At 42.7% G+C, this 1,153,433-nt stretch overlaps 5 protein-coding genes and 3 long non-coding RNA genes across 22 annotated transcripts; 2 read left to right on the top strand and 6 right to left on the bottom strand.

Moving 5' to 3' along the window:
- Positions 1 to 89,145: 89,145 nt before the first annotated feature.
- Positions 89,146 to 162,985, bottom strand: LOC142830562 (uncharacterized). Of its 5 annotated transcripts, none has more exons than XR_012905915.1 (5): positions 162,631 to 162,985; positions 103,908 to 104,023; positions 100,384 to 100,466; positions 97,336 to 97,415; positions 89,146 to 93,707 (listed from the first exon to the last, which is right to left on the bottom strand). It is a non-coding gene; the product is annotated as an uncharacterized LOC142830562 (long non-coding RNA). The 5 variants fall into 5 exon arrangements; XR_012905914.1 differs by lacking the exon at positions 103,908 to 104,023 and having other exon boundaries at positions 89,146 to 93,494; positions 93,607 to 93,707; XR_012905917.1 differs by lacking the exon at positions 103,908 to 104,023 and having other exon boundaries at positions 89,146 to 92,639; positions 93,607 to 93,707.
- Positions 162,986 to 194,930: 31,945 nt separating this feature from the next.
- Positions 194,931 to 228,265, bottom strand: CTH (cystathionine gamma-lyase). 2 transcript variants are annotated; one of them, XM_006121064.4, is made up of 12 exons: positions 227,920 to 228,263; positions 223,095 to 223,176; positions 221,848 to 221,943; positions 216,895 to 217,004; positions 215,874 to 216,005; positions 214,154 to 214,211; positions 211,095 to 211,172; positions 208,271 to 208,423; positions 207,886 to 208,007; positions 206,357 to 206,409; positions 202,283 to 202,421; positions 194,931 to 195,710 (listed from the first exon to the last, which is right to left on the bottom strand). In XM_006121064.4, the coding sequence occupies exons 1-12, from the start codon at positions 228,085 to 228,087 to the stop codon at positions 195,684 to 195,686; spliced, it is 1,218 nt and encodes a 405-aa protein (XP_006121126.1). In that variant the 5' UTR covers positions 228,088 to 228,263; the 3' UTR covers positions 194,931 to 195,683. The 2 variants fall into 2 exon arrangements, with proteins under 2 accessions (XP_006121126.1, XP_006121127.1); XM_006121065.4 differs by lacking the exon at positions 215,874 to 216,005 and having other exon boundaries at positions 227,920 to 228,265.
- A 21,447-nt stretch (positions 228,266 to 249,712) lies between these two features.
- On the top strand, positions 249,713 to 316,402 carry ANKRD13C (ankyrin repeat domain 13C). 2 transcript variants are annotated; one of them, XM_075936232.1, is made up of 13 exons: positions 249,713 to 250,687; positions 274,718 to 274,759; positions 277,959 to 278,063; positions 279,690 to 279,790; positions 283,639 to 283,684; positions 285,155 to 285,221; positions 287,777 to 287,921; positions 293,511 to 293,642; positions 297,106 to 297,267; positions 301,172 to 301,251; positions 308,690 to 308,788; positions 309,904 to 310,004; positions 311,940 to 316,402. In XM_075936232.1, the coding sequence occupies exons 1-13, from the start codon at positions 250,318 to 250,320 to the stop codon at positions 312,068 to 312,070; spliced, it is 1,581 nt and encodes a 526-aa protein (XP_075792347.1). In that variant the 5' UTR covers positions 249,713 to 250,317; the 3' UTR covers positions 312,071 to 316,402. The 2 variants fall into 2 exon arrangements, with proteins under 2 accessions (XP_075792347.1, XP_075792348.1); XM_075936233.1 differs by having other exon boundaries at positions 249,715 to 250,687; positions 279,705 to 279,790.
- A 2,086-nt stretch (positions 316,403 to 318,488) lies between these two features.
- Positions 318,489 to 362,516, bottom strand: SRSF11 (serine and arginine rich splicing factor 11). Of its 7 annotated transcripts, none has more exons than XM_006120237.4 (13): positions 362,082 to 362,516; positions 353,085 to 353,218; positions 349,020 to 349,129; positions 347,676 to 347,768; positions 343,325 to 343,374; positions 341,122 to 341,249; positions 339,858 to 339,939; positions 332,059 to 332,190; positions 331,302 to 331,391; positions 327,636 to 327,695; positions 325,682 to 325,777; positions 325,026 to 325,164; positions 318,489 to 323,188 (listed from the first exon to the last, which is right to left on the bottom strand). In XM_006120237.4, the coding sequence occupies exons 1-13, from the start codon at positions 362,207 to 362,209 to the stop codon at positions 323,156 to 323,158; spliced, it is 1,275 nt and encodes a 424-aa protein (XP_006120299.1). In that variant the 5' UTR covers positions 362,210 to 362,516; the 3' UTR covers positions 318,489 to 323,155. The 7 variants fall into 7 exon arrangements, with proteins under 7 accessions (XP_006120299.1, XP_025038938.1, XP_006120296.1 ...); XM_025183153.2 differs by lacking the exon at positions 318,489 to 323,188 and adding an exon at positions 323,553 to 324,919 and having other exon boundaries at positions 362,082 to 362,513; XM_006120234.4 differs by lacking the exon at positions 318,489 to 323,188 and adding an exon at positions 323,553 to 324,916 and having other exon boundaries at positions 362,082 to 362,512.
- Positions 362,517 to 369,965: 7,449 nt separating this feature from the next.
- LRRC40 (leucine rich repeat containing 40) lies at positions 369,966 to 405,168 on the top strand. Of its 2 annotated transcripts, XM_006120240.2 has the most exons (15): positions 369,968 to 370,244; positions 371,606 to 371,787; positions 372,622 to 372,695; positions 375,953 to 376,082; positions 376,728 to 376,851; positions 377,668 to 377,810; positions 378,727 to 378,899; positions 379,277 to 379,367; positions 382,481 to 382,526; positions 386,657 to 386,765; positions 389,090 to 389,197; positions 392,201 to 392,311; positions 394,573 to 394,650; positions 400,292 to 400,477; positions 404,346 to 405,168. In XM_006120240.2, exons 1-15 carry the CDS (start codon positions 370,094 to 370,096, stop codon positions 404,449 to 404,451), a joined length of 1,812 nt encoding a protein of 603 aa, XP_006120302.2. In that variant the 5' UTR covers positions 369,968 to 370,093; the 3' UTR covers positions 404,452 to 405,168. The 2 variants fall into 2 exon arrangements, with proteins under 2 accessions (XP_075792343.1, XP_006120302.2); XM_075936228.1 differs by lacking the exon at positions 400,292 to 400,477 and having other exon boundaries at positions 369,966 to 370,244.
- On the bottom strand, positions 390,642 to 406,605 carry LOC142830561 (uncharacterized). The gene is made up of 3 exons (XR_012905912.1): positions 406,524 to 406,605; positions 406,242 to 406,334; positions 390,642 to 390,776 (listed from the first exon to the last, which is right to left on the bottom strand). It is a non-coding gene; the product is annotated as an uncharacterized LOC142830561 (long non-coding RNA).
- Positions 406,606 to 410,643: 4,038 nt separating this feature from the next.
- Positions 410,644 to 810,188, bottom strand: LRRC7 (leucine rich repeat containing 7). 2 transcript variants are annotated; one of them, XM_075936231.1, is made up of 26 exons: positions 809,227 to 810,188; positions 715,369 to 715,444; positions 677,089 to 677,291; positions 656,620 to 656,737; positions 643,981 to 644,059; positions 630,695 to 630,784; positions 623,375 to 623,431; positions 568,731 to 568,794; positions 564,935 to 565,009; positions 542,593 to 542,737; positions 537,853 to 537,925; positions 528,528 to 528,657; positions 527,447 to 527,562; positions 519,999 to 520,068; positions 512,357 to 512,456; positions 510,918 to 511,042; positions 488,242 to 488,442; positions 472,248 to 472,359; positions 471,833 to 472,013; positions 469,112 to 470,789; positions 464,220 to 464,369; positions 456,454 to 456,573; positions 447,486 to 447,704; positions 446,340 to 446,432; positions 439,403 to 439,477; positions 410,644 to 413,954 (listed from the first exon to the last, which is right to left on the bottom strand). In XM_075936231.1, coding segments are annotated over exons 2-26 (4,383 nt in total). In that variant the 5' UTR covers positions 715,370 to 715,444; positions 809,227 to 810,188; the 3' UTR covers positions 410,644 to 413,846. The 2 variants fall into 2 exon arrangements, with proteins under 2 accessions (XP_075792346.1, XP_075792345.1); XM_075936230.1 differs by lacking the exons at positions 410,644 to 413,954; positions 439,403 to 439,477; positions 446,340 to 446,432; ... (14 more) ...; positions 564,935 to 565,009; positions 568,731 to 568,794 and adding an exon at positions 583,642 to 583,907.
- A 304,590-nt stretch (positions 810,189 to 1,114,778) lies between these two features.
- Positions 1,114,779 to 1,126,522, bottom strand: LOC142830655 (uncharacterized). The gene is made up of 3 exons (XR_012906092.1): positions 1,126,461 to 1,126,522; positions 1,124,815 to 1,125,018; positions 1,114,779 to 1,114,976 (listed from the first exon to the last, which is right to left on the bottom strand). It is a non-coding gene; the product is annotated as an uncharacterized LOC142830655 (long non-coding RNA).
- Between the last annotated feature and the right edge of the window lie 26,911 nt (positions 1,126,523 to 1,153,433).

Raw genomic sequence — 1,153,433 nt, 5'->3', positions numbered from 1 at the left:
CAGTTCCATCAAGGGGCATCAACTCTGAACAATTCTACCCTGCCAGACCCAGTGGATTGCTAAAGGCAGAGGTATTACATTTAACAACTCTGTGAGCAATCCTACTTGGAGGCTGTCTCATGGAAGCTCCTAAGGGAAGGTTGAATATAGAAAAGGTGTCACAGACAGCAGGAGGAAGGAGGGGGTCTGGAATTCCTGAATAATTTGGATCAAACCCCAGGTTGACAAAATGGGGTGGAGTGCGCATTTGGGGACATTCACAGAGGGCTTCGAACACAATCAGACACTGGTTCTAAGGTCTAGAAGGCTGGACTTTAATGTCTCTCTGCCCAAGAAGGGTGCAGACAAGGAGTCTTCATCTGGGAATGTGCTGGAGAGACCCAGAGAGTTGGAACAGTGATCAGTCACTACTACCATGTTGATTCCAAAGATTGGAGCCTGTTACAACAGACCGGTGATGATCTGCAATGGAAAGTCAGTCAGGGCTATAACAACTATTGCTACACATGTGGCACAGATGTTTATAAATTTATGTTGCCTATCCTGTGTGTATGTATGGTAATTTACAAAAATGGTCTTAAATCCCTTCATTTTACAAGGGAAAATTACTTTGCAATACTATAGTATTATAGACATTCAATCATAGATCTGTATTTTCCATTTTAAAAGGATATTGATAAATGAAAACACATAGTTAATATGAATAACTAACATACAATATGTGTGTGTGTGTGTGTAAAATAAAAAGTTCTATAAGTGGTAATTTATCATACATATTATATTTTATATCCTGATGTTTGTATCCATTTAACCATTATCATTATCAGTGGGTGGTCATTTACTAATGGCAGTTCAAGAAAAGGAGAACAACATCAGAATACATTGTAAGCTTATTTAGTTTTTATTGACTGAGTCTAGATAAGACTTCATAATTTGAATGGCCCTTTTCTGGTAAACATTTATAATAGTTTGCACTGCACTCCTAATGGGTTATTTTTGTTTGGTTAGTATCTATGTTACTGCACTTGTTAGGATTCTGTGGTATGTTAAACCCAGGACCATTTGCATTATCAGAAGAATGCAATTATCCTCATTACTTGAAGAAGTCAGATTGGGTAGCAATCGATTTAATTTGCATGGAGTGATGTAAAGTGACTTACTAGAGACTCAGTTTTTCTATTTCTACTCTTACTCACATGAAAAATCCTCATTTAGTAGAGAGGACTACTCACATGAGTAAAAGCTGCAGGATCAGTGACTAAATTAATGCCTAGTGGTTCCTTCCAAACCCAATGATTTTTATACTTGATGCATATAAAAGACAGCAAGCAATGTGTACAATATTGTATGCTCTGCTCTTTAGAGTGAACTTTCAACACTTTTAAAACATGCTTGCAACAATCATAGGGTGTGTCTAGACTATACTGTTTTTTCGAAAAAAGTTGGCTTTTTTCGAAAAAACTTCACTCGCATCTACACTACTACTGCGTTCTTTTGACAGTACATTGAAAGAACGCAGCAGTTTTGTTGACAGCGGTAAACCTCATTTTATGAGGAATTATGCCTTTTTCAACAGTTAATAACACCTGATGGGTTGGCGAATGACAGCTGTCTGAGGCTGTGCGAACCGCCTCCCCTCCACTTCAGCCCTTGTCCCCCAGCCTGGGAGGAAGGCCTCCCCTTAGCTCTCCACCAGGTTGTGGAGCACGCAACATGCAACCACCACCTCTGGGATATTGAATTCCCTCATGTCGAGGCAAGTGAACAGGCACCTAAACCTTCCCTTCAGCCAGCCAAAGGTGCATTCCACCTGCAAACGCGCCCGTGTCAGTTGCGCGTTAAACAGTTCCCTGCTCAGGTTCAGATGCGCAGTGTATGGCTTCATAAGCCAGGGCATGAGGGGGTATGCCTCATTGGCCACAATGCAGACTGGCATCTCCACATCCCTAACAGCAAAGTTTCGCTGGAGGAAGAAGGTTCCAGCCTGCAGCCTTTGGTAAAGGTACAAATTGCGGAAGATCCGAGCACCATGTTCCCGGCCCGATCATCTCACACAAATGTCCGAGAATAGTCCACGGTGGTCAACTGGGACCTGCAGCACCATGGAGAAGTACTCTTTTCTGTTGATATACTGGGCTGCTCAATGGGGCTGTGCATGGATGGGAATGTGAGTTCCATCGAGCACTCCTCCACAATTTGGGAATCCCAGCCCAGCAAAATTGGCCATGATGGTGTCTAGGTCTCCAAGGTGGACAATCCTGTTCAGCAGCTCCGAGCTGATGGCCCTCACCACCTGCAGAATAGACATATACAAACACACAGAATTGGAAGTTAGAGGAGTTGCCTGAGTCCCTGGGAGGTTCCCCCCCTCCCTCCCCCCAAGACCCCAGGATTCCCCCCTCCCCTCTGGCGGCCACTCCCAGCAGTAAGGTGGAGTGAGGCCAGGAGCCCTCCACCACCTCCCCTCAATTCCCTCCCCTTTCCTGTTACAGTCCTCCTACCCCTCATGGACTGCCCCCCCCCAAGAGACTTACCTCCATCAACATGGCACCAATAGTAGATCTCCCCATGCCAAACTGGTGTCCCACTGACCGGTAGCTGTCAGGGGTGGCCAGCTTCCACAGGGCAAGCGCCACTCTCTTCTCCAGCGGGATGGCAGGGCGCAGGTGGGTGTCCTGTCGTTGCATGGTAGGGATGAGCCAGGAACATAGCTCCTGGAAGGTGGACTGCTGCATTGTGAAGTTTCAGAGCCAAGTCTTGTCGTCCCACTGCTCCATTACCAGCCAGTCCCACCAGTCTGAACTTGTCTCCAGCTTCCAAAATCACCTCTCGTGGAAGAAGTTCAGTGGCAAGAACAGTGTTGCTGCATCTCGAACAAGGGGCTCCAGGCTGGGTTCAGAATCCATACCAGGCATGAACAGCATGAAGGTCTCATGGAGTTGCAGCAGCACTTGAAGCACTATGGTATGGGGCCATTGCCCGCACAGGGGCAGCTCCGGCTCCATGGCGAAAAAACAATTCAAAGCACAAAAACCAACCAGGAAAAAAATGCTGTGGTGTCCCACAAAGCAAGGCACTAAGAGCAAGTACTGCAGAGTCTTTGCTGTCCCTCTAGGACATGGGTTCCTAAACTGGGGGGCATGCCCGGCATGAAGGAATTCCGGGTGGGGGGAGGCCTCCCTCCCCCCGTCAATCCCCTTGCTATTTTTGTTTTTTGGCCCCGGTCAGTTCCTTTTTTTTTTGGTGTTCAACAAGTTTTGTTGCTGGTGTGTGTGTGTGTGTGTGTGTGTGTGTGTGTGTGTGTGTGTGTAAGTGTGAGTGTGAGAGAGAGAGAGAGAGAGAGAGAGAATTTCTCAAAAATCAAAAAGGGAGCGTGATGCCAAAAAGTTTGGGAACCACTGCTCTAGGAGGTATGCAAGCCAGCTGCAGGAGCAGAGCAGTGGCTGTTCAAGAGGATCCCTTAAAGCACGCGTCTCTGCAAAGAGCATGCAGCAGGACTCGGAAGTAAAGGCTGCCTCCATGCCCTGCACAAGTGCTTCCAGTTGGCCTTTGTCAACACAGCATCCAGGCAGTCTGGACGCTCTTTTTTGAAAAAGCAGATCGAAAAATCGATCCACGTAGTACAATCTAGATGCACTTTTTCGAAAGAGGTTTTTTTTTAAAGATATTTTTGAAAAAGCCTCTTTCGAAAAAGGCGTGTAGTCTAGATGTACCCATAGTGCTGGCATGGTTAGTGGTGCTCCGGGGGAATTTGGTACAATTCCGTAACAATAAAAGTGGTCCTATGGCAGCCCAAATAATTTACACTTGCAGCATCTTTTGTTGTCACTCATTTGCTTGGAACGGGAGAAAGTGAGTGAAGGAGAGGTGAAAGCCTCTATTTCTGGTTATGACAACAGAGGATAAATACTTTACATTTCCACTGCATTTTAAGCATCAAATGCTTATATCATCGCTCAAAATCCCCAGGACGAAAGTCCATGTCTTGTTTGCATAACAGAGAAAAGGTGTGCACAATATTTTGTTCACAGCTACGGAGACAAGTAATAAGTAACTTAGCTTAGTTCTATCCCTAGCCATTAGTGCAATAAAATTTTTACATGATGTTTATCTATAACAGATGCAGACAACATTATCCCCATACCCGCCAGTGCCAGTCTTAGATTTTCAGAGAGGGAGAGCAAGAATCATGCACAGCAGGAGAGATGGCACCCATTTCTTTTCATCCCACCCACAATAAAACTTCTGCCCTCCAATACAGCCTCCATGAGGGTCCCTTTTGCAAACTAGGAGTGTTTGCCACCTTCACGCTTCCATCTTCCTACGTAAATGCTTTTTGACTTTTCAATGGCCACTCCTGGTCCAGCCCTTGGCTGCTGAGCCAGAAGACACTAGGTCAGTGGTTACTAACCAGTAGATCGGGACCTACTGGTAGATCTTGGAGCCTCTGACAGGTGATTTTTACTAGTTTGGCCAGGAAGCTATCAAGCACTGGTTCTTCAGTTGCCCTTCCACCCGCTGTGATGCTGCTCCTGCCCTCTGCACACCCTTCCACACCCTTCCTGTACAGGGTGTGGGAAGCAAAAGAGGAAGGCATAATGTTATGGTGTCCCTCCTGCCCCCATATCTGTACCCTATCTCCCTCTCACACTATGTGTGTCTGTCATTTTCACAAACACACTCTGTGCTTCACTCTCATCTTCCAACCCAACACATAGATGTCAAGTTATTGTTACTACTTTTTACTGCTTGCAAAGTGGGTTATTTTTGGTTTGTGACTGGTCTGTGTGTAACTGCCACCTGGCAGATTTGAATCTAGGACCTCTGGAGCTTAGTATAGGAGCCTCTACCATCTAAGCTAAAAGCCAGCTGCCTCCTAGCCCATGCTGTAGAGGTCTCTTGATCTTAGCTGTTGCTGTGGCCTAGGTGCCACTGTATGGGACAGTGAACCACACATGGGCTGTGTCCACATTGGCGTGATCTTGTGCCAAAGCGGCCGCTTTTGCGCAAAAACATGCTGCCTGTCTACACTGGTGGAGAGGTCTTGCGCAAGAACACCAACATTCTAATGTATGAAATCAGTGCTTCTTGCACAAGAACTATGATGCTCCCTCCTGCTCAGGAATAAGCCCTCTTGCACAACTATTCTTGCTCAAGAGACCAGTGTAGACAGGCAACATGAATTTCTTGTGCAAGAAAGCCCAATGGCTAAAATGGCCATTGGAGCTTTCTTGCGCAAGAGAGTGTCTACACTGGCACAGATGCTCTTGCGCAAAAGCACATCTCTTGCGCAGAGGCACATGCCAGTGTAGATGCTCTCTTGCACAAATACTTTAACGCAAGAACTCTTGCATTAAAGAGTATTTGCGCAAGATCATGCCAATGTAGACGTAGCCATGGTGTGTGGGTTACATGTGCAGTTCATGTTTTTCATTTCTCTTATGCTTAAATTTAATACTTTGAGTAGTGAGTTCTAACTTGCCGAATCTGTCATAGCTGGAGTCATTATCCCTATGGTAATTGCTGCTCCTGGAAATAGCTAGCATGTCCCTGCAGCCCCTGAGAAAGGCAGAGCAGGGGGTATCCACATGCTGTCCTTCCTGCAGACACCACTCCTGCAGCTCCCATTGATCAATAATGGGGAATCATGGACAGTAGAAGCTGTGGGTTCAGTGCCTGTAAATGAGGGGTGGCACATGGCACCATGGAGCCATTGCTGTACATGCCAGCTGCTTTGAGGAGTAGTGCAGGGACAGGGCAGGAGTAAGCCTGCCTTTAACCCCACTGCTCCACCACTCGGAAGCCATCTGAGTTAAACAGTGTCCTGCCAAAGCCTGCTTCCTTAACCCCTGTCCCAGCCATGAACCTCTTCCTGCAGCCATCCTCCTGCCCCAGGCACGAGTCCCCCTGCACCCAAACTCTTTCCCAGAGCTTGCACCCTTAAGCCCCTCCTGGACACCAGTTCCCACCCTGCACCTTAATCCTCTAACCCAGCCTGGTGAAAGTGAGTGAGGATGGGGGAGGAAGGGAAATGAAGTGAGCAGGGTGAGGCCTCAGAGAAGGGGTGGAGCAGGGGCAGGCTCCCAATGAAGGGGCAGGAAGAAAGCAAGGTAAGAGGTATTTTGGATTTGAGGTAGATCTTCCATCGCACTTTAAATTGAAAAAGTGATCATATGGTTAAAAAGTTTGGAGACCACTGCACTAGGCAAAACTACAGGATTTATACATCCATAAAACCAGCTCTGAGACCCACACATGGGCCCATCATCCGTAACTGCAGATGGAGCTTGCCAAAGCTGCACCACTATGCAATGACATTTCTTCCAGCTCTCAGAGGTTCTCCCCTCACACCTGCAGAAGTAAATAAATAATGAGCAATGTGGATGTGAAAAGCTGACAATGTTCCACCAAAGGATTATACAAAATAACTAGAGGGCAGCTTGTGTTCCGTTAACACTTAAAAAAATAAAAAATACATCACTGGGTTTGTTTCTTCTTCTCCAGCCATAGATGACCTCATTTCTGAAGTTTGTTACAGATGAATGCACACTCCTGCAGCTTTCTTAAAGAGAAAAAAGTGCCTTGGCTGTAGCTCCAGAGCACCTGTTTCTGTTGGGAAAACTAGTGTGGAGTAATTCTGACATTTATTTATCCATCAGCTTCCCCTCATCATACAGTAATACCTCTGGGCCAGCTCTTTCACCAGGACTGATTTATGTAGCACTGTCCAGACCTTGCAGAAAATTTTGCTCAACAAATTCAGAACCTGTGAATCCGAGGGAGTGAGTGTTTTGCTGAAGGAAACAAGGAAATGGAGGGGAAAAACCTAAACAAACTTTATACAGAGGAAGCAGTGTACTAGAAAAAAAATCACTCTGGCTTTACTTACAGTCCATGGAAACGTGAGAATAATAAATAACCCATGAACTTCACACATCAGGAAAAAATAAAATGAAAAAACAGGTGTTAAAACTCTTTCAGCCAAATGTATGTCCAAGCTTTGGAAACCCATCACAATTCCTAATAAACATTTAGGGTATGTCTAGACTACATGGCTCCGTCGACGGAGCCATGTAGATTTGTTTATTGGGCAAAGAGAAATGAAGCAACGATTTAAATAATTGCCTCTTCATTTAAATTTAAATGGCTGCCACGCTGAGCCGACAAACAGCTGATCAGCTGTTTGTCAGCTCAACGCGCTAGTCTAGATACTCTGCGGTCGACATCAAAGCCCTTTGTCGACCACCCCGGTAAACCTCATCCCACGAGGAATAACGGGGTGGTCGATAAAGGGCTTTGATGTCAACCGCGGAGCGTCCAGACTAGCGCACTGAGCCAACAAACAGCTGATCAGCGGTTTGTCGGCTCAGCGTGGCAGCCATTTAAATTTAAATGAAGCGGTGATTATTTAAATCGCTGCTTCATTTCCCTTTGCCTACAACCCTAATCTACATGGCTCCATCGATGGAGCCATGTAGTCTAGACACAGCCTTATTTACCCCCTCTTGCAGTAGGCTCTCTGCCAGGCAGCTGAAGAGAAGGGAAGCCTCGTTTCTGTTACCCTTTCTTCCTGCCTGACTCCCCATGGAATGGCTGGCAGGGCCATTTCACACATCCATAGGATCCCATGTGATCTGCAGGAAGTCAGAACCATCCAAATAGAGCTCCTGTACTTTTGCACTGGCTCTTATGCCCCCGATTTGAGGTGGGCGATATTATTCTGTGAAACATTCTGGGGAGAAAATATGCAGATTAAGGTCAACCACACTATTTGGCAAATTCATATCAAATTTACCAACCTGTTTCAGTTACACCCCCCCTTCCCGTGCGCGCACACACACACACACACACACACACACACACACACACACATAAAAATGTTTGATTTCAACATGTTTTGTTTTGAAAAAAGTTTGATTTTTCCTGGGTAATTTCTTCATGTCACAAGAGATGGCATCCTCAGCCCTATCTACACAGGACCATTCTCCCACTCTCCCAGAAAATCACTCACTCTCCCAGAAAATCCCAATCCCTTGGAGCAGGGGTCTTAAACTTAGAGCCTGTGAGCCACATATGCCAGAGCATATTTGCCCCACCCTCTCCCCTGCTCCAATGCACCCCCTAGCCCTGAGGGAGGTGTGTGTGTATGTGTACACGTACACATACACATACACACGCATGTGCCATGGATGACCTGCAGGACATGAATTTGAGACCCCTGCAAATCATCCTGCTGCAAGGTGTAGGAAAAGGAGGGAATGCTATTGAGAATGTAACTGACTTCTCTCCTCCCCTCTCCAGTCTCCTCCAGGACAAAGTATGACCATCTGACTGATATAATGCACATAACATAGTTCACCTGGAAGATTCTTGAGGTGGAATTTGTTAAAGCAGGGATCTAATTCAGCAAATATTACCTCATGTGAGTAATTCTATTGAAATAGGACCAGTCATATGAATACAGGAGAGATACATAGGCCATAGACTCTTATGCCTCAGTAAAGTGTACCAGGGCAGGCCAGGTGAGTCCTAAAAATGCTTTAGTATTTTGGCAATGCCAGGCAAAACAAGCATTTTTCAGAACTAGATAAGATAGCACATCATTTGAAGCCTGCATTTTTATTCCATTTCTGATTCTGTCACTATTGGCTTCCATTCCAATTTTAAACATCCTGGATGTTTACAGTTTCATTTTAGGAACATTTTAAATTTAAATGGATTTTTTTCACTCTGTCAGTAAGGGAATTTTCATTACATAAAATAGATTGAGTCTCAATTTTAATAGCCAGAGACAAGAGATGGCCAGATCAGCCATTCCCGGATTGTTAGTACAGTACAGCATCTAGTATCCTGTATGAAATACAGAAAAATGTTAAAATAAATTAAAACTTACAGGGATTGCTGGAAATTCTGCTGTCTGTCTGGTACATATTTTTCTAATCTAGACTGTCTCTACTTGTACCTACTGGTATGACTGTAGAGACAAATTTTTCAAAAATAGTTTAGGGAGCTATGATAGATGAATAGTAGGTTGAGTCTCTAAATACAGAGCTGACTACAAACAGAATTACAGACTGGAGTTTTCCTCCTCCCCCCAAATAGTCATTAATTTAGAAACTATAGTGATGTTATGTATAGTGCATCATTAAAGAACAGGAATTGGTTATAGTGAATGTCAGATTCAACATCTTTGCTCATATCAGAAGATTAGGGTGGACACATACATGGTGAGTATTTGTGGCATTTGGCAGCTCTTACAACTAAGTTGTCTTCACTTAGGAATTCAGTCCATTGAAATATAATCAAACACATAGGTGGTGCTAGCCTGACAAAAATGCAAGGGTTTGATTCTGATCTCACCTACACATTTTAAGTCAGGAGTAACTCCACTGAAGTCCATAAATAGACATTGGTATCAAGCCAGCGTATAGGAGATTAGATTCAGGTCCAAAAGTTTCAGAGGGGTAGCTGTGTTACTCTGTAACTGGAAAAACTTAAAAAACAACTAATAGTCTTGCAGCACCTTAGGGTGTGTCTAGACAGCAGTGATATTTCAGAATAATGGCCGTTATTCTGAAATAACTATGTGAGCGTCTACAAAGCAATTCCATTATTTCAAAATAATTTCAAAATGATGGATGGCTCATTCTGACTTCTGTAAACCTCATTCTATGAAGACTAATGCCTATTCCGAAATAGCTATTTCAAAATAAGGCGTGTGTAGATGCTCTTCTGATATTTTGAAATAGCCCCTCACCAGGGCCGTTCTAAATTATTTCTCCTGGGGCTCTAAATCAAGATAGTATGTCTACATTAGGAAAGCCTGCCTCGGACTGATTTTGAGGCTTCTGTGCAGTGTAGACATGCTATTTCAAAATAAACTATTGGGCTGTGTCTAGACTGCATCCCTTTTCCGTAAAAGGGATGCAAATTAGACACATCGCAATTGCAAATGAAGTGGGGATTTAAATCTCCCCACTTCATTTTCATAAACATGGCTGCCACTTTTTTCCGGCTCGGAGCTTTGCCAGTCTAGACGGGGATCTTTCGGAAAATAAAGCCTTTTCCGAAAGATCCCTTATTCCTTATTTTAAGAGGCATAAGGGGTCTTTCAGAAAAGGCTTTATTTTCCGAAAGATCCCCATCTAGACTGGTGCTTTTTTCCGGAAAAGCTCCGAGCCGGAAAAAAGCGGCAGCCATGTTTATGCAAATGAAGCAGGGGGGATTTAAATCCCCGCTTCATTTGCAATTGCGATGTGTCTAATTTGCATCCCTTCTACAGAAAATGGATGCAGTCTAGACACAGCCTTTCAGAATAACTATTTCAGAATAACTTATTCCAAAATAACTGTGCAGTATAGACATAGCTTTAAAGACTAAAAAAATGTAGTTGGTATTATGAGATTTCATGGGAGCTCTCTTCTTCAGATGAATGGAGTTTAAGGGATCCAGTTTTCAAATAAATAGAACAGAGGGAATGAGGGGCAAGAGGAGGAAAAAAGGAAAAATGGGGGGGGGGATTGTCAGTTAGAGTATCCATGCTAAATGAAAGGGATAAGAATACATAGTACCCACTTAAAAAACCAAAGGGTACTTAATGTCATTAGGCTGTGGAATGTTGTGGGACATCCAGCCAATGTCTTTGTTTAGACTTCTGTTGTAGGAATCAAACTTGTAAATGAAATTAAGTTCTTTAGCTTCCCAGTGGAGCTGGCTTTTGAAATTGGTTTGAAATAATATGGTGATTTTGAGATCCATTAATGAATGCCCAGGCAAGTCAAAATGTTCCCCAGCAGGTTTCTGCGTGTTGTCTTTTCAGATATCTGATTTGTGTCCATTAATTCTCTCTTGGAGGGTATGTCTACACTACCCTCCTAGTTCGAACTAGGAGGGTAATGTAGGCATACCGCACTTGCAAATGAAGCCCGGGATTTGAATTTCCCGGGCTTCATTTGCATAAGCGGGGCTCCGCCATTTTTAAATCCCCGCTCGTTCGAACCCTGTGCCGCGCGGCTACACGCGGCACAAACTAGGTAGTTCGAACTAGGCTTCCTAGTTCGAACTACCGTTACTCCTCATTCCACGAGGAGTAACAGTAGTTCGAACTAGGAAGCCTAGTTCGAACTACCTAGTTCGTGCCGCGTGTAGCTGCGCGGCACAGGGTTCGAACGAGCGGGGATTTAAAAATGGCGGAGCCCCGCTTATGCAAATGAAGCCCGGGAAATTCAAATCCCGGGCTTCGTTTGCAAGTGCGGTATGCCTATATTACCTCGCTAGTTCGAACTAGCGGGGTAGTGTAGACATACCCGTAGAGACTGTCCAGTTTGGCCAATATACATGGCAAAAGGCATCTCTGCAGCCTCTCAAAGCAACAGCTGAGGATATGACCCGTTAGCTATAAAATCAGGGTTTTTTTCCCCTCATTTGGCCTACGACAAAAAGTGTGGGTTAGTAATAACAAAAAGTATGGGGTAGTAATGCCACGGAAAAACCTGCAGGAAAAGGGGTTTGGACAGGAGAAAGGAGATTTTAGTGAGGATCCTATTGTGAAATTTTCCTGGAGACATTTCTGGAAAGGGATGTTTTGTCCAACATGGATCAGCTAGCATTTGAAGAAATATTAGAATAATTTCTACCGAACTGTATCCCCAAATTCTATAAAGTTTTCCCATAAGGCTCTGCAATATGTTATGTCACAATGAAGCATGCAACAACCAGGACTCATAAAATGTAATCTCATTACATAGGCTGCCAGAAACACAATTACCTTCTAAATTCTAGATAACCCAACCTTTTTGATCTGCCTTTGCCATTTCACATTATACTAAAATATATTAGGCTGCTGAATGACAGCTACTGTGTAGATTGTACTTGGAAATGAGTAGGATATATTTTTTATCAGTTCTGACAGAATATATACCCAGTTGGCTCAAAGATGCTTTATTGATTATTATTTTTAAATGTATTTTCTTCACTAAAGATGTTTGATACTGCACTGGACTGCATACTAACTTGGCAGCTGCATGCTTTATTATTATCTAAACCAGGGGTAACCCATCATATGCCTTGTTACCAAAGAAACAGTACTTTCATAAGTTTGTTTTTAGATTAATATACTGGAAGATTTACCCAGCATTGTCCAGGTCCTGCAGGGCATGGGGCTGGCAGTGTGGGGAGTGCAGGAGCCTGGGTGATAACTAAACACTGGAATAGGCTTCCAAAAGTAGATGTGAAATCTCAGTCATTGGCAGTTTTTACTAACAGGTTGGACTGACAGCTATCAGGGATACACTAGATCCTGCCTTAGTGAAAGGGGCTGGACTAGATGACATCTCGAGGTCCCTTCCAGTCCTACATTTCTGTGAGAGCCATGGTTGATAACCTTACTCCCCTGATACAATGGAACGTTTTACCACAAGAATAAATTTTAAACAGGATACACAGCCTTCAGGGGGGAAAGGGAGCAAGCTGAAATTGAGGAATGGACTTATGTCCCAAAAACTTTTTGATGCCAACTGGCAGAGGACACAGGGATCTGTTTTATTAAATTGGCTTACAGTTTTATTTTAATTGTATACCCAATTATTAAAAGTATATGAAAGTTTTAAAAAAATGGTAGCTTTTAATAACAAATGTTAATAGTAAATGGGTTAAGTTGTTTTTAATAATGAATGTTATAAACTGGTGCAAAAAAACTAGACAAAGAGACTATAATTTGTCCAATCGAAAAGGCCAAGCTGATACAATTCAATTAATATGTTAAAATGATACTTGTTAAAAACAGTAGATGTAAAACCAGAAATTAATAAACCAAAACTGGTACATTAAATATTAACCCTATTTAGTAGACACTAATAAGTGGATGGGCAATCCCCCCATTGCCTATAGGATCCTTAATTTTTTTTCTTTTTGAAAAAAGGAAAAAGACAGAGGGGCTAAAGAAAGCTTCACCAAAATATTACTATCCCCACCCCCATCTCCAGGGACCATGGGCCTCCTATATCCTAATCTTAAAAAATATCAACTGCTATCCCTACGAGCCCCAGCTAAATTCCAAACACCACCTAAAATAAAACAAAACTGAATTTTAAAAGCAGCAGCAACAGCTTCAACTGATCTCAACTAGCCTCTTCTCTTCCTTTCCCCTCCTGCCCAAGGCAATTATTACAGTCTTTAACACCATCTATAAACCATCCAACAAGGAAAGTTCACCTTCTAAAACTCTCTCCAGTTTAAATAATCGCAGCTTCATTTAAATTTAAATGGCTGCTCCGCTCTGCCGATCAGCTGTTTGCCAGCTCAGCGTGCTAGTCTGGACGCTCCCGTGCCGACCTGAAAGCCCTTTATCGATCTCCCCGTGATGCCTCGTAGGATGAGATTTACCGGGGAGGTCGATAAAGGGCTTTCATGTCAGCAGGGGAGAGTCCAGACTGCCCCCATCTGCCGACAAACAGCTGATTGGCAGAGCACGGCTTCATTTCCCTGTGCCGAACAAAGAAATCTACATGGCTCCATCGACGAAGCCATGTAGTTTAGACGTACCCTTAATGTATAGTTAAATGCTGGTAACTCAAAGGTAGAATGCTTACCAGTAAACCTCTCCAGACAGAAGATGGGAGACACTTAAATCCCAGGAGGACCATTCTGTATTTATGTTAGACAATGAGTCTATGTCTACACTACAAGGTTTTTGTGCAAAAACCGGCAGAGTGGCCACACCTCAAGTGCGTTTTTGTGCTAAAAAAATATAGTAAATTGACAGGACAGAGGACCTTTGCTAGTAGAGTTATTCTTCTCCCCATGAGGAATAACTTCTTTTTGTACTATAGCTCTTGCGCAAAAAGGCATGTGTGGACGCTCCACAGGGGTTTCTTGTGAAATGAAATGAAATGAAATGAAAAGAAAGAAAGAAAGAAAGAAAGAAAGAAAGAAAGAAAGAAAGAAAGAAAGAAAGAAAGAAAGAAAGAAAGAAAGAAAGAAGCAATTACAATGGCCGATGATTAGGGCTCCTAAGTGCTATGGTAACACAGCTAAATGATGATGATGGCCGTTCTGTTAATGGCAATCAGAGCTTTCTTGTGCAAGAGCTTCCAGGCAGTGTGGATGCTCTCTTGTGCAAAAGCACTTCACTTTTGTGATGCGCTTTTGAAGTGTGGATATGCTTTTGCACAAGAAGTTTTTGTGGAAGCAAAGCTATTGCTAATGAAAAGCTGATAGAGACTTTAGAAGGAAATTGACAGGAAGTAGTAAACAGTGTATAGGAGGAACTATTTTCAGGTGATCAAAGGTCTGTTCTGATATATTTGGGGGTGCATAAGACACTTTAACATCCTTCTATCTGTGAGGACTGCATTAGCAGTCTTGGTCTTACAAAGGGGACACGTCAACCAAGTTGGTTAAAAATGCTGGGGAAAGAATTTGTACAGCATATATTTCAATGATCCATGACAAGGGCTCCTAAGTGCTATGGTAACACAGTTAAATGATGATGATGGTAACAGACTGAACCACATATGACAGATGTTAATTACACCAGCTGATGAGTCACTGGATGATATTCAGATATGCAGTGATGAGAGTAGTAAAAGGAGAGAACAGAACAAATTATTTCCATTGATGGGGAAAAGTGGAGGGGAAGAACAGAGCTAAGTGTGTAGGGACACTGGAGATTCTACATGGGTAGCTAAAGAGTAGCTGTGGAGTTCCAGAGAAGCTCTCCCTGACCTTGAAGAATGATCAGTTGCATTCCAAGAGTGTTCACTGATTCCTGAGATGGTTTTTCAAACTGGACACAGGCAAGAAGTAAGGTGTGGTTACAGGTGTGATCAGTCAAGAAGCACTACCAATAAGACAAGAGGGGGTAGAGGAGCCGGACGGCCCAGCTGACCCCGTATCCTGGTATCTCATTCCACAATAGTACATTGCAAAGGAGACTCACAAAAGATTTTTCCTCACGCAATTACCCCCATAATCATGACGTTACACATGTCTGAGGACTTGTGTACACACAGTTTGTGAACCAATTTACATAAAAAAATATATAGTTAAATCGATGATGTTTCCTACCTAGTGTGGACACAGTTCTACTAATATAAGGGGGCTTTTATCACTAAAGTTTTCCTGAATGTTATAGAATATTATTGAAGCAACCCATTCCTGTATAAACACTACTACGTCCACACCCACACTAACAAGTTGCCCTGATTTAACTCAATCAGTTCTTCCAATTTAGAAGAACCCAGGCAATAACTGTGTATAGACAGATCCTGAGAAACATGCATAGCGGACAGTAAGACAGTAACACTGAAACCATGTTCAATGTTTGCTATCACAGAACAGCTTCTGAAGTGAAGATAACATTAAGATAATTAAATAATAGCCTGGAAGCTTGGTAGTTAAATATAATCTGTTGATTTGGAAGGGGGCTAGCTCTGAAACTCACCAGATTATGGGTGAGTTATTTAGAAAGATTAACTTTTAGATTAATTTGGAATCTCATCAGAAATTTAGCTTTTTATTGATACCATATTAGTTCATGTTTAACTAAAATGGCTTAGCTCATCAGATTTTTCCACAATCACAAATACCATTAGAGAGTTTGATCAGGACAAAGTCATCTCTTTTACCTAGGTATGTTATTATGAGATGACAAAAAATTAAGTATGCAGCTGGAATTTTAATCAACGTAACTGGTATGAACATAATTAGTAGCCTAACAGCATATCTCTGATCTCCATCAATCAGGCTGTGTCCAGACTCCATGCCTCCTTCGACGGAGGCATGTAGATTAGCCACATCGGAAGAGGGAAATGAAGCCGCGATTAAAATAATCGCGGCTTCATTTAAATTTAAATGGCTGCCCCGATCTGCCGATCAGCTGTTTGTCGGCAGATCGGGGGAGTCTGGACGCGATGCCCCGACAAAGAAGCCTTTCTTCATCGACACAGGTAAGCCTCGTGAAACCAGGTTTACCTGTGTCGATGAAGAAAGGCTTCTTTGTCGGGGCATCGCGTCCAGACTCTCCCGATCTGCCGACAAACAGCTGATCGGCAGATCGGGGCAGCCATTTAAATTTAAATGAAGCCGCGATTATTTTAATCGCGGCTTCATTTCCCTCTTCCGATCTGGCTAATCTACATGCCTCCATCGACGGAGGCATGGAGTCTGGACACAGCCTCAGTGAGAAACTGCAGACAGACCCCTTCTGGCAACTGTCAGGATGAACTCTCTCTCTATAAATATATATGAATATTATGTCTGGAAATTGAGAGAGACTATAGACTGCAGCTACAGAGAGTCAGTTTCTGGTCTCATTCACATGAACCATAAATGAGCGTAGGTGGAAAGTGCTCTGATTTGAAGATGGGGTAAAAAGTGGTGAGCAGGCCAAGGAGCACAGGAACTCAAACCTGTTAATAAGAGCTCTCTTATGGAGTCACAATATGTCGCTAATCATCTCATTAGCATGAAGAGGTCTGCACATCTGCCGCATCTTCTCAGACACAGCCATTTCTATCCATACCACTGCCCTAGAACCATTTGGTACACTGTGTAAGGCATGACTTGTACGTGGTGGGGTGAGGTCACAGACGACCGCCTGGGGGTGATTCCCAAGGTGCTGCAAGGCCATTGCCACCCGCCTTTTTCCTCTCTGGGACTTCTTGCTGCCCTGTCCTGAAGGGTCAGCTCCCTGGTCTCCCCCAACCAAAGCACAGAGCTGAGAATCATTCCCCTCCTTCCCTCCCCCCCGAGAAGCAGTACAGACACTGAATCTCTTCAGGTCCAAGGAAAATGCAGTTTTGGGCCTAGATTCCTGGGTTACCACTCCTCAAATGGGATCAAAACCCCCAATTAATTATTTGGGTAAGCCCCCTTTAACAATAAAAGGGGGAATGTACACTCTGAATGCTCCCCCTGGTAATAATTATTTACACTGGGCTTGACAGAAAAAAAAAGTGATTTTATTAAGTATAAGCAGTAGGATTTAAGTGGTAATAAGTGAAAACAGGCAAAGCAAAGTAGATTACAAACTCAAAATAACAGAAAACACTTGGCTAGTTCTACACTGAAACCTCAGTACAAACTTGTTACAGATATATTACAAAACTCCCCCTACACCAGTGGCCACCGGTGATCTACCGTGATCGTGGAGCCTCTAACAGGTGATCCTGAGTAGTTTGACCTGGAAGCTATCAAATACTGGCATTTCAGTTGCCCTTCTACCCACTGTCATGCTGCTCCTGCCCTCTGCCTTTGAACTGCCCCTTCTGGGAGCCTCCTGCTTGCTGTGCAGGGTATGGGAGGGAGAAGCGGGGGTTGCACTGATGTCAGTGTGTCCCTCCTCTGCCCACTCCTGTACCCTATCTCTACACAGAAGGGGATGGAGGGAGCTTGGCAATGCCAATCTCTGCCATTCTCACAAACATACCCTGTCCTACACTCTCAGCTCCTGACCCAACACATACGTGCAGGGTTGTTGTTTCTACTTTTTACTGCTTGCAAAGTTGGTTCTGTTTGGTTTGTGACTGGTCTGTGCATTTCACGTTTTTTCATTTCTTTCCTACTCTTAAATTTAATTCTTTGAATAGAGAGTTCTAAAATGTCAAACCAGTCATGGCAGGAGTAATTATCCCTGTGGTAATTGCTGCTCCTGGAAGTGGCTGGCATGTCCCTGCAGCCCCTGAGAAAGGCAGAGCAGGGGATCTCCACGTGCTGTCCTTGCCAGCAGACACCACTCCTGCAGCTCCCATTGATCAATAGCGGGGAACGGTGGCCAGTAGAAGATGAGGACTCAGGGCCTGCAGATGAGGAACAGTGCTGGTCACCAAGAAGCCATTGCTGTACATGCCAGCTGCTTTGAGGAGTGGTGCAGGGCCAGGGCAGGAGTAAGCCTGCCTTAACTCCATTGCTCCACCGCCTGGAAGCCATCTCAGTCAAACGGTGCCCAACCAGAGTCTGCTTCCTGAACCCCTGTCCCAGACCTGAACCACCTCTTACACCCAACCTCCTGCCCCAGCGTGGTAAAAGTAAGTGAGGATGGGAGAGGGAGGAGGATGGAGTGAACAGGGTGAGGCCTTGAAGAAGGGGTGGAAAGGAAGTGGGGCAATGGTATTTAAGTGCAATGTAAGATCTACCTCAAACCCAAATTGAAAAGTGATCTTGTAGTTAAAAAGGCTGGAGACCACGGCCCTGTTTCGTTTCCAACTCAGCCTTCAAACCAGGGCTGTTCCCCACCCTGGGGTCTTTGGTTCCTTCCCTCAGGTGTGCCAGACAAAGACAAAAGATTCCTACTTTCCTGTTGTTTTAAAGTTTCTCTTTTTGCATGGGAAGTCACTGGGCTGGTTGGGATGGACATGTGACTCCCCCAGACGAAGCACTGCTGGACATAAAGGACAAAAGTGATTGTTTTACTGTTGGTCATCAAGGCATTGGGGGTAACACCCACGATGGCTTTCATTCACACATTTAAAAAACATAAAGCACTCCACTCTTCATATGTCTAATTTTAGACACAAGAATGATACAGACACCAAAAGAAGATAAACAGATTCAGTGGGTTGTGACATGAAGATTGACAGGTTACATGAAGCAATTTGTCCAAAGAACTTTTGAGTTACGTGCATTTGTGTCCATAAATCCATTTAATAAAACATGGGGGAGGGGTATCTGTAGTCAGTTTGAAACTTGCCAACAGCAGTCAGGAATTTGGCCAACCAGTTACAGATGAAGAGCCAAAGTAGTGGTGGATACAGCGCAAAGAGCCGAGAGAAAAAAGTTGTTGAGCAAAAAAAAGGCCCAGCCTCCATTTGGTCGAGCAAAAAAAAATACCGTTTGCCCTTTCAAGTGCAAAGCAGGCACATTGCCCTTTAAAGGTGGCCATTTTGAAGGTGGCCATTTTTAAGTCTGCACAGAACACCACAACTCCGGCTCTATCTCTTTCAGACAGAAATATCTGGCCCCTTTAAAAGTCGCAAGCTGCAGGTGCGGGAACCACAATTTTTTCTTTGAAGAGCTGCATGCAGGGTTGGCCACCCCTGCTCTACTGCTTCCCCTCAGCCTTCTATGGGAGTACAGCAGCACTGTGCATCCTGCTCCTCACTGTCCAGGGACCCTCAGGGCCAGAGCCTGGCTGAAGAGATCATGCTACCATTTGGTCAACTCCCTGGGGAGCAATCAGACAGGAAACCTCACTACACTCTCTTGTCTAGGGGTTATAGCTGCTGCTGCTGCTTTACACATTATTCAGACTATTTCCTCCAATATTCTCCATTTGGATGGTGCCCCTTATGATTCATGTACAGCTCAGGCCTTCTGGAAAGTGTGAGAACCATCACTGCATGTATCAATGCTAGTTTGCCTGTGGTTAGTCCTGCCTCCTCACACATCCCCCAAACAACTCAAAATCAGGATGAAGATGGGTAGTTGTAATCTCTAACAGTGTACTGAGTTGTGGTTATTTTGGAATCTGTTTGGCTTGCAAAGCCTCATTTATTTCACCAGCTAACAGATATATTCAGTATCTCTGTGTTTGCTTTATTATTTATATTACTGTACAATTAGGAGTCTCCCATGGGAGCCCACTCTGGGGCTGAAGAACCCATGAAGAAAAATGAATGGGTGCTGAGCACCAATACCAACCGACCCCCCTCAAGCATCTCTCACCTCCTGGCAGCCCAACTCCTTTCCCTTGCACCTAGCACTTCCAGTGCCGCAAACAGCTGATTCATGGCATTCACTCTGGGAGGGAAGGGAAGGAGCAGGGATGGTGACTGCTTGGGGGATGAGGCAGAGAAGAGTAGGAGCCCGGGATGAAATAGGGGTAGTAAGAGGCAGGGTGGCAGCTTGAGGGAAAGGGTAAAGTGGGGGCAGGCCTGGAACAGAGCAGGGAGTCTAGCACCCCCAGCAAGATGAAAAGTCAGCACCAATGCACTCCCTAATCCTGGAGCAGGATGCCATTGTGCCAGGCACGGTGCAGACAGGAAAAAAAAAAAGAGGATCTCTGCCTCAAACACTAATAATCTAAAACAAAATACAGGACTATGTAGCACTTTAAAGACTAACAAGATGGTTTATTAGATGATGAGCTTTCGTGGGCCAGACCCACTTCCTCAGATCAAATAGTGGAAGAAAATAGTCACAGCCATATATACCAAAGGATACAATTAAAATTGGACAAACGTCTCAGACACTTCGCCAAAGAATCAATGCCCACAAAACAGACATTAGACAGGATCACAAAGAAAAAACAGTTGCTTGCCATTTCAACCAGAAAGGACACTACTGTCTCAATGACCTACTCACCTGCATCCTACTTCAGAAGACATTCAAATCTGCACTTGAAAGAGAATCCTCTGAACTGGCATTCATGCTAAAATTTGACACTCTCCGCGGAGGCCTGAACAAAGACTCCAGCTATCTTACCCATTACAAAGATAGCTTCCCTAATTATCACCTCTAACACTATTAACTCTCAGACATCTACCCTTCCCCACCTCTAATATTAACTCACAGGCATTCACCTTCCTTCCCCCCCCCCCCCCCCCCCGCATCCCCCTTCTGTTCTGAAATGTGATTTGTCCTTTTCATATGTGTTCACTTCTTTTTAAATTGTATCCTTTGGTATATATGGTTGTGACTATTTTCTTCCACTATTTGATCTGAGGAAGTGGGTTTGGCCCACGAAAGCTCATCATCTAATAAACCATCTTGTTAGTTTTTAAAGTGCTACATGGTCCTGTATTTTGTTTTAGCTACACCAAACTAACACGGCTCCATTTCTATCACTAATAATCTAAGGCAGTGATGGGCAACCTAGGCTAGTGAGTGGGCCACATGAATGGCCCACCTTCATCTCACAAGTGTGTTGTAAGCAAGACACTCTCCTGTGAAAGGATAGTTTTGCTAACTGCGCTTGGAAATCTAGAATTTGTGTGGTGTGCCTGTTAAACAGTAGCAGCACTTTGATTGGTTGCAGAAGGCGTGCATGGCTTAAAAAAAGCTTTTATGTAGTGGTTAACCTGGGGGAAGTTTATTTATTTTTGAGCTTCCTACAGAGAAAACTGACCACAGTTCAGTTTCTGGTAATGACATGTAGATCAAGAGGCTTTTGTGCAAATGCTCTAAAGCAGTGTTTCTCACGCTGCTCCGCAGCCGCGAGACATCTTCAGGGGCTCTGCGAGGTTGACAAACTGGAAAGCCTTCAAAAGCACAATTGAAAATCGCCTCGAACTGATGCAATTAACACACACCCCTGGGGCTCCACATAAATTTTTATACATGTAAAGGGCTCCGGAGTCCAAAAAGTTTGCGAACCGCTGCTCTAAAGCATACTACACACATAGAAATTAAACAGTTGGCATTTGCTAAAGTTCCCAGCATTGACTCAACTAAGTTCCTTCTGGTAGCAGTGGGAATAACTGAACACCCATGAAGATCCCATCACAACTGTCTAACCCAAAACTATCTGGAAAAATGTAGATTTAACCTCAGTTTTAAAACGCTGGTTTGATAAATCAACAAAATTTTAGAGTGCTGAGGTGCAGGAAGTAAGGAGGACTCATCTAACAAAAGCTGTCTAATGGAATTTGGAGGAGCTCTGGGAAAAGCAAGAGCTGACAGCTTTAGAGGACAGGAGGAGACAGAGATTCAAAGGAAATGTGGTTTATGCAGAACATAATCATTTATTAGATTTAAATATCTTTTTTGAGGAAGAATGGCTCTTGCGCAAGAGCGGTTTTTGCGTAAAAAGAAGCCATTTACACAGCTCCTTTTTGCGCAAAAGCCTCTTGTGCAAAAACGGCCCCTAATTAATTATGCAAATGAAGTGTGGTGACATTCTACTCCATGCTTCATTTGCATAAGCTTTTGTGAAAGAAAGGTGCAGTATAGACGTAGCCTCCAGAGAGTAATGATCAGTGGTCACAGTCAGGCTGGAAGGGGATATTGAGTTGGGTTCTGCAGAGGTATGTTTTGTGTCAGTTCTTTTCAATGTTTTCAGTGATTTAGATAGTAGCATAGTGAATAAACGTATAAAGTTTGTGTTGTCACCAAGCTGGGAGAGAGAACCTCTTGAGGCCCCTGCTAGTTCTTTAATTCTAGGATTCTATTTGCACTAAACTAGATAGTTTCCCTGTTGATATATTAGAATAATCATATTTAATAAGACCAACAAATAATAAAAATAATTTTCTGTATTTTACATAGGGGTTTTTTCCCACGTCAACAATCTCACCTATTGGCAAAAGGGCTTCCACAGGCTGGATTCGGCCCACTGAGTGGGTTGATCCAATCTGCAGAGGTCCTGTCACTCCTCTGCCCCCAGGCCAATCAGGGCCTAGGTATGGGGAAGCACAGCGCTTAGAGTCATCCCTGGTGGTTGATTCTAAGCGCCACATGCTGGAAGGCAGGGAGTGAGAGACTTCACACGCCCCTCATCCCCAGGCCAATCAGGGTTTGAGACTTGGGGGGAAGCACATGAAATCTCTCCTGGGCTGCCCCTGACCTGCAAGGAGTGTGTGGTGCTTTTAAGCACCATGCACTCCTTGCAGGATGGGGGCAGGGCAGGAGGAGACTGTGCGCTCCTCTTGCCCCCAAGTCCTGATTGACCTGGGAGCAGGGGGAAGCACGCAAAGTCTCCTCCCACTGCCAGGGGTGCAGGAGCCTAGAGGGAATTGCCAGTTGTTCAGAACAGCTAGCAGTCTCTTGGGGGTGGGGGCAAAGACTTCACATACTCCCCACCCAGACGAATGAGGATCTGTGGGTGGGGAAGTACAGATGTGTCCTGGTCCCGCCCCTTTTGCCTGAGGCCCCGCCCATTCCAGAGCGGCCAGGGGCCACTTCAAAAATTTCTGAAGTGGCCCCTGGTCAACAATTATTTCCCATCTCTGGTATAAACAATGCTCTAAAGTTATACCTCAGGCTGTAGCTCAGGCTCTGAAGTCTACAGAGTTTCATGGGCTTCAGAGCCCAAGCTGCAACTTCCAAGCACTGTCTATACAGCTATTTTTAGTGTTAACATGAGCCCTGCTAGCCAAAACATGTTGAGCTGGGCAGAGGAGCTCACCACTGCCTGCTACAAAATGCTTAAATACCTTTAAGAGTTACATCCCACTGATTTTCAATACCTACATCACGTTTACAAATAAAACTTCAGTCCCTATTCAATTAGACGTTTTTTAAAAAATACCTTTTTTTCTCATTTTAACGTTATTAGATACCAAGTAAACACAAGGTCTGATCCTGGACAGTATGGCACACCCTCAATACACATTTAGAGGTGCCTAGAAGTTTGGCCATCAGTGCTTAGTACCAAGTCTAAACAGCCTTAAGTTATCGTTTATCTGTTGCTCCATAGGGATGTAAGAGGTTAACCAGTTACCCGGCAAGGATTAGGGTTATCAGCCTGCTTACCCAGTAACCAGTTAACTGGCCTGGCAGGAGCAGCTCCCGCTTGTGATCACAGCAAACCTGGTTGGCAGGACTCCAGCCATGGCACAGCAGGCCAGATCAGCCCCCACCTCAAGTGCAGTGATTAACTAGTTACACGATATAATTCTAATATTTTGACCAGTTAACCATTATAATTAGTTTTTACATCCCTATTGCTCAGTGGATTATACTTGTCCTCACTAAATCCAAACCCTCCATCCAGCCAGATTTCAAAGGTCAAACTGCCCCGTTCCATCAGGTATCAGTGAATTAGCCCCTCTAAGTCCACCAAGGATTTCCTGGGACAATGGAATATGAATTTTACAAAACCAACAGTGGAAGCAGCTGCACACACAAGGAGGTTTGACAAACCAAAACCCCCATTAGCTTTTATCCACTGCTCTTCAGGATGTGGGTGAAATATATCCCACACCAGAGATGCAAAGAAAAAAGAACTCACTTTTGTTTCTGTTGGCCTAAAAACATTTTTCAGCAACTTATCACTCAGCAGTAACCAGGCCAGAGAGTTTACCTTTGCACTGGTTATTTGCAACATATAGGTAAACTGCCAGGATCAGATGCCTTTGTTTTGGGGCCATTGGAACGTCTCTAGAATGTGCTGGCAATAGCTCAGGGGCAGGAAAGATAAAACTTTCAGATCATAACTAATCTAAAACCTTGCATTTCAAGATGCAGCTAGTTGAAACTAATGTCCTTATGAATATTTATTGTGAGGCCACTGAATCCCATTCCATATAAAGAATGCTGCATGAGTTATTAATCTTCTGCCTTTTGATTTGTTTTCGTGTAGGAGGGTTACAAATTAATTAAATGCATTATATTATTTTTATTTTTTACCATGTTTTTCTACCTTGAAATGTGAGAGCTACACAAGCTAACGAAATATTTTCTTACCACATTTTTATTTACTGGAAAGCTGCTCTGAGGTTATAACATTTCATTCATTTTTAAAACTGCAGGATGCAAAATTGATTTCTTATTGCAAGAGCTATTGCTCCACAGTAATAGGCAAAAACAGTCTCTCAGTTTGGGTAAATTTGTCCTGCCCATAGGTGCACACAACAGCCATTTGGAGGCTTGTGTGCATTTGTAATGGCAGCATTTGGCCCATCACTCAGAATTCAACTTGGGTCAAAAGTGAAAATGCACTGCAAAACTGCAGCTTGTTGCTTGGTTTTTTTGATTAGCTCCAGGCATGCAGCAGTCAAGGGGAAAGAGTTCAGGGGTGCACAGCGAGCCCACCACAGTCCCAGACAGCGTACCTAAGGGTATGTCTACACTACAAAGTTAATTCGAACTAACGGCTGTTCATAGGCGCTACACATACAAACCACTAGTTCAAACTTAATTCGAACTAGTGGAGCGCTTAATTTGAACTAGGTAAATCTCATTCTACGAGGATTAACTCCTAGCTCGAATTAAGTAGTTTGAATTAAGGGCTGTGTAGCCACTTAATTTGAACTAGTGGGAGGCTAGCCCTCCCCAGCTTGCCCTCGTGGCCACTCTGGCCAAGCCAGGGAAACTCTTCTGCCCCCCTCCCGGCCCCAGAGCCCTTAAAGGGCCACGGTCTGGCTACGGTGCCTATGCCAGGTGCAAGCCTGCCAGCACCCAGCCAGCAGACCCTGCAACTAGCACAGCATGAGCCAGCCACCCGCTGCCACCCAGCCCTCTGCCTCTTCCCAGGACCAGGCTGGCAGCTCCTAGGAGCCTGCCCAGGGCCGCAAGAGCCAGGCACCCGCCTGGTCTAGTGAGGAGATCGTGGACCTCATCCAGGTTTGGGGGGAGGCCTCCAACATCCACAATCTCTGCAGTAGGCAAAAGAAAGTGGCCGTCTAGGGCAGGATAGCTGCCAGCCAGGCCACCAAAGGCCATATGCGAACCCAGGAGCAGGTTTGCATGAAAATCAAGTTGGTCCAGTGAGACCCCCTGACCCTGAGCTTAGAACGTAAGAACATAAGAACGGCCGTACTGGGTCAGACCAAAGGTCCATCTAGCCCAGTAGCCTGTCTGCCGACAGCGGCCAACACCAGCTACCCCGGAAGGGATGGACCAAAGACAATGACCAAGCCATTTGTCTCATGCCATCCATCTCCAGCCTTCCACAAACAGAGGCCAGGGACACCGTTCCTACCCCCTGGCTAATAGCACTCCATGGACCCAACCTCCATGACTTTATCTAACTTCTCTTTAAACTCTGTTATAGTTCTAGCCTTCACAGCCTCCTGCAGCAAGGAGTTCCACAGGTTGACTATTTGCTTTCTGAAAAAGAACTTTCTTTTATTAGTTTGAAGCCTGCTACCCATTCATTTCATTTGGTGTCCTCTAGTCCTTCTATGATGGGAACTAATGAAGAACTTTCCTTTATGCACCCTCTCCACACCACTCATGCTTTTATAGACCTCTATCATATCCCCCCTCAGTCTCCTCTTTTCTAAGTTGAAAAGTCCCAAACCCCTAATCATTTTAGTTGCCCTTTTCTGAACCCTTTCCAAGGCCAAAACATCTCTTTTGAGGTGAGGAGACCACATCTATACACAGTACTGAAGATATGGTGTACCATAGTTTTATACTTCCCCTCCTCCTTCTTCCCCTGGCTTCCCCCTTCCAGCTCCATCCTCCCAGGATTCCCCCTCCCCTCTCCCACCTCCTTTTCCCAGTCTCTCCAGAGGTTAATCCCCCCCCCCCCAGTTTTGTTAAATAAAGAGAGTTTCTATTTTTGAACACACGTGTCCTTTATTTTTTACATCAGGAAGGGGGGCTAGGGAGGGGTAAGTGGAAGGACATGAGGGAGGAATGGGGCATGAACCCCCTATGGGGAGGACTGGGGTGGCTCTGCGGGCTCCTCGGGGTGGAAGCTCTCCTGCAGGGTCTCCTGGATCCTGACAGCCCCCCAATTGACCTCCCGGATGGCAGCGTGCGGCAAGTGCAGCCGGGCTGATGGCCGAGTGCTGTGACGTGATGAGTGCGGGCACTCAGGGCTCTCCAAGACAGGACTTGCTTTGTCGACAGAACCGGCTGTAGTTTAGACGCTCTTTGTTGACAGAGGCTTTGTTGACAATAACTGTCAAGAAAGCCTCTGTTGACAAAAGCCTGTAGTCTAGACGTACCCTATTGTTTCTGCCTGTAGCCATCTTTAATAGGCACAGGCACCCAGGATTACCATTCTGTCAGCAAGCCAGCTCCAGAGTCAACCCTGACTATGAAGGTCTGGTTGGTCAGGCAAGTGGGAGCCATGTCACAGGGACAAGCCCTCCAAGACCTCCCTGGCCCTTCCAGGGACACATCCCCCCAGGAAGCCAGAGGCACAAAGCACCGGGCCCTGGCCACCCTCCTGGTCTGGGCCAGAGATCAAAGCCCTCCTGGAGCTGTGGGCCAAGGAGGAAGCTCTTCGGCTCCCACAGACCACGGGACAAATATGCCAGAATGGCTGATGGTCTGGCAAAGAAAGGCCACCACCCCCGCACGGAACCGCAGGTCAGAGCCAAGGTCAAGGAGCTGAGGCAGGGGTACATCAAAGTCTGTGAGCACAGCTCTCACTCCGGGGAAACAGCACACTCCTGTGCCTACTACGAGGACCTGGACAGGATCCTGGGGGCAGGGGAACCCCTGCCTCCTGAGCAGCTTATGGAGACTGGGCTGGAGGCCCCTGTGCAGCAGCGGCCGCAACTCCAGCCAGACGACCAGGAGCTCCAAGAGGAGGAAGAGGAGGAAGAAGACAGCACACGGAGTACCCAGGAGCCAGGCGTCCACGCTCAGGAGGTCTCGCAGACAACCTCGGACACCGAGGAGGGAACATCAGGTGAGTGCTGTGAGGGTCCAACACACACAGGGAAGGGCAGGCGGGAGCGAAGTGGATGGTGCAGTGCTGTGACATGTCATGCTGATCACATCCTGGGGGGAAAGTCTCTGTTGTCAGTGGGTGATGAATGAGTACAATGTGTGAATGAGGGGCCGGGAGGTGTTTTGGAGAGGAAGGCACAGGGGGCATGGGGCAATCCCACATTTGGAAGGCCCTGGAGAAAATCATTGGCCTCCATGGGAGACTTGCTCCCTCAGGGCTTCTCGAATGTGCAACCCCAGCTGGTGGTCTTGCTAGATGGCAGCTGTCTGGGGCTGCTCATAGTGCCTCCCCTCCACATCAGCCCATGTCCCCCACGCAAGGAGGAAGGCCTCCCCTTTCCTCTCTACCAGATTGTGCAGCACACAGCATGCTGTAACCACATCAGGGATGTTGTGTTCCCCCATCTCCAGCTGAGTGAGCAGGAATCTAAACCTGCCCTTCAGATGGCCAAAGGTGCACTCCACCCGGAAGTGAGCCGGATTCAGGCAGGAGTTAAAGAGTTCCCTGCTCGCATCCAGGTGCCCAGTGTAGGGCTTCATGAGCCAGGGCATATGGGGGTAGGCCGTGTCGGCCACAATGCACGTAGGCATCTGCACATCCCCGACTGCATAGTTCCTCTCCGGGAAAAATGCCCCAGCCTGAAGCCTGCAGTACAGATAGGAGTTCTGGAGTACACGGGCTTTATGTGCCTGGCATGACCACCCGACACAAATGTCTGTGAATTGTCCCCTGCGGTCGACCAGGGCCTGCAGCACCATCGAAAAGTAGCCCTTTTGGTTAATGTACTGTGCTGCTCGATGGGGTGGTGCGCGGATCAAGATGTGAGTTCCGTCGAGTGCTCCACCACAGTTTGGAAAAACCAGCCCCACAAATCCAGCCAAGATGGTATCCAGGTCTCTGAGGTGGACAGTCCTGTGAAGCAGTTCTGAGTTGATGGCCATCACCATCTGCAGAAAGGGACAAATACAAACACACATAAGAGGACATTAGAGGAGTTGCGTGAGCTGATGAGAGGTGATTCCCCACTCTTCCCCTCCCAGACCACGAGAGCCCTCCTCAGGCAATCCCCTCATGCCCCCCACACCACCACAGGGTGAGGCCAGGCAGGCTTCTACCACTCCCACCCCATTCCCTGTGCCTGGTCCTGATTATCCCCCTTCTCCGTCTGTCCCCGCCCCTCTGGACTGTCCCCTGGGAGTGACTTACCTCCATCAAGATGTCCCCGACGTTAGACCTCCCCATGCCAAACTGATGCCCCACAGAGCAGTAGCTTCCGGGGGTGGCCAGCTTCCATAGAGCAATAGCAACACACTTCTCCAGGGGGGTGGCAGCCCACAAGCAGGTGTCCTGGTGTTTCAGGGCAGGGACAAGGCACAGAGCTCCTGAAAGTGGCCTCCCACATCCGAAAGTTTCGGAGCCACTGGTCGTCGTCTCACTGCTGCATAATGAGCTGATCCCACCAGTCAGAACTGGTGTCCAGCCTCCAAACTCGCCTCTCCAGGAATAAATTTGGGGGCAAGGGCAGTAGGGCTGCAACCTGAGCAGGGGGCTCAAAGCTGGGCTCTGAATCCAACTCCGCCACAAACATCATGATGCTCTCATGAGCATGCCACAGAACTTCCAGCAGCATGGTGTGGGGCCATCGCCTGCCCAGGGGCAGCTCAGGCTCCATGGCCAAAAAACCAAAAAATCCAAAAAAACGCACAAAAGCAAAAAACCAATCCTGAAAATAAACTGCTGTGGTGTCCGAGGAAGCAGGGCAACTGCAAAACTGCAGCAGCTTTGCTTTCCCTCTAGGAGGTAGGCAAGCCAGAAGCAGGAGCAGAGCAATGGCTGTCCAAGAGGATCCCTTGAAGCACGTGTCTCTGCAGAGAGCATGCAGTGGTGCCTGGGCTTTAAGGCCGCCCCTGTTATTTCAGTCTGGGAAGCACTTCCAGATGCCTTCTTTTGTTGAGAGTGTCCGGCAGTCTGGACGCTCTTTGTTGACAAAGCGGATCACTTTGTCGATCTGCGTTATGCAGTCTAGACGCTCTTTGTCGACAGAGGCTTTGTCAACAGTATCTGTCGACAAAGCCTTTGTCGACAAAATCCTGTAGTCTAGATTTACCCTTAGTTACAATATGAAAGTTAGCAATCCTCTGTACACCATACAAAACCACAGCTCTGTACTTTTTGGCCAAGCCAGTATCAGCAGAGTATTCTTTCCCAATGTTTCCATTTCCTTCCTTGTAGAAAGGAGAGCATTTCACTATTAGAATTCTATCCTACTATGGGCAGTTATGAATGGATGAAAGTTACTAAGTTTAATAAATGATTTGGCATGATTGCCAGTTTTTGTACAAGAGGAGTCCCTCCCAGAGTGAAATAACATGGGGAGCTGTAGATAAAATGTGTTGGCAAAGCTTCAAGAGAAAGTTTGCAAGAGCCTATCCATGCTCCATCTGGTTCTTGTCTACTCTATATGCTTCACTTTCATGAGCATTACACATTTACTCCCTCTTCTCAGAAGGAACTCGCATAAGGCATATGTTATAGCAAGCTACAAAAATCCAGTGCTGGGCAAATCATGACAAAAATGGCAATGTTAGATAGTATATTCACAGGCAAGATGGCTGAATTAGAAACTTCAAAGCCTAGATTTTTTGTCATTGTGCAGAATTGAGAAAAATCATTTGGGGTTTGATCCAAAGCTTATTGCAGTCAATGAAAGAATTTTCATTTACTTCAGTGGACTTTAGATCATGCCCTTATGGTTTAAATCCTGCCTTGTTGAAGTCAAGAGCTGTTTTGCAATTGATTTCAAAGTAAGCACAAGTAGGCCCTTTTCTTCTCAATGTCTCTACTTCCATATCTACTTGGCAGGATTTGAGGAAATAAGGACCTAAAATTGCTAGGTATTGAATGTGCTCAACTTCCACTGAAGTCAGTGCTATGTCAGAGTTCTTAGAACCATGCCAAATTCAGCCATAATTAGTGAAGGAGCTTTGAAAAATATAAAACAGAATAGAATATACATGCTATGTAGTAGTTTTATTAATCCATTAATGACAATTTATTTTACATTGAGGATTTTTGTTTTAATAGAGGAAAACAACAAAGGAAATGTAAGTTATAGTGATTTTTTTATATAAAGATATTATCTATATTTACTCTATCTTCTCCCAAGCCCCGCCACCCAACTAAATTGGCTGATTTCAAGGGAAGGAAACACAAGAATCACAAACCTTTCCATACTTTTCCTATTGCCTATGCCATGCACAGTTTATTATATTCCCCCTCCCACAAGCAGGCTATTCTGTTCCTGCTGTTTCATTTCATTACTTGACTATGAACTGCTTCCGCCTCCCATTCACTGACTATCTTGTCTGTTTAGACTAGAAGCTCTTCAGGGCTGGGACTACACAGTTGTACAGTACCTAGAGCAACTGTGCTTAAAACTTAGGACCTCTTGGAGAGGCTATAAGATAAATCAGTCAGGAGACCCTTATTACTCTATTAATAAGGCATTAGAATTAGCCTCCCCTCCCCCCATGGCCTCCTCCACACCATGAAACAGCTAATTGCAGTGGGCAGGAGAATAGGTGCTGGAACTAGGTGGGTAGGGGGTGCTGTAGACTTGAAGGGGTTTCCCTCACTCACAGGGTTTACAATTTTGTTCCTTGCCTCTCAGCATCCCCACTATACAAATTGTTCCAGCACGCCTGTGGGGGAGGTGCGGAGGAGCTGACCTGAGGAGGCTAACATTACTGCAGCTCTTTGGCAACGTCCAATGGTAAACTCTGGCTCCTTCTTAGGCTCACTCCTGGACTAGACCAATGATTTTCGAACTGCAGGTCAAAAGCCAGTATTGGATCATTTAGGGTACGTCTAAACTACATGCCTCCGTCGACGGAGGCATGTAGATTAGACAGATCGGCAGAGGGAAATGAAGCTGCGATTAAAATAATCGCGGCTTCATTTAAATTTAAATGGCTGCCCCGCTCTGCCGATCAGCTGTTTGTCGGCAGATCGGGGCAGTCTGGACGCGCCGCATCGACAAAGAAGCCTTTCTTGATCGGCACGTGAAACCAGGTTTACCTGAGGCATACCTGTGCCGATCAAGAAAGGCTTCTTTGTCGACGCGGCGCATCCAGACTGCCCCGATCTGCCGACAAACAGCTGATCAGCAGAGCGGGGCAGCCATTTAAATTTAAATGAAGCCGCGATTATTTTAATCGCGGCTTCATTTCCCTCTGCCGATCTGTCTAATCTACATGCCTCCATCAACAGAGGCATGTAGTCTAGACACACCCTTAATGTCAGGCACTGAGTCTCATTGCTGCCGGGGGACCAGGTGACCAGTGGCTGCTAAGGCAGCTCCCTGCTTGTCCTGGCACTGCAGATTGCGCTGTGTCCAGAAGCAGCCAGCAACAGGCCTGGCTCTTAGGTAGGGACAGGGGAGAGCACACACAGCTCCATGCACTGCCCCTGCCCTGAACACTGGCTCTGCACCCCCATTGGCTGGGAACCTGCTGCTGGCCACTTCTGGGGTGCAGCATGGTCTGCTGTGCCAGGAGAGGCAGAAAGCCTACCTTAGCACCCCTGATGCACTGCTGACTAGGAGTCACTCAAGGTAAGCCCCTTCTGCCACAGTCCTGATACCCCCAAAGCTGGAAACTCTCCCACAGCCCAAAGTTCTCATCCTCAGCCCCACACTTTAGTGAAATTATGTTCAGTCATGGGCATCAACAATTTTCTTCAACTAGGTCATGAGAAAAAAAAAGTTTGAAAACTACTGAACTAGATGTGTTAGTGGTCTCCTCTTGCTCTAACAGAGATAACAGAAACAAGTGTATACAATTGATTAGTTTGCATCTAATTAACAATAAGAGAGCCTACAATTTACAGGACTTGGGTGTGTGATAATACTCATTCCATAAATGCAGGACAGTATCAGTCTCCTAAAACTGAAGTCTCCCCTTTCTCACACTTTCTGTTCTTGTTCCCTTCTCCCAAGGTTACTAGATAAAAGCATTAGGCTAGAGATACTGTAAATGACTGTGTTCTGCAGTGGAAATGCTGTACGTCATTCTTTAATATTCCTAAATTCATTGATCTATTGAATAAGGTGGAAAAAAGGAAGAAAAATGCCTGGTTACTTCACACCTGATAATAACAAACGTCAGCCTGAGCAAAGGGCTTTAATGAAAATTTTATTCGGAGTAAAAATCCCTGCTTCATTTAGGCATGTCCTTCAGTGTTGATTGTGGCAACAGTCAGTATAATTTGGAATGTAATCAGACATTGTGATAACAAGATGGCTGATACAATAATCCTTTAGGTTCAACCGCCTAATAAATTCCATTGTGTAAGGCATGAACCTTTCATTTCCTTTTGTCCTTTGTCAAAAATACTGAATCCAACACTAGACAAACTGTTCTGTGCCATTTCTGAAAATGTATATGGTGTGTTGCTAACCCACTGCATTAGGGGTGGATTCAGTGGAATTTCCACTAAAAACGAAAGGCCATACTCTGAGCCTAGTTCCAGGACAGTGAAGTTCCAAAGAGCTCCTTATCATGGATGCTGCATCTACCTTGCATTGATCAGTGCTGGTGCTAATGGGTACAGCCCTGCAAACCCGCAGATATCCGCAGGTATAGCTGCAGCTCATTTTTGCAGCTGTGGATACAAATTTTGCATCGAAACCCCTGCAAGTCTGCAAATATCCCCTCTATATCTGCGAGTATCTGCATCTGTGGATATTAATGTGGATTTCTATGGTTCATTTTTGAGGATACAGACGCACAGGCCTGCCAACCGAGGGCACAAAAGGGGCAATTGCCTCTGGGCTCGGAGATTCAAAGGGGCCCAGAGCTCCTAGCTGCTGCCACCACTACTGCAGCAGCCAGAGCCTTGGGCCCCTTGTGGCTGTGAGGGCTGGAGGCGGGGGTGGCTGCACTGCAATCTGGGCATCACTAAGGGCTAATTGCCCTTGGCATCATCCCTTCCGCCTGAGGCCTCACTCCTTCTAGGGTGTGGAGCCAGCCCTCCCCTCCTCCCCTCCCAGCCACACACACACACATCTTGCCCTGGGGCCTGCAGTGGCTATCCACCCTGCTGCAGTAGCAGATAAAGATTTTGTGTCCACTCAGGGCTTTACTAATGGGCAGCAGATACAATGAGTCAGTGGCTGTCTGGAGATAAGGGAAGATGCACTTGTTAGAATAAGATGCCTCTGAAAAACAAGACATCAATCCTGCATTCTCTCTCCTGTGCTGGAGCTGTGGAATCTACTATTCTAGGGTTGTGGTAACTCAAAGCAGTAGTGAGAGATGGGACCAAAAAGTAACTATTTACCATTGTCAGAATAGAAAAAAGAACCCAAAATGTTGATTTTGCTCAATTTCAGACATTAATAAAAAAATAAGTGGAGCTGAAACTCAAGTTCTAGGGAGTGATTTGTTTCCTTTTACATCTCTTCTAAACTTCACCTTTCCAAAGTGGTCTGTAGGACAGAGGTTCTTCTCTAAAATATATACATTGACTAACCTGAATAGCGTTCACCAAATCTAGTAGACACCAGGAAGCACAGAATGGGGTGAGTGCCATGTTCTCCCCCTCAGCTATGCTATACTACATGAGATTCAAGCACTGTAAGTCAGGACAAGAGGGATGGTTTCTTTCTGCAGCATCCCACTAAACCTCAGCTCTGAAGGAATTCTATCAGTACATAAAATTGGACTTACAGTAGAGTTCTGATCCGACCTTCGCTTATCCGACATTCCGCTTTATCCGACATAGCCATTCGATGTGCTATTTATGGGCCCATGCTTCACATACCGCCATGGCTGTAGCTTTGTTTGTTCCTCTGCAGTAGTGATTTATGTTTGTGCTGTGATTGTGTTTCATTTTTCCAACTGCGTGTCCCCCTTACTGTAATATAATTTTATTGTTTGAAGAACATGGCAAGTGAAAAGAGAAAAAAAGTGGTTCTTTCCATTGAACAAAAACTTGGAGTCTTAAAGAGACTAGACAAATTTTAGCGAGTCCATGCTAAAAACTGCATCTGAACTCGGTGTGGGGTGTGTTACAGTTGGTGACTGGAAGAGGAAAAGAAGTGAGTTAGAAAAGTGGTGCTCTGATCGAGCATTAAGTGCAGGACTGAAGGACAGAAAAACGATGAAGAAATGTGAATATGAAAAAGTGAACGAAACTTTGTTCTTATGGTTCACACAGCAAAGGGATAGGGGCATGCCTATCACAGACCCGATTCTGCAAGAGAAAGCTCTGATTTTCCAAAAGGAATTTAATGAAGGGGAACCTGATTTCATGGCTAGTGTAGGCTGGCTTGATCACTGGAAAAAAAGATATGGATTAAGGCAGCTCAGTATATGTGGCAAAAAATTATCGGCAAATCAGGAAGGGTTTCTGAAATTTAAAGCTAAATTTAATTGTCTCATTGACAATGAAGGATTATCAGGTGAGTAGATACATAATGAGTAGAACTGCAATGAGACAGGCTTAAACTATAAAATGCTACATTCAAAAACTCTAGCTAGAAATCACAGTCTGGGTCCCAAGCGGGCGTCCCTCTCGGTCTAGGGTCTAAACTTCCCTTTGGGCCTATTCACGTAGTCTTGATTTGCAGTCTCTTGGGTATGTAGGGGAACTTGGGCCCTCCCTCTCTCCCAAGCTCCAGCCCCAGGATCCTCAGGGTAAGGCCTGACAGTCCTCGCCCTAGCGGTGAGTCGTACGGCGTTTTGCTCACCACCCCTCTCGGGGACCAAGGGAGTGTTGCTTGCCAGCCCCTCCTCCATGCCCCTTCCTGAGCCTCCTTCCTACGGGGTCTACATGCATCTCCTTTGCGCTCCTCTCCCCCAGGCAGCCCGTCTCAGTCTCGGTACCTTCGGGCCGTGCTCCTGCTCGGGTGCGAGCCCCCGCTGCAGGTCCACACTCGTGGTCCCTGGTCCAGCTCCATAGCCCCTGTGACCCCTACCTGTTTCGCTTGTAGGGTCCATGTCACCTGCCCCATTGGCCCTGGAGTTATCGGCATTAGCTGGCTCCTTCCTGGCATCCGCTTCCTCCCTCAGCGTGGATTGGGGGCTTTCGGTCTCTTGCGCTGCGGTGGTCCCGGTGTCTGTGATCGCCTCTGCCCCGGCTCCTGTCTCCCCTACCACTCCAGCCACGGTCCCGGCATCCCTCGCCACCTCCGCGCCGGCGTCTCTCCCTCCTGCTGCTCCAGCTGCAGTCCCGGCGTCCCCCGCCACCTCCGTGCTGGCTTTTCTTTCCTCTGCACCAGCGCCAGGTTTAAACTTGGTGCCAGATTGCGGGCACATGCACAGCAGCAATTGGGGGGGGGGGGCCGGGCCGGCCTCCCACCGCTTCATGCGCCCACTCAGGAGGAGGGATGGGGTTAACCCATCACAGTAATCACAAACTAAAACTCACATTTATTGGAAAGGCAAAAAAACCATGAGCTTTCAAAAATCTAGCCATGACTGCTCTACCAGTTTCATTCAAGAATCAGAGGAACGAATGGACGGATTCAGCAATTTTCCGAGGCTGGCTTTTCAATGAATTTGTTCCTCCAGTAGAACAATTTTTGAAATCGCTAAACCTACCAAAGAAAACAATCCTTGTCATTGATAATGCGCCATCTCATCTTCATGAGGATGAACTGATCAGTGGGGACATTAGAGTAATTTTTCTTCCTCCTAATATCACCTCATTGTGTCAACCTATGGACCAGGGTGTGCTTGAAGTGTTAAAGAAAAAATATCATCGAAAGCTTTTAACTATGCTCATTGAGGCAATAGATGATGGAAGTGGTATGCTAGATAAGCTAAGGACAGTGAACATAAAAGATGTTATTTATTGGTTTGCACAATCATGGGAAGAGATTAAACTGCAAACTCTGGCAAGATCATGGAGACAGTTACTTTCGGAAGATGAAAATATACAAGAAATGGTGCAAGAAAATTGTGATAACCTGCTAACTTTGTTACAACAAATTCCAGGCTGTGAGAAAGTGAATGATGATGATATACAGGAATGGATGGAGAAAGATGAACAAAAGAACTGACTGACCATGACATAATAGCTCTAATGAATTGGGATTTCAATGACAATGAAGATGATGAAGATACAAATGATAATGACAAAACGGAGAGAATGAGTCATAGCAAAGGGGTCAAACCTTTCAAGATGGCACTGGCTTACATTGAACAAGGGGAGACAACTGCTAGTGACGTTATGTTATTGGGACACTGACGCGACCTCACTACAAGAAAGAGAAACAAAGCTGGGAAACAAACTTCAATCTCTAATTTTTTAAAACAATAACTTTTGCATTTTGCCATACTGCATACTAAATGTTCTGTACTCTATTATGTTAGTTGTACTGTAGAATAATTATTAATAAACCAGATTTCATACCCGTTTCCGTATTATCCGACATTTTCATTAATCCGACCACCCATCGGTCCTGTTTAAGTCGGATAATCGGGACTCTACTGTAATTCCTTATCATAGCAGTTTCAGAATTCTCTCAGAAAGCAACAGGTATTGTTTCAAGCTACTGGATTTGGTGGGTTGTTACCACAAACCTCAACTTTACCATTCAAAAGATCATGATAGAACTCTTCTCTAAGACCTAGAGCAGGGCTACTCAATGTTGGAAGCTCTGGGGGCCACAATGATATAGCACATGCTGAAGGCGGCAACTTTAGTGTAGTTGCATATACATGCACATATATATGCAAATATATGCAAATAGCTTCTTTCACACTGACGGGCATGAATACAAAGATCGAGGAAGACTACACAACACGCAGGCCCCATTTAAGCCAGTTCTGCTGATATTAATAAAATGCAATATTTACCCAATCTCCACCCATATGAGAGCACTTTTAATGAGCAATGACAGTCCAGGAATTTAACTACTAAATTACACATCAACAGAAGACCATTATATTGACTACTTTTTTGGTTTGGCTCCCACCCGTGGGCCTCATGTTGAGCCCCATGTAAGCTGCAAACCGCGGGCTGCAAACAAACGGAGCCACGTATTGAGTAGCCCTGACCTAGAGCAAGACAAGGTAATTCTAAAAAGCCTTTTTCCTTTCAGCCAGCTGAAACCTCTCTGTGATGACCATGTTAAAAGCATCACAGATCTTTTGTACAATGAATAACACTTCTTCTGAGAAACAGACTGTTTTCAGAAGTTAAACAAAGGAAACACTAGAGGCATCAAGATGTTTTCCAAAATTCAGGTTTATTGTTTCATTATTTTCCTTACTGAATGTATATAGGAACGGTTTCTGTGAAATATACTTAGCCATTACTCTAAAATTAAAATATGTACTTTTAGTTTTATATCAGTGTACTCTAATCGTATTGAATGTTACTGACTCTATATTTATCTACAGAAAATATTTCCCTCAATCTCTGTGATTCTGACTCAAAGTAAAACGAAAGAAGCTGTGATCCAAACTTTACTCTCATATGCATCAGTAAAGAAGCTATGGCCCAAATTTTGATCTAATTTCCAGCAGTATAAATCCACATGCATGCCAATGAAGAGCAAGAAATTTCTCTAGATTTACACTGTGAAAACAAGCACTTTCCATAAAAAAAACATAGGTTTCAGAAATGTTTCATCTGTCCACTCCACCTCCTAATGATATTCTTTTATTCCATGGCTTTTTTCTTTAAAACTGCATTCAAAACTACTTTGACTTTCCAAGTAGCTCAGGGATTCTGGTTCACCTTCACGAATCCAATGGCTTTAAGGAAGATTTTTTTTCTGGTTAAATAAATAATTAAGTCTGAGACATTCTGTTTCTAAAGACTGGAAAGAACTATGGAATTTTCCACAATCAGGTCTGTATCACATTCACTGTATCAGGAAACAGAAATGTATAGATAAGCTCCTTGGTTAATACCCCTTGCACTCTCTAAACAATATTTTTTTCAGCCCCTGTTTTCAAAGCACAGCCTTAACTTTGATTCTGAGACAGTGTCTGTTCAACATCCATTTCCAACATTTCAAATCTGTATCTAATCAGTAGCTTTGAGTCATATTGTTGCCTCATCTAAGACTGCTTATGAATTTCCAGTTACCACCTTTATCGTTAACAGTTCCTTTATCCCAGGATCAGGCCCGGTATTCAATTAATCCATGGTTGGGAATCCTGATGTGTACAGATGCAACACTTACTCTATAGGAACTATATTTGCAAATATAGTTTATGAATACATATAGCATAGTCACAAATACCCCAGCTTCATAAGATAAATAGGGAATTTCCTCACCTTTATTTGTATTTCCTCACTAATTGTGAAGTTTCTTTCTCCAGTAGTTCATTGAGATCATTGATCTCAACTTATTACCATATATGCCAATTTGTTACTAAGGGCCTTTTGTGGTTGTCTTCTCTACCACATTTATTATTTCTGTCCAATCTGGATATTCAGTCTGGTCTCAAACAGTTATTTCAGGTTTTTCTAAGAAAGAAAGTATCTGTTAAGTTTGAGAGTATTCTTGGAAGTCCCTGTACCATGGAAAGTCACTATCTTATCACCATTTATTCAAGTGAAAGGTCACAAACATTTGAACTGTGTTGTCTGGTTGACAGGTCCCAGACAAAAATACTAACTTTGCCTTAGCTCAACATACAGGATGTGGCCTGGAAGTCTCTTGTGTTACAGCCAAACTGCCAATATAAACTGACCATAACTTATTACAATAAACGTATAATCAAAACCATAAAGAATACATTTACAGTAAAACTCCATTGGTCCGGCATCTGATGGTCCGGCACTCCTGATGGTCCAGCACCATCAGGAACCCGGAAGTGTTCCGGGCAGCCGGACCATTGGAGCTGCTCTGCCCCCGGCTTCCCCGATTCAGCCACTGCTGAAACTGACCAGTGGCTGAAACGGGGAAGCCGGGGGCAGAGCAGCTGGAGTGCTTCCGGTAGGTCCTGTAGCGCTGCCCCTCTGCACTGCGGGACCAACCCGGCAGCTCCCCAGCTGTCCCCGATTCAGCCGCCACTGAAACTGACCAGCAGCTGACTCCGGTATCCCAAAATAGCCACAAAGTGGAGATGTACCCTGATAGAGAAAAACAGTTACCTTCTTATACATAACTGCTGCTCCTACTTTTATTTGTGTTAACACTACTCAAGGATAAAAGCACCATTGCATTTGGCACTGAACAAACATGAAGTTAAAAGATAGACCCTATTACTCACTGTGCATCTATACAGCACCCTTACCTCAAAATAGCTTCTTTCGCAATTTGCACTAGTGAATTGCGTAGCTTATTTTGAAGTTACACAGCACCAAATTTTGAAATAAAGCACTATTCCAGCAAGTCCCTTAACCCTTGATGAGCACGCCTGTTATTTTGAAATATATTTTGAAATAACAGATGCATTTAAAGACATGGAATTGCTATTTCAGGATACTTCTGGTATCATGAAATAGCCCCACTATCTCTAGACAGACTCAATGTTTACAACTTGGGTTGGTCAGAAATTTTCTAGCCCAACTGAATTACAACAGAAAATTATTAACTAAGGCTATGTATACACTGCGGAGCTATTTCGGGATACCGGAAGCATCCTGAAATAGCTATTCCACATCTTTTGAATAAGTCCGTTATGTCAAAATATATCAGGCTCACTATGCCAACATCCCTGTAAACCTTGTTCCATGAGGATTAAGGGCCATTTTGGAATAGCGCTCTATTTCAAAATTAACTCAAAATAGGATATGCAATCTGCGTAGCTCAAATTATGTAGATTATTTCGAGATAAGGGTGCAGTGTAGATGCACCCTAAATGAACATTTTTCTCAGAAAAATGAAAAACCAAAGACATTCACCCCAAAACTAATCATTTTTCTGTTTGTGTATTTGAAGCCAAATGTTTTCATTTTTCAACAAAATGTCAATGTTTCCCATGGGGAAAAAAAACTATTTTCCAGCTAATTCTACTTACAGCTTTGTTTTTAATGATAAGCTTTAATGAAATGTAATTCATATCAACACTGCAGAATTACATGATAGATTGTAGAGGGGTCATTTAAACTAAAGGAAATTCATTCCATGTCACATTAAGCATCCAGGGTCAATAACATTTTAGTCTCTCTCTTTATAGGTCTTTTTATAACATTGTTCACCCTAGTCACACATGCAGTCCCATGGGCTACTGGAGTAAAGCAAGCAGACCATATTTAGGCCTTTTCAGGTTGAAAGCTTGAGATTAACTGATTGGATACATGCTGAATAGAAAAAAAAGTCCCTCATTGCTGACACTATTCAAGTCAGTATAATACATCAAGTTACACTACATTTTTCATCTATCCCAGGTCGTGTGTGTTACCATTAAAGTACAGTAAACAGGCAGCTATTAATATAGAGTATGTCTACACATCAAATTTAATTCGAAATAACAGCCATTATTTCTAATTAACTTTAATAGTGTCTACAGAGGCAAACCACTATTTCAAAATAAATTCGAAATACTAGAGCACTTATTTCGAATTTGGTAAACCTCATTCTACAAGGAATAATGCCAAATTCAAAATAGCTAAATCGAAATAAGCGCTGTGTAGATGTTTATTTCAAAATGGGGGCCTCCAGCCCTTTCCAGGGCCGAATCAGGAAAACTCCTCTGCTCCCCCCCCCAACACCGGAGCCCTAAAAGGGGTAGACTTAGTTTGGCCCTAAAAGGGGTAGACTCAGCTGCCAGTCCAGAGCCCGCAGGCACTGCCCCTGACCCAGTTGCCAGCCAGCCCTCCACCACTCCCCAGGAGCCTGCCAGGGGCCGCAAAAGGTGGGCGCCTTCCTGGTCTGTTGTGGAGACCATGGACCTGATCGAGATTTGGGGGGAGGCCTCCAAAGTCCATGATCTGTGCACTAGATGGAGGAACGCGGCCGTCTACAGACGTATGGCTGCCAGCCTGGCCACCTAAGGTCACATGCGCAACCAGGAGCAGATGCGCATGAAGATAAAGGAGCTGAGGCAGGCCTATGTCAGGGCCACAGGGGGCAGCTCCCAACCAGGGGCAGACTCAGACCCTTTCTCCTACTTTGAGGCCCTGGACTGATCTTGGGGGCCGGACGGTCCATGCTCCCCAGTCATTGACTCTGGGGCAGAGGGCCCTGACCAGGGCACGGAGGAAGAGGAAGAGGAGGAGGAAGACAGGAGTTGCAGGAGCCTGGAGGGAGCATGGCACTCACCCTGAACCCCCAAGGCATACCAGCAGCACTATCATCACTGTCTTCCAAGGCCAGGGAGACCTTGACATGTGAGTGCCATCACTGTCCCGTTATTTGGGGCAGGGGAGGGGGGGGAGCCCAGGGACCGTGCATGTGGGTCTTGCTGAACACAGATTACACAGCAACCTGTATATGTGCCATGCCAGCCGGGGCATGTGGCCCTGGCTGGCTGCCACACAGGGGCCCTGGCCCATTACCCACACACATGTATGTATGAAGGCACATGACATGCTCCATACCCCGGGGAGGGACACTGCACAACACCCTCCCTCCACAAGCCCCCTCTATGCAGAGGCATGGCACATCTCCCCCCCCCCCCCCCCACACACACACACACTATACAGCACAGGGGCATGGGTACAGTCCCGGGCCAGCTCACACTCCTGGGAATAGCAGGACATGATGGTGTGGAGACCTGCTGTCCTCACCATGCAGAGGGGGGCTGGGCTTCACCCACTATGTCCCCAGGGATAACCGACCACCTCTCTGGTCTCTCCACAGCCGCACCAGCTGTGAGTGCAGGGTGCACCACCCTGCCCAGGACATCCTCCCGCACCCAGGCCAGCAGGCTCACCTGGAACCAGGAGGGATACAAGTGGCAGCACCTGGAGTTACTGTAAAGGCAGGTCCACAGCCAGGAGCACTGGGTGCAGGAAGACCTCCAACTGCAGTGGGAGAGCTTGCGGGAGCTGCGTGACCAGGGCTGTGCCATCCGCGACCACCTGCAGACCACGGTGCAGAGATTGCTGCCTGCTGCCACTCCAGCCCCTGCTGCCACCCGAGCTATCGCTCCTCCTCCCACTCCTGCTCCACCTCCCGCTTCTTCCTCCCTCTCCCCCCCGTTCTGCCTCCATACCTGCTCCCACCAGGGACACCGAGTCCCCCACACCTGCAGTGCTGGGTGACAGGTGGGCCAACAAGACCCCCAACCCTGAGCTTCTCCCTGTTCCTCCCCTTGCCTCCCCCTTCCAGCTCCCTGCTCCCAGGTTTCCCCCTCCCCTCTCTCACCCCCCACCCTAGTTATGGTCAATAAAGAGAGGGTTTTTCTGGCAACACGTGTTTTTATTTGATATCAGGAAGGGGGTTAGGGAGGGGAAAGTGGAAGGACATGAGGGTGGAATAAGGCACAAGTGGGGCCCGCCAGGGAGACTTCACTCCTCCTCCATCTGGAAGCTCTCCCACAGGGCCTCCTGGATACCAGTAGCCCCACGATGGGCCTCCCAGCTGGTAGCCGTGCGGAAAGCCTGGCAGGAAAACCTCCCCCTTCCGCTCACACAAAATGTGCAGCATACAGCATGTTGCCACCACGTGCGGAATATTCCTCTCGGAGAGGTTAAGGTGGGTGAGGAGGCATCTAAATCAGGCCTTCAGCCAGCCAAACACCCCCTCCATCACAATGCAGGCCCTGCTGAGCCTGGCATTAAAGGCCTGCCGGGAGGGGTTGAGGTGTCCCGTGTAGGGCTTTATGAGCCAGGGTTGTAGTGGGTAGGCCACATCCTCCACCAGGCAGACAGGCATGTCCATGTCCCTGACCTTGATGTGGTGGTCAGGGAAGAAGGACCCAGTGTGCAGCCTCTGGCACACAGAGGAGTTGTGGTAAACCCGCACGTTGTGTGCTTTGCTGGACCAGCCCATGTTAATGTCCACAAACTGGCCCTGGTGGTCAGACCAAGATGACCAAGAAGCATCCCTTCCGGTTGATTTACAGGGAAGCCTGGTGTTCCAGGGCATGGATGGGGATGTGTGTCCCATCGATTGCCCCTTCCCCCCCCCCCAACAGTTGGGGAAGCCCAGGGCGCCAAACCCCTCGATGACCGCGTCCACATTGGTGAGGCGGATGACTCTGCGGAGCAGCACTCTGTTGATGGCCTTGACCACTTGCAGAGGGACACACAAAACCACCGATAGTCACTGGGGTTCCAGGGTGCCCCCTCCCCAAGAGCAACCTCCCCTGCAATCCTGGACACCGCAGGCAGGCTGTAGTGTGGCTGGGACAGAACAAACCCTCCCATGGAGGGAACTTGCACCCTCTCCCCCTCTTTTCCCTAGGACAGCCCATCCCCTCCTCGGACTCCTCCCACCCACCCCTACACACACACGCACAGTGGCCAGAGATTGCCATGCCTGCATGAGCACTGCTCCGATGATGGATCTCCCCACGCCAAACTGATTCCCCATGGATCAGTAGCTATCCGGCCTGGAGAGATACTAGAAGACGATGGCCACACACTTGTGGAGCGGAATGGCAGGCCTCGTGTGCATGTCCCGTCGCTGCAGAGGAGTGAGCCACTCACAGAGCTCGAGGAAGGTGTCCTTCTTCATCCTGAAATTCTGGGTCCACCGTTGGTATCCCTAGCACTCCAGGATGATGTGGTCCCACCAGTTGCTGCTGGTGTTCAGATGCCAGATGCGGCAGGGCACGCTGGTGTCTGGGCGCTGCTCCTCCATAGCCCCCAGGAGGGTTCGGAAGAGGACCTGGGGGTTGGGCTACTGCAGAAGCTGCCAGGCAGTCTCCAGCACTTGCTGCCAGGCTTGCAGCAATGCATCCAAAATGAGCACCAGAGTGCCCAGAGGCAGCTCTGGCTCCATGGTGCCGAGTGCTGTGATGTCCTGAGTTAGGGCAACCAAAGCAATCAGAGAAAAAAATGCTTTTCTGTCTCTCATCAAGGTAGGCAAGCAGGCAGGAAAACCTGAGAACTGGCTGTCCAGGGGGGTTCCTTTAAGCACAAGCCTCAGATAACCTCAGAAAGCAGCCACACAAAGCAACTACTGACCTGATGCCATGCTGGAACTGGTTTCAGCTGGCCTTAAATGCGATTCAGCATCAAATCAGTGTGGACGCGTTATTTCAAAATGCATTTTATGTGTAGGCGTGTTATTTCGACATAACTTATTTCAAATTAACGATTTCGAAATAATATATTTCAAAATAACGCTGTAGTGTAGACATACCCATAGATTGTACAGCAGCATAGCAGTCACATAATATCAAGTGATAGATGGAAATATCTACAAGTGATAGATGGAAACGAAGCATAGAATTGCAATGCCATTCATCAACAGGTAAAGGAGGCAATTCCTCATATTTTCAATTGAACCTTTTCTATGCTAAACAATTTGCCATGGGATGGGGGAAAATAAGTTTAAATTGCAGGGAGTTTCTGTGCAGAAACAGCAATCTGAGATTTTGGTCTCACTCACAGGTATTGCTTGCATATTGTCTTAACATAATCATACAGAGTTTCCAGGAAAGTTAGCATCACCAGTTGACCTAAACACCCATGTAATGAACATCCCTTGTCTAAAATTCCATAGTATTAAATTTCTTCCATTTTACCAATGGAAAGCTAGCGTATACATTGCATAATCGAACATATTGTGATCTGTACTTTTATGCCCGATCCATCATATCTGAGAACCTTACAGTTTAGAAAAATACATAAGGATGTATTTGATATTGTTCTTCCCTTCCCCCCCCCCCCTTTCCAGAGGCTGGTACTTTGGATACTTTTAATTACCAGTATTATTTTAGTCATATATACAGGTTAAACCTCTCCTGTCTGGGGCTCTCTGGTCCAGCAACCTCTGTGGTCCAGAAGGATCATTGATATTTCTGGACCAGAGAGCCTGTTGGCCATAAGGTTGGCCCTATCCCCTAGGGCACACAGGAAACTGCCCCACCACCTAGTCGTCAGGGCGCCCTTTATCCCTCCAGGCCCAGGGACGACAGATAGCAGAGCCACGGTAGCCCTCACAGCGCTGAGGAGCAGAGCCCCAGTGGCTCCAGAGCTGCGAAACCATGGCAGCTCCAGGGTAGCAAAGCTGCAGAAGCCCTGATGGCCCCAAGGGAGTGGAGGCCTAGTGGCTCTGGGGAGTGGAGCCACAGCGGTAGCCCCAATGCCCTGAGTCCTGGCAGCGCTGAAGCTGGGAGGCTATGGCGGACCCAGGATAATGGAATCTAGTAGCCCTGGGGGGTGGAGTTTGTAAAAGTAGAAAGAATTATACTGTAAGAGAAAGATGAATTATGCTGTAATAATTGAATAAGTTGAAGGAATACTCTTTGTGTCTGACCAGGAAGGAGAAAAGTATGTTAATGTTGCAGATCAGAGTGCTAGCCAGGTGGGTATGGGGTAACAGGAAAAGGAAACATAGGGTGTTAGGCAGAAAGCAATTGAGATAACCAGGGAGATATGGACAGGAGATTGCTGTGTGCTTGATGTGGAAATGAAGATACTTGACTAGCCTCATACTAATCATGTGAAGTTTTGCCTCTCGTTTAATCTTGTTAACTTGGCTTTCTTTTGACTGTATAAATCCAGGAGTTTGAACCTTGTATGGTACTCACATTTTCTGGGTGCATTTAGCAGAGCGGCTTTGCTAATAAACAGAGCGGTCTGACAAATCTGTGAGTCCTGTCTGACTTTGACAAGTCCCAGTAGCCCCAGAGCCACAGCAGCCCTGACACCCTGGAGCTGTTGCAGCATCAGTGCCAGAAAGCCGTGGTGGCCCTGGGACAGTGGAATTCCAGCAGTCCCTGGGCATTGGAGCTGTGGCAGCTGTAGGGTGAATGGAGCCTGATGGCCCCGGGGGAAGCAGAGCTGCAGCAGCAGGGACTAGCCAGCGGAGCTGGGAGCCTGGGGTCAAGGGAGCTCCTCCTTCAAAAGAGATCTGCTGATGGACCCCAGGAGAGCCCGGAGTCTCATCCGCAGAAGAATGGAACTGACCTCCCCCTGGTCTGGCAAACTCCATCATTCAGGACCAGTTAGGTCCTGAAGGTGCTAGACCAGGGTGGTCCAACCTGTACTAGAGACAAAATGCAAAGGTCACTGAAACAAGACTGACATTTGGACAAGATGACTGAAAAGTCTGTGCTCGCTATCCAGACCCTATGCAAGTTCCAAAGCTGTGTCGATGCTGCTGAAACATTTCTAGCCACAGAATATAAAAGCATTCATGCTAGCAATGGACAGCTCCATAATGCACAAAGACATTGGACAGTACCATTCTACACTGTGCTTAACGAAACATGAAGGAACATTTGTTGTATTTTACAATCATTTGTCATAGCTAGAAGAGAGATAAATTCTGACAGTCTCTCACTGAATTTCATTTCCCACGAGAACTTAAATACTGTTAGTGAATTCTAAAGAAATGTTTGCTCATTTGTCCTATTCTAGAAATTTACCATCTGTAGAAAATCTCATAGGCCGCACATGAATATTTTTCTTCTTGATTTCCAGAAACATTTCTTTTTGATACATATACAAAGTGTAAGAAATTTCTGACTGACATAATGCAAGCATTAACACTTTTCCAAGACCTTTCCTTCCCCAATCACAGCCATGCCACCAAAAGTCAGCAAGCATGCAGAAAATACCTTATTCATATACAATATTATCTACTCTAACTGATCGGCACTCATTATGTATATAGGCAATGTTGAATCAGAAGGAGACCTTGGTGATCAGTTAATGGAAAATAAAACATACAAAGTTGATGGAAGGTCCTATTGCCTAACAAAAACCAAAAATGACATTTAAGAAAAGACCTCTGTCTCACTAGTAGTGCTAAAACTGACAGCTTTGAGTAAGTCTCTTGACTGCACACTTTCTAGGTTCACTTCTGATCTGAGATAGCAGTAACTTAGCAGCTGATGCTGCTAGTGACAAAAGAAACAGAAATGGGCCTGAACAACAGAATGTGTGTCAGACTGAAACTAGAACCCCAGACTTCCCCCTAAGTTTCGTGTTTCTGGACTTGCTATAACATTTCAGTGTTGAATAGTAAGAGGCACTAACTGTGAAGTATGGTTCCAGAGCTGGACTCCTTGGATGGAGAGCACAGTTTCACATCCAATGTCTAAACAAGAACAGATCAACTGCTGTGCAAAACAAAACTTGTTAGTTCACCTGCCCGCTACTCAGCTACATTTCTGAAACAGACACCATTTTCCTTCCCTGCACTTCAGTTAAATGGGACAGGTTTTCAGCTGGCGTCAATTGGCAGCAACTCAATGAAAATCTGCCACAATGTTGGAAGTTATTTAAGTCACACTTTTTGTGATGTTCCCATTATGTTATGCCTCAGTTTTAAGTTGTAAGAGCTGGGCAGGACATTCCATTTCCACAGGCCTTGTACAGTTGTTTACAAGCAAGTTGTAAGGGCCTGATTTGCTACCATCATAGACTTTGCATAGCCATTTATTCCTGTGCATTCAGAATGGCAGCAGTTTACAATCACTTTGCAGAGATGTTAACAGCTTGCAAAAAGGTGCAAGGCAATTGAGAATCAGTCTATCATCTGTGAATCATTTATCTGCAACTCAAAGGAAAATGAGTCTGATTAATGTCTATATGATGACTAGTGACATTTCTGACTCCAAATTTGCAACAGCTTGAAAGTGATCAAGACTTTAAAGTCTTCAATGGGAATTTTGCCATTCACGGGGAACCAACTGATCTTTATTGGCAGAAATAAATGTTTTAACATATAATGGCTACCACCTGCTTTTTTTCTGTCCCAGACTCACATTTTCTAACTTTTATGGGCTAGGTTTAACAGTAGTTGGTGAATTAATAAAATGTTGGTGTTGCCTTCTCTTCATTCCTTCAAACTAGCAAAGAAAATCCCTTTGTAGCTTCAGTTTATATGTCTTACATGTCTGCCTGAGTACATGGACCAGAAAATGTTATGTTCCTTGTTTCCCTTATGGAGAGTGTGAGATTTCCCAAACTAAAATAGTGGCTTCAAGAAAGACTTCTCTATTAACATCCATGTAATGTAACAGCTGAGGACCATGACATAGTAAGAATTGGGCTATCTATACGAAATTAATTTAGTTTCACCATTCATACTTCCTATCACTTTTTCTCTCGAGCTAAATATATGTTTTAATTGTCCTCCCTTCCTCCCTCAACAGCGAATATGTATATTAGGAAATAGTATCTCCACCTTTTTCTCTGTAGATGGAATCTTGACTTTTACATAATTTATCTTGGTTAGGAGAAAGAACCCTGATCAACCAATTTCTTCAGTCATGGCATATATTGGGCTAATGTTTGAGGCTGGTGATAAATTCAAAAGTCTTCCTTCTATTTAGAAAGGCAGGCTTTGTGAACTTCTTTCCCCTACGCATTCTGTGGCCATATACTTAGAGGGTCTTTCGAATTCCTTAGTTCATTAAGGGGCAGATTCTACATCTTTGAGTAGTGCTAGTGACTTCAACATTGAGTCTACTCTTTTAAAATCACTTACTAAATTGCTTTAGAAGACAAATTTCAGTAGAATGACTTGAAGAGTAAGTGCCCTCTACTCTTGTTGTGTAGGAGCTGGAATCTAACCCTGCCTATGGACCTGGTATTAAAAGCGTCTTTATGTCAGTCGAGGCCTGTAGGTGCTACTACAATAATAATAATAATGAACACGTCTTCCTGGTATGCAATCTGAGGTTTCTTTTCCATACAAAATCACTTGAATTCTGCATCTGACGGCTAGTATTGGTCACTGAGCAGTTATATTACAGAAAATATTTGAAGTGACAAATCCCAGCAAGTTCTCTAAAAGCAATTTGATGAATGTATTTAAAAAACACTTTTAATTTCTGCCTTGGAGAAACTATTATTTATCTTATTCACATTAATTTATCTTCAGATAACTTATTGTGTTCATGTATTATGCTTGCACCTTAGCCTAGGTGGGTGAACCAATAAACAAACAAGCCTCAATGGGCTTAGAAGAAATGCTTTTAGAAAAAGCCAGATTTATTGGTTTACCTTTGAACTTTCTGGGCTGTTGTTCAAATCTCAATTTTTAAATAGCAGCAGCTCTGTTTTTCCTCACAACATATGATCCAATGTCATTTTGCCTACATTTTTCAAAGGAATCTTTCCTGAAATTGTTACCCAATCTCATCCACAAGTTGTGATTTACTCACATCCTCTTGGCACTAGATCTATTACTGATAGCAACAATAATATATTCCATAGAGCCTTTCATAGAAAAGGTGATAGGGCAAATTTTAAGTGGTAATTAAGCTTTCTGATCCATTAATGTTAATGAAAGCCACAGATCTAATTAAACATGCACTGAAACAAAGTGGTCAGAATTAACTCTAAATGGTACATAGATATTCTTCCTTTCACAGGTTTCACTGTTTTTCTTTGTCTCAGTGCTCTTTCAGCCCAATTTTTCTGACCTTATTCACTTCAGTAATTTTGTTAGCTTCAATAAGATGACTTGTGCTGTGCTGAGGTCTTTTCTCAGCGTTCTCCAATAGTTTCTAGTTCTTTTTGGAAATTTTGTCAATTGATTGCCATGATAAAGGTGTAGGACCCCTTCCTGCACTGAGTCTCATGAAACATGGTTTGGAAACCATTTGTATTCAGTATTAAAGCAATAAAACCATCACAAAACCCCTTACTTTAAATTAACACAATGGAAATCTGAACTAAGGCCAAAAATCCAGTACTTTCTTCATTATTAGCTTTGGGTGAAATTCACGCAGAGATGCTGGGCCTAGAGAAACCCTCAAAGCAGCAAAGCTGCGGTATTCCTACTGCATGGAAGAGGCTGCTACTGAAAAGGTACACAGGAGAAATGTACACATCCTACATTCTGCATGCTGAGGTTCATGGCAGAATCCCACAGCCCTTCAAAGAGGGGAGTTTAGGGACAAGGCATGGCCAGAGGACTCAGATAGGCAGGTGAGGTGCCACACCCTTCATATACTCACAGGAGACAGTTATAGCTCACAATCCCAAGACATGGCAGTGTAGCTGAGGGGTTGCAGAGATGTCCTATGCCTTATCTGTTTCATTAGCAAGGAATGAAGATCACCTCAAAAAATATCATCTAAAAAATCACCTCAAAAAAGATTTTGGCCTTGGAAAGGGTTCAGAAAAGGGCAACTAAAATGATTAGGGGTTTGGAACGGGTCCCATATGAAGAGAGGTTAAAACAACTGGGACTTTTCAGTTTAGAAAAGAGGAGACTAAGGGGGGATATGATAGAGGTCTTTAAAATCATGAGCGGTGTGAAGAGGGCGAATAAAGAAAAGTTATTTATTAGTTCCCATAATAGAAGAATTAGAGGACACCAAATGAAGTTAATGGGTAGCAGGTTTAAAACTAATAAAAGAAAGTTCTTCTTCACACAGCGTGTAGTCAACCCGTGGAACTCCTTGCCAGAGGAGGCTGTGAAGGCTAGGACTATAACAGAGTTTAAAGAGAAGCTAGATAATTTCATGGAGGTTAGGTCCATAAACGACTATTAGCCAGGGGACAGAAATGGTATCCAAGGCCTCTGTTTGTCAGAGGCTGGAGAGGGATGGCAGGAGACAAATCGCTTGATCATTGACTTTGGTCCACTCTCTCTGGGGCACCTGGTGCTGGCCACTGTTGGCAGACAGGATACTGGGCTAGATGGACCTTTGGTCTGACCCAGTAACGGGCATTCTAATATTCTTATGTTCTTAAGATGACTTCAGGGTCTCTGTACAATGTTCTACCCATGAGACTGTTGAGCTCTTATGCAAGAGGGCTTATTCCTTGTGGGAAGAGGAATAACTCTTGTGCAAGAAGCCCTTTTTTCCAACTCTTTACCATAAATTTACTTGCGCAAGAACATGCGTGCTGTGTACAACTGTTCTTGCACAAAAACCCTGCAGTATAGATGTAGCGCTTGTGTCTCTATAGTGGCCAGATTCTCCAGGAATGTTTGTCACCAGGGCTGGTAGATCCTTAACTGACCTGTCATACTCCTGTGCCTGCTTTTTCTGATTGTTGACCATCTCCACTCAGGTGTGTCCTCATCCTTCTGGCTGCAACAAGGTTCACCTCATGGGTAGCAAAGTTTTGGTCCCTCATCCCATCAGTGGCTGCACAGGGCCATTTTGGTACCCTATAATGGGGTACTCCTGTATGACAACATTGCTAATAAGGGGTCCAAACCACAAGAAACAGTAACAGTTTCTCATTCTCCCTTCCCATTTTTAGTCTCTGTGTATACAAAGGTAGCGTTATGGTGGTCAAAAATCCTATTTTCATGCACATTCCTTGAATTCTTCAGAGGCAAATTAACATTTGTTGTCGATGAATACCATGATTGGAATGCCATATCTCAAAAAATATGCTCCCCATGCGCCAGTTAGAAATATGCTTCTCATACCAGGAAAGACATCAACCTCCCAAAAGTCTGAAGAGCAGTGCACTGTTATTAAGAATTGCTTTTCCTTGAAAGTAGATAAGTCCATCCATTCCTAACTTTTTCCAGGGTTGGGTGGGCAGCTCATGTTCCGTGAGGCTAACGAGGGCGACCAAAATTGCAAATCAAGCCCGGGATTTAAATATCCCGCGCTTGACTTGCATGTTCCCGGCCAGTTGCCATTTTAGAAATTGACTAGCCCGAAATAACTGCCCGCATCTACACGCGGCAGTGAAACAGGGCTTTAAATCAGAATCCCAACTCGAATTAGCTGGTATTCCCCCTGCAATGAGGTTTACCAGCTAATTCGACTTTGGGGCTTTAAATCGGAATCCCGTTTCACTGCCACGTGTAGATGCAGGCAGTTACTTCGGGCTAGTCAGTTTCTAAAATGGCGACCGGCCAGGAACATGCAAATCAAGCACGGGATATTTAAATCCTGGGCTTGATTTGCAATTTCGGTCACCCTCATTAGCCTCCCTAGATCAATCTAGGGGGCTAATGTAGATGTACCCTAACCTTTGCTGATGTATTTAATGGAAAGCTTAACAAAAAACAGTCAGGAAGGAGAAATATTATCTACCTTTTTATCCAGCTCCATCCTGATTTACACATTTATCTGACATGTAGATAAGAGTTAACTAGAACCCTCAACCACTACAGCAGGCATCAGTCATAATGCAGGCTCAAAACTTGAAATAATAGACCAGGGGTGGGCAATAATTTTGACCAGGGGCTACTTCAGAAATTTTTAAAGTGGGTCTGGGCCACCCTGAAAGGGGTGGGGCCTTAGGTGGAAGGGGCGGGGTTATGAAAATTCTGTACTTCCCTGCCCACAGACTGTCATTAGTCTCTGGGTGAGTGAGCATGTGAAGTCAATCCTGGTGGTTGACTTCTAAGCACCATGCACTCCCTGCAGAGGCAGGGCAGGAGGAGACTTTGTGTGCTTACCCCCCACCCCCAGGACCTGATTGGCCTGGGGGTGAGGGAAGTGCATGAAGTCTCTTGCTCCCTGTCCTCTAGCATGCAGTGCTTAGAGTCAATTGCCAGGGTTGACTGAGCATGGCACTCTCCTCCATCCCTAGGCCCTGATTGGCATGGGGATGAGGAAGCAGCAGGACCTCTGCAGGCTGGAGCTACTCACTTCATAGGCTGGATCCAGCCCGCAGAGGCCCTTTTGCCCACCCCTGTAATAGATTGTGAATTATGTCTGTCCCGGTGACTGATGGGGGTTCTAGTGAGTAAACCATTGTCTTAGATTGGCAACATGGAACATTCTTGGAACAGAACAGGGTACAAGGTAGGAATCAAGGTAATTGTGAAGGTGAGTTTTAGACATAAGATTCTCCATGGAAATATGTTTTTGGTCCTGGGTTGGTTCCCTATGGGCACCATAAGCCACCAAGAAACATGAGGAGTCAGGGCACAGCTGGGAGGAAAGTGTAGGGGTTGGGATGAAGGGGGCACTGTGCAGAAGTTGAGGCAAAGGGGGCACAATTCAGGGTTAGTGGTAAAGGGTGCACAGGATGGGTATGTAGGGATTGGGAGCCTATGGATGCAGGAACGATGGGAACAAGGCTGGGTGGGAATGAGACTGGGTGCCAAGCTGGCTGGTTTTCAGAGTGGGCGGGTGTAAGATCATGCACCTTGTTAATAATCCCTTGTTTCAGTATGTTTCTTACATAATTTATAGTTACAAAATGGTGTGTACCCCAGTGGCACATATCCAAACAAGTGCACATGACATGAATAAGAGTGCACAAGACAAAACTCACTCATTCATGGATGGAAAATCTTAGAGGAAACACTGGTTTCATCCTACTGTCAGATGCGCCATCCTGTCCTGCTAAGCCATACTCTTAGGGTATGTCTAGATTACATGCCTCTGCTGACAGAGGCATGTAAAATAGGCTACCCGACATAGTCAGTGAAGCGGGGATTTAAATATCCCCGGCTTCATTAAAATAAAAATGGCCGCCATGCTGCGCAAGCTCAGCTGATTGTCAGCACAGCATGCAAGTCAAGACGTGGATCGGTCGACAGGAGATGCCTTTGTCGACCGCTCCCTTATGCCTCATGAAACTAGGAAGGAGTATGGCAGAAAGGCATCTAGGGGTTATAGTGGACCACAAGCTGAATATGAGTCAGCAGTGTGGTGCTGTGGCAAAAAAAGCAAACATGATTGTGGGATGCATAAACAGGTGTGTTGTGAGCAAGACATGAGAAGTCATTCTTCCGCTCTACACTGCGCTGGTTAGGCCTCAGTTGGAATATTGTGTCTAGTTCTGGGCACCGCATTTCAAGGAAGAATTGGAGAAATTGGAGAGGGTCCAGAAAAGAGCAACAAGAATGATTAAAGGTCTAGAGAACATGACCTGTGAAGGAAGGCTGAAAGAATTGGGTTTGTTTAGTTTGGAAAAGAGAAAATTGAGGGGGGATATGATAGCAGTTTTCAGGTATCTAAAAGGGTGTCATAAGGAGGAGGGAGAAAACTTGTTCATCTTGGCCTCTGAGGATAGAGCAAGAAGCAATGGGCTTAAACTGCTGCAAGGGAGGTTTAGGTTGGTCATTAGGAAAAAGTTCCTAACTGCCAGGGTAGTCAAACACTGGAATAAATTGCCCAGGGAGGTTGTGGAATCTCCATCTGTGGAGATATTTAAGAGTAGGTTAGATAATGTCTATCAGGAATGGTCTAGACAGTATTTGGTCCTGCCATGAGGGCAGGGGACAGGACTCGATGACCTCTCGAGGTCCCTTCCAGTCTTAGTATTCTATGATTTCTTTCATAGGCCTGACCTTTCCAATGGTATCTTACATAATCCATTTTACATAAAATGTATCTTAGCTACGCCATATTCATAGTATAACAATATGTTTATGAAGAACATAAGAATGGCTATACTGGGTCAGACCAAAGGTCCATCTATCCCAGTATCCTGTCTTCCCACAATGGCCAATGCCTGATATCCCAGAAGGTATGTCTACACTTGCCCCCTAGTTCGAACTAGGGATGCAAATGAACATACTGAAGTTGCAAATCAAGCGCGGGATTTAAACATCCCGCGCTTGATTAGCATAATCGCGGCTGATCACCATTTTAAAATGCCTGTCACCCAATTTAACTTGCCACATGTAGACGCGGTAGTTCGATCGGAAACCCTTCCCTTGAATTAACTTTTACTCCTCATGCTGAAAAGTCACAGGCTTTTAATCTCTCGTCATATGGGGCCCGTTCCAAACCCGTAATTATTTTTGTTGCCCTTTTATGATCTTTTTCCAATGTAAATTAATCTTTTTTTAAACGAGGCGACCACATCTGTACACAGTATTCAAGATATGAACGTTTAAGATGTTTTACATAGAGGCAATAAGATAATCTCTGTCTTTTTCTTTATCCCTTTTTAAAAAAAAAATGTTAGGAATCTTTTGACTACTGCTGCACATTGAGTGGATGTTTTCAGAGAACTATCTGAGGTGGAACGAGGTGTACTGGTAGTTTGAATTAGAGATCCTAAATCGAACTACCTATTCTGTGCCGCATGTAGCTGCGGGCACGGAGTTCGGACTAAGGGACATTTAAAAATGGCAGCACCCGGGAAGATGCAAACGAAGCCTGGGATATTTAAATCCCGGGCTTCATTTGCAACTTCGAATGCTTACATTAGCCTTCGTAGTTTGAACTAGGGGGCTAGTGTAGACATAGTGTAGACTAGGTGTCCTTAATTACCTCTCTCCATTCTGAAAACTTACCATTTATTCCTATCTTTTGTTTCCCATCTTTTAACCAGTTATCAATCCATGAGAGGACCTTCCTCTTATCCCATGACAACTTACTTTACTTAAGAGCCTTTGGTGAGTGACCTTATCAAAAGACTTCTGGAAATCTAAGTACACTATATCCACTGGATCCCCCTTGTCCACATGTTTGTTGACCCCCTCAAAGAACACTAGTAGATTCCATGCAGACTTTCCCCCAACAAATTATGTTCATCTATGTGTCTGATAATTTTATTATTTACTAGAGTTTCAACTAATTTTTCCAGTACTGACATTAGATTTACCGGTCTGCAATTGCTGGGATCACCTCTAGAGCCCTTTTTAAATATAGGCATCACATTATTTATCTTCCAGTCATTAGGTACAGAAGCTGATTGAAAGGATTGGTTACAAATCACAGTTAATAGTTCCACCATTTCACATTTGAGTTCTTTCATTCTAAAAAGAATGGCTCAGGTTTGGAATCTCCGTAGCATTCTCTGCCGGGAAGACCGAAGCACAGAATTCATTTAGTTTCTCCTCAATGATTTTATTGTATTTGAGTGCTCCTACAGCATCTCAATCATCCAGGGGGCCCGCTGGTTGTTTAGCAGGCTTCCTGCTTCTGATTTATTTTAAAACATTTTGCAATTACTTTGAGTTTTTGGCTAGTTGTTCCTCATATTACGAGGCATAAGGGATCTATCAGAAAAGGCTTTCTTTAGTGATAGATCAGCCTCTAGACTGCTGCTTTTCTCTGACAAAGCTCTGTGCCAGAAAAAAGCAGCAGCCATTTTATGCTAATAAAGCACGGGATATTTAAATCCCTGCTTCATTAGCAATTTCGTCCAGCTTAATCTGCATCCCTCTGCCACCAGAGGGGTGCAGTCTAGACATACCCAGAGGCGAACACTATCTGCCAGTAGCACAAGATCCACAGGGAACGACTGCAGCTTTATCACAGTGGACTTGAGCAATAAAATATTTATTCTGGGATAGGATTATTAGGTTTTTCCTCTTTTTTGGTTAATTTAATTTTGATTTAGTAAGCTCCTGAGAATTTCATTAACTCAACAAAACATATTAGTGCTCAAGGAACCATATTTTTAGAATTTTTTAAAAGTATAGATTCAAATGCTAATTGATATTGTAATTTCAAGGCACAAAAGGTAAATCTTTCTATAGTTCACAGATTACTTGAAGGGCTTCTGAAATTCTATATTTAAAGCTATGTATATTGTATAGTCAAAGAAAATGATGGCTATCATTTTCAAATAGTAGTGCTACCAATGCCTAAATCTATATATAGCCTGCTAAAAGTATAGCCGTATTTCAAAAGCACTGATGACCTAATTATCCCATTCAGCTCATGAGGAGATGACAGTGCTCATAATATCTAAAATCCAGGTCATGTTAGGTACCTAAATATGAATGTTTGGGCAAATTGCTGGAAAATTAGGAACTACCTCTGTTCACAGATAATTTTCAAATAGAGACAAGGACTAAATCTGTCAAATCATTTAGTATGAAAAGCTCATTCACCTATAGACACAAATATGTGGAGAGATTGTTTAAAATTGACTTTTCCTATCAAAGCTTGAAAATAGCATGGTAAATTTGTTCAGTCATAGAATGCTAGAATTTTAAACAATCATACAACTGGAAGGGATGTCAAGAGATCAAGTCCAGTCCCCTGGCCTCACAGAAGGACCAAGCACTGTCTAGATCATCCCTGGTAGAAGTTTATCCAACCTGCTCTTAAATATCTCCAGAGATAGAGATTCCACAACCTCCCTAGGCAATTTATTCCAGCATTTAACCACCTTTATAGGGAGTTTTTCCTAATGACCAACCTAAACCTCCCTTGCTGCAATTTAAGCCCATTGTTTTTTGCCCTGTCATGAGACGCCAAGGGGAACAATTTTTCTCCCTCCTCCTTCTAACACCCTTTTAGATACTTGAAAACTCCTATTATGTCCCCCTTCAGTCTTTTTTCCCCTAAACTAAACAAGCCCAATTCTTTCAGTCTTTCCTTATAGATCATGTTTTCTAGACCTTTAATCATTTTTGTTGCTCTTCTCTGGACCTTCTCCAATTTCTCCACATCTTTCTTGAAATGTGGTCATCTTTTCTGAAGATTGTTAGCTCAGTACTTCCAGAGGGTGTCATCATCTAAATGGAATAAATGCTGCCTCTTTCCCTTAATATATAGATGGTGTGCTACAAAGGAGAATTTATGTTCAGCCATTCATAAGGAACCACAGAGTATTTTTAATTTTACCACACAGAGGACACCCAAAACCAAACAGCTAGAAACAATACCCCATGAATCAAGGACACACAATTAACTAATGAGAGCCAAAAGGTGATGTGGTTTTTTTCTATGAATCTTGCACAAAATACACACTGCGAGCAAAGAAAAACCGAGACGTTAAGCTGTGATATGTGCTTCTCATGAATGAAAGTTTACACAGATCTCTTTACAAGTGAAAACAGCGCTGGGATTTTTCCTGCCAAAAATAGGCCAAAGCAAACATTCTTGACGATGAGGATGTCAACACAAGCCTGCCATTTTCAGCATTCACAAATGACACCATTGATTTAGTTTAATGGCAGTATAGCCATCTAAATGAGTGCAAAACGTAAATGAAGATGGCCCTATGTCAAAACCTGCCTGTTGACGTTATTAGCACATAACATCACAGAGGAAGCTATGGCCTTGCAATGAAATCACAGCAAATCATTTATACTCCCCATAAAAATATGAGTGATCTGTAAGGATGGAAGGAGGGAGAGAAAAATTGCTGCAATCAGGAAGTCAGTCAAAAAGCCTCACTAGAATTACTCCTGAGATGAATTATTCCTAACTGTTATAGAATGATCAAGTCTGGGTCACTCAAGTGACTTTTTGACTGTAAAAGGACAGTTCTGGAGGGTTGGTATCACAGGGAGGGCTGGCCTTTGCTTAAAGTTGAACATAAGAGCTTGTAAGATTCCAAAAGAGGAAACAAGTCAGGGCCTGCTGTTAAAATACAGAACTAATTACAATTTTAAACAAAAATTGCCTGAAAGCCAGAGAAAACTGTGGCATCTCTGGCAGAGTGGATAGCAACCCTGCTACAGAGAAGGTGTGGAAAGATAATGAGTTTAGAATGCACTTGTAGTTTCAAATGATGCTAATAGTTGTATGGTGCCACTTATTTTGCTTGCATATCAAAGAGACAAGTGCCTTAAATACCATAGATAAAGATGACTAGAATACCGGCCCTAATCCTGCTCACTCAAGCAGTCCCTTGGATTTCTAGTTTTCTTGAGGTTGGAGAAATCAAAGGCCAAATGAGATTGCTCAAGAGTCCTTGGAACTTTTAAAAAGAATATTTGGAATTCACCTTTACTAAAGTATGAAAAAAAATTAAAGACCATTTGAACATCAAGAACCAGGGCCGGCTTTAGTAAGTGCGGGGCCAAATTCGAACAATGTTGACGGGGCCCCACAGCAATTTTGGTTGAGCAAAAAAAAAAAAAAAAAAAAGTGCAAAAAAAATCCCCCACTAACACACACACACCCTCCCGCAGCACAGGAAAACCCTGCACTAAACTCAGACCTCCTGCGGTTGACTCACTCCTTCTCCAGGGCCAAGAGAAGTGCAGATTTGTATAAATTTTGGTGGTGCCCCATTAGCCACACCCTCTGACTGCTGTTAACCACACATCGACCCCCATTAGCCACACCCCCTCTGGAGGTAACACACTCGGGGCAAGATGGACACATGACCAGAAGTACAAGGTGTCATGTCACCCCCTCAAAGGACTTTTCCCACCATCCTCCTACCAACAGGGATTAGTTTGGCCCCCACCAAACCTCCCTCATGCAACTATTCTGAAATTGCATTAACCCAACGTGTGTGACATTAACTCGGGGGCAGAGAGACTGGGGGAAGTGTTCCCTCTAAGGCTATGTCTACACTTGTGGCTTCTTGTGCAAGTACAGCCGTTCTTGCTCAAGAACCCACAGAGCAGCCACACTGCCCGCCTGCTCTTGTGCAAGGAAATTTACAGTATTCCATGGTAAGAGAGGGTGTCTTGCACAAGAGCTATGCTCTTTTCTACCAGGTGTAAGCTATCTTGCACAAGAGGGCAGTGTGGATGCTCAGCAGGGATTTATTGCGCAAGAAACCCCTATTACTAAAATGGCCATTGGAGCTTTCTTGCGAAAGAGAGCGTCCATACTGCCATGGATGCTCTTGTGTAAAAGCACAGCTCGCACATGGCAGTGTGGACATGTTCTTGTGCAAGACTTCTTGCACAAGAACCCTTGCACAAGATGTTATAGTGCCCATCTATAAAAAGGGAAATAAGAACAACCCAGGAAACTACAGACCAGTTAGTTCAACTTCTGTGCCAGGGAAGATAATGGAGCAAGTAATTAAGGAAATAATCTGTAAACACTTGGAAAATGGCAAGGTGAGAGGGAATAGCCAGAATGGATTTGTAAAGAACAAATCATGTCAAACCAATCTGATAGCTCTTTTTAATAGGATAACGAGTCTTGTGGATAAGGGAGAAGTGGTGGATGTGGTATACTTAGACTTTAGTAAGGCGTTTGATACGATCTCACATGATATTCTTATCAAACTAGGTAAATACAACTTAGATGGGGCTACTATAAGTTGGGTGCATAACTGGTTGGATAACCGTACTCAGAGCGTAGTTATTAATGGTTCACTATCCTGCTGGAAAGGCATAACAAGTGTGGTTCCGCAGAGGTCTGTTTTGGGACCGGCTCTGTTCAATATCTTCATCAACAATTTAGATATTGGCATAGAAAGTACGTTTATTAAGCTTGCAGATGATACCATGCTGGGAGGGGTTGTGACTAATCTGGAGGATAGGATCATAATTCAAAATGACCTGGACAAATTGGAGAAATGGTCTGAGGTAAATAGGATGCAGTTTAATAAAGACAAATGCAAAGTGCTCCACTTAAAGGAACAATCAGTTTCATACATACAGAGTGGGAAGCGACTGTCTGGGAAGGAATACAGCAGAAAGGGATCTCGGGGTTAAAGTGGACCACAAGCTGAATATGAGTGAGCAGTGTGATGCTGTTGCAAAGAAAGCAAACATGATTCTGAGATGCATTAACAGGTGTGTTGTGAGCAAGACACGAGAAGTCATTCTTCCACTCTACTCTGCACTGAGTAGGCCTCAGTTCGAGTATTGTGTTCAGTTCTGGGCACCGCATTTCAAGAAAGATGTGGAGAAATTGGAGAGGGTCCAGAGAAGAGCAACAAGAATGATTAAAGGTCTAGAGAACATGACCAATGAAGGAAGGCTGAAGGAATTGGGTTTGTTTAGTTTGGAAAAGAGAAAATTGAGGGGGGACATGATAGCAGTTTTCAGGTATCTAAAAGGGTGTTATAAGGAGGAGGGAGAAAACTTGTTCATCTTGGCCTCTGAGGATAGAAGCAGCAGCAATGGGCTTAAACTGTTGCAAGGGAGGTTTAGGTTGGCCATTAGGAAAAGGTTCCTAACTGTCAGGTTAGTCAAACACTGGAATAAATTGCCCAGGGAGGTCGCGGAATCTCCATCTGTGGAGATATTTAAGAGTAGGCTAGATAAATGTCTATCAGGGATGGTCTAGACAGCATTTGGTCCTGCCATGAGGGCAGGGGCCTGGACTCAATAACCTATTGAGGTCCCTTCCAGTCCTAGTATTCTATGATTCTATGAAGCCGCCACTGTAGACATAGCCTAAGAGTTTCCTCCCATGAGAGCAGAATGGATTTTGTGTTGTGCCCCTGTACTGAGTTCATGTGGCTTGTTTGGATGTGCCACTGTGGCATCCACGTTATTAATAAATATTTTATAAACCTTTATCTTTTCTCTGCTGCCATGTCTCCTCCCCTTGCTCCATCAGCTCCCCGGTGCCTGCTGCCCCCCAACTCCTAACCCTCCTCTGCTGTCCTGACTCCTGCCCTCAGCCCTCCTGTGACCTGCCCCCCTCCACCAGTTCTTCTCTCTCCCCTTCTCCCCCCCCCTCATGCCCACTCATCCAGTAGCCCCACTCTGATCATGCAGATGATACAAAACTGTTTAGGATAGTCAAGACAAAGGCAGACTGTGAGGGACTCCAAGAAGATCTCACCAAACTGAGTGACTGGGCAACAAAATGGCAAATGAAATTTAATGTGGATAAGTGTAAAGTAATGCACATCAGGAAAAATAACCCCAACTATACGTACAGTATGATGGGGGCTAATTTGGCTACGACAAATCAGGAAAGGGATCTTGGAGTTATCATGGACAGTTCTCTGAAAACTTTCACACAGTGTGCAGCGGCGGTCAAAAAGGCAAATAAGATGCTAGGAATTATTAAGAAAGGGATAGAAAATAAGACCCAGAATATCTTACTGCCCCTGTATAAAACTATGGTACGCCCACATCTTGAATACTGTGTACAGATGTGGTCTCCTCACCTCAAAAAAGATATTTTGGCCTTGGAAAGGGTTCAGAAAAGGGCAACTAAAATGATTAGGGGTTTGGAACGGGTCCCATATGAGGAGAGGTTAAAGTGACTGGGACTTTTCAGTTTAGAAAAGAGGAGACTGAGGGGGGATATGATAGAGGTATATAAAATCATGAGTGGCGTGGAGAGGGCCGATAAAGAAAAGTTATTTATTAGTTCCCTAAATAGAAGAACTAGAGGACACCAAATGAAATTAATGGGTAGCAGGTTTTAAACTAATAAAAGAAAGTTCACACAGCGTGTAGTCTTCTTCACACAGCGTGTAGTCAACCTGTGGAACTCCTTGCCAGAGGAGGCTGTGAAGGCTAGGACTATAATAGAGTTTAAAGAGAAGCTAGATAATTTCGTGGAGGTTAGGTCCATAAAAGGCTATTAGCCAGGGGATAAAATGGTGTTCTTGGCCTCTGTTTGTCAGAGGCTGGAGAGGGATGGCAGGAGACAAATTGCTTGATCATTGTCTTCGGTCCACCCTCTCTGGGGCACCTGGTGCTGGCCACTGTCGGCAGACAGGATACTGGGCTAGATGGACCTTTGGTCTGACCCAGTACGGCCGTTCTTATGTGAGCTACCCCTCTTCACACCCTCTTCTAACACATCCCTCTACACACCTGCCCTGCCTCTCTCCTCTGGTGCTGGTCCCTCCCCTGCAGGTGTCTGCCCTTCTGCTTCACCCCATAACCTCCTGGCACCTGCACCTTCCCTTAGCCCTGAATCCTCCTGGTGCTTTCCCATTTCCTTACCGCCCCTGAGCCCTCTTTTTCCCTAATGCCCACCCAATCACCACTCTCTGCCCCTGTTCTCCTCCTGCCCTTGTGCCCTCACACGTGTTGCTCCATCCCTACCTTCCTCATGACCACCCGTTCTTTCAAGCCTTCTCCCAGCACCTTCCCCTCCTCCCTCTAACCCCCAATGCCCTTACCTTCTCCTCTCCCAGCATCACCCTGTTCCCCCTCCCACTGACACCTCCTCTCCTGCCCTTTTCTTCATTGTCTGCACTTGGCCCCCTGGGATTTGTCTCTCCTCCCCCTCTGCACAAGCCCCTTTCTCTCTCACCCCTTCCCCTCTGCATAAGCCCCTTCCTCTCCCCCCTCTCTGCACAAGCCCCTTTCCCCTCCCCTACCTTCTGCCTTACACTTTGCGGGGCCGGAGTCCGCGCTCAGGCCCTGAACCCAAAGCTAGCCCATGCGCTGCCAAAAAATTTTAAAGTCCCGGGCCATGATGTCACGTCATGCCCAGGCATCCTCCCCACTCATCTGCAATGCCGAGCATGGCAGCAGCCGGTGAGGGGGAGCCACACTCAGCAGGGACAGGACGGGGCCGAGGGGGATTCTCTGGGCCGGGGTGGGAGGATGCGTGGGGGGGGCCAGAAGGTGGGGGCCGGGGCCCTCTCCCAGCAGAGCCAGGGGTGAGACCCAGCTCTAAATATTGCTGGAGCAGGGCCCCCAGCTCTGAATATTAACTCACCACTCATGGCGCCCAGCACACTTCCAGGCTCAGGGCACGGGACCCCATTCAGGGGAATCGGCCTAAGGCCGGCCTTGTCAAGAACAAAAGTCTTGACCCTACCAGAGAGCTCTTGAAAGAAGCCGCAAGTTTCTTCTCCACTGCTAAGGTTTGAACACAAATCACACTAAGACAGCATTTCAGCCCTTTCCAACTCCTTTGCTAATCTTCAAGGCTATATTTACGCTGCACTGTAGTTTGAAATAAGATACGCAATTTGAGGCTACACAACTTGCATATCTTATTTCAAAATAGCTTATTTTGGCGCTATCTACACAGCACCGAATTTCAAAATAACCTGCTATTCCAAAACATTCCTTACTTCTTATGGAATGAGGCTTACAGGGACATTGGAATACAGGCAGTCCCCGGGTTACATGGATCCGACTTACATCGGATCCCTACCTACAAACGGGGTGAGGCAACCCCGCACTAGCTGCTTCCCCCCAGCAGACCAGGGAGACGCGAAGGTAGCGCCCCCCCCAGCAGACCAGAGAGACGCGGAGCGGCTTTTCTCAGCAGACACCTCAGCTTGAGAATAAAGGACTGAGGGAAGTGAGGTGTGGGAGAATAAAACTGAGCTCTGGAGAAATGTTTGGCTAGAGTTTCCCCTATAATATGTACCAGTTCCGACTTACATACAAATTCAACTTAAGAACAAACCTACGGTCCCTATCTTGTACGTAACCCGGGGACTGCCTGTAGTAAGCTTGCTGTTAAGACACAGGATAGCTATTTTGAGATACTCTGGCATCCCAAAATCTTGTTGCAGTGTAGATGTAGCCAAAGTGACCAGGTTTCTTAAGTGCTAGTTGCCACGCTTTCCAACTTCTATTGAAGACAATGCAATTGAATAAAAATCAGCATAAGATTTATCTGGTCTCCATCTAAAATGTCAAGAGACAAAGTGGTTGACAAAACATTGCTAAAGGCCAAGAAAGTTTTAGGAACAGCTAGTTGAATTACACGATCCTGATAATTCACGGATAAGATTATAAGTACATTCTGAACATTGGGACATTTTGGCACCTTGCCAAGCAATGCCCTATAGAAACATTTCAAGTGCTTTCAAGCTTCTGATTCAATGAGAACCTTTTCAATATATTATGAATGTTGCTGTGATATGTAGGAACTGGCAGTCCAGTTAAATATAGATTACCACTTGAGAGAGATCTTGGAATCATTGTGGATAGTTCTCTGAAAACATCCACTCAATGTGCGGCAGCAGTCAAAAAAAAAAAAAAAAAGCAAATAGAATGTTAGGAATTATTAAAAAGGCTAATAGAGAATAAGACAGAGAATATCTTATTGCCTCTATATAGCTCCATGGGACACCCACAGCTTGAATACTGTGTGCGGATGTGGTTGCCTCATCCTTGGTATTGGAAAAAGTTCAGAAAGGAGTAACAAAAATGATTAGGGGTTTGGAATGGGTGCCATATAAGAGAAGATTAAAAAGACTGGGATTTGTCATCTTAGAAAAGAGGAGACTACGGGGGGGATATGATAGAGGTCTATACAATCATGACTGGTGTGGAGAAAAAAAAATAAGGAAAAGTTATTTACATGTTTCCATAACACAAGAAGTAGGAGTCACCAAATTAAATTAATAGATTGATTTAAAACAAACAAAAGGAAGTATTTCTTCATGCAACACACAGTCAACCTGTAGAACTCCTTGCCAGAGGATGTTATGAAGCCAGGACTTGAACAGGGTTCATAAAAGAACTAGATAAATTCATGAAGGATAGGTCAGTCAATCAATGGCTATTACCCAGAATGGGTAGAAATGGTGTCCCTAGCCTCTATTTGCCAGAAGCTGGTAATGGGTGATGGGAGTGATCACTTGATTGCCTGTTCTGTTCACTCCCTCTGTGACATTTGGCATTGGCTACTGTCAGAAGATAGGATACGGGGCTAGATGGACCTTTGGTCTGACCCAGTATGGCCATTCTTATATTCTTAAATACTAGGTGAAATATATTTAACTATTTTCAAATGTGCCCTTAGAACAGGGGTCAGCCATAATTTTTTATGGGGGTGGGGCGCCACTCCAAGATTTTGGTAAGGAGTTAGGGCCGCACTTCTATGGGATGCAGGAGGCAGTGTGGGATCAAGAGGGGGTTTGGGTGAAGAAGGGGGTTATGATCTGGGGCAGGGGTTTGGGGTGCAGGATCCAGCAGGGGGTATGGGTGCAAGAGAGGATTCTGGCCTGGGGGAGAGTGTAGGACAGAGTGCAGGGCACAGGAAGGAGTTATGACCTGGAGGAGGTGGAGAGAGGGGATACAGAGGGTTTGGGTGGTGGCCTGGGGCAGGACGGAATGTTGGCCTGTGGCAGGAAAAGGGGGAGAGGGACCAGAGGCAGGCTCTGCCTGGGAGGTGCTTACTTAGGTGGCTTCCAGTCAGCAGCTCTTCTGGAACTGGAAACAGGCTCCCTGCCTGTCTGCTGGGCTGGCTGCTCTACATGACTTTGCCCCAGCACAGAGTAGGGGAAAAGGAAGAAGCTTCCTCAGTTGCTGCCTCTGCCTCCAGCAAAATTTCTCAGCTCCTACTGGCCAGAAATTGACCAATGGAAGCTGAGGGATTTTGCTAGGGATGGGGACAGTACAGGAAGCTTCCCTCCTCCTTCCCCAGAGTCTAGAGAAATTAGCAACCAATGGCGAAGCTGCTCTGCACTAAGGCTGTATCTAGACTACATGCCTCTGTCGTCAGAGGCATGTAGATTAGACACATAGGCAAAGGCAAATGAAGCCGCAATTTAAATGATCGCGGCTTCATTTAAATTTACATGGCTGCCGCGCTGAGCCGACAAACAGCTGATTAGCTGTTTGTCCGTTCAGTGCGCTAGTCTGGACGCTCCCCTGCCGACATCAAAGCCCTTTGTTGGCAGCCCCGTTATTCCTCATGGGACGAGGTTTACCGGGGCTGCCGACAAAGGGCTTTGATGTCGGCAGGGGAGCGTCCAGACTAGCGCGCTGAGCCGACAAACAGATGATCAGCTGTTTGTCGGCTCAGCGCGGCAGCCATGTAAATTTAAATGAAGCCGCGATCATTTAAATTGCGGCTTCATTTGCCTTTGCCAAAACAACAAATCTACATGGCTCCATCGATGGAGCCATGTAGTTTAGACATACCCTAAGGGTGCCGGCGAGGTAGGCACAGGCTGGGTCCAGTGGCTTGATGGGCCAGATCCAGCCTGCTAGTTGCCTCTTGTCTACTCCTGCCTTAGCTGGAACTCCAGAATGGGCATGGTGCCCTCTGAATAGCAATGTATGCGTGATGATTGTAAGCTCTTCAGGGTAGGGGCATCATTTAATTCTGTATTTGTGTGGCACCTAGTGCAGTGGGATCCACTTCTTGGCTCTTGGCACTGAGATAATACAGATAATAAACCAGTAACAACAATAAAACAAAACAGGTAATACAGAAGTATTATTTACTGAAGTGAAAAGGACAGAATTTCCAGCTAGTAACATCAGAACAGATGACCTTTCAGAATCTGATCATATTGTTAATCAAATGCACTCTTATTAATCCAGCAAGTAAATCACTTTGTAAATTGTTTCAGGATCCTTTTGGATGAAAACTGTTATTTAATATAAGCCATTATCATTATCATATTTGATGAATTAATGTTAAAAATGCATTAAAGAGTTTCCATTGCTACTTGAGGCAGATGATGATGTGAAGAAGAAAGAAATTATCCCCTTGGCTCAAGGCTAAAAAAATTATCCAAGAGTTTTCACATTAGAAAGAGAAATGGTACCCTCAAGGGAAACTACTCCCTTGGTAGCCTCAAGAGATTCTAAAAGTATGGTGGAAATAGGAAAAAGCTGGGTTCCTGGTGCACTTTGCAGAAAAGAGAAGTGTGGTTTTGGAATTGGAAAACGGAAGTAAGTCACAGTAAGATAAAGAACATTATTGCAGCCAGCGGTACAGAAGAAAATGAAAGTTTCCAAAAGGTCTTGCTAAGGAAACCTCTATTTTTTGTATTAATTCAGTTTTTTGTCCAACAAAATGCAACAATCTGCATTAGAACATTTTTATTGCCTTCTGGAAAAAAGAAAATGGTTTTATAAATAAGAAGGCGGGATTTTACAGGGGAAGAAATGGCCAAGTAGCTCTAAGCCACACCTCTTTCATTTTTCTTCATCCCTTTTTATTTCTCCTGTCTTGACAATAGAGATTATTCCTTGTAGTATATTATCTGGTCCTGCGTTTAAGGTGCAGAACCATTGCCGCCACTCTTAGGAGCTTTGAGGTAAGGAATCTTCCCTTACAACTAACTTCAATTTTTCCATACTCACATGCTTCCCATTACTCATAGTGATAGAAATGTAGCCGTGTTAGTCTGGTGTAGCTGAAGCAAAATACAGGACTATGTAGCACTTTCAAGACTAAGAAGATGGTTTAAAGCTCATCATCTAATAAACCATCTTGTTAGTCTTTAAAGTGCTACATAGTCCTGTATTTTGCTTCCATTATTCATAGCTATTCTCCATTTTCACAGTCCTAATTAACACCTCCCTACCTGGACCCACCCTGTGGTGTTTAGCTACTAGCCTTAGCAGAGAATGGTGCACAACAGGTGGAACTTACAATTTGTGGTGGTTTTTTTTTCAATAAAACAGCAAAACAAAATCATGTGCAATTCTCTGTCAGTATTCCTGCTTCTGCTCAACTACCCTGTTGATGTTGTTTTCACAATAAAAAAAAATGGCACCATTCATTCATCCCATAAAGCAGAATTTCAATCTCAGCCTGTAGAAAGCAAACAACTCTGACTATGTGTATTTAGTGTAATGGGAATTGATAAGACTGTTTTTATTATACACATGGAAATAGAGGAATTGTGCACCTCATGGAGAGCCAGATGGTCTATGTTTCTCAGTAAACTTGAAGACTGTAATAATAATTAAAAAAACAAAAACAAATCACTACAAATATACCCCCCTGGCCCTCCAACCAGTGTAAATCTCACTTAGCAGCCAGTGGTACAGAAGAAAATTTAACATGAGGATCAGTTTTTAATTAGAAATTAACTCATTTAACTCACTCACACAGCTTGAACACCTCTTATTTGTGCTCCGGATTGTATCCTTCAGGCTAAATCATGCCATCAGTTACTCCTAGCAAACCCTGCTGACCTTAATGGGGTCACTTGTTTAACTGAGAACAGAATGTGGTTCTTCAAATTAGAAACAAAACCATTTATTCCCTGCAATACTAGATACCCAGTCATCACTCTCTTCCCAGATGGTAGGAAATTATACCCTCTGGTTCTCCATTGCCTAGCACTGTTTGCCATCGTTTACATAGTGGGGGTAAAATGCCACCATTCTGTTCCTGTAAGACTTTGAGCACACACAAACAATGGCACCATGAGGCAAGATAATGACCCTTGACGTCTATTGGGAGGGTATCCAGGGTCAGTCCCCAAGAATGCTGCCATGTTTCTCCTAGGATGTTCCTCTATATTGTTGTTTTTACTCTTACTTTAAGCAAAGAAACATACTTCCTTTCAGGTTATCAATCATATTGTAAAGGGGACCCTGTTTTGAACAATTCGCATGAATTAAATAAAGGTTTTAATGTGTTCCTACTGTTATTAAAGAATTAAATAATCTGTGGGATTCCAACATGTTGTGATTGCCCTGATATTGCACAGCATGGTTTCTTGTGCACTGCTTACTACCACTGAGGTTTCCCAAAAACCTCTTGGCACAGAGGCAATTAAACAAGCCAAGCAATGATCAAAGGACATCTTTTGTAACGTACCGAGCACAATCATGAGGTTACTTTTCTGAAAGTGATCAGAAAAAATTAAATCTAAATTCATCTCTTATAATTAAACACAAGTTAAAAACACAAGTTCACACCTTCCTTGTTACTCTGTTAGTCTTAAAGTGACAAGGTTTCTTAGGTGCTGGTGTCTAAGCTCCTTGATTTGTACTGGAGACAATACAATATAATAGGAATTGGCAAATGATTAAGCTCTTCGAAACTCAGCAATACATCTTACAGTAATCTGATTTCTCTAGCAAGGACACTTTTGGCAAGGAGTGAGTGACTCAGAAAGGAAAATATTAACTTTTTATAAATTCTTTAATCCTTTTCTACTACATCCCATAAACTATAAATCCTTTCAGCTCTCCTCCTGAGTGTAAAATTTACACTATGCCAATCAGGAAGCAGAAACAATACCATGATGATACTAAGTGACCAATCACATCTAGCCAAAATAATTCAAATGTAATATAGATAATTAACTTACAGCAAAACAACTGCTCAATCAACAGTGGGGGGAAAAGAATAGATGCAACTAGAGCTAAGGAAAAGGCAAACCGATAGTCGATGTTCAGCGAACAGAAAGTTATACTAAATTCAGTGAGTGAAGTGTTTGTTGTGAATCACTCTTTCACCTTTAATATGCAGTCTCTGGAACTCAAGCAGAAACTTGGGAATAGATTGCCTTTACCTTTGGTGCAGAAAGAATTGATGTCTACAGCTTCTACATTGGGTAGTTTGAAATGAACAGTAAAACTCTCCAGTCTGGAATAGTTCAACTAGTTCCTGTTTATTGTGTCTAACACTAGCAAAGTTATAACTGCATGCCTGTCAATCAGACTACTTGAAATGAATTCATCTGCTTTGTAAGAAATTATATAAAACTCTTTCTGGGATTGTTTTTAAAACAGCAATTTTGTCATGGTAACTGTGGAACTTCAGCTACTGCTTTCTCCTATTATACTTTCTGCCCTTATAGCAGAAATGTTTTTAAGATCTTGGTGTCTTACATCTCTAAGGATGCATCTACACAGCACCCTAAAACCTCGAAATAAGATATGCAATTTGCTCTATGCAAATTGCATATCTTATCTCGACTGAATTTCAAAATAGATTATTTGGCATCTACACAGTGCCAAATTTCAAAATAATGCGCTATTTTGAATGAGGATTGCCAGGAAGAAGGGTTACCAGGATGCCAAAATAGCATGCCTGTTATTTCGAAAAATATTTCAAAGTAACAGGCAGCTTGTTAAGATGTGGGGTAGCTATTTCAGGATACCAGTATCCCGAAATAGCTATGCAGTGTAGATGTTCCCTAACTCTTCTCCTAGTACTGGAACTGTTAGTAGGATAAGATATTAGAGTGCAAAGTGGTACATTAAGTCATTTGCAGGTGGGCTCATAATCCAAAATTGCCTGCTACCCAATACTGCAGGCTCTGTTTTACCGTGTCTTTTAAAACTATTGTAACAAACATAGGATTCTTAAATCTATGTCAGTGTCCTACAGACTGACTGTTGTGGAACCGGTCTCCCTCAGACCAAAGATACTTCCTGCATTAGAGAACTTCACTGTGAGTACTAAGTGTTGAATTTGCTTCTTTTCTTGGTCCAAAACTCAAACTTGTTTACCTTCAGAGTACACTGCCTTTGGCAAACCTAAGTTATTGCCTTTTTTCTTCTCTTTCACTTTTAAAAATAATATGTTGATGTTTATTCCTGCATCCAGCCATCATAGGCAAGAGCACACTACAAGCGATAAAACAATGAATCACAATTCCAAGTCACCAAGTCTTCTTCACCAATATTATTGTAAGAACTGTATAAGCAAATAGAAATGTAGCAAATGAGAGACTTGCACCTTATATAATCAAGGATCTGAAACTTGGAAGAAAGCATGAAAAGGTACCGAGCAGGAGAGCACAATGTATTTAGATTCTTGGTCTTGGCATTACACATGGAATGGGTTACAAGGGAATTAAATGGACTTGTAACATGAGTAGAGCTCTACTCAAGTTTGTTTACCTCCCCCTAAAACTGGGCAAACAATTGTAAAAACATGAACCTATTACTCTAGTTGACAAGTTCCTAATAAAGTCAAAGGAACGACTTGTTCCGATTTCAGTGTGATGGATCAGTCCTTTAAGAAGACTTAAACAGATGCCCTTACTTGTAGGTCATAGGTATTTAGGAACATTGGAGACATTCTTTTCTCTTGAGACTACATGGCAGTGCTCCCTGTGTGTGGCAGCACAGTTTCACAGTTGATTAATCAGCCCTACCCAGTCAGTCAGCTCCCTACATTGAGCCTTGAGCCTCTGACTGGGTGGGACTGATTAATCACCTGTGAAGCCATGGCCTTAGTGGGAACAGTGCTGCATGGTAGAGGGGTCTCTGGACTCTCCAGCTTCTCCTTCCATTTTGCTTTTTATGGCTCTAAATTCCAGTAACCATCTTTGTAACTGAAGAGGGATGAAAGTGGTTAATTACAATCACTTAACATCAACAGACATGATGGGAAATTCACCGTTGAGAGGGAAGGGAAAGACTAGTAAAAGTGGAGTTAAGGAGCTCATGTTCTGCATAGGCTAAATGGGCTGCCTCTGCAAACCTCTTCACAGCCCCTACTTGTTTTAGTTCTATACATAAAAATAAATGAACTACATCCTAACCTCAACATATAGAAAATAGTAAAGTGACATAACTGACATGGCCATAGTTCTCTACATACAATAATAGTGTGTTATCAGACTGCAAACACCTTCCAGAGCCGCACCTAGTATTCTTTATGATGGATGTATTAGGAGGGTATTGTTGTTATTTTCAGTAACAGAAGCACTAAAAGGGTAACTGCATCCCTCCCTCTAGCACGCTTAAGTGTACATATTGGGGGAAATGGCTTCATGACACCATTGGATGAGTTTCTGATACCTCTGAGTGTGAATATTGATCTTTCTCCTGTAATTTTTTTAAATTATTTTGGGGTGTGGGCTAAATGAGAATGCCTTATAACGGACATTACGCTTTTGAGGACATTGTCTTTTGAATGTTACATTTATGTGCACTAGACTTTGAGGAACAAGCATTTTTGAAATTTCAGACCTTAGAATTCACACTGGAGTTGCATAGAGACCCCATTTTGGAAAGTACTTAGGCACATGTTGGAGGCCATCCTTAATCAGGAAAGTAGTGAAAACAAACAAATTTGATCTATGTGCTTAAATCTCATTGATTTGAAACAAAACTGATTTCTTAAATTTCCACTTACTTTTGAATATTGAGAAGAGAGTCTTGTCAGGTAGTTTTAAAATATATTTGAAGAGAACTCATCAACAGCTGAATGTTTGAGGACCATAGAACTTTCTTTAACATCACAAAGGGCACCACTCTACTTTGAAGAAAACAAGGGGGAAATTCTAGCATACAAAACCACAATGTAAGTGAGGAGTCCTGTGGCACCTTATAGACTAACTGAAGTGTTGGAGCATAAGCTTTCATGGGCAAAGACCCACTTCGTCAGATGCATGTAGTAGAAATTTCCAGAGGCAGGTATAAATATGCAGGCCAGAATCAGACTAGAGATGACAAAGTGGATCCAATCAGGGAGGATGAGACCCACTTCTAGCTGAGCTGGAGGTGTGAATACCAAGAGAGGAGAAGCTGCTTTTGTAGTTAGCAAGCCATTCACAGTCTGTTTAATCCTGAGTTGATTGTGTCAAACTTGAAGATGAACTGTAGCTCAGCAGTTTCTCTTTGAAATCTGGTCTCAAAGTTTTTTTGGTGTAGGATGGCTACCTTTAGATCTGCAATTGTGTGTCCAGGGAGACTGAAGTGTTCCCCTACAGGTTTTTGTATATTGCCATTCCTAATATCTGATTTGTATCCATTTATTCTTTTACGTAGGGACTGTCCAGTTAGGGACAGTTTGGCATCGGCCAAGCTGGACAGTCCCTACATAAAATAATAAATGGATACAAATCAGATATTAGGAATGGCAATATACAAAAACCTGTAGGGGAACACTTCAGTCTCCCTGGACACACAATTGTCCAGGGAGATTGAAGTGTTCCAGGGAGATTTATTCTTTTACATAGGGACAAGATAGTCCCTACGTAAAAGAATAAATGGATGTTCCTAAAATGAATGTTTGAATGTTCCTAAAATGCTAGAATACACAGATTAATTCAACTAAAACTAGTAAGCCTGCACTGCACAATTACAAGATATGGGAAACAGAAATTCTAGAGGCAGGCAAAACACATCACACTCTAGATATAAAGCCTGCTTTGAGCATGTAACCCTGCTTGGTTGTGTGGGCTGTGCTGTTGTAGTTCAGTGTCCTCAAACCAAGGCTAAGCTGCTGTTTATTCTCTCAAAACATGGACCTGAAACTTTGAAAAGCAGAAACTCTGAGTAATCTTAAAAGACAATTTGTTGCTGATGTTTGCTGCTGCAAGGTGGCTACAAGATGCAACAAACTGCATTGACCAAGCTAGTAGATGGGCTGCAGTACAGCTCTGTAAAGAACATTCTAACAGTCCAGATGGCACTAGCAGGAAGACTATGATTGCTGAACTCAAAATGGAACGGCACTAACAGAAAGAAAATGAATCCCCGTAGCTCTGTAATTTAAAAGCTCAGAACTAACATGTTGTACCCGCTAATATAAATAATTATTTGTTTTATAGTAATGGCTGAAGATCAACTTAGATCACAGCCCCCAATCAGGGATGGATGGGAGGGAGAAGAAAGGGTTCTAAAGTTCAAGTAGAGAGATCAGAGTGTTGTTTTGCAAATATCATGTTAGCCCAGGATATATTGCTTGGATTTTTTTTTCTTTTTAGGGGGTGCAAGAGGTTCCTTTCAGGAGAATAGTTATAAAAGGGTTTAGATATGGGGACAGATAGCATGATTTTTTTGCTCTTTAGGCTGAGTGGTATTTTGGTTTGGTTGACAAAAGTGACTTCTGTAATTCTAGCATAATTTCTCAAACAGTGTCTATGAAGCCAGTGACTAGTTTACTTCCTGAAACATTTAAATCTATTTCTAACTGAAGAATATCATCCAGTTTATGTATTTAAAAGGAAAACATCTCAACATGTACACATTGGACATAAAATATAATAGAGAGGGGAGCCTGATTCCTTGCTATAGGTACATGCTATTTTCAACACTGAGTTGTCAATTTTCTTCTCCTGAAAGAATCGTCATGCAGAATGCCTGTGATATGATCTACTTTTTGGCCAACACTTGCGAGACTGGTGCTAAAACCACAAGCGGCTATCACTTGAGCTAAAAGTGAAAGGCTCCGCTGCTCTGGGTTGTAGCAGCTCTACTCTTTTGTGGATCGGGTCTCTTCCAGCTCTAGGATTCTATGATAGGCACGGAGCGGGACTGTAACCTATGAATGGGTTACACCAGTAAGCTTCCAAAATGACATTTCAAATCTCATAATTGCGTCATCCTCTCACACAGAAACCCTTATAAAAGAGTCAAAACAGCATTGAGGGAAGTTGAGGGGTGTACTTGCGCTGCACTGGAGATGAAGGAGTTAAGTTAGCATTCCTGGCAGCAGAAAGCACCCCCCCACACACACGTCTTCTGGGCATGCTCCAACTGCTGCTTCAGTATAAAAAGGAGCAGCCCAGCTCATTCCAGGCCAGAGAGGAGGGATGCATGCTGTAGGATCCACCCAGGGAGCTGAAACCCCAAGACTCAGGCAGATGCATTGGATACCCGCAATGGAGGCTGGAGTTGCCAGGAGCAGTGCAGGCTGAAGAAACTGGAGACCTTGGACACATCCAGATCACAGCATTGAGGGTTATAGGAGGAAGTAGCAAAGGGGAACTAACCAGTGTCAGATTATAGAACCAAATCTTGAGTCATTTTTTCAGTCAGATGCCTACTGACCCAGTCACACTCACACCTGTCAAGGCCCCAGGCTGGGACCCTGTGGAAAGGGAGGTTCCAGAACCTCTTTCCTGAGCTGCAGTCCCCTCCAGGTGATAGCCCACTTCCCCAGCACTGATCATTGGGTTGCACAGTTATTAAGGTTGCTGACTTTGACAGGGCACTGGCCATTAGGCTGTGCTAAAAGCAAGGGTGACCATATTTACTCTGGCCATCAGCCTGAGTTGTCCTAACAGTAAGTATATTGATACTGATCATGGAGCTTTGCTGTCCAGCAAGGGAGAAGGGAGATGTGGGCTTGGATCATTAGGCCCTTCTGCCTTGAGGCTAAGAGTAAGCAGGTAGACATACCTGCAAAGCCACAACACCCTGACCCCCACAGGGAGACAATGTACTTCCCCTATGACAGAATCTCCTAGATTAGGAGTGGATTACACATCTCATCGTACTTAACCAATCCAATCCAAAAACTGGTAATATTATAGAGAGGATACTTTGCAGCATGCTCTCTGTGCAACTTCCTTCCCCTGCAACTTCCTTCCCCTGCCCCCAAACTTCCTTCCCCTGCCCTGAAACCTCCCACACAGACCTACCCCTAATCCTGTGCTCTGAGGTTTCCACACTCTGCCCTCACTCCAGCATCCTCCACCCTTGCCCTAGGCTCCCCCCAACCATTTTTGTTTCTTGCTCTCACTCCTGCACCCACACCCAAACCCTTGCTCTAACTTCTGCACCCTCACACCCTGCCCTGTGCCCCTCCACACCTGCCAGCCTCCTGTCCTGAGCCCCCTGCCCTCTACAGACAATTAAATAAAGCGTGTATATTTTCCTTTAAATTAAAAAATACTACAGCTAAGGACACAAGTAACACTGGGTACATCTGCTAGTATATTATATATTGTAGTGCTCTTATGGACAGTTCTGCAGGGTCTGGTTCAAGCGTTCGGGGCCTGTATTTTATTTGCGTTGCCGTACACAGATAGAAGAGTCCTTCAGGCAGTACAAAGTAAAGAAAAAGAAGAAATATATAGTGTTGTTTGCTGAAAGTTCTGTGCTACCTTAGTACATTAAGAACCGATTTTGCTACACTACCGTACCATGAACTGTGCTGACACCAAAGTCACATATCTGCGTCACATTAAAAGAGCAGATGGCCAAACAGTTTTAACTGTTCTGACCTGTTCTGTTTACAATTCCCCAAGGCTCACTAGCACATAGTGGTATTGTCTGTACAGTCTAGAGTGTCTGGGCATGGAAGCCAATTCAATTTAAGAAATCACTGCATGGACAAATTATTTCAATAGAACCTTATGCAGAGGGATATTAAGATGTTGCAGAGTTCCAATAAAATTAAAAGGTCACCCATTCTGCTCAGTTAATAATTCTTATTAGGAACCCCTGAAAGATAGAAGTCTTAACCACTTCACTGCTATTCTCAGGCTTCCAGATTGACCTCCTGTAGCCAGACACAAACCCCATCTTGTTTTTCCACAAACCCCATCTTGTTTCCCCCCCCCCCCCCCCCCCCCCGAGAGCAAGAGAAAGGCAGTTAGCCTTTGATGCCCTGGGAACACAGGTGTGCTGCCTGTCCCTGACTCTACCATAAACAGAAACCAGACAGTAAATGGGCTAGCTGACGACCCGGGGCCTCCCGTCGCCCTGATGGCTAGTACCAGTAATTGACACGCCTGCACTGTCCCAGGAGAGGAATCTTCGCCCATCACATACCAGAGGTGCCCATTGTCTGCATTTTCCCAGGTGTAAATTATGCTTTACACCCTTCGTGGGAAACTTGGCATTCAAAGCCATTTTTCCTAATTGGCCACTTGAAACCAGGAAGAAGCCTACATGACCCAAGGGGTATAAAAAGAGGTTCAGCCGCCCACCCCATTTGAGCTCCAATCATCTATACCTGCTGGCAGGTATTGATTGTCTCCCGAGGTCTGTGGGACGCCCTACTTCTTCCCGAGGGATTGAGAGAAAGACGCTGGCCACGCCAAGTCTGGAACGCAGGGGTGAGAATATATACCTGCTATGTGTCTATTTTGCATGCATTTAATAAGAGCTCAGAGAACCAAAGGGTTTCATGGTACCTGTAAGTGACTTATTAGTGTAATTTCTGTCCTGTCCTTTGTAGTGTCTGTGTTATCTGTAACACAGTAGTAGCATTTAACAACTAAGTTTACCCTGTAACAATAAAATAGTAACTGTTTAAGCTTTAACCTGACTCCTTCAGTTGCTGTAACAGAACCAAGCACAATTTAAAAGAACTTCAGCCGGTCATAAGGGACTTACTGCCCTGACCGTCGGCTGACACCTCCTTAACCCCATATTTTTATTCTATATCTATTCTCACATCTTCCTTTGAATATATTGCTCTCACTTCAAAATTCAAGGGGCCAAATTCTCCCCTCTCATTGAAGGCAGTGGGAGGGTTACATGCAAGTAACCATACAGTAGACTTTCACTCAGTGGTCTTAACACACCCTCAGGATTAGCTGTTTGTTTTTTTTAAAGGTTAAACATTACGTAACTTATTACCCAATGGCATTACAAATGTCTCTCTATTTTTCTTATAAAAGGCCAAACTTCAGCTTTTGAAAATATCAGTGGCTGCCCTAAGAACCCCACACACACCTGTGTCTAAAGCAGCAACAGACAAAAATAAATGAACAAATGATGCTGTAGAATTATGAAAAACAATAAATAATGATAATTTACTTAGCACCTTAATTGTGCAGGGCATTGTTGAATAGCTAAAAAATGCCAAACAAAATCCCTGCTTCAAAGATTTTACAATGTTGACATGAGAAGAGTACATGAAGCAGATTACTCATTGTATATCCAGGAGATACCCAGTCCTCGATACCTGACTTAGCAACGAGGGTGAAATCTAAGGAAACAGAAAGAAGGAAAGAATGTAACTGAAAAAGAATGATTATGAGGATTTGGAGGACTGAATGCACTGAATTGCCCATGGACCTCATGAGAATGAGAACTGCATTGACAATTATTATCATTTCCACAAGTTAATATGGGTAATGAGCACAATATGCAATAACATGCATGCTGGTCGCTCTAGCTCTTTTGATTACTAAATAAAGTTTGTGAACCTTGCTGGTCCTAGCCACTCAAGCAATGATAGGGGGAGTTTTCCTGGATCAGTCTGTCAGTAACATCCAATGAAAAAGAACAAAGAATAATCACATTATGAACATGTGTGAAGAGTGTCTCGTTGCACTTTGGTGCAGGAGAGGGAGTCTGGCATTGAAGAAGGAGTTTAGACACAGCTCGTCCAAGCACCACCACATAGGGCTTATTTGCTACCGATGCATTGTGAGTCCTGAATGTACCAAAGTATCTCCAGTGAAAGAGTTCTAAATGAGAAAGCGAAAAATTAATAACTTTCTACAGCTAAATCGTTCCCTTCTTTGCCTGAAAGTTGAAATATGAGGTAAACTAAAACAAGGTGAAGTTCCAAATCTGAACCACACAGGGTCTATCCAAAACAGAGTTGTCTACCCCTTCTCCCATCATAACTTCCCAGAATGCTCTGAACTGGTATTTACAGAAACAATTTAACGTGTGTCAAATAAAGACAAAAAGCAGGCTGTTCACACTCTTTCCTTCATTTGAGCTGAGTTTCTCTGCACTAATATAAATACATAAGACTCACTGTGTTGCAGAATTTTTCTTTTAACAAAAACAGGAATATACCAAATCACTCAGGTGACCTCCCCAGTCTAGGCAATACTAAATCTGTGTTCTATGAAGTGCCCAGCGAAGGAGTGAAGAGAAGATAGTGTCATCATTCCTAATGGCACTTTTATGTTTAGTCTTGAAGTCTCACCTGCATAAGTGTCTGCTTTTGAAAAACTCTGATGTAAACTATATAGTCATTGTCACTCTTTAAATTTTATTGGTTAACTTCAATTTTCTAGCCAGCATTTGGGTAAAAGACACAGATACCTTTGACAGTATTGTGAAGCGCATTGTTACTACATCAATACATAAATTGCCTTGACAAAAGGAAATCATTCAGTTCAATGTCATTAATAATGTCAGATTTTCACAAACACACCCTGGCTACGTCTAGACTACATCCCTTTTTCATAAAAGGGATGTAAATGAGACGTATCGCAATTGCTAATGAAGCGGGTATTTAAATCTCCCCTGCTTCATTAGCATAAAAATGTCTGCCGCTTTTTTCCCCCTCACGGAGCTTTGTCAGAAAAAAGCACCAGTCTAGACGCTGATTCTTGCAGAAAATAAAGCCTTTTCTGAAAGATCCCTTATCCCTCTTGAAATAAGGGATAAGGGATCTTTCAGAAAAGGCTTTATTTTCCGCAAGATCAGCGTCTAGACTAGCGCTTTTTTCTGACAAAGCTCCGTGCGGGAAAAAAGCGGCAGCCATTTTTATGCTAATGAAGCAGGGGAGATTTAAATCCCCGCTTTGTTAGCAATTGCGATACATCTAATTTACATCCCTTTTACGAAAAAGGGATGTAGTCTAGACGTAGCCCCTTAGTATAATTACTACTCCAGTGCATTTTGAAAATGAACGACCTGTAGGCCATGGATGCAAATATTTGAGGTACATATCATACATTTATAATGGGTGAACTCTGAACAAAAGTATCTTTATAAAACAAGTGTTAATTTTAAAAAAGGGTTCAGGGAATAATTTTAATGACATATTTTATAATTAAGTTATTCACACTTGGGCAAAGAGGGAGGACACTTCTACAAGCCAAAATGGATTTACTCTACTTGCTTCCATTGTTACCCTTATTATAAATTCAAACTGATAAGCAACATTGCTTTAAATTTTCAGTAAATTCATACTACGCTCGGAGGAAGTGCTTATGTATGTACTTACCACATATGAATTCCTGCTGTAAGAGCAAAATTCATTGCAACCTTAAAATATGGAACTGTGAGTGATGTTTCCTTAATATTGTCACCCCTCTGCTAACAAAGTGCAGTTGTCAGGTATTGGCAGGAAGGTTTGCTGTTAGAAAGAAATCAGTAAGACAGGGGGCCTGAAAATACTACTTGTGTAAGTTGTTTGATTGTCACCAGCCTAGAACAGAGGTGGTCGCAGACAGCATGATAATCCCTTCATTCAGGGATCTCAGTCCAAACATCAGTGCTTGGTTCTGAGGGAGCAACTGTACTTCAGGAATTGACTCTAGTTTGAAAGATTAAGCCAAAGCAACTGTTCTTGCTCTTGGTCACAACTCCATCTAAAGAAATCACAACAGAAAAACAATACATTATTCCCCTCAAAATTAAAACTTAGAATCAATCATAGAATACTAGAACTGGAAGGGACCTCGAGAGGTCATTGAGTCCAGTCCCCTGCCCTCATTGCAGGACATCATACCATCTAGACCATCTCTGATAGATGTCTATCTAACCTGCTCTTAAGTATCTCCAGAGATGGAGCTTCCACAACCTATTAAAGTGTTTAACCACCCTAACAGTTAACAAGTTTTTCCTAATGTCCAACCTTAATCTCTTTTGCTGCAGTTTAAGCCCATTGCTTCTTGTCCTATTATCAGATGTCTAGAAGAACAATTTTTCTCCATCCTCCTTGTGACAGTCACCCTTTTAGATATCTGAAAACAGCTATCATGTCCCCTCTCAGTCTTCTCCTTTCCAAACTGAACAAGCCCAACTCTTTCAGTCGTCCTCATAGGTCATGTTCTCTAGACCTTTAATCATTTTTGTTGCTCTTCTCTGGACCTTCTCCAATTTCTCCACATCTTTCTTGAAATGTGGTGCCCAGAATTGAACACAATACTCTTAACTGAGGCCTAATCAGTGCAGACTAAAGCAGAAGAATGACTTCTTGTGTCTTGCTCACAACACTTCTGTTAATGCATCCCAGAATCATGTTTGCTTCTTTTTTTTTTTCAACCGTGTCATACGGTTGACTGATATTTAGCTTGTGGTCCACTATGACCCCGAGATCTTTTTCTGCATTACTCCTTCCTAAACAGTCGCTTCCCATTCTGTATATGTGAAACTGATTGTTCCTTCTTATGTGGAGCACTCTGCATTTGTCCTTATTAAATTTCATCCTGTTTACCTCAGACCATTTCTCCTGTTTGTCCAGATCATTTTGAATTATGACCCTATCCTCCAAGGCAGTTGAAGCTTCTCCCAGCTTCATATCATCTGCAAACTTAATAAGTGTACTCTCCATGCTAATATCTAAATAGCTGATGAAGATATTGAACAGAACCAGTCCCAAAGCAGACGCTGCTGAACCCCACTTGTTATGTCCTTCTAGCATGATTGCGGATCATTAATAACTACTCTGAGACTGGTTATCCAACCAGTTATGCACCCACCTTATAATAGCCCCATCTAAGTTGTATTTGCCTACTTTATTGATAAGAATATCATGAGAGACCGTATCAAATGCCTTACTAAAGTCTAGGTATACCACATCCACCACTTCTCCCTTGTCCACAAGACTAGCTGTCCTATTAAAGAAAGCTGTCAGACTGGTTTGACGTGATTTGTTCTTTACAAATCCATGCTGGCTGTTAGCTATCACCTTATTATCTTCCAGGTGTTTGCAGATGAATTCCTGAATTACTTGCTCCATTATCTTTCCTGGGACAGAGACTAAACCTCCTCTCTCATTGCCTTGAGTATTCTAGGATGCATTTCATCAGGCCCTGGTATCTTGCAGATATTTAAATTTTCTAAGTGATTTTTAACTTGTTCATTTTGTTTTAATTTTATCTTCTAAACCAACCCACTTCCCTCTAGCATTCACAGTGTTAGATATTCCTTTATCATCATACTTCTTGGTGAAGATCGAAACAAAGAAGTCATTAAGCACCTCTGCCATTTCCAAGTTTCCTGTTATTGCTTATCCCTCCTCACTAAGCAGTGGGCCTACACGGTCCTTGGTCTTCCTCTTGCTTCTAATATATTTATAGAATATCTTCTTGTTTCCGTTTATGTCTGTAGCTAGTTTGACCTCATTTTGTGCCTTTGCCTTTCTAATCTTGCCCCTGCATACTTATGTTTTGCTTCTATTCATCCTTTGAAATTTGTCCTAGTTTACACTTTTTGTAGGACTCCATTTTTATTTTTAGATCATGCAAGGTCTCCTGGTTAAGTCAAGGAGGCCTTTTGCCATACTTTCTATCTTTCCTACATAGCAGAACAGCTTGCTTTTTTGGCCCTTAATAATGTCCCTTTGAAAAACTGCCAATTCTCTTCAGTTGATTTTCCCCTTAGTTTTGCTTCCCATGGGACCTTACCTACCAGCTCGCTGAACGCACCAAAATATGTCTCCCTGAAATTTCATTGTCTCTATCTTGCTGTTCTCCCTTCTACCATTCCTTAGAATCATGAACGCTATGATTTCATGATCACTTTCACCCAAGCTGCTTTCCACATTCAAATTCTCAACCAGTTCCTCCCTCTTTGTTAAGATCTAATCTAGAACAGCTTCCCCCCAGTAGCTTTTTCAACCTTCTAAAATAAAAAGTTGTCTTCAATGCAGTCCAGGAACTTAGTGGATAGTCTGTGCCCTGCTGTGTTAGTTTCCCAACATATGTCTGGATAGTTGAAATCCCCCATTACCACCAAATCCTGAGCTTTAGATGATTTTGTTAGTTGTTTAAAAAAAGCCTCATCCACCTCTTCTACCTGGGTAGGTGGCCTATAGTAGTCCCCTAGCACGACATCATGCTTGGTTTTTACCCCTTTTAGCCTAACTCAGAGACTCTTAAGACATCTGTCTCCTATGTCCATCTCCACCTCAGTCCAAGTGTGTACATTTTTAATAATATAAGGCAACACCGCCTCCCCTTTTCCCCCTGTCTATCCTTCCTGAGTAAGCTGTACCCTTCTATACCAGTATCCCAATCATGTGTATTATCCCACTATGTCTCTGTGATACCAACAATGTCATAGTTGTGTTTATTTATTAGCACGTCAAGTTCTTCCTGCTTATTACCCATACTTCTTGCATTTGTATATAGGCATCTAAGATACTGATTTGATCTTGCCTCCCAGTTCTGCCTTGCCCCTTCTTTTTTTCTGCTATTATAGCCCTCCCTCCCATTTCCAACCCATCTCCCAAGTCTCCATGTTCTTCACTTACCTGTGGGCTTTGGTCACCTGCCCTCGTTGAACCTAGTTTAAAGGCCTCTTCACTAGGTTAGCCCGTCTGAATCCAAATACAGTCTTCCCTTTCCTTGAACGGTGAACCCCATCTGTGTTTAGCAGCCCTTGGTCATATATTAAGGAAAACTATTTGGAAGACCATGTGTAACTTCATTATTTGGTGACTGCTCCATCTACTACATATTTCAGAGAGTGAGTCTGTTCAAGAACTTCTTCTAAATGGTAAGAACTAAGACCACCAAATTTGGTGTACAGCTTCTTGTTAACTTAAAGCAAGGCAAGGGTTTGGTTGTGCTAGGAAAACTGAATGTGCCTGGAATGGAATTTCTGCTTATAAAACCATACAGAAAAGAGAGAAACTCTACACACACCCTCTTCCCCAATCTAGCACTGTCCCAGCCTTGAGTCTTCCAGCCCCCAGGTGCCTGCATACTGAACCCATCATCACCAACTCCACACCAGAGCAGTGATTTATATGAAGCGTGTATATTTTCATTTTATAATCCAAAAAAACAAAAATTGAGTTAAGGACTTGAACAGCCCTGGATAAGTTGTCTAGTCTCTCTGTATATAAAAAAGATTTTCCTGCCAGGCAACAGAATGATGTCATCACACTTATTCGCTCTGGCCGTGAAAGTGGCCAAAGAGAGGGAGGATAGTGAATATATCGAGCACAGGGTGCAGCCTGCTAATATTTATATAAATATGTAATACACACACATTTTCTGAATTTGATTTTTAAAAGTGAAAGCCTAATTCTCATTTACTCTAAGACTTCTTTTACATTGTTCTAGCAATGTAAAAAGGACTTAAAACTGGGGTAAATGCAATATTAAGTGAAAATTACAATTAATCCCTCCAGTAAGTGCAAATTAGAATCAAGGCCTCAAGTACAGAAGACAAAACAAACACATGCAATAGTGTGCCAATGGCAAATAACTTGTCTTCTTTCTGTATGATGATTATCATAAATGCCCCAAATATTGTTCTGTCTTGATGGCTCAATAGAGGTACAATAATTATATTCAGTATGCTCCATTTTATAATGTAATTTGTTTTCCTTGCTTGTGAATAAGCCTGAAGACAAACATAATGCACTCTGAAAAATAGCAGTAGCACTTCTAATGGCATGGCAGACAGCCAATTTTTCTAAATGAATTGGATCATACTGGCCTCTACAATAGATCTGCAGACACAATAAAATATGCATATTATCCCTTTTGTTGCTGGGATAGGTTTTGCTTTGTTTTTTTGTTTTGTTGTTGTTTTTGGACTCAGAAAATATGAATGAGAAAGTCATTGAGTTCAATCACCTCTTAGAACTTGTTTGTTTACTGGTGTCATAAATAATCTGGGCTATATTATATAGTGAGTTTCATAACAGAACTCCCCCTTGGAGTAATGAATAATGAACAATGGCCCAAATGGCCTCATGTGGTGAGCAGAAGAATAAAACAGAATTTAATCTTTTATAATTATCCTGTAATGGATTAAATAATACAAACATTAATAACATGCAATGAATGTCATTTTTCCCCTGCAAAGATTATAAATGGTTTTCAAAGGAAAAGCAGAATGTCAGCAAAGTCAGGGTAGAATTACTGAGTATTGATGAAACTCATGACTGCAATGCAGCAAAGAAAGATTAAATCCGCAGAATCTATTTTGCAGCTTTAAGCAGAATTTTCTCCAGATTCAAACTAGAGAAGGGTTTATATAAAAGTTTAAAATGTTGCAAATGTGAGATACCATGCTTGCAAATGGCATAAGATTTTTTGTTAGTCAGCAAAGAATGTGAGGACTTCAGAAGGGCATAGCCGAGCCCTATGGTCAACACTGTGGCAGCTGATCTGTTTGTCGATAAAAGCAAGGTAATTCATGCTGCTAAGATAATATGATCTATTTATACATTTTTACTGGGCTCCAGTCTTTTCCTGAATGCACATAGTTAGTCAGTTGGGTACCTCTAATCATCTGTAGTAAGAGCACTCACTCATCATTGGAAGATAAAATATAACCCATTGAGTTCAAACTACCTAAGATGCCTCGTGATAGAAATGTAGCTATGTTAGTCTGGTGTAGCTGAAACAAAAAAACAGGACTATGTAGCACTTTAAAGACTAACAAGATGGTTTATTACGTGATGAATATGTGTTCTTGATCTTATAACTCACTTGGTTAGGTCCAATAATGGTATCAGCAGAGTGAATATGTGGACAAAGCTGGCAACGGGGATTGTTGCAAGGGAAGGTACCAGGGTTGGTATTAGTGTGGTATGTCCTGTGGTTGTTGGTAAGAATCATCTTGAGGTTAGGTGGTTGTCTATAGGGGACTATGGGTCTGTCTCCCAGAGACTCTTGGAGTATGGTATCCTGTTCCAGTATAGGTTGTAGTTTATTGATAATGTGTTGGACAGGTTTAAGTTGGGGGCTGTAGGTGATGACAAGTGGTGTTCTATTGTTGGTTTTCTTGGGTCTGTCTTGAAGTAGATGGTTTCTAGGTATTTGTCTGGCTCTTTCAATTTGCTTTTTTATTTCTCCAGGTGGGTAGTTGAGGTTTATAAATGCTTGGTAGAGATCCTGAAGCTTCTGGTCTCTGTCAGTGGGATTAGAGCAGATGCGGTTGTATCGAAGGGCTTGGCTATAGACGATGGATCGTATGGTGTGTTCTGGATGGGAGCTGGAAGCATGTAGGTAACTGTATGAGTCAGTGGGTTTTCTGTAGAGAGTGGTGTCTAATTTACCATTGGTGATTTGTACTGTGGTGTCCAGGAAATGGATCTCTCGTGTAGAATGGTCCAAGCTGAGATTGATGGTGGGGTGTAGGTTGTTAAAATCTCTGTGGAATGTCTCCAGTGTTTCTTGGCCATGCATCCAGATCATAAAGATGTCATCAATGTAGCGTATGTAGAGAAGGGGTAAAAGGGGACAGGAGTTGAGGAAACGTTGCTCTAAGTCAGCCATAAAGATATTAGCGTACTGTGGGGCCATGCGTGTACCCATGGCTGTGCCGCTGATCTGGAGGTATAAGTTGTTCTCAAACTGGAAATAAGTGTGGGTGAGAACAAAGTTACATAGGTCTGCTGTCAGATTGGCAGTAGTGTCCTCTGGGATAGTGTTTCTAATTACTTGTAATCCATCTTCACATGGGATGTTGATGTATAGAGTTTCTACCTCCATGGTGGCAAGGACGGTTTTATCGGGGAGGTTATCGATGTTTTGTAGTTTCCTTAGGAAGTCAGTAGTATCTTGGAGATAGCTGGAGGTGTTGGTTGCATAGGGTTTGAGAAGAGAGTCTACATAGCTGGATAAACCAGTAGTGAGTGTGCCGATACCTGAGAGGGGATGTCCGGGGTGTCCAGGTTTATGGATTTTGGGAAGCAGATAGAACAATCCTGGTTGGGGGTCAGAAGGTGTTTGTATGGATTTGTTCCCGAGTAGCTGTAGGGAGGCTTTTAAGGAGACAGTGTCGTTTCTTTTGGTATTCCGAGGTGGGATCAGAGGAGAGAAATTTGTAAAATGTTGTGTTGGAGAGTTGTCTGGTTGCTTCCTGGTGATAGTCGGCCTTATTCATAATGACCACAGCATCCCCTGTGTCAGCTGGTTTGATTATAATGTCCAGGTTGTTTTTGAGACTCTGGATGGCATGGTGTTCAGCGCAGCTGAGATTGTGTGTCACTTGTTGTCGTTTGTGAATAATGTCAGTCTGTGCGTTGTTGCCGAAGCTTTGTATTGTGTTGAGCCTCCAACTGCACTCCAAACCTATTGGCACCAGCCTGGAGCCCCCTTCTGCAGTCTAAACTCCTCATCCCCAACCCCATCTCAGACCCCCCAGTCAGAGCCCTCATCCTATTACCACTGTAATCTATGGAAATGTATAATTGGGCTGGAGTTTATTTGGATTTTAAAATGGAGTCTGTGGGTCAGCCTTGTTGGTATACAATCCTGTCAGCCTAACCAAAGGAGGGGGGGTTTCTCTGTCTAAAGATTCCCGCCACTTACAGGGTTGCACACATCACCAAATGCTTTGCACCCATCACCAAATGCTTTGCACTCCATCCCAAAAGAGCTGCACGTCCCAAAAAGCTCTGTACACTGCCCAAATGGTGTTGCACTCAGCCCTACTAACATCTTCCCCCCTTTTTGTCTATAAATACCCTAGCTGTGATTCACGGCGGGTTCGGTCTTTTAGGTTTAGCTTGTGTCATTGTGTAGGTATGCTAGTGGTATGTTTTCCTGTTTGTCATTAAATGTATGGAAGAGTGATTGAATAGTGTGACCATGTGGGTGTAGGTAGTGGTTGTCCTGCCAGTGGGATTAGTTTCCTGTGGAGAAATCCCGTGTAACCGATAGCCCAGCTCAGGGTTGGCTACTGAGGGTTACCTTAACACCCTATTGTATTAACACTTGGAGAGCGGAAGGTCCTTCACTAAGGAGTCCAGATATCTCCTGGCAGGCCGGAGGATAAGATCCAGAGTATCATCGCAGGATTGCCTCACTGTTCCTCTGCAGAGGCTTCCTATTAGCCAGAGCATAGAGGTCGTGAGCTCCGAAACCTGTGTTCAATCATGTGGATGTAATATATACCTTGTATATTGGGGATATTCTTTCATCTTTTCTTCTGGGATAGGGTGGGCAAACTGATATTTCACGTGTTGATCTTTCAAGATTCTTTACAATATATGGTTTGGCCCCATATCTTGTCTCCAACTCGTTTGTTTTAAAACCCATAACCGGTGATAGATACCGCCTCAGACAATCCCTTCTTCTGGGACTTGGGACAATTAACATCTCCTAGTATCAGGGCGTGCCTAATTAGATCTCTTAATTAATCATTACTGCATCCCAGGCTAACAATCTCTTCCCATAAGCGGCGAGGAGTCCTGTGGCACCTTATAGACTAACTGAAGTGTAGGAGCATAAGCTTTCATGGGCAAAGACCCACTTGACATGCATCTGAGGAAGTGGGTCTTTGCCCACGAAAGCTTATGCTCCTACACTTCAGTTAGTCTATAAGGTGCCACAGGACTCCTCGCCGCTTTTGCAGATTCAGAGTAACACGGCTACCCCTCTGATACTTGAATCTCTTCCCATGTCCAACCCCCTTCCTCAATCCAATCTCCCTACTGAATCCTGAACCTCTCTTTTTGGGTCTCCCCTCCCACTTCCCCCATCTAGGGGCCCCACAAAATCTAACAGCCCCAGATGAGTTAATCTGGCCCTGCTCTCCAGGGGTGGGAGATTATTCCTGTTTCCCTATCAATGGAATGTTTGCTCTTTCTCACTCAGCAAGAATGCAAAGAATGGTATCAGATGTGTAATAAATGATTCACGTGTTCACCTTCCTACACCAGCCACTAAATGTTACTCCAGCCCTCCTTTCCCTTACGCCTGTAACAAGTGTTCTGGTTTTACAGTTTGAAATTCTAGTTACTCTCTGTAGAGGTGAAAGCTCTCTTTCATATTACCAAATGCCTGAGCTGTTCTGCATTGCTTTGCATATATACTGTCTCCAAAGTTTTGGGATGGCAGCAGCCACTTGTAACATAACTCTTTATTATATCACAGTGGCTATTAGCCATAGCTAAGTTCAGGGGCCTGATTACTCTGAGTACTTACCTGTATCTTGATCATTTCAGTTATACATAAGTTATATAAAAGCCATTTTAATATGTCATTCCCCAGTCATTTATTCAGTTTCCATAGACACAGAAATATTAACACACTAAACGGAAATTATAGTTCCTCTTCATGTTAAACATGTGCTCATGTTTTCTACCGATTTTTCTTTAAACTGAGACACTTTTAAAAAACCTAATAAAAGGCAGCTAAAATCAGGAAAAGGGTCACTTTTAGGACTACATGTGCATGCCAAGTCGTATGTGTTGATTAGTAAGAAATTAGTTGCTGGGACACTGCATGCAAACAACTTGTAAGCAAAACAAGCTCTCTCACTCAGTTCATAAATATAAATTACAATAGGATTGGTCAAAACATTCCATTGACACTATTTTCCCCACAGATAATTGAGTCTTTCAACATTTTGGGGCAAAACCATAACTTTTTCCCCCAGGTGGTCAGTTTTAACAAAAAAAATCAAATTCATCTGCAGAAAAAAAGTGTTTAGTCAATTTGGAACTTTTACCACTCAACGCCTCATGGAAGATAGAGTTTAGGTTCATCATGTCCCCATTCTTCTGTATGGGTTGGGTTTCCCAGACAGATTCCCTCTATGTCACGAGTCATTAGTGTTGCACTGTAAGTAAGGGTGGAATGTGACCATTGTCAGAGTAATGTCTTTTTGAAGGGATCATTACTCCAATTCCCTTTTGCCGTACATACCCTGCAGTACCAAAAATTGAGGCCCTTCCACTCCATTGGGGTCCTTTGCTAAGATGTCCATGCTTTTTGTCACTTCCAGCCTGGATTTCATGGAAGCAGAGGAGCTCTGAAAGGGGCTGTAAAAAAATTCACAATGGTGCACCAAGACCCACCTTACAGCAGAAGGTAAAGTTCATACTATATCTGCAATTTAATCTGAGTGGACTCTACAAGGTAGACTATTGTAATCTGAAGAAGTGGGTTGCACCCACAAAAGCTAATGATATCATCTACATTGAATCAGAGAACACTAGAACTGGAAGGGGCCTCGAGAGGTCATCAAGTACAGTCCCCGGCCCTCATGACAGGACCCAGTACAGTCTTCTAGACGATCCTTGAGAGATGTCTATCTAATCTGCTCTTAAACATCTCCAGAGATGGAGATTCCACAACCTCCCTAGGCAACTTATTCCAGTGTTTAACCACCCTGACAGTTAAAAATTATCACATAAAGGATCTTCCTAACTAAAAATTGTTATTTTCTTCAAACAGTTTCACTACAAAATTTTCAAGTAACACTACTGCTGTATAATTTATGCCACCATAACTTTAGTTCTGTTGTGAGTGGAAACTTTACTCAAAACTACTGTTTGCCTCTCCATAAACATTTACCACATGGATGCCAATCCCACTATCAAACCAAAATGACCAAAGAAAGCATGTGTGACTGTTATTGCTGCTGACAAGTGAATATACTCCATCCCTTGATAGTCAAACGACCAAATTCTGAGCTCTGCTCCATCAGTGCACAAAGTAACTCCTCCACTGAAATTGAGTTACTTGGCCTTATGCTAGTAAAGTGACTGAGATCAGATGACAACTCTCCCCTTAGACCAATTCTGTACATAGATGTTCTTGAAACATGCTAATGGAGTAATATTATTTTAATGGTTTTACTTCATCTTGACCCAGTGGAAGCAAATAGGGGATTTGGCCCATTGATGGGCTACATGATCTGCTTTTACCTTTCAGTTAATGTAAGACAGGGTCCCATGAGGCTCCCTCTCAATTTAATATGAAGATCGGCACAAGGCTGGCCTTGGGTGGGGTTGTTGAAATATCTTGAAGGCCACCCCCAGATTAGGGATTACCACTGCAGTTACAGTCAGAGCAGCTGGGAATAAGTATGGAAAGGAAGTGACAAATCCTGCCTTGTTTAGAAGTCTGTTTGACCAAGGTATGGCACTACATAGGGACAATTCACCTCTAACTTTATAAATGTTTACAGAAATGTGGGTAATATATTTATGAGGGAAATTTTCCCTCTCCCTTTTCCTCTCTCTATCTTGAAGTGCTTGACAGGCCCATTTCATCTTGTAGGTTCTTTCCTCTACCCTAAGCGTCTGTTATACCTCCTGAATACTTGTAACAGGCTTGAAAGAGTGGCCAAGAATCAGCTGGAGATTAGGAGTGAAATTTTTGTAAAGCCTTCTACAAAACACACAGCAACACATAGCAAATGGGGACACAGAGTGTGACAATACAGGAGGGCTAGAGACTGCATGACAACACTAAGGAACAATTGCGGATTTCATTCCTTATCTAGGCTACAAAGAACTTAAAACTTGTTTTTGTCATTTTTAAATTTAAGATATAGTTGAAAAACCAGGAGTTAATAATCACTGTCGTCAGGGGCAGATGACCATTTTGCAGGGCCCAGGGCAGCACAATTTCACAGGGCCCCCCTTTGCCACAGCGCATGCGCAGTGGCGCCACGGCACATGCGCGGGGCTTCTTGATGCATGGGGCCCAGGGCGGCCGCCCCACTCACTCTGCCTTATATCCACCCCAACTGTCGTGACCATTACATGCATAATAGCTGACATTTTTATCCTTGAAATACATGCTCTTTGCCTTTATCTACCATTAACCCATGGTTTTCAAGCCTCAACATGTAAATAAGCCTGTGGGAGACCAGCAGAGTTTTTGATTCCAAGCATTACCAGAAAGAATAATTCTTTCCTTTGCATCATTCTAGGTATGTGAAGTATTTAGACCATGACAGATTTGGAGAACTGAAGTATATTTTAAATTTCTGGAAGCTTAGAGTATTATATACTGTATATCTTGGCAGGGCTCTTATGAGAACAGAGCCTGGCTTGCTACCAGTGTGAAAAACCTCACAAATTTTTAAACAACTCTTTAATTCACTGTTTTTCATCCTCAGTATTGCACTTGGTTACTGCTGACAATACTTTGCTGTTTATAAAAGTGAAAAATGGAAAATAGCTTGTTGGTCTATGAGGTATGAATTGCACTTTGTATGTGAGATCCTAGGTTCAAATTTCTGACAAGCTTCTCAAAAGGCTGGGGAGGGAACATTTCTTTTCACATTATAGTCAGCATAAATGGACCAAGAATAAATTGAGGCTGGAAATTAGAATTTTCTAACTATCAGAAGACTGAGGTTCTAGAACAAGCTTTAACTGAGAATAGTAGGCAAACAATGTCAATATTTTTCACATGCAGCATGATAAATCGATGAATGGGATCAGATGACATGGTTGCTTGTGATTTGAGAGAATTGACTTAGGGATCCAGAAGGTCTATATTCCTGTAGCTTGACTAAAATAACTCACAATGTCAATTTTAAAAACTGGCTGAATCTTAGCAGAGAATGGTTCTGGAGACTTAAATATCTTCAGAAGCATCCCCATATAATTTGTCCTCTTCTCCCACAACTTAAATCCTAGGCAATGACCTTCTTCCTCAGAGGAGGAACATTCCTTCCAGTAGAAATAAAGTCTAGATGGTGTCCAACGTGACTCAGTGTGAGAAGCCTGATTGCCTCTCTGTGGTCTGGCTTTTAAGATGTCATCCTATGACAGACTTTCCATGCACCTGTCCCCTGCTGCCCCTGGATGGAGTGAGATTTGTGTTAATCTATCCTACTCCAGAAGGATGGCAGAATTCTACAGTAGTCGAGGCTTCAGATTGATTTTGAAGTGTAGCCCCTACTCCATAAAAATGCATTACAATAGTCCACCCGTGCCCACAAAAGCTCTATACCATACTTTTTTTTAAAAAAAAAGTTTATCCTGTACAGACTAACTCGGCTACCTCTCTGAAGCTTATGATTCTATGATCTGCTTTCCACAAACTCTGACATGCTTTAGTCAAAAGTTTTATTCTCATTGTGCACCAGCCTTGCATTGGCAGCCTAAGAATACTTTGAATTAGTCTCTCAACTTATAGTAATAGCAGCAGCCTTGCCTAAAAAGACATGGATATTCAGCAAAATATGGCAGATCAAAGATTGTAGCTATCTTCTAATCCTCTTCTGTCTCCTTAAATTGTTCATTCAGTTGATAGAACATGTAACAGGTGTTTCTATACTCCAGCATGGAACGATAAAGCTGTAGTGACCAGAAAATATTACCCACACCTCTAACCAAATCTGGCACAAGCCACACATGTGTACTGTCCATGGCAGCAGACCCATAGCAATGTTTACAGCCTCTGCAACTAAAATGGTAGCATCCACAAGCATGTAATAAAACAACAAGTTCATCTGCAGCAATCTTCATTTGATTATCTGTTCAGTGAGTTCTTTTACATGATGCTTTATTAGAGAACCTAGCAAAATACTCTACTTCAGTACAGATGCCAAAAGGAAAAGTTAAATCAGCTCTTCCTATTTAATTTACATATGAACTTGTGGTATTTTATTTGGGCGTCTTGTACATTTTGCTGATGCAAAATCAGACACTACCTGAAAAACACAGATTTCAAAATGCTATCAACATGAAGGCTTTCACACATAAATGTGAACAAAATGTTCTGAGTCAAGATGAGAATAACCATAAACTTTAGAGAAGACTCACAGTGTTGCACAAGTGGATGGAACGCGAACGAGCCTTTAATATTTCATTGCCTCTGGCTTTTTTCCTCCCCTTCTAATTGTTGCCAACAGCTGGATCTAAATCTTAAAAACACATAGTTACAGTTGCCAGTATTAACTACAATGATATAAAATGTTTAAAGATTCAAAGACTCTTTCACCCCAATGTTTCTAAATAAACTTTAAACATGAAGTTTGATTTAATTTTATCATTTAACACAAACACAGGCACTATGTAACTGTCTCATTATAGAAGGATACTTGGCATAGAGATTTGTAGAAGACAAGCGGCTCAAGATTGCAAATACAAAGATGGCTGGATATTCTGAGCCTCATTTTGCTCATGGGAAAATTGAGGTACAGATAAAGACCAGATTTTCCAAAGAGCTCAGAAATAGAAACTAAGTCACCTGACTCCAGTTCCAACTGTATTCACCTTCATTATGAGAATCAAATACATTTCTCATTTTATACTTACGATTATCCCAGTATCCTTATTTGCCCTGAAGATTTCAAAGCCAAATCAAAGAATGAATGTGATAAGCAAAGAATTCATCTATATATGTATATTTTAGAGTGTTTGTGCATCTGTCTGTCCATGAGTCCATCCATCTGTGAGTCCATTTGTTCAAGAACGCCTCCTAAATGGTATAAGCTATGACCACCAAATTTGGTTATGCAGCCTCCTCTTATCCTAACTTAAAGCAAGATCAGGGTTTGGTTGTGCCAGGACAATGGGATGTACCTGGAATGTGATTGTTTTCCATAATATGGAAAGGAAGGGATAGTTGTGCTCCTCAATAACCAGTGAGCACAGAGGACAATTATACTGCAGAGTAACCACAGGGAGGTGGCCACACCAGAAAGAGAGTGGCCAACTGGGGCTGGGGCTCTCCATATTGCCAGCCACCAACCTGACTAACTGGCCCCTCTGTCCCAAATCCTTCCATGTCCCAGAGGAGATGTAGGCCAGGGTGAGACAGCGGAGCACCCTCGTCCCCTGAGGAGATGTTGGCTGGGGCCCCATTCCCCCAGAGCACTGCCAGGGCCAGCCAATGTAGCCCTGCCCCACCCAACCCCGAAGGAGGCATGGTCTCTCTCACACACAGCCCCCTGTCCTGAGCCTCCTCCCCCCCCATCTCCTAACCCTGCCCCCTGACCTGAGTTTCCCTACACATCCCAGGCTTCTGCACTCACTCCTGCACTCACTGCCTGCTCTGAGTCTCCCACCTCTGCCCCCAAGCCCTCCCCCACTCCACCCAACACCCTACACTGAGCCCCCCCAAAAGGACCTGAGCAACACTGGATAAGTCCTCTAGTACAGGAGTGGGGAACCTTTTTGGGGGTTGAGGGCCACTGACCCACAGAAAAATCAGACAGGCAAGAAGCACCATTGGCTGGAATGCCAGCACAGGCTCCCCAGTGCTGGTGGGGGGTGGGGGGGGGAGTCCTGAAACACAGAGGCTAGATCCAGGAAAGCCCGATACCACATATAGCCCTGGGGCTAAGGTTCCCCACCCCTGCTCTAGTATATACAGTAAATGTAACACAGGGGTTCTCAAAACGTCACCGCACCACGATCACCTTTTTTTTTTTTTTTTTTTTTAAAACACCACACCACACCACACATTACATGACCTCAGGAAAAGGGCCCAAAGCCCAATATCTACCATCCTCAGTAGGGTAAGCAAAGCTGAAGCTTGAGAGCTTCATCCCAGAGCCAGGGGACTGTAACCCAGGGCTGAAGACCCTCATGCTTTCCTGTTAAGATGGAAAAAAATGAACATGTTGCAAGGTTCAGGCCTGCTAAATGGAGAGAGGGGAGGGGAGGCAAAGGAGGCAGTTGCCCTGGGGCCTGGTGATTCAGAAGGCCTTTAAATTTCACCGGGGGGGTGCCCCACCCAATCCCTTTCACCTGAGGGTCTTCCCTTCCTGGCAGCACAGAGCCAGGCCCCCACTCAGACACCTTGCCCAAGGGGCTGGCAATTCTATCTGTCCCCCTGCCAAGCTCATACAGGTCTTCCACTAGATCTTTTCATTCCTCTACAGTATTGATTTTTTAAAAAAAATCATACGGCAACAGCAGTTTGCTTGACTTCTATAATAAATGAATTACTCTGCACAGCAGTAATCAGACAATGCAATAAGCCTTTGCATTCCGTCAGTGTCGTTTTAAAAAACGGTCTTGATATAGTTCAGGTTAGCAAAACATAATTATATTCCCAAATGCTGTCCCTAGCCACAGATCAATTGAATTGATTGTACAGTCTAACATTTCTCTAATTATATAAATATTATCTTCAGATATTTATCTAATTCATGTCTATTCCTTAAAAGAAAATTAGCTTAAGTTTGGAAATGGTAAATGCCTTTTATGCCAATAATTTGGTAAATGCCAATTTATGCCTGTTTTCAAACAAACATTCAAATCATGCAGTTTTAATAATTAACAAATTACTTTAGTTACATGGAGCAGCACAGCAGTTTAGCAGGCTTTGGATAAGAAGCAGGAATATAGGAGACAATGTCTCCCTCATGAGCAGGTATACATAAAGATAGCATGGCCTACAGCCTCCAACAGTACATCTACACAGCAAAGAATAACCCATAAAAGGATGCATAGCAGCTGACTCTGGCTCAACATGGGACTGTTTCCAAACTTCAAAGCTTAATCTCTAGGGCTATGTCTACACTGCAGGCTTCTTGCACAAGAACTGTTTTGCGCAAGAATTCTTGCGCAAAAGGGCTTGCACGAGAGTGCGTCCACACTGCCATGTGCTTTTGTGCAAGAGATGTGCTTTTCTGCAAGAGTGTCCATGGCAGTGTGAACACTCTCTTGCGCAAGAAAGCTCTGATGGCCATTTTAGCCATAGGGGTTTCTTGCGCAAGAAACCCGTTTCCTGTCCACACTGCCTTCTTGTGCAAGAAGACTTATTCCTCATTGGGAGAGGAATAACTCTTGCACAAGAAGCCCTCTGTTTCAACATCTTACTGTAAATTTACTTGTGCAAAAATGCACATGCAGCTTAGACACTTTGCAAGTTTTGCACAAAAACAGCTGTTCTTGAGCAGAAAGCCTGCAGAGTAGACGTAGCCAAGGACTTTGTAAGGTGGGAAGATCCCAGAGCTTAGGCTCCAGCCTGAGCTCTGAGAGCCAGTCAGCTGATTTTTCTTTACTATCAGCTTTGCTATGCCCCTAGGTGGTGGGACAGCTCTGTGCTCCCAGAAGGGGTGAGGCCTCCGGTGTAAGGGGTGGGGCTGGGGCAGCCAGCCTTCAGTGCCACCTCGAGTACACTGCGCTGCACCCCTTCCTCTCAGCCAGCCCTTAGTGCTACCCAGTGTGGTGCTCCAGTGATTAAAGGGCCTGGAGCTCCAGTGGCTTCCAGGAGTTTTGGGCCCTTTTGAATTGTCAGGTTCCATAGCAACTGTCCTCTTCCCACTACCCCCATCAGCAGGCCTGTTTAGTGTGTACACATACCCTGTGTTAGAAAGATTTAAGGTCACCCTCTTCAGCAACTCTTGGCGGCCTTGTTATCTGGGGGAGGAGACATGCCTCCTCTGACTACCTCATCAGGAAGGTGGTAGCCAGGCCCAGCTGAGGCCTTTTTGTATCAGCAGGATCCCATTGAGCCAATTCTTGGAGTTCAACACCAGGCTTCATAATTTGGTCATTAGCTAGGCCGACTGTGGGTAGCTGGTCCTTCACTCTTACCTCTGCCTCCTGGGTTTTTCCATCTCTATTGAGAGGACTCCGTTCAGCATCCTTGTCTCTAGAAATTCGGAGGGGTATTTCTAGAGAGAGAAAGTACAAATTTATTCTGCACTTCCACTCTTTCCATCGCCACCTATTTTCATTCTTATCTTTACATTTCATTCTCACTTCCATCTTGGGTTTTTTTTTCTTAGTACATATTAGGGAGACAGTTACTCAAGATCCAGAAATACATGTGACAGCATTGTGCAATATGTTCTCATACTGCCATGGTTCTATTTTCTAAAGCCCTTACTTCTGGTTACTCAGAAACAAACATGTGTGAGCTCTTCAATTTGTAATCTGCTCCAGGGCATTTTGGACAGAGGGGAGTCTGAGTAAATCGTTACCCAAGACATTTTAAGTTTTAACTTAAAACTGTGTTTGTGTTGTGGAACACCAGAAGCAGATGAGGTTAGCATTGGTCTCAGAACTCACCAGCAGTGGCAACCCAACCTCTATCAACAGCCTACACATTCTCTCCTTGGTGGCGCCAAGATTTGGTTCGCCCCTGTATTGTTTGACTAAAGCCTTGATAAGAGACAAAACAAGAAACAGAAATATGATGGATTCCACTTATTAGCAGCCAAAGAATTGCTATTATCTGACAGTTTCCAGTAAGTGAAATGCAGATTTGTAGGACTACAATGGGGCAAAGCACACCCTGGAGAGCCCAAGCAGAGATGCTGTATAGGTCCACAGGCCCCCCATCTCTCTGTGGAAATCCCAGGCAGCAGCACCCCATCCCCACTGTCACCCCTCCCAATCTACAGAACTGGGGTCCACCCACGTTGAGGGAGGCTGCAGGTGTCCTAACCCTTTACCTCATTTGCAGGCAGTAGTTCTCCAGCCACGGTCAAGTTTTCCCTGGCTGCAGCCCCCCAAAGCTTTCTGCATCTGGGACCTTTCTTCCCAAAAAGTCGTTACTAACAGAATGCTTGTTTCCAAATTCCTTTACATTAAACTCAGTGGGACTGGATAGGTTCCTGGCAAAAAGTTGCTGTCAAGCCAGTCATTAAGAATGGGCTCACTAATAAACAGCATCCACTATACTGACAATCAGTTAAGAATAGGTAAGAATGGTATTGTTCAGGGCTGGTGACAGACTTTGCCAGGCCCTGGGCAATGTGGGGAGGAGGGCTCAGCTCTGGGCTTCCCGGAAGGCCACCCAGACCATGACACGCCAGGGCTCTGGCGGCAATTTAAAGGGCCCAGGGCGATAGACACTACTGCTGTCATGGTAGTGGCAGCAGCAGCCCAAAGCCCTGGACCCTTTTAAATTCAGGACAACATTTGGGCAAACACATTCTAAACGCATTCCGAGACAATGTAAAACAGAATTTGCTGGAAAACTATGCTTTCACAAATTAAATCTAAATAAGAACACATTATTTTATTAAAATGTACTATTTGTAGCACTGAGAGGCCTCAGCCAAGACTGGGCCCCATCGTTCACTGTACATTATAAACAATAAGAAATTATCGCTGCTCTCAAGTACAGTGGGAAAATAACCTTTTGGAATCAGGGCCAAGTATATTACAATTACCTCAAAATTAGATTAGTCTTTAATGAAAGACTGTGAAATGCTCTCATGGATCAGTATTTCTCCAAGTTTGAGACCAGGGACCAGTGCTCTGTCTATGTCAGGGAGATCTCAGCGACTGGCGCTGGTCCACGGACAAATTGTTGAAAAAAAACTGTTGCAGATGACTGCCTATAAAGGCTTTATAAACACAGTTGTCAGTGTTGGAGAAACATGAGCAGCCCTTGTTAGTTAAAAATAAGTAAATATAGCAGCTATCAGAGCCCAACTGTTTAAAATTATATATAAGCTCCAGGCAGAGAAGGATGGCCTTCAACATTTTATGCATCTCTTAAGCTTTTTGCCCTCTAGTTATATATATATTGTGAATTGTGAAGATCTGCAACTGAAAAGTGGGATACAGATCACACTCTGCAGCACACAATGAAGACTTTATAGTTTCAGACCTCCATATGGTTCCACCTTCTAATTTTAGTACAGGTTATTTTTAAAAAATTCTGTCAAGTTTGCAGAAAAGTTCAGTGATGAACAGTGAAAATAAAACCTCCCAACACAGAATATTCTTCTGCCCAGAATGACTAACACTCAATATAAACTAGTGACAGGCATCTGTGGCCCCCGGCTATACATGGTTTGTCAGGATAAGCTGCCGGCAGGTCACTAGACACTGGCATCTTCAGAGCCCAAATTAACCTTTATATTTAATCTGTTCTAGCCATCTGAATTTCAGAAAACCTCTTCTGGGGCCAGATCAGGTCTTTCTACCCCCAGGAACTAAAATAGGGTGACTTCTCCACATTATTTCAATCCCATAAATTATTTCCTGAAGTATAAGAAAAACTCATACCTCATGCATAAAGTGCAAGTATGATGCCAACATATTAGAACAGGATACTAAAACTTGTCCTTCAGGAAGGGCAGTAGAGAGGACAGAATAGTTCCGTGGTTTGAGCATTGGCCTGCTAAAACCAGGGTTAAGAGTTCAATCCTTGAGGGGGGCCCCATTTAGGGATTTGAGGCAAATCTGTCAGGGATGGTACTCCCTCCTGCTGTCAGGGCAGGGGACTGGACTCAATGACCTCTCAAGGTCCCTTCCAGTTCTACAAGATGGTATATCTCCATATATTATATAATACTAATTGTGCTAAGGAACAAAGATGTTTTCTAGAATAGGCAAAGAATAAGTATTTACATAATTTAGATGTATTCAAATTAACAGAGGCTAATGAAATTCATCCTAGAGTATTTAAGGAACTAGCTGAAGCAATATTGGAACCATTAATCTCTCAGCGCTCATGGAAAACTGGTAAGGTCCCAGACAAGCAGGGGCAATGGGTGAAGAGCACCGAGGGTCACATGTCCCCCAAATGCCATAGGTGAAGGGGGCAAGCGGCCAGCAATCAGTGGGGCCAGAGCCTCTGGGTGGCCCAGGGATGAGTAAATGGGCCCTCCTCTCCACACTCACAGTGGAAGGAGGTTGTTCCAGTGTGCAGAAGAGTCATGTGGGCAGGTGGCCAAGCCTCCAGTGTCCCTGCTCAGCAGTCACCCCTGCAAACAAATGGAAAAAAGGAAAAGATAACACCTTTCCTTAAAAAGGGAAACACAGAATCCAGGGATATTGACCAGTCAGCCTAACTTCAATACTTGTAAAAATACCGGAACAAATTTTTAAAGAGTCATTTTGTAAGCACCTAGAAGACAACTGGGTAAATAGCATGATTTTTCAAGAACAAAACAAGCCAAACCAACCTAATTTGCTTCTTTGACAGGATTGATGACCTAGTGCATAGACGAAAACTGCAGAACTGATATCTTAACTTTAGGGAAATATGCTAATAAGTGTCAAAAACCTTACTAGTTTGGTAATGAGAATGTAATTTCATCTAGACCACAAGGGAGGTGCAAAACTGATTGAAAGACTGTACTCAAAGTATTTAGGATTGGTCTGTGGTCAAGCTTGAGGTCATATCAGTAATACAGCTCCAGGATTTGTTTAGGTGGATGCATAGCATGTACTGTAACTTGCTTGAAATACATTTTCTTTAAAGGCCATAATTTATAAAACAAACCTACTTCTAAAATTTAAGTTCAGAGTGAGGAGTTGGGTAGATTTATACCTTTTCAAACCTCCAAACAGACTTGGTTTGTTTGAGTTTCAAATTAAGTTTTGGAAGAGGGTCATATTCTACCTAATTCAAGTCAACCATCCTTATCTCAATGGAGAAAGAACACAGGTCTGAATCAAGTAGTGAAATATACTTAAAATGACATTAACTGTCCAGGCAGCATTTTGGAGATGTATTTGAACACTAGCTAAACAGCTGGCTTATTAATACAAGTAATTTAATCTTCTTCCTAATTAGTTCCCAGACTGATGTGAGAAATAATCATACATAAAGTAAATTAGAAAGTATAAGTCAGTCAGGTAAATAATTTAAAATGTCAATTAAAAGTGTCAAGCAGATGAAGATTGTTATATACATGCCTTTCACAACTATAGAAACACATTTTAACTCTTTGCAAAATCATCTTGGAGATAGCACTCTTCTGCTGTAGTAAACACTTCACAAGATTAAGTTAATCTTACCACCATTTTGTGGAAGAGGAAACTAAAGCAGAGTCAGAGTGGATTGCCTGAGGCCAGCCAATAGCAAGAGATCTAGATCCAGAACACAGGTTTCCTGAACCCCAGTCTAGTATCCTAACCACTGGATCACATGGATTTCTAAATTGTATCTTACTACATTAGATGAAAACAGATTTTCCAATTGCGTTACTACAACTGGGCAACTCAAGTCCACAGTTAGGCATCTAAATGAGCAGTCTGATGTGCAGATTGGAGTCATTAGCATGCAGCAGTTTTGAAAATCAAATAAACAATAGTAATACGTTAGCACCTAGGTGTCCTAATCATAGAACAAGAACCACATTATGCCAGGCACTGTATAAACACAGAATAAAAAGAGGGTCCTTGCATCAAACATTCCTTTAGGTGCCAAACTATAAGCAAAGAGTGTGTAACAAACTGATTAAGTAGAAAGGAAGAATATAAATTGGTTAATAAGAAAGATGGGCTGGTGGTTAGGGCACTAGTATAGGACTAACAGATTCCAACTCCTCTACTTTCCAAATTCCAAAACCTTATAGAAAAAAAGATATTTGTTGCAATTACCTCCTCTGTAGTAATTTATTCATTACCAGTTTATTTTCACAGACACTTCAGCTGGGAACAAGTCACTTATGGTCAAATGTCTAGAATCTTGCCAAAATTACTGTGATACTGTTTTTGCCTTTTTCTCTAAAATACTTTGTGAATGTATGCAAAAAATCATAAAATACTAGAACTGGAAGGCACCTTGAGAGGTCAAGTCCAGTCCCATGTCCTCACAGCAGAACCAAGCACCGTGTAGATCATCCCTGATAGATGTCTGTCCAACCTGCTCTTAAATATCTCCAGTGATGGAGATTCTACAACCTCCTTAGGCAATTTATTCCAGAGTTTAACCATCCTGACAGGCAGAAAGTTCTCTCTAACGTCTACCTAAACCTCCCTTGCTGCAATTTAAGCCCATTGCTTCTTGTCCTATCCTCAGAGGCCAAGAACAACAATTTTTCTCCCTCCCTCTTCTAACATCCTTTTAGATACTTGAAAACTGCCATCATGTCCCCTCTGTCTTCTCTTTTCTAAACTAAACAAGCCCAATTCTTTCAGTCTTCCCTCATAGGCCATGTTTTCTAGGCCTTTAATCATTTTTGTTGCTCTTCTCTGGACCTTCTCCAGTATTTCCACATCCTTTTTGAAACGTGGTGCCTAGAACTGGATGCACGTCTTGCTAACACTCCTGTTAATGCATCCCAGGATCATGTTTGCTTTTTTTGCAACAGTGTCACATTGTTGACTTGTTTAGCTTGTGGTCCACTATGACCCATAGATCCTTTTTGCAGTACTCCTTCCTAGACAGTCACTTCCCATTCTGCGTGAAATTGATTGGTCCTTCCTAAGGGATGTATTTTGCATTTGTCCTTATTAAACTTCATCCTATTTACTGCAGATTATTTCTCTAGTTTGTCCAGATCATTTTGAATTATGACCCTGTACCCTTTATATGCATAAGTGTATTCTGTTTAGTGTAAGCTAGCTTCCATCACAATTATAGCTACTTATATTCCAACAGTCTTCTTTCCTAGCTTTTCACGTTAGAATTTTCTAGAGACAGTTTTCACTGTAAAATGTAATTTTGATTGTGTGTGTGTGTGTTTTAATACACGTTATCACATTTTTTTCTTTGTCAAAAGAAAGCAAGAATAGGGAAGTTTTGAATGCATACCTTTTTATTTGGTTGGTGAAAGCCAAAGACATTCACTGAGGACAGGACAAGCAGTAATGAGTTTAAATTTCAATAAAAGAGATTTAGGTTAGACATAAGGAAAAACACCTCACTACCCCTTATAATTGGTAGTGTCACAAACTATCTACAGAGGTTATGGAATCTACATCTTTGGAGATTTTTTAAGAACGCCTATCAGGGATTGTCCAGATAATACTTAGCCCTGCCTCAGTACAGCAGGCTAGAGCAGATGACTATGAAAATCCCTTCCAATTCCACATTTACATGATTCTACGAGTATTTACTATTTAAAACTGAAAGTGTTGTGTGTGTTGAACACTTTATTACCAATTGCTTAGTTCACAAGATGTAATGCACTGTGTGTGTGTGTGTGTGTGTGTGTGTGTGTGTGTGTGTGTGTGTGTGTGTGTGTGTGTCAAGAATAAATCTAGTATCTTTGCACCAGATGTTGGGGATTTATTCATTCACAAATGTTCCTGCTTCACATTTTCCCCTTACGATATGGCAAAAAGGAAGACAGGACAGACAAAAGGGATGGGCAAAATTTAAAAATGGAAATTTTCATTTTCAGTTTCAAAAATGAAACATTTGGGTTTTTATGGAGGGGAAAAAAAGTTTCAAAATTTCCAACATGTCCTACCATTCGTCCCACTGATATAGTTCCATTAATGGCTGCAACAAAGAGCGCCAGGATAGACCAGCTGATGTTGGAAGAGAAGAAGGACCTCCCAGAAAACGAGACAGATTACAGATGGTCTGTAAAAGATTAATCAAAGATAGACAACAGTATACAACAACCTCCTAAGAAGTTTGTATTTTTACAAGTCAGTGTTTGTTCACATGTACAATATAACCTTTGAAACATTTCTGTTCCAATTAACCTAAGGCATCTTCGGATGTTTCCAAGTATGAATCCACTGGAGAACTCCTGGAAGACAAATATCACAGCTTCTTTTAGTATCCTAAACAGACAACTTTGTCCTCTGAAACATAGTCCAAGACGGACAGAAAAAAAGTTAGCATTTGTCATTGAAAGCGAAGCAGCACTTGAAACCAATTTTTAGAGTTTAGCTTTAGTTCAGATAAGTAGAAATTCTGAAATATAAACACTTAGAAAGGAGTGATTAATTGTCAACAAAATGTATCTCAGAAACTTTACTGTCTGCTCATAGGATTAACACACAAATAAATAGATCTCAATTTTCAAGTATTCAGCATTTTTGCACAATTTTTAAAATAACTCTTTAGGTTGACCATAGCCAATTATCCAAGAGTATTTGATATTTAGTATTAGCCACCTAAGCCGTTAACTGTGATTGCTCAGCTAAGTTCATGGTGTTGGCTCTTTTCTGTGTTTGGATGTGCGTAAGTAATGCCTGGATATATTTACAGGTGCAAAACTCAACTTCAGTTTTTGCAGATATTTCAAAATGTTCTGCAAAATGATACAATACAATGGGCATTTCCATCCCTGTATCAGCCTTTCTATTGGCTGAGACCTCATCTATACTTATTGGAAAATCAGTGCTACTGGTCATGTAAGACCCACTAATTTGACCACTGATCATGCTCCTGTCATCCCTGGTACTCCATTAGTTCAAGAAGAGAGACATTATGGTAACTCAGTCTAAGGCAGTGGTTCCCAACCTTTTTGATACTGGAGACCAGCAAACCAATTCACAAACCTGTGGTGACTGCCAACATTTGCATATTCATTATACAAACATGAATATGCAAATAAAACATTGCTGGTCCGCCAAAAGCCCCAGTACTAGCCCTAACCCCTAAAGCCCTCCATCACTGCCTAGCACCAGCTCTATGTGCTAAGCTCCGTGAGGCCCTGCCGCCACGAAGCCGACAGTTCTTCCCCGGCTGAGAGGAGAGCCCACCACTGCCAGGCGCTGGTTGGCTGAGAGGCAGAGCAGGACATGCCTCTTCCAACAGCCATGGCAGGAGTGGAGGTGCAGGGCCATGCTCCCTATCCCGGGACCATAGAGCTGCTGCAGCTCAGCAGCCAGCAGTTTGCTGACTGGCAGCTAGGAACCTCTAATCTAAGGTACATCAACTCCAGCTATGCTATCTGGCATTGCACACCTTAGTTCAACATTGCCCCCTAGTGTAGACCTGGCCTGATTTAGTGTCCTCAGATCCCATTGTATACAACTGAAAGATAAATGAGCCTCACCAACAATTTAAATTAAAATAGGCAGAATGAGAACCAACAAAAAGTTGAGAAAAACATGTTGCTCCCTCAGCCTTACACTCAGTCTGCTAGTTAAGCAGGCTACTTCTGAGCATGAATTTGGTAATGGGGGGGGGGGGGGGGGGGGGAAAATCACACCATATTGTTACTTGGAATATCATGGGCATTCTCATTCATCTTTGAATACTGAAAAGGCTAGTCCTGTTTGTGAGGCAGCATAGGTCAGTGATGAACATGAAGTGAATCAGAGGACTTAAGTTCTATTTTGCTACAGACTTACTGTGGCATTGAGAAGGTCATTTAAATGTCCTAAGCCAATTGTCTAATGAGGCCTTTACTCTGCCTCCATCTTATTGCTGTATACAAATGGTAGGTCTCTAAATATTAACAACTTGGTCTGAGGGTGAAATCAGGTAGCTAGATATTTAAATCATTTGTGCTTACAATTTTGGCACAGAATTGAGAGACTTCACTTTCTATTCTTCTATACTGATCCTCATTTTCCATAGAAGGAAGCTCAATATGCACTTCTTTAAAATGTACAGATCCTCAGTTGAATAAGCAGTGTTATTAAAAATAGCATACATTACATGACGATTTTAAGAAAAGTTCTTTGGGTGCTCCTCTCCATTTGATAATAGCCTCTCAAGGGAAGGTCAGTTGGAATATTTATCTGGAATATTTTTCAAAATGAAGTTTTCCTAGATGTTCTCACCAGAGTGTCACAATTCTTAGACAGAGAACAATACTGTTAGTGTTATTAGCTGGGTGTGTCACTCAGCTTACATCCATCCTCACTACAAGTCTACATGGCACCAAATTTCAGAAAAAAGTGCTCTTTCGATACATTCCTTCTTCCTTGTAGAATAAGGTTTACAGGGATGGTGACAGAGCAGGTCCGCTTTTTTGAAAATTTTTCGGAAAAAGCGGGTACATTCCTTGGATGTAGCATTGCTTTTCTGGGATACCTCTGGAGTATTTAGGAGTACTTGAGAGAACTCTGGGGGGGGGGGGTATATCAACACAACTGAAATTTGGAGAAAACCAAATTTTTGTTGTAAGTTTTAAAGTATTTTATTATTTTTGTACTTTTTACACCCAACAATTTTATCGCCCACCCGACTACAATTAAGTTGTTTAAACAAATGTGTTGCAATGGTAGAAAAAAATTGTGTGGGTCTGAAGATGTAGGTATTGGGGTTACTTTTTTTTTTTTTTGAAAGAGGGGTACTTTAAAAAAAAAGGTTGAGAAACACTGGTCTAAATGTAGCCTTAGGCTTCATGGGTTTGCATGAGTGCAACTCTGTCTTAACAGCAGTGTTTTAATTAACCCATAAAAACAACGAATAGTCCCATGGCACCTAAATATGGTATTTTTTTTTTCAATCTCATCTGATGAAGTGGGTTTTGCCCACAAAAGCTCATGATACTAACAAATATTTACAGTATCTAAGATTCCACAGAACTATTCTTTTTAATTAACCCATAACAGTTCTCCCACTGAATGATGGCTCATGAAATTCAGGATTGACAAACATGAGGTAATGAAGGGAATAATCTGAACTATGCATGTACATTGCTAAGTTCCAAGCGAATTGTGACCACTCGGGACAAACACCTGTGTGTCAGTATGGACCACTCAGTGAAAATCTGTACTGAGTGTGCAACAGCTGGGGGGGGGGAGGGGGTAGGGAGGGAGAGAAAACAATTCTGAACCTGTCAGAACATCGTTCAAAAAAGCAATTGTGTACCCTCCTGTGATGGGGCGGACCAAGCACCAAGGCTTTCTGCTGGAGTCCTTGTGGTCCTGCCACACCCTGCCTAGAGAGACTATAGGGAAGTCCTCTAAGCAGGCTAGAATGGCAGCAGATGACGCACCCAATAAGGGCCTATAAAAGAGCTTCAAAGCAGAGCAGTAGTTAGTTGCAGTGTAGAGCTCAAGGATGTAGATTGGGTGATGGGCTAGCTGAGAGAGCAGCTGCACTGCATATGGCTTCCTGTGGATAGGTGGATTATGCTGGAACTTGGAGACAAAGCCCTGAGATGAGGGCAAAGATGTTGTCACCAGGAAGAGAAGCCCTGGGGGCACTATTCTCATTCAGAGTAGAGAGCAGACTTGGGACACTACAGAGGGTATTGAGACGGGGACCTATTAAAGATGTACCCCTTGCAGGTGATTCGTGACTTGGCTGAAGATGCTTTTAAACAAGAGTGCCGGCTTGCACACTTGGCCGAAGGGGGCATTTACGAGAGGCAAATACCACCCCATTAAACCTCCCCTAGACTACTGTAGTCATTTCTGAGTAGCCCCTTTGAAAAATGATAAAGCTGAAAAATGATAAAGCTGAAATAGAAGGGGATGAGATACTATAATTTAAAGACTACAGGAGTGAAATTACTGCCATCTGAGGAAACACTGACGAGGAGTCCTGTGGCACCTTATAGACTAACTGAAGTGTAGGAGCATAAGCTTTCGTGGGCAAAGACCCACTTCGTCAGATGCATGTAGTGGAAATTTCCAGAGGCAGGAATAAATATGCAGGCCAGGATCAGGCTGGAGATGACCAGGTGGATCCAATCAAGGAGGATGAGGCCCACTTCTAGCAGCTGATCTGGAGGTGTGAATTCCAAGAGAGCAGAAGCTGCTTTTGTAGTTAGCAAGCCATTCATAGTCTTTGTTTAATCCAGAGTTGATTGTGTCAAACTTAAAGATGAACTGTAGCTCAGCAGTTTCTCTTTGAAGTCTGGTCCTGAAGTTTTTTTGCTGCAGGATGGCTACTGTTAGATCTGCAATTGTGTGTCCAGGAAGATTGAAGTGTTCCCCTACAGGTTTTTGTATGTTGCCATTCCTAATATCAGATTTGTGTCCATTGATTCTTTTATGTAGGGACTGTCCTGTTTGGCCAATGTATATAGCAGTGGGGCATTGTTGGCCCGTGATGGCATATATTACGTTGGTGGATGTGCAGGAGAATGTACCAGTGACAGTATGGCTGATCTGGTTAGGTCCTGTAATGGTGTTGCTGGTGTTTATATGTGGGCAGAGTTGGCACCGAGGTTTGTTGCAAGGATTGGTTCCTGAGTTCGAGTTATTATGGTGCGGTGTTCCTGAGTTCCTGATGGGGCGTCCGGGATTTCCAGGTTTGTGGATCTTGGGTAATAGATAGAACAACCCTGGTCGGGGCTCTAAAGGTGTGTCGATTTGTTCCTGTGTTTGTTTAGGGAGTGTCCTGAGCAGATGGTGCAGTTTCTTAGTGTATTCCTTAGTGGGATCTGAGGAAAGTGGCCTGTAGAATTTGGTATTGGAGAGTTGTCTGGCAGCCTCCTTTAGGTAGTCAGGTGCTGTTGTCATCATGAACTGCAGGCCTGATTTCCTCAGATCCCACTAAGGAATACACTAAGAAACTGCACCATCTGCTCAGGACACTCCCTAAACAAAACACAGGAACAAATCGACACACCTTTAGAGCCCCGACCAGGGTTGTTCTATTACCCAAGATCCACAAACCTGGAAATCCCGGACGCCCCATCATCTCGGGCATTGGCACTCTCACTGAAGGACTGTCTGGCTATGTGGACTCTCTACTCAGACCCTACGCCACCAGCACTCCCAGTTACCTTCGTGACACTACGGATTTCCTGAGAAAACTACAATACAGAGGTGATCTTCCAGAAAACACCATCCTAGCCACCATGGATGTAGAGGCTCTCTACACAAACATCCCACATGCAGATGGGGTACAAGCTGTCAAGAACAGTATTCCTGATGATGCCACAGCACAACTGGTGGCTGAACTCTGAATTTATCCTCACATACAACTATTTCAGATTTGGTGACAACATATACCTCCAGACCAGTGGCACTGCTATGGGCACCCGCATGGCCCCACAATACGCCAACATTTTTATGGCTGACCTGGAACAACGCTTCCTCAGCTCTCGTCCACTTACACCCCTTCTCTACCTACGCTACATTGATGACATCTTCATCATCTGGACCCATGGGAAGGAGACTCTGGAAGAATTTCACCATGATTTCAACAGCTTCCACCCCACCATCAACCTCAGCATGGACCAATCTACACGGGAGGTCCATTTCCTGGACACCACGATACAAATAAGTGACGGTCATATCAATACCACCCTATACCGAAAACCTACCGACCGCTATACTTACCTGCATGCCTCCAGTTTCCATCCCGGACACACCACACGACCCATTGTTTATAGCCAAGCACTGAGGTACAACCGCATATGCTCCAACCCCTCAGACAGAGACCTACACCTACAAGATCTTCAACAAGCATTCTGTAAACTGCGATACCCACACGAGGAAGTGAGGAGACAGATTGACAGAGCCAGACGTGTACCCAGAAGCCTCCTGCTACGGGACAAGCCCAAGAAAGAAACCAACAGAACACCACTGGCTATCACCTACAGTCCCCAGCTAAAACCTCTCCAACGCATCATTAGTGATCTACAACCCATCCTGGACAATGATCCCTCGCTTTCACAGGCCTTGGGAGGTAGGCCGATCCTTGCCCACAGACAACCCGCCAACCTGAAGCATATTCTCACCAGCAACTACACCGCTCCATAATAACTCGAACTCAGGAACCAATCCTTGCAACAAACCTCGGTGCCAACTCTGCCCACATATAAACACCAGCAACACCATCACAGGACCTAACCAGATCAGCCATACTGTCACTGGTACATTCTCCTGCACATCCACCAACGTAATATATGCCATCACGGGCCAACAATGCCCCACTGCTATATACATCGGCCAAACAGGACAGTCCCTACGTAAAAGAATCAATGGACACAAATCTGATATTAGGAATGGCAACATACAAAAACCTGTAGGGGATCACTTCAATCTTCCTGGACACACAATTGCAGATCTAAAAGTAGCCATCCTGCAGCAAAAAAACTTCAGGACCAGACTTCAAAGAGAAACTGCTGAGCTACAGTTCATCTTTAAGTTTGACACAATCAACTCTGGATTAAACAAAGACTGTGAATGGCTTGCTAACTACAAAAGCAGCTTCTGCTCTCTTGGAATTCACACCTCCAGATCAGCTGCTAGAAGTGGGCCTCATCCTCTTGATTGGATCCACCTGGTCATCTCCAGCCTGATCCTGGCCTGCATATTTATTCCTGCCTCTGGAAATTTCCACTACATGCATCTGACAAAGTGGGTCTTTGCCCACAAAAGCTTATGCTCCTACACGTCAGTTAGTCTATAAGGTGCCACAGGACTCCTCGTCGCTTTTGCAGATTCAGACTAACACGGCTACCCCTCTGATACTTGAGGAAACACTGAAAAAGATTAGCTTATGGAGGAGACTAATTGACACGGATATATTATAAAGGCATTTAATACAATGAATGGTATCAAAAGTTCTCATATGAAAACAAGAGGATTTCCAACATAATTGAAAGGCAAAATTTATTACCACGGGGGGAGGGAGGGATTTTTTTTTATTCAAAAGTATAATTAACCTGGGAAGTTCATTGTTCCTGCCACCTACGGGGCATAATCATGCAATAAAGTACCAGATATTAAAAAGAACGTAGGGGCAGATTTTCAAGAGTACTCAGAATTCAGCATGCTGAGCTGTTTTGAAAATGTAGCCATGATTATGTGAACTGAGTACTCTTGAAGATCTGGCCCTAATTAAATAGGGGCTAGGAGAAAGACCTTTTCTGTGGTGGAAGATGTTCTATGGATTGTCCAGTATGAGGTTAACATGCTTTAGTCTGAAGCATTTGATACTGCTATTGAGAGAGGATACTTGATTAAATGGACCACAGTATGGTCCAGAATATGAATTTTCTAGACAATATTTGTTTGGTTTATTCTAGATAATTTGGTCATGTTATTGCACCAGAATCGAAGGGAGTGTTAGCCCAGAATGTGAGCAAGCTAATCAGTTCTATTCCATGTATACAGACAATTAATTAATACAATGGAACTGCACATAGTTAAGAGTTTATTTGGACATGACGGACTTTGAGACAAAATCAAATATTAGTTGTAGGCTTGCAGTTTCTGCTCATCAGAATGGGAGAAAGGGGAAAAGTTAACAAATTGAGACAGAGTAAATGGATGGTGACTTTAGATTTGGGTGCCTTGGATACAGAAGCTTATTACAGCTAAGATTGTTAGGAATGTTTTATTGATAAGTAGTTCATTGATGTTAAGAGAAGTGATAACCCAGTAGGGGTCACTATGAGCTCTGTTTTTTAAAAGCTAGTTATAAAAACATAGGACTCTACCAAATTCACAGCCATGAAAAATGTATCTTGGACCATAAATCTGGTCTCTGTGAAGTCTGATCATGCACACTTGCTGGGTGTGGGCACGCACGCTTACACCCTATAGCAGTGGTCCCCAACGTGGTGCCTACGGGCACCATGGCGCCCGCTGAGCCATTTCTGTGTGCCCAACGAGTGATTGGGGCCAGCCCCGCCCACAGGCACACGGCGCATAGTCAATGCCAGCTCCGGGCACGCAGTACATGGGTGGCCCCCCCCCCAGGTGAGCAGTGCAAGGGCTGTGCCAGCCCCGGGCTTGCAACATATGGGTGGTGCCGACCTGGGCGCATAGGGGTGGTGCTGGTCCCAGGCGCACAACATATGGGCGTCCCCTTGCCCCAGGCGCACGGAACACGGGCTGTTCCGGCCTCGGGCACACAGTGTATGGGCGGCCCCACCCCGGGTGTGCAGCACAGTTGCGGCGTCAGCCCTGAGAGTGTAGCACATGGGTGGCGCCAGCTCTGGACACGCAGCGTATGGGTGGTCCCTCGCACAGGCGCATGTGTGGCCCCGCCCCCGGGTGCCCAGCCTGAGTGGCCCCGCCCCGGGCACCCAGCATTCAGATTTTCTCAGGGAAGGCCAGCATTTCTCAACCTGCGGGACCTGAGCCCAAAGAGGGCTGTGGGTAGTGGTCACAATGTTATCGTAGGAGGATCATGGCATTGCTCCTCTTAGCCCTGAAGGTAGCGCAGAAATAAGTGGCTGGAAAGCAACAGCTACAAGCCAGGCACCCATCACTGAAGGTAGCATAGACATAAAAGTGGAAATACCATGCCATGCGATCCTGACCTATGCACTGCTGCTGGCAGTGGCATTGCCTTCAGAGTTGGGCTCCCAGCCAACTGCCCAAATGCTTTTTAACTCATTTCAGACTTTAGGAAATCTGGGATGTCCTAAACCTATTGCTTACCTCTGTGTGTACTTAAATCCAACAGTTTTGATACAAAGTGTGCTCTTAACTAATCCTTAATCTGCCAGAAGTGTTGTTTCCCCCATTGACTTATTCCCGATACCACTTTAAGTGAAACAGTTATGTTACCACTGCTTTGGGTTTGAGACCCAGGGTACAGCATGTTTTCCTGAGAGCAACAACTCTTGTTTTTAGACTCTGCTTTTATACTATGGATTTATGCATATATGTAGTCCTGGCTTATTTTAGTCAGTGTTATTAACTCTGCTCACACGAGTAAGGTTTGTAGTATCAGGTCTCAAGTTACTAAAATTAATGAAATATTTATTATAGTTTTTAATGAATAAATATTTACTGAGAAGTTTAGACGTTAAGAATATAGTGCAAACAACCTTCCTAAAATGTTATCTAGTGCTGGTCATTTCTAGTTCTGCTGTCAATATTTTGCCTTTAAAAATGAGTCATTTAGAAACTAGTTCAACATGGAGAAGAGAAATAGGACAGCCTGTTGCTGTGGAGAAGCCCTGGGCCTTATAAAATGTTGGGGCTCCCCTTCAAAGAGCTTTTGCAAAGGGAAACTGGAGACTTGGGCCTCAACTCTCAAAGACAGTGATGCATGAGGTCAGTCTGAGTGTCTTTAGGGATGATGGAAAGCTTTTCTACAGTAAGAGAGCTCAGTCTTTTTCCCAATAAAGCCAGCATTTGGAGCAGGATTGAGCCCAAAGCTTCAATTAACTCCAAAGCTGAATGATCATCCATCAGACCTCCTTCAGGAGGCCTAATGCCGGCCTAGTGAAAGTCCTACACCTGGACAGAGGAAGAGTCTGTAAACTCTCCATTCTAGAGGCGGAGAGAGTTAAAAGTTAGAGGGATTCCTAATGTCCTTACACATTGGCACTTGGGACAGAAACATCTCCTCACAGAGGCAGAGTGTGATGACACCACTATATTCTGGGGATTTCCTGCCACAATAGTGTTCTGAGCCATGATAATGGTCTTTCACTCTAAGTAGGCTACTCTTTACTGCAGCGTTTCCTAAAGTGTGTTCTGCGGCACATCGGTGTGCTGCGAGGCAGTCAGAGGTGTGCCGCAGAGAGAACAGAATAAAAATGGCCACCCTTAAAGGGACAAGCCTTTTTTTGGGGGGCTCAGCAAAAAAATTCTTGGTGTTCCCCATAAAAAAAATTGTTGGGTGTTCCTCAATCTTAAAAAGTTTAAGAAACACTGCTTTACTGACATCTGGGCTAGCTGAGTATTAGGGGTAATACAGTCTAGGACACTACAGAACTGGGTTGGGGGGCTACCTTAAAGTAGTGAAATAGTTTTAACAGGCCATGTCTTTGCTGAGCTTGCCAGTCTTTAGAAAATGGTTCCAAGAACTGGAAAATCCTGACTTGCTGCTTCCTAGGACATCAGAGAGATGAGAGGGGATCAAGGAGCTTTCAGGAGGAGGCAATAGAGATCAGCCAATATACTCACTAATGAGGCAGTGAATGTGGCTCAGTGCTGCTGAACAGCAGGGTGGGGGAAGAGAATTACAAGCAGAACAATTTCCATGTTCCAAAAAGTGAGAGCAAAATATCCAGCAGTTTTGAGCTGCATGTCAGGTGACATACTGAGAAAAGCATTAAAATTCGTTTTTAAGTTTATTTGGTCCCAGGATTTTTGGCTTGGGCTTACCAATACTTAGTCTATTCAGAGGTAAAAGGACTTCTAAGTCCAACACATCTGAAACCGGGCCAGATCCTACAAGACCATTACAAATGAAAAATAAATACCCAGGCTCTTCTCACCTGTTCCCTAAATGGATGTGTCACCACCCTGCCATTCGTCTTCTAAACCCTTTTATGGATCAAATTCATTATAATTTTCTCAAAATCCAAATACATTTATTCAGGTAAATTTTTTTTTTTAAAAAAATACTGTGACAAAGCTCCTTCTCTGCCTTGAGGCATCTTGCACTTTCAGGTGGATTGCAGGCCTCTGAGGCTCACTTTCCCTAGGGCACAAGCTTGCCATTTATTTAGTCACCCTCATCACCGGCCAGCATGGGGAAAGGAAGGAGGATCAAACCCCATAGTCTCTGCTGCCCTTCCAAGTGGTTCAGGGACAGGACAGACTCCTTTTCTAAATTAGGCCTTCCCCTGTGGTGCATCCCACTTTCCTGCTCAACTCTCCCCCACAGCGTACCGGGAGTTGGGCAGTTTGTGCCGCACGACATCTATTGTGTGCTCAAATGTGTCTGTGTTACTTACTCTGTTGCTAGGGCTAGCTTACTTTTAAGGATACTGTTCTAAGATGGGTAAAACCTCATTAAAGTTAAGGATATTGTTCTAAGATGGGTAAAACCTCATTGAAGTTAGTGGTTATAATTGCTGCACTTCCTGTAAAATAGCTACAAGAAATAGGTAAGCAGCCACCACTTAGCAGTCATGTAGGAATCTCCCCACGATTCTCATTTCTGAACAGTCATCTTTGCTATGTATTGTGGATAATGGTGTAGAGAGGAGCAGCACAGAAGCTGCAGACATAGCCATGAGAAGCATAGGGTAGTGGCCCTGGGAGATACTGTACCTGTAGAGGTTACACGCCAGGTGCAGGTTGAAAGCAAGGACTTATGAGCAAGGAAGCTGTCTCCTGTAGCCATCCTTCTGTGTCTTAATTCCCTGAACTTTGTACATTCCTTTACAGAACCAAATTTTTTTTAATCAAAACTACCTGATTCAGGTATCAATTTCTTGTAAGTGGAACAATCTAGAAGACTGAATTTATGGCTAACCTCTCAGGTCCAGGACTATTTTCATCCACCAAAACGGGATGTAAGATATAGCTCCAGTAAGAGTTTACTCGCATAAAAAGCAGATGCTCACTTATACACAAGTCTTTGGTCCCAATAGTGTGCACTGTACATAATTTGGACTTTAAACAGCATGTGCTGAATGTATTTGTGACAACTGTTTTTCTCTTTCATGTGAAAGTCATGATTTTTTTCCACTGGTGAAAAGGACTTGAATTATCAACACATCCTAAAATTACTTTTCCATGAGTAATCTTATGCAAGAAAGTAGCATTTGTGCATCTCCTGGAAACTTTTAAATTGATTTTTCCCAGTAAAGCAAGAACTGCATTTCAGTACAATTACAGAGGAAGGATTATTATAAACCACATGTAAATATTTACAATAATTTTCACCTTAAACTGCTTCTACACATTTTTGGTAGGAAAAGAACATTAACCTATTTCACACACACAAAAATAATTCAGTGCTCTTTGAACAGCACCAAGAGAAATGTACATTATTCTCCTGACTCAGAGAAAGATAGGCAAAATAATAAAGCCTGCCAAAAACTAAAATAAAAAGATTTAAAAACAATTTATGCACTAGGCTTAAAAGAAACAAATTAATTTATATGCCTTCATGAAAAAAGAGCAACATACCACATCAGTGCCTGCTTTGGTTGAGGACCATGGCAAAGAACTCCCATTGACTTTGATGGAACAAAGATGTAGAGCTTCTTTTATAAACAAATCCTGAGAGGTACTGAGCAGCTGCAACTTCAGGTAAGCAAGTACTGTTTTAAGTGCTTAACACTTCTCATAGGCCATTTGGGTTTTGATTCAGTGAAAACACTTAAGCATGGGCTTCTATGCTTCATTGAATATAGATGGATTACGTATGTACTTCTTCCTTATTCTGTCAATGCTCTACAGCCACCTCTAAGAGCACCAAGATTACAATCTATGAATGTGTAAGCAAGGACTGAACTGCTGCTTGCTATCAGCCAGCTAAAAGGAGAGAGCCACCCTGGGCATGGGTGTGCCCGCTACAATTGTTTAGCTCTGCAAGTTAATTAACTGTTAATATGTAAATACAGCTCATGCCAGGAGGGGGAGGGAATATGAGGTGTGGCTATGTAAATCCAATTTAGATAGGGCTGATGGAGGATCAGTGTTGGAATGGAATGTGGTGTAAACAATTTGGGGCTGTTGTGGGGGGTCACAAAATCATGCTACTCCTAAATGTGGGAACTGTAAAACATGACACCAGTGCTTGCAGGAGACACACCATCATTGTAAGACGTCTCCTCGGAACAAGCCTCCTCCCTTCCAGGGAGGAGTGAACCGAGCTGGGGGGAAGGATTAAAGGGCTTGATTCAGCCTGCTTCACACCTACCAGGTGTGAGCTGTAGGACTGGTCCAACCTGCCCCTTTTCCCCCTGGCTGCATCTAGACTGGCAAGTTTAGGCAAGGAAAAAACTTGCCAGCTGTCTACACTGGCCACTTGAATTTCCGCAAGAACACTGACTTCCTACTGTCTGAAATCACAGCTTTTTGCGGAAATGCTATGCTGCTCCCGTTCGGGCAAAAGCCCTCTTGCACAAATACTTTTGTGCAAGAGGGCTAGTGTAGACAACACAGTACTGTTTTCGCAAAAAAAGCCCTGATCGCGAAAATGGCGATTGGGGCTTTCTTGCACAAAATTGCATCTAGATTGGCACGGACACTTTTCTGCAAAAAGTGCTTTTGCGGAAAAGTGTCCGTGCCAATCTACACGCTCTTTTCCGCAAATGCTTTTAACGGAAAACTTTTCCGTTAATAGCATTTGCGGAAAATCATGCTAGTCTAGACGTAGCCCCTTTGTTTTAAGGACAGAGCTAAAGCAGGCTCCATGAGGAGTCTTTTTGCCAGTCTAGTGGAAGCTGGAATCCTTTGCCAATCTAGGTGGTGGCTAAAGAGATGAAATCACTGGTTTGGCTGGGAACCAGATCCATTGCAGCCAGCGAAGCGGCAGTGACCAGCAGCACGGCGCGGCTGGTAGGAGCAGCAGGCGAACAGCGGAGCGTCCAGTGGAGCAGAACCTTACGGAGAGGTGGGGCCGGCGGCCTCAGACCACATAAGGTGCCCCTATTCCCCCCACCCTCATTTCTTCCCAGGTTGGGAGGTTAAACCCTGCAGGTGAACTTTTGAATTCTGGGCAGCACTGACCAGGGACAGAGACTTTTGGGGTCGGACTTTGGGAGTTTGGGTGATTCTTGACTGGGAGGCAGGGGGTTTAGCTCATGTTTGGGCTATGAACTCTGTTTGTGGTATTTTCCCAAGTTAATGCCGTATGACATTAAATGTTTCGTTCCTACACCCAGGCTCTGTGCTTGTGAGTGGGGAAGCACTGCCTCTCAGAGGCACCCAGGGGTGTGTGAATTTCCCACGTTACTGGGTGGGAGCTCAAGCCGGTTCTGTGAGAGATGGACCCGCCATGACAGATTAAGCTTTTTAGAATTCACTACTCAAAGAATGAAATGGAATCGTAAGAGAAATGAAATTTATGAAATGCACAGATGGGTGTAGCCAGACACAAAACCCCATCTTGTTTTTCCACGAGCCCCATCTTGTCCCCCCCCCCCCAGAGAGCAAGAGAAAGGCAGTCAGCCTTTGATGCCCTGGGAACACAGGTTTGCTGCCTGTCCCTGACTCTACCATAAACAGAAACCAGACAGTAAATGGGCTAGCTGACGACTGGGAGGCCTCCCGTCGCCGTGATGGCTAGTATCAGTAATTGACACGCCTGCACTGTCCCAGAGAGGAATCTTCGCCCATCACATACCAGAGGTGCCCATTGTCTGCATTTTCCAAGGTGTAAATTATGCTTTGCACCCTTTGTGGGAAACTTGGCATTCAAAGCCATTTTTCCTAATTGGCCACTTGAAACCAGGAAGAAGCCTTCATGACCCAAGGGGTATAAAAGAGGTTCAGCAGCCCACCCCATTTGAGCTCCAATCATCTATACCTGCTGGCAGGTATTGATTGTCTCCCGAGGTCTGTGGGACGCCCAACTTCTTCCCGAGGGATTGAGAGAAAGACGCTGGCCACGCCAAGTCTGGAACACAGGGGTGAGAATATATACCTGCTATGTGTCTATTTTGCATGCATTTAATAAGAGCTCAGAGAACCAAAGGGTTTCATGGTACCTTTAAGTGACTTCTTAGTGTAATTTCTGTCCTGTCCTTTGTAGTGTCTGTGTTATCTGTAACACAGTAGTAGCATTTAACAACTAAGTTTACCCTGTAACAATAAATAGTAACTGTTTAAGCTTTAACCTGACTCCTTCAGTTGCTGTAACAGAACCAAGCACAATTTAAAAGAACTTCAGCCGGTCTTAAGGGACTCACTGCCCTGACCGTCGGCTGACAATGGGTCAAAACCCAACACCACCACTTTGCAAGCAGTAAAAGTAGTAACAACCTCCCTCCTCCCCCCATGTGTTGGGTCGGGAGATGAAAGCGAAGGACAGTGTGTTTGTGAGAATGACAGATTTGCATTGCCATGATCCCTCCATCCCCTTCTCTGTGTGGTGATGGAGTACAGAAGTGGGGGCAGAAGGGACACCATGACATCACAACCCCTGTCTCCCTCCCACCGGCACAGCAAGCATGAGGCTCCCGGAGGTGGGCAGCTCCAAGGCAGAGGTGTAGGAGCAACTGAAGTTCCAGCACTTTGATAGCTTCCTGACCAAACCAGTCAGGATCACCTGTCAGAAGCTCCAAGATCTACTGGTTGGTGACCACTGCCAGAAATCATGGCTTAACAGTGGGCCAAAGAAAGTGCCCTAGTTTAAAGATGGCATATTTCCCCACAAAGTCATCTCTTCCCCAATTATTTTTAACTGAGATTTCAAGAGAAACTCTCTGGCAGGTGATAGAAATGTAGCCGTGTTAGTCTGGGGTAGTTGAAGCAAAATGCAGGACAATGTAGCACTTTAAAGACTAACAAGATGGTTTATTAGATGATGAGCTTTCGTGGGCCAGACCCACTTCCTCAGATCAAATAGTGGAAGAAAGTAGTCACAACCATATATACCAAAGGATACAATTAAAAAAAAAATGAACAAATATGAAAAGGACAAATCACATTGCAGAACAGAAGGGGGATGCGGGGGGGGGGGGAGGGGGAGGAAGGAAGGTAAGTGTCTGTGAATTGATGATATTAAAGGTAGAGAGAGTGGGATGTTTGTGAGTTAATGGTATTACAGGTGATAATTGGGGAAACTGTCTTGGTAATGGGTGAGAAAGTTCAAATTCTTGTTAAGTCCTTGTTGGCAAGTGTCGAATTTTAACATGAATGACAGTTCAGAGGATTCCCTTTCAAGTGCAGATGTAAAAGGTCTTTGTAGCAGAATGCAGGTGGCTAAGTCATTTAGAGAGTGTCCTTTCTGGTTAAAGTGGCAAGAAACTGTTTTCTCTTTGTGATCTTGTCTGATATCTGTTTTGTGGGCATTAATCCTTTGGCGAAGTGTCTGAGATGTTTGTCCAATGTACATAGCAGACGGACACTTTCGGCACATGATAGCATAGATTATATTTCTGGATGCGCAGGAATATGTGTTCTTGATCTTATAACTTACTTGGTTAGGTCCAATAATGGTATCAGCAGAATGAATATGTGGACAAAGCTGGCAATGGGGTTTGTTGCAAGGGAAGGTACCGGGGTTGGTATTAGTGTGGTATGTCCTGTGGTGGTTGGTAAGAATCATCTTGAGGTTAGGTGGTTGTCTATAGGAGACTATGGGTCTGTCTCCCAGAGCCTCTTTGAGTATGGTATCCTGTTCCAATATAGGCTGTAGTTTATTGATAATGTGTTGGACAGGTTTAAGTTGGGGGTTGTAGGTGATGACAAGTGGTGTTCTATTGTTGGTTTTCTTGGGTCTGTCTTGAAGTAGATGGTTTCTAGGTATTCGTCTGGCTCTTTCAATTTGCTTTTTTATTTCTCTGGGTGGGTAGTTGAGATTTATAAATGCTTGGTAGAGATCCTGAAGCTTCTGGTCTCTGTCAGTGGGATTAGAGCAGATGCGGTTGTATCGAAGGGCTTGGCTATAGACGATGGATCGTGTGGTGTGTTCTGGATGGGAGCTGGTTGCATGTAGGTAACTGTATGAGTCGGTGGGTTTTCTGTAGAGAGTGGTGTCTAATTTTCCATTGTTGATTTGTACCGTGGTGTCCAGGAAGTGGATCTCTCGTGTAGAATGGTCCAGGCTGAGGTTGATGGTGGGGTGTAGGTTGTTGAAATCTCTGTGGAATATCTCCAGTGTTTCTTGGCCATGCGTCCAGATCATAAAGATGTCATCGATGTACCGTAGGTAGAGGAGGGGTGAAAGGGGACGGGAGTTGAGGAAACGTTGTTCTAGGTCAGCCATAAAGATGTTAGCATACTGTGGGGCCATGCGTGTACCCATGGCTGTGCCGCTGATCTGGAGGTATAAGTGGTTCTCAAACTGGAAATAATTGTGGGTGAGAACAAAGTTACATAGGTCTGCTATCAGGTTGGCAGTAGTGTCCTCTGGGATAGTGTTTCTAATTGCTTGTATAACTGCCTTCTACTTCAACAGCCCCTAAGCTAGTCAGTGTCTGTCTGTCCCTCCCTCTCCCTCCCCTCATGAACTGAAAGACTCCCATAGGGATACTGACTTCTATTTGAGATGCAAAATAGAATACAATTAAAAAAAAAACCAACCCTATATTGACAATGTTTTAATAGAACATGACCAATCAGGAGTAGCTCACTCTTCCTTTCTGGTATCCTGTCTTTCAGTGTGAGCAGGGACTACTTCTCTGTTTAAGAAGCAGATAGCACTTTGTGGATTAGTATGAATTTAGTAGGCCATAGATAGGCCAACCTGAGCTTCCATGTTCTAGTAAACAGGGGATATGTTCTGAAGAAGAGAAAAACTGATATTTTTTCTGTCCCACCACATTATAGAAATAACATAGGATTGCTGGGAATTTAAGTAAAGAACTTTTGGACACCTTAAAAATAGTTATACTCTGGAAGTAACTGTGTAAAAATGGCTCAGTGGAGCATATGGTATCTTGAGAATTTACCAAGTCTGCCTTGAAATCAAGTCAAAAGATGTTTTTCATTCCATACTTGACTCAAGATCCAAAAGACAAAACTAGAATTGAATGTGTGCCTCAATAATGAGACACCTGTAGGTCAAATCCTGCCTGCGTTTAAGTCCTGCCTGCGTTTACGTCTGAAATCCTATCCTTGCCAGTGTAGATAACTGCCTTTTGAAAAGCACAGGGGATCTTGCAATTGAAACAAAAATTAACCATTCTATTGATAAGCCAAAATAAATCCAGGTCACTTTCCTAGAATCAACAGTAAAAATTGTTTCAATATGAAAATAAGTAGAATAGATTCTGAATTCATACACAGATCTGCTAAGAACATGCTATCTTTTTTAAAGATTTTTTTCAAGCAGAACACACATTTCAGGAATGACACAAATATACCTAGTCAAAAATAGTGGTTTCTAAAGATTTTCATGCAGCACTGTTGTAATTTAGATTATGTAGCACAAATCATCAACAAGTGGTTAGAGATTAACGAGTCACTCCAAAAGAGTATTCAGACTCACCTCATAAAACCAACTGAGTTAAAGTACTTGATGATATTGGACACAAATGAAACGAAACTGTAACGGGGGAAAGATTTGTGGAATTAAACAAAAACCCCTGCATTGCACATGCAAGTGTTATGTACTAGCAACTTTTGAGGATTCACATTCAAAGACCTATTGAAGACATACCTTATATGCAGAGCCGGATTGGAGGGAAGGGGCGGGGGGCTAGCCAGGCAGCTGCCCAGGGCGCCAACCGATCGCAGCTGTAAGGTGTGCAGCGCTCCAGGAGACAGGGCCACGCATATGCCATGCACCCGGGGGCAGAGCCATGCATGCGTCAAGCACCCGCTGCCCGGGGCGCAAGAATGGCTCGAGCCGGCCCTGCTTATATGTTAAATAGAACCTACAAAGGATAAACTTATCTAAGTTTAGAGAAAATGTAATAGAGTGTGTCCTCCAGAATCAGTGGTATGTATAAAAGAATCACAACTGCAAGTGACTTTGATACATAAGCTCCACAGATTGGTCTTATTTTTGGTTATGAGGGAGATGTACTATCCAGTTCTATCTAGATTTGCTTAAATTAAAAAAAAAAGAAAAGGCCTACTAAACTCACACTAACCCACAAAGTGCCATCACTGATTTAACCACTTTTACTTAAAACCCAGCACCGTCTGTGATTTGGGGGGCATGTGATGAATGCGAGGTGTACTACCCTTTTCTGGCTCTCCTAGCCATTCAATTAAATTGCCTATAAGAGTCAAGCCCAGAGTCAGTGGACCCTAGAGAATCTCCAGGAAGTGTTTGTAGGGAGCCAGGAGAGCCAATTAAAAGAGCGAGTATTTGAATTGAAAAGCAAGAATTTCTAGAGATATCCAGGCCTAGGGAAGGACTAAAACTTGGAACAAACACAGATATGTAAGTTTTGTCCACGAAAGCTCATGATACCATTTACGTGTTTTGTTAGTCTTTAAGTTGCTACTAGACTATTCATTGTTTTTTACATTTTTCCTATTAAAAAATTACCATTTGTTTTGAAGCTCTCTCCTGAAGAAGGGTTAAAGAGCTTGAGGGTACCTCAAAAGAAGAATTCCCAAGCACATCTTTCCTGGGCTCTCAAAGGGGGCTTTACATTTGGGTGACGGCAGCATATCACCCAAGATTAGGGAATCTGTGACCTTGAGAAGTCCTTAGTAGCAGAGTATTTTGAAGACCCTTGTGGACCTCTACCTTCTGCACTCAAAGTGCCAGAGTGGGGAACAGCTTTGTCACCTCACATGACTGGTCTTGTACAAAATGTAAGTTAAGTTATGCCATAACCATATCATAGATTTATCACTGTGAAAATTATGCTGCAGGGTCACACCCTCCTTGCGAGGGGACTAATAAAAAACAACCTCCATCAGACTGATGGGAAGTTTACTGGAATGGAGCATAAAACGAGGCTCCGAGGTGCAGTGAAGGGATGGGAGTACAAAGTAGACTCATTGTGCTTTTAGTGTTTTCAATCCTTTGAGGGCTGTAGAATAAGTTTACTGTAGTAGCCTCTGTGAGCATATATTCAAAAGAAATAGTTGTTAAAGTAGCTCCTTCACATCCTCCACTAGAAGGGTCTCTGCACAATTTTGAATAGCAAGTGGGATATAATATGAGACCTCTCATGCAGTGACAATGCCCAAAGAAATCCTCTCCCATGCAAAACGCTGCTAAAGACGTTTTCAGCTGCACCATGAAGCATTTTTCTGAAAGCGAATCCGGGACAAGCTGACATGAAGAAGCAACTGATCTCAGCCCCAGTCATGGGTGCTCAGTAATGTGCCTTCCCAAAATTGCCTACACTGCTGACTGCTTAAGGCTGGGGCTGCCGCCGGGGAAGGTTAGGGACCTGGCACAGCAGCTCAGCTCCCCTGGCCACTAGGGAAGGCAGCCCAGCTCAGTCTGGCTGCAGATGGGGGATGGGCCCACAGCATGGCAGCCTGGCTGCCTCTGGCCAGAGTGGAGAGCCAGGGCCCCCCCATCATGGCCAGGAAGCATTGGGCTGGGAGGGGGTAGAGTTTGGCACCAGTGGCAGGGCCTTGGGCAGAAGGGGTGGGGCTGGAGCTTGCCTTCCCCAGCTGGGCTTTCACTAGGATGCCCATACTTCCTGTCCTTACTTGGGCAAAAATAACAGCTTTGCATAATCTTGGGAACTACTACAGAATGTGATCCCCTTGATGACAAACTGAGTTTAAAGCAAATGATTAGATGATAAATAATTCTCTTCAGTATTTGCAAGGATAATGAATTTGGGTTACCAGTAATTATGCCTTTAGTATAATAGCACAGTAAAAGATGTGATAAGTTTCTTTGAAAACATCCTTACCGCCTTTGTGAATTTGAATGGATATACGTGTCAAAGAAAAGCATAAAAAGGAAAATGAAGTCAAAGCAGGGCTTCAAAAAGTGATTATGAAAAGGATGTGATGCATATAATTTGATTGAAATAGCTGGTTTTAAATGCAAACAATTATCAATATGAAGAATAGCCCTTAGGAGGAATGTACAGTATTCATAGTGATGGAAATTTGTTTTCCTTTAAAGGAAGAGAGACTTCAAGAATGTGACATAGCCATGAAAAAACAAACAAAATGCAAATTGAACAATAACTTTCTCCACATTCCCAATTAAACCCTGCTTCACCATCTGCAAATAGAATTACTCCACACACTCATTACCCACTTTCAGAATCCGGTTCTCATGCTGTCTCTTCCTTAGCCACTCACTGCAACTTTGGCAAGTATATTAGCATGACAAAGTGGCTGTGGCCAGACAGCCCGCCTCCATCACATCCATCTTATTTGCCTTCCTAAAGCATACAGGACAGAGAAGGAGCAATAAAATTAGCATAGTCTATGCTGGCTCATCTGATCCTGAGAAGCTGAAACATAGATATGAGGAGAGATCAGGATATGCGAGAACTGCCACCGGCTGGCACCTATGTTGATTCAAACACACACAGTCCCTGGAAGAGGAATTTCCCACTGAGAAAAGAATCCCCAGTAATTCCAATTTAGTTCTCTCTCTTACAAGTGTAAATTAATTTCACAACTCCCTTGTAAGAACTGGTCTCACAAAAGACAGACCAGCCCCATTTGGCATGACAGATAAGAAAGAGAAATACGTGACCCCATGAGTATATAAGATGGGCCCAGCACACACTCACTTGGAGTGTCATTCTACCTGCTGGTCGGGTTAGGTGTTTGACCTCCCGAGGTTCTATGGGGACGCCCACCTCGTATTTTCGTCTTTCCTAGGAATTGAGGGACCGGCCCTGGCCTGGCATGCTGGAGTCGAGAGGCACAGAAGGCGGTAAAAATTGTACCTGGATGTGGTCCTCTGTCTTAAGTGTACACATAGAAAGAGTAAGCTGTTACTTGGTACCATTATTTCTATTTTTCTATCTTTATCTTCTTTGTAACCATTTTTAAGATCTATATTTTGCTAGCAGTATCTATATTTTGCTAGTAGTTAAGAAATAGAGCAATAGCCATTGTAACCATATGATTTATAAGCTTCTTTAATAAACCTGTAACTGTTTTAAGTTTTAACCTGACTCCTTCAGTTGCTGTAACAGAACCAAGCACACTTTAAGAGAACTTCAGCCGGTCTTAAGGGACAGATATAGGGAGCCCTGACCGTCGGCTGACAGTGGCTGAAGTCTTATTGCTATGCATTGGGTTTTGTGTAGGTACAATACATAAAGCAAGCATGTTTAAGCCATCAAGCAGTAACAAATAATAAGCATAAATATGCCAGCAGTAAATATCATGAGGTAAAGTACTAATACTGTCTTTGCCTAGTATTTGTGTACTGGCATTTGACTGAAACTCTACACAGGATCTAACAAGATGGTTTAATAGGTGATGAGCTTTTGTGGCCCACGAAAGCTCACCACCTATTAAACCATCTTCTTAGTCTTTAAAGTGCTACATAGTTTTTCCCTTTGTTTTTGCAAGATCAGACTAACACAACTACCTCTCCATTACTATTCTACACAGGATGACAACCCCCCCCCCCACACACACACACACCCACCCACCCCCCAAGGATTTATATGAGAATAAACTGGCTCTTTTTATACACCAAACACTCTATTCCTTTTACTCTTACCCTTTGGTACAGTTCTGACCACTGACAAGGGGATTTCAATGGTTTTGAACCCAGCATCAAGACAGAGGTACAGTATGAACATGCAGACACACACACACACACACACACACACACACACACACACACCCCTATTAAATCTAAGAGTACAGTTTAACAGCTCAATGCTGAAAACCCTCAAGCTGCAGAATTTCCATCAATTTACCTGCACATTCTGAGAGATTCTCATCAGTTCTGCTCAGGTCGCACTTTACATCATAAAGCTCAATAGCTTATTGAATGACCATTTCCAGCACCATGAAACCACCCAGTAACATGACAGTTTAATTCCTACTACTTCAAGGCTGTGTCTAGATTACATCCCTCTTTTGACAAAGGAATGTAAATTAGGCACTTCAAAATTGCAAATGAAGCCAGGATTTAAATTTTCCATGCTTCATTTACATATTCATGTCATAGCATTTTTTTCAAAAAAGCGCCATTTTGAAAGTAAAACCACAGTCTAGACACAGTCCAAGAAAAGTCTATCAGAGTACAGACAAGCACGTATGAGGGACAATGAAAATCTGGTTTCTGAGTTTAGATAATAACTAATAGTTGGGATGATTTAACCATCCTTGGAATGATGAGAGCTCAAAACTATCTAATTTTTGTGTTTGGGTGAATTGTGTTGCCTGATGTAAGATTTCTAATTGCCACCTTCAGGGTTGACAGGGCCTTTGTCCCAGGATCAGGACCTGTATTCAATTATTCTGTGGCTGGAAAATCTGATGTGCACAGATGCAACACACACTATAGGAACTCTTGAATATTTGCCAATATAGTTTATTAATACATTTTGCACACAGTCACAAACACCCCAATTTCATAAGATAAATAGGGAATGTACATCTATATTTCCATACCATATACTCACACCACTTGTTCTAGAGCAGCCTGAGGGGTTAATCTCATCAACTGCACCTTCCTCAACATCACCAGTGGCCATCATTCTGGCTCCTCCCTAGGGCTACATCTCCTCCCACCACCCCTAAGCTGGGATGCTACTTATGTTACGCTGACATTGTTATGTTTGATGCATAATCAGTAGGGGACATTTCATTTTTGCTTTCACTAATGGTGAAGTGTTTTTCCCCTCCCAATAGGTCAGGATATCATGGATCACAACTTATTATCCTATGCATCAATGGGTTAGCATAGGCCTTTTATGGTTAGCACATTTATTATTTCTGTCCTACCTGGTTATTGGGTCTGGCCTCAACTGGTTATTTTGGGGGTTTCTAAGTAATGGTGTACCTGCTAAGGTTGAGTGTTTTCTTGGCAGCGCCTATATCATGGAAAGTCACTATCTAGGTGAAAGTTCCCAAACATGTGAGAGCCAACTGCGCTGTGTGACTGGTCGCAGACAAAAAAAATAAAATAAAAATTATATACAGCTTTACCTTAGCTCAACATATAGGACATGGCCTGTAAGTCCCTTGTGTTGCATTCAAACTGCCAGTATAAACCTACCATAACTACTTATAATATACATGGAAATAATAAATGTATGCATTTATAAGGCAAGTAAGCAGGTGAGCCTTATAGGTTACAAATGTATTGCAAGCCTGCAGAGGTACAAGAAGGAATTCCACAGATCCATATGCTATCAAAGATCAAATAAGATCATTTCCCCCATATTATCTTTAAAAGATATGCAATAAAACTGCTATGAACACCATTATATTTTCCCCTAAAGCACCTCAGAGCCCTGTAAAAGTAATTTCAAAATTAAGTATAACTACCATAAATGCAACTCTAAAACTTTATAAGATATGTTGCTAATGGGAAAATCTTAAGATACTATGGATCTTTTATCTTCATTTCCTTTGGCTCTGCTTTAGATTGGGAGAGAATTTAATCAAAATAAAAATGTATTTTATTCTTTGTAGTGACTTTCCTTCCCTATGACCCATTTCACTTGGAAAATAGTTTTCAATTAGTGGAATTTCCTACCACACGTATATCAATCTTATATGCCTCATGAACTAAATTGAATGCACTGGGAATGAGTTGTGCAAAGGTTGCAGATTTCTGCCCACAAATTAACCTAAAGAGATTTTGCCATCTTCCCTCCCCCCCAGCAATACATTTCTCTTACAGTTATTTGTCTCAGGCATGCAGGAAGAAACACAAGATGAGAGCAATGTAGTTTAATCAGGGCACAACTGTATTAACATAACTTGTCTGGGAGTTATCCAGCAATACTCACCCAGTGCTATTATTGTTCCTTCCTCACTCATTTCCATCTATTCCGGGAGGGCTGCCATCAGCATCCCACACCTGGTCCCAGACTGTTCCTGGGACCCCACTTCTCTCCCCTCATATGAGGGTTAAGATAGCTGGGAAAACAGCATTGCCTTCTCCCAATACCAGATATTAAGAACTCCAGCCCCATTTCCCAGCATCTTAGGGGTTACCCTTCACTAAATCTTCTTCCAGTCCCAGTATAGCAGGGAATCAAGCACACTTTTCAATGAATACCTGCTCCAAACATTTGCAATGTTAAGCTGCAGTGACATGAATTCTCACGTCCCCTGAGCTGCTGTGGGAAGGCAGAAACTACCCTGACCAGATCAATCTGGTAAGGAGGGAAAATTCTCCCTCAGTTCCAAAAGAGGTAACTTGTGCACCCCAGAAACTCAATGGTGACCCACCATTTGAGGTGAATCTACGTGATTTAATGTACAGTGTAGTGCTTTTATTCCCCGTTCTATGCAATCCTTTTTTACATATAAGGAATGTTAACACTTCCCAGTGTGCATTTGATAACTGGGGAAATTGATGCAAGTAAGTGACCTAACATGACCTAGAAGTCCAGTGCTCAGTAATTATTTTATCAATGTTTTTTTAATTAGGAAACCTATAAATCTATATTATTGACATCAATGCCACAGCTCTTGCTCACACTGTCTCCATCACTTCCTGTACCTCTGCAGAGTAGAACCTTCCTCACAAAGGAACTTCCAGCAAGCCTCAAATCAGCCTTCTTGGGGTGGTAGAAGACACTCAAAGATTCAGAAGTTACAAGACCAAATAATGGAAACTTCACCCATAACAAGACAACTTGCTTAAGGCTGCTGGGGTTGGCAATGAGCAGCTATCCAAGCTCTGAGCTACATGCATTGTTTTCTCTCCATCATGCCCACTCAGCCTTCCACCAATCTGTAGGCAGCTGCTGCATACAGCCTACAGACATTTTCATGCATGTAGAAGATGCATATTCAGCTACCCAACCTGCACAGCACATACACCAGGGGCTGCACATTCAAAAGAGGGCTAGCTTAAGGCTGGTTGAAAAAATGACTAATCAATGGTCACTATAGAGCACCTGATTGTATTATCTGGCATTTACAATATAGGCTGCGTCTACATTGGCATGACTTTGTGCAAAAGAATCCGCGCCAGCGTAGATGCTCTCTTGCGCAAGAAAGCGCTGATGGCCATTTCAGCCATTGGGCTTTCTTGCGCAAGAAATTAACGTTGGTCTACACTGGCCTCTTGCACAAGAATACTTGCGCAAAGGGCTTAGCCCTGAGCGGGAGTGTCAGAGTATTTGTGCAAGAAGCACTGATTTTGTACATTACAACGTCAGTGTTCTTGAGTAAATACTCGCAGCCAGTGTAGACAGGCGGCAAGACTTTGCACAAAAGCGGCTGCTTTTGCGCAAAATCTTGCCAATGTAGGCACAGCCATAGTGTAGGAGATGGGAATTACAGTGCTGCTGACATTTCCATACTATGGAAATACTATATAACAATACTGACTAACTTTCTTTAGCTCACCTCTTCCCTTTAGGAAGTAGCCATGACTTCCATATAAAATACAGATTGGAAATAAAATCTTCCAAGGTGGAAATGGGAGAAAAGCAGCACCAATACCTGCTTCCCCATTTACTAGTTAAACTGTTTCTTCATTCAGTCAATACAAGTAAATTGTATTGGTACTCCCAGCCAATCTAATTAGTGACAATATTTTATCTGCAAGTTATTCTGCAAATGAGGTTCTCCTTAACAGCTCTGAAAAAGAAAATGGCACCCTATTTTGGGAAGCCATACTGAATATTAACTTAAAAAATGGCATCTGGCAAATTGAGTATTAGTCCTTCTGTTACACCCCCCCCCCCCAGAGAGAGAGAGAGAGAGAGAGAGAGCGCATTCTGAGGGCCTGGAGGGAAGTCAAACATCCTTAGAAGGTTTGGAAAATGTCCTTAGAAAGAGCAATGGCAACACTTTGTGTACTGTTTCTAAATAAATTAGAGCCTCACCTCAGCCAACAGAATGGAATGGAAGATCAGTGATCAATGCAATTTCTCTTCCTCTCCTCCATTAAGATCCCATCATGGGGTATATGTTCCCCCGGGAAGTTTTTGGTATTTCCTCTTACCCCCTAAAGAGATGCACCCCCTAAAGATATGCATCCCCCACTCCAGTCTCTCTCACTTTCAGTCTCCCTACCCTTGTGGCTGCCACTATCTTTTAGGAATAGGCAGGACTCCCTTCACAAGCAATCAGTGCCATCATTCACACTGATCTGCAACAGCACATCTACACTGCACCATAATTCAATATAAGATACTCAATTTGAGCCATGCAAATTGAGTATCTTATTTCAAGATAATTACAAAATAAGCTGGCACCAAATTTAGAAATAACCCGCTATTCCAAACTTACCTTACTCCTTCTGGAATGAGGTTTACAGGGACATCAGAATAGCGAGCCTGAAACAATGGGTTTGCTGTTAAGACATGGGATCACTATTTTGGGATACTCCAGTATCCCGAAATAACGTTGCAGTGTAGACAGTCTTCCTGTCCTGGCTCCTCTAAGTGTACAAAAGAGAGGTTCAAGATTCTGACACCTCATCCATACCTAGGGAATCTCACTTTGCAGGTTGATTAGAATAACGACCAACCTCAGCACAGCACAACTTTCATTTCAGTGTAGCATTCTTATAGCAGCCACCACCCACTGAGAAGGGAAAAGGATAGAAAGAGACTTATCCTTTTAGGATCTGTACAGTCCTTAGACACCCTGCCTGAATTGAACAGAACACAGAAAAATAGAAGGCACTCTTCCTTCTTTTGTTAATTAGGACGGATTTTATTTGCACAGAACTCCTGGGCCCTGGTAATGCAGGTGATATACAGGAGGAAAGATAGAACTGGAAGAGACCTCAGGAAATCATCAAGTCTAGCCCCGTGCCCAAAGCAGGACCAATCCCAACTAAATCAACCCAGCCAGGGCTTGGACAAGCCAAGACTTAAACTCTAGGGATGGAGATTCCACCACCTCCCTAGGTAACCCATTCCAGTACTTCAGCACCCTCCTAGTGAAATAGATTTTCCTAATGTCCAACCTGGACCTCTCCCACGGTAACTTAAGACAATTGCTCCTTTTGCCAGCCGTCACTATTGTGAACAGCTTTTCATCATTCTCTTTGGAACCTCCCTTCAGGAAGATGAAGGCTGCTATCAAATCCCCCCTCACTCTTCTCTTCTGTGGACTAAACATACCCAAATCTCTCTGCCTCTCCTCATAGGTCATGTACTTCAGCCCCTTAATTTTGGTTGCCCTGTTACCCCAGAGTCTCAGTAACAAGTAGAATCTTTTAAATTAATTTAGGATAAGAATCTGATCAAAGATGTTAAGTGCTCTGGTTACCAGAAGGGAGATTCCCTGACACCATATCTCAGATGTAGGCATAAAACTATATACATCAACAACTGTGACGTCATTATCTGAAAGAAAACAGAAGACATCACAGGTTATCTTGGTTGTCTTACGGGGGCTTAAAAGACGTTTGTAGTGTAACATCTGCCATGCCATTTCTACTTCCTCCTTTCCAGAGTTTCAACTTGGTGTTATGAAAATATTTCTTCACCGTCTTATATGTTATCTCAATTTAGTAAACAGTTGGACTGATTTTATTTGCAATAGGACATGGTCCCATCTATCTTGGACTAAGGGGATGATTCTTTTCAGTAAAATAACAGTAGAGAATCCCATCTCCTACTTCCCATTCTACAAAGTGCAGTTTATCATTTAGACGGCAATCCATTTTTCGTATATTTACTTTTAGATGTGCAGCTACCGATTGTTGTGTTTCTGATAAAATGTTTAAGAGTGCCCTGATGTAACTATCTGTGACCATTCGTGGTTGGTACTCATCAGGTGGCACCCCTCCTGGAAGCCACCACTGTTCACGAGTGACCATTGGTCTTCCAAAAGTTGCCTCAAATGGGGTAAAACCGTGAGTGCTTATGGTGGAACATATGGCCATCATAATGAGCAGCAGAAGTTGATCCCACTTTTTGGCTGAGAGATGGATGACTTCCCCTCAAGGCAGTTTTTATGGTCTGGTTTGACCTTTTGACCAGTCCGGAGGGCTAGGGAGGTCCTGCTATATGGAACCTTTGAGTCCTAATGCTGCACATAAATGCTTTGTGATTTCCCCAGTGAAATGCGATCCTTGATTTGAGTATTACTCAGGGTAATCATGTGTTTGCTAGATTTGGATTAAGCAGGACTTTTGCCGTTGTTTTGGCTGTGCAATTTCACATGGGTATTGCCTCTATCCATTTTGTGAAAGGGTCCACGACGACTAAGTGATACGAGTTGCCATTAGATGTCCTAGGAAGAGGCTCTATGAAATCAATTTGGAGTATGACCCAAGGTCCCTCTATAGGCTGGCGTTTTAGAGGTCCTTTTCTTATTTTGGGGTCAGGATTGTTCTGGGCACAATGAAGGCAATTATTTACAAAAAAATCATTATCTGCAGACATTTGTGACCACCACCTGACTGTTAACAGATGTTGTACAGTCTTCTTTACCCCTCAATGTCCTTGATCATGTGCAAGCTTAACTAACTCGTCTCAGGACTGAGAGGATAACTAATAAAGGCAGATTAATTTTCCAGAGATTCCTTCTGTTTTTTGGCCATCAGACCGGTTGCGTGTTTAAATACTTGTTAGTTCTTATAATTTGTTCTGCACTAATTTCCTTCTCATTGTAAAACTTCAGGAGTTGGAAATGTGTCTCATTTCATGTGAGATAGCAGGTTGGATGGAACTAATGATAGAGGGTCCCTTGACCCATGACATTGTGGGATCAAGTATTGCTGCTCACTTTGCCAATCTGTCCGCTTGGATGTTTAACCGAGATATTTCAGCCTGGTTTCTGCAATGGGCGTAGACCTTGAAGAGATACGTTTTCCCTTGGTGTTGAGCCAAGTTCATGCATAGTTTAAGTAGCCCGCATATGCCACTGGCCGTTGATCTGACGTGCATGTTACGCGTCTTCCAGACGACCATCCAATCCACAAAGGATCTCAGTACCCAGTCTGAGTCGGTGCAAATTGTGATGTCTTGGTCATTTGGTGTGTTTTCTAGGGCTAGAATAGTTGCAATAATTTCTGCAGACTGTGCTGGTATCACCTTGATTGGTTTCATAATTTCTTGATGTGTATCAGCATTAATAGCAGCAGCTCCGGCAACAAGTTTTGTCATAATGAAAACTACTGTCTACTACCCACTCGTTCCCTGGAGTCAAGGTTTTGGTTGACTCATAGTTCATGATTAGATGAAATGGAGATCTTAATTCAGGAATTTTAACTTCAGAAAGAGGGCATTCATGATTATCACTAACGGGAAGAACGCAATGCAGCTGATGCCAAATTTGGTGTTCTTGATTGTTCTACCGTAATTGGTCTGTTCAAAGCCACAGTCCATTGTGCGAGCCTTGGGTGGCTGACTCGACCATTAGTAGCGTTTCCGGTGATAACATTTTACTGGTGTGTGACTTGTCTGTAGCACCACAGGTGACATTCCGATAAGGTATTCCCAGTGCTGGAGTGACCAGACCAGGGCCAATACCTCCTTCTTGCAGGGTGTGAACTGTTGCTCGACTCCAGAAACTGTCTATGACCCATAGGCTACTAGCTTTAAACTGGTTCCTTGTTGTTGCATTAGGATGGCTCTGAAAGCTTGTGGGCTTGTCATCATCTGTAGCTGATACGGTTTGATCGAGTCCGGATATGCTAACGTGGGAGCTTGTATCGGTGCCTACTTCAATTGATAGAAGGCATCTTGTTCTTGTTTTCCCCCCAATGCCACACTTGAGATTTCTTTAACAGCACGTATAACAGTCTGACTTTTTAACTGAATCTCACTCAAGTCCCTGCAAAATCCTATTAGGCCTAAAAACATTCTGAGGCCACGGACATCTACTGGAGCTGGAAGGTCAGCAATCAATTGAATTCTACCGTGATCTGGTTGTTTCCCCATTTGGGCCAAGCTTGACTCCCAAATAAGTTACTTCCTGCTTTACCAGTTGGGCTTTAAGCGGGTTGATGACAAAACCTGCCTTCTTCAGGGTTTCTAGTACTTCGTTCAGAGCTTTCAAATTAGACTCCTTGTCTTTTGTGGTGATGAGGATATCATCGACATAGCTGACCACATTCCTAGCACATTTGAGGTTCTTCTATAATGTTGATACCATATGGTCACAATAGTGGTTGTGTTGTGAAACCCTTGGGGCACCCGGGTGAAAATATGTTGTTGCTCTTATAAATTCGCTTTTATTTTCAAGCAGCTACTCGGGTCCAATGGATAGAGAAGAATGCATTGGAGATATCAATCACTGAAAACCATTGGGCCCCTTCAGCTATTCTTGCCATTATTTTGGGATATTTGGCCACAATAGGTGACATCCTGGGAGTAACTTGATTAAATCCTCTGTAATGGATGGTAAGTCTCCAATTCCTTTTATCTGCTTTTAACACCAGCCAAACTGAAGCTTTGCAGGGGCTTTCACACTTTACCAGAACACCTTGAAGCAGGAGAGAATTGATGGTGTTTTCTATTACTTCTTGTGCCTCAGGGGAAACCTATACTGTTTCATTGGTTTGGGGTCAGGCCTATCTACCTTGACTGGCGTTGTAGTTGTCTTGCCACAGCTGAGCTTGTGCTGTGCAAAGGCTGCTTCATTACTATATCCTGAACACAAGGTTCCCATGAGGTAGCTGAATGGAATTGATGTTCTGGCAAGCTTTCATGGCTCCTATTTGGTGTGCAGAAGTAATCACTAGTCCTGCTTGATCATCATTGCTTGATAGACAGCTTGATTTGGTAGATCAATGGATTAGGTTTATTTATTTTTTTTTAAAAAAAGATCAGTACCTACAAATCTTTGTCCTTCCAGTTCCTGAAATCCAATTGTCATTGCAATAGAGGTAGGTCCAATTTCACACAAGATGTTTCTAGCAAAAGGAGTGATAGAGGGCTTTCCATTGTAGGACTGTATTGTCCGTACAAAGTTAACTGGAATTTGTTTTACTTCTGGCAAAAGAGTAGTGCAGATTAAGCTGGTGGCAGATGCCTCTGTATCCACCAAAGCTCATTGCTGAAATATACCGAAGCTTCCTCTGTAAGTAACTTCCACAGTTGGTCTCCCCCATTGATCATATAATATGGGTGCTATAGCTTTAAGGGGCTGGGAATCTTGGCCTCTTCATTTGGTGAAATCTGTATTTAAAGATGGCGGCACCCATTGATTTTCAAAATGGTGACTGTCCATTACAATTTGGTTTGTGGGTGCTGCTGCCATGGTGTCTGGATCACCAGAAGTTTCAAAATGTGCCAACTTTTTAAAGATTTCTTCAATATGCATATTCTTAATCTTATTCCAAGGTAAGTATTTGGACAGTCTTTGGGATAAAATTCTCCTTGTAGCAAAAATGTCCTCCTGCTTTCCCGAGAACATTCTTGGTGGAAACCTGGTCTTGTCATTTGGTTTTGGATGACTACTGCTGCCATTAAAATTATTGATAGCAGCAGCAATTCTGTTATTAGGTCTGAGACTAGGGTGAGCTAGTTGCTGAAGCTCACTGACCTCCCTTATTTTACATTCAAGCATGGATAAAGGCACATTAAGATAATCAAAAGGCCCCGAGGCTAATTTAATTATAGGGAGCAGCCCTTGGGAGTACAGCTCCTTTAACTCAGGGGACTCATAGGTAAGCATACACCCCCTCTGTACACCAAAACCAGTCACCCAGAAGTTTTTTTCCCCACATAAAATAGTTCGTTTCACCTTCACTTTGCTTCTCAGTATAGACCTTTCCCAGTAAATTCTTGTGGGGGGAATTATATTTTATAGACCTGCTTATACAGTTCTGCTATACCAATAGTAGGGTCATTGATAAGGTGGTATGGCAATACCACAAAATCCTCTGGTGGCATACACTCTTTAAATAAAATAATCACGTCCTCCAAACTTAAATGAGGAGTGACAGAGTTTGGCTAGACAGTTAAGTGCATTATCTTTACCAAGATGCTTTCCCACAGCCCTTGCCTGCTCTGGAGAGAGAGATTTGCTCTCCTGTTTAGCCACAGGCTGATTGTTATTGCCTGGAAATGAGGTAATTGTTGTGATAGGGGCCATGATTTGCGAAGCATTATGATCAATATTACTTGGTTTTCAATATTTAAATCAAATTCCCAGTCACATTTTAGACTACACTTCGTCATATTCTCCTTCTCCACCCCTCCTAGATTATAAGCTGGGGCAGAAGGCTCAACCTCATTGTCAAAGACCTTCTCATAAACCCCAGCCTGAACAGCAGCCATCATCCCTTTAGCGACACTTAATTGTTTATTCAGGCCTCCAATGATATTATGACAGGCAGCGTGATCGCCTCCTGCCTTTACTGTATTGGCCTGCTTAAGCAGCTGCCTGACTGCTGCTTGGGTTTCACTAAGATGCTCAGATTTTCCAGCAGCTTCACACTTGGCTATGCTGGCTCTGGCATGCAGATCTCCCAACTGGTTTTCTAGCTCAGAGATCTGAGTAGTTAATCCAGCAATCAAAGCAGTATTTGACTGGTTCTCCGCCAGTCTTTGTTTGAGTTGGGTTTCTAATACATGGATTTGTATGTGTCTAGCTTTTCCAAATAGTTCCTAACCTGTTCTTTCTCCACCGAGGGCTGTCCACCCCCTTCCCATACTGTGTTGCCTAGTGCATTAGTCTGGGAGCTAGCCTTGTCTGCAGACAGAGGCAAAGCAACAGGCAAATAAATTGGAAGGAATCTCCACAGTAGCAACAGGAGAAGGAAAGGAGCAATGAAAATATTTTCAAAATGTTATTTTACCCATTGGATAGTTATTGCTTTGAAAAAAAATTAAGTTTAAAATCAGGCACTAATGCATCTAGATAGAAAAGTGAAGAGGATATGGGTTATCTTTATAGTCCAGTTGTTTGTTTATAAATTCCCTGGATTGTTAGCCAATAAGCTTCCAAGGAGATGTTTAACGTAGTTTTTGTTCCTTTAGTCACACACTGAATAGACAGAACTGAGTAAGTATCAGTCTGGCAACATCTTATTCTTCTTTCATCCTGTTCCTTTATGGTCTCTATCTTCTGGCACCATCTCAACCCCAAATCACATCATCAAGAGACCCAGAAAAATACCAAGATAGATTATTCAATACATCACAAGCATAGAGAACGAAGATATTTTCAGTTGGCTAGCAGATCTGAAAAAGGAACTATAGAATAGAATATAGACACTGAAAAGAAAGCTAAAAATAAAAAGGAGGGATTTTACCATAACAAAGGAAGACAATTAGATGTACCTCTCAGAATGCATCTGAAAGTCAATCACCTTTCCTCTGACTCAGACACAGTACTGAAAGAAAAGCAGAACAGTCTGTTCTCTCAGTCACAGTAGGGAATGTGAAATTGAGAGTGTCTTTCAATACCCAATAAGTATAATTGATCCCAGTAGTCCAAAATAAACTACGTTGCATTTATGTAGTCTCACTTATATCACCAACCCCAAACATTGAGTCAGGTGCTAAATATGAGTTTGTAAAAAGCCTAAGTTTGGAGTTCTTATTGAATTCTGGGTTTTCATAAGTATCAGTGCAGATATAAAGATCTAATTATATTCTAAGGCCATTTTTAAAAGGACACTATTTGACATTTGTAAGACACAATCAGCCATAGAAATCATTAGCAATCGCAGTGTCATAGATTATTAGGGTTGGAAAAGATCTCAGGAGGTCATCTAGTCCTGTGTTGCTCAACTTTTTTTTTTTTATAAAGTACCCTTTTAAAATAAAAATATATTATACATACATATATACCCCCAGTACCTACAGTTTTCAGACAAATTATTTTCTACCGTTGCAACACGTTTAAACAATTTAATTGTAGCCGGCCTGGCGATTATAATTTTTGTACTTTTTACACCCAAAAATTTAAAGGGCTATAAAACTTAACACAAAAATTCAGTTCTCTTCAAATTTCAATTGTGTTGACGTACCCCCCAGACTTTGAGTACCCCTAAAGGTACTCGTACCACTGGTTGAGAAACACTCATCTAGTCCAACCCTTTGCTCAAAGCAGGGTCAACCCAAGCTAAGTCGTCCCAGCTAAAGCTTTGTCAAACCTCACCTTGAAAACTAAGGATGGAGGTATCACCGCCTCCCTAGGCAGTTCATTCCAATGCTTCAACACCCTCCTAGTAAAACAGTTCTTCCCAATATCCAGTTCTGAAAAAGCAATTACATATGGTAACAGGCTCAATCCATCAATTTACATCTGAACCCGCTCCCACTGAAGCCAATTGCAAAACTCACTTGGACTGTAATTGGACAGGATCAAGCTCACAAGGTTACATGACCTCAGGGTGCACAAAACACAAAAATCAGGACAAATGTATTATTTAGATTTGCGCAGATACGAGGGGAAAAAATCCTAAACTATGCTGACAATTTCTAAACTGAATTGGATTTACTGAATTTCAACACTGTTCAATTTTTGCTAACATTTTCCAAGCAAGTTTTGTTTTCATGAATATTTATAGAAAACAGAAGTTGGCCAATGTATGTGTCAAGATTCACTCCAGAAGCATGCTTGCAGCCATATGGGAGCTTTGTTTCTTAGTATTAGTTCATCTGATCTGGGAACAAAAACAATAGAATGTGATTTCTCCAGTGAGATGCTCAGCTAAGTGTGCAAGTCACACAGCACAAAAGGTTGAATCTCAGCTAGTCATGGGAAAAGTTAATGCCAATAGTTCACAAGCAGTGGATGGTCTGAAACTTGTTTCCCCTAAACATTTTGCCTTTATGGAGGTCTTCACAAGACTGTTTGACAATCTATTTGCAAATAGTTGAGATTTTAAAGAGGCCTAAATTAACTGGAATATTTATTAGCTGTGACTTGCTTACTCAACTGTTGTGCTAGTAAATACAATTCAACTGAACAATCAAGAAGCAAAACTATTTTAAAAGATAGGCAAGCTGGTACAGATACTCACTCATCGGACTCAATGTAAGAAAAACTCCTACAGATGTCAGTCTTAAATATGAGTCAATCACCATCACATTCCACCTGAAGACTCTCATTCCTAATTATTGCCAGTGTAACTGTTACTGCAGGCTGGATGGCCTGTGAACATTATACTCTGATGCACCCATCCCCACAACAATTCAGTTGAGGAATACAGAAAAATTAGTAACATCTGTACAGCAGTTTGAGGTATCACCACACCTGTGTTTGCTTTGGTCATTATGAAGAAAGCAGCAGAAAATTCAACCATGAATGCCATTCTGGGTAAAGCAGAACATAAATTTACATCTGTGTCTCAGAAATATCAACCCCAGCATCTCTCTTCAAACTATTGTTTTTGGAGCAAGGCTTGCAGATTACCTACATGGTGAGAATGGTAGCCACAAAAGTTCAAAAATGAGTCCTGCCAACTACAATGGGAGTTTTAGAAAGATTAAGCATTTAAGTCTGTCTTTGGTATTTTCCTGTGTCCTGACCCCAGCAGCTGTTGCCAATTTATAGTGAGAAAAAAAGATTTTGGTCTCTGCACTGCCCCATCAATTCATTTTCTGCCCTATCCTAAAGAAAGGAGGAACTGCCAGCATGGGACACTAGCTCTTGGGAGCAGTGTCACCACTTTCTTCTCCTTTGGTTGTTGCGGTTCTCAAGAGGAGAGCCCTGTAGATGAGCAGATACCAGTTTCTAGCCTCTATTTCATGCCTATTCTATACTAGTCAGTGCAGGGCTTTACCAAAATTTGAGGGAAAAAATATGAGGAGGGTTGATACTAGTTGAGTATTAGGAAGACCAGAGATCTTGCAACATGATGAGAGAGTTCATCTAGGGCTCACTGGGCAGGAATGGACAGAATTTAGAGAGGATATGGAAATAAAATCTGTAGAATCTAGTGACAGGATACATAAGGAGAGAAGAATGGAAATTGACATCAAGGTTGTGATCATGTACAGGAAGGCTAGCGCAGATGTCCACTGTAAGGACTTATTCAAACTAAAATAGTATTTCACATTCATAACCACCATCTGGAACTAGCTCCGTATCCATCTGGAGAAGCCAAATACATCAAAACATGTAACCCTAGTATAACACTCTACATATGAAACCCAACTGTGACAAGAAAATGTAATTACCAATTTTTACTTCAGAACTCAGGAGGTGCAGCTACAGCTGCATCAAGGACAAGGGTCCTGATGTCTGCCTCATCGCTGGAGAAGTATAGTCCCCACCTTCCTCATGCATGACCTAGATTGTTACAATCCATCTCTTGGTAACCTGGAGCAGTTCTCAAACTCGGCCTCAGTGTCTCCCTTTATAAGATAAGAGTTTCTCTCAGTTACCTCCCTGATCTGAGGAAGTGGGTCTGGCCCACAAAAGCTCATCACCTAATAAACCATCTTGTTAGTCTTTAAAGTGCTACATAGTCCTGTTTTTTGTTTCAGCTAGACTAGACTAACACGGCTACATCTCTATTACTATTCTCCTTGACAAGAGCACTGTGAGGGCTTAGTATTTTGATGATGAAATTCCTGTAAGAGCTGTGTAATGTTAAAGACCTATCAATAAAATATTTGTGTTGACAGGCCTCAGAAGAGAAAACAGACAGTAAGGTGTTTTCCTCAACAAATAAATCAGGAACTCTCCATTTTGAGATTAAACCTGGTCCCCCAAATCCTGGCCCAGCCATCTCAAAGGTGTTGGTTTCCTTCCTTCACCTTCCAAGGGAAGACAGATCTTATAGCCCTTCCTATGAGGGCTTAGGACAGAGGGAAGTTGATCAGGAGTTAACTCCTAACCCACCATGAACAAAGGACAGCCCATGTAACAGTATCACAGGATTAATCACCTTAAAGCCCTGTGTTCTTAAAACTGAATTGAATTTGACACTGCCTGTTTAGGAACCCTTTAGTAGTGCAGGTTCTGGTTATCTACCCAGGTGTTCCTCTTTGCATTCAAGACTGATGAGCATCTGCATTCACACAGCACCTGCCTTTTAGCCACCATGCAAGACCCAGCCTTCCTCCTTTGGACCTTGACCAGCAGGGCCATCCTTAGCCATAGGTAGAATAGGCAGTTGCCTAGGGCACCAGTATTTCTGGGGCACCACTGCTGGGATGGCATCATTCTGTCAATAAATCAGAATTTTTTCTATAGTGTTACTTCTTTAGTGCTAGTCCATCAGCATTAGTGTGCTTAAGTTAAACTGTTTTTAATAATGTGCATGTGGCAAGTTTTCCAATACTGTAAGCTTATGTTTGTGTTGCTAAGAGCAAGTCAGGCATAGGGGCACCAGTTTAATAATCCCGCCGAGGGCACCATAAATCCTAAGAATGACCCTGTTGACCAGAACTGGGTGGCATAACAGCAGAGATCCTTCCCATGAAGCATAATTGGGGAGGGAGGAATATCTGGGCCCAATTTAAGTGGGATTCTGACCCTGTGTGTCTCATAATACCATTCAAATTCAAGGGACCAGCAGGATATCAGGGGGCCCCCTCCTTAGCAAAATTCTGGTTACATTCCTGTGACACTGGCACCCAAGAACGCTGTCCCCTTCTCCCAAAAGGGAAAAAACAATCCACGATACCACCTTTCCCACATGGAATTTCACATGCACTGTTATGAATGCTTTTTATTATGCTGAGCACATGCGCAGCACTATGCAAGAGACAAATTGAAAAGCAGCCCATATCCCATTGTGAGAAGGGCAATGGGATGAATGAAGACAGGCTGACTATTCAAAACCTATTAAATTTAGACTTGACAAGTATGTTCTGAGGAATAAGCCTGCACTGACAAGTCAGAGAGAAGATGACTTAATAGGTTTATTTCCATCGGTATGAATTTCTGACATTTTATTACTTGAGCAGGGAGCAGATAATCAATGAGGTTATGGTTAGACTCAACAGGATGGTGGGTTATAACTAGTTTTAATGGGATTGTCTTCACCATGCTAATTGTTTCTCTGGAGTAAGAAAGAAAGCAAGAAGCAAATAGATAAATGAGGGGAGGACATCAGATCTCCTCTGCCTATTGTTATGAGACACACAAAACAGTCATTTGTGATCTTGTGAACTGCCGTCTAAACACAGTATTCTTATATCTGTCCTACCCAGTCTCAACATTTTCAGAAGACTGATTACGGCTATTACAGAACATTATAATCAGCAGAAAACATGTTTTAACAAGCTTTTACTAGGTGCAGAAATGTAATGGAAATGGTAGCACTACATAAATATTTTTCTTGTACAGTTAAAACCATCTGCTCTGTCTTTCCTCTTAATCACCATCTTAATCCATTGGAACCAGTGTCTAGTGAGAAGTCATTTGCAACAAGACATGCCTGCGTTATTCTTACATACATATGCCAACATATTTTGGAAGTTACAGGTAGAACATTCCATAGGAGATATTTACACTTGAAAAATGGGATGTATGATGTTTTTCCACGTTTATAGTCATGACCTTTTTATATTATAGAAAGTTTGCAAAGAGTATATAAACATTGATCAAACATTTTAGACTCAAGTGTGGTTATATTCTGAAAAATGGAACTGTGGGAATCTATTTGTTAGCTTACAATTACAGACAACCTCTCTAAACCAGGATTCTCTGATCTAGCAACATCTGTGGTTGGGAGAATGATGGACGTTTCTGGACCAGAGACCTAGTGGCTGGGAGTCCGGCAGCAGCAGGACCAATAGCTTGGAGCCCTGCCCAGCTGGCAGCAGCCAAGAGCAGCAGGGCAGTGACCCAGCTAGAGCTAGGAGGCCAGAGTTTATCTTCCCAGGTTCAGCAAACTCCCTTGTTCAGGACCAATCAGGTCCAGAGAGTGCTGAACCAGGAAGCTCCAACATATTTCCAGTTCTTGTTCTATTTACAATAGTAAGGAGATTGTATATGGACACACATACTGCAATCCCAGTTTGAGATCTAAAATTTTGACTTGGGTGTTAATTGATAGGCTCTATTAATGTTATTGCATATTATCTTGCTGAATGTCTTTTTACTCTTTCTTGCGCCAATTATTTGCATGGTCTACTTTGTAAATACCTGTAACACAAAATTGCAATTTTGTGTATTTGCAAATCATTCACTTCAACCCTAAACTATTCCTGGGGTACACGTGTCCACCCAAGTCACATGGTAAGGCTTATTGAACTTGTAAATATAATTTGCTAATAGTGAATACTCTGTCCATATGGATATACAGTTGGACATCTGTGTGAACTGTACCAATGTTAGGGGAAAGGCTGACAAACAGTTCCTGTGAATGTTTCCCAGTAGCTAATAAGGGCTCTGAACACTGTGAAACCAAGCTACAATTGAGCATTCAAACAAATGTTTGCAAACCTTGTTTTCTCGTTATTTGACCATCTCAAATGTCTAGCTATACAGATTGAACAATCAAACCTTAGTTAATTTTACTCATATATGAACCACAAAAATATAGTTTATGCTTTTGTGGCAGAACTGACTCTGCAATCTAATAATCAAAATACCTTGGAATACACAAATAGATAACCCATCTACAACTCATCGAAGTCATGGTACAAAAAAATCAGGCTTTTTTCTAACCTTAATCACACTTGATATGTTCAAGTGCTGTTGTCTTTTTTAAACACATAGCCTGACCTTAATGACTTTGATATTGCCATGACCTTTGCATAGGCAAGCCTTATTTTAGTCACCAGAACTCTATGCAGATGCAGGGGTCCAGCCATCTGGATTTGATTCTACAGTTGGCATAGAAGTGGCTAGTTCACTTCAGTGGAATAGTAACTTTGTACCTTGGAAGGTGAATGATTTTTGAATTGTGGCAAAAATAATGAACATTTTTTGTTGCATAAGTTGTAGAAGTACCAGCTAAGCATTTAAGTAGTATAACTCCATATAGGGTTACCATGTGTCTGTTTTTTCCTGAACATGGTCTTGTTTTTCACTTGTTAAATCTCCAGCCGGACGGCTTTTTTAAATAGCTAAAAATGTCCAGGGTTTTGCCCTGCAAAGAGGATCAGAGAGGGGGGTGATGGCAAATGCCTGTCAGATGGAATGTTTGGAGCTGCACAGCCAGACATAACCACTCTCCACATGTGCCCCAGTGCCTGGAGGCTGCAGCAGCTCTGGAGAGACCCAGGGCAGGTCCAATGTGGGGAGCGGATTTGGCTCCTCCCATGGAGTTGCTCATTATCCTCCATTCCACTAGACTATGTCCCCAGCTCTGCAGGAGGGATGGAGCATTGGGTTAGAACAGGAGGGCTAGGGTGCCTGGCTATGGGGGAGGGGGTGAGGAACCTGGCTCTGCAGGAAAGGTGGGTGCATTGAGTTGGAGCAGGGGGGCTGGGAGTTCCTAGCTCTGTGGGAGGGGTGGGTGTATTTGGTTAAAGCAGGGAACTGGGCATTACAATTTCTGGCTTCCTTCCTTTCCTGTAGGTGGGCAGTGGGGTCTGTTGGTTAGATTTGGGGGTTCCAGTCTCAACTCTGTGAGGACTGTGGGAGCTGGTGCTTGGTGGGGCAGGTAAAGGAAAGGAAGGGATTCTGGGAAGCAGGATTCCTGGGTTCCTTTTCTAGCCATGCCACTTCTCCCCTTGGTGCCTTTAACTTCATGCCCCCGGACAAACCCCAACCAGCAGCTTCCCTGCTCCTCCCCTTTCGGGCCCTCCTCCAGGGGCAAGGCACCTAGAGAGAATCACTGGCTGTTCAAAACAGTTGGTTCTCTCAGGCGGGGGGGGGGGAGGGGCAGTTAGAAGCAAAGACTTTGCATGCTTCCCCACCCCCAGACCCACAGCGTCTGTAGGTGGGGAAGCACGGAGGTGTCCTGGCCCTGCCTCTTCTGAGGCCCCACCCCTTCTGGGGCAGCCTGGGGCCAGTTCAAAAATTTATGAAGTGGCCCCTGTTAAAAAAAAATTGCCCAACCCTGTGCTAGAATAAGGAAGAGTGGTGTGTGTCTGTGCAAGATATGTATCTTAATCCTACAGTGCTATATTCTTGCTAGTCCAACAGTAAACCTCTACAGAGCAGAGACCAGCAGTTTGAACACTAGTTCCTCAAGGAGGACAAAGAAAGCCTAGCACATTTTTCACTTGTAATCTAACATGGGTTTCCAACTTAATTTCTAGAAACAGAGACTGGTGCTTTTATAGTACAGGCAGTCCCCGGTTACGTACAAGATAGGGACTGTAGGTTTGTTCTTAAGTTGAATCTGTATGTAAGTCAGAACTGGCGTCCAGATTCAGCTGCTGCTGAAACTGATCAGCGGCTGATTCCAGGAAGCCCAGGGCAAGGGCTTCCTGTAGTCAGGCACTGGTCAGTTTCAGCAGCGGCTGACTTGGGGACACCTGGGGCAGAGCAGCTGGGGTGCTGCTGGGTTGGTCCAGTAGCGCCGCCGCTCCTCGGCACTACTGGACCAACCCAGCAGTACCCCAGCTGCTCTGCCCCAGGCGTCCTGATTCAGCCGCTGCTGAAACTGACCAGCAGTGGCTGAATCAGGATGCCTAGGGCAGAGCAGCTGGGGTGCTGCCGGGTTGGTCCTGTAGCACCCAGAGCGGCGCTACAGGACCAACCGGCAGCACCCCAGTTGCTGTACCACAGGCGTCCGGAGCAAAGCCGTGGAGCACAGGGGCAGCGGGACAGTCCAGACGCGCCGTGGCTGTCCTGCTGCCCTCGGGCTCCGCGTCTTTGCTCTGCTTTGCTCCCCGTCTCCCTGGTCTGCGGACCAGGGAGACGGGGAGCAAAGCAGAGCAAAGCCAAGGAGCACGCAGGCAGCGGACAGCCCAGACGCGTCTGGGCTGCCCGCGTGCTCCGCCACTTTGCTGCCTCTCCCTGGTCTGCTGGAGACCAGGGAGACGGGCCCCGTTCGTAACTGCCTGTAATTTCGGGGACTGCCTGTAATTTCTGCACCAAGAAGCCCATGTCATTACAAGGTCCTCTTGTACAAACACAAGCCCATTGAGACTCCAAAGATGTTACAAATGAAAGCCTTGATCTTGAAAAGACTTATGCATCTCCCTAACTTTACACGCTGCATTGGCCCATTGGCTTCACTGAGACAATTCAGAATATGTAAAGCTACACACACACACACACACACACACACAGAAATCTGAGAGACTGGGACCAAATTAAGGTGAACAGTGGGTGAAACATTGTGGGAATTAGGGAGGTAGCTGGAGGGTAGCAGTGATAAGGACACAAGAAAGATCAATCAAACCCTTATTGACCTGCTGACAATATCAGCTGAAGTGCAGGAAGCTGGGGGTATGTCTACACTACAGAGTTTTCGGGAAAATGGCCATTTTTCTGAAAAAACTTCACTTATGTCCACACTGCAATCACATTCTTTCAGAAAAAAAAAATGCAGGGGTTTTTCCCCCAACAGCAGTAAACCTCTTTCTACGAGAAAGAAGCCTTTTTCCAAAAGAACTCATTTGGGAAAAGGCATGTGGACAGGGAAGAGGGAGTTATTTCAAAAGAAGAAAAGGAAAAAAAGCACAGGTGCCCTCGTGGCCACTCCATCCATAGTAATCACAGCTTAAATGCAAAATTAACATCCACACCGAATGGATGCTATCTTTCAAAAAAGCAGAACACTCTTGATGCACAAAAGAAGCCTGCAGTCTAGACATAAACTCAGGCTATGGCATCATCCTTGCTCCTCCTAGAATCATTTTCTGAGGCTGGCTGGTGCTGCTGGCATCACCAATTACAGGCAGTCCCCAGGTTACGTGGATCCGACTTACGTCAGATCCTTACATATGAACAGGGCTTCTCTCGCCACGGAGGACGTGGGCAGCGGGTCCGCCCAGACGCGCCGCCCGCATCCTCCACGGCGAGAAAAGCTGCTCCGCATCTCCCTGGTCTGCTGGGGGGGCCCCCCGCAGCAGACCAGGGAGACGCGGAGCAAAGCCACGGAGGACGCGGGTGGCGGAACCATGGTGCGTCTCAGCGGTCCCGCCGCCCGCATCTCCCTGGTCTGCTGGGGGGGGGGGGTGCGCACAGCTAGTGCGGCTACTCCCCCCCCCAGCAGACCAGGCTTCTCTCGCCGACGCCTGGGGTAGAGCAGCTGGGGGGCTGCCGGGTTGGTCCCACAGCACCGAGATGCGGCGCTACTGGACCAACCCAGCAGCACCCCAGCTGCTCTGCCCCAGGCGTGACCGATTCAGCCACTTCTGGTCAGTTTCAACAGTGGCTGAATCTGGACGCCAGTTCCGACTTACATACACATTCAACTTAAGAACAAACCTACAGTTCCTATCTTGCACGTAACCTGGGGACTACCTGTACTTCATTCAACCCTGCATTCCCTAGCTCTGCAGCTGCAGTGGGGTGGGGGAGAGGGTGAAGGGCTCCTCATAGCCTCTTAACCTTGCCCCTGATAAGACAGAATCTGATCCATAAAGAGGAAATGGTTACTTTTTTCCATGGAGAAAATAAAATCATATTATTGATAGCTGACACCACGCCAATATACTTTGTAAGTAAGATGCATTAATTTGTTCCACACTCACAAACATGTTAGAATGAAAAATTCTTGTTTTGGAAATTACTTGACTGGGTCTTTTTATCTTGGGGGAACCTGTTGCTTTGCACAGGAAATAATGAAAATAAATCCCATGACATTTACGAAATGTCATGCAAAAGGTGAGCCTTAAATACATGTATCCAGTGAAAGATGACAAGACCCAGCAGGAGAAAAGATAGGAAAAATGAAAAGGTGGATTGAATAATTGTTTTACAGATCATTAAAGTATTATTTCTAGGTGGAAAAGAAAAGCAATAATATTCAGTCAGAACAAAAAGGGACAACAAAAACATCAAATTTCCACAACAGAGCATCCTCTGTGGCACTCTACATTGCTCTGCTTCATAAAAATGAAAGTTGACCCTAGAGAGAGTAGATGCCATCAAGTGCTATACAACTACATATGCAACAGCTAGTTCAGTGAGGTTCATTTAAAATCAGTACTGGTCAAAGAGATATTTCATATACAATCAAATATAGTAATGCAGCCAAGTCTTTTAAAATGCATCTTAGAGCCATAAGCCACATGTTAAAAACATTCGTTGCCTCAAAAGTTAAACTGGAAAGTAATTTGCCAGGATGGTGTTACTGGTATAATAAAATAATTTCAAAATGAAAGACAGGGAAAACTGCCCAGTTTCATCTGACTGTCTCAAAGCTCAAAATTTCACAAGATTTTGGTTGAACTCATAATATACGGAAGTATAACCCAGACCGCTGAAATCCCCAAAAATAATTCCCTTCCCAAAATGTCGGTTCTAACATCCAATTCATATTTTAAAATTGTTTGTGATGGAAAATCCACACAATATTTCATACATTGTTTTAATGGGTAATTAACCTCACTGTTTAAATTGTATGCCTTATTACTAACTTGAACGGGTGTACGCTTCAACTTCCAGCCACTGGATCATATTATACTTTGTCAGCTAGATAGAAGGGCCCATTATTAAATATTTGATCCTCTTGTAGGTACTTGTGGCATTATCTGGGGAGAAGTGCCATAATTAGTGAGTGACCATAATCAACCGAGGAACTGAGCTGCCCAGTGTGTGAGTGGCAAAAGAGGAACTAAAGTTGAAGAAGATAATAATGTAGCTACTTAAAATCATCCTTAACACTGCTCTTTGTTAATTTAAATAAATGGAGTTTCTTGAATCACAGAGCTGGAAGAGACCTCAGGAGGTCATCAAGTCCAGCCCCCTGCCCAAGGCAGGACCAATCCCAACTAATCAACCCAGCCAGGGCTTTGTCAAACAGACTTAAAAACCTCTAGGATGGAGATTCTACCACCTCCCTAGGTAACCCAATTCAGTGCTTCACCACCCTCCTAGTGAAATAGTTTTTCCCTAATATTCAACCTAGACCTCTCCCACTGACTTGAGACCACTGCTCCTTGTTCTGCCATCCGTCACTACTGTGAACAGCCTCTCTCCATCCTCTTTGGAACCTCCCTTCAGGAAGTTGAAGGCTGCTATCAAATCCTCCCCCCTCCCCCCCAAACTCTTCTCTTCTGCACACTAAAACCCAAATTCCTCAGTCTCTCCTCACAGATCATGCGCTCCAGCCCCCTAATCATTTTGGTCACCCTCCACTGGACCCTCTCCAATCTATTGCTATAAATGTTGTTTTCAAATCCTTTAAATTATTCTTATGGCTCTTCTTTGAATCCTCTCCAATTTATCAACATTCTTTCTGACACCAGACCTGGACACAGCATTCGAGCAGACACACAAATACTCCAACTCAAGGATTATGCTGTTTATGAACTGCAGGATCACATTAGCTTTTTAGGATGCAGCATCACACAGGGAGCTCACGTTCAGGTAATTAACCACGAATCCCGAGTCTCCCCTACCCCTCCCCCATCCTGCAAGTAGGATTTACATTCTTCCTTCCTAGTGTATACATTCACATTGTACTATATTAAAGAAAAAACACCCACCCCTACTGTTTGCTTTGTAAGCTGGACACTAGCAATCATTTGGTATCAGTGTATTGCCCTCTTCATTATTTAGTATTCTAAATTTGAAAGGAGGGGGTTTAAAAATCAAAATGTTATAGTACAAAGTCAAATGTTTTGAAGAAGCCTATTATAGGACTGCTATTACCTTTAATCAACCAAACTGGTAATCTCATCTAAAAAAACAAAAATAAACCAAGTTACTTTTTTTTTTTAGGATTTAGGATTTTCCATAAATAGTTGATAATGGGCATTAATTATATTATCTTCCTTTAATTCTTTATTGAGATCCATATCAGCTGCTCCAATGCCTTTCCCAGGATGGATAGACTGGCAAGCCTGTAATTAGCCAGGTTACCCTGTTTAACCTTCTTAATTGTCGGCACATTTGCTTTCTGTCTGCCTTCTGGAACTTCTCCAGAGTTCCCAGACTTGAATAAAACATTTATGGCCCAGCAAGCTGTTCAGCCAACTCCTAAAATTCTTGGATACAACTTATGTGGACCTGCTGGTAGCAGCTATATAAACATCCTCCTGAAATAATTAAACAGAAAAAGGTGAGTGATGGAGTACATTACCCCCATCTGATTTGATGGTGCCCTGAATGTTGATTTGACAGAGTTCCAGACCAGTTTGGTGCCCTACCACCACTTTCCTTTAGCTACCTATGACAACCTAGTTATCTCTGCAGAGAACATTTACCAAAAGCAGAGATCACAAGAGCTTGCTTCAAGTTAGTCAACCACATGATGAATTATGACCCTAGCTACAGCAAATACAGGGCCAGCAGCCTGTTGTACCGTGGGGTGATGTCTACACTGGCAGCTCTTTGCGCAAGAACATCTTGCACAAGGGTTCTTGTGCAAGAAGTCTTGCACAAGGAAACATCCACACTGCCATGGGCGCTCTTGTGCAAAAGCACAGCTCACACATGGCAGTGTGGATGCTCTCTTTTGCAAGAAATCCCTGCGAGCATCCACACTGCCCTCTTGCACAAGAGCACCTGCACAAGAGGGCTTACACCTGTTTAAAAAAAAAAGCGCAGCTCTTGAGCAAGAAACCCTCTTACCACGCCATACTGTAAATCTTCTTGCACAAGTGAGCTGGCAGTGTGGACGCTCTGTGGATTCTTGCACAAATATGGCTGTTCTTGCGCAAGAAGCTGCGAGTGAGGACAGCGCCTGATAGTATAGTTCCCAAAGATGTCACTACTACTATTACCACCATGAAGACCAAGCATAGCATTGAGTTTGTGAACTGGTGCCCAACTTGCTTCAAGACTGACATCACCTGCCCAAGGTGCACCATGCTGTGTGTATGCTAAACACTGTAGCTATTGTGAAGGCCTAAAATACTCTGGTTCACAAGTTTGACTTGAGATATGCCGAGCTCACTGATAAGTAGGGGCGCGTATGGAAGAAGAGTGATCAGAGGCTCACGAGGACGTGGCTTCTCTAGAAAAAGAATATGAAGGGGGTGGAAATACTATTAGGATTATTTTTATTAATACACTTAAAAAATCCTTCCTTATAGCCTTGAACCCAATACCCTCTATCACACCTGACCCTACAGCCACTATGAATCTGAGTGATTGCAGAGCACTCAGTGCAATTATTCATCACGTGAGGATGGGTTGTAAAGAGGGAGACACTTCATTTATTAGCTGAAGTTTATACAATCATCATTTGAACACTGAGCAAAGAACCATTTTCTTATAAAGGACTCAATCCTGTTACTACAGCTCCAAAACTTTGCAAACAGCAGAAAAAAAATAAAAAAAAAACACATTATCCCTGCTTCCTTCCTCCTCCCCTATTAAGATGTAGAGATGGTAAAACCAGCTGATTAAATAGTGATCATGTCCCTGAACTTCCTTCCATTTTTAGAACAGATCTAGAGCATAAGTATTTATGAAAATACTAAATGCTCAGACAAGTTTTCCTCCATCACCATCTGCCTTTGCATTGTCAAGTTCCAGCAGACAGTAAAAGTACCAACATAATCATTGACTTTTTCAGCTGGGATTGGAAGGAGAAGAGCTAGAAGTCCCTGTTTGTTTGCAGTCTCAAGAGAGCCAAATATTTCACATAAAATACTGGAAGTGTTTGATGCTTTTCCAAACTTTATCATTTTTCAAAATGAGCTTTATCGCTACTGATGAACAAGAGATCCTTGTCAGGGTGAATGGAGGACAGAACCTACCTCCTGGAAAAGCAAATTATAAACACCGATCAGAGTCTAAATTAGGGATGTAAGTGACTCATCGACTACCTGATAAGCATAAGCTTATTGGATAGTCATGTAGTGACTCGACTAGTCACTTCCCCCCTCCTTGGTGCCTCTATCAGAAAGAGGGAGTGGAATGGGGGGGAGCCATCTTAAAAGCTGGTTCACCTCAGCACCATCTCTGTGGGCGACAGGGGAGGCAGAGGCACAGCAGAGAAACAGCGCAAGTGGGGACTAAAGCAGTCCCCACTCATGCCGTGTTCCAACTGCTGCGCTTCTGCTTTTTAAATGTAGCAAGAGCCCCACAGGGCTGCTTGAGTCCCAGCTCACTACATGCTCCCTGCTGCACTTCTGCTTTAGAAATGTAGCAAGAGCCCTGGGGAGCTCTTGCTACATGTCAAAGTCTGAGCACTGTTGTCAGAACCTGTTTGCCCCTGTTCCCTGCTGCTCTTCTGCCTTTTAGCTCTTACTATGTTTGAAAGGCAGAGGCGCAGCTGGGATACCGAGTGCCCCACCTCCCCCTTTTCAACTAATCAAGTAGACTGTGGAAATTCCATCGACTACTTGATGAGCTTAACGACATCCCTAGTCTATATGATTCACTTAATACGTTAAGCTTTTCCAAAGATATGGTAATCTCCATCCCTCTCTCACTATCCACATAGCTCAGTTTCTGACCAGCCTTGCAAGCAGCCTATTTTGAGGGGTGGATATATCGTTTGAGCTACCTTACACCAAAAGTCACTTTACTTCTTATGATACTTCTCATTTGGACAATCACATCTACCAGCAACCAGGATTTTCCTAACCTCCATTACAACAATACATTCTGATTCATGGTGCTCAAGTGACAAGATGCTGCATGAAGGCCCTAGAAATACTTTCCTCAAGGTCTTCTTCTTAGAATAAGGTAGAGTAAAAGTGTTGCTTTAGATGGGAGGACAGCGAGTTAAATTAGATGAACCTGAATTAGTGATTTTAGGATAAAACTAATTTAGATGCTCTCTCAACTCAAGCCTTTCTAGTCTCAACGCTATGTAGTGGTTGGCGCTTTGCAACATAAAATAAAAGGACTTTTACAGGTTGGTGGGATTAAATGGCCAGTTGCAAAGCCTGTTTCCTGGGAACAGAGATTTGTTACATTGTGATCTTATTTAGAAGGCCAAATTGCTACTCAATTTTAAGCGAAAAGGCTGATGCCCATGTTTGAGAAGATAAAAGATCAACGCATCTAAATATTTCATGGCTTTGGAGATTTCAGAGGGACTCCTTCTAGTGATTTCCATCTTCTTTATTAACAGGATCAATAGAAGTAGTTCTGGGTAGATAGAAAAATGGCCTGAGTCCCACTTACATGAATGTAGTTAATGAATACCACTTCTTTATAGCCCTTCACATTTCATTACTGGATTATATCTAATCTGGATATCCTTACATGGGTAGCTCATGTGAATAAAACCTTTTAAAAAATAATGGAACAGATGGTACTGTTCCCAATGAGAGTGGTACTACCCTTTATGAAGAACAGATATGCAAGTGAGCAAACATCACAAACTACATAGTGGCTGTTCCCAGGAGGATATGAAAAGCTGTTTCAAAGCTCTTGAAGGAGGATACGTTAGCCACACACCTCACCGGTCTTTTGCATTTTAAAATTGCCAGAGTCTTTTGTTTTGACTACACTTTTGATACATGGCTTTATATGAAACAAATTAACATTTAAACCTTTGTAATAAAATGATATTTTTGCATCTCTAGGTCAAATGGTCAGGCCTGCCAAAGGGGACAGGAGAACACAATGGAGGAAGTTGTTCCAGAGCCCAGTGAGTCAAAGGGGTCCGGGGCTCCTGACCGCCTCTGTTGCTACTTCAGCAGCAGTGGTGGTGCTGGCCAGAGCCCTGGGCCCTTGAAATCGCCACCAGAGCACTGCTCCGTGCAGCTCTGAGGGCTGGAGGGGACCCAGCACTGTGCTCCAGGTAGTGCCAAGAGCTGGCTTCCCCAGCCCTGCCCCTTCTATCCAAGGCCAATCCCTTTCCAAGGAAGTGGTGCCAGGTACCCCCATCCACTCTGCCCAGTGAACCCTTGAAAGTGGTCAGCTCCCCTGAAAATGGGCAAGTCAAAGGAGCAAGAAAGTTAGCTAAGGACTTCAAGACCCAGGAAGGAGCCTCTAGAGGTCTAGTCCATCTCCCTCATGTTGAGCCAGGACAAACTAGACCCAGACCATCTGTGACAGGTTTCTCTAACCTGTTTTTAAAAACCTTCACTGATGGGGGATTCAACCTCCCTTGGAAGCTTATTTCAGTGCTTAAATAACTATCCTTAAGAAAAACTTCTAATTCTAATGTCTACTCTAGATCCCCTCGGCTGAAAAATAAAACCTGTCCTACAGTCTGTGGATGAAAAAACAAAAGTGGTCACCATCCTCTTTATAATAGCCCTTCATACATTTGAGTATGTCTGTCCTCAGCGATCTCCACTCCAGGCTAAACATGGCCAGTGTTTTTCAACTTTTTCTTACAGGTCATGTTTTCTATAGATCTCCTTTTGATGCTTTCCTCTAATCTCTCCAATTTTTTGCCCACATCTTTCTTGAAATATAGTACCTAAAACCATACTGTAACTGACATAGAGGAGATAATTGTTTCACTTTATTCTGTGTTTTGAGGCTAGGACTATTACCGTACCACAAATTGCATATCTTTTCCCAATTTACTTTCAAAAGACTCTTCTAAAATTTGGCCCATTTACACAGGGCCAAATTTCAGAAAGAAAAAAATCCTCATTTGGAACATCTCTTCTTCCTCGTAAAACAAGTTTTACAGGGATGCCAAAAAAGTTTGTCCACTTTTCTGAAATTTTTTTTGGAAAACCAGACGCATTCCTTGGTATCCTGGAAAAGCTCTGTAGTCTAGATATAGCCTTAGATAGTTTGTTCCTGTTAATGCATCCCAGAATGGTCTTTGCTATTTTCTTCACAGCCTCAGACAGCAGACTTTCAATTTCTGATCTACTATAACCCCTGATCTCTTCAGCTGTTTCACTGCTTAGCCAGTCATTCCTTATTCAGTATTTGTGCATTAGATTCCTCCAACTGAAGTGTAATGCTTTCAACTTCTCAGTTGAACTTCATATTGATCTCAGACCATTTCTTCAACCTAACAAGAGGATTTTGAACTATAATTCAAAGTGCTTATTGCACCTCCCCATAGTGTCATCTTCAAGTTTTATAATCTAAATGAATGAAAACATTGACTAGTACCAAATCTAGAACAGGCCCTCATTAGATAGGTCCCATTTTGAACATCCATGCTAAGTTCAATAGATATCAATGGCTCAGACAGCCAGTTGTGAACCCAGCCTATAGCAATTTTATCTACGCCACATGGCCCACATTTGCTTGTTAGGCTGTCTTGGTATTGTACCAAAAGCTTTACTGAAGGTCTAGCTAAATTGCATAGACTCAAAGAATATCAGAAGAGACTTCAGGAGGTCATCTAGTCCAACCCCCCTGCTCAAGACAGAATCAACCCCAACTAAATCATTCCAGCCAGGACTTTATCAAGCCTGGCCTGATAAACCTCTAAGGATGGAAATTCTACCACCTCCCAAGGCAACCGATTTTAGTGCTTCACCACACTCCTAATGAAGTAGTTTTCCCCCTTCCCAATATACAACCCAGACCTCCTCCACTGCAACTAGAAATCACTGCATCTTGTTCTGTCACCTGCCACCATTGAGAACAGCCTAGCTCCATCCTCTTTGGAACCTCCATTCAGGTAGCTGAAGGCTGCTATCAAATCCCCCCCTTCTCTTCTACAGACTAAATAAGCCCAGTTCTCTCAGTCCCTCCTCATACCTCATGTGCCTCCAACACCCATTTTCATTGCCCTTTGTTAGACTCTTTCCAATCCTTTTAGGAGATGGGGGTCAAAACTTGGCACAGTACTATGGCACTGGTGAAGTCACATCTAAATACAAGGGAAGTGATTATTTCCCTGTTTCCCAATATGCCATTAGCCCTCTTGGAAACAAGAGCATACTATTGACTCACATCTATCTTCTCATCTACTGCGGGGGGGGGAGGGGGTCACAGAATTGCCGCTTTGCTAGTCAGTCCCCAGCCTGTAGCAGTGCTTGGGATTCTTCCATTATAAGTGCAGAACCTGGGAAGGATTCAAACTCAGGACCGCCGGAGCTTAGTGTAGGAGCTAAAGTTATAAAGCCAGCTGGTTCTCGGCTTAAGTCTCTTTCTTGAACCACACCCTCTAGGTGTGTGGGTTATGCTAGCAGCTTGTCAAGGAAGGATGGTGTATTGTTAGAGCACTAGTCTGCTACTGGGGTAACCTAGATTCAAGACTTTACTCTGCTAGAGACTTCATGTGTGACCTAAGGCAAGACCATTAGCTTCAACCCTCTGTCCCTCAGTTTTCAATCTGTAAAATGGGGATAGTTATGTTGCCCTACCTTAGAGGGTAATTATGAGGCTAATTAAGATTTGACATGCTCAGATACTATGGGAATTGGGGTCCCTATAAACATTCTGATCTTTAAATAGGTGTCAACTCAAAAAGTGAACATACAAGAAAAGATTGTGAATGTGTGGCAGGAGAGGTGCTGATCTTAGATTCATGTATATTAACCCTCCTTTTTTCTCTCCCCTAGGGAGAGTTAATGAGCTAGCATGGATTTAATCATTGCTTCCAACTGGCCTGCTGTGGATGAAATCATTGAGGATACTTCTTGAAATCAGGATAGTACCAACAAAGCTCAGGTCAGTTCTGTAAAGTTCAAGAGGTGCATTATTTTGGAGAATGAGGATTTTGCAGATCTAGAAACAAATGGTTCTCGCATGCCTTATTCACATAGTTGCTTAAACTTAGTGGATAGGACCTCAAACAAAAGAAAAATGTAAAAACACTCCTGCTGCATACCAGCATGCTTTGGATAAAGTGACTGAGGACAATCGTGCAGGCTCTGTGAAAGAGACCTCACAACAGAATAGCTTGGCCTCTACTGGGCAGCTCTGAAAAGCAGAGTTCTGTGCCCTACTCCTATGGGAAGAGAGCCTTAATTTCCTTGGATTCCATTAAAAATCCTAGACTGCATTTATTACTGAGGTCAATAAAAGAAGTTCATTTCATATTTCAGGATTGGCCCGTGTCAATTAAGTTAATCTGAGTATTTGGTCTGAAATTCTTAGTTGTACTGTGCATGTGAACTGGAACAGCAGATCCCTGCTGTTTCAGAATCTCTGCTCATTAAAAAGGATCCACCCCAGCAAGGCACTAGACACAGATAGATTCTTCCCTCAGAAAGTGTTTAGCATTTGGCTCCTAAACATCACTCTTTGCTGTCAATCCAGCTATTGGACAGATGACCCTGCACACTGGAAATGATGTTTGCACTAAGTTTTACAATGAAGTTTGCTTTATTAGAGGAAATGCAGTATGAGTACATATGCAAATGAGGCCCAGCAATGAACATCATTGCACCTCTGTGCATACTTAATGAGCCACCATTTTTGCACAAGGAGCAGTCTACACTACGGCAGAACTGCTCTTGCGCAAGAGGGGGGTTTGTACAAGAAGGAGCAAAATGCAAATGAGTTATGGCAATATTCACCACACCTCATTTGCATATGTTCTTGTGCAAAACTGGGTAGTGTAGACACAGCAGGAGATTTTCCTGGCTCTTGCAGTGAAGACAATGAACTGTGGCAAATATAACAGGGAGCAAAGAGACATTCAGGTTAGAGAATGTTACCTTCTTTGGCCCCAATTCTGAGAGAGCTGGAGATGCTCATAGCATAACAATTTCTTACTTTATGCAAAATTATGGCTTCCTAGAATTAAGTGTGTTACTACTTGTTTGTAACCCTTTTCTATTTTTTTATTCTTCCCTAATATCACTTAAATCTGTTTTCTATTGATGAACTTACTCGTTCTATTACAAAGCCATTTCAATGCAGTATATCAGGGGGTTTCAAGCTTTGTGTTGCAGCTTGCAAATCCAAGCCACTAGCTGGCCATGACTTGCTTTGTTTATCTGAGCATCCACAGGCATGGTCACTCATAGCTCCCAGTTGCTCTGGTTCCCCATTCCTAGGCAATAGAAGATGCAGGAAGGGGTGGCCCAGCTTGCACCACTCCCCACAGCTCCCATTGGCTGGGAACAGTGTACTGTGGCTACTGGGAGCAGCCATGCCTGCAGATGCTTAGGTGGGGGTGGGGGCATAGGGCATGAGGGAGAGAGAGGGTTGGGGGGGGAGGGGCTCAGGGCAGTGGGTCCCATTTAATGAAACCATCTCCCCTCACCCAGTCCCTTCCCTTACCACCAGGGCACTCTCTTGGTGGTGTAGCTTCCCTGACTGATCACTCTGCATATAGCTCTCCCCTATACTCATTGCCCCCAGTGGCCACTCTCTGCTCCCTCCTTTTCTAGGTTATGGAAAACCGTCTCATTCCCAGCACTTCCCACTTGCTTGCACAATCAAACCCTGACCTTGCTATAAGAGTAAACTGCATACCAAATTTCGTGGTCCTATCTTTCCATTTAAGAGGAGGAGCTCTTGGACTCCGACAGAAAGATGCACATTTCTAAAATTAGACTAATGTCAAACCTATTGACAAGATACATTTTTTCTTGTCATGTACAAACACCAATTATGCACCTCTTACACCTTCAGGGGGTAAAAATCCACAAGAGACCTCCCCTCCATCATTTGAGGATTTGTAGCAGTATTCTTCACTATGAACTGGTACCCACTGTATGTGAAGCAAGAGCTATAGATGCTACACAAGGTGCAAGTAAGCTTAATGCATAAGAAATTAGGGTTAACAACCCTCCAGGATTGTCCTGGAGTCTCCAGGAATTAAGGACAAAACCTCTAGAAACATCCAACCAAAATTGGCAACCTTAAGAAATTGAGAGCAAGAGTTTGTCTGTCATTTGAAATTGCCTAGCACATTTTGGACAGTACAAAAATAATTGCAGTACATGCAAGTGAATTTTAAACTTTGACCACATTTCATATGGAGGCACGCAATGTTTATATTAAGAACGTATGGAGTCAAAAGTCTACCCTTATAAGAATATTTTCAAGCGTAGGTAATTCAACACTAGAGTGAAAATATTGCAGTGTTAAACGTTTTATAATTTCCTTCTGATAAAAATCACCCAAAAGTCAACTCAGTGAAGAGCCCTAAAGAAAGTCAAATGACCTTTTATGAGCACCTTTACAAGCAGCAATCATGTCTAGTGCTGTGGAAAATGCTGCCTCAAGGAGACAGATCTAGATAAAAATTGGAGAGAGATCTAGATAAAAATTGCATCAGTCTGGTGTTTCATCATTTGAAAAAATAGGTTATCTAGATTTTTTTCTCCTCCAAACTAGCACATTGTCCTATTCAACATCTATTAATAATCTTCACCTTTTCATTGTTATAGACAGATTATATTTCAGTCCCACACAGGTCAGATATTCTAATAAGGTAATCACATTTCTCTCTGTTCCCTAAGGCCCCAAGAATGCAGTCTGATTTGATATAGTCCCACCTGCAGCCAAATGAAATCCTATTATGGTTTACAGAACTTCAAATGGGCATAAGAATCTGTGCTAATGGACCCGAGTGCACAGTCACAGCTTGATCAACTTATCTTTATGCAATGAAATGCCACACAGAGGTGTTGTATGCAATGTCATGGCTATACTGGTCCAGGATAGGAGACAAGGTGGGTGAGGAAATATGCTTTTATATTGGAACAACTGCTGTTGAGAGAGATGAGCACTCTCAATTAGCTAGAAAGCTTGTTTCTCACAACAGAAGGTGCTCCAATAAACTATTTCCTCACTCACCATGAATCTCTTGTTCTACATGGGATACATAATTAGATATCAGTGGCTGGGACATGTTGGTTGATTGAGATTTGTGGGGCTCAGGGGCCATTTAACAGCCTATATTGCAGCTGAGAGCAAGCTTCTCAACCTAGAGACAGGTACATGCTAGTCTAACTCAAGCTAAAAATAAGAGCAATTGTCTGCTGTGACTGTAGTAAAGGAAAATTAAATAAAGTCTGCTAGATAGTTAAGAAACCCAACATCTTCCCCTCTCCCTAAGGAGGAACTAATATACCCCAAAGAGAATATGCAAGACAAAATATGCTAGCCCTGTAGACCTCTTGCTTTGTTTCTCTCCCTGAAGTGCTCCCCACTCTCCCATACAACAAGACTTACGTGACCCAAGACTTAAGTGACCCAAATTCAGCATATCCAAAGGAGTACTTCCAACAAACAAGTTTACAGAAACCAGATAGATCCAATATCTTTATAGAAGCTCCTGATCAAGTGTCAGACTATGGCCAGATGTTCTGCAGGTGCACAAGACCAGTCCTAGAGAAGGTATAAGTATGCAAATACATGCCTTAAACGCTAACACAACAACTGCTCATGCATGCTAACAAAGCACTATGCCTTTAACATGTTTTAGGGTTGACATATGACTAGTCTTGAATATGACCAGTTTAAATGTGTGCTACAGGCACACTGCTACCACCTTCCAAATTCTAGCCTAGACAAGGCCATTAAGATTCAATATATAGGAGACCGCAGTATTGGCGGGGGGGGGGGGGGGGGGGGGGGGGAGGAGGCAGAGGAGAAGGGTGAAGAATTCGACTGTTGCTAACCAGTTGTTTAAAATGGACAATGATAAATCACTGTTTCCAAGTAGTGCCCAAGTCCTGGATTAAAAGAAAAGATGAGTCTATATTGCAAAAATTTGAAGATAAGTCCAAATCTGAACAGTCACAACCCTTCAAGTTGTTTGGACTCAGAGTCCTCCCTGACTGGAATCTCTCACACACTCAGCCTTTTTTTGTTTGTTAAACTTAGCATTTGGAAAGAATGATATTTCAAAAACAACTCGAACAATATACTTCGGAAACAGTCCAAACATTCTTACACTAGCAGAAAGCGCAGCATTAAGTCTAGCTGCTACTCTCCATTTTTATACATACCAAAGCTCAGCAGTAACAATCCATCTGAAGAAATTACAGCTTCTGATTCTGTACTGATAAAAGAGAGGAACCCAATGACATGGTCTTAAACCAGACTTCATACTGTAATAAAGAGCTCTGCTAGCGTATTTGCAGGACTCTTGATCTTGACCAGTGGTTTCCCCATCTCCGCTGTGCTAAGTATGGCCAGAAGCTCAAGACATTATAAACTCACCACACAATTCAGTACAAATAATGTACCTAGAGGACGCTTGGGACCTTGCGAGATCAGGCACTAGGCCTCAACACCTGAATTCAGTTCAGCTCAATATTAGAGCAATATTAAAGGCCTGCTGACTGATGGTACTATGTGCTGTGAATGTGTGAAAAAGAGAACCACATCACAGCTCTACAGATGACCTATATATAGCCAAGGATGATTGAGCCCTAGTCAAGTGGGCTTTGACACTTGGTGGTCGCTGGACCCCCACCAGTCAATGAGTTTTATGCAACAGGTGAACCAGTTGGAAATACTCTGCAAAAAAACACCAGAAGACCCTTCCTCCTATCCACTGTAGAAATGAAGAGTGGAGCTGATTTACAGAAAGGCTTAATACAGTCTCAGTAAGAAGCCAAGGGCCTTTGGGCACATAGTGCATGAAGATGCCTCTGGTCTTGTAAGGTTGCACTGGTCTTGTAAGGGTTGGAACACACCACCAGGAGAAATAGGTCCTGGTTCATATGGAAGGTAGATACCACCTTCAGCAGGAAAGCCAAGGGGAAGGAGGAGAGGGGGAGAACTGCAGCTGAACCATGTTTTATAGAAGACAGTGTACAGAGATTGAGGTCAGGGAGGAAAAAGGAAAGGAGAGTTGGTAAAAACTGGAGAAGATGGATCCAGGCTGGTAGGTTGCTCTCAAGCACACACTCAGAATATTTGCTTGGCCCTCTGCTTGTTTCAGGTTGAGCCCTCCACACTCTGCTCAGTTGGTAGGTGGCTTGGATCATGTTTGTAGCTCATGGCTTTCTTGTGAAGTGGGAACTACTGAGGCTGGTTCCCTTTCTGTTCAGGGGAGGATATTCCATGCTGGTTCAGAATTCACTGAAAATATATGTAGGTGTGAAAAATAATCCCTGTCCCCTTGCAGCACAGAAATGGCATTTGACAAGACAACATTGCCCTAGACAGGAGATACCAATCTGACTCACATTATGGAAAGTCACACTGCTGTACCAGTGCAGACATATTAAACCAAGCAAATGTTACACAGATTTTATAGTAGGATTTGCATACCTGGGTTAGTTCCAGGGGCTCTGTGAGAGGCAACTCACAGCCACAGCCAGCTGACCTGGGATTTAGCTCTTCTAGCCCTGCTGGATTCCTTTCTCTGGATGGTGTCACCCCTTGTTTTGCCTCAGGGCATGGCATCCTCTTCCATACACTGCCCTCCAGCAATGCCCACACCTGTCCAAGCCCCCCTTCCGGGGGAAGTTGTTGTCCACTCTGCTCACACCCCAGAGTCCTCTCTTTCACAGAGCACCCTGGTCTCCTCCTTAGTAGCTTAAGCCTGGGACCTTGTCTGGCCAGAGCTCACCTAGTGCCTCCCCAGCACTGTTCTAGCTCCAGGGAGCTACCTGCTTCCCTAGCAGCCAGACCCTCGTTGCTTTCTCTCAAGTAGCAGTCAGTTCCCCTTATATAGCTCCCAGCTGGGCCCTCATCAGCTAGAACTGCCTCAGCTGGGGCTTTGCTCCCAGTCCCTTCTCCGGGCTGGGATTTTTCCCTTAAAGGCCCAGTGCAGAGCAAGCACCCTGTCACATGCTCCCATTTCTGGAGTAGCACTTGACTGGCAGAGCAGGAACTTTCTAAAAGCTGCAAGTTTAGATCAGGATGCAACTCTCTTCACCAGCTTTTTCCAACTCCAGCTCAAGTTCAGTTCAGATCTTAAGTCATGTGAACTTGCTTCAGACAGTTCTAATTCAGCCCAGCATTATCCCATTCACCCACAGAACTTAGTGCCCTCTTGCAACATTTCTAACGGTCAAAGCAGGGCACAAGGAATCTGAGTCCTAATGTAAACTCAGCCACTGGCTAGGAGATCTTAAACTGCTTAGTTCTGCACCTCAGTTTCTCTATCTGATCTCTCTCCAACTTTGATCCCTTTGTATGGAATTTGCTATACCAGTACCCAATATTACTCTACTTATTCCCGTGGGCTGCATCTAGACTGGCAAGTTTTTCTGCAAAAGCAGTCGCTTTTGCGCAAAAACTTGCCAGCTGTCTACAGTGGCCACTTGATTTTGCACAAAAGCACTGACGTTCTCCTGTCCGAAATCAGTGCTTCTTGCGCAGATGCTTTGACGTTCCCATTCGGGCAAAAGCCCTTTTCCAGAAATGTTTTTGCGCAAGAAGGCCAGTTTAAACAGCTAAAAACTGTTTTGCGCAAAAAAGCCCTGATGGCGAAAATGGCGATCAGGGCTTTCTTGCGCAAAACCGCGTCTAGATTGGCACGGACGCTTTTCCGCAAAAAGTGCTTTTGCGGAAAAGCATCCGTGCCAATCTAGATGCTCTTTTCCGCAATGCTTTTAACGGAAAAACTTTTACGTTAAAAGCATTTGCGGAAAATCATGCCAGTCTAGACGTAGTCTCATTGTACAAAGGCCAAGAAGAAATTCAATCCTAACTATACATATTACTTTGTCATTAATTGTGGACACTAATGGAGATATATTCTATATTAGACTTCTAAAAAGAGCTTGCCACATGCAAGAAATTTACTGTAAATTCCTGTTGACCAATCCAATTAAATGATGGCAGGAAATGGTCTTCGATGATTTGTAATTGCTGGAAGATATGGACATCTATATTCATTAAATCGGGTTCTCCCTCTAAAATGCCTACTCACCCAGCAGAAAATGATCTTTGATTGTTCTGCAGATCAGTCTATCTTGATTAATAAAAACTATTAATTGTTTATTTTAATAATAATTTAGATTTATAAAGCACCTTTGATTCGGAGGGATCCAAATTGTTGGAAAACATAAGGTCAGATTTTGCTACTCACATACAAATGGAGGAGCTACAGCTGGACTACAGTTTTAGCATAGAGTATAAACCATCCTAAGTGAGATCAAGACACTTGTTAGTAATATTTACGTTTTTTTAAGAATGTCTCCTACAGAACACTGGAGATTAAAACAATTATTTCACGCAGAGGAGCCTGGCTCTTGCGTTTAAAAGGCCTGTAGTGCACCACCTGTCTTCCTGTAAAGGGCTAATAGTCCAAAAATAAAGCAGTCAGACTCTTTGGGGGACTCATGTTTACAAAAGATGAAGTCAAACTGGAATAAGTGCAGAGAAAGGCTACTAGGATGATCTGAAATAATGGGGGAGGGGAAGAACTGTATGAGAGCAAAGTTAAAGAACTTGGTTTGTTTAGCCTAGCCAAAAGAAAGCTGGGGTGCGGAGGTGGTATGACTGCTTCCTAAATACAAAGAGATAAATACTGAGGTGGGGGGAGAGTGGGGGAGGAGGGAAAAAGAGAGAGAAGGAGGAGTCATTTAAGTTAAGCACCAGCATGGACACAGAAAAAAAGGAAAATAACCTGGACATCAACAAGTTTAGGCTCAAAGTTAGTTTCTTATCAAGAAGTGAAGTTCTGCCTTTCAAGGGGAACACTGAGGACAAAAAACCTACATGGATTCGAGACTGAGCTTGCTAAGTTTATGGAAGTGATAATGGGACTCCTTACAATAGCATGTGGCCCATTGGTGACTACCAGAAGAAAAAACTTCCCCAACAGCCAGAGATAGGACACTACATGGAAACGGTCCTGAGTTACTATAGAGAATTCTTTCCTAGATATCTGCCTGGTGATCTTGGCCTTTTGATCAGGGTGTAACTAATTGCCAGATTTTGAGGGGGGAGGGAATTCTCTCAATCCTAGGTCAGACTGACAAAGCCATTGGAGGGTTTTGTGGGGGAGGGGGGTTGCCTTCCTCTGCAGCAAGACACACAGGCCATGTGTAGGTTTCAACTAGTTTAAATGGCAAGTTCTGTGTAACTTGCCGTCTTGAAACAGTGATTGTATGAGCAGGGTCTAGATGGAGTGAGGATTTCAGGTACTGCTGCAAGTGGCAAACCAAGTGGGTTTTGCCCACAAAAGCTCATGATTCTATGTATTTTGGTTAGTTCTCTAAAGGCGCTGCAAGACCACTCATCGTTTTTACCATGTTGAGGCAGCTACTGATCCAGCTGAAACATTTTACTCACAAGGTCACTGAAGAGGAGGGAAAGGAAAGTGACTAAATCAAAAGGAAAGAAAAATTAAGAGCAAGAAATAAGGCAGGACTCAAAGCAGGAAATTTTAAGTAAATCTAAACCTGCAGATACAAGGTGGAATATGAATGAGGTGGAATGGGAAAGCAGGGTACAAAAGAATAAATAGTTGTCTTTCACCATAATAACATGCCCTCATTGTCTCAGACCCTAGTGCCATTGTCCATACACACCTCTATGATCTCCCACCAAAACTATGTGGCTATATCTACATTGTAGGCTTCTTGCGCAAGAACAGCTGTTCTTGTGCAAAAACTTGTCTACACTGCATGCACGTTCTTGTGCAAGTAAAGTTACAGTAAGGCGTCAGAACAGAGGGCTTCTTGTGCAAGAGTTATTCCTCTCCCCACGAGGAATAAGCCCTCTTGCGCATGCCTTCTTGCGCAAGAGCTCAGTATGGACGGTCAACAGGGGTTTCTTGTGCAAGAAACCCCTATGGCTAAAATGGTCATCAGAGATTTCTTGTGCAAGAGAGGATCCACACTGCCAAGGACGCTCTTGCACAAAAGCACAAGGCAGTGTGGACGTGCTCTTGCACAAGACCTTTTGCACAAAAACTCTTGCGCAAAACAGTTCTTGCACAAGAAGCCTGCAGTGTAGACGTAGCCTGTAAGTACAGCAAGGGTCCTACCAAATTCACAGTCATAGGATTTTAAATTAGTAAAACTTCATGATTTCAGCTATTTAAATCTGAGTTGGAATTGTAGGTGACCTGCCCCTACCCACCTTCCCCCCCCCCCCAAAAAAAGATTTGGATAGGCTCACTAGGTTATGGGGGGAGGGGGAGATGTGGTACTGCTACTTTTTTTGCTGCTGCTGGGAAGCTGCAGATTGATGGCTGAGAGCCCAGGCCTGAAGGCAAAGCCACCAGCAGCAGCATCAGGAACGCACATGATGCTATTGCCACCTTTACATCTATGCTGCCACTTGCAGAGCTGGATCCTTAATAAGCAGCCACCATTCTCTGAAGGCAGTGCTAAAATCAGGGTGGCCACACCATGCCCTGCCATTATAGAATCCTAGAGCTGGAAGAGACCTCACGAGGTCATCAAGTCCAACCTCCTGCCCAAGGCAGGACCAATCCCAACTAAATCAACCCAGCCAGGGTGTTGTCAAGCTGAGACTTGAAAAACTCTAGGGATGGAGATTCCATCACCTCCCTATACAACCCATTCCAGTGCTTTACACCCTTCCAATGAAATAGTTTTTTCTAATGTCCAACCCAGACCTCTCCCACTGCAACATGAAACCATTGCTCCTTGTTCTGCCATCCGTCACTAATGTGAACAGCCCCTTTCATCCTCTCTGGAATATAATCCGGCCTTCCCCCTCTCCAAATCCCTTTTTCATCAGGACCCCCAATTTGAGAGACGCTGGTCTCCTCCCACAAAGTCTTTATAGTATAGAGTAAAAGCACATAAGAGACTAGATTACATGGATGGGAGATGGCCCAAAATGCATTTTTCACGGTCCAAAATGCATTTTTCATAGCTGGGAATTTGCTAGGGCCCTAATTATAGCACTTCCAGCTTTACCACAAAGGCAGTCAGAGACCCTGTTCCACTCTGGCTGGGGTTCTGCAGAAGGCTCTGTGAAGGTTCAACATGCATTGCTGCTCCTGTAGGGCCTCCCCTATGGCTTTGGCAGGGTTCTGCTGGCCTCCCTTCTCCAGAGGCAAAACGTTTCTTACCATTGGCTATTGGTATGGTCCCCCTCTTCATTCTGCAGCAGGACAATGGCTGGGAAAGCCAGACACTACCCTTTGTGGTATATTAATTCCCTCATGTTTGTAAGGTAATATAGTAGAGAAGGCCATCTGAGTACTTAGAGAGACAAACGGACAAGGATTGTTTCACTCTCTCTGGGGATACAGAAGCTCTTCCTCCTCGTGTTAATAAAACACTTCTATAATGTAATAGCTGAACTGTATTTAACATTTTAAGTTAAAGCATGTTGCTTAGTAGACCAGAGACTAGAATTCTGGACTCTTGTGGTGGGATACTTAAGCCAGGATCCCACCACACCTTTCTGCTACTCTATACGCCCTCTTTCCATCTGGGGAAGAAGTTCTCTGGAGCTGGCATTGCTGACGGACGGCCACAAAGCTGCCTTCATGGACTAGAGGGCAGACTGCAGGCATGGTTGGGACCATACCACACAGAGCACTTTGAAGATTCCAATAGATCTGTAGGGAGGCCACCCATGATTTTAGACCTAACTCTAGGGCAGTGGTTCTCCAACTTTTTGGCCAATGGCCACCACAGACCTTTCCATGGACCACCAGTCAAGCAGCTACAATGACAAAAATGGGTGCTGGAGTGGGTGGGGATGCGGGGTCTGGCCAGGTGGTAGGATGCAGGAGCAGGCTGAGGATGGGAGGGATTGGCCAGAAGGTGGTATGCAGAAGTAGACAGAGTGGAGGAGTCTGGGAGAGAGGAGGCTGGAGGATGTTTAGCTGGCTCCATGCTTCCTACCACCCCCAGGTACCACCCCTTGCTACTCCCATTTGCAGTTATTCCAGCCAATGGGAGCAGCAAGGAAAGCCTCCAGGCGAGCAGTTTCTTGTGCTGCTGTTCCCACAGCTGAATCCAGGAACTAAGGAACCACTTCCTTACCCTGCAAGCCAGATCCAGCCCATGGCCTTTCTGCAAGATGATCCGCAGATGACACTTTGAAAACCACTGCTCTAGGAGCTTTTCCAAATTAAGTCAGGAGCTTACCCAGGATCAGGAGGACACAATGGTGTTTAAAGCTACCTTAGCCTCTTCTCCCTGGGCTGCAAATTCTGCACCATGTCTTGGAAGTACATCACACGTCCTTATTCCTGGACTCTTTTATATTGACTCACTGTTAAGTAAACTGAGGCATTGAGCAATTATGTGACTAATCTGTACACTAGTGCGTTCCTCATGCTCATAATGGTGACACCAGATTCTTGAATGGAAGAAAAGTGGTGATTCTTCAAAGCTTGACAACTGCCTAAAATAGACAGTGAAGCTGAACAATTTCACTATTTCAATACATTTCCTATAATACTCCATGGTTAGAAGGGAATAATGGTGTCACTGAGCTAAGATGGGTTATTATACTATTATGTAGGCTTATGTTTTCAAGAGTCATGGTGATGAGTTTTCTAATGGGGGATGCAAGGAAGGAATGAAAATGGTATGTTAAACAGGATATTGCAAACAATGGAAAAATTACAGCACAGTCCAAGTCAGTTTGTGAAACAGATTTCACAAAGTCATAACTCTAGTAGTTATTATACTGTATAGCAATGAGTTATCTGCTCCATAAGAACTAATATCTTTATGTTAAGACATTTAAAATCATAGATGTGGGATACTTAAACAGCCACTGCCAAAACAGTGCCCTGATGAAGACTTAAATTAATAGGGAAGAAAAGCTCTTCATATTTCTACTTTAAATAGCCCAGTGGTGACAGTCAATGAGCAGCCTAAAAATCCTTGGGGGTGGATGTTTCTGTTCTAACAAAGTCTGCACTGTAGCATTTGACGGTAACAATATAAATAAGTTCAGCTTAATAATGACAAATAGTCTTTTTATTTTTGTTATAGGAACTTGCCAGTGAGTAAAGCTGGAAGCGTCTAAGAACCAAATCTGACTAATAGGGTAGAGCTCTTGGCTGCAGTAAGGCTTAAAAACAAAATGTACTTTTGAAACTTTGGGGGTGGGGGGAAGGGTTACTATTGCAACACCAACAGATAAAAACCAAAAAGCCTCAGGGTAATTGAGGAGGAGAAAAAGGGTACTCACTTGCTGTCTGTAGTGTAGGCAAGGGTAAACTTAGTTTATTCCGTTCTCATGTGGTCTATCTGGAGGTGGGTTTTTTTGTTTTTAGAAAATGGGTAATAAATTAAGCCACCACATCTCTGCTTTCTGCCATACACAACAGGCTGAGCACCAGATTTTGACTAGTCCTTGTATAGCCTTCCACTTCCCCACTATGCACTCTGCAGAACAGCTGATCTCTTGCCTTTAGGAGAGTAAAGTAATTGGAGGACATACATCACCCCCAAGGGAGGGGCCTACACTCGTTGCAGAGGAAAAGTCTAAAAGATTTGGGACAAAGTCTAAAAGATACGCACCACTGGGACACATTCCTTCCCAAAATCCCTTCTGGGATGTTGCTGTACTGAACTATCCCTTGCTCAGGGATCAGTCTTAAAAGCACACCCACTAGTAATGGTGTAACAGAGGTAGTATCTAGAATGCAGTGCCTTGAGATATCCTGGATGTTAATGGCACTAATTAACTTGTAAAAGCTCCAGCAGAGCTGCATGAAAACATTCAATCTGAGTGACACCAGCATTTTTGAGTTGTGAGATTCTTATCTCCTTCAAAGGCCACCTTTGGCCAATGACTGGCAGTTGCTTCTTTATGAAGCCACTGAGACCTTTGGCCTAAAGCAGTCAGCTTGAGAGCAACAGGGGATGGCAAAGAAGGGACAGCAGTTTCAAAGAAACTTAATTAGATCTTACTCCACTATGATTTTAAGGGCCTGTCTGCAATATCACTTTACTACCAGTTGCATAGATGGCAGTTTATTTGCCCTGCAGTCTACTGACTTTTATACTTCTGTTATGTCTTTGTGTTTTATGTCTCACATCATACCCCGCTACCACTGTTCTTAGTTCTGTCTGAGGAAGCCAGAAACCAACCCTTTATAGGCCATCAACCTTAACTTGAATTTTCATGGGCCAGATGCTTTCTACTTTGAGCATTTCTGGCTCAAACTTTTGCAAAGGGATAGCAAATATTTGTCATAGTCTAGGCAACAGCTTCTCTCCCCACACACAGCATCCCCCATGGAGAACGGAGGTAAGGGCATCAGGACAGTCTCCATTCAGTAGAGTTACAGCACCTTGGGTGTGTCTAGACTACATGCCTCCTTCGACGGAGGCATGTAGATTAGCCAGATCGGAAGAGGGAAATGAAGCCGCGATTAAAATAATCGCGGCTTCATTTAAATTTAAATGGCTGCCCCGATCTGCCGATCAGCTGTTTGTCGGCAGATCGGGGGAGTCTGGACGCGATGCCCCGACAAAGAAGCCTTTCTTCATCGACACAGGTAAGCCTCGTGAAACCAGGCTTACCTGTGTCGATGAAGAAAGGCTTCTTTGTCGGGGCATCGCGTCCAGACTCCCCCGATCTGCCGACAAACAGCTGATCGGCAGATCGGGGCAGCCATTTAAATTTAAATGAAGCCGCGATTATTTTAATCGCGGCTTCATTTCCCTCTTCCGATCTGGCTAATCTACATGCCTCCGTCGAAGGAGGCATGTAGTCTAGACACACCCCTTGAGGCAGAATGCCAACAAACACTGACACCAACATTTTTAGGAGTATATTTGTTGCCAATTGATTTTGGTTGCCTGATTAGACCAACAAGTTAGGCACCTGTTGTACCCTTCTTGTTGTCAGCTGGAGCTGAGAAAAGCTCACCATTTTGAGGGATGAAGGAAGTCCACCAAGAACTACATGCTTTAAATTTGTCACCAAAATCCATGACAACCCATATTAGGAGCTACACTACACTGGGCACTGTAGGGTTGAGGAACAAAGTTAGAAAAACAGATTTTATCAGCTGTACCAATGCAGGTTCAGTAATGCCAGTGGATACATGCAGAGTATGTCTAGACTACAAGCATCTTTTGAAAGAGGTTTAATTAACAGCATGTGGCCTGTTAAAAAAAACAAAAGAACCCTGACTTTTTCAGAAAGACTTTAGAATGCACCAGCTAATACATAGTTATTCAACATCTGCTGGCTGAAATAACTAAGACCTTTTGCAGATATTGTCCAATTTCATAAATTTCACACATCCTAATACACTGAGGGCGATCTTTTAGGCTACGTCTACATTGGCCCCTTTTTTGGAAGGGGCATGCTAATTTTGAAAGTGGGAATAGGGAAATCCGCGGGGGATTTAAATATCCCCCACGGATTTAAATAAACATGTCCGCCGCTTTTTTTCCGGCTTAGGGAAAAGCCGGAAAAAAAAGCGTCTAGACTGACCCAATCCTCCGGAATAAAGCCCTATTCGGGAGGATCTCTTATTCCTACTTCAAAGTCTAGACGCTTTTTTTCCGGCTTTTCCCCAAGCCGGAAACAAAGCGGCGGACATGTTTATTTAAATCCGCGAGGGATATTTAAATCCCCCGCAGATTTCCCTATTCCCACTTTCAAAATTAGCATGCCCCTTCTGAAAAAGGGGCCAGTGTAGACCTAGCCTTAATGTTTGTTTCCTTAAAGCAGAGGAACTTTAGTTGTGCTTATTTCCAATGTCAGCCATACATGACAATTTGCTTGGGAACAAATGTAGTCTCTCTAATTTAATCATAATCTGGGACATTGCATATAAGAAAACTGTTTCATTAAGGGTATGACTAGACTGCGGGGGTTTTGGGGATACTGGAAGTATCCCAAAAAAACTCTGCCATGTCCAGGGAACACATTTGCTCTTCTGCTTTTTTTGAGGAAGAACAAATGCGCTCTTTCGGAAGCCCCTGTATTCCTTGTTCCACGAGGAAGAAGGAGACTTTCAAAAGAGGGGGGTTTTCTGAAATTTGGCCCAGTCCAGATGGGCCAAATTTTGAAAAAGCATCTTCCGACAAAAGTATCAGAAAAAGGTACCTTTTTCTGACAAAAGCTTATAGTCTAGCCGTACCCTTAAGTGTGGTAGACTTAAGTCCAGATGTGCAAGATGCTTCTAGAAAAATAAAAATCTTTTTAACATCAAATTTCTCAAGTGGAAGCAAATGGGTAACAAGTTAATTCACAATTTATCTACTGAACTCCCTCTGCAAGGAATTCAGCACAGAATCTCTTTAATGATTCTTTTTTAAGACTCCTTTGAAGTCATCCTTATGCTTCCTGGTTCAGTATAGCTATTCCCAAATATATCATTATGGCTGTGTCTATATTGGCACCCTTTTCTGGAAAGGACACCGGAATTGCAAATATCCCCCGTGGCATTTGCATGAACATGGCTGCCGCTTTTTTCCAGCTCAGGGCTTTGCCGGAGAAAAGCACCAGTCTAGACGGGATCTTTCGGAAAATAAAGCCTTTTCTGGAAGATCCCTTATTCCTGATTTTTAAATGTGGTAACTCATTGCAAGCAGCATTATTTGCCATGTTACATATTTTAGGGTATGTTCAGCAACCCAGGAAACACTAAAAGGATTTTCTGGAAAGGAGGGAGGAATAGGTTACAGGATTTTTTTTTTTTTTAAACAAAAAAAATGCTGAATTCAAACTAAGTTTTGTGCTTAATGTCCCCAGTATGCCAAGTGTCATTTTAGCTTTGCAGTTCACATTAAAGCCAAGTTTTCCATTTCATGTACCTTAGGCCATTGAAAACCTGTACCATTCTTTTCAGACAAGAATGATTATTTCTTACTGATTCCATTGAAATATTGCACTTTAAAGATTCCACTGCCAAGTGGAAAATCATGGCATTTGCAATAGCTAAGTCTGGACACGGCATGTAGGACAGTAATGGACTGTAACTGATGGAGCAATCTCAGTAAGCTGTCCCAGAGCAGATCAGGATTTTTTATTTAAGCTATACAGAGTTGAAAGAAATAAGATAAATTGTGTTACCATTTTTCCTGTGTTAGTTGCATGGCAAATTAGAACATTAAGATTCTATTTAAGTTCTACTATAAAATCAATTCTTTCAATGGCTCTATACCTTAGAGCACTTCTGAAAACATCTTGGTTTATTATTATTGGGAATTTTCAAGGGGTTTTTTTTACCATAAAGACCAGTCTGGGTCCCACTGAATTCAATGGGAGCTTTACCTTTGAGTGCAATAGGAACAGGCTTAGGCACAATATTAGATCATTGGTTAAACACATGAAATACTGAACAATTCATTGAGAACATACATGCTAGGAGCTACATTTCCCCAATACAAGCAGTGTATAAAGCAAGCCACATCTGGAAAAAGATAGCTGCCAAAAACTTAAGAAACACACTGTCCGTTTTATAATGCAGATCCTGCTGCTGAAAATGGAAATCCATACCAAATTCAGCCAGTTTTTCTTTGTCAACATGAGTGGGTGTTGAAGAGGAAGTTACAATATGTTTTGTTTTTTCATAATAAAGGAAGAGAGCATCACCAGACTGTTGATCAACAGAATGTTGATATACCAATTAGGGCTACAACTCCTGCAGATAAACTCAATTAAAAATTTACCTTGGCCCTTGTTTTGCTAAGCCCTTGTTGTACAAGTATTGGATTATGCACCAGAGCAACTTTCTAGAGATCACCCTTATTAGCAGGCTGTGCAGCCAAGATACTGAGAGAACATATGTATACTAGCATGCATGACACAGGAATTCTGATGGAAAGCCAGAGCAAAACTGCAATGTATTGAGGAAGTGTGTCCTATTAGGTATATGATCAATAAGGCTATGTCTAGACTGCAAGCCTCTTTCGAAAGAGAGCGTCTAGACTGCACGCGGAACTTTCGAAAAAGCAAGCCGCTTTTTCGAAAGAAAGCACCCAGTGAGACTGGATGCTCTCTTTCGAAGAAGCCCTATTTACATTCAAGAACGCCTTCTTTCGAAAGAGCACTTTCGAAAAAAGGCATTCTTCCTCGTGAAATGAGGTTTACCACCGTCGAAAGAAAAGCCGCATTCTTTCAATTTAATTTCGAAAGAACGTGGCTGCAGTCTAGACGCAGGTGAAGTTTTTTCGAAAAAAGGCTACTTTTTTCAAAAAAAACCCTGAGTCTGGACACAGCCTAAGAGCTGAAAGACCAGAAAGAGTGGGAAGATTTGCTTCTGGAATTCACCACCCAGCTCTACAAGAATATGGTTCGTGAGCTCATGTGGGAGGATCAGATTTTTGACTGCTAGTCAAACTGCAGTGATTAAGCACCCTAAGTTCTGCAAGTACCTTTCTCCAAAGTGAAAAAAGTTTCCCCTCATCTTCACCTCAATAAAACAGAGATTCTCTGCTTTAGTCTTAGATGGACAGATTAAAATACTTCTGTCATAAAAATTAACAACACACCAAGAGCTAAACAATTACTAGAAAAATAACAAACAGAAGAGACCAAGAAGGATTTATCGGCATAAGTTATCTAGGTTACATTTCTCAGTCAGATATCAAAGCACAGCACTAGCTGTAATGTGCCAGCCATGCACAGCCATTAGGGAATCAGTCTCGTATAACAGACATAGGTTTAAATAAATTATTTCCAGTGAAACAGGAATCTTTTGAGCATTAAACATTGTCACACACCACTAAAAATGCAATAGTGACAGTGCTAGACAAGATAATGAGGGCTTAATGACAGGAACAGGGAAGAATTTTGCCACTTAAATGGTTTCCACTTTTGCCCATGAAATTCCATGATTTATTTCTCAGATGCTGGCAGTTCCCTGTTACCCTGGTTCATGATGGAGGGCCAAAAACAATCTGACCATTACTGTGATGTGCAAAGTGGTAATAAGATGAAGAATCCATGCTCCCTTCACAGAAGACAGGGCCATTCACAGGCTGGAGATGCTTCTTGCCCTATAGGCTGGATCTAGACTGGCCACTTTTTCCGGAAAAGCAGCCGCTTTTGCGGAAAAACTTGCCAGCTGTCTACACTGGCAGCTTGAATTTCCGCAAAACCACTGACGATCTCATGTAAGATTGTCAGTGCTTTTGCGGAAATACTATGCTGCTCCCGTTCGGGCAAAAGTCTTTTTCCGAAAAACTTTTGTGCAAAAGGACCAGTGTAGACAGCTCAGATTTGTTTTGCACAAAAAAGCCCCGATCGCGAAAATGGCAATTGGGGCTTTTTTGCGTTAAAGCGCATCTAGATTGGCCACGAACGCTTTTCCGCAAAAAGTGCTTTTGCGGAAAAGCATCCTGCCAGTCTATACACACTTTTCCGAAAATGCTTTTAACTGAAAACTTTTCAGTTAAAAGCATTTCCAGAAAATCATGCCAGTCTAGACGTAGCCATAGAGTTTATGATCAGTTGTTCCAAATACCACAAATTGCTTGGCTCCTACACCACCTTGCAGGACCAGAGCTTAGATGGATGATAGCTGAGAAATTCCCAGGCTTCTCTGAAGGTTATTATTGAGAGGTAAAGCAAAATACTTTGTGTATTCCTTTTACCACCTTTACAGATGTGATTTAAAGTTCAATTTCATTACCTAATTTTAATAACCTCTTTCCAGTTGTTACATATAAATAGTCTATAATACACTACTTCCTAACTTGGCATCTTAATGAATTTTCATTTCAAAACTTGTGTATTGAATTTGGAAATGTTGATTAAAGACATTTCTATCAATAAAAGATAATGGGAAAAAAGTCAGTATAATTAGCTACTGGTTCCTGAACTCCATAAGGGGGAGGGGACAGCAGCAAGTTTTATTGTCTTAATAAGAAATGGAGGGTTTTCCAGCACTTGTGCACCACCTAGGGGTATGTGTTTCTTAGGCTATTCCAGTGGTTTTCAACCTTTTCTTCCCCCATTTGCAGACCCCTAGAAGATTTCAAGTGGAAATGCAGATCCCTTTGTAAATCTTAGTCAACAGATTTCAAGAGGCCCATAGCCCACAGATTTGAAAACCATTTGCCTAGCCTATCCTGTTCTCCATGTGCAATTGTTTTATATGGGTGCATATATAGGTAGTTTTATGGTTTCTTAAAATGCCCATATCCATGACAACTAAGTGTCACATGAAGCTGTGTTGTCCATATTAGCTATGGTGCTGTAGAGACTTTTTGAAATATGGAATGGAGAAAAGAAGAGCTACAATGCATGAGAGACTCTCAAACAGAGGAATGAAGCTTAAACTTAATCAGTCCCTAAACTGTTCAGTATAAATATAGGAAGCAGTTTTCATTGGCATAGGACCATTTTGCAGCTCATATCATGGAATCATAACAGACTCTTCAATTTTTTTCCTTTAAAAAACCCCTACCGTTTAGGTCCCATGATTCTGATTTCATTTGGGCTGTGTCTAGACTGGCAAGTTTTTCCGCAAAAGCAGCTGCTTTTACGGAAAAACTTGCCAGCTGTCTACACTGGCCACTTGAATTTCCACAAGAACACTGACTTCCTACTGTCTGAAATCAGAGCTTCTTGCAGAAATACTATGCTACTCCCGTTTGGGCAAAAGTCCTTTTGCGCAAAACTACTGCGCAAAAGGGCCAGTGTAGACAACTCAGATTTGTTTTGCGCAAAAAAGCTCCGATCACGAAAATGGCGATCGGGGATTTTTTGCGCAAAAGCGCGTCTAGATTGGTCACGGATTCTTTTGCACAAAAGCGCTTTTGCGGAAAAGCATCCGTACCAATCTAGACGCTCTTTTCCGCAAATGCTTTTAATGGAAAAGTTTACAGTTAAAAGCATTTGTGGAAAATCATGCCAGTCTAGATGTAGCCTTGGTGTATAGTCTCACCAGGCGGTGAGCAAGGTCAGCTTTTGTACATGCATTTTTACCATTACCGATAAGTGCATGCACAAGTAGCTAAAATTATGAGACTCATTTTAGTTTTTCCAAGATAATTTCTTCCTAGATAATCAGACTTCTAGGTAGAAGTGTCGGAGTGCTCAGGAACAGAGCTGTATGGAACTAAAAAACTATAGTGCCCAAAAAAAAACTATTCAACTCTCCCTAGGTCCTTTGGAAATCCCAGGCTTCCAGACCTTGTACAGAAAACATCACTAGTGATGGACCATAGTGCCATATCAGTGGTATTTAGGAGGAGCTTTTGCAACATCCTCATGATACTAATGCTCCAGCTATTATCACAGGCCGTCTTATCTACCAAGTTTGCCTCACGCCTGTGATAACAGCAACAAGCACTAGCATTGCACGGTTGAGCCTGAAGCAATGGAGAAATGGCTGTAGCTGGGGGAAATAGCCATTCCCATTTTGAGCTAAGGAGTCCAATCCACAAGCTGGAGTAGCATGAAACCCCCAGTACAATGAGTGGGGCTACCCCAGTGAGAAAGCACAGGGGAGATTTCCCAGAAATTAGCAGACTAGCCATAGCACTGAAGGCTAGATAGCAGGAGCAGGAGGTACAGCAAGTTCACAGAACCACATGGTACAACCCACTCTCCATAACTACTGCACTGTAGTTCTGCCTTTTCAGAGACTGTAATGGATGAACCTACCCTGTAGTGTTGTCTGCTAGCCTGAAGTCACCTCACAGACACCCTGTGAGTTTTCCTTCTTCCTGGGCTCCCCAATAAAACCCATACACAGGAATCTTTCTCTGCAAAAACTTCTGATTCAGATTAGGGTTCAGTCAAAACAGCAATCAAAATTCTAAGCCCACACCTAGTCTAACTCAATTCTCTACTTTTAACATGGCATTTCTAGCCCTACCTGGCTCATATCTTGTTCCCCTGATGTTTCAGTCTTCTATAATGACCACCCAGGCTTCAAAACTCTCTGTAGCTTCCCTTTGCTATCTCTTCCAGGAGCCTTCCCTTAAGTCCAATGAGACAGCAGGTAAATAAGTCACAGGTGCACAGCCTCTTAAGGGAACCAGTCGCCCCTCCCGTAGCCAAACAGCAGTTTATAGTTACCAACACAGGAACACACTCATCAGCTGTGTCTACATTGGCACGATCTTGCACCAAAGCAGCCGCTTTTGTGCAAAAACATGCTGCCTGTCTACACTGGCAGGGAGTTCTTGTGCAAGAACACTGACGTTCTAATGTATGCAACCAGTGCTTCTTGCGCAAGAACTATGATGCTCCCGCTCAGGAATAAGCCCTCTTGCGCAACTGTTCTTGCACAAGAGGCCAGTGTAGACAGGCAACATGAATTTCTTGTGCAAGAAAGCCCAATGGTTAAAATGGCCATCGGAGCTTTCTTGCGCAGGAGAGTGTCTACACTGGCACAGATGCTCTTGCGCAAAAGTGCACCTCGTGCGCAAAGGCACATGCCAGTGTAGCCGCTCTCTTGCGCAAGTACTTTAACGCAAGCACTCTTGCGTTAAAGAGTATTTGCGCAAGATCATGCCAATGTAGACGTAGCCATCTTGTGCTCGCATGGCCCCTTGAGTCAAGTACAGTACATGCATAAATGCTTTCCTGAATAGGGATAATTTATTGAACTAGATCTAGAGTTTCCTGTAGCCCCTGTGGGTGTATAAACACTGCAGTTTTAGATTGACCTAATGGCTGTCCTGCATCAGCTGACTCACTGGGTTCAAGCTGTGGGGCTATAGAACTTCTGTGTAGATGTCCAGCCTTGGGCTGGAACCTAAGCATGGACATCTCCATTAGCATTGTGAAAGGTTAACCAGTAAGCATCACAGCTGATGTTTACTGGTTCCTCTTAACTGATAACAGCTGAAAAAGCTCCCCTCTGATGTGGATAAGAGCTGGGAGCCAATAGAACCACCCCCAGCACAAGTGCTGAGCTGGAAGCAGGAACACCTGGGATCCTGCTTAATCCATTAACTAAGAATAAGTATGGAGTAAATGACTAATAGGCTACGTCTAGACTGGCATGATTTTCTGCAAATGCTTTTAACGGAAAAAAGTTTTCCATTAAAAGCATTTGCAGAAAAGAACATCTAGATTGGCACGGACACTTGTGCAAAAGCACTTTCTGCGGAAAAGAGTCTGTGCCAATCTAGACGCGCTTTTGCGCAAAAAAGCCCCGATTGCCATTTTCGCGATCGGGGCTTTTTTGCGCAAAACAAATCTGAGCTGTCTACACTGGCCCTTTTGTGCAAAAGGACTTTTGCCCGAACGGGAGCAGCATAGTATTTCCGCAAGAAGCACTGATTTCTTACATGAGATTGTCAGTGTTCTTGTGGAAATTCAAGCGGCCAGTGTAGACAGCTGGCAAGTTTTTCCACAAAAGCAGCTGCTTTTGCAGAAAAACTTGCCAGTCTAGACACAGACATAGTGTACTAAGTGCTGTGAGATGGGGGGAACTGGCTTATAAATTCCAGCTCCCCCTCACTTGCTGCCTCTGATATAGACAGTAGTAAGGGGAGGGAAATGCAAATAGTCAAATTGCAAGTAGCCTAGTCTTACTGGGTTGTTGACTATTTGACCACTCTTTTACATCCCTACTGTTAACTGTTTAAACATTAGGTCAATCTAACACTTAACTGTTTATGATTAACTGGGATTTTACATCCCTAATCTGCACTGCAGTTTATAGCTCTATAGCCCAAATCTGAGGAATCAGGCCAGCTACATGTGTTTAATTGCAATGTTGACATACCTCAGAGAATGCATTTGGACTCCCTCACCTTACCTTGCTGCTCAGCTCCTGCCCCTATTAGAAAGTAAAGCAGAAGCCACTTGGTATTATTGCTGCCCATTCATTTGATTTGCTTCCATTTACGTGGTGGAGATTGTGAGCTTTAGGTATCCTGCTGAGACAATCCTCTGACTGTGAATATCACCAGCATTGATGTTGCTCTCATACACCCGCCTATTTCACCACCCTAAGCATGTGTTTATAGTCTTTGTTAGCTTTGGCTCTGCCCTAACACAGATTAAACTGGGCCTTTCTTCAGCTCCAGGAAGGCATATAGCCAATAAGACTTGAAATAACCCTGAGCAGTTCTTGATTGATACACAATTAGCAGTGTATATTTTACTCCAGAAAATATTTCATTGTAGCATAGTCTACTCACTATAGACACATACCATTATGGCTGCATAGGGTATATTGACTCTCCTTTGGTTCTGCAGGAGTCCCCCTTTTCCTGTGATTTGGTCCTCTTGCCAGTTCACTTTTAGTTCTGCTCCTTCCAGAGAAACCTGAGTCCAGCAGCTTGGTCTGCTAACTTCACCTCAAGCCAACTTCAATCTTTTGGGGTCTGCCAAGACCCCCTGGCTCCAGGCTCTTCCCACCTTGCACAATAGGCAGCAGAAGTTAGGCCTGACTTGCATCCTGGGAGCCAAACCAGAGACCTTGTATGAAGCAGAAGAGATGTGTTTTCTTCAGGTCCTTTGCTCCCATAGACTGTTCTCTATCATGGCCTGTAGCTAAGCCTTCCTCACAGCTTGCACATCTGCAAGTCCCAAAACAAAAGGGAAACTAACCTTGGAATCTGAAGGTGGCCATGTAAACACTCCCCCAGCCCAGGGAAGGACTGGGACAACCCCCTTCTGCCTCCCTGCATCTTCCCTCCTCTTTTCCACCCCCACGTCTTCACCCTTTATCTGGCCCAGCCCTTCCTCTATTTGAGGCAGTCCTTCGGAATAGCGGGTCTGGTGGCTGGCACTAGCAGCAGAGGTCCACACCCTGCCACCTCAACACTTACTGACAACAATGGGGAGAAGAAGCGGAGCAAGGAGGCCTACCGCTTTGCTCCCCCAACCATGTTGCTCTGCTCCTGTTGGGGAGTACAGGGGCAATCCCACCCACTCTTCTGGATTGGTGCCACCAGAAGAGCAAAGTGCCTGAAAATAATCAGCGTAGCGGCATTACACAAGAGGTGTTTTCTTGTGCAAGAAGGGGCAGTGCAGACAGCTTCTTCTAGTGTAAGAGCCTCTTCCGCAAAAATGGTGGCTCATTAGGAATGCAAATTAGGCTCGGCAATATTCCATGCTTAGCCTCATTTGCATATCTCTGGCACAAGATCGCGCCAGTGTAAACATAGCCATGGTGCATAGACATGGGATGAGGTAGTGTCCATGGGAATTGGGAGTTTTCTTATTTTAGTAGCATCTGGGAACAGCAAAAGGAGATATAGTGTTGCAACTTGCTCTAGGCTGCTTTTAATTGGGAGGCAAAAACATCTTTTTCCACAATCTTTGTAATTTAAAGAAGTATAAACAGACTCCATTTTTCAATACATTCTTTCAATACTTTTCTTTCAGTTTTGGAGGTTTTTACTATTAGCTATGGCCCCTATTTATTTCTGAGCCATTAGCAATTACCTTTGGGAACTCCTGGAGGACACTATTCTGAACACTGGGAGTGGGTGGGCATAAGCCCACCCACTTCTAAAGCTCCTCTCCCAGCCTAGTGGAAGGGGCAACCAGACCCAGGCCCAACTGATTTTGGGGGACAAATGATGAAAAAAGGTCAGGGTGTGGGTCAAAGGTTCAAATGAGGAAACCAGATGGGGACACTGAGCAGAGAATCCCGGACAGCGCCACTGCTCCTCAAAGCTGTCGATGGAGCCAGTGGACGCTGCCCAGAGGACCTCTGCCCGGATACATGACACAATGGAGGAACAGAAATAGGCCCCATAATTGCAGAGCACCCCCTCATCTAGCATCCTCCTCTTGGTATTATAGATGGCAGCTTTTGCCAGGGCCAGGAAGGGTTGATGAGGAGGTCTCGCGACTTTGTGGGGCCACGGATGTGGTGCATATAAATAAACAAGTGAGGGGAAAAGTGCAGCCAGAACCTCAATAAGAGGTTCTGGAATAGGGGCTGCAACCTGGTGCATTCAAAGTACACGTGTGCCAGGTTTTCCCTCGTGCCGCAAAAGGGGCAGGTGTCCGGGATGGGAGTGAACCGCACCAAGTACTTCTGGAGGACGGGAGCGATACCCAAGGACTTAAAATGAGCAAATTTAGCACCTATCTATAAAAAGGGGAATGAGGACAACCCAGGGATTTCTACACCAGTCAACTTAACTTCAGTATCCAGAAAAATAATAGAGCAAATAATCAATTTGTAGATATCTAGAAGCAAAAAAGGGAATAAGTAATAGTCAATATGGATTTGACAAGAACAAATCATGTCATACCAATTAAATAGCCTCCTTTGATAGGGTAACAAGTCTTGTGGAGGGGGGGGGGGACAGTAGATGTGACACATCTCAAGTTTAGTAAGGTTTTTGACTCTCCCATGACCTTCTCATAAACAAACTACCGACGTATAGCCTAGACAAACTTGCTATAACATGGGTGCACAATTGGTTGGAAAACCATCCTCAGAGTTTATTCTCAATGGCTCATAATTGAGCCGGAAGTACATATCAAGTGGAGTCCTACAGGGATCTGTCTTGGGTCTGGATCTATTTGATATCTTCATAAATGATTTAAATAATGGCATGCAGAGTAAATTTACAAAGTTTGCAGAAAATACCACACTGGTAGGGGCTGCGTGTACTTTGGAAGACAGAATTAGAATTCACAATAATTCAGGAGAAATTGCCTGAAACAAGATGAAATTCAATAAGGACAAATACAAAGTGCTACACTTAGGAAGGAATAATCAAATACGCAAACACAAAATGGGAAATGACTACCTAGGAAAGAGTACATCAGAAGGGGATCTGGTTAGAGTCCCAAATGCAGATTCAGGGTGACTCCAGCCAATGACTGGGACCTCAATCCTTGTGGCTTAGGCTTCCCCCATATGAAACCTCAAGCAGATCTAAGACAGTAAGTCAATCTCCATTAAAAAGGGCCCCCAGGATATCCTGGGATTTTATTTTTTATGGCTTGCAGCTTTCCCCATAAGCATCCAAGCAGATACGAGATAAAAAGGATCCTGTTCAAAGGGACTTTATACCTTTGCATCAGCCTCTTGACCTGGAAGATCACAATAGGTTTGAGATGTTACTTTGTCTCCCAAACATCATGGCAATTAGCACAAGGTTATTTATCCATTAAACAGTTCACATGCAATTTACCACAACCCTCAAAGAAACATATACATGATAATATTACTTTAATCAAGTTTCATCATAAATGTTAATATTCCCTTTGGATCTTGAATCAAAGCTATAGTAACAGACAAGAATTGATTGTTCATAGAGAAAACATCTACCACTCTACTGCTCTAGCAATGCTCTAGATAAATTACTCTAACCTAATGTATCAGCCTGCTTATTATTTACGCATCTTCCCAACAAGTCTTTAATGGTCTACCCTAGGTAATTTGGTCTGGGATTGTTTAACCTTTCTGGAAATGTGTTCTGCTTGGCACAATATTTGTTGCAGCTATTGAACAGTGATTGCTGTAATGATCTGTATGGCCACATTTTAATCAGATAGTATCACAAGGTCTACAAAATGTGATCTAAAAAGAAAAAAAATAGATTTGGTTAGTTGAAGAAGAAAAGACTGAGGGGGGATATGACAAAAGTTTTCAAGTACACAAAAGAGTAACACAGAGGAGGAGGATAGATTGTTCTCAGTCACCAATGATAGGACAAGAAATAATGGGTTTAAATTATAGCAAGGGAGATTTAGATTAGATATTAGAGAAAAAAAACCTAACTGTAAGGTTAATTAAATCCTGAAATGAATTACTCAGTGCAGGATTAATAACACCTGTAGAGATCCCTTTCAGTCCTACATTTCTATGATTCTGTGCTATATGCATGTATAGATAGATAAATTGATATACACATAATAGGGTGCCATTCAAAAACAAAATCAGCATTTACTGCACCAACTGACATGATTGTGATATTTATATTCCATGTTTTTACAATGGCATGGGAATATACTGTTAATACTTCCATACATGTAATCTACCGTGGCACTTAATGGTCACATTTAATAGTGTCCACTCAATTACTCCATTGAATATATTCATGTGTTTACCACACAAGCATGCACCCATATTATAGAAAGATAAATAGTAGAGGAAATGTGAACCAAATGTTTCAGGAATGTTTGCTGCTGCTATGGAAACATTTTCCCTACTTGCTACTTTTTTTTTTTTTTACAGGATCTATCAGAGTTAACTGAAAGTCCCATTTCCTCTCCATTGTGAAACAAGAGCAATTATAAAACCAGGACATTTATCTAGCATTCTTTCCATGTACTGGGAAACAAGATTTTATGATACTACATAGAAAATACAAATATAACAGTTGCTTTGATAATAGATTGCTAAATGCACTGGAAAGCATGAACTTGTTTGAACCATTTATGCATACAATGTAGGCAGAGTTTAGAGGGAAAGCAGCCTTTTCTGTTAAGGCTTCATTACACCTTATATGCACCACCAAACAGCTGAAAAATAAAGCTATTTGTGTTGCTCAGAACCAGCAGGTACATCACTTTAAAAAAAACCCGAAGACAACTTAACTGCCAATTAACTCCTCTCCCCACCTTACTCTACACAATCAAGTTATGTGAATTTGCATATATTAATTCAATTTCTCCAATAGTGATGAGATACTGATTGGCCCTCTCCCACATCCCAAACTCCATTGGCTCTTCTGATAGCAAGTTCATTTTCTGGCTGTCAGTGGAGCACCCTATTGAGCAGGTGACCTGCTGAAACCCTCTGCTATGTACCTCCTGTGAAATACATTTCATTTGAATTAAAGAAGGATGGTAAGTCCAACTCAATCAGGTTGGAAGCACTACAATTAACACATATGGATTCCATTATCCAAGGAACTGAACACACCAGCCCCCAATCCAATAAATCACATTTGGACTAAACTTAAGGACACAAACAGTTCCACTGAAGTCAAAGCAAAGCATGTGATTCAGTGATTTTCCAGATTGAACAGGATCGATACCTATCTTGACAAACTCACGTCCAGATCCATTACTCAGACTTTAGGGCATTGCTTTTGAATGATCACAGGTGGCCAATTAGAAGCACCTGCCAGTGCCAGTTGTATTCACTTGCTAATATTTTGTCCTGTTTAATTGTAAATGTGGGGTTTCCACTAGTTTCAGGGAGAAACTGTTTCACAGCCTTATACAGCTCAGAAATTGATATATTTGCCCTGCTTAGCTTTAATTGCCCAACTTCATTGCATTGCTCCTGTAATTACATATTTTTCTGCTTTAGGTATTACACCTTTTAACTATCTAAACCAATCCAATCTCTCCTGAATCATTGCTTAGTCAAGCACCAGTTTTGCTCTCCTAGAACCTGCTCCTGCTCCCAATGAAGTTAATGCGACTTTTACCATCCACTTCTAAGTGGCAGTAAAAGAGGTAAGCTTTCCTCAAAAATAATTTGCTCTAGCCATCTTTTTGTTCCTCGTTTCTGATCTGCAAGCAGTGTGTGTATCTTGCAAAACAAGGTAAAGGCAACATGCTGCTGCACTGCCTCAGGAATAGAGCAGGGTCCAGCTCGTGATTGTAAGAGTAGGCTTCTCAGCACACTGAAGGGGCAGAAAGAAGTGTTTTGTAGAGGCTGGCTGAATGCCTGTTTAAATTATTATTTGTGCTTTTGGGATATTATGGTATTATTAATTATATGTATATCTTGTACAAGCATCTTTAGCTATTAGTAGATTTATATGCATAAATTAATTAAATAGCTCTAATCACAGTCACAATTCAGTCCTGGCCAGAGAGAAGTAATGTGAACCAATCCCTTTCCCTGGCAGTTTATTTCCCTTGCTATGCTAGTTAGTGTGTGTGTTTGAAGGATCAAACTAAGGCTTTACTCACTCTCCACCCACAAACCTAGGAGGCAGATTAGCAGTCACTGCATACACTGGGGTAGGGAACCTATGGCCCAAGCCGAGTGTGATTAGGTATCTTTTTTCCCCTCTGTTGGAAGCCAGGTCAGTGAGTTTCTGTTGGAAGCCAAGTCAGTGAGTTTTCAGTTTGTTTAAATTTTGCTTCTTAGTTGAGGGCCGGATCTTTGAGGCTATTTGTTGGCTCTTATATTTTGCTTGTTTGTGCCCCCGACTGATTTCTCTGTTGTTTAATGGCCCCTGACTAAAAAAAGGTATCTACACCCCTTCCATACAGAGTCTGGTGATGTGGATAGCCTATCCACAGAATCCAGGGGCTTCTTACTCCTCTTCATGTGTAACCCACCCACCTATTGGGTGTGGTTCACTGGCCCATGTAGTAGCACTTAGAGAAAGAATGAGTTTAACTGAGTGCCACCAGGCTTTTAGCTCAAGCTGTAGAGGCTCATGCACTAGGCTCCCAAGGTCACAGATTCTGTTCTACCTGTTGGTCTAACACATAGGCATATAGTAAGGCTCACCAGCAACCCCTAGGGCTTAGTAGTACAGTTTAGTGTTTTGAATTATGAAACCTTTCCATAATGCTCCTTTGCAGAGGGAAATGTCTATCACTCTACTGCTTCTCTCCTCTTAAAAGTACTTTAGCTTGCAATAGGATATTTCTGTTAGCTGTTTTGTTCAGCACTAACTTCAGCCGATTGCTTTAAGGCTACGTCTACACTACAAGATTTTTGTGCAAAAATGGCCGTTTTTGCGCAAAAACCTGTGGAGTGTCCACACCTCAAGCGCTCTTTTGCGCAAGTAAATTGACAGTAAAACGGCAGAACAGAGGACTTTTTGCAGTGTAGTTAAACCTCCTTCTATGAAGCATAACTCCTTTTTGCGCTACTGCTACAGCTTCAGCTCTTGCGCAAAAAGGCAAGTGTGGACGCTCCGCAGGGGTTTCTTGTGTAAAAAGAGCCTATCCGAAAAAGCACAGGTGCTCTGATGGCCATTCTGTGAACACAGTGTGGACACTCTCTTGTGCAAAAGCACATCGCAAAAGTGACGTGCCTTGAGGTGTAGATGTACTTTTGCGCAAGAAGTTTTTGCACAAAAATTCTTCCACAAAAGACTTCTTGTGCAAAAACCCTGTAGTGTAGACATAGCGTTTAGAGCAGTGGTCCCCAACACGGTGCCTGCGGGCGCCATAGTGCCCATTGGGCCATTTATGTGCACCCGCCGAACAATCTGGGCTGGCCCTGCCCCCAGGCGCATGCACGGTGCCAGCCCCGGGCGTGCGGCACAAGCGCAGTGCTGGCCCCTGGCGCATGGGCGGCCCTTCCCCCGGTGTTGCGGCACATGCCCCTGGCACATGGGCAGCCCCTACCCTGGGGTTGCAGCACATGCTGGTGCCGGCCCTGGGCACACAGCGCATGCGCAGCCCTGCCCCTGGGATGCACGGCCCGTGAGCAGCCCAGACACGCAGTGCGTGAGTGGCCCCGCCCATGGGTGCCAGGCAGCCCCAAAAGGTTGGGGACCACTGCTTTAGAGTATATAAAATTGGCAGGTGTAAGTGTATAGCAGCACTTTTAGGAAAGGTCATTCTGTATCAACATATATCAAACATTCTTTATAGCTGCTAAGAAAATAGAAATTAGGACAAATGCAACTTTAGTTGCATCTGAATCAACAGAAGTCGGTTTCTGGTACCATAGGTTAGCAGCAACCATTTTGCTAAGCTATCATGAACAAGAAACCATTTGTTCTGTCAATTGTTAAAAACTTCACAGCAGCTTTTGAGAAGTTAATCTACACCTTGGATAATAACTTGGCAAAGTTTAACAGCATGGAATGACTTCCTGAAAATAAATAAAACAACAGTAGATCAAATGGAGAAAATTAAATTAGCGCTCCTTGTAACAGCAAGTAGATTCTAATTGTTCTTTTTCCATTTCTTACTACTTTCCCTACTTTGTCTATTTTCACTGTACTGTTCTCATTTTCAGAGTGTAAGAAAACATAGAATATGTACATTTTCTTACTAGATGTTCATGATGGTTCCTTTTAGCTTTGGAATCTATGGTATGCTGATCTTAAAATGTTTGAAAATGTGGAAGCCCAGAGGCTCTTTGTGAATATTTACTGTATATTTGTTTTGAATGGTTTCTAGGATAACATTCCTTTAAAGGACTATCAATGTTCTTCAATGCTAAATGCCTTTTTACATTTTTCAGTATCATACTTTGTACTTCCGTGTGTGTGTGTGTGTGCACATTTATATACCTTTAGTATAATATCTGTCTGGAGGAAAAAAAAGAACTATTAATATAAAAATAATCGAATACACCAATAGATTTCAGGAAACAGTGAAGTGTGGCTTAACGTAGCAAAATAATGCTGTAAAAATGAATTGAAAAATTACAACAGAATTAATCTATTGAATCTCTTGACTTTGACAAAGGTGCTTTTTATTCATAATAGCTTCCCAAAATTCGTCATAGGCATGAAAATGAGTGGGATTTTATTCTTGGGAGTTGATCAGCAGCAAATTGTTTATGTTCCGGTGCCTTACCCCTCCTGAAGGAAAAGAGACTGTATACATGTTGCAGGCACAGTTTCAAGACAATAAGTTTGTACTACTATAGAATTGAATTTGGCCTGCAGAGCTTTTTTACTTCGTGATGCATGAGAAGGAAATACTCCACTTGACTTTCTGATCCCAGGGGATGTTGCTGGACTGGCTATTTTCAAAATATCTCTTTACTACTAAGTGTTTGATCTGCTAAAGGAAACACAACAAATTAGGCCATATTTTCTACTCACTTTTCAAAACTAAATCACACTATAAATTGCTTCATGTAAGACTGCCCTCAATACTAGAGACAATTTAAAGCACTTAAATGTAAAGTGTAGATACGCAACACTCAGACTGGTATTCCCAATACAGGATACATTTATTTTAATATTTCCCAAAGTAATTTAATGATGTCCATAGTGTTATGTAAAATGCAGATCAGATTTAGTACACTCTTTATTCAGTGAAACTAGTCTGACTCAGACCTGGCATAAACTCTTACTGTTGCACATATTCCCCATACTTCAATGCTGTTCATGCTAGAAATAAGTATTTGATTGTTATGAAGAGTTGTTAAACCCAGAACTGCTTTATTGCAGCACTAGACGTTTATAAAATCAAGTCATTAATTTTAAAGGCTCCCACATTGTCTCGGGCCTGCTGTTTGATTACTAAAAAACAAACATCTACAGGATCTATATACAGCATTCTTAAAATTGAAATACCCACCCGGAGAAGTGAAAAAACAGATTAACAGAGCTAAAAAAGTACCCAGACATGAACTACTTCAAGACAGGCCCAAAAGAGAAATCAACAGAATTCCACTTGTCATTATCTACCTAACTTAAACCCCTCCAATGCATTATCAACGGTCTACAACCTATCCTGGAAAATGAGCCCTCAATCTGAGGCCTTGGAGGAAAGACCAATTCTTGCCTACAGACAACCCCCTAACCTCAAATAAATTCTTTCAGTAACCACGCAACACACAATCATAATAATCCAGGAACCCACCCCTGCAATCAGCCCTGGTGGCAACTCTGCCCCCACATCTACACCAGGAATTTTATCACTGGACCCAACCACATCAGCCACCAAATCAGAGGCTCATTTAACTGCATATCTACTAATGTGATCTATGCCAGCAATGCCCCACTGCAATGTATATTGGCCAGACTGGACAGTCTCTATGGGAAAGAATTAATTGACGCAAATCAGATATTTGAAAAGGCGATACACCAAAACCTGTTGAACACTTTAATCTGCCTGGACACTCATTAATGGATCTCCAAGTCACTGTTTTGTTTCAGGCCAATTCCAAAGCCAAATACACAGAGAAGGGTTGGAACTTAACTTCAATCACGAGTATAATTCTTATGCAAATGGTATGAACCAGAATATTGGCTGGCTCACACACTGTCTTCCACATCATAATGACTTAACCAGCCAGCGTAACAATGGACGTGCTAATTGTTCTTATCCGCCTCTTGTAACTATTTGAACTATCTACTCACTGTCTTTTTTTTTTTTTTTTCCTCCCCTCCTTTTTCCTTCTTCCCACCGCCCTTATTTATTCTTCAATCTGGACTTCTAATACTCGTGTCATCTGAAGAAGCGGGTTGTGCCCATAAAAGCTCATAATACTATCTACATGTTTTGTTAGTCTTCAAGACGCTACTAGACTGTTTGTTGTTTTTTAAGTTTTTCCTGAAAAAGGAAGTTACTCTAGGGCAATGGTCTCCAACCTTTTTACACCCAAGATCACTTTTTAAATGACAGACCAAACCAAGATCTACTGCCCCGCCCCTTCCTTGAAGCCCCACCCCTTCCTTGAAGCCCCGCTCTCTCTATTCTCCTCCTCTCAATCACCTGCTATCCACAACCCTTATACTGATGCTTTTTTTTTTTTTTTTTTTTTTTTTTTAAATCTTCTGTAGGAAGAGGTTTTTCCAACATTTGACCTGTCTAGACTGGACCAAATGTCAGAAAAAAATTCCTTCTTTTGGAAGCCCCCTTATTTGTCGTGGAAAGAGGACTATAGGGGTGATCAAAAGAACATGTTTTCTCTTCCACTAAAAAAAGCGGAAGAACAAACGCAACCCTGGATGCAGAAGAGTTTTTCTGGGATATCTCTAGAATCCTGAAAAACTCCTGCAGTCGCTAGGTTGAGACAGGATGTGTAGTCTCTGGGGTGGGAATGATGGATTTGGGTGGAAAGGGGTGAGAGGTGCAATCTCTAGGAGGAAATCTGGATGCAGGAAGATGTGGAGAAGGGGATACTGGCTCGGGAAGGGGGCTCCAGGCCGGGCAGTGTTGGGGTCAGATGGAGGGTTGGGGTACTAAGTAAGCCACAGGTTTGTGAATGTGAGGGTGCAGGAATTTGGGTTGGGGTATGTGAGGGGCTCAGGGCAGGGGGTTCCAGTGTTTGATAGGCTTAGATCTAAGGTCTGGGGAAGGGGGAATGCAGGAGTGGTTGTGGCCAGATGGGGGCTTGGCCCCAGTTGGGTTTGTTGGCCAGGCTTCATTTTTAAATAAAATACTATGTCAAACACAAAAAGTTTCTGCATTGTCTTTATTTATGAGAGTGGCAGGGAACCTGCCTTGAGTCAGAAGTCACTGACCCATAGAAAAGTCAGTCGTGAGCAGGGGACACAGTACTGGGGTGGGGTGCTAGTAGGTTGTGGGGCAGAGGAGAGGGGGCAGAGTTCCAGAAGGACAGGTTTCTGCAGCAGGGGTCAGGGTGCCAGGTGGGGGGGGGGGAGACGACAGGTTTCGGCAGAGGGGAGCAGGTGGACAGGTTTCTGTGTGGGGGACAGGGTGCCAGAGGGAACTGGTTTCTGCAGGGTTCCAGGGGAGCAGATTTCCGCAGAGGGGGAGCAGGTTTCTGCAGTGGGGGGGGGGGCCAGGGGGGAGGGAATGGGCACAGGAGGACGGGGGACAGGTTTGGGGCAGGAGAAAGGGAACAAGGTTCGGGAGCAGGGAGTCCCCTACACCAGCCATGGAGGGAAGCCTCTGTCCCACGCTCCCTCCGGGGCAGACTCTCCCCCCCCTCCCCCCAGCAAAGGAAGGAAGCCCCTATGTGCACCTCTGCCGGGCCTGACCACCTTCCCCCCCCCCCCCCGTGTGTGCCTGCCCTGGGGACAATATCCGCCCCTCCTCTCTACCCTCCCTCCCCCCACAGCGCAGGGAAACCCTGCGTACGCCTGCCCCAGGGACAACTCACACCACCTGCACTGCTACAAGGAAGTCACGATGCTTCTCTTCTGGAGCCAGGGCCCCCTCCTGCAGTGCACCTGGCAAAGCACTACCTCCATTTTCACTGGAGGTAAGTACTGGGACTTCTTGGGGATGGGTGGAAAATGCGTTGGGGGGGGGGGGGAAGCCTCACGATCGATTGGTCCAGGCCTTGCGATCGACCAGTCGATCACGATCGACCTGTTGGTGGCCATGGCCCTAGAGTGTAGCACCCATCGAGTCAGCACAGTCCTACAAACATTTGTACACATAACCACTATGAGTAATCCCATTGAAATCAATGAAACAACTCATTGGAATAAAATTAGGCATAAGAGTTTGCAGGACCGTAGTTTTAGATTGTAAGATCCTTGGAGCAAAGGGTGTTCCGTGTTTGCATATTGCCTAGCACAGTGGGGGCCTGCTCTATGTTTGGAACTCTTAGACACTTATACAGTGTAATAATATTTATTAAAATTCATCACAGCTGCTCATGGAGTCACGACCTAAACCCAATGGCCTAACAGAATGCAGGAAACCACCATTCTATACTCCTTTTACAGATTGACAGTTAAATTGTCTGGAATCGCCTCCTGTATATCAGTGTCCCTTAAATTTCACCCCATTACTCCTGTATGCAGCCTGGTATTTAATGATCAACTAAAACATTTATTTCAGAAAGACACTCAGTCTTGATCTGAAGAAAAAAATAAAGAATGCACCATTTTCCTTTGTAGTTTCTTCCAACAGTTCATCATTTTCACTGGTGAACATTTTTTACCTCATTTCCAAACTGAATTTCTCTGGCTTCAGCTTCCAGCTATTGGTTTTTGTTATGCTTTTCTTCACTAGATTAAAGAGAATGTTTGTACCCAGCAAGTTCTATGAAGGTTTAATCAAGACTACTCTCAGGCCAGGTCTACACTAGATCTGCAAGGCCATTTTAAGGTACGCAGCTCTAGCCTCACAGAATATATAGCTGGAATCAGCTTACCTTAAGCTGAGCTAGGCGGCTACCCTTACTCCTCACCACTGTGAGGAATACAGATACCAGCTGGAGCTGCCTTCGCATTCTATTTACAGGTCTCTAATAGACTGGCCTCAATCGAATGCCAGAATGTTGATCTCCAGCACAAAGAGTGAAGACAGACCCTCAGTCTTTTTTTTCAGAAGCTAAAAGTTAAATGTGTTAAGTATTTCACTGTAAGCCATTTTCCTCTGCCCTTGAATCACTTTTGTAGCTCAGCATGAAGCAGGTGATATCCAAATCAGGATTTGAGGCCATCACAGCATAAGTAATCATATTTTAAACCTCCACACATGACATTGGCAGAGTATATCACCCAGCCCTGAACTTCATCCTGCATGGATGGACCCTGCTCAGAACCCCACTGAATTTCAGACCCATGTACAGGCAGGTGCCTTCATATATGTATCCTGTGCTGCACTACATGGCTGATGTGAAAGCCTATGAAATATGAACAAATACAAGAAGCAAAACTTCTGGGTAGGGAGAGGGGAAATGATGTTTAGATACATCCAAAAAAAAATGGGCAAGGTGTGTGTCAAGGTGTTGCTTGTATTTTAATTCCTTTCCCCCTAAGTTTTGTACCTGTGTCTAAATATTGCAAGCTTTTTGGGGAAAGGACTGTTTTCTTATACGTCTGTATAGTGTCTGGCAGGTTAAATGTTATGAAAGTAATCTAGTCTAGAAAAATTAGAACAATTTTACTGGCAAGGATCTGCTAGTTTCCTTCTACAAGTCCTTCTGTACAAGGACTTAATTTGTCACTGACTGCTACAGTAACAGGCACCTTCAAATACTTTAATTGTAAATGATGATGAATAGAAAGATGAGAGATGGTCTGTACTGTTTCTAACATATCCAGTGAAGGGCATGATAGCTAAAGGATGATGATGCTTTCTGAGGAAATAAGACAAACAATGAGAACAGATGTCCCCGGGGGGAGACTCACTGCCCCTATGTCCCAGGGACAAGCAGGTATGGGAAGGTGCTAGCCAGACTGTGGGCGGGAGGGAGGCCCTGGGGCAGCTGGGCTTCCCTCCATGCCATGTGTGTGAGAGGCAGACGCTGCTGGGCCTCGCTGCGGTGTCCCTGGGAGTGGGTGCTGCCCTGAGCATACAGGCATGCCCACGTGTGGCACCCATGAGTGCACGTGTGTGTGTCTCAATGTCCCCAGTCTCCTGCTAGCAGTGGGACAGTGTCTCACCCTGGTGTCAGGAGTAAGGTAGGCCTCCCCAGACTGACTGCTCCCTGGGAGTAGTGGAAGGCTCAGTGGGAGCAACAGAGTCGCTCATTTTGACCCAATGTGAAGCAGTGGCAGCTGCTGGGTGGCTCAGGGCTGTAAGAGCCTGCTGTGTGTCACAAGCCCTTTCCCTTCTGCCTGAAGCTTTAAGAGCTGCAGGGGAAGGGAAGCATAGAGTTGTGATGAGTGTGGACAGAGGGGCCAGCAGGACACCTGTGATATTTCCTGGCGGCCCCTTATTTTGAAGTAACTCCAGCTGCCCTGCCTACATGCATCCTATTCTGAAATAACTATTTTGGAATAGACATCATTCCTCGTAGAATGAGGCTTACAGAATCCAGAATAAGCCTCTTGTTACTGTGAAATTATTTCAAAATAATGGGCTTGCTGCGTAGACCGTTGCAAAGTTATTTTGGAATAATGAATGTTCTTCTGAAATAACGCTGCTGTGTAGATGTACCCACAGTGAGGATCTCAGGTTTGAGATTGCAGTAAAGATTAATACTGAAAAGATTACTATGGTAAAATATTAATAACAGCTTATCTCTATAGAAAGGTTGCACTGCTCAAAGAATGGTGGCTTTGTCCTATTCATGTTATTCACTAACATGTTCCATTTACAATTCATACTGAACATTCTGAACTAATTTTTAAGAAAATTAGATAAAGGATTTTTAAAAGGTCAGAGAAGTAGTGTTTGGTGTAACAGATTTTTCTTTTAAAAGGCCTAGAGTCCATTTTCTTTGTGAAACCTATTTTTAATGTTTTTAAAATTATCATTGTAGTCTGCATTATGACAAATGCCCCTATTTAATTTGTTTTAATTAAATTATCCACTTTAAAAAATTCAAGCATACAGAAACTAATTCTCTGTTGGTAAGACAAGAGTTAAGACTGAAATTTTTCAAGTATAACACAGTCAATTAAAATTTCAGACTCGATACAGTGTTAGGTATTTGATATGTTACGATTAACAATTTTCAGTATTGCACAAAATGAAACCAGATATGATATTTGCATTCAAAAAAGTTTTTGATCCTACACCATTCAAAATGTATCTTTAGCATTTAGAGGTATAGCTGATTTAAAAAATAAATCCTGCAGTATGGATGATGAAAGAAACAGACTGTATGAACATACTTAAAGCATGCACTCACCATTGTCCATCATTTCAAACCTCAACTTTTAAAATGTATTGTGAGATCTTGAGTATACATCAAAGCTGATCTCAGATCAACAAGCACTGTCAAAGGACAGTAACCTTTCAAGTCATAAGAGAAGGAGAAAAAAAAAGGATGACATCTAAAAGCAGAAATGCATGACCAATGTTGAGTCACTGAAGAGTGAAGCTGTACCCATTTGACCCATGTGGAGCCACTGGAGAGTGAAGTTAAAAGCACAAAATAAAGACTGTTTTGGTATCTAAAGTTTGATTGGATAAAAGTTTTCATTTTTAACGGCAAATCAGAGGAAACTCAGTGGTTTGGCTTTTCATTTAATCTTCTCTTGGTGTTTTAGCTGTGTAGTGATCAGCTTCCAATTTCAGGTCTTTGATTCCTAGTTGCGAACCATATGTTCTGGGAGCTGCAGTAACAAAAGAGAAGTATGATATAATTATATTATTCTCTAATAGTGCAAAGCTGTTTGTTTTAGCACAAAAAGAAGCTGGCCATATATTAGCAATAGATATTTTCATACTCCTAGTTTTATAGATTGGTTCGGCTGCTTGCCTGTTTTACCAAAAGTATTCAGAAAACTTCAATTTTGGCTGATTTCTCAAATCAGCAAACATAGCACATGATATTTTACAGAACATATTTCCACAAGCATAGTGAAGTAATTCAAGCTATTGTAAATCAATTACAACTACAGCAGAGCTCAGGTATCTCTCTTACCATCCTCATGTCGCACATAGAGGGACCCTATCTCTAGCCTGTGTTTTTGTTATTTTTTGGTGCTCTTTTCTTTACTAGGCCAATAGCATGATGCTGTGAGTGGGGCACAGGGTAGTAAAGTAGTGCCGAGATCTAAACACTGCCAGTGACTTGCTGTATTAATTTAAGCAAGTCGCTTAACGTCTTCATTGGCCTGATCCAAAGCCTATTAAAGTCAAAGGGAATTTTGCCATTATTTTAACAAGCTTTGGCTCATACTTGAAAAGGATTATTATTCTTGGCCTGATAGTGGGTATTACTGAGAATTTATACCTCCCTGTGACATCACACACCATGGGTAGAGCACTGAGAGAACTTCTTTGTGAATATTAAATTTGTTCCCCCAAAAGTAGACTTTTCAGGGCACCAAAGTTTTCAGCAAATAGTTTTGGCCAAAAAGCCTAAATGTTTTCTTCCAGAGATGTCTAGGCCTTTTATTTTCATGTGGCTGAAATAATTCCAGGATGTCTAAACAAACCATTTTGATTTTTCATTTAATAATGTCATTTTTGCCAATTTATAAAAAAGTCAAACACCACCCAACAAAATATAAAAAATTTAGTCTCAAGTTTAAACTTTTTTCAGCTCAGGCCCCAAACCAACCCCTTACCCTCATTATTCAATCATTTCTAGTTGTGGGTACTCAGCTCCCTTCAGGATCAATTCCTTCATGAATAACTGGAAGGGCCAACATTTTGGTGCTATTAGTTTATTCAATCACTGCTTCTCACTGACTAGGATGGGGTTATCTATATGATTAACATTAAGCACCTGTGTTACACAGTATGTCTGACTCAGTTTCCCCTGCTGGCTATGTATACATTTCTCAGTTCCCTTCCCCATTACTTTTTACCTACAGGTCCATATTGGGGGAGGGGCAGTGGGCTTTGGATTTCTGGCCATGCCACAAAACACACTTAACTCCTTCCAGGATAACAAAACTCCAACTCGAAATTTTCAGGCTAAACAGGTTCTTCTCACCTTTGTTGGCTCCTCTTCAGACTGCCTATTGGTCCCTGTCCTTAGCCTCTTTCTGAAATACCCTGGAATGTTTCTCCCACTTCAGTATAGAATATATCATGGGCCTGTAGGCTAGTTCCCCAAAAATAGCGACTTCTTAAGGCTAGATTCTCCACAAACACCTCCCTCGGGCTTCTCCCCACCCCCAAGTGATCATACTTCGCCCTTTTGTAAGGCCTCTTGTCCATTAACCTATCACCTGATCACCATAATCATACCCCCTAAGGCTGTGAATCAGCTAATTCATTACGGCACAAGTGATGCTGGCTCTATCTCCCTTTAAAGAGGTCAGACACCCTGTAACAACAGGTTTTAGTGATTTGCTGAATGAAGGTCTGAGTCCACAGGTTTTATTAGGAACACCGATGTCTCTATCTACTCCTCTGCCCACAGACAGAAGGAGACAGCAGGCATCCTGCAGACTATATAAATGTTCTAAAGTCCAGAAGTAGTAAGAGGAAGAGCAGCTGAAAGTCTCTGGGTAAAGACTCAAACATGTTGCCTTTATATCAGCCACTTTGTTAGATGCACCTAAGATGTGTTGTATGTCAAAATCTTGGAAAGTCAAACTTCAGTGAAGGAATTTCCTGTTAGTCTTTTTGACTGAATGAAGCCACTGAAGAGCAGAATGGTCAGTCTGCAGATGAAAGCGTTGTCCCCAAATTATGGCCGTAGCTTCTCTAGAGTATATACAATGGCATAGCATTCCTTCTCAGAGACAGACCAGTGGCTTTCCCTCTCAGTTTTTTTTTTTTTTTTTTTTTTTTTTTAACTGAGGAACACACCAGGGTGGAACTGTTGCTCTAGTCTTGTTTGCATCAAAACTATCCCCACACCATGCCCTAGCGTATACATGGTGATGATGAAAGGTTTGTCATGGTCTGGGGCCTTGAGTACAGGGTCAGACCTCAGAGCAGCCTTCAACAGGTGAAAAGCTTCCTGACACTTCTCAGTCCACTTGACTGCGTTTGGTTGCTTTTTTCTGGTCAGGTCTGTTAGTGGTGCAGCAATCTGACAGAGTGGTACAAATCGCCTATAATACCCGGCCAAACCGGGGAAGGACTGGGCCTGCTTCTTTGACAGTTTTGGATAACCTCTACCTTAGCCTGTAGAGATTCCTTGACCCACCTGGTGTCCAAAGTAAGTCACCCTGTTTAGGACAATTTGACTTTTTTGGCCTAAACTGTGAGCCCTGCCTCCCTTAGGCACTGGAAGACAGCTTGGAGGTGTTCTAGGTGTTCTGCCCGTTAATTAGAGAATACAGCCACATCGTCCCGATAGGCCACTGCAAATTCCCCAAACCCGGCTAGTGGATTATCCACAAGCCTTCGGAAGGTTGCAGATGTAATGCGCAGCCTGAAAGGGAGAACATTAAACTTATACAGTCCTGTATGTGTAACGAAGGCTGACTTTTCCTTGGCTGCTTCATCCAGGGGACAGTTGGCTTTTACATGCCCCAGTTCATTACATTTAAAACATCGCACAACTGGCTCATCACTGGAGTGAGGTGGGTTGCCAGAGGATGGGGCGGAGGGACGGGGGAATGTCTGTGGTCTCTCTTGAGGTAGACAGGGACCTTCCTTGCGAGGTGGATTTTTGGAAGACCTCCTGTGGTGGGATGCCTCTTCTGGTTCTCCCATAAGGGATGTCCAGAGGGGGCATCCCACCACAGGAGGTCCTCCAAGAATCCACCTCGCAAGGAAGGTCCCTGTCTACCTCAAGAGAGACCACAGACATCTGTTTTCCATACTGCTTTTCTCATCTGGCACCAAGCACTCCTGCCTCTCTTAGGGATTGAGGCTTTCCATCTAGGATGTACCCTCTAATCTCTCCAGGAACACCCTCTAGGAACTGTTCCATCTTCATCAGGAGATAGAACTCTTCCCAGGTGTCAGCCTTCTCCCCTGAGATCCATGTTCTCCAGCTTTTGGCTACACAATGGGCATGTATGGGAAATGGCATGTCCTGAGTCCACTTTAGGCCTCTGAACTGACAATAGGCCTGTTCAGAAATGAGGCCCATCATTAGTCTGGCCTCTTGCTTAAACAGTTCATTACTATTCATGTAGTTTCCTGGCACGTCAGCTGCCACCTCTAGTAAGGGACCAGTGATTTGAGATCTTAATTCTATCATGTACTGATCGGGGGGGAGGGGGGGAATGTTGTATCCTGACAAGCCCCCTCAAAATTTAGAAAAGTCCTCTACATTATCTCCCACCTGGTACATGGGGGAATTTCCCGGGATGTTGTACAGTGATTGGAGCAAGGTTGTTGGGTGGTGCACCTGGAGTGGTCTGGCCTTTTAGCTTTCTCCATTTCAACTTCTAACCACTTGATTTCCACTTCTCTGTCCTTCATCTTTAGGGAGAACTACATCTCGCTCTAAGTTAGAGGTCTGTCTTCCATCCCGAAGACAGTGGTGAGGGAGGGGAATGGCCGCCATTCACTGCTCCTGCCTCCACAAGGTTACCTTCCCTGGGCCTCATAGGAACATTCTCCCGTTCCCTTTCCTTAGGGTACAAGTCTTCCCCAGAAGTGGACATCTTGCCCTGATCGGAGTCTGTTTGCACCTCGGTTTTCACCTAGGGAGGGTTGGTTGCTCTAGGGCTACTCTGCCCAACTGCAAAAGCATACACTGGGCTGCTTCCCCATTCTACTCTAGCCTAGCTATCCAGTTACCCTGAAAATCAAACTGTTTGGTTTGGACTCTCTGGCTGTGCAGATTTAATCTTCTGTGTGCCTTTTCCCAGTCAGGCAGCAAAAGAGGGGAAAAAAAAGTCCCCAAACTTCCAAACAGCAGGGTAAAAAAGTGTCCTTTTAAAAGTCTGAGGTCTGTGTTTCTGGTTCAAAATGATCCCACCGCTACCACCATGTCAAGGCTGTTTCCCACTCTGGCACTGAGTGCAGAAGGTGAGGGCTCGCAAAGACCTTAAATACAGTGCCTCTATATGCTCTGCTTACAAAAAAAACTCCCCAGAGTCACAGCTTTGGGTGGTAGCTGACACCACCAAGTGAAACAAAAGAAAACCTCTTTCCTCTTGAACCCAGGAAGAAGCACTTGGACTTCTTCCAGAAGGGTAACCTCAAGTTCCTTTACCATAAAAGAGAGCTTGAAAAACAGAGAAAACAAACTGCAATCTCTGGTAGCTAACCCCTCGTCTTCGGCAGACAGACAGACAGACACACACACACACACACACACACAGCCCCTGTTCCTTTCCAGGACGCGAGAATCAAATCACCTTAAAGTGATTTTTATTAACAAAACAAAAGCTATACTTAATAAAGCGTACTTAGTTGAGAGGTGTTACAAAGCAACTAAGGGGGAAACAAAACAGAGAAAATCTCTGGGAACAACTGTTAGACAGTGAATGGGGGAGGGGAGTCAGAATAACACAGGGTAGTTCAAACCAAGCCACAAAAATTAAGAAAAATACCCTAACCATGACTAAATACACGTTTCCCTTTATTTACTCAGATCCCTTCCTGGTTTAGTCCACTTCCATGTCCAAATTCCTTGGAAGCATGGTAGTCCTGCCTGGGTTTAAATTATTCTGTGTCTCAACTCCTGGCTCAACTTCAGACCGACAGAGCGAACAGTTACAGGTATATATTTACAATTTAAATTTCAGCATGTATCTCATTGGTTCTTCTGGCTCCCTGCCACCAACAACCCTAGCTTCCTGAGTTTAACCTTTTAGAAGGCCTGCACTCCTCCTATCCATCACAAGCACCATGATACAAATAATAAAATGCAATATCAGGACTTGGTGCTGATTTTTATTTTTTATTATGCATCTCCAGTTTGGTGCTCCAACTCAAATAAGAGAGTCCTTGTTTTAGACTGTGAAGTTATGCCTGGTCCACTCTATTAGAAGAATTTGCAGAGAACACTACAATCATTGAGAGCAGGTGTCAATCACAATGCCAACCCATGCAATGGAGAGTACAATTTTCTGCAAGTTCATAGAAGAAGCAAGTAATATTTATCAACTAGCAGACTTACCCAGTGCTGCCCAGGTCCTTCAGGACAGGGCCTTGGGAATATGGGGGTACAGGATGCTGTGGGATAGCAGCCTGTTTTCTCTCTCCTCCCCCAGGCCACCCCCCCACCATCCTGCCTAGGGCCTGTTTTCTCTTCCCCCGCCCCATCCGCCAGGCCATCTCTTCTCATCTCCCAGGAACTGTTTTTTCCTCTCTCTCTCCCACCTCCCAGGGACTGTCTCCCCCACCCAGCTCTCCCAGGGCTTGTTTTTTCATCCCCAGGCCACCCCAAGCTGCCAGGGGCCTGTTCTCTTCCTCTCCTCCCCCCCAGTGTTGCAGTGGAGGGGGGTTGGAGCAGGGGCTCCCTTATGGTGATACGGCTGCCCCCAGTGTCCACACTCTTATTACATCCCTCTGAAAGCATCCCCTCCCTTTGAATGTTATGGAAAACTGTCCCTTTCCCAGCGCTTCAGGTTCTCCTGGCACAACCAAACCCTGGCCTGGCTTTAAGTTAGAAGAGGAAGCTGAATATCAAATTTGGTGGCCCTATCCCTTATTGTTTAGGAGAAATATTGGAACAAATGGACTCTCGGACAAACACACTCTAAAATATATAGATTCCTACTGCTGTTTTTTCTAATCTGGTGTTTTAAAGGACATATGTTAAAGAAATGCATATGACATTCTCTTTATACAAAAAAGAGAGACCTCTAGGGTGTGTAAGATTTGAACTTTTCACAGATCTTAATTTTCAAGAATTAAGAATAAATTCACTAGCTTAAATAAAAAAAACATTTACCAGCTAATTTCCTGCAGTTCTTTTCCTTATTAGACATGCATACACTTGTTAACCTCTTCTATGCCTAAGCCTTATCAATCATAAGTACCACTGCTATTACTGTCAGCTTTTAAGTATCAAATATATTAGATATCTTTATCTATCCAATTTTTGAACAGGATGTTGCATAAAGGATGTATAAACAGGATATTAATCATGGAAATTCAAAACCCCAAAATACAGTCAGGGTTTTAAAAATATTTTAAAAACTAAGTGACGATAATTATTTAGTAATGCACTGTTGTGTTAGTTATCTTCTAGAGTAAATGTGTTCCACTGAGTCGAGATAAATGGTGAATGATAATTTGAAAAGCAGTAAGTAAAAGGCAAAAGGAAAATAATTTTTGTAAACAACAGGCACTAAAGTTAAACATGACTTACCGCAGCTTTCAAAGCTTGTTCCAGATCTTCCAGTATATCTTGTATGTTCTCCAAACCAACTGACAGGCGAATCAAAGTATCATTGATCCCAAGAACCTCCCTCTCCTCTTCAGGAACCGAGGCATGAGTCATAATGGCCCTGAAAGAAAATAATAGCCTTTCTGTGCACCACTATTCATTAGGGGCTTTATTAAAGAACTAATTTAGCTAGTCTTTACAATTATTTGCCAAGAATGGTAATTATTTTCTGAACAGCAGTTTTGTCAAAAGCTCAAATCTCAAATAATGCAAATTAGCATAGCTCTAATTAAGTCAATGGGATATGAGCTAGGGCAGTGTTTCTCAACCAGTGGTACAAGTACCCTTAGGGGTACTCGAGAAGTCTGGGGGGTATGCTAACACAACTGAAATTTGGAGAAAACTACATTTTTGTTTTAAGTTTTACAGCACTTTTTTTTGTATTTTTACACCCAAAAATTTCATCGCTTGCCCACCCGGCTACGATTAAGTTGTTTAAACAAATGTGGTGAAACGGTAGAAAAAAATTGTGTGTGTCTGAAAACTGTAGATACTGAGGGTACTTCTAATTTTTTTTAAAAAGGGTACTTACAATTTTTTTTTTAAATGGGTACTTGATAAAAAATGGTTGAGATACTGAGCTTAGGCAAAGCTACATATCTCTGACTTTACTTCAGCTCTACTGGTTTGTACTAGCTGAGAATCTGGTACAACATTACCTTGACTATGACTGCTAAGGAAAAATGGGATACTTTAGACACTATAGTGCCAAGTTTTCATCTGGAAAAGGAAGCAAAGTCCTATATTTCTTTACTCCAACAACCTTTTTAATGTTTAGAAAAATATAAATACCTGTGATAACAAATAGTCTTCCTGTTGGAAGTGGGCATCTGGTGTTTAAAAAACATGGTTTAAAGGTAAACACAAACAAAACTAAAATAATGCAAGTAATAAAGATAGCAGAACTATTCATTCAAGTTTCAGGCAAGAGGATGAATAGGAAGAAAGAATTTGTGTACTTGGGAAATACATTGTCATTAAGTGTATGCTAATGTAGAGAACTGAAAATAAGAACCCAGTTTTGACAACTGGCAGTGAAAAAAGAGGCAGGAGTACTGTGAGACCAGTGAGTAAGTTACTAATGGAAAGAAAGAGGGTATGCTGCATGTGTCTGTCCCTGCCTGATCTATGGTTTGGAAACTGGGTCTTACAAAGAAGGAAGAAATAGGAGGAAGCTTAATTTGGGTCTTAGGCTGGACATATTGATAACAAGGGGAGGAGGAGGACTAGCAAAGAGAGAACGGCAGGAACGACACAGTAAGAGAGGTGAAAAAGCAAGGACATGAAAGAGACCATCAAGAGATTCTTGAAGAGAAAAAGGACTGAAATTCTAATACCTACAAATCTGTGCTATCGACCAGGAGTGAGCAAAAATTGTGGGCAAATCTGATCCTATATAAACCAGGAAAGGAATCAAGAAGAGAACTGAGTTAAACAAAGAGATTCCTCAACTTTCAAAAGTGGGACACATAGGAAAGAATGCATGAGAGTTTCCTCTCCAAGCAACTAATCTGAAGGTTTCTTCTGTCTTATGTAAGAGCTAATATAGCTTTACAGGTATGAGACTCAATATTGCTCTTACAGAGAGACAGCTCCCACTGATTTCAGTGGAAAGTGAGTCCATATGAAAGGGCAAAAGAAGACAATGGTACACACATTGTGCAGAGAATGGCCAATTTTTCCTATATATTCTCCTTACTTCAAACTGGCAGTCAGTCCATACTAAATTCACTTTCACTACTGGCTGCAATAGCTATGACATTAACAGAAAAGCACATATCTTGAAAGACTCAATAGCTACTTCATCTTTAAAGCCCAGAATGATCTAGTGTGACACAATGATTTAGTGTCAAGCAATGACGCACTGTTACAACCCCTAAATTAAAATACACAAGTTTACTGGGTATGAAAAACAGGTGCACTTAGTTGTGTGTGGAGTGTGCCCTCTTGAGTAAGCAGTTAGAATAGCAGATGTGTCTTACAATAGTAAAACTGAACCTCAAAAGATATGGAACACTGGTTACCAGTCAATTGGATGCCATGTGAAACTGGAAGCAACCAATCTGGCATCAGCAGAGACCCAACCCTCCTGAATACTTGTGCTTGTATTGCATCCTAAAGGTAAGCACAGCTGAGTTGCCTGTTCCCACCTCACCCACAGGCATGGAGAAGCTTTTCACATTAGGGATGTAAGTGACTAATTGATTAGTTGACTATTCAATAAGCAGACGCTGACTAAAAATCGACTAGTCGCTTCCCCCACCTTGCTACCTCTATCAAAGAGAGGCAGAAATGGAGGGCGGGAAGAGATATTTAACATCCCTATTTCACATAGGAGGTGAAGACATTGGGACTGCTAGTCCAAGGCAACCAGAGCCCACACAGCAGGAGCAGCGCTGGGCTCTGCACTACTTTCAACCTCCCGTCCTGCCGCTGGAAGGGAACATGCTTTTACGTCCCTCCCCAGAGAGGGATAAGCTTGCAAACCCAGTCCGATCTACAGAAAAAAAATCTTCCTGCAAGAAAGCTGCCTGCACTGAGGAAGGAGCTCAGCTGTTGCTGGAGCCTGGCCTGGAATGTCAGCTGCTAGATCCCCACACAGGGACTGCCAGTTCCCAGCCCACACAGGATGGGAGCTGGCAGCCACGCACGGGGCGGGAGGGGGCTAGTGGGGCTGGAGCAGCCCTCTATCTATGGCTGGGCTGCACGGTGGAGGGGTTGCTCCCAGGTAGCAGTTTAACCATTACCCAGTAAGCATCACTTGTTACCAAGTAACCACTTAACTATCATGTTAAGTGACTATCCGTTAATATCCCTATCAGGGGCTACAGCACCTGCAGAGAAAAATTAGTGGGTACGAAGCACCCACTGGCAGTCAAGCTCCTTCCCTCCCATCCTCCTACATGCCTCCTGGCTGCTGGTGGCCCTTCTCACAAATTCCTGCCTCACCCTCCCAGTGGTTTCTGAATGCTGAAAACGTCGGATTCGCAATGTTTAGGAAGCTATGGGAGGGAGGAGAAGGAGTGTAGATGGGGGAGAAGACAAGACAGAGGAAGGGCACAAAGGTTTGGGGGGAAAAAAGTGGAATGAGGGTGGGGTAGACAAGGGGCGGGGCTTCGGGAAAGGTGGGGATTAGAGGGGAAATCAGCACCTATGGCAGACAGTTTTTTGTTTTTAAACAAAATCTTCTCTCGTATCCTAGTCTACATTCCTACTGTTCAGACTAAACAATATATTGTTTGACAAAGGTTGCCTGGGTCACTATATTCATTACCGGTCACATCTCCTGAAGAGAAGAACTGCAGATAGGATGCAACTAGGTTTTGGCTCTGATCAGTCATGTTTGGTACATTGGGGAATGCGACCCAGCACCACTGAGAGCGGAAGAATTGGGGAATTCCACAACAGTGAAGTAAAGACTTGAGACCCAAGATATTGGGGGACAGGGAGGTGCACTAACAAGTCCAGAAGAGGAGCAGACATACAGCTAGTTCTGCACTATGACTGTTCCTGCTCCGTGCTCCATCCCTAGCATGCCATCTACACCAGGACTTATGAGAGGGTGCTTAGAAGGCAGGCTTACGACCATCATCCACAATGACTGGAACAGGGGAATTTCCCCTGAGACAAAACCAGGGCTTTAAGGACACTTTATGCTGATCCTTTTCCCTGGCATTTTACGGAACTATAATGTTGGTGAAGAAGTCACTGGGAAGGTCTTGCTGACAACATACTCTCCTATTCAAAACAAGAGTCTTCCACTGTTTAAACTTCTAAAATAAATGACATCACTGCTCCATTTTTTGACCAGCCATAAAACATGCTTGTGTGATATAAAAATTAGCTCTTTTGTGTTTAGTCACAAAGTGAAACATCTAAATTTTAAACATTACTTAGTTTCAAGATGGTCACAAAATCCAACAGAAGCTTTTTTTCCACAGCATGTGCAATTTAAGGATTATTTCCAGTAGAGATTTAAGAGGAAGAATGACTTACGGATGTTCTGCGAGGCTTTCATATCCTCCCAGACTCTCAGCCAGCACAAAAAGCTATCGTAGGAAATATAAAAGTTCAAGTTTAAATGAACAAGCAGTTTTTCATTTGAAACAAAGGCAAGAGGATTTAAAGAAGCTACAGTGTAGGGCAAAAAAAGGCAATGGCATCTTATAATTTACTTAATTTTGAAGTGGAATTCACTGGACTAGAAAACCACAAAAAACTTTCATACCATGGAAAAAAATACTGGATGAAGTAAGAACTAATAATTGGTATGTAGTTTACTAGCAAAAAGTTACTGGGGTCTGAAATGCATTAGCCTTAGTTTGCCTAAAGAAGAGAAGGAAGGGAAAGTAAATTACTCAAGGGAGAAGTTTTTGTTGTGGCTAACCAGGGTGCACTCTTGAGCTTTGAGTGTAATCAAAGAGGAGATAAGATCAACCTGTTTGAAGAATGCAAGAACAGAACCAAAACTTTAAATTAAAATTACTCCCCCTTTCTCTTTTCCATATCCCTCTCCTGTTCTATTAATTCTTATAGTTTCACATACCCGCTGCACTTTCTTGGGTCCAATCAAGGGCAGAACTGATGGAACACTATTTCAAAGGCATTTTACTCTTGTTTGCAGGCTTACTAGAATCAGAAAGATAGCGAAATTCTTTTCTCACAAAATTAATCATGATTTTGCAAATCCAGAAATCTGGAGAAGAATCCAAATGTCTGAGTACTTTCTGCTGCATTCAGAAATATATGCTAGATGTGTGGTTGCTGAGAATACAGCAGCTGCTGTCAGGAGCAGCAAGCCTGCTATTGTTCCTCTTGCCTCTTTTGCATTCAGAGCAACTCACTCAATGTATACCCAATCTATTTTAGAAAATACCTCTTTCTTTAAGCATCAGCCCAACAACTAATTAGCCAGAATGCTGACAGACGGGCAGTGCAAGCACTCAAAGGGAGGCAACCCTTGATTCTGGATTTAGCTTCCTGTTATTAATCAAACAGAGGCAGAGATGATTGACCTTCCAGAACAGGATGAAAGGCTAATTTTATACTCAAAGTTTTGTTTGTGGGATGTTATTGGATTATTTGAAATTTCAATTGTGATTTTATTTGGAGAGTGAGAGACAGTGATGGGTGGCATGGTATGGGAGGAAGAGAAGTCCTTAATTTGACCATCAATTTAGATAGTAATTGGTTCTGTTTTCTGCTTTCAAATTGCATTATAGTTGTTGGAATATATGCAAATACTTTTAATAGCTACACATGGTTTAAACTAGCTACAAGAGCCAATTCTGAGAGTAAGCACTCAAATGTGCTAATACTTCCTTTTCTTCTCTCTCATTAGTGTGCCATCTTCTAATTGTTTAGATTGGAAAACTAATATTTTGGGTGGTACCACAAACATATAAGACCATCCCTGCTTTGATAACCACTTCAACTTTCACTACCCTACCTACCAGAACCTAACTGAGCCACAATCAGACTCTCTCTTATAACACTTGTTTTCATTAATATGGAGGGGAAATTACCTTTAAATTCTTGAGAAAGATTTCAGCATGTTCAAGATTTCCTTTAATGTAAAAGGTGACCATCCCAGGACAGCCACTGCTCTGACGCTTCATTAGCTCATGCTGAGGATGCGAGGGCAGTCCTGAAATTAGTCACATATTGTATAACCTGGTTTACTTATACTGTTAAAATTGCATCAGAGAACAGCAAGCCACACTTAAGGCACATAAAAAACAACCTTCAAGAGTTAAGAAACATAGAATCAACTGCAAAATAAAGGTATATGCCAGAGCAATGACTTACCATCCATAGAATTTGATTTCTATCAGCAACACCTAGGACTGCAGCATCTTGTTCCAGAGCCAGAACCAAAATAATCTTCTCTTCAGAAATCTTGCAACTTACCAGGATAAATGACTTTTTCTACTCGGAGATTTGATTCAAGGTACTGAGCAACAGCCAGCGCATTGTGGAAATGTTGCTTCATTCGAATCTGCAGCGTCTTTAAACCCCGATTGCAAAGGAAACAATCAAAAGGAGATGGAACTGCTCCAAGGGCTATAAAATAAAACAATATTACAAATATAAAAACTTTTCTACTTTATTAAATATGTCTTAGTTTCCAAACTGACCCTGATGTAAACAGATCCAATTCCCATTGATTGCTATGGGAACTTTTCCTGTTTACCCTAGGATGGAATATGACCCCATATGTAGAAACTCAAACAGAGTACTTTGATATCACAAAACGTTCAAACTTTAAAACAAGACAAGGGAAAGAAGGGGGAAAACTACATGTGCTTGTGTCTCCCTGACTCCCAGATATAAGAGCTAAAGGCAGTAACTAAAACAGTGACTCCTCTGGGATGAATCTCACCAGACAGAAGGCACTTACACAGACTCCTTTGGGTACATCTACACTGCAACACTATTTTGAAATAACTAGCGCTATTCTGGAATAACTTAATCCGCGTCTACACAGAGGCAGTTACTTCGAAAGAGTGTCAAAATACATCAAGCTGGAGGACTTCTTACTCCAACTCTTGTAATCCTCATTGTACAAGGAATAAGGGAAGTCGGAGGAAGAGTGCTCTATTTCAAAATAAGTTCTGTGAAGACGATCCCTATTTCAAAATAAGCTACGCAATTGATGTAGCTCAATTTGACACAGCTTATTTTGAGTTAAGCCCTGTAAGTGCAGACTTTGTTTACACTTACATGAGGCAGGGTGAATACGAAGTGCTCTTTATGCAATGGATAAAAATGAATTTATAAAATTACATAGATGACAGAAAAAAAATGTAGTTGCCAAAACATAAGATTCCCAATTTAGCATACAAAAGGAAATAAAAACTACACTCTGGGTGATTTGGTCATGAGTCTAAAGGAAAATGGATTATGTAACTGGTATCCATTTTTAAAGTAGTTTAATAATTATACGTCCCCTTATATAAATGTAATGACATTTTTTTCAGGCAGTTAAGGGGAAGAAAAGCAATATTTAAGTTAGTTTAGTAAGACACTGTCCTGGCAGTCCTGCAGTCACAAGTCCTCTGTTAAGCCACAGAACAAATATTGCTTCAGTGCTGATTGGAAAAGAACTACCTCAACAGATTAGGGTAATTATTAATGGTTTTTAGTACAGTGGAGCTAAATACGCAGTTTTGTTGGCACTGAGACAGTTCCTTCCTGAGTTTGCTATCTAGGACCCTGACCATGCAAAGAACTTATGCACATGCCTATCTTTACATGCTGAGAATTCCCATTGGAGTCCGTGGGACAGCTCACAGAGCCTAAAAATTAAACATGTATGCAAGTCTTTCCAGGATCCAAGTCTCATTTAAGACATTTCTATAGGTAGTCCTTGGTCACTGCTGAATTGGCCCATAGTTAAAAGATAACTATGATAGGTCGATCATAAACATCTCTGTGTAACAGATGACCAGATCCTGTAATATCCTGGACAAACTATGGAAAAAAAGATAAATGTTTAAGCAACCTTACTGAATTAGGGTTAATATCATTAGGGTCTACTGTATTTGTATGGGGGTAGGGTGGGGGTGGTTATGGAATTGTATGTACCTTTTTCTAGTCAGAGGGGGATACTATTGTAATTCCTTCACTAAAAGCCCTTTGAGGTCACCCCCATGTATACTAGTTCAAACTGATTTTCCAGAGACAATCAGGCAAAGCAAGGGTTTTTGGATAAATGGCCTAGATTCAAATTGGCTCAAGGCCTGCTTTCTGATCCAGCAAATGGACAGGGACCCAATCCTTAGGGACGGACTGGAAGGTCTTGGTCTAATGAGGCACCATTAAACTGTTCTGAGCTAAAGTGGTAATGAACTTGAAACAAGGAGAAGCCCTTTGGAGTATTGAAGATCCCATATTAGGGTTGGGATGATCTCTAGTAAGATTAACAAGTGTGTAAGCTCTTTTTTTATTTATAGGTTTTGTCTGTGGCACTTTTACCTAAAGACTAAAATAGGCTGTGCAGAAAGAGCTATGTGATAACTTATGACTCTTATCAGTCTCTGTAGAGAAAGCAAGCGTATATTCCCAGGCAGCCTCTCTCTGCTGGATATAACATGGTGAAGGCAGGAAACAGTACAGCCTGGAAATACTCCAATAAGAAGTGAGTGAGACATGGGTGTCTACACAAAAAAGGCAATGTCTAAGAAACTAGAAGCCAGAGAGCAGGTGCCCATGCTGCACCACAGAAGAGGAATGCAGGTGCAGTTGCCCTGCACTGGGACATATTTCACATAGGCCAATAGATGACTTGGGATAAATTTAAACACATGAGGTGAAGTCCTGGCTACAATGAACTTAATGGAAGTTTTGTCATTGACTTCAATGGAGGATCTCATCCATAATGTTAGAAACAGAGGCTGGAACAGAAGCTTTTATTAATCCAGACCCCTCATAATTAAAAGGATAATAACCATTTTCTTTTACTGTTTTTTTTCTGTTCTAACACCTGACAATAATAAAAATATTTGCCCTACTTATACATGGAAATAGTAAATACTGCTTTTTATCAGTAGATTTCAAAGAATTTTATAAAAGGCCAATAGCCTTTATCCCCATTTTACTGCTTTGGAAACTGATAATGTGTAGTCTAGATACATAGCTTTCATATCTGTAAATACACCGCATGCTTTCTGCTGTGTACAGACATACATGGATCCAATATATTTTAAAAGAATTTCCTGTGTTGGCTACTTACCATTTTGTAAGAATTTGAGCCTTTCATAGAGATCATCACAATTTACTGAAACCAAGCCCATTACAACATCACTGTGCCCTGAGTTAAAAGAAGAGCATTAAATTGTTAATTTGCAGGAAGCTTTCAATATATAAAGGGTTGGGAGGTTGTTTTCTTAGTCCCACTACTACGTATTTTCTTTTCCGTTTGGGCATTTCAAGACATCATATATTCCTTCTCACTCCTGCTGTCATTTGCACACTAACATTCAGGCCAAGATCCAGGCGAGCCTCCTCCAGGATGCTGGTTAATGCTCTACCCTGTAGCCACTGGTGGGCCTGCATATGTAGTACAGGCAGTCCCCGGGTTACGTACAAGATAGGGACTATAGGTTTGTTCTTAAGTTGAATTTGTATGTAAGTTGGAACTGGCTCCAGATTCAGCTGTTGCCACTGAAACTGACCAGGGGCTGACTACAGGAAGCCGGAGGCAGAGTTGCTCTGCCCCCAGCTTCCTGGAATCAGCCTGATCAGTTTCAACAGCTGCTGAATCTGGAGCCTGGGACAGAACAGCTGGGGCACTGCCCGGTAGGTTCCCACAGGACCAACCCGGCAGCACCCCAGCTGCTCTACCCGAGGCGTCCCGCAACAAAAGCCTGGTCTGCTGGGGGGGGGGGCGCACTTGCTGCGCCTCCTCTCCCTCCAGCACACCAGGGAGACCCGAGCAAAGCCGCACAGGTGGAGGGACCCCGCCGCCCGTGCAGCTTTGCTCCTTTGCCCCCGAGCAAAGCCGCTGGACCCCCCCAGCAGACCAGGGGGACAGGAGAAAGCCGCCCAGGCGGCGGGGGTCCCGCTGCTTGGGTGGCTTTGCTCTCGGGCAGACGAGCAACGCCGCCCAGGCGGCGGCGTTGCTCGGGTGTCCCTGGTCTGCTTGGGGGGGTCCAGCACCTTTGCTGGACCCCCCAGCAGACCAGGGAGACCGGGAGAAGCTTTTCTCGCCCCGGAGGACACAGGCGGCGATCCGCCACCCGTGAGTTCCGGGGCGAGAAAAGCCCCGTTCGTAAGTGCGGATCCAATGTAAGTCGGGGACTGCCTGTAAATGGTTGGCATCTGACCTCTTCTAAGAATACCTGATATTTGTGACATCCCTGCTCTCCAGTTACCAGAAAACCGGTAAAACACTGGCTACTAACACAAGGGTAGGCAATAATTTTTTTGCTGGGGGCCACTTCAAAAATGTTTGAAGTGGCCCCAAGCCATACCAGATGGGGCGGGGCCTCACGCAGAAGGGTTGGGGCCAGGATGCTTCCAGGCTTCACCACCCACAGACCATGATTGGTCTGGGGTGGGAGAGCCCCTTTGCCCCCCCTTTCACATTAAGCACCCATCCCCCTGGCAGTGGGAAGGAGACTTCCCGTGCTCCACTCGTCCCTCCCCCACCCCCCCCGCCCAATCAGGGCCTCAGGGAGGGGGAGCACATAAAGCCTCCTCCTGTCCTGCCAGGAGCGTGCAGTACTTCTAAGGGCCGCGCGCTCTTCGCAGGGCAGAGGAAACTTCATGCGCCTTCCCGCACCCAGGCCAATCAGTGTTTGGGACTGGGGGAGCATGTGAAGTCTCTTCCTGCCCTGCCAGGAGCACATGGTGCTTCAAAGCGCCATGTGCTGCTGGCAGGGTGGAGGAAACTTTGTGTGATTTCCCCTGCCCCCATACCCTAATTAGCCAGGGGTGGGGGAGCAGCAGGGCCTCCGTGGGCTGGATCAACCCACTTGGCAGGCCGAATCTGGCCTAAGGAGGCCCTTTTGCCCATCCCTGACCTAACACTTCCATCTAGCAGCTCATGTGTTGCTATGGAGCAGACACTACAGTAGATAGTGGCCACTACACTTTAATGCAGGAGCGAGGAACCTACGGCCCATGGGCCGGATCTAGCTCCGTCTTATTTGGATCGGGCCTGTGGTGAGACTTAGAACTTCCCCGCACAGTGGGAAGAGAAGGTGCTCATGCCTGAGCCCTGTAGCAGGTGTCCCCAAGCCTTAGTGCTCCCTTGCAGGACTGGAGCATCTGCGGGAGGCGGGGTGGGTGGGTGGGTGGGTGGGTGTGTGTGTGTGCGCGTGCGTGCGCGCACAAGGAGTTTGGGGTTTTTTTTGGCTCTGATTTTTCTGTGATTTGTTGCCCCCCCGCAACTGAAAAATGTTCCTACCTCTGCTTTAGTGGCTTTTGTTCACTTTAACAAAATTAGATTTTTTTTCTTCCATAGCCAGTGTTTACAGCAGGGATATTACAATTTTGTGTATTCAAGTAAATGTGTAACCACTGAATTTTTTAGCAGTTATATGTTTACATGCCGGGGGGGGAGGGAAGCATGAGTTTCCACCTCCCCGTATGCAGAGGCAGCAGCGCAGGGAGGGCAGCCAGGCACCCCTGCGAGAGCTCCAGAGAGTTTGTAAATAAGGAATGAAGATGCAGAAGGGGTTAGTCATGATGGAAAGAGAGACACTGGCTGAAGGAGCTGTCAGAACTAAGAGCTATCAAGGAAGATAGCACTGAGAGTTCACACTACCTATTATGACAGTGTTTTTCATCCATAGTAGCACACAGTTTATTAAGCTTCCACTAAAACTTTACTCCTATACATTTCAGGAAGTAATGCCAGTCAATTATAGCCTTTCACTCAGAGCATTTCTGCATGTGAACACAAGTTGCTTCTCAATTAGCTGAGGGTCATTACAACCAATGGCTCTCTGTAACATAGTCAAGAGAGAAAGGCAGAAAGTCCTGGAAGGAGAAATCCTAGTCAACCTGATCAGGAAAAAGCTTAAGTTTAAAAGGATAGTCCTGTCTTAGGTCTTTCTTAATTAAATAAAGGCAAACCAGTAGGGCAATATCTGTTCTGCGGTTAGGAGCTGGATGGAGATACCACCCATATAGATTTCTCTACAGCAAAAATGCGAGGGCTCTTCAGATAGACATGGAGAACAAATAGTATCAAACAGCAATAGACATTGATATTTTATGGCACCAATTATTGGTTTTAAACAAAACCATGATAATATTTGAGCTATGTTATATTCAGATGCTTACCATTCATGTACTTGGTTGCTGAATACATACAAATATCTGCCCCGAGAGACAAAGGACGCTAGAATAGAATACAAACAGAAGATCTGATTTAACATTTTTTCACCATTTTCAATCAAATTACTCACCTCATCCCAGAGAAAAGCAGGAATTTGGTGAGCCAAAGCAGAAGACCCAGGTGCTAGACACTAGCTGGGAGTTTCAAAAGCACTGTGTAACACAGACTACTAGAAATCCTACTCTAGTTTTTAAAATTTATTTTATTTACATGTATTGTAACCCCTTCAACATTCTTACAGCCAAATCAATGTTAACTGCACATACAAAATAACTTCCCCTGCCAATCAAAACCCTGAGCTTCTTCAAAGAAAGCCCAGGTAATCAAGCCAATTTCTTCATTCCTTTTTTTTAATATCAGTGTCTTCATTTTCTTTCACCTCCACTACACTGCCTCAGGAAAGTTGAAACATTTAGAGCAAGAGCAGCTGACAAAGAATTCTTCACATCTGATTAAGCTTTCCAATTGCTCTTCTGAGGAAAGAACAATTGAAAATGACAATGCCTTCTCTAACAATGACCTGATTTTACATCAGTCACTAAATTAGAGACTGCAAATTACTACTCTTTAACCCTTATTCTGTTTTTGTTCAGAGTGTTAGAAGGTAAATGTAGTTGTTCGATTTCAGAACAAAAGAAGGTAGAAAATCTTGCAGTCAGACTATATGCAGATGTTTGTATGGACTTGCTGTCATCTCTCAATAGTGGAATAGTTATGAATGCACTAGTGCTTTCTTCTATATGCAACATATAGAAGTAGTAATTTCATGGAGATAGACACTTGAAGGTTGCTACTGGTACACTATAATAAGAGGATAACTAATACGTTACCTTTTAATGCTTGTCAGACAATTCTACAGAGTTAATCACTGAAATTTTTACTTTTTAACTTAAACGTATTCCTTACTGCATGTTTTTCTACAGCACACACAGAAAAACAGGAAAGCTTTCTGTGGCCAAAATAATAAGCTCCTAATTACCATAAATAATAACTAAAGACTGTGTAGATCAGAGGCTAAAATTGTTTTTTATATTTCCAACATACTGAGTTTATAGTATTAAAATATTTTTGTCACATCTCCAAATCATATGAGATTACTGATTTACATTTTGTTAAAGAAAACAGTCAAAAACCCCAACAAGCTAGAAGGCCCAAAAAAGGTGTCCTAGGTTAATTTAAAAAAGACATAAACAAGACAGAGGAGTTCATCCATATAAAGAGGAGTTAATTATAAATTTCAACCAAATCCATTTAAAAAGGCCATGTTAAGTCACAATTAGGACTCCAACCATTTATAAAAAACAAAACACATGAGAACTTTGTATTGGAGAGAATGTAAAAATTAGCTCGCTGCTGTGCTAGTGCCTTAGATAACTGTTTTGAGTTAGTGTGATCATTAACTAATCAGCCTTTCTGTTTTAATACATCTCATCTATTTACATGGCTAGCCGATTCTTTTTCCAATTCATTTTCTTTAAATGGTATAAATTGCTTTGGATCAAATCTGTATTAGTTCAGGAGCCAATTGTGCATTCACTTTTCAATAACATGAAAGCTTTAAAACAAACGAAAGGCCAAAAGCACACAGTTTTTCATTGGTCATCCCAAATAAATACATCACTGTATACCAACCTAGACATTATTTCAGATACCCAATCAGCTTACCTGGAAATACGCTGACATAAAGGTATTATCTACTACTAAAATAATGTCTTTATGTTTATGGACAATATCTGCACAGCCTTGAATATCAATGACCTTCAGGGTGGGATTTGTGGGAGTTTCAAGCCAAACAAGCTGCAATTTTTCAACAACAAAAAAATATTAGTTTTAGATACATTATGTTAACTTACAGGTACCATCACCTCTAACTTTCTGTTTCAACGGACACTTCTTCCTTTTCTTCTTTTGCATATACAGCCGCTTCCCAAGTTACAGACCAACGCTTGGTCCATAACTCGAAGTGTTCGTAACTCGGGTCCCATAGAGTTACATGGCAACCGTTCATAACTCAGATCCGCATTTATGACCGCTTTGTTCGTAAGTGCGGATGGTCGTAAATGGAGGTGGTTGTAACTCGAGAAGCGGCTGTATTCTGCAGAGAGCACCATACTAACAGCCTCACATCTGGGACCCATACTATGGATCTCACTCGTACACATGCATACTCCCTTTTTAGAATTTCTTTATCAATAGCTTTACCAATATAATAGTGATTTTTTTTCTTTGTTTTAAGAAAAGCTCTTAGTCATTAGCTATGTTTAATATTAGTTTGTCAAATTCCATGTTTCAATCCAACTGTGAAAAGCATAATTAACAAATATGCACATGAAAAACAGCCATTAACTGAGTCAACAGCAAACCCTTCCCTCCTCAACCCAGAAGCCCTTTACAACATTCACCTGTAAACAAACCTTTATTACTAGCCCAGTAAAAATTGTCCCCCTCTGCCTGACACCTGAAATGTACTGAATTTGCCACCCAAATGCTGTCTCATACAAGTATCACAACAAAAAACTTCAGAACGTTAAATAACTTTAAGATTTCTGAAGTTATGTTTTCTGCTACAAATACCTGTCCTAAAATTGGCTACACTCCTCTAGGGAAAAAACAGCATTTGTAAAGGAACAGAAGAAAATCATTCAAGACACATTGCAAATAGAATTCAGGGGTATTTTTCCATTACCTTGGTCTCTGGTGTGATTGCAGCCTCCAGGCATTCCATTTTGCTACAGTCAACAAAAGTAAACTTCAAACCCATTTGAGAGGCTATCTTTCTGAAATATCTGTTTGTACCTAAAACAGGAGGAACACTGTATTATGAAAGTTATGCTTCTGCTTTACACTTATTTTACAAGAAGGAAGAAATTGTCCATGAGCACTAGTGCACATTCATTTTCATTTTATGAGTAAGAAGGGCTTGGGAGGGTGGGTGGAAGACAAAGGCAGGATGTACATCTTAATGAAAAAATTAGACTAATAATAATTCTGTATTCTTTAAAATATGCTTCAATTCCCCTCCTGTATTCAATTCCCCTTTTCTCTAGACTTGCCATCTGATAGATAAAAACTTGTAGAAAACAGTTAACATTAAATTCCAATGCCAGCCAAGTACCTATCTATTAAAGATCCTGATTATATGGTAACTTATGCAAATTATGTGTTGACCTTCAACTGATGAGCCATGCAGAGTGGAAGAAACTGTAGGAGACAGTGCTAGAAATAACACAAGACCATAAGAATGGCCATACTGGATCAGACCAAAGGTCCACGCAGCCCAATATTCTGTCTGCTGACAGTGGCCGATGTCAGATACTCCAGAGAGAAGGAACAAAACAGGTAATCATCATGTGATCCCTCTCCTGTCATCCATTTCCAGACAAACGGAGGTTAAGGACACCATTCCTACCCATCCTGGCTAATAGCCATTTATGGACCTAACTTCCATGAATGTATCTAGCTCTTTTTTGAACCCTGTTAAACTCCTAGTCTTCACCACATCCTATGGCAAGGAGTTCCACATGTTGGCTGTCCACTGCATGAAGAAAAACTTCCTTTTGTTTGTTTTAAATCGGCAACCTATTAATTTCATTTGGTGATCCATAGTTCTTATATTATGGGAATAAGTTAATAACATTTCCTTATTCACTTTTTCCACACCAATTATGACTTTATCGATCTCTATCATATCCCCCCTTTAGTCTCCTCTTTTCTGAGCTGAAAAGTCCAAGTCTTTTTAATTTCTCTTCATATGGGATCCATTCCAAACCCCTAGTCCTTTTTGTTGACCTTCTCTGAACCTTTTCCAAAGCCAATATATCTTTTTGGAGATGAGGTGACCACATCTGTACACAGTATTCAAGATGTGGGCATACCCTGGTTTTATATTGAGGCAGTAAGATATTCTCTGTCTTATTTTCTGTCCCTTTTTTAATGGTTCCTAACATTGTATTTGCTTTTTAAACTACCACTGCACATTGAGTGGATGTGTTCAGAGAACTATCCTCATGACTCCAAGATCTCTCTTGAGTAGCTAAATTAGTCACTATCATATTGTATGTATAGTTGAGATTATTTTTTCCAATGTGTATTACTTTACATTTATCAATATTAAATTTCAATTGCCATTTTGCTTAGTTTTGTGAGGTTCTTTTGAAGCTCTTCAGAGTCTGCTTTGGTCTTATCTATCTTAAGCAATATAGTATCATCTGCAAATTTTGCCACCTCACTGTTTACCCCTTTCTCCAGATCCTTTTATAAATAAGTCGAATAGGACTGATCCCAGGACAGACCCTTGGGGGACACTATTAGTTACCGCTCTCCTTTCTGAAAACTTACCATTTATTCCTATCCTTTGTTTCCTGTCTTTTAACCAGTTATTAATCTATGAGAGGACCTTCCCTCTTATCCCATGACAACTTACTTTACTTACGAGCCTTTGGTGAGGGACCTTGTCAAAGGCTTTCTGGAAACCTAAGTATACTATATCAGCTGGATTCTCCTTGTCCACATGTTTGTTGACCCCCTCAAAGAACTCTAGTAGATTAGTAAGGCATAATTTCCCTTTACAGAAACCATGTTGACTTTCCCCCAACCAATTATGTTAATCTATGTGTCTGGCAACTATTAGGTAAGAAAACTTTCCAGTCTGTAACCCACTGTCTGCCATAATTCTGCTATGCATGTGAAACAGTGAGCAGTGAACAGGATCAGAAAGGGATAACAGAACAAACACAAAGGCAACAAAAAAGTCCTCTTTCCTTTTACAAGATTACTCAAACAGCATGGTTATTGCTAGATCTCCACCTTTAAGACCATCCTGCCAAATGAACTCTCTTACCGCAGAAGACGGGTAAGTCCACCTAATAGCATATGATAAATGCTCTAGTTGACCATATTGCTGCTTTGCTGATTTATCTGGTGGAAGCATATACCCTCTTTGCCCATGAAATTGCCATAGATATTGTGGAGAGATCATGGATTCCTTCTGGTACAGGATTGTTGACTGCACTGTATGCCTCAACAATACTTAGTCTGATTTGTCTAGCAAATGAGGGCTTGAAGACTCTGAGTTCTAGAGTTTGCCTAGAAAAAGACGAACAAGGTGCCTGACCTACTCATGAGCGCCATATGTTTGATGTAAATCGTTTGTCCTCTTCTATCAATCAAAGTGTGTCATAGCATCTCAGCTAGGTGCTATGGCTTTGGACAAAATGAAGAGAGTCATTCTTTATGAGACATTAAAAAGAAAATTCACCTTTGGCAAGAAAGTTTCTGGAGTCCTTGGCACCACCTTGCCAATGTGAAACATAAGTATGGTTTCAACATAGATAGGGCTGCCAGTTCTGAAAATCACAGGACATATAAGATGGCCACAGAAAACAGGTTTTGATAGAGAAGTAATATGGTGAGACAGAAGTCAGGAGTTCAAAAGGATGAGTGATTAGGACTTTCAACACCAGCGGTGGATCCCATTTAGCAAAGGTCAGTCTGACTGCTCTGAGAAGCTTGGAATCATGAAGGTTCTTGACCAGGGAGCCTGAAGATTCTGTGAACAGAGGACTGATTCCTGAAGATTTAGAAGGCAGTATTTGCTCTGAAACACATCTTCATGGACCTACATAGGTTGGATCTGTATAGACACCACTTTTTGCACACGGCTTCAAACTTCTCAGAGGCTGGGGACAACCTTTGTTACATTTTATCCATGTCTGCTCAGAAACGAAGTCTAGTAGTTCATTTTCCTTAGCAGAGAAGGAAGACAAAATACTTTGGGGGGCTTTTACTTAACCTTTTTGTTCTTTACTTTTTCAGGGGTGTGTGTGCATGTTTTGCAGACCTGATCATTCACCTATGAGCTATTCTGCATCTTTTTCCAGCTAGCCTTGCATAAGACCTAGACCAACTTCTCCCTTGGAGTCTTCCCACATAGACTCTGACTCCCCCATGTTGGGAGTTGAGGACTCACTGCCAGAGCATCCTGACTCAAGCTGGAATGGAGAGGGCTGATTGTGATCCCAGATTCTTTCCCCAGGGTACTTAGGACCCATTTCAGGGGGAGTGGTGAGGAATGGGAGCCTTGCTACAGACTTAGGGTATGTCTACACTACCCTCCTAGTTCGAACTAAGAGGGTAATGTAGGCATACCGCACTTGCAAATGAAGCCCGGGATTTAAGTAATGGGAGACCACCAGGGCTACAGTCTCAGATGGATTTCTTAAGTGTTTTTTAATTTTGTAATATTACATTGTTCTCTCCTATTGGAAGATGCAAGTCAGGACTGAAAGTAAATCTTGTTGCTGGTCTCAAAATGCACACCAATTGTGGTTTTCACCTTGAGAATGAAGAGAGGCATCATCTGCTGGTTCTGGTAATGGAGAAGTACATTTCACCATTTCCTCTGTAAATTCAAGTCAGCAGCACTGTTTCATGTACTGGGCAGCCAGGTAAATCTACATGATTTAGAAAAAAACTAATTTTTTTTTTTTTTTTTTTTTTTTTTTACTGCAAGGAACTGCTTTGTGGGTAATAGAGGACAAGGTTCTAAATTCCTGCAAACAAACTGTACAGCTCTTGCTCAAGAAATCATCTTCTAATAAATATTGCCAAGGGTTAGCCTTTCTCTACTCTATCCTTTACTGAAGAGGTTGCTCATTAACTCTGGTGGCATCTGGACTTGTCTGCTTTCTTTCAATCTGATTTAAAACCTGGTTATGATATGGAGGCTATATTAGCTGTACTGATTATCTCCTTGTTGTGAAGAATGCAAGTCCTTTGTTGACCACACTGATTATTCTAGCTCTCTCTGCAGGCTATGAAATAGGAACCTGGAGGCTGTAATGAGTTTTTTGCAAACTCTGGCAGAAGTGGACAAGGTCATACTTCTATTAAAAATTCTTTCTTCCACAAGTTCCCAGAAGAAAATGAGCAATACCTTCTCTATCACTTGGAGGCTCAATAAGGAAATGTCACTCCTCCCCATGGAAGGCTCCACAATAATGTCACCCTCCTGTTCACATCTGTGAGACCAATAGAGAAGATTCCAAAACAGCAGGGCTGCGATTATTATAAATATATGGAGAACTCACAGCTCTAACAGACAAGACTTTCACCGTGCTTGGTAAATATAATACCTTGGAATGAGAGTTGTCTGAAATTCACTCCAGACAAGATTGAGGTGATGCTGTTGTGTAAAACTGGTAATCTATAAGAAATTATACAGATGCTTTGGTCTGTTTTTTTGGACCACTGGAAATCTGGAGCCATTTTTTGATCTTCAGTAGCTACTGAATTCCTAGGTAGAATCAATTTTTATCCGTGCACAATTATGAGGTTATGCATTTTCCTCTCAAAAGAAGACATTACTAGTTATCTATACCTTTTGAATTTGCCCTCTTAAACAAGTCAACAATTCACATCCCTGCCTTTGGCCAACGAAGTCACAAAGGAACAGTCTGTTATTACAGAAGGCGTCTCATTGCATGAAGTAGTCCTTCCATTGAAAAAGTAAGATAATAGATATACAATTCAAACAATAACTGAGTGAACATCTTATATGCTTAGTAATAGATGAGCAATGTAATATGTTTGAGGTATACAGCTAATACCATTAAGACATAACATATTGGTGCTCACTTACCTCCATAAACATCATCCACACAGACAACAGCATCTCCCACCTTTAATAAGTGTGCAATATTCAATGTAGCAGCTAAGCCCGAAGAATAAGCTAAACCTAAAACAGAAAAAAGAACCAGTGGCAGAGAACAAAGACACATTCATATTTTATAGAGCATTGTCTTTACACCATGTTAAGAATATAAAATGTCTGCCTTCCACCCCTCCTTCCCCCCACCCCCGGCCCAGTTTTCCTATTTAGTGTCAATGTTTTATACAGGGCCAGATTCTGCCACTCTTATTTATACTGAATAGTACATTACTGCATGAACTGTTGCACTGAAATTAACAGGACCACATGATATAAGATGCTACTCACTGAGGGTAAGTCTAGACTACATGGCTCTGTCGATGGAGCCATGTAAACTAGTTTATACGACATAGTCAATGAAGCAGGGATTTAAATAATCCCTGCTTCATTAAAATAAAAATGGCCGCCGCACTGTGCTGACAATCAGCTGATCCGGCACAATGCAGCAGTCAAGACGAGGACCAGTCGACAAGGGAAGCCTGAGTCGACCTCTTCCTTATGCTTCATGAATCGAGGTTTAGAGGAGTGGTTGACAAAGGCTTCCTTTGTCGACCAATCCACATCTTGACTGCTGCGCTCTGCCAGATCAACTGATTGACGGCACAGTGCGGCGGCCATTTTTATTTTAATGAAGCGGAGATTATTTAAATCCCCGCTTCATTGACTATGTCAAGTAAACTAGTTTACATGGCTCCATCGACGGAGCCATGTAGTCTAGACATACCCCGAGAGTAGTTGTGATAGAAACTAACTCTAAATTACTGGTGTGGAATCAAAGTTGTTCTACTGACTTTAATGAATTTGACCCATAGCATTAGAGTCCATACTGTACAGGGTCTTTTGCATTTTGCTGTAGTCAACACAATTTTAAATACAACAATAAACAGATAATTCACGCCAGCAGAGTGGAGTTAGTACATAAAGATCAAAAGCATAAGTGCTGTTGATTGTTTGTTTGGGTGGGGTTTTTTTGGTTAAAAATACATTTTAAGAAAAAAAGATCAGACTAGTGAAGTAGCTGCCACTTGAAGTAAATGCTGACAGCAAAAGCTGAGTTAAATGATTTACTCTTAGTGGTCAAACTCCAGTGCTCCCGCTCTGTTGGATACTTTTCACTGGAGTCCACTCTGAAGACACACATGCTGACACAATTCTTAATGAAAATGCTGAGAGCTTACAATATTTGGCTCCATCCAGTGCTGCTACAGCCTTTTCCAGGCAATTCCGAGTAGGATTTCCACTACGGCTATATTCAAAACCCTGTGATGATAAGATACAAAAATAGCATTGAGGATTTTAGAGGAGGTGCTATACCATAGTATAGTTAAACTTACTGACAATCGCTTATCTTAAAATTTGGTAAAATCCTAGACCATCCAAGAAATCCATATTCCTAACACAGTTATATATACAAAAAATGGCCATCTGCTTTCACAAGCTATTGTATACCACCCACAGAGATCCAACACCTGCTGCTTGTCAGAACAGGAGGCAATCTGTTGCAGTTAAACTAAACACTTTCAGAAGATCTAGTAAATCATTTATCTGAGACATACTAATTTGGCTAGTAAAGTTTTAATATGTTTTGTTGTATTTTGCTGATAAGTAGTCTCACGCTGAAATACTACTTTTACTAAAAAGGGCTTCTATAGTTCAAGTCTAAGGGTACATCTACACTACATGGCTCCATCGATGGAGCCATGTAGATTTGTTTATTGGGCAAAGGGAAATGAAGCGGCGATTTAAATAATCGCCGCTTCATTTAAATTTACACGGCTGCCGCGCTGAGCCGAAAACAGCTGATCATCTGTTTGTCGGCTCAGCGCGCTAGTCTGGACACTCCCCTGCCGACATCAAAGCCCTTTGTCAGCAGCCCCGTTATTCCTCGTGAGATGAGGTTTACCGGGGCTGCCGACAAAGGGCTTTGTTGTCGGCAGGGGAGCGTCCAGACTTGCGCGCTGAGCCGACAAACAGATGATCAGCTGTTTGTCGGCTCAGCGCGGCAGCCGTGTAAATTTAAATGAAGCGGCGATTATTTAAATCGCCGCTTCATTTCCCTTTGCCCAATAAACAAATCTACATGGCTCCGTCGACGGAGCCTGGCAGTGTAGACGTACCCTCAGTTTTTACATTTATTCCCCCATTTTTGGAATGATGGTTAGACCTTCAGATGTGTGAGGATTTCATGTAGTTATGCCAATTTACATCAATGGAGAATCCTGTATGTTTAAATCATATGTAACTTTTAAAATGCAGGGGTTAACATGGGAAATCTGGATGCAATGTATGCTTATTAAAGTACAGGCTGTATTATAATGAAAATAAAACTTTACAATAAAATAATTTGCTGCTGCCATTTAAAAAACTTAGTTTTTGGCACCAGCTGGTTTTAATCTTCTTACTCTTGCAATAATGGGCATTCATAATGGGACATAATAATCTTGCTGCCCAAAGGGTCTAGTTGAGCTCAATGGGAAGCAATTGATATTTCAAGATCAGGTTCAAATATTGTGCAATGGGGTCTTAATCCTGAATCAGGGCCTGTATCCTGTTCCACAATTCTGGAATCCAGTGCTGCCTCAAAATTTCAGTAGTGCATGACTGTCACACAAGTGATGCCAAAACACGTAATTGGTAGTCACATTAGAGGCATCAGAACAAATGTTTACTTATCTGCAGTAACAAACTGAAATGAATCCAAAACTCCAGGGCCCTAATCAAAGTGAAAGGTGATCTTTCCTTTTCACACACATGCACACCATGCACACACTCCTGCCAGCTGCAAAGCAGGTGCTGCAGAAGCCTGTCAGTAGACTTGAAAGCAATCATGTCAGTTTGAAAAAATATGATTCTCGGAAGGACAAGTAAATTCCAACTAGCATGTTGGGAAGAGCTTCACTGGTGCAGTGAGCCCCAGCATCCCTCCAAGGGGCATTGGCGCTCTGTCTAAAGAAACTCAACAAGAAAAAAAAGGGGGGGGGGTGGTAAAAAAAATCTGTCTGTCTCTACTTTCAAAAATCCCTCTGTAAACATATTCTTCAACATGTGCTGGATTCAAATACAAGCTCATAGAAGAAAAGAAGTTAGCTTTGAACTTGCAGTAAGAATATGATTCAGAATGTTGGGTAAAAGGTATATTCTATTCACTGTCCTGTATTTCTGTTCTCCAATTGACTGTAAAAAGCTTGTGATTATTTGTTATTTTAACTCATACTTTGCAAATAATTATTGGACCGTTGCTCATTCACAAGTATTGGACATTTAAATGCAAGTTCTGTCAGGAGGACTGTGAGAGGACACACTGATCACTAGGTATGTTTCCATCCCTCAGTTAGATACAGGTAATGCTTAGAAGTGAGGTAATTAAAGCTAGCTAGTGAAAAAGCATCCACTTCATGAGCTGTATTAGGCAATGAGATAGTTACTCACAACAGCACTTTAGGGAATCTACTCACAGCAGCACTTTAGGAAATCTACATCTACTTAAACAGAGTGGATGATTGACGAAGGCACAAAAAGGAGTTAGGCACTTGATTTCAACTAAAACTAATGCTGAGGGTGCCCCCATCAGAGTGGGTACTCCTACTCCTCGCAAGGAGTAAGGGAAGTTAATGGGAGTGCTTCTCCTATCAAGGCCGAAGCTCAGCTTAAGATATGACAACTCGAGCTATATATTTTACATAGTTGGAAGTGCGTACCTTAAACCAGCCTTCCCCTATACCATGGACCTGGCTGGACTGCTTTTTCAGATTATGGGGAAACCTATACTTTCTTTCGGGCTATAGTACAACCCCTTCTGTGCTGTATTACTACACTCAGTGGCTACCCTAGCATAATTTTGTAGTTTATGGAGTATATTGGTTTTTTGCTGCTGTTTTGCTCTGCACTGCAGTATGATCACTTTTTTTAGTAGTAGTATTAAAATTAAGAAACTGTAAGGACCATATATCCATATGCCTACAAACTATCAACGAACTTTTTCTATTACTTGTCCACGTTCAGCTACTTGAGAGAGAAATTAGGGTTCCAAGTTGACTAGTTTTGAAGGAAAACAAACTGGCTTACTCTTGACTCCTGATACAGTTCTTCACTAAAGAAGCAGAAACACTGGAGGGAATTATGTTTATCTCCAAGCCTGTTTTGCCTGTTTACTTAGGGCTCCTCTACACAGGAGGAAAGTCCAAAGTAGCTGTTGAGCATTAGCTGTTCTGCACTGAAACTGGCCCCTCTCCATATGGATATCCTTACTGGCACTAAGTGTGTCCTTGTGCACATTAATAAACTTCTATACTGAATTAATTTAAATTAAACTATCTGAGGTTGTGCTTAGTGCACAGTAAGGATATTCACACAGAGAGAGGGGGTAAGATTTTGAAGTGCACTACCTACTCTATGCTGACTCACTGACGCTGCTAGATTGCTGTGAATTAAATGGTTAGTCAACTTTATAAAGCATTATAAACATTGATTTTTTAAATGCATAACATGTCTCTATTCTGAGCATTTTAATTATTGATATGCTACTTTGGACAGATACCTATTTGGATGGCTGCCACCTGGTTTATGAAACTTGCAAGCTGTTTTGGAACATTTAAAGGGAAGTGGTGCAGGTTTTTGGTCTATGGTTTCCACTGGACTCTTTAGAGCACCAGTTCTCAAATTGTGTGTCAGGCCCCAAAATAGGTCATGACCCCATGTCAATGGGGTAGCCAGGGCTGGCATTAGACTGGCTGTGTCCTAGGGCCAAAGACTGAGCCCCACCACCTGAGGCCCAAACCTGAGTCTCCCTCCCCTCCCTGCCCCCCATCCCACACACACTTCCATTTCAGCCCTGAGTGGCAGGGCTCAGATTATAGGCCCTCTATGCAGAGAGGAAGCCCTTCAGCTTTGTCTTCCTCCCCAGGCTTGGGCTTCAGCTCCCCCTGCTGGGGTCATGTAGCAATTTTTGCTGTCAGAAGGGGTTTCCATATAATGAAGTTTGAGAACCCCTGCCCTAGAATTAAAAGTTGAGTCCTCCTTTCCCCTCTGGGAGTGAATTCCCTACCACTATGCAAAATAAGTAGCAGCCCCAAATTGCATGATGCCCTAGACAGCTGCATGCTGTGTATGGGGTAACGCCAGCTTCGGCAGCCAGCCCCATCTCCCAACTAGCCATCTACCCCTTCCCCCCCACTTATCCCCACTGCACCCATGCACTGAGCAGGGCTGTCCCTAGGGAGGGAGGGTCGAAGAGTGGAGAAGATGAGTGCCAATGTTCAGGGTCTGTATGGCACTGGAACTACTAGAAACAATCCTGACCTCTGGTCCTTTTTATAACAGAGAGGAGCATTATTTACAGCAATTATATATTTTTTTCATTTTTGATTGAAATTTGGCATACCTGAAACTGCCCTTGTCCAGAGAAAATAAGTTTAACAATTTTGCAAAATAGAAAATTAGTGAGACTTTAAAAATAAACTTGTCAGCTACAAATAGTTTGCAGGCTTACAACCTTTTTACACCCCAAAATTGGATTAAAAAAAATTCTGAAATGGACAGGAACCAAATCGGGTCCCTGGCTATAAATGTACCTGTGTTTACACTTGGGTAATTTGTGTATGGTCAGCACTAGATCAGCAGAGGAGGAAATCTTTCCCCTGACCCATCTAAATTTTCTAACAAGTTGTGAAAGCCTTGGAAACCGGCCTCCTTTCCCGTCCTGTGATCTAAAACAAATATGGTTACCATAGCTGAACTTTCAAAAAAAGGGGGACACTTCCTCTCTGGGGCATCTGTATAAGTATCTACCACCTCACGCTGTATGAGTGTGTTATAAACACGTATGTTACACACACAGGTGTTATATACACATTAACACAACAGGAGTGCCCTTTTTTGGACGTTCAGATGTGGTAAAACAAAGCATCCCTGACCCTCTCGCTCCGACCCCCACCCCACCCCCGCGCTTTCTGTCTCTCGCTCCCCCCGCTCCGCATCCCCTCCCCCGCAGGAGTCCCCGCTCACGCAGTGCTGTCCGGGCGCCAGCTGCTTGAAGGTGGTGGAGAGGGAGATGGGGGGCACCACGGCCATGGAGCTCCACTGCTCCGGATCCTGCCCCACGTGGATGGCCTGCGTTGCGAAGTGTTCGAAGGGCGGCAGGAAGCCCTGGGACGCGTCCTCCGCCTTGTCCATGGGGAGCCGGCTGCAGAGACCAGGGGACCGAGGAGAGCGGCTGATGCTGGCGGGCGCGGGAACAGGATACGGAGCGGGCGCTGCCGGCTGCAGTAATAGACCGAGTCGTGAAGCCGGGTGCCAGAGAGGCCGCAGTTCCTCCCCGCAGATTGCACAAAGCGGCAGGGGGCGGAGAGCTGGCCGGGCGCCGCCGCCGCCTGGGCCTGCCCCTCATTGGCGCAGGACGGAGGGCGTTGCGGCGTTCCGCCCCCGGCTGCTGACCCTGAGAGACCCTGGTCACTTGGGTGTGAGTCAAATTGACACCGGCTGGAGCTGCGGTGGCTCTAAACCGGCTGGAGCAGCATTGCTGCTCATGAGCAGGCGTTTGGATGCCTATACTGAGAACCTGCCAAGGAAACAGCGCTGCTGGGTCCTTGCCAGCCCCGACCACGGGCTCTTCTGTAATAAGACAGTAATAGTCACTTTGGGGTCCATTCCATCATCTTACTGTTCGGAAGGATCCCAAAGCAGCTTACCCCCTCTATCCCCAGGGCTAGAAAGGGGAGTGAAGCCCACAGCTCCCTGGGCTCTGCAAGCACTTGCACCTGGCCTTGGTTTGGTGAATCAGAACTCTCTCTCTCTTAGGGCAAGTTTACACAGCAGGGCTAAAGCCAAAATAAACTACACAACTTGTGCTATGTCAGTTGTGTAGCTTAAGTCGAAATAGCTTAGTTTGGCTTTTGGCACTGTCCACACAGCAGGAAGTGCAAGAGCCAGCGCTCTTCCTCTGACTTTCCATACTCCTCATACAATGAGGATTACAGGAGTCAGAATAAGAAGTCATCCAGCTCGACATTATTTCAACATTATATCAAAATAACTACTTGTAGTGTAGACACAGACTATGTTATTTTGGAATAACGTTAGTTATTCCGAAATAACACTGCTGTGTAGACATAGCCATAGAGTCCTTCTGTGTTTGGTGCCTCAGCACCCTCCCTTCTCTTTCATTTTTAACTGCTCTATACCTACCGCACCCTTGAAGTCAGCTGGCTCTGTAGAAAGTGGCCATCCAACTGACCAAAGCAATCTGTAAAACATTTATTTCTGCATGTGTCAGATGCAGCCTTTCCTAGCCATAGCTAAAATTTTTGGCCAGGATCTCTATCTTGTGGTGATAGCTACAGCAGCCTTTTCTGCAGGCTTGACAAATGCCATGTTGCTCCACTTTTATCAGCATGGTGCTGTCAAGATCATCCTGCAGGCCCGTTGCTTTGAATACATCAGTTGTGTTCTCTGTAAACTGTGCACTTACATAGGCACTCAGGAAAGATTCAGATACTGCCCAGCTGATTAGCTGAGCGTCTACAGCTATATTTTTTGTTTCTAGTGGTGATGCACGTTCATATGTGTCTTGGTGCACATAACAAATACGTATTCCGCACACGGATAGAAAAAATTAGAGGGAGCATTATACATCACCCTTCTCTTTGCATCTGTCCAATAGCTCCCACTCTTCTATATATCAAACATAACAGCTACGTCTACACTGGCATGATTTTCTGAAAATGCTTTTAACGGAAAAGTTTTCCGTTAAAAGCATTTTCGGAAAAGCATGTCTAGATTGGTAGGATGCTTTTCCACAAAAGTACTTTTTGCGGAAAAGCATCCGTAGCCAATCTAGATGCGCTTTTCCACAAAAAAGCCCCGATCGCCATTTTCGCGATCTGGAATTTTTTGCGGCAAACAGTACTGTGCTGTCTACACTGGCCCTTTTGCGGCAAACAGTACTGTGCTGTCTACACTGCCCAAACGGGAGCAGCATAGTATTTCCAGAAAAGCACTGACGATCTGACATGAGATCGTCAGTGCTTTTCCAGAAATTCAAGTGTAGACAGCTGGCAAGTTTTTCCACAAAAGCAGATGATTTTGCGGAAAAACTTGCCAGTCTAGACACAGCCTACCTATTTTACTTCACTTTCAGTGCTCCCCACAACCCATCATCTCTCCTACACTCCTGAGATATCAACTCCTGCTTCTAACTGGGCAATGATGCCATTGTCCATCACCCACCTTTGTTCTTCATCCCATGCCACCAAATTTAACAGAGCTTTATGAATATCCATAAAGCTACCTCTTTATCCTCCTCTCAAATCCCTCCTTCAAACTCTCCTTTTCTGTGATGCCTACAAAAAGCTTGACAGCAGTAAGACTGTTGGCATGTTGAGTCAATTGCCAGTCATACTGATCAATAATGTCTTACTGTTTCCTTGTATATTCTCTGTTTTATTCAGCAGTTGTCTCCTCATATGTTCAGATTATAAGAATTTTTGGGCAGGGTCTGTTTCTGTTCCATGTTTGTACAGTGCCTAGCACATTAATCCCAGTCCACAACTAGGGGTTGAAAGCAGTAGGGATGTAAAAATCTCATTTAATTAGTTAACCTGTAAAACATTCAGTTTAACAAGTTAACTGATTAACTGGGGAGGGCAGAGTGGATTCCATGTAACCAGACAACTCCATGTAACCATGCTGCCAACTCCCAGCCCACATGGGTTGAGAGCTGTCAGCAAGGGGTTGCTTCCAGCCAGGTAACAATTAACCGTTACCTAGTACCCATCACCCATTAAGTGATGCTTACCGGGTAACTGGTAAACCAGTTACCTATTCACATCCATAGTAGGCACCATGATAATATAAATAACTGAGGGGAGGGGAATTGTGGCCAAAGAAACCAGGGTAAATTCTGTGCTTAGTCACACAGCATGCAACTCCATATAACTATTGCAACAGGAGGAAGTGATGAATCAGTCCACTGGATCTTTAAGCTAGGTGGTACAGGTTGAATGGTGTACAGGATGAATCAGTCCACTGGATCTTTAAGCTAGGTGGAACTCTCTGTTCTGGAAACATCCGTCATCAGGAATAAATTTAGTTAGTTGGATGTCCACTTCTCATGGGTGTGGCCAAGTTTCCTGCAGTCTCATAAAGTTTGTTTACAGCTACCAATGCTGACTCTCAGTGTTCTGTGCTATGATTTAGCTCTAATTTACCCCTAAATGTCCTTTAACATCCCAGTAAGCGGTGGAAGTATGGGTAATGCTGTTAGAGAATATTGACCTCTCGTGGTCCAGAAAATTCTCTTGTTCTGACTGGTCAGGGTGCAGGACTAGAGGTTCAACCTATAGTTGTTACTCATCGTTGGGCATGGACAATATATGTCCTACAATCATAGTGTTTCTACTAAGATCTAAAATTCTCCACTCTCTTTTTCCTGCTTTTTAGGTTTCCTTCCACTACTCAAATATTATTAGAGGCAGCGAGTGGGGGGAGCAGGAACCAGTCCAGGGAGGAGGCAGTTTAAAAGCTAGTTCCCTTCAACACTATACCTGGGAGGGGGAGAGGAGGCAGTGGGGGACTGGGTGCAAGCTAGGAATCAGCTGATTCCTGGCTCACACCTGATCCTCTGATGCGCCTCTGCCTTTTAAATGTATTAAGAGGCAGCTCTTACTACATTTAAAAGGCAGAGCTGCAGTGGAGTTAGTTCCTGGACCGGCACAAGTGGGGACTGCTTAGTCCTGGCTTACCCCACCCCAGGCAGCTATCTCTGCTGCGGCTCTGCAGTTTAAATGTAGTAGGAGCTGGGTGGTAGAGTTAAACTGCAGAGCTGCAGTGGGGGTACCAAGCACTCCCTCCTTATCGACTAATCGAGTAGTTGATGGAAATTGTGTCGAGTACTCAATTAGCTAATTATCCGCATTTTAACATCCTTAGTCTGTGGGGGTATGTCTACACTACCACCCTAGTTCGAACTAGGGTGGTAATGTAGTCAACCGGAGTTGCAAATGAAGCCCGGGATTTGAATTTCCAGGGCTTCATTTGCATGTTGCCGGGCGCTGCCATTTTTAAATGTCCGCTAGTTCGGACTCCGTGCCCCGCGGCTACACATGGCACGAACTAGGTAGTTCGGACTAGGCTTCCTATTCCGAACTACCTGTACTCCTCGTGAATAGGAAGCCTAGTCCAAACTACCTAGTTCGTGCCACGTGTAGCCGCAGGGCACGAGTCCGAACTAGCGGACATTTAAAAATGGCGGCGCCCGGCAACATGCAAATGAAGCCCGGGAAATTCAAATCCCGGGCTTCATTTGCAACTCCGGTTGACTACATTACCACCCTAGTTCGAACTAGGGTGGTAGTGTAGACATACCCTGGCAGGCCTAGCCCAGGCAGCATGACACAGGCATGGGCTGCTCTGACCAGCTAGCTGGAGCAGCCCACCTGCTGCAGGTTACATGTTGGCACACAGGGAGGCTTCACTGTGGGCTCTGCAGTATATAGCTTATTTAAGCTAAATATATAAATATTTTTAAACAACAAATTATTATATTTAAATAATAAATAGCTTAAATAAGCTATATACTGCAGAGCCTGCAGTGCATGTTAGCATGTAACTGATAGTTATATTTTAAATCCCTAGTCTGAAGTGCATCTCTCTGCTCCACTCTAAAAGCAAGTGGGGTGCCAAAATGTATTTTCTGTTGGGGATGGCAAATCATCTTCCACATAGCACAGTACAGTATAGAAAATAAACTCTACAAATGGGGAGAGAGAATGCCTCATTAATGGGGCATTAATGAGATCCTATCAAACACACAGTTCCTAGGAAGTAGTTTCATATTATTTTAATATTCTAGAGATCCATAAATCAGGGACAGTTGGTACATCCACAAATGCTCTACAACTACAGAAATGGCTGTGCACCGCCCATGTTTGCTTGGAGAAAAAAAATTAGTGAAAGGACCAAGTAAAACACGAAGCATTAATTTGCATGAGCTCCTTTCACCCACTCTGTTGTGCAACTCACTGCCAGAGCTGAGGAGGAAGCTGTTTTTTGCTTTTAATCAATGCATCAGCTTGTTACAAAGTCAGTTTTCTCTTTGTGTGACTCAGAAAACTGCAGATATTTCATATTGTTCTGATCCATTATTACAGGTGGATAACATTGCAACATTTATAGTTAAAGTTACACAGTGGTTTCTATTCCCCTTTTTAAAAATGCAAACAGCTTTCTCCAACATTTATTTTTCAAGATGAATTTTTAATCTTTGGTCTCAGTATTTCTTGATGAAGTGTGAACAAAAATGGTTGAGCCATTTTGGAGTATGCGCAGAATGAAATACCTCTCGCCATTGTCTCTTTTTTTCAACCTCTTCAATAGCAGGTCGTGGGAATTTGAAATGTAGGATGGATTTAGGTAGTCACAAATTCACAAAGCCTCTGTCGACAAAAGCTTGTAGTCTAGACGTACCCTTACAGAAATCCAGGCTGGAGAAACCATCCAATGTGAAAGGTCCCTGCTAGTGGAATCTCTCAGGAAGCAGGTGGGAGGTGGCTAGGCTGAGGACCATCTGAGTCCAAGAGAAAATCCCTGAGAGTATTCATGTGGAGTCAGCTGAGGAAGCTATCCCATTATAAAAGACTGCTGACACACCATTGGTGGAGGAGATGGCTCTGTCTTGGGGGGACATTGGAAGCTAGTCACTTCTGGCAGCAGGCAGTACTCCATCCCCGCTCCCCACCGTGGTTCTGGAGAACTTTTACACTGTTCTGGATACAAGAGATAAAGAATCACTCCTAAAGCAGAAGAGGAGAAGGCTTGTACTCCCAAAACTGGGAGGTCTGCAGCCACCACTGTGAGAAGGAAAAATAGGATAGTGGTTGTTGAAGACTCTCTTCTGAGGGGGACACAGGCATCTGTTGCCCTGACATATCATCTCAGGGAGGCTGTGTCTACACTGGCCACTTATTCCGGAAAATCAGCAGCTTTTCCGGAATAACTTGCCAGCTGTCTACACTGGCCGCTTGCTTTTTCCGGAAAAGCACTGATGATCTACTGTAAAATCATCAGTGCTTTTCCGGAAAAACTATGCTGCTCCCGTTTGGGCAAAAGTCCTTTTCCGGAAAACTGTTCCAGAAAAGGGCCAGTGTAGACAGCACAGATTTCTTTTCCGCAAAAAAGCCCCGATCGCGAAAATGACGATTGGGGCTTTTTTGCGGAAAAGCGCATCTACATTGGCACGGACGCTTTTCCGGAAAAAGTGCTTTTCCGGAAAAGCATCCTGCCAATGTAGACGCGCTTTTTCCAGAAATACTTATAATGGAAAACTGTTCCGTTTTAAGCATTTCCGGAAAAGGGTGTCAGTGTAGACATAGCCAAAGTGTGCTGCCTGCCAGGGGCCCACATCTGAGATGTTACGAGGGTATTGTTGAGGATTATCCAGCCCTCTGACTACTTCCTCATCCAACTCATCCATGTGGGCACTAATGATACTGCAAGGTGTGACTTTGAGCAAATCAAGAGCGACTAAAGGGCTTTGGTGGTATGAGGGAAGGAGTATGGCATGCAGGTAGTATTCTCTTCAGTCCTTGCTGTCAAATGTAGGGGCCCAGTTAGACACAGGTACATCCTGGAGGTGAATGCCTGGCTGTGAAGATGGTGTCACGAGGAGGGCTTAGGCTTCCTTTACCACAGGATACTGTTCCAAGAATAAGGATTGCTAAGCAGGAATGGGGTTCACCTTTTGAGAAAGAGAAAGAGAGTATTTGGATACAGACTGGCTAACCCAGTGAGGAGGGCGAGGTGACCAAAGCCCACAGGTAATTGAAAAACATGAAAACCTGGGAGATGGGTCAGAAATGGGAGGCAGCATTGGCTATAATAGCAGAGATAAAGGAGGGACAAGGCAGAACTAGGGGGATAAAATCAAATCAGTATCTTAGATGCTGAATACAAATGCAAGGAGTATGGGAAATAAGCAGGAAGAACTTGAAGCACTAATAAAAAAACACAACCATGACATAATTGGTATCACAGAGATTTGGTGGGATAATACATATGATTGGAATATTGGTATAGAAGGGTACAGCTTGCTCAGAAAGGTTTGGAAGGGAAGAAAGGGAGGAGGTGTTGCCGTATATATTAAAAATGTATACACTTGGACTGAGGTGGAGATGAACAAAGGAGACAGACAAAATCATCCGAAGCACAGGATTTGGTGGTGATGAGTGACTTCAACTATTCAGACTTATGTTGGAAAACTAACACAGTAGGGCACAGATTATCCAATAAGTCCATGGACTGCATTGGAGACCATTTTTTATTTCAGAAGATTGAGAAAGCTACTGGAGGGAAGCTCTCAAGATTTGATTTTAACAAATAGGGCGGCACTGGTTGAAAATTTGAAAGTGGAAATTAGCTTGGGTGAAAGTGATCATGAAATCATAGAGGAACGACAGAAGGGAGAACAGCAAAAGAGAGACAATGGATTTCAGGAAGGCAGAGAGAAAATAGAGACAATGAATTTCGGAAAGGCAGATTTCAGTAAACTCAGAGAACTGGTAGGTAAGGTCCCATGGGGAGCAAGACTAAGAGGGAAAAACAACTGAAGACAGTTGGCAGTTTTTCAAAGGGACATTATGAAGGGCCCAAAATCAAACTATTCATTGTGTATGAAAGACAGAAAGCATGGCAAGAGACCAACTTGGCTTAACCTGGAGCTCTTACATGATCTAAAAATAAAAAAGGAGTCATATAAAAAATGGAAAGTAAGTCATGAGTACATAAGAACGGCCGTACTGAGTCAGACCAAAGGTCCATCTAGCCCAGTAGCCTCTCTGATGACAGTGGCCAACATCAGGTGCCCCAGAGAGGGTGGACCGAAGACAATGATCAAGCGATTTGTCTCCTGCCATCCTTCTCCAGCCTCTGACAAACAGACGTCAGGGACACCATTTCTATCCCCTGGCTAATAGCCTTTTATGGACCTAACCTCCATGAAATTATCTAGCTTCTCTTTGAACTCTGTTATAGTCCTAGCCTTCACAGCCTCCTCTGGCAAGAAGTTCCACAGGTTGACTACACGCTGTGTGAAGAACTTTCTTTTATTATTTTTAATTACATTTAATTTATTAGGTCAAATTATGAAGGATGAATATAAGCAAACAACACAAGAATGCAGGGGCAATATTAAAACGACAAAGGCACAAAACGAGCTCAGACTAGCCAGAGACATAAAGGGTAACAAGAAGACATTCTACAAATATGTTAGAAGGAAGAGGAGGACTAAGGACAGGGTAGGCCTATTGCTCAGTGAAGAGGGAGAAACAATAACAGGAAACTTGAAAATGTCAGAGGTGCTTAATGACTTCTTTGTTTCAGTTTTTACCAAGAAATTTGATGGCGATGGGATGCCTAACATGGTGAATGCTAGTGGAAATGGGGTAAGTTTAGAAGTTAAAATAAAAAGAACAAGTCAAAAATTACTTAGAAAAGTAAGATGTCTTCAAGTCATCAGGCCCTAATGAAATGCATCCTAGAATACTCAAAGAGCTATGGAGGTATCTAAGCCTTTAGTTATCATCTTTGAAAAGTCCTGGAAGTTGGAAGAGATACCAGAAGACTGAAAAGGGCAAATATAGTGCGCATGTATAAAAAGGGAAATAAGAATAACCCAGGAAACTACAGACCAGACAGTTTAACTTCTTTGCCAGGAAAATGAAGCAAGTATGTAAGGAATTATCTGCAAACGTTTGGAAGATAAGAAGTTGATAGGTAACAGCCAGCATGGATTTATAAAGAACAAATCATGTCAAACCAATCTGATAGCTTTCTTTGATAGGATAACAAGTCTTGTGGATAAGGGAGAAGCGGTGGATGTAGTATACCTAGACTTTAATAAAGCATTTGATACAATCTCACAGGACTTTATCAATAAACTAGGGAAATACAACCTAGATGGGGCTACTATAAGGGGGGTGCATAACTGACTGGATAACTATTCTCAGAGAGTAATTGTTAATGGTTCACAGTCATGCTGGAAGGGCATAACAAGTGGGGTTCCGCAGAGGTCTGTTTTGGGATTGGTTCTATTCAAAATCTTCATCAATGATTTAGATGATGGCATAGAGAGTATGCTTATTAAGTGCAGATGATACCAACCTGGAAGGGGTTGCAAATGCTTTGGAGAATAGGGTCATAATTCAAATAATCTGGACAAACTAGAGAAATGGTCGTACTTAAATAGGATGAAGTTTAATAAGGACAAATGAAAAGTATTCCACTTAAGAAGGATCAGTTTAATAGATACAGAATGGAAAATGACCAGGGCTCGACATTTAATGTAATCTACTCGCTCGTGGCAAGTAGATTACAAGCCGGAACAGCACAGCGCGGTCAGCGCATGCACAGCGCGGTCTGCGCATGCGCAGCGTGCCAAATCACGTGGCTGGTGAGTGGGGCTCGCTGCGGTTTGGCGAGCCCTGGAAATGACTGTCTAGAAAGGAATACTGAAGAAATGGATCTAGAGGTCAGAGTGGACCACAAGCTAAATATAAGTCAGCAGTGTGATGCTGTTGCAAAAAAAGCAAACATGATTCTGGGATGCATTAACAGGAGTGTTATGAGCAAGGCACAAGAAGTCATTCTTCCACTCTACTCTGCACTGATTAGGCCTCAACTGGAGTATTGTGTCCAGTTCTGGGCACCATATTTCAAGAAAGATGTGGAGAAATTGGAAACGCTCCAGAGAAGAGCAACAAAAATGATTAAAGATCTAGAAAGCATGATCTATGAGGGAAGACTGAAAGAACTGGGCTTGTTTAATTTGGAAAAGAGAAGACCGAGGCCACGTCTACACTGCATCCGTCTTGCACAAAAGCCTATGCACATGAAGCTCAGATTAGCATATTTCCATGCTTCATTTACATAATCAATTAGGGGGCATTTTTGCACAAGAGGCTTTTGCGCAAAAAAGGAGCCATCTACACATCTCCTTTTTGCGCAAAAACAGCCTTTTGAGCAAGAGCCATTCTTCCTCATTATTTTCAGCTCCTTTTTGTGCAAAAACGGCCCCTAATTAATTATGCAAATGAAGCATGGCAATATGCTAATCTGCACTTCACTTGCATAGGCTTTTGCGTAAGAGGGATTCAGTGTAGGTGTAGCCCGGTAGGGAACATGATGGCAGTTTTCAAGTATCTAAAATGGTGTTACAAGGAGGAGGGAGAAAAATTGTTCTCCTTGACATCTGATGATAGGACAAGAAGCAATGGGTTTAAATTGCAGCAAGGGAGGTTTAGGTTGGACATTAGGAAAAAATTCCTAATTGTCAGGGTGGTTAAACACTGGAATAAATTGCCTAAGGAGACTGTGGAATCTACATCACTGGAAATATTAAAGAGCAGGTTGGATAGACACCTATCAGGGATGATCTAGATAGTGCTACGTCCTGGCTTGAGGGCAGAAGACTGGACTTGATGATCTCTCAAGGTCCCTTCCAGTTCTAATATTCTATGATTCTGACATATTGCACTATTTTACTTCTATTCTTAGAAGAATTCTGTAGGGCATGCTCAGAATATACAGGATCATCTTTAGCATGATAATATCATTCACAGACTCCCATAACCTAATATTTGGATCTCAAATTTTTTCATTCTATGGAAAACATGGAAAGGCTTTGCACTAGTTCCAAGGACTAGTTTGAGAAACCTAAGAATAAGGAACCTAAGAATTAGGAGAAACCTAAGAATTATCAAATGAAAGCATATTTATGAACAGCGTCAGAAACAGTGACAGCACCAGTGGAAAGGAAAGTTATGTAATAAAATAGCAATCCTGGACTTTTGTCAGTTCTAATTTCTTTGTTACCTGATCTTGCTCAAACTTAATTTTGTCCATCTGTATTCTTTCTCCCCTTGGGAACTGTGTCTCATCTGTATCAGGCAAAATAAAGGAAGGCAAAATATAATTTAGTTTTTTAGACATGGCTGGTCTAAGCTAGTTCTATTAAATATCCATTAACCCCTCAGGGTTTTGTGTTTTTCTGTGCTGGTGAGGTGAAAGCGTGGTAAATTCTTTACATACTTTCATAGAAGGAAGCTTCCAATATTTCAGTAGGAAGGTTTTATTTTTTAGTTTAAATATTACTATTAATTGGACTGGTAATAAAAAGAAATCTAAATGCACTAATGCAATAATTCAATGTCTCTTCCCTTTTGCTTTGGATTTTGTGCAATTTTTTCTTGTACCTTTTTATTTTTGCCTGGCTTTCACTTGCTATCTTGTTTCAGTGCATTTCCTCAGATCATTTCTCCAATTATTTTCACATTTCCCCACTGGCTCTTTGTGTCAATCTGTTCCACCATCTCCCTAATTCAGCATCCAGATCTTTGGTCAGAAAGATGGTTGCTGTGATACAGGGTATCTTGGGACAGGGCAGAGGTTATCTTCCAAAATTACTTTTCTTTCATCATTTCATGGGGCTTGCATCATAGCTACCATCCTACCAGTCAAAAAAGAGCTGGATGCTGCTCCTTCAGTCATCTAGAGAAACTGCTTTAAAAAGCTAGAAGGTGCACATTCCTTTAGGGCTTGATATACTGTCTCTTCTATTCTCTTTGATCCCAAATGAATATAAAAACCACAGATGATCAGTGCAGCTCCTTGTCCTTTTGTCAGTCTTCTCTCTGTTTATTTGATTTGTCTTCTCCCTAGTTTACCACCTTGTTTAGTTTGTCTCCACCCCTCAATATGATTTTAGGATTTGTTATTTTCTCAGTTTCATTGTGCAGTTTCTCCTGCTGGAAACTCTGGGAAATTCTATTTAAAAAATGAATATAATTGTTGAAGGAAGGTGAAGCTCTCAAATGCAGAAAGATGTGACCCTCCAACTAATCTTGTGGGTCACATAGTGATAATGGCTCTTTAAGAAGGAAGAGGCTAGTACACCTAAGACTTGTCAGCTGAATCTCAATAAGACTTAAGAGAGGGCACTTGGGGCCTAAAGGAAAGGCAATTAGAGAACTGTCTGAAGATGAACTGTAACTGTGAGCTCTTAGTGAGGAGCTTAGAAGAAAGCTGTTAGTGAGAACTGACCAAAGCTAGGGACCTCAATCATAGAATACTAGAACTGGAAGGGACCTCGAGAGGTCATCGAGCCTAGTCCCCTCATGGCAGGACCCAGTACTGTCTAGACCATCCTTGACCATTTATCTAACTTACTCTTAAATATCTCCAGAGATGGAGATTCCACAATTTCAATGTGTGGAAGGCTCAAGAAGTGGCTCCTATGAAAAGGGAAAGGTCAAGCTTTCTCAAGAAAAGTTGAGCCTGGAAGCAAGAGGCTGAATTCCTAGGCATGGAGTGCTAGGGGGAATGAAACCCTGGGTACAGATCTGAGTTAAGAGTGGGAAAAGTGGCCACTCTCAGCAGGAGCAGCCCGAGAGCAGCTGCTGGCAATTGGCACCCCCGCCTCCAAAGCCCTCAACAGCAGTTTATCTTGGTGCCATAGGCGACCGCCTAGGTCGCCTGTATTGACGGGTCACCACTGACTCTCAGATAGGACTCACTATCTAGGCCTCCCTGGAACAAGAACAAAAGAAACCATGAGCAAAGTGCAGTTAGACTCTCAGGTAGGTGACCTACAGGGGGGATAGAAGGAGGTGTTGTGTTTGCTGAAGTCCAGCTAAGTCAGGAAATTCCTGAACTTCCACCATTCTGCACCTGCTCAACTTGTTATTGAACTCTTCCTCTCTGGGGCCCAGGCTGCCTGAGTATGGCTTCATGAGCCAGGGAGCAAGGGGTAGGGTGGGTCACCCAGGATCATTATAGGCACGTCCAGCTCTCTGACTCTGATGGTTCGGTTTGGAAAACAAGTGTCAGCATGAATCTTTGGGAAGAGGCAGGAGTTCTTAAAGTTGGGCACATTCTGAACCTTTCCCAACCATCCTACCTTGATGTTGGTGAAGCGGCCCTTGTGATCCATGAGCACCTGTAGCACCAAGGAGAAGAACTCCTTTGACTGTGTCTAGACTGGCAAGTTTTTCCGCAAAAGCAAGCGCTTTTGTGGAAAAATTTGCCAGCTGTCTACACTGGCCACTTGAATTTCCGCAAGAACACTGACGATCTCATGTAAGAAATCAGTGCTTCTTGCGGAAATACTATGCTGCTCCCGTTCGGGGAAAAGTCCTTTTACACAACAGCTCAGATTTGTTTTGCGCGAAAATGGCGATCGGGGCTTTTTTGCGCAAAAGCGCGTCTAGATAGGCACAGACACTTTTCCACAAAAAGTGCTTTTGTGGAAAAGCGTCCGTGCCAATCTAGATGCTCTTTTCCACAAATGCTTTTAACGGAAAACTCTGAGGCATGGTGGTCAGGGGCCAGGATGGGGATGTGTGTTCTGTCTATGGTACCATTCCCCAGAGTCACAACCCACTGTAGCATGATATTACTGATGGCCTTTGCTACTTGTATGACAACAACCCTGACTCTTGATTTCCCCACCCCAAACGGGTTCCTGACTGAGTAGTAGCTGTCTGGCATGGCAAGCTTCCATAGAGCAATGGCCTTGTGCTTCTGCAAGCTCAGAGCAGGTCTCATGCCAGTATCCTGTTGCCTCAGGGCAGGGAAAAACCATTTGCAGAGATCCAGGAACATGGCCTAGCGCATGCAGAAGTTCAGCAGCCACTGCTAATCAGCTCATCTCTGCATGATGATGCAGTTCCACCGGTCTGAGCTCATCTCCCGATGCCAGAACTGACATTCCACTGTGTTCAGGTGATTAAGTGGCAGCTACAATAGCATAACCTATTGAGCTAGGACTTGCCTGAACAGAGCATCTGTGTCTCACCAAGGTTCATCCTCCTCCTTTTCATGGTGGAGCAACATGCAGGTGCTTTCAAAGTACTATACCATGAGGCACACCATGAGACATGAGCATGGCAATGCTCTCCAGCACCCTGGGTTCCATTCTCATAGTGCTGTGGCACCTGCGCGGGGAACCACATATTGAAAAGGGGCACATACACTGAGGTCCGTTTATGTCACATGAGGGGGGGAGGAAGTAGATGAGTGCCTTTTGGGATGCAGCCAACATAGTGATGTTAGTGTTAGTAAGGCCTTGTAATAGATAGAAAGAAGCTTAATGTTGAAAGACTTTGTAACTTTTGTTAAAGTGACTTAGAAGTACCCTTTGTTCAATGCTGCAATTCTGTAAATGTATTGTTTGTGTGAATGAGAGAGAGAATGTTTTAGGAGAGATAAGTGTGAAGGCCATTGCATGCTCAAATGGTCAGAGGAAGGACTGAAGACTCAGAAGCACCAAATAATTATCAACTAAGTGAAAGAACTCAGAAGACGCAGACTACCCAGGCAGACTGACGAACTCTGAAGCTAGAGGCTAGCACCCCTTGATAGGGAACCAATCACAACTTTCTCCAGAAAGACAACACCACGGAGGGGTCGTCAGACTTGCTATGTCTAGACTGGCATGATTTTCCACAAATGCTTTTAACGGAAAAGGTTTCCATTAAAAGCATTTGCGGAAAAGAGCGTCTAGATTGGCATGGACACTTTCCCGCAATAATTTCTGAAGGGGGGCCACTTCACCAATTTTGGAAGTGGCCTCAGGCGGAAGGGGTGGGGTTGAGAACTACCCTGCCACGAGCTTTGCTTGGCCTGGGGTCTCTGCCCCCTGACTTCTGGCCAATGGAAGGGACCTGGAACAGATGGGAGGATGCTGGGGGCTAGCTCCTCCCAGAGTTGTCTGGGGTGGAGTCTTAGAATTCACATAACATGGCTGTGGCCCTGATACTAACCTGTTGCCTCGCAGCTGCCCGTCAGGCACAAGTCCTTTGAATACAACAGTGGTCTCCAACCTTTTCACACCTGTAGGGGTTCCCCCCTTGTGCGGAGGGGCTTACGTCCGCCCCCCTCAGTTTCCACAGTCGTTAGTGACTCAATGTGCCCGGTTTCGCTCCGTTCAGCTCGGCGGTTGGGGGAAGGGGGTCCGGGCCCGCCTTCGCTCCGGACCCCAAGGTAAGGGAAAGGTTCCCCACCTAGCGGAGGGGGTCGGGAACCCTAAACTCCCCCACTCTCGGGGTCCACGTCCCCGCCTTGGGCCACTTCTTCCCCCACGTCAGCACGTCCCACCCCAGGCTCCTGCTCCGGTCCTGCCCAGGGTCGCCAATACCTGAGTCCGTGCGCTCGCTCCCAGGGGAGGTCCGTCTCCTCGGCGTCCTCTCCTCTTGCTGGGTCGTTGCAGCCTTTTGAATTGCCCGCCGGTCGCACGCAGATGACGTCAGTCCCTTCGTCATCCACCGGCCCCCCCGTCGGGCCGGCCTCCCCGTGACGTCACTTTCCCCGCCTCCTTCCCCAGCCCTTTGTCGGCGTCGCTTGCCGGCCCCGGCTCGTCACCCGGCCGGCGCGCCGGCCCCCCTGCTCGGGGAAGACAGCCGGCTCTGCAAGCTGCGCGGGGGGGCGATCCCCGCGAACGCGGCGTCCCGGCGGCTTCTGGGAGGGGTGGGGCTACCCCGCCACAACACCCAAGATAACTTTTTAAATGTCAGGACAAGCCAAGATCTACCCCATCCTTTCCCCAAGACGCCACCCCGCCCTTTGTTCCCCTCCTCTCCATCACTTGCTATCCCCAGTTCTTATACACTCTCACTGGGGTGAGACAGGAGGTGCAGGCTCGGGGGTGGGAAAGAGGGATTTGGGTGTGGGAAGGGGTGAGAGGTGGAAGCTCTGGGAGGGAATTTAGATGCAAGAGGAGCTGGAGAAGGGGATTCTGGTTTGGGGAGGGGGCTCCGGGCTGTGGAATATTGGGGTCAGGTGGAGGGTTGGAGTGCTGAGCAAGCCACAGGCTTGTGCATGTGAGGGTGCAGGAGTTTGGGTTGGGTGTGTGAGGGGTTCAGGGCAGGGAGGTTGGGAGTATGATCGACTCAGGACACTAATTTGCAGTGTGTGGATGATGCAGGTGTGTTGTAGCAGAGACTGAAGATGTGTGGGTGCAGGAGTTTGGGGATGTGAGCGGCTCAGGACAGGGCGTTCCAGTACATGATAGGCTCAAATTTGTGGTCAGGAGGTGGGGTGGGTGCAGGAGTATTATGATGCTGTGGCTAGATGGGGGCTTGGCCCCAATTGGGGGCTTGTTGGACAGGTTTCATTTTTAAATAAAGATGTCAAACACAAAAAGTTTCAGCATTGTCTTTATTGGGGGGAGGGCTGTTTTGAGTCAGGGGTCACTGACCCACAAAAAAGTCAGTTGGGCCCACACAAGTGAGATGCAAAAAAACTCCAACCCCTCCAAAAAAAAACCAAGCCTCAGTGATGTGGCTCCAACTGTGCTGGTGCGGGCAGGGGACAGGATGTTGGTGTGTTCTGGGGTAGGTGGGTGCTGAGGCAGGGGACAGAGTGCTGGTGGGGGCTGGGGACAGGGTGCTTGGGCAGGTTATAGATGCGAGCAGAGGCAGGGTACTGGAGAAGAGGGCTAGCCAGGGGGAGGGGACAGGGAGAGCTCGGGCCAGTACCTGGGGATCCTGCAGCTGCACGCCAGGTCCGGATCTCAGGAAGCATGTATGCTGCTCCCCTCTTCCCCAAACAGCCAGCGTGCATCCTGAAATGCTAGGTCTTCGCACACCGGCGACTTCCTCCCCCCTGCTGCCTCCCTGCACAGGGGCAGGGAGAGTAGGAGTCCTGGGACTGCACCAGCTCCAACTTGTCAGGCAGTGTGCGCCCTCCTCCTCCGCTCCCCACGGCAGCCGTGCACTTCTTAAGCAGTTGGAGCTGACACAATCCCGGGACTCCATTTCCCCCCACCCACAGGAAGGCAGTAGGGGGAAGGAAGTCCCTGGCATTTCAGGAAGCATGCTGGCTGTTTGGGGGCAGAGGGAGCAGCCCGCGCACTTCCTGAAACCCTGGATGTGGTGCACAGCTGAAGGTAGCATCAGTGGGGGCTGCTTCTTGGGGGTGGGAAATATGGGGGGCCCTGAACACCTTGTGATCGAGCCATCCCGATCAACTGGTTGATTGCAATCAACAGGTTGGTGGCCACAGGAATAGAAGCAGTTGAAAGGGCTCATGCCCCCTGGGCAGCTCCCAGACAACAGGCTAGAGGGACCAAGAGCTGCAAGCCCTTTTAATTGCTTCTGTTTAAAGGGCTTGTACCTGCCGGGTGGCTGCCAGGCAACACAGCCACCCAGCAAGCACAAGCCCTTAAAATACATGTAGTTGAAAGGGCTCACGTGTCTCCAGCTCCCAGGCAACACACTAGGGCAGGAGTCAGCAACCTTTCAGAGATGGAGTAACAAGATTTGACTTATTCACCTCTATGTATGGGTGTCAGGGAATCACACCCCAGTGTGCCTCAGTGCCCCCTGACTATCTTCATATAGCCCCTCACAGGGCAAGTTACAGTCTGTATGGGATACTCATCATAGGCGTTTGGGATTATCTCCACGGCCCGCTTGCCTACACCAGGCTATGATCTGCCTCCAAGTCCGGGCCTTGCCTCCGTCCCCTAGTCAGGGTAGCCTTAGCTGGCCTTCTCCCAGCCCTTGTTGGCTATCCCCAGCAGGTCTCCCTCCTGGGAGCTCCTGCTTCCTCCACAGTCAGCCCCTCACTGGCCTCTCTCTCCTCCCTTAAGCAACCTGGGCTTCTCTATATATACATGCCAGCTGTGCTCATACTCGCCCTAATGGGTTCAGCTGGCTTCTACCAGCCACTCGTGCAGTCCTGGATCTTTGCCAGCTGGGCTCTCTCTAGTCCTAACTAGCTCCCGCTGGTCTCCTTTCTGCTAGCCCCGGCTCCAGGCCGGAGTCCTGGTGTTAAAGGGCCAGTGCAGGGCAGGTGCCCTGTCACAATGGGTCCGAATGCTGGGGATACTTTTTAAAGTCAATAATAGTTCTACTTATAGCAGCTTCATTAATAAATAAATGAAGATGCAGATGTTACCTTTTAGTACGGGGGTTGTCAACATTTCAGAAGCAGTGTACAGAGATTTCACTTATTCACAGATCTGTGTGCCAGGGGAAGGAATGGAGAGGTGAGGCAAGGTCAGACTGAGTACAGTGACCTTATTTTCTGAACCAGCTGCAGCTAGTAAGAATGGTTTAATTTAAATTATGAAACAGATTAAGCATTTTAACTTTATCATGTTAGTTTATCAAACTTCACTTTAAATAAAGTAAAATATTATGTCCAACACAAAAGTTTTCAATGTTTTCTTTATTTATGACAGGGGTGGTAACCTTTTTTGGGGGGAAGAGGTCACTGACCTACAGAAAAATCAGTTGGGGACCACACAAGAAGCAAAAAAACTCCTCTGAAAACCCCACTCTCTGATGTGGTCCCAAATGAGACACCTCACTCCTCTGGTGCCCCAGCCTCATGGGGTGAAGGGAAGGAGGGAATGAGGTTCAGGGCTTCCCATAGATCAGATTTACTTTTCTGGGGTTCCAGAGTTAGCGGATTTTATGGACCTCCTTAGGCTCTCATACAATGTGCGAGACAGGGCTGTCAGCAAGTAGGATAGGGATGAGGTGCAGGATCTGCGAGGGAGTTGGGGTGCAGAAGCAGGCTGGGATTAGGGTGTCTGGCCAGGTAGAGGGAGAAGGAGCAAATAGGGTTGCCAGATGGCCGAAAGAAAAATACTGAAACCGCCCCCCCCAAAAAAAACCACTGGGAAAAATTTTTGCTGAAGGAAAAAAAAAAGGGTGGGGGGGGGGGAAACCAAAGTTGTTGAGAAAAAACAACAACAAAAAAACCAAACCACACCTCCACTGGATCACTGCTAGTGGTTACCAGGTAATCATTAAAAAAAAAAAAAACACCCCGAACATGCTTCATTGGGGAGGAGGCCAGGAAGGGAGCGCTGCTGGCTGGGAAGGGGGGGGGGGACTGAAAACAGCTAACGGGGGGCAGCAACGGGGCTGCTGGAGGAGATGGGGAGGGCCAACGGTAAGCAGGGCTGGTCGTGGGGTGGGTGGGTTGGATGGAATGGGGCTGGCCGTGGGATATCAGGGGCGCGGGGACTGGCTGGGAGGGGGTGGGGCTGGCCGGGAGTAAGGGGGGGCGGGAAGCACAGCTGGGGGGGATCGGAGGCTGCGAGGGTGGCCGGGAGGAAGGGGGACCAGGAAGCAGAGCTAGCGTGGGGCGGGGGGGAGGGGAGTGCAGCGGTACTGTCTGGGAGGAAGGGGGAGTGGGAAGCAGAGCTGACGGAGGGGGGGAGGAGTGCATCTGCGGTGGCCGGGGAAGATCAGGAAGAGGAACGGGCCAGCGGGAAGCAGAGCTGGAGGGGTGCAGGGGGGTGGCTGGGGAAGATCAGGAGGGGAAGTGGGAAGAACCGGCTGGCCGGGAAGGGGGAGGGTGAGTAAATTGGCTGGCGGGGAGTGGGACTGACCCGGGCACTTGCTGCCAGTCCCGCGCAGGCTCCCGGGGACGCATGAGGGAGGAGGAGGCTTCCCCTCCTCCTCACACTCAACCAATTGACGGCTCCCGGCAGCAATCGCGGCCTCGCCTCCCAACAGGGACTCCCAGCCGCTTCCCCACCCAGGCCAGGCTTCCATCCGGTGCGCAGCCGGAAAAATCAGAAAATACCGGACATTGCACGTGTCCGGTATTTTCTGATTTTTTTTAACGGACAGAGAGCACAAATACTGGACACCTGGCAACCTTAGGAGCAAGGGAGGATGTAGTGTGTGGCCAGGAGAGAGGGTGCAGGAGAAACGTGGATGAAGGAGCAAGGAGGGGTGTCTGGCGAGGAGAGAGGATGCAGGAACAAGGGAGGGTGTTGGAGCAAGCTAGGGGTACTGAGTTTTGGGGGGAAAGGAAGTGAGAGGGATCCTTACAGCAACGATTGCAGCCATGCAGTCCGGGAGAGAAGCCCCACTGCTGAGGCCCACATGGTCCAGGCCCAGCCCCTGAGGCCCCACTGCCACTGTGGTCTGGGGCCAGGCCCGGAGGCTGGAGGTGCTGCTGCCACGGCCATAGACTGCGCAGCCACAGCAGCAGTGCCTCCAGCCTCCAGAGCTGGTCCCGGACTGTGGCAGCGGTGCCTCCAGCCCCTGGGGCTAGCTCCAGATGGCGAGCTGTGCCACCAGTCCTGGCCGTGGTGCTGCTGAGAAACCTCAGCGCCAGTGCTGCCTTCTCCCATCACAACCTAACCTGCTGCAGGGAAGAGGGAGCACTTTGCAGCAGCTCTGCGGGGCAGGAGAGGTGGAGTTCAGTTTCCTCCTGCATCCTGCTCAAAATCAGCTTGTGTGCCCTAAGTGGCATACACAGGGCCGGACTAAGGGTGGACGAGCCGGGCAGCTGCCTGGGGCACCAACCGATGGGAGGCACCTGATGGCAGCTGTAAGGGGTGTGTGGTATCCCTTATAGCCGCCATCAGGCGCTGTGCACCCAGCTCCCGCAGAGCCGGCCCACCCCATCCCCGCAGTGCCGGCCAGCAGTGCCCTTCCCCCCATGGCTGCGGGGCCGTGCATGGCCAGGTGCTGTGCGCCAGCAGCGGTGGCCGGGCTGGGCAGCGCATGCGTCGTGCGCCCTGGTGGCGAGCCCCGGGCTGCGTGCCAGTGGCCGGGCAGCGCATGCACCGTGCGCACCGGGGGGTGGGCCTGCGCATGCACTGTGTGCCCGGGGGCGGCGCTGCGTGCCCGGGGCGCCAAAATGGCTCGGGCCAGCCCTGGGCATACATGCCATATGCTGCCAACCCCTTTGGTAAGGGGCAGGACCTGGAACTGCCTTGTGGCCTGGATCAAAACCCTAGGCGGGCTGGATGTGGCCCGCGGAGAGGCTTTTGTCCACTCCTGTTGTAGACAGTTATGTTCAGTCACAATAGCAAGAAAAAGGGATCTAGAAAGGTTTTTCAGAACAGGCTTAACTGATGGGGTGCATCTAGACTGGCAAGATTTTGTGCAAAAGCTTGCCAGCTGTCTACACTGGCCGCTTGAATTTGCGCAAGAACACTGAATTTGTAATGTACAAAATCAGTGCTTCTTGCGCAAATACTTTCATGCTTCCACTTGGGAAAAAGCCTTCTTGCGCAAGAATAGTTGCTCATTAGGGCCAGTGTAGACCGGTCAGAACTGTTTTGCGCAAAAAAGCCCCGATTGCGAAAATGGCGATCGGGGTTTTCTTGCGCAAAATTACATCTAGACTGGCCACGGATGCTTTTGCGCGAAAGCACTTTTTGCGCAAAATCATATGTGCCAATCTACACGCGCTTTTGCAGAAATACTTTTAATGGAAAAACTTTTCCGTGGAAAGTATTTCCGCAAAATCATGCCAGTCAAGATGCAGCCATGGTGTCCAACCAGTTCTGTAGTATCTATCCGGGGGGTACTGCAATAGCAAACTAGCCACACACAACTGGCCAAATAGCCACCTGTGGCTTGGCTCGCGTATTGGGACACTACAGGAGGGGAATTTGAACCTCGGACCTCTGAAGCTTAGTATAGGATCCTCTACCCTCTGAGCTAAAAGTCAGCTGGCTCCCGGCTCATGTTTTTATCTGTTGCTGTGGTCTAAATGCCACCCCATGGGACAGTGAACCACACTAGTGTGCGGGTTACACCTGCAGAAGGGGACCTGTATTTTTAACATCAGGTGAGCGCAGTGTGTTTCAGCGCCTAGTGTAGACACATTTTACAGGGTTACCAGGACAAGACCTTCCCCCCCCCAGCGTGTGACCCGTTCGTGGGTTGGTTTCCCAAGCCTAACGGCACTAAGGAGCTGGGGGGGGGGGGGGGTGAGTTAAGGGACCCGCCCCCTCCCACGAGGGCGTCACGCGCTGTCTCGTGCCTGAGGCCCGCCGTGCTGCTCTCAGGCCGGCGGCGCCCCACGGGGCTGTCAGCATCTGGACTGACGCCGGGGCGTGCTGAGCTGCAACACCTGGGCCGAGCGCGACTAGCCTCGCCCGGCCGCGCCCTGCAACTGGGGCCTCCTCCCTGCCGCCCGCACGCGCAGCCCAACGCCCGGCTCCGCCGGAAGGAGACGCGTCCCCTGACAAGGCCAACGGCCTCGCCCCTCCCCCCTCTTCGCCGCGGCGGCGGCGACTTTCCCGCCCTGCCCGCCGCGGCAACTGGCCCAGCCCCCGCTTGGCTGCTGCGCTCGTGCTCTGTGGCCAGCGCTCCCGCGCCTCCTGCCGGCCGCGCGCTCTCTCGCGAGATCGCTTCGACAAGATGGCGGCGCGGCCGGGCCGCTGAGCGGAGCGGCCGGACGGAGGGAGGCTGTCGCTCTCCCCCCCCCCCCCCGAGCTTGTAGGGACCGGGCTGTTTCCGCTGGGGGATGCGGACGGGACGGGACTCGCCGCCGCGGCTCTGAGCTCCTCGACCCCCCGCAGCGGCTCCGGCTGCTCCCGGCTGCGGCGAGTGTCCCTGGCGGGGCCCCCCGTCTCCGGGGCCGCCGCTGGCGATGACCGGAGAGAAGCTGCGCTCGCTGCGCAGGGACCACAAGCCCAGCAAGGAGGACGGGGACCTGCTGGGGCCCGGAGAGGAGGAGGCGGCGGTCGCGCCGGGAGGCGTCTTCACTGGGAGCCGTGGGGGCAGCGGCAAGGGCGGCCGCGCCGGGGGCCACCGTATCTTCAGCAACCACCACCACCGGCTGCAGCTGAAAGGGGCCCCGGCGGCTCCGGCCCCCGCCGCCCCGGGGGGAGTCAGCCCCGCCGCCGAGCCCGACAAGTGCCCGGCGCACTTCCCGGTGCACGAGTGCGTGTTCAAGGGGGACGTGAGGCGGCTCTCGGCACTAATCCGCACGCAGGGTATCGGCCAGAAGGACAGTCACGGTGAGTTGCCCCCGAGCTGAGCTGTCCCCATCCCCTTTAGAAAGGGCCCACCGCCGCCCCTGTGCTCCGCCCTGGGACCCCCCAAAACGCAGGCCGGATGAGTGCCACGCCCCCGAAGCACTGCTTCTTAAGGACAGTTTTCTTTTGGCATTCCCTGCTATTTCCATGGGTGCACCCTCCCTAACACGCCCACTCGTGCCAGCTACAGACAGGGCTTCTCCCCCCAAAAAGGCCAGGAGTAGTGCCGGTAGAGAGCTTCCCAAGTTACCTCCAGGAATCCCCTCATCCACATCTAAGGCATTGGCCTGAAGGATAATCATGTACAGTCCTAGAGGTGACACCCTGGAGAGGCAGTGATAGTGACATTTCTTCTCTAGAAATGGCCCAAATTGTAGTCCATGCACACCACTATAGGTAAAGCCCTGTAAATCTGTGGATTGTGGATACAAATTTTGTATCTAGAGCCCTGCAAATTTGTGGATATCTGCTTTACATCCATGGGTGTCCACATCAGTGGATATCTGCACTCATTTTTGCAGATACAGATGTGGATGCAGACACAAATTTTGAATCTGTGCAGGGTTCTAGTCTTTCCCTGGCCTGTTTCTGTTCCATTTCCTGTCAGGCTATATTCCTAGCACTTTTCAAGAGGAAATTTTTCCACCTTGATCTGCATTCAGAGCAAACATTTGTATCAGCGATGGGGAACCTAGGCTAGTGAGTGGGCTGCATGAATGGACTTCTGGGATACAGTAGGTTTCTAACTTTGCTTGAAAACCTAGAATTTGTGGGGTGTGCTGATTGAACCATAGCAGTCCTTTGATTGGATGCATATGGAGCACATGGTTCTTACAGTGTTGTGTGCAATCAGAATGCACCTCACTTCATGTGCTCTTGCTTTACATGCATGCCACTTTAGTAATACTAGTAGGAAAAAAGGTAAGTCGATGGAAACCAGTGGAATCTGGCAACCTTGTGTGTGGGCAAAGTAAACAAATGTTTCAGGTGCCAGACACAGAACCCTGCCTACCTTTGGCTTATCTGATCAACTAGCATAACGTTTCCAAAGGGAAGGTTCCCTACTGTTGTATTCTCCACTGGATGAGGCTTTTAGAATTGATTAATGCTATCATAATCAGATGGATTAATTAATTCTGCCATATGGAAAAACTTCCTCTATTCTTTCCCATCTTATTGTGGGATACATTACCTTTGCTTCCATTCCCCTCCCTAGGAAAAACCTTTCCAGACATGGACTTACAAGCCCAGTCAGAAAGATGATGACATTGAGTTTCTTAAATTTCTTCCTCATATGCTCTAGGAGAAGACTCTGTTCAGAATAGACATCCTGTGACGTTACCCAGGGTACAGTCTGGACTGATTAACAGTTGTGTCCACTCACTTCTTTGACTTGCAGATGCCTTTTATGCTGCTTTGCAGTGTGGGCTACCATTCCTGGGTTGCTTATACACAGCCTCCAGCATGTAAATTCCCAGTTATACTGCAAGAGTGCTACAACCAGTCACCCTTGAATTATACTGCAGAGCCACACTAGCAAATTCTCACCTTCAGAAATGCACATCTTGACCTGCCCCGCACTTTTCTGGACAATACAAGCTCGTAAAGTCAATTATTTCCTTAATGGAAAGTGGTATGCACAAATCGTATTGTTCCAGAAGGAGTTTTCCTAACACTTCAGTTCAAACACACTGCTCTAGATCAGCATTTCTCAAACTGGGATCTGCAGACACTCTCCCTCCTGCAAAGGTACTCCATGGGGTTTACTGGTCAGCTCACCTCCAGTGTCTCCTGTGTGTTGGGAAATGGTGAACGCAAAGCAACTCTGGTGGCTCTGGTTGGTACAGTCCATCAGGGTCTGGGACTAAGGCAGTCTCCTTACCTGTCCTAGCTCTGCATAGCTCCTGGATGTGGCTTCTAGGAGGCTGCAGGAAGGCTCTGCATGCTGCCCACACTTCAAGTGCCTGTTCTGCAGCTCCTATTGGCCAAGAAGTGTGACCAATGGGTGCTGTGGGGGTGACACTTGAGGGTGTGAGGTCAGCGCATGGAGCCTCTCTGTACCTAAGGGCCTCAAGGACCTGGCAGACATTTCTGGGAGATGCAGTAAGTGAAGATGCCTCACTCCAACTCTTGGTCCCGGTTTGGAGTCTGCTCCTGTAGCCAAACTCCCTCCCAGTGTCTGCACTCCATTCACACCACCATACCCTAACCCTGAGTCCCCTCATACACCTCAAACACCCCAGCACCAACACTCCCTCCTATACTCCAATCTCCTGTCCTACTCCCATGAAAGAGTGAGGATGTTAGAAAGCTGGTGATGGAGGGAAGTGGAGCAAGTGGAGACTGGGCCTCCGAGAGGGTGTGAAGCGGGACTGGGAAGAGGTTTGAGAGAAGGTGTAGAGTGGGAATGGGACATGGGGCTGAGGAGGGGGTCCTTGACGGTGTGTGAAAAATTTTAAATAAAAATGAGGGTTGTTGGGTGATTAAAGTTTGAGAACTGATGGTCTGGCTCAAACAAAATGGTTTAACTATTTATAATCACATAAAATCTTTTTGTAATGAAGCACAAAAGTCAGAATTTGTTGAAAAAATGAAATAAAATTTCAACTAATAATCTTAACTAGCCAGAGTGAATTCAGAGTAAAGATCTCACCATGTGTTCTAATAGTCTTACTGGCTGAACCTGTCAGTCATGATCCCTCCCCCAGTCGAAAGCTGTTCCCTTTATTCTGCAGATGCCAGGGTATGGGGGAAGAGAGAGAGGAGGAGGAGGAGGAATAACTTGGGGCATCCCCTCTCTCTCCTTTTTTATAGCTTTCTATTTCTCCTTTGAGAATCCTCTTCTGCTGGAGTTCGAGAGACAGCCTCTGTGGATGGGAACCCCCACTGTTCTTTTGTCAAGATGTAGATATTCACCCCATCTTTTCTGCCAAAGAATGGCTGCTTAACCAGAAGTCCATGGCTGCGTCTAGACTGGCAAGTTTTTCCGCAAAAGCTGTCTACACTGGCCGCTTGATTTTGTGCAAAAGCACTGATGTTCTACTGTCCGAAATCAGTGCTGCTTGCACAAATGCTTTGACGTTCCCGTTCGGGCAAAAGCCCTTTTCCGGAAATGTTTTTGCGCAAGAGGGCCAGTGTAGACAGCTAAAAACTGTTTTGTGCAAAAAAAGCCTTGATGGCGAAAATGGCAATCGGGGCTTTCTTGCGCAAAACCACGTCTAGATTGGCACGGATGCTTTTCTGCAAAAAGTACTTTTGTGGAAAAGCGTCCATGCCAATCTAGACGCTCTTTTCCGTAAATGCTTTTAATGGAAAAACTTTTCCATTAAAAGTATTTGCAGAAAATCATGCCAGTCTAGACAGAGCCCATGTGTTTGGATTTACTGATACCTGACTGATACATTGGCTAGCTTTTGTCTCTTGGGACGAGGTTTGTGGCTTCTCCCTTCCCCCAACTTGGAATATGTTGAATAATAGCATACCGAAGAATCATAACGTTATGTGCAACATTGCCCCACATACTTTACCAGGACAATGATGATCAGTGAATTGTGAGTTTTCAAATGATGCTTAACAGTATATCCTTGGCGCCAAATTTTTCATACTTTCATAAAAGTGGGTGAACATAGGGGTACAGGTTGTCACATGTCGTCTTTAAGGAGTAGTGGGATTGAGACAGTCCAGCACTTGGAGGAAAATCCTGGGAATAATGCTTTTCTGGAAGGCCCTTCTGTCATCCAGAACCACTGGATTGGCCAGAAGCCATGGGGTTGAGCAGAAGAGTAATTCCTGCCAGTAGTTCATATAGGACCAATTTCCCTTTTCCAATAGTGAGCCCCTCATCATCTTGCTTACTCCACTTATAGGCTACGGCTACACTGCAGGCTTCCTGTGCAAGAACTGTCTTGTACAAGAGTTCTTGTGCAAAAGATCTTGTGCAAGAGCGAGTCCACACTGCCATGTGTGTATGCGTGAAATATGTGCATTTGCGCAAGAGCGTCCATAGATAGCTGCAGCGGCACAAGAGCCAAGCAAACAGAGCTGTAAACGGGAGTTTGAGTGGGAGTTCTGTTGCACCCAGAGGAAGCTAGAGATAGACCAGAGAATTGCACTGTTACTAGGAAAAGGCAGGTCTATGTGATTGGGGACTCCTTATTGAGAAGAATAGATAGGCCTGTAACCAGAGCTGATCCAGAGAATAGAAGGGTGTGCTGTCTGCCAGGTGCTAAGATACGAGATGTGGAACTGAGGTTGAAGAGGATTATTAAGGGAGCAGGAAGGAATCCATTGATCATCCTTCCTGTAGGAACAAATGATACGGCTAGATTCTCGCTGGAACTAATTAAGGGAGACTATGCTAGGCTGGGGAGGATGCTCAAGGAAATTGAGGCTCAGGTGATCTTTAGTGGGATTCTGCCTGTTCCTACAGAAGGGCAACTAAGATGTGACAGGATTATGATGATCAATAGATGGCTTAGGCAGTGGTGCTATAAGGAGTGCTTTGGGATGTATGGTCACTGGGAGGCATTTATGGACAGAGGACTGTTCTCTAGGGATGGACTTCACCTAAGTAGGTAGGGAAATAGACTTCTAGGATGGAGGTTGGCTCAACTGATTAAGAGAGCTTTAAACTAGGAATTTGGGGGAGACGGTTGGGAGATGTCCAGGTAATCTCTACGCCGGATTTTAACACTGAGAGGGAGGAAAAAGAAGTAAGAAAGGATATAGCTGGGGGTAGGAGAATGAACACGAGGAAGGGTAGGATGGATACTAGTCTAATACAGGGGTCTCCAAACTACGGCCCGCGGGCCGGATGCGGCCCGCGAGGCCCTCTCATCCGGCCCGTGGAGACCTTTTTGTCTACGGAAAAAAAATTACGTGAAGAACAATTTGAGAACAAACTTGTTCGATGATAATCTCAGGTCACTGTTGATGTTAGGGACAACAAATCTAAAGCCAGAAATGTCTGCTATTTTGGCATCCAGGAAACAATTTCACCATTCACACTAATACAGGTGTTCATGTGTAGTGTATCAATGTGTTATTAAATAATAACTGAATAAAATAATATTACATAAATAATTAAAAACAACATCCATGTTTTGATTGTTTTTTATTTGGACCTCAAGTGTGTAGTTGGCCCCCGAACTGCTGTTTGATAGTTAATGCGGCCCTCGGGCTGAAAAGTTTGGAGACCCCTGGTCTAATAGGTCATATTGGAGGTATAATGTCCATGCCAAATTGGGTAAAGAATGTGAATGAGGCCAAACAGCAAAAATTAAGATGTTTGTACACCAATGCGAGGAGCCTAGGTAACACAAAGGAGGAACTAGAACTATTGGTCCAGGAAGTGAAACAAGATATTATAGGAATAACAGAAACATGGTGGAATACTAGGCATGACTGGAGTACAGGTATTGAAGGGTATGTGCTGTTTAGGAAAGACAGAAATAAGGGTAAAGGTGGTGGAGTCGCATTGTATATCAAAGATGAGGTAGATTGTAAAGAAATAAAAAGTGATGGAATGGAGAAGACAGAGTCTGTTTGGGCAAAAATCACATTGAGAAAGAAAACTATCAGATCCTCCCCTGGGATAGTGCTTGGGGGGTGTTATAGACCACCAGGATCCAATTTGGATATGGATAGAGACCTCTTTAATGTTTTTAATGAAGTAAATACTCATGGAAACTGTGTAATCATGGGAGATTTTAACTTTCCAGATATAGACTGGAGAACAAGTGCTAGTAATAATAATAGGGCTCAGATTTTCCTAGATGTGATAGCTGATGACTTCCTTCATCAAGTTGTTGCTGAACCAACAAGGGGGGGATGCTATTTTAGATTTGGTTTTGGTGAGTAGCGAGGACCTCATAGATGAAATGGTTGTAGGGGACAACCTTGGCTCGAGTGATCATGAGCTAATTCAGTTCAAATTAAATGGAAGGATAAACAAAAATATATCTGAGACTAGGGTTTTTGATTTCAAAAGGGCTAACTTTAATAAATTAAGGAAATTAGTTAGGCAAGTTGATTGGACTAAAGAAATTATGGATCTTGAGGTGGAGGAGGCCTGGAATTATTTTAAGTTAAAGTTGCAGAAGCTGTCAGAAGCCTGTATCCCAAGAAAAGGGAAAAAATTTATAGGCAGGTGTGTTAGACCAAGCCGGATGAGCAAGCATCTCAGAGAGGTGATTAAGAAAAAGCAGAAAGCATATGAGGAGTGGAAAATGGGTGGGATCAGTAAAGAAAGCTACCTTTATTGAGGTTAGAGCATGTAGGGACAAAGTGAGAGAGGCTAAAAGTCAGGTAGAGTTGGACCTTGCAAAGGGAATTAAAACCAATAGTAAAAGGTTTTATAGCCATATAACTAGGAAAAAAACAAAAAAAGAAGTAGGACCGCTAATTACTAAGGATGGAGTGGAGGTTAAGGATAATCTAAGAATGGCCCAATATTTAAACAAATACTTTGCTTCAGTCTTTAATGAGGCTAATGAAGAGCTTAGGGATAATGATAACATAACAAATGGGTCTAAAGATATGGAGGTAGGTAAAAGCCAAACTTGAACAGCTTAATGAGAGTAAATCGGAGGCCCCAGATAATCTTCATCCAAGAATATTAAAGTAACTGGAGTATGAACTTGCAAGTCCATTAGCAAAAATTTTTAATAAATCTCTAAACTCAGGGGTTGTACCATTTGACTGGAGAATTGCTAATATAGTTCCTATTTTTAAGAAAGGGGGAAAAAAGCGACTCGGGTAACTATAGGCCTGTTAGTTTGACATCTGTAGTATGTAAGATTCTGGAAAAAATTTTGAAGGAGAAAGTAGTTAGAGAGATTGAGGCTAATGGTAATTGGGACAAATTACAACATGGTTTTACAAAAGGTAGATCGTGCTAAACCAACCTGATCTCCTTTTTTGAGACAGTAACAGATTTTTTAGATAAAGGAAATGCAGTGGATCTAATCTACCTCGACTTTAGTAAGGCATTTGATACAGTATCACATGGGGAATTATTGGTTAAATTAGAAAAGATAGGGATTAATATGAAAGTTGAGAGGTGGATAAGCAACTGGTTAAAGGGGAGACCACAGCGGGTCATATTGAAAGGTGAACTGTCAGGTTGGAGGAAGGTTACTAGTGGAGTTCCTCAGGGATCAGTTTTGGGGCCAATTTTATCTTTTTATCTCTGACCTTGGCACCAAAAGTGGAAGTGTCCTGATAAAATTTGCGGATGACACAAAGTTGGGAGCTCTTGCCAATTCAGAAAAGGATCGTGATATCATACAGGAAGATCTGGATGATCTTGTAAATTGGAGTGATAGCAATAGGATGAAATTTAATAGTGAGAAGTGTAAGGTTATGCATTTAGGGATTAATAACAAGAATTTTAGTTATAAGCTGGGGACACATCAGTTGGAAGTAACGGAGGAGGCGAAGGACCTCGGAGTCCTGGTTGATTATAGAATGACTATGAGCCGCCATTGTGACATGGCCGTGAAAAAGGCTAATACGGTCTTGGGATGTATTAGGCGAGGTATTTCCAGTAGGGATAAGGAGGTGTTAGTGCCATTATACAAGGCATTGGTGAGACCCCATTTGGAATACTGTGTGCAGTTCTGGTCTCCCATGTTTAAGAAGGATGAATTCAAACTGGAACAGGTACAAAGAAGGGCCACTAGGATGATTCAAGGAATGGAAAACCTGTCTTATGAAAGGAGACTCAAGGAGCTTGGCTTGTTTACCTTAACCAAAAGAAGGCTGAGGGGGGACATGATTGCACTCTTTAAATATATTAGAGGGATAAATACCAGGGAGGGAGAGGAATTATTTAAGCTTAATACCAATGTGGACACAAGAACAAATGGAGATAAGCTGGCTAGTAGGAAGTTTAGAATTGAGATTAGACGAAGGTTTCTAACCATTAGAGGAGTGAGGTTCTGGAACGGCCTTCCAAGGGAAGTAGTGGGGGCAAAAGATCTATCTGGTTTCAAGATTAAACTAGATGGATTTATGAAGGGGATGGTTTGATGAGATAACATGATCTTGGTAACTAATTGACCATTATCAGTGGGAAATAGGTCAATGGAGGGATGATAGGAGTTACTATAGAGAACTTTCTGGGTGTCTGGCTGATGAGTCTTGCCCACATGCTCAAGGTTTAGCTGATTGACATATTTGGGGTCAGGAAGGAATTTTCCTCCAGGGTAGATTGGCAGAGGCCCTGGAGGTTTTTCGCCTTCCTCTGTAGCATGGGGTACAGATCACAGCTGGAGGATTCTCTGCATCTTGGGGTCTTCAAAGTATTTGAAGGCTTCAATATCTGAGATATAGGTGAGAGGATTATTCTAGGAGGGGTGGGTGAGATTCTGTGGCCTGCACTGTGCAGGGGGTCAGACTAGATGATCATAATGGTCCCTTCTGACCTTAAAGTCTGAGTCTCTGAGTGTGGACGCTCTGTTGCGTAAGAAAGCTCTGATGGTCATTTTAGCCATAGGGGTTTCTTGTGCAAGAGGGCTTATTCCTCAAGGGGAGAGGAATAACTCTTGTGCAAGAAGCTCTCTGTTCTGACACCTTACTGTGAATTTACTTGCACAAGAATGCGTGTGCAGTGTAGACACTCCAAGTTTTTGCGCAAGAATGGCTGTTCTTGCGCAAGTAGCTTGCAGTGTAGACGTAGCCATAGTGAATTCCTTTTAAGCTTTCCTGCTGCAGTTTGTGAGGATATATCCTTTTGGAGTAGATTCTTTCCTACTTCTGACCCTAGTGGAGTCCCTGGCAGTATTCTGATGTCTCTGTCTGTGGTGGTCTTGTGTGGAATCTGGCAGTTAGTCTCAGTTACTGTGATTTTTCTGTCTCTGCAAAAGTTGGATTCATTCTCTCCCCCTTTCTCCTCCAACAGAATAGAGTGGAGCCTTTCATCCTGAAACTATTGATGTAAGCACAGTTTAAGTGAGTTACTTTGTAGTATAAGGTGAAAAGTTTACAGTTAAGGATGAAAAATCAATTTTAATTGGCTAACCAGTTAAACATATTGTTTAACTGGCTAAAAGGGCATAAGTGGGGTGGCCGCTCCAGCCATATATAGGGGCTACACTGGTTGGAGCAGCTCCTTCCTGTGGACAGAGGCTGTTCTGACCAGGACACTGCCTGCTGCAGGCCAGGGCTGGAGACCTACTGGAGCAGTCCCTTGCTACGGTGGACCCCTGAGGGACTGGAGTAGCCCTCTGCCTATGGCAGGCAGGGAGCTTCTCCAGAACCCACTGGTTAAACCTTCACATCCCTACTTCCAGTATATAACATCTTTTCATGCTCAGGACTTATTTACGTTCCATGTTTGATATATGTCCAGAGGTGTATTTGCTCAGTTTTGGCCAGGTAGAAACTTTAAAATAGTCAAGTGTACTAAGTCACACACTTTAAGACTTGAGTGGAATGGTTTGGACAGTTTTTCCCAGCTAAAGGACATGATGGATGAATAATTATAACTTACATTCTTGCACATAACAATCCTCCAAAAATATTCTTTAATGTTATGCTCAAAAAAAGAGGGGGGGGGGGAGAGGAGGAGAATGTATGAAGATGTCTTTAATGCAAGAGTAGGACCTGTAATGATGTACATTTTGCAAATTTTAAATTTTGTTTTTAAATAAAAAAATCCTTTGCTATGTTGTAGTTATAATGCAAACAAATGTGCTACTGATCTAATCTAATAGAATATGGTTTCTAGCTGAACCATAGCAATGGCAAAGCTGGAGACTTGCCTCCTTACTCTGATTCATAAAATTTGAACTTTCAAAGCCTGTCAAGGTTCTTTAACAGTATTATGCTCAAGAAGTTCTTAATTCTTTTAAAAGGAATATAAATGGAAAAATGTTCTTTAGTTAAAACAGGATGAAAATGCAGAAATGATGTCTGTAAGAGGAATGTAGTATTTTCTATTCTTTGTCTTAATGATTAGCTTAATAAATTATCATTCATGTTGTAGAATGCAAGTCATAAAACATAGGATGTGCCAGTTGGCCAAGTTGAAGTTTCAGCTGTGTAGATGATTCTTACTTCTGGGATTTCAGTAAAGCAGTTTTAACTTTGCGTAAAACAGGTTTCATTTTTATAGTGTAAACATATGCAAGGCATTTATCAAGTAAAACTAAAAAACACAGTTTCTGGCTTGAAGAATTGTAGTTGACATCAGACTCCTACTTCTGATCAGTCAGTGATACAGGCCTCCATTGCTCACCTGTTACGTTTTCAGACTGGTATCTTTGTGCTTGCTTCTGTGCTTCCTCTCATACTTGGGAGGAGTTCCTGGTAAACATTTGCAAACCTTTTTCAAATTCTTCTTTAACATGTTCTTTTCTGTTATCCCTACAATACAGTTAAGAGGTAGGCGGCACTCAACACATCTGCAGCCTATCATGTCTCATTATTTCCTTATATTTCCCTGTCTGTATCCACATGTTGTTTCCTGTGTTATACTTGGATTGTAAGCTTTTTTTTGGAAGGGACAGGTTTTTTTGTGTGCTGTACTAACATATTGAGGCAGTAGCCTGTGACTAGGGCTCTTAGACACTGCCTTAGTACAAATAATTCTAAAGCAACAATAGGTAGGTAGAGTTGTTTTAAAAAAAACGAAACCATCTACTCTGCTGAGCTAAAACTGCTACAAACAACATTTATAATGTGGACAAGTCCTAAAAAGCCACATCTCTTTAATCATAAACTTGAAAGGTTTTGATTAAGCAAATAGAGAATATATCTGAAAATGTGAGGGGAGGGGAGAAGGGCACTAGATCTGCCTATATTTACAAGATCTGCAAGTGCCTCTGGGAATGGTGACTACATCTAAACAATTTAAGTTACGACTTTATTCAGCCTTTATAAGGCTCCGAGTAACTCTCTTTTTGTTCCTTGTTTAAGATAGGTTTCATTATTTCAAAAGAGTTTTGTTTGATGTCAGAAGCTTCTTGTCCACTCTTCTTGTGATAAATTGCTCACTGAAAACTATTCATTTGACTTTTAGACTCTAGCATCTTCATAAGAATGAATCAAAAGTGTACAAATAATGCACTTGCTGCTAGAGCTTTTGAATCTCTACTATAGTTTAAACCTCTCTAAACTGGTACTCTGGTCAAGCAGGACCACGAATCTTCCAGGACCAGAAAATCACAGTGGAGGGCTGGTGGCTGAGAGCCCTAGGGGCCAGCACCAGCAGGGAGCTGTCTAGTGGGGCCAGCAGCTGGGCCAGGATTGGGGGAGGCTGGTAGCAGGGGAGCCAAAAATGACCTTCCCAGGTCTGGCAAAATCTCTCATCCAGGACTGGTCAGGTTATGAGGATGCTGGCCTAGGGAAGTCCAACCAGTAATAGAGATGATGGATTTTATACATGCAAACCCTGGAGCCTAAAACATGCATATGTAATAGCTTGGATGAGCCTCCCCCAGCCAAAAATCTGATCTTAAATGTGTAAAGAATCAATATCTAATGAATTTTAATCTCTTGATTTGGTCTACATTAATTGCTTTATGGTGACCTATGGGAAACTAACACTATTGCACACAGTAGTCACTTGAAGTTTACATAATCATTTCAATAGCTGTTAATACCTGTTAACTACTTATCTTAGAAGTTTATGCATGTCAGAACTTTAATAGTTACAAAAATATAAATGATCCACTAACATATCTTCCAAAATTGACATTAAAGAACTTGTGGCATTATATACATAATATACATGGGAGGGGTGACTGCAAATATAGTGTGTGGAATGAGAATGAATCTGATGACCAATAACCTGTGTTTTCCTTAAGTTACTGAACTTAAAAAAGAGCTCTCTGATCTCAAAAGCTTGACTTACTCACCTGAAATTGGTCTAGTTAAAGATATTACCTCTCTTACCTTGTCTATCTAATTTCCTGAGATCAGTACAACTATGACAGTACTGTATACTATGACTTTGTCATATGTTTGGTATTTCACTCTCCTCCAAACACACCTCCCACTACTTCTAAAATGTGTCCAATCCAAGTGTATTGCATGAGGCTCTATACTATAGTGTACTTTACTTTAATTTCTTCTTGTTATTCCAGTAATAGACTGTTTAGCATCTGTCCCTTTTGTATATGTAGTCTCAGTCACTGTAAAAAGCAAAAAATGTGCATCTGACGAAGTGGGTCTTTGCCCACGAAAGCTTATGCTCCAATAAATCTGTTAGTCTACAAGGTGCCAGAGGACTTCTTGTTGTTTATGCTGATTCACACTAACACAGCTGCCCCTCTGATACTTGTAAAAAGCAAGATCTTACTGTAAATGATTGTAACTTCCTATTTCATAAGTGACTTGCTTCGTGCTTCTGTTATAGAATGGATTTTGTTATAATACAGATTTTACATTAGTGATACATAAGTTAGTACTCTACAATAAGGAATTTTGATTACATAATATTAAAGTATTATGAAAAGATGGTTTTAGTCTTAAACATTCTTTTGTACACTGTAAGATGTTTTCTGGCTCATTAAGAAAAGTTAATCTTACTACGTGGCTCTTACAGATGGTGTCTGATCACTGCTAATTTTACGTTAGGGTTTCTGTAAGAAGGTAAAATGTTAGGCTTCCATAGTTTAGGCTTCCCGGTTGTAATTAGATTGTAGCAATCTTAACACGTTTTAAAAAAAATCTATATTATAGCATCCCTAGATACAGTATAGGCTGATACTGTACTTGGTAATACCTTTGAGAAGCCTTACTTTAAGTGCCATAATTAATAAGCTTAAGATGAGAGGTACATTTAATATGGAAATATTAAAATTATTAAGATTGCCTTCTTCCATTGATTTGGAATTCTGTTTTGATTTTTTAAATTCACATTGTATGGACATTACCTAATTAGATTATAAAAGTGAGACTTTGCAATTTACAAGTACTAGGAGGCATCTAGGACCATTTTGTGTGCCATATTACAATTTTGGCATTTTATCAGTTTGAGACACATTTGCCCCTAATAGCACTTAATGCATTTCTGATGAGCTGTGTGGGTTTCTTAGATGAGGCTAATAAACTGACAAAGGGAGGTATTCTGCCAAAAGTTGTGCAATAGGTGATGTGCAATTTTCAGTGATGCTCCATTACAAACTAGCCACTCTTAATTCATTCTGAAATAGCTATTCTTCCTCCTCCTTTTTTAGGAGTTGAGTGAATATTTGTTAGACACCATTCCATTATTGTATGGACTGTAAGTACAAGTTGAACCTCTCTAGTCCAGCACTGCTTGTTTTGGCAACATCTGTGGTCCAGCATAATTTTAGTTAGCCTGATGTCATCTTATTGTCAGTGGGGGGTCAAGTTTCCTTCCCCCCACACTGTCTCAGGCTGGGATAACAGCTGGGGGTGGCTGCAGACCAGGAGCAGAGCCTGTGGCTAGGACCATGGCCTGGCAGCAGCAACAGAGAGACTCGGGCTGGGACCCTGGGGCTGGCATTGGAGCCCTCGGGCCATGGTTGACCTCTGGTGGTTTGGCAAATTCTCTGGTTTGGTACTGGTGCCAGACTACAGAGGTTCAATCTGTATAATCAGGGATTTTGTACCATCTTGGTATCATGCTGAAATCTACCTTGATTATTAGTTTCTGTAAATTCATTGGTCACATTTCATGCTGTTTGGATCAAGTCATAATTAAATGTATTCACTCTTTTTGATACAGAGCTGAACTATTTTAGTTCCTGTGATTCAAAACTTGCTTCTTGCTTTTTAAAAAACTTCCTATTGGGAAATTTACCTGCATCTGAGTCTTAAGATCAATTGATTGCCGAATTATCCTCTGCTTCTCATTTTGTTTTCAGATCCTCTAGGCTTAAGTTTATGTAAGAAATGCAAATTGGGGCATGGGAGGATGAAACAGGATCTCTTGAATTAGTTAAGCTCTTTGGGGGCAGAGACAGTCACTTTAGTGTTAGTACAATGTCGAGGGCCAAACCTTAGCTGTATTCTTCAGATCCTACCACAATATAAATGTTGTAATCATATATTGTTGGTTGACTTCTCCTTTTAGCTATGGATGTGAATGAGTAGTTGACTAGACAATTAACGAATAAACTAGGTTTATCAGTTGATCTAGGTGACTCCTCACATTCTCTCCCCTTGCTGCTTCTGTATCAGAGGCCAGGGTGGGGGAGAAGCAGGATCCAGTACTGGCAGAAACCAGCTTGCAAACTGGCTCCTCCCAGTACTGCCTGCCACCCCCACACTGCTACCTCTATCAGAGGCAGCAGCACAAGGGTTGGGGAGGTTGCCGTGAAGTAGCCTCTGCCCGTGGTGAGCCTGGGCTCCCCGCAGACAGAGGTTTACAATACTGCCTCTGATACGGAGATTGCAGTGTGGGGGCCGCAGGATTCTCCCTGGGAGTGGGGCCGGAGCTCATGGCTTCCGGCCTTCCCCCTGGGGACTATAGAATAGTCAACTAACTACTAAGAATTCATGCAGTTAGTCGACTATTATATTACCCGATAGCTAACATCCCTACTTTCAACCTTAGGTGTGAGGTCTTTTCAGGTCAGAATTGAGGTACATTGACTGGGAAGCATGGGGAAACGTGTCTTTGTTCTTTGAACAAAATTGAAGACTTCAGCTCCTTAGGACTACTGCCCAGAACCTCTCCTGAATACTTAAACTCAAACAATAGCAAGTGCATAATTTCACACCGCTTCTTGCTGTTATGTAAAGTATTTTTACACATTAGTTTTAATAATTTAGTTTTGGTCTTCAATGCTTAAACTTGCTCTTGAAATTAACAATATAACATTTTCTTGCCATCTTTTTAAAATGCCTCAATCTGTTGGCACTGCTGATCCATGGCCAGCAATGCCTTTTGATATCATATTCTTGAAATATGACTCAACTCCACAGCCACTTCCCTGGTGTCCTCTTCAAACCAATTTATCACCGCAGCCTCATTTTAGAGTATCTTAACTTGTGATAATTGTGTAGAAGATGCTCCAGTATTTTTAACAGTTAAAAAGTACTTTTGTTTGATTTCATTAATTTATTAGTGCTGTGTATATTATTGAATGCTTAATTCCAAACTAAAGCATTTTCAAGTAAATATTCTTCATGCTTTAAGCAGTATGTTCACATCCTTAAATAAGTTCAGAAAACTTGCTGTCTAACTAAATGGGCTTGATTTAAAAAATAAAAGAGGAGGGTGAGTTAAGGGCCTCAAAATTTGACCATATGTCCACATACTTTTGGATGACAATGTATTAGTACCAGGGTTTAAAAAACAAAAACAAAAAACTGTTGTTCATTGTGAAAGATTCTAGACTCCTTTCCCAGCTCCAAGCAACCCCTTTTCACTTTATCTTTCTGTCTCTCTCAAAAAGTTTTTCCTGCCATGTGATACAATGACATGTTCTCATGCTCTCTGGTCAAGAAAGCCGCCAGAGGTGGGGGTGGGCGTGGGGGTTGGTGAGTGTAGCAAGCATGGGTTGCAGCCTGCTAGTACCATGAAATAACATGTTGTTTGTGTACTTCATCTAATTTTCTACAGCAAGTATCTTTACAATGTAACTTGCATCTCTTGCTTATAATACTACCTTTATATTTGCTTTCACTCTTCTCGTAATAGACTATAATGTTTCTTTATAACCTTCTGTGTCTTCCTATGTTGTGCTTTCTGGCTTTTCCCCCTTATTTCCTTCATTATTTTGTCCTTCTACCAAAATGTTTCTAATTTACCCCGTCAGTGTTCCCTTTATTTCCATGCTCCTCTACTCACAGAAATGTAGGCCATGCATCTAATAGCCAGAAGACTAAGGACCAGTATGAAAAAATGATGGCCCTGTTCAGGGTCAATGCCCAGGTGAGAAGCAAAGATTTTTTTTGAACAACTTGCTGTCAAAGGTGAGAGTACTGGAATTCCTAGAGTACTCTTCCTGGATTTTGCTTAAGGAGCTTCAGCCTCTGTCTGATAAATTGTTGGGAAAAAGAAGAATTTTTCTCTGTCCTTACTGACTTTCCTCACACTAGAACCTCCTGGTTTTTGTAATGACATGTGAGAATCTGTTACTTAGCCTCTCCTCTAGCTTCCTGACAAATGTAATGTATGTCTCATTTCCTTGTCACCCCTCATCTGTCATATCACTCTTGTTTTGTAGTTGATTTGCAAGATATTTTGGGCAAGAACTGTACTTGTTATGTTTTTCTACAGTGCCTAGCACAATCCTGGTCCCTCATTGAGGCTCCTTGGCACTAGCACAGTTGAAATACAGTAAAACTTGTGTTATCCGGCAAGCTCGGGGATTAGGGCGTTTTGGTTATCTAAAAATTCTAGTTATCTGAGGGTCCCATCCTAGGAAAAACCAATGGACAATAATAGTAAAACTCAAGTTTTTAATATTGGTAGTTTTGTAGTGAGAGGCAGTTGGTCTCACATTCCTGTTTTGAGTTCAAGATGAGGAGTACTTCTTAACATTTTTTTTTTTTTTTTTTTTTTTACTTAAGCCAATCTTGGGAAACGAAGCAAGGCCTATGTGTCTGAAGATGTGACAGTATTGTGGCTGGGGGCAGTGCCGATTAACAAAGTTTTCTGGTTAACAGTGTGCCGGATAACAAAGGTTTCACTGTAATAAACAAGAGCCATAGTCTACCCTTCCACAATCTTTTAATTTATTTAAGACGCTTCCCTGTTGACTAGCTCTGTTTCTGAGAGCTTTCCCAATCATTGGTAGAATGAAATTGGTAAGAATTCTGAAAAGTGCTTAGGAAAGTAGTAAGAGTCTGGCTAGTTTTCATTTTGTTATAGCGTGGCAAAGTGCTGAGATGTCCCAGGCACTGGAGCTCTGTCTGTCCGTGAACTGGGAAGTCAGTTTTCTGTGAGTGAATTTTGGATGTTTGGAAGAAATTTTGAATAATAAAGCTTAATGTTTTAAATTAAATTTAGATTCTGCAGAAGCCAATGAGATTTGTATGCAAAAGATACTTACTTGTCATAGGTATATAGATGAACGGACTTTTAAATCCCTGTGTACTCCTGACCAACAGTTTTTTTTTTTTAAAATCATTTGTGTTGGATTGTGGTATAGACTTATTCATATGATGCATATTTAGGCAGACATTTCCCACATTTTGCAGAGAGCATAGTTGGGTACAAAATAGGGATGTTAGTTATTGGATAATCTAAGAATGAGGGTCAGCTAACCACATGAATACTTAGTGATTAGTCAACTATTCTATAATCCTTGGGGGGCAGGGCCAGCAGCCAGTGCAGTCCAGCCCCACACCTGGGGAGCTCTCTGCCACCCTGTGCATGGGGTGCAGGTGGGAGGCAGTTTGTGAGGGGAGCCAGTTTAAAAACCAGGAGAGGGGCAGGAGGCACTGTGAAGACAATGCTGAGGGGAACCGGCTTTTAATACAGCTCCCCCCAGCACCAGCTCCTGCTCCCCCCCCCCGACTTCTTCTGATACAGGGGCACAGCAAGGGGAGGGGAATGTGAGTTGTTGACTAACTATTCGCTTACATCCCTAGTGCAAAAATATTCTTATAATTCTTGTTAACTTGGCAATTGAGTTAATATTGCATAATGAACTAGGATGTACCAGTTTAACATGTTGTTGGTGACTTAGAGGGGAGTGGTTTTCACAGCACATCTTTTTGACTAATTCATGACCTCTGTTTGTGACTGTGTTCCTGGCTGGGGCAGAGATTTTATGAGGTCTGCTTTAAAAGCATAAGTGCGAACGTATTGTCTTAGTGCTTTGAGATAACACAGTCCCCAAATGCCATAGGCTATCTCTCAAAAATATACACAAAATTACATAACTTCCTTGCATATGGTGTTAGTTCTTATTTTCTGCAGTGCTGCTTTAAAGAAACAAGACTTATCCAGACTTACACACAATTACAAGAAACTGTTAGTTTTTTTTTTTTTTTTTTTAAAGAGCTAAAATCAATAGAATAGTTAAAATATTCAGAACACAGCTTGGGGCATCTGGGGACTATGCAAAACATCCTGTCGCTCACCACATTGTTCAGGAGCTTCTGGCATCCTTTAGCAACTTTTTTTTTCAACAGTCATTCTGTGCTGTGAGCTCTGGAATCTGCAGCAAAAAAGAATGGATCCCACATTTGTCTCAAATGTTCTGTTGCTGTGGTGAGGACTTTGCACATGGCAGCAGAGATCATCTTGAAAGTACTGACAGAGGAAGAAGACTTAGAGGCGCCTCTGTGTGTGTTGTATGGAAAGAGGTATCCTGTCATTGCATTTGGAAGGCACAAAGAACAGCTATATGGGGTAGATGGCCGCTTTTGGATTAGGCAAACGAGCATTGATTGCTGGGATCGTATCATCATGCAGGTATGGGATGAAGACCAGTGGCTCCTGAACTTTAGGATACTTCTCGATGGTGATGCAGGTGCTTAAGGATAAAGTGTGGGCGTTTCTGACATCAATACAGGGTGATCTGGAAAGATCCATGATGCACACATCTTCAGGAACACTGGCCTGTACAGAAAGCTGCAGGCAAGGATTTTCTTTCCAGACCACAAGAGTAGTGGGAGATGTGGAAATGTTCATTGTGACCCAGCTTATGCCTTGTTTCCTGAGCCAGGGCTGCGGCACATGGGGCACCTGTAGTAAGTAGTGTTTTAACAGGCTGAGCACGTGCTTGCATGGTGGTTGAATGCACCTTTGGGAAGTTGAATGAGATGGAGGTGTCTCTGTGGTAGGCTAGAGACAGTGTCCCCATGGTTATTGCAGCTTGTTGCATTTTGTATAATTTGTGCCAGTTTAACGGGGAATTGTTTGCTCAGGGTGGAGTACTGAGGCACGGTGCATGGCTGCAGAGTTTGAGCAGCCAGACACTAAAAAACTGTTAAAGGAGCTCAAAGTGCTGCGTTAACATCAGAGAGGCTTTGAGGGTGCACTTTGAAAATGAGGGGCACTGAAATAAATATGGCCAGGAATGTGCCTTTAAAGCCTGAAAGTGTCCCGCTCATACCCCATTCCACACAAGGGTCAAGAAATGTTCAGGTATCTGTCCCAGTTCCTATGGGTCACTCGTGGTTGGGACTGAACAAACTCCTCTCCCCATACACTGATCAGCTCTCACAACTCCGCAGCTATTCAAGTGGGAGAGCATTTGGTGTGATGGTCGGTTATGGGCACCTGGGAAGATGCCATGAAACTACTATATGCTGAGCCAGTCCACAGGGAAGAGGGGGAGTCCAGGTGCTCAGGCTGCGTAGGCTGCCACAGTTTGTAAAGTCAGCCCTGTGTGGTGTATCTCATGCATTGCATCAAATTCCTCAACAGCCATGTGGATGAAACCAGTCAGTGTCTATCCTTTTTGTGTGAACTCGCACAGAAAAGCTAGCCAGCGGGAAACAGAATTCAGGTTTCGTGGAGATTCCAAAGTGGTAGGATGGATTTCTGGTCATGTGGCTGCAGCACAGTGGAATTGAAACTGCTGACCAGAGTAGGGATGTAATGGACCAGTCAACTATCCGATAAGCAAATGCTTATCAGATAGTTGACAGGATAATCGAATAGTCACTCCCCCCTTGTTGCCTCTATGCAGATTTAAGACTTACCAACTGTTGCTGATGGCCTTTTGTTTGACCCTGAGACTTTTTTTGTTAAATCTGTAAAGGAGGTTTAATATATATCAGTTCAGTATAATCAAAATATTGCTCTAACCCAGTGGTCCCTAAACGTATTACCTTGTCCCCCTTTTACCTGTGTCTGGTGTCCCCCGCCAAAGCAGGAGTGGGGCTGAGGCTTTGGGAGATGGAAACATGGACTGAGTAAGGGCAAGCGTAAGGCAGGCAGCCAGGGCCCCCGGCATGGGTCTGGCGTGGAGCTGGGTTGAGCTCCCTCTCCACCCCTCTTATGGGGGCTGTCTCAGATTCTAGTTGTGCTCCTCTGAATATTCCTCTGTGCTGCCCTTGGGGGGTGGTGCATCTCAGAGTTTGGGAACATCTTCTCTATCCAGAACATGGTACATAGTACTCCACTCTTCGATCTAAAGACCATTAGTTGTCTAATTCTAGTAAAACTGGTTTTAGTATTACTGAATGTCTGGAAAAGAAAATATAAAATATGTCAGACTGTCTAAAGTTACTCACAAGCATGAGTACTAGTCTCAGGACAGACTGAAAGGAGTACTCGAACCCCAGACTGATAGTTCTATATAGGTTGAACTTGAGACCCTGGACTGGTGGCTGTAAACAAAATGGGGCCACACCCATGATAAGTGGACATCTGGCCAATTAAAATCATGGTGGACAGTGGATATTGCTGGACCAGAGAGTGCCTGACTAAAGAGGTACAACCTGTACTTCTATTTCGCCAATCAAATGCATCAAATGTAATATACTCAACACTATAGCATCCTTAACATTGAGTCACATTTGGGTTTGCTATTCAAATACACTAGCTTTTTTTATATAGATAGTTCCTCACCCCCAAAACTACAATAATATTCAGGTTACTTACAATAAACCTGGGATAAGTGACAGTATCTTAGATGCTATATCAAAGACAATGCTTAGAGCCAGTCCTATCATAAATTAACTAAAGAGTTATTAATAAAGAGAAAAAGTTTATTTACAAGGTTAAAGCAGGTAAAAATATACACACAAATGAATTAGTCTTAGTTTTCAAAAGGACAGTAAAAGCTGTGGTAATGTAAGCCAAGTATGTCTTTTAGGGCTAACCCAGGCCAAACAGGTGGGGATCCCTTGTTAGTGCTTAACCATCTTCTTCCCTCAGTATTCAAACACCATAGAAATACGGTTCCTTCTTGTCAGGGATTTTTATTCCCTCACCCCAGAGTTTAAGATGAGACTAGTTCACCTGCAGTCTCCTCTTCATGCGTATGTGGGGGAGCAATAACCAAAGTCTTTGTTCTTTAATGTTTCACAATATATTGGTTTCAATGGGCCCTCTTCATGGGCAGAACCTAATACTTTCTGTTACACTGATTTGTCGAGCTCTGGTAATCCACTATATCTACTCTCCCGTGGCGAGTAGATTTTAGCCAGTCGTGGTTTGTCAAGCCCTGTGGATTACAATGCAAACATTTAATGTAATCTCATAAAATGGAGTATGGAAGTTATATGGTAAGATGAATACATCCAGACTCCTAGATTTCATAAAATCTAGCACATTGTTATAAACTTAACATCTGTTTTAACAGTACTAATACACAGGTGAACCAGACTGGTTTCTAGCTATACATTTGTTAGTGTTCAAGGAGGCTTTAGAGGTTCTAGCATGACCTGATACTTTGTTTGCCAGCATCTCACTCTTTAAAATTTTATCACAATTATTCTGTGTGTAGTAGTTGTGCATAGTCTACATCTGTTGTTCTTGATAAGATCTGAGACTTTTCTGACTTGTCTTGGTAGATAAAAGTCAATGATTGTTTTCTAAACAATGGATTTTTTAACATTTAAAACTGGATCTTTTGATTTTTTTAAATCGATAAAATACTAAATTTCTAATTTAAAATAAGCTACAATTAACCTTATCACAAACATGCTACATATTCTCTTAGTTTCATAAAATGAATTAATAGCTCAGACTGTCCAGCCTAATTACCAGCTCTTGCTTCTTGAAAGTTCTGGGCTTTGAATTTCTGTTTCTCAGCAGAGTAAAGTCACACGCACACTGGTTGGGATTGTTTTGTTCTGTGTTTATGTGGTGGTGGACTTGGGCCAAGCATGGCAGAGGAGTTAGTTAAGACATTGTCTTAAGACACAGAGACAATATATAGGAAAGGATGGAGGCAGTGCAAGAAAGAACAGTGGGATGGACTAAGGATGCTAAAATGCGATTATCTGGCTAATTGTATAGTTAATGCAATTTGTATTATACTGTACGATTAGTCAATAAGCGCTGCTTTGAAGAGCCACAGTGGGGGTTAGCTCCAGGAGCCAACTCAAGCCAGGACTACTTGGTCATGGGTAGTGCTGAGTCTAGCAGCCCCTGTTTGCTGCAGACAGACTGCTCCAGCACCATCCCCCTGTTTGAGGCAGCCAGGGGTTGCTTGGCAGCAACAGCCCCTGTCCGGAGGTGGGGGGGGGGAGGATAGAGAGCAGCTCCCCTATCCCTGCGCCCCCCCTCTTCCCATTGCCTATGATAGTGGCAGCGGGGCACCCCAGAGACAGTGCTGCTGGGATCCAGCTTCTCCCCCATGGTCCTTCCCTCCCACTGTGGCCATGCTGCCTCCTCCATCCCCAGGCAGCCGCCTCCGCTGCTGGACGGGGGAAGGGGATAAACCTGGCAAGCCGCTCCTGGGAGCGGCTGCCAGAGTCCCGGCAGAGACTGTGCAGAGCCCAGCTGGAGCGCTGCAGAGTGGGGTATGTTCAGGCTCTACCAGTGCGCTGTGTGCTCAGCCCTTTCTCTCTCCGCCCCTTCCCACCCCGCTGGGGGAGCAGTAGTGCACGGACCTGCTTACACAGCCATGCTCCGCATGGCAGGTTGGGGGGGGGCTTCCACCCCCGTGCTGCTGCTATTGGGAGCCAAAGCTGGTGTGGGGACTTCAGTAAAATTAGCACCGCATGGCTCAGCTCCAGGCCCGGCAAGTGGTCCTGCCTCGGAAGCAGCTGGGGCCTGGGCTGTGGGGACTTCTGGGGCCTGACCACAGACTCCAGCCCCGCAAACTGGAAGGCAGAAGGTGAGGGGGGGAAGGGAGATGAGAGAGTAAGGGGCTTACGCTGAGGGGAGGGGGTAGGACAGGAGAAGAAAGGGGAAGGTACCAAGGTACCCAGTCTCTCTGCCTCCCCCTGAGTTAATGCAACACACATTGGGTTAATGCAACTGCAGGATAGTTTCATGAGGGAGGTTTGGTGGGGGTCAAACTCATCCCTATTGGTAGGAGGATGGTGGGAAAAGTTCTTGGGGGGGGGGGGGGGGGTCACATGACACCTTTTATTTCTGGTCATGTGTCCATCTTGACCCCCAGAATGTTACCTCCAGTGCTGGGGCTAATGGGGGTCAGGGGGCATGGTTAATGGGGGTCAGGGGTGTGGTTAACATGAGGCAGGGGGTGTGGCTAATGTGTCTCTAATTTTGGTTCAGAAAATATGGTCACCATACCCATAGGGCTTGGGGGAACTGGCTTAAAGCTGGTTCTCCCAGCACCGGTTCCTGTTCCCCCCCTCCCCCCCGCCACCTCTCTCTGATAGAGGCGGCATGGGGGGCGGGGAGTGACTAGTCAAGTCACTACTCAACTATCTGATTAATCATTTGCTTATCTGATCAACTAATTGCTTACATCCCTAAATGGACTGAAAAGAAAAAGGGAAGACAGTATTCAGCACGCACACATCTTCCTCTATTCCCCCACACTTTTGCCACAGAAAAATGGTCATGGCTTCTGAGCATGAGACACCCTATCTGGGAATATTTTAAATAAATTCCTTCCCTTGGAAAAAGAAAATGTCAAGTGTAAGCAGTGCAAGAAGATGATTTGGAGCCTAGATACAGGAATGGAACATCGCAAGAAAGCTAGTTGTAGAAGTTTTAAAGACACTGTACATTTAGTGTTCTGAGGACTTGTCTGTTAGAGTTGTTTACATTTGAAAATGAAAAAAGTTTTAGGACAGCTGGCAACCTGGGAGAGAGCTGCAGTTATAAATGTGAACTATTTATGTAACATTTAAGATTTAGTTTAATAAAATAAGTGCTGTTGTGTTTTGAGTATGTGTTTTAGTTCTTACTATTTCTACTGTACTGCTGCATCTGTAGCTTGACATGGTAATGAGTATAATGGATTATTTCCTAAATTAATAAAATGGAGTTATCTAAAAAAAGTACACAAAGTGTAAAATGCTGCACTAAGTTGTAAGTTAACATGTTTTAGTGATCAGATTAGCATATTAAGTAATATGGGAAGAAATATCAATAGGAAATTGATTTAAATCTTTTTTTTGGTGATTTAAACCAATGATTTAAATCAATCCACCCAGATTCTCGTACCGTGAATCTAATCATTTCCTTTTTTTCTCCCATTGCAGGAAACACTCCATTACATCTTGCTGTGATGTTGGGACATAAAGGTTGGTATCTTATATTCTTGGATTTCTCTCAAGATTTTAGGAAGGAGAAATGGTTGGAAAAGTTGACTAAAAATAGACTTTAATTGAATGTGTTCAATTACAAGATCTTCAGAGGGGGTACCTGAGTTAATATGTAACAGTAAAAAATTAAACAGCAAATAGCCTAGTAGCACCTTAAAGACTAACAAAACATGTAGATGGTATCATGAGCTTTCGTGGGCAGAACCCATCTACATGTTTTGTTTAAGGTGCTGCTAGACTATTTAGGTTTTTTTTTTTACTTCTTTTTTTTTTCAATTACAAGGTGAGGAGTCTTTCTGGAAAAAGAGGGTATGTGAGATTAGAAAATAAACTTTAGAGAGTGGGGATAAAGATGCCAAAACCAGGGTGGCAGGGGGAATCTGAGATATGAATGGAAGTATATGAGAGGTCTTTGGAGCCAGAAAAATGACCTATAATAGATGGGCATTCACTAGGCAGTCTTCTGAGAGTCTAAGAGGAGACTAAATAGAACAGATTTTCTCCACTTACAGAGCTATTAGGAAACAGTGACACCTAGAGAGTCATCGAGTTAGAGGGAAAAGAGGTGTGACCAGAGTTGCTTTTTTATCCTCACCCTGGAAGTAGTCCTCCAGGAAGGTGCTATTATTTCTTCTCCTGTAGCTAAATCTCTCCACGGGAACAGGATGAGAAGGGGATATTGAAACAGGTGGGTGCCTCACATGAGTTGACTAAGCAGCAGAAGCCAGAGTGTTCTTCCAGTCTAGCTACCTGTGTACCAGAAAGCAGGAAAGAGGAAAAACTCACATTTAAAACAAACAAAAAGCTAGAGGAGGGTGGGGGGGGAATCAAGAACCATCTGAAATTAGTGCTTTTAATCATTGTTAGGTAGGTTGGGTAAAATTAAACTTTTAGTTCTGTGGTGTCCAACACACAAGCCACTAACCACAGGTGGCTACAGGCAGTCCCCGGGTTACGTACAAGATAGGGACTGTAGGTTTGTACTTAAGTTGAATTTGTACTTAAGTCGGAACTGGCGTCCAGATTCAGCCGCTGCTGAAACTGACCAGCGGCTGACTACAGGAAGCCCAGGGAAGAGTAACTCTGCCTCGGGCTTCCTGTAGTCAGCCGCTGGTCAGTTTCAGCAGCGGCTGACTTGGGGACGCCTGGGGCAGAGCAGCTGGGGTGCTGCTGGGATGGTCCAGTAGCGCCGCTCCTCACTCCTTGGCGCTACTGGACCAACCCAGCAGCACCCCAGCTGCTCTGCCCCAGGCGTCCCCAAGTCAGCCGCTGCTGAAACTGACCAGCAGCGGCTGAATCAGGATGCCTGGGGCAGAGCAGCTGGGGTACTGCCGGGTTGGTCCAGGGTTGGTCCAGTAGCGCTGAGGAGCTGGGGGGGTCTGCTGGGGGGGAGGGGAGGCGCACTAGCTGCAGCAGGCCATGGAAACGCGGGCGGCGGGACCGAGACGCGCCGCGGTGCCGCCCCCTGGGTCCTCCGCGGCATTGCTCCGCGTCTCCCTGGTCTGCTGGGGGAGGGTCCCACAGCAGACCAGGGAGATGTGGAGGAAAGCCGCGGAGGACCCGGGCGGCAGGACTGCGGTGCGTCTGGGCTTTCCTCGCCCCGGAGGACGCGGGCGGTGGGACCGCGGCGCGTCTGGCCGGTCCTGACGCCCGCGTCCTCCGGGGCGAGAAGAGCCCCATTTGTAAGTACGGATCCGACATAAGTCGGATCCGTGTAACTCGGCGACTGCCTGTATTTGGCTGGTTGAGTGTCGCTAGTTCTTGAATGTGGCTATTGCTTCAGCACTGTTTGTATACGACAGTTCTAGTCGCTGTTGCCTTAAAATTCCATTATACGTGTATGTTAAGTATTGATACGAACATCTTAAGGTTTTAGTGTGAGAGGTAGTTCCACACTTCTAAGAGAAGCTTTTTATTAAAGTTTTCCCCAGAAATAGCATACACTATATAGTACGATAATCTCAGTGGGATAAATGGGTGTTCACTTGCCTGTTTCTAGATCGGGGTGGGCAATCATATTGGGGGGGGGCACTATGCAATTTTGGAAAGTGGTCAAGGGCCACACTTTTCTGTGGAAGAGATGCAGAGTCTAGGATGAAGGCTGGGTGCAGAAGGGGGCACAGGGTAAGGAACTAATGGTGTCTGAGAGGGAGTTTAGATGAAGGGGGTGGTTGTGACCTGGGTTAGGGGATTGGAGTGCAAGGGGCAGTGTGGGTGCAGGAGAGGATTCTGGCCTAAGGAAAAAGTGTAGGAGGGGCTGTATCAGAGGCAGCAGCATAGAGTGGCAGGGGGCTCCTCAGGAGCGAGGCCAGAGCGTACTGGCTCCCGACCTCATCCCTGGGGACTATAGAATAGTTAAGTAAGCAATAAGAATTCATGAGGTTAACCGACTATTCAATTAAACAATATTGAACTTCCCTAATCTATTCCAATTGTGGCTACCAGCTTCAGTATCTCCTGGAACTTCATTAGACTCTGTGAAACCATTTGGTTTCCATCATCTCAGAATTAGGCTGATCCATTCAGATTTGGCCAGAAAGAGAGAGACTCATGACATTTGCTCCAGTGGTTTTGCCTACATTCTGAATGCCACCTGGAATATAAGATTTGGTTCCTGCTGTCACACACCGCCATCTTCATGTCATTTTTCTTTCCCACTACTTCTCTTCTATTTTGTGCCTTCTGTTTAATAAAAGTGTTAGGTGGCCCAGTCTGTCTTAAAACTCCGCTGTGAATCTATGACCAGGGAAGCAGCTAATGGCAAAGTATTAAATACCCAGTCTTGACACTGATACAAGTTTACGAGGTCTCAGAGTAGCTGATAAGACTGGTGTTGTACCCTTGTTTCTCTAGCAGTGAGGTTGCAAGTAAATCAGTACCAGAAACAGAAGCTACATTTTTCTGCCCTTGCTGGGTTTTTTTTCTCTCACTAAAAGTTTGAGTGAGAGAGTCTGGATCAGACTTTAATAGCAACAGTTCCAACCCATCAACTTTTTTCTCCAGAAAGGACACTTATTATCATCTAAAAGACTATCACATGTTTTTTTTCCACTATAAAAATTTGACAGCTAAAGGGAAGAGGAATAAGGGATATTTCAATGATACTTTTACAGAATAGTTAAAGAAAGGAAACTGTGGTGTTTGCTCTAAATAAATATTACCATTTTTTCTATTACAGAATGCGCACACTTGCTTTTGGCCCACAATGCTCCAGTAAAGGTGAAAAATGCTCAGGGATGGAGTCCTCTTGCAGAAGCAATCAGTTATGGGGACAGACAAATGAGTAAGAAACCTTTGCTGATTACTTGGGTGATGTAAACAGAAGTCTGTCTTAGAGTAGGAAATGAGGTCTGCTTAGCTGACATGTTTGATTACTTGTCACTTTATGGAGACAAAGACAGTGTGTGTTGGTTGTTTAGGTCCCATCTAAGGTTGACTGCGTCTAGTTAACATTTATTTAAAATGCTACTGCCTTTGCCTATCCTGGATACTGAGGTCTTTAAAAATGTTAGTTAACTGTTAAATAATATCTCTGCTAAACTAAGGCCAAATCCATACTACAGGGGAAGGTTGGCTTAAGGTACACAATTCTAGATGTGTAAATGTAGCTGGAGTTGACGTACCTTAAGCTGAGTTTTGGCACTGTCCTCACAGTGGAAGTCAACGGGAGCATTTCTTGTGTTGACGTCCCTCACTCCTCGTGAGTATGCATACCAATGCCGCCATAGGCACCCTCAGCATTCGATTTAGTCAGGTCTTTATTAGAACCACTAAATTGAATGCTGAATGATTGACTGCACAGTGTCAATCATCCCACAAGTGGAGACTTGACCACAGTTTCTCTAGTCCTCATAGCACCAGAGTAAGCTAAAGTAGTGGCTCTCAAACTGGGAGTTGTCCTGTCAGGAGGTTGCAAGGTAATTACATAGGGGAGTTGTGAGCAGACAGCCTTCATTCCCAAACCTCAATTTGCTTCCAGCATTTATAATAGTTTAAAATAAATTCAAACATATTTTTTTATCTAGGGTGGGGAGGGGAGAGGATTACACTCAGAGGCATATTTATGAAAGGAGTTACCAATGCGAAAGTCTGGGAACCACTGGGTTAAAGCAAAGACCAAAATTAAATATGTTTAAGACCTTGTTTTTCAGTGACTATGAAAACAACAAACTGACTTTCTCTAAACAAGAATAAAATCATAAACCAAGGTAGCAGTGTGATTCACTCATATCTGGTTGTTTCTTCACTCATTGGGACAGCTTAATGCCTCTTAAAATTTAATCAACCAGCTATGTGTTAAGTATGTCAAATGACGTTTCTACTTGTGATTAATGAGAGGGAGTTTGTGTGCAGATAACACATAACCACTATCAGTGGGATATTACTTTTGTCTTTGGTCACAAGCTGTGTTGAATGAGTTACTTATCCATTCTTTTCCCAAGTGAAGCAGTAATGGTCAAAATTAGCCCACTACCACCTATTAATGGATGGCAATTATGTACTTCATTATTTATGGGTTTTTTTTTTTACCACTTCTCACAGTATACAACTTAATGTTTTGCTGCTCATCTTATATACTACCAGCATTTTAAACACAGGGCATTCCTCTGTGGTGAGAGATTCTCTCCCATGGAAGTAACATCTTCCGCTGACACATTTCCAGCAATGTGCAAGCCAAAGTGCAGTGCAGCAAGAAATGTTGCCATGAACTTACATGTGCTGGTTATGTTGCAAAACAGAGTTACTGAAGCTTTCTTACTGTTGTGATTCTAGTATAGTTATATATAATTACACATTTTAAATGTCTGATGAAACAGACACTTTCTTACATTTCTGTATTTGAAAAGCTTTGGAAGATGAATCTCTGCGCAGAGGTGTTCACAACCTGAGCAAAATATTTGATTTACAGTTCACTTCTATTTAGTTACAGCACTCCTAAGGAAGCTGAAGCAGCAGTCCAGGGAAAGTGTTGAAGAAAAGCGACCTCGATTATTAAAAGCCCTGAAAGAGGTAAGCTTAAGGAAACTGTTGATAAATGACAATTATTCTTTTATGAGCGTCACACTGAGCCAGAATGAGATCATGTGCCCTGCCACTCCCTAGCAGAGCTAATTTCAAACCAGATAGCCCTTTGGGGAAGTATATTTTCTGTATCTTGAAAGAGTTAATGGTCACCACATGGTGGGGCAGATGATCTCTGAGTGGGGACGTGTGGAGACAATACATTCCTAAAGCAAAAAGTACTGTGGAAAGGTAACATGTATCACTATTGAATTTTCAGAGATTCTTTAATTAAACTAAATGTGCTAAAATGCTGGTGTACTTGAAAATTACATTTTTCATTTCCTACTGTTACAGGAATTGACATTACTTTTGATTTGGCAGGTTGAGTCATAATGAATCTCTGGAATGTGATAGTTTACACCTGGAATGGGCCGCAAGAGTGGCCCTCCTTCACTCCTCCTGGAAGAGGGGTTCCATCTGTGGCTCTCTTAGCTAACCTTCTCCTCCATGTGCCTCTTGTTAACTGGGACACGAGAGTCCCGCATTTACTTGCTCTTCTTCCTTCCTTCTAACACTTTTGGAGTGCCCAGTCCCTGTTCCTCCCTCCTCTCTCCCAAAATTGGAACACTGCAAACATCTGATTTGTGGTATTCCTGCTCTGGAATGGAAGGGAAAAAGCAGGTAAGTGTGGGGCATACAGGAGAAGGGAGGCAGCGTGAGTGTAAACCATGGGAAGGAACGGGTAGCCAGGGGGTCCACAGGCTGTAGGTTGAGCTTCAGTATGCCGCATGTGACCCATTACTGGTTTATACACACAAGTTATTCTCAGATTGGCTATGTCTAGACTGGCCCCTTCTTCGGAAGAGGCATGCTAATTTCTAACTTTGTAATAGGGAAATCCGCGGGGGATTTAAATATCCCCCGCGGGATTTAAATAAACATGGCCGCCGCTTTTTTTCTGGCTTGGGGAAAGAGTGTCCAGACTTGCAAGTAGGAATAAGAGATCCTCTGGAATAGGGCTTTATTCCGGAGGATCGCGCCAGTCTGGACGCTCTTTTCCGGCTTTTCCCCAAGCCGGGAAAAAAGCGGCGGCCATGTTTATTTAAATCCCGCAGGGGATATTTAAATCCCCCGCGGAGTTCCCTATTCCAAAGTTAGAAATTAGCATGCCTCTTCCGAAGAAGGAGCCAGTCTAGACGTAGCCATTCAGTATGAGACATTTTCATTGTTTGTTTAGTCACTAGAGTGCTGGTTCCCAAACTGTTGTTCACTACCACTCATGGTGAAGTGACTAGTCATATTGGTTGTTTCCAACTGTTCCATAGTATTACGATATAGCCAGGGCTAATACTTTCCTATGTAAGCAACTGATGTGATTGCAAATAGGTCAGAAGAGTATATGTATCTGGAGCGAGAGGGGGTTATGCATACTGCAAAATAGTGTGTCCCCCTCCTATCATTTATTGCTTCCATTTCATAGCTTCATGTTTTAGAGGACCCATCTTTAGGGATAAGACGATAGCTCAAGCTCTATGCCTAGTTATCCCCAGGTGCTCTGCAGAAGCAGAGAGTGCCTGTGAGGAGGAGGCACCATGTGCACCAGAGCAACAGTTAGAAATGGTTATAGAAGGCACAGTTTATGGAAGGAGGAATTCTCCATCTACTGCAGAATAGTTACAGGCATATTTACTTTGTATTGGATTAGGTCTTTAAGCTTCTCTTTTTAGGAATAACCCTATCCCTTCCACAAAATATATTTTGTTTCTAATATATTTCAGATATCCATCTTACTAGATGTAACATTGAATCTTTCTCTTCCTTCCCCCTTTGTCAGAGCAGTGAAAGTTTTTAGCTTAGTGTTTCATTTAAATAAATGTGCCTCTAGATGCAACAGCTGAATTTTCCATGTGCACGATATGTTCCTCAAAGCAGTAGTATGAAACGTAAAAGATTCTGTACAGTTTCAAATTGTTGCTGCCTGTTCTCTTGTGAGACCACTAGCTGCTATAAAATATCACTAGTGCTTGCAACTTCTTTCGGGTGAACGGTAAAATGTGGAAGAACGTGGAAAATAGAGGCTTGAGTCCACATCCATTTAAAGTATGTATTTGTAAAACAGATCTGTGCACCAATGGGTTCTCACCAGCCCCAGCAAGGTTGGCAGACAGTCACTACGGTTACAGGCAGTCCCCGGGTTACATGGATCCGACTTGCCCCGTTTGTAAGTAGGGATCCAATGTAAGGCAACCCCGCACTAGCTGCTTCCCCCCAGCAGCCTAGGGAGACGCGGAGCGGCTTTTCTCAGCAGACACCTCAGCTTGAGAATAAAGGACTGAGGGAAGTGAGGTGTGGGAGAATAAAACTGAGCTCTGGAGAAATGTTTGGCTAGAGTTTCCCTTACAATATGTACCAGTTCCGACTTACATACAAATTCAACTTAAGAACAAACCTACGGTCCCTATCTTGTACGTAACCCGGGGACTGCCTGTACTTTGAACTTCCAGCTAAATCTAAACTCCATAACTCTAGATATTACCATTGTCTGGTGGTGCAGGTGATCTGACCATCACAGAAAGGAAAGGGATCAGTGCGGGGGTTGGGGGAGGGAAAGAAGAACAGACAGAAAGAGAGAGAATGTATGAGTACTTAAACAAGACACATATTGGTGTTTAGTTTATCATCAACAGCCAAAATCTTTAGTCCTATTTCCCCAGATGTTCTCTTACATCTCAGGATAGTCCAGAGTTTTCTAGGAAGACAGGCCCCATCCTGTACAGAGTTTCCCACAAACTTCTTACCTTTGTGCCCTCTCCTCCTGCCTCTTTCTGGAACTGATCTTCCTGCTCTCTCCATTGACAGTTCTTCAGTCTTCAAGTTTTGACTGCTTCCTCTTCTTCTGTCTGTGGAATGGTCTAAATTTGGCTTATATAGTCTCTAGACACACTCAGCAAACTCTGAGAGGTCGGCTAATTGGCATCAGCTGCTTAGTTTTTCCCTCCTCCCATGTGACAGTTTACACTGTCAGAAGATCATTATGCTATAATTGTATATAAATTACACTTTTATAGATGCAAAAGCGATGAGGAGTCCTGTGGCACCTTTATAGACTAACAGATTTATTTGAGCTTAAGGTTTCATGGGTGAAGACCTACTTCGTCAGATGCAGGCTACCCCTCTGATACTTTTATAAATGGGATTTTCTGGATCTTAAATCTTATAAATCATTCATTTATTCAGGAAGGAATTTCTGCTTGCTTTTTTCACCTGAAGAATAGAAGTCTATTCCCTGGAGGTGGTTTGATCAGTATTGGGCACAAATACAGGCTCAGTAAAATAGCTGTTGTATTCCTCTTTTGCATAGACACATGACCGTTTTTATAATACCTCAATTTATTATATTTAATCATAAAAAAGTGTTTGGAAAAAGTACTTCTTTTTATTGCTTCCTGGAAATATTCTAATGCAAACGTTTGCAGAAAGTCCAATTTTGAACTTGTAAACATTAATGTGTGCACCAGAAACTGAGTTATACTTCTGTAATTATGGAACAAGTAGTACTACTTGAGCTGTGTGTTCAATTAAAGTAGCCAATGCAGCCTGAATTTTTAATATTGGATATTTACAACAAACTGTTTATGCCTAGTCCACAGTCCAAAAAGGGCTTGAATGATTGAAAATAAAAGAAATTCAGAAATAAAAGCTATTGATGGGCTGAACTTAGTTATACCTGTTTTAATTTTAGTTTTATTTTCCCAAGATGAAATTTGTGTTTTGCATGTCTTACTGGAAATGTTTAACAACTGTAAATATAGCTAGTGATGCATTCATCAATGATATATTTGTATTTTTTTCAGTTAGGTGACTTCTATCTAGAACTTCACTGGGATTTTCAAAGTTGGGGTAAGGACTATACTATCTATCTGTATGTACTGATAAGTGTAGTATCCCCCTAAAAATTAGACTCCAGCATTGTCGAAAGGGAAAAAAAAACTAAGCCCCACGGACAACCTTTTCTTTTAGACGTTGTATACAGAATTTTAAAACCAGTTTGCATGGAAAAGTGTCTGCTGAACTCTGAAAATTTGTTGAGTATGTACAACAATTGGGTTTGTTACAAAGTAAATTGTGCTCTACCTGCACTTTTCTGATAGAGGGAGGAACCGGGTCTTCCTAGAGTGGTGGTGTTTCATGCCTGATTCACAATGCCTTGATATGGCAGTCAGCCTTTACCCAGGAATATAGCCAGAATTGCACTGACATTCCACCACCAACCTCCCACAATAGTGAGCAGCACAGCCTTGAGTGGAGTCCATCCTCCAGTGGCTTTCCCTTTAACCATCCTATTCTGTTAATATAGAGTTGAGTTCCTCTTTATGTAAATCCAGTTTCATAAGAATAAGACACACCCCAGCAGTGCATTTCAGAACAATTATTGCTCTTCTCAGTAGGGATGTAAAATCCTGGTTAATTAGTTAGCTGATTAAGCAGGATCCCGTGCTGCAGGGTCCCCCCCACTGCATACGGGGCAGCCAGCTCCTGTTTCACCCTTTCAACTCCATGCAGGGCTGTGGGCTGCTGCTACTGGACCCTCCCGGGCTAGCTCAGCCCTCTGTCCATGGGGGGCTACACTTGGCTACTGGTTAACTGGTCAGTACCCGGTAAGCATCACCTGGTAATGGTGATACTTAGTGGTTACCTGTTCACATCCCTACTTCACAATGGGCTCTGTTGATTCTGCAGTTGGTTCTTATGGCTTTATAATGCCACTCAACATTCTGGGGCATTTAAACTATTAATTAGTTTACTGCTGTAAAATAAAAAGGTGCTTTTGAAAATGCAATTAGCTGTGTGTTGTATCTGTTTTCTCACATATTAATATTATTGTCCTGATGTCCATTTTCACTGCTGGTTTAATGTTCATTTGAAGTTTAGATTTGCTACACTTCCATTTCAGTGGCTTCAGTACAGTAACTGTAACTAAGCTTTTTAACCAATATAATAGAGGTAAAGGAAATGCTGAAATCATGACTTAAACATGAGCAGCTAGGAGACGCATATTTGGAAAACTGTATATGGTTCAGCAGGCTTCAGAGCATTTTAAGCAGTCGTAGGATGCAGTAGGCAATCTAACTACAGGGCATTTGTTCATTTTTCAATAATTGATTGCAGCACGATTTTTTCCATAATTTAGGTACAGTTTCAATAAAAATGTAAATGGGCAGCTTATGCTTAAAGTACAGCAATACTTGAAGATGAATTAAATTTCTGTGTTTTTATAAAAAAAAAAAGTATATTGCTGAGAGGGTCATGTCATGCAAAGTACTTATATTTCTTAGATCTTAAGTATTAATACTTTTCTTTTACATGTAGTGCCTTTACTTTCTCGAATTCTGCCTTCTGATGCATGTAAAATATACAAGCAAGGTATAAATATCAGGTAAGTACGGATTTGTGCTGACTATAAACTTAAGCTAAAGCCAAATGTTTGTTACTGAATTCTAACAATATAACTGAAATATCACTTCTTGTTCTGGTTTGAAGGCCATAAATGGCTCAAGCCTCTAGAGCTTTCTGAAACAGTTTTGTGTTTGCATGCTTTTTTTTTAAAGTGTAGCGTTAGGGAGTTTGAATTGCACATTGTCCCTTTAAAAAAGATCCTTTCTTATTTTATTTTCCAGAATAAAACTTCCTTGAAAATAACCAAGAACTGCATTCTAAGCTAGTTGTAAAGGTTTAGTTTTGTTTTAAATTAAAATTTGCTTTGATTGTATAATGGTTAGGTTTCAGGGGTCTTTATGGAAATGAATCAAATAAGCATTTACAATTATTTTAATCTCAAAAAATGGGATATCGCTGTTAAATTTACTTACTCCAAATCATGCCTCTGAGATAGATATTGGTTAACAGGATAAAATTAAGGGAAGAAACTTAGTTAAGGAAAATCAGTAAATAGGGAGACATACTTCATAACTGTATTTTGTGGGATGTGGGTGAAGTGCATTATAATTTGTTCCATCCAGTTTCAAGTGACAAAGCATCAGAGAACACTGTAGTGAAAACATCTTTTTGGCAAAATGTGCCCTACATATCTGAATAAATCTTTACCATTTGTTGCCTTTTAGATTCTAAATTCTTATTTAATTCAATTCTATGAATACTTCCAAAGGCGCCTAATGTGTTTTTATAATATTTGTAATATGTGTTTTCTGATATTCTTGTTAATTGGAATACAGCTTTCTGTTCTTCTAGGTGTTAAAGTTGGTTTTCTTAGGTGATGCTCTTGACTAACAAAAAGTGCCTCTGAAACTTAACTGGACACCGTGACCATTAACTTAAATTCAAGTTGTTGGGACAATGAATTTTGATGACTTTCTTACTGAGACATTTACAGAAACACATAGTTCAGTTGTACCTATCATGTAACACATTCATGTCTGAGACCCATGTCTATAGTATGAGATGAGGTTGAATTTATTAGGGTCCACTATTTTTAGTACCTGATTTTGTAAAGCTGAAGGTGCATGCACCTTCTGTGCATAAGAATTCAACGTGTTCTAAGTAGCATGTACCCAGTAGGATGGCAACCATCAACTTTGAGAGTGATGCAGTGTGGGTAGCTATCCCACAGTGCCTGTACCTCTCTGCATTCTGGGTTTGATCTGACAAAAGTGTCTGACAGAATGTTGGGAGGTGGAGGGGGGATGAGGCAGATCACCTAATCAGAGATTTTGGGCAGCCAGACAATAAGGAGAGCAGAGTGAGGGGCAATACAAATCCGAGAAGCTTTGACAGACAGTTTTATGTATGGCCAATTTTGAGAGTCATGCATGTTTCTCTCAAGGAGGTACCCTTGCATTCAGTGTGCTTACCTGTAACCTCTCTCCTCTTCAACGCAAGCAATAGAGAGACTGTTTTTGAGAAATCATGTTTTTATTTAAGAAACATAGCAGAGACAGAACAATAGTCCAGGGTGGGAGCTTTGGGGGAGGTAGATGATCACAATTGCAAGGACAGCCTTTTGCTTTGTGATGCCTCCCTGGAGGTTGAGTGAGGCTTTCCTTGACTCTCCCCCTCCCCCTCTCCCCCTTGTCCTTGTTCTAGGGTGCCTGGGAGAGGAGGCTATGGAACCTGGGGAGGAGGGTATGTTGGTCCACAAGGGCTTCAGGGGGCTCCTATAGATGCCCTGGAAAGCTGCTGTGAATGTCAAGGTTCTCTCCTGGTGCTTCACTTACAGTTCCCTGTGTGCTCTCCTTTCCTCATGCTTTGTTGGCATCTCCTTCAGCAGCGTATCCCTCCATTCACTTACATGCTCCCTGTCCAAGTTGGTGGATTGTTTGAATATCTCTTCCCTAGTCTGTTTTTGCCTGTGGATTTGTGCCAAGCATACAGCTGATACCTCCAGTATCCCGGAGAAACCTCTGCAGTCTAGACGTACCCAGAATGTGGCTGCTTATGTGTAGGAAAGTTCCCTGCAGTGTATATGTATGCAAGATAAAATCAGTCAGTATTCTGATACTATGAAGTTTTGGGGACAAAAGGATGCAGTGGCAACTTTTCTTAAAACCTTTTTCTTTTCTAATTCTGCTATATTGATACAGTATGAAGGGAAAGAATTATTATTTGTCACAAAAGTAACATTAAGATCCATATAACTATTTGTGATGTACTAAGTCTTGTACATTTTACTCCATTCATATAATTGAATCCCCATGCATTTTCCTATGGATTTGTGCCACAACTTGTTAGTTTGCATTTATTCAGACAATATTACTACATTTGGAGTTAGTCGTGTAAGCAAAAAGCAGTTGATGGCCTATTTAAGTGAAATTTGCAATAATAATTACATTAAAACACAGTGAAAATGTGACTTCACTGTCAGTTTTGGAAAAAAAAAAACAACGCTCTTGATATTAATTGAACTCTTTTGTGCATTTGAACAGTTCTGGATAACTACTTTTGCAAAGTTGCTTTACCACGGGTATATTTCCACAGGCTTGACACAACTTTAATAGATTTTACTGACATGAAGTGCCAACGAGGGGATTTAAGCTTCATTTTCAATGGTGATGCAGCACCCTCTGAATCTTTTGTAGTCTTAGACAACGAACAGAAAGTTTACCAGCGAATACATCATGAGGTGAGCAGCTGCATATATACATGATGTTAAACACATTACTTTATATGTATAGATCATCAATACTAATGAAATACTTACATAAATGTGTATTCTGGTAAAAAGTCCGGTTCTGTACCCAAATGTGGCTCAAGTAATAACAATGAGGTAATCCTTTTACAAGGAAATCTTTCAAATGCCAAAATGGTTGGAAGGGTTGATAAATAATGAAGAGGACAGGTCAGGGAGAGTGAACGGAATTGCTTGGTGAAGTGGGCCCAAACAAACTGTGTTTTTAATATGCCCAAAGTAAGGTCATACATCCAGGAACCAAGAATATAGGCCATGCTTATAGAGTGGAGACATGCTGTCTTGGGAAGTCTTGACTCTGAAAGATTTGAGTATCATGGTGAATGGTATGAGCTTCCAGTAATACATGGTGTCTAAAAGAATGAATAGTATCCTTAAAAATGTAAACAGGGGACTCAAGTAGAAGTAGGTTGCATTTTTATTTGGCACAGATTTATGCAACTGCTGCTGGAATAATGTTACCAGTTCTAGTGTTCCCAATTCAGGAAGGATGTTGAAGATAAATTGGAGAGGATTTGGAGAATGGCTATGAGAATATTAAAGAATTAGAAAATATGCGTCGTAGTTGCACTCTTAAAGCATTCTGTTTTAAACAAATAGAAGGTTAAAAAGTGACTTGATCAGTCTGTAAGTACAAAGGCACATGCCAGTATAGACGCTGTCTTGCGCAAATACTTTTAACGGAAGAGTTTTTCTGTTAAAAGTATTTGCGCAAAATCATGCCAGTGTAGATGCAGCCCTGATGTTTTGGTGTATTAGTGCTTGTGTAGGAATGTGGTAATCCAACATAACTACATTTCTGGAAAGATACTGATTTTAAAATAGCAAATTAAAAAAGAAACTAAAAATATGTTAACATTTCTGCGCAAGCAAATAGGTCATTTTTTAAATTAAAATGGTGATCTTGAAATTGGCTTTTAGTTCAGCCACCAAATTTGCTTCTGTTTATATGGATGGTGATGTAAACATCAACAACGTGGGGTAAAGTGCTTTCAAATAATAACTTTAAAGTGTCTTGATAGGTTTTAGTTACCTGTCCCTTTCCCTGGAAACAGAAAACAATTGGAGCAGAGTTTGTAAGCACATCACCTCATAGAATCATACAATACTAGGACTGGAAGGGACCTCAAGAGGTTATCGAGTCCAGTCCCCTGCCCTCATGGCAGGACCAAATACTTGTCTAGACCAGTGGTCCCCAACCATTTTAAGCTGCTGGGTACCAGGGGATGTGGCCGTTAGCCTGCCGGGTGCCAGAGGGCGGGGAAACTCGTGTTCCTTGGGGCGGGGCCACACATACGCCACACCCCCATGAGCCACGTGCTTGGGGCCAGCAACCTTATGCACCATGGGGCTGCCCATTTGCAGCAATCCTGGGGACAGCGTCCTGCAGAGCCACGTGCCCAAAGCCGGCAACTCACCCCTCCATAGTTGCATGCCCGGGGGAGGGGATGCCAATTTGCCATGCGCCTGGGGCCTGCGCTGCCCGTGTGCCGCGTACCCAGGGCACGGGTGGCACTTTGCCGTTCTCCCGGGGCTGGCGCCCCCGATAGCTGTGCACCCGGGGCGCGGGCGACCAATTCTCCGTGCTCCTGGGGCCGGCTATGGCACCACGCATGTGCCACGCGCCCAGGGCAGGGCCAGTGCTGAGCACTTGGCGGCGCCCGCGGGCACTGTATTGGGGACCACTGGTCTAGACCAGTGGTCCCCAGCCTTTTGAGGTTGTCGGGCGCCGGGGGCATGGCCGTTTGCCCGCCGGGTGCCAGGGGGTGGGGACACTTGCGCGCGCCCGGGGGTGGGCCCCCCCCAGCCGCGTGCCCGGGGCTGGCGCTCCCCCCTGCCCCCTCCCGCCGAGTGCCGCGCGCCCGGCGCTCCCCCCGCCAAGCACGCTCCCCCTGCAAGCGCCCGTGCGCCATGTGCCCGGGGCCAGGCCAGCCCCGAGCACCTGGCAGGCGCCATGGCTCCCGCGGGCACCGTGTTGGGGACCACGGGTCTAGACCATCCCTGATAGACATTTATCTAACCTACTTTTAAATATCTTCATAGATGAAGATTCCACAACCTCCCTGGGCAATTTATTCCAGTGTTTGACTACCCTGACAGTTAGGAACTTTTTCCTAATGTTCAGCCTAAACCTCCCTTTCTGCAGTTTAAGCCCATTGCTTCTTTTTCTATCCCCAGTGGCCAAGATGAACAAGTTTTCTCCCTCCTCCTTATGACACCCTTTTAGATATCTGGAAACTGCTATCATGTCCCCCCTCAATCTTCTCTTTTCTAAACTAAACAAGCCCAGTTCCTTCAGCCTTCCCTCATAGGTCATGTTCTGTAGACCTTTAATCATTCTCGTTGCTCTTCTCTGAATGCTCTCCAATTTATCCATTTTTCTTGAAATGTGGTGCCCAGAACTGAACACACTACTCCAATTGAGGCCTAACCAGCACAGAGTAGAGTGGAAGAATGACTTCTCGTGTCTTGCTCACAATACACCTGTTGATGCATCCCAGAATCATGTTTGCTTTCTTTGCAACAGCATCACACTGCTGACTCATATTCAACTTGTGGTCCACTATACCCCTAGATCCTTTTCTGCCGTACTCCTTCCCAGACAGTCGCTTCCCATTCTGTATGTATGAAACTGATTGCTCTTTCCTAAGTGGAGCACTTTGCATTTGTCTTTATTAAACTTCATCCAATTTACCTCAGACCATTTCTCCAATTTGTCCAGGTCATTTTGAATTATGACCCTATCTTCCAGAGCAGTCGCAACCCCTCCCAGCTTGGTATCATCTGCAAAATTAATAAGTGTACTTTCTATACCAATCTCTAAATCATTGATGAAGATATTGAACAGAGCCAATCCCAAAACAGACCCTTGCAGAACCTCACTTGTTATGCCTTTCCAGAAGGATTGTGAACCATTAATAACTACTCTCTGAGTACGGTTATCCAGCCAGTTATGCACCCACCTTATAGTAGCTCCTTCTAAGTTGTATTTACCTAGTTTATTGATAAGAATATCATGTGAGACTGTATCAAACACTTAGACTTTAGTAAGGTATACCACATCCACTGCTTCTCCCTTATCCACAAGACTCGTTATCCTATTAAAGAAAGCTGTCAGATTGGTTTTACATGATTTGTTCTTTACAAATCCATGCTGGCTGTTCCCTATCACCTTGCCACTTTCCAAGTGTTTACAGATGACCTTCTCTCTTATCCCATGACAACTTATTTTACTTAAATGCCTTTGGTGGGGGACCTTGTCAAAGGTCAACCATTGAAGTTAGGTACTAGCAGTGCTATTTGAGGGTTTTTTTGTTTTGTTATAGCACCAAACTGTGTGTGACTCTCTTTTGACATTGGTAATATAATGAATATTAAATTTGCAAAGGAGCACTCAAAGACAAAGTCATTGCAGAGAAACTAAATTAATTCTTTGCTTTGGTCTTCACAGCTGAGGATGTTAGGGAGATTCCCAAATGTGAACCATTCTTTTTAGGTGACAAATCTGAGGAATTGTCCCAGATTGAGGTGTCATTAAAGGAGGTCTTTGAACAAATTGATCAACTTAACAGTAATAAGTCACTGGAACCGGACAGCATTCATTCAAGACTTCTGAAAGAATTCTTATATGAAATTGTGTACTGTTAACTGTGCTTTGTAACCTATTTAAGTCATGTGTAACCTATGTAAGTACCTAATGACTGGAAGATAGTGTGACACCAATGTTTAAAAAGTGCTCTAGTGGTGATCCTGGTAATTACAGACCGGTAAGTCTAATGTCAGTTCCAGGCAAATTAGTTGAAACAACAGCAAATAATAAAATTGCCAGACACACAGATGAACGTAATTTGTTGGGAGGAAGTCAACATGGTTTCTGTAAAAGGAAATCATGCCTTACTGATCTGTTAGAGTTCTTTGACAAACATATGGACAAGAGGGTATAGTGTACTTAGATGGATATAGTGTACTTAGATTTCCAGAAAGCCTTTGACAAGGTCCCTCACCAAGGAGGGAGTAAGTTGTCATGAGATAAGAGAGAAGGTCATCTTGTGGATTGATAACTGATTAAAAGACAAGCAACAAAGGGTAGGAATAAATGGTAAGTTTTTGGAATGGAGAGCGGTAACTAGCGGTTTTCCCCCAAGGGTCCATACTGGGACCAATCCTATTCAACTTGTATAAATGATCTAGAGAATGGGGTAAACAGCCAGGTGGCAAAATTTGCAGATGATACTAAACTGCTTAAGTTAATTAAGATCAAAGCAGACTGAGAGTTTCAAAAGGATTTCACCAAACTAAGTGATTGGGCAACAAAATGGCAAATGAAATTTAATGTTGATAAATCTAAAGTTATGCACATTGGGGGAAAAATCCCAACTATACATGCAATATATGTGGGACTAATTTAACTATAACTACTGAAGACAGATATCTGGAGTCATTGTGGATAGTTCTCTGAAAACATCTACTCAGTGTGGAGTGGCGGTCAAAAAAGTAAATGGTACGTTAGGAATCATTAATAAAGGGATAGAGAATGACTTGTTGCCTCTCACCTTAAATACTGCATATGCCCACATCTTGAATACTGTGTACAGATGTGGTCTCCTCATCTCAAAAAAGATATATTGGCTTTGGAAAAGGTTCAGAAAAGGGCAACAAAAATGATTAGGCGTTTGGAATGGGTGCCATGTGAAGAGAGATTAGAAAGACTGGGACTTCTCATCTTGGAAAAGAGGAGACAGGAGGGGATTTGATAGAGGTAGTAAAATCATGACAGTATGGAGGGAGTGAATAAGGAAAAGTTACTGACTTATTCCTATAAAATAAGAACTAGGGGTCACCAAATGAAATTAATATGTAACAGGTTTAAAACAAAAGGAAGGTGGTTTTTTTTTTCCTTTCCCACACAGCACTCAATCAGCCAGTGGAACTCCTTGCCAGAGGACGTTTTGAAGATCAGGAATTTAACAGGGTTCAAAAAAGAACTTGATAACCCCCATGAATTTAAGTTCATCAGTGGCTATTAGCCAAGATGGGTAGGAATGGTGTCCCTAGCTTCTGTTTGTCAGAGGCTGGAAATGGATGACAGGAGAAGGAACACGTGACGATTTCCTGTTCTGTTCACTCCCTCTGGGGCATCTGGCATTGGCCACTGTTGGAAGACAGGATACTGGGCTAGATGGATCTTTGGTCTGACTCAGTATGGTGGTTCTTATGTCCCTTGAGTTGCATTAAATTAGGTGAGACTGTATCCTGTATACTAAACTACTAGTGCACTTGGCTGGCAGTTTCAAACCATTTGTCTCCTTCTATAATACCAGTTGTATTACCAGACCATTGTTGTATGCCATTTTTTGAATATTGCTATTGAAATAATTTGTTCTTGAAGCATTCATAATTTTCTGAGGGAGAAAAATTGTCCAATTAAATCATAAGTCTTATTCATGCATGGTCTGCTTTTAAAAATGATAAAGGTTAAAATAATAAGTACTTTTCAGTATATTAGGATTTCTTTTGTTTCAGGAATCTGAAATGGAAACAGAAGAGGAAGTTGACATTTTGATGAGCAGTGATATTTATTCAGCCACATTATCAACCAAATCAATTACCTTCACACGTGCCCAAACAGGATGGCTTTTCAGAGAAGACAAAACAGTAAGTCTAAACAGAGTCTCTCAGTCATAACCAGCCCTTTCTTTGTTACTGTGTTCAAAATAGCACTGGCATATGATGGTAATGCAAAAGATGAGTTAAGAATTTCTTTGTCTTCAACATTTGTATCATGTAAAATCTTGCCTCTCTGAGTTGCAAGTCCTGGAAGAAGAGGGTTTAAGTTCATGGCTGAAGCAGAGTCTGTGCTGGATAGCGGAGGCAGTGTAGCAAGCATAGTAAAAGAATCTTTGATCCATTAGGAAAGAGTACAGAAAAGTACAGTACAGGCAGTCCCCGGGTTACGTACAAGATAGGGACTGTAGGTTTGTTCTTAAGTTGAATTTGTACGTAAGTCGGAACTGGCGTCCAGATTCAGCCGCTGCTGAAACTGACCAGCGGCTGACTACAGGTTTCAACAGCAGCTGAATCTGGACGCCTGGGACAGAGCAGATGGGGCGCTGCCGGCCGCACCTTGGCGCTGCGCGGACCAACCCGGCAGCACCCCAGCTGCTCTACCCCAGGTGTCCCCAAGTCAGCTGCTGCTGAAACTGATCAGCGGCTGATTCCAGGAAGCCCGGGGCAGAGCAACTCTGCCTCGGGCTTCCTGAAGTCAGCCGCTGGTCAGTTTCAGCAGCGGCTGACTTGGGGACGCCTGGGGCAGAGCAGCTGGGGTGCTGCTGGGTTGGTCCAGTAGCACCAAGGAGCGGCGCTACTGGACCAACCCAGCAGCACCCCAGCTGCTCTTCTGAAACTGACCAGCAGCGGCTGAATCAGGACGCCTGGGGCAGAGCAGCTGGTGTGCTGCCGGGTTAGTCCAGTAGCGCCGAGGAGTGGCGCTGCGGGACCAACCGGCAGTGCCCCAGCTGCTCTACCACAGGCGTCCGTGAGAAAAGTCTGGTCTGCTGGGGGTGGGGGGGCGCACTAGTTGCGCCCCCCCACCCCCAGCAGACCAGGGAGACACAGGCGGCGGGACCGCGGCACGTCTGGGGATCCCGCCGCCCAGGTCCTCCACGGCTTTGCTCCGCATCTCCCTGGTCTTCTGCCCCCCCCCCCCCCCCCCCCCCGGCAGACCAGGGAGACGTGGAGCAGCTTTTCTTGCCCCAAGAGGACGCGGGTGGTAGGACCACGGCGTGTCTGGGCAGTCCCGCCACCCACGTCCTCTGGGGCGAGAAAAGCCCCGTTCGTAAGTACGGATCCGACGTAAGTAACCCGGGGACTACCTGTATTGCACAGTAGTAGTAGGGAATGAACAAGATATGAAGAGGAACTGAAGTTAGAAGTAGGAATGGGGAGTAGGCAAATTCAAGGAGAGCTTATAATGAAGACTTGATAATGAAGATGTGTTTAAATATATTGCTATAGTTCAGACTATCAGTATTTAGATGCCACACCAATAGTTGACACATGAAAACATTGGATAGAAACCTAAACAATGGCAAAAAGTACAGCCGCTCCCCGAGTTATGACCGTTCGCACTTACGACCAAAGCTCCCATGGAGCGATTAAGGCGGTCCCCAAGTTACGAACGTGACCCGCGCTTACGAACAGCGTGGTCGTGTGTAACTCAGTGGGGTCCGAGTTACGAACAGTTCGAGTTACGGACCAAATGTTGGTCCGTAACTTGTTCATAACTCGGTGAGTGGCTGTACAGCAATTCCTTTACTACCTCGGGCTAATGAAAACAATTTCAATTTAAAAACTCCCTGGGGTCTTTTTCTGATAGCTGACATCTCTTACAAGGTACTCTGTCAAAACACTCCCCTCTTGTCAGGATGCATTGTTCAACCAATCTCTGCTTCAGTTGGTTCTCCTACCAGTTCCTGTTCAGGGCAGGCAGTATTGCAGGTAAATCAATAATCATCTTATCTACACACTCTGTCCGTACCGTCGACATTCCTGCTCCTAGGTAATATAGGCAGATGCAAAGATGATGCAAAAGTACGACTTACTGTTTTTTTTTTAAAAACATGTACTATAGAAGGATTTATTCCTGGGGGATTCACCTGAAAAATGTGACAGTTTTAAAGCTTAATCAGCATGACTTCAGAAAGCCAGTGCACATTGATACCTCAACTTTAACTCTATTTTGGCTGATAATTTTGAAAAAAATACCTAATTGTAACTCTGCATAGAAATTGAGCTCATTATACTTTTTACACTTCTTATCTCCTAATTCCACCCAAGTCTGCACTACGACTGCATCATCAGTTACAAATAGAAAACACAGTTCACTGCATTTGCATTTTGCCAGGATGCAATCAGAACTTGCAGAAATCTACGTTAATTTGAATTAACAAGGGGAACCTCCCAAATTCTAGTTACTGCTCTTACAATTATAGACACAGAATGTACAGAATGCCAGTACTTTACACTTGTTCAGGTTTGGTCGTCTTGAAGAAATTGAAACAGAGATAGAATAGGCTCAGAAAATATCAACCCTGGTCAAAGGCCTGGGAGATTTACTTATGATGTCCTAATCTAGGAATATTTAGTGCAGAAAGGTAATTTAGGAGAGTTTTGAAGCTTAGTTAGAGAAACTTAAGTAGCTTGTAGGATCAAGCCCTTATGTTCAATTGAACACAGGAGGTGGTGCTCAGCATTTCATGAAATAAATTTGAGGTATTAGAAACAATTAAGGGAGTTAACAATAATTGTGTGGGACTACTGTTTCCTGTGTCTCATGCTACAAGAATAGACATTCAAAGCTGGAAAGTAGAAAGTAATGCCATTTATTTTAAATTACTAAACTGCACACAGTACTTAATGGCATATAATTTAGCAGTGTTTTTTAAAGGATTAAACTAACACTTCCTGCTGTGCAGGCTAGAATAAAAACACATGAAGAATCCAACCTGTGAAGAACAAGCGCTCATTTGTGAGGGAATGGAATGAATGTTTTTTCTCAAGTATACATATACAACAATTGTCTTCCTGTGTGTGGGAAGATTTTTGCCTTCTTTTGAAGCATTAGGTAATGTTGCTCAAAAGTTCACTCATGTCTGACCATGTTTTTATAATTTTTACTTTTTCCATTTTATGAAATGTAAACTCGAGGTACAAAAAAGGTCATGTGTAAAAAGTATCAGTTGACACAGCTATTCTAGAATTCTCCAGTCACAGAAGGAAAAAACATGTTTCCCTTTGTCTTCCTCAGATTAGCTGTTTGTTACCATTTCCCAAATAGATGTTTCATGCTAACGTAAGTTTTTTTTACCCCCAAAGAAATCCTTTCAAGGGCAGCTAGTATTCTGCTGCACTTGCATTTACATTATTGGAGCTATTCAGTGTTAATGCAACTGTTCTATTGGTACAGCTGACTTAAAATATAATATTCATTCTCATGTACTTAAATGTATTTCCTTTAGTATAATAGTTATTTTAGTCTTTGAATATTCCTGATTTATTATTCCTGAGTTATTTTATTATAGCTTTTAAATTCATTAATGTCAAATATTTTGTCTTACAGGAAAGAGTAGGAAACTTCTTGGCAGACTTCTATTTGGTCAATGGACTTGTTTTAGAATCTAGGAAAAGAAGAGAACATCTCAGTGAGGAGGATATTCTTCGAAATAAGGCCATCATGGAAAGCCTGAGTAAAGGTGGTAATTTGATGGAACAAAATTTTGAGGTACAGTTAACTTGTTCTCTACACCAAATTTTATTCTAGGGAATAAGTGTAGTCTTCACACTTGATACTTAATAAGCTTAATAGAGAAAAATTTAGTTTGTTTCCTCTTTCCTGTTTTAAAACATTAGAACTGGTTTATTACTCTCTAATCAATATAGTCTTTCACCTGTTTAATTCCTTCTGATTGATTATTCTGAATATTTCAGTGAGTGACTTAAAAATAGATCCCTGAACTTTCCTGATGGCTTTTATCATAAGGTGGAATTCTTTCTGATTGACTGAATCCGAATATTTTAGTTTTCTCGACTAGTCACTTACATCCCTAATTCAGATTCAAGTTGCTTCCTTTGTTACCTATAGGAAGAAATAATCCAACTGCTATTTTTACTGAAAAGATAAAAAAATTTCCATTTAATTTTGACTTTTCTCCTCTCACTGTTTGTTGTGATTTGACTAACTTCAAAATGCTCCTCAGTTGAAAAGCACCTTCTTAACGTAGTCCAGTGCCACTGGGTACAGCTTTGCACAATTGACCTAATATGTAAAATGCACACCATCTTACATTGTTAATGTTAGTAATGTACTATACAAGCCATCAATCTTGTTTTCTTACTGTTCTGTTTATGGACTAGTAGAATTGAATAGTCAGCATATGGCACAATTATTTTGCTAAGGTGAGCATCAGTATACTTCTTTTCTGAAAATGAATATTAAATGTGACATTGGATAATGGGAGACACTATCAACTATGAATGTCCATTCACTGCCAGGAAAGAAGAACACGTAGATTGTTTTAACACTAAACATGCCTTGATGATACTAGGATTTCATATAGGTTAGTAAGAAAGGAGCCCTTAAAATCCCTGCTTTTCAAAGCAGGCTAAAACTGCTAGAAGCAGAATATAGCAATTTGGACAAAAATGATTAGGAATAAAAGAACCAATATAATGAATTTGCTATAGTAATACACCACTGGTTCTCTCACTTTTTGGCCCACATCCCACCCTGCTCAGCACAGACCTTTCTGCAGACTACCAGCCAACCAACTATCATGACAAAATAGGTGCAGGAGGGGGTGGTAGTTCAGAGTGGGAGGTGGGGTGCAGAATGTGTGGGGGGGTGTCTCAGCGGGAGTGTGTGTTAAAGGGAGCTGATGGTGTAGGATCTGGGCATAAGGGGGATAGGGGATGTCCTGGCTGTGTGCCTCCCATTGCTCCCAGACACTGCCTCTTCTCCCCCCTCCTCCCCACAGCTCCCATTGACCATGATTACAGCCAATGAGAGTAGTGGGAAAAGCCTCCAGGCTAGTGGTTTCCTGCGCTGCCATTCCCTCAGCTAGTGGGAGATGGAGCTGTAGCATGCAGAGCTGCTTCCTTCCCCCGCAAGCCGGATCCATCTGCAAGACTCGCTTCCCCCCTCCTCCTCTGAGGGAAGCCTGAGCTGGCACTCCAACCTTGTGTAGGGGGGAGGGGGGGTCACAGGGCTGGAACACCAATGCAAACTCCCCGCTGCGAGGTGGGTGAGCCCCAAGCCCACAGCTCACCTGCAAGATGGTTGACCACACTTTGAAAAACACTGTAATACACCTAAGAATGCACTCTTTTGGATTGCAGGCTGTTTGGAGCAGGAATTTTTCTGTTTGGAAACCGCCTAGCAGATTTTGGGCAGTACCATAGTCTCAGTAAGCCAAGCTAGAATGGGAAACTGGCATCTCAGGAATACTCATTGGAATTTGGACAGTAATAAATACATTTTCTCTCAGATGGGAAATTTGTTTTATCCTGGACTTTCTTTTCACAATCATTTCCCTTCCAGTCACCTTCCTTATTATGCTTGAAGCTTTTTTTAGTCCTCAGAATAAATCTTGTCATGCTTCTGTTGTGTTCAGTGTTGTTGCCTGTTGTGTTCTGGGCAGTAATGACATAAGCCAGTCTCATAAACCATCCTGGGTGTAAACGTTGCATCAGTGGGAAGATTTCCAGATTGGTGTGAGATTTTTACTGTCTTTGTAAATCTTCAAGAATTGTCCTGTTTTAGTTCAAATTCTTTGAGTACCATCAAATAAGGTGGCTTAATCCTTGGCAAGACCTTATGTGGGAACTTTGAAGTCTGCTGAAGTGCAAGGAGCTGCAGGAAAATTAAACTTTATAGTATTCTTAGGAATACCTTACAATTAGGGCTGTCAAGTAATTAATCACGTGCGCCTTCCCTTTGAAATGCTGCAGCAGTCTTTCAATGGGGTAGCACTGCATAGAGACCGGGATCAGCTAGATTCCCCAGCTGACCCTGGGCTCCATGTAGCACTACCCATTTGAAGTGCAGGGCAGCATTTCCAAGGGACAGCGCAAGGCAGGGCCCCGGATCAGATAGAGTGCCCAGCTGATCCTGGGCTCTGCATTGTGCTGCCCCTTGGAAACGCCATCCTGGCACCTCAAAGGGGCAGCACATGAGCTGGAGCTGATCCCCCAGTAGGGAAGTTAAAGACTAGCCAACTAGTGGACTAGTCAATTCTCTCCCCCCAACCCCCTTCGCTGCATCTATCACACAGAAGCAGCAAGGGTGGTGGTAGTTAGGGGTACTTCAAAGTGGCAGCACCGCACAGCTGTGCAGCGCTGTCGCTTTGAAACCCAAAGGTGGTGTTTCAAAGGGGCAGCTGTGGAGCCCGGGATCAGCTGGGGAGTACGCAACTGACCCTGGGCTCCGCAGCTGCCCCTTTGAAATGGAGTCCCTAGCTGACCCTAGTTTCTCTTGCCACGGGGAGTCCAGGATCAGCTGGGAGTCCCCAGCTGACCCCAGGCTCCACAGCAGCTGTCCTTTTAAAATGGCGCCTCCACACGTGTTTCAAAGGGGCAGCCATGGAGCCCAGGGTCAGCTGACTGCCGCCCAGCTGATTCCGGGCTCCGTGCGGCACTTCCCTCGAACCTGGGGTCAGCTGCCTCTACATGTTTCAAAGGGGCAGTGGAGTCCAGGTTGTGCTGCCCCTTTTGAAGCGCTGCAGGTGCACTTCAAAGGGATAGCGCTGCATTAACACCATCAATTAACGTGTTAAAAATCTAACGTGTTAATCCTGGACTGCGTTAATCGCAGGCGTTAACACATGTCAATTGGCAGCCCTACTTACAATATCTTTGTCCAAATATCTAGTTTAAAGGAAAGTTTCTTTTATTTTAAAGAGAAAAGGGTGCGTATGATAAGTCAGTATGAAGATGTTATTTGTAGCAGACATTAGCCATGATTTCCATCAATCTATTTCCTGTTACTTATTATCCTGTTGTTCATGACTATTGCGGAATTAAAGTAGCAGACTTCCAAGTGTCCACATGCCAAGTTAAAAACCATGGGAAGGAAGAGCAGGAGATGGAAATATTTGGTGAAACTGTTGAAGTTGGCTAGCTTCATATTGTTTGAACTTATGCATTTTATAGTAAGATTGCAAATATCCATTAAAAAAGCTAACCAGTGAAGATATAATTGTGATTTTTTTTTTAACTGGTTAACAGTGTGGGTGAGTCTGGCCAGACCGCTGCATGTGGGAGGCTTCTTCAGCCTGGCCTTCCACAGAGGGAGGGCGGGAGGGATGTGGAGGGTCTGCTGCTCCAACCAGCCAGGGTCCCAATGCAGCGTGAGGGGTGGGTGGCTGCTGCTCTGGCTGGCTCTAGTCCTGCCAGGCCACAGCAGGCAGGGAAAGGGGAGAAAAGAAGGCTGGGCTGCTGCAACTGGCTGGGCTCTTCAATGGCAGGGGGAGGGCAGGCTGCTTTGCCCTCCCATCCCCCGATCAGCCCTCTGGTTAACCTTTTACATCCCTATTTTATAGATTGCAAAGTGCAGTTTTATCTTTGGAACAATGTACTACCATGCAATAATGTAGTTTTAGAAATAGTGATTGCTTGGTTTTCCTTAACAGCCTGTCAGACGACAGTCCCTCACTCCACCTCCACCCAACACAATTACGTGGGAAGAATACATATCTGCTGAAAATGGAAAGTAAGTCTGTCAATTTCTTTTGAAGACAAGGAATTCTTAATTGTAGGTATTTCCTTTTTTAGCTTGTTTTTACATTGCCATAGCTTCTGTGTTTTTTCTTGTCTTTTATGTGTAAAACACACTTTTCACCAGGCTGGCTTGATTGAAAAAAGGGCTAGGGAGGATATAACTATATAAATAATTTGACAATATAATCTGCCACTATAATTAAAATATAGCAATATTTTGTAAACTTGTGGACTACTTAATATCTGAAGCCAATACTTAAAAGGTTAAGTTCTGTGTTTAATATATTTCGGTAAAGCTTTCTGTGTACATGTATGCTTAAGGTGTAGTTCAAATGAATTGCTAGCACCAAACAGACCTTTGCTTTCACTTTAGGCATGATGTAATAATAATGAGTTTAGTCACAAGATATTTTACATCCATAAGCATGCACTTTCTGAAACAATGTGTGAAACTTAGTAGCAGCCATATTTTGTGTAAGATGCATTCTTCTTCGAGTGATTGCTGATGACCATTCCATGTAGGTGTGTGCACACAGTGTGCACACGTTGTCAGAAAGTTTCCCCTTAGCAGTACCTGTCGGGTCAGCAGGGGAGCCCCTTGGAGTGGCAGCACTGTACCCCCAGTATATACCCCTGCTAGCCCTCCTCCCCTTCAGTTCCTTCTAACCACCCATGACGGTCGTTGGACTGTGCTTCTGTTCTTGCTTAGCTAGCGCCCTTTCGCAGTTACCTAGTGTTAAAGTTCTTTGTTCTAGTATCATAGTTATGGTTCTTATCAGTTTTTTCTCCGTTTAAGTGGTGTTTCCTGAGCTAAGGGACTCATGGCAGTTCCTGCTCCGTGCGCCCAGTGCGTGCAGCAGGACATGTCTTCGGGCTGCAAGGTTTCACGCCCTGTGAGAGGTGCCAGAGCCCTTTGGCCTGTGGCAATCCAAACTCTGCCTGCCTTAAGTGCTTGGGTAAGGCCCACTTGTCTGAGGCCTGTAAAATCTGTAAGGTGTTCAAGCCATGCACAAAGTGGGAGAGAGAGTCGCACTTCAAGATCATCCTAATGGAAGCAGCTTTGCGACTGACACCTAGAGCGCACTGGCCTCGGTGAGGGCGGCATGAAGCCATTCGTGTGCCTCACCAGCACTGCGCAGAACCCAGCATTGCTACCGGTCCCCGGTGCTTCAGAAAAAGAGGAGGCTCAGCAGGGGCAGGTCACCTCCACGGCACATGCCCTCCCTGTGCCCTCACGTGGGGTATGTGGCACCACCGAGCCTGGACCTAGGTTGGGCAAATGACCTAGTCCACAGGGGACCCAAGTCCATTGGGAGACTTCCTAGAGCACTTGACTCCAGAGGCCTTTGAGGCTACTAGGGACTTAATTGAACTGTCCCTGTCTTCTACTTTGGCTCCAGCCTCAGCCAGGGATTTGGAACCCAGTCGGCACTAATGGGAGGTTAGGGCACCCAGTACTCTGGAACCGAGAAAATGCTGCCACGGCACCGGTGGCAACTTCAACCCCAGCCCTTTCCTCGGCACTAGACCCAACACTGAGACAAGGGTCTCAAGCGGCACAGAGTGCGGCACTGGCTGCCGCGATCTCCAGCCTTGCCAGAGTGCACCAGGCTCTTCCTTCTCCTCCTCCCCCTCATCGGCACCGAGGCAAGCCAGAGTCGATGGTCAGGCACGCCCCAATAGCAGCATTGCCAGCTGCATCTGCCTCCGCTCCATCCTGGTCGGTCTTGGGAGTACTCTGTCGACTAGAAACGGAGTCCACATGGTTGTCCAGGGGAACCAGATTCTGGTCTCGGCACTGGTCCTATTCCCATCATTGATCACAGCACCGTAGTACCTCTGCCCGTCAGCAACAGCCCTAATGGACACAGCCAGTCCTGGTACAAGGGATGCAGTAGTCATGGGCCCCACTGGCACCAGCTCCATCTCAGTGACCGTTTTGGACCCCAGGGGCCTACCACCAGAGCCAGCGTGTGGGCCCTTTTAGACCAGAGTCAGTTTTCTCTAGGTCCAAGGCATCTCCTTCAGCAATCCCATTCACTCGGTCCCCTACATCAGGGCTGTTGCTCCTGCCAGGCCAGATCTCCTCACATCTCTCAGAGACCGAGGGCCTTGGGGTCCAGCCAACTACAGTGCCCTCATCGGTGCCTCTCAAGCCCCTTTGCAGGCTGCAGTCCGTGTGAAGACAGGCCTGAAGGGGTCCTCATCTTTTTCTTCGAATGAGGCCTTGGGCGACACTTTTCCGCTCCATGGACTCGAGGGCACACCAGGACCTCCTCCTTTGCCAACTGACCCAAAGCCTGGGGGTCCAGGCTGAGAGGATATCGGAGGACCCTACTGTCGTCATCCTGCAATCTGACACCCCCACTAGAGTGGCCATCCCTATCAATAAAATGGTGGCCAAAATCTCCGAGTCCCTCTGGCAAACCCCGGCCACTGTTCCATCAACGGACAAAAAGTCTGAGTGGCGGTATTTCATTTCTCACTAAGGGAGCGAGTACCTTTTCTCTCATTCACTGCCAGGGTTGCTGGTTGTCCAGGTGGTGAACCAGAGGGAGAGGCAAGGCCAGCCGGACACCACCCCTAAGAACAGGGTTGCCAAAAAGACGGGCCTGTTAGGAAGGAAGGCCTACATGTCCAGAGGAGTCTGATTTCGCATAGCGAACCAGCAGGTTCTGCTGTTCCACTATGCCTGCAACACCTGGGCCTCCATGGACAAGTTTACCAAACTGCTCCCCAGGGATTCTCGGCCTGAGTTTAGAGCTCTCTTGGAAGAGCGCAGAGCGATTTCCAGGGCTGCGCTCCAAGTTGCTCTCAACGCAGCCGATTCGGCTGCATATGCCATGGTGACGGGGTTGATGTTATGCTGTTGCTCCTGGTTGCAAGGGTCAGAAGTGCCCCTGGAGCTCTAAAATATGATTGAGGACCTCCCCTTCGAGGGCCTGTCTCTGTTCTCTGAGCAGACAGACCAATGTCTGCATGGTCTCAAGGATACCCGGGCCACATTAAAGTCATTGGGCATTCGCACCCCAGCTACCCAACGGTGATCTTTCTTGAGCAGCAACTCCGTAAGCCTTTCCAGCAGGGTGCATGCCTTGACTTCTCCCATCGCTGCAGTAGGAACAGTAATGGAAGGAATGACAGGCGCTGTCCCCGGCCACCCCAGAATCAGGGACACGGGCCGCCTAGCAAGTCCTCAGGGCCCCGTCAAAGGCTTTGAGTGTATGCCTGAGGATAGCTCACCAGACTCGTCCCTCCCTTTCTAGGATCGCCTGTTCCCTTTCTGCCGGGCCTGGGAGTCTTACCTCAGACTGCTGGGTCCTAGAAATGGTGGGTCCTAGAAGCCATGTCCTCTCCATCCATTCTGCTTCTCCTTCCCATCCCCCTACCCCGTCCCTCTTCAGGGACCCCTCTAATGAGCTGCTTCTTCGGGAGGAGGTCCTTCAGCTCCTCACCCTGGGGGCTGTAGAGCCAGTTCCCCCCAGGGTCTTGGGCAAGGGCTTCTTCTCCCAGTATTTCCTGGTCCCCAAAGCCAAGGGTTCCATCCCATCCTGGACCTCAGGGACCTCAATGCCTTCATCATCAAAACCAAATTCAAGATGGTGACTCTTGCATTCATCATTCTGTTCCTAGCTCTGGTACACTGCTCTTGCTCTAAAAAATGCCTATTTTCACATTTCCATTGCACACCACCCGTCGGTTCCCCTGTTTTATGGTGGGCAGAGACCACTACCAGTTTATGGCCCTCCCCTTTGGGATTTCTACGGACCTGTGGGGCTTCTTCACAAAGTGTATCATCATAGTAGCCGCTGCTCTGAGGAGTCCAGGTGTTTCCCTATCTGGATGTCTGGCTCTTGCGAGGTGCCCCACAAACAAAGTGGGGGACCACATCGCCTTGGCCCAGGACCCCTTCTGGGAGTGCTCCTGAATGTGTCCAAGTCGACTTTTTGGTGCCCACTCCAGTGATAGCATTTGTAGTTGCCAATCTGGACTCCACATCAGCAAGGGCCTCCCTCCCTAAGTCCCGCTTCCTGGTGATCAGGCCGGCTGTTTGGGACATGCAGACATTCCTGATAACCATGGCCAGAACTTGTATGCAGCTTCTAGGTCTAATGGATGCATGCACATACATCACCCAACATGCCAGGCTCCGCATGCTCCCACTGCATATGTGGCTCGCACGGACTCAACCCATCCTTTCACCCATGGGAGAGAGTGGTGACGGTTTCCTCCGAGGTCCTTCACTCCCTGGAAGGGTGGTCCTGGGAAGAGGAGGTCTGTGCCTGAGTACCGTTCGCCAGGCCTTTCCTGACCCTCCAGCTAGGGATGGATGCATTAGACAAAAGGTATGTAGACCAGGGACAATCTCTCCCTGCACATCAATGTCAGGGAGTTACGGGCCGTCCACCTTGCCTGTGTGGCTTTCCTCCTTCAGCTTGGGCAAGTCAGTATTCATCCTGTCTGACAATACGTTGGTGGTCTCATATATCAACAGGCAGGACAGGGCCCATTCTCATCACCTTTGTTGAGAAGCCCTTCACCTGTGGGATCTCTGCATTGGGACGGACATTCATCTAGTGGCCTCCTATCTCCCGGGCTACCAGAACGATCTGGCGGATCGGCTAAGCAGATCCTTCTCCGGCCATGAGTGGTCCCTCAGAGGGGATGGATCTTCCCACAAGTGGGGCTTTCCTCTTCTGGACCTGTTTGCCACACAACAGAACAGAAAGTGCCAGAAGTTCGGCTCCCTCGTGGAGCTGGGTGGGGATCTCGGGGAGATGTACTAGTCACCCCCTGGGCCGTGGGGTCTGTTCTCCATGTTCCTGCTGTTCCTGTTAGTCCACAGGGTGCTCCTGTGGGTGTGGGAATTTGGGGCGTCCCTGATCCTCATCGCCCCCATCATGGCCCAGGCAGCACTGGTTCTTGACCCTCCTGAGCCTGTCATGCGAGAAGCCAATAGCTGTCCCACTGGTTCTGGACCTAATCTCACACTACTGCAGCAGGCTTCGACATCTGGACCTGCGCTCCCTGACTTCACAGTGTGGAAGCTCCGTGGCTGCTGGTGGCAGAGCTTCAGTGTTCAGCTCACATGCAGAAGGTGCTGTTGGACAGTAGGAAACCTCCACCAGGGCTACATATTTAGCCAAGTGAAAGCGGTTCAAATTTTGGACTACACAGAGGGGAATTTCAGCTATAAATGCCCCAGTCCCCCTGGTCCTGGACTATCTTTTGGATCTTAGGTTACATGGGGTTCTCCTCCTCCTTGATTAAGTTATCTCTGCTTTCCATGTGGGTGCCGGGGTAAGACCCTTTTCGCGGACTGGATGATGAATAGATGTCTAAAGGGCCTGGACAGGCTTTACCTGCACATCTGGCAACCTTTTCCCCAGTGTGATTTCAACTTGGTGCAGTCTAAACTTATGGGACATCCCTTTGAACCCCTGGCAACGTGCTCGTTATTGCACCTGTCCTAAAGGTATCCCTCTTGGTGGCCATCAAGTCGGCCAGGCGTGTGTCCGAGCTGAGAGCTCTTACTTCGGTTCCCCCATATACGGTTTTCTTCAAGGACAAAGTCAGGTTGTGCTCCCACCCTGCCTTCCTGCAGAAGGTGGTGTCCAACTTTCATGAGTCGCAGCACATTTTGCTACCTGTTTTTTACCCCAAGCCCTACATATCGGGTAAGGAACAGGCGTTACATATGTTGGATGTCAGGAGGGCTTTAGCCTTGTATTTAGAGAGAATGAAGCCCTTCTGCAGGTCACCTCAGCTCTTTGTTGCTATTGTGGAATGGCTGAAAGGCCAGCACAAAGGATCTTTTCCTGGATCACGGCCTGTATTAGGGAGTGCTATGGGCTGGCTGGGGTTCCAGCTTCTTCCATCACGGCCCACTCTTCTAGAGCTCAGGCCTAATAGCAGCTTTTGTGGCTCGGGTCCTGATCCTGGATATCTGTAGGGCCACCACATGGTCTTCTGTTCACACCTTTGCCAATCACTACGTGCTGACACATCGGACAAGGGAGGATGCTGTCCTCCATTCAGTGGAAGGTTAGAACTCCGACCCTGGCTCCTAGGGTTTCTGCTTTGGAGTCACCTACACGGAATGGACATGAGCAATCACTCGAAGAAACGGTTACTTACTTTGTAGCTGTTGTTCTTCGAGATGTGTTGCTCATGTCTATTCCAAATCCCATCTGCCTTCCCTTTTTTGGAGTGATCTGGTAAAAAGGAACCAATGGAGTGGAGGGCCCAGCAGGGGTATATATTGGCTGGTATAGTGGTGCCACTCCAGGGGGCTCCTCTGCTGGCCCGACGGATATTGCTAGGGGAAAAATTTCTGACAACATCTGCATGCTGCGTGCATACACCCACGTGGAATAGACATGAGCAACACATCTTGAAGAACAACGGTTACAAGGTAAGTAACTGTTCTATCTTCATCTAACACCAAAGTTAACTACTTGTTGCCAATTACTTGTATACTGCTGTGTACATTGGGTAAGATCAGCATTTTGGTAAAAATAGTTTTCCTTGTTCCAAAGACCTCTCAATATATATAAAGAAGTTACAAGAAGTAGAGTGAGGGTAATAAAAAAGGAGGGAAGGAGATGTATAGAGCAAGGTTTACAAAATGTGATTACTTAAGACATGGCATCTTGAGGTTTTCTAAAATGTATTAACTGACCTACATATGGGAGCTGACAAAAGTAAGTATATAAGGAGGGATATGAGTAATTACACACAAGCTCATCTATTAATATGAGGAATGAGAGAGATTAAACGTTAATTTTTTGCTTATTCTATATATAAACTACGCATTTGACAATACAAATATCTGAGAGAATATGAGTGTCCAGTCTGTATTTCCAGTGAATAAAAAGATAAAAAATTTGTTTTATATCCTGCTCCATTACAAAATTGTGTCCTCTGTTGTGTTCTTCAGTGTTTCGTCCATTCTATCTTTATATTGACTACAGTAGAAGAATTTTCATTATCCATTCCAGTCTGATGGCTTTCATAGCAGGAATTTAACATTCAGTCTAAACTCTTCCTGTCCCAAGTTCATTGTGGTATTTCTTGTACTCCCATGGACAACGCTAAACAGTTTCCTATTCCATCTTGGTTGGTTTTCATAGATTCCTCCATAGTTTTCAGTTAGCTAAATATGGATAGGATTGTGCTGTTTTAATCTTTTTTTTCATATGTCCGCTCCTTAATTTTTATTTCTTTTCTGAGAGTTCCCTAGACCTAATGCTAAGCTACATAAACATGACTCCATTTCTTTTTCTCTGTTAAGTATAGCTTTTATTTCAAATTAATTCTCTTAAACGTAATTTTTTGTGTGTCTTAACTCTTTTTTTAGGTTTGACTTTTATCTTTCATAAAAGCAAATGTCTCACTGGAGTGTTTTTAACTTTTTTGTTTGTTTAAAGAGCTCCTCACCTGGGTAGAGAGTTGGTCTGCAAAGAAAGCAAGAAAACATTTAAAGCTACAATAGCCATGAGCCAGGAATTTCCCTTGGGAATTGAATCGTAAGTCAGAATTGTCTGTAAAGCTTCATATGTGGAGAAATTAAGTTACTTACCTGTGTTGTAACTGTTCTTTGAGATGTGGATGCAGACATATAATCCACTCTAGTGTGTGCATATTTATTTTCTTGACTTTCTCCTTTAATGTCTTTAACTTCTTTACTGACTCTTGGATAAGGAAAAATACAAATGGTTTATACTGGCGGCGGCAGCATTACTCCTTTTCTCAGACTTTCACTTAGAAATCCACAGTGGAATGAGTTAGCTCTTCCAAAACAAGACAGTTGTATAAAGTAGTAATGATCAGTGATTATGGGAAAATATTAAGGAGATGAAACCCAAGGTGTGTCTATACTACATCCCTCTTTCAACAGAGGGATGTAAATTAGGCACTTTGAAATGGCAAATGAAGCCGGGATTTGAATTTCCCGTGCTTCATTTGCATAATTGCGTCATGGCACGCTTTCGGAAAAGCGCTATTTCTAAAGTAAAACCGCAGTTTAGACGCGGTTCTTTCGAAAATAGGAGCCTTTTCCGAAAGAGCTTGTAAACCTCATTTTTTGAGGTTTACAGGATCTTTCGAAAAAGCCTTTCCTTTTAGAAAGAACTGCATCTATACTGAGGTTTTACTTTCAAAATAGTGCTTTTTCAAAAGTGCAAATGAAGCACAGGAAATTCAAATCCCAGCTTCATTTGCCATTTCAAAGTGCCTAATTTACAATCCTCTGTCGAAAGAGTGATGTAGTATAGACACACCCCATGTCTGTAAATTACCTTTACCAGATGGGTCCTTACTTTGGATAGGCTGTTTCCTCCTTTCTCACTCTACAGCTTCAGCGAGAAGGGAAAAATAGTAATTGGCAGCATGATTTTAAGGTTCAGTTTCTCATTTTTCAAAAAGGGTAGAAACAAAAGTTGATTGGAAATTGGACTTTAAAATTGTAACTAAATCAAAGCAGCACTGCTCTCTCATCACAGGTATGGGAGGGATGTATTAGTACTCTAATTTTCAGTCTTTTAACTTTATTCGTTATCTGTTGCATCAGTGTAAAAAATGTGGAAGAAATTAATCTGGTAAAAGTTAAGAGCTTCTAATGAAAATACACTTTCCTTTTCAGATTATTGAATGTTTTAGAAGTAATTGCACCCTTCAAGCACTTTAACAAACTTAGAGAATTTGTTCAGATGAAGCTTCCACCAGGCTTTCCTGTAAAGCTAGGTAAGATAACACTTTCAGTTTCTACTAAGGTGACCCTCCCATTTCCAAGAAGCTGGGGCAGGAGAGTGTTAATTGAAATGACTAAACTAGTGTCATGCATTTTTGATTGTCAGGAAAGTTCATTCTCTACTACAGTGGACTGCCACAGCCTTAAGAGGAATATAGTCCAGGTCTTAGTGAATGGAAGAAACAGAATCCCATTAGGTTAGTGAAAGACTGAGGAATATGGGTGAGAGAGGTTGAGAAATCAGCAATGAAGAAGTCACTTGCTTTACTATTCACTATAGAGGCTTGAGTGAACAATGGAAGCTCCAGATTATAAAACTATCACCCTTTCCTAGTACTGGGGCTCATTCTGAAATAATGACTACATTGTGTGGTGGCACCCGGGGAAACCGCGGACTGTTTGAATTAAGGAATGATCTTGGCCATAAGTAAAGGAATACGCTTTTGATAATGTTAATTCTGTGAACATTCCAATCAGGACTATTGCCAGGGTCCCTAATGCTACATCTTCATCTGGCTGATTTTCTTTCTTTGTGAATAATTCAGAATATCATCCACATTTACTATTTATTGCACCTTGTGATTGCTGTAAATCACCTGAGAGAAATGCATGTTCACACTAGAGATGTGAAAGTTTTAAAGGAAGAATCACTCTTAAGGGGTGATGATTACTGGTTCCGGGTTAACTGGTGGAGGCTGGAGTAGCTCCCTGCTGTTGGAAGGGGGCTGCTCCAGCCTTGTAGGGCCTGTTGCAGATAGTGGCTGCTCTAGGATTGGAGCAGCCTCTGTCTGTGGTGGGCCCAGGCACTCCGTAGGCAGGGGCTACTTCAGTCTGGGGGCTGCTCACTTCCCCCTTTTAATTGGTTTACCAGTTAAACAGGTTTTACATCTCTGTCTCAGTTCCTGCCAATAGATGGATAAAACATATTTGCTAATTAGTGTGGACAGATTCAGATTACTGTAGCAAAACAAGACAGAGAGACAAACCCACCCCGGTCACAAAAAGCAGCAGAGATCCAACGATAAACTGCTTCTTCAGTCCATGGTGGTTTGTTATAAATTGCATGATCCCACAGTATTTAGTGGGAACTTCTTGTGGGATATTGACCATAACTTTTAAATACTATTTGGGTTCATTTTAATCCAAACTAATTTGCCTGGAATTTGAAGTGAGCCATCTTGATGTATGAAAATGTTTGTAATTTTATTTAACCATTTTGCCACTTGTGCACTCATTTTGTCCATCAGGAACCAGAACCTGAAGTACTGAATATTGCAAGAGCCTAGATTTCTAGTACAATTTTACTCCTTTAGTAAATTCAGGTGTTTATTCAAAGCATTTAGAATTTGTAATCTGACCCTTGAGGTTTGCAAATCATTCAGGTCTTTTCTACACAGGGAGTAGCTATTCCTGTGTGGGATGTGTTTATTCTGCAGTTAAGAGTACAATATTTCAAATTAACTATTCCTGAGAAAACAGTAGATTAAACTAATCTGCTTTCACTTCACACACTTGTTCATTTTCATGTGTAGACAGATCAGTAATGTGTTTGAAATATTTCAAAATTCAAAAACCTAGAACTAGACACAGTGAAAGGGAAACTGGTTAACCGGTGCCAGGAGCAGGCAGTGGCAGTCCTGGTGCTGGAGGCCAGGAACCAGTTCTGCATGAGGCTGGTAGTGGAAGCCCTGCGAGCTGGGCGCTGCTCCAGCCAGGTTGGAGCTGTCCTCCACCAGGGATCCTGCTTACTGGACTGACTGGTTAAATATTAAATTGGCCTAGCATGTAGCTGGTTTTCTGGTTAATCAGGATTTTAAATCCCTGTCCCCAATCACAAGAGTATGATACAGTTTATTAAGCCAATTGTTATGTAATAACTGTTTAACCCTTTCTCTGCGTTTTTCACGGGGCCATTGTGCTCCTTCCAGACATACCTGTATTTCCTACCATCACGGCCACGGTGACATTTCAGGAGTTTCGCTACGATGAGTTTGACGAATCCATCTTCACTATTCCTGATGACTACAAGGAGGATCCCAGCCGTTTCCCTGATCTCTAATTTAACTGGAAGGTTAATGACAATACCAGCACACCACAGTGAAAGCAAGTGGATGCAGATAGCCCACAAATACAATTATAGAAGTGGTTCAAAATGGAAAGGATAAATCTTTTTTAAATGATCCAGAAGAAAAGGGAACACACACAACTTATGTACTGAAATTCACTATAATGGGCATCTAATCTAGTACCTGACTTGCAAGTTTCCTGATGTCATTTATATTTTATACATACAGTGCTGCGAGTGTGATAGTTTGACACCTCAGCAACTTTAAGGAGACTTTAGCAGCTGTGAGGACTGTCATTTGTTTATAAATTTTTTTACATTTGTTCTTGGTGATACAAAAAGCACTCTTGGACCATTCGCGCAAAAACTGAAATGTCTTACCTGGATATTAGACCTTTAAAACATCCCACCTTAACAAGGTGACCTTATAATATTCTTTCAAGCTGTTTTCATAAACTGTAAACTATGTAACATTATGTATAGTTCAGTAATTTGAATGTTAGTTGAACGTATATTAGAAGGAATGCATTTTCTGTAGATGAATGAACCAAATGGTAACCATTACACAATTGCATTTACACATTGCAATACACTTCAGAAAGAGCATTCACTCTGCAGGGAATAAGGTACCTCCTTTAGCACCTTAGTGCAATCCATTGTGGTGCTATTCATTTTTTTTATCTGAACTGTTAATTTTTTCATTGCAAGCTGTTTACTAATTTTATTTTCAAAGAATTTGCAAATATTTCCCCTTGTGGTGGTTTAAAAATCCTTGCTGTTCATGATATGGTTTGATTAGCATGCTTGGAAATTGATCTATGGAGGAATTGAATCACGTGTGGTGTTTTACTTTTGGTTGAGACTTGCCCTATATTTGCTGCACACAGGAACATATTAAGACACAATCTCAAGACATTAGAAAAGTTAAGTGAAAAACATTTCTTGAAAACCTAGTATAATTGTAGGGCACATTGAATAGGACTCTCAGTGGAAAAATGTACACTTTTCTGATACTTGGGTTGTAATTTCAACTTCTTCCACTTGCCAGGAATTGGCTTCTTTAACTTACTCATTCCACTGTCCTAAATCTGAAGGGAATCTAGCTTTGTTTTGCTAGAAAGAATGTGTCTCGCTTGCTGTTAGTGCTAATTGCTTGTATGAGATTCAGCTTTAATTGCTGTGGTGCAAGTGTACAGAAATGTAAATTTTCAAAATTGTGTGCACCCTAGTTAAACTTCATTTTCTAGACACCAATACAGTAAATATTAAACTTGAATATCTAGAAGGAACTGTCAATGCATAGTAAAGGTAACCTATTAATTAGATGGATGATTAAATAAAAGCAGACTTGACAGCCACTGATTTTATTGGAAAATGGTTAAAGTAAAATTATTTCAAAGGGCTTTGGATTTTATATAGATGGAGTCAAAGAGGCTGCCACAGAGAAGTACTATATCCATTGTTTATGGATGAGTTGTATCCCTTGCCTCAATAGCAATGGACTGACAGTAGGAAATAAGGATGGTTGCTTCATTCCAATATGTAAAGTTAACAGTTGCCTATTTACATTGCAGATTCTGGTGACTGATATGCTAGAAAGAACTTGGCCATTTCTGAATGAAAAGAAAAAGCACTAGTGAATTGTAAAATAGTTGCAGTTATTCCCAAAGTACCTAGTATCTCAGATGTTGAACATTTAGAAATGACTTCTTCTAGGTAATGTCTCTCAGGTTTTACACTGACTGTGAATTGGTACCTACCTTGCATCCTCCCTTGGCACCAGCTAAAATCCATAGCAGTAAATGAGACTAGTAGATGGAATTAACTTGTTAGCTCTGCAGGTCAACGTTAAGCTTCAGTAGTAGGGCCTGTTGTAGGAACTTATAATGCCCCCAGTTATAAGTGTTCTAAGGATAAATAGTGAGAGGACTTTAGTATCCAGTGCTGCCAGTCCAGCATGAGTGACAAGCCCTAAACCTGTTCCTACAATATTTGTATTTTTTAATCTAATAAAGTACTTCGCTGTTGGCAATTTCAGTAAAGACAAATTGGGATGTTTGATACATCAATAGATGGTTTAATCTTCCTTATTACAAGCAAGGAACTAGTGCTTTGAATGAAAAAGAAATTAACCAACCCACCAGCCTATATAAGAAATGCTGCAACCATAAGAAATGCTAGAAGCGGCATGTCTTATATTAAAGGCAATATAACTGGATTGGAGGGGCGGGGAGTTTTATTTTTAATTAAACCTTGAGACAAAGGGTACAGTCCACCTGCGGTAAGTGAGTTCTGAAGAGAGGATTATAATTTCCTCTAATGAATTGTCAGATTTAACATGCAGTATATGGAAACACTCCTGGTGTCAGCAGTAGGCTTTGGGTCAAGCCTTACATTCATTAAAACCTCTTCTGAGGTAGAGTCATTTGATTGTAACTAGCTTATGTTTTAGAACAGTTTTAGATTCCACTATGGCCTCAGTCAAACTGAAAGAATTGGCACTCAATTCCTTGTCAGATCCTTTGGGGAGACTATAATCTGGCTCTACATTCCCACTGACGAATTTCAAAACACAACTAGATGAAATGTGTACCTTCTAGAGTGCTTCTTAAATAATATGCAGAAGGCTAAGTCTTAGCAAATGAGGGTGTGTGTGTACAAAAGATCAGTGTTGAAGACCAACATCTGTTGTGTATAGCAGGAAGCTTGCATAGCTTTCTTTGTTTCCCTGTCACCCTCGTGCCATGTAATAAAGGATAAGTATCCCCTCTAGTGAGTGTGTACAACCACAGTATTTTTTACAGAATGCATAAGAGTCCTTACTTCAGCATAACAATGAACATGTCATTTAATTATTTAAAAAAAATGTACATATGCATATAAAGGGACTTGTAACAAGAAGATGCATTGAAATGTGAAAGGCAGCTGATTATTTAAAGTACTGATTGAATGTCTCTAGTCTGGCAACATCTGTGGGCCAGCATGACTTTAGTTTGGCAGATGTCCACTTTTCATGGGGTGTAGCTAAGTTTCCCATGGTCCCATAGTTTGTTTATACTCACCAGACTAGCTCTGTGCAGGTGAGCTCTAATTTACCCCTAAATATCTTAAGAGTCCAGGAAGCAGTGGAAGTGTTGGTAATACCGCTAGACAATACTAACCTCCGGTAGTTAAGAAAATTCTCTGATCTGGCAGTGGTCGAAGTTCCAAGGATGCCAGACTAGAGAAGTTAAACTTGTACAACATTTCTGGAAGTTACCTTATTTGTGTATCAACCATAGCTTAGTGCTGCTGTGGGAAATAAACCAAAAATGTTACTCTTCCACAATCATGCACATTCTAAAACACTCAAGATTTAGGGATGCATGTGATGAATAATGCTGTGTCATTGTCTGATGTCCAGTTTTTTTTAAAATTTCAAGATTTCTCACTTGGTAGAGATAAGGAATCTCAGGAGAGCAAAATTATTGAAGGAACAGCCTAAATGTTATGTACCTTTTAAAAAGTTAGCTGTTGGACCTGACTTTCTTATTAGTGATTTTAATATTGTAAATCAAGTATTTCAAACAGCCATTGATTCTCAAAAGCTGAAACAGGAAATATTTGCAAACAAAGTCCTATAATTGTTCCGTAACCAAACTCAGTTTTCCTGGTCTTCCAAAATAATTTGTGACTAAGGGAATGCATTATTTTCTTTCTAAGTAGCTGCTTTTCCAGTGACTGTAAACAGTTTAATAACTGCAGTTCTGGACATAAATATTTATCAGTTTTGTAACAACCATTTGATATTTTGCTGAAAACCCAAGGTTAGTAGTATATTCAAAGCAACTGTTTTAAATATTTTTTATTTTTTTTAACTCATGCAAGGATAATTACATTTAAACAAATCTCCTGAAATGCTGCAGAGTAATTTTCTTTTATTTAGACAATTTTAATAATCATGGAAACTTAGGGTCACTTTTTTTTGCATTTTACTTTTTGTGTGGTCTGTGTTAACTCACCTTCACTAATAGTAATGTTTAGGTTGTATCATCTGTTAGAATAACAGAATAAAGACCAAAAGATTCTGTTTGATTCTGAAACTGAACATGTGAAAACTTTAACTCTGTACAGTACTTTACATATGTACATTGTGGGCACTTTGTACATGTTTGAGCAAAGATTGAGTTGAGGAAAGGCTGGAGTTCAACTCATTCTATAAAGGATGTTTTATTGGTCAATTTTTAAATAAAATATGAAGTTTTCAGTAACACTATTCCTTCCTATCTTACGTGGACACTATTGTTACTAAATCTTATTCAGAATAAAGCTGTCTTCTCAAATAAGGTTCTGATCCTAAGAACACATTTATTAATTTCAACACTTATGTCCCACTTGATGTCTGTTAACAGGATCAGCGGCTACTTAAAATTAATTCACGTCCAAGCCACTGACCTTAAGCAACGGTAGATTAATGGAAAGTGAAGTCTAGCAGGTAGCCTGTAAAACCATTGCCTAACTAAAACAACTCATCATTTTGGGTATCTATTTCATTTTTTTTAAGAGGCTAGACAGACATATGCAGTCACTTCCAGTCATTTTTAGTGAACAAATAATTTAAAACGGATCAGCAAAAGAGGGAGGAGGGAGAAGAACATAGACTCTGATGTCCATCCTTTTTTGATATTTTTGCCTTAAACAAAATGGAGCTTATCAATGGGTCTCTCTAAAACCCACATTAAAATTTTGAGTTTCTTCCTAGAATGTGGAGTGGAATGATGACAGTGCCTGAGGAAAACTATGTTTAGTAACAGTGCTTAAAACTTTACAGATATTTGAAGCTGACAACATTTTGGAGACAGGATGGCTAAATCCTTTAATATCTTAAAAGGAGTAAAGATGTAACCTCACATACTGAGCAGGCAATTTACAAGTCTTTGCACATCAAAAGCAGGACCCAAGACTACCCTTTACCCGTCAAATACTACAATAAAATGCTGGAATGTTAGTTAAGACATTTAATAAAATTGTGAAAAGAGCAACAATAAAGTCCTGAAATTCTTCAAGTTGGACCTTCATCTGATTTTACTAGTTACTACAAGGTTAGTAAATAGCCAACAGGCAAGAGAGCTATCTGTAATATTCATTTTTAATAACTGGTGATCCATCTACAATGTTTCACCACAACACAAACTGATTCTTAGGGGGGCAGAACAAGTTGAGGCTAGATCTTATCTTCCTGAGAATGTGGGAACTGTCAGTTGCACGTCAGTTCCTGTTTGTAAAAAATATTTAATTCAGAATTGAGCTGTGTAGGAACTCTTGCAAATGTTTGGTTTTGTTCTGAATCTGAATGGAAACAATCCCCCACAACACCAAGTGTTTCGTTTGAAGAGTTTGAAACAGACTTTTTTCCCCACCAAAACAAAACTGCTAAAATCAGGATGTTCTAAGTTTTATTTTCTGGGAAATGTCATTTTCTGACATTCCAGTGGAAAATTCAATCCATGCTAGTCAGAATTCTCAGGCATGCAGAGAACAGCTTGACTTAATAAAGGTTGTTACTAGTGCAGGTTTTATATTACTTAATATAAACAAATTATATATACACATGGATGTAAAAAAAAAAATCAATATTTTTACACCATTTTCTTAAGCTGATGTGCAGTATCTTAACTACAAGGAGCAGCTACTGAAATACAATCCCCATGCTATCCTGATAAGGATTGCGAAGGTGTTACACTTTAATTGGAATGTTTTGCGGAACTATCAAGAGGAATCAGTGTACACATTTACTACTATATTTCCTTTTGCTCAGAAGGCTGTTCTTTACTCAATGCAATGGCACTATAGGGAGGATGCATCTCTTCTTCAGTTCCTATTTGTGGACAGGAATAGAAAGGATTTTTTGGGGTGGGTAAGAAGCAGGGAAGACATTACTTTGTTGATTTAAAAAGTACTTGGTTTTTGTCCATATGAGTGCTCTACCATAGGATAGATGCACACCTATGCACTAACTTAGGCTACGTCTAGACTACATGCCTCTGGCAACAGAGGCATGTAGATGAGGCTACCAGACATAGGAAAATGAAGCGGTGATTTAAATAATCACCGCTTCATTTAAATTTACATGGCTGCCGCGCTGAGCCGATCAGCTGTTTGTCGGCTCAGCGCGGTAGTCTGGACGCGCGGGTGTCGACATCAAAGGCATTTGTGGACCACCCAGGTATGCCTCCTGGAATGAGGTTTACCTGGATGGTCCACAAATGCCTTTGATGTCAAAACCCACGCGTCCAGACTACCGCGCTGAGCCGACAAACAGCTGATCGGCTCAGCGCGGCAGCCATGTAAACTTAAATGAAGCGGTGATTATTTAAATCACCGCTTCATTTTCCTATGTCTGGTAGCCTCATCTACATGCCTCTGTTGCCAGAGGCATGTAGTCTAGATGTAGCCTAAGTGAGTGCATAGGTGTGCATCTATTCCTACTTCTTTGAAGTAGGAATAAGACCCTCCGGAAAAGGGCACTTTTTCCGGAGGATCAGGGCCACTGTAGACGCTCTTTTCCGGCTTTTCTAAAAGCCGGAAAAAAGCGGCGGACATTTTTATTTAAATGCCGCGGGGGATATTTAAATCCCCCGCGGATTTCCCTACGACGACTGGTGAAATTTACATGTCCCTTCCGGAAAAGGGGCCAGTGTAGACGTAGCCACCAGGTTTGAGTTTAGGGATGTGAAAGTGAAACCATTTATATGGTTAACCAATGGGCTCATTGGTTCACATGCAGTTACACCAGTTTCCCCCTCTTCCCTAGCTGGCTCAAAAGCCAGTTGCTCCCAGCACCGTTTTTTCTGTGCCACCTGTATCGGGGAGCCGAGGTGTGTGGGAGGGATAGGGGAGGCTGCTGTGAAGCAGCCTCTTTCTGCAGCAGGCCAAGGCATGCCATGGGCAAAGGCTGCTCTGGCAGCAGCCTCTGTACACAAGGGCCCCAGCAAGGAGCAGGGCTCCAACAGAGAAGGGCTGCTGGACTCAGTGCAAGCCAGGACCAAGCTGTCCTGGTTCTCACTGGACCAGGACACTGACACTCTGTATTTTAAATGCAGCAAGAGCCCAGAGGCACTCACTACATTGAAAATGCAGAGCTGTAGCGCAGGTGGTTTCCGGAGCCAGCATGAGTCAGGACTGCTCAGTCCCAGGCTCAAGCCAGCACCTGGAACTACCCCTGCTGCAGCTCTGCAGCGTGGTCCTTAACTAACCATGTAGTCAATAGAGTTTGTATCATCAACTACACAATTACTCAGATAACTGCAATTTAGCATCCATAACCAAGATACCAAACTGTTTCTGAGGGAGGTATAAATGTAGCTGTAGAAAGCAGTAGTCCTATATTTGCAGGAATAGATCACTTCCCTCTAAAAGTAGAAAGGTTTCAAAGCTAGTTGCAGGATAGATTGTAACGAACTAGATTGCACTTACATTCAGACTTATCAAACCATTTTTTGTTGCAGAAATGCAGATTCACAGTGACTAAAGGTAGCTCTCAAATCCTTCACAGTATGTAGTGTGGAGTTCCTATTAGAGTTGAAGAGCTGATTCCTTTAAAGGAGCCAGAAATTCAACCATAATCTGCACTTCTCTTGGGAGACCTGAAGACAGAAGCCATTCATAGTACTATGGCTTTGGCTAGGGATCTAGAACCTCTCTCTGACCTGTATGGAAGCTTGGAGGTAGTTTCTAGCTGTCAATAGACTCTCTGAACTAGTGAGCCCCAGTTGTTCCAGCTGGTCTTAGGGCAGATGTTTAATAAAATGAGTGAACTGGTAATGTGTGTTGAAGTTATTTTGACAACAGGGCTTGGTAGTTTACCACACAAAATAGGAGAGCTGCTGACATGTAGCTTTTGCTATGCTACAAGATTTAACTTTTAGACTCTATTATCATAAGGAGAGGGTGTGGAATAGGCCTACCTCTACCCTTCATTAGCCACATGTACCAACCAGGAAATGGAAAAGAGGTGAGAAATGTTCCTTTTTCTTCCGTGGAATATTACTTTTTATTTGCCTGCTGACAGGTGAGCTGGATAGTGGCAGTTATTTACTAGACTATGAGCAGGTAATAAGAGCCTTACTTATTAGTTCATTTTTTTCCTGAAGGGTAATAATTTATTTCCACCAAGGAGTGTTGAGTCCTAGACTTCATCTAATGAGATCTGGAAGGATTCTGCCAGAGGTTTCATGAGGTCTTTGAAAGCCTTTAAATCATGGTGCAAGGTTGGGGAGAGGGGGCATTACTGAATGAAAAGGACTTAGCTGATGGAATGAGTTTCCCCTCCAAGAGGTAGGGACTGCTTCTGGAACTGAGGTACATAAAGCACTAGAGTACCAAATGCCAATGTTTAGCTGTGGCGGCCTACAAATGATGTGGTGGTATTAGCAAGTACTGGGATTTCTTTCTGGGTGGAACCATACTTTTTTCCCTGAAATGATCATAAGCTCTGGGTCCAGGATGTCTGGTAGGGTCCAAAAGAACACCTTCAGAATACTGGCTGAGTGGGATGCAGTGGCAAGATAAAGAAAAAGGCCCTCTATTGAGGCCTTCAGATTTTTAAATCTGAACCTCTGGGCTGAAGGAAATAGCATCAGCCATGGGTGCTACACAATACCAGGGAAGGGTTTCTGGTAAAGGACAATAGCCACAAGAGACGAATGCCTCTGGTTTAAAAAGGTTGTTGGAAAGAAATCTGGAGGGTGCTGGAGAGCTATGTTGTGCAGTAGACTGAGTTGATACTGGGCCTAACATTGCCAAGATAGTAAGCGTATACTGAGAAAACTTGCAGATAAAGACTTCTCTGATCCTGAAGACCTGGTAAGTGAGATAATAGGCTACCAACTGTGTGCACAGGGGGCCTGTGCATGATCTTACCTTAGTGCTTGGAAAGGTCAGTTGGTAATAAGGAAGATACTTCTATTAAGACTTTTCCACATGCTGTTTCTTGTGCTGTACCTAGTGGCTTGGTACCAGGTTCAGATGGAGTCTTACATGCATCCTTTGAGGGATGTGAGGGGTTAGAGTGGAAGGAGAAAAACGCTTCTTTGAAGTCCTAGCCTCTGAAGCTGGTGCTGCCACCAGTACAGTCCAGAAATGTAAGGTTGATGTCCACAGAGGGAAAATGGACCCCCCACACACACATACACCAAGGCTAATGAGTGCTCAATTAAAAGGAGCTTCAGTCTAGCCTCTGTCTCTCTCAAACCTGCCTTTAGATTCTATGCAGAGATTACACACTGATAGGATATAGGTGACTCTGAACTACGGAAAATGGCTTGAATTCCCAGCACTGCAATTAAAAAAAACCTGTGGCAGGTCTGTTAACAGCTTGAACCCAGGATGTTTGGCATAAAAAAAAAATCAGACTGGTAGTGGAGTGAAGGGGAGGCAATAACCCCCTTTAAACACAGCCATGTAACACTAAAGAAATAAGGAAAAAATAATGAATGGAATACAAAGAAAGGGAGGAAGCTGTGAATCAACAGACAAGCAGTTGCTTCATTTCAAGCTGCAGATAGTAAAGAAAGAACTGAGTGGCACTGAAGGCAAGGTGGTATGGATCCATATGGAGACCCAAGAAGCTGCTCTGAACAGGACTAAGGAAATTATGGAGGCCTGTAATGCCTACAATAGAACCTCCATATGGACATATAGCTGAAGAATGTACATTTCCACACCAACATAAGCACAGTAATTGACTGATTTTGCTAAAATAAGGAATGTTAGCATTTCTCCATCTTCAAAGCTGACACCCCATCAAAAGGAGTGGTTGCATTTTACATGTGGCAGAGCTACCACTACAGGCTCAGGGAGCTAAAATAATCATTTAGTATTGGTCCTTTGCACAACCATAAGAGACAATATTCTAAAAGTGACAACTTAAGATTCTGCAGCAAATGCCAAGACCTTGGAAAAAAACCAGAGCCATACACAATGAACACTAAACTGATTTCATTTTAGTAGTTAATTAAATCTGTTTTTGTTTTCTATATGAAACTGCTGCAAAAATCAGCAGTAGCCATCAACTGTAGACTTAGTGTATCTCAGAATGCAGAGAGCTCATTAAAAGGTTACTAGGCCACATCTCATTTATATTTGTTCTCCAGTTGCTGAAGCAAATACCACCCCACTTCACACATTAAGGTCTGATCTAAATTAACCTCAGTGTAATCAGCATTTATTAAATGATCCCAAAGTTGTCTGCTGGTGGAAAAAAAATGAATTTAATACATGCTGACTTCTGAACTAGGACATCTGCATTCAATTTTGTAATAGGTAGAAGCATTAAGCAATTAATTCATTCTACTGGTGAAATAATGTGACTTAGTAAATGGTAGTTTATAAACTTTTTTAGTTACTTCCAATGTGTCTTCAGGCACCTTTAGTTATATTCATACTATATATTTACACAACCAATTCCAACACACAATGCTCCTATTTCTGAAGATAATGTAAACTTGTGTAGTATTTTTCGAGTCTGAACCACTACACTTCTTGATTATCTGAAGACGGGATACTCTTCATTATTCAATGCTTATGCAACAGTGTGTTAATAATCTACCAATTTTTAATAAAAGCCATGGAGCAGTTTTCTTTTGTTCTGTACTTGATAGCAAAATAAATGCAATTCAAATATGAAGGAAATGTAATTTCATTACAATATGCATATTTTTCTCCTTGTTTGCTAGTATTACCATCTTGTTTCACTCAACTAGAAAGAAAAGGCTAGGAGAACTGTTTGTATTGACATATACCTCTCTGTATTGACAAAATACTGAACAGTTTTTTAAAAAGTTACATTTCTACAAATTCTAAAAATGACACTGTATAGCTAAATGGCAAGTTTCATTTTAAAATGCCTGTGGAAAAATGACAATTAAAAAACCATTTTGGTTAAATGTTTCAGACTCAAAAATTATAAGTGTCTGTGCTAGTTTTAGTTTTACTCCAATACCTACTCATTTAAACCAGTGAACTGTTCTGTCATTTCAGGACCTTCTTTAACAGGTTAACTTTTAGAGTTGTACAGCTGATGCACACCCTTGCATTTCATTATCCTGTTCCTGCTATTCTTCCATCACCATTCTAGAGAAGATAAAAGGTTAAAGTGTTTATATTTTCATGAAAATACACACGTACAGATATATTTTTCTCATTATGTATCCTATAACACTTTAGATTCCCATTCAGGTCTACTACTGTTATCCTCAGTTAAGGTAATATAAAATACATACTGTACTAAGGGAAAAAAGGTTTAACTCAAGAGCTAAAAGACAAGCTAGCTTAACAGTTTTCCTCACCACATTTACTAGATTGATTTGAATTTAAATTGTGATCCTGTAACAAGAGGGGAGATGAGGGGAGGAAAGTCAATTCTAAATGAATGAGGTAATGTGATACATTCAACAGCATAAATAAATACAAGTTCAGTTTTACAGGAACATGATCATAAGTTTAAGGGTTTTATTATCAAAGTCTTGTAAAACAATTTCAGAAACTGTACATCAACATGGCACAGACTGTAGCCCACTTTTGTTTTTACCTGCACAAAAGTAAAAGCTCTGAAACGTCTTTAACTAAGAAAACAGCTCGTCTAACTACTTGCATATAACATGGAATCACTGTGTGCATAAGATTACTATTGCAGTGACAGTAAACACAAATTCATTAGTTTATACAACTTGAGATCAAGTAAAAAGTACATTATCAAGTAGACTTGCTTTTAAAAGCATACAAAGATCAATTTTAAAATGCACTACCTCTTTTTGCAACATGTTTAGCTAATGAACAAATATAAAACCAAAAATCAGAAAAAAGGATGATGAAAACTGCAAAAAGCAATGTCTAATCATTGGTCACTGGGTAAATTAGGAGACTCTGCATTATCACATCAGAAAATTTCATCCTCTCAAACCTATGAGAAGAAGTTAGGAATCAAACTATGCCACCCTACACTGCCTGAGATGGATTTTAAATTGACTGAGTAAAAAACCATCAAAATTAGCCATCAAAAAAGGTTAGTGCATTTTAACTTTGTCAAAATGAAACAACCCACCCGTTCCCCACCCCCCAGCCACATGGCTAAAAAGATTATCTACTTATATCAGAATGCTTATTTCCAGATGTAACTATGAATGTTAATTTAGTGTAGCCACACTTAAGACCCTTAAAAAGATCCATCAATATTGTAGAATTTTCTTAGAACATTTAAGATGTTTCTGCCACAATTAACATGCAATCAGTGCATTCCCTATACTGCTCTATTACTGCAATGAATCAAACTCTAGAAACACTATCATAAGTGAGCCAATTTGCTAAAGGAGATCATACAACATAAACAATCCATGCCTGCTGTAGATGCATGCAGCTTTTCACTTTTGCTTGAAGCAGCACCAAGTTAGGAAGACCTACTTGGCTACTCAAATTAATTTGGCCATAGCAAGAATGGCAACCAAATTGCCTCTTACTATAAAGCTTTTGATGTAAATTAAAATCAGCTTTACAACCATTTATAGCTTAGAGCTGTATACATCTAGGATTAACAAGTACAGCATAAAAGAATCACACAGGAATGACACTGATGCATGTCTGCAGCTGAATTCACTGCAAAGGCAATATTCAGTCACTCATATCCATATCTTCTTCATGATGATCATCCCCGTTTACTTTGGATTCTCTTGCTGAATCTCCACTTCCCTTATCCACTGGTGCTTCCTTTATTTTGGGGGAAGCAGAATCTGCTGCTTTCTTTTCTTCCTTTTTCTCCTTCTCGCTGTCATAGCCTTGTTCTTCTTCATCATAATCCCTTGTGACCTGCTTTGCCGAGATGAAAAAGTAAAAGTAAAACTTGCCTCAAGGTCTTAAGGGTTTAAGGTTAATACTACACCAAAGGCAGTGAAACAAAGTAAGTTTTTAAACATACTTTTACATCTTTGTCACTCTCAGATTTTCTTTCCCGATCCTTCTCTTTGTCTTTGCTTTTTTTCTTCTTGCTTGTTGACCGTTCTCTCTCATCTCTGCTTCTCTCTTTGTCTTTATCCTTCTTCTTTTCCTTTTTGTGTCTAGGATAACAATAAACTACTCAATTTTTGCACATTGTAAAAATTCAAGTTAAGACTTTATTGTAATACCCTCTTTTGTAGAACCGGCCCCTCATGCTAAAATCCTAGCTTAAACCCTAAGTCACCACCAAACGTCAGTTCAGCCAATGTTAATTATTGCTCTTGAATACAATCATATCCAGCCAACTCCCTAACGCAGCTCAAAGAAAGCAAGAGGGGGAGCAGAAAAGACTGGAGAATTTTCTAATGCAAGGCAGGACATGAAGTTTATTTTCAGAATGCACTAATAAATGTGTAGGAAGGCGTGTTGCCAGAACATCAATCATCAAAAATAGGACTTCCACTTCATGTAAAATTTACAGAAGAGTTCAATAAATTCCTTGATTGAAAAGGATAAAACTATACCCTCCACCATAGCTAAAGCATTCTAGGCACCAGTGCTGATTTCTCCACAGATATCCCTTTGAAAATTAGAGCTATGGAGTAACTGAACTCAGAGACCTGCCAGCACACTGACCTTCTTGGAGATGGAGACCGAGACAATTTTCTTTTGGGGGACCTGGGCTTTTTAGGTGACCGTGTTGCACTCCTGCTTCTTCTGCGCCGTCGTTCTCTGTAAGCATTAAAACGTAAAACAGTCCCAAAAAAAATCACAAAGCAGAAGTGTTTAAACTATAAAAATATATATTCGAGTTAATATAAATTCTACTGGCACATATCTATGTTCTAAAGGACCACTGCTCTACTGAGTCATTCCTGCTTCTTTTATCACAAAGACATGTCTACTACTCCTAGGGGGAATTTTGTGCCACTGTGGAATGCAGAATCCCATTTCCCCTGCAGAATTTCTGACCACTACTATGGACCACTGGACTCTACAGAGTCCAGCTTTTAACAAATGGAGCACACAGCCTGGCAGGTTGCACGCTCTTTGAGCCTCATTCTTCTAGGTGTAGTTAGGAGGATTTACGGCCATGGTGTTCAGACAGATTTTTGGCTTTGTTGATGATAACCAAAAGGCTGCTTGTGTGAGTGCTTAATGATGTAGACCCAATGACCACCCCACAGACTCAAGAGGATCCCCAAAGACCACAAATCAGATAAAGATCAAAGGTGCCTGGCCAGGTTTATTGCTAAGCAAAGTACAGTAATAATTGTCAGTAGACTTTACCAAATCACTAAGCACGTGTACTTACAACAATGGCCTTAGCAAAAACAGCGAGAAACTTTCACTGTTCCCTGGCTGACCAAAGACTGTTTCCCCAAAACATTACTTTAGCAGTGATGTGTAAAACTTATACCTGTATATAATGTGTTAGGTTGCCACTTCTGACATTGTCAGGTTACTACCTTCTGATGATTTTTAAACACCACCCATAACCCTGTACCTCGTGGTTCAATTAAATTATTTTTATTCATTATGCTATCATTTTAGACCCTTTCCTAAACCTGGGTCTGCATTTGTGGAAAGTGTAGGGATGGAAGCCACTAGTTGACTATCTGATAAACAAAAGCTTACTGGATAGCTGACACACTAGTCGCTTCCCCCGCCCTCCTTGATGCATCTATTAGAAAGAGGCAGCAAGGGGGGAGGGAGGAAGAGATGGAGATGCTGGGGGGGAAAGGGGGAAGCTAGCTTAAAAGCTGGTTCCCCACCAGCTCCAGCTCCGTGGGAAGAGGCAGGGGTGGACTCTTGTATATTTCAAAACAGAAGCAATGCATGGAACCCAGGGCCAGTGGGAGACTCAGAGTCCTCCTGGTCCCAGGCTCCATGCATCATTTCAATCTTTGAAATTTCAATCTTCGTACATTTCAAAGGCAGAACGCTGCATGGCACTTCTGCCTTTGAAATGTATCAACAGCCTGGCAGGCTCTTGCTATATTTCAAAGCAGAAGCGTCCTTATCAACTAATCAAATAGTCAATGGAAATTCCATCGATGAGGAAAGTGGGTACCAAGGTTTTAATAAACTGGTGATATCACGTGCTCTTCACTTATAACCAGTACCATTTACTGTTTAACACCTGGGCCTATTACCAATTAGTGTTTTGCACACTCAGCCCTGATCGTGCCAAGTTCTGTCAGCAGGGGCCTGCCTCTCGCTCAAAGCTTGGCTAACGTAAAGCTAGATTTTGTTTATTGTTAGCTAGGATTCAGGCCTCAAACCAGACCTGTGCTACATGGGCTTACGTTTATTAGGCCTTCATCTTAGTACACTAGGGATGGGAGAGGGTCTGGGAAAATATGAGGAAAGGCAGAGCTGCAGCACATCATGTCCCTTTGTAGGGCAATAAAGACATGGGGGCGGGGGTGGGGGAGGGTTGTGACGTAGTGGGGGTGCTGTCCACTTGCTGGTTGCTATGCTTGGGCTGTGGGTGACCTCTACTGGCCTGCGTCTGTAAGCACTGCCCAGCAGGGGGTCGCCCTGAGGACCCTCATGTCACATAGTCCATGGCCCAAACGGTTCTTACCTGTCCAGGGAAGGGGTCTGAACAAAGGAAGGGTGTGGCTTGGAGAAGGGGCAGTCTTGGCTGGGAAAACATGAAGAGAACAGACTAAGCGGAGTGCTGTGGGTTCAGGGGCCTGTGCACCCCTACCCCAAGGGGTCTAAGGCTGCCAGCCCGACTCCTATGTCCACATCACGCCTATGCTGTGCTGTACCCTGGAGAAGCAATAAACCCTCTCTATTCTACTGGCTGGCGGAGTCTCATCTTGCTGTAGATGGGGTGCAGGATCGGGGGGTACCTGATGCACCGCCACAGGGGGAGTAAAGGCTGTGGGAGTACTGGTGTCTGTCCTATTGCTGAGCTCTGTGGGGAGGAGCAAGCTGATGTCTGCCTTATGACTGAGACCTGAGGGATGCTGAAGTCTAGGCCAAGGGGTGTCCAGCAACTAAGCTTTGTGGGGAGGAAGATGCTAGTATCTGAAGGTTGTCCCATGGCTGGGCTCTGGGGACAAGTCTGGATTCTGAGGGAGTCAGCACCTCTGAAGTGGATTGTTGTGGGATTTTCTTGAACTCTCTACTCCTGGGGAAAATCTCCTCCCCCGCTTTTGTATTGCTAATATACTTGTGAAAGGGTATTTTGAAATAAGTTACCAAAATTGAAACTGAAGTCATTATATTGTGTTATTTTGACATATAAAGTGTTTGGGATTCTATAGAATTGTTTCTGGCACAGAACTCCTCCAGGAGTAATTTGCCATTAGCACCATTACAAAGCCAACACAGCTGTTGATAAGCAGTGCAAGCTGCCTTTATCTTCACTATCTACTATATATTTTAGAAACTGTCTGTCCATCTGTGAGTTCATTTGTTCAAGAATTCCTCCTAAACCAGGGGTGGGGAACCTAAGTAAGGCCCAGGGGCCACATCCAACCCCTGGCTTGCCTAAATCCAGCCCCTGAGGCTCAGAGCTCCCTCCCCAAGCACTGGGGAACCCATACTTGTGCTCCAACCCCCCCCCTCCAACTGCTGCCCCACTGTGGGGTTGGAACACACAAAAAAAATCTACTAGCCTGGGTCCCCCTAGGCTCTAGTGTGCAAGGGGAATGTGGAAAGTTTAATTCTCCTCAGTCGGGGGCCACGTTGGTGAGGGTTTTGGTTTTTTTGCTTCTCACTTGTGTGCAGCCCCCAACTGATTTTTCTGTGGATCAGTGGCCCCAACCCAAAAAAGGTTCCCTACCTCTTATTTAAACCATGGTAAAGGTTTGGTTGTGTCAAGATAAGGGGATGTGTGTGGAATTCGATTGTTCCTCTTAAAAGGGAAAGGGAGGGAGTCTGGTAGGAGGGACAGTTATACTGTAGAATGACCACAGAGGGGCAGCAATGGGCCAGAGATGGGACTAGGACAGCCATAACCTCACTGTGGACATAGGGGAAAGAGGTGGAAAAAGGAACAGCTATCTACAACATATTTCAGAGTTTGTCTGTTTGCGTGTCTGTCCGCCAGCCAGAGGACCTGCACCCCTTCTCTCGGCTGTGCCCATTGCAGCTGCACCAGCCACGGTCAGGCGCTTCTCACCTGGCCCAATCTGCTATGGTGACAGAAGGCTGCGGTTGTCCTCTCTCCCCAGCCTTCATACTGAACCCGTCATCTCCAGCCCCACCCCAGAATAATTTAAATAAAAAACCCCAAAACTTATTTGAATTAAGGACCCAAGCAACATCAGGTAAATCTAGCTGTGAAATAAATGGCCATCTAAATTCCCATTAAACATCCAATGTAGATGGTGTAGCAGTCAGACAAAAGAGTTAAGATTTTCAGCTATCATACAGAGTTTGTGATTTAATAGGAAAATTATTTTGTTTCATAAACAACATACATTTTAACAAGGAGCAAAAATAAAACAAAATCTATTTTCGCAGACAAACTAATACCTTCTTAACACTTAAACTTATTTGAGGCTCTTCATTGCACTCTAAGTCTAGGGACATATCTTTCTGTCTCTCACATACATTAATGAAGAAGGTGCTTCATTTGAAAGTACAGGCAGTCCCCGGATTACGTACAAGATAGGGACTGTAGGTTTGTTCTTAAGTTGAATTTGTATGTAAGTCGGAACTGGTACATATTGTAGGGGAAACTCTAGCCCAGGCATGTCCAAAGTCCGGCCCGCGGGCCAAATGCGGCCCGCGGTCGGATTTAATACGGCCCCCCGCTTCTCCCGGCTCCCCGGTGCTTTTTTTAACTGGCGCGCTCAGCGCGCCGCTTCGGGCCACTGCCGCCGTGGTCCCAAACCCTGCCCCTGCACTCCGCTTTGGGGCTGAGAGTGCAGGGACAGCCCCCGCTTCCTCCCCCTCTCCTGGCTCCCCGGCACTCCTCTGACTGGCGCCGCTTCCGGCCGTGCCGCCGCCGTCCATGGCGGCCGCTGCGGTCCTAAAGTCCACCATGTAGGGCACGTCCGCAGCCCCGCTCCCCCGCTTGGCTACAGGTTTGCCCTGCCCCCGGGCCGCCGTGAGGCTAGCGTGCCCTGCGCTCTCCGCCCGCCTCTGACCCTGCAAGCCCTCTACCTTGGGGCTGAGAGTGCAGGGACGGACTCCGCAGCTGCTGAGATCAGGGACTGCCTTTGAACCAGACCTAGCCTATGTACTGCAGTCCAGATCTCAGTTTCACCCTTCACATTAGTGTAGGCAAGTTTTTTTTTCAATTGAGATGAATACATTGTAAAATCTCAGTTAATGTCAGTTGGTCTAAATCAGTTATAAATATATTTGGACACAACATGTATAGTTGGTGTTATGTCGTTTGCCGTTTGCAATAAACTTTGCATAAAATAGTTAATTTGCATTTAATTTTAATGGTTCAAAGAATGTCAGGCAAAATGGTTGGCCCTCACGCATGTTCACTTCATCAAATCTGGCCCTCTGAAAAAAGTTTGGACACCCCTGCTCTAGCCAAACATTTCTCCAGAGCTCAGTTTTATTCTCCCACACCTCACTTCCCTCAGTCCTTTATTCTCAAGCTGAGGTGTCTGCTGAGAAAAGCTGCTCCGCGTCTCCCTGGTCTGCTGGGGGGAAGCAGCTAGTGCGGGGTTGCCTCACCCCGTTTGTAAGTAGGGATCCAATGTAAGTCGGATCCATGTAACCCGGGGACTGCCTGTACATTTTCTCCTCTTATTCCTATATGTATGGAATATACTGTGCAGGTACAGTCCTGTAATTTTTAAGCTGTCACAGTAAAGCCTCTGAGATGTGACCTTTTCAAGAGCAGAAAAGAACCAAGAGTTGCATCATGCTAATTTAAGTCTGGTATTTTCTCGTATGTATGAGATTTATAGTAAACAAGACAAACCAAAACCAACCTTCTCCCCCCCACCCAAAAAAAACACCAACAAAAAAACCTAAACTAAAATATCCCCAGATTTGCCTAGATCAGTAAGGCTTTGCACAGAACTGTAGGTACTTTAATAAATGATCTGAGGTGGTATATTTGAAATAGCTTCTGTAACCCTCTATGACCCTAGCTGAACTGCTATTTCAGAACTTGCAGCAAGACTCTGCAGCCAATCATGACTGATTCCTTCAGAAGTGAAAGAGAATCACAATCATGTGACAAACTAGGTTGGAAACTTTTACACCAATACTATTATATTCTACCCCTGGAAACACAACCTAAAAGTGACCCAAGTTCTGGTACCTGCTTGCGCTTCTTGATCGTCTGGCTGTGCTGTAGCTCTTTGGTGGAGTTTTAGAACGTTTCTTTTCTTTTTCTTCCTTCTTTTTATCCCTTGAAGGTAACAAAATGTTACATATTCAAAAATCAGTCAGTTTTCAGAAACAAATATTTGCATGACACAATAGGAAATAATGCCAGATAATTACAACTTTCAGACTTTTTTTTTTTTTTTTAAGAACAAATGGATTATCTTTCTCCACTGTGAAATTCATTGAAAGAGAGAAAACAAAGAGGGACAATTACTGAAACAGCAAAACAGTTACTGTAAATTGCTCCTTAGATATCTAAGATGACATTTCTAAGCTTAAACGCTACAAGTTACAACTGATTTTTAAATGAAATATGCATCCTCAGCTTTCACTGAAATTAACAGAAGCTGCATGTTTTCAGCATCAATGAAAACGAGGCCACATTTAAGTACCTAAGTACAAATGATGAGATGTCCTAACTTTAGGCATTACAATAGAACACACAAACCCATTCTACTTCCTCAAATACCCGCAAAATTAAATTGCACAAAAACGCTATTTGTTTAAAGCTTGTCAGTGCTGCCCATCAGTATCAATCACTGTTAAATTCTGCGATTTGTGGCACAGTCATAAAAACTGCTTGGTAGTATTTGATGACTTCGTTATTTTCTTTAATAGAAGTTACATTACGTATATTTCAGAATTATCAGGATTTCTAGCAAATTATAGAAGTCGCAAGACAGAATTACTTGGTTTTGGATGTGCTCCGAGACCTTCTGACTCTCTCTCTGGAATGAGATCTCCTCCTTCTCGGACTTTTAGATCGCCTCCTGCTTCTTGACTTTGAATGTGACCGCCTCCTTGACCTGCTTCTTGACCGTCTATCAAACAATACATTATCCACAAGATTACAAACATATATTTGATCTAGACATACTAGACTATTAGTTAAATGTTGCCAATGTACACAGAAAAAATTAACAAGCTAAAAATTAAGGTCATGTCCAGAGAAGCCATAGCAGAAAAAGAAGTGTCACAAAGTACAGATAATGAAGGTGTGCATGATAGAAACTGTGTCAGCTATTCACCATTATCTACTTCAGTTTGTGAATAAACACTTATGGCGGCAAAAGTAGGGCAGCAAGGAAATTTTGGAGGAATTATTTGAAATGGAGAAAGTGAAGGCACATAGGCTATGTCTACACTGCAGGGTTTTTGCTCAAGAAGTCTTTCGTGGAAGAGTTCTTGTGTAAAAACTTGCGCAAAAGTGCATCCACACCTCAAAGCGCATCACTTTTCACAGAATGGCCATCAGAACACTTGTGCTTTTTAGGATAGGCTCTTTTTGCACGAGAAACCCCTGCGGAGCATCCACACATGCCTTTTTACGCAAGAGCTGTAGCGCAAAAAGGAGTTATGCCCGTAGGAGGAGGTATACCTGCACTGCAAAAAGCCCTCTGTTCTGTCGACTGACTGTAGATTTTCTTGCGCAAAAACACGATTGAGGTGTGGCCGCTCTGCAGGTTTTTGCGCAAAAACCTTGTAGTGTAGATGTAGCTATATTGATCAGCTGAAGGAGCAGCATAGAGGAAAAGTATGGATAAAGCATGCTGGCAGGCAGATCAGAGATGGAAGCAGGAGTGGAACAATGCTGATCTGAAGGTGGGAACAAGCTGAAACTTGATACAGATTTAAGAGACCCAGTGGAGTAGTATGAAGACAGGACATAATTAGCGAGACCTAGCTGAACAGACTACTGAGGTACAAGGGTAAGAACTGAGAGGCTAGAGACAAAGTGCCAGGATAATTCATTGGGACACCTGGTTTTACAATGAATCCACCAAAACATTTAAACAAATTGTTTAAGCTACTAGTATATGGAGTAATTGCTGCTGGTAAACAAAGCAGATGATAGCCTAGTGAAAAATTCATTTGGTATCGGAGACAGTGTTTCTGGAGTGAAGACAGAAGTCAATTTAGTGCATTTTTTTTTATTAAACTAAAAGTGACTGTTTCTGAAAAAAAACATCCATTTTGAAATATGCATATTGTTGAATCAGCTGGCAGTAGTGGCACCAGCAGAAACAGCTTTTGTGAAAGTGAGTGTGAATATTTCATAACCCAAAATTATGTTGCAACCAAAGTTTCCATGTGTTGATTTTGAAAACACTATTAACCTTAAAGAGAATGCAGCAGAAATTCAGACATGTGATTACCAGAGCATGAATTATAGAACAAAGGATGAAAAATGAAAGGACAGATTTTAAAAAGTACAAATAGATATTACATTGCAATATAGAGGGTGAAATGGTAGAATGAATAAAACCACCAAGAGTGGCCAAGCGATAGAATAGGTTATTTGTTGATAGTGATGAACAGGGGAAAGGGTTTTGGATTGTGGAAGATTAATGCATTAAGTTTTTAAATTGAATTCATGGGAGTCCCAAGAAGTTATTTTACCTCTTAAGGACAGAAAATGAGTTCTGCCTTCTGGTGGCCACTGTATTGGAGCTCTGGTCCACAAATTAGTTGTCCCTTCAGTCTTATTGCACTCAGGGTTGGGTACTGAGGCCCCAAACGATTCCAAAACAAAGAGAAAACCCAACCTAATACTATGCCATCCTCCAGTCTTCTGGGGGGCACCCTGCCCTTCCCTTGAGGCCTAGCTTCCAAACAATCTCTTACTGGTGCATTTCCTGGTTTTGGGGTTAAATGCTCTCCCTGTGGCTGCTCTGGCAAGCATACCCATCCTTCTTGTAGGCTGAGAGGAAGAGCTTCATCCGACTTGCTGACCTGTCGGTCCCCAACAGTCAGGCTCTATCCTTTACTTCTCTTCTAGGCTTGGAATTGGGTACAGATATAGTGGGGGAGAGGGACGGGCAGAGCCAGCTGAGCCCATAGACTCTCCTTAACACTTTCTCCTTAGGGGTACGTCTACACAGCAGCGTTATTTTGGAAGAACTGATGTTATTCCAGAATAACAAAGAGCATGTCTGCACTGCAAGCCTTTATTTCGAAGTAATGTCAAGCAGGAAGACTTCTTACTCCGACTCATGGTAACCCTCATTTCATGAGGAGTAAGGGAAGTTGAAGCAAGAGTGTTCCTCCTGTGACTTCCTGCTACATAGACAGCACCTAAATCCAAATTAAGACATTTAAACTTCAGCTATGCAATTAACATAGCTGAAGTTGGATAACTTATTCTAACCTTAGCCCTGCTGTGTAGACGTACCTCTGATGCGGGGCCTCTCTATCCCATCTAATTTTGCACTCCCTGATCTTTCCCCAATCAGCTCTTCCCCTTCACAAGATAGGATCAAAATTTGAGTGTTGTGTTGGATGTGGAAGAAGCAGGGGGAGAGAGATCAATTTCTGTAATTTCGGTACTGGTATCTTTCATGGCATGGAGTCAACATAAAAGGGCATGGTTGCTAATTAAAGTGAAACTGTTGTAAAGAAGGTAGCACAAAAGCAAGTCCACTGTCTACCTCGCTGACAATAACTCTTTCTTGATTAGTGAATAGGCCATTCCCCTTCAGGAATAATTTACAAGTAAGGTACAGGATGGGGCATGCTTCACCCATCCACCAACTGGGACAAGAAAGACCCTAGTCCCATATCAGAGGTATTGCTCTGTAGCAGGAATTGTCTGGTGAAGCTTCAGCTATGAGACAGGCTCTCAGAAACTATGAGCCCAATGGGTTTGAAAGGACTTTCACAAGTGTTGCTCCATTAGAATGTCTTTGGGTTATTAGTTTTAGCAAGATCAGTAAGGGAGGCTGCAATGGTCAAAAAGCCAGGAATACAATGTTGGTAGTACCATACTAGCCTTAGGAAGTAGTGTACTTGTTTGAGGTTGGTATGGGGCACTTGTGTAGAGCCTGGACCTTATTCTCAAGGGCTGCACCTTGCCCTTTCCCAGAGTGTACTTAATGTGGGCCAAAGACAGTTAGTAGTCAGAGAACATGGGACAGCAGTTATATGTTTTAGAGGATCTTCACAAGTTTGATTACAGAATACAGGTGGGGTACTTTAGTCCAGCAGGCTCATTCAATTTGAGAGAAGACCTGTTTCACCTTGAAAGAGATTACCAAACCAAAGAAATCAGAAACTAGTTCTGGTGCCCAGATCTTACCAGTGTGTGGTCATGCAATTGTCCCAGGGAGCTCCTGGACTAGAGAGCCCTGAAAGCTCAGCAGCAGGGAGTGGAGCTGGGAGCGAGCCCAGAGTCCATCAGCCGAGGGGCAGAATTGACCTTCTGGGTCCAGCAAATGCCCTCCTTTGGGACCAGTCAGATCCTGAATGTGCCAGGGAGGTCCATCCTGTACATCATCCAGATATGCAGCAGCATGTTATGGAGCTGGAACACCTGGTCCATTAACCTTCTCACCATGGCTGGAAGGGTGACAGAATCCAAAACAACAAATCCAGAACTGAAAAAGGTCAAAAGAGGTATATCGGTTGTTTTTTTTCCAGGAACGAGGGTAATACTCTCTTCCTCAACCAAGAATTAGTTTCACTTGGCACAGGGTTGACGTCAACTTTCAATATGGTGTTGACTTTCCTGAAATCTATGCAAAAGCAAATAGTTCCAAAGGGGTATAGAGACCAGTGATATTGGGCTCTCAAGTAACTAAACTCCCCGCTTACTCTCAGAACCAGCTCATTGAAGCAAGAGTGCCAGTCAGTTTCTCTCATCTTCAAGTGAAGGACTTGTGGATTTTCTTGGACTCATTATTCAACATGTGATGGGTGATCAGATGAATTCACCCGGGCTGCATAGAAAACACAGTGGAGAAGGCAGTGGGGCTGGACCTTCTGTTCTGAAATAATGTTGCTCCCAATTTTGATCATCCCAGCGCTCAAGACTGCAGTTCCAATACTGTACATTCAAATGATACATTCATGAGTGGCAGCGGAATACTGAGAGCTGAATACTGTGCAGAATACTGAGAGCTGGTGTATGAAGCACAAAAGTTAGGGACGTCCACATACACTCCTGGACAAAAGTTAGAATTCAAGAATTCAAGCCAGTGTTTCTCTGTCCCTAAGTGCCCCATGAAGGACCTGGTATGGACCAGTTGCATGACCTCCAACTGGTAGGATCTGGGCACCAGGAGCTGGTTTCTAATTTCCTTGGTATGGTAGTCTCTCTCAAGATGAAACAGGTAGTCGACCTTCTCTCAAAGTGAAGAAAGCTTCAGCTTGTCAAAGTTCCACCACTTCCCCGCTGACACAATCATTTGGGTACAGGGCCATTTCAGCACGTCATCAGTTTTCTGCTCTTCAATGAGGTTGTAAATTTTGTTATGATCTTATACTCGGGAAAAGGAATAGTCGCCGAGCTAGGATTATACAGGGCTTTGCTCTGTTTGGCTAATGCCAAGGTGATTGGAAGTCTCCTCACTAGGAGAAGGAACATCTCCCGCACCAGGTTCACTAAGGTTTGTGCAACTGAAGGGAGACTTGTTGCACAGAAAAAGGTCCCAGAGATTCCTTCATCAGATCCCTGAAATATTCCCAATCTCAGCCATTAATAACTGGATAGGCAAGGAATGGGAACCAAACCAACTATTATGCTCCTCCACAATTAGCGTATCTTCTAAGCGAGGACAGGGTTTCACATCCTTGTATACAGTCGGAGGATAGCTTCCTGGTATGATCTAGGACCATTGTGTCCAACCAGTTCTGAAGCAGTAGCAATGGCTACTGCCATAGCAAACTAGCCACACAACAGGCCAAATAGCCACATGTGGCTCGTGGCTAGCATGTTGGGACACCATGGACCTAGGATCAGTGACCACTACATGAGCACATGTAGAATCCAAAAGACCTACCCACTTCTGTCTTAGTCACCCTTATGTGCAGGGCTTGACAAACCACTGTTTCTACTTGCCTGTGGCAGGCTGAAATCTACTTGTCGCTCCATGCGCCCCATTCACTGACGCTGCACGCATGCGCAATGCTGGTCTGGCGCATGTGCGGTGCAGGGCTGGCAAGTAGCTCTCGCTGCAGTTTGTCAAGCCCTGCTTATATGGGTGATCAATTTCATGATCTTCAAACAAGGGATGTAAGTTTATCGGATAGTTGACTTGACTAGTCACTCCCTCCCCCCCGGCTGCCTCTATCAGAGAGAGGCAGCAAAGGGGGGAGCAGGAGCCGGTGCTGGGAGAAGACATTTTAAGCCGGTTCTCCCCAGCACCGTCTCTGTGGAAGAGGGAAGGGGTGCACAGTGGGGAACTGGCTGCACTCTCACCTTTGAAATGCCAACACCGGGGCTCTTGCTACATTTCAAAAGCAGAAGCGACGCAGAAACGGGACTGCACTTCCACCTTTGAAATGTAGCAAAAGCCAGCAGGAGGTGCCCTTATCGACTAATTGAATAGTCCATGCAAATTGAATCACCTATTTGATTAATTGATTAAACTAAATTTAACATCCTTATTTCAATCGTGGCTACCACTACCCGGATATGCCCAAAGCTGCATTTCATGAATGGGAAATCTTGAGACCAATGTCAAGACTGTCATACCAAAAAGCAAATGCTTTTTTGCTGTGATCAGTGCCTCCAGGATGCCTGAAAGGTCCCCTCTGATTGGAGTCCCCCTACTTAACTTTCCATTATTATTCCCTTCTTAAAGCCAGGCAGGCTGCTTGTTTCTTCAACTGGGACCAGGTCAACAGGTCTACAACTCTGGTCCAGGCAACACACAATCTCCTGAGTCATGGTGAGGAATCAGCAGTGTGCAATCTCCCCTACTTCCAAAGCTGTCAACTTCTCTTGGCTGCACACTCATTTTCCTTGCCGGTCCGTTGGCCCTAGTAGACCATTAGCAGAGTATCGTCATGAGGATGTTGGATTCCAGATAGTTCACCATTATAGGCAAAACATGTCAGTCATTGTTCTGAGGTGATGATGTATGACCCACTCCTTTCCCTCAGGGTGGTGGCGTGGAAGTACCTAGGTGAACTGTTTTAATAATATTCTCTCAGCCACCTGGGCTCCTTTCTTCACCTCAGGTCTGAGCCATCTCCAATACAAATCTCATACCTCTTAAGCAACTGGGTGGTGAAGTGGGTGAGGGAGAAACCATGTTCTCAGAGTATACAACTCTCTGCCTCAAAATGTCAGAATATCTCTTCAGAGACATCTAGAGCATTGTGGCTGGCCACTTTGACCTGTGAATACTCTTAGGCAGTAAAAGAGTTTAAGCCCCTAAGATATTTGCACTCTGCTACTTAAATATAGGGCAAGCAAATCTGCCTGCTATTCAAGGGGCCACCAATCTACTTTAACTACCTGTTCAAAGGTTTTGAGGAAAGCCTTAGTGTAACTATTAGACCTGGTCTTTATTATTGACAGGAATATGGGGATACTGCTAGGTCTAGGTCTGCTAGGTCTGTAGTGGATGGCTGTATTATGGTGACCAATTTTTATACCAACCACTGAAGTGATGGGCTGCTAGATCACAGATTAACTGCTAATGATACTTGGTCATATGCTGGAAGAGTCTGGTGAGCATTCTGCTCAGCCATACACTTCAGCAGCTAATCCATATGTATCCAGCTATGGGGCAAGTGGCATTTGTTTAGGGTCCCTCATCTCAAGGTTTAACCAGCTCCCTTCCATATAAAATATATCATTGCCTGTCTGCATTTGCCATAAAATCCATCACATGGTGGGAACACCACTTTCTTGGGGACCATCTAGATACCATAACACAAATGCAAATCTTAAGGGAGGGGGAGAAGAGTCTTCACCTCCAACACAGACTATTGCATAACTCCAGACCACCAGCTAGTTGTTCTTTCTATGTTATACCCTCTCCGGGGAAGGGGCGTGAGGGGCACCTCAGATGCCAAAACAAAAAGAAAACCCAATTCAACACGGGGCCATCCCCCAGACTTCCAGTGGCTACCCCATCCTTCTCTTCAGGCTTATTTCCCATAGTCACTCTCTTGTATGTTGCTCACTCCTGAGATCTAGCTGGTCTAACTAATTGGCCTATCCTACTACAGCTCTGCAGAAAAAGCTCCATTCAGGTGGAGCTTTGCACCTCACTCCTAACCAACCAGCTCCCAACTGAGGCAGGTTCTCTCTCCTTTACCTCCCTCCCCCAGGGTTTGGCAATGGCTGCAAGTATAACAAGGCAGGGCTAGCTGAGACCACAGATTACCTTAACTCTTTTTTTGCTAACATGGCGCATCTGCCCCATCACACAGTGTGAAAAAAGTGTTTCAGTGGGCACTGTGAAGGTTCTGAGCAAGTTGCCAGTGCAATTCTTGGAGCTGTAAAGTATAAGACTGGCTGTTCTATCATGACACTATCCAATTTATTTTCCTGATCTCTTTACAAAGACAGGGCTTTGCCCACTGTCATACCCTGCACTGGTCCTGGTGGTCAACTTTAACCTCACTAAGATTTGCTTATCTCCTCTATTTATACATAACAGATGGCATTAGCCAACTTTAGTGTTTAACAGAGAATTCTAAAGGAACTGTGTAATGCTTTTATTCCTATTAATATTTTTGGAGTGAGAAATCTAACCTGTGCCTAGAAGTAGAAGGAGTTCTCCTCCTTCTTGATCGTGATCTTGATCTTGAATGCCTTCGTTTTTCATCTTTTTTATCTGGAATTAGGAAGAAGCATTAGTACAAAGATACAAATGGTATGTAATCTTCAAGGAGATCCATAAAAGGAAAAGGAAATGTGTAGATTTGCACCTTCTTTAGACAAAGAAGCAAAAGAAATCCTGAAAAGTTGTTTTTAGTGGGATTTTTTTCTGAAAACATCAGAAATTCGAGTCTGGTTTATCCTGGTTTTGGTAGACACTATGGAGAACTAGTAGAATATGACATAATATGTAACAATGACATAAAACCAGATTTAGAAGGGAAGTGATTTTTGTTCATACTTATGAAAACTTTTGTTAATACCTGCTCAAATCAAGCATTTAGCTGTGGGAAGAAAAGCTTGTTACGTTTCAGGATTCTGCTCCTTCATATAAGGACTGAGAAACCCCTTAACTCATTGCTTTGGATCCTTTAAAAAAAGGAGTCCTATAGCAAAACTCCAGAACACTAGAGTTAACATTTCTGATCATCAGAGTTTCTCTCAAGTACCCTTCTCCCCCAAAATAAAGTTAATGCATTCCAACTTCTTTAACTTAACATAAAGCAACAAAAGAAGAGAGGACAACCACATTCCTTTCACCTTTCTTTCACATTCTTTCTGGTTTATTATGTGTCAATTTAGCATTTGAAAATGAATTTACCTCTCACTGAAACAGAATTTGTATCCCAAACTGTGACAAAAGTGGCTTTTTTTCCTTTTTGCTCCTTCCTAATCTGCTCACATGAACCCTAGCAATCACTGAGAATAACATGCTTTACCAACAACCAAGTGAACTAACTACTTAATATTTAACAATAAAAAAAACTTTAAGCACAGGTAACTATAGCAACCTCTCTAATGTATTCTGGGGATGACTTAAGACGCATCATTTATCAAAGTGCAATTGATTAAAGATGATGAAATATCTCTTCCACTAATTTATTCTCCAGAGCACTCTTCCAGCATTTACATAACATAGAATAATTGCATGGTCTAAGTGAGATGCAGGTGAATCATTCAGCCACTTTTACAGAATCTTCTGATGTGTGTGACACTTTACAATTTAAAAAAACCCTTATGATTAGTGGAATAAGGAAATATGTAAACTTAAATTAAAAGGGCTTATAATCTTCAAAACCTAAGGGAATATATTTCCAAAAATTGTGTTTAACCAAATATTTAAAAGCAGTTCAATTACCTGGCTCTATGGCAGCAGAAATCAGTGATTGTGCTTCTCGTACTCTTTTCATAGCTTCCTCTATTTCTTTACTGGACGTATCAGATTTCAGACTTGGTGAGACAAGACCTGCAGCTACATGGTTCAACCTGGAACAAGCCATTAAGTGAAGTGAAAATTTAATTTCAGATCCAAAATACTGACTTTAAAAAATACTTGCCTAGACTGGAAAAACTTGGTTGGAATAAGGGGAAAACATTGGTGAACTACTCTTGGGCTGTGTCCAGACTCAGGGTTTTTTTTCGAAAAAAGTAGCCTTTTTTCCAAAAAAAAACTTCACCTGTGTCTAGACTGCAGCCACGTTCTTTCGAAATTAAATCGAAAGAACGCGGCTTTTCTTTCGATGGCGGTATACCTCATTGCACGAGGAAGAACGCCTTTTTTCGAAAGTGCTCTTTCGAAAAAAGGCGTTCTTGAAAGCAAACAGGGCTTTTTAGAAAGAGAGCATCCAGACTCACTTGCTGCTTTCTTTCGAAAAAGCAGCTTGCTTTTTCGAAAGTTCCGTGTGCAGTCTAGATGCTCTCTTTCGAAAGAGGCTTGCAGTCTAGACATAGCCTTGGAGTAGCCCAAGGAGATTACAGTTCCAAATCCAACTCCCTCCTCCCAGTCTCTACTGCTTGGGGAAGAGAGTAATGTGTACTGACTGGTTCTACTACCTGATTTAGAGTGTGCTGATGTAAATACGTTGCTCACTCCCCGTAGCCCCCTTCTCTCACAAGAGGGCAGGGAGAAACAGAGACGATAGATGGACAGATGCCATATGTAGAAGGCTCCACAAAGCTGCTATGTGCTGGAAGTTAGGTATCAGCATGAGGGACAGATTACATCCTTTTATTCTCTTGAGCTAGTATACCAATATCCAGCCCAAAAGTAGTAAGGGGTCCATTTACTGTCTTGCACAGATACCTGTTTCCAATGTTACTTTTCCAAATACAGGCAGTCCCCGGGTTACGTACAAGATAGGGACTGTAGGTTTGTTCTTAAGTTGAATTTGTACGTAAGTCGGAACTGGCGTCCAGATTCAGCCGCTGCTGAAACTGACCAGCGGCTGACTACAGGAAGCCCGAGGCAGAGTTGCTCTGCCCCGGGCTTCCTGGAATCAGCCGCTGATCAGTTTCAGCAGCAGCTGACTTGGGGACACCTGGGGTAGAGCAGCTGGGGACCTACCCGGCAGCGCCCCAGCTGCTCTACCACAGGCGTCGGTGAGAAAAGCCTGGTCTGCTTGGGGGGCGGGGGAGGGGAAGAGACCAGGTGAGAAAAGCCTGGTCTGCTGCAGGACCAACCCGGCTGAGCGTCCCCCCGCCCCCTGCCCCAGCAGACCAGGGAGACGCGGAGCAGCTTTTCTCGCCCCGGAGGACATGGGCGGTGGGACTGCGGTGCGTCTGGGCTGTCCCGCCGCCCGCATCCTCCGGGGCGAGAAAAGCCCCGTTTGTAAGTACGGATCTGACATAAGTCGGATCTGCGTAACCCGGGGACTGCCTGTATTTCTGAAAAGGCAACAATTTTTATTCTCATCAACAGAAAAAGTAACTCCTTAAAGGAAAAAGTAAACTAATTCAGACTGATTTTCCCTATAGAACACCAGATTCTGTTTTAACATCTAGTTTTTAGAAGTCAACTTGTTCCAGTGCAAGATGTACTTAGACTTGGACCAGGTCTACACTAGACCCAGAAGGTCACCTTAAGGTAAGGAACTTCAGCTACTTATATGACATAGCTGGAGTTGACGTACCTTAAGTCAAGTTTGGCACGATCTCCACAGCGGAAGGTTGACGGGAACAAATGCTTTGGTCAGATTCTCTTACTCCTCGCAAATCGAGGATTACCAGCATCTTAGCGTTCAATTTAACAGGCCTAATAAGGACCTGCTAAATTGAACACCACAAAAATCAGTCTCTGGCATGGTAAGTACAGATTTGTCTTTACTTGTAGCTAATGGTTTTAAAGGATTAAAGTGACCACAGCCCAAATTTCTTTATATAAAGGGTATGGAATGATGAAAAGCTAGTGAGAACCATCTTTTCCTCCCAGGAAGCCAATTTCCTCTGGTATTTATTTGGACACGTGTGGAAAACAGGGTGAATGACATGAGACAGCACCCTCAAGAGAACGTCTGCTCCAAAATAAAACTTTGTAAGTACTGAAAGCTATTATTTGCACTTACTTTGGATCCACCGTGCTCATAAGCTTTAGTAGCTGATCTGCCGCAAGAGACTATGAAAAGAGATATTAAAACATATTGATACGAACTTTGCTTAAACACATTAACATGTTAACCACTGCAAAGGCTCCCCACCCCTGAGAGGCATGTAGCACGCAGAGAGCACATGGCCCCCACAGCCCACTTAAGTCAAAGTTCCCCAAAAGTGTTTTCTGTGGAACCCTGATGCTCCACATGATGGGTCCAGGGGCTCTGTGAGAAAATATTAATGACAGTTTTATGATCCTGTTATTTTTTTTTATTAATTTTCTGATAATTTTCTTGAAAAAGTTATAAGATACAATAAATAAAAATAGAATTCCAAAATGTGTCTATTTGGATATTGAATTAAAAATCATATTTTGGGGGGGGGGGGGGGGGGCCTGCCAAATTTTCAGCTACCTCCGTAGAGCATGGGTAGGCAAAACGGCCTCCCCGCCAAGCGGGTTAATCCGGCCCACAGAGGCCCTGACATTCCCCTGCCCACAGGCCAATTAGGGCCTGGGGAGCACGCAAAGCTTCCTCCCACCCTGTAAGCAGCACACAGCGCTTTGAGGCGCTGCGCACAGGATGGGAGGAGACATCATGTGCTCCCCCGCCCCCAAGCTCTGACTGGCCTGGGGGCAGGAGGAGCGTGCAAAGTTTCCTCTGCCCTCTCCCCGCCTCCTGTGAGGAGTGCATGGCACCTCAAAGTGCTGTACGCTCGTGCAGGGAGGGAGCAGGGTGAGGGAAGCTTTGCACAGCTCCCCCGCCACATGGTCAATCAGGACTTGGGGATGGGGGAGCACATGACATTTCCTCCATGCCCTGCGCGTGGCTCTTTGAAGGTCAATCAGGGCCGGGGCAGGGCAGGGGGTCAGAGAGTGTGCAAAGCCTCTTTCTGCCCTGCCAGGGGCCACTTGAAAATTTTTTGAAGTGGCCCCCGGCCAAAAATTATTGCCCACCCCTGCCGGAGACGTTCCGTGGCTGAAAAACTTTGGAAATGCCTGTCCTAAAGTACACCTCCTGGCCAGAGCCTGTACCTGACACCCCATTTCCTCCTGCCTTGGGTCACAACCCAACCTTCTTCTCCCCTCTTGTACCTCTGTCCAAGGTCACAACCCCCTTTCATGACCTTCCAAGGACACTGCACCCCTTCCATGACCTTCCTCCAGGTCAGAATCCTCTCTGAGAATCATAAGGCTGCAAGAGACCTCAGGAGGTCATCAAGTCCAGCCCTCTGCCTGAAGTAGGACTCACCCTAACTAAATCATCCCAGCCAGGGCTTTGTCAAACTGGGTCTTAAAAACCTCTAAGACTGGAGATTCCACCACCTCCCTAGGTAACCCATTCCAGTGCTTCACCATCCTCCTAGTGAAATAGTGTTCCTAATGTCCAATCTAGACCTCTCCCACTGTAACTTGAGACCATTGCTCCTTGTTCTACCATCTGTCACCATTGAGAACAGCCTTGCTCCATTTTCTCTGGAACCTCCCCTCAGGAAATTGAAAACTGCTATCAAGTCCCTCCCTTACTCTTCTCTTCTGCAGACTAAATAAGCCCAAATCCCTCAACCTCACCTCCTCGGTCACATGCTCCAGCCCCCTAATCATTTTGGTTGCCCTCCACTGGACCTTCTCCAATGCATTCACATCCTTTCTACAGTGAGGGCCCAGAACTGGACACAATACTCCAGATGTGGCCTCACCAATGCCGAAAAAAGGGGAATAATCACTTCTCCAGATCTGTTGGAAATACTCCTCCTATTGCACTCTAATATGCCATTAGCTTTCTTGCTACAAGGGCACACAGTTTATTCATATCCAGCTTCTCATCCACTGTAATCCCAGGTCCTTTTCTCCTGAACTGCTATGTAGCCAGTTGGTCTCCAGCCTGTAACAATGCTTGGGATTCTTCTGTCCCAAGTGCAAGACTTTGCACTTGTTCTTGTTGAACCTCATCAGATTTTTTTGGCCCAATCCTCCAACTTGTCTAAGTCACTCTGGACCTTATCCCTACTCTCCAATGTACCTACCTCTCTCCCTAGCTTAGTGTCATCCTCAAACTAGCTAAGGGTGCAATCCATTCCCTCATCCAGGTCATTAATAAAGATGTTGAACAAAACTGACCCTAGAACTGATCCTTGGGGCACTCTGCTTGAAACCTACCTTCAGTCAGACATCAAGCCATTGATCACTACCCGCAGAGCCCGACAATCTAGCCAGCTTTTCAGCCACCTTACAGTCCATTTTATTCATACTCCCTCAAAGACTCTGCACCCCCTCCTACACTCCAATCTCCTGACCCAGGTTACACCCCCCTTCTTCTAACTCCCTCAGACCCCACATCTCTTCCTGTACCCCAAGCCCTTACTCTGGGCTCCTTTCCGCACCCAACCTCCATCATGACTATCATGAAAAAGTGCAGCCCTTGATCACTTGCAAATTGTTGGGAATAGTTCTCCACAAAAAGTTATTGCCCACCCTTGAGCTAAATGCTCCCCTTTTAATATATGCCAGTCAGTAGCATCTTTTCAAGAAAGGATCAAGACAATTTCTTTAGACTATCTGTGGTGTTTACAATTTATCTCTGAATTGTCTTAGGCAGAGAGCTTGCTCACCTATCTGTTCATTCAACATGACTATTTTTACTTGTACAGTACGATGTGTGTCTTTTTCTATCGATTTCCTCTAACCCATACATAAACTGTAACTTTCCTGCTCTTACTTAAGAATATCCAGAAGCAAACTTGTATATAAAGCCACCTGACACTTATTATAATTTGAAAGCACAAATGGTACATTAACTGCTAACAAGTCTCATTTATAACTACTTGTTATTTAGCAGATGACAACTTGCAGAGCGATCCAATGTGAATTGTAATCAAATTGCTAAGCATCCAAAAAGTACATCTATCATTTTAAATTTGATTTTTTTTCCCCAGTAGGTAGTTTAACATGAACATTTTGAACAATTTAAGTGCTTAGCTAACACGTAAGCAAAGTTTGTCCAAATGGTCAGTTTATTATGCTACATTAAAAGGTCACTATAATAGCAAAAAAAAGTAGAATCTGCATGATGCCCATTACTTCAGTGATTCCTGTACTAATACATTAATAATTTAACTCTGTCTCTGATACAAGACACCAGTGTCTGAGAAACCCTACAGTATATCATTAAAAAATTAAGATGGACAGACTATTTCTAGGACTGTGGCAGTGTTTCTCAAAGTGGTCTGCAAAACCATTCTGAGAAAACTGCTAACTGGCCACTCCAGTGCATTTATTTATCAGCTCCGCAGTCATGGAGCCTCGCAGCTCCCATTGGCTCTAGTTCACTATTTGTGGCCAAGAGGAGTGCAGGAAGTGGCGTGGGCTGGGCTGCCGCTTCCCACAGCTCCCCTTGGTTGCAAACAGCGAACCAGAGCCAATGGGAGCCACAAGGCTCCATGGCTGTGGAGCTGGTAAATGAAGATACTGGAGTGGCCAGTTAGCAGGTTTCTCAGAATGGTTTCACAGACCAATTTGAGAAACACTGAACTATGGGTTTAAAACAGAGATGATAGATACTGTTATTCTAGTAATCATGTAGCTGCACCAATTTTAATGGTTATATGGTTACTAAAATGCTCCCCCCAAGGGCAGGGTCAACAGCCAGTACACTCCCAGCGAGCCCCCTGCCACTACACGCTGCTGCCTCTATATCAGAGGCAGCAGTGCTGGGTGGCAGCAGCCCCTGTCCGCAGTGGGGGCCCCAGCTCTCCACAGATAAGAGGCTGATCCAGCCATCGCTTATCGGTTAAATGGCTAGCTGCTAATATCCTCAGTTTAAAAAGCTGTCTTTAATTTTGGCTTGGGAAGTTTAGCTCTGAATATATTTGTACTAGTCTACCAACTCAACTTTTTTTTCAGACTGTATTTTAAACAAGCTTTTAGCAATCTAAAAGTCTGCTAGTTCAAAGTCTGGTATTCAAAGTCTTCAGCTGGAATTAACCTTTGGGTTTGGGAGACCACAATTTGTTAATATACATTAGCTCAAGTGTCAGAATTAAATTAGAAAAGAAGCAAGATTGCAAAAGGATTTTAAAAATCATTTATCAAACTGCTAGGCCTATAAACAAATGCACTGTATGATATGAAAGATGGAATTTCTACAAATAACTCGACCTTAAAACTAGGCCCAATACTCGTCCCTTGCATTTTTGTAGGACTAATTCAGGAATAAATATAGAAAGTCTTGGACTTTCAAATCAGACAATTAATATACTGGTGTATCATAATCTACTGATCAGTCTAAAAGTTTGCCAAAGTTAGTAAAGAAAAAGTTACTTATATACCTGAGAGTTTAAGTTTGCTCCAGGAAGCCCAAGAGCGGCTAGGGCAGGATCAAGAGCAGGAGCTCCCAAAGCAGCTAAAGGAACGGCACCAATCTATAACATACAGATGATAATTTAAAAAAAGGCACTGGCACAGTACAATCCCTTTATCACCACCATATTGATTAAACCCAACCTCACAAATATGTACATTAATACACCCTTTAGCAAAAATGCCAGTTCTAGATTTATTTTTTGACTTTCTATACAAACATGCTCAGACAACAATTAAAAAGGGAATTTTAACAGCGAACACTGCAAACTTGTCCAGGATTCTTTCTGTCCCATTTATCGGAACTAAGAATGCTGAAAATGATATTTTTTTAAGAAAAACCCAGGCAAGCTGACTGACCAGATATAAGTCATTAGAATTTAGAAAACAACTGCAGATACTGCAAAAGAGAATCCATCTCACTATTTTAGTTTTGGTTGATCTCCAATAATAAAAGTAAAAGGCAGTTTTAAAAATACACAATCTCTCCCCCTGATTTGTCAGTATTTATGACTGAATACACAGAGAACACACATTTCTGCATTAGATTTGTACCTACTCTCCTCCTTTAAAAGGGCACAAGATACTTTAACAGGGCCTCTGAAAATGATAATGGAATTCTGAAACATGCCTACTTAAGTTAGATACCCAACCCCCACTGAAGATCGACAGAAGCTGGGCACCTAACTCCTTTAGATATTTTTGAAAATCCACATGAGACATTACAGTTTCTGAGGAAGCCTAAATAATCATTAAAATCTATTCAATTTCTAAGGAAAACACATTTCAGATTAGCACAATTAAAGTTAAGGGTTTGTGTACAATACACATTTTCAAAAATGTGTACACAGTCCATTTTCAGAAAAAAACTAATCTTTCAAATGATAAACCAGTTTAGGATCAAGTTATTTAATGGTTTTAATATTAAGAACAAAGACTAAGAACTTGCCTCCAAAGGAGTATGGTAAGATCATCTGAATAATTCAATCCCAAACTCTTCTCCCTCATGTTTAAGAATCTTTAAAGAAATTATGCAGGCTTCCAAATATGCTAATTAAAGTTCTGAGCATGCTTGTAAAAACACAGACATCCCACTAAACAAACTACCACTGTTACACAATACAGTTCATTATGGCAGATGATTATGACCACATTCCAAATCAGCATTTAACTAAATCACTACAAATATCAATACACAATCAAATCTCTTCTTGCCATCCAAGCCTATTTGCCCAAGTGCATTAGTACAGTAGATGAAGGTCTAGCAAAATATGTACAGTATTCCCTTTCACTCCACACGAATGAAAACCTACCTGAGAAAGTGGGTTGGGAGTAGGCAGGAGACCACCTCCAGGCAGCAGACCTGCCACAGCATTAGCTGGTGCCAAAAGAGATAAAGCCTTAGTCTCATCAGGAATAATTCCTGCAGAGAAACAGCCTTGCATTAGAATACATTCTCGCTCAAGGTCAGAAAACACACAAATACACCCAGAAAATGTCTCCCTGATACACCACCTGAGTTTGCTGAAAGTACTTATGTTGGATAAAATATAAAGCTTGATTTCTACTAATATTTATCATTAAATTTTATGTCAGAATGAAACTTCAATGTGTGAAAATTTGTTCCTTTTTCTCTACAAATGGTTAAGTTTCTAGCGTAAAAAATAGCACAATACACACTACTTTTTTGTTAACACTGCCAAGATTTCATCACCTGTACTCGATTTTTAAGTCATGAACCAAACGTAAGCAAGCACAGTCGGTTCTCCAGGGGTGTGCTCTCAACTTTCAAAAGCTGTTTTATGAACAACGACTCGTGTCGGCTGCTTCACTATAAAGCACACAGAAAAATCAAGATACACAAGACAAAAAAAGTTTGATTTAGGGGTTAATAATATGGTACAGTTCACTATGATTTCTTTTACACCTACCATACAAATTTTGTAAAAATTAAGAGAAGGTAAGGAAATATTTTGTTGAACAAAGCGTAGGGCTTTTGCTGACTCGTCAAATGAATATGAAAGTGTCTGCAGATCTCCAAATATACGCTCTGTGTATATACAGTATATTGTGGCACATTCCTTACCTGTCCAGTAAAATGCGTATGGTTCCATTATGTGCCACGCTTACTGTACCAAGAATGCTGCTACACTCTGCCATTGCAGAAAAAGACTTCTGGCCCAAACTCTTGTAGCCAACTGAGACAAGTGTGGTTGATTTTACTGCCTATTCTCCATACAGAAGAATCTTATTAAGGGTCCTACTATGAAACAAATATGTACGTAGATAATTTTTATTCTATCCAACAGCAAAAGCCCTATACAGATGGATTAATCTGTTAATGTGCCCAAGCCCCCAAAATGAGAGTTCAATAATACATTTTTACTATATATTTGCAAATACCAGTAGTATTTCTGTAATACATATTGAGAAACTGCATCTCATCATAAAACATACAATAAGTACAGGGCACTTAAGAGAAACTGGATAAGCTGCAGAAGAAAACTGTTGGGTGGTATTTTCAGCAGGGCCTGGTATATAGTTCAGGCTGAACCAGGGAAAAGAACTGTAAAACACAACAACAAAAAAGAAAAACCACTGTTAAATAAAGGTAATGGTTCCTTCCACCTATACTGAGAAGTGCCGATAATATAAACAAATGTATAATACACAGCACTGTTATCTTGCTTGTGTCATTGAGCTGTCATCAATTTAGATACCAAAAGTTATGGAGGGAGGAGAGGGAAAAGGTAATTTATGATATAGGGCATTAATGCATCAATATATTAACATACCTATAGAGATTATGGGGTAATTCTGCATGCAAAATTATGTCTCAGATGATATAATAAGTTATATCTACACATTTCAAATTAGTGCAAATACATTTCTGGTATCTAAATTCAACTCCTCTCTGACTTATCTTGAGACACCTCATAGAAGATCTGCATCCATTAAAAAAAGTCATGCATCTGATCCTCTTTTTTTTTTAAAGTATTTAGAAATAAACAAAAACTACAATTTAAAAAAGCAATGAGGCCCCTCACCAGTTAATTTTCATGCGGCAATGTTTTTTTTTACTGCTGCTTTGTTAGAACCAAGAAATACTGCTTGAATGTGTAGAAATGAAAGAAAAAGAAACAGACAAAAGAAACAAACATTAACCAAAGAACCTAAATAACCCCCCAATCATCTTTAATATTACCAATCCTTCCAAATCTAGGAATATCACAGTGCAAATTACAATACTATGCCTTACCGTAGACTTTGTGTATAGTTCTAACACACAAAGCAACAGTCAACACCAAAATGTCAGTAAAAGCCAAAATTAGAGTGTGATTCTGATATAGGGGACTATTATCTGTGCAGTGTAATTATTAACTTGTACTTTAGTGATGGATAACATTAATACAGAATATCAAAAAGAAAACAAAATATTGGACTCCAGTTCAGCAGACTACTTAAGTATAAGCATATGGCTTGTTTTAAGCACGAGTAGTCTTGATGACTTCAAGTGTCTTCCTGTAGTGTGCTTAAATATGTTGTTGAATTGGGGTGCTAGTGATAAGTATGAAGTGAAAACTGTGCATTCAAAATCTAAAAGCAAATATTTTATTACAAAAATAAAGGACTTATATTATCTTAAAAACATGTCCAGATTCTGAATCTCCAGAACTAGACACAAGATACTGCTCTTCGTACAAGAAACTCCTAGTTCAAAATTGGCCCACTAAACTGCTAGTATTTGTTTAACTTGTATAGATCATCTTTAACACATTCTGAAATGAAACTATTGGGCATATTTCTCTAAATTCTAGGTTTATCATCAAGCAAATTGGACAAATTCATACTGACAAAAAGCATCACATTACCCATCATCAGTAATTCAAATGTTGAGTTTTAACTTCTTAAACAAGGGCCTATGAAATATTTAAATACTATTGACACAGATACTGTTATATCATGCTTTAATAATGCATAAATCAGAACAAGATGAACAAATTCCTTAAGATACACTATTTTACCCACACTAGTGTAAACAAAAGCATCTACTATGAAAGTGTTATGTAGTCTGACAAAGGACTCAATTACAGAGCATGTTACAAATTTTAAAGTAAGTAATTAAGTCTTAAGTGTTTAATTTATTTTAAAATTTTACTTTTAACAAGAACCTATGACTGTTCATCAACCCTGGAAGGCAGCTGAGAGAATTAATTAAATTGCCTTGTCAAAAATATGAACAAGATAGGCCTTATATTAAGTTTGATACTGTGATGTAACTTAATCTGCAGGGTTTTTACTCTATTTCAAAAGGATCTTAAGAAAAAAAAATGTAAGAGTAAACCAAAATCAGTATATTTGAAATGAATTATTCTAAAGCCTAGTAAAGTTTAATGAGACTTCTGTTAGAAGTGATGTCTTCTCAGCATATTGTTTTTAAAACAAGTTCGGAAAAAAACCTGCTCACTGTCTTTCAAATTACTGTAACACCCTAAAATGTAAAAAAAAAAGAAGAGAAAATGTAGTTAACAAGTGGTTACACCAGGAAAACACTTGGGGACTTGAGTGCTTGCTGGCCTTTAGTTAATGTCTAGAATCCCCTGTAGCTGCAGAGGACCCACTGTTTCAGTCATCTGGAAGGGCTTTGCATTTGCCTTCTCCACTACAAAAATCACACACACAAATAACAGAGAGAAGAGTTTATTATTCAGTGAAATTCTATTAAATACAGCAAGGCTGAACAAGAAAACTTGGAATAAAATCTAAAATCCAGTGCCCATTTGGCACCTCTTGGAAGATCTCACTTTCATCTTAAAAAGCACAATCATTCAAACCCTTGGTATACTGGAATTTACAGGAAGAGCGAACGTTTCTTCTGAGAAACTGTCAACTAAACGAAGTAGCAGGACATTGCAAAATAACTGCTAACCCACTCCTCCATTCACTCTCAAAGAGGGAGGAAAAAACTTGCACGAGACTAGAGAAAAAATACATATCCTGAATAATTCATCTTTAAGGCAACTTTTATTATGCATACGAGTTAGCATTTTTATGTCTGATTGGAAACATGTCTTAGGGACGCTGACGAATTAAGAGCATAATTTTCCAATAATTCTGCTTAAAAATAATTGCGCTCTAAATTTAAGATTTTCTTATATAAAAATATTGACAGATAAACCATCCAGCTTTTACCAGATGTCATTAAAAAAAATTAAAAATTTGCTTTAATGAAAGACATAATGACAGCATACCAAGGGTTTCAAAACATTAATATATCTTAGATATTTTACAGGTTACTAAACCTCATTCTATTAAGCTATACTGGGGTAGACTTCCATCTTATGATGACTTCATAGGTTATTAAACAATTCACAAACCTTCTGCATATGGTACGACTATCAATGCTCTGTCAACGAACACAGTGTTTGTCAGATGTTGGGCCACAACTGCTGAGTCAGGATCGTGGAACTTTACAAAACAGACCCGTGAAGAAACAGGCAAAGGAGAATCACTAAAAACAAAACAAACAATAAAACAGTATTAGATATAAAATTTAAAAAGTCACACATTCATTAAAAACACATATACACTTGCATTCTGTTTACTGCACTGAAGTCTAAAGACTAGCTAGTCACACAATATGTTTATCTTTTAGAATAAAGTTGATCATGTGTTTCTCTATGATCAATTTCTAAAAATGCAAACAAATCACAAACTTCAAATTTTAAGCCAGGAATATTATAAACATATAACTAGAATTTGTACTAACATAGGTCCTGAATGAAAGAGGTCAAACAGGAAGTAGACTCTCAGTGCCTGCATAAAAAGGCTATTTAATTTCTGTTCAATAATTAGCTCATTCAAAACTGACAGAGTTGAAAAAGCTGGACAACTTATTTTCTCTTTCCATCTACAAATAAAAACTAAATGACAGATTGAGCCATAATTTACACAATTTTGAAGGACATATTGACTAGAAGCAAATAAATTTGATTTGCTAGTGACAACACCGTTTATTTAACAAATCAATTTTAAATGCAAAACATGTTCTGACAAGTTTTATTAATGTATTCAGCACAAAAAATTTAGAATGGTGATTTTGTGAATTTTTCCGAGTACAGCATAACAAGTTATAGGTAAAATGTCAATCTAGTAAATAAGTAATGCAGCATTCACTATTTTCTAAAGCTGTCAATTAGTGGGAGTTAATGCCTGAGGGCAGAATTAATGCATTAAAAAAATTAACTTGTGTTAATTGCAGAGGTCAGCAAACCAGCATGAGCTGCTTCAGTAATGCAAACCGCCACTAGAGGGCACACGGAAAAACAAAGCAGACAGAAAGGAGGAACAAAAACTGAAGCCATGGTTCCAGCTTTTACAAAAAAAAAAAAAAAAAAAAAAAAGCACTGCTAGTAGGGATGTAAGCACCTAGTCAACTATCCAAGCGTAAGCTTATCGGATAGTCAGCTAGCCGCTTCCTCCCCCCCTTGCTTGCTGCCTCTGTCACAGTGTTTCCCAAATGGTGTTCCACGGAACCCTGGGGTTCAGCAAAGTGAAAATTAGGATTCTGCGAGTAAATTCCATTACAATAACATTTTATTATTAAAAAAAAATTTTGTACACATTAGCATTTGTTTATTATTATCCTTACTTATTTGTGGTCTACTTTTTCGGCTCCATATACAAGACTGTTATTAGGGGTTCTGCAAAAGAGTTCCGTGGCCAAATAAAATTGGGAAATACTGCTCTATCAGAAAGAGGCAGCAAGGAGGGAAGCAGGAGCCAGTTCTGGGGGGAGCCAGCTTAAAAACCGGTCTCCGTGGGGGGAAGGGAAGGAGCGGAGTAGTAAATGGTGCCAGCAGGGACTGAAGCTGGCTCCAGTTCCCACCACAGGGCTTCAGTCTCTGAAATATACAAGAACCCCATGAGGCTCTTGTACGTTTAAAAAACTGAAGCACTGCAGTGGGAACATGAGGCCAGTGGGGTCAGCTTCAGTCCCTGCTGGGCCCGTGCTCCCTATGGCCCTTCCTGCTCTGCTTCTATGAGAGGCAGCAAGGAGAAGAACAGGAGCTGGTGTTGGGGGAAGCTGGCTTAAAAGCCAGTTCCCCCACCAAGCACTATCTCCTTGGTGCCACCTACTCCTCCTACCCCTCCCCCGGTGACTATCAGAGGTGCAGGGGGAGGGGAGGCTGCTGCAAAGCAGCCCCTGTCCACAGGGGTTTTAGGGGGAAGTCTGACCTCCCCACCCCGAGGACAGAGACTGCTGCTGGACCAGCCCTTGCCCATGGACAGCCCTAGCTTCCGTGAACAGAGGCTACTCCAGCAGCAGCCTGTCTGCAGTGGACAGGGTTGTCTGCCATGAGCAGGGCTGCTGAACTCAGCATGAGCTGGGACCAACCAGTCCCAGCTCACGCTAATCACTGTGGCTCTGCATTTTAAATGTATTAAGAGCCCAGTGGCTCTTACTACAATTAAAATGCAGAGTTGCAGCACAGGTGGCTCCTGGAGCTGGTACTAGCTGGGACTGCTCAGTCTCAACTTGAGCCCGCTGCTGGAGCTACCCCCTGCTGCAGCTCTGCAGAGCGGTCCTATCAACTATACAATTAGTCTGATGACTGCATTTTAACATCCTTAGTTACTAGCCAATAAGAATCAACTTTTTTGGAAAATAAGTACAAATACAAAAGAAGATGAAAATAGATTTAAATAAAGATTTTCTGCTTGATAATGCACACTGAAATTAAAATAAATGATTCAAAGCCCACTGAGTGGGGGCCTCTGCAACTCCCAGTGCCCCCGGTAGCCATACACTCCCAGAGGGAGTTTGCCAGACCTGGGGAGGTCATCGCTCTGCTGACAGACTCCGGGCTCTCCACAGGCACGTCTGCATTCCTCCTTTGAAATATACATAGCAGAAGCTCCCCCATAGAGCTTGGGGTCAGTGGGGAACTCAGAGACAAATGCCACAGGGAGCCTGGGGTCAGCTAGGGAGTCCCCAGCTGACCCTGGGCTCCATGCAGCACTGCTGCATTGAAGTACCCTCTCTTCCCCTGCCTCTATCTGACAGAGGGGGGTGGGAAATCGACTGACTATCCAATAAGCATTTGCTTATCAGATATTCGACTAGTCCTTAACACCCTTAATCAGGAATGTGTATTTTGCAATTCCTGTGGAACCTCACTCAATTTGGCTATGTTATAACCCTTTGTAATATCTCAGTTTGCACATGCTCTGTAGGCTTCTTAGATATTCTAAGCTAAAATCTTCAAAAACACCGTCAGCATGGAACACCCTTCAGCATAAGGCTGAACAAGACTTTCCCTGCAAGTTCTCAAGTTGCTTGAGACCACGCTAAGTCTATGACTATAGTAACTAAAGGCACATTTACACTTCCGAGAAGATCAACACTCCAGAGGTCGATCTTCCGGCGTTCAATTTAGTGAGTCCAGTAAGGACTCTCCTTTCAGTCTTGAGGAGTAAGGGAAGTCGATGGGAGAATTTATCCCAACTTCCTGCTGTGGGACTGCCCCAGAAAAATATTATGCAAGGTATGCCAACTCCAGATATGAAATTCACATAGTTCAGGAGTGGGGAAGCTGCTGACCTACAGAAAAAAAAATCAATTGGAGGCCACACACAAGTGAGAAGCAAAAAAACAAAAACAAACCCTCACTGAGGTGGCCCCCAACTGAGAAGCAGAAAGACACTTCCCACAGTCTCATTGCACACCTAGGCTCAGTCTATTAGATTTTGCATGCTCTAGCCTCCACGATGGGGCATGGTGTGAGGGGAGATCCTGATCCTCAGGGGCTGCTGGATCCAGGCAAGCAGGGGCCGCATCCAGCCCCATCTCTTAGGTTCACCACCATTGACATAGCTGGAGTTGTACATGTTGTATTAATTTTCTCCACCAGTGTAGACCTGGCCTGAGATCAAGAAGTATCTCTCATCTGGGCTCTCAATGCACAGGCAACATAGAGGAAGCTGCTTGATTCAAATTAAGTGAGAACAAGAGCTGAAAAAGGGACACAGTAGACTGAGAGAAGGAGTCTAGGGTGTGAAAAGAAGGAACTGGAAAGAGAGGACTGTCTGAGCAAAGAAACTGTTGAACCAGTAAAGAGGGAAGGATGTGAGAAGGGATGGGAGACAGTAGTTATAGAGACATTGTGCAAGCTGAAAATCTGGACTGGGGCAGAGCCAAGTGGCACAAGAAGTTGGCAAGAGACAATGAGATTAAACAAAGAGCTCTGGGAAAGTGACTAGAAATTTAGGTGGGGGTAGGGATGTGAAGGACTAGTCAACTAGTCCCCGCCCCACTCCCTCCTCCCGGCTGCCTCAGACTATCAGAATGAGGCAGCAAGCAGGGGGATGGGGAAGAGGGGAATTTCAAATCAGCAGTGCCACATGGAGCCTGAGGCCAGACCCTGGGCTCCACGCATTGCTGCCACTTTGAAACGCTGCGTGCAGCCTGGCTGCATGCGGCATTTCAAAGCAGCAGCACCGCACAGAGCCCAGGATCAGTGGGGGAATTCCCAGCTGAACACGGGCCCCGTGCGGCGCTGCCACTTTGAAATGCTGCAAAGAGCCTGATTCTGGGCCTCCCGTGGTATTTCAAAGCAGCAGCGCCACACAGAGCCCGGGGTCAGCAGGGGAGTCCCCAGCTGACCCCAGGCTACATGCAGCACTTTCGACTTTGAAGCGCAGCAACAGCTCTAGGGTTGTTGCTACACTTCAAAGGCAGAGGCACCTTACTGACTAATCAAATAGTCGATACAAAATGCATCGACTATTCGATGAGTCAATTACTCGCAATTTAACATCCCTACTAGGGTGCAAGTCTAGTGGAAGCTGTGGGATGAAAATATAGATCAGATGAAGAAGGGGAAAAAAGGGTGAAATGAAGTACTTGGTACCATTATTTCTATTTTTCTATCTTTATCTTCTTTGTAACCATTTTTAAGATCTATATTTTGCTAGTACAGGCAGTCCCCGGGTTACGTACAAGATAGGGACTGTAGGTTTGTTCTTAAGTTGAATTTGTATGTAAGTAGGAACTGGTACATATTGTAGGGGAAACTATAGCCAAACATTTTTTTTAGTTTTGGATAGCATAGGGAAAGGTTAACTCCCCTCTAATGTTTGTTTTGCTGTCTGTTCCCCTGTTCAGAAGATTTCACATCTATTTCTGTCCCTGTGACAAACTCAGGACTAAAGGAGTAACTCATCAAATACCAAACAGCTCTGCACCATGCTTTGAGCTAATAGCTTTATTTCCACACACCACCCAGGGTTCTAGGAGGAGGGTCCTTTTTTGCTAACACAATGAGGCCAGCACTTTGTTTGTTTTGGTGGAGTCTTTGTTTGCCCAGGGAGCCCAGCATGTATAGGGGGAGGAGGGGCGGAGAGGCTGCTTTTGTCTGCTGTTCGGCAGCCTGTTGCTCAGGGGAGGGGGCAGCCTGTTGCTGGCAGGGGGGGAGGCGTGCAGGATGCGAGGCCGCGGGGGAGGGGGAGGGGGGAGGCAGCGGGCGTGGGGAGGCACTTTTCCTCTGCCCGGCAGCTCTGCGGGATCCCTGTCCCTGTGGCCAGCTGCTGCAGGCAGAGGCCAGTTGGAGCCGGCCGAAGAGGAGGAGGAGGTGGATTCTAGGACCCAGGTGAGCGAGCCCCGGGGACGCTGCTGCGCTCCGGGAGCCCGGCATGTATAGAGGGGAGGAGGGGCAGAGAGGCTGCTTTTGTCTGTTCGGCAGCCTGTTGCTCAGGGGAGGGGGCAGCCTGTTGCTGGCAGGGGGGTGGGGGGACAGCGGGCGTGGGGAGGCACTTTTCCTCTGCCCGGCAGCTCTGCGGGACCCCAGTCGGAGCCGGCCCGAGGAGGAGGAGGATCCTAGGACCCAGGTGAGCGAGCCCCGGGAATGCTGCTGCGCATGTGCGGGAGTTGCCTCACCCCGTTCGTATCTAGGGATCCGATGTAAGTCGGATCCACGTAAGTCGGGGACTGCCTGTAGTTAAGAAATAGAACAATAGCCATTGCAACCATATGATTTATAAGCTTCCTCGAATAAACCTGTAACTGTTTAAGTTTTAACCTGACTCCTTCAGTTGCTGTAATAGAACCAAGCACAATTTAAAAGAACTTCAGCCGGTCATAAAGGGACAGACATAGGGAGAGCTTGGGCATTTGTATCTGTGTCACTCCCAGGTGACAAGATCCGTTGGGGCACCCTTTCAGCCTTTCCTAGGCTGCCCACTGCGAAGGAACCCCTGTGTTCTAGCAGCTAAAATCTAAGGTGTAATAAGCTCTTCCTATATAACGGGGTGTCTGTTGGCCTGCTGGCCACCCTCTGCGATGGGACCCTGGTCCTAGCAGTAAAGACACGGATGTTAAACCTTTTCTCGGAAACATACACACACACACTGCCCTGACCGTCTGCTGACAGCACTGAGGCATTTGGGATGGTGGCTGGCACTGGGATGGGGCTGGATGCAGGGGACACTGGGGTCAGTGGCTGGCGCTGAGGGACTCTAGAGGTTAGGGCTGGCACTGGAGGACTTTTTATAGCATGGCAGACCCATTCACAAACTTTTGGTGAACATGTAACATTTGCATATTTGAATATTCATTATGTATACAACAAATATGCAATACACAAATATGCTAATCAATTGTTACCTGTCCACCACAAGTTTGTGAATGGGTTTGCTGTTCCGCGGTATAAAAAAGGTTGAGTACCACCCATCTCAATGTTTCAGTTCTGCTGATGCCCTATGCTGGAGTTAATGTAACAACACATTATGGAATTTCTGAGATTGCTCTTTGAAATACCTAGAAACTACACACCAAGTTAAAAGAATACCAAGGTTACAACTTTAATTCATGCAATAAGAAATTGGGAAATGTTAGTATTAAAGTTACTTGTGTAACCGTAACTTAGCTTATTTATTTTAATTACACAACCATATCCTATTTTATCCTCAAAAGCCCTGCCTCATTCAGTGCATAGTATGGCTCTGTTCTGGTGATTAATCAGGGGTTGGAGAGAAAAGTTGGGTGTTACCAGTACTTCTATTCCTACAAACCCATCTCTCAGTCACTCTATAAAGCTGGAGTACTACAGAGAAGAGTATCCTTCATTAAAGAAGTGCTTACTTTGTGGTCTTAATGAATATTCTTTCAAAGTCTATCTGTGTGTAATGTGTAACTTAAAATCCATTTCTGGTGTGTACTCTAACAAAAATCCACCTTAAAATGGACAAAGTACCATTGAGACAGAGTGCCAAACTAAAGAGATTATACGCGTCTCCTACTGTAGTCAAGTGCAAATATATGATTTTGAAATTTTGCATTTCTTTAGTAAGAATGCATGCACCCTACCAATACTGCTCTATCCTGGGCAGATTTTTTTTTTACCTCTGATAGAGACATGATGATTCTGTTTCTCATACTTATCACAACCAATTATATAGGCTTTGACAAAGTATTCTTGTATTGAATGTGGGTGCCTGTGTTAATAAGTGGGGACGAATTAAGAACAACATAGGGGTATACAAAAAACAAGAGAGTTGTTGAACTCTCTAGCAGAAAAAGGTGAAGCTTCAGGAGTTATTTCTAGAAGCAGCTACTACCAAAAGCTATATGCATACAAGCCGTAGAAGCACTTCACTGGTATTTTAGAGACCTAGGTTAAATATATTCAATACCCAGTTCAACCAGACTTTGGGAAAGTCACTCAATCCACTCCATGCCTTAACTTCCCATCTGTAGAGGGGTGGTAACATCCACTTCATACAGATGTCGAAACATAATACAAATTAATGATTGTGAAATGCTCAAAACAATGAAGAAAACTATGTTAACAACCTAAACAGATTTCTCTTGCTAAAGACACTAGCTCCTTGTTATTTGGTGAAAATGACACTTTTCTGGCACTTTAAATAGGATTTTCCATATACAAATGAAAACATTCATGTTTTACTGTATTCCAATAATAAAAACCTATCAACTTGAATCTCTGTGCATCCACTAGTTTTCCTCTACACTACAAATTCTTATTCAAAATTGCATTGAAATGGGGTTCAGATTGCCAGTGTTCATTTGAGGATGCCAAAACCACACACACACACTAAAAAATCCTGTGTTAGAATATATACACATCTATCTAGGATACCTGGAGGATTTGTGGGGGGGAGAGAGAGATGTGGCACAAAGGAAAGTCGCTTTTGCAGTTAATTTTCTTCCCCCCCTCCCCCCCGAACAGCAACTATTTGAAAGTAGGTGAAAAAATGGGTATATTAGAAACCATCTGAGGGAGAGTAATGAGCAGGCACAGTCAAAATCTTTTTATATGAAAATAAAGGCAATCCTGCTTCACAAATAAAAAAAAGGAACAGAAACAGATGGCATGCTGTTTTCAGTTCTTGTATCACAATAAATTAAAAAACTGTAATTATTTAAAAGCTCTCTGAGCATGGATTACAATTTGTGAGTTCAGCAGATCTGATGTGCGTTAAAATAATCATTATGTATATGCATATTTTTGTTAAATATTTGTAAAAACTTATACCTTGTCATAAGCTCTATTTTTCTGTCTAGACATTTCTAAATAGTTGAAACCCTTTAAAAAAAAAACTGCAATCCATTGGAAGCAGATTGGGTGGGGGCATCATTCTCAGTAATGCAAAGCACTGTTTGCTGGTTTTAATTTTTACGAGACTTTAACCCAATAACTGGTTTAAGATTTACTGCCCACCTTGCACTTTCTGTGTGTTAGGGAGAGAAAAAAAATCAATTTGTGAAAAGGGGAAAACAAAAGCTATTTTTGTAGTAACTGCTCGTTAATGGAAACTATCCAACAGGTGAGCGGTGACTCCGTAAGAGAGCAATCCCACCACACGTAGCTCAACACCTGGAGGCTCCGGGGCAGTCGGCGATGCAAGAGGACGTGCATTTAGCCGGGATAACTGCCCATAGGCTCAGGGCCCTCCCTCACACATGCTTTGAAAATTGCTCCGGGAACGAGTGCCCGGCCGTGAGGTAACCCGGCACGTTGCGGGCCGAGGAGGAGCCATGTGAGACAGGCGGGATACGACACTTCCCCCCTCCCCCACACCGCTAACTCTCCCTTTCGGAGGTCTACACTAGCGAGGTGCTGAGGCAGGCTCTGGGGGTTATCACAGCTCCGCGGGGAAGCCCGATCCCGCCGCACCGCCGGCCGAGGCCTGAAGATGGCGAGCTAGGCCCCAGGGCCTGACACTCTCAGCGTGCCTCGGCAGACGGCAGCGAAGCGCGGGGCGGGATGGGAAAGAGGCGGGACGTTGAGTGGGGGAGGGGACGCGAGTATGGCGCGGGGGAGGAAGGGGCCCGCTCCCGCTGGCGGACTCACTCGGGAGGAAAAAGGCGCAGCTCCTCGATCTTGCCCAGGAAGCCGAAGAGTGTCCGCATCTGCTCGGAGCTGGCGCTAGGAGAGACATTGGTGACCTGGATCACGTCGGTGCCGCTGCTTGAAGACATCGCGCTGCCTCCCACTCCAGTGCTACAAACACATCAGGGAAGGGGAAGAGCGCGTTAGGAACCGGGTAGCGTTTTGCTGTGTCCCCTGCCGCTACCCGTCCGGGCACAACCACGGGCCTCGCGCACAAAACAACCGTTGTGGAGTAATAACTGCCACCAGCTGCCCGCTCCAGCAGCCTGCCCGGGCCGTAACTAGTATCCCACAATCCTTTACTGCTCTTCTCTACGCAAGCGCGATCCGCGTACTTCGATGATCTTGCGCAGACGCACAACTCGCCTCGCCCACAGACGCCCCATTTGCGCATGTCCACTGCCTGTACCTCTCCCAAGGACTTGCAGCTATTGCACATGCAGTCAACCATGTCGTGCAGCTCTCGCGCATGCGACATGTTCGCGCCATGGCTATGGAAATACCCGCGCATGTGCAGTATGGGCTGCTGCACTGGGGACTTAGCAGGAGAGGCGTCTGGGCCTGAGGGCCGTTATCCCTGTTTCCTCCTCCGGGCTCGTGACTGAATCCTCGCGGGGCGGAGAAAATTCAGGCAGAGGGGCCAGTCTGGGGCTTGCCTGCGGCTAGAGCGCTCTGAGCTGACGCCTGCCTGAGCGCCCCCTTCTAGGGGCCTAGAGCTGCAGGGCGCTTCCTCTGAATCGCCAGGGCCTGAATCTGCCAGGCGCAGAGCCGCCCCTTTCTCCAGATGGCTCTGAGGGCACCCAGGGAGCTCAGCAGCTGGCAAAGCCTGTTCCTAAGGCCAGGTCTAGGGAAGTAAGAGAGTAGTCGAGAGAACTACTCCCTCCTCTCCCGTCCCCTTGCTGCCCTCTATATCAGAGGCAGCAGGGGGACAGGAGCCGGCTGGTTTCCCCCCCCCCAGCATTGTCTCCATGGTGCTGCCCCCACGCGGAAAGGCAGCAGCCTCTGTTTGTGGCGGCTCAGGTTGGGTACAGGCAGGGACTACTGGACCCAGCAAAAGTTGAGACTGAGCAAACCTGGCTCAGTTCTAGCTTGTGCCAGTTGCAGTCCTAACCTCACTGTGGCTTTGCAATTTAAATGTTGTATGAGCTGGGCTACCTGCACGCCTGGCTCCTACTACATTTAAACTGCAGAGCTGCAGTGGGGATAGCTCCTGGACCAGTGCGAGCTGGTACAGAGTGCCTTCTCTTATCAACTAATCATGTAGCCGTTTGTATCAACTAAATGATTAGTCAGATACCTGCCTCTTAACATCTTTAGTCAATACTAGACTTGAAGGTCAGCTTAAGATACTCAACTCTAGCTGTTTAAATAATGTAGCTGGAGTCCATACTTCTTAAGCTGAGCTTGGCACTATCTTCACAGTGGGAGGTTGACAGGAACAAATGCTCCCATCGGCTTCTCTTACTCCTTGCGACTGAGGAGTACTGGTGCTGACTGAGGGCACGCTCAGCATTCAGTTTAGCAGGTCTTCACTAGACTCACTAAATTGAATGCCAGAAGATGATCTCGGGTGCGACAGTACCTGAATAACAATTTCCCATTAATTTTTCAGTTCCAGAGTAATTCCTTTCTAACATGTATGTTGAAAACAAAATAAATCTGCAACCTGATTTTGCTGTAAGTGAAGTTAATGTAACAAATAAGATTTGCCAACCCCCCCCCCCCCCCCCATATCCATTAACATCAAGGGGTTATGTTAGTAAATGCACTAGAAGCATCCAGACAGAGAAGCAGCTTCTTCAGTATAGGTTGGACCTCCCTGGTTCTGTTCCCTTGGGACCTGATCAGTTGCAAAGTAGTTGGTTGGACTAGGGGAGGTCAATCCTGGCCATCGGCCCCAGCTGCTGGCCATGTTTCCTAACCCCTTGTTGCTGGCCCCAGAGCGCTCAACAGGAGTAAGTATTACCTAGATCCTTGACAGATGTTGGCTACGTCTACATTGGCCCCTTCTCCGGAAGAGGCATGTTAATTTCAAACTTCAGTATAGGAAAATCCGCGGGGGATTTAAATAAACATGGCCGCCGCTTTTTTCCGGCTTGGGGAAAAGCTGGAAAAAAGCGTCTAGACTGGCCCGATCCTCCGGAATAAAGCCCTATTCCGGAGGATCTTATTCCTACTTTCAGGAATATTTATTTAATATGTTTATTTAAATCCCGCAGGGGATATTTAAATCCCCTGCGGATTTCCCTATTCTGAAGTTTGAAATTAACATGCCTCTTCCGGAGAAGGGGCCAATTTAGACGTAGCCGTTCTGTCTAAACTGCGCTTAAAAATCGCAAATGATGAAGATTCTACAACCTTCCTAGGGAATTTATTCCAGTGTTTAACCATCCTGACAAGAAGTTTTTCCTGCTGTCCAACCTAAACCACCCTTGCTGCAATTTTAGTCCATTGCTTCTTGTGCTGTATGCATAGTTTCAGGAATATTTTTTTCTTCCTTCTGTAACGTTCTTTTATGTATTTGAAAACTATTATGTTCCCCCTCAGTCTTCTCCAGACGAAACAAACACAGTTTTTTCCCCCATCTTCCCTAATGGGTTATGTTTTTTAGACCTTTAATCTTTTTTTGTTACTCTTTTCAGGAGTTTCTGAAATTTGTCCATATTTTCTTGAAATGTGGTGCCCGGAACTGGACACAATACTTCAGTCAGGCCTAATCAACATGGGGTAGAATTAAGAATTCTGGTATCTTCCTTACAATACTCCTCTCTAATACATCCCAGAATGCTGCTGGGTTTTTTTTGGGGGGGGGGGGGTTGCATTTTTTAGCTTGTAACGAAATGGGCTCATCGAGCCTATGAAATCTTATGCCCAAATAAATCAGAGAGACAGTTTTATGAATGGCCAGTTTTCAGAGTCATGCATGTTGCTCTCAATGAGGTACCCTTGCATTCCATGTGCTAGCCTGTAACACTCCCTTCCCATCCTTCAATACAAGCAGGGCTCGTCTACATTGGCCCCTTTTCCGGAAGGGGCATGTTAATTTCAGCCATCGTAGTAGGGAAATGCGCGGGGGATTTAAATATCCCCCGCGGCATTTAAATAAAAATGTCCGCCGCTTTTTTCCGGCTTTTAGAAAAGCCTGAAAAGAGCGTCTACACTGGCCCCGATCCTCCGGAAAAAGCGCCCTTTTCTGGAGGATCTTATTCCTACTTCAAACTTTGACAATTTGAGAGACTCGTGTGGCTGCCCTTGACTCTCCTCCCTCTACATTCTAGGCACTCTGATAGAGGATGCTATGGAACTCTGGGAGGAGGGAACATAGATCTGCAAGGCCGTAAGGGGTGCCTGTACAGGAAGGAGTCCTGGAGTGACACCATGCAGTCCATCACATTTGCCATGGATGACAGCACTCCCTCCTAGTGCTTCACTTCCCGTTTCCTGAACGCTCTCCTTGCCTGATGCTTTGTGTGCAGTTCCTCCAGCAAGCATATTCCTCCACTTGCTTATGTGCTCCTTGTCCAAGTTGTCAGATTGCATTTGCTTCCTTGAACATCTCTTCCCTAGTCTGTTTGCACCTGCACATTTGTGCCAAGCAGGCAGCTGGCAGGTCTGGGGAAATGCGCAGCTGTTAATATTGGTTCCTTTATATGTTACAAAGGAACTATTAACTCAGTTGGGATATTTAAACTGTTTGGGCATGGGTTTGCCATTTTGTTTGTGTTTAAAACAACAGGTGAACCTCCATTTTGGACAGACTTCTTCCTTGACCAGGGAACAGAATGGGAAGATATCACTAGGCAATGATAGTCCATAAATACTGGGCACTCAGGGTGCTTTGGATGCTCTTTTTCTTTTCCCTGTGACTTCACTGAGAGGTTGTGGTGAGTGCTGCCTCCCTGAGTCACAGGCCTTATAAGCAAAGTGCAGGACAATGTAGCACTTTCAAGACTAACAAGATGGTTTATTAGATGATGAGCTTTCGTGGGCCAGACCCTCTTCCTCAGATCAAATAGTGGAAGAAAATAGTCACAACCATATATACCAAAGAATACAATTAAAAAAATGAACACATATGAAAAGGACAAATCACATTTCAGAACAGGAGGGGGATGCGGAGGAGGAGGGGGAGGAAGGAAGGTAAGTGTCTGTGAATTGATGATATTAGAGGTGGGGAGAGTGGGATGTCTGTGAGCTAATGGTATTAGAGGTGATAATTGGGGAAGCTATCTTGGTAATGGGTAAGATAGTTTGAGCATTTGTTCATTCCTTCTCGGAGAGTGTCGAATTTTAACATGAATGACAGTTCAGAGGATTCCCTTTCAAGTGCAGATGTAAAAGGTCTTTGTAGCAGAATGCAGGTGGTTAAGTCATTGAGAGAGTGTCCTTTCTGGTTAAAATGGCAAGAAACTGTTTTTTCTATATCCTTTGGTATATATGGTTGTGACTATTTTCTTCCACTATTTGATCTGAGGAAGTGGGTCTGGCCCATGAAAGCTCATCATCTAATAAACCATCTTGTTAGTCTTTAAAGTGCTACATTGTCCTGCATTTTGCTTCAGCTACCCCAGACTAACACGGTTACATTTCTATCACAGACCTTATAAGGTTTTAGTCAGTGGCATGGAGTGACAACTTGTTAGCCTAGTTGGGTAACAGCTGATAGTGTGTCTATTCATTGGGAAACAGACCTGCAGTCATGGATCACTTCAGTTAGGGTATGTCTACCCTGCAGAGTTTTTCTGGGAAAAACTACACTTACGTCCACACTGCAATTGTGTTTTTTTCGCAGAAAGTCGAAAGAACGCAGTGGTTTTTCAGACAGCAGTAAACCTTTTTCTGTGAGGAAGAAACCTTTTTCCGAAAGAGCTCTTTCGGGAAAAAGCGTGTATGGACAGGCAAGAGGGGTTTTTTTTCCCCCCCAAAGAAGAGGCCTCCAGGAAAAAGCACAGGTGCCCTAGTGGCCTCTCCGTCCATAGTAATCACAACTTGAATGCGAGATAGCGTCCACAATGATTGGTCGCTATCTTTTGAAAAAGCAGATCGCTTTTTCGATGCACTTTTGCTGTGTGGACGCTCTCTTTTTAAAGACGTTTTTCCAGAAGATCTCTTCCAGAAAAGCTTCTTCTGAAAGAAGCCTGCAGTCTAGACATAGCCTTTGTGTGAGTTCTAAGTCAGAAGCTGGAGGAAACAAGATGATATGGAATTACCATGCCTTCAAGAAATATTGGCAATGGGAATGCACTTGGCCTTGAAGTATGGATCAGTACTGATCATGAGTAGATAAAGAAATGTATGTTTAGTTGTGGTCAGGGTATTTTTCTTTATTTTCTGCTTTGTTAAACTTCTCTGAGTGAAATCCATGTGCCTCCCTCCCCCCATTCACTGTACGTAAGCTGTCCCAGAGATACCATTTTTTCTTTTAATCTGCTCTTTTCTCAGTTGCTCTGTGACACCTAGCAACCAAGTATATCTTTTTGTTTTGTTAATAAAATCACCTTTTTAAAGACAATGATGTGATTCTTGTGTATGGAAGATAACAGGTCTATGTGTGTGCCTGTCTAGGCTGAGAGGTCAGCTTCTAGAGATTGCAATATGTTTTCTGTTTTCTTTTTCAAGCTCTCTTGTAGTAAAAGAGCTTGGTGTACTCCTCTGGAAGAAGTTGAATTATTTTCCTGGGTTTTAAAAGGAGTTGGACACTTGATGGTGGCAGCATATCTCCCAGTACCAGTGAATCTATGACTGGGGAGTTTTTGTAAGCAGAGCCTATAGAGCAGGGGTGGGCAAATTTTGAAGTAGCCTCGGGCCACCCTGGAAGGGGTGGGGCTACCCCAGCCCCAGACCATGATTGGTCTGGGATGGGGGAGCCCCTTTGTTCCCCCTTCCCACTAGGCACCCATACCCTGAAAGAGGCTTGGCACACTCCCCCACATCCAGGCCAATCAGGGCCTGGGGTGGGGGAGCATGGGAAGAATCCTCCCGCCCTGCGAGGAGCATGTGGCACTTTGAAGCGGCCTGGGGGCAAGGGAGCAACAGGGCCTCCACAGGCCGGATGCACCTGCTTGGTGGGCCAAATTCGGCCCACGGAGGCCCTTTTGCCCACCTCTGCTACAGAGCCAAGGTATTTTAACATACCTTGAGGGGCCTCACCTTCTGCACTCAGAGTAGAGAACAGCCCTGACAGCACCCTGACAGCACCTAATCGTTTTTGTTGCTCTTTTCTGAACCTTTTCCAATGTTTATATATCTTTTTTGAGATGAAGCAACCAAATCTGTAGGCAATATTCAAGATGTGGGCATACCATTAGGGTTGCCAGATGGCTGAAACAAAAACACCGAACACCCCCCTTCCCCCCAAAAAAAAACCCATGGGGAAAAATTTTGTTGAAGGAAAAAAAAAAGAGGGGGGGGGAACCAAAGTAGTTGTTGAGCAACAACAACAACAACAAAAAAGACTCCAAGAACCTGGATCACTGTGAGGAGTTACCAGGTAGTTATTAAAAAAAACAACAAACAAAAAAAACCCAGACATGCTTCATGAGGGGAGGGGAGGACCAGCCAGGAAGAGAGCGGTGCTGGCCAGGAAGGGAGGGGCCTAGAAACAGCTAAGGAGGGGGCAACGGGGCTGGCTGGGGGAGATGGGGGGGCCAACAGGAAGCAGGGCTGGTCGTGGGGTGGGGGGTCAGGCAGAACGAGGCTGGCTGCAGGATATCGGGGGAGGGGGGACCAGCCAGGAGGGGGCAGGGCTGGCTGGGAATAAGGGGGGGTGGGAAGCACAGCTGGAGAGAATCAGGGGTGGGAAGCAGAGCTGGTGGGGGGGAGGGGGCTGCAGCGGCACTGGCTGGGGGAGATCAGGAAGAGGATGGCCAGCAGGAAGCACAGCTGGCGGGGGTGGGGGGTGCAGCGGTGCTGGCCGGGAGGAGGGGGGGGGGCGGGAAGCAGAGCTGGGGGGCGGTGCGGGGTGGGGGGTGGGAAGCAGAGCTGGGGGGCAGTGCAGGGGGGTGGCAGGGGAAGATCAGGAGGCGAAGGGTGGGAGTGAGCAAATTGACGGTGGGAAGTAGGACTGACCCAGGCACTTACTGCCTGTCCCGCACAGGCTCCCGCAATGCACAAGCGAGGAGTAGGCTTCCCCTCCTCCTCACACTCAAGAGACTGAGGGCTCCCGGAAGCAATGGGGGGCCCGCCTTCCAGCTGGGACAACCAGCTGCTCCTCCGCCCATGCCAGGCTTCTGTCCCTCCAGTGCTCAGCTGAAAAAATCAGAAAATACCAGACATTGCACATGTCCAGTATTTTCTCATTTTTTTTACCCGACATAGCGTGCAAGTGCAAATACCGGACTGTCTGGTAGAATACCAGACACCTGGCAACCCTACATACCATGGATTCAGATAGAGGCAATAAGATATTCTTCGTCTCTTTCCCTTTTTAAAATGATTACTAATATTCTGTTTGCTTTTTTGACTGCTGATGCACATTGCGTGGGTGTGTTCAGAGAGCTATCCACGATGACTCCACGATCTCTCTCCAGTAGTTATAGCTAAACTAGTCCCCCTCATAGTCTATGTATAGTTGGGATTATTTTTTCCAATGCACATGACTTTGCATTTATCAACATTAAACTTCATTTGCCATTTTGTAGCCCAATTATCTAGTTTTGTGGGATCCTTTTGAAATTCTGCACAGTCAACAGAGGGGAGACGGCTGCTGCCCACACCCCAGGCATGGCCCTGCTAGGTCCCACTTCAACACAAGTTACCAAACCACAGCACAGGCACAAATGGAAGTCGGGGGCGGGGAATGAACTGCAGCCAGTGTGGGGGATGGGGAAGATTTCCCAGCCCTACTTACTGAGCCGGGGAGCCTGGGGCAGCGGGCGCCTCTGCAGCCCTCACCGACGCTCAGCGCTCAGGCGGTGGCAGGCTCCGCCCGCGTTGCTGGCCTGGCCGGGCTGGGGGCGGCGCTCGGCGGGGACATGGCGGCTGCACGCCGAGGGAGAGCCGGGGATCCTCGCGCCGGCTTCAGGCGGGACGCGGGGGAGTTGGGACCCGCCGTGCCGCAGGGGCTGATCAGAGCGGCCCGGAAGAGCGGCCAGTTAAACCTGGCGGGCCGCGACCTGAGTGACGGTGAGAGCCCGGGCCCGCTGCTTTCGCCCGGGGGAGACCCCCGCTCCTTTGTGCTCTGCCCTTGCCCGGGGTGGGCCCGCTGCCCCCCCCCCCCCAGGGGAGGGGCCCCTGGCTCTCCGTGATCCGTGGGGCGGGCTGCCCCACTGGAGACTCCGCCACGGACCACGCGGGTAGGGGGGTGCCAGGTTTCTCCTGACGGGGTCTGTCTAGCTTGGGTAGGACACTGTCATGCAGCGCTTTGAAGATGTGACAGGCGCGGCGGTATGTTTGTTTCATCTGCCCGACCTGAAATCACCCCCCACTCCTTCACTCGGGGCTTGAACTTGTATTCGAAGTAGGGCTCCAGTTGTTGCTGTGGCGGGTAGATCCGGACTGGTAGAAAACTATTGCAAAAAGGCTTCCGATAGCTTGGATCCTCACCAGACAAAGCTTGGGAACGCATTGGAAGCCATTGCAGTCTATGTAGGCCATAGCCATAGGTGTAATGTGCTCTATTTGTATAAAGCTAACCCTGGCTGGGCCAATGTAGACGCGCTTTTCTGGAAAAGAGCCCCGATCGCCATTTTCGCGATCGGGGCTTTTTTCCGGAAAAGACTACTGGGCTGCCTACACTGGCCCTTTTCCGGAACAGTGTTCCAGAATAAGGACTTATGCCCGAGCGGGAGCAGAATAGTTTTTCCGGAATAGCAGCTGATTTTGTACAGTAGAGCATCGTTGCTTTTCCGGAAATTCAAGGGCCAGTGTAGACAGCTTGCAGCTTATTCCGGAAAAGCGGCTGATTTTCCGGAATAAGTGGCCCAGTGTAGACACAGCCTAAGTGAGTTGATGCATTCTGCTCCAGTAAAGGTTCCAAACAACCCTGAAGGAAGGAGTTAATGAATTATAATACTCCAATCTGAATGTTACAGTGACATAAATGCCACTGTCAAGGAGGTTCAGAGCCAAAAAGAAAGGGTGAGGCTGTTGCAACCAAGTACAGATTAATAAACGCAAGCAATGGCACCTGGTTTTTAAAGGAGCAGCTGGGGATCCTGCAAACCCCAGAAGTGCAAATGCCTTGTCAAGTCTTTTCAGTCATGAGGATCTCACACCATCCTCCTCATAATCTCCATGATGTTTAGCTATTTCAGCTGGTTAACTACGATTACATAACTTCTTTGCTTAAGAATGAGAGCTGATCAGAAAATAAGGGAAATGTACTAATGAAAGTAGCCAATTGTTCATTTTATTTGGAAAAATGTTGCAATCAGCTAAGAAGAATAAAGTTATTTAACATTTTTGGATAATCATAGCGACAATAAAAGTTTAGGATTAAATATTAGAAGCATTTATTATACAAACATGCCATTTTTTGTGTGTAGTACCTGCGCATGTGTGGCGAATAAATTTGGATATTCCAGAGGAAGCCCATCAAAATCTGTCGTTTAGTGCTGCTGATCGCTGGTGGGAGCAAACAGATTTGACCAAACTCATCTTAGCCTCAAACAAACTGCAGTGTCTTTCTGAGGATGTCAAACTTTTGCCTGCTCTCACTGTACTGGATGTAAGTAAAGAGCTCCTCTTTTAATTGACAAGTCACCTAGTTTTGTGTGATCCTTTTGAAACTTGTCACAATCTGCACAGTCAACAAAGTGTGGATGGCCACTGTCCACACCCCATGTATGGCCCTGGTAGGTACTGCTTTAACACAAGATTACAAACCACAGCACAGGCACGAAGGGAGGTCTGGGGGGCAAGTGAATTGCAGCCAGTGGGGAAGAGAAGGGGATGCATCCCTCTCCTTCTCTGAGCCTGCATGCCACAAAAGAGTTATTTCCAGTGCTTCAGAAGCTCTGGCAAGACTGAGCTTGCTGTCTGCCTTTTCCCTGTGGGTGCTCCAGCCTGGGAGCATCCATGAGGATGCCAGACCACAAATGTTGCTGGACTACAAAAGTCTGGACTATAGAGGTCCAATCTCTATTTGAATGCAGTTCCTGCTTGGAAAACCTTAAGAATACAGCCATAGGTAGATACAGAAGATCAGAAGTTTGTGTGTATAAGAGGGTTGGGGAGTCTCACACCAAAGGATTCAGATGAGCAGTGCCCTGTTAGGCTGCCTAAAATAAGAGAACTGTACTCCTCTGTAGTGAAATGACTTTCATCTTGAATTTACTAGTGTCTGGTAAGTTCTTCTCTACCACTTTTCTTCTTGTTGTTTGAGAAAAAAGTAACTTTACTGCCTGCTTGCTGCAGCTGGTGGGAGGGAATGCTTACCCTGTTCTCCACTGGGATGGGGCTGCACACAATTTTCTTTTGTAGGCATTTAACATGGTTTGTTTCTTGACTATAAAAAGGGTATTGACAAACAGCTGTGTTTCCAAAATCTTTTTATTTCTAGATACATGATAATCAGCTGACATCTATTCCTTCTGCTATAGGATTTTTGGAAAATCTTCAGAAGCTGAATGTCAGGTAAATAAGTATTGCAAAGTCTGAATGCAGTAAATACTGAAATATGTGTGTGTGAGTAAATACTGAAGTGTGTGTGTGGTGATTGAGAAACTTTAAAATCTTCTAAAATTGTCTGCCTATAATTTAGGAAAAGCTCTCTAAACAAACACTGTGTTCAGTGTTATTAAATGGCTTTGTAGCAGTGAGGAGAGAACTTTGTGAGGATAGTCAGGCTTTCAATTTGATATTTAAGTTTAAAATTAATAAATTAACAAAGCTCCATTTTTGGTATTGAATGTGCAAAGAGAATCATTCAGATAAACTACTGTGTCTAGACAGATATATTGCACGGGCATTGGAGTCTGCCTTTATGATTCTCCTATTATTGAGGCCTTGATTTGTAACTTTTAAAAACTTTTATTGAGCAATGTTCATTTTCACTGATTTTTCTATATATAGTTCTTCGAGATAATTTTCAGACCTTTTAGCCCAGTGATGTTAATCCTTACTTTTGCAAGTATATATCTCAGACCCAAGACTCTGGATTTCTCAGGTTTCAGTTCTTAGAAGTATTGCAACTAAGTCATATTTTTATCTGCAATGTGATCCCTACTGCTGACACGTGACACATGTAAGGATGCTTGGAGAAAACAGTGATATAAGCATGCTCACACGAGTCTCTCAAATTGTCATGAAAATGTACCAGCTCTGATACAGAATCTACTTATTTGATTGACCAATAATGGAAAAACCTAAACCTCCCATATGTCTGTTTTGGTCTGCGTGATGGGTTCCGCCCTTCTCCAAATATCTTTTGGGAGACTAGTGAGTGAATAGAATTCCAGCGAGGGAGCCCTAAAGACAACTGGACAACACTTTTTACATGAAGAAAGCTGATGTTGTTTGTAGTTAAATCCACTCTATCAGTGAAAGTGTGGGAATCTGAGTTTTGGAGATGTCACTGCTTGTGTAAAACATATGTTGTCTGTATGTTTAAATATTGTTGATGTCATAAAACTTAATTTTGGTTTCATGATGAATGTGCACTGTATATTGTTAATCCTTTGTCACATGACAAATACAGATGCTGAATGTGCCAGGCACTAAGGATGGAATTTTTCAAAAGTGCAAAGGGAGCTATGTGCCCAACTCTCTTAACTTACAAGAAGTCAACAAGAGCTGGGGATCTAATTCCTTCCCTGTTTCTGAAAGTCTTATCATAACCATGTCTAGGAGGGTGCATTGCTTTCTGGTGATTGGGTGCTGAAGGACATTGAAGTGAACTGAAGTCTGTCCATTGACTTCAATGAACTTTGGCTTAGATCCCAGACTTGCAAGGCTCTTCACAAGCCTTTAAGCTCTTTGTTAATCTCTGTATAGACAGTATTAATGTATGTGTTTCATGAACAAATTTAAAACAGTGAAAACCACAGTATCTGAGTTTGGTATGATCAGGGAATGCCTTTTTTCAGTCTTGTTGCTTTTAGATTTTCTATTCCTACTATACCCATAAAAAAGTTTTTCCTGTGGAACAACAAGGTGACATCATCATGTCACTCTGCATCCCACAGCCCTCAGTCACCTCCCCCCTCAGTCACCTGGCTTCCTTCCTCTCTCCTCCCTGCTGCTAACTCCATAACTGGGCCTGCAACCTATGTGGCTTGCGAGTGAGCTAAATATGGCTCTTTGATTCCTCAACATCAGCAATCACTTTTCTTGCACCTTGAAGAGGTGCTAGGCTTGTGGGAGGGCAGGACTGCATGTTGAGTGGGCAGGCATTGGTGAGGCCCAAGTGGGGGGGGAGGGCCGGGACTGGGGTACGCCTTGGCCCTTGAACCACCGCACAGCAGCTGGCTGAAGCTCTGCCGGTTGCCATGTGGTGAGTGACTGCCGGTGTTTTCAAAACAGCTTCTCTAACACACGTGGGAGGGGAGGTGGCAGGACCCGTGCTGGGGGGAACCATGGAGTGTTGGGACTGAGGTGCACCCCGGCCCTCTGAGCTGTCGTACAGTGGCTGGCTGAAGCTCCAGCAGCCACCACGTAGTGGGCGGCTGCTGGTGTTTTAAAAAATATTTGCCCTGTTGTACCGGCGGTGGGACCTGTGAGGAGGGAGAAGGGGCCTGGCCTGGCGAGGAGGGGAGAACAAGGGACCTGGGCTGGTAGGGTTACCAGATGGTTTAACCAGATGGTTTAACCAAAAATACTGAACACCCCTCCCCCTCTCGCTCCCCCCCAAAAAAACCCCCAGAGGGGGGAAAAAACAAGGGAGAGACCAAAGTTGTTGGGGGGGGGGGGGGGGGGGGAAGACGCCGAGAGCTGTTAAGCTAAAAACAACAACAACAAAAAACGCAATGTCGCCCCTTTAAGAAATGCTTTTGAAGCTTTTTGGCCCTAACAGGCTGCTGGCAGCCGTCCGCCATCTTGTTGTCTTGCTCTGGGCTGGACAGCTCGCCTGTGGAACCCGGAAAGCACTCGGGATTTTTGCCTCCTGTCCGGGGAAAAAAATCAGAAAATAGTAGACATTTTAGGTGTCCGGTATTTTCTGAATTTTTTACCTGACAGTAGGTGAAAATACCGGACTGTCCGGGTCAATACCGAACACCTGGCAACCCTATGGGATGGGAGAGACAGGGAGGGAGAAGGTGCTCAGGCTGGCGGAGGGAGGGGGAGAAGGGGCCCTCTCTGGCAGAAGGGGAGAAGGAGCCCTGGCTGGCGCGGCTGCAGCCCCGCCCTCTCTGGTGTCGGGATGAGAGCCGGGGTTGCCTACCCCCCATGAAAGAAGGGTTGGCAAGCGCAGCGAGCAGGCGGTGCAGCTTCCTAGAAATTCTTCAAAGGAAAATATGCACTCAGTCTAACAGTTTCAGTTTAAGGCTAAAAATACTCTTCATATGCAGTGACTTTGACAGTGACATTTTAAAAACTTATTTATGTTACATAGTGTTTTTTACCATATAAACTTTCAAGTTTGTTGACTGAATAATATCAATACTTTTTTTTTTTTTTTTTAAGATGCTAACAGAATAGCAAGTAGGCAAGACCAACTAAAGCTCAGCTTCAAATGATGGTTTAAAGTCTTCCTGAGCAAATACACATAGGGGAAGAGAACCTAGGAAACTAACCATTAGACAGCTGATTAATTTTTATGTCAATTTACATTTATAGTACTATTTTAACCCTGTCTTGCACAGTGCTGTGTAAAACAGAAGTATTTCCAAACAGTTGGGTTTAGAACAGGTTCATACTGATGTAACCCTTCACATTTATTATTTTATTACTAGTCATAACAAACTGAAAAATATTCCAGAAGAGCTGACACGGTTGAGACAACTGAAGACCCTGCTTCTTCAACACAATGAGTTGAGTCACTTACCAGATGGGTTTGGACAGCTTATCAGTTTAGAAGAGTTAGTAAGTTGCATCTTTTTTTTTTTTTTTAAATGATTTTTTTCTTGGTTAGCTGGTTTATCTGTACTTTGCTATAGGCAGATGAAAAAGCCTGTCCTGGACAGGGCTTCCACCAAAACTCACTTCATAAGAATTTTAAAATATTCGAATGATTTCTGTGTACCATTGGATGTGGCACTAGATCTGATTGAAACCATGTTCTTTAGTTTGCCAAATGTTTGAGCTTTTTGCAGCATCACACATAGCTAAAAATCACGTATAGAAAATATATGATCTTGAAGTTGAATATTAAAGCTTTTCAAATGCATCACAAAAAGTCAGAGACTTGGGCTTCTAAGACACTTGGGCACGTTCGAAAATCCCTTCACAATCATCATCATGGATAGGTCAATGAAATAATCCATCAATACATAGCAGCAGCCAAAGAAAATTTCACAAAAATGTAAGAATGTTTGAGGTATGGGAGAGGAAACAATACTATAGTTGCTACTACCGCCACCACTGCTTGAAAAATCACATTTTCTGTTCCTGTAAGTTCCCAAACATGCCACCCAACTAAGTTTGATGTTTTCTCAGGAATTAACTTTTCACGTGGGCTGTTTTTAAAAGCCATTTCTCAGGTGTGGTTTTTTTTTCCCCCATGCCCAGGACATTTCCAACAACCAACTTGCAAGCATTCCATCCAGTTTTGCTTCCTTGACCAGTTTGCTGCAACTCAATTTGGCCCATAACCAACTGAGGATCCTTCCTGCAGAAATCAGCACATTGAAAAGTAAATTAGTTTCTTACAGCATTTTAAATATCTTACAATACATTGATAATCTCTTATCTTAAAAGATGTTGCTTGAGTTTTTATTGCAATTGAATAAATAGGTATAATGTGACGTATTGTAAATGGCTGCAGTAAGTTGCAGGTAACAGGTTATCATGGATATTTATCTTTAAGGTTTCTGATAGCTGGCATTTCTTGACAGAACGTGAAGATTATTCAGAGAGGAGCAAGGATGAAGCTTGTTCTACTTAGAGGCCGCTGTTCTTGTTAACACATAACATATGAGCCTTTTCTTACAGCTTATGCTGTATGGAAAACAAGTGCATAAAAGAGATAGAATTAGAGCTGGAGAAAGTATACATGGATTACTTACACAAGTTGAACTTTAATCTTCAAAGCATCTTAAATCATCAGGTTTAATAGCCATTTAAGCTACAAGTGGACTATATTTGCTATAGCAGACAAAGAGAAACAGATTGTGTACTGAGGGTAGAATGTTAGTTTCTAAACTGCTGTAGATAATGTGTGTAGACCAGCTTGAGATCCCTCCATGCCACGTCCAATCCAACCTCCCCCTACTTTGTTGCCAATATTCTGCTTGGTCTTTGAGTAATTAATGTGGGTAGAGTACTCTGAAAATCTTTGAATTCTGTTTATAATTAGACAAACAAAACATTTGCAAATACTAAAGTGGAAGTATTTCTAAAGTTAGCAGCTTCCACATTTTAGAAAACTGTATTTCTGTGTGCCAGCTTCTGCATCTTTAGTGATAGTAAATGTTAGAATTTTTGATATTTCTGTTTTTTACCACTCTAGGCTTAAAACAACTTGATTGTACTAAAAACCACTTGGAAACCATACCTTCTGAACTGGCCAATATGGCATCTTTAGAACAGCTTTATCTACGAAAAAATAAATTGCAGAACTTACCAGAATTTCCATCATGCAAGTTACTGAAGGTAAGTTTTGTTACAGGTTCTGTAATGTAAATGTATGGAGTAAAATTTGTTCTTAACCTTGTTTTGCTCTTATGAACATATAAGTTATCACAAATTACTTTAAACATTAGCTTAAACTACAGTTCTAGGCACAGAATTGTTACCAGTGTGTATAATAATGATTATTTTTAGATCTGAGAAAGTGGAAAATTTTGATTGCTTTTAAGGGGAATTACTGAAAAATTGAATGTAATGATGTGCAGTAGATATTATTTATAGTATTCTCTAGAATTGCCTTGTTTTCCCAAGCATTTTGTAAAACAATGGACTGTCAGTCTGATCTGTGTCCTATCTAATATAAAGATGGACCTGTCTTGAGTAAAGGTATTCTGAAAATGGCTAAGAGAATCACATCTCTCCATGTATAGACTGCAAATTGTATTCAGATTTGTTTTGTGATTAGAAAACTGCATCCCCCCCCCAAAAAAAAAAACCTCATTAACATCTGCAAGGCCTAGTTCTGGTGCATTTTGTGAGTTGTAATAGATATTTATAGTTAAAGCCAGGACTGGGCAACCTCAGGCCCGGGAGCTGGATGCAGCCCCTGGCTTGCCTGGATCCTCCCCCCTCCGCATTGGGGAGCCACTGCTGGCACTCCAGCCCCCCCACTGCTCCACTATGGGCCTAGAGAATACAAAATCTACTAGGCTTAGCTCTCCCCGCCCCCTCCCAGGTTTTGGTGTTGGAGGAGAATATGAAGAGTGTCTTTTTCCTTCTCAGTTGGGGGCCACGTCACTTGTGTGCAGCCCCCTGACTGATTTTTCTGTGGTTCAGTGGCCCCTGACCCAAAAAAGGTTCCTCACCCCTGGTGTAAACCTATAGCAAAATTTACATTTTGCCAAAGAAATATAATTTTTAATGATCTCTGTTTCTATAGGAGTTACTTGTTGGTGAAAATCAGATTGAAGTATTAAATGCAGAGCACCTTAAGCATCTGAATTCTCTCTGCGTATTAGAGCTTAGAGATAACAAGCTAAAATCGCTGCCTGATGAAATTACTCTGCTGCAGGGATTGGAGCGACTTGACTTAACCAACAATGATATCAGTAGGTAAGATTAAAAACCATATGAATCTGTGGTAATGAATAGCTAATGAAATCAGTCTTCATTATTTGAAGCAGTGAATTATTATTCTAATAATTCTGTAGATATAAACATATCTACAGAATTGTGCTTCGTTGTTTTTTAAAACAACTAAATGATTTGGCTATAAAATAAAATAGAACCCTGAGAGGTTTCTTCTGATTCATTTTACCTTTTGTGGTCTTGATTCCACTGCATCTCCATTTTTACATGTGTTACTCTTGTGTAACTATTTTTACTATTAAATCTAAGATTTAGAATAGCAGGTGATCTGACTGACCGGTGCTAATCATATACTGGTTTTGTTGAAGTCACTCTCTAAAATGAGCTACTTTTATTTGCAGCTTGCCTTATACTCTGGGGAACCTTCCTCAGTTGAAACTCTTGGCAGTGGAGGGAAATCCTTTGAGAGCTATTAGAAGAGACATTTTACAGGTTAGTACACATAGGAATCAGGTACTGCTTGATATATTAGGACTTTATTCAGAGTACAAATGCAAGCACTCTAAGTTAGGAAATGTCAGAATTAAGGTTGCCTGGGTAGCCTTAATTCATAGCATTTCCTGCAGCATGTGTACATTATGAAAGTCTTTAGTTATGTTATTATATTGTGTCTTTTTGCCCTGAATCCCTTCCTCTTTCAGTGCTGAGGATGGCTGATGATAAATTAATGAGGAGCTATTCTGTATATTTTCTCCTCATTTTTCAGTGTGTGGTTTGCATGCTATTTAAACCCTGTTCTGAATTACTAATTTTTGGGCTTTTCTGTGACACTCTGAAGGATTTGTCTCCTTGTGGCCAGGTGTAGGCTCTGAAGCAGGCTCTGGTCTTTCCAAATATGCCCTGCAGACAACAGCTCCAGCCCTGCATAGTCTGCCTTCTCTTATGACTTAGCCCTCCATCCAGGTCACATATTTGTCTGCCCTTTGCCCTTTTTGGGATATACAAAGAGTCTAGCAACAGACAACCTATGTTCAGGTGAAGGGCTCCAGGTCTCACCTTGGTTGAGGTCTCAAGGTCTTAACTATTCTTTGACTGCAGAACTTTCTGTTGTCCAAATTCCCATATATCAGGAGTAGGCACCTGCCCTCTCCTAGAGTTTCAATTCCAGATGCAATAGTAGGCAATTAAATTATGCACCCAAAATATTATTCTGCTGCTTCCTTGGATCACTTTCTACCAGCTCCCCCTTCCACAGTGCATAAAGTCACTAAAAACTGAAATCAGAGGTAGCGTCAGACCTTGTGAGTGTTTGTGCATCCTTTCTGTTTGAGTTTGGCAAAGAAACTACAGCCAGAAAAAACAGGCAGCTGGCTCCATGTTCTGTATTATAAGCGGTACTGCAGCTCCTGCAACAAACATGTCGGGGGTCTTTTGGAAAAATTGGTATGTGAATACGGAACCAAAGAATGTACCATAGTGCACAGGCATAAGAGGGGACAAATTAAGGTTACACAAGCAATATTAATTCTGGTGCTTACCAGCTTTTGGGTACATGACTTAGTAACCTTAATAATGTTCTTTTAGTATATTTTTGTGTAATTTCCTATATTTTTAAAGAGCCAATTGAAAAATCAGAAATTCCATCATTTGCTATTATAGTGATACCCACATAGTTCATCAGCAGGGTTGAAACCATTAGGTTCGCCACATAGACCTCTGCCACTTGAGTAATGGATAATAATAAGGTGCTCACCTGTAGTGCTGTCCTCATAGAGGATTACAGGCATATTTTGCCCGTGGGTTTGACATATATTTGCTGATAGCAGAAGATGGATGGGACTCAGAAAACTTGGATTTTTCACCAGGTTCTAGAAGAGAATGTTCTCTAGTAGTCACAGATCCTTTTGCCCTGTTTCTTTAAACCTGTCCCAGTCCTCTCTTTTTCCCATCCCTGGCTCCTTGTCTGAGTCCCATTCTTCTCTCTGTAATCTCAGTCTCCAGACCTCAGGCTTCTTATCTCGGTCTCTGTGCCTAGCCTTGTCTCCCACTCCAATTTGCCTGTTTGAGTCCCAATTCCTCTCCTCCATTACTATTTCCCTTGTTTCCTCTCCAGGCAAACATCTTGTCCTCTGTCTTCTTTCCCAACCAGTCCCAGTTCCACACAGCTCCTTAATTGCTCTGTCTCAGACCCAAGGGATTCCCAGTGTTTCACCTGGGTTTTTCATTCCATCTCAGATTCTGACCCGAGTCCTGCCTGATTCCTTGTTCCAGTCTCCTGTCTCGGTTTCCTTTTCCCAGTCTTTTCACCCAGCCAGTGCCAATGCCCTTCCCATAGCCTAACTCTTTGTTGAATGTTTTCATTCCCTCCCCTTCCCCAGGCTCTCGTCAGCAGATCCCAGCAGTCTGTCTTTTTTTTTTCTTCCTCCTCACCTTTTCAATCCCAGTCTTTTCCATCACCAGCTCCTTATCCTAATCTCCTTCTTCAACCAGTTCTGTCCTCTATCCTGGCTCCCAGTCTCACTCTTCATGCTCAGCCAATTCTAGCTTCTCTTCCCCTTGGACTCTCAATCCCATTCTCCCTCCTCCCCAAATTCCCAATCACAATTTCTCTCTCCCTCCTCTTTCCCTCTCACTAGTTCAGATCTTGTCCCCTCTGCATTCCAGTTAGGCTCCCTCCCCCCATGCTACCTGGCTGTTATCAGGGAGAACACTGAGAGCACTTCAGAGACAGGCTACATTTCCTACTCCTGCAGTATGCAGTGACGGTAATTATGGAAAAATATGGCTCTGCCCCTATCCTGGGGCAGGAAGAAACATGCCAAGTCACTTTGTGGGGAAGAGTGTCCAGAAAGTGGACTGATCACTCTTAGGAAGTCTCTGCTGAGTTTGTCCGAACTAAGATTTTTTTTGGCATTTATTAAATTTAGTCAAATCTGGGTGGATGTTTACAGGAACAAAGGCCTACCCCCTGCCAAATTTCACTCTTTGCTCCAAAGCATGGAGGCTTAGAGCAGTGTTTCTTAAACTGTGTTACATGGCACACTGGTGTGCCGTGGAGAACAGAATTCAAAATGTCCTCCCTTAAAGGGGCAGGTGACCTTTTTTCTTTTTGTGCTCAATAACTTCCCCCCAACCCTTTCTCCCCCCTTCCCTCCCCGACCTTTTTTTTTTTTCTCCCCCTCAACAAAAAATCCTTGGTGTTCCTCGTTTTAAAAAATATATATTGTTTGGTGTTCCTTGGACTTAAAAAGTTTTTGAAACACTCCATTAGAGCTTTTTAAAGAAAAGATCACCACCATTTTTTAATATTAGCAAAACAATGTATTTTCCCCTTACTTCATCCTTGGAAATGACTGATATTTCCCCCCAAAATTAGCCTGAAGCAGAATACCAGTCATTGCAATTTTTAGCCCAAACGGTGAAAGTTTGGCAAATCTGATAGTCGACTGAGAACATGATCCTTATGGTAGGAAAATTAATAACATGGAGTGCTATGAGCCTTCCCTACACTACTGACCTTTTTCACTCCTTGTTTGTAATAAACCTACAGAAATACTGATAGACAAGTGCTTTTGTCTTCATGTTGTTTTTCTTTGCATTTTTAGAAAGGCACCCAAGAACTCCTGAAGTATCTGAGAAGCAAAATCCAAGGTACAGCATTATTTTGCAATATATGTTGAAAGAAGAGACTTTTTTTTCTCAAGTATTGAGGCTTTAAATGCTTTAGAACGTAACCAGGGCAAATTGTGTTCTCTCTCATCCAGTTCTTCAATGCTCTTTTCCCACGATAATTTGCTTTTATAATTCAACAGATTCTTCATTTTCACAGAGGATGACCCCAATTCGAATATCTTCAGTTAATGAGAATTTGTTCTGGGGTATTAAGAATAACAATAATATAAATTGCTTAGAGCATAATAACGGACATGCTAATTTAGACCAAAGGTCCATCTAGCCCAGTATCCTGTCTACTGACAGTGGCCAATGCCAGATGCCCCAGAGGGAGCGGATCACAACAGGTAATCCTCACTTGATCCTTCCTCTGTCTCCTACTTCCAGAGACACCATTCCTACCCATTCTGGCTAATAGCGATTGATGGACCTAACCTCCATGAATCTATCTAGCTCTTTTTTGAACCCTGTTAAAGTCTGGCAAGGAATTCCACAGGTTGACTGTGCACTGTGTGAAGAAAAACTTGCTTTTGTTTGTTTAAAACTTGCTGCCTATTAATTTCATTTGGTGACCCCTAGTTCTTATATTGTGGGAATAAGTAAATAACTTTTTCACTCTTTCCACATCAGTCATGATTTTATAGATCTCTATCATATCCCCCCGTCAGTCTCCTCTTTTCTAAGTCCTAGTCTTTTTAATCTCTCTTCACATGGGACCCATTCCAAACGCCTAATCATTTTTGTTGCCCTTTTCTGAACCTTTTCCAATGCCAATATATCTTTTTTGAGAAGGGGCAACCACATCTGTACACAGTATTCAAGATGTGGACGTACTATGGTTTATATAGAGGCAATAAGATATTCTCTGTCTCATTCTCTATCCCTTTTTTAATGTCTCCTAACATTCTATTTGCTTTTTTAACTGCCGCTGCACACTGAGTGGATGTTTTCAGAGAACTATCCACAATGACACCAAGATCTCTCTTGAGTAGTTGTAGCCAAATTAGTCCCCATCATATTGTGTATATATAGTTGGGATTATGTTTTCCAATGTGCATTATTTTACATTTATCAACATTACATTCATTTGCCATTTTGTTGCCCAATCACTTAGTTTGGTGAGATCTTTTTGAAGCTCTTCAGTCTGCTTTGGTCTTAACTATTTTGAGCAGTTTGGTATCATCTGCAGATTTTGCCACCTCACTATTTACCCTTTTCTCTAGATCATTTATACATAAATTGAATAGGATACGTCCCAGGACAGACCCTTGGGGGACCCCACTAGTTACTTCTCTCCACTCGGAAAACTTACCATTTATTCCTACCCTTTGTTTCCTGTTTTTTAATCAGTTATCAGTCCACCAAAGGACCTTCCCTCTTATCCCGTGTGCTTTCTTCATGTGGTCAAATGAGCTAACGGTTCCTAAATTCTGCATAAAGAATTCAATTGGTAGCTTTTTTTCCTGAACCTCCTAGTTGATCTACATCTTGCAGTGTACCCTTTCTAAGCTCCTTCATCTGCCCCAGTGGCTTAATTGTGGAGCGAGAAATGCTGATCTTCTATGTGAGTGTTAATTGAACTTGCAAAATAACATTACCATGGTGGTTACAAATGTAAACTGCTCAAAGTAGATGTACATGTAGGTGAGTCTACCTTAAATACTCTTTCCTGCCATGGAGATTTAACTTCAGTTAACTAATATTGTAAACAGTAGTTTTGGTTTGTCTGAAACTAGAAGGAAAAAAAAAGATGATAAATGTCATTCAAATCTAGATCCATCTGAACTGCGTTCTCCCCATTTATTAGTTGAATTCCATTTGCGATGTGTGGCTAGCAATAAAAATTGTAAACTAGAGAATTAGATTGAATGTTTCAGGAGTTACTTCTCTGGACAGCCAGTTTTATATTTGGGTGGGTTACGTCCCGCTTACGTTGAATAAAGTAAACTCATTAGATCTTATAAGACTTAGATGCTACCTCTATCACACCATCAAAAAATCTCTGTAATAAAATACTATGGGGTATTACACCAAGTGCCCTGCTCGCTATGCTCTCCAACCCCCTTCTCCAGCGACACGCAGCCCTGACTCCCCCGCAGCCACCGGGGAGGGCCAGGCTAGGCTGAGGCGTGGCAGTTGTGGCCTGCCCAGCTCTCTCTCCCCAGCCATTGGGCCCCCTGCAGCCAGACCAGGCTGCTAGGGTGTTGGGCTGAGCTGAGGCTCCCACCCCTCCCCTCCCCTCCCCCTTGGCCAGGAAGGGTCTGGGGCCGCCCCTGCTCTTGGCCCCAAGGCTGTTCGTGCTCTTGGGCCCCCTCCCCCCCTTTCAGCCCCTTACCCTTCTTTCACCAGCCCCAGCTCTTTGCCCCTGACTCTGAGGCTATCCTGGCTCTTGCTCCTCCTCCCCCGCCAGTCCCTTCTTCCCCACCGGCCCTGGCTCTTTCCTTCTCCCCAGCTGCCTAGGAGTGGGGCCTGGGCCAGATTGCACCTGGCTCTTCCCCCACTGCTGCTGGAGTGGGAGGGATGCTCACCAGGGCCTTGCAGGCTCCATGCTCTTCTCTCCAGTCGCTGGGGAAAGGAGAGGAGGGAGACGGCCAGGCTGCAGCAGAAAACTGGAGAGAGGGGAGAGGGAGGAAGGGACTGCAGGACCCAAAGCGACATGATGACATCACGCTGTCATCCCTCAAGAAACACTTTTGTATATGTATATATGCGTGTGTGTGTGTGTAATATATATATATATATATATTAGAGAGAGAGATTTTCATAAGCAGCTAAGTGAAAAATAAAATAGATTGGGGGATAGGGAAGGCTGGAACCAACCCCTCTCTAGACCTAACTACCCCGCTGCCTATGCTTGTTTCTTCTCTTTTCAAGAGAGAAAATGTGCACCATGGACCTTTCTACCCTGTCCAGAATTTTTTGGGATCTTTCATTTAAATGTCTTCCTGTTACAAAGCTAATGGGAAAAAGAAGCTCCCACCCATAGTGGGCCTGGCTTGCTGAGCTGCTGGCAGGGGCATTCCTGCCCTGCCAGAGCAGCCTTCCACCGCAGTTGGGGAAGGTGGGAGAGGAGGGAGTGGTTCTAGCCCAGCCCTCCCCCCTCTCACCTCCATTTAATCGGTTAACTGGTTAAACTTAATATTTAAACCAGTTAACTAATGAAATGGGATTTTATATCCCTAGTAGAAATGCTTGAAAAATAATTAAATTATGTAGTGATTTGATGCATGGTAAATAGATATTTATAAATGAATTACCTCATACACACAGGAATTTAGAGAAACCTTCTCCATTTAATATAGAGGTAGCCTTTATAGCATATATAGTGTTAGGGTAGCTGTTTGAATACACATACTGAGGACCATTTTTCTCTTTAGTATATAACCTGTAACTGACACTGTCCTTTTTATAACGTGTTCATCTCTTTTATCAGAAGGTGGCAGTAGTACACAATCAGTTTAGTGTCTTGTACAGGGTTCCAAATGACTTTTGAAAAGTCAGGTTCAATATTATCCTGAAAAATTAAACCCTTGTACCAACTAAAGAAAGTATGAGTATAAATAGTTATCTTACTTTAATTTCTATAGAGATGCTATGCTGTAGATAGAAGTTAGCTATACTTACTGCAATATTTATCTAGATATTGCATCTATCACTGTAAGACCTGAGAGCTAGATAAGCTGATGACTGCAGCAGTCCTGTTTCATAGAAGTTTGGTTTGCTAAATAATGCATGTTGTTGTTTTCGACCCTTCTCTATTAAAAGCACAACTGAATGTGCTAATCTCTTTCTGCTCTCAGACATTTTTTCCATAGTGCTGCTTAAAGTCTGTATAGTTTCTTTTTTTTTTAGTGGAAATTTAGACTTAGAATAACAATTTTACTTTCTGACAGATTCTTATGTGGTATTTTAAAGCTTGTTTCCACAGCTCCTTACATGCACAGCTATTGATTTAATCCTCTGTTCTCTATCCACAAATGCCATTTTTACTCAAGATGAAAAATAATGAAGAATAAGAACTCTAGAGAGAGGGGTACTACATATGTGCTTATGCAAGCATTAACATCTATTAAGTGGATTTTTAATACATATGGTTATGTTTTTTCTAGATGACGTAATTAGCCCAAATGGGGAATCTTCTGTGACAGCCATGACTCTTCCAAGCGAGTCAAGGATTAATATACATGCCATAACTGCATTAAAAGTATTACAATATAGGTGAGTGTTTCACAAGGCTATCTATTTCTAGCACTGTTAGAATACTTTCTTATTTTACATTTCCTTCATTTTCAGACTCTCATTGATGGAGCTGGACAAAAAAATGTTGATGAAATTTTTCTGTCAAAAAAAAGCCCTACGTTGTTTTATTAAAACTGGAATGTTTTGTAGAAATGTATCAGTTTGGACAAAAAAAATTTGTCAAGAAGGTTTCTTGGGTTAAAGCTGCTAGAGAGCTCATTCAGAACTGCCTGGTGGTTAGTGCATACACCTAGAATGTGTGGATATGGGTACGTCTAGACTACATGCCTCTGGCGACATGTAGATTAGACTACCCGGCATAGGAAAATGAAGCGGCAATTTAAATAATCACCGCTTCATTTAAATTTACATGGCTGCCGCGCTGAGCATACCTGGGAGGTCGACAAATGCCTTTGATGTCGACCGCGGAACGTCCAGACTTCCGCGCTGATCCGACAAACAGCTGATCGGCTCAGTGTGGCAGCCATGTAAATTTAAATGAAGCGGCAATTATTTAAATCGCTGCTTCATTTTCCTATGCCGGGTAGTCTAATCTACATGCCTCTGTTGCCAGAGGCATGTAGTCTAGAAGTACCCTATGTCTACACTGCAGCTGACACTTTCATGGTGCTTGGGCTGTGAAGCTGTTCATTTGCAGTGTAGATGTTTAGGCTCAGGCTGCAGCCTGATCTCTGAGACACTCTCAACCTTTCAGTGTCCTAGAGCCCAGGATCCAGCCAGAGCCTGGGACATCTACACGTCAGTTAATCAGTCCTTTATCGTAAGTCTCACAAGCCTGAGTCAGTTGGCATAGACCAGCCATGCGTTTTTAATTGTAGTGTAAACATGATCAAATTTCAAGTCCCTGCTCCAAATAAGGTAGGACCTGAGTCTCCATCTCCCACATCCCAGGTAAGGGCCATCAGCACCACTCTGTTGTCTATTCTAGGGTCTTCCTCTGTTTGTGTCTCTCTCACAAACGTGGGTTTTTTGTGAAAAATTCCAAAGGTCTCGTTTTCTTTCCAACTGGGAATCAAAACAAATTCCAAGACCTCTCATGTTTTTGCAAGGCAGAATTTTTGTTTTCTGGCCAGCCCTATATGGTACGTACTGGACACAAAGAGATCCCAAACTTGTACATGTCCTGGTGTACTCTTGCTTCTGTGTCTTTTTATTTTGTGTGCCCCAGAACAAGCAAATCTGAATTGCATCTAACATTTATCATGGCAGAGTTTCTTTAAAGCTTGCTGAAATGTTAATGCCTCAGACATTTTAGCACCTTTTATCAGCTCTCAGATGTGTTAGGAATATTAAGAAATCACCCTCTCCAAACCCCTTCATGGTTTTTAAAGGAATCTCTGCAACTGCTTTTGAAATGTAAGCAATACGTCACAGGTTAGACCAGGAAGTAGAAAAAATACTACATCCATTTGAAATTGCAACGTATCACAATGTAATGCTTAGAAATGGAATAGGGCCAGAACAATAGGGTTAATGCCCTTTCTCTAATAAAAAGTGCTGTGGGATCTTTAATTACCTCTGATGTTCAGAAATTCAGCTTTATTTTTTCCCTGAGAGATGATATCTTCAGCATCAGCAAGCCTGCCGACCGGGGAAAAGGAGCGGGTAAAAGGGGCAACTGCATTGGGGGCTGGCAATTCAAAAGGGCCTGGGGCTCCTGGCCACTGCCACCACTGCAGCAATGGCAGCTAGAGTCCCAGACCCTTTAAATTGCTGATGGAGCCACGGGTGCCACACTCTGGGTAGTGCTAAGAGCTGGCTGGTGGCGGGAGGCGAGGAGTGTGGCGTGGTCTTGGGTGATGCTGAGGGTTGGCTGCTCCTAGCCGCACACCTTCTGCCTGAGGTCCCATCCTGTCTGTGAGTGTGAAGCCAGGCCTCCTCCCACTTTGTCCAGGGGCCTGGCAATTCTGTCAGCCCTCTTGAGCACCAGGGACCCCGCAGCACTATCCTGGGGCATTGGTTCTGAGGTAAGAGTGCCCTTTGTGTAGTCCCAACATCTTTTTCTCTGACACTTCCATGTTTGAGGTATTGATATGGCCCAACACTGCTTATCTTCTAAGGACTGAAAACAGATCCGGATCACCATGCGAGGAGATAAAATGGCTTTTTTGCAAGCTTTCATGGCACCATGTGCTGATAGCCTCCTGGTTAAGCAGAATTACAAAATATGCACATTTCAATAAATTCTTCTGTCCATTATCTTTCTAAAAGAGGAAAAATGTTCAGTTAATGAACAGAGTCATTTACATGTTACTTTGCTAAATAAGATGTCTTTTATTTAGTGAGAAGCAAGCAGCTGTGATTCCTGATGAAATATTTAATGCAGTTGGAAGCAATTCTGTCTCTACTGTAAACTTTAGCAAGAATCAGCTCACTGAAATTCCAAAAAGGTAGGGCTACTCCTTGGTCAGTGTCATTTCACATCCTAATAATCCTTTTCTCTTTTTGACTATAAGCAGTGCATTAAAATGTTGTGTTTTTAATCTTGTTGCCAAAAATATTTACTCTGAATCATAATTTTTAGTTGAAGACATATTTTATGTTACAGTATTATGAATAGGATGATTGTACCTTTTGTTAATGGTAGGTGAAAGAATCGTAGCTAGGAGAAGATATGGCCAAGTAGTACTTTCATTACACACATACAAGTGTGAGTGTGAGGGGGGGGATTGTTCTTGGTTTACTAAGTGTTGATACAAATGAGGAGATAATAAAAATACAGAACAACCCATTGACTAATGTGGTGAATCTGTAGGACCATAAATGGTTCACCTTTCCCTATCCAAAGAAATAATTAGTGTGGGTCCAGTACTTTGAGAGCTTGACAGCTCTGTGCTGTAAATGAGATACAATTTCTACAATAAGCACGTTCCACATTTTTCCCCTTCAGTAATTGTCTGACATCCTCTCCCAGCATGAAACCACTACAGTTTTTACCTCCAAAATCTGGCACTTTCTAATCTGGCAGCATCTGTGATCTGGCAGGACCATGGATGCTCCTGGAACAGAGATCCTGGGAGCCTAATGGCAGGAGAGCCTGGGGGCAGTGCAGGACAGGGGCTGGAGCCCCCCAGCAACTCTGGGAGCGCAGGGCTGGAGTCCCTGTGGCAACCCCCAAGAGTGTGGTGTTGGATTCCCGTGGCATCCCCCAGCTGTGCAGGGCCAGAGCCCCAGTCCCATGGCTGGTCCCGGTTGCTTGGAGCCGGAGCCCCAGCCCTGTGGTTGTTCCCAGCTGTGCAGGACAGGCCCCAGCCCCACAGTTGCTCCCGGTTGCTCGGGACTGAAGCCCCGCAGCAGGAGCCAGAATCTGTGCTGCCCAGGGAGCCAGCAGTAGCTGGGCAAGTAGCCCAGCTAGGTTGTGGGGGAGCTAGTGTGAGGGAGGAAGGGGAGGCAGGGTTCCCTGATAGGGCAACTTGCCAGCAGTGGGTGCTGAGCTTAGGGGATGGTGGCAGGAGACCCCTCCCGGGTCTGGCAGATTCTCTTGTTCGGGACCAGTCAGGTCCTGACGATGCCTAACCAGGGAGGTCCAATCTGTAGTACTGTAGCACTAGATATTATTAGTCTTCATTCTGCCTCAATGCAAGTCCATGAAAAGCATTGCAATAACTTCAGTGGGAGCAACACAGTCTTCTGTTTGTAAAGCATTTAAGAGTGTGCTGTACAAGATTAAAAAGGAAGACATGATCCCTGCCCCAAGGAACGTACAGACTGCAACATGAATTACTGTATTTTGTGGCCTCAAGAAAGAAGTGAGTTTTCAGGAGGGATTTGAATGTTGAACTTGATTCTGAACAGGGCAGTCAACCTCAGCTCTCCTATCTGGCCCAGTAGCTTTGTGGCTTACGCTAGAAGCCACAAGTCAGCACTGCCAAGCCACCATCCATGCAGTGAGGTAGAGATGAAGAATCAGAAAGAGAGTCCACCCAGGAGAAGGAAGAACCACAATCCCCACAATCCTGATTAGGGCATCTAGAAGATATAGTAAAATAAAAATGAATATTTAGTAAGAAGAATATCTATCCTAGTGTTTTGACAAGAAGAATTTATAAGCAGTACTACCTAGACACTAAAAAAGGTGAGCAAAATAACATGCAGCCTTCTGTGTGTCTGTTTCTTGCAGTTACACAGTACTTTGCATTCATACCACAGTTTTGATCTTGCAGTTCTTATTCAAACAAAACTTGTATTATCTTAATGGGAGTCTCACTTAAGTAGAAGCTGTAGGATTGAGTCCTGCATACATGCTTCTGGGAAAGGACCCTCTCTTCATATGTTTTTCCTAAAGCTGTACAATAAGGCTATGATCCTGACTGAAGTCCCTAATCAGCACTGTAATATAAGTATATAATAATCGTATATGTCTGCATGTCTCTTATAATGGACTAGGACTCCATTGTACTAGGCACTAACAAAAACAAATAAAACTGACAGGGACAGCCATTTTGTTCTATCTCCTGTATGAAAATCTCTCGTTAATGCAAGTGTATTCCTAGAATACTGTAGAAAAATCAGTTTATTAAACCAGTATTTGTGTCTATACGTAAACATCTCCATTTGCTTAGTCACTGTGTTAAAGACTGGGGGAGAAAGGTGTCAGTGCATGACATATATCGGGTGGGGAAGATGTTTTGGGTCAGAGGGCCCCGTTCCACAGAAAAATCGGTCAGGGACTGCACATAAGTGAGAAGGGGGGGGGGGGGGGGGAAAGCTCTTTGCTGACATGGCTTAAATGAATAGCTGCTTGACAGAAAGGAGTTTCAGGAGGCATGGAGAGATGAGTACTCTACATGTTAATTGCCTTCCTTAATCGGAGGGATTTCAAATAACTTCATGAACTTCCAAATTGTTTAGATGGGAGTATCTCAAAATTACCTCAGCACGCTACTTACCAGAGCAACAAATATTAGGTTCTCTGTAATTCACAGTAATCATACAATGAAACAGAAATGAAAGACTGGAGCAACATTGACATTAATTTCAACATTAAATAAGCTATTGCATTTCATTGTGGCTACTGAGAAGAGTGACTCCTTTGGTTCCTTTTACAGTATTTATAGTGTGGAAGTTAATGAAAGTCCAGTCTATTTTTGCCACAGTTTTTTGAAATGTTTTGTTTGCTGACTGCACTTTAATAGTAAAGCAGATGAGTGAGAGCAATCTTAGAAAGTTAACTTTGGGCATTTTTTGTTTGCATTTAAATTTAATCCTCAGTCAACTTTGATAAGTGCATCTCCCATTATTTTCTTCCTGCCAACATTGCTGTGAAATCCCACAGAAAATCCCCGACTTGTCAATGAAAGTTCCATTACAAGAAAGTTGTTTTTTTATAAATTACACAATTAAAAATAAGATGATGTACTCATGTAATAAAACTTTATTTTAATGGGTTGCAGGATCGTGGAGCTGAAAGAATCAGCCTGTGATGTCAATCTTGGCTTCAATAAACTCTCTTCGATTTCCTTGGAGCTCTGTGTACTTCATAAATTGACACATTTGGATATCAGGTGTGTGATCTTTGGCTGGCCTTCCTTTTAGAGTAATTTCTTTTCATGCCTTTTTAAGCTATCCATTTGGACAGCATAGCAGTATTCAAATCTTTAATTTTTGCTTCTGTGACAGTCGAACAATTGGCAGGCTTGAAGTTAAATTAGGGGTGGGCAATAATTTTTGCGGGTGGGGGCACACTTAATGAATTTTACTATGCAGTCATGGGCCGGCTTCACCCCCGGAAGGGGCGGGGCTGTGGATTAGCCTCTCTCCAGAGTACAGGCAGTCCCCGGGTTACATGGATCCGACTTGCATCGGATCCCTACTTATAAACGGGGTGAGGCAACCCTGCACTAGCTGCTTCCCCCCAGCAGACCAGGGAGATGCGAAGCTAGCGCCCCCCCCCCCCCCCCCCCCCCCCCCCCCCCCCCCCAGCAGACCAGGGAGACGTGGAGCGGCTTTTCTCAGCAGACCCCTCAGCTTGAGAATAAAGGACTGAGGGAAGTGAAGTGTGGGAGAATAAAACTGAGCTCTGGAGAAATGTTTGGCTAGAGTTTCCCCTACAATATGTACCAGTTCCGACTTACATACAAATTCAACTTAAGAACAAACCTACAGTCCCTATCTTGTACGTAACCCGGGGACTGCCTGTAGTCTGGGACTGGAGGCTTTGAATTAAAAACACAATAAAGGGCTCACAACTCCTGGCCCCATCGCTATTGCCTTGCCTAGCAGGCACCCAGGGTTGCTGCAGCTATTTAAAAGGTTCGTGGGTCCAGCCCCTACTGGGGTAGCGCTGTGACCATGAGCTGTGAGCCATTTAAATAGGATCCTGCTGCCTGAGCCACTGCCTGGAAATTCGGTGGCACAAGCAGCAGGATATGAATAGAAAGTGGCAAGATGCAGTCCATGGGCTGGATCAAACTGTTAGGAGGGCCAGATCGGCCCTCAGTCCACATCTTGTCCAGCCCTGAGTTAGATGATGATCAGGTGGCCTAGACCTAACCATTGAAAATTGATCAAGTAGAAAAGCCCTAAGTAAATAAGACATGATCTGGCAGAAATATACTGCCTCAGCAATGTAAAGGTTCTCATGGAGTTCAAATGACTTTGGAAAAAAAAAGTCTTAAAGGCATTTGTGATAGCAGTGCCAAACAGTTATGTAGTCTGAGAGTAATATAACCCTATTGTGCTGCAAAATTTCAGTGCGTGTACATTGGCAACTATATTTGTAGCGGCTTCAGTAACTTTCAGTAGGCTCTTTATTGTCATTCAAATGAATAGCTTTAATCTTCATAATTTTTCATAGTACGCAGGGTGTTCATTCAAGGTGGTGGAATTGTCACTGACACTTATTTCTAAGGTATAGTGCAAAATAAAACGTAGCCAGACGTGGCAGCTTGCATTGGCTTAGTTATATTAAAACAAGCTGCCTTAAATGTATATGCTGCTGAAAAGGGAGAAGTGGAAGGAAGTGTTAGGCTGCATGTTGTAGGGGTGGCTAAGACCAGATGAGGTGGATGATGGGGAGGGAACCAGGCAGAATGAGGGTAAATTGTTTGTTCTAAACCTGTTCAACATTTAATGACCCCCAGTTTTCAGTATTGGTCCTATTTACTTGAATACTGTATAAATCACGCAGTTGTCTCCTCAAACCTCCTTTTCATCTCATTTTAAGAAGCTCCTGAGAACCTTTTAAGAAAGAGGGTGGGTTGGGCAATGTCATTGTGTGTATGTTCTGTGTCAGAGATGGGGCTGGAGGATGCCAGCTCTTTGCAGCTTTGACTGAAATATTCTGAACTCTTACCTATGTGTTGATTTAGTCCATGAGCTGCTTGGATAGTCCTTTTGTATGACATACTGACCATTGTACAACGGTGGGTACGTGGCTATTTAAATGCTATTTTGAAATTATGATGGCGACTGATTACATTAAAGGTTTGATTTACTTAACTTCTAGTATTTATGGAGTAGGAATTATTGTCAAATGTATATTAAGGTGATGCTCTATTACAAAATGTTTGGGTATCTTTTTATGATAAAATCTGTTCTCCACTGACAGGCAAAAATCAAAATACTAAAGAAAACAATGATTTCAGTGCCTGTTGGCAACTGCTTGTGGTCTTGGCATATCCACAAGGCAGTTGACTGGTTTAGCATGGTGTTAGTAACATCAGTTCCAGGTCAGAATAGCAAATTTGCTTTCCTGAAAACCTTAATTAAAACCTTAAATGTGCTAAAAGTTAGTGAATGCCATTTTTCTTTGTTTACAATTCAGAAATAACTTTTTGACATCTTTACCTGAGGAAATGGAAGCACTGACAAGACTGCAAATAATAAATCTTTGCTTTAATAGGTAAGTCCCCTTGCCGATAGGCCTACTATACATATTCACATATAACCAGAATTAGGCAAAAACATCATGTGATAATCTGTGTTTGAATCAATGTGCATGGAAAATAGAAATGGCAATGCTTTCCCTTCCTGAATACTAAAAAGCCTGTTCATTTGAGGGTTCAGAATCTGGTAGTAATGTAGTTTTTTTTCCAAGTCACTAATGAGAACAGTTGAGAGTAATTTGTGGTGTTACCTCATGTCATTGCTTTTTCCTGTTCTCCCAGAATTAGTTAGCACCTTAAAAGTTCAAAGAATTCTTCAAATATGTTAACTAAGGAATAGGGCTGCACTGCATGGCTTTTATGTAAGCAGATGCAAGTGCTTTTTACTTCTATCTGCTGATAATTAACAGAAATATTCTGTCATTGATTAGGGATGTAAGCGACTAGTCAACTATTTGATAAGCAAAAGTTTATCAGCTAGTCGGTACACTAGTCGACTAGTCGCTTCCCTCCTTTGCTGCCTCTATAGAGGCAGCAAGGGGAGAGGGAAAGGAGAGGGTCCTGGAGGGAGCCGGCTTGAAAGCTGGTTCCTTGCAGCAATGTGGGAAGGGACAGGGGCGCAGTGGTGGCCAACTTTGAAATGTAAAAGAATCCCCAGTGGGGGCTTTTGTTAATTTCAAAGAGGAAGTACAGCATGTAGCCTGGGGTCAGCAGGGCTCCCTGCTGGCCCCAGTCTCCACGCAGTGCTTCAATCTTTGAAATACACAAGAGTCCCTACTGTACATTTCAAAGGCGGAATGCAATAGTTCTTATCGACTAATTGAATAGTCAATGGGATTTCCATCGACTATTCTATTAATTGAAATTTAACAATCCTATCATTGGTGATGGGAATGGAAGGGAGCACCTGAGAGGAAAAATACACTGTGTTTGTGACTTTTTTTTTTTAAAGGGCATTTATGGGTAACTTTGAGAGTTTTGTGCCAGTCACTGGCTTCTGTAATGGGCATTTCGTGTAAAATCCTGGCCTTACTGAAGTCAGTGGAAGTTTTGACTTTGACTTCAATAGGGCCAGAACTTTACACTTTGTATTTTACCAGTAACAAATGATTTCCAGATTTGAGCTATCTATCAAAGCCTTTCACTTTCTTGCCTAGTAATGATCTTTCATCTCCCAGTTTTAGTTAGCAGTGGGTAATGCTTTTAGGAAGGAATGACTGCATCTTGGTTTGGAGCAGGTATGAACATTGGCAACTGTTGCCAAGCAGAGCTTTTCAGGGCAACCTGCTTCTTATCAAAATGTTACCACAAGAACCTGCCTGTTTGTTGTCCGTTTGGCAGTAAACAATGTTTGAAACTACAGCTGATCCCCGAGTTACGAATGGTCGATTTACGACCATTCATACTTACGACCAAAGCTCCCATTAAGCGGTCGTAAAGGCGGTTCCCGAGTTACGAACGCGACCTGCATTTACAAATAGCACGGGTGCATGTAAATGAATGGGGTCCTACTTACGAACACTTTGAGTTATGACCAAGTGTTTGGTCCGTAATTCATTTGTAAGTTGGGTCCGGCTGTACAGATTTTGATTCTTCCCTTCCTTTCGCACAAAAATCACTTCAGGGGGCCCCACACAAGTGAGAAGGGGGGGAAAAAAAAAGGACACACAGTTCCGAACTGAGAGAGAGACATTCCCCTAGCACACCAGAGCAGTTGGGGTGTGGGAGAGGGCTGGAGTGCAGCTGTGGGGGGAGCCCTGAGCCCCTACTGTCCATTTCAAAGATTTTGATGCTTTCTTTTGCAGATGGCACTGCTCTGTGCTGGTTAGTTTCGTGTAATTGTCAGCCCATTTTAAAATAGGAGCCAGTTCTACAAGAAAATATTAATTGTCTCTTGTGTCTGATTCCAGGCTTTTTCATTGAAAGCATATATCAGTTTGCTTAAATGAATATGGAAGTCAGCACCTTGCTGGATTAGGCCCTCTGTGAACAGTGTGAATAGGGGAGCCTAAGGCCCAGAGGCTGCATCCAGCCCCCGGCTTGCCTGGATCTGGCCCCCGAGGCTCAGGGCTCCCCCCCCAGCTGCACTTTAACCCCCTCCCCCAACTGCTCTAGGGGAATGTCTCTTTCTCAGTTTGGGGGGGCACGTCCTTTTTTTTTTTTTTTTTTTTTTTCCTCTTCTCTTCTCACTTGTGTGCAGGCCTCTGTCCCACAGAAAAATCACTTCAGGGGGCTGCACACAAGTGAGAAGAGAAAGGGGAAAAAAAAGCAAAACCAAAAAGGGTTTCCCACTCTGGTCTGAAGGAACTTTCTTCAGTAGTCGATACCCAGTACTAGTGGTGGTTCATAAAGATGCTAGTTTTCTTTACCTATGCTGGTGCCATTTGAGGCCACACTTTGGGGTCAAAGCAGTTTACAAAGATGTGCAATGAGATTTGTAGGCATACACTTCTGCATCTACCAGATAGTGCTTTTTCCCCCCCAAATAACTTATTGCTGCAGCAAATGGCTGTTTCTTGCAGGGATCAATATATGTCCCTGGTTCCGGGGACACAATTGTTATTTAGTAATAAGCAGATATAGGTAGATTAAAAACTGCAATTTAAAAAGATTCTGAATCATATTTATTCTCAAATTCCCATCTAATTTTTGATGCTGCAAAGAATGGCAGGCTTCTCATGCCTTCCTTCACGAGTGATTCTTTCCTCCAGGAATCCCAGTAATATATATGGTGAAAACCAGCATGGCTGTCTCCATTGCTCCAATCCAGCCTGCTGCTGCCTCCCAAAATCTGTGCCTAAAGATTTTAAAAAACAGAGTATTTCTCTCTCTCTCTTAAAACATTTCTCTTGCTCTGGCTACCCTTGCTGTAGTGAGACACTTGAAAATGTTGCCACTGAGAACGCAAAATAAAAATGAGTGGGATGAGAGACACTCCCCCCACACACTCAAACCCATAGTGAATTCAGATTAGATCTGTAACATCTCAGTGTTTTCCAGAGAGAAAAAAAAAATGAACTGTGGAGTAGAAGTAATTTTCCTTTTACTAAGCCAATCAAGACACATTTTGTTTAATAAAGGATTATTTTAATTGCTATTTTTTAAAAATGACTAAGTGAAGATTTGTTTTGTTTTTAAGCAGTATTGAAGGTTCTTCCTTTATTATTATTTAAAAGGAAAACACTCTTTTTGGAACCAAATCTTGCCTTTGCTTTAATTAATGAAAACAAGCTGTGAAAATGGTAGGGTGATTTAGTTTTTTCAAATCACTGGGTGCTATGCATTTTGCTAGAAATACAGCTGTTGGTATTTAGTAGAATCTATAAATAGTTTTCAAATAAGTATTTCTGAAACATTTTTAAATTGTATGGTGCAGAAGATCCATCCCTAGGGTTTCAGAGCTGCCTTAGTCAGCTGTCACCTTAAGGGAGAAGTGGGTGGATAAAATGATGGAAGATTACAAGTAATGAAGCTTCTACTTAATTTCTTTGTTCCATAGATCATCAACATGGTGTCTATAAATGCAAAATAAAAAATAGTCATAACTGTGGTAGGATTTGGGGTGAGGGTTAATATCTGAGGCTATGTCTAGACTACACCGATCTATCAGAAAAAGGTATGCAGATTGCCAGGACTTGCTGAGCAGCGGCGAGCCCCACTCGCCAGCTGCGCGGTTCTGCGTTCTGCACATGCACAGATCGTTCTGCGCCTGCTCTTCCGGGGTGTAATCTTGTTGAGCCCTGCAGATTGCAGTCCGCAATTGGCGTACCTTTTTCCAATAGTTTTTTCGGAAGAGGCTTTTCTGAAATTTGGCCTGTCTACACTGGGCCAAATTTTGGAAAATCCTCTTCTTTTGGAAGAGCCCTTCTTCCTTGTGGAAGGAGGAAGACCGGGCTTCTGAAAGAGTGTATTTGCTCTTCCACAAAAAAAAAAGCAGAAGATCAGATGCGTTCCCTGGATGCAGCGGAGTTTTTTAGGTGTCCCGGAAAACCCCGCAGTGTAGACATAGCCATAGTGACAATTTTTAATGGGTATAAAAAAACAAGCAGGATTAAGCTTGGAGGGAATGTAATGAATGAGTTTACAAGAACTATTCGCTTAGACCAGTGGTCTCCAACCTTTTTACACCCAAGATCACTTTTTAAATCTCAGAACAGGTGAAGATCTACAGCCCCGCCCCTTCCTTGGAGCCCCGCCCTCTCTATTCTCCTCCTGTCCATCACTTGCTATCCCCAGCCCTTACTTACACTCTCTGATAAACAGTTTATTTTTAAATTATGCGATATATAAAATTAAAATCATGTGTTTATAGTTATGAAATAAATGGTCTGTTTTTTATTCATGCTATTTAAATCTAAAATGAAGCATTTATAATTATACATTTTGTGGGGATAGAGTTCTGTGGGTGGGGGCAGGGGAGAGGGAACAGGGTGCTGGGAGGGCAGAGTACAGGGTTCTGCAGCAGGAGACAGAGTGCCAGTAGGGACAGAGTTCAGGGAGTGGGGATGGAAATGGGGACAGTTCTGTAGCTGAGGAGTGGGGTTTAGGGAGCAGGGAGTGCAGACAGGGGGCGGGGTGCCAGTGGCAGCAGAGAGTCCCTTGCATCTGCCGCCTCCCAGGATTCTCCCCCTGCCCCTGAGGGAAGCCTCCTCTGGGCCCAACTCCTCCCTCCCCAGGGCCAAACCCCCTCTCCCATGGCGGGGCCAAACCCCCGCGGGTGCCTGCCCCGGGGCCAAACCCCCCTCCCACAGTGCAGCCCGGCCCGGCCAACCCTTCCCCTCCTGCAGCGCAGCCAACCCCCGCAGGCGCCTGCCCTGGAGCCAAACCCCCCTCCCGCGGTGCGGCCTGGCCAAACCAGCCCCCTCCCTTTCTCCTCCCCCTCGCAGCGGGGCCAACCCCCCGCAAGCGCCTTCCATGGGACCAGGCCACTTCTCCCGCCGCGTGGGCAAACCCCTGTGGGAGCCTCCCCAGGCCAAACCCCGGGGCCGACCCCTGCTCCCGTGGTGCAGGGAAATTCCTGCACTCAACTCAACCCTCCCAGAGAAGCCGCTGGACTCCTCTTCTGGAGCCAACACCCCCACCCCTAGCACGTGACAGAGCTGTGGGAGGGGAGCAGCCTGCGCACTTCCAGAGCCCGTGGAAGTGACGCAGGCTTCACCCAGGGCTTCCTTCCACCCCACGGAAAGCCAGCACTACACTAGAGGTAGATAGTGGGGCTTCTCGGGGGTGGGGCGAAAATGTGGGGTGGGAGTGCCCGAACGCCCCGCGAGCGAATGGTCGAGGCCTCGCGATCGACCAGTTGATCGCGATCAACTGGTTGGTGACCATGGGCTTAGACTATTGGAGGAATATATCCAGCTGACATCACCGCAACCCTCAGTTTTACAAAATGAGTGCTGCTTGTCTTTTATTCTGTTAACATAAGCATTGAGCAGACGCCATACAAATTACATTCTACTTTTCTGTTTGTGAACTAGGCTAATCAATATTATTTATATCCTCCCAAAAATGGATATTGTTAGGAAGTTATTATCATTATTAGTCAAACTCACTTATTCAGTATCTAGTTTTTCACCTCACTATTAGCTATTTTATTACTTGTTTTGTATGTCTGTCTTTCTGATTTGATTCCTTAAATGAATTTTTCATTTTTGGTAGGTTTAAAATATTTCCAAACATTCTTTATCGCATCCCAACACTTGAAACTATCCTGCTCAGTAACAATTTGGTTGGATCCATAGACCCTCTGCAAATAAGGAAAATGGACAGACTTGGCACCTTAGATCTTCAGAATAATGACCTTCTTCAAGTGCCACCAGAACTTGGAAACTGTATAACTCTTAGGTGACTTATCGTACTATATAGTTTAAAAATGTGTGTCTGTCTGTCCATCTGTGAGTCTGTTTGTTCAAGAACTTCTGAACGGAAAGAGCTAGGATTACCAAATTTGGTATGCAGTTCATGGGTGCCATTTTGAGAGACTGGCGGGGGGCCAAACAGCTGTTTGTACTGGGATGTGACTTACTTTTCTTCCCATTCCCCTGATGGTGAGGAAGCAAGGGGAAAGTACTTGGATTCCGTGTATGCTTCTCACTCCTGGCTGGTGAAGGGAGGGGGCAAAAGAGTAATTCATGGAATCCAAGTTCTTTCCCCCACTCACGTATCATCAGGGGAATGGGAAGAAAAGCAATCTACATCTCAGTATGCACAGCTGCTGCTCCCCCTGCTCTCCCAAAATGGCAACCTGGATGCAGCTTCTTCTCATAATTTAAACCAAGGTAAGGGTTTGGTTCTGCCAAGATAGTGGGATGTGCCTGGAATTCAATTGTTTTTCATAAAATGGAAAGGGAGGGGATCTTGTAGGAGGGAGTTACACTGTAGAATGACCACAGCGGGACAGCAAGGGGCCACAGATGGGGACCAGGACAGCTATAATCCCATTGGGCCAGCAGGGCCCGGGGTGGAAAAAGGGACCACTACATATTTCTGAGAGTTTGTGTATGTGTGTTCCTCAGCTGAGGGACATGCACCCCTCCCCTAGTTGTGCATACTGCAACTGCAGTAGCCATGGACAGGTGCTTTTCACCTGGTCCTAAGCTGCTATGGTGAGAGAAGGCTGGGGTTGTTCTGTCTCTTTAGGGCAGCTTGCATACTGACCTCCTTATTCCCAGCCCCATTCCAGAACAATGATTTAAATGAAGAACAAAACTTATTTGAGTTAAGGACCTGAGCAATGCTGGTAAATCTTCTAGTTGCTTTATACTAAAGCACATCTTGGTTTTGATAACTGTTCTGTAGACCTTTTTGTAATCATAAGGAAAATGATAGAGTAACAGTGTACTTGTGTGTTGCTCAAGATTCATAAAATGCCAGATGTCTACAAAGCAGCTGCAATCTTCTACATAGTTTCCCAAGACTAGTTGAGAATAAAGGAAATTTTTGGTTCATTATTTTATTTATCTATTTACTAAATAGAAACCGTAACATAAACATTCTGTTCAGCACTAAAGGCTAGCTTATTTTACATAGGGGATACCTGAATGTGGAGTTTGGCCTTGGGCATCAAACTTGAGAGTCCAACTTAAATAAACCTACAACAGTAGGAAAATTTTGAATTAAGCTTCTGGTCTGCTCTTAACTTGCTTTATCATTACTTATTTCAAGGATTGTTCATAACGGAAGGTTGTCTTCAGTCTCTTGTATTGTGCTCCATTTATTGACATTTTTCACATAGCTATTAATCATTTAACAAAGGATGCGCTAAGATTCTATATTAGGATTGGTATTTAATGTATTGATCATGAAGGGGGGGGGAGGTGAGTAAAGTGACATCGTTTGCAATGGGCACAGTATTTATGATAAATGACTGAAAAAGCCAATGAATTAATTCATTCATAAAAAAGTTAATGGGCGTTACTATGGCAGATGAATACAGTGTTCACATCTTCATGATAATCCACACTGGAAGAAATAATTGAACTCCTTAGCTACATTGATAGGTCCTACATAACTTTGGATATTCACGAGAGTATAGTTGTGTAAGCTCCATGAATATATCTACTCGGTGGGCTTCAACAGTGTTTACATAGGAAAAAAAGCAAAATGTTAGGGTGCATAAATAATGCAATAGAAAATAACTCTGAAAAACTGTCTGGTCACTTTATAAATTAATTTTAGATCCTCACCTGTTCAGTCCTGTTTGCTTTGTTTCAGTGTTTATGCAAAAGCCGAGTGGTTCAGGGATGGGAACTGCAAATTATTAGAGGCATAACAAGACTTCCTCATGAGGATAGAATGAAAGGTTTGGAATTGTTCTGGGTTAGAGAAGAGGGTGGTTTTTTTTAAGTAAAAAATTATTGTTATGGAGAAGGTGCACAACTATTTATAATTTTTTTTCCATACTACAAGATTGGGGAAGGGTTGATGAGGAAGTTAACATTTAAATTGCTAAAAGGAAATGTGTGTATAGACTAGTGCTGGTCAGTAATGTTTCTACAAAACAGTTTTTGTCAGAAAATGCCAATTAGCTGAAAAACTTTTTAGTTTCATGGGAAAGGATGGTTTTAGTGAAATTTTCATTGGGAAGATTTCTTAGGCCCAAGTAATGGGAAGCAAGAAAGTGAGACTGAGAGGCCAGTGTTTAGAACACTCATCTGGGATGGAGAGCACATGCCAGATTGTGGGAGACCTTGTGTCTCCTCAATGCCAGGTGAGTGCAGAAGCTCCCTTGTCAGTAGGTAACAATTGTAAAAATATAAACTCTCACGCTTCAGGGAATAATTCCACTCTTAAATGAAAGAGTTTGGATAGAATCTTGCCTTCGGGGTTGGTCATTTCATCACTGTGTTGTTAATGTTGTTGACAAAGACAAGATACTAGACTAAATGGATTACTGGTCTGGCAATTGCTGTGTTCCTTGCAATTCACTAAATTTAATTTTTAAATTTAAAGTTTTGAAGTCACATAGGGACAAATAACTTTGTCAGACTGAAGAGCAGTCACGAACACTGGCTTTACCAATATCAACCAGTTTTGTGAATGAAATGGAAGTCTCAAGAGGACAAATAGCTTGTTTGCCAAGTTGTAGTTGAACATAGTTTAAAATAGTCAGTTTTTGAACCCTGGCACTGCTTTTTCCAAAGAAATAGCGGCAGTTGTTCTTTTACTGTAGTAGCATAAGTGAAGACCACCTGCTAAACCACTGATTTAGCTTGAGAAGAGGTACTAAGTCACCCTGCCACAGTTACCACCTGTCAAGTTAACTGGCAAGGGCTGGTTAACTGGGAAGCATACAGATAAGCCTCATGGTTAACCGGTAAGCATTTAACACCCCTACTTGAGGGGAACGTACGGGAATGTGCTCTAGTGACAGGACTTAAAGGATAAGTGACTAGTGTTTATCTGAGGGTATGTCTACACTGCCACCCTAGTTCGAACTAGGGTGCCTAATGTAGGCATTCGAAGTTGCAAATGAAGCCCGGGATTTAAATATCCCAGGCTTCATTTGCATCTTGCCGGGTGCCGCCATTTTTAAATCCCCGTTAGTGCGGACTCCGTGCCCGCGGCTACACGCGGCACGGAGTAGGTAGTTCGAATTAGCCTCTCTAATTCGAACTACCGTTACTCCTCGTGTAACGAGGTGTACCGGTAGTTCGAATTAGAGAGCCTAATTCGAACTACCTACTCCGTGCCGCGTGTAGTCGCGGGCACGGAGTTCGCACTAATGGGGATTTAAAAATGGCGGCGCCCAGCAAGATGCAAATGAAGCCCGGGATATTTAAATCCCAGGCTTCATTTGCAACTTCGAATGCCTACATTAGCCACCCTAGTTCGAACTAGGGTGGCAGTGTAGACAATACCCAGAGAGTACATTCATAACAACTGAGTAGGGGAAAGGCAACATTGCTGTTTGCCAGTTGCTGAGTGCTACAACTAGTTATTCCTACTGATTTTCCCCCACTCTGTCCAGTGGCCAGGGGTTTTACTTTATTTTATATATACATAAAACTGTCTGTCACTACATATTTGTTGGCATGTTATTAGCACTTGAATTAGGCCAATATGTAATAGTAATATTACATTACATATCTCTGGTACTCTATTTTAGCTTTAGGTGGGATTATTTTTCCTAAAGAGTCATAAGTGTGCAAGTTGTATGAATGTGCTGGCACAAGCACTCTCAGTAATAATTTTTATTTCTGTACTTCTCCAGGACACTTCTGCTAGAAGGAAATCCATTCCGCACTCCTCGAGCAGCCATTTTGGCAAAAGGAACAGCCGCTGTTCTAGAATACCTAAGAAGTCGAATTCCCACTTGATAAGAATATGCTTATTCTTTTGTTAGGCTTATGGATCAAAGTACAAGCAAGAATTTTTGCCATCAGAAAGCCAAAGGCTGTACACCATTCAAACTGAGTTCCTGCCAGTTTGTGAACTGTTGATTAAGCTGGCTGTGAACTTTTATAATGCTGCATTTACTTGGCATGTTTGAAAAAGCAAATGCCCATCCATGGAATCTCAGATATTCTTCCAGAGTTGCACAGATCAACATTTCAATTGAAAGTGCTATTGTTGTTTGTAATGCAGTGATTTCATTAGATACTACCACTAAGAATGAGAATTTTTGTCTACAATTCAATGTTTTTAAAAACCTGAATTAATTTTAAGGAATAAAAATTGCATAAAATTTAAAAAGTAAACCTTCTGATTTTCTTAGGTTTATATTGTACATAGCTGTTGAACCACAAATGCTTTACAGCAGGTGACCTTTAATCAAATAGGTAAGTGTTTCACACTGTTTACCATTATCATTATAGCGTTGCTATGTAATTCAAAGTTTCAGGCATTCAACAGTAGGCAAAGATACAGTATGAACTGTACTACAAAAGGTATGAAGAATGTATTTACAATAAAAAATGATTGAATTATACTTGTTTTCCTAGTAATGAATAAATGTTTCCTGTTGGTGTGGACCATTACCTTTGTTTAGTTTAATATACCACCATCAAAATCTCTAGCCCAGTAACTTTTATATATGCATGTTAAATTACATACAAATGTGATTATTCATCCTTGAAATAACATAATATGCATATGATAAATGTGAAGAGGGAAGAGTGTATTAGAAGTGAACTGCAATGCAAATGTTTATACAGTGCTCTTTACTAGGTTTTTACATGCAACAAATTGTAGCCAAACAAAATTGATCCCATGGTGGTTTGCATTAACTGTTGTTCTTTGAACACTTCCAAATTGTATTGAACACTGTAAGCTGCCCGATTTCTAAGGCCATATTTTTCAGGGAATTCACTTTGGTCTGGAGGTCGGATGGCTCTTAATTCTTACAGACTAAACTACATAACTTACATTAGGAATGGGTGAACATCTCTACCTACCTTTGGCTTGCAAAAATAATTTTTCTGAGCCTTTTTCTTCTAATTGTAACCCATTTCCCCTCCTGTCTCTGCACTTGAATTTAAAAGGAGGTCTTGTAGCTAAAGAGAATCCTGTGCTAATTATTAGGCATAGAAAAGCCACCTCTCTCCCACATTCACCCTCCTCATGCCAGTAGAAGACAACCAAAGAGCACATCCTGTGGATATTATATATGGTGTGTATAAACTATGCTTTCATTCAACACATTGGACCCATCTCTTCTATGCCACATCAAAACTAAATACTATTCCCATTAAACTTTTAAATCAATGATGGCTGAGTGGGTCCAAAATTAAGACAAAATAAATCTGTCCGTCCCTAATGTTTTAAATTGAATGAGCACCTTTCCTCATAAACAATTACAACACGCTATACATGCAGCAGTGCTGAAATGCTGGAGAGAGAGGACAGCAAACATCTGGTACATAGCACTGGCTTGCAATAGGAGAGGAGAAGGAGGTTGGGCATTGAGCAGGTAAGTTAGTTTTAAGACCTTATCACAATCAGCCCTCTGCCCGCCCCCACAAAAAACCATAACAATAAATGGCATTGTATCTATGTAGGAAAGATAATGGTTGAAGGTCAAAGTTGCCACATTTGTATTTGAATGAATGGTAGGCACCCAGTATTCTACAGCTGTTTCAAGTCTAACATTTAAATTGAGACACTTAACACTGAGCTGTCTTCATACAAAGCACATTCTGTATAGACACTGAATTCTAGATATGCAGGTGCGGTAGCTTTTCTTCAGACAGTTGCAATAATTCTACAGTAGAATTTCACAGTTATGAACATCTTGGAAATGGAGATTGTGCATAATTGAAATATTCATAACTCTGAACAAAACATTATGGTTCTTTCAAAAGTTTATAACTAATCATTGATTTAATACTGCTTTGAAACTTTATAGAAGAAAAATGCTGTTAAATGAAAAAAGCACAAGCATTTTCTTTACCCTGTCAATCTTTTTCAAAAATTTTCCTTAATTTTGGTAATAGTTTACATTTTAACACAGTATTGTACTGTATTTATTTGCTTTCTGTGTTGTGTTGTGCTGCTTTGCATAGTTCCGGTTCCATATGAGGTAGTGGTTGATGGGTAGCTCATAACTCTGAGGTTCTACTGTATTATGCCTCACAGAAGAATACTCAAACAGATGTTGTATGAGGGGAGTAAAAGGCATGGGTTTGGTTTTTTTATTTTTTATTCTGAAAATTTTAAACTAACTACAGCAATTAAAACTAATGGCAGACTCTCAACCATTATTCACTAAATATATCGCCTGTATTTAGTGAAACTTTTGATAGCTTCATTATCTTCACTAGTTTGCCTTATTAAATCAAACAGCATATTAAACAACAGTTTAAAAGGGACTAGACAGAGATCAACAGCTCTTCCTAGAAGCCACAGGACACAGCAGTAAAATTAATGATTTTTTGATAACTGATATCCCTTCTTATAACAAAAGATGACAAAAATATGACAAAAATAGTTACAATAAGGTGACATTTTTATTATTTGTACAATAAAGAGACTTTTTTAAATGTTATTCAAAACACTTTTTAAATACTGAAAAAGTTGGTACACCAAAGCCGAAAAATGGCTCTGCTATACACTGCACAGCATTGTTTTAGTCCCTGTATTTTTTTTATGTACAGAAAGCATCTGCAAAATGCATTCTAAACACAATATGCACCTTACCAATTAGTGTCAATACATAAAATAAAACTGGAAGGATACAACTTGCATGTGCAAATTAACTAACAAGATAATTGATTTCACTGAATCAATAGATTTAAAATATAGTTTTAAAGTACCTTTTTGCACATAAAATGAAGCAGCTTTCAAGTTCAGTAAGTCTTTATACTGCAAAAACATTAAATACATTCACAATCTATGTTAATAAAGTAGTAAATATTTCTTCATTCAGCTTTATTTACATCAATACTGTAATTAAACTGAAAAGTACAGTCAGTCATCTGTAATATAGCAATCTTTTTAACACATACAAAAATGACTTTTTTTGTATATAATTTAAGCTCAATATCACAATTATCTCAAAATATTAATTACAATACAGCCATCTCCATCATAATTAAACATGTCTTTTATAAAATGGTAAAATTTTTAATAAAGTAAGCTGTTGGTTTTGAACTGGATACAGTACTCACAAGTAGAAAACGTAACATAAGTCTTTGTTTTGACCATGATTGCAGAGTAAAGCCACTTAGGCTAGCAAAGAGGCCTAAAAGGCCCCAATTTATAAATATCAAGCCTCTTGTGCTGCGCTGTTGTGGCTTGTTGGTGGTTCTTCACTAAATGCTTTACATGGGGACAAGTAAATACTATATGCAATGAAATGGTGTGCATTAATATACAGAATATCTGCTTGAATTGTCTGTATTAATGCTCAAAAGGATTGCCAAAGAATTTCTAAAGAAACAAGGATCTGGTTAAAACACTAAGTATTAAATGATACCTTCTGAGAATTTACTTTTGCAAAGATAAAATTTCATTGAGAGCTGATCCAAATTCAAACTGCCACTCTGAGGAAAAGGAGCTCTGGTTACATTGCCTGGCCTCTGGGTGTCATTGTTGTGCTGCACACACATGGCTGTAACGCCATTTATTAAGCATAGCAAAACTGGAGTCAAAAAAAGATCAACTCAGTTTATATCCATTCCAAACTACTGGCCTGAAAGTTGCATCATTGCTTTTATATTTAGCTCATGTTTACAGTACAGTGAAGTAAACAAATCTGGTTAATTAAAAAGCAAAATTCTTAATTTTATTCCACTTATTTGAAATTAATTGGATGACATTTTTGTAAAACTTACATTTTGAAAGATTAAAATATAAGAATGCCAGACACAGAAACTGAAAAGCTAGTCATACATCTTACTCTTGGATGGCCAATTGAAAGTCCAACACTGGTATTTGTAACTGTGCGTCCTTTTATGAATCCTGGCAACCTGATGGTTTATATTAATGTTTACTTTAGTTGCAATGAGGCTTGCGTGGCTGTTGCTACACTTCAAAGGCGAAAGCGCCGCACGGAGCCTGGGGTCAGTCCCCAGTTGATCCCTGGCTCCATGTGGCACTGCCGCTTTGAAACTCTGCGTGCAGCGTGGGGACACCCCAGCTGACTCCAGGCTGCACGTAGCTTTTCAAAGCAGCAGCCCTGAGTAGAGTCCAGGGTCTGACCCCAGGCACTGCCGCTTTGACATAACCCATCTTCTCCCTTCCCCCATTGCTGCCTCTATCTGATAGAGGCAGCAAGGGGGGAGGGAAGCAACTAGATGACTATCCTGTCGACTTGTCCTTCACATCACTATTGGCAAGCAGATTTCCTAAACATATTACATTTGATCATTTTAATGGACAGATGCTTTTTTGAACTGTCAAGGATTACTGATGTGCTAGGAAGTGCTTGTAGTATGAGTTTGCAGCTGTAAAAATAACCAAATGAGCTAAAAACAAAGCTGGCAGCTTTCTATTTTAACCATTTACACCATGGGTATTCAGTACCGAACTTCCTTAAAATTATCCTTCTGTATAACGTCGAGATATTGTCAAGAAGCAGCCTTAGTTATAATTGAGTAGTTTCTCAATATATCTGGCTGTAATATAACTGCACAAAACTGAAGGGTTGTGATGAATAGTGGAAGAGGAATATTTTGTACACATCTGGCTGGTTAGAAAATACATTTCAGTGTATGAAAATGCACTTGGTTAGATCTTTCTAAATTAAAAGTGACTAAACTTATTATAATGCCCTGTTCAAATCAATAATAAACAAAACCAGAATGGGTAAAGAATTGTTACTGAGACAAGAGACTCCTTCAGGAAATGGACTGAGTCTCCTGTGGTCTTGTCTCTTTAGATATTTCTCCAATTTTGAGAATGACCTGTGGCCAGAGCTTGTTTGACTAGTACAGGTTTTCCACTGTGGCATCAACCAGTAGGATGCCACCGGGAAGAGAAAAAGCTTTACAAATGCAAACAAACCACTCCCTAAATATCTGGAAAGGGGTTTCTGTATAAAACTGGAAACACAAAAGTGTGTTGTACCCTTTCTTAAATCATAAAGCAATTTTATGTAGCTGTGTAAATATGGTTAATTGAGGCGTTTGTGTTGCAGTAGCCTAATACAGGTTTGGCTGTATAACAAAAGGTGTGATACTTTTTTATACATTTTTCATAGTGTCTGTGCAATAGGTGCATATTGGAAATATACTAAATACAATGATTGATTTAAGTTTCTAAACAGCAACTTATTTTCATTACATTAGCTTACTGTGATTCTATTCTTAGCATCATAGTTCGCTTGGGAATTTAAACCATGATAAGTTCTAGTTTTTGTATAGTGACATTCCATGTGAGCTGTTATATTAACCATTTTATGTTCCTTAACTGCTGCTGAAAACCAGAATAAGGGAGCTGTAGCAATACCATGCACTTTTAATCTAGCCTTTACTTAAAGAGCGCTAGATGAGCTTTGTTGTGCAGAAAGCTAAAAAAGTAATGTCAGTTTTACTGCTAGCAGAAGTGTTACCATGGGAACAAATTTAGCATAGCTGAAAGCTGACAGGAAGCTGCAAATTGAAAAGGGTAGAAGTTTCAAAGGCAATTTGGAGTTTCTGGTGTTATTTCTAAAAAAACCATGTTTCAGTTACTGTCAAAAATACTCTTTAGTAGCTAAAAAAATATTCCTGAGTCTCAGCTATTGGGTACTTGATATGAAAGCATATGGTGTAGAGTGCCTGGATATGTAAATTTTGAGATAACAGCTGCCTGTCTCAGAACTCATTGACTAAACATGAAAATCACTACATCTATGGAATATACTCCAGAATGTCATGTTAGATATATGCTATTCATCTGCTCTAGAGTCTCAAGCTTAATTTGAGATTCTAGAGCAGATGAACTAAGGTATACATGAAAAAAATTAAAAAACATTGAATAGTCCTGCAGCACCTCAGAGACTAACAAAAAATGTAGATGATATCATGAGCTTTTGTGGGCACAACCCACTTCTTCAGATGAAACATGTAATATGAAATTCCTAACCGTATGCCTATTCTGTTACTTACATTAATTAAATCTCTCTAGAAAAAGGAACAGTTGTTGCATCATTACAAGATGCTCAGAATAGAAGCAGTCCCTCTGCCAATTTGTATATAAATACAGCAAAATGCAAAGGAAATCATGCTTGCTTTTTGGAGAGTGGGGTGTAGTGGGGAAGACGCATCTTGGAACTGAGCTACTATCTGAATGAAAAGCATGAACTTCTGCTAGCTTACAAGGCAAAACTCTTGGAGTCATTGGAAGTTTGGCTAAGTAAGAACTGCATCATCAGGCTCTAAATATGAGAGAAGTTCCACTGGAATGTCATGTTTTATTCCCAGCAATAGCTTCCCGCCTTAATTAATTGTCTTTAAGTCCCCAAATGCAGATCTGCATACAGCCAACTGTCAAGTGGACAAGAAAGAGCTGGAGGAGAGGTAAGGAGAATAAAGAAGCTACTTGCATCTTGTAACACTGAGACTTAAAGTATATTGGCATAATATCTGTAATAAAAAGAGGATCTCAAATATCCATCAACAAAATGTGGTCATGAACATAACACACTAAAGATCACTTGACTTTTGTTATATTACATCTTTCATCAACATATTGTCCATGCAGTTTGTAGGTTCCCTAGGGCAGAACTTTTGTCATCCCACTTGTCTCTGTAAAATAAAGTCTACCACATCTTGGTGCTACATAAATAAAATATTTAATTTTGTAACTTGCTTCAGGATTCTGTCTTCTAGTTTTGCTTAGGGGAAGGATGGTTGGCTGCATCCCATTCTATAGTAAGTAATGTTACAACATGACTCAAAACTAACTTATTTACTCAGTTTTCTTGCCAAAAGCAGCAGTCAAGGGAAATATTGAGCAATGCAAATAAATTACAATGAAATCTCCACAGAATGACTAGGAAATATTATTGTTAATGTGTTCACATTGAGTGAATTTCTGCATGTAAAGAATGAATGTAAGCTTATCTTTTGACTGATGATATGGAGAATTTGAATATTGGCCTCTGCAATTGTACAGGTGTTATACCGTTAAAGATGTTGCATAACTTATCAAGCTGCATCCCTGTACCCCAGGGTGATACAAATAACTGAATAATTTTTTACCTTCAATAACTGATTTGATTCTCGTTCTTTGAGTACTAAGGAAATTTCAATTTTTCAGTTTCCACCATTTGAAGACATTTCAGCAAATAAATTCAAATTGGGTTTAATATTAATATTAGAGCTATGTGCATGAGTTGGGGTCAGATACATCACATGGTATTGTTTCTGCCTGCTGCATGTATGAGTGCAGCAGCACTCCCAGTGTGAAGACTTGTACAAAATGAACATTTGTTTTCTGAGAGAAATTGTTCATGTTTGTGGAAAGCAAACAATATAGGGGATATGAACAGCCACCATTTTAAAACCAAGCAACACATGTAAATAAAAATAAAAGCCCTAGACTTGCATTTCCTTGCATCCCAAGTCCCTAGCTGCTTCAGAACTACAATTTGTCATCCTGATGAAAATGACTGACCCAATCTTCAACCATACTATCACACTGCAACAGTCATCAAATGTGAGGTGAAAATAAATTTAAATCAAACAAGATACAAAGCAACAAATTCAAAATAGTAATTAGGGAACAAGCCATATCTCAGCTATCTAGTGAGCCACAGAAGACCATATAGTAAACAGGACATTACAGAAACTGACTTTTTTTTAAAGGCATTTCATTGTAATTTTCAGTTAAACTAAAATTAAAACTAATCCATATATAAATCAGAGGGAAGAGGAAAAACTTTATTATAAACACCTTAAATTAACTAAAATATTCTTGACGGTGACCTTTAAAATCTACCATAGCCATTTTGTTTTTTAAAATGTTCAATAAAATAATGAAAAGATTAAAGGTTAGAATACTCAACTTATTTTGTTCAAAAACTGTTATAAGAGGACCATTCCTGACATTAGCAGTCACATTCATGTTAGCATTGATTTAAATGAAAACAAGATTGATCCAATATTTGTAGACTTATCCATGGCACAGAAATTGATTTTTCCATCCTGTCAGCTATAGGAATGATTAAGACTTGGATTACTGAACTAACACCACGGTAATGTAGTTTTGTGCTGTGTCTGTTCTTGTCCCCCTAGAATTGCACTAAGATGTATCTACTACTACTTACATAGCACACTTCTGGGAGAAAATATTTTAAATAGCATCTTGTCTTACTAGCAATGCATTGTACCTGACTCTTGAGTAGTCCTACTGATTTCAATGGAATTTCTGCACACAAAGGGCCAAATGTGGCCATCCTTATTTGGGGGTGCAATACTTTGTTTCAGAATAAGATGGCAGGAGAATTACAATTAAAATTATTGAAAGGGGTCTATAATTTTAAACAAATAATAAAACATTAACAAAACTAGAGCATTAGGTTTTCCCTCAGTCGCTACTCATTGCTTTTATTTGAGAAACATCACTATTTAAAATTGTCTATTTCACAAGCTTACATGTAATCAGCTAAAAGGATCAGACAAAAGCAATTTTTTCTAGACTATTATATTTAGGTTCCAGGGTTGAAAGCATAGTTTATGAAGTATTTCACCCTGTATTGCAATAATTCAGCAAATTATTATGGACTCAACACTAAACACTGTACATGTATAGTTACTTCTATAAGGCATATATATGTTTGCATTGAAAAAAAAGTCAACATACTAAAGCTCAAATTTTATATATATTTTCTTAGTGGTGTCTATGAAAATATTTTTCTCTATAATCTTTTAGTATACCACTGGTGATAGAAATATTTTATGGGCATTACAACGCAGTATATGTTTTTCTTTATAAAGGTATATACAACTTTGAGGCAGTATTTTTGATGGACAGCAAAATTCATAAAGAGCTTTTGTGTGCTTTTGTGTTCTGAAGTTATATGAAATCCACTTTGAGAAGTAACTTGATTAAAAAAGAAACTGCACCAATGCACAGCCAGAGGCTGACAATTAAAACTAATACATAACCACATGAACATCATTTATATAGTTAACATTTTTTCAAGAGGTGCAGTACTAACATATAGTATTATACATTTGGCACTAATGTTTGCCATTGGTCCAGCAATTGGCAAAATTTGTTTCCTATATATAAATTTGTTTGAATGTTAGATCTGGCTAGACATATGTTTACTATTTATAAAAAATACTTAGACAGTAAGCTCACGTTGAATTACTAAGTCTACTGTATTCTGGAAACTCTTCAGTAGTAGTACAGCTTTCTCATGTTCCATATGTACAAAACTGTGTCCATTTGCCTGTAACACACAAATAAAAACAGAAAAAATTAAATGACAGTATGTGTAACACTCTTTTTCTTATTGGGGGGGGGGAGAGCTGAAAATTATAGTAAAAGACACTCGATGGTTTAAAAATTAAAAATACCATTTGGACTATGTAGAAATGCGATTCCAGGCCTTGAAGAGAACAACAAGTGAATTAAATAGTAATAGTCTAAATTCACATTACAATTTAAAAAAATGCTTCTCTATCAGTATATTACACAAAAATTACAGCTATAAAATTTCAGATTGAACTGGACCATCAAGAGTATAGATTTAATCACAGGATACATAAAGGAAATGGTACCCCAGCAAGTATGGTTTGTTGAGTGACAAAGCATAAAAAAGTTAGTTCCAGAGGTCTCCAAGCAAGCAGAAGATATAGCCAAGAGTGTACATGTTATGCTATCATCATCTAGAGGTCATGGAAGGGAGCAAACATGGCACACAGAGAAGGATGCTATATGGAAAATGGGGATATGTTAGTTGAAGAGTGCACTATCTGCAGAGAGAAGCCTGAGTATTGAGTGTTGAACTCCTAAATGCAGCGATTGGGAGCTCTGTATGGCCAGGGGCTGCAGGCTGAACCCTAAACTCAGGGAGCAGGCCCTCTGAATCTAGTAATAATCTTCTTTATAGGGCACTAAGTCTTGTATTTGCCAAATGAAAATTCCAAGGAAATTAATTCTGCAACAAGTATTAACAGAAAAGGAGTTCACAATGACAAGGAAAATGGCAGCTGGACAGCTATGTATTTATTGAGCAAGTTGCTTAGCTTTAGTTCTACCTAATCTCTACTTTGTATGTCACAGTAGCTAAATACCATACCTGATTGATCTTGTACTCTCACCTCAGAAGCACAAAGATCCAATTCTTGAGTCTAAGCATACCATCACAGGGGCAGAGAATACTACTTTGTGGCCAAGCTACTGATGCTAAACATGCCATTGCTCCTCGCATTGCACGAGGAGTAACAGTTAATTCGAGGGAAGGGTTTTGGATCGGACTACCGCATCTACACGTGGCGAGTTAATTCGGGCTACCGGCTTTTTAAAATGGTGACCGGCCGCGAATATGCTAATCAAGCATGGGATATTTAAATACCACGCTTCATTAGCAACTTCGGTATGCTTCATTTGCCTCCCTAGTTCGAACGAGGGGGCAAATGTAGACATACCCAATCAGACTACTGATTAAATGGCATAAGCTATTCCAGATATATGATCGTGCCACATACTAGCTACAGCCAGCAGTCACAATGTGGCCCCAACGCAGTCATGCATACTTGCGCATATTTGACACCTTGTCAACTAGAGACAGCCAAGAGGGTTTTTTTTCTTATTTCATCTGCATTCTAGCACATGACTGAAATGTCACAGTCCACTTTTGCTGCAAGTTTTTTTGGGGGGAGGCATGTCTGCCAACTTTAAGGCTGCATTCACTGATGTTTTCACATTATGCTCAGAAGATGTGTGACTATGAATTACTTCATTTGTGCTTTCTTTTCAAGTGCTTTATCTACTGCTGACTGCTGGTATGCTATGGCTCACATACTCTTTAAGTATTCAGTGGACTTTTTCTGTAGGCCAGTGTTTTACTCATACCTTCTGCGGCATCCTACATATACAAAACTGTGTGTACGTTGTATTAGATCAGATTTTTGTTATTTATAGTAGGCAAAAAAAATCTGGTGTAACCGCACTGAAGTCAGGGCCACCGCAGAAAGTTGACACTATATGCACGGTAGCTGTGCTGGGGATGAGGGGTATCTGGAATTTTAACACATGAATAGCTTACTAATGAAAACAGAAGGATTACCTTTTAAAAATAATACTACAAATGATGATTATAGAGCCCAAGGAAAAATAATGCTCTATTTTGACAGGATTCATGTGACCTAGATGAACCAAATCTGCTTTTGGTTAAATCAGTATAAATCTGGAGGAACTTCCCTAAATTCCAAATGCTGATGTGGCTCTCTGACACATGCAACTCTCTACACAAACACAGCATAAAGTTACACATTGCCATTTAAATCTAATGCCTAGACAAATATATGTTGACAGCAACATTTAATCAAAGATAGGAAAGGTGACTGAAAAGGCAGTATCAAACTCTTTGAGGGAAACATAATTTTGTTCTGATTTTGTTTATTGTTTTTTAATTTTTGTAAAGAGGTTTGAAGTTTGTTGAAGTGCATTTCATAAACTAAAATACAGGCAGTCCCCAGGTTACATGGATCCGACTCACATCGGATCCCTACTTACAAACGGGGTGAGGCAACCCCGCCCTAGCTGCTTCCCCCCAGCAGACCAGGGAGACGCAAAGCTAGCGCCCCCCCCCCCCCCCCCAGCAGACCGGGGAGACACAGAGTGGCTTTTCTCAGCAGACACCTCAGCTTGAGAATAAAGGACTGAGGGAAGTGAGGTGTGGGAGAATAAAACTGAGCTCTGGAGAAATGTTTGGCTAGAGTTTCCCCTACAATATGTACCAGTTCCGACTTACATACAAATTCAACTTAAGAACAAACCTACAGTCCCTATCTTGTATGTAACCCGGGGACTGCCTGTAATGATATTGCAGTGGGACTACAGTTTCTTAATAAACTATATGTGCCTCCAGATCCTGGTCTACTTGAACACAACCATTGTCTTGAACAAGCAAAGGAGTGTTGTGACAAAATTGAAGAGTCCTTTATATTCCATTCTTCATGAAACACAAACAATATCCCATTTCAGAAGCAATTGTACAGTTGAAATCTTTATCAACACACTAATGCAAAGGATTCTGGATGCAAACTCCTGATGGTGGGGAAATTGCCATGCAATTAATAGTAAAGTACCACAACAGTTATGTGTGTGTGGTATAATTAAATAAGTTAACAGGAAGACATGCTGAACAGAAACACAACACTACAGTAAAGAGCAACCCCTTTTATTAATTTTAAGTTGCTTAATACAATAATGCATTTAGCATTGTGAAACAGGGTACAAATATCAGGCAGAAAGTTTCAAAGGCATTCATTATGTGTCAAAAAGCAAACCCCCAAAAGGACATACTGGCATTCAGGACTGTTTTTGAGGCTTTCTTGGCTCCTAATGTGATACACAGTGGCCTCCTGAGCTGATCTTTGTTACAGCAAAGTCACACAGCTAACTGAGGTCTGTTGAACTCACTCAGAATAAGCTAAAGCACAGTGAACTCTGGCCATATCCCTCCCCTATCAACCACAAAATGCTCTATGCTGGATTCTGCTAATGAGGGTTGCATGGGACCAGCCCTAGTCACTGGAGAAACCCTCTTTACAGAGGCTATGTCTAGACTGCAAGCCTCTTTCGAAAGAGGCTTTTTCGAAAGATACTTTTGAAAAAGCCTCTTTCGAAAAAGAGCGTCTAGACTGCAAGCGGAACTTTCGAAAAAGCAAGCCGCTTTTTCGAAAGGCAGTCTGGATGCTCTCTTTTGAAAAACCCCTGTTTGCATTCAAGACTGCCTTTTTTCAAAAGAGCACTTTCGAAAAAAGGCGTTCTTCCTCGTAAAATGAGGTTTACCACCGTTGAAAGAAAAGCCGCGTTCTTTCGATTTAATTTCGAAAGAACGTGGCTGCAGTCTAGATGCAGGTGAAGTTTTTTCGGAAAAAGGCTACTTTTACCCTGCATTATACTGTCTAAACAGGCCTCAATTGGAAAGAAAATTGTTAGGTAATATATGGATGAATGGCAGTCAGGAATCCTCTATTCCTTTCAACTTATGTGCTATATTACTCCACACCCTGTAATGCAAACTATTAACTCCATGTACATTTAGGGTTTCTGGGCCTTGCTCTCCACTGCCTTGTACCCTGTATTGCCATTTAAATCTAGTTCCTGGACAAAAAGATGGCAGCAAAGTTGAGAGTATCAATAATAGCAATAATTTACTGTAAAAATATAGGGATATTGTAATTATTTCTCCCACGCAAAAAAACCCAAAACACTCAGTGAAATGAAAATAAAAACTAAACTAAAATAATTTCAAATATAGGAAATTTGGAGTTGTAATTAAAGTTAAAATGAATCAAAACATTTTAATTATAGAAATGTACAGTGTGGCCATCCAAACAGTTAACGCTGTCCTACGGTGATGATACTTCAATTAAGTTTAATTAATTTCAGTGTTCATATCCCAAATTAAAGAGACTGCTAATAGCAACGTAATACCCTCCCCCACCCCAGTAATGTCACTGCAGGTGGTAGGCTTATTAAGAAAAATGTGAGATGACAGCCATTTTGAAAGAGGGACAGTCTTTACTGAATCCTCTGAGAGAGAATATTGTATTGCAGCTTCCATTGAATGACAAACTTTCAGTTACAAAAAAAACCCTCAGTTTTTTTCCCCAACAAAAGTAGCCTAGACATTAACTGCCAGTGAGTTTATAGAGTTGTGTTATTTTGTTACCAAGATCATTCCAGATCAAAATAAGAGTTTTAGACCATGCAAAATTGCTCTGCCATAACACAAAGTTACTGTAAAATGGGTGTAAAATATTGACCAAATGTGAGCGAAGTCAAGTCAAGTCAAGTCAAGTCAAATGAAGGCAACTGTGTAAGCAGACTAGAAATTCCTTTACACCTGAATTGTACAATAGGCTCAGAGACTTAGTGCACCTCAAAAGGTAACAAATAGCTTATAAAAATCAGCCATGGAACTGAAGATCATCTGCACCGATGCTGCTACCAGTTTTCCTTCCTTACCATAATTTCTGATTCAGATGCTTGTTACAGCTTCAGAAATCACAGTTTTATGTCAACAAAGAAAATTTCATTCTGCGTCACAGTTGTTGCCGCAGTTAAGAAGGAGGTATTTTTAACCTGGAGGCCTTAAGAGTTCAACACTCAAAAACTTTATTTGTAGACCATGAAGCACTGTAGCTCTGAGGTTCCTTCCTGAATGGACTTGCACAAGAAGGCAAATTTGAGTAATTAGCAGTTTTTCACCTGAAAAGGATGTGGTTCAGCCCTGACCCAATGTAGTTCCCTGAAATATTTGTAACATGATTTACTCAATGGGCACTGCTATAGATTGGGTCTGTACATTTGCCATTATTTCCCTACATTCCCTAAAAATGTCATCGTTGACTTAAATAAAAACCCAGAAAGGGCAGGCTTTCTGAGGAGAAATATTCTCCAGTCATGGGCCACATCAGATTGCATGCATGTTATTGCAGAGACCCAACACATTTTACATGGGGCATGCTAACCAGCTTCCCCAATACACATACAAAAATCTCACTTTTGATACCTTAGACATTCTAAACATGCGCTACAATGGACTATGTTATGCAATATTTCTTCAGAACGGAAGACTGGCTCTGAAATGGGATCAGGAAGTATCTGCCTCTTCATGTGCTCTTACTGCCATCTGCAATTAAAAGAAATATAGTTTATAACATTTTTCATCATTTATTTAATTTATCGTTACAGAAAAATCCTTGGAAATTCTAATTTATGGCAGACTTACCAAGAATCCATCCCATGTTTGTTGGCTGGAATTTAAGCAATGGCCAGGTTCTGAAATCTGAAAAAGGAAAGCATAGTGGCTGGGTTTTGGATAATTTGCCACTATGTTATCATTATTAATTAATGTCAGCTATTTACAACAAAAGAGGGAAACACTTGAGTAAATACCTTGGCTTCACTCTGAGAACCATCAGTGAGAAGGAATTGAGGGGGTTAGCAGTAGCTCCACCCTCTTCTGCCATTGTGCAGAGGCACACAGCAACAGGGGGCACTTGAGCTACCCCAGTTGGTAGCTTATTATGTATTGAATTTTAGAAGTGCATTTGGTGAAGCACACAGTGCCTGCCCCCAGTTACTTATGGTCTAACAGTATAGTTCAATAACATATAAAAACCCATATTGGCTTATCTGAGAATATTAAGATTACCTGTGGTAAAAAATCTCTAGTGGGGTGATTTAGCAGTATCTAGGAGCTAGATGAAATCCAATAGAGAAAGGGAAACTACCTCAGTGATCCTTCAACCTAATGATGGAATTTTAGCTGCTTCAAGCTCTGCCATCATCCTTCTGACCTATTACTGTTTGTTGAATACCTCTAAATTAGATATACTTCCTAACTCAGAGGAACTGTATTAGCCACATTTGTCTCAAGATAAATGTACACTACAGCGCTAGAATCACCTTATCAATAGAGTAATATTAAAAAGCCCCATAGGTGAGGTTCTGTGGACTTTAATATGCAGAAGGTTAGACTAGATGAGCACAATGGTCTCTTTTCATCTTAAAGTCCATGAGTCTAGAACCCAGGCCTGTGGAGCTACTAGACATTGCCAGGATACCATCAAGTAGCAGTTGTAACTTGTGCTTCACTGCCTGTGATTGGCTGTGGACCCAGGCTCTCTTATACTTCTTAGAAATTCCAGCCTATGTAAACTTCTTATTAGCTATAGAACTGTGACAAAACTTAATATCGCCTTCTTCCCATTAAAACGAGGCGTGGTGAAGACCCACCACTGTCCATTCAGTACTACTGCAAGGTAAGGAGATAAAGGGTTAACCCCGTGTTTCTCAAACTGTGGGTCCCGACCCCCAGGGGGATCGTGAGCAACTTGGGGGGGGGGGGGTCATGGTATCACAAAGTTTGAGAACCCCTGGGTTAACCAGTTATCTGGTAAGCATCACCCTTACTGGTATGTTTCCTGGAATAACTGGTTAACTGGGGAGCTAGCTGGGCTGGAGCAGCTGCCTGCCCACGGTTAAGGCAGTGGGCCCAGCTCATCCAGAGAAGCCTCCCACCCATGATGGGCCTAGCCAGGGTGGAGCAGCCCCTTCCCATATTACACTGTGGGTGGTGGACTGCTCCAAATTGGCTGGACCTACTACTGCCCACGGGAACCTGGTTAAATGTAACATTTAACAGGTTAACTTTTTAAAAATGTTATTTTACATCCCTACTGCAAGGTGCAAATTGAGGTCTTATCCTCTGCTGTTTCCATGGTGGATATAACTCCTGTGTCCCTCACAGTCCCAAAGAAACTGCATAGGACTGCTCAGAGGCCGAGGGTGGACCAGAACTTATTTGCGGCTTCAACCTGTAAAGCATGAAGTTCCCCTTTTTCCATTGTGTTCATCACACCATCATATTAAATAGCCTAAGGACTGGCATATCCTGTGAGCAGTGGTTTCACATATATACTCTGCCTTTAGGAGACATTGCCTGGCACAGGCAACTTTTTCTCCATGTTGTCTCCATTTTTTGTTTCAAGAAATGGCAACATTTGGTCACTAAAGCATGAGCCTTTCTTTCCTCAACAATTTTATATTGTGCACCCATCAAATATTGGAAAAACTTCTAAATAAGTAACAAATAATCTTGAGGTTTAGCAATCATTCACCGTGAAGTTCTGCCACCGTTAGCTCTTTGGGGTAGTTCCACTGAAGTCAGTGGTGTTACTGATAGAAAGATACTACACTGTGGCTACGTCTACACTGGCAGCTTCTTACAGTATAGCATTGTAAAACAGGGTTTCTTCTGGAAGAGTTATTCCTCTCCCCAGGAGGAATAAGCCCTCTTGCACAAGAGCTCTTCCAGAAGAGGGCAGTGTAGACAGGCAACATGAATTTCTTGTGCAAGAAGCCCCTATGGTTAAAATGTCCATCAGAGCTTTCTTGTGGAAGAGAACGTCTACACTGCCATGGATGCTCTTGCGCAAAAGCACATGGCAGTGTAGATGCTCTCTTGTGGAAGAGTTTTTTCACAAGAACTCTTCCGCAAAAGAGTTCTTGCGCAAGAAACTGCCAGTGTAGACGTAGCCACCTGTGTGTAAAGGGGAAGACCTGAAGCATTATTTTTTATTTTTACTTTCTTACAGGAGAAAGTCACATTCTTCATTTTTTCATATAAATAACATGCAAATTGGCTGCGTGCTGCTTTCTGAAAATACTCCTTAGGTTGATGTTGATAGCCTTGAAGTACACTCTAACATATGAAACCAAAAGTTATTTAGGGTAACCAGATATTTTTCTTACATTTTGTGGACTTGTACACTACAGTCATTCAATTCTAAAATAACCTATTAAAATTCCTGCCATTTTTATAATAATATAAATGTTTCTTACCTGATAAGCAGTTAAATTATCTATGAGTTAATGAGGGATTGAAGATATGAGAATGCTGGCTGATAATAAGATATCTTTTAATGTTGAATAAAGAGGCCAAAAAGAAGCTACGGAAACAAATGATTTTTCATCTTCCAAATAATGAACACTTGGCATCAATACAGCACTTTCTACCTGACAGTCTCAAGTACTTTACAAATATTAATGAATTAAATCTCACAATGGTTCCATGTGATAACTGTATTAATATCCTCTTTTATAAGTGGTGAAATTGGGATACAAAATATTTAAGTGTCATAGGGTATGTCTTCTTATAAACTGCTACAGGAGAACCACTGTAGCTCTTCAGTATAGATAATACCTATGCTGATGAGGGGGATTCTCCCATCAGCCTAGGTAATTCAGGATATGTCTATATTGCAGGGGTTTTCTGGGATACTAGAGGTATCCTGGAAAAACTCTGCCATGACCACGGAACACGTTTGCTCTTCTGCTTTTTTTTGCAGAAGAGAAAATGCGCTCTTTCGGGGAGCCCTGTATAACTTATTCTATGAGGAATAAGGGCTCCTCTGAAAGAGGAGGCTTTTCTGCCATTTGGCCCCGTCTGGAAAAGCAATTGGAAAAAGGTATGCAAATTGCAGAGCGCAATTTATGTAGCTTTTTCCAAAAAAAGGCTATAGTGTAAACCTAGCCCCAGTTCCCTCAGGGGCAGTAGCTAGGTCAATGGAATAGTTCTGTTTAGCACTGTTTACACTTGGATCCATGCTGATATAAGTTTCCAGAGTAGACTAGCCCTTACTTACGGTAATTAAATAAACCGGAGGCAGAATTGGAATTGGAACACAGATGCCTTGAGTCCTAGGACTCTCCATATCAAAATCATAAGAAAACTATCTTGTCCTTAAAATGTGAATAGTCATATTCAGCTATGAATAACAAATCCAAGAATTTTCTTATTGGCTGTGTCCAGACTCAGGGGTTTTTCCGAAAAAAGTAGCCTTTTTTCGAAAAAACCTCACCTGCGTCTAGACTGCAGCCGCGTTCTTTCGAAATTAAATCGAAAGAACGCGGCTTTTCTTTCGATGGCGGTAAACCTCATTTACGAGGAAGAACGCCTTCTTTCGAAATTTCCTCTTTCGAAAGAAGGCGTTCTTCAATGTAAATAGGGCTTCTTCGAAAGAGAGCATCCAGACTCACTGGATGCTTTCTTTCGAAAAAGCAAGCCGCTTTTTCGAAAGTTCAACGTGCAGTCTAGACGCTCTCTTTCGAAAGAGGCTCTTTCGAAAGTATCTTTCGAAAGAGCCTCTTTCGAAAGAGGCTTGCAGTCTAGACATAGCCATTGTGTTTACTGAATATATGACAACTCTTGTTAATTTTATACATCAATTAGTACATCTTTCTTCTGATTTCAGTGACTTCTTTATAATAATAGACAGTAAATGATATTTATGGCTTTAAAACAGAGCAAAGACAACCCATTAGAATCCCTGAATTATATTTTCTATTTATTTCAGTTGACCTTTATTGATAATCTCAATGTACAAAACTTGCTGAATAATTTCATGCTATTAATTGCGTCTTAAACAGACTTTAAACCCACTAAATTTTCTGGGGCTGTAGGATAATAATGCAGCTTTTTACAAGATGTATTCAAGTCAGCAGGGTCTGATGAAATTCTCCCAGAGTATTTAACGAACTAGCAGAAGCAATCTCAGAACCATTAGTGATAGTCTTCAAGTATTAATGGAAGATGGGTGAAGGACCCAGTGTATGAAGGAAGTAAACATAGCACATCTTTTCTTTTCTTTTCTTTTCTTTTCTTTTCTTTTCTTTTCTTTTCTTTTCTTTTCTTTTCTTTTCTTTTCTTTGTTTTTAAGGGGATGATTATCTGTGGAGTTATAGACCAGTGGACCTAAATTCAGTTCCCAGAAACAAACTGGAACAAATTATCAATCAGTTTGTATGGACCTAGAGGACAATAGGATCTTATCTAATAACCAATACAGATTTTTCAAGAGCAGATCATGCCAAACCAACCTCATTTCCTCCTCAGGAAGCCTTACAGACCTAAGGATTGGGGAGAGGCAAGAGGCATAATATAACCTGATTTTGGTAAGGCTTCTGACATAGTCCCACATAACTTCCTCATAAACAAACTAGAGAAATGGGGCCTAGATATTATTATTACAAGATGGGTTGAAAAAAACATACTCAAGAGAAGTTATCAGTTTCTGCACAGGAGTATATAAATAAGACAGTGGATAATTATGCCCTGGTAGATCCAAACCTAATATCCCAATCTGAAGATCTCCAAACTCTAGAGAAGTCTATATCCTCATTCCAATCCAAAGTTTGGACCTGGAATCTAATTGAAATAATATCCCAGATCCAAATACTTCCAGATTTTCAGATATTTCTCAACTTTGCTACTCAGGGAAATCTGTGGTTTTTTTTGTTTTTTAGCAACTCTGATTTCAATCAATTCCTTGGGATTGAAATCAGCAAAGAAGCTCTTTTTGTGCTATTCAAGCCAATTACAAATATGTCAACAGCAATTTTTGTACCGCATGTTACTTGAGAGCCAGGTAAGAATAAGGTCATATGTTTAGTGATAGCACATACAAATTTATCTTTCCCTAGTAAAGCCATCCATCTTAACTACCAGGTTATTGTCCAGTGAACCTTTTCCCAGAATACCTTTGTTGGTCTCATTCTTTAAATGTGGCAAAGAGAAAGTAGTCCTAAAGTGAGCTTGGAGTGGCTTGAGCATGGCTAGGAAGGAGACTGAGGCTGCCTGTCTGACCTGTGCCTGAATGAGTTAGACTTCTCTGGGGCTGGGTCATGCTTAGGAGAGGACTTCTTGGGTTGGGATGGGTGCAGAATGAACTTTTTCCTCTCTGGCCCTGGGACATACAACCCCAAAGTTTTTAGAGTAGAACGGGAATCCTTAAGATCATGTAACTTAGTGTCAGTATGCTGCACAAACAGGCTGCCTAATCAAATGGGACTTTCTGAATAGAGAACTGGGCCTTTGGTGCCAAGTCCAACAAGAACAGCCTCACCGCATAGCACATGGACACTGGGGACGCCATTGAATGCTCTGTGGAGTCCACCGCATCAGAGGTTACCTGCAATGCTGTTGGTTGTTGACATCCCTTCATCAGCCAGAGCTCTAAGCTCCTTTCTAGGCACCTTGGGAACAAAGATTCAAACTTGGACATAATCTCCCACTTGTTCAAGTCATAACTGGCAATAAGGGCCTAATGATTAGCTACTTGTAGCTGAAAACTTGCCAAGGAATACATTTTTTTACCAAACATATCCAGTCTTCTTGAGTCTTTATTCCTTGGGGTCAGGACAGGATGGACTTGCCTCTCCCGGAGGTTTACTACCACAAGAAAGTTGGACACTGGGTGCATGCACATGTACTTGTGCCCTTTGGTTGGGATGAAGTACTTGTGCTCAACCCTTTCACAGTCAGGGGGAGGGAAGGGGAAGGGCATCTGCCATAGGGCGTTAGATATTTTAGTGACTACCGCATGCAGGTGCAATGCCACCCTAGCCAGGGCGACCTGACCCAAAACCCAAAAAAGGGTGTCCTTAGCCTCCTTCACTTGGCAGTCTCTGTGTGCTGTCACCCTCTTAAAAAGTCCTGGTGCTGTCCTGGGGGACTATCGGTGGGGGTGCCATGATGGCCTCATCTGGGGATGAGGACAAAGAGGCTTGGCATGACTGTCCTTCCTCTGTCACCAGGGATGGGTCCTCCCTCTCCTCTTGCATAGGAAGAGTGGTTGGTCCCAGAGCTTGAGTGGGGAGAGGAGCAGAGGGGGCCTCTGAAGCCCCTGCCACAGACTGTGAGACCTGGGTTTGGACTGGAAAACCCCAAAGTCCATGGACACTACTGAGAAGGCCATAGTGCTAGAGGCCATTACTCTGAGGGGCCATCTGCAGTGCTGGCTGGGACAACGCGGGATTCAGTGCTTTTGCTTATTGGATAATCAACTAGATGCTTACATCCCTAGAAGAACACAGAAGCAGGAAACTGTATAATTATGAATTTTCAATTTCCTTAACTACATGGGGAAAGTTCAAATAAAAAATGTTTAATGCATACCTCTTCTCCTGCCAAAGTGCTTGGGTGCCCCTACCCCCAAAAACAACAACCCCAAACAACAAAACATTCTTTGATTAATAATAATACAAATTAAGCATATCATTTTATAAAATGAAGGAAGCATTGACCATTCCATTCTTGCTCCACACTACTTTGTTGAATGAGTTTGTATTTCAGACAATAAAAATGACTTTAAGAGCACTGCCATTAAATAGGTTCAGGTTGAGGAATATATGAATGGACTGAGATAATCAATTTTACTTTGATTGTAGTCAATGCATTATTTTCTTCAGTGTTTTTTGCCAGTACATGTTTTCATCCCTGGTCCACTAAACCAAGTCCATTTTTAAAAGTCCAGCAATATGAAATCAATTTATATTTTGGAACATTCAGAACCCACAGTGATTATTTCTTTAAGCTTTTTTTACATGATATAGTACTGATGTTTAAAAAAAATTAAAAGGACACTTTGCCGTACATGCAGACTAAAGGCAGTGTAATTTCTATTGCCTTCAGTCCATTTTAATAAAATTACAGCAGATGGCATGGAATAAAGTGACTTTAGAATCATAGACTCATAGAATCCTAGAACTAGAAGGGATCTCGAGAGGTCACCAAGTCCAGTCTTCTGCCCTCACGGCAGGACCAAGTACTGTCTAAATCATCTCTGACAGATGTCTATCCAACCTGCTCTTAAATATCTCCAGTGATGGAGATTCTACCTCCGAAGACAATTTATTCCAGTGTTTAACCTCCTGATAGTTAAGAAGTGTTTCCTAATGTCTAAACTAAACCACTCTTGTTTCAATTTACGCCCATTGCTTCTTGTCCTATCCTCAGAGGCCAAGGACAACAATTTTCTCCCTCCTCCTTCTAACACCATTGTAGATACTTGAAACCTGCTATCATGTCTCCTCTCAGTCTTCTCTTTTCTAAACTAAATGGCTGTGTCTAGATTGCACCCCTTTTCCGTAAAAGGGATGCAAATTAGACACAGTGCAATTGCAACTGAAGCGGGGATTTAAATCTTCCCCACTTCATTTGCATAAACATGGCTGCCACTTTTTTCCGGCTTGGTGCTTTGCCGGCAAAAAGCGCCGGTCTAGACGGGAATCTTTTGGAAAATAAAGCCTTTTCCGAAAGATCCCTTATTCCTCTTAAAATCAGGAATAAGGGATCTTTTGGAAAAGGCTTTATTTTCCGAAAGATCCCCGTCTAGACTGGCGCTTTTTGCCGGCAAAGCCCCGAGCCGGAAAAAAGCGGCAGCCATGTTTATGCAAATGAAGCAGGAAAGATTTAAATCCCCGCTTCATTTGCAATTGCGCTGTGTCTAATTTGCATCCCTTTTACGGAAAAGGGGTGCAATCTAGACACAGCCACCAAATCCAGTTCTTTCAGTCTTCCCTCATAGGTCATGTTTTTTAGACCTTTAATCATTTTTGTTGCTCTTCTCTGGACCTTCTCCAATTTCTTCACATCTTTCTTAAAATGTGATGCCCAGAACTGGACACAGTATTCCAACTGGGGCCTAATCAGTGCAGAGTAGAACAGAAGAATGACTTCTCGTGTCTTGCTTCTGTTTTTTTTATTTTTGTAAGTGTCACACTGTTGACTCATGTTTGTGGTCTACTATGACCCCTAGATACCTTTCTGCAGTACTCCTTCCTAGACAATCACTTTCCATTGTGTATGTGTGAAACTGATTGTTCTTTCCTAAGTGGTACACTTTTGCATTTGTTCTTATTAAACTTCATCCTGTTTACCTCAGACCATTTCTCTAATTTATCTAGATCATTTGAAACTGCTTTCAGCTTGGTATCATCTGCAAACTTAATAATCATATTCTCTATGCCAATATCTAAATCAGGGGTGGCCAGCCAGTTAGACACAAAGAGCCAAAAGAGCTGTGGATAGTAGTAAAAAGAGCCACATATCCCTCCCCAAGAGCCAGGCACCCCCAGACCTCTCCTATTCTAACCCAATGCCTGGATCTCACTGGAGCTGCCACCGCCACAGCCACACACTTCTCCCTCCAGGAACTGGGGTGCATGCACAAAGTGGGCATGCGGTTCCCAACAAGCCATAACCCTGAGAACCGCATTTCTGTGAGCAAAGAGCTGCATGTGGCTCAAGAGCCACAGGCTGGCCATGCCTAATCAAAATCATTGATGAAAATATTGAAAAGAACCAGTCCCAAAACAGACCCCTGCAGAACCTCACTTGTTATGTCCTTCCAGCATGATTGTGAACTGTTAATAACTACTCTATTACAAATTTCTAATGAATTAAAATAATTTATTTTATATTTGGATAGCTACAATGAATGAAACCTACTGAAACAGAGGGAAAATGAAAAATGTGCAACAAACAGAACTCTTCCCAGCAAACCTGACCTGAGGAAGAGCTTTATTAATTGAAAAAAACTTGTCCTCCGCAAACAGAAGTCAGTCCAATAAAAGATATTGGTGTATGGTGCTGCGTGGGGTATCATAATATTGGGTCTTTGTCTCAGCACTGTTCAGCCTCAGGGCACCACACACAACCTCCGTGGCAATTATGATCCCACAAACGATCTATGCATCATTACCTGTCACCTCAGGGACAAAGGAGTTTGGCATCAACTGACCAAGTGCTCTGGTTCCCCTTTATCCCTCCTGAGGAAGCCCTCCGAGGCCTCGGACAGATCAACGCTGGCAGGCCCTCATTTCTACAGGGATCAAGGAGCTCCCTGCAATGGACCCCACAGTGGCAATTTTGGATGGTGTGAGCATTCCACCAGGACCAGAGCATGTGCCCATAGTCCCCCATTGGCCACTTTGAAGTCGTGGGTCCCAGAGATGACTGTTAGTTGGCCACCACCTGAGCTAGCACCACCTGCTATGCCTCAGCTGGCACTTACCCAGGACCAACCAAGGGATGGACAGGATATGGGTCCCCCAGTGGCCTCTTCGTCTTCCTTCCTAGATGAAGTGATGGCAGGCACCTCCATCACTGGCCCACTTCCAATGGACTAAAGGGCCTTACAGGACCTACTCCACAAGGTTGCCTTTAATCTTAACCTCCAGATGGAGGAGGTACTGGAATAGGATGACCCCATGGTCAACATCCTGGCTCCTGAATGCTGTGCCATCCTGACTTTGACCAAGATATTATGACAAATCCCTGCCTCTAACCCCTCGATGAGTAAACGGGTAAAAAGAAAATACTTTGTCCCTGTCAAGGGATTTGAATATTTTTTTACCCACCCCAGGCCCTGCTTCTTGGTTGTTTAAGTGGTAAACAGGGAGCGTCAGGGCCAGCAGGCTCCAGCACTTAAGTCAAAGGATGCCAAATGCCTTGACTTATTCGATTGAAAGGTTTACTTTATAGGGGGGGGGACTGCTACTCTGGACAGCAAACCAACAGGCTATTTTGAGCCATTATTGTTATTATTCCTGAGACTCCTTGATAAAGTTCAGGGACTTGCTGCACCAAGCCACAGTCCTTGCAGAGGCCCTTCCCTCCTCATCCCAGGGCTGATTTCTCATGCTGCTGGCCTCAATATCCCTGTTGTAAGACATCCCAACCTCACGCTGAAAACAACAAGGGACAGTCCAAGCCCTCGTTAAGGTCTAAGCAAGCCTTTCAAAAGTATGCCCGAGGACAGCGTGCCAAACCTGATGGATCTTTATCCCTTGCTGGATTAACTTTCCATTTCCATTTCCACTGAGCCTGGGCCAACATCCCTCAGACTGCTGGGTTCTTCATATAGTGGAAATGGGCTACTCTATCCCATTCAGCTCCTTTCTGCCCCCCCATCTGTCCCACTTCAGGGACTCTCTCCTTCAAGAGGTGCACTAGCTCCTGGAACTCAGGGCCATGCAGGAGGTGCCTCCAGACTTCAGGGGCGGAGGTTTTTACTACTACTACTTCCTTGTTCCCAAGGTGAAGTGGGGTTTCTGGCTTATCCTGGACCACAGAGAATTAAACAAGTTTATAGCCACTCACAAGTTTTGGATGGTTTCCTTGAGCTCCATTATCCCTTCCCTGGATCTGGGAGATTGGTAAACCACCCTCAACTTAAAGGATGCCTTCTTACATGTAGCCATAAAACCTTCATACATGTTCTACCTCCATTTTCTGGAGGGCAACAACCATTTCAGTTTAATATCCTCCCCTTCTGAGTGCCACAGGTAATTATCAAGTGCATGGCTGTGGTAGCAGCCTTCTTCAAGTGCCAAAGAATCCAAGTCTATCCCTACTTGGACAATTGGCTCTTATTGGCTCTGTTCTGACCAGCAGGTAGAGATACATGTGGCATTTACTTGGGCCACTCTGAAAAGACTGAACCTGCTCCTCAACCCTGCTCCTCATCGGGGCAGTGGTCAACATCATCAAGGCATAGGGTCTTCTGCTAGAACAATGGTTCACCATGATAACCCAGCTGTTGCAATCGCTCGGTCACAAAGGTCAGCTCCCAGACTACTGCACTAGTCAATGCAGTATGGGAAGGTGGTGGACAGCCCTCAGTGGAGAAAGAACAGGTCAGAAACTATTTAGAAAAGCGGGACATACACAAATCCATGGGTCCAGATTTAATGCATCCAAGGGTACTGAGGAAGTTGGGAAATGTCATTGCAGTGAATTTGACTAATATCTTTGAAACTCGTGGAGATCGGGAGAGGTCCTGGATGATTGGAAAAAGGCAAATGTAGTGCCCATCTTTAAAAAAGGGAAGAAGGACAATCCATGGAACTACCCAGTCATCTTTACCTCAGCACCCAGAAAAATCATGGAGGGGGTCCTCAAGGAATCCATTTTGAAGCATTTGGAAGAGGGGAACATGGATTAGTCAGGAATAGTCAACATGGATTCACCAAGGACAAGTCAAGCCTGACCAATCTAATTAATTTTTATGATGAGGTAACTGGCTCTGTGGACCATGGTGAAGTCAGTGGATGTGATAAACCTTGACTTTAGCAAAGCTTTTGATATGGTCTCCCACAATATTCTTGCCAGCAAGTTAAGAAAGAATGGATTGGATAAATGGACTTTACGATGGATAGAAAGCTGGCTAGATTGTCGGGCCCAACAGGTATTGATCAACAGCTTGATGTCAAGTTGGTGGTCAGTTTCCAGCAGAGTGCCCCAAGGATTGGTTCTAGGGCTGGTTTTGTTCAACATCTTTTGATGATTACACCCTCAGCAAGTTTTCAGATGACACTTAGGGGGAGAGGTAGATATGTTGGAGGGTAGTAATAGATACGTTGGAGGGCAGAGATATGGACCAGAGTGACCTAGACAAATTGAAGGATTGGGCCAAAAGAAATCTGATGAGGTTTAACAAGGACAAGTGCAGACTCCTGCACTTGGGACGGAAGAATCCCAAACATTGTTACAGGCTGGAGACCAACTGGCTAAGTAGCAGTTCAGCAGAAAAGGACCTGGGATTACAGTGGATGAGAAGCTGGAGATGAGTCAACAGTGTGCCCTTGTAGCCAAGAAGGCTAATGGCATATTAGGTTGCATTACGAGGAGCATTGCCAGCAGATCTAAAGAAGTGACTATTCCTCTTTGTTTGGCACTGGTGATGCCACATCTGGAGTATTGTGTCCAGTTCTTGGCCCCCCACTACAGAAAGAATGTGGATGCATTGGAGGGGGTCCAGTGGAAGACAATCAAAATGATTAAGGGGCTGAAGCATATGACCAACGAGGAAAGGCTGAGGGATTTGAGCTTATTTAGTCTCCAGAAGAGAAGAGTGAAAGGGTATTTGATAGCAGCCTTCAACTTCCTGAAGGGAGGTTCCAAAGAGGATGGAGAGAGGCTGTTCTCAGTAGTGACGGATGGTAGGAGAAGGAGCAATGGTCTCAAGTTACAGTCTCAAGGGGAAGTCTACGTTGGATATTAGGAAAAACTATTTCACTAGGAACGTGGTGATGTACTGGCATGAGTTACCTAGGGAGGTGGTGAAATCTCCATCCCTAGAGATTTTTAAATCTCTGCTTGACAAAGCTCTGGCTGGAATGATTTAGTTGGGATTGGGCAAGGGGCTAGACTCAATGACTTCCTCAGATTTCTTCCAGCTCTAGGATTCTATGATTCTGTGATCATGGTTATGATGTACCTCAAACTCATAGAGCACATGGTGGCTTGTATATATGTAAATCTGTTTGCCAGGCTCCACCTGTGACTTTTCCAGGCTTGGCTGGTGTTGACGTATTGTTTGGGGCATGACGACAATGACATGGTGATCAAGGTGACTTGTCATTTGATTCATGCCCTTTGATGGTGGATAGATCCCTGGTCAGTGATGGTGGGCATCCCATTTAATGCTCTGCAATCCATGGTCTCTCTTGTCATAAACACTTTTGCTTTGGGCTGAGGGCTCAGTCAGGGTCCTCGTCACCCAAGTTATGTGGTCAGTGGATGAACTGTCACTCCACAACAGTGTCCATAAGCTCTGGGCAATCATGCCTTCAGAGGCAATGTATGTCAGTCATGATGGACAATATGACCGCCATACACTACATCAACAAACAGAGTGGAACCCAATTGTCCTCTCTCTGCCTGGAAGCCCTTCATCTGTGGGAATTGTGCATAGCCCACTCTATTCACCTGGAAGCATCATACCTTCTGAGGGTCCAGAATTAGTTGGTGGATTACCTCTGCTGCCACTTCATGAGTGCGGACTGGACATCTGCCACACCATTTTCCAGAGGTGGGGGTTTCCTCAGCTTTTCCTTTTTGCCACTCTGGTCAACTAGAAGTGCCTGCATTTCTGCTTGTTTCGGAACCTCAGCCTGGGGTTCATAGCAGAGGTGTTCATGATCCTATGGCACACTTGCTTCAAGTATGCCTTTTCCTCATTTCTGTTCACAAAGTGCTCCTTAAGCTCTGCAGAGAAAGGGCAAATGTTATCCTGATAGCCCTGGCCTGAGCCAGTCAGCAATGATTCCGCTCTCTTGGAGCTGTCTATACAATTGCCAATCCTGCTTCCTTTAACCTAGATCTCATCAAGGGGGACCATAGGTGGTCTTGCCACCCAGACCTCTGCTCCTTTCACCTTCTGATGTGACAACTTCATGGCTAAACTTGGTCAAGTTAGCCTGCTCAGAACAGGTTCAACAAATCCTCCTTAGTAGCAGAAAGGCCTTTACCAGGCTCACTTACTCTGCTGAATAGAAGCATTTTTAATGTTGATGCTGGCAGCATAATCTGAACCTTTTTGTTTATCTCTATTCCTTAGGTGCTGGAGTACCTGATATCCCTGAAGCAGCAAGGATTAGCAACTTCATCACTTAAGGTGCGCCTGGCAGCCATCTTGACTTTCCACCTTGTGGGAAGTTGGCCATTCTATCTTCTCGAGCCCCCTGGTAGGGCACTTTCTTAAGAGTATGGACAGACTTTACCCTTCGGGTTGGCATACTGTCCCTCCTTGGGACCTCAACCTGGTCCTCACAGCACTCATGGGTCCTCCCTATGTGCCCCCGGCCACATGCTCCCTGCTTTACCTCTCATGAAAGGTTGCTTTTCCGGTTTTGATCACCTCCACTTTGCAGATGTTAGAGCTTCACGTCCTGACATTGGAACCTCTGTTCACTGTCTTCCACAATGACAAAGTCCAGCTCTGCCCTTACCCAGCTTTTCTTCTGAAAATGGTCTCAGGAACATTTTTCTCCCTGTGTTCTACCCTAAGCCCCAGCAGAGCTATGGGAACAATGACTGTACTCCCTTGTTGCAAGGCACACACTTGTCTTCTATATCGACCCTTTCACAAGTCTTCGCAGCTGTTTGTGGTGATGGTGGATTGTGTAAAGGGACTACCAGTCTCGTTGTATCACATATCTTCCTGGATCATGGCATGTATCTGTGCATGTTATGATCTGGCCAAAATCTTCCCACTGCCTCTCATGGAGCATTCTACGGAAGCACAGGCCTGTTCAGAGGCTTCCCTGGCACATGTACCACTCCATGAAATCTGTAGAGCCATAACTTGGTCTTCAGTACATACCTTCAAAAGCACTATGCCATCCTGCAACAGTCAGGATGGACTCGGCCTTTGGTACCGTCGTTCTTGAATCAGCCATGCATTGACTCTGACCCCTCCTCCTGGTTAAGGCTTGTGAATCATCTAATTGGAATAGATATGAGTAGGCACTCGAAGAAGCAAAACCAGTTACTCACCTTTGTAACTGTTTTCTTTGAGATGTGTTGCTCATATCGATTCCATACCCACCCTCCTTCCCCACTGTTGGAGTAGCCAGCAAGAAGAAACTGAGGGGCGGTTGGGTCAGCAGAGGCATATATAGAGTATTGCATTGTCATGACTCTGTGGGCTCCACAGCCAACCCAACGGGTAGCAGCTAGCATAAAACTTTCCTACAGCCTTGCACAGGGCGCACTCACAACTAATTGGAATAGATATGAGTAATGCATTTCAAAGAATGACAGTTACAAAGGAGAGTAACCATTTTTTATTATTTCCATAATTTTAAACTGCATTGTAAAACATGGTCAGAGGCAAGACAGCAAGCACTGCTGCAGCTTGTTGTTTTACAGTACAGTTAGGAATTTCTGCATCCTTACATTAATAACACACATTTTGATTGAAAGTTTATCATTTTTATTTCCAAATCACTATTGTGGTTTTTTAGTCAGTTTTTTAATGTGCAGTTCTACTTTGAAAAGTTACTCTGTAAATTGGCATTATGGAGTTCCATGTTTACCATCTCACTGATTCCAAATTGAATGTGCGCTGTATAAAAGTAAATAGATTACTCTTTGCCAATCCTGCACATTTACCTAGACTCTCAGACACAAGCTGGGTTCTCTCACCCTTGCAAAATATTATCAGTAATTGAGGTTTTTCAGGTCAGATCACTCACCAACCTCTGCACAACCCCATTAGCCTTCAGTGGCATTGTACAAATTCAAGTGAAGGCATAATTGGAAGACAGTAGGGTTGCACAAGGGTAACTGAGGACATAATTTGCCTAGAGTGTGTCTGTTAATGTTGATGACATACAACAGTAAAACTTCACTTGAGTTTTATTTCCCAGCTTTAGTTTGCAGGACTGGAACTGAGAAAAAACACAAGTTATGCACATTTGATAAGGAAACTGAGAGAAACAAACCTGGGATGCAATTTTTAGAAAGTCACTCTTCAGAATAGATCAGTTAAACTATATTGTTCAGGCTTTGGCTTTCACCCTGGATGGCAGGGTTCACAACTGATTGTCACTATTTAAATGAGATCAGAATTATAAAAAGTATAATAAATTAGGTTAGTAGATAAACTTCCTGTAGTGTTTTTCAGGTACAGTGCATTCACTTTTGCAATATGGACAGCAATAAAGAGAGAGAATGCAGTTCCAAAGTTTCAGGTAAATTTATTATTAATACTTGTCACCTATTTGGAATAAATATGTTTTGTCTTTCCTGTGTTTAGTTATATCATGAAGACTCCTGCCTAACAACATATAAGTAAAAGAGTACAGACCAGATTAACAGAAAAATTTGGAATAATTTTAAATGGAAAGCAGGCATTCCCATGCAATTATATATTGCTGCTATCATTCCTCCAGCATTCCTTTGCATCTTTTGATTGCAGTTGCTTTGATTATAAAGAGCACAGAGTCAACCTAGCAACAAGAGTATTCCCAGAAATTCTCTCTTATGGGGTCAGTCAAGTTACTGCAATTTTCAGGCTACAATTCTGAAGCAGAGAACAATTTGTTACAGCAGTGATGCATTCTAATGTTACTGCTAATGCTAGATAACTTCATGCCATTAGCATGTGCTGTAAGTGCTTGTCAACAAGTGTCACTGTTTTTATGACAATGAAAAGATAACATTTTAAGATAACAGGACAATGATGAAATTAAAGCAGATCAGGACTATACATCCTAGACATATAGTATAGTGTACAGAATGTACAGAATAATAGAATCCATACTTGCATAAAACAGTACAAACTACAACTATCTGGAATATTCCCACAGTTTCTGCATATCACTTACAATTTTAGACAACATTCTTACCTCATTAATTTATATAGTCTTCCTTGTTTGCTTTACTTACCTTCAATGTTTTGCTTTATAATTCTAGCTGTATCTTAGTTAAAACACTTGTTAGATACATTAGCTGATTTATTTAATTAATCTTTGGGGGCATCTTTAATTATTTGTATAAATTAGTTCATATAGATGTATATTAGCTGCAAACAAATTAGCAACAATGAAGTCCTGATTCAAAGTTTGTTGAAGTCAATGGGATTCTTTCTAGTGGAAGGTGACTTGGAAGCACAGAGGCAGAGGTATGATTCAGTAGTATAGATGCAGATTGACCCGCTATAGAAATTTACAAAATGCAATGAAGCTCAACCCTAGTAGAAGTTCAAGTGAGCTGGAAGTCTGTTATGAATCTTTGGAACAGCTTTTAAATAATTATTCTTTCCTCATTCACACACTCAAACCTCCTCAAAATACCATTCACGGTAACAATACATTTCCTAGGTAAAAATAATGATTTCTAGGAATCTGTAGAACAACATCTTTTTGAAAACAATATAGTTATTTGTTATTTTGTTTGGGTAGAAAATCTTGATTTTCAACCAGTGGAGAATTTCTAAGATGCTGTCAGGGACAGCCTTGCCTTGCCTTTGAATTATGCCAGAGGACTTGATTTAAGTGGTCCATATTGAAATGTAGAGCTTTCATTTGAAATGAAATGACACAAAAGATCCCAGGTTTTTTATGAGGCCATTCAAATGTTTCTGAGCTTCAGAATAAGGGATGTTAGCTCTTCTGGTGAGAGCATTTCAAAGATATTCACACAGTGAATGAGAGGCAAAGTACTGCAGTTACATTTATTAGTGAAAATGTGCCTGCAGAGAAATTTGGTTTTACAGTGGAAGAAAATTATAAACTTGAGTTATCAGCCAATTTATAAAATCTTCAAATGCTTGCTTTCATTCACATAAAAGAAACAAGCAAAGGAATAACACTAAAATTGCATGACTTTAGTTTATGCAACAGCAGGTTTGCTGAGGTAAAAATATTGTATACACTAATCTCTATATATAAAAAAGTTTTTCCTGTCAGGTGACAGAATGACATCATCATGCTCTTATGGGTTCTGCAGTGGAAGTGAAAGCTGCCGAGAGAGGCTGGTTGGCGAGCATAGCATGCCTGGGGTGCAGCCCACTAGCAGTGGCTAATGTAAACAGTTTTAGAAAGTTATAGGTTAAAACTGTGTTTATCATTTCAGAGTTGCTCTACTGTTAGCTTTGCATTTAAAGATAATAATGGGACTGTTATATCTGTTGCCATTCAAAGTATGGATTTATATATAGTTTGGGTTCTTTACTGATCCTTACCCACATCATCCAAAAAGCTTCTGCTAATAGATCCATGGTTTCAACTCTGCACAGCAGGTGAAAGGGCATTCCCTGTGAAGATCTCTTTCCTTTGAAGTGTATAATCCTGTTAGTTTAACAGAGCTGGAATCTGTTGATCTTGATACAAAGCACATTTTTGTTTTTCAGGGTTTTACCTGAGTGTGTGAGAGCTATGTGGAGGACTATATTTTTGTTAGTCTGTTCTTGTGAACAGATTGTTGTATGTGCATTGTATATACACAGAGATAGCAAGATGCACACCTCATTGCGAATATGTTCCCAATTCTTCCCACTCTGAAAAATATATGGGAGAACAAAAATGATGGGGGGCAGGAGAACCGTTTACCAGGTTCATCTTGATGCCACAGGCTCATTTAAAAAAGGTGTAGACTATGGTTTATGGGAGGGAGAAAGGTCTTAATTTCTAGACCCTATGGATCCAGAGCATAAACCTGTGGATCCTGAGCCAATCCTGGCAATAGACTTTCTCTCTCAACCATTATCTGCAGGATCTAGTAACTTCCTCAAGACCAGGGGTGGGCAATAATTTTTAGGGGGGGACTCCAAGATTTTGGAAAGTGGTCAAGGGCTGCACTCTTCCATATTAATGGATGAGGTGCGTTGTCTGGAATGAAGGTTGGGTGTGAACGGAGCTTGGAGTAAAGGATTGGGGTGTAAGAGGGGTTTGGAACCTAGGGCGGGGGACTGAGGTACAGGAAGGATATAGGGGTTTGGGATATGACCTAAGGCAAATGGGGATTATGATCTGGGGCAGAGGTCTGGGGTGCTGGAGAAAATCCAGGGGTTTGGGATGTAACCTTGGGCAGGGAATTGGGGTTCAGGGTCTGGGAGGGGGCATGAGCTCAGGAGGTGAACAGAGCATTTGTCTTACATGGGGTAGGGAGACATGAGTGGGGGAAGAGGGTTGGGAGAAGGGAGATATTGGGGGGGCAGAGGCAGGCTCTGTCTGGGAGACTTACTTTGGTGACTCCTGGCCAGCAGCCCTGCAGGGTTCTCAGGCAGCCTCCCTGCCTGACCTGCCCCTGAATAGGTTGCTTAGGCCATGTGCACTGGTGAATAAGAGCTTGAGGGGAGTGGAGGAGTGCTTTGCCCACTGCCTGTTCTTCAAGCAGCTCCCATTGGCTAGAAATTGGCTATTGCGATTATGCTAGAGGCGGGAGCAGCTCATGAAGCACCATTACTCCTGCCCTTGGGCTCACAGCTATGAAGTGAAATGACCACAGCAGTTGCTTTTCAGAGTGGTGGTCATGTGGGGGAACAGGTCGGGGAGTGGAGCAAGCAGGGAGTCTACTGGAGGCTCTCCACTGCAACCAATCTAGTAGCTTGGTGGGCTGGATCCGGTTCCCAGGCCATATTTTGCCCAGCCATGCTCAAGACTCTATGTTGCCATTAGCTCCTCCCTCCAATGCCTGCATACTACATCCTCTTATGGGAGCAGAAGCCACAGGACAGAAAGAATGCTGGTTGGATATCATGCCCCACTACCGTGTAGCATTCCCTCTCTGATCTCTCTCCAGGAGGGTTTCTTCAGCTCTCAGGAAGGTAATGCATGCCATTGAGACAATATTTCTTCATATTCCCTATCCCTTTCACACTGGTTTGTTCCCATTCCCTCTGTGAAAGAGAAATGTTTAGCCCTAAATAAAGTACTATGCATTAATTATAAACTAAATTAACAAACAAAAAGTGGGAGTTAGTTTAGACAAAAAGTGGTAGTGAGGAAAAAACATTGTCTGTTGTGCAAATTTGATCTAGAACTAAATTCAAATAAACAAAAACCAAAGATCCCTCTTACCTTAAGGATCTTATCACCAGGCTGGAGCAGGCTGGATGCTGGCCCATCAGGCTGAACCCTAGTAACAAAGATACCCTATAAGTCAGAAGTAACAGAGGTTAGGATTCTATTACCAAGCACTAGCTAAAGATTTGTTTGATATTTTGTAATAAGAATGGAGGAACTTCAGCAATGACCCCAAGTTCTATGGTCGCTTGTTTTCTAAAAGGTCCTGTTCATTCAGATTTTAAAGGATTTGCTTTTGTACAACAATAGAAAAACTGCCAATCACCTTGCAGTAAAAATCTAGAAATATACATACAAGAGCCAGTTACTAAGAATGATCTGTCCAGCTCCAGAATCATTGTGTTGAACTATATATTCACTATATCATATTTTTATTTTAAATCATCTGGAATTCCCTCCAGGACTCAGCTTTTCTGAATATACTCTGCAAATATTAACCCAATTATTATGTGTACCCTTCAAAGATGTGTTAGAACTGTTTCTCCCATTGATAATTTTACCTATTACAAGTTTAAAAGCATTATACAGATTTGTATGAACATAAATAAGCTAGTAATTATAGACTTTTACTTTAGGAGAATACTGTTTATCAAGCAAGTACCTGACTGAATGGATGAAATAAGCTTTCATAAAGAACTTTAAAGTACAGATGCATCCTCTAAGATACCAATACAAATATTTCCTGAAATCTGTCCAGTTGCCTGTTGTTTGCTGATCTGAAGGCTTTGTATAATCCTGCTAATGCTTTAAAGCTAAAACTTTATAAATAGTGTATCAATAGCCCCAAGTTACAGCACTTACGTACTGTGCTCTCTTAGGGTATGTCTACACAGCAAAGTTATTTTGAATTAACAGCCGTTATTTCAAAATAACTTTACTAGCGTCTGCACAGCCAAACCGCTATTTTGAAATTAATAAGCAGAGTGCTTATTTCAAATTTGGTAAACCTCATTCCACGAAGAATAATGCCAAATTCAAAATAGCTATTTCGAAATAAGTGCTGTGTAGACGCTTACATCGAAATAGGGGGCCTCCAGCCTTCCCAGGGTGCCCTGGTGGCCACTCTAGCCTCAAACAAGAACACTCCACTCCCTCCCCCCCTCCCCGGAGCCCTTAAAGGGGTTGACTCTGGCCATAGTGCCTGTGCCAGCTCCAAGCCTGCCAGCCCAGAGCCAGCAGTCACTGCCCCCTGACCCAGTGGCCCCAAAACATGAGCCAGCAAGCCATTGGCAACCAGCCCTCCGCCAGCTCCCAGGAGTCTGCCAGGGCCCGGAGAAGGCGGTCATTTTTCTGATCCAGAGTGGAGATCATGGACCTTATTCAGGTTTGGGGAGGATGCCCACAACGTCCATGATCTCCGCACTAGATGGAGGAACGCGACTGTCTATGGCAGGATAGCTGCCAGCCTCGCCACCAAAGGCCACATGAAAACCCAGGAGCAGGTTTGCATGAAAATCAAGTTGGTCCAGCAAGACCCCCGACCATGAGCCCTGAGCTTCCCCTCCCCTTTCTTCCCCTTGCTTCCCCCTTCTCGCTCCTTCCTTCCAGGTTTCTCCCTTCTCTCTCCCACCGTCTCTTCTCCCTTCTTCTGCCTCCTTTCTCCAGTTTCACCAGAGTTTCATTCCCTCCCCGCTCCCCAGTTTTGTTAAATAAAAGAGTTTGTGTTCATGAAAATACATGTATTTTATTTGACATCAGGAAGGGGGTTTAGGGAGGGGTAAGTGGAAAGATGTGAGGGAGGAATGAGGCACAAGCCCCCAGTGGGGCAGACCAGGGAGACTCTTAGTGCTCCTCAGGGTGGAAGCTCTCCCGCAGGGCCTCCTGAATGCTGACAGCCCCCCTGATGGACCTCCCAGATGGCAGCCTGCAGAAAGTGCAGCCAGGCTCGCAGTAACGCGTCCACAAAAAGCACCAGAGTGCCCAGGGGCAGCTCTGGCTCCATGTTGCAGAGTGCTGAGGTGTCCCGAGTGAGGGCAACCAGAGCACGCAGAGCCAAATGCTTTGCTGACCCTCATCAAGGTAGGTAAGCAAGCAGGGAAAGCTGAGAACCGGCTATCTGGAGGGGTCCCTTTAAGCACAGGCCTCAGATAACCTCAGGCAGCAGCCACACAAAGTAACTCCTGACCTGATCCCCTACCGAACCTGGTTCCAGCTGGCCTTAAATGCGATTCTGCATCCATACAGTGTGGACGCACTATTTCAAAATAGCAAAACACTATTTTGAAATGCATTTTGTGTATAGATGTGTTATTTAGAAATAACTTATTTCAAATTAACTATTTAGAATTAACTAGTTAGAATAAGATATTTCGAAATAATGCTGTAGTGTAGACATACCCTTTAGTGTTTCTCTCTTGATATCAATGCAATGAGTTAGGGGTCATCAGGAGCTAAGAGTCTAACTCACAGAATAAACTAATGTTTTAATCTCTTACTGGGTATAAGTGAGAGGAATGGGTTTATTGGGAGGAAAATTAAAATGAAGCAAGAGATGGTTAGTTATACTATAATTTTTGCAGGATTCTTATTTATTTCACTGGGGTGGGGAGGAAGCATTATGCTGAAAATCCCTTTTGAGATTTATTGGACACCAGTCTCATTGCCTAAGGCCATGTACACAGCCTTACAGTAGGAGAGTAGTTTGGATTTACTAAGTTCGACATATGGGCACACAAATTTACAAATTCAAAGTTCTGTGTCCTCACTACGGGGAAGAATCTAATGTAGTCTGAGCCAGGCTCAGTTAGGGGATGTCTACATTAGGAAATTATTTTGAAATAATTTGTTTAGAAATAATAACTCCCAAAATAACAAAATTGAAATAGCGTTATTCCTCAAGGAAAGCAGGAGTTCAGATTTCGAAATAACCAGCTTGTTATTTTGAAATACCAGGCTTGGAAGTATGGACACACTGCTTATTATTTTGAAATAAGGGGAGTTATTTCAAAATAACTCCTAGTATAGAATAACCCCTAATGCATACTCAGAGTCCCAGGAAGCACTCTGGGGAGCTGCGGGAGGATTCCTGGTGCCCAATTAGTTTGAATTATTGGCACCGGAGTGTCCCCACTAATGTTATTTCGGACTTACAAGTTCAGGAATAGTATTATTCCAAGTGAAAAGCAGGACTAAAGAGTTCAAATAAATAACTCACAGAATAAACTAATGAAACAAAAGACAGGAAGACCAGACTAACACAGCTACATCTCTATTACTAGAATAAACTAATGTTTTAATCATTTTCTGGGTATAAGTAAGAGGAATGGGTTTATTGGGAGGAAAATTAAAATGAAGCAAGAGATCTTTCACTTCTGGGAACTATTCATTTTATTGTCTTAACCACACTGGAAAATGGCTGCAAATTATGACAAATATACAACTCCATCCCAATACTTCAGTTAGTTACCAAGAGCATTCCTCCTTAACTCACTGTGGTTTGGAAGGGGCTGTCAGGAAGGCAAAAAACTTCCTGGCTCTCTGCCAATTAGCCCATGTGAGAAAAGATTCCTTCCTGCCCCCATGATCAAATGATTGGCTAGACCAGTAGCATTTGTCAGGACAGGTTCCCAATCCTAGGTCAGGTTATTTTCTTCAGCTGGCCAACAGACACCAAAGACTCCTGGGAGAGAAGCTACCTATTGTTTCTTAACAAGCATTTCCTTTCCTTGCTGCTGGGTCTGTCCCATTTTCATTGCTGGTTCCATCAAGTACTCCCATATGTTTATATGGATGGATGGCCTTTTTTACGCTCTCAATTCTTTATTTTTTTGGCCTGCCAACAGATCATTCAGTTTGCAATCTTTTCTTATTAGCCATATCCTGTTCTCAGTGCTTACTTAAATCTTTTCACTATGTTTAACCAGCATTTTTAGCTCTTCTCTTTGTTACATAGGTCATGGAAATAAATACTGGTTAAATAAACTCTCTCTAATTTAGTTTGGAATATGACCTCTGGATAGCATACAGGAGAGAGACAGCAAAGAGACTTGACCATTTCAAATACACTGTCTAGAGGATACTACACATTGAGGACCACAATACTGCAAATATTATTTTAAGTCTACTGCAGTTGACTTTCATTTTCATGTACGTCTATCCCTCTACTTCAAGGACTTGTCACTCGCACACTATGGCTACACTACAAGCTTTTTCCAGAAGAGGAAATGCAAATGGAGCGCTCATTTGCATATGGCATACCTTTTTGCGGAAGCGGTTTTTGCACAAAAAAGTTCTGTGTAGATGGTGCCTTTTTGTGCAAAAACCCCCTTTTGTGCAGGAGCCCTTTTTCCTCAATGAGGAAGAAAAAGGAAAAATGAGGAAGAAGGGGTCTATACAGTGCTTTTTTGTGCAAAAACCTCTTCCGCAAAAAGGATCAGAAGAGAAAATGCAAATGAGAGCGCGATATATACAAATGAACGCTCCATTTGCATTTCCTCTTCCAGAAAAAGCTTGTATTGTAGCTGTAGCTTTAGCTATAGTACTATCAGTCCATCATTGACAAGATGTACCACTTTTAGAAAAGATGAATTAATGCACCCAAATATTAGGCTGCGAGGACCAAGCATGACAGAGGCATGTATGCAATCTTGAAAAAAAACATTTTTTTAAAAAAAAGATACAAAACTATGTCCTCCAATCTTTATTCCTTGGACTGGCTGTTGTCTAGCTTTTCTGTCACATTTGTTATTAGCTTTGTAAAGAGTTTGTAAGTTTTTAGCAAAGGATTTGGGATTTGTACTTCTTGAGGTCATCTTTTCCTTTCTTTTGATGCAGCAGAAGCTTCCATGGTTAAATTTCCATTGGTATTTGGTGTCCCCCCCCCATTTTTTACATTATTATGTCTCTATTGTCAGAATTAAAACAAGGAATCTCAAATTATGCTTTACAGACCACTGGTGACCCAGAATTCTTGATGATGGTCCACATGATTGTAGCTCTCTTTCTTGTTTACATCCGTTAAATTGCATTAGAAGGTAGGAAAGTATTTAATATATTTTGAATCTGATAGTATTTTACCATGTAAATGTTTGCTATATTTGCCAGAGGAAAAAGTTATGTGAATGCAAATGGAAGGAAAGGTAGTCCACACACAAAAGCGCTCCATACTATGAAAATATATGAAGATCAACCCAGCATAAAGACAACTAGTTCCCTGCTATATCAGGACACGGAGCCTATTAAATTGTTAGCCATCAAAATAACTGCATGGGGACTAGGAAATGGAGACATCAGATAGGAGCAAGGAGGGGTCACTTATAGTTGCTCCTGGCCAAGATTATTATGGACTGAGCAGGCAAGATGATCTAGGCAACTCTGAGACAGAGTGTTACTCCATCAACTCCTTTTATTTTAACTATATATTATTCTGAGGATGAAAATTCTTTATTTAAGAGCAATGATTTGAAATAACCTGAACTAATTAATTATTTTGATAAAAAGAAATAACAATCTCTCAATAAAAAATTGTCTGGTCTAATTTAAACTGTTCTTGATCATTGTTAAACGTATTAAAATATATAGTTTTGCTACATGCAGTTACAAAATTATTACTCATGTAGATACACTCATGAGGAAACATATTTTCTTTTTAAAAGTCTGAAGAATGTCAATTGTCAGAACAACTGATCTAGAATTTAATTGTTATATTATAAGCCAAATTAGGAAGCATGACATGAACTCATACTTACATTAGTTATAAATTACATTGGAAAGACCATATTAAGCAGCGTTTCAGCCTCCAGCGAGTAGAACCAATAATATTTTTAAGTGATATAAGTTTAAATATCTATTGGTTATATAGAATTAAATTATCTATTCCCTGCAATCCAAATTCAGTAATTGACAACATAAATTTTTGTCAGAACCTGTCCATATAACATGGGTATATTCAAAAGTATTTGACATTTTCTGTAGATATTAGTTTTCCTTTTAATTTTAATGAAAGCTGATGTGAAAATTTTAAAAAATCAGTGAAGGATAGAAGTGTGCAGAGATAAGGATTTGGGCTAATCTTAACACAGAATACACCATATTTAAAATATATAAATAGTCTTTTATATGTAACAAGCTCCACTTAGCTTTAATAAAAAACAGGACTATGTAGCACTTTAAAGACTAACAAGATGGTTTATTAGGTGATGAGCTTTCATGGGCCAGACCCACCAGACTAACACGGCTACATTTCTATCACTATTTTTAGTTTTAATAGACATCGTAGATTAATTCAGAGGGCTCAGCTAATTTCTAGACCATATGAATTTGATAAACTTTGGATTCTCTTCCTCCTCCATTTTGCTGACTAAAGAAATAGATCATTCTCCTAGAACATTTAATGCAAACATCAATGGCTCCAGATGTTAATTACCATAATTCTGATCACTTAAAGGCATGCTATTTTACAGAGAGATATGTGAAGAATCTCTATAGAGTTTTCCACAATTATTAATCTGCAGAGAGTAAGGATAGAATCTGTTGTGTTTGGCAGAGTAAGCAAAAACCTGGGCAACCAAAGATAATTAATGACACTACTAATATTTAAAATACCATTGAATTTGTCCTCCTAATCAGAGGACCAATTCAATTCCCCCTGAAATCTATAGGAATCTTTTTAATGACTTCAGTAGGAGTTGGATCAGGTTCTAGGTTTGTTCTGGAAAAAATACGCCTACAACTATTTAAGGAAGTGGGTACTTTGGAAAATAGAAAACACCTGAAAAGATTAATTATTGTAAAGCAGGGAATAGCTTATTTTGATTAACCTTTTATTTATCAACCACAAGGAAAATACCCATTTTTTTTAAAGTCACATCCTGGATCAGTTTCTCTATGTTCACAACTCCTATTGAAGCCAATGAGAATTTTACATGCTTTAACTGAGGACATCGTTTGGCTCACCATAATAAAAACCATTAGTAAGAAATTCACATCTTACCTTATCAGAAGGTTTGAATGGATTTCCTTGTCCACTTATTCCACCACTGATACTAAATCCAAGGCCAGGATTCTTTTCTATTCTCACACAAAACTATGTTAAAAAGATATGGAGAGATAATCGAACACCATCATTAAAGCTAATGTTCTAAATAACTGTGTCTCTGCCTGACACATTTTGGTTGATTGCGAACTATTGAAGTTGACCATTACGAATTCCACACAGTATTAAAAACCATTAAAATTGCTATTTTGAAGTACACAAATGAGATAATTCACTGTTTTTAATATTCCCTTACACTTTTGAGGATCATCCAGACAGTACCTGTGCCTGAGAAAAACTATTTCTTTTTTATTTTTCTGACTGAAGAATGCCTTACAGACTTTTAATGTGACTAACGTAAAAAGAAAATAGCCAGAAAGGGCAAAATTAAAGAAACTGATATTATTATATGCAGTTTCCTCATTTCAGATTACTGCACTTTCACTGGTTAAAAAAGGAAATGAAGGCCAGTTAGGACCTATCCTCCTTTTATCCTCAGAATCTCCATGGAGAAGTGATAGGGGAGAGTAACATCCAGAGATTCTACTCACTAGAAAAATTCTGCAACTCAATGCCAAAGATGTCAGATCGTACCAGTGGTAATATGCAGAAGCCACTGTTTCTTATTTCTCTGTGTTTTACTCCTTAAAATCTCTTCTTCAGTGTTTGTATATTTAATGTTCAGATGTCTAAAGTACACACTCTTCCATATACCTAAGAACCTATAAACACCTCAATAAAACAGCTAAATGCAATGAATCTTCCTATCTTTAAGATCTGTGTGTAGGAACTCAAATATCCCTAAGTAAGTTCAAAATGTTGCTCCTTCCATAAAATATTAGTCTAATCACTTAGGTTGCTCAATGTTGTATAGATAGTAATTGGCATTCATAATCAATATGCCTATACAAGTGCACACAATCTCAAAATCTTTCAAATTGATAAAATTGATAAAATCTTTCAAATTGATCATCCTTACATTGACCAACAATCAAAATTTCCTTATGTAGCCTTTTACTCTCCTGACAATTTAGCAGCTACTTGACAGGAAAACTGCCCCTAAATGTTGCTTTCATCAGCATGTTATTTCACACATTTTCTCACCTGCTCCTGATAGCCATCCATACTCCTCTGCCCCTTGGTTTGGATGAGGCACCGCCCAGCCTGAGGTGCTCGAGAGCTCTGCGAAGAAGGGATCTGAATAGGCAGTGGTGATTGAAACTGCTGAATGGTCACTTTATTCATGTTTCCTTCATATTGCTGCTCTCGGCTTCGATGTTGTAGGCTTTGAGATCCCATCAAAGTCTGGATATGGCTACCTGCCTGTGGGTAACGTAACCCGTTAGGCCAGAAATTCAGGAAGCTGAAAAGAAGCAATTATTACAACTTACACAGTCAAGTAAAAGCAAACCTCTTAAATAAAATAGCAGAGGTTTGCCTTTTGACCACAGTTGTAAACAACCGTGATTAAAAACAGCAAGGATTTATCCATTGCATGTAATGAATATAGGAGCCATAATTGAGAACAAATGTACAGCGTTTGGTACATAAAAGGAAAATATTTTACTCCTTATTTCATGTAACATGTTTCTGCTCAGAAAATGTAATGAAATGAAAACATGTAATAATGAAATAAATAAGTTAACTCTGCTGCACATTCTAAAAAATGTTAAATATTGGGTAGCATTGAATTTGAGAATAGCTTGGAATAGAGTTTAGTCTCTATTTACCACAAATAAAAATTTTGGTTTAAATTGTATACTGTTTCAGGATTCGCTAATAAAAATCACACTTTTACTGTATAATTTAAATCCAGTGCTTATTTATGATGATATCACTGGCTAGTGGAAGCCAAGTGGATACTATTCAGCATCAATGCATTGTCCCAATAAAGAATGTGGTTTTTATACAACCTTATGTTTATATGTCACTAAATATATAATCAACTTTTTGAACAAAGCTACTTGTTTGTAATTTGAAGAGACTCCAACTTTTCAAAATTATAGAAAATATTGAACTTATGTGTTGCTTTGTCTTTTGATATTTATCAGAGAAAGGCCTCTGATAACAGTCTTCAATCCCTGCTTATCTTTCACATTTTCAATTATATTGCTCTAACAGGTAGTGCTTGATTAGTGTGTTAACTCTATTCTTGACATAGTAAAGTTGCACACTTGCTTACTTTTCAACAAACATTCCATTTATACACATAAATTTCATACACAGTTGAATCAAATCACTTAAAAATAAATTAATTGAAAACAATTTTATACTGTTTATGATGACAGAATTGAACTGATGATGCTTATTAATAATTGGCATGCAACTTAGCCATAAAGGAAGGAGTAATATGAATCTTCCAGGAATATTATATCATTACTATCTCCATGAAACATCACAATCCTATGCTACTGGCCATCTTCAGAGTGCACAAACTCAGCAATTTACGAGAGATATGCTAGACATCTTTGGACATAGGTACATAAACCTTTCTAAACAGTCCTACATACTGGAATGGTTCTAGTGAGCTCTATAATTGTCTGGTGGAGGTGAGGAAGTCTCTGACAATATCGCCTTATCAGGCAATATGGAAGCCAAGGCAGGTAGGTCTTCCTTAATTTCTTATATGGGGGGCGGGGTTTCACCAAAGTAGATAGCTCCTGTTCAGTACAGAGCCTGGTACTGGGAGCAGTTTCCTTCTGTTCTTGATGGGTCTGATCTCAATGGCTACTAGATGAAGTAGAATAGGGGGTGTGTGGAGACAACCTAGAGGAAAAAATCCAGGGATTTAAAAGTGGCCAGTGATATGGTTCCAGTCCCAATTATGTCATTCCCAATTATGGATCTCTCCCAATCAGCCAAAATGTGTGGTGGTGGCTACTGCTCAGAGAGGAGCAGTGGTTAACATGATATGGTCACAGCATTTGCAAGCCAAATTTCAACTTTAAAAAAGAACTGGATACCTTTGACCAAGGAGGATGTAGAATATTGTGCCAGGAGTACTAAGAAGAGGTTACTGGTGATATTGTTGGTTTGGTAAAGATAGTTCCGAAAAAGAGGAACCACAGTGAGCAGTGATGCCCATGGAACCAAATGCTGAACCTCCATATATAGCAAATTTTGACTAGCAATCAGTACAAAACAAGATTTTTGGTCAGCTGGTGAAACTAGTCCTGAAAGACTCCGTGGGTCATTTGCTATAGCGTATAATTCATGAGTGGATAGTACTGGGATAGTCTCCTGCTGCTACTGCTGAGCCAGATGATGCTACCTTTAAGGTCAGTCTCAATAGAGCCAATACTGGCCCTGGAGTTGATGATCGTACCTGCAGAGATCTCCTCTCTCTTTGCCAGCAAGTTTCTGGGCTTTGGTGCCAGGGACCTAAATAGTTCAAACTAGGGAGGCTAATGTAGGCATTTGAAGTTGCAAATTAAGTCTGGGACTTAAATATCCCAGGCTTTATTTGCATCTTCCTCTCTGGTCGCCATTTTTAAATTCCACTAGACCGAAGTAACTGCCCGTGGCTACATGCGGCAGTGAAACGGCAATTCGAACTAAGTCCTTAGTTTGAATTAACTGTTACACCTCATTCCATGGCATACCTCTATGTACTTCAATGTCTGCTCAGAATCAGAGAGGGATACCAGCATCTAGAGTCTTCCAAAATAGGAGGAGCACTCCTGACTGAAGCAGATGTGCTCAGTACTTGCTCTGAACAGAGAGGCTGAGAAAGGGTGTGAGGCTACTTCTATCATAACATATTTTAGTCTAATCTCTCTGTCCTTTGCAGTTTTTGATTTAAAGTACTTGCAGCTTTGGCACCTGTCTTATGTGAGGCTTTCATAGGCATTTTTAATATGAATCATCTCCTTTGCAGGCACCACAGAAATTGTTGAGCTCAGCCTTACATTCACAACAGCCTTGTAAGACAAGTGAATATTATTAATATCCCCCTGTTATGGCAGGGAAAACTAAGAATCTGAGAGAATTTCAGTGACTTGCCCAAGATCACAGAGGCAGAACATAGCCACAAGGAGAAATCCAATATAGTAACTCAAAACAATGTGCCTTAATGCTAACTGAACAGATCCTCAGCAGTTTAACGAAACTATGCTATTTTACATAAGCTGGCCAGAATATATGCATAGTGACTCTGTACTTGGATGTTTGAAAATAAGTGACATCTGATCAGTTTCAAGTTGCAGCCCAAAAATAATGTGAAGATGTCCTTCATAGAAGTTCACAGCATGAGCACTGTCTGCTTCAGAGGAAGAAATCTGCTTAAAGGTCTTGCGTACAGAAACTGATCAAACACTACAAAAATTCATATATATTTTATTGGCTTGGACTACCTCAGGGTTGAATGAGAGATGCATATAATGAAAACAAAATGGAGAACCAGCTCCTCAGCTATGGACAAGGCATGCACTCAGAAGAGGGGGATAAGAGCAGTTTTAAGCACCTTTTCCATTTTATAATTCTAGGCCAGCAGTCCTTTGGTCAGGAGTACTGGCATAGACCACTAACTTGAACAGTAAATTTACCATGGACCAAACAAGGGGCTCATATAGCAGTCAGGAAGCAGGGATGCCTTGGCGCACACACCTTTCCCAAGCCATCTTTCCTATATGAGCTGCAAGGAGGGGAGTGAGTGATGTAGGTGCTGGTATGCTTGCTCCATATCAGAGGTTAAGCCTCCTTTGGCCAGATAAACTTGTTTTCTGTGTGGCTATTCTTCTTCTATTTCTGCTCCTTCATTCAACCCTATTCATCTTCTCCTTGAGCAATTTCCAACTTCGTTTTCAGTAATTTATCCTTCTGACATTTCACATATTGCTTTCTCATAAAGGAATGGTTAGCTCATAAAATAAATACAGGCAGTCCCCGGGTTACGTACAAGATAGGGACTGTAGGTTTGTTCTTAAGTTGAATCTGTATGTAAGTCGGAACTGGCGTCCAGATTCAGACACTGCTGAAACTGACCGCCAGTTCTGACTTACATACAGAATCAACTTAAGAACCCCAGGCGTCCCCAAGTCAGCTGCTGCTGAAACTGATCAGCAGCTGATTCCAGGAAGCCCGGGGCAGAGCAACTCTGCCTGGGGCTTCCTGTAGTCAGCGCTGGTCAGTTTCAGCAGAAGCTGACTTGGGGACGCCTGGGGCAGAGCAGCTGGGGTGCTACTGGACCAACCCAGCAGCACCCCATCTGCTCTGCCCCAGACGTCCTGATTCAGCTGCTGCTGAAACTGACCAGCAGCGGCTGAATCAGGACCTGGGGCAGAGCAGCTGGGGTGCTGCCGGGTTGGTCCAGTAGTGCCCACGGGCGCTGCAGGACAAATCGGCAGCGCCCCAGCTGCTCTGCCCCAGAGTCCAAAACAAAAGCCTGGTCTGCTGGGGGGGGGAGCACACTAGCTGCGCCCCCCCCCCCCCAGCAGACCAGGGACACGGGGAGCAGAGCCGCAGCGGCAGCGGGGTGCCGTGCCTCTGAGGCTTTGCCAGAGCAAAGCCTCAGAGGCGCGGGGAACCGCCGCTGCTGCCGCTCCAGTATGGGTGCCTGTGGTCTGCTGGGGACGGTCCCCAGCAGACCACAGGCACCCTGACTGAAGCCGCAGCCGCGGGGGGGTCCCGCGCCTCTGAGGCTTTGCCAAAGCAAAGCCTCAGAGGCGCGGGGAACCGCCGCTGCTGCCGCTCCAGTCTGGGTGCCTGTGGTCTGCTGGGGACTGTCCCCAGCAGACCACAGGCACCGGATCTCAAGGGGCAGCAGCAGCGGTTCCCGTGCTTCTGAGGCTTTGCTCTGGCAAAGCCTCAGAAGCGCGGGAACCCGCCCGGTGCCCCTGGTCTGCTGGAGACGGTCTCCAGCAGTCCAGGGGCACCGGAGCAGCTTACGAACGGGGCTTTCTCGCCCCGACTTCCGGGGCGAGAAAGCTCCGTTCGTAAGTGCGGATCCAACGTAAGTCGGATCCGCGTAAGTCGGGGACTGCCTGTATCTAGATGATTTAGTCAACAACTTTCTTGTAGGTATCACAGAAAAGTGCATGTCCAGTAGGTATTAAAATGAGGTGGATTGTTTTTCCGCAAATGAATAAATATACAGAGTGACATTCTAAATTAAAGGGCAAAAATATCAAACTACTTTTTAATGGAAATATTCCAATAATTGTCTGTAAATTACTGTGTAATTGATTACCTCAGAGTTAGAGACAACTAGCAAGTAATGTGCACACCACTTATTTAACAGGAGAGAAATAACCATGGTTTACTATATAAATGTATAGTAATTACCATATTGATAGTTACACAGTAATTGCCAGAGCTACATAGTACAATACATACATACTGCAGTTACATGGTGATTACGCATTGTCTGGTAGCTACCAGGTAACTAGTCAACACTGAACCTCCAGGTATGGATCATTTACATTATATATGTTATGTATTGTCAACTGAAAATATTAGATTTATTATGGACAGATTACATACATGGGCTCTGTACCAGATTCTGTTCTCATTTGCATTGACCCAAGCCCATTAAAACTAGTGTGATTGTGCCAGTGGGAGAGCAGAATTACCCCTTATTTATTTTTACAAAATCACAGTATTCAGCAAATGGGAATTTAATTTTATAGAAGAATCTGAAATTACTTTCAAAATGATTGCTATATTTAAGCCTTCAACTGGTGGAAAAACAAAACAAAATATTCTAGGTCATATTCAGTGGAAGGGAGAATATCATTGTCATAAACGCACCTTTAAAAAGTACCTATTGAGAAAGAAAAGTAAATAATATTCATAATTCATTTTGTCATTCATTTTAATAGATTTTATTTGCAAATATTTATCAATACTTGTGCCTCCAAAGCATGGCTTCTGCTGTATGCAGATAAGCTGAAAATAAATCATTTTCTTAGAAACAGAAATCACTCATTCTGCTGAAATAAAATCTCTATTGTGTGGAATGTATGCCTTGATTTCATTTGTATTCTATATATTATTTTCATGTCCATCATAAAAGTTAATTATTTAAAGCTAGGAGTCTGTTACTGCCAGTACAATTCAAACTGCTGACAATGACTACAACAATGGATAGTGCCAAGTTAAACCAATTTTGATGCAATGTGTAATGTTTATAATATCACACTGTACAGCAGGATACCAAAATGTCTAATATGGATTTGACTTTGCAGTTTTTTACTGCAATAAAGCACAAATACATATCAGATTTAAAATACACAATGTAAAATATATTATTTAAACTGATGAGTCTAATCTTGATCTCAGATATATTGGAGAAAATCAGGTATAACTCTTTTTAGGAAGTACAATCCTTCTCCCAGTTCCTGTGTCCACTATACAAACCCTTTGAATGGTTCAGCCTACTTACAGTTTCTAACTCCACAAAAAGAAGGCCAAGTCCCTTTGGGGGTGTCTAGACTTCAGGGTTTTTTAAAAAAAAAGTGGCCTTTTTTTTTTGAAAAATCTTCCCCTGCATCTAGATTACCGCCGTGTTCTTTTGAAAGTAAATCAAAAGAATGTGGCAGTTTTTTCAATTGCAGAAAACCTCATTTTACAAGGAATAATGCCTTTTTTCGAAAGTGCTCTTTCGAAAAAAGGCACCATGTAATGCAAACTATGCTTTTTTGAAAGAGAGCATCCAAACTGCCTGGGTGATCTCTTCCAAAAACGGGGCTCGCTTTTTCGAAAGTATTGGCTGTAGTCTAGACACTCTCTTTTGAAAGATAGTGATAGAAATGTAGCCGTGTTAGTCTGGTGTAGCTGAAACAAAAAACAGGACTATGTAGCACTTTAAAGACTAACGAGATGGTTTATTAGGTGATGAGCTTTTGTGGGCCAGACCCACCAATCTCAGCCTGGACCATTCTACACAAGAGATCCATTTCCTGGACACCACAGTACAAATCACCAATGGAAAATTAGACACCACTCTCTACAGAAAATCCACCGACTCATAAAATTACCTACATGCCTCCAGCTCCCATCCAGAACGCACCATACGATCCATCGTCTATAGCCAAGCCCTTCGATATAATCGCATCTGCTCTAATCCCACTGTCAGAGCCCAGAAACTTCAGGATCTCTACCAAGCATTTATAAACCTCAACTACCCACCAGGAGAAATAAAAAAACAAATTGAAAGAGCCAGACGAATACCTAGAAACCATCTACTTCAAGACAGACCCAAGAAAACCAACAATAGAACACCACTTGTCATCACCTACAGCCCCCAACTTAAACCTGTCCAACACATTATCAATAAACTACAACCTATACTGGAACAGGATACTAAACTCCGAGAGGCTCTGGGAGACAGACCCATAGTCACCTAACCTCAGGATGATTCTTACCAACAACCACGGGACATACCACACTAATACCAACCCTGGTACCTTCCCTTGCAACAAACCCCGTTGCCAGCTTTGTCCACATATTCATTCTGCTGTTACCATTATTGGACCTAACCAATTGAGTTATAAGATCTAGAACACATATTCCTGCTCATCCAGAAATATAATTTATGCTATTATGTGCCGAAAGTGTCCATCTACTATGTACATTGGAGAAATATCTCAGACACTTTGCCAAAGAATCAATGCCCACAAAACAGATATTAGACAGGATCGCAAAGAAAAAACAGTTTCTTTCCATTTCAACAAGAAAGGGCATTGTCTCAACTACTTGATTACCTGCATCCTGCTTCAAAGACCTTTTTACACCAGACTTGAAAGAGAATCCTCTGAACTGTCATTCATGCTTAAATTTGACACTTTACGTCTAAGTCTAAACAAAGACATTAATTATCTTACCCATTACAAAGATAGCTTCCCCAATTATCACCTCTAATATCATTAGCTCACAGACATTTTCCTTCCCCTTTCATCCCCCTTCTGTCCTGAAATTTAATTTGTCCTTTTCATATGTGTTCATTTTTTTATTGTATCCTTTGGTATATATTGTTGTGCCAATTTTCTTCCACTATTTGATATGAGGAAGTGGGTCTGGCTGATGAAAGCTCATCACCTAATAAACCATCTTGTTAGTCTTTAAAGTGCTACATAGTCCTGTTTTTTCTTTTGAAAGAGGCTTGAAGACTAGATGTACCCTTTCTATCTTCGACCACCTTTTGTCTCTTGCAGTGATTTATGTCTCTGGGAGTGCCAGGAGGGAACAGTCCCTGATACACAGAGCAGAGTGAATTCTATTGCATCTGTACCTGATACTCTGCTTTGAATAATTCTCCAGCACATTTATAAATGACCTCTTTTTGTTGTATAATTTTTGTAATGGCAAAGACTGCTGCTTTTGAGATTGAGTGGAATGAAAAACACCTGAAGCCAGTAAGAAAATATTTGCCTTATCAATATGCAACAAAATTTGAAGTGCAGCATTTACAAATATACTATGTCTTTGGACCTGACTCTGACTCACTTACACCCTTTTTACTACTATCACTTCCATAGATGTCACCCATATAACTAGTGCAAGAGAGATCAGAATCAGCATGAGTAGAATAACAATTTAATTTTACACATTTTAAACTTGAGTTTTAAAACATTTTAGTTTATTAAAATCCTTTAATCTTCTATTTTATGACTACACATATACAAATTCACCACCAGTGGCTAAACTTTCAGCAAGTCTGGAGCTGGTTTCTTTCTCCTCACTTAGTTATAAATTACTGAATTAAATTACTGCACCAGAAGACTTTAGGAATATGAATCTTTTGTGTAGGTAGATTAAGTAGTTATTTGCCCAGCTATCTAGTTTGTGTATGGCTACATATGCAGAACATACCGGTACACGCATCCACTTTTGCAAATATAGTAAGTTAACTTGGCATAAATGAGCTCAAAACATGAACTGAAAAATCTGATTCTTAGATAACTGATTTACAAGCTGTTTTAAGCTTTGAAGAAAAAATTGTGTTGCATCTATCCCATGTCCAGTGAAGCCAATGGAAGTAACAGAGTTGCTGCTGATTTTGGTAGGAAAAGCAGAAAGCTGCCAGTACATCAATGTCTGATTTCCTATCATTATGTTGGTTGATATTGGTTACCTTTTTTGTAACGGTATCTGGTGGCACATCCCGCCTTCCAAGTGGATATGGATTCCACTGGCTACTAGCAGAAACATCTTCTTGTCCATTGTCTAGAATGCTGCTCTGTTGTGATGGGGTCTATTGTAAAAATAGTAGGATACACTTTAGTGCCACCACATATCACTGTATAAAACCACCACTTTTTCCCCAAGTCCACCGTTTTCAATTACCCAACATTTCACTTGTAATGAGAATAATTTTATGCTTTTTCCCTATACCATGTTAATGTGTAAGAACTGTATATCTGCTACATTCTTCCTTGTTGTCTATGGACCTTACTTTAAATAGGAGAACTTCAGATTCTCATTAATTAACCTGGCAATAATGACAGAGGTGAGAAAATTAACTAAAAAATTCTGAAGTCATGGAACAGTAAATATTGTTCTGAAATTACATTTTTAACATTATAGTTTGCTACAGACTCACAATCTAAAAACATCTTACTGCTCATTCAAAATGTAAATACAGCAAACAGCAATGAAAGAATGTCTATCTCTCCATTTTTCACATAAATATGAAATGTTAAGATGATAGAGCATTCTTTAAAATTACATTTTATACTGACAATACTGAAGTTATATCTGTCACACTTTGGGTTACCTTCTGCATTACTCTTGGGCTGTGTCCAGACTCAGGGTTTTTTTCGAAAAGAGTAGCCTTTTTTCGAAAAAACCTCACCTGCGTCCAGACTCAAGCCGCGTTCTTTCGAAATTAAATCGAAAGAACGCGGCTTTTCTTTCGATGGCGGTAAACCTAATTTCATGAGGAAGAACGCCTTCTTTCGAAAGTTCCTCTTTCGAAAGAAGGCGTTCTTCAATATAAATAGGGCTTCTTCGAAAGAGAGCATCCAGACTCACTGGATGCTTTCTTTCGAAAAAGCTAGCCGCTTTTTCGAAAGTTCAACGTGCAGTCTAGACGCTCTCTTTCGAAAGTTCAACGTGCAGTCTAGACATAGCCTTATTGACCCCAGTTCAGGAAAAACACTTAAGCATATGTTTAAATTCCATTTAAGTCCACTAGACTTAAGTACATGTTCAAAATTAGATACATACATGTGTTCCTGAATACGATGGACATAAACACATGTTTAAGTATTTTCCTGTACTGGGGTCATACTTCTGTTATTTTTTGTCTGTTTTTGTTTCTTATTGGATACATTTAATCCTGATCATTTTTCTTCACTGGTGATTTTGCTCATCTCTCAGTAATTTTTGTGGTCTTTGTGTCCTATTCTATCTTAAGCTATTTTTATTTCAATTTATTAATTTTTTTAGTTAGACTTAATTAATTTTTATTCACATAATATAACTTTTTTTTGTCTGAATCCTTTCAAAATACCATGACGGGAAAGATCCACCCACAGGAGGATTTCTACAATGTAGAAGATACTCTGATGATACTACTGCTGGCATAAATGCATGACTAGGAGAGTGGAAACATGGGTCCATTCCATTTGGCTGATCCCTCATTTCGGACCCTTGTGATATAAATTAAAACAGATTTTAACCACTCTAATTTATGTCAGGGACTGGCCTAGTTCCCAGAAGTATCAGGAGAAAGCGAAAGTTGCTTAAAGCCGTCACCACACCTCTGACACCCTACTGCTTTCCTTATCTGCAGTTCAGAATCTGGGCCATTTTTCAGATTATTTATTTATTTATTTTTTTGGCTTGTGAAAACCCTTTAGATATCTGAGTACTGCCAACATCTTTACCTGGTTTTTCAGTTTGGTTGAATGGATGGTGTGCCCTTGGATTCATGAAATGAGATGGGTATCATGTGAGATTATTTCAGTGAGCAACATTAGAAAAGAAAATTTGCCATTGCATTGTCTCTATTCTGAGAATAAAAATAACACAGAGAAAACAAAGTGTGTCATCCTTGTGATGTGACTAATTTCCACTTGTTCCTCTCATGGACTGAAATCCCTGGAGTTGGTCCTACTTTGTAAGACTAATAAGAACATTTAAAACAAATCATGTACTTCATGCCATTCAAAGGATTGTGTCTATATGACAGTATTTTCTGAAGAAAGTTACATAGTGTGTGACTGATTGTTTCTAGAGGAGAAAAACAATCCATACAGGGTTAAAAAGAATGATCATAATCACTTTAAAAGTGAAAGCATTTCCTTTTTGTCACTGCAGAAAATGTGGTGCCATTTTTATGAGAGTAACTAATTGTAGTGATGATTTAAAGCTGCAGAATAAACAAAAATGAGACAGTTGTTTACTGTTTTGTATAAGATTGGGGAAAATCTGTGATGATAGTTCTTTTTATTTTTAACAGGAAAATGAATTTGGCTGCTTATAAAGACATTCATTTGATGGAGGCTGGATGAACTGAACATATCAATAGAACTTTTACACCTATTAATATCTAGATAAAAAGAAATAGCAGTTTAATGTGATGGCGGATGCAATAGAATAGATTAAGCAAGATAAAAATCCCTACTTGTTTTCTTTGATTCTTTGAGCTGCAGCTAGTCAGTTACCCTTTAATTATGGCTCTTTTGAGCCCAAGAAACACTCTGGAGAAAGAAGAGGAGCAAAGCATTCAATTGGTATTGTCTGACTATATTACAGCTTTGAAAAACTTAGTGCACACAATTCCTTCTTACTTTCACCAGTGGAAATCAGTATCTCCTTTGGAGTCAAAGGAATTATGCTGCTGTAAATGAGAAGAGGAGAAGTCCTGAAGTAAATAACTGATGCACTGATTCCTGCTATAACTGCTCAATAGGTACAACAGGCTTTCTCCCTAGTATAGCAATCCTGGTATATAAGAGGCTAAGTCTCAGGTCTTCTCCTTCTACTCCAAACCCACCATTTATTGGACTCTTAGCTCTTTGTTGAAAGCACTAGCTGCTTTTCTTTGAGTCACAGCTCTAGAAATCAGATTATGCATGAATGTGATGTGAGGACAAACTCCCTGCTCCATTTCCAGCCTTTACTGCACCTATATTTTTGTTTCTAGTGTTTCTATCCATTGTTTGAATTCTCAGAGTCAGACCCAACTGACACTACAGCTGAATATCAATAACTTAAGCATAGTATTGTTTTAAAAAGTATTACAATCTGCTCTCCCATCAATATATCTATGCCACTTCAATTAATGTCAGGAGTTGCATGCTTGTAGAATGCATCCCTTTCAAAGCTTTTAAGTAGCCAAATATAGAATTGAAAATTAAGAGTTCAACTGAATATTGCAGATTTTGAAACATACAATGGTGTTGTTTTAATCTAGATGTGGAGACACCTACAAAATGAAGTGAGATTATTTTCATAACCAGAATAATGATACAAAAATTAACAAATCAGAGAGAATGCAGCAAAAGCTGCCAGTCATTAGATTTGCAGGCTTCACAGTTGTGGGGGCATTCAGTTTTCAGAAAGAAAGTGTTGAAATATGAAAGCAATATGGTTCCCCTGTGACCAGGGTGGATGAAAATCAATTATTTAAAAAAATTGTTTTTTTTATTTAACTTCGATTAAAAAAAAATCATAATTAGAATACTAAATTTCTCATTTAAAAGTAACAGTTACACTTACATCTCATCACAAACATGCTACACATTCACATACGGTCTCAGAAAAATGAATCGATGACTCTAGACTGTCCAGCCTAACTACCAGCTCTTGCTTCTTGAAAGTTCTGTGCTTTCAATTTCTGTTTCTCAGCCAAGTGAAGTCATATGTACAGAGAGACACAGGCTGGATAGGATTTTTTTTTCTGTGCTTATGTGATGGTGGATCTTGGCCAAGCATGCCAGAGAAGTTAGTTAAGACATAGAGAGAAAATATATAGGAATGGTGGTGGCAGCATAGAAAGGAACAGTGGAATAGACTTGAAAGAAAAAGGGAAGACATTATTCAGCACGCATACAGCTTCCTATATTCTCCCACATTTTTGCCACAGAAAAACTGTCATGGCTGCTGGGCTTAAGAGAGACCCTATCTGGGAATATTTTGAAGAAATTCCATCCCTGGGTAAAAAAGGAAAGTTTGTCAAAGTGTAATCAGGGCAAGAAGATGATGCAAGGCCTACCTGAAAGAATGAAACATCAAAAGGAAAACTGCTTATTGTGAGAAAATGATGTGAATGAAGATGTGGATATAGCTGAGTGGATCAACTGGTTAGTTAACTTTTATGGCTTTGATTAATTAGTTAATTAGTTTAAAATCTATCATTCAAGTATATAATACAATACAGAAAGCTACCGTATTTTATATTATATACTACATTCCCCTTTTTTTGGAACATCATTGTCACAGACCATAATTGCCGCAGACCTATTTTACTTCAGCATCACTCAGCTTTTCCAAAGGAATCTCATTCTACATGCACTTTTTCAAAAAACAGATGTGCCAGTGAGTTCAATGGGGCTTACTCCAAAATTAAGCGCATTCTAAGTGCGGTAAGTCTTAGGGTACGTCTAGACTACAGGGTTTTGTCGACAGAAGTTTTGTCGACAGATACTGTCGACAAAGCTTCTGTCGACAAAGAGCGTCTAGACTACATTCAATTCTGTCGACAAAGCAAGGTGCTTTGTCGACAAAACCCTGTAGTCTAGACACAACCCTAGATGCAATAACACCTTCTGCTGACGTTATGTCGACAGAACTCAGCGGTAGTGTAGACACAGGTATAGTTTTGTCGACAAAAGTCCACTTTTGTCGACAAAACTCTGTAGTGTAGACACACCCTTAGTTTATTTGGTAACCTAATTTAAATCAATTATTTTTTTGGTGATTTAAATTGTGATTTAAATAAATTATAAATCAATCCTACTTGCCTATGACATATGAATCTGAATATTAGAATTGTTTAGTTATAAACATTCCACTGTATTACTCTTTGAATAAAAACTAAATCAACATTTTCTATGAAAACAGCCTGAGTCAACAATGCACTTGCAGACAATTCCAGAATTTCCAGTAGACACCTTTCAAAGATCTCATAGTCCCAGTGGCAAATTTATAATTTAGCATTTAGTTCAGAAGCTATTTAAGTCTGGCAGCCAGAAATGCAAAATGTTTTAGAAGATATCAAGGAATAAGTAGTATTAAGAATTCAAAGTTTTATATCAGCACTAATTCTGTCTTTTCTTTGCAAATTGTTTAGAAAGGGAACAAACTCCTTCCAAATTTTTTAACATAATATTTTATGGTGGTGTAACCCACACATCTAGGATATGGCTCCACACATCTAGGATATGGCTACACTGGGTTTTTTCTTCAAAGAAGGTATGCAAATTGCACTCTTATTTACATATCTTCTTTCATTTTTTTCCAGAAGAGGATTTTCCAATATTTGGACCATCTACATGGAGCCAAATGTTGGAAAAAAACCCATCTTTCAGAAGCCCCCTATACACCTCGTTTTACGAGAAATAAGAGGGTTTCCAAAAGAGGTTTTTTTCCCCAACATTTGGCCCCATATAGACCTGCCAATTATCAGAAAATATGAGTGCAATTTGCATACCTTCTTCGAAAACTTCCTCACAGTGTAGCCGTACCCCTAGTGTTGTTCACTGTCCCATGCAGTGGTACCTTGACCACGGCAACAGATAAGATCAAGAGACCTCTACAATCTGGGCTGACAGTCAGCTGGCGTTTAGCGCAAATGGTAGAGGCTCCTATACTAAGCTTCAGAGGTCCTAGGTTCATATGTGCCTGGTGGTGGTTACAGTGGCATATAGCAGATTGTAACTGAATGCTTAACAGAAGGAAAATGAAAATAAGAGCTTGAAGAGACTTTAGTTGCTGGTCACGTGAATATGAATGTGGGGCCATATATCACTATAGATTCATATATGTAACTGCTCATTGACCTAAATGTAATAAAGTCAAGAACTGTATATGACCTAAAATGTTTTATGTACATCATATATGAAAAGCTTCATTCATAAATATTCATGCATAAAATATAAAGGCTTTGTGGAATTACATGTCAAAATGATTCCTTGTAAGGACCTGGAACAAGAATTAATATATCACCCAAAGATAAATCAATAGACTTTGAAAGAAAAAAAAGTATGACAAATGCTGGAAAACTCCTTGGCTAAGCAAGTACACATTTATATTTAAGATTCTAATTTGGTTATCATTAATTTTGCCACATTGGAGATGTAAAAATACAAATATGAAAGTTTGTAACACTCTGGATAAGCAGAGAGTGCATAAGAAACTAACCAAATGTGAAAAGAGAAATTATTAGTAGGGCCCTACCAAATTCACAGTCTATTTGGTCAATTTGATGGTCATAGAATTTTAAAAATAGTAAATGTCATGATTTCAGCTATTTAAATCTGAAATTTCATGTTGTAATTGTAGAGGGTCTGACCCAAAAAGGAGTTGAGAGGGGTCACAAAATTATTGGGTGTGTGTGGTACTGTTACCCTGACTTCTGCACTGCTGTAAGTAGCAGCACTGCCTTCAGAGTTGGGTGGCCAGAGAGCAGCAGCTATTGGCCAGGAACCTAGCTCTAAAAGCAGAGCACCAGCAGCAGCACAGAAGTAAGGATGGAAGAAGTACAGCACTGCCACCCATACTTCTGCACTGCTTACAGCCACTGCTCTCTATCCACCCAGCACTGATGGCAGTGCAGCAGTAATGGTAGCAATAGAACAATCCACCCTAAAATAACGTTGTGTCTCCCCCACTGCTACTTCCTTTTAGGTCAGGACCTCTATTTGAGAAACTCTGGTCTCCTTCATAAAACTGGTATGGTATAGGGCAAAAGCACACAAAAGACCAAATTTCAAGGTCTGTGACACATTTTTCATGGCTATGGACTTGGTAGCTGCACCAACTATTAGGTGCAGCTTGGTAATATTATTTCACCATTGAAATATACCAGTTTGCTTGCTGACTGAGGGACAGAATACACTATTTGTATTAATAGTTAGATCTGGCTGTTAAACTCTAATTCAGAAAAACTTGTAAGTCACATAGCTAACTTCAGAATGTGTGAATGGACACACTGATTTCATATGCACATGAATAAATAATCTGACTGTTTGGAATTTTACATCAAAATGATTCCTTGCTGGGAACTGTCCTTACTTCAATGAAACTACTCACATGCCTTAAAGCTGCCTTCTACATCATGCTATGAATATTCTGGCAAGATTGTAATGGAAAATATTCTACTCTAGTTGTTATAGCTATTTCTTTTATGAACCATGTATATTACTAGATAATTACATGCACCAATATATTATTTGTAGGTATGAAATCAGAAACAGAAAAGTTTGAAACCACTAATTTTCTTTTCTATATCCCTAATATTTAAAACTAAATTTAAAAAATACAGTAGTTGTAGCCAAAAGGGGCTCAAAACATGTCAGTGATGTTACAAATAAAGAAGAACCTGGAAATGGAAAGCCTTGGATCCTATGATACAATCTACATACATGCTTTAAAATGTCTACAGTACTATTTCCAAGATTAAACATCTACAACATGAAACATAATCCCAGCACTATTCCCACAACATATAATCAGGATAACATTACTCTGCAACACAAGACCAGAAAGCAGCAACAGCCATGTGAGCTGGTTAATCCAAAAAGCAAGGTTACTAACTATGGTACTAGCATCTTTGCTTTTTGGACTGATTGAACGTATGAGCATGAATAATACGCAAAGCTAAAGCAAGAAAAAGCAAAGAGTATTAATTAATTCTGTGTTGCTGGTATATACTGGCTATCCCATACTTACTTTTGGTAGAGGTAGCTCTTGCTGAATTTGGTTTTCAAATTTAGATCTAGTCTGCAAGTTTAAAGTCATGCTTCTGCCTGCATGCATTGCTGACAAACCTCCAGAGTGCAGCATGCCAAGGTTAACAGTGTGGTGTTTGTAAGCAGCGGTCTGAGTAGAGGAAATAATCACGTGACAGGATATGAACACACATGCTCATTGAATTAAGTATCACACAAATATGGTTAATTTCACTAAGTTTTAGTTTAAGCAAACAAACAATACCAAGAAATAAGTAGCTTTTGATGCATGCACTCGATTGAACAAAAGCACATATAGTACTGGTTATACATAAAAATGGATACCATAAAAAGACTAACACTGACAGCAAATGAAATATTTTTTATACCTATAGTCTGAAAATTGTGGTCTATTATACTGTACAAATCCTTTTATGTATATAGGGCCTAGGATGCCCTATACTCCCACGGACAGCCCAAAAATCTGGGTATCTGATGTGCAGGGAACCCAAACAAGAGGTCTCTGCACCTCTTTAATTGATCCCAAGACACCTCTTTGTGAAAGAGAGGATTTTGCTTAGGACAGACACACAGTGGAAGGGTCTGTGCACACGTAGACTAACAAGACCAGAATTCCACATGACAGGATCAGCTGGCTGGATCCATTACTGCCCATTTCCTTTATTAGCAGCTACAATCCAGCTGCACTGACAATCTCATATGCTGGCGCTGAAGATTCCATCAGTCCACACAATATATTTTCATCTACAGCAAAGACCTTTTGAAGTTTCTTATATTTCCTACATCTCCATAAAGGGTGTTCCTTAAAACTGACCTCATGCAAAGTATAGTTGTGGTCACTGTGTCAGTTTCTGACTGTATGCTGCAAATTTATTATATATTAGATCACTTTCAATTGAAGAACTCAATATGAACCTAATTTAATTATCAGGATCTTCACTGTATTTTTATATAATGAATGTATTCCTTACACCAACACAAATATTAAAAATAATTGTAAAGTGTGTCCTAAACCAACAAAATACAAAGTTTAGCCTGAAACATCTGTCCTTTAGATACCACATTTTGATTAGGTAGTATGTGGTCTCCAAACAATGAGTAATTTTATATACCACAAGTACAAAAACAAAGGTAAGGAAGAAGATTCAGTCTTCAAGATAAATTTTTCAAAAATCGTCCGTTTCATCCTGAATATTATTTTAACATGCATCATTCTTTAGTACATAATAGCAGCAGATATCTTGACTTCAGAGCTGTTAAAATCCAGCATAAATTATGTATTTGGATACATTTTAAAAATGCATATAATTTACGCATTAGACCATAGCAGTTTTTCAAAGTCGCTTTGGTTTATGAAACAAGTCCATAATTATAAAGTGTCTTTTTGGCTGGATAGTCAAAACCATGCATAGAAAATATTATCACATCAGTACTATATTTTGCATGGAAGATAAACATGCTCGTTTTTCAACAGCAAAATGGGTATAACAATAATTTTAACTCCTAAAAGCAAAAATTGTGCATATCCAATACTACTATTACAAAGCTAAATAAGATATAGGTTTAATATTGCCCCCTAAAAATACCAATCAGAGCTAGACTACACTTTGGGCAATTTAATTCTATTTCCTCCACCATTTCAAAAGCTATAATGTGTTTGTAATACACTATATCCCAACAGTATCTCTGAGCATTACTAAATGGTGGGGATTCAGTAATACCTATCACTTCTGACAAAATCATTAGCAGGTTTCCTTTTTTTTGGTAAGGTCTCCTGGAAATGAAAAGAATTATTCCTTCTGAGATAATTTTTCCATAAAGTGTGCATATTAAAGGCAAAGGAGTCATGTGTGAAGAATGTCTGAAGCCATTATCATACCAAAGCTGGAGAAGAAAAAGATGCAATGAGTTTGATTTCAAAACCTTGACCAATCAATTATTTCCTTTAATATGTCTTAGTTAGTGGCTGTCAATAGAAATTACTGAATATTTTTTGTTAAAACAGTTTTCAGTCAGAAAATACCATTTTGATAAAAACTGTTTTTTTTAAATTGTATGAATTTCAGTGAAATTTCATTTAAAAGTTGGAAATCATTTTGAAAGTGACAAAACATCCCCTTTCAAAATTTTCAGAACAAAGACTTGATTTTTCATTTCAAAACATCTTTTAATTTAAAATGTATTTCATAAAAAATAAAAGGGGGATCAACATCAAAACTGAAAACTTCATATTTAGCAAAACAAAACATTATGAGTTAATGCCAAATAGTTCAAAATTTTGGCTTTTTCCCCTAATTCAGAATTTTTTTTCCAAAATCTGAAAAGTTTTTGATCAATAGAAAATCAATTTTCTCACCAGCTCTAGTTAATAGCAATGTTTTCAATGGTTTAACTTCTTTGTTGAAGTGGTCATGTTTGAAACCCCATTTTGTCATGAATGAGACATTGCCAACTACAGAACATATTCTGTCTTAAATTATACCATACTGCACATCAGTAAATGAGAACAGAATTCGAGCCCTTATTATAAAATTATCTCATTTATATGAAAGAACAAATCTAATATCCAGCTATTGTTTATGAAAAAAAGGAAGACAAGAAACAGTATAATTTTTAAATGACCTAGTTCAATTTTACTTTTAAAGGCAATATTACTTTGGCCTGTAGTTGCAAACCCCAATAATTCCTTTCCTAACCTAGCCGAGCTTCAGTGTTTTTCGAATACTGTCCCCACTTTAACGTTGAACCATTTCTTACAAAACTAAACTGGGAGCAGTGTTCCCTCTAAGCTGCATGGCAACACAGCTTCAGAGGTGATTAATCAGTTCTGCTCAGTTAGTCAGCTCCCTGCATGGAGCCATGAGCCTCTGAGGCTACGTCTACACAGCTTCCCTCTTCCGCAAAAGACTATACAAATGAAGCGCAGATTAGCATATTGCTGCACTTCATTTGCATAATTAATTAGGAGCCATTTTTGCGCAAGAGCCGTTATTCTTAATTTTTTCAGGAAGAATGACTCTTGTGCAAGAGAGGTTTTTTTTGCGCAAAAAGGCTGTGTAGACAGCGCCTTTTTGTGCAAAACCCTCTTGTACAAAATTGGCTCCTAATTAATTATGCAAATGAAGCATGGCAATATGCTAATCCACGCTTCATTTGCATAGGCTTTTGCGGAACAGGGAAGCCGTGTAGACCTAGCTTGACTGGGCAGGGCTGATTAATCACCTGTGATGCTATGCTGCCATGCATTTTAGAGGGAACATTGACTGGGAGTACCACATTCTAATCTGGATGGAGAGAAAATAAATCATTTTCCTCAACTCTGTGCTGTGCACTTCCTAGAGATACAGCCAGAGCCAAACCCTTACTCTACTTTTTAAGTGGAGTTCGGTCCAAAAATTAAAAATCTGCCATTTAAGTGAATTTTGAAAAGTTTCTTCATTTCCCCTCTAAAATACACCATGAATATTAATTTTAAAATGAGATTAGTAGCATACATAGTATAATAGGCTTCCTTGCAGAAAAAGGAGGAAGCCGTTGAAGTGGCTTGAAGGGAAAAAAAAAAAAGGCAATTAAACCCTGTTTGCTTGGTTGTGCTTTTCTCACACACCAGCCACTATGAATTGTTACTTTTTCCCAACAAGGTTATAGGAAAGTTGTAACAGTGTTGTTTACATTCACCCCAAGAATTCTATCAAAGTATGAGTCTGACCCTGCAGTAGAGTATGAAGTGAGCTGGAAATGACTGCCCACAAACTCCTAGGGTAAGATAATTCAAAATCATGGAGGAAATGAGGAAGACTGGGTCCAAATAGTCTGAGAACATAAAAAATGTCAAGCAAATATAGGTTTAAAATACATTCACTCAAAATAGTAGGAAAAGGTTTTTGAAATAGTTTCCTTACAATTTTTTGCTTTTGCTACTGTGAAGTGTTGTACGTAATAGGCACATGTGTTGTCTAAAATATCTTAATTTAAAATAGCCACACAGTAAGCAATGATTTGAAACCATTTGCGACTGGTGCCCTTCTGAGGTATCTCAGACATCTTGTTGTTGCTAACTGCACTAATGGACTTAGAATAGATTAACAGACTATGACAGGGTTAAAAAAACAATCACATAATTCATGGAGGATAAGTCTATCAATGGCTATTTGGGATGGGCAGAGACAGTGTCCATAGCCTCTGTTCGCCAGAAGCTGATAATCTGTGACAGGGGATGGATCACTTGATGTTTACCTATTCTGTTCATTTCCTTTAGAGCATGTGGCATTGGCTACAGTTGGAAGACAAGATATTGGGCTAGATGGACCTTTGGTCATTATAGCCATTTTTATATTCTATACAATAAACAAATGTTGAGGCTTATGTTAATGGTAATTCCATCCAGATCATCCACTTTCAATCTTACTTCTAGTCTCTGGATTTCTTTTTAAAATTCTCCCTACATATTATAGGGGTAAAAGTTAAGTGATATAATTTTTGGAAATTAAAAAAACAGTAAAGTTGAAATTTTTCTACTAAGATTCAGATCGTTCTAGTTTTATTTCAGAATCTTCTACTATGGCTAATACCACTCTTTGATAGAGATTGTTGCTGTAGTGTTTCATACAATCCCACAGTAGTAACTAAATGAAGCAATTTTTTTTGCACCAAACACTTTTATACATAGCTCCTGTAAGTCATTTACCCAAGAACCCCCAATAATAATTAATTATACATATTATGTGAACAAAATTCTTCACAGATGAGTTTCCCATTACACAAATACAGGGAATCTCAGAATTGGAAATGTTTATATTCACCACTGTACATGCACATACTTAGAAATAATATAAAACTAGAGCATTAATTCCAGAGAAATGCCAAACATACCCTGTCTAACCTTCTAGCTTCTATATGTCTAAGTAGCTGTTGTCTCCAGTCAGCAGGCATTTTAGCACAGCTCTCATTTCCCTTCACAGGGGTAGGCCTTGTCTTTATATCACTGTTATCTGAAGGCTTGTCACCATAGTTACCCAAGTTATAGTCCGATGGTATCTTTTCCAATAGAGCTGCCATTGTAGGCCGAGCTGAAACTGGCCTGGCCTGAGATGTACCATAACTCTCTGTACTGTAGCTTCTTGCAGACAATGGCCTCCTTTGTGTAAGGTTTTTAACTGGAAAACTTCCAGACTGGGCTTTCACTTCTTGATATGAAGGGTGTTCATCTTCATACCTGCCATTCCTTTTGAGGAACTGGGTTTCAGACACTGAGATACTGCTTTGGCGTTCCATAGCTGCTCTATACTGAGGTCTGCTATACCTATCACTCTGAGGCAGTTCATGAGGTTCGCTTACTCTTCTATACATTGACATTTCAGTGGAGCTTGCCAATGAATCTGCTCTTCTCAAAAATCCTGACCTTGATCCCTGGGTTGAGAACTGAGCATTAACAGCCTCCTCATTAACTGAAGGCTGAGAGAATGAAAACATGTGCTCCATGGGGGGATATCCTCTATAGGCTCTTGGACTAACCAAATCCTTGGCCATGTTTTTATTCTGCTGGGAAACATATTCTGGATTGTGTTGAAAAGGTGGCGGTACCCTCTTTTCTGCTTTAACTTCCACTGCTCCTTGAGGGTTAAAGCTTTGGTCAAACTGATAGACTTTTTTTGTAACAGAAGGCTTTTGCTGATGCTGTACTTTAACACTTCCATAACTCAGCAACTCATCATCTAACATTGGTACAGATTGGCTACGAGACATGCTAGACATACCATGCTCCTGTCCTATCATTTTATCTGGTCTTTCATGAGTGCCTGCATTGTCATTACCGGATGCATAGTTTTCTAATGGAATATTATATACTTTATATGTACCAATGTCTATCTCATCAATACTTTGTGACTTCTTAAATTTATTAGTTTTTAAATCTCGCATCATTGGAGAAAGCCTCTCTGTACTCTTGCTCATAGCAATAACGCTTTTAGAAGACTCTGGACGGCAATGAATATGTGAAAAGACATTACTGAGGCTTCTGTTAGCATTTGGATCATGATACTCCCATGCTACTCCTGGAGAAAAAGTACTAGCTGTTTCTGGAGATGCTTTGACACGATCTTTCCTTTCAGGCAAAGGGCTGGTGGTGGGGGTGCTCTCCAATTTAGAAGGAAAAGCTGTCCTGTCTTCAAAAGGGCTTGGAGTTCTGGTCCAGTTCTGCCAAGGATTGGGAGGAGGCACTTCTGATTCAGGTGTGTTTCTGAGTGTAGACTGTTCAAGTTCCAGGGGAATGCCAACTATTCTGTCTTGTCTAATTAAAGGCCTGCGTCCATGAGCAGATGTGCTTCTAGATTTAGAGCATAAGAGAGGATTGGTGCTAGGATTTTCCACTGTGCTCTCCTCAGCAACAAACCCTGTGTTATCATAGTGTGGGCTTTCATTCCAGCTGTCAGCAAAAGTGTCACTCATTGGATGCCTATCATTGCGCTGCTGCAGATTTCCCACGGGAGCAGATTCTAGCTGGCTGAGTAATGGCTTTGTCTCAAGAGGCTGTGGAAAAGACTGTGCAAGCCTACAAAAAGAAAAAAAAAGTTATGAAGACTATCTGGGCTACTGTTACAATAAGTAAGCAATCAGCAGAAAGAAATCCTTACAAAACATTTTAATATTTTCTCATTTATGTGACAGAGAGAGAGAGAGGATATAAATTATAAGAGTTCTTTGTCACAAAATCTGACATTTTCTAATTTTTGCGGGCTTAGGAGGTCTGCAATCTAAATAATTATTTTAACATTTTTTATATGTAACATAACTTCTTTTCAGCAAATCGGGTAACTCTGCAGAAAAGAATTCAGCTATAAAAACCAGTGTAAAAAATCTGGGAATTAACACAATAATGGGCTGCAAAATGAAGCCTCTGAAAATGTGGTGCATGATGGCCTTGATCCTCATGTCCAGTTGGACGGCTTTGTGCTTCTGCAGCAATGTAATGGTGTCCCCATAAAACCAGCTTATCCTGCTTGTGGAGAATTTCCCATGTGTAGGGCCATATTTGGGTTGCAAAAACTACTGTAGCAGTTTCTGTGCCATTTCCTTCTGTGTTGCCAATATAGGAGCATGGCTGGAGAACAGAAGTGACTCAGTATCACTATGCCCTGGCAATTTCCAGGTGCTAAATTGGTCCTCTTGAGACTGTTGATAGCCAGTGAAAATTCAAGCAGCTTTCAGGCTTCTCTTATTTGTACAGAACAAACTGATGACTGGGGGAATGTAAAGGTAGGTTACAAGCAGTTTGTCAATTTTAACAACATGCTAAGCACTCTTTAGCTGCAGCTCAGGATCTAAGCTTATTGTCTTCAAACCTTATGTTCCATAGCTATTTACTATCCCCTTTCAATATGTGATTATTTCACCTTAGAAAATATAACAGAGAGCCCAGCGATCCACTAGTTTCACTTTGTATTCCTATCTCCACTAGGACAAAATAGGTGTAAAATATACTCTTGTTGTTTGACAACCTTAAATACCTAGCATACCCTCACTTTGCCCCACTATATGTAACTACATAAGGTAAAAGGCAAGAGAAAATGAGACCCAGTAAACATATACACACACCTGTTTCCCCACAAAGAATTATTCACTGCTTCTTTGGCAGTTGTCTGCAAGGACCCCATTTTAACACGAGCATTAGAGGACCCTGAGGAAGCCTGGGAAGGTGAATAGTCTGAATAAGTGCCTGAGGAAACACTGTTATTGAGACAATGGATTTTATCTGCTTCGGATTCATCTGTTGATTCTGAAATGAAACAGAACAAGCATCACATGGTTTTGAAGCATTTGTAAACACAATGCTATAAAAGTAAATGTTCAAGCTGGTATTATGCATATATTTTTAAAAAATATTTTGTAAGACACCTGTAAATCAGAAAGTAGTATCCTATACAACTTAGCACAATGTATTACTTGTATATTTGCACCTGCACGAATTAAACATGCCTTCGCTGAATACCTTTCGTAGTCAAGATAGTACCTTTCTTTTCTTTACCCAGAAGAACAAGTTTGGGTTGGTACAAGGGAGCCTCTGCCATCGAAGGGTGAAGTTCTGCTATCCTCATGTCATTAGCAGGGTGTCCATAGGAATCCTGAGAGAGAGAGAATATCACCAAAATATAAAATAAAATTATATTAAGGTGGACTTTCAAAAGGTAATGGAGAAACAGCCACATTTATCATGAACAGTGAACTATATAAACCCAGGCACAGATAGTACCATTCTAATCATGCTGAATTTGTCACTCTAAAATTGTACTTATTCATAAAATATTATAACAAAGCAATATTACTATGATACTATGTCTATTCTGAAAATGAAGACAAAGTAGATAGACTACACACACATCCTTGATGGAAAAAAGCTTACAAAAAAGTAAAATTTAAATAGAAATGAATTAAAATTTAGAAAAAACTATTCACTTATCGAATAATTAAGTACTTTTCATTTATTTGTTCTGATTAAAATGGGAAAGATCTTTACAAATTCAACTCTTCCTATAGCTGCACCGAACCAAAAAGCTATCTTGGCTGAAATAAAATTTTCTACAAATGTAGACTAATAGTAATGTCAACGCTGTGTTTTAAGTGCACATGGTAATCTGGCTGAACTTCAAATGCTTCCCTACGCAATGCAAGAAGCACAAAAGATGTATACTGCTAAGATTCCTGTCACAAAGAATTAGGGTGCATCTACACAGCACCCTAAACTCGAAATAAGATATGCAATTTGCACTACACGAATTGCGTATCTTATTTTGAATCTATTTCGAAATAGGCTATTTTGAAATTTGGCACATCTGCACAGCACCAAATTTCAAAATAACATGCTATTTTGAAAAATATTTTGAAATAATAGGTGGCTTGTGTAGACATGGGATAGCTATTTCAGGATACTTCCGGTATCCTAAAACAACTGTGCAGTTTAGATGTACCCGCTAGACTGATAATTTGTTTCTGTTTTTAATAATATTGGTTGAAATATGTGGTCTGACACTTTAGGTTAATTATAACTTGAAGGGTTATTTTAGAAAGACTAGTTTTCAGCTCTCTAAGGGTACATCTACACAGCAGCATTATTTCGGAATAACGTTAGTTATTCTGAAATAACATAGTGTGCGTCTACACTACAAGCCTTTATTTCAAAATAGTGTTGAGCTGGAGGACTTCTTACTTCGACTCATGGTAACTCTCATTTTACAAGGAGTAGGGAAGTTGAAGGAAGAGTGTTCTTCCTTTGACTTCCTGCTGTGTAGACAGTGCCAAAAGCCAAATTAAGCTATTTTGACTTAAGCTACACAATTGACATAGCTGAAGTTCCATAGCTTAATTTGACTTTAGCCCTGCTGTGTAGATGTACCCTAATCGAATAATTATTCTTAGAATTAAATTTAAAAACATTTTGAAAATCTAAATTCACTAGGTTCATATAATTTAAACAATAATGTAAAGAAAAATTAGGATTGGAAATGCAGGGAGAACTTTGAATGGTCTGAAAAAGTCCCAAAGATTCTGACTTATCTCTGATCTACTCATAAAAACTTTGTTTTATAATGCCTAGCATTTATATATTTCTTTTTCATCCAAATATCTAAAAGAAGTTTACCAAGATAGGTGAACACTATTATCCCAACACACTGATGCACAGAGAGGCCAGTGACTTGCCCCAAATCATACAACGAACCAATGGCAGAACCAGGAATGGAGCCCAGGTTTTCTAATCCACCAATCTAGTTGTCAGTTAATGGTGTTCCCTTAAGCACTCTTCAGGGGGGAGAGACAGCTCAGCTGTTTGAGCATTGGCCTGCTAATCCAGGGTTATAAACTCAATCCTTGAGGGGGCCATTTAGGGATCTAGGGCAAATCTGTCAGGGATGGTACTTGATCCTGCCAAGAGGGCAGAGGAGTGGACTCAATGACCACTCAAGGTCCCTTCCAGCTCTATGAGATATGTATATCTTCATATATAATAATAAGTGTTGTTTCTGATATTGGAGAAGTTGGACAAAACTTTGTTATAGGACTGAGATTCACAGGTGTGAATTCACCTCCGTTTAGCAAAACTGTAAGCATAAGCCCCAACTCAGACAAAAGGAATGCATGAATCCACACAAGAGTTTTTGCTGAATATTGTTTTTGACAAGTATGTGTCTGTAAAGACAGGACACAAAGGCTGTGTCTAGACTACATGCCATGTAGATTAGACACATAGGCAAAGGCAAATGAAGCTGCGATTTAAATGATCGCGGCTTCATTTACATTTACATGGCTGCCGCGCTGAGCCGACAAACAGCTGATCAGCTGTTTGTCCACTCAGCACGCTAGTCTGGACGCTCCTCTGCCAACATCAAAGCCCTTTGTCGGCAGCCCCGTTATTCCTAGTGGGATGAGGTTTACCGGGGCTGCCGACAAAGGGCTTTGATGTCGGCAGGGGAGCGTCCAGACTAGCACGCTGAGCGGACAAACAGCTGATCAGCTGTTTGTCGGCTCAGCGCGGCAGCCATGTAAATGTAAATGAAGCCGCGATCATTTAAATCGCGGCTTCATTTGCCTTTGCGAAAACAACAAATCTACATGGCTCCGTCGACGGAGCCATGTAGTTTAGACGTACCCAAAGAAACAGAGAAGGAATGAGGGTATGTCTACACTACAAAGTTAATTCGAACTAACAGCTGTTAGTTCGAATTAACTTTGATAGGTGCTACACTTGTGATCCACTAGTTCGAACTAGCAGAGCGCTTAATTCGAACTAGGTAAACCTCATTCTACGAGGACTAATGCCTAGTTCGAATTAACTAGTTCGAATTAAGGGCTGTGTAGCCACTTAATTCTAACTAGTGGGAGGCTAGCCCTTCCCAGGTTCCCCTGGTGGCCATTCTGGGCACAACCAGGAAAACTCCACTCCTCTCCCCCAGCCCCGGGCCCTTAAAGAGGTAGACTGTGGCCAGACGGCACTTGACACAGCCAGCCCTGCCAGAAGTCTGTGCCCCAAACCAGTGGCCCCAGGATGAGCCAGGGAGCCAGTGCCAGCAAGCCGTCCCCTGCCCAGTCCCCCAGCACCCAGGGGCCATCCAGGGGCCGTAGATGGCACGCACCCTCCTGGACTAGTGCGGAGGTCATGGACCTCATTGAGGTTTGTAGGCAGGCCCCCAATGTCCATGATCTCCGCACTAGGAGGAGGAACACGACTGTCTACGGCCACATAGCGGCTGCCATGGCCCGAAAGGGACACAGGCGCACCCAGGAGCAGGTGCGCCTGAAAGTAAAGCAGCTGCGGCAGGCATACGCCAGGGCCACCAGGGGTGGCGCTGCAGCAGGGGATGCCACCTGTCCCTACTTCCCCACCCTTGACCGACTCTTGGGGGGTGGGGCGGTTCGTGCTAGCCCGGGGGACAGCGAGTCAGGACCGGAGGGCCCTGACCCGGGCATACTGGAGGGGCCATCGCAAGCAGTTCCAGCACCAGAGTCAGCAGGGTCGTCCAGGGAGACCGTACCAGGTAAGTAGTTCGAATTAAGTAGTTCGGGGGGAGGGGGGGCGGAGGGAAACCAGAGACCACGCGCATGAGCCATGCCGTCCACGGATCACGCAGACACCTGTGCACGTGCGAGCACGTGCCATGCCACCTTTGGGCAGGTGGCTCCAGCTGCGTGACACCCAGGGGCCATGGCCCAATAGGCACATGCATGTGTGAAGAGACCTGACATGCTCCCGACCCCGGGGCGGGACCCAGCAGGATGCTTTCCCTTCACATGTCCCCTACACAGAGGCAGGGGACATCTCCCTCCCGCCACCCCGGCCACACTATACACAGCACAGGGACATGGGTGCGGTCTTGGGGCAGCTCCCAGTCTCGGGGAGAGCCAGACATCCTGACCATGGCCTCTGTACAAGCACAGCGGCTCTAACGGTGCAGGGCATGGTCGCCCTCACGTCACGGGGGGGGGGGGGGGGAGGGGCTTGGCATCATCCACTGCGTCCCCAGGGAGAACTGACCACTTCTCTTCTTTCTCTACAGCTGCACCAGCTGCTCGTGCAGGGCGCACCACCCCGCCTGGGACATGCTCCCGCACCCGCGGCCTGCTCCGGACCACCACCACGGAGCAGGAGTACTGAGACCAGCACCTGGGGTCCTTGCGAGCCCTGCACCACACAATGGAGGCCTGGATGCAGGCAGACCTCCAGCTCCGCCAGGAGCAGCTGGCTGAGGTCCGAGGGCTGAACTCAAACCTACAGGCCCTGCTGCAGAGCATGGTGCCCCATGCTGGTCCTGCGCCTGCTGCCCCCCCAACTTCTGTCCCTCCTTCCACTCCTGCCCCCCCACCTCTTCCTCCTCAACCCCCACACCCTCTTCCTCAATGTCCACACCCCCCACTTCAACCTCCGCACCCTCCACCCCATCTCCCGGGGACGCTGAGGCCCCCTCCCTCGCCGTGCTCCCCCACTCCAATCCCTGAGTTTCCCCTCCCCCTCCTTTCCCTTGCCTCCCCCTTCCAGCTCCCTCCTCCCAGTTTTCCCCCTCCCCTCTCCCACACTCTCTCCTGCCCTTTCCCGCCTCCTCTCCCCCGTCTCCCCACAGTTTTATTCCCCCCCCCTTTTGTGAAATAAAGAGAGTTTCTATTTTTGAACACATGTCCTTTATTTTGTACATCAGGAAGGGGGACTAGGGAGGGGCAAGTGGAAGGAGGTGAGGGAGGAATGGGGAACGAGCCCCCAATGGGGAGGACTGGGCTGGCTCTGCGGGCTCCTCGGGGTGAAAGCTCTCCTGAAGCCCCTCGATTGACCCCCCGTCTGGATGGCAGCCTGCGGCAAGTGCAGCCGGGCTGATGGCTGAGTGCTGTGATGTGCCGAGTGTGGGCACTCAGGACTCTCCAAGCCAGGACTGCTTTGCAAGCGGGGAACCCCTGAGAACTGTCTGTCCGGGGTGAGGGTCAGGTCCATTTAAGCACAGCCCTTGGCTAGCCTGAGACAGCAGCTCCATGCTCTAAGTCCTAACCTGGTGCCCTGCCGGCACTGCTTCCGGCCAGCCTTAACCTCAGTTCAGGGTCCACTCAGTGTGGACATGCTAGTTCGAATTAGCAAAACACTAATTCGAACTAGTTTTTAAGTCTGGATGCTGTCAGCCGACAGTCAGGGCAGTGTGTGTGTGTGTGTCTCCTAAGTCTTTGACTGCTAAGACACGAAGTCTCATCGCAGTGGGCAGCCAGAAGGCTGAAAGGAGCCCCGAGAGTTTAACGTCCGTGACTTTACTGCTAGGACCGAGGCCCCATCGCAGAGGGTAGCCAAACAGGCTAACAGACGCCCCAGTGTGTAGGAAGAGCTTATTACACCTTAGATTTTAGCTGCTAGAACACAAAGTTCCTTCGCAGCGGGCAGCCTGGGAAAGGTTGGAAAGGTGCCCCAATGGATCTTGTCACCTGGGAGTGACACAGATCCAAACGCCCAAGCTCTCCCTATGTCTGTCCCTTTATGACCAGCTGAAGTTCTTTTAAATTGTGCTTGGTTCTATTACAGCAACTGAAGGAGTCAGGTTAAAACTTAAACAGTTACAGGTTTATTAAAGGAACTTATAAATCGTATGGTTACAATGGCTATTGCTCTATTTCTTAAATGCTAGCAAAATATATATATAGATCTTAAAAAGTGGTTACAGGAAAAAGGTAAAGATAGAAAATAGAAATAATGGTACCAAATGACAGCTTAATCTTTAAAGAGCTCTAACACTATGTATATATACTTAAACAAAGGACCACATCCAGGTAAAATTTTTACCCCCTTCTGTGCCTCTCGACTCCAGCGTGTCAGGCCAGGGCCGGTCTCTCAATTCCTCGGAAAGATGAATACGAGGTGGGCGTCCCCTCTGGAACCTCGGGAGGTCAAACACCAAACCCGACCAGCAGATAGATGGTAGATTGACACACAAAGCAAGTGTGCTGCTGTACCCATCTTTATACCCCTGGGGGCCCGTATTCTCTTTCTTATCTTAAGAGGCCAAATTTTACTGGTCCGTTTTGTGGCGCCAGTTCTTATAAGCAAGTTTCAAGTTAATTTACTCTTGTAAGAGAGGAAGATAGCTAAATTAGGACTGCCAGATGTTCTTGTTGGGCGGGAGATTCCTCCCCCCGCGGACGGTTGTGTGTTCATATCAATATGGGTTAAGTCAAGGGCATGATGTACAGCCTCTTGGTCAACAATTAGTTTGACCACCCTCCTATCTCTGCTTACAGTTGGTCACGGTCACTGAGCCAGCATATCTAAACCTCATGCTCCAAGGTTTTCAAAGAATATGCTGTTTTCCTGCTCTTATGTGCCCTGCATGGTTTCAAGCAGACAAAGATGGATGTTAAAATGGGGGTTCATGTCTGGCTACAGATGCGCTAGTTCGAATTAGCTTAGAGGAAGGAAGGAACCCACAAGGAAGCTACTAAAAGTATGATAACTTGCTCTGGAAGATGTCTTGGGAGAAGTTTTTAGAGCAGGAGCACAGGATGGAAAGCCAGTGCTATGGAAAAAAAGAAGGGGGTTTCCAGCTATTTCATTCCTATTCGTCAGAGACAGAGGACTTTATACATTATTTTGTAATTAAACAAAACTTTATAAAGAAATATCTGACCACCACCAATCTCTGCTCTCAACCTGTACATCCACTGGATCCCAAACTTTGACTTGATGTTTAGGTCAAAAGGGGCAACAATATTTTGATTTTAAGGGTCTGATAAGGAAAGGTAAGGGAAATTAAGTCCATGCTCTTTTGTAAGATTTTTAAACATGTTTTCATTTCAGTGCTTGACTTCCTAGTACTGAAAAAAATACAAATGGAGGACTTACACTGTGTAAGATTGAATCAAATTAATTAAAAAAAGTAAAATAATATATGCTTGAGGGCCCTTTGCAGTTGTTCCCAGCGTAACAGTTTTTTTTTTATAGATGTCATTTCCAACACTAGATTCTTTGTCCACAGGTCATACCCTAAAACTGTCCTATTAAGACAACAACCTTGTCTGAAGAGCTCTAGACTCATCTGTTTGTTCATTGTCCACTCACCCTGAAGTTGCTATTGCTTGATAATCTCTTACTTCACTCAGAATTGTTTAGCCCAATTTATCCTTTTGTTTTTCATTCCCAACCAGACATTTGTTGCTTTCCTCTTTGAGAATCTTTATTTCCATGCATGACATCTACTAACTGACTGATTTTCTGTACTAACAAGCCATCAGATATGCTCTGAAAACACCAAGAACCAAGAAAGAGGAAGAAAGGAAGTTAACATAGGAAAAGAACAAGTTAAAATTACGTAGACAAGTAAGATGTCTTCAAGTCCCCTGGGCCTGATGAAATGAAACCTAGAATGCTCAAGGAGCTGACTGTGGAGATATCTGAGCCATTAGCTATAATATTTGAAAAGTCATGGAATACAGAAAAGATTCCAGAAGACTGGGAAAGAACAAATATCGTGCCTATCTATAAAAAAGGAAATAAGGACAACCCAGGGAATTATCATCTTAAGTTCTATACCAGGAAAGATAATGGAGCAAATAATTAAAGAATCCATTTGCAAACAGCCATAAGATGATATGGCGATAACTAACACTCAGCACGGATTTATAAAGAACAAATCATGTCAAACTAACCTGGTAGCTTTCTCTGACAGGATAATATGCCTTGCGAATAAGAGGTGAGTGGTAGATATGGCAAATCTAGATTTTAGTAAGGTATTGATTCAGTTTTATCTGACCTCATTAACAAACTAGGGAAATACAAGGCAAATGGAGCTACTATTAGGGAGTACGTAACTAATTGGATAATCGTTCCCAGAGAGTAGTTATCAATGGCTCACCATCATGCTGACAGGGCATAAGTAGGATTCCAAAGGGATCAGTTTTGGAACTGATTCTGTTCAATATTTCCATCAGTGATTTACAGAAAGCACACTGTTGCAAAAAAAGCAAACATTATTCTGGGATGTAATAACAGGAGTGTTTTAAGCAAGAAATGAGAAGTAATTCTTTTGCTCTACTCAGTGTTGATTAGGCCTCAACTAGAGTACTGTGTCCAGTTCTGGGCGCCACATTTCAGGAAAGATGTGGACAAATGGGAAAAAGTGCAGAGAAAAGCAACAAAATATATTAAAATTCTACAAAACATGACCTAGGAAGGGAGACTGAAAGAGGACATAACAGATTTCAAGTACATAAAAGGTTGTTACAAGGAGGAGAGATAAAAATTACTCTCCTTAAACTCTGATGATAGGACAAGAAGCGATGGGCTTAAATTGCAGCAAGGGAGTTTAGATTGGACATTAGGAAAAACTTCTTGTCAAGGTTGTTAAGCCCAGGAATAAACTGCCTAGAGTGGCTGTAGAATCTCCATCACTAGAGATTTTTAAGAGCTGGTTAGACAAACACCTGTTAGTGATGGTCTACATAATGGCTGGTCCTGCCATGAGTGCAGGCGACTGGACTTCATTACCTCTCAAGGTTCCTTCACTAGGATTCCTTCCTTAATGAGCTAAGTGGCTTTGAGGAAAGGATGAAAGAAAGGAAAGAGATGCAATATTTGAAACCACAATTACATTCATAAAAATGTATGATGCTGTACATTAAAACTATGTTGGTATTACTCTTATTTTCATAGTTTTATTTTATAAGGTTCATATGTCATTAATTGCTTTTAGTAACATGAGTGAAAGCAAAAATGAGTGACGATTGCCTCTCATACAGTTCTTGGAGAGTACTATACACTACACTTGTTCCCACACATGTAAATGCCCCCTATTACACTGATAATAATAACTTCACTTCCATAAGAGGCATAGGGATTATCTTAGTGTAGTTAGGGCAACACAATGTCAATGTAGATGCTATTACTTACATCAGCTGATGGCTGTCACTCTTGTCAATTTCATGGCTTCTTGCTGGAACCATGAAATTGAAAAGAAAGACCAGTAAGCTCCCTGCTATAAATCCTGCACCTGACTGATGGCCCAGCTGTCCCCCCAGCTCCTGGCTCCCTGTTGGGCTGTTGCCTTGGATCCCAACTTCAGACTGGGCTATCCCCAGGCTCCAAGCTCCCCGCTGAGAGCCTTAGTGCCTCTGGCCTCCTGGTTCCCCACCCCCAACTAGACTGCCATCCAGCCTTCCCATCCCCTACTGGGCTACTCCTCGAACTGCTCCCCAATTCTTAGCAGGGCTCTTGGCTCTGGGCTTAGGTCCCATTTAGGCTCCAGGTGCCCTGTTCCCTACTGTTCAAAGCTAGATGATATAATACATATAATAGTTGAAGAGAACAAGATGGCACAAGCACCTTGACTAAAGGAACAAGGAACATTTGGTGAGATTGCCACAGGTTAAAGACTAGAATGTATTTCAGGGAGTCAAAAGAAATAACATTTGATTTAAGGACTTTTATGAAAACAGCAAATGATTTGATCTTAGATACTTTGATTCATAGTACCCTATTGAAGAAATACCTAGTTTTGTGAACATTTGCAGAAGCATTCCCAAAAGAAAATAATTTTGCTACCATGTTCTTTAATAAGAACAATCCCAAAAGAAATGGAGATGTTTACACTGTAAACAAAACACACATATCAGTGCAGTAAATGGAGCAATGGTTACTAGTACTTTTGGATGTGTACAAACAACCCAATTTGCAATAGTACATGCACAGGAGGAGAGGACAAATTAATGCAGTTACACAGCAACAGCTGGCCACTGGGAATAATAACCTTTCAAGAATAATGAACCAATCATAAGAGAGAATTACTCACCTTGTGCAATAAAGAGAGTTCTTTGAGATGTGTGTCCCATGGGTGCTGCACTCTAGGGGTGTGTCTAGACTACATGCCTCCTTCGACGGAGGCATGTAGATTAGCCAGATCGGAAGAGGGAAATGAAGCCGCGATTAAAATAATCGCGGCTTCATTTAAATTTAAATGGCTGCCCCGATCTGCCAATCAGCTGTTTGTCGGCAGATCGGGGGAGTCTGGACGCGATGCCCCGACAAAGAAGCCTTTCTTCATCGACACAGGTAAGCCTCGTGAAACCAGGTTTACCTGTGTCGATGAAGAAAGGCTTCTTTGTCGGGGCATCGCGTCCAGACTCCCCCGATCTGCCGACAAACAGCTGATCGGCAGATCGGGGCAGCCATTTAAATTTAAATGAAGCCGCGATTATTTTAATCGCGGCTTCATTTCCCTCTTCTGATCTGGCTAATCTACATGCCTCCGTCGAAGGAGGCATGTAGTCTAGACACACCCTAGGTGCTGGTGCGTCTTTGCACCAGTGATCTGAGATCTTTTCTAACAATGCCCTGCCGCCCCATGCATATGCAGTGGTGTCTACTCATGCCATTAGTATCTGTTACTGGCATGCACGATGTGGCACCTCCATTCCTTCTTTACCTTGGACGTGCCTCGAAGTGGCTCCAAAGTAGAAGAGGAGGGAGGGTCATGGAGAACACATAGGAACACACATCTCGAAGAACTCCCATTACTGCACAAGGTGTGAGTAAGTCTCTCTTCTTCTTTGAGTGATGTTGCCGTGGGTGCTCCACACTAGGTGCCTCAAGAGCAATGTCCATCTTGTGGAGGTGTGTTTTGGAGTCTTGCCCCAGAGACAGTGGAGAGAAGAGTGTAACCCACCGATGTTGTTGGGATGAGACCAGAAGTCAGAGTGTAGTGTTTGGCATATGTATATTTGGAAGACCAGTTTGGTGCTCTGCAAATGTCTTCCATGGGACACTGTTGAGGAAAACTGTAGTCAAAGCCACTGATCTGGTGGAGTGAACTGTGATGACAGGTGGCTTGTTATGGATGGTGTAATACATATGGATGCAAGAGGAGATCCATTTTGATATTCAGTGGGAGGAGACAGCTTGTCCTTTCAAGTGTTTGGCAAAGGAGATAAAATGTCTTGTGGATTTTCTCCAGGACTTGGTCCCATCGAAATAAAAAGCGATCGCTCATTGGACATTGAAGATGTGTAATGCTGCTTGAATCACATTGTCGTGTGGCTTTGGATAGAATGCAGGGAATTGGATTGGTTCATTAATATGGAAGGGTATGAGGATTTTGGGAGGAATTTTGGATGAGGTCTAAGTGTGACCTTGTCCTTGCTGAAAATTGTGTAAAGGAAATCTGCCATCAAAGCTGCTATTTCCCCTATACATCTGCCGGATATGATGGCTATGAGAAATACAACCTTCACTGAGAGATCAACGAGAAGTCCTGTGGCACCTTATAGACTAACAGATTTATTGGAGCATAAGCTTTCATGGGCAAAGACTCACTTCGTCAGATGTAGTAGAAATTCCAGAGGCAGGTATAAATATACAGGCTTAAGAAAAGAGTTCCAATCAAGAATAAGGTTAGAGATAACGAGGTTAATGCAGTCAGGGAGGATAAGGCCCACTTCTAGCAGCTGATGTGGAGGTGTGAATACCAAGAGAGGAGAAACTACTTTTGTAGTTGGCTAGCCATTCACAGTCTTTGTTTAATCCTAAATTGATAGTATCAAATTTGCAGATGAATTGTAGCTCTGTAGTTTCTCTTTGAAGTCTGTTTTAAAATTTTTGTTGTTGCAGGATGGCTACTTTTAAATCTGCTACTGTGTGTCCAGGGAGACTGAAGTGTTCTCCTACAGGTTTTTGTGTATTGCCATTCCTGATATCTGATTTGGATCCGTTTATTCTTTTACATAGGGACTGTCCAGTTTGGCTGATGTATATGGCAGAGGGGCATTGCTGGCACATGTTTGCATATATTACGTTGGGCGATGTGCAAGTGAATGAGCCTGTAATGGTGTGGCTGATGTGGTTAGGTCCTGTGATGGTGTTGCTGGCGTAGATATGTGGACAGAGATGGCATCTAGGTTTATTGCAGGGATTGGTTCCAGAGTTAGAGTTACTGTGGTGTGGTGTATAGTTGCTGGTGAGAATTTGCTTCAGGTTGGTGGGTTGTCTGTAGGCGAGGACTGGCCTGCCTCCCAAGGTCTGTGAGAGTGAGTGATTATTGTCCAGGATGGGTTGTAGATCGCTGATGATGTGTTGGAGAGGTTTTAGCTGGGGACTGTAGGTGATGGTCAGTGGTGTTCTGTTATTTTCTTTGTTGGGCCTGTCTTGTAGCAGGAGGCTTCTGGGTATACATCTGGCTCTGTTGATCTGTTTCTTCACTTCCTCAGATGGGTACTGTAGTTTCAAGAATGCTTGGTGTAGAACTTGTAGGTGTTTGTCTCTGTCTGAAGGGTTGGAGCAAATGAGGTTGTACCTTAGTGCTTGGCTGTAAATGATGGATCACGTGCTGTGTCCAGGTTGGAAGCTGGAGACATGTAGGCAGGCATAGTGGTCCATAGGTTTTTGGTATAGAGTGGTGTTCAGATGTCTGTGTGCTGAGTGCATCTTCATATGAAAATAAGTGTCTTGGGGGTTGAGTGCTGAGAACCAATCTCCATTGTCTAATGCCAGTAGGATGGTTGCTAATGTGACCATCTTGAACCGTCAATATGTTATGTGCTTGTTGAGCTTTCTGCGATCTAGTATGGGTCTCCGACCCTCTGTCTTCCTCTGGGTGAAGAAGTATTTAGAATAAAAACTTCTTCCTTGATAGGCCAAAGGAACTGGTTTTATGGCTCCAATTTGTAGCAAATGTTGAACCTCTAGTTGTAGGAGGTTTTTGTGAGAGGGGTTCCTGAAGAGGGATGGAGAGAGGGAGCGGGAATAGCCCAGACTGATGATCTCTAAAACCCACAGGTAGGATGTTATCTTGGTCCATTGTTGGAAAAAGGACCATAACTGATGGGTAAACTGAAGGTTGGATGGTATAGACGGTGGTATAACAGAGATATTGCTCGAGCCCTGGACCAAACCTTCAAATTTGCTGCTTTGACATGGACAGTTGGTTTGTGTTAAATTGTTGCTTACAGCTCAATCTGCACTTTTATTGTCTGTGCCTTTGTCTGAAGTTGTATGGCCTATTAGACTGCCTATATGACTACGTTGGGCTTGAGTAAGTGTTATACCTCCGGTATTTATTCGACTGTGTATACATCTTCCATGTTCTGAGGGTAGTGCGAGAGTCTTTCATCAAGTGTAAGTCCTTGTCAGTTTTACTGGCAAATAGGCTGGTCTTGTCAAAGGGGAGGTCCTCAACTTTGAGTTGTAGTTCTCTTGGTATGCCCGAGGCTTGTAGACACGGGCCCTGAGCATAATGATTACCATGGCAGTGCTGCATGCAGCAGTATTTGCAATGTCTGAGGCTGCTTGGAGTGCTGCATGTGTGATGATGTGACCATCTTGAACTATGACCTGAAGTTGAGGCAGTTTCTGTTCTGGGACAAACTGGATGAGATCTTGAAGCTTTGAGTAATTGGTGTGGTTGTAATTGGTGAGAAGTGCCGAATAATTGACTGCTTCCAATTATAGAGTGGCCAAGGAATAAACCTTTCTACCCAGTATGTCGAGATGCTTATGGTCCTTATCGTGAGGTTGGATTGGAATTGGGGATATTTGGCTCTGTGATGGACAGAGTCCACCACCAAGTTTGGAGGTGGATGTGAAAAAAGGAAGTCCAGCACCTTGGCAGGGACAAAGTATTTCCTGTCTGCCCTCTTGTTAGTGGGCATGATAGAAGCGGGTGCCTATCAGATGGTGTTGGCTGGGTAGAGAATGGCTTCATTTAGAGTGAGAGCTATTTTTGAAAGTGTCGAAGGCTGCAGGATGTGGAGAAGCCTATCTGTGTTGCTTCTCCTGCACTTCTTGCAGTTCTATCTCCTGTGCATTGGCCCATCTCTGACATGGGCTCTTTTTCCTTGGACTGCTGTTGTTCAGGAGAGTTTAATGCAGTGTTGTGAGTCTATCATGGCAGGGACTTACCACATCTTTTTGAAGGAGTTGAAGATGCTGTGTGGTAACTCCTGTAGATTGACCATGCACACTATCGTGGCCATTGTCCCGGCTATGGCAGTGGTGGGAATGGCTAGTGGTGACCATACCAATGCAGAGAAGGTGGTAGATGAATGGATCTAGCTCATTGAGGCTGCCAGGGAGGGCATATCTGTGTCGGTGATGAGTGTTGAGATGAAAAATGGCTTTATGGTCCCTTGTCTGTCTCACGCATTGATATCGATGGTGCCAGAGATCCGAGAGAATATATGGAGTGGGCTGAGGCCCTGGTGAATGTGGTACTGATTGGATGTCAGTCTGAATATGCTGTGAATCTTGGTGCATCCTTATGTGGTGTCGTCTTGGCTGGTACTGATGACAGTGCCATCAGTGCTGGAGGCAGCGTCGGAGTTGCATATCAGCCCGGGTCATATCACTGTCAGTGCTGATGTTTACATCAGTACCAAGGACTTGTGCCTAGGTTCCAAATGCACACATTTATGAAGTGCGCTGTGCTTCATTGACATGATTCTGGAGGTGTGGGGCTTATTGGCAGTGCTCTCTTTGAAGGAGCTCAGTGCCAAGGGTAGGGATCTGGCTGGAAAAGTCCTGGCCTTTGTCTTTGCCCTGTCTAAAGACGAGGAGGGATGCCTCTTGTCTGAGATTGGGATGTTTTCCCTCTACTGACTCCTTGTAGAAGCAGGGGAGTGATCTCGAGCTGGCTGGAGGAACTTTTCATAGAAGAAAGTCTTAAGGTGGGTGGCTCAGTCACATAGTGAGATTAGAACAATGAGGACATTTCTAGGAGAGATGGCTTTCTCCCTGGCATTTTATATAAGAGGAATGCCTGTGCAAGGCGGGCATAGCGTTTCTACATGAGTTGCGCCTCTTGAATCCTGGTGAACCAAGTATCTTAACTGGGGAGAACGCAGGTAAACAAACTTAAAAAAATATTTTTTTTTGTAGAAAAAACTGAGGGGAAGAGTTCAAAAACTTGGAAAAGAATAAAAACTGAGGAACTTTGGAACTGTGCATGTGCTGCATGGCAGGCCACTGCTAGAAAAGATCTCTGATTGCTGGCACAAGGACATACCAGCATCTAGAGTGAAACACCCATGGGGACATCACTGAAAGAACAGATAATTTACAAAGAGATAAAGGAAATTTGATAAAGATTGACTTTGCTTTCTAATTTATTTTCTTTTTAAAATTTGGGTTTTGTAGGGACTTGCATGGATCGCTCCAGATGAATGATAAAATGATCAGTAAGTACTGCAAGCATCATCACAGCTGTAAGTAATGTTTTAAAACTGTAATTAATTGGTTTAAAAAGAAGTTAAATTCAGACATTGTATAAGTGAGTAAATGTCCACTGAGATCAAAAGAACTGAACCTACTTACTTTGGCTCCATATATAGTACTATATTTCAGAGATAACTTTCAACATTAGAACTGCAGCCTTTTATGATATAAGGATTTTCTTTCTCTTCATAAATATCTATTTTTTCAGGAGAATGTTCCATAACTCACATTCACAATGCATAGTATCTTTCTTCACAAGTAGTCCAATTGACATCTATGGGACTTCTGCAGTAAATACTATTCAATGAGCCTGATGCAAAGTTCACTGAAGTCAATGGAAAGATTTTTGTTGACTTCAGTGACCTTAGGATCAGGCTTAATGTGAGGAAAAGGCAGAATTTCATCCTAAATCATTAGATTTCACATTACATATCTGAATCAAGAAAACATTTGTGAGTATATGATTGAGATGTAAATTATTATACAGTCTATTCGGCTGCTGCTATGTATGTCTCATTGCCATTAGGGGAGTTACAGACACACATACAATGCAAAATAGATCTTTATATCAACTCGGACTGAAAACTGAAGAAAATGAGAATTAATTAATTTAATTTTAGAGAAAATCAATTAATTTTAGAGAAAAACTAGGAAAAAATTATCTGATTCTAATAAACAAGTTAAAACCAGATACAATTGCTTATGATTTTAAGATCAGGATATAACAATGTCATGTAATGGAGCCAGGTAACCCCACGTTGAGCTCTTGAAAGCTACAATAATATTGTAATATTACCTCCACTGAAATCTCCTTTGTTGCCATAGGCCACTTGTGCTCATATTTTTCTTTCATAGTTTGCTCACTGTTGGCAGCCGGCATTGAGTTCTCAGGTCTCACTCCATGGCTTGTTTTGCCCACCAGATTTTGAACAGATTTTACCATGTTCTTTAAATCTTCTGGGTATGGAGTTGGATAACGTTTTAGATTTATTTCAACCTAAATATTTATAAAAAGAATTAAAACACAAACACCAAATAAAAATAACATGCAAGTTAAATCTGTGACTATAGTACCATGGGTAAGTGTATAATGTACAAGCATTGAATTAAAATATTTAAGAAATGTGCTGCATACATTGGTCATCATGTATGTCTACACTTGCACTCTAGTTCGAACTAGGGATGCAAATGTAGGCAACCAAAATTGCTAATGAAGCGGGGATTTAAATATCATTAGCATAATCTTGCCCGCGTGCAGTTTCGGAGCTCAGCTGTTTTGAACCAGGAAGTGTGTTCTGGGCTGTGTTAGTTTGAATCAAACCCCTTGGTTCGAACTAACGTTACTCCTCAAAAAATGGTGCGCAGGTGAGATTATGCTAATGAAGCGTGGGATATTTAAATCCCCACTTCATTAGCAATTTTGGTCACCTACATTTGCATCCTAGTTCAAACTAGGGAGCAAGTGAAGACGTGCCCTATGAATAGACCTGTGTGAATAACTGATTTTTTAGTTTACTGACTGAATGTTTTGTGTTATTTGACATCATTATTTTTACCTTTAAAAAATTAAACTAAAGAAAAATTCAAAAAGTAGTTTCAATCAAAAATCAAAATGATTCAAAATGTCAGAATAAAGTTTTTTTGATGAAACAATTTAAAAAATCAAATATTAAAATTTATAAAGTTTAGTTTGAAAAATTTCACCCCTACCTAATCATGAGTCATTTCCAAAGTCTATGGGTTGGAATCTAATTTTGGTTATACAGGCAGTCCCCGGGTTACGTACAAGATAGGGACTGTAGGTTTGTTCTTAAGTTGAATTTGTATGTAAGTCGGAACTGGTACATATTGTAGAGGAAACTCTAGCCAAACATTTTTTTTAATTTTGGATAGCATAGGGAAAGGATAACTCCCCTCTAATGTTTGTTTTGCTCTATTTCTGTCCCTGTGACAAACTCAGGACTAAAGGAGTAACTCATCAAATACCAAACAGCTCTGCACCATGCTTTGAGCTAATAGCTTTATTTCCACACACCACCCAGGGTTCTAGGAGGAGGGTCCTTTTTTTGCTAACACAATGAGGCCAGCACTTTGTTTGTTTTGGTGGAGTCTTTGTTTGCCTAGGGAGCCCAGCATGTATAGGGGGAGGAGGGGCGGAGAGGCTGCTTTTGTCTGCTGTTCGGCAGCCTGTTGCTCAGGGGAGGGGGCAGCCTGTTGCTGGCAGGGGGAAGGGGGGAGGCGTGCAGGATGCGAGGCCGCGGGGGGGGGGGCAGCGGGCATGGGGAGGCACTTTTCCTCTGCCCGGCAGCTCTGCGGGACCCCAGTCGGAGCCGGCCCGAGGAGGAGGAGGATCCTAGGACCCAGGTGAGCGAGCCCCGGAAATGCTGCTGCGCATGTGCGGGAGTTGCCTCACCCTGTTCGTATCTAGGGATCCGACATAAGTCGGATCCACGTAAGTCGGGGACTGCCTGTACTAATGTCAGTCTAAAGTATAGCACATCTGATGTCAATCATAGATCAGAATATTTCACTTTATGTTCTTTTTTTTAACCACATTAGAGCACTGAGGTTCAGATTCTACTGTCAGATCAAGACCACTGTCATGTCAGATCATATCCTCCTCTGACTGACACCTGTGAAAATTCAGAATAATTGTACTATACTTAGTGAAATTATTTTGGATTTGCACCAGAATAATGGAGAGCAAAATCTAATCTATTGGGCAACTATTTGTTCTTTTATATGTACATGTAGCTTGCACTTCTGTCAATGAAATCTATTATGATGCAAAAACAAAATCAGAAGAATAAATCCTTCATGACTTAACAGTGAGTCCACTGTATTGCACCTTACACCTGATAATCCTGTATAGCCCTGCTGATTTCCTGTACTACTCAGTGTGACTTAGGGTGGCATAACTAAGACCTTAAAATATACATAATAGCATCTTAATTTCTATAATACAGAATGAAATAGAAAATATAACAGAGGTCCCCAAACGCAACAGATATCTATTGATATGAAAGCTATGGGAACTAGCATTCAGTTCTTTACTCTAATAAAGTATATATGTTTTGACATGCTCTAATACAAAATGTAAATCTATGATTACAATATTACAAGTTAATATGGAACTCCGACAGGAAAAATGGAAATGATGTGTAAAATATAGCCTGGCTGAAACTATGGCTGATTTATAGTTGAAAGAAATACAATTTATATGTGGCCCAATTATGCATTTGATTTACCACAAAATTTGGACCATGATTTAAATGTAAAAACACAATATAACATTATGGGTGACTGGGAAACATCATACCATATTCACAATCAAGGAATACTGAAAAATACACTGTATCTTAGGGTACATATACACTGCAACAATATTTTGAAATAACTAGCACTATTCCAAAATAACTTAGGGTATGTCTACACTACCCTCCTAGTTCGAACTAGGAGGGTAATGTATGCATACCGCACTTGCTAATGAAGCCCGGGATTTGAATTTCCCGGGCTTCATTAGCATAAGCGGGGAGCCGCCATTTTTAAATCCCCGCTGCTTCGAACCCCGTGCAGCACGGCTACACGGGGCTCGAACTAGGTAGTTCGGACTAGGGTGCCTATTCCGAACTACCGGTACACCTCGTTTCACGAGGAGTAACGGTAGTTCGGAATAGGAATCTAGTCCGAACTACCTAGTTCGAGCCCCATGTAGCCGCGCTGCACGGGGTTCGAAGCAGCGGGGATTTAAAAATGGCGGCTCCCCGCTTATGCTAATGAAGCCCGGGAAATTCAAATCCCGGGCTTCATTAGCAAGTGCGGTATGCATACATTACCCCGCTAGTTCGAACTAGCGGGGTAGTGTAGACATACCCTTAGTTTGCATCTACAGAGCAAGTAGTTATTTTGAAATAGTGTCAACATACTGTCAAACCAGAGAACTTCTTACTGGCTGTGTCCAGACTCAGGGTTTTTTTCGAAAAAAGTAGCCTTTTTTCGAAAAAAACTTCACCTGCGTCTAGACTGCAGCCGCGTTCTTTCGAAATTAAATCGAAAGAACGCGGCTTTTCTTTCGACGGCGGAAAACCTCATTTCACGAGGAAGAACGCCTTTTTTCGAAAGTGCTTCTTTCGAAAGAAGGCGTTCTTGAATGTAAATAGGGCTTCTTCGAAAGAGAGCATCCAGACTCACTGGGTGCTTTCTTTCGAAAAAGCGGCTTGCTCTTTCGAAAGTTCCACGTGCAGTCTAGACGCTCTCTTTCGAAAGAGGCTCTTTCGAAAGTATCTTTCGAAAGAGCCTCTTTCGAAAGAGGCTTGCAGTTTAGACATAGCCACTCTGACTCCGGTAACCCTCATTGTATGAGGAATAAGGGAAGTCGGAGGAAGACTGCTCTATTTCAAAATAAGTGTTGTGTAGATGCTCCTTATTTCAAAAAATAAGATATGCAATTGACGTAGCTCAATTTGTGTAGCTTATTTCGAGTTAAGCCCTGCAGTGTAGACATACCCTAAATGAGCTACATAAAGAGGCATACAATACAATAGTCTTTAGTGGGACTCAGTTTATCATTGTTTTAACATTTAGTAGTAAAAGATACCCTGGAAGCTATAGTAGATAAAAATATATTGGGATGCATGTGTTTTCATAATTAATGTCCAAATGATATTAAGAAGAGGAAGTTACTCACGTTGTACAGTAAGGATGGTTCTTTGAGATGTGTGTCCCTGTGGATGCTCCACTCAGGTGTTGGTGCATCCTCGCACCAGCGATCATAGACTTTTAGCCTAGCAGTGCCTTCCCGCCCCGCGCCGCATCCACAGTCGCCATCTCGTGCTGTTCCATCCGTTAGCTGCATGCACGGTGTTGGTCACCTCCATTCATTTTCTACTGGAAATCCTTTAATGGACTCCAAAGTAGTGGAGAAGAAGGGAGGGTAGTGGAGAATCCACAGGGACACACATATTGAAGAACCATTGTTACTGCAGTAGGTGAGTAACTTCCCTGTGGGTGCTCTTCTCAGGTGACTAAAGAGCAGTACTCACATTAAGCAGAGGTGAATTTAGGAGTCATGTCCAAGAGGTGGCAAGGACAGCTGTGCTGGTTGGGGATGTAAATTGATGCTAGCCATGCTTGTAGGCAGCATGAGGAGCCTTTCTGGACTAACGCATGCGGTGGCTGCCATGTCCCTCAAAATTTGGATACATGTCTGAACATTGGTAATGGGGGCATGCAACACCATGTGAGATCACATATTGTATGGAATCGATGGACAGAGAGGGTGGCACCAGCATTAATTGTGTCTAGTGATGCTCCAATGAATTCTATTTTCTGGGTAGGTTCCAGAGTGGATTTTTGTATGTTTATTAGGAGGCCCAAATGGGAAAAGACCTTCTGAGTGGTGTTCATCATGGCTAGGGTTTGTTGTTGTGAAGTACCTTTGATTAGACAATCATCTAGGTAAGGGAATATAATGACCCACTGATGTCTGAGAAACACATTCACCATGGCCAGAGTTTTGGAAAACACAAGGAGTGCCATCGACACGCCGAAGGGTAGAACAAGGTACTGATAGTGATAGTTGCCTACGGCAAATCTGAAAAACCTATGTGGATGTAAGTGTCTAGAAGGTCAAGGGCTGAGAACCAGTCGCCCTGGTCCAACGCAGGCATGATTGTTCCTAAAGTCACCATCCTGAATTTGTGGTTGCAGACAAACTTGTTGAGTTTCCTGAGATCTAAAATGGGACTACAACCTCCTGTCTTCATTGATGTAAAGAAATAATTTGAATAGAACCCTCTACCATGGAATTCTGAGGGAACTGGTTCTGTTGCCCTCAAAATGAGTTTTTTTGTATCTCTGCTTCAACAGACACTTGTGAGAGTGGTCCCTGAAGAGGGACAGGGTATGGGGTTGGATACGGGGCACAGAGATGAAGGGATTGGTATAGCCCATTCTGATTTTCTCAAGGACCCAGTTGTCACTGGTAATAAGAGCCCATTGGTGCTAGAAAGGCCTTAGGCAGTGGTGGAATATATGGGATACATGTGCTGGTCTTAGGGGAAGGTCGCTCAAACCCTTGACCACACTTTCAAAACTGTTGTTTCAATGTTGCTAATTGAAGTGCTATGGATTGAGTATGTTGAATCCTTCTTCTGTTGTGTTGTTGTTTAGACCTTTGTTCAAATGTTTTTTTTAATGTCTGTGGAAGGAACTGTTGCACGGTCTTTGGTAAGGTATATACCTTCTCTTACTAGGCTGTGTATACTTGCCTAACGTTTATAGGGTTCTGCGAGAATCCTTCACTGAATAAAGGACCTCGTCTGTTTTGGCCACAAACAATTGGCTCCTATCGAAAGGAAGGTCTTCTACTTTCATCTGTAGTTCATGTGGAATGCTGGATGACTGAAGCCATGAGGTGTAACGCATAACGATAGTTGTAGCCGTCGCACTGGCTCCCGTGTCCACTATGTCCATCGATGCTTGTAATGCAGTCCGGGTGATGGATTGGCCCTCCTTCATGACTGACAGGAGTAGCAGTCTTTTTTTGTTCAGGGAGATCATTTATGAGCTCCTACAGCTCATGAGTCTTGCCAACATGCTCAGGGTTTAGCTGATCGTCATATTTGGAGTTGAGAAGGAATTTTCTTCCAGGGTAGATTGGCAGAGGCCCTGGAGGTTTTTCGCCTTCCTCTGTAGCATGGGGCACAGGTCACTAGTGGGAGGATTCTCTGCATCTTGGGGTCTTTGAACCATCGTTTCAAGGACTTCAATATCTGAGATATAGGTGAGAGGATTATTCTAGCAGGTGGGTGAGATTCTGTGGCTTGCATTGTGCAAATGATCAAAATGGTCCTTTCTGACCTTAAAGTCTAAGAGTCTTGTGTAATTAGCATGGCCATAATGGGTGAGGAGGACTATATCATTGGAAATCTGGAACTGAAAGGTAGGAGAGGAGTGTAGTTTTCTTTCCAATAGGTCCAACATTTTATGTTCCTGATTTTGAGGAGTGGATTTAAATTGTGGTTGTTTGGACTAATGGTGAACCACATCCACGACCCGTGAATTTGGCTGGGGGTTGGCGAAGAGCAAATCCATCCCTTGGCCAGTATACAATATTTTCTATCCACCCTTCAGTTAGTAGGGGAAATAGATGCTGGTTTCTGCCATATGACTACTGGCATTATTCGTAGTTCCATTATGGCTTCATCAATTGGTAACACTATTTTAGAAAGTGTTGCAATTTAGGTAGGTGTCAATTTAGTAATTTATGCTGCTTTTCTTGTACCTCCTGAGCGCAATGTCTTGAGATTATGCTACCCTTTTAAATAGGTCTGGAAATTGCTTCAGGTAGTCTTCTAGTAGGGAGGAAGAAAGGAAAATATCATCATCTGGGGACGAGGAGGACTGAGGAGCTGGAGAGCAGCTGTCCGAATCCAACTGAGGTAGATCATCATCTTCATTTGTTAGATCAGCCTGGGTCATCGCTGAGGGTGATTGTGGTGGATGTGTTGGAGATGATTGTGTCATGGTAGGTAGAGAATGAGTTGTTGTATGCTGCTGTTGATTCTCGTGATCAGTGCTGGTGAGGAAAATGTGTATGGTATTGATTTCATGGTTCCCAGGATGGCCATTAAGGTTGTTAAGGCTGAGGTGAATATGGCCAATGGTGGTTGATCCAAGGGTACTGAAGTCAATGATGGAATGATTGCTGTCTGATTGAGTGCCAAGACAGTACTGAGCTGGTAGGGGAAGAATGTTGGAAGGAGAACCTGCTCCTATGACCAGTGATGGGGCCAGTGCTTGGGGAGGACAGTGTGGGAGAGGAAGAAATGTTCTCGGGCGAACGATGGTGTGAACGGGTTTCTGTAATTATAGGGGAGTGTGGTGCCTGTATTGGCGGTGATATTATCAGTGGCTGTGTTGTTTGGTGCCACGACTCTGACCTTTTCTGGGTCTCGCTTATTGAGGTTTCTAGTACCACTGTTTGCTTGGGTGCAGGCATGCACTGGGAAGAGGCTGATTGTATCGGTGCTGCAGTTTTCATTAGTACTGGGGGATGCAGTATGACCATCTTGGTTGGCACCGGGTGAGAGCCCATGCCAGTCCGTGTGGAGGAGCTTGCTTTATGCTTTGGCTCCGACTCCACTCTTTTTGTTGGTGCCACTTTCCACTTTCCCACGGTGCTGGAGGTGGATGTGTAGTGTGGGATGTTGTCAGCATTGTTGGTAATGGCCATGCTGATGAAGCACTGGACTTGTGGAAGTCCCAGGGGGAAGATGAGTTGGCCCTTTTCCTCAGGGTTGAGGGATCTGAGCGTGCCACTTTCTTTGGATCCAGCAGTTGAAGGGACTTCTTTCAAAGTAAACTTTGAGTCTCATCTCCCAGTCTCTTTTAGCTCTGGCGGTCATGCTTCAACAGTGCTGACATCTTTGCACCACATGGTTCATACCAATGCGCACAGGGTCCCTGCATGAATCACACTTTTTAAAACTGGGGGACCCTGGCATCTTGAAAACTTGGGATCCAAGAACTCGGAGAAAAAAACGGGGTGTAACTTTCTTTAACTAGGTTTGAAGAAAAAACAAGCTAACACTGACTAAAAAGATTACTAAAGATTACTATCTAACAACAGATTTTTCTCTTTTTCCACAGAAAAATGCACTGCTCAGAGAGTCCTTCTCCTGCTGGGGACAGTAGAAAAGGAACTGAGGAAATCTGCGCCACGTGTGCAGCTAATAGATGGAAGAGCACAAGATGGCAACTGCTAAGGCAGCACAGGAAGGCACTGCTAAGATAAAACTCTTCGATCACTGGCGCAAGGACCCACCAACACCCGAGTGGAGCACCCACAGGAACACCACTCGAAGGAGAATAATAATTACCAATGAATTCTAGACTCCCTTTCTATCACTATTCTTTCATGTTTCACATTTAATGCTACTTCAGAAGTAGCATGTCACCAGGGTCGGGGGAGGAGGGAAACTTCCAAAATGCTAAATTCCTGAATGCAAGAATTTCATTTTAAATTTCAAATATATTTCAGCAGATAACTGATTTACAGTCCATTTCAAGTATGAAAGACACAAAGTGAAAGTTACGTACAACTTCAATAAAAATTGGTTACCCAACACTGATAATTTGAATTCAATATCCAAATGACAAATCTAATCCTGTGCTGAAATCTCAGCTGAAATCACTAGCACCCTCCCCCTCTCCCAAAGCCAGGCCCTACATGTAGGGCCATCTCTATGGGAGTCTGGACCTGGGACAACATCCCTCATCCCTAGTCCACCCCACCCTATTCTCACTCCACCCCCTCTCCCAAGCCCTGCCCCTCCACTGTCTCTTTTCACCCTTGCTTTTCCTCCATTCCCCCAAACCCTCTCCTGTAAGGCCCAGGATATTAGCAGTAGGCCTTATGCTGGCAGCAGGGGTCAGGCCTGCTCCTGCGCTCACCAGCTAAGGCATAAAATGAGATTAAATGAACTAGAGACATAAAAAGTAACAAGACATTCTATAAATAAATACATTAGAAGCAAGAGGAAGACCAAGGCCCATTGCTCTATGAGGGGAGAAAGAAAATAACAGAAAATGTGGAAATGACAGAAGTGCAAAATGATTTTTTTATTTCAGTTTTTGATCAGATATCTAAGGGTACGTCTACACTACAGCGCTAGTTCGAACTAACTTAGTTCGAATTAGTTAATTCGAACTAAGCTAGTTCGAACTAACGCATCTAGAACTAAAAACTAGTTCGAACTAGCGTTTTGCTAGTTCGAACTAGTAAGTCCACATTGAGTGGACTCTGAACAGGGCTTAAGGATGGCCGGAAGCAGTGCCGGCAGGGCATAAAAGGAGGACTTAGAGCATGGAGATACTGTCTCAGGCTAGCCGAGGGCTGCGCTTAAAGGGTCCCGACCCCCACCCCGGACACACAGTTCTAAGGGGTGCCCCGCTTGCAAAGAAGTTCTGGCTTGGAGTGCCCTGAGTGCCCACACTGGGCACATCACACCACTCGGCCATCAGCCCGGCTGCACTTGCCGCAGGCTGCCATCTGGGGAGAGGGAGTAATTGGGGGGCTGCAGGAGAGCTTCCACCCCCAGAAGCCCGCAGAGCCAGCCCAGTCCTCCCCATCGGGGGCTCGTACCCCATTCCTCCCTCACCTCCTTCCACTTGCCCTTCCCTAGCCCCCCTTCTTCTTGATGTACAAAATAAAGATAACGTTTCTTCCAACATTGACTCTGTCTTTATTGAAAAAAACTGGGGGAGACTGGGAAAAGGAGGTGGGAGAGGGGAAGAGAAAGGCTGGGAGAGGGGAGGGCAACTAACATGATCAGGGGTTGGGAACAGGTCCCAGATGAAGAGAGGCTACAGAGACTGGGACTGTTCAGCTTAGAAAAGAGGAGACGGAGGGGGGACAGGATAGAGGTCTCTAAAAGCAGGGGTTGGGTGGAGAGGGTGCATTCAGAAAAGTTCTTCATGAGTTCCCATAAAGAAGGACTAGAGGACACCAAAGGAAAGGAATGGGTAGCAGGCTTGAAACTAGTAAGAGAAAGTTGTTCTTCCTCACAAAGCAAATAGTTAACCTGTGGAACTCCTTGCTGCAGGAGGCTGTGAAGGCTAGAACTAGAACAGAGTTTAAAGGGAAGTGAGATCAAGTCATGGACGTTGGGTCCATGGAGTCCTATTAGCCAGAGGGTAGGAGTGGTGTCCCTGCCCAAAGTTTGTGGAAGGCTGGAGAGGGATGGCACGAGACAAATGGCTTGGTCATTGTCTTCGGTCCATCCCCTCCAGGGTCCCTAGGGTTGGCCGCTGTGGGCAGACAGGCTACTGGGCTAGATGGACCTTTGGTCTGACCCAGGACGGCCATTGTAAGCTCAGGGCTCAGTGTCGGGGGTCTCAGTGGACCCCCTTGATTTTCATGCACACCTGGTCCTGGGTGGCCAGGCTGGCAGCTCTCCTGCCCTAGACGGCCACTTTCCTGTGCCTAGTGCGGAGATCGTGGACGAGGTCCACGATGTCCGCACTAGCCCAGGAAGGTGCCCGCCTCTTGCGGTCCAGGGCAAGCTCCCGGGAGCCGCCAGCCTGGTCCCGGCAAGAGGGGGTGGGCTGGGGGGCATCGGGTGGGTGGCTCTGTGCCGTGCCAGGTGCAGGGTCTGCTAGCTGGGTGCTGGCAGGCTTGCACCTGGCACGGGCACCGTAGCCAGCCCGTGCCCCTTTAAGGGGTCCGGGGCCGGGAGGGGGGCATAGAGTTTCCCTGGTGTTGGCCAGAGTGGCCACCAGGGAAACCTGGGGAGGGCTAGCCTCCCACTAGTTCGAACTAAAGGGCTACACAGCCCTTAGTTCGAACTAGCTAGTTCGAACTAGGCGTTAGTCCTCGTAAAATGAGGTTTACCTAGTTCGAACTAAGCGCTCCGCTAGTTCGATTCAAATTCGAACTAGCGGAGCGCTAGTGTAGCGCATAGGAAAGTTAGTTCGAACTAACGTCCGTTAGTTCGAACTAACTTTCTAGTGTAGACATACCCTTACATAGTAATGCCAGTGAAGATAAGGCAGGATTTCAGGCTAAAATAGAACAAGTTAAAATTATTTAGAATAATTAGATGTCTTCAAGTCATCAGGGCTTGATGAACTATATCAGAGAATATTCAAAAAGCTGAGTGAGGTGATGTCTGACTCATTCACTATTATTTTCAAAAAATCATGGAAAACAGTAGAGATTGCAGAGGATTGAAAGAGGGCAAATATAGTGCCAATCAATAAAAAGGACAATAAAGACAACCACAAAATTACAGACCAATCAGGTTAACTTCAGGATCTAGAAAAATAATAGAGCAAATGATCCAGTAATCAATTTGCAAACACTTAGACTCAGATGTAAAGTGTCGAATTTTAGCATGAATGACAATTCAAAGGATTCCCTTTCAAGTGCAGATTTAAAAGGTCTTTGTAGCAGGATGCAGGTAGTTAAGTTGTTGAGACAGTGTCCTTTCTGGTTGAAATGGCAAGAATTTTTTTTCTTTGTGATCCTGTCTGATATCTGTTTTGTGGGCATTGATCCTTTGGCGAAGTGTCTGAGACGTTTGTCCAATGTACATAACAGTCTAAGTCTAAACAAAGGATCTAGTTATCTTACCCATTACAAAGATAGCTTCCCTAATTATCACCTCTAATATCATTAGCCCACAGACATTCACCTTCCCCCCCATCGCCTTTCTGTTCTGAAATTTGATTTGTCCTTTTCATGTGTTTTCATTTTTTTAAATTGTATCCTTTGGTATATATGGTTGTGACTATTTTCTTCTACTATTTGATCTGAGGAAGTGGGTTTGGCCCACAAAAGCTCATCATCTAATAAACCATCTTGTTAGTCTTTGAAGTGCTACATAGTCCTGTATTTTGCTTCAACTACACCAGCCTAACACGGCTACATTTCTATTACTAAAATGGGAAATGACTGTAGGAAAAGGGAGTTACTCACCTCGTACAGAAAAGACTGTTCTTCAAGGTGTGTGTCCCCGTGGGTGCTCCACTTCAGGTGTAGGGATGTCCTGGAGCCATGGAGCAGAGTTTTTTGCAGCAGTGCCTGAAAATCGTGCACGCGCAAGGAGAGCCTCACACGTGCAGCTTGCATCCCCCCTTCAGTTCCTTTTCTCCATTGGAGTAGCTGTGACTCAGAATAGAGGGGAGGAAGGAAGGGTCATGGAGCACCCAAAGGGGGACACACCTCGAAGAACAGTCATTACTGTACGAGGTGAGTAACTCCCTTTTCTTCTTCGGGTGATATCCCTGTGGGTGCTCCACGTCAGGTGACTAGCAAGCAGTATCCGACAGGATGGTGGGAATCAGAATCACTGTTTAGAGGCTGTAGATAGCACTGCCATAGCCAGAGCTGAATCGGCAGCCAATTGTGGCATAATGGCATAAAGTTTAGCGAAAATGAGGTCTGAGGACCAGGTGGATGCCCTGTAGATGTCTCTAAGAGGTACATCGGTAAAGAAGGCCGTGGAGGTGGCAGCTGCACGGGCAGAGTGTGCCTTCGGTGGAGTTGGCAAAGGCTTGTTCTGGAGTGCATGACAGTGTAATATGCACAATGAGACTGTGACAGGTATTAAGGGTACGAACACCCCTTTCTGCCCAGAAGGGGGGTTCAGCGAACTCTCCGCCTAACCAGAATTTAGGTATTGGGGTCCTCTGTCCTCCGGGACAGGTCCCTCAGGTGCGATCTCCCTCCCCTGAGTCGGGAGGAGGGGTTCAGCGAACCTGGAAACCCCCCAGAGAAGGGTTGTGTTGGGGGCTCTGGCCCTCCAGTCTAGCCCGTGCTCGGGCGGGGTTCAACAAACGTGTGCAGGGTCTGGAGTGAAGGTCAGGCTGACAGGCGCTTCATGCACCCCTCGGATAGGAGTAGGTGGGGGAAGAGGGACCTGGGCCTGCCCTCTCCTCCGGGTCCCAGCCCGGGGCCCTAAGTGCAGGGTGCAATGCTCCCCTTGCACGGCGGATGGGGGTTACTCCTGAAACCCATCCGCCCACAGGCTCCAGAGGCGTACTTCCCCGGGCTGCTTCCTTTCCCCCTACCGAGTGATCTGGCTCAGGGAACCGCCGTGGGTCCTTACCCCGGCTTGTTCGGTCTCTGGTCCTCCTTGGTGGTCCGGAGGCCCGCGAATCCTGCACTGCTTCCTCCAGTACGGAGGCAGGTCCTCCCTCTCTCCTCCAGGACAGGGCCATTTCCTCCAAGCATCCCCCCTGCATCTCCGGTCCTGCCACTTTTCAAGTGGCCCGGGGGGGCAGACGCCGAGTGACGGCGCCCTGCCCCCTCTGCATCACCCCGTACCACAACATTGGGTGGCGCGGCAGAGGCCCCGCCCCCTGAGCCTCCCAGCATTTTGCAGCTTGTCCGCTCTCCCGGCCTCATGCTGGGGAGCGCCGGCAAAACTTGGCCCAACATCCCGTGCGGCGGGGCTGCGTCGCTTCCCCGCTCATCCCCGGCCCCGCTGAGCCGGGAATCAGGGCTGCTGCGGCCAGCTGCTGCTCTGGTCTGCCTTCTCCACCCTCGTGGGTCCATCACAGAGACCCATTTGGAAATACGCTGGGTTGAGATAGGCGCACCCCTTGAGTGTGGTACAATGGATATGAACAAGTGAGAAGATTTACGGAATGACAGCATTCTGTCTATATAGAAGGCCAAGGCTCACTGTATATTGACCGTGTGGAGCATAGCCTCCCTGGAGGATGCGTGAGGCTTCGTAAAGAACACTGGTAATACTATAGGTTGATTGATGTGGAAGGGCATGCAAACCTTGGGTAAAAATGTTGGATGTGGGCGTAACGTGACCTTGTCCTTAGTGAAGATTGTATAGGACAGGTCTGTCATAAGAGCCCCTATTTCACTAACCCTCTTTGCGGAGTTTATAGCCATAAGGAATAGCACCTTCATTAGCAGAAATTGCATTAGGCAAGTGGCTAATGGTTTGAAAGGAGGCCTCATAAGCAAGTCTAGGATAAGGTGTAGATCTCACGTGGGGGAGGTGCCCTGACAGGAGGGTAAAGGTTTTGGAGACCCTTCAGAAACCTTCCTGTAGTAGGATGCACAAATATCATTAAGCCATCTATACAGTCGTGCAGAGGGATTCACTAGATCCCCAGTTCTGAAGCGGTGTAGATAGTCAAGAATCTGGTGAGGTGGTGCAGTGCAAGGATCCGTGCGGGCCAAGTGATACCAACCTGAAAATCTTCCTAATTTTTGCATGTAGGTAGCCCAAGTGGATGGCCTTCTGCTCTGTAGAAGCATAGGGATTCTGTTCCTTGGAACCAGAGAGGAGCCACGTGTGTAGGTGAAGTGTGTGAGGCTGGGGGTGAAGTAATCTGCCCCGTCCTGAGATAGGATGTCACGCTAGTGGGAAAGGATATGGCATGGCTATGAACATCGTGAAAAATGGGAACCAGGTCTGTCTGGCCCACAATGGTGCTATTAGTATGACCAGAGCCTCATCCATCTGGATCTTGCATAACACTCAGGCTACGAGTGGGATGGGTGGGAAGGCATAGTGTAGTGGCTCATTCCAGTGGATGAGGAAGGCGTTGCTGTGAGATCCCTTGCCTAGGCCAGTTCTCAAGAAAAATCGAGGATGCTTGGTATTGTCAGGAGTTGCGAAAAAGTCTATAGTCGGGACTCCCCAGTGGTGGAAGATGGAAGTGAGTATGGTCAGATGTAATTCTCTCATTCTTGTTCAGAATTGAAATTTCGACTCAGGGTGTCCACTTGAACATTGTTTATTCTGGGTAAGAATGAAGCCTTCAGGGTAATGCCATGATGGATTCACCAATTCCAAAGGCAGATGGCTTCGGCGCACAGTGATGGGGAGCGAACTCCCCCTGTCTGTTTATGTAAAACATGGTTGTCATGTTGGTAAGTATGGGTATGTCTACACTACAAAGTTAATTCAAAATAACAGCCATTATTTCGAATTAACTTTAATAGCGTCTATACATGCAAACCGCTATTTCAAATTTAATTCGAAATAATGGCTGTAAACCTCATTCTATGAGGAGTAATGCCATATTCGAAATAGCTATTTCGAATTAAGTGCTGTGTAGACACTTAATTCGAATTAGCTGGCCTCCAGCCCTTCCCAGTTTCCCCTGGTGGCTACTCTGGGCACAACCAGGAAAACTCCTCTCCTCTCCCCCAGCCCCGGGGCCCTTAAAGGGGTAGAGTCTGGCCACTGGGCATGTGCTAGAGCCAGGCCTGTCAGCAGCCACAGCCCCTTACCCAGTGGCCGCACAATGGCAGCCAGTGGCAGCCAGCCGTCCCCGCCCAGTCCCCCAGCACCCAGGGACCATAGACAGCGCGCGCCCTTGTGGACTAGTGCTGAGACTGTGGAGCTCCTTGAGGTTTGGGAGGAGGCCCACAATGTGCATGATCTCCGCACTAGGTGGAGGAATGCGGCCATCTATGGCTGCATAGCACCTGCCATGGCCAGAAAGGGCCACAGGTTCACACAAGAGCAGGTGCACTTCAAAGTGAAGGACCTGTTGCAGATGTACACCAGGGCCACCAGGGGCGGCACCACATCAGGGGCTGACACCTGCCCCTACTTCCCCGCCCTCGACCCATCCTGGGGTGTCACGCCGGCAGGACCCCCATGCTGTCCCAACATTGGAGTCAGTAGGGTCGTCCGGGGAAGCCACACCAAGGAGTGGGGGTGGGGAGGGAGAACAGGGACCACACACGTGGCCCTTGCCTACCACACATCACGCAGCAACATGTGTAAGTGTGAGCACGTGCCAGGCCACCCTTGGGCAGGTGGCCCCAGCTGCGTGACACTCAGGGGCCGTGGCCTGATAGGCACATATGTGTGTGAAGAGACCTGACACGCTTCTGTGCCCGGGGCGGGACACAGCAGGATGCCCTCCCTTCACACACCCCCTCTACACAGAGGCAGGGGACATCTCCCCCCCACCTCAGCCACAATATACACGGCACAGGGGCATGGGTGCGGTCTCGGGGCACCTCCCACTCCCAGGGATAGCTGGACATTCCAAATATGGCCTCTGAGCAAGCACAATGGCTCTGACGGTGCAGGGCATGGTCATCCTCACCTCGCAGAGGGAGGGCTGATTCAGAGTCCACTCAGTGTGGACGCGCTATTTCGAAATGCATTTTCTGCATAGATGCGTTAATTCAAATTAACTATTTTGAATTAAGTGAACTTGAATTAATGCTGTAGTGTAGACATACCCTATGTGAACAGTCTGGTTGGTAATGAGCAGAAGGAAATGGTTGCACGCATTCCTCACAGCCCTGAGCTTGAGGAGGTTGATATGTAGCGAGGATTTGTGTGTTGACTACCCTCCCTGAACTATGTGTTGAAGTAGATGCGCGCCCCAGATGCTAAGGGAGGGATCTGTAATGATCTGTTTGGAAGGTTCAGGCTGGTGGAAGGGAACTTCTGTTAGCAGGTTGGTAGAAATTGTCCACCATGTAAGAGAGTCTAGCACCCTCTTGGGGAGCACAGCTGTTCATGTAGGGCAAGGATGCCTGGTCTGTAAATTGATGCTAACCAGTGTTGTACAGCTCTGAAGTGGAGGCGAGCATATTGTACAACATAGGTAGTAGCCGCCATATGTCCCATGGCTTGTAGGCAGGTCAGAACTATAGTAGTAGTGGTGGTCAGTAATACGGTCACGAAGTTGCGTAGTGCTGAGAATCGGTGTTGGGAGAGATAAGCCCTGGCTGTCAACGAATTGAGGCAGGCCCCAATAAATTCTGTTCCCTGAGAATTTATTAGCAGGGTCGATTTCTGCTCATTTATTAGAAGGCCCAGAAGGTTGAAGATCTGCCTGGTGTTGGAGATCATGTCGGTAGTCTGTGTGAGATCGGCCTTTTATAAGACAGACGGCTAGATATGGAAAGATGACGACGCCCTGTTGTCAGAGATAGTGATAGAAATGTAGCCGTGTTAGTCTGGTGTAGCTGAAACAAAATACAGGACTATGTAGCACTTTAAAGACTAACAAGATGGTTTATTAGATGATGAGCTTTCGTGGGCCAGACCCACTTCCTCAGATCCTTTGGTATATATGGTTGTGACTATTTTCTTCTACTATGTGATCTGAGGAAGTGGGTCTGGCCCACGAAAGCTCATCATCTAATAAACCATCTTGTTAGTCTTTAAAGTGCTACATAGTCCTGTATTTTGTCAGAGATAGGCTGTGACTATGGCCAGGACCTTTGAGAAGACCCTAGGAGCAGAAGATAGGCAAAAGAAAGTACTATGTAATGGTAATGCTTATGGCCTGTAGTAAATCGGAGGTAGTGCCTGTATGATGGGTGTAGTGTATGGCGATGTGAAAATATGTGTCCTGAAGGTTGAGGGCTGCAAACCAGTCCTCTTCATCCAAAGCTGGCATAATTGATGCCAGTGTTACCATTCTGAAGTGTTGTTTTTGCAGACACTTGTTTAACTTGTGTAGATCTAGTATGGGTCTCCAACCCCCTGTGTGCTTCTGTGTCAGAAAATTCTTAGAGTAGAATCCTCTCCCTTGAAAGGCCCAGGGAACCTTCTCTATGGTGGTTGATTTCCTGTTTGAGGAGCGTCCCGTGAGAGGGGTCCTTGAAGAAAGACGGGGAGGGAGGAAGGGTAGGGGGAAGCATCGTAAAGGGGATGGCATATCTTGTACGGATGATCTCTAAGACCTATTGAACTGATGTTATGATGTCCCACTGATGGTAAAAAGGGACGGAGTCTGTTGGTGAAGACATGGAACTGGCTCGTTGGCAGAGGTCGAAGTGGGAGGTCGGAGAATGAAGAACTCTGTCGAAGATCAAGGATGGAAAAAAAGGTTAATGGGGGGGCAAGCTGCGTGTGCGAGGTGCCAACCAGAGTGCAGTGCGAGGCTCTCCTCACACATGCGCAGCTTGCAGGCACTGCTGGAAAAAGCTCAGCTCTCTGGCTCTGGGATGTTCCTACACCTGACGTGGAGCATCCACGGGGACATTACCCGAAGAAGAAGAAATACTACAGAAATGGATATGGAGGGCATAGTAGATCACAAGCTGAAGATATTGACAAATTAGAGAAAAAGTCTAGAAGCACTACATAATGAGATTTTGATGGATCAGCAAATTGCCTGGACCAGTACCAGTAGCTGGAATATTGATTATCATGCTTATTGCAAAAATCAGCCAGGTCAATAGGTCTTAGCATAACTAAGCCAAGAGACGTATGTGACACGTAGTAGCACTCAGGATGTGCACCAGCCTCCCTGTGTCCCACCAAAATCTTAATTGCTAATTATAGTGCCTCCTCATGTCCCCTCCTCATTCCTTTGTGTGGTTCTCCTTGCATCCGCTCCCTTCACAGGTACCAGTCACTGATGCCAATAGGGGAACCACAAGAATGGCATCCTTCCTGACCATATCTCTGTTGAAATTGCTGAAGTATGCATTTTTAGAAAACAGGAAGCTTATCTATATTTGCCCTCTGGGATGTTTTTGTTCAGAAGCTCAAACATGCAGAGATCTGTCTAATTGATGATCTGAGAAAACATCTTGCTTAATCTTTGAAATTATTTCCTTAAAAAGTATTTTGATTGACATAATAAATAAGGGAGGATAAGTCTGGGCTCTTGGATCACTTTGTGGACACTACCAGCATACAAAAGATTAACCATCAGATGGCTAGCTGCATCTGTAACACTGGAAAACATCTCAAGACTTCAATAATTATTGAGAGTTGGGATGTTTTACTAATCTGTTGCAGATGTGTGTTAGTACTTGAGATACATAAAGTGTAGCTTTAAATAAAAGCACTCATGTATTGTACTGCTCATGTCAACAGTCTATTGGTCAGATGGCTGTATTCCCATTGATTTATTTCCTGCCTCACCAAGAGTGAAAAGTTACTAAGAACTTTGGATTCAGAAAACTCTGGGTAACAGGAAAGCAATTAAAATAATTAAGAAGATTTGAAAAATCTGATTTGTTTTGGCTAGAGAAGAGAAGACTGAGGGACAACATGATAGTTTTTAAGTATATAACAGCTTGATACAAGGAGGGTGCAAAATTGTTCTCATTAACCTCTGAGGATAGGACAAAAAACCAATAACCTTAAATTGCAGCAAAGGAGATTTAAGTTGGAGATTTGGAAAACGTCTTAACTGTCAGGGTACCTAAGCACCAGAACAAATTTCTTAGGGAGGTTGTGAAATCTCAAGCATTGAAGATTTAAAAGAACAGATTAGACAAACAATCAGGAATGGTCTAGTTAATATTTATTCCTGCCTCAACTACAGGGTACTGGACTGACCTATTGAGGTCTCTTCCAGTACTAAATGTCTATGAGTCTATGAATTATAGTCCAATACCTTATAATGAGAAAAAGACAATGCTTTCCATAACAAAGTTTGGGCAAATAGCATATGATGCAATTTAGATTTCCTCATCTGTTCGAGCTAGAAGTCAGTAATTTAAATGCTAGCATCTCTATTATTAACATTGGAAAATTCCTAGTTGCCCTATGATTAACACAATAGTTTTTGTATATATAAAAGTATGCAACTATTTCTGAATGCTTTATTCTAATTTAACTAAGTGGGTAAGAAATATGACTATCCAAATGACAGTAGTAATAATGCTGTGAACATTTTCTGTAGAATCATGTTATCATAGGGTATGTCTACACTTGCAGCCTAATTCGAAATAGGGCTGCAAATGTAGGCATTCGAAATTGCAAATCAAGCCCGGGATTTAAATATCCCATGCTTGATTTGCATCTTCCCAGCCGGGCACCATTTTTTGAAATTAACAAGCCCGGAATAACTGCCCACGTCTACATGCGGCAGCGAAACGGGTGTTCGAAATAAAGCCCTATTTTGAACTACCTGTTAAACCTCATTGCATAGATATTTGCTTCATAAACATTGTTAAAACATTCTTTAGCAAATATTTAAAACATTAATAAAGACAGAGAAGGCCCTTTGTACTGTAGTGGCAACTCTTAGATTATGGGCAATTTTCTATAGTATTGTGTTTCTTTTAACAACTGTCACTAAATTATATTTATGTCACACTGTATTTTTAGAATTAGAAGTAATATTCTACTATACAAAACTAATGGGACCACAAATTCTTCACATGATGAAGCAGTCATATTATGTTAATAAAAGAATAGTATTCTTGTTCCAACTAATTTCTAAATTGTTAGTATGGGTCAATAGTGCATTTTTAGGTTTTTTAAACTAATAACATACTAATGGATAAAATTGGCATCATAATCCACAATTTACTGGGTTTTGTATTATGTATTGAACCAGAAAACTGTGATTAATCTATTTGTAAGGTTTCAGCGTAACCTATTAATTATGAGTGCATGATTTTTTAAGTCAATTTATTTTCTATTTAACACCAAATAAACAGTGGTTTAGTGTGCACTTAATCTGGTCACAACCAAGTGAAAGAGTTCTTAAAACAAACAGCAACAAAAAAAATATGAAAATTTGCATCAATGAGGTGCTGCTTGGTGCTGAGTCTGTCAGTGAATGGCCTGATTGAGGCTGAAGAACCACCTCCTTTAACAGGATCTTCAGGCACTAATCCCTGTCTCTTAATGTGTGGGGCTTGAATGTCTTAAAAACAGGACACTGATCTTTCTGTTGTCCTTCTACCAAATTAAAAAAGAAGTATGAGGGTCACTTTTGGACATACATTTGCCACAAGATCCACAGGCTTTAAAGTCTGGAGACCTGAGCACGCATTGGTGCAAAGCGCAGGGAAATACCTCCCACTTAACTACAGGCAGTCCCCGGGTTACGTACAAGATAGGGACTGTAGGTTTGTTCTTAAGTTGAATCTGTATGTAAGTCGGAACTGGCATCCAGATTCAGCCGCTGCTGAAACTGATCAGTTTCAACAGCGGCTGAATCTGGACGCCAGTTCTGACTTACATACAGATTCAACTTAAGAACCCCAGGCATCCCCAAGTCAGCTGCTGCTGAAACTGATCAGCGGCTGATTCCAGGAAGCCCGGGGCAGGGGCTTCCTGTAGTCAGCCACTGGTCAGTTTCAGCAGCGGCTGACTTGGGGACGCCTGGGGCAGAGCAGCTGGGGTGCTGCCCGGTTGGTCCAGTAGCGCCCAGAGCGGAGCTACGGGACCAACTGGCAGCGCCCCAGCTGCTGTACCACAGGTGTCCGGAGCAAAGCCATGGAGCACGGGGGCAGTGGGACAGCCCAGACGCGCCATGGCTGTCCTGCTGCCCTCGGGCTCCATGGCTTTGCTCTGCTTTGTTTCCCGTCCCCCTGGTCTGCAGACCAGGGGGACGGGGAGCAAAGCAGCGGAACACGCGGGCAGCGGACAGCCCAGACGCGTCTGGGCTGTCCGCTGCCTGCGTGCTCCGCGGCTTTGCTCTGCTTTGCCCCCCCCCCGTCCCCCTGGTCTGCAGACCAGGGGGACGGGGGGGGGGGGCAAAGCAGAGCCAAGCAGAGCCAAGCCGCGGAGGACGCGGCCAGCTGACAGCTGTCAGCTGACCGCGCGCTCCACGGCTTGGCTCTGCTTGGCTCTGCTTTGCCCCCCGTCCCCGTCCCCCTGGTCTGCAGACCAGGGGAACGGGGGGGGGGGCAAAGCAGAGCCAAGCAGAGCCAAGCCGCGGAGCGCGCGATCAGCTGACAGCCCAGACACGTCTGGGCTGTCAGCTGGCCGGGCGCTCCGCGGCTTGGCTCTGCTTTGCCCCCCCCCCCTCCGTCCCCCTGGTCTGCAGACCAGGGGACGGGGGAGGGGGGGGCAAAGCAGAGCCAAGCCTTGGAGCGCGTGGGCAGCGGACAACCCTGTCCGCTGCCCACATGTTCCGCCGCTTTGCTTCCTCTCCCTGGTCTGCTGGAGACCAGGGAGATGATCGGCCCCGTTCGTAACTGCGGATCCGACGTAAGTCGGATCCGCGTAACTCGGGGACTGCCTGTACTCTAAAATGAACTACTGTAGCAATTTTTTAAAACTAAAACTAACTAACTAACAGATGTCTACACTGCCCTGCAAGGAGGTTTAACAGTAGTTTGAATTAGGAGCTTTAATTCGAACTACCTAATCCATGCCGCATGTAACCGCGGGCAGGTAGTTCGAACTATGGGGCATTTAAAAATGGCGGCACCCGGGAACATACAAATGAAGCCCGTGATATTTAAATCCCAGGCTTCATTTGCAAGTTCAAATGCCTACATTAGCCACTGTAGTTCGAACTAGGGTGGCAGTGTAGACATACCCTAACTGCTACAACTATAACAACTATACTAATTATGAAGAAAGTAAAAGGTTGCTGCACTTCATTACAAGAGCTATGGGGAGTTCCAGCTAACCATTACTGGTGGAAAGAAGGAACTGATGGGGGTAGGGAGCGAATTGGCAGGGCTTTAAATTGGGTGCCATTTTGGAGCCACTCCAGGGGATACCCAGGTGCACCCTATGGCTAGATGCTAAGGGAAAAATCTTCTGGCTAACACACACGTGCACACATAGACACCTAATTGGAATGCACATGAACAAACACTTGAAGTAGTATTGTTCCAGTAATCAGCATGGGTGCTGAGAAGGAATTAAAAGGGTGTGAGGCTGGTGGTGCCCTATATACCAGTATGTAATTACATGGCTCCAAAGGATGTTAGAGATATCCCTATGGATACAATAAGGGAAAAGTATCTGGCAACAGTGCACGCAATGTGCGCACAGCTAGCATGGAATGGACATGAGCAAACACTCAAAGAAGCTCAAATTTTAATAGTCAGGTAACAAAGGCATGAATGGAAACTGTTAATATATACAAACCCCTAATTTTTCATTAATAATTATATTTGGTCTCAAACACTTTCTGAAAGTTTAGAAGATTAAAACATGTTACCATGACATTTGTGTATTTGATCTGGTGCCAATAATGTATAAGGCAACAAAAAGTAAAAGCAGGGAAAAGTGAAAGCTACCTAATTACCTTAACTTTTCCTGCATTTTCCTCTTCTTCCTTTTTTTCTTCAAATTCAAAAGCTACAGTCATCCGCTGCTGTCGCTGCTCCTCCCATAAAGTAGGGTTAAAGCTATCGCTGTCTGACTGGAAATCTATAGTTAAAATCCAGGTAATAAATCTATAGTTAATATCCAGTAAAACTACTTTGTAACAGAATGGATAATTAAAGCAACCAGCAAAACAAATGTAATGTAGTTTCAACTCTAAATGACAAAAATGTATGTTGTATTGAGACCTGCACCTTGGGTTAGAGACTTCAATCATCTAAAGGCTATGAAAAGTGACAAAAATTTGTCAAAACCTATAAACAAGTTACACAATTTTTAATGTAATAAGCTGCAGATGAAAGTGGTATGCAAATTGGTGGTGTTTGAACATATTGTCAATTCTGTGACTTCAAGGCTTACAGTGAAGTCTCATGGCGTATGTCTACACTAGCTCATTAATTTGAGCTAGGTAAGCAAACGAGGCGACCGGAGTTGCAAATGAAGACTGGGATTTAAATATCCCGGGATTTATTTGCATGTTCCCGTCCGGTCACCATTTTGAAATTTCACTAGCCCAAAGTAACTGCCGCGCGGCTACACGCAACAGTGAAACGTTAATTCGAACTAAGTCCTTAGTTCGAATTAACTGTTACTCCTCATTCCACGAGCAGTAATAATTAATTCGAACTAAGGACTTAGTTTGAATTAACATTTCACTGCTGTGTGTAGCCGTGCGGCACTGAGTTCGGGCTAGTGAAATTTCAAAATGGCGACCGGCTGGGAACATGCAAATAAAGCCCAGGATATTTAAATCTCGGGCTTCATTTGCAACTCCGGTCACCTCGTTTGCCTACCTAGCTTGAATTAACAAGCTAGTGTAGACATACCCCTGATTGCTTTAGTAGAAGACTAAGATGTATCCCATTTTATTGTAGTTTAGGTCAGAATAGGGAGGATGGGGAAGTGGTAGACTCTCACTAAATGAGTGCCTCTTGCTAGCAGAACTATGAAAGAACACTGGCCATCCTCTGACCTAGTGTACACATTAGACCAAATTCTGCCTTTCATTGCACCATGCAATCCTAATGAAGTAAATTCAGTGAGTTTACATAGTGTGTCAGAAGGTAAAATTCTGATACCCATCCACCCACTCCATCTCCTCACCCCCAAAAAAGAAAAAGAACAAATCTCAGTCCAAAATTAAGGCATTAAGAAACTATAGATTTAACATACAAAAAGATCCTGTTTAGAAGCATTTCAGTATGACTAAATATATACTGCCTTGTATATACTTATAGAAACAAATGCAGCCATTCCCATCCATGGAGCCATTATTAAAAAAAAATGTTCTCCCTGTGATTTAAATAATCATTATAAACAAGTTTTTGCCTTTGTAATGAATTGTTAACAGTATTTTACCTTCATCACCGCGGGGTTGCTGGGGAAACATGTAGTTAGTCAATACTCTTTGCTTTGTTTCTGGATGGGCCTCAGTTTGCAGAGGGATAAGGGCCTTGGACTATAAAAAAAGATGGAAGATCGTTTATAGGCATTCAAAGAAAAAACAATTTTATGATCTGGTAAAAGTAGAATATATAAAAAAGAATGTATGAATAATATCCTTGGTCTAAGTTAAAATGTTCTTACAGTTGCTGACAAAAAAAAATATTTTATTCTGATGTGTAATTTTCTTCATTGGTCATTCTTAACACATATATAACAATCCTACTGACTTTAGTAGGAATATGTCCAATGTAAGGAAAACAGAGCGTAACACCTATAGAGACTAACAGTGCATCTATAAATCACCGTTATTTCAAGATAACTAGTATTATTTTGAAATAACAATGTGAGCTTCTATACAGCTAGTCCATTATTTCAAAATAATTTTGAAATAACCAATGGCTTATTCCAAAATCTGTAAACCTCATTCTACAAGGAACAACGTCTATTCCAAAATAGCTATTTTGAAATAAGGTGTGTGTAGACGCTCCACTGCTGCTATTTCGAAATAGTCCCTCCCCAAGGCAATTCTAAGTTATTCCTCCCCAGTGCCTCTTGGGACTCTAAATGGAGACAGCACATTTACATTCAGGAAGCCTGTCTCAGACTAATTTTGAGGCTTCCCTGCAGTGTAGACATGCTATTTCGAAATAAGCTATTTTGGAGTAACTAAACTGGAGTAGCTTATTTTGAAATAAGTGTGCAGTGTAGACATACTCTAAGTGAAATGAGAAACAGAGGAGTGTGGGAAGGGCACTGAATCTCTGATTCTAACTGATTCCCACTTGGGTAAATCAGGAGAAACTCCATTGAAGGCAGTAGTCTTAGACTGGTATAAAACTGGTGCAAGTGTCTAGAGATTGTGTGCTAAGGCCCAATGAGTATTATGATGATACTGGTATATTTTAATTAAACTAATGCAAATTAATCTCTGAGCTCTTGTGGAAAAGTCCAATAAGTTGAAGAAAATAATATTTATCTTTAAAAGAACGTAGGCTCTCAATTGGTGTGCAAACTAGATGGGCTCCTAAGCAGGCACCCTATTGTCCATTAATTTTTCATTGTACTTTGGGATGATATGTCTATGTTTATAAGGGGTCACATTCTACTGATCAGTTTTTGACAGGTAGGAATAGGAAGGGAAAGAGAAAGACGGCTCTAGTTTATTGCAGTAGAGTCCACTCATTGCTTATGACTTTCCTCCCTCCCGTCATTTTGTTTGCTTGGTTGTTTTTTACATTCATATCTATCTATCTATCTATCTATCTATCTATCTATCTATCTATCTATCTATCTATCTATCTATCTATCTATCTATGCCATTTAAAATTCTGAAAAAAAATCTCAAGAATGAGTAAAATTACTTGACATTAACAATAAATATCCTTATATTTGCTTAAATTTGTTCTTAAGGTGAACATAGTATCTTGCTGAAGTATTACTTATTAAATGTAAGTTAGTAATATATAAATATACCCTATGTTTGTTAGGAGAGGAGCATCTTAGACCTCAGTCTTACAATCTTCCAAAAAAACCTCTTCCAAAAGAGAGCATCCATGCTGTCAACGGACATCAAAAAAGCGATCTGCTTTTTCAAAAAATAGCATCCACACTGAATGGATGCTATCTCACTTGTAAACTGTGATTACTATGGGCAGAATGGCTACCAGGGCACCTGTGCTTTTTCCTCTTTCCTCTTCTTGTGAAAGATCTCCCTCTTCCCTGTCCACACACGCTTTTTTCCCGAAAGAGCTCTTTTGGAAAAAGGCTTCTTCCTTGTAGAAAGAAGTTTACCAATGTCGGAAAACCCCCTCTGTTCTTTTGATTTTCTTTTGAAAGAACGTGATTGCAGTGTGGATGTAATTGAAGTTTAAAAAAAAATCAGATATTTTTCCGAAAAAACTCTGTAGTGTAGACATACCCTGACTCAGCACAGACTGACCTCTGTGATTGTGCTGAACCTACTCGGGATAGGCCCAGGAGTCCTCCCACATAGGGTATGTCTCTACTGCAACATATGCCCATGGCTGACGTACATCAGGGAACACGGTGCTTGAATGTCAATATTGTATTTTAAATTACATCAAGACTTTGCTAACCCATTCTCAAACCTAGGACTCTGCCATCCACACTGCAGTGCACAAACCCAAGTCAAAGTAAACATATTCTAGAGCAGGGGTTGGCAACCTATGTCTCATGAGACAAATATGGCTCAGCCCCATCTTTGCCCCCCTCCCCCCCGCCTCTGCTGCAGCACTCAAGAGCCCGTGCTGGCACTCTAGTCTCGCAGCCGCCACAAGTTTGGAGTGCAAACTATCTGCAGTGGGAAGGGGCATGGGGGCGGGGGGAGGAGAAAGCACTGAGGCTCTTTGCCAGATCCAGTTGGCAGGGAAGCAAAGCCAGAAATGGTTGTGTGTGCTGCTGCGTCCCTTTTCCTGGCTGGGGGAACAGCCTTGCAGGGACGCACAGCCTGGAGGCTTTTCCCTTTGCTCCCATTGGCCAGAATCTGGCCAATGAAAGCAGTGGGAGGCCATACCTGAAAGCAGCATGAAAGCAAGTAGCCCTCCCATCACCCATGCCAAGACTCCACATCCCCAGCCCCTCTACTCACCACCACCACTGAGATATCACATCCTCAGCCTATCCTTGCCCCCTCCCCCTTGGCAGATACCGGCTCCTGCACCCTCCCTTGCTCCTACACCTTCCTCCTGGCTAGACACCCTATCCATCCCTAGCCCTCCCTTGCTCCTGCTCCCTTCACCTGGCTATATACCCTACTCCCAAGCTTGCTCCTCCACCCTACCTCCCACCCAGACCTGTGGCACCCACCTCCTGTCCAGATCCTGCATCTCCATCCCTATCCCACTCACTGACAGCCTTGTTCCACACACTTAACCCCTCATTTTTTACTCCACCCCAGAACCTGGGGGGAGGCACAAAATCCACTAACCCTGGAACTCCAGAAGAGTAAATCTGGACTGAGGCCTTGAACCTCAGTCCTCTCTGCCCCTCCCCTCACCATGGGTCTGGAGCACCAGGGAAACGAGGTCTTTTATTTGGAGGCCACATCAGTGAGGGTTGGGGTTTTTTGGAGGGTTTTTTTTTTGCTCCTCACTTTTGTGGTCACCAACTTATTTTTTCTGAGTGTCAGTGGCCCCCGACCCAAAAAAAGGTTTCACACCCTTGCCATAAATAAAGACAATGTTGAAATCTTTTGTGTTGAACATAATATTTTACTTTATTTAAAAATTAAGCCTGGCCAACAAGCCCCCAGTTGAGGCCTAGATCCCATCTGGCTGTAGGGTCATAACACTCCTGCACCCCTCCACACCTTCACCCAGAGCCCATAATACACCTGAACCCCTGCCCTGAGCCACTCATACCTCCACATGGCCAAAATCCTGCACCCCACATCCACAGACTCCTGTACCCCCATATCTCCAGTTCCACGCCATAACACTCCTGCATCCCATACACCCATACCATATGTCCTGAACCCATCATACATCTGAGCCCCCTGTTATGAGTCCTTTATACACCTCAACCCAGATTCCTGCAACCCCTCATGCCCAGTCCTCTGCCATAAGTTTGACAGAAGACAGCCTGAATGCATGCATGAAGTTAGATTTGACCAGTTATGATGTAAACTTCCAAAAATGTATGAAAAGATGCAGCAGCAGAAGTCCCATTAAATAAAGTCTGTGAGTACAATGTTTCATTTATGCTTTTATTAATAATTATGTGAATTATCAATAATATTAAGTTGTATATTTTCAGTCATGCAAATAACCATTCTTATATGGCTCTTTGTTGACCACTTGTTCTGAATTTTGATGTACTTTGGCTCTTTGGTTTGAAAAGGTTGCCGATCCCGGCCCTGGAGTCTCTAGCATTCTCCCCCACAAATGTGGCAATGTGACCGCTCTAGTCCTGGGAGCATCATGCGCTATGGGAAAATTTTACTCCCTGCCCAGTGGGTTACAGGAAGTTTGAAGCAATTCACTTTGCAAAAGCTGATTGGGTCACATTCCATTGCAAACCCAGGAGGCTCTCCGACAGCATGCTTGCAGATCAGAGAATGGGGTTATGGCTGTTGCCATTCACAAAATGGGCAAGGCTTCCATTTTCAATAGTGTGGATTGAAGACTGTTGGGATAGAGAGGACTAAGAAAGTTATCACATGGAATTGGGAGATAGGATTCAAGAGTCATTTGGAAGTAAGTGAAGCAGGGCTACATTTAACTGCAATTAAGCAATAAACCTGGGTCCTAGCTTAACTCAAACTCAGACTATCCAGTTCTACAGTGTCCTAAGACCCTACGTCTCAGCCCTGGGTTAGCTCAAGTGCAGTGTCAACACAAGGTGGGTTAGACTTCAGCTTGGGCTGAAGCATAGAAATATCCTCAACTGTAGGATCAGGGGCTCACACAAATAGATTGCATTAGTTTGGACTATGCAAAATTACCAGTATACTGATCTGAATTCAAGAGGCAACAGTTAGCTGCAAAAAAGTGTACAATTCTAGGGAGACAAAGAAGAGGTTATTGAAGTTACTGTAGTAATGGAAGTATCACTTTTATGTATGTAGAATATTTACTTTTTATGAACATTAAGTTCTTTTCCCTTTAGAGTAACAGATTAGGCCTTGACCAACATATTATTTCTGGAACTCTGGAATCCAGGGGCGGCCCTAGACTAGCTGCCAGCAACTGGCTCCCTAGGCGAAACATGCAATTGGCGCCCCCACCTCCAAACCCCTCAATGATATTATGCCACCATTCGGCACCCCATTTAACTTGGCGCCCTAGGCGACCACCTAGTTCACTTATATGGATGGGCCACCCCTGCTGGGATCAGAATGTCCATGAAAAGCTGGACATACACTAATCTATGATCAAAAGCCGGATCAAATGCATCTGAGGGTGCTGTGGGAGTTGGCTGATGTGATTGCAGAGTCATTGGCCATTATCTTTGAAAACTCATGGGGATCGGGGGAGATCCCAGCTGATTAGAAAAAGGCAAATGCAGTGCCCATCTTTAAAAAAGGTAAGAAGGACAATCTAGGGAACTACAGACCTGTCAGCCACATCTCAATCCTTGGAAAAATCATGGAGAGGATCCTCAAGGAAACCTTTTTGAAGCACTTGGAAGTGAGGAAAGCAATCAGGAATAGTCAAAATGGATTCACCAAGGGCAAGTCATGACTGATCAACCTGATTGCCTTCTAAGATGAGGTAACTGGCTCTGTAAGTATGTGGAAAGCAGAAGATGTGCTATACCTTGACTCTAGGAAAGCTTTTGATACAGTCTCCCATAGTATTCTTGCCAGCACATTAAAGAAGTATGGATTGGATAAATGTACTGTAAGGTGGATAGAAAACTGGCTAGACTGTTGGGCTCAATGAGTAGTGATCAATGGCTTGATGTCTGGTTGACAGTCGGTATCAAGTGGAATGTCCCAAGGGTCAGTTATGGGGCTGGTTTTGTTCAACTTGTAATTAATGACCTGGATGAAGGGATGGATTGCACCCCCAGCAAGCTTGCAGATGACAATAAGGTAGGTAGGAAGTGGTAGATATGCTGGAGTGTAGGGTCCAGAGTGACCTAGACAAATTGAAGGATTGGGTCAAAATAAATCTGATGAGATTCAACAAGGACAAATGCAGATTCTTCTGTTCCTGCACTTGGAACAGAAGAATCCTGAGCACAGCTACAGGCTGGGGACCGACTGGGTAAGTAGCAGTTCAGCAGAAAAGGACCTGGGGATTACAGTGGATGAGAAGCTGGATATGAATCAGCAGTGTGCCCTTGTAGCCAAGAAAGCTAATGGCATATTAGGATGCATTAGGAGGAGCATTTACAGCTGATCTAGAGAAGTTATTATTCCTCCCTTATTCAGCATTGGTGAGGCCACATCTGGAGTACTGCATCCAGTTCTGGGCCACCCAGAAAGGATGTGGATGCATTGGAGAGGGTCCAGTGGAGGGCAACCAAAATTATTAGGGTGCTGGAGCACACAACCTATGAGGAAAGGCTGAGGGATTTGGGCTTATTTAGTCTACAGAAGAGAAGAGTGAGGGGGGATTTGATAGCAGCCTTCAATTTCCTTAAGGGAGGTTCCAAAGAAAATGGAGCAAGGTTGTTCTCAGTGGTGACAGGTGACAAAACGAGGAACAATGGTCTCAAGTTACAGTGGGAGAGGTTCCACCAGGTGTACTGGTAGTTCGGAATAGGAAGCCTAGTCCGAACTACCTAGTTCGAGCCCCGTGTAGCCGCGCTGTACGGGGTTCGAACCAGCGGGGTTTTAAAAATGGCGGCTCCCCGCTTATGCAAATGAAGCCCGGGAAATTCAAATCCCGGGCTTCATTTGCAAGTGCGGTATGCCTACATTACCCCGCTAGTTCAAACTAGCGGGGTAGTGTAGACATACCCTTAGTTACTGATTTTCATGATACAAATTAATAAGAGCCTGCTCCCGGAGAAATGTATGCAAGTTCTTAAATATAAATGCATGAATAATGCATACATATTTGTAGGATCTGGGTGTAAGGTGGGTTATTCATTGTGACTTGGTTTGGTAACTGTAAAAAAACGAAGAAGTTATAATTATGGGGCTTTTTAAAAAAAGAAAAAAATGGAAAGTGCACATAGGACTAGAATTTCAGATTATGTAAATCTGCCTCATTCCGTTAACTTCAGCTGAATGTTGCTGATATCTACCTGCTAAGGATTAAGTCTAGAACACTTAAATTATTATTGGTTCTCATTGGAAAGGCTTTTCTAATGAAGCCTTTACTTAGAAGAAAACCAAAGAAAAAACTCTCCATAATTTTTGTGACTTTCCCCCCTATTTTAGACTATGGTTAAAATGTTCTGAAGTCCCTTAACACTAAGGAGATGAAAGTCAATAGGAATTAAGCTACTAAATACCTAAGTCAATTTTGGCAATGGGACTTATACACTTATTCCAGCTCTAATTACTATGTTTACTTTCTATTAACAAATAATTAAATAGTTATCATTGATAATTTAAAAACATAAAAAGATAGCAAAACATCAAAAGAGAGCCTCATGTGTAAAAGTTAATGGAAGACTCCTCCTCTTCCACATGAATAAACATAGGGAGGAGAATGAACAGAAACAGAGGAACAGATATGGAATGGGGACCCAGAATTCAAGAATGGAGGCACAAAAGGATTAAGAGATAGAAAACAGAATATGGCCAGTATAAAATCCTAGTGCCTTAGTGTCCCACCATAGGACATTAGTGGCTAGAGTCTTCTGTGAATATGTTTGACCTTAACTTATTAATTTTGGCAAGTCATACATGTCTGCCCGATGAAAGCAGTAAATCCCTCAGAGGCAAGATTTTTCAGTTAATACCATGGCATTCAGTAGAACCTATGTCTAGATCTGGAGCAAATACAGGGGGCATGGAAATGCTAAAATGCTTCATAAATCTAACAATAGTTGGTTAAAACATAGGTTTTACCTAAGGCCATTACTAAGATGCCTTTTTCTTTACTACTAATGAAAAGATAAACATAAAAGTTATTACCTGGTTGTCAGACAGCCACAAAGCTGCAAGCTCTTTAAGCTTAGTAAAAGTGAATGGTAAATTCTTCAGTCTGTAAAGAACAATATTGGAACAACATCAATGTCCCATGCATGCAGTAGCCTCCTTTAAAGAGACACTGTCAAGATTTTTATATAAAGTATTTCATCTGGGTCATAATAAAATTGGTGGCATTTTTATTTTCTTTTGTTTTTAAGAAAGATTTTTTATAAAGGCGATTCTCATTGACTTTGCATTGAAAAGCTAAAGCCACATTTCAAGCCTAAACAAACTAACAAAATTCCTTTGAGACATTAAAGAATAATGGTGTGTTATTGTTAACATATGAATTGATAACTTCGTGAATAATTTCCCCCTTGCCCAATAAAAAGTTATTATTCCCACTTGTGAGCGTCATACAATATCAATAAATATCAGACAACCAAAATACCTCATAATAAAGTATTTCTTGGAAAGTACTTCCATTGAGGGATTTGTTTATAGATACAACATACAATTTAACATTTTAATTTTCTATTAAAACATATTCTACCATATGAAAAACCTTACTGAAGTTACACTATAATAAAGTCATTATGATTTCTCCCATAAGACAAATTGAAATGTAATAACAAATCAAAAGCTCTAAACTGCAGAATATAGCTATATATGCGAACAGATGGTTTCATGTAATATCAGTGTGCTTGGTCTGCTAAGTGTGACCTGCAAAAGAAGAATGGGAATTGGTGAATTTTCTTCCCTGTTCCCTTTTTTGTACAGGTTGAACCCTGTCTAGTCCAGCACTCTCTAGTCTAGCAACATCTGTGGTCTGACATGATTTTAGTTAGCCCTATGTCCACTTATTATAATTGTGACCAAGTTTCCCATGGTCCCATGAAGTTTGTTTACAGCCACCAATACTGGCTCTTTCTTTTCTTTTGGTTTGTTTCTTTATGAGGTATAATAAAGGCCTGAAAGTTTTTGCCCCAGACCTTACAGGAAGACAGACAAGACACCATGAATGTGGATTAATTAGCTTTTATTAAGTAACGTATCTGGGAACTATCTCCCAATAATTCATCCAGGGCAGGTCATCCTTCCTTTGTAATCTGTACCATTTGGTGGAGGGTTCCCATCAGCCCCTCCCTGCCATCTTGTTAACCTTTTCCCTAAACTATTGCTGATAACCCTTCTACAAGTGGAGGGTGATGGGGTAATTAGGGGAATATGGGAAGGAAGGGATTGTCTCCAGAGATTAGAAGACCTAACTCAGCAATGGGCAATGTAGGCTAGTGAGCAGGCTGCATGAGTGGCACTACAACTCTATGGGTCGCAAGATTATCATAACCAAGACTGTCTCCTGTGTTAGTGATAGAAATGTAGCCGTGTTAGTCTTGTCTAGCTGAAACAAAAAACAGCACTATGTAGCACTTTAAAGACTAACAAGATGGTTTATTAGGTGATGAGCTTTCGTGGGCCAGACCCACTTCCTCAGAATTTTCTTCCACTATTTAATCTGAGGAAGTGGGTCTGGCCCATGAAAGCTCATCACCTAATAAACCATCTTGTTAGTCTTTAATGCTACATAGTGCTGTTTTTTGTTCCTGTGATAGGGTACTTTTGCTAACTGCCCTTGCATACCTAGAATTTACCGAGTGTGCCAGTTGAACTGTAGTAGTGTTTTAGTGGATGCAAAGAGAACACATGGCTCTCACAGTCCATGTTGTATGGAATCAGCACACACCTCACTTCACATGCCCTTTATTTATGTGTATGTCACCTTAGTAATACCAGTAGGAAAAAAAACCCTATGTGGATGGAAACCAATGGAACCTGGCAACACTGTGTGAATGGTAAACAAAATGTCTTGCAGGCTACACATAGAACACTGGTTGCCTTCCACTACTCTAACCCCATTCCCCTCCTACTTTAGAAGATGCTTTCTTCTAATTAATCATGTAACTGGATCTCCTATTGAATGATCTCCTCCGGTAGTCACCTGCCACATTGCAATAAAATTAATTTTACAGCCTAACCTACCCTCTAAATTCTGGAATTGCTGCAAGAAAGGTCAAAAACTCATACTACCCTAGCTAAACTATCAGCGAGGAAAATATTTCTTCCCAGTCCCAAAAAGGTGACTGGACATGATGTCTATAACCAGGCCCCCAAACCTCATAGTACTCTAACACTAAGAGGGGAAAGCCTTTCTTTCCAGTGCAGAATTTATAAGCTCTCCCATTAGGTGCATAGGTTACGATAGACTTAGATTTCATTTGTCTGTCCAACTAATCAAATCACATAGCCCTCCCCTACTAAAGTCCAGGAGGGGCTCTATGGCTAGTTAGTTGCACAGACAGATGTCCAACAAGAAGGGGTAGAAACTAAGTTTTTGCATCAACATTATCACCAGATACAAGGCTATAAGATATTTAGTAAAGACCATACAACAGTCCAAAAGGAAAGATATGTACTTCTGATAATTCATTTTACGTTTTTATTTTAAGAATGCTGGTTTCCTTGTCCACCAAATTAATTAAATTCCAATTTCCGGTGTATAAAATGGCTCTTTGGATGAAAAAGTTATACACTTTAAAATCCAATAATTAGTACCCACAAGAAAGGAAATGATGCCTGAAGTAGCTGAAATTTAGTGTTTACTACTGTGTTATTAGTAAAGTGGATCACGGATTAGTTAATTACTACTTATCCCCGGAATACTGCAGGTGGTGACATATTCCTCATAAAGTAACATGACAGTTCTACAGGAATTAATATAAAGATTCTCAGAGAGAATATCTGAAAATTTTATTCAGAATTTGGCTTCTCTATAAAGAACTAAAATTTATTTTGAATATTCATACACACAAATAATTAAGATTGAAAACCTACTTTGACTTGCACTGTTATGCCTAAATATGTAAAATTGCTCACTATACTGAAACTGAAACTAATTCAGCATGATATCAATTCATGATAACAGCAACGTATGGCCAAATTTTCAAACTCAGAATTGGGTCTATGAAAATTTAGAGGAATCTTTAATTAACAGAATTTAAACCTGTTGTGTCCAACACGCTAGTCGCTAACCACATGTGGTTATTTGGCTGGTTGAGTGTGGCTAGTTGGCTATAGTAGTAGACACTATATTATTTACATTTTCAGAATAATGTTGCTAGTTCGCTACAGCAGTAGCCACTATAGCCCTGGTTGACACTAGGGAGTTATTTAGAAATAGCTCCACTTATTTTGAAATAACAAGCAGAGCATCCAAACTACCAAGCCCATTATTTCAAAATAAGGGGATGGTTATTTCGAAATAACAACTCCTGCTTTCCTTGGGGAAAGTTATTTTGGGAGTTGTTTCAAAATAAGTTATTTTGAAATAATTTCCTAGTGTAGACATGCCCATAGTGGCTACTGCTTCAAAACTGGTTGGATACCATGGATTTAAACCTTCTTCTGAGGCCCCATACAATGCATGCGAGCGTCCTTTAGGCTTCTTTCAGACCCGTTTAAATTCCCTTTTAGCAAAATATAATTAGATACCCCCTTTTATCTTATTTATTGATCTGACTATGGCTCCAGAGAGTACAAGGCAATGCATGCTTATATATGTCAAACTTTGGAGACCACTGCTTTAAAATATTTCATGTTCAGCACCAAAAACTTGAAAGTATGCAAAAGTGTGAGTTATTTTTGAAAAATTAGATCAGAACAATTTGATAGCTATAACAAATATCTTTTAGTTCTATAGTGCATGTATTTTGTGAATTTAATAGTCACAGTTAAGACATAAGAGATGAAAATGGGGGAAAAAATTACAGTATATATTGTATATATCACTTTGAAACATTATTCATTCTTCCTATTTTATTATCCACTATTGTGAGACTCGGCTTTTCTTTGTGATAACCCTTTGATTTCACAAAATTTGTGACCGTATTTTTGCACTTAAATTGGATCATCAGTGCAAATCGATCATATGAACCTATCTGTTTGATTAATGCGCTCAATCTATTGGTTAGAATTGTTGACAATTCAGATATGAATCAGCAACTGAACTAATACATTTTGCATTTCAACCACACTTCTCAAAATTAAATCCAGAATACTGTCTCAGAAGGGTAGTTCTGTTAGTCTGTATCTACAAAAACAATGAGGAGTCCTGTGGTACCTTAGACACCAAGGGCATATCTACAATAGGAAATTATTTTGAAATAACTCATTTCAAAACAACAACTCCCGAAATAACTATTTTAAAATATCATGTCCACACTACAGAGAAGCCTCGAAATTAGTCCGAGGCAGGCTCTCTTAATGTGGATGCACTACCTTAAGTGTTGCGGGAAGCACTGGGGAGTAATTACTTTGAATGACTCTGGGGAGTAGTTATTTCAAAATAGCAGCGGTGGAGCATCCACAGTACCACTATTTCAAAATAGCTATTTTGAAATAAGCATCATTCCTTGTCGAAAGCAGGAGTTATTACTTTGAAATAACCAGACCCTTATTTCAAAATAATGGTCTTGGTAGTGTGGACACTGCGCTTGTTATTTCAAAACTAGCCAATTAGCCCGTCAGAAGACGGGATTTTCAGGTCTTTCCTCCCCATGGTGCATGGGGAGCGCGGACCCCAAACAGCCGCTTGCGCCACTTGCTTCCATGCAGTGGCCTGGCTTAGCAGCACATAAGTCAGCCGAGCGCCACAGCGGGAGGCAACTGCGCCGCTCAGAGAGAACATCCAGTGTTTCAGCGTTACAGAGTCACAGACATTGGGCTACTATATATATGATAAGGGAAGTTATTTTGAAATACCTCCCTCGTGTAGACCAGGGCTAAAAGATTTATTAGGGTACAATCTCTCACTATAGTTTTTTTAAGATTATGCCCTAACAAATCTGTTAATCTCTAAAATGCCACAGGACTCCTCGCTGTTTTCCCATAATACTGATCACATTTAGCACACTGATTTAAGTTGTGGATGGTGAACTACGCTGGTCAGTGAGAATATTGTTACACGGCAGCTGCAAAAGGATGTAGTTTGTAATGTATATATGGTGTTGGAGTAGACTGATTACTGATGACAGACTATGGGTCAGATCCGCAGCTGCTGTGAATCAGCACAACTCTGCTGATTTCATTGAAACAATGATGATTTCATCTCTACAGAAATGGCTCTATATGCCTACTCCACTGAGCAGAAGAATTGATGGAAAAGTACACTACGCCCATTAAAATCTTAAAGAGTGTTTAATCAGCCTTGCCTCCATTAATCCAGCATTTCTGATGAGAACATCCAAAAAGTATACCAACTGCACAAAGAAGTCTAAAGTCTATAAATGTGCTATTCAACAAAGTGCTTATCTTTCACGCTTAAATGCCTACATTTCTCACTAGACAGTTTGGAAAATTACTTACATAATTGCTTTTTTGTGTAATACCGAGTTAAGGAAAATGTATTTACAATATTAAGTTATCCTAGATGAAAGATGAACTGTTGCATGGATAATTTATGAAAGGGTTACCTAAACTAAATTAACATGTAATTCAAAAGCAAATCACATGGTCCCAAAGCAACACAGTTCCCTAGATGGGCCTAAATCTCCTCCTGGCGTGTATCAGGCCTGAGTAAACAAACTTTGTGCTGGAGGCATTCTATGGCTATTAGGGCTGTGGGAGTGAGTTGGAATTTGAAAAACAGGCTCCTATGTGATTGCTCCACACCCAGCAGTTCCTGCAAGTAAAGGGTAGAAGTGTGTCTAATGGATCTCTGTAGTCACAAGTGCTAAGGTAGCTGTTCTTCAGAGGTTTTTAATATGTGGGATCATCACATCTTTCACTTCTCTACCACTCTGAGAAGAGGAATCATACCAGTTTCAGTGCATACAAGGTTTTCTGCTCCCTTATTACCTTGTATGGATTCATGTGCAAGTTATTAATCACCAATAGTTAAAATTGCAATCATTTGGAAAACTAACTTATTTAAAGAGTTTAACACAAGTGATAACTGAATTTTTAAAACAGGATATCAGGGTACATCTAGACTACAAGCCTCTTTCAAAAGAGATTGTCTAGCCACCAGGGTTTCAAAAAAGTGATCCGCTTTTTCAAAAGAGAGCACCCTGGCAATCTGAATGCTGTCTTTCGAAAAAGCCCTGTTTGCGTTCAAGAACACCTTTTTTCAAAAGTGCTCTTTCGAAAAAAGGCATTCTTCCTGGTAAAAGTAGATTTACCAATTTCAAAAAACCCGCCGCATTCTTCTGATTTAATTTTGAAAGAACACGACAGCAGTCTAAATGCAAGTGAAGGTTCCCCTATCCCCCCCCCCCCGAAAAAAGGCCATTTAAAAAAAAAACCTCAGTAGTCTAGACATACCCTTAGTGCCACTCAGACTGTCTGCATTCAACTTCATATAATTAAACAGAAGAATATATAAATGCAAAATCACAGCCGACACTGAAAGATGTAAAAATGGAAATATTTTAATAAAAACAGGAAGTCATGAAACAATACTTTTCTAAGGTTTAATTTTCATAGTAAAAAATGTTTTCCTGTATGACAGAAGATAAGGAAAAGAATTTCCCTTGCAATTCTTAAGAAATGGAAAAAACTTTCTAATTGTATCCCTAAGTCCCAAACTGTCAGTAAGAAATTAGTCCATATCATATAATAAATTACATATTAGCGACTTATACTATATGAAGGTGTCTCCTTTGTGACTTGGAAAGATTGCATTTAGGATATAGCTATTATTTCCTTACACTGCATGGCTGGTTCTGAACTGATACTTTATTGGTATCATAGAGCATCAGTCTTCAATCATTTATTCAAATTATCATGACAATAGTTACAAAAAATCTGATAATGCATCTGTCTTCCAAAATAAGGAAAACATCATTGGGCATCTTCTAATAATGTAATCAGCATTAAATGAAATACAACATGGAATGAGTGTAAAAATATTTTTCTAAGGAGAAGAGGGACATGTTAATTTTGGTAATTTATGTAGTCCTGATTTTTAATTTCACTTATGTTCAGGAGAATCACGCATTGAATGGTATGTATTCGGTACTAGAGTCTCATTTTGCTCTGTTCTAAATATACAAGCACAAACAACAAACTGTAAACTTACAAAGCCTGTTTGTACCTCTTCTCCAAAGAGACTAAACTTATGTGTGAATCATTTTATACTGAACATTAGCTGGAAGCCTCTATTGTATGAAAAGCTAAGTGCCGTAGAACTGTTAATCTTCTAAATTCATAAATGTACTTATTTTTGGTGACAGTCAAAATAAGTACACCAAATAATGACCAATTTATCTAAAAAAAGAGTGAAAATTAAAACTACTGAGTGTTCTATCCAATTTGACAAAGCAACCTCGAATATTTAAAATCCTTGTTCAGCAAAACATTTCTAGGATATGACGATGACATTATGCAAATTATACCTGTTATCACTCAGATTTAACACTCTCAGCTTCTGCATCTGACCAATCTCATCAGGAAGAAATTCTAGTTTATTAGAGCGCAGGGACATAACTGTTACATTCTTACAGCTTCCAATCTATGATCATAAAAAACAAGAAGTTAGGATTCTCACTTTGCCAAAGTTTCTCAGCACCAATTCTCCTTATCTAAGAGATGGCCTAAATAGGTCTTTCACATTAATGAATGAGATAAAGGCTACTTGTTGTATATCTCTGAGATAATACTTGAGTCCAACAGACATCAGTGGGAGTAGAATCATGTCCTTTATAAATTGTTTTTCAAGTTATAAAGTAACCTATTTGCTATAAACTCTAATGTCACATAGCTTGACTAAAATGCTTTCTATATCATAATGTATTCATTAATAAAATACTCATTTCCAATTCTGGTCTCCCTATTTTACATAGATATTGACATTAACAATCAAGGATATAAGCCCTCAGTTTACAATGTAAAATGACAAACAATATGTATGAGATAAGGTGGATGAGATAACATCTTTTATTGGATCATCTTTTTCAGAAACAAGCTTTTGTTATGTAGCTCTGAGATAATACTTTGAGCCCAACAGACTTCAGTGGGAGCAGAATTTTCTTTGGGTGACATGAAAACAACCTGAAGCAGAACTCTGTGTAAGCTTAAAAGCTTGTCTCTCTCGCCCCCAGAAGTCTGTCCAATTAAAGATATTAACTCACCTGCCTTAGCTCTCTACATTCCTGGAAGCAACACAGCTACAACAACAGTCCATAGAAACATTAGTAACACACAAGGAACATGTACAAGGTGTAATCTTGGCTGCTGTACACACAGGGTGAAATCCTGCTTGCCTTTCTTGTGTGAGTGATATAATCTCCTCCAATAGAACGAGTGATTAAGGTAAATAGGATTTGGCTTTCCACCAGGATCACTTATAACCCCATTCTGCAGAGTGAAACTTCTATACACCTGCCATAACTTTGTTCAAGTGTAAGGACTGCAAGGTCAGGCCCTTAATGGTAAATATATTTAATTAATATTTTAAAAACAGAATCCGTTTCTCACTTCTCTAGGCAATTCAGACAGAAAATTCTCATCCACAGCTAACGTTCGCAGGTTATGAAGGTAACCAATGGTAGAGGGTAGCGACTCCAGTTCATTACAGCTGCAGTCAAATTCTTCTAACAGAGATAAACTGAAATTTTAAACGTATTTGTTAGATTTTTTAAAAGGTTAAATAACACAAATGAACAGTTTCAAATCTTCACAAGTTTATAATGTCATACACTGAAGAGATAGCATTTATTATTCAGATTCTCACAGAATAAAATGTTGAAGATATAAATGATCATATACACCTAAATATAGTTAAGTATTGGTAATACTACTTACATTGAGATAATTCTATTTATCTAAGGCAAAATTGGCAAGGTATTTTTAAGGATATTATTCTGTCCCATATACTATAATTAGGGCTCTACCAAAGTCCCAGACAGGAAAAACATCACAGACTCCTTGTCAATGTCACAGACCGTGACATCTGGTCTTCCCCCGCGCAATCTGGTCTTCTGTGCGCTTTTACCTATAATGTACAGATTACATGGGGAGACCAGCAAGCAGTTGCAGGGGATCACAAGGTTGTCTTAGGGATTGCAATATTGCCACCAATTCTCCTGTAAAGCCTTCAGAGCTGGGAAGCTTGAGAGTGGTGGCTGTTGGCCAGACGCCCAGCTCTGAAGGCAGCATCCCACCAGCAGCAGCACAGAAGTAAGGGTGGCAATTATATATACTACCACTCTTACTTCTGTGTTGTTGCTAGCAGTGGCTCTGCCTTCAGAGCTGGGCTCCCAGCCAGTAGCCATGCTTTTCCAGCTGCCCAGAAGACTGGAAACCCAACTCAGCCTCATCTCCCTCTCTCCCTCTAACTCTCCATAAAGGGCTGGTCACTTTGTGGCACCATCCTTCCCATCTGACAAGTTAATTAGGTTTCTGCTCTCATCATGTCATTTCAGCCAGCATGTGTGCAAATGAGATCTCCAGATCATGAATAACATACCTCCCTAGGTTTTTTTCTCTCTATAGGCTCAATCCAAAAAAGCACTTACGCAATGGGAAACCACTGGGACTATTCAGAGTTCTTAAACACACGTTTAATATTTTGTTGGATTGGAGTCACAGTACTCAGCATGTTACACAGTTGAACCCTGAATATCCCTTTGATAGTGACTAACCATCACCTCTTTTTTGGCCCCAAATACCTTGTTGGCAGTTCTATGAAGGCAAGTATCAAACAGGTGACAGACTGCTCTCTATGTCATTAAAACAGCCAACTCTGGAGAGAGTCAGGTCCCTCCTCCCCATTGTTGACTTTTATATTATAGTAATAGGTTCCAGTGGGTATCAAGGCTACCATTTTTTGAGAAAGACCCAGCAGGAAACTGTCTAACGTAGTGAATGAGTCAAATAAGGGAAGCACAATTTCAAGTTATAGGTACAGTACTCATTTTATGGAAGAAAATTACTTCATCTCTAGTGCTGCCAGGCCCCTAAATTTAACAAGCACAATAATTCAAAAATTATATAAGTGTGTTAACTGACTACCCTAGTATTCTGCAAATCTATCTCTTAGAGCTGCAGTATCTCTCTTTTAAGATCTAATTAATGTTTCTAAAAAAACACTATTTAACAGAACGTTGGCATAAAACCAGAGGATTTCTTTCAATTCTGAACAATTCAATCACTGAAATAATACTATCTTAATGACAGGGTTCTTTTTTTAAAAAGGCACACTGAAAAAAGGTACCACTAGCGTGTGAACCATCCCGTGGTGATGCATCTAACTCTGCCTTTGAATCGGTTGAGTATTCAGAGGTTGACCAGGGTAGTGCTGTAGTTGTTGCAGTCAGGGTATGTCTAGACTGGTGTGTTTTTTGTATCCCAGAAAAACTCTGCCGCATCCAGAGAATGCATTTGCTCTTCTGCTTTTTTTTTTTCCAGAAGAGCAAATGTGCTCTTTCAGGGAGCCCCGTATACCTCGTTTTATGAGGATAAGGGCTCTTCTGAAAGAGCAGGCTTTTCCGCCATTTGGCCCCATCTAGATGGGGCCAAATGGCAGAAAAGCCTTCTCCAGAAAAGCAATCAGAAAAAGCTACGCAAACTGTGGAGTGCAATTTGTGTAGCTTTTTCCAATAAAGGACTGTAGTCTAGACCCGTGGTCATCAACAGGTCGATTGCGATCGACTGGTCGATCGCAAGGCCTCGACCAGTCGCTCGTGAGGCGTCCTATCCACCCCGCCCCTATTTCCCACCCACCCCCGAGAAGCCCCACTACCTACCTCCAGTGAAAATGGAGGTAGTGTCAGCTTACTGGGGATGGACAGAAGTCCCGCAGCTTAACACCACTTCTGGCAATTCCGGAAGTAGCGCTAGTTGCTCTACTGGGTGTACTGCGGGAGGGAGCATCGGCTCCCTGCACAGCACGGGAGGGGTGAGTCAGCCCCGGGGGAGGCGCGCACACGGGATTTCCCTGCGCCGGGGGGGGGGGGGGGGGGTTGGCCCTGGGACAGGCGTGCGCACGCAGGGGCTTCCCTGCGCTGGGGGTCGTCCCCGGGGCAGGCACGCGCTGGTTTCCCTCTGGGGACGGGGGAATCCTGGGAGGAGGCAGATACTGGGGACTCTCTGCCTCCACTGGCACCTCACTCCCCAGTCCCCACACCCCAGCCACAGAACTCTGTTCCCACTCCCCTGTCACCACTCCCCTGTCCACAATCCCTTAACTCTGTCCCCACTCTCCTGTCCCCAGCTACAGAACTCTGTCCCCACTCCCCTCCCCACTCCTCGAACTCTGTCCCCACTCCCCTGTCCACAGCCACAGAATTCTGTTCCCCACTCCCTGAACTCTGTCCCCACTCCCCTGTTCCCAGCTACAGAACTCTGTCCCTATTCCTGTCCCCACTGGCACTCTGTCCCCAGCTGCAGAACCCTGTCCTCTGCCCTCCCAGCACCCTGTTCCCTCTCTGCTGCCCCCAGCCATAGAACTCTGTCCCCACAAAATGTATAATTATAAATGCTTCATTTTAGATTTAAATAGCATGAATAAAAAACAGACCATTTATTTCATAACTATAAACACGTGATTTTAATTTTAAACATTGCATAATTTAAAAATAAACTGTTTATCAGTGTGTGTAAGTAAGGGCTGGGGATAGCAAATGATGGACAGGAGGAGAATAGAGAGGGTGGGGCTTCAAGAAAGGGGCGGGGCTTCAAGAAAGGGGCGGGGCGGTAGATCTTTGCCTGTTCGGAGATTTAAAAAGTGATCTTGGGTGTAAAAAGGTTGGAGACCACTGGTCTAGACCTAACCTCAGTGACCTACATCCAGGGGTGTATCAAGTCACAGACTCCGGCTTTCCTTGGTGCTGGGGAGGAGGTGGCGACACTGAAGGCAACAGTGCTGGCCCACTTACCACCAAAGATGGGGGTGTGGATTCTGCTGGTGCCAGTGCTGCATGGAAGTCCTGGCTCAGTGCCAGGGTTGGTGCTGGTGGTACTGCTGAGGTAGGTGCCAGTGTCAGGGACTGTGTGGGGGCCGGTGTCAAGGTCAACAGCACTGGGGTGGTGCAGTGGTGGACCGTCATGTCTGGTGCCAACGCCAGCAGTGCCATGCATTCAGCCTGGAGCCTCCAACCTTGACACTCCTTAGGCAGGCCCGGAGAGGTTGGGGACAAGGTAAGCTCAATGAGATCCCTCGCAGCCTCAAAAGTGTTCAGGGTTGAGGGCCCCTGGAAGACCTCCACCGGGCTCAAGTCCCAACGTGGGCTGGAACAGTGCCGATGGAACAGGATCAAGGCCTGATCCTGCTAGGGCCACCTGCCCCACCTGAGGGAACACTGACGGCACATGCCTTGATGGAGACCTGCCCTGGCTAGGTCTCTGTTTCTTCTGTGCCACCGGAGACTGAGGGTATGTCTACACTAGCCCCCTAGTTCGAACTAGGGAGGCTAATGAGGGCGACCGAAATTGCAAATGAAGCACAGGATTTAAATATCCTGCGCTTTATTAGCATTGTAGAAGCAATTTTATGTTTAGCTAGAAGCCATCTTGTATATCAGAAACCATTTCAGCTTTTCTCTCAAGCACGTAGACCAGAGTGAACTTTCTGTCACTCCGTGAGAAGAGGCATACAGGATGGGCTATTGGTATGTGTTAATTGGGCTGGTTGGGACAGGAGATGTACTTCCTTGTACCTGTCTGCCATCTTGTTGATAAGGCTTTGTTTTTCCAAATTTAATTGAGGATTTCTGTAATTGGATGCCCTGACGTCAGACTGTTTGGCTAAGGGTATAAAGATACTAGGATTGATTGTATTAGCAGCTTTACTGGGCCCGACTTTGCTGGGACCACGTTTGGCTCACTTTGCTTTACTGATCAATAAAGCAAATCAGTTGTTAGCCGCCTAAACAGAGAGGAGCGTGTTTTTGCTTCGACAGCATGTTCCCGGACAGTCGCCATTTTGGAAATTGACTAGCCCGGAAGAACTGCCCGCGTCTACACGCGGCAGAGAAGGGTGATTCCTTGAGGTTTAGCTGGTAATTCGAAGTAAGGGGTTTATTTCGGAATCGCCCTTCTCTGCCATGTGTAGTTCTTCTGGGTAGTCCCTCTGCCGCGGGCAGTTCTTCTGGGCTAGTCAATTTCCAAAATGGTGACCGCCCGGGAACATGCTAACAAAGCGCAGGATATTTAAATCCTGCGCTTCATTTGCAATTTCGGTCGCCCTCATTAACATCCCTAGTTCAAACTAGGGGGCTAGTGTAGACATACCCTGACACTGGTGTCAAGGTCTGTGCAGCACCAGAGAGGCACATGAGCAGCTTGGTGTCTCCTGAACTGAAGCCGGTGCACTGCTGGTTGTCAGTGCCAGGTCTGATGCCAGAGCTGGGCAGAGAGCCATTTCCATGAATATGATCTTCCGATGGGACTCTTGTTCTCACTTGGTCCACGACTTGAATGCCTTACAGATCTTGCAGGCCTCTGACAGATGAGCTTCCCAGAGGCACTTAAGGCAAGCTTTGTGGGAGTCTCCATAGGGCATAGGCTTCTGGCACTTAATGCAGGGCTTGAAGCCTTGGGGCACAGGCATGCCCTGCAGGAAGACACAAAGCGAGCTCTGCAGGTAAGTAAGGATATGTCTACACTACCACCCTAGTTCGAACTTCCCGGGCTTCATTTGCATCTTGCCGGGCGCCGCCATTTTTAAAGCCCCACTAGTTCAGACTCCGTGCCCGCAGCTACACGTGGCACGGAGTAGGTAGTTCGGATTAGGCTTCCTATTCCGAACTACCAGTATACCTCGTTCCATGCACAAGTACTATAGTCAATTCCCCATGCACAAATACTATAGTGCAATGTCTTTTACATCAGCGTTTCCCAAACTATGGGCCGCGGCCTGGTACCAGGCCACGGGAAAAAAATATTGGGCTGGTGGCTGCTGGCAGAGCCGGCCTTAGGCCGATTCGGGTCCTGCGCCCCTGAACCCGGAAGTGCCGTCTAGTTACAGAGCCGGGGGCCCTGCTCCACCAATATATGGAGCTGGGTCTCTCCCCTGGCTCTGCCTGGAGTGGGCCCGGGCGCAGGCCCGGGCGCCGGCCTCCCTGTGCATCCTCCCACCCCGCCCCCAGAGCATCCCCACCGTGCGCGGCTCCTCCTCACTGCCTACTGCTGCCCATGTAAGGCATTGCACGTGGGCGGGGAAGGCGCCCGGGCATGACGTGATGTCATGGCCTGGGAGTTTAAAACTCTTCGGAGGCATGTGGCTGGCCATGCTGCCGCCGGGGCCGGCCTCCGGGACCTGAGTGCGGCCTCCAGCCCCGCAATGTGCAAGGCAGAAAGTAGGGAACAGGCTTGGGTGGCGAGGTGGTGGCAGCGGGCTTGGGCGGAGGCGAGGAGGTGGTGGCGGCGGCGGCGGCAGCGGTGGGGTGGGAGGGGAAGGCACCAAGGGACAGGGTGCAGGAGAGAGAGACAAATGCCAGGGGGCCAAGTGCAGACAATGAGGGAAAGGGCAGGAGGGGAGGTGTCAGTGGGAGGGGGGACAGGGTGATGCTGGGAGAAGAGAGGGGAAGGGCATTAGGGGCTGGAGGAGGAGGTGGTGGGAGAAGGCTTGAAAGAAGGGGTGGGCATGAGGAAGGCCAGGATGGAGGAAGTCATGTGTGAGGGCACAGAGGAGTAGGAGGGGAATGAGGCAGAGAGTGGTGAGGGTATTAGGGAAAGAGAGGGCAAAGGGGGCAGGGGCAGTAAGGGAAGGGGGAGGCACCAAGAGGGTGCAGTGCTAAGGGAAGGTGCAGGTGCCAGGGGATTCTGGGGTGAGGAGGAGGAGAGAGCTGGCCACTGGAAGCAGCACTGGATGGGGGAATCGGGGCAGGCTGGGGAGACTGGGAGGCTGGTGGAAGCAGGGCTGCTGGGGGGTGTGAGGTTGGGGGCAGGGAGCTGGCTGGGGAAGATTGGCGGGGGGGAGAGAAGGAGAGCTGGACGCGAGCAGCGGGGCTGGCCAAGGGAGATTGGGAGGAGAAGCGGGGGAGAACTGGCTGCCTGGGAGTGGGTTGGGGGAAGTGGGGCTGGCCAGAGGCGCAGCAGGGGAAGCAGGGGGGAGGAATGAATTGGCCTGCGGGGAGTGGGACTGACTCGGCCATATGTAGATCTTGGGGCGCTGCCCCCGTTCCCCGCTCCCCCCCCTCAAAACACAAAGCATGAGTTAGTCCACCCCAGGGATTCTATTGTCCCCCCACGAGTAGTTGCGAACTGTCTGGCTGGTAGACACACTCATGCAGCCTGAGCACATTTACCAGCCAGCCAGTTCGAAACTACAAACTGATACATCTAATAATAATACAACTTACCTAATGAGAAAATACCAGACATGTTATATGTCTGGTATTTTCTCAGTTTGTTTTTTATGTGTTTATATTTTTGGGCTGCAAAAAGCAGTACTGAAAAAAAAAAGGGTTCCAACTAAAGTAAAATATTTGGGAAACCCTGGTCTAACCAGCTTTCTGTCTGTCTTACAGTCCATTTATCCAATCCATATTTCTTAACTTGCTGGCAAGAATATTGTGGGTGACCATATCAAAAGCTAAAGCTGGCACTGGGGGTTTTAGGAGGACCAGAAACAACTTATTTGAATATTCATCATTTGATTAATGAATATGCAAATATGCAAATGAACATTACTGGTCCTCCAAAAATTCGTGAATGGATTTCTGGTCCTCGTGTCAAAAAGTTTGGGAACACCTGTTTTACATGAATGTTAAATTTACAAATGTAGAATTCTGTAAAAAAAAACCTGTATTGAAAAATAAAACAATGTAAAACTTTAGATCCTAAAAGTCTACCCAGTCCTACTTCTTGTTCAGCCAATCTCTCAGACAAACTAATTTGCTTACATTTGAAGGAGATCATGCTGCCTGCTTATTGTTTACAATGTCACCTGAAAGTGAGAACAGGCATTCACATGACATTGTTGTAGTCAGCATCGTAAGATATTTATGTTTATTACAAAATACCCTAAAGATTCATACATCCATTAATGCTTCAATCACCATTCCAGAGGACATTCATCCATGGTGATAGTGGATTTTGCTCCATAATGAAAGCAGTGTAGACTGATGCATGTTCGTTTTCATCAGCTGAATTGATGTCACCAGTAGAAAGTTGATTTTCTTTAGTGTTGCTTTGGTTCTGTAGTTTCCTAAATGGAATATTGCACTTTTAAGTCTTCTAAAAGCATGCTCTAAAACTAGCCCCTTTCAGATTTTGAAATGCTCTTCAGATTCTTTAATCTTGGGTTGAGTGCTGAGCTATCTTTAGAAATTTCACATTAGCACTTCTTTGAATTTTGTCAGATCTGTAATAAAAATGTTCTAAAAACAAACTACATTTGCTGGGTCATCATCTAAGACTGCTAGAATATGGTAGAATGTTGGTAAAAGAGAGCTGGAGACATAAAATTCTCAAGGAGTTCAGTTGCAAACTTAATTAATGGTTTATTTTTTAACAAGCATCATCAGCATGGAAGCATGTTCTCTGGAATGGTGGCCGGGCATGTAGGGCATAAAATATTTAGCACATCTGGCACATAAATGCCTTACAATGCCAGTTACAAAAGTGAACGCAACCACCTGTTCTCACTTTCAGGTGACATTGCAGATAATAAACAGGTAGCAAAAGTAAACACATTTGTTTGTCTTCGTGATTGGCTGAACAAGAAGTAGGGCTGAGTGGATTTGTAGGTCCTAACGTTTTACCTTGTTTTGCTTTTGAGTGCATTTATGCAACAAACAAATATACATTTGTAAGATGTATTTTCATGATAAAGAGATTGAACTACAGTACCTGCATGAGGTGAATTTAAAGATACTATTTCTTTACTCATTTTAAGAGGGCAAATATTTTAAATAAAAAATAATAATATAAAATGAGCACTGTACACTTCACATTCTGTGTTGTAACTGAAATTGATGTATTTGAAAATGTAGAAAAACATCCATAAATGTTTAACAAATTTCACTTGGTATTTAGTTGCTTAACAGTGCAATTAAAATGGATTAATCACAATTATTTTTTTAACACAAGTGTCAGCTTTATAGCAGTTTCTATCAAAATATGTATAGTAGCAGTCTATTTGAAAAGTAGGTAAATCTTTTCAGCCTTTTAGAAAGAGATTTGTATGTGTCTTGAATTTTGTATTAAATTATAGCATTAACCCCACAAAAAAACCAAGACTAAATCAAAAAAGCGCTATCAACTCCAGTATAACTGACAGACTACACTACGTCAAAATTCAAATTCTCATGTAACTATAGAGCTTAAGAGTTACTGCAGGACACTGCTAGAAGATTATTTACCCAGGACTATCCACATTGTGCAGTATTTGCCTATGAAATGGTCATTCTTTTTGTTCTACTTCCAAAATTATTGGCAGTGTGCATGTATAAAGTTTGTCATCCATTTAGTTCTCAACATGCAGCAAAGGCAGACACAGAAGAGACACTTTTTCAGAAAATATTTTACTTTTGTTCTTTACAATTTTGTTGCTCTAGTTATATGAATAACAAATAATTTAGACTGAAAATATATCATTGTCCTTATGGAAAATGTAACAGATTTTCTGCATGTGATTTACTGCTTATATACACCAGTGTAAATGCATTGACTTCAGAGGAGTTGTTCCCAATTTATACTGGTATACAGAAGATAAAAGTTAGACCAATATTCTGTAATTAGTTCTCATTTCAGTGGATCATCTTACTTTCTTTTTCAAAACTATACATATGGCAAAGCAAAGCAGGTTTCCCCCAATGTTAGAGATGCTGAAATATATAAAATTTCTTCTACTTACTTTCCAATTGCATTGGGCAGTACTGTAAGCTGATTGTCATCTACTTTTAGCGTTGTAAGCCTTTTCAACAGTCCTACAAAACAGAGATGGGTATTTTAAATTACAGATATCTGGTAGAGAGGAAAAATAGAACAATAAAACATTTCTTGTAATGATTTTAATATGTTCACATAGCCTGTTTCTCTCCTTCAATAAACAAGGATGCTTATGCCAAATTCATTTAGATCCTGATTCAGCACAGCTTTAAATATGTGTACATCCCACAGAAGGTAATGGAAATAAAAGCTTAAAGTTACACATGTGCTTAAATATTATCCTGAATAAGGCTGACTAAAGAACATGTTTAAGTATTTTCCTGAATCAGTTCCTTAGGGAAAATGTGTGCTAGTTTATAGAAAATACACTAAATTTTATTTCATGTATGTTAAGGGTATAATCTAACTCCTATCTTGCCATGGACTTTGTTAGGACTTGATCAAGCCCTGAGTGCCTGGTAATCTGTTCTAAGTACATATTGTACTAAGTAGGTATTGTGTCATATATATTATGCCTCCAATCCTGAATACACATGTGCACATGCTTAACTTCAAATATGAATGGGCTTATTTATGTGCTTAAAGTTAAGCACGTACACGAATGTATACAGGACCAGGGCCTACATTCACAGATGGGGAATGTGAAACTTCTGTAGTCTAATGGCAACAACACAGGAGTTAAGAGAAAAGAGTAATGGACTGACAAAAACACCCACACGTGTTTGGTTAAATTAGTGCAGTAAGTTTGAGATAAAGCTGGTAAAAATGGCATCTTTCTCATGGGAAATTCTGACATTTTGGAATATTTTTCAACTCTGTTGATTAAGCCAGTGGGTGTCTCTTTAAGAGAATTCACCTAATTTTGAACATACATACAGATATATATATAATGTATAAAATATAGATATGACATAACATATTTTAATGTAAGATGAAATAAAACTAAACATGAAAATCAGAAAGATATTAAACAGAAAAGTTGAAATGAGAAAGTCAAAACAGATGTTTCCATCTTGATTTGGAAACATTTTAAAATCATTTCATTGAAGATTTTGACACAACAGCATATTCCAGGAAATATCTGGATTTGGACACAACGGCATATTTTAAAAGAAAGTTTTCATATTTAAAATATTTAAATCACCTCTCATTTGGAATGAAACTATATATATTTTATGTTAAAACTGCATTTAAAGCTAACTGAATCTATGAGAGTCAGACTGAAAAGAGTGACAATTTTTCTTATTACAGGTTGGACCTCCCTGGTCTGGCAACCTTGAGACTTGACTGGTCCTGAAAGAGGAAGTTTGCCAGACTGGGGAGGTCAACTCCAGACCCTCTGCTGTTGGACTCTGGGATCTCCTGGCATTCATCAGCAGATCCCATTGGGCTCTCCTTTGGGTTCTGCAATCTCACATGACTCCGCTATTGACCTAGTCACCAATCTGGCTGTCCGCCTGGCCACCAGGCTCCCTGCTCCAGGGTCACAGACTCTGGTCACTGCCAGTCCAGCTCCAAACCCCTGTCTGGGCTGTGCAGCTGGGTCTGTCCCTGGCCCCAACCTCAGCCACTGCTTGGGTTCCATGCCCCCGGTCAAGCTGTGCTGCTGGGTCCAACCTGGGCTCCAATCCTGGCCACTGGTCAGGCTCCATGCCCCCAACCAGGTTGCTGGATCCAGCCTTGCCCCCAGGTCTATGCCCCCAGCTGGACTGCACTGCCAGCTCTCTCCCAGGGACTGGCTCCATTGTCAGTCCCGGTACTGAAAGCCTGGCTCTTTTCCTTGCCACCAGCCCTCTGGTCCCACTCCTAGCAACTAGACTTTAAGTTGGCAGGGCTTTCTGATCTAGCAACATCTGTGGTCCTACTGGACCATGGATATTGCCAGACCAGAGAAGTTCAACCTGTATAGGCATATGATAAAACAAACACATTTAAAGGTATGCTATGCTCCTTTTGCACTGAAGCAAGAGTCTTTACAACAAACATTGTTGTGTATATCTGAATCACCATTGAAAACAGCAGCACTTGAGCCTTGGTAGTTTATACTAGTAATATCATAGAATCACAGAACTTGGATATTGAAAAGTCCTATGTAGACATCTTACCCATCTCCTATACAGCATAAGAATTTTAGAAACAGAGCACTTTGCTGGCACTTTGTATAGGTTAAAAATGAGACTTCTGCCACTGGCCTAGGAGTCTATTTCACAGATGAGCAGACCATAATGTCAGGAATTTGTCCCTGCTTTTCAGCCTTAAGTAAATTTTAAATAACATTTCCTGTTCTTAATATCATCCTATTACTTCTGTTTATAAACCTTTGTATCATGCTAAACGATGCTTCTCCAGCCTACAAAGTTTAAACTTTACAGATATTTATAACTGGTTTTCAAGTCTCCAACATTAGTCATTACTTCACTAGGCTATAGATCAGGGGTCTCAAACTCATGGTCCAGGAGGCCATCTGCTGCCTAAACAAAATGTGGCTTGCACATGGCTGCTGGCACACAAGTCCCTGTGACACTGGGGGTTGCATGTCCAGCCCCTTCCAATTCCAGCTCCTGCTGCATCCCTGCCCTACCTCTTCCTATCTCTTCTCTGTCCTCTCCCCTCATTGTACCCCTTCCCTCAAGCCCCCTCCCTTGAGGGACAAGGCCTCAGGGCTTACCAGAGTATGATGCAGGGCACCATCTGGGTTCAGGGCCCCCATACTCACCATGGCAGTGGAAGCCATAGGGAAGCAGAGCAATGCAGCAAGCTCTGCTCTGCTCCGCTGCCATCTCCCAAGCCAGTGTGGTTGTTGCACTTCATCGTGGTGGTGAGAAGTGGAGAGCTCCAGTACCAGCATGGGCTGGCTTGGGAGACAGCTGTGGAGCACAGTAGGTTGCAGCCGGCTTCCCGGGAGTGGAGCTGGCAGGTGGGAGCCAGTATGCAGAGGCAGCAATGCAGGGGGCAGTAGGTGCACACTCCCGGCATGTACCTGCTCCTAGGGAGCTGCCTGCTGCCCTGCGCTGAGCTGCAAAATGCGTGTAATCATGTAACTGTTGAAATTTTAAGTGGTTATATCGTTAGCCTATGACCCACTTTTTAACATTCCTAATATAAATGGGAGCAGCCCTTTTAGTTCTGTCTTGATTACGATCTAAATTAGATGAATAAAATATTAATAAATGAAAAAAAGACCAAAAGTGGCACACTCATTCTTATGCTGGAGTTCCTAGGACATTTGCCATTGATTTCCATGGGAATAAAATCTACCTGTGAAACGTAGTACTTGATAGATTCCTTATAAATCACGTTTTTCCTCCACTTTTTTCAACAAACTGCTTTAAAAAACATTAAATACTTCCTTAATTCATATTGCTTTTACCGTACTCTTAGTACACAAACCTTTTCAAGCATATAAATTGGAAGCTTACATTTAAACAAATAAACATGATTTTTTCTTGATAAACAATATGCATTTTAAATATGTTCCATCATACCATGAAGTGTCTATAATAATAGTTCAGGTAATCCTACATCATGCTGCTGAAAGATTATCATAACAATAGTCTTATTATCAGTTTTGTTTATAAATTCACTCATTATTTAATTGAATTTCAAATACATATGATCAGAATACATGTGAATAAAGCTGACACCCAATTAAACCCATCCATGACTCCTGTCTTTTCTCTACTCTAGATCACAGCCTGACATAAAAAGAAATTATGAAAATCTAATACATCAAAATGATTTTGATCTACATAAATTTAATTTTTAAAGATAAAATATTTCCATATATTTAACTGAAAAAGGCTTTGATTGAAAAAGGCTTAATCTCTTAAACCTGGCCTGAAAGCTAAGCATATGTTCAAGCGCTTTGCTGAATAGGGACCATTATTTGCATTTGGCAATTACAATTAAATTGTATTTGACATGCCTACACTTGTTAATATATAAAAAATGCTGACTGTGCATAAAAATGAACACATGTGAAAAGGACTCAGCTTGAACATCATCTATCATTTACATCCCATGTCTAATAATACAGATTTTACTTACCATTAAGAGATTATTCTAAGTATATTGTATATTCTGATAAAAAATAATACAAATCTTATAGACTGAACAATTTTGAAGTTTTTCCAATAATGAAAAATACAATAAGATTACAAAGTAACAAAAACGTTAATTCTTTACAGAAATATGCACATTTGTTTTCTAAGTGTTTGTAATTGTAGAAGTAATAATAATTCCCTTAGAAATTATATGTAAGCCAAAAAGTCAGAAATATTTTGAGCCCATGTTATATCCCATTAATATTAGTACACTATCATTGCACCACTATAATAAAGCAGGATTTGTCTCTTAAATTTTAAAGCAACTAGAATATATAAATGAACTGTCATACAGAGTTCAAAATTCACATCAGATGAACTTGACCAATATTATCTTTTCTTTTTGTGTAAAGTAGAGATAATCCAGAACTAGAACACTAGATCTCCGTTCCTCCAAACATGGGGGAAGTTTGCATCGAGATGCAGATTCTGATCCTTTGCAATTTGAACCCAAGCACTAAATGTAAAGATCTCTTGAATTTGGGGTAGTTTATATTCAGGTCTCAATCCTATCTTGGTAATTTCAGGCCCATCTCTGCAGACAAAATATAAACAACACCGACACATGTAAAAGCTTATCAAGCAGCATGTACACTTCTCACCTAGAGAGTCTGGCAGTTGTTGTAACATATTTGATGACAATAGCAAATCTTCAAGTGCTTCACATCCGGATACATCCAAGTCAATAGTTTCTATCCTGTTTTTTGACATATCCAGGTACACCAGCTGCTTTAACTTCCCTATAGACTTAATGACATGGTATAAACAGGGTAAGATGAGCAGATACATATTTCATAGGAATCTCTAACGTTTAACATAATCATACAGTGATAACCAAGGCTTATCTTTTGCTGTCTGAACATCTTTTTAACCCAGCCTGCTGTTGGTTCAATAAAATAAATCTGATTTGAGAGCCTCCCTGTTCAGATAATGCAAAATGAAGGACCAACATGTGAGAAATTTGAAAACAATTGATGTTTTTTCTTAAAAGTATGTGATTATATAAAGCCTAATAAAAGGTGGTAATCAGCATAAAAATCCTCTAAACTTTGCTATAATTCTAGACATTTGGAAAATCAACTATTGCTTGCTTTTTGTTGTACCATGCTAATGAAGTGTGTACATTTTTTTAAAAAGCACAAATGGTTTTTGGTTCTTCAATTAGGTAGCAATCCTAGGGATTTTTACTCACACAATCAGTCCATACTTACTTGAGGGCATATCTTCCCTTAAAATGCTGCTGTTGCACCACTGTAGTGCTTCAGCGTTCGTATTTACTATATCAATGGCAGGGATTTTGCCATCACAGTAGTTAATCTATATCCTCAAGAGGTGGAAGCTAGGTTGACAGATGAATTATTTCATCAATCTAGCACTGTCTGCACTGGGGACAGGTGAGAGAGAAGAGGCCATCGATGATCAATTTGGTTAAGATAAGGAATTATGTAGTTTTCTAGGATCTCTCTCAAAATCTGTTTCACATTTAACCATTAGTAGCATAGACTGAAGTTAAGTACTTAATACTACAGTATCTAAAAAGCTATAATCCTAGTAAAAATGCCAGTTATAATTTTAAAGATGAATCTATTACAGCCACACCTGACAAATCAAATATAACATTTAGAAATGAAATGATTTTTGGTCTCGTTGGGTAGCATTGCATATTGTTCTTGATTGAAAAGTTCACTTGGAAAAATTAACAAACAGTGCTTGTGATTTTTCCTAAATTAATATGTATTAAACCTACAGCTAGAATAAGCATATTAAAAAAATAGACAGAGGTGAGCCTACAGTAGTGACAAAAGAACTTCACAGTTATCGAGAAATAATGCAGCATAGTAACATTAAAATTAATTATAGTGAGGTTGTAATCTACAGTAGTTATTTTCTTACTGCAAATTAAATGAGGGATATCAATACTCATGATTCAATGCATAAGCCAAAACAGCCACTGACTTGTCTCCTTTATGGACATCTGGTAAAGGACATGGGAGCTGCCAGTATTATTTTATGAATTATATATGTTCCACTTGCTTTTTTTTGTTTTGTTTTTGTGTTGTTTGCTTTATGATTACAAGTAGTTAATTCAAACATAGATTACATCCAGATATGCATGAAAGGGAATAATAGTGTCAGATTTATTACTATTAAAAGAGAACTTACATTTGGGTTATTAAATTGCAGATATTAAACATGGACATTTAAACAATTGTTAAAAAGAAATGATCAATTACTCCAGAGGTGAGCAAAAGCCTCTCAGCGGGTCGGATCTGACCTGCTTTAGGCTTTGATCCATCCCACGAGGCAATTAGAGGCCCTGCCTCCTAATTACAGGACCCACAGGGGAGAGGAGAAGGACCTCAGCCCGCTCCTCCACATCCCACGCTGCTGCTGGAGAGCAGGCAGCGCTGGGGCTCAGGTTCCTCAACAAGGCTGGCCTGAAGGTGCTGATACTGCAGCCCGGAGTTGGCCTAGGATGTGCCACTTCCGTGGCCATGCAGTCTGGGGCTGGCTCCAGAGGTTGGAAGTACCACTGTCACAGCACCTCCGGGGCTGGCCCCGGGCTACCTGACTGTGTCGCCTTTGGGGCGGCCCGAAACCATGGCAGCGGTGCCTCCGGCGCAGGCCTTGGAACGTGGCGCCTCCAGAGCAGCCCAGGGCCACATGACTTCAGTGCTTCTGGGGAGGCCCCAAACAGCAGCAGTGGTGCCTCTGGGGCAGCCCCACGCCACGTAGCCATGGCAGTGGCACCTCCGGGGCAGGCCCTGGTGTGAGTAGCCATGGCATTGGCACCTCCGCGATGGTCATGTGACTGCAGCACCCTGGTTTGGGGGCGGCCTGTAGCCACAGTGCCTCAGGGCCAGCCCTGGATCCTGTGGCTGCAGCAGTGGTGTCTCCAGCCTCCAGGATCACATGGCCATGGAAGCGGGGACTCCCTCCTGGGCAGCCGGGACAGCATGGCTACAGCCATTGCTGCAAGGGAGAACAAAGCCAGGTAAGGTTCCCCTTCATGTCCACACCCCCATACTCCAAACCCATCACTATCCCCCCTCCCCCAAGACCCAGCACCCCCAGCTTGCTCTGATACCCTTCCTTGTTCCTGCTCCCTCCATCTGGCCAGAAACTCTACTCCCAGCCTGCTTCTGCACCCCAGATACCTCCCAGATCCTGCACCCCATCCCTATCCTACTTGCTGGGAGCCCTGTCTTGCACACTGTACCCCTCCTTTTTGTCCCTACTCCAGAGCCTAAGGAGGTCCATAAAATCCACTAACTCCAGAACCCCGGAAAAGTAAATCTGGTCTATGGGAGACCCTGAACCTCAGTTTTCCCCTTCCCTTCCCCTCACCCCACGAGGTTGTGGCACCAGAGGAGTTTGGTGTCTCAATTGGGGCCACATCAGTGAGCGTTGGGGGGTTTTGGAGGAGTTTTTTTGGTTCTCATTTGTGTGGCCCCCAACTGATTTTTTTTGTGGGTCATTGACGACCAGACCCAAAAAGGATTCCCCACCCCTTCCATAAATAAAGAAAACATTGAAATCTTTGTTACTTTATCTAAAATGAAGTTTCATCAATTAACATAGAAAGTTAAAAATGCTTAATCTGTTTCATAATTTAAATTAAACTATTCTTACTAGCTGCAGCTGGTTCAGAAAACAAGGTCACCGTACCCAGCAGGGTAGTTCTTAACCTTGCCCCTTCTGCCCGAGGCCCTGCCCGTTCTGGGTCGGTCAGCAGCCACTTCTGAAATTTGTGAAGTGGCCCCCCTTCCAAAATTATTGCCCACCCCTGCCTTACTCAATTAATTTAAAGAAGTGGATTGTGTCCACAAAAGCTCAGGATACCATTTACATTTTTTGTTAGTCTCTGAGGGTGCATATTGGTCCTGCCTAGAGTAGGGGGCTGGACTTGATGACCTTCTGAGGTCTCTTCCAGCTCTATGATTCTATGATATACACAGCAGGGCTTAATGAAAAATAAACAATGCACATTGAGCTATGTCAGTTGCGTAGTTTATTTCAAAATAGCTTATTTTGAAATTGGAAGCATCTACACAGCACTTATTTCGAAATAGGGCACTCTTCCCCCAAACTTCCTTACTTCTCGTACAATGAGGGTTACAGGAGTCGGAGTAGGAAGGCCTCCGGCTTGGCAGTATTTCAACATTATTTTGAAATAACCACCTGCTGTGTAGACATGGACTAAGTTATTTTGAAATAACATTAGTTATTTCAAAATAATGTTGCTATGCAGACTTATCCTTAGATGCTGTCGGACCATTTGTTGTTTTTTATTTTTTTCAGTTACAAACTAATACGGCTATCCCTCTGAGACTTTAAATTATGGTATTAGAGAATAATTCTGAAAATATTATGATCAAGTAACTAAAAAAAAAAGCATCAGAGATAATAGGAACTCAGCAAACATTTGCCAGGTATTGTATGAAAAGAAACATTTGAGTTCAGGGCACATTTTAAGAGATTCAGTGCAGTGCATGTTTATGAGCACTGGAAGAGACAATTGATAGAAGAACACAAGGAGGAAAAAAATCTTGAATGGACAATTGTTATCCTGGGTGGATCAAAAGCCATCTACAAAGAGATTAGCAGAGATCGTACAGAATGGCTATTTTCCAACTTCCAGTAATGTAAATGCCACATAAAGAGAAGGGAGAATGAAGATGTGACTCACTTTTTAAGTTTTATCTCAGGCCATGCAGAACTACAGGAGGAGGAGGGGAAAATCAGGTGGGAAAAATGAATCTAAGAATTGTGGGGTACATAAAGGGGCAGCCCCTAAAGAACAAGCAAAGAATTAGGCAGAAACTGCTGGGAAGCAATCTGAAACCCTTTCAAGTAAGGCGGATATTTCTAGTTCTTGTTTTAAAAATCCCTTTTCTCTTTGTTCTTAGTGTTCAGTCACTGTGTTCACCATTGGTCACAGCTCCCAAAGGGAAAACTTGAGTTGCCGGATGCAGTCAAACCTGCTGATGAATCACTGGTGGTACCCAGGACACCGTAGTCCTGTCCATGGTGTAAGAGTAGGAAAACTGCAGGATTCCTCCCAAGCACAGGTTGATTGCGGAGGGAGGAGCACTTGGAGAGGCTAAGGATAAAGTGCAGAGAGTGCTGAACTATGATTGCTTCTTATTGGGTTTTTGTTCATTAATACATATTTTTACATATTATTCTGAAATATCTTGTTTCTGACAATGGCCAGTAATGGCTAAGGACTATGTAGGCCATTGGTCTAATCTGTTATGACAATTCTCATATTCCTAAGTATGTGAATGCATTACATGCACAAGTGGAAGAATAGTTCATTGAGTTTGGACATAATTTATCTTGACATAAACCTGTAGGTTATTAGTGAGTGTATCTAAAAATATAGACATGGTGTATTGCATTAGTTGCTGTTGTGAGTGATAATGTTGGTAAGTGGTAATGTTATGTTATATGATGGTTTCTGTAAGACTCCATTTTTTTAGGACAGACTCCATTTTGAAAGGTGCCTGATAATATCAGCATAAGTAGAGCTGGGTCAATCTGTCTACAACAGACAGATTTTCCCACCAGAAGCTCCTGAACATTCTTTTACCTCAGAAGTTGCATGCTGCAGAGCTGTCAATCATATGAACCACTGAGATAATAAAAGCCCCAAACCTGTCGGTCAGAGGGTCAGTCTCTCTCCCCTTCATTCCATCTGAGACCAAGTGAAGACAGTATGACTCCTCAGACAGCCTAGGCCTCTAGCACTGAGGAATTCCATCAGAGTTATAGTGAAGGAAGGAGCAGATACATCACAGGATCCACAGCCATCACCTATCTCTTTGCTGGGATCTCCTTGGTGTTCTTCCTGATGAGCTTCCAAATAGCGCAGCGGTTGAGGTTCCAGGCTTCATGCTGTTCTTCACTTCCATCAGCACCATAATATAAATGTCCTTATTGTCTGGGGTCTGTACTATCATTCTTTTCTTTTTTTTACCACCTGAGATAGTGTGGGTTCCAGACTTCATGCCTGATTAATAGTTCCAGTACTGTGTTTTAAGGTGTTATACTTTATGGGATGCTGGCTGTTTATTATTGATTGTTTAATAATTTCCCCCATTTTCCCTACTTATTGTTAATTATCCCTACTTATTGTTAACATATTTTAGTGTCTGTTTTTTTAAATTTACATTAATTGGGTAAGATCCTTGCTGGTGATAGATATGGTATTGTCCAGGAGACTTGCACTTCTGAGACAGGGACAACCCAGATTCAGGGTTTGCTTCATTTTTATAGTTGCCTTTGTCCCTGAGGTAACACTGCAAATTTGGTTTTGACGTAGAATTAAGTCTAAGCAGTGAGGTTATCTTCCTTATAGAGTCCTGTTAAGCACTAATGATCTCCCTATACATTAAGCAGTGGTGTCTGCTGCCTGGCTGTTGGAAAAAGTGTGTGCTCCTTTAATGGCTGCTACAGACCAGCTCAGCATGGGGACACTGGTCTATCTCCCCCAGGCGACCAGAAGAGAGGAGGCAATATAGATCTACACTAGTGTAGGAAAAGAGGAGGTTACTCTTGCAGTAACTGATGTTCTTTGAGATGAGCATCCCCATGGGTGCTGCACATTAAGTTAGTGCACCATTCCTGCGCTCATTCTCCCGAGTCTTCAAAGCAGTGTCCCTGGGGCCACACATGTGTGCTCCTCAAGCCTCGCAATCCTACTATGCAGGCATTGTGCATGTGTGAGCCCCCCCTTACTTCCTTCTCTACCCCAGAATGGTAGAGGCCCTAAAGGAGGCCAGAATTCCAAAGTAGAGGGGAGGGAGGGAGGGTAGTGGAGCACCCACGGGGACACTCATCTTGAAGAACGTCAGTTACTGCAAAGATGAAAAACCTCCTCTTCCTCTTCGAGAGATGTCCCTGTGGGTGCTCTACATCAGGTGACTGTAAAGCTATATCTCTCTAAGGAGGTAGGGACTTTGGATCTGACATAAATGCTGTAAATAGTATGCCTTAGGGAATTTGAGATTAAAAAAAGGTCCTTGAGAAAGTGTGTAGTGCCTTGCGAATGTATGTTCTGATGATCAAGTAGCAGCTGTGCAAATATGTGCTAAAGGGACCTTTCATAGAAATGCCTCTGAAGTAGACATGGCTATAGTTGAGTGTGTCCTTATACTGTCTGAGGAATTAGCACCTGATAAAGAGCAGCAAAGTCTTATAGAGTCCAAAATCCAGTGAGAGAGTCCCTGAGCTGGGATGGCTTGGCCTTTATTGTAATTCACTTTGGAGACAAACAGTCTAGGAGAGGACCTGAATGGTCTTGTATGTTGTATATAGAAAGAAAGTGCCCTACGTAAATTGAGAGCGTGCATGTTTGATTCAAATGAGTTAGCATCGGATTTTGGAAAAAATGTAGGTATAGGTGTAGGTTATTGTCTGATTCAAGTGACAAGACAATCGTACCTTTGGTAAAAACTTGGGATGAGTGCATAAAATCACCTTCTCTTTGAAAGGTGTAATTGAGAGTAGATGGCCATTGGCTCAAATGGGGGTCTTGTGAGAGTATTTAAAACCAGGTGGAGATCCCAACGATGTATTTTTGGGGTTACATCTGGATAAAGTGCTTTTAGGCCTCTGATGAACCTCATAGTGAGATGCTATGTAAATATTGAGGTATTGTCTATTTTGAGATGAAAAGTGGTTATAGCAGCAAGGAGTACCTTGATAGAACTCAACTCAAGACCAGCTTGTTTAAGGTGCAACAAATAGTCCAAAATTACAGGCAATAGAGATGTCGACAGGTTAGCATGATGTGCACACCATATTGAAAACCTTTTCCACTTCTAAAGGTATGTTTTATGAGTGCTTTGGGCTCTGCTGTGCAAGAGGATGAGTTGAGCCTGTTCAGAGCACTCTAAATATGGCATGGAAAACCATTGCACAGCCAAGCATTCAGATTCAGCATGTGGAGATTGGGATGGCTATTTGGACTTCCGGGCTGATAAAGGAGATCAAGGTTGGGGGCAGAGGAATTGGTTGTATGTAAGCCATTTTTAACAGAAAAGGGAACTAAGGATGCCGTGGCTAAAAAGGTGCTATCAAAATTTACTGTGCCTTGTCTGTCTGCACTTTGATCACAACCCAGTTGATGAGAGGTATGGGGGGAAAGTCATATAGGAGGTGAAGAGACCACTTGATCAGGAAGGTGTCCCTGAGAGAACTCTTCCCTATGCCAGCTCTGGAGCAAAACTGCAGACACTGTTTGTTGTTCTAGATAACAAAGAGGTCTATGCTGGGGTGACCCCATTGATGGAAAATTCACAAAAGGATAGCTGGGTTGAGCTGCAGCTCATGTTCAGTCGGCAGTGTCCGGCTTAGAGCGTAAGCGGTGGTTTTGAGGTGTCTAGGAAGGTGCACGGTAGTGATATATATGCCATATTTCAGGCACCAATTTCAAAGTGCGATTGTTTCTGTACACAGTGCATGTGATCAGGTTCTGCCCTGATGGTTTATATAAAACATTGCAACAACATTGTCTGTGTATAGTCTCACATGATTGTTGTTGATTAAAGGGAGAAATCATTTCCAGGCATATCTTACTGCCTACAGTTCTAGCAGATTGATGTGACCACATCTGTCTTTGTTGGACCACAACCTGTGAGCCGTGTGGTGCTGAAAGTGTGCATCCCATCCCATAAGGGATGCATCTGTCGTCATGGAAATAGATGGTTCTGCAGTAAGGAACAGACTGCGGGAGCACAGATTTTTCTGTCAACCGCCAGAGAAGAGACTTCTTTACTGAGAGTGAGACGATGAGGGACTTTGATAATGGGTGGATGTTGGGCTTGTAGTCTGTCCTGAGCCACTCCTGTAGACAAGTCATGTGCAAATGAACATTTCTGATCCTGAAGTTGCAAGTTGCAATATGACCCAATAATTGAAGGCAGTTGTGCGCTGTAATTTTGGGAGAGAACTGCAGTGTCCTGACCAAGTCCATGATTTTGTGAAAATGCTCCATAGGAAGGGAAGCAAGTGCCCATGTGTAGTCGAGGTAAGCACCTATGAACTAGATCTTTCTGAGTAGGAACCAAATTTGACTTGTTTTCATTTATCTGTAGACCAAGATGTTGGAAGACATGTCTTGTGATGGAGAGGATCAAGCATCAGATTTGGAGCATGCTTTGAGGAGACAGTCATTGAAATACAGAAATATAATTACAAATTGTTTCCACAGGTAAGCCGTAACAACTTGTAAATCAAGTGCTTGTAAATCAAGGGCAGGTCGCCGTCCTCCATATTTCTTCTCCATGATGGGAATAAAAACCTTTTCCCCTTACACTAATTGGCTCTGGTTATAAAAGGTGTTCAAGCTCCTGTTGGAGAAGATCCTTGTGAGAATGGTCCCTGAAACAGGACTGGTAGGGAGATTGGAAGGGGGTGTGGACATAAAGGGAATAGTACCCGAGCTTGATTATTTGTAGATGTTATTGGATGTTATCCTTTTCCAGTTGTTAAAATATGGCAGAAGACCATGCTGGAACAACTTAGATGGTATAGAAGGCCTTGGAATGGGAGAAAGATTTTCATGATCTTCAATGTAAGACTCAAATTTGCTTATTAGAAGGTTGCAATTGCTGAGAGCTGTTAGAAGGTTGGTGTCATCGTTGACCTCTGCCTCTTGAGCGGTTCTGTTGATGCTGCTGATGCCTGTTGTTTTTATGAGTATATTGAGGGTATCTAGGTCTAGGGTATGGCTGATACCTGTATTGTCTTCTTGTATTTGTAGGATTGTGGATACCACGAGTTTGAAGTGTTGTTCTAAAATCCTTCATGGAATGCAGCACTTCATTAGTGTTGGCTGCGAATAGTTTCTGTCTGTCAAATATCTTCTACAGTACACTGCATCTCTTGGAGGAAGGCTGCAGAATTGAACCATGAGGCCCTTCTCATGATTATGGTTATTGCAGTAGACCGAGCTGCTGTGTCGGTAGCATCTAGGGCAGTTTGGCGTGTGATCCTGGATATTGCACATCTCTCCATAATCACGGCTTTAAATTTCTGCTTCTTTGCCTAAGGGATAGCTGAAATAAAATAATTTAATCTTGACTAATTTCTATGGTATATTTACTGAGTACTGCTGCATAATTTGCCATTCAGAGTTGTAACGTGAATGACATGTAAACTTTTCGGCTGAAGAGAGCCAGCCTTTTGCTGTCACGATTCGATGGAGTTGATCTAAAGTGCTGTTGCTTAATCTTCTGCTGGGCTGTGTCCATTAACAAAGAATTAGGTGCAGGGTGGGTTAAAAGAAACTCTGATCCTTTTGGGGGAATGTAATATTTTTTGTCAGCCCGCTTGCATGTTAGAGTGGCCATTGCTGGTTCCATAGTGGCTGGATTAATAGGTAAAGTTATCTTAAAGTTATCTTAGAAGTGGCAGAGATTAATAAAATGTCACTCAACTCATGTTGGTCTTCTAACATTTCCTGTATGGGGATATTGGTTTTGGCAGATACATATTTTAAAAGATCTTGAAAATGTGAGAAATTGTCTGCTGTAGTGGGAGGAGGAGGCATCAGAGCTTTGTTTGGGGAATAGTAATAGAAATGTAGCCGTGTTAGCCTAGTCTAGCTGAAACAAAAAACAGGACTATGTAGCACTTTAAAGACTAACAATATGGGGAGGACGATTTGGTGGTAGCAGGTGATGTACCCGGTGAAGGATCAGATTGCTCCCCTTGTATTACATGTTGTATTACATGTTGAGGAGATGGGGATTGTGGTGGAAGGGACAGCGGAGGCACAGAAGGCCGCTTGCAGGATTTGTGGAGCTTCTGGCGAGGCTGCCATGGACTCCAATACTACCATTGCGGGTACGGAATGGGTGGTGGCATCCATGGGCTGTCATATCAGGCTGGCATGTTTCAGTGTCTGGAGTGTAGAGGATGAGTCTTTGCTGAGTAAATGGAATAGTCAGTGGGAGGGGAGTTGTTAGGAGAAAATGTCACATCTATCTCCTTGTCACAGTCACTAGAAAACCTCTCTGGCAATATATCTGGTTTCGTTGCCAGAGTACCAGGAGAAATGTCGGTGCCCAGGAAAGGTGAATTGAAAGTTGAAGAAACCAGGAAGTCTTTGTGTTGTGTATACTGCTGCGCTGATGTTGACAATGCTGTGGATGGTGACACCATTGCCACTTGTAGTGCTGGATTATGTCTCAGCACTGGGCAGCCAGGTGATGTAGTTGGTACTGTGGTGGTTCCTGAAGCAGTGCCAGAAGTTGCACTTGACACTAGTGCCAGATGCAGTGCCAGCAAAGTACGATTGGTAATGGTAGGTGCTGGCAAAGTAATGTTGGTGCCAGTAGATGCAAAGACATTCAAAGCAGGCAACTTAAAGCCTTTTTTTTATCCTTTTGAGCCTGGGACTTATTGGGTCTGAAGATGTTTTAGTGACTATTTAAGTAGAATCAGCTTGAGGCATAGATCTCTGTCATGCCGTGCTCTGGCCTTCAGTTTAGCACAGTAAAAGGGAGTTACTCACCTCGTGCAGTAACGAGTGTTCTTTGAGATGTGTGTCCCCGTGGATGCTCCACTCTTGTTGAAGGGTCACCCTGAGCCGCAGATCAGAGCTTTGTAGAGCAGTTTCCCGCATTGGGCCACGCATGCTCAGGAGGCGTCTCAAGCCCTTCCAGCTTCCTGCAGTGCGCGGCCCAACCTCCTCCCTTTTAGTTCATGTCTGCCCGAGTAATTTTGACTCCGAGCAGAGGGGAGGAAGGGAGGGTCGTGGAGCACCCACGGGGACACACATCTCAAAGAACACTCGTTACTGTACGAGGTGAGTAACTCCCTTTTCTTCTTCGAGTAGTTTCCCCATGGGTGCTCCACTCTAGGGGTATGTCTACACTACCCCGCTAGTTCGAACTAGCGGGGTAATGTATGCATACCAAACTTGCTAATGAAGCCCGGGATTTGAATTTCCCGGGCTTCATTAGCATAAAGCTGGCGCCGCCATTTTTAAAAGCCGGCTAGTGCAAACCCCGTGCCGCACGGCTACACGCGGCACGGGCTAGATAGTTCGAACTACGTAGCCATTCCGAACTATCTGTACTCCTCGTTCCACGATTTGGTGGTAGCAGGTGATGTATCCGGTGAAGGATCAGATTGCTCCCCTTGTATTACATGTTGTTATTGAGGAGATGGGGATTGTGGTGGAAGGGACAGCTGAGGCACAGAAGGGCGCTTGCAGGATTTGTGGAGCTTCTGGTGAGGAGTACAGATAGTTCGGAATGGCTACGTAGTTCGAACTATCTAGCCCGTGCCGCGTGTAGCCGCGCGGCACGGGGTTCGCACTAGCCGGCTTTTAAAAATGGCGGCGCCGGCTTTATGCTAATGAAGCCCGGAAAATTCAAATCCCGGGCTTCATTAGCAATTTCGGTATGCATACATTACCCCGCTAGTTCGAACTAGCGGGGTAGTGTAGACATACCCTAGGTGACTACAAAGCAGTATTCAATATATGGCTGGAGGGAGCCAGAGTCAGTGTTTGGCAGTGGTGGAGAGCACTGCTGAGTCATCCCTGAGTTGTGGAAGGATAGCATAATGTTTTGCAAAGGTATGGTCAGAAGACCATGTAGCTGCCTGGAAAATGTCTTTTAAGGGGACATTGCTCAGAAAGGCTGTAGAAGGAGCTGTCACTCAAGTGGAATGCGCTCATGGTGGACGCTGTAGTGGTCTATTACCCAGAGTGTGGCACTTAATTATGCATGTCGATATCCACTTCGAGATTCGTTGTGAAGATATTGGTGTCCCTTTGGATCGTTCAGCGATGGAGATAAAAAGTACGAAATGGTTTTGTTCTTTCTAGGAAGAAGGCCAGAGCCCTCCAGATGTCCAGAGTATGCAGGCTGGCGTCCTTCTGTGAAGAGTGTGGTTTTAGGAAAAAGGTAGGTAGCATGATCGGTTTGTTGAGATGGAATTCTGTACAGACCTTTGGCAAGAATGTCGGGTGGGGTCTAAGTATGACCTTATCCTTCATGAAAACTGTGTAAGAAGGTTCTGACATTAGTGCCCCAAGTTCGCTCACCCTCCTGACAGAGGTGATGGCTAAGAGGAAACAGACTTTCATAAAAAGAAAGAGAAGTGGTATTGTTGCCAATGGCTCTAAAGGAGGTCTGGTGAGGTAGTCAAGAACAAGATTTAGGTCCCATAAGGGCGGTGGGGCCTTATATGGTGGGTACACATTGTAGAGTCCCTTAAGGAATCTCTTCGTGATAGGATAGTTACAAATGGAAAAGCCGTCCTCTGAGGTATGAAATGCTGCTATTGTGGAGAGGTGTACTCTTGGGGTGTGTCTAGACTACATGCCTCCTTCGACGGAGGCATGTAGATTAGCCAGATCGGAAGAGGGAAATGAAGCCGCGATTAAAATAATCACGGCTTCATTTAAATTTAAATGGCTGCCCCGATCTGCCGATCAGCTGTTTGTCGGCAGATCGGGGGAGTCTGGACGCGATGCGCCGACAAAGAAGCCTTTCTTCATCGACACAGGTAAGCCTGGTTTCACGAGGCTTACCTGTGTCGATGAAGAAAGGCTTCTTTGTCGGGGCATCGCGTCCAGACTCCCCCGATCTGCCGACAAACAGCTGATCGGCAGATCGGGGCAGCCATTTAAATTTAAATGAAGCCGCGATTATTTTAATCGCGGCTTCATTTCCCTCTTCCGATCTGGCTAATCTACATGCCTCCGTCGAAGGAGGCATGTAGTCTAGACACACCCTTAGAGAGGAGATTGACAGCCCTGATGTTTTAAGGTCCAGAATGTAGGCTAGGATGGTATTTAGTGGGGAGACACGGGGTTCCACTTTGGCTCGCTGACACCAGTGACAGAATCGTGTCCATTTCTGCTGGTAGATATTTCGAGTAGACTACCTCCTGCTATGGAGGAGGATGTCTTTTACTCGCTGGGAACAGGAATCTTCCATCTCTAAGAACCAGAGAGAAGCCACGCCTGAAGATGTAGGGTACAGAGTTGTGGATGCAGTATCCTGCTGTCGTCCTGAGATAGTAGGTCTATCCGGTATAGTAGAGGATGGGGAGACTGGACCGCTAGCCTGTGAAGGTATGGGTACCAGGTTTGGCGAGAGCATGATGGGGCAATCAGGATGACTAGGGCTTTGTCTCTCAAGATCTTGTGTAGGACTCCTGGGACGAGCGGTATGGGGGGAAAGGCGTAGTGTAGGGGGCTGTCCATTTGATTAGGAAGGCATCCTCCAGAAAGTGTTTGCCAAGTCCCGCATGTGAGCAGAATTGGGGACATTTGGTGTTCTGGGTAGAAGCGAAGAGGTCTATAGATGGCCATCCCCGTTGGTGGAAAATTGAGTTTGTAACCTCTGTATGTAACTCCCATTCGTGGTCTAAGGTGAAGTTTTGACTGAGGGAGTCTGATTTGGTGTTGTTCACTCCGGGTAGGTAAGATGCTATAAGGGTGACTTGGTTTCGGATGCACGAGTTCCACAAATAGCCTCCGTGCGAATAGCCTCCGTGCATAGGGAGCGGGAGAGGGCTCCGCCCTGTCTGTTTATGTAGAACATCATGCAAATGTTGTCCGTTAGGATGCGGATTGTATGATTGGTGATGTCGGAGGCAAAGTGTGCACAGGCATTCCTTACTGCCCTCAATTCGAGGAGATTGATGTGTAAGAGTGTCTCATTTGGGGACCACCTGCCTTGAACTTCGCGACCGTCCATATGTGCCCCCCAGCCGAGCAGGGAAGGATCCGTGGTGATTTGGATAGTGGGTTTGATTTGTTGGAATGGAACCCCCGCTAGAAGATTGTTTGGTACTGTCCACCATCGTAAGGATGCAAGCACGTTTAGTGGGACAGTAAGCCTTTTGTTTCGAGGGTGTCGTGATGGGATGTAAATGGTTGCCACCCAGAGCTGAAAGCATTGAAAGTGCAGGCGAGCATGGTGGACTACGTAGGTGGTGGAAGCCATGTGTCCGATTAGTCGGAGGCATGTAAGTACTGTGGTGGTAGGAATTGTAAGCATCCTGCTTATAATTTCCTGTATAGTTGCAAAACGTTGCTGAGGTAGGTATGCTCGGGCTGTAACTGAGTCCAGGCGTGCGCCAGCGAACTCTATCTCTTGAACTGGGTGCAACGTTGATTTGTCTTTGTTGATTAGAAAACCTAGACGACTGAGGAGGGCTGTGGTTGTATGTATCATAGAGGTGGTTTTGGCATAGGAGGATCCCTTTAGAAGGCAGTCGTCTAGGTAGGGGAATATGATGACATTCTGCCATCTGAGATATGCAGCTACGATTGCTGGTACCTTCGAAAATACCCTCGGAGCTGATGAGAGACCGAAAAGGAGAACCTTGTACTGGAAGTGATCTGGTCCGAGCGCAAAGCGTAGGTTGCGTCTGTGGGAGGGATGGATGGTTATATGGAAATAGGCATCTTGGAGATCGAGGGCTGAGAAGCAGTCCCCTTGATCTAGTGCAGGAATGATTGCGGAGAGAGTGACCATCTTGAAATGCTGTTTCTTGAGAAACTTGTTCAGTTTGCGGAGGTCCAATATAGCTCTCCAACCCCCTGTTCTTTTCTCGGTTAAGCAATGGTTCGAGTAAAACCCTCTCCTGTGGAACTCTCGGGGTACCCTTTCTATAGTTCCAATGACGAGGAGCTGATCGATCTCTTGTTTTAGAAGGGTTTTGTGAGAGTGGTCCCTGAAGAGGGACGAGCTGGGGGAAGGGTAGGGAGAATAGAGGTAAATAGGATGGTATAGTCCATTCGAATTATCTCTAGAACCCAGTGGTTCGATGTTGTGGAATCCCATTGTGGAAGGAATGGCTGCAAATGGTGGGTGAATAGATGGCCATGTTGAACTGGTGCTAGATTGTAAGAGAGGTCTTGCAAGCCCTCGACCAAATCTTCAAATTTGCTGCTTAGATGGTTGGGTAGTTGGAGGGCGGGCCTGGTTGGGGTGCCTTCTGGGACCTCGCTGTCTTGGTCTGGTGTCTTCATAGGGCCTCTGTGGTCGACTGTATTGCCCATATCAGTATCGGTTGTATGAGTTATATGGGGTGTATCGTCTGCATTTGTAGGGCGGCGTGTACATACCCAACGTGTGAAGTGTGGACTTAGAATTTTTGTTGTTATGGAGGATTTCGTCCGTAGTAGCTGCAAATAACTTTTGCTTGCCAAATGGCAAGTCTTCCACTTTGGGCTGGAGTTCGTGGGAAACTCCAGACAACTGGACCCAAGAAGCTCTGAGCATCACCACCGCTGTAGCTGTAACTCGGGCTGAGGTGTCAGCAACATCCATTGCAGTTTGGAGAGTGGTGCGGGCGACCATATGGCCCTCATGGACTATTGCTTTCAAGATAGATCTTTTGGACTCAGGGAGACGTGGCATCAGTTCTCCCAGTTTTGAGTAATTGTCAAAGTCATGATTTGCTATGACAGCGGAGTAATTGGATATTCTGAGTTGTAGGGTGGAAGAGGAGTATATTTTCTTTCCAAAAGAGTCCAACTTTTTGTGGTCTTTGTCTGCGTTGCCCGTTCTGTATTGTAGGAGCTTTGCACATTGTTGTGCTGAGTCTACGACTAATGAATTAGGTTGTGGGTGCGTGAAGAGAAAGTCGTTGTCTTTTGAGGGAACAAAGTACTTTCTGTCAATTTTTTTATTAGTTGGTTGAATGGATGCGGGTGTCTTCCACAAGTCTTCCGAGATCTCCATGATTGCCTTATCTATTGGCAGGGCAATCTTGCTATGTAATGTAGATGTAGATTTTGTAGTAGTTGGTATTGTTTCTTTTGCACCTCTTGCAGGGAGATGTGCTGGCTTGTCGCTACTCTCTTGAATAGTTCCTGGAAATGTTTTAGATTGTCAGTTGCTACAGTGTCTGATGGTACCACGGAGTCATCCGGTTGTGCACTGAGGGTATCAGAGTGTGTGACATTTACTGAATGAATGTCTGATTCATTGTCCGAAATCTGTTCCACCTCTTCCTTCGACAGGCTTGCTGGTGATAGAGGTTGTGGTCGAGGCAAGCTTCTCCGGGATGGAGTGGAGCGAGCTGGGGAGCGGTGTCTGTATGGCTCCCAGTGATCCCAGGGCCCCCATTGTGGTGGATAAGGCGGGGGTGGGTAAGGCCAGTATGGGTGCCATGGGCTCTGCTGTGGTGGAGCCCTGTAATGGTTGGAGCGAGACTTCCTAGGCGATGCATGCCGCGAGGAATACACCATGTGATGGTCATCATCAGGAAGGGGAGCGTCTTGAAGGGACAAAGGTGATATAGACCTGGGAGGGGACTGTTTTGATGGAGACCTCCCAGGTGAGTAAGACGTGGAAGGCAGGCATGGATACTGATGCCTGCTATGAGTGTCAGTTTCCTGCTGCGGCTGCTCCATAGCAGCCTCATCTGGATGCTTATCTGTTTGTGCTGTAGGCACCAGTGCAGCGTCATGCTGCTTAGTTGTAGCTGGTGCCGGCTTAGCAGGATGAAGGTTCTTGTGCTGCGGTGCCGTAGCTTTAATCGGTACTGTAGCTTTAAGCGGTGCCAGTGCTTTTGGCAGCGCTGGGGCTGGAAGCGGTGCCGTGGTATGAAGCAGCACCGCGGTTTGAAGCGGCGCCGGCTTTTCCTGCCGGGCTGACTGCCTGGAGCACTCCGGGGACGGCTCTGAGGTTGCGCGCATCGGTCACGGTGCGGAGTGTGAGGATCGTCCTCCTGCCTTAGTGGCAGGGGTCCTCATAGTGTGCTGTGCCTCTCCCCTGCGTTTTGGGGAGGAGGAAGCTGGAAGAGAGTGGGATGAAGAGGCTCTCTGTCTTGGCTTGCTCTTGGAGGTAGGGGGGGGCTCCTGCCACGCTGTTGCCTGTCCCTCGGTAGGCTGAAACGCCTTTTCAAATAAGAGCATTCTCAAGCGGAGCTCACGGTCTTTCCTGGCTATCGCTGTGAGTCAATTACAATGAGTGCAGCTGTGGGGAGAGTGAGTTTCCCCCAGGCAGCGAATGCACTTTGAATGGCCATCTGAAGCAGGCATAGGCTTGTAGCACTGGTCACATTTTTTAAACCCTGAGTAGCCGGATATGGCCAGTTTCCTCCTCCTTCTCCTCACTCTGTTGTTTGCTTTTCGTTGTCTTATTTATTTTTCTCCGTTGTTATCGGTGTTGTGGTTTGTCTCTTTTCTTTTCTTTTTTTTTTAACTAGCCGGGAGAACTCCGGTTCACCAGGTCCCTGGTTTATTCTTATTACTAGTTGGGTTTTTTTTGTAAGAAAGAAGGGAAAACTAACTTGGAATACAAGAGGGGAAACGACTGTGCCTAAACTAACTAGTGGGGAAGTAGTCAGGAAGTCTGACAGGGAGCTCCTGTTTGCTCCGTCCGCTGATGAGGGCAGGAAGGGTACGTCTAGACTACAGGCTTCTGTCGACAGAAGTTCTGTCGACAGATACTGTCGACAAAACTTCTGTCGACAAAGCGTGTCCAGACTACATTGAGTTCTGTCGACAAAGCAAGCTGCTTTTGTCGACATGGTAGTCTGGACGCAAAGGACAATTTCCATTCAATAAATCCTTCTGTCGACAGAAACTCTGTCGACAGAAGGTGTTATTCCTCGTAAAATGAGGTTTACATACGTCGACAAAACTGCTGAGTTCTGTCGACGTTATGTCGACAGAACTCAGCGGTAGTGTGGACGCAGGTATAGTTTTGTCGACAAAAGTCCACTTTTGTCGACAAAACTCTGTAGTCTAGACACACCCTTAAAGAGTAACTGAAAGGGAGGGGGTTGGGCTGCATGCTGCAGGAGGCGGGAAGAGCTCGAGACGCCTCCTGAGCATGCGTGGCCCAACAGGGGAAACTGCTTTACAAAGCTCCAATCTGCAGCTCAGGGCAACCCTTCACCTACAGTGGAGCACCCACAGGGACACTACTCGAAGAAGAAGGACATTTTTGTGAAACGTATGCCTCACCAAGGCAGTAGACATATTAAGCATGTTTGTCAAAGATGGTAATAGGATCCTTACATGAGGAACAGCACTTAAAGCTGGGTGAGGCATGGCAAAGAGTACCACTATATAACTATAACTAAAGAACTTGGAAGAATTTTTTTTAACTAGAATGAAGACCAGTTAAAAAGGGAAAACTAGCTAACTACAGGTAAGAACTGTATAAACTGGGTTTACTTATCTAAAATGTGAGATGAGGTAGGGAACACTGCCAATCTCCATCTGTGATCAAAGGCAGAAGAGAAGGAATTGAGGGTAGAGGAGCCTTACGCATGCGCAACACCTGCACAGTAGGAGCGTGGGGCTAGAGGCGCGTGCATGTGCGGCTCTAAGGACATTGTTGTGAAGACTGGAGAATGGGCTCGGTGGGGGTGCACTGACCTGATGTGGAGCATGTTGGGGAAATCTCTTGAAGAAGAAGCAATCTTGTACCTGGAACAGCACCTTCCACTTCCTGTGGAAGTGGTGAAATACCAGATTTTGTTGGATCCATGGTGTGCACTGCTCTAGTAACTCCTTTCTGAGAAGTCTAGGAAGGAATTTTCCCTTCATCACCAGAATGACCCAAGTGGGAAACATTTTTTCCACCTTTCCCATGCAGCAGGGGTGAGGAACCTCAGACCCAGGGGCTGGATGCAGCCCCCAGCTTGCCTGGATCCAGCCCCTGAGGCTCTGGGCCCCACCCCCCCAGCATAGGGGAGCCTGGGCTGGTGCTACATCCTCCTGCTGTCCCTCTGGGGGCTGGAGTGTACAAAATCTACTAGGCTTGGCCCTCCCTAGGCTCTGGTGTGCAAGGGAAATGTGGGGAGGGTCTTTCTCCTTCTCAGTCAGGGGCCACAGTGAGGGTGTTTTCCCTACTTCTCACTTGAGTGCAGATCCTGATTGATTTTTCTGTAGGTCAGTGGCCCCTGACCCAAAAAAGGTTCCCACCCCTGCCATACAGGTTCAGGGAGAAGGGCTAAGGCGGGGGAAAACATGAAATGGGAGTTAAGCTATGATGTCACAACTCATTATGTAAACATGTACTGTGTACGGAAGGGATACAGTGACTAAATAAAATGGATTGGAAAAGATTTAAAGAATTACTCTTTAAAGGAGCAGAAATGAGTGGACTCAGGGAGCTAAAGACCTCCTCCTCGATAACTCCCACTTAACATTCATGCTGGGGGGTTAGGGTGTGAGGGCTGGATGGTAAGGTCCCAGCAGTGGGTTGGCTGGGGATCCAGATGGGTGAGCGGGAGGAAACCACCTCAGTATTGAATTAATTATGCAATTACCTGCATTATACACCTTCATCTGCTGGATGCTCACAGACATTTAATAATTAAGTTGCAGCCTAAATAAACCACATTCAGTGTTTCCTGTCTTATTGCTAAGTAACTCAGCTTTATAATTGGCCAGCTGTTCCTAGGATTGTTAGGCCAAGTAAAGAATTGGGGGCAGCCATTCATCTCTGGGGTACCATCATCACTCCTCACTGTCTCTGGCCTTGTCTATACTTATGGGAAGATCAACACTCTGGAGATTTATCTTCTGGGGTTTAATTTAACATATCTACTAGAGACCCGCTATCTTAAATTGAATTTATCGTGTAGTGTAGGCCTAGCCTATCACACAGCAACCCCAACTGAACCATTAAAATTGCTAGAGACTTCAGTTACATTTACCTCTCAGAGCTGTTGCAGTGAGAGAGAGATGGACTGGTGTGAGATTAAGAGTAGAAAATATTGTGGAAATCCGTGTCTCCATTCCGGCTTTAAGTTCTATTTTAGAGCTGTCTGCTGAGATTTTCTTCTCTGCACATACCATTCAATATCCCAGGATGAAACACAATTGAGAATGAAACTTCATTCCTCTCACTGGAACATCTACAACATGTAACCAGTCTGACACAACCCCTCCTCCCTTTCCACTGGCATCTAGCTGATCGGACATATTCCTCTGCTTTCTCCTTTTCCCTTGACCCTGCCTCTCTTAAGTACAATTTATGTTAAGTCCTTATGCCTTTGGTATATTAACCCATAGTATTTACATTAGGTTCTTTTAGTATATCAAGAAGTATACTTTATGGCAGATTTCGGATTACTTACAGCCATAAAGTTGAATTTTACCTAGAAACCATCTTGTTCATGAATATGTATGTAACCTGTGGAATGTGTGTGAGGTGTGACTGAGAAATATCCAACCAGAAGGGCAGTTTAGGATCCATGACCTTTTAAGGCATACAAAGGTCCTGAAAGTAGATAAATTAACTGACAAGCAGTCAGGAAGATCATCTCCTTTTGGAAGGGATGTAACAGCATGTGAAACCTGGGACTGAATCAGAAGTAGTAGCCCTCCTGTGGATCCAAGGGACTCAAGGGATAGCCATGAGCCTCGTGGTCAGTCTCGGGGAAGCTGATACCTGGCCAGCTCAAGCTACCTGTGAAATTGGAAGTTACCTACTCCATGTCTGCAGCCTACCTTCAACTGTTAGTATGAATGCGATGTGTGTATATTACCTTATCCTTAAGAATCTGTATTAATAAATTACCTTTAGTGCTGCTTCAGCACACCCTTTGTTTGGGTTATTTCCTTGGCTGGTCCAGGGACTGGTAACTCAACACACTGCATCCATTGTGCTCCTGCTAGTCATATTGCACCTGAAAAAGGCTATCTGAGAAGAGACTGAGATCTGCAGGTACTGAATAGACCAGTGGTGTGAGGATTTTTCTGTCTATGAGTACAAATTGATAGGGCTTAATGGGCACAGTGTTTGAATAAGAAACGTGCAAGCAAACTTTGGTTCTCTATATAAAGTGTCTGTGCCCCAACAACAAGGCTTAGAGTGAACGATGAAGTAATTCAGGCATCAGATTATACACAGCTCATGAATGAGCCTTCTTCTACATCAGGATGTGTGAAGAACTCTGTGAACATATACTGAAGTTTCCCATGAAATAATCCACAAGTGTCTGACCACTAAAAATGCCAGTTGGGCTAGGAGGAATAAGAACTTGTTCGGCAGAAGAGGCAACATGGAAGACCTACTGAGGTATTTCAGTAGTAACTAAAGAGAGGGGATTTTCACTCTGACAGCCAGCCTCTGGGGTAGCGCAACCCACAGTGCTAGCCAAGCTTTCATGGCCATCTGTCACAGAAGTTATTTTCAGCCTAATCAAGTCCAGATGTATCAACATTCATTTTCCTTCCATCTGACAATAAACACAGAGGCTGTGTCTACATTGGTGCGATCTTGTGCAAAAGCAGTTGCTTTTGGGCAAAAACTTGCTGCCAGTATACACTGGCCGCGAGTTCTTGCACAAGTACACTGACGTTCTAATGTATGAAATCAGTGCTTCTTGCGCAAGAACTCTGATGCTCCCGCTTAGGAATAAGCCCTCTTGCTCAACGGTTCTTGTGCAAGAGGCCAGTGTAGACAGGCAACATGAATTTCTTGTGCAAGAAAGCCCTATGGTTAAAGTGGCCATCAGAGCTTTCTTGCGCAAGAGAGCATCTACACTGGCATGGATGCTCTTGCGCAAAAGCACATCTCTTGTGCAAATGCACATGCTAGTATAGAGGCTCTCTTCTGGAAGAGTTTTTGCACAAGAACTCTTCCGCAAAAGTGTTCTTGCACAAGATCGTGCCAGTGTAGACGTAGCCATATAGTTTAAGAAAATAACAATTTACAAACTCACGATAAAAAAAAAACCTAATAAAGTGGAAATTTCCATACGTTAAAACAAGATTCAATAGAATTATACAATGCTAAAATAGAGCAGTATTTCCTCATTTCAAGATGAGTGTGCAATAATGCAACATTTTAAAATGTCTTGTTTTATTTCACAGCACATTCTAAATACTGAGATCTCTATCTATTACTAAATTAAAATAATCTGTGTGCACACAAATAATTATTCATTATAACTTAAAAGAAAATAATTGCATAATATAAATGTCCATACCCCAGGTAGAATCTGAAGTGAATTATTGTCCATCCATAATTCTTTCAGGTTTTGTATTTGTTCCAGAACCTCAGGCTAGCCAGAAAGAAAAAAAAACAAACAAAAAAAAACAGTGCAATCGACACACTCATTAATTCTGTATTTGTTCAAATGGTTTCCCTGTCTCTCTTCCTTCTGTATAAATATATTAATTATCAATATCAGGCTTTCAGAAATAAAATTAATTAAGCAGTACAGTTCTTTAATGTATATACAATATTTTTGTCAAATGGTATATGAAATCTCAGAAAGCTCTCTAGTAGAAATGGATGCAAAGGCCTTAGAAGTCTTTGATGCAATTAGTGTAGTATCATCTGTCAAAATGTAACTTCTGAATGAACCAAGGAATAGAAATCAGCACTGTGGAACTTCAAGATAGATGTGTTGACTTGAAAGACTAGGGTTGGTTTGAAGAGTAGGTTAAATTTTAATTTTAGCATAATATAAAGTGTTAATAGTGACGGTAACACAGCATTGTATGCTTGCTGAGCTACTGAAGCAACTAATACACTTCTAAATTATCTATATCTCCCAAATCCTCATTCACTGTAGTTCACATACACCTTATTCTCAGTAGTTGGTATATACCAATCTATCCAGTTAAAATTAAAGTCAGACTCTAAAGCAGAGAAAAAGAGCAGCTTTAAAGCAATAATTTTTAGGGTCCACTTTTTTCAAGACTAGAAATCTTTAGTGATAGCAAGATCTTCTCCCTAGTATCATATGTCAGGTGTGCTTCAGCTTTTAAGTCAAATTTCTGCTTCTGAAAAAAACTCCAAAAACCAACTTTATTAGGAAGCTTCAAATACTTGCATCATGTAAGATTGGGCAAACTTTCATTAATGAAACTGATATTAATTTCATTGGCTTAATATTTTCTATTATAGTGGAAACTGGACTATTAAAATAGAACATTTGTCTATTGGTAGTACTGATTTTAGTACATATTTGCAGTGAATTTTTGCTTTTTTGTAAACATCTTCCATAAAGAAAAACTAAAAAGAAATATTTGGCCTAGTTGAATGTGATAATGGAATATTTTGTTTAGTTGACCAGAGCAGAAATGCTTGACTGCATTTCCCCATCAGTGCCTTAGGAAAGTTGTTATTTAAAGTCCCATTCTCTCCTATTAACCAGTGTCACAAGACAGGGCTTCCTCTCCAGCTTTCAAAGACTTACAATTACCCCTGCAGTCTTATTTTTAGGCTGACTTTTATTGTCTATACTTAAACAAGCAACCAACCAAAACCAGTTTCTCAGCTCACTCTTTGCATCTCAAGTTTTCAGTGCCTCCCTGCCCAGGGCACTCTGGCACTCCTGCTTCCAGCACCTTCTCTGACTCACTCTCCTTCAGTAGTTCTTTCTCATGACCAGAATTTGCAATCAGTAAAAAAATTTTAAATTACAACTTTTTTGTTCCAATTTGGGACAAAAACAAAAATCAAAACATTGCAATTTCCTGTGTGATAACAATTCTGAATTTTGCTCAGTTCTAGTACTATGCAGCTTATTTGCTAAATATAGATCTTTGGGGAGAGGAGTATCAATGAATTTTCCTTAACAGACTGGTTTTTGCAAATGTTTTTACACACATATTTCAAACTATGTATTAATATTAATTTGATTTGTGATGTAAAAACTGTTTAAAAGATTTGAATCCATATTTTTTACATCTGGAACTCAGAGAGAAAGACTTGTACAACCCCCTCTCCCCTTTTTTTTTTTTTGCTACTGAACCATTTATGGTATTTGAAAAGGAGAGTTTTATCTGAAAGTGGGATGGAATGATAGGGTGGTTATTCAGTCTTGCTTCATCGCAAAGAAAAAAGAAAAATATCTGTCTTCTCCTGTAAAATACTGTATACCAATAATCTGCTGCTTTACACACACCGTACAGGTAGGCACCCATCGTATTATAAAAAGTTGTGATTTAGGTATTAGTGTGATGGCACTATAAAAATACCAGAGGGTATGTCTACACTACCGAGTTTTTTTTTGAAAAACGGCTGTTTTTCTGACAAAACCTGAGTAACATCCACACTGCAATCGCATTCTTTCGAAAGAAAATTGAAAGAACAGAGGGGTTTTTCTGACATTGGTACTCCTCATTTTATGTGGAAGAAGCCTTTTTCCAAAATGTGTGTGTGAACACAGAGGAGGGAGTTCTTTCAAAAGAAGAGGCCTCCAGGAAAAAGCACAGGTACCCTGGTGGCCACTCCATCCATAGTAATCACAGCTGAAATGTGAGATAGCATCATGCTCTCTTTCAGAAGAAGTTTTTCTGAAAGATCTTTTCCATAAAAGCTTCTACCGAAAGAAGCCTGCAGTCTAGATATAGACTGACACACACTGATAGAGAAAAGGGACTTAGTGCCTGATAAATGTGCTGGATTAATATCTCCTGTAGGTGAAATAATCAATTTATCCACAAAATAAGCACAACAGAGATCATTTTACCTTTCCTCACATTACCCCATATAAGTGCCTCATCCCTGACATAATAGAAAGACACCTATAGATGTTGTTAAATCAGTTCTGTGCCTCTTTACTGAGGCTGAGTATAATTTCAAAGTTGCTCTAGTAACTAGGCATCTAAGTCCCATTTTCAAAAATGCCTTAGGCACGTAGGACCTTTACTGAAAGCAATAGGACTTAGACTCCTAACTCACATAAGTGCTTTTGAAAAATTTACCCAGCTATTAACTATGCCACTTAGTGCCAAATATAGTGGTAGCTTTGGAGATATTAACAAAAATAACAATGATGGGATCACCAATTCATTTCACATATTGGTAGGCCTCCCAGGTCTATTGGTTGTTAATAATATTCATGCACTTCCAACTTGGCCTGCTTTCAAACAGCTTGGGGGAATTGAAGGGTCCTATAATTCCATTACCAATTCTCTGACCATGGAAAATTCATGATTTTATTAATATACTAGCAGACTTACCCAGTGTTGCCTGGGTCCTTCAGGGCAGGGGGCTGTCAGTATGGGTGTGTGTGCAGGAATCAAGTCAGGGGGTGGGAGGATCAGGGTGAGAGGACTGGGGCATACAAGGATGCAGGAGTCAGGTAAGGGGGTGCCCACTAGCTTTTCCATGGAAGCGGCCCAGGGCAGTAGTAGCTGTGAACCCTACCTATTAGCTTGTCCTCAGGGGCCAGCAGGGAGTTCTCTCCCTCCCCCCCAACCTGACTGGGGGGTTTCTCTCCCTCCCCACCTAGTCTGGCCAGCCCAGGGTATGGGGAGGGGCTTTGCTCCCTTCCCCTTCCCTCCTCACTTAGGATGTGGGGCCTCTCTCCCTCCCCAGCACGGTCTGACCAGGGCAGAGGGCCCTCTCCCTCCCCTTGCCTCTCCCGAGGCAGTAGGGGCTGGCAGGGGTCATCTCCAGGGCAGGGAAGGCTCTGCTGGCCACTCCTTTGCTGGTGTGGCTGCCCCCATTGGTGATATTCATATCACATCCCTCAGAACAGCAGCCCCTCCCTTTGCATGTTATGGAAAACTGTCCCTTTCCTGGGTCTTCCAGTTCTTCTGGCACAACCAAATCTGATCTTGTTTTAAATTAGGAGATGGGGAAGCTGCATACCAAATTTAGTGGCTCTAATTTTGGAGGAGTTCTTGAATGAATGTATGCTCAGACTGACTCTAAAATATAGATGTGCCCAATGCTAACACGTGTTTTGAGATAAAAAAAATTAATTATCCATGTATAAAGGTCTAACAGACACAGAAACATTCTAGCAAAACATTTTTCCTTACCAGCTCAGAGAACTCATTATTGCCTAGGTCAAGTCTTTCCAGCTGCATCAGTTTGTGCATTGACCTGTAACAGACAAAAATAACAATAATAATAAAAAAAATCTAAGGTGAGAATTTTACTTTGAAATTTTATGCCTAATTCTTATACCAGAGTAAGACTCCAATATGGACATAGGCTTCAATAGAGTGTAATCACATTTACACCGATAAAAGAACTGAATCTATACAATTTGTTTAAGATTTAAGGCATATTACCTTAAATTCCTGAAGTAAAAAAAATCTTACTTCCATTAAAAAGATAACTACAAGGGACCAAATTAAGCCTGGATATAATTTTATTGATTTAAACTGAATCACTCCAAGAATTAATCTGACACAAGTATTTTAAAAAAATATAAAGTTGAGTTTATTTTCACAATTCTATTTAAGAATTTTTATTTATACAATCCCGCAAAATTAATTAGGGACTTTACAGAAAAAGTACAAAAACACAGTGTTTGCCCCAAAGAGTTTGGAGACACATTTCAGACATAATGCAATGTAACTAAAATTCATCCCTGAGCAGAGGAGCACCACAGAACCTACATAATAATGAATTTCCACTTAAACCCTATTTTGAGGGCTTATGTTGGCTTGAAGTAAAGCACAAGCCTCAGACTAGTGCTCTGCTCATGGGCAATTCTGGTCCTGCATATGTGTTACAAACTACAGGAGGAAATGAATTGAAAAAAGAAAAGAGATACCGTAATAACGTTACTAGATTACTCTTGTAATATACATTTACTCGTGGTGATCTGAAACTAATCTTTCATTCCTGCCATAATCAAACAGTTACACTGTAAAACAATATTGTGGATTTTTTCTGACTATCCTAAATAAAACAATATATACACTCAAGATAAACTCTAGAACACAATTTTAATTAAACAATTGGTAACTTGTATTAAAAATTGAAACTATTATATATTTAATGTAATTTGTTATTTCATAACAAAGAACAGAGTTTAATAGAGGAATTGTTGTCATTAGCCTTGTCTAAGAGATTAACTAAAATGATGAGACAAAACCTAAAGCATATACAGTGCTGTAACTTTATTAGTAATTTGCCAGATCCTAGATAAAACCCTGCTTTAATAGTGAAATAATATTCAATGCCAAATTTGTCTCTCTTATGTCAAAGTATTGTGGAAGCAACCTCATAATCTTAAATAGAAAGAGAGATGTTTTAATTGGATAAGGGATATAGGGCAAGAATGTAATATTCTTTAAGGATTTTATATCAGTTTCTTCTTTTTCTTTCTCATTGTCATTCCACACTAGAAAGTTTGAGAGATGTTTTTCTAGGGACCAATAGACAGCTGGTACATCAGTGAAATGGAGAAAAGTACTTAAAAATTACCAGATTTGACCAGATTGTTCTGCTACTCTGAGGGTGGACTGAGAAGTAGGAAAGCATAATGAGCTCCTCCGTCTTCAAGCTTCTGCTCCACTATAGGGCAAAATTGCAATAGGGCAGATATTTCTTCCCCAAGCAGTCCCTGGCATACAAAAGGGACATAGAGATCCCACACTTGTGTAGGAGAAACTTGCTGTACTCCTTTATAGAAGACTTCCTGCTCTAAGCTTCCTTCAAGGTGACAAAGCTTGCTGTCCACATTGCAGCAGTGTAGACATGGAATAGCAAAGCCCATCAAAGCAGTTCACCTTCTTTAGAATACCATAAAAATGCAATGAAAAATCAGGATTATGAGGCATGCAAGGTGTACCAATTTATGCCTCTTAATAATAAATCAATCACAGTGAGTATGATAAAGGGCTGCCTGTCATGAGAATTAATCACTATAGGGATTAATCACTATGTAACCATGAAAACTCACTTGACCACCTTGTAATTCAGTCAGTGAAGCTACAAATTATGAAAGGCAAGAATCTTACTTACAGGGAAATTCAAGATTTGAGTTCATTTGTCTTGGTCCTCCCCTACCCCTGGAAAAAAAACCCTACTCTTAAACTAATCCTTTACATTCCTGCTATGTATTACATTGCATTTCCCCTCTAGATACTGGTCACAAACATCACTAAAATGTATATTTAAATTAAATTATCTGAAATATCACAAAATCAGGAATTGAGAGTGACAAAAGGAATAAGAAAGCAATTAGCTTTCTTACACTACAGCACTAATTCGAACTCACTTAATTCAAATTAGTTAATTCGAACTAAGCTAATTCAAACTAGTGCATCTAGACCTAAAAACTAATTCGAATTAACATTTAGCTAATTCGAACTAGCATGTCCACATTGAGTGGACCCTGAACCGAAGTTAAGGCTGGCTGGAAGCACTGCCGGCAGGGCATCAGGTTAGGATTCAGAGCGTGGAGCTGCTGTCTCAGGCTAGCCGAGAGCTGTGCTTAAAAGGACCCAACCCCCATCCCAGACAGACAGTTCTCAGGATTCCCCGCTTGCTTGGCTAACTCCATGAGGGCCAGCAAAGCAGTCCTGACTTGTAGTGCCCTGAGTGTCTACACTCAGCACATCACAGCACTCGGCCATCAGCCCGGCTGCACTTGTCGCAGGCTGCCATCTGGGAGGGTCAATCAGGGGGCTGCAGGAGAGCTTCCACCCCGAGGAGCCGGCAGAGCCACCCCAGTCCTCCCCATTGGGGGCTCGTACCCCATTCCTCCCTCACCTCCTTCTACTTACCCCTTCCTAGCCCCACTTCCTGATGTAAAAAATAAAGGACATGTGTGTTCAAAAATATAAACTCTATTTAACAAAACTGGGGGTGAAATTAACCTCTGGGGAGACTGGGAAAAGGAGGTGGGAGAGGGGAAGAGAGAGGGTGGGAGAGGGAAGGGAGAAACCTGGGAGGAGGGAGCTGGAAAGGGGAAGCCAGAGGAAGAAGGAGGAAGGGAAATATAAAACTATGGTACACCATATCTTCAGTACTGTGTACAGATGTGATCTCCTCACCCCAGAAAAGATATTTTGACCTTGGAAAGGGTTCCGAAAAGGGCAATTAAAATGATCAGGAGTTTGGAACAGATCCCATATGAGGAGAGGCTAAAGTGACTGGGACTTTTCAGTTTGGAAAAGAGGAGACTGAGGGGGGATATGATAGAGGTCTATAAAATCATGAGTGGTGTGGAGAGGGTGCATAAAGAAAAGTTCTTCGTTAGTTCCCATAATAGAAGGACTAGAGGACACCAAATGAAATGAATGGGTAACAGACTTCAAACTAATAACAAAGTTCTTCTTCACAAAGCAAATAGTCAACCTGTAGAACTCCTTGCCGCAGGAGGCTGTGAAGGCTAGAACTATAACAGAGTTTAAAGAGAAGTTAGATAAAGTCATGGAGGTTGAGTCCATTGAGTGCTATTAGCCAGGGGGTAGGAACGGTGTCTCTGGCCTCTGTTTGTGGAAGGCTGGAGATGGATGGCACGAGACAAATGGCTTGGTCATTGTCTTTGGTCCATCCCCTCCGGGGTAGCTGGTGCTGGCCACTGTCTGCAGACAGGCTACTGGGCTGGATGGACCTTTGGTCTGACCCAATACAGCCGTTCTTATGTTCTTATGTTCTTAGCTCAGGGTCGGGGGTCTCACTGGACCACCTTGATTTTCATGAAAACCTGCTCCTGGGGTCGCATATGGCCTTTGGTGGCCAGGCTGGCAGCTATCCTGCCCTAGACGGCCACTTTCCTGTGCCTAGTGCGGAGGTCGTGGACGTTGGAGGCCTCCCCCCAAACCTGGATGAGGTCCACGATTTCCGCACTAGACCAGGCGGGCGCCCACCTCTTGCGGCCCCGGGCAGGCTCCTGGGGCTCTAAACTGAGATAGCTCATCTACATTAGGGAAGCCTGCCTCAGATTAATTTTGAGGCTTCTCTGTAGTGTAGCCATGCTATTTCAAAATAAGCTATTTCAGAGTATTTGTTTTAGAATATCTTATTTCGAAATAAGCGTGCAGTGTAGACACACTCCAAGAGAATAGAAAAGGTCCACAGAAGGATAAGAAGGATGTTAAATACCCAAGCTGCTTCCATTGTCACAACAACCACACAGCTGCTTTAGTGAATCTCGCTATCTCTGGTTGGAATAGTACCTTCCAGATTGCAGTGTAAAGCTACCCAATGGGGTCAGAAAGGAGTTTAGAGGAGAAAGGACAGTTACCCCACACATAAACTGACTCTTAAAGCCATCTGAATTACACTAGCAACAAATATGTCCCAAGATACTTAAAGGAATATGTATCTGGTGAAAGTAGGAGTAGGGATGTTAGGAAGCAAGGAAAAAGTTAATTGCATAGTTGACAGAAATTCTATTGACTACACAATTAGTTGAAAAGGGAAGATTTACCTCTGGGAGTTACTCCCGCTGTGGCTCTGCAGTTTCAATATTGTAAAAGTTGGGTGGGCAGGCCGTCTGGCTTGTACTACATTAAACTGCAGAGCCACAGTGGGGGTAGCTCCTGGACCCGGTACAAGATGGGACTGAGCTGGGTTTGTTCAGTCCGGATTCGCACTAGGTCCAGCAGCCCCTGTTCACAGCTAGCCCCAGCAGCAACTCCTGCTTCCCCCCCTCCTTGCTGCCTCTGATACACAGGCAGAAATTGGGGCGGGGGGAAATGAAAGAATGCGAGTAGTTGAGTAGTTGACTACTTGCATACATCCCTATTCAGGAGATCAAAGGCCTTAAGACCTGGAAAAAGGGACGATTGACTGACTGGGGATGTCGGATACTTTATTTGTGATTCTGTAATTTACTCTGCAGGCAGAAAAGAAACTTGGACAGGAAGTGTGTGTGCGTGGGGGGCAGATGGGTAGGTTATGGATTGGAGCGTGGTGGAGAAGATGGGCCTGGGATCCCCCACGTAGACCTAAAAGACAAGAAACCAACAGAAGCCTTTACCTTAGTAGAAAGTCAGGTTTGGGAAGACCTTGACTGTTCAAGGGTCCAATCCTAAGACCCAATATTAAGGTAAGCCCTGAAGTCCTTCGAGAAGTTGAAGGACAGGATTATAATTGAAAAGGGGAACCTACCTGCTTGTACCCCTGCCAGACTCCTAGACAGCACTGGTGGGGAATTTTAACCTTTTACAGACCCATGAAATCACCAATACCTCTCATGATAACAATAGCACTAAAATGGAACAAAACACATCTGCTCCCCATAGGTCAGGAGTGAGGAACCTTAGGCCTGGGGGCTGGATGCGGCCCTTGGCTTGCCTGGGTCTGGCCCCCGAGGCTTGGGGCTCCCCCCAGTAGACACAAAATCTACTAGCCTGGGACCCTTAGGCTCTGATGTGCCAGGGGAATGTAGGGAGTATCTTTCTGCTCCTCAGTCGGGGTCACATCACTGAGAATTTGTTTTGCTTCTCACTTGTGTGAGGCCCCCCGACTGATTTTTCTTGGCTCAGTGGTCCTCAACCCAAAAAAGGTTCTCCACCGCTGCCATAGGCATTCACAACCGTATCTTCTTATTCAATGACAAGTATGCATTTTACTACTTCTGACTCCTCTAGTCCTGCAGCATCATTGCAGCTCATTTACTTACTTAAAAATCATCAATGAAACAGTTTGCCAAGTTCTGATCAGTTACACAAGTGCAAACTCATTAAAAGTAATAATGTTGCATGGTATAACTAGGGGCAGATTTTGGTCTGTGGATATTATTAGTGCATTCTGTAGGACAGCATGTAGAAAAAACACATTTTCACTTATAAATTGAGCACATTTGTTACAGAAGACAAAGAATGGAACTCAAAAGTACTGTTCTTACACAGTGACTTTTCAGCATAGACCAGCAATTTCAATTGATACGTACTAGTCCAATCATGGAGAGCATCGATACAGGTTTGTATGTATTTTTGCAATGCTTGCTAGCACCATAACACACATTTCGCTCCTTAGCCTCTAATGGAAAAAAAGAAAACAACTAATTTTAAACCAAAGTTTACTCCCATCCCACAAAAACATAAGGTATGTCTACACTGCACAGCTATTTAAAAATAAGCTACTCTAGAACAGATTTTTCTAGAATAGCTTATTTTGAAATAGTACATCTACAGTGCAGGGGAACCTCAAAATTAGTCCGAGGCAAGCTTCCCTAATGTAGACGTGCTATCTCCTTTAGAGCCCCAGGAGACACTGGGGAGAAATAACTTAGAATGGCCCTGGAGAGGGTCTATTTCAAAATAGGAGCAGTGGAGCATTTACACACACCTTATTTTGAAATAGCTATTCTGGAAAATGTGTTATTCCTGATAGAATGGGGTTTACAGAATGGGGTTTACAGATTATGAAAGAAGCCATCCGTTATTTTGAAATTTTGAAATAACAGAATGGCTGTGTGGACAGTCACATTGTTATTTCAAAATAACACGAGTTATCTCAAAATAATGGTGGAGTGTAGACACACCCCTGGTATTATTTCATTGTCTATTACTGATTCTTATATTAGTTACTGAATAATAGCAGTGCAACTCAGGCACATTTTGCATGCATTCAGAGTTAGATTAGTAAGGCCATGCCCCATCACCATCTGTGACGTTGAGACTAGGGAAACCTACATTGTGGCTCTTGAGCCCCTTTGGTGCAGGCACTAGAAGTAGCTCCTCTCAACAAGCGATACTGAGAAGTAGACAGATGTGGAGCTGGGACATAACTCTCACATTCACTCCGGCCCTGATCAAGATACCAGCCATACCTGCTTTCTGGTTCGGTGCTAGAGTGGAAGTAAACTATGTATTTTTTTTAGGGACTGTTTGCTTACTTACTGCAGCCCCAGGAAAGGAGGTAGAAAGTGAGGAACTGTAGTTCTAGTATGCATCATATCCTAACATTTGTGTGACTAACTCTTTCACATTTCTAGAGAAATACAAACAAATATTCCAATTCTACACAAAGCCAAATTAATTTAATTTTTTAAATTAATGGGCAGTCACACAGACCATGGTGAACTAATAAAGATCATACTTGAACTATTAATGAATTCAAGAGATAGACTAAGGTTTCAACCTTCATAATCTCTCCAAAGTTCAGACCACCACAGAGAGCCACAGGTTTCTCACTGGGTTGAGAGCTGGTTCTAAACTTTTGGAGTATTTAGTTCTGGACTTTTGGTATTAGCCAATTTATATTTCTTTCTTTTAAAATATATTTTCAAAAATGAATAAATATGATATGCTACCTGACATCTAATACAATAAATATAGAAATGTTTAGAATAATTCAGATCTACAAATTTAAGTGGTATAATCATCTAGATGGGGCTCCATTAGAAACTTGTATAAGGGGGTCTCAAACTTACAGCCTGCGGGCCATCCCTAGCTGGAGTAATAGCGCAATCTGGCCTGGGAGTTCCAGTGGGTGGGTGGGGCTGTTTGTTACCATTCTCCAAGCCCCACCTCTTCCTGCCATCAGCCTATCCTCTCCCTCCGAGCATGCAACTCCCGCCGAGCATGCAGCTTTGGGGATTATGGAGGGCCTGGCATGGCACAGCAACAGCGGTCAGGCTCTCTGCATTCCCACAGTGGCAAGAGCGGCAGGGAAGTGAAGCACAGCAGTACGAGTGTGCCTGCTGAGTGTTCTCCACTTTGCTGCAGCCCTGGCCACTATGGTGAGGGGAGTGTGTGCTGTGGTTGCACTGAGGTAGCATCCTTTGGGACTGGGTTGCCATTGGGGAAGAAGGCGATTGCGGGGCAGGGTTTGGGGAATAGTAACAGACAGCTCTTTTCCCAACCACTGGGACTCTGAGACTGAATTGTGCAATTACTCCAGATGGGGATGGCCCTCCAGTCGGGAGTTAGAGACTCCTGTTGTATTAAGTATTTCTAATGGGTATAACTGTTCTCACTTTGATGTTTAAATGAAAATCAAGATGGTATTCTTCATTGTGTTTCCCTTCTGACAGAATGTGCTATTTAACTCCGGCTAACAACAGTGGATGTGCCCATTATTTTATACTACACTGGAAATTACCCTTAAAAGATTACAGATGGCTACACTGGAAAAGTACAGAATGACAAAAGTCATAGTGGATAGCACACTATACTGTCAATGTTTTTCACACTAATTATGTGAGAAGTGAATTCTGTAATCAATGATGTTACAACTCAAGTATGGAAGCTACTTGACTTTGTGCTGAAAATCAGATTGAAAATATTGATATGCATTTATTAAAATGAAACTTTACCTCATGTTTAAGTTCTTCTAAAATACAAATATGAGAACTCTAATTATTTCATAGAAAGTTTTTTTTTATAAATACTATTCCTTTGTAGTAGAATGCAACATTCACATACAAATAATAAATCGGTTTTCTTTGAAGAGGATGGTAAGGTGAGAAACAAACAGACAAGCAAATGTTCAACTATCAGGTTTAAGAAAATAAACAGATACTATGGTTAACCTGTTGTTTCCAGCATTCAACATAACTTCAAGCTTCATAGAATCATAGAATATTAGGACTGAAAGGGACCTCGAGAGGTCATCAAGTCCAGTCCCCTGCCCCCATGGCAGGACCAAATACTGTCTAGACCATCCCTGATAGACATTTATCTAATCTACTCTTAAATATCTCCAGAGATGGGGATTCCACAACCTCCCTGGGCAATTTATTTCAGTGTTTGACTGGCCTGACAGTTAGGAACTTTTTCTTAATGACCAACCTAAACTTCTCTCGCTGTAGTTTAAGACCATTGCTTCTTGTTCTATCCTCAGAGGCCAAGATGAACAAGTTTTCTCCCTCCTCCTTATGACACCCTTTTAGATACCTGAAAACGGCTATCATGTCCCCCCTCAGTCTTCTCTTTTCTAAACTAAACAAACCCAGTTCTTTCAGCCTTCCTTGATATGTCATGTTCTCTAGACATTTAATCATTCTTGTTACTCTTCTCTGGACCCTCTCCAATTTCTCCACATCTTTCTTGAAATGCGGTGGACACAGGACTCCAACTGAGACCTAACCAGAGCAGAGTAGAGCGGAATAATGACTTCTCATGTCTTGCTCACAACACACCTGTTAATGCATCCCAGAATCATATTTGCTTTTTTTGCAACAGCATGACACTGCTGACTCATATTCAGCTTGTGGTCCACTATAACCCATAGATTCCTTTCTACATTAGGGTCATTAATTTAAGTCAGGATATGAACAATTCTGATACAACTATGCACGTATTATTATTATGTGTACTACCACAATACCTATGAACCCTCGTCATAGATGAGGATCCCATTGTATTAACTGATGCGTAAACAGGCACCTGAAACCAGGCAAATGACTCTAATGTACAGTAATTAATGTTTTACAGTGAGAAGTAAAACATTAGTACCAAATTAGTAACTCACCCTGCATGTAATATTACCTGAATATCTCATAAACCTTCACATTACACTTATAGCATAATATAGAAATTACAGCATTTTCAAACTTAGGAGGACTTAAATAAGATAAAGTAATTGATACAAGACAAATTACACCATTTGTTTGTAAGCCTCAATGAATAAGTCACATCCTGCTGTCCTTTGACTCTGGTGCTATTGGAATTTTCACCAGAACAAAGGATTGTAGGACTTGTCCCTATATTATTAAATGATATTAACTGATCCATTTCTACTCATTTTCTTTAACTTCTGTCTTCCATATTTTTTTTTCTAAATGTCCATTATTCCCTGACTGTTTTTCTTCATTTCCAAATTAGTAAAATCTCATTTACCCTCTCTTATAAAAACACATTAGGGAACTTTTAATGTGCACAAGGAGGATCTGCTAGGACAAATTAATGAGCAACACATTCATGCACTTTAGAAATCGCCCTCGACTACATATTGTTCCCCACCTTCCAACTCATCCCTTAATAATGCTTTGTTATAAAAATGTATATTAGTTAAAAATGCAACAGATTTAAAACCAGGAAGACTTTTCCATATTAAACATTTAATAGATAAGGTTATTTTTAACAAGAAGAGTAATTCAAACAGATAAAGGCATGAAAAGGTATTGAAATCACTTTAATTAAATGAGTGCTTTAAATCCCCTCACCAAATGTATTTTGTACCACAGCTTTACCAATAAAATTCCAGGTTAAAAAGGCATTCCTCCTTCCTCTCTTGACTTTTCACTGTATTGCATTTCTGACTAGAACATGTCTTGTAAAATCTAACAGAAATCCACAAATCCAGGAAAAGGAAACTCAGTTAAATAAAGAGAAAAATATGAAAACAATGAATTAATACTAGTTCTTGATAACAATTATCTTTCTGATGAGTTGCAACTTCTTATACTCAACTACCTAATGGTTTTTCTAAACTAGAAAATTTGCACCAGTGTACCTAAATCAATTTATGATTGATCTAGTTGTACCAATTCACACTCTTAATATAGTTCTGTTTAAGCCAGTTTAGTTCAATCAGAATTTAATCACTGGTTAGAGTGGTGCAAGTTTTCAATACTGCATACAATTACTAGGGATAGTATTAGTACCATGAGGAATCCCATTGTTACCAATGTAACTCCTCCTCATAGACTAGTATAAGTAGCCTAGGAGAAAGAGACTAAAAAACTTGAATTAGTTTCTGAATAATAATTACATTTAATTCTCTAGCATCTTGCCAACTATTCCTTTGTGGATGGGAATATCTCGTATAAATCACATGAAAAAGCAATAAGGTACTGTACAAGCTCCCACAATGACCTCAGATATGATGAAAAGAACTTCTGTGAATTTTGGAAGTTATTTTAAACACCTTCCCTAAAACACCTTTCATTTCTTAATATATACAAAGGCTTTTATTTCCCTAGAAACATACTTCAAAATGTAAAATTAGCATTCCACACATACAGTCATTTACACTACTTGGTAACATGATGCCTTCATTTGCCATTTCAGTTTTTCAGCAATATTATACATGTACATACATTATTTAATACAATGCTTCACATGTGAAAAGAGAAAAAGCTTGGTTTTTAAGTTTTCAGTTGACAGTTAAAATTACATTCTAATATAAAATTTTGTTGCTCACAGAGGTAATTATTACCTGTACCTTTACCATTCAATACTTAAGGAATCAAAAACTGTCACTGATTATGCTCCATCATGCCCTATAGTGATAACAAATGCTCCAAGGAAAAATACATGTATCAGTCAGTACGTCTACACTGCCATGCTATTTCAGGATACTTTCGGTGTCCTGAAATAGCTAGTCTGCCTCTCGACAGTGTGCCCATTATTTCAAAATAGCTTTCTAAATATTCCAACATCCTTGTTAACCTCGTTCCACTAGGATTAAGAGACATTGCAGAATAGTAGATTATTTTGAAATTTGGCGCTGTGTGCATAAGCTGTAAGCTATTTCGAAACACACTCAAAATAAGCTATGCAACTTGCATAGCTTATTTAGAGCTAAGGGTGCAGGGTAGAAGAACACTTAGACTATGTCTACACTTAGGGTGGGTTCTTGTAGAAGAACGGCCGTTCTTTCGCAGAGCATCCACGCTGCCTTCCCGCTCTTGCGCAAGATTTACAGTAAAGCGTGGTAAGAGAAGGCTTCTTCTGCAAGAGCTACGCTTTTGTCTAACAAGTGTAAGCTCTCTTGTGCAAGAAGGTAGTATGGATGCGTGGCAAGGGTTTCTTGCGCAAGTAAGCTCCATGGCTAAAATGGCCATCAGAGCTTTCTTGTGCAAGAGAGCGTCCACACTGCCATGGATGCTTTTGCGCAAAAGCACATGGCAGTGTGGACATGTTCCTGTACAAGAGTTCTTACACAAGAACCCTTGCGCAAGATGTTCTTGTGCAAGAATCCGCCAGTGTAGACATAGCCTCAGAGAATACCTGACAACTTGGTACTAACAAATGAATAGCAATATGCTATTCTAATTTTTTTAAAATATATTTTTAACACTGAAACTCTTCTTGAATAAGATAAATTTGATACTTTAAGGCACAATTAATTCTACAACCTAGTTCTGTAAAAATATATATTAAACAAAATCTATGTTTATTGCATTATTTCTATCTTGCAAACAAAGAGGTCTTTGAAAATTTGTTTGTTTTCTAGAACTTTAACGTCTGCATAAAGTACTGTAAAATGTGCTAAAAATATACTATTAAAGCAATATTTTGCATAATTAGTGGTGACCATAGGCAAGCAAACCACATAAGAATTATAGATATTTTAGAGATGACATGAAAATTTCCACTGGTTTATAATATATATAAATATACTGCACAATGCTGTATAGTTATTTAATTGCACCTAATGTAATTTATATGACATTTATTGTACTTTGCAATATTTACAAGTTATTTTATATAGTCATTGTATATCCCTTCTAAGAAGAATTAATCAATTTCTAATGAGGGTTACTACAACAAAGTTGGCATTGTAAAGGGCACTCAGAACTCATCCTTAGTTTAATACCGATTGCTCAGAAGAGCTCTTGTGCAATTACTGAGATTTAAACTGTATTCAAAGGTTTTAATAAGGTTTTTGACATAAATATTTATCTATATTGCACTAAATTTAAAGAATCTATTCTTCCATTTGTATATAAGGGTAAGATTTATACACAGAGGGCCTGACCCTATACTTCTGCAGTCAAGGGAAGTTTTTCCATCAACTTCAATTGCAGAGGATCAAGTGTGTCACTCCTATATATATCAATCAGAGGGAAAGCAGACTTCTGTAAAATTGACACTATATGAAAAACTAAATAAATTAGGATTTCAGAATGCTCATTTTACAGTTGATGAAATACCTGCAATTATTACAGTGATATTACATTCCATAAATTATGACTCAAGTGGTAGAAGTCAGTGACATTAAACATAAAATTATATTCTAAACATAAATCATTTTTAGTACAGCCTCCCCTTTTAATGTTTATTCGGAATGTCTTTGTAAGGTTGCAAGTAGCTGTCATACTCCAAACATTTTAAATAAGCTGAAAACCTGGTCCATATTTACATTTTATAGAAATACAAACATCCAAATTATTGGCCAAATCCTGGTCACCTTATTCATAATGAATATTTCCAAGGTCTTAAAATGGTGATTATGGCAAAGGATTTGACCCTTAGAATGCACCCTTTTCACCAGATTCAAGTTTTTTTTCACATACAAAGCATTATATATATTCAAAAAACAACAGACTATAAATGCAGTAAAATCATGAATGAAAATCAATATGAGGAAAACTTACATTTATGTGGTAATAAATATAATGTAATTGCCATGGAACTAATGCATACCTACTCTATATTGTCATTTTTGTTATGTGAAATATAGGAAATTAGGAGATGACATACACTAATTTTCCTGTTCAGCTGGATACAAGGTGAAATTTTTGTGCTAGATTGTGATAAATGGAAGACATTATTGCATGAAAAATGAAAAGCAACCAAAACCAACAATGTTGCCTTTATTTCTAAAATCCTGATGTATTATTTCCAAATAATATTTAAGTTGTTTTCATACCATCCCTATATACAGTAACCTACATTTTAAGTTGGTAATGCTCCCACAATCTAAAATACATTGGCTTCAGGTCTTTGCACTTTAAAATTTACTATGTAACTTCATAATTCTCTCATGATACAATTTTGAATTTACTTTGTAAATCCTGCAATTTAGCTTACTTTTCCCTTTGCATTGTGGCTATATTTTAACTAGTACTAATGAAAATGTTACTATGGGCACTCAGTAAAACCCATACATCAGTTTATTCACATAGCAAGTAATGAATTACAGTGAAATCTTTGTTATCCGGCACACTGTTAATCAGAAAACTTTGTTAACTGGCATTGCCCCCAGCTACAATACTGTCACATCTTCAGGTGCACAGGTCTGGCTTGGTTTACCATGATTGGCTTAACAATTTTTATTTAAGAAGTACTAATTATCTTTAACTCAAAATAGAAATGTGAGACCAGTTGTCTCACATTACAAAACTACCAATATTAAAAACTTGTGTTTTACTATTATTGTCCATTGGTTTTTCCTAGGTTGATGGAACCCTCAGATAACTGGAATTTTTAGATAACCAGAACATCCTAATCCCCGAGCGCGCCAGATAACACAGGTTTAACTATACATGTGAAGTCAGTATCAGCTATAAAATACAGCTGAAGACAATATGTATCTTTTATACCACTGATTTTCAACCTGTGGTCCACAGACCCCTGGGATCCATGTCTAAGGGATCTGGAAAAGCTTGTTATTACTATAAAACAGTGGTATTATGCCTAAGATTTCCAAAGACATCTGCACCTTCATATTATAGGAGTCCACAAATGAAAAATGGTTCAAACCACTGATTTATACAGTATAAGATGGTATATGAACTGCGTAAAGCAAAGCTGTGTGTAAATTAAAGCATTATACATTATAGAATATGTATTTTCTGGACTTCACAGATAATCCAATATCTTTAATTAATTTTTTTGCATTATTATTCACAAAGAGATAGCTACCACAAAAAGTGATAATATAACACCCATTTCGATTTAGGTAAATTTGAAAACTCAGGAATTTGTACTCTGAAATAAAAATCAACTGAGAATTAATAAATGTCATTATCATAATACTTATGAAATATTAAAGTAAGTGATTGGTCTCTGAAGACTTTAAATAACTGTAGAAGTTCTCATACTGAGTTAAGGAACTGTCCTCCAACATTAAGTTTGCATTGGTCTCTTACGGGCCTTAGAATTATTCTTATTAAAAATATTATTTCTTAGGTTTACACAATCAGTGAGGCATAATGGCTGCTTGGCTGCATGTCAATTAGGAATTTTAATCTGCAAAATGCATGGCTGTGCACCAACATGTCGCAGAGGTTTGGCCAACTGCATAATTAAGCAGAGATTCAAATAAGGAAAGAGGGATTTTCCCTTTTAAACCACATAGGAAAACTATACAACATTTAGTAGAGAGCAAATATTTTGCACAATATTTAGCAATAAAGAGGCAGCCTCCATCTGCATGTAGTATACCAAAACGGTTTGGTTTCATAGTATAGTGCGGGAGAACTACCTCAACACAGTCTACTCGTACTGATGCTCCTGATGCTGCCATTTCTGGTGCCCGAAAAGCTTCTGCCTCCACTTCCTCTGCTGTTCGTGCCACTGTACACTCTCAGGCGATGGGGCAAAGGGCACACTCTGGATCTTCAAATGCTAAGATGAGAAAAATCAATTTCAATGCCCAAAAGATGGAACTGCTGGTGTAGAAGGTGACTAAACACTAGTATTTGGCCTATGGCACTGGAATCTTGAGAGTCCTAATCTAATTCAGTAAATAAAGGGTTTTGAAACAAGTTGTTCTACTTTTCCTAGGGTATCACAGACACAAGATTCTACAAATAGTAAATGGAAAGTGCTTTTCCCTTGTAATGATTGGAGTGAAAATGCATGCATCTCTGATTGTCAAGAAAAAAAATGTTTAGTATGTAAAAAAAAGTTTCAAAAAAGATTACCCCCGAGATAAAATTTCCTCTCAATATATGCAGCTAAAATTACTGTTAGTTTTATTTACAGCAGAATTGAATCTGAGCTTCAAAAGAAGGATCTTAATTTGGTTGCAGGTTTTGAACCCTACTGAATTTAGGGACAAGTCGGATCCAAGATTTTGCTTTGGTCCATTATACTGGGAGGCCCAACTGCACAATTTTGACCTATATTACATTTGAGTTTCTTCCCCTCTACTTCTTAATTTGTTAGGAAAGAATAATTGGATACAGGTTTCCAGTTCAAGTACGTCTCTATTTAACTGATTAAGAGAGTACAGAATACATCCCCATTATATAAGAAGTTCTCTACTCTCTCAGATTTCTCTTTCAATATTCTTTATTTTGTTTTTCAAAATTTCCCATTCCCCCCTTCTTTTTACTTTACACTTTCCTTTCTGGATTTCTGCACCTTCTTCCTTCACAATGTGACTTGCATGCTCCCTTTCCCTCCCCCCCCCCCCAAAAAAAAATCAAGACTGGAAAATATATTGCTATCCTTTTTTTTTCAGTCCAAATTACAGGAAAATCAGCCTTACATGATATCCAAATCTTCTCAGAATGTGCCCCATGGGGTTTGAGCTCATACAGAGATATTTCTTGTGTTTCCGCAGAAGGAAGCCATGTGCTCACTACCCTCAATGAATAAGTAAGCTATGTAATATAGTACCAGCAGCTTTCTACAGGACAGCATGTTGAACAGGACTTTTTCAGATAGTAAGTAGCACTTATTTACTACACCCTAGGTGGTGGCAAAAAGGGCCATGATAGAATAGCATGTCTGAGTGCACATCAAAGCCCAAGTAAAGATATTCTTTATGTTGTACTTCCAAACATGGTAAAAAAGCCAACACATCTAGACAAGGATTAACTGCTTTTACAGAGTTCACTTATATTAGCAGCTAGATAAATCCTCGTATCTTTAGTCCACCTGATTCAGCCATCTGAATCAGATTTGGGAAGGGTTTTTTCCTAACCAGTAGTTCCAATAACTCCATATTATTTAGGGGATCACTAATTCCTTAATTTCACAGATAGTATTGGCTCTGGAGAGTGCCTATATCACTATTATCAGTAAAATAAATTCTATAGTCATGCATCAAACCTAGGGTCACTTGCAACTGAACTCTTGGTAGCTTCGCTCAGCCAACTCTGTTGCATAGTTATTTGATAAATATTTTTCTGATTTTACGTGGTCTCTAATATATTTGAGAGGTTATCATCTCAGTATCTTGTAACAATTTTTTCCTGAATGCTTAATTCAAGTAAGATGTCATAAACTAACTAAAGGCAAAACCTTGAAAAAAAATCCCTATTTCATTTCCAACCATTTATATGCATCTGCTAAAAAGTTATCACCAGCTCTTTACTCTGTAACCTCAGATTCTGGGCTGCTGATTGATGCAAACTGTGAGTGTGTGCATTTCCCTTTTGCGTATAGTGCCCTTTCAAGAGACTTTTCTATATCTGGCCCTACTGCAGGTATAGGCAATAAGAAATAAGCAAGAGCCTTTGAGATTATTTTTTAAATTGAGTCCACAGTGGAAAGTGTTTTGAGTGTTTCTCTAAGATTCAGCAGTCAAAGGTAGATGTATTAGAATAATCATGGAATCATAGAATCATCAAAATATAAGGCTGAAAGGGTCATTAAACATTGTCTAATCTAGCCCCCACACTGAGGCTGGTAGACCATCCCTACGGGGTGTTTAACTTATTCTTTAAAATCTCCAAAGATCAAGATACCAATACTTCCCTTGGAAGCCTATTCCTTTGCCTATCCTTTATAGTTGGAAGATTTTTCAAATATCTAACCTACATCATCCTTGCTGGAGGTTAAGTCCATTACTTCTTCTCCTAACTTTTGTGAACATGGAGAACTGTCATTAATACATTTGTTGCTCTTCTCTGGTTTCTCTTCAATTTGTCCACATCTTTTTAAAAAATTGTGCTTAGAAATTATGCTCACATTAGAGTGAAAGTCTCTCCAAGGACAAATAGAAGTGGAACAATTACCTCATTTGTATTACATACAACATTCCTGTAAATAAACCCCAGAATTATATCAGCTTTTTTCACAACTACATCACATGATTGACTCATACTCAATTTGTGAGTCACTATAATCCCCAACTCCTTTTCAGCAGTACTACTGAATAGCCAGTTATTCCCCTTTTTGTATTTGTGCATTTGATTTTTCCTTCTTAAATATAGCACTCTCCACTTGACGAATGTTGATTTCTGAACAATTTTCCAATGTATCAAGGTTGTTTTCAGTTTTAATCCTGTCCTCTGAAATGCTTGCAGCCATTCATTGCTTGGTGTCATCCATACATTTTGTAAGTCTACTCTCTATCCTATTATCTAAGTCATTAATGAAAATATTGAACATTACTGTATCCAAACCAACAGAACACTCCCTTTAGATATGGTCTCCCATTTAGATAGGAAACATTTTCTAATCACTCCGAGTAAATTTCAACCAGTTTTTCACCCACTGCATAGAAATTTCATCAGATCACATTTCCTTAATTTGCTTAAGAGAATGTCAGATGGATTTGTGGTAAAAGCTTTACTAACATCAAGACCAATCACACCTACTGCTTCTCCCCTCCCTCCCCCGTTCCCACTTTGCTAGTAATTGTGTCAAAGAAGGAAATAACATTGGTTTGATGTGATTAAAAAATCCACCCTGGGTATTATTATTATAACCTTGTTATCCTCTATGTGGTTACAGGAACCCCCCGACTTCTGACCACCTGAGTTACAACCCCTTCGCACTTACAAAAATGGTTGTAAGTGCAAAAGGGGCTGAAACCCCCCAACTTATGTCCTCGGCCCGCATTTATGATGGTGCACAGCACCTATCATAAATGAGGGTTTGAGTTACGACGCCCCTAAATTGCGACGCTTACCTGGGAATCAATAGCGTTGCAAGTCAGGGGCCACCTGTATTTAATAATTTGTTCCAGTATCTTTCCAGATATCAAAGTTAGGCTGACTTGTCTATAATTCTCCAGGTCTTCTCCAGGTCTTCTTTCTTCCTCTTTTTAAAGATAGATGGCACAGACTGAAATTTTCTAGTCCAGTATTCTCTGATCTGGCAACATCTGTGGTCCAGCATGATTTTAGTTATCCAAATGTCCATTTATCATGGGTGTGGCCAAGTTTCATGCAGTGCAATAAAGTTTGTTTACAGTCACTAGTCATGGCTCTCAGTGTTCTGTGCTGTTATGTAGCTATAATTTACCTTCAAATGTCTTCTAAGAGCCCAGTAAGTAGTGGAAGTGTTGGTAATGCTGCTAGACAATATTGACCTCCCGTGGTTCAGCAAATTCTCTGGTTCAGCACTAGTCAGGTTGCGAGGGTGCCGAACTAGAGACGTTTAACCTGTACTATATTTCTCCTACCATCCTCTGAGACCTCACTCATTCTCCATGAGTTCTCAAACATTAATGGTTCCAAGATTGCTTCAGGTAGCCCCTTAAATGTTGTGTGAATAACTTTATAAAGGCCTGCCAACTTGACTACATTTAATTTATTTAAATATACTTTAACCTTTTCTTTCCCTGTTTTGGCTTGCATTTCTTCTTGTTGTTTCAATTTACCTTTTTAGTGAAGACTGAAGCATAATAGGTATTAAACATGTCTGGCTTTTTGGTGTCATTCATTATTAGCTATGCTTCCCCACTAAGGAGAGGACCTGCACTTTTCTTCATCTTTTATAAAATATTTATAGAACTTTTTTCTGTTATCTTTGTTTCTTGTTAAGTATAGCTCATTTGATGACTTTCCATTTCCAATTACATGTCTGTGCAATACTTTTGTTTTCATCCAATTTCTCTATGTTCTACTGTTTATAAAATTCCTTTTTGATTTTCAGGTCATTAAAGAGCTCCTGCGGGTGTCATATTCAACTCAATATTTTTCTTCAGATTATTCTCACAAATTCTTTTGATTTGTACCATGTACAACAATGAATCAATTTACTTTATCCAATCTAATTCTGAACAGTCCTGGACAAGTCATAGGCAATAAAAAAAAAATCATGGCCTGTAACATGTCCATTATTTTTACTATAAATACCCCTGACTAAATCTTAGCTGCACTGGCTGGGGCACCACTGCTCTAGGGGCCCAATGGTTGGCTCCTATTTCACTGGCAGGAACTAACTACCCCCTGCTGTCCACTGCTCTGACCACTGTTCCAACAGCCTCTGGGGTGGCTCCTGGTACCACATCTATACTCAGAACCATTGCTGATCTGGAAGCTCCCAGAGCCAGCAACACCTAACAGCCAGATCCTCAGTTAGTCCTGGAGTGAATAGCACTAGCCACTGCAGCTGTGGAAGGTACTGATTTCCTGGAAAGTCATGGAATCCATGACTTGTATGATAGACTCGCAGCCTTACTTACATATTTTCAGTGGTGGTGAATAAATGTAGTTTGTGCACCTGAAACCACTATATATGATGTGAGAAATAGTAGTAAATTGTAATGGCATATCCTTGTTGAATATAGTTATTCAGCAGGAATCATCATGAATCAATCAATCACACTCTAAGTTATCTTTAACTATTCAGTGGTCCAACACTAATACAAATAATATTTTTAACAATTAATTACTATTATCCATTTTGTCTACAATTGCTGAATTCTATTTTTTAACTTAAATGAATTACATATCTGACATCTTTCTCAATTAATAACAAATTGAAAATTAAAGATACTTAAATAGAAAAACAAGTCACTGTTGTTTTGATAGATATGTTTGTAACTGTACACCCAGATCTTGGCCTTGCTCAAATAACTGTGTATTGCTTAACACATTCTATTCATCTGGAGGCTACCCCTGAATAGGGAAAGCTTTTAGTGGCAGAGAACCACTGTTGGCACTGTTATATCTTCCTCTTTGCCAGCCTCAAGGGAAGGGAGTACAGTAGGGGCATCCCAGCATGCTGATGATCGCTGGCTGCTAGAATGGCTATATGAGGCCAGGGACTTCAATTTACACTCAGGCCCACACCCGTCATAACCTCAGAGTAGCATAAAGGTACCTTGAAGCATCTTTGGCCACCTTAAATCTGTTTTATGCCAAGTACCACTTGGCTGAAACATAGAATTAGGACCATAATTCTAAATTATGGGTAATGGACATTATTTAATGCCATTTGTTTTTTAATCTAACAAACTCCATCTCTGCACTTCAATATAATTAAAAAGATTGTAAGAATAAAAATATACTAATGCAGTATACAGTATAGATTGTCATGCTGAACGGCTAATGACTGAGTTTTTGCATTGATATTAATTACTGAAAGCTTATTTACAATATAATCGTCACACGCATCTATTAGTTTTATAGTTCTTTGTTATGCACAAAACAGAACAAAATAATAATAAAATAATCTTGCTTTCCAACTAAAAGAATTCCACTTTAGATTATTCTTTGCATACTGAAGGTATGCTTAAGCACTTTCTAATCATAAGCCAGATGGTAGAAAAGCAACTATGTTGGCATTCAGCAATCACTCATGGGACTTCCTGGCACTTAACAACTCATTTTACTGAGAGATGGAATACTGGCTATGCAACTGTGATTCAGGCTTCACATTGTGACACTTCCACTTGGACAGTCATCTGATATTGATAGAAAGGATTTTAGTAAGATATCATATTCAGAGAGACAAATTCTGCTAGTGGATGGGTATGGCTCTAGGCAGGGGCAGATGACCATTTTGCGGGGCCCCGGGCAGCATAATTCCGCGGGGCCCCCCCTTTGCCAAGGCACATGTGCAGCGACGCCATGCGCATGCGCGGTGGTGCCACGGCGCATGCGCGGGGCTTTTTGAAGCGTGGGGCTCGGGGTGTCCACCCCGCTCGCCCTGCCCTATATCCGCCCCTGGCTCTAGGGATAGAATTTATATATTAATACCTTACACTTCTGCAGTGCAATTCACTCAAGGATCTCAAAGCACTTTCCTTAAGCCTCACAAAAATCCTACAAAACTAATTTTACCTACATGAAGCACAACCTAATTCACTGGTGATGGAAAACAGGTAATAATTTATATTATCTGACACATAATATTAGTAAATGTGTTACCAGGAGTGTTATTCAGTCAGGCCATATTTGCATCTTAGCTGACTGAAATGAGTAAAACTGATCTTATTATCCTCTTAACTAGAGTTAAATGTATTTTTCTGAACTTCCAATGTTATTTCCCTTTCATAATGTTAGTTTCTGTGGAAAACTGTGGCACTTGCAAAATTCACAGCTGTGAGATTTCTAAACATGTCTCCATAAACTAGAAGCGAAATTAAGGGCTGGAGGAGAGATGCAACACTACTAAAATTGATGTGGTTTTTTTTTAGTTCTGCTTGCCTGTAGGCCCTATCAGAGATGATTTGGAAGGTGTGCTGCCTGCCTGGAGCCCATATCCAAAACATTATGGAAAAGTTGTGGGCATTAACTGTACTGCCTTAAAGAGTTCAGTAGTGACTTAAACTGGCAGAGTCATGGTGGAATAAATCTCATGACTAGAATATTGGTATAGAGGGGTATAACTTGTTCAGAAAGGACAGGCAGGATAAAAAGGTAGGTGGTGTTACCTTGTACATCAAGGGAATATATACTTATTCTAAGGTCTAAAAGTTGGATAGAAACAAACCAATTGAAAGTTGCAGGATGAAAACAAAAAGGGAAAAACAGGGGTGACATCATATTAGGAATCTACTGCGGACCACCAAATCAAGAGGAGAGGGCAGATGAAGCCTTTCTAGATCAACAGAAATAATCAAAACACAAGACCTGGTATTCATGATCTTGAGAGATGTGTTGGAAAAGTAATATAGCAAAATATAAAATGTCCAAAAAATTACTTGTAACGTACTGGGGACTTTTTGTTTCAGAAGATGCAAGAAGTAACTGGTGGGGAAACTATTTTACATTTGATTCTGAACAACAGGAAGGAATTGGTTGCAAATCTGAACTGGCAGGCAAGTTAGGTGAAAATGATCATGGAATGCTAAATTTCAGAATTAGAAATAAAGGCACGAAAGAATAAAAATGAGGACAAGGGACTTAAAAGAAGCCAATTTTAACAGACTCAAATCACACAGAAAGAAAAATGTGAGGAAAAAGGAACTCAGGAGAGCTGTCCATTTACAAAAAAAGACAACATTTAAGGCATAATAGCAAACTATCTCAAATGCAAAAAGGATAGGAAGACTAAGAGGCCTTTAATGACCTGCAACAGATTTTTAATGACCTGCAAATCAAAAAGGAATGCCACAAAAAGAAATATGGATAAAATCAGATAGATCAAGGCAAAAAGTGCAAGGAATATAAAAGGTAATAATGAAATAATCTATAAATACACTCAGAGAAAGACAAAGATGAAGAAAAGCGTATGTCAGCTACTTAGTTGGAAAGAGGGCTAATAATGAATTAAATCAAGAAACGGGAAGTATTTAATATCTCTTTTACTTCAGCCTTTAATAAAAATTTAAGTGTGACCAGATGGTTAGCAAAATTAATATTAATAAATAGGGTGAAGGAACATAAGTCAGATGAGGGAAACAAAAGGTGAAATAATATTTACCTAAGTTAGAGGGATTCTAGTCTGCAAAGCAGGAGCACCATTTCAGATTTTGGGGGTAGGGGAACAACCTGTGCATGCCATGGTGTGTGTGTGTGGGGGGGAGGGGAGGGTGGATTGAGGACAGAAGCATCAGCAGTGTTACCGAGCATGCTCAGTACAAGCCAAGCAACAAATTGTGGGGAACCAATACTATTGGGCCTCCCACACACAGAGATTACCTCTATCCAGGGATTAAGGTGGCACTGGAAAACTCTACTTTTTCAGCAGATAACTTAGCAGTTAGCTAATAGGAGTACTGTATCTAATTACTATATAAAAGAAAGAAATTAAATAAATATGAGACCCACTCAGCTCTAACACTAATATATCCTCTCTCTTCTCCCCTATTTATTTTGGGTCTGCACATCCTAAACTCAAAACTCCAGTCATCTGAAGAAGTGGACTGTGCCCATGAAAGCTCATGATACCATCTACATGTTTTGTTAGTCTATAAAGTGCTACCAGACCATTTGTTGTTTTTTAAGTTTACTAATATTTTCTGACATCTTGTGGCAAGTCACTGAAAGGACTCTGTATCAGAGGGGTAGCCGTGTTAGTCTGAATTTGCAAAAGCGGAGAAGAGTCCTGTGGCACCTTATAGACTAACCAAAGTGTTGAAGCATAAGCTTTCGTGGGCAAAGACGAAGTGGGTCTTTGCCCACGAAAGCTTTTGCTTCCACACTTCAGTTAGTCTATAAGGTGCCACAGGACTCCTCACCGCTTTTGAAAGGACTCTGGTTAGCCTTAAAATTCTAATATATATTCTTTGTTACTAACTCTGTGGGGAGAGACACCCCAGCAGGACTCCTTGTCTCTATTTCAGCTCTGGAAGGGGAGTGAGATTTAGTGTGTTATAGCAAGGGGCAGATACATTTCAGCTCTATATAAGAACATCAGAATGGCCACACTGGGTCAGGCCAATGGTCGGTCCTTCTAGCCCTGTATCCTGTCTTCCAATAGAGGCCAATGCCAGGTGCTTCAGAGGGAATAAACAGAATAGGCAATCATCATGATCCATCTCCTGTCGCCCATTCCCAGCTTTTGGCAAACAAAAGCTAGGGACACCATCCCTGTCCATCCTGGCTAGTAGCCATTTATGGACTTATCCTTCTTATTGGAAGCCTGTTATAGACTGGGTCTTTCCACCATCTCCTGGCAAAGAGTTCCACAAGTTGACAGTGAAAAAAATAATTTATTTTGTTTGTTTTAAATCTTCTGCCTATAAATGTAATTGGGTCAGCTTCTTGTGTTATGTTAGTGAAGGAATGAATAACATTTCCTTGTTTATTTTTACACACCATTCATGATTTTCTAGACCTCTAACATATCCCTCTCACCCTTTTGTCATGTCTTTTCCAAGCTGAAAAGTCCCAGTCTTATTAATCTCTTCTCATATGGATGCTGTTCCTTTTCCAAATACAATACATCTTTTTTTTCAGATGGGATGACCAGATCTGCATACAGTATTCAAGATGTGGGCATACTATATGTAGAGGCAATATGGTATTTTGTCTTATTATCTATTCCTTTCCTAATGATTCCTACTATTCTGTTAGTTTTTTAGTTTTTAGACTGCCGCTGCTCATTGAACAGATGTTTTCAGAGAACTATCCACAATGATTCCAAGATCTCTTTCTGGAATGGTGACAGATATTTTAGACCCCCATCATTTTTGTTTGTATGTATAGTTGGGATTATATTTTTCTATGCACATTACTTCGCACTTATCAACACACTGTATTCCATTTGTCCTTGTGTTGCCCAATCACTCGGTTTTGTAACTCTTTGCAGTCAGCTTTGAATTAGTCACTGTTTATTCCTTTTTCAAGAACATTTATAAGTTTAACAGCAGTGGTCCAAATGCAAATCCCAGCAGAACAACACCAATTCTTACTCTTCCCCAACCCATCGTTTAAGTGGAGTACCCGGCAATGTTTTCATGATGATGTAATGACCCTTCAATTGAATGCCCAGCCTTTTGTTATTCTTAATCACCTTGCCTTCCTCTTTTTATAACAAACTCCCTGCCCCAAAGGCAAACCTGCAAGCAGCTCAAACTCTGCTGGAGTTAAGAACTGCCTCTTGAGTCAAAGCATGGGCTTTAAGCAGTCCTCAAGTATGAAATCCAGGAGTTCAAACTTTAGGGGGAGTACTGCTTCCTAGCCCCCATAAATGGCACCTTTTCTGCAAAGCCTGATAAAGTGCACCCTAGGATACTTAAGGAACTCTTGGAACCATTAGCTATTATCTGTGAAAATTTGTGGAGGACAAACAAGGTCCTAGAGAATTGGAGAGGGCAAACATGTATAAAAAGAAGAACATAGAGGAGTCAGGGACTTACAGGTCAGTTAGTTTACCTTCCAAACTTGGAAAAATATGGGAACAAATCATTTAATAAAAACCTAGAGTATAATACAGTGATACTTTATAATAAGTATGGATTTGTTAAGAATGCATGCCAAACCATCCTAATTTCCCTTTTTGATAGTTACTGGCCAAGTGGTCAAGGAGGAAACAGTAAATATGATCAATGTTTATTTAGTAAGGCCTATGACACAGTCCCATATGACATTTTTTACGAGCAAAGTAAAAAATGTGATACAGATTAAATTGCTATATGATGGGTAAAAACTGCCTGAAAGACTAAATTCAATGGTTCGCTGTCAAACTGGGAGGATGCATCTAGTGGAGACTTGCAAGAGTCTTTCCTGAATCCAGTATTATTCAATATTTTCATTAATGACTTGGATAATGAAGTGAACAGGTATATAAAATGTATCAATGATGCCAACAAGCACTTTGTAAGACAGGATTAGAATGCAAAAGAACCATTATAAACTGGTCTGAGTCTGACATCAGTAAAGGACAAGTAGAAAGTGCCATACTTAGGAAGGAAATTTCAAATGCACAAATACTACTGAAAAAATGGGAGGTTTTTTTTTACAGTAGATCATAAATCGAATGAATCAACAGTGTGATGCAGTTTTGAAAAAGATAATTCTGGGATATATTAACAGGAGTGTTATATGGAAAGCAGGTGAGGTAAATGTTCCATTCCACTTGTTGCTGATGAGTATCATGTTCAATTTTGGATGTCCCATTTTAAGAAATATGTGGACAAATGGAAAAAAGTCCAGAGGACGGCAATACAAATGATAAAAAGGTTAGAAACTGGATTTATGAGAGAAGGTAAAAACAAACAAAATCTGGGGATGCGTAATCTTGAGAAAAGAAGACTGAGGGATGTTCAGACAAAGAGTCTTCAAATGTGCTAAGGATTATCATAAAGAGGATGAAAAGTTGTGGGTTCAGTCTTCAGCAAGGGAAATTTTGGTTAGATAGTAGGAAAAACTTTCTAACTCAGTGGTTTCCAACCTTTTTACATCCAAGATCACTTTTTAAATGACAGACCAAGCCAAGATCTACTGTCCCGCCCCTTTCTTGAAGCCCCACCCCTTTCTATTCATCTCCTCTCCATTACTTGCTATCCCCAATCCTTATACTGCTGCTTTTTTTCTTTAAATTCTTCTGTAGGAGGAGTTTTTCCAACATTTGGCTTGTCTAGATGGGACCAAATGTCAGAAAACCCCCTTCTTTTGGAAGCCCCCTTATTCCTCGTGGAAAGAAGAATATAGGGGTGACCAAAAGACCATGTTTGCTCTTCCACTAAAAAAAGCGGAAGAACAAACGCATCCTGGACGCAGAAGAGTTTTTCTGGGATATCTCCAGAATCTTGAAAAACTCCTGCAGTCTAGCCATACCCTCGCTGGGTTGAGACAGGATGTGTAGGCTCTGAGGTGGGAATGAGGGATTTGGGTGTGGGAAGGGGTGAGAGGTGCAAGCTCTGCGAGGAAATCTGGATGCAGGAGGAGGTGGAGAAGGGGATGCTGGCTCAGGAAGGGGGCTCAGGCCGGGCAGTGTTGCGGTACTAAGCAAGCCACAGGCTTGTGGATGTGAGGGTGCAGGAATTTGGGTTGGGGTATGTGAGGGGCTCAGGGGGTTCCAGTGTATGATAAGCTCAGATCTAGGGTCTGGGGGAAAAGGGAGTGCAGGAGTGGCTGTGGCCAGATGGGGGCTTGACCCCAATTGGGGGTTTGTTGGACAGGCTTCATTTTTAAATAAAATACTATGTCAAACACAAAAAATTTCTGCATTGTCTTTGTTTATGAGAAGGCCAGGGAACCTGTCTTGAGTCAGGGGTCACTGGCCCACAGAAAAGTCAGTTGGGAGCAGGGGACATGGTACTGGGGAAGGGTGCTAGAGGGTTCTGGGGCAGGGAACAGGGTGCCAGTGGGGGCAAGGTTCTGTGGCAGGGGGCAGGGGTGAGGGAACAGGGTGCCAGGAGGACAGGTTTCTGCAGCAGGGGACAGGTTTCTGCAGCAGGGGAGAGGGTGCCAGTGGGGACAGAGTTCTGTGGCTGAGGGCAGGGGAGAGGAAACAGGGTGCCAGGAGGACAGGTTTCTGCAGCAGGGGACAGGTTTCTGCAGCAGGGGGCAGAGGGATAGGTTTCTGCAATAGGGCACAAGGTGCCAGTGGGGACTGGTTTCTGCAGCGGGGGGGCGGGGGACAGTTCTGTGACTGGGGGCAGGGGAGAGAGAACAGGGGGCAGGTGGGCAGGGGTCAAGATTCTGCAGCGGGGAACAAGGTTCTGCGGCAGGGGGCGGGGGTCAGGAACAGGATTCGGGGGCCGGGGGCCAGTGGGGTCAGGGAGTCCCCTACACCAGCCCTCGGAGGGAAGCCTCTGTTGAACGCTCTCTTCGGGGCTGACCCCCCCCCCCCCCGGGGAGGAAGAAAGCCCCGTCATGCACCTCCACCGGGCCTGACTCTCCCCTCCTGCGGAGCAGGGTAGCCCGCACACGCGAGCCCTCGGGGCTGACCCCCGCGGAGCAGGGAAGCCCGCGCATGTGACCCCTTGGGGCCGACCCCCTGCAGAGCACGGAAGCTCGCACACGTGCTCCCTCCGGGCCCGACTCTCCCCTCCCACAGAGAAGGGAAAGCTTCTGGGGACTTACCCGGTAAGTTCCCGGAATGCCAGGGAGCTGGGGCAAGGAAACAGCTAGCACATTTCTGGAACGCCCAGAAGTGATGCGCAGCTGTAGGACTTCCGTCCACCCCGCGGGAAGCTGCCACTACCTCCATTGCTGCTCGAGATAGGTAGTGGGGCTTCTTAGGGGTGGGGAGAAATGGGGGGCCCAGAAAGCTTTGCGATCGACTGGTTGAGGCCTCAGGATTGACCAGTTGATCGCGATCGACTGGCTGGTGACCATGGTTCTAACTAGAAGGATAATTAAGCACTGGAATAGAATGCCAACTTTGGAGGTTTTTGAAGAACAGCTTGATAAACACCTATTAGGGATGGTCAAGATACCTTTGGTCCTGCTTCTGTGCAGCTAGATGAACTAGACATTATATCGAGGTCCCTTTCAAGCCCTAGATTCCTATGAATACTTGCAGCTTCTTATTCTATATTTGACCAACGAAGTTAATATTTGCTCATTCTATCCATTCTGCAGATGGAGAAACTGAGGCAGACAGCTTTGACATCACTTTCTCACTTTTTCAATAGCATAAACTTTAGGGGCCTGATTCTCATTGACATCTACACTTGGACTATTGTGCATAAGTGTAAATGATGACACAAATAGTAGGGCAGTGAAGAATCAAGCCTTCAGTTTCCTGTCACTATAAAATACCTAGTAATAACAAAACAGGGCATACACCTAAAATCCAACAAACACTCTCTAAAAAATACATGATATGTGCTTTGTAAGCTGATTTGTTAGTTTTACATTTACAGAATCAGCAAGTGCGAGAGATCTGCTTTTAGAAAATACATTTTAAGGATTCAATTTAGCAGCCAGTGTGAGTTCTCCCATTTACTTCACTGGAGAGCAGAACAGGGCCTAAGTTGGTACAATGAAATAACGAATATAAGGAAGTTCAGAGAGGTACAACTGAAAACCAGGGACCAAGGGTTAGCAGAACAGACACAAGTTGGAAAAGCTGAGTTTAACTACTTTGCTCTGACCCACCAGCAACTTATGTAAGAAACAAGAAAAAAGTCCCTCTTTTTTCTCTGTGTTTTTAATATGCTCTTATGACACTCAGCCCCAAAAGGGACTCCAAGACAGAAGTGAAATAATCAGAACAGTAGAGAAAGATTATTTTAGCAACAGCATTTAGGATGCCTGGAAGAGGCAATACCTGTGTTCCCTGTAAGCTGGGTGCTTGTGTAGCCACCCAGAAGAGGTTCAGGAGCTATCCTGCCGATCAGCAGAGCACCCACAGCTGATCAGTCTGCAGCGTGTGTTTCTATTGGTAGTGCACAATTTATGCTGCACATAGATGGAAAAACTTAGAGGGAACACTGGGAAAGACTAATCAATAAATACTAAGGCATGGGTATGGTAAGAATGGAGAGAGGAAGATGAATTTTAGAGATGTAAATAAAGTTGCAGGGTTTACTTTGAAGAGAAGTACAAGAGTCATCGAGAATGGCACTGACCTTGTGAACATGGGTGACTGAGAAAATAGTGGTATTACTATTTCAGTTACTTGATGGGAATTCTAAACTCCCCATTTAGGCGTATGTGTACACAACAGGGCAAAACTTGAATTAAGATATGTCAATTGTGCAGCTGAAGTCAAAATAGCTTAATTCAGCTTTTGGCACTGTCTACATAGCAGGAAGTCAAAGGAAGAGTACTTTTCCTTCGACTTCCCTTAATCGTCATAAAATGTAGCCAGAGTAAGAATACCTCCATCTCAACATTATTTCCAAATAACGGCTTGCTGTGTAGATGTGCACTATGTTATTTCAAAATAACGTCAATTATTCCAAATGCTGCTAGGTAGACATACCCAAATTTCTCTCCTATGGAAGTATAGACAGTCTTTCCACCATTAACCTTCCCCAGAGTTTCAGCTGAAAAAGTACACTTTTAATACCTGGCAGAGCTCCACAGGCAGAATCTTCAAGAGAATTCTATCTCCTAGTTACTACTTAATGTATGGGCTACAATGGCTCCTCATTAGCATCTTTAATTGAGAGAAGATTATGGGAACATAAGGCCTCATATAACATAGCATGATTCTTTTGTGGACACTGTACCAGGGTCTATACCAGAGGAGAGTGCTAGCTTCAGATTTGCACTCAGGAGCTATGACGTATAAAACTCAATGGATAATCCCAGGAGGAAGTGACTCTTGGTGAGGAGACAGGACAAAGTTTTTGATCTTCGAGTGAACCAGTCCACCTGAATGATGTGTGAGAGATACTTGGAAGAGCCACTTGCACAGAGGTGAGCACAGATGGAAGAAATGCTGCCAAAGCACAAGTATATGGTATAAATAACATATAAGCCTTTCCACAACATGAATATTTCTATTGCAGTCACAAGCAAACAATAAGCTCAAAATCTCACATTCAGGATTTGAAGAAAGAAATTGGTCATGTAGGCCATAGCCATATGAAGTGTACAGCACAGTTGTGAAATACATCCTCTGAACAAGGCCTCCACTGGGAACATGCTCCATAATGGCGAGTCAATAAGAACATAAGAACGGCCGTACTGGGTCAGACCAAAGGTCCATCTAGCCCAGTATCCTGTCTGCCGACAGTGGCCAGCACCAGGTGCCCCAGAGAGGGTGGACTGAAGAAAATGATCAAGCTATTTGTCTCCTGCCATCCCTCTCCAGCCTCTGACAAACAGAGGCCAAGGATACCATTTTATCCCCTGGCTAATAGCCTTTTATGGACCTAACTTCCATGAAATTATCTAGCTTCTCTTTAAACTCTATTATAGTCCTAGCCTTCACAGCCTCCTCTGGCAAGGAGTTCCACAGGTTGACTACACGCTGTGTGAAGAAGAACTTTCTTTTATTAGTTTTAAACCTGCTCCCCATTAATTTCATTTGGTGTCCTCTAGTTCTTCTATTTAGGGAACTAATAAATAACTTTTCTTTATCAGCCCTCTCCACTCCACTCATGATTTTATATACCTCTATCATATCCCCCCTCAGTGTCCTCTTTTCTAAACTGAAAAGTCCCAGTCAGTTTAATCTCTCCTCATATGGGACCCATTCCAAACCCCTAATCATTTTAGTTGCCCTTTTCTGAACCCTTTCCAAGGCCAAAATATCTTTTTTGAGGTGAGGAGACCACATCTGTACACAGTATTCAAGATGTGGGCGTACCATAGTTTTATACAGGGCAGTAAGATATTCTGGGTCTTATTTTCTATCCCTTTCCTAATAATTCCGAGCATCCTATTTTCCTTTTTGACCGACGCTGCACACTGCGTGGAAGTTCTAAGAGAACTGTCCACGGTAACTTCAAGATTTTTCTCCTGATTTGTCGTAGCCAAATTAGCCCTCATCATACAGTACATATAGTTGGGGTTATTTTTCCCGATGTGCATTACTTTACACTTATCCACATTAAATTTCATTTGCCATTTTGTTGCCCAATCACTCAGCTTGGTGAGATCTTCTTGGAGTCCCTCACAGTCTGCTTCTGTCTTGACTATCCTAAACAGTTTTGTATCATCTGCAAACTTTACGACCTCACTGCTTACCCTTCTCCAGATCATTTATGAATAAGTTGAAAAGGATTAGTCCAGGACTGATCCTTGGGGTACACCACTAGTTACCCCTCTCCAATCTGAAAATTTACCATTTATTCCTACCCTTTGTTTTCTGTCTTTTAACCAGTTCTCAATCCAAGAAAGGACCTTCCCTCTTATCCCATGGCCATGTAATTTACACAAGAGCCTTTGGTGAGGGACCTTGTCAAAGGCTTTCTGAAAATCCAAGTATACTATATCTACTGGATCCCCCTTGTCCGCATGTTTGTTAAACCCTTCAAAGAACTCTAACAGATTAGTAAGACAGGATTTCCCTTTACAGAAACCATGTTGACTTTTGTCCAACAAATTATGTTCTTCTACATGCTTCACAATTTTATTCTTTACTATTGTTTCAACTAATTTGCCCGGTACTGAAGTTAGACTTACCGGTCTGTAATTGCCAGGATCGCCTCTAGAGCCCTTTTTAAATATTGGTGTCACGTTGGCTACCATCCAGTCATTAGGTACAGAAGCCGATTTAAAGGATAGGTTACAAACCACAGATAATAGCTCAGCAATTTCCCATTTGAGTTCTTTTCGAACCCTTGGATGAATGCCATCCGGTCCCGGAGATTTGTTAACAAATATAATGGTCTTCTGTTGTTATGCATTTTAATAATTAAATTCCTAGACTGTTATTGCTCATTAAAAGTGCTGTCATATGGGTAGAAATCAGATAAATATTGCATCAGCAGAACTGACTTAAACGGGGCCTGAGTGTTGTGTAGTCTTGCCTTAATCTTTGTATTCATGCCTGTCAGTGTAAAAGAAGCTATTTGCATATATATTTGTATGTACGTGCAACCACACTTAAGATGTGGCCCTTGGCATGTGCTGTGAGTATAATATATGGAGATATACCTCTCTCATAGAGCTGGAAGGGACCTTGAGAGGTCATCAAATCCAGTTGCCTGTCCTCATGGCAGGACCAAGTACCATCCTTGACAAATTTTCCCCAGATCCCTAAATGGCCCCCCCTCAAGGATTGAACTCAACACTAGGTCTAGCAGGCCAATGCTCAAACCACTGAGCTATCCCCAGGAACTAAGCAGTATCACTTTGGGAATGAAGCAGGGGATGATGTTCCAAGCTTCATAGGGCTACCTGGAAAGGAGCTTGGGCGAGAACTACAAGGTAGTCACACATAAGACTTGAGAAAAGCAAAGACAGAGGGAATAGGAGGACTTGAGAACAGATGCATGCCACAGGCAGAGGTTGAGTTGTACAATATGATGTGGAGCCAGGAAAGGAGTTTGAGGCAGAATATACTAAGCAATTTCTATGTATCACATAAAATAACTATACCATGAGGAGGCAAAGCCAGAGGAATCAATTCTTCATTTTGACATGAAGTATAAGTAAATGATGGTGTCAGAATAATCCCTGAAGCAAACAAATATGTTATCTTGAGAAAGGCATCCTCAGAGAATAGAAATAAGACCCTTTGATTTTTGGATCAACTAGGCATAGACTAGTGATTATCTGACAAACCTAAGTATACAGCTGACTTCTTAATATATTACAGATAGTAATTAGCTTAATTAATATCCTGGCTAAAAGGGTCCAAACCAAAATCCAGATGGTCCATTATAGACATGGTCTGTTCACAAACTCAAACGTCAGCATTAAGGCATGTTCATATTCTGAGTTTTATTAGATAGAATTTATAGTGTACAGAACAAAAATATCTTTATGGAGATTAAACTGGAAAAATAAGTTTTTCACAAAGTACTTTTAAAAATGTCATACAAACTGCTGAGGATCTGATATAAACATACCAAGTCTCAGTAATAGAGCCAAAGAATAACTCAGCACATTTGGTTCCAAGTGATGCTGAAAAAAGCTTTCAATGCTCTTTTGAAATTCCAACACAAAACTGAATGGAAGGAAGATTGGGATGATTTTCTTGACTCTGAAATGTCAACTTCTTCTCAGTATTCACTATATTTTAAATGCCTGCCAGAAATTATCTCAGATTCATCTACTATATACTTGAGAGAGTTTTTCTGTCTCTTTGTTCAAGAACTCCTCCTAAATGGTAAGAGCTAGGATCACCATATTCATTATATAGCTTCCTCTTATAATTTAATGCAAGGTAAAGGTTTGGGTGTGCCAGGAAAATGGGATATGCCTGGAATGGGATTGTTCCTTACAAAACCATACAGAAAAGAGAAAGAATCATCAGACAAGTGAAAGGTCTGACTGTGGGCGCATTACCATATCTGGAACTGCCCTGGGACTGAGCTTCCCATCTTCCAGGTGTCCTTTAGGTTCAGTGGAGGGGTTGAAGTCCTGCTCCCCATTCATATGGGTACACTGCTAGCTGTTCCCCTTTGACATGGGGCAAGGGAAAAGTGTACAGTTTGCTGCACTCCTCACTCTGGCTGGAGAGTGAAGGGGGCAGCGGAACTTGGACCTGCCCCAGCCAGGGGACATACACTCCTCCCCTGGCTGTACCTGCTGGAGATGCACGGGTAATGAAGGGGTGCTTCTTACCTGGCTTCAAGCTGCTGCAGTGAAAGGGGGATAAGATAGTTCCTCTCTCCCTGGGGAGGCTGGCATACTAAACCCCTCATCCCCAGCTCGACCCCAGAGTTGGAAGAGAAACAGAATAGCTGGCTTTGTGTCAGCTAAGTATTTCCTTCCACGATGGCATTTACTTTAGGATATCTTTCTATCCCCTTTGCATCAGGTCTAGCTATTATATGCAGAAAAGTACCCCTCACCTTGAGAAGGCATTTTTTTAATATTAGGAAAACAAATGAATCAATTTTCCTTAGAAGCACATGGACTCCTACTGCATAGCTTAACGGGGAGGTATTTTGAGAAAGCCATTTATTAAAATATTGGCAGCATGTTGCTGATCTAATGCCAAAGTTTTTTAGAAGATGATTTATTAAATTCAGTTAGAGTTGATTTTTAAAGTAAATAGGTCATCAGCCAGGATGAAAACATTTGTAGCTTCCAAGGATGGGAAACCAAGTAGAATTTTTTTAACGAGCTATGAAAAAATGTTAAAAGAGTGGGTCTATATTTTCAAAAAGAGGAATGTAAATTTAGACTTGTAAATCCACATAGAGACACCTCAGTGTGTATAAGTTCTAGTATCTCCATTGGTTTCAATGCAGCTCTGACAATTTACACCAATTTAGGATGTTCCCCAATATGAGATTGGTAAACAGTTTTTAAGTGATTTAAGAGCATAAGTGCTCCTCAATCACTTAATTATAATTATATTGTTCAATGCGCCTTTGTAAACAGCAAATGATTGTGCAATTACTCTAATTTCTGAGTATCTTCAAAATAAAAATATTGAAAAATGCATGCTAAAATGTAAACAGAAGTGTAGAAATGTGACTCCTTGTAGGTGAAGAAATTGATGAAGTATGATGTAGTTTGTTCCTAAAATATACTGAAAAATATTAAAATCCTTTTAGAAAGACCCTTGATAGGTCTCAGAAAAGACCCTTGACAGGTTTTCCAATATTCAGAATGAAAATATATCAATAGGTTTCTTTTCTTTTCAAGAATGTTAGATGTCTTGTATGCATATTAACAAATATATTATACATATGTTTTATCTGTATCAAATGGATTTATTAGCTGACATTATTAATAAGAATGGGCATACTCAGACAGACCAAATGTCCCTCTCACCCGGTATCCTGTCTTCCAACAGCGGCCAGTCCCAAGTGTCCAAGAGGGAATAAATAGAACAGATAATCATCAAATGATCCATCCCCCTATTGCCCATTCCTAGCTTCTGACAAACAGAGGCTAGAGATGAGATTCTTGTATATCCTGACTAATGGCCATTGATGGTCCTGTCCTCCATGAATTTATCTTCCCTTTTTTTTTTTTAACCCTGTTATAGTCTTGGACTTCACAATATCCTCTGGCAAAGAGTGCGGGATATTTAAATCTCTGCTTCATTAGCAATTTCGATGTGCTTAATCTACATCTCTCTGTCGACAGAAAGGTGTAGTCTAGACGTAGCCCAGGAATTATAAGATGGAGGTTGTACAGAATAGCTAACTTTTTTTTTCTTGCTGCAATCTACATACCTGGACTTTTTCAAAAAGTAAAAATGAGTGAAAGTTTTGAAGCTTATGTGAATTTCCCATCCCCATTTTTAAAAGCACAATAGTGTGACACTGGTACCTTTTTACTCAACTGATTTTTCTCTCCATTTGTATTCAGTCATCTATTTAATGTAGTTACAAAAATATTTGACCACTTTTTCACCTGTTAGCTTAACAAAAATAAAACAGCTAAAAGGGCATGAATTGGATCCCTTCTTGTGCATCATCAATAGATTTGTTTATTCATTACCACAAAGTTATACCATGGAATACAAGTGTAATTTGGGGCCAGATTTGAAGTCAGTGTGGTTGTACAGGTGTAAATGAGGGCTGATTTAGGCCTGCAGATCCTTTATTAGTGATGTTGCATGGGATAAAAATAATCAATTTTGACTCTAAGGTTCTAAGGTGAGTGTGCAGATAGAAATATTACGTATTGAATTGCAAAATGAACAGAGTTGATTTAGACAAAATTCAGAAGGCAAAAACATTGAACCCTCACCACCATTTTTACAGAGAAGCTCTACACCTTAAGGACTAACAATGGATTAGACGAGGGCTACTCAACTTTGGAAGCCCTGAGATCCACAATGAGACTCTCAGCACATGCTGAGGGTCGCAACTTAAGTGTGGTTGCAAATACATGTAAACATAAATGCAAATATATGCAAATAGCTTCTTTCACATAATGCCCTAGTGTCCCCTGGGGACTAGAAATGTGAACACCCTGTTCCCATCTGTTCCTGCCAGCCCACCGGCTTTTGTCTTTCAATGCTTACCCTGCCTGGGAGATGCTTCACTGTTGTGGAGCATGTTCCCAGTAGAGGCCATATTCAAAGGATCCCACCTGCAGGCTGTGAGTTGAGCCCCACAAATTGCACCATGGGCTGCAAACAAATGGGCGGTGGGCCGCATGCAGCATGTGGGCCACGTGTTGAGTACCCCTGGATTTGACTTTAAAAATGAGCTCTCTCAAATGGAAAACATCTTTGAATTAACTAGAAAAATAATAAACTGATCTTGGTTTTGTAGAAACTATTCTGGTCTGCAGCAACCTCATCAGAGAAGAATGAAAGACATCTTGTCAAAAGTTAGGGTAATCCTTCATCTTATCTTCAATTAACTTTATTTTTTTAAATAAAGTTATTAGAATGGAGACGAGATAATTTTATGAAAGAAAAATAGTAGTGGAAACATTTTGCCTTACCTTGGTGGCTATATTAAAATGGAAGGGTAAGATCCAAAGGAGGGTACATAAAAGGCTATAAAAAGCAAATATTGTATTCTAGCAGCTATTGAAGATCTGGTGAACCAGAAAGACCAGTTTAAGGAATAAATTAAAAAGCCACAACTGTAATGTTTTATCAGTATTTCTATATGGAGAAGAGAGGTAGCACTGAAACAAGCAGTATGCCGACTTGATTTGTTTCTTAATAAATCTTTGCAGAGAAGCTCTGTAGATAGATGAAAATAAAATAATGCAAAATAAAGACAAACATGTCTGCTCCCTTTTGCTCTTTCCCCAGCATAGAACTTGATAAATAAATTAAGCACAAGAGATTTTAAAAGAGGTCAAGTACAGGAATTACTGCCAATTGACAGCAGCTCTCTATAATAAAGAATATTGGCTGTACTGACAGCTGGGGTCCTTGTATGCCCTGTAGGTGTGAATGTCTGCTATATTGTGCCGAGGCACAGCTTGCATTTGTTTCAGAGCTTCCTGGTACACAGGAGAAACTGGACGCCTGCTGCTTTCAAACAGGGCAGCATAGCACAGCTAGCCAGCTGCATTGGCCAATATGGAGCAGATGTAGGATGAGGATCCCATTTCCTCTCTCCCTTGTCCCTGCCTTCTTTTAGGGAGCACTCCCCAATTTGTTTGGGGCACAGTGATTGCAATTTTGCCCTGCTGTTTTACAGGTTCACAAGGCAAGGGGATTATTTGTGGACTCAAAGAACAGCAGGACATAATCTTGCCTCATACTGGAGCATGTCTACTTGCTCCTTCCCCGACCTATACATGACATTCTTCTGAACTATCCAATTTGCTGCCACAGAGAGAAGAGAATTGTGTAGAGCACAGCTCTGGCCTCAAAGAGATGTACAGTATCCCCTGTGATAGTTCCACTTCATTTGTGCTGCATTTAGGACATCCAAACTGACAAAGGAGTCTGGGAAGGGAGGCACAATATTTGTTCCTAAAATATGAATTACAATCATTATCAAACCAAACATCACCGAAAGAAGAAAATACATTTTCTCAGACATCTCCCCTGCCTGCTTTCAACTACAGGTAAGGGGACAATGGCAATGTACTGTACAATAGAAATGATGTGGGTGCAAACGAAACAGCAGATTTGGAAAAATTGCTTCCATATCTGAACTTTGTTATTTATTAACCTGTGTGCAATCAAGCTGAAGATTGCTGAAGGGACAGACCACACTGAAGTAGAGAATGACTTTATCTCATGAACAGAGCTATGTGGAAGAATTTAACTTCTAAGTCAGTTTCATAACTGGAAATGAGCTGAATATTCTACCTAAACCAATCTAATTATCCTTCTAGAAACAATAAATAATCTTACAGGAATACTAAAATGCATACACAGAATAGCTAACATAGTGAGATTGGGTAACTGGCAGGAGATTGGGTAACTGGCGGCCTTGAGTATTTCTGTCTGGCATGTAATAATCTCATGGGGCAGAGAGACAGAAGTGGGAAGCAGACCGTTTCCATCAGGTGCCTTCCAATATTATATATACAAAATATGCTTAAGCAACCACTGTGAATTTGTGAATAGGCCGAAGATTTATGCGGTATTTCAGAAATTAAGTAGTCTTTTAAGAATGACACAAATGCCAATGTAAACTTAGGTAGAGAAAGTTAAAAAAAATAGTAAAACTTAGCACTGACAAAGCACTTACAATAATTAAAGTGTTTTAAAACATTAATTTATCTTCATAACACCCCTTACTTATTCCTGTCAATGTACATAAGAGCAACCAAACCTTCTGATCTGATCTACATTGTTGCTTAAGTCACTCAGGAGGAGGGGTGGAAAAACTATACCCCACAGTAACGCTGCTTACATTGACCTAATGCAGTGTCTACGATGTGCTCTGTTGATGGGAGATGCTCTCCTTCTAAATTATCTTACTACTTTTGGGAAGGTGGAATACTGAAGTTGACAAGAGAGTGCTCATTTATCATCTTATCAAGTCTTTACCAGACTCACTAAATTGATGCCACTGCATTGATCACAGCAGTGCCTATTTAGCATGTCAGGATAGGCAAGCACAGAGACATGAAACAACTTGCTCCAAACCACATAATGAGACAATGGGAGAGTTGGGACTAGAAACCAGGTTGCCCAAGTCCTACTCCCATGGTTAATCCCCTCATGCTACCTACTATGGCAGACAACATGTGAGCTAGACGTTTCCATAATAATCTGGAGAGTCTGTATCAGTTTTGGGTTGCTATTCTCATTTCTCAATTACTATATATTTGGTTCAGATTCAAGTGGGAGTATCACAGGACTCCGACATCTACTTCTTATTGGGTTCACCACTGATCCTCAAAGATTCCACTCTCTTCTAGTTGGCCAAAGTTTTAGTACTTTTCTGTCTACAAGTATGGGACAATCCAACTAATTCTGTTTTCATAATATTCCCTTGGTCCCTTGGCAAGTGGTATAACATGACTGAGGTTGCTTTGCAATCTATGGCTGACATCTTGGCTTCACTGAAGTCAAATTCAAAGTTTTACTGATAAAATATTGCCCAAAATAGAATGGATACTCTTTTTGCATGAAATTTGGTAAAAAATGTTCTTTATAGTGCTAGAAAAATATATGTTAAATTATGAAAAAAACAAAATAGTAGCTAAATATAAAGTAGAACAAACGTGTAGCAGCTTGATCCATTGAAAGAGGCAGACAGAAAATAAAGCAAAATTATTATACAATATTTTCCACTATTAATCACATATTTTTAGGCATGTCTTAATGATTCATCAAATTGCTTTGATTTCTAACACAATGTTTCTTTAATAGTAAACATCATTTGAAATAAGACTGTGTTGGTATAAAAAAAATCTATAATTTTACATGGATATATTTTATTACGGTTGAAAACAAATACAATGCAATCATAAATGTAAATCCCATATGCAATATAACATATTTTCTGAGCATTAATTCACATTAGAGAATTGAAAGTACATAATTTTAAAAGACTAGTTTACATTGTAAAGTACATAAGACACAAGGAAAAAAGGACTACAGTGATCATATCCTATAAAGTAATTTCATTTTCCCTCTAATTGGTAAGTAACTAAGATTTCAGCAATGAAAGACAACTAAATTAAAATGATCAACAATTGAAGGGACAGAGATTATATATAAAGTAAAAAAAAATCAACTTTCAAACTTTAATTTGATGTGACAAACATATTACGAAACAATTTATGTGCTCTTCTCCAAAGGGATATTTACTGTTACTATATAAAAGCAATCTTATTTCTCTTAGTCATGATATAGACTTACCGTTTTAGGATTTTTTTTAAATAAACCAGGATTTTGCCTTGCGCAGAATGTGGTTGTCATGTGCTGATCCACCACCCAATTCAAACCTTCAGCATTCTCAAGTTCTTCATTTGAGTACAATCTTTCCACAACAGACAACAGTAACTTAACCATTGGCAGAAAACTAACATTTAAAGCTATATCGAGAAAACACATGTCACTAAAAGAAGATAAACCCAGGATTGTGGAAAGGACAAGGATGGCTTAAGGGTCTTGGGCCATAATGAAAGATCTCAAACATTCAGTCTTCTGGCTAAATTTTTAAAGTGGACTCACCCTTGCTCAAAAAATTGCAACCTATTATTTGCAAAATGCATGTAATGCATGGTAACCTGACTACCAAATTTCCCTAAGCAAATACGGTTTGGACACTCAAATACAAGATGTACAATTTAAATATAAAAACCTGAATGAGACATTGCATATGCACAAAATACTGCATGCAAATTATGCCTGCAATTTTAGATACTACTTTTAAGTATCTAAATTTTAGCTACTACTTTTAAGAATTTGTTCCGGTGTCATTGCCTTTTTTAGGATGGCAGGCAAGTGAATTCTGAGACACAGACAGAGCCAGAGACAGATCGCTATGCATGAAGTCATCAAAGGGTAACATTATTTTCTAATTGCCTGTGTTTTTAATATATTAACCTCTAAATACCTGTCTCTCTGAAAATGTCTCCACTGTATACTCTTTCCTGGAGGCACAATATAATAGAATTGTGTCAGTGTTTGTTCCCATTGTCAGAACCATGGAAGCAGTAGGAGGGCGAGCTACTGTTTCAGCAGGGAAAAAGTGAGTCACTATGATGAGTAAGAGAAATAAGAATACTTTAAATAAATTAATAATAATCCCTATTTCTCAGATTTATTGCTAATGATTCACTTTTTGTTTACAATTATATTTAAAGCCTATCCTATCTGATATTGTTCAGTGTTTAATAATACTTTATTCCTCTCTGAAGGACTCCCATGAAACTTTGGAAAAGTATTTTTTCTAATTACCGACATCAATAATCTTCAAACATCGCCCTATACATTGCCATCTTTTGCAGAATCCTTGAGTGCATTAAAGTGTAAACAGATTTTCTGGCTATCCAGTCTAGACTAAAGTAAGTGTCATCATGCATAGTATTTCACAAGATGTAAACCACTGTTAATTCCCCTCAGACTGTCAACAGGTAATGATTATCCCCAACACTCAATTTAGGAGTGACACATTTGTTGCTCTGAAGGACAATGACTATTGAGGACAGGATTTTATTTCAAGAAATACATAATTGAATGCACATGAATGAGTTTCTAAAGCAGAAATATCAGATCAGGCGTAAATGTGATTGTTATATGATTTAAGATTTGCATTATAATCAGGGGCGGCCCGTGGATGTAGGCAACCTCAGCAGTTGCCTAGGGCACCGCGTTTAATGCGGGGCCCAATGATGACGTCACTCCATTAAGGGCTATGGAGGCGAGGGCGCCGATCGCGCATTCCACCTAGGGCACCAGTTGCCGACAGCTCAACTCGAGCCGCTCCTAATAATATTTTAAATAGAATTCAAAGATTCATTTTGAACCATATTGTAAAAGCCTCCATCAACTACATGTGAAGGACTTGTGGAGATCTGCCAGGTATGCATATTAACTCAGCAGTGTCTTAACAAGTAGTAGAATTTTCTCTAGGGCTATGTCTAGAAAACAGGGTTTTTTCAAATAAAGTGGCCTTTTTTTGAAAAAACTTCACCTGCGTCTAGACTGCCGCTGCATTCTTTCAAAATTAAATCGAAAGAATGTGGTGGTTTTTTCGACAGCGGTAAACCTCATTTCATGAGGAAGAACAGCTTTTTTCAAAAGAGCTCTTTCGAAAAAAGGCGTTCTTGACTGCACACAGAGTTTTTCAAAAGAGAGCATCCAGATTGCCTGGGTGCTCTTTTTTGAAAAAGCAGATCGCTTTTTCCAAAAAGATTTGCCTATCTAGACGATCTCTTTCAAAAGAAGCATGTAGTCTAGACGTACCCTAGGTGCACATGGACAGAATGCAGAATACTGATGAAGAGCTTTGAACCTCTTCACCTCTGAAACACATTCCAAATTAAAATCAGGAATCTATTCATTTGGATTTGGGCTAGATCACGAGTCTATTATGCAGCATAAAGCATGCAGTAATACATCATTTTACTACTACTATAGGAGCCTGAGATGGATATTTTTAAAAAGTTCCTCTGAGATGCTATACCACCATCTATACTTCCACAGCATACCCTTCCCAATGTGCTGGTACAACTACAACAGCTGTGCTGGGGTTACAGAACAAAGGCTCCACATATTCCCTGCTCCTTCCTGCTCATCTATATGAGGTGGATATGTAGTAGTTCTGAGTAGCTTACTTTCCCTTGAAGAAAATGAGGTTATAGTTCACTGGCACAGGAGGCAAATAGTGCCTTAGGTCCCCTCTACTCTCTTCTACCAATGCACAGGTCACACTCTTGGAAAATGTTAAAATAGCTATAAAAAGACCATTCAATAGTAACTCTAAAAGTGGCTAACTGATCAATGTAACATTTACTAAGACAGGAAAATTGAGAAACTTAGATAATCGTATCTATGTTATTTGCCACTAATATAACACTACCACTTCCCTTTTCTATATTGCAAACTTACACCTAATTTGAATGCTAACATTTTTTGCACGTCTGTAGGCAAACTGTGGTAGATCTGCTACCTATTACTTAATGTATTGAAACCATATGTCCAAAAAACATGCATCCTTCAAGATCCAGTCTGAGATGACAAAGTTAAATTCAAGAGGGGGATTGCAGACATTGCTCTACATACAAAGTAAAGTTGATTTCACATAGTGTTAAATTTCACTTTCATCCCAGGTAGTAAAATACGCATTTCAGCATTACTTCAGTATATGTATCTATACTAAAATTGTATAGAGATAGTGACACTGATTATTATATATATTTATATAAATAATCAAAAACCTGAAGGTGAGACACATCCAGTGAATTCCACTTCCAAAACTCCAGAAGACTTTATAGATACATTAAACCACACCGACATTTGCTCAAGCTCAAATAATTAAACACTTTATATACCTTAGATTTTGAATTAACCATACAAATTTAAGTCATGATTAAACCAGTCTGTACAAGGAACTCCCTACTGAAGTGGGAGTTAGTGGGAGTTCCATATGTGTGGCACTCTTACAAGACTGTATTCTATACTTGCACTCAAAATCACAAATGGGATGAAGTCATCTTCATATTAAGATGAAGTTAAAAAGAGTTTTTTCTGAATAATGAGTGTAGGATCACACCTTATATTTTTAAAGGCTGCACTTTTGAGATTCCTCTATTCGAAACAATGTTTGATAAATAGTTTCAAAAAGATATGAACACAAACAGATACAGGATCAGTTCCTGGTATGGTAGACACTTTGCAATCATATAGAAAGAAACTTCCCTATTCCAGTGATTTTAAAATCTAATTTCAAACAAGGTACACTAACCGATGTTACAAATAAGAGAGAAGAAATAGAGAATAAAGGTGAGCTGAACAGATATTTACATAAGCTAAGAATGTATACAACTTGATGGTTACAAACACACACACACACATTTACTTAAAATATATCGGCAAACTCCACATGTCAGCACGCTTCTGGGTTTACTATCTAGCCACCGAGGATCAAATGCGGTACTGTCCTTTAGTAATAATATTCTTCTAATATACTTTTAGATTTCAGACATTAGTGAGAATGGTCAAGTCCAAAATACCAGGATCAGATTTTTTCTGGGTACTATGTAAGTTCAAACCGGGGAGAAGACCGAGAGATACTCCTATTCCTTGAATCTCTACACAGCCTCTGGGCAATAGTGGCAGCCTCTTGGTTGCAAGAAATGCACAAGGCTCTTATACACAGTGGCTCCTGCATCTTCAGATTAAACAGACAGGGATAAATAACAGTCATAATGCAGAGTAGACTGTATGCTAAATCTTTTAATTATGTGACACGATGTTTTCACTCTTTATCAAATCACAAGGAATTGTGTTTGATACAGGCATTGAACCTCCGTTATCTCATTGCAGAATGGCACTTGTTCACAATCCGTAATGAGGGCCAATGCCTTAACAGCACTATTAAGCCCAAAATGTTGCAACCATATAATACTTTAGTCTAATAAATGCCTCTGTCATGATTATTGATCTAATATGTCTAGTACACATTTTAATTTAAAAACCTAAATACATAATTCATTTAAAGTGCCAGCAGGCAGGAGATTGCTTACATACATAAAGAACATGTACAGCTAATTTCAATTTCTTATTTTAAATGATAAATTTGCCAAAATATATTTTATGTGGTGCATCATGTGTTTTACTAAACAGAAGAAATAAAATAGTGAAACATCAAGGCTTTTTATAGCAATATAGCATAACAAAATAAACCAAGCTATTTTTTCCCCTCATGTTTTGTGTTCTCACACATTAATCTTCTGTTGAAAAAGCTCCTATTTTTTCAGTTTATAAAATAATAATAAAGCTGAATCCACTTAAAAGAATATCTCTTAGTAGATTACCCAGTTAAAATAAGAATTTGGATGCACAGTAAACATGAATAGTATAGAACAAAGCTTTAATTAATAATAATGGACAAAAAAACAAATGAAGGAAACAAAAAGGGAAGTACCTACAACATAAGAGCTATTTAGTGTCTGTGTGTCAAATACATACATATTGAAAGCCACTGATTACTTTTTGCATAAAACCATTATGAATCTAGCAAGTTTATATGAAAAATCATATTTCAGCTGTATATAACAAAATAATAAAGCTACAGAGTCATCTGCCTTGAATACCTTGAATAAAAAATTGCAAATTATAGAATAGATTTGTGGTACCACAGACAGTAATTGCAGGGTTACACCCCAAACATATGACATATTTTATAACATCTTGTTTCCTAATGTCACATATCATACATATCAGTCTGAAGAAAAAAAGATAAAGAGTAATTGTATAATTTAATGTTAGGATATAAATTTCATTTACAAACCAATGCCATACGATTAATCTTAAAGGCAGAAGAATAAAAATTATTTATTTATACTTGTGCAGTTCTGAGTATACAATGAAGTTATGAAGAACTGCTTTAATAATGAAATGCATTAGGGGCACATCTGGTAAGACAATTAAAACACACTACTGTCTCTCTCCTTTATGAAATTATTTACTGGTAATATTGTTATCTAAGGGTATGTCTACACTGCATGCTTATTTCAAAATAAGCTACTCCGGAAAAAATACTCTGAAATAGCTTTTTTTGAAATAGCACGTCTATACTACAGGGAAGCCTCAAAATTAGTCCGAGGCAGGCTTCCCTAATGTGGACATGCTACCTCGATTTAAAGCCCCAGGAAACATTGGGGAGTAATTACTTAGAATGGCCCTGGTGAGGAGCTATTTCGAAATAGCAGCATTGAAGCATCCCCACTACTGTTATTTCGAAATAGCTATTTTGGAAGAGAAGTTGTTCCTCATGGAATGAAGTTTACAGAAGTTGGAATAAGTTGACCATTATTTTGAATTTATTTTGAAATAATGGAATGGCTGTGGAGACGCTTGCATTGTTATTTCGGAATAACAACCATTATTCTAAAATAATGATGCTGGGTAGACACACCCTAAAAAAAACCCCTCTGTAGCACTTCTACAAATCTACCTCTGATCCAAAAATCTTTCTATGTGTGAAAATGCCAGTAAGACAGGGCAACAACTTAGTTCCAATATTATAAGAAGTGCAAAAATAAAAATAAATAAAAAATTGAGAAATAGAAGTGTATTTAATTGCCTTTTTTTCTTTATCAGCTATTACTTCTATGTGCTGAGATACTACATGTGTGAGTCTTCATCTCATTTTGCCAAAATATTGTGCTCTGATGCCATCTGGCAGTAACACTTAAGTGTATAAGGTCATATTGCTCACTAACACCTGAAGGCTTGAGTCTCCTAATACTGTTGCAAAGGTACAAGGGTCGAACAGTTAGCTATGTAGCTTACTTACATAATAATATCATGTATCAATCTCCATGGCCCTAGGTACAGGATGCAAGTGAAATCTAACAAAATATTACAATAAACTTTACATAATAAAAAAAATAGCACAAACAGACCTACTGCCTACCCAAGAGTAATAAACATCATTACAATACATAACTAAGTAAACAGTTGATCAACAGGATGTCCTCTGCATTGCTGTGTGAATAGTAGTCAACTCAGGATCTGACAGACCCCCCAAAAGATCAAATTCCACTGTAGGAAACCTTTATTAAGTTGCACTGTCTCCAGTTCTCTGAACAGTGCATATACAGATTATCAGCATATTCAGCTTAGTGAATCTGAATGGTCATGGTTTATGTGGAGAGAGGCAGCACTGAAGGTAGCTGGGTCCTAAATCACAACACAGTTTAGATAATATAACCAAACCTCCTGAAGGGCACTAAGAACTAGATGAGAAGTCAGTGCAGTTCATGGTGTATAGATGTGCTGCTACATACTCCCTCTAGCTAAATTTGTGACTGATCTTCATTGAGGGTAGGCTCATATTCAACTCAACACAATAGTCCACCCTGGAGGTAGCTAGGCATTGATAACTTTGATAAGGTCCGCAATATCAAATAAAGCCTGACATCTCTTAGACCACTACAGATGAAAAAAAATATTATAGGAAAGCATCCTGGTACTCTTAAGAACAGTCAGTAGCTCCAAAGGCACTCTAAGGCTTCATCTGCACTGCAGAGCTATTTCGGGATACTGGAAGAATCCCGAAATAGCTATTTTGTGTCATTAAAGCAGCCCATTATTTTGAAATAGATTTTGAAATAATGGGCACGCTATTCCGGCATCCCTGTAACTCTGTTCTATGAGGGTTACAGGATGTTTTGGAATAGCACTTTATTTCAAAATTAACTTGAAATTAACTTTGTGAAGCGCAAAATATGTAGCTTATTTCAAGGTAAGGGTGCAGTGAAGACACACCTTAAAAGAGCACACCTCAACAAAAGGGTTATAATTCTCCCCTAGCAATTCATTAAGGTGATTTCCCCTAACAACATCTACTCCTTTTTCCTTCCTGGCTTGAACTTTAGCCTTCTCACCATCATAGAATTCCCAGATCCAGTTAAGTATTAGGAAAGCAAGGAAACTATATCATATTATCTGATATAAAAGAAATGACACACTGATGGCACCACAGCACAGATGATCTGATCCGAAGTCCACTGCTGTCACAGGAATATCTCCATTGGCTTCAGTGAGTTTGGATTGAGTCCAAAACATCATACATGAGGCTGTCAATAAATTAAGTAACACCAATGCTGCATGTTTGTTTTAGTGTTACAAAGAAGAGGTGGATCTTGAAAATCACCAAAAAATTTAATACATGATGTATGACAGCCTGCAATCTTACCTAGTGAATTCACATACTGATGTTATTCTGAAATAACAGTGCACGTCTACACTACAAGCCCTTTACTTTGAAATAATGTTGAGCTGGATGACTTATTACTCCAACTCATGGTAACCCTCATTTCACGAGGACTAAGGGGAGTCAACTTCCTGCTGTATAGACAGCACCAAATGCAACTGACAAAGCTGAAGTTGTGTAGTTTAATTCAATTTTAGCTCTGCTGTGTTAGAGGTGCCCTAAAGGATCATATATGAAAAGGCTGTTGGAGTGAACAGGCTTAACATAACCATTTTGAAACTAAATTTTCAAGCTAAGGACTAATAAAACACAGAAAGACATGATTTATCCATGGATGGTGATGACTTTATTAGCCACTGAAGTTCAACATATACCTTGAGATGCTTGTTAGGTCTCTGATTGCCATTGCATGGTGTTCTGTATTAACTCACCTACCTTTTTATTTTTTGGTTAAATAAGAGAGCACATTCTTACAATGATTAAAGAGGAGCTATATCTTTCTATAAATAGAGTCAGTAAATAGTTATTTTGCTTGTTTTTCTAAGCCAAAGATGACTATGTGAAGTACTTTGTAATGTTGTTTGAAACAGGGAGATGGTTTAAAGTTTCATAATAATTGGTCAAAAGCTCAAACTACTCAAATTTATGAGAAACAAAGAAAAAATATATACTTTGGATTGTGTATCCACTTAGGTCACAAAGATAATACTAGAATGATTTTTCAATATTGGTCAATGATTTATATATTGCTTCCAGTCTCTGAACATTTCCAAATGTTAAAAAGCTCACAGCAAGAAATAGTTACTATTAATGAAAGAAGTCAAATTAGACAAAAATGAATGAATAATTTAATTTACAGTAGCAATCCTGTCAGAATGTTTGTGCAAAGTACAATGCAAATTAATTAAACAAGGCAAAAGGTTAAACTTTATAAATCTAACTCAGTAATGTTTTATGTCAGATAATTTAATGTAGACAGAAGACAGGAACACAAAATACTGTCTTTTAAAATGAAAGTAAGGTATTTATTTATCCACATACAACAGATCAGTTTCATATATTATTCTGACTGTGGTCAAAAGTTTGTGGGGAAAAAAAAGATGCTGAATTATTTACTGCACAATGTGTCACTAGTTTCCATCAGAAAAGCATACAGGAAAAAACTTGAACGTTTGGACCTGCTTTCAGATACCATCAGTCCTTCTCTGATAATCTTAAAACAACAATGGGGAAAAAAAGCACTGAGCTTTTAATGAAATTTGCAGTAAATAAACATTCTGGGGATTTATTGCTTGCATAGTTATCTACTTTTCAACAAGTTACAGTTAATGCAAATAACTTAATATGTCTTTATATTCCATTATCCTGGATACATTTAACTTAATACAAATCTTGAACTGTGAATTTGCGTGATATCTTGCAATAATTAAACTACACAAAATAAAAAATCCTCAATACTTATGCCAAAAATTCCAATGTTTGCTTTAAAATATCAAACACAGCTGTGAAGATATGTAGAATTTCAAGTATCTTCTACTTGCCTATATCTAGACCTCAAATGTTTATTTCTAAGTTATATTAAGTATGAAAATAGAAAAAAATCGAGGCAATCCAGCTCCTATTATTAGGAAAACAATAAAAGCTGATTTAAATGGAAGCATGATCAGACAATATGTTAAAAAATATATATTCAAAACCTCTTTTCTCTTCTTTGTATTCTCTGCCTTCCATTAGAATCAATCTAGTTTCCATCTACAACCAGATTCTCTTACTAAATACTGCACTCAATTTTGATCACCAAATTCTTTGATCAAATCACTGCTTGAAAATGTAAACCTTTCAAGTCCACAGATTAAAAATCCAGATAACTTTTTGTATAGCTATATTAAAGTACATTCTGAACATCAGAAAAGTCTGCATTCCCTTAATTCCCCCATCTCCCTTTGTGCCCTTTTTTCATCCCCTCTATTTCAAGCACTTCACCAATGATACTCACCCATTGGTCTTATGCTCTTCAGCTATATATACCCCCATTAACTGTGCTGCATTTGAGCAAAACATAAAATGGAATTCACCCATTACCCTGAGGACAGGACAGCTGGTTGCAGAGTATCCCCCTGGCTGCTATTGCAGCCTATATTTTAATGGGACCAATTCACAATACTGGGGCCTCTAATTTGTTCTGTTACACAGAAAATTATTTTATGGTATGAAGGTGATACAAAGACAACCTTACAGGGCCGTTCTACCTATAGTCCTAATGTGAAGCAAAAATGACCTTTTGCCAATGTCCCCTACATCAGGCGAATTTCACCTTATAACATTTCATTAAACTAGATTTCCTACTTCTCTTCTAGTTTTAGCGACAATCTTCAAATAAGTCATTTACATAAGGAAATACTATTTATTTCTAGGTCTTCTTAGCAGACAAAATATTCTGCCATAGCAAAGAACAGGGGACATATATAGACAATTAGAATTTTCTCACTGTTTACAGGAAGCAGTGCAGCATTCTCAAAATCAGAAATGTCTAATCTACATAATTTTCTTTATAAAGTAATTTAATGGAAACATGCTAGGAATAAAATTATACCTATCAACCTACAAAAAGCATTTTTCCATTGTTCTGTATCATGGAAGCTATTTAGTTATTGAGAACACAAGCTCCTACTTCAGTAAGAATCTTCTAATTAGAATCACCATCCTAAGAAATTAGAAATTTGCCAATAAAGTATAATTCATTAAATAAGTAAAAAAACAAATAAATAAATAGTGAAAACTGGCCAAGATTATAAACACCCTACATTCAACTTTAATAATGGTATTTGCCTGTCTATAATGTAATAATTTTTGAATGTTGCATCTGATCAGTTGCAGAATTCTAGGGATATGTTCTAAGTATCAATAGCCGAAAGCCTATTGACTGTGGTGAAAATCAGAAAACCAAAAAGGGAAAAATGGGAAAAACATGAAGGCTCTGCCAGCTGTTTAGCATAGACACAGCCTCAAGCATCTCCATAATAACACTGGAAATTAGGTGTTCAGACTGGAAATGGAGAATACATTTTTAACAGTGAGAATAATCAGTCATTGGAACAATTTGCCAAGGTCCATGGTAGAGAGTCCCCATCACTGACAATTTTAAAATCAACAGTAGATGTTTTTCTAAAAGATGTGCCTTAAGAATTAATTTGGGGGACTTCTATGACCTGTATTTTATAAGAGGTCAATCTAGATGATCATAATGGTCCCTTCTGACTTTTGGAATCTAAGAATTATCTATAGATCAAAGAATTTCCTGAACCTACTCATTATTGTCTTCTAGTATAACAATACTCCTAACTCATTTCTGCTCATCTTCCTAATAGAGTTTAACATGTTGATAGCCCTAATTACTTATTTCCTGAGCATAAGGAAGACTAATGGTGAAAAAGGAAGGGAGAATTCAGGCTTGTACATAGTGATTGGCATGGGAGTAGAACAGAGGACACTGATATGGGACATGAAGAATCCCGATGGATGAGAGAAAATGGGGAAAAGGTCAGAGACACTAGCACAAGAGTGAGGTGGAAATGAGGAAAAAAGAAGAATGGAAGGCATACAGAGCCATTGTCATTAGGCTGGGGAGAAATGGGAAATGAGGGTTCACACTGATCCCCTGCCATGGAGGGAATGAATGACACTGGCATGGAGGGCACCAGAACCCTAGGTGGGGGAAAGACTGCAGGACTCTGGTATGGGGCAGGGGAAAATGGGAGGCATGCGCTGAAAGGAGGGAATAAAACCGCACTCCTGTAAGGGCAAGGAGAATGGAGGATTTTTTAATGGGGAAAGGGAAGCCACATTGAGACCCCTAGAATAGGGGAGAATAGGGTACATAGAATCCCTGGTGAAGAGAAGACAAGAGGATTCTGGTATGGGTGAATGAGGAAAATGGGGAACATAGGGGAAAAGAGGGAAAGAGTGAGGTAACCTGATATGGGAGAAGTTTGGCACACAGAGCCACTGGCATGGATGGAAAGTGGAAATACGGGTAGTATGTCAGGGAGAATGGGAGCATACAGTGACTATGGTGGGCAGATATTGTGTAGTTCCTATCTGAAAAAGAAAGGAATGGCAGGGCAGTACACAGGGAGTGTCGGTGTGGGTAGAATGCATATGTTCCCCTCAACAAGCTCCTTGTGTACAATAAGCCCTGGCATATGCAATAAGATCAGCCTATACAAGCTATAATAAAATATGCAATTCCCTAGCATTAATTGTGACAGCGAACAATTGTGCCCACTCCTACTGCCACTGAAGTCAATGGCAAATCTCTCATTGGCATCAGTGGGAGCAGGACTGGGCCAGAGATACTGACTACCATTGATAACATAAATTCTGTTGGAGGGAACTGATCTTGCGTTTCTTGTACACTCAAAACAACCTCTGATATCAATGGACATTTTGGGTCTGTAATTGATTCAATTAATTAAGGTATTCAAGAGCTGTGGGGTGGGTGTTAAAAATGAATAGACACAGTACTGTACAAATTAGTTGGATAGTAAATGAATTTAGTATCAGTAGCTGAAAGGATAGATGATTGTGTAGCATTTTTACAAGGAGTTATTCATTGTTGCAGGAGTTTCCTGTCTGTTGAGAATTTGGGTTTTATTTTAGTCCATTGTACAAGAGGCTGACTTCTGCAAAATTGATCTACTGTATACAAATAAATGTAGCCTTCCATGTCATATAAACCCCAAAAAACTGCATAGGTATTTGGCTGGACAGGGACCATATTTTAATAATAGCATAATATCTCGTTTCTTCTACCAAAATTATATAATTTCTAGAAGAGCGGAAATAAATACTTTACACAGAAAAATTACTTTTCCTAACTATTGCTTAAAATCTGCTTTCAACCTCAGAAAAATGTTACCTTCCTTCAGAAAACACCAGCGACAAATTCTGCCCTCAAATACCTATCCCCGAAAGCAGTAAGATCTGTAGTCAGACAGACAAATGCAAAATGTTCCCCTGAAAATCTCTAATGTTCAAAATATATGTGCTGCCTGTAAGGTAAATTAAGTAATATATAATGGGGCAATAGTAAAGTTTGATAAATACTGATTTTCAAAAAATTGCCGAATAGTTAGCTATCTTAGGAATAAAGTATTGTTGCCTCATCTAAGATCACAAGTGTTTTGCCTTAACTTCTGCATCCTTCATTTGCTGATTTTGTTTAGATTTTAAAATGATGCACACTAGATTATGTACATTAATTTGTGGAGTAATGTTTTACTGAGAGCAACAAGATGCCCAGTTTTTAAAGAGCCAGTCCCATATTTAAGCCCTTCTGCAGGTGTCACAACCTTTTCTTTAAATCAGGCAAATTGTTCTATATTTTCTGTATCCCCACTGCAACAGTACTAGTGCATCCTGCCAGTGGCTGGATCCTTTCTCACTAGCTGCCCACCTGCCTATCAACAGCGTGCGGGGGTCCAGTTGTTGACAGTGGGGGTGGCTGTGCAAGGCTGATGGCAGAGCAAAGATGCAGCATGCAGGCATGGCCTCTCCCTTTGCCTGCTCTGTGCTGACTGAGCCAGCAGGGCCCTGTCCCCTGTCCCATTTTTGGATGGCACTGGCTGTGAGTGGCAAAAGTTGGTGTGTGCAGGCAGGCGCTACGCAGCGGCCAGTTATGTATCACTTCTGCTGCTCACATATCAGCCCTTTATGTACTCCTTTCTCTATCCTGTCTCTGCTTTGGCGTTCCCCCCCTTAACCTCAAAGCTCCTTCATATCATTCCCTGGAAAGGTGTTCCCAGCAGAAAATCAGCCCCTGGCCAGAGTGCTGAGCTCACCAACAGCTAGGCTGGCAAGCTCCTTCCTTCCCCCACTGCCTCAGGTTAGACCAACATACTGGGAAAGCTCAAGATTCTCTGGCCTGAGGCATTAGCCACGAGGAGCTGAGCCCTGCATGTGCCAAAGCCCCACACAGTACTGGCAAAGAGAAATCTCTCTGCCCCAGCTAAGCACTTCTCTCTCACACAGTGTCAAAAGGCTGCTGCTGACCACATTCTTACCCTGTATGCCCCTCTCACATATTGCTTCAAGAATATCACATATTGTGGTGCAAGTACCAGGAGTGGCAGTTCTGTCCCATGGGCTCAGCCAGGCATGGAGGGCTCAGACCACCATGCAGGAAGCATCAGATTAGTCATTTCCTTCCTCATGTCAGAGAGGGGTACAGCAGAGTGTGTGTCTGTGTGTGCAAGCACGTGTATGTGTATGCGTGTGTGCGCACATGTCACCCTCCCTGTGTGAATGCTAAAGCCTTAAAGAAGGTAAACAGTAAGACTCTAACTATGCAGTATTTCATTTTTACAGGGGCACAATAAACTTGATGTTAATTTCCAATGTTTCTACTGCATAGTTCTTATTGTTGTTGAACTTGCTTGAATATGAGTAATTTCACCAAGAGCCCCATATTCAACACAAGGAGATATGATGACCCTAATTTTACCACCCCCTTTCATGTGTAATTTGTTCACCACTTGCATGTACAACAACATCTTGTCTAACATATTCATAAATACAATTTCTTTAGACAACAGAAAAAATAAGTTACATGAAATATAACTAAACCAGATTGCAAGTTATCAGTGGAAATATTTTACACGGTGTGGGAACTTCAGGACTAAACTTAGTTAAAAAAACATTCAGTCACACTTACTTTGGTAGAGTTTTCAAATGATTTTCCCTCAATTCCAAGATACGCAATTTGACAAGTCTAGAAATACCAATATAAAACATGATTAATACATTCAAGTAAGAAAATACTTCCGAAACCAATAAGAATTACTGGAGTACTGTTTATTTCAATACAAAAAAATTTAGCCATTAATTTGCTTCATATTATTTTCATGTACATGGCCAGCCTCTGCTGTGTAGCCTACTAAATGATAGCTGTTCTATCTTATTTTGTTTTCCTATATATTTATATAAGCTGGAACACAAGGTACCTGCCAGAGTAATTTTCTGTGTGATTGCTTATAGCAGAAATATGGTAGTTAGTATAGTTAAAAATTGATGTTTTTCTTGTTATTTTCCATAGGATATGTGAGGCAAGAGTTTCGTGGTTGGTGCAATAGGCTATCTTTTTAAATTTTGCTCGGAATCTGAAAGAAAATCTGCTAACTTGGTGATAACTGCCATTCTGAACTTCCTATATAAACAGGCAACAGATGTCCAAGTCAAAATAGCAAGTTCTCGCCTTTCCTTAGCAATTCTGGGAGGGCACCCAACAAAAGTACCAGTCATACTTGATGCATATTTATGAGTTCCCCCAGTATTTTCTCAAATTAGAGATAGTACCCTCAGAAATCTTAAGAGTATCAAGCCCAACTATGGACAAGAGGTTGAACATCTGGAACATTTTGGTGCCAAAAGGGGTATTTAGGCCTAGGGATTTGGGAAATCAGGGCTGCTGCCTCAGCCATTGCTGACAGAGCCCACGCCGGAGTGTTTTTATCTTTTCAGGTCAGAAACCAAATACTTATATCTATTCTATATTTTTATTGCTTTCTTGCTTCTTTAATTTTGCTTAAGTTTGCTTTTAGGAATTCACTACCACCTACTTCAAGGCCTTTCAGGTGAAGGAAGGCTGGTCCTTCCCCACGTAGTTTTGGGGGTATTAAGATCTTGTGGGTAGGAAATATTGTTATAGGATTACTCTTTGTATACTTAGATAAGTTTTAATTGTGTTAATGGCATCTGGGAAAGGAATTTAAGTAATCTGTGTTCTTGCTGCCATATTCATTGTGGTTATTATCACTGTCTTCCCTTTAGCAATAAAATTGTTTTCTGTTTTATTTCCTGAGTTAAGATGTGGTTGCTGTTGACCGCTTGCTAGCCCTCAAGATGTGGATCTTATAGTTCCACTGCATTATAAACAGGGATAAAGAGGATGAACTTAGAATTTCTGGTCAGATTGGTAAGCCTTACCCATCCAAATTTTACTAGAGCTTCTTCCCAGGCTACATCTGGAAAGTACTATCACGTGTCAATTGCTGTAAATAATTCTAAATCAACTTTTGCTGATTATTCACAGAGGTCAAATTATGGTGAAATTTAATTTACCAGAAATATATCCAGTTCTGTAATTGTATCAGATTTGATTACTGGCAATAGATTTTGGTCTGGAAAATCCAAAGTACCCATGTAAAAGGGTTAAAATTGTTTAAAATATTTAGAGCGCTTACACAGATGCATGGTATTTTGAACGACTGTTCACATGTTTACACAATTTTTTTGAAGAGCTCACAATTTCTTGATGCATTTTTGGGCTTACAACTGACTGAACATAGACAGACTGCTGCCCCAGTACAAATTCCTGTTGGTTTCCATGGGGTTGGAGCACAAGTTTACAGTGAATAATGAGCATAAGTGCTCTGTTGAATTAGGGTATACATATTGCAGTAATTTGCATCTTCAAAACATTAAACAAATATTAAATTATGAATACTCACACACCCTTTGATGTAGAACAGTAAGTTCACAAGTAGGAAACCAACACAAAACAGAGACACATAAAATTGGGGTTCAGGGACCAGGCTTTAAGGGCCTGTTCCAGTGCTCAGAAATGGTGACCATCAAATGCCTCCTTTTTACTTCAATTGACTTCTAATCATGCCACTATTCCTGGGCTCTTAAATCGTAGACCATTATTAACCCCAATGGTAAAGTGTAGAGGAGCCAAGAGATAAACATAGACCTCTACTCCTGACCCAAAGGCCTACAATCCAGCTGTACAGAATCCATGGAGTGTAAACTGTTGTGATAATGGGGCCTGCAAATAAAGGCTAATTGTAAGTTCAACTGTAAAAAGTAAGGGAAAGTTCACAAGATGTCATGGTAACCTATTAAAACAAACATAGATGGGACACAGTGCAAAAAAGAGACAGAATGACTGAATTAATTCTAACAAAAAGCTCTACTGATATAGTTCAAAGACTGTGTTACAATCATGCCTGGTACACAAAGAACAATGTGAGACCAGAAATCAATTAATTAAAGTTACTGTGTCTGAAATGATTCCTAATTAGGACAAAAGATTCAGAGGATGGGCTATTCCACTCAATACACCCTTTTCAGGTTCTTAAAAAAGAGATTTTATGGGGAAAATACAGATGAATGAACAAAGGTGACCCATGTTAATAGCTGACAGTCTCTAAAATGTGTCCTTTTCATTCTCTACCTTATTTCTTTTCCATCTCTCTCCTTTTTCCTTCTGTCTAACACAAGTCTGGCTTAACTGACTAGGTCTATATATGTTGCAACAGTACTATCAGCGCGTGACCAAAAAGAGGCTCTAAACTGCAATTCTCTAACCAGAGATTTTCTGGATATAAAAGCCAGGGCTGTTATAAGGGGTAGCAAGCAGGGCTCAGGGTATGAGGCTTTAGCACCATGAGGTGGGGCTTTGGCTTTCTGCTAGGCCCCAGCAAATCTAATGCTGGCCTTGCTTGGAGGACCCCCTGAAATCTGCTCACAGCCCTCCAAAAGGCCATGGACCCCTGGTTGAGAACCACTAATCTAAACAATCAATGCTGGTACAAGTTTGCCATATCTAGGAGTGGCTGATAAAACCATGTGATTCTCCAGAAGTAAGTTGCAAGTGAGAGTCAACAAAACAGAGACACAAGCTGCATTTTCTATCTTTGCTGTTATTTTCTTTCTCCTTCTGTGTTTATCTTGTTGTGTCTTCTAGAAAACAGGAGTAAAACAACACCACCTCAGTCTAAAGATATGAACGACTAATTGACTATGTGATAAGCAAATGCTTAACAGATAGTCGACAGGATAGTTGACTAGTCACTTCCTTGCCACCTCTATCAGAAAGAGGCAGCAAGGTGGGGGAAAAGGAGGGTACTTCAAAGCGGCAGTACTGCATGGTGCCTGGGAACATCTGGGGACTCCCCTGCTGAGCCTGGGCTCCGTGTGGCGCTGCTGCTTTGAAATGTGTGGAGCCTGATGCCAGGCTACCTACAGTGTTTCAAAGCGGCAGCGCTGCTTGGAGAACCCGAGCTCCATGCAGTGCTTTCGACTTTAAAGTGCAGCAACAGCTCTAGGGCAGAGGTACCCGATCGACTAATCAAATCGTTGATGCAAAATTAATTAACTATTCGATTAGTCAACTACTCGATATTTAACATCCCTGCCTCAGTCCCTCTCATCTCTTTCCCAAAAAGTACAACTTTTACTTTTAACAGGGATGTAAAATCCTGTTTAATCAGTTAATTGGTTAAACATTATGTTCAACTGGTTAACCTCTTAAATGGGCAGAAGTTGCTCTGGCCAGGCCAGGCCTGCTACAACTGGGGACTACTCTACCTGAGCTGGAGTACCCCTGTCTGCAGCATACAAGGGAGGGTCTGCTGTGGACAAAGGCTGCTCTAGCCCAACTGGAGCAATCTTCCCTGCAGCAAGTGGGGGACTACTCCAAACCTGCCGGTTAACCGTAACCAGTAAGCATCACCCTGTGCTAAGTTAAAACAACAGAATTCTCTAAGGGTGTGTCTGCACAACAAGGCTTAACTCAAAATAACCTACGCAAGTTGAGCTACGTTAATTGTGTAGCTTATTTCGAAATTGGGAGCATCTACACAGCATTTATTTCAAAACAGAGCACTCTTCCTCTGATTTCCCATACTTTTCTTAAATTACTCCTGTCCAAAGCCCAGGACTGGTAAAATTCAGTTCTAGGTGAATGTTTTGAAGTACAAGAAATGTAGCAGCTTAAAATTCAATACCTCATTATCGCACAGGGTAAGAAAAAGAGTTTTAATACCATTGGAAAGAGAGGTTTCCAGATTATAGAATCATAGAATCATAGAATAATTGGACTGGAAGGGACCTCGAGAGGTCATCGAGTCCAGCCCCCCGCCCTCAAGGCAGGATCAAGCTCCGTCTACACCATCCCTGACAGATGTCTATCTAACCTGTTCTTAAATATCTCCAGAGAGGGAGATTCCACCACCTCCCTTGGCAGTTTATTCCAATATTTGACCACCCTGACAGGAATTTTTTCCTAATGTCCAATTTAAACCTCCCATGCTGCACTTTAAGCCCATTACTCCTTGTCCTGTCCTCAGAAACCAAGAGGAACAAATTTTCTCCTTCCTCCTTGTGACACCCTTTTAGATATTTGAAAACCGCTATTATGAGACCCAGATTTACTTCTGAAGATAGTAGACTGAAGTCATGATTTTTTTATCTATAGAAAAACTATTTTCAGTTATTATCAGAGCTTTTATGGTTCATTCTGAAACCTGTACAGTTGGACTCATGGTAACTAACGCAACCAACATTAAATGCAGATGATAACAGAAAATACTCCAATTTTTTTTAAAATAAACAATCTAAAATATTGCTAAAAATATTTTTTTCTGAAACATATTTTGCAGCTTACAAAAAAAAGAAAGGTTTTGCCAGCATTCATTTGAGATTATAATCACAAGTAACTTGTAGCTTCACCACTCATGAATAATATGATCATTCAGACTCATACTGATAAAACCTTTATTCCACATCACCGTGTATTTATCACATTTTCTACATTCTCAACTCATAAGGTAATTGACTTTATATTTAGTACATGTTGTGAGGAAGTGGGGAGTTTTAGGGGGTTTAAAGGGGGGTGTTGCATACAGGGGGACACTCAGTGCCCAGAAGTTACTAGTTTAATGTGACAAAGGTGGGGAGTTTGTTGTTTCAGAGAACAGCTCAGAGATGGAGCAGTGGTGTCTGGGACCCTGGTTACCCCAGCCCTGCTTAGAGGACACAGCTGATTCTGGCCAGATGACAGACAATGGGCTACAGAGAGGGAACCAGCCCTGCTGATCCCAGCAAGGGGAGAACATTGGACGAAAGAGAGGAGGCAGAGAAGAGAGGGGCCAGGTGACCCTCTTACCCGGGGAGAAGACAATGGACTGGAGACGGGCTGTTGCTGGGAATATTGGAGGCTCCGCTAGGAGACTGGGGGCTGTTTTTTGGGGAACTGAGGGCAAAGCAGGCAATGTTCAGCTGGCTGCAGGAGAGACTGACGTGTGGGGCCGAGGGCCCAGGCCTACTGGCTTGAGAGATCCGTTGCTGTGTTTAAAGCTCAATAAACCCTTCTGCTTTGTGCTGGCTGATAGTTGCTCTGGTCTAGAGAATGGGGTGGCACTATTTCTTCTGGGAGCAGACCCCCTGAAGGGGCTCATGGCAGAGGCAGGTGTGCTGAAGGCCCTGAGAGGCACCGTCCCGGAGGTGGAGGGACGGACCCCCCAGCTGACAGTAGGCACCCTAACAGAGGGTCACCACACTGGAGTGGACTCCCTGAGAAGGGGCTGCCGCCCTAGAGAGGGGGATTCTGCCCAGGAGCTAAGTGTGGTCATGACCTGTGAGCCGTGACACATATACATTAAGTATGATAAAACAAGGCCAAATCCTGTAATCCTTACTCAAACAAAACTTCCCTTGATATGAGAGGAGATTTATTAAAATCTGGACTTCAGGGTTGGGTCAACAATTGGTTATATTGAAGTAGCAATCCAAACACAGATGCTGGCAATATCTTGAAATTAGCCTGCCCCTCTCAGCAGTCATCAGAGTGGCCCCATTGCACACCCAGAGAACAGGACAGAAGAAGTGAAACAACAAACAGTAATGTTTTGTTCAATCCAAACATCATTCAAGTTACTGTGTGGTCAATCATAGCTAATGCTAATGTCTGTCATCTACCACAAAGCATCAAAGAATTATGCAGCCACTGTCAGGTCAATGAGCTAGCCATCTTCAAGACAGTTTCCAAAGGCAAAGTGTGCTATAGCACACTTCCAACATCCATATTTACTACTATGTGTCTGAAGAGATCTGAAGCATCTCCTGCTCCAAATTCTCTTGTATTTCTTGGGGGTTTTCCCACCTCCTGGTTTTTCTTTTTTTAATATTTTCTCAGGTTTGTCTTCTTTCTACCCTGCTCATTTCTTCTCTATATCTATGTGAATCAGACTACTGTACCTTCCTTTTTCTCCCTTTCTTCTTTGTCTCTGAAACAAAATACAGGACTATGTAGCACTTTAAAGACTAATGAGATGGTTTATTAGATGATGAGCTTTCGTGGGCCAGACCCACTTCCTCAGATCAAATAGTGGAAGAAAATAGTCACAACCATATATACCAAAGGATACAATTTAAAAAAAAAGATGGCCCATGAAAGCTCATCATCTAATAAACCATCTTGTTAGTCTTTAAAGTGCTACATAGTCCTGTATTTTGTTTCAGCTTCACCAGACTAACACGGCTACATCTCTATCACTATTCTTTGTCTCTCACATTCACATCTTTACTTTGCTCACTCTGTCATACTTACTTAATTTTTTTCTTTCTTCCTTACCAACAGTCCTTGGATTCCTCAGCAGGGGGATCCACCAGAAACAGGTATTACCTGAACAAGCCCTAATTTGTTCGTTCTGCCATTTTGGCCATAACGTAGCAGTCACTTTAGGTCAAGAACAAGCAAAGAGAAGCACAAATACAATGAGGCTTACAGGAGCAGTCAACAAAGGCTTCCCTTGTTGACTGTGCCACGTCTAGACTGCTGCGCTATGCCGGATCAGCTGATTGTCAGCACAGCACGGCGGCCATTTTTATTTTAATGAAGTGGGGATTATTTAAATCCCCACCTCATTGACTATGTAGAGTAAACTACTTTACATGGCTCTGTTGGCGGAGCCATGTAGTCTAGACACACCCTAATTTAGCACCTCTCCTCTTTTCACATCCATCTCTTCCTAACTCACTTAACAGCTCCTTATTACTCATTACCTCTTTCCAAACCTCTCAGCTGACACAGATCCACTCCTGCCTCTGACCATTCATCAAAACTGGATTGCAGGGACTAACAGTTATGTATATTCTGTTTTTCATGCATACCACTTTTAAATGATTTTTTAAAAAACTAAATCAATTGCTTATGAAGCAGTAATATGGTTTAACAATTAACTCTTACCTTCCAAAATTTGTCGGAAGAAACTCCAGAAAGGCATCATTTAGGTACAGCTGGGTCAAGTTTAGAAGCTGAGTGAAACCATCTGGCAGCCTAAAAAGGAGTTAAAGATTTAGTCCTGGAATCTGGGTTGCTATAGCAACAATGTAAAAGTAAATCTCTAAGGAGTAGCATGATAAGTTCTCCACCCTCACACTCCTTAGCTACACAGCTTATGAAGAAGAATTTATTGAATTACTTGTTACAGATGGCAATTTTGTGTTATTAAAACAAATAGCACAGAACTTTTCCCTCTTACTGTCACAAGATGAAATTTATGTGCCTGACACATTAAGGAAGCTTCATCCTTCTCTCTTGTCCTACCTGAAGCTTTTTATCAGAAGATTTTTTTTTTTTTTACTGAAATGGTGAGCATATGCTCAGTGCTTCACTTTCCATAACTTCTTGAATAGGGCTCAATTTCTCTATGATATAGCATGTCTTTTGATTACTAAGGTAGTACTGTTATTGTACATACATGAAAGGCTCAGTGACCATTGTGCTATAAAGTCTAGGTGGCAATATTTTTCTTTTACTTTACAATGGAGTAAATGAATTTATTAGGTACTTGCAACTTATATTTTCAGATTGTGCTGATAATTTGTATTGAGAAAAAAACAGTCATGTAGAACCTCTAATACATTAAACTGTATGGACACTTTCGTTAATATGGGAAGTATTTGAGTCTAGTTGACTAGTTTTTTTGTAAGTGCATTGTAGTCTAGTTTCTATCAGAAGCCTTATTCAATGCATTCCTGTGCTTCTTCATACTATTAACAGGTCAGCTCTGGATACTGCAATAAAGCAAATAGCCTTAGCATAATTTTGCTATGAAGTGGAACACTAATGGTACTATAGATTCTGCCATAAAGATGCTTTCAAAAAGTAGTGCTACAAAACCAATTAAATAAAAGAAAAGCATTCCCCTGCATTAGATATAGGCAAGAGAGACTGGCACAAAATAAACTATGCTTGCCTGGGACTCCCCCTGCTGGAGGAAAAAGGAATTCACTCCTATATGGCAGTGTTAAAGCTGCAAGAGGTTGCAGAATGCATAATATTTTCAACCTGGTAGCATGCAAATCCAGTCACTGTTTGGGTAGAATAGAGCTATTTAGGTACTTTTGTAGGCAATCCAAGGAAATAGCATACAACAGTGCATGATTTAAATTCTGAGATACGAAAATTAAGCATTTAGCCACTGACTTTAATGGGATTACTCATGTACTTAACATTAATTACATGCATAACTGTTTTGCTGGATTGAGCCATTGTATTTAATGCCACGTAGAATCAAACACATTAAATAGAGGGTCTTAGTATACTTCAGAAAAATGAAAGGATGCTATAAGTGCCAAGCCAAACAATGTCACAAACTATCAAAGAGCTCAAATATATTATCTCTTACAATTTTCTACTGTGACGCTATAATCTTGCAATTATTAAATGAACATTCATTTTGCAACAGTCTAATACATCATATATTCTATATGGTGCTTGACTGGAGAAATCCTGATTCCCGTGATAGCCCTTACTTACATAAGTAAAGGTTTTCAATATTTGGCACTTATTTTTCAAAATGAATTATTTAACTTATAGCCAGGTTTAGGTTTCAGATTAATACAGAAATGAATTTTGGATCCTTGGAAAAATAACTCAATTAACACAGGAGTTAACCTTTTCTTTACATCAGTGTTTCGTTTTAGTACCTTCATAATACACTATGGCTACATCTACACTGACCAGTCTTGAGCAAGAACATATGCAAATGAGGTGCAGTGATGAATATCACCCCACCTCATTTGCATACTTAATGAGCTGCCATTTTTTGTGCAAGGGGCTTTTGCTTAAGGAGCAGTCTACACTGCTCCTTCTTGCGCAAAAGCTTCCTCTTGCACAAGAGCAGTTCTACCTGAAAATAAGCAGCAGAATCACTCTTGCTCAAGAGGGGTTTTTTGCGCAAGAAGGAGCAGTGTAGATTGCTCCTTCTTGTGCAAAAGCGTCTTGTGCAAAAATGGCGGCTCATTTGCATATGTTCTTGAAAAGACTGGCCAGTGTAGATGTAGCCTCTAAGTAAATCATAAGATAAGGATCCATTGCATTTTCTGTTAAAAATTAATCTGAAAGCTACATTTACAGACTTTAAAATATCCAATCATTAAAAGAACATTTAAAATTGCAATGCAATTTTAGAACAAAATTTTGGACAATAAAATCTACTGCAGGAAATTATACAAATATATCGTAAAAGAAGAAATTACATTTAATATGCACCTGAAAAAAATGCTAATACCAATATTCCAGCTATTATTTCTACTTTGCACAGAACCTATACCATAGTTTTAGATACTGATTCTGCAGCTATGCAGTGAATAAAATCCATTAATTTGAATGTCACAGAAAATTAAGGAGCTCTCCACATATCTGCTGCATATCCTGCATACTAGCTAGTAACTCACACCCATATTTGAGGTTTTAAAATGTGTACATGCAGTCCCCGGGTTACGTACAAGATAGGGACTATAGGTTTGTTCTTAAGTTGAATTTGTACGTAACTCGGAACTGGCTCTGGCTCCAGATTCAGCCGCTGCTGCTGAAACTGACCAGGGGCTGACTACAGGAAGCCCGAGGCAGAGTTGCTCTGCCCCCAGCTTCCTGGAATCAGCCACTGATCAGTTTCAACAGCAGCTGAATCTGGAGCCTGGGACAGAACAGCTGGGGCGCTGTTGGGTAGGTCCCCCCAGGACCAACCCGGCAGCACCCCAGCTGCTCTACCCTAGGCGTCCACAACAAAAGCCTGGTCTGCTGGGGGGGGGGGGCGCACTAGCTGTGCCTCCCCTCCCCCCAGCAGACCAGGGAGACCCGGAGCAAAGCCGCAGAGGCGGCGGGGTCCCGCGCCTCTGCGGCTTTGCTCCTGTCTCCCTGCTGTGCTGGAAGGGAGTCCCCCCCAGCACAGCAGGGAGACCTGAGCAAAGACGCACAGGCGGCGGGACCCCGCTGCCCGTGCGGTTTTGCTCCTTTGCCCCGGAGACAGGAGCTTTGCTGTGCAGGGAGACAGGAGCAAAGCCGCAGAGGCGGGGGACCGCGCTGCCTGTGCGGCTTTGCTCGGGTCTCCCTGCTGTGCTGGGGAGTTCCCCCCAGCACACCAGGGAGACCCGGAGCAGCTTTTCTCGCCCCGGAGGATGCGGTGGCGGGACTGCTGCACTCTGGGCGGTCCCGCCACCCGCGAGCTCCGGGGCGAGAAAAGCCCCGTTCGTAAGTGCGGATCTGACGTAAGTCGGGGACTGCCTGTACATATTCATTTTGATATATCTGTATATGTATGCTTGAAAATGACTTTTCCTTTTACTTATGCTTCCAGTCTTGTAGCAGTTGATGAACTCAAGCATAAAAAACAATATGAATACTGTATTCAACATTATTTCATATGTTTATGTTATCAATTTTTGCAGGGGAAAACTAGAAAATCCTAAACTTATAATTTGGATCCTGACCCTCCCAAAGACCTTTCAGCATACTTAGCTGTAAAACTTTGCAGGATTGGGAGCTTGAAAGAATAATAAGAGAAGATCACTTACTATGACTGGAGATTCTTTGAGATGTGTGGGCCCTATCTGGATTTCAAATGTGTTCCATGCGTTGGAGCTGGAACTACAAGTGACTCCTGCACTAACGACCTAATTGGTTTCTGGAGAGCCGTCGTAAATCGAGCTGTCGTAAGCCGAACCCTTATTTCCAACAGGTGCAATGTTATAAATGGGGGTTCCATTCCTGGCCTGCTTTGCCTCCTGGGAGTTGCAGTCCCCAGCATGCCAGGCCCAGAGCCAGCCGAGGGCTGTGCCAGGTATTAGGCAGCTCCACGTCTCCTGGAGCCAGTGGCACGGCACAAACTGTGGCTCGCTGTGAAGGTGAGCTTGACAGGCCACGCTGGGCTCAAGCAAGGCAATTGTAAATGCGGGGGGTCATAGGTAGTGTGGTCAGAAGTCAGGAGTTGCCTGTATTCATAGTAAGACCGACATACGTGTCAACTGGCCCATCTGAGGCTTCAAGTGGTCACAAGAGTTGATGTTGCTCCAGTTCCCTCAGAGACTTGACACTGTTCAAGTTTCCTCTCACCAGACAGTAGCAAAGCCCAGAGCAGAAAGGATGACAAGTGGGATTGGAATCCAGGTAGAGATCACACATCTCAAAAAAACTCCATTTACAGTAACTAATATTCCTTTCTTCTTCAAGTGATGGTCCCTATGGGGATTCTAAATGCAGGAGAATAGTGAGCAGTATTCAATGGAGAGGAGGGCATGATGGCTCTCCAGAAATTAGTCTGAAGCAGGAGTGGGCAATACTTTTTGACCAGAGGCCACTTCAGAAATTTTTGAAGTGGCCCTAGGCTGCCCCAGAAGTGGCGGGGCCAGGTACTTCCATGATTCCCCACCCACAGACCCTGATTGGTCTGGGGGTGGGGGAGTCTTCAGTGTCTTCCTTCCCGCCCCCGAGAGAACCACCAGTTGTTCCTGCCGGGGCAGCAGCTGGCGGTTGACTTTAAACGCTGAGCCCCTTGCAGAGCGGGAAGAGACTTCACATGCTCCCCATGCCCTCAAGCCTTGATTGGCCTGGAATGGGGGAGTGCACAAAGTCTCCTCCCACCATGCCCCCATCCTGCAAGGAGCGTGCAGTGCTAAGAAGTGCGGCATCCCTCACAGGACGGGAGGAGACTTCACATGCTCACTCCCCACTCCCAGGCCAAAATGAGGAGAACATGTGAAGTCTCCTCCTGCCCTGCCAGGAGTGCGTGACTCTTCTAAGTGCCTCACATTCCTTGCACGGTGGGGTCAGATGGGAAGGGACTCTGCATGCTTCGCCCCACCTCCAGGCTCTGATTGGCCTGGGGGTGAGGAGAGTGGCAGGGCCTCTGTGGGCTGGATCAACTTGCTTGGCATGCCAGAGCTGACCTACATAAGCCCTTTTGACTTCCCCATCTGAAGGATGGTGCAGCAAATAGTTATGTCCTGTGGCAGGGGCAACGGTACAATGGTTGGTAAAGATTTGGATTGAGAAACAACTGGCCTGGAACATCTGCAAGGAAAGCTGATGTGAGAGCAAGAGCCCACATGGAGTGGCTTGTGACCCCCACCAGAAAGAAAGGAGTGAAGAAAGCAAGTAAGAAAGAGCCTAACTGTGCACAATGCAGCTGGAGATCCAGTGGGATGCAATGAGAGAGCATGGTCATATAGTGGTCAGTAATGGTGAGGAAGAGATAAGAGGAGGTGTGCAAGTCGTTGGTGTGCTGGAAGTAGAAGGCTAGTTCTCAGCAGACATCAAGGCAGAGAAGCATGCACTCCATGGAAGAGGCATGCAGCTTAGGTTAGAAGGTGAGTAAGTGAGCACAATGGTTGAGCTGGATCAGTGAGATCGAACTGGAAAAGAATTTGGGGTGAAGGCATAGGTAGAAGATGGTGAAGGATAGTTCCACCATCATGGCTGCCAATTCACTGATACACCATGTGGAGGTGATACAACACTGCTTGATCCCAACAGATCTTGTTCAGGATCTGGGAAATCTTGGGAATAGGCAGGAAGGTATAACAGAGCTTGTTGACATACGTAACCACTGTTCGGTAGTCGAACAACTGGAAATTCTGGGAATGGAAGAGTAGCAGAAAGGCCTGGCAGGCAAAGTAGTTCTAGGATGTTGATATGCATCCTTGCCTCTCAGGGTGCACCAGAGATCATGGCACCATGCAATCATCCAAGTGAACTCTCCAGCTCATTAGTGAGACATCATTGATGAAAACAGAGTGAGTCATAGGAGGCATAGAAGTCCAGCAAGTGAAGTTGTGGCCCCCTCGTCCCTCCATTCCTTTAAGGATGAAAGGGTTACTCACCTTGTGCAGTAACAGAGGTTCTATGAGATGGCTGTCCCTGTGGGTGCTCCATCCTCTGTGGGTGCTCCACCTTAAGTGTCTGGGCACCGCTGCGTGCCTAGTCAGATTTTTGGTAGCAGTTCCCTCCGGTAGGCTGCACACATGCACCAGATGGCATGCATGGTGCTGCTACTACAAGCGCGCAGCCAACCATCCCTTCAGTTCCTTCTCTGCCGCAAAAGGAGAACAATCAGCCCAAAGCAGAGAGGAGGAAAAGCAGGTGGGGACCATCCACAGGAACAACCATCTCAAAGAATCTCCATTACTGCACAAGGTGAATAACCCTCTCTTTTTCTTTGAGGAATGTTCCTGTGGGTGCTTCATCTTAGGTGACTAAGGAGCAGTACCTGAGATCGGAGGCAGGTGATTTGGATAATTAGTATCATGCATAGCTGCTAGAATGGTGTGCACAAACTTAGTATCATGGGACAGGTAATTATTAAGAACATAGTGTCTAGCAAACATATGAACAGAAGGCCATGTTGCGGATCTACAAATGTTCATGAGAAGTATGTTATGCAGGTAAGCTGTAGAAGCCACCATGGCTCTTGCAGAGCACACGTGGTTACAACAGAGGATCTTAGCCAATGCCCGGAGGAGAAGTATTTGTAGGTATCGGTAACAGACTCAGCTGCCCTCATATGTCAGAATAAGGAGAAGCAACAGAAGCTGCCATGACCTCCTCTAGACATCTGAAGCAGGTAAGTGTACCACATCTGCCTGGGCCAAACTGGAGCGATGAGGATCACCGTGGCTAAGTCCAACCTTATTTTGTTGACTACTCAATCATGGAGTGGAATTGGGGGGAAAGAGGGAAAGAGTAGAGAAGTGGTGCATTCCAAATTACTGTGAATGTGTCCCCGAAGGAGTGCATGCCAATGCCCACATGCGAACGGTATTGTGAACATTTCTTATTGGCATTGGTTGTAAACAAATCCACCATAGGGAAACCCTAGTGATTGAACAGCTGATGGAGGATTTGAGGGTCCATTTCCCATTTGTGATTGGAGTTGAAATTCCTGCTGAGGTCATCCACAGTGAGGCTATCCTTGCCTGATAGATAAGAGACTTGTAGATGGATGCCATGTGCAATGCATCTTGTCCAAAGATAGACAGCCTCCCTGCACAGATGGTAGAAACTGGCTCCATCCTGTCTCTTATGTAATACACGGCTGACTGATTGTCTGTAAAGATTTGTATGAGGTGTAGAAAATGCTGGCATGCATAAAATACAATTCAGAGCTCTAATATGTTTATGTGCAGGTTGGATTCCTATGGAGACCACCATCCCTGAGTTTTGAGTGAGCTTGAGTGTGCTCCCCAACCCAGGACAGAAGCATCCGTTGTCATGGTCATGGATGCGGATCGTTTGTGAAAAGGTACTCGAATGCACACGTTTCTTTGGTCTACCCCCCCAGTCCAGGGAACGTTTGATCCTGTTTGGGATTGATACTAATATGTTGATGCTGTTGTAGCATAGTTTACCGTCCTTAGCCACTGCTGCATGGATTTCATGGATTTCTGGCATGCAGCACTACTGAAGTGGCTGCTTCCATGTGTCCTAGTAGCTGGAGGCAAGTCCTTGGGGAACTCTTAGACTGATTTGGGTCTATATAGTCTGAAATCTTTGTTGTGGGAGAGAAGCTACAATCTCCACAAAATCAAGGTAAGCCCCATTCTCTGAGCTGGCTGGAGTTTGCACTTGGAGAGATTTATCTGTAAACCGACTGTCTGGAAAACAGCCCTAATTAGAAAGACTGAGTTCTCTGCTTCTTGACTTGTGTTTGCTTTAATCAGGCAGTCATCAAGGTAAGGAAATATGGAGACCCTCTGTCTGTGGAGATGGATGGCAATGACTGAAAAGATCCTTGGAGATGTGGCAAGTCCAAATGGTAGCACTGTGAATTGGAAGTGTGCATTGTCAACTGCTAATCAGAAGTATTTCCATTGTGTTGGGTGAATGGATACGTGGAAATACATGTCCTGGTAGTTAAGAGTCGACAATCAGTCCTCTTTTTTTAAGACAGTAATTAGAGTGGATAGGGTGACCATCTTGAACTGTTGTGATTGTCTGTGTTGGTTGAGCTTCCTGAGATGGATAATCTATCTCCATCGCCCTGACTTCTTCATTGTGAGGAAGTAGTGGGAATAAAACTCTTTGCCTCTGTAGCAATGAGGTACGGGTACTATAGCCCCTAGGTAGAGCTTGTGGTCAATCTCCTGGAGGAGAATGCTCTGGTGAGATAGGTCCCTGAAGATGGATGGGGAGAGAGGGTAGAAGAAGGGGGTAGAAGAAAAGTGGATACAGTATCGACTCTTTATACTGCCCAGTACCCATCTGTCAGTTGTGATGGAGGACCATTGATGGTAAAGAGTGCTAGATGCTGATGAAAAAGTAGGTGGGTTTATGGGTGTCTAAATCAGTGAGGTGTTACCAGACTCTCAACCTGACCTTCAAAATGTTTTCCTAGAAGCTGAGGGTTGAGAGGTAGAGGGCTGGTCAAGGGTTTGTCTCTGCCTCATTTGGAGTTGTCTCCTGTTGTCAAAATGTTTGTTTGCCTAACTAAATGGCATGGGTTTGTATCTTTGAATAAAGAATCTTCCCTGTTTACATTTTTCTGCAGAGACATGAATACCAAGCATTCCTGGCTCGGGTGTCTTTAAGAGAGTGGAGCAACGCATTGGTGGTGTCCGTAAGAGCTAGGAACCCTGGAAAGGAAGATCCTCCACCATGGCCTGTACCTCTCAAGGAAACCCTGATGGATGAAGCCTTGATGACCTCCTCATCACAACGGCCATCGTGATAGAATGAGATGCCGTATCACAGGCATATAAGGCAGCTTCTAGGGCTATGCAGGAAATCAGGGTGCTTTCATTTATATTTGCCCTGAACTGTTCTCTTTTGTCCTCTGGAAGGCTGCTAATAAAATGTGATAGTTGCTCGAAAATATGATATGTGTATTTTGCAAGATTGTGGTGTAGTTGGGTGTGTGGAGTTGTAGAGATGCAGAGGAACAGACTTTCCTCCCTATGAGGTCCAGGCGTTTCCACTCCCTGTTGTAAGGTGAGTTTCTAGCCATACTCTGTTTTCCCCTCCGATTAACTGCATTTACAACTAAGGAGTTATGGGATGAATGGGAAAACAAGAAGTTAGCATCCTGTGGAGCAACGTAGTATTTATAGTCTGACTTCTTGCAGACTGCTGAGATTGTCACTGGCATCTGCCATACTATCTTCGCAGGGTCCATGAGGGTTGGGTCCATTGGTAGGGCCAGCCTAGCAGATGGGAAGTTATGTAGTATGGTGATTAACTTATGATGAACTGTAAAAAACTAGAGAGCAACTGCAGTTCCAACCAACATCACTGGCAGCAGAGAAGGACTGAAGGGATGGTTGGCTGTGCATGTGTAGTAGTGGCACCACGTGTGCTATCTGCTCCATGCGTGCAGACAAATACCTCCAACTAGGTGTTCAGTGGCATTCAGACACTTAAGGTGGAGCACCTACAGGGATACTCCTTGAAAAAGAATCATCAATTTTGCCTCTGAAAAGCTTTTGGTTATTGCAAGGGAAGTCCCTCTAGTGTGATTTGGTCCACCTTCAGGAAACTGCTGGACTGCAGCCAAGAGTCATGGCAGAGCATGATTCCAGAAGGCAGGGAGGTGGAGGCTCAGTATCAATAGCATCAACTACATCTTGAAAGGTCACCTTGGCAATTAATTTTCCCTTGGCCATGAGGTGTTGAAAGCCTGGTGCCTTATCAGGAAGGCGTAGAAATCCCCAAACTTGGTACAGGAAAGAAAGTCTTATTTTCCCAGAAGGCCTGGTAACTGGCACTGCAGAACTGGAGGCCCAGTGAAGAACAGACCTTACACACAATACTTCTTCTCTGCCCGGTCTGAAGGGTTAGACAAAAATGTTCCTGATAGGCACATTCTAAGATCATCTGTACCACCAAGGAATTTGGTGGTGGGAGGGAAAACAAGAAGCTTGTACTGTGAGTTGGCACAAAATATCTATGCTCGGTGTGTTTTGCAGGGGGGAAGGGGAGAGTGCAAGAGGCCAGAATATGGACATTGTGCTGGTTGGAGGATGACATCGTGCATGGACAAGGCAGTACAAGAAGGTCCAGGGGGCTGCAAAATATCCAGAATTAGATTGTGGGGGCAGTGGACAGTTGGTGGCAGCTGCTATGTGACAGAGAAGGTTTCAATATTGGGAGTGGTCATCAGGATGTGGGAGAACCTCATCCAGTGATGAAGAAGTTCCAGTAGAGACTGAGGAAGCCAAAGGTGCCAGTTCCACTGAGGGTGCCAGAAGAGTGAAAGCGTCATGTGGATCCTCATAGATGTAGGGATAAATGGGAGGTAGAGACAGGCAATGATGCAGGCATCATGAGAGTCCCTGGCAGCAGTACAGGTCCCAGATGGACAAATAGACATAAGCATAGGGTCACTGGACATCCTTGGTCCCCGTGGGTAGGGGAGTTACTGATTGGTCATGGGGCTATAAGGGGGAAGATAGGAATGGCAGCAGGAATCTGGGCTGTAAGAGCAAGTCAATGAGAAGGCTGGGTCCTGTTCAAAGGACCAGTCTGACTCTGAAGATAGCTCTGGCAGAGGCAGGGCCATCTGTGTGTTGTGGGATGACATAGGGTGGTCCAAGAGCAAGACAGGTTTCACAGCCAGAGACAGAGAACTGAAAATAACTAGGGATCTGGAATTCAGTGGAGAGCTAATTAATGGCAGCAGCAGTTCAGCCATCAGTCAGTGGGACAAACATCCTGGTGTGTGACCAGGCAGGACATGCCAGATGGTTCTGGTGGCTGGATGGTGCTGGAGGTGATGACAGACACCAGGGGTTAGAGCCAGTGGAACACAATGCTTTGGATTTATGCTCCAAATGAGGCTTTGATTTATACTCTGCAACTTGGTGCGGGTTGAGGAGGAAATGCTGCATTTAGCCACTCTTGTACCAATGAGTGTGCTTTTTATGCACAAAGTGGGATTTGGGCAGAGGTGGCAGTTCCACTGGCATCAGGTGAGAGGGCAGACACAAGTGCCCGCAGCTGATGTAAGTCAGTGCTCAGACAGATCCAACAGTGCCGGATCCAAAGTGGCCACACTCCTCCTTTCACGAGGAACTAACAGAAGGTGAAGCTCCTGAACTTCCTGAGTTTAGGGTGGAAACAATCAGCACATGGAGCCCCAAGTGGTACTATGGGCTTTGCCCATGCAGTACAGGCAATGTTGGTGCTCGTCACTCACAGGGAAGGAGCAAAGGCATGATGCACAGGACTAAAACGAGCTTAACTAAACATAGCCCTCAGCCTAAAGAAGAGCCCCACAAAAGGGATGGCAAGTTCAAAAAGCTAACAACTCTCTGAATGGACAACTACCTACAACTAGAGAAAAAAAAACATATACAAGGAAAAAAGGTGAAAAAGGCAGCGCTCATAGCAAGCAAGGAGCATTGAGGAACTGAGGTTCCAATTCTGGCCATGAAGCGGTAAGAGGGAATTAGAGCAGCTTTGACGTGCATGGCCTCTCAAAGCCTCAGAAATGTGATGTGGTTAATGCATGTGCAGGTTAGCAAACATGACTATGAACAGTTCCAGCTCTGGTGCATATTTGGAATGCACATGAAAGAAGGATGGGCTTTCATGTTTGTTATCTGATACTGGAAAGTAAGCTAAGTTTCCTTCAAGCTGCACGGCTGCTTATCATATGCCACACAGGTGCTCAGGATTGTAGCAAGGCCAGATTCCTCTCCCTAAGTTCTAGACCTGCTGCGACGGCCCTTCCCTGCTCTTGAATGGACCTGCTGCAGCCAAGGGAGGGTAGTAGTGCCCCTGCTCTGCCCCAGCTGGACTTGCCACAGCTCTGACTCAGCTGGACCTAGGGAACAAGTGCCTTTCCCCCAGCTGCAACCTTGCTCAGCCCAGACATGCCATGGCTCGGGGGAAAGGACTGGTGTCCCGGTCCTGACCTAACCCAGCCTGAACCTACTCTGGCCTTTAAGTGGCACTCCTCCCCTTGCCCAGCTCTGCTGGAGCTGCCACAGCAGGGGAGAAGAGCCTCTCACCTGGCCTCAAGCTGCTGCAGTGAGAGAGCACTGGTGGCCCCACTACATGCTGTCCATTAGTAAAATTAATTTTGTTACATGTCCCAATATGGAAGTGATGTGTGACATATCACTTCCATATTGGGGCACGTAACAAAATTAATTCCACATTTGGACCTACAAAATTAGAAGGGATACTGAAAGTAAACATCTGTATTTGTATAATCCACAAATAATGTGTTTTCTATCAGGAAAAAAATCACCTCTCCCATCAAAATTTAGAGTGATCAGACTTTGTACAGGGCACTAAGGGTATGTCTAAACTACATGGCTCTGTCGACGGAGCCATGTGGATTTGTTTGTTCGGCAAAGAGAAATGAAACCGCAATTTATCCTACGAGGCATAACGAGGAGGTCAATAAAGAGCTTTTAGGTTGGCGCGGGAGTGTCCAGACTAACGCGCTGAGCCGACAAACAGCTGATTAGCTGTTTGTCGGCTCAGCGCGGCAGCCATTTAAATTTAAATGAAGCCGCGATAATTTAAATCGCGGCTTCATTTCCCTTGCTGATCAGCCTAATCTACGGAGCCATGTAGAGCCATCTAATCGATGGAGCCATGTAGTTTAGACACACCCTAAGTGGATGAATGGAAAGAATTCACACTCACTGATATGCAAGTCATGATGTGGAAGCACAGCCTCTCTGTGGCTTGTGTTTCAGTTTACTGGCATGACTAATGACTGCTGAAGATTCTACCAAATGGATCTGCATAAATGAAGATCCACAGTAACCCCTTTCTAAGAACCTGCAACTGTCTACACATCTAATTACTGAGTGACAAGCCAGCGTGTAAAACTACAGGTCACCAGCTTTCCACACAGTAACATCCACAAAACAATACTGAAGTGGAATGTAGCAAGGCATGTTACAACTTGAAAACATAGTACACTAAGTATATTCACATCCTCATTGTCTAAGCAAGCCTTTAGAGTATTAGATTAGACTCTCTGGAGGCAAAAGTCTAGCACATGACTACTCTGACAATGTTGTTTCTCTGTTTGCAGGGGCACTGCAGGTTTTGAGTGGTTTAAAGAACTATGGACAGATGAATCCCCTGAATTTCACCCTTAATTTAAGATATAAATTAAAAATATTAAATAAATTATGTTTGTACACGAGCTTTGCAATGCACCTTTATTTTTCACTCCCACACACATTAAATATCTGCAGTGATAAATATAAACATAACTAATTATTAATACTCACTTAGAAATTGGATTGACGCTGGCTTCAATAATTGTTAAACATTTACAGCATTTTATAGTTTCTGGAAAATCTTGAACCCCTAGAAAGAAAAAAAGTTTGAAAGGTATTATAAAGATGTTCTATGAAAAAAAACCTTTCTAAGCTTGTTTTGCTTCTAAATATCTAATGTGATCAAGTTAGATGTCTAAGTCAATAGAACCTGATGTAATATACTCTTGACTACTTAAGGAACTGGCTGTAGAAATCTCTGGGCACATGAGTGTTTATCTTTGTGAACTCATGGAAGATAGGTGAGATACTAGAGGATTGGAAAAGGACAAATATAGTACTTATTTACAAAGAGGGGAATGGGACAACCCACGGAATTATAGGTCAGTCAGCTTAACTTTGGTATTGAAAGATAATTGAGCAAATAATCAGTTTGTAAGCACCTAGAAGAAAGTAAGGTAATAAGTAACAGTCAACACACATTTTTCAAGAACAGCTCATTGCAAACCAATGTAATAGATCTTCTTTTGACAGAACAACAAGCCTTGTGGAAAAGGGGAAGCAGTAGATGTGATATATCACAACTTTAGTAAGGTTTTTGATATTGTCTTACATGACCTTCTTATAAACTGGAGACATATAATCTAAATCAGTGTTTTTAAATCTGTGGTCTATAAACCTCTGGTGGTCCACAGATTATATCTAGGATTAAAAATATTAAAAAATAAAATAAAAAAAGTTTTCAAAATAGGTTGAAAACTACTAGTCTAGATGAATCTATTATAAGCTGGCTGTGTAACTGGCTGGAAAACCATACTTAGAGGGTAGTAATCAATGGTTTGAAGGACAAGGTTAGAAACCAAAATGATGTTGTTAAACTGGAGAAATGGTCTAAAATGCATAGCAAAACATTCAGTAAGGACAAATACAAATTACTACTCTTAGAAAGGAATAATCAACTACACAAGCAGGAAATGACTGCCAAGGAAGGAGCACTGCAGAAAGGGATCTGGGGTTAGAGAGGACTGCAAACTAAAAATGAACTAACAATGTATCACTGTTGCATAGAAGGCAAACATAAATCTAAGATGTATTAGCAGGAGTGCTGAAAGCAACTGAGGAGATGTAATTGTTCCATTCTACTCAGCACTGATATGGCCTCAGTCCAGTAATGTTCAGTTCTCGATGCTACACTTCAGGAAGATGTGGACAAACTAGAGAAAATCCAGAGGAGAGCAACAAAAATGATTATAGATCTAGAAAACTTGACTTATAAAAAAATAGTTTACCAGCTAATTCGATTTAGGGGCTTAAAATTGGAATCCCGTTTCACTGCCGTGTGTAGACACGGGCAGTTACTTCGGGCTAGTCAATTTCAAAAATGATAATTAAATCCCGGGCTTGATTTGCAATTTCGGTCACCCTCATTAGCCTCCCTGGATCGATCTAGTGTAGACATCCCCTAAAGTAGTTAAGTATAAGAACATATTGCTTAGGGTATGTCTACACATCAGGGCTAAAGTTGAATTAAATATAGCTTAAATGAAAATAGCTTAACTCGGCTTTAGGCGCTGTCTACACAGCAGGAAGTCAAAGGAAGAACACTCTTCCTTCAACTTTCATTACTCCTCATGGAATGAAGATTACAGGAGTCATAGTAAGAAGTCCTTCAGCTCAACATTATGTCAAAATAATGGCTGGTAGTGTAGACACGCTCTTAGAGAGATTGTGGAGGTTAACAACAGTTTAAACAAACATCAGTTTGGGTATGACTACAATACCGGACAAGGTCAAGTTAAGATACGCAACTTCAGGTACATTAATTGCATAGCTGGATTTGAGATACCTTTTTGGCACTGTCTACACAGCAGGAAGCTGAAGGAAGAACACTCTTCCTTCAACTTCCCTTAATCCTTGTGAAATGAGGGTTACAGGAGTCAGAGTAAGAAGTGCTCCAGCTCACCATTATTTTGAAATAATGGCTTGCTGTGTAGACATGCTTAGAGACAGTCTAAAACTATAATAATGTGTCTTGCTCAATTCAGTGACTGGACTAGACAGAATCACAGAAATATAGGCCTGGAAGAGACTATCTTCACGAAGAAGCTTTCATTATTAATGTAGAGTGCTGCTATAAATTCAGGTCAGCATTCAGCCAAAAAATGGTTTTTATCTTTTTTCATGATTAGTGATCTTTTAGTTGCATTTCAGGTGGCTAACCAAATGGTGCTAATGCTTATATTCCCCAAATCAACTTCAGTAATTGGCAAATTCCTCTGGCAGGTCCACAGGACAGTTGCCAACTTTGGTATCATCATTTACAAAACTTCCACTAGATGCAATATTGGGTACCACAAATGTTGGGTTATGAAGAGTATTTTGTTTGTATTTTGTGACGGTGACCGTTATGATTAAAATATGAGAACTGGCAAATTTTATATATTGCAGTTCTTAATCATGAACCGATTAGAAAAAAAATCCTTGTTTCCTAGAGTTTCAGACAAAAATTCTTCAGTCAATGATAATTCCAGTTGCTATGCAAGACCTATGTTGTTTCCAGCAAAGAAATGACTAGGACACCACTTCTATATTGAATAGCCAGGAAGCCATGGTACACACAAAAATGCTTAAGTGGATCTCAATATATACACAAAGTTTAAGCACGCATCAAGCTTCGCTGCAGTACAGCTTACATCTCTGAAAAAAAAATCCATCAGTATAAAGCAGCAGTCAGTACCTCAAAGCAGCACTTTGGAACCCCCATATTAACTCCTGTTACATAATTATGATATTTTTCATACAATGCATGCCATTAAGATATCATAGGAAAGGTGAAACCTATTGTTCAGTCAAAATATGTATATTGTTAGTATGTATGAAGATATGTGATTTTGCAGCGTGGTTATTACTGAAATACATTGCAAGTTTCATGGTCATCCACTGCCAGCTTTCCAGGAACAACAAAGGAAGTGATCCTCTCCCAATAGCCACTAATCAGCAGGAGAGTTTTAAACAAGGAATCTACAATGCTGTAAGAGAGCTGCACAAGCATCACAATATGGGGAATTAATCAGCTCTGTGGACCTTTTATTTTCTCTGGTAACTATCTCTGACCTTTTGTGACTGCCGCTTACAATCTATCTTTCTCTGGTTAATATATTTGTTTTATATTTTATCTAAAGCAGTGTGTTTTGGTTGAGGTGCTTGTGAAATCTCATCTCAGTTTACAAAGGCTAACAGGTGCCCCCCCCCCACTTCGGGGGCAGGGACAGGGGAGAGGGCTCCTGAGCAAGGAATATTCTGGCATATTTAAGAATCAAGCGTGGATATCAAGAAAGGAACAGGTAATAATTACAAATGTATGTGTCAGGATGCATATCAAAGCCTGAAAGATTTATTCAACTGAGTTTTATCCATTTTGGTTTAAAAACAACAAAAAGACTAAATGAGAGTGGAACTTAATTCCTTACCCCTTCTCAAAATCCATTTTTCTTTCTCGTATTTTATTACAAATGCTTACATTAACTACTTGCTTCTCTCCAGAAGAGCATGAATGAAATAAATACAATTTCAACTTGCTAATTCAGCAAGAAAAATAGATCACAGACAGTTCAATAGCCAAAGAAAATGACAATATACTTACTTAACTGTACAACCAAATTATGGAGTCAAGAAATCTGATTGATGGATATTGTGTTCTGGGCTATGAAAAGGTGACATAATAAACCCATGTTTTGCACTATAATTGTTAATTTTCTTTATTTCTACATCACCAGAAAGCCAACATGAATGCTGTCTCATTTCCCTTTCAGTATATTTCTGAATAAAGAATGTAAAATGTGAAATTTTCAACCTGCTTGAGCCAAAGCCTTTTTCTTTGCCAACAATTTTATGGGTACAAAAAACTGCAAAGAAATGTATATTACCTGGACATCTAAGTAACTTGTTCTTGAGTATAATTTGATACCCAGCCATGCAGATGGCAAGAACTCAATGTAATTGACTGAAAATCTAAAGAATCTACACACAGTTTACAATGTTCCTGAAGTGTCAGGAGTGAAAAACATTTGCAGCACCCCATTCTGCCATTCCTCCCTATGCAGGACTGCCACTGAAGCCACTAGGAATTTAACTTTTCCACAAATTGCAGGATGTAGCTCAAAAATCATAATAATTAAAGGGTTAGCAGACTTTCAGGTCTGGCTACTGATGTAAGCAGAAATGCACATTTACTAGCATCAAGAACTGTTGGTATTTTCTATTCATTAACCTTCCTCCATTCAAATGTGTTCTTGGGGATTGTGACAGGGCAGGCCAGCTCTGCACTGAACGAGGGCAAGTAGAGCACACCTATGGGGGGGGGGGGGAATACGCCCCTCCCCCATGACCCTGCTGGGCATGCTCCCAGTGCAACCCGGGTATAAAAATCTGGAGCGCAGCTCAGTTGCCCCAGACCTCGGGAGGGGAAGGAGCTCCTGCCAGAGCACCAGAGCCATGGCTACTGCCACCAGCACCTCCGATGTTGCTGGCACCACCCTCGAGATGATCTCTACCACCTTGCCAGCCACGCCTTGCAGCTAATCTCACCGCCGTTACCGCACGCGTAATTGCCATAGGACCAATCAACGCAGCCACCGACATGGGATCTGAACATGACGGTAGGGTCCGCGGTAGCCAGAGGGATGGGGTAGGAAGTAGCCCAGGGTGGGGCACTGGCAGTGACCTGGCGGGCTTGGCGCATTTCGGGGAAAGCTCCCCGCCGAGCTAGTGGTGGGAACTGCCCACCACTGATAGGGCCCTGGGCTGGGGCCTGGAGGAGAGGGAGGGCCCGGGCCCCCTTTCCCCACCCTTTACTACGGAACTGTGATTAGGCCGCTCGGCCTGAAGAAAAAAGTTTTAAAAATGAGATTCTTCCAAAGATTTGACTGGTTGAAATGTTAGAATATTTTAAGTACTTTATCCATGTGTATCAATATAACAACTCTCTATATTCTAAGCCTTGTGAATCATCATTTGAAGTTACCTATATTTTTTATTAGCTATGATATGGAAACAACTTCTGGTTAGGGATGTGACATCCCAGTTAATTAGTTAACTAGTTAAACGTTAAGTTTAACTGGCTAATTGATTAAATGAGAGTGGGTGGTGTGGCTGCTTCACCTAGTTGGGTTGGACTGGCCCCCGTACCCACCGTGGCCAGGGTTCTGAAGGCTGGAGAAGCTCTCTGCCATGACGGGCACAGGGCTGCTCAAGCCCACCAGTTAACCATAACTGTCAAGCATCACCCAGTAAGGGATGTTAACCATTCAGATCCCTTTTTCTTGCTGTTTACTCTGTGATGGAGTGAAATAACCCACAAGGTGACAAACTCAAATGCATAATCAGCTATAGAGCACTGACACAAAAATATTACCCCTGAGCATGTCACCCAAGGACTAGGAGATTACAGTCCTATGCTGTTAACAGAAACTAGTAGTTTTGTGCCATTTTCTGGCCCATGCCACTTCCCATGGCTCCCCTTGGCTGCAAACAGCAAACTAGAGCCAATGGGACCCATGATACTCTGTGGCTGTGGAACCGGAAAGTAAACACACTGGAGCGGCCAGTTAGCAAGTTTCTTAAAGTGGTTTTGTGGACCACTTTGAGAAACACTGTCTTAACTGCTTGTCCTTTTGTACTTGTACTTCCTTCCTGACTTCTCTGGCCCCCGTGTTTATAATTCTAACCTTGTCCTTGGGTAAAATTTTCAAAAACACCTTAAGACCAATGATGGAGAATACACCACAAACCTTGATAAACTGTTCCAATTGTTAATAACTCTCACTGCTGAAAATGTGTGCTTTATTTCAAATTTGAATTTGTCTAGCCTCAATTTCCAGCCAGTGGCTCTTCTCACACCTTTGTCTAAGAGACTCTAGTGCCAAATTCTGTTCCTGCTGTAGGTATTTAGGAACTGTGATGAAGTCACCCCTTAACCTTCTCTTTTGGGCAAGGGAAGTGGACATTGATAGTTATCTGTTCTGTTGCTCAATGGAGATAAGCAGGGGATCCAGGTTCTGATTTTACTTGTTCACTTCACTATCAATAGTTTATCCTTATAATCCAGCTTCAGAAGGGAGAAGGAAACTGAAATATTGTCAGCAAAATCTCCAAGCCCATATAGCAAGCAGTTTCCATGTTCTCATAGAGCTGAAATTAGTCTTCTGTCTCCTGCATGGGTCTCTCAATGAAGGAATTGGCCTGGGACTCAGGGACAGGTTTCCTAGAAGCTACACCCTCTCTTCTGCATGTAATCTATATAGGCTGGACCAGGGACAGGCAAGATACAGCCCAAAGCCCAGGGAGAAGACTTGAAAGAAGGGGTGGGCATGAGAAAAGTGGGGATGGAGCAAGTCATGTGTGAGGGCACAGAGGGACATGAGGGGAATGGGGGCAGAAAGTGGTGAGGGGGTGGGCATTAGGGAAAAAGAGGGCAAAAGGGGCAGGGGCAGTAAGGGAAGGGGGAGGCACCAGGAGGGTGCAGGGCTAAGGGAAGGTGCAGGTGCCAGGGGGTTCTGGGATGAAGCAGAAGGGCAGACACCTGCAGGGGAGGGACCAGCATCAGAGGAGAGAAAGACAGAGCAGGTGTGTAGAGGGAGGTGTTAGGAGAGGGGATGAGGAGAGGTAGCTCACATGATGAGAGTGGGTCTACTGGAGGAGTGGGCACAGGGGGCAGAGGAGGGCTGGTGGAGGGGGGCAGGTTGCAAGAGGGCTGAGGACAGCGAGAAGGGCAGGAGTCAGGACAGCAGAGGAGGGTGAGGAGTTGGGGGGCAGCAGGATCCTAGGGAGCTGATGGAGCAAGGGGAGGAGACATGGCAGCAGAGAGAAAAGGTAAAGGTTTCTAAAATATTTATTAATAACTTGGGTGCCACAGTGGCACATCCAGACAAGCCACATGAACTCAGTACTGGTGCACATCACAAAATTCATTCTGCTCATGGGAGGAAACTCTTAGGCTATGTCTACACTAGCGGCTTCTTGTGCAAGAACATCTTGCGCAAGGGTTCTTGTGCAAGAACTCTGGTGCAAGAACATGTCCACACTGCCATGTGCGAGCTATGCTTTTGAGCAAGAGCATCCATGGCAGTGTGGACGCTCTCTTGCGCAAGAAAGCTCTGACTGCCATTTTAGCCATAGGGGTTTCTTGCGCAAGAAATCCCTGCCTAGCATCCACACTGCTCTCTTGCGCAAGAGAGTGTACGCCTGTTAGAAAAGAGCATAGCTCTTGTGCAAGATGCCCTCTCTTACCACACCGTACTGTCAATGTCCTCGCCCTTGTTCATCACCCAAACACTCTGCATCTTCCCTCCCTCCAATTAAAATTCCCTTCCAGATTTTGCACTCCAGCCTACAGCCCTCCCTCAAGGCAGAATCCTCTTCTGCACTCCTACCCTCTCCCAGACTCTGAACCCCAATTCCCTGCCCCAGGTTACAACCTTCTCTTTCACCCAACCAGCACTTTCAGACCCCAAACCATCTCCTGCATCCCAGCTCCCTACCCCAAGCTCCCCTCTGCACCCAACCCCCATCCCAGACCCACAAGCTGTTGCCTGGAGGTGAAGTATAATATAATTTATGTGGGTATGGCTTGCCATTCTGACTAGAAGGTTCTAGGTTTGCCCTCCTTTCCCTGGATCACAAAAGTTGAGGTCTATGAAGTTCTGTTTCTGGAGGTGGATCTGGGAGACTACAACAGCAGCCATTATTACAATGGGGCTAGTACCAAATTATTATTTTTTTATTATGACAGGTATTAAGATGGCAAACAAAACAAAGCATACAGCACTGATCATTCAGATTGATTCAATTATCCCTGAGGGTAACATTAACAAGATCTGGAAATAGTGAGATGACAAAATTTGCAGATGATACTAAACTGCTCAAGGTAGTTAAGACCAAAGCAAACTGTAAAGAACTTCAAAGAGATCTCACAAAACTAAGTGATTGGGCAACAAAATGGCAAATTAAATTTACTGTGGATAAATGTAAAGTAATGCACATTGGGAAAACATAACCTCAACTATACACATTATATGATGGGGGCTAATTTAGCTACAACTAATCTGGAAAGAGATCTTGGAGTCATCGTGGATAGCTCTCTGAAGACATCCACGCAGTGTGTACGGCAGTCAAAAAAGCAAACAGGATGTTAGGAATTATTAAAAAAGGGATAGAGAATAAGACGGAGAATATCTTATTGCCCTTATATAAATCCATGGTACGACCACATCTTGAATACTGCATACAGATGTGGTTTCCTCATCTCAAAAAAAATATACTGGCATTAGAAAAGGTTCAGAGAAGGGCAACTAAAATGATTAGGGGTTTGGAATGGGTTCCATATGAGAAGAGATTAAAGAGACTAGGGCTGTGTCTACACTGGGCCACTTATTCCGGAAAATCAGCCGCTTTTCCGGAATAAGCTGCAAGCGGTCTACACTGGCCCTTGAATTTCCGGAAAAGCAACGATGCTCTACTGTACAAAATCAGCTGCTATTCTGGAAAAAACTATTCTGCTCCCGCTCAGGCATAAGTCCTTATTCCGGAACACTGTTCCGGAAAAGGGCCAGTGAAGACAGCGCAGTAGTCTTTTCCGGAAAAAAGCCCCGATCGCAAAAAATGACGCTCGGGGCTCTTTTCCGGAAAAGTGCGTCTACATTGGCCACGGACGCTTTTCCGGAAAAAGGGCTTTTCCGGAAAAGCAGCCTGCCAATGTAGACGCTCCTTTTCTGGAAATACTTATAACGAAAACTATTCTGTTTTAAGCATTTCCGGAAATTCATGCCAGTGTAGACACAGCCTAGGACTTTTCAGCTTGGAAAAGAGGAGACTAAGGGGGGATATGACAGATGTATATAAAATCATGAGAGGTGTGGAGAAAGTGAATAAGGAAAAGTTATTTACTTGTTCCCATAATACAAGAACTAGGGGCCACCAAATGAAACTAATGGGCAGCAGGTTTAAAACAAATAAAAGGAAGTTGTTCTTCACACAGCAAGTAGTCAATCTCTGGAACTCCTTGTCTGAGGAGGTTGTGAAGGCTAGGACCATAACAGGGTTTAAAAGAGAACTAGATAAATTCATGGAGGTTAAGTCCATTAATGGCTATGGGTAAGGAATGGTGTCCCTTGTCAGAGGGTGGAGATGGATGGCAGGAGAGAGATCACTTGATCAGTACCTGTTCAGTTCGCTCCCTCTGGGACACCTGGTATTGGCCACTGTCGGCAGACAGGCTACTGGGCTGGATGGACCTTTGATCTGACCCAGTATGGCCATTCTTATGGTCTTATGTTCTTATAAATTATACTTATCTAAGTATACAGTTAGAGTTACCTAATATAATACCATACTCACATACCCTTCTCCCAGAAGACTGAGCATAGAAGGACCAGTCTCCCCCCATTTGGGGGGTTCTGGTGCAAAGTGAAGTATGAAAAACTTAGAAGCAAGGACTTAGAAAGAATAAATAAAGTGAAGCAAAGAACTTTGATATTGTAAGCGTGGTCAAGGTAAACTCTATCCTGACATCTGGTGGTGAACTGTGGCAAGTGGTACACAGAGACTTCAGGGGCTGAGCCCAATTTGCATAGACACACACACCCTGTCTAGCATGTGCTCACAGCAGCCCAAATGGTCACTTTGGCCACTGTGGGATTCCCAGTCTCTCTGTTATTGAGGCAGTGGGGATAAAAGTGTTGTTACCCTGATTATGCGAATCAAGGACAATGGACTGGTGGAACTGTTTATGACAGAAGGATTCGCCATAAACTAAGTAGCACTCACTAGACAAGGGGCATGGGTTCCAAACCCAGTCAAATTGAGAGAGGCTGGGGACAGGTCTTTGTACCTGGTGGGGGGGGGGGGGGCTTCTCTCAGGGCTTATACAACACCAATTACACCCCCTCCTCTCTCCACTGTGGAATATCAGAGTTAATTTAGATTCCGTTAGGGGTCTAGTTGTGAGCTGGGGAGTTAACTTCACTGTGGGCCAGTGGAGCACTAGTGCTAAGGCTCCTCTGTTATGAGCTGAAATCACTGTGTGCTGTGGGGAGCCTGGCGCTGTGCTGCGGACAAGAGCTGAAATCACTGTTGCTGAGGGGAGCCTGGTGCTAAGCTGCTGGGCTGCTAGCAGAGACGCTTGCAAGGGACAACCAGCAAGTGCAGGCGGACAGCAGAGTGGTTTGCCGGGACGACCGGTGGTTGCAGGCGGACAGCAGATGCAGCTGGCGGGGGCGACCTGCGGGTGCGGGCGGATAGCAGAGCGGCTGACGGGGATGACCTGTGGCTGGTAGGAGCAGCAGCAGGAGCAGCCAGCTGGCAGCCAGGGGCGTGAACTGAGAAGGCTGGCAGAGTGTGATGGAATGACTTGCATCGACGGCGGCGGCAGAACCCCACGGAAAGGCGGAGCCATCAGCGGAGCCACTAGCAGGGCCACGTAAGGTGTATCGATCCCCGCCCCTCCAGGTTGGGATGGTGAAACCCTGCTGGGTGAACTTTTGAACCCTGGGGCGGCACTGACCTGGGGCAGAGACTTTTGGGGTGTTGGACTTTTGGGACTTTGGGGGGATTTGTGGCTGGGGGGAGGGCCTTCGCTCATGTTTGGTCTGTAAATCCGAGTTCTGGTGTTTCCCCAATTTAATGCTGATGTCGGTTACCTCATGTTATTAAAGGTTTGCTACTATACTGAGGCTCTGTGCTTGCGAAAGGGGAAGAATTGCCTCTTTTGAGGCACCTAGAGCTGTATGTAAGATTTCCCAGATCACTGGGTGGGGGCTCGAGCCGGTGTTGTATTACCACTGTTGGGAGGAGACCCCTAGATACTGAACCCGGCCCTTGCTGCTATTTACTCGGCCTGGCAGAAGGGCTACAATATGAAGGAAAGAGATGCTTGATGTGGAAGAAGAGAGAGAGCTAGAATGCCCAAGCTTGAACTTCCTTATTTCCATAGCTTTTATGAATTTATTTTCATTATTAACACCCAGCCTCTAATGACCATAAACAGATTTCCGCACCATGAGATTTTGTGGGTACATATTACTTGATTGGATGGTGATATTGGGACATCTTTTGAATATTCATAAGTAAGATCATTAGGTGTCTCTCTTGGACACATTCCCAGTCATGGGGAAAATCAGGAACTTGCAGTTAATTTCAAGGTTTCTGTTTCCTTGATCACAATGGCCGTTTAGCTGGGCTTTGATGTTTTAGCTCTCACAAGATGTTAAGTCATGTACCCCCACCCTTGTTTGGCCATTATATGTGTTCTGACCCAACTGAAGATTTTGTCACAAGCCTTTCAATTCTTCTAAAAAGATATTAAAAGATTTTAATTTAACTTCTAAAAGATATTAACGCTTACTCATCTTATACTACTGCTAAAGCCAACTCATACAGGATAAGTCCTGCTGGCCTTGCATTACTGGCATTGCTATTCAAATATAGAAAAAGGGGTAGGATAGGAGAAGATATAGGTTGGCAGGCTACAAAGCCCACCATAGAAATGTATGACCCTTGACCACTCACCAAAATCTTGTCGTGGCCCCTCATAAAAAATGATTGCCCACTCCAGAGAAGTCTGCAGGGACAAGCAGCCACTGCAAATACCTTGAAAGGGAAAGTGGAATCAAGGAGCTAATCTCCCTAAAAAGCAAATGCAGTCCTTGGACATGGCTGGAAGTTAGAGAGAAATTTATGAAATTCTGAAATAAAGTTTGGAATATTCCTCTGAGAAGTTTTGCCACAGAGAGGTCTGGCTGAGCCATGGGCCACTTCAGACGCAGACTTAAAATGGAGGGAACTTAATAGGGTGGAGTATACTAGTGACAATCAGGCTTAGTTCTGCCCTAACCTGTAAACAGGATGAAGAAACTTATATGTGGATCTTAGCAGAACGAAGAAAATATACTATAGTCACTGTAACATTCACAAGAAAGAAGTAGTAGAAATCAAAAATATATTTAAAAAACAGTTTTGACCAAAATCTTCATCTCTACCAAATGGGATCTTCATCTTTACCAAAAATGAAAATCTGCTAGAAGAGAATATCCAATTAGCTAATATTGCTACTTCATTGAAAAACTGAACATAAACATAAACAAATCCATGGTATGGTACTATCTTCTGTCTCCTAATCACATCATACTTCATGCCACAACTTTAACAAAACTAAAATAGTTTTATTTCCAACATTCAGATTAATTGTTGACTTGCTAAATGGTTAAAAAATTGTCATATTTTATTCATTTTAAAATCTCACTTTATCTGCTACTGTATTTTGTGTTTTGGGAACATGTTAATTCTCATGAAACAAAATTTCATGTAGCTATTTTATACTATCAAGGCCAAATTTTGGCAGGCATTGAACACAGATGTACATCAGAGGATGGGGATGAAACCTTTATTGACAAAGTGAAATGTTAGGGACTCCACTAAAAGAAGTGGAGCTACTTTGGATCTAAACAGAAAGCAAAATGTAGTTAATTTGTTTTAGAGTTTGCTAAAAGAGTAAAGTTTTCATTCATTTAGCATTAAAAGCTAATTACAACAACACTATGCAAAATGTCCTATAATTTCAACACAACATATACAATTATTTTACAGTTGCATTCTTACCATTTTTACTGATGTCAAGTTCCTTGAGATTAACTAAACTAGCAATACTGGTCGGCAGGCTTGAAAGGTCATTGTCTGGTATACTCAGTTTACGCAGAGCTTGACAGTTGAACAATTGCTACAACATGAAAAAGAACAATTACAATTAACATTATTTTAGTAAAATTCAGTTTGCACTATAATTTATACATAAAAGCAATAACAACTATTGTAAAATACTTTGAGGACAACAAAATAATAGGCTGAAATAATCTAGAATCAATTTATAGTGAAATTATTGGGAAGACATACTTACATATTACATTACACTTTAAAAAGGAAAATTATCTAGAGATAAATGTGCTGCTTACAAATAATTGCTAATGAAATGTAGTTTTAAGATGGAGCTTCATAAGTTTATGAATGAGAATGTGTGAAGGATTGCTCATGATAGTCGGGGATTGATCTTAAATGATCCCGGAGGTTTCTTCCAGTCCTATAATTTGACAGCAATAATAGAGCTTTTTGAATTTTTTCAGAATGGTTTTCCATTAGAAACAGTAAACTTTTTCAAAATTAAAGTATTTCATGTAAATGTATCAATTTTGATTAAATTTGATGAGAAAAAAATAAAATAGTCATTTCAATTTTCTCAGAGTATTTAAATAATGCCAATAAGGCAAGATTTCTGATTTTATTCCAATTAAAATAATTTTTTCTAAAAATGTTGGAATTTTGCATGAAACAAGAATTCATTTTCTGAGTAGCTCTAACCAATATATCATATAATAAATATTTATACTGTAGCTTCTTCCATACAATGCTACTCAACTAGAGCAATTTCAAATCTAAGATAAATAATATAAATAATGGAGAAAATCCCGTACTAAGCTAGAGATGTCTTTAGAGCTAGAATGTAACATTTAGACACCATCCATTTTTATGGGCAAGTATAATTTTTTTTAAGCAAGCAAGCAAGCAAGCTGCATCTTTAAAATAGTGCTTTCCATTATTCACTCAATCCATGCCTCAAGCTGGTGCAGGTGTATTATACAATCATAGAATCCTAGATCTGGAAGATACCTCAGGAGATCATCGAGTCCAGCCTCCTATCCAAAGCAGGACCAATCCCAACTACATCATCCTTTGTCAAGATGAGACTTAAAAACCTCTAGGGATGGAGATTCCACCATATCCCTAGGTAACCCATTCCAGGATTTCACCACGCTCATAATGAAATAGCTTTTCCTAATATACAACCTAGACCTTCCCCACTGTAACTTGAGACGATTGCTCCTTGTTCTGCCATCCATCACTACTGCAAACAACCGCTCTCCATCCTCTTTGGAGCCTCCCTTCAGGAAGTTGAAGGCTGCTATCAAATCCCCCCTCACTTTACTCTTCAGCAGACCAAATAAGCCCAAATCCCTCAGCCTCGCCTCGTAGGTCATGTGCTCCAGCCCCCTAATCATTTTGGTTGCCTTCCACTGGACCTTCTCCAATGCATTCACATCCTTTCTATAGTGGGAGGCCCAGACTTGGACATAATACTCCAGATGTGGCCTCACCACTGCCGAATAAAGGGGAATAATAACTTCTCTAGATCTGCTGGAAATGCTCCTCCTAATGCAACCTAATATTCCATTCACCTTCTTTGCTACAAGGGTACACTTTTGACTCATATCCAGGTTCTCATCCACTGTAATCCCCAGCTCCTTTTCTGTTGAATTGCTACTTAGCCAGTCAGTCCTCAGGCTGTAACAAAGTTTGGGATTCTTTCGTCCCAAGTGTAGGACTTTGCACTTGTCCTTATTGAACCTCATCTGATTTCTTTTGGCCCAATCCCCTAATTTGTCTAGGTCACTCTGGTCCCTATCCCTACCCTCCAATGTATCTACCTCTCTTCCTAGCTTAGTGCCAACTTGCTGAGGCTGCAATCCATCCCTTTATCTAGGTCATTAATTAAAATGTTGAACCAAACCATCCCTAAGACAAATCCTTGGGGCGCTCCACTTCAAACCAACCGCCAACATGACATCGAGCCATTGATCACTACCTGTTGGGCCCAACAGTCTAGCCAGCTTTCTATCCACCGTACAGTCCATTTCTCCAATCCATACTTCCTTAATTTGCTGGCAAGAATATTGTGGGAGACTGTTTCAAAAGCTTTGCTAAAGTCAAGGTATATCACATCCACTGATTTCCCTATGTCCATCATAGAAGCTAATCAGATTGGTCAGGCATGACTTGTCCTTGGTGAATCCATGTTGACTATTCCTGATCACTTTCCCCTCTTCCAACTGCTTCAATTCGAATCCCACCCACCTCCTCAGCAGAGTCACGCAGCAGCACTCAGCTTCCTTGAATAGGGAAGGTTAGCTGCTGCTGGTGGTAAATTTGGAGAGAGAGTGGGTGGCCAGGACCAAGTGATGGCTGTCCAGCTGCTCCTAGGGTGGGGTCATGTGGCAGGTAGCTGCCCCAGGAGCAGCTGGACATCCATTACGTGGTCCCGGACCCAGCCCCAGCCATTCCTAAAAATAGCACTGTGGTCCCAGCCCCAGGAGCAGCTACACTGCAGCCCCAGGTCCAGCCCTGGCACACGGGGCAGCTGCCCACAATGTGGCCCCTTCCCAGGAGCAGCTAGGAAGCCACCATGTGGCCTTGGACCCAGCTTCAGTCCTTTCCCCAGGGCTGGAGCTATGGCCTGAGCTTCATGGTGGCTGTCCGGCTGTTTCCAGGGCGGGCTGCATTGACCCATGCCACTGGGAAAGTACTGGGAAGGTAAGTGTGTCCTAGGCAGGAGCCCAAAGTGGAAGCAAAGTGTATTGGTGAGTTGTTGGGCAGGGGAGCAGAGTTTGAGAGGGGAGTTGGGGCTCAGATGGGGCAGTGTTGGGGGATGGTGGCATGGACATCTTGGCGAGACTTAAGTTTCCATAGGTTCTAGCTTTTATTTTAAAGGACATGCCCAGACTGTGATTCCCCAGCACCAATGGTAACCCCTTCACATTCTAGGTGCTGCCCTTTGTGTGCATACCACCACTTCACAATACTGTAGCATTTCTTAAAGACAAGGACTAAACTATGTGTCATTTGTTTTGCTGCTTTCCTGGCGTCCCTGTGAAGTTAGATGAGCCACACTCCGCTTCATAGATAATTCAAACACCCCCCTTTCTGTCTGGCAGCTTTTACTGTTTTTGTGATCCAGACAGACCTTATGGTATGAAAAATAGAGTTTTAATAGCACAGTAATAACTATAGAACAAAAATAAATTTGGGTTTTTTTAATCTGATTGAATTAATTAAAACATCTCTGTAACTAGTGTTCGTTTGAAACAATTGTGCTTATTGCATTCATACACAAAATGCACACTTGTTCAACAGGAGGCTTTGTAACTAAGAACATGGAGTGAATGATGAGATAGCAGTTGTCTGCTACTCAGAATCACCAAGGTAAATGGTTGCATAATGTATAGAAATGTTACTTGATATCTATTTTGTATAAAAGAGGATCATGAAAGTTCTTGCCCTACAAGGACCTTCATCAGTTCTTTTGTTTTTAAATATGCAAAAATGAAGAGAAAATATTTTTATCTGAATACAGTAAACTTCCTATAATCCAGCACCTTTATGACCCAGAGGGTGTCAGATTATCAAATATGCCGGACCATCAGAAAGGGGGGCTATGAGCGGTCTGGGGTAGAGTGGGGGAGGGATGCGCCCCTCGGTGCTACGGAACCAACCCGGCAGCACCCCAGCTGCTCTGCCCCAGACTTCATGGAGTCAGCCACTGGTCAGTTTCAACAGCGGCTGACTTGGGGAAGTCTGGAGCAGAGCAGCTGGGGTGCTGCCGGGTTGGTTCCGCAGCGCCGAGGGGCAGCGCTACGGAACCAACCAGGCAACACCCCAGCTGCTCTGCCCCCGGCTTCCCCGAGTCAGCTGCTGGTCAGTGTCAGCAGCAGCTGAATCGGGGAAGCCAGGGGCAGAGCAGCTCCAATTGTCTGGCTGCCCAGAGCACTTCTGGGTTCCAGATGGTGCTGGGCCATCAGGTGTGTTGGACCATTGGATGCTGGACCACTGGAGTGTTACTATACTTTGAATGTCTTTGTTAGAGGACATAAATGAGGTAAATACTACAATACATCAGTCTTTTTAGTTAAATAATGTACTTCAAAACTATTTATCTAAAATAACAGCATTAAGAACCAGAACCAAAGTCCAGTGAAGTTAATTGAAAATTCTCATTAACTTCAAGGTGTTTCAGAACAGGCTTTAAATATCCTTTATTTACTTGTCTGCTTGATTTCTTTATGTAAACCTAAGGATGTTATGTATCGGGTAATTGACTAGTCAAATAGTCCATGCATTTTGCTGTTGCTAGAGCTGTTGCTACACTTCAAAAGTGAAAGTGCCACGTTGGGCTGGGGTCAGCTGAAAACTGACTCCGGACTCCACGTGGCATTGCCACTTTGAAATGCTGTGAGAAGCCTGATGCCAGGCTCCCCGCGTCATTTCAAAGAAGTGCCACATGGAGCTTGGGGTCAGCTGGGGAGTCCCCAGCTGATCCTGGGCTCTACGCAGCACTGCCCCTTTGAAACATCACGTGCAGTCTGACGCCAGGCTCCCCGCAGCAATTCAAAGTGGCAGCACCCAAGGAGCCCAGGAGTCCCCAGCTGATCTCGGGCTGCCACTTTGAAACACCATGTGCAGCCTGAGGACATCCCAGCTGGCCCCAGGCTGCACACGATTTTTCAAAGCAGCAGCCCTGCTTGGAGCCTAGGGTCTGATCCCAGACTTCAAGCAGTGCTGCCTCTTTGAAATACCCCCTCTTTTCCATTCCCTTGCTGCCTCTCTCTGAGGGTATGTCTACACTAGCTCGTTAGTTCGAGCTACGTAGGCAAATGAGGGCAACCGGAGTTGCAAATGAAGCCTGGGATTTAAATATCCCGGGCTTCATTTGCATGTTCCCGGGTGCCATCATTTTTAAATCCCCCTTAGTTTGAACTAACTGCCTGCGGCTAGACGCGGCAGTTAAACATTAATTCGAACTAATTCCTTAGTTCGAATTAACTGTTACTCCTCGTGGAATAAGTAGTAACAGTTAATTCGAACTAAGGAGTTAGTTCGAATTAACGTTTAACTGCCACGTCTAGACGCGGGCAGTTAGTTCGGACTAAGGGGGGGATTTAAAAATGGTGGCGCCCGGGAACATGCAAATGAAGCCCGGGATATTTAAATCCCAGGCTTCATTTGCAACTCCGGTTGCCCTCATTTGCCTACCTAGCTCCAACTAACAAGCTAGCGTAGACATACCCTCATAGAGGCAGCAAGGGGGAGGGGGGGTTGAAAAGCGACTGGTTGACTATCCTGTCAACTAGACCACCTCTCTATTTAAATCTACTAGAAATTCATTAAAACTCCCATCCAGCATGTACTTAGCTTTACACAAATTCCTTTCATAACCTTTCCAGGCAAATACACAATTCTTTACTTGGAGGAAAAATAATAACTCTTGTAGTTGAGTTAATAACTTGAAATAATACAGTCAATTGCCTGTGCATTCTGGCAAAAAGCAAAGAATATTATTTGTCACCTTTCTTATACCCTATTTTTATTAATAGACATTCAAGCTTTGAAGAATGCTTATGAGTTGATCAAATCAGACAATTAATGGAAATCTGCACTTGGTTCATCAGAAAGTTTTAGTTCTAATTTATGTTTGTTGTGCAGACCAAGCATTCCATGTACTGTAACTACATTTTCTAAGTTATCTATTTATCTGTAATAAGTAAAAAGAACTGTCTAGAATTATGCTGTATTGATTTCACCTCTGATCCAAAATAAAACATACTCCTGAGACACGTAGTCTGTGTCTACGCTGGCATGAATTTCTGAAACTGCTTAAAACGGAATACTATTCCGTTTTCAGTTTTTCCGGAAAAGGAGCATCTACATTGGCAGGCTGCTTTTCTGGAAAAGCCCTTTTTCCGGAAAAGCGTCTGTGGCCAATGTAGACGCGCTTTTCCGGAAAAGAGCCCCGATTGCCATTTTCGCGATCGGGGCTTTATTCTGGAAAAGACTACTGGGCTGTCTATACTGGCCCTTTTCCGGAACAGTGTTCTGGAATAAGGACTTATGCCCGAGCGGGAGCAGAATAGTTTTTCCGGAATAGCGGCTGATTTTGTACAGTAGAGCATTGTTGCTTTTCCGGAAATTCAAGGGCCAGTGTAGATAGCTCGCAGCTTATTCTGGAAAAGCGGCTGATTTTCCGGAATAAGTGGCCCAGTGTAGACACAGCCAATGTGAATTGAGAGAAATATTCAATAAGCTGTTGTTTAGTTGTGCAATTGAGAGTATATCCTACAGAAGGTCAGAAATGTTAGTCTGAAAGGCCAATGAACATAGCTCCCTGAAAGGAGAGCCAGATTTAATTGAGGAGAATGTACCCCAATTGGGGTACAGCTATAAATAGAGGAAGTTCGCTCCTGAAAATTTTGCAGTATTCATTTTCTTTTTATTTGACTTCATATTAAATAAACATTTAAAGTGGTGCACCTTATTAATTATCCCTTGTTTTAGTATTCTCTTACATAACATTTAAAAAATATATATAAAATATTTGTTAATAACTTGGATGACACAGTGGCACACATCTGTATAAGTGCACATAAACTCAATACTGGTGCACAAGACAAAACTCACTCTGCTCATGGATAGAAAATCTTAGAGGAAACACTGATCCTGACTGGCTGAAGTATTAATACACTGATATCTCCAGGACCGCCACCCTTCAGATATCTGCAAAATGATCTCTTCCCATCTACCTATGATGCAGACTGCCTATATCTTATCTTGTAGTGTGCAGGTGCTTAATCCAGGGAACTGGAAGCACCCAGGGAACTGGCTTGAAAGCTTGGAGGCCAGTGGGCCAGGCCAGGCAGGGCTGGCCTTATTATGAGGCAAACTGAGGCGGCAGCCACCATAGGCTGACGAGGGGGAGGGAGCACAACTAGGACCCAGAGTGTAGAAAATCGTGTCTGCTGCTAGTACAGTGAGGGCTAGTACAGTATCATTTGAGCTCCCCGCCTCAGGTGCCAAAATGTTGTGGGCCAGCCCTGAGACCAGGGATAGGGGAGTCAGTGGCGGGGGGGGGGGGGGGGGGGGGGCGGCAGAAATTATTTCCCTGGTCCCACAAAATCCCTCATCTGGGACTGGTCAGGTCCCCAGGGTTCCAGACCAGGGAGGTCCACCTAATCTGTAGTCACGTGAATATAATTAGAAAACAAGTTTACCCAGTGGTCTCGCATGAGTCTATAGATTCCAAAAAGAGCTTACTCTCCTTTGGAAGAATCTTCATGACTCTTCAGAAATTAATGGTGTATTCAAAACAGCTTTGATATCTCTGTTACAAAAAGTTTCATATCCAAATTATGTTTCAATTTGTATTCAAAAATCTATTTGAGACTAGAGATTGATTTGATTATCAAACTGAGCAAATAAAAAATAAAAACTGGGTAGCAGGGAACTATCTCACAAATTATCCTCAAAAGCTAACAAGGACTAGGTAAGTCAGTTAAAGTAAATTTTACATCTGAGACTTTTACTAACAAGAATATTCCGTTGCTTTTCAAGGCGGTCTACTTTCTCTCTCTATCTGGAAGTTCAAAACCAGCTTTAACTTTAATGAGAATGACATGAATAGAATATGGGCAGAATTAAACATATAGGACAATGACCACCTTGAATTTCCAACAAATAGGGAAGAAGAGGGTTTTTTTTAAATGAAAAGCTTTTTCTAGACTTTCTGTAAGTACTGGACTGAGGCTTTTGCTGTTAAGTCTTCTCTTTTTCCTTTCAACTAAGGCATTATCCTAAGAATTGTTTTTATGTTTATCACAAAAATACCATACCTATTGTGGCAAAGTGCCAGTTGTGCCCCAGGGGTCTTGCACTACTAGAGGACAGTATTAGCCTCAGAGGCTTGTATGGCCCTTCACACAGCTTCTTTCTCTTTACAAGAGGCACAGTCCACAGCTTACTGAGCCATACTTACCACAAGCTGCTAGTTCATGGTTTTGGGGTGAAACCCTCTCTATAGTCTTGATCTCCCCTTTCAGGGCAGTCTCTATGTTGGTGTGGGGAAGGCCTGGGGGGAATCCAGGCCCACCCACTACTCTAGGTTTCAGCCCAGAGATACTAAGGCAGCAGCAACAGACAGGGATTGTGTTTGCTTCCACTCTGGCAGCTTTTTCCCTGGGCCACTTCTTTAAACAATCCCTCCAAGTGCCCTTCCCCTAGTACTTGCTAGCCAGTCCTCAGCACCTCCCCCCCAACACACACACACCTTCCAGTCCTACACTTCCTCCTTTCCAGTCCAGAACACACTCATACCTTCCAGTCCATCACTCTTTGTCTTCCTCCTCTCCTGACCTGAGGGAAACCTTTTAAAACAACCCCACTGGCTTTAACTGGCTACAGGTGTTTAATTAATTAGCATGCTCTCTGGCAGACACGTCATCAACTAGCACCAGGTGTCTGCCTGCCTTCATTTCAGACAGCAGTCTCTCAGAATTTACTTGGGGAAGAGAAAGCCATTTATCCAGCACCCTGTATACCAGCCTTCGATTAGAATATGGCAGGCTGCTGGTTTAGGTCTGTCACGCTATGTAGAGGGACATCTTCATAACAAAATTAAGCAAATGTACTCCTAAAAAAATTGCAAAGCTAGGATTTAGGAAATTTATTGTTTACCCCTGCTCCCAAACCTATTTGTGCAATTTTGTAATCACTGGTGTTCTCAGGAGAACATTGTATTTGTCAATAATACTATTACAGAAAACTACTCTTTCAGAATGCAGATCATAATCAGCATCGCAGCATTCTGTGTTTTGTAAGAACTGCCCCACTTCTAGAGAGTACAATGGAGTCATATAAATATAGATCCTTATGCACAATTTCTATCCACTAGAGGTTTTCGACATCTATACACTAGTAAGCTATGGTATTTTCACTAAATCATACAAATGTAGGGCTAGAAGGGACCTCACTGAAAACTCATGAAGTCCTGCCTTTTGCACGGAGGCAGGACCAAGTAAATTTAGACCATCTTTGACAGGTATTTATCCAACCTGTTCTTAAAAAAGATTCCATAAATTCACTTGAAAGCATATTTCTAACTACACTTTTAGTTAGAAAGCTTTTCCTAATAGCAAGCCTAAATCTTCCTTACTGCTGATTAAGCTCATTACTTCTTGTCTTAACTTCAGTGGGGAACAATTGATCACTGTCCTCTTATACTCCTTGTGGAATTCTGCACCACTGCACAATGAAGAATGTTGCAGAAATTAATGTTGGGTGTGATGAATTTCCTTTTTTCCCCTCACACAAAAAGGGTTTCAGAGATATTGGCTGCCATTATGGGGTACTGGACCCACCAGATTGCCACCTTGCACATAGAAGTCAAGGCCAATGGAAGGGAGAGGGAACTGGAGGGTTCTCAGCAGCTGCAATTACTAGTATGCCCTAGAGAGGAAGGAGGTAGGGGTGTGCAAGAAACTCTGTGAAAACACAGGACCCAGCATCAGGCTGTTTCTCCTTCTGAGTTCCTGGACTCTAGGGGCATATCTACACTAGCAAGATTGACCCTCTGGAGCAGTGTTCCCTCTAAGTTGCCTGACAGCACAGCTTCACAAGTGATTAATCAGCCCCACTCAGTCTCAGACTCGGGGTTCTGTACATGGAGCTGACTGACTGGGCGGGGCTGATTAATCACCACACAGCTTAGAGGGAACACTGCTCTGGAGGTTGATTTTCTAGTGTTCAATTTATTGGGTCTAAAGTAGGCCCATAAATCAAATGCTGAGGACAGCCCCCATTCACATCCGGTATTCCTTTTTCTGTGAGGAGTAAGAGAAGCTGACAGGAGTGTGTGCTCCCATTGGCCTCCTACTGTGCGAGTGCCACCACAGCTTTTCTTAGCTGGAGTTGTGTACCTTAAACCATTCTGCCTGGTCTAGTATAGACCAGGCCTAGGAGAGTAGGGTCTTGCTGACAAGTATTTTTAAATAAATTACCAAAATAATCAAAACTGGTGTGATTATAGTGTTATTTTGACAAATAAAATTTGCAGAATTTTTCAGAATTTTAAAATACTGTGCACATAATTTTTAATTTGTGGTGAATTCTCCCAGGAGTAGTCTTATAACACCTCTTCAGAAACGAAGACTATCAGGTCTCCCTAAAGTCTTTTTTTCTCAGTAGTAAGCATGCCATTTTTTAAACATTTTCTCTCAGATTAGGGTTTTCTAAGACTATTTTAATCTTTTATTACTCTCTCCAATTAGTTTAATTTTTCCTTAAACTGTGGCATCTAGTACAGAACACATTACTTTAACTGAGGTCTCAACAGTGCCAAGTAGAGTAAGTCAGTTACCCCCTCATGTTTTACATGCTCTATACTCACAATAATATTAGCTCTTTTGCAACTGCTTTGCACTGTAGGCTCATATTTAATTTGAGATCCACTAAAACCCCCAGAGTCTTTTCAGTAGTATTACTATTTAGTCAGTTATATCCCATTTTGGATTTGCCCTACGACAACTACTCTTTGAGTTGTGCACCCACCTTCAAGGAATTTCATCTAGACCAATATTTTCTTCCTTAGTTAACAAGAATGGCTTGTTGGGCTATGTCAAAAGCCTTACTAAAATGAAGACAGATGATGTCCATTACTTCCTCCCTATCTACTAGGCCTGTAATCCTGTCAAGAAAGGACATAAGGTTGGGTTTGCATGATTTGTTCTTACAAATCTATGCTGACTATTCCTTAGAACACTATTATCCTGTAAAGTATCAGAGGGGTAGCCGTGTTAGTCTGAATCTGCAAAAGCGGCGAGGAGTCCTGTGGCACCTTATAGACTAACTGAAGTGTAGGAGCATAAGCTTTCGTGGGCAAAGACCCACTTCGTCAGATGCATGTCCTGTAGGTGTTTACAAACTAGTCGTTTAATAATTTGTTTCAATATTTTTCCATGGATCAAAGTTAAGACGACTAACCTGTAATTCTCCAAGTCCCCTTTGTTCCACTTTTTAAAAATAGGTACTGTGTTTACCCCTTCTCCAGGACCTCACCTGTTCCTAATGATTTCTCAAAAGATAATTGCTAATGATCCTGATATCGCTTCTGCTATCTCCTTAACTACCCTATGAATTTCACCAGACTCTGCCAACTAGAATACATCTAACTTACCTAAATGTTCTTAAACCTATTTCTTCCCTGTTTTTGGGTTGTGTTCCTTTGTCTTTGTTGTTAACATTAACTGTGTTAAAAATCTGGTCTCAATTTAACTTTTTAGTGAGGACTGAAGCGTTAGGCATTAAACACTTTCTCATTATTATTTATTATTAGCTTTCCTTCCCCACTAAGAAATAGGCCTGCATGTTCCATCATCTTTTCGGACGTGTTCATTGAATCTCTTCACCCTAGTCTACATTAGGGAGTTATTTCAAAATAACCCCCCTTATTTTGAAATAAGCAGAGCATTCACACTACCAAGGTAATTATTTTGAAATAAGGGGCTGGTTATTTCAAAATCTGTACTCCTGCGTTCCTCGGGGAATAATGCTTATTTCTAAATTATTTCAAAATAGCATTAGTGAGGATGCACCACTGCTGTTATTTTGAAATAACTACTCCCCAGAGTAATTTGAAGTAATTACTCTCCAGTGCTTCCTGGGGCTCTAAGTCAAGGCATTGCAGCCACAATAATGGTGCCTGCCTTGCATTAATTTCGAGGCTCTCCCTAGTGGGAACACGCTATTCGATTTTGTTATTTTGGGAGATATCATTTCAAATGTACCTATTTTGAAATAATTTCCTAGTGTAGTCAAGCCCTTCTTATGTCCTTGTATATTTCTTCATAGCTGTATCCTATATTGTGCCCTTTCTGATTTTTTCCCCTACATGATGGTGCTATACTTTTCTACTCCTCTTTAATAATTTGCCTATAGTTCTACTTTTTGTAGGATTCTTTTTTTGATTTTCAGATAATTAAAGTGCTCCTGATGTTGCCATACTGGCCTATTGTTCTTTCAAAATTTTCTTTGCCCTGATATAGTATGCTATTGTGTCTTTAATATTGTTTCCTTGAGAAACTGCCAGCTCTGCTGAACTCCTTTTTCCCTTGGATTTTCTTCCTAGAGGAACTCACTGACCCATTCTTTGAGTTTGTCTGCTTTTTTTCAGTTCATTGTCATTATTCTGTTCTCACTTCTTTCTTTCCTTAGAACTATGAAATCTATCATTTCATGATCATTTTCACCCAAACTGCCTTCCAGCTTTAGATTCACAATCAATTCTGCTCTGTTGGTTAGAATCAATCCAAAATGGCTGCCCCCGTTAAATTTTCAGAAACAAAAAGTTGTCTCAATGTATTACAGGGAGGTACTGGGAAATTTGTCTTTTTATATAACCCAGACTCTGTAATTACAGTCCGCCTTTGCTCTACCAGGTCTTGTGTTTGTGCTTTTAGTAAAAATAGCAGATATCCTACCATAACATCATCCCCTTTTCTCTTTCTCATTATATTAGTAATATTATAAAATACACAAACTGTTATCTGTTATATCAACAACCAACACATCTGATAGAGGGTGAACTAGCATTACCGAAACTAGGGGGCTGTGCTCACTATGCTCACCAACCCCCCTCTGTCTGCTGCAGCCAGATTGTGGCCTCTCCTTTTATCTGTGCCACAGGTAAAATATTATGTCCAACACAAAAAGATGTCAACATTGTCTTTATTTATGGCAGGAGTGGGGAACCCATTTTGTGTCAGGGGCCACTGACCTACAGAAAAATCAACTGGGGATCACACAATTGAGAAGGAAAAAAAGCCCTTCCAAAACCTTCCAACCCTCACTCCCTCATGTAGCCTCCATTAAACACCTTGATGCTCTAGCGCCGTGGGTAGGGGGAGGTCTGAGGTTCAAGGCTTCAGGCCAGATTAACTCTTCTGGAATTCCAGGGTTAGTGGATTTTGTGGGCCCCCTAGACTCTGTGGTGGGGCAAAAATAAGGGATTTAGTGTCTGGGATAGGGCTGCCAGTGAGTGGGATAGAGATGTGGGGGAGATGGGGTGAAGGAGGGGCTGAGTGTGTGACGTCTGGGTGGGAGGTAGAGTGCAGAGGCAGACTGAGGATACGGTGTTTGGCCAGAGGTGAGGACAGGAGCAGGAGAGGGGGCAAGAGCAGGCTAAGGGTAGGGTGTCTGGCCAGGGGAGAGGACAGGAGCAGGAGAGGGGACAGCAGCAGGCTAGATGCAGGGTGTCTGGCCCTGGGAGAGGGAGGAGGAGTGGGATGGGGGTGCGGAGTCTCAGTGTGGGGGACAGGGACCAGGACGCCCTAAAGGCTGCGTCCAGAGATGGGTAGGCAGGACCTCTGGCAGGTGGAATCTGCCCAGGCTGGCTACCAGGAGGCTTTGCCGGTTCCCCAACAGTGTCAGGGGCAGGGAACTCATGTGAGGGCAGAGCCTATGGACGCAGATGACATATGATGTCATTCTGTCATGCCGCAGGGGAAAAAAACTTATATATATATAGAGAGAGAGAGAGAGTAGAAAAAAGGGTTAGAGCTTTGAACAAAGAGAGCCACTGAACAAAGACTGGACATTTGGACTGGTGAATAAAGAAGCCTAATAAAAACTAATTTCCATTAGGAAAATTATTTCTTCTGGAATAATTCTACAATGTAACAATCTCAGAAAGAAATTATAAGTAATAGCAGCAATAATGCAAGAGTGGGAATAAATTGGAACAGTCACAGATTACTCTAACAACTATTTTAAAGCCTTATTGAATTTTAAGACATTTGTCACCTTGATATTAGGACTCAAACTTAATTATCAGACAATATATCCATATAGAATCAGAGACTCACATACATGTAGGGCTGGAAAGGACACTGGGAGGTCATCTAGTACAGCCCCCTGCAGTAAGACAGGATCAAGTATACCTAGACCATCCCTGACAGTAATTTTTTAACAACTATTTTTAAAAGAACTGGGATTCCACCATCTGCATTTGGAGCCTACTCTATTGTTTAGCTATCCTATAGTTAGAAAGTTTTTCTTAATATATAACCTAAATCTTTTTTGGTGCAGAATAAGCCAATTACTTCTTGTCCTAACTTCAGTGGAGACGGAAAACAAGTGATCACTGTCCTCTTTGTAACAGCCCTTAACATATTTGAAGAATGTTTTTATTCCTTTTAAGGTAGGAAACTAATAAGTGAGGCTAATGATGCTATGATTTTGGTTACACACTGGATTTTATATATAATCATATAATTCTAAATTCTTGGTTTCATGCAAATAGATCTTGAGGGCTCTTAGTGCAGCTACAGTAAGGTTAAAATATTATATTTCAGACTCTACAGATATAGACATAAATTAAGTAGACATAAAATGGATTGGTTAATGGAATGGGGAAATTAAATGCCTGGATGACAAAGAAATAGCACTTTCCATTTTTTTTCAGAAGTACAAATAGAGTTCATTGCTGGGCAAATTTACAAACTATCCAACTCTCCCTGCTAAAATAATGATATAACCCAGATGAAACAATGCAGAGGAACTTTGCAGGTAATTTATAATGTGTACACATTTATGTACATGAGCTGTACTCCACTAAGGCCCTCCTCACCTTATTAAACAGTGATAAGATTGCATAATTTCATGGGTTAATCAAGTGTACTTATAATATTAATTTCAGTGCAGTTTTTAGCTTCACTAATCCACTATGTGCTTTAAAAAAACAAACAAAGATGACATAACCTTTGAAATGGAAAACATCTCTAACATTTCAAATGCATCTTTCATTTATCACATACATTTCACCTTGTAACAAGACAATCTGCTCTTTAAGGGCCTGTGTCAACATGGAGCAGGATCCCCTGTTCTAGAAGGAAGCCCAGGCAAGTACAGAGAATTATCTATCCCACCTGCACATAATTCAGAGATTAGGACTGATGATTATCAGTCACAGGACAAAATGGTGAGCCCTGGATCCCTGAGAGCAGCTTGGACCAGATGAGGTCTGAGAGTGCACTCTCTTGTAGCTGCAACAGAAGGCTGTGCAGACTCCAGGGTGTGCAAAAAGGTCCAATGTATCAAGTTAACGGTGGCCTGAGGAGCCCACAATATGAATTGAAAAACAGGATCATTGTATCATTGTTCCAGGTTTTTTTTTTGTTTGCATTGAAGAATAAACAAATATCTAAAGAAAAGGCCACAGAATGACCTGGAAGTGGGCAATTGCTAGTCCCTTGGACTTTTATTAAGATGAAGTATTTTCAGGCCTGCATTTTTCTAAGAGACTAGAAATTCTTTCATACATAGAACTAAAAACTATTTCATACATAGGTTTCAGGATTTCTCCTCAACCTATTTCTTATGCAATACAATGAAGAAAATGTTCTTGCAGAAAAAAAAGCACATTTAGATAAGTTACATCCCAGTTTTACTGAAGAAACAACATAGTGTTATGTCCCTTTCCATTTCACTATGTACATACAGAGGATGTCAGCCTGTTCAACTACATTTTGTACAAAGACTTCACTGAATCACCTTATGCTTTTGATGTAGCTGCCCTATTTTAGGCTTTTTCATCTACTACAATTTAATGTCACCCAGTCAAAACCTTTAAGCAAACTCTCTCCACAGTGACAAGCTGACTTATACCCCCCACTCATTTTGTATGAGCTCCCAGGTTCCCCAGATCCAAAAGAGAGAGGAAAAAAACACCAAGAATATAGTTTGTCTTTGACAACTACATATTTTAGTATTGATTGGGAAAGTTACTTGACACTGAATGTTTTTTAGCATAAGACTGATATTTCCAAACTAAAGTACAAACTTATGAAAACATCAGAATGGTTGTAAAGGAACAGGAAACAAAACATTGAATTATAATAAATGTAGCCCCATGGGGGTTTCCAGGTGTTGTTTATAAGTTCTGCCAGTCTTTCCCTGAAGAAGCAAAGGACTTGTGAAAATATATTCCCATTTACAACAGTAATTCCAGGACATTAGGGTGAAAAGTGAGAAAATTAAAAGCTGTATATTCATCATGAAGACTACCTGAGCGAAATGTTCCAGAATCCTAGAAAGAATGGATGCCCTACAGAAAAACTGGGAAGCAGAAAATTTCAGAAGGGCAATTCTAAGAAGTCTTTCAAGCCAAACAGATGACTATCCGAAATTGGCACAAAGACAGCACAACAATTGGCACATTCTGCTGGATTGTTAGACAATAAAGGAAATAATTAAAGTTAGTGAGGACATTACAGTGAAGCTAAATTATTTCTTTATATATATATTTTTAATTTATAGAAAAACTCCTATCAGGATGTAGGAGTTGTTGTGTCTAAACCAATGAAGACAGATAGCTATCCAGCCTCCTTTTGAAAATTTACAGTAAAGAGCTTCCATGACCTCCCTAGGCAGTCTGTTCCATTGTCCTATTGTCCTTACAATTATGAATTCTAAGTTTAATAAGGACAAATGCAAAGTACTCCACTTAGGAAAAAACAATCAATTTCACACAACACAAAATAGGAAATGTCTGTCTAGGAAGGAGTACTGCAGAAAGGGATCTAGGGGTCATAGCGGATCACAAGCTAAATATGACACTTGCAAAAAAAGCAAACTTGATTCTGGGATTCATTAACAGGAGTGTTGTGAGAAAGACACAAGAAGTAATTCTTCTGCTCTACTCTGCGCTGCTTATGCCTCAATTGGAGTATTGTGCCAATTTTGGGCACCACATTTCAAGAAAGATGTGGAGAAACTGGAAAGGGTCCAGGGAAGAGCAACAAAAATGATTCAAGGTCTAGAAAACATGACCTATCAGGGAAGACTGAAAGAACTGGGTCTGTTTAGTTTGGAAAAGAGAAGACTGAGAGGGGACTAAAAGCAGCTTTCAAGTACCTAAAAGAATGTTACAAGAAGGATGAAGAAAAATTGTCCTCCTTTATCTCTGATGATAGGACAAGAAACAATGTGCTTAAATTACAGCAAGGGAAGTTTAGGGTGGACATTAGTAAAAACTTCTTAATTGGTTAAAGATGGTTAAAAACTGTCATAAATTGCCTAGGGAGGTTGTGGAATCTCTATCATTGGAGATATTTAAGATCAGGTTAGATAAACATTTATCAGGGATGATCTAGATTATGATTGGCATGGGGGTAGGGGACTGCACTTAATGACCTCTAGAGGTCCTTCGTGTTCTATGATTCTATGAAGTTTTTCCTGACATTTAATCTAAATCTGCTATGTGTAGTGTGAGCCCATCAGCTCTAGTTCTGCCCTCTGTGGCAAAAGAGAACAACTTTTCTCCATCTTTTTTATGGCAGTCTTTCAAGTATTTGAAGATCACTATCATGTTCCCCGCTTAATCTCCTTTTTTCCAAACTAAACATATCAACTTCTTGCAGTCTTTATTCATATGGTGTGCATTCCATCCCTTGGATCATCTTTGTCACTTGACTTTCCACTTTTGTTACACTCTTTCTATACAGTGGTGACCAAAATTGGACACAGTGCCCCAGCTGAGGCCTAACGAGTGATGAGTCGAGCAGTACTAGTCGAGCCTGTAATTTTCACTTTATCCCCATGTTAATTCAAGCTAAAAATGCATTTTCTTTTTTACAACAGCATTACATTGTTGACTCGTGTTGAGGTTGTAATCCATAACAATTCTCAGATCCTTTTTGGGAATACTGCTGCTAAGCCAGTTATCTCCCATTCTGTATTTGTGCATTTGGTTTTGCTTCCCTAACTCTAGAACCTTGCATTTGTCTTTGTTGAATTTCATTTAGTTGTCTATAGTCCAGTTCTCCAAGGGCATGTCTACACTACCCCCCAGTGCCAACTAGGGAGGCTAATGTAGGCATTCGAAGTTGCAAATGAAACCCGGGATTTAAATATCCCGGGCTTTATTTGCATGTTCCCGTCCAGTCCATGAGGAGTAACAGTTAATTCGAACTAAGTACTTAGTTCGAATTACCATTTCACTGCTGCGTGTAGCCGCGGGCAGTTACTTCGGACTAGGGGAATTTAAAAATGGCAACTGGATAGGAACATGCAAATAAAGTCTGGGATATTTAAATCCCGGGCTTCATTTGCAACTTCGAATGCCTACATTAGCCTCCATAGTTCGAACTAGGGGGTTAGTGTAGACATACCCCAATTTATCAAGATTCCTCTGAATTTTAGCTCTGTCTTCCAAAATGTTTGAATCCCTCTCTAGATTTCTTATCATCTGTAAATTGGATCGGTATGCTCCCTCTATTCCTATATTCAGGTAATTAATAAGGATATTAACAATGGTACCAGAACAGATCCATATGGAGCCCTACCTGAAACTTCTTTCCAATCTGACATCATTCCATTAATAGCTACTTTTTGTTTGCAGTTGTTTACCCAACTATTATCCACTATGTAATTCAACCAACTATGTAGCCCTCATTTATCCAGCTTACTTATCAGAACGTTGCACGGGGCTGTGTCAAAAGCCTTGCTAGGAACTCCAAGTATATTATGTTTACTTTGAATTCCCCGTCCACCAAAGCAGCCACCCTGTCAAAGGAGGAAATCATGCTGGTATTTGCAAATTGAATATTTTATATATTGATTTTGTAGTTTTCCAAGTATTGAGGTTAGGCTAATGGGAATATAGTTCTCTAGCTTCTCTTTTTAAAAGATTGGTACAGGCAGTCCCTGGGTTACATGGATCCGACTTGCATCGGATCCCTACTTACAAACGGGGTGAGGCAACAACGCGCTAGCTGCTTCCCCCCAGCAGACCAGGGAGACGCGGAGCGGCTTTTTTCAGCAGACACCTCAGCTTGAGAATAAAGGACTGAGGGAAGTGAGGTGTGGGAGAATAAAACTGAGCTCTGGAGAAATGTTTGGCTAGTGTTTCCCCTACAATATGTACCAGTTCCGACTTACATACAAATTCAACTTAAGAACAAACCTACAGTCCCTATCTTGTACGTAACCCGGGGACTGCCTGTACTATGTTAGCATTTCTCCAGTATTCTGGACCACTCTTGACATCCATGATTGACAGATATTATTGCTAGTAGCCAGTTCAGAGTGCAAAAAAACTCTTCAAATCAGATCAGTTAACAGGTCTCTCTTCCTTCCCTCTATTCTTGATATTGACTTTTCGCATTTTTATCCTATTTAATAGACTGCTCAGTGGGATGAAAAAGTATTGTGGCCATGAAAGCTTGTCTGTAAACTCTTCTTTCGGGTTGTTAAATGTGGCCTCTCCTCATCACTTGAGCTCATCATTAAAAATGTTGAGAACTTCCATGCCTTTCATTTGCTATCATTAATTAGTTTTCCAAAGTTAATATATCCTCTCAGCTTGTGTTCTGATTCTGATGGGTTTCTGGAGACTGATATAGCAACAAGAATCCAGTAGATGATTTTTTAATTCTCTTTTGCTTGTTCACATTTTGTCATCCATAATGACACATGTAAGATAACTGCCATACTATCTCCTATATTTGCTATGGGGCTGATTCACTGCAATTCCACAATAACCTTATAAAATGCATTGATTAAAAATATTTTCATAAAAATGCAGATAAAATAATAGTGTCCAAATAATGATATACTGCCAGTGGCCCAACTAGGTGACAGTCAGATAGAAAGCATCTCAGTCCCAAAATTTGATGCACAAAATTATTGAACAGATTTAAATATTTTGGTTTTAATAAACAATTATGTCGATGTGGCAGAATTGGTAGATTAGATCAGATCCAGGGTCCATCTAGCTCAGCATCAAGCCTCTGACAAGCCCAAGAATAAGATGTTTCCCATGAAGGTGTAAGAACCCTACAGTAAGCAGATGTGATATAATTTGTCCCCAACATAGGTTGCTGACTGATCGTTAATGGTTAAAGATTTGTTTAATCCTTGAAACATAATGTTTAATATCCTTTCCAAAATGGTATTGTTATTAGTCATGACAACTCTGGATGTTCTAGATGCAAACAAATATCCAATCCCTTTTGGAATCTTAAATTCTTGATTCAGTGACTTCCTGTGGCAATGAGTTTCATAGCTGAGTGAGACATTGCGTGAAAGTGTTTCCCTTTATAAGTTTTGAATGTCCATATTTTTATTTCATTGAATGTTCCCTTAATATCATTAAAAAGGGAAAACAGATGCTCCCAATCTATCTTTTCTGTACTATGTACTGGAAGGAATAGAATCTAGCTCAATCTCTCTTAGCCATGTTATCTCTGTAGAGCTAATAGAAGAAAATACATAAACAAGCAAAAAAAATCCCATAAAAACATATTATAAGAGTAAAATCTGTTATATAAGAAGGTGGTATTTGTATACATACCCTTTTCAAAATTGAAATGCTCATTTAGTAACACAATTTGCAATTTCTGTATTAGAGAAAGCAGTATTTACCTTAGGTAAATCTTCAATCTGATTGGCATCTAGATAAAGCTCTTCTAATGTCCGTTCAAAGTTAAAAACCTCCTTTGGCACCTGCTGTAGGCTGCAGTGAGAGTAATCTAGCACTGAGATGATTTCTTCTTCACCCCGGAAGCATCGACATGGCACCAGGCGGCCAATAATTTTCCTTTTGGTTGTCATCTCCAAACACTGCACTAAAGGAAAAGAAAATAATTACTGTTTTCTAAAATCATCACCATATTTGATAATATTTAGTGTTATTACTAAGACAATATGAGTTTAATAATATAATCTTCTCACATGCATTTGCAATTTGAAATAAGCATGTCCTTGGGTATATTTTTCCATCCTTATATAGAGTAAAGGAAGGAGAATTTATATATGTCTGCATAAATCCTGTGTCCATAAATCCCTGTCTCTGACAGAGTCAGTGGCAGGCTTTGTACTTCATACTTTATGGTTCATTATCATCAGCTTAATTAAAAGTAGCTATGGCTAGTCAGAATAGTAGTTTTAATTCTGATTGTTTATGGTTAAAATATATTGTAAACCCATATGACTTTTTCTGGAGGTCAAGAGAGAACCTGACTTTTTTCTTTCTGCTGTAGCTGGTTGAATCTGTTTATTTTTTGCACTTTTCAGCAAGACGATAAAAACCAATACAAAACAATTGGTTACAAAACTGCTAGTATGCAAACAATCTTTACACTGGATACGTTAGCTGCCTTTCTACATTCTTGGTTAATGCAAAAGACTGAGTTTCATACTATTATTGTTATTATTATTATGAATACTATATACACACATTTGTGAAATTTTGCTCTAGTCAGGATAGTTAATTTTTACCAAATTACACCACTAGAGCCAGCTCTTGAAAACACTTTCTTATATAAATAATCTGTCCACTTTAGTAGATGGAACTACTCATGTGAGTAAGGATTTATACAATCATGCCCTATTATTTTTCAATGAATCAAAAATTTTTAAACTAACCTGCTCTTTCATTTATACTATATTTGGAAATCAGATACACTGGTACAGTATCTAAATTTGAAGCTGATATTGCTAACATTTGTTTTTAGATGCATTATTTCAACATAACCACAGATAAATCAGGCTGTTGTGGGGCTTGCAACAATGTTCCCAATATTGCTTCCATCACCTGCCTTCTAAACCATTGTATGTATGTTACTTTATTGAAAAGTACAGCAAAGTAGGTCAAGTACCCCACTGATTACCAGTCACACTGCTACAGTGAGAAAACAGCTGTATATCCATGCAAAATATTAAAATAAATGACACTTTATCATCTTCTAAACCACTCTCTTTTACATCCATGTCAATTTAGAGTAGCAATAGAGACTACAGTGAAAGAACTCCTTGCGATCTATGCCCCGGACAGCTCCAAAACATTAAGGGAGTTGTGTCTATATCTGAATAAAAACAGAGCATTCACATTATCCAAACAATGACCTAATTGAGACATGAAGGCAGTTAGTCCATAACATGTATTTAGTAGGCCAGATCCCATTTGCATTGTGCATCTGAATGAAATTAACATATGCAAGCTGTCAGAACAAATACCTATTTCAAAATTTCTGAAGACGTGAAGAGCAAGAGAAAGATGCTGAAATAAACACCAATGGAAGCAAAGTGCACCTGGTTTCTCATTTGGCAGTGCCAATAATAAATTTTCTATTGACTGATTTTGGCCTAAAGGTAAAGGCTGAAAGTGAGAGCAAATAGTAAATTTTAGGTTTCAACTAGGCTAGATGCTGAACTTGTATGTATAATAATGGAATTGCATTTTAGTTAATATTAACTGTTAAAATGGAAGTGTTTTCATAGAATTATAGAACATTAGAACAGGAAAGGACCTTGAAAGGTCATCAAGTCCAGTCCCCTGCCCTCATGGCAGGACTAAGCACCATCTAGATCATCCTTGACAGGTGTCTATCTAACCTGCTCTTAAATATCTCCAGTGATGGAGATTCCACAACTGTCCTAGGCAATTTATTCCAGTGTTTAAACACCCTGACAGGCAGGAAGTTTTTCCTGATGTCCAACCTAAACCTCCCTTCCTGCCATTTAAGCCCATTTCTTCTTGTCCTATCATCAGATGTCAAGGAGAACAATTTTTCTCCCTCCTCCTTATAACACCCTTGAAAACCACTATCATATCCCCTCTCAGTCTTCTCTTTTCTAAACAAGCCCAGTTCTTTCAGTCTTCCCTCATGTTATAGTTTTCAAAATCATATGAAAAATTAGACTGGGCAAAAAACTAGTAAATATTCAATATGGGGATAATTCTTCACTGACACAGACATGGATTATGTAATCAAACATTTTTTTCCTTTTCTAGCATTAATGGCCATTTGTGTATAATTTTTAATGCACATGAGAAAGGCAAACACAAAGTACATAATCTAAATTATAACTCATTTCAGAGTATGGTATGTCACTCATTCTAGAATCAGATTTAGCTCAATTACCCACAATCTTGGGTTTTTCACATTTATTTCAAATTTTTCATATAGAAGTACTGGATCTTAATCCATATGTCATATGCAATATTATAAGCTAACCCTGGATCTTCTGTACATCCAAAATTTCCAGTGACCTAAAAAAATTCCGGTTCAAGATTATTTATGATTTAAAGAAATAATCATTTAAAATAGTGTCCCGGATATTTTTTGATGTTGTTGTTGCTGTTGTATCATTTGTATGTTGGGTGTTGGAGAATGTTTTTTATAAATATTTAAGATATGGTAGAATAGCTCTGAAGCCCCTCTTACACATACTTAAACAGTCAGGGTGTGTCTAGACTACCTAGTTTTGTCGACAAAAGTGGACTTTTGTCGACAAAACTATACCAGCGTCTACACTACCGCTGAGTTATGTTATTGCCTGTAACACTGCGTCCAGACTACGGAGTTCTGTCGACAAAACAGCTTGCTTTGTCGACAGAACTCAATGTGTCTGGACGCTCTTTGTCGACGGAAGTTTTGTCGACAGATTCTGTTGACAAAATTTCCGTCGACAAAACGCGGTAGTCTAGACGTACCCTCAGTGAAAATCATATACCAGGGTTGTTGCATGTTCTGGTCCAGCAGGCATGGAAAGTAAACTCCACATATTCTCTCTATAGGATCTTATTATGGGATAGATTCTCAATTAGTATAAATCAGCTCCTCTGACTTTATAGTTGAATTATTTTGAATTACACCGATAATCTGGCCCTATATGTGGTCACCTCTCTCTTACCCCTCTGTATTTTCTCAACTTTTGCGACCATGAATCATGATATTTTGTGGTGAAAACTATGCATGGCTCAGCAGAAATGGACTTATACCAGATCTGAACTCTCTATATCCATGGTCACATGTCATTATCACAGGGCCTAACCCTATAAACCACCACATGAGTGGCTCATACAACTGTACATCAACTAATGTGATGTATGCCATCAAGTACCATATGGATATATGCCATCAAGTACCAGCAATGCCCCTCTGCCATGTATATTGGCCAAACTGGACAATCTCTATGACAAAGGATTAATGGACATAAATCAGATATTTGAAATGCTAACGCACAGAAACCTGTTGGAGAACATTTTAACTTATCCAGGCACTCATTAATGGATTTTAAGGTGGCTATTCTCTTACTAAACAATTTCAGGAATCAATTAGAGACTCTATGGAACTAGGCTTCATATGCAAATTTGATTCTATCACACACAGCCTGAACAAAGACATGAACTGGGTAGGCCATTATGTTCAACATCCAAATGACATTAAAGGCTAAGTATCAGGCACTTACATCCTGCTCTATTAGTCTCATTTAGCACAGATGCTTTGACAGTTTTTTCCCTTTCTTTCTCCTCCCTCTATCTCCTCTTTTTCTGCTTTATATTTCAAACTCTGTGCTCCTTTATCTATATTTGTCATCTGAAGAGGTGAATCGTGCCCACAAAAGCTCTTGATACTATTTATATATTTTTGTTACTCTAAGGCTACATCTAGACTGCATCCCTCTGTTGACAGAGGGATGCAAATGAAGCACATTGAAATTATTAATGAAACGGGAATTTCAATATTCCATGCTTCATTAGCATAACTAGGGCCACTACTTTTTTTTAAATGGATCTTTTTGGGGAAAAAAAAGCCCCAGCAGTCTAGACACGGATCTGTCAAAAATAAACCCTTTTTTGACAGATCCTATATTCCTCAAAAAATGAGGTTTACAGGATCTGTCAAAAAAGGGTTTATTCGACGTGCCTAATCTAGATCTCTCTGTTGACAGAGAGGTGTAGTCTAGACATAGCCTCAGGTGCTACAGGACCATTGTTGTATAGTTAAGTATCATCTATGTTTTAATTAACAATCATTTTGGTATTAAGTAAACTAGAAGTAAGCCTCATCTCATGTGACACTACTACAAGGAGCAGGTGGGACATGGCACTTACAAGTGAAAACTCATGGGCTACGTCTACACTGGCCACAATTTCCGGAAAAGGGATGCAAATCAGGTAAGTCAGGATAGGGAAATCCGCGGGGGATTTAAATATCCCCCACGGATTTAAATAAACATGTCTGCCGCTTTTTTTCCGGCTTGGGGAAAAGCCGGAAAAAAAGCGTCTAGACTGGCGCGATCCTCCGGAATAAAGCCCTTTTCCGGAGGATCTCTTATTCCTACCGGAAATTGTGGCCAGTATAGACGTAGCCATGTAATATGGACATACCTCTTCCCCTGCACCCTCAAGCAATATTCCCTCTAATTTTTTCCATCCATGTGTTGAATACATTTTGTTACATGCACCAAGGCATATACAAATGTGCACCAGCAGTAGAAACAAAATCCTAGGTATAATATACATGTTTAAAAAGTTGCCATATGAATAATTACTCCAACCAGGACAGATTATTCATTTTAGAACTCACAACTCAAAATCAATACATTTAAGTGAAAGCAAAATAAAAACTATGAACTGCATAGTCAAAAAACTAAAATAGCACATTTTGAAAGAATAAAATTACAGAGAATGTATGTGCATTGCAGGAAGTACTTCATAGTAACAACAACAACACTACAAGTATGTGTTAGGAGGTGAGTGTGAAAGAGACTTTATGCGTGTAAGACAGATAGACACACACAGACAAACAGGGTATGTGAGGATGTGCAAGTCAGAGAGAGTGTGTGACACAAAGAGGTGGTGTATGTGGGTGTGTGAAACAGAGTATGTGTCTATGTTGGCTGCACTGGGTAAGTTTCTGGGAGATATGCTGTCTCTAAAGGGTGCGTCTAGACTGTGAGGATCTATCAGAAAAAGATATGCAAAATGTGCTCCGCATGTTGCGTATCTTTTTCTGATACTTTTGTTGGAAGAAGCTTTTCCGAAATTTGGCCCATCTAGACTGGGCTTCTGAAAGAGTACGTTTGCTCTTCCGCAAAAAAAGCAGAAGAGAAAATGGGTTCCCTGGATGCAGCACAGTTTTTTTGGGATATCTCCAGTATCCCGACCCGTCACCCAGTCTAGCCATACCCCAAGACATTCATGCAATGCTCTCCTCCTGTGTTCCTGAGCCAGGTTGCCTCTCCCCCCTGGTCCTGTGGAGATGGAGTACTTTGGCAGGGAGAGAGAGAGAAAGTGAGAGAAAAAGAGACAGACAGCATGTGCGTGCATGACAAAGAGACTGTGTATGTGATTGTGTATGAGTGACAGACTGTGTGAGACCGTGTGTGTGACGCAGACTGTGTGTGGGTGCATGACAGTGTGACAGACTAGGTATGTGGGTGACAAATGGTGTGACAAAGATTGTGTGCATGTGACACACTGGGTGAGTGTAACAGTGGATGTGTAATAGACTGGGTGTTTAACACAGATAGCATTTTGTGGTGTTGGGTGTGTGACAATCTGAGTGTGACAGGCTGCGTGTGTGTGAGCATGAGAGAGCAGCAGACTCTACGTGCCAAAGACAAACAGACTGTATGTAGTGGCTACAGCTGACGAAAGTTTCTGAGATGTCATGTCTCTTTAAGACAGTCACTGAAAGCTCTTCTGCACTGTTTCTGAGCCCTGTTATCTCCTCTCCTCTGCAGAGATGGGGTACATAGGCATTGGGACAGAGAAAGTGAGAGAGTGAGAGAGAGACACAAACACTGACTATGAACTAAATGCTGCAGAAATCTCAGAAAAAGTGCATTGTCTCTTTAAGAAAGGTACTCAAGTCACTCACTGTTCATAACTCATACCACAGAAGCTTGGAGTCCTTCTGAGCCAGGCTGTGTTCCCTCTCCCCTGCTCTGCAGAAAAGCAGTAGAATGGCATGGGGAGTACTCTCTGAACCTAACATCAGCCCTCTCTTCTACCCCTCTTTCCCCACACAGATAGCAGGAGGGCAGCAAGGGCAGCTGCAAAATGGATCAACGTGGGGGGAGAAGCACCCGAGCACATGTTGCCAGCTGTGTACACTCTACAAATCAGCTGGACAGCATCTGAATCTCTCCTGCAGGCCACACAAGCACACAGTTTATAAAGAACACAGCCCTCGCCACACTCATTTGTAGGTCTCCTGGATTTTGTGACACACATCTCTCCCTTCCCGGGGAATACCTCTATTCCTGCTCCTCCGCTGCATCGAGATCAAGTTTCTTTTCCTTACAAGGTCCTGCTCTTCCCTACTTAATAACTATGTTTTCGAAAGTGGCCACTAATTTTGTGAACCTCAGTTTTCAGGTGATCAGTTTGAGTCACCTGCTCCTGATTTTCAGCCACAGCTTCAAGGAACTTCAAGCAGAAGTGGGGAGTGAGAAAAGGGGTGTGGAGACCTTTGTGAAAGAAAGAAACAAATCTCAATGCTGGTATCCTTTGCAGAAGGGAGAAAAAGGGGGAGGACACAGTAACAGCCACGTTTTTAAAGGTGGCCACTGACTTGTGATGCCGAGCCTGAGACTACCTAGACCTTCCTTCCCACTTGTAGTGGCCCTTCCCCTCCCCAAGCATCATCTGACAACTGCCACAGAACCTTCTGGAGCATCATATTCCAGCTTCCCTTAGCTAGAATTAGGGTTGCCCAAGGAATCTTTTTTCAACCCTTTGGTGCATTTGACACTACCATTTAAGAAAACAGAATAATTAGTGATAGAAATAAGATCAACATACTGCACTGACTACAGTGAAAGACTCTACCTCACACTATCCAAGAAATTAAGAAATCACCTGATAAGTATTTTATACAAGAAACAGAAAAGCATCAAGAATGACATTTCTAACTTAGATCGTCTCATCTCAAGACAAACATCCACACCGACTGACACCTTGCAAGACTTTTGTTCCACCAGACAAGAAATCTACTATACACACTTCTATTCCCTACAACAAAGAAAAGACAATAAATTTTCTAACCTGCTACATACCACTGGCTACAACAGCAACTGCCTCAACCCACCGGATAATATTGTTAACCTCTCCAGCTACAAACTCAATCCAGCAGAAGAGTCTGTCTTGTCCCGGGGTCTCTCTTTCTGCCCCACGTCCCCCACAAACTGGATACAATTTTGTGGTGACCTTGAGGCTTTTTTTCGCCGCCTCCGCCTCCGAGAATATTTCCAAACCACCAATGAACATCAATCTGACCTACCAGATCCCCCCTATCAACACCAAAGGAAAAATAATTCTATATGGACTCCCCCCGACGGTCGGAATTACAATCTGGATTTCTATATACAAAGCTTCCGCAACAACGCACAGACTGACATTCGCAAACGACAACAAGCTACACACAATCTTAGCTGCATTGAACACCATGCCATCCAGAGTCTCAAAAACAACCTGGACATTATAATCAAACCAGCTGACAAAGGGGGTGCTGTGGTCATTATGAATAAGGCCGACTATAACCAGGAGGCAACCAGACAACTCTCGAATACCACATTTTACAAACCTCTCCCCTCTGATCCCACCTTGGAATACCAAAAGAAACTACACTGTCTCCTTAAAAGCCTCCCCACAGCTACTCGGGAACAAATCCACACAGAAACACCTTCTGACCCCCAACCAGGATTGTTCTATCTGCTTCCCAAGATCCATAAACCTGGGCACCCCGGACGTCCCATCATTTCTGGTATTGGCACGCTCACTACTGGTCTATCCAGCTATGTAGACTCTCTTCTCAAACCCTTCGCAACCAACACCCCCAGATATCTCCGAGACACTACTGACTTCCTAAGGAAACTACAAAACATCGATAACCTCCCCAATAACACCATCCTTGCCACCATGGATGTAGAAGCTCTATATACCAACATCCCACATGAAGACGGATTACAAGCAATTAGAAACACTATCCCAGAGGACACCACTGCCAACCTGATAGCAGACCTATATAACTTTGTTCTCACCCACAATTATCTCCAGTTTGAGAACAACTTATACCTCCAGATCAGCGGCACAGCCATGGGTACACGCATGGCCCCACAGTATGCTAACATCTTTATGGCTAACCTAGAACAACATTTCCTCAACTCCCATCTCCTTTCACCCCTTCTCTACCTACGGTACATCGATGACATCTTTATGATCTGGATTCATGGCCAAGAAACACTGGAGATATTCCACAGAGATTTCAACAACCTACACCCCACCATCAACCTCAGCCTGGACCATTCTACACGAGAGATCCACTTCCTGGACACCACAGTACAAATCAACAATGGAAAATTAGACACCACTCTCTACAGAAAACCTACCGACTCATACAGTTACCTACATGCTTCCAGCTCCCATCCAGAATACACCACACGATCCATCGTCTATAGCCAAGCCCTTCGATACAACTTCATCTGCTCTAATCCCACTGACAGAGACCAGAAGCTTCAGGATCACTACCAAAAATTTATAAACCTCAACTACCCACCCGGAGAAATAAAAAAGCAAATTGAAAGAGCCAGACGAATACCTAGAAACCATCTACTTCAAGACAGACCCAAGAAAACCAACAATAGAACACCACTTGTCATCACCTACAACCCCCAACTTAAACCTGTCCAACACATTATCAATAAACTACAGCCTATACTGGAACAGGATACCATACTCCAAGAGGCTCTGGGAGACAGACCCATAGTCTCCTATAGACAACCACCTAACCTCAAGATGATTCTTACCAACAACCACAGGACATACCACACTAATACCAACCCTGGTACCTTCCCTTGCAACAAACCCCGTTGCCAGCTTTGTCCACATATTCATTCTGCTGATACCATTATTGGACCTAACCAAGTGAGTTATAAGATCAAGAACACATATTCCTGCGCATCCAGAAATATAATTTATGCTATCATGTGCCGAAAGTGTCCGTCTGCTATGTACATTGGACAAACATCTCAGATACTTCGCCAAAGGATTAATGCCCACAAAACAGATATCAGACAAGATCACAAAAAAAAACAAAAAACAGTTTCTTGCCATTTTAACCAGAAAGGACACTCTCTCAATGACTTAACCACCTGCATTCTGCTACAAAGACCTTTTACATCTGCACTTGAAAGGGAATCCTCTGAACTGTCATTCATGTTAAAATTCGACACTCTCCGGGAAGGAATGAACAAACACTCAAACTATCTTACCCATTACCAAGATAGTTTCCCCAATTATCACCTCTAATACCATTAGCTCACAGACATCCCACTCTCCCCACCTCTAATATCATCAATTAACAGACACTTACCTTCCTTCCTTCCCCCCCCTGCATCTCCCTCCTGTTCTGAAATGTGATTTGTCCTTTTCATATGTGGTCATTTTTTTTAATTGTATCCTTTGGTATATATGGTTGTGACTATTTTCTTCCACTATTTGATCTGAGGAAGTGGGTCTGGCCCACGAAAGCTCATCATCTAATAAACCATCTTGTTAGTCTTTAAAGTGCTACATTGTCCTGCATTTTGCTTCAGAATAATTAGTAGCTGTTAGGCCTTTCTGAATGGAAAAGAGGTGGGACATTATTCAAATGAAGCTGTTTGGAAGGTGTGAAAACATCAAATAATACGAATGTAAGTTAAATGAAGAGATTTGTTTTTTTTGAACTAAACAGTTACCCCACACTCTCCCCTACACTCCCCAGCTTGTCTCTGTTCTTTCTTCTCCAATCTCTTTTAAGATTGCATTTCCCTCAGTCTTCCTCTGTCCATCCTATCACATTTGTGCCTCTGCCTCTGTCCCCTTTCCTCTGCCTGCTTGCTCCTCATCCTTCTACACTCAGACTGCTTCACTTTCCTTCTCCATATTGCCTGGGCACCCGCAATCATCCTGATGTTTGTTCTAATGCCCAGCACTACAGCAGTCAACAGTAGAAAAAAAATCCTTTATTTTGTGATTCTGAGAAACATTAATATTATTTTAGCATAGTTATTTTATTTAAATCCCAACAAAATGTATTATTTAACAAGGCAGCTCAACACAATGGAAAATAGTATAAAATTTACTCTAACAAAAGCCTAGAAAATAGTGATAATCTGTATTGTAAATGCTTTTCTCTTATTTCTTTTTGAATTACATTAGATCAGAGAAAAACTGTAGCAGACGAACAAATATAAACAATGCAATTTAATAGCTTGGTGCTGGATCTCTCTTTATAATTGTCTGTCAAGCTTATTTTCTTGAAAGTGTTTAATCTGGCAAAAACATTTGTTGTAAGAAAATTAATTAGAACAATCCAATGTCTGCTCAGTTAGAGGATATATATATATATATATTGTGCTGCAAAATTACTAATCTCTGTATCTCACTAATCAAGGAATGCTTTCTCCTTGATTTAAAAGACAGAGAAAATAGGAAATTATGGTTTCACATATAGTTAGTTCACCTGACTTTAATTTAGAGACAGAACAAACAGCTTTGACAAATTTTAGGTACCTCCAAACCATATGATTGATATTTTTTTTTCTATATGCTCACCACTTAATTTCCAAAGCCTCATTTTCATTTACATTGCAGAAGTCTCTCTTGCTGTTATTTGTTATGAAAGAGAAGCAGACCTCTTCCTTTGTTTTGACTATAATAGACAACATGGGTTTGAAAACACATTTCAAAGGGATATGTTAAAAAAATCATACTTCTGTCAGAAATATGTACAATTACTATATCTGAGAGAGTGACAAGATGGGATCAATGGGATCAATTTTTTTGGTGAAAGAGACAAAACCATTTCAGTTCCACAGAGCTCTTATTTGGATCTTGGAAAGGTAATTAGTGTCACAGCTAAATACAAGGTGGAACAAACTGTTGTAAGAAGCCATACAAAATGAAATGAGCAGTTTAGACTTCTGAAGTTGTTGGACCAAAGAGAGTTAGTGGATTACAGATTACTGTAATTAAAAATAAAACCATTGATTCTGTTTTGGTGTCTAGCATAGTTACGAAGTTAAGCTCCCAGTTTTGTCTTTTGAAGATATTGTACAGGTCTCCTCTGACAATGAAAAGTGGGAGGTAAGATATAGAGAGAATGTTTTGTGAAAAATGTTTGCTCACAAATGATAGGATATTTGTCTTTTATCATTGCTCTGGAAGAGTTCATCTGAGAGTGTAGTGAGTATAACCTACAGTCACCTCTCCATTGCTACTATGACCTCCCCTGCAACACACCTATTAAGAGATATGGGTCCTACATATGCCTACCACAACATGTGGGCTACGACTAGACTGGCATGATTTTCCGCAAATGCTTTTAACAGGCAAAAGCTTTTGCCCGAACGGGAGCTGCATAGTATTTCCGCAAGAAGCACTGATTTCTTACATGAGTTCGTCAGTGTTCTTGCAGAAATTCAAGCGGTCAGTGTAGACAGCTGGCAAGCTTTTCCGCAAAAGCAGCTGCTTTTGCGGAAAAACTTGCCAGTCTAGACACAGCCATTATTAGAGATATGAACAGGTAACCAGATAACTGGTTACCTGGTAAGCACCACACTTAGTCATTACCCAGGAGCAACACCCCACCCACAGCTTGCCATCAGCAGAGGGCTGCTCCAGCCTTTTACGGCTGCCAGTTCCCAGGGGCATGGGCAGGACAGAGGGATGTGTGCTGGCTCCCAGTCCACACAGGCTCATGGGCAGCAGCCAAGGCCAGGGGCACGGGTCCAAAAGCAGCCAGGCTGGAGCACCACGGCCTGTGGTGTGGGAGCCGCTACAGCCCACCCACCTGAATTTAATCACTTAACCACTTAAACTTAACATTTAACTGGTTAACTAATTAAACAGGATTTTACATCCGTAATATAATGAACTACAGAATGTATGCCAAATCTTTCAACAACTCTGGGGTGAATCCAGACAATCACTATGCTTTCATCATTGAGCTTTACAACAGCTTGCATTGGATTCTCTTATCTTGGCATGTCATCAGAGATGTTGAACATGGACAGAATTATTTCAAATGCCCCAGCTTGGAGACTACTAAAACATCTGAAAAACTTTTGAAAATGCAACAAAATGAAATTTCAAAGCATTTACTGCAATTTGTTTTTAGAAGCAAATTATAATCCTCTGCCAGTCTCCTTCAAAATTAGTAAGAGCATGGGATGCCACAAGAAGGAAAAAAAAGTTAAAACAAGATTATAAATGACCATAGTTTAGCTTTCTGTGGGTATATTTAGATTGTGTGGCTTTTGTTAGCATGTCACTACATTGTTTAAAATAGGTTTGTTATGGATTTTATCAAAAAACCACAAGCTATCAATGTAAACTTACACTTTATTCAAAATGTTTATTTGTGTGTGCATTAGTTATCTTAGTGAAGTCTTATCTTCCTAATGCATTACTATAATTTATTAGCCTGTAGCAAAACTCAATATCCAGCTCAAATAGAAAAGAAAGTAATCAACTAACAAGGACTAAAAACTAGCTTGTGTTTCTTGCAGGGATACTGAGCATTAGAGTAACTGTACCCTTGTAATTCCATCCAGAAAATCTCACATAAAATTGTGAGGATTGTTAAAGGACCCTGATAGTTTCTCAAAGTCATTGACTACTCATGACAATGAATACTACATAGCTGAAAGGAGAAATAATGTTGCCATATACTATAGCGTCCAGAAAACATTTAATCATATTTGTGGTAGCAACAGTTCACTTCACTGAGTTACTTTTCACAGATTCTAGTTTATGTGCATGCTAAAGTAATAAATCTGAGGGGCATCGTGTGCTCAGATAAGTGGAACAATGGCCAATTACATGGTTGATTATATGTCAATCACAGCACATTGTATCCAATCAGGAAACATACAGCACTGAAAACTCTAAAAAGATCTCACTGAAGAACATAATGGCCTTTCAAGCAAAGGTATAAAATTGCCAGCTTGACTCTCTGAATACAGTACTCCATACTTTAAGCATTTAATTTCTCCCTATTTGAACATTTGTAGATCCAGTAGAGATTAACACACAAGGTGAAATCCTGGTCTTCTTGACATTAACGATTTAAATAACGGACAGGATTTGATTTGCAGAATACCCATTTTTTTGTAAATAATTTCCTATGGATTTTTGAGGTGGTTAAACATAGCCATAGAAAAAACTATGAAGGCACAATAACCCTGTCTTGTATAACTCTCTCTTATGTAACCACCCTTAGAAACCCCACAATGATACTTACTACACATGCCGCGGTCTGCAACTTAAGTGTGGTTGCATATATATGCAAATATGTATGCACATTTTATGCAAATATATGCAAATAGCTTTTTTCACATTGACGGGCATGAATACAAAGATTAAGGGACGACTATACAACACATAGGCTCTGTTTAAGTCAGTTCTGCTGATATTAATAAAATACAATATTTACCCGATTTCCAGCCATATGACAGCACTTTTAATGAGCAATGACAGTCCAGGAATTTACCTACTAAAACGCATATCAACAGAAGACTATTATATTGAATACTTTTTTATTTTGACTCCCACCCGTGGGCCACGTATTAAGCCCTGTGTAAAACCAAACCACACTGTAGGCCTCAAACAAATGAACCGCATGTTGAGTAGCCCTGATCTAGACCATCTCTAAAGTATCAGAGAATCTTGCAATCATCACAAACCCTACTATATCTTGTTTCTCTTATTCAGTTCTCTTCTCATTCTAATATGTTTTGACAACTGGGGGGTCGGAGACTTTTTCTTTCCTTTTTCATTTCTATCTCATTAGCACTGTCATCATTATTCATATCCTAAGAACTATTAAGTACTAAGTAAGTGTGTGGTAATAACTAAGCCTGGAAATTACAAATGTATGGATCACTGTGGACAGTTCTCTATATGTCAAGTGAGATAAAGATCTCCTAAATGAATACAGGTGGAAGACAATCTTTCTAACATGTCTTTCTATATGTGCAACAAATAGCAGCGAGGAGTCCAGGAAGACCCCTACCATCCTGATAATCTGAAGCAGATATCCTCAAAAGAGGTTTCCACTGCTGTTGGCTAAGTTTTGAACGTGCACCCCTTATTCCACCACTATCACCCACAACTACTCTTCAATCTAAGCACTACTCTCATTTGGACATTGGGACAACTGTGATGATATAAATTTACTTGAGGACTTGAACCTTAACTTCCAAGGGTCCTTCTACTCTCCATTTACTCCTCCTTTCTAACATCTCTTTGTGAATCCTTCCCTGGTGTCATGCCTTCCACAATATAATTTTTTCTAGAAAAATTTAAAAAACAATGAATAGTCTACCAGCACCTTAAAGACCAACAAAACATGTAGATGGTGTCATGAGCTTTCGTAGGCACAACCAACTTCTTCAGATGACTGGAGTATTAAAAGTCCAGATTCGAGAATAAATAAGGGAAGGAAGGGAGAGCGGGGTGGGGGTGGGGATGGGAGGTAGGGTGAGGGAGGAGGGAAGAAAAGAAAAAAAAAGAAAAAAATTGGGTATGTCTACACTACCCCCCTAGTTCGAACTAGGAGGGTAATGTAGGCATACCGCACTTGCAAATGAAGCCCGGGATTTGAATTTCCCGAGCTTCATTTGCATAAGCGGGGAGCTGCCATTTTTAAAACCCTGCTGGTTCGAACCCCGTGCAGCGCGGCTACACGGGGCTCGAACTAGGTAGTTCGGACTAGGCTTCCTATTCCGAACTATTCCGAGGTGTACCGGTAGTTTGGAATAGGAAGCCTAGTCCGAACTACCTAGTTCGAGCCCCGTGTAGCCGCGCTGCACGGGGTTCGAACCAGCGGGGTTTTAAAAATGGCGGCTCCCCGCTTATGCAAATGAAGCCCGGGAAATTCAAATCCCGGGCTTCATTTGCAAGTGCGGTATGCCTACATTACCCTCCTAGTTCGAACTAGGGGGGTAGTGTAGACATACCTATAGTGAATTAGATTGTTCAAGTTACAAGAGGCTGATAAGAACAATTTACACCTCAATAAGTACCCGTTGGTTGGTTGGTTGGTTGGTTGGTTGGTTGGTTGGTTGGTTAAGACTTCTTCCAATTTCTTCTTTCAAACTCCTTCTGTCTCAAGGCTTTTTCCTTGGTATTACTGTAGTTGATTTGAGCTTGTACTTTTACTCATAGTATTATGCATATATCTCTGAACTATTAACCTTCAACTTTATTGAAGTCAGTGGAAGTTTGCCATTGACTTTATTGGGCCAAGATTTCTCCTTGTAGTTTTTATTTTTTACTATATATCCTGATCTCTGGCATATGAACTGTGTATGTATAAAGCTGAGCACATGGCTGCAGTCAACAAACAAAAAAAGAAACAAACAAGCAAACCTAATAACAACATCCCTCTAAATTTCCCCAAGCCAAAAGCCCTCTTCCCTAAAAGTATATTCCCGGCACTTAATGGCCACAACTGTTTTGCTTTGTTTATACATTTTATTGTAGTTGAGTAGTTTTGTGCATCATTCAGATCATTTACAAGTTGGCCATTTCCAGCCTGGTAGTTACTGAGATATGCTGGCCTATTGATATAATTAAAGAACCCAAAGCTCTTTAGACATGACAGCTATAATTCTTATTATTATTAATAAAATATTATGATTTATCTAATAATTGTAAGTGGACAGAAAGATAATATAGCTATCTGTTTGACAGCCAAGACTATTTTGTACTCTAGCCACTTCTGCTGCTTTTATTCTTTATTTTTATTGTTGACCATAATGTCAACTGCATTCTTCCATGGGAATCATTTCAGTGCCACATTTTTGGTTAAGTCAGCAGGAAAAAGTATATAGGTTCTCAGCAGTGTATTTCTTTGCTTACCCACACTGGTTTTTTATTCACAAAGTAAAATATTCTTTGTCCCTGAAATGAGGGCTAAGCATTTACAGTCACAGTATCGTGTTTGTGATTCTACAGTTATATATAAGGAGGCTCCATTATAAGCCTCTATTTATTTTTCCAGTTTTTACAACCTTGCAACATAAATTAATAGTCTGTGCTGAAATTTCTCCTGTTTATACTTCACCTGACAATAAACAAATATTTTTTCAAGATTAATTCATCTGGAAAAAAAAACCGATTTAGTAATTTTAAAATATCAAAGGTGGGAGCGAGTTTTCACCAATAAACACATTTTTTAATAAACTTTTCTATTGTTCAAACACCTTGCATTTAGACTTCAGAGTTTGCCATGCATTCAGGCCCAATCTCAGAAATGCTCACTTTTTATATGCCACCTGGCATAAAGAAAATTACAGCTGCTTTCCCCAGGAGTTCAACAAGGGAAGACAGACATAGAAAGTGTACAAATATACATTGTTTAACAGTGCATGGAGGTGAGGCTCCCTCCATCCATATCTCTATGCATGCACATATATATGGCTAAAATATTACCTGCTGAGACAGAATATAAATCGATTAAGACAAGTTTAAAGCTTCATTGATTCATATTATCCTTGACTGCTCTTGAGCTCCCAGCACCATGGCCAGCCAGCCATCCCTTTCACATACCCATGAATCTGACGGCTTTAGGGGAATGAACTATCAGCATTATAACAGATATTTAAGTCCTTTATTCTCAATTACCACTCACCATTACAGAAAATATACAAACACAATGCTCTCATATATAGGTTTTTGTTAATTTTTTATTATTTCCTTTAATGTAAAGTAAATATAATGGTAGACTAAACTATATGTTTGCTTTTTGAGTATAGAAAAACAGCCGTTCTTGCGCAAAAACTTGCTGAGCGTCTACACTGCACACGCATTCTTGTGCAAGTAAACTTACAGTACAGTGTCGGAAAACACGGCTTCTTGCACAAGAGCTCTGATGCTCCGTATGAGGAAGAAGCCTTCTTGCGCAAGCATTCTTGCACAAGAGGGCAGTGTGGACAGGCAGCCAAGAGATTTTGTGCAAAAACTGGCCTCCCAGGAAAAAATGCAGGTGGCCACTTGGATGCTCCTTACCGGCACTCACAACTTGCTATTTCCTGATTGCTGGACCGCCCCCTTGAAAACATACGCAGCCTGCAGACGCCACACAGCAGCAGCAGCAACAGAGGAGGACAGCTCCAGCACATGGCTCTGCATTGCAGCTCTGCAGGTATGTCTGCCCCTCAGTCAGCCCGTGAGCCTACACCCCCATCCCAGGAGCCAACCCAGGGCTCACAGCAGTAAGGAAAGGGCACCAAGCAGCGTGCCTCTTGCTGGTCCGGGTCTGAGGTGGAAGCCCTTCTGGACCTGTGGAAGCTCTCCATGACCCCTGTGCCTGTCGCTGCAACATGGACATTTTCAGCCGCATGGCTCAGGTGCTCTCAGACCAGGGACATCTAGTCCAGACCCTTATACAAGTCCGGGCCAAGGTCAAGGAACTGCACCTGGGCTATGTCCAGGTGGTGCACCTGGAGCTGCACCAACCACCCAGACACCAGTCCAGTGGGCCAAGCAGCGTGACCTGCTCCTCTGGCAGGAAGTCCAGGCCATGGAGAGGATGGAGGTCACCACCAAGCTGCAGGCCGACCTGGAGTGGTGGCAGCAAGGGGGCAGGAGCTGATACCTGCCCCCGCTACGACTGGCTGCCCACCATCCTCAGCGAGACAGCAGTCCAAGAGTCCTCGCCGGCGGTGGACATGGGACTGCACACCCCAGTGGTCAGGATGCCTGACCTGGAGGAGGAGGGTGGCCTGACCACCAGCTCCGAGGACGAGGGTGAGGGACACCCCATCAGCCTCCATCTGGAGCCAGTGCCCAGCAGCCAGGATGTCTCCTGGGCCTCATCCGAGGCCAGCGATAGATCCTCCGGTGAGTGTTGCGCTTCTCACTTGCAAGGGTGGGGGAGTCGGGTGCCCAGGGGGAGGGGGAGGGAGCATCACTCAGGCAGTTCGAGTTGCATGCCATGCAGCAGTATGCAGCACGTGCAACCTCATGCAGCCTGACTGTGTGGCATGTGGACACGGCAGGCAGCTCCAGGGCACGCCTGGGACCCTGCTGCTCAGACACGTCCTGCCCCGGAGGAGGAATGGGGGATTCCAGCTGAAAGCAGCCAAGGCCCCAAGGGCACAGGCCAGACCCCACACCTCCCGAAGGGTGTCGCACACACACAACATGCAGCCATGCTTGCCCATGCGACACAGCATCTGCTCCTGGGAAAACTGCAGTGAGCCAGCCCTGTGTGCGCGGCCCCCACAGAGCCCCTCAGCTGCTCCCGGCCCCTCGGCTGCCCCCCGAGGAAAGCCCCTCACTGTGGCCACACACTTCTCTGGGCTACTTGTCTGAGGGCTGGGGGAACGGGGAGTGGGGAAGCAGCCAGCCAGGGCCTCTGGCCACTTGAGTCTTGCTGCAGGGACGGTACACTCCCCAGTAGCCCTGGCTCTGTCTCCGAGGAAATCAATTGACAGTAGTCCGAGAACCCAGACCTCATCTTCCACACTTGCTCCCATGCAATGTGGGGATGTGCATGCAAACATGACTACAGCATCAATGGTGTGTGCTCACAGACAGTGACAAGAGTAGAAGCCATGTGTTCTACCTTGGGGAGGGAGTGTGCACAGTGCTACACAGACACACACTGCATGCCGAGTGGCCAGGGCACAGACAAAGGGGTCTTCATTCATAGTGATGTCTCCTAAGGGTTACAATCCATGGAGGATCACTTCACTCCAGGGATTTTGAGCTAGTCCTTTATGCAAACATACACACAGGGGACCGATTGGGCCCAAGCCACAGTTGTGTGGTGCCATATGGGACTCAGGGTGGAGGGCACAGGATTCAGGGACAGTGTGGGCAGGGCTGACTGACCGCCTCATTGTTTTCTGTGTTCTCTGCAGCAGGACCACCCAGGAGTGAGGGACCCTCCATCCCTGCGGCAGTGGCACCAACCACCCAGGCACCAGTCCAGTGGGCCAGGCAGCATGACCAGCTCCTCCGGCGGCAAGTCCAGGCCATGGAAAGGATGAAGGTCACCACCAAGCTGCAGGCCGACCTGGAGTGGCAGCAGCAAGCATGTGGGCAGTTCCTCCACAGGTGCAACAGGATGTGCGACACGATCTCCACCCTGACGTCACATCTGCCCCCTTGCTGCCCCTCCTGCTGCCGTTGCCATGCCCCCTCCTGCTGCAGCCCGTCCTGCCCACCTTCCCCTGCTGCCTGTCTCGACCCAGCCTGAAGGACGCCGAGGCCTCCGCATCCAGTTGAGAGCCCCTGCCTCTTCTCCCTCCCAGTTGAGAGCCCCTCCCCCTCCCAGTTGAGAGTCCCCTCCTACTGCCCACCCTTCTTCCCTATTGTAAATACAAATTCAGTTTATTCTTCTTGAAACAAAACTGTTTTGTTTATTGGGAGGTGAGGGAAGGGGGGGAGGGAAGGGCTAGGAATGGGAGAGGGATGTAGACGGGAGACAGAAGCAACCCTACTGTGGGGCCTGGGAGAACATGTCCTTCAGGGCCTCCCAGATGTTCACCCCTTTGTGTACCTGCCGGATGGCGGCTGTGCAGGGCTGCTCAAACACCCGGCCCTCGCCTGCCATCCACCCTAGGAGATCGGGAGAGATCCCGGATGATTGGAAATAGGCAAATGCAGTGCCCATCTTTAAAAAAGGGAAAAAGGACAAACCAGGGAACTACTGACCAGTTAGCCTTACCTCAGTCCCCGGAAAAATCATGGAGGGGATCCTCAAAGAATCCATTTTGAGGCAGTTGGAAGAGGGGAAAGTGTCCACATAGATTCATAAAGGGCAAGTCATGCCTGACCAATCTGATTAGCATCTATGCTGAGGTAACTGGCTCTGTGGATATGGGAAAGTCAGTGGATGTGATATACCTCGACTTCAGCAAAGCTTTTGATATGGTCTCCCACAATATTCTTGCCAGCAAGTTAAGGGAGCATGGATTGGATAAATGGACTGTAAGATGGATAGAAAGCTGGCTAGACTGTTGGGCCCAACACGTAGTGATCAACGACTCAATGTCAGGTTGGCAGTTGGTTTCTAGTGGAGTGCCCCAAAGATCGGTTCTATGGCCGGTTTTGTTCAACATTTTTATTAATGACCTAGATGAGGGGATGGATTGTACCCTCGGCAAGTTTGTGGATGACACTAAGCTAGGGGGAGAGGTAGATACACTGGAGGGCAGAGATAGGGTCCAGAGTGACATGGACAGATTAGAAGATTGGGCCAAAAGAAATCTGATGAAGTTCAGCAAGGACCAGTGTAGAGTCCTGCACTTGGGACAGAAGAATCCCAAGCATTGTTACAGGCTGGGGACCAAATGGCTAAGTAGCAGTTCTGCAGAAAAGGACCTGGGGATTACAGTGGATGAGAAGCTGGATATGAGTCAACAGTGTGCCCTTGTAGCCTTGTAGAAGGCTAATGACATATTAGGTTGCATTAGAAAGAGCATTGCCAGCAGATCTAGAGAAGTGATTATTCCCCTTTATTCAGCTCTGGTGAGGCCACACCTAGAGTACTGTGTCCAGTGCTGGTCCCCCACTATAGAAAGGATGTGGACACATTGGAGAGGGTACAGCACAGGGTGACCAAAATGATTAGGGGGCTGGAGAGCATGACCTATGAGGAGAGACTGAGGGATTTGGGTTTGTTTAGTCTGCAGAAGAGAAGAGTAAAGAGGGATTTGATAGCAGCCTTCAATTTCCTGAAGAGAGATTCCAGACAGGATGGAGCGAGTCTGTTCTCAATGGTGACAAATGACAGAACAAAGAGCAATGGTCTCAAGTTATAGTGGGAGAGGTCTAAGTTGGACATTAGAAAAACTATTTCATTAGGAGGGTGGTAAAGTCCTAGAATAGGTTACCTAGGGAGGTAGTGGAATCTCCATCCTTGGAGGTTTTTAAGTCTCAGCTTAACAGGGTCCTGGCTGGGTTGATTTAGTTGGGATTGGTCCTGTCTTGGGCAGAGGCTGGACTTGATGACCTCTTGAGGTCTCTTCCAGCTCTATGATTCTATGAACACAGAGGTTCCAATTTAATTAGATTAATGAGACAAAGAGAACCCAAAAAGTCACCAAAAGGCAAGATGAATGTTATATACCATCTAGTCTTACAAAAAAATTCACAGGAATGAGAGCAGTTAATTTAAATGTTATTATTGCTCAATTGCGACACATACTATTGAGGAATGACTTGTTTTGATTCACTTTCTATTTACTCAGTAATCCTGAAGGCAGCATATTCCAATTTTCTTGCTTTTTCAAGGCCTGTTTTTTATGAATGTATGTTTCACCATTTGCAATTTTCCTCTTTTTCTAGTTAAGCAGCTCTTGTCACCCTCAATTTCCCCAATAATTTTAGGATAAATTGAGAAGACCATCATTGGCCAAAAAACCGTCATATTTTTCCTTTATAAAGATTGCTGTATCTATTATTTGCATGCATCACCAATCATCAATCTGTTTTGGAAGCTGTTGGGAGCTGCCCTTTCCTGTAATGCTGGTCAGTCTGAGTTTAGTATGAGAACTGTAACATTTCCAGGAGATATTAGTTTTCCATTTCACTACCTAAAAAATGCCTGGAAGGTCTCAAAGTAATAACAACCACTATAAAAAAGGAATAGAGAGTTAGAAACCGAACTACTACCTTTGCCTGCCTGATATGCATCTATATTGCCAATACAGGGCTCCATGGGATCACTATCAAAATAGGGCAACAGTATATGTTAAGGCAGAAAAGTATCCCCTTCACTGTTTATGAAACTAAACTGTGCATTAAAAATACATGGGTGTGATCATCATCTTAGATCAGTCCTGTTTAATATGCCAGCCCTCAGGGCAAGGGCAGATCGGCTGTGTTCTGTGCCCAGGTACACTAAAATTAAGTCCTATGTGGTTTCCTTTGATATGCAACAAGGAGAGCAGAACACATGCAGGGGCACATCTCAGAGGAAAGCTGGCTGTGTAGGATGCTCCTTTTTCCTTGTGTAACTTCCAGAAGCACTTTCAGACCAACAGTACATGGTTTCGCAGGCACATGATCAGCTAGTGGTAGTGGGGAGAGAAAAAAGACAGAGAGGCAGGTTGTAAAATGAAGTATGTGTATGTGTGCACACACTGAGGGTATGTCTACACTACCCCGCTAGTTCGAACTAGCGGGGTAATGTATGCATACCGCACTTGCTAATGAAGCCCGGGATTTGAATTTCCCGGGCTTCATTAGCATAAGCGGGGAGCCGCCATTTTTAAATCCCCGCTGCTTCGAACCCCGTGTAGCGCGGCTACACGGGGCTCGAACTAGGTAGTTCGGACTAGGGTCCTATTCCGAACTACCGGTACTCCTCGTGAAACGAGGTGTACCGGTAGTTCGGAATAGGCACCCTAGTCCGAACTACCTAGTTCGAGCCCCGTGTAGCCGCGCTACACGGGGTTCGAAGCAGCGGGGATTTAAAAATGGCGGCTCCCCGCTTATGCTAATGAAGCCCGGGAAATTCAAATCCCGGGCTTCATTAGCAAGTGCGGTATGCATACATTACCCCGCTAGTTCGAACTAGCGGGGTAGTGTAGACATACCCTGAGGGAGGAGAGAAGTGGTTTCACTTACATCCTCCTGTTGGTTGCTTTTCCAGCTATGTACTTCTTCCTTACACACACCGCTCCATCATGTAAGTGTTTTTTATATTACTTCTCTGAATACCAAATTAACCAAGTTACATTTATTTCATGTTCTGACCAATTAAACATATACACATCATCACCATTTACATCACTTCTGAATTTGACCAGGTTTACAATTTGGCTAAATGGGCAAAATTCAATTCAGGTGGAAAACTCCAGTGGTGTCATATCAATCATGAATTTACCCCATGCAGATGGAAAGAATGAATTCTAAGTATAATTATGATCATCTTTGAAGTTATGGAAAAAGCAGAGAATAAATACAATCAACCTCATAAATTCATGAGACTTAATTAAATTAGAAAAAAATATTTTTGTATAATTTTGACTTATGTTTATTTTAAATATTTTTAAATTTATTTAAATATTCACAATTATGCAAATTATGGTGTATAGGCTTTTCAATTTTTTTTCAATTTAAATGTTCACTATTGTGGGAAATTATAAGGGAGTCATACAATATGGGTATCAGACTCTGCAATTCATAAAGTCAAGTTTCATAATTATTAAAACACAAACTGTCAACATCACATATCAAAATATACAAAGTAAATACCCGTCAATCCACTGAGTTATCATGCAGTGTTTTTCTAACTTTGCCTATCTTTAAATTGCTATCATCATCAATGGAAATTTCTTTGTTGGGTTGCATATATGGTGAAATTGATGTTTACTAAAACTTACTGACTAAAATCTAATCCTATCAGGCCTAAAAATGTATTTTGAAATCTGTGAATCCAATGGCAAGGGATCTAAGAGAATCATTTTCACTGAAGGCTGCAGGAATCATCATTTCCCATTCATGGGCTATAAAAAAAAAGTGGTCCTGAAAATTCAAAACAGCACTTGTTAAAGCCTCTCTCCGAGCTATGAACGAGTTACGGACCAAACACTTGGCCATAACTCGAGCTGTTCATAACTCGGACCCCATTGGGTTACACGCGACCGTGCTGTTCATGAGCATGGGTCACGTTCATAACTCGAGGACCGTCTTTACGACCGCACCATGGGAGCTTTGGTCTAAGTGTGAAAGGTCATAACTCGACCATTCGCAACTCGGGGAGCAGCTGTATTAATCTTACTTTAAAATAGCTAATGTTTTCTCCCATCAACAGAGGGAAGGGCCAGACCCCAACATTTTGGCACCTGAAGCGGGGAGCTCAAATGACGTCCCCATGCCCCTTGCTTGGGCCAAAACTTTGAAAGGTGTCAATTCTCTGGGTCCTACTGGCGCCCTCCCCAAAGTCTGGCACCTAAAGCAGCCACCTCAGTTCGCCTCATGGTAAGGCCAGCCCTGACAGAGGGTCACATATATTTTCTTCATTCTCATGGGGTATGTCTATACAGCAAAGTTATTTCAAAATAACAGCCATTATTTCGAAATAATTTTATTAGCATCTACACAGCCAAACCGCTATTTCAAAATTAATTCAAAATAGTAGAGCGCTTATTTTGAATTTTGTAAATCTCATTCCATGAGCAATAATGCCAAATTCGAAATAGCTATTTTGAATTAAGTGCTGTGTAGACACTTATATTGAAATAGGGGGCCTCCAGCCTTCCCAGGGTGCCCTGGTGGCCACTCCAGCCTCAAACAAGAACACTCCTCTCCTTCCCCCCTCCCTGGAGCCCTTAAAGGGGTTGACTCTGGCCACGGTACCTGTGCCAGCTCCAAGCCTGTCAACCCAGAGCCAGCAGTCACTGCCCCTGACCCAGTGGCCCCAAAATATGGGCCAGAAAGCCACTGGCAGTCAGCCCTCCTCCGCTCCCCAGGAGCAGTCTGCCAGCTCCCAGGAACCTGCCAGAGCCCGGAGAAGGCGGGCACTTTCCTGGTCCACGGTGGAGATCATAGACCATATTCAGGTTTGGGGGGGATGCCCCCAACTTTCATGATCTCTGCACTAGATGGAGGAACACAGCCGTCTATGGCAGGATAACTGCTAGCCTGGCCACCAAATGCCACATACGAACCCAGGAGGAGGTTCACATGAAAATCAAGTTGGTCTGGCGAGATCCCCCAACTCTGCGCTTCCCCTCCCCCTTCTTCCCCTTGCTTCCCCCTTCCAGCTCCCTCCTCCCAGATTTCTCCCTCCCCTCTTCCACTCTCTCTTCTCCCTTATCCCGCCTCCTTTCCCCAGTCTCACCAGAGTTTCATTCCCCCCCACCTCCAGTTTTGTTCAATAAACCCAGTTTCTATTTTTGAACATACGTGTCTTTTATTTGACATCAGGAAGGGGGTCTAGGGAGGTGTAAGTGGAAGGACGTGAGGGAGGAATGAGACACAAGCCCCCAGTGGGGCAGACCAGGGAGGCTCTTAGTGCTCGTCAGGGTGGAAGCTCTCCCATAGGCCTCCTAGATACTGAAAGCCCCCTGATGGACCTCCCGGATGGCAGCCTGCAGAAAGTGCATTTAGGCTCACAGCAAAGCATCCACGAGAAGCACCAGAGTGACCAGGGGCAGCTCTGACTCCATGTTGCAGAGTGCTGTGGTGCCCCAAGTGAGGGCAACCAGAGCACTCAGAGACAAAATGCTTTGATGTCCCTCATCAAGGTAGGCAAGCAATCAGGGAAAGCTGAGAACCGGCTGTCCGGGGAAGGGGGGGGGGGGGGGGAGTCCCTTTAAGCACAGGCCTCAAATAGCCTCAAGCAGCAGCCACACAAAGTAACTCCTGACCTGATGCCCTGCCGGGTCTGGTTCCAGCCAGCCTTAAATGCGATTCAGCATCCACTCATTGTGGACGCACTATTTCTAAATGCATTTTGTGTGTAGACGTGTTATTTCGAAATAAGATATTTCAAAATAATGCTGTAGTGTAGACATAACCACATTCTCCTTCTCCTCCAATAATTAATCTCTTCCAATAGTGTATAAGTCAATTCACATGCTGCATTCTGTTTTTTCATGCAGCTGAGCTATCATATTGAGTTTTAGAACATTGCAATGTCAAACTTTTTTTTTAAATCTAGAAACTATAGAGTATAATCAGTCCTTTTATGCCTAATTATGGGACCTCTGTTAGCTGTATTTATGGTGACAACTTTTGTCATTTTCATCATAGGCTAGACTTGTCAAACAAAGTTGATGTCCAGTTCTTTCATTTAAGAAATACAACAAGCCTGCCAGCCCTGAAATGGCAGGTCAATTGGCCTGTTAGGAACTGTTACTTCCAGATTCTGGAAGACACAGTCATATTAATACTTTTTCTCTCAGCAAGTATGAATCCCTTTTGCTCCATGGTATTTCCATTGCTTACTAGTAGTTTTGTCTAGGAGTCATGATTTTAATTGCTAAATTACCCATGCCTATTAAACCATAAGTGTAGTTAGCTCTGGAAAAAATTATTTAGGGAGGGTGTGGAATCTACATCATTGGAAGTTTCTAAGAAAAGGTTAGACAAACACCTGTCAGGGATGGTCTAGATAAGACTTAGTCCCGTCTCAGTGCAGAGGACTGGACACTAGAGGTGCGTCTACACAGCAAAGTTATTTTGGAATAACATCCATTATTCCGAAATAACTATGAGAGTGTCAACACAGCTAGCCCATTATTTCAAAATAATGGGTGGCTTATTTCGGCATTTGTAAACCTCATTCCATGAAGAACAACACTTGTTCTGAAATAGCTCTTTCGAAATAAGGCATGTGTAGATGCTCCACTTCTGCTATTTCAAAATAGCCCTTCACCAAGTCCATTCTAAGTTATTCCTCCTGGGGCTCTAAATTGAGATACCACGTCTACATTAGGGACATTTCAGAATAGAGCTTTATTTTGAAATTTGGCACTGTGTGGACAGCGCCAAATGACAAAATAAGCTATTTCAAAATAGCATCGAAATAAGAAACGCAATTTGCATAGCTCAAATTTTGTATCTTATTTTGAGTTACAGTGCTGTGTAAATGCACCCTTAGTGATCATGGCTTCAGTGGTGTGAAAGAAACTGCATAGTAAACGGTCTAGAATGGAACTAGAGGGGAAGAACTTCAGATAGTGACTGTAAACAAGGTATTCAAGAAGCTTAGTAATAAAAAGGAAAAGGGAGATGGGGAGTATTAGCAATTGGTAGGTTTTTAAAGATGGGAGAAAGTAAAGATGCTTGTGTTATGAGGGGAAGAGCCAAACAAAAGTGGGAGATTAAGGAGAAGAGTAAGGGAGGTAATGACAGTGGGTTGCCAGAGAGATTAGGAGATGGGATAGGGTCATTGGGGGAAGTAGAGGGATCAGATGAAAGCAGATAAGAAATATCTGCATTTGTGATAGGAAAGAGTTGTCATGGAAGTAGAAGGAAGGAGTAAAAAAAAAGGCAAGCAGAAAGGAGGAGCACCTGCAAGGCTTTCAGTGTCATGTAGCAGGTGAAGCACTGAGAACCTGCTGGGGAAAATACCTCTAAAGTCTGGCATGAAGGTGCTCTGAGAACAAAGCGTGGGAAAATTTCTGCAGGAAGCCTTAAAGCAGGAAAGACGAAGTTAAAGAGGAAAGTACCACAGGAGCTGTAGACTAGCATGGGCTGAGGAATTGATTGTGTTAGTTTTGCTTATGTTGGGAAAATAAAACTGACCGGAAAGAGACTCTGGGTTTGGTTGTGGGTCCTTTTGTGTGCTTGGGAGAAGGCCAGCTTGTTACACTGTCATTTTATTTAAGACCATAAAAATGCCCATAATGGGTCAGACCAAAGGTCCATCTATCTCAGTATCCTGTCTTCCAACAGTGGCCAATAGCAGATGCCCCAGAGGGAATGAACAGTACTCACTGTTTGTGAGCCTGGAAAGAATGGACATTTTAGAAACTCATTTTTTACTCAAGAATGTAACTCCCACAGGGATGGGTAGGTGAACACAGCACTGCCAGCTAAATAGCATCTGTATACCAGCCACTCAGAATCCAATGAACTCATTGCTACTGAACCCATATCAGGGACCAACTGAGAACTTCTGAATTTCAGCCTGAATAAGAAAAACTTAATTTGGACACAGCTTGACATGAAGCCTATTTTTCCTTCTTGCAAAGAGAAGCAGATGATATAACACAGAGTGGAACAATGCCCTGAAAGCTATTTTGCTGTTTATAAAGGAGGGACCAGAGATCACCTACTGGACAGGTGGGAAAACACTTTTTCTAACAGGTGTTCTTCGAGATGTGTTGCTCATGTCCATTCCATTATAGCTGTGTCTCCTTGTCACATGCATTGGTGCCTAAAGTTTTCCTTCAGTGGTATCCATAGAAAACCAGCTATGACACCTTCTGAAGTGTTGCATGCTGCTCATGTGGGGGGCAGGGCAAAGGGGGCAACTGCCTTGGAGCCTGGCAATTCAGAGGGGCCCAGGACTCCCATTCACTGCTGCTATTAATGTGGCAGTGGCGGCAGCTCGAGTCACAGGCTCTTTAAATCACAGTTGGAGTCCTGGGCATGGTCCAGGCAACACTAAGAGCCAGCTGCCACACTCCTGCCTTTCTGTCCAAGGCCCCATCCCTTCTCAGAGCGTGGAGCTGTCCTCCACTAGCCAGGAGCCCAGCTAGTCAGTTGGCTCCCCTGACTGTGCATGTATACACCCAGTATAATTAGCACCACTGGCTCCAGTGATGATGTGTAAAGGCACAAAGGGGGCTTATGTCTCCAATGCTGTGGGGATGAGGAGCAAGGGGCTAGCAGCCATTGGGCAGAGCCATCCCCGGCCCCGGACTCTGGGGAGTCCCACAGGGCATTCTGGGGAACAAGCAAGGGGCCTGGTGCTAGAAGCTCCCAGCTATATCATTCTACTTCCTATTGCTGGTGAGTGCAGGAGGCAGTTCCACCCCTTTCTCCAAGCCCTCCACCCCCAAGCAATGCAGTCCGGGGAACTAGCAGAGTGCCTGGTGCTATCAGTAGTGATTGTCACCCCCTCCACTCACTGGTGGCGGGAAGTGAGGAGTAAAGTCGGCTGGGACTTTGCTTCCCCCTTACACAACCAATGAATGTGGGGGTTACCCCTGCTGTCATTACCAGGCCCCCACTAGTCTCCTAGGCCATGTCACTCAGGGAAGGAAGTTTGGGAGAAGGTGGTCCCAGAATATACCCCTGGGGGACACCACTAGTTACCTCTCTCCATTCTGAAAACTGGCCATTTAGTCCTCCTCTTTGTTTCCTGTCTTTAACTAGTTATCAGTTCATGAGAGGACCCCTTATCCTATAACAGATTACTTTGCTTAAGAGCCTTTGGCGAGAGACCTTATTAAAGGCTTTTCTGGAATTCTAAGTATGCTATTTCCACTGGAAAAGAAACACGGAGTCCTGTGGAACCTTATAGATTAACAGATGTATTGGAGCATAAGCTTTCATGGGCAAAGACCCACTTCGTCAGATGAATGTAGTGGAAATTTCCAGAGGCAGGTATAAATATGCAGGCCAGAATAAGGCTAGAGATAATCAGGTTAATTCAGTCAGGGAGGGTGAGGTTCACTTCTAGCAGCTGATCTGGAGGTGTGAACACCAAGAGAGGAGAAACTGCTTTTGTAGTTGGCTAGCTATTCACAGTCTTTGTTTAATCCTAAAATGATGGTGTCAAATTTGCTGATGAACTGTAGCTCAGCAGTTTCTCTTTGAAGTCTGGTTTTGAAGTTTTTTTGCTGCAGGATGGCTACCTTTAAATCTGCTACTGTGTGTCCAGGGAGACTGAAGTGTTCTCCTACAGGTTTTTGTATATTGCCATTCCTAATATCTGATTTGTGTCAATTTATTATTTTACGTAGGGACTGTCCAGTTTGGCCAACGTATATAGCAGAGGGGCATTGCTGGTACATGCTGGGTTATAGTTCATTGGTAGATGTGCAAGTAAATGAACCAGTGATGGTGTGGCTGATGTGGTTAGGTCCTGTGATGGTTTTGCTGGTGTAGATATGTGGGCGGAGTTGGCACCGAGGTTTGTCGCATGGATTGGTTCCTGAGTTGGAGTTACTGTGGTGTGGTGTATAGTTGCTTCAGGTTGGTGGGCTGTCTTTGGATAAGGACTGGCCTGCCTCCCAAGGCTGTGAAAGTGAGGGATAATTGTCCAGGATGGGTTGAAGTGACGAGGAGTCCTGTGGCACCTTATAGACTAACTGAAGTGTAGGAGCATAAGCTTTCGTGGGCAAAGACCCACTTCGTCAGATGCATGTAGTGGAAATTTCCAGAGGCAGGAATAAATATGCAGGCCAGGATCAGGCTGGAGATGACCAGGTGGATCCAATCAAGGAGAATGAGGCCCACTTCTAGCAGGATGGGTTGTAGATCACTGAGGATGCGTTGAAGAGGTTTTAGCTGAAGACTGTAGGTGATGGCCAGTGGTGTTCTGTTTGTTTCTTTCTTGGGCTTGGACATCAAGGTACAACCTCATTTGCTCCAGCCTCTCAGACAGAGACCAACACCTACAAGATCTTCACCAAGCATTCTTGAAACTACGACACCCGCATGAGGAAGTGAGGAAACAGATTAACAGAGCCATACATGTACCCAGAAGCCTCCTACTACAAGACAAGACCAAGAAAGAAACCACATTAGTTATCCTCCAGTAATTTGGTACTGAAGCTGATTAAAAGGCTGGCTAGGAGGAAGGGGGGGAGCGGGAAAGCCAAGCTGGCAGGGGAGTGGTCGGGGACTGGCCAGGGGAGATCAGGGAGGGGGGCAGCCAAGGGGAAGCAGAGATGGTCGGTCGGGGAGGAGGTCTGGCGGAGCGGGGCTGACTGAGGGAGATCGGGGGAAGTGAGGACAGCCGGCAGGAGTGGAGCTGGCCAGGGGAGTGCAGGAGGCGGAGGGGAGAACTAGCCACTGGAAGCAGCGATGGCGGGGGGTGCAGCGGTGCTGGCTGGGGAAGATTGGGAGGAGGAACTGGCAGATGGGAGGTAGAGCTGGTGGCGGGGGTGGGGGTTGGGTACAGCGGGACTGCCTGGGGGAGATCGGGAGGAGAAGTGGGGAAGAATCAAACAGCTGGCCAGGACGGGGCAGAGAGGGAGGAGCATATCAGCCGATGGGGAGTGGGACTGACCCAGGTAGTGCAGATCCCGGGCGCTCCCGCCCCCCCACAAAGTCCAGGTGAAGCACGAAACCATGCACTTGACCAGTGCGCAGGAACACGGACCGGGCTGCCCCTCCTCCTCACATGCAACCAGGGCTCCCAGCGCTGATTGTGCCCCGCCTCCCAGCCACTCCCCTCACCAGGCTTCCCGACGCCCAGTCGGAAAACCAGAAAATACCAGACATTGCATGTGTCCTGTATTTTCTGGATTTTTTTTACCAGACAGAGCCCCAAAAAACTGGACTATCCAGTAGAAAACAGGACACCTGGAAACCCTAACACATTAGGGTATGCCTGAGAACCCCCGGCACACCCCGTATGCATGCCAGTGATGACATTGCTTATATTAGTGTAAAAACTATAGTATACAATGGTGAATCAGACCTATTATTCTATATTTACAGCTTCTTAAAAATTTCTAGTTCAGATTAGTTAGGAGTCAAAGCACAGATATATGTACAAATGACTTCTAAAAAAGGTGTATTAAGTTTGAAAATTTGCATAGACCAGGATTATCATCGTATTTATTGAACTGGAACTGTGAGATTCATGAACATCTATAACAGACAAAATTATAATAAAGGTATTTAATTGCTACACACTTATCTTTTATGATAGAGACAAGATAGAACCCATCAAACAAAGAACCTGTCTTCCGGATTTAAACTCAACAATTATAAATGCCATTCTGATATAGAAATAGAAGTCGTTACTGATTTATGGAACAAATTGTTCCTTCAAATTTCCTTTAATTATTTCCTTTCTTTTTAAAGGAACAATCGGTTTAACAAATCAATGTACGAAATTTTTTCAGCTTGTTGGGAGGTCCCCTGAAGGGGGCTACAGCTAACCTGCTATGTCACTGTTGCAGCAATTTTTTAAAAAATGTGCAAAATAGGCCTATGCTTTGTTATATACCATAAGTAGCCTCTACATTTATACCTATAGTTTTCAAGCACAATCCCACTCCCCAAAATTTGTGCATTTACATACATCCACTCATATAGCATGTGCAAATATTTTGAGTGCAAATCTGGGTTTATGAATAGATAAAATAGTGTTTGTATGCAATGGAGTACAAACTTACAAATGTGGTTACTTTAGAAGTTTGGCTTAATACTTGATAAACTAACAATACGTCAACAGAATCCAAGACTAGTATAATACACAGGCTCATTCATATATAATTAGCACCACCTATCAGTCCAAATAAAAATGTTGCTCAAAATCTGAAACTTGGTCACCTCTAATTCTGCACGTAACCACATTCTTTTAAATGTATGTATATAGTTTCATAGGGTATGTCTACACTACCCTCCTAGTTCGAACTAGGAGGGTAATGTAGGCATACCGCACTTGCAAATGAAGCCCGGGATTTGAATTTCCCAGGCTTCATTTGCATAAGCGGGGAGCTGCCATTTTTAAAACCCCGCTGGTTCGAACCCCATGCAGTGCGGCTACACGGGGCTCGAACTAGGTAGTTCGGACTAGGTGTACCGGTAGTTCGGAATAGGAAGCCTAGTCCGAACTACCTAGTTCGAGCCCCGTGTAGTCGCGCTGCACGGGGTTTGAACCAGCGGGGTTTTAAAAATGGCGGCTCCCCGCTTATGCAAATGAAGCCCGGGAAATTAAAATCCCGGGCTTCATTTGCAAGTGCGGTATGCCTACATTACCCCGCTAGTTCGAACTAGCGGGGTAGTGTAGACATACCCATAGTGTGCAATACAACCTATTAAAAAAGTACATCCTCATGCATAGTTTTACGTGCCTGATGTAAATGAAGATATTTGTCTGGCAAAAATATAGACAAGATGCAGAAAAGGAAGAAAGGAGAGCTTCAGGATACAGATCCTGGACTTCAGAAAAGAAGAATTTGATTCCCTTGAATTGATGGGCAGGATCACCTGAGAGGCTAATATGAGGGGGAAAGGAGTCCAGGAGAGCTGGCTGTATTTTAAAAGACCCTTATGAGGGTACAGGTCCATAATATCCTTACGTGCAGAAAGAATGGCAGATATGGTAATTGACAAACTTGGCATAACAAAAATCTCAAAAAGGAAGCTTACAAGAAGTAGAAATTTGGACAGATGACTAGGGAGAATTATAAAATTATTGCTCAAGCATGCAGTGGGTTAATCAGGAAGGTCAAAGCACAATTGAAGTTGCAGCTAGCAAGGGATTTGAAGGGTAACAAGATGGGTAAGTTAGCAACAAGAAGAAGGTCAGGGAAAGCATGGGACTCTTACAGAATGGGGGAGGCAATCTAGTGACAGACGTTGTGGAAAAAGCTGAAGTACTAAATGCTTTTTTTTTAACCTTGGTCTTCACAGACATGTTCAGCTCCCAGAATGCTGCATTGGACAGCACAGTATAGGGAAGAGGTGAGCAACCCTCACTGGTGAAAGAACAGTTTAAGGACCATTTAGAAAGCTGGAGAGGCACAAGTTCATGGAAGTGGATGCAGTTCACCCAAGGGTGATAAAAAAGTTGGCTGATGTGATTGCAGAGCCATTGGCCATTATTTTTGAAAAAATCATTGCAATTGCTGGTGGTCCCAGATAATTAGAAAAAGACAAATATAGTGCCTATATTTAAAAGGGGAAAGGAGGAGGATCCAGAGTACTACAGAACAGTCAGCCTCATCTTACTCCCTAGAAGAATCATGGATCAGGTCCTCAAAAAATCCATTTTGAAACACTTGGAGGAGAGGATGGTGATCAGGAACAGTCAACATGAATTCACCACAGGCAAGTCATGCCTGACCAATCCAACTGCTGTCTATGATCAGATAACTGGCTCTATGGATATGGAGAAAGCAGTGGACATGATATTTCTTGATTTTAGCAAAGTTTTTGATATGGTCTCCCATAGTATTCTTGCCAGGAAGTTAAAAAAGTATGGATTGGATGCACTATAAGGTGGCTAGAAAGATCATCAGACTCCATGGGTAGTGATCAACAGCCTGATATCCAGATGGTAGCTGGTATCAAGCAGAGTGCCCTAGAGATCACTTCTGGAGCTGGTTTTGTTCAACATCTTCATTAATAATTTGGATGGCGGTATGGACTGCACCCTTATCTAGTTTGCAGATGACATTAAGTTAGGGGGAGAGGTAGATACGCTGGAGGGTAGGGATAGGGTCCAGAGTGACCTAGTTTGTCATCAAATGAAATCTGATGAGTGTCAATAAGGACAAGTGCAGAATCCTGCACTTAGGATGGAAGAATCCCATTCACTGCTACAGGCTGGGAACTAATTGGCTAACAGTTCTGTAGAAAAGGATCTGGGATTACTGTGGAAGAGAAGCTGGATATGAGTCAACAGTGTGTTCTTGTTGCCAAGAAGGCTAACAGCATATAGGGCTGCATCAGTAGGAGAATTGCCAGCAGGCTGAAGGAAGTGATTACTTCCCTTTATTTGGCACTGGTGGGATCGCATCTGGAGTGTTGTGTCCAGTTCTGGGGTTCCCCCAGATACAATGCTTGTAGACAAATTAGACTCCAGTGGAAAACACTGAAAATGATTAGGGGGCTCAGCACATGATTTATGAGGAGAGGCTGTGGGAACCGGGCTTATTTCATCTGCAGAAGAGAGGGAGGATTTGATAGCAGCTTCAAGTACCAGAAGGGGTGGGGGATTTCCAAAAAAGACAGAGAGAAGCTGTTCTCAGTGGTGACAGATGACAGAACAAGGAGCAATGGTCTCAAGTTGCAGTGGGGGAGGTCTAAGTTGGATATTAGGAAAAAATATTTCACTAGGAGGGTGGTGAAGCACTGCAACAGATTAACTAAAAAGGTGGTGGAATCTACATTCTTAAAGATTTTTAAGGTCCAGGTTGACAAAGCTCTGGCTGGGATGATTTAGTTGGGGTTGGTGACTCATTCCCAGAAGCTGTGAATACCAACAGAGGGAAAACTGCATTTGTAATGAGATAACCATTCTAAGTCCTTATTCAGTCCTAACTTGATCATGTTAAATTTGTAGATGAATTGCAGCTCAGATACAGATTAACAAAACTACCCCGTGTGACTAAACCTATCTAGTTACATCTTGAATTTCTATTGCTTCAATAATTGTCATTTCCTGCATATTAAACAAAATAGTTTATTCAAAAACTCCAAGGACACACACAGCACAGCTGGTGCAAACTGGTCTAGTTCTGTTAGATCTGACCTAATGGCTAAGGAATAACGGGGTTTGATAACCCATTGACTTGCACTTTTTGTATAGTCATTTACTCTTGTGCAAAATTAATGGAAAAAGGATATAAACCCTACATAAGTGGGATGTTCATGTTTTACATCCATTTGGCATAAATGTAGTGACAGCTCCGGGCTGGATTCAAAAACCAATTACTCCAGTTTTAGGCTGGTTCTAGCCATTGGAGTTACATTAATCTAAACCTGGGCTACGTCTACACTGGCAGCTTCTTGAGCAAGAACTCTTTTGTGGAAGAGTACTTGCGCAAAAAGTCTCCCGCAAGAGAGCGCCTACACCGGCATGTGCTTTTGAGCAAGTGATGTGCTTTTGTGCAAGTGCGTCTATGGCAGTGTGGCCATTTTAGCCAAGCTCTGTAGGCCATTTTAGCCATAGGGGTTTCTTGCACAAGAAATTCATGTTGCTGTCTACAGTGCCCTCTTGTGGAAGAGCTCTTGTGCAAGAGGGCTTATTCCTCATGGGGAAAGGAATAACTCTTCTGGAAGAAGCCCTGTTTTCCGACACTGTACTATAAATTTACTTGCGCAAGAACGCGCGTGCAGTGTAGACACTCAGCAAGTTTTTGCACAAGAAGAGCTGTTCTTGCGTAAAAAGCCACCAGTGTAGACGTAGCCCTGAAGTAATCCAATGATAAATCAAGTCCAGTGCAAAAGAATGGAAAGTGTGATCATACTGTCTAAGTTCGATAGGCAAATGTAAAAATGCAATTTCATTCTCAATTTACAGTAAAAGCACCTGTCAAAGTTTTGTTAGGAGCAATACAAGGTCAGATATTGCCTAACTTACACAGAGATACGAGTGGAGTTAGCTATATTCAAAAGGCGGTTCATTCACTCCTCTGTATTCAGGGGAGTTATCCAATACCATGACTTCAGTGGGGAAAGTTTTACCTTGATGTCAGTTTCACTAGGTAGGGCCTAACTTATGAAGTATGCTGCTGGAGGCAGAAATTCCCTCAATACAGAACATCTGGCTTGTTAATGAAGCCTAACTAAAAAGTCCATCTGTGGCAGGAAAGCATTAAGTACCTCAATGCAAGTAGATAATACAGTTTTTGAGTTACATTTCATAAACATAAAAGTGGTTCCCTAAACCAGTGTAAATCAGCAGATCTTCATTAACCGCAATGGGCTGGATCCATTTACATCCAGCTGAGAATCTGGGCTAGTCTTTATATAACCACTAGTGCCATTAAAACTGCTGTAAAAATATGCCAAGACATATTTCTAAACGCAGCTGCAGTGAGTTCCCTGCGGATCCTGGCAGCGACAGGGAAGTCACCATGGCTCTTGGCAGCTACAGGCAATCACAGGGAACTCACTATGGCTGTGTCCAGACTCAGGGGTTTTTTCGAAAAAAGTAACCTTTTTTCAAAAAAACTTCACCTGCGTCTAGACTGCAGCCGCGTTCTTTCGAAATTAAATCGAAAGAACACAGCTTTTCTTTCAACGGCGGTAAACCTAATTTCATGAGGAAGAATGCCTTTTTTCGAAAGTGCTCTTTCGAAAAAAAGGCATTCTTGAATGCAAACAGACTGCCTGGGTGCTCTCTTTCGAAAAAGCGGCTTGCTTTTTCAAAAGTTCCGCTTACAGTCTAGACGATCTTTTTCGAAAGAGGCTTTTTCTAAAGTATCTTTCGAAAAAGCCTCTTTTGAAAGAGGCTTGCAGTCTAGACATAGCCTATGAGTTCTATACGGCTCACAGCCCTGCTGCCTCCCCAGGCCAGGCCAGGCCACCTGCAAATACATGGAACTATGAGTAGCAATTCCATAAATTGCAAAGGTTTCCTGTATTCTGATTTTTCAAGCTTATATAAAAGTTTATCACTAGAGGAAACAAGATGTGAAACAAGATGTGTGGAACAACATGAGTACTAAAAAATGCAGTATGAATATTTTGTCATCTGCAACAAAAGTTTCCATTGTATCAAGTGTTTACGTTTGAGTACAAAATTTTATCACATTTTCTTAGATCACACATATTTTTATAGTTTGAATTATGGCATTTGAATTATGGCAATTTGGTAAAATTCATCCTTGGACCAATTCTGCAATTTCTTCAAGTTTTTGAAAATTTAGAAACTCTAAGATGAGGTAAAAATAGACAAACTGATGCTGCCAAATTCATCACAATACACAGGTCACATTTCAGAAGGAAAAAAGCAACTGCACAAAAAATAACTCTGAACATACCACAATGCAATAAAGACAATGGAAAACTTTTTCTGACAAACTGTCATATATTCTTGCTCACTGTTCAATGCAGTAATTTCCTAATTCACTTATTCCTACTCATCTAAATGTCATACATTCTGTAATAATCTTTCATATTACACTCCTTGAAAATGTCATAAGCTAGTGATAAAAATGGAACAAACCCTATTGGCATGTTGATATTGTTTGTCTGCACTGAGATTCATTAAAACTTAACCTTTCAAAATAAAGTTAATGTTTACTAGCCAAGTAAAGAACATACATCATTGCAAAATGAGCATATGTGGGCATTTCACAGATGATCCTGTTGGCATTTAGTACTTAAAGATATTTCTTACTCTCTTCCACAAAATGAACCTTCTCAGATCTGAGCTGAGCAATAGTAAATGATACAGGGACAAATTCTACTCTCAGTTATATAAACCTGGAATAGCTACAATGACTTGAGTGGATCTAAATGGAATTTAACTAATAAGGTTACATTTAGCTTAAAATGAGCAGAGATATCTTGAAATAAGTTGGAACTCAACATCCTGCAGGACAGAAAGGAACACTCCATATATTGTATTGCACTAAAATTCTATTAATTTCTTAAAATGAATCATTAATGTTTTCTCTCCTCTTTGTTTAAATGTTAAAATAATGTTTATCAAGCACTGCCTACCACCATTTCAGAATTAAACATTTGATTGCAAGAATATTGTTAATTTTTAAATTAATACTTGAAGAACAAAATAAGGCAGTATCTACTTGCTAATAGTTCCAGTAGCTGTAGACGTCTATGTAGTGATCATGTCGACTCAAGAATTTTTCACATAGTGCGTTCCTTTAAAAAAAAAGATAAATTTTAATTAGCATGTTTAAAAAAGTCCCCATGCGAGTATAACTAGGTTCAGAATTTTTGCTGAAAATAACATTTTAAAATAAGTCCTTATAACACATCTGAGCTAGGAAGCTGCCCACCTTGTACATATACCACTGTTTCACTAAAGTTACTCAATCTAAACCAGAAAACCTGAGGTGAGGAACAGGAGTGTGGGTTGAGGGAAGATATTTCCTAAAAAGCTGGGAACATTGATGGCCAAATCTCAAGCCCAGTGCAAAATCATTCAATTAGCAATCTATTTCTCACCCTTCTGTAAGGCCTAAAATCTAGTACTCTTGTCTAATCCATCCACTCTATGCCATGACAACTGAGACGAAAGAAGATGAAATATTTAAAATGCTGGGCATGTGTACGGAGGGAGTTAGGGGAATCATTGCAGGAGCAGTACTGATAACATACAGAATCTAAAAAAATCATGAGACTGGCTTAAAAAGTTATGAGACTGAAGGGATTGGCTTAAAAAAATCAGTTTTGAAACCCCCCTACCTTTCTCTTCTTGTTTTTGTTTTCTTTATTTTTCCTATTTGGAAAATATTCAGAAAACTTCCAAAATTAAACTTTCCACAAAAATAAACTGTTCCTAAAACAATATTTTTTTCATTAGAAAAAAGATCTGATTGAAAAAAAAATCAATCCTCTTTAGTTAGCATTTTGGCAGCCTTTTTTTGATTTGGTAACATGCAATTACCTAAATTTCTGGCCATACAAATTCCACAGGTAGATAGAGAATTCCAGGAAACCTGACTTCTTAAGTTTTACAGATAAAGCTGGTTTTAAATTTTCCATTAACATGTAACATCTTGTAGGAAAAAAGGACATTTTACCAAAATTAAGTTTCTATATTGAGTTCAGTGAAATATAATTTAGGAAAAAACTGAACAAAGCATTGTGATGAGGTTGAAATGTTCTGTGTCAAACTTAGACAAAGATAGGTGAAGTAATATCTTTTATTGGTCACCCACCTAGTCTCTCTAATATACTGGAATCAACACAGCTACAGCGGTAATTCATACAATACTTTTACCCTTCCCAGAAGATAATGTGTTCATTTTTTTGCATCTGAAGCAACTTTTCTATTGTTAAATCAATTTTATTTTATCTCATATTACATTACAATAAAGAAAAAAAGTCAAAATTAAAATGAAACCTTTCAAAATGGAGTAGTCTGACTGATCCAAAATATATTACTTATGAAAATTTTGTTTCATAGGAAATTGAGAACTTCAAGCTTGTTTTTGTTTTGTTCTGTTCTGACTCAATTGAAAGCAAATGCTGAAATATAAATGTCTGCTGTGGAGCAGAAATTCCAATTTCAATCATCTCCAGTCTCAAGGCAATAAAATAATTCCTGCTACAAACAAGAAGGCCACTGTCTGTTTAGGCTTCAAAATATACTTTCCTTAGATACAAGTGTATCACATACTGTTGTGTGATACACTTGTATCCCCAGAGAATGCTATACACGTGAATTTTATTGATGCATTTAGCCCACAACCCATTGGGGAAGGAAAGAGAGCCACATGTGAATGAGAAGGGGATGCCCCACTGTAGAGACATTCAACAACTCAGTCACTGGAATACTGAAATGACTAAAAAAAGATTACAGAAATAGCTATACAAAACTAAACTAGAAACTCCATTTATTCTTCAGGATTCTTTAAGCTAACATCTGACAATACACAATTATACAACACACAATACAGACATACAATACACACATAGCCAGTTTCAATCACTCATATCTTTTACACCATGAAAATAAAATATACTCAAGCAAATAAAATAAAATTATAAGTATTAAGATTTTTTTCTAGTATTTCAAGAATAAACAGGGTAAAAAAAACAACCCAGCAACATTTTAAAGTCTTCTATAGATGTACTTGTATAGTACATTGTTGGTCACTACTACACCTTCAGGGGAAAATTACTCTTCAAAAGGCTTCTAAAGAGTATCTGTACATACAGAAACATCATTTGAAAACCTTTTAAGAAGCCAGACTCATTGCTTACGGCTATCAATCTTTGTGTTCCATGCCCCATTCTGAATGACAAAATGGCAGCATGAGATAATACTTTTATCAGATTCCATACAGAAAACTATATTAAAAGAATGTTGCAAAGTCAAGCCCTTAAAAGTTAGGAAATGCCAAAGAAAGCTGATTGTGCAACTTTAATTTTATCCTCTGGAGTGTCTACAATTACATTATGCTACAGTTTTTAATTACATGATCACATCAGTGGGGCTTCAGAGGACTCTCACTGCTGTTGAATTACTCAGAAAATTAATTCTACTGAGCATGTACAAATGGTGATTTTCCTACTGCATATAACTCACTTGAATCTGACCAAAATTTCACTGAAATAGCAAGAAATACAAGACCTTTGATAAATTTCAACCTCTTACACAAGACTTTTCCTCCCAACTCCTCTGTGGTGAGAAAATGGTTCAAAAAGTGGTTTGTGCCCACGAAAGCTCATGATAGGTGCTGCAGAACTATTTGTTGTATTTTCATTTTTTTCAGTTACAGACTAACACGGCTATCCCTCTGAAACTGGTAGGAAATGTGTTTCAATACCAACATAATGACCTATTTTTTCACAGCTCCTGTCTCAGACATATTGCAACAGATCTGCTCAAACATAAAACAACAATTTGAGGCAGAGACCAAGCACTGAATAATTTCATTCAAACATACAGAACTCAAAATAGGTTAAAATGGAAAATGTTAGATCCCCTTAACTATAGGTGTCACTACTGCTACTCCTATAAATTAGCCTAAATAGATGCTGGCAAGGAAATTCAACAGCATACCTGTAAAGTTTAGAATGCCAGCTCTCATTTGTGTGCTGCAATGAATGTGTGCTCTTTTGTTTACAACTCTGAATTGTAATAAGGAAAAAGAAAGAAATATTAAATAAAGAAAATAGTGAGCATTGACAGATTTGGAGCTGTAAAAGCTCTGTTATATGGCATATTGGAGAAATGGTGGGTGCAGGTTAATTGAATATTCTTGTTCAATATTCATACTTTACCAATGGAATACTTATTTTCAAAGAATCAGAATACAAAAAAGGAATAAAGTATAAAAGACTATACAAGTACTCACCCAGTAATAGTACTGCACTGCGGGATTTCCTATACAGTAGGTCACCTTATAACATTACATATTGCTATAGGCAGTGCATGGGGTACATGCAAACTAATACAAAATTATGGGTAATGTGAGAAGCTGCTACTTGAGGACAGCTCCCCAGCCTGTCCCCCAGCCCATACTCCACCCAGGCCCCACTCCCTCATGTTTCCCTCTTCTCTATGCTCACCCATTCCACAAATTCCTGAACCCATATGATATGTGGGAAAAAAACCAAAAACTCTTCTAAAAATTCTTTCTAAAGAAAATGCAGCATGTTTTCCACTGCATATCAGACTGTGAAGACTGAACATGCAGAAGGTACCTAATTAAAAGCACTAAATTCGAGAATAAAAAAATGCCAGACAGGTTTTTTGATATACCCTGAAGTTTGTCAAAGATTTAAGTTTGTCAGAGATTTATTTGCAAAAACTTTGTAGTAAGGAGCAAGTCAGTTGTCCTGCTGAATACAGCACTAAATATTATGGAATATATGATGCAGCCCTTTTTCTGTATTTCTAGGCTGCTTTTATAGTTTAAATATACTCTTAAAAAGTAGAGATGGGCAATATAATGGTGGTGGTTCACCGGGGTAGCCACTGGCAGACTGCTGCCACTGTATTTACCTGCGCCTCCTCAGGTACTCTCAATTGTAGCTCCCATTGACCATGGTTTGCCCTTCCCAGCCAATGCATGCTGCTTCCTGCAGCTCTCATTGACAGGAAATGAAAATCTATGGCCAACGGAAGCTGTAGTCATCTGTACCTGCGTAGGCACAGGTAAATATAGCAGTAGTGGCCCAGTAAGAGATAACTCTAGGGAGGCCAGTATTTGTCCACCCCTGCTCTTAAGGCTTCATAAGGCAATCATTCCAGATTACTGCATATTTAAATTCACATTATTTTAAATTGCCAGTTAGAGCAGTTTTGTATGTTCATAACAAAGTTCATCGCTTTTAGAAAAAAAGGAACACTATTTTGTGTAATTTTCATAGGAAGACATGTTAATGAAATTTCACTGTATATTTATATTAAAATATGTTTTAAAAGATTTTAGGCATAACAAAGGCTTTTATATCTTAGAAAGGTGCTGATTTTGGTGGAGGGTTCTCTTAAAACTAATTTATAAAATAGTCAGAAGTCAAAGGGAAACTCCTCTGTTCAGCTATCTGGAAGAAAAGGAATGTTGGCCCTTTAAGATCTCTCTTCAACTTGGGATGAAAGGGGAGGAGGAATGGATAGAAAGGACAAGAAGATTGTGGGAGAACATTTTTGTACTATAGTAATTAAAATTAAAATTGTATTTTAGATAAAGATGGCCTTTTGAAGAATTGATCTAAAAACATGTCTAAAGATCCAAGCATTTAAGGCTAAAGCTGAATATTCAGATTGTGCATCTAAACATATATGCAAAGATTTTTTTAGCAATGTGATTTTATAATCTTCATTCACAAACTAATGAAATATTTAAATAAAATTTTAAACTAAGGTCTGCATACATAATAATGCACAACTGTTTTTGTACGTAAATGCCAGTTAAATGGTTACATTACCACTTAATGTCTTTTTCATAGATGCAATGTTATGCTAATAGGCCTGGAAAACTGGAAGGCTTTTCACTTTTAAGTTAACAGACCCACTGCTGGGGAAGAGTCACCAGTCTGAAAACTGCAATAGCTTGCTGTGGGAGCCTTCAGGAAAGGTCAGAAGAGGGATAGGAAGAGGGGAGAAATTGAGCATTAAGACCCAGGGAAGACATTGTCTCCCCTTGCCTCTCATGGAAACATTAAAACTATACCGAACATAATTTATTTTTTCTTTGATTCAGAAGGCACTTCAGTATCCTGCAGTGCCTCTGGGTCATCATTATCAACATCAATTATCATTGTAGTTGCAGAAGATGCAGAAGATGTAGGAGATAGGGCTGAATCTGTAGTGACCTTATGATATACCTTGGAAGCAGCATTTTTGAATAAATCCTTGGTTTCAGTTTGCTTGTCTTGTGTCCCTTTTGCATAAAAGTAGAATGCAGAATATGCAATTGCATAATGTACTGGGCAATATACTAGTTCTGGTTATTAGATGAAGATTGGTATTGGGAGATATCAGAAATGCTGGTTGAGTGTTGGATAACAGAGCTTTTACTGTAGTGTGGTACACTGTTACAGAATGTTAGCATTGTTTGAAGAATGTGTTCCGGTACCACTGCATGTGCAGGGTAGAGCTTGTTTGCACTTCCTCTGCACAGAGGCCATAAAACTTTGGAACTGGTACCTCAAACACAACATTATCTATCACATACCTACCTGGTATCCAAAACACCACTGCAGACAAACTCACTCATTGCTTTCCCTTATAACATGAGTGGGAGTTGGGCAATTCCATCCTACATATGATTTTCCAATGCTGGGGATTTTCCCAATTTGACTTATTCGCAACAGCCCAGAACAAAAACAAACAAACAAACAAAATAAAAAAAAACAACCAGAGGTATGCTGCTTGGTGCATACAAAAACATACCTCCCCAATCTCTGCACCTCTTCACTCAATCCTTGATTATTTACTGGAACTTAAATCCACAGGCCTCTCTACTAACTCCATCAAGGTCCATCTCGCTGCCATCATAACATACCACCATATAGGATATAGTGCCATAGTATTTGCACATCCAATCACCAAAAGATTTATGAAGGGCATCCAGGCACTATACCCTGATATCAGACCACCAACACATCCCTGGGATCTACATCTTATCCTTAATGCACTCATGCACAAACCCTTTGAGACTTTGGCCATATGCTCTCTCTTACACTTCTCCACGAAAACAGTCTTCCTGATCACAGTCACCTCTGCCAGAAGGGTGGGAGAACTCCAAGCTCTCATGGCAGACCCTCCATACACCACCTTCTTTCGAGATAAAGTCATACTTCACACATACCCTAAATTTCTACCCAAAGTACATTATTCCTTCCATCTAAATGAACCCCTTCAGTTACCTACATTCTTCTTAAAACCACACAGCAACAGTTCTGAGTCTGCCATGGATACATAAGATGTGCACAGGGCACTGTCATTCTATCTAAATCGAACTAAACCATTTAGAAGGACTCCTAAGCTCTTTATCTCTACCATGCCATGAACTCATGGAAACACCATCTCCAAACAGAGACCATCTAAATGGATATATGCCTGTGCAACCAGCTCTAACAAGTCTAGCCTCCTGTCTCCATCACAGCTCATTATACATGTTCCATCTACACATCCACTGCCTTCTTAAGCAATGTTCCTCTTGTCAACATATGCATGGCAGCCTCATGGGCATCAAATCTCAGATTTGCACAATATTATGCCATTACAAGACACTGCAGCTGACACTAGAATGGGCAGAGCTGTTTTGTCCGCAGCCTTCTGGCCTGATCTGAAGCCCTTACTGTCCTAAGGGACACTGCTTACAGTCACCTCAGTGGAGCACCCATAGGGACATCTCTCGAAGAAGAAGAGGTTACTCACTTGTCCAGTAACTAACATTCTTTGAGATGAGTTTCCCTGTTGGTGCTCCACTAACAATCCTCCTCCCCTCTATTTCGGATATAAAACTTGTCTGTTGTAGAGAAGGAAGTGAAGAGCCTGGACCACGGGCACGCTATTTATACTCTGACAGCTCGTCAGGCAGCCAAAGTGGGCGTATGGCCCAAAGTGGGCGCAGGGGGGAGAGGTACTTCTGAGAAAATTTCCAATCAAAGGCACTGAGATGCACCTTGACCTTAATAGAGCACCCAGAGAGACATCTCTTGAAGGAGAATTCTCCCTCCCTAACGCCCTCCCTAAAAAATACAGGCAGTCCCCAAGTTACGCGGATCCGACTTATGTCGGATCCGTACTTACGAACAGGGCTTTTCTCACCCCGAGGACGCGGGCGGCGGGCCCACCCAGACGCGCCGCTGTCCCGCCACCTGCGTCCTCCGGGGCGAGAAAAGCTGCTCCACGTCTCCCTGGTCTGCTGGGGGGCCTCCCCCCAGCAGACCAGGGAGATGTGGAGCAAAGCTGCGGAGGACCCGGGCGACGGCACCACAGCGCGTCTCAGTCCTGCCACCCGCGTCTCCATGGTCTGCTGGGGGGAGGGCGCGCAGCAGACCAGGCTTTTCTCGTGGACGCCTGTGGTAGAGCAGCTGGGGTGCTGCTGGTTGGTCCCGCAGCGCCGCTCCTCGGCGCTACTGGACCAACCCGGCAACACCCCAGCTGCTCTACCCCAGGCGTCCTGATTCAGCCACTGCTGGTCAGTTTCAGCAGCGGCTGAATCAGGACGCCTGGGGCAGAGCAGCTGGGGTGCTTCTGGGTTAGTCCAGTAGCGCCTAGGAGCGGCGCTACTGAACCAACCCAGCAGCACCCCAGCTGCTCTGCCCCAGGCATCCCCAAGTCAGCCGCTGCTGAAACTGACCAGCGGCTGACTACAGGAAGCCCGAGGCAGAGTTGCTCTGCCCCGGGCTTCCTGGAATCCGCTGCTGATCAGTTTCAGCAGCAGCTGACTTGGGGACACCTGGGGTAGAGCAGCTGGGGTGCTGCCGGGTTGGTCCAGTAGCGCCTAGGAGCGGCGCTACTGGACCAACCCGGCAGCACCCCAGCTGCTCTGTCCCAGGCGTCCAGATTCAGCTGCTGTTGAAACTGATCAGCGGCTGATTCAAGGAAGCCCGGGGCAGAGAAACTCTGCCTCGGGCTTCCTGTAGTCAGCCGCTGGTCAGTTCAGCAGCGGCTGAATCTGGACGCCAGTTCCGACTTAAGTACAAATTCAACTTAAGTACAAACCTACAGTCCCTATCTTGTACGTAACCCGGGGACTGCCTGTATATTAAAAAATCCAAATACAGTCCATAGTAGCATACACAAATGTTCAGGGTAGTAATTTGCTCTTTCTGATCCCACTTCAGTATGTGCCTAACCAGGAGGACCAGAAGCTCCCTAGAAGTGAGAGGACTGCCAGCATCAAAACCATGGCCGTGCCCCCACTTTGTGCCTCTCCCAAAACTACCCCTATTCTATTCCTTCCTTCCTGCTCACTCCTCTTTGCCCCTGCTCACACTTAAGGCAAGTAGAAAGTGATGGGGGAATGTCCCCATGGCAAAGCCCCCATTCCAGCACCTCTGTGCCTAACTATAAACATATGAGTAATCCCAGTGACATCTGTTAAGCATGTTGAATCTGGATATCTATTATTTTAGAAGTCTCCAAGCTTATGGGGAAATTAATTTAAGCAAACCAGTACAGGCTCTGCAGAAACATAACCTGGAATATATTTCAACATCATTAGTGTTCCAATGAAATATTTTATTCAGTTGGAAAATTCAATATTGAGAGGTGTTTAAGCACAGAAACATACCTATGTTTCTTTGCACAATCAGTTTCATACCAAAAAAAGTTTAAAAAAAACCAAACAGGGTGGATAAAAATCAGTGATTTTTTTGTTTTGATGTAAATTGGATTTTTCATTTTTTTAAATCACAAAAATGCTAAATTTCTCTTTTAAAAATAACTGTTACAATTAAATCGCATTACAGACATGCTACGCTTACATTTACAGTCTTATACAAATGAATTAATGGCTCTAGTCTGTCCAGTCTAACTACCAGCTCTCCCTATATTTCTCTGCACTTTTGCCACAGAAAAATTGTCATGGCTTCCAAGCATAAAAGAGACCCTATCTGGGAATATTTTGAAGAAATTTATTTCCAGGATAAAAAAGAAAAATGTACCAAAGTGCAAGCAGTGCAAGAAGATGATGCAGAGCCAATTTGCAAGAATGAAACATCATTAGGAAAACTGCGTAATGGGAGAAAATTATATGGATGAAGATGTGGACATGTCTGAAGAACAATGTGGATCAACTGGCCATTCTTCAAGATTCTCTCTATGCCTTTTAGTATAAGGGTGATTTAACAAGTACATTTCCAAGCTATTTGCTATTGTGGATGCTGCTAGAAAAAAAAATAGCTTAGCTAATCCTTATGGTTTGTTTAATTAGTTAACTAGATTAGAATCTATCACCTAGGTATACAGTACAGAAAGCTGCAGTATAAAAAATCTAAGGTTGCCAGTTGCCAGTGAGTGTCTTTTTCTTATTTTAGATTACATAATAAATGACTCTTATTTTAGAACATCAGGGCCATGGACCATAACGGTGATGCTATAAGTTTATTCTAGGGATGTTAAATTGTGGTTATACAAATAATCATGTAATCAATACAATTTGTATTGACTAGACAATTAGTCAATAAAGACCGCTCTGCAGAGCTGCAGAGGGGTAGCTCCAGGAGCTGGCTCGAGTCGGGACTGAGAGCCACCTGCACTGTGGCTCTTCATTTTAAATGTAGTAAGAGCCACTGGACTGCTCAGTCCCAGCTCACACTTGGTCCAGCAGCCCCTGTTGATGGCAGCCAGCCCTGTCTGCTGCAAACAGAGGCTGCTCCAGCACCAGCTCCTGTTCCTGGTGAAGAGGGCTGACTGCGGCCAAGGGCTGCTGTCGGAGCAACTCCTGCACATGGCCAACCTGATAGTACCAGAACTGGTACTGGGGGGAACCAGCTTTTAAGCCGGCTTCCCCTAGCGTCAGTTTCTGTCCCCCCTCTTGCTGCCTCACTAACATCCCTGGTCTTTCCCCTATTTTACTTCAGCGTAACTCAGTTTTCCCAATAGAGTCCCATTCTATACTGGTTTTCTCAAAAAACCTGAAGTGCCACAGTGAGTTCAATGGGGCTTCCTCTAAAATTAAGTGCACTCTAAGCACAGTCAGTCCTAGCTTTTTTAGTTACTTGGAATTAGATCTACATCCTTGCTCAAAAAATATAAATTATTAACTGAATAATAGAGTGAGAAGAATGACTATTAAAAATAATTTTTGAATTTTGTTTCAGGATCCCATTTAAGAGTAAGAGACCATCTATCTGCAACAACTTCAGGGTCATTCTTTGGTACTTTTAGCAGCAGTGCTACGACTAAACATATTTCAGAAAACAAAGTCCTGGTAGCAAGGAAAAGATTTAAAGTATCCAGTAAACCATCTCCACGGATGGGTTTGTACTAAGGACCAGCTAACACCAGCAAAATAATAGATGAAAAAATTGCTCATTAAATTTATGCCACAAATTCTCCTTTTCATACTGTTAACAATAAACACCTTTATTCACATGACTGAGTCCTGATAATCAGGTTACACAGGTTCTTAGAGATATGTGTCCCTGTGGGTGCTCCATTACCCACCCTCTTCCCTTCTTTCTTGGGAGGTAGTTCTCTATTTTTGTCTCTTATTTAGATACTCGGGCATAAACGAGGAACTGAGGAGGGAGTTACACCACGTGTGTGAAGCAACAGGCGTGAATGGCACAAGGCAACTGGTGCACATGTGTGGCCCAACAGACTATTGCTGTGCAAAACTTTGATCTGCAGTGCCAGGGCGATATAGTAGAGCACCCATGGGAACATACATCTTGAAGAATCATTGTTACTACACAAGGTGAGTAACTTTCTTTTCTGAAGATCTGTATGGTAGAGTTAATAAAACGTGAAAATTAACAAAAAAGGAGGACAGCTGTCAACTGGCAACTTAGGAGACTGCTGCAACTACAAATGTGAAACTTTTATATAACATTTAAGGTTAGTTTATTAAAATATAAGTGCTATTGTGTTTGTGTGTGTGATTAGTTCTTACCATTCCTAATGTATTGCCCCTGCATCTGCTGTTTGACACAGGCAATGAGTATTATGTATTATTTCCTAAATCAATAAAAATCAAGTTATTTAAAATCAAGTTATTTATTTATATAAAGTATACCCTCTTGGATGTTATAAATGTTGTATGTAATGTATTGTAAATTAACATATTTTAGTGATCAGATTTGCACCATTGTTTAAGAAATATGTGAAATAGTGGGAAACTTGAATTAAATCAATTATTTTTTTCTTGGTGATTTAAATCAATGACATTGAAAAAGGGATAAACATTGAGATGATAAAATTAGCAGACAATACAAAATTACTCAAAATAGTTAAGTCCTAAGCAGACTGCAAAGAGCTTCAAAAGGATCTCACAAAACTGGGTAAGTGGGCAACAAAATGGCAAATGAAATTCATAGTTGAAATACAAAATAATGCCCAGTGGAAAACATAATCCCAACTATACATATAAAATGAAGGGGTTTAAAGTAGCTGTTACCACTCAAGAAAAAGATCTTGGCGTCATTGGGGATGTACAATGACAGTCAAAAAACTAACAGAACAAAGGGAATCATTTAAAAGGTATAGGAAATTAGACTGAAAATATCACATTGCCTCTCTGTACCTCCATAGTATGGCCACATCTTGCATATTATATACAGATGTGGTCACCTCATCTCAAAAAAAGCTGTATTTCAGTTGTAAAAGGTTCAGAAAAGGGCAACAAAAATTAGCAGCAGTATGGAATGGTTGTTATATGAGGAGGGATTAATAAATCTGGAATTTTTCAGCTTGGAAAAGATGACCAAGTGGGTATAAAATAGAGGTATATAAAATCATGACCAATGTGGAGAAAGTAGATAAGGACGTATTATTTACTCCTTCTCATAACACAATAACTAGTAGTCACCAAATTAATTAATAGGCAGCAGGTTTAAAACAAACAAAAAAGAAGATTTTTTCATATAACACATAGTCAAACTGAGGAACTTCTTGCCAGAGGATGTTGTGAAGGCCAAGACTATAATGGGCTTCAAAAAAGACCCAGATAAATTCATGAAAGATAAGTCTATTAATGGCAGGAATGCAGCCCCCAGACTCTGATTGCTAGAATCTGGGGATGGGCAACAAAGGGGTAGATCACTTGATGATTACCTGTTCTGTTTATTCCCTACGGATTACCCAATGTCAGAAGATGGGATATTGGGCTAGATGGACCTTTGGTCTGACCCAACATGGCCATCTTATGTTCTTAAGTAGTAAAAGCAGATGAGGAACACTGGATCACATCATAATTGGAGCATATATTGATAGTCATGGACTTGTAAATGTATATTTTGATCCTATTATTTAAAAAAATAAAAAAAAACAAATAATTAAATGAATAATAATTGCACAATTCAGTCTTTCCACCTCATAATTTACTGATTATTATGATACAGATACTCACCTATAAGTAAAATCCCTGACTTCTTTAAAAAAATCCCCATTTGTCAGGCTGCTTTTAAGTTGCAGTCTGTACAAATCATCTGGTCAGTTCCTCCTCTACGGAAGGCAGTCAATAACATTCAGACAGGCAGTATTAAATTTAGCTAAAATCATGCTCTCCTGCTAACTTCCCCCATGACTGTATAAGGTCTGAAAGGCAATGAAACCACCCATAACAGTGCTGGCGTGGATGCCAATCTTATGGCCTTGCAGAGGTTCCCAGCTGGGACCCATGTCTACAATACAACTGACCCTGATCCACAAAGTCCAGAAAGACCACTGAGCTGGTGGCACTGCAGTGGCCATGGCATTATAGGAAATAGCTGCGCCTCCGCCTATCTCTTCCAACCTGGGGATACAAAAACAAGACTCAGAAGACCTCTCTGCAAGGTTAGTGTCAATGTGCTGGCTTAGTCAGAGCCAAAGCAAGGTGTCCCAACATGGGACACATCCTGCTACTGCCTTCTCGCTCCACTCCTCTACAAGGACATTGACCTCAGTCAGTCTTCTTCTGTGAGGCAGTGGCGAATGGGAGACATGCTAGGTGCTCACACGGGAAGCAGGCCTTCAGCACCAGGGAATGGCAGTGCTGAGGGTCTCTGGAACCAGAGTCTTTTTCTGAGTTTCAGTATCTCTTACAGAGGCCATTGAGATCTGCACTGAAATGCTTGGCTTGGGGTCGGATGCCACCTTTGCCTGTTGGGGATGGAGGACTGATTCAGTGGGGAATAATTTTAGCCTAAAGTCCCTCTCCTTTTCAGTTCTTAGGCAGAAAAGTCTACAAATTTTATGAGTTTGATGGTGTTCCCCCAAAAGCCTGTGGATGCCTCTTGGCCTAGGCTTCTGAGAGGATCTGCACAGTTTGATCCTCTGAGACAGAGATATACTTTCAGCCCCCAGGAGGGGAAGAACCCCCCAAATGAATCTTATCTTAACTAACTGTACAACTACTGAAACCTAACGAATCCTAAGTTAACTATTTACATATACAACAAGAGAAAAGTCCCCTGGGAATCGCTTGCTGTAACAAGAGAAGAGATCGGCTCCATCAACTGTCACTGGCAGTAAGAAGGAACTGAAGAGGCGGCAGGTTTGCACGGACCTATATACAGTGCTATGAAGGCACAACTCCAGGGAGCTCCACAGCCAATCTGATGGTACCACTAGGAGAAAAACCTTTTAATGATTTTGCACATGGCGCAAACACAACTATCTAGAATTGACATGAGGAAGCACTAGATGACAACCAATTTACAATGTTTGTGTTGTAAAACCAGTCACAATAGCTAATCTGAAAAAGTGTTACATGAGAGTTTATTTCATACTATTTTATACAAATGTTACATACTAATAAAAGAAAGGCCAATAATTATGCAGATCCTCTGCTTGACCATTTTTTAAGTCACATTTATTGTCACCAAGATGTTAGGTTTAAAGATAAGGAAGCAGGAACTGCACCATTTTATAGCATGCTCTATGTATTTCACTGAAGTGCCAGGCATGCAAAATAGTTATTTTGTAGTTTTGACATTTCATATATCATATACCATGCTACTGTTAACTTGTTGCATGTAACAGTTCAAATGCAGGTATGTCACATGACTTTAACTTGAAACAAAATTATAGACCCCCTCTATTTATCGGCTAAATATTGTTGTGTATAATGTAGTTATCAAAAATAGAATAAAAGTAACTGTTATCCTAGAAGTTTGCAATTTCAAAGCATGTCACCAAATGATTTTTATAAAATATTCCCAAGTTTATCCACATCATGCAGATGTGAGGAAAATAGGTACAGAATACAACTCTGACCTAGACACTGTGGTTCATTAAAGGAGCAAAGTAGCCTTAAAGTCAACTGAACTAGTCAGTGGAGGATTCCTTGAACAAAAGAATGCTCTAGTAGTATACGGCTATTCCAGTTGCTTCTATTCTATCTCCCCTCCAAGCTGCCAGTATCAGTACCATTGCTACAGGAAAGGGAGAAAGGATGCAATTTCTCCATAACCTGGTGGTCACCAGCCATTGATGCAGAGTTTTAAGGCATTGGGTAATAAGGCCATAATGAGAGCAACCAACTGGTGACTATAGAAATAGGAGAGCAGAATTCTAAACAGAATATTGTTGATGAGACATAACTGCCCTTTTGGACCAAATCATGGCACCTTTCAGAGATCCATTTGCCCCAATATGAAAGATGAGCCAGTAGTACAAAATCACTTTTGGAAGCACATGTACAACTAGCTCCAATTGATTAATACTACCATGATGATGGCAAAACAATTGTAAATTTGACCTGCTCATTAGCTTAAGATTTATTCCTAAATTTGGCTGGAGCATGGAACCATTCCCAATTTCCCACCCACCCTCACCGTCTGTGGGTATCTTTCATGGAATAAAGAATAGAGAATAAAGAATAGAGAATAAAGAGTTCAAATGGATGTATTTTTCATCTGCAGAAGTGTTTGAATCATAATTTAAGAAAGCAAGGCAAGCACAATTTCCTGAGAGTAAAAAAATGGATTAGCTGGCTCCATGCCTATGGAATGTCAGAAAAGTTTGAAGGCTCATTGATAAAACAAGGTAATCTTTTCTTTTGGTTCATGTTTTTCCTATAGCTAGTGTCCACAGCCTCTCTCCCATTCTCTCTCCTTACACTCCACTAAGACTAGACCCAATGCAGTTTACTCCTCTGAACAACCAAGAAAATATATTTTTCTCAGATTTACTTAGATATCTTAGTACAGCATATACCTGCTTAGGAAGCAGTAAGGCTCCACCCCATTTCCCACCACTTGGGTATGTAGAAGCTCTTTAGCTTATAGCTTCCTGCTATAACTCCAGAACTCTAACCAAGAATATGAGTAGTCAGGGCAAGCTAGCAAAAGAATCCCTTACTTCCCTGTGTGACCACACAAAACAGATCGTAATCTGGTATACCAAAACAAAAACAGCAAATGGAAAACCCTGTGTTTTCTTTCAGTATTTGCAAAGGAAATTAGTAATGCAATGTCAAAAAAAAAAACAAGGTTCTCCTGGGGAGATAATTCTATCCTTTGTCATTAACAGTCACTCCAGAACAAGTCTTACGTGAGAAAAAAATCACAGCAGATTTCTGAAAGAGATGGAAGAGATTACATATCAAATTAAAGATCCTCCACTGATTCAAGAAAGGGCAGATGGAGGGACAGAAACCTAATCCCAATCTTCTAAAAAGAGGAGGACAGGAAGATGAAATTACAGCTAGGTAAACCTGAAAATCAGTAACAGACAGAATTCTGAACAAGACAAGCACCAGAGAACTATGGGTTGATAGAAAAAATAGCACGGTTTTCCAAATGGTTGATCATGTCTAATGAAAATGACATACTTTTCTGTTTTTCCTTTGAAAAATGAGGAAAAGGAAAATTTACTGTGATTACATGCCTGATTAGCAATTAGCAATATAAAAATTGAGAGAAATGGGACCACAATAAAAGAGATATTCAAACAGTAACAAAACTATTTGATAAAATTATTGTTTAAACAATCCAAGTGGCTTTGCATGATGCTGAAATAATGAGCAGTAAATATTAAGCTGAGATCATGGACAATTAAGAGCATCTCTAAAAGGAAAATCATATAAGGTATAAACCTCCTTTGCATGATCAGAGGGGGTGTGTGTGTGTGTGACCATGTGCACACACACAGCAATGTGATTGTAACAACTAGAGATTCCACATACATACAGGTATGTCCATACTGCAAATTAAAGTGTGATTCTAGCACTGGTTTAATTTAGCTAGTCAGGTGTAACAATAGTAATTAAGATATGGTAGCAGGGGCTTCAGCACAGCCTGCCATCCCAACACTAGTCCAACAAGGACCCTGGATTCAATTTGAATTAATAGAGCATGAGGTAAATACTGCTACATCCTCACTACTATCATTACTCATACTAGCTAGAGTAAAACTAGCAAGAGTATGGCAACCTACGGTACCATTACACTTTCAATTGCAGTGCTCTGGTTTGGGAGACAACTGAACGTGGCCTGATGGTAAGCTCAGATGATCCAAAAGGTCCATTGTGGCTGAGGTTGCTAGTGTGTACACCAAGCCACAGATGCCTCACTCCTATGCCTGTGGGAATAATGCCCGTGTGGCAGGAGTAGAAAGATTCTACCTCCAAGTCCAATAAGGACCTGGAAGACCACAGAGGTAATGATCCAGAATTGGTGCCAATGCACAGTGCCCAGTACCGAGGAAAAGATAACTATGCAGAAGACAGAGAATTCTGCATCTTAGCTGGTTTCCCTCTAGATGGTGTCAGGTGTGTAGGTATGAGGGACTTGTCCCTGACTGCCAGGGGTTGTGGTGCCATCAGTTCTATCAACTCCCTAGCAGTTTTGAAAGTGTCCAGGGAGGAGGGAAACTTCAAGTCTTTCACCTGGCATTGTTATCTGGGGAGTCACTGGACACTAGATTCGATGGTCTCCCACGGAAAACCAAAAAGTCAATGGTGCTGACTCTTGCGCCTGGGGCATTGAGTGCTCCTTCTCAGGATGCACTGTTGACGCACTCTGAGACTGAGATACTTTCGGCCTCAGAGAGCAACCTCAGTCTGTTTTCTTCCACTTCTGTGGTACCGGCCAGTGAGAATGGTACCTGGCAGTTTTCAGGGAACTATGCCAAGAGTCTCTGGACTCTTTTAGTGGTGCATATCGCACATCAAGGTTGGAGCGCTATGCACCGATTTGCACGGCGCTGGGCCAGCATGTTCCAAGATGGGTTCAAAGTGGACTCTATCAAGAGATATTTTAAACCCACCTTTTTTTTTGTGCAGAGGCAAAAGGACCTGAATATTTTGCATCTGTCTGGTTGGTGCTCTTCCCCCAGACACTTCAGGCATGCATCATGAGGCTCGCCAGTTGGCATGGGCTTACTATAGGTCCCACACAAGTTTAAATCCTTGGCCCTGAGCAGAAAGGAAAGGGATAGGGTAGAAACCCAGTCCCTAACCAATAATAATAAGGCAGAAACCCAGTCAGTAACCAATATTATAACCTGAAACTATACTAAACTAAGAACGGAAACCTATGCTAAACTATAAAATGAACAAGCTAAGGGAAGCACTTATGGTGCAAGAAAACGTCATTCCACTGACCATTCTAGATGGTCAGAAGGAACTTACGGGCTGTGTGGTTGAGTTGGCAGGGTCTAATATTAAGCATGATAAAGATGTAACTCCAAAGGGCTCCCTACCCAGCTCAATGAGAACTGCTAATGGGAAAAATTTCCGATATCCATGCACGTGGCACATGCATACCCGAGTTGAATTGATGTGAACAAATACTCGAAGAACTAGATGTTTCTTTTGCATTTCAATATATAACTGTATATACATATAATGTTTAATCAACTAAAAAAAAGGAGTGGATACTTGAAATCCGAGTAGAATAACACTGATCCTGAGACTACTTTCCTATCATATTAAAACCTCCCACTGTAACAAACAGAAGTTTTGTGTGATCAAGGAATGCACAGAATGAGGCTAGGTAGGTTACATTTTAATAAGTTAAAAAAACTGAACCAGAGGGAAGATGATGAGCCAGTGATTACACAAAGGCTTATGCCTTGACATCAGCCCAGATATGTAGAAAGCTGCTAAGTCAGCAATTCTACAAGGTATATCTTCATTGCAACTGTAAGCCTACCTGCCTTCTTTCTTCAATAGAAACATCTGCCTCCCTCCTCCCCCACTTGTATCCCAAGAGGATTTCCATCATATGCCATCTCTACTCCTTCTCCTCTCCAAAAGGAAATGCAAACCTCATCACCTGAACTGGTGAGCTCCCTTCCTACTTAGCTATTGAAAACACTGCTGATTGTAATCTCCCGGTACCCAAGTGGTATCCCAGAGGTGTTATATAGGTTTCCTAGATTACTGTTTGAGTATTCATACCAGTTCTGTGTTAAATTGATGGAAAGGAACCTTCTTGATCCACATCCCAGCCCATGGGTCCTGCTGGCACCTCCTGGCAGAAGGGCTACACTTCCAAGGGGAGAATTGGGTCTTGAATCCTTTCTTACGTAAGCACTAATACACACTAGAAATCTTATTGATTCAACACATATTTGACATAGACAAGTTTATCTGCAGATTTATCAGCAACAGTGGGCAAATTTTTTAAAAGTGGAAGTCATCTGCAGCTTTATACAAGTGACAAAATGTATTAATTTTCCCTAACATATGTGACCTTTGCATACACGATGGCCTACAGCTACAATCAATCTGGTCACTGGATAAAATAGGAGGACTTTTCAGTTCCAGGACCAAGGTATTGCTGCCACAATGTGGAATAAAGGGTTAACCATTTCTCACCCAAGATACTGACATTGCACACTGTCATATACAACTAAAAGGCATGCTGGGTAATAATTTTCATTTCTCCTTTGTTTTTATTAGGCCTAACTGTTAAAACTGTTTAAGACACAGACAATCCATTGTCTTTGTAGAAAGCCAATTTTTCTTCTAGAATTTAACTATACATGTTTCGAGTACATTTAAACTATATTCATGATACATCTAGGGATGGTCTAAGATCAGTGTTTCTCAAAGTGATCAAAGAAACCACTCTGAGAAATCTGATAACTGGTCATTCCAGCGTGTTTATTTACTGGCTCCATGGCCATAGAGCCTCGCAGCTCCCACTGGCTCCGGTTCACCATTTGCAGGCAAGGGGAGCTGCGAGGCTCCATGGCTGTGAAGTTGGTAAATAAAAACACTGGAGCAGCCAGTTAGAAGGTTTCTCAGAATAGTTTTGCAGACCACTTTGCGAAACACTGGTCTACTCTAGATCAATGGTTCTCAAAGTGCAGTCCACGGATCACTAGTAGTCCGTGGCCACCTCCCAGGTGGTCCATGGCAGGAGATCACCTCACCTCCTCCCATGCGGAGGCTGTAGCACCAGCTCCGGCCTGCAGGCAGGGAAGTGAAGAAAGCAAACTCTCCCTCCCCCACCCCGAACAGGCCACAGAGCTACATGTGGAGGAGTGCCACCACCATGGCAAGAGTGGCACATCCTTTGGTTGGTCCTGTGCGGCAGGCAGCAGATTGTGCTGTGCAGGGCTCAGCAAGGCGGAATGGGCTCTCATGGTGTCAGTAGTGGTGAGAGGAGGTAACAGTAGGAATAAGGACTCTGAACATGCAGGAGGCAGGTGAGAGTTTGGGGCTCTTCGGGGCTTTGCACCCACGGGAACTAGATCTAGGGGGAGGGGTCTAGCAGTGGCTTGGACTCGAGGGCACCATGGACTGGGCCCCTGTGGGACCCTATCCACTTCAGGGCTGGATGCCCCGGTGTCACCTACCTGCCCACCTCTACCTTGCTGCACCGCACTCAGCCACCCTCCCCTTCCATTTCCCTGAAACCTCCAAGCCACTTTGACCTCAGCCCTATTCCCAGGGGCACCCTGCCCCCATATCCCTGAACCCCCTCAGCCACTCTGCACCCCAGCTTTAGCCCCAGGCACTCTCTGCCTCTCGCCAGACACCCTACCTCATGTCTGCTACTGCACTCTCCCTTTTGGTCAGACATTGCACCTTCTCTCCTGGACAGACATCCTGTTCTTGAACCCTCCCCAGCCCCTCCCTTGCTCCTGAACCCTCCCCCCGGTCAGACACTCTATTCCCAGCCTGCTTCTACACCCTAACTCCCACCCAGACCTTGCACCCTCACCCCCTTCTGCACCCCACCTCCCTCCCAGATCCTGCACCCCATCCCTATCCCACTCACTGGCAGCCCTGTCCCGCACACTGAACTCCTCATTTTTGTCCCCACCCCAGAGCCTAAGAGGGTCCATAAAATCCACTAATTCTGGAACCACAGAAAAGTAAATCTAGCCTATGGGAAGCCCTGAACCTCAGTCCTCCTTGTCCCTTCCCTTCTCTTCCCCTTGCCCTGTGGAGCTGGAAGGCCAGAATAGTGAAGTGTCTCGGGGGCCAAATCAGTGAGGGTTGGGGTTTTTTGGAGGCGTTTTTTTGCTTCTCATTTGTGTGGTCCCCAACTGATTTTTCTGTGCATCAGTGGCCCCTGACACAAAAAAGGTTCCCCATACCTACCATAAATAAAGAAAATATTGAAACCTTTTGCGTTGGACATAAATTAATATTTTATTTTATTTAAAATGAAGTTTGATGAATTAACATGAGAAAGTTAAAGTGCTTAAACTGTTTAATAATTTAATTTAAATCAGCGTCCCTAGCTGTAGCACTAGCAAAATGACTTTGGCGTACTTATGTAATTAACAGCGAGTTTCCACTAGCAACTGGTGGTTTGCAGAAATGTTTACATTGAGCTAGGTGGTCCATTGGCTAAAAGGTTTGAGGCCACTGGCCTAGACAAATGTTTCTCAAACTGTAGTCTGTGAGCCTATGGACCCCCAGATCAACTCAACTCCTCCTTCACAGTGCTTCCTAGGGACCATGTCCTGGAGCTAAAGCAGACATACCAGCCCTGGTTCCGCAGAAGAGGATCTTACTTGTAGCACCGTCAAATCCAACATACACATTCAGGACAAAGTGTATATTTTAAAAATAGATTCAATGTTAAAAATTAAAATGGAATTACTGAATATTAGAAAATCTGTGTGATCTTCAGTTGCCTTCATAAGCCAAATTATGAAGAAATCACTGATTCTATCAACCAAATGAATTCACTCAGACCCCTGTTGTCTGATGTAAAATGGTGAATTTTGACAAATTCATGTTATGATTGCTCATGTATGGCTCTTCTTTGTTCCATCCACCTCAGTACCAGCTTGCATAACTGAACTAACAGCTGCAAATATTTGTTTTAATTAAAAAAGTTTCAAGGTATTAACTAACATTCTCCAGTTGGCTATTTACTGATCAAATATAGCAAAATATTAATATACCTAATAGATGAGAAAAAATATGACTGAGATCCATGTCAGACAATAACTAATCTATTTTGATGCTTCTCTATGGTAACTAACAAACTGCAATGAACGACTCCAGCCTAAACATATACTAAGGTTGCAGACATGTCTGAATATCTGTGTCACAGGATTCTGTTTCAACTTATTGACATTGTCCATTTGCACATCACAAGACACAAACTAGAAATTACGGGTTTGATCCAAAGCAAAAATTACTTTTATATTTGGGCTTCAAAATTTTTTCAATTAGACATGTTTTCTAAAATGTTATATAACATTTACGGTTGCTAACAGTAATTAACCACTTTTTGCTCTTGTAAAAATGTTCCTAGGACCAGTTCAACCGGTGCTCATTAGGGATGTTAGATAGTATGTAACTGAATAGTCATGTAACTGCAACAGAGGCAGCAAGGAGAGGAATGTGTATAGTTGACAGAATTAACCGATAAGCCTAGGCTTCTTGGCTAATTGTGTAATCATCTACATGTTGAAGCGGCAAGGAGTCCTGTGGCACATTATAGACTAACCGAAGTGTTGGAGCATAAGCTTTCGTGGGCAAAGACCCACTTTGTCAGATGCAAGTATTTGTCCACGAAAGCTTATGCTCCAACACTTCGGTTAGTCTATAAGGTGCCACAGGACTCCTTGCCACTTTTGCAGATTCAGACTAACACGGCTACCTCTCTGATACTCGTCTACATGTTGGCATCCCCAGTGCCCATTCAATTGCTGAAAGATGAGAGATGCATGAGAGACAGTGGCAGAGGGAAAGGGCAAGAAGCTAGCTGGCTCTTCTAAGTCATTCACAAGAAACAAAAAGTTCTTAATTAGATTAAGTCTCTTGCCCCTGTTCTAAAATAAGCTTACAAGGGAGATTTAGGTTACACATTAGGAAATATTTTCTAACTGTAAGGATAGTGATTCTTTAATAAGTTACTAAGGGAAGTTGAGGAATCCAGGTCAGTGGCAATTTTTCGGAGCAGATTGGACAAACCCCATTCAGGGATGATCTAGGTATACGTGGTCCTGCCTCAGTTCAAGGAGATAGGCTACTTGACCTCTTGAGGTCCCTTCCAGAATTACATTTTTAGGAGACGGTGTTGTCCCAAAGCCTCAGCAGGAGCATTGGCAGTGGTTCACATCCTAACAGCTCGGGACATAATGTCCTGGGCCAGCTCCTTAGAATGCATCCCTGCAGAGCACTTTTGATCTCTATCTCCCCTACAGCAGTCCTAGGGTAGGTCTACACATTTTTGAACATGAAATAACTGTTAATTTGAGCTATCTAACATGAATGTAAATTCTAGTCTGGACACTTCACATTTGTTTGTGGGTTACCCTAACCTGCCGTAACAAGGGACTAACACCAGAGGTAGAGCTGGAATGATCTTACTTGGTATTGAAGAAGAACGAGCATATCTGCTACAATCATTTTGAACTCAGAGGGTATCAACCATGAATCATAACAAACTTCACAAACAACTTCTGTGCAGAAACTGTGACATCAGAATTTCACATCTGTAGCACATACAAACTTATAGTGGCATGAAAAGTCCCAGATCCCCTTAAAGTATATTCACAGTGCAGAGAATAGAGAGAAAAAGGGACTTCCTCAGCCCCTACGCTACTGGGCAAATTCACCAAAATTGACTATTCAGTTAAGAATTCTAGCTGATACAACAAATGATGAATGACAAATGATAGCTATTTAAATGTCAATATCTTCATAGGATATGTAGAACTTCAGATTAAGTGTGGCATCCCTTTAAAGACTAAACTATGGGGGAACATCAGTGCTTAAACAAGACATCTGAATTTCCACTTCTTATAAAAACTGCAAGGAGCAATTCTGAGGTGTGGGAAACCAAAAATGGCTGCGGTATATATAAACATAGACACACACATGCACCACTTGTATGAAGAAAACACTTGTTGAAAATAACAGTTCTCCTATGGAATCACAATTTCTTTAAAGAAAGATAAGAAAGGACTTCCTAACTGTATCTGTGCCACTTCACTACCCATGATAATTTGTAACCTATGCATCTGTCACTCATGCTTCAGATATATCGATCAATCTATCCCTCTTATCATAAAATTACTGCCTTCTATGAAGATGCTATGTGGTTGAGCATTATCCCACGCTTGTCCCAGTAAGACCATGAATCATCAGTCTTGAACCACCTCCTTCTCCATTTTCCTTCTGCCACTTGTTTTTTTACACAATTGTTTTAAAAACTGTAATCATATAAACACCACCTTCTACCTTAATATCAATAGGGCAATAGCAAGTCACTCAGCTGAGTCAAAAGAATGCTTGACTCCTGGGGTATTAAATTAACACCATAAAAACATCATTACATTCCAATTAGACTTTTAGAGGCAGGTATTTACTAGTAAATATAAACCTTTAAAAACAGGACGTTCCTCGGTTTTCACAAACTGCCCAGTTTGAATGAGGACCAATTCAATGGAGCAGCACTTATGTTTTAGGGGTATACAGTGCCTCTGTTATTAAGAGGATTAAAACCCAACTCTTTCAAGCAATACCACCAAAAGCAAAAGGAAAAACACTAACAGGGCAGGGAAAGATGAGGCCACCTAATATAGAGACCCCAGCACATGTCTTACCAAGACATTAAACGTTGGAATAAGAATTCAATTGTGACTACTTAACAGTCCTTTCATCCATTCCTTTTGGATATCATTGTATAACGGCCATTTATAATACATGCTTCACTTTGGATAACCATAATAATAATGACAATGTAGTCTGAACAATGAACTAATGTTTTGAAATACATTCTACACTCACACAAACAACAAAAACATATCTCTTACTGATAATTTTGGGGGTTGAATGTTTTCAACTTCCGAAATGTAAATAAAAATATCTTTTTTCAGCCTGTTCTAATTAAAAAATAATTTGAGTTTAGTTTATAATCTGATCACTTCTACAGTATGTGGTGCTAAAAATTAGAGGGTGGTAGAATACAAGAAATATGCCACTTTATTATTGGACATTCATATGAGTAGCATACATCCAAAGGGTTATGCTATATAACTGTTCTTGGAATTAGAGTTAGAAAGCCAGAATATGCAACAATACTATTGTTTCCAGTATTTAAGGAGTTAAAACTTCTATTTAACACACCACCCCCTAAAGAAAAAAAAAGCTGAATGTAGAGAGAAAGGTCAGTAACATGAAATGTATGCATACTATAAAATAATAGGGCTCTCTCTATTTTAAGTAGAGGAACAGAAGGGCCAGTCTACCCAGGATGCATTTGACTGAATCAGAGATGACATTTTGCTTTAGGAAGAACCTTTTAAGTTTGTTGAGGCATGCTGCAAATTTTGCTGTCACCATTATACAACTGATATTGTTGCAGAAAGGGGACCATAGCAGTTAATAAATTTCAGAATGTGATGCTTTGAAATTCTTTAGGTGACATATCGTGTCATGGAAAATGTTGCACATTCACTCTTACAACTTCATTGTTTTTACTGCAGCTTACCTTGCGGGGCTGTCTGGGCTTAACTTCATTACTAGTTAGTTCTTGGTTGCTGTTTTTTACTCAAGTACTCTCTATCCATGGCCTTAAGGTCTTCTTCAGGGTGGGGTATGTGTGTGTGGGGGAGTTGTCATTCTCCTCCTCCAGGGAATAAAGAGATGATTCAATATAGCTGAATGCTTCTAGCTTCTCTGCCTGTTGAGGATGCTAGTACTTGCTATATTAAAGGCATGATGTGAGAAGATGCTTTATGGAAGGTAAAAGAGGGGACAGCAAGCTGATGTCTGGGTGCCAAACTTCTCTGTCAGACTTTTATTATTAATTATTATTATTATTATTCTGTTATCATGGAGGGCGCTGAAAACATCTTTCATCTTGGCCAGCAAAAATGGCTCAGGGCATTCCTGATATCATAAGATCCTGACCATCTCCTGTGGCGGGGTCAGGTTAAGGGTATATAAAAGAGTGCTAGAAGGAAAGTTATGTGAGCCCTAGATTAAGAAGATCTCTGTTCCCTGGATAAACTGGCAGGGGCTGGCCTAGAACCGCAGGAATTTTTCAGAAGTAATCTGGACAATTAGGCCAGTTAGAACACCTGGCGCTAATTAGGAGCCTTCCAGAGCGCCAAGGAAGTCAGGTTAACCAAGGGCCAATCAGGAACCAGTTGAGGCTGGTTTAAAAGGACTCCTCTTCTGTTAGTTAGGAAGCATGTGAGGAGGAAGGAAGGAAGGAGCCAAAGTATGGAGAGTGAGAGGAGTCTGGGTTTGAGCTGGGAGATGCAAGTTAGGAAGAGTGTGTTAGAGGAGCAGGTACCCAAGGAAAGGTACTGTGAGGAATCATTTAGGGAAGTGGCCCAGGGCCAGACAGGCAGTAGAACAAATCCCATCTGTTGCCACAGCCTTAGGGTCCCTGGCCCAGAACCCAGGGTAATGGGTGGGTCAGGTTCCTCCCAACCCTTCCACACCACTACAGGGACTATCTCTGGATACGGAGGCCAGGATTTTAGAGGGGTTTCACCCCCATATTACAGACTAGCCTGTGATGAGTATGGCTCAGTAGGCTGTGAACCCTGCCTCTAGTAAAGGAAGAGGCTGAGTGGTAGAACACAAGTGAGCCTCTGAGTCTGAACACTATGCGTCAGAAGCCACGAGGACAACTATAGCACTGTCATACTTCCTAGCATTCTCTCTGCTGCAGGCAGGGCTAGTTTAAGGGGGGAGTTAGCCAGGCAGCTACCTGGGGCGCCAACCTATGGGGGGGGCACCTGATGGCAGCTGTAACGGGTGCCGCGCGCCCGGCCGTGTGGCGCCCCTTAGTGCTGCCATCAGGCGCCGTGTGCCTGGGGCTGGAGGCTGCGCGGCACCCCTTACAGCTGCCATCAGGCACCGCTTGCCCAGGGCTAGGGACCATGTGGTACCATTTGGCAGCTCTAAGAGGCACAGTGCGCTGGGGGTTGGGGCCACGCATGTGCCGTGCGCCCAGGGGTGGAGCCGCGCATGCATCACGCACCCGCAGCCTGGGGTTCAGGAATGGCTCGAGCTGACCCTGGCTGCAGGAGCAGTACATTCTTTCCCAAGAAGGAATGAGGCAATATAGGCCAATTCGAATTCCTCTAGACCAGTGGTGAGCAACCTGGGGCCCATCAGCAAATCCCCTCTCCGTCTCTTTCCCCCACGCTTCTCATGCACTGAGGCTTCGCATTTTCCTATTCCTCCCCTTCCCTCCCAACACTTCCAGAGTGCCATGAATTGCTGATTCGTGCCCCATCCCTGCTTTTCCCCCTTCCTCCCACAGCTTGCATGCCAGGAATGAGCTGATTCACTATTTTGCAGTGTTCAAGCTGAGAGAGAGGGGGAGGATAGGGGACAGTCATGAATCAGCCATTTCCTGGCATCTGGAAGTGCTGGGACTGAGGGGAGGAACAGGGACAGTTTGTATGGGGAAGAGGTCAGGCAGAGATTTGATATTATAAAATAAGTGTAAATATTATTGTGTTATTATTTGAAGTTTATGACTGTTCTATTAATATATGAATGACTAGAGCATTTCTACTTGTTTTGAAATATTCAGCATGGCATGTATTAATATATTTCATCTTATTCTTGGGTTCACTATTAGTGCACATTACTAATTTCAATTTTGTAGCCAACCAAGACGGAGGGCCACCCATGTGGCCCATTCACTAGCCCTAGTTGCCCATTGCTGCTCTAGATTGTCCAAAAAGAAACTGTTGCCCTCAGCCTTAGTGCCCTCACCCCACACCTGCTGCAGCATCTGCTGTTACTGCCCTTTTTGAGGAAGAAGATGCTGGCCATATCTTGGAATGACATGTCAAATGACTTTACCCACCATGCCTCCGTCTATCTTTCAAGTAATGAATATCTGCCTCCTTATTGCCTGAAAGGCAAGAAGATATGGTCATCCTGAAGCAGGAATCTTGATATGTTGCCATCGAGTTTGCCATCTTTAAACCAAAGGTAGAAGGTATTTCCCACAAGTGTTGACTGCATACTTCCCAACATGGATTCCCCACTGTTGTTACTTTGTTGCTGGAAGAAAGGATCTTCATGTGCACCCATCTTTTCTCTGGCTGGCATAGCAAGGGAATTACTTCACTGTTCTCTGTATCATTCCTGCTGACTTATTCTGTGGCCTCACTGAAATGCAATATGATGTAAATTAGCATCTTCATGGTCGTCAGAGCAGGGATGGAGGTGTCAAGTGGAGGCTGCTGCTGCACTTGCAGGGACTCCTGGGGTGGTAGAATTCTTACACTGTTTCTCTGCTCACACATACACACTGGCATATAACAAGTGGAGTTCCACTCAGACACTGCCTCCTTCTTCGCCTTGTGGCACACAGGATCTGAGCAAATGAAACTTGCAGCTCTAAGTATGCAGTATGCTGTACAGGACTGGCTAACATGATTGTAGATCTTCCTGGCTCTTGAAAGCAGTACCTCTATTGGATTATCCCCCTACATGAATCCCCTCACAACCACACTCAGACATTGAGTTAAGCCGGGGCATGTTGGAAGCCATCTCTGCTCACTACCTTAGTGATATTTTGTCTGTTGCTACAACACTAGCAGAGAGTGCCAGAGGCCTCCTCTTCTCCTCTGACAACACATGGCCTCTCCAGGATGTCCATGGAAGTGTGCTATTTGTCAAAGCCATCCACTGTCACTGTGGTATTCTGTTCATTGACGGTGTCAATATTATACTGCAAAATATTATCTCTGCTAGTGATGGTGCTCACTTGCTATCTATATCAGACATGGAGTCAGTTTCCTGATCACTGGCTCACATAATCAGTAGTCATGTGCACCTTCCCACATTCAGTTACCAGGGCAGGCCATACTGCGGCTTTCATAGTAGCACAAACATCTGGCATTGCCTTTTTGGAGGGAAATGGGGGAGGGTGGGGCAAAACAGGAATAGCTATGGACCTACTACTGGGAGCAGCCACAAAACTTCTAAAGGGTTCATCTTCCACCAAGGAGAGAGGAAGTCTGACCATGGACAGCATCTTTGGATTCTGTATTAAGTGGTTGTGAGCTTAGTTTGTTTTCACATAACAAGTGGGGTTCCACAGGGGTCTGTTTTGGGACCGGCTCTGTTCAATATCTTCATCAACAATTTAGATATTGGTATAGAAAGTACACTTATTAAGTTTGCAGATGATACTAAGCTGGGAGGGATTGCGACTAATCTGGAGGATGGGGTCATAATTCAAAATGACCTGGACAAATTGGAGAAATGGTCTGAGATAAATAGGATGAAGTTTAATAAAGACAAATGCAAAGTGCTTCTTTTAGGAAGGAACAATCAGTTTCACACATACAGAATGGGAAGTGACGGCCAGTGGCTTGCTGGCTCATGTTTGGGGCCCCGGGGTCAGGGGCCCTGGTGGCCATTGCTGGCTCTGGGCTGGCAGGCTTGGAGCTCGCACAGGCACTGTGGCCAGAGTCTACCCCTTTAATGGCTCCGGGGCTGGAGGAGAGGAAAGTAAGTTTTCCTGGTTGTGCCCAGGGTAGCCACCAGGGCTCCCTGGGAAGCACTGGAGGCCCCCCCCTATTTTGAATAAAGTATCTACATAGCACTTAATTCAAAATAGCTATTTCAAATATGGCATTACTCCCCATAGAATGAGGTTTACCAAATTCGAATTAAGCGCTCCGCTATTTCAAATTAATTTCAAAATAGCCGTTTGCATGTATAGATGCTTGTGATGGGGCAGCGGGGTCCTAGGACTGGAGCCCTGCTCCCCGCACAAAAGCTGGCCAGAAACCCAGCGCGGAAGAGAACAAGCAGCTCTGTCAAGCTTGCTTGGCAGCCATGGGAGACACGGGAGCAGCTGAGCTCTGTCCGCCAGTCCCAGGCAGAGTCAGAGAGCACATGCGCGGGCAGCCAGCGGCCCGGCAGTTCAGCGGGGCTCGCTGGGAGAAGCCGGGTGGCGCCTGTGCTGGACGCGCCGGGTGCCCCGGGCTGGACGTTGCCAACGTGGGCGAGGAGCACATGTGCCGGCATCCTGAAATCAGGGCACCGGCTTTAAAAGAGGCACAGAGGACAGCGAGAAGGGGGGAACGGAGCCCCGGACAATGGCTGGAACTGGAGCCAGGCTCTCATCGAGAGTCGGAGGACGAGAGAGGGAAGGAAGGAGCCCAGGATGGGGTGATATGCAGTCTGCGGACCGGTGAGTTTTGGGGTGGACTCCCCCACCGGTCGAACAGGAACGATCAGTGCCTGTTCTTAGGGTCCTGGGCTGAGACCTGGAACGAGGGCAGGCCCAGGTCTCCCTTCCCCCTCACCCATGCAAACCCCCTGTGGGGATCTAATGACAGGCATCGGGACTTCCTCACAAGTCATGAACTATAGACTTTCCTGCGGACTGAGGCGGGCATTGGTGATGGGATAACAATGCTATTAAAGTTAATTTGAAATAACGACTGTTATTTCGAATTAACTTTGCAGTGTAGGCATACCTTATATAGGTAGGGACTGTGAGTGATCTGTCTCCTACTTGGGAATAGAATGGTCTATGCCTATGCAAGCTCCAAAAGAAAAAGAAACTTGCCTCTACAGGCTCTGCTTACAAAAATTCCCCAGAGTCACAGATTCCCTTGCTCTGAGAAAGAAACAAACAAAACAAGTTGCCACCGTCAAGTGATTTTATCCCTAAAACCAGGGATGAACACTTGAACCCACTCCCACAGGTACCCCAAGCTCTTTTTCCCCAAAAGAGCTTGAAAAAGAAAAGAGAAAAACAAGCTGCAGTCTCTGGGAGCTGACCTCTAAGTCTGAGGCATGCAGACACACACAGTCAGATCTCTGGTACCTTCCAGGACACAAGAATCAAATCATCCCCTTGAAGTGATTTTTATTACAAAACAAAAGATAAACTTGACAGAGTATACTTGGTTGCTAGATCTTACAGAGCAAATAAGGAGAACAATTTTAAAACAGAGAGAAAAATCTCTGGGAACAATGCTTAGATAGTAAAAGGGAGGGGGAGGCATAGATTAACACAGAGCAGTTCAAACCAAACCACAAAATAAGAAAAAAAAAACCAATCGTGACTAGATTCACTTTTTCCCTTTACTTTCTTCCAATCCTTTCTTGGTTCAGTCCACTTCCATGTCCCAAATTCCTTGGAGGCATGGTGGTCCTATCTGTGCTTAAATCATTCTGTCTCTCTCAACTAATTCTCCCACACAAAAGGAAGCAGTACAGGTGCCTTATACTATTCAAATTTCAGTACTTTATTCCTATTGGTTCTCCTGGTTTCCTACCAACCCCCTTGCTACCTACCTGAGTTTAACCCGTTAGTCACCGGTTGCTGCCCAGCACTCCTCTAGGTGAAGAAGTATTTTGTGAGAGGGGTCCCTGACAAGGAACAGTGAGGGTGGGGAGGTTGGTAGAATGGTGGTAAGAGGAAGGGAGTATCCACATTTGATGATCTCTAAGGCCCAACGGTCCATGGTAACTGCTGCCCATTGGTTGAAAAAGGGCGGAAATGATAGTGAAACATCTGATGTTCGCATGGCACTGGTCCTGACATGCGAACATCAGATGTTTATGATCAGATGTTTATGATAGAGAGGTTGTGCTGGCCCTGTTGGCATTCATTTCTTGCCCTAGACTGGTGTTGGTCAAATGGCCTTTTTGCTATCTGCCACAAGAGAAAGTCCGTTGCTTCTGGTAGAATGTGTAACACCTACTTCCAAATGGAGGTGTGTACATCCTTAACGTATGTAACGTTGTGAGCAAGTCCTTGCTGGAATGCAGGACTTTGTCCATTTGGACAGCAAAAAGGTTTTCTTTGTCAAATGGGAGGTCCTCAACCTTAGTTTGAATGTCCTTCAGGATTCTCGCCTCATGAAGCCACGATGAACACCACAACACAATGGAAGTTGCTGATGTTCTTGCATCTGTATTAACCGAGTCAAGTGCCTTTTGCAGAGCTGTGCATGACGTAGTGTAGCCCTCTTGTATTACTGACTTCAGGATAGGTCTTTTCTCATCTGGGAGGTGCTACATGAGTTCCGTCAATTGTGTGTAGCTGTCAAAATCGTTATTCGCAAGTAATGCAATATAGTTGCTATTTGAAGCTGCAGCGTGGAAGAGGAATACATTTTCTGACTAAATACATCCAAACGTTTATGGTCTTTGTCCTATGGAAAGGATTTGTATTGAGGGGTTTTGGACCTGTGTTGTGCTGCGTCCACCAACAGCGAATTTGGATGTGACTAGAGAAATAAAGTCCATGCCTTTGGATGGAACAAAATATTTTCTATCAGCCCTCTTGTTCGTCGGGAAACTGAGGTTGGTGTTTGCCAGAACTTGTCCTCCCCTTTCAGGATTGCTTCATCCATTGGAAGTAGAACCTTGATTTTGTGGATGGCTGGAGATTCTTTAATAGCTTGTGCTGTTTCTCCTAGACTTCTGATAATAAGACCTCCTGGCTCATGGCGACCCTTTTAAATAAGTCCTGAAATTGTTCAGGTTATCCAATGGCAATGAGTCATCTGAGATGACGCCCATGTCAGGTGAGGAAAACGACTTATCAGTTGGGGAGACATCGGTGTGTTCAGCAGCCACATCGTCAGTAATTTGGCCATCCTCTGTTTCTATGTCCTCAGTTGGTTGGAGAGAACTATAAAGATGAGAGACGGATACTGACCTAGGAGCTGGTGTTGACCGTGCCATTGGTCAATGCCATGGAGGTGACCAATAGCGATATGGGAACCAGCGAGGAGAGTAGTGGGGATGGTAGGACCAGTCCAGGTACCACGGGGGATGATGGGCATGCCATGGTCAATGTCTGTCGTAAGAGATATGTGCTCTAGTGGGAGAGGAGTGTTAGGCTGAGAATACATTCCTACGATAGTCCTTGTAGTCACTGTACTGGGATGATGCCAGTGATCGAGGCGGAGAGCTCCTTATAAGAAGAATGAGATCAATGCCTTGATGCCAAGGGCTTTTAAGTTGTGGTGCCGCAATCAGTGCTGGCTCGTGGTACCTTGGGGATTCAAGGCAGAATGGTGGTTGCCTGAGGAAACATGGTGTGGCACTGTGGAACTTGGTGCCAATGGACGGGGCATCGGTGTCGATGGAGAAGGCAGAAATTCCAGGCTCAGCATGTGAGGCAAGGGCTTAGCAGATTTTGATTTTGCCTTTACTGGCACCGAGGTCTTGTCTGGTGCCACCAGACCTGTGGGCTTATCTGGTTCCCAGATACCTGTTATTTTTGGTGCTGGAGGTGGCAGTGCCATCTTCTGAGTGGTGCATACCTTTGGGGCCACTACCAATGTGGCACAAGGGCATCCGATGCTAGAGGTGCCCCGCTTATTTACTGTACTCACTCTCAGAGGTAAGGAGCGAGCCAGGGAAACCCTCTTCTTTGCGGAATTGGATGGCGAGGAGCCCGAGCCCTTACTGTCTACTGGCACTCTCAGGCTGGCTGCATGTGTTCCCACTAGTCTGAGGCTCTAGAGCCTTGTCAAAAAGCAGCATACGCAGCCTCAGCTCCCTGTTTTTTCAGGCTCTGGTGGTGATGCTGCGGCAATCTATACATTTCTGGGGAACATGAGCCTCACCCAGGCAGTGTGTGCAAGACCTGTGGCCATCTAAGGCAGGCATCGGGTTATGGTATTTCTCACATTTCTTGAAGCCTGGAGATGTAGGCATGTTGATTGTTGAGTGAGTCTTTGTCTCTTATTCTTGTACATGTGGGAGGTTTTTTGTTTGTTTTTGGCTTTTTTGCCGGTGTGGTCTGCATGAGGCTTTTTTTCTCTTTTCTTTTTTACAGTCCCAACCAAAGTCTTCTGAGAGGAGAAGGGTTTATTTTGTGATATTCTATACTTGTTTTTTCCCTAATCTGTCCTCTTTTTTTATTAACTGAAGGCCTGAGGGGCCACCGGCGCAGGCTAATGGCACACTTCTCTCAGGAAGATTAAGACAACTATTTATAGGAAAACTTTTTTTTAAACTAACAACTAAAGACTAACTGCTACAAACAACAGGAAAACAGTTTAAAAGACTAACTCTAACTCAATTCTTATCCTGTAGGAATTGGAAAGGAGGAATCCAGGAATTGTTACTACAAACATCCTTCACAGAATTGAAGTAGCAGGCAAAGTTTTAGTGGGAGATGTAGCTGCTGCTCCCTGGGCACTAGATTACCCTGCATCAGCCTCTGGAACAGAATAAGCAGCCTTGTGTGATCAGAAAATGGACTAGCTGGTGCTAAGATAGCAACCAACACTTCTTCAGTGTTATCTTTATCAACAGCTTCTGCACCGACTGTTAACCATGCCTTGGGGATATATTCCTCTCCTGAGAAATTATCTGCTTCAGGCACAGTGTATTACCTCCACGGCAATTATTTTTATTGTTGCTCCTAAGAGCCACAGTCATGAACCAGGAATCCATTGTGCTAGATGCTGTGCAAACACAAAAGACAGTCCCAACCTAAAAGAGCTTCTCTGATTCCCCTCATTTGATCCCTGTTACAAACCCTGCATCACACCTCAATAGATTCCTTACAGAGCCAGCCCAAGCCTAGAATGCTGTACTTTTTCTGATCCTGAACTGCTCCATGAATGCCGCCTGCTTCCTGGCAGCTTCCTAGTGTGGCCTGCCACTTACAATGCTACCAGTTTCAGAGAGAGCTGTGTGTGGAGCAATGCATTTTGCTTATGCAGGGGCAATGTCAGAAAGATAGCTTCTGTGTGTGTGATAGAAATCCTCAGCTTTTCACTCTGTCCGCTGCCTCTTCTCCTCCTCCTGGAAAACCCAGGAGAGGTGAAATCCATTCATCTGCCTACTACTCAGCACCAGTGCAGTGAGCCAAGAGACTGTACTTGGCAGTGAGAAAAATAGTACTTGGAAAATCCCAAGTACTTCCCTAAGAACCCGGGGTGCCAATCACACAACGTATCCAGCCTAGTCTCAATCCCAGATACTGGCTTAAAACAGAGGAGCAGCTTGCTGGCTGTATCATGCAACTCAGCAGACTTAAGATTGCACTGGTACTTGGAGCCAGTACGCATATCACAGCTGACCTATTACATCCTTGGCCCCTTTAAAAGTAAGGATTCCTCTGAGTGGGCTGGGAATCCTTAGGGGAGATTATCTCCCAGAAAGATCAATGGTTAGGTGGATCTTCCATTACCCGCTGCCATGTATCAGACCATTATTTCAGAGACCAAACTAAAGGAAGAAGGAAAGAATGGCTCTCTCTAGCCAAGCTCAGAAAAAGGAAGAAGACTCCTCCGCACCCCGCACCTACTTCTCTCCCATTCTCAAAGTTCCTGCCCTCTTCAGAGTGAGATTTTGCTGTCAGACTGCTCCTAATTTTCCACAGCACTCCCTCCCTTATAGGGCCCAATGCTGCCCCTATTTAATTCAACAGCAAAACTCCTGTTGGATTAGATGGTAAGAAGATTGGTTTTGTGCTATGATGAGAGGGAGGAATTAATTTCCATTGCAACTATCCTAAAATCCCTGCATAGACCTTCTGCTAGCCAAAGGGTAGGATTAACCCCTACCCTGCCAAATGCAAAGTGCCAGATTCTTGGCAAAGCAGTGCTTCTCTAATACCACATCTATTACCTCTCCTTCTGACACCCACAGAGAAGAAATGTCCCAGGAAAAGGAAACATGGCTAGGGCATCTTTATGTCTTGGCAATCCCCAGCTGTTAGAATGACCCCTTTGGGACCATGAGCAGTTAACAGAAATAGAGGAGCTTTAGACTACACTATGCCAGCACACAAGCCCACACCACCAACCCAAGGCCAGACTGGAAAACATGGCACTGGGTTTTTTACTGGATGAGGCAAAAGAATGTTAGGTCAGTCCAGCATTAGAAAGGGAATGGTCTTGTGGTTACTAAACAATGCTTGTCTTTTCCATTTTTAGATCTAGTTATTTTGTAATTCTGGGAATGGGTTTCAGTGGGTCAGCAAGAAAAAAAAAGTTCTATAAATACTTGAGAAAGCATACATTTTCATTCAGCTGAGGACTGCTGTATACACACAGACAACAAAGCCAGCTCATTACACTACAATTCATATTTGGACCATTTGTAATTTTGAATATAATAGTTTTCTGACAAAATATATTAATAGCTAAATGCTAGCTCAATCATCATTACTGCCTTCCTTACTGCTCAGTTTTCACACATTGCTTTTTTTAAAAATAGACACACTGCATGACTCTGACACTCTAAATTTGTAAATAAATTACATTTTTATGTGTACCCTTGAGATACTATCCTCTTTTATTGCTGGTGGGTATATTGAAAGCAATCTGTAGCTTCCTAAATCATTGTAAGAAAAGCAACCTTTGGCAGTAAATCAGAAGTTCTAGAAATGGATGATGACTATGTGGCAGGTAAACAGGGAGCATAAGTTTCAAGTGGTTTTCAGCATATGTGAAAAAAGGCATTTTGATCTTGATTGCATGCTAGGTATGCACAGTATTCCCATTCACAGTGATTATTAGCTAGCTTTCCAAACACAATTCAAATATGAGGAAACTAAATGGCTGTACCGACAAAAAAAAGTACACCAAAACAAGTTACCCACCACCCTCAATATGTTTTAAAGAATTTAACCTTTTCTAAGTCAAATGAGTGGACTATTTCTTGTGATAGGGACCCACTGACAGTGCTATGGATGGAGCCTGGTGTAAATTGTCACAACTCCACTGACTCAATGACAAATTACAGCAGCTAACGAACTGCTTCCTGAAGCCTACTTGGCCAGTTATTATCAAGGCAGGGCAATGAAATAATCTCTCTCTATCTTTGTTCTACCAATGCCCCTTACTCCTCTCCTCAAGGCACTGTCTCTAGTGTAGGGCCAGACAAAATCCAGCCCACCAAATTGCTGGATCCATCCCTCCACTGTACCACAGCTCAGTGGGAGCACTGGGCAGGCCTCCTGACTGCCATGCTAAACAACCAGCTGCAGGGGGACAAGTGCCTCTCTGCATTCTGTTCAACCCTGGGCAGAGGGAGGCCATCATGCACTGCCTCTAGATCAGTCTCTCAGCTTCCATTGTCTGTAAACTGGTCAATGGGAGCTTCCTGGGATATGCTTGCAGCAAAGGCAGGTGGCAGAGGGCTCCTCTGTCCTAAAGGGGTGTGCAACATACAGAAATACACATAGCTGCCACAGCCAGCCACTTTGATCGGGATGTGGGGGTGCAGCAGTCAGGGAGTAAGCATCTCCCAGCCAGAGCCTGCACCTGGTACCCCTCAAACTTCTGCTCCCCTCCTGCACTTCTGTCCCAGGTCACAGACCAAATCCTTTGCATCTCCACTCCTGCACCCATACCCTATCCCAAACCCTGTATCCTAATACTCTGCACCCTTACCTCAGGTCAAACCCCCTCCTGGACACTGCACACCAATCTCCTGCCCTAATCTGACTTCTGCACCCAACCTTCATCCTAGACCCAACATCTCCTCCATAAATATAATGGAAAAGTGGGGCCCTTGACCACTTACAAAATTCTTTGAGTGACCCCTCATCAAAAATTATTGACCATCCATGAGATCTAGAGATTTAGTCTCCATAGCACTGTTTGGACTCTTTATTAAGCTCACCATCCAGATGTTAATTAGCATATATTATGTTGATAAATTTGGGATGTACTATGGCTCCCCAACACCTACAAACCAGCCTGAAACAAATCAACAATCAGAATTGACACTGACCCCAGAAGAATAATGAAACTGCTGAAACAAGGTGTATTCATGAAAGAATTAAAAAAGGATAATATAATTTATGAAAATCATCCTGGGTTTATGGAAATTAGATCTTATAAAAAAAGATATGTTAGTTTTGACAAGAGTTCAAGATTCATTGATAAAGTATAGAGTTGATGCAGTAGAACTGTGTAAAGGAGTTGACTATGTACCAAAAATATAGTGATTAAGGATCTAGAAACAAAATAGTTCAACATGGCAAAAATTAAATGGCTTAAAATCTAACCAAATGATAGGTCTCAAAATGCAACTTTAAACAGTTAATTATCAAGTGGATGTATTTCCAGTGGTGTGTTTTTAGTCTTATGTAATTTAATTTTTTATATCAGTGACCTAAAAGAAAAACACAAAACAGCATTTAGAAAATTTGCAGAGGACACACAGTTTGGGAGAATTGAAAATAATGATGGAACAGGTCATTTGTACAGAGCAATGTAGATCACATGCAAGCTGGATGGAAGCAAACAATGTGCATGTTTTGTTAATCAGGCCCACCACGAGGGTGAAGGGTACCAGGGGAAAACTGCTCCAGAACCCAGTGATTCAAAAGGGGCCAGGCTCCTGGCTGCCTCCGCCTCTGCTCTTGCGGCAGTGGCTGAAGCCCTTTAAATCACCACCAGAATGTTGCGCAACATTCTCCAGTCTATAATGTGGGCTGAGAGGGGTGCATCATAGTCCAGCTGACACAGAGGGCTAGCTGCCCCAGCCCTACCCCTTCCCCCTGAGGTCCTGCCCTTCCGAGAACACAGAGTCAGCTCCCCCCACCTTGCCCAAAGGTTTGGCGAGGCTGTCGACACTCCTGATGTTAATACAACAAAACATGATGTCTATATTGATAGCCAAAGAATATAGATCATACTTACTGGATGTGGACACTATTCTGAAAAGCAATGACTTAGGGGTCATCGTGGCTAATCAGCTGAACAAGAGCTTCCAGTATGATGCTATGGTCTAAAAATGCTAATGTGATGCTTAAGAATGTATAAATAGGGGAATTTGTAACAGGATTAGAGAGGTTATTTCTGTGTGTTATGCTAGTGTGACTATAGCTGGAAGACTGTGTCCAGTTCTGGAGTCAAAAGGGATGTTGATAAATGGAGAGGGTAAAGAGAAGAGCTATGAGAATGATTAAAGGTTTAATCTATTTAGTTTAGCAAAGAGAATGTCAGGGAGTTATCAATTTATAAGCACCCATATGGGGAATAGAAATTTGGTAATAGAGAACTCTTCAGTTTAACAGACAAATAAATATAAATAAGACCCAATGGCTGCAAGCTGAAGATGGACACATTTAGACTACCAAATGAAACAATATAACAAGGGCTATGGTGAATGCTTCATCATTGGAAATTTTAAAGTCAAAATGATGTTTTTCTAAAAGATATGCTCTCATTTAAACAGGAATTAATTCAAGTCAGTCCTGTGGTCTATGATATGCAGGAGGCCAGATGAGATTATCACCATGGTTTCTTCTGGCCTTATAATCATGAAAAGCAACAGTCAGTCTCATGAACACCTAATTGAAAACCTAATAAATCATCTTGAAGTAGGTTAACAATACTTTTCAATTTAACTTTCCAGGGAATGTGTAATCAGCTAGCTAGGAACATAAGGACAGGATGAATTGGAGAGATTAAAAGCATAATATGCAAAACCCAAAGGCAAACCCAGTAAAGTTTATGCATAAAGAAGATTTGAACAAAATAATCAAGTAACTAAGGTAAATTGACATTAGCAAGTGAATAAAAAATAGCTCTAGAGGAATTGGAAATTAGAAAAAATAAATTAAGAGATGGAATAAGGTATTCAGCAAAAATGAAGGCTTAAAGAAGGGGTGAAATATAACAAATATTGTACATAATATTAGTCCTAATAGTATTTTTAAATTAACTATTAGTAGTTAACAATTAACTAATAGCAGTTAAAATTATTAAGGCACACATTAAATGGAAAAAATGGATAACTGGTAGCTATCTGTAATTAAACCCGTGGAATTATCATCAAATGGGTATGTTTCCAGTAGGGTGCTGCAGGGGCTGGTTCTTGGCCCTACACTATTCAACATTTTTAATAACTACTGATGAAGTGGGTTTTACCCATGAAAGCTTATGACTTAATAAATTTGTTAGTCTTTAAGGGGCCATAGGACTGCTCATAGTTTTAAAATTACAGACTAAACACAGCTACCCCTCTGAGGGTATGTCTACACTGCCACCCTAGTTCGAACTAGGGTGGCTAATGTAGGCATTCGAACTTGCAAATGAAGCCCAGGATTTAAATATACCGGGCTTTATTTGCATGTTCCCAGGCGCCGCCATTTTTAAATGCCCCGTAGTTCGAACTACCTGCCCACGGCTACACACAGCACAGACTAGGTAGTTCAAATTAAAGCTCCTAATTCGAACTACCGTTACTCCTCATTGCAGGGAGTTCGAACTACAGGGCATTTAAAAATGGCGGCACCCGGGAACATGCAAATAAAGCCCGGGATATTTAAATCCCAGGCTTCATTTGCAAATTCGAATGCCTACATTAGCCACCCTAGTTCTAACTAGGGTGGCAGTGTAGACATACCTTGAGACTCAATCTATTCAGTTTAAGAAAAATAGGTTTAAGGGATGATTTGATTCACAGTCTGTACATATCTACAGGAGGAAAAATATTTAATATTCTTCAATCTAGCAGAAAAAGGTGTAACAAGACACAATGGCTGAAAGTGGAAGCTAGAAAAATTAATAATGATACCTTATTTCAATTTGAACAGTGAGAGTAATTAAGCACTGGAACAATTTACCAAGGGTCATGGTGGACTCTCCATCACTTTCAGTTTTTAAATCAAGATTGGAAATTTTTCTAAAAAAGATATGCTCTGGGAATTATTTTGGGCAAGTTGTATGGCCTATGTTATACAGGATAGCAGAGGAGATGATCACAATGGTCCCTTCTGGCATTGGACTCTATGAAGAAAGGTTTCTATTAACCCTCAGGAAAATAAATTGGTATGGAAGAGTAAAACATTATACATGTACAACTTCAGAGCAAATCTCAGAGACTTTGGGCAGCCATTTAGACATGGAATTAGGTCCCTAAGATCTGCTAAACTTGGGAGGTTTCCTAAGACTGAAGCCAAAAAATCATTCTTTTACTCTATTTAATTTTTTAATTAAGCAAACTAATTTACCCATATGAGTTTCAAGTTGAGTTGTTCTCCCCCTCTAGTGCTATAAATTAATCTTTAGCTTGGGAAGCAGCATGTTTCAGTGATCAGACCCTGGACTGGGAGTCAGAATAACAGGTCCTGTTCCTGCTCAATCACTGACCTGCTAGGTGACTTTGGGCTAACTATCTGGAGCATCCATGCAGGGGAGTTGTATCATAATGAAAAATGAGAATATAAAATAAAAATAAAACAGCATACATGTAGCCCAACTCTCTGTGTCATTCCCAACTGTTAATAGGTCTCCCAGAGGACTTCATGTGAGGAACCTGCCATGGCATGCCAGACTCTGTGCTGTGCACACACATCCTATTCAAGTAGCACTACATCCAAAGCGACAATAGCTCCAGAAATGTTCTTGTAAATTAGGATAAGATTCAGAAGGTGTGAAGCCCAGAAAGTCTTTCCATTTTCCACAGCTTATCATTTGCAGAAACTAATTTCTGCTGAAAAAAACTCTGGAAGATTAAACCTTAAAGGAAAAAAGGGAAAAAAAATTCTCTCAAAATACTGGAAACAAAGTAAAGCTGTCCAAAACAAAGTGAATGCTGTCATACAAGCACTAAATACCACAAATGTGGTTTAAAACATACACGTTTTTCATTACACGAGAAAATATGATAAACATAGTCACTTGAAAGGAAACTGAATGAACATTCAAACTTAAATACCATTCCTAGGCTAATTATTTGTGTCACTTCTCTAGAGAAGAGTTCCCCTCTCATATGCTTTTTGCCCAGGTGTCTTTCCTTGGAATGATAACTGTGCTTCTTCTTAGCTACATGGAAAAGCCCTTTAAAAGATTTACTGACTAAAAATCAAATCTTCTATTCTTTGCTGTCTTCATAGTTTGGGCTATCAAATCTAAGACAGTGACTGTGCCTGTGTAGAATCTATCATAATTTAGTGCCAATCTTAATGGACGCCTCCGGAGGCTTCTGTAACACAAATTACAATAAGTGGAGTAGGGCTGACAATATGACCTGCAGGTCCAGATGGCTCAGAGCAGGCCATCACACCATTCATCAGAATTCTTTCAGAGAAAATAATTTCAGAGAAAATAATTTTTTCAGAGAAATTACACACTGTAGACACTTCTAACCAGCAGGCTATTCTTCCTATGGAAGTGATTCACGGGCTAATTGAGTATGTCTTCTGTTTCTGCAAATATTTCTGCTTATCACTGAAATTGGTTTTCAGAAAGAACACTTTGCCAGTACAATTTCTATGCACGTCCCAGAAAATGAATGCAACTGAGGTGTAAGTGTGACCAAATTAATTCATTCAAATATTGAATCCAATAGCCAGGAAAACATTTTCGTATTTGTACTCTGGAGTGGCTGGAATCTCCAGGTAATATAATCCAATACCTTTAAAAAGAGAGAAACCTCCACATCACATCAACCAACCAATTGTTCTTACTGATAAATTAACTATGCAGTTATGAGAGACTATTTACTATAATACAGTAATTCCTCATTTAACATTATAGATATGTTTCAGAAAATGATTGTGTTAAGTGAAAACGTGTCGTACGGGATCAATTTTCCCATTGAAAATAATGGAAAAGGTGAGGGTTGTGTTTCAAGCGGTGGTGTCTGTTGGAACCGGGACATAAGGTTGGGGGAGAAAGGAGACTGGGTTACAGCAGGGAGGGGAGGTGTTTGGCTCTAGGAAAGGGAAGGGGAGGAGAAGGAAGGGGGATTGGTTTGGGAGAATGCCCCTGTGACGGGTCTGCTGGGACCCACACTGCATCCGGTGAGGGGGGTCACCGGGGAATGGCGCGGTGAGCGGTGAACCCTCTTCCGCTTTGTAGGGAGGCGGGGGAAGCCCTGCGCAGCCACTGGAAACCCAGCCACCAGCCTGTAAGCGGGGGTGGAGGAAAGGGTGCAAGGCGTCAGGCGAGGGGGAGTCAGTGGGGAACGACATGGCGAGCGGTAAACTCTCCGCCACTTTGCAGGAAGGCGGGGGAAGCCCCGCACAGCCGCCAGCGACGGGCTAGCTGGGGAAATCATGTTATTCCAGGGATTGTCGTGTAATTCAAAAAACGTTCCCTAAAAAAAAAAATCATGCTATCACAAAAACGTGTTAAGCGGACACGTGTTAAATGAGGAATTACTGTATTTAATGTGGCACTGTATTGATAGTTAACTTTGTCTTCTATAGAACCTGGCATCATTACAAAATACACAACTAACCTGCAGCAATTACTATTTCTAATTAATCTACTCTAAATTGCAATTAATCCCAAAGAGTGAAGTAAACCAATCAATATGTTCATATAACAGATCATTCTAAATCACTTCACATTATTAAATCATTTAAAACAAACATTTTGTGTGGACGTTTATTTGTTGGGAACACTGTTGGAAGGACAGTAATGATGTAGTGTTAAGACTATTTCAGCCTGCAAATGCTCCAAACAGAAAACAAGAACACACAACAGTGCACTGCAATACCAACTGATTTCAATGGTATTGCAAAAGGAATAAGGCACTTCTCAGGCATTCAGTATGCAAGTACCTATATATCAAGAACAAGGTTGGCGAATTTGGTTTTAAGTTGCTAACCGAGAAATGAATGCAATATTCACATAAACGCTCTAAACTTATTATGTGTCTGTATTGATATAGTACCTCAAAAGTGCCAGATGCTTTCCAAACCTGTAAGCCCCTACCTCAAAGCTCTTACACTCTTTTCAAAAGCAAAGACAGACAAAGGGTAAGGAAGATGGATATGTAAAACTGTTCAAGCAACATGGCCAGGGTGAATTATGGTGCATAATCAGGATGTAGCAACCAAAAGCAAAAAGGGATATGCTACCTTTTCCTTACTAATTTCCCAATGAGGATTTGGGGTAAGACACAGCACAGCTAAATCACTCTTTTGCAGGTTAGACCTTATCTACTGATAAACAATAAACTATCCAAGTGTTTCTGAACATATTTTAGATAATCTAATCTAAACACCACATCTTACTGTCTAGAAGTAACCGTTCAACCTGTCTGTAGTTCTTTGGGACCACTAGAAGCATTTGTCCTTTTGAATCACACAAATAACTGAAAAAAGGTTAAGGTACAGACAGACCATGCAATTAATACAATGTGGCTCAGGTCTGAAAGAGGAGCATCCTCATTGAACAATGCCCTTGGATGGAACACGATGTTTCCGTCTGCCTGGCTTGCTAGCCTTCATATGGAGGGGAAAAGGAGAACGGGAAAGAAGAAATAGTCATGGTCCTGTTTCTTCTTACTTTTCTGAATTGTTTTCTGCTCTGATGGGAGTGACAGGTAGGGCGGCAAGGACTAAGATTGAATCTGGCCTTGGCACTGCGTTTACAAAGAAATCCTTATGTAAGTTAAAATATTTTCATAACAAGATTACTTACCACAAAGAACTACAAAAACCTAATATTTTAAAATGTGAATCATTTTCTAGCTACTGAGTTCAATATGATTCTGGTAATAAGAAGCAGCTTTCAAGTACTCTGTGGCAAGTAGCAGAGGTTTGAACTTTGAGCTGCCTGTACTTTAACTTTGCTATTCCCTATGACCTACTGTAGCTGGTTACTTCTTTTCCACCTAAATGCCATAATTTTCTAATTTAAATTTGTTTTTAAATTTCCCTGTTTATGCAGAAGCTATATTGGGTTTTTTTTAGGGGGGGGGGATTATTTTTGTTTTGTTTTTGTTTGTTATTTGCTCTCATAATGGCCAAGAGCCCACTAGTTAGCAGAAGGAACACACATTCTCTGGCATGGAGAGCTTCCAGAGGGTGATGGCCACCCACTTGTGGAGGGGAATGGCGGGTCTCAAGCGTGTGTCCCATCAATGCAGAGTAGGGGCGAGCCACTCGCAGAGCTCCAGGAAGGTATCCTCCTTCATCCTGAAGTTCTGGGTCCACTGTTGGTCTCCCCAGCGCTTCAGGATGATGTGGTCCCACCAGTCGCTGTTGGTGTCTAAATGCCAGATGCAGTGAGGCACGCCGGCGTCAGGACGCTGCTCCTCCAGGGCCCCCAGGGAGGGGAAGGGGAGGGCCAAGGGGCTGGCCTGCAGCAGAAGGTGCCAGGCTTGCAGCAAGACATTCAACATGAGCACCAGAGTGCCCAGGGGTAGCTCTGGCTCCATAGTGCTGAGTGCTGTGGCAAAACGCTATTTCGAATTAGTTTTTGTGTCTAGATGCGTTATTTCAAATTACCTTATTTAGAATTACCGGTAACTAATTTGAAATAAGTTAATTTGAAATAGCACTGTAGTGTAGACACACCCTCACTCTTCATGGAAGCAGGCCTACAGGCATTGACTGGAGTGCCCCTCTCAGTTTGAATAGGCCTGTCTTCACGAGACCTGACCATTTGAGCCTTGGAAAATTGACAGTGGCAGCTTCGATGATCTTTGTAGTGTAGGTGTGCCCTAATACTCACTACCTGTGTCAAGCTGCAGATGAAGCAACAGTATATTAGGAATGGTAAGAACTAAATCATGCACACAAACACAATAGCACTTCTTTTATTAAACTAAGTCTTAAATGTTACATAAATGTTTCACATCTTCAATTGAAACAGTCTCCTGAGTTGCTGACGGACAGCTATCCTTAAACTCTTATTTTTTAAATATCAAATTTTATTAACTCTAACAGACAAGTGCTCAGAACACTGAGGACATGTCTATGCTAGGAAACTATCTCATAATAACTAAAATCAATTTTATAATTCCAAAAATAAATCAAAATAGTGTGTCTATATCCACATCATTTTTCCCACTAAGCAGTTTTCCTTATGATGTTTCATTCTTGCAGCTAGGCCCTGCATCTTCTTCTTGCTCTGCTTATGAATTTTTCAAAATATTCCTAGATAGGGTCTTTTTTACACTCAGAAGCCATGACAGCTTTTCAGTGGCAAAAGTGTAAAGCCACGGGTCCACTTTGAGAAAGCTGCTAATGGGTTGCTCCAGTTTGTTTACTTAATGGCATTGCAGTCATGGAATCGTGCAGCTCCCATTGGCTGAGTTTTACCATTTGCAGCCAAGGTGAACTGTGGAAAGCAGTGGTTCAGGCCATGCCGCTTCCTGCAGCTCCCCGTAGCTCCAAATGGTGAACCAAAGCAAATGGGAGCCATAAGGTGGCTGTGGAACTGTTAAGTAAACAAACTGGAGCAGCCCATTAGCAGCTTTCTCAAAGAGAGTCTGTGCCCTCTTTGAAGGAACACTGATGTAAAGAAATATAGGAAGTTGTATGAGTGCTGAATAATGTCTTCCCTTCTCCTTTCCAGCCCACTTCATTGTTAATTTCTATGCTGCTTCTGTCCTTTCTTATATATTGTGTCTCTGTCTTTGGACAATGGCTTAACTAACTCTGTCATGCTTGGCCCAGGTTCAATACCACATACTCACAGAACAAAAACAATCTTATCCAGCATGTGTCCGTCTTTGCACATGTTTCTTGGCAGACTAACAGAAATTGAAAGCCCAGAACTTTCAAGAGCAAGAGCTGGTTGTTAGGCTACAGAAATTAGAGCCATCAATCCATTTTTATGAGACTGTAAGTATGTTTGTAAGTCTGTAAGTATATAACATGTTTGTGATAAGATTTAATTATAACATTTTTAAATGAGAAATTTAGTATTTTATTGATGATTCTTTAAAAAAACATCAAATACAAATCCAATTGTAATAAAAATCCAATTTTTTTTTTAAATAATCAATTTTTATTCACCCAGGCAACAATCATTAAATCAGACTAGAAGGTACTGCTGCAAGGCAGAAAGTAAGAGGCAGAGTAGGCAGCAGAAGTTAATGGCTACCAGCTAGGTGGCTTCCTGCTGATGTGGGCTTCACTTGAGTAAAGAGATCAAAGATTCCTATGTTGAAACAATACAAGAGTCCATCACAAGGGCAGGAGAACTGAGAGGATGAATTCCACCTTGTGCTGGGCCTGAGTGTTTTGAGGGGACTTGAAATTTTGATACATCTGGAAGTCATTCAGCTGGAATCCACCCAAAACAAAAGTGAATCAAGAACCTTCCAAGGCTATATGCCATTGACAGATTTATATATCCCTTACAGTACCCTGAGGAATTAAATATAGATAGGCCTCAACTGCAAAGCTTACATCAGAACTGGACTGTGAATACTCTGATCTAGGATTTTGGGTCTGCAATTATAAAGACAGAAGAATTGGATGTAAAGTTGGAGGAAATTCAAATCTGCATGCTATGTGAGATGAGTGGAGCTGGGGTGTTGGTCCAGGCCCATTTATAAAATTGACCATGCTTTATCAGCTCACATCTGATGTTCATTTAGGGCATGTGGCATGCTGAGGTCTTTCAGGGAGTACTTCAACACATCTAGATACTTGCATAATTTTATAATAGGCTAATAAAAAGTACTAGCAAAGTCAGTACAAATTAAAATGTCATCCTTGTTTATACTGCTCTACATACACTAAAATGTAAACACAATATTTATATTTCAATTGATTTTATAATTACACTGTAAAATGAGAAAGTGAGCAATTTTTCAGTAATAGTATATTCTGACACTTCTGTATTTTTATGTCTGATTTTGTAAGAAAGTAGTTTTTAAGTGAGGTGAAACTTGGGAATATGCAAGACAAATCAGACTCCTGAAATGGGGATAGCAATCTGGAAAGATTGAGAGCCACTGCCCTATTCAACCATAAAGCTTCAGTTACGATATAAAAATAAATATTTTAAAAGAAAAAGCATTCACCCATAACCCTGGCTTTCTAAGAATGCTCTTTGTGAAAAACATCATGCTGGTTTAAAACCAATATGCACCTACTATGTGCCCTAATCGTGGCAGCTTGCTGGCTGTTGACAGACTATGTTTGTTCCTGGGCATTATGGAATGCCTTCTGTCCCTAATAAGTAAAATCCCTCTGAAACCATTAAAATAGTGTGTCACATATTGGGTAAAAAAGAGGAATTAGCAAATCATTGCCCATCTTGATGCCTACTATCTTGGCTCACAGACGTCACCACCTTCATTTAATCATCTTCATTAAGTTATTTATTATTTCACCCATGCATCTCAACTTCTCTGAGAGCCAGCTACTAGTTTATCTAGGCACTCTCCCAGATGAAATTAAGCTGCAAATTAGAGCAGCATGAACCACAGTATGAGTCTGTGCTATTATTAGATTTCAGGGCAAGGCTGATATAAATCATCAGTGAAGAATTTGGCCCACATTTAGTTTAAGTGAAAAATTAAAATAAGGTGACATGTTGTCAGCCACCAAGCCACAAGAATCATTCATCTCTCTTATATTTTGGATAGATATTTCTCACTCACAGGAAGAAATAGCAACTGCCTTGACATACTGCTCCAAAGACAGAACTGGGGTTGAGTAGTCCCTTATTATTCAGGAAGTTCCAATGATTTAATGGAGTTAAGGACATCAGTAAAATGAACCCCCTGAGATTTTATCCCCAATTTCCCCTCCTAGAGATGGGAGGATAATCTGGCCTATGCAGTCTTTGTTAAATTAATTGTTAGAATGTACAAACTACTGGAGACTGTACACTAAAACTGTGGAAGTCAAGTTTATTTAAAAACAAAAGTTTCACCTGTCTGATTTTAAGGCAGGGCTTTGGTTCTTCAGGTCTCTCTCCCCCACGCCAATTTTGACAGCAGAAATAGCCCCTTTTCTCTTGGGTCAGATCAAGCAAGAAGAGTATGCACTGATATTTAGAGCCTTGCAAATCCATGGATATCTGCTTTATGTCTGCTGGTATCCGCATTTGCAGATGCGGATACAAATTTTGTATCTACAACCCTGTAAATTTGTCACTATCCACTTTATAGCCACCGATATTCACATAAGTGGATGTCAATGTGGATATCCATGGCTCATTTTTGTGGATACAGATGCAGATACAAATTCTGTATCCAGGCAAAGCTGTATTGATGTTAAAAAAAGTCTTAAAAACCTCACTCAGGTAACACAATGTTGGTTGTACTACACAAAACTGAATAGACTTCATTAGATGGTAATAAAAGTCTTAGCAGTTGCCCAATGAGCTGGGTCTGAAGTTATTTTTTTTTCAATGTTTATAAGTTGATTTTACGTTTTTCCTTCCAAACACACAAAAGCATTAGTCCATGCCAAGTTAAAAGTTACTGGTCCAGATCCTCAAACCATATAACTCAGAGAAACTACAATGTTATTAAAAGAGCTAATTTATACCAACTGAAAATCTGGTCCATGAACTTTGTAAATTACTTTTTATGACAAAAGTTTCAGAAATATATGTTATAATAGTCTACCCCACAATAAGAAAAGTGGCTGAAAGGTTTTTACCTGAAAAGAGGCAGCATTTCAAAGGGGCAACGCCGTACAGCTGAGCTGGGGATCAGCTGTACAGCGCTACCCCTTTGAACACTGCTTCAGCGTTTCAAAGCGGCAGCGCTGCACAGCTGATGCCAGGCTCAGCTGTACGGCACTGCCGCTTTGAAGTATCCCATTTACCTCCATCTGATAGAGGTAGCAAGGGGGTGGAATCGACTAGTCCACCAGTCAACCGACTATCTGATAAGCACTTGCTTACCGGATAGTCGACTAGTCCTTAACATCCTTAGTGTGGATGCAGTTATATTGTTGCAAAGTTGCAGTTACCCTCCTTCCAGTACAGCAATATTTATATCTGTATAACTGCATTCACTTTATAGATAAATGAACTAAAATAAATCATTTAATACCACCATTCAGCTAATTAATTTGAACCAACTAGAGGCCTCAACAAATATTGAGGGATATAGCTGAAATACTGATCCAATAAACTGATCATGACACTGTGCAGAGGAACTGTTGGAAAGAGGCTCTTTTAAATATCTTTTTATAAGTTTCTCATTGAATTAATTCTAGATACTATGTAGTTTATTCCTTAGTAGCAGAACACGGACTAATTATAAGAAAGCATTATGGGCCTGATCCATTCAAATCAAAGTGAGTCTTTTAATTGGCTTTAATGGCCTTTGAATCAAAGTATAATAAACATGAATCCAGGATTTTAAAAACATGAAGTATGGCATAAAAACTTAATTTTCAGAATATTTTTACCACAGCAGGCAAAAGAATTAAGCTGTGTGGGAAAAGAGACCATGCTTTCTTTTATGTTCCTAAAATGTCCAAGTATTGAGGGTACAACTGGAAACAAATATTTGCCAAATCATAATAAAATTAAATACATTTAGGCTGTATCTAGACTGGCATGATTTTGTGGAAATACTTTTAACGGAAAAGTTTTTCCGTTAAAAGTATTTCTGCAAAAGAGCGTCTAGATTGGCACGGATGCTTTTGCGCAAAAAGTGCTTTTGCGCAAAAGCATCCGTGCCCAATATAGATGCGCTTTTGCGCAAGAAAGCCTCGATGGGCATTTTAGCCATCGTGCTTTCTTGCGCAAAAAGTTAAGGTGCCTGACTACACTGGCCCTCTTGCCAAGTATTCTTGCGCAAGAGGGCTTATCCCTGAGCAGGAGCATCAAAGTATTTGTGCAAGAAGCACTGAATTCTTACATTAGAACGTCAGTGCTCTTGCGCAAATTCAAGCGGCCAGTGTAGACAGCTGGCAAGTTTTAGCGCAAAAGTCTAGATGCAGCTTTATTCTATTTGTATCCAAGTCCAGAGGGTTAACAATAGTTAGATAGACAGAAAAGACATTTTAATACAGTGATCTTTGAATTCTTAATGATCGATTTTAAAGTGCCAAACATTAAACATTGAACACTAATTCTTTCATCTTAAGAGACTTGCCCTTATTTCTGTTTATTCCAGGAACTCATAACTGATCCCAGTTCAGTACTCTTGGATAAAATATATAAGTAGCCTCCATTATTGTATCATTTCCTGTGGCAAAATGCCACATTTTTGTGAGGTAGTAGATCACGTAACTGAGTCCAAACTACCAAATATGCACAGGTAAATGAGAATTGTAGTATTGACAAATACAGCAGGACTCATAGAATCATAGAATACTAGGACTGAAAGGGACTTCAAGAGGTCATCGAGTCCAGTCCCCTGCCCTCATGGCAAGACTCAGTACTGTCTAGACTATCCCTGATAGACATTTATCTAACCTACTCTTAAATATCTCCAGAGATGGAGATTCCACAACATCCCTAGGCAATTTATTCCAGTGTTTAACCACCCTGACAGTTAGAAACTTTTTCCTAATGTCCAACCTAAACCTCCCCTGCTGCAGTTTAAGCCCATTGCTTCTTGTTATATCCTCAGAGGCCAGGAAGAACAATTTTCTCCCTCCTCCTTGTGACACCCTTTTAGATACCTAAAAACTGCTATCATGTCCCCCCTCTATCTTCTCTTTTCCTAACTAAACAAGTTCAATTTTTTCAGTCTTCCTCCATAGGTCATGTTCTCTAGACCTTTAATCATTCTTGTTACTCTTCTCTGGACCTTCTCCAATTTCTCCACATCTTTCTTGAAATGTGGTGCCCAGAAGGTGGACACAATACTCCAACTGAGGCCTACTCAGCGCAGAGTAGAGTGAAGAATGACTTCTCGTGTCTCGCTCACAACACTCCTGTTAATGCATCCCAGAATCAATTTTACTTTTTTTGCATGTGCCACACTGTTGACTCATATTTAGCTTGTGGTCTACTATGACACTTAGAGTACTCTTTCCTAAACAGTCGCTTCCCATTCTGTATGTGTGAAACTGATTGTTTCTTCCTAAGTGGAGCACTTTAAATTTGTCCTTATTAAATTTCATCCTGTTTACCTCAGACCATTTCTCCAATTTGTCCAGATCATTTTGAATTATGACCCTATCCTCCAATGCAGTTCCAACCCCTCCCAGCTTGGTATCATCTGCAAACTTAATAAGCGTACTCTCTATGCCGATATCTAAATCGTTGATGAAGATATTGAACAGAATTGGTCCCAAAACAGACCCCTGCAGATCCCCACTTGTTATACCTTTCCAGCAGGATTGTGAACCGTTAATAACTACTCTCTGAGAATGGTTATCCAACCAGTTACTCACCCACCTTATAATAGCCCCATCTAAGTTGTATTTTCCTAGTTTATTGATAAGAATATCATGCGAGACCATATCAAATGCCTTACTAAAGTCTAGGTATACCATGTCCACCACTTCTCCCTTATCCACAAGACTCGGTATCCTATCAAAGAAAGCTATCAGATTGGTTTGACATGATTTGTTCTTTATAAATCCATGCTGGTTGTTCCCTATCACCTTATTATCTTCCAAGTGTTTGCAGATGATTTCCTTAATTACTTGTTCCATTATCTTTCCTGGCACAGAAGTTAAACTGACTAGTCTGTAGTTTCCTGGGGTGTTTTTATTTCCCTTTTTATAGATGGGCACTAGATTTGCCTGTTTCCAGTCTTCTGGAATCTCTCCTGTCTTCCATGATTTTCCAAAGATGATAGCTAAAGTCTCAGTTACCTCCTCCATCATCTCCTTGAGTATTCCAGGATGCATTTCATCAGGTCCTGGTGACTTGCAGACATCTAACTTTTCTAAGTGATTTTTAACTTCTTTTTTTAATCTTCTAAACTTACCTCCTTCCCACTAGGATTCACTGTGTTAGGCATCCCTTTATCAGACTTCTCGGTGAAGACCGAAACAAAGAAGTCATTAAGCATTCCAATACTTGAATTCCAATATTTGAAGAAATATAACTATTTGCTGTTTGAACCACTTGAAAGGATAATGGCAAATGGATATTCTGTGTTCACACAAAAAACAGTAAAGAGTAAATTACACTTGTTATTAAATCATCTGGACGTAGTCTTTCTACAGTACCCTATACACCTAGGCTCAGCTCATCTATATATGCAGATATGGGACCAACCTCTTCCCTTGGACAGGTTTAGACTGCGCTCTCTTGAACAAGAGAATATGCAAATGAGGCAAAGTGGTGAATATCGCTGAGCCTCATTTGCATACTTAATGAGCCGCCATTTTGCACAAGGGGCTTTTGCGCAAGAAAGGAGCCATCTACACAGCTCCTTTTTGTGCAACCCCCCCCCCGTGCAAGAGCCGTTCTTCCTGAAAAAGGCGGCAGAACGGCTCTTGTGCAAGTGGACGGTTTTGTGCAAGAAAGAGCTGTGTAAATGGCTCCTTTTTGCACAGAAGGCTCTTGCGCAAAAATGGTGGCTCATTAAATATGTAAATGAGACACAGTGATATTCACTGCTTTGCCTCATTTGCATGTTCTCTTGTGCAAGAGAGTGCAGTCTAGACGTAGCCATAGACTTAATGGAGTCAAGTAAGAACAGAATTTGATCCAATGCAATTCATAAAGATATGAAAAAAGAAAAAAGAAACAGTCAGAATAAAGGAAATGAGGAAGAACCTTACATTGTATTAATTTATAGATTTCCCCCTTCTTATGGAATAATTTTAATATCTGAACAGTTATCCTGTCTCAAAAGTAATGTCTCAATATAACTTGCTGTTAAGCTCTTTCCCCCCTATGGTTAGCACTGAAATGTTAGGTTCATTAACAACTTCAGTTAAATTGTCTGCAGGTTGGTCTGGCACCCTTGGGACCTGACCAGTCCCAAATGAGGGATTTTGCTAGACCATAGTAGGTCATATCTGACTCCGCCCCGCTACTAACCTCACTAGCCCTGGACCAGCTCCCCACTTCCTCCTCCCCTCTGCCACCAGCCCCGCTGCCCAGCCAGTATCCCCCTTCCCTGCTAGAGCCAGGCAGCCCAACGCCAACAGAGCTCCCTGCATGCCGGGCTCCTGGAGGCACCAGGCAGCTTTGCTGCAGCACACTGGACTCTTGGATGCGCTGGGCAGCCCTGCTGAAGAGCACCAGGCTCCTGGCCCTGGAACAGCCTTCCTCCAGGACTCTCTGGTCTTGGAACATCCATTCTGGACCCTCTCTTAACAGCCCCAGTTAAGAGAGCGCCAACCTGTACTAATCTCCATTTAAATTTTACTAACTAAATTCTAGCCACTCTAGGTGAAATTTTGAATTTTTAAGACTAACAGTGTTAGGTGTCTGCATCCATTTGCTAATGTTATTTGAGTAGAATCCATTCACAGTTTCAAGAAGAAAGGGATTGCCTACTGGTGGACTCAGTTACCTTTGGATTTCTTTTTTGTCTCAGTTACCCTTTTTAATAGCTTTCTTAATTCAACAATACATTTTCAAAGAGACGACTGTTTAATTTGAAATACACTTTTACAAAATAAGCGTTTTATGATTTAAAAAAAATATTCAAATAGAATGCAACAATTTAGTCAGAAAATTGCATATTCATCCTCCTCTTAATTACAATGTCATGTAAAGCAAATAAACCACCTGTGCTGCAAAGGAAGAATAAGAAGTTAGCATTTAAATCATGAAAGAATTATGTCACTCCACTAAATGCATAGTAAAGATGTTAAAAATGAAATAAAATCTACTGATAGCAGTGATTATGGGTTCATTTTGTACTAAGGTTAAGGATTGACCATGCTTCCAGTGGAGTCAGTGGTAAAGCTCTCTGCTTGAATTGGAGTGTAATAGGATCCTTAAAATGGTTCTTCCCTTACTGTACTAGAGTGCTGTTAAGTGTTTTAGACTGTACTACAGAAAATAGGATGGTATTATTGTCCACTTTCCTTTCAGATCTCTGGAAATTACTTTTAAAAGTTCTAATCTAGCAGGCCTTTCTGGAGATCAGAAAAAACAACAACTATTGCTTTGATTTCTGATTAATATATTCTTGGTATAATTATGTTCTCAGTTACATTCACATACTCCTCTGACTTCAGCGAATCTGATGGAGTGTAATAGAGGAAAATTTGGCCTCCCGTGTACAGCTACCTACTATGGGCAAGCAATGGCCAGATATGGAGCCTTTTAGCCTCAGATTTCATGTTTGTGGTCACCAATATTTTCATGACATGACAGATGAGTCATGTCTAGCCTGAGCAGCAAAAAAACATCAGAACATTGATGTTCTATTATTTCATGGTAAATCTCTTATTGAAGTGAGTCACACATAATGCGTCATGAATAGATATAAAATATTTTTTAAAGAAACAATTTATGGTTCATAACTAGAAACAGTACAAAGTATTCAGTCCATCAAGGGTGATTCTACCATCAAATTTCCAGCTTTCTAATAGAATATTGATGCTTGCAATGGGATGACTTATTGGCAATATTATGTTTCTAATGAGATGGATTCTTGAAATTAGATTTATGTACACTATAACTTACTAAGTACATAAGGAAAGGGAAATCACATTTGAGGTTTGACCTTATCAAAGGTCACCAATATGTCAGTCTTTGTATTGAGAGCTTTTGTGCTACACTCTTGAAATATGATCTATTTGTTCATTCTCAGATGCTGAGTACATAAAAAGTTTTAAATTGGCAATTGTGCCATAGAGTTCAGATTAGCAATTTACGAAAGTTATCTTAATTTCTGCCATGAGGCTAAACTGGAATATGAGAAATTAGGGTAATCTGTAATTTATCTGCAGGTTACAATTACTGGGTTCAGCCAAGAAAATTGGGAAAAACTGACAAAGGGCACTGCAGACTGTAGTGCTTCTAGCCAAACCCATGTGAAAGCTGAACTGCCACCTAGAAGTATATACAGGCAGTCCCCGACTTACGCGGATCCGACTTATGTCGGATCCGCAGTTACGAACGGGGCTGCCCCGGAGGACACGGACTGCGGGACCTCCCGGTCCTGCCGCCCGTGTACTCCGGGGCTTTCTCTGCGTCTCCCTGGTCTGCAGACCAGGAAGACGCGGAGCAAAGCCGTGGAGGGGCTCAAGCAGTGAGGCAGCCCAGGCGCCCTGGGCTGCTCCGCTGCCGGCTTCCCCGAGGCTTTGCAAAGCTGTGGGGAGGGGGGGGGGGCTCGGGCAGCGAGGCCACCAAGGCGCCCTGGGCTGCTCCGCTGCCGGCTTCCCCGAGGCTTTGCTCCCCGTCTCCCTGGTCTGCTGGTCAGCAGACCAGGGAGACGGGGAGCAAAGCCGCGGAGGACCCAGGCGGCGGGACCGCGGTGCGTCTCGGTCCGCCGCCCGCATCTTCCGGGTCTGCTGGGGTCGGGGGGCGCAGCTAGTATGCCCCCCTCTGCAGCAGACTAGGCTTTTCTCCAGACGCCTGTGGCAGAGCAGCTGGGGCACTGCCGGTTGGTCCCGCAGCGCTGCTCTGGGCGCTACTGGACCAACCCGGCAGCACCCCAGCTGCTCTTCCCCAGGCGTCCTGATTCAGCCGCTGCTGGTCAGTTTCAGCAGCGGCTGAATCAGGACGCCTGGGGCAGAGCAGATGGGGTGCTGCTGGGTTGGTCCAGTAGCGCCGAGGAGCGGCGCTACTGGAGCAGCCCAGCAGCACCCCAGCTGCTCTGCCCCAGGCGTCCCCAAGTCAGCTGCTGCTGAAACTGACTAGCGCTGACTACAGGAAGCCCGAGGCAGAGTTGCTCTGCCCCGGGCTTCCTGGAATCAGCTGCTGATCAGTTTCAGCAGCAGCTGATTTGGGGACGCTTGGGGTTCTTAAGTTGATTCTGTATGTAAGTCAGAACTGGCGGTCAGTTTCAGCAGCGGCTGAATCTGGACACCAGTTCTGACTTACATACAGATTCAACTTAAGAACAAACCTACAGTTCCTATCTTGTACGTAACCCGGGGACTGCCTGTAAAAATATTCCCAGGCTATGTTCAGAAGAGACCAATCAATTAGCTCTTTCTCCAAGAACAAACTAGGCAATGAAGCAGGTATCTTAAAAGCCCAGACAATAAAATGTGTTCACATATTTCATCATTCCTTTCAGGGGAAAAAGAGTGTGGGTTAAAATGAAAAGAGAAGAGGAAAAAAAATCACTAACAGCTCTAATACCAAATCTGATTTGCACATTAGTTTGCAATTGACAATGTAATAGCCTGCAATTCAGTCAATAAAGTATCAAATGTATTGTTAAACACTGTAAATAAAAAAACAAAAGGTATTCTGGATAATTAAACTACAAACAATGGAATACTGCAGTGGAATAAGTGCAGCAATGTAAAATGTTTAATTTTTTTTTAAAAGGAATGCAGATAGGAAATCTATATAGATTCTAAAAATCCCATTCTATATTATTACACACAAAGAACTTTGTTAAAAGAACATTAAAGTTGAAAAATTAAGCTCCCAAAAGTTAGCAAATGCCACAATAAAGTGAGTCTGTGCTGTCTCACTCCCTTGCCCTACCTGTCTCAGTTCCTCCCTCTCTTGAAACTATCAGCATCTCTTCCTTCCACTTGCCCAACCTGGTCTCCAGTCACCAACCCCCAACTATGTTCTCTGTCCCCACTGGCTCCCAGTCCAGTGTTTCTTCCCCAGGCTCCTTGTCCAATCTCAGTGTACATTCCTCTCACATCACATTATGGCTGTGTCTACACTGGCCCCTTCTTCAGAAGAGGCATGCTAATTTCTAACTTTGGAATAGGGAAATCCGCAGGGGATTTAAATATCCCCCGTGGGATTTAAATAAACATGGCCACCGCTTTTTTTCCAGCTTGGGGGAAAGCCGGAAAAGAGCGTCCAGACTGGCACGATCCTCCGGAATAAAGCCCTATTCCGGAGGATCTCTTATTCCTACTTGAAAGTCCATCTCACTTGAAAGTAGGAATAAGAGATCCTCCGGAATAGGGCTTTATTCCGGAGGATCGCGCCAGTCTGGACGCTCTTTTCCGGCTTTTCCCCAAGCCGGAAAAAAAGCGGCGGCCATGTTTATTTAAATCCCGCAGGGGATATTTAAATCCCCCACGGATTTCCCTATTCCAAAGTTAGAAATTAGCATGCCTCTTCCAAAGAAGGGGCCAGTGTAGACACAGCCATTATGTCTGTTCACTCCCAGTTTCCCACCCTCCACCCCAGCTACCAGTCCAAGTTTCTCTCTCTTCCCATTGTCAGTCTCCAGTCTCATTTTCTATACTCCCCATTACCACAGGTATGGCTCTTGTCCCCTCTGTAATCTAATTAGGCAGCTTCCTCCTCCATGCTGCCTAGATCCAGCATAGATTCATTGACAGCATAGGAGAATAAGCTTTCTATTTTCAAGTACCTAGACCTAGATCCAGTAGAGGTGCAGGACTATTGCAAATGCCAGGGAAGTCCTGTTCAGCCCCAGACCAGTGTAGACTGTATCTATGAGGAATTTTTTCTACAGAAATCTCATGTCTCTACTGAACATGTGCAAACTACAATTTTTAAAGGTTGCCATATTTGAACAGATTTTCACCAGGAGAACAATGAACATAACAGCCAACCCCTCCAATTTCCAAATTCCTTCTCCAAAGTTTAGGGACATAGATCTTTTCCAGGAAAAGTTTGTTAGAATTTTTGAACATGGGTAAAGCATATTTTTCACTAGCTTCATTCTTAGAAATGACCAAACTGTTGTTTTATCTGAAAATTAAAATAAATAAAAAACCAATTACACAACATAGACACATTTAGTCAAAACAGTTATAGTGTAGCAAAGTTATAAGGATCTGAAAACACAAACTTCTGTTGGAAAGTACTGGACAACCTTAGAAGGCAGTCTATTTGTTATCTACATACAATAGAATTACCATATGACAGACAGTTATTGTAAGATGTTGCACCATTTTACCATACTAGACACTCACAAATAACTCTTCAATAATTTTTGTATCATGTGCATAAACCTTGGAGGAAGAAGCACAGGTTTCAAAAGGAAAGAGATTGGAGGATACACCAGAAATTTAGACTATAGGCATATAGTTTGAAGGTTAGCTGCAGGTAAAGCAACTCTGTGAACAGATCTCTTAAAGAACCAGTATAGTTTTGCAGGCTTAGAGTTCTCATATTATCCACCACATGCAACAATGTGCTTTGCACGGCTACAATGGAGAAAACAATGATCAGAATTGTCAAGTTAATTGTGAAAGCACGTCCATTTCTGATAAAAAAAATGGGAAGCTTTAAAAGCAATTGTTAGAATGATAGGCTAGCCATTCTCCCCAGTGCTTTTACTAGTCCTTTGTGTGTAAGATTTATAATAATCAGTATTGGAGAGAAAAGGTGGGTGAAGTAATATCTTTTATTGGACCAACTTCAGTTAGTGAGAAGATCAAGCTTCCAAGCATTTATAAAAAAAAAAGTCAGACCATGTAATTAGGATTTGTAAATGACAGCAAAATTCTTCAGAAAAGCACTTTATAGTGTTACTAATAAATACTATGTTTAGAAGTAGCCAACCACCCTTTTGTGGGAGATCTTAGACAATTATCTGCTGAATATGCATCACCCAAAGCCAAAAGACTAGAAGTGGGGTTTAGTACTTCTCTGCTCCAATAAGAACAGAGAAGAAGTTATTTACCTTGTGCAGTAATGATAATTTTTCAAGATGTGTCCCCCGATGGCTTCTCCACTGTCAGTGTGCTTGCATCCCGGCATTGCTGATTGGAGAACTTTGGTAGCAGTGTCCATTCAGCCTACATATATGCTATGTTCCACCTACACCTTTGCCCCTCAATGCTCTACCACAAAGCTAACCAGTTTTGCACAGGTGAACCCCCCTGAATTCCTTTTCTACTACGGGGTCCCTGACAAGAATTCCAAAGTAGAAGGGAAGAGAGTAGGTCATGGAGCACCCATGGGGCACATATATCTTGAAGAACCATTGTTATCATACAAAGTAACTTCCTCATCTTTTATGAGTATAGTCCCTATGGGCACTCCATTGCAGGTGACTCCTGAGCAGTATTCCCAATGGAGTGCTGGGATTTCAGCATCATGTATGTTATGGACGATACTGAGGTGCCACAACCAGCATCAGAAGTAGAGTTGCCCATAATTGTGTCATGTTCAGTGAAGGTATGTACAGACAACCAGGTGGTTGCTCTTCTGGTTTCCAAAATGCCTTGTAGAGTGTGTACAGATTTCAGATGAAAGAATGGATCTCATAGCATTGTTTAATGCAGTTCAAGAGTCTTTCTTCTGATATTGCTGTATCTTTTGATCTTTGTCTTTCCTAAATGTCAGAGCCTTTCTAATATCTAACAGGTGCAGGATGGTCTCTCTGTTATCCCAGTAAGGTTATGTTAAAAAGTCAGAAAGTGAATCCATTGCTAAATGTGAAAAAGTCATGTGGGGGATAAATTTTGGGTGCAGTCTGAAAGCAGCTTTGTGCCAAAATAATACTGTGGGAAGCGGAAGGTGCTATTAATGCCTCTGTATTCCCTATTCTCCTTGATAAGGTGATGGCAATCAAAAATGCTGTCTTCACCAATTGTGTGTGAGTGTATAAGTAGCAATACTTTCAAAGGGCAGCCTAGTCAGGCTCTTTAACTATAAGTTTAGGCTCCAGGTTGGGGTGGAGTAAACTGGCTCATTATACCCTTGAGGAATCACTGTATAGTTGAGTATGAGAATACTGAGTATCCTACTTCTTTGTTGATAGAAGGTCAGCAGGTCTGCAAGATGTACTTTGAGTGAACTAGGAGATAGTTCTGATTTCTTGAGACCAAGACCATTGAAGGTATGTCTACACTGCATTCCTCTTTTGAAAGAGGAATGCAAATGCAGCCAAGCAAAATTGCAAATGAAGCGCGGATTTGAATTTCCCGTGCTTCATTTGGATAATCGTGTCCGACCACTATTTCGAAATACCCTATTTTGAGATAAAAAATGCTGTGCAGATGCGGTTATTTTGAAAGAAATCCCTTCTTTCAAAATAACTGTTAAACCTCATTTTTTAGGAGTAAGAGTTATTTTGAAAGAAGGGGTTTCTTTCAAAATAACCGCATCTACACGGCATTTTTTATCTCAAAATAGGGTACTTCAAAATAGCGGACGGACGCAATTATGCAAATGAAGCATGGGAAATTCAAATCTGTGCTTCATTTGCAATTTCGTTTGGCTGCATTTGCATTCCTCTCTTGAAAGAGGAATGCAGTGTAGACATACCCTGAGAGAGTACCTGATGTCAGGATAATCTGTCTCCAAACTTGAAATTTGGTATACTTTTGTAAGCAAGTGTGACATCTAGCCAGTGTCTTAGGCTTCCTTGCAGGAGAATCTTTCTGTGTATTGGAATCATGGAAGAGCTAGGCCTTGAGCTTGGGTATCCACAAGTGGGGGTAGAGAGTATATCCTTCAGTTTGCAAGAGGAGGTATGAAGTGTTTTGCAGAGGAATCAGCGGACACATCCCCAGCAGTGACTAGAAATGAAACCATGCCTATCTTGGGCAGTATGATGTTTGTTCTTTTTTTTTTAACAGGACTTTCAATAGTAGGAAGAGAAAGACATATAAAAAACCCTGTCCCATGAAAGAGGGAGGGCATCCCCTAAGGAGTGTTGTACAAAGCTTGCCCTGGAGTGTACAATGGACATTTCTTGTTCAGGAAAGTGAAAATAAATCTACAGCTGGTGTTCCAAAGTGAATACATCTAAATACATCATGCAGTACTGTTGGGTTCGTCTCTCATTCATGGTCATGCAGGAACTTGCAGCTGACGCTTTCCACTGTTGTTTTCTATACTCCTGTAGGGTGGGCTGCTGATAGAGTAACAATGTTGGAAATGCACCAGTTCCATAGCTTTAACACTTCTTCTGAACAAAGGCAGGGCAATCCGGCACCCCGTTGATGACTTACGTAGTACATATATGCTATGTCACAACTCCTGTGTGTACCTCTCATCATCAAAAAGAAGTCAGCACAAGCATTCCTGAGCACCCTGAGTTCAAGAAAGTTGTCCTGTCATGAGGCTGTTGAGACGTGCACTCTGCCCAATGAAGGATGTGTCTGTGGTGAGAAGTAATGATGGGAGAGGTTCAGAGAAGGGGATTGCCATGCAGACATTTGTTGGATCCTTCAACCAGGCCTGGTAGTATATGACTACACAAAGTTATCTGGGAGACTTGAAGTGTCTCTTCAAGGGAGTGAGCTCCGAGGAGACAATCATTGAGACCATGATCCTTGGGCGTGTATTGAGCCACCACTATGGAGAGGACCTCTGTGAATACTTTGAAATCAATTAGAGGCCGAAAGGGAGTACTTTATAATGATAATGGTCCTGGTGAGGGGTAATTCTGAGCAATCATCTATGGGAAGGTAAGATTGATATGTAGATATAAGCATGTTGTAGGCTGTGGGCTGAGAACCAATTTCCTTGTTCCAAAGATAGAATAACCACCGATAATGTGATTGTCACTGGGCAAACACTCACCCCCAGGACAACTCCTCTGGTAACTCCATGGGATCAGCAGTCCTGCCTCAGAGTGCTCTCTGCTGGTTGATGTCCCAGCCTCTGGTGCAGGTCTTCTGCTGGCTCAGCTCCATGTCCCTTTCTGGACACAGTGCCCTTCCCTCCTTAGACTGTCCTAGATCAGTGCTCCTGCGCTTTTAAGGCCCTCTCCCAGGAAACCCCCAATTCCCTCTACCCACCTTGCCTCAGTGACCCATTGCACTGCTCTACAGCCAAAATGCTTCTGAAATAAATGTAGTCAAACTTTACTAATTCTGGGTCACTGAGAACAAAATGATGCTTAAATTGTTGATTGGCTCTAGTTTTCAAGATCTGCAATTGGGTCAGTATATACGACCCTTGACTTGTGAATGGCGGAGGATAAGTGAGTTATAAAGGGAAGGGATCTCAATTTAAACCAGAAATGACTAAAATACATCCTTGACTGGATCTATGAATAAATCTATGACTGGGTTTGGACAGTACTTGCTTTTTACGCAAAACAATGAATGATGTAATCTGAAGCTGGTATTGAGTTATACATTATATGAATTGCATCATGTTATTCCTAGAAGTCATGGATGATGCAATCATAACGAAGCTTACATCACTCTGCTGAACAAATTGCCTTATATCAGCTCTAGAAATCATACAGTGTCATGCTCTCTTATTTGTCAGTGTTTGATTTTGCAAAGGGACACATTTCTGTTTAGCCAAAGTGAGCAGAGATGCCTCGTACTTGTGTGAACAGTGCAGATAACTTCTGCTATGTTTGTGGTGATGTGACTTTTGCATCACAAATGTGCAGTATAACCACTATGGTTAAGAAAGCCTATCACCTTTATTTTGGCTGCAAAATTGGAGATCAGGACAAGAGGTGGGCCCCACACATATGCTGCAACACTTGTGCAACAAATCTTCGCCAGTGGTTGAACAGGAAAAGGAAATCTATGCCTTTTGCAGTGCCAATGATTTGGAGAGAGCCAACAGATCAGACCAGCAATTGTTACTTCTGCATGGTGCCTCCAGTTGTGAAAGGTGTGTCAAAGAAGAAAAAGTGGACTATGCATTATCCAAACATTCCATCAGCTATATGCCCAGTACCCCACAGAGAAGGACTGCCGGTTCCTGATGCACCAGAATCACTCTCACTTGAGTCAAATGAGGAAGAGGAAGAGGATGAAACTTCTGTTCCTGAACCATCAATGTCACAGGACCCACATTTTCTCCTATCCTCCTCCTCTGAACCACACCTCATAACACAAGATGAACTGAATGACCTTGTTAGGGATTTGGAACTACCCAAGAGTAAGGCAGAGCTGTTGGGCTCCAGACTGCAGCAGTAGAATCTCCTGGCAGGTGATGTTAGGGTTTCCATGTTCCATGACCGTCAAAAGGATCTTGTCCCATTCTTCTTCATGGAAGGTGATCTTGTAACCTGCAACAACATCGATGGTGTGATGGCAGCCTCAACATCGTTCACGATCCAGATGAATGGAGACTGTTCATTGATTCATAGAAGACGAGTCTTAAAGCTGTTTTGCTGCATAATGGCAATGTTTTGCCATCAATTCCAGTTGGTCATGCAGTCCATATGAAGGAAACCTATGACAACATGAAACAACTTTTGAGGTGCATAAACTATGACCAACATCAGTGGCAGCTTTGTGGCGATTTGAAGGTTGTTGCTCTCTTTCTTGGTCTGCAGACTGGCTACACAAAGTACTGCTGTTTTCTCTGCGACTGGGATAGTCGTGCAAGAGATTCCCACTACATCAAGATACCCTTGGAGTGGCCAATCTATGTCCACACTACAGCACTAATTCGAACTAACTTAATTTGAATTAGTTAATTCGAACTAGTGCATCTAGACCTAAAAACTAGTTCAAATTAGCATTTTGCTAATTCGAACTAGCATGTCCACATTGAGTGGACCCTGAACCGAGGTTAAGGATGGCCGGAAGCAGTGCCGGCAGGGCATCAGATTAGGACTTAGAGAGTGGAGATGCTGTCTCAGGCTAGCCGAGGACTGTGCTTAAAGGGACCCGACCCCCACCCCGGACAGACAGTTCTCAGGGGTTCCCCGCTTGCAAAGCAGTCCTGGCTTGGAGTGCCTTGAGTGTCCACACTCAGCACATCACAGCACTCGGCCATTAGCCTGGCTGCACTTGCCACAGGCTGCCATCTGGGGGGGGGTGTCAATCGGGGGGCTGCAGGAGAGCTTCCACCTCAAGGAGCCCGCTGAGCCACCCCAGTCCTCCTCATTGGGGGCTCGTACCCCATTCTTCCCTCACCTCCTTCCACCTACCCCTGTCTAGCCCCCCCTTCCTGATGTACAAAATAAAGGACACGTGTGTTCAAAAATAGAAACTCTTTATTGAACAAAACTCGGGGAGACTGGGAAAAGGAGGTGGGAGAGGGGAAGAGAGAGGGTGGGAGAGGGGAAGGCAACTAAAATGATCAGGGGTTTGGAACAGGTCCCATATGAAGAGAGGCTAAAGAGACTGGGACTTTTCAGCTTAGAAAAGAGGAGACTGAGGGGGGATATGATAGAGATCTATAGAAGCACAAGTGGTGTGGAGAGGGTGCATAAAGAAAAGTTCTCCATTAGTTCCCATAATAGAAGGACTAGAGGACACCAAATGAAATGAATGGGTAGCAGGCTTCAAACTAATAACAGAAAGTTCTTCTTCACAAAGCAAAGAGTCAACCTGTGGAACTCCTTGCTGTAGGAGGCTGTGAAGGCTAGAACTATAACAGAGTTTAAAGAGAAGTTAGATAAATTCATGGAGGTTGGGTCCATGGAGTGCTATTAGCCAGGGGGTAGAAATGGTGTCCCTGGCCTCTGTTTATGGAAGGCTGGAGATGGATGGCACGAGAAAAATGGCTTGGTCATTGTCTTTGGTCCATCCCCTCCAGGGTCCCTAGTGTTAGCCGCTGTTGGCAGACAGGCTACTGGGCTAGATAGACCTTTGGTCTGGCCCAGTACGGCCATTCTAAGCTCAGGGCTCAGGGTCGGGTGTCTCACTAGACCACCCTGATTTTCATGCAACCTGTGCCTGGGTGGCCAGGCTGGCAGCTATCCTAGCCTAGATGGTCACTTTCCTGTGTCTAGTGCAGAAGTCGTGGATGAGGTCCACGATCTCCGCACTGGACCAGGTGGGCGCCCGCCTCTTGCGTACCTGGGCAGGCTCCTGGGAGCCGCCAGCCTGGTCCGGGGAAGAGGCGGAGGGCTTGGTGGCAGCGGGTGACTGGTTCGTGCCGTGCCAGGTGCAGGGTACTGTAGCCAGACCGTGCCCCCTTTAAGGGCTCCAGGGCCTGGAGGGGGGCAGACGAGTTTCCCTGGTGGTGCCCAGAGTGGCCACCAGGGAAAGCTGGGGAGGGCTAGCCTCCCACTAGTTCAAATTAAGTGACTACACAGCCCTTAATTCGAACTGCTTAATTCAAACTAGGCGTTAGTCATCATAGAATGAGGTTTACCTAGTTCAAATTAAGTGCTCTGCTAGTTCGAATTAAGTTAAGCGGTTTGCCAGTGTAGTGCCTATCAAAGTTAATTCGAACTAACGTCTGTTAGTTCGAATTAACTTTGTAGTCTAGACATACCCCAACAGTCATTGGAGCCTGGGAGGAAAAGTGTTCAGCATCCACCACTTGTTGAATCAAGGTAGATTTTGTTACCACCCTTACACATCAAGCTGGGTCTGATGAAGAACTTTGCCAAGGTCATGGACAAAACACAAGCAGCTTTCAAGTACCTCCGTGGAAAATTTCCAAGGTTAAATGAAGCTAAGATAAAGGAAGGTGTCTTTGTTGGTCCTCAGATTCGTGAACTTCTTCGAGATGATGCATTTGACCATGCACCGCGTGGCAAGGAAAAGACGGCATGGAAAGCCTTCCAGTTAGTGGTGGAAAACCTCCTCGAGGCATACAAAAGCCTTGGTTGCAACATGGCACTAAAGATACATTTTTTGCACTCTCATCTAGATTTTTTTCCACCGAACTGTGGAGCAGTGAGCGACGAGCACGGCAAGTGATTTCACCAGGACATTGCAACAATGGAGAAACGCTATCAAGGCAAATGGAGCCCATCAATGCTTGCAGACTAGTGCTGGACAGTGACAATAGACGCTCCATTTAATGAATACAAGAGACAAGCCAAGAAGTGTCGAGTAGACATTGAATAGGATTAAACTATGTACATAATAGTTTTTTGCCTTTTGTTTCATGATAAATTTTATTTCTATAACCCTTTTGCTGATTTTTAAAGTGTTACATAAACAGGACAGGTGAAATATTATCATATAAAGCAACCATAAACACATGAAAAGACCTAGGTTTACAATTTATGATTAAAACTCTACTATCTACACAATATACATAGATGTAAAATGTAAAAACTTAAATATCTTGGAAACAGTAGCTAATCAGTTGTTTTAATTGTCATATTTGAATTCAGCACATCAAAATACATAATAAATAGCACATTTTAATCTCTGAAGCAGACTACTTCTAAAAAATTGTAGACCAGTGTTGCCAGTCATCATCTATCCTCTTACCTCAGGACCAAACTGCAGTCTGAAATGGTCACTCATCAATGGCAAGGGGGTGTGGAACTGCTACGTTCTCCTATCCTGGTTGTCTCCCTGCAGCCCTAGCACACTCAGGCCTTGCCTCAGGCCTAGCAGGCTGGGAGTGAGATCAGGCCAGAGTTCCCCAGTTCGCCTGCCTTTCCCCAGCACTTGCTCTGTCTCAGGAAGCCTCTAGCTTCCTTGGTAGCCAGGTCCCTCCTGCTTCCCAGCTAGAGCAAGACTGTATCTGTTTCCCTCCCTTCAGGAGCCCTTATTTATACGGCTCCAGCTGGGCCCTAATTGGCTGTAACTGCCTCAGCTGTGGGCTCCACTCTCTCAGCCTTCAACCAGGGATGGGTTTTAAACCTTAAAAGGCCAGGGCGGGGCAGACACCCTGTCACAGTGATCATCTTCAAATTTTTGAGCCTTGACAAACTTGTTCAGTGCTTTGAAGCCCAATATGGGTCTCCAACCTCTCTTCTTCTTCGGTATCAGGAAATAACAAGAGTAGAAACCTTTGCCTCATAGCTGCTAGGTACAGGTTCTATGGCTCCTAAGAAAAGGAGGTGATTTATTTCTTACCACAATACACTCTCATGAGAGCAGTTCCTGAAGAGGGACAGGGAAGGATGTTGGGGGAAGGGAAGTGTAAGTGGATTCAGTGCCCATTGCAGAGGATTTCCTCTAGACGCCATTGGCCAGGTATTATCTGTTCCCAGCTGTTGTGGAACTGAGCAAGGTGACACCCTCAGTTAGCTGGAATTGAAGGGAGTGGTCTCTTAGCACCATGACCAAGGCATCAAAACTGATGTTTTGAGGTGGACGATTCTGAGGAGGAAAGATTACAGTTCAAAAACATGGATTTTTTCTTCTTTTTTGGCTATAGAAAAACTTAGTTAAAGTGTGCTATGTGTGATTTATGTTGAGGTTGAGGACTACATTTTCTTTTATTGTCCAAGTGTATAAATCCATAATGACTGAAGAGTAGCCCTGGATTCAGTAAGCAGGTGGAGGGATTCCTCAGTCTTCTTCAGAAACAATTTGGTGCCTTCAAAGGAGAGGTTCTCTACTGTTTGCACTTCTTTGAAGAAGCTGAAGAGGCACAATGATGACATTTCCCATGTAATGACAGTTGTAGAGATGGATCAGACTGCTAGGTTGGTTGTCTCAAGTGCAGACTAGAATGCTGTGTCAGCCACCAGTTGTCCTTCAGTAACAATGGCACAAAACTGTGGGCAGTGTGACTCCAGGAGCTGATTAATAGATGCTTTGATCTTGAAGTAACTGATAATCATATTTTGCTGTCAGGATCTGATAATTTGCAATGCTGAACTGCAGTGTGGCAGATGAAAATGCCTTTCTCCCAAAATGGTCAAGGCACCTTCAATCTCTTCTACAGGGAGTGTACTTCACCTGGGGTGTGTCTAGACTACAGAGTTTTGTCGACAAAAGTGGACTTTTGTCGACAAAACTATACCTGCGTCTACACTACCGCTGAGTTCTGTCGACATAACGTCGACAGAACTCAGCAGTTTTGTCGACGCTGGTAAACCTCATTTTACGAGGCATAACACCTTCTGTCGACAGAGTTTCTGTCGACAGAAGGTGTTATTGAATGTAAACTGTCCTTTGCGTCTACACTACCATGTCGACAAAGCAGCTTGCTTTGTCGACAGAACTCAATGTAGTGTAGACGCTCTTTGTCGACAGAAGTTTTGTCGACAGTATCTGTCGACAAAACTTCTGTCGACAGAAGCCTGTAGTCTAGACGTACCCCTGGTGTTGACAACCAGGAGAGTTCATTTCATTCACAACAATCAAATTATAGAGGGGATGGGAAAAGAGAAAACCCTAATCCAGAGCCACGACATAATATTTCTTATTGGGCCATTTATTGGTAGGCTTGACAGATGCTGGAGTTTGCCATACAAGATTGTCAGGATCCAGAAGGGCCTTGTTGATGAGAAGGGCTATTCTGGAGGGAGAGGAGAAATGTAAGAGTTTATGATAGGTGGCTTTTACCTCCTCAAGTGGTGTTTGCAATGTGTCTGCCACCTATTTATTCAGATCCTGAAACAGCCTGAAGTCATTGGCAGTAGATGGTGGAGTGAGCATCACTGCCCTATAAGGAGAGGAAGAAAAGATGTTGATCTGTGGTGTGATCTGCTCCTCAGTTCCTCCATGATTTCTTTGGGAGGTTCAGAGACTCTGGATACTTGGCTGATAGAGAGTGCCTCAAAGGCTCACAGTGGGCCACATGGATATTCAAAGGGAGGTGGAGTCTGTTTGCCACAAGGGATCCCAATAGAACCGTGGGGGCAGCAGAAAGGATCCTAGTGCTTGGGCTTATGGTTGGCCATACTACCCTGGTGATTTGGAAACAGATGAAGGGTATGACTGAGGGGTCCTTGGTTAATAACGAGCTATATAAAGAATATGGGAGGAGTGCTGGGAGATTATTTCTCCCATTCACTAACTGATTCTCCATTGAAAATGAAGATGCATAACACGGTACCAGGGGAGAGTCTAGTGTTTGAGGTAAACTCTGGAGTTTCAGATATTGTGAGGTCCTTTGAGTATCTGAATTCTTGTGGTGCCAATGCCAATCCCATATTGGCAACATCTTCCTGGACGTGGTGCAGTCCCTGTCCTTGTCTTTCCCCATTGATCTCCTGTTTCAGGTTTATGGGTTTTTTTCTGTTTTAAAAGAACTAGAGGAACTGTAAGATTAAGAAAAGGACTTATATTTCAATTCTAGCAGAGCTAACAATACGCTATCTAGATACTGCTAATATCTTAAACTCTAGCCAGGGTGGCTGAGATGGAACTAGGGAAGTTCACCTGAATAATACTAGTTAGCCTTATGGCAGACCGTGGAGGTGAAGGAAACAGCATATGGGTGTGGAAAAGTTCTACCAAGTTCTCTGATTGCTAGTATAAGGACACAAGTGCATCTGAAGCACCCATAGAACATGCAGAAGAATGCTCATTCGTTTTCCCAATAAAGATTATGGAGGCACAAGACTGGAACAGAGACCTTCTAAATTGTCAGTCTGCAAGACAATTATGTTGTATGATTTCTCCAATGCGTTCATTAGCTTTCACATGTTGTGCAAGCACTTATCACCCTCAACACCATGTGCCAAGTTTACACTAGCACCCTAAAATGTTATTAATTAGGCTGACATGAAAATACAAATTGCATAATCACTTTCACAGCACCAGTCTACTGCACAGCATCCTTATCTTTCAGACAGAACTGAGAAACCACAGAGGAAAAAAATGAGTTCCTAGATCATAGTGTGCTGAAAGTTTTAAAAAAGATGTTTTAACTCATACTGATCATCTTGCTTGCTGCTGGAAACTGAGACCTGGCATACAATACTAATTGTCTGTCTCTATCAATGTGAATTCAATTTTGTGTGTGTTTATTTTGTTTTACTATTGAGGATGACTACACAGATTGCTACACTGAATGCTAATGTGGATTTCTCCTGTACCTACAAGAAGTCTTGCATCAAAAGACATGACAGCAAGTCATATAAAAGAGGACAAACTACATAAGGATGGTAAGAAAAAGAATGGGAGGATTTTTGTTTAAAAAGGGCAATTTTTTAGATAACTTTTGTGGTTTGAGATTTATCTATTCTTTGGTTAGGCCAGGGCTACTCAACTTTGGAAGCCCTGGGGGCCACAATGATACTCACAGAACATACCGAGGGCTGCAACTTAAGTGTGATTGCATATACATGCAAATATATATGCAAATATGTGCAAAAACCTTCTTTCACACAATGCCCCAGCGTTCCCGGCATTTCCTCCCTGGCGGCTAGAAATGCCGACATCTTGTACTTGTCTGTTCCAGCCAGTCCATCCACTTGCATCTTTCAATGCTCACCCCGCCTGGGAGATGCCTCGCCGTTGTGGAGCGTGTTCCCAGTGAAAGCCATGTTCAAAGGATCCCACACGCGGGTTGCGTGTTGAGTAGCTCTGGGTTAGGCTATGCTTTATCCTTTTAGTGCATTAAAAAGTTTCTTAAAATAGATGTTATACTGCAGTGTAAGTATTTATTGCAAAGAAAAAATTCTTAACTAGAATGTATTTTTGTTACCATTAGTGGCTTTGAGTTGTTTTTTTAACTTAGTAACTTTGATGTAAAAGCTATTAAGTTAATGCTACCAAAGTTAGTGTACTGAGACTAAGGGTATGTCTACACTTTATTCCTCTCGAGATAGAGAGAGGAATGCAAATGCAGACACCCGAAATCGCAAATGAAGCGGGGATTTAAATATCCCATGCTTCACATGCATAATCATGTTATAGCAAATCCTGAGTAAGGGTTATTTCAAGGGAAGGGTTTTATCTCGGAATAACCCCGTTTTTTCTCTCAAAATAGCGCTGTTTCGAAAGAGCGCCATAATGCGATTATGGAAATGAAGCACAGGATATTTAAATACCTGCTTCATTTGCAATTTCGGGTGTCTGCTTTTGCATTCCTCTCGAGAAAGAAGAATGAAGTGTAGACATACCCTTAGGAATTAGCAGAAAACCAGCTGGAACAAAAAAACCATTTTCAGTAGCCACATGCACACACACTCCCATTCACACCTCTAATTTAAATGATCAAACTATGGAATGAGGTGTGGTTCTCTTAATGAGGTGTTTGCTAAACACCAGACATTTATGCAGGCAGATCTGACTCTTGTCAACATACTGATGGACTTCCATCTTAGGGTATGTTTACACTACAGAGAAGATTGAATCTGCTGCTATCAATCTTTCAGGGTTCGAATTAGTGAATCTAGTGAAGAAACTCTAATTTGAACTAAGAGGGGCACTCCAGGAGATGCCAGTAGTCCTGCTTCCACAAGGAGTAAGCGAAGTTGAAGGGAGAGTGTTCTCCCTTCGACTTCCTTCAGTGTGGACAGTACCAAAAGTCAAATTAAGGTACTTTGACTTCAGCCACGCACTTAACATAGCTGAAGTTGCGTATTTTAATTCAACCTTATCCTTCACACTTGACGATTCCCACTGTTGCCCTTGATCTGTCCAATGTGCCCTATTTCCTACTGGAACTCTCCCTATGTCTAGGCTGCAGGCTTCTTTCAGAAGAAGCTTTTCTGGAAGAGATCTTCCGGAAAAACTTCTTTTGAAAAAGAGCATCCACACAGCAAAAGCACATCAAAAAAGAGATCTGCTTTTTCGAAAGATAGCGTAACACTGATTGGATGCAATCTTGCATTTAAGTTGTGATTATGGACAGAGTGGCTACCAGGGAACCTATGCTTTTTCCTAAAGGCCTCTTCTTTCAAAAAGAAAAAAAACCCTCCTCTTCCCCATCCATACATGCCTTTTTCCAAAAGAACTCTTTCAGAAAAGGCTTCTTCCTCATAAAATTAGGTTTACTACTGTTGGAAAAATTGCTGCGTTCTTTCAAGTAACTGTAGTGTGGACGTAAGTGTAGTTTTTCCGGAAAAATGGCCGTTTTCCCAGAAAAACTCTGCAGTGTAGAAATACCCTCTGTGTTGTAACTCTTCCTGTATAAACAGAAATGATCCTGAGTTAACACTACTCCTACACCAGACCTGAACACTCTGTAAAAAGGAAAAGTTGGGATCCGAAACATGTAGCTTTGGCCCATATTTATTGCCATAATTATATAAAACAGATAGCCTGCCAAATTCTGCCAAACTATTTAAATAAATGTTATGTACCCTCTTGGCATCAGAAGAATTAAAGATCCCCTTTCTTTCTGTGACCAAAAAAATAAAAATAAAAATGGTAAAATGAATATAAAATTATTTCTTGATCTCTGTGACACTCCCTTTTCACTTTTTTCAAATAACTTGTGCCTTGTCTTTAAGATAAGTAACATAAGAAAAAATGAAAGAGTTTAATTTGCATAACTTACCTAAGAGAAAAACTAAAAGGAGGGATACATTCAGCAAATATATGAAAAATGTAAAAATATCATCAAGGAGAAAGAATAATTTAAGATGGCACAAAAACAATTATTAACTAAAAGAATGAATATCAAGAACTGCATGCTTAGAAAGAAAGAATTGGCAGACTGTTGAACAGTTTCCCCAAGCAAAGGGATAGAAGCCTCTTATTTGGATCATTTAAAACTAGACAGAAAACAAGAGAAATTATATTACGAAGGGATGGAAAGATGACTGAATAGATCTTTGCCTTCTCAACTAAAATGATTAAATACACTGTTAGATACTGGATCAAACAGGCTTAGAATTCCCTGTGTATGTAGTACTATTAGGAAATCTGTCTTTACTGCTATGTGAAAGAAATAAAGGTTGCAATAGATCAATTGTGCTTTGGGTGGTATCCAAATTCAGTTTCCATGAGGGAACTCTAGATTTCTATCTGGAAGTAAAATACTTGTTGATGTAAAAAAAATTAATCACATCAAGACAACACCAAATAGTTTGTCTGTGGCATTTACCTCAGATTTACCATGTAAACATGAGTCTTCCTTGCCCTGGTACATTTTTTCTAACATCAGTTATCAAAAACTGCCTTGAGATTACAGTAGGATTTTAGTGCAGGTTTTCTAGTCTTTAGGAATTAAAATTATAGAAACTTGAGCAAAGCTGAGAGGAAGTATCTCTCTAGTTTGGGAAGGAAGTTGGGACCTTGCAGTGGAAGAAATATGAAAGCCAAATTCTTCATCACAGATGAGAGAACAATATCCCTATCACGCCATTGGATCTGATTATGGTTTGGGTTTTTACATTGGTCTGGAGAGGATTAACCCAGCTCTGAGGGCTGAGAAAGCCACTCCCTTTCTGTCTTACTGGGCATGCTCCAACTGCATGAGAGCAGCTCAGCTCAGTTGTGGTTGGAGGGAGAGGATGTACATTGCTTGCTCCAGGCAAGCCACAGCAGCAACCCAGATACCAAGGCACTGAAATCCAGGCTGAAGGCCAGAAGCTCCCAGAGACCTCAGAAGGGCTGGGCTGGGCTGCGCTGCCCTCCAAATACGGGCGCGCTTATTGACTCTGGCCAGAAGGCTACATGACCAAGGGCAGGCCTAAAGACACAGGTTGAGGGAGAACAAAACAGGATATTATACATGAGCTCCACTAGGAGATACAAGTACACTCACCTTGCACTGGGTGTGATCATCCCCAATTGCGTCATTTTTGTGCAATTTTTTAATAGTGCATCTAACCAAAATGTGTTCAACAACTCTGGCAAAATCTAACTGAAAGAATGCCTCTATCCTGGCATCTATAACTTCACACTACATTTTACCACTAAGTACTATCCTAATGCAGATAGGAATGACTCATTCTTTATCACAAGTGGCCTGATTTCTAACTTTGTCCCTTTACAAAAAGGTTAATGCAATTTTTTTTAAATGAATGTCTACGTAAAATCAAGGGGAAGAGGAAGTAGAAACCATGTGCATTGGCAGTGGGTGTATTTTTGAAGTGTGTAATCTCACATCCTGTGGAGTCATTGACCAAATTACCATCAACAATAGAAGTAGAAGCAGGCTCAAAATGTACGTATCTGTACTTGTAAAACTCAGCATTCTCTGTATAGGGGAGGAATACCTTTCAAACAGAAGAAGTATTTTATTTTCGCTATAGAAGTGATATGAATGAATGGATAAAAAACAGAGAGGTATTGAGTAGCTGACGAGCAACTGCACATCCTACTGAAGTCAGTGAAAGATTATAGGTACTTGTGACGGGGCCCCGCAACCCCGCACTAAAACCCCCGCGGCAAAAGCCCTATTAGGGTGGCGGGAGAGTGCGCACTGGCATTATGCCGGCTGCACCCGCACCACGGACCAGCTGACCGCCTCGGCGGCGGTGGCGGCACAGACGCAGCGGGAGGGGTGGAGTCAGCTGGTGACGTCAGAAGCACGTCACCCTCCGGCGCCGGGCACGGCGGGAGGTTTAAATGCCTCCTTAGGCGTGAGGGTGGGGGCCTTCGCCCAAGGAGGCGGGGCGAGGGCAAACCCCCCTTCTCTTGGCTGCGGAAAGCAGGACTTCGCGGACCACCGTGGAGCAACGGGGTCTGGAAGATCATCCTGAGAGACGGGCGGCTGACCCACGGAGGGACGAGCGGGCCAGCAGCAGTAAAGGGGGGGGGGGCAGAACGGAGAGGAAGTAGCCCAGGGGAGGGCCATACTGGAGCCCCCTCACGTGGACAGGTTTCGGCAGGATGCCCCTGCCATACTAGCCCCGGACCGGAGCTGGTCCGTGTCCTTCGGGGCCCTGGGCTGGGGCCCGGGAGTGAGGGCGGGCCCCCCTCTTTCCTCCCTACCTGGCACCCCTCCCCCGGCCTCCGTGGCATAACTGAGAAGGAACGAATGCTCCCCCAGAAGGGGTAAAGCCCAGGCTGTGTGGGCACTGTCAGAGGACAGTGGCCTGAATTGGGTAGCATCGCCGACAGCAGAGCCAATTCCCCACAGTTGACGACGGGCAACGCTGTGGGGGCGGACGGAAACCCTACAGTACTCATCACTAAGGCTTTGACTAAAAATAGACAGATCACACTAGAGTACTCCACATCTCCCCAGTAAAGAGATGGGTTGTGGGCACAAAAGGTGGGTTGTGGGCACAAAGCAACTGGCTCAAAATGGCATGTAAGAAGAGGAACGGTCCATTTTGTATGCCTTTCACCCATTCTACAGCTTACAATAAAAACCTGGACCAGGTCCATAGGCACCAAAACACATTGGGAATAAGGACTCTGACGGCAACAGAAGAACTTACTTTCAGCTGGTTTCTACTCCACGTGAAGGATTGTACCCTAAATAATTATATACTAGTTGAGTGGTTCTCCTACTATGGTACATAGGCTATTGGTGTTCTGCCTAGCACTTCCCAGTGGACTATGGGCAGAAGATTAAAGCACCTACCAGTCAAGTGAGTTTTCATGATACCAGTCTAGAATTCCATTGGTGTTTCCAGAGGAATTTCTAATCTCCACACTCTAAAAAACAAATCCCTCTATACCCTTTGCAGTTACTTCATGTCTTTCATAACCAAGAAAACATGGTAACATATATTCTACTTTGATAAGATTTGCTGATGATACTTAAATTGGAAGAGCAATATTGCACAGGAGGCCAGAATAAAATTACAAAATCAACTAGAGAGAAGAAAATAGTGGAAGCTTCAGGAAATGAGTCCTAAAAAGCATCAAATTCTCCACCCTATGGATGCGTCTACACAGCAGGGCTTAACTCGAAATAAGATAAGGAGATTCAACTACAGTATGTCAATTGTGTAGCTTATGTCGAAATTGGGAGCGTTTACACAGCACTTATTTCGAAATAGAGCACTCTTCCTCCGACTTCCCTTACTCCTTGTACAATGAGGGTTAAGAGGCGTCAGAGTAAGAAGTCCTCCAGCTTGACAGTATCTTGACATTATTTTGAAATAATTGCCTACTGTGTAGATGTGGACTACGTTATTTTGAAATAACTCTAGTTATTTTGAAATAATGTTGCTGTGTAGACATACCCTATGGTACAAAATGCTAATATGTAAGCAAGCTGCCAGACTCCTTAATCAGTTAATTTTGATTGTGCCCATTATTGTCTTAGTGACAAGGAGTCCTGTAGCACCTTATAGACTAACAGATGTATTGGAGCATAAGCTTTCGCGGGTGCATCTGACAAAGTGAGTCTTTGCCTACGAAAGCTTATGCTCCAATACATCTGTCAGTCTATAAGGTGCCACAGGACTCCTTGTTGCTTTTACAGATCCAGACTAACATGGCTACCCCTCTGATACTTGATTATTGTCTTAAAATTGTATCAAACACCAAAATAATATAGTTAACACAGCATAGATATGGGATTTGAGTTGAGAGTGGAGGTGGTCATGAAAGGACGTCTCCTTTAAAAAACAATCCATAATATAAAAAAGTCTGAGCGCCACAGTATTAGCAAATCAATGTATTTTTATGTTAAAGTGCTATCTGAATAGAGATCTTAGATATAATTAATGCTAACCAGGGCCTGGTCCAATTGCCACACTAAAATCAGTGGAAAGATTTCTATTTGTTTCAATGGACTTTAGATCAGACCCTAGCATTAGATCAAGTGCTTATACACTGAGCAACCCTTTAAACTGTTACACAGACATGAACCTGAGAAACAGGGCTAATTAAATGCGAAATATACAGCTGTTTACAAAGACACCTCATACAAATTCAGTTGAACTGCGTATAAAATGCGGGAGAAGATGCAAGTTGTACAGTGAATTGTTTTTGTCTGTTTTTCCCCACAAACTGTAGTTGTATAAAATTAAAAACAAGAAATTCAGAGAGAGAAGAGAGAGACTTTCTAAAAATTAAGATATAATGGACAATGACTAAATATGGGATGACAGTTTGTATTGCACTTTTTTATATTAAATCTGGTCCGCATAAAAATAGCACTGATGATTACAGCATGCCACAGTTCTCTGTCTGAGAGACAGTCAGTCCCATGACTAATCTTTTAAACTTGTCAAAGTTTATACATTATCACTATTATAAATGGAAATAATCATTTAACAGAAGTGTATTAATGCCCATTTTTAAATTAAGTATATTTCCCTATAAATTTGCTAAAAGAGCTTCTAGAGCACAGATTTTGAAGCTGCTTGAGGTAGCAAGTCAAGCCTTTTGAGATTTTTATATTTATATTTGATACTTAAAATATATAAACATACATTAGCCATCATGACTTAGGAAAACTCCCATAGGAATATTAAACATGTTTTTGCCGGGAAAATGTTCAGTATTTATAAAACTTACTGCAATGTCAAGTGTAATCCCAGAAAAAACAAAAATAGCTGCATTTTGCAATAAGAAAATCCTCCTTACAGAATACATATTATTCTCTATTGCTCTATTATTTAATGCTGTGGTGTCCAACCAGTTCTGAAGTAGTATAATGGCTAACCTCACACAACTGGCCAATCACCCACATGTGGCTAGTGCTTTGGACACCACGGGTTATGTGTGTTGAATAAACAAAATGCATATGCTCTTAAATATACAATATATACTATCATTAGACAGTGTGGACATTTAAAATTCATCACTGAAAGTTTCATGGTTTGTCTCTTTCAGAAAGTAATGGATTTGGCTACTGCATGAGATCTTTCTAACTGGGAATATATTAGTACTACAAGTGAAAAAAAATTACAAGTGAGATGCCTTTTGAGGATTTTTTTTATCTGATTAGCCTCCTTATACTTCGACAATAATCTAAAGAAAATTGCAAGCATTTTATTATGTGAAATAAAATCTAATTGAGCTACATGCTAATTATTTAAAAAATGAATAAACCTTGAAAAAATAAAATTAGATAAACTAATAGATAAAAATTGTATAATAAATTAGTAGAATTCAAAAAGTAACTCCTTTCCATGGCATACATATAGATATGTAATTTTAGAAAATTCACAGGAGAGCAAATACCTCTTTATTTATACTGAAACTCATCCCAGGTTGCAATATGCTCCCATTTAAGTAAGAAAGAGCTGTTTCCAAGTGCAGCAAGGAAAAGAATTTGTCCCTACACATTATCAATGAGATCTTAGGGAGACTGACAGACTGGGAGCATGTGTAATAGGGTCTAGTACTCATCAACATTTTCATTAATGATTGGGATAATGGAGCAGATAGTAGAATACAATTTGCAAGTGAATCCAAGCTTGCAGAGTCTACAAGCATGTTGGAAGACAGAATTAGAATTTCAAAGGCTCGTGATAAATTGGAGAATTGGTCTGAAATCAACAGGATAAAATTCAATAAAATGCAAAATACTACATTTTGGAAGAAAAAAACGCAAACGCATGAATACTAAATGAGGAAAAGCTGGCTAGGCAGTAGTACAGCTGTAAAGGATCAGGAGCTTATAATGGATCGCAAATTGAACATAAACCAATAATGTAATCCAGCGCTGAAAAAGGCTAATATACTGGGGCATATTAATAGAAGTATTTTATGTAAGACATGGGAGGTAACTGTCCTGCTCTACTCAACACTAGACAAATTCTTGGTCTAGGTTTACTTGACCCTACCTCAGCATGTTGTGGGGAGAGGTATGAACTTCCAGCCATGCATTTTTATGATTCTATAACTGTGTCCCTCATGTAAATCAGACTGGATTCTGTAATCTCAGAATGATCATGAGAATTTTATGACCTGAATATTTTAGGCCCACAGAGGCCCAACACATTCCTCTTAGGCTACATCCAGACTGCAGCACTCTTCTGGGATACCTAAGGTATCCCAGAAAAGCAATGCCATGTCCAAGGAGCGCATCTGCTTTTTTGGAAAAATTTTCAAAAAAGCGGACATGCTCTTTCGCTATCTCTGTAAATCTTGTTTTATGAGAAAGAAGAGGACTTTTTTTTCCAAAATTTGGCACTGTGTAGACATGCCAAATTTCAGAAAAGCCTCTTTCGACAGTAAAGCAGAAAAAGATATGAAATTTGCGTTTCTTTTTTGATTTATCTTTGCAGTGTAGACCTAGCCTTAGTGAACCTGAGGGACCAAAATGCTTTCCTACATGTGGGGCAGAAAAGGGGGATGGAGGAGTAGCGGAGGGAAGAAAGTAGTTAGGAGACCACTAGGGAGAGACAGGCTTTGGTTTTCAAACCAAGTAAATTCATTAAATCCAGAAGGAATTCTAAATTCAACCTTACTGGTTGTCCCCCCTAAGTACCTTTCTACTTCACTAGCTGTACCTTCCAGTCCCACAGTAGATCTCAATATTAATATTTCCAATTACATCTTATCATAGAATCATAGAATAATAGGACTGGAAGGGACCTCAAGAGGTCATCGAGTCCAGCCCCCCGCCCTTAAGGCAGGACCAAGCTCCGTCTACACCATCCCTGACAGAAGTCTACCTAACCTGTTCTTAAATATCTCCAGAGAGGGAGATTCCACCACCTCCCTTGGCAATATTTGACCACCCTGACAGTTAGGAATTTTTTCCTAATGTCCAATCTAAACCTCCCCTGCTGCACTTTAAGCCCATTACTCCTTGTCCTGTCCTCAGAAACCAAGAGGAACAAATTTTCTCCTTCCTCCTTGTGACACCCTTTTAGATATTTGAAAACTGCTATCATGTCCCCCCTTAATCTTCTTTTTTCCAAACTAAACAAGCCCAGTTCATGAAGCCTGGCTTCATAGGTCATGTTCTCTAAACCTTTAATCATTCTTGTCGCTCTTCTCTGTACCCTTTCCAATTTCTCCACATCTTTCTTGAAATGTGGCGCCCAGAACTGGACACAGTACTCCAGCTGAGGCCTAACTAGTGCAGAGTAGAGCGGCAGAATGACTTCACGAGTTTTGCTTACAACACACCTGTTGATACAACCTAGAATCATATTTGCTTTTTTTGCAACAGCATCACACTGTTGACTCATATTCAACTTGTGGTCCACTATGACCCCTAGATCCCTTTCCGCCATGCTCCTTCCTAGACAGTCGCTTCCCATCTTGTATGTATGGAACTGATTGTTCCTTCCTAAGTGGAGCACTTTGCATTTCTCTTTATTAAACCTCATCCTGTTTACCTCTGACCATTTCTCTAACTTGCTAAGGTCATTTTGAATTATGTCCCTATCCGCCAAAGAAATTGCAACCCCACCCAGTTTGGTATCATCTGCAAACTTAATAAGCGTACTCTCTATCCCAATATCTACATCATTGATGAAGATATTGAACAGTATGGGTCCCAAAACAGACCCTTGAGGAACTCCACTTGTTATCCCTTTCCAGCAGGATTTAGAACCGTTAACAACAACTCTCTGACTACAGTTATCCAGCCAATTATGCACCCACCTTATCGTGGCCCTATCTAAGTTATATTTGCCTAGTTTATCAATAAGAATATCATGCGAGACCGTATCAAATGCCTTACTAAAGTCTAGGTATATGACATCCACCGCTTCTCCCTTATCCACAAGGCTCATTATCCTATCAAAGAAAGCTATCAGATTAGTTTGGCATGACTTGTTCTTCACAAACCTATGCTGGCTATTCCCTATCACTTTATTACCTTCCAAGTGTTTGCATATGATTTCCTTAATTACCTGCTCCATTATCTTCCTGGGACAGACGTTAAACTGACCGGTCTGTAGTTTCCTGGGTTGTTCTTATTCCCCTTTTTATAGATGGGCACAATATTTGCCCTTTTCCAGTCTTCTGGAATCTCCCCTGTCTGCCATGATTTTTCAAAAATCATTGCTAAAGGCTCAGATACCTCCTCTATCAGCTCCTTGAGTATCCTGGGATGCATTTCATCAGGACCTGGTGACTTGCTGACATCTAACTTTCCTAAGTGATTTTTAACTTGTTCTTTGTGTATCCTATCTTCTAAACTTACCCTCTCTCTGCTTGTATTCACTACGTTAGGCACACCTCCAGACTTCTCGGTGAAGACCGAAACAAAGAAGTCATTGAGCATCTCTGCCATTTCCAAGTTTCATGTTACTGCTTCTCCCTCCTCACTAAGCAGTGGGCCTACCCTGTCCTTGGTCTTCCTCTTGCTTTTAATGTATTTATAAAAGGTCTTCTTGTTTCCCTTTATGCCTGTAGCTAGTTTGATCTCATTTTGTGCCTTTGCCTTTCTAATCTTGTCCCTGCATTCCCGTGTTGCTTGCCTATATTCATCCTTTGTTATTTGTCCTAGTTTCCATTTTTTATATGACTCCTTTTTTATTTTGAGATCATGCAAGATCTCCTTGTTAAGCCAAGCTGGTCTTTTGCCATATTTTCTATCTTTCCTACACAGCGGAATTGTTTGCTTTTGGGCCCTTAACAACGTCCCTTTGAAATACTTCCAAACTCTCCTTCTGTGCAAACTCTCCTTCTGTCAAAAGTGCAGATGTGTAACAGAAGTTGAAAGACATCATCAGCTTTTACACAGATACACATGTAATCCCCAGGGAAGCATGCTATTGCGAGCAGTAGCCTCCTCATGTCCTAGCAGTGCAGCCTTCTACTCAAGAGATCTCACTACACAGTAAACTTCCATCAGTTTTCAGTAACATCATCCAGGCCTTACTTGCAAGTACCACAGACTAGATCAGGTATCATCATGGGTGGCCCGTTCATATAGGTGAACTAGGAGGTCGCCTAGGGTGCCAAGTTAAATGGGGCGCCAAATGGTGGCTCAATATCATTGAGGGGTTTGGAGGTGGGGGTGCCGATTGCATGGTTTGCCTAGGGTGCCAGTTGCTGGCAGCTAGTCTAGGGCTGCCCCTGGGTATCATTTGCACATTTAGAATGCAATAGAGTGCTGACCTTTAAAATTCCTCCTGTGTACAAGATGGGAGTGCTTTTAGAGATGAAATCCATGTCAATCACTGGAATTCATCCTGTGGGATGGGAGGTCAAGACTGTTATGCTGTCTTTACATTGATAGCCTATCCCTGAAACAATGCAAACTCTGTTCAGGTGTCTATATAAGCAACACTCTCACATGACCTAAACACATAAGCCATACTATCAGAGGGCTCATCCACCCGTACATCCACTAACCTGATCTATGCCATCATGTGTCAGCAATGCCACTCTGCCATGTATATTGGCCAAACAGGACAGTCTAGGTGTGTCTAGACTACATGGCTCTGTTGATGGAGGCATAAAGGATCTGACGACAAAGGGTTCTGGAGTCAGCAGATCCCCGTCTAGACTGCTGCGCTGTGCTGACAAACAGCTGATTGGCACAGCGCGGCGGCCATTTTGATTTAAATGAAGCAGCGATTATTTAAAACACACCTTCATTTCCCTTTGTTGTCCTGCCTCATCTACATGGCTCTGTCGACGGAGCCATGTAGTCTAGACACACCCTCTCTGTGTCAAAGGCTAAATGGACACAAATCAGATACCAAGGAAGGTAACATACAGAAAATTGTAGGGGGAACACTTTAACCTCCCTGGATATTTAGTAATGCATTTGAAAGTAGCCATCCTTCTGCAAAAAAATTTCAAAACAAGATTACAAAGGGAAACAGCTGAACTGCATTTCATTTGCAAATGCAATACAATTCAATTAGGACTGAATAAGGCTTTAAATTGTTTGTCTCACTATAAAAGCAATTTCCCCTCTCTTGATATTCAATAGGGATGTGAAATCCCATTTAAAATGTTAATCGGTTAAACTGTATGTTTAACTGGTTAACTGGCTCATTATATTGTGCCTTAGGCGTGGTGAGCCCAACTGGACTAGAGTAGCCCCCTGCCTGGCAAAGCAAATCACACCATACAGTGGCCAGGTGGCTGCTCTGAGCAGGCCAGGCAGGGCCTGCCACACCTCACCATGGGTGGGGGACTGCTCTAGCCAACCTTCCCTGTGGTGTGGTGCGGTGTAGGCAGAAGCAGCACCCCGATCAGTCAGGGCACACAATACCACATTGTGAGTGGGGAGCTGCTCCTGATGGGCTGGGCTTTAGGGATGTAATAATGTAGTTGATTAACTGATCTGATAAGCAAAAGCTTATAGCGTAATGCTATCGACTACACACATTCCACTAACCCCCAATTGCTAGTACATTTTTTAGCAGGCTGGCCAGAAGCCCAGCTCATTCCTGTCTCTCACTGGGTCTGGGACCTACCCCCGCTACGGCTCTGCATTTAAAGTGTATTAGGAGCCAGGCTTGCAGGCAGCCCAGCTCAGTTCAGCTTTCAAAGGGTCTGGGAGCTCCATCTCCACCCTCCGGACAGGGGCTGCTACCACTCTATGCTGCTGCGTCTGTATCAGAGGCAGCAGCACAGAGCAATGAGCACCTGATCTGCGAGGGGAGCTGGTTTTTAAACTGACCAGCTCCCACCTGGCACCCCACGCTGTTGCCTATGCTACAGAGGCAGCAGTGCAGAATGGCAGAGGACTCTTTGGGAGTGGGGCTGAAGCACATTGGCTACTTGTCCCATCTTTGGGGACTATGGAATAATCAAGTAACTGATGAGAATTCATGAGTTTAATTGATTATTCAATTAACCAATATTTAACATCCCTACCGGGTTTGCTGAACTTCACCACAGGTGAGGGGGGACCCGCACCCCAGCTGGGCGAGGTGCTGATTAACTGATTACCTGGGTAAGCATGCAGATAAATAATGCTTACCGGGTAACTGGCTAACCAAGTACCACAAAAGCTTGTACACTAATAAATCTGTTAGAGTACGTCTACACAGCAACATTATTTTGAAATAACTAGCATTATTTCAAAATAACTTAGTTTGCATCTACACAGCAGGCAATTATTTTGAAATAATATTGAAATAATTTCAAGCTGGAGGACTTCTTACTCTGACTCCTGTAACCCTCATTATATGAAAAGCAAGGGAAGTCGGAGGAAGAGTGCTCTTTTTCAAAATAAGTGCTGTGTAGATACTCCCAATTTTGAAATAAGCTATGCAATTGACGTTGCTCAATTTGCATAGCTTATGTCAAGTTAAGCCCTGCTGTGTAAGCATGACCTTACTCTCGAATGTGCCACCAGACTCTTTTTTTTTTTTTTGCAGATATAGACTAACATGGTTACCTCCGAGACTGATTACAATAATTAAAACGTTTTCACATGACATGTAAGAAGTTATAAAATCATAGAAAGAAAGGGTAAAATCACTGTAGAATCACATCATTTAGTGCACCCCCGACAGTTCCAGTGTTTTGTCCATATTCTAGTTATAATGTCTCAGAAATACCTAGACATAATTTAGACAACTTCTGTACATCTCAACATCCGGGTTTTTTTCTGACACACTACGTATACTTTTCTCGTTAGTCTCAACTCTTTACTCTTGATTATTTCCCCATGAATAAACCTAAAGAATGCTTCATCCTCAGTGATATGCTCTTCATATTACTACAGTCAATTATCTCTTTCTTGAGTCAGCGCTCACTATATATCATCTCAAAACACTAGTTGTTCCAATAAAAGATACAACTTCACCTCATAGACTTTAAGGTCAGAAGGGACCATTATGATAACCTAGTCTGACCCCCTGCACAATGCAGGCCACAGAACCTCACCCACCCACTACTCACCTATATCTCAGATATTGAAGTCCTCAAACGCTGGTTTAAAGACCCCAGGATGCAGAGAAACCTCCTGCAAGTGACCCGTGCCCCATGCTACAGAGGAAGGCGAAAAACCTCCAGGGCCTCTGCCAATCTACCCTAGAGGAAAACTCCTTCCTGACCCCAAATATGGCAATCAGCTGAACCCTGAGCATGTGGGCAAGACTCACCAACCAGACACCCAGAAAAAAGTTCTCTATAGTAACACCTGTCGTGTCTCTCTAACATATCAGTCATTTACTTCACCAGACATACTGTCTGACATGACAACAAAGTTTCTGGTATTACACAAGGCAACAAGTCACGCAATATGTCACTTTATCAAGATGTACACAAATCTTAGTTTGTCTTCCAGTACTCAATTGGCCGTATGGTCAAGAGACCACAATTTTGAAATGTCAAAGAGGCTGGACCTCTGAGCTAGAAAGAAAAAAGTAGATGAGAGTCACAATTCAAGACCAGTTGGTAACTAGAGGGCTCCCTTAGTGATTTAAATGTAGGTGGCAATGCGTATTGGTATCTGAGCATTATTTCTCCCAATGACAGTAGTCTGTACAATATATATGATTAAGTAGGTTATATTATAAGCTATTTTCTATAGCAAAAACACAAAGAACATTTCACATCTTATTCATAACAAACATGTAGCACACCGCGCAACAAAAATATTAAACTGCAAAGTAGCTGCAGTAGAGAACATTCATGGACATGAAAAAAACCCTCTTACCGTATAAGGAATGTGAAAAAAAAATGTGTGGGATCATATTCACAGACACAGAAATATGTTCTGTTCCCTAACACCCACAAGCCCTAGAACATTAGGCTGAAATGCTGGCATGAATAAAAACCTTTCATTAAGCAAAAAACACCTCACAGATTGGAAAACTGTTGAAAACCACCAATTTAATACTCAGCTTCTTTTCAAATTTAATCATTTTTATTGTAATGAAAGTTACATTTTGATTATGCTCAAAAGAGTGGAAATGCATATCACAGGAACAATAGAGATTATCAGGCACAGAGTCAAAATTAAATACAAAGGGGAAAAATAAAATTCTGTCACCTGCTTCATAAGATCAGCAGATTTCATGCTAACTATAATATGAAATCGGCTTACCATGAAGTAAAAAGGCAAGTTTCTCCCTCTTCATTATTCTTAACTTAAGCAATCAGTATTTTCAACTACTCCAGCCTCCAAGACTGTCTTTATAACTAGGTAGGTACCTATGTCTTTCTTCTATAATACAACAAACTCCCCTTTTATTATTTAATTATTAAGTAGGTCAATAATTAAATAAGGTACGCTGAAACTTGGTGGCATCCATACTGCGAGAGGCTGACCGGAGCAAACTCTCCTGTCAGCTTCCCTTACTCCTTGCAAAAGGAGGAATACTTGATGACAGCAGGTGTTGCTCCTAGCATTCAATTTAGGGGTCTATACTAGACCCGCTAAATTGAACGCCAGAAAATCGACCTCTAGAGCATTGATCTTCCAGTAAGTATAGACATGCCCCTAATGTTTGCAAGGTCTTTTACACATGAAAATAGTCCCTGACTGAAGAGCTTTCATTCTAAATTAGACAAACATAATGAAAACAGGAAAGCTAGGGTCAGGCAAGATATAGAATATATAGTTCTTGAAACTTCCCTGATTTTTTTAAATTGAGAATAAACTGAGGTAAGAAAAAGAGAGAACATTAGAGGTCAACTACAGTGAGCTAAAGAAGTAGGTTTGAACTAAGGATCATACACACAAAGAAAGGGAGAGAGCAATTTTGTGGAAAGGGAAATTGGTCATAGAGCTAAAACACTTAATTGAATATTATATGGGTTCAGTTCCTGCCTCTGTCACACACTTCCTAAATGACCTAAAGTAAGTCACTTAAGGGGCTGAGACAAAGTATACTGAGGTCAACAGGGAGAATTCCATCAACATCAATGGGCTTGATCAGACCTTTAAACTGTGATTCAGTTCATTTTCAAAAAGGGGATATTACATTCCCTCTCCCTCTCCCTCTCTTTGTCTGTCTCACTTATTTAGAATATTAATTCTTTAAGCAGCTGCTCTCTCTTATTAGGAGTCCCATTTGATACCTTCAAAAATAGTAACCTACTCATCACTGGATTCTCTAGTTGCTAACATACCATAATAATTTCTCATAGTACAGTTTTATTAAAGGTATGTAATAATATTTTGTTTCTTTAACATAATACTTGATTAAATAATATTCTTTAATAACTTCTGGCATGCAACATTTCTTCCAAATGTCAAATATGCCATTTGAATTCACCAAAATGCTAATACAATTAAAGATAGTAGTAGGAAAAACCACCCAAACAAAAAACATGTATTTAAGTAAATTTTTAACAGATCAGACTGTAAGCTGAAATATAGACAGATCAAAGTAGAATGAAGTTCTAAGTAAAATATTATCCTCTGCCTTTGATTTTTGCCTCTGGGGGTATGTCTAGACTACATGGCTCCATAGATGGAGCCATGTAGATTAGTTTTCTAGACATAAGAAAATGAAGCGGCGATTTAAATAATCGCCACTTCATTTACATCAAAATGGCTGCCACGCTGTGCCGATCAGCTGTTTGGAGGCACAGTGTGGTAGTCTGTGGAAAGCCCTTGTTGACCGCCCCGTTATGCCTCGTGGAATGAAGTTTACCGGGGCGGTCGACAAGGGCTTCTCTTGTTGACCGTGGAGCGTCCAGACTACTGTGCTGTGCCGCCAAACAGCTGATCAGCACAGCAGCAATCATTTTGATGTAAATGAAGTGGAGATGATTTAAATCGATGCTTCATTTCCCTTTTTCGAGTACACTAATCTACATGACTTTGTCGACAGAGCCATGTAGTTTAGATGTACCCTGTGAGAAAAGTCTCAATTACATGAGCTGAAGACAGAAGACAGAATAACTGCTACAAAAATCAATGGAGTTATTCAGACTTTACAACAACTGGGCAGAATGCAGTAAGTCATATTTTCCTTTGAATTTCCAAGTTTGTGAATTTAAGTATTTAAAATGCATGTTTTAAAACCCCAAATTATACAGCTGCAGCAATCTAAGCAAGAATGATCTATTTGCATTTCACACCATATTTTCTGATATGAAACGAAGGGGGAAAAAAGCACTGGAAATTTCATGAGCACCTTTTACAATTTGAGCACCTTAGGAAAATAATTAGCACTTTACATCAATCATACTGCTTTAGTTAAATCTTCAAGACAAGAGTCAGATATTTCCAGGCATTCACTCATTGCCCTTTCTTGAAAGAAAAAGCTTTCTCTTCTGATACTTTCTATAAGCACCACCCTATCTCTAACCTTCTCTTTTGCATCAAAATGCTGAAGCAGCCTTCTTTCCCAGTCATCTTTCATTCACACAATATTGTCCTTAGTTCAATTCAGCCAGCGTATTGCAATAATTAGAATATAGGAAATGCACTTCTCAGATGTAGTAAAAAATATATATATATTGCTGGCGATGGGTCCTTTTTCATGACCTTACCCATCAGTACTAATATCTATGGGTTTTTACATCCATAATTCTGTTCCTACTTATAAAAAATTGCTTATTTGCTTATGGTAGCTCCTCCTCAATGATGGGATATTGTACTCATATATGAAGTTCCAGTAAGTACATTTCACCACTGTCTATTCATTCCTCTCCACCTTACCCCTGCTGATCACTTTACTTCTGTTTTTAACCTTTGCTCACACATTTAGATGGAGAAAAATGCAGGACAATGTAGCACTTTAAAGACTAACAAGATGGTTTATTAGATGATGAGCTTTTGTGGGCCAGACCCACTTCCTCAGATCAAATAGTGGAAGAAAATAGTCACAACCATATATACCAAAGGATACAATTAAAAAAAAATGAACACATATGAAAAGGACAAATCACATTTCAGAACAGGAGGGGGATGCGGGGGGGGGGGGGGGGGGAGGGGAAGGAAGGAAGGTAAGTGTCTGTGAATTGATGATATTAGAGGTGGGGAGAGTGGGATGTTTGTGAGTTAATGGTATTAGAGGTGATAAGTAGGGAAGCTATCTTGATAATGGGTAAGATAGATGGATTTAGATGGATGATACTCAAATACATGTAAGTACAACATCAACATGTACATTAAAACACTATGAATTTTCAGTTATCAGGAAGCTAATGCATAAGCAGAAAATGCAATTTTTACACAACTTACTGTTCTGAAATTTTTTTCAAAGGAACTGATCTAGTGCATCATGCCAATATACTGTGAAAGAAGGACTACGAAGTACCTTAAAAATCAATGTGTGTACTCCCCTCCTATTGGCATCACTGGTGGGCTGATATATTAAAACCAATGGTATAAAATGGCCTTACACAAATTTTTAAGCAAATCTTAATACAATATCTATATTTCTAGTTTGGGCTTCAAAGACCCCAAAAAGTTTAAAGTGTCATTTAATACACATATTTTAAAATCTATTACAATGTGTATGGCTACCAATATGCATATTAAAGACGACTTATATACTTGGATAACAGATCATCATCATGTAGCTGTGATGGTCTACAGGATCAATAAAATGTTTTATTTAGAAGTAAAATAATATTTAATATTAATTAACATGGCAGACTCCAATGACCCACTGCGTTTTCAACCTTTGCTGACACTAGGCTTGTAAAACTTGTTTGTTTTTTATTATTATTATTTTCTTTTAAAACCATGCAAACATCCATTCTTAAGTGTGCAACATCTTGGATGATTTGTGTATGTGTCTTGTTTTAAACCGAACGGTCTTAAACTGAATTTAATCACAAATTGAATTCATGTAAATGCTATCAAAGATTCACTGTTTGCCATATGTTACCACAAAGATAACAGCTATCCTTTTAAAAAGAACAATGGAAGACTGGTAGTTCCCCCAAAAACTATTGGCAAGTAACTTTGTAATGGCTTCCACACTATCTTTTCTAGTACAGGCCAAATTCTGCCATAGACAAGTGCATCAGTGTAGTGCTGCTACCAAATATGGAGAAGCCATGCAAAGGATGCACATCTGGGCTATGTCTACACTGGCCCCTTTTCCGGAAGGGGCATGTTAATTTCAGCTATCGTAGTAGGGAAATCCGCGGGGGATTTAAATATCCCCCGCGGAATTTAAATAAAAATGTCCGCCGCTTTTTTCCGGCTTTTAGAAAAGCCGGAAAAGAGCGTCTACACTGGCCCCGATCCTCCGGAAAAAGCGCCCTTTTCCGGAGGCTCTTATTCCTACTTTGAAGGAATAAGAGCCTCCGGAAAAGGGCGCTTTTTCCGGAGGATCGGGGCCAGTGTAGACGCTCTTTTCCGGCTTTTCTAAAAGCCGGAAAAAAGCGGCGGACATTTTTATTTAAATTCCGCGGGGGATATTTAAATCCCCCGCGGATTTCCCTACTACGATAGCTGAAATTAACATGCCCCTTCCGGAAAAGGGGCCAGTGTAGACGAGCTCCTTCTGTGTGGGACAGAGTCTTGCTAATGATGTTTACTCTGCTGTAACATGTAGGATGAGTTGAATTAGGGTAGGGCCAGCATCAGAGGACCTGTGATAGTCAACATCCTATGTGCCCTTGTTGAAGGGTTCTGTCAACTTGATGAAGAAAGAGGGGATGACTGCTCTACCTATGTATTTATCCAACCACTCTGGCATTATTATAATCAATATACTGCAGTTCCTTCCTTTAACAGAGTATTTTACCTTTCTCTAGCATGTGCACATGCACACTCTTGCTCTCTTCCCCCACTCCTTTGTGCAGATAAGGCACTACAAGGTCTGTTAATTTCCCACTGGAGCTGAGATTGTGGTTTTAAACAGAAATGGAGGCTTTCAAGAGAATATGCACATTAATGCCACACTTCATGTAAAGGTCTCATATAAATGGATCAGTACATTAATAAGTGTTCTACAAATAATTAGTTGTTCTAGATTTTTAGGGGCCAACGAGTCACAATGTTGCTTATTACCTTTGCTCAAACATTGGTAACATCTTCTTATGGAATCATAACCATACATAATACAGACTAATTATTGTAACATGCTTAGAATAGTTCAGTTCTCTACAATCAAAGCATGAAGTTAGAAGACAATCCGTTATATTAGTCATTATTTGTTATATAATGGTTCACATTGTATGCCTACACTTTCTAAGAAGTTACCACGGACATCAACTGATGAAATAAATTATTCCAGAAAGAAGACACAAATGAAAATTCATGCACATTAAATTCAATTTAAGATTGTGCCCAGCTTAAAAAAGACACACAAACATCTAAGATGTTGCACAGTTAAGAACGGATGATTGCATAGTTTAAAAACAAAAAACAAAACAAAACAAAAACAAGTTTTACTGTGTCAGCAAAGGTGAAAACTCAAATGGATCTACAAAGAGATTTCCAGTAATTGTTATAATTAGAAAAAGAACTACCTTTGTGCATATCAAGAATTTGATTACATGGTCAACAACTTAAATTCATTCAAATCTTAAAATAAAGGATATGTTTGAAAACAAAGTTGCTTCCTTTTGTTGGAATCGCATGAAGGAAAAATGCATTACTCCACTTTTCCCTTTCCTTTTCATCAAAAGAAAATTTAAAAAACTAGTGTGAAATCAAATTTATTTATAAGAAAATTAAGCGTAACATTTGAGAAAATTGATCAGTTTTTTAAGACACTTTATTCCCTTAAATTTATTAAGATATGCTAGTGTTTGTATTTCTTTAAGAAGGTACTGCTATTTCTGAAGCAGTATATATTTAAACATTTGATGTAGTGGTTACCATGGTAAGTATACATCTCTTGTTGAATTCCAGATTAATCCATGCATAAAGCCAATACTCACATAGCTAGCCTTTGCAAGTTACTTTCCTTGTCCGATCATGTAACACTGACATTAAATGCAATTTATAATTCAGATTACAATTTTATCCACATTAAAACTATTCAGAACAGTTCAGATTAAAAAATAGGAATAAAACTGAGTAATGCTTTTTAGCTTGAAAGTCATAGGATAAGAGAACTAAGCATTTTGCTATGGGAACAGGCATGTTAAAAATGCCAAGATAAAAATGCTACCTATCTCCCTCACCTCAGGAAATGAAACAATACCTTCACTGTTGTCAATACCTTTCAGTAGCCTGACCTCAGAGAAAAATAACCAACTCAATCTGACTACTCCTTAAAATATAACAAAAGTCTGATTCTGCTTTCATTTACCCCAGGGTAAAATAGGAATCTTCCCTCTGCCTCATTGAAGCCAGTGGAGTTATGCCAGTATTAGAGAGCTAGGCCCATTGAACCAACATTAGGGTTATCCTGCTCCCAGAGAAATCAGTGGTGTTTTGCTACAGATTTTAATAGTAATAAGTTTTGGTACATACTTATTTTCAACCTCTTGGAATTATAAGAAACCAATCAGCTAATATCCTGAACACATCAAGCTTCCTCAGACTGGTTACTGTTTAAAGACACTATTGCTTTAGAATAGAGATGAGGAAAGTCAAGCCATATAGGAAATAAATAAAGCCTATCTTTCTCGAAAGACAGTAATATTAGTATTTCAAAATGATTTCATCACAATCATTAGAGATTCAGCAAGAGATAAGATGTGAAAATTGGAAAGGGCACACACCTTTACAGGGGGATTGCTGAGCATAATATCTTATTTCATAAGGTCAAGAGGTGATGACAATGAAAACACACCTTTGCCACAAATATACATTTCTTTACCCTTTTAAAATGCACACTGAGTAAGAAAAAAGATATCTACACTGTATATTCATAGGCTTGATCCAACAAAATAATTCCCAGTGTCTTCCCTGATTCAGGTACCAAATGGTTTGCTTTCATTATAATACACTCAATAATGCATCTAACTGTGTCCAGAAAGTTGGCTTTAATAGCCCTTTACCCTTAATTCCTTAGTAGGAACACTGGGAATACTGAACCAATTATTACAGTCTGTGGTAAAGGCCTACAGAGAGCTTACAAGCCCCTCAGGGATTTATTCTGATCTTATTTAGCCAGGTGTACCTTAGGACTAACTCATGGGCCAAATTCTTCCCTGATGTTACAGTATTCACTGAGCCAAGTGCATTTCCCCAATGTAACTAACAGAGTTACACAGGGACATATTTGCCCTAATGAAGTTATAGTGATGTAAATTAGCCCTAGGTCAGCCTCCTCCCCCCAGTATCTTTACCTAAATTTTGCACAACCACAAGCATACTGTTGTGAGCATTAGGTTAGAATTCTGATTCAGAAGGAATCAAGAAGTCAATCTCTTTACTGATGTTCCTAAAGAAGAGGTACCCGAATCAAGAATCATGTTGCTCTGGTTTCAGAAAATGATTTAATTGGTGGAATGAGGAAAGACACTGGTGGGTGATAAAGATTTATTTCATTGTGACCAAGTCAAAATATTGAAATGTCAATATATATTAAACAATTTTATATTAACCCCCCACACACATTTTCACACCACTGCAACTACAAAAAGGGCTCTCTTTGAAATAGGACTTCAGACTCCTTGAGGTTCCTGACATCACATATGTGATCACCAATGTAAGGCAATTTCCTTATTTAAAAAAACCCACCTGATTGTGCTGTCATTTTTGCTTTTTCTCCTCCCACTCTATTCTTCTGGCATAGTACTAAAATAAATGCCCTGTCCTCTAACTAGGCATGGAAACAGAAGGAAGCAGCAGTGAAATTTTACATGGAGCTCATCAGCTTTTGCCCATGGAACACATAGGCAGTTGGGATACATGAAATTTAGAAACAACCAGCAGTTCTGTGGCACCTAGAGATTAACAAATTATATATATAAGTATCATGAGCTTTGGTGGGCGAAATCACTGATGGAATTTAGAATCACTGAAAATGGACCTTTTATGCCCTGAAAAATATAAAAATTCCCTTTCCTTCTTCAAACAAGAATGTGCTCAATAAATCTCGTCTCCCACAGTCACGATCAAGCAGGTTCTGAAGAAAAGAGGCTTGGAGAGCAGCAGCAAATTTCCCTCTCCACAAGTGTCAGCGGTGACTGCGGGTAGGGAAGAGATTCCATTGACGCCCCTCTCCGCCCCCGCCCTCCTCCCCTTCAAGAGACTGCCCAGCATTTTCTTTCCACATCTGAGCCCACAAGAGCAACCCCGCTCGGGAGCAGGACCGTCCCTTCAATTCTCTCCCGGTTCCCTGCACATGTGTTTTGGGGCGGAGGGGAGTAAAGCGGTACAGGGGCTGCACAGATGAGGTCTTCACAGCCATTCTTTGCAGTCATAGAATCGCTCCTTTCCTGACACAATTTCATCTGGTACCATGGCCCCCAAAGGAAACCGCTTCCCTTCCATCCCTCCATCCCCGCTGCCGGCAGCACATCCAGCGAGCAGCGAAGGGAGCTGCTCCCTCCAGGTTCCCCGCTGCCCATGCAAGAGTCTGGAGCGTAGCGCGCTGCTGCTGGCGCTTCCCTGGTACATCCACGCTCCCGCCCCTCCACCCCCCAACCCACACGCCGCTACAAGGGGAGCACGGCGGCTGCCCCTTCCTCCAAGGCAGGCTCATACTCACATTGCAGAGCGGAGTAACAGTCCATCGGTCTCCGCTGCCCCGAGACAACCCGCGGGGATGGTTATTCCTAAGGTATCGGGGTCCACCGTTAGGAGGGGGCGGGGGGAAGGAGAAAGAGAAAAGGGGAGGGGGCGCTTTGTGGCGGGAGATCCCCCGCTAGACCATGATGTACGTGCCCTTCAGATGAACAGCTGGATGTGTCTCCACGAGGCGAAGAGTCGCGCGAGGGAAGCGCTGTGGCACAGGCAGCGTGTCCGCTGGAGTCTCTCTCCTCTCCCACCCCACAGAGCGGCCAGCGACCCAAAAATAAATAAAATAAAGAATAAAAATCTTCATCCAATAAATCCCTGGGAAGCGCGGAGGAGGGGGGGGGCCGGGCCGCCCCCTCCCCACGGTACCTGTCAGTGGGGGGTGCGGACGCGGGCCTCCACAAGGGCGTGCGGGGAGATCCGCTCCGGCTCCCGCTTGCAGAAGGGGCGGGGGGAGGCTGCGACCCGCAAGAAGACGATTCCCTCAGAGCCGCGGCGAGTCTTTCCCGCCCCGCCTCAGTGCAGCAGCTTCATTCACGCACAGGTGCAGTCATTGCGGGCGGGCGGGGAGAGGCATGTGGCTGCTCCCGCCAACCTGTCCCCTCCCCCGCTTGCCACAACGCCGCCGGGGGCCGCCGCGGCTGGACACCGACAGAGGTGGGCAGGCCGGGGGCCGCGCAGAGGCAGCGAGAGGCGATAACGCGCGAACGGCGCTTCCCCGGGCGGGCTGCGGGACCCGGCAGGAGCGAGCCAAGCAGCAGGCGCCGGCCGGCTCGAGGGAGCAGTGCCCGGAGCCGGCTCTCCGGCGCAGGAGGTGCACGGGCGGCAGCCGCCTCCTGCCAGGGCTGAGTCAACGGGAGAAGCCCCGGCGTTCAGCAGCCGCCGCCGCCGCCAGCCCCTCCCGCCCCCACACCATCCGCGTCAGAGCTCGAGAGGCTGCCGCTGCTCTAACGAGCAGGCTGCGTCCGCCTCTTCGCGCGCCTTTCGCCCGAGGCTGCGCCGGTAGAAGCACGGCCCCCCCCCCGCACCCCCAAAGGCTATAAACCCGCCTGCATCAGGACTATCTCTACCATATGGCCAACCCCCCAAATCCTGGCAGGGCACCCCGCCCTCCCCAGCTCGGCCAGGATTCTGCACTCCAGCCACTGCCCTCCCCCGGACCTGTTGCATCCTTCCACAGTCGGTCCCCTCCTACTATCTTCTCCTCCCTCCACATACGCTGCTCCCCCCATCATCCCTCAGACACATCTCTCCTTCCCCACATAGGCTGCTTCCCGCCCTCTAGCTCCTCCTCACGCACACCTCCCTGCCTAGTCCCCCACTGGCCAGTGCCACCTGTGCACCCCTCACATGGCCACTGCTTGCTTCCTCTCACTCTCGGTCACCACCACCCTTCATGGGTCCTACTCTTCACCAAGCTGCTGCTTCTTCCTCTCACTGTGTCCTCCAGCTTCCCACCTTCCATCACTGCTGTTTCCTTCACCCCCTAAGGAGCTCCTGGTCATCCTCCTCTCAGAGCTTCCTCCCTCCTTGTATCCCCATGGAGGTCCTTACTGCTTTCTCCCCACATTCCTCTAAACCCTACACCTTTGCTGCTGCCTCACTCCCTCCAGTCCCTCAAGAAAGGCTATAAATCCTCCTGTCAGGGTGGTCAAATATTGGAATAAATTGCCAAGGGAGGTGGTGGAATCTCCCTCTCTGGAGATATTTAAGAACAGGTTAGATAGACATCTGTCAGGGATGGTGTAGACGGAGCTTGGTCCTGCCTTGAGGACTCGATGACCTCTTGAGGTCCCTTCCAGTCCTATTATTCTATGATTCTATGAACCTCTAACAGACAGCAGGCCTGTACACAGGAATTTCTTTGTGGGGTGCTTTTTTTGTAAATGTGGACCTCGATTTTTTAAATATAAAGGAGTTCAAAATAGTCATGCAAGGAGTATGCATCAGAGAGGTTAATGAAAACTTTGAGTGGAAACACTGATTGTTAAAATGATTTTATTATAATATACAACAATCTATACAGTAATAAAGGTTTTATAGAAATTACCTTCTGGAATCATGGTGGGCAGCGCAGCTGGCATGGCTCCCTGCTCCCTTGCTGCTGCTCTACCTGCTTGGCAGGGCCAGTGCTAGATGAGTGCAGGTGGGGCATCTAGCCAGCATGGCCAGGATCGCGCTGCTTCTTGTGGGTGGGTGCACCATTCCTCTGGTCATGCTGCACTGCAATTAGCCCTGCCCACCCATCCCCCCACAACACAGCTCTCTCCCATTCCCCTAACACAGTGGTTCTAAAACCTTTTGGCCTGCAGCCCACCTGGCACAATGCAAATCTTTCCGCAGACCACCAGCTACTATTGGAAACTAGACGTTAATTACATAATTATGCCTGAGCCATATTGCTAGTGCTGCAGCTAGGGAAAGTGGTTTAATTTAACCAGTAAGACTGGAAATATTAATTTAAGTTATTAAACAGACTAAATGCTTCAACTTTCTTTTGTTAGCTTATCAAACTTCGTTTTAAATAAAGTAAATAATTTATGTCCAACACAAAACGGTTCCCTTGTTTTCTTTATTTATGGCAGGGGTGAGAACCTTTTTTGGGTCAGGGGCCTCTCCCCCACAGAAAAAATCAGTTGGGGACCACACAAGTGAGAAGCAACAACAACAAAAAAACACCTCCAAAAACTCCCAACTCTCACTGATGTGGCCCCCAACTGAGACACCTTACTCCCCTGGTGCTCCAATCCCACCAAGAGAGGGAGTGGGAGAGGGAGAACAGAGGTTCAGGGCTTCCCATAGGCCAAACTTACTCTTCTGGCGTTCCAGGGTTAGTGGATTTTGGGGACCCCCCAGGCTCTGGGGTTGGTACAAAAATGGGGGTTCAATATGCTGGACAGGGCTGCCAGTTAGTGGAATGAGGGTGCAGGTTCTGGGAGGGAGGTGAGGTGCAGGAGGGTGTGAGGGTGCGAGGTCTGAATGGGAGGTAGGGTGCAGGAGCAGACTGGGAGTAGGATGTCTGGCCATGGGAAGGGGGTCAGACCAAGGCAAGGTGCAATGTGTGGTCAGGAGGGTGGGTGCAGTAGTGGGCTGAGGATAGGGTGTCTGGCCAGGGGAAGTGTGCAGGAGCATCTCAAAAACATTCGTTGCTGTCGTTCAGAAAAAGGTTGTTCTCTACAGTATCGTGGACAGTTCCACAGATAGTTTGAAGACTACAGCCAAGACTTCAAATCTGAAGAATTATTCTTTGTTGAGCCTGTACATCAAACAGATGTTATATTAATGGACAATATATCATCTCAGTGGTTGGTATTGCTGAGGACTAACAAACTCATTTAAAGGTGAAGCATTCATACCTAGAATGGGTCACAATAGGCGTAGATCATACTGCCCATAATCCATGTTTATAAAATGTGTGGTCTCTTGACAAGTCACATAGAGGTGATTGTTTTGGTTTTGTTTGTTTGTTTGTTTGTTTGTGTGTGTTTGTTTGTTGCAGCTGTTTTAATCTGAATGTCCAGCAGCAATGAGGAGTCATTTGATAATCTGAGGGCAGATACCTTCAGGAGAGGGTGAGATTTTATGTTTTCAAACCATATTCTTCTTTCCACCCTTACCATCATCTCTTTTGCCTGAATTCAGTTTTAGCCACCTGGTTGTCTTGTCATTGTCACTGTAGAAGAATATCTGGGAGATGATGCCATCTGTGTTGGAGGAAAAAAGATGTATAGCAGTAGATTGTCTTCATACTGCTGGCATTTGAAACCATGCTGTCTCAAACCCTTCCCCTCCCCCATAGTTTCATGTAGAACTTTAAAAGGATGGGGATAATGATTCTCATGGAACCTCCCAGGTGAGCATTCCTGATGTAGAGGAGTTGCCTGTCTATCCCCCTACTGCACCATTGATCAGGAGCTACTAGAGATAAGCCTCTGTCCAGATAACCCTCTGTCCCAGCCCTGATCCCCTCCCCCCAAACCCAGAGCCCCCTCTGCATCCCATACTCCTCATTCCTGGTCTCATAAGAACGGCCCCCTGTGCACTCTGTTTGTGTGACAAACTGAGAGCGCTCACCTGAAGATCCCTCCCCAGCGTCAGATGAGGCCTGGAAGATGTCCTGGCTGACAGGCAACAGGGACAGGGTGACAGTGTCCGTCTTCTACTACTGTCCCTGGTCCTTCTCCTTCCCCTCCTCCTTTGAGCCGGGTGATGACAGCGGTCTTGAGGCCCCTAAGGATCTGTGGGAGCTCTTGATAGTAGGGGCAGGTGTGGGATCCTGCCCCTGAGTGCAACCTGCGCTCTCTGGCCCCGATGTGTCCCTGATGGAGTTCTTTGACCTTACTCTGGACCTGTTCTAAGTTCCGGGGTGAGTGTTCACACTCCGCCAGGGACTTGGTCATGTGCTCAAAGATGTTTGCATTGCAGTGCTTGGAGCAGAGATCCTGCAATGTCTCCTCCTCGGCCTACAGATCAAGGAGGGACAGAATCTCTGCTACGGACCAGGAGGATGCCCGCCTCTTGATCCCCCAGGTGGGTCCTGGGACCCCTGGGGTTGCTCCCTGTGAGGGCTAGAGGAGTCTCTGGGGTTTGTGGCTGTGCCATCAGAGAGCAGGCCTGTGGCAGGGAGATCCACGTGGTCAGAGTGCTGCTCCAAGTCCAGCTTCCTACCACAAGGCTTGACCAGGATGCCTGCAGCTTTAAGAGTAGCCAGAAGACAAGAACTATAGAGTTGTGATTACTTTGGACAAAGTAGCCACCAGGGCACCTGTGTTATTTCCTGGAGGCTTCTTCGACAGAAAACCGTCCTCCCTGTTCACACCCACCTGTTTCCGAAAGAGCTCTTTCAGAAAAGGCATTCTTCCTCATAAAAAGAGGAATACCACTGTCAGAAAAGCCCCTCTGTTCTTTCAATTTACTTTTGAAAGAATGTGATTGCAATGTGGACGTAATTCAAGTTTTGTCAGAAAAATGGCCGTTTTTCCAACAAAACTCTGTAGTGTATACATACCCCCAGAGATATTTATTGTTAAGTCACTTTTCCAGTGTATAGAAAGGCCCTTTCTAGCTCACACCTGTGGGAGTCTTACATAATTTGAGGCAGAGGCAATATCTGTAAACAAAATGGTGGGAGGGAGAAGCAGGAACTATTGAATACCAGGTGCAATTTGTGCATTTGAGAAGGTATTGAAGCATTTCAAAACAAATGTCACGATGGGCAGGGGTAGCAGAGAGAATTCATGTTTGCACAGAGCAGTGGCTTGCAAACTTTTTTTTCTTGCAACCCAGTTGAAGGGGGACCAAGAAGGGAGCCAGGATAGGTAGGAATGGTGTCCCTAACTTCTGTTTGTCTGGAAATGGATGACAGGAGAGGGCTCACATGATGATTACCTGTTGTGTTCACTCCCTCTGGGGCATCTGGCATTGGCCACTGTCGGCAGACAGGATTCTGGGCTAGATGGACCTTTGGTCTAACCCAGTATGACAATTCTTAAGTTCTTATGAGACCAGGAATGAGGGGTATGGGATGCAGAGGGGTAGAAAAGCTTTCAGGATTGACTATCGAAAGACTATTCAACTAATCATTCCACTGTGGCAGTCACATTACACCAGCAGCAGTTCCCAGAGCCATTCTTTCTTTGGAAGAGAGTCAAAGGCAGATTCTCTCCAGAGATTATGAGTGTAAGTGCACAAAGGAGCAGGAACAGACATTTTCATTAGGTGCAGAGTATCAACAATGCCTCTTTTGGAGTGATTAGAACCTCCAGTGGAATTAACCCCTTCCCATTATTGGTGTTCCTGGCAATCAAGCAGTTGAATTATGAAGACCTCCTGGACCAGCACACATGGTATTATTATTATAATAACAATAAAGAGATCCCTCTGGTCTCTTCTCTCACACACCTGTGTGATAAGAGCCAGAATGTGGCCCAATCACCTCATGCCAACCACATTCTGTGGAAAAAAAGAGTTTGGTCCTAGCAAACAGTTAGATGGGGAGGGGAGAGGTCTCAAAAAATTACACCCATGTCACCAAAAATTAGTAATTAACTAGCAGAGATAAAACCTCATAGAATCCGTTTCATGAGGTTGTGTTAGGGTAGATCAACTAGTGTATGCTTGCCTCCATCAAACCACAGTCACTGATACAAAATCAATTACTGAACAGTCTACTACCTGACAAATGATGCTTCTCTAGGCAGCCTTCCATTCTGTCTGTACAGGAGAGCCAGCCTTGATTTTGCACATGTCCTGGGATCCTACTAGTTACACATTGCACAGCTAAATAAATGACTGGCTATGCATAACATTTCTTTTCAGCAGCAGAGACCACTAGGGTGTGTCTAGACTTCATGGCTCCATCAGTGGAGCCATGTAAAGTAGTTTACTCGACATAGTCAATGAAGAGGGGATTTAAATAAGCCCCGCTTCATTAACATAAAAATGGCCACCACACTGTGCTGACAATCAGTTCATCCAGAACAGTGCGGCAGTCTAGACGCGCACGGTCGACAAGGGAAGCCTTTGTCAACTGCTCCAGTAAACCTCGTTTCACGAGGCATACCAGAGTAGTCGACCGCACTGAGTCTAGACTGCCGCACTGTGCCAGATCAGCTGATTGTCGGCACAGTGTGGTGGCCATTTTTATTTTAATGAAGTGGGGATTATTTAAATCCCTGCTTCATTGACTATGTAGAGTAAACTACTTTACATGGCTCCGTCGACGGAGGTATGTTGTCTAGACACACCTCGAGAGAGGGAAACAAGCTTTTGCCTTGTATTCTGTTTTACATGATCTTCTATATGGCTATGTGGAGTCACTGATCCTCCCGACCTCTGAGCCTGTGCCCTGAGATCTGCATAATTTAAGACTTCAACAGGGTAGGTGCAAGTTGTACCTATTGAACTGCAGAAAACCATAGCTGTGAAGCTTTATGTTTCCCTCACAAACTAGTGTAATACATTTTTTTCAAAATTGCAATGGCAGAAACAAGGACCAAAAGATCTATGGAAGAAGGATAGAGACAACTTCACTTGGGACTACCATGGTAGAGTGGTTCTTTAACGAGCCATATAGTGAGATGGTTCATTTTTAAATGCTTACAGTAAATTCCTTTTATTTTTATTCAGATTCCAGCCATGGTATTCCTAGGATTACAACTCTGACTGCTTTAGAAATGTATGCCTTTATGGATCTCTGCAGCACAAGGCCTATGAAAGTTATAGCTTTTAATAAAATACACTGTAGAGAAGAAGCCCATTGACACCAAAAGTAATAAAAAAAAGAAGTTTGGGTTCATTGTTGGGTCTGCTTTGTACCGTATATAGGCAAAATAGGATTTAAGCACATAGCCCTAGTGATAGACAAAATGAGTATGGTATTTGCTTAAACTTAGAATGTCATGGTTAAATATAGAAGGGTGGGAAATGTATACTTCTGGGCTGCGTCTAGACTGGCAAGTTTTTGCGGAAAAACTTGCCAGCTGTCTACACTGGCCGCTTGAATTTCTGCAAGAATACTGACTTCCTACTGTCTGAAATCAGTGCTTCTTGTGGAAATGCTATGCTGCTCCCATTCAGGCAAAAGCCCCCTTGCGCAAATGCTTTTGCACAAGAGGGCCAGTGTAGACAATGCGGTATTGTTTTGCGCAAAAAAGCCCCAATCGCGAAAATGGCGATTGGGGCTTTCTTGCGCAAAACCGCGTATAGATTGGCACGGACGCTTTTCCGCAAAAAGCGCTTTTGCGGAAAAGCGTCCGTGCCAATCTAAACGCTCTTTTCCGCAAATGCTTTTAACGGAAAACTTTTCCGTTAAAAGCATTTGCGGAAAATCATGCCAGTCTAGACGTAGCCCTGGTGTATCCAGCTAGATTACACACCTGCTTCCAAGGTAACCAGCTTCTGAATGTTTCTGATAATAAATATGGTAGCAAAGAATCTGCATAACAAAACATGATCTATATTAGTTCAGAAGTTTTCAGCACATCTCTACATAGTTCCTGTTATTTTACTTATGCTAAATAATAGTGATACTTTACTGCAGCAGTTCTCAAACTGTTGGTCACCAGAGCTGATTTAGGATTGGTGGGGCCCACGGCTGAAATCCCAGCCTAATCACTGTGTTTGTCATATTACATTTCTCTCAATCTCTGCTTAACATGTATCTCTGAACAGTGATTTTTTTTTAAATTAACATATTAAGGTTAAAGGGACTGGATATTGCAGGGGACTAAAGTGGAGTATGCAAACATTCACTTCTAGGTCATTGGCACTGATATAGCCACGGTTGATAGTAATTAAGGGTATGTCTACACTACCCCCCTAGTTCGAACTAGGGGGGTAATGTAGTCATTCGGAGTTGCAAATGAAGCCCGGGATTTGAATTTCCCGGGCTTCATTTGTATGATGCCGGCCGGCGCCATTTTTAAATGCCGGTTAGTTCGGACCCCGTGCCGCGCGGCTACACGCGGCACGGACTAGCTAGTTCGGATTAGGCTTCCTATTCTGAACTAGCTGTATGCCTCATGGAACGAGGTGTACAGCTAGTTCGGAATAGAAAGCCTAATCCGAACTAGCTAGTCCGTGCCGCGTGTAGTCGCGCGGCACGGGGTCCGAACTAGCCGGCATTTAAAAATGGCGCCGGCCGGCATCATGCAAATGAAGCCCGGGAAATTCAAATCCCGGGCTTCATTTGCAACTCCGAATGACTACATTACCCCCTTAGTTCGAACTAGGGGGATAGTGTAGACATACCCTAAAAAGCCATGCCTCTTTGATGTCAGGTTGGGGCATACGATAAAGAAGATCTCAGTATAATAAAAAGCACCACAACAGTTGTCATTAATGGGCAGTCCTTTTAGCAGAGTTAGAAGAAAAGCAAAGGTTTGGAGGATGGTTTTCTAGATTGTGACTACAATATCCAATGGATTTTCAGGAAGCCTTTGACAAGGTCTCTCGCCAAAGGCTCTTAAGCAAAGTAAACTGTCATGGGATGACAGGAAAGGTTCTCCCCTAGATTGGTAATTGGTTAAAAGATAGGAAACAAAGGTTAGAACTAAATGATCAGTTTTCCAGATGGAAAGAAGTAAATAGGGGTCTGTATTGGAGCCAGTCCTATTCAGCATATTCATAAATGATTTGGAAAAAAGGGTAAACGATGAGGTGGCAAAACTTGCAGAAGATACAAAGCTACTTAATATAGTTATGTCTCAAGCAGACTGCGAAGAGCTTCAAAAGGGTCTCACAAACCTGGGTGAATGGACAAAAAAAAATGGCAAATGAAATTCTGCGTTGATAAATGCAAATTATAATCCCAACTATAAAATGATTGGGTCTACATTAGCTATTACCACTCAAGAATTTGATCTTGGAGTCATTGTGATAGTTCTCTGGAAAAAATACCCACTCAACGTTCAGCAGGTTCCAATTCTGTAATGAGTGATTGGCAGACAGGCAATCCCCTGAGCCTACATGCAATGCCATTCACTCAGTTGAGGATTCATTAATTCTGAGCTCATTGCAGGATCAAGACCTAAGATCTTTTGATCAGTCTGCCCAGTAAGGGCCTCATTCAACTCCCTTCACAGTCAACAGAAATATCTCCGTTGACTTTGAAAGGAGTGGACTGGGGCCCAAATGAATTCCAGAATCCCTCAATTCAATAGATACTATCTACTACAATTTGATAGGGATATGAATCTTTTGTAACCTTGACTCAGATCATGTGATCAATGCCATGAAAAAAAGATTACTTTCTTATCAGCACTCCAAAGTGTCACATTCTCATTAAACCCACAAACTCAAATCTTGATTGTGGCCTTAAGGCCCTTCTGTAAGATAACGATTAGTAATGACTAGAATAAACCAAAGCCACAATATTTTACTAATGGCATTCTCCCAAGTTGTATCCAGTGTCTTCTCGGCACTTAAATCTATAATTCTTATTAAGCAATGCTATAGTACTTATTGGAAAGGTCAGCAAATTAAGAACATGATGTAAGTGGATACATTTCATAGAATTATAGAACTGGAAGAAACCTTAAGAGATCATCAAGTTCTGTCCCCTGTACTCATAGAAGAACCAAGAACCATCAGATTATCAGATTCATCATCATTCTTTGTCTAACCTGCTCTAATCCAATCCAGCTGTTCCAATTATGGAGATTCTACAACCTACTTAGGCAATTTATTCCAGCGTTTAACCACCCTGATGTGAAGGTTTTCCTAATGTTCAACCTTGCTGCAATGTATGCCCATTGCATCTTGTTTTATCATCAGATGTTAAGGAGAATAATGTTACTCCCTCCTCCTTGTAACAACATTTCAGATACTTAAATGCTGTTATCATGTTCCCTCTCACTCTTCTCTTTTCCAGACTAAACAAACCCAACTATTTCAATCTTATCTTGTAGATCATGTTTCCTAGATCTTTAATCATTTTTGTTGCCTTCTCCAATTTCTCTACATCTTTCCTGAAATGTGGTCCAAAACTGAACACAATACTCCACTTGAGTGGATGAATTACTTCTTGTGTCTTGCTTACAACACTTGTGATAATACATGACAGAATGATGTTTGCTTCTTTTGCAGCAGCGTCACAGTGTTGACTGATATTTAGCTTGTGGTCCACTGTGACATGTAGATCACATTCCACAGTACTCCTTCCTAAATAATCATTTCCCATTTTGTGTGTACAACTGATTATTCATTCCTAAGTGGAGTAATTTGCATTTGTCCTTGCTGAATTTAATGCTATTTACCTCAGACCATTTCTCCAGTTTGTCTAGATTGTTTTGAATTGTAATCCTATCCTTCAAAGCACTTGCAATCCCTTCTAGCTTGGCATTATCTACAAACTTTATAACCATACTCTCAATGCCATTATCTAATTCATTGATGAAGATATTAAATAGACCCAGTCCCAAAACTGATCCCTGCAGAAACCCACTCATTATGACCTTTTTGCATGACAGTGAACCATTGATAACTACTCTTTGGGAATGGTTAGCCAACCAGTAATGGACCCACCTTATAGTAGCTCCATCTAGGTCATATTTCTCCTGTTTGTTAATGATATACCACATCTACCCCGTTATCCACAAGGCTTGTTATCCTGTCTCACGTTTTCTAACCCCAACCCCAAGCATTCACAAAACATGAATCAAGACCTCAAAAATCATGAAGTTGTCTTATGAATCGACTAAGGGGCTGCACCCCCTGCTCGCTATGTGTGCCCACCCCTCCCCCCTCAGGGTAGGCAGTGCAGGCTCTCCCCAGCTGCCGGGCCCAGGCCCAGTTTTCCTCTCCTTCCCCCTGGCCACCAGGTAGGTACGAGGCTGCCCTGGATCTCTCCCACCTCCCCTGACCAACAAGCAAGTCTGTGGTCACCCCAGCCCCAGCTCTCCCCCATCAGCCCTGGCTCTCTCCTCCCCTCCCCATGGCTGTCCTGAAGCCACACCAGCCCCGGCTCTCCCTCCCCCCATCATCAGGCAGGGTCGAGGCTGCGCCAGCACTGTCTCTACTTCTTTGCCCCCCTCAGCCGCACCAGCCCTGGCTTTACCCCTTCTCCCCAAGCTGTGCCAGCCCCAGATTTCCACCAACCCTCTCCAACCCCAACCCCCCATCCCCAGGCAGGTCTGAGGCTGCGCCAGCCCCAGCTCTCCCCCTCCTAGCTGTCGGACAGAGCTGAGGTCGCACCAGTCCTGGCTCTCCCCACCCTGCCACAGGGAAATTTAGTCTCTTCAACTTCCCATTGTGTTATAGAGTTAATTTAAAGATATTGGTTGGATTAAAATATTCATTGAGAAAAGATTTATTGAGAGGCAACTACTACTTATAGATATTCTAAAACCCTGGTTTTTGTTCAGTTACCATTCCACAGGATCTGTAATTCTAAACACTCTCCCCCAAAAGGAAACCTTGTGCAATGGGGACAATTCTGAATGGTAGTCTTCAACTACTTCTCACTTGGCTACCAACAACAAAGGGTATATGCTCACCTCTGCTGCACACTACAGAGGCGAGACAAGTCAGAGGAAATACATTAGAATGAGTATGAAGATGCAGGCACACAAGGCTACTGTACATTCCCTCATCTCCTACTGCCTATTTGCATGCAGTTCCTTACTTCTGTTTCTCACAGGAGCTCAGATCTTCATGGACAGGAGAGAGGAATGGAACCGTTCACCTACTGGCAGCACGACACCTTGTTCTTCCTTGGAGGATTCCCATCCAATAACTGAACCTTGGTGTAGTCTTCTAATTCTTGTTCAGGGAAAAGCCTATAGAATTCAGTTTGTGGAGGAGTGAGAGGTTGCTTAGGAAAAGAATGCACATTAATCAGCTGTATGAACTATAATGTGCTCAAAATATGAGGTAATATGGTCACTATAAGCTCTTTATAAGGCAAGCACATTTAACATGGAATCAGTAGTGCATGTTTCTGAGTGAAGGGGGAATAAACTACAGGGAAAAACAAGAGACTAGAACAGTGACAGAAGGAGATGTTGAAATTATACATGCTGTAACCAGGGCAGGAGGAAAACACCATAGCAATGACATACTCCATAACCTTTATGAAAACAATCTGCATAACAAAAGGCTCACAGAGGTAAGCAACTAGAAAGAGACTCTGCAAGAGGGATTAAAATCACTTGACATTTAGCTTTGTGCCTTACTGTATCACTCAATAAGCCTGATTCTCTTCAGCCCTTGCACATTCAGTAATCCCCTTGAGTGCTTTTTGACTGACCACTGTTCCTTACTTTTACTAAAACACAATGGCTGTGTCTACACTGCACCCCTTTTCCGGAAAAGGGATGCAGATTAGACACTTCAGAATAGCAAAATCCGCGGGGGATTTAAATATCCCCCGCGGCATTTGCATTAACATGGCTGCCGCTTTTTTCCGGCTTGGGGATAAGCTGGAGAAAAGCGTCAGTCTAGACGTGATTCTCCGGAAAATAAGCCCTTTTCCGGAGGATCTCTTATTCCTACTTCAAAGTCCTACTTCAAAGTAGGAATAAGAGATCCTCTAGAAAAGGGCTTATTTTCCGGAGAATCACGTCTAGACTGGAGCTTTTCTCAGGCTTATCCCCAAGCCGGAAAAAAGCAGCAGCCATATTAATGTAAATGCCGCGGGGGATATTTAAATCTCCCGCGGATTTTGCTATTCCAATGTGTCTAATCTGCATCCCTTTTCCGGAAAAGGGGTGCAGTGTAGACACAGCCCCCGATGCTAAACAGAGGTGTCTTTCATATAAAAAAATTAGAAATGCACCACATACATTTATATCTCAGATCACATACAGTGTGGTCACATCCTCAGATGATGCAAACCTGCACTATAAATTAACTGGAGTACACTGATTGACACCAGTTGAGGATCTGGCCCCACTATGCCTTTTAAAAAGCTCTTAAATGTAATAATGAGACAGGGATAAGTTTATACATTTTATTTGTGTAATAAAATCAAGTATCATATTCCTGTTTTATGTCATATCTTAAAAGCAGCAATGAAATCTAAAGAAAGAGGTAAAATTTTAGTTACTTAATTAATCTTCCTGGTTTGGGACCCAGGACTGTCAGCATTGCTTCATTTAGCTTACTGTTAACAATGGAGCAAAAGTAGCTTTTTACTAGTGCTACTTCACCACACATATGTTTTGCAAATTGGGTAAGAAATGGTTGTGGGTATTTAAAAGAGGTATGGAACACAACCTAGATCAGTGTTTCTCAACCTTTTTTTGCTCATGGCTCCCTCCTGAGCCTCATTCATCATACGCCTGGCAGTTAAGTTTGGGTGGCCCCCTCAGAAACTTACTGTGGCCACCTAGAAGTAAGGCATGGCCCCCTGGGGAGCCATATGGCCCACATTGAGAACTACTGATCTAGATAACTGTAAACCTGTGCAGTTTTACAGAGCAGTTATCAAAGAAATTAGATATCAAAGAAAAGAAGCCAGTACTAATTTCTGAAGTTTTTCTTCTTCTATCAAGGTAATACATATAATAATCATTATCATCCCGAGCTTAGTTTGTTCATGTTTGCCTCAGAATCCTTATTTTAAAAAAATTAAAAAAAAAAAAGAAAAGAAAAGAAAAAGTCACAAAGAGCTGAGGCTGGAATCTAATCTGAAATTTACCAGTATAACTAATATCCATACCAACTTCACAGACCTCAATTGTGTTTCTTTGGATTTAGGCTCTGATTCAGGACAGAATTATGCCCATGCTTAACTTGAAGCATGTGCTTAAGTACAAATGACTTCAGTGGATTTCAACTCATGCGTAAGTGTTAGCCTCCATAGGGATGTGTAAAAATGTGACTTATAAGTCACATACCCTCTGGGTATGTCTACACTACAGCGCTAATTCGAACTAACGCGTCTAGAACTAAAAACTAGTTCAAATTAGCGTTTTGCTAATTCGAACTAGCATGTCCACATTAAGTGGACCCTGAACAGGGCTTAAGGATGGCCGGAAGCAGTGCCGGCAGGGCATCAGAGGAGGACTTAGAGCGTGGAGATTCTGTCTCAGGCTAGCCGAGGGCTGTGCTTAAAGGGTCCCAACCCCCACCACAGACAGACAGTTCTCAGGGGTGCCCTGCTTGAAAACCAGTCCTGGCTTGGAGTGCCCTGAGTGCCCACACTGGGCACATCACACCACTCGGCCATCAGCCCGGCTGCACTTGCCGCAGGCTGCCATCTGGGGAGAGGGGGCAATTGGGGGGCTGCAGGAGAGCTTCGACCCCCAGAAACCCACAGAGCCAGCCCAGTCCTCCCCATCGGGGGCTCATGCCCCATTCCTCCCTCACCTCCTTCCACTTACCCTTCCCTAGCCCCTTTTCTTGATGTACAAAATAAAGGACAATTGTGTTCAAAAATGGAATCTGTCTTTATTGAACAAAACTGGGGGAGACTGGGAAAAGGAGGTGGGAGAGGGGAAGAGAGAGGGTGGGAGAGGGGAGGGCAACTAAAATGATCAGGGGTTGGGAACAGGTCCCATATGAAGAGAGGCTAAAGAGACTGGGACTTCTCAGCTTAGAAAAGAGGAGACGGAGGGGGGACAGGATAGAGGTCTATAAAAGCAGGAGTTGGGTGGAGACGGTGCATACAGAAAAGTTCTTCATTAGTTCCCATAAAGAAGGACTAGAGGACACCAAAGGAAAGGAATGGGTAGCAGGCTTCAAACTAGTAACAGAAAGTTGTTCTTCACAAAGCAAAGAGTCAACCTGTGGAACTCCTTGCTGCAGGAGGCTGTGAAGGCTAGAACTAGAACAGAGTTTAAAGGGAAGTGAGATCAAGTGATGGAGGTTGGGTCCATGGAGTGCTATTAGCCAGGGGGTAGGAGTGGTGTCCCTGCCCAAAGTTTGTGGAAGGCTGGAGAGGGATGGCACGAGACAAATGGCTTGGTCACTGTCTCTGGTCCATCCCCTCCAGGGTCCCTAGGGTTGGCCGCTGTCAGCAGACAGACTACTGGGCTAGATGGACCTTTGGTCTGACCCAGTACGGCCATTGTAAGCTCAGGGCTCAGGGTCAGGGGTCTCAGTGGACCACCTTGATTTTCATGCACACCTGCTCCTGGGTGGCCAGGCTGACAGCTCTCCTGCCCTAGACGGCCACCTTCCTGTGCCTAGTGCGGAGATCGTGGATGATGTCCACGATGTCCGCACTAGCCCAGGCGGGTGCCCGCCTTTTGCGGTCCCGGGCAAGCTCCCGGGAGCCGCCAGCCTGGTCCCGGGAAGAGGGGGAGGGCTGGGGGCATCGGGTGGCTGGCTCGATCCGTGCCAGGTGCAGGGTCTGCTGGCTGGGTGCTGGCAGGCTTGCACCTGGCATGGGCACCATAGCCAGCCCGTGCCCCTTTAAGGGGTCCGGGGCCGGGAGGGGGGCATAGAGTTTCCCTGGTGTTGGCCAGAGTGGCCACCAGGGAAACCTGGGAAGCCTTAGCCTCCCACTAGTTCGAATTAAGGGTCTACACAGCCCTTAATTCAAACTAGCTAGTTCGAACTAGGCTTAATCCTCGTAAAATGAGGTTTACCTAGTTCGAACTAAGCGCTCCGCTAGTTCGAATTAAATTCGAACTAGCGGAGTGCTAGTGTAGCGCCTATTAAAGTCCGTTAGTTCGAACTAACTCTGTAGTATAGACATACCCTCTGATATTAGGCATGGCATAGCAGGCTCTCCTCCTCTGGTATCCCATGCTGACAGCTTTAATGTTCTTGCAATAGTCTGTTGTGACAGTTCTCTGGTCAGGTCATTTATAATCCCAGCCCTACTTTCAGGGCAACAGATACTCTCACTGAACAATAATCCTCATGCCAGGTCTTCATTCCAGATCTGGGCTAAATGGTCGTTACATCTCTTATATCCCTGGGCTTTCACACCATCTTCTGTGATGATTGGTAGGGTAAGCCAGGCCCTCTGCCTTCTCTATGTCCCAGCCCAATGATCCTGTAGCAAGCAGAAATGATATGCTCCCAGACTCCTTGCTGCCTCCCTGGGCCTTCCTCATCCTGTCTTTCTTTTGTCCTTTTTTACCAGCCCATTCCAGGGCTCCCTACTTCTCAGTCTTGTCACACCTTCCTAGCCTCTTTCACAAAGGAAGGCTTTCCAGAGTTCTTTCTTTCTTATCTTATCTGTCTCTTCATATTCTTCTGTGATATCAGTATGTTGAGCGATAAAAAGGCTTGTCACTGGCTGTGTGTACACTATGGGTTTTTTCCAGGATACCAGAGGAAGAAGGGCTCTTTCAAAAGAAGAGGCTTTTCCAAAATTTGGCCCAGTGCAGACAGGAAAAAGGTATGCCAATTGCGCCGTGTAATTTGCATACCTTTTTCAATAGATCAGTGTAGTGTAGACAGAGCCACAGGAGCTCACTATGTCCCTGTTCTCACATTTCCACCACTATCCTCAACTTGCCAGAATGTTCTTCTGAGGAGAGGATTCCAAAGTCTACTCACTTTCTCTTACTGGGCTTCCTTCCTCCCTACAACTCTCCTGAAGTACTTTTTTCATTACTCACCCAGTTCCTCTCATCTTGGCTTCATCCTAAATTGGGCCTGCCCTGCACTCCAAATGTAATAGAGTGCCCTAAATTGCTCTAGTTCCAGTGAACTCTTTGTCTGCCAAAGGGGGTATACACTCCAACACAGGACACTTTCCTGTATCTCTAGTGCACTCAAAATTAAAATGTATCCTTTAGGCTTTTCTGCTTGAGCACTAAGGATATGTCTACACTAGCCCCCTAGTTCGAACTAGGGAGGCTAATGTAGGCATTTGAAGTTGCAAACGAAGCCCGGGATTTAAATATCCCGGGCTTTATTTGCATCTTCCCGTCCGGGCACCACGAGGTGTAACAGTTAACTCGAACTAAGGACTTAGTTCGAGATAACGTTTGACTGCCACGTGTAGCCGCGGGCAGTTAGTTCGGACTAAGGGGATTTAAAAATGGCACCCAGATGGGAAGATGCAAATAAAGCCCGGGATATTGCTTCATTTGCAACTTCGAATGCCTACATTAGCCTTCCTAGTTTGAATTAGGGGGCTAGTGTAGACATACCCTAAGGGACTGAGCATCAGCAGAATAATGCACTAGGGAATCCTCTATAACTGACAATATATGGTTCACATATCTTTATCAAGGCGAAGAAATAAAAATATTACTGCTGGTCTATAGATTGATATCTTAGGCAGCTTATCAAGATGAGAGAGATTCAGCTTTTAATATTTGGAATGGAGCCTTCAACATTATCTCACTTAATTAATCTCACTTCAGTATACGTGAAGCGAAGAAAGTCCATTTCAGCCCAATTGTTTCTATATATTAAGTCAATTCTACAGATTTGCATCACTCTTACAGTGCTTATCTGAGGTTCTATAACAGGTACAACAAAAAAAAACCAAAAGAAAAACATTAACCCCAAAAAAGAGGGACTCACAATGCAAAGACACAAGTGGGTGTAATTCAGCAAACAAAGTGGCCATGAATAACTGGAATTCTTCATAGACCGGGTGAAGTTTATTCCAAGAAGCATCATTTTTATATACACCCAAGCAAGGAACTTTTCAATACCATTTGGTTAGAAAGGTATGCTGAGAAGAAACTCAATGTGGTTCATACTAACAGAAGATTTACTGATTCAATTGTCAATAAACTTTACAGCAAGTTTACTGATTCAACTGTTATACTCACTGCCTCCATTCTTAGTACATAATACTACTGTATATTTTCAAACAAATTTAGATCAGGAAGAATGACCATGTAGGGCAAAACCTTGCAGGCAATGTCTTCAATGGGGAAAAAACTCCAGTACATTTATTCAAAGTGAAATTTTAAACAAGATTTGTATGATTATGCTTATTATTATAGAGGTTACTGTGGTTTGCTCCTTGCTGTGAAAAGCAACAAAATCCTGAACACTAAGTTTAGCATGCACAGTAGTATTCTGTTTATCTATTCATTAACATTTTGCACTCAAGGTGAGCCTCCTTAAAGGTAACTCAAAAAGAAGGATTTGCATATATTATAGCATTACACACTGTATGGTCTTCAAGAAATACAGTTCATGGTCTATTGCACATTCTATACAAATTTTAAAAGTTCAATGCAATTGAGAACATTTTTATTACAGAACACTGTATTCTACCATTATTCCTCTGGCCATTAAAATTGCTAGTATTTTCTTAATAACCTTTACAAGTTGGCTGTAAAAGCTACTTAGAAATTCAACTGGGCAACAAAAATATCACATATGATAGTACATTTCTAATATTAAATTCAAGAGAAAATACATTTTCTTATGTAAAACTTTTTTTCAAATGAAACAAGTGTGGACAGAATAGGTGTCCAAGATTAGCTTATAAGCTATAGGAAAACACTTGTAAAAGGGTGATGCATTTGCACTGGCATGAGGAAGGCCCAGGGAGGTTTGACCACTGTTCTCAAAGAAGATAAGCCTCTTTCTATACGTTGTGCAGCTAGTTTTTGCCAACTATGTCGTTGATGTAAATTGAACCACATTCAGATCAGAACTGGAAGGATATCAAAAATACAAGATAGAACCCTGAAGGGGTAGAACAGGGAGGACAGCAGGAAACGGTAGAAGACTATGCTAATAAACATAAAGGCTTACATCCACAGGGAGGAAGGAATTAACACAGAAGTGAAATGGAAGAAAAAATATAAGCCAGCTTCTCTATCACCTCATCAGAAGTTTGTTTTCTTTCTGTTTCCTTAATATGGTCAGAAAGTTACTTTTATGTGCAATCAAGCACTCTCGGTACTGTACAAAAGGTATCAGTATTTGGATTTGAGAAAGGGTGGCTACAGGCCTAATTCAGCAACTGATGTCTAATTGGTGCAGTTGCACCAGTGAATACTCTGAAGTGTAGAGAATGGTTAGCTGAAATCTGTACCAACTGAGGGTATGTCTACACTACAGCGCTAATTCGAACTAATTTAGTTCGAATTAGTTAATTCAAACTAAGCTAATTCGAACTAACGTATCCAGACTAAAAAACTAGTTCGAACTAGCATTTTGCTAATTCGAACTAGCAAGTCCACACAGAGTGGACCCTGAACCGGGGTTAAGGATGGCCGGAAGCAGTGCCGGAAGGGCATCAGATGAGGACTTTGAGGGTGGAGCTGCTGTCTCAGGCTAGCCGAGGGCTGTGCTTAAAGGGACCCGACCCCCACCCCGGACAGACAATTCTCAGGGGTGCCCCGCTTGCAAAGCAGTCCTGGCTTTGATTGTCTGGAGTACCCACACTGGGCACATCACAGCACTCGGCCATCAGACCGGCTGCACTTGCCGCAGGCTGCCATCTGGGGAGAGGGGGCAATTGGGGGGCTGCAGGAGAGCTTCCACCCCCAGAAGCCCGCAGAGCGAGCCCAGTCCTCCCCATTGGGGGCTCGTACCCCATTCCTCCCTCACCTCCTTCCACTTACCCTTCCCTAGCCCCCCTTCCTGATGTACAAAATAAAGGACAATTGTGTTCAAAAATAGAATCTCTCTTTATTGAACAAAACTGGGAGTCTACGTCTACATTGGCCCCTTTTCCGGAAGGGTCATGTTAATTTCAGAGGTCGTAATAGGGAAATCCACGGGGGATTTAAATAATCAAAGTAGGAATAAGATCCTCCGGAAAAGGGCTTTTTTTCCGGAGGTCCGGGGCCAGTGTAGACGCTCTTTTCCGGCTTTTCTAAAAGCCGGAAAAAAGCGGCGGACATTTTTATTTAAATGCCGCGGAGGATATTTAAATCCCCCGCGAATTTCCCTATTACGACCTCTGAAATTAACATGCCCCTTCCGGAAAAGGGGCCAATGTAGACGAGCCCGGAGAGACTGGGAAAAGGAGGTGGGAGAGGGGAAGAGAGAGCGTGGGAGAGGGGAGGGCAACTAAAATGATCAGGGGTTGGGAACAGGTCCCATATGAAGAGAGGCTAAACAGACTGGGACTTCTCAGCTTAGAAAAGAGGAGACGGAGGGGAGATAGGATAGAGGTCTATAAAAGCATGAGTGGGGTGGAGAGGGTGCATCAAGAAAAGTTCTTCATTAGTTCCCATACTAGAAGGACTAGAGGACACCAAAGGAAAGGAATGGGTAGCAGGCTTCAAACTAGTAACAGAAAGTTGTTCTTCACAAAGCAAAGAGTCAACCTGTGGAACTCCTTGCTGCAGGAGGCTGTGAAGGCTAGAACTATAACAGAGTTTAAAGAGAAGTGAGATAAAGTCATGGAGGTAAAGTCCATGGAGTGCTATTAGCCAGGGGGTAGGAGTGGTGTCCCTGCCCAAAGTTTGTGGAAGGCTGGAGAGGGATGGCACGAGACAAATGGCTTGGTCACTGTCTTCGGTCCATCCCCTCCAGGGTCCCTAGGGTTGGCCGCTGTCGGCAGACAGGCTACTGGGCTAGATGGACCTTTGGTCAGACCCAGTAAGGCCATTGTAAGCTCAGGGCTCAGGGTCGGGGGTCTCAGTGGACCACCTTGATTTTCATGCACACCTGCTCCTGGGTGGCCAGGCTGGCAGCTCTCCTGCCCTAGACAGCCACTTTCCTGTGCCTACTGCGGAGGTCGTGGACGAGGTCCATGATGTCCGCACTAGACCAGGCATGTGCCCGCCTCTTGCAGTCCCGGGCAAACTCTCAGGAGCCGCCAGCCTGGTCCCGGGAAGAGGGGGAGAGTTGGGGGGCATCGGATGGCTGGCTCGAGCCGTGCCAGGTGCAGGGTCTGCTGGCTGGGTGCTGGCAGCCTTGCACCTGGCACGGACATTGTAGCCAGCCCGTGCCCCTTTAAGGGGTCCGGGGCCGGGAGGGGGGCAATAGAGTTTCCCTGGTGTTGGCCAGAGTGGCCACCAGGGAAAGCTGGGATGGGCTAGCCTCCCACTAGTTCGAATTAAGGGGCTACACACCCCTTAATTCAAACTAGTAAGTTCGTACTAGGCGTAGTCCTCGTGGAATGAGGTTTACCTAGTTCGAACTAAGCGCTCCGCTAGTTCGAATTAAGTTCGAACTAACGGAGCGCTAGTGTAGCGCCTATGAAAGTTAATTCGAACTAACGTCCGTTAGTATCTACTTTCAGCTAAGAAAAAATGGTAGAAATTTCTTCATAGTCCATTACATCCACTTCTTATTAACAACAAATCTCACAGACTGCATTAAGGGATAAATATTACTTCCCAGGCCACAGATCAATAGACTGAATTCTTAGAACCAGTTATAATCACTAGTGTAGCTAGCTGCCTTGATACTGCAATTTTAAACAACTGTATACTAAAAACTGGATAAGATATCCAGGTTTTAACCAAGCATATCTATTATATTTTGTATCTTCTAATATAGCAAATTTAAGATACATTATTACACACCATAATTACACCAGTTAAGTGTCAAAACTGCACATTCTAATGAGGTGTTTTCACATGTTAACTACACTAATTTCAAGACAACAATTTTCCATGATAATTTATCTTAAAAAAGCAAGGAAAAAAATCAGAATTAAATATTTTTACTGTCAAGAACTGGTAATGTGTTATACATCCTGAAGTTAATGTTTCTAGACTCAGCGGTATTGTGTTTAAGTATTCAAAGTGTAGTAACTATGACTGTTATCATAAAGTGTTAATGGTTCTGTGAATCATATTACTACCAATTTACTAAATATCACAGAATCATAGACATATAGGTCTGGAAAGGACCCTGAGAAGTCATTAACTCCAGCCCTCTATACTGAAGCAGGACCAGGTAAATCTAGACCATCCCTGATGGCGTTTGGCCAACTTGTTTGGGGATTCCACAACTTCCTTTGGAAAACTATTCTAGAGCTTAACTATCTTTTTACTTAGAGAGTTTTTCTTAATATTTAATCTAAATCTCTCTCACTGCAGATTAAGTCCACTACCACTTACCCTCTTGCAGTGAACATGGAGAACAATTAATCATTGTCCTCTTTATAATATCTCTTCTCGTATTTGAAGACTTATCAGGTCCTTGTCTTCTTTTATCAAGACTTTTAAATGTGTCCATTTTTTTTTAATCTTGCCTCACAGGTCAAATTTTCTAAGCTTTTTTATCTTTTTTGTTGCTCTCCTATGGAATCTTTCCACAGGTCCACATTTTTACTAAAGGGTGGCACCCAAAATTGGACTCAGTATTCCATCTGAGGCTTCAACCTGTGCCAAAACAAAACAAAACAGCTACCTCTTGTGTCTTACAAACATCACTTTTGTTAATATACCCTAGAATGACATTGACCTCTTTTGAAACTGCATCACATTGATGACACTTTCAATTTCTGATCTACTGTAACTCCCAGATCCTTTTCAGCAGTACTTCCAACTACTGAGTCATGACAAATCTATGCTGGCTCTTCCTTATAGCCCTATTGCTCCTATATGCTTAAAATTAATTTTAAATATTTTTCCAATATCTTTTCAGGTATTGAAGTTTCAGCTGACTGGTCTATAATTCCCAGAGTTCTCTTGTTCCTGGCTTTAAAAGATTGGTACTATATTTACCCTTCTCCAGTCCCTTGGGACATCAATTCTCCTCCATGAATTCTCAAAGATAACTGCTAATGGTTTCAAGATTAAAGAATTAACTGAATTAAATTCCCAAGGATGCATAGCATATCAGGCTATGCTAACATAAATACAGCTATCTTATTCAGACAGTCGACACCTTGTTTTTCCCCTTATTTTGGTTTTCAAATCTTCCCTTTAAAAAAATATCAGTTAGGTTAGTTATCTGATCATCATTAACCTTGTTAGTGAAGACACAGCAAAATAAGCAATAGACATCTCAGCCTCCTTGATGGCATCAATTATTAGCTTTTCTTCCCTGTTAAGTAGAAGACATATATGTTCCTTCATCTTTCTCTTGCTCCAAATATGTTTCAAGAACTCTTCTTATTGACTTCTATGTCTGAGTCTAAGAGTAACTCATTTTGAGTATTAGCCTTTCTGTTTTTTTCCCATCTGCTTCCCTTAGGAGCGCGAGGGGGGCAGTAGACCCCATCCTCCAAAGTATGAGCACCTGGATTTCATACCTGAGATTTGCTTAAAGCTGCATGCCCTTTCTCCAGAGGCAGTTCTTAAATGAGCTCCTTATAGCTTTGCCTTTGGGGCAGAGAGTTTATTATAAAAAGAGGGAGGCAAGTGATTAAGAATAACAAAAGACTAGTCCTTCAAGTAACTGAAGGATTGTTAGATCATTATGAAAATATTGCCAGGTACTCCACTTATAAAATACAGGGAAAAGGACTAGGAATAAGTGTTGTGCTGGGATTTGCATTTGGACTAGTATGGTTAAACTTACAAATGTTCTTGAAAAGGGGGTAAACAGTGAGATGGCAAAATTTGTAGATACTACAAAATTACCCCAAATACTTAAGTCCAAATCTGACTTGTGACAGGCTGCTGGCTAAGCTAGAGCTCTGCCACTATAGCCTGGCTGAAAAGACCAATTGCAGACAGCTGAGCAAGCCCAGGTCTGAAGGGCTAATGGAAACGACGGTGGGCTGTGATGGGGCATCGCCGCCCCACACTCCGAGCCCCCCAGCCGCTGCCCTGTTCATGGTGTGGGGGCCTGCACACTGGCCTTGTGCCCGGTGCTCAAGCACCACACGGGCAGCCTCCCAACATGGGTGTCAGGTCATGCACAAGCCCTGGAGCGAGGAAGGAGGGAGGAGAGGGGGCTGGAATGGCAGAAGCCCACGCCGTGTGACACATGGCATGGACAAGCTGAGATGTGTTGGAAGGGGACGGGACGAGGAACATGGAGTGGGGGAGAGAGGAAACCCTCGGCATGTTGTGGCCCACCCAGAGCTGACATCAGAGTGGGACATGGCCAGCCAGAACTGATGTCAGGAGGGGAGCTGGGAGTGGGGGATTCAAAAGGAGGTGAGGAGAAGGCAAGAGGCAGGGCAGACTGGGAGGCCGAGGGGACCCAGGAGGGAGGTGAGACCCATGGAAGGAGTCCTAGAGAGAGAGAGAGAGAGAGAGAGAGAGACGAACGGCATCGGCCCGTAAACAGAGGAGAGACTTTAGCAGGGTCGAAGCTGTGCCACCGAAGTCATGGTAAACGACAGAGGGAAACCGAGAGTCTGACAGAGTGGGGAGAAGAAGCAGCCCAGGGCAGGGCAACACATTAGAGCCTGTGGGCTGTCGTGTTTCGGCGAGGAGCCCCGTCAGCCGGACAGGACCGGAAACAGTTCATTTCCTTAGGGCGCTGGGCTGAGGCCCATGAGCGAGGGTGGGCCCGGCCCTCCTCTGCCCATTGCCAACAGTCTCCAGGTTGGCTACGGGGAATTCAGGAACTGGCGCGCCTGCAGCAGGGCCAGCGACCAGAGCGGTGAACGCCGCAGCAAGAGGGCTTGCGAGAGCCAGTGTATAAGACCCAGAGGGAAGAACTGACCAAGTAGTGAGGATTGCACAGGGGTGTACTGGGGACTATGGCCATACGGGACCAAATGCCTGAGAGGCCTGGTCACATGGGTCTTAAAACTTTAATAGAGATGTAGCTGTGTTAGTCTAGTCTTGCTGAAACAAAAAACAGGACTATGTAGTACTTTAAAGACTAACAAGATAGTTTATTAGGTGATGAGCTTTCGTGGGCCAGACTCACTTCCTCAGATGTGCTACATAGTCCTGTTTTTAAAGTGCTACATAGTCCTGTTTTTTGTTTCAGTTAAAACTTTAAGGCTGACCAATGTCCCTCAGGTGACATGCCACAAGATTTCAGAATATGTTAGTGTTAGAGCTGAGTGGGTCTCATAGGGCATGTCTACCCAGAAGGACAAAAGTCAAATTAAGCTATGCAGTCAATTGCGTAGCTGAAGTTGAAATAGCTTAATTAAACTTTAGGTGCTGTCTACACAGCAACAAGCCAAAGGAAGAACACTCTTCCTTCAACTTCCCTTACTCCTCATGAAATAAGGGTTACAGAAGTCGGAGAAAGAAGTCCTCCATCTCGACACTATTTCAAAATAATGGTTTGCTGTGTAGATGTTCATTTTGTTATTTCAAATTATGCGAATTATTCCAAAATAATGCCACTGTGTAGATGTGCCATATTTATTTAAATTTTCTTTATTTTATATAGGGAATGGATACAGTGCTCCTGTCAGCTAATTGCTAAGTTATTTGCCAAAAAACTAGAGTTTTCCAGTGCCTTAGTAGCTCTTAGAAAGAGGTGATGCATGTGTGGGGAGGGCAAATGGGATCTGTCCCCTCAAGTTTGCTGTGTGGTTTGTATTGAGCATGCTCAGTAACACTGCTAAAGCTGCTGTCCTCAGTCATACCCCACCACCCCCATGGTCTCACTCTCTTCCCTCTCATCATGGGATGCACAAGTTGGGCCCCACCCAACGAAAATCTGAAATGGTGCCCCTGGTCTGCTTGTGTTGTTCTTCTGTACTCCTCCTTAGCAATTTGTCTGTTCCTCCACTTTTTATGGGGTTCTTTTTTTAAAATGTTCAGGTCATTATAGTACTTGATTGAACCATATTGCTCTCTTACTATCCTTCCTATATTTTCCTTGCATTGCAATAGAAGATATTTAATAGTGTCTCCTTAAAACTGACAGCTGTCCTGAATTTCTTTATGTCCTAGATTTTCTTCGGCTTTTGTCACTTGCCTCCAACTGCCCCCTTTGAACCTAGTTTAAAGCCTTTCACACTAGGCAGGTAAATTCAGAATATACCAAGATAAGAATCATAACAGCCAAAGATAGCACAGACAGATGCTGGTTACAGAGGTTTAGCATGAAGGATGAGGGATATATTCATTATTACAGTTCACAAAGGAGAGCTTCCTTGTGATATATATGGTCTCAAAATTGGAGAGCAAAGTTTAGTATGAGATGGGCAAAATACAGCCTGCTAAGCCGCTGGATCTGGGCCATGGCCCAGCAGGAGCTTCAAGCAGACTCTCTTCCTGTCCCACTCCCATACACCACTCAAAGCAGCTAGCTGTAGAGGCCATGTGTTTCTCTGAGCGCTGCAAGACAGGAAGGGAGAGAGGCTCCCGCCCCAAGCACAATCTTGCAGCTCCTATTGGCCAAAAACCAGATAATGGGAGCTGCCTGGGCCAGGCATGGGGGCAGCATGTGACTTAGAGAAGGGCTTGCAGTGCTTAGAGAAGCACGTGACTACTGTAGCCAGCCACTTTGAGTGGCATGTAGGGGCATGGAAGGCAGGGAGTCTGTCTGAGACACCTTCTGGGCTGCTGGCCAGGATCTGCCTAGAAAAGCACCTCCAGCCAGATCCTGCTTCTAGCACCCCAGCCCTTTTATCCCCAATACTCTTCTCCCCCTCCTGTCCCTTTGCCCCACATAACCAAAACCCTCTGTCTCCCCTGATCCTGAAACCAGACCCTCTCCAAGATCCTGCACTAAAATCCCCTTGCAAACTCAGAATCCCCTCTTGTCCCAGGTCACAACACAAACCCCTAACCCTCTCCTAACCCTAACCCTCTCCTAAACCCTCCTCCAGGTCAGAATAAACTTTTGCACCCATACTCATACCTCCTCCTGGACCCTGCACTTTCTCCTGCATCTCAGTCTCCTGCCTCAGCTCACAACCCCATCCTTTACTCAAACTCTCGTCCCAGACCCTACACCATCTTCTGCACCCCAACCCCCTACTCAAGCTCCCTTCAGCACCCAACCTCCATTCCAGACCCCACATCTCTTCCATTAATATCATGGAAGAGTGCGGCCCTTGACCACTTACCAAATTCTTGGAGTGGCCCCACATCAAAAACTATTGTCCATCCTGGTTTAGCACTATCCTCAAATTAGAATAGATTATGAAAAAAATGGATTATTTTTGAGTGTGCATATTAATATATTTTATAGCTCAGGTGACTAGACTAAAGAAAGAGCCTTATCCAAAGCCCACTGAACTCAATTAAAATATTTTTTATTGTGCTCTATAGGTTTGGATCAGGCACCATGCCTGTAAATAATCAAGTGCCTTGTTTTTATCATATTTTCCCTTACCCCTACATTGCAAGAACTGAATGTAAGAAAATAAACCTGTAGAGTTACAATCTCTATATCCTGGAGCTACTCATTTTGTACATACACATTTAGTGGTGCAGCATCTTCACAGAATGAAAAAATGTACTAGAATACAAAAGATTTCCACAGTACAAATACTGAATACACCCCACTTCCAATGTCAGCCACATAATGGCACAAGTATGACTAAATATCCTAGGTCAACACATAAGGCCTTCATTTTCTAAGTAGCTCATTTAAATCAGGCATTTGATATAATATCATCTAAACCACTAGGTGATTAATTGTTGTATTAAGTACACAAAACCACTTTGGTTGCACTGACATAGAACAGCTGTGACAAAAAAAATGACAATTCTATGCTTTGTTCACATTACAACAGCTGTCTCATCCCAGACTTAACTTATACTATTTCTGTAAACAATCACTTAAAATGAAACTCATTTGTGCACACCTGTATGGTTACTTGAGCCCACTTCAGTAATTTTTAAAATGCATTTCAAGTGTCACTGAGAATAACAGCAGAACAGGAATAAAAGTAGAAAAGAAATTTAAGACTCTATTCTGCAAAACATGTTAACATGCGTATGACTATTGCAAGACAATTGTCTGAAGTATGGATAGCAAGATCAAGAGGTTAATGAGCTAATATGATTCAGTGAAACTAGTTACCTTAAGGGGAAATAAAGAAGGAACAACTTTTGTACAGATATCTTTTGCTTACATAAATGCAATGTAAGTTTGTAAGAACTTTCATTGGTAACGTGAAATAAATTGTATTCTGTTGATTATAAAAAAGTGGTATGTTCAGAGAGGATTAATCATAAAATAAAATGTATCAGTTTATCCTGTGGGCTCCCCACTAGTCTATCTCCCAGGAAGCAAAGTCATCCTTTCATCCCACAAACTAAGATGAAGGAAGAAGAAGCTGGTAATTGACTGCTTTTCTAACAATCTTCTCTTCTTTCTCCAACTGCATGCTGGTGATGGGAATGCTTAAAAAAACACTGGTACTCTACTGGCACAGAAGATTCAGGTATGGAATGGCAGCATGTGGTATCTGAAAAGGTTTTAGAGTGCATTCATTGGGAGATGATAACGGTGACTAAAAATCTTTTCAAGCAACCAGATCACAGCTTTCATCAAAGCTATTTTTATAAATAAATGTTTAATTATCTTTTCTTTAGGTTACAGTACATAAGTTGCATTTCATACTTCATAAAGAAAGACACCTTAATTTTACTAATGTAACTTTCATAAATAAGATAGGATTTTTTGCTTCTGCTGCTGCACAGAGATAATAAGAACCTACCTTCTAACTACAGATTCCTGCCTACAACATAGGTTGCAATGATTGTTTTTGTATTTGCATGTTACCAAGAGACAGCCATAACTTTTGAAATCTGAACCTGAAGTGGCAGATATAGCTGGAATTTTCAAAAGATAGTATGAAAAAGGATCAGCTAACCAAATAGAGAGGCCTGTAATAAGCAAGTCCCTAAACATACACGAGTCAGTATTACAGTATGACTCTCTATGGAAGAATTAATGTTCCACACCATTAACGAAATGATTCTGTCATGATACTACTATATCCATTGTTTGCTAGCCTAAATTGTGAAGGTCCATCAAATACACACTGAGAAAAGGCTTTTATTTATGGATAATCTTGTGCCTTGTCAAATCCTTTCACTGATGATTAGGAAATGTTTTTTGGACAAGTTACAGAGTAAATTATGCCTAAAGTTGAAGAATAAATATATTATAGTAGGTATGTTTTTGTATCACTCCATGATATGATTATCTTTTTTCTAGGAACTATTGTTCTTGAATCTTTATGCAAATCCAACTTCCCATTGTCATCTCCATTACAGGCAGTCCCCGACTTACGCGGATCCGACTTATGTCGGATCCGCACTTACGAACGGGGCTTTCTCGCCCTGGAACTCACAGGCAGCGATCCGCCACCTCGACCTCCGGGGCGAGAAAAGCTGCTCCCGGTGCCCCTGGTCTGCTGGAGACGGTCTCCAGCAGACCAGGGGCAACGGGAGCGAAGCCGCAGCGGCGGCGGGTTCCGGCGCTTCTGAGGCTTTGCTCTGGCAAAGCCTCAGAAGCGCGGGAACCCGCCGCCGCTGTGGCTTCGCTCCCGGTGCCCCTGGTCTGCTGGAGATGGTCCCCAGCAGACCAGGGGCACCGGAGCGAAGCCGCAGCAGCGGCAGGTTCCGGCGCTTCTGAGACTTTGCTGTGGCTTTGCTCCCCGTGTCCCTGGTCTGCTGGGGGGGAGGGCGCAGCTAGTGTGCCCCCCCCAGCAGACCAGGCTTTTGTTGCCGGACCCTGGGGCAGAGCAGCTGGGGCGCTGCCGGTTGGTCCAGTAGCGCCGAGGAGCAGTGCTACTGGAGCAACCCAGCAGCACCCCAGCTGCTCTGCCCCAGGCGTCCCCAAGTCAGCCGCTGCTGAAACTGACCAGCGCTGACTACAGGAAGCCCGAGGCAGAGTTGCTCTGCCCCGGGCTTCCTGGAGCTGCCTTGGGGACGCCTGGGGTTCTTAAGTTGAATCTGTATGTAAGTCAGAACTGGCGGTCAGTTTCAGCAGCGGCTGAATCTGGACGCCAGTTCCGACTTACATACAGTTTCAACTTAAAAACAAACCTACAGTCCCTATCTTGTACGTAACCCGGGGACTGCCTGTATTCTTTTCTTGTGATTTCATTGAAGGATACCTACAAGTATGGAATAAGAGGAGTAGATTTCACACCACGCACTATTCCAGGAAACACTTGTATAAGTAACCTGTCTTCTGGCAACAGCCTAGTGACAAATAATTCTGAGGAATTGAAGAGGACAAGATAATTTTGTGTATCAGAGGGGTAGCCGTGTTAATCTGAATCTGTAAAAGTGATGAGGAGTCCTATGGCACCTTGCAGACTAACAGATTTATTGGAGCATAAGCTTTCGTGGGCAAAGACCCACTTCGTCAGATGCATGTAGTGGAAATTCCAGAGGCAGGTATAAATATACAGGCATAAGAGGCATTGGTACTCTTTTCTTATGCCTGTGTATTTATACCTGCCTCTGGAATTTCCACTACATGCATCTGACAAAGTGGGTCTTTGCCCATGAAAGCTTATGCTTTAATACATCTGTCTTTAAGATGCCACAGGACTCCTCGTCGCTTTTGAAGATAATTTTGAGTAATTCATCCTCTGTCATCCAGTCCCAGATTCCAGAAATTGGAGGTTTAAGGTAAGGATGTTAAAGACTAGCAGATTAGTCAACTATTCAATAAGCATTTGCTTATCAAATATTCTTTTGAGACTTGTCGATAGGCACTTTCGCATTCCTCCTCTGAAATGTACATTTCAAAGGAGAAATGTGGAACTCTGCATACAGCCCAGGACCAGAGGGAAGTCCCGCTGACTCCAGGCTGCATGCGGGTGCCTTCTTTGAAATGCCCAAGAGTCCCCAGCGGGGGCTCTTGTGCATTTCAAATCCATGGAGCCCGGGGTCAGTAGGGAACAAAGGGTTCTCTGCTGACCCCGGGCTCCATACTACGCTGCATGCTGCTAGGAGCCCAGGGTCAGCTCCATTGGTATGTGTACAGTGGAGGTACATAGATGCTGTCCAGGGGATAAATCATCTCATCTAGATATTTGCCTAATTTTACAACAGGCTACATAAAATCACTAATGAAGTCAGTGCAAACTACAATTTCAGGCAATGACTTGTTCATACTGCTCTATACACTGAAATGTGCCGATTTATTTTATTATATGACGAAAATGAAAAAGAAAGCAATTTGTCAGTAACAGCATGCCATGATACTTTTGTATTTTTATGTCTATTTTTAAGCAAGTAGTTTTTTAAGTGAGGTGAAACTTTGGGGTACAGAAGACAAATCAGACTCCTGAAAAGGGTACAATAGTCTAGGAAGGTTGAAGTCACTGGTCCAAATACAGTTTAGTCCTGCCATGAATGCAAGGTGTAGGCCTAGATGACCTCTTGAGGCCCCTTCCAGTTCTACAGTTCTATGATTGAACTTCGTCAGCTACTTTGTTGCCCACTCTTTCAAACAAACAGTATTATATCAAAAATGTTAACGTTTCAAATAAAATCTTTTGTAACTGTTAATGTTAATTCTCCAAACTAAAGACCAACATAATTTTCTATTGTACAATATAAACTAATTTTAACCATAAGTTGATGAAAGGACTACCCCCATTAGATTGAATAAATAAGCTGTAGAAATTATTGCAGACTTATTTTCTTATGCATTTGTAGTAGAGAAGACTCAGCAACAACATAACTGGTATCTCCACATTTATGTTCACTCTGCCCCTCCACCCCACTTTAGATGTCCAAATTCTACTGAGAGAAATCCATGGGACCATGAAGCAGCATGATGTGGCTTTGTCACATCCCATTGCCTTTGAGGAAGAATTCGATCCATTCTCATAAGCCCTCAGAGTTTATCATTACAACAACTAAAACAATGTATTCGCTCTTATGCTGAAGTTTAAATAACAGTGCAGAAAGGATTCTACATATACAGACCTATTTCACTTCAAGGGGTTTGCAAAAAGGATGAATTGGTCTAAAAGTTTTCAGTTAATTAACTTTAGTTTATTTTTGTTCCTCTATGCTATCCACAATTGCATCCTTTTTCCAAAGCTTACAACAGAAAATGAACATTTTAGATTTTTTATTATGATATTTTAATTCATTAAATGCAACATGTATCACTAGGAAAAGAAAAATGAAAAACCAAAGGCAGGCAATTCAACCATAACACAAGACTGATTATCTTAGCCTTCAGCCAGTGGATCTATGGACATTCAGATTCACACAATGCCTAGGAGAAAATGGAACTTTGCAATTTAGTATTCTGGCTCTTTAACCATTTATTGAGCAAAGTACTGACAGTTTTTCCATGATGTGTTTGTTTTCTTGATGTTATTTAAAATACCTGTCAATTTAGAGGTGCTAGAGTTCTACCAGTGAAAGTACGTAACTGTATAATGGACAACAAATGTTCACTTCTTAATGAGATGTAAAATGCTACTCTCTTCATGGGTTTTACTGAAGCCAGCACCAGCATAATTGAAGTAGTAATTTTCCTGCCTTTGTTTTTTTTTTCATTTAAATTTCATGGCATTCATTATTTATACACGGGCCTTACTGATAAAGATACAGAATATATAAAAAAACAAGTCTAAAAAAAGAACCGATACATTAATATCCATTCAAAAAGGAGAAACAAGACTGTTGTCTTCATCCATAAGATATAAAACCTATTAAGAGAGTGGGTCAGATCACTAGTTGATGTTAGTTGAGGTAGTTCCACTGATTTCAACACTGACTTTCACCAGCTGAGTATCTGGTACTTTATGGCTAGATTCGTGATAAAGTTCCTTCCCAGAACTACTGCTGTAGAAATGAGCATTCGAATGAGGGAGAAAGTACTATCAAATATAATAGCTGACATTTTCAATTAGCTAAGACTTTTCAGAGGAAAAAGACACTTGAGGATTGATAGACCTGCTAGAACAAGAGGCGGGGAGAGAGGGGAGGGGGAGCACTCAATGATAGTAAAAGTTGATTGAAAATCTTAAATACAAAGAATAACATTCTGTACAAGTCAAGATGACCTCTAACTACAATGCAGAAGGAAAAGAATCCTTTTGTTGTCTAATTTCAAATAGTAACCTTTTTGCTCCCCCCCCCCCATTTATAATTAGATCCTCAGCTGGTGTAACTCTATTGAAATCAGTGGAACTGGAGCTAAAGATCTGGCTTTCAAAATCAGACTCTGGGGGTATGTCTAGACTGCATCCCTCTGTCGGCAGAGGGATGCAGATTAGGCAGGTTGACATTGCAAATGAGGCAGGGATTTAAATATCTTGTGCCTAATTTGCAGAAAAATGGCTGCCGTGTTTTGCTGACTTAGCACTTTGTCAGCAAACAACAACAGTCTAGAGGTGATCTGTCTAGAAAGAAAGCGTTTTTTCGCCAGATCCCTTATGCCTCCTGCAAGGAGGTTTACAGGATCTGTTGAAAAAGGCTTTCTTTCTCGACAGATCCCCCTCTAGACTGCCACTTTTTTTCGACAAAGTGCTGAGTTGACAGAACGTGGTGGCTATTTTATGCAAATGAGGCACGGGATATTTAAATCCCTGCCTCATTTGCAATGTCAACCTGCCTAATCTGCATACCTCTGCAGACAGAAGGATGCAGTCTAGACATACTCTGGGTAGCGGGGCTCTACTTGGTTTCCATTTTGTTAATCCAATTTCTTTCACACAACTAAATGAATATGCCCATGCATTTATGTATCTCTAATTACCTGATTATGACTGACAACCAGGTAATTAGTTTCAGAACCCGGTGTCTGCAAAACTAGAAGCCTCTTTTTAATATGGATCACTCAATTTCCTGAATAATCTATAGATCTCTCTTGTATTATATTACTGTCCTGTCAAATAGGAAAAAAAGGCAAACAAGAGAAAGTAAAAACTTAAAAAACAATGAATGATCCCACATCACCTTAGAAACTAACAAAAATTGGAGACGGTGTCATGAGCTTTCGTGGGCACAACCCATTTTTTCATATGACTGGAGTAAGGAGTTCAGGGTACAAATAAATAGTAGAGAAAGTAAAGACTAATTCATCACAGGTCTCTTTAGGGACTCAAACAGTTCATCCTTTTTGACATTAATGAAAGAACATAGCTTCATTGGATGAGCTGAAATAAAAGTCATTGACATATCAGTGTGTTCTGGCTAGATGGGAAGCAATAGCTCTTGAAAAAAACTTGTTTCATTTTGGAACTGTTTACACTTTGTTATTAAATTTATTTTAAATATGTTAATACAACAGAGCCTTCAACTGGTATAATTTGAAATGAGGATTGGGTGGGTGGAGACTTGGCAGGGAGATAGAAGGGTTCTCTCGTTGAAGATTTTTAAAACAACCTGAGGTTTGTGAAACAACAGTCATCATGGGTCAGAAACAGGAAACTCAAGCTGTGATCTCCAATGTTCAAAAGTATGAGCCTCCACACCAGATGAATTCAAGCAGTAATGCTTTTAAATGGTGACATCGCCTGAACACCCACTGAAGCAGGCTATGTAACAGACTGCACAGTGAGCTATTCCAAAGAAATATGCTCTTCAAAGTCATGAGCTCTATGGAAAAAAGTCATTTTTGGCAGGGATGATTTGGCAGTGTCAGGGTGTGGGGGCTTCATCAGAGGACGGGATAATCACTCCCAACTACCTATCAGTTACACAGCAGAATTATAACAAGAGACTCCTACAAACCACCTCCAGGAATTCATTGCCAAGTTGGACATTCCTAGCTATCAAGTTACGTCATAACAATGACTGCTGCAGAAAAAAAGAGCTATATCAAATGGGGAAAAGCCAAATGACTATACTCAGTGGAAGGTTAAGATGTAATCACCTCTCTTGTGTTTTCATATTTATGTAAGAATTTCTCTTGAAGTAAAAGATCCATCACTGAAAGAATTCTACAAGTTCCATTGAAGTCTGCATAATTTGAATAGCAATTTATATTGTACAAATGCATTTAATGGAGAATTAAACAATGTTAATGTATATTTCCATCCCCTATAAAAACTGAATGTTTCTTCATAGACTATTGAATTGTTATGAAGATCAGATCAAATGAATCCTACTTAGGATTGGCCCCAAATATTGCAGTCTTTGATTACAAGAGGGTTTTTTATACATCCCAAGAATACAGAGATGCATCATTAATTTACATAGCCAGACAGTGCATTCCAAACAACAGAAGTTTATTTGGGATGCAAGTTCCTGCTCTAACTTATGGAGCCAACTGTAATTAAACATGCTGAATTCTGATATACTTAAGCTCTTTTTGTTCCCCTAATGATGATACTTAGTTCTTTTAAAGCAGATCATATATTAAAAGCATTGTACAATGTTAACTTGCACTGTGAAAAAGGCAGTTATTCCTCTACTATTTTTCAGTTATTTTTCAGATCATAGAAGATTAAGGTTGAAAGAGATCTCAGGAGGTCATCTAGTCCAACCCGCTGCTCAAAACAGGACCAATCCCAATTAAATCATTCCTGCCAGGGCTTTGTCAAGGGGCTCATAGCAGTTAAATGGTTCACAGCATAGGCCAAAGTATGTGTTAAGAGGTGCTGATTCCCTGTGCTCAATGCAATACATCATGTAGACTCCACAAGAAATGTGTTTTGGAGTAACCATAGAAATGCAAATGCAGGAACAGAGTCCTTTCTCCCCTCAAATACCTTTTCCCAGAAAAGTCCTCCCAATTAATTGGAGAAAACCAGGGGAAGGTAAAGCAGGGGGCAGAAGAGGACTTTCCATCATTTGACTAGACACTATGGGTATGTCTACACTGCAGCATTATTTTGAAAAATAATTCCGAAATAGCTTATTGCAAAATAAGGTATCCACACTACAAATGCCCATCAAAATAGCGCTGAACTATTTCGAAATAGAGTGTATATACTAACTGATTGGAGACTCAATCGCATTTAAAGCCCCCAGAAGAACTTCAGGCAGGGCATCACGACAATACTCACTTTCCGGAGCTGCTTCCTGAGGCTATCTGAGGCTCAGGCTTAAAGGGACCCCCCTCTACAGTTATAACTTGGGTGCCTTACCTTTGCCAACCTCCTTGAGGGACAGCAAAGCCTTTTCATTGCCTGCTCTGGTTGCCCTTGCAGACACCACAGCACTCTAGCCATGGAGCCAGGCCTGCTGCAAAGCAATCTCCAGCTCCTGGACTTCATGCTGCACCTCCTACTGCAATTCTTGCAGGCTACCCTCATGACACTGCAGAATCTGGACCCACAGCAGGGCACATTCTCACCTCTCTCCACGTGCTGCTCATGCAGCACAGTCCTTCCTGCCCTCCCCTGTGCACCATACACTATCGCTTCTGGTGACTGGACACCAGTTCTGACTGGTGGGACCGGATTGTCATGGAGCGGTGAGACGACCAGCAGTGGCTCCAGAATTTTTGCATGTGGAAGGACACCTTTCTGGAGCTGTGTGAGTGGCTTGGCCCTGCCCTCCGGCAACGGGACACCCACATGCAACTTGCCATCCCCCTCCAGAAGTGGGCTGCCATTGCACGGTGGAAGCTCACTACACTGGACAGCTACCACTCCATCAGGAATCAGTTTGGCATGGGAAGGTCAACCGTTGGAGTCATGGTCATGTAGGTATGACTCTTACTATGTTATTGAGAGGGTGGGGAACTGCTGGAATGGGGTTTCCTAAGCAAGGGGGGAGTGGTGATAGAAGCACCCTCCACAAGAGGTTTTTCAGTCCTGCCTTCACAAAGCCCTGTTGTGGGATGGGGTGAGTTGAGGGTTGCTCCTGGTGTGTGGGGCTGGAAGGGGTTCAAGGACCTCCCGAGGGTCCTGGAAACTCTGTGATTCCCTGTTTGTCTCCTTCTATGGGTGGTGAGGGCCATCAACACCATCCTGCTATGCTGGCTCATCCTCCTGGGAGATGTGGATCCCATTATTACCAGATTTGCCATCATGGGCCTCCCCAATGGTGGGGGGCCATTGAGGGAACCCACATCCCCATCTGGGCCCCCAAACACTGGGAATCTACTCAGCCAGGAGGGGTACTTTTCTATGGTCCTGCAGGATGTCATGGAGCACCGTGGCTGCTTCATGGACATTAATGTTGGGTGGTCAGGGAAGGTGCATGATGCCTGCATCTTCAGGAACTCTAGCCTGTTCCAGAAGATGCAGACCAGCACTTTTTTCCCTGACTGCACCATCAGGGTTGGGGATGTGGACCCTCTACACTGTGAGGGACACAGCCTACCCTTTGCTCCCCTGGCTTATGAAGCCCTACACTGGACACCTTGACCAAAGCAAGGAACGGTTTAATGCCTGGCTCGCAACCTTAATCTTCTATGATCTGAAAAATAACTGAAAAATAGTAGAGGAATAACTGCCTTCTTCACAGTGCAAGTTAACATTGTACAATGCCAGGCTTGCATGGTGGTAGAGGGCACCTTTGGGCATTTCAAAGGGAAGTTCCACTGCCTCTTCACTGCCTGGACCTCAACAAACAGAACATCCCCCAGGTGGTGGGGGGTAGAGGCCAAGCAGCTTGCCAGGACCTTTCAGCATCTGTGCATGTTTGCCATCCGGCAGGCCCATTAGGGGGCTGTGCGCATCTGGGAGGCCCTGAGGGAGAGTTTCAGCCAAGGACACCCATGGGACTCTCCCCTGGGCCTCCCCACAAGGGGCCTCTGCATTGCCCCTGTGTGCCTTTCCTCCTTCACCTCTCCCTTTCCCTGTTCTCCCTTTCCACTTTCCTCCCTCTCTCTGCTGCTTGGTGCCCACCATGTGTAGGCATAGAGAAGAACCCTGTTAAAGTTCTTCAAGCCAATAGATTTGAGGGAAATCATCTCTCTCTCTCTCTCCTTCCATCCCCCCTTCCTCTTTCAAAAGATGTCAACAGTCAAACTCTGTCTCCTGCCTCTGCTTGAATATATTAATTTCTCTGCCAGAAGTAACATTTCTGTCTGTGCTTGGGAAAGGGTGGTGGGTAGAAAGAACTGAATTGATTGAATAAGTTGAGTGGTAGAAAATAATTACTAAGATAAATGGTGGATTCTCCATAACAAAGTCTTTAAATCAGCTTTTTGAAGACTTCAGTAATTCAGCCAGAGGTGTGGGAGTCTGTTACAAAAGTGGGTGGTTAAGGTTCTATGGCCTGCAATGTGCAAGTTGTTAGACCAGATAATCATGATGATCCCTTTTGACCCTAAAGTCTATGAGCCTGATAGGTCAATCATTAAGTGCTTAGTCAGGCACAGTGCAGTAAATAATTATATTAAATATAACAAGCCATAAACAAGCTTGATGCAGGAATTTCACTGAGTAAAATTTTATGGCCTATGTTATGCAGGTCAGACTAGGTGATCATCATGATCTCTTGTGATCTTGCATCTAAAATGGTAAGCTCATTGTTTGGATATCTAGGGCAGTGTTTCTCAACTAGTGGTACGAATACCCTTAGAAGTCTGGGGGGGGGGGGGGGGGGAGTATGTCAACACAACCGAAATTTGGAGAAAACTGAATTTTTTGTTTTAAGTTTTACAGAGTTATTTTTGTACTTTTTATACCCAAAAATGTAATCACCCACCCAGCTACAATAAAGTTGTTTAAACAAATGTGTTGCAATGGTAGAAAAAAAAATGTGTCTGAAAACTGCAGGTACTGGGGGGTACTTTTTTTTAAAAAAAAGGGGTACTTTTTAAAAAAAGGTTGAGAAACACTGATCTAGGGTGGAATTGCTTGGTGATCAAGCATACTATACCTTGCAAGCACCTTTTTAAAACAGTTTTTTCAGCTTTGAAAAAAACGCCCATCTTTTAGGTCTCTGGAGATGTGTTCAAATTTGAATATAGAGTGAAATAAATATTAAAAGATTAGAACACAAATACCCCTCCACTTTCCTCTGGCAGAAGCCTGGCTACATAGAAAGGCTTTGAAGTCAGTATTAATTATTAATAGTATTTATTATGTATATTACAATAGTGCCCAGAAGCTGCCCTCAGTCTCTGCACTACTCTACTAGGTGTGGCAGAAACATTTAGCAAGATATGGTCTCTTCTAAGAAGAGCTCACAATCTGAAAAAAATATTTATTAGGAAAGGGTATGATATTAGATAGGTTCACTTTTCCTTCAAAAACACTAAAAGATAAATTCAAAGAAAAAGCATCTGGTAGACTAAACTATTAATAATAATAATACAGCTTATAGAATTCACCCCTCAATTCCAATTCTACTCTAAACAAATATGTTTGCTTGGGAAGAAAAAAAAGTCAACAGGGTTTTCTCTTAGAATTATATAAGGCACTTATCTATTATATATTTGAAAGAGTTTGTGTGTCTATCTGTCTGTCCGTCCATGAGTCTGTTCAAGAACTCCTCCTAAACGGTAAGTGCTAGGACCACCCAATTTCTTATGCTGCTTCCTCTTATCATAACTTAAATCAAGGTCAGAGTTTGATTGTGCTACAATGGAATGTTTCTCATAAAGTGGAAAGGGAGGCTCTGTTCACAGGATCAGTTATCACAGGACAGCAGGAGTCAGAGATGGGGGTCGGGACAGCTATAACTGCATTGGGGCAGCAAGGGACAATAATGGAGAAAGGAACAGCTGTGTACTATATATTTGAGAGTTTGTCTGTTTGTGTGTCTGTGTGTCTGTCTGTTCCCCCAGCTGCAGGACATGCACCCCTCCCCTGGCTGAACCTGCTGCATCTGCAGCAGCTATGGACAGGAGTTTCTCATCTGGCCCCAAGCTGCTGCAGTAAGAGAGGGCTTGGGTTGTCCTCTCTTTCTGGGGCAGCTGTCATACTGAATCCCTCATCCCCAGTTCAACCCCAGAGCAATGTTAAATGAATACAAACAAAAATTATTTCAGTTAAGGACCTGATCGATGCCAGGTAAATCCTCTAGTAGGAATATATATAACTATCAATTCTGTGCAAAATTATTATTTATTTGATTTACTGCAGCATCTCAGGACCCCAACTGAGATCTGGGCCTCACTGTCATACATACAGATGATCACTGGCCCAAAGAGTCTATAAGGTAAGAAATATTTTATTTATATTGCAGTATTGCCTAGCTGTCCCAATCAGAATTGGATATCTAGGGGGTTTGTAGTACTTGACAGTAAAAAAATAGATGTGTCTGAGAATCAGTTTATATTAGGCCAAACATAAATGCTGTGTCAAATGTGCCTTTTAACACATAAGGGCAAGTTGAGAAATTTCTTCATTAATCATGGCTAGATCCCATTAGTCTAAGCAAAATAAATACTCTATCACACAGTCATTGGGCCTACCTGGGATAGCATTTAATGGTGCAAGGCTCATTTGCTTTGCACTTGAATCCAAGCAACTTTGTCTGTCATTATTTCAAGCTCCACATGGAGTTGTTAACTACACCCTTTGGAAACTATCAGGGTGTGTGCAAAGAGGTTAATACAGCTTTAAGGTTAAATGGAGTATATGTATGTTGTGGAAATTACTCCCTCCTCCAATATAATGTGGTATCAGGCACAACTCTCATGAGGAGATGGAGAACTTCAGTGGTCAGGCAGAAGCTCTGATTTCCAAAAGATCTTAGGGATCCAAGCATTCCATCTTTTGGGAACTTCATAAGGGAAAACAGTTTTCTTTCCTGTTGGGTCACCTCTATCGGGTGGCCCTATATAATCTATAGACAAATATGTTTGTACATGTTCTAGCAGAAGTTCAGATACAGTTAAAATTAAACAAAGTGAAATTTGTAAGAAAGGGCAAGGAAAAGTGAAAAGGCCATAAGCCATATTTCCATTAGTATACTCTTGAGTCATAAATCACTTTGTCCTTCTGGATCTTCAGCATTTACATTTACTACAGGGTTAGCTTTAGTGGGAAAGCCAATCTTCTGAATAATGAGCATTGAGTGGGAAGCCATTTTTATAATAGTTTCTTACAATTAAATAAAATCTTTCTTTCTAAAGAATCCTAACATTTACACGCTGAAATTTCTGACTTTGCCTGATTAACGAGAGCAGAATACAGAGAAGTTGCCCAAAATACAGATACTATAACTACTTCTTCCACTACTAAGATGCAGCCACTTCACAACAGTGGCTTACCTGTGCACAGCTATGATAAAAGTTAAGAATATCACATGCAATTGAAGTGGATAGGATAAATTCAGGGGAGAGATTATGTGAGGATTACCTGTTGTGTTCCCTCCCTCTGGGGCATCTGGTATTAGCCACTGTCAGCAGACAGGATACTGGGCTAGATAGACCATTGGTCTGACCCAGTATGGCCCTTCTTATGTTCTTAAGTTTAGGTAGACAGAATGTTACTACCCATACTGGAATTTGGCCAGGATACTGGAGCTAATGCCCCTGTAAAAAACACCATGAGATCTTTAACTCAATTTTATGACTTGTATTAAGCAACACTACTTAAGAGTATATTGTCTCCTAAAGCCAATAAACCATGCTGCCATTTTGGTTGATAAGGTTGCTATTTACTGAATCATCCCCTTTCTAGAGGGCTCTTCCCTGCAAGTACTGACTACTCCAGTCCTTAGCAAATGAGCTGACAAAAATATCCTAGTTAGATGGGATATTTGACTGTTGTCATATTTCTCTTTTCCTAAGAGGTGTGAACACAGCAATTGGGCAAAGGAGATACATGGTATGTAGGGAGAAATCCACAAGGGTCAATGTTTTGAAAAGGTCAGGGAGGAGCAAACTCTTCTTTGGGTACCCATCTAGGGGTTCAAGTTAAACCTGAAAATTTTTAAATTTGGTTTTTGGTTGCACCATGTTGTCTGAGCTCCCAGTGATATGAGCACCCAACGGCTACATCTATCCTGCAGGCTTATTGCGCAAGAATGGCCGTTTGTGATTAAGAAGATGGCGGGTTTGTGATTAAGGCACTATTCTGGGACTCAGGAGAGTTGGATTCAATTCCTAATTCTCCTACAGATCACCTGTGCAACTTTAAACACGTCACCTCATCTCACAAAGCTTCAATTCTCCATCTCTAAATTGGGTATATACTGCTTTGCTCTCAATTCTGGTAGTATGACAGACCCAGACCAGCCATCTGCCATTCATGGGTGGAGGGAATACATGCTGTAGCTTGGGTAAACAGCTTTCTACTACTACTGATGAGAGAAAGCTAAAATAGTCTCAACTAAACTCTCATTCTTGTGCACACACATTCAAGAATGTATGTTTTCCTTTTGTCATCTAATTTCTTGTTTCCTTTGTATTATTAGTAGGTCAAATCATTTAAGAAATTTATGTTTTACTTTTAAAGAAAATAAAAAAGTCTATTACAATTTTTCCAGATTATTGATTCACTATTTCTAATTGTCTGCCATAAGCAATCTTTGATAGTAAGCACTGTACAATACTAATGGGTAATTCATCATATGGAGCACTTTAAAGGGAGCAATTTTTCATTATTGACAAGTAGAAAAGCATAAACCTCTGGAATATTTCAAACCACACACATCTTTATTAACACACTTTGAAGAAATTATAGAACCCTACAGGCAGGGGCATCCCTGAAGAGGGTGCAGGTCTTGGGGTAAGTTCCCCTCCTAGTGCCCCAGACACAGGACAACCCTGCAAAAGGGGGTTTACAGGCTCTTGTGCAAAGGGTTTTTTCCTGACAAATGGCCCCATCTACACAGGTCTTTTTGTTGCAAAAACCTCTTCTGCAAAAAGGATGGGAAGAAGATATTCAAATGAGAGCACGAGATTTGTAAATGAGCACTTCATTTGCATTTCCTCTTCCACAAAACACCCGCAGTGTAGACATAGCCTAAGGGAAGTTAAGCACGTGAAACAAATTACTTAGGGAAATTGCAGAATCTCTTTCATTGGAAGTTTTTAATAACAGACCAGACAAACACCTGCTAGACACATTATAGAAATCTGCTAATTGGCTGTTCCAGCATGTGTACTTACTGGAGTCATGGCATGGAGCCCTACAGCTCTCATTGACTCCGGTTCACCATTTGTAGCAAAGGGGAGCCGGGAGAAGCAGCGTGGGCCAGGCTGCCACTTCCTGTGGCTCCCCGTGACTGCAAACAGCGAACTGGAGCCAATGGGAGTCATGAGGCTCTGTAACCACAGCACTGGTAAGTAAACATACTGGAGTGACCAGTTAGTAGGTTTCTCAAAGTGGTTTCACGGACCACTTTGAGAAACATTGCTCTAGATAATATTTATCCTTGCCTAATTGCACTGGACTAGACAACCTGTCAAGGTCTCTTCCAGTCACACCTTGCTATCATTTCTGTGTCTTTAAATTAGGTTTTAGAATCCAGTTGGAGAATTTTCTCAGTCTTTAATGTTACTTTTTGAAGCATGCCCTGCTGCTGCATTATAAAGGGTGAAAATAGCTTTTAGTGACTTTACCCAGGGTTTATAGTCATTTATGGTATGCAGGATTGCCATCCTTTCAAATGCACAAAACCAAACACCCTACTCTCCCTTTCCCAAGGTGCCAATCCTCCACCAATTAAATTCCCACTCCCTTAGTGTCTTGTTCTCCCCCATCTTCACTCACTTGCACAGGGCTGGACCCAGGGATGAGGGATTCTTCTCTGCTACCCCTCTATTTCCTATCTTTCCTAGAATCCAGGTGAACTTTTCTCTAATTCAATACCTCCTGCCAAAACTCCTCTGTTTGCAGCCTAATTAGCTGATTGGTCCCACCTGGCCTAATTCAGCTTTTGCAGAACCTGTGGGGAAGAACAAACCACATCACACTTGGCTGATTTGTGCCTAAGATTACATAAACACAAATTTTACATGAAGCTATCCACTAGAGAAACATGAAATCCATAACAACGGGGCCAAAATGGCATCCAAAAGGTTAGACTAGATTAAGACAACACTCATCCACGAAAAACGTACATGCATGTCTCCCTTGCTTAAGTATTGTAACACTAATTCTATTCATACTTCCACCAGTTCTTGTCATGATCATGAAGGTTAGCCAGCAGCCTGAGGACTACGGGCTTAACCTTACCTAAATCAGGTAGATTCAGCCAATAGGAATGCAGGTAGGAATTTCAAATGGGACAAAGGAATTTTTGGTTTTTCCCTCTCCTTTGTCCTGGGCAGTTTCTCTCCATCTACTGAGGGGGGCAGACAGAACGTCTCCCTCCAAGAACAGACTCTTCACTCTTCTGTAAGTAGGGTAAAAGTTTAGATAAATCCGTTAGGTTTTATTGGTTTATTATTTGGGAAATGGGATCTGATATCTGTGCATTTAAAAATGCTTTTTGCTTTCTTTTGTAACTAAGTTCTAGGCCCATAGTGGAGTTTCCCCATGAGTATTACCTTGTGACTTTTCCATCTAGTCATTATGCTTGCAACAGGAACATTGTGGTGATAATAAAAGTTCTTTCTCTTTTCTTTTTATTAACCTGGTATTGGTTAATTTTTGTGTCCTGGTTTGTACTTTAGGGGTGAGATTTCCCAAGTAGTCTCTCCCTGGTATTTTTATCACTACTTGGGTGGTGGCAGCAGAGTTTTATCCCCAAAATCTAGGTTGTTAAGATTTTGGGGGGAAGGTTTTTACCAAAGCCTGGGAAGATAAGGTTTTGGGTACTTTTGTGGGCACCCACTTCTGCATTCATCATGCTAGAGAGAGGAAGGAGCCTTGACAGTTCTGAACTAGTGTGACCAGATTTGCACCTGTGTAACTGAGCAGCATCGGTTTCTATGGCTAGACCCACTGACAGAGGGAGCAAAGGAGGCAACTGCCCCGGGGTCTGGCAATTCTCAAGGACCCAGGGCTCCCAGTCATCACCGCTACTACTGTTGCTGTGGTGGTAGCCACAGCCCTCGCCCCTTTAGAATTGCTATCATAGTACCACATCTCATTCTCTAGACCCATACACCATGCACTCAGGGCCAGCTCTGAGGGCAAGCGAGGGAGGGAGAGTGCCAATAGAGTGGAGCTGGATGCTGGTTATTCCAGTACCACCCCTTCCAGCCAAGGCCCGGCTCTTTCCTGAAGTGCAGAGTCATCTCCCCCACCCAATTGACCAGGGGCCCAACGAACCTGTTGGCTCCCCTGCCATTGGCTTATTGGTTTGTTAGGCTATTTCTAAAGAAGACCATAGCTTTTATATGCTACTGAAATACTAAGACTGGACATTTTACGTGATATTCTATGGGAAGCTTTACATGAACTCTGCAGCTATCTCTCCAGTGTAGAAGACTAGAGATTCTTTAACAGTGCACATAAATTAAAACTAAAACTAGTTACATTGAATTATGCATGAAAAAAATGAAATGAAAAAAAAATGTAATCATCACAGAATTTAATGCCCATGCTAATCTTTCTATTACTGGTATGTATTTTCTGCTGTCCCTAAATTTTCAATTTAAAATGTGCTGAAGAATAAATAACAAATGGTAGGAGAAGCATTCAGAAAGAATCTAGAAGATTTGGGAGCTGGAGCTTTTAGCTCTTAAGAAAGCATGGGAGGAGACTTAGATGAGATTTTGACTCCATTAGAGTCAATGGCCAGATTAACATTGATTTCAATACAGCCAGGATGTAACCCTTGGTATTGTGGAATACGCATATTTTCTTGGTATATCCACTAACTCTAACCAGCCATGAAATAGGACATCTAGTTCAATGCAATAGTTAATGATGGCCTTAACATTGGTTATTATTAGATTTCAGGATTAATACCCTAGAGATATTGGATGTCTGCAGACCCAGCCAAGCAACAATCCATCAGTTTACATTCTATTCACATTCACATTTAGAAGAACTGTTTGCAACTGTAAGGACTACAAACCTAAAAATTAAAATTAAAATTTCAATTAAATTAGAAGTTAAATGCTGCAGCACAATTCTGCAGTAAATTTTGAATTCTGTAGGAAATTCTACAGCTACAGGAATATGGTATATATTGGTTTCTGTTTATAGTCAATATAGAGTAATTCAATTACATTTTTTGTTATTTCACAAGTGGGATGCAAAAAGAAAATAAATGGCTTAAAATAAAAATACAAGTGCTATCAGGGAAATAAGGAAATTGTGGTAGATTTCTATTTTACTATAATAATGCTTCTGGTAAGCTCTCATGAGATGATGATCATCCTAACTATGTTACTCTTAATGGGGATAAATTGATTTTTTTTAAAGTGGCCTTCATAAAAAAAATTCAATTTGTGCTTTTGCTCAATTTTGCTTGTTGTTGCTGAACAAGGCAGACCCAACAGCTTTCTGCAAATATTCTGTTTGTGTTTTACCCTAAAGTCTCAGGGATGTAAATTTGGTTTTCCCTACTTTTGTTGCTTTTACTACTTTTTCCTCCTGGGAATCTTAGCTCAGTAACTGAAAATCAACCAAACAAACATAACAAAACTGAACAAACATACACACACTGCTAACATCCCTCCAAGTTTTTCAATCCTTTAAACAAGCATAATGACCCAAAACAATTCTTTTTCCTAGGTTTCACCCTATTTGGGTGAAACTAACCAAACAATCAAAGGTCAGTACTGGTGGAACAATATCTACAACAACTTTTTATCTTCTGTGCCTGTGGCACACAGGAAACATTAAAAAGGTAGGAAATGATGCTTACTTACAAATTTCACATCCTCAAGGTATAAGAGATCTATACACTTTCCTCTTTCTTAATTGATTAGGAAAGACCTTTCCACACCCTCTTTAGCAGGTAAATCCTCCCTGTAGAGACGATAATAAATGATCCTCCAGACCTAGCCATATATCTTGAAACATTTTGCCACAGATTCTCTGTACTCACAGTTATAAGTTTATCTCCTGTACTTCATGCCCTTCAAATCCTCTTTTTATGACTCTCTTAGTAAGCCACAGATTATGGTCCTTATAGGGAAGGGCAGGTTCATTCCCTCCTGTGAAGGAATTTAACTGTTTTCTGTGAGTAGGTCGTACGGTCATATAGGAAGCCTTCACTAACACTGAGGAGCCATCAAATGCACATGCTACTTGTGAACACAGTGGCTACGTCTATACTGACATGATTTTCCGAAAATGCTTTTAACGGAAAACTTTTCTGTTAAAAGCATTTTCGGAAAAGCGCGTCTAGATTGGCAGGATGCTTTTCCGCAAAAGCACTTTTTGCGGAAAAGCATCCGTGGCCAATCTAGATGCGTTTTTCCGCAAAAAAGCCCCGATCGCCATTTTCGCGATCGGGGCTTTTTTGCGGAAAACAGTACTGTGCTGTCTACACTGGCCCTTTTGCGTAAAAGTCTTTCAGAAAAAGACTTTTGCCCAAACGGGAGCAGCATAGTATTTCTGGAAAAGCACTGACGATCTTACATGAGATCGTCAGTGCTTTTCCGGAAATTCAAGTGGCCAGTGTAGACAGCTGGCAAGTTTTTCTGGAAAAGCTGCTGATTTTCCGGAAAAACTTGCCAGTCTAGACACAGCCAGTGGGTATGGCTACCCATTTATTTGCATAAAATTTTAGTGACAATTTAGTGAAAAGGCAATATTTGAGATATCAGTTCAGTCAAGTGGAGAGATTTTTAACAAGTCAAATACTCTTAAAAATATAGTTCTCCAATGGAAATAGTCAATGTTATCTTAAAAGAATCAAAGACTATTCTTGAACCCCCTCCCCTTTTCTCATTCTCTTTTTGATATACAAAACATGTTAATAAATGCTGTAGTGCTCCAGCAGCATATCTTTTGTCCTCCACTGGGGATGCATGACAGATTTAAACATAAGCCTACATACAAAAATAAGCAGACTACACAGCACTCCAGAGACCCCAGTCATTGTTAATTACTGTTATAAAGGTATACTCAAGTAGACGTGATTATGCTCAATTTTAAAATAACATAAAAATTAAAGAAAAGGAAATTGTTTTTCCTGTTTTACAGCATTTATCTATTTATTTATAGCTCCAGTGTATTCTTATATTTGGTTTCAGTTTAGCCCAATGGTGGACTTCCAATATGTCTTCTGGGAACATTTAATTGTATTTGCCCCGATTAAAAAGACATGTCTTGTGCTTTATTCTCTCAGTTGTTAGAAATCCAGGGAACTGCATCTGCATAGTACTATGGATCTAATCATTTTTAGAAGGCTCCACTGCACTCCATACTAATACATCACCAACATCTCACACAAGATTATACATAGCCATGTTCTCAGGAATTAATTTTGTCATCTCTGAGATACCTAGAGCTAAGAAATAGGAGAATGTTTTACTCAAATCCTGAATTGTAATACTCAGCAATCTGTTTGCTGTTTTATCTGTTGTGTTAAAGAATTTTGGTAGCCATAGAAACATGCTACAGTTCAATCTGTTTCCTTTTTTTTAAATGCCAACTTATTTTTTCTTTTATTGCTCCATTTGTCCTTTTGCTACCAGTCAGAATGTATGTTTTCCATCAGTCAAAGAAACTTATTACCCACTGAATGAAATGTCAAACAAAAGGAATTTATAATAATGCAGCTCCAACCCCTTTCAGGAGAAATGTATGATTCTCTGGTAGGTCACTACCTTTCTGTGCCTAGACATGTGACCTCACATGTTTGACTTGAGTCTCTAAAATATCAGGCACATTTATTTCACCTATTTGAAACAAGACAGGCAGACATTCACAAACCCACTCCCCTTTCCTGTTACAGAGAAGTGTTAACTAATGTGACAAATCAGTAAAAACACTATACACAGCAATTTCTTTCAGAATTGTGGCACCAAGAAAGCCCATGTTACATGTTCTCAGGCTACTGTTCATTGTTTTGCAAAACCCCAATTCCTCAGTTTTACAGATGGGGACAGATTCTCAGCTGCCATCAATCAGTTGACAACACTGACATCAATGGAGCATTGCTATTAAGTGAAAATCTGGTTCATACATTTAGAAATTAATGATGATAATAAGTATATTAGCCATTATCGTTCACACAAAAACCCTAATATTCACATGCTGGAAAGAAAAATAATGTCATATTGATAAGAACTATATAACTGACATTCACCTAAGTCACAATGCTATACCATTTATCTCTGTGTTTACTGCTTGCTAGGTTACTTGAAGAGTACCTGAAGTTTAAGTAAGAGCATTAGTATGAACACAGGAAAAAGACAGAAAATACAAAAAGAGAGACAGAAAGAAAGGTAGACAGAAGAATGGAAATAGAAAAGTGGACAAGCAGAAAGATGTGGAAAGATTATATACCTATTCCTTGGCAGGTGATCATGTCCACTGCTCTTCCCATATTCACAAAGCCAGTTATCTTAACATAGAAGGCAGTTGTGTTGGTCAGACATTACTAGCCCTGAGTGAATGCATGCTGACTGTTTCTGGCCATCTTTTTCCTCTTCCAAATGTTTCAAAATGGATTCCTTGTGGACCTGCTCCATGATATTTCCAGGGACTGAGTGGAGACTGATTAGTTGTAGTTCCCCAATTCTCCTTTTTCTCTTTTTTAAAGATGGGCACTATATTTTCCTTTTTCCAATTGTCTGGGACCTCCCTTAGGGTGTGTCTAGACTACAGGGTTTTGTCAACAAAAGTGGACTTTTGTCAACAAAACTATACCTGCGTCTACACTACCGACAAGTTCTGTCAACAGTAAGTAGACAGAACGCAGCAGTTTTGTCGACGGCGGTAAACCTCATTCTACGAGGAATAACACCTTTTCTCATCAGAGTTATGTCAAAAAAAGGCACTATTACATCCATACTGCTTTTTCAAAAGTGAGCATCTAGACTCTCTGTTAATTACCACATATTTTGATAATGGCTAATGTCTCTGTAATCATATCAGCCAACTCTCTCAGCACCCTTAGATGATTTAAATCAGGCCCCGTGGACTGGTGCATGTCCAGCTTTTCTAAGTAGTCCTAACCTGTTCTTTCACTACCGAGGTCTTCTCACCTTCTCCTGATACTGTGCCACTCAGTGCAGCAGTCTGGGAGTTGACCATGTCTGTGAAGACTGGGGGGAGGGAAGGATGAAATCATTGAGTACTTCAGCTTCTTCCACATCCTCTGTTACTAGACTTCCTTCCCCATTCAGTTAGAGTCCCACACCTTCTATGACTTTCTTCTTATTGCTAATATGGCTCTATAAACCCTTCTTGTTATCCTTCACATCCCTTGCTAACTGCAACTCCAGTAGAGCTTTAGCTTTCCTGATTACACCACTGCTTGCTCAAGCAATATTTTTATACACCTCCCTAGTTGTTTGTCCAAGTTTCCACTTCTTGTAAATTTTCTTTTTGTGTTTAAGCTAACCAAAGATTTTTCTGGTAAGCCAAGTTGGTTAACAGAAGTAGAAGACATTCTATGGCCTGCAAATATGCAGGAGGTCAGACTAGATGATCACAATGGTACCTTCTGAACTGAAAATATAAGGAATGTATGCATCTATTCAAGTCTGAGAAAATATGTGAAAACTTACTCACCTTACTTACAAAAACAGTCTCAGTTCCTTCAGTGGGACTTCTCATGGGGGTGAGAAAAGTGGTCTATGTTAAAATTAAGACATCATCCTCTACTGATAACTAAAGGAGAAATCTGGGTTGAGAAATCCATAGGACTGAGTCATCACTAACATCATTCTACCGTTGAGATATGAAAGTTTCTTCCAGCAAAAACAGACAAGACATTTTTGCATAAAGTAAAAAACAAAGTCACAGCCTGTCTGCAGAACAAATATAATAAAGAAGCATGAAAGGGCATACACCCATTTTCCGGTAGGCAGGTCCCAACAAAATAGCAAGGCATGAATGATTTTAAGTTGTAAAAGGTAACCAGCGCAAAAAGCAGTTGTTACTTGGGCCCAGATCCAAAATTCATGAATTCATTGGGAATCTTTTTATCTATTTAAAGTGAACAGATCAGGCTACCGGACAGTGCACCAATGGAAAAAGGTATCCACAGAGCATGTGTACTTTGTGAAAGAGACTGCTCCTTTTAGGCCCCACATATTGTACAGCTGCTAACACAAAATAAAGTCTCCTTTATCTTCATACAGAGCTCTGCTGCTTCAGATGCAGAAGTTGTCTATTCAATTTCTTGTTGGAATTAATTCTTTACCACTAAAGATTATTCCTCATTTGTTGTTTGCTCGCTTGGATACCTTCCTGTATTCTGCATTGTCCATAAGAGGCTTTATAATTTTGGTTTATTCTTGCCAGAATGCACTCATGCATTCGCTTTTTTATTATAACATTTTTATTCTACAAATCTATTTTCATTGTCTTATAGTTTTCCAAAGCAACTCCCATTTGGGATGGAATGTATGACGCTTGTTCTTGCTCCAGAAGTAGTGAGTTTTTGTTACTGCAGTGGTGGTTCTGAGTGTTTACTTGGGGGCAGCAGGAAGTGTAGAAAGTCCATTGATAAGTCAGGAAATATACATGTAGGTGGTTTACTATACAATATATTTTTAAATATATGACTTCTCCTCTTGGAAACTGATTTTTATCTTAAAAAGAACCAAGAAAATGAAATGTAGGGGGAATATACCTTATGTAAAAAGACCTAATTCTACAATAGTTTTGAGTGCATAAGAAATATAGGAGCAGAACTCTATGGATGAGACTTAAATCACATAGAAGTCATACCTTAACACTGTTCCTGGCATATTTTTGTTACTGTAAGGCTGTGGTGTCCAACCAGTTCTAAAGCAGTAGACACTATACTGGCTTCTGCTTCAGCGAACTAGACAGACTCAACTGGTCAAATAGCCACATATGGCTAGTGGCTAGCGTTTTGGACACCACAGCTGTAAGGTCTTTTATAATACTGATGACATGACAAAAAGGCAACAATGAAGGAGTTCCTGTCTCCCTACACCTCACTGACACAGATGTTGTCAGCCCGGTTGCCTGAGCTGCATCTAGCTCATAAGAAGGGGTGGGCAGGCAGAGCGTCCTTTGTAAGGATTTCAAGGCTCTGGAATTTGCTTTGAATCTTAGTATGAAATAGTTCAACCTTCAGTACTTTATCTGCACACTGCAAAATACATTTGTTTCATAGGGTTTTTGGAGAGAGATGAGGGCATGCTTCTTGAGTGATGAAAAAGAGAAAGGAGTTTTTGTAGGTGGCAAGCTGAGTTCCTGTTGAACTGATCATGTAATGCTGTTGAGATTTAATGGTATTTTTAGTAATGTACTGAGACTTCAATGCTTAGATTTAGTTTCCTTGTAGTTATTTAAATGGAATAAAGCAAGGGTGGGCAATAATTTCTGATGGAAGGCCACTTCAAGAATTTGGAAAGTAGCCAAAGGCCATACTCTTCCATATTAATGGAGGAGGTACAGGGTCTGGGATTGTGAGTGGGTGCAGAAGGAAGCTTGCAGTAAGGAACTGGGGTGCAGGAGATAGTGTAGGGTCTGGGAGGGAGTTTGGGTGAAGGAGGCAGTTGTGACCTGGGTTAAGGGACTAGCATGCAGGGGTTTGTGTTGTGACCTAGGACAAGAGGGGGTTGTGACCTGGGGAAGGGGACTAGAGTGAAGAAGGGGGTGGAGAGGTTTGGGATGTGACCTAAGGCAAAAGGGGGTTGTGATTTGGGGTAGGGAACTGGGGTACTGGAGTATGGGTTGTGATCTGGGGCAGGGGATTGGGATGCAGGATCTGGAAGGCGATATGGGGGCAGAATGGAGCAGAGGCTTTTGGTTGTTACCTAGGACAGGAGGGGGCTGTGACCTGGAGCAGGGGATCAGAGTGCAGGAGGGGGGCAGTGGGTTTGGGTTATGCGGAGTGAGGGGGGCAAAGGGTTGGGGTGCCAGAGGCAGGCTCTGGCTGGGAGACTTACCTGTTTCACTCCCAGCCAGCAATCCTCTCAAGCAGACTACCTGACTGCCTCACCCCTGCACTGGCTGCAGGGGCCATGTGGATTTTGAACAGCTACGAGCTTGAGGGAAGGGGGGAGGGTGCTTCACAAGTTAACTGTTCAGATTGTGCTGGGGCAGGAGCAGCGCATGAAGCCTCTTTCCCCTCCCCCAGGCTCACAGCTGTTGAAATGGAGCCCTGTAATGGCTGCTTTTCTCAGCAGCATGCGGGGGGCAGGCAGGGAGTCTGCCTGAGGGTCCCCACTTGATCTGTGGGCCAGATCTGGTGGCTTGGCAGGCCAGATACAGCCCACAGAAGGAATTTTGCCCAGGCCTGGAATAAAGTAAAATTATATAACATGACAAATTCATAATTCATCAATTTTTATTATAGATAAGAATGATTTTTTTCTATTCTGCTAAATCAATAAGATTGTAAGTAAGCTGAATTATGGGTTACTCTGCATCTTTTTTCTGTGATGCATGTGTGTTGTGATTAAAGAAAAAAATATGAAAAATAGCTTCAACATTTCTTCCTACTTCCAGTTTTTAGTGTGCATTTCAAAGACCCTTTTTTAACAGAACTCCATTAGCATGGACTAAGGAACTTTTAGTGTATTTCAGCAGCAGGCCCACAGGCAAGTTAGTGGGCAATACTCTAGTGTGGACTAGAATTTATAGTCCTCTAGTGCGAACTAATGCACAGAATGGGCAAACCCTAGTTACTTGCATGTAGACTAAACAACCAATACCATGAAGTCTTTGGCTGTATTTCCAAATCAGATTATGAGATTACAAAGTAGTTCATGTATTCTGGCATATTTTTAAAAAGGTGATGTACTGAAAGGTTACTTAAATAGACTGAAGTACTGGATGAGTCATCTTTTTCCCTTTCACTAGTAAGTTGCTCCTGTCAGAAAGCAGTTTACAGCACTTCTTTTGACCCATTTAAATCAGTGGGAGTCTCTCCATTTACTTCAATGGGCACTGGATTGGGTCATTAGAGTCAAATGCACTGGTTTATGTAAGGGCTGCCAAAGTCCCTGAATATAGGGGAGCAAAATTGTTGCCCCCACCAGACTGAAGATGGGGATGATATAGGTCATGCAAATTGGGGAGAGGACTTCTTGCATGCCTCACAAATCAGTTACTAAATAATTCAGCCATCTTTCTCCTGCATTACTGAGTGTAGCGAGGTGTTGCAGTCCATCCTCCAACCTTGTGATTGTACACTCCTACACCACACATTTGGCCATCTGTATTACTACCCCATAGTCCCCGCTGTGGTCGCTGCAGCTAAACTAAATATCTGCATTATGGCAGCTACTCTGGCATGTCTCAGGGACAAGTTTGTTGCGCTCTGATGATGCCCGTGGTCACCAGAATAAAGAAAAATTAATGTAAATAAAATGGGGAACATATGCTCACATTCTAAATGTCAATCATCCCAAAAGAGTCATCCTCCAATGGGGCCTCTTTAGGGCCAGTGCCACAAACCTAGCATTGGGGCCATTCTAGATGCTATATTTCAATATTGACTGTGAAAAGGGATATCCTCCTCAACCTAGCTAGATTCACTGAGGCATACATAATCTTGTTTCAAAAGACACACTTCACCACCAATGTGCAACTTTCTATTCTAGACTACACTGTTACAGCCTCTCCAGCTGTATCGGACACAGCTCACATTAGAGAAAGGCAGCTCTCTGTCACTATATCAACATTTGCTCTGAATGACATAGTAGAATGACAGGCAATAAATGTGAATGAGGTTATTCTTATCAATGTCTATAAACCTCCATGAGCTAAATGGGATTCCCCACTCTGCCTATCTTTCCAGGTCTTTTCATTTAGTATGGCAACTTCAGTTGCCACCATGTCAATTGGGAATACCCTGACAAAAGTGCAGATAGAGAAAAAGTGGGGTTTAGTCACTAAGGGTATGTCTACACTACCCTCCTAGTTCAAACTAGGAGGGTAATGTAGGCATACCGCACTTGCAAATGAAGCATTTCACGAGGAGTAACAGTAGTTCCAACTAGGAAGCCTAGTTCGAACTACCTAGTTCGTGCCCCGTGTAGCCGCGCTGCACGGGGTTCGAACCAGCGGGGTTTTAAAAATGGTGGCTCCCCGCTTATGCAAATGAAGCCTGGGAAATTCAAATCCCGGGCTTCATTTGCAAGTGTGGTATGCCCCGCTAGTTCGAACTAGCGGGGTAGTGTAGACATACCCTAACCTACAAAGCAAAAGCCAAACTTTCACAGTCACAGAGGGGGAACAGGCTCCTCATCCAATATCACCTGTTCATTTTCTGGGCAACTATTGACAGTGTTCATAGCCAAAGGTACTTTAAGCTTCCCAAAAATCTCAGTATCAGTCATTTTTTACCACAACTGACCTGCAGATATGAAACAAACAGCTTTCCAAAGATCTGGTGGAATTTTCAGAAAGCTTGGTAGGAATTTGTTCAAGCAGAATTAGAGATATCTATCAGCAAAGAAGCTAAATTCCACGAGACCTGTCCAGCTAATATACATAACTCCTACAAATTGGTGCGTGAATTCTGGAAAACATCTGCTAAGAAATTCATCCCAAAGCTATTGGCAGCAATAAGCCCTAGAGGGTTGTTAGAGGCAATTAAGCTCTATCATGAATTCAAATCTTGTGGTAATGAACAAGAGGCAATCAATTAGAACAATGAATTCATTCAACTGCTAGATCAAACCAGATGTGATCTATAGAGAATAAAGTCACAAAGATGGATTTTATTTATTCTAGACTGCCAGGCTCTCCAGCTATCTAAAGAAGATTCCAGCCTTGGCAAAAGAATTTTCCAACCACCATAACTATGGTTACATCCTACCTAGTGGCTAACATGGAGGTGGGCAGACTACAACTTGCAGGCCACATCAGGCCCATCAGCCGTTTTAATCCAGCTCTTGAGCTGGAACAGGCCATAAAGCTCATGGAGACAGGAAAGCCTGCAAGCCTGGATTATAGCCATATCCAAACAGTTCCAGTTTCCCCTGAATCCAAAAGCTGGCTGCTTCACCTAACAGAGGCCATCAAATATACCTTTGAGAAGGGCAAGAAAGTTGGCACCAGTGTGATGGATCTGTCTGATTTATATGATGCTGTCTGGCATATGGAACGGACTGCCCAGTTGTTGCAGAATATTTTTTGTAAATCTATGATACAGTTCATCATGGAAATGAAAAGGATCCAGTGCTTTAACTTGCAAGCTGCAATCTGTCACTTAGACATCTCTGCAATGGACTCTCACAAGGATCCATCTACTTTAGCTCCTCTTCTTGTCAAAATGCAAAATTGAAACCTACCAACAATAAAAGCTGATAGATGTGTGTGTGTGGATGACATCTGTCTCACTGATGTGGACAACAATTTTCACAGTATCAAAGGGTCACTCATCCAGGACATGAATGTTCTAGCCTCTCTCCTTCATCCATGGAGACTTATATTAAATTAGACTACCAGCATGGCCACAACTTTTTGTCTGAACAATTACCAGGCCAATCAACCCCTTTGATTCAGAGCTGAGCATCGTCCTCTCCCTTCTAGCCAATTGCCACTTATTTAGGAGTCAAACTAGAACATAATCTAACATATCAGACCCATCAAGTTCACAAAGAAAAAGAGAATCTCCTGCACGGCCTTGATCCAGAAGCTAACAGGAACCTTTTGGGAAGCAGAGGCAAATGTTCTATGTGAACTGCCGACAAAGGCAGGGGAAGAATATAGCTTGTGCATCTAGCTGATTCAGTGCTAAATATAGCCTCCTGTGTCATTAACAGTTGTCTTAGCCACACTTAGCCATAACCCTTAGAACCGCTTAGTGATGTGACAGCTGAAAACAACCTGCTGCACATGAGGCTGACAATGGCTCCAGCAAGTGCAAATAAACAACACACTTCCCACAAGATCCGCCTCCCTCCAGAAGAAAACACCTACATCTGCAGTTCATGCTGACTTGCCATGACAGATTTTACAACCTTTTTGCTGTAGCCATTTATGCAATCAAGTGCTGTGCTGTCCATCCAGTGCCAGTCATGGATGAACATGCCATTAAGATATGAACAGGAGCATATCAGGGCCAACAGCTGTGCTCTTGGAGAATGGCAGCAACTATGTAATGGAGGCAATACACTGGGTTTATGGCTAAACAAATTTGCCACCCAACATTCTCATAGAGGGGGCACAATGGCTGTGGAAGTTAACTCAGCCTTATGCTTAATGGACCATAAGCCTATGTGGTATAGCCAGAGCTCTGAGGAGCTCTGTTATTACCCTTCTCTTATGTCAGGCCTGGGACAGGTATAACGACCATACAGTGGTCAGCAGCATAAAAGCCTGATCCCCTCTCCTGCTCTTTGAACCCCTTGGTCCCCGAACACTTCATTGGCATAGACAGGTCATCAAGGGATTCCCCTACAGTAGGAGAACTGCCTGCTGGTGATTGTGGCTGTATTACAGTTCCTTTGTGAAAGAAACCTAAATAGCATATATGGACTAAAACTGTGGCTTTTGGCTTTATGTACACTATTAATGGAGCAATGTAAATCAAATATAATTAGGCTGGTCCAAAAATAAGCATTAGAAATTATTCAATGTGCTGAACAGTATTTTGTTTCCTCCTCACACGTTGTAATACAATTCTTTAATATATATTAATGTTATAAGACCAGGCATATTTCTGCCTCTTGCAAAGGACTAAAGTATAGTCCATAAGGCAAATATAGTTCTTTTAAATATTCTATTTTTTTCTGAGAACATAGAGTACTGCATGTTGCCTTAGTTGCCATGGTAAGTGTTCATTTCTCCCCCTTCAATTGCAGAGTAAGTTGTTTCTAAAAACCCACGTTAATTGCTGCCATGCATTGTAAAGAGCTGAGCAATTCTTCCCAGGAGATAAGGCGCTCTCAGGCTGCAGAAAACTAAACCTTTTAGCAGGGAAGAGTTCAAGCCACAGAATTTGGATCCTGATTGATTTAAAAAAATGGTGGTTGTTAAAATCCAGAGTTTTGGTTGGGTCCAGTTTCTAACTTTGCAATATATCTATTTTGTATTTTATATGTTAGGTCCTACTCTATTTTCCCCTATATTTCCCATACCACCAATGTGATGGGAAAGTACAGCAATATCAGTACTAGCAATGTCATAAGGCTCCATCCTGCAAACATGCGCTATGGAAAGTAGTGTTTGCTACTATAAATAGTTCAAGCAACTTCAGTAGGACTATGGGTTTAAGCCTGCACTACTGAAATCACCAGGAATTTTTCCATTGACTCTAAAGGAAGTCAGATCAAGCTCAACAGGCGGTAGTGAGCAATTTGTACATTAGTACCTATTTCTTAATAATTTCTGGTGTTTTATACAGAGTCAAGCATACCATCAGAGCTCGAGACATAATACATAATAATATCATATGAATGAAGAAATAGAGAAACAGAGCCAAATAAAATAAGAATGAATGAAAAGCTTTCAAGGCCTATACATGAAACCAAAGTGGATCTTTCTGAAAATTCTTAGTTTAACTTCTGTGCAATGTTGTTGTGGCAGTGTAGGTCCCAGGATATTGAAGAGATAAGATGGATGAGAAAATATCTTGTATTGGACCAACTTCTGTTGGTGACAAACATGTTTCTGAGTTTATACAGTACTCTTCAGCTCTGTGTAAGTTCAAAATCCTGCCTCTCTCACCAACAGAAGTTGGTCCAATGAAAGATATTACCTTGCCCACCTTGTTTCTCTAGTGTAATTTCAATTTTCTATTTTCTGCACCTCTTCATTTAGTACTTTTAGCTAAGACAGGTGTTAATCACCATGGTTCTATTAAGATATCCCACAATAACTGGCAAATTGCTGGAAGCAAGTAGTACCAGAAATATCATGCAAAATCCTGCCTAATTTACTGCCCAACCACACTTTGGATAAACTGGGGTTATAAACACTCGGGACCATAATCCTTTATAATATAACTCCAGTGACTTCAGCGTATGTGCACCAGACATGAATCTGGGAATTACAACTCATAAGCCAAACCTCCTCTGGTTCTGAGACATCACTGATGCCAATGATATGACATTTGGTGTTCTGCCTTTATGTATATATGGTGCACCACAGCAAAGTTTGTAACAGTATTTTCTCCCTCAATTGCAAGATTTGAGGTACAGGTATTGGGTGGCTGGGGCAAACCAGATAACAGTAAAATTATTGTGTGGTGGTTAAAACAGTGGACAGAGACACAGGTGATCTTGGCTCAGTTTCCAGATTTTAGGCATAGACATCCTCTGTAAGTGATAGGTTTCAAAATGCAACTGTAAATGGGGGATTGTCATGGAGAAGGTGAGATTCTATTGGGGAATCACAGGAATCTGTTCTTGGCTCTATACTATTTAACATTTTTATCAATGACCTTTAAGAAAACAAAACAATGGACTTAAAATCTGCAGATGACATGAAGGTTAGAACAGTGGTAAATAATGAAGAGGACAGAAATCAGTGTTACAGAGCAAACCAAATCATTTGCTAGGTACAAGCAACAATATATGTTTCAATATTTCAAGTCAAATGTAAATGTTTACATTTATGAACACACAGCCTGTTGACTGTACTTACCAGATGGGTGACTATCCTGGGAAGCTGTGACTCAGAAAAGGACTTGGAGCCAGGGCCATGGGACAGTTTGGGAGATAGTCCTGGGCCCCGAGTTTTGGGGGCCCCCATACTTTCAGAGGACATGAGGCCTGGGTTGTCTGGGGGCCAGTAGCAGCATGACCATCTCCACTCCACCCTGACCATCCTCTTCAGGGAAATGAGGACCTGAGCAGCATGGGGGACAGCAGCAGAACCACTGGCCCCAATCCACTTCTCTCCTCCCCACTCGTGTCGCTCAGGAAAGGAGGGGTTGGAGGTTTTGGGAAAGAAGCGCAATGGGGGTGGAAGCAGGAAGAGGCAAGGAAGAGCAGGTATGAGGGTTTGGGAAAGGGGTGGAATGGGGGTGGAGTGAGGGCAGAGGGGAAAGTTATCACAGGCCCCACTAGACTTAGGGATGGTCCTGCCTGAGGGTCATGGTGGAAAACCATTTGAACATGAGCTTCCAGTGTGACACAATGGCTAATGATTTCTCTAGATGTATAAACAAGATAATTTTGAGTTGGAGTATGGAAAATAGGTTACTTCTGCACTGGGTATTGGTGCGACAACATGAATACTGGGTCCGGTTCTGGTGTCCACACTTCAAGAAGGATGGTGAAAAATTGGAGAGGAAAAAGATGGTGAAAAACAGGAGAATGACAAGAGCTGGTCCCTGATCTGCTAGCGTCACAACCTCTTTAATCTTCTCTGATAAGTTAAAAAATACAGCTTATTGAGTCAGTTACTACCAGCATATTTTCCAATTCTTTAATCATTCTTGTCAAAGTTGTCATGTTTCAATTGAACACCAACAAATATATAACTGGAAACAGTCTGTCCCACCCGTGTGCTAGTATTGTTAAAATATATAAGAGTATGTTTAGACTTTATTGAATGTGTGTGAGCTGCATGAATTAACTTCATTTATAATCTTTGTATCCCATATTGGTTGTTTTGTGAATCTCTGTGACTGTGTAAATTAACAGACAGGAGAGAGAAATTAACTAGTGTGAAGTACTAATCTCCAAGACAAAGTGTTATATCCATCCCAACAGGTAAAGTCCATCAACACCAGATGGACTATTGTGGGACACTGAAAGGGACAAAAGGCATTGGTTGTTCTTCCATCTCTGCCACTTGAAGATGAGTCACGTAAATGGTTTCCTCCCACAGTGCACAAGGGACGATGAAGGCAGGGTCTTTCCGTGTCTCATGCACTGGGGAGTGGGGGTGGTGGCAAGGTTTTCTAGGCATAAGCAAGAGATTCCTAGCTGCTTAGCTGAAGTTAATCATAAAGAACATACAGAGTTTATTAGAGAAGCTTCTATTATCTTTTTTAACTTAAGGCTGTGACTCATTCGCACATATATGTTTACCTGCTTTAACCTTTGAAATAACTCCCTGGCTTCCTTTTCCTGTTAATGACTTTAAATAGTTCATTATAGAATTGGCTTCAAGTGTTGTCATTGGTGTCAAATCCAACATACAGTTGATGTGGGGTAAATGAATAGTTCTTTATGACTGAGAGTAAATTTCAATATTGCTGTGATTCTTGGTATAAGAGACCATCTCTCACAAAGATTGGCAGCAAGACGGATTTGGTTACCAACCAGTCTCCCAGTTAATCACAATCAACACTCAACAGGCTCCCTGGTTGCCACAGTCCCATGCTGCCAGCCCATTCCAGGAGTGGTTAGCATGGCTCCATGGCCCCATGTGTGAGGAGGGAGAAGTGCTGGGGAGGGGCAGGAGTCTCAGCGTGCTGCTCCTGCCCCCCCTCCTCCCCACACACACAGCTCCCAGTGGATGGGAACAGGGAATTGTGGCCAATGGGAGCTGATGGCAGAGAAAGGCAATGCTATATGCCCTCAGGGTCACAGGGGCATATCGGTGCCTTTCAGGGCGCGAGCCTACTCCAGCTTCACTGGTCTGGCAGTTAAATACCACCTAGTGGGAGGCTTCATGCCAACCCACAGCCCCCTTCTGTAGCCAGCACCCTAAGCCTCAGCCCTGATCCCCCTCCAATAGCTAGCACCCCTTGCCCTCTGCTCTCACCTCCTGCCTGACTCTTAAACTCTATGTCCACTGTTGGTGATAAGAAATTAGAAAAAGATTAGAGCTAGTTCAACTTTACATTTGTGCTATGTAAACAATTTCCTTTGCAATCCAATGAATTAAAGAGAGAGGGAAATTCTAGCAAAGAGAGACAGTTCCACAGATAAACCCTCAAGGGAGTCCTACTTCCTATTAAGTCCTAACTATAAAGCTGTTTCATCTGAATGGTTTAAATGATTTATTACAGCTCAATGCTGTTACATTTAAGGTGATTCTTGGAAAGTCCAGTATTGTTTCAGTTGTGATATTCAGAGATCAGTGTTCCCAAATTCTCACTAATGATTTATTGGTCTACTGACATAAATGAAAGAGACAAACATGGGTAAATATAGATGTCACCCTTAACAAAATACCTTCTTCTCTGTAAGAGGATACTGACTAAGATTGATCAGTTAAGTGGCTAGCCTAATAGCACAAGTGTGAGGCTTGCTGCTTACCCTGTAAAACAAATTCTTCAAAGCATTTTTGTATTTTAAATTCAGTTACCAGTTATGTCATCACTTTACATTCAACGCTCACTTTTTACGTTATAGGAACTCAGCTCAGCACTGAAATTCCACTTCTGGAATTTCCACTTGGTCATTTACCAAATCTGCTTTTGAATTCCTTCGCTCTTCAAGGCCTCAATACTATACTCTATGTGTAACCAAAATTCGTATTGTTGCCAACGAGAGGGGAACGTTGGCAAGCAATGCAAAATCAGGTTTCAGAGGGTTTATGGTCCTTCACTTATCAGTAGGATGGTGGGTTGTTATTATTTATTTGTACGTAGCCTAACCAAGACTACTAATAACCCATGAACCTCCTCTCTGGCCCCTTTTTCCATGCCTCTCACACACCAGGGTACTGAATCTCTGCACTTACCCACTTCTCCTCCGCCCCTTCCCCCCAGCATGTTTGGAACACCTTGAATCAGCTAATTCACACTATTCTCCCTCCCTACCAGAGCTTAAAAACTGCCATCAGCTGATTCACAGCTCTCCGAAAGTCCTGGGAGGGACTGCGATGCTTCTCCCCATCCCAACACTTTCAAAGCACCATAGATCTGCTGCTTCATGGCATTTTAAGCTCTGGGAGGGAGAGGAGTGAGGACAGAGTGCGAATAAAGATGCGTTGCTACAATGCCAAAGTGTGTGAGAGGCATGGGGGAAGGAAGCAAATAAAGGGTGCGCAGACCACAGGTGGAACCCGAGTGGGTCATATATGGCCTATAGGCCACTGGTTGCCCACCACTGTGCTAGGGATTCAGTATTACCAGTCCCAAGCACTCAAAAATCAGCCCTCCAAATCCTCAAGGTTCAAATCCTGAAATTCTAAAAATAGTAGAACAGAAGATTAATAAGAATCCAAAAATGTTCATATGGAGTCATATTTTCCAGCTTTTCTCCAGAGCTATCAGGGACAGAAAGTTCAGAAAAGCTGAGCTTCTCAAGTAATTACTTGACTCCAGGAGCTGAGGCTTTAAGAAAAATGAGGAGTAACAGTTAATTCAAACTAAGGACTTAGTTCGTATTGCCGTTTCACTGCCACATGTAGCCGCAGGCAGTTACTTCGGACTAGTGGAATTTAAAAATGGCGACCAGACGGGAAGATGCAAATAAAGCCCAGGATATTTATAGCCCAGGCTTCATTTGCAACTTCGAATGCCTACATTAGCCTCCCTAGTTCGAACTAGGGGGCTAGTGTAGACATACCCTAAAAGAGAGTCTTGCCCCCATAGAATCTTAACAAAGACAGAAAAAGAAAACATTACAGTCTCCAATATACAAATAGCGATTCACAGGGCCCATTGCTTTACATCAGATACCTTCTCAAAAATCAGTGAAACAAGCACCTATACCCCAACCCTCACAGTTAAACACTGGGGCAACAATTTAATATGACACTCTAGTTGCAGCATCTTTCCAGCTACAGTATTTTCCTCATCAACTGCAGCTTCTGTCACACCTTGAACAATAGATTTGGGGATGGAGCCTAGATGCCACTCCAGTTGCTGCATATGCTCTGATTTTGCCCTCTATATCTTCTGCTAGGAACTCATCTTCCTTGGTTTCTCCCAGTCCCACAAGTTAATTTTTTTACTTTAGCTTCCCCCAAACTTAACTGCTGAATGGTGTGTCTCAAGATCTCACACAGTTCTGGGCCATGATTACTTTGTTGGTTGATGAAGTACATCAGGTTCACCAGCTGTGAATTTTCTAGCAGTTAAGATGTTGGCTTCCTTTCTCTGCACAACTCTCTGCTGTTTTTCATGAACAATTTATACCTAATTCTTCCTACCTTTTCCTACTTCTTTCTTAAAAAAAAAAAACACCACTTTTTTTCTACTCCACTTTTTACTGTGGTTGTTACTTACTGGAAATGATCATTGTCACATTCATTCCACTACAGTACCATTAATACTGTCATGAGTTCAGGGTTAGCTTCATCTCTGACCTCTCTTCTGTTCTCACTGTGTGCACATCATCAGGTATCAGGCCTCTTGCCTTTATTTGTTCTGGGGTGTCATTATGAGAGTCTTCCATTCTTAGACCAAACCCTGGGCTTTACCATCTGGGATTGCATACTTGAAAGGCCTGACGAGGTTCAACATTTGCAAGTCTCTCCTTCAGGATCTTAATACAGATGACCAGGTCACTTTCTCAAGCTAAAGAACAATTTAATCTTAACAGCAGAAGCAAAGAAAAATAGAGAAGTACTGTAATGCGAGGAAAGGCCTACATGCTTGTCTGTCTTATCCCAAGCCACAGCATCCTATGTTGGGGTCAAGGTAGATTTTGCTTCTGCAAAACTAATGGATCTGTCTGTGTCTATCCATGAATGGCCCCCTCACAACTGCTTGTCCTCTCTGGAGAAGGGCTTTTGAACTATAGAGTGTTCTTTTGATCTTTTGGCTCCAGGTTTTGAACAAACAAGTCTTATCTTTGTGGAGCTCAGAATGATAGCTCAAACATTTCATAATGATCCCTGTTGTGTTTACTGGGAGATTGTTACCCAGGAGCTATTGTGTTGCCTCCCTGAAAGTTTCCCCAATAGCCTGGCTGTTAACTAGACCAACCTGCATGCCTTAAACTGTCCAATAACCCAGCAGAATGACTATTCTGATAGCCAGTTTACATCCAGTGTTCATCAGTTAGTAGAGCTTAGGCCCACATCATTTGCAGAGAACTGAGGCAGGGTATGTATAAGTGACATTCCAAAGGCTACACAGAAATATCTGTAGCCAGGAACTGAATCCACATTTGGAGGCCAGTCCAAAGCCTTAACTACAAGATGGTCTTTCTTAACTAAGGGTATGCCTACACTATAGAGTTTTGTTGGAAAAATGGCCATTTTTCCAACAAAATCTGAGTTACATCCACCCTACAATTGCATTCTTCCAAAAGTAAATCAAAAGAACAGAGAGGGTTTTCTGGCATTGGTAATCCTCTTTCTATGAGGAAGAAGCTTTTTTCTGAAACAGCTCTTTCAGAAAAAGGCGTGTGTGGATGGAGAAGAGAGAGTTCTTTCAGCAGAAGAGGAAAGAGGAAAAAGCACAGGTGCCCTGGTGGCCACTCCATCCATAGTAATCATAGTTTAAATGTGAATTAGTGTCCACACTGAATGACACTATATTTCAAAAAAGCAGACCGCTTTTTCGATGCACTTTTGTGTGTGGACGCTCTCTTTTGAAGACGTTTTTTCAGAAGATCTCTTCTGAATGAAGCCTGCAGTCTAGACATAGCCTGAGTCAATGCTGATCCTCTTTATGTGTCCCAGTTTGCTGAGGGACAACCTGTTTGCTCTTGGCATTATTTAACTCTAGTATTTGATGGATTCATTACAACTATGAAAAGAGTGCTATAATTTTTCATTAATTATTGTATGTTGAATGTAATGAGTAAATTGACAATTTCTTTTATCTGCTCAAAAGAGAAGAGTCCCAATAGGTGACAGTTTAGTGTTAAAGAAATGAATCTTGAATTAAACAGCTAAGTAGTGTAATTATACCTTTGGTAACAGAACACTACAAATATGATAAAACATTTACTTAAGTGAACAGAAAATGTATGGTAAGTGTGGTACCATGTAAAAGATATCTGAATTTTGGGCGATGGGGGAAGGGGCTAAGGAAAGAGGGTTAAGAAGAGCACCTGACTGCATTTTTTTTTACTTATTACCATACACAAGCAGGCAGGCCACCAATGTCCAAAATAGGGTTCACTTCCTCCCACCCCTTGCTCCCCTGAGATGCAGCAAGGGGGGGTAAAACAGGAGCTGGTGCTGGGGGGAGCCGGCTTAAAAGCTAGTCTCCCCTGCCCCCCCCTGCTGCCTCTATGAGAGACAGCTGGGGCATGAGGAGGCTGTTGCAGAGCAGCCTCTGTCCACAGCACGCCAAGGCTAAGCATAGGCATCCTTAGTCCAGAATGCTGCTGAAAAGTAACATCATTTATGACAACAGTAGTGTTTAGTCACAATTTCACAGATTAGAAACTACTTTCCTTTTAGCTTAACTGAGAATGTCATGACACTTGTCTGTTTTCCATAGCCCTCAAACCGACTTAAAGTGTGTTTGCCCACCTCCAGAGATGTGCTGTTAAACTTGAAATCCCTCTCCTATATGGAAACACCGTGTCCTCTCAGAGCTTATCCCATCATCTATGTATACCACTCTCTACATAAAAGACACGCAGAAGACAGCAGAGGTTTAGTCACAGTAGAGCGAATTGCTGTGGAGAAGCTAAGAGATGAATGACTATGGAATGAGAGAAAGGGATTGTTCATTGGGTGAATCAGGCATATGCTCCAAACACTAGCATCCTGGGAGAGTCGGACATGAGCAGCATTGAAGTAATCATCAGGGCTCGACAAATAATGTAATCTACTCACCTGTGGATTACAACCGGAAGAGCCGGCGCAGAGCGATCTGTGCATGCGCAGAATGATCTGCTCATGTGCAGAGCACAGAACCGTGCGGCTGGCGAGTGGGGCTGGTTATCATCATCTATCTACCAACAACTTTGTTGGACTGGTCACGTGGTCTGGATGCCAGATTAGCACCTCCCAAAACAGATTCTGTTTTCTGAGCTGAAGGAAGGACTGAGTAGTGTTGGGGGCCAGGGGAAGCAATTTAAGTGCATGTAGATGGCAAACATGAAAAAGTCCAGCATGGGTGTCGACAATTGGGAGAACCTTACCCAGGACCATCCCCAATGGAGAGCGGTAATCCATGAGGGGATAGCACAATTTGAGAGGTCTCACCACAGACAAAGAGAGGTGGAGAAAGAGAAAAGATTGGCAAAAACTGCTCTGCATCCCTCCAATAGACACCAGCACCTGCCCCCATCTTTGATAAGATCTGCAGTTCCAGAATCGGGCTGGTCAACCATCAACAGATCCACAAACAGGAGGGTGACAGGAACACGTCCTACTTGTTATAGAGTTCCACATGCTAGAATACCATGTGGTGAGAGCACACAGAGCCAATCCAGGCTAGAGTTTTGAGGGAGCACAGCAATATACCAGATTCAGATTGTATCCTAGAGTTCCCCAAGCAATAATGTTATTTAAATCACTTTTGTTGATAAAAAGCCTGCAAGGCAATTGGCAGATTCTTTACATTTGGAAGGGGCGAGGGGGCGGGACCTTGATCTTTATTTCCTTCTTCTTACCTGATTTTCAGTCCTATCGCTAACTCTTCTCTTATTCTGATATTTCATTGCCTTAGATCCAATATGAAACTGCCAGGCTTGCAGAAAATATAATTACATGGTACCATCATCTGTGGATCCTCCTTTGCCTACCCTGGATGGAATACCCACAAAGAACTTCAAGATTCAAAGATTCCCTTTTCCCTAAAACCACATTGGCTAACCTTGATCATACCTGTGCTTTGCTAGATGCTCTCTCATTTGATGTTTTAACAAAGTTTCTAAAAGTTTTCTCAAGCCAAAATTTCAACTCAATGCCCTGTAACACCCTGGTGATGTTTTAGCTTTATTCCCCTCCAATAATGGAACATACTGTGTTAAGTTTGCCCACCTGTGAGACTTCAGAAACATTCTCTGAACTCTGTGCATTTGCGAGAGTCGCTCTTGCATTCCTTAGCCTTTTTAAGACATTTTTCCCCCAATTCAAAAATCTTTATTGGGCTTTGAGAGCTGTAAATGGCCATTTAAAGCACAATGCCACTTCCCAGTTTTTCCATCTCTACTTTCTGACAATTTTGGTTTTGATTTAAAAAAGAGCCAAACATTTTTCTTTAATACCTTAACTATTTTCTCAACCCCTGCACTAATTCTCCACTTCCATTCTGAAGGACTATCCTTCTGTATTTGTCTGTTGGCTTATGTAAACACAAACCATTTTTTCATTTCACTTCACTATTCAGGCTGATTTTTCACATTTATATAACTGATTCTGCCCAGATTGTGAGAAAATGCAACACTTAAAAGGAATCTGAAGTTTAAAGTTAATGTTTCAACAACAGGCAGTGAGCAATAGTTGTTCAGATACAATAAATGTGAGAAGATATGGACATTATTTTGGTTGCTTGATTCTGCAACATCAAAGCTATTGGCAATTTCAGGAGCTATCTGAGAATGAGCAATGATAAAATGAAGTTGAGATAAAACTCTCCTTATCACCATCAATATTCTTCAGCCTGCCATCTCATTTTGCTTATAAGTTTCATTTTTTTTTACCAAATCGGTCTTTCACATCAATCCAAATCTCTAGTATATTTTGCTATTCCTATCTTCAGGTGTAATATTGTTCCTCATCCATATTGTAATACCCCTTCCTGTCTTGTTGAATCTCTTTTTATAGGTTTCATTTCTGCCCTTTAATGTCTCACTCATCATCCTGATTTAGACAAACTTCAGCAACTCTGTGATCTATGTCTGCAGTCCTGACACCTCACTGCTTATTCTTTTTTGCCTTTGTCAGGCAAGGAGAGAAAGTATTTTAATTTCTCATTACTTTTGCACGTCTTGGTGAAATAATAATATTTTCCCATCTTTCCACTTATTGTCTTTTCACCTTAGTAATTATCTCTGGTCAATACTCACCTATCAGAAGCTTTTTCTAGAGTAGCTGTCACTGCATCTGCCTTTCATGCACATATATTCAGTTCCATAATTATTGTCATGATATGTAATGGCAGCACCTCTTCTCTCATTTATTTTCCTGTTGTGATACAGATTCCTTTGTTAAGACTATAGAACAGGCAGCTAAGCATTAACTGCAGCTTTTTAGTTTAGTTTTGTTTCCCTATCTTCCAGGTAGTAAATCCCATTCAGCTATAGCTCCTGTCCTACCACTATGAAGATCACAAAATCAGTAAGTATAACTGGTCTTCTAGTTAACATACAGGATAGAGGCCCTGCACCCATCCCAGTATCATGCCTCAGTTTCCTTTCCTCCAGTATGAACTAAGCCAAACTAGCTTTTTCTCAAGAAACCCACTGACCCATTGGCTTCCTTTACTGACAATGGAAATTAGCACAAGTAAAGCTTACATTTAAAACTATTCTTAGCCTCTAGGCAGTTCTTTCTGAACTCTTCTCTCCTCAAAAGCACCCACACATCCCTTGCCTTCCTGTCCCAGCTACTTTCCCTCATCTGAATTAGGTTACCAATCTCTTCTTCACAATTGCCTCAGCTTCTTCTACCCTGGGAGCATGCCCAGAGTGCCCTTTTAGTCCCTGCTGCCTCCATAAGAGCTACTACTACTTCTTATCCTAGAGACACTGAATCTCTTCCTGCCTAAGAAATCTTGCATTAGATTGCTCAGAGAGGGGTGATCTGATGCCATAAGTCAGCTAACTGGTTAATAAACCACCTGGAATACCTATGAAACAATGTTTATATTGGGGGTGCTGATAGTCAAAGAACCAAACTGTAAGACCTATATAGGACAGAATCTACTTCAAGCTGTGGGGTATGGCAGCACCCCTATGACCAATTCTTCATATTCATTTATCTTTAAATATAACCGTTAGCACTGCCAGCAATTTCATCTGCTTCTCTTTGTTAGCCAATGCATCACAGCCTGGAGAGCAGAGCATTTGAACTACTCTTCCATACATATTTTCCAGCTAAAAGAACCTAACGCACTCTGATGCACTCCATCATCTTAAAGACACACAGTGGCTTTTGCCACTTACATTTCTTATCAGTATGCTCTTGTTTTAGAGTAACATTCAACTACTTATGTTAAAGATAAATATGGTGTTAAATGGAATGCTGTGACCTACATTTTATGTATATCAAGTCTCTGATGCTGACAGTGAACTGAAAAACCCTGATATATTATCACTTACAGTGCTTTACTTTTCACATCTTCAAATATAAGTAGGTATATGTTATTTGTAGGGCAGAAATATTTTCTCTTAATTTAGCTGGAACACCATACCTCATAGAACAAATTCATATTTTAATGTATCAGTTCACATTCTTTCCACTCATAGCTTATTTTATTTTAATTACAAGTGCTTAGAGCATTGCAGACATTCACATGAAATGCAGTTAGCATCAAATTGAGAGATAACATATTCAACATCAACAGATATGACCATGTGATCCCTCTATTATGTATAATATGGTAGTGTCAATGAGCCCCAGCCATGGATCACAACGCTATCGTACTAGGTCAGTGGTGAGCAATAACAGGCCTACACACAGGACATTGTTTGCCAGAGTTACCACTGGCAGGGCGCTACCTGGAGGTGTTTACTTGCATCTCCACAGGTATGGGCACTTACAGATCCTATTGGCTACGGAACACTATTCCCAGCCAATGGGCACTCCGAGAAGTGGTACAGACTGAGATACTGCTTAGCACTCCTCCTATTGGCCAAGAATGGTGATCCATAGCCAATGGGAACTACAAGCACCCATACCTATGGAGGCTAACCCTGGCAAACCGTTTCCATCTTATTGTCCACCCCTGTACTAAGTGTTATACAAACAAACACACACACAAAAGACAGTTCCTTCTTCAGACAGCTTACAAATCTAATGGGAACAGTTAAAACCCTGCACAATGCTTTAAAATGTTATCTGGTCTGCTTTGGTCTCTTTTAAAATCTATCTTAAGCTTGAGGGCCTGATCTTGCCAACTGTGCAACTGGGGCAAGGAAAAGTCCCCACATGGCAAGTATTCATAGATTCAGACTCAAACTGGTGTAGAGCAACCACAGACCTGAGGAAAGAGAGAGGAGACGCTTCCAATCCACTTATACACCTTCAAAACATTTCACCTTTTAACTAGGGGCAAACCAGGAACGTCTTAGTACTCTTGCTGTTCCCCATACACAGGAAGGAGGCTAGGTCAAAATTTTACATAGGGCACTGGAATTCATTTTAGCTGCAGTTGTAATTAACAGCACATTTAACAGAACTACTCAGACCACTTTAGCTGCCAGAATTTGTGCAGCTGCTATTTTGGCACCCCATACTACAGTGTGCAGTAGATAGCCTAGAGCACAGAACCATGTCTCCACTGGATCTTTCATCTGGAAGAATAAATCTGTTCAGATTAGCACATTAATATAGCATTAATTTAAAAATTAAGGTAAAATAAATGTTTTTTCCTCATATTCTTTGAGTGCCCTAATGGCATAATATTAACCACTACTGAATGAATAGTCAGTTCCAAATTTGAACTAGAAAACAAAGTGCTTTCCCTCTATCTCTACCTTCCTTTGTATGAAAACAGCCTCAGACTATAAATCGACATTCTGCTTGGTTGTTATATATATATCTATTTTTAATCAAAGATATTAGGCCTTGACTTGCCGCTTTGCTGGAATAATTTAGGGAGAGTGAAATCAGGAGGATTTAAACAGTGATGTCATTATAAATCAGCTCTCCCTCCCCCATGTGAGCTTTGATGAGTGGAGTATCTAATATAGATTGAAACTCTCTAGTCCAGCACCTTTGGGACCTGACTGATGCCAAAACAAAGAATTTGCTGAATCACAGACTGCTTACTGGTCCTCTTAGAAGACATTTAGGGGTAAATTAGAGCTAAATAACAGCACAGAACACTGAGAGCCAGGACTGATGACAGTAAACAAACTTTATGGGACCACAGGAAACCTGGCTACCCATGAGAAGTGGACATCATGCTGGACCATCCATGTTGCTGGACCAGAGAGTGGCAGACTACAGAGGTTCAACCTGTATTTATCATTCACCGAAACAAGGCTCACAACACTGATTAGAGAAATAGACTGAAAATAAAATAACGTAACAATTATTTCTACATATAGTAAGGAGGACTATTTGCAGTCTGGGTCTATAGAATTATAAACAGAAGAAAAATCAAATTAATCAAAAAACCAGCTTATCTGTACCTGTATTAATGCAGCTGCAGTCAGCATAAGATTCACATCTTTCTCTATTTTGGTAGGCAATCTTTCATTTGAGCTATGCCTTGACTGACACATTCAGTTTGGGAAATTCTTTTATAATACAAAATAGTTCTGAGAGTCAGCTTGTAGAATGTTGGAAACAATGTCTTTCCATCTAAAGAGAGCAAATAATATATGAAGTATGTCCCTGCAATCCCCAACAATCCACTTCCTTAGTCAAGAATTAGTTGATTAAGTTTATTTATTTATTTTATTCTGAGTTATATGGTGCCTATTCATAATCTCATCCCTTGGTCACAAATGAATTTGTCTCAGTATTTGGATTTTACTATTTGGCTCTGCATGTGCTATCCCATGCACTTTGTTTTCCTTTGTAATTTAATTTGAATAGTTATTCACCTGACTTTTGACCTTTTTATTAATTTTGGTGCACTTTTTATTAATTCCTGTAATCTGAAGAATGATTAACCCTATAGTTAATGGGTCCAATTTCTCTCTTTCTTTCCTTTAGAATCAGATCCATTAACAGTGTCTACATTAGCAATTTTCTTCATACTTCCCACCAATGCTATTAATGATGGGAGAGTAATCTGGCTGTTGCCATTTGAACCATCATGTTACCTAGTCATAACTAGGTCTAGCTAGACAAGGGTTAAAATGCATTGATCGTGTACAACAGTGTTTTTATTGTCTTTCCATAATTTTTATTAATTACATTTTATCTTGAAATTCACTAGCATCAGTTTAGTTCTTTTACTATGGCAATAATGGGAGTGCTGATATAAATAGGATCCACAATGTCAATGAGGTTAAACTGCTACAGCAGCATGAATGAGAATAGAATCAGGATCAATAGGCAGTGATTTTGTGTAGCATTTATGTGTATTCTTGTCCATTTCTATTCCTACTGAATTCTGAAGGGGATGTAACTAGTATGTACTAGGTAAATGATTGACAATGCAGAAAATTCTAATTCCATATTCATTTTAAAAAATAAGTTCCCCACTCACCTTTTTACCCCCCCGAAATATTTTATTTTTTTCCTTGTAGGTTAATCACCAGTCAAGGATCCAACAACTGTTTTAAAAGTTGGATTTTAGGATCAACCATAATTACTGAAATGTCAGCTACACTAAAAAAAACCAAACTATTCCTTGGAGATGAAAAGTTCCTTCATTCCTTGAAGTCAGATGCTACAGGGTTTTTCTGTTCAAAATATTCAGTGCTGCTAAATGCCTTAGGATGTGCATTAGAATCAACTTCATCCTCACCATTCTCTCATTCATTTTCTCTCTGCATCCCAGAAGATGGGGGGGGGGGGCACTTTTCAAAGGATAAAGCAGTATTAACATGCAGGAGTTAAATATCTTTTCCTCAGTGGGCTGATTATAAAAAATGTATTATACTCATCACCAGATCTATTTCTGCTCACATGAATGTTAATTAAGGAGACAGATTTCTTAAAACAGCAATGTAGGAAGAAATACATTTTTAAAACAGCACATACATGAATACATATATTTTCCCTGGCAATAAGAAAAGCCAAAAGCTAATAGACAACTCACAAAAGCTGAGTCTGGAAGTACCTGCTGAAACCTAAGGGTATGTCTACACTGCATCCCTCTGTCGGCAGAGGGTTGCAGATTAGGCAGGTTGACATTGCAAATGAGACAGGGATTTAAATATCCTGCGCCTAATTTGCATAAAAATGACCACTGCGTTTTGCTGACTCAGCACTTTGTCGGCAAAAAGCAGCAGCCTAGAGGGGGATCTGTCGAGAAAGAAAGCCTTTTTCAACAGATCCCTTATGCCGCCTGCAAGTGTGCAATGGGTTGTGACAGGAGGGGTCTGCCTCGCATTGAATGGTACTTAGAAATACAGAGTGTGATGAGTCTGGCAATTTGCTGGCTGGATAGTGCATTACCCTTGGAACGTTGTGCTATAGATAGTAATAGCCTGTCCATTCGCTTCCATGGATGGGTTCTGTCTATATAGAAGGACAACGCTCGGCAAATGTCGAGCGAGTGTAGCAAGGCATCTGCAGTTGAAGAATGAAGTTTGGGGTAAAACGAGGTGAGAACAATGGGTTCATTAATATGAAAGAGGAACAGATCTTGGGGAAGAACGTGGGGTGTAAACGTAATGTCACCGTGTCTGTAGAAAACAAAGTAAAAGGGGGTGTTGCCATAAGCACCCCTAGCTCACTGACTCTGCATGCCGAAGTGATCACCAAGAGGAAAACCGCCATCATCGTTAACATCGTTAACAAGGTTCCAGGCAGGAGGGGGTGGCCTGCGAGGTGGGTACAGATTCATTATACCCTTCAGAAACCTTGTCATTGTTTGATGAGAATATACTGAGGAACCGTCTATCGGGTAATGGAAAGTACTGATAGCTGCCAAATGCACCTTCAGGGATGACAGAGAGAGACCCGTATTCTGGAGCTGAAGAATGTAATTGAGGACATGATGTAAAAGAGCCAGCAGGGGTTGGATATTATTTTGAAGACACCACTGCGAGTATGTGCGCCACTTAGCCAGGTGAGTATTTTGTGTAGATATCTTTCTGCTATGTATTAATATTGTTTTAACCTGGTCTGAACACAGGGTTTCGTTCTGTCTGAGCCAGTTATTAGCCATGCCATCAGACGTAACACGTCCAGCCTCGGATGGAAGAGAGAGCCTTGCTCTTGCGAGAGAAGGTCCGAGTGAAGAGGGAGAGGTCAGGGCAGGCGAAGTGACATGTTGTGCAAGAACGGGTACCATGGCTGTCTCCACCAAGCCTGGGCTATCAGGATTACTGTTGCTGCTTCTGTTCTGATCTTCTCTAACACCAGAAGGATGAGGACTGTTGGGGGAAATGCATACAGGAGCGACTTCTTCCAGGTTGTTAGGAGTGCATCACTGAGGGAACCCTTGCCGATGCCCGCCCTGGAGCAAAATAGGTGATATTTAGCGTTGTCGACGGTGGCAAAAAAAATCTACCTGGGGTGTTCCCCATCTGCGGAAAACATGATGTAGTATATCCATCCTTATCTCCCACTTGTGATCCAGGAGAAAACACCTGCTCAGAGAGTCCGCAATTGCATTGCTGATGCCAGGTAAGTAAGATGCTGTTATGGTGATATTGCTCCGTATGCACCAATTCCAGAATCTCACCGCTTCGGTTCATAGGGAGCGTGATCTTGCACCTCCCTGCCTGTTTATGTAGTACATCGCTGCCACATTATCTGTCAGGACTCTGACAGACAGGCCTTTCAGGTGTGGAAGAAAGTGTCTGAATGCATGAAAGATGGCTCTTAGTTCTGACAGATTGATACAAAGACATCTTTCGCTGGGAAGCCACTTGCCCTGTACACGCTCATCGTTCGTATGAGCCCCCCATCCGATGAGGGAAGCGTCTGTTGTGATCTGGACTGAAGGCTGTTGCTGGTGAAATGGGACTCCCGTCGTGAAGTTTTGTGTCTTCACCCACTATCGTAGGGACGTACGTGCGTGAGGTGGAGGAGATACTATTTTGTGGATGCTGTGTTTCGCAGGTACATATACAGTTGCCAACTGGTGTTGTAGAGCTCTTAAGTGAAGGCGCGCGGGAGGGACAACAAAGGTGGTCGTGGCCATGCGACCTAGAAGCTTTAGACAGTTGTGTACCAAGATTGTTGGCGCTTTGTTGAGTACGTAGACTAGATCTTGAATTATCTGGAATCTGTCTAGTGGTAGGTATGCCCTCGCAATGCGGGAGTCGAGGACTGCTCCTATGAATTTTATGCTTTGTGTGGAGGTTAGCGTTGATTTCTGCTCGTTCAATATGAGGCCGAGAGAATCGAACGTCTGTCTGACCACAGCAACCATGCACGCGGTCTCTTGTTGAGATGCCACTTTGATCAAATAATCGTCGAGATATGGAAAAATGATGACTCTGAGTTGATGAAGATGTGCTGCAACAACAGTGAGAGTTTTTGAGAAAACTCTCGAAGGTGAGGCCAGCCCGAAGGATAGGATGCAATATTGGAAGTGCTCGTTGTTTATTACGAACTGGAGAAAACGTCTGTATGCTGGATCTACAGTTATATGGAAATAGGAATCCTGCAAGTCGAGGGCAGCAAACCAATCGTTTGTGTCCAGAGATGGAATAATCATAGTAAGGGTCACCATCTTGAAGTGCTGTTTTTGAAGGTAGTGATTCAGACTGCGAAGATCTAGGATGGGTCTCCAACTGCCTGTTTTCTTTTGGGCTAGGAAGTACCACGAATAAAACCCTCTTCCTCTGAACTCATTTGGAACCCTCTCTATCACCCCGATGGTAAGTAGGTGGTAGGCTTCTTGTTGTAAGAGAGTTTTGTGAGATGGGTCCCTGAAAAGGGATGGGGTTTGTGGGGTGGTGGGAGGAAGAGAAGTGAAGGGAATGGTGAAACCTTTTCTCACAATCTCCAATACCCACTTGTCGGATGTTATTACGGCCCATTGGTGATAATAGGGCCATAGACGATGGTGAAAAATAGGGTTTGGTGGCAACAGTGTTTACAGCAATGATTGGTATGTGCATACCTTCGACAAAGAAGTCAAACTTGCTGCTTGGATGTCGATGGATTAGTTGGATGAGGTGGCTGGGGACGTTTGCGTTGCAGCCTCTGTTTGGGGTGCACCTGATCAAATGGACGGTTCTGCTGTCTATTAAATTGGAAATCATACCGTCGCTGATATGGGAAATATCTTCTGCATCGGAATGGGGGAACATACGTCCCGGGCATGCGTAATGTTGTTCGCGAGTCTTTGCCTGTATGGAGGACCTCATCTGTTTTCTCCGTGAACAATTTGAGCTTGTCAAAGGGGAGATCCTCCACTTTGGCCTGCAGATCTCTAGGTGCACCCGCTGTCGCTAGCCATGAAGCCCTTCTCATGGACACAGCAGTTGCTACAGAGCGGGCCGCCATATCTGCAAGGTCCATAGCACTCTGAAGGCCCGCCCTTGAGCACGCATGTTTTCTCGGCTTCGGAAACCCTTTGTGCCATGTCCATCAGTTTAGCTTTGTTGTCAAAGCTGTGGTTGGAGAACAGTGCTTAATAGTTCGCAATGCGGAGGGGAAGTGTGGAAGATTAATAGACTTTTCTGCCAAAGATGTCAAGTTTCTTGGCATCCTTATCTGCCCCCGTGCTCTTCACCTGCGGGTTCTTAGCTTTTTGCAGGGCTGCATCCACCACCAGTGAGTTTGGCTGGGGGACGGGGGGGTGAAGAGGAATTCTGAGCCCTTCGATGGAACGAAGTACCTCTTTTCCTCTCTTTTAGATGTTGGTGTGGTGGAAGTTGGAGTATGCCAGATCTCTGAGGCTGACTCCAAAATTGCTTCATCAATAGGCAAAGCCAGTCTGGACTGTTGCTTAGGGTTCAGATTCTTTAGCAGTTTGTACTGCTTAGTTTGGACTGCTGACAACTGAACATCCTGTGATTCTGCAACCCATTTGAACAGGTCTTGGAACTCACGCATATCATCTGGGAGAGAGGTGTCCCCCTCGAAGATGGCCTCATCTGGGGATGATGAAGAAAGGTCAGCTGGTGGAAGATCTTGTGGCTGCTCCTCAGTGCCCGTAATCTGTCCCTCTTCTGGCTCAGATAATTGTGGTGGGAGCAAAAGGACGTTCTGAGTGGGTCTCAGAGAAGGGGCCCTCTGCTGGGAATGAACAGGTGGTGAGTGCTGTCTGCTAGAGGATAAATGGCAGCAGCATGAATGAGAATGCGATTGTGATATGCCATGCCTATAGGGAGTGCGGTAAGCACCATAATGGTAGTCGGAGTACTCTGGTGATGATCTTCTGGAGGAATAAGAACTGATGTGTTTACTCCGATAGGATCTAGGTGGGGAGCGTGTGGGAGACCGAGAGCTGTGTGGTAAGGTCTGGTGGTGAGGCGGATCGTGTCTGTATACATGAGTATGATGGGACCTTGAGTACCGCCTTGGCGATTGAGGACTGCGTCGGTACCACAGCTCAGCCCCAGATTGAGATCTCCCATGCGGCGAGTAATGAAGGGGAGGTGATGGGAAGGATGCAGGTGAAAATACTGGTGATGGAGACAGCGAAGGGATTCTCGGTACTGATTTCCTAGCCACTTTCATGGGGACTGAGGTAATGGTGTCATTGGCAGGTGGGTAGTCATTATCATTCGTCACTAGTATTGGTGAATGTGAAGTGGATGAATGAGGAGAACACATGGCCGGAGCCAGTACGGACACTGATGAAGCTTGGCGGTCCTTCTGTGGTGCCAAGGGTGGTGCTATCTCTCAGGTCTTGTGCGGCGCCGGCTCTGGAGCCTTCCCAGGGCAATCTTCAGCCCCCCATACCGTTGTTGCTGCATGTTGGTCTTTCAGTGCCACCGGTGCCGCCCTGAGGGGGCTCGGTGCCAGTTGACTCGGGCTTCTTGGCACCATTTCCTGCGATTCCTCTATGATTCCTGCGGTTCTGAGACCGGTGCTGTATCGGATCTTCAGGGTGACATGTGCAGTGCCGATCGCTCCCGTTCTGAGGACATCACCATTTTGTGTCCTGCCTTAGATGCGGATGATGGTGCCGGAACTGATGTTGAGTGTATTAGTTGTGCAGGTGCTCTGAGACTAGCCCATGCCCCGGCCCTAGGTGGGTGCCGGATGATCCCCGAAGTGCCCAGCCATTCTTCTCGGTTCAGCCTGGGCCGTGGAGTGGCAGATAAGGAATGGGTGGGGGAGGCTTTTTTCTTTTTTGAGGACAGCACCCCAGGCAATGACGCTCTCCTTTTTCGTACCAGAGCTGGATCCTGAGGGCAGCATCCGAAGGCTGTAAAGCCTTATCAAAGAGTATTAACTTCAATCACATATCCCTATCTCTGCACGCTCTAGCCGTTAACTTCGAACAATGTATACACTTCTGAGGGACATGCAACTCCCCCAGACAGCGAATACATGCGGCGAAGCCATCAGATGCTCGCATAGCATCTTTGCACTAGGAGCATTTCTTAAATCCTGGAGATCCAGGCATATTGGGTCCCAGAATATGTTTTGTAGAAGAACTAACTATAAACGGATGAACAGAGAACAACAACTAACAGTTTAGATAGATAGTAGGAGAAAAAATTTTTTTTTTTACAATTAACTAACTGACTACCTAAGAAACTATTATGCTGAGAAAACTAATTTTTTAAAACCTTTTCTTTATAGAGCGGCCTTCTCTGTGAGGAAAGGAAACTGAGCTCCGCCAGCAACCGAGGACGGTTGAGAGGAACTGGCGAGGGGCTGGACCGCACGACATTAGAAAGGGCATGAACGGCGCACGATGGTGACTACACATGTGCAGCTCAGCTGACCACGGCTACCGAAAAGCCTCCGACCAGCGGCACTGGGATGGAACCGACACCTTGACTGGAGCACCCACAGGGACCACTCGAAGAAGAACTGGTTGAGTAAATTGAAACTGGTTGAGTAAATTGAGTAAATTCAGTTTCTTTGCAGGCAGTCCTTGAGCAAAAAGAAAAAAAGTACATGTTTTCCGTAAGTTATATCCTGTGAATTATTTACCCACTTCTATTTTGGATCCTTTTCAGGGGCTTCATTTAACTCCCACTTTCCATTGGCTTAAGACCTCACTTAAAAAAAAGGAAGAAATAACAAAACTTTAAACTTCATAAAGGAGGGCTATTTATTGGAAGTAAAGCCAGTTAGCTGCCCACTTGCCTTACAACTTATAGGGTACTTATTCAAAGTAGGAATAAGAGATCCTCCGGAAAAGGGCTTTTTTCCAGAGGATCGGGGCCAGTGTAGACGCTCTTTTCCAGCTTTTCTAAAAGCCGGAAAAAAGCGGCGGACATTTTCATTTAAATGTTGCGGGGGATATTTAAATCCCCCGCGGATTTCCCTATTACAACCTGTAAAATTAGCATGCCCCTTTCGGAAAAGGGGCCAGTGTAGACGTAGCCATAGAGTATGTCTACACTAGCCTCCTAGTTCGAACTAGGGAGGCTAATGAAAGTGACCAAAATTGCAAACGAAGCACGGGATTAAAATGTCCCATGCTTCATTAGCATGTTCCTGGGCAGTCGCCATTTTGGAAATTGACTAACCCGGAAGAACTGCCCGCGTCTACACACGGCAGAGAAGGGTGATTCTGAAATAAACCCCTTACTTCGAATTACCAGTTAAACCTCATTCCATGGAAAGAGGAGGTTTAACTGGTAATTTGAAGTAAGGGGTTTATTTCAGAATCGCCCTTCTCTACTGTGTGTAGACGCGGGCAGTTCCTCCGGGCTAGTCAATTTCCAAAATGGTGACCACCCAGGAACATGCTAATGAAGCACAGGATATTTAAATCCCACATTTCATTTGCAATTTCGGTCACCCTCATTAGCCTCCCTAGTTTGAACCAGGGGGCTAGTGTAGACATACCCAAAGGGAATAATCAGGAAGAATGGGAAGTCTCAATAAATTAGCTAAATTATTATTGGCATAACAGGCTATGTCTACACTGCAGACTTCTTTCAGAAGAACCTTATTTCAGAAGAGATCTTCCAAAGAAACTTCTTCCGAAAGAGAGCGTTCACACTCAAAAAAGCAGATCGCTTTTTCGATGTGCTTTTTTGAAAGATAGTGTCCACACTGAATGGACACTATCTTGCATTTAAGCTGTGATTACTATGAACGGAGTGGCCACCAGGGAACCTGTGCTTTTTCCTCTTTCCTCTTCTGTCAAAAGAACTCCCTGCACCCTGTTCACACACGCCTTTTTCCAAAAGAGCTCTTTCGGAAAAAGCCTTCTTCCTCATAGAAAAAGGATTACCAACACCAGGAAAACCCCTCTGTTCTTTCGATTTACTTTCAGAAGAATGAGATTGCAATGGGGATGTAACTCAGATTTTGTTGGAAAAATGGCCATTTTTCTGACAAAACTCTGTAGTGTAGACATGCCCACAGAGACTTGGTGGCATAAGTCTCATGACTGGACTCTTGGTACAGAAAGGTATAGCTTTTTTAAGAAGGGCAGGCAGACAAGGTAAAGAGGAAGGAGGTGTTTTGTTATACATCAATAATCTATACTTTTATTCAGAGGTTCAGAAGAACTCAGGAAGCAGTCCACAGTGTCTCTGAGTAAAGATAATAAGGATGATAGAGTAAGATCTACTCTACTCCACCCAGTCAGGAAGAAGAGGTGGCTGAAGCATTTATAGAACAAATAACAAAAATATCCAAAATAGTGTGGCGAGTCCACAACAGAGGAACAAAAAATTACAAAAGACTTAGAAGACATGATTATCTGGCAAAGATAAAAAACCTGGGCATGTTTAGGAGTAAGAAAAATAATATTAAGGTTGGCCTTTGTAATAGTCTTCAAATATGTTAATGGCTATTTGATCACTGATAGGAGAAGTAGTAATGAGCTTACTCTGCAGCAAAGGATATTTATGTTAGATAATAGGAAAAACTAAATATAAGGGTAGTTTAGTTGTTGACAAAGCTGCTTGGAATCCCCATCCCAGGAAGTTTTTAAAAACTGGTTGGATAAATAGCTGGCAGAAACGGTCTGGGTTTACTTGGTCCTACCATAGCACAGGTAACTAGACTTTAGGACATCTGGGTCCCTTCATACCTTACATTTCTAGTATGTTTTTGATAAAATTGGTGTCCTTTCATGAATCGTTTCCAGTGGGATGATGAAACAAAAGACAGGACGATGCAGCACTTTAAAGATGGTTTATTAAGTGATGAGCTTTCGTGGGCCAGACCCATTTCCTCAGATCAAACTGTGGAAGAAAATTGGCACAACCGTATATACCAAAAGGATACAATAAAAAAAAGTGAACACATATAAAATTGACAAATCAGATTTTAGAAAAGAGGGAGACTGCGGGGGGGAGTTTAGTGTCTATGAGATAATGATATTAGGGGTGATAATTGGGGAAGCTATCTTTGTAATGGGTAAGAGAATTAGCATCTTTGTTAAGGCCCATTCGTAAAGTGTCAAATTTAAGCATGAATGACAGTTCTGAGGCTTCCCTTTGTATTCTGGTTTTAAAGTCTCTTTGAAGCAGGATGCATGTAGTGAGGTCATTGAGACAATGCCCAGTCTGGTAGAAATGACAAGAAACTGTTTTTTCTTTGTGATACGGTCTGATATCTGTTTTGTGTGTACTGATTCTTTGGCGAAGTGTCTGAGATGTTTGTCCAATGTACATAGCAGACGGACACTTTCGGCATATGATTGCATAAATTATATTTCTGGATGAGCAGGAATATATGTTCTTGATCTTATAACTGAATTGGTTAGGTCCAATAATGGTGTCAGCAGAGTAAATATGTGGACAAAGCTGGCAACAGGGTTTGCTGCAACTGGGAAAGTTCCAGGGTTGGTATTAGTGTGGTATGTCCTGTGGTTGTTGGTAAGAATCTTCCTGAGGTTAGGTGGTTGTCTAAAGGAGATTATGGGTCTGTCTCCGAGAGCCTCTCGGAGTGTAGTATCCTGTTCCAGTATAGCTTGTAGTTTATTGATAATGAGTTGGATGGGTTTAAGTGGTGTTCTATTGTTGGTTTTCTTGGGTCTGTCTTGAAGTAGATGGTTTCTGGGTATTACTCTGGCTCTTTCATTTTGTTTTTTTATTTTTCTGGGTGGGTAATTGAGCTTTATAAATGCTTGATAGGAATCCTGAAGTTTCTGGTCTCTGTCAGTGGGTTTAGAGCAGATGGAGTTGTATTGAAGGGCTTGGCTATAGACGATGGATCGCATGGTGTGTTCTGGATGGGAGCTGGAGGCATGTAGGTAACTGTATGAGTCAGTGGGTTTTCTGTAGAGAGTGGTATCTAATTTACCATTGGTGATTTGTACTGTGGTATCCAGGAAATGGATCTCTCGTGTAGAATGGTCCAGGCTGAGATTGTCCAGGCTGAGATTGATGGTGTGGTCTAGGTTGTTAAAGTCTCTGTGGAATGCATCCAGTGTTTCTTGGCCATGGGTCCAGATCATAAAGATGTCATCGGTGTAGCGTAAGTAGAAAAGGGGTAAACGCTGACTTAGAACAACGTTTCCTCAGATCCCGTACCCTTTTACCCCTTCTCTACTTACGCTACTGGGACACTTATATTGGAAATACAGAAGTCCTTGGATGACTGAATGCCTTCCTTTTTACTTGCCTCTGTCATTTGTATCAAAGAGAAAGATGCCTTCAGACTTCCTCAAAAAAGCGTCCTTATGCTGAAAGAGTTTTTCTTGCTTCCCATGAAACAATGGATGCATTTTAGGATGTCTTGCAGACTCTGCTTGATCACACTCCATTATTCACAGAATATATTTAAACCCTGGAGGAAAAGGACAAAATACTCTTCCTCCATCTGTCTCTCTCTGAGAATCTGAAAGACAGCAGTGTGTGCAGTTACAATGCTCCTCATCTATGAAACTCATTTTCTGCATAGATGAAGCTCTACATATTGGTCAACAGTATTTAAATCAGGCCTGAAGATTTTATTTAGCATTATCTTTTTAGTGCATGTTATTTTATTCCAGTTGGATTCGCCTCTGGAAAGCTATCAGATGCTCTAAAGAACAGTACTATTGCAGTTTAAATGAGTGATTGAATAGGACTGATAGACGTCATGTAGTGATTTCTAGACATTTTTGGCTTCTGATCTGAACCTTGAGGCAACTACACAATTCTCTAAGAATATGTCTACACAGTGTTATTTTCAGAATAACTGACATTATTCTGAAATAACAAAAAGAGTGTTTACTTTACAAGCCTTTATTTTAACATAATGTCGAGCTGGAGGACTTTTTCATTTTACCAGGAGCAAGGAAAGTTGAAGGAAGAATGTTCTTCCTTCAACTTCCTGCTGTGTAGACTATGCCAAAAGCTGAATTAAGCTATTTTGACTCCAGCTACACATTTGATGTAGGTGAAGTTGTGTAGCTTATTCCAACTTTAGCCCTGCTGTGTAGATGTACCCTAATTGACCACACACACACAAATCCTGAGTGGGCTAAATCCTAAAGTCCTTACTCAATTTCTACTCCGCTCTTACTCTCGAAAAAATTTCTACTGATGTTAATGGGTGAGGGTTGACCCTTTATTAACAAAAGTGGGCAGATCCTGAATTTAAGCCAGTATGGGTTAGTCTCATGATTTATTCTTAATGGGAAAAGTTGTCTTGGAGTGATCCCATTCCTCTCCTTGAGAACTTCTTTTATCTCCATAGTTTCAGGATCAAATTTTCTATGATGTGTCTATGACTTAGATATGCAAAACCCTCATGCACACACACTATTCCAATTGTACATTTATCAATTGTTTGTGTATTTAAACTGGACACAGAGTTCCTTGAAACTTCTGGCTTCAGTGTCATGGTCATCTGTATGTTATGTTATACTTACTTTTGTATAATATTTGCTATTAAAAAGTGAAATGCCACCATGATTTCCAATAATCTACGGTTTCTCTTACGAACATTGAATGGGAGCAACTATTGCTAATAAAGATAAGGGGAAAGTTGCCAAACATGGATGCCTAATGTTAGGTGCCTACATCCATATGTAAGCGTCTATTTAGGTGGCCTGCCTGAATAGTATGATTTTAGGCATCCAAGTTTGATAATTCAGGTCTACACCACTCTGTCACATTCATAAAGCAGTTAGTAATAACTGCCACCTGACACTCTCCCCTCATTATCTAGTCTTATTCATGAAGTGTTTTTTTTAATTATAAATGCATGAGTTGACTGATGTCTGAGGAAAAACTAATGAACTCATTTCCATAGAAATGAAATCACTTGCTGCAATGCCAGTTATTGATCTCCTCTGATTACTGGCTTGAAATCATAAAAATGGTTCTTCATTCAAGCAAGAAGTCATAATAGTCGAATAAAAATGTTTTTAAAGCAGCATTATTCAGGCTCATGGGAAATATTCTGGGTGGGCTCCACATAGGCAACCTTAACCAGAACTATAGCAAGATATGAACCTGAGACCTTTGGCACCAAAGCTAGGAGCCTATGCTACTTGAGAAAAAGGGCTATGACATATAGTTGCAGCAGGAAGAGATAGCAGTTACTGACCTTGGTGCAGTAACTATTGTTCTTCGAGATGTGTGTCACCATGGGTGCTCCACTGTAGGAGCTGGGCTTGTCCCGGTACCGCAGGATGGAGATTTTTCACAGCAGTAGTCCAGCTGGACCGCGCATGCGCTCTTGTTTGCGTGGTGTTTGCGCTCTTTCACGCTGCTCGGTCTGGTCTGAGCCAGTTCCATGTAACCACCTCAGTATGTGGAAAAAAGAACAAACACAGACTCCGAAGCAGGGAGGCAGGCAGGTAGTGGAGCACCCACGGGGACACACCTCTCGAAGAACAACAGTTACTGCACCAAGGTGAGTAACTTCGCTTTCTTCTTTGAGTGATGTCCCCGTGGGTGCTCCACTGTAGGTGTCTGCACAGCGGCATCCCCCCTTCCCCATATCATGGAGGTAGGTGGGAATCGGAGTCTCTATCGGTTGGCAGTCTCTATCGGTTGGCAGCCGTTACGGATTTATCCAACAGCCATCTCTGCTGTACAGCATAAGGTTCTACAAAGGTGCGATAGGACTCCCACATGGCTGACCTACAGATGTCTGCAAGGGGAACCCCTACGAGGTAGGCTGCAGAAGCGGAAATGGCTCTAGTGGAGTGTGCTCTGGGGCGCTCGGGGAGTGGTATTCCTCGAATAGAGTAGCAGTGGGTTATGCAAGACACAATTAAGTTAGCTACTCTTTGAGCAGAAATGGGCTCGCCCTTGGAGCATTGTGCCAGGAACAGGAGAAGTCTGTCTGTCTGTCTTTCTAAAGAGCTTGGTGTGGTCAACATAAAAGGCTAATGCTCTACGCACATCTAGAGTATGGAGAGCCGCTTCTTTAGCAGAAGCGTGTGGCTCAGGGTAGTAAGCAGGTAATACGATGGGCTCATTAACATGGAAATCGGAACAGACTTTAGGTATACAGGCTGGGTGATGTCTGAGGACAACATAGTCCCTCTGGAAGATGGTGTATGGGGGTACAGCCATTAACGCTGATAGCTCGCTGACTCTGTGCGCAGAGGTGATCGTGAGTAGAAACACCAACTTCTGGGTCAGGAGTTGAAGAGGTATTGTGGCCAGCGGTTCGAATGGTGGGGCTGTAAAGGTCTGTAGTACCAAGTCCAAGTCCCACAGCGAAGGGGGCGTGTGCAAGGGTCAAGCCCTTGATAAACCTCTTTGTGAGGGGGTGCGCAAATATTGAAAACCCCTCTATAGGTTGTCAGAAAGCCTCTATTGCTGCAAGATGTACTTTTAGTGTTGCTAAAACTAGCCTTGTTTGTTGTAGATCCATTGTATAGTCTAGAATGCTATGCATTGGAGCAAGTAGTGGGTTCACGCGACGGTCTGAGCACCAGGCGGTAAGCCTTGTCCATTTCGCCAGGTATGTATTTCTCATATTAGGTTGCCTACTATGTATGAGGACGTTTTTAACCTTCTCAGAGCATAAGGTTTCAGTAGCATTCAGCTAGCTAGGTACCACGCTGTGAGGTGCATCGTGTAAAGTTGTGGGTGGAGAAGGCGGCCGTGGTTCTGAGTGAGAAGTGCTGGGAATAGTGGTAGTTGGTAAGATGAGTAGCGGGACAGTTGCAATAGTAGAGGGAACCAGCGCTGCCTCGCCCATGCAGGAGCTATCAATATCACTGTGGCCCAGTCTGTCTTGATTTTCTGCAACACTCTTGGAATAAGGGGCATAAGGGGCCCCCTCCATCTGATGAAGAATGTGTCCCCCAGTGAGTGGCAAACAAGGTCTGCCCTGGAATAGTAGCAATGACACTTCTTGTAGTTGTAGGTCACGAATAAGTCGATAAGTGGCATGCCCCATCGGTAAAAGAGGGAGTGAAGAACTCTGTGGTGAAGCTCCCATTCATGATCTGGGGCAAAATTCCTACTGAGGGAATCCGCTGTCACGTTGTTGATGCCAGGTAAGTATGATGCCACAAGAGTGATGCCGTTGTGTTACCAGATTTGCCCAATACTCTGGGGTATGCTCATTTATCAGGGTTACCCTTATGGGACTGGGGGAAGGTTAACAGTTCTATCAGTGTGCTGTTGGTGCTTACTTGGGCTCTCATATGGAGCTGAATTCTCCCTGCTGCCAATTCCCCCTCCCACTGGAGCTCTCCTGCAGGAATTAGGTTCCTCAGGATGGGGTTATTCCCACCTTAGCAACACACACAGACACTCACACCCACTAATCAGAGCACGTCTGAGAGGACTGGGTACTCAGCACTCACAAGCTGACCCCCTCATATGTCCCTGGACTCAGCTGGCTGGGTTTCACAGCAATGCCACACTGCACCCTCATGTGCCTTTGGACTCCGTGGGCTGGATTAAACAGCACTTTAAGCTGCCATCCTCATAAGCCCCCAGGTTCAGCACCCCCTATCCCCACTTTCACACCACAGTCATTCACAGGTAAACCACACGATGAGCAAACCCCACAGGATTTTGGGCACTACAGGGATCTTTTGCTTGGGTACAAGAAGCATTATTGCAGAGCGAATGGGGAAGCCAAAACAACACCCCTTAAGGAAGTGTGAGCAAAAGAGAAAGAAAGAGAGAGAAGCAACCAGTTTAACAATGAAAGTGATTTATTTCTGAGTAGTGAATAGATATCAAACAGTTACAATATTAAATCTAACAATTACAATATTAAATCTAAATTGAAGCTGATTACAAATGTTAGGTAACCATATAACAGTTTACACAGGGCAGGGTCAGGAGGCTATGCTTAGAGAGATAGTTGAGAGAGAGAGACCTCACCACTCCACGGAGCTTGCACTGATCGGGGTTCCCAGATGATGATGGTAGCCGGGGGTCCAGAGGGCAGGAGAAAAGCAGGACAGAGCCCCCAGCACGATCAGACAGGAGATGAAGAAGTCTCAATGGAACTGATGCAGTTTAAGTCCAGGTATCAGAACAGTTTTCTTGGGGCAAGGATAGGAGTTTTATAGAGATAGTTCAAAGAGAAAGAGGAGAGACAATAGAGACTGATCACCCCTGGTTATGGGTGATGTTCCTTGAACGAGCTCACAATGCAACTAGGCAGTTTCAGTATTTTAGATGTCAATAGGATCGTTACTAGAATTGGTCTGATAATGACTAATCTGGGTGTGAGCAGGCCTGGGTTCATTAGCATCTGGAGCAGGGATTTCCCACCAGGCAGTGCTTCTCTGCTTTCGGTGTCCCATAGTTCACTGCGGTTCCTGCCTTGGAAGAGCTGCTCTCCATTCTGTATGCTAATGAGATGTCCCTCTGTTCCATCTTTAATGTAAATGAGGCTGGGGTGTTTCCTTAATTGTATCACCCTTGTCTGAAGCAATTTAGGTGTGTCTTCCCCGGCCTTTTCTTTGCTTTGTCTTTGATTCTAGCACAGGCCTGAGGGAGGGGGATGGTTTTCCATGAATGTCACTCCCTGACTCCCCAAGAGCACAAGGCTGACAGGTGACCATGTTCTGGTTCTCCAAAAATCACAGAGCTGGTGGGTAACAGTTGGTGATGCACCAGTTCCAGAGTTGGACCGCTTCTGCACATAGGGATCGTGAGCGTGCTCTGCCCTGTCAATTGATGTAGTACATTGTGGCTATATTGTCTGTTAGAATCTTTACTGTAGTCACGAATCGTACGTGGTCGCGAAAATGCCTGCAAGCATTGGCGACAGCTCTGAGCTCCAGAAGATTTATATGGAGTGATGCCTCTTGGGGTGTCCAGCGGCCCTGTACAGAGGTTCTGCCCATATGCGCTCCCCAGCCCAGAAGGGAAACATCTGTCGTAATCTGGTATCATGGTAGCACTCCTGACAGCAAATGTTTTTCTATGGTCCACCAGTGCAGAGAGGCTATGTTGTTGGAAGGTATCGCCACAATCCTGTGTACATTGGGGGTGGTATGATTGTGCACGGTGGCAAGCCAATGTTGGAGGGTGCGAAACTGTAGCTTGGCATATGTGACCACGAAGGTAGTTGCAGCCATAGGGCCCATAAGCTTGAGGGTCAAGAGTATTTGAATCCTGTGATTGATTTGACATATCTATTAGCAGCTGTATTGCATGAATCCTGGACACAGGTAGGAATGCTCTTGCTGACTTAAAGTCCAGCCTTGCCCCAATGAACTCTAGGTTTTGGGTGGGAATCAATGTTGATTTGCCCTCATTCACTAGTAGGCCAAGAGATTGGAAAGTTTGTCTGGTAATGGATAGCATGCTGGCTATCTGCGAAGAAGATCGGCCTTTTATAAGACCGTTATCTAGGTAGGGGAATATGGTTACCCCGTTGCCTCGGAGATGAGCAGCAATGACTGAGAGCACCTTTGTGAACACTCTGGGGGCAGCTGAAAGTCCGAATAGAAGGACCCTGTATTGGTAGTGATTTTTGCCGACAACAAATCTGAGAAACCGTCTGTGTGTGGGGTGGATCATAACATGGAAATAAGAGTCCTGTAGGTCGAGAGCAATGAACCAGTTATCCTGATCTAAGGCTGGGATAATTGATGTAAGGGTCACCATTTTGAAATGCTGTTTTCGAAGATATTTGTTTAGTTGCCTGAGATCCAAGATCGGTCTCTAACCCCCTGACTGACTTCTCATGAATCAGGAAATAGTGGGAATAGAACCCTTTCCCTCTGAATTCGTTTGGCACTCTTTCTACCACTCCGATCTGCAGCAGATGATTTATTTCAGCTATGAGCAGATCTTCGTGAGAGAGGTCCCTGAAAAGGGATGGGTTTAGGGGCATTGTAGGTGGGATAGAGAGGAAGGGTATGGCATAACTGGTTCTGATTATCTCTAGCACCCATCTGTTGCTGGTGATGTCTGTTCAGTGTGGGTAAAAGGGGCGTAGGTGATGGTGAAACAGTGGGATGGTGACCGGAGAGACCGGTTGAGTGCTCCCGACCAAGCAGTCAAACCAGCTGCCTGGTATTGGGTTGGTTTTGCGGACAGTTATTCTGATTTCAACGCCTCGGAGGCCGTAGACATTGGTGGGAGTTATCTAAGGGCCAGTGTTGTTGCTGTTGCCATGGCTGCCTGGGATGGTAATCTTAGCACCTCTAGTATGGCGTGTATCATTGTCTCCTATATGGTGGAGTGTACATACCAAGTGTTCTCAACGTGGACCTGGTATCCTTGCTAGAATGAAGCAGGGTATCCGTCTTCTCTGCAAAAAAGGTTATCTTTCTCAAACAGTAAATCCTCTACCTTTGATTGCAGGTCCTTAGGAACTGCTGCAGCCTGGAGGAATGAGGCCCTTCACATGAAAACTGCAGTGGCAGTGGCCCTGGCTGCAGTGTCTGCTACGTCAGCTGCTATCTGTAAGCTGGTCCTGGTGGCAGTGTAACCTTCCTGAACAAATAGCCTTCAGAATGGGTCTCAGATTCAGGTAGAGACTCTATGAGGGTTGTCAGTTTTGAGTAGTTGTTGAAATTATGGTTAGATAAATGTGTCAAATAGTTGGCTATTTGGAGAAGTGTTGATTATGTGTACACCTTCCTTCCAAATAAATCCAGTCTCTTTGAATTTTTATCTGATGTTTGGCCTCTATATTGTGGCGTCCGTGCTATTTGTCATGCTGCATCAACCACCAAGGAATTGGGGAGTGGGTGGGTGAATATGAACTCTGATCCCTTCAGGGGGACAAAATATTTCTTGTCCACCTTCTTGTTTGTAGGCAATTCCGATGCTGTGGTTTGCCACAAGTCATTGGCAACCTCCAATAAGGCCTCATCCAGGGGGATCGCCAGTTTAGGAGCATAAGACGTCTCAAGATTCTTGAATAGACGGTGGTGTTTACCTTCGATTTCAGTGAGCTGAATCTCCTGAGAGAGAGCTACTCTTTTGAAAAGCTTTTGGAATTTCTTGTTATCCTTCACATCCTTTGCCAGTCGCAATTCCCCTTGCGCTTTTGCCTTCCTGATAACCCCCCGGCATTCTTGAGCTACACATTTAAACCCTTCCCTGGTCATTTGTCCAAGTTTCCATTTTTTGTAAGCTTCCTTTTTGTGCTTAAGTTCACCAAGGATTTCCCCTGTAAGCCAATCCGGTCTCCTACCGTGTTTGCCTCTCTTGCTACGCATCGGGATGGTTTCTTTCTGTGCCTTCAATAAGGCTTCTTTAAAATACTGCCAGCTGTCCTTGGCTCCTTTCCCCTTCATGTTAGCATCCCAGAGGATTCTACCCATCAGGTCTCTGAGGGTATGTCTACACTACAGCGCTAATTCGAACTAACTTAGTTAATTCGAACTAAGCTAATTCGAATTAGCGCAGCTAGACTTAAAAACTAGTTCGAATTAGCATTTTGCTAATTCAAACTAGTATGTCCACACAGAGTGGACCCTGAACAGAGGTTAAGGATGGCCGGAAGCAGTGCCGGCAGGGCATCAGATGAGGACTTAGAGCGTATAGCTGCTGTCTCAAGCTAGCCGAAGGCTGTGCTTAAAGGGACCTGACCCCCACCCCGGACAGACAATTCTCAGGTTTCCCCGCTTGCAAAGCAGTCCTGGCTTGGAGTGCCCTTAGTGCCCACACACGGAACATCACAGCACTCGGCCATCACCCCGGCTGCACTTGCCATAAGCTGCCATCCGGGGAGAGGGGGCAATCGGGGGGCTGCTGGAGAACTTCCACCCCGAGAAGCCCGCAGAGCCAGCCCAGTCCTCCCCATCGGGGGCGCGCACCCCATTCCTCCCTCACCTCCTTCCACTTACCCTTCCCTAGCCCCCCTTCCTGATGTACAAAATAAAGACAACGTGTGTTCAAAAACAGAATCTCTCTTTATTGAACAAAACTGGGGGAGACTGGCAAAAAGAGGTGGGAGAGGGGAAGAGAGAGGCTGGGAGAAGGGAGGGCAACTAAAATGATCAGGGGTTTGGAACAGGACCCATATGAAGAGAGGCTAAAGAGACTGGGACTTTTCAGCTTAGAGAAGAGGAGACGGAGAGGGGATATGATAGAGGTCTATAAAAGCAAGAGTGGTGTGGAGAGGGTGCATAAAGAAAAGTTCTCCATTAGTTCCCATAATAGAAGGACTAGAGGACACCAAAGGAAAGGAATGGGTAGCAGGCTTCAAACTAGTAACAGAAAGTTCTTCCTCACAAAGCAAAGAGTCAACCTGTGGAACTCCTTGCTGCAGGAGGCTGTGAAGGCTAGAACTAGAACAGAGTTTAAAGAGAAGTTAGATCAAGTCATGGAGGTTGGGTCCATGGAGTGCTATTAGCCAGGGGGTAGAAATGGTGTCCCTACCCAAAGTTTGTGGAAGGCTGGAGATGGATGGCATGAGACAAATGGCTTGGTCATTGTCTTTGGTCCATCCCCTCCAGGGTCCCTAGTGTTGGCTGCTGTCGGCAGACAGGCCACTGGGCTAGATGGACCTTTGGTCTGACCCAGTACAGCCATTCTAAGCTCAGGGCTCAGGGTTGGGGGTCTCAAAGGACCACCTTGATTTTCATGCACACCTGCTCCTGGATGGCCAGGCTGGCAGCTCTCCTGCCCTAGACGGTCACTTTCCTGTGCCTAGTGCGGAGTTCGTGGATGAGGTCCACGATGTCTGCACTAGACCAGGTGGGTGCCCGCCTCTTGCGGTCCTGGCCAGGCTCCCGAGAGCCGCCAGCCTGGTCCCGGGAAAAGGCGGAGGGCTCTGGGGCATCGGGTGGCTGGCTCATGCCATGCCAGGTGCTGGGTCTGCTGGCTGGGTGCTCGCAGGTTTGCACCTGGTATGGGCACCGTAGCCAGCCCATGCCCCTTTAAGGGCTCTGGGGCTGTGAGGGGGGCAAACGAGTTTCCCTGGTGGTGCCCAGAGTGGTCACCAGGGAAAGCTGGGGAGGGCTAGCCTCCCACTAGTTCGAATTAAGGGGCTACACAGCCCTTAATTCGAACTAGTAAGTTCGAACTAGGCTTAGTCCTCATGGAATGAGGTTTACCGAGTTCGAACTAAGCGCTCCGCTAGTTGGAATTAAGTTTGAACCAGCGGAGCGCTAGTGTAGTGCCTATGAAAGTTAATTCGAACTAACGGACGTTAGTTCGAATTAACTTTGTAGTGTAGACATACCCCGAGGGAGTCAAAATTTGCTTTTCTGAAGTCCAAGGTGTGTATTTTACTACTCTCTTTTCTTCCTTTGGTCAGGATCCTGAAATATACCATCTCATGATCACTGCTTCCCAGGTTGTCACCCACCTCTACTTCCCCTATTAGTTCCTCCCTGTTTGTGAGCAGAAGGTCAAGGTGCGCACTTATACCAAGTTATCCCCAACATTCTCCAAAAACTTCCTGGATTGCCTGTGTACTGCCATATTGGTTTCCCAACAGATGTCAGGGTGATTAAAGTCCCCCACAGGGCCTGCAATCTGGAAGCTTCTCTCAGCTGTCCGAAGAAAGCCTCATCTACCTTATCCACCTGATTTGGTGGCCTGTAGTAGACACCAACCACAACATCACTGCTGTTGTTTGCTCCTCTAAACTTAACCCATAGACTCAACAGGTTCTTCTCCCTCCATATACTGGAGTTCAGAGCAATCATAGTGCTCTCTTACGTATAATGCAACTCCTCCTCCTTTTCTCCCCTGCCTGTTCTTCCTGAACAGTCTATACCCTTCCATGACAGCACTCCAGTCATGCGAGTCATCCCACCAAGTCTCTGTTATCCCAATTAAATTATATTTCTTGGACTGGGCCAGGGTCTCCAGTTCTTCCTGTTTGTTGCCCAGGCTTCTCGCATTAGTGTACAAACACTTCAGATAACCAGTTGATCGCCCTATCTTCTCCATTCGAATCAGGGGTCCTCCTTTCTTGCTCATTCCTCTTTGCATTTCTTCCCAGTATCCAACTTTCCCACTCCTCTCAGGGTTTTGGTCACCATCCCCCAACGAACCTAGTTTAAAGTCCTCCTCACTAGGTTTGCAAGCCTGCCCACAAAGATGCTCCTTCCTCTCTTGGGTAGGTGGATCCCATCTCTTCCTAACAATCCTTGTGCCCGGAACAGAGTCCCATGGTCGAAGAAACCAAAGCCCTCTCTGTGACACCACTTGCGCAACCACGCATTTACTTCTTCAATTCGACGATCCCTGCCCAGTCCTTTCCCTTCAACAGGGAGTATGGACAAGAACACCACTTGCGTGCCGAATTCTTGGATCCCTCTTCCCAGTGCTACATAATCCGCAGTAACCTGCTCAAGGTCATTCTTGGCCATATCGTTAGTTCCCACATGGAGAAACAGGAAGGGGTAGCGATCTGAAGGTTTGATCAGTTTGGTAAGCCTCTCGGTCACATCCTGAATTCGAGCTCCCGGTAAGCAGCACACCTCTCGAGATTCCAGGTCCAGACGGCAGATGGATGCATCAGTTCTCTTAGGAGGGAGTCCCCGACCACCACCACCCATCGTCTTCTTTTGGGGGTGGTGGTCGTGAAACACCAATCCTTAAGACTACGCATCCCATTCCTTCTAGTAGATGGTGTTCTCTTGCGGTTTCTTCCTTGTGAGGGCCCTTCCAAAGCATTCACCACTGCAGAGCCTGTGGAGAAAGCCTGAAAGAGATTACTTACCTCTATAGCATTGGGGGATTCCCGTGCTGTCCTTTTTCCCCTTCTAGAAGTTACATGTTGCCAGTTCTCTTCCTGGTCCCATACTGCGCTCTCTGGCACTTCCACCTGCCGTGCTTGCAAGATTAGACGCTGCCTTGTATTGAGGAAGTCTTCATCCTCTCTGATCGAGCATAGGGTCAACACTTGGGCCTCCAGTCCTCTAATTTTTTCTTCTAAAAGGGCGACCAGCTTGCACCTTGTGCAGATGAAATCTGTTCTTTCTTCTGGGAGGAAGACAAACATAGCACACGCTGTGCAGGTGACAACAGCAGACCTATCACCATCCATCCCTGCTGTCCTGGAGAAAGGATTTAAAAGGAAGACAAGAGAACCTCGCCCCCTTCCCTGTCCTCTTCCAAACTCCCTCTCTAAACTCCCTTAGCACTCACCTGTTTGCAAGCTCCTTGGTTGCTTGCTCACTGCTTTATAAAGCCCTGGACTTCCTGAAAGTCCCTCTTCCTACCAAGACACAGCCAATCAACAGAAGCATCTAGAATTCAAACTTTAATTAGAAGCCAACAGTTTCCACCTGCCAGTCACAACACACACTCCATGAAGGAGAGGGGGAGAGGAAAGGGGAAGTGAAGGGAAAAAAAAAGCTCCTGAGCCTCATCTCCCTGTCACATCCTGCTCTATCTGTAAGCTTAAAGCAGTGAGAACACTTTTGTGGAACATGGCCCTCCCCTAAACAATGAATACAGGAAGAGTGGCCATCCGACATGGCAAGCGTCGCATTTTTTGAATCCTGGTGAACCATTACATTACTATAATGTAACTTCAACTTACTAAATTTAACTTTTAACTTTTATTTATTTATTTATTTATTTTTAAACAGGGAGAAGGTAATGAGTAACGGGGAAGATAACTGAAATGTAGCAAGTAAGGGCAGTAAACGTATGGTAACTACTTTAACTGTAACTTTTAACTTTAAAATGTGTTTTTAAACTAGGAAGGGAAAGGAGAAGGTAAGTATAAACTGTGAACCAGAGATAAGAACAAGCTTGAATTCCTCACAAAAAGAAGAAATCCAAAGAGAGCAGTTTCCGCTGTCTACAGCCTGAGGCAGTTGAGATGAACTGGCTCAGACCAGACGGAGCAGCATGAAAGAGCACGAATGCCACGAGATGCTCCCCGCGCATGCGCGGTCCAGCTGGACTACTGCTGCGAATAATCTCCATCCCGTGGCACTGGGGCAAGCCCAGCACCTACAGTGGAGCACCCACAGTGACATCACTCAAAGAAGAAGGAAACATACATATGACGCTGTGGGTTACATGTGTATGTTTGAAAGTTTCATTTAGAACACTGTATATTATTTTTCACTGCTATAGATTCACCTTCAACAAACAGCACTATGACAAACTGTGCTGATGTCCTGTTTTTATCTTTGTGTTCCTCCTTTATCATCATTAGTCGATGCATAAGTTCCTGACTCAGATAAGAAGAAATGTCTACGAGCAGTGAATAGGATGAAGGTTAGAGGAGTATCGAAAAAGAGATACAGCTGTGGCATCACTTCCTAACCTTGCTTCAGGGTCTTTAATCTTCTCTTTTATACTTAGAGAAACCAAGTTTCTGATCTGAAACTGTGTTTCCCTTCTCCCCCACTCCTATAGTTCATCTCTTTCTCACCTTCTAAAATCTCCTCTTAGTTGTCCAACTTCATCCTCAAATCACACATGGCTAAAAACGGAGTTCCTCATTTTTCCTTCAGAACTATCTCTTTCACTGCCACTAATTCCACCCTTTTTATCTCACAATGGTGGAACCACTTCCTGAGGCACCCAGAATTTTTTCACATAGCATGCACAATGCCCAGTGCTTCTGGAGATGCATCTGCATGCAACAATATTTTGGAATATCAGAGTATTCTAAATAGCTATCCTGTGTCTTCACAGCAAGCCCGTTATTTCAGGCTCACTATTCCAATGTCTCTGTAAACATCATTCTGTGAGGAGTAAGGGACATTTTGGAATAGCGCTTTATTTAGAAATAAGATAAGCAATTTGCATAGCTCAAAAACGTGTATCTTATTTCGAGTTACAGTGCTGTGTAAATGCACCCTGGGAGTTCCATCTCAAAGTTTCTTTTGTAACAAAATTCCCAATCAGAGCAAGAAAACAAAATGGGGTTACCTGCCAAGAATGGAGTAGAATGGCAGCGACTGAGGTCAACACAAGGAGAATGTAGAAGATTCCAGGCATTATCACCAAAGCTGATGAAACAGATCTTGCCTCAGCCACTGGCCCTATCCCTAAGCTCCCCAGCAACCACTACCCATGCCTAAGTGGGCTGAGCCTGTTCAGGAGCAGCTGAAGCCACTGCCCTCTCCCAATGCTATGTATCACGTGTAATGTGTATATGGCTCTGGTCATCACTGGCCATTTTGACTCCTCTCACTCCTCTCCGCAAATCCAGGTTACCACCAAATCTTGACATTTTTTACTTTACTATGTATTAACTATCTGACCCCTTTATCACTCTCCCTTCAAACAAAAATTCTCTGTGCTTTGGTTATTTCTTTCCTGGATTAATAGTTTTCTCATCCCTGTTTCCCTATTTCAGTCTCCTCCATTCTGTTCACAGTGGCATAGCCAAAATCATTTTCCTTGCCCTACCACACACTTCTAAACCATCCTACTCAAATATTTTACTGGCTTCCCTCACATATCAAAGCTTCAGCCAGTATCAACACTTCTTTTGTCTTACTTTGGGGCTTCTGCCACAACACGACCTATCTATTAGGTTCGCACCATCCTGAAAAGCCAATTTTACCATGAGCATGTCAACCACAAACACATGTGTTATATAACTGCTTTCATGATTTAAAAAAAAACAAACAAACAAATCTTTGGGTTGCTAATAGCTCCCAAACCCTACGTGCATTCTTATTTCTCTTTTAGATTGTAAAGTCCTGAAGAAAGAACTGTCAAGCAAAATGTTGATGCTCAAATACCAATTTAAAAGAATTTCAATTTTGTCTTGCTTCCCTGGTCTTTTTCATTCAGTTCATCGTATGATTCTGTTTAAACTAACCTGTGCCCCCACAGTTCCACAAGAGTTTTGTGCTTTTACGAACATGACACTAAAAAACGAAAAGGAAACAATTTTTGCTTATAGTTTTCTCCCATCTATCTTCTTTTCTAACTTCTCCCTGTTACATGTGCACTCAATATTAAGTCTTATAAGATGGAAAAGACTGGCAAACATATATTACCTTCAGTAAAGCTGAAAATCTGACTGGGTAGATTTTGCAAATCAAAAAGAGAAAAGCAAGCTTTTTTGCAGGTAGTTTGTATGTGTGTGTGTGTGTGTGTGTGTGTGTCTGCGTGCTGACTTTGCCAAAGTAGGACACTTCTCTTCTAGTACACTGATCGTGTTTAGTCTGGACATTGTTGACTGATAATAAGCCTGTAAGCTTACTATGCCATTTTTCAGAGTCACTTCTCAGAGTTAAGCCACTTTTTAAGCATCATTGATAAAAGACCTAAGCCAGATCTCTTCAGCCAGAAAAATGGTAGCTGTGATGCGTGGTCATGAAAGTGACAGAGTAGTGGGAAAAGGCAAAAATCCTCTGTTGTATTCTAACAAGGACATATAAAGACCCTAAGAGGAAACAAAAGAACAAGTAGAGTTTTTATTGTTTGTGTAGTGTCTGCTGGGAGGTAAAACAATTTTGCTGCATAACAAGATGCACTGCTAGACAATAGCTCATGGACATGATTAGGATGTTCAAGTACAAACAAATTGAAATCTGATTTTAAAAAGTTAAGATTTGGAATTCCTTTTTGAACCTTACTGTTCCAATGATGTGTTCTGTATAGCTTAGTGTATATATCTGAAAGGAAGGGGGTTTCATTATGTCCTTCATTATTATTTCATTTATTTAATCCTTCATTTACAGTCTCATATGCTAATCCCACGTCACAATACCATTGGGATCATCTGGGAGAATCCCAATCTCCACTGATAGACTGAAAAATACACAGCAGATTACAAGACATTTTAGTATCGACATAAATATGTAACAGATATTCACCCACTGATCCAGCCAATATATATTCATAGCCTCGTGTAAAAATCAAGTGCCCCACCACACTTTTATGGGTTAAAGCCACCACTGATATCAAGGGACACTTCTGAAGGCAAAATCTAGCCATTATCAGTTTTTGTTCCTTTACTACATAGCAGATTATTCATAAACTTCTGGTAAACTGTGAGTATATAGCACTACTGAAACACGTGGGATGAGTTCAGTGGTCAAGGGACATCTACATATTGTCAATAATCAGGGGGAGACAAAGGACAGTGCAGACAAGAATCACAGTGAGAAAGGTAACTCAAATACTTCCCTGATTGACTCTATTTTCCAATGGGCAATGTACCCTGGATTATGATTTACTGAAAGAATCTCGATTTATCAACATATTAGCTTCCCACAACCAACTCTCTATAAAATTTCCAAATATCTAAACTACATTGTTAAATGTATGCACCTACATTTGGGTTATTGCTGACTGGGTACTCTATGTATCATATACAGTTTGAAGCAAAACTTTTGTCTGTAGATAATAATCCAAGCATGACTCTCAGATGTACAGAATCTCCTTTTCTTTAACCTGCATACTATGTAAACAATTTTAACGTGAGTTTTAATAAAAATGTTGTTTGTACCCATAGAGGATGGCCTGCTTTCAACTGACCCTATGGATATTTACTCAGCTCTCACTGGCTCCCACTAGCTGCATTTACACTGCAGTGCGATACCCTGGAACTCTTCATCAGCTGACATGCTAAATCTAGAGAAGGTAGCTAGCAGCAATTTTAGTAAAGGGCACCTACAGCTTTTCAAGTGCATGCCCACAAATCGTGGTCAAACATATATTAGAATATTAGAACACAGAAACTGAATAAAGAATGGAAATACTTCTATTGTCATTGATGAGATGATGGATGGGAATCAAAAACAACACTGTCGCACTTGCATTTATTCATTTACTTCTAAAATGAAGCAATGGGGTGATACATGTAGGCTCTAGCAATCAATTCCCCTCAACAATCACTAATTCATTTCAACTTGTGTCTTCTAGATTTATACAGCTTAATCCCCATTTTTCCAATAATAACTTCAGCTCTAGAAAAAAGTTTTACCACACTCTACTTAAGGATGTGAAAGGTTAACATAAATGTGTCTTTGGTGGACCATGTAGCCACCCTGCGTATGTCTTTAAGGGGTACCCCGCAGAGAAAGGCTGTAGATGTTGCCATCACTCTTTTTGAATGTGCTCTTAGCGTCCGAGGCAGTGGATTATTCTTAAGGGATAGCATTGTGTGATGCATGAAACTATGAATTCAGAAATTCATTGTGATGATAAAGGATACCCTTTAGGACGCTCAGTTGAGGAAATGAGTAAACTGTCAGATTTATGAAAAGATTGAGTTCTAGCTATGTAGAATGCCAGGGCCCTGCGTATGTCTAGCAAACGAAACATCACATCTCTTATTGTCCAGTGTGGTTTAGGGTAGAATGTAGGAAGTACAACTGGTTCATTTAGGTGGAAGTCGAAACATACATTAGGAATGAAGGAAGGATGAGGACGGACATAGTACCACATTATCTCTGTTGAAGATGGTATATGGTGGAATTGACATTAGTGCTGCCAGCTCACACATTCTGCAGGCAGACATAATTGCCAATAGGAAGACTATCTTTAGTAACATCATGGAAAGTGAACAGGAGGCTAAGTGTTCAAAAGGGACGTGGGTGAGAGTGTCCAGCACCATTTCTAAATTCCACAGTGGCAGTGGTGGTTTGCGTGGTGGGTATAGGTTGATGAGACCTTTTATGAACTTTCTTGTAATGGGGTGTGCGAAGACTGAAAACCCTTCTATTGGTTGATAGGAGGTGGTAATGTCAGATAAATGCACTTTTAGTGATTAAAAGGCCAATCTGGCATCCCTAAGTGACAGGATATAGTCTAGGATTTTTTGTAAGGGTACTGTTCTTGGATCTAGATTTTTGTTAGAACACCAGAAAAGAAAACTATGCCATTTCTGTAGGTAAGCGGATCGAGTAGACTGCTTCCTACTGTGTAATAGGACCTCTTTTACTTGGTCTGAACATTGTAGTTCTTCCTGGTAGAACCAACAATGAGCCATGCAGTTAGACGTAGGACATGTGGTTTTGGGTGGAGTAAGGTTCCTGTGTTCTGAGTCAAGAGATTGTGCTTAATCAACAGGTGGTAAGGAGGTAGAGGAAATATCTGATACAGGTAAGGAAACCATATCTGCCATGGCCAAAATGGTGCTATGAGGATCACTGTGGCCTTGTCTCTGCTGGCCTTCTCCAGAATTCTGGGGATGAATGGAGTAGGAGAGAATGAATTCAGGAGAGGACTCTCTGAACTGAGAAGAAAGGCATCCCCTAAAGATCCCGGCCCAATGCCTGCTCTCGAACAGTAATGATGAAATTTCTTGTTTTTGTTGGAAGCAAACAGATCTATGTCTGGGAAACCCCATTGTCGAAAGATGGATTGGAGAATCTGAGAGTGCAGCTCCCATTCATGGTCCGGGGCGAAGTGTCTGCTGAGAGAATCCGTAGCTATATTGTTTACTCCTGGTAAGTATGAAGCTACAAGGTTGGTTTTGTTCTTCATGCACCAGCTCCATAACTGAACTTTTTTGGCACATAGAATATGGGATCGAGTTTCTCCTTGAGAGTTTATGTAGTACATTGTTATTATGTTGTCGGTCAATGCTCTGACAGTTTTGCCATGAGTGTGTATCATGAAATGCTTGCATGCATTGAAAACAGCTCTGAGCTCCAATAAATTGATGTGAAAAGTGGTCTCTCGAGTGGTCCATCAGCCTTGTACTGACGTGGTATTCATGTGGGCTCCCCATCCAATGAGGGACACATCGGTAGTTAGGTGAACGGAGGGTTGATCCCGGTGGAATGGCATCCCCGCCTGAAGATTGTATGGTTTAGTTCACCACGTGAGGGATCATACTATGTGGAGTAGAGGGGATACAAGCTTGTTTATCTGTTGTTTTTGATGGGTATAAACAGAAGTAATCCAATACTGAAGGCAACAAAAGTGCAGGCGTGTTTGACCATGAAAGTTGTAGTGACCATGTGACCCTTTAGTTGAAGGCATGTGAGTATTGGAACTGTGGGGCTGATGGTGAGAATAGTAACAAGATCTTGGATTGTGTGAAACCTTTGCAGTGGTAGGTAAGCACTTGCTGCTACAGAATCCACCTGAGCACCTATAAACTCTAGGCACTGTGTTGGCCGTAGAGTCGACTTTTGTATATTGAGTATGAGGCCCGGGAGTTTGAATGTTTGCCTGATTGTTGCTATCATTCATTGTGTCTCTGCTTCTGATGGGCCTTTCACCAACCAATCATCCAAGCAGGGAAAAATAATGACCACCTCTCTGCACAGGTATGCCACAACAATAGCCAGAGTCTTTGAAAATGCTCTGGGTGCCAAAGAAAGGCTGAATGGTAGCACTTGATATTGATAATGATCTGTTCCTACCACGAAGCACAGGAATCGTCTGTGTGCCAGGTGAATAGTTATGTGAAAGTAGGCATTCTGCAGGTCGAGGGCTGCAAACCCAGTCTCCCTTTTCTAATGCTGGTATTATTGATGCTAGGGTAAACATTTTGAACTGCTGTTTTTGGAGATAGCGGTTCAGTCTGTGGAGGTGTAAGATAGACCTCCATCCTCCTGTCTTCTTTGGAGTGAGAAAGTAATATGAATAAAACCCCTTGCTCTCGAAACTTTTGGGTACGATCTCTACTGCTCCCAGGTCAAGCAGGCATTGTACCTCCTGCATTTCCCCCAGTGAAATTCTAACAAGTTTCAAAGTGAATATTTCCTATCCCCTTTCTCACACTGAGTAGTGCCTTCCTGTGCCACTCACCTGTCATGAGTTCTTCCTGTTTTCTGGATGAAGTGCTCCAGTCTCTTTTTTTTCTCCTGAAGCCCCTATAGGCTGCTGATCTCTCTAAGCTGGTCTTCAGTGGCTCGACCCTCCAGCAAAGTCACACATACTCAATGGGTATATAATCATAGAATGATAGAACACTAGAACTGGAAGGGACCTTGAGAGGTCAAGTCCAATCCCTTGTCCTCACGGCAGGACCCATTACCATCTAGACCATCCCTGACAGATGTCTATCTAACCTGCTCTTAAATATCTCCAGAGATGGAGATTCCACAACCTCCTTAGGCAACTTATTCCAGTGTTTAACCACTCAGTTAGTTAGGAAGTTTTTCCTAATATCCAACCTAAACTTCCCCTGCTGCAGTTTATGCACCAATGTAGAGGTGGTACGTGACATGTCATTTTCATATTGGTGCACATAACAAAATGCATGTGATGAGGTGAGGCCAAGGGATTCTCAGTATGAAAAGGGATTCAAGCCAGGGGCAGAGGGTTGGGAGTGTGAAAGCTCTAGCTTGCAGTGCAGGCTGTGGGATAGGGCTGTGGTTGAGGGGCTCAGAGCTAGTATGGAGGGTTGGGTAGCAAGGGCTCTGGCTGGTATAGGCTATTAATGATGTGTTCAGGGCTAAGACAGAGGGTTGGGGTGCCAGGATATGGGGGCTCTGGCTACAGCACAGGCCAAGCCTCTTGGGCTACAGTTGCATTCATGGTAGGGGAGAGGCACCTGGTTCAGGCCATCCCTCCCCCCCGCCACCAGGCTGGAGGCTAGGTTGGAGGTGGAACAATCATCCTCCCTGCCTTACACAGGTATCTTGAGTGCCTGTGCAGAACTAGGTAAGTAGCCATACAGCTTACAGGGAAAGTAGGTCTGAGGCAATCTAAACTGGTGTGACTTACATGCCAGTGGCCCAGAACAGTATATCAAGAAAACCAATTAACAGAAGAGTGTAAGAAAGTGTAAATTGGAGTCTGGCCCTGAGGGAACTGCAGAGAACTTGTTTTCACCTCCCCAGGCACAACTGCCTTCTCTGCTGGACATGAGACTAAGGGGTTCTGTGACACTGACAAATAGCTCACTGTACGAGAGCCGGTGCCGTCAGTTTTAGTATACAGTACAATTCCTGTGCCCCCTGTACAGGAAGAAGCAAGAATCAAATATGAACTCCAGGACTACAAGTGCCTAGTGCTGCTGCAAATGTTTTTCTCCCCAAAGGGAGCAGGGAGTGAATTAGGCCTCTTCAAGTTTGCTACAGAGGCTGTACGGCCCCTCCACTACTGATGCTATGGAGCCCGTGTACAGTACAATTCCTCTTAAAGCCTTCTGGTGGATAGAGGGCGTCACATCATCTTCTGTCATAAAGAATGTAATAACTGAGCCACGACTGTGTAATGATTCTGCCATAGTTAAGAGCTCTGCTCAGAGAAGGCCTGTAAGTACATAAAACAGCAGTTTCCTGCTCAACAGATCTGTTCCTTGTGCACACCAGAGATTTTTAGTGACAAAAAATGGTCTGACCCTGTTGGCCATTTGGGGCCAGCTTCTGCCTTGGTACATGCATCACCAAAAGAACTATTAATTCATTTCTTAAAGTAGGGCCCAAATGCTGCCTTTATTGACACCTGCACAGCTCCAATGGTGTCCACGGGGTAAAATGGCTTACACCCATTATACCTGACATCTCTATCATTCACTATCAAGTTGTCATCTCCCATCTCAGATAAGCCAGCATCATCAACCTTATCTATAACTTGTTCAATTTTTAAACAAGCACATTTGTGCTTTTCCCAGTACTGCCGCTCATGCTTCGGATGAGCTTCCTATAAACATCTGCAGAACTGAGGCATTATCCTCCTTCCAGACCTTTTCCACAAAAAAACAAAAGTTAGGTCACTAGTGTGCTGAGACCACTACATAACATAATGACCAGTAGTGTCTCATTGGGTTTTATTTATACTCCCCTGCCATCTGGCACCTTGGTTTGAAAACTCTCTGCGGCAGTGACCATCTTTTTGTTCTGCATTTCTTCAGCACCTGGCACAATGGGATCATAGTCTATGATCAGGCTACAAGGCACTACTGCAATACAATCAATCAGCTTAGATGCTCTTTCTATATGGGGGACAATGCACAACCCGACAACTGTGCAATTAGGAGACCTAGTTCTGAAGCTGTTTCAGCTCTGCAACTCCCATCACTGTCACTGAGAGCTGTGTGCAGCAGCAGCAATAGTATGAGACTCCTGCCTTGACAAATGGCCTAAGTGGCCCATGTCAGAGTCGAGTCAAGCTGGCTGTAAAAGGGGAATGTACAATGAGCCCTCCTAGACCAAATGCTTGAGTCTTTGGCTTTCCTCTGCAGGAGGCTCATGCACTTCATCCATTCCTGGAACTTCACCCCCTTGCTCTAGCCTCTGAAACTTCTTGGTTGAGGTAAACATTCCTGCTGGATATTTGGCTAAAACCACAGAGGATGCTGTACTCTGACCAGATATTGATCAGCACACCTGTATGCACATGAACAGACAAGTAGATGCTTTTGGAACTGGATACATTATTTCCTTTACTTACCTACAAAGAGTGCAGCGGAAAGCTGTTTTGTGTGGTAGGTGTAACATTCCTAGCATGCACAAGGAGACAGGGATCTTTTTAGATTGTGTAAGGGTTAGGAGGAACATGAGTTGTGGGAATGAGGGTGGAGAGAAATATTGAAACTTGAAACCTTGTACCCAATACTGTAAACCAGCACGGGTATAGGTCCATGCCAGAGCCAACACATGTACTTTCCCACACTTTAGCTTGCTCACTCTCTAACTTGATTTGAGACACGTGCCTTGGGAGATTTCAGTGTGGACAAGTGAGACGGTGTTGGCACAAGCTAACGCAATGATTCGTGTACAGTCATTAGTTGGAGATTATACCAAGAGAGGATTGAGAAATGTAAGGTCACACATTTCCCACTGTGCTTCTCAACTGCATTGAAGGTTATTTTAAATTGTGCCTTTATAACATGAAGCTTGATGTGAGGCAAAAAAATTTTAGTTCACAAGATTGCAAGCCTTTTAAAGAGAAAAAGTATGGCACAAAATTCCTGCAATGGAGAAGGAGAACTGAAATAAATCAGTCTTAACATTTTACATGTACTAGCTAAAAGGAGGAAACAAGGAAACTCTTAAAATTCTTAGGGCCAAATCCAGCTGTCCTTTCTAAGGCAAACTCCCTTACTTCCTCTGTAAGAGAAATGACTACAGAACCATGAAGTCTTATTTATCCATCCAGGGAAAAAGACAAACAGACATTGAAATTATTGCTTCAAAATCAAGGAACTGCCATTTTATCCCTATTCAAAAATTGATGCTTTCAATAAACCCATATTTATTCTGTCTTCATTTTGTGAAAATGTAACGTAATTACTGTGGTGTGATAATGCCAGGCTGAAGAGAAGAAAGCAGACAGACATTTCGTACTGACTCACATTGAAATCACAAAAACATTATCAAGAGTCTAGGAGTCAGGGCTAGAAGCCTACCCTAGGAAAGAAAATTAAGTGCTCCAGTGCAGCCACTGCAGCTTTTGGCTCTGCCTAATACCTTAATCTTCTTTTCTGAAGCCAACTTCTAATTTTTAATTATGCCTCCCTTTTTGCCCTGATTCCTTCTGCTCGCCTGTCTATAACACTTGCAATAGGAGTCTCTTTGTGAAACAGTTGTTTGAATTATAATTGCAACTCTCTTGACCTAGTCCAGTAATGCTAGGATTAGGAGTGATATTCACAGAATGTAGATAGGTCATCTCACAGAATAGCAGCCATGCTGAGAAAAAAAACAACAAAGCCTTTCAGCTAATGTTCTCCAGTTGTTTTAAGACCCAAGTTGCACTACTTCTCTTTTCTCTTTAAAGAAATAAAGGTACCTCTTTTCATGTAACATACAACAGAATCATCCTCCTCATTCTGCTTTACAGGAACCATGTTGCATACAAGTATGTTTCCCCATGTGTCCCTAGATTGCATCATCATTAACTAATTTGAGCTGGATGAACTTATTTGTGAATCTGAAAAGAATCGATTCACCAGTTCTTACAACTACTTCTGTTATGTAACAATGGTAAAGCAATACAAAAAGAGGTGTTTTCTTCAAAAATGAATTAGAAATAAGAAAAGCAGTAAGTAAATAAATTAATTGAAATTACCTCTCTCCTAGAACTGGAAGGAAAAGAGCATTGAGTCCAGTTCCTTGCCTTCACAGCAAGACCAAGTAGCATCTGTAACAAATTTTTGCCCCAAATCCCTAAATGGCCTCCTCAAGTATGGAGCTCACAACCTTGCATTTAGCAGGCCAAAGCTCAAACCACTGAGCTATCCCTCCTCCACTATGCTCTCTAAACTTACAGAATCTGTCCCTCTCTCTGCTCAATGGTATATCTGCTCCTCAGAGCCCATTCCTGACATATTTAAAGGAACAGTACACATACTCACTGCAACCACCATCATATGAGAATAAACAGATCACTAGCATCAAACACTGGGTTAAAACACTGTACCTTTTACTCAGGGAAAATAAATGCCAATTGAAACCAATGGCTTAAATGTTTTGTCTGAATAAGGGGCCTCCTAAGAACTGAGGAGTTTTGCTCGTGAGGCTTCTGGCTGGCCAGATTGGCAGCTGAACTGATCAGTGTGATTGGTTTGTGGCCTGTTTGGGAAGGTCTCCAGTCTGGGGCTATAAGGAGCCCCAAATTTGAGCAATTTGCCCTGAGTGGATACCCTCAGCTGTGCTTAGACCCGACCTGGTCCATTACATATACATTATGACCAAAGGCCTGCAGTGGTCACCTTTCAGTTAGTAACACTTACCTACTATTTAGTTTACTACAAAGTAGGAAAACCACTATTATAGCTTCATTTCCATCTGTGATGGAGTATATGGGCCTTGCCCTGAGAGCTTAGCAGTGCACTGGGAATGGTAGGGAGTGGCTCAGGGTGGAAGATTGGCCTTTGGGAGCTCAGCATACTTGGGCAGGAATCCCTGCTGAGCAGGCAGTGAAACCCTCCACTGCCAGCAGGGTCCTGGGCTGGGACCCGATGGAGTGGGAGGGCCCAGGTCCCCCTTCCTCCCCAACCCACAACAATCCAGCTCCCTAGCCTACTGGGAAGCCTATCTTTGAACTTGGCCTCTAGGCCATAGAGACCCTGGGAGAGAAGAATGTGGTTGTGACTAGTCTGCAGGGCTGTATTTATCCTGATAAAGAGAACTGTACTTTGGGACTAGGGTTGCCAGGTATCTGGTATTCACCTGGACAGTCTAGTATTTTTGGCTCCTGTCTGGTAAAAAAAAAAAAAAAAAAAAAAAAATTCAGAGAACACTGGACACTTGAGATCTGTCTGAATTCCCCCCCCCCCCCCCCCCCCGTCCAGGAGGTGAAAATGCCAGGCACCTGGCCTCCCTAGCCCCCAGCCCCCATGCTTACCTGGTTCCCCAAGGCTGCTGGCCAAAAGACCTAGGGGAAGCAGTGAGCAGTGCTTCCCCTGGGTCTTAGTGCTCAACCGCTCACCTGTTCCTATCCCTCCATTCACTCTTAAAGGGGACATGCTGTTTTAATGCTGTTTTATTTTAATTTTTTTTTGGGGGGCTAAGTCCTTGGAGTCTTTTTTGTTTGTTTTCTCAACAATTTTGGTCTCTCTTTTCTCCCTCCTCCCCCCGAACAGAATCTTTTCCTGGTGGTTTTTTTTTGGGGGGGGGCAGGTATTTTTGTTTCAACCATCTGGCAACCCTATTTGGGACTTGGCCTGAAGGGCTGTATTTCCCCTGATAAAGAGGACTGCACTTTGAGACTAGGCCTGTAGGGCCATATTTACCATGATAGAGAGGATTGTACTGTGGACTAGGCCTGCAGGGACGTAGTTACTCTGATAGAGGGGACTGTACTCTGGGACTAGACATGCAGGGCTGTATTTACCCCAGGTAGAGGGACATTTGAGAGGAACCAGGTCTACGAGCCATAACTACCCTGCAAAAAAGGGGGTACCTACCCTGACTCTGGGGAATCTAGGCCATCGAGGGGTCTTGCTCCTCGACACCATCCAATATGGAAAGTTTAAAAAGCAACTTTTTTTTCTGCTTCTTCTTTGCCTTCTTTCTGCTTTTAATTTACCTTCTGGTTTTTGAGCCTTTAGTGTGCATCTGGGTCAGGTTCTCAAGTTTTTTCTCTGCAATCATGAGGTCTAGAAACTTTTAAGAAAAGCTAAGATTCTCTTGTCATCTATTGAAATCAAGACTTAAAGAAAATCACTAAGGAATAGGGCATAGGAAAACTGACCTAAGGGCGAGAGTCACAGTTGGAGTCAGGAGTTCAGACAAGGATCAGAGCAGAGTCAGATTTGACAATCAGGAGCGAGGTATAAACCACAGACAAGGCAAGGATCAGGGACAGAGCAAGATCAAGGCAGGAGCTAGGATCAGCATGGGAAAAGAGCAGGAAGAGCTTGGAGCCAGATCTCAGAAGACAGACAAAAAGTAGGGTACAATGCAGCAGCAGTAGGAAAACTGCACAGTTAGGCTAGGTCTACACTGATGGGCTACGTCTACACTGGCCCCTTTTCCGGAAGGGGCATGGTAATTTTTGAAATCGCAATAGGGAAATGCGCGGGGGATTTAAATATTCCCCGCGGCATTTAAATAAAAATGTCCGCTGCTTTTTTCCGGCTTTTAGAAAAGCCGGAAAAGAGCATCTACACTGGCCCCGATCCTCTGGAAAAAGCGCCCTTTTCCGGAGGATCTTATTCCTACTTTGAAGTAGGAATAAGATCCTCTGGAAAAGGGCTTTTTTTCCAGAGGATCGGGGCCAGTGTAGACGCTCTTTTCCAGCTTTTCTAAAAGCCGGAAAAAAGCGGCGGACATTTTTATTTAAATGCCGCGGGGGATATTTAAATCCCCCGCGCATTTCCCTATTGCGATTTCAAAAATTACCATGCCCCTTCCAGAAAAGGGGCCAGTGTAGACGTAGCCATGGAGAAAATCAATGCAAAATATGCAATTCCAGATATGTGACTTTTGTAACTGGAGTAGATATATCTTGCATTGATTTTTCTGGCATGGCGCCACTTTGGGAGTTCGAGGGGAGAACACCTCCACTGACTTCCCTTACTCCTCGCAACAGCATTTGCCTTTAGCATTTGATTGTGAGTCTTTCTTAGACCCACTAAATTGAACCCAGGAGGATTGATTACCAGAGCAAATGAAGATATGGCCTCAGGCAATCTACCCAGCTCAATTCCTGGTTCAAAGTAGTGGGTGCAAGCTAATCAGATGCCTCAGGAGCTGAAGCATCCATCCAAATAAGATCTCCTGTGACATCTGTTCTTCCAAGATTAGTGAGTTGCTGCTTCATCTGTATCCCTTGCTGGTAATAAGGGAGTTTCAGAGACCTCAGGCCTTCATGGTTCTAGACCGGCTGAAACCCTCAGATCCTTATGTAATCCACATACCTAGTGCAGTTCACTGTCCCATGTAGTGGCACTTAGACAACGTACAGTGAAAAATAAAAACAAGAGCACTCTATAGCATAAGGTGAGAGCTAGCTGGCTTTATAGCACAAATTATAGAGGCTCCTAAACTATGCTCTAGAGGTCCCAGGTTCAAATCTGCCATGTGGCGGTGATGCTTACAGTCACTAAACATTGCAAAACTCATAATACAGTTGTGTGAAATAGCAACATTGCAAAAATCTATAAAATACTTAAACAAAATGCCTGTCCTAATGAACAAAACTTAATTTCACCTTTAAAAATTTGTCTACAAATCCTTTTTTCTTTAATATTACAAATTAAAAGCAAGTAGATCTCTCTTTGTATAAACCACACAAAAATAAATATTTGCCACAACACAAGTGTTGTGGCAGTAAAGAGCACACATTCTGATTTCCCTTAATAGCCAATGTGATTTATTATAACTAAAGCACTGACACGAACTCAATGACTTCCATTTCCTTTTTCAAGTAGTAATAGAGATTTAGCCATGTTAGTCTGGTCTAGCTGAAACAAAAGACAGGACTATGTAGCACTTTCAAGACTAACAAGATGGTTTATTAGGTGATGAGCTTTCGTGGGCCATTCCCACTTCCTCAGATCAAATTGTGGAAGAAAATTGGCATGACCATATATACCAAAGAGATACAATCAAAAAAAGTGAACACATATAAAAAGGACAAATCAAATTTCAGACAGAGGAGGGATAAGGAGGGGGGGAGGTTAATGTCTGTGAGATAATGATATTAGAGGTGGGGAAAGGTAGATGTCTGAGAGCTAATGGTATTAGAGGTGATAATTGGGGAAGCTATCTTTGTAATGGGTAAGAGAATTAGCATCTTTGTTGAGACTCAGGTGTAAAGTGTCAAATTTAAGCATGAATGACAGTTCAGTGGTTTCTCTTTCAAGTCTTGTGTTAAAATGTCTTTGAAGCAGGATGCAGGTAATCAAATCATTGAAACAATGCCCTTTCTGGTAGAAATGTCAAGAAACTGTTTTTTCTTTGTGATACGGTCTGATATCTGTTTTGTGGGCACTGATTCTTTGGTGAAGTGTCTGAGATGTTTGTCCAATGTAGATAGCAGACGGACACTTTCGGCATATGATTGCATAAATTATATTTCTGGATGAGCAGGAATATATGTTCTTGATCTTATAACTGAATGGTTAGGTCCAATAATGGTGTCAGCAGAGTACATATGTGGGCAAAGCTGGCAACAGGGTTTGCTGCAACTGGGAAAGTTCCAGGGTTGGTATTAGTGTGGTATGTCCTGTGGTTGTTGGTAAGAATCATCTTGAGGTTAGGTGGTTGTCTATAGGAGACTATGGGTCTGTCTCCCAGAGCCTCTCGGAGTGTAGTATCCTGTTCCAGTATAGGTTGTAGTTTATTGATAATGTTTTGTATGGGTTTAAGTTGGGGGCTATAGGTGATGACAAGTGGTGTTCTATTGTTGGTTTTCTTGGGTCTGTCTTGAAGTAGATGGTTTCTGGGTATTCCTCTGGCTCTTTCAATTTGTTTTTTTTTCTCTGGGTGGGTAATTGAGGTTTATAAATGCTTGGTAGAGATCCTGAAGTTTCTGGTCTCTGTCAGTGGGATTAGAGCAGATGCGGTTGTATCGAAGGGCTCGTATGGTGTGTCCTGGATGGGAGCTGGAGGCATGTAGGTAACTGTAGGAGTCAGTGGATTTTCTGTAGAGAGTGGTGTCTAATTTACCATTGGTGATTTAATCCTTCAAGCACGGCAGGCAGAAGAGCCAGAGAGGGCAGTACGTGACCAAGAAAAGAACTGGCAGCATGTAACTTCTAGAAGGGGGAAAAAGGCCAGCATGGGAATACCCCGATGCTATAGAGGTAAGCCATCGCTTTCAAGTTCTCTCCACAGGCTCTGCAGTGCTGAAAGCTCTGGAAGGGACCTCACAAGGAAGAAACCAGAAGGGAACACCATCTACTGGAAGGCATGGGATGCGTAGTCCTAGGGATGGGGGTTCCACGGCCACCACGCCCAAAAGGAAACGACGTGTGGTGGTGGTCGGGGAGTCCCTTCTAAGAGGGACTGAGCCATTCCTCTGCCGTCCGGACCTGGAATCTCGAGAGGTGTGCTGCTTACCGGGAGCTCGCATTCAGGATGTCACTGAGAGGCTTACCAAGCTGATCAAACCTTCAGATCGCTACCCCTTCCTGCTTCTCCACGTGGGAACTAATGATATGGCCAAGAATGACCTTGAGCGTGTTACTGCGGATTATGTAGCGCTGGGAAGAAGGATCCAAGAATTTGGAGCGCAAGTGGTATTCTCCTCCATCCTCCCTGTTGAAGGGAAAGGACTGGGCAGGGATCGTCGAATTGAGGATGTAAATGCGTGGTTGCGCAGATGGTGTCGCAGAGAGGGCTTTGGTTTCTTCGACCATGGTACTCTGTTCCGGGCGCAAGGATTGTTAGGAAGAGATGGGATCCACCTAACGAAGAGAGGAAGGAGCATCTTTGTGGGCAGGCTTGCAAACCTAGTGAGGAGGGCTTTAAACTAGGTTCGTTGGGGGACGGTGACCAAAACCCTGAGGGGAGTGGGAAAGTCGGATACCGGGAAGAAATGCAGAGAGGGAGGGGCAAGAAAGGAGGAACCATGTTTCGAATGGAGAAGATAGGACGATCAACTGGTTATCTGAAGTGTTTGTACACTAATGTGAGAAGCCTGGGCAACAAACAGGAAGAACTGGAGGCCCTCGACCAGACCAAGAAATATGATTTAATTGGCATAACAGAGACTTGGTGGGATGACTCGCATGACTGGAGTTCTGTCATGGAAGGGTATAGACTGTTCAGGAACAACAGACAGGGGAGAAAAGGAGGAGGAGTTGCACTATATGTAAGAGAGCACTATGATTGCTCTGAACTCCAGTATAAAGAGGGAGAAAAACCTGTTGAGAGTCTATGGGTTAAGTTTAAAGGAGCAAACAACAGCCTTGATGTTGTGGCCACCGAATCAGGTGGATGAGGTAGACGAGGCTTTCTTTGGACAACTGAGCGAATCTTCCAGATCGCAGGCCCTGGTTCTCGTGGGGGACTTTAATCACCCTGACATCTGCTGGGAAACCTATACGGCAGTACACAGGCAAACCAGGAAGTTGGAGAATGTTGGGGATAAGAAGAAGTTACTCACCCTGTGAAGTAACGATTGTTCTTCGAGATGTGCTCCGTGGGTGCTCCACTCCAGGTGTTGGGTCCCATCCCGGTGCTGCGAATCGGAGAGCTATCAGAGCCGTGGTCCGCCGGACCGCGCATGCGTGGCTGCCCGAGGCGGCGTTCGCGCCTTTGATGTGTTGTGCACAGTCCGGCTTGCTCAATTCCTCTCAGCCGCTCCCTGAAATGAGAAATGAAAAATACCGGAGCGGGGAGGAAGGGCGGGTCGTGGAGCACCCACGGGGCACATCTCGAAGAACAATCGTTACTTCACAGGGTGAGTAACTTCTTCTTCTTCGAGTGGCCCCATGGGTGCTCCACTCCAGGTGACTTCGGAGCAGTACTCGAACAGTTGAGTGCTCCAGAATTAAGGTTTATGGACATGCGAAAGTACTGCCGTAGCCACAGAGGAATCGGCAGCAAATTGGTTTACTACAGCGTAATGCCTCATAAAGGTAGAATGAGATGACCATGTTGCTGCTCGACAAATGTCTCGGAATGGAACACCTCTAAGAAAAGCTGTAGTCGTGGCTACTGCTCTCGTAGAATGGGCCTTAGGAGCACACACAAGAGGTTTGTTACGTATGGAGTAGCAGGTTGTAATACACGACACTATTAACCTCGCAATCCGTTGGGAAGTGATGGGTTGTCCCTTGGTTCGATCCGCTAATGACACTATTAGACGGTCCGATTTCCTAAAGTGTCGCGTTCTTTCGATATAAAAGGCTAATGCCCTCCTCACATTGAGCGTGTGCAACAGTGCATCTTCCCTTGAAGTATGAGGCTTGGGATAGAAACAGGGGAGAACAATTGGCTCGTTGATGTGAAAATCCGAACAAACTTTCGGAATGAAAGCTGGATGAGATCTCAACATTACCGACTCTTTAGTAAACACCATGTAAGGAGGTGATGACATGAATGCAGCTATTTCACTCACTCTGCGAGCTGATGTAATGGCAAGCAGAAAAAGCAATTTAGTGGTTAGAAGTTGCAATGGTATCGTAGCCAAGGGTTCAAAGGGAGGGCGTGTCAGGGAATCCAGAACAAAGTCTAAATTCCAGGAAGGTGGTGGTGGTCGCCGTGGTGGGTTGAGATTTGTAAGTCCTTTTAGGAACCTCCTTGTGATGGGATGAGCAAATACAGAAAACCCATCCTGACCTTGATGAAGAGCACTAATTGCTGCTAGATGCACTCGCAGCGAGGCTATTGCAAGGCCCGTGTCGTGGAGGTGTAAAATGTAATCAAGTATCTGGGATATCCCTGCGACGTAAGCATCCCTACCATCACTGCTACACCACGTTTCAAATCTGGCCCACTTGGCGAGGTAGGTCTTTCGAGTGGAGTCTTTTCTGCTGTGTACTAATACTTGCTTGACTCTCTGTGAACATGAGCGTTCAACTGGATTGAACCAGCGAGCATCCACGCCATGAGGTGTAATGTTTTGGGTTTCGGATGGGAAAGGGAGCCGTTGTCCTGAGTCAAGAGATCCGGAAGCAGAGGAAGGGTGTACGGTGTCTTGATGAACATCTGGTGGAGTACTGAATACCAAGGCTGCCGTGGCCAAGCTGGGGCTACGAGAATTACTCGAGCCCTTTTTACAGTGATCTTTTCCAGGATCCTGGGAACTAGGACGATCGGAGGAAAGGCGTATAGCAGTGACGTTCCCCAATTGTGGAGAAAAGCGTCTCCCAAGGAGCGATGTCTGATCCCTGCCCTGGAGCAATAATAGGGGCACTTGGCATTGGCAGCAGTAGTGAACAGATCTATTGAGGGAAACCCCCATTGGGTGAAAATACCGTGTAGAATGTCCGTGCGAAGTTCCCACTCGTGGTCGTGGGGAAACAGCCTGCTGAGTGAGTCCGCAATAGTATTCTGGACACCCGGCAAATAGGAGGCTGTCAGGACGGTATTGATGCAAGTACACCAGTTCCACAAGTGCATCACTTCTATACAGAGAGATCGGGATCGAGCCCCTCCCTGTCTGTTTATATAATACATGGTGGCAATATTGTCCGTAAGGATTCTGACAGTCGTGTTCCTTATATGGGACTGAAAATGCTGACATGCATGACGTATTGCTCGTAACTCGAGAATGTTGATATGTAAGAGCATCTCCTGCGGAGACCAGCGACCTTGAACCATCATGTCGTCCATATGCGCTCCCCAGCCAGTAAGGGACGCATCTGTTGTTATTTGCTTCGACGGTTGTGGACGGTGAAAAGGAATGCCTGCCATAACATTGGTCGGCTTGGTCCACCACTGTAGGGATTGTTGTACATGTGATGGTATCGCCACCATCTTGTGAATGCTGTTCTTCATCGGAGTGTATACTGTACTCAGCCAGTGTTGAAGGCAGCGAAAATGTAACCTTGCATTTTGAACAATAGTTGTTGAGGCGGCCATGTGTCCCAGTAGTTGTAACTGCACTCTGACGGGAATCATTGGAGCATACGTCAGCATGTAAACAAGATCTTGAATGGCGGCAAAACATTTGGCAGGTAAATAAGCGCGCGCTGTTCTCGAATCGAGCCTCGCCCCTATGAAGACCAGATCTTGTGTAAGTTCTGGCGAGGATTTCTGCATGTTTATGAGTAGACCCAGAGAGTGAAAAACCTGAGAGGCTGTTGTCACCATGTGTTTGGCCTCTGAATATATTTGGCCTCTTAGGAGGCAATCGTCCAAGTATGGGAAAATTGTCACTCCCAGCCTGCGCAAGTGGGCAGCACTACCGCTAAGGGTTTGGTGAAAACTCTGGGTGCACATGCCAAGCCGAAAGGTAGTACTTTGTACTGGAAATGTTCTTGACTTAGCGGGAAGCGGAGAAAATGCCTGTGTGCCACATGGATCGCTATGTGGAAGTAGGCGTCTTGCAGGTCGAGGACTGCAAACCAGTCTACCTTGTTCAATGACGGAATGATGGCATTTAGGGTCACCATCTTGAAGCGATGTTTCCTGAGGTAGCGGTTTAGTTTGCGTAGGTCCAAAATGGGTCTCCACCCTCCTGTCTTCTTTGGGGTAAGGAAGTACCGGGAATAAAATCCTTTTCACTGAAACTGACTTGGTACCCTCTCTATAGCACCGATATTCAGTAGGTGCTGAACTTCCTGTTTCAGCAAATGTTCGTGAGAGGGGTCCCTGAAAAGGGATGGGGTAGGAGAGGTGGTGGGGGGAATGGATAGAAAGGGGATGGAGAGACCAAATTGTACCACCTCCAGAACCCACTTGTCCGTGGTGATACTGGACCAGTGAAGGAGGTACTGTTTTAATCAATGGTGAAACATGTGTAAAGAGTCCTGTGGTACGTTGAACGTGGGGGTCGTGCTTGCGTCCTCGACGGGAAAGTCAAATTTGCTGTTTAGGTGCAGGTTGATTGGATGAACGGTGTGTTTGAGATCTCTTACGTTGAGGACGCTGCCGGAAGCGCTGATTGTCTTGGGGACGTGATTGATTCTTATTGAATGCATAATCGTACCTCCATTGGTAAGGATAGTAACGTTTACGTTTATAGGGAGGTGTGTACATTCCCAAGGTACGTAAAGTGGTACAGGAGTCTTTGCCAGAATGAAGAACTTCGTCGGTGTTACTAGCGAAGAGCTTCTGTTTATCAAAGGGTAGATCTTCCACTTTATTCTGAAGCTCCCGTGGAGTTCCGGCAGATGATAACCAGGAAGACCGCCTCATTGCGACCTCCGTAGCTGTGGCCCGTGCAGCTGTGTCGGCCACATCCATGGCCATCTGCAAAGTAGTATTGCATGCTATATATCCTTCTTGGACTATGGCTTTCAGTAAGGGTTTCTTGGCATCAGGCAGATATTGTAGTAGCGCTGTAAGCTTTGAATAGTTATCAAAATTGTGGTTAGAAAGGTGGGCTGTATAATTTGCGATTCGTAACAATAACGTAGCCGAAGAGTAAACCTTTCTTCCAAACACATCCAATTTTTTATTATCCTTGTCTTGGATTGTATTCTTATATTGAGGAGCCTTAGCCCTCCACTGTACCGCATCAACTACAAGAGATTTGGGTTGAGGGTGGTTGAAAAGGAAATCCAGTCCTTTAGCAGGTACGAAATACTTTCTATCAACCTATCAACCCTCTTACTAGTTGGGGCAGCCGATGTAGGGGTTTGCCATATTTTGTCTGCCACTTCCATGATGGCCTCATCGATAGGGAGGGCGATTCTTGCCCGTTGTTGCTGTCGCAAATTCTTCAAGAGACGATGTTTCTTCATAGGAACGTCTGTTAACTGTATTTCCTGTGTGTTTGCAACCCTTTTGAATAGGTCCTGGAATTGCTTCAGGTCATCCAAGGGAGAAGTGTCATCTGGAATCATTGCTTCATCCGGTGACGACGAGGAACAGTCAGCTGGAGAAATGTGTGGCTGAGGATCTTCTGTCTTGGACAGTTGGCCCTCTTCTGGTTCTGAGTGGTCCTGATGGATGGGTAAGTTTTCTGATGGAGGTGGTGAAAACAATCTTTGTGGACGCTCTGGTAAGTGCTGCGCACTGGGTGATAGACGAGTACATGAAGAACCCCTATAAGATAGAGTAGCGTGACCAGGGTGGGGGCGATCATATTCAGCCCTATGGTAGCTAGCGGCCATAATAACGGTCAGACCGTGCTGGTGAGGAGTATCTGGAGGATCCTGAACTGCGGATGTAGTAGATCCGCCATGGCGACCGCCTAGGTGATCTATGCCTTGATGACCCCCTTGGGGAGCGAGAACGTGATGGGGGGCATCTTGTTTCTATACAGACCGTGTCCCTATGGGAAGGTCCTCTAAGCACTTGATAAGATGGAGAAAGGCTATAGTCCCGGTGCCTTTGGTACCTGGGTGGAGAAGGAGACGGTCCTGGAGAGAAGGTAGGCGATGGGGAAAGCGCCCTGTAAGTTTCTTTCTCTGCGGCTTTGCAAGGCAGTGAAGCCTTGTCAATTTCTTCTGTTGGTGGAGAGCTCGGTGCCGCACGCGGCTGTAATGCCTCTGTATCGCCACATGGGGGCAGCGTTGACGGTGCCGAGGAAGAGCCCGGTGCCGGCAGATCAGCCCGCAGTGCCGCCTGAGAGACTTGGTGGCTCGGCACCGAGGGGTTTAAAATCGCCGCCGCCGGTGCCGTTTGGGCAGCAGTTGACGCTGCCGGCTTTTGCGCTCCTGCCGATGCTGGCTTCTGCGCGGTTTTTGGAGCCGGTGCCGGTCTCGTCTGTCCAGGAGCCCGTTTCTGCCCTAGGGCTGCTGACCCAGATGCCTCATCAGGGCATCTCATTTTGGTGGTGTCTGGCAACGATAGAGCTGGGGACGCCTTAGTCTTTTTTGTAACGGCTGTCCCGGGAGACATTGCCCGCCGTTTCTGGGCTGCTGTGCCGGAGGCAGGGGTGGCATCAGACTCTAGCGCCTTTCCATAAAGGATTAGCTTCAGGCGCAAGTCCCAATCCTTTCGAGCCCTCGCCATCAGTTTGCTGCAGTGGATGCATTTTTGGGGGACATGCGTCTCACCCAAACACCTGACGCAGGAATCATGCCCGTCAGATGCCGGCATGGGTTCTCGGCAGACTGAGCATTTTTTAAAACCGGGGGACGCCGGCATACTGAAGTAGTGGGGAGAGAGAAATTGACACGTACAATCTCTCCTACGCCCGTCCCCCTCAGGCCGCCGCAGAAACTGTCCACGCAAAAGTAAGGAAGGAAGATTGCTGAACTATTCACCAAACGTGAAGACTCAGAGAAAACCGTTGGAATGAAACTGACAAGAAGGAGCTCTCGTCCGTGACCGAGGGCGGCTGAGAGGAACTGAGCAAGCCAGACCGCGCACAACACATCAAAGGCGCGAACGCCGCCTCGGGCAGCCACGCATGCGCGGTCCGGCGGACCACGGCTCTGATAGCTCTCCGATTCGCGGCACCGGGACGGGACCCGACACCTGGAGTGGAGCACCCACGGGGCCACTCGAAGAACTTCTTGACACAGGTGCTGAAGGATCCGACCATGGGCCGTGTGCAGCTTGACCTTCTGCTCACAAACAGGGAGGAACTAATAGGGGAAGTGGAGGTGGGTGACAACCTGGGAAGCAGTGATCATAAGATGGTAGATTTCAGGATCCTGACCAAAGGAAGAAAAGAGAGTAGTAAAGTACACACCTTGGACTTCAAAAAAAAGCAGATTTTGACTCCCTCCGAGATCTGATGGGCAGAATCCCCTGGGATGTTAACATGAAGGGGAAAGGAGTCCAGGACAGCTGGCAGTATTTTAAAGAAGCCTTATTGAAGGCACAGAAAGAAACCATCCCGATGCGTAGCAAGAGAGGCAAACATGGTAGGAGACCGGACTGGCTTACAGGGGAAATCCTTGGTGAACTTAAGCACAAAAAGGAAGCTTACAAAGAGTGGAAACTTGGACAAATGACCAGGGAGGAGTTTAAAGGTATAGCTCGAGAATGTCGGGGGGTTATCAGGAAGGCGAAAGCGCAAATGGAATTGCGACTGGCTAAGGATGTGAAGGATAACAAGAAAGGTTTCTACAGGCATGTTAACAAGAAAAAGGTGATCAGAGAGGGTGTGCGGCCCCTAATGGATGAAGGAGGTAACCTAGTGACAGATGACGTGGGGAAAGCTGAAGTACTCAATGCTTTCTTTGCCTCTGTATTCACAGACAAGGTTGGCTCCTGGACTTCTGCGCTAAGTGACGCAAGATGGGATGAAGATGGACAGCCCGTGGTGGGTAAAGAACAGGTTAGGAACTATTTAGAAAAGCTAAACATACACAAATCCATGGGTCTGGACTTAGTGCATCCGAGAGTACTGAGGGAGTTGGCAAATGTCATTGTGGAGCCTTTGGCTATTATCTTTGAAAAGTCATGGAGATCGGGAGAAATCCCGGATGACTGGAAAAAGGCAAATGTAGTGCCCATCTTCAAAAAAGGGAAGAAGGATGATCCAGTGAACTATAGGCCGGTCAGTCTTACCTCAGTTCCTGGAAAAATCATGGAAGGGATCCCTAAGGAATCCATATTGAGGTACTTGGATGAGAGGAAAGTGATTAGGAATAGTCAGCATGGATTCACAAAGGGCAAGTCATGCCTGACCAATCTGATTAGCTTCTATGATGAAGTAACTGGCTCGGTGGACATGGGGAAGTCAGTGGATGTTATATAGCTTGACTTTAGCAAGGTTTTTGATACGGTCTCCCACAATATTCTTGCCAGCAAGTTAAGGGATTGTGGATTGGATAAATGGACGGTAAGATGGATAGAAAGATGGCTAGAAGGCCGGGCCCAGCAGGTAGTGATCAATGGCTCGATGTCAGGATGGCAGTTGGTTTCTAGCGGAGTACCCCAAGGTTCGGTTCTAGGACTGGTTTTGTTCAATATCTTTATTAATGATCTGGATGAGGGGATGGATTGCACCCTCAGCAAGTTTGCGGATGACACTAAGCTGGGGGGAGATGTAGATACCCTTAAGGGCACAGATAGGGTACAGAATGACTTAGACAAATTGGAGGATTGGGCCACAAGAAATCTGATGAGGTTCAAGAAGGACAAGTGTAGAGTCCTGCACTTGGGACGGAAGAATTCTAAGCATAGTTACAAGCTGGGGACCAACCGGTTAAGTAGTAGTTCTGCAGAAAAGGACCTGGGGGTTACAGTGGATGAGAAGCTAGATATGAGTCAACAGTGTGCCCTTGTAGCCAAGAAGGCTAATGGCATATTAGGTTGCATTAAGAGGAGCATTGCCAGCAGATCCAGAGATGTCATCATTCCCCTTTATTCGGCTTTGGTGAGGCCGCATCTGGAGTATTGTGTCCAGTTCTGGGCCCCCCACTACAAAAAGGATGTGGACGCATTGGAGAGGGTCCAGCAGAGGGCAACCAAAATGATTAGGGGGCTGGAGCATATGACTTATGAAGAGAGGCTGAGGGACTTGGGTCTGTTTAGTCTGCAGAAGCGAAGAGTGAGGGGGGATTTGATAGCAGCCTTCAACTTCCTGAAGGGAGGTTCCAAAGAGGATGGAGAGAGGCTGTTCTCAGTAGTGACAGATGGCAGAACAAGGAGCAATGGTCTCAAGTTGTGGTGGGAGAGATCCAGGTTGGATATTAGGAAAAACTATTTCACTAGGAGGGTGGTGAAGCACTGGAATGGGTTACCTAGGGAAGTAGTGGAGTCTCCATCCCTAGAGGTGTTTAAGTCTCGGCTTGACAAAGCCCTGGCCGGGTTGATTTAGTTGGAACTGGTCCTGCCTAGAGCAGGGGGCTGGACTTGATGACCTTCTGAGGTCTCTTCCAGTTCTATGATTCTATGATTTGTACTGTGGTGTCCAGGAAATGGATCTCTCATGTAGAATGGTCCAGGCTGAGATTGATGGTGAGGTGTAGGTTGTTAAAGTCTCTGTGGAATGTCTCCAGTGTTTCTTGGCCATGGGTCCAGATCATAAAGATGTCATCGATGACCCAGGGTCACAGAACAGCCGTGGACCTTTCAACTGATGCTTTCACTCAATTTAAAGTTTTCTAGAAACTTTAAAAGGATTAGCTTTAACTGGAAATTAAAGGCCTTTCTGAAACTTGAAAGATTCTGAAATTATATTATCCACATCTATTACATCAAATACTGACCAGAATAACTCACAATTGTCAGTACTGTGATTCATAGTTGGGCAAGAGAAATTACTGCATCAGTGTAACATCCTTGAAATGGAAATAAGCTCTTGAGTGCATTAAAATGAAGATTATGTTAAACTAAGGATAAATAATAAAATACTTACCTACACGGTAATGAATGTTCTATGAGTTGTGTAATCCATATACATGTTCCAAAGTTGGTGATTGCTTATTCAGTGCACATACATTGTAGAACATTTTAGTTAGCCTTGACTATGGGGGCAGCACATACATCCTTCACTCCTTCATGCATTCAGTGAGGGTGCATCTACATTACAGGACTCAACTTGAAATAAGCTACGCAAATTGAGCTACATCAATTGTGTAGCTTATTTCAAAATAGCTTATTCTGAAATAGGGAGCATCTACACAGTACTTATTGGCTACGTCTACACTGGCATGATTTTCTGGAAATGCTTAAAACGGAACAGTTTTCCATTATAAGTATTTCCGGATAAAATGCGTCTACATTGGCAGGATGCTTTTCTGGAAAAGCACTTTTTCCGGAAAAGCGTCCGTGACAATGTAGACGCACTTTTCTGCAAAACAGCCCCGATCGTCATTTTCACGATCGGGGCTTTTTTGCGGAAAAGAAATCTGTGCTGTCTAAACTGGCCCTTTTCCGGAACAGTTTTCCGGAAAAGGACTTTTGCCTGAACGGGAGCAGCATAGTTTTTCCGGAAAAGCACTGATGATTTTACAGTAGATCGTCAGTGCTTTTCCGGAAATTCAAGGGGCCAGTGTAGACAGCTGGCAAGTTATTCCGGAAAAGTGGATGATTTTCCAGAATAAGTGGCCAGTGTAGACACAGCCATTGTGAAATAGAGCACTCTTCCTCTAACTTCCCTTATTCCTCATACAATGAGGGTTACAGGAGTCGAAGTGAGAAGTCCATTAGCTTGACAGTATTTTGACACTATTTCAAAATAACTGCCTGCTGTGGAGGGACAGCGCTAGACTAGCTGCCAGCATCTGGCGCCCTACGCGAACCTTGCAATCAGCACCCCCACCTCCAAACCCCTCAATGATATTGCACCACCATTTGGCGCCCCATTTAACTTGGTGCCCTAGGCGACTGCCTAGTTCGCCTGTATGGATGGGCTGCCCCTGCTGCTGTGTAGACATGGACTAAGTTATTTCAGAATAGTACTAGTTATTTCAAACTGCCCCACTACCCTCACTTCCTTTGCCACTCCCGGAATCCATAGCTTGTGAATTCCCAAGTGGAAGGGACAGAATTGGGGTGGGGTTCATGTAATATTATACATACTGCATATCTCAAAGAGCATGAGCACTACATAGGTTAATAACCTCTCTTTTCATATTTAAGAGATCCATTTAATTTTCACTACTGGTGATACGCTACTTGTAGACTTTTCTGGAAAACAGTATAAGGAACTCACATCCACAGGTGATGTTGTATGGCCCTGCCAAACTTGGCATCATGTCTGGTTGCTTGCATCAATGCACAGTTCTTTGTGCATGAGTGAACAGATAACCAAGTTCCTGTCTTACAAATGTCCTTGAAGGGTAGGTGCACTAATGATGCCATTGAGCCTGCGTCCTGGTGCTAGCATTATGCCAGGAAGAGGAATTTCTGCCTGTTGGTACCATGATTTGATACACCGGGTTATTAGTTGAAGATTTCTCTAGTCTCCTAGCTCTTTCCATAAGCAACAAACTGCTCAGGGGATTTCTTGAAGGGCTTAGTTTGGTCCAAGTAGAACAGAAGATCCTGCTCACATACTGCATATGCAATTTGTTTGGCTCTTCCAGCCTGAGGCTTCAGGAAGAACAAAATGATGGCTTTGTTTGTGTCAAATTCCAATAACTTAGGCAGAAATCTAGGCTGAGATCTCAAGATAACTTGTCCTTATGTATGATAGTGTATGGGAGCCCCACCATTCAGGCCTATATCTCTCCCACCCTTTTGGCCAATGCAATAGCCAGGAAAAAGGAAATATTCACGGAGGCTGTGTCTACACTGCACCCCTTTTCCGGAAAAGGGATGCAGATTAGACCAGTCGGAATTGCAAATCCGTGGGGGATTTAAATATCCCCCGCGGCATTTGCATTCACATGGCTGCCGCTTTTTTCCGGCTTGGGGATAAGCCGGAGAAAAGCGCCAGTCTAGACGTGATTCTCCGGAAAATAAGCCCTTTTCCGGAGGATCTCTCTTGAAAGTAGGAATAAGAGATCCTCCGGAAAAGGGCTTATTTTCCGGAGAATCACGTCTAGACTGGCGCTTTTCTCTGGCTTATCCCCAAGCCGGAAAAAAGCGGCAGCCATGTGAATGCAAATGCCGCGGGGGATATTTAAATCCCCCGCGGATTTGCAATTCCGACTGGTCTAATCTGCATCCCTTTTCCGGAAAAGGGGTGCAGTGTAGACACAGTCGGAGAGACAGAAAACAAACATGTTGCAAAAGGCTCAAATGAGGCTTCCATAAGTGGTTCCGGAATCAGAGCCTGCAGCAGAGCTAATCTACAGATAGCCTCATCAGTCCAGCAGCACACTGCCTGACTAGCCACACAACCTGATTGGCTGCAAGTTCACCACCACTGTGCCTGCTTCTGAGGTTCTCTGTTCTGACTGCTCCTGCCCTGAGCCCAGCCTTGCCTTGAACAAACCCTGCTTGCTCCAACTCCTGTTCTCCAGTTTGACCCTTGGCTGCAGCTGCTGACTTCTGAATCCAGCTTAACCCTCGGCTCTAGCATTTAGTTACTGCACTCTGGTTTGACCTTTGGCTCTGACTACTGACTTGGGACCCAAGGAGTAGGGTCAAAGCCCAACACCTACTTTACCCTTTGGGCCTGATACCTGCTCCAACCATTAGATTAGGCTGCCCTTGTCCCAGTTAACCACCATAGTCTGGAAAAATCCCCTTCTAGTACAGGGTCCTTAACTTCTTTCCAGTGGAAAGAATCTAGTAATGCCATTCATGAACTCCTTTGCTACTAGGTGTGTTAAAGCTCCCTGTTGGTGTATAGAGTTTCAATTACTCCAGGTACTCCACTACATCCTGGAGGCTTGCCTGATCTGGAGAGATGTGGCACCAACTGGCGCTGCCTGGAGTACCTCATTCATTTCAAGAGATAAATAGCTTTTGTCAGCACCTTCCTGCTGTGTATCAGTATCTTCAGCACTGATTTTGAGCATGATCTCCATTAGCATCAAGTAGAGAGCATCCACACTGTTAGCTGGAGAGAATGGAGGTTGGCTACAGTAGCTTGCTCTCACTCCAACAGGACTACCAGAAGAATGGCATGATGGAGAAGTCATTCAAGTCTGAATATCAGATCTGTCTTGGCAATGCTGATCATCTTTGCCATTTCACACTGGATCTTCTGCAATGTCTTTGGGGTAGCAGAAGTGCCTACAAACAAAAACACAACAAATGCATCAGAAAAGGATTCTGAGCCTTTGCCTCCCCTGTGGCACTTGCTGTTGTTGCGCTATGTGTGGGGTTCTCCATATCACAATGGACTGAGAACTCCCTGGTGCATTAACCATTTCCTGTGAGGCACCTGCACATATCATCTGCCGCACATTATCTGCTGTAGTTATCAGCTCTGAACTGCTGACAAAGTGATGCTTCTCCTTGTGATGAAGTTCCGCAGGCACGCTGCTCCTTGGCACTGACCTGCCTCCCGTTCCCCAGTAAAACGCTGCAGCCATATTGTTGAGCATCATCTGGATAGAACAGTCCCATGTGTATCTTAGGAGTGCTTTGCAGGCAATTTATCTGGCCATAAGCTCCAGTTCATTTGTGTGTACCAACTTCTTCTCTGCAGAACACTGGTCCTGGGCCAGGGAATTGCCTATGTGCGCCCCGTATCCTGTCAGATGCATCTATAGGTAGGATTTTGATTTCAGGAAAAATGAACTGTGCTCCAGTAGTTGCAGAGGTCCTTCCACCATTTCAGGGATTGGAGGATGGATGGTGGGATACACACTAGCATATCCAAATACTGACTTCAGCAACCCTGTAGTATCCACTCCTGCAGCTCATAAAAGCGGAGCCTCATATGCAGTGTCACAAATGTGCAGGCTGCCATGAGGTCTACCAGCCTGAGGCAGATTCTTATCTTAGTTCTGCAGTCTGACCTGCAAGCACAAGTCCCAACAAGGTCCCATACACGTCAGACATCAGATAAACTGGCCATGGTTTCAGAAATAGCTGCATAAAAGGGAATCAAATCCATCCCTCAGTGGGGCCTTGGGATTGCAGGATGACAGCAACCTCAATGCTTATCTTTCCTTAATGGGAACCCACAGTCCCATGGACTCGTGAGTGCATGTGATCCAGAGTCTGCTTCTTGTTCACTTGTTTGTTTGATTTTGTGGTTTTAATTATATTAATCGTGGCATTAATAGAATCCCTATGGGTGTCTCACCAACCATATTCTCTGTAATTTATTTCTATGTAGTCACCAAAAATGAAATTTGTTAGAGACAATTGCATTTTACATCCCAAAATTATCAGAATGTGTTACTACTTAGGTCCAGAATAGCTCAAAGCTCACCTTTCTTTTTCTAGCTGAGAAAATATATTGAGTAAAATCCTTTTCCCCTTTGCTACAAAGAAATTTCTTCTGGGGAGTCAAGAACAAAGAAGAGGACTGAACTTCCTGATGTAGTACATTCTTGTGAGATGGATGCCTGAATAGGGATGGGGAGGATAAAGCATGCATTTAGAGAGAGAAGCTGAACTGTGTAGCCCATCTCTACAACATCCAACACCTACCTTTTGCTAGACTAGGCACTTGCCAAAGAGAGTATGCGATCCTTGGCCATAGGGCCAAATTTGCTGCCTTGTTGCAGTGGAGGAGGGATTGTGAGATGTGTCAGTCTGTGTTTAAGGATTTTCTCCTTGAAACTTTTTGTCCCTTCCTGGCATACTCAAGTAGTTTGTGTTTATAGTAGTGAGAGTGCCTGTAAAACAACTGAGGCCTGAAATGCCATTTCTTCATAGCTGGAGTGTAGATCCCCACTCTATAAGGCCCTAGAGTCCTTATATTGAGCCATCAGGTCACTTGTCTTGTCATGAAAGAAAGGCAAAACCTTGAAATGACAAGTCCTTGACTGTAATAATCTATACTGCTTTTGAAATTCCAGAGAACAGGCAGAACAAACAGTGCATCATCACTGCCTTTGCCCTGGAGGCTATGTGGGCAGCATCTAAGGCTACCTGGAGGGTCAGCTTAGCAACCAGAAGTCATTCTGACACCAAAGTCTGCAATTCACTCCTGAATTCCTACTGCAAACTATCCATAAAGTATCCCTTGAACAACTGATATGGTCTAGGGCTGTCAAGCAATTTAAAAAGTTCATCATGATTAATCACAATATTAAACAAATAGAATACCATTTATTTTGAATATCTGTAGATGTTTTCTACATTTTCAAATATATTGATTTCAATTACAACACAGAATAAAAAGTGAACAGTGCACAGTTTATTTTTATTACTAATATTTGCACCGTAAAGAACAAAAACATTGTATTTTTCAGTTACTCATAGAAATGTTATAGTGAAATCTCTTTATCATGAAAGCCTACCTTACAAATATAGAATTATATTATGTACAAAAACTCCTACATTAAAAAAATAAAACAATGTAGAGTTTACTAGTCCACTCAATCCTACTTCTTTTTCAGCTACTCAGACAGACAAGTTTGGTTACAATTTGCAGGAGATAATGCTGCCCACTTCTTGTTTACAATGTTACCTGAAAGTGAGAACAGATGCTCAAATGACACTGTTGTAGCTGGTGTTGCAAGGTATTTATATGCAGATGCATTAACGATTGATAGGCTCTTTCATGTTTCAACCAGATTTCTATTGGACATGAGTTTGTGCTGATAATGGGTTCTGCTTGATAGCGATCCAAAGCAGTGCGGACTGATGCACATTCATTTTCATAACCTGAGTCAGATGCTACCATCAGAAGGTTGGTTTTTCCTTTTTGGTGATTTACGTTCTGTAGTTTCCACATTGGAGTGTTCCTCTGAAGATTTTTTTTATCCCTCTTAGCTTTTGGATGGCACTTGAGATTCTTAAATCTTAGTCGAGTGCTGAGGCTACCTTTAGAAGTTTCACATTGGTACCTGTGCTGGGTTGTCATCGTCAACACTGCTATAACATGAAATATGTGGCAGAATGCAAGTAAAACAGAGCAGGAGACATACAATTCTCCCTCAAGGAGTTCAGTCACAAGTTTAATTAATGCATCTTTTTAAAGAGCATCATCTGCATGGAAGCATGTCATTGGGAATAGTGGCCAAAGCATGAGCATATCTGACAGTAATTACCTTGCAAAGCCAGCTACAAAAGTGTCATGCAAAACACTTATCCCCAAAAAGTGAGAATATTGTAAATAAGAAGCAGGCAGCAGTAACAGCATCAAAGTAAATAAAATTGCATGTCTTATTGGTTGGCAGAATAAGAAGTTGGACTGAAGACTTGTAGGCTCTAAAGTTTTACATTGGGAGGGGGGGATTTAGTGCAGTTATGTACCCGGAAAGCAAATCTACCTTTGATGTTTCATGTTCATGGTAAAGATTGCACTTTAATACTTGTATTAGGTGAATTGAAAAATACTCTCTCGTTTATCATTTTTACAGTGCATATTTTGTAATACAAATATAAACTGAGAACTGCACACTTTGTATTCTGTGTTGTAAACAGAAGTAATATTCAAAATGTATAAAAACATCCACAAATATTAATAAATTTCAGTTGGGTTTTTATTGTTTAACAGTGTGATCAATCATCATTGATTAAAAAATAATTATGTGAGTTAACTGCAGACAGCCCTAACATGATATTTTGCTGTTAAGGCTCCAGGTAGAATATCATTTTTTTACCAACCAAATCCATGACTTCTGTACCTTATCCTTTGATGGCCCTCGTGCATTCTTTCATTTGTCACACTAATAACCAACAATTCCAGCACAAGGTGAAGGATGAATTGCTTGCAGTCTATGATAGGTGCCACCTATTGACCCATTTTAAGGTTGGAGCTATTGATGCCAGTATTTCACACTAGACATTTGCCAGTTCTAGCTGTCACTGATGAATGCAATCTCAAACACCTCTTCCATAGGGATTTCTAAAGTTTCTTCTCATTGCATGAATCTAGGAAGACTTTATGGTCTTCCAGTGTAGCTGATGCTGAGCCCAGCTTCATTTGGCAAAGGTGTGGAGGTATTGACTAGAGCCAGCTGTGTGTTACCCGATTCTCTTGTTCCTCTGATTCCCTCATCCTGGACTCATGGAGGTAATAGAGGCTCTCTTGGGTGAGGAGATTTTGACCAGTACCTGGAGTACACCAGGGAAGCGGAGTTCATGGTGAACCAAGGTGCTCACAAAGGCCATATACTCCATAGGTTAAAGTCATATGGGATTGGACACCAACAGGGATGGCACAATGGCCATAGGCTCAGTTGGTTTGGTTGCAGGATCATATCCCACCGGTGCCTGGGACCTCTTCGCAATCCTGTTGATTCTCGAGATTGGCTGGGGATCTCAACAGGCTCTTCTCCAAGTCAGATGATGACTAGCACTCCTCTGGGACCTGCATGGCACTGATAGTAACCATGGTGTTAGTCTCAGAGTGCCAAGACCTTCCCATATGAGACACCAGATCTAGGATTGTGCATGGTTGCAGTAGTGTTGGTGCTTGGATCCTGGAGGGGCACTGGGCCACAAGACTTCATGTCCTGTATGAGGTGGGGAACACACTAACCACTAGCTAAAGCTATTTCTTGCCTGTGCTGCTGTTGGTGGCTTGCACGATAGAGCCTGGACCAGTACCTTTGGCCACTCAAGTGCTCTTATCAGTTCACAGGCTGATCCAATACTAGGCAAGACCCGTGGTACATCTGGGTCTCCTCCGCTAGTGCTCACGTCAGAGAGCTTTTTCAAAGCTTTCATGCATCCTTGATATCTGACAGCCTTGTTGTCTATGAAGGCTCAGCATCGAGCCAGACGAATACCTAGAAACCATCTACTTCAAGACAGACCCAAGAAAACCAACAATAGAACACCACTTGTCATCACCTACAACCCCCAACTTAAACCTGTCCAACACATTATCAATAAACTACAGCCTATATTGGAACAGGATACCATACTCAAAGAGGCTCTGGGAGACAGACCCATAGTCTCCTATAGACAACCACCTAACCTCAAGATGATTCTTACCAACCACCACAGGACATACCACACTAATACCAATCCTGGTACCTTCCCTTGCAACAAACCCCGTTGCCAGCTTTGTCCACATATTCATTCTGCTGATACCATTATTGGACCTAACCAAGTGAGTTATAAGATCAAGAACACATATTCCTGCGCATCCAGAAATATAATCTATGCTATCATGTGCCGAAAGTGTCCGTCTGCTATGTACATTGGACAAACATCTCAGACACTTCGCCAAAGGATTAATGCCCACAAAACAGATATCAGACAAGATCACAAAGAGAAAACAGTTTCTTGCCACTTTAACCAGAAAGGACACTCTCTAAATGACTTAGCCACCTGCATTCTGCTACAAAGACCTTTTACATCTGCACTTGAAAGGGAATCCTCTGAACTGTCATTCATGTTAAAATTCGACACTTGCCAACAAGGACTTAACAAACATTTGAACTATCTCACCCATTACCAAGACAGTTTCCCCAATTATCACCTGTAATACCATTAACTCACAAACATCCCACTCTCCCTACCTTTAATATCATCAATTCACAGACACTTACCTTCCTTCCTCCCCCTCCCCCCCCCCGCATCCCCCTTCTGTTCTGCAATGTGATTTGTCCTTTTCATATTTGTTCATTTTTTTAATTGTATCCTTTGGTATATATGGTTGTGACTACTTTCTTCCACTATTTGATCTGAGGAAGTGGGTCTGGCCCACGAAAGCTCATCATCTAATAAACCATCTTGTTAGTCTTTAAAGTGCTACATTGTCCTGCATTTTGCTTCATCAGACCTCTATGATTCTTTTCCCTGGAGAACTTCTTAGTGCCCCAGAGTTTTCTCAGCATCACGGCCAACTTGGAGGGTGTCTACAGTCATTCTGATGATGTCTCCAGCGTGGACTTCAAAGACCTTGGGTCCCCTGGAGATCTGGCAGTTGAGGTTGGTGTCAGGGTGCTTGGACCCCTCCAGAAAAGTTTAAGTGACTTTGAACGCTGACTCCAATTTCAGAAGACATTGCAAATCTCACACTAGTCTTATATGTGCCCTTCATTAAGGCTGCCATGAAGAGGACTGACAGCTTTGTAGGAGGAGCAGTATTTGAAGCTGGAGAACATGTATAGAATCATTCATGGTATTTGTCCCACTGCTGAACGATGTTCCTGATTACCTTAGTTCAGAAAACATACTGTAGCAACCAACTGATCAGAGATAAATTGCTCAGAATGGAGTTGCTCCTTCACACCCACCGTGTTACAGTGGGATGGCTCCACTCTTTATACACTCATTGAACATAATGGGGGCAAAGGCTGGATTTGCCACCCCCACAGGCACTGCTAACTAAAGTGCTGAAGCATGCACTCTGACGGATTGATCACTAGGGCTGTGTCTAGATTGGCAAGTTTTTCCGCAAAAGCACCTGCTTTTGCGGAAAAACTTGCCAGCTGTCTACACTGGCAGCTTGCATTTCCACAAGAACACTGATGATCTCATGTAAGAAGTCAGTGCTTCTTGCGGAAATACTATGCTGCTCCCGTTCGGGCAAAAGTCCTTTGTTTTGTGCAGAAAAGCCCCGATCGCGAAAATGGTGATCGGGGCTTTTTTGTGCAAAAGCGCATCTAGATTGGCAAGGACGCTTTTCCACAAAAAGTGCTTTTGTGGAAAAGCGTCTGTGCCAATCTAGATGCTCTTTTCCGCAAATGCTTTTAACAGAAAACTTTTCCATTAAAAGCATTTGCGGAAAAATCATGCCAGTCTAGACGTAGCCTAGGTGTAGAATATGCAATGGACTGTCACTCAAAAGAGAATTGAAGTCTATTTTATGTACCACAACTTATCAGAGATGAGGTGAAACAAATACCCAATGTACAAATGCTCACTTGTACTCATGGATGCTTCCACTAAAAAATGTGCATCCCTCCTGGGCCTAGGTTGCTCAGAGTTGACAAAGGATATATAGGTTTTTATATCTTTGGGGCACCAGTAACATGGAGAGTCCAGTCAGACCAGAAAGCATTTTACTTAAGCTGATGTGAAATGAGGAGGCTGTTTATTCTAGCTCCTAGTGAACAGCTGCCAGTTTGGCAACATCAGAGTTGGGACCTATCGCGAAGAGTAGCTAATGGTGTGAATGGGCATGGAAAATGAAATGCCTTTGTTATACTTATAAAACAAGGAGCGTTTGTAAACAGTTACATTATATTCTCTTAACATCCTACTAACACCGCAAACCAGAGCTTGCTTGCTGCTGAAGCATGCCACTCTGTTCCACTCAATCTATGACTCAATCTGAAGAATAACCATTTAACCTCTCAAGTCACCTCCAAACACACTTAAATAATAGCAGACATCCTCCAATCTTGAGCAGTGGCCCCTCCTAGGTAAGGCTGCAGTGTTTTGGATGGGTAGCATGGGAATGTTTGAGTAGCCATTGCCAATGCTGTTCCCTTCTGTGAATAAACAGAGGATTTCACATTCCATATTGATCTAGGAGCTCTTATACATATTAAATTGAGTTAAACAATGAAAATAGCTGCATAACCCATAGGTGGAATGACTCTACAGCAGTGACTCAGATCTCAGTGGTTCAGAAGCCAAATCCATGTTCAACATTACTCCAAAGAGCCACAGTATCATGAATTCATCATTTTATTTAATATACATAAAATGAACATGTCTATTTAGTGATAAAGCTCCTACTCCAGCTTGGTGGGTCCTGCACTTTCAGGCACATTGCTTGCCTCAGAGGCTCATAGCAGTTCTCAATTTAGGCATTATACATAGTGCATCAACTTGCTATTTGTTGAGCATAAGGTACAGAGGGAAAGCCCAAGCCCACAGTCTTGATGAACTCCCCAAATGATACAGGACTAGGTAGACCCTTTTCTTTAGCCAGCCAGCCTTCCCCTTCCCCAGTGGAAATGGGGAACTGGGTGTTGGGGGAACCCAGGCCCACCTTCTACTCCAGGTTCCAGCCCACAGCCTTGTAACAGCATCTACCTATTAAAGTATCTAACACCAGCTGCAAGACAACTACAAAACCCCTGAGCTACTTCCCCACATCTTTCCCGGAACCTTCCTTATCTTAGATCCACTGGTATGTGCATCTCCTAGACCCTCTGCAGCCCTTCATCCATCCTTTTAGGGTGCAGAAGGTCTAGGAGGAGCAACCACCTGCAGAGAAACTCCTTTTTAACCAGTCTCAGCTAGTTCTTTAATTGGCCCCAGGTGTTCCAACTAGCCTTGGCTCACCTGACTCACCAAGCTCACTTAATTAGCTCCAGGTGCTTAATTGCCCTAACTGATTCTGGTAAATTCTCACTGGTTCTGGACCAGCCCCTGCCAGTTTACCCTGGGAAAAGAGATTTACTGAGTCTGAGGCTAATATACCTCCATTCTATTACTCTTTTGTGTCCCTCTGGCCTGACCCTGTCACTATATACATATCTTTTCCTAGCAAAATGATTCAACTATTCTACAATTTGTTAACAGCATCCTGAGTGATTAATAATATAGACTGGCTAAGAATGAATTAATGTGAAGTTTTAATACCATGTGCTGCAAAGGGCCAAAGTAGGTACCCTGAAGAGCCACTTGGGCTCCTGACTCTCAGTCTGAGTGCAATACTGTAGAGTAGTGATAATCTTACTCTCTTATCTGCATCTTCCTAAAGATAGATTTAACAGAATTAGCCATTCAGCATTTCAAAACTGTAGTTATCCTAAGAACAATTTAAGGGCCACCACTCTTCAGAATCATCTCATAAGAATCAGCTAAAATGAGAGTTGTTTGGCAAATCGTGTTATTTGTGAGCCCTTTCTGCTATATGTATTCTTGTTTACAGATTCCTCTGTTTTATGTTATAAACTCTGTTAATAGTTTGTCATTTGAAACACTATTCTATATGCATTTCATCTCAGCGTAATAATATTCTCACCTTGCAATTCCATAACCACTTTCAACCATGGGTCTCAATGTGCTGCACAGATGTTACTGCACGTATGCTCAAAAATCCCATGGCAGGTAATTTCCAATCAATACTGTTTTTCTCATTTTAATTATGGGGAAGATGAGGCACAGAGAAATTTAATAGCTTGCCCAAGATCATCCAGCAAGTCACTGTCAGAGTTGGGAAAAGAATCCATGTGTCCGGATTAAAAATCTTCTGTTCTGCCCTAGACTATCTACATAAAGAGATGAATGATGCAATTCAAATTAGAAGTATTGGCAAATCTGACAGCATCTAGTCAGATTTGCCAACACTAATCCTTTTTTCTATTGTGCCAGAAATAATTAACCTGATTCTGCATTGTTCTACACCAGTTTTAAATACCGATCTTCTAAAGGGATATTCTTCCAGCTGGAGATTGCTATGGTATAGATGTGACCTAGCCATGCCTCAGAGATGCCTATATGGGATGTTGGGAAAGGGTGACTCATAAGTTGCTTTGATGACTCCACGCTTGGGGAGTTCTTGGGGGCAGCTCCTCTGCGTAAGATCTCATGCATTTTGTTCTGTTTTTATAGAATTTTGGGGATTTAGTTTGTTTCCTATTTATACTCTGATTGCTTTGTGATGTTTGTATATTATCTCTCACAGTTTGCCAGCTAGTAGGGCTCCAGGATCATCAAATAGGTGATTAACTAAATCATTCATATTTTCCCCTAAAAAACTTGTTCAGGTGCTGGCAATAGAAACTAGGGAGGAATCTGATACAACAGTGAATACAAAAATGGTTTCCACTGACACTTTTTTCCTAGAGAGACTAAGCAAAATTGCAATACAGTTTAACAGTACTCTTCTTAACTTACTCTAGGTTACCATGGAAACTAGAATCTCAGAACAACATGAAAGGCATTCAGGGAATCTGTTAGGCTTTACTATTAGCATGATCCAAGCAACCTGCACACCACTAACCAATCTAGTATCTTCTTCAGAATATAATTCTCATTAAATTTATCTGCTTGCATTGTCTTTTTTGCATTACACTTTAATAGTGATGTAAGAATTCTATATCATCTAATTGTTTTAACCTTGTCAAATATGTATGGCATTTTCTTCTGTCTATAGAGCAACATTCCCAGGAGATAAGCAGTTGGGGAATGTAATATGGTGGCTGCCACCTGAGTGCCCCTTCATGACCAAAGGTTGCTTTGCTAGCACATTGCCTCTGCTAGCCCCTTCTTGCAGACCCCCTAAGAACTCTCCTGCAGCTAATAGCACTCACCTGAACTGGTTTAATAACAAGAAATGGTTTGAGCAATCATTAGGATCCCCAAAATAAATCCCAATACAAAAGTTCATACTCTGCCTTGATTCTTCTGTCATACATGGAGCTCTTTCTGTCCCCAGCTCCCTTCTCACAACCAGCTCTTATTCAGCCAGCTCTGTTTCCCTACTAGGACATCAGCCCCAGAACTCTCTCACTCTGAGTCCCTGGCCCTCCATTCCATTGGTTCAGCCCTGGAGTTCCTCTAAGTTACCTCTACTCACATACAGCCTGTACTAATCACTTCTCCTTTGACTAGTCCCCACGTGTCTGTTATAGCTCAATGTGTAGCTATGACCCCTTTAATTGGCTTATTTGGGCCACCTGCTCTGACACAAGGAGACGAGGGCCTGGTCTACAGACCCTTGGACAGGAGTAAATTCACCACTCTGCACTGCTCCTTGCTCTGGGCTGTGTGAAGTCAAATTCTAGCCCTAAGAATGATCTCAGTGGACAGAGGTGATACTTTAAAACTTGTAATTGCCTCAAAAAATGAAAAGGCCCAATTACTCTTGTGAGTTTAAATAAAGATTGCAGAATCATGGTCTGAATAAGTATTTGCTGACTTAGATCGTCTCATCTCAAGACAAACATCCACACCGACTGACACCTTGCAAGACTTTTGTTCCACCAGACAAGAAATCTACTATACACACCATCAAGAATGACATTTCTATTTGCTGACTGATATCCTTCAGTATTTCCAGTACACAATATATTTCCTATGGAAATTCTAGGAAAGCACAAGAAATATTGCAGACAATGAGGTAAAATTATAAAGTATGTTTTTAAAGATAAAACTGACAAATAGGTACTTCCTGAATGGTTAAAAAAAAAACTGGTATAATAGTCTGTAATAACAAAGTATTGTTACAATGATGTACTATGTAAACTTTGAGCTATCAATTGTTTAACAGCAATACATCAGTTACACATTATAGTAGGTCTTTGAGCTAATGACATTGAGATATAATATAATTAATTTTTTTTCTGCTATTAAATAATTCACTATATTATTTAACAGTATATAATGATTATTCTCTAGTGAAGCTGGACCCATTTCTTGCAGTTGCAGTGTACCTCAGAGTTTTAAATCCCTTATGTCCCCTCTGGAGATTATTAAGCACCTCACAGAATCAGGCCCATATTTTGTAGTACCTGTCTTTATAAGTATTTCAGACTGAAGGAGCTATTCCAATAGCTCAGATCTTCTATTCTAGCCTTGTGTTTTCTATTTTGTAAAATAGCTCAGAAGTCAAATTAGGAACTCAGTTTCACTGGTGTAGTACCATAGTAATTCCACTAACATAGGATACAGCACAATTGTATCCTATGACAAAGGAAGATCTGTGAGTAACTCTGCATATTCTCACTAATGGATACTGTACTATTTGGTGGAACCTAACAGTAGAAACTTCCCCAAGTAGTGCCCATTAGAGCATATATGCGCACCCTCCTGACCTTCTCCTCAGCATTTCTGAACATTCTGAAGGCAAGGCCACATAATAGGATGATCAACCATCTACACCAGGGGTGGAGAACCTCAGGCATGGGAGCTGGATGCAGCCTCCAACTTACCTGGATCCAGCCCCCCAAAGCTCAGGGACCCCCACAGCATTGGGGAGCCTGCACTGGTGCTCCAACTCCATCGCTGTCCCACTGTGGGGCTGGAGTACACAGGCTGGGCTGGTGGCAAGGGGAGTCTCTCTCCTTCTCAGTCAGGGTCCAGTTTTTTTGCTTCACACTTTTGTGTGGCCCCCAACTGATTTTTCTGAGGGTCAGTGGTTCCCGACCCAAAAAAGGTTCCCCATCCCTGATCTACAGCCTTAGTTGATTCCAATCACTGCTCTGACAAAGGAGAATCGCTCCAGCCTTTTGGATCTTGGGTTTTATCCAATTATAGTTCCTTGATAGTTTACAGTTGTTGTTCTAAATATAGCCTTTAGTTTTAAGTATAGATAACTTAAGTATACAGTGAACCCTCGCTACTTCGCGGTTCGACCATCGCGGATTCACGACTTCGCGGACTTTTTTCATTACATTATGTATATACGTGAATCCGCGATGGTAGAACCACGAAGTAGCGAGGGCTCGCTGTATACATGTTAAATATACATGTCCCTACTTCGCGGATTTTCAACTATCGCGGTCGGGTTTGGAACCTATCTACCGCGATAAACGAGGGTTCACTGTACGTTGTAAGGCTGATGAGAGAATCGGATAATAAGAAACCAGTCTTAAAAGATGCACTTTGCATTCAGCTGTCATCCTAGCATCACCTTAGGTGCCTCATGTGCCTGAGAGACAGTCACTTTCCTTCTTGGTGATCAGTTCACTGACCTTCATGCCCAGAGCACATAAAGACAGTCCGAACAAACTACAGGTCTTCTTCTCATGAGGCTCTTGCTACTAATCGATCTGGTTTTGAAGGGTCATTGAATCTAAAGCCTAAAAGGCCTGTTTCAGCTCTCATAGAGTCAGGGCTTTCCAGTCTTTGGGATCATCATCAGTGGTAGCTTCCAATTATTCTGTCAAGTCTTCAAGGGTTTTGTTGGTGGAAAAGAGCCGGCTGCCTGATAAATCATTCCAGTTCTGTCTAAATTGGTTCCAAAGGAGAAGATGAGAGAAAAAGATAGCTACTGTTAGCAGTTCCAGGTCCATATGTCAGATTTATCAGATATGTCCAGTTCTGACATAGCCTTCACAATTTCTACTTTAAACTTCATATTTGTTCTAGGTTTCACTCTGAAGTCCAGAGTTGTGGAACTGAGTATTTCTGGATCTGGATCCAGTACTTATGGATACTAGAAATTATAGAGAAAGGTCAAACCATTCAGCTTCCTAGAGTGCCTCTATTCAATTCCCCCTAACCTTCTTTTTTCAGGGAACCTTCTCATGAGGTTATTCTACCTATGGAAATAATTAAACTGCTCCAGATAGGTACTGTGGAGGAGACCCAAATGTCTGTGAGTTCAGGGATTCCATTCAAGATACTTTGGTACAGAAAAAAAAAATGGATACCTCTGACCAATTTTAGAGTCAAGAAAAATGACCAGACATATCCAAAAGTTCTGATTTTGTACATTAATCCTCTGGCTTCCATAACTCTTACATACATCTATGAATTGGTTTGTCACTCTTGATTTAAACATACAGCAGCCAGCTATATATGAGAAACTGTGATACTCTGTTAAGAAGGACCCAAAACTGACAAACAGTACAGCAGCAAATTGGCACTTGTTAAGCCTCAGGCGTTGCACATTTTTACAATACTAATAACAGAATTAAGAATGATTAACAGTGGCAGCAAACAAATGTTTCTTTGGTCTGTTCTTAAATACAGTTATGGATGGGGAGTTTCTAATGGTTAAAGAAGAGTTTTCCACAGATATCATAAGGCATGTAATTACAGAAAAAGCTTTAACTCCCATTAACACAAGATTGAATTCAGGGCAAATTTAAATAGCTGAGTAACACTCTTAAAGAGACATTTGTCAGGTTAAAAAATCATATATTTAAGTAAAAGCCTACATTTCTATACTTGTTATAACAACATCTTACAGTATTATAATGGAAACCATGGAAACATGCTGTTACCACAGAAACATCAGAGAGAATGGAATGGTATTTAGGGTTAGTATGATGTAATTTCTCCTGAGTGAGGAATTAAAGTCTCAGGCTCCTCTCCTGAGTGAACTGAAGAGCTGAATACCTATCCTTAATATAAAGCACCCCATTTCATATTAAATTAAAATATTTTAATATGAATCAGATAGGTACCTGACAATTCCATGTTAAACTTATCCACATAGGCAGCATTTAAGTAGCATAATATGAAACTTAAATACAAGCAGTCCCCGGGTTACGTACAAGATAGGGACTGTAGGTTTGTTCTTAAGTTGAATCTGTATGTAAGTCGGAACTGGCGTCCAGATTCAGCCGCTGCTGAAACTGACCGCCAGTTCTGACTTACATACAGAATCAACTTAAGAACCCCAAGCGTCCCCAAGTCAGCTGCTGCTGAAACTGATCAGCAGCTGATTCCAGGAAGCCCGGGGCAGAGCAACTCTGCCTCGGGCTTCCTGTAGTCAGCGCTGGTCAGTTTCAGCAGTGGCTGAATCAGGACCAGAGCAGCTGGGGTGCTGCTGGGTTGGACCAGTAGCGCCCAGAGCGACGCTGCGGGACCAACCGGCAGCACCCCAGCTGCTCTGCCACAGGCGTCCGGAGAAAAGCCTAGTCTGCTGGGGGGGGGGCGCGTACTAGCTGCGCCCCCCCCCACCCCAGCAGACCAGGAAGATACGGGCAGCGGACCGAGACGCACCGCGGTCCCGCCGCCTGGGTCCTCCGCGGCTTTGCTCCCAGTCTCCCTGGTCTGCTGGAGACCAGCAGACCAGGGAGACAGGGAGCAAAGCCTCTGAGGACGCCGGCAGCGGGACAGCCGCGGGGCGTCTGGGCTGTCCCGCTGCCAGCTTCCCCCGCGGCTTTGCAAAGCCTCGGGGAAGCTGGCAGCGGAGCAGCCCAGGTGTGCCTAGGCTGTCTCGCTGCCTGAGCCCCCCTGCAGCTTTGCAAAGCCGCGGGGAAGCCGGCAGCGGAGCAGTCCAGGCACGCCTGGGGTGCCCCGCTGCCCGAGCCCCCCCCACAGCTTTGCAAAGCCGCGGGGAAGCCGGCAGCGGAGCAGTCCAGGCGCACCTGGGGTGCCCCGCTGCCCCAGCCCCCCCGCAGCTTTGCAAAGCCGCGGGGGGGGGGGGAGCTCGGGCAGCGGGGCAAGGGCTGCCCCTTTGCAAAGCCTCGGGGAAGCTGGCAGCGGAGCAGCCCAGGTGTGCCTAGGCTGTCTCGCTGCCCGAGCCCCCCTGCAGCTTTGCAAAGCCGCGGGGAAGCCGGCAGCGGAGCAGTCCAGGCGCGCCTGGGGTGCCCCGCTGCCCGAGCCCCCCCCACAGCTTTGCAAAGCCGCGGGGAAGCTGGCAGCGGAGCAGTCCAGGCGCACCTGGGGTGCCCCGCTGCCCCAGCCCCCCCGCAGCTTTGCAAAGCCGCGGGGGGGGGGGAGCTCGGGCAGCGGGGCAAGGGCTGCCCCGCTGCCCGAGCCCCTCCACGGCTTTGCTCTGCATCTTCCTGGTCTGCAGACCAGGGAGACGCAGAGAAAGCCCCAGAGTACACAGGCGGCAGGACCGCGAGGTCCCGCAGTCCGTGTCCTCCGGGGCAGCCCCGTTCGTAACTGCGGATCCGACATAAGTCGGATCCGCGTAAGTCGGGGACTGCCTGTACAGCTATTAAGGTTTCTAGTATATCACAAAAAATCAAAGAAAAGAAATCTACATGGATTCTATTTTGGTGTATATTAATTGACTCCTAAAGAGTTATGTCCAATTTATATAATTGTGAGATCAAAATCAGGCCCCCAGTAACATTTTGTAGAAAGCAAGGAGTTGCTTCAATCACATCAAGCTTTCTAAGGCAAAGTCTACACTGGGAAGGTTTGGTGACAAAAGTACTGTCCACATGCAGAAGTCGCCAAAAGTGAAAACCAGTCAGACTAGTTTTTCTGCCTCGGATTCTCAACATTTCATGGCCACACCCTGTTGACAGAGAGAGCAAAGCAATGTGGGTTAGCATCCCACAATGCTGTGTTGTGAGAAGGCAGAACTGCTCTGTGAGCTGCCTGTGCTGAGGAATATCAAAACAGCATAGCTGTCTCTCCAGCTCTCCCCCTGCAGTAGCCATTTTCTGCCTCTGTGTTTCTAGTGCTGGGCAGTACAGGAAGGAGCATACCAATGATTTACTCTTTGTTCCCCAAAGGAAGCAGCTCTCAGCTGTCAGCTACTTCCAGGAACTTTTCAAGGGGAAGAGTACATGCCTGCAGGACAGAAGAGATCACAAAACACTGAGCAGAGCCATCAGGGCAAGCATTGTGGGATACTGGTGGAAGCCAGTTTTCTTGACAAAACATCCGTGAAATGAGGAGTAACGGTAGTTCGAACTAGGAAGCCTAGTTCGAACTACCTAGTTCGTGCCCCGTGTAGCCGCGCTGCATGGGGTTCGAACCAGCGGGGTTTTAAAAATGGCGGCTCCCCGCTTATGCAAATGAAGCCCGGGAAATTCAAATCCCGGGCTTCATTTGCAAGTGCGGTATGCCTACATTACCCTCCTAGTTCGAACTAGGAGGGTAGTGTAGACATACCCTGAGTTACCAATCACTCCATATCAATATTGCACTTCACAGGGAGTGGAAACAATAAACAGCAATGGAACTGAAAACACAATGCTAAGGTGAAAAGGGCATCTTGGATGCTGGCATTTATCATTAAGAGCATAGTTCACATCAAATTATATTAAATCTTCATATGGGAGATCTGTGAACAATTTCTAGTTTCACTGTTTCTAGTTTCAAGTACCTTATCATAGGAAGAAGATTTGAGTCTGTCTACATACTCAAAGATAACGAAAGCAAGAGGGAAGCTAGAAAAGTTAACCTATGAGGACAGGATGATTTGGGTGAGACTGGAGCTACATTGGAATTGAGAAATCATTCCTGTTCAATTCCTAGGTAGAGAATGTGTACCTACATCAATACATGTAGAATAGGAAAATTTATTAATTTTATTTCTGTTCAGACATTCTTTTTCTATAAGATCTACCTCCTGGCTTCAAGCATATTAATTTTAGACCTGTGAAGCAGAGAATAGACACAAATGTTTATACATTTCTGCACTGATACCACTCTCAGTTTTCATTTCCTTCTTCATCTTAGTAACCTAGCAGTTTTATATTTGGTTCAAACAGTTCATAGTCATTTTTTTGGCCTTCAATTGTTATTCAAATAGAAAAGTAATATTTTTGAAATACACTAATCTAATAAAACGAAAATGGATCAGCGTGTACCAAAGCACAACCATCAAAAGTTATTTCCATATGACAAGACAAGAATCTTGGTGATCAGAGCTGGTAATGGTACAGATACCACACTGTGTCTCACTCATTTCAATAAATAATTATAAACTAGACTAGTATAAAACATAGTCCTACTAGTGAGCTGTGCTCCCTGCTTGCTGTGCTCACAAACCCCCCACTCATGAGGAAGGGGGGTAGGCAACGCTGACTGTTTCCCCCAGACACCAGGTAGGGCTGGGCTATGGCTGTGCCAGCCCAGTTCCCTTCTCCCTCCCCACCTCCCATCCCCCACCCCCTGCCCCTGCGGGCCTGAGCCCTTTCTTCCTCCTCCCTGCTACCAGCCTGGGCCCCTTTTCCCTCCCCTCCCATCAGCCCAGGTCCCTTCTTCCTCCCCCTTCCCACCAGCCCAGGCCCTTTCTCTCTCCCCCCCCCCCCCCCCCGCCACCCGACATTCTCCTGGCTGTGGTATGCCCCAGGCTTGGCTCTAATTCTGGCAGCCAGGGAGGCACAGGGATGCCTGCCCAGCCTGGGTGGGGCGAAATGAGGCGCAGGTAGTGGCGTGTGCATGTGGCACTTTGGGGCACTGCAGCCTCTCCCCTATGTGGACCCACTTGCTCTGCTCATGACCCCAACCCTACCCTCAGAGCCCAGGGCTTCCTGTTTGTCTGCTGGGAGCAGAAGGGAAGGAGAATACAGGTTGGTGCAGTGGTTCCCCCGGGCGTCTTAGGGGTGCTCTGGCAGATGCAGTAAGTGCAGCTGCTGGGGATGGAGGAAAGTCTCTGCAGAGTCAGCCGGACTCTAGGCAGTAGGGCACTGCACTCCAGCTCCCTAAGAGTCTAGTGGCAGGGGAGCCCCCCAAGAGCCTACTTCTGGGAGCCCCACTCCTAGCCCCTGTCCCCAGACTGCTGTTAGAACATAAGAACGGCCATACTAGGTCAGACCAAAGGTCCATCTAGCCTAGTATCCTGTCTGCTGACAGTGGCCAATACCAGATGCCCCAGAGGAAGGGATCATAACAGGTTATCCTCACGTGATCCCTCCCCTGTCACCCACTTCTAGAGAAACAGAGGCTAGGGATACCATTCCTACCTATGCTGGCTAATAGCCATTGATGGACCTATCCTCCAAGAATCTATCTAGCTCTTTTTTGAACCCGGTTAAAGTTCTAGCCTTCACTGCGTTCTCTGGCAAGGAGTTCCACAGGTTGACTTTTCCTGAGTGAAGAAAAACTTCCTTTTGTGTATTCTAAGCACCATACCCTCTCTCCTCCGACCCTTGTGCGGTCATGGCTGCGACATGGGATCTGCCAGCTACTGTGCCATGTTTCTTGGCATTAAGAGCCCTGTGGGGTGCGGGTGGAAGAAATAGAGTAAGGACTTGGTTTAAAATAGCATTCCAAGTGGTGAGAGGAAGCAGCAAGGTTGGGCTCAAGGTGGAATGGCAGGGGGAGAGAGGGAGGAGGCAGGCAGGTTGCAAAGTGATGTGATGATGTCACTCCATCGTCCCGCAAGAATTTTTTTAACATATAGAGAGATATGCATAAGAAAACAAATAAAAGGGGATCTGAAATTTTTATGCAGAAATCATTCAGCAGTCTCACTTTCATCTCCCCCATCACATTCAAGGTTGGAATGTCCCAAGTAGATTATGAGCCTGGGGAAACTATATTTACTTCAGCAAAATGAGTTCTTCCCCCTGGAAACCATGGAAGTACAAACATTATACTACATACCGACAATTGTTTCCTCACATTATAGCTTATTTATCATCTGTTGCTGTGGTTACCATATTAAATGCTCAGTCTGAATAAGTGGGGAAAAAAACAAATAGTCCTGTAATGTAAACTCTCTCTCGATTCTTCACTTGAGCTACATTCTACAAGTTTCTTATAACCAACTGTTGCTGACTTCACTGGGATTTGGGGGCCAAAGGGCAATGAGCAGTACTTTTCAGAATCCAGCCCTGAGGCTACAGTTTTGGTCAATTTGTGAATGCACAAGCCCATAGAGCAGGCCTGCACAACTGGGAAAGTGACGAGGGCCATATTACTCCAAAGAAAACAGCTGCGGGCCGCAAGTAGGGATGCTCTCCCAAAAAATGCCAAACACGTGGCTAAAAATTTTTGTTGAGCAAAAACAACACATGCATGTCTCTACTTGGCCCCCTGGCATTTGTCTCGCCTTCATCCTGCCCCTTGGTGTCTTCGCCTTTCTCCTGACCTGCCCCGCTCCCCTCAGCAGAAGCCCCTTCCCCTTCCTTACCTGCCTTCTGCCTTTTTGAATCCAGCGGTCTTTGGCCGTGACGTCACAACATCACACCAGCATCCTGGCATCTGCTGGCGTCCTGACCTCTGTCTCGTGCCCCGCCTCCTCGTGCTGGAGCTGCACGCAGGCAGCCAAGCAATGAGCATTGCCGCACTTCCCCCTCCCCGGCAGCGCTTCGCTCCTCCACCCGGCCAGCGGATCGGATGGGGACGCGCCGCCCATAGTTGTCACAGGCCGCACAGTGAGCCCCTGCAGGCCGCATGTGGCCGCATGTGGCCCTCGGGTCGTATGTTGTGTAGGCCTGCCATAGAGCATGCACATGGGTGCACCATACCTTTTTCAGGGCAGAATCCAAGAGTAAGTATTTCAAGAGTAAGTATCCAAGTCTCATCTTGAGATGCTTTCAAAAAACAATGTGATGATCATAGCATAAGCACCTGCTGAGAACAAAACAGAGAGGGTTCTTCCAGCTCAGGACCAGCTGGATATTATGGACAGGCTCTGCCTGTTATGTGTGTACAAGACCTACCAATCTTTTGAAAATGTAGTTTGCTTTCCATATACTATGCCTTTAAGTATGGAGCTATCTCCCCTTACTCTACTACAGAGGCCACAGACATGACACTTGCAAATTTTAGGCCAGCTTAGTTCTCATGCAGCCACTTGGACAGGTCCCCAAATGCTTTATACACCTGTCTGATGTGTTGTCTGAACCAAGTCTAATGCATTATGGGATAGGATCTCTGTGATGAACAGGCATCTAATTAGAGTGACCAGATGCCCCATTTTTAAAGGGAGAGTCTCAAAGATAAGTCCTCAAGCAATTGTCCCAACTTTTTCTTAAAATGGAAAAGTAGTCCCATATTTTCAGTCTCTCCCATACCATCCATACTGGTGGGTCTTGCTGCTGGCTGGATTCTTGCTTGGCAGTCACCCACCAACTCATGGTGAGTGGCAGGATCGGGGGGCGACAGTCCAGTGATGGACAGTGGGGAATAATGTGCAAAGCTGGTGATTGGGTAAAGCTCTGGAGCCAGCTGCTCCACATTCTGGTCTGTCGTTGTAGTTCCTGCTGCATGCTGCCTCTTGGCAACCTGGCTTCCCTCATCCCATTTCCAGCCAGCACGACCTGCTTGCTGCAGTAGCTGGTGAGGGCAGGTAGGCAGTGGCCAGTTACTTGTCACCGCTGTTGTCCAGTCATGAGCTCTTTAAATGTCCCTCCCTTTTACTATCCTCTCCCTGCTGTGTCCCTTCACGCCATCAGCTCTGCTGCTCCTCCACATCCCTCTGTGTCAGGGTGCATCCTGCTCCCAGCACTGTGCAGAGAACCAGTTCTGGTTGGATCATTCAGCAAACAAACAGAAGTCCAGCAGGCTCCTTTCCCCCACTGCCTCTGACTGGGCTGACAGCCATGGAAAGCTCAAGACCCTCTGGCCTAGAATACTGGCAAGGAGTAGCCAAACCTTGAATGTGCCATAGCCCTGTACAACACTGGCACAGCCTCTGACCCTCACCTGAGCTCTGGAGTGGTAGAGAGGAAGCTCTTTACAGCTTGTTCTGGAACCAACCCTGCAGGTTCCATGGCAGCCCCCTTGGCAGGGGAACTTAGTACCCTTTTAACTTAACACTGCACCCTGGGAAGTGCAGGGCTCCTCTATCCAGTAGGCACCTTCTTCTGCTGAGTCATCTCTGTGGCCAAGTTCACTGAAGACCCTGCAATTAGGTTCCCTGGGCCATGGTGCACAATTCATCCTTAGGGTTTAACCCCTTCCTGCCCACACTGTACCCAGGGGACAAGAGATGGCTGAATATGTCAGTGGCCAGCAACAGCTTGGAGATGTTAACTGCTTTTCTACCGTCAAGAAGGGAAAGCTACTTCTAGCCACAGAAGAATGAGGAGTGGGTGGGAAGGAGGAAGAGATGATCTCTGCAAAGGCATGGGCCAACTCATCCCTGCCCTCCCCCACACCCCACTTCTACCCTCCTGTGGTGGGAAGCCACTCCCTCCAGCACAGTAATGATGTTCTGATACGAACCATCACAGAAATCCAGAGATGGCTCATACCAAACCCCCCCTCCCCCAAATATTGCCTCAAGAAGACATGACCCCAGATACCAGGACTTTTGCAGGGGCCCAGCCAGGCATGGAGGGTGGAGAACAATGGGCAGGAAAGGTTGGGTCAGCTCAGTTGTCCACACCCATCCGTGTGTGTGTCTTTCCCCCATGCAAACCTTAAAGATAAGAAGGAAAATAAAAAGAGTCCACCTACTCCAGATATGAGGTATTGTCTTTTAACTGGGGCTCAGCCAATGTGATGTTAATTTGAATGTTTGTACTGCTTAATTCTGGTTACTGTTGAACTCACTTGACTAAGGATAATTTTACCAGGTGTCCCATACTCAGCAAAGGGAAATATGGTCACTTTATGTCTATTATGGACACGATGACTTCTCTTCCAGACCTGGGATTCTATTATTCTATTGACACCATCCAGTCATTATGTCTTAAGTCTTCCTCAGGTATTTTCCATCCTGCTTTTTATTGGGTCAAAGTGGAAGATTATTCTTGCAGGGAAGTTAGTAAGCATTCAGAGCAAATGACCATACAACTTAGAGAACATTAGAAGTCAGAGAGCAAGACCTCTCAAATTTGCTTCTGTTGTTTTGACCAAATTCGCTTTTGTTTTTTTCGTTGTGGCTGAGTGATGCGGCTCTTCTTTGTGAATGGAAAGCCATAGCAATGAGCAGGTCTTGACGAAATGTGGAGAAAGCCACTCGCCAGCCCCGCACTGTGCATGCACAAGAGCCGCATTGCACATGCGCACGCTGGTAAACGGGAAGCCGGACTGAAATCTACTTACCACAGGCGAGTAGATTCAATAGATTGTTGAGCCCTGGCAATGAGTATTAAAATCAAAATAAATATTTTTTCACATTCATACTGGAAATTAATATATGTCTACTTTCACATTGCTCACTTTTTGCCTTGCATATGCCTAAGTGTCAATACAGAAAAGCCGCAATGTGTGTAACAGCGATATGTACGTTATTTAACACACTGGAGTTAGACAAGACCAGAATATCAGATACTGTAAATTGAGGAATATTTTCATACATCAGCTGAAATATTTGGAGCTTGTCAAATATTTTATTTGGAAACAAGCAGCATGCATTTCTCATTTTTTCCGAGTCAGTTCTATACTAGAATCATAGACAAAGGTCAGAAGGGACCATCATAATCATCATAATGTCTGTGGTACCTATTGCATTTTAAGAACTGAGCTCTTCACAAAAGTTCATGATACTCTCTATATTTTTGTTAGTCTCTAAGGTCTACTAAGGTTTTTAAAGGCTATTTTAAAAATGTTATTGCAAGAGTTCAAATAAATGTGATTTTTGCCTTATGTACAGCATAGTAGTTCTAGCATTAGCATCTCTTATTTGGAACTGAGATGAACTTTATCCAAATAATAGATCTTTTTTCTTATTTGGGTTTTTATTTATTTACACTAGAAACATCAGGGCATGTAGCAAACATAGCTTGAGAGTTCTCTGTCTTTTTTCCAAGATTTGCTCCAGTAATGCCATCTTTCCCATTATTATTTGTATCATGGTAATACTGACAGAGCTCGGTTGCTTTCAAAAGCCCCTTGTGTTAAGAGACAGCTCCTGTGTGGAAAAGTTTGCAATCCCAATGTAAAGAAAAGCATGATGGGAAAGGAGAGGATGACAAGATTAACAGTGATGGTAACACATGCCCAGCACATAAGAAGATTTTAAAGAATCTGAGGAAAAGCAATCACTCTTGAATATACTGAATGACATATAAATGGATAGCACTTAGATACCATGGTGAACGTATCTTAGAAACACCCCAGACAGAATATATGCACAGTGATCAACTAAGAAAGGTGCCATATATAAATAAAAAAGACTCAACCAAATTGATATTCGCTCCCAGACTGCAGTCTAATCAGCCAGAGCACAAATGTAAAGAGTCTGTAAAGATAAGAAAATACTTTGCCACAGAGAATTCACAAGTAGCAGTTTTACACTCTGCAAAAGGAAGAACACTTCCCTAGAAGTGAAAGACCTCCTAAAAAGTAATTGGAATAGAATGAAGTCAGAAAGATGTGGAGATAAACTGGGTAGCAGCATTTTCAGGAGTGCAGTTTGCACTGCTGGGATGTGATTCTGTACTTCCTTTCAGCAATTCTATGGTGGTGTAACTACTAAGTTCAGTATAAAACCCCACTCTGAAGGTTTAGATAATCACGTGCAAATTAATTAAGGGAGAGCAGCCTTTACAAAGTCATGTAAAGCACAAGTATATTTAAATAATCCCTACTAAACTAGTAGTAGGACTGCTAATCTCCTACATTCTGAAATAAGTTTTATATGACTCAGGCAGACATCATTCCTACTGCTTAAATTCTTTACATCTTATTGTTTGCCTATAAATACTCCTATTTCTTTTTCTTCTCAGTCAGTGTAATAAAAGATGGACAAACATTAGAGAGCCTGATTCTGATCTCATGATGTTAACAAGCTATAAACTCTACATTGGTGTAAAACTGGTGGATGTGAATGGAGAACCTGGACAACATTTTTATTTGTTTGCAGTCTCTATATTACTCAGGAACATGCTTTAGAAAGTAGCATAAAGTATTGATTTCTGTTCACTGACTATACCCTTAAGGTTTCAAATATTAAACTTTGGTTATAATTTGGGTAGATGTCAGGGTGGACAAAAATCAGTGTTTTTTTTTTAATCAATTTTAAACTTTAAACTGGATTTTTTAGAATAAAATATTAATTTCTCATTCAAAAATATCAGTTACAATTAAATTTTATCACAAACATGCTATACCTACACTTACAGTTTCATAAAATTTATCAGTGGTTCTAGGTTCTGTCCACCTTAACAATCAGCTCTTGCTTCTTGAAAGTTCTGGGCTTTCAATTTCTGTCTCTCACCAGACTAACATATGCAAAGGCAGACACAGGCTGGATAGGATTATTTTTGTTCTATGCTTATGTAGTGATGGACCTAGGCCAAGCACAGCATAGTAAGTTAAGACATTGTCTACAAACAGAGAGACAATATGTAGGAAAGGACAGAGGTAGCATAGAAAGGAACAGTGAAGTGGAGTGGAAAGAAAAACGGAAGACATTATTCAGCACACTTGCAGCTTCCTATATTCCCCTATACTTTGGCCACAGAAAAACTGTCAGCTTCTGGGTGTAAAAGACAGACTTTCTGGGAATATTTTGAAGTCATTCCCTGAGTAAAAAAAGAAAATGTGTCAAGTGTAAACAGTGGAAGAAGATGCAGGGCCTAGATGCAAGAATGAAATATCAAAAGGAAAACTGCTTATTGGGAGACAATTATGTGGATGAATATGTGGATATTAGTGATGTGAAAGTATAACTGCATACATGGTCAACTGATGAGCCTAATTCTACAAGCCTCTCTCCTGTGATCCCACTAAAGAATAAAAGCAAACCATCCCTGAAACAACTACTCATGAAGCTCTCTGATTCTGCTCAGTCCAGGGAGCCTTCTCTCCCCCTCTCCCCTCACCCACCCCCATCTAGAAGTTTTTTATTTGCTACCCAAGATACACAAACCTGAAAATCCCAGATGACTCATCATTTCAAGCATTGGCACACTTACAACAGGATTAGCTGGCTATATTGACTCTCTCCTCAGACCCTATGCTACCAGCACTCCTATCTATCTTCAACACACCACCGATTTCCTGAGGAAACTACAAAACATCAGTAATCTTCCTGAAAATACCATCCTGGCCACCGTGGATGTAGAAGCTCTTTACACCAGCATTCCACATGAAGACTGATTACAGGCTACGAGGAACACCATCCCTGATGACAGCACTGCACACCTGGTTACAGAGTTCTGCGACTTTGTCCTCACCCACAACTACTTCTGATTCGGAGACAATTTGTATCTTCAAGTCAGCAGCACAGTCATGGGCAGCTGCATGGCCCCTCAATATGCCAACGTCTTTATGGCTGACCTTGAACAATGTTTTCTCAGCTTTCGACTCTCAGTACCCTTACTCTACTTATGCTACATCAATGACATCTTCATCATATGGACCCATTGGAAAGAGACCCTTGAAGAATTTCACAGGTACTTCAACAACTACTACCCCACCATCAACCTCAGCCTGGATCAGTCCATACAAGAGATCCATTTCCTTGACACTATAGTACAATTAAATGATGAACAAATTTCTACCATCCTACCCTGGAAACCTCCTGACCTCTACACTCACCTTCATGCCTCTAGCTTCCATCCCAGACACATTTCTCAATCTATTGTATACAGCAAAGCCCTAAGATACAACCAGATTTGCTCCAATCCCACAGAGACAGACACTTACAGGATCTATATAGAGAATTCATAAAACTGAAATACCCACCCAGAGAAGTGAAAAATCAGATCAATAGAGACAAAAATGTACCCAGACGTGAACTACTTCAAGGCAAGCCAAAAAGAGAAAACAACAGAATTCCATTTGTCATCCCCTATAGTCCACTAGTTAAACCCCTTCAACTCATTATCAACAATTTACAACCTATCCTGGAAAACGACCCCTCACTCTCAGAGGCCTTGGCGGAAAGGCCAGTTGTTGCCTACAGACAACCTCCTAACCTCAAACAAATTCTTTCCAGTAACCACGCAACACACCTCCATCATAATCATCCAGGAAATCACCCCTGTAATCAGCCCCAGTGCCAACTCTGCCCATACATCTACACTTGCGATTTCATCACTGGCACCTGAGCCACCAAATCAGAAGCTCATTTAATGGCACATCCACTAATGTGATCTATGCCATCAAATGCCAACAATGTCCCACTGCCATGTATATTGGCCAAACTGGACAGTCTCTATGGGAAATAATTAATGGACACATCAAATATCTGAAAAGGTAACACACACACAAAAACCTGTTGGAGAACACTTTAATCTACCTGGACACTCATTAATGGATCTCTAAGTCACCATTTTGTTTCAGGCCAATTCCATAAGCCAAATACACAGGGAAGGATTGGAACTTAACTTCATTTACAAGTTTAATTCTTATGCAAATGGTATGAATAAAGACATTGGCTGGCTCGCACACTATCTTCCACATCCTATAACTTAACCTACCAACCAAACAATGGAGGTGCTAATTGTTCTTATTAGCCTGTGGTAACTATTTGAACCATCTACTCACTGCCTCCCTCTTTTTATTTTTTCTCCTTTTTCCCCTCCTTTTTTTTTCTCTCCCCCTCCCTTCCCTTATTTATTCTTCAATCTGGACTTCTAATACTCCTGTCATATGAAGAAGTGGGTTGTGCCCATGAAAGCTCATGATACCAACTACATGTTTTGTTAGTCTTTAAGGTGCTACTAGTCTATTTGTTGTTTTTTATGTTTTTCCTGTTACAGACTAACTCAGCTACCCCTCTGAAAAATATATAGGTTCATAAGTTTCCGTGAAATGGGTTTTACCCATGATCTTATATATTTTTGTTAGTCTCTTGGGACATGTCTACACTATGAAGTTATTTTGAAATAACTAAATTCAACTTAACTCCCAATTTTACAAAATCAAAATATCATGTCCCCACTACAGGGAAGCTTGAAATTAATGTGGCCATGCTACCTTAACTTAGAACCCCAGAAAGCACTGGGGAGTAATTAGTTCAAATAACTCTGGGGAGTAGTTATTTCAAAATTGTGGAGCATCCACACTACCATTTTTTTTAAATAACTGTTTTGAAATTAGCTTTATTTCCTGGGGAAAGCAGGAGTACAGATTTCAAAATAAGTGGCCCGTTATTACAAAATAACATGCTTGGTAGTGTGGATGCTACATTTATAAATTCAACCCAAGTGAAGTTATTTCGAAATAATACCCTAGTTTAGAGCACGGCTAAGATGCTACAGGACTACTCATTGTGAATTAAAATTAAGTTATCTAAAAAAATTACAAAGTATCCCCTCTTAGATGTTGTAAAATGCTATGCTGGGCTGTGAATTAATGTGTATTAGTTATCAGACTGGCACCATTGTTTGAAGAAATATATGAAGTAGTATCGGTGGGAAACTTCATTTAAATTAATGAGTTTTTTTGGTGATTTAAAACATGATTTAAATCTATGATTTTCATAGATTTAAATCAAGAAAATCCACTCTAGTAAATATGAGTTTCTTCATTATAACCTAAAGTGATAGAATATGGTCGTACTATATTTTTATTAAATGTAAAACGATAATAAAAGGTCAGTTAAAATGAAAATGGCAATTTACATCCTTTTACAATTAGATCTTTTGATGGTATTTATTTCTCTTTAGAGGAGTTGAATCTTTTTTTTTAATCCCACAGACATTTAGAAAGCAATTACTTTCAGACTAATATGATGATGTAATTTATAAACTTGCCTGTCACATTCTGATGTCTGGGTTGTGTTTTGACACCATTACACTCATTCTCCTTTCTGATTTCTGTGAGGCCAGTGCAGTTATAAGATAGAATCTACAGGAAGTTATGTGCATTGTTTGTTATAGAGGGTCAAATCCTGCTCATTCCATAGATGCAAGGAGTCCCAGATGCCTTAGTCAGTTAAGTAAGAAGGATTTGGGCTTCCAAATGTAGGAGTATAACTTCTTAAATCGAAGCAACTATTGGCGTTTTTAAAAAATCTTTTGCTTCTTGTTCTTGCAAGCTCATCAAGGCATCACTTACTTCTCAATGTCCATATTTAATTCTTTGTGATAAGCCTGTGATGCTGATAAACCAAATGCCAGTTCTGGCTAAAGTAGAAGGTGCTATCTAAGAACAGACTGGAAACCAGCTCTGCTCACCTGCATGTTAGTTTTGTTCAAAATAGGTACCACTCTTATTAGAATGTATTTAGTATGTAAACTATGAAATGTTTGAAAGTTGCTGCATGCATTCAACTCATATGTAATGTCTGTACTCCATACTACAAGATAAAATATAAGTTTGTTTATAATTGTAAAAATATCTGTTCTAAACTTGTGAAGTCAGACAGGCAGACTCCCCATACCCATCCATAAGAGGTATCCAAATTAAGTGGGTCATTGTATGACAAAAGCTTTGTTTATTGACTCACTTGCCCATAGGGAAGTATGTGCAGAAGGCCTGATTCCATTGGCTTGAATACTGCAAGGAACAACAGTATCTCATAATGCAAGGAAGCAAAACATGCAGTCTTTGCTTTTCCACTGTAGGTGAACAGTATAATTTGCTATAGTGCATTAATCATGCACATTGCACCAACTCAACATACCAATTAATAACACTGGCCTCCCTCTGGGCTCGGTGCTCCATTGAGAAATAAAATACCATTCCATATGTGAGCTACCAAACCTCTCTGCCCATATTTGACAAAAACGCCGACTTCTCCATCTGGGAATAACATCCTATACCACTCATGCAAACCTAAATGATCTTGCCTCTCCATATTTCAAGAAATCAGTTGAAGCCATTCACCCTAAATATTACTGAATAGATCCAACATTTTAATAAAGGAATGTGGTTCTTGGTAGCATTGATTAGTGCAAAAGATTTTCCCTGATGATGGTGATGCAGGGAAGTGTCTTCATGTTTTGTAGTGTACAGAACACAGTGTCAAATCATAACAAATATATACTCATAATGGAGGAAACTGTGATTTGATATTTTGATTAATATGGATAGTGTCCTATTCTGTAAATCTTAACTTGTATCTAAAAAATTCACTCTAATCACAATGTCCTGATCAAATTCTAATCTGTATAATTACACCCTCTCTTCCTATACTATATATTATTATTTATTATGTGTATTGTAATAATTTTTAGAGGCCAGAGCTCTATTGCGCTAGGCACTGAACAAACATAAAGCAGAAATAGTCCTTGTCACATGGTGCTTACAGTCTCCAGTGAAATCAGTGGCTAAACTCCCATTAACTTTGATGGTGCAGGAGGAGGCCCATAGAGTACAATAACAGTTTTGTAAAAGAAGAATCTAAGTGGCACCTCTTGTTAAAGGGCATATTAAACCCTACCTGTTGTGGGATGAGTAGCAACAGGCAAAAGTATAGCTTCTTAGAGCCTCTCATGTGGTGGTATTTCCCCAGATTTCTGGATGGGGCTTGAGCTGGTTCTGTTTTATAACATTAAAAGGAACACCTAAATATTGATGCAGCCCTTGGTGTTGACACCACCTGGCAGAAGATTTACACTGTGTTCTGATCTATGTTTACCAGATCTATTTTCTTCAGGAACCAGTTTAAATCCAAGTCTATTTAATCTGCAGTGGTAATGTTGAGCCTATTCTATGTTTTCCTTTCAAATATTTGAAATCAGTTTACAACCAGCGTGAGGGTTGAGTTAGGAATTCTGGTGTGAGGATAATGACAGTCTCAGCTGGCAGTCTTGGAGACTGAAATCTGTAGGATAGATATTGCATGATACTGTTGACTGCAGTGGTTCTAGGAAGCAGGCAGTCCCTTGCTTTGTAATCATTGGAGCAGAAAAGATAAAGAGTGTCTTTGAATGGGTATTGATGTGAAAATACAGGGATAATGGCTTTAGCGCTATTTAGTGTTTCTTTTTTGAATGCCATGATGTATTCTAATTCACACAATCTGTAGTTATTTTACTAATGTTTTTACTTTTAAAACTTTAGAGACAGAGTGTGATGCCTTAACTTTTCTTGAACAACAGGATTAGTCCCATTGGATTCAAAGTGGAATAAGGTACTACTTAATATGACACATAATAAAGATCTATTGCTAAATATATAGGGACAGATTTTCTTACTTTTGCTCAGCTCCATAAGCAATTTCACTGAAATCAATGGGACTATACATAGATTTAGGTACTGCTCAGCATGAGCACAGATATCTAAAAATACCATGAAATAAATAAATACTTTAGGCTTGATTCACCCTTATATTACTCTAGGTCTGCGTCTAGACTGGCAACTTGTCAGTTGTCTACACTGGCCACTTGAATTTGCACAAGAACACTGACGATCTCATGTAAGATTGTCAGTGTTCTTGCGGAAATACTATGCTGCTCCCATTCGGGCAAAAGCCCTCTTGCACAAATGCTTTTGTGTAAGAGGGCCAGTGTAGACAACGCGGTATTGTTTTGCACAAAAAAGCCCTGATTGCGAAAATGGCGATTGGGGCTTTCTTGCGCAAAACCGCGTCTAGATTGGCACAGATGCTTTTCCGTTAAAAGCATTTGCAGAAAATCATGCCAGTCTAGACGTAGCGTAGTTATATACCATCAGAGGATGTGCACCAAAGTATACCTGGAATGTTGAATCAGGACCATTGTTAATAATATATTTGTATATACATTACACTTTATGGAGCAATTGCTTGAAATGCTTTTTCAACTGACATTCCAAATACAGCTACTACTCCATATTTAATTTAAAAAAATCAGCAAAAGAAAGCTCATCAGAGTTATTAATGGAAGTCAAACACCTCAATACCATTGGTTTTGTACACATAAAGCCTTATGGATAATATCTGGGCAAGAAGTATTTACTTGCTGAGATATTCCATAGACTAATAATGTAGCTATTGTAGAATAACTATGGCAACTATGCACCAGCAGCATGAAATTTTCCAATTCCTAGTTGGTGTTTTTGGAGTCTCACTCATTTTTAATAAATAACTTAATATACATAATTTGAATACAAAGCTTATGAAAAATGCCACTTTCAGTATCTTTCTGCTTGTGCCTATCCCGTCAAAAAATTTCCCAATAAATGTAAAACACCTTTCAATAAAGAATAGTAAAAGCAAAAACAACTCACATTTCTATAATGGTTTTCTCATGACTTAATGTCCCCGGATGGTTCACAAAGCATATAATTGCATATTAACAGCGTAGAAAATGCTGCATATTGCTCTGTGCCAGCAACAACCTACATACAGCCATGAATATTGAACTAGCTTACCAAGTACAAGTAGTCATAGCTATTTTGTGCAGAAAACATTCAAATGTGATTAGTCTTTTACACTAAATGTGGGAATACCTGTAATGTTTTCTAGACACCATGCTTCTATTGGGGGACTGTTATATACACATGACATTTCCCAAATGAGGAAATCAATAACAATACTACAATATAAATCTTCAGACTTCTGAAGTGAATCCTCCATCACTGAGTTGTACTCAAATTGTAAGAAACTGGAAGACAACCAGAAGCAGGACAACAAGGTAAAGCTTACTGCATGTGAAACTGAAGAACCTACAACATTAGAGAGCCCAGTATGTCTGGGAGAATAGAGAGATGCGATTTGATTGAAAAGACCAAATACAATCTGTAACCCTGCATGCTGCCAACCCTAAATATTCAAATGTCATGATTTTGGATGGTATAACTCATGAAATAAATTTATAAATCACAAGTTTTTAAACAAGTTTTGTGGGGGGGGTTTATTTGCCTTCTGTTTTTTGATGAATAGGGTTTGTGTTTTAAACTTTCACTATGCATAAAGGCTAGGAATGTCTTTCTGTCTTAAAATGAAACATGAGTCTAACATAATGACTTGACTCTACAAGCTTTAGGAAAAACATCAAACATGGTGAGAATGATTAGAATCACAAGCATCGGTGATACTGAACCATGCTTTTACATTGTCTTTTCACCCTTTGAAATGTTTTTACTGTTGATACTCAAAAAAAAAAGTCACATACTAGAATAAAGGGATGAAGCATCCTTAATCAAGTCCCAGACAAAATTTCAAGTAATCTGATTTAATCCGGTGTGAGAGCAAGATCAGGACTATTTGCACAGCTATCACAGGAATTATCCTGACTGTAGGTTTGTTACAATGTTTTGTAAATTCTCATGTTGATGTGGGGCCTCATTTGGATCTCGCTTGCACTACTGTAAGTCATTGTCAGTTCTGGGAGTCAAGGTAAAAGAGGTCAAAGAGCGATAATTGTTGCTCCATATGTTTCCCCTGAAACTAGTTTTTTGCCTTTTCTGTGGCCACTTAAAAATTAAGAAAAACCCCTTTTATGGGTTGTTAATAACATTGAAATATGGAAAAGCATGTGTTACTTTGAGATAGCATAGTGCAAGCTTTTGAAGTGAATTTTATTTTGCAGTAGAAAAGGCTATATTGTATTGTTTGTTATTAAGAAAGCCAAATTCAATTAGAAACAACATTTAAAAAATAAAAGTCTATTAGTGAAGTGAGGTTTTGGCTGCCATACAGTATTTCTAATTTAAGTAGCATCATACAATTCGCTTTATTAACTAACTTACTGACGTTACTTCCTCTTTCAAGAACTAATATTTCATTCAAAATTTTCCCCAAACTTAGAAATATGTTTATAAGGAACACAATAGATATATATGTTTATAGATCCTCATCGATGGATACAATATATTAAGCACTTATCTGTTTTAAGGCCCTGATATTTATTTATTTGTTTGTTTGAAATATTTTTTCCTGCTTCTCCTCTGTTTAAAGTATTTGAAGCAGCTTACAAGATTTTTAAAATACAATATATATATATATATATATCAAAGAATAAAATACAAGACCCCAAAGGGGGGGACATAAAACCTGCTTCGACATCTCAGGATGAGAGGGACACACACACACACCAATAAAAGCATGGATAAAAAGGGTGGCTTTAGCCTGGCACTGAAACAGTGCCAACGTTGGCTTCAGGCAAATGTCCCAGGGAAGAGATTTCCATAGCTTGGGGGCAAAGGCTGAGAAGGCCTTGCTCCACATAGATTTCAACCTTGTCCCCATAAGTGGAGGAACACGGAGCAGAGCCTCCACAGCTGATCTCAATCCCCGGGCAGATTCATATGGGAAGAGATGATCCTTCAAATACCCTGGTCCCAACACATTTTGGGCTTTATATGTCATAACCAAAACCTTGAATTGTGACCAGACACATACCAAAAGCCAGTGCAGCTGCTGGAGCACTGCATAATGTGCTCCATATAATGAGTGTCAGTAAAAACTCGAACAGCTGCATTCTGGACCAGTTGAAGCCTCCAAAGACTCTTCAAAGGCAGCCTCATGTAGAATGCATTGCAGTAGTCCAATCTGGATGTGACAAGAACATGAATCACCGTAGACAGATCATTCTTATTCAGGAAGGGTTGCATCAGTTGGATCAGCTGAAACTGCCCAAAAGCACTCCTGACCACTGAGGAAAGCTGCCTCTTAAATGCTAGAAAAGGGCTTGGGACAACTCCGAAGCTGAGTACCTGTTCTTTCAGGGGAAGTATGACCCCATCCAGAACAAGATGACAGTTCCCAGACAGATGGCTTCCTGATTCACAGGACATTGGTCTTATCTGGATTCAGCTTCAGTTTATTCAACCTCATCCAATTCATCACCAGATTGGTCACCATCACATCTGGATCCAATTTCACAGAGAAACAAAGTTGGGTATCATCTGTATATTGATGGCACCGTCCTCCAAATCTCCTTACGACCTCTCCCAGTGGTTTCATGTAGTTGTTAAACAGTATGGGGGTCAAGATGGAACCTTTCAGGACTCCATAGTAGTCACCAAGGGATCACGCAGCAGCCCCTAGAACCATCTTCTGAAAGTATCCCGACACCTAAAACTGGAATCACTGCAAACCAGTGCCTCCAATACCCAACCCCACCAGGTGCACCAAAAGGATACCATTGTCGATGTTATCAAAAGCTGCCAAGAGGTTCAAGAGAATCAATAGGGATGCACTCCCCCTGTCTATCTCCCGTCATCTACCAGGGCAACCGAGTCAGTTTCTGTTCCAAAACCAGACCTGAAGCCACACTGGAATGGATCCAGATAATCTGTTTCTTTCAAGAAAGCTTGGAGTTGCAACACCACCACCTGCTCGAGTACCTTGCCCAGGAAGGGAATATTAGTGACTGGGTGATAGTTATTCAAATTACATGGGTCCAGGGGTGGCTTCTTAAGGAACAGTTTTATCGCCGCCTCTTTCAAGGTGGCGGGAACTGTTCCATATCTAAAAGAAGCATTAATAATTCCCTGGACCCAACCAGTCATCCCTTCTTGGCTCAATTTAATAAGCCACAAAGAGCATGGATCGAGTGAACACAAGGTCAGTCACACTCCTCCAAGCACCTTGTCCACATCCTCAGGCCACAAAAGCTGAAACTGATCCAGAGAAAAACAACTAGGTGGTGCGCTCAACACATTCCGTACCCCGGAATAGCAAAGAACTTAAAGCATGACTTTCAGCATGACTAGACCCATTAAACACTTACCTAAATGAGGAAGTTACTCACCATGTGCAGTAACTATGGTTCTTCAAGGTGTGGGTGCTCCACTGTAGGTGTCGGGCTCATCTCAACGCTGCAGATCAGAGATTCATCAGCCGTAGTTCAGTCAGACCGTGCATACGCTGTGAGCGTCGCATGCTTTTTGTGCCATTTCTGAGTCTGCATGCAGTCTGGCTCCCACCAGTTCCTCCTAATAGGATCACCTCTGAAAGACGTAAAGAAGAGATTCCGAAGTGGGGAGGAGGGCAGGTCATGGAGCACTCACCGGGACACACGCCTCAAAGAACTGTCATTACTGCACAAGGTGAGTAACTTCTTCTTCTTCTTTGGATAGTGTCCCCGTGCGTGCTCCACTGTAGGTGACTACAGAGCAGTAGCCTCATCTACGGAGGTGGGAATTGGAATTATGATGTATCTGCCATAAAGAGTACTGCAGAGGCAACTGCTGAGTCACGCATGAGAGTGTCAATGGCATAATGTTTTGCAAATGTTATGTTCGAGGACCAGGTTGCCGCTCGACAGATATCCTGTAAGGGGACTCCTTTGAGAAAGGCCATCAACGTGGCCATCACTCTGGTAGAATGAGCCTTCATTGTGTTTAGAAGGGGTCTGTTACACAATGAGTAGCAGTGTGAGATACAGCTCACAATCAGCTTGGAAATGCATTGTGACATCAGAAGTTTGCCCTTAGCTTGTTCATCTGTGCGTAATAGTAAACGTTGTGATTGTCAGAAGGGATGTGTCCTCTCCAGGTAGAAAGCCAAAGCCCAATATACATCCAAGGTATGTAGTCAGACTTCATGGTTGGAGGAGTGTGGCTTGGGATAAAATGTTGGGAGTACTATGGGTTCATTGATGTGGAACTCCGATTCACTTTCAGTAAGAAATTTGGATGGGGGCACAGTATGACCCCATGACTGGTAAACAAGGTATACGGTGGTGTGGCCGAAAGGGTAGCCAGCTCACCTACCCGGCGTGCAGACGTAATTGCTAGTAAGAAAACGATTTTCATCATAAGCATTGCCACCTCACAGGTGGCTAGCAGCTCAAATAGTGGATACGTCAGAGTTTCCAAGACCAGTTCTAGGTCCCATAGCACCAGGGAGTTTTCTGCGTGGAGGGTATAGATTGGAGAGACTTTTTAGGAATTATTTAGTTATGGGATGGGCAAATATTGAGTAACCTTATACCATTTGTCTGAAGGCAGAAATTGCCGCGAGATGAACTCTGATGGATGGTAATGCCAAGCCTGAATGTTGGAGGTGTAGTATGTACTCAAGGATACGATGAATAGGAATGGAGAATGGATTGAGATTATTAACCATGCACCAGATGTGGAAACGACGCCATTTATGCAGGTAAGTTGTTCGTTTGGAATCATGCCTACTGTGCATTAACATGTGCTTTACCTCCTGAGAACAGACGACGTCTGTCTGTTGGAACCAACTAGGAGCCATGCTGTGAGGTGTAGTCAATCGATTTATGAGTGCATCATGGCCAGCCTTGACTGTGTCAGAAGGTTGGGTCATTCTGGTAGATGGTATGGATGACATAGAGATATTTGAAAAAGAAGCAGAAGCCATGTCTGTCTGGGCCAAAAGGGAGCTACAAGTATGACTGTGGCTCCGTCTATTGATATCTTCTCCAGTACTTTTGGAAGAAGTGGAATTGGTGGAAAAGCATAGAGTAGGTGGCGGGTCCAATCCACTACGAATGCACTCCCTAGGGACTTCGGTCCTCTGCCTGCTCTGCAACAATACTCGGGACACTTCACATTGTGATGTGTTGCAAATAGGTCTATAGTGGGGTACCCTCATTGTTGGAAGAGATAATGTGTTACATCATGATTGAGTTCCCACTCATGTTTAAGAAAGAAGTGTCTGCACTGTGGAAGCTGCCAGTGCTGGACTCGGTGCTGATTCGGCTCATCTTATCCCTTTCAGCATGACGACTTAGGGCTGTTCCTGATGTCCCTGGCCTATCGCCCATACTTATCCATCTGGACGATGAATGGCGGAGTAGAGATTTTTTTTCTTGCCATGGTTGGGTCCACGCAGGATTTTGGTCTCTCTGAGGACCCTGGAAATCTGGGAGGCTTCATCTCTGTAGGCTACAGGGCCTTACTGAAACAGTAACATTTTTAACTGCATCTTGCGATCGTGCCTGGCCCGTGCCGTCAGCTTAGAACAGTGCAGGCATTTCTGAGGGATGTGGCCCTTGCACAGGCACTTTATGCAGCTCATGTGGCTATCCGATGCGGGCATCGGGGTGCAGCATGTCGTACATTTTTTTAAACTGGGGGACCCCAGCATTTTCAACAAATTGTATACTAAACATTATTTAACTACTAATTAGAACTTTAAACAACACGATAGAGACATTTTTTTAAAACTAATGAACGAACTAAAAGTATTACTATGAATTACTGACTAAAACTATGACTAACAACTGACTTTCAAACTATTTTTACACTCTTTTCCTCTCAGCTTGAGGAGAAGCAGTTCGCTCCACCTGCAACTGTGAACAGTCAGGAGGAAATGGCGGGAGCTGGACTGCACGCAGACTCAGAAATGGCGCGAAAGGCACGCGATGCTCACCGCGCATGAGTGGTCTGGCTGAACTATGGCTGACAAATCTCTGACCTGTGGCACCGGGACGAGCCTGACACCTAGGGTACATATAAACTACAGGCTTCTGTCGACAAAGAGCATCTAGACTACAGCCAGTTCTGTCGATAAAGTAAGCCGCTTTTTCAACAGAGAATCTAGACGCTCTCTTTTGAAAAAGCACAGTGTGGATGCAATAGCGCTTTTTGTCGACAGAACTCTATCGTCAAAAGGCGTTATTCCTCGTAGAATGACGTTTACCACCATTGACAAAACTGCCACGTTCTGTCGCCTTACTGTCGATAGTACTCAGCGGTAGTGTAGACGCAGGTATAGTTTTATCAACAAAAGTCCACTTTTGTCGACAAAACCCTGTAGTCTAGACACACCCCTACAGTGGAGCACCCACGGGGACACTACCTGAAGAAGAAGACCTGATCCACTGCCCACTGAAGCCAATGAGATGCTTTCTGCTGACTTCAGTGCATATTGAATCTAGCCCCAAATGATTTTCAGGGTCATACAAAAAGTAGCCAAACTTCAAAATATGAGAAGTAGCAAACCTTCTCAAATATCTATGAGACTATAAATGAATTGAATTTAACCACTCACTTTGGGTTTTTAGGGATGTTTTATGATGTTCCAAGAAAACCAAGAATTTACATTTATATCGCCTTTAGAACATATACAGTCTTGAAAGGTCAGTGAAGAAATTCAGAACACACCTGTGGTTCATTGTCTGGTTTCCTGAGGGACAATCCACAGAGAAATTGATTCATGGAGTCTTGCTTTCTCTGAGTGTTTAGAAAACTTATCAGAAATATGTTGGTTTTCAGGAAATGAACTACAAAAAGAAGGCATAAGGTTGTATTTAAATCCTGCAATTACATGACAAATCCTAAAGTCCTTACTTCACAAACCCTGTTGACCCAATTAAAAAGAATTCCAATTTCCTATTTTCGGTACACATAGATTGGGTGGGTCTAGATACTAACAAAGAACTGTTGCTCCCACTGTGTTGGCATTCCACACAGAAGGGTGAGGATGAACGGAGATGTAAGTGGTCCAAATGTCCTGAAGTGCCATGCTGTGACTTTAGTGTAAACTTGGAATAGTATAATTAATGTAATATCACAATCTAGCCCATTTACTGGATGCCTCAAAGAAAGTGAGATAGTCATGTGAATATTTTTCATCTTTGCCAGCCAGAACATCAGAAATCAATAGTAGTTTTGATCAAATACATAAAAGTATTTGATTTTTAAAACTCCTTTTTTACTTTAAAATCAGAACTTTACATATTGTCACTCACAGGCACACTGAACCAGATGCACAGTTGAATTTCCTAAAATTTTTCATTTTTATTAGATTTTTGAGGCATTTTATGTCAACATTTTGTTGATTTTAATGGAAACTATTATTGAATTTATTGAATTATATCGATGTTTTTCAATACTTTTTTTTAAATATTAGGCTTTTTTAATAAAAAGGTTCCATTTTGATCCCTGTAAAATGAAAACAACATTAAAAAATCCAACATTTTTGGTAATTTTCATCCTTTCCAGCCTTCGTGTGTGCAGCAGCCTAATAAATGGATAATCTCTAAATTCATTAAAAGTCAACTCTGTCTCATTACTGTCTCAAGGATAAAATGGTTACTTACCTTCATAACTCTTGTTCTTCCAGATATGTTGCTCATGTCCATTCCATGTAGGTATGTGCGCACTGCACACCCGCGTTGAAGGAAGTTGAGGGCCAGCAGGGGTATATATTGGCCAATATAGAGGTGCTACGGAGTAGGTAGTTCGAATTAAAGATCCTGATTCAAACTACTGTTACTCGTGGAATGAGGAGTAACGGTAGTTTGAATTAGGATCTTTAATTCGAACTACCTACTCCGTGACGCGTGTGGCCACAGGCACGGAGTTCGGACTAAGGGAGATTTAAAAATGGTGGCACCCGGGAACATGCAAATGAAGCCAGGGATGTTTAAATCCCAGGCTTCATTTGCAACTCCATTTGCCCTAATTATCCTACCTAGCTCGAACTAACGAGCTAGTGTAGACATACCCTGAGTGGGTTTTAAAATGAGGAGTTCAGTGTGCAAGAAAGGAATGCGGGTCAAGGATGGAGGGTGGGTGTGGGAGAGTTGAGGGCTGCAACTGGGGGGTGCAGACTCTGGGGGGGGATGGGAACGAGGTGTTTGGAATGCAGGAGGTGGTTCCATGGAGGCCAGGGAGTTTTGAATGTGGGAGAGGGCCTAATATAGGAGGTTAGGGCTGGCGGTGGGAGACAGTTGGGTGTAGGAGGGGGGTTAGGGCTGAGGCTGGGAATTGGAGTGTGAGGTGCTTACCTGGAACTGCTCCAGGTTTGGAAGGAACAGGTAGCTCTGTGCAGCCTTACACTCACCTGGAGGCACCCCTCCCATAGCTCCAATTGGTCGCAATTCCTGGACAACAGGAGGTGTGGGGGTGGAGCCTCCAGGTGAAGACAAGGAGGAGACAGAACTTCCTGGTGCTTGTGGTGATGTAGCTCCAGCCATGGGAGTAAGGGGAGAATGGCAGCGTGCAGAGCCACCTCCCGCTCTGCCAGTAAGGGCTAGTCCTAGAACAACCGGGGCTTTAGTGGCTGAAGCCTCTATAGCCCTTTCTTAATCCAACCCTGGTAATAATCAACATTGCATGGATTGTGAATAGCATATTCGATTGCAAGGCCTATGAATGTGCCCTAAACCAGCCTGCTGTCATGAGATGTTCACCAGCACTGAAGGGGTTAAAGTGGCAAGAGAGGCAAAATTAGCATAGGCTGCACCTTTTGGGGTGCTAAGGGGTGATAATACCAATTGAGAATGAAGATCCCTTAGGCAGGAACAGGCAGGGCTACTACAAAGCACAGGAGTAGAGAACAGCAGGCATGGGAGTAAGATGAGCCTGTGCTCATGTGTATTGATAAAAGGGGGAGAATAACAGCATGAAAAAGGCAGTGTAGGATGCAGTCCAAGGAATGAGCAGTAAAGTCAGAGAGTAAAGACATGTTCTGTACTCTGGAGTAGAGGGCGAGTTCAGAAACTCCTAGAGCCATTGGCACAATCAGTGCAGTGAATATGTAGAGTGCCTGAGACTTTGGAGAGAGTCTTTGGATACGTCTACACAGCAACATTATTTTGAAATAACTTAGTCTGCATCTACACAGCAGACAGTTATTTCAATATAATGTTGAAATACTGTCAAGCTGGAGGACTTCTTACTCTGACCCCTGTAACCCTCATTATATGAGGAGTAATGGTATGTCTGCATAGCAAAGTTATTTCAAAATAACAGCCCTTATTTCAAAATAACTTTCCTAGCATCTACGCAGCCAAACCGCTATTTCAAAATTAATTCGAAATAGCAGAGCTCTTATTTCGAATTTGGTAAACCTCATTCTACGATGAATAATGCCAAATTCAAAATAGCTATTTCAAAATAAGTGCTGTGTAGACACTTATTTCAAAATAGAGGACCTCCAGCCTTCCCAGGGTGCCCTGGTGGCCACTCCAACCTCAAACAAGAACACTCCACTCCCTCCCCCCCCTCCCCGGAGCCCTTAAAGGGATAGACTCTGGCCACAGTGCCTGTGCCAGCTCCAAGCCTGCCAGCCGAGAGCCAGCAGTCACTGCCCCGAACCAATGGCCCCAAAATATGAGCCAGCAAGCCACTGGCAGCCAGCCCTGCACCACTCCCCAGGAACAGTCTGCCAGTTCCCAGGAGCCTGCCAGGGTCCGGTGAAGACGGATGCCTTCCTGGTCCAGGTGGAGATCATGGATCTTATTCAGGTTTTGGGGGGATGCCCCCAATATCCATGATCTCTGCATTAGATGGAGGAATGCAGCCATTTACAGCAGGATAGTTGCCAGCCTGGCCACCAAAGGCCACATGCGAACCCAGGATGAAAATCAAGTTGGTCTGGTGAGACACCCACCCCTTAGCCCTGAGCCTCCCCTTCCCCTTGCTTCTCCCTTCCAGGTTTCCCCCTCCCCTCTCCCATCCTCTCTGCTCCCCTCTCCTGCCTCCTTTCCCCAATCTCACCAGACTTTAATTCCCCTCCCCCCAGTTTTGTTAAATAAAGACAGTTTGTGTTTATGAAAAAACACTGATTTTATTTTACATCAGGAAGACGGGCTATGGGGGGAAGGGCAAGGATGTGAGAGAGGAATGAGGTACAAGCCCCCAGTGGGGCAGACTAGAGAGGCTCTAGTGCTCCTCAGGGTGGAAGCTCTCCTGCAGGGCCTCCTGGATACTGACAGCCTCCCGATGGACCTCCCAGATGGCAGCCTGCAGAAAGTGCAGCCAAGCTCACAGCAACACATGCACGAGAAGCACCAGAGTGCCCACGGGCAGCTCTGGCTCCATGTTGCAGAGTGCTGTGGTGTCCCGAATGAGGGCAACCAGAACATGAAGAGACAAAATCCTTTGCTGTCCCTCATCAAGGTAGGCAAGCAAGCAGGGAAAGCTGAGAACTGGCTGTCCAAGAGGGGTCCCTTTAAGCACAGGCCACACAGAGTAAATCCTGACCTGATGCCCTGCCAGACCTGGTTCCGGCTGGCCTTAAATGCGATTCAGCATCCACTCAGTGTGGGCGCACTATTTTGAAATAGCAAAACGCTATTTTGAAATGCATTTTGTGAGTAGACGTGTTATTTCGAAATAAGCTACTTCAAATTAACTATTTCAAAATAGCTTATTTAGAAATAACGCTGTAGTGAAGTTGGAGGAAGAGTGCTCTATTTCGAAATAAGTACTGTGTAAATGCTCCCAATTTCAATTTCAAAATAAGCTATGCAATTGATGTAGCTCAATTTGCGTAGCTTATTTCAAGGTAAGTCCTGCAGTGTAGATGCTCCTTTGGATAGTACCTCGGAAGGAGAGGACAATTATGACATGGCCGAAGGACTAAGCCACAAAGAAGAAGCAATGCAGCTGCCAGCAACAGAGGGACCAGAAAGTGAATGGCTGAGGAAACAAGCAGATGTGGCCTGAACAAGGAGAGCTCATTCCCTAGATGAGGAAGAAGAAACCACAGAGCAGTAAGTAGCCTACCTGCCTATTAGGAACAGATGTAGATGTTTTGCATTCTTGGATACCATATACTAACTGTCCTACAGTTCAGTGAGAAAGCAACTTTGGCCTCTCTCTGGCTAGATTTCTATATGTCACACATCACCGTGGTATCTGAGAACCACTATCATATTTATTTTCAGTGTCAATGACTGAGGTCAATATAATTTATAATTAATTGTTTATGACCTGTAACTCATATTGCAAACTCTTCTTAGAATGAAAGGTCTTCTTCGGGTCAGAGATGATGTGTGCACTGGGCAAACTGTGTGCAATATTAGAATAAAACTGAATGGAAAATAATAATTATCTGCTTATCTGCTAATTCTGCTTTTATGAGCCCAAACTGATAACCAGTGTCTCAGTCTAACCAATCATCTGTACTGGTGAGTTCTATGAAGCTTTTATCACAGCAGGATGATTTTTTTTCCTGTCAAAATTGGCATCAATTATGCTAATTAAATTTGAAGAGTTCATTAGCTAAATGGTAATTGCAGTAACATGCATTAAAGAAATGATGATATACAAAACTTGCTTTCAAGAAATCACATTTCCCTTTTCAGATAACCTTCAAAAAAGCTTTCAAAGAGTAATAAGAGAAAGCAAAATTTCACAAAATTAATTTTATGAACTATTAATTTATTCAATACCAATCTTCTGTCTTCATCTGTATTTTTAATTTGACACTGTCCATGATTTCTAGGCTTTTGCTTGAAAATTGTTTAGTGTAATACATTTGTCATACTCATCAATTTTTGGACAGACTGATTTAGATATATAGAGATCACTACTAAATTTATCAGCATTTCCCAGAACACACCATGCAGTTACTACTGTTATTTGCTGCTTATAGCATGAGAGAAACATAGGGTGTGTCTAAACTACATGGCTCTGTTGATGGAGCCATATAAACTAGTTTACCCAACATAGTCAATGAAGCAGTGATTTAAATAATCCCTACTTCATTAAAATAAAATGGTCGCTGCACTGTGCCGACAATCAGTTGATCCAGCACAGCGTGGCAGTCTAGACATCAATCGGTTGACAAGGGAAGCCTTTGTCGACCGCTCCTGTAAACCTCGTTTCATGAGGCATAAGGGAGCGGTCAACAAAGGCTTCCCTTGTCAACTGATCTACATCTAGGCTGCTGTGCTGTGCTGGATCAGCTGATTGTCGGCATAGTGCGTCAGCCATTCTTATTTTAATGAAGCAGGGATTATTTAAATCTCCGCTTGATTGACTATGTTGGGTAAACTAATTTACATGGCTCCGTCGACGGAGCCATGTAGTCTAGACACACCCATAGTGTGTAAACAACCAGCAATGGATGACTTTTTACCGGAGACCACTATAGTGTCCTTTACAATGTAACTTTCCTCTAAGGAATGCTGAAACTATATTAAATCTAGGTACCACTTCTCCTTTTGGTTAAGCTATTGCAGATCAGGAATAATGCCATTGAAGTCACAGTGGTAGGCTATGTCTAGACTGGCCCCTAATTCCGGAAAAGTCATGCAAAGCAGGTAAGTCAGAATAGGGAAATCCGCGGGGGATTTAAATATCCCCCACGGGATTTAAATAAACATGTCCGCCGCTTTTTTTCCGGCTTGGGGAAAAGCCAGAAAAAAGCGTCTAGACTGGCGCCATCCTCCAGAATAAGAGATCCTCCGGAAAAGGGCTTTATTCCGGAGGATGGCGCCAATCTAGACGCTTTTTTCCGGCTTTTCCACAAGCCGGAAAAAAAGCAGCAGACATGTTTATTTAAATCCCGCGGGGGATATTTTAATCCCCCGCGGATTTCCCTATTCTGACTTACCTGCTTTGCATGACTTTTCCGGAATTAGGGGCCAGTCTAGATGTAGCCATAATGTTTATGAAATAGTGATGAGTGAGGTGCTCAGGCTCTAGATATTGTTATGTTCTGATGTCTTTTTTTAAGCCATTACAAGCTGTCTTCCAAGTTCTTTTCTTATCATGCAAGAATACTGTTAGGTTTTGAAAGAAATACTGTTATGTTGGTGTTTATTTGTGTCACAGTAATGGCTAGGAACCTCAGTCTTGGATCAGGATCCAATTGTGTTAGGTACTTGTTAATTTTCTGAATTTTCTTCTACTGTAAACTAACTAGATTAAATTCTGGGGCAAAATTGCTCCCTGGGAATTGGACAATGGTTTTGGGCTGAAATTTCCAAAATAAAGGAATTACTGTCTGTGACCACTTCTATTGCAGGACTAGTGAATACATGTAAATAAAACAAGCTACAATAAAATATTGTAGACTCCAAACACATCACTACTATAACTTGACTTCAGTGGCATTACTCCTGATTTTAACTCTCATGGGAAACTGAACTGCAAACATTAAACATCTGCCACTGATCAGAAGAGAATATATACACACAATAGATTTTAAAAATCCTGTTGCTTTCCTGGTTGCTCTGCATTGAGGGTAGGCAATTGCTTACATTGTGTATCTCTATACTGTCTGCACGAACCCAAAGAGTGCTACCAAAGAGTCCAAAATGCCAAGACTAATGACAATGGACAAACTCTATGGTGTCATTTGACTAGCATTATGATCTTTCATTTTTGAGGGGAGAAAAAGGGGTGGGAGTTGCTCACTTAAAGGTGCTAGACTTATCCCAGAAAGTGGAGCCTAGGCCTATGATGTGGCTTTAAAAAAAAAAGATTTTCAGTTCCAGTGAAGGGATCTTGCATCCCTTGTGTGTGTTTTCTGTGAATATTCTAGCAAACAAGTTCACTGGCAGGAATATTAGCTTCCACAGTGAATGTTTCAGAATGTTAGTAGAAAGTGCTGAGTATTAACATAGCAAAGCTGATTCTAAACAATTTGCTCATTCAGTCTGGGAATAGAAACCTACCCCATTACATACATAACTAATCAACACATTTCTAACTGTTTATATCCTATCCTTAGATCAGGACCCACAGGAGGGTAGATTGTGGATGATGACTCATTTACAGGTGGATCAGATTAGAGGAGAGCAATGACCCCTTTTCCCTACCTTCCTCCTCCCACAACTTCCAAAGCCTGATTAAAGTCAGCCACCACTGCAGCGCCTACATCTTCGATCACTAGGCTGGAGAGAAGATATTTCTGGCTTCAGAGGCTGAGTCTTCTGTTATTTGACATACCAACATCCTGCTGCTGATTCATATTTAGACAGGCAGCATCATACCTGTGGTGCTGGAATAGAATTTTCTTTCCTCTGTCATCCTACATTGTTGTTGTTGAATGCTTATGAGACCATATTTCATCAGCTACAACTATTTAGGAATCCTGATCCCTCTGAACAGGTATTTTAATATAATTTGTGGTTCAGATAGCTGGCCAGCAGTGGCTACTTCTGTGGTGCTTTGAAGCCCAAGAGGTTGAAAAGGAGCAACAAATATTTTACTGCTAACATCATGTTGGAACAGCTCCCATACAGAGCTGGGATCCTGTAGTTCAATGGAGTTTTGCACTCCATTTAAGTTGACTTCACACTAACAAAAACATCTTTCACTGAAATCTACTTCTGGAAGCTTTCTGTGCATGGAAAGATTTTGCATCATGAGTTGATAGTCCCAGTTTAAAGTAAAAGTCACAATTCAACAAACTAGAAGAGGATAAATGTGAGTGGATAGTGTTATAGAAAACTAGCTCAAGGGAAATGTTTGACCTGACAAATGCTCCTGTGGCTTCAAGCAAATATTATCTTCTCTTACTAAATCAGAAGAAATTATTAGAAAATTGCTCCTTTTATCAGTCTCTCACATTCATTATATACAAGTGATGGTGAATGAAAACATGCCTGGTGATATTTATAGATTGCAGTTCTGCAGAGTGATTCCTTCGTCCATAACACTTTAATGGTGTAGTTACTAAATGGGCCAAATCCTGAAAATGAGCCTTTGCAAACCTCAATGGGAGATCCAGACACTCAGCATGACTTAAATTTGGACCAATAATGAGACAATCACAGCCCTTACTTAGCTGCATGTGGGAATAAGACCTCTCTCAAATTTTTACTGCAGCCATCACGTAGGAAGCAGGAAAGCAGGGGATAAACTGTGAGTAGTTTTGTGATTCTGAGTTGCCATTAGTTCCCAATTTGCTTCTGCAGCTATGAGTGGCTCCTTACTCAGGACAGAATGTGAGGTACTGTCAAATCTCATCTGATATAGTGATCTAAATTTGCTTCTTAGCTCCAAACATAAGGGAATGCATGCTATAAGGCCAGAGAACTAAAAAATACATATGAATGAACTAGCTTATTATACAAGATACCTTAGGGTACATCTCCACTAGCCCCCTAGTTCGAACGAGGGAGGCTAATGAGACTGACCGAAATTGTAAATGAAGCACACGATTTAAATATCCCGTGCTTCATTAGCATGTTTCCGGGTGGTCGTCATTCTGGAAACTGACTAGCCCGGAATAACTGCCCGCGTCTACATGCGGCAGTGAAACAGGAGTTTGAAGTAAACCCCTAACTTGAATTAACTGTTACTCCTTGTGGAATTAGGTTTAACAGCTAATTCGAGTTAAGGGGTTTACTTTGAACTCCCGTTTCACTGCCGCATGTAGACGCGGGCAGTTATTCCGGGCTAGTCAGTTTCCAAAATGGCAACCACCTGGGAACATGCTAATGAAGTGCGGGATATTTAAATACCGTGCTTCATTTGCAATTTCAGTCGGCCTCATTAGCCTCCCTAGTTCAAACTAGCGGGCTAGTGGAGATGTACCCTTAGACAGCAAGGACAAAGGATAAATGGTGCCCTTGGATATCTGTGCAGAACTCCATTATTTTTAATGGGAATCAAGCATATCCAAGGTCACGATCTGTCCCTCAATCTGTTCTGATTTACACACATTGCGTAACCTCACCAAAGGAAAAGTTTGCCACGGGGGCTCCAACCTCAAAGACCTTATTCCCTATTAATTTTTGCTGATCAAGAAAGATTTCTGTGGAATCTTAACCTGTACAAAGAGGACAGAGAATGAAGTTAAATTTGGACCTTAGGTAACTTACCTTGTTAAAAAAATTCTGCTACAACTTCTAGAAAGTTTAAAAGCTGTGTCTAGACTGGCCAGTTTTTCCAGAAAATCAGCCGCTTTTCTGGAAAAACTTGCCAGCTGTCTATACTGGCCACTTGAATTTCTGCAAAAGCACTGACTTCCTACTGTAAGAAATCAGTGCTTCTTGCGGAAATACTATTCTTCTCCCATTCAGGCAAGAGTCCCTTTGCACAAAGCTTTTGCACTAAAGGGCCAGTGTAAACAGTTCAGATCTGTTTTCTGCCAAAAAACCCCTATCATGAAAATGGCGATCGGAGCTTTTTTGCAGAAAAGCACATCTAGATTGGCACGGATGCTTTTCCGCAAAAAGTGCTTTTGCAGAAAAGCGTCCGTGCCAATCTAGATGTTCTGTTCCGAAAATAGTTTTAACGGAAAACTTTTCCGTTAAAAGCATTTCCGGAAAATCATGCCAGTCTAGACGCAGCCTTTGTGTATGTATGACAGACAAAAGGGTTTGATTGATAAGCATAGATATTTTTCCACTTTGTTACATCAGTTTTATACTATAGTAATGCCACTGAAAACAACTTAGTTCCAGTGGAGTAAAATGAGGTTAATGGAGTGGAGAATTAGGCTCTATGGTTATATCTACATAGGGGTGATTATGAGCAGAACCCTGCACCTATACAAAATTTGTATCAGCATCCACATCTGTATCCACAAAAACGAGCCATGGATATTCATACACTGATATTTGTGATGCGGATACCTGCAGATATAAAGTGGATATCTGTGGATTTGCAGGGCTCTAGTAATGTGCACTATGGAATCCTGATTTCTAAAGTGCACTAACATGCCGTGCATCGGTTGGTCCATGTAGAACCTGCAGAGGCACAAGTAAATTTCCTTAGTGCATTTTAACGTGGTTTAATGTGTTTCAAACAGTGCATCTGAGAAATCACATCCCTGTAGTATTCATTGCCATCCTGCATAGACAAGTACCTGTACTGTGTTCATGGCTAAATATTTAGAGGATGCGAGGGTGAACTTTTCTAACAGTACTCTCACTTAAAAGATGCAATTTCCAATAGGCATCAATATTTTACAAAAAGTTAACATACTCCTTGAAGGTACTTCCATTAAGCATGGATTTAACTTTCATCTGATTAAACACTCCAAGAAAAACATTGCACCAGATATTGCTCACATAAGGACTTACAGAGTTGACAAATACTCTCCTGATTGTCATAAATACTCTCCTGATTGTAGCAAGTAAATGTAACAGAATTATTAAAAGCAAAGTGAGAGGCAGTACAATAGAATCAGTAGGATGTGAAATAAGATTGTTCAGCATACAACTACATAGGACACAAGGATTCAAGTTTTACAAGTAGTGGCGTCCAGGAACATAGGGTTGAAATACAGAGGGGCTACGTCTACACTGGCCCCTTCTTCGGAAGGGGCATGCTAATTTTGAACTTGGGAATAGGGAAATCCGCGGGGGATTTAAATATCCCCCGTGGGATTTAAATAAACATGGCGGCCGCTTTTTTTCCGGCTTGGGGAAAAGCCGGAAAAAAGCGTCTAGGCTGGCGCGATCCTCCGGAATAAAGCCCTTTTCCGGAGGATCTCTTATTCCTACTTTTGAGTTTGGGAATAAGAGATCCTCCGGAAAAGGGCTTTATTCCGGAGGATCGCACCAGCCTAGACGCTTTTTTCCGGCTTTTCCCCAAGCCGGAAAAAAAGCGGCCGCCATGTTTATTTAAATCCCCCGCGGATTTCCCTATTCCCAAATTCAAAATTAGCATGCCCCTTCCGAAGAAGGGGCCAGTGTAGACATAGCCGGGAGAAAAACAATCCTCAAAATATAAATAATTTAATTAAACAAAACCTAAGACATTAATTAAAACATGGAGAGCTAGAAGATCATACAAAGAAAACTCAAGGGGAAGAGATACCTGTGATTGGAACTTCTGGACATTAAGATCATTGAAAGCATTAAGTGTCCCTACCTAGATTTCTATAATTATTTTATAAATTTGCAGGTTCCATACTGTGAACTCATCTACTCCTTCAGTGCTTAATGAGATAACTCTAAGCTCTGAAAGATTTTGCATAATATGTGCTAGCAGAAGTATTAATGGCATTCCTGCTCTTTGGTTCAAATATCTAACACAAATACAAGTACCCACATAACAATAAAACTAATTTTATAGCTACCACTTCATATAGTTTCCAATTACAAAGCATCATGCACTCAAGGTTAATTAATTTATGAGTTTCAGCATGCAATAAATGAAGCTTTTCTTCCCAAGTACAGGTGTGGTCACAATTATAAAACACTTAATGGCCTGTGCTGTGGACCATGAAGATGACACTTGACAGGCTCCATGGAAACAGAATTGTGGAGACAAGCCTCTTTTCCAAAACTATTTTAGATTTACCATATATCAAGTGGCATTTACAGTTGTTGAAGTTAATCAAAATTAATCAATAAAATAGATGTACATTTGTCAAATCTGAGCTGAATTTTATAGCATAAAATAATTGATTTTTCCAAATTAGTTATTATTAATCATCTTTATTATGGTAGTTAAATTCTTAGAATGCAGCATGCATATTTCATTCTATGTTCTAGTGGGGCTGTAAAGGGAATTGTATGCAAGGGGCCTGATCCTGCTTCAATTGAATTCAAGGGCAGAGGGAACAGGAGACTGGCAAAGGTGAGAATATACATGTACAAGGCAAGTAATTTTGATTAACTGCATTTTTTCTGAGGCTTTTGTGGCATCCAGAGAAAGGAGAATGTTTAAGCAGTGTAACAAAGGAGTGAATTTTCTGGTACATCCTGCATGGTTAATCAGTGTGACTTGTGACACTAATAATAGTGTTATCTTGCTAATGTAGCTACAATTAATAAGGCCTTTTCTTATTCAAAAAGCAAATGCAGACATATTAAATCCCAAGTGGATTGGCTCATGTTTCTAAAGCACAGGCCATAGTAGGCAGAACACCATCTCCTTCTCCACCTCCTCTTTTTATGTGTACAAATGAGTCGTGTTGAATGGCAGTGGTGGTGAGCTCCCAAACAGCAGAGACGGTGTTGTCCCACTGTCTTAATGCTGAATAAACTTACAGTAAGATAGTTACCTGTGTTCTCATAAATGGTGTTCTTCAAAATGTGTTGTCCATGTCCATTCTAATCAGGTGTGTGTGTGTGTCATGTGCATGAGCATCAGAAACTTTCCCCCTAGCAGCTCCCATCAGGTCAGCTGTAGAATTCCCTGATGCAGCTGCTATGGCAGCCTTTATATACCACTGCCAACACAACCCCCTTCTTCTTTGGTTCCTTCTTGATGGCTACTCTGACAGGGGAAGGAGAGTGGATATTGGAATGGACATGAACAACACATCTCAAAGAACACCAGTGATGAGAAAGGTGGTAACTGTCTTTTCTCCTTCGAGTACTTGTTTACATTGATTCCAATCAGGTGACTACCAAGTCGCTACACCCTGGAGCGCCCTAGTGTATTAACTGCCCTAATCTCCCTTCCCCTCCCCCTGCCGGTGGATCATAAACATGTTCACAGTAGATCCCAAGCTATGATTCTGGAATGAACAGAACATGCTGTACTTCTTATTGACGCTGGTGGCAAATACGTCTAGGCAGGGAAACCCCCACCTCATGAAAATGGATCCAACAACATCTGTTCTGATACACCTCTCGTGTAAGAAATGTTCTGCTGAGACTGTCCACCAGGTTGTTCTGGAAGCCTGAGAGGTATTTGACCTCAAGGTAAATGAATTGAGCTATGCGGAAGTCCCAAAGAGAAAGGGCTTTTTGGCAGAGAGGGAACAACATCACTCTCCCTTGTCTTTTTATGTCGAACATGGCAGTGGAATTGTCTATAGATACTGCCATGCACTGACCCTGTATTTGGGGCCAGAAAACCTGGCAGGCTAGCCTGATGGTCCTGAGTTCCTTGGCATTGATGTATAATCTGGAATATGTTTGCTTCCACACGTCCTGTGGTCCCCCAAATGGGACCCCAACCTGATGTCCAACACATCCACTATCAGCATCAATGTAGGAGATGGGGGTTTGAAAGGGACTCTGTTTTACACTTTGTGAGGGTGCAGCCATCTGTTGAGAACTATGATCATGTTGTTGGGGATTGCTACTACTAGCTCCAGGCTGTCTCACATAGGGCAGTACATTGAAGCTAGCCAAGCTAGGAGCAGTCTGAGATGCAACCTCATGTGTCTGACCACATAAAAGCAGGATGCCATGTGACCCAGCAGGCACATGCCATCTTGCCATTGTAGTTAGGTAGTGTATGAGTGATCTGACAGTACTGGCCATGGTTTGAAACCTGGAAATGGGAAGAATGGCTCTCACGCGAATAGAGTGGAGAATCCCCACAGTGAACTCTATTCTTTGTACGGGGATCAATATGGACATGTCTGAATTTAGGAGCAAGACTAGCACCTGGAACGTGACCAGAGTCAATTGAATATGATCCTGCAGTTGCTCCCTGGAACAATCTTTCAGCAGCGAGTCATCGAAACACTGGTAGACTTGTATGTCTCTCTTGCACAGAAAGTCTGCCACTACCACCATGAATTTGGTGAACACACATATGGCAGTGGACAGTCTGAAAGGGAGAACTGTAAACTGAAAATGGTTGTAATTCACCATAAACCTGAGGTGTTGCCTGTGTGCTGGGAAGACTGCAATATGGAAGCATGTGTTTTTCATGTCAAGGGCAGTGTACCAGTCTCTCAGAAACAGTGAAAGGATGATGGTGGCTAGCGATGTCATGTGGAATTTCAGCTTCATCATGTATTTGTTGTGGCCTCTTAAGTCCAATATGGGCCTCAGACCTCTCTTGGTCATAGATCTGTCCCTCATCTCTGATCCTGTAGAAGGGGCTCCATGGTCCCTCAGTGCCAGAGAGGGTAAGTGAGAGAAGAAGAGACCGACCTATTTTGGTGCCGAGGGGCATCACAGCATACTGTCTTGTCCCTAGATTGAGGCACTCTTGGAGATGCCAGTGGCTTCTCTCACACTGGGGTGGGGGGCTCTGAGATTTCTATAGGTCTTTTGCTGCCTCATAGATATCCCGAGTGAATAGGGAGTTTATTACCTTCACTGGACTCTGGTTACCCGGAGAAACACTCCGTGCCAGAGTCGATGATGCCTGCACTGGTGCCAGAGTTGATGGCTGGTATTGCTGAGCCTTATGCACCAAAGTTTTCTTCCTCTGTGAAGGCTCATGCCGAAGATGAGTCTTGTGAGGAGAAAACCCTCTATTAGCCTTATGGTGATTATGCAGCATGGAAGGGGTAAAGCAATGCCTCGGTGCAGATACACTGATGGGCTTTGGTGCCAAGAATCTCTTGTAAAAGTCTTTTCTCAGTGCCATGTTACCAAGGGATGCTAGTGAGCTACACATGAAGCTTGCTCCTAGTGCTTGATGGTCTGACGTTGATGGTCTAAAAGCAGCATCCATTAGGATCTGTTTCAGTCAGAATTCCTGCTCTTTCCTGGTACGGGACTTATATACAGATCTTGCACCTCTCTGACTGATGTTCTTCACCAAGATACCTCAGGCACGTGTCATGGGGAGTCACTGTTTGACAGACATTTTTTTCAAACAGTGCAAAATTTTAATCCTTGGGCTTTCAGCATACCCCAGTGTCATTCCCCAGTGGGAAGGGTGATAGGCATGGATGACACATCACACACACGCCTGATTGGAATTGACATAAACAAGCACTCAGAAAAGAACCTCCCATTTTGTTTCTTTACTGTCAGCCACCTACTCTTTGAAGAGCTGATGCCCAATGATATACTTTGCTATGGATTATGAAACAACCCAAATCATGCTCCATAACCTATCATGCAGTATTCAGATACTGCATCACTTTCTGGCTCAGCAAATAGTATGCATCGTGGAATCAAAGAGCATAAAGGAAGGCTGCCTAGTAAATGGTTTGTATTGCTGTCCGGTTGGGCATATCTAAAGATTGAATGTAGCCAGTAAAAATAGAGGCAATTTCCCACAGAGGCCAAGTACCCTGGACCAATCAGCTCCTATCTTGCTCCTAAAATGCTACTTTACTAAATATTTCATTATAATTCAAAACTTGAGTTGAACTGCAGCAGCTCCTTCTTAAATGTCTGCAGCTATAACACTTCAAGTATAATCACACATATATGAATATATTATACTATATAAAGCTCCTGTTTAGCATCTATGATCTGATACTACACAAGTCAGATTTGGCTATAACTTGGATGGGAGACCTTAATGGAAAATTTACTCATTGGTGGCATGTGCTTGGTGGCAGCATATTGCTAAAGCCTTTGAATTTTGGATAGAATATAAAACCAATATCCTGACCAGAACTATGACTTTCTTCCCTAAAGAAGGGGGTGGCTTACAGATTGGAGATAGAGGCATGAATACCCAAGTGTTAATATTTTTTTTCTGTCAGACATGGAATTTATTGTGAGTTAGTAGTTGCTGCTTCACCTAATATGATGTACCATTGAGAATCTGTCCATCACTGTTCAGAATATTTAGCAAGAAAAAAGACAACTAATGTGTTAAAGACACTGAATTGAAGAGAGGGAGTGAAACAAGATTAATTTAAAGACCAGCAGGGCTTGGGAAAATGCAGCTTTTCAAGTTTCTTGGCTATCAAAGCATTGCAAATAACATTTTTCAATACTGTCAAACAACACAGTGAAAATTAATCTTAATACATTAAAGATGTGTTAGATCCTAGTGCAAGATAGGAGCTTGACCTTCCTAGTTTGAAATGGACTGCTCCAGACCAACACCTAAACTGGTGCTCATCTCCCCAAGGAGGCTGGGAAAAGAACAGACTGAAGAAGTCTCCCTCTTTCAAAGGGCATAAAAGAGGTCATGTTCCTCTGTACTTCAAGTGGCACTATACCTGGATAGGGATAATGAACCAAAAAGCTCTTCTGGGGTGGTCTGTCTCTGTACCACCTCTACCTGGACTTGGGTTTTAAAGCCTCTATGCAGTCTTATTATATAATTATTACTACTAAATGTAAAACAAATGTCTAATTAAAAACATATATTTAAAGGCCTGATCCAAAGCTCCTGGTTTCAAGGGGCTTTATGCCAGGCCCCAATTCTTCACCTATGTCTACAGTGATGTACTCTGGAAAGATTCATATTGAAAAGGAAAAGGTAATTACCATTAAGGATAACAAGAACTAAAACACAGTTCCCAACCTGCAGTGCCACTAGTGGAATGCATGCCTGATGTTCCATCAAATCACTTCACAACCGTTTTTGAAGGTCGTACAGGATCCAATAAAGTTTGGCATAAAACATTAAAGACTGAAGATAAAGTGATATCTTCACCACTAAAACCTGAAGAATTGAGTCTCATTAAGATTCAAAGAACACATTTTCCAGTTTGTGCTCATGGGAGACTTTCGTCTATTCTTAGAGAAGCGGAAGGAACGTTACTGTCACAACAAGAAGCGAAAGAGCTAAAAAAATAAAGCTGAGGATGACTTCATTTGGATTTTACTTACACATTGTGTTTATCTCATAAAAGCATTTGGTCTCCTCTGACAACCTGTAGGCGTGACTTTCAAAAGGTGCACATTATATTCAGGTTAAAAAAAATCACTTAAATAATTAAATCAGTATTTGGAATTCAGAAAACTGGTATTTAATTGAAGTCAATGGATAAAATCTCACATCACATACCATAGCAACAGAATTACATTCTCCTGCAAATGGGAATTTAATTATTCTACAAATTTGCACATCCAGAAAAGTTCTCTCGTCCTTTTGCAACAGAAAAAGAACATATATATTCTTCATAATTTACCTTTGATTGACCCTTCTTTGCAAGCGTCCAGGGAGAACTGGACAGTGATTTCAACCACTGTTCTACTCTCTCATCTCTCTGTAGCTCTACAGTTTATATCTGCAAGAGTCAAGAAAAGTAACATTTGCTATCTTTAAAAACTGGGCTTTGAACAAAATTAGAGCAAATATTATTACGTAAAACCTCAGTTGACTTAATACAGCTTGGAAACTTTACCATGCAGAAAAAAAAAATCTGCTTTCTTCTTTTTTAGTACAGGTTGAACCTTCCAAATCTGGGACTCTCTGGTCCAGCAACGTCTGTGGTCCAGCAGGGCCAAGGATGTTGCTGGACCAAAGAGCCCCAGAGCAATGCAGGGGCTAAGGAGCCACCGCTGGGACAGGCAGCATCGGGGAGTCCCCATCCTAACCCAGAACCCCAGCATTAATGGGGCTAGGTAGTGGCCAGGGATCCCCAGCCCTGGCCAGGGAACCCCGGCATCAGCAGGGCCAGATGGTGGCCAGGGAGATCCCACTCAGGTCCAGGAACCTCGGTGTTAGCAAGGAGTCCCGGCTTGCCGGGGAACCCCAACGGCAGCTGGGCTGCCTGCGGCCCCAGCCAGGAGCCCCAGGAAACCCCTGGTGGCAGCAGGGTTGGGATGACTGGGCAGCCTCCACTGAGGAATCCCTGGCTGAAGCGTGGCTGGCAGAGGTGGGTGACTGGAATGCCCAGCAGCAATGGGGCAGCCCCCACAGTATGGCAGGGTGGCCCAGGAGGCTCTGACTGGGGAACCCCTGGGAAACACAATGGGGCAGTGGGGCTGGCAGCAAGGTGGGGAGCGGTGCCAGGCCAGCTTTAGTGGAGCCAGCAGCAAGGCAGTGATCCCCAGAGAGAGAAGGCCAGGAGCGGAGCAGCCAGCAGGAGAGCACTGACCTCCCCTGGTCCAGCAATCTCTCTGATCCAGGACAGCTCAGGTCCTGGGGGTGCTGGACCAGAAAGGTCCAACCTGTAGTATGCATATCATACGGTACTGGACTGTATTTTCTTTTGTTTTTTGCCTCTGCTGCTACCTGATTATGTACTTCTAGTCCCAAATGATGTGTAGGATCAATTCGTAACTCTGGTGTTTGTAACTCTAAGTTCTACTGTACATGCATTATCTAGATGAATGCAGTACAGAAACTGTACAAACACTGTCATTTCATCTGATGAAGACCAATTAATTATATGTGGCATAATTCCTGAGTGGATTCAAATCTAAATGTAATGTACATCACCACTACTGAGCTTTCTCTAAGAAATTTAACATGATGCACGGATAAATACTACAAGCATTGTCTTCAGCACCCGATAGGATTTTTAACAAGCTTCAGTTACTCACCTAATGCACTCTACAAGCAACTACTCTTACAAATACTGTACCATAGGGCATATGAGCATTCCCCAATGCCAAAAGAATATCTTGGGGATTTAAAAACTAATATTGGTATATAATTACATTAATAAGAGCAAAGCAAACCCAAAAGAGAACATATCCAGACATGTCCTATGTCTACGGCATAATAAATAGAAGTACAAGCAAACTTCAAATTTAAATTAATCAAAACATAACTCATCTTAATGTATGCCAAGGAAATTCAACCTCACAGACCACAGCAGCTATTTTATTTCCAACCTGAAGGATACATAATTTAGTCTGAGTAGCAGATTTATAACAATATAATGCATTAAAGTAAGTAGGACAAAAATGAAACTTCATTTGGATTTGTAGAAACACATGAGAAGTGATCCCATTATTTAAGAAACAGACAAGCAATGCCTTATATGCAATTTAACAGCTATGGACCACAGAACAAGTCAATATAATTCACAGGATACTATTTTTCTGAGAGGAGATCTCTATCATTTTGTCATCCACTGCCACACAGATATCTCTGGCTACAATGGTAGTTCCATATCTATGTTGAAAGCAAGCTAGGACTGTAAATGTAATTGTGAGTGAAATTCTGGTCCACATTGACAACAATTGCAAACCTTTCATTGACGTCAACTGAGTCAGGATTTGACCCCTACACATAAGAAAATTCATATCTCAACAAACACCAAATACATTTTGTTTCAGTGCCCTATATAACAGCATGATATACTGATGTGATGTCACACAACCAGATATAGGCAACAACTTAATGCATTGACTTCCAGATTTGAGTAGTTTATTACCATTACAGTTCATTCAATAGTAGCCATTGAGTTGAACCACTGAGTTGAGCCATCTTCAATGGCAGGTCATTTAACATGTTTATTGATTTCCTCATGATCTTCAACAATATTTAAAGCTCACACCCTAGCTGTGTGATGAATATCTTCTTAGTATGTAAGCCTCTCCATGAACAGGATTTCACATACTAAATGTACTTTGCATGCTTTTTGTTATATTTCATGGTTATATTATATCTGTTAACTAGGGGAGGAGATGAATATAAGCAGAACTACAGAAGAGGCCTGTCATTGTCTCCTTCAGAGCAACAATGATTAGGATCTGACAGATTGGTTCTAGTTAAAACAGCACATTGTGATGATTTATATAAAGGAAACTTTATAAGAACATTTCACACTGCAGTTTGCTATGCAATAGGCAATCTGTGGGCAAATCTGACAGACGCTAATGTTTCCAACAGCTGCTGATTGATCTCAGATATGAGAACTAACCATACAGACTCCGCAGTGTGATATTCTATGCTAGCCCTAAAACAGGGGATAAGGTGATATAAACTTCCTAGTAATAGAGGTTCTTTTAATTCCTTGTACAAGAACAACTTTTTAACATTTTGTTGCCTCTTTTAGATTACAAAACTGTTTACAAACTACAGGTCTGGACCTCATGACCAGTCCTGAACGAGGGAGTTTGTTGGACCAGGGGATGTCAATGCTAGCCCTCCTGTTGCTGACCTCTGGGATCTCCTGGGAGGCCACCAGACTCCTGTCTGCCGATCTCCCCTCCTCGTCACCAACCTCCAATCCCAGGCTTCTATTATGGCCGCCAACCCCAGGGCTTGCTCTGTTCCTGGCTCCCTGACCCAGGTTGAAGGACTGGTTCTGCTCATGAACTTGGCCATGAGGCAAGGGAGCCATTTCAGGAGAGTGTGGGGGAGAGAAGGGACAGCAGTAGTGTGTACCTGGATGCATCTTGCTTTTCTTCCCATTCCCCTGACTATCTGAGAGTAAGGGGACAGTACTTGGATTCTGTGAATTACTCCAGTTCCCCCTCCGTTTATCAGCCAGCAGTGAGAGCCATGCACAGAATCCAAGTACTTTCCCCTCACTCCCTGATAATCAGGGGAACAAGAAGAAAAGCAACATGTTCCCTGGTATGCACAGCTGCTGCCCTCCCTGCTCTCCCAAAATGGCACCCTTGCCAGGAGGTCAGCTCCCCAGCTGCTGGACTAACTCTGCTTCTGGCTGCCTCCCCAGCTCCCAGCTACTGGCTCCTGGCTGTCTGCTGCCAGCCCAGCTCTGCTCCCAGCCCATGCCAGGCTCCCTGCCACTGGTCCCCTGGCTGCCAGCCCAGCTCTGCTCCCAGCCCATGCCAGGCTCCCAGCCACTGTTCCCCTGGCTGCAGGCCCAGCACTGCTCCCAGCCTTGGCCAGACTCCTAGCACTCATCCCAGCTCTGCTCCCAGCTCTGGCCCTGGCCATGGTCCCAACCAACAGCCCCTCTGCCACTGGACTCCCAGCTTGCCTCTACTCCCAGCCACCAGGTGAATTACTACATTCACCTGGTGGCTGAGAGGTCTCTCTCTTCCAGCAATCCTAGGGCCTATAGGACCACAAAGGTTGCTGGAACATAGAGTCCTGGACCAGAAAGGTTGAACCTGTACATCCTCACCAGTGTTCCTTCTAAGATGTGTGGCAGCACAGCTACATAGGTAATTAATCAGCCCTGCCCAGTCAGAGGCTCAGGGCTCAGTGCACAAAGTTCACTGACTGGGTGAAGCTGATTAATCAGCTTCTGTGCAGCTTAGAGGGAACACTGATCCTCACTTCTGAAATGCAACCACCACTAGAGTAAAAGGCAGGTAATAGACAATAACATCGCATTTCACAACAGAGGAGGTGATGGACATTTTGGCTGAGAATGTGATGGAAAATTTCTACTCATGAAAATAGAAGATCTTTAAAATGTCCATATAGAGCATGTAAGACAGATATTTAAGGTCTTACCCAAAATAACTTCCATGAGCGCTAATTTATCTGCTTTGAAAAGAAAAAATACTAGCTTGTCTGAAAAAATTGGTTATTAGAACCTTGTTCCAAAAAGTATCTCCTGTTGCTGACAAGCTGTCTAATTTTTATCTTGTCTTGAAACTAACTTTTTTAGGGTGATTTGTGTGATAGTTAAAAGATAACTCTGAGAGCATCTGAGTCCTCAGGTTTCACCGATTTTAGAACATCTAGTGTACACTGTTACCCCTGGGGCCTGGATAACACTCACATATAACCTGATAGTGAAACCCCAGTCAAAACAAAACAGATTCACCCGCGCCCTCAGAGCCTATAACCTGTGAATTAGGCCAATAAAGAAAAACAGACTCCAATTAAAGATGAAAACAAAAAGAAACCGTATTGGGGACTTTATACAATATCAAGGGGAAAGCAGGGGAAAAACCCGATGCAGACTAATAACCTTTAACAAAACAGTGGAAGTGAACAGTAAAATCCTGACTGTCCCAATTGGACTGCATGAAAATAATTGGTAAGTTCTACCCCAAATAGAAACGGTTACTTTACTCTTCTGGACTGGAGTGGCTGAGCCAGAGATGTGTTGCCCAGGACCTGCAACCTTTGGGCTGATCGAGAGCCTTCAGGGAGGAATGCTGGGGAGTCTCTTGCTGATGGTACAGGAACCCTGAAGAAGATGGCGGGCAGATGACACCTGTGTAGATGGAAGACAGTGGATGTGGTGCCTCTTCTATTCCTCTGACTGGTTTGCAGCTGGGTCAGATCTCTTGGTGGTCTCAGGAGAGAGAGAGAGCTGATGACCCATGCAAACACTGCCACTCAGATGGACAGCACCCATCATGGGCTGTGTCTGGACTTATAAAACCTTCAGGGCAGGAAACCCCAGAAGTGATTTTTACCACATGACCCCTCAGCGGGGACCAGTTCTGAGGTAAATATGAAAAAGGCGGAAAATTCCAGTCTGTGCCAGTTCTTGTTTACCACTCTGAGGAGAGCCCTTCCCTGTCCTGAGGTCACCTGGTATCCAGGCTCCATTTTGTTTTTCATGAACAGCCTAGAAATATCATTTAACATTATCAAATAAACATACAATTCATGTACTTAACCTTCACCAGAAGGTCAGCCTACAACACATGGGCATGTTAAAGACACTGGATTGATTATGGTGGGTGACCAAGGTAGATCTTGTTACAATAATCCCCGCCTTAATCACCCTGACTAGATTACTGAAATAGGATACACATAGCACTAAACCTGAAGACCTTTCTGAAGCCTCAGGTATCTGAGAGTACAATAAGTGAATGCTTGATAGTACAACTCAGTTCCATGATCTGCACCAGCTACTATTTAATTTCCAGGGGCAATTTCAGGCAACAGTGCTGAACTATAAATCATTTGGTTCCTGGCTTCATGGAAGACTACTTCTCTTCTTGTGTCATTTCATGTCAGCCAAACTACTCACAATTATAGTTTTCTGGATTTAATGGAAGGGGTGATGCAATAAAAATAATTCTTAGACTTTAAGTAAAGGGTCCTTTGATTCTGAAATTTGTTTTCTCCCTTACTTTATCAATATGATATACTTCAGTTAATACTTCAATGCCTGACTGGTCCATCAAGTTTTTGAAGAAGGGTAAATTAATGAAAGATTTAGGGATTAGAAGAACAAGGAGTTAAAGTTCTGCTTGGCTAAATAGATGAAAATGTGCCATTATTTCTAAGAATCCGGAATGTACCTTTGCTTAGAATAATGAACTGGACTATTTTAAACAGTATATTAATAAACAATATTTTGGGTGCCATGACTTAGCTATCACTACCACTCATGGGACTGTAGAATGATGAAAATGGAACTCAAAACTATTGCGGTCAAGAAGTATGGTAATAATAAGTAAAATAAATAAAATGTATGCTCTACAGTTCTTTATGTTAGGGTATGTCTATACTGCCACCCTAGTTCGAACTAGCGTGGCTAATGTAGACATTCGAACTTGCAAATGAAGCCCGGAATTTAAATATCCCGGGCTTTATTTGCATATTCCCGGGCGCCGCCATTTTTAAATGCCCCGTAGTTCTAACTACCTGCCCACGGCTACACGTGGCACGGACTAGGTAGTTCGAATTAAAGCTCCTAATTCGAACTACTGTTAAACCTTCTTGCAGGAGGAATAACGGTAGTTTGAATTAGGAGCTTTAATTCGAACTACCTAGTCTGTGCCGCGTGTAACTGCGGGCAGGTAGTGCGAACTATGGGGCATTTAAAAATGGCGGCACCTGGGAACATGCAAATAAAGCCTAGGATATTTAAATCCCAGGCTTCATTTGCAAGTTCGAATGCCTACATTAGCCACGCTAGTTCGAACTAGGGTGGCAGGGTAGACATACCCTTAGGGATGTGCTGAGTTTCTGTAGAAACCGTGAATCATGTGCAGTGGCCAATTCTTAACAAGTGGGAATGCAAGCAGTGTGCAATGCTGACTCTACTATATTTTTTGCCCACAGCATATTTTTTATAACCAGCAGAAGCCAAGAAAATCTAGGAAGGCTCAAAAGCACCATCAGGCCCAAAATATAAAGATGATTTAAAAAATTTTTGGTACACCTAATAGTTTATTTTCATTTTGCTTGTAGGTGCCATTAGCTCCCTCACCATGACTCATGTGAAGTGTTGCCAGCCTTACACTCAAGCTGCAATGACTGCTGGCAGTGCTGTTCTTAAATGCCCAGAATAAACCAACCCAAGAGGGGCTGGAAAACAGCTTCCAAAACAGCAGTATTGACAGAAAACTCTATCTAGTGAATAACTCTAGTAGCCAGTGACAGTATGCTGAACAAACAAGCACTCATATTGATTACTAGCGAGGCAGACCCACCCTTGCACACACTGATGGATTCCTGCTACCTCTCATTAACTCACACTGGCACTTGGAGCTCAAAGGATTGTTCCCGATTAGCAAGTTTTTACTCTTTTTATGGTGAACATGCAGCAGTTTACCTCGGTGTTACTCTCAGCCAATGCTACAGTCCACAGGCCTGGGAATGCCAGCTACTAGCTCCCCTAGTTCAAACTTGGGAGCCTAATGTAGGCATTCGAAGTTGAAAATCAAGCACAGGATTTAAATATCCCGCACTTGATTTGTATCTTCCCGGTCGTCCGCCATTTTTTAAATTTACAAGTCCGGACTAACTGCAACTTCGAATGCCTATTTTAGTCTCCCTGGTTCGAACTAGAGGGCTAGTGTAGACATACTCTGAAAGAGATCTGCTCAAACTAAGGGAAGAGTTTCTGAAACAAGGACAAGCTTTTATTTTTCTAAGCTAAACATTTCTAGAACCAATACAGATGGATATTCTATGAATGAAAGTCAGATGGTATGTGTGGGCAGTAAAATATATGCCATACCTGCTGGCTGGTTCATATACTTTGTCTTTAATAAATACAGCATTATGATTTGAATGGCTGCACTACTGTATAAATAATCCCAGCTGGGTGTATGTGCAGTTATGTGGACAAACTGGCAACAATAATGTACAGATAGATATAGTATTGCAGAGGATAGGGCTAAAATAAATATCTGCAGCCCTGCAAAATGTGGGCAATCTAGCATGAAAGTTGTACCATGTGCAGAAGAATTCACAGAAGCTTAACTAAAGAGAATGTGCATGAAGATTTCTAATACGCCCACATTACAGAGATATGCCAGTAAGTTTAATCAAATACTTTTCTGCTTGCACGACTGTGATACCTAAAGCTGCTAGAATCATTTATAGACATATGTAGGAGGAATTCTTTTTTGTAATGCTACATTTCTGATTCTCTCACCAAAACTGTAGATTTGTTGTGTGGAAGAGGAAACTGCTGTAGCTTCCAAACAGTCAGTGCCAACTAGCCATAAACATGGGGACATCTCTCCTAGGGTACATCTACACAGCAGCATTTATTTCTGAATAACTAATGTTATTCCAAAATAACAAAGAGCGTATCTACATTCTTTTGAAATAATGGCAAGCTGGAGGACTCCCATAACCCTCATTTTATGAGGAGTAAGGGAAGTCGAAGGAAGAGTGTTCTTCCTTCAACTTTCTGCTGTGTAGACAGCGTCAAAAGCCGAATTAAGCTATTTCAGCTTAAACTACTCAATTGATGTAGCTCAAGTTGTGTAGTTAATTCAACTTTTGCCCTACTGTGTGGACGTGCCCCCAAGTATTATCCGAATTAATGTTTCAGTAATGACCATAGCACTCATATAGCAGAAAATAAATTAGCTGCCAATAGCTTTAAGTTATAGAACAATATAATGTTGCTCTATTTTGCTCTTAGCTCCACATGGTGGATCTCTGCTGTATGTCAAACTCCCACTGAATTTTTGTTGCTATAGGAATCACTTCATCCACAAGTACAGCAGCTGAATGCTGCACAGTAATAATACCCAACAGCTTCTGAAAAGAAATGAACACCATTTCAAATCATAACTACAATGGTTTCTTCGTTTTCTTAGAGATTTCAGTAGCCCCTCTTTTCTTCTATTTTATGTCATTTAAACATTTCAGTCAAATTCAAGACAATCATAATGAACCCCCAAAAGTGTGATTTAATCAGTCTTAAGAAATCCTCTCATGTCAACTATTATTATACATTACCGGCTACGTCTACACTGGCCCCTTTTCCGAAAGGGGCATGCCGGGACGTGTTAGTTCGAACCAAACCCCTTGGTTCGAACTAATGTTACTCCTCATTTTCTGGAGGTACCCTAGGTGCTACAGGACTACTCTTTTTTTTTAAGTTACAGACTAACACGTCTATCTCTCTGAGACTTATAAACTACAGAATAAATTATTCTTTCTAAGTGCCAAGAAGACTGTTGTGTGGGTGGGTGGGTGGGTGGATAGATAGATTATGCTAAAATGACCAAAATGTTTTAATTTCAATATTACTAGTAATGTTTGACCACTAGCAGCATTTATAATACTAACCACTACTTATAAACTGATTTTGAGATTATACAAGAATCATTAGCTAGTACTATCAAAATGAAATCAGTTATGAGAAAGTATTCAGATTGATGTAACACCTGTATGGTCAGTCCCCTCTGAGTTCTTTGCCTCTAACTTCCTCTCCAAGCAACTGAAGGATATTTTTGGTGTACAACAAATGGCCAGCGTCCCATGGGGGGAGGGAAGGGGAGGAAGGGCTTGGTGCTAGGGAACAAATTCAGTCATAATGTACACAGGTGAGATGTCTAAGGAAGTCAATGCTTCAGCCTAAGATTCTCAAATTCTCCTTCTCATAAACTGTTTCTCTGACCTAGTCAGAGCCTCAGCAATTTGACTTTACTTTCACTAAACTAGGTTAGCACTGTCATGGCAACCGAGAGTCAGACTGAAAAAAGTCACGAGACAGTCTTATGTCACAAGATTTTTAAATAGATTAAATTGTGTCCTTTTTGTTTGCTTTTTGAGCCTTTAGAGTCCATATTGCCAATCTTTACTTTGCACCCACAAGGTCTAGAAGCTTATTTAAAAAAAAGCCAAAATTTTCACCTAAGAACATAAGAATGGTTGTATTGGATTTGCCCAATGGTCCATCTAGACAAGTATCCTCTCTTCCAGCAATGACCAATGGCAGATGCTTCAAAAGGGAATGAACAGGACAGTCCTCAAGTGACCTATCTCCTGTTGTCAAGTTGAAGCATCAGCAATTAAAGACTTAGGGACACTCAAAGCATGGAGTAGCATCCCTGAACATCTTGGCTAATAGCCATTGATAGATCTAACCTCCATGAAAATAATCTAATAAAATGAATTCCAGGAGCTGGAGCTTTAAGAACACCAAATACCAAAAGACATGTAATAAAATCAATGTTGTGAAGGCCAGGTACACAAAAGAGCTAGATAAATTCATGGAAGATAGCCATTGATGGACCTATTAGCCAGGTTGGGTAGGAATGGTGTCCCTGGCCTGTGTTTGTCAGAGGCTGGGAATAAGTGACAGGAGTGGGATTGCTTGATGTTTACGTGTTCTGTTTATTCCTTGTAGGGTGCCTGCATTGGCTAGTGTTGGAAGAAAGGACAGTTGGCTAAATGAACTTTTGATCTGAGCCAGTATGGCCGGTCTTATGTTCTTATATTACCACTAGAACCAGAGCTAGTCCAATGTCTTGTGCCTCATTTTCTTTTAATTCTTCAAAACACAAAGATTCCTTAAATCCTCAGGCACAAATATACAGCCATGTCAACAACTGTGACAGTCCATATATAATGCATGCCTAGTTGGTGTGACACTTTGGCCGTCTTTAGTGGCAGCTCTACCAGCCAGAGACTGATGTTCCTGCTGCAGCCTTAGCTAACAGAGATGTGTCTTTCAGTTCACGCAGTAAAGGCTCGTGTATTAGATTCCAGAATTCCCAGATTTGATCCCAGCTGCCACTGACCAGGATTTCTTGACATCACAAGTTGGGCCTCATCTGGGAAATAACTGGGAAATTTGTGAGGCTAGGGGTATATTTCCTCAGGTAGGGGAAGTATGTAACCCATGTTTCCTCGGTGTGGCATTCTGTCCCCTTTTGGTGTTGGCTAGGCCAGCTAGAAATTGATGACTCTGCTACAGCTTTGGCTAGGAGACATATGTCTTTTGGCTCATGAATTAGGCTCCAAAGATCTCAGGTATGCTCCTGCCCACTGCTGCTGACCAGGGTCTGTTGGCATTAGAAAAATATTAGAATTAAAAACACATTCCAAGGTAGATTCTTTACTTATATCTCTTTTTGGGGAATCAAATATTTGCCATATGCTATTTTTTTGGACTCCTTAAAGATATTCTCCTCTTTCTTCAAAGGATGTTAGATGTCACTTCAATCTTTTTTAAAAAAACTTTGTCTAATTTAAATATTTCTTAATATAGAGAGATTTAGTAATTACAGGCAGGGATTAAAAAGATCATTGATTAGAACTCTATTCTTCAGTCAAAATGCCATGATTATGCTCACTTTAAAGTCAATATGAATCTTGCTCTTGATTTCCTTGAGAACAAGACTGGGCCCCAAAATAGCACTTTTAAGTCTGCTTCGTTTATTCAACAGTGTCCCTCAGTTTGATCAGCGGGAGAGAAATGTAAATTGAATTCCAAAACAGCAGTCCGCAAAGCCAATTTAAGATGACATTGTAGCATATTAGTACTAAACCTCTGAAAAAGCTCTTATATACTTAATTAATACTCTGTTAGGCTAACAAGTGAACGAATAGCCTATTACATGTTTATCATTATTAAACCTGTTACATGACTATTCCATTTATGGGGAACAGAAGCTTGCCATAATCCAGTTTCATGTTTTATAAAATCAAATCACCATTAAATGGATACTTGAAAAAGGAATAAACTTTCTAAAGGACAGAATTTATTATACCCGAAACTATGCAAAAACAGATGCTTAGTTGTGTCCCCCTTTGTAAATCCTAATTACAGTAAAATTATATGTTATAATAATTTTGTTTAGTATTCTTTTTGTGAGTCAACTGAGTCAGGCTTCTAAAAGCTCCCAGTAACTTTGTCAATGCAACCCAATAGAGCCACAACTGTTTATTACCTATCAGACTGCTACTTTATCTATTTAGTGTCAACAATTAGCTCTCTGAAACAACAAAAAGGTAGTTTCTCTTTCAATTACAGCATTGATTCTGGGACTTTTAGGTTCTATGTTCCCTCTTCCAGGAGATCTCTTTCAGTAGGTTCTTAAGCACTACATTGCTACATTCTGATACATTTAGGATTTGTCTACACAGATATTTGGTCCAATTTACATGAATTAAAATACACATTTTTATTAAAACACTTCAACTCTGTGGTTAGACAAAAGCTTGCTCATCTTCGCCATGTGTCAGCTAGCATATGTCAAAATCCTAGTGTAGACTCAGCAAATTGTAGTTTTACATTAGCTGTCAAGGTAAACCATGAGGTACATGTTAAAAGCATCTTTCTTCCTAATGAAGACAAGGCTATTGACTAGTATGTTGTGTTATGATAGACTCATACATACCATTGGAAGTTTAAAAGGTCATCAAGTCCAGCCCCCTGCACTCATGACAACACCAAGCACAATCTAAACGTCTAACCTGCTCTTAAAAATCCCCAATGATGGAGATTCTGCAGCCTCCCTAGGCAGTTTATTCCAATGTATAACCATTTCTAACAGTTAGGAAGTTTCACAATGTCCAACCAAAGCTTCCCTTGCTGCAATTTGAGCCCATTGCTTCTTGTCATATTATCAGCTGTTAAGGAGAATAATTTATCTCCCTTCTCCTTGTAACAACCTTTTATGTACTTAAAAGCTGTTATGTCCCTTCTCAGTCTTCTCTTTTCCAAACTAAACAAACCCAGTTCTCTCAATCTTGCCTCAGAGGTCATGTATTCTAGACCTTTAATCATTTTTGTTGTTCTTCTCTGGACATTCTCCAGTTTGTCCACATCTTTTCTGATATGTGGCAACCGGAAGTAGACACAGTATTCCAGCTGAGGCCTAATCAGTACAAAGTAGAGTGGGAAAAATTATTTCTCACGTCTTGCTTACAACACTTCTGGTAATACATCCCAGAATAATGTTTGCTTTTTCTTTGCAACAGTGTCACACTATTGATTCATATTTAGCTTCTAGTCTATGATGACCCCTAGATTCCTTTGGGTATGTCTACACTAGCCCCCTACATTGATCTAGGGAGGCTAATGAGGGCGACCGGAATTGCAAATCAAGCCCGGGATTTAAATATGTTAGAAATTAACTAACCCGAAGTAACTGCCTGCGTCTACACACGGCAGTGAAACGGGATTCTGATTTAAAGCCCCTAATTCGAATTAGCTGGTAAACTTCATTGCAGGAGGAATACCAGATAATTCTAGTTAGGGCTTTAAATCGGAATCCTGTTTCACTGCCGTGTGTAGACGCGAGCACAGTTACTTCGGGCTAGTCAATTTCTAAAATGGCTACCTGCTGGGAACATGCAAATCAAGGCTAGATTTGCAATTCCAGTCACCCTCATTAGCCTCCCTAGATAGATCTAGGGAGCTAGTGTAGACATACCCTTTCTGCAGTAGTCCTTCCTAGAGAATCATTTCCTATTTTGTATGTTTGAAACTGATTGTTCCTTCCCAAGTGGAGCACTTTGCATTTGTCCATGTTAAATTTCATTCTATTTACCTCAGACCATTTCTCCGGTTTGTCAAGTTCATTCTGAATTATAATCCTATCCTCCAAGGCACTTGCAAAGCCTCCCATCTTGGCATCATCCACAAATTTCATATGCCTACTCTCTATGTATGTCTACACTACAGCACTAATTCGAACTAACAATTTGAACTAAGCTAATTCGAACTAGTGCATCTAGACCTAAAAACTAATTCAAATTAGCGTTTTGCTAATTCGAACTAGCATGTCCATATTGAATGGACCCTGAACCGAAGTTAAGGCTTGCCGGAAGCAGTGCCGGCAGGGCATCAGGTTAGGACTTAGAGCGTGGAGCTGCTGCCTCAGGCTAGCCGAGGGCTGTGCTTCAAGGGACCCGACCCCCACCCCGGACAGACAGTTCTACCTCGATGAGGGACAGCAAAGCAGTCCTGTCCTGGAGTGCCCTGAGTGCCTGCAATCGGCACATCACAGCACTCGGCCATCAGCCTGGCTGCACTTGCCACAGGCTGCCATCCGGGGGGGTCAATCGGGGGGCTGTCAGGATCCAGGAGACCCTACAAGAGAACTTCCACCCCGAGGAGTCTGCAGAGCCACCCCAGTCCTCCCCATCGGGGGCTCGTACCCCAGTCCTCCCTCACCTCCTTCCACTTACCCCTCCCTAGCCCCCCTTCCTGATGTAAAAAATAAAGGACACGTGTGTTCAAAAATAGAAACTCTCTTTATTTAACAAAACTGGGCCTGGGGGGAGGGGATTAACCTCTGGGGAGACTGAGAAAAGGAGGTGGGAGAGGGGAAGAGAGAGGGTGGGAGAGGGAAGGGGGAAACCTGGGTGGAGGGAGCTGGAAGGGGGAAGCCAGGGGAAGAAGGAGGAGGGGAAGTATAAAACTATGGTACGCCATATCTTCAGTACTGTGTACAGATGTGGTCTCCTCACCTCAAAAAAGATGTTTTGGCCTTGGAAAGGGTTCGGAAATGGGCAATTAAAATGATTAGGGGTTTGGAACAGGTCCTATATGAAGAGAGGCTAAAAAGACTGGGACTTTTCAGCTTAGAAAAGAGGAGACTGAGGGGGGATATGATAGAGATCTATAAAATCATGAGCGGTGTGGAGAGAGTGCATCAAGAAAAGTTCTTCATTAGTTCCCATAAAAGAAGGACTAGAGGACACCAAATGAAATGAATGGGTAGCAGGCTTCAAACTAATAAGCGAAAGTTCTTCTTCACAAAGCAAACAGTCATCCTGTGGAACTCCTTGCCACAGGAGGCTGTGAAGGCTAGAACTAGAACAGAGTTTAAAGAGAAGTTAGATAAAGTCATGGAGGTTGGGTCCTTGGAGTGCTATTAGGCAGGGGGTAGGAACGGTGTCCCTGGCCTCTGTTTGTGGAAGGCTGGAGATGGAAGGCATGAGACAAATGGCTTGGTCATTGTCTTTGGTCCATCCCATCCAGGGTAGCTGGTGTTGGCCGCTGTCGGCAGACAGGCTACTGGGCTAGATGGACCTTTGGTCTGACCCAGTATGGCCGTTCTTATGTTCTTATGTTCTAAGCTCAGGACTCAGGGTCGGGGGTCTCACTGGACCTCCTTGATTTTTTACGCAAACCTGCTCCTGGGTTCTCATGTGGCCTTTAGGGCAGGATAGCTGCCAGCCTGGCCACCAGACGGCCACTTTCCTGTGCCTAGTGCAGAAGTAGTGGATGTTGGAGGCCTCCCCCCAAACCTGGATGAGGTCCACGATCTCCACATTAGATCAGGCGGGCGCCCGCCTTTTGCGGCCCCGGGCAGGCTCCTGGGAGCCACCAGCCTGGTCCCGGGAAGAGGCGGAGGGCTAGGAGGCAGCGGGTGGCTGGCTCGTGCTGTGCCAGGTGCAGGGTCTGCTGGCTGGGTACTGGCAGGCTTGCACCTGGCACAAGCACCGTAGACAGACCATGGCCCTTTAAGGGCTCCGGGGCCGGGAAGAGGGCAGAAGAGTTTCCCTGGTTTGGCCCAGAGTGGCCACCAGGGAAAGCTGGGAAGGGTTAGCCTCCCCCTAGTTCGAATTAAGCGGCTACACAGCTCTTAATTTGAACTACTTAATTCGAACTAGGCGTTAGTCCTCGTAGAATGAGGTTTACCTAGTTCAAATTAAGCACTCCGCTAGTTTGAATTAAGTTCAAACTAGCGGTTTGTATGTGTAGCACCTATGAAAGTTAATTCGAACTAACGGCAAAAGGTTTCAATGTTTTCTTCATTTATGGGAGGAATGGAGAAACCTTTTTGGGACTGGGGGTCACTGATGCACACAAAAAATCAGTTGGGGGCCACACAAGTGAAAAGTAAAAAAAAATCTTCCGAAACCTCCCAACACTTATTGATGTGGCCCCAACTGAGACACCTCACTACTCTACTGCCACAACCACACAGGGTGAGGGGAAGGGAAAGGGGAAACTGAGGTTCAGGGCTTCCCATAGACCGATAAAAAGGCGTCTTTTTAAAAATGGAAGTCAAATCCTAGTGAGGAAAATAGAAAGGAGCATAAACTTTGTTCAAATTAAGTATAAAAAGGCGTTTGAAGAACAGCTAGCCAAAAACTCAAAAAGTAATAGCAAAATGTTTTAAAGTACATCAGAAGCAGGAAGCTGGCTAAACAACCACTGGATACTAAAAGAGCACTCCAAGATGATAAAGTCATTGCGGAGAAGCTAAATGAATTCTTTACTTCGGTCTTCATTGCTGAGGATACTGGGGAGATTCCCAAACTTGAGCAATTCTTTTTAGGTGACAAATCTGAGAAATTGTCCCAATTTGAGGTGTCATTAGAGGCGGTTTTAGAACAAATTGATAAACTTAACAGTAACAAGTCATCAGGACCAGATGGCATTCACTCAAGAGTTCTGAAAGAACTTAAATGTGAAATGCGGGACTATTAACTGTGGTTTGTAACCTATCCTTTAAATCAGCTTCCATACCTAATGACTGGAAGATAGCTAATGTGACGCCAATATTTAAAAAGGGCTCTAGAGGTGATTCTTACAATAACAGACAGGTCAATATCGGACAAATTAATCTAACATCAGTACCGGGCAAATTAGTTGAAACTATAGTAAAGAATAAAATTGTCAGACATATAGATGAACATAATTTGTTGGGGGAAAGTCAACATTGTTTCTGTAAAGGGAAATCATACCTTACTAATCTACTAGGCGGTGTCTACATTGCATCTACACAGCACTTATTTCGAAATAGAGCACTCTTCCTCCAACTTCCCTTACTCCTCATACAACAAGGGCTCATCTACATTGGCCCCTTTTCCGGAAGGGGCATGGTAATTTTTGAGAACGTAATAGGGAAATCCACGGGGGATTTAAATATCCCCCGCGGCATTTAAATAAAAATGTCCGTCGCTTTTTTCCGGCTTCTAGAAAAGCCGGAAAAGAGCGTCTACACTGGCCAGATCCTCCGGAAAAAAGCCCTTTTCCGGAGGATCGCTTATTCCTACTTCGAAGGAATAAGTTAGCAGCATTTTAAACATGATTTTGCACTCAGTCCAGACACCATACTTTCAAAAACATGTTACCTAACATGTTACTTAATATGCCAAGTATGATTGGCACCAGAGGAGAGCAACAGTTTTAAATGCAACCTATTTGTCTTGTCTAGACATATACAATGTGTCCTGTCTTTAATTTTTTGCTGAATTATGTTGTGCTACTCAGATAATATCATGATGTATTATATTATCTGTGACAGGCTACAATACGAGATAATTAAATATTTGGATAGTGATTCTTCATATTATTTATAAAAATGAATGATAAAAAGACCTATTTAATAATGTAACTCAGTCAGCTTCTCCAAGATTGTTTTTTATGGTGCCATATATTTTCATGGGTTTGTGAAGAACAAGTCATGCCAAACTAATCTGATAGCTTTCTTTGATAAGATAACGAGCCTTGTGGATAAGGGAGAAGCGGTGGATGTCATATACCTAGACTTTAGTAAGGCATTTGATACGGTCTCGCATGATATTCTTATTGATAAACTAGGCAAATATAACTTAGATAGGGCCACGATAAGGTGGGTGCATAATTGGCTGGATAACCATAGTCAGAGAGTTGTTGTTAACGGTTCTAAATCCTGCTGGAAAGGGATAACAAGTGGAGTTCCTCAAGGGTCTGTTTTGGGACCCGTACTGTTCAATATCTTCATCAATGATGTAGATATTGGGATAGAGAGTACGCTTATTAAGTTTGCAGATGATACCAAACTGGGTGGGGTTGCAACTTCTTTGGAGGATAGGGACATAATTCAAAATGACCTTAGCAAGTTAGAGAAATGGTCAGAGGTAAACAGGATGAGGTTTAATAAAGAGAAATGCAAAGTGCTCCACTTAGGAAGGAACAATCAGTTCCATACATACAAGATGGGAAGTGACTGTCTAGGAAGGAGCATGGCGGAAAGGGATCTAGGGGTCATAGTGGACCACAAGTTGAATATGAGTCAACAGTGTGATGCCGTTGCAAAAAAAGCAAATATGATTCTAGGTTGTATCAACAGGTGTGTTGTAAGCAAAACTCGAAGTCATTCTGCCGCTCTACTCTGCACTAGTTAGGCCTCAGCTGGAGTACTGTGTCCAGTTCTGGGCGCCACATTTCAAGAAAGATGTGGAGAAATTGGAAAGGGTACAGAGAAGAGCGACAAGAATGATTAAAGGTTTAGAGAACATGACCTATGAAGCCAGGCTTCATGAACTGGGCTTGTTTAGTTTGGAAAAAAGAAGATTAAGGGGGGACATGATAGCGGTTTTCAAATATCTAAAAGGGTGTCACAAGGAGGAAGGAGAAAATTTGTTCCTCTTGGTTTCTGAGGACAGGACAAGGAGTAATGGGCTTAAAGTGCAGCAGGGGAGGTTTAGATTGGACATTAGGAAAAAATTCCTAACTGTCAGGGTGGTCAAATATTGGAATAAATTGCCAAGGGAGGTGGTGGAATCTCCCTCTCTGGAGATATTTAAGAACAGGTTAGATAGACATCTGTCAGGGATGGTGTAGACGGAGCTTGATCCTGCCTTGAGGGTGGGGGGCTGGACTCGATGACCTCTCGAGGTCCCTTCCAGTCCTATTATTCTATGATTCTATGATTCTATTGCTTTTCTAGTCTTGTTCTAAGTGTGTCAAAATGATGAGTCTTTCAAAACTTCCCTTCATTGGAATCTAAAGAAATAACATATCCATGGTGTTCAGCTGATATTTAGATGGGCTGGCAATTCAGGAAGCTAAAAAAACCTCCTGTTTATCTAGACACACACAACTCATGTTGGATATCTGCATGACATGAGATAATTGCTCAGGTCCTTGTTTTTACTGAATAATGATTAAGGCTGTGTAACGGGGTCCACTATTTGTGTGAGCGCCTCTTGGTGGCTGAGGGGAATCTTACAGTCTCTACTTGCTTGTCTGTAGGCAAAGCAGCATCCAGTAAATGGCCAGAGATAAGCTTCTACACAATACCCAAAACTTGAAATAAGATATGCAATTTGTGTAGCTCACGTTGCATAGCTTATTTTGAAATAGCTTATTTCATCATTTGGCGCTGTCTACACAGTGCCAAATTTTGAACTAAAGCACTATTTTGAATCATCCCTTACTCCTCATAGAATGGTGTTTACAGGGATGGCAAAATAGTGTGTCTGCTATATTTCGAAACAACAGACGCATTCAAAAGATGTGGGGTAGCTATTTCAGGATATCTCTGGTTTCAAGCTTTTCAGAGCTCTGTGAAGCTCAAAAGTTTGTTCCTTCTACCAACAGAAGTTGGCTCAGAAAAAGATACGACCATACATATCAGCAAACAGCAAAGAAGCCAACAGCATGGAAATTTACCTGTTGGGTGACCCATTCAGGGAACAGATTAAATGGCTCAAGACTGAGTACTAGAAAACAAAATACCATAACTGCATCTCTGGCAACTAGATGATACTGTACCTGTGTTATCATGAGTTTGATCAGGTGTTGAGGACCGTATCAACACTCATGCCCAATGACCTGTCAGCTGGGATGGTGACCTGCTGGCCACAAAAGCCAGCATGGGAGCTGATGGGAGCCAACAGCAGATGCTGTATGTTGCAAATTACTTTGCTAATGAAACTAGTCCTAGAGGAGGCTTTGCCACAAGAGCAGCTGCAGCACTTCCTGGAGCCATATTTTGATAACCTTTTTGATGGCCTCTTATCTTACCCACAGAAGGACTAGGCTGTTATGGAACTGTCAGCTGCAAAAGAAAAAGAAAAGCTGCACCAGAGTCTGGTAAATTTATAGCTCCATTTTAGCATATATTAATATAGGAATGGAAAGAATTTCTGCTCTCTGAATCAAAGATTAAGCCCCAGGTAGCAGCATGTTTCTGCCAATGGTGGATTGCATGACAGTACCCAGGTGTGCCCCGTCCGCCTTCTCACCACATGGAATTGAAAATGGGCCCAAGAATTGAAAGAAGTAAACAACCATCTAAATGAGAATATGTATTGGAAGGCACACATTTTTCCCAGTCTCAGTGCTGAACAATCCTCTGGCACCCATAGAAATGACCACCTCCAACCCCATCGCTAAGTGTGCGACAAATGTAGAAGGAAGGGAAAGGAGAATGGTAGGGCAGGCAACATGCAATGAGAGAGGGGCATTTTGTGTCATAGTTTAACTGTTTGCACTTGTTTAGGCACTCTGTTGTGGTGTGCTAAATGCAGCTGGCCTCCTAGGCAATGGTTTAAGATTGTACTTTTCCAATACAAGTGTAAAAATAAAGGTTTTTATTTTATAAAGAAACTTTACTGCCATCACTGCAGCAAAGCATATACTTTGCATTTCAAATAACAATAGAAAAAACCTGATCAGAGACAAGTTGCATGCAAAACCCAAGTCTCAATGCAGCTATACACATCATTCCATACATCTGTTCTTTACATTAATCCATACTGTTGTCTTCTCTTTCTCCCCACATTTCATAAGCTGTCATGTCATTCCAAAATACAATGCCTGGTCCTTAGTTTGGATTAACTAACAGCAATGAGGTGTAACAGTTAATCCGAACTAAGGATTTAGTTCGGATTAACTTCTGCCTGCCGCTTGTAGCCACGGGAAGTCAGAAAAAAAAATAAAGGGGAAAGCCGAGCTGGAATGTAATAGGGAAAAAAATAGTTTCTAAGTACCTAAAGGCTAGATAGTCAAAAGAGGCAGATAAGAACCATTAATTAGCAAACAACAAATGGTCAAGTAACACTTAAAGACTGACAAAACATGTAGATGGTATCGTTCTACATAGACAAAGAACCATTGTCACTTCCACTGTTCGGTAGATTAATAATGACCCCGATCCATCGTCTATAGCCAAGCCCTTCGATACAACCGCATCTGCTCTAATCCCTCTGACAGAGACCAGAAGCTTCAGGATCTCTACCAAGCATTTATAAACCTCAACTATCCACCCAGAGAAATAAAAAAGCAAATTGAAAGAGCCAGACGAATACCTAGAAACCATCTACTTCAAGACAGACCCAAGAAAACCAACAATAGAACACCACTTGTCATCAACTACAACCCCCAACTTAAACCTGTCCAACACATTATCAATAAACTACAGCCTATATTGGAACAGGATACCATACTCCAAGAGGCTCTGGGAGACAGACCCATAGTCTCCTAGGGTAAGTCTACACTACAAAGTTAGTTCGAACTAACGGAGCGCTAGTGTAGCGCCTAGGAAAGTTAGTTCGAACTAACGTCCGTTAGTTCGAACTAACGGAGCACTTAGTTTGAACTAGGTAAACCTCATTTTATGAGGATTAAGCCTAGTTCGAACTAGCTAGTTCGAATAAGGGCTGCGTAGACCCTTAATTAGAACTAGTGGGAGGCTAAGGCTTCCCAGGTTTCCCTGGTGGCCACTCTGGCCAACACCAGGGAAACTCTATTGCCCCCCTCCCGTCCCCGGAGCCCTTAAAGGGCCACGGGCTGGCTACACAGTTTGTGCCAGTTGCAAGGCTGCCAGCACCCGTGCCAGCACAGCCTGCACCTGCCACAGGATGAGCCAGCCATCCGAGGGCTCCCAGCCTTCCACTGCTCCCCAGGACCAGCCTGGCGGCTCCCAGGAGCCAGCCCGGGGGTGCAAAAGGCGGGCGCCCGCCTGGTCAAGTGTGGAGATCGTGGACCTCATCGAGGTTTGGGGGGAAGCCTCCAATGTCCACGATCTCCACACTAGCCACCAGAACGCGGCCGTCTACGGCCACATGGCTGCCAGCCTGGCAGCCAGGGGCCACCAGCGCAGCCGGGAACAGGTCCGCTGCAAGGTCAAAGACCTGCAGCAGTCCTACTCCCGGGCCTGCCAGCCAGGGGCCGACCCAGAGGCCTGCCCCCACTTCCACGCCCTGGACCGCCTCCTGGGGGCTCATGCCGTCCCTGCCCCCCGGGACGTGCTTGACCCCGGGGCAGAGGGCTCGCTCCTGGAGACGGAGGAGGAGGAGGGCTCTGAGAGCCAGGGGAGCCTGCCGCCAGCCTGCCCGGGACCTGGGACCCCCGAGGCACCCCATAGAGCCACTCGCCTGCGTCATCTGAGGCCGGGGAGGCATCCACCTGTGAGTACCATCGTGTTCCCCTTATGTGTATGGGGGGCTGGGGCGAGAGGGAGCCCCGGGACCGTGCGCCTGGGCCTTGCCCACCATGGAGCAGCAGCTGGGGATGCTGCAGGGGCCCTGGCCTTGCAGAGGGGAGCTGGGTTTCACACACCTGGGCCCCTGGGGTAATTGACCGCTGGTCTTGTTGCACCACAGCCGCAGCACCTGGGACTGCAGGGCACACCACCCGGCCTGCAGCAGCCACCCACGCCCGGGCAAGCAGGATAGCCAGGAACCAGGAGGAGTACCAGAGGTGGCACCTCCGGTTCCTGGATCGACAGCTCCGTCTCCAGGACCACTGGGTCCAGGAGGACCTGAGGCTGCGCCGGAGGAGTCTGGAGGCCCTGGAGGAGCAGGGCCGTGCCCTGCGAGGCCACCTCCAGAGCCTGCTGGACCACTTCCCATTTCCTCCTCCCCCTGCTCCCCCTCTTGCTCTCCCTGCTCCTCCTGCTCCCCCTGCTCCCCCTCCTGCTCCTGCTTCCGCCACACCCTCTGTCCCTCCTGCCCCCCCCTCCACAACCATTTCCCACCGACGCCCCCGGAACCGCAGTGTGGCGAGACGGGAGAGGCAGCTGGACTCCCACCCCTGAGCTTTCCTTTCCCTTCCTCCCTTCCAGCTCCCTCATCCCAGGTTTCCCCCCCCTCCAACCCTCACTCCTCCCTTCCCGCACCCAGTTATGTTAAATAAACAGACGTTTTTGTTTCAAAAACAGGTGTCTTTATTTTACAGTAGATAGGGAGGAGAAAGGAGAAGGGGGGTAGGGTGGAAGAAGGCCCCAGTGAGGCATGCAGGGAGAGGTCAGTCCTCCTCCTCCTCCACCAGGAAACTCTCCCGCAGGGCTTCCCGGATCCGGACGGCCCCCCGCTGGGCTTCCCGGATGGCGGCGGTGCGGGGCTGACTGTAGTGTCCAGCCATGCGGTCAGCCTTAGCCATCCAGGCTGGCAGGAAAGCCTCCCCCTTTCGCTCACACAAATTGTGGAGCACACAACATGCCGCCACCACGGGAGGGATGTTGTGCTCGGCCAGGTCCAGACGGGTGAGGAGGCATCGAAAGTGGGCTTTCAGTTGCCCGAAGGCCCCCTCCACCACGATGCGGGCCCTGGTCAGCCTGGCATTGAAGGCCTGGCGGGAGGGATTGAGGTGCCCCGTGTAGGGCTTCATCAGCCACGGCTGCAGTGGGTAGGCGGCATCCCCCACCAGGCACACGGGCATGTCCACGTCCCCGACCCTGATGTGGCGGTCGGGGAAGAAGGTCCCGGCCTGCAGCCGCTGGTACACGGAGGAGTTGCGGTACACCCGGGCGTCGTGTGCTTTTCCGGACCAGCCCACATTAATGTCCGTGAACTGGCCCCGGTGGTCACACACGGCCTGCAGGATCACGGAGAAGTACCCCTTTCTGTTGACGTACCGGGACGCCTGGTGTTCCGGGGCACGGATGGGGATGTGCGTCCCGTTGATGGCCCCCCCGCAGTTGGGGAAGCTGAGGGCACCGAAGCCCCGGATGACGGCGTCCGGGTCGGCGAGGCGGACCACCCTGCGGAGCAGCACCTGGTTGATGGCCTTGACCACCTGCGGAGAGAGACACAGCAAAGCGCCAATCAGTGGGGCGCCCGGGTGGCTGGGAGCATGCGTGCCCTGGCAGTGCTCCGCGCCCCACTCCCGGAAGCAACCCCCCTGGCAGCATGTAGTACGGCCAGGACAGACAGACCCCTCCGGTGCGGGGCGCTTTCGCCTCCTCCCACCCCCTCTTTGTCCCTGGGGCGGCCCATCCCCTCCTCACAGCCCTCCTCCCCCCGGCTCGGTGGCCGACGAGTGCCGTACCTGCATGAGCACTGCTCCGACGGTGGATCTCCCCATGCCGAACTGGTTCCCGATGGATCAGTAGCTGTCCGGAGTGGAGAGCTTCCAGAAGGCGATGGCCACCCGCTTCTGGAGGGGGATGGCGGGTCTCATGCGAGTGTCCCTTCTGCGCAGGGCAGGGGCGAGCCACTCGCAGAGCTCCAGGAAGGTGTCCCTCCTCATCCTGAAGTTCTGGGTCCACTGTCGGTCCTCTCAGCGCTCCAGGACGATGCGGTCCCACCAGTCGGTGCTGGTGTCCAGACGCCAGACGCGGCGGGGCACGCCGGTGCCGGGGCGCCTCCGCGGCTCCTCCACGGCCCCCAGGGCGGCCAGGCGGAGAGGCAGGGGGCTGACATTCACCAGGTGGTGCCAGGCAGCCTCGAGCCATTGCTGGCAGGCTTGCAGCAGCAAGTCCAGAACGTGCACCAGAAGGTGCAGGGCGAGCCGTGGCTCCACGTTGCCACCTGCGGCAGCCCCCCCGAAAGGAAGCACCGACAGACGGGCACAGAGACCAACGCTTTGCTGTCCCTCGGCGAGGTTGGCAAGCAAGCAGGAAAAGCTGAGAACCGGCTGTCTAGGGGGGTCCCTTTAAGCTCGAGCCTCAGATAGCCTCAGACAGCAGCCACACAAAGCAACTACTGACCTGATGCCCTGCCAGAACCGGTTTCAGCTGCCCTTAAATGCCCCCCTGCGTCCAATCAGTGTGCACGCGCTAGTTCGAATTAGCAAAACACTAATTTGAACTAGTTTTTAGTTCTAGATGCGCTAGTTCGAATTAGCTTAGTTCGAATTAACTAATTCGAACTAAGTTAGTTCGAATTAGCGCTGTAGTGTAGACGTACCCCTATAGACAACCACCTAACCTCAAGATGATTCTTACCAACAACCACAGGACATACCACACTAATACCAACCCTGGTACCTTCCCTTGCAACAAACCCCGTTGCCAGCTTTGTCCATATTCATTCTGCTGATACCATTATTGGACCTAACCAAGTGAGTTATAAGATCAAGAACACATATTCCTGCACATCCAGAAATATAATTTATGCTATCATGTGCCGCAAGTGTCCGTCTGCTATGTGCATTGGACAAACATCTCAGACACTTTGCCAAAGGATTAATGCCCACAAAACAGATCTCAGACAAGATCACAAAAAAAAAAACCAGTTTCTTGCCATTTTAACCAGAAAGGACACTCTCTCAATGACTTAACCACCTGCATTCTGCTACAAAGACCTTTTACATCTGCACTTGAAAGGGAATCCTCTGAACTGTCATTCATGTTAAAATTCGACACTCTCCGAGAAGGAATGAACAAACACTCAAACTATGTTACCCATTACCAAGATAGCTTCCCCAATTATCACCTCTAATACCATTAGCTCACAAACATCCCACTCTCCCCACCTCTAATATCATCAATTCACAGACACTTACCTTCCTTCCCCCCCTCCCCTGCATCCCCCTCCTGTTCTGAAATGTGATTTGTCCTTTTCATATGTGTTCATTTTTTGAAAATTGTATCCTTTGGTATATATGGTTGTGACTATTTTCTTCCACTATTTGATCTGAGGAAGTGGGTCTGGCCCACGAAAGCTCATCATCTAATAAACCATCTTGGGTATGTCTACACTACCCTGCTAGTTCGAACTAGCGGGGTAATGTAGGCATACCGCACTTGCAAATGAAGCTCGGGATTTGAATTTCCCGGGCTTCATTTGCATAAGTGGGGAGCCGCCATTTTTAAATCCCCGCTGGTTCGAACCCCGTGTAGCGCGGCTACACGGGGCTTGAACTAGGTAGTTCGGACTAGGTTCCTATTCCGAACTACTGGTACACCTCGTGGAACATGGAACGAGGTGTACCGGTAGTTCGGAATAGGAATCCTAGTCCGAACTACCTAGTTCGAGCCCCGTGTAGCCGTGCTACACTGGGTTCGAACCAGCAGGTTTTAAAAATGGCGGCTCCCCGCTTATGCAAATGAAGCCCGGGAAATTCAAATCCCGGGCTTCATTTGCAAGTGCGGTATGCCTACATTACCCTCCTAGTTCGAACTAGGAGGGTAGTGTAGACATACCCATAGTTAGTCTTAAAGTGCTACATTGTCCTGCATTTTGCTTCAGCTACCCCAGACTAACACGGCTACATTTCTATCACTACCCGCCATACAGAATCTTTATTCAATCCATGGGTCTGAGAATCAAACTTGTGAATGAGTTGTAGTTCCAGTCCTTCCCTGTGTATTTGGCTTGTGGAATTGGTTTGTAACAAAACAGCTACTTGAAGATCTGTTAATGAATGCCCAGGGAGATTAAAGTGTTCTCCAACAAGTTTTAGTGCTTTCCCTTTATAGATATCTGATTTGTGTCTATTAATTTTTTCCTGTAACGACTGTCCAATTTGTCCAATATATATATTGCAGTGAGGCATTGTTAGCATTTGGTGGTGTAGATTAAATTACTAGATGTGCAGTTAAATGAGCCTCTGATTTGGTGGCTTATGGGGCTGGCTCCAGCAATGAATTCACTTGTATAGATATGTGGGCTGAGTTGACACTGCAGCTGATCTCAGGGCTAGGTTCCTGGATGTTTATGATGTAGCTGTGTAGCATGGTTACCAGAAAAATTTTGTTTCAGTTTGGGGAGTTGTCTGTAAGCGAGAATAGGTCTTTCCCCCAAGGCCTCCGAGAGTAAGGGATCATTTTCCAAGATAGATTGTGGATAATGCATTGACGGAGTTTGAATTGTGGACTGTAGTAATGACAAGTGAAATTCTGTTCAGTTGTTCTTAACTGAAGACATTTTTGTGGTTCCTTAACCTGGCTAATCATCTAGACCCATTTAAAAGGAGAGTTGGAAGTATTTCAAAGGGATGTTGTTAAGGGCCCAAAAGCAAACAATTCCGCTGTGTAGGAAAGATAGAAAATATGGCAAAAGACCAGCTTGGCTTAACAAGGAGTTCTTGCATGATCTCAAAATAAAAAAGGAGTCATATAAAAAATGGAAACTAGGACAAATAACAAAGGATGAATATAGGCAAGCAACACAGGAATGCAGGAGCAAGATTAGAAAGGCAAAGGCACAAAATGAGATCAAACTAGCTACAGGCATAAAGGGAAACAAGAAGACCTTTTATAAATACATTAAAAGCAAGAGGAAGACCAAGGACAGGGTAGGCCCACTGCTTAGTGAGGAGGGAGAAGCAGTAACAGGAAACTTGGAAATGGCAGAGATGCTCAGTGACTTCTTTGTTTCGGTCTTTACCGAGAAGTCTGGGGGTGTGCCTAACGTAGTGAATACAAGCAGAGAGAGGGTAAGTTTAGAAGATAGGATACACAAAGAACAAGTTAAAAATCACTTAGGAAAGTTAGATGTCAGCAAGTCACCAGGTCCTGATGAAATGCATCCCAGGATACTCAAGGAGCTGACAGAGGAGGTATCTGAGCCTTTAGCTATGATTTTTGAAAAATCATGGCAGACAGGGGAGATTCCAGAAGACTGGAAAAGGGCAAATATTGTGCCCATCTATAAAAAGGGGAATAAGAACAACCCAGGAAACTACAGACTGGTCAGTTTAACGTCTGTCCCAGGGAAGATAATGGAGCAGGTAATTAAGGAAATCATATGCAAACACTTGGAAGGTAATAAAGTGATAGGGAATAGCCAGCATGGGTTTGTGAAGAACAAGTCATGCCAAACTAATCTGATAGCTTTCTTTGATAGGATAACGAGCCTTGTGGATAAGGGAGAAGCGGTGGATGTCATATACCTAGACTTTAGTAAGGCATTTGATACGGTCTCGCATGATATTCTTATTGATAAACTAGGCAAATATAACTTAGATAGGGCCACGATAAGGTGGGTGCATAATTGGCTGGATAACCGTAGTCAGAGAGTTGTTGTTAACGGTGCTAAATCCTGCTGGAAAGGGATAACAAGTGGAGTTCCTCAAGGGTCTGTTTTGGGACCCGTACTGTTCAATATCTTCATCAATGATGTAGATATTGGGATAGAGAGTACGCTTATTAAGTTTGCAGATGATACCAAACTGGGTGGGGTTGCAACTTCTTTGGAGGATAGGGACATAATTCAAAATGACCTTAGCAAGTTAGAGAAATGGTCAGAGGTAAACAGGATGAGGTTTAATAAAGAGAAATGCAAAGTGCTCCACTTAGGAAGGAACAATCAGTTCCATACATACAAGATGGGAAGTGACTGTCTAGGAAGGAGCATGGCGGAAAGGGATCTAGGGGTCATAGTGGACCACAAGTTGAACATGAGTCAGTGTGATGCTGTTGCAAAAAAAGCAAATATGATTCTAGGTTGTATCAACAGGTGTGTTGTAAGCAAAACTCGTGAAGTCATTCTGCCGCTCTACTCTGCACTAGTTAGGCCTCAGCTGGAGTACTGTGTCCAGTTCTGGGCGCCACATTTCAAGAAAGATGTGGAGAAATTGGAAAGGGTACAGAGAAGAGCGACAAGAATGATTAAAGGTTTAGAGAACATGACCTATGAAGCCAGGCTTCATGAACTGGGCTTGTTTAGTTTGGAAAAAAGAAGATTAAGGGGGGACATGATAGCGGTTTTCAAATATCTAAAAGGGTGTCACAAGGAGGAAGGAGAAAATTTGTTCCTCTTGGTTACTGAGGACAGGACAAGGGAGTAATGGGGCTTAAAGTGCAGCAGGGGAGGTTTAGATTGGACATTAGGAAAAAATTCCTAACTGTCAGGGTGGTCAAATATCAGAATAAATTGCCAAGGGATGTGGTGGAATCTCTCTCTGGAGATATTTAAGAACAGGTTAGATAGACATCTGTCAGGGATGGTGTAGACGGAGCTTGGTCCTGCCTTGAGGGCGGGGGGCTGGACTCGATGACCTCTCGAGGTCCCTTCCAGTCCTATTATTCTATGAAAAACCAGGAACACTTTTACAGGCTGCACATGAAAGCTGGATAACTGTATGCATAAATGACTGGTTGTGCCTCTAAATGTGGTATATTAGGAAAGAATGAAAGGGAGGAAGCAACCTTCGTGTCAGAGCACACATTCAACCCCTTATTATTCCTTATTACCCAGATCTCACATTCTATAATCTGATGCTGTAGCACATTCCACCAAGACTCCCAGGATTTTATTTCACCAGGAATGTAATGGCAGATAACGGGGTGAAGCTCAGAAAAATCCAGCAGACGCATTAATAGCAAAAACTTAGAATCTTTTGTTAGTTTAAGTGCCAGTAAAGCCTGTTAAGTGCTATTAAAAGCTCTTGTGCAAGGTTTCACTCTTTTTACACACTGCTTTTTAAAGAGAAATGCTTTCCCCGAGTTCTGTCCCCAATTTTTTCATCAGAACAATAAAGTGGGATATGACACTTAAAGTGAACAACATATTACCATATGTATTAGTTCTGGTTTTTAACTTTTTCCTTTCCGAATAGTGCAGTAAGAATAAAGGAAGCCATTTTCTGTAGTACAGTATGCCTCGTTTTTCTGCTGATGCCAAGATTAAAGTAAGACCCTTTCACACTTTGCTTGTGTTTCTCTCTGTGATAATTTTTTATTGATTTAATCTGTAGGTGGATGACCCATTGGTTTGAAATGGCAGATACCTTCCAAAATGGGGAGAAAAATATTATACGAACTTTCAAAAAAAACAAAAACTAAACAAACCTATTTTACTTATGATTGGGTGTTTGTAGTCTTTACTGTGGACATACAATCAAGAGTCATTTTCACTGCATTAGTTATAAAAACAGATGCAATTTTAGGGGCAAGTTTATTTTAATGTAGTTACACATTCATATTTTAAATACAAGGGTTACATAAAAGATAGGGACTGTAGGTTTGTTCTTAAGTTGAATTTGTATGTAAGTCGGAACTGGTACATATTGTAGGGGAAACTCTAGCCAAACATTTCTCCAGAGCTCAGTTTTATTCTCCCACACCTCACTTCCCTCAGTCCTTTATTCTCAAGCTGAGGTGTCTGCTGAGAAAAGCCGCTCTGCGTCTCCCTGGTCTGCTGGGGAAGGGGGGGCTCGCTTCGCGTTTCCCTGGTCTGCTGGGGGGAAGTAGCTAGTGCGGGGTTGCCTCACCCCGTTTGTAAGTAGGGATCCGATGTAAGTCGGATCCATGTAACCCGGGGACTGCCTGTATGTACCTTCCCATTGCCTTCCTTCTGCAAAGTCCCATTCTTCTTATTTGGCACCCCCAATGAGATATTCTAAGCATACCTAAACACTACAGCATAAAGTACACATATGGCTATTAATATGGACTCCCACCTAAAAGTCCAGTACACCAAAGTACTTAGCCTGGTTTTTTTAAACTGTGAGACTACTCACATGCCTAACATTAAGCAAATGATGAAATGCTTTGCTGGATGGAGGTCTAAATGATATTCTAAAATGAAATTTAAATTGATATCCAATTAAGTTGTAGGCTTAAATTTGAGATTTGTATGTTGGCCCATTTTGCTTTCAAACTTCATTGCAATGGAAATTCCTCTGACCAGGTTTAATTGCTACTAAAGTACTTCAGTTTGAACAAAAAGTAATCTCCTGTGAGTTAGATGGGTTTGCAGATGTACAAAAAAGCAAAGTCTCCTGTGTTTTATTAAAAGCTAACCTATGAGAGACAAAGATGGCGTTAGTGCTGTGAAATCAAGGTATACAGAATTTGTTTCCTCTAGGGGTATGTCTACACTATGGGATAAGGTTGAATTAAGATATGCAACTTCAGCTATGTTAATTATGTAGCTGAAGTCGAAGTACCTTAACTCAACTTTAAGCACTGTCCACTCTGCGGGAAGTTAAAGAGAGAACACTCTCCCTTCAACTTCGAGAACTAAGAATTAGAGATACACAGGTTTGACAAAATATGAAATCTGTGAGGATTTGAAAGGCATTTAGGACTAAGTGACAGATGTATCACAGTTATGCATTACATATGGTTGTCAAGGTAACCTCAGATCTTGGGATTTCCATGGCTAAAGAAGACAATACATCCAGAGTAGGTTCCTTTAAAGATCAGTATTAGAAACACGACTGGCACTGTAGAGATATGTTTCTTATAATATTCCCTGGAATGATAGTGGTCTTCCAAGAAATACACAGCGCTACTAGCAACTCACGAAAGATTTTAATAAAGCTTACTTTCCTTCTGTCCTGACAGCCACTGACTGCACACATTATCTTATCAGAATCATGCTATATTCCTCTACCTCCCAGTTAAGGAAGATTTTTCAGAATTTCCTTCATATCTTAGCTGTGCAACTCCTGAAGCCAACGATAATTGGAGAAAGACCAGGGACTGAACAAACATCTTGTGCATAACTCAAAGTCCATGGGAGTATGAGACAGAGAAGAGAAAATAAAGCCAAAATTATGCTCTGGTTTGTCCTTTATTGATTACTATCTCCAATGTAGAGGTGAGGAATTCAAAACATTTTAGAAAATGCCACAAACAAAGGATGAGTTTTCTGGCAATTTGCTAACAGACATATTGTTTGTTTCTTACTATTTCAAAATCTGTATTTTTTTTGGAGAGTGGGTTGAGAACAGTACTTCTAGGAATAGACTACTAAACATGTCAGCACTGTACAAAATGCCATTCTTGTCCATGGGCAGCTGCATTTTCCTAAGTTTGCCAATCCAGCTCTAGTTGCAAAAGAATTATTTTAAATGTATGAAGTGTTGCATCAGGATTTTGAGTTTTTACAAAAGAAAGACCACAGAGGGGTATCAAGTTGATTGGATACAAAGTCATAACAATAAAGACACCGCCATGCAGATGGCTTTACAGTTACTGCCTAATAATTCATTCTGAAGTTGGAGACTCACAGAGTTGGTAGAAGTTCCCCTGCAACTAAGAATTAAATTAAATGTCTGTCCCTATGAATCCTGGAAGCGTTTCACTAATTTCAAACAAAGGTTCCCTCACCTCAAAGAGAATGTGGTGATATATCAACTGACAATGAATAATTAAACTAGATCTCCCAATATTGGAAACTTAATAGCCAGGCAAAGCCTCTATAGCCCTGCACTGTATATAGCTGTTACCTCAGACAGTAATTAGGCAACTCACAGGAGGGACACAGAGGAGGACACCAATGAAACAGGGACAAGTGACCTCCCATGTGAAACTCCACATCATTCCTCCCCACCCTACCCCTGTGACCCCACACTCTCCCATATCCTCTCTCAGCCAAGCACACATCTTTCCATGCTGAAACCAGAGGGAATCTCCTCCATCTCTCCCTTTTCCCTGCATAGTCATACATTAATCACACAGCTAGAAGGCCAGGTTCATGCCTGGACCTAACGTGTTATGAGGGTAAGGACCCCTCAGGTGATTAAGAGAACTTGTACTGTGATTTCTTGCAACAACCTCACTCCTCTTTTCCCACTCCCACACAGAGAGATTCAAAGTAGTGGCTGGAACTCTTCCAGTACCAATATCTTCTGGGAATTTGCTCTCATTAGCATTCTCAAAATTGAATAAAAACTTGTCCCTCCATGTGTTTATAAATAAAAAGAGCCATGAACAGCAGTGAAGTGGAGCTTTATGCATACCAGAATGCCCTTTTCTTCAGACCAGTTTGCTACTACATTCATGCCACTTAACCAAAATAAAAACAAGCCATGTTTGCCCCTGATAATTTTAAAACAGCATATAAGACCAAAGAACCAAAATCCTTTATGGATCTTTCCCTTTGATATCCATGTAGAATTTTATTTATTTGGCAGCTAAAATTATAAGAAAACACATACTTGATTGAGTGTCTAAAACTAAACTCTCATCTGTATTATTCCAAAAGATCACCTAAATTACTATGAACAAATAGAACTGTAGAACAAATGGTAAAATTTAGCTAATGACATTTCATTTTATTCTTCTATGTTCTTATCCAACCCAGAAACCTTTTTAAACCCACACTGTTCAAAATTATTTGGGTAAGCATAGTTCAGTAGAGTTTATTGAACCTAAAAATGCATGAGATCTTAAAGTAAAAGGTCAAAACAGAATATCTCTGCATTAGTAAATCCAGGTAATTGTCTTGTTAAATAGGTGGGTAAATAGAGCAAATCATTGACACAAACATCATTATAATTGAAATACTCTGAATTATTATACATGAGTCCCAGAAATTCTCATGTTCTTGCCTATCACCTGACAATTTAAATGGCTTTATAAAGGTGATCATTATCTCTGCCACCCAGCCAAGGAAACTGAGGCACAGAAACTGAAACTCACCCAAGATTATACCATATAGATTTCCTGACTTGAGTGCTCTAATTTAAAATCAAGTGGAAAACTCCCACTGTTGCCATTGGTGAAAAAAATCAGGAGTACAAGTTAGTATTTGGCCAAACAGGGATAGAACCTGCATCTCCAGACAGCCAGTCTTGTGGTAAGCTAGACAATGCTGCCTCCTATTGAATGTTTTCTCTTGTGGCTTTTAGATCTATAACATGCATGCAGTTGGAAGTAGAAATGAATATGTTCTGAGTTATTCAATCCCTCAGCTAAACATACCTCCTTATTGACATTAATGACATCTGCACACATAGGATGTGATTAATACCTCTAGCGAGAAGGCATAGTCTCCCTCAGAGATAGACACATAGGGAACATTTCAAGTCACCTGATGGGAAGAACCAGGAGGACCATGCTACTGCACATTGGAAGCAGAGGGATAGAACAGGAAGAGGGAGTATAAAAGATAAGCCCAGCAGCTCAGTTGGGAGAGAGTTACTGAAGAAGACAGATGCTTCTTTCCCACTGCTGGAGTGGGACACTAAATACAAGCACTGCTACCTTGGGGGCCAGGCTGAGCTTCCAGAAAGCCCTGATAATCCAAACACTGAAGAGTTGCTATCACTCCCTTTGGCAAAATATCCCAGAGAGACTGAGGATGACTCCTGGACCAGGTATACCCAAAGAGGAGAGTAGGAAGCAGCCCAGGAAAACCAGATGGTTGAGAGCTGGCCTGATACAAGGTCAACGTGTTGCAGGCAGATCCCTGCTAACCCAGTAAGTGGTGGATAACTCTGCCTCTGCTAGCGCTCTGGGAAGGGACATTATGGAGTTAGGCAGGCCTATGTTCCACCTGTCACCCCACGCTGGGATGGTAGTTCTCCCCCTCCTTAGGTGAGCAGACCCGCACTTCTTGGACAATTCTATTTGACCCCCATACACTGTGCTTGGCATCTGCCCTACCTGAGCCCCATAGATTGTGCTTGGTGCTTCCCTCTGCTGGACCTCTTAGATTGGGCTGGGGAGCTCCCCCCTATTGCAAGCGTCTACACAGCAATTCGGTTATTTCCAAATAATTTCAAAATAACGGATGACTTATTCCGACTTCTGTAAACCTCATTCTACGTAGAATAACAACACCTATTCCGAAATAGCTATTTTGAAATAGGGCATGTATAGATGCTCCACTTCTGCCATTTCGAAATAGCCTCTTGCCAGGGCCATTCTAAGATATTCCTCTTGGGGCTCTAAATCGAGATAGCACATCTACATTAGGGAAGCCCGCCTCAGACTAATTTTGAGGCTTCCCTGCAGTGTAGAGGTGCTATTTTGAAATAAGCTATTTCACAATAACTATTCCGGAATAACTTATTCCAAAATAACTGTACAGTATAGACATAGCCTGATTGCAGGCCAGAACCTTGACCACTAGCCACCTCAACCCACATAACGTCTGGGCAAATGAACTACTACTGATCCACCTGGTTCCTAGCCAGAGCCCTAACAGCTTACAGCCTTGCCCCACTTGAAGGCAGGGGACTACTAAAAATCACTAATTCCCCTCTGTTTTTCTTCCTTTAGGAGAATACTCTACCAGGCCAAATGGTGAGGAGGTATAGCCTTCCTCAGAGGGGAAAGGATGGCCACACCAGCTTACAATACTCCTGTTTTTTTTTTTTATAACATCAAAGATACATTTAGGAGAGGGCTATTTGAAAATGGAATTCAAAGCAACAACTTATAAAGCAAGGATAAGGACAGTAATGAGCTATCAGTGCAATGGAACAGCCCGCATGAACTATCCTCTCATAGCATTTACAAGTAGGCTTGCATTGTACACGGGCATTTGAACTAAAAAGTGTGCCCAAATCCCATATCTCTCATAAAGCTGTGCTTACCTAGCTGCTTTTATATCTTAGTGTTCAGCCATATCAACAATATCCTATTTCTGATGAAATTATATCAAATAGGTTAATGTTTTATCCCATGGACTTTCCCAGTGTAGAAAACAATCCTAGCCCTCAATTCAGGGGCAAACATTTTCATAAAAGTTTTTATGAGATACTAGGCCTGACAACGTAGTAGGATTTTGAGAAGGACAAACACATTTTCAGTTTCTCTAGGATGCCACAGAAAGCTGGCTGACAGTGCAAATTGGTAGCTAAGAGAAATGTAAACTAGAGATTAGGGATGTCAGTGTGTGATCAGCTACAATTAACGGATAAGCCTGGGTTTATCAGCTAATCCTGTTGACTACTTAATGCCTCTGTATCAGAGGCAGCAGGGTGGGGGGAGGTGGGAGCTAGTGCCTGTGAGAATTCGGCTGTTAAGCCAGCTCCCCATGATCACCGGAGCCCATGGAGCTGTCTGCCCCCACCTCTGAGAGGCAGCAGCACACAGCAGAGGGAGGGGGGCAGGAGCCAATATACATGGGAAGCCATCTTTCAAGCCAGCTCCCCATGTGTACTGACTTCCACAGAGCCGCCTGCCATCTCCCCCCTCCTCTTGCTGCCTCACAGAGGCAGTGGGGGGTATGCAGGAGCCAGTGTTTGGGGGGGAGCCATCTTAAAAGCTGCCTCCCCCAGCACCAGCTCTGCCTGCCCTTCCTATAAGGTGGGGGGAGCAGGGGAAGCTGCCACAGATCAGTCTCTCTCTGCGGCAGGCTCAGGCTCACTGTGGACAGAGGCTGCTCTATGGGATGCCAGTGCAGTCTCTGTCCACGGGGAACTCAGGCCCCCCACAAACAGAAGGTGCTGCAGCCCCACATAAAGTTTGATGTGGTTACACAATTATTCAATTACATGTTATCTAACATCCATACTAGAGATAAAGTTTTGTATCTAAAGCTCTTCATCTCAGCCATAAGGGGACAATCATGTCCTCATATCCACAGCCACAGAATATCCCCACACTGAACTCAATTAATGAAGAGGCTCAGTGTCCATCTGAGCCATACAAGTAGTGTGGAAAGGTAGGATTGGAATAACTACTGTTACACTTCTTCCTGTTCTCCCCCCGCTCCCCATATGGAGAGCATATGGTAGGACTGTGGATCTACATAATCTGGATGATAATCTAAAAATTTGGCACTAAATACACAATTGGTTCTCACTCCACAACCCTGCCTGAGAATTAAAAATATCTGTGGAGGTTCTACTCTGGGTTTCTGATCACTCTGATCTGGCAGTAGACAAGTCCATCCCATCACTTGCTTGTGGTTGTAGAATCCACTCTCTGAGGGGCTACTCGGTACATACTAAGAACCACCTGCACATGCACACACATATACACAGCCCACTGCACTGCTAAGCAATTCCATCTCTTGGTCACAAAGAGATTGGAGAATCTCACTTGTTTGCTATTTTGTCATCTCAAGGCTTTATTCTGAATGTCCAAGTGCTACCTGAAAAGTGTATAAAATCCTCCATCAGGGACTTTTAGGAGAGCAGGATTGAGTCTGATATACGTACAATACTAAACTGCTGAAGGCACTCATGACTCAGTAAACAATATGGAACTCCTTCCCGCAGAGCTTTCTCTAACTGCCTTCATAAGCATCTTTTAGATATAAATTCCATTTATTTTGATAGGTTTATGTTTTGCAGTCTCCTTTTTTGTGCCCTTCCTTGCCCATATCACACCAGTTCTACTTGTTTTTAGGTTGGTATTCCCTAAAACTTGGGTTAATTTTCTCCAGCAGCATGTCCGACAGTCCTTAAATTAATGTTTGGACTAGGTAAGAACAGCAGTATTTTTTCCTTAGTCTGGGTAATTTGGATGGATTTTCTCAAATATGCCAAATACATTTTTATTATATAAAAATTGATTGCCCTTGGAAGGACTCCAGCATTCCTTATGCTGGTACTTTACAGTCTGTGCCTGTACACAGTTTTCTTTCAACAAATAATTGAAAGAAATGCAGTTGGGGAAAATTGTTGCTCCGCTTTCATTTACTTATAATGTGGGAAATACTGTACACATTGTTACAAGTTGACTATATTGTTACAATGATTCTTCTTTACAAGTTTTGCTAATGATTTTCTAAAAATACTGAGTCTATTTTGGATGTAAGGGAAAATAAAGTACAACCCAGGACATTGTACCATTATAAGTCATTGTATCAAGTATCAGAGGGGTAGCCGTGTTAGTCTGAATCTGCAAAAGCAACGAGGACATGCATCTGACGAAGTGGGTCTTTGCCCACGAAAGCTTATGCTCCTACACTTCAGTTAGTCTATAAGGTGCCACAGGACTCCTCGTCGCTTTTATAAGTCATTGTAGTGTCTCTTTCCTGAATTCATCGTAGACTTCCATTTTCCGTATATAGAGAAAGTTTATTTTCAGTTATAATAAAATATTGACTAGTGCTGGTCAAATATTTACTGTGAGCAGTTTTGACAGAAGGTTGAGTTTTCAATTAATTTTCTCACAAAACATGTCTGTTTTCCATAAGAATTTCAATATTTTGTTAAACTAAGCTCATGAGAACCAAGACTTTCAGTTTTCTAGATGAATTTTTTTTTAATTTTACCAACAAGTTTATATTTTCCTAAAGAATATTTGAAAGAAAAAAAAAGAAAACTCCCTTATTTCCAACCAACTCTATATTGGTGCTCTCATTTCCTGTGGGCTCCCCACAATTGTATGTGCTTGTAGTTTTAGGTCTTTTATTTCTCCACCAACAGCAGCCAATCATCCACTATACTCATCAGGCAGGTCTTCGGTGGCTCAACTCTCCAGCTGTGTCACACACAGCTCATCCATGAAAACAAAACAAATCTTTTCCAGGTATATCGTGTACTTAGGCCTATTTCAAAGGTCTTAGCATTGTTCCACAGCCCTCTTTGGGCGCAGTCCTTTAACAATCCAATAGGGACTGGCATAGTATCATCAGTTTACAATGTTGGAAGCTGTCCTTAGCTGGTACATCCAACAGGTCCCATCACAGTGCCATTGGCTGACATCTGTCTAACTTGTAAAGTTCCTGCTCTGGACTAGACAAGTGCCTCCACGGCTTCCTCCTGGAAACTTTGCTTCTTTTTTTTTTCCAGTGACCCCCAACTCTTCAAGTGAGTTATTCCTCTTGAACTCAGTTCATGGACTTCAGCTCGCCAACTGAGTCAGTCTCAGTTTGGTCTCCTTCCAGGTGGTAACAGTTCCGCATACAGTCCATTCCCTGAGTCCATCTGAACTCCTTTTTCTCATGGTGTAGTCACTTCCCCAGTGGCTGGTGGTGGTACAAATAGGCTCACCCACTATTCTTGGTCCCAACTCTCTAAGTAGCTGCCATGTGCCATGTCCCTCTAACTGTTTCCCTGCACCACTTTCCCACAGCCCTTATCTTTCTCAGCAGCCAGCCAGGAGCATCTTCCTTGCTCTCCTAGTAACTGTTGGTGTGGCCCCTTGTAGTTCCCACAGGCAGCCAGGAACATCTCTTGATCCCCCATTCTCTGTAAGCAAACAGAATTCACTCTCGCCTTGAGAGTCTCTCTTTATCTGAGCCTGATGGGCCCTGAAGCCCCTTTTCTGACTGGCTGTGTTTCCTGCAGCCACTGCAGGCAGCTCCACTGCTCTTTTCTGGGGATATGATTGGAGGACTGCAAGGCCTCCAGTCCTACTGCACCCCATCTGAAGCTCTAATTAAGGATGTTAAATTTAGATTAATCAACTAATCGAATAGTCAATGCAATTTGCATCAGTTAGCCATTAAGGGCACCTCCACCTTTGAAATGTGGCAAGAGTCCTGTCTAGGGCTCTTGTACATTTCAAAAGCAGGGAGCACAGGCCAGCGGGGCTCTGCTTGAGTCCCCCCCACACACCCTGCTCCTGCAGTGCTTCTGCTACATTTCAAAGGTCTTGCTACATTTCAAAGGTGGAAGTGCCACCCTTTCCCCGCTACACCCCTGCCAGCTCTGTTAAGATGGCTTTCCCCGGCACTGGCTCCTGTTTCCTACCTTTGCTCTCTTTGATAGAGGCAGCAAGGGCAGGGGAAGTGACTAGTCAAGTCACTAGCTGACTATTTTATAAACATATGCTTATTGTATAGTCAACTAGTCGCTCATCCCTAGCTCTAGTATTGACTACTCTGCTTTCCAGTGTCTATAACATATAGGCCCCGTTTTCAAGTGTCGCCCTTGTCAAGGATGCCCACATTCTGCATACTTTCTTCAATGCAGAGTTCAAAACAGTAATGGACAGCTCCATAAAGAGTGATACTGTGTTCCCACAGTAAGCAGAGTAGTTGCTCACTTCATCATAAGCAAGCTAGTATAGCTTATTATAAACACCTAGCAAAAAAGAAAAAACCACAGGCATTTATCACACATCACTTATCTGAATATTTTCTTATACCACAGATTCTCTCACTGGAGAGATCTTCTATGACTCATCTGTATTAAATGCACAGCAAAACACCACGATTGGAGCTGAACCACCCTCTAACCTGAAGGAACAGGAGGAGGAGCAGATTACTTAGGACAATCTCCTCTAGGAATTACAACTAAGGTCTAAATCCAATTAAAACTGCTCTACAGCTTACATGGTACATAGGCTCAAAAACCATAGAAACTGCCTCATGTCTATGCAACTGTTTTAACACTACCATCACAAAAATCATATTTTTCCTAAGGAACTTTTGCTAGGATATTTTTTCCTTTGCTATGAAATCAAATACAAGAGATGTAGGCTTAGGTGGCTGTTGCTGGAAAGCAAACAACTCCAACAGTAACAGTCCTGAATTGTACTTGCCCATTGAATTTTTCTGCTGGGAGCAGCTGAAATAACTCTGGTAGCTGTCTCAGATGAAGAATCAGGCTTAGCAATATGGCTAGTAATGAATTGTTTCTTAGTCAAATTATTTTTTACCAAGTTTGGCAACAATGAAACAGTTAACAAATAAGGGTCAGTTTCACTAGTTTTCTGGCTTTGAAAAATATGCAACAATGTTTCAAAGTTGTCAACAGAAATTGTTTCAACATTTCCTAAGTGAAAACATCTAGTTTTCTGGTTGAAAATGATTTTTTCATTTTGAAATGTAATCCAATCAGATTGAAGATAACAGAAGAAAATACAAATTGAATGGAAATATTTTGAAATTATCGAAACATTTTCAGTGATCCAAAATGAAGAAAAATAATTTTAATTCACAAATAGTTTTAGATTGATTTTTCATCCCAATCGGAGACCATCTGATGAAGAGGTTGTCTAGTGCCACTGCATTTTCATATTTTGCACAGCTTCCAGAGAAAAGTCTATAGCAGGGCCTAGTTAGAGAAGCTAAGAAACAGGGCTGCTCTGAGGACCAAATGTAAAAATGGAGTGAAACATAGGATTCCACTCTGAGAATAGTGCCGGCATGGACTTTTCTTTTGGAAGGGTGCCCTTAGAGTGTAAGTGGTCAAAGTTACAGCTTAATCTGGAATTGTGACATCCATTTTGAATGTGAAGGAGATATAAATCAATGCTCTGTCATCTTCTTGAATCTGCAGATAGCCTAAAACAATAGGTCTCAGCAAGATGTGAACTTCAGCAGTCATTTTAATAGGGGAGTTACTTCAGCCTAAAGATCACAATGTCAACATTCCCCAGAGGTGCTGGAAGTACGAATGCAGGGGATGCTGCAGCATTCTCTGGCTTGAAGTGGTTTCCATCATTTACAGGGTTTACAGTTTGGTCAATGGCTCTCAGCACCTTCACTATAAAAATTGTTCTGGCAGCCCTGACATTACTTGTTTAAATGTTGATTAATTTAGCAGCAACATTTAGCTCACATGCTTATTATTAATAATTTATGCTATTTATATTATGGAAGAGGCAAAAAGCACAGCCAGGATCAAGGCCCCACTGTACTGTTAAAACACATAAAATCATTGTTGATCCAAAGGCAGATACTTGTAGGAGGCAGTGGTGTCATGGTGCTACTGGTTGTTATTATGGGTTATACTGGGATTTTGAGGAAGTAGGAATTCAACCTAACCAAATCTCTAAAAATGCCATGCCGTCTCTGTCTCTTTCCATCAGGGATGAAATCCCACTACAGTGCCAAAGGCCTTTGATGCCTGTCTAAAAAAAAAAAATCCAGTTGCATAGATACCTAAACTTTCACTGTCCTCTTACAAACCACAATGCACTGCCAATACAAAAGTCTTCCATGGAGCAGTGTAAAATAAATAGAATACCATTCCATTACTGAGGATTACACTAAACTCACTATCAAAATAAAGAACACACCTCATATTTTACAGTTTGAATTTTCTTATTTTATTCAGGTCTTTTGAAATCATATCAACTTGCTACAGAAATTTCAATGTGACAGAGAATCCTGCAGCATAATTTTAGTCTGATGGAGCCATAGATTAAAATGATCTCTGTGAAATGCCAGGCCAGTAGAAACTCAAAGTTCCTAAAAAAACTGTGTTCCCAGCAGGTCTTTCAGACGCACTTATCCATGGTGGAGGAGGAGAAGGGGGGACACTTATCATATTAAATACCAGAATGGAGCCAAGGTGACATGAATTTGCCAGTCAAGAAGTGCAGTGTGACTATTCAGCCATAGAAGAGGCTAGCAGTGCAGGGCTAAGAACAGTAATTCATCAGAGTCCAAGGATGCATTTCCTCCTGCCAAACCCAGCAGTCTCCATGGGAGAAGGAACCAAACTAAATCCCCAAGAATTAATTCCAACTTGCAATTGTCATTGATGCCAGTTCTAGAACACACCTCTCTCCCACTCATAGGAGTTGGCACCATTAGTAGCATCATGAGCTGAAATAAATATATGGAGCACAGGAAAATACCCCTTGGTGGGAAACAGACAATGCCTCTTATTTTACAGCCAGGAAGCAATATTATAAACTTGGCTTCAGCAGAACCCTCTCACCAGCAACTAACCAGCCTCCCTGCTGAGCTGATTGTGGCCACAGAGCTATGTAATATGATTTTTACACATTGGGATGTGAGTAGCATTGCCAGGAATTCTCTTTTTCTAAATGGTGGTGCTTGGACAATGGGCAGACTCCATATGCTATTATCAGTGCATTAGCTGCGCATGAACACAACATGAAAAGTTAATTGCCAGTATACTCAATAGTTTGTCCTAAACAAGACAAACGTTTCTAGCTCATCTTAAATATTTAAAGTTACTATGGTTTCTTGTACTCAGAATCAGCAACTTCTGAACAACCTAGAAATATATGTTCCAAAGTGGACTATATTTTAAAACTTTATTCTTTTTATCTGACAAACAAGTTGCCTGAAAAAATAAATTCACTTTTTCACCAAATGTGGGCCTCATTCTCTACTTGCTTTGAATGTTAGTCATTTACACCTGTGCAAGTGGGTTTTAAATGACATCAAATCTGAAATTCCTTCTCACTCACCCTACCAGTAATCTTTTACCCCTACTTTGCACAGGTGTAAATGGGTACACAAGATGTAAGATAATGGAAAACAGTGACCTAATTTCCAGAAGAAATGTGCCATATACAAACTTAATGGGCTCATCACATTGTTTTCCCAAGCATGAGCAACTGTTGTACACATTCCAGTTGAATGATGTATTTTAGATTGAGGAAAACAGAAAACAATGTGGCACCTGAGTTGCAGAGGCTGGGTGGCAGGGCAACAGCAGCCAGACCTCAATTATGGGGACCCAAGACACATAAAAACGTGTGTGCGCACACACACACACACACTGCTAGGACCTGAAGCTTGCTGGGCCAGATGACAGTCCTGAACTCTCATGTGACGGGGGCTGACCAGCACCCTGGACACCCACCCTCTGGGGGCAGCCAGCAGCTCCAGTCACCAGCGTTTGAGTATCTGGGCAGTAGCCTTGGACTGCCAACTTCCCTAGAAACTTACTGTGTGGGGCCAGGCAGTAACCCCACAGCTTATATGGCTAGGCAGCAGCTGCGGACCCCCAACACTTCAGGGCTTGCTGGGAGTCCCAGATTCTTGTCATGTGGCTGCCTTGGACCCCCAGAGCTTGCTAAGCCAGGCAGCAGACACAGACCCCAGAGCTTGTAGGGGCCAGCCAGGAGCCCTGGACCCTGGACTCTGTGGGGTTGGGAAGCAGCTATATGCTAACTGGACTGCAAGCAGGCTGCAGGTTGAGAACTACCATCTTATAAGAATGTAGGTAGTATTTAGGCTCTCTAGCAGCTGTTCTCAAACTTTTAGCAATCTGAGGACCTACCCTCCCCATTTTCATTTTAAAATTTTTTTGGGGGAATCCCTGCCCTGCCACTTCACTGAGTCTTCACCATGCTTGCTTCATCCCTTCCTTCCCCTTCCCCCCATTGCTTGATCTCCCCCATCCTCACTCTTTCACCATGCTTGGGCAGGGAGTTGGAGTGTGGGATCTGGGATGGTGTAGGGAATGAGGGGTTTGGAGTGTGAGAGGGGGCTCTGGGTGGGGGTAGGGGCTTGGTGTGTGTGTGGAGAGGGGGAAGGAGAGGAGAAGAGGGCAAAGGAAGAGTGTTCAGTTTTGTGCAATTAGAAAGTTGACAGATATCTGAGTATGGCATTCTATCATAGACATTATCAAAGTTGTGATTGCCTATACTTCAGAATGTGGCAGTGACAGATATGAAAAATGAACTTTGCTTTGGCAATTGTAGGTCTAAAGAATATGCCTTTGCAGTTTTCAGTCTTTTGTGAAAATTTCCTTTACAGACAAATTCTAAAGACATCTAAGTATTTCCACAGCTTCATCATTTTCTGAAATGTTCTCACTTAGATTTCACTCTTCTCTATTGTCTATTTGTCTTATTTCTATTCTCTAACATCTTTGCTGAAGTTATTATCTTGGAATCCTTGCTCTTAAACACCCATATAGTGTTTCCATGGTAGGTGTTGAGTAGCTGAAAAAAGATTGTTTGCATCAATGAGAGAGCTTATAATTATTTTGTATGTGACAGTATAAAATCCTAGATGAGGAAGATTACCCAAGTACACTGCCTACCAATATTCTGCCATGTCGCTTTTGTTTATGCAAAAATCTGGAAATTATGACTCAATGCTGTTTCCAGAATCTTCAAGTGAATTGTCTGATTAAAGAAAAGCCAAAGAGTATTCCCGATGCTGCAAAAATATGTAAAAACTGGCTCAATTTCTGTTGACTGGTAAGTACTTCATATTTATTTAGTTACTTTTATTATACCAATATGACAACTAGAATTAAAACAGTTGTCTCCTTGACCCCACATACAGCAGCAATTGTACTGAAATATTTGCAGATAAGTATAGTTTAGCAAGCAATTATCCTCATTTCTGGAATGTAAGCAAGAGAGGGCAAGCTTTCTGGTGACACAGGAAAATTAAATAGTATTACATGAATACATTTACAAGCCATAAGAAGATCGACAAGACAAATACCATATGTGGTACACATTTTCCAGCATAAAATCCTAGAGCATAAAGAGTCTTGATGCCCACTTCCCTGTGCTAGCCACTGGACAGCCTGTGCAGTAAGAAAGAGCTATCATTAGAGAAAGGAGGGAAATGATTTGATGTAAATGGATCCGCCCATTACACAACATCAATTAAATTATTTATAATTTACGCAGTGAGTACTAAATGCAAAGGCAGGGTCCAAATATGACCAATACCTTGAAGCAACGGTGCAAAGCACCAAATAACAGAAACAGTAACATAATACATTGAAAAGTAAATCATGGTGGATGGGAGAGAAAGAACAAAGAAAACAGCATATAATTCATCGTATTCAAGGGTAAAGTGTAAACAATATTTCCAGTGCCAAAAAGCTTTTTGTAGCTAAAAAGGAAAATATTTTTGATTGGCCTTTTCCTTACATGGTATAAACAACACAGTTGAACTCGGAAGAAAAAAGGGTGAAAATTCAACCACACACAAATATATTTCAATATGATCAATAGATCTCATTTCAGATATTTTCAAAATAGTTCAAAAGGACTGTGCATTCAGATTCAATGAAGAGTTGAGAATAGGCATGAACCATCCATCATCGCTGCAGGGGACTGATAATAGATACAGAACATCTGGATCTAGCATTCTGATCGAGTCCAGCAATGACCAAGAGCTGTTATCATCTGGCGTTAGTGGCCTTTACGAAGTGAGTTTGTGATTCCAGTTTAAACCTATAGGGTAGGTATGCACATCATACAAAACACTGCCACAACTAAAAAGACAAGCCAACAACTGAACTACCTCCTCATCCTCAACCTGGTGGTTGTCCTTTCAGGCAGGAGCATATCAAGGCAGGTTCCTAGGTGCTTGGGAATTGACACAAGGTCTAATGTTTCAGTGAGTAATGAGAAACCAAGTATCTATAGGCACAGGGGGCTTCAAGAGAAAGTGTGACTGGGTGGACCAAGCCCTGACAACCCTGCCAGAGGCCATGTAGTCTTGCCACACCTCATCCCGAAGAGACAATAAAGAAATCCTCCAAAGAGGCTAGAGTGTCCGCAGATGTAGTCTAGATGTACCCTAAGATAAAGCCCTAAGGCAGCATTTCTCAAACTGTGGGTCGCGACCCCCAGGAGGGTCGCAAGCAACTTACAGGGAGGTTGCAGCTGGATCAGGTTTCTTATGCAAAAATTTGTCTCTCCCCAGCATCTCAGTTGCCAGGCGTCCAGTTTTCACCCGGACCCCTGCTGCATCTGGCAGAGGCGGGGGATTGAGGAGCGCCGCAGAGTCTAGTGAGGGGGGGCAGGAGTGGGCAGTTGCCAGGCGCTATGCTAGGGGGGCACCAGTCTGGGTGGGAGCTGAGCGCGGCTGCTCTGGCCCATATGACCAGCAGAGACTGGCATCTGGCTGCGTGATGCCTTTCCTACAAGCTGCGAGCTGAGGCAGCCGGGACAGGCAGCAGGCGCAACCACTTCAAAAGTAAGATTGTTTCTTTGTGCCTGGCTCTGCAGGGGAGAAGGGGGAGATTTTACTGAAGCAGGGCACCCAACGCTGAGGATGCCTGCCTCAGGGGGAGGGGGCAGTGCACTGGGATGGGGAGGTGCTAGGGGGACCTGGCTCTGAGGCAGAGGTGAGTGCATTGGGATGGGGAGACTGGTGCAACTTTTGCTTAACAATTTTGGCTCCCATCCCCCTCTTTTTTTTGGGGGGGGGGGCTTAACTTTGGAGCAGTGAGGGGGAGGGGTTGCAGTATCACAAAGTTTGAAAACCTCTGCCCTAAGGCAAGGGTGAGGGCTTTCCCTCCCTGAGAGGAATCCCTGGGAACATCACCCTCATCCAGAGGGGGGAACAGACTGAGAGAACAGACTCAGAGACATTATACAGAGGGCCCTGAGATGGGCCCCTATTAAATGGATATCCTGGAAGGTGTTTGATTCACACACAAGGGGGGCTGAGTTGATGAAAAGGCTTTTAGAATGTACAGTGCAGATACACACACTCAATCAAAAAGGGCATTTGCGAGAGGCTAGTGCTGCCCCATTACAGTGGATGGGCATGGAGGAAGAGTGATGAACAGGGTTGGTGAAGTGAAGAGAAAGGGAAATTTAACTTGGGTTTATCCAGGTTTACGGATGGCTTTAAATAAAGCAAAGGGAATTATCTTGCATACTCATCTTAGAAAGGAATTCTGAGATCATGCTACAGCTTGCAGGGAAGACAGATGGAAAATGGGAGGATGCAACAAACTTCATGACAAAGGACTGTCTAAGGCAGATCTGAAGTTGAATTCACAGAGGCTATGTCTACACTACAAGGTTTTTGCATAAAATGGGCTGTTTTTGCGCAAAAACTGGCCGAGCGTCCACACATCAGGCATGTTTTTGCTCAAGTAAATCAGCACAACAGAGGGATCTAGCCAGTAGAGTTATTTCTCTCTTCATGAGGAATAACTCCTTTCTGTGCTACAGCTCTTGTGCAAAAAGGCAGGTGTGGATGCTCCACAGGAAAAAGCACAGGTCTTCTGATGTCCATTCACAGAATGGCCATCAGAGCTTTCTTGCGCAAGAGTGTCCATGAAGTGTGGATGCTCTCTTGCACAAAAGCACATCACTTTTGCGATGAGCTTTGAGGTCTGGACACACTTTTGCACAATACATTTTTGCACAAAAATTCTTGAGCAAAAAGCTTCTTTTGCAAAAACTCTGCAGTGTAGAAAGAGCCAGAGAGAATAGGACTCCCACTGAGTTACTTGAAAATCCATCAGTTCTATACCTGTCCAGAGACAGAAAAAGCAAACAAACTGGTATTTCATGATGAAGCAATAAAGGAACGGAATATTCTGAAGTTATTGTAATGACATGGTACAAAGTCAGATTATGTTTGGCCAGTAAAGGACAGTAGTATAAGCTACAATCACATTCAAAAAGAAGATAGAGGGGAAAGAGCATTAAGAACATAAACTGGCCTGAGAAAAGTCTACTCACCCATTAACTCAGACCAGTGAAATGCAATTTATTTTTTTCATTATCACACTGGAGGCCAGAAGAGTAAACTTTGTCGTAGGGATGGTAAATTTTGCAAGAGTGATAATAAACATGAACTTCACAAGGTGTGCAGATTTCTAACATCCTTCTGATCCAGGATGGCACTGTGGCACCATGGTTACTACATTAATTTCATTACAAGGGTATAAATAAGAGAAGATTTGGCCCTAAATATATAACCAGGGCTGTCCCTACCCCTACGCAAAACATGCAGATGCAGGAGGCCCCCATGGAATTTGGGGCACCAACTTGCCCAAATATCATGGTGCCCTATCCATGTGTTGCTGTTTCTGGGCTCTGGAAGCCCGCATCTGCATCCCTCCCTGTAGGCTTAGTGCAGGGGCTCCAGCCATCCCCTTTCAGGGGCTCTGGCAACTCCCATCCCTATCCTCTGGCCACTCCCCTGGTTTCAGTGCTGGTCCAGCCACCCCTTCCTCCACCCCATCCCTCAACTGACCTCCCAGAGCTCAGTGCCCAGCCACCAAGCGGTGGCGAGAAACATTTTTTCACTAACACTACTACTTTTGGAATATTTTAATTAGGATAATCTAGTTATTTACCAAATATTCCCCGTACTCCCTTGACAAGCTTCTTGTACCTCCTGGGTATTCAAGATGAGTCCCATGGATAGGACTTGTTCTCAAGAGGCTTTCAGCACAACACGTTTCTTATAAAATAAGAAGTCATTGAATATTACAAATAATTTAAGATAAAAGAAAAGAATTTACATTATTCTAAAGGCCAATTTTTCCAAGGAATTTTGATGAGGTTCCTAAATTTGCATATTCAACCCTATGTGCACAATTATATCTAAATACAAATGTTAGAATTTATGCAAATCAAAGGTGATCTAAGAGTTAGCAAGCCACCAAAATTGACAACTGTAAATTAAAATTGACAACTGCAAATTAAAATTCAGGAGGTTCAACTACACAAGCAGAATGTTTATGAAACTTACTGGCAAACTCCTTAATAAAAGTAAAGAATCAATTAAGATTGCTAGCTCAAATATTGGTACATTGAGGACCCTGTCTTCCATGGTCTGTATTAATATTTTAGAATTACATGGATTTGGAAAAATATTTTCAAGAGGTTGCCAGGTTCTTTTTACTTTTTTTAATTTGATGTTTCTTCCTCTGAAAATAAAAATCGTATTTGCTTATAAATTTGTGATGGGGTAGAGTTGCAAAACAGGTCAGGTAGAAGGTTTGAAAATGCCATATAATATCTTCTCTCTTTAAAAGCAAAGTGGCTACAGCATGCTAATTGAACATTTTACTTTGAAGGGGCAACAAGAACATGATCATTAGGGGTAAAAAAATTACAGTATGTTCTTCAAATTGAGCTTTGAAGAGGTAATAGTTGTAGATGAAAATGTCTCAGAACAGTTACTATGAGTAATTGTTATTCATCTGGGCTGTGTTTACACTGGCACTCTTTTCCGTAAAAGGGATGCTAATGAGACACTTCTGAATTGCAAGTGCCGCGGGGGATTTAAATATCCCCCGCGGCATTTGCATGAACATGGCTGCCGCTTTTTTCCGGCTCGGGGTTTTGCCGGAGAAAAGCGCCAGTCTAGATGGGATCTTGCGGAAAATAAGCCCTTTTCCAGAAGATCCCTTATTCCTAATTGAAAGTAGGAAATTTGCGTATCTTCTTCCAATCTCACTTTTGAAAGCAGAGCTTTCGAAAGTAAAAGTACAAGTAGTTTACACATGGCTTTTTCGGCGAACCCCCCCCCCCCCTTTGTCGAAAAGCCGCTCTTCCTCAAAAAACGAGCTCTGCTTTTGAAAGTGAGATTGGAAGAAATTCTCATGGAATTTGCATATCCTCTTTTGACACTCTAATGTAATCTAGATGAGTCCCATGGATAGGACTTGTTCTCAAGAGGCTTTCAGCATAAACTGTACATGTTTCTTATAAAATAAGAAGTCACTGAATATTACAAATAATTTAAGATAAAAGAAAAGAATTTACAGTATTCTAAAGGCCAGTTTTTCCAAGGAATTTTGATGAGTTTCCTACATTTGCATATTCAACCCTATGTGCACAATTATATATAAATACAAATGATAGAATTTATGCAAACCAAAGATGGTTTTGCACACACAAGTCCTATATGGGTTCCACTTGAGTGTGTAAATGCTATCATCTGTGAATAGAAATTATATTGGCCACTCAAGCACTTTGCAGTGTAGACTCAGACTCAGACTTTAAGGTCAGAAGAGACCATTATGATCATCTAGTCTGCACAATGTAGGCCACAGAATCTCACCCACCCAATCCTGGAATAATCCTCTCACCTATATCTCAGATATTGAAGTCCTCAAATGATGGTTTAAAGACCCCAAGATGCAGAGAATCCTCCAGGAAGTGATTCGTGCCCCATGCTACAGAGGAAGGCGAAAAACCTCCAGGGCCTTGGCCAATCTACCCTGGAGGAAAATTCCTTCCCGACCCCAAATACGGTGATCAGCTGAACCCTGAGCATGTGGGCAAGACTTACCAGCCAGACACTCAGGAAAAAGTTCTCTATATTAACTCCTATCATCCCACCATTGGCATATTTACCATCGATAGTGAAAGGTCACTTAGTTGCCAAGATCATGTTATCCCATCAAACCATCCCCTTCATAAACCCATCTAGCTTAATCTTGAAGCCAGATATGTCTTTTGCCCCCACTACTTCCGTTGGAAGGCTGTTCCAGAACTTCACTCCTCTAATGGTTAGAAGCCTTCTTCTAATTTCAAGTCTAAACTTCCTGATAGTCAGTTTATATCCATTTGTTCTTGTGTCCACATTAATATTGAGCTTAAACAATTCCTCTCCCTCTCTGGCATTGATCCCTCTAATATATTTAAAGAGAGCAATCATATCTCCCCTCAGTCTTCTTTTGGTTAAGGTAAACAAACCAAGCTCCTTGAGTCGCCTTTCATAAGACAGGTTTTCCATTCCTTGAATCGTCCTAGTGGCCCTTCTTTGTACCTGTTCCAGTTTGAATTCATCCTTCTTAAACATGGGAGACCAGAACTGCACACAGTATTCCAAATGAGGTCTCACCAATGCCTTGTATAATGGCACTAACACCTCCTTATCTCTACTGGAAATACCTCACCTATTGCATCCCAACACTGTATTAGCCTTTTTCACGGCCATGTCACATTGGAGGCTCAGTCATCCTGTGATCAACTAGGACTCCGAGGTCCTTCTCTTCTGTCACTTCCAACTGGTGTCCCCAGCTTATAACTAAAATTCTTGTTATTAAACCCTAAATGCATAACCTTACACTTCTCACTATTAAATTTCATCCTATTGCTATTACTCCAATTTACAAGGTCATCCAGATCTTCCTGTATGATATCCCATTCCTTTACTGAATTGGCAATACCTCCCAACTTTGTGTCATCTGCAAACTTTATTAGCACACTCCCACTTTTAGTGCCGAGGTCAGTAATAAAAAGATTAAATAAGATTGTTCCCAAAACTGATCCCTGAGGTACTCTGCTAGTAATCTCCCTCCAACCCGACAGTTCACCTTTCAGTATGACCCGCTGTAGTCTCCCCTTTAACCAGTTGCTTATCTACCTCTCAATTTTCATATTTATCCCCATCTTTTCCAATATAACCAATAATTCCCTATGAGGTACTGTATCAAATGCCTTACTGAAATAGAGGTAGATTAGATCCACTGCATTTCCTTCATCTAAAAAAATCTGTTACTGTCTCAAAGAAGGAGATCAGGTTGGTTTGACATGATCTACGTTTTGTAAGACCATGTTGTAATTTGTCCCAATTGCCATTAACCTCAATGTCCTTAACTACATTCTCCTTCAAAAATTTTTCCAAGACCTTGCATACTACAGATGTCAAACTAACAGACCTGTAGTTACCCGGGTCACTTTTTTTCTCTTAAAAAAAGGAACTATATTAGCAATTCTCCAATCAAATGGTTCAGCCCCTGAGTTTAGAGATTCATTAAACATTTTTGCTAATGGACTTGCAATTTCATGTATCAGAGGGATAGCTGTGTTAGTCTGAATCTGCAAAAGCGGCGAGGAGTCCTGTGGCACCTTAGGGTATGTCTACACTACCACCCTAGTTCGAATCAGGGTGGTAATGTAGGCAACCGGAGTTGCAAATGAAGCCCGGGATTTGAATTTCCTGGGCTTCATTTGCATAAATCCGGGCACCGCCATTTTTAAATGTCTGCTAGTGCGGACTCCGTGCCACGCAGCTATACGCATTTGCCCACGAAAGCTTATGCTCCAACACTTCAGTTAGTCTATAAGGATACGTCTAAACTACATGCCTCTGTCGGCAGAGGCATGTAGATTTGTTTGTTCAGCAAAGGCAAATGAAGCCACGAGGAATAACGGGGCTGCCGACAAAGGGCTTTGATGTCGACAGGGGGAACGTCCAGACTAGCGCGCGAGCTGACAAACAGCTGATCAGCTGTTTGTCGGCTCAGCGCGGCAGCCATGCAAATGTAAATGAAGCCGCAATCATTTAAATCACAGCTTCATTTGCCTTTGCTGATCTGTCTAATCTACATGCCTCTGCCGACAGAGGCATGTAGTCTAGACACAGCCTAAGGTGCCACAGGACTCCTCGCCGCTTTTGCAATTTCATGTGCCAGTTCCTTTAATATTCTTGGATGAAGATTATCTGGGGCCTCCGATTTACTCCCATTAGGCTGTTTGAGTTTGGCTTTTACCTCAGATATGGTAATATCTACCTCCATATCCTTTTTCCCATTTGTTATGTTGCCATTATCCCTAAGCTCCTCATTAAAGACTGAAGCAAAGTATTTGATTAAATATTGGGCCATGCCTAGATTATCCTTAACCTCCACTCCATCCTCAGTGATTAATGGTCCCACTTCCTCATTTTTTTGATTTTTTCCTATTTATATGGCTATAAAACCTTTTACTAATGGTTTTAATTACCTTTGCAAGGTCCAGTTCTACGTGACTTTTAGCCTCTCCCCCTTTGTCCCTACATGGTCTAACCTCAATAAGGTAGCTTTCTTTGCTGGTCCCTCCCATCATCCATTCCTTATATGCTTTCTGCTTTTTCTTAATCACCTCTCCTAGATGCTTGCTCATCTAGCTTGGTTTAAAACACCTGCCTATAAATTTTTTCCCCTTTCTTGGGATACAAGCTTCTGATAGCTTCTGCAACTTTATCTTAAAATAATCCCAAGCCTCCTCCGCCTTTAGATCCATAAATTCTTTAGTCCAATCCACTTCCCTAACTAATTTCCTTAATTTATTAAAGTTAGCCCTTTTGAAATAAAAAATCCTAGTCTTAGATTTATTTTTGTTTATCCTTCCATTTAGTTTGAACTGAATTAGCTCATGATCACTCCAGCCAAGGTTGTCCCGTACAACTATTTCTTCTATGAGGTCCTCACTACTCACCAAAACCAAACCTAAAATGGCATCCCCCCCTTGTTGGTTCCGCAGCTACTTGATGAAGGGCATCAGCTATTGCACCTAGGAAAATCTGAGCACTATTATTATTACTAGCACTTGTTCTCCAGTCTATATCTGGAAAGTTGAAGTCTCCCATGATTATGCAGTTTACATTAGTATTTACTTCATTAAATACATTAAAGAGGTCTCTATCCATATCCAAATTAGATCCTGGTGGTCTATACACACCCCAAGCACTATCCCAGGGGAGGATCTAATAGTTTTCTTCCCCAATGTAGGGTCCTAGAGCACAGAACTGGGCAGACAAAATTATGCTGACAAGACTGAAACCCCAGGTTTCAAACTTTACATCTAGCTGCATAAGGCAAGTTATAGTGGAAGATGAAATTATGGGTATGTCTACTCTGCAATAAAACACCTGCGAATGGCTTGTATCAACTTGCTTGGTTCACAGGACTCAGGGTGAGGTGCTATAAAAGGCTCAAGCTGTATGACTATGGTAGGTACAGAGCTGAATAACAGGTGGTGATTCTCTTTGGTCAAGAGTTACATACAGAATAATTTCCAATATTAGTCCAATAGGACTAAAAGGTTCCAACCTGCCTTTTCAACAGTGCCTCTGTATTGATGAGGGACCTACTCTCAGACACCTAAGACCTGATTAGCAGAAGTATTAAACATTTATACTCCTTTGACTTCAGTTGGTTCGGTGCACAAACAATAACAGAAGTGTTCCATGATGAGAATAGCAATACAGCACAATGGTGCAGCTGCGGATAAAAAAAAATACCCAATATAAATTCAAAAGGACTAAATATCTTTTATGAAACATGATAATGCGAGAGAAGTGTTTCATGATAGGACTGCAGCTGTCATCCTTATAGGTTTTTTTTCTTCAATTTACATGCAGCGCACAAGATTTCAAACTCTTGTATAATTTTATCCAACCAAGTTTCTTCAAGGGCCTAAGTGAGAAATTATATTAACTGTGAGGCTGACATTTCAAATAAGAATCCCCATATTTCGAATATTAAACCCACCCCATTGGTGGTGGCACAATACTACTCACACCAAGGATCAATGTTAGGTTGCCACAAGCATGCAACAGACCACCACAATAGGTCAAAAAGGTTCCTCAGATCATTGTTTCAGATTAGTTACTCACTTAGGGTATGTCTACACTACCCCGCTAGTTCGAACTAGCGGGGTAATGTATGCATACCGAACTTGCTAATGAAGCCCAGGATTTGAATTTCCCGGGCTTCATTAGCATAAAGCCGGCGCCGCCATTTTTAAAAGCCGGCTAGTGCAAACCCCGTGCCCGTGGAACGAGGAGTACAGATAGTTCGGAATGGCTACATAGTTCGAACTATCTGTACTCCTCGTTCCACGGGCACGGGGTTCGCACTAGCCGGCTTTTAAAAATGGCGGCACCGGCTTTATGCTAATGAAGCCCGGGAAATTCAAATCCCGGGCTTCATTAGCAAGTTCGGTATGCATACATTACCCCGCTAGTTCGAACTAGCGGGGTAGTGTAGACATACCCTTAGATTGCAAAACAGCTAGCACAGAAAGACACTTTCAACTGCATAGCATTGCTGGTCTTCAGCAGCACATATTTATAGCGGTTAATACTAAAAGATCATTTATGCTGACTTGTATATTATTGACCATTAAATTTCACCTCGTTACCCCTGTACTGAGCCCAATGACTTGTGTCTGATTAACACATCACTTATATATCTTCCAGAAGCTTGTCTTTCAGAAAGACATCCAGGTTTCATCTGAAGGCATCAAGAAATGAAGAATACATAATTTACCTTACTAATTGGTGTGCCACTGGCAAACCAGGTCCCAGCTCTTGACAAGACTTTAGACCTCAGTGAAAAATAAATTCATTACTGAAAACCAGTCTGTTTTCCACATGTCTTGCAGATGCTTAAGGTTGGTATTAGGCGTATAACATGCTTAGTGCTTAGACTTTATGAAATGACTGTAAGATGCTGCATGCACTAATCACACTTATAATATGCTTATTGAATCATAGAATTGGAAGGAACCTTGAGAGATCATCAAGGCTAGTCCCCTGCGCCCATGGCAGTACCAAGCACCATATAGACAATCTCCAGGGCAGGCCCACAACATTTTGGCACCTGAGGCGGAGAGCTCAAATGATGCCCCCATGCCTCCTTGCTTGGGACAAAACTTTGAAAGGTCTCAATTCTGCCTTCTTCCTGTTCTACTCCTCTCATGGTACTGCTCTGCTACCTACCCCAATAAAGGGGAACAAACTTCAAATGCCTTGTTCAAAAATTTTAAGTAACACTTAATTTTCAAATACCTGAACAGCAAATGTAACTTCTCTTGTCTGCATAGTAAACACTGGCATTTTTATCTGTTTGAATAATCAAAGTGGTGCTTTCCATGCCTTCTTGTTTGCAAAGATTTGAACTGCTTCCTGAAGGTCCACAGTCTGGGCCAGTTCATGCTCTATTGACATGATTGCAAGGCCGACCAGCCTCTCCTGTGTCACTGTGGAGAGTAGATGTGTTTATTAACTTCAGCTTGGAGAAGCTGAGTTCTTCACTGGCAACTGTTACAGGAAGTGTTAGAAGTATGCGCAGAGCAACAAAAGCATTTGGAAAGAGGGTGGTCATCTTATTTGTGCACATATATTCCAGAACAGCCTTTGGAGTTGATCCTGCTGAAATGTATCTTGAAATGGCTTTCAGTTCATCACCTAAATCACTCTCATCAATATCGCGCATGTCATCATGTGTCAACACTGTCTCTAGTGTCTTGAATTGCCAATGCAAGTCTTCTTCAGGTATAGTGAGGAGTTTTGGAATATCATACAAGATCCCAAATTTACTGCTGTGTTCCTTGAGCTACATGAAATGTTCTTCAGCTGACTGTATTGCACAATCTGGTACCTAGTTAAATAAGTCAACTTTGAATTGTTGTTTGGGTTCTCTTATGGGGTTATCCTGTGCTTTGTAATCAAAATGTCTTCTTCAGTGACTCTTGTATTCTTGAATACGTGGGAAAATAGCTTCAGTGTGAAGTTCCTCTGCCAACTTCTGTGCACTCCAGAACATTTTGAAATCCCTCATCTGACTGGTAAGACTGTAGGTATGACTTTGCTTTATCCAGTTGTTCCATTGCTCCAGCTATATCAAGGTCAACACCTTGGAGTCTCTTGCTTACTACATTTATTTAGTATTGAGTCATGCCACAATACTAAGCCACACAGAAATTTGAAGTTAAGTATGTTTCTAGTGTTTTCATTTCCCTCTGCCACTGTTCTCCCATGAACAGTTCCTGTCATAGCATTATCCTCCAAAATGGCAACTATGGTATCATCTATCTTCCCAATTTGGTGTTTGATAGGCTTTATTGCCTCCACTCGGCTTTCCCAGGCTTTCCCATTGTGTGGCACTCAGTGATTTCAGTGTCAGAGATGATGTTCCCAGATGTTGCTTCAAAATTTGCCATTGATGAGCTGATGCAGAGAAAAATACATAGATGCTTTGAATTACATTAAAAAATTCAGCAGCCTCACTAGAAGCTGATGCTGCATCACTGACCACCAAGTTCAATGAATGAGAACTGCATGGGACAAAAAAAGCTCGAGGGTTTAACTCTCGGATCTGTGTCTGCATCCTCTGTTCTTTCCTCTCGTGTTGGCACCATTATTGTAGCCCTGACCTCTCATGTCAACTATCGCAATTCCCATATCTTCCAGCTTTTTCAGAAGCACGTTTGTTATACCAGCTCCTGTGGTATCATCAATGTCAATAAATTCTAGAAAATGCCCTCTGACCGTCACCATTGCAGGGACATTTTCATTAGGTCTGTTGTTGTTACAAAACAAACCATTAAAGTCATTTTTTCCATATAGCTGATGTCAGGTGTTCAGTCCAGAATAACAGAGTAATATCTTGCTGACTTCAAATCTGACAAAATATTCTGTTTGACTTTTGTTGCCAGTAACTGTATGATCTCATTTTGAATTGTTTTTCCAAGGTAGTGGTGTATGTACATTTCTTGGGTGATGACTCTTAGATGCTCTTGGAGTACAGCATCAAACTCAGCCATCAGCTCCACAATTTTAAGGAAGTTTCCATTGTTTAGCACATACAGCTGATCTGAAGTGCCACTCAGTGCTAGGTTTTGGGTAGCAAACATTCTCACAGTGGCAATGAGCCTTTTCAGAACATTTTGCCAGTAAAGAGACTCAGATGCAATCTTCTCTTGATGCTGATCATCTATGGTGGCCTTTAACCTTAGTCTCATCTCAAGCTCTTTCCACTTATGGAATGCTCTCTAGCGATTTGCTGCCTTCTCATGGCATGCCAGATTTCTAGCCAGATTTTTCCAGTCCTTTGTTCCTGTAGAACCCAATGTGGCTGGAATATTAGACTGAAAGGCTGTGTCTAGACTGGCCAGTTTTTCCAGAAAATCAGCTGCTTTTCCAGAAAAACTTGCCAGCTGTCTACACTGGCCGCTTGAATTTCTGCAAGAATACTGGACTTCCTACTGTAAGAAATCAGTGCTTTTTGTGGAAATACTGTGCTGCTCCCAGTCGGGCAAAAGTCCTTTTGCGCAAAGCTTTTACGCAAAAGGGCCAGTGTAGACAGCTCAGATTTGTTTTGTGCAAAAAAGCCCCGATCGCGAAAATGGTGATTGGGGCTTTTTTGCAGAAAAGCGCGTCTAGATTGGCATGGACGCTTTTCCACAAAAAGCGCTTTTGCGGAAAAGCGTCCGTGCCAATCTAGACGCTCTTTTCCGCAAATGCTTTTAACGGAAAACTTTTCTGTTAAAAGCATTTGCGGAAAATCATGCCAGTCTAGACGTAGCTAAAGAGTTTGCAACAAAAACAGTATGCAGGATTCTGGGTTTTTGAGTACATAAGCTATGGCCTCACCACTTTGTCACCATTGGGGATTTCACGCCTGTAATGTGTTGGAAGGAAACTTCTGTTTTCATTTGTCTTTGGGGAACATGAAGTTTTTCATTTGCTGTGGCCCATGCAGTACAAGGAAGTCCCTCAGGCTACAGTTCAAGTGGGTCCACAGTCCTGGATCATCTAGACTTAAAGAATTAAACTCAGCTGTTTCTTGCTCCTCCATCACTCTCTTCTCTGATCTACACTTTTCTTCAGGAATGTGCATTGTTACATCCATTTGAGATGGAGATATGGATGCTGCAGTAGCTGCCAAGTCACCTGCACTCTGACTAACTGGAAGATCAGGCATCTCCTCACTATTCACATCCTCATTGGAGCTGGAAGGCTCACCATGAACATTTGTGTCTATGTATCTCAGGAGAGCTCCTTCCTACTTAAATAAAAAAAGTTTCCTTTGCTTGCTTGCTTTTTCTGAATGCTGCCCTAGAGAGCATTTTCTTCTTTCACTCATGACTGCTGTTCTGTGCCAGCTATAGTGGCTCTCAATGCTCAATTGAAGGAAACAAATAAGTAGGCTGGTAGCAGGGCTTGAGTGAGGGAAGATATCAGCATCTTAAGGGCCTAACTGGCTCCTACTACTTCAGTTGACTGCCTGTTCTCCTCAAAATACAGGACTATGTAGCACTTTAAAGACTAACAAGATGGTTTATTAGGTGATGAGCTTTCGTGGGCCAGACCCACTTCCTCAGACCAAATAGTGGAAGAAAATTGTCACAACCACTTGAAAGAGAATCCTCTGAACTGTTATTCATGCTTAAATTTGACACTTTACACCTGAGTCTGAATAAAGAATTTAATTATCTTACCCATTACAAAGATAGCTTCCCCAATTATCACCTCTAATATCATTAGCTCACAGACATTTACCTTCCCCCCTCCTTCTCCCTTCTGTTCTGAAATGTGATTTGTCCTTTTCATATGTGTTCATTTTTTTAATTGTATCCTTTGGTATATATGGTTGTGACAATTTTCTTCCACTATTTGATCTGAGAAAGTGGGTCTGGACCATGAAAGCTCATCAACTAATAAACCATCTTGTTAGTCTTTAAAGTGCTACATAGTCTTGTATTTTGTTTCAGCTACACCAGACTAACACAGCTACATTTCTATCACTGTTCTCCTCAAATGTGTTCAGGGAAGCAGCAGGAAACAGGAAGCTCCCAGAGAAGTTGGTGTTAATCAGTCCAGGCTCCTGGGGGTGCTAGAGAGGTATACAAGAGTCTCCTCCTCCTCTCTCTCCATGCAGCTCCTGCTGCTTTCTGTTATTCCCTCACCTTTTCTCCTGCCTGCCTATGTCTCTTGTGCCCTCCTTCCTCCAGCACAGCACTCCACCTTCTCTGTGCGTCTAGAGCAGAAAGAATACATATGCATCAGCAGCAGACACCATTTTCTACACCCTGGGTCCTAGTGGTGCCCCCTCCCCCGCACAGTCTGGCACCTGAGGCGGCTGCCTCAGTTCTCCTCATGGTAAGGCCAGCCCAGCAGTCCCTGATAGGTATGTATCTAACCTACTCTTAAAAAAACCCCAATGATGGAGATTCCACCCTGACAGTTAGGAAGTATTTTGCAATATCCATTCTAAACCTCCCTTGCTGCAATTTGAGCCCATTGTTCCTTGTTCTATCTTCGGAGGTTAAGGAGAATAATTTTTCTCCCTCTTCCTTTTAACACCTTTTTAGGTACTCAAAAGCCGTTACCATGTCCAGTGTTCCCTGTAAGCAGAGTGTTTGCTTGGCTACCAAGAAGAGATTCAGGGGCTGCCCAGCTGATTAGCAGAGAGCCAGAACCAGCAGCAATTGTTTCTACTCATGGTGCACATCCACACAGGGGCGGCCCATGAACCTAGGCAAACTAGGCAGTTGCCTAGGGCACCACGGGCCCGGGCACCTGATGATGACATCATGGGGCGCTGAGGTGCCCCGTGATTACGTCACGGCCATTGACAGCTGTGCAGGCAAGGGCCCCGATTGCGCCTTCCACCTAGGGCGCCAGCTGCTGCAGCTGGCCTCAGGCTGCTCCTGCATCCGCATATGCCTTGCATTTATTCTGCCTGTAGATGGAAAAATGTAGAAGAAACACTGATCATGTCCACTCATTTTTTTCTTTTCCCAGACTAAATAACCCCAGTTCTTTCAATATTCCCTCATGGGTCATGTTTTCTAGACTTTTAACCATTTTTGTAGCTCCTTTCTGGACCTTCTCCATATTGTCCGTCTTTCATGAAAGATGGCACCCGGAACTGGACACAATACTAAAGTGGAGGCCTAGTCAGTGTAGAGTAGAGTAGAAGAATTACTCCTAATTTCTTGCTTGCAACATCCCTGTTAATACATTGTCTCAGACCATTTCTCCAGTTTATCCAGATAATTTTGAATTATATTCCTATCTTCCAAAGCACTTGCAATCCTTCCCATCTTGGTATCAGCCTCAAACTTTACAAATGTTTTCTCTATGTTATTATCTAAATCACTGATGAATATATGGAATAGAACTGACCCCAGAACTGATCCCTGCAAACATGCTGTAAGGTAATATTTAAATGTGTTTCCTTTGAAACCAGACAGGAAGGATCATCTGCTGCCCATCAAGAAGACCTATCAAAACTAAGTGGATCATTGTGGGACCTTCCTCACTATGAACCAACTCCTCCACATACAAACACATTGAAACAAACAAGAACACATTCAGAAATAAAATAAGCACTCCCTCTACATTTCATTTGATTCTGAATGAAATGTTTTCCCGTCAGAAAATCGGATTCCACTGAAAAGTATTTTTTTTTCACATGCAAACATCATTTTTAGTAGAATTTTTCATTGGGGAAAAACCTACATGAAATATTGAGGAGCCTCCTAGGAGTTGCAGTTTCCCGCCCCATGAGGCACTGTGGTAGATCAGCCACAAGGACAAACTGTTATGTAACATGGAAAACAGTCCAAATTGGGGGAAGTAAAGACACAGAACTAAAACTCTTATGAGGCAATGTAGCATCTCAGGCAAACAAATTAATGCGGACCTGACACAAAAGATTTCAGCATTTCCAAATCAAAATTTTCTCAATAGCATGTTAACTTTTTCTCCTGATCTGGGATGAAAACAAAATCCAAAATATCACTTTCTTTCAGGAACAAAGTATTCAGATTTTTATTTTAATCCCATCTCCTTTGTTCATGTTTTTCCTTCTTTTTCCATTTTCCTACTAGCACAATGGGAGATATAATTAAATGATAAAAAGTGAAAAGATTTTGTTTACAGGTTTTGTGGACAAAACATAATTTTGAGTAAATCTTGTAAAGAAGGCAACCGGGTCTAAACATGATTGCAAACCATCATCTCATTGCATGTTATTTTTTTAAATGTCACACTTCCCTGTCTTGCCTATTCAGACTGTAAAATCATAATAATGGCTGTACTGGATCAGACCAAAGGTCCATCTAACCCATTATCCTGTCTCCCAACAGTGGTGTATGCCAGGAACCCCAGAGGGAGTGAATAGAAGAGGTAATCATCAAGTTATCCATCCCGTCACTCATCCTGTCGCTTCTGGCAAACAGAGGGTAGGGACACCATCTATGCTCATTGTGAGATGGTCACTCACCACCGTAGCAGGGGTCCATCATCTGTCCCCAGAATCAGTCCATTCCGCCCGCACAGGCCTCCGCTCACATGGCATTTCCCCTCTGGAATCTTCCGGTCACGTTGCTCTCTTTGCCACACTGCCCTCCAGCAGTGCTCAAGTCACTCGCTCTGAGCCCCCCTTCCAGGGATTTGGTGTCTCTCCAGCAGGCCTGTCCACAGGCCTAGCAGGCTGGCCGGTTGGCTGTCCGAGCGCCCTGGCCCAGCCTAACTCTCTAGCCCTGCCCTAGCTCCAGAGAGCGTCCTGCTCCCTCGGCAGCCAGGCTCACGGCCTTGCCGCAGGCCTAGCAGGCTGGCCGGTTGGCTGTCCAAGTATCCTGGCCCAGCCTGACTCTCTAGCCCTGCCCTAGCTCCAAAGAGCATCCTGCTCCCTCAGCAGCCAGGCTCACTCTGCCTTGGCTGAAACAGCCCTTCCCTTTTATATCCCCCAGCTGGACCTTAATTGGCCAACGCCGCCCAGCTGGGCTGAACTCCCCGGGCCTGCTCCAGGCTGGGGTTTGGCTCTTAAAGGGGCCAGTACAGGACAGCTGCCCTGTTACACTCATCCTGGCTAACAGCCACTGTTGAACCTATTCTTCATGAATTTGTCTAGTTCTTTTTTGAACCCTGTCATAGTCGTCACCTTCACAACATCCTCTACCAAAGAGTTCCATGGGTTGACTCAATGGCTCAGTCAGGATGAGTGAGTAATGCAAGGATGCAATATTTATGGGGGCCCACAATTTTTATGGGGCTCCTGCATAGTGTGTGTATCCCTCCTTTCCTTCCTCCAGGTCAGCTGGAGGTGGGGAGAGGTGACCCCTGTCCTGCTACCCCCACCATTGCCCATCCACTCAAAGTCTGAGCCAGCACTCAAGGCATGCCTTGCTCTATGTGAAGAGTGCTTCTGCTGGGGAGGGGGGAATCAGGACTTGCCTTGCTCTACCTGGAAGGTGCTCTGAGCAGGGTCGAGGCATGGGAGCTTGCCATGTCTCCCTCCCCCGTACTCTGAATGGGGTCTGGACTATGGGACTTGTCTGACTGTACCTGCCTGTGCTCCAAGCAGATTGCATGGTCAAGGTATTGAGGCTTGCCTCAATCTCCCTGCCCAGTGCTCTGAGTGCGGTGTGGGGTTAGGGTACTGAAGCTTGCCCTGCTCTGCCCGTCTGGTGCTCCAAGCCATGAAGCATGCTTAAGGACTTGTCTTGATCCCCTGCCCACCCGGCACTCTTCCTGGAGAGTGGACTCAGACCCAGCTCCAGTCCCTGGCATGAATACTGGGTGAGTGGGGCAGGGCTAGCCCCTGACCCTGCTCCCCTAGCCCAGCTGAAGTATCTGACATAGAGGGGCAAGCCTCCACACCTGAGCCCCGGAAGCAGATCCAGGACTGAAGTGAGTGGGCCTTAACTCTTAAGTGGGTGGTCTGCAGCCCATCCATGGATACGCCCCTGAGTTGACAGTGCATTATATGAAGAAATACTTAGTTGTATTTATTTAAAACCTGCTTCCCATTAATTTAATTTTTAAACCCCACATTCTTGTCTTATTAGATCTAAATAACATTTCCTTAATAACTTTAACACACCAGTTGTGATTTTATAGACCTCTATCATATCCCCACTCAGTTGTCTCTTTTCTGAGCTGTGAAGTCCGTCTTATTAATCGCTCCTCATATGGAAGCTGTTCCATACCACTAGTCATTTTTGTTGCCTGTTTCTGAACCTTTTTCAATTCCAATATACCTTTTTTTAAAAAATGGGGTGACCAGATCTGCAGACAGTATTTGAGACATGGGCATAACATGGATTTACACAGAGGTAATAAGATTTTTTTTATAGTAGGAACTGTTCCTTTATGTTTGTATAGTGTCTTATACAACAGATTCTGCATTTTGCTTGAGATTTTGTACATGCTACTGTCATACTACTACTAACTGTGTGTCTGTAGAGTTTCTTGAGGAAACAAGGTTATCATATTGGATAGGAGACACTATGGAACAGTTTGGGAAAATCTGAAAATTTAATCTAGAAAAACCAAGCTGAGAATTGATAAAATTATAAGATAATGGGTTGAGCTCTTGCAGAAATTAATGGATGTTCTACTACAAGCTCTGATGTGTGTACAAGATTATGCCCTAAAAAATCTGCATTATTTTATAACAAATGATATACTCTTAAGGAGGGTATTTCTAACGCTTAAGATATACATAAGCAGGAAAGTTGCCTGTTTTTAAAGCATGATAATAACTATATAATATTTATTATAAATCTGGATCAGCCACTAGACACAAAATGGACAGAAATAAAGAATATGGTAAAGATACATAAGTACAAGCAAAGCCTATTTTACTAAAAAATAGAACATTTGTCCTTCAAGAGTTCACTTTTCTGGGACAAATTCAGTCTTGATCTACTATAATACAGAATAACGAGGTGCTGAGCAACAACTTTTTTTTTTGGCAGTGTTGACTTCAGTGCATCTTTGCTGTTAGGCACGGTCTGCATTATCTTTCTTTTGTTAGATAAAAGCTATGATGTAAGTGAGTACGTGTATCTTCAAAACTTTGAACCGCAACTCTACATACCCTGAAGAGGAAGCTCAGAAAACATATGGCTCCATGAAGCTAAGATTGCACTGCTGTACTTGCCTGCAGCATTCCCACATTTATCAAAATCACAAGCACACTGGCCTCATTTCAAGATTCTGCTATTAGCCTTCTGCAGTTTATTCATAAAACTGTAAAATATGACCTAGATTCCTGTGAATGTTTCAAAAAGTCATCAGAATACAATACAATTTTTCTGTTCAATGGGTACCTGTTACAAGTTAGTTCAAAATTATTGTTTAAAGATACTTCCTGCTCCCGAACATTATTTCCAGAGCATAATACACTTTCTCAAAAGAGCACTTTACTTTTTTTTAAAAGGAGATTCCAAATCAGGTTGTTAGGAGGAGGGAGAAAAAAATATGGTAGTATCTGTGGGGGGAAAAAATTAGGGATGTGTGTCAGGAAATAAATATAGAATGAATTCATCCATTCATCTCCCCACCATGACATAGAATTTTAGGCTTCATTCATCATTTTATGGATTTGCATCTGATATCTGTTTTGCTTATGAGCAAATAGGGTAAATGAATGATAGACTCAGAATTGGAAGGAACCTAGAAAGGTAATCACATCCAGTCCCCTCTACTTATGGCAGGACCAAGCATCCTCTAAACCAACCCTGACAAAAGTGTTCCCACTAAACTTTGCACTTGGGTGGCAAACTAGGAGAGATTCAAATACCACCCAAAGGATAAATGGAGTGCCCACAACTGGCAGCAGCCAGGAGCACCTGTTTCTAGTGGTCGTGTGCATCCACTTATCCTTTGCTGCACATAAAATGTATTCCATGCATTAAAGGGACTACTGCCTAACAGATGTTAATCTAATTTACTCTTAAAAATCCCCAATGAGCAGATTCCACAACCTCCTTAGGCAATTTATTGCAATGCTGAATCACCCTGACAGTTAGGAAGTTTTTCCTAATGTCCAACCTAAACCTCCCTTGATACAATTAAAGTCCATTGCTGCTACTTCTATAATCATAGGTTAAAGAGAATAATTTTTCTTCCTCTTTCTTGTTACAACCTTTTACGTCTTTGAAAACTATTATCATGTCCCCTCTCAGTCTACTCTTTCCTGGATTAAACAAACCCAGTTATTTAAGTCTTGCCCCATAGGTCATGTATTCTAGTCTTTTAATCGTTTTTGTTGCTTTTCTGTGGATCTTCTCCAATTTGTCCAGCTCTTTCCTGAAATGTGACACCCAGAACTAGACACAATACTCCATTTGAAGCCTAATTAGTACAAAGTAAAGTGGAAGAATTACTTCTTATCTTGCTTACAAAACTCCTGTCAATACATCCTAGAATTATTTTTGCCCTTTTTTTGTTTTTGGCACCAGTATCAAAGATAATAGCTAATTGCTCAGATATCTCTTAAATCTTCTTCTTTAGTATTCTAAGATACATTTCATCAGGACCTGGTGACATGAAGACATCCACCTTTTCAGTAATTTTTAACTTGTTTTTTTCCCCCACTTATTTTAACTTCTGAACCTACCTGATTTTCACTGGCTTTCACTGTGCACCTAGCATAATCACTTCCATCTTCTTGGTAAAATCTGAAACAAAAAAGTCATTAAGTACTCTGCCATTTCCACATTTTGTTTTTCCCTGTTCATTGAGTAACGGCCCTATCCTATCCTTAGTCCTGTCCTCTTCCTTCTAATATATCCGTAGAATGTTTTCTTATTATCCTTTATGTCTCCAGCTAATTTGAGCTACTTTTGTGCCCTGGCCTTTCTAATTTTGCCCCTACATATTTGTGTTATTTGTTTGTATTAGTTCTTTGTAACTTGATCTAGTTTCCACTTTTTGTAGGACTCCTTTTTTAATGTTTAGATAATTCAAAAATCTCCTAGTTAAGCCATGGTGGTCTCTTGACATACTTCTTATCTTTTCTACACAGTGGAATAGTTTGCCCTTCCACTCTTAATAATGTCTCTTTGAAAAACTGTGAATTGTCTTCAACTGTTTTTCCTCTTAGACTTGCTGTCTATACCAACTCCTAGTTTGCTAAAGTTTCTTTTCTCTGAAATTTTCTTCTGCTGTTCTCCTTCCTCTCATTCCTTCGTACCAGAAACTTTATCATTTCATGATTATTTTCACCCAACTGCCTTCCACTTTCATTTTCTCCCTATTTGTTAAAAATCAAATCTAGAACAGCCTTCCCCCTTTGACTTCCTTCACCTTCTGAAATAAATTGTCTCCAATACATTCCAAGAACTTGTTGGGTAATTTGTGCTCTGCTTTGTTATTTTTTCCAACAAATGTCTGGATAGTTGAAGTCCCCCCGTCCCCCGTCACCATCAATTCTTGTGTTTCGGAAGATTTTTGACCAAAAAAAAAAAATCTTACTCAGAGACTCTCAACAAATCTGTCTCCAATGTCCTCCTCCCTTTTTCCCTGCTTATGCTTCCTGAGCAAGCTGTAACCTTCTATTCCAATATTCCAGTCATGCATATTATCCCATGAAGTCTCTGTGCTGCCAACTATGACAGAGTTTTGTTTAATTACTAGCATTTCAAGTTGTTCCTGTTTATTCCCCATACTTCTTGCATTAGTATACAGATAACTAAGGGTATGTCTACACTATAGCGTTATTTCAAAATATCTTAATTCGAAATAGCTTATTTCAAAATAATGCATCTAGACACAAAATGCATTTCAAAATAGCATTTTGTTATTTTGAAATAGCACATCTACACTGATAGGACACTGAATTGCATTTAAGGCTGGCCAGAACCGGTTCTGGCAGGATATCAGGTCAGGAGTTATCTTGTGTGGCTGCTGCCTGAGGCTTTCTGAGCCTTGTGCTTAAAGTCCCCCACCCCCCAGACAGCCAGTTCTAAGGTTTCCCTGATTGCTTGCCTACCTCAATGAGGGAGAGCAAAGCATTATTTTCTCTGCGTGCTCTGGTTGACCTCACTCAGGACACCACAGCAACATGGAGCTGGAGCCACCCCAGGCACTCTGGTGCTTCTCCTGGATGTGTTGCTGTGAGCCTGGAAGCACGGCCTTCAGGCAGTAACAGTCTCCCTGGTGTGCCCCACTTGGGGCTTGTGCCTCATTCCTACCCTCATGTCCTTCCACTTACCCGTCCCTACCCCCCCTTCCTGCTGTACAATAGAAAACACGTGTTCATTACAACAAAGCCTTTTTATTGAACAAAACTGGGGTGGAGGAGATTGAAACTGAGGTGAGACTGGGGAAAGAAGGTGGGACAGGGGAGGAGGGAGGGTGGGAGATGGGAGGGGGAAACCTGGGAGGAGGGAGCTGGCAGGGGGAGGCAAGGGGATGAAGGGAGGGAGAAGCTCAGGTTTGGGGGTCTCGCCAGCCCAGCTGTCTCCCAGCACTGAGGGTGCAGGGGCCTTGGCATCCCTGGGGGTATGGGGAGGAAGAAACAGGAGGGGGAAAAAGAGTGGGAGGAGCAGTGGTAGCTGGAAAGGCAGCAGGGGTTGGAGCAGCAGAAGGCAGAAAGCTCTGCCCCAGGGTCAATGATAACCTGGGGGGAACAGACCGTCCTGCCCCTCAGGATGAGGTTCATGGGATCAAAATAGGGGCAGGGGTCTGGGTCTGCCCCTGGTTGGGAACTTCCCCCTGTGGCCCTGGCATGTGCCTGCCGCAGCTCCTTTATTTTCATGCGAACCTGCTCCTGGGTTCGCATGTGGCCTTTGGTGGCCAGGCTGGCAGCTATCCATCTGTAGACAGCTGCGTTCCTCCATTTAGTGGAGAGTGACTAGCTGGGATTGGAGGTTCATCATTTTGCTGATCCTTCTCCAGACCCCCTCCCCCCCTTAACTGGTCAGAGTGTGGGAGGGGGGAAGCCCCACTTGTCAATAACCACACCACCTGTGGAGCCTGTCCCCCCAGCACTTCTGGGCTACCCAGCACACCTGCCCTCAGGCCGGCCTGAACAGCCTTCCTTCATCCCCTGGTTGGGCCCAGAGAGCATCATCAGAGCAGGCCTATGTGGTCCCTCTCTCTGCCCCCTAGAACTGGGATCAGTCTGTGTGTGGAGGCCCCCCTCTTTGGATCAGGGAGCACTGACAGATCTGGCCTATGTGCTCCTCTATGATAATCCAGCCCCTGGAGACAATCCAACCAGCAGGGTGTGCAGCCTCTCCCAGGACAAGTTAGTGGACAGGATGCACAGATCACCACCATGCAATGTGCTGAGAGAAACAGGAGGGCAGGAAGTGCAGCCCCTCCTGCCCCAACTTTGGGCTGTCCCCGGGGAGAAGCCAGTGGCCAGACCTTCTCCCACTACCCCTCCTCTATGCTCCCCCTTCTCCCATCCTTCTTCCCCAATTCCTGCTCCTGCCCCCCATATCCTGAGCCCCTCTTCAACCCCCACCCTCATTTCTGCATGCTTCCAGTCACCTGTTATGAGATCCCAACATCTCCAAGGCTCTGCCCTGAGTCCTGCACCCTCCCCACACTGCCAGCCCCAGGTAAGAACTCCAGGTCAGTCTTCTAGTAAAATAAAAAGAGAATTGTTCACTCTATATTTTGGATTCTGACTAAAATCAATATATTTGAAAATATAGAAAAACATTCAAAATATGCAATAACATTTCAATTGGTATTGTTTAACAGTGTGATTAAAGCAATTAATTTCAATCGTGATTCTTTTTTGAGTTAATCATATGAATTAACTGATTAATTGACAACCATAATAAAAAGACATTTCAATAGATTAAATAATTTTATTAACACTGCTTTTCCACATATGCAATTGCTGCATTTGCCTTCATAAGGTTGTAGCGTTTTGAACAAAAGGAGAGATGGCCCATGATCCAGTCTCTATTTAAAATTTTACTTTGAGATCATACATTAATCTAATACTATAAGTTACCTAACACTATTGCTGATGAATGACAAAAGGAAAGAACATTCAACAACCAATAATACTGTGTCATTTGGAAAATTCTTTGTGGCAACCTTTGGGACTGTCTGAATGGGGGGTGGCAGTTGTTTTGTTGTGGCAATAATGTCTCAGGTGATTTATTGCTTGAGGGTGGATTCAAATGTGAATAATTGTTAAAGGTGATGATTGGTGCAGAAAAGAAGTGACATTACTGAACTTTTTCAAATAGGCTTGGTAGATTAAAATCAATGGATAATATCATTGTTTACATTTTTCCTAATCTTAGGAATTTAAATTTTCATAGTTGTGGAAAATTATGGGGGTATAATAATGACAGCTGATGGTGAAATTGAAAAAGCTAAAGTGTCATAACCATTAAAGCACAAATCACTATTAACATGTCAAAATATACAAAATAAACATTCTTACATAAAACAAGTTATCAGGAAGGATTTTACCTTACCTATATGTAAATACAGATCATCAATATATTTTATTAGGTAATGGTATATATCAGTGTTTCTCAAATGGTGCTCCGTGGAACCCTGGGGTTCCGCGATGCGAACGTAAGGGTTCCACGAGAACCCAAACGCTCTCCTCCCCCCGCCCATAAAGAGACAGAGGAGCCCGACGCGCAAAGACGCTGGCTCCTTCCCCGCTCCCCTTTCAGACATCTCCCACGTTCCCCACTGCCACTCTGCTTTTACCATCGGACCTAGCAGCAGCAACAGCTGCTTGTCCCGCTTCTGCCCGATCAACCCAAGATCCCTCTCCTGCGTCCCCCGCTGCCGCTCTGCTTTTACCACCGGAAAAAGCAGAGTGGCAGCGGGGATGCGGGTGAGGGATCTTGGGTTGATCGGGCAGAAGCGGGACAAGCAGCTGTTGCTGCTGCTAAGTCCGGTGGTAAAAGCAGAGCGGCAGCGGGGGACGTGGGAGTGGGATCTTGGGTTGATCGGGCAGAAGCAGGACAAGCAGCTGTTGTTGCTGCTAGGTCCCTTGGTAAAGGCAGCATATGTGTGTGTGTGGAGGGGGAAGGAGGAGTACTATCAGTGAGTGGAACACCGGAACTCCTACTCACTGTGAGGATTGGAACAAATCCCCATACACACTGTGAGGACACGTGGCTCCTGTGTGTGACTTTAAGTTTAAGAATTCAATCTAATATCAAAATTCCCCATGGATCGTTGGTTAAAAGAAGGAACTTTAAAGAGAAAAGTGAGTACTTCAGACTCCAACATTTTTACTGAAACCAGCAAGGAAAATACTGAGGCAGCTCAAGTTAATTATGAAAAATTTCAGCTGACTAATAAGAAACGCAGGTATTGTGAGGACTATTTGGCATTTGGATTCACAAGCAATGGAAATGAAGATGCTCCATGTGCCCAGTGTGTAGTGTGCAATAAAATATTATCTAATAGTTGTTTAGTACCTGCTAAATTGCAAAGACATTTTGAAACAAATCATCCAGAATACAAAGATAAAGACATTAGTTTTTTTAAGCAAAAGCTTGAATTGCTTGAAAAAAGTAAACTCTTCATGTCAAAAATTGCCAAATCTGATAATGAAAATGCAACAAAGGCATCTTACAAAGTAAGCTATCGTATATCGCTCGCCAAAGAAGCACACACTATTGGGGAATCACTCATAAAACCATGTGAAAAAGATATTGTGATGTGTGTGTTGGATCAGGAGTCTAGTAAAAAAGTTGAGGCTGAGCCATTATCAAACAATACTGTCACACGTCGTATTCACGATCTTGCTGCTGACATCGAGAAGGAGCTTATTTTTCGGCTGCATTTATGTGATGCATATGCATTACAATTAGACGAGTTCACTGACGTTGCAGGTCTTGCAATTCTGCTTGTATTTGTCCGTTATGATTTTAATAGTTCTATTGAAGAAGACTTACTTTTATGTGAATTTTTGCAAACCAATACAATTGAATATATTCTCACCAGTTGTATCAATAACTTTATGAAAACACATCAAATAAGCTGGGAAAAATGTGTTGATGTGTGCAGTGATGGTGCCAAAGCAATGGTAGGAACAGTGGCTGGCGCTGTAACACGAATAAAAAATGTAGCACCAAACTGCACCAGCAGTCACTGCATTCTCCACAGACACGTTCTGGTAGTTAAGAATATTTCTCCCTCTCTTAAAAATGTGTTGGACGAAGCAGTACAGATTATTAATTATATAAAAACTCGACCATTACAATCAAGACTGTTCAAAATTATGTGTGAAGATATGGGTAGTCAGCACACAGCCCTGCTTCTACATACAGAAGTCAGGTGGCTATCACGAGGAAAAGAGCTGGTTAGATTATTTGAATTGCGTCATGAGCTCTCCGCAAATCTGATGGATCACAAATTCCAACTGTCTGATCGTTTAACAGACTTTTTGTGGTTATCTGGAGTTGCGTATATTGCAGACATCTTTACAAAACTAAATGAAGTAAATCTGTCGCTGCAAGGAAAGAATGTAAATATTTTTAATGTGAAAGACAAAATTTTGTCATTGTCACAGAAGTTAAAGTTTTGGATCTCATCTGTAGGACGAAATGATTTGGATTGTTTACCACCTCTGAATGATTTCCTTGAAGAAAATGGATACAAACTTGATGAAGATATTCGCAGCGACATTGCAGATCATCTCTGAGATTTATACATGAACATCATTAAGTATTTTCCAAACATCAATGACAAAAATAACTGGATTCGAAATCCATTAAGTTTAACAGAAAAGCCAGTCAGTTTTTCTACACAAGATTATGAAAACCTAACTGAAATCGCTTCAGATGGCCAATTAATACAAAAATTTAAAGAAGTTTCTCTGATTACATTTTGAAGTGACTTATTTATCAAGATGCGCAATTCGTCAGCTGTTACCCTTTGCCAGTACATAGTTGTGCGAAACTGGGTTCTCGAACTATGCAGCAATGAAAACGAAATACAGAAATCGACTGAATGCTGCGCCAGATATGCAAATCCAACTTTCTAGTATTAAACCAAATATAAAAAGAATTTGCCAAGAAAAGAAGAAAAACCACTCTTCGCATTGAAAACTATGAATATAATTAATATTATTTGATAGTTTTATTTTTTGTACATATTTAATATGATTTTTGTTGAATATAAATGAATGGTGTTATATTCAATATGTTGAATTTAAATGAATGGTGATCTCATGACCGTATTTAGCATCTTATTACTACCAATTGTGGTGTACTGGCAGTCTGTGTGTGTTTGGGAGTGGGTTTTTTTTTTTTAATCCCTGGCTAGGGGGTTCCTTGAAATTTTTCTGAGTTTGAAAGGGTTCCGTGGTCAAAAAAAATTGGGAAACACTGGTATATATAGTGAAATCAATGTTTACCACCCTGTAAGGATAAAAATCTAACCCTTCATTATCTACATATAGGACTTGATTCAGTCAAACAAGTGCAGAGAGAAGAAGCAGTGTGTACCATTCTGCCTTCCTGTCTTCACCAGGCATTCAGTTCCTAAGGCCTGGTCTACACTGGCATGTTTTGTCACTAAACAACTTTTGAGAACAAAAACCTCCAAGTGTCCACATTACAGCATGGCAAATGTCATGGCATACAGCCATTTTTGGTAACAAAATTATTTCAGCCCCATGAGGGACTTTTGTCTCTGCGCTGTCAATAATCACGCAGTGTGAACTAGATAGGTTTTTTGTTGAGTTTATTGGACTGTGTCTGTGGCATATTGTGTGATGGTTCTCATGGTGTCTTCTCAAAGTAACAGGGGTGATGGCTGTCAATCCAAAGAATCCCCTGCTTGGAACAATGTGGAGCTTTTGGATCAAATCATCATGTTGGGTGAAGATTTGGTGCAATCAGAGCTGCAAGTGACCCATAAGAACTGGAACACATACGGTAGCATTTCTCAAGCCCTGTGTGCCAAGTGGTATGAATGAGACACCCTACAATGCAGCGCCAAGAACAAGGAACTCTGGCAGGCAAAGGAGGCAAACAGCCAGTCTAGTGCGGCACCCGAAGCATGCTGGTTTTATAAAGAACTGGATGGAATTCTAAGTGGGGCCCCACAACCAAACCCTGGAATACTCTGGATAGTTCTCAGAAGACAGAAGAGCCAGAAATACTTTGAGGGTAGAAAGTGAGGGTCAATCTGGTGACATCCTGTAAGCCTGGCAGTGAGGAATTGCTCTCAAATGATGCTTGTGAGGATGCTCAGCAACTCAGCATTGAAGAGACGTTTCGTGTTGAAGCAATGGAGAGGATGCAGGGTACGTTGCTGTGCAGATAGGCGGGGTTGGGGACTGAGCGGATGGCGGCCATGCAGGGTGAAACGGAGGTGGTGTCCCAGCAAGTAGGCACTGTGCAGGCACCCAGGGTTGGGGGCTGACCAGGCAGCAGCTATGCAGGGCAGGATGGAGGTGGTGTCCTGGTGGACAGTTGCTGTGCAGGCATCTGGGGTTGGGGGCTGAGAGTACAGTGACCATTGGTGGCCATATGGGGTGATAAGTTGCTCTATGCAGTGGGAGAGTGGGGGTGGCAGTGAAGGGTAACCAAAGGCTTTATTTCACCATGGCTAAACACAACATCAATAGATGCACAGATAGCAATAGAATCTTCCTGGGAAATAGTGTTCAGGATGCACCTGATGTACTTACTAATTTTATCAGGGAGATTCCATGGCAAGGCTGCCTTTGCCCCACCCTCCTGGTACAACACATTCCAAAATCAGTCCTCAGTGTGTGCTGTTAGAATCAAGGCAACACACAGCTCAGCTGCATAAAGACTGTGGCGCCTCCCACTTGCCTCTAAAAGATCAGCCTGGATTTGCCTGTTAACCTTCAGTAAGGTTATGTCAACAAGAGTGATTACAGCCTGTGGAAAAGTGCAGGATTATCAAAAATTGTTTCCTTGTGCAAGTACAGCACAACCATGGTCTGTACACTTTTTAGGAGTCATAATCAACCACCCCACTCCCCCCACTTTTACAACTCACCATGACCAAAGTGGCTGCAGAGATCTGTGCTTGCCTCCAGGTTAATCAAACGGAGTGGGAAGTTTTTTTCAGGAGAATGCATGCTAGTGAAATGCAACAATCTTTGTCATGAAATCTACTGTCATTGTATTGTTAATGGTTACTTTTGCAGACCAGGCCTTGAGGAATCAGTCATCTTGTACACCATCAGGCATAGTACAGCAATTAAGGAAAGGACATATGATGATCTCATGAAGGATTTGTTGGGTCACTCAACCTTTCAGAGAAAAAGTAGCAGCAAAGAGAGCATGGAGCAAAGATGAACTAAAGAGGGAGCAAAGAGTGAACAAAAGAGTCCAGAGACAAGATAGTAACAATCAACAGAGACAGGAGACCACTGAATGCATGCTACAGCTCATGCAGGACCAAAAATGACATCCTGAAGAGTATAATACTCATGAATATTAATAGACACCATAACCTAAGGCCTCCCATGCACAACTCTTTTCCCAGCAGCAATTTTCCCTATACATCAACATGGATGGCTGCAAAGGTGCAATTCTGCCTCTAGCAACCCTTTCTCTACATGCTCATTACAATCCAGCAATGGTTTCTTCCCCTTATTCTCCACTCCCTGGAAAACCAATGATGACAGCTGTACATTATTTGTATTTGAAAACCTCACAGATGTGCTAAAGACAAATGTCATGCATGTTTTTACATTAAACAACCCACACCAAATGCTCTGGCTTGAATCCTTTGGTACCATGGAATGCTTTGCTTACACAGAAATCTTAGGCCCCCTCATTGTCAAAGAGGCTCCCCAGAGGCAAGGTGGGGTGGTGCTATAATGAGGATGTGTGTCCCATCTATTTCCCTGCCAAAGTTAGGAAAGCTCTTTTCAACAAAGCCAGCCTCTATGTCATTCACATTTCCCAGAGTCAAGTCCTGTCCATCAAAATGTGACTTTTTTGCCATGCACCCTTGCAAATACTGCCCCGATGGTAGGCTTGCCCACTCCAAACTGATTCACATCTGGGGTGATCACAAACGATCACAAACGATGGCCACACGCTTCTCTTCCAAGAGAGCTGCTCTCACTTGTGTGTCCTTGTGCCGCAGTTCAGGGGCCAGCTCAGCACACAGCACCAGGTAGGTTGCTTTCCACATCCAAAGTTTTGTAGCCACTGCTCTTCATCCCACACTTGCATGACAATATGATACCACTGCTCAGAGCAGATTTCCCTAGCCCAAAAGCAATGATCCAATCAGTATATCAGGTCTGTCATAGCCAAATGATATATTAATTCCTTGTCCTCTGATTCTGATGAATCCAAATACGAATCTGAGTCATCATCATCCACTAGTACATCTATAATTAGGTATGCTGCAAAATGTGATGTCTTCTGCATAGGGCTTGTGATAAAGGCCAGAAAGCTAGGATCCATGTTCTCACTTTGGTTGCTCAAACTGGTATGAAAGTAAGCTGGAAACCTGGGGTCATCTGGGAAGAAAAGAGATGGCTGCCGGGATGTTTTTCATGCTCCCAATATGTCTAGCACTATGTTGTGCTTTCCCACAGGGCTTAGCGATTGATGCTTACCCACAATGTTTTACTCTGTTGATGAGGGTGCTGCAGATGTGGCAGAGTAGTCGACAGTGGGTACCAAAAAAAGTGGTTTGGTGAGTTTCCAGTTTTGGCAACTTTTGCCTGTTGAGAGTACTTCTGTTGCCAAAACTTGCACGTGTAAAAATAGACTTAGAAAGGGGTGTGTCTGCCATAGAAAGGCAGATAGCGCAGGCTGTCTGAGAAGTGTACTGAATCAGTGCATCACCCAGATACCCTGAGCCATCCCTTCTCTGGCTACTTTCTGCATAAGATGGCTCTAGACTCTGCCAGGTGGATAAAGTGCAGACCGCTTACACCAGCACTTCTCACCCACCTACTGTAATACATGCAAGTGCATACCTTCAAACAGATTTTCTTCTATCAAAGACCCATAAATTGGGCTCCACTGCAAAGGGAAATTGGTTCATATTGTCAACAAGGATTTCACAAGTGATTTGGAATTCTCTGGGCTATGAGTGGCTAAACCCCTTTTCTTATCTTCCACAATTTACTCTAGATTGTCTTTGTCAGCATATTAAATATTACAGAGTTGCCTAATCACTTCAGATTAATGAAGTCACGAGATTCATTTAGAAAGTAATTGAGAATGTCTAATTTTAATTAGAGAGTTGATTGCTACTGTTAGACTGAGCAAGATGACTTTTTCCAGAGATATTTTTTAATCAACACTGCAGTTACAGTATCAATGTGTATCTCGGTTTTGCATAGTGTTATCACTGTGCATCGATGCAAACTATAATAATAATTCTAACAGGGATGTAAAATTCCATTTAGAAGCCCTGCTGGCCAGCAGCCCTGCCACCCCACGCCCCAGAGGAGCCACAGCTTATCCCTGCCCCGCTCCCATCCCCCAGCACTGCTGAGCCACCTGGCATACCTACCTCCTAGCTCACCTGTGCAGCCTCCCACTCCACCTTATGGGTATGTTTCCACTAGCCCCCTAGTTCGAACTAAGGAGGCTAATATAGGCAGTCGAAGTTGCAAATCAAGCCCGGGATTTAAATATCCTGGGCTTAATTTGCATGTTCCCAGCCAGTTGCCATTTTTGAAATTTACAAGTCCGGACTAACTGCCCACGTCTACACGCGGCAGGGACCCGGTAGTTCAAATTAAAGCCCCTAAATCAAACTACATGTTAAACCTCATTCCAGGAGGAATAACAGGTAGTTCGAACTAGGGCTTTAATTCGAACTACCAGGTTTCTGCCACATGTAGACGTGGGCAGTTTGTCCAGACTTGTAAATTTCAAAAATAGTGACCGGCTGGGAACATGCAAATCAAGCCCGGGATATTTAAATCCCGGGCTTGATTTGCAACTTCGAATGCCTACATTAGTCTCCCTGGTTCGAACTAAGGGCTAGTGTAGATATACCCTATGGAGCCAGGCCCAGAGAGCACTGCTGGGGCTGGTCTATGCAGCCTCCATACTTTGCCCTCCCTCTGCCCCATAGTCTACTTCACCCCAGCTGGGCACTGGTTAACTGGATACCCTGGTAAGTATTCCAGTAAGGTGCATGCTCACTAGGTAACCAGTTAACTCTTTACATCCCTAATTCTAGCAGCCAACAATGTGTTAAAAAAAACACAAAACATTGTCTGTTATAAATGCTGCCTCTGGCTTTAGACAAGTTAGAATTCCATTGCATCCTTTGCTAGAATGGTTACCTTTTATGGTGCTAAAATAAGAATATTACTGTAATTGGGCAGACTCACTGCCATGGCACCACCTGCCAATAGCCCTGGGAATTAGCTCTTGCTGGCTCCCCGGATGCCTTCCTCTGGCTGGTGTCTCTCTGTCTCCTCACTTCCCTCTCCAGTCCAGACCCATGTCACTCTTGGACGATAGTGTCCTCTCCAGGACCCTGCCTCTCAGGTCCTAGTGTGTCTCAACCCCCTTCCAGTGGAGGTGTTTGTCAGTCTCCGCACTCCAGGGAACATCCAGTTCCCCTGTACCCTCCTTGCCTCAATGACCCATTGCCAGTCTTCATCTAGTCCCTGCCTCAGGGGCAAACTGTAGTCTGTAATAGCCACTCATCATTGGGAAAGGGGTGTGGACCTGCTGCCTTTTCCTATTCTGGCTGCCCCCCTACACCCTTAGTACATTCAGGCCCTGCAGCCTGTCAATGAGGTCAGGCCAGAGCTTCCCAGCCAGAGCAAGAGTGAGTCCTTCTCTGTCCCTTCAGGAGCCCTGCTGTATATAGTCCCCAGCTGGGCCCTAATTAGAAATAACGGCCTCAGCTGGGGCTTCACTCTCAGCCCTAACTCAGGGCTGGGTTTTTGCTCTTAAAGGACCAGAGTAGGGCAGATGCCCTGTCACAGTTACCTACTGCAATTACCAATGGAGAAGTGGAATAGGACTTACTATTTATTATGAATGTTATATAAATGGATGCTTAATATACAATCTAGGTTAAAATGTGCAATGAAATATTGCACATTGCTAGGCAGATCCAATATCTGCTTTTCTAAAGCAGATAGCTGGCCTATATCATATTTTACCTTCAGATATTCAAAGGGTCATATATGACAGTCAAGTAAAGTACAAAATATATTTTAAAGAATGTTTATTTCATGCTGAGTATGTAGTCCCTGAGTTCTATAGTTGGGAACATTTAATTGATCAGTCAATCAGCTTCTAATCTAGAGGAAAACAGGGAAAACATGTGGAAAAGGGAATTGCATTTATACTCTGTGGCTACGTCTAGACTGGCATGATTTTCCACAAATGCTTTTAACAGAAAAGTTTTTCTGTTAAAAGTATTTGCAGAAAAGAGCGTCTAGATTGGCACGGACGCTTTTGCGCAAAAGCACTTTTTGCAGAAAAGCGTCCGTGCCAATCTAGACGTGGTTTTGCGCAAGAAATCCCCGATCACCATTTTTGCTATTGGGGCTTTTTTGTGCAAAACAGTTTTTAGCTGTCTACACTGGCCCTCTTGCGCAAAAGCATCTGCACAAGAGGGCTTTTTCCCGAGCAGGAGCAACATAGTATTTGTGCAAGAACACTGACACCCTTACATTAGATTGTCACTGTTCTTACGCAAATTCAAGCGGCCAGTGTAGACAGCTGGCATGCAGCCTGTGTGTTTAAAAGTTTCAGAGGGGTAGCCATGTTAATCTGTAACTTTAAAAACGAGTAGCCCTGTGGCACCTTAAGGTGCATTGACACAGCAACTTTATTTCAGAATAATGGACGTCCCTGAGCCCAACCCACTTCCTTCCCACAGCAGGAGCAACTTCCCACTAACCCCATCCCATGGTATGGCTTTGGGATGGCAGGACTGAAAAACCTCCCAGGAAGTGGCTTGCACCACTACCGCCACCACCATCACCCCTTTCCCTAGGTAACCCCATTGCTGCAGTCCACTCCCCTCCTGAGACGATAGCCCAAAAGCACTATACCTGCATGACCATGGCCCTCATGGTCAATCTCCCCATGCTGAAGTGGTTCCCGACTGATCAGTAGCTGTCCGGCATGGTGAGCCTCCAAAGTGTGATGGCAACACGCTTCTGGAGGGGAATGTAAGGTCTCATTCACACAGCTACAGAAGGCAAGCCATTCACACAGCTACAGAAAGGTTTTCTTCCTCATCTGGAAATTCTGGAGCCACTGCTGGTCATCCCATGGTTCCATGATGAGCCAATCTCACCAATCAGCACTGGTGTCCAAACACCAGACGTGGTGGTGCACAGTGAGCAGCAGAGGGAGGGTAGGATACAGTGGCATGAGCCATGCTCACAGAGAGGCAAGGAGGATCTTCAAAATGATCAGAGGGCTGGGTTCCTGCAGGGCCTAGAAGGCAGCCTGCAGAAACTGCTCTATGAGCTGCAGCACAAGCTTCAATAGCCGTTGACTGCCCAGAGGCAGCTCCAGCTCCATAGCTGGATAGCTGAAGCGTCTGCAAGGGCAACCACAGCAGGCAAAAGAAAGGCTTTGCTGGCCCTCGAGGAGGTAGGCAAAGGGAAAAAGCCTGAGACTCGGCTGCACGGGGAGTCCCTTTGAGCAAGAGCCTCAGATAGCCTCAGGCAGCAGCCACGGGAAGTGAGTGCTATCCTGATGCCCTACCTGAAGTGGTTCTAGGTGGCCTTAAATGCAATTTAGCGTTCAATCAGTGTGGATACTCTATTTCAAAATAGCTCAGAGGTATTTCAATGAGCATTTGGTGTGTAGACACGCTATTTCAAAATAAGCTATTTCCAAAATATAGCTTATTCCAAAATAAATGTGCAGTGTAAACATACCCTTAGAGACTAACACATATAGGCTGTGTCTACATTGCACCCTTTTCCGGAAAAGGGATGCTAATGAGACCAGTCGGAATTGAAAATGCCGCGGGGGATTTAAATATCCCCCGCGGCATTTGCATGAACATGGCTGCCACTTTTTTCCAGCTCGGGGTTTTGCCAGAGAAAGGCGCCAGTCTAGATGGGATCTTTCGGAAAATAAAGCCTTTTCCGGAAGATCCCTTATTCCTCTTAAATTCAGAGGAACAAGGTGTACAGCTAGTTCGGATTAGAAGCCTAATCCGAACTAGCTAGTCCGTGCCGCGTGTAGCTGAGCGGCACGGGGTCCGAACTAGCCGGCATTTAAAAATGGTGCCGGCCGGCTTCATGCAAATGAAGCCCGGGAAATTCAAATCCCGGGCTTCATTTGCAACTGCAGATGACTACATTACCCTGCTAGTTCGAACTAGCGGGGTAGTGTAGACATACCCATACACAGTAGGAAATATTCCCTGCCCAAAAGAGTTTACAAACTAAATAAACAAGACAGACAGAATGGGAACAGAAGCACAGCCAGTTGAAGTGCCTTGCACAAGATGACAGAGCAGATCAGCGGCAGGACCAAGAATAGGACCTGGTTTCTTGACTCCCAGGCTAAAGCACTATTCTCTAGACTTGTAGCTTTCAACCTTTCCAGTCTGCTGTCTCCTTTTCAGGAGTCTGATTTGTCTTGTGTATCTAGGCCTGCCGACGGAAAGGGCAAAAGGGGCAAATGCCTCATGGCCCAGTAATTCAAAGGGGCTTGGGGCTCCCAACCACTGTCACTGCTACTGTTGCAGCAGCTGGCGCCTCAGGCCCTTTAAATCACCACTGGAGCCCCACATAATGCACTGCAGAGCTCCAAACATCATGCTCCAGATGGCGCTGAGGGGGACCACGGTCTGGGCAGCACTGAGGACCAGATGTCCCAGCCCCACCCTTTCTGCTCAAAGCCCCACCCATTGCAACAGTGTGGAGCTGACCCCCCACAACTCACCCAGGGGCCTGGTTAATTTGGTGGTTTGCCTATGCATACCCCTATGTTTAACTTCACTTAAACTATTTGGTCACAAAATCAGATACAAAAATGTCACTGCACTATTACTGAAAAATCTTTTTTTCACTTTTAACATATAATTCTAAAGTAAATCAATTTGAAATATATATATTGTATTTATGTTTCAGTGTATGATATATAAAGCAGTATAAACAAGTAATCATCTGTATTAATTTTTAATTTGTACTGACTTTGCTAATGTTTTTATGTATCCTGTAGTAAAACTAGGGAAATATCTAGATGAGCTGATGTACCTCCCGGGAAGACCTCTGAGTACTCAGAGATCTCTGGGTGAGAGCCACTGCTCCCTCTCTAAAGACAGATGTTTTTACAGCTGATAGGGAATCTGTTTAAAGGTCACTTGTGAAGGAAAAACAAAACCATGGTTTATAACCTTTTTGATTCTTTGTGATGTTTGTGAGTGTGGGGCTTTTAAGGGAGAGAGGAGAACAGCAGGGTTAAAGAGTTTAATCATTTGTTTACCACCATACAAATACCAGGAATATCAAGAGCCATCTATGCTGAAGGTTTCCCTGGATGACCTGAGGAATGGAATACTTTCTAAGGCCTCTATTCCAGGGAGCCTTATAACTAAGTTATTAACAAAGAGAGAGATTCTCTTAAGCATTCGTCAGGCTTCTGAGTTAGCTAAGTATTAAACAAAGAACAAACCCTTGAGAAAGGTCTTCAAAAAAGTTTCCTCTCTCACTTGCTCAGATTTCAACCTCTGTTCTCTGTTGGTCTCAACCTATCACTTATTTTCCAGTTATCCATAAAGTCCTGTTGGACAAGACCTGACATTTCCATTATAAAATGCAAACAAAAACTTATTTGAGAAAGCTTTCAGACCTTATTGACTTGCATCAAAAAAGCAAAAAAGGAGTGAAAATCCCTTTTGCTGTATTTATCAGTGACCTTTAATGCTTACTTTGGGGAAATCTGTCTGTGGCCCAGAGATTAGTTAGGGATTTGCTCAGAAGGCATTGTAGCAGCTACAAACAGTTGAGGCTTGCTTAGTACCTTCTCCAATCTCTTTCTTGGAAGATTTTTTGGTAGTAGTGAGACATGGACTATAGTTCACCATGCAGACAAAGCAAATGCAAAACTAGTAATTTGTTTTTGTGCTATTCTAATTGGCAGATTCAGTTCACTTGAGAAAGATAAGAAAAAGGAGACTGGAAATTCTGTTTATTGTTCAAACTATCAAGCACAATTAAAGGCCTGATCCATCCCCACAATGAAGGAAATCTGCATTGTCTCATTATTTCAGTATGAACAGGATCTGATACTCTAACCTTCTTTAAGGAAGATGCTTGCGTCCATACTTTGGTACATTTGTGTTCAAGAAAACGAACATCAATAAGATTTAAGCAAATGCATAATAATTAGGATGTGCTTAAGAACTTACCCAAGTAGGGGTGCTTTCCTCAACTGAGACCTCTAGGAGGTTGTAGAAATTAAAAAGGATGGGGAATTATAGAAAGGAAAAGTGTTTATCCAACAATCACAAATCCAGAAGAGGATAGGCAGACAGATACCATGGTGTTGTTTCAGGTCACCATACTGGTCTGTAATCTTACCCTTCTTATATTATATAGTACTACTGAGTCCAGAGGAAGGAGCTCCTAAGAAAGAGATTTGAATTCCTACTTTTCTTAGAGACAGAAATATGAATTGTAGATATTCTGAGAACTATGGAAATGCTATACAGTGTGGTTTTGCTTCCCTTTTCCCTTTGTATGTGTAATAAAACTCCAGTGGCTTCCCACCACTGAGTAACACCACACAAATATTAAGCAAGCACTGGAGTTTACAATTATATTTAAGTAGGAAAAAAACCCAGTTGCAGTATTCAAATTCCATTAGCTTATTCAGCATCAGTCGCAACAGATGATAAAATATGTCTATACAAGAATACGTGTAATACACATTTAGGGTACGTCCACATTGTAATGTTATTTCAGGATACCGGAGTATCCTCAATTTCGGGCTCACTATTCTGACATCCCTGTAAACCTCATTCTACAAGAAATAAGGAACATTTTGGAATAGCGTTTTATTTCAAATATGGTGCTGTGTACTCAGCACCAAATTAAGAAATAAGTCATTTCAAAATATCATTGAAATAAGATAAGCAATTTGAATAGCTCAAATTGGGTATCTCATTTTGAGTTACGGTGGTGTGTAGGTGCACCCTTAGAGCAAGGGTTTTAGTCACCCTCTAGGGGCTGGCCACACATTACAGGTTTATGACTCAGCTTAATGCTTCCAGCTGAAGGCCTAAATTGTTTAATGGGGATGGTAAAACTCACATTTTCAGTGCTAAAGGTATCAAGTTCAAGTGAGAGTGATTCAAGAGACACTATTCATTTTCTGACTCTCTCTCTGAATGGTTGATGTTACTTCTTCAAATACTCAGCAAGAAAGTTTGTGCAACAGGCTTGCCTTTTACATACTGTCTTACCACCAAGATCAGTATCTTTGTTCACTTTAATGTCTTGTTTGTTCTTGTTCCACTGTCAGCTACAAATCTCAATTTAATTTCCAGGTTCATTTCCTTCTTGTGTCATCCAGGGAGAAGAATGTAATTTTACATGATGGAGGGTTATTTAAACATATCTGTTACATTCAAATTCTAAAAGAATGCTGTCACAAAAGAAGCAAAATGCAGGACAATGTAGCACTTTAAAGACTAACAAGATGGTTTATTAGATGATGAGCTTTCGTGGGCCAGACCCACTTCCTCAGATCAAATAGTGGAAGAAAGTAGTCACAACCATATATACCAAAGGATACAATTTAAAAAAAATGAACAAATATGAAAAGGACAAATCACATTGCAGAACAGAAGGGGGATGCGGGGGGGTGGGAAGGGGGAGGAAGGAAGGTAAGTGTCTGTGAATTGCTGATATTAAAAGTAGGGAGAGTGGGATGTTTGTGAGTTAACTTTTTCAATGGTTCCCACTAAACTAGTAATGATTAATTTATACTCTGCTATCATCTAATGCAGCAAGGAAGAAGGGTGATACCTTTTGATCAATTGAAGTAATTGACATGCTCCTTGCTATAAAATGTTAAACTAAATGCATTTAATCTAAATTTGCTGAGACTGCTTTTTAAAACTCACTACAGGCATAGCAGAAGATCCACTTGCTGAAGTAATTTTCTTACCATCATATGAAAACATTTTTTCTAAGTTTAATATGAGGTTAGCAAAGCTTCTTGTTGAAATCTCTCTCTCAGGCAGAACCCTGCTCCCTTTGAGCCAGACACCTTGTCTATACTAGGAATTTCTTTGCCATAATTTCTCACCCTTGCTACCACCAGTTCAGCTCTATGGCTATGTCTACACTGGTGGCTCCTTGCACAAGAACATCTTGCACAAGTGTTCTTGTGCAAGGAGTCCTGTGCAAGAACACGTCCACACTGCCATGTGTCACATTGTAAGAAAAGAGGGTAGTTCTTGTGCAAGAAGCCCTACTGTACATCTTCTTGCACAGGAGCGGGTGGGCAGTGTAGATGCACTGCAGATTATCGTGGAATGAAGAGTAACAGTTAATTCAAACTAAGAACTTAGTTTGAATTAAAGTTTCACTGCTGCGTGTAGCCGCGCGGCAGTGAGTTCGGGCTAGTGAAATTTCAAAATGGCGACCAGATGGGAACATGCAAATAAAGCCTGGGATATTTAAATCCCGGGCTTGATTTGCAACTCTGGTCACCTCATTTGCCTACCTAGCTCAAATTAATGAGCTAGTGTAGACATATCCCTAGTCTTTAAGATGCCACAGGACTCCTCATTGTTTTTGCTGATAGAGACTAACATGGCTACCCCTCTGATATCAAATGAAAATCAACGACACATTGCTCACTACAAGCATTGCAAGATGTACGCACAGATGATGTGTGAGGAATTGTGCATATACACTAAAAATATATCTCGAGAGTCTGTAGAACAAGTTACTAGCAAAGACAACTTTTCCCTCAGATCAGGATAGTTTGTTCATCTAGTTAATTGACATGTACATTACGCATTGTATGGGACTCCCATCACCCGTTTGAACCGGTAAAAGTCTTTGACAGAGCCTCTGTCACCCTACCTTTTAGACTAATGCATTTAGCCTGTGTTGCTTGGGTCTTTAACTCAATTAATTTATGGGGGAGGTTGGAAAATAAAATGAAAATGTACATGCTTAATTTAAATCGTTGTTCTGGGTTAGGTTTGGGGATGAGGAGCTCAGTATGCAGGCTGCCACAAGAAGAGACAACCACCCCAACACACTCTCATTGCAGCAGCTTGGGGCATGGGGCTAGGTGAAAAGCATCTCTCTATTGGTGCTATAGCTTCAGCAGGCACAGCCATAGGAAGGGTGAATGTCCCACAGCTGAGGCAAGTCCAAGTTCATCTGCCCCTTGCGCTCCCCAGCCAGAGTGAGGAATGTAGCAAACTCTGCACTTCCCTTCATCAGGGAGAGAAGAGAAACAGCCATCAATGTCCCTGTAAGAATTGAAGAATGGAGAAAGCTTCAGCCCTCTGTCACCCTAAAAGGCACCTGAGGTGGGGGGTTCAGGGCTGACATAGTCCTGGAAGGGGATGCACCCCCCAGCCAACCCCTTTTACCTAACTGGTGAGTCTGTCTTTTCTGTTTGATGTTATGAGAAGCAACCCCATTCTGGGCACATCCCATTTCTCTGGCACAGACCAACCCCGACCTTGCTTTAAGTTATGATAAGAGGAAACTGTATACTGAATTTGGTGGTCTTAGCTCTTAGGCTACATCTACTCACTGCAAGGTTTTTGTACAAAAATGGCCATTTTTGCGCAAAAACCTGCATAGCATCCACACCTCAAATGCGCTTTTGCACAAATAAATCAGCAGTAAAATGGCAGAACAGAGGGCTTTTGCCGGTATAGGTAAACCTCCTTCTACGAGGCATAACTTCCTTTTGTGCTACAGCTACTGCGCAAAAAGGCAAATGTGGACGCTCCAGAAGGGAAAAAGCACAGGTGCTCTGATGGCCATTCTGTGAATGGCCATCAGAGCTTTCTTGCACAAGAACATCCATGCAGTGTGGACGCTTTCATGCACAAAAGTGCATCACTTTTGTGATGCGTTTTGAGGTGTGGACGTGCTCTTGCGCAAGAAGTTTTTGTGCAAAAACTCTTGTGCAAAAGGCTTCTTGCACAAGAAGCCTGCAATGTATATGTAGGTTACTGTTTAGGAAGAGTTCTTGAACAGATAGACAAACAAACTCTCTCAAATATATAGTAGATATGTAACCAGTTCTGTGTTCACTTATTATCCTTACTGTCTCTTAAATCTTCATCTTTGATAAGAAATTTATGATTGCTTCATTATAAATATACTTAGTGCTGTGATATTTAAAAGGATACAATCATGAGTTGTACCAAACAAGTTGCGTGTATATTGTTCCTTGGAGAACAACAAATCTGGTCATTACAATGAGTGTGAAGTATCAAGGGATGATAGTACAGGAAACACTTCAAAGATGCAGAAGTTGGTGTATGCCTATCAGTGAAGGTCTGAGGAGAACTGGAAGTCAGTGCTACTGCGGCCAGAGGCTGCTAGTGTCAGAGAGCTAAGCCACAGCAGGCAAAGAAAATGCTGGTTCATGCTAAGGGCATGTAATGGTGAAGTGTCTCACAATACTGGATACCCAGCTGGGGAGCATCACAGGATACTGACTTGTATAAGCAGCTCGGTGGCCGCTAAGTAAGGAGAATCTAGGCCTAATAAAAGCTTATGAAGACTTAGTCAGGAAGACCCAGAACAGACCCAGAACAAGGAGAGACTCCTCAGAGTTGCTGGTTAGGAAACTACTCCCTGGAGAGCCGAGGCTCATGGAAAGAAAGAACAGGCCCAGGGAATGAGTGCTCCCAGGCCAGCGAGTGGAGCAATCCAGGAGAACATAGTAGGCATAGAACCCCTGGGGAGTACTAGAGCCTGGCTTAGCAAAGAGCCGCTCACTGGTAGGGTGAAGTGGCATCCAGCCAAACATCTAGCAGAGGCCCAAATTCCAGTCAGAGAAGTCACTTTCACTGTATTCTGAGGCTAGAAGGGGAAAACATGAGGCTGATTAACCCAGGGGCAGAGAGTTTCTGGTGTAGTAGCTGACTGAAGCTTTCATGTATGTTTTCATGTTGTCCCTTTCTATTAAATAAATGAAATCATCAAAGAGAGCACATTTTACTACTCGAAAGGCTGCATGGATGTTATATCCTCGGTCAGGGGAAACTGAGGCAGGGTCATACTTGTAATGCCACACCAGACCACAGGGAGTCACATCATTACAAAGCTATACTGGTACAAAGCACCATTATACTGGAATAACTGCATCCACCAAGCATAAGAGAGCTTATAGTCAGTCATATACTGGCAAGTAGCTGTAATTTCTCTAATGTTGTTCAAAGCCTTCATTACAACCTCCACCCAAGAGAAATCATTCACCACAGAACCTGTGGAGGTGAGAACAGTGTTGTGCTTTGTGGAGGAGGATACTTGTTACCTAAGACTCAAAGAGACAAGATCTGGAGAAGACAGAACTTATTCAACTGTAAGAAATAAATGATTAACATAGTCCAAAAAGTAAAGAGCAGGAACTGCTTCCATTGATCCTAAAGTGACACATTCTTGGTTATAAAATGTCTCCTGAATTCCCATTTCTGGACATTGCAGCTAACTTTAAAGCAGAGCGCTTAGGGAATTAATAACTAAACTGTCCTCTATTGACTCTATTGCAATAATGGGAAGAATGATCAGGAACAATTGTATGGTTCTTCCCCCACAATGGATAAAACCTAAATATAGATGAGAGGTTTTTCCACTTTCAGCCACTCATTTGTTTAAAACAAACTACAAAAGTGTCTGATTTCTTCATTACATAAGACAATGTGCATGTGCCATAGTGTGGGTACCTTGCTGGTTGCTAGGCTTGGGTTGTGAGTGACCTCCACTCGATGCTGTCTGCAGCACTGCCCAGCAGGGCAGGGGATGAGTCATTATGCAAGGGGACTTCAAACCTGTCTGACGAGTTATCTCTGAGGGAGCGGAACAATGGGAAGAAGGGGAGTGGAGCCCTGGCTGGGGGCAGGGCTGGAAGTGAGTGGGTGAGTTTCTGTCTGGGACCATGGAGGAGACAGCCTAGGGAAAGGGGCTGGAATTTAGGGGCCCAGTTCCCCCATCTCAAGGGGGGCTGAGGCGTCCTAGGCCTGCCCTGTAACCAAATTACATCTGTGCTGTGCTGTATCCTGGAGAAGCAATAAATTCCCTCTATTCTACTGGTTGGTGGAGTCTGTCCATGCCATTACGGGGGTGCAGGAGCAGGAAAACCCCAAAGCACCATCACAGTGCACGCTCACTTATTGGGTGGAAATGACTATTGGCATAACCCCGGATAAATACTCAGAGGTAAATATTAACAAACTCTCTATATCAGACTCAGCTATATGTGATGGGTGGGGATGGGGAATACTCAGGAACCACTTTCTTTTGTATTGAGGTTACAAAAGGTGAACTTGTCTCTTAAGGTCTTGGGTTAGTGAAAACTGAATGACATGCACAGCTCCTAGCATCTTTCAGTAGGTGCCCAATTCCTATTACTTTGCTAGTTAGGAGTAACTCCACTGACTACAGTGGAGTTACACTAGTGTAAAGCCACAGCAATAGAGATCAGATTCAGACCTGCAGGAAGCAGTAGTTTAATTCAATAAAGAGCCCAGAGAGAGATGAGTGCTTCCTGGTGTCTGCTGGGGTGAGTTCACTTAGAAATATTGATGAGCTGAATCCCTGCAGACTGCTTAACCTTCTTCTGAGTAGTAAACAAGGCTAGTATGGAATTGTTCACAGTGCTGGTTTAAAAGGGTATTTGCTTTTAGCTACTGATTAGCACAGTAACTCTCAATGATGTGGGTTCAGATGCAATCCACTGAACCTGCACAGAATAACTATGTAAAATATCCCCAGAAAAGCACCAATTAGAAAGTAATTAACAAAATTTGTCTTAAAAGGGAGATTGCACCACAGTTCCAGGGAGATCTTAAAACAGGAAAAACCAAAGACAAATATCTGCCCCAGATAATTCTTAATAGTTAGTGAAACTGTCTGCACACAATCATATCAACATTGGATCCTCACTGAACATGAATGGAAGATACATGCTTATTTGTCAATCAGAATGGCTGTGGGAACCATGGTTGAAGTGCTAAGGGATGCTGGACAAGCTGTTTACAAAATGATTAAGGAAATATTAATAAATACATATAAAGCAGGACTGGAGAAGGTTTCTTTCCCTAAGGCCTGGGCTATATCTTAAAGAAGGGCAACTCAGGGTATGTCTACAGTGCACACTCATTTCAGAATAAGTTACTCCAGAATAGTTATTCCAATATAGCTTATTTCAAAATAGCACGTCTACACTGCAGGAAAGCCTCAAAATTAGTCTGAAGCTTCCCTAATGCAGAGAATCTCGATTTAGAGCCCCAGAAGCCACCAGGGAGGAATAACTTAGAATGGCTCTGGTGAGGGACTATTTTGAAATAGCAGAAGTGGAGCATCCATACACTCCTTATTTTGAAATAGCTATTTCAGAATAGGTATTATTCCTCGTAGAATGGGGTTTACAGATTTCAGAATAAGCCGTCTGTTTTTTTTAAATTATTTTGAAATAACAGAATGGCTGTATAGATGCTTGCATTGTTATTTCAAAATAACACTAGTTATCTCGAAATAACAGTGCAGTGTAGACACACCCACAGTGGTCTGAAAAATTCCCTTCTGTTGCTGTATCAAAGATCTATGCACTAGTGGCATAGAGGCAGTGATGCAGCTATGCCACTGTAGCATTTGCAGCACATACATGCTCTTAGAAGAGGCTGAACCCCATAATGATAATAGTTTGCTAAGCACTCATCTGTGAACGTTCAGTTTACTGATAATTGTACCTAAGCTTTCACTATTCTTCATATGTCCTTGGCAGCTTTACATTTCAAAGGAGGGAAAATAAGCCAGTCACATATTTCTTAGCTTACATGTGTCACATTTACTCAGAGTCAGTCTCTAGAATGAAGTGGATACAATTCTTTATCCTGGACTGTTGAACAAAAGGAAATAACGGCATGAAAACCATCTAGTCAGGACCACAGATTTCTCCCCTAGTGGGCACTAATCACATGTCTCAGTCTTGAGTGGCTCCAAATTACAGATGTGATAAACTATCATTAAAAATTGGCAAAAACTCTCCCCTCTCCCTACTAGTGTCAGTCCTCCATTGTCATTCAGATGTTGCTGGTTATTGTTCATACAATTCTCTTCAAGCATTTTCAAAAGAAGTGTTTGGAAAGGAATAAGGAAGAGAGGAGAAGGAGGAGATGAAATAAGACTGAATATTTAATTTTATAACAATTTAGGGATTTTAAAACCTGATCTCTTATAGAAACCAGATTTCTCATCTTAACAAATTTAGATTTAGGCTGTGCAATTGAATGACAAACTGTTTGTCATTCAGACGTGCTAAAGTCCTCTCTGAAAGACAAAAGTTTCGCCACAGCAAATGCCAGTGTAAATAGTGCATTGTTGGCAGGAGCACTCCTGTCGACAGAGCAAATGCTGATTGTTGGGGGTATAAGTACTTTGTTGGCAAAAGAGCTGACAAACAGTAGCTATGCTGCCTGACTTTAAGGGCATGTCTATACTGGGGAGCTATTTCAAAATAAGTCCCCTTATTTCAAAATAACAAGGTGAGCATCCACACTATCAAATCTGTTATTTCAAAATAATGGGCTTGTTATTTCAAAATAAGAACTCCTGCTTGTGAAGAGGAATAAGCTTATTTCAAAATAGTTATTTTGAGAGTTATTATTTCAAAATAAGTTATTTCAAAATAATCTGGTAGTGTAGATATAGCCTTAGTGACACAGCTATGTAGCTAAAAGCTGTATAGTGTAGACAAAACCTAAATAGCTGAAATGGGGGGTTGTCAAACTCACAGTTATTTCATTTCACTTAAATAAAAAATGACATTAAAAGGAAAAGGAAATTACTTATCTTGTGTAGTAATGATGTTTCTTCAAGATGAGTGTCCCCATAGGTGCTCCACTGTTGGTGTTGGGCTCATCGCGGTGAAGTTTTTCTATCAGGCCGAGCATCTGGTAGAGTCACACATGCATGATAGGGGGCATGTGCCATTTACGCCTTTGCAATTCACGTGCATGGCCTGACTCCCCTCAGTTTCTTCATATATGCCCTCTTGCCTGAATGCCAAGCCAAAGAAAAGGGGAGTAAGGGTGGATCATGGAGCACCCACGGGGATGCACATCTCAAAGCACCATTGTTACTGCACAAGGGGAGTAACTTCCTTTTCTTCAAGTGATGTCCCCGTGTGTGCTCCGCTGTTGGTGACTACATAGCAGTGTGCAATAATGGTAGGTGGGCTTGAGATTAGCACTTATGCACAGATGAGACAACTGCACTGGCAACAGATGAACTTGTCTCCGTTGATGTGGAGATTGTGTAGTGTCTCATGAAAGTATGATTAGATGACCAAGTGGCCGCACAACAGATGTCATTAAGTAGGACTTCCTTCAGGAAGGCTGTTGATGCAGCTACCACTCGTGTAGAGTATACCCTGGGAGCATAGGGAGAGGTGTACTATGGAGGGAGTCACATTAGGTGATACATGCCATTATCAGCTTGGAGATACGTTGCGATGAAAGTGGAGTTCTGCAAGAGTGCTCGGCAACTGAGATGAATAGCATCTGTGATTTGTGAAAGAGTCGTGTCCAGACGATGTAGAAGAATAGTGCCCTCTGGACAGCCAGGGTATGCAGAATAGCCTCCTCTCATGAAGCGTGAGGTTTTGGGTAAACGGTTGGAAGAATGATAGGTTCATTAATGTGGAAGTCAGAACAGACTTTCAGCAAGAAGCAGGGATGGGGGGGTCGGACATACGACCTTGTCTTTATGAAATACAGTGTAAGGAGGTATTGCTGTGAGGGCAGCAATCCACCAACCCTTCTTGCTGATGTGATTGCTACTAAAAACACTGTCTTTGCTGTTGATAGTGAGAAGCAGCATTTTGCCAGGATTCGAATGGAAGTCTTTTTAGTGTGTTGAGTACCAGTTCCAAGTCCCAGATGGGAGCAAAAGTCTGTGTGGAAGATTAAGGTTAATCAGTCCTTTTAGAAACAGGATGTGCAAATACCAAGAAACTGTCAATCATAGGATGAAATGCTGCCAATGTAGGTAGGTGAACTCTGAGGGAGAAAACTGACAGCCCTGGTTGTTTCAGGTGAAGGATGTAATCAAGGATCATATGAAGAGGAGCAGCAGATGGTTGGATGTCACTACTCACACACCAAGCTCTAAATCACTTCCATTTATAAAGGGTAAGTATTTTGAGTGGCCTGTCATCTACTGTGAAGCAAGACGTTCTTTACTTGCTGTGAGTACATTTTCTATGCTTCTGAGAACCAGAGAGGAAAAATGCCATGAGGTGTAGCATTTCTGGCTGGGGATGGAGAAAGATGCCTCTGTTCTGAAAGAGGAGATCTGGGCAGTTGGGAAGTGAGTAAGGAGGGTGTAGAGTCATCTGACAGAGATAGGGAAACCATATATGTCTTGCCCATGCTGAAGCTATTAGAATCACCTGGGCCCCATCTGACTAGACCTTTTGGAAGACCCTGGAGATGAGAGGAATTGGAGAAAAGGCATAATGGAGATGAGTGTCTCATGTGATAAGAAAGATGTCACCCAGGGAAGCAGGCCCTACCCCCGCCCTAGAACAATAATAGGGGCACGTGGTATTCTGGTGTGTCGCAAAGAGGTCTATAGACAGAAACCCCCAATGGTGGAACAGGCCATGTAGGACTTGTGTATGAATTTCCCACTCATGGTCTACTGAAAATTGTTGGCTGAGAGTGTCCACAGTAGTACTTTGTACCGCAGGGAGGTAAGATGCAATGATATTGATGTTGTAGACACACCAGTTCCAGAGATGTACTGCCTCTGCACAGAGGGATCAAGGTTGGGCAGTCCCCTGATGATTTTTGAAAAACATCATGGTTGTGTTATCAGTGAGGATGTGGACCATAGAGCCCCAGATGTGCTGAAGGAAGCATCTGCAAGCACTGCACACTGCATGAAGCTCTAGCAAGTTGATATGCAGTTGGGACTCGTGAGAGGACCATCTTCCCTGAGCAATATGGTTCTGTTGGTGCATGCCCCACCCAAGAAGAGAAATATCTATAGTAATCTGGTTGGATGGCTGTGAATGGGACAACAGTGAGGAGATTCTCCAGTTTGGTCAATCATCGCAGCAAAATGAGGATCCATGGGGAAATCAAAACCTGCTTGTGCACTCGGTGTTTGGATGGAAAGTATACTGAGGTAAGCCAGTGTTGGAAGCAACAAAAATGCAGTTGTGCATGCCGGAGCATATATGTCATGGCTGCCATATGGCCCATGAGCTGAAGACAGGTAAATATTGTCATGGTGGGGCTGGTTTGGAAGGTATGCTTACACTGTCCTGGAATCTAGATGAGCTCCTGTTAACTCTAGAGATTGGGTGGAACATAGGGTAGATTTTTGCTAATTTATGAAGAGGCCAAGAGATTCAGAGTTTCCTGGCATACAGCGGCATGTTCTTTGTGTCTTGTTGGGAAGGGCCTCATATGAGGCAATCATCCAAGTAAGGAAATATCATGATACCTTTGCAACTTAGGTTTGCCATGGCTACTGCCAGAGTCTTCAAGAAGACTCTGGGGCAGCTGAAAGGCAGGACTTTTTATTGGAAGTGCTCTGAGATGACTGTAAAGTGGAGAAAATGTCTGTGTGCTAGGTGTATGGTAATGTGGAAATAAGTGTCCTAAACGTCAAGGGCTACGAACCAGTCCCCCTCATCCAGTGCAGGAACGATTGATGTGAGTGTAGTCATCTTGAAGAGTTGCTTGCAGAGGTATTTGTTCAGCTAGTGGAGATTGAGAATGGATCTCCATCCACCTGTTCTCTTCTCTGTGAGGAAGTAGTTTGAATAAAATCCCCTGCACCCTCTCTATGGCACCTGCATGTAAGAGGTGTTCAACTTCTCAGTGCAGAAGTGTTTTGTGAGAGGGGTCCCTGAGGAGAGATGGGGAGGGTGGGGAGGCTGGAGGAACAGAGATAAGGAGAATGGTGTATCTGCATGTCATGATCTCTAATACCCAGGTGTCTACAGCAGTGTTTCTCAACCAGTGGTACGAGTACTCTTTGGAGAAAACTGAATTTTTGTTTTAAGTTTTACAGCGCTTTATTATTTTTGTACTTTTTACACCCAAAAATTTCATCGCCTGCCTGGCTACGATTAAGTTGTTTAAACAAATGTGTTGCAATAGTAGAAAAAAATTGTGTGTTTCAAAACTGGGGGTGCTTACAATATTTTTTTTTTTGAAAAAGGGGTACTTTATAAAAAAAAGGTTGAGAAACACAGATTTATAGTGATTGCTGCCCATTGATGGTAAAAAGGGCACAAACAATGGTGGAAAATCGCAAGTTCGCAAGACACTGGTGAAGTGGGAAGGTCGTGCAGACCCTCAATCAAGACCTCAAACCTGCTGCTTAGAAGACTGCAGAATGGATGAGCGGATGTTGGGAGCCCATTTATGTTGGTTCCTTGGCCTGGAGCAATTCTGGTAAAAGGGCCTTTGTTGTCAGGAATAAGAGAAATCCTTCTATCTCTGGTAGGGAATGAAACGCTTTCTTCAATGAGGAGGAGTGTACATCCCTATAGTGCGTAAGGTGGTGTGAGAGTCTTTACTAGAATAAAGGAGCTATTCTGTCTTTGATGCAAAGAGTTTGTTCTTACCAAACGGCAAGTCCTTGACCTTGGTTTGTAGCTTTCTCGGAACGCCTGCCACTTGTAAACATGAGGTCCGTCTCAGGACTATCGATGTTGCAGTTTCTCTTGCAGCTGTGTCAGCAGAGCCAAGTGCCATCTGCAATGCTGTGCGGGAAGTAGTGTAACCTTCCTGTGCTATAGATTTTAGTATCGGTCTTTTTTCATATGGAAGGTTCTGCATTAACTCTGTCAGTTTGGCATAATTATCGAAGTCATGAATGGCAAGTAATACAGTACAATTTGGTATTCTAAGCTGGAGTGTCGGGGATGAGTATATTTTTCTACCAAATAAGTCCATTCATTTATCATCCTTATCATGGATGAAGGGCTTCTGGCATGCCTACCCCCTCCTCATCCCAACTGCCTCCCCCAGGGCACCATACAAACCCACTGTACCATCCAAACCCACTTAGATACCCACTTAGATACCCTGTCTAACTTCCTGGTTTCTGGCTGTCTATTTGTGTCTTTCTGCAGGTGGTGAGGGCCATCAATGCAGAGCTGCTGAAGAGGCTCGTGCATCTGGGAGACCTGGACACCATCATTGCCGGCTTTGCTGGGCTTGGTTTCCCGAACTGTGGAGGAGCCCTCGATGAGACACACATCCCAATCTGTGCACCAGCCCAATTTATTAATAGCAAGGGCTACTTTCCTATGGTGCTGCAGGCTCTGGTCGACCACCAGGGGCAGTTTATGGACATTTGTGTTGGGTGGTCAGGGCAGGCACATGATGCCTGCATCTTCTGCAACTCGTATCTCCAGCGCAGGTTGCAGGCAGGGACATTTTTCCCATTGTGGGACCTTGCGCTTGGGGACGTGCAGATGCTGGTGTGCATTGTGATTGACGCGGCTACCCCCTGATGCCATAGCTCATGAAGCCCTATGCCGGCCACCTGGATGTGAGCAAGGAGCTATTTAACATGCATCTTAACCAGGCTCGCATGCAGGGGAGGTGGGGCAGCTGTTGGGCCTGTGAGGGCTCAGGAGCAGGAGGGGCTGGGAGAAGCGGGGGCTGGGAGGCCAGGGTCCTGGCGTGCAAGAGGAGCAGTGCCAGTGCAAAGGGCAGGCAAGGCTAGGACCTCCCGCATCATGGCACAGATTGAAATGCGATGCTGGACCAGCTCATCCAGCAGCCTGTTGCACCACTCAGCCTATGCCTCCGGCCTCTGCTGACAAGGCCCTGCAGGACCTGAACAGGACACTATGTGCTCTTTCAGCAGGTCCCTGTAGACACGCCAGTGCCTGCAGGTGCCATGTGTCTGGGATGGTGGTGGGGCAGGTGTGGTGCTACCCACTTCCATAGGGGGTCCGGCTGTGGAGGAAAAGAGGAGGAGACAATCATGTATGTGTGCACCTGCTGTCCCCGAGAACATGTCGTTGTTGTAAGGGGCCCTCCTTCGTACAGGAGACTCTCAGAGGTTTTACACGTGACACCATCATGTGTGAGTTGGGCAGCAGCCTGAGCATCACGGGGCCCCACAGTGGCAAGGGGACAAGATGGCCCCTCCGCACTGCCAACCCATCCATGTGTGGTGACCCCTCAAAGCACTCACCTGATGTTCCCTCCACCATGTCTGAGGATGCCTGGGAGGCCTCTGGGGTCTGGAGGACCAACTCCTGGGATAGGGTTGCTGTTGTCTCTTCCTCCTCCTCCGCCTCCTGGTGCAGCTCTCCTGTCCCTCGTTCCTGCTTGTCCTCCCTCAGGGGTTGGTCCACAATATAGTGGGGTAACCTGGACTCCACAACACACAGAGGGGTCTGGGATTCCCCACCGCCCAGAATCTGCTCCATGTCTGCATAATATGAGCAGTTCTGTGGGGCTGCCCTGGAGCGGGAGCTCTGGTCTTGGGCTTTTGCATACCCTTGCCGCAGTTCTTTCACCTTGGCCCTCACTTGGTCCAGGGTGCGGAGGTGATGCCCTTTCTTGGCCAGTCCCTGGGCCATGTGCCCATATATGTCTGCATTCCTGCGGCATGACTGCTGGGCCTGCAGGGATTCTTCCTGAGACCAGAGCTCCAGGAGGTTTTTATTTCAGGCCCTGACCAGGATGGTGCCAGCCTTTTGGAGCCCCTAGGTGGGTCCTCTTCACTGTCCCAAGAAGGGCCAGAGGGGCCTTGAGGCTGGGACATGGCTAGCATGGCTGGCACAGGTGCTGTGGCTGGCTTCCATAAAGCAATGCCTGCCTGGGTGCCTGTGCCTTTAAGAGTATGCAGACAGAAACAATAGAACTGCTCAGCATGGGAAGGAAGGACTGTCCACCAGGGCTTCTTCCTGGAGGCCTTTTTTTTTTTTTTTCCAAAAGAACAGGCTCCCCGCATCTGTAGGGATAACATATTAATGTATTGAAAATGATTCCCCCAAATGGAAGTGACTCCCCATAATTTGTTTCCCACAACTTAAAGTGTTTAGATTGATAATTAATTCTTCTTCTTATTATTATTAGTTAAGATTGTTAAATGTTTAGATTTATTATTATTATTGCCCCTTAGAACTATTAAGAATATAATCCAATGTAGCCAGAAACAGCCCCCCTCTGTGCCCCAGGGCATGCTCAAGCTTGTGCAAGGGGCTGCTTGAAATTGACATTGCAGAGATACATGGTAACACTGCATTGTCAAGCCACTAACTCTGCTCTGGGAGCCAAGCCCTGTAATTGACTAAGGGCATTGTTACATAATTGACCCCTGTTCTCTTTAAAACATTGTAACTTTACTCAGCATTCAGAGAATGTTTTAAGCAATACCACCCAGAAACTTTTTGTAACTACAACTCTGATATATGTAAAGTTATTATTATACAAAAATATTGTATGGGAAACATTAATTAAGGAATGTATGTAAGAGAGAGAGTGCTTGGATGATGAGTGAATGGTTCTGAGAGGTGCCAGCTTGAGAATACAGCAACAAAGGGCTGAAGAAGGCGTCAGGTGCCAGTGCAACCAAAAGGTGTCAAGTGGAGAAAACCAAGTACTGGAGGTCCACCCGATGAGATCACTGACGAGCACCTGGCAGCCACCCTGGAGACATCAGCATGATGCAGCAATTTCCATAGACTGGCATGAGAAGAAATTCCTATAAGAACTGGACTAAAAAACTATGGAATTGGAGTCCAAGGTTCTGCTGCCAGCCTACTGGGAGCTTCAGATGCGCATCTGATCAGGACTTCGCTCCCCACTACCATCACTTGTGTACAGAATACCTGGCCAGTATTCTGTCACAAGCAACTTCCAGGCTGGTAACTATAACAAATACACAGAACCTGGATGAATGAATGTTTATATGTATAAGGGTTAAGTAGTTAAACAACGTTGTTTGCTTCTATCTTTTCTTTATTTTTTTATTATTATCTTTACAATAAATGTGGCTTTTTGCCTTATCCCCCTCATAAGATCCTGCTTGCTTTTATTGGTATAACACAGCCACACACACCTTTTTTCAATAGATCTCTGTCAAAAAAGGTGTGATTCCTCGTAAAACGAGGTTTACCATTGTTGACAAAACCACTGTGTTCATTCAATTTACTTTCAAAAGAACTCAGCCTCAGTCTAGACGCAGGTAAAGTTTTTTCTAAAAAAGGCTACTTTTTTTGAAAAAACCCTGTAATCTAGACACACCCAGAGACTGCTGGACACAGTAATCTAGACCCTGTAATCTAGACACACTCAGAACTCTTCTAGTCCCTGTTCATTCTGGGGTCTCTTACTATGTAACTACTGCAAAAGTTCCACAGTAACCTGTTGCAATGGAAATTGGCACAAAAAATGTTGCATTGTTCTCTGGTCTCTAATTAAAATAGATGTAGAAATTAGCAGTCCAGTTCAAGACCTTATGAAGGACTTCTCCCCCTTTTTCAAAAAACTACACAGCCTGAAGAGCATTGTTGTGCTTATTTATTTCTGTATTTACATTTCATGCTTTTAAACAGATGCATAACATGTTTTCATGATGTTTCCAATATAATTATAAAAGGACAAAGAAGGAATTTTGAATACCTAAAGAGGAAAATTCACAAAAGAGAACACAATCATATTGTACTTTTCAATGACTAGCAAAAGTCATTCCTCGTTTTACAAGGAATCACCTTTTTTGACAGAGATCTGTTGAAAAAAGCACTAAACATGAAAAAGGCCATAGAGCAGATTTTTAACTAAGAGATGGGGGAAAGCCAATTGGTACGGAGATGCACGTAAATCAGATGGAGACTTCTCTTAGAGGAGAATCCGTTGATAGAGATTCTCTAAGCTGTAGTCAGAAAGAGAGGAGGGGAGAGGACAAACCATGGGCCAGAGCAGACAAACAACCGCATATAAAGGAATCCAATGCATCAGGGAAGGGCAGACAAATAAGCAGTGGTAAATTTTTTAAGTGCTTCTACACAAATGCTAGGAGTCTGACTAATAAGATGGGTGAACTAGAGTACCTCGTATTAAAGGAGGAGATTGACATAATAGGCATCACTGAAACCTGGTGGAATGAGGAAAATCTGTGGGACACAATCATACCGGGATATAAAATATATTGGAAGGATAGAGCAGGCCGGGTGGGTGGCGGAGTGGCACTACATGTGAAAGATAATGTAGAATCAAATGAAATAAAAATATTAAATGAATCAACATGTTCAATAGAATCGATATGGATAGTAATTCCATGCTCCAATAATAAGAAATTAGCAGTAGGGATATATTACCGACCACGTGACCTGGACAGCGATACTGACATTGAAATGCTAAGGGAGATTAGAGAGGCTACCAAAATAAAGAACTCTATAATAATGGGGAATAGTGATAGAAATGTAGCCATGTTAGTCTGGGATAGTTGAAGCAAAATGCAGGACAATGTAGCACTTTAAAGACTAACAAGATGGTTTATTAGATGATGAGCTTTCGTGGGCCAGACCCACTTCCTCAGATCAAATAGTGGAAGAAAGTAGTCACAACCATATATACCAAAGGATACAATTAAAAATATTTGTTCATTTTTTTTTAATTGTATCCTTTGGTATATATGGCTGTGACTACTTTCTTCCACTATTTGATCTGAGGAAGTGGGTCTGGCCCACGAAAGCTCATCATCTAATAAACCATCTTGTTAGTCTTTAAAGTGCTACATTGTCCTGCATTTTGCTATAATAATGGGGGATTTTAATTATCCCCATATTGACTGGATACATGTCACCTCAGGAAGAGAAGCAGAGATAAAATTTCTCAATGGTTTAAATCAGGGGTCTCCAAACTACGGCCCGCGGGCCGGATGCGGCCCGCGAGGCCCTCTCATCCGGCCCGTGGAGACCTTTTTGTCTGGCCCCGCCTTCTTCCGCATGCCGGCGAGATTATCCCTGAGGTGCTTGAGTCCGAGCATTGGTGTCAGCGGGAGAAACGGATTCGCAGGCGGCTGCGCGCGGCCCCAGCGCACGCACGGGACAGCAGGTAGCCCAGGTCAGGGACGGCTCCGCGTGCCGCTTGGCCGGGCGGGCGAAAAAGGGGGGTCTCGAAGGCGGGCTCCAGATCAGACCCGGCGGCAGAGGATCGCGGGAGGCTGGACGGAGGGGAGGAAACCCGACGGTGGTTTCTCAGGGGCTAGGAGCAAGGGGCTACTTCTCCGGGGGCGGGGCTGAGGAGCTGGTGCCCATTGCAGGAGGCGGTCTGGTTGCTGTGGCACAGTGATAACGTGTCTGCTTTCAAACCAGCTTTTCCCATTAAAATGCATGCCCCTTGTTCCATGAGGCTATGTTACAAATTGTCACCTCATTCCCTGCATGATAGGAGAGCGATCACATCTCTTAAAGTGTGAGTGTCTTAGGCTGAACATATTGAACCACCCCAATTTCAAACAGTGATTTCTAAAGCCAGAAATGTCTGCTATTTTGGCATCCAGGAAACAATTTCACCATTCACACTAATACAGGTGTTCATGTGTAGTGTATCAATGTGTTATTAAATAATAACTGAATAAAATAATATTAAATAAATAATTAAAAACAACATCCATTTTTTGATTGGTTTTTATTTGGACCTCAAGTGTGTAGTCGGCCCCCGAACTGCTGTTTGATAGTTAATGCGGCCCTCAGGCAGAAAAGTTTGGAGACCCCTGGTTTAAATGACTGCTTCTTGAAGCAGCTGGTACAGGAACCCACAAGGGGAGAGGAAATTCTCGATTTAGTCCTGAGTGGAGCGCAGGATCAGGTCCAGGAGATAACCGTTACAGGACCGTTTGGGAATAGTGACCATAATATAATAACATTTAACATTCCTGTGGTGGGAAAAACACCTCAGCAGTCCAGCACTCTGGCATTTAATTTAAAAAAGGGGAAATACACAAAAATGAGGAAGTTAGTTAAACGGAAATTAAAAGGCACAATGACTAGAGCCAAATCCCTGCAAGCTGCATGGAAACTTTTTAAAGACACCATAATAGAGGCCCAACTTAAATGTATACCCTAAATTAAAAAACATAGCAAGAGACCTAAAAAAGAGTCACCGTGGCTTAACCACCATGTAAAAGAAGCAGTGAAGGACAAAAAGGCATCCTTTAAGAAGTGGAAGTCCAATCCTAGTGAGATAAATAAAAAGGAACATAAACACTGTCAAATCAAGTGTAAAAATGTAATAAGAAAAGCAAAAAAAGATTTTGAGGAACAGCTAGCCAAAAACTCAAAAAGAAATAACAAAATGTTTTTTAAGTACTTTAGAAGCAGGAAGCCTGCTAAAATACCTGTAGGTCCCCTAGGCGATCGAGATATAAAAGGAACAATCAAAGACAATAAAACCATTGCGGATAAACTAAATGATTTCTTTGCTTCAGTCTTCACGGCTGAAGACGTTAGGGAGATTCCCAAATCTGCACCGTCCTTTGTGGGTGATGAATCTGAGGAACTGTCCCGGATTGAAGTGTCATTAGAGGAGGTTTTGGAACAAATAGAAAAACTTAATGTTAACAAATCTCCGGGACCGGATGGCATTCATCCAAGGGTTCTAAAAGAACTCAAATGGGAAATTGCTGAACTATTATCTGTGGTTTGTAACCTATCCTTTAAATCGGCTTCCGTACCTGATGACTGGAAGGTAGCCAATATGACACCAATATTTAAAAAGGGCTCTAGAGGCGATCCTGGCAATTACAGACCGGTAAGTCTAACTTCAGTACCGGGCAAATTAGTCGAAACAATAGTAAAGAATAAAATTGTCAGACACATAGAAGAACATAATTTGTTGGGCAAAAGTCAACATGGTTTCTGTAAAGGGAAATCATGTCTCACTAATCTATTAGAGTTCTTTGAAGGGGTTAACAAACATGCGGACAAGGGGGATCCAATAGATATAGTATACTTAGCTTTTCAGAAAGCCTTTGACAAGGTCCCTCACCAAAGGCTCTTGTGTAAATTACATTGCTGTGGGATAAGAGGGAAGGTCCTTTCTTGGATTGAGAACTGGTTAAAAGACAGGAAACAAAGGGTAGGAATAAATGGTAAATTTTCAGAATGGAGAGGGGTAACTAGTGGTGAACTCCCAAGGGTCAGTCCTGGGACAAATCCTTTTCAACTTATTCATAAATGATTTGAAGAAAGGGGTAAACAGTGAGGTGGTAAAGTTTGCGGATGATACCAAACTGTTTAGGATAGTCAACACAGAAGCAGACTGAGAGAGACTCCAAAAAGATCTCACCAAACTGAATGATTGGGCAACAAAATGGCAAATGAAATTTAATGTGGATAAGTGTAAAGTAATGCACATCGGGAAAAATAACCCCAACTATATGTACAGTATAATGGGGGCTAATTTGGCTATGACAAGTCAGGAAAGAGATCTTGGAGTTTTCGTGGATAGTTCTCTGAAAACTTCCACACAGTGTGCAGCGGCGGTCAAAAAGGCAAATAGGATGCTAGGAATTATTAAGAAAGGGATAGAAAATAAGACACAGAATATCTTTCTGCCCCTGTATAAAACTATGGTACGCCCACATCTTGAGTACTGTGTACAGATGTGGTCTCCTCACCTCAAAAAAGATATTTTGGCCTTGGAAAGGTTTCAGAAAAGGGCAACTAAACTGATTAGGGGTTTGGAATGGGTGCCATATGAAGGGAGGTTAAAGCGACTGGGACTTTTCAGTTTAGAAAAGAGGAGACTGAGGGGGGATATGATAGAGGTATATAAAATCATTACTGGTGTGGAGAGGGAGTATAAAGAAAAGTTATTAGTTCCCATAATAGAAGAACTAGAGGACACCAAATGAAATTAATGGGTAGCAGGTTTAAAACTAATAAGTCAAAGTTCTTCTTCATACAGCGTGTAGTCAACCTGTGGAACTCCTTGCCAGAGGAGGCTGTGAAGGCTAAGACTATAACAGAGTTTAAAGAGAAGCTAAATAATTTCATGGAGGTTAGGTCCATAAAAGGCTATTAGCCAGGGGATAGAAATGGTGTCCCTGACCTCTGTTTGTCAGAGGCTGGAGAAGGATGGCAGGAGACAAATCGCTTGATCATTGTCTTTGGTCCACCCTCTCTGGGGCACCTGGTACACCAGGCTACTGGGCTAGATGGACCTTTGGTCTGACCCAGTACGGCCGTTCTTATATTCTTATGTAAAAGGTTATAAACCTCCTAAGTGTTATCAAAGGCTTCATAGGGCACATGATGTCCTTTTGTCGCTAAAGAGTAGCTGAAATGGTGCACAATTCTTGTGCATGCCACACGGGGGAATTTAGATAAAAATGTGTTGGTTGTTTAGGGTTCACAATATACTCATCACAGGGTAACCCTGAGCATCTCAGGTTCAGAGTGTAAAGCTAACTTTGAGTTATGTAAGCAGATGACTAACTTCATTTAAAACAGAATATGAGGGAAGGAGCTGGAAGGTGAGGTAACTTATCACAAGAAAAAAGATCAAGCATTGTAGATGGCATTTGAATGAACTGGCAGGTACTGTGAAAATTAGTAAGTCACCTTCATTCTTTCAGACCAAAGATAGACAAGTTAGTGTCTGGAGTGCTATTGATTATTGATTAATCAACTATATACTTAATTATCTACTATGTGTACAGTGGTCATAGGTGTATTTCATGTTTTCAAACTGGGCATGTAGTTTACAGGCATGGTGATTTTATTTAAAAACCAAGGTCTGTTTTCATTAATATTATGAGTAGTTTTGTGGTTACTAGTTTTGCAAGAATCCAAATTAGTCTACTAGAGCTCTAGTACCAGTATATTCTATTTTGATAGCTCCAATACTAGTATATTCTAGTTTGATGATTTACTCTTCTTTCTAGATTCCCTAGAAATGTAGGTTCCAACCCATCCAGGGTTGACTCCACTTTTCAGCCTCTCAATCTCCAGCAGTTCATTGGAATGAAACCTTACAATCTAGATCTTTGTGCCCTCACTGACCCTAAAGGGTATTTAGTAAATAAAACAATTTTTTTTCTCCTAGACTCCTTGCAAAAATCCCCTCCCTACTTTGTAGTATTATATGTACTAGCTAGGCACTATCCTTTCAGGCTTCAAGTTTTTTAGGACAGAGAGTGTCATTTAGCAAATGCTCCGACAGTGCCTCAGCACAATGGAGCCCCATCCAGGTGGAGGAATGTAGATGCTCCTGTAAAGTGCACAATAAATAATAAAAATAAATTTTGCAGCCCAAAGCAGGCTGCATTCCAGCAATGGGTGTGTGTGTGCGGGGGGGGGGGGGGGGAGTCTGTAGTTTGCTTTGGGATTTAATGTGCTATAGAAACATAAATTATCCAGCAGCGTTTGACAGCAAAGTATCTGCTTTATCCCCAGTCCTCCAAACATCCTGAGGTTTGCAAGAACATTTTGACATCTCTCAGATATTGAGAAAAAGCTTGAAAGTTCCCTGCAGCAGCATTTCTAATGGCTCATTTTATGTGATATATAACTAATTCCTAGATTCTTTTTAATCTATTTTGTACGGTCGTTTTTTTCAATACACTGGAACTGTTTTTGTTATAAATATTGTCAGAGAGCCGATAGCACTAAACTAATTCACTAACACATGCTGCAAATATAAAATTGTCATGATTTTTTTTTTTAGTTCTACAGAATTATCCAGCACCATCACTTCAGACCTTGCAATCCAATGCATTAAAGTTTTTCTCACTTTCCAAAATATTGATGCAGTTTCCAATTTATTTAGGCTGCACTAAAATGACAATCTATTATGAAAAGGAAGCAGCACACAGTTACACTGCCCAGGAACAGAAGAATGAGGAAATTGTGACTCAGTCACAATTCACCCAGTTTCCTCCTTGCCTTTGGCACTGGAAGAAGTTATTTGCCCTGGTTTAGAGCAGTGGCAAATTTACTTATTCCTGCACCAACTCAGTTCTGCTGGCCAGTGCATGTGGCTGAGTGGAAGCCATGGCCCCACCCATTGCCCTTTGCTGCCCAACCATTCTGTGCCCACCTGTGCATGAGAAGGAAATAGAAGCCCCACAGATTCTGTTCTCCTTCCTGTGCTCTGAGGGCATGTCTACACGTGTATCCTAGTTCAAACTAGGGATGCAAATGAAGGCATTCGAAATAGTCAATGAAGCGGGGATTTAAATATAAAGCGCCGGCAAGATCATGCTAATGAAGCTAATCAAAAAATGAGGAGTAATGTTAGTTCAAACCAAGGGGTTTGGTTCGAACTAACGTGTCCCGGCATGCACTTTCACTTTTGAAACAGCTGTTGATCGGAGTAACACGCCGGCGAGATCATGCTAATGAAGCACGGGATATTTAAATCCCCACTTCATTGACTATTTTGAATGCCTGCATTTGCATCCCTAGTTTGAACTAGGGTGCAAGTGTAGACATACCCTGACTTACTATGCTGGAGGTCTGTGCAGGAAAAAAAGATATTTCTAAAGCATTTGTTCCCATCTACTACAGTCTTGTATGACCTTCTTATCAATAAACTAGGGAAATACAACCTAAATGGGGCTACTATGAGGAGGGTGCATAACTGTCTGGGTGCATAACCGTTGTCATGCTGAAAGGGCATAACAAGTGGCGTTCCACTGGGTTCAGTTTTGAGACCAGTTCTGTTCAATATCTTCATCAATGATTTAGATAGTGGTATAGAGAGTACGATTATAAAGTTTGTAGATGGTACCAAACTGGGAGGGGTTGCAAATGCTTTGGACGATAGGGTCATAATTCAGAATGATATGGACAAACTGGAGAAATGGTCTGAAGTAAATAGGAGAAATGAAAAGTACTCCACTTAGGAAGGAACAATCAGTTTCACAGAATGGGAAATGACTGTCTGGGAAGGAGTACTGTAGAAAGGGACCTAGGAGTCATAGAGGACCACAAGCTAAATATGAGTCAACAGCGTGACATTGTTGAAAAATAAGGAAACATTCTCAGGTGCATTAATAGGAGTGCTGTGAGCAAGACACAAGATGAAATTATTCTGCTCTACTCTCAGCTGATTAGACCTCAACCGGAGTATTGTGTCTACTTCTGAGCACCACATTTCAGGAAAGAGGTGGAAATTGGAGAGGGTTTGGAGAAGAGCAACAAAAATGATTAAGGGCCTAGAAAACATGACCTATGAGAGAAGACTAAAATAATTGGATTTGTGTATTTTGGAAAAGAGACAACTGAGAGGGAAATTAATAAAAGTTTTTAAATACCTAAAAGGGTGTCAGAAGGAGGAGGGAGAAAAATTATTCTCCTTAAATTCTGATGATAGGACAAAAAGCAATGGGCTTAAATTGCAGCAAAAGAGGTTTAGGTTGGACATTAGGAAAAGCTTCCTGTCAGGGTGGTTAAGCACTGGGAAAAATTGTCTATGGAGGTTGTGGAATCTTCATAATTGGAGATAAGAACATATTAGAAAATCATCAATTAGGGTTGATCTAGATGGTGCTTGGCCCTGCTGTAAAGGCAGGTAATGGATGTGATGACCTCTCAAGGTCCCTTCTAGCTCTATTATTCTATAGTTCTATGATTATTTATCTTGTCAGTTTAGTTAATGAATTTTGCCTCTAGCTTTTTAATTATATAAAAGTATTTACTGAATAATTTCTACATATGAGTCCTACTTATTCCCTGACATGATCCCATTTAAGTAAATTGGAACACATATTGGCATAAGAATATGCACAGTTGTGTGCGCATGCATGGTCAGCCTGCAGGAATTCTTTGCAGGGGCCTACACTCAGAAATTTTGTAGGATCAAGTTCTTACTCTGTAGTTCCTTTGTGAGCAGCTCAGTAGCTGACATTCAGATATTAAGTTTCTGCTCACTCATGAGAAACTCTTTGAATCAGATTTCTGGTACAAATAGAGAAAGAAAACTGAAAATTCTCTTGCTGCAAATATTCCTTAAAGTTTCTTTGAAATTCACTAAATATTCTTGACAGGAAAGCCAGGAACTAGCATATTGATAGAAACTAGACATAAAGCATGTGCAAACATACTTGAAGAGAATTTATTTTCAAGTCTGTACTCTAATTAGTAAAACCTTCCATTATGGTAGCTATTCCAGGAACCTGGTAAGAGAGGGGGAGCTCTCCTTTAAAGCAAATTATGCTGGGGATAGTACTAGCGGGCAGCAGACTGCACTCTCCAAGGGGACAGTTGAGGTACAAGGCAAGTGCAAGGCTCTTTACATGCCATCACTACCTGATGAGTCTCAGTGCAGGGCATAAACTTTCTAGCTCTGGAAAAGCAAGAGAAATAGCTAATGAACAAAGACGACAAGAACAGAAGAATGGCCATACTGGATCAGACCAAAAGACCAGCCAGTTGAGTATCTTGTCTTCTGACAGTGGCCAATGCCAGGTGTCCCAGAGAGAATGAACAGAACAGGTAATCATCAAGTGATCCCTCCCCTGTCACTCATTCCCAGCTTCTGACAAACAGGGGCTACAAGTACCACTCCTACACATCCTCACTAATAGCCATTGATGAACCTATCCGCCATCTGTTGGGTTGGTTTTTTTTTTTTTTGAACCCTGTTCAATTCCAGATCTTCACATCTTCTGGCAAAGAGTTCCACAGGTTGGCTGCACACTGTGTGAAGAAATATTTCTTTTTGTTTGTTTTAAACCTGCTGCCTATTAATTTAATGTTGTGACCCCTAATTCTTGTATTATGGGAATAATTACATAATTTTTTCTTACCTACTTTATCCACACTGGTCATGATTTTACAGACCTTTATCATATCCCTCCATAGTCTCCTCTTCTAAGCTGAAAAGCCCCAGCTTTATTAATTTCTCCTCATATGGCAAATGTTCCAAACCCCTAATCATTTTTGTTCCTCTTTTCTGAATTTTTTCCAATATTAAGATATCTTTTTTGAGATAAGGCAACCACATCTGCATGCAGTATTCAAGATCTGGGTATACCATGGATATGTAGCAAAACCTGTGTTATCCGGCATGCCCGGGGATTAGGGCGTGCCGGTAACGTAAAAATTCTGGTTATTTGAAGGAGGGTGGGAACCATGTGGGGTCTATAGGGGGGCATGGGAGCCATGTAGGGGCTGGGATGTGGCCTGCTGGGGGGGCTATGAGCTGCGGGGGGGGGGGGAGGTTGAGGCCTGGTGAGGGGGGTGGAAGCCGGGGAGAGGGAGGCAGAGATGGCGAGGGCAGCCTGCCGAGAGGAGGTGGGAGCCACGGGGGGCTGGCCTGCCAGGGGTTTCAGGAGCCGCAGGAGGAGCCGAGATGCTTGCTCCTGGCTGCCGTTCACCCCTACCCCAGGTATGTGCTGGATCAGCACTTAAAGGGCCAGTTTCCTTTTTTGTTTGTTTGTTTGTTCTGCTTTTCCTGACGTCATAAATTTGCCAGTTTCTACAGTTTTCTGGATGCTTAAGTTCCGGATAGTGCAGGTTTTACTGTATATAGAGAGGCAATAAGATATTCTCTGTCTTATTCTCTAGCCCTATTTAAATTACTCCTAACATTCTATTTGCCTTTTTGACGGCTGCTGCACACTGAGTGGATGTTTTCAGAGAACAATCCACAATGACTCCAAGATCTCTCTCTTGAGTGGTAATAGTTAATTTAGACTCCCTCATTTTACACATATAGTCAGGACTATGTTTTCCAATATGTATTACTTTTGCATTTATCATCATTAAAATTCAACTGCCTTTTGTTTGAACAGTCACCAAATTTTGAGAGATCCTTTTGAAGCTCTCACAGTCTGCTTTGGACTCAGCTATCTTGAGCAGTTTAGTGTCATCTGCAAATGTTGCCACCTCACTGTTTACCCCATTCGCCAGATCATTTATGAATATGTTGAATAGGACTGGTCCCAGTACAGACCCCTGTGGGACACCACTCCATTCAGAAAAAAGATCATATATTTCAACCCTTTGTTTCCTATCTTTTAACCAGTCATCAATTCACGTGAGTATCTTACCTTTTATCCCATGACAGCTTACTTTATTTAAGAGCTTTTGGTGAGAGATCTTGTTAAAGGCTTTCTAGAAATCTATGTACACTATATCCACTGGATTCCCCATTGTCCACATACTTGCTGACCCTCTCAAAGAATTCTAGTAGATTAGTGAGGCATGGATTTCCATTTACAGAAATAATGTTGACTTTTTCTCAACAAATTATGTTGACTGATATGACTTTAGTTTCAACCAATTTGTCTGGTATTCAAGTTAGACTTACTGGTCTGTAATTTTCCAGGATCATCTGTAGAGTCCTTTTTGAAAATTGGTGTCACATTTGCTATTATGGTACAGAAGCTGGTTTAAAGAATAGGTTACAAACCACAGTTGTTAGTTCCGCAATTCCATATTTGAGTTCTTTCAGAACTCTTAGGTGAATGCCATCTGGTCCTGGTGACTTGTTACTGTTGAATTTATCAATTTGTTCCAGAACCTCATCTAATGGCACCTCAATCTGGGACAATTCCTCAGATTTATCACCTTAAAAGAATGGCTCAGGTTTGGGAACACCTCTAATAGCCTCTGCCATGAAGACTGTGCAAAAAATTCATTTAGTTTCTTTGCAATGACCTTATCATCTTTGAGTGCTATTTTTTCAGCATCTTGATTATCCAGTGGCCCCATTGGTTGTTTAGAAGGCTTCCTGCTTCTGGTGTACTTAAAATTGTTATTACTTTTTGAATTTTTGGCTAGCTGTTCTTCAAATTTTTTTGGCTTCCCTAATTATATTTTTACACATCAAGATGCGAAAGAAATAATAGTTGAGAAGAACTGCCTTCAGTTGAACAGATTTCAAAACATAGCAGCTTCATGCTAAATAAACCAAAGGGAAAAACTCTTGGCTTTGCAGAGTGTCACCTCCTAGAGTTAATTCAAAATAAGGTGTTAATTATGCACTCATTAACACTTCTCACACACTAGTTAAAGGAAGAGAAGATCAGTTAGCCCAAAGTGCCAGCACTCCATGTTATCTAGAGAAGTGTAAATTATTACTCAACCAAGTACAGGCTTTCAAGCTGTGACCCAGAGGCCCATTTGTGGTTCACTATTCTGTATCAGCAATTCTTGTTAGACCTGACATGTTCATTACACCTCATACACTGGTGTCATGACATTAATTTAAAAGGTGACATTTAAAAGGTGAAATTTAACACTACACTGGTCATTAATGTTACTGCGAAATGTCTGTAATACTTCAGAAGGTAGAATTATGAATATGCTTTGATATATCCTGAAGACTGTAAACATAGAAAGGTGACAAACAGGATTCTTCTATATGAAGAGGGGGGAAATATGGTGGCAGATGCGCTATCCTGGAAAGAGGGCTCTGACCTACTGCCTCCAGGTCAGCTGATGGCTAATCCTCTTAACATTTTGTAAAGAGAAAGGCATGATTGTAAAAGTATCCCATTGTATAGAATAAAGTATCCCATTGTATGTCACAAAACTCCTCAAGATAGTTAAGCCAAAGCAGACTGTAAAGAGTTACAAAGGAATTTCACAAAACTGGGTCACTGGGCAACAAAATGGTAAGTGACATTCAATGTTAATTAATTCAAAGTAATTCACATTGGAAAACATAATCTGAACTATACATATAAGACAACAGGATCTAAATTAGCTGTTACTGCTCAACAAACAGATCTTGGAGTCACTGTGGATAGATCTCTGAAAATATATACTCAATATGCAGCAGCAATCAAAAAAGCTAACAACGTTGGGAATCATTAGGAAAGTATTAGACAATAAGATGATATTGCTTTTATATAAATCCATGGTATCCCCATATTTTGAATATCATGTGCAGATGTGGTTGCCCCATCTCAAAAAGATATATTGAAATTGGAAAAGGTTCAGAAAAGTGCAACAAAAATTATTAGAAATATAGAACGACTTCCTAAGGAAGAGAGATAAATAAGATTGGGAATTTTCAGTTCAGAAAACAGATAAGTAAGGGGGGGTATCATAAAGGTCTATAAAATGATTGGTGTGCAAGAAGTAAATAAGAAATTGTTATTTACTCCTCTTGACACAAGAACAAGGGGTCATCAAATAAAATTAATAGACAGAAATTTTAAAACAAACAAAACATAAAGTCGACCTGTGAAATTCTTTGCCAGAGGATGCGGTGAAGGCTAAGATTATAACAATGTTCAAAAAAGAGCTAGATAAGGTCCATGGAGGATAGGTCAATCAATGTTTATGAATAAGAATGTTTGGGGATGCAAAACCATCGTCTGAAATGTCCCTAGCCTCTATTTGCCAGAAGTTGGGAATAGGCAGTAAAGGAGGACTATCAGTTTTGTTCATTCCCTCTGAAACACCTTGATCTGACCCAATATGGCTGATCTTATGCTGTCCAGACTGTGAGCCAAAGCAGCAGGGCATTCGAGGCACTCAGAGTTACAGGACAGGTGGGGACTGTACTCCAGACTGTGATAGTGATATATAGCACAGGATTTACACAGAGATTGCTAATTTAATGGAGGCTTACACTGTAAGTGCCAGTAAAAATTTTTAAGTGATTTTCAAGTGACAAAGCTGGGAACAGCCAAAGAGAGGTTGCAGTTATTATTTTCTGTTTATTTTGGGCAAGGGAAATAGAACAAAGGGAACTGCAAAAGAGAGTAATCAGCAGAAGAGGATGGAGTAGCAAAGAAATGGATGCTGAGCTCACCAAGTAGTAGTTAGAAGAGCTCTGGGCACAGGGAGCTCTGTCAACAGCTGATCACAGTAATCAAAGCTAATGGACATGGAGCACTTAATATGCTATGAGGCAGAATGGGACATATGCTCCAAACTGAGGGCCAGAGAGGGTCCCTTTTTCTCCACCATGGCACTCCAGGCAGCCAGGGTTACAGGACAAGCCGTGCCAATCTCCCACTGCTCTAAACTGTACCTCCAGAATGTGAGAGAAGCAAAGAAGTTTGGGGAACCTATGGACCTGCAAATCATTAATTCCCATGGATATAAGGAATTAATTGTGTGTCACAAACTTCTCTCATGGAATATACGTTTGTTTTCTGTAGAGAATTCATTTCGCAACCCATGAAGTCAATGGTCTGCAATGAGAACATTAAAAGCTATAGTTCATTTACATATATCATGTCACAATGCTCTGACCATGCACATCAGTTTTGCTCAAGGAAGCTGAATTTTCATCCATTCAAAAACATGATGCCAAATTCAGACTTGATGTAGGCAGGTAAAGTTGAACCATTTTACACCACATCTGAATTGGGTTCAGTAAATTTTCTCTACAACACTTCCTAGAAAGTAGATTAAATTTTTCACAGAGAAGGATATTGATGGTATTTTGATCATTCTTGAGAAACCTTAATAGTTTTCATGCATCATTGGAACACATGGGTTATGGATCTTTCACACTCATATTTGTGTAGTATATAATATGAAATGTATTCAAGGATAGCAAAATAAAAAATGGTTGATAGGAAAAAATGTGTGTTGCTCACAATTCTTCCCTTGGGGAGATACTCTATAGCAGGGGCGCTCACAACAAATTTTTGGTGGCCTCTAACAACAATTCTCCATAAAATATTTAATTAACTTTAAGAAAAACAAATGAATATGCACATATATATGTCCAAATCATTGTAATTTATTTATGTAGGATTTTTTCAGATTCAATAGTAAAAATAATGTACACTTGTCTCTACTCTTTACTGGCCTAAACAGAATAGAAACACAAATAATATGCTTTGCATGTTCTTGTCTTTTTTCTCATAGTTTCTTTTGCCTTAAAAAAACTTGCTAGCTACTAAGTTGGCTGTGAAGAGTGATATTAGTAAACATACAAACAGCACTGTTCACAGTAGACTTACTCAGTGCTGGCAATCCCAGAGACAAATTGAGACCACAATAGGAATATGGGTGAGTATGGAAGCAATGGGAGCCAGGGACAAAGGAGCAGTAGTGGAGGCAGCAGGAGCCAGAGTAAATGGGAGGGCTGATGAGCTCAGGTAACAAGAGTCCAAAGCCTTATGGTTGAAGCCTGACCCGACGACCCCCACCAGAAAGGTAAGGAACTCATTGGCTGCCTGATCCTACAGCTTTTGTCTCTCTAGAGAGGAGCCACTGCTCCCGCCCTTCCTTCCCGCAGTAATCATCCAGGAAGCTGTGAAAAACCTCTGGTAGCTGTATGTAGTCACAGTGGCTTCATTTGAGAAATGCTACTCTATAGCACATATTGAATTTTTTAAAAATCTATCCACAAATAAGATTATAACGGATTGGCATTACGTAATTCAATTTCTTCTGAGTTGGAAACTGGTCTATAATAATCTTCCAGACTATATAAAGGTCACACAGTTTATAACTTCATACACACACATGCATGTACAAACACAGGTTATTCAACGATAAATATCAAGATGGTGAAGGTCTGGGGCACGTAAAGAGCTAAACAAGAAACAGGACTTGAAAGTATTTGGAGCAGATTCAGAGACTTGACACAAGAATGGAAAGGATCTTGGAGCCTTTCGACACAGTGGTTCTCAGTGTGCTATCTAATTAGCACACAGCTGTGACCCACATATGAGGCCCAAAAGAGTAAACAGGTTGAGAACCACTGCTTTAGAGCAAAGGCTCTTGAGAGCCGGCTGAGCTCCAACATGTATCAACTGGAAAACAAAGGTGTAATTGTAGCACATGCAAGCCTACACATTGCTATCACACCTTCACTTTGCAGTGCAAACATGCCTTATAGTGATTGCTGTTAAGAACATAAGAACATAAGAATGGCCGTACTGGATCAGACCAAAGGTCCATCTAGCCCAGTATCCTGTCTGCTGACAGTGGCCAGCACCAGGTGCCCCAGAGAGGGTGGACCGAAGACAATGATCAAGCAATTTGTCTCCTGCCATCCCTCTCCAGCCTCTGACAAACAAAGGTCAAGGACACCATTTTATCCCCTGGCTAATAGCCTTTTATGGACCTAACCTCCATGAAATTATCTAGCTTCTCTTTAAACTCTATTATAGTCCTAGCCTTCACAGCCTCCTCTGGCAAGGAGCTCCACAGGTTGACTACACGCTGTGTGAAGAAGAACTTTCTTTTATTAGTTTTAAACCTGCTTCCCATTAATTTCATTTGGTGTCCTCTAGTTCTTCTATTTAGGGAACTAATAAATAACTTTTCTTTATTGGCCCTTTTCACACCACTCATGATTTTATATACCTATCATATCCCCTCTCAGTCTCCTCTTTTCTAAACTGAAAAGTCCCAGTCTCTTTAACCTCTCCTCATATGGGACCCATTCCAAACCCCTAATCATTTTAGTTGCCCTTTTCTGAACCCTTTCCAAGGCCAAAATATCTTTTTGAGGTGAGGAGACCACATCTGTACACAGTATTCAAGATGTGGGCGTACCATAATTTTATACAGGGGCAGTAAGATATTCTGGGTCTTATTTTCTATCCCTTTCCTAATAATTCCTAGCATCCTATTTGCTAGGATGCTTTTGAATCTCTCTCACTCTCCCCTCTTGTAACTTAAACCCTTGTTCAGAGACTTTCTGGTGTCATTTGCTGTCAGCTACATATCAGGAATATCTTTATCAAACATTATTAGAGCAATTATCAATCACAATCAGTACTTCACCTTCACAAAATTTCAAAGGCATTTCCTAAGCCTACAATGCTTTTCTCTGATCACTACCATTCTGATGGCTTGATCTACTGCAGCACTGAGGCAGAATGTTGGTTGCATGTTTACACCAAAGATCAAAGAGCTAATTGAAAAAAATATTAAAATTTGATTTTTTAAATTTATTTATGAAAAACAATGTTTACAAAATTTTGACACACAAAAATAAAACAGTTACTCACCTTTGTAACTGTAGCTCTTCAAGATGTGTTCCTTATATCTATTCCAATGGAGGTGTGTATGTGCTGCATGCATGACTTTTGGGTCATCTGTGGAGCCCCAGGGAGTGGTGCTGATGTGATGCTCTATATATATGATCCTGTCAACTCAACAACTCCTCAGTTTTTTCTTGTTGGTTACTCTAAAAGTGGAGAAGGAGCATGGGTATGGACAAGATATGAACAACACGTCTTGAACAAGAGTTACAAAGGGAAGTAACCATTTTTTCTTCTTCGAGTGCTTGCTCATGTGTATTCCAATTGAGGTGATTCACAAGCTTTAATCAGGAGGAGAGGTCAGAGTCAGAGCATGGCTGACTTGAAGACCGGGGAGCCAAAGACCGCATCTTGTCTTGGCTGTTGCATGATGGCATAGTGTGATGTGAAGGTATGCCCCAAAGTCCGAGTTATGTCTCTGCAGATTTCCTGGAGGGGTACATGAGCAAGGAAAGCTGCCAAAGAAGCTTGAGCTCACATAGAATGTGCTGTGAGAGGCAGCAGGGAAACCTTAGCCAGATCATAACGTGTGGATACATGCCATAATCCAAGACAAGATGCGTTATGAAGAGAGGCACAATCTGCCCTCACCACAAACAGCAGCAAAGCCTATTGATTCTCTATCTGGAGTAGCAGACCCACCCTGTCAGGTAAACCTTCTGGCCAAATAAGTCAAGGCATTTCGTGTCCTTCAACTTATGTGCTGGGGCCTCATGACCTTGGCAGTCTTTCTTGTTTACCACCTCTACTACCAGGAAATAAGTCAGGGGGTGGGAAAATAAGTATTCAAATCCCTTGACTGGGACAAGGTACTTTTTCTCAACCCCCTTCACTGTTGGTGAAACAGAGGCAGGGGTTTGCCATAAAGTCTTGGCTATGGACAGGATGATCTTACTGAGAGGAAGCACCACCCTGGACATGCCCTCCTGAGCCCGGATATCAGACGTTGGGTTATCCTGTTCCAGGACCTCCTCTACCTGAAGGTTAAGGCTGAGGGCCATCCTGCATAGCAGGTCCTGTAGGGCCTTTCAGTCCATTGGGGAGTTAGGCCCGTAATGGAGGTGTCCTCCATTGCCTTGTCTGGCAAAGAGGATGAAGGTGCTGCTCAGGCCCATGTCCTGGCTATCCTTAGGTTGGTCCTGAGCTTGCACCACTGGGTTAAGCTGCATCTGAGGTGGTGGCACAGCTGGAGGTGCTGGCTCAGGTGACAGCTGATTGAAGATGGCCTTCAGGACCCTGGATCTCGATTTAGCCACTGGGGACCAAGAGAGCAACGTGCCCTGGGCCTAATGTAATGCCCAGAATGTCCAAAAATTGCCACTGCAGTGGCCACTGGGGCCAGCTTGGAACCTGTAAAGACAAGGACCCACTGACATTGACCTGTCCAAAGCCACAGAGGGTTCTCCCAGAATAGAGGCTGGTGAACCCAAGCAACAGTACTTAAACAAACCGTGCTGGGACTCTGAGTGGCAGGATGCCAAGGACTGAGCAAGCATGGCTGGCTTCCCATTGGAAATTTGGCAGGGAGCAGGAGGCCTGTCCTTGGAAAGAGATGTCTGGTTACCCGAGCATAATTTGTTGGGGGAGAGTCGACATGGTTTCTGTAAAGGGAAATCATGCCTTACTAATCTACTAGAGTTCTTTGAGGGGGACAACAAACATGTGGACAAGGTGGATCCAGTGGATATAGTTAGATTTCCAGAAAGCCTTTGACAAGGTCCCTCACCAAAGGCTCTTAAGTAAAGTAAGTTCTCATGGGACAAGAGGAAAGGTCCTTTCATGGACTGATAACTGGCTAAAAGACAGGAAACAACGGGTAGGAATAAATTATAAGTTTTCAGAGTGGAGAAAGAAAATTAGTGGGGTCCCCTAAAGGTCTGACCTGGGACCAATTCTATTCAACTTATTTATAAATGATCAACAGGGGGTAAACAGTGAGGTGGCAAAATTTGCAGATGATACCAAACAGCTTGAAATAGTTAAGACCAAAGCAGACTGTGAAGAGCTTTAAAAAGATCACCAAAATAAGCGATTGCTCAACTAAATGGCAAATGAAATGTAATGTTGAGAAATGTAAAAGTAATGCACATTGGAAAAAATAATCTCAACTATACATATAATATGATAAGGATGAATTTAGATACACCTACACCTGGGACCCAAGGATTCATTGAGAGACCTCTGGACCTTTGTCACCCTGATCCTGAGAGACATCCTGACCTGACTGGACTAGAGAGAGGGAGTCAGATGCAATTGGCACCTCAGTCAGCTCTGGCTAACTCCCAAACACTGCTTGGGATAAGAGACTTTGTCATCCCCTCCCCATGACAAGTGATTTTCCTTCTCCCACCATATTTCTACTCTTTCCTTTTGTCTTGTTAAAAAATAAAATGGCAAAATTAGTGTATTTTGCAACACTGTGACCACAGAGGCAGTTCAAAGCAATGTATTAAACAACCTGATGACTGTACAAGTTTGCATGCTCCATGAGTGAATGATAAAACCATGTGCTATGCTTGCATTTATCTAGCCACGAGGTTGCAAATGGACACAGAAGCTACATTTTCTTTCTCTTTGGTTTCTGTTCTTTCCCCTTCCTCTATGTATGTTTGTCTTGCTTGTCTTTTAGGAAATGTAATCAAACTTTAACAGTGCCAGCTCATCTCAAATACTTTTTCTCTCTGTCCCTCAAAAGGACAGTTATTGCAATCTTTAATACCATCTAAAAAACTGCCAAAGTTTTTTCCCCCTCATAAAGGCTCTCTACAGTTAAAGGAAAAGGTAACAAAGGATGTTGTCAAATAAAAGCCTTACTTGACACTGTACATTTCAAATGCTTTCACTGTTTTTCTTTCCTTTTCTGTATCTTTAATAAATAGTTAAGAAGATTATAATGATGTATTTGCCATGGGACTAAATAGGCTGATATCTCTATTTGAAATAAAGCTTGTTGAAATCTTGTAATGTTGTACAGCGACAGGGTCATGTGAACACCTTTGACTCTCTAGTACCATTTATACCAGGGCTACTCAACTTTGGAAGCCGTGGGGACCACAATGATACTCACAGCACATGCTGAGGGCCGCAACTTAAGTGTGGATGCAAATATATGCAAATATATACAAATAGCTTCTTTCACACTGATGGGAGTGAATACAAAGCACTTCCCACAATGCCCCGGCACTCCTGGCACCTTCCTCCTGGGGGCTAGAAATGCCAACACCCTGTACCTGATCTGTTTCGGCCAGCTGTCCACTTGCTCACCCTGCCTGGGAGTCGTCTCACCATTGTGGAGTGAAGGCCAGGTTCAAAAGGATCCCATCCGCAGGCCACGTGTTGAGCCCTGCGTACACCTAAATGGCCCGGCAGGCCGCAAACAAACAGGCTGCAGGCCAAATGCAGCCCGTGGGCCGTGTGTTGAGTAGCCCTAAATCAATGAATTGAGTTAAGCTGTAGAAATTTTTGGTTTTATTAAAGCAAAGCTGCTGAATTCCTAACTTTTTACAAGTCTCTGTGGAGTAATCGGTTTGGCACATCAGCACATATTACTGCACACAGAGGTTTGCTGGCTGTTGTAGGGAAGGATTCTAACCTGTCTGTTTGAACTGAGAGATGAGGTGTGTTTGTTGCTGACTGAAGTGGATTCTACCCTGAAGCATTTGAGTGACATTAAGCAGTTGGCAGTATTCTCATAACTAACAGATATTTTTTATTATTTAAATTAATTAAATGAATCACTACAAGAATAAGAAACAAACATTCTCAAACTCAACAACAAAATTAATACCTTTACTAAAAAACTGGAACTTTAGAAGTCAAATTGACAACAAAAGTTTGCAAATGTTTTCAATGTTGAACGATCTCCTGGAAATCTCATCTAATGATGTCACTATTAGAGATATAAAAGGATATGCAGTTGAACACATCCCTATCCTCTGAGCCCAGTTTTTGAAATATCTGTCTGATTTTGACCTAACCACATTTAACTGGATAAGAAATAATTCAACCAAACACTGTTGGGCTACGTCTACACTGGCATGATTTTCCGGAAATGCTTTTAATGGAAAAGTTTTCCGTTAAAAGCATTTTCAGAAAAGCGCATCTAGATTGGCAGAACGCTTTTCCGGAAAAGCACTTTTTCCAGAAAAGCGTCCGTGGCCAATCTAGATGTGCTTTCCCGCAAAAAAGCCCAATTGTCATTTTCGCGATCGGGGCTTTTTTGCGGAAAACACTACTGTGCTGTCTACACTGGCCCTTTTCCAGAACAGTTTTCCGGAAAAGGACTTTTGCCCGAACGAGAGCAGCATAGTTTTTCCGGAAAAGCACTGATGATTTTACATTAGATCGTCAGTGCTTTTCCGGAAATTCAAGTGGCCAGTGTAGACAGCTGGCAAGTTTTTCCGGAAAAGCAACTGATTTTCCGGAATAACTTGCCAGTGTAGACACAGCCTTAGAGACAGGAGAGAGGGTCACTCATCTGATCCAATATGGCAATTCCCATGTACCATATTGAAGTGAATGGGCACCAAGCACCTATGGAAAAGCAGTCATATCCTCATGGTATAGGGCCCAGAGGGATTGATCCCAGTTCATTATCCTGGAGTCACCCTGACCAGAAAAAGAGTGGTTTCCTTGTTTGTGGGCTAGCAGTGTTCATTATGTAAAGGGCTGCTACATCCAGCAATGCAGGGTCAAATGACCGTCATTAAGTGGGTTAAAAAGAGAAGGTCTTAGGTTCCATTTTACTAGGTGCTATCTACTATATATTTGAGAGAGTTTGTCTGTCCGTCTGTCTGTTCAAGAACTCCTAAATGATAAGAGCTATACCACCAAATTTGGTATACAGCTTCCTCGTATCATAACTTAAAGCAAGGTTAGGAGTTGGTTGTGCCAGGAAAATGGGATGTGATTAGAATGGGATTGCCATCTTCTCATAAAACCATACCGAAAGAGACAGACTCACCAGGTAGGTGAAAGGGGCTGACTGGGGGTATACCCCCGTACTCCAGCCCCAAAATTCCCACTCTTTAGGTGCTCTTTAGTGAGTGCAAGGGAGGTCTGACGTTTCTCCCCAAATTCATACAGGACTATTGCTGGCTGTTCCCATTTGTCAGGGAGTGTGGAGAAAATGCAGTTTGCTGCATTCCTTACTCTGTCTAGGGAGTGCAGGGGGCAGGCGAACTGTGTACTTTGCTCTTACTGACAGGGAGAGGATGGGAAAGACCAAGTAGCCCTGGCACAAATCTGGGGGGTGAGAGGTTTTGCCTCCCTCAGCCTTCCTCCTGCACACATACAGTCCCCTTCCCAGAGCCCGTTCTCCCCCTCCAACCTTGGCTCCCTCACCCCAAACACACCTCCTTTGCCCTGAGCACGTCGTTAAGGACCCAAGCAATGCTAGGTAAATATGCTAGTATTAATATAAAGAAATCTGAGAGAATGAGGAAGTAAAATATATGCTAGTTGCTAATAACACTATCAATGGAGGCTCCTACAACACTTTAAATGATTCTGGGTGCATTTTTTGTTCATTCACTTTCACGTATCACCAGCCCCAATTCCTTGTAGTCAAACATTAATTTCATACACAATAAAGTGAAGGAAAACCAGTGAAGGATTAGGAGACTGTTTCCAGAAGCAGAGAACCAAAGCATAAGGAAAAGTTATTTACTTATTCCCACAATATAAGAACTAGGGATCACATGAAAAAAGAGAATCCGTCAACTTTATGATGAAACTCTGTGATGGCTGACAGGTGTACACAGATGAAGCTAACTGAAAACCCCATTCATTTGAGTTCTAGTAGGCAATCTAAAATAAGAGATAAGGAGCCTGACATAGATGTAGTCTGTTTCTGTTGGCATCATGATTTGAATTGTTTCCACTTATGTCCATATGTGCATCAGGTACCTGTCCTACAGCTGTTTAATAGTATTTTCTGTACTTCTGCAAAACGTGTCATTTCAGTCCCAAGAGTCATGTAGTAACCAGGCTTTGCCATGAAGTTTTTGGGGATTTGAATAGATGATGAGACCTGCATCCTGCAACAGAAGCCAAAGCAGAAATAGGAGTGTGCGGAGGACTGATCAACATGTTGAAAAGATAAGGGTACCCACATTTGTTATATCTATGTGGGGCTATTAGTATCTCTGTGGATCCATCTTGTTTTATCTTGTGCAGTACAGGGCTAGAAGGCGGGTGGGAGGGAGATGTACAGAGGGCAGCTTTCTACTAGATGCGGAAGGCATTGCTCAGAGTGTCACCCTACTTCGGAACAGAACTGGGGACATTTGGAGTTTTTTGTGGTTGACAAGAGATCTATTGTTGGGAACCCCCACATTGGAAAAATATCTTGGATTACTTGTGTGTTCAACTCTCCTTTGTGGTTTTGATAATATTTCATGTCCACAGCAATTGCCATGTTGTTCTGGCAGCCAGGTAGGTATGATGCTATAACACAGACATTGTGATTGAGGCATCATTGCCAGAGACTTAAGGCTTCCATACATAGGGAATGTAAATACACTCCACTTGCCTGTTTATGTAGAACATACTGACTACATTGTTCATGAGGATCTGTACTGTTTTGCTTTGGATAAGTGGGAAGAAATGATAACAGGCACTGTCAACTATTCATAGTTCCAGCAGGTTGCTATGAAGCTAGGAGTCTGCTTGAGATCAGCAGGCCTCTATAGAATGAGTCAGTGGCTGTGCCTATTAGGGATACATCCATAGTGATGACGAGCACTGGTGGCTTCTGTAGAAAGGACATGCCCCTGCAGATATTGTCTGGATTGGTCCACCATAGCAGGAAATCCTTGACTGTAATGAGCACGGTGAAAAGTTTGTTTATGTCATGCCTGGGGAGAACATAATTTGTCCATAACAAATAGGAGAAATGGTCTGAGGTAAACAGGATGAAGTTTAATAAAGACAAAATGTAAAGTATTCCACTTAGGAAGGAACAATCAGTTTCATATATACAGAATGGGAAGCAACTGTCTGGGAAGGAGTACGGCAGAAAGGTATTTAGGGGTTATAGTGGACCACAAGCTGAATATGAGTCAGCAGTGTGATTCTGTTGCAAAAAAAAAAAGCAAACATGATTCTGGGCTGCATTAACAGGTGTGTTGTGAGCAAGACAAGAGAAGTCATTCTTCCGCTCTACTCTGCGCTGGTTAGGCCTCAGTTGAGCTACGTCTAGACTGGCATGATTTTCTGGAAATGCTTTTAACTGAAAATTTTTCCATGAAAAGCATTTTCGGAACAGAGCGTCTAGATTGGCATGGACGCTTTTCTGCAAAAGCACTTTTTGAGGAAAAGCATCCGTGCCAATCTAGACGCGCTTTTCCGCAAAAAAGGCCCAATTGCCATTTTCGCGATTGGGGCTTTTTTGCGGAAAACAAATCTGAGCTGTCTACACTGGCCCTTTTGCGCAAAAGTTTTGCGCAAAAGGACTTTTGCCTGAACGCGAGCAGCATAGTATTTCCGCAAGAACACTGACAATCTTACATGAGATCGTCAGTGCTTTTGTGGAAATTCAAGCGGCCGGTGGGTAGGAGGTTTGCAGATAAAGGAAATGGAGTAACCAGTTTTGATTATTATTATTCCATGGTGATGGACTGCCAGATGAAGCAGATGGGGAAGTAGGCAACCTCTAAAAATTCATCAAATCTTTTGTGTAGAGGTTGATGCCTGAGAGATAGTAATTGAGGAAGAGGATTGTCTTCTCCTCAAAATTTTCTGTTTCCACGTTATTGGGCATAATATCTATTGTGTGGAGTATACGGAAGGGGTCAAAATCATAGAATAGTTTGGTGTTTGGTAATTGGTCTGCCATTTCTTGTTTCTAGGAGTGTGGATGCCCAGAGAATATAATGCAGCCCTCAGGTCCTTCAGGATATGCAACAACTCACACTTTTTCCCCCTGAAGAGTCTGGGACCTCTGAATGGTAAGACTTCTATAGTGGGTTGTACTGGCTTTGGAAAACTGGATAAATGAAACTAGGAAGCACTCTTCATAATGACCGCTATTGCTATGGATTTTGCTGAAGAATCAATGTGGGAGTGTGCTCATTGGTACTGGTGCGTGGCTGGAGTGCATATGACCAGAACTAGGTGGTAGCAGTAGCACTGGCATGCTTAGTACCGTTAGTTTGTTTATAGTTGCTGGTACTGAGGGATGGGGTTTCACTTTCCTTGAGTAACTGTGGTGAAGCTCAATTGTTTAGGAGCTCTTGGTTTCTTGGCACAATCAGTACTGGAGGGATATGATCTGTTCATACAACCAGTGCAGTCGGTACTGAAAATGTCTGATCACTAGAGTGCTTTTTACTAGGTCAACTCCAAAGTTAGATATTTGGTACCCCATTTCCTTGCTGCCTTCTTGGCAGGTTGTTCAGGATCTCTTCCTTGAAGAGGAAATCCTCTGAACTGGCATTCATGCTAAAATTCGACACCCTCCACACCGGACTTAATAAAGACCCCAACTATCTTACACATTACAAAGATAGCTTCCCCAATTATCACCTCTAATACTATTAACTCACAGACATTTCCCCTTCCCCACCTCTAATATCATTAACTCACTAGCATTCACCTTCCTTCCCCCCCCCCCCACATCCCCCTTCTGTTCTGTAATGTGATTTGTCCTTTTCATGTGTGTTCATTTTTTTTAAATTGTATCCTTTGGTATATATGGTTGTGACTGTTTTCTTCCATTATTTGATCTGAGGAAGTGGGTCTGGCCCACGAAAGCTCATCATCTAATAAACCATCTTGTTAGTCTTTAAAGTGCTACATTGTCCTGCATTTTGCTTCAGCTACCCCAGACTAACACGGCTACATCTCTACCACTATTGAAGAGGAACCTTTGTCTGAGGCATTAGTTGGTGATTTGGGGACAGAAGATGTGCATACCTCAAGCTCAGCTGCTGGGCAAAGAGATTTCTCCATAAGGAGAAGCTTTAGCCGGAGATGTTTTGTCTTTCAAGTTGTGACAGTATATATCCCTTACCAAAACATAAGATGCACTGAGAGTGTCTGTCTGAGAGGAATACTGAAGCCTGCAGGTAGTGCAGCATCTGAAGCCTGGTTAGCCAGGCATGTTTCTAAAGAAGAGGATTCTTTCAGTAATATGTAGAGATATACAATTACTATGATGCTGAGATCAAGCAGAATGGAAACATAAGGTCCTATGAGGAAAATATTTATTTATTAAGCAATGGGGATAAACAGGAAGAGAAAATAGTGTATTCTACTCTAACTAAAAGCTACAAACTAAGGCTAAAAAAAAAGGATTACTTCTAGCTGTGAGATGCTGCTGAGTAGGGATGTAAAATTCCATTTAATTAGTTAACTGATTGAAGTTAAGTTTAACTGATTATCCGATTAACCAGGGGGAGGTGGCATGACCCCTTGCCCATCACAATTGTGGGTGCTCTGGCCAGGTTTCAGCACCTCTGCCTTCAGTGCACCCAGGCTGAGCCCACCACAGACGGGGGCTGGGCTGGTTCACCTGGTGCACTCCCCACTCATGGCGGGCCCTCGCTAAGGGTGAGACTTACTAGTTAACTGGTTAATCATTAACATCTCCACTGCTGAGTGCTCTGACTTGAGCTAACTGCGGAAGACAAGGAATTGAGGAGTGGGCTGGTCCCACAGCACCAGTTAAGTACCTGAAGTAGCACAAGGCAGATACCATGCATCTCCAGCTATGGGTGCAGGAATGCAATGACATCTAGCATGTCGCACCTCCAGAAATACCACTCAAAGAAGAAGTAGCCATTATTGTCGATGCCTTTCACATTACTCAAATTACAGGTAACAAATAAATTGTAAATGACATCTTGATATACTTCACTGTGTGCCTTTAATGGACTAATTTAAATTAGATGCTCCAGATAATTCCTATCTGGAGTATGGGTGAACAAGCATAAGTCTTGGCTTGAAGTGGGAGACTTTATCAGGGCATCAGGCAATTTCACCTCCAGCAGACCTCTTGCTCATCAGCATTTCCGGCCTCCTCCCAAGCAAGATCCTTGGAGTCATGCAGTGCTGGGAAAAATCACAAAAAAGTGACTCTTTATGCTGGCTCAGCTTGCAGCCAGTTGGCTACTCAGTTGCTGAAGAGTCAGGCAACAGTACACAGTCCTGTACTGAGAATTTTATCTGGGACTGGTTGACCACACCAGAATTGCCATTTCTCATTATTTTATCCCACATCTCACGATTTCTGGATAGTTACTTAAAGTCCCAGCTCCTGAAATCAAGATACTGCATGAAAATCTTAGCTTTTGATTTAAAAAAAATATATGTTTCTAGACCTCATGACTACAGAGAATGGCTTGAAAATGTGAAGAGCTCAGAAACGATAAGGCAAATTAAAAAAAAATCCAAGATTGGTTGGGTTTTTTCCCTCATGATTTTTAACCCGACTCCTGACTTCTGGACCCTGATTCATAATCTTTTAATACTGCCACCCTCACTCTTACACCATCCCTTCAGAGATGGGAGGAAACTTCTCATACAACCATGAAGCCTCCCCTGGATATGTAAGGGCTGGATTGGAGCCTCTTCAGAACAATGCATGTAGAGAGAGATCCTGCTTTGTGTGGCTTTCAGTGCAGGGTCCCTTTGATCTTGGGGTTCTGTGCAACTGCAGGTTTTGCAGTCATTCTGGGCCGTCCCTGTATGTACATATGCTTTAGGATGAGAAGAGCCCTGTGTGGCTCAGCACAAGCTGAACACTAGGCCTAACAGAAAGCCAGTAGGTGAGAATACAGCATGGATCTGCACATCCACAGTGTACAATATGCCACTAAAACTACTATGCTGGCATAGTTAGAGAATATTATTCATCATTGTGGCTCAAAGCAGCCAGGGGAATACATTTTGCTTCTCCAGAGTACTGCATTGCATGTACATAACTGAAACTGACAAATGATTTATTTTTTAAAGCACTTTTGGCATAGTATTTCCCATGAGCTCCCATACCACCAGTGGCACATGTACCACACTTTGGGACCCTGGACTACCTTAAGTATGTATTTTCACTGTAACAAACTGTCTGAGGTATAGACATAGCATCAGATTCTGCCATCAGTTACACCTGCTACTGATGCCAATGAGCTTGATTAGGATAACTAAAAGCAGAATCTGGCCCACAGTGATATACAGTAGAGGATCCATTTTTCTGTGAATATTTGTTTCTCTCTCTCTAAGTGGCCTACAAAGTCACAACATAGAATCCCAAAACTCTACTGGTAATTGCATATCACATGAGCAAAAGAAAATTCTAACTGTTATGTGTGTGGTGGCAGTATTGTAATGGACACACATCAGGGAATCAAAATAGGGTTACGGGGCAACCTTAATTCTAGCATTTCTAACTTCTGAGAGCTTGGCTTTTCAACCTTACTATTCTTTTAACATAGATTTTTTAAATGTAATTCCTATGCTTTTCCAAAAAGCAAACTGAAAAAAAACAAAACATCAAAAGTTCCAACACATAGAACTAAAATATTCCAAATTTGGATCATCAGCAAGACTCAGACCTTCAGTTCCAACTGTAAACAAATTCTTATAATGATAAGTTACCAGGGAATGTTAAATTATAAGCATTGGTGCCATCTCTACCTATACTGTAGATTATACTGTAGTGAGAATGATAGACAATGAGTTTACAGCTCATGATTTAGGAATTAAGGAAACTACATTGAAATTTATACTAAGTAGAAGTTAAGCCTTTTTGCTTCATGTATAACCAATCAATTTCTCATTTACCTATAAACATAATACTTCCCCTTGTTTTTTTCAAAACAATACTAAGTACATTTTGTGCATAAATTCTAGTCTGACCTCTATTGAAAGAGACATGAAATCTGACAAGAAAATTGAATATATACATAAATCAGAAAGGCAAATTCAGTTATTCCTGTCTATTTTTTATTTTATTTTGACCTTTAAGTTTCTGCTTAACCTTGTTGTTTTTCTATGTGGGCAATGGGAATATAAAAACTACAAAACAGCACTAAGTGTCCTTTCTCTTGTCAATCTGTCAGTATGAAACTGATTCTTTCCAGTTGAAAAATAAACACATCTACAGGGTACCCAAGGGAAAGAATGTAAGACTCTGGACAGCAATTTAAACTGTTTCTTAGTTGGAGATAAACAATTAAAACAATTTGCAATTTTCTTTAAAAGGTTCAAAAATAGAACTCAAAATTTTGACTTTTTAAAAAATAAAATTTTACTTTTTCTCCCTAGCTCCCATATTAGTCTCCATAGTAACCAAGGTACTTACTGGGCAGCTTCTTAAGCTAATTGATTTCAGAAAGAACTGATTAACCAAGAAAAATAGAGCTGTTTTCTTTTGTAGCCCAGTGGCATACTATAACCTTTTTCTTTCTTCCTCAAAGTATATTGTTCTTTTCTGCATGCTTTGAAATAACAAATGGAATATATACCTTTAAGCAGAGATGGCCACTGCACTTTATATTACAGAACTACACCATACACGAAAATAACCTGGATCAATTCCATACTTTTCTTTCCATTAATTTGACATGTGCTTTTTTCTTCAAGCTAAATTACATCCTTGAAAAGCAGGTACTTGGGGTCAAAGCGCCATCAAGAGAGCCAGGAAAGAGGAAATTATGGCTCTCTCAAGCAACTTCCTTGTATTCATAAAAGCTACTTAGATATCAACGATTATTTATACATTAATCCTATCACTGTATTTTTCTCTAAACAAAGGCTAATCTGCAATACCTTCTATTATTAACACTGCAGTGGGTCATCACAAACTGCAGCCCTGTCACTATTTGGAATGAAAACCCCCTTCCTTTTTCAAAGTATAAAACATACACACATTCACATCCCCCCCTACTTCTCTTCTCCCTGCCCATCCTGAATAACAGAAATAATGTCTTTAAAAGAGCGTTTTCCAGTGTATTGCCAAAAGGATAGCAGTTAAATTGAGGGAGTAAAAATACAGGGCACATATTGGAAGAGTTAGTAGTTGCAGAATACAGAGATATTGGCTCATATGGTCTACTATGCTTGATTTTCACTGGGTGGTAGCAGAGAGTGGGAGCAGTAAAGAGCCAGTTACAGCTCATTCAGGGTATGTCTACACAGCAAAGTTATTTCAAAATAACAGTGTCTGCACAAACCGCTATTTCAAAATAAATTCAAAATAGCAGAGCACTTATTTCAAATTTGGTAAACCTCATTCCACGAGGAATAATGCCAAATTCGAAATAGCTATTTCAAAATAAGTGCTGTATAGAAACATATCAAAATAGGGGGCCTCCAGCCTCAACCAAGAACATTCCTCTCTCTCCCCCCTCCCCGGAGCCCTTAAAGGGGTTGGCTCTGCCCACAGTGCCTGTGCCAGCTCCGAGGTTGCAAGCCCAGAGCCAGCAGTCAATGACCCGTACCAGTGACCCCAAAACATGAGCCAGAAAGCCACTGGCAGCCAACCCTCCACCACTCCCCAGGAGCAGTCTGCCAGCTCCCAGGAACCTGCCAGGGCCTGAAGAAGGCGGGTGCCTTCCTGGTCCAGGGTGGAGATCATGGACCTTATTCAGGTTGGGGGGGATGCCCCCAACGTCCATGATCTCCACACTAGACAGAGGAACGCGGCCGTCTATGGCAGGATAGCTGCCAGCCTGGCCGCCAACGGCCACATGCGAACCCAGGAGCAGGTTTGCATGAAAATCAAGTTGGTCCGGCGAGACCCCCAACCCTGAGCTTCCCTCTTCCAGATCCTCCTCCCAGGTCCCCACCACCACACCCCCTCTTCTCCCCTCTCCTGTCTCCTTTCCCCCGTCTCACCAGAGTTCCATTCCTCCCTCCCCCCCCCAGTTTTGGTAAATAAAAGCATTTGTATTCATGAAAATACACGTATTTTATTTGACATCAGGAAGGGGGGTTAGGGAAGGGTAAGTGGAAGGACATGAGAGAGGAATGAGGCACAAGCCCCCAGTGAGGCAGACCAGGGAGGCTCTTAGTGCTCCTCAGGGTGGAAGCTCTCCTGCAGGACCTCCTGGATACTGATAACCCCCTGATAGACCTCCCAGATGGCAGCCTGCAGAAAGTGCAGTCAGGCTCGCAGCAACGCATGCACGAATAGCACCAGAGTGCCCATGTTGCAGAGTGCTGTGGTGTCCCGAGTGAGGGCATCCAGAGCACACAGAGACAAAATTCTTTGCTGTCCCTCATCGAGGTAGGCAAGCAAGCAGGGAAACCTGAGAACCAGCTCTCCGGGGTAGGGGGAGGAGGAGGTCACTTTAAACACAGGCCTCAGATAGCCTCAAGTAGCAGCCACACAGAGTAACTCCTGACCTGATGCCCTGCCGGACCTGGTTCCGGCCGGCCTTAAATGCAATTCAGTGTCCACTCAGTCTGGATGCACTATTTTGAAATAGCAAAACACTATTTCAAAATGCATTTTGTGTATAGATGCGTTATTTCGAAATAACTTATTTCAAATTAACTATTTTGAAATAAGATATTTCGAAATAACACTGTAGTGTAGACATACCCTCAGTCGTTAAGAGGCTACTCAAATTCTCCCAGCTCGCTGTAGTTCCTATGGGGACATGTGCTCCAGTTATGGTCAACTGGCACAACACATTCCAGCTGTACTCCTTCCCCATCCCAACATGGCCCCTGCATCAAGGAAGAACCAGGAATGCCATTGGCTCATTTGTATCAGCTGAATGTTCCCTCACATCAGGAATTCTCAGCTGAGTGCACAGTTACTTTTTGACCCCTTTGTACTGCTCCTGTAAATCCTTATTCATTCAAGTCACTCCTTTGAAGTCGAAGGTAATTGAGTTTTGAAGCAAGCACTTTGGTCCAGATTTTTAAAGGTATTTAGTTAGTCAATGTGTAACCTTTTTAAAATCCCAGGAGGTGCCTATCTGCATTATTATGCCTTTAATATCTTTAAAACAAGGTCCTTAGAATCTTTTAGGATCAGGCTATAATTCTACAGTATATCTATGATCAATTACTTAAATACATTTCTCTTCTGTTGTACTATAAAGTTAATAAAAATAGAAACCTTGTTGATTGAAATGCTATTAGGATTAGCAACAGGCCACTGAGGTATTTTTACCTTTAGATCATTGGTTCAAATCCAGTCGAAGTGGCCAAAAGCAATTATTACCTGACGGCTGTTTTACAACATAGAAATAAAATGTTGGTTTAATTTTCATTGCAGACCCATAGTTTTAAAAAATCAGAAACCCTTGAAACTTTTTAAAATACTGGCAACACTTTAATGAACTATCTTAAATGTGCTTAACAATGCACTCGATTTATATAAACTTTTCATATGGAAATTAAATATTAATTGATGCAAATACATTTCTATTTTGACAGAAGACACTACAGAAAAGAGACGCTATTCAATGGCAGGGAACTACTACAGTTCTATTTCATTGATCCCACTGTACATGCACAAACAAATATTTGTAAACATATTAGGCTCTTGAGTCTAAATACAATAAATTATAAATGTATTAATTAATACAAATTAGAATAGCATAAATCTGCATAATTCTACAGGTTGAATCTCTGACTGGTGCCAAACCAGAGGATTTGCTTAACCACAGGAGGTCAATATTGTATAGCAGCACTACTGATTCTTTCACTGCTGACTAGGCTAAAAGACAGTAAGGGTAAATCAGAGCTACATAACAGCACAAAACACAGAGCCAGGATTGGTGGCTGTAAACAAATTCTATGGGACCACAGGAAATTTGGCCAACCATTCTAAGTGAACATTCAGCCAACTAAAATCATGCCAGGCCACATATGTTGCTGGACCAGAGAATGCCAGACTAGAGAGGTCCAAACTGTATTGACTCCAGTAAAGCTATGCTGAATGTTCACTGGCTCAAAGGGAAACAGAATTTTGCTCAGTCCTTTACTAAAGATTAAATATCTTTTCCATTAGCTGAGAGTGATCCAGCAGGACCTTACAAACTGAGCAGTACCTGAGCAGAAGATTGTCTTAGATACGGGAATGTTCTCTGTGCAACTGACTATACCAATTCTTTTGCTGGATATCAGGAATGCTAATCAGACTACATGGTCCAGAAAGTAGATGCCATTATGACTTTAAAGGTAAGGGGGCAATGTCTGTGCTGTGGATTTCATGAGGCATAGCCTAAAAGGCACAGAATGGGAGATGGGGGACATAGGGCAAAGGTCGCTTTAAGCTACCTTCACATCTTTAAGACGATGTGCTGCTCTAGATGCCACACAGGAGTTGCTCTAATCTTCACTAGTTATGCACAACTGTCTGTGAGGTGCTCCAGCCAATCCTTTTCCCAGCCACATTCCACCCCTTGATAAAGCCTCCATGTGTTGGGGCTGGATAGGAAGGCAGCATAGGGCTGCCTACATTGGCCGTACATTGCTCACACACACGGAGGATTCCCCAAGCAGCCTTCTATCCCTTTTATAAAGGGCCCAGAATTTGGGTCATTATACTTCAGGTCTAGAAAGTAGCCGAGAAACAATTTCAGGACCAAATTCAGCACTGATACAAGTAGTTCCAACTTCACTGAAAGTACACTGACTTACACCAAGGTTGCATTTGGCTCATGGTGCTAAGTAAATTGCACCCTGGAGCTGGCAGTTCCAAGAATAACCCATGTAAATATATACACTCAACTGTTACATAATTATGAGGTTTAGAATCACAGTTTCAAAACGGTTACTAAATAAATCCCTGGGTAAGGGCTACCAAGCCATAAGATTTCAGCTGCATTCTAGTTTTTTAGCCCTTATATGCTATGTGGAAAACATCTCTGGTATTCACTGAGTATAGCTCTTGAAAGTCACTGGGATTTAGGAGTCTAAGTCATTTAGGTACTTTTGTAAATTTTATTTCTCATCTCCAACTCCGTCATTTTTCTCTTTCAGAATGAGCTTGCAGCCTTCTAAAATGCTGACTAGCAGCTTAATATCATGCATGCCTGTAGAAATCATATTTATTCCTATCAGTCAAAGGTGTCCTTTCATAGACCAGACAGGAAAGCAACAGCCGTAGGTACCAGATTTTTACATATTACCCAAATTCCACATTTTGAGAGGAGTTCCTTTTTCATCTCTTGCCCTTAACATGGCTACAGATGCCAATCCTAGTGATACATGTCCTGCTTTCATTTATCTATCTTACTCCATAAAGCAAGCCTTTCTTTTCAATGCTAATGTAAAAATGTTTTCTGTGCAGTAAGAGACAGTGGAGACAATGCAATGTGAATCCTGTGAACAGCATCTATCCCAGCAGATTTAGCTTCCCTTCTCATTGATAACAACAATGAAGGTTCTGAGGGATTTACGTTTGACACATTATTTGTGCTCTATCAGGAAATACAAAATAAATCAGAGTGTTAAACTAATGGGCAAATGTTGCTGGTGGGAAATGATTCTTGGCTATAAGGAAATTCTCAGCAACCACTGGTAACCCCACTTGCATTAGTCAGTCTGACACCTCCACGTGTGTTGATGGAGTTGTCCGGTGAAAGAGAATACTACTGAGCACTGACTTAAAAAATGCTGTGTGGGCTGGGTGACTGAGTACCAAAACTCTCTGCTCCCCGCATACTCCCTCCATAGTTTATAAACATGCTGTTGTGCACAGACATGCAATAGTATTCTATATCTGAACTGAATCTTGGTACATAGTTTCAGAATGGATCCAAACTGTTCTGAGCTGTGATCTTATTAGATGTCATAAAATAAGCATGTGGATTCCTGGACAACACAGATGTCAGATACTGGTGATCAGGTGTGCTGATAGGTGTGTGGGGGAGGAGCAGGGGGTAAAGAGGGCAACTCTGCCAGGGCCCAGTGATACAAAGGGCCTGGTGCTCCCAGCTGCCACCGTGTTACTGTGGCAGCAGTAGCACTTGGAGCCCCAGGCCCTTTATATCACTGCCAGCAGCACTGAGAGCTGCTTGGGGAAGGCACAGCACTCTGGGTGATGCTGAAGGCTGCCTTCCAAAGCCTTTCCACCCAAAACCCTGCTTCTTCCAGGAGCACAGAATAGGGCCACTCCTCCTCCCCCCTCCTCATCTTGCTCAGAGGCCTGGCGAGGCTGTTGGGTCCATTGCTGATGAGCTTTTTATTTGGGTTACTACTGCATGGCTAGCACGCTTTTAAGGATTACTATGCTCTTGGAAGATCTCTGGAAAATCAGGATCCCAAAGGTTTGATCCAAAGCCCATTTATATCAATGGAAAGACATCATTGATTTTAACTGGCTTTGGGTCAGGCCCTACCTTGATTAATGAGACTGCTCATCTATTATTATATTTATCAAATCTTTTTTAATATGAACTTCCTTTGCAATAACTTCATAATTCCTCTCTTTTCTCCTACATTCAAATAAAGAGTGTCCTAGTTTATTATCAGACTGCCAAGATGAAAACTTCCTTTTTGATTGTTATTTTGCATTAGCACACCTGAGGCTTCGAAATGTTTTTAATACAAACAGGTATGTGACGTATTCTTCTTTGCAATCAGACATAGTGTTAGAATATTTCTCATACTGCACTGGAATTATCCTTTAAATTTCAGAATGCATATTCCTACCTAAAAAGAATGTAACTTTTAAATATTTAACACTACAAAAATAAATGCACTATACAAATTCCATTGCACACGTTATTGTTATTCTTTTTGTTATCTTAGTGTAGTCCCTCCCCTAAGTACCCACCATCTTTCCAAGGCAGGGGCAGATGGAAGTTTGTGTGTCCTGAGATCATGCTGCAGCACTCTGACACTGACCACTTTAAAACAAAAATCTCCTTACTCTATCTTCACCCAGAGGTGGGGCAGAATTGTCTCCAGATTCTGCCTATACTTGCTAGTTACCTGGTCTGGCAATATCCTCTTGCCATGCAGATGCCTTTCTATTGTGCACTACAGAGAGTTTTTTTGTGTCTCCTGTCTCCATCCCTGATTTCAAGAATTCTGGCAATTAAGGCCATAGGGCTCTGATAGCCATTATAGCTGTGGTCCTTTTGGTAGTGCTTGTTAGAGGCTCAGTCTGGAGCTCCAGGAGCTGGCAAACTCCATGTAAGGGTTACATCTGCATTTAGATTCCCAACTGAGACTAGGGGCCCCATTGTGCCAGGTACCATATACCTACATAGCAAAAGGCTGCCTCTATCTTTCCTCTATTGGTTGTAAGCTTCTTAAAGAACAGCTAACAGTGGGGTAAAGGAAAGACTATGCCCATGTTGTAGACTAGTAGCAGACACACAAAGAGCTTACTCAAATTCACAGAGGAAGTCTGTGATTGAACCAGATAGACACAAATCTACTGAGTCCAAAGCCACAGTTTTAATACAGGTTAATCACTTTGAATTTTTCAGGCCCAGAATACCTCTAAATATGAAAGACCCTGAAAACAGGGAGATATGGTATCAGCCTACTTACCCCACTTGCCTCAATGGTAAGCAAAAAGAATTCCCAATATCTCAACAATTTAGCATGTCCTATCTACAGGCAAGTGGAACAAAAGACTGCCATCATCATCATGAAAATCCCAAAGGGATATGGCCTTTTTGTAGATAAAGTGCCATCCAAATTGAATGCCAGCTAGCTCCTAAAGATGGTCTGGCTGGATATTCAATTTATGGCTATCACTGGCAGTTGTATCCTGCCATCAAAGCTTTTGCTGCTCATGTGATTGCTGACATGAGTGGTGGCATTCCTTGGTAAACAAGGTTCAGAATTCACTGACCTTCCATTCTAATTATATGTCCATATTAAGAAAGCCACCAAAACTAAATCTGTGCCAATGGAAGTGGTTGCTGAATTTGGCTTTGAATATCCTCATTTCTGGTTTTCTTCTGATACTTACTATAAAGCAGCCAATGGAAATGGTATAAATCAAAAAGCGTTGTTGAGCCTTCCTCGGTGTCCACATTCCACTTCTGTACAATAGAATTGGTGTAACCCACGTTCTATAGACTTGCAGCTTAATGGCAAACTTGATGTCACTACATCCCTGAAGTTCACAATTTGCAAACATCCTCCAGCTTTATAACAGGGTCAGGCCAGAGAGCTACAGGAAAGTGGTAAAAGGGAAGCATATTAGTCCTAGATTAAATAGATCCCTTTTCCAAAGGTAAACTAGCAAGGGCTTATCCAGGACCAGCAGGAATTTGCCATAATCAATCAGAGCAGTCAATCTAATTAAGACACCTGGAGTCAATTATGAAGTTTACAGAATCAAGTGAGGCAGGCTAATGAGGACACTTGGAGGCAATGAAAAACCAGTTGTTACTGGTTAAAAAGGGCTGCCCTTCTGTTAAGCTCATGGCCCACAAGGAGATGTAGAGAGAAGGTGCTGTGGGAAGTTTGAGAAGGACAAGTGCTAGCAAATACTCAGAAGAGCCTGTGGTAAGAAAGGTGCTGAGGAAGGCTATAGGGAAGTAGCTCAGGAAATTGCAGCTGTCACTCAGCTGACAGTAGAGGCATTATAGATGGCTGCTATCACAGGGTCCTTGGGCTGGAACCTGGAGTAGAGGGTGGACCTAGGTTCCCCCCTCCCCCAACTCCCAATCCACCACAGGAGAGTTGATCCCAACAATGGGACACGCTACAGGAGAAGGACTAATTTGGTGAAGAGTCTCTCCTGTCCTGAATCAATAGGAGGGGCAGCAGAAACTATGGAGTTTGGTCTCCTCTCTTTTTCCCCATGCTGGCCAATGATGAGGGTGACTTAAACAGCAAGCTTATGCTCTAGAGAAAGTGTCTAAATGGAGGGCTGCCATGAGCCTCTGAGGACCCATGCGGGCAGAGCTTTGTCACAAACAGAATTCTGAGTGAATGGCAGCTAGGTGGCTTGGTGTGGCTTCCTATTTCCATGGGAGTTCTACAAGGCTGCATTCTCACCACAGTTCATTGGTATTGATTAGTTGAGGCAGCAAGTGCTGGTGGGACTGAACTGAACGTTGAGGCAGCAAGTGCTGGTGGGACTGAGCTGAACGTTATTCTACTTTGATATCTGAAATACACCGCTGACATTGCCTTTTTAGCTCAACTTGTTGAATAACTGTAGTTAATGGCTTACTTGGCCAGACAAGAAGCAGCATGCATAGGTCTGGTTAAAAAACTGGATAAAACTAAATACTTGCCCATTACCATCTCCCAGTTCCAAATTATAGCTATAATTATAACCAGTCAATCCAGGATAATGAATGGGGTTGCATCTGTGGGGAAGAATGCCAAATATTTGGGCATCATTGTAGATATTCTGGGTGGGGGGGAGGAAATAGGGTGATACAGACAATCACTATTAAATATCTTTACATTTCTGTGGCGGAAACAGATACAGTACAAAAGCCAAATTCAGAAGAGATATTAGAAACAATTTGCTTAAATTAGGGGTATCCCAAACAGAAGACAAGCCGAGATGGCTCACATATTGCATACTTCAGTTTTCTTTTTCTTCCATCTACCCTACCTAAACTCCACCCACATATCAGATTAAGCTCCACTTACACTTTCCAGATTGTCTTCCTGATTAGCTCTTCTTATTTCTGTGGGGAAAAAAATCAAGCAGAAAAAAACAGTAACTCCTTCTCCTATTGTAATCGCCTAAAAATCTACTTTACCATCTGCAGTACAAAAAAAAAAAAGTTAGCACTTGCAATCACATTTGTAAAACTGCCATTATGTAATATGCACAATTGAAATCCTTTTTCTTTGAATAATAATTCCTTCTTCAAGGTGTTTAGGTCTTATATTTTAACTTTTATAGGGAGTATGTGGAAAGCATGACAGTTTTTTTTTCAATACAAATATGCAATATTAATATACACACAAACATGAATGTTCTCAGCTGGAATAAATTAATAGTTACTACCTAATTTAAGAGAAGAAGAAAATGCCTTTGGTAAGACAGTATGATACAGTACATTAGATAGTGGACTTAGATGGATTCAGGAGACAATCCTATCCTGGCTCTGCTACTGAACTACTGTGACATGTTGAGCAAGTCACTTCACCTTTCTATGTCTGTTTCTGTTCCTACCCTGTGTCTGTATAGATTGTAACCTCCTCAAGGTAAGAACTGTCTCTCACTATGGGTCTGTACAGCACCTGGCACAATGAGGCTTCAGATCTGTCCTCTAGGTCAAGAGTAGGCAATAAGTTGGCAATAAGTAGGCAATAAGAACCACGGGCAAGATGTGGTTCACCAGGGTTAGCTCTTGACAGGCCATCTATGTCTTATTTGTCAGTCAACTAGTCCTTCACATCCCTATCTGATAAGCAAATGCTTATCAGATAGTTGCTTTCTCCACGCCCCCCAGCCCTTGAGGCCTCTATCAGAGGCAGCAAGGGGAGAGAAGAGGGGGCACTTCAAAGCAGCAGCACTGCTTGAAGCCTGGGGCCATTCAGGGCCAGCTGGGGTGTCTCCAGGCTGCACTTGGCATTTCAAAGCAGCAGTGTTGTGTGGAGCCCGGGATCAGCTGCAGCCTCCCAAGCTGACCCCAAGCTCCATGTGGTGCTGCCGCTTTGAAATGCTGTGGGGAGCCTGGCATCAGGCTCCTTTCAGCATTTCAAAGTGGCAACACCATGTGGAGCCTCAGGCTAGCTGGGGACTCCTCCCCTGACCCTGGCCTCCACACAGCGCTTACACCTTTAAAGTCTACCAACAGCCCGAGGGCTGAGGTACCCTATCGACTAGTTGAATAGCCGATGCATTTTGCATCAACTATTTGATTAGTCAATTACCTGATACTTAACATCCTCATTATTTCTGAGCATCCAGAGGTACATCCATTTGCAGCTCCCACTGGTAACAGATCACCACCGTTCTTAGCCAATGGCAGCTGTGGGAAGTGGTGTTCTGGTCATGCTGCTTCCTGCAGCGCCTACTGGCTGGGAATGGAGATCTGCAACCAAGAGAAGCTGCAAGCAGGCATACCTACAGATATGCAGGTAAATAAAGCACCGGCAAACTCTCTGGCTTATTGCCCACCCCTGCTCTAGGAACTACTATAATCCCAATGCATTAATATACTGTTTTATACCAGCTGAGCATCTGATCACATGGAGAGATTTTGTTGGATGCTTGAAACAGATGGGCTAGGCCATTAAACATGACAAAGTAAAAGGAACTCTGGGAAAGATCAGGGACAAAAAAAAGTAGCTCGCTCATCACATGGTCTCCCTGATCCTGTCTGAGTTCACACCAGATATTCTAGTTTTTCCTTAGAAGCTCCCTATTGCAAACTCTCTCCTCCTATTCTTTTATTTACAGTATCCCTGCTTCTGTGGCCTTTGAGACCTGATTGTCCACTGCCTAGCACCTTCTATCACAATTCGCATCCACCTAAATGAAGGGTGAACTGGCTGTAAATCATTACCTTTCTGATTTGATTGTTTTGTGCCTACTTTGCACAGATGCAAATTATGACAGAACCAAAGCAGCAGAGGATCAGGCCCTAGATTTTTTTTTCAGTAAATCTACTGGATTTTCTGATAAGGAACTGGTTCTCTAGAGCATTGCTACAAGCAGCAAACCGTTATGCAAGGGGAGAGTTTAAAAATGGATTCTCCTTGACCCTAACAGAGATAGGCAATGGTCTCCTATTTTCACTGCTGTTTTTCTCTCATTCCTCTTGTAACAAAAGCCAAACAAGAATCGTGTGAGCTTGACCTATCCAGGTTTCTATACTGCACTCATTACCAGGCAACTTGAGCAGCTTAGTACCCTGGGGTACTAAGTCCATAGCTGTGAGTGGGGAAGATAACAGGGGAGAGTAAAGTCCCACAATTACTGACCTCTGACACTCCAACTCAAAATATAGACAGGCAGCCAGGTGACACAAAATGGTCGCCTAGGTAAGGAATCTGTATCCCCATGGATGCAGGGTGAGAATTACAACAGATCATGCATGTAGTGTTCATTGTGTAGAAAAGCTTATATACAGACCCTGCTATCTTTGTTGTCCCTTCACCTAGGCAGCTATTCACTCTGACGATCTACTCAGTTTCTCTCCATATCATACATTCCAGGATGTGGAACTAATGATTATGGCATTAAAACATAATCTGAGAAGAAGGGACAGGTGTTCTTGCTGGACCTCATGTTTTCAGAATGGCTGCAACTATAGCAGTAATCACTTTTTAATTAAACAACTCCTCTTCTCTCATATTGAGGCACTCATTTTCCTTTGGATCCTTTTGGACAATCCACTTCCTTATTCCTCTTTACTTCATATTTCCTAATTGTTTCTAAGTGATACAAGAAGGATCTTCCTCACTTCTATTCCTTCAAAGTTACCATTAAGATAGATGCCCCCCTCTATATTTCTAAAAGCTTTTGACGGAGAGTGTAGTGAAGCTGTTAATAAATCATACCTGCCAGGGGATGAACATGCTGGCTCTTATCCAGCAAAACACTTAGGTATGTCTCATTTAAGTGAATGCACTACTCACATGGTTAGAGAAGAAGGCTGGCCCAATTGTTAGAGCACTAGCCCAGAACTTGGGAGAACCAGCTTTACTGTATCAGTCTTTCTGTGTGACCTTGGGCAAGTTACATAGGGTACGTCTAGACTACATGCCTCTGTCGCCAGAGGCATGTAGATTAGGCTACCAGGCATAGGAAAATGAAGCGGTGATTTAAATAATCGCTGCTACATTTAAATGTACATGGCTGCCGCGCTGAGCCGATCAGCTGTTTGTCGGCTCAGCGCGGTAGTCTGGACGCGCGGGTGTCGACATCAAAGGCATTTGTCGACCACCCAGGGATGCCTCCTGGGATGAGGTTTACCTGGGTGGTCAACAAATGCCTTTAATGTCGACACCCACGCGTCCAGACTACCGCGCTGTGCTGACAAACAGCTGATCGGCTCAGCGCGGCAGCCATGTAAATTTAAATGAAGCGGCGATTATTTAAATCGCTGCTTCATTTTCCTATGCCTGGTAGCCTAATCTACATGGCAACAGAGGCATGTAGTCTAGACATACCCTTAGTCTTTCTATGCCTCAGATCCTTATCCATCAACTGGAGACAGAAGTACTTATACTTCCCTCCCTAATGGGGGTATTGTGAGGATAATACATTGAAATCTAAGTAATTTGAAATCCACTGATGCTTGTAAGGGTTATGTATTATTATTATTGCTATTGTTATTAAAATTAAGCACTGCTTACATACTTCTGTGGATGTAGAACAGAGTTTTCAATACCATGCCATGAATGATTGAGACCAGTGTATGCTACATTCTGTGCTCTCGGCTGAGCATAGATAGAGAGAGCAGTATAGTATGTGGGAGATTTTATTTTCAGAAGGTAAATCTGAAGTACTTTCAAAGCAGATAATTATCATCATCATTACACTTACAGAGATACAGTTTCAAAATATTATGTGAAAGATTTGTGCACAAACCCCCTGAGCAAATTAGAGCTCAAGTAACAATATGTCTCTTGAGTTTAAGATGTGCAGAGTGACTTCAAGCAGAAAAAACCTGAAAACTGCTCCTTCTGGCTCAGCAAAGGGAAGTTTACTTTTTGACTCATCCAAGAAAACTGTTACCTTTGAATACAAGGATTCTAGTTTGCTTCTGAGCTGAAGTCGCATATAAATGGACATATGATTGGGCAATTTAGTTCTTGGTGCAAATAGGCCCAATTCCAGGTCTCATAATTCTATCCACAAATAAAAGACTCTGGCAATAGCTTAAATCTGTACTAGTTTCTTTATCCACACAATTGGGTCATTTTTAGAAAAATACTCTATTATTTCAGTAGATTAACCACTTTTCAGCAAATAATGGTCTGAGCACACCACCGGGATCTGGAAAACATCGACTTTCTATTCCTCACACTGATGGACATAAAAAATGACTCAACTTCTCTGCCTATACTTTGCAAAGGCTGTTGTGAGGGTTGACTAACCTGTGCTAAGCACGTTGATAATAAAATGTGCTATATAAATCCACAATTTATCAAGCAAACACACTAAACAAAATACCTCCCCATCATTTTACCATGTGTTATGCATGTTGGTACCTTTGCTTCATTTCCATATTTATTCTGGACGTTTCACTTTTTAAAATCTATAGCATTAGGACCTGAGCCTAAAATCCTCTCAGGGAAGGAATTTCAATCATTTCAATTGAGATATTTTGAGAGAGGAGGACTCAGGTGTGTGAGTGTTCACCCGAGCAAGCACTTACTGTCTGGGTGTGGGTGGATGGGGGGGAGGGGGCTAGGATTCTAAATGACTATTAAAACATTGTTTGCCAAAACAAAAGAACATACAAGATGTGTTTTGTTTCCATTTCAGATCATTTTTGTGTTACTGGGAAGTATGAATTGAGATGAATCAGAATACAAGATGAAACAGCTGTGCCTTACTGCAAAATATTTCAGATTGAGAGAGCAACTAGCTTGAGGAAACCAGTGAGGATGTAACACTATTTATTATACACCCTCAGAGCTATTTCAGTGATTAACTCATTAGGGAGAAATACTTACAATTATTCCAGAAAAGCTGAATTTTTAATCACATGCCCTCTTTTCCCCATCCCCAATGCTGCTGAAAGTATTTTAAAATAAAATGATGCATTTTAAAAACAGTTAGGGAAAAAAAATCACAGTGAAAAATAAAATAAATTACACAAGAAACAAATTCAAATAGGTAGCCTAAAGTTGCTGTATTTGTTACTTGAAGTAGGCGGTGTCCTAACACGTTTGCCAGCCTTATTTTATGGGGGGAAAAGGGGGAGATTCTGCTTAAAAATCAGTGGCACAGTATGAACACTTATTAGATAGGGCTCTATTTCTGAAGATATAAATTCCGTTTGAGTTCCATTCCACTGCAGCTGAGTGAGAGGACCTGAATTATTCTCTATACTAGCAGCAAGCACACAGCGATGGAATAAAATTACAATGATGCAGTGTCATCTTTCATTTGCAAGTTACACTGGAGTATGCTAATGTGCTGGACTTCTTTGAGCAGAATACACTAATTCACTTCAGTTTTTCTCTACTCCTGCAGTCTATGCAATTTGCTTCAATCAATATATTTTCATGCATTGCTGTTGCAGAACAAAGAAATGGTGAAACACAAGACAGTGTTCTCTGAAGCACTGGTACTCAGGATTCGTCAACACTGCAGAAGGGTTTTTTTTTTTTCTTCAGAAAAACAGCCATTTTTAAAAAAAAAACTTCAATTATGTCCACACTGCACTCGCGTTCATTCGGGGGGAAAAATCAAAATAACTGAGGGGTTTTTCCAGCATTGGTAAACCTCTTTCTACAAGGAAGAAGCCTTTTTCCAAAACAGCCTATAGTAATCTCAGCTTCCATGTAAGATAGCTTCCACACTAAATGGACACTATATGTTGAAAAAGCAGATCGCTTTTTCCATGCACTTTTACAGTGTGGACATTCTCTTTCAGAAGATCTCTTCTGGAAAAGCTTCTTCCAAAAGAAGCCTGCAGTCTAGACAGAGCCTTAGTTAACAGTACCCAAAAGCTACTACCAGAGCTCAGGGCTAAACTGTGTTAAGTTCTGTGCAAATTGATTAAAATAATCCCTGTCTCAGACCATTTACAATTTAGGTTTATGACAAGATACAGCCAGCAAATGAACAAGTAAACAAGGGGTGGGGTGGAAAACAAAGTAACAGCAAAGAAGGGTATTCCTGAGGAAGTACATAGCCATAGATGGCCACTGGCTTCATCTAAGATGGATAATTTTTTTATTTTTTATTTTTTTTTTGTAGGCAAGAAAAAGTTCTAAAGAGAAATTTACAAGTTTTAATCATAGAATACTAGGACTGGAAGGGACCTTGAGAGGTCATCGAGTTCAGTCCCCTGCCCTCATGGCAGGACCAAATACTGTCTAGACCGTCCCTGATAGACATTCATCTAACCTACTCTTAAATATCTGCACAGATAGAGATTCCACAACCTCTCTAGGCAATTTATTCCAGTGTTTGACTACCCTGACAGTTAGGAACTTTTTCCTAATGGCCAACCTAAACCTCCCTTGCTGCAGTTTAAGCCCATTGCTTCTTATTCTATCCCCAGAGGCCAAGATGAACAAGTTTTCTCCCTCCTCCTTATGACACCTTTTTAGATATCTGAAAACTGCTATCATTTCCCCCCTCAATCTTCTCTTTTCTAAACTAAACAAACCCAATTCCTTCAGTCTTCCCTCATAGGTCATGTTCTCTAGACCTTTAATCATTCTCGTTGCTCTTCTCTGGACCCTCTCCAATTTCTCCACATCTTTCTTGAAATGCCGTGCCCAGAACTGGACACAATACTCCAATTGAGGCCTAACCAGCACAGAGTAGAGCGGAAGAATGACTTCTTATGTCTTGCTCACAACACACCTGTTAATGCATCCCTGAATCATGTTTGCTTTCTTTGCAACAGCATCACACTGCTGACTCATATTCAACTTGTGGTCCACTATAACCCCTAGATCCCTTTCTGCCGTACTCCTTCCCAGACAGTCACTTCCCATTCTGTATGTGTGAAACTGATTGTTCCTTCCTAAGTGGAGCACTTTGCATTTGTCTTTATTAAACTTCATCCTATTTACCTCAGACCATTTCTCCAATTTGTCCAGGTCATTTTGAATTATAACCCTATCCTCCAGATTAGTTGCAACTTTTGATACAGAGTTATTCCTATACATAAGGGATATCTTTATGCACAAGAACTGCATCTCCCAAAGCTTGCCATCCCAGAAGTGAACTGCATTAAGGACACAGTTCTGTTTTTCCTTGCACAATTAAAACACTCATTGACCAATAATAGAACAGGGAAGAAGCACCAGGGTCTAAACTCTACATGAGTCTGGCAGTTTATATTATCCAGTCCATATATATCTCCTAAGTGACATGCTGCAGCATTGCAGTTTACTCCAGAACTTGTTGATCCTGAGAAATAAATACAATAGCACAATCTTTTTTAATCAGCAAAGACAAATGCATCAAGTCAAAGTCCATGCTGCAATTCCTATGTAAGGCAATTTAAATGAACAGAGTTTGTAGGAAGTGCAGACATGGTGACAAACAGGAGAGGCTTTGTGAAAAGATCTGCACTATAAATCTAAGAAGCAATTCAGACAAAAATGTGCTTCATGGCCACTAAACCATTGCAATTCTTTGTGAGTCTACCGTTCCACACCAGCAGAGCCCTGATTAAGATTCAGCTAACAGAAAACATGTACGTCCTTGAAGGCAGTCTACTGCTTAAAAGCCAAAACATTGTCTTCTTACAGCTTCTGACCATACATGGAGAATACTACTACAATGTAGTAATTGAACACAGAAGATAAGAGTACAAGATAGAGAGCTATTAAAAAGTCAACAGAAATCCCCTTACCAAGAACAGTATCCCTTGCTTGAAACCTTGCCTGCGGTTCCCAGAGGAAAAACAAAGAAGGAGAAATCAACCTAAAATGGGTTTCCACTTCCTTCCTTCAATATAATATATAATACTAGAGGAGGCATGGACACCCTTATTACCAAGGTGTACATTTCATGCTATTCTTGGTTTCCTCTGTGCTGATATACTCTTCGTGTAAAAGATGCTGATTTGTCACATGCCAGCAGGAACACAGCACTGAGACTTCCCATTGAGATGAATGGCAAGACCACCAAATACTAGTGAGGGTCTCCCTTAATTTACTCTAAAACATCTTTGTTTTTGTGAGTTCATCACTTCCTCCTTGCTTTTGGTATCTTAGCTAACACATTGTTTCTAATGGTTAACAGATGCTAACAAACAAAAAAAGAAGGGTAGAAAACTGGTATTGGAAGAGGGGAACCAGTATGGCAGGGGAAGAGTGACTGAAGGTAAAGGAGGCAGAACTAAAAGGTCTATAAATCCGTTCATCAAGGCTCAGGGTAAGACGACAGTTTAGGCCAGTGTTTCTCAACCAGTGGTATGAGTACTCTTTGGGGTACTCGAGAGAAGTATGGGGGGTATGTCAACACAACTGAAATTTGGAGAAAACTGAATTTATGTTTTAAGTTTTACAGCACTTTATTATTTTTGTACTTTTTACACCCAAAATGTCATGGCCCACCCAGCTATGACTAAGTTGTTTAAACAAATGTGTTGCAATGGTAGAACAAAGTTGTGTGTGTCTGAAAACTGTAGGTACTGGCGGTACTTATAATTTTTTTAAAGGGGTACTTCATAAAAAAAATTGAGAAACTGGCTTAGGCTTAAGATAGAACAGAGTTAATCCATTATATCTGGTATATCGAACTCATGTTTTATTCTGTTTTTTCTCTCACTTATTTGAAATGAGGCTCCGACTTACTGTCTCGAGCATACAAGAATTGTAGTGTTCCATTAAACCAAGGCATTGAGAGTCTCTGATGTCATTTACTGAAGGAAGGCCTTTTAGGTCCCCTGGCTGATTAGCAGACTTGACACTACCATCACAATGTAGTGAGGACAGAAGACCAGTTGTGAGCATTTTGCTCTACATCACATAGAAGAAGACACTTACCAAACTCAGTTAACATTCTTCTTTTTAAAGAACAAATTGTGTGGCCAGCCAGAGCCACCTGGTTCCACAAATGCAGAGAGGATATACCCCAGCCTTTTTGTCTATTATTTTCTTCTGCACAGGGTGAATCGGGAGTGAAATATTGAGGAAGGAGAGTGTTTGCCGTATCTCTCCCTTTAGTCCCATGAAAACCTATCAACCATAGCAATGCCAAACCCCTTGATGAATAAGTCAGACTGCATGAACCTAATACATACCATACTCCTTCTGGGACTTTAACATAGCCTGCATTTGTCTGATTCAGCAGTCGGATTGGCATTACTGTGATATAAATGATGCAGTGAGGGTTAAGTCATATATGTAGAGCACTTTCAGATCATTGGAGGAAAAGCACTGAAGAAGTGAAAAGTTTTATTACAATAAAGTCTTCCCAGAATGAACGTTAAAAGACTACTTTCTGATTGGCTCCTTTCTGTAAATATCACTGGCTTTGCAAAGGTGCAAAGATTCTTATTCAGAGCAACCTGCAGAGTAGGAGTGAAAGTCCTCTCTGAGTCACAGTGCTGAGACTGATATAAAAAAACCCTATTAAAACAGCAGCATGTGAAAGTAATATTCTGAGAACAAAAGAAACTCGGAAGGTCGCCTATTTCTTTACAGATAAGGATACAAAAGCTTAAAATGTCACCACTTGAACTAGCTCTCTACCACATAGTTAAATATTCCTATAGATACTATATACAATACGCTCTCCGTTATCTGCATGCTCTTTATCCAAATATCCTAGTTATCTGAATCCACAGTGTGTGCCCAAAGTAGCCCTAAAAGTCATAAGCAATACATATACAAGGACAGGCTACACTACTGATATCCTTTCCTTTAATAAAATCCCCTCTGAAAACAGCATCCACCGGCCAGGGAATCCCAGCACTGGAGGACACTAATTTACAGCAGCTTAATTCATGCTATACCAATGTAGCAATGGTTGTACTCACAATATGGTTCGATGGCTACAATACTGTGCCCAATTCAAAGTGTCCAGTTCAAACCTATGTAACTAGTTATCATCTGCAGCAGCATCTCTACTCAGTGCTCCTCTCCCATTATGGAGCCCTACAGCCTGGGACATGGCTCCTCCCAGTGACAAGAGAGTTGGGGGTCTCACCGACACCAGAGTCATCACTGAGGGACCCCATCCAACCATAGCCCAAGCCATGGGCACTGGAAAAGGTGGGATGTGTGAGAGAGGGGCTGACATACAGAGCACTGCCATTCATTGGTTCATAGCCTACAGCTAGAGTGCAGCTTACAATAGCACTTCAGTTCATTCAACTGTCCAGTTATCTGAAAGTTTCAGATATCTGCCAGGCCATTCAGATAAAGGGATTGTACTGTATTCCATGTATATCATTTATAACATACAGATTTCTGTATAATTCAAATATCCTATAGTGCATACTGTAGTAGAACACCACATACTATTGCAAATAATATTCTGAAGATAAGTAGAATGGAGTAAGGAATAGAGCTGTGTAGAGGACAAAAATTCTGTTTAAAAAAGGAAGGATTTAGAGATAGCAAAAGCTGGATTTGTTTCAAACTGGAACAAAACCCAAAACTTTCAAAGTACTCCACAAAATAAAGTTCAAAAATTAAATTTGGATCAATCCAATATTTCATTTTGACAAAACAAACATTCCATTTTGATTTTGACTTTTATTTTCTAAAACATGATGTAAAACTCCAAAATCAAAATGTTTCATTATGAAAATGTCAGAATTGGGATGTTTCAATGTAGTTGGGACTTTCTTTTTCCTAGTTTATCTCTAATTGATTTTTTTTTAAATTACCATGATTTCACTGTTTTGATTTTAACTGACTTGCATTTTCCAACAAAATTATTCTCTCAAAGTTTTTTCCAACCAACTCTAGTAAGGATAAATATTGTGAGGTACTTACTAGCAACGTGAATGATTAACCTCACCTTAATGGGCAAGGCTTACCGGTTCCAGTCTAACAGTGAGCTAGAGGAGCTCCAGCTTGCCAGAGCAGCTCCTGTCCACTCCAGCAGGGCTGTGGCGGGGGGTGAGAGCGGTGGCTGGTGTCCTATTCCATTTAACCGGTTAACCAATTAAATCCTCCCTAGTACTTATACTAAGAGTGGGCAATAATTTTTTATGGGGGCCCCTCCAAGATTTTAGAAAGTGGCAGAGGAACCACTCTTCCATGATATTAATGGAGGGGGAGCAGAGTCTGGGATGGAGGTTGGGTGCATAAGGGAGCTTAGGGTAAGGGGCTGGGGTGCAGGAGCGCCTCTGAGGTCTGGAGGGAGTTTGGGTGAAGGAGGCAGTTGTGACCTGGGGCACAGGATTGTGATGCGAGGTTTTGGGTTATGACCTAGGACAGGAATGGGTTGTGACCTGGGTCTAGGGGACTGGGGTACAGCAGGGGGTCAGGGGTTTGGGTTGTGACCGAGGGCAGGAGAGGATTGTTATCTGGGGGAGAGGATTGGGGTGCCTGATCTGGGAAGGGGCATGGATTTAGGAGGGGGGCAGAGGGTTTTGCTTATGTGGGGCAGAGTGAGGTGGCAGAGGGTTGGAGGAGTGAGGGGCTGAGGTGCCAGAGGCAGGTTCTGACCAGGAGACTTCCAGCTAGCAGTTCAGCACATTCCTCAAGCAGCCTTCCTTCCTGTCCCACTCCCACACAGGCTGCAGGGGCCACGTATGTCTGTGAATAAGAACTTGAGGGGAGAGAGAGTGGTGCTTCACATGCTGCCTGTTCTGTAGCCCTGCGTGGTTACAAAATGTGAATCTGCATCTGCATCCATATCTGCAAAAATGAGCCATGGATATCTGCATCTATATCCATGGATGTGGATACCTATGGATATAAAGTGGATATCTGCAGATGTGCAGTATATCCGCATCCATATTTGCAAAAATTAACCACAAATAACCATAGCCATGTTCACGAATACCTGCAGATATATAGTGGATATCCACAGATTTGCAGGGTTCTATGTGTGGATGCTAACTGCACTGTGGACCTTGTTTAATGGTACAGCCCAAACTCCTTAATCAGGATTGGGGCCCTATGATGCTAAGTGCTAACTAACTTAATAAGCAGACATGGTTCCTGATCCATATCTCTTGTCTACATTAGAGGACTGATCAAATTCTTCTTAACTGGTAAATGCAAATGGTTCAATGCATTTGCACAAGTCACTGGTTTAAATTTCACCTGTATCTACAACTTCACTCACCCAAATGGTTTCAGTTGCTTAGAATGCTTTTTGGGTACCTATTCAACAGTTCTCAAATCAGTTTCTAGAAGCGATGCGTAGATAAGAGGGTTTTTATATTATGTTAATTACCACATATTTACTGGAACAAGAGCTGAATGAAAATGGGGAAAAAATTGCAAAAAGTTTGTCTTTTTCTTTAAAAAAATGAAATTCAACATTTTTACCAGCTCTAGTTCGATCATTTGCTTTTTCCCTCCAAATCCCCATCTCCACAAACTATCCTCAAAGCATGTCTCCAAAACTTCCTCAAAAGCTGCTTGCTGTACAGACCACCTGTTTCTTCATGGGCTGCTGAGTGTCTTCCCCATGCAGAGGTTGTGAGGATACAGGAGCCCTAAGTTTTCACCCACTCTTTCGGCTGATGTGTGGATGGGAAGCATTGGAGCTGAGGACACAAAGGCAATGTCTATTCATCGATTATTAAGTGTGTGCTCTGATGTCACTGTTACTTAAGGATAAAAATAAGTTCTCAGGGCCTGTCCATTACCCCCCTTTTCCCACCAAATTGTCAGTCTTCCAGCACCACAAAACATTTTACAGTATCTGGACTTACTGACGTCTAATTACTCTCAGGTTTGTGAATGTGCAGTGCCTTAATGCTGCTCGGACCATGTGACACAAAATATTACCTCTGAACAGGAAGAAGGTGTTATATTGTTTGGAGTTCCACCGTTTAGGAAGAAATCGCGAAAACACAGAGAGCTTGAGCAGTTGCAAGTGTCCATTTTATTTCATAACACAGAACTAACAAGAACCAGCTTAAACTAGCGGAGACCTAACTCAGTTATTATAACAAGATCTATATCTACAACCCAATACACAACATATTCCTCTCCCCTTAATAAGAACATCCCTTTAATAAAACTAACACTGACTATGGAATGAGGATAGACTGCATCAAGATCCCAGCTAACCCCAGGATTATTTTGTCCCATCTGTTAGTTAACCTCAACTAAAGTTCCAGCCATTGAGGAGGCCTTCTTTCTCTAGCTGGATTACGGCGGATATCTGGTATTCTTGCACCCGAAGGTATTATGGGTACAGGCCTGACAGTGGGCTGGAAACCTGAAGCATGAACAGATGAGGCTGTCAGATCAATCTGCTCAGAGAAGGGGTTTATGTTTGCTGAGGTGGTAATGGAGGAGAAGAGTCAGGAACAGGTAATTCTTGACGCAGTAGCTCCCCGGCAGTAGGGAGGTCAGGCAACTCAACTAGAGATGTGTCTTGGGGTCAGGCATAACCTGGCAATAACTGATCTACATGCCGCCACCAGATGAGATCCTCTGCAATCCTGACAGTATAGGAAATATGTCCTGTTTGAGCAATAATAGTGGCAGGGACCCATTTAGCTCCAGAAGCATAGTTCCAAGCCAAAAGTGGCTCTCCAGGACTAAAGATTCGGTCTTTTGCTCTGGATTCACGTCTGAGGACCCGACTTTGCTGTTGATGTTGTACAATTTGTCACGAGCTTGCCCGGGACCGCAAGAGGCGGGCACCCGCCTGGGCTAGTGCGGACATCATGGACCTCGTCCATGATCTCCGCACTAGGCACAGGAAAGTGGCCAGCTTGGGCAGGATAGCTGCCAGCCTGGCCATCCAAGAGCAGGTGTGCAAGAGAATCAAGGGGGTCCACTGAGACCCCCGACCCTGAGCCCTGAGCATACAATGGCCATACTGGGTCAGAGCAAAGGTCCATCTAGCCCAGTAGCTTGTCTGCCGACAGCGGCCAACCCTAGGAACCCTGGAGAGGATGGACCGAAGATAGTGACCAAGCCATTTGTCTTGTGCCATCCCTCTCCAGCCTTCCACAAAACTTGGGCAGGGACACCACTCCTACCGCCTGGCTAATACCACTCCATGGACCCAACCTCCATGACTTGATCTCACTTCCCTTTAAACTCTGTTCTAGTTCTAGCCTTCACAGCCTCCTGCAGCAAGGAGTTCCACAGGTTGACTCTTTGCTTTGTGAAGAACAACTTTCTGTTACTAGTTTCAAGCCTGCTACCCATTCCTTTCCTTTGGTGTCCTCTAGTCCTTCTATTATGGGGACTAATGAAGAACTTTTCTATATGCACCGTCTCCACCCAACTCCTGCTTTTAAAGACCTCTATCCTGTCCCCCCTCCGTCTCCTCTTTTCTAAGCTGAAAAGTCCCAGTCTCTTTAGCCTCTCTTCATATGGGACCTGTTCTCAACCCCTGATCATTTTAGTTGCCCTCCCCTCTCCCAGCCTCTCTCTTCCCCTCTCCCACCTCCTTTTCCCAGTCTCCCCCAGTTTTGTTCAATAAAGACAGATTCCATTTTGGAAGACACGTTATCTTTATTTTGTACATCAAGAAGAGGGGCTAGGGAAGGGTAAGTGGAAGGAGGTGAGGGAGGAATGGGGCACGAGCCCCCGATGGGGAGGACTGGGCTGGCTCTGCGCGCTTCTGGGGGTGGAAGCTTTCCTGCAGCCCCCCAATTGCCCCCTCTCCCCAGATGGCAGCCTGCGGCAAGTGCAGCCGGGCTGATGGCCGAGTGCTGTGATGTGCCCAGTGTGGGCACTCAGGGCACTCCAAGCCAGGACTGCTTTGCAAGTGGGGCACCCCTGAGAACTGTCTGTCCGGGGTGGGGGTCGGGAACCTTTAAGCACAGCCCTTGGCTAGCCTGAGAAAGCATCTCCACTCTGTAAGTCCTCCTCTGATGCCCTGCCGGCACTGCTTCCGGCCATCCTTAACCCCGCTTCAGGGTCCACTTAATGTGGACGTGCTAGTTTGGATTAGCAAAATGCTAATTCAAACTAGTTTTTAGTTCTAGCTGCGTTAGTTCGAATTAGCTTAGTTCGAATTAACTCATTCGAACTAAGTTAGTTCGAATTAGCGCTGTAGTGTAGACATACCCTGGGAGTTTGGGCAAGTCACTTTATATTTCTTATTATTTATATTGCAGATGTGCTCGGGGATCCTAATCATGCATCAGGCCCCAATGCTTAAAGCTGTACAAACATATAACAAAAAGATAACTACAAACAGCTTACAATCTGTCCACCTCCACATCTTGTCAGTAAAATGGGGACAATAATACCTCCTTTTCTAGAGAGGAATTTGTGAAGGTAAATTCATTGATGTATATGAGGTGATCAGATACTACCATAAAAAATAAAATAAGTTTCATATGTCTAATTCTCTGATGGAACTTTACCTATATGAGACATAGTGCTAGACCCTGTTTGGTGCACAGTGTGCCTCCTACACATTTCTGAATAAATTCTGAGCACACTGACCCTTTTGTATTATCCACCTACATACAATAGCTTTTTTAGTTTAGTTCCTGTTGATTTGTAAAGTCTTTTGTTAACGTAAAGTCCCTGTTGCTTTGGCAATAAGACCAAAAATACTTTCCTAAATAGAAGGCATTTTATAAAAATTGTTGTACTTCTCTCTCTAATCACTGCTATACTCGAAGGATTCTACAAGGTTCTAAAGCTTGTAAAGATTTCAACAACTTTCAAGGAAGTGGCTAATAGAAGGTAAGCCTTAGAAATTCATGCAGTAGGTGAGGTTTCTGTGGTTTGTGGACAAGCTGATTTTTATATTAAACCTGGACTCTAAAAAACAGGTTTATTTCTTACAGGTCATTTTTTAAGTACTCTCAGTACAGATTTGATTGAAATGGCTGATTTTCTCAAAACTGCAGTGCACACCAGGTCTTTCTAAAGGTCCTAGCCTGAGTGTATTTCAATCCATTTGAAATTAAAGAAAATGAAAACTGGGGATCACTAACAAACAAAATAGAAAGGAACACACTACTCCAATCAACTTGTGGCTACTCCAGACCCGCTATCATAGGGTATGTCTACACTACCCTCCTAATTCGAATTAGGAGGGTAATGTAGGCATACCGCACTTGCAAATGAAGCCTGGGATTTGAATTTCCCGGGCTTCATTTGCATAAGCGGGGGGCCACCATTTTTAAATCCCCGCTGGTTCGAACCCCATGCAGCGCGGCTACACGGGGCACGAACTAGGTAGTTCGAACTAGGCTTCCTAGTTCGAGCTACCATTACTCCTCGTGGAATGAGGAGTAAAGGTAGTTCGAACTAGGAAGCCTAGTTCGAACTACCTAGTTCGTGCCCCGTGTAGCCGCGCTGCACGGGGTTCGAACCAGCGGGGATTTAAAAATGGCGGCTCCCCGCTTATGCAAATGAAGCCCGGGAAATTCAAATCCCAGGCTTCATTTGCAAGTGCGGTATGCCTACATTACCCTCCTAATTCGAATTAGGAGGGTAGTGTAGACATACCCATAGATACTTGTCAAGCAGTAGGAACATCTCCTGACTATTTTAGAGCTGCAGTATGGATGCTCATGGTGAAAAAGTCTATGGATCAATTTATTTATTGACATAAATTGGCATATTCAACTGAAGTTAATTGAGCTGAAACAGTTCCAACTAGCAAAAGATTTGGTATCCTTTCTTTTAAAGGGCTGGAAAGTAGAGTCATCCTTCTTTGATGAGGATCTAATTATTCTGATACTTAGAGCAGTGGTTCTCAAATTTTTTGGCCCATGCTCCGCCCCACTCAATGCAGACCTTTCCATGGATCACCAGCCAACCAGCCATGATAACAAAATGGGTGCAGGAGAGGAGGGAGTGTGGTCTGGCTGGGAGGTTGGGTGTAGGAGCGGGGTGGGGGTGGAGGGTCTGGATGGAAGGTAGGATGCAGAAGAAGGCTGAGGGTAGGGGATCCAGGAGGAAGGATGCAGGAGCAGTCTCAGAGTGAGGGGGTCTGAGTGAGACTGCTCCTGCACCCCACTTCCCAGCCAGACCCCCACATTCCCACCCCATCCTGTACCTATTTTGTCATCATGACTGGTTGGCTGGTGATCCACAGAAAAGTTTATGTTGAGCAGTGTGAGCCAAGGGCCAAAAAGTTTGAGAACCACTGCCCCAAAGACATGATCAGGATCAGCCAAATAGCATACCAACAAAGTAAGAGTTTACATTCTAATTTGAATCACAGTGCAACTCATTGTGTAACAAATATTAGGAAGGAAGGGATGGAGGGAGGTTGAGGGGACTAGTAAGAAAATTATGCATTTACATGGGTTAGCTATATGCACAGCTTGACGGGTTCAAACTTCAATAAACTGTAGTTTTATAAATAAAATCAGTTGTTTCCAAAATCTGTTCAGCCTTCCATTCATTTTTTGCTTGATGCCTGTAGGAATCATTTCAGAAGTGGGTATTTTGATAAGGTCTGAACTATGTATGTACATAAATATTATAAACATTTAGGATTAAAGTAACATCCATACTGTGCCAATATATAGTAATATAGTTCTTGCCCCAAATAATTTGAAATGTAAATATACAAAAATTGGGAGGGAAATAGAGACTCCAAAAGGAGAGACACCGAGAGAGGAAGTGACTTGCCTGAGGTCACACAGCAGACCAGAGCCAAGAACAGAAGTCAGGTCTCCCCAGTTCCAATTCAGTATCCTATCCATTTAACCATGTGTGACTGGGTGTGCATACCCTGCACTGAAAGAGGGGTGGTTAAAACCCTCTGGGTGAAGAAAGTCCCACCTCTTCACCCAGACTAAGCATGCTCCAAGTGCCAGAGAGGTATGAAAGGCAGCAGAACAGCTCAGTCTGAGCTGGTCACTGAAGAAGAAGGACCTTTAAGCCAGAGCTCCCAGGCTACACCAGCCAACGACCCAGGCAGAGGGAGATAGAGCCCCAGGACACTGCTGTGACACAGCCCCTGAGCAGCCCCATGGAGAAGCAGCTGCTGAGGAAAAGGAAGACCCAGCCACTTAATGGGACGCTGTCCCACCAGCACCAGTAGGAAGTGACCCAGGGAAGGTACAGTAGTGGCATCTCCCAATCAGGTAAACTTAGCATGTTTTGGCTGGATTTCCTGCTGAGGGTGTGGTAGGACACTCTGCCATTCACAAGGCCCTGGATTGGGACAGTGGAGTAGGGTGGCCCAGGGTCCTCCTACCGGGGCAATTATCCCCAGCCCCCCAACTTATTGACTTGAACTACCAAGCTGTGCTACCCAGCATTGAAGGGCCATACCCTATTGACTTGGGCTACCAAGCTGTGACACCCTACATTAAAGGGCCATACCTTGTTGACTTGGGCTACCAAGCCGTGCTACCCTGTGTCAGGGGGACACCTCTCACTGACTCTAGCCATTAGGCCATACTACCCTGGACTGAGGGTCAGTGTCCATAGACAATGAGAGGCACTGCCAATGATTTAACAGCTGATTAGGAGACATCCACAGCTTTGTGTAAGCTCCCCCAAAAGACAAGGCGTGGATACGCTGTGACACCATGCCATATTTCAACACTGTGTCTACAGAAGTATAAACATTTTCAATAGTTTATGCTACACAAGACCTTTTAGACCCTATTCAAATATTAATTTTACATTTGGGCTAAGTTCTTCCACAATATTTTTATGCACAACTCCATCTGCAGATTGCAAAAGCAATTCTAAAAGAAGAGTGACATATTTATATGGGGGCATAACAACAGCTTGTTAATATAAGTACAATCCAATCAAAGACATGCCTAAATGAGTTTGAAAAGTACAGAAGAGAGTTTAGACATGATTTTCAGAGCTGCTGAGCACCCACTGCTTGAATTCATGGGAACAGGAGTTTTGATGCTCTACACTTCTGACAGTCAGATCCTTAAGCATTCCCAAATCTTCCAGATCTCTCCCTAAGCTCATACGCTTAAAAGAGGGAGATGAGTAACAAGCAAAAGCTATCTGAATATTATAAATATTTTTTGAATTAATTCAGTTAGATTGTGTTCACTTTCCATAAACAGCTTAGAAGCTAAATTTACAACAAAAAATATGTCTATTACTCACAAAATGAATATACATTTCTTTCTCTGTTGGCACTACATATTCACATGGGAATACTACTCAGGAATTTATGGGTCTCCAATTAGTGACCTATGCAAAATGTTACCTGTTTTGCATCTCGTACACTGACAATGTTCTGCTCACCACCAACCTACTAATCAAACTGTCATGGAGGTTATTCATAATAGCCATACAACCATGGAAACATTTCATCCTATTGGTATTCTAGCAATCTGGCTCAAGAGCCAGCATAAGCTGGGTATATAGAATAACCCTAACACTGGACCAGATGCCAACATCTTTATTTTGTTCACCTCGATTCAGAAAACATAAGAACATAAGAAAGGCCATAACGGGTAAGACCAAGGGTCCATCTAGCGCAGTATCCTGTCTTCCGACAGTGGCAAAAGCTAGGTGCTCAGAGGGAGTGAACAAGAGAGGTAATCATCATGTGATCCCTCTCGTGTCATCCATTTCTAACCTCTGACAAACAGAGGCTAGTGACACCATTCCTATTGACTACACCTATTCCATTAACTACTGAATTAGCTGATCAATCAAAACTTAACATCCCTATTGTAATTCCATTCATTTTTTGATATATTAATGTGTACTGCCAACAATGGCTATCTTATTTAAAAGTTAGTAATTAAAGATACAATTTTTATCACTGTTTTGGCAGCTAGGAAAAGGACATTTCCTGTGCTCTTCACAAAGAAATACTTCCTTGCTATGCCTTTGAACCCTTTGGCTTTCCAATCTCTCAAAATGTCTCCCCGCAGTCCTCATAACTCTCTCCCTACTCTTGTAGGTGAACATGAAGCAGAGCTGTAACTGTGATGAAACCAGACATATACTGAATTGTAAAAACTCTTGTTTGGGGAATTAGCTCTCTTTGTCACTCAACTGGAATTGTGAGCTTCAAATACCAGAGTATGCAAGACTTGTTTTGGTGCATTCAAGACTTCACTATGCTCCAGCATAGACAACACTTTGATGGAAGAGACACTTTGGGTGTGTCTAGACTACATGCCTCCTTCGACGGAGGCATGTAGATTAGCCAGATCGGAAGAGGGAAATGAAGCCGCGATTAAAATAATCGCGGCTTCATTTAAATTTAAATGGCTGCCCCGATCTGCCGATCAGCTGTTTGTCGGCAGATCGGGGGAGTCTGGACGCGATGCCCCGACAAAGAAGCCTTTCTTCATCGACACAGGTAAGCCTGGTTTCACGAGGCTTACCTGTGCCGATGAAGAAAGGCTTCTTTGTCGGCGCATCGCGTCCAGACTCTCCCGATCTGCCGACAAACAGCTGATCGGCAGATCGGGGCAGCCATTTAAATTTAAATGAAGCCGCGATTATTTTAATCGCGGCTTCATTTCCCTCTTCCGATCTGGCTAATCTACATGCCTCCGTCGAAGGAGGCATGTAGTCTAGACACACCCTTTGGGTATGCCTACACTACCCCGCTAGTTCGAACTAGCGGGGTAGTGTAGACATACCCTTTGTTAGGCTAAGAATAGACACAAATGGATCCTAAGGTCAACTTTATACTCAACTTTGAAATTGAAGAGGTAGAGTGCTGTGAAAGTGGCTCTTTCAGCTCACTAATTAAAATGACACTGTAACAAAACTCATACTTTGCCTCAATCACTTTGCAGCCCTGCAAAATTGCTGCATTCCTTTATAGTATAAAAACATGATTTCTGAGACCTCGAGATAGCACAATATCTTGTATGGCTGTAAGTTTTGCATTTCTGTGCTTATTGCCATGCAAAATTCATATAGGATAGACCTGGGCAAAATACCAGACCATCAAGCCACGGGATCCAGCCCACGGACACTCCAGGGAGCCCCAAGCAGGCTCCCCTCTTGCCTCACCCCACCTGCACACCATTCAGAAATGCGGCTGCCAGGAGGTTTTTCTTTAAAAACTGTGAGTCTGGAGAGGAGGGGGGAAAGCTTTAGGAGCAGCTCCCGCCCAGAGCACAATCCCATTGGCTGGTTTCTGGCCAGAAACTGGTGAATGGGAGCTGCATGTTTCAATAACAGGCAGCCATGAAGTACAAGGGGCTCCAGAGCACATGGCTGTAGCCTGTGCAGGGGCGGGGCAAGCAGCAGTGTTTCCTCTAAACTGTGAGGCAGCACAGCTTCACAGGTGATTAATCAGACCTGGCCAGTCAGAGGCTCAGGGTTCTGTACACAGAGCTAAATGACTGGACAGGGCTGATTAATCACCTGTGATGCTTAGGGTTGCCAGGTGTCCGGTTTTCTACTGGATAGTCTGGTATTTGCATCTGGTATTAAAATTCAGAAAATACCGGACATGTGCAATGTCCAGTAATTTCTGAATTTCTGGCTGGGCGCTGGCCGGAAGCCAGGCGGGGGCAGGGGAGCGACTGGGAGGCGGGCCGCGATTGGCGCTGGGAGCCCTGTGGTTGCGTGCAAAAGCCGGGCGGGGCGGGGAGAGGGCAGTGGCTGGGACTCCCAGCTACTCCCTCCGCCCAGCTTCTGTGTCCTTCCCAGCACCAATCGCAGCTCCGCCTCCTAGCTGGGAACCACTGGTTGCGTGCAGAAGCCAGGCGGGGGGAGTGGCTCCCAGCCACTCCCCCCGCCCCCACCCAGCTTCTACTAGCAACTAGAGGGAGTACCTGCCGGGGGTGCGGCCTGTTGGATTCCAGCTGTGGCTTCTGGCTGCACCCCCCTCCCCCTGCCAGCTCTGCTTCCTGCTCCTCTTCCTCCGGCCCCCCCTCCTCCTGTCCAGCCCCCCCAGCCCCTGATCCCCCCCAGCTCTACTTCCCGCCCCCCCCTTCCTCCTGACCAGCCCCATGGCCCCCAACCCCCCTTCCTCCCGGCCAGCCCTGCTCCCCACCCAGCCGGTCCCTCCCCCCACTGGCCAAGATCAAGTGTATCTGGTATTGGGGGGGGGGTCTACCTGGTAACCCTAGTGACACTAGCTTAGAGGGAACGCTGGCAGGCAGGGAGGCTGGTTCAGGAACAGGCCGATGGCAGGTAAGTCTCCTAGCCAGACCCTGCCTCTGGCACCCTAGTCCTTCCCTTTCCCAATCCTCTGCCCCCACTCCTGCCTCCTACGCAACATACCCAAATCTTCTGTCCCCCTACTGCACCCTTATCCCTTCCCAGATTTGGCACCCCAATCCCCTTTCCCAGATCACAGTCCCCTCCTGCCCATAGCTCACAACCCAAATCCCTTCACCCCAGTTCCCCACCGTAGGTCACAATCCAAACCCCGGTACTCCAGTCCAATGCCCCAGATCACAACTGCCTCCTTCACCCAGACTCCCTCCTTTATCTCAAGCTCCCTTCTGCACCCAACCTCCTTCCCAGATCCTGCACCTCCTCCATTAATATCATGGAAGAGTATGGCCCTCAACCACTTTCCAAATTCTTGGAGTGGCCCCCCATCAAAAATTATTGCCCACTCCTGATATAGCATGTGTAAATAGAACTTCAAACTAAAGGAAGTTATCAGCATAAATTTGTATATATGAAAATATTTAATTAAAAGAAGTTAAGGAATGATTGAAAATGGAAAGAACAATGGAAAATGTCATGAACTGGAAAGAGATAAATAACTGTACACAGGAAGACTGGAATAATATACCTGGTGTGTGTGTATGCCACTGCCCTCTACTGAATGAAAAATCAGAATCTGCCAAGTGAGTAGTTAAATAAGAGGAAAAATTCATGCCTATTTTTAAACAACATTCAAAATTTCAATATTTGTTGAAATTGGAAAAATCCTATCATTGTACTCTTATGCATAATTACCCTTTTGGGTATGTCTACACTACCCCGCTAGTTCGAACTAGCGGGGTAATGTATGCATACCGCACTTGCTAATGAAGCCCGGGATTTGAATTTCCCGGGCTTCATTAGCATAAGCGGGGAGCCGCCATTTTTAAATCCCCGCTGCTTCGAACCCCGTGCAGCGCGGCTACACGGGGCTCGAACTAGGTAGTTCGGACTAGGTTCCTATTCCAAACTACCGTTACTCCTCGTGAAACGAGGTGTACCGGTAGTTCGGAATAGGCACCCTAGTCCGAACTACCTAGTTCGAGCCCCGTGTAGCCGTGCTGCATGGGGTTCGAAGCAGCGGGGATTTAAAAATGGCGGCTCCCCGCTTATGCTAATGAAGCCCGGGAAATTCAAATCCCGGGCTTCATTAGCAAGTGCGGTATGCATACATTACCCCGCTAGTTCGAACTAGCGGGGTAGTGTAGACATACCCTTTCTGAGTAAGGTCCTGACTCTGTAGCCATTACTTCTGCTGGGCTTGTACTTGCTCATTTGAGTAGCTCCTCTCAGTAAGTACCCGTCTGCAGACATAAAGGCTACACAGTCAGGTCAGAATTAGCTGAATTATTTCTTTATTTCAGTGTCTTTGCTATGGATTCCGAGGTCATTATTTCTTTTGAGATACGTATACAGTTTAGCTTGCATGTACGTTTATAATAATTTCACATTCACAGGCAAACCTGAAAGAAACTATTTTTTTTAAAAATCCCACAGGTGATAAATACTTATTTCCTGGAGAATGCTTGAAGCCAGCAACATTTATAAGCATATTTTTCTTCACTTTAACATTATTGCAGTCAGCTCTCTTGTTTGCAGCTGTCATTAGGAAGACTGTATCATGTATACTCCATTCACCTGACTTGTGATTAAATCCTTCAGTCAAAATAAAAAATGCAATTTCTATCTAGGTGGGACTGAGCATCAGGTTGATAGGCACTAAATGTGTTTATTTCCAAAGAACACACCATGGCAGGGATGTACAGGGTATAGCTGTTGTGATAATGAGATCAGAGACAGATTAAAGGTTTGTGAGGCCCTGAGCCAAAACAAGCAGGGACCCTCTCCACTCCTTCAACCTGCAAGTGCTCCTGCTGGAGAAATGGGGTCAGGGCATGGAAGCTTGTCCTGCCTCCCCACCCAACATTGCTGCCAGCAAGGGCAGAATTTTGGCAGAGTAGGGGGAGCAGCAGCTGTGTGTTCTGGGAGCTCACCAGCCAGGAATGAGAGGCAAGCACGGAATGCAAGCACTTTCCCTTCACTCCCTTAGCTTCTGGGGAATGGGATCAAAAGTAAGCTGCACCCCAGGGCACAAGGCTACTCCCCCACTAACCTATTGAAATTCTGCCCTTGGCTGCCAAGGAGCTGAGTTAGAGCAGGAGCTTTTCCTGCCCCACCCAGCCAGTATTCTTGCCAGAAAGCAGGGTCAGAGTGCAGGGGCTTCCCCCACTTTCTGGCAGGAGCACTGGGATGTGAAGTAGGGCAAGCTCCTGCATCCCAACCCAGCTCCCCAGCAGGAGTGCTGGGTGTGAGGAGCAGGTTGCAGAAAGGGGGTGCCCATTTTTCTGCCCTCCCCCCCCCCAATTGGTCAGAGTCCCTGGGAACAGGACCCATTGGTCCTTGGGCTAATGCGCCACTGAGCTAGACATGTTTTCTGAAAAGAAATGTATTCCAACATATGAAACACATGATGCAAGTTAATCAGTCTCATGGAATATCTCATATCATGAGGGAAAAAAATGTAAATGGCTGCAATACTAAAGGTACCTTTTTGGTTTCTGATGGGCGTTTCAGGACCTAAACAGTTTTCCACATGAGCAAACAGACAGTGACATGAAAAATATTATCATATTTAATATGTGATAGTGTTTGCTCTGCTATAGCTTTAAATTAAAAGGTTGGCATGGCAACAGATGTTCTCACTCTGCTGTGTCTGCCTTGCGCTGCCATATTGTTCAGGATCCCTGGTGGCTTCAGGATTAACCGCCTACAGTATTTCATTTTGAATAACTAAGTCATTTTTGGATGAAGCATCAAACAAGCAGCTGAAGCCTGGTACAAACTGTATATTTTTTTGTTGCTTAGCTGCTCTGTAATTTTAAAGCATGCCTTTATGTATGCAAACTATTTTTGGTATCCCAAGCTTCTGCCTGATATAATGTCAAACTACACTGGAAGGATACTGTGCTCAAAACTAAAGATGGGTGACTAATTTATTCAACAGGTATCACTTTTTTCCTCATTGCACAGTACCTAAATACATAGAAAAATTCTCAAATATACACATTATTCAGACATATATGTCTAATATTTTAAGGATGAAACTGAGCTCTATGGTGTTACCCTATAGCAGAAGACGCATATACCACTGAATTCCCACCTATAGTCTAGGCTGGCCTTTAAACTGGGGTGAATTTCACTTTATATTAATAAATTTTGTCCAGCAGATTGTTTGTTTATGCTTGATATTTGACATTCAAAATTCCAGCAGTTTTGGTTGAGTATGTGATTATGTGGCAATTTTCTAGAATATTTTTGTAAATGATATGCAAGATAATGACTTGCTTGATTTGGTACTGTTACCTACTAGGGGGAGAAGAGTTAAAACAGTTCATGCTGGTGCAAACCATAAGGTGTTTGTGTCACAAAACTCTCTAAGGTGGTATGACTTGGTCATTAAGGACTGACTAAAACCAGCCCATATCAAAGGAAGCTCTAAAAAGACAACGGGAACCCAACGACTGAACAACTAACACCTAACAACAGGAAACTCCAGCAGGTGGAACATGTGATCTCAGCAGGAGTCCTGAAAGAGGACACCTGTGGCTGGAGAGGTGACAAGAAGCTAGGATAACAGTTGGCCTTTCAAGAGAAATAGAAGTACTTATTGGGACTGACTGAAAAAGACAGACACAGAGAGAAAAGAAACCAAGATGGTTCCTATAGGAGCATAGTTCAATAGACTATATGGGTATGTCTACACTACAAAGAGGCGGGCACCCGCCTGGTCTAGGGCAGACATCGTGGACCTCATCCATGACCTCCGCACTAGGCACAGGAAAGTGGCCGTCTAGGGCAGGGGAGCTGCCAGCCTGGCCACCCAGAAGCAGGTGTGCATGAAAATCAAGGTGGTCCACTGAGACCCCCGACCCTGAGCCCTGACCTTACAATGGCCGTACTGGGTCAGAACAAAGGTCCATTTAGCCCAGTAGCCTGTCTGCCGATAGTGGCCAACCCTAGGGACCCTGGAGGGGATGCACCGAAGACAGTGACCAAGCCATTTGTCTCGTGCCATCCCTCTCCAGCCTTCCACAAACTTCGGGCAGAGACACCACTCCTACCCTCTGGCTAATACCACTCCATGGACCCAACCTCCATGACTTTATCTCACTTCTCTTTAAACTCTGTTCTAGTTCTAGCCTTCACAGCCTCCTGCAGCAAGGAGTTCCACGGGTTGACTCTTTGCTTTGTGAAGAACAACTTTCTGTTATTAGTTTGAAGCCTGCTATCCATTCCTTTCCTTTGGTATCCTCTAGTCCTTCTATTATGGGAACTAATGAAGAACTTTTCTTGATGCACCCTCTCCACCCCACTGATGCTTTTATAGACCTCTATCCTATCCCCCCTCCGTCTCTTCTTTTCTAAGCTGAAAAGTCCCAGTCTCTTTAGCCTCTCTTCATATGGGACCTGTTCCAAACCTCTGATCATTTTAGTTGCCCTCCCCTCTCCCACCCTCTCTCTTTCCCTCTCCCACCTCCTTTTCCCAGTCTCCCCGAGTTTTGTTCAATAAAGAGAGATTCTATTTTTGACCACACATTTTCTTTATTTTGTACATCAGGAAGGGGGGCTAGGGAAGGGTAAGTGGAAGGAGGTGAGGGAGGAATGGGGTACGAGCCCCCGATGGGGAGGACTGGGCTGGCTCTGCGGGCTTCTGGGGGTGGAAGCTCTCCTGCAGCCCCCCAATTAACCCCTCTTCCCAGATGGCAGCCTGCG

Source organism: Pelodiscus sinensis, chromosome 9, assembly GCF_049634645.1.
Source record: "Pelodiscus sinensis isolate JC-2024 chromosome 9, ASM4963464v1, whole genome shotgun sequence".
Lineage (NCBI taxonomy): Eukaryota > Metazoa > Chordata > Testudines > Trionychidae > Pelodiscus > Pelodiscus sinensis.
This window is presented reverse-complemented; position numbering and strand designations above follow the sequence as displayed.

Coding starts and splice junctions, on each gene's coding strand:
- CTH (XM_006121064.4), bottom strand. CDS start 228,087: ATGGACAAGGCGGAGGACGCGTCCCAGGGCTTCCTGCCGCCCTTCGAA. Junction 206,410..207,885: donor TCTTTCTCAAGAATTTAAAG/GTAATTTCCCCT, acceptor TTCCTACGATAG/CTTTTTGTGCTGGCTGAGAG. Junction 202,422..206,356: donor GAAAGCCTCGCAGAACATCC/GTAAGTCATTCT, acceptor ATTTTCTTTCAG/GGCCATTATGACTCATGCCT.
- ANKRD13C (XM_075936232.1), top strand. CDS start 250,318: ATGACCGGAGAGAAGCTGCGCTCGCTGCGCAGGGACCACAAGCCCAGC. Junction 274,760..277,958: donor TGTGATGTTGGGACATAAAG/GTTGGTATCTTA, acceptor TTTCTATTACAG/AATGCGCACACTTGCTTTTG. Junction 287,922..293,510: donor ACCAGCGAATACATCATGAG/GTGAGCAGCTGC, acceptor CTTTTGTTTCAG/GAATCTGAAATGGAAACAGA.
- SRSF11 (XM_025183153.2), bottom strand. CDS start 362,209: ATGTCTTCAAGCAGCGGCACCGACGTGATCCAGGTCACCAATGTCTCT. Junction 341,250..343,324: donor ATGAGCACGGTGGATCCAAA/GTAAGTGCAAAT, acceptor GGCTTGTTCCAG/GTTGAACCATGTAGCTGCAG. Junction 327,696..331,301: donor CGATCAAGAAGCGCAAGCAG/GTACCAGAACTT, acceptor ATGTTTTCCCAG/CCAAGACTGCCCCTTCTCCA.
- LRRC40 (XM_006120240.2), top strand. CDS start 370,094: ATGGCGGCTGCACGCCGAGGGAGAGCCGGGGATCCTCGCGCCGGCTTC. Junction 377,811..378,726: donor CATCATGCAAGTTACTGAAG/GTAAGTTTTGTT, acceptor CTGTTTCTATAG/GAGTTACTTGTTGGTGAAAA. Junction 382,527..386,656: donor TCTGAGAAGCAAAATCCAAG/GTACAGCATTAT, acceptor TGTTTTTTCTAG/ATGACGTAATTAGCCCAAAT.
- LRRC7 (XM_075936231.1), bottom strand. Junction 511,043..512,356: donor GCAACCCCGCGGTGATGAAG/GTAAAATACTGT, acceptor TTTTAACTATAG/ATTTCCAGTCAGACAGCGAT. Junction 472,014..472,247: donor TCTGGGTAAAGAAAAGAAAG/GTACTATCTTGA, acceptor GTTTCATTTCAG/AATCAACAGATGAATCCGAA.